Below are 1133123 nucleotides of genomic sequence, written 5' to 3'. Positions count from 1 at the left end.
CTCTGCGGGTGGCATTTAGGGGAGTGGGAGTGTTTGGGTGAATGTGATTGAATTATCAGTCTCATAGAACTAAGAATAACAGGTCAAGCACTGTGCGTTTGATTGAATGTCACAACATATGATACGTTTACATTTCAATTGATCCTCAAAATAGCTTACTGGAGCATAAAGCACCCAAAATAAAAAAATTCTGTGGAACACAAAGAGAGATATTAGGCAGAATAACAGCCTCAGTCACTAATTACTTTCATTGTATGGAAACAAAGATGCATTAAAAGTGAATGGTGACTGAGAATGTCATTCTGCCTAAAATCTCCTTTTTAGTTCTATGGCAGAATGAAAGTCAGATGGGTTTGGTACTTTCCATACTCCCATGGTAACATTGACACCACCCATGTTAACGACTTGCCATCAATTGTTTAAAGATGTATTTAATTTAATTGGATGTATGGTAAAGCTATTTGCAAATTGAATCACAGAAATCTGATATATTAGTATGTCTCTATTTCAGTATAAACTACAAAAAACAGACACTCAGAAGTTTTCATCTTAAACTTCTATGCACTTTTTGTATTTGTGTCTGCATTCCATTAAAATAAGTTGTATTTTTTATATACAGCGGGTGAAATAATTATTGAACACGTCAACATTTTTTGCAGTAAATATATTTCCAAATGTGCAATTGACATGACATTTTCACCAGATGTTGGTAACAACCCAAGTAATCCATACATACAAAGAAACAAAAACAAATGAGCTCAGCAAATTAAGTTATGTGTAATAATGTGAAATGACACAGGGAAAAAGTATTGAACACATGAAGAAAGGGAGGTGCAAAAAGGCATGGAAAGCCAAGACAACAGATGAAAACTATCAGTAATTAAAAAGCAATCCAGCCCCTTGTCAGTGCAAATTAATATCAGCTTGTTCAGTCCCAACTGATGGCCCACAAAAAGGTCTCATTGCCAAGGTGTCACACAAGACACATCTCATGATGGGTAAAAGCAAAGAGCTGTCTCAAGACCTTCGCAACCTAATTGTTGCAAAACATAACGATGGCGTTGGTTATAGGTGCATTTCTAAGCTTCTGGATGTTCCAATGAGCACTGTTGGGGCCATAATACGGAAGTGGAAAGTCAATCATTTCACCATAAATTTGTCTCGACCAGGTGCTCCTCGTAAGATTTCTGACAGAGGAGTGAAAAGAATAATCAGAAGAGTTGTCCAAGAGCCAAGGACCACTTGTGGAGAGCTTCAAAAAGACCTGCAATTAGCAGGTACTGTTGTCTCAAAGAAAACAGTAAGTAATGCACACCACCACCATGGCCTGTATGCATGCTCAACACGCAAGACTCCATTGCTGGAAAAAAGCATGTTGAAGCTTGTTTAAAGTTTGCTGCACAACATTTGGAAAAGCCAGTGTAATACCGGGAGAATATAGTGTGGTCAGATGAGAGCAAAATTGAACTGTTTGGATGCCATAATACAAACCCATGTTTGGAGGAGAAATGGCACTGGAAATCACCCTAAAAACACCATACCAACAGTGAAGTTTGGAGGTGGGAACATCATGGTGTGGGGCTGCTTTTCAGCAAATGGTACTGGAAGGAAGGATGAATGGGCAAATTTACCAAGACGTTCTTGACAAAAATCTGCTGCCATCTACCAGGATGATGAAGATGAAACGAGGGTGGACATTTGAGCAAGATAATGATCCCAAACACACAGCCAAGGAAACTCAATTGGTTTCAAAGAAAGAAAATAAAGCTGCTAGAATGGCCCAGCCAATCACCTGACTTAAATCCCATTGAAAATCTATGGAAAGAACTGAAGATCAAGATTCGTAGAAGAGGCCCATGGAACCTTCAAGATTTGAAGACTGTTTGTGTGGAAGAATGGGCCAAAATCAAACCAGAGCAATGCATGCGACAAGTTTATCCATACAGGAGGCATCTTGCAGCTGTCATTACCAACAAAGGCTTTTGTACAAAGTATTAAATAATATCAGTAAGCGTGTTCAATACTTTTTCCCTGTGTTATTTCACATTATTACACATAACTTAATTTGCTGAGCTCATTTGTTTTGGTTTCTTTGTATGTATGGATTACTTGGGTTGTTACCAACATCTGGTGAAAATTTCATGTCAATAGCACCTTTGAAAATATATTTACTGCAAAAAAACGTTGACTTGTTCAATACTTATTTCACCCGCTGTATATCCACTGATATATAGATCAGTGTATATATCACAGTATGGGAATTGCAATTTAAAATAAATAAATGTATTGATTATTTTTATTATGCTGTAAACGTGCTGTTTTTTTTTTTTTTCAGATCACACCACAAGATATTCATGATGGACAAATACAGTATGTAATAATGTTCAGTTTATGTTTTAATGTACTGTCTGCTGACGTGGCTTGGGGAGACAGTCTTCCTCTGCCATCTGGCTGCCTTAGGCTGGATGCAGTCTCCATAGCAACCAAGACTACAGTCTTACCTCCCCCACCCCACTGTAAACAAAGCCCAATCCTTATACTATGCAGGCTTCACCCCACCCCGAATAGTACTTTCACTCCACCATGTCACCCAAGGCCATGAATTGACTGAGTCACAGCATGCATGAGCTCTTTTGCCAAGTAATAAAATAACAAATCGAGCAGAAGTGCTTTTTTTCCCCCTCTTTTGAAGAGCCTTTGCTTGTCTTTCTTTAAAAGGGTGTATACGAAGATTTTTACTCCCCTTTTAGGATTTTTTTTTTTTAAAGATATAGTTCACACAAAATAAAAGTTGTAATTGTTTACTTTCCTAATCTTTCCAAACCTGTGAGACTGTCTTTCCTCTGTGGAACACAAAAGGATATGTTAAGCAGAATGACAGCCTGTCACTATTCACTTTCATTGTAATGAGAGAAGAAAAAAAAGAATAAACCAGGTTAACATTCCACCTAACATCTCTTTCTGTGTTCCATGGAGGAAAGAAATTCATACGGGTTTGGAACACATAATGGTGAGAGAGAAAAAAAAATCACAGAATTTTCATTTTTGGGTGAACTGTCGCTTTAATGCTGCAATATGTCTGCCTTCCCTTGCGGTTCCTCTTCATCTTATATGCTAAATTTGACATTGAACGTGTTTACACACATTTTAAGATGAAGAAATGTATTAAACCTGTCAGAAAAGGCAATTAATCAGGGATGCTTGTTCCTTAATAGCTGTTGCAATGCGCATCTCCCTCTCTCTGCAAATTCGGGTAGCGTCTTTATATATGTACATATTCCAAAATAACAACTCTCATTAGCTATCGTAGCTCCTCCCACTGCAGTGTCAACCAATGAGCGAGCATATTTGGAATTCGTAAACGCCCACAATCCCTGTTCACGGTCTACCCCTTAACTGTCTTTGCCATTCGAAAAAAGATAGCTGTTTAAACGAAAAAAAACAAAAAACAAAAACGTAACCACCAGATTATTTATCGGATGTTGACAATGATAAACGCGTTTTCCCGTCATTCATGCTGACTCATCTTTAAATCCGGCCCAAATTTCACGTAAGTGCACTGGTTTCTTATTGTCGCCTCTCCCAAATTAGATTTATGGATGGGACGTTCACACCGAATTCATTTTTGTGTCTGTCTGCGCTATTAATCATTTGTTTTTATTCGTATAAACATGCTCTAGACGGACGTCTTCGACAGTTGCGCCGCGTCCAGCTGTTTTCAGTATCTCGCGCAGGAGCGCCGCGTTTTTAGACGCCGTGTCGAACATAATGTTAACTTTTAAAACACCTGCGTTCTGTTACGTGCGTCGCGCTGCGTCTAGCTTTTGTTTAGCACATGAACGCATTTGGTCTGAACGGCCCCTCCTTTATTTCACTGAATTTGTCTCTGTTGACACATTGTCTTGAATAATTCTTTGTATAGCATCTGACATTTGCACTGCTGACATGCATCACTGTGACTTTGCTGAAATCAGCCACTCTTTGTTTTTTGTAAATTAATTATACAGTGTATTAATGTCCAGCGTCCACCATCTCCGATGATGTGCGGAAGTCTTCAAATAGGCTATCTGTAGGACGTAGATTCCCCTTTATGCCATCATGGGTCTGTGGTTTAGTTTCACGAGTTTGACACATTTGTTTTGTTTAACTGTTTAATTGTGGATGCAGAATAAATGTCACCTCATCATATATAATTAGCCTACACTTTTGCAAGGGTGTCGTTAGGCTATCACTCTTTGTCTCTTAACATTAGCTATATATTTGTGAAGTTTATAGAGGTTTGCTGATGAATCATCTGAATTAGGCGCAGTTATTTACACGATTTGTGTGATGCATACACAGTTATACATGTCACTGAGAAAATTAGGTGGAGTCCGAATGTTCATCTAAAAGGCCCTTCACTCTTCTGTATTTCCTCAAAAGTCTTCAGTCAATTTCCTAATCATGCACCATTGCACTTATGACTCAAATTTCACTGTAGAAGTGGGCGAATTTGAGGGTTCTTGATGTTCCATGCATGAGTTATTTTACTATTTTTGTAGGTTGTCAATCAATGTGAGTACAGTCTTGTAAATATTTTATTTGGTGAGTCCTGTGTCTCATTAACAGCAGTGGAAGACATGTTTTAAAAAATCAGAGACAGGTTGGATAGTGACAGGTTGTGGTCTAATTGTGCTGAACAGGTTGTCATGTTGCGTTAATGCATGATTTATGCAAATGATGTCCTGTTTAATGCAAGCATAACTTAAATATATCTGACAAACTGGCAATTTGTCTCTCAAACCACATGTTGATATGCAGCCCAAATTATGAATGAAAGACACTGCTGTTCACTGTGGTGTTGTTGCAAAACCACATTTAAAGGGAGAGTTCAGCCAAACAACTTCAACTTCCTGTCATTCCAAACATGTATGACATTCATTCTTATTTGGAACTTAAAAGGAGACATTTTGAAGAATGTTCATACTACTCTATTCCCAACAGTGAAAGTGGATGGGAACCAAGGGCTGTTAAGCCCCAAAAAGGACAAAACAGCACTGTAAAAGCATCATGTAATTAGTCCATATGCCTTGTGTACTATAGTTACATATTCCAAGCCTCCTGAAGCCATATGATAGAGTAGCATTGTCTGAGGACTATGGACATTATAATTTTTATTAATTGAGTTGCTTGCCTTTAAAATCTTGCTTGACAGCAGTGATCACCACTCACTTTCATTTTATGGGAAAAAGCAGCATGGATGTTCTGCTATAAATAACACATTTTGCGTTCCAAGAAAGAAAGACATTCAGGTTTTAAATGACATGAAGGCGAGTAAGCTAAATGATTACAGAATTCTCACTTTTGTATGGCCCTATGATTTCCACGATGCATAAAACACGGACGGAATCGTGAAATCCAGTTATTAAAACAGAATTAACTATTAAGCGTGTAATGTCATGGAATTTGAAATATTTGTGATAAAATGGATGTAAGAAATCACGATATGTCCTGGTGTGATGATTAAACCACAAAAGGCTATGATTTAATGAAATAAATACACGGTCTGCAAAATTAATGTCTGAATCCGGCTGCTGATAACACTGCATTGGACCTTTTAAAGCTATATAGTCTCTTACATTACCATAATTTGCACTCTGTGTTGCAGATATCATAAAGTAGAGCACTCATTAATCTTGAAGTGCACAGAACATGCAGACTATATATTTATATAATTAAATTGCAGCCTTTCACGGTTTAATTAGCAAATTTAACTATACAGCACTGCTTACCTGGAAGTGGGAAGCTATCATCAAACAGAAACTGAAAGGGCTTCACTCCAAAATAAAAGCTTCTTACAAAATAAAAGCTCAATTTAACTGGACATGTTAAATTGAAGAAATTGCAACAGAAATATTTCACTACTATTTAGTAAAATTATAATAATTGATTATAATAATAATACAAATAATAATTGGTACATTATATTTAAGCAGTATTCTACAATCAAGAGTATTTTATACTGCATAAAAGCTTCTATCAATGATTTCATAAATACTGTGATGCTCTGACAAAAAATAACTCCAATTTAGTGTTTTGGATTGTGTTGTGAGGGTCTGTACAGAAGCACTTCATCTGATAAAAAATTATGTAATGTGCATATTAATTGTTCTGTTTTCATTTGATTGAAGTTATACAAATGAATTTGATTATAAAAAAAATTTGAAACATAATTAAAATAAACTTTAAAACAAAGGAAAACTTAAAATGGATAAAAATTGATTTCATAGGGCCCTAATTTTGGGTGAACTATTCCTTTAATTTTGGACCACATAAACCCTATGGCATGATGATTGTTTTACACTCTCTTTGCTAACCAACATTGGAGAGCAAACACCAACTAGAAACATCGAATGTAATGTAGGCCTCATATTTTGAGAGAGAGAGTCGCTAGTCTTGAGAATGTTTCTCCAGATTGTCTGCTCATTATAACAGCTGTTGGCCGCTTACACAGTAAATACTCAGCTGTTCCTTTCACAGTGTCATCTTCTGTTTGAGAAAAGGATGGAAGTCTAGTCGATATGTCATATAATTTCCAAAGTATATTGCCCAATTTTTTTCCAAGCAACAATTTTGCAGTATACTTCCAGAGAAATGCTCTGGATGTATACGTGTTCTAAATGCTGCAGCTAGGCTTTTAACAGGGTCAAGAAAGAGGGATCAAATTTCTCTGGTCTTAGCATCTCTACACTGGCTTCCAGTGAAATTCAGGGTCGATTTTAAAATTTAGATTTTTGTCTACAAGGCACTATATGGTCTCAGGCCCCAATATATCAGTGATCTTCTATACCCTTACTCCCCCACCAGAGAGCTCATGTCTTCTGATCATCCTCTATTGAAGGTTCCTCATTGCCACTATAGTTCTAAGGGTGACCGTGCCTTTTCTGTGATAGGTCCTAATCTCTGGAACAGTCTCCCTTTCCATATGAGGTCAGCTTTATCACTAGCCATTTTTAAATCTTCTTTAAAAACTTAATTTTATTCAGTGACTTTTGAATAGATCATTGAATAGGTTGAAGTGGATTAATACATGATGTTGTATTTTAATGCTTTTGTTTATTTTATTATGTTTTATATTTAATTTTAAATCAGATTTTATATATTTTGTCTGTTTGCTCTGTAAAGCACTTTGGGTCAACTTCTGTTGTTTTTAAATCAAATCAAATCAAATCAAATCACTTTATTGTCCCACTACCATGTACACAAGTGCAACAGTATGTGAAATTCTTGTGTGCAGTTCCGAGCAACATAGCAGTCATGACAGTGACGAGACATATACCAATTACAGTAAACAACATACTTACACAACACAATTTACATATCAAATGTACACATACTTACACAACACGATAATTATATACAATACACACAATATACAATACAATAAGTAAGGAGTATATGAAATATATATATATATATATATATATATATGTATATGAAGTAGTATATTGAGGAGAATATGTTGACAGTCCAGTGTGAGATTATAGATTAATAAAGTGCAGTGCTAATTATTGATCCTGAATTCCTGATAGATCAAGTGTTCAACAGTCTGACTGCTTGGGGAAAAAGCTATCATGTAGTCGGCTGGTGCGGGTCCTGATGCTGCGATACCGCCTGCCTGATGGTAGCAGTGAGAACAGACCATGACTCGGGTGGCTGGAGTCTCTGATGATCCTCCGAGCTTTTTTCACACACCGCATAGTGTATATGTCCTGGAGGGAGGGAAGCTCACCTCCGATGATGTTTCTGGCAGTTCGCACCACCCTTTGCAGGGCTTTGCAGTTGTGCGCGGTGCTATTGCTGTACCAGGCGGTGATGCAGCCAGTCAGGATGCTCTCTACAGTGCTGGTGTAGAACCGTGTGAGAATGTGGTGGTTCATTCCAAACTTCCTCAGCCGTCTCAGGAAGAAGAGGTGCTGGTGAGCCTTCTTCACAACGGCCTCAGTGTGGACGGACCATGTGAGTTCCTCAGTGATGTGGACACCGAGGAACTTGAAGCTGCTGACTCGCTCCACCGGTGCTCCATTGATGGTGATGGGGCTGTGTTCTCCGTCTTTCTTCCTGAAGTCCACAACAAGCTCCTTGGTTTTACTGACGTTGAGGGAGAGGTTGTGCTCTTGACACCAGCGTGTCAAGAGCACTAAATGTGCTCTATAAATAAAGGTTGACTTGACTTGACTCCAGCTAAGTTATTATGGAAATATTCTGTTGCAGTGTTGCAGTGCCATGTGAATCTTCTGCTGTTCTGAGTGGGATGTTAGGCCTAATGCATATTCAGTGGTTATTCAGTGACCTGTTCATGTTTGCTTTATCCGTGCTCCAAATCCTGAGTCTAAGTTGTTTGCATAAAAACTATATATAAAACCCATATAGGTAATGTTTACCATGCTATTGATAATTATGATGATGATTACTGTAACAAGAAACAGGATGAGTAAGCTGCTGTTGATGGTGATATAACAGTTAGTATTCGACATACTGTATGTATTTTCTAGTGGTTGAGACTGATATATATAGAGCAAGGTGACCGATTAACCAAATATTGCTTAAAAATACAACATAGTATCAGAGAATCACATTACTATACCTACATCTCTTCAAAAGATTTTGACATGGATTTTTTTTACGTTTTGTGACAGATTCCTGATGAAATAAACCCTAGATGTGCTGCAACAACATTCACTTTCATACAAATCACAAGAAAAATGGCAGATTATCAGTTTATAAACACAAAATTTTTGGGCCATTCCTCACACAATGCTATGACTTCAAAACACTTTTACTATAGTGCATGACTTGTTTGGCAATACATTTATACGTTTGAAAGAAAATGTTCAATATCCATTGACTAGGATGTTGGTAGATTTTAGGACTTGGAATATTTAGGTATGTTGGTAAAAGGAAGGACCACATGTATATCAGACACAGTTATCATTTAATGGCAATAACATGAAAATCGTGAAATATTGGCCAATTAATCGGCCGGGCCAATACATCAGTCTATATGAAAACTTTAGGTAACTTGAACAATTGCTGCAGGGTTGGTCATTATTTTCCTTCTGAGATCATATTTTGTGGCTGGACGGTTTTTGATTTAGGCTTGTTTCGTTCATTTCAGTGGTTATGGACAGGTGCTGTCAGGTTCATGTTAAGCAGAGCAGACAGACAGAGCAGCTTGTTCCAGGTGAATTAATGTGCGTGCATCACGCCTTTGTTTAAGTGACAGTTTACTCTGCAGCCCTGTCATTGTGTTGACAGGGGGCTGGGCGGTGCCCGGTGGTCTGAGATATTTTGACCTTGCAGTTGCAGAAATGTGGAGTTTGTGTATTTGCGTGCGTGTGTCTGTGTGTGCAGTTGTGTGAATTTAACTTTGTAACCGATATTGATTCATCAGTCTCCCAAAAACAGAGAAATGCTTCAAAAATCTCCATCTAGCACGTTTACATTGACAAAAATAAAATAAAAAATAGCGCTGTGGAATGCAAGAATGTTATCTTATGTGAACAGCCCCCTTGGAAGCATTGTATTATACCTTCTGCATTGGTCTTTACACAGTATACAAGAATGCACAGAAACAAAATACCCAAGAAAAGTGACATTCGCAAAATTATTATCATATAAATTAGGAATGAGCTAATCGGTTTTAAGCAGCTTGAATCCAAAACGCTGATATGAAAAACCGATGGTTAATTTATAATGAATTATCATCACACTTTGTAAAAACACTCTGAATTCAAATGCACAATCCAGAAATAATGATAATGATAGCTGTAGAATGTAGAATGGTTGGCACTCCAAAGAAAATGTAATATTTAATTTTTAATCATTCTCATTGTCACATTAATTAGGAAAAAACATTGTTATGGACATGAGTCAAGGGCATTTTGTTCCTTTGGTAACTTTTTATTTTTCCATGATGTGGTTGACATTTCCATGGAATTGTCCAACATATGCATAATATGAATTTGTAATGATACAGTACAAACATTTAAAATGTAAATTTTGTGGTTTTAAATTGCAACAACAGAAGTGCACATCTGTCATCATGCTATGATATTTTGTTATTTTTCAATATATATATTTTGTTTTACTTTTTATCTTCTATTTATCTTTCATTGTGCCTCTCTTTAAAAATGTGGCCTGTCATGTGTTCAACAGATCCAATCCATGTTCAATGGAAATTATTTATTGTTAGAACAATAGCTTTTCTACCTCTTTGTGCGTTTTGGTGTGGCAAGTGGTAAAATATTGGCAAAAGTTATTTGTTTAAATTGGTATTGGTCAAAATTGTAATATTTGGGCATAAATATTACATATAATGTACATATAAATAGTTCTTGTACATGTAGACCTGCACATGAGAGAAATCTGTCTCCCTGTCTCTTTCCTGCGCTTACCTGCTGTTTTGCCATGTTAGTTTACTGCAGAAGCATTGGGAGTGTCCAGATGACCACAGCACTCTGCTGTTGGATAGTAACACAAAGTTACATAGTGTGACTAATGACTGCATTGCACAGTTAGCACAACTTGTACTCTAGGAATTTGCCTTTACTTCAGCATTTTATGTTATTTACTGAGACAAATGGCTTAATGTACAGCCTTCTGCCTCTTACAGTGTACTAATTAATCAATATGCCCTTAAATAACAGTGTAACACTTTTTTTTTTGGTTCCTGGGTAGTACAGTAAGTGTTATTTCCTAATTGCTTATGCCTCAAAAACATAGAAAATGGCTATTATTATTCCCCACAAAACTTTGCTTTTCTGACCAGGACATTGATATTTTGAAATGAAATGTACCTATTTTCCAGAACATTCCTGATAGATTCAGTGCTGAGTAAACTTGGAGTAACTTCTTGAACTTTCTAGAACTTTCCAATAATATAAATAGTAGTATAAATACAGGAGCCTTAAGCCCACCAGTTCAGTTTAGTTCCAGCTGCCTAAGTGGATACATATCAAGACCTTGCTGGATGCCTTTAAGTATGATAAGTATGGCTGGGAGTTCATAGGATACTTCAAATGGTGGCATTCCTGATGGGTCTCCAAGGCGGATTTTCCAAGTTTCCCTGCTATCTTTGCCTTTGGAAGAACAGGGACACTAAGGCACACTACCACAGGCAGGACAGTGGACTGAGTTCTCTGTGTGGAGGAACAACGACAAGTGGGAGCCACATTTGGACCCCCGGAAGGTGCCGATGCCACCACTGTACATCAAATTGGGCCTTATGAAACAATTTGTCGGAGCTCTAGATAAGGAGTTGGCAGCCTTCAAGTACCTTCAAGACTTCTTCCCTAAGCTGTCTGAGGCAAAGGTCAAAGCTGGTGTCTTCGTTGGACCACAGATAAAGAAGATTCTGGAGTGCAATGAATTTCCCAAGAAGCTCACTATTAAGGAGAAAGCGGCTTGGAACAGCTTTTTTGCAGTGGCTTCCTGGGCAATCACAAGGCCATGGAGCTGGTTGAGACTCTGGTGAAGAACTACAGCACAATGGGCTGTAGGATGTCCCTCAAAGTCCATATTTTTGATGCTCATCTCGATAAATTCAAGGAGAACACTCGGAGCAGCAAGGCGAGCGCTTCCACCAGGATATACTGGACTTTGAACGCTGCTACCATGGACAGTAAAATGAGAGCATGATGGGAGACTATATCTAGGGGCTGATTTGTGAAAGTGATTTACAGTATAATTGTAAATCATGAAAAACTGCTCACTTCTAAATCTTTTGTAGTCCATCCATCCATCCATCGTCAACCGCTTATCCTGTGTACAGGGTCGCGGGATCTTTTGTAGTCATTTTTGTTAATTTATTAATTTATTAATGTTAATTTGGATTCATATGTTTTTTTTTCTGACTTTATGTGAAAATTTGCCGCTTTTTCTCATTGGAAATAGGTACATTTCAAAATATGTGTCTTGGTCACAAAAGCAAAGTTTGTGGAATAATAGCCAGTTTGTATACTTTTTAGGCATTAGCAATTAGGAACATAAATTTCTACATAATTTGTGTTAAATAGTGAATCAATCAGTAAACATTATTTAATAGGAACTGATGGGAATTATTGGACAAATTTATCCATCTGGTTTTAAGGAGAGCTATGTGGCATAGCAGATATAAGGTAGAATGGAAGCCAAGAATCTCCCAATGGACTTGGCATCTGCACCACCACAGCAGGACAGACGTGTCTTTTTCATGCCTCATTATAGCACCAATGAGGAGACAGATTTGCAGTCGTTAGCTGTGATTTGCAAAAATGAACTGTAATGAAAAAAGCTGTAATGTAAATTGCTCCAGGTTTGGAATGACAGGAGGATGAGCAAATAATGACAGGAGGATGAGCAAATAATGACAGAATTTTCATTTTTGGGTGAACTATCTATAACAGATCCAGACCCACCCAATGACTGTTGTTTTCATGCAGCCAGGAAGGGAGATCAGACAAAATATAGAGAGTTCTCTCCTTAACCGTCACAGTGACACAGCATACTGCAGCTCTGTCAGTTTACACTGTTTGGATTTCTGGATCAGATATAGTAAGACATTCATAAAATGTGTAATTTGTGATGAGATCCACGCTTTGTTTTGAATGGATGAAGACCAGGATGGATTTTATTATCTCTCTCTGTTCCAACAGTGATCCACGACTATTAGTTCATCTGATAGTAGAACCCCTTTGATGTACGGACATCACTGTTAGAAAAAGCCACTCAGTGCTTTGATGTAACTGTCTATTGTTTCACTGATTAGTCAAGCATAAACTCTCACACCTCACATAATGCCTTTGCATTTGTATTCATTTTCCTTCACACCAACTTTCTCTACTTGCCTTTTGTAAATAATGTAAAACATAAATATTTATTTGCAGCTGGTTGCATCAAATTGCCATTTTTACAGTCATTTTAGGGTTTTAGGGTTTGTTGACTACAGCGTCATGCTATAATGGCTATAAATTGGCTATAATTATACACAAAAAAAGGGTAGTAAGCAATTTTATCACACTAAAATCATGTTAACACAAATATTGTTTAAGTCTTTTTGGCTATACTTTTAAAATAATAATGTATATTTAAACATTTACAGATTGACCCCATTCACTTCCATTGTACTGGAATCCAGATTTTTGCTTTAAAAAAGTAAAAATAAAAAAGGAGGGGCAAGACAAAACACATTTTTGTTGTAATCAGTATTATGCCACAAATGCTGTCGATTGGGCGTAACCTGTATGGAACCCGAAATATTCCTTTAAGCAGTAGAATTAACAACTTAAAAGTTACTTGGGTAAACAAACACTGGACTTTGATCTCACCGTAAGAACACTGTACGATCACTACTCGAAGCACAAAGTCCAACTGTTAAATGAATCATACAACAATACAAGTACAAAATCAGTGGCTTTAAGCCAAATTAAAAACCATCTCTTTTATTTTTGCATTATTCTTAGACAGGATGTGGATGCAGAGTCAGGAAATATCTCTGCTGTACTGCCTGTCCAGCCCACGTCTGCAGTTAAAACTGGACATATAAGAATAAAGAGTCACAGATGCCTCAGTTCTGTTAGTGCTCTGTGACTCATTGCATCTCCCCTAGATACAACGGCACTAAATATTAATTATACAACTCTTAGTATGAAAAATCAAACTAGTTATATGGAATGAATCCATAACTGATACCACAGAGTCCTACATACTATAAGTAGTTGACATACATACGTATTTGGCAGGTGGTTTAAAGCTACGTACAGTGCATTTATGGTATACATTTTATCAGTTTATTTGTTCCCTTAGACTTGAACCTATGACCTTATGGCATTGCCATCATCATACAACACCATTTGAGATACAGAAACCCAAAGGGCATGCTATACTTCATCTATAACAATTTTTAACATAATTTTGCTAATTATTTTATCATTATGCATGCAGCTTTAATGACCTCATATTAATTGAGAGACTACAGCACTTTAAATATGAACTTTCCCTTATACATTCACATACATCCAGGACATATTATGCATCAACTACTCACATACAGACAACATTCTAGGGTCTTGAACATGCCTTATCCGCATTGCAACCACATGCAATATGTTTTTCTTGGCTTTTGTGAGTATCAGACGCTGTGTTTTTTTGTGATTGTTTTCTTCATCTCTTTGAGCAGCTCTCGCTGTAAATTGCTTATTGCCTGCTGTGTGCAACATCCTGTAATTAGTCACAGGTAATGGAAAGAGTCACTTGCTGTCTTGCCCTTTCACTAATGTTGACTAATTGTGAGAAATTGAATTTATGAAAATGATGCAATCTTGGACAATCTGCTCAATTCAATTGTCCCATTAATTTCATCAGGCTGTCGACGAGCTGTAGGTGGCAGGGGTAGGGAGGCAGACTCTGTCCCAGGCAGATTAGACCCAGACTGATTATTTTTTTTTTATGTAAGCCTGCGTTACAATCCGATTAAACACCATCCCTGCTGAGAAAGGTCTTAGAATGGGCATTAAGTGGGGAATATTGTTAAAGGCCCTTAGAACCTCAAGCTTAAGAAAATAATTTATCTTCAAGACCAGATTTGTAAGGGTGTGAATATACATAGTGTGATTCCAGCACTACTGTTTGTCTGGTCCAGACTGTTCACTGTTGCTCTGACTGCAGGGGATCATTAAGCTCATTAACACAATGTGAGAAGCAGGACTGTATCGCACAATAGGGCATTTGGCTACATGTTTACACTCTGCATACTAAGCAAGCAACATTAAACCTTAATATTGCATGTTATCAGTGGTTGACTAGTTTGGAGTTGCAGCTGTAGTGATAATATATTTTGCTTTTAAAATTGTCCAAATTAGCCAAAAATGACCAAAATTGCAATACAATTTACACACTATATTTTATATCTTTTAAAGTCATACTATAGGATTCAAACCTGGCATTTCCACATTTATTGTGTAGGAATGGTCAGCTCGATCTGCTTGTTAAGAAAAATAGTATCATATGTGTTTTGAGTAGTATCTTGATATCTATGTAAATGTTTTGATGTCACTCACCACTTATTATGTAGTATAGTGGTGAAGTATTCAGCAGCAAGATCATTTCGCTGGGTGTTGAGAGTAAACGTCTGGTTTGACTCACTCTGTGTAATCTGTGTCCAAAGACGAGATCCATGCGACCCATTTGTCATTGAATAATGTCTCTTTTAATACCCTTTCTGTTTTTTATAGGCCATTGTTGATTAAAAAAAAAACTAATTTACAGACAATCTTTACAGAAATGCTGGTTTCTTAAAGACATAGTACCGTTTCAAATTATACAATTAAACAATAAACTTTTAACAAAAAATTATATATGCAATACAATAATATATTTATTGAATACATGGATTTGTTCATTTTTAAAAGCTAAAATGTGACCAAAATAATGAAAAACAAATAAAATACAATTAAAGTATTTTAGTAATGCTTAATATGTAACCAAACTGGACATTATAACTAAAATATACGGAATATTGAATTGAAATCAGAATCAAGAGCTTGTGAATTGGAATCAATAATGATAACTGAACTTTCATTTCACAACTCTGCCTGAATGTAGTCAGGGTAGACTTTTAGTTTAAATTAGTTTAGTTTAACAAGTTTAATTTAACGCAAATGAAAGCAAGGTTGTGAGGGATAGAAGGAAAATGTGTACAAAAGATTGCGCAGATGGGTGGTGTTTATTCAGCTGAAAAAACATTGAAGAGACATGTTTCCAAAATATTTCCTGTGCACCAAAAATCCTGAAAAATTGGTACAAATTTGACATGACATAAATATGAACAGTTTGAAGCATTCAAATAACTGTTCTTATTTCCTGATTGATAGATAGATGAAAGTAACAGACCGAACGGTCCTATTTTTGCACTTTTTCGTTCTTGTGTTTATCATAAAAATCAAATCTGCTCACAGGACATGGAATGACAGACTCAATGCTACATAGCTTTTGGCATTTTCGGCTGTTCGGTTCAATGAGGTTCAGTTGTTGGCCAAAGAATCCAGGGAACATGTAAGGAAAGAGAAGAGATTAAAAGCAAAAAAAGAAAGAGGGCAGGAAGGCAGAGGAAAAACACTGAGAGCAGAAGAATGAGAGTAGGAAGGGCTGCTCTGATGTCAGCGTTCAGCTGCTCTCATTCAGGGCTGCTGTGAGGGGGAGTGTGTCTGATTCTGAAGGGAGTGAGGAGGGAGGTAGAGAAAGTAAGGGAGGCTGCAGTGGTGTTTCTTGGTTACTGGGCTTGGCTAGAGCGAACAGGAAACCTAACAAAGAGGTCTGCTTGAGAAAATCCACAAACCTGCCTGGTGTGGCGATCAAGACCATGGGTAATCTTTCAAGTGTTTTTGTGTGTGGTAGGGCATGTATATGAGCATTTAGGCCAATGTGTAATGGCAGGTTTCCTCTCTGCCACAAGAACAGCTGCCATGTTGGGCTGAGAGAGACTAATCTTCCACGTTCTATGCATCCCGATGGCTAGCAGAAAGGCAGGTGCATTATTAACGTGTCTCTCTCTCTCTCTCTCTCTCTCTCTCTCTCTTTCTAAATGCAGAGGAAGGAACTGGGTGGAAATTTATAATGTGCCATATATAGGCTTCCTCTTTTTCCCCTTCCTCCTGCAGCAATGAAGAGCCAGTGAGCACAGGACATACCTACTCATTCTTTAAGAATACTATTTGTAACTATTTAGAATAATAGTGAGGTCATCAAAGCTGTTAAATAACACAAATGGAAGTATGGGAATCATGTAGTGACTAAAAATGTTCAAAACTTCAATTTTAGCATCTTGAAAGTAGCCACTCTAGGCATTTTCTCATCCAACTTCATGAGGTGCCACATGGGATGCTTTTTAAACAGTATTCAAGTAGTACCCATGTATGCTGGACACTTGTTGGCTGCTTTTCCTTCAATATCTGGTCCAACACATCCATTAATAATAATAATAATAATAATAATTAATTCAAATTTAATACATTACTAATTAATGCTATTTAAATAATTATAATTTATTAGAATAATAAACACATTCAGTCAAATGTGTCTAAACATTGGCGTGTAGCATAGATCATATTTCAAATGTTTTTTTCATGAAAGTCTTAGAAATTGAACTAAGCAAGCTAGAAGCGAAAGATCACGCAGCAAATCTGAAATGACAGTTTAGCCATTAGGAACCAGGAATTCATGGGAGGTTGCTAATTCAGGGACATGATGGATGAGTCAACAGTTTTCCTGTCTTCACACGGCAGCTGGTGTGTTCATTCATCACACTGCACTCATCTGTGATGTGATGACCTCCACTAGCACGATGCTGTTGTCACTGATGCAGCTGAACTCAGTGTTGTTTTTGGCATATTTTCACTTGACATTATAAGGTCCCGCCCTCAGCCTGTAGTCTGCACTTCCCAACTAAAAGGGAACATTCCAAGAATTTTTGCTAACTACAGTATCAGAATCAGAATGAGCTTTATTGCCAAGTATGCTTACACATACAAGGAATTTGTCTTGGTGACAGAAGCTTCCAGTGCACAAACAACAAGACAGAGATAATAATAATAAAAAAAATAGAATAAAAATAAAAAGTGAATAGAAAATATAAGTATATATAGAAATACATGATAAGACAAATTAACAACATAAAAAGGGTTCAAGCCCCAGCACTGCCAAGATACCACTGTTGGGCCCTTGAGCAAGGCCCTTCACCCTATCTGCTCCAGGGGTGCTGTTTCATGGCTGACCCTGCGCTCTGACCCCAGCTTAGTTGGGATATGTGAAAAGAACTGCATTTCATTGGCTCTGCACAATGACAATAAAGTTCTTAATCTTAATTATATATATATATATATATACACACACATACACACACACACAGTACTGTGCAAATGTTTTAGGCACATGAGTAAAAAGTTGCTTTGTGAGGATGTCTTCAGAAATAATGCCATAAATCCCATAAAGCAGTTCATTAATCAATTAACGTCATACGAAGCCTTTGCCTTCAAAACAGCAAAACTGTTCTTCTATCTATTTACGCTGTCTCAGTAGCTTCTGTCTCTTTACATAATCCCAGACTGACTCAATGATGTGGAGATTCAGGCTCTGTGGGGGCCATACCATCTGTTGTAGGGCTACATGTTCTTCTATTGAATTCTATTTGCAAAGGTAATGTTGAAAAATAGAATTGATATTTCCGACTATATAAAGGGCCTAAGACTTTTGCACAGTACTGCATATACAGTATATTTATATGTATATTAGGGCTGTCAATCGATTAAAATGTTTAATCGAATTAATGACATGGTGTCCCGATTAATTAATCACGATTAAACACATATACAAATATTTAAAATAAAGCCCATCATTTAACAATAATTCAATATATAATTATACATAGTTATCTTTAAATATTACAATATATATATATATATATACAAAATAAAAAAATATTCTGATAATTACAATGCATTACATTCCTGTAGCAGAAGAGTTAATCATTGATAAGATCATTTGTGACGTCACTTTGTACAGAATCTGCGAACAGCTTGTTCTGAGACAGTGCTTATGATTAATGGGGATTAAAAAAAAGGACTGGGTGGATTTTTATCATTATAGGGTGGTTGTGTACACACACTGCCAACACACATTTATGTTCAAACCATGTAAAAGTGAATTTTGCATAATAGGTCCCCTTTAAGGCAGCATGCTGAGGTAAGTTGTGGCTCTAATGTTAATGTGGGCTTTTCTGTGTAATGTGATGGTCATTTTCAGGGTGATTCTGTAACTGAGCTCTAATGACATCAGTTTTTAAGTGTATATCTATAAATCTGTGCAAAAATATATTAGTGCGCTTTGTCCCACAAGTCATGAGCAGTATTTACGCATTTACCCCATGCCCTACCTCATCATTACTTTACTCACCTTTTGTCCTCTTAACAGATCCTAAGTGCAGATTGAGTTGCAGGAGGTGGGTTGCAGGAGGTGTTGATGTTTGTGTGAAGTGAAGGTCAGAGTGGGTGTGGAGTATGAGACTGGGCCTTTCCAATCTATAGTAAAAACACATTCATGTCGTCAGCCAGTTGTTGGTTCCCTACAGTGTTGGGGATGGCGTCTTGTAGCTAGTAATGTCTTTCAGGCCTCTCCACACTGATGCAGGGTTGTTAGCTGAAAACTTCAGCTAACAAGCTTGTCGTAGCCACTCTGATTTCCTTTTTCAGTGTGTTCCTGGCCTGACTGGTGTACATTATTGGATACAGGTGTTCCCAATAAAGTGCTCAGTGAGTGTATATGTGATATTCATATCGTGTTTGAAAACAGTTATAGTACTACATTGTTCGAACATCCTGGCATTTTTTTTCTAAGAGTGAACACTGATTTTAAGAAGTTGGCTAATTAAGTTAATGTTATGCTAACTTTAAATAATATTCTGTTTGTGTTAAGAAGATTGGACATTTTCACTTTCCCACAACCACAATGTAATATTTAAAAAAAGTTTTTAAAAACACAAATCTTTTAACTGGATTGCAGCTGTTTACACTAAGGCTATGATCAGACTGCAGGCAAATCAGAATTTTTCTCAAATAAGATCTTTTCAGGTAGACTGTCCAAACTATTAATTGCAAGTGATCAAATCAGATTTGCGTGTTCAGACATAACCAACCTATCTTCATGGGTTGCTTTGGTAACGACGTAGGCGTTCATTGTTTTATTTTGTAATGATTTCTCTTTTATAGGCAAATCACTATTTCCCCCATCTGGCGTTCAATGAACAAAATTGTTTTGTAATTATTTGTATTGGCTTTTTGCCTTTAATTCAAGGAAGCCAGTTTAAATGTAACAGGAAACAGCTCAACAGATCAATTTGTAGCATGTGCTCTAACCACTAGCCTATAGATTCAAAACCAAATGGCTAGAAAGCAGCATCCTGCACTATATTTTGCAGGCTGTTGTTACTGCTGCGTTGCGAATTTGATCTACATTGCTGATTTAATTTGATGTTTTGAATGCTGACTGTAATGTGTTGCTTCACGTTGACCGTATGTCACATGTTCTGTGTTTTGTGTGGTAAGCTGATAAATAGTGTTTCTCAAGCCATTGTTTCTCCAGCTTGTTGTTTACAAGGAAGGTCCCTCACAGCTGCTGACATGTGGCTTGTATCACTGTTATGTGCCCCAGGCAGTGCAGTGTAGTGTCTATCCTTAAAGGGACAGTTCACCCACAAATTTAATTCTCTTATCATATACATGCCATCGAAGATGTGTATGAATTTATCTCTTCTGTTAAACACAAATTAAGATTTTTAGAAGAATATCATAGCTCTGTAGGTCCTTACAATGTAAGTGAATTGTGACCAGAAATCTGAAGCACATAAAGGCAGTGTAAGTAATTCACATGACTCCAGTGGTTTAATCCATATCTTCAGAAGCGATACGAGAAGTATGGATGAGAAAAAGATAAATATTTAAGTCCTTTTACTCTAAATCTCCACGCAGTCCACTGTTTCGTGCATATCACCACCTACAGGGTAGGGAGGAGACTTTATAGTAAAAAAGGACTTAAATATTGATCTGTTTCTCACCCACACCTTTCATATCAATTCTGAAGATTTGGATTTAACTACTCAAGTCTTATGAAAGAAGAAAGAAAGTCATACTTATATGGGATGGCATGAGGGTGAGTAAATTATGAGAGATTTAAAATTTTTGGTTGAACTGTCCTTTTAATATTGCCTTGAGGAATGTCTTGCTTTCAGAAGACAAAATCCCAACACCCCCAAACACACATAATGCTCTTTTATTGAATGTTTCCCTCAGTATCAGCAAAACATATTAATTTTGTTTGGTAGACCATTTTACTTTTTTTTTTATAAAAGAATTTAAACCTATGCTTATCCTGTATGATCCATTCCTTGATACTGAGCAACAACATGTCAGTGTTGTTGTTAGTTGGTTGAGGGGAGCAGGGTTAAAGTATTTTGTGTCTGAACAGACAGATTTTCATATGGATATGTGTCATGGATATAACTGACAGCTAAAGCGCCTACTTTCAGAGATTTAAATCTATTCATCCCTCCCCTTACAATCCTTCCCCAATCAAAAACCCTGTTTTGCTTCATTTACAACAATAAAACAGTCCAGGAATTATAAATTGACATATGGATTCTGTATTTTTATAGGTTTTCATTCACAGTTTGGCACTGTAAACTGTAATGATTGTCATTTCTGAACATTTTCCTGAATGAACAAATGTCACTTCCACAACATTTCAGATGATTCATTCTGTAGTGGGAATTACTTTTTAAATATTTTTTAAATAAAATTGCAGATGTCTTTTCTTTTCTAAGGCTAATTTTATAGCTAGTATTTTATGTATACTAAATAAACCAAGGCGGTGCCATGGGAGGCTTGATGAGAGCTGGCAGCGTCTGAGGAACGACCTCTGTGGTCTTGAGCATGGGCAGTGTCCCGGGAACGACCTCCGTGGAGCCAGGAGAGGCTCAACGAAGGCATGTGGAGCCTGGAGAGGCTTGACGAAGGCAGAGCTATGGAATACAGAGCCGTGGGAGGCGTGAGGGGGCAGAGCTATGGAAGGCGGAGCCGTGATAGGCTCGAGTGGCGAAACCATGGAAGGTGGAGCCGTGAGGGGTTTGAAGGGCAAAGCCATGTAAAACTGTGCCATGGGAGGCTCGAGGGGAGAAGCCATGGAAGGCGGTGCCGTAGGAGGCTCGATTAGAGCTGGCAGCGACTGGGGAACGATCTCTATGGTCTTGAGCATGGGCAGTGACCTGGGGAGAAGGTGTCTTTTTCCTTCTCCTTTTCCAGACAGCTGGTAGCATAGTTACGTGAGCAGGTGAGGCCACAGGCAGTGGCTCTGGGATGATTAAGGCTACAGACATGAGCTCTGGCTCATTGGTCGTGGCAGGCGTGGGCGCTGGCTCGTTGGTCGTGGTAGGCGTGGGTGCTGGCTCGTAGGCCTTGGCAGGCATGGGTGCTGGCTCTTTGGCCATGGCAGGCATGGATGATGTAGCCGTGGAAGGCTTGGACGAAGGTGCCATGGAAGGAAAAATTTGGAAGATATGGGGTGGACATGTTTTCTTTAGTGCTGGCTCAAGTAAGAGTATTATTCCATTATTTTTTTTTGTGTGTGTTTGTTTGCTTTTTTTGTCTGTGTATATATTCATGTGTGACCACAGGGATGTTTATTGGGGGTCAGGGTGGGGTTGGGAATTGTGAGGGGGAGGGGTGGTTGTGGGGTCTAAATGTTGTTTTACTTTTCTTTACTTATTTTAGGAATCCATAAAATTTTTTAATTACAAATAAGAAACACTCATAAATGAAATCAAAGCCTTTGAGATTTTGACATTAAAAACTGACAGTTTTCCTTGGACTTTGGATATATATACAGGCAATTGTAGAGATGAAAGAGGTCTGTATGTGAATATACAAGACCTTGTGGGAGTTCTATAGCTTTACTCAAAGAAAATGTTTTGTGTGTGTCTCTCTCTATCTCTTTAAGTCTGAGGCATCTGTGTCTTCATTTGAATGCCTCTCACGATGGCTAAGCGGGAAAGTGGCAGCACCAGTCCGGTGGTGCGTCAGATAGACAAGCAGTTCTTGGTGTGCAGCATCTGTCTGGAGCATTACCACAACCCCAAAGTCCTGCCCTGCCTGCACACTTTCTGCGAGAGGTAAACTGCCACATCTCAGCAGACATTGCCATGTGCATGAATGAACCAATGATTGCAAACACACTCTTGTTAATTCTGAATGCAACTTTCTGCATTTGCCAAGACTTTTGTCTAAGACTATTTAGACAAGACTACTTAGTCTAGAGATTCTAGACCTTTATTTATAAATCTGCAATTAACCCATGCTGTCAGCATTCTAATCTGTGATTACCTCAGCTTCCATAAAAAGCTGTTATTGTCATTTCACTTAATGTTTACTGAAAATAGTTCCAAACAGCAATTGTAGCTACAGTATATATAGCTAAACTGTTGCTCAGTTCGAATGGATTATGCAGAGACCCTTATAGAACAGGGAGGACATTTATTTTCTGAAATAGTTTTGCGTTCCCTCACAACAAGATTTTCATTCCCTCACAATTATTTTGGTTTCCCTCTCAATAAACCAACCATGGTCTTTCTATTGTAATGTTGTATTAACCAATATTGCAAGCTATTGCCAGGGAACACAAACTATTGCGAGAGAGCATAACGTATTGTGAAGGAGCGTGAGACTATTTAAGAAAATAAATTCCCTCCTGTCCTCTAAAAGGTTCCATAGGATTGCATTGATTGATACTTTGGCCTCTTTTGGAACTATTTTCAGGGTTCCCACACATCCTGGAAAACCTGGAATTTTGCATTGTAGTTTTCCAGTCATGAAAAAGTCATGGAAAATTAGAAAAATACCTCAATATCCCAGAAAATAATGATTTGTCCTGTAAAATATTTTAATATAATAGAACTTTTTGTTGCAAACAATGATTTTGTTACATGTACAAAAACATTGTAGCGATCGAGACTCGGAATAGGAGTCAAATACACAAATTCTTACTATATTGTCACTGCCGATGGCTGCTTATTGTGAAACAATGTTAACGGTTATCTGTCATAAATGAATACCTGTCACATACTTTCTCTGCTCATCTGCTGTTACTTCTGCTTTGGTCCGACAAAACAAGATTTTTTCGTTCCAACATTGCTGTTGTGTTAACCACAAAAACATTCAATGGTTTGAAAACTAATTCACACCCTGAGTTGGTAGCCTGGTGATTTGTCCTTCACACCTCGCGATATTAATTAATGTGCAATAATTCAATGATCAGAGTCTACTTATTCTGCAGTTACCAGTATGCGGAAAACACGGACTTGGCATTAGCTTTAAAACGCAGAATGTCATGGAATGTGACATATTTGGACAAAAATTAATGTTTGAATTCCCAGTTAATCAAATAAAAATTGCGCTATGTCCTAGTGTGATAATTAAATGGCAAAACTCTGTTATTTAATTAAATAAATATAGAATATGCAAGTGATGTGCACTTTAAAATGAATGTTTAAAGCCATCCACTTATACACTGAAAACACCTCATCATGATCATCACGCTTGCTCTTGTGTGAGATGGTAGAGAGCAGTCTGAAGTGTGCAGCACATGCAAACTATGTATTTATTTGATCTAAATCACATCTTTATGGGGATTGATGATCACATTGGGCCATGTAGCGGACTGCTTATCTGGCGGTGAGAAACTACTATAAAAAACCACGACAAATTAAAAACACTATTTAAATGTGTGTGTGTGTGTTTTTTTTTTAATATTACACTTGTTGGGCACAGAAAATGTCCTGGAAAATTATGGCTTGAAAAGAGTGGAATCCCCCAAAATTTTGGTTGGCTTTGCAAAAATATGCTAAATAAATGGCCATATTGTGTCTAAAATGTAAGTTACTAAATATGAACTTATTGTTTATTGAATGTTGTATTAAAGCAGTATCACACTTTACAATTGAGGTTTAATGGGTCTGAAATATTTGACCCAACATCTAGATCAATTAATCATGTTTTGCATCATGCCCTATGGATTTCTAATCCATTGACCTTGAGGAAAATCTTTACAGCTTGCTTTCAAGTCTTACACCATTTTTACAACCATTAATTTCTTTTATCGCAGATGCCTTCAGAATTACATCCCCCCTCAGTCCCTGACCCTCTCCTGCCCGGTGTGCAGACAGACCTCCATCCTACCTGAAAAGGGTGTAGCAGCTCTGCAGAACAATTTCTTCATCACTAATCTGATGGAGGTGTTGCAGAGGGAGCATGATTGCACCCGTCCAGAGGCCTCCAGTGGGCTGGAATCGGCTAGTGCTGCGACATATGCCCCGCCCCTCTCCTGTCCCAACCATGAGGGCAAGGTAAACATGCACCATTTACTGATAAGTACAATGGAGAAGAGTGCCATCAATGGTTTCGAGAGGAATTGGGCCCAAGTCCCAGTTCACATATTGATACAACACACTAGAAGTACACACACAGATTACTTTATGAGGAACACCTGTACACCTACTTATTCATGCAATTATCTAATTAGCCAATCATGTGGCAGCAGTGCAATGCATAAACTCATGCAGATATGGGTCAGGAGCTTCAGTTAATGTTCACATCAACTATCAGAATGGAGAAAAAATGTCTCTAGAGTTGATTCAGAATTGTGCCAAAAACAAAAATCATCCAGTGAGTGTCATTTCTGCAGATGGAAACACCTTTTTGATGAGAGAGGTCAATGGAGAATGGCCTGACTGGTTCGAGCTGACAGAAAGGCTACAGTAACTCAGATAACCACTCTGTACAATTGTAGTGAGCAGAATAGCATCTCAGAATGCACAACATATTTAACCTTAAGGCGTATGGGCTACAACAGCATTTATTTATTAGGACCATAGTGTTCTTAATGAAGTGCTCAGTGAGTGTATATACTAGGCTTGTAATTGGAAAGTACTGTACTTATGTACTTTTGAATGAGTAATAAGACTGCACAAGTATTGATACATTGAGATATTACAGTGACAAAATTATGTCATTACTACATTTTTCACATACTGTTTGTGCTTGCATGTTAACATTAGATAAATCATCACCTTAACCTTCATTATTTCTTTTATTATACACTTTTAGAGTCGTAGATTTAAAACAGATGTGGCAGCTTTTTAGCTTGAGTGGATGCACCATAAATAGTATAGCATCTGGGAACCTTTTACCTTGTAATCTTAGAGGATGGGTACTATGCAAATGAGTACTCAACAAATATCTTTACTCATCATGCTATATTTTTTAGTGCTGAACCAAATGTATTTAATTTGTTAAGAAGTATTGACAGCATTGCTGATCATTAGATTGAATGGAGAGGTTGAAATCGTAAAATATTAAATTATTATTATTTATTTTTTTTACTGCTCAAATTCAGCTGTGTCTCCCTGCATAACTTTAATGAGTTGTTTGCGCCCTCTGCAGGTCATGGAGTTTTACTGCGAGTCTTGTGAAACGGCCATGTGTTTGGAGTGCACGGAGGGAGAGCACAGAGAACATGTGACTGTTCCACTAAGGGATGTTCTGGAGCAACACAAAGCGGCACTGAAGAACCAGCTGGATGCGATTTGCAACAGGTTCAGGCAGACAAAATTAACAATATGTTCACTGAAGTGATTGAAAGTTATATTAACCCATTGTTCATACACTGAATAATTCTTTAGGTTTAAAAGAATAGTTGTCAAAATTACAATTCTGTCAAAATTGGCTCCTTATTTTTTAAATCATAAAAGTCTATGTGACTTCTGTGTGATATTCCAAGTCTTCTGAAGACATATTAGGAGTGTTTATGAGCACACGTGAGCCGCTCATTCAAAGTTGAATGTTCATATGAGAACTTGCATTGTTTTTAATGCTAAACTACTTTAGGGTGAGAAAATCATGACAGAATTTACTAAAACTTTTTGCATAACTAAACTTCCTCAATCCATGACCTCTTTATGGAAATTTTGATTAACCATTGGCCTGATTCATGCTCTTGCAGAGTTCCCCAGCTGACTGCAGCTATAGAGCTGGTAAATGAGATCTCCAGGCAGCTAACTGACAGGAAGAATGAGTCAGTGACGGAGATCAGCAATACATTTGAGGAGCTGGAGAAAGCACTGCACCAGCGCAAGACTGCTCTCATCACCGATCTGGAGAATATCTGCAGCGGCAAGCAAAAGGTGGGAAGTTTAGCCTGCTCCGTAAACACCATGTTGTTTGATAATGCCATAGTTGTTTTGACATGCACCATTGTAATTTCATTGTATTTCTTGGAGGTGACTTGGAACACCATGTAAATAACATGGTTTATGAATATGGTAATCATTCAGCACCATAGTATAAACTTGCCGACCACTTTATTATGTTCACCTGTACACCTACTTATTCACACGATTATCTAATCAGCCAGTCGTGTGGCTGCAGTGCATAAATTCACTCAGATACGAGTCAGGACCTTCAGTTAATGTTCACATCAACCATCAGAATGGGGAAAAAATTTGATCTCAGTTAATTCGACCATGGCATGATTTTTGGTGCCAAATGGGCTGGTTTGAGTATTTCTTTCAAAGCGTTTGCTTTCTGTTCTTGGCTGACAGAAGTGGAACCCAATGTGGTTTTCTGCTGTTGTTGCCCATCCGGCTCAATGTTCATTGTGTTATGCATTCTGAGATGCTATTCTGCTCACTCCAGTTGTACAAAGTGCTTATCTGAGTTACTGTAGCCTTTCTACCAGCTCGAACCAGTCTGGCCATTCTACGTTGACCTCTCTCATCAACAAGGGGTTTCCGTCTGCAGAACTGCCGCTCACTGGATGTTTTTTGGTTTTTGGCACCATTCTGAGTAAACTATAGAGACTGTTTTGCGTGAAAATCCCAGGAGATCAGCAGTTACAGAAATACTCAAACCAGCCCATCTGGCACCAACAATCATGCCATGGTTGAAATCACTGAGATCACCTTTTCCCCCCCATATTGATGGTTGATGTGAATATTAACTGAAGGTCCTGACCTGTATCTGCTTGATTTTATGCATTGAACTGCTGCCACACGATTGGCTGATTAAATAATTGCATGAATAAGTAGGTATATAGGTGTACCTAATAAAATGGTCGGTGAGTATATATCAAAGTCCCACAGTAATATAATCTGATACCCTCACTGTAGCATTGCACAACAACCACATGGCTTTTTTGCAAAGGACATCTGCTGTATTTATCCTGACCAGCACACTTCTGTTCTAACTTTGCAGGTTCTACAGGCCCAATTGGCAGCATTACTGCAAGGGAAGGAGAATATTCAGAGCAACTGTAGCTTCACAGAGCAGGCCCTGAACCATGGCAGCCCCACTGAAGTGCTCCTGGTACAGAAGCAGATGGGAGAGCGGATGGGGGTTCTAGCCCGCCACGCCTTCCCTGAACAGCCTCACGAGAATGGCCACCTGGACTGCCAGGTGGAGACGGAGGGTCTGCGGCGCTCTATCCAGAACCTTGGGGTCCTGCTCACCACCAGCGCCGTGGGTCACACTAGTGTGGCTACTGGAGAGGGACTCAGACATGCTGTTGTTGGGCAACATGCCACTGTTACTGTGACCACAAAGGTTAGTGATGTCTTATTTTTTTGGTATTTATGCTTGATTATATGTTTAGCTGCAGTTTATTATTTGTATGTGAACAACCCTTTCAGAACAGACTGGTTCTTTAGATACATAGTAATTAGACAAAGTCAGTCCAAACATAAGCATTTATTTTTTCCCCAGGACAAAGACAGTGAGCTAGTTAAAACTGGAAATGCTGCACTGAGGGCTCAGATCACCGGTCCAGACGGAACTGTCACCGTAACTGAGATAACAGACAATAAGAATGGCACGTATGAGATCGGCTACACGCTCCGCTCTGAGGGCGAGTTTTCTTTCTCTGTCCTGCTCTATGGGCAACCTGTGAGGGGCAGCCCTTTCCGCCTGCGAGCCGTTAAACCCTGCGACGCCCCGCAGTCGCCCGATGATGTAAAGAGGCGTGTTAAGTCTCCCGGAGGAGGTGGAGGGGGTGGAGGACATGTGCGGCAAAAGGCGGTACGCAGACCCTCAAGTATGTACAGCACCACTAAGAAGAAGGAGAACACAATAGAGGATGAGCTCATCTGCAGAGTGGGTGGGTGAAGAGTTGTTTTGTACCTTGTGGTTAAAAGTAAAAATGATAACTATACAGGTGAAACTCGAAAAATTAGAATATTGTGCAAAAGTTCATTAATTTCAGTAATTCAACTTAAAAGGTGAAACTAATATATTATATAGACTCATTACAAGCAAAGTAAGATATTTCAAGCCTTTATTTGATATAATTTTGATGATTATGGCTTACAGCTTATGAAAACCCCAAATTCAGAATCTCAGAAAATTAGAATATTACATGAAATCAATAAAAAAAAGGATTTTAAATACAGAAATGTCGGTCCTCTGAAAAGTATAATCATGCATATGTACTCAGTACTTGGTTTGGGCCCCTTTTGCATTAATTACTGCCTCAATGCGGCGTGGCATGGATGCTATCAGCCTGTGGCACTGCTGAGGTGTTATGGAAGACCAAGATGCTTCAATAGCGGCCTTCAGCTCTTCTGCATTGTTTGGTCTCATGTCTCTCATCTTTCTCTTGGCAATGCCCCATAGATTCTCTATGGGGTTCAGGTCAGGCGAGTTTGCTGGCCAATCAAGCACAGTAATACCATGGTCACTGAACCAGGTTTTGGTACTTTTGGCAGTGTGGGCAGGTGCCAAGTCCTGCTGGAAAATGAAGTCAGCATCTCCATAAAGCTTGTCTGCTGAAGGAAGCATGAAGTGCTCTAAAATGTCCCGGTAGACGGCTGCGTTGACTCTGGACTTAATAAAGCACAGTGGACCAACACCAGCCGATGACATGGCTCCCCAAACCAACACAGACTGTGGAAACTTCACACTGGACTTCAAGCATCTTGGATTGTGTGCCTCTCCATTCTTCCTCCAGACTCTGGGACCTTGGTTTCCAAATGAGATGCAAAATTTGCTCTCATCAGAAAAGAGGACTTTGGACCACTGAGCAACAGACCAGTTCTTTTTTTCTTTAGCCCAGGTAAGACGTTTGACATTTGAAGCCCATGTCCAGGACCCGTCTGTGTGTGGTGGCTCTTGATGCAGTAACTCCAGCCTCAGTCCACTCCTTGTGAAGCTCCCCACACATTTGAATGGCCTTTTCCTGACAATCCTCTCCAGGCTACGGTCATCCCTGCTGCTTGTGCACCTTTTTCTTCCACACTTTTCCCTTCCACTTAACTTTCTATTAATGTGCTTTGATACAGCTCTTTGAGAACATCCAACTTCTTTTGCAATTACCTTTTGAGGCTTTCCCTCCTTGTGGAGGGTGTCAATGATGGTTTTCTGCACAACTGTCAGGTCAGCAGTCTTCCCCATGATTGTGAATTCAACTGAACCAGACTGAGAGACCATTTAAAGGCTCAGGAACCCTTTGCAGGTGTTTAGCTGATTAGAGTGTGACACTTTGAGCCTACAATACTGAACCTTTTCACAATATTCTAATTTTCTGAGATCCTGAATTTGGGGTTTTCATAAGCTGTAAGCCATAATCATCAAAATTATATCAAATAAAGGCTTGAAATATCTTACTTTGCTTGTAATGAGTCTATATAATATATTAGTTTCACCTTTTAAGTTGAATTACTGAAATTAATGAACTTTTGCACGATATTCTAATTTTTCGAGTTTCACCTGTACATTACATTATTAGTTTGTGTGTCACTCTAAGTTGATATCGCTGCCACTAAGGGAGAGGCTGTTTAATTTAATGTCTTTAATTGTTTAAAGCAACATTATTAGTTTGTGTGTCACTCTAAGTTGATATCGCTCCCACTATGGGAGAGGCTGTTTAATTTAATTTCTTTAATTGTTTAAAGCAACATTTTTTGTTAATAAGCTTTCACACCAAAACTGTGAAAGGCTTAAATATATAAAAGTGTTTTTATTTGTTTAACATTGTTTTAGTAACTGCATAATTTTGCTTATAGAGCAAGTGTTGCACCTCCTTTGAAAGTATGGCATTTTGTTGCACCTCCTCTTTAGTTGTTTGAGCACGTTTTTACAACTTTTTTGAGGAGTAACTGCATAATTCTTATAATTCCATTTTTGTTATGCCATATTGTAGCTTTCATTACTTATTTTCTAAATGTGTAAAATATAGGAAGAGGATACAAACCTTTACTGTTATTATAAACAAAAAGAAATGGATCAATGTTTTTCATGGCATTATTACATTTAAATATTTGTTGTACCTTAAGTTTTATACACATTTATACATGTACCTTTACATTAATAGTACACCCAAAAATGTAAATTCTCTCATAATTTACTCACCCTCATGCCATACCAGATGTGTCTGACTTTCTTTCTTCTGCAGAATGGAAACAAAGATTTTTAGAGGGATATCTCAGCTCTGTAGGTCCATACAATGCAAGTGAATGGTGACCAAAATTTTGAAGCTCCAAAAACTACATAAATGCAGCATAAAAGTAATCCATAAGACTCCAGTGGTTTAAACTATGTCTTAAGGAATCTATTCGATTTGGGTGAGAACAGATTCAAATATAATTCCTTTTTTCTATGTACATTTTGCCATTGCAGTCTTAAGCACAATCATGATTTCAAGCTCAGTTTAACTTCCTAATGCTTGATGCATGCGCAGTACGCTAGTAGGTGCTAGGAAATGTAAGCTAGGGAGCTTGAAATGATGATCACCAAGGATACTGCTGATGTCAAGATTGTTAGTGAAAAAGGAGTAATATTTTGGTCTGTTCTCACCCAAAACCGATTGGATCGCTTCAGAAGACATGGATTAAACCACTGGAGTCTTATGGATTACATTTATGCTGCCTTTATGTACTTTTTTGGAGCTTTAAAGTTATGATTAACATTGTAAATGATGAGAGAATTTTCATTTTTGGGTGAACAAAAAATTAAATCTGTTACTACTGCTTACTTCTTAATTGATTTGACAGGAACGAGAGGGCGTGAGCGGGGGGAATTCTCCAATCTGCAGGGCATCTCTACCACCACCAATGGACGAATCGTGGTAGCTGACAGCAACAACCAGTGCATACAGGTAACATAAGCTGGGTTTCCATCCACACATTTTTATTTACATTTTGGGGTATCACATAAAATATGCTGAATGGAAACACCTATATGTGAAAAAAATCTAAAACAATCTTAAATTATACGTTTTCTTAAGGTGGAATATTTTTTATTAGATGAAAAGCCAAGTGTATAAACTACAATAGAAACACATTTACCGAATATATTTCTATATAATTTTGATTAGAATGTACAGTAGATGGGGATCAAAAAAGTCATGTGACTTTGCCTCAACAAGTCATGTGAATTTGGCTTGGGATTGATGCCATGTTCAGCGCCACGGAGCATAACTTGCATAGTTTTCCATTAAAATCGACCAAAATCATTATCAAAGGACAAAGACTATTTACTCTAGCCATCAGTTGATGATATATTGTGCATATGCGTCTTTCATATAGCCAACACAATGTATTTTCAGATACAAAAGATTATTTTTGTGGTTTGACAGCTTGAATGAAACCTCTTCAAAAATACATACAGAGAAATTGCGTAATACTTTCAAAATGTTCAGTTTGCACAGTTAAACCAGTTTCATACACTAACCTGCAAACTCATCAACATCACTTTCATTCTTGAAGTAGTGGTCTGCACTTATAACCTTAACGGTATTCAAAGCGATTTACACTGTGACTCATTCACCCATTCTCGCACACATTCACACACCAATGACGGCAGAGCTGCCATGCAAGGCGCTAACCTGCCATTGGGAGCAACTTGGGGATCAGTGTCTTGCCCAAGGACACTTCAGTATGTGGGGTCATGTGGGCCGGGAATCGAACCACCAACCCTGCGATTGGTGGCCAACCAGCTCTACCACCTGAGCCACAGCCGCTGGCTGTTTTGTAAATTTAGAGTGTATGCATCCTGAGCAAGGAGCTCTAAAATACCCCTCTTATTTTGCGGAACATGTGCGACTCGTCTCATTAAATCTTATATCACCCTCTTGTGGTTTCCCAATGCTTTTATACCAGACATTCAACAGAAGCCCAACTAATGAGTTGGAAGGCACACAAATTAGGCTTCTAATTTAAATGGCAGCTAATGTAAATATATAGATGCATTTTGTAAATATATAATAATTCAACCATGTTGCATTTTGGCCTTCATTTCCATTTTCATTCCTAGTTTGCACCAGTTTTCTCAGAAGTGACTACTTTGTTCTCTTAAACACATGGGGTGGAAATACTGCTTTATTTGCAATGATTTTTATGGTTGGTGCATTCTGTGATTTGGTAGGTTTTCTCCAACGATGGTCAATTCAAGCTGAAGTTTGGGGTCAGGGGTCGTTCCCCTGGTCAGCTGCAGCGACCCACTGGTGTTGCAGTGGACATGAATGGTGACATTATTGTGGCTGACTATGACAACAGATGGCTCAGCATTTTCTCCCCTGATGGGAAGTTTAAGGTAAGTTACATTTTTTTACGATATAAGTTTTTAAATTAAATATACTGTATGTATGTATGTATGTATGTATGTGTGTATATATATATATATATTAAATTAATAATAATTTATTATAATAAAATAATGACAGTTTTTCACATTATTTATTTTTAAATAAAAACAGAGCTACAGAAATCATAACCACTTAAATCAAATTTTGCACATACAATGAAATGCCAATTTCAGTCATGCTCTCCAGATTGACATGTAAGTGATAAGGGGAAAAGTTTTGAAATAATTCATGTTTTCCAATCAGATAACCTTTCACTGAGTTATCTAGTTTGGGGGATTCCGTGAATATCTGCCACATTGATTTAATTGATTTGTGTTGCTCAATTGCATTTCTCGGTTGGTTGGTTTCCCGGCAGAATAAAATCGGGGCAGGCCGGCTGATGGGTCCTAAAGGAGTAGCCGTGGACAAAAATGGTCATATAATTACAGCGGATAACAAGGCCTGCTGCGTCTTCATCTTCCAATCCAACGGCAAATTGGTGACTAAATTTGGTGCGAAAGGAACCTCAGAGTTTGCAGGTAATGTCTTATTTTGTTATTATTATCAGGTTCTTTCTCCACACTGGTGTTCAGCATTTAGTTCATATCACAAGTTTCACAATTAATTTAAGTTTTAATCAGCTCCCACTTTTTGTTTCTCTGCAGAAAAAGGTACTCCAAATACACCAACAGAGCCGAAGCAAAGTAAATCTGCCCCTGCCTTCAGTAAGTATTTAACAGCTCAAAAGATAGACCATAGTACTAGCCACACCAAGGTCAGTGGTTTGATTCCCAGGGGACACAACTACTGGTTAAATGTACACCTTAAGTATTGTAATTCACTTTGGATAAAAGCATCGTTTAAATTCATAGATGTGAATGTAAACACATTCCTACAGTAAATATTGTCAATATGGGTCTGAAGAACTGTTTTCCATTGAGAGTTTATTATTGATTTGTTAATTGGGGCATCAGATAAGGCGAGAAAAGGAAACTGCTCATGAAATAATTAAAAGATAATGGATTATCCACATAAAGTGAGCCATGTTGAGATAATTGTTTGTTCTTCATGTAGGTAGAAGCTACATGAAACAATTGCCTTCTATGTCACTGTATAATTCCTTTGTAACAAAACAACTGTTAACATTTTCTGAATGTAATGGTTTCTCTTTCTCTCTCTCTCTCCTTTTATGGCCATAAGGTCCCCATTTTGTGGCTATAAACAACAAGAATGAAATTGTTGTGACAGACTTCCACAATCATTCCGTTAAGGTACGGTGAGCTCTTTTCCTTCCTGTGTTAATCCAGGTTCCACATGCCATAACATGTTATGGTCAAACACTGGCCAGGTCTGCAGTCCTGTTTTATGATGTTCTGCCTCTAATTAATTTGTCACATCAATTTAACTTTAAATGTGTTGCCATCCATGGATTGTCATTTTCATTGTCTTGATTCACGCCTCTCTCGTTCTTGCAGGTTTACAATGCTGATGGGGAGTTCATGTTTAAATTTGGTTCGCATGGAGAAGGGAATGGGCAGTTCAATGCCCCCACGGGAGTGGCTGTTGATGGCAATGGGAATATTATTGTTGCAGACTGGGGTAACAGTAGGATACAGGTGGGCTATAGAACATTCTGTCTGAAATTCATATCAAATGTGGTTAAACATTTTTATAGAATGTTTGGGAAAAATTTATTAATATTTTTAATATTTTATGTGGACATTCAAGTAATTTTTTATCTATAAATGTTTTTACCCAAAAGTGAAAATCTTCTCATGATTTACTTACCTTTAAGCCATCCCAGATGTGTATGAATTTCCTTCTTCAGCAGAACCGAAGTGAAGATTTTTATAAGCACATTTCAGCTCTTTTTGAACATACAATACAAGATAATGGGTGCCATTAGACTTCTTGATATTTGATGGTCCAAAAGTCATATTTAGGCAGCATAAAATTAATCCACATGACTCCAGTTGATCAATTAATGTCTTCTGAAGCAAATTGATAATTAAAACTTTGTTAACTTGTAATGCCAGCTGTCGATGCATCAGGGACATTAGCGGAATGGCACGTTCAAGCGAGAATTCAGAAGTGCAAGCTTTGTAAACAACAGAGGAACAATCGTCATGTGAGAGTGAGGTCATTTCAAACAGCAATAAAAGAGTGGAGTGGATTACTTTTATGCTGCCAAAATATGACTTTTGGACCGTCATTGTCTTGCATTGTATGGACATAAAGAGCAGAAATGTGATTCAGTACTTCAGTTCTGCTGAAGAAGGAAAGTCATACAAATCTGGGATGGCTTAAAGGTGAGTCAATCATGAGAGAATTTTTTTTTTGGGTGAACTATTCCTTTAACACTTTATACAATGGCCCCAAAAAGTATTTGAACAGTTCTACCATGCATTTTACACATCATTTGAACAGTATACTATCATTTGTTTGCTGATAACACTTGGTTTGATAAATTGTTATCTAATGCGGAGACATTTATACACCAACTTTATTAGGAACACTATGGTCCTAATAAAGTGCCTGACGTGGTATTCTGCTGTTGTAACCCATCCGGCTCAAGTCTTTCTGTCAGCTCGAACCAGTCTGGCCATTCTCCATTGACCTCTCTCATCAACCAGGTGTTTCCGTCCGCAGAACTGCCGCTCACTGGATGTTTTTTGTTTTTGGCTACATTCTGAGTAAACTCTAGGGATTGTTGTCCATGAAAATTCCAGGAGATCAGCAGTTACATAAATACTCAAACCAGCCTGTCTAGCACTAACAGAGATCACATTTTTCCCCATTCTGATGATTGATGTGAACATTAACTGATGCTTCTGACCCACATCTGCATGATTGTAGGCATTGCACTGCTGCCGAACGAGTGGCTGGTAAGATAATTGCACGAATAAGTAGGTGTGCAGGTGTTCCTAATAAGTACTCAGTGAGTATATATTTGTCCAAATATTATTTTGGGAGCCACTGTATATGAAACTTTATTAGAAAAACATTAACAATAAATTAGTAAAGTGACATACACCTCCGAAGATATTTTAAACCAATGTTTTATTTTTTTCTTTTAGGTGTTTGACAGTTCTGGCTCCTTTCTGTCATACATAAACACAACGGCAGATCCTCTGTACGGTCCACAGGGTCTCGCTCTCACTTCTGATGGCCATGTGGCTGTGGCAGACTCTGGAAACCACTGTTTCAAAATGTATCGATACCTGCAGTAAGGACTCATCTGTACTGACCATGGAAGGTTTAGCAAATAAGGTCCAAATGTCTTCTTTTGCATTTCATGTTTTTCGTTTGCACAAATCTTTGCACATGAATCTCCAGGAAATAATTACAGCCATTTGACTGCTTTAACCTGATGTGAACGAACCCAGGGCTTAATTAATTTTGCATCCGTATTTGATCAATTTGAATTAATTTGTGATAATAGTTCATTTATAAACTGAATGTGTATTGAACAAGTAATAACCTGGTCACGGTGCATACAAAAGTTACTAAGGGCGCCTGCACACTATAGTTTATTCTCTGTCAGATCACTGCAAATCCATTGCTTTTAACGGGGATGGTGTGTTGGAAGGACACTGGGAAAATGCAAAAATGAAAATGAAATGAAAAAACTAATGGAACATTTGTTTAAATGCATTCCTATAAAATGTGTCCCATTGAATTGAATAGGATTAACTTAAGAATCGTTTTACTAACAATTTACACAAAAAATATTTTGTGTTTCAGGAATTAGGCCCAATATGTTCATTGTGTTTATTTGGATATCCCCCTAACTCAACCCTTACCCCAAACCTAACCTTATCATTCTTAACCCTAACCTCCATAAAAATAATCCTAAACCTAACCTTAATGTTCTTAACCCTAACATTACCTGTAAACCTAACCTTATTGTTCTTAACCCTAACATTACCTGTAAACCTAACCTTATCGTTCTTAACCCTAACATTGCCTGTAAACCTAACCTTATCGTTCTTAACCCTAACATTGCCTGTAAACCTAACCTTATCGTTCTTAACCCTAACATTGCCTGTAAACCTAACCTTATCGTTCTTAACCCTAACATTACCTGTAAACCTAACCTTATCGTTCTTAACCCTAACATTACCTGTAAACCTAACCCTAACATTACCTGTAAACCTAACCTTATCGTTCTTAACCCTAACATTACCTGTAAACCTAACCCTAACATTACCTGTAAACCTAACCTTATCGTTCTTAACCCTAACATTACCTGTAAACCTAACCTTATCGTTCTTAACCCTAACATTACCTGTAAACCTAACCTTATCGTTCTTAACCCTAACATTACCTGTAAACCTAACCTTATCGTTCTTAACCCTAACATTACCTGTAAACCTAACCTTATCGTTCTTAACCCTAACATTACCTGTAAACCTAACCTTATCGTTCTTAACCCTAACATTACCTGTAAACCTAACCTTATCATTCTTAACCCTAACATTGCCTGTAAACCTAACCTTATCGTTCTTAACCCTAACATTACCTGTAAACCTAACCTTATCGTTCTTAACCCTAACATTACCTGTAAACCTAACCTTATCGTTCTTAACCCTAGTTGCGACTGTCACAAGATTTCCACAGATGGAGGTCTTCTACCTTCTAGACACTACTGTCAAATGCACTGTCTGAGCTTTCTCTAGTGTGTAGGCGTCCTAAGAGGGCAGCTATACATACATTTTTAAAGTACAAATTATTTTGTACTGTTTTTCCAAAATGTCAAGCTGCTTGGTTATCCCGCCTATTACATTAAACAAGTATTTCAATTGCAGGGAACAAAATTGCTGTCTATAAATGTTTTTTGGTCAACTTGTTAATGCATTAGCTTTTGAATGAACTGCAGAACTATATGTGCATTGACTAGTTGCACATGTGTATGCATTTGTATCATGTGGTGTAAATTTGATTGCCATTGGTTTGCTGTAATATGGTTTCAGAAATCCACTCTCTCTTAGGCTGGGCGTACACGGTGCAAGTTCTGACACTCGGGAGGTTGTGAGCCCTTGCACAATTTATGAGTCAGTTTATCTGAACACCGTACAGGTCCAATCGTACACGACACGACTTCACGACCTGGGGAATTCCGGAGTAATCCCATCAATTTTCACGCTATTTATCATTATAAGACATAAAGCCAGAGGAGGACATTGCAATTCCTCGTAGCTTGCGATTTAGAAATAAAATGAAATACTGGCATGGGGGCTGCATTAGCTGAAAACTCATCTGCAGATAAAAAAAAAAGGATACTGTCTAACATTTGACAGATTCAGAATTCGAAGGGAGGCTGTGTGTTTTTATAACTGCATGCATCAATCATAACATCAGTGTGTTGCTGCCAGTTACTGCATGAAAATTAAGAGCACACAATGTACAAAATTACAAAGAAAGTGCAGAAAATTCATGCATGTTTCTGTCGCTTATACTTGGATTTAATTTAAGTGCAAGCATGACGTTTAGTCCAGAATTCAGAGTTATTTTAGTGGAGTTGGCTACCTGTATTATTCAGCTTTAGATGTAGGTTACAGCCTTCTTATCTCTGCCACTGCTTGCATGTTGATAGGAGATATTCTGAAGAAGATCCATGAGGTCTTGTCCATGGGAATGCACTTTAAAGCCGCACACTGCAAAGTTTAAAAATCTTGTTTTAGCACAGTAGTTGATTAACAGGTTGAACTTTCAACTTGGAAGACCTTTGTTTCACTAGACATGCACTTGAAGAGTTAAAAAAAAATCTTCTAACACATATCCACTATCGTGTATATACAATTGTAACAGATGATATACCCCCTAAGTTTCACCCTAGAACTGAAACGAATGCAAGTATGATAAATAAAAATAGACCATGACAGAAATGGTAAAACTGTCCGTCAGAGTGATTTGATTTGTTTGAAGACCAGAGAACAGCATGGCATTTCTGTAGAAGCCTTCCCAGTGATGTGGTCGTGAATAATTTGGGAAAATACAGTTTTAACAAGACCATTTCTCTCAGATTTCATTGATTCTCCTGATTAGCCAAATTCAGGTAGGGAGCCAAATCATCCAGAATGTTTTCAAACAGTTAAAAAAAATTATCGTGAGGTCATGGGTGCTCGGAAGCCCCTCGGCTCCACTCGTAATTCCTCTGACACGATGTGAGCCGCGACCACAGAAGATCCCATCAAGTGAATTGATTTCCACGCGATCTCTCCCGACTGGAAAGATTCGGTCGGGAGCTTGCACGACAGCCGAAAATCACATCGTGTACGCCCGCCTTTAGTGCGCTAAAGCTCAATATTAAAGTGACCCAGCTGTCAATGTGCTTTACTGCCTTTATTAGAGCTGCTTGTAAGTTAATTGTGCCTCTGCTTTCTATAGCTCCTACATATCAATTTCCACAACAGCACAATTTGTATAATGCATGCTCTTTCATATAAAAAGGTTAAAAAGCAAGTTAATTTATTTTGTACACAATACTTTAATGTACAAGTTATTTTTCTAAGTTAAAGTGTTTTGTTTATTGGCAAAATCAAGGAATGATGACATGTTCAAAGCTGTGTAATGAAGTACGAGATATTTCATGCACACGACATCCACCAACATGGGTCTGTCATATCAAGATGCTGAAAATTATGAGGGAATGTGAAGTATAAGGGGCCGTTCACACCGAACACTTTTTTGTGCTGTTTTTTTTTATATTTTTTTTACTGTTTTTTTGGATGTCTTTAATGGTCGTGCCGCATCCCGCACATTTTTAAGATGCTGTTTACATTTAAAAAAAATAAAACTTTAAAAAATGTGTTTAAAGACACCTGCATTGTCTAGTTTTTTAACATCAAAAATGCATTCTGTAAGAAATAGTCACTGCTGTGTTTGAAGTTGCCAAATTCAAGACAGGTCATGACAATTGCAGGGTACTAGTTTTTTTTTGTTTGTTTTTTTGCTTGTTTTAAAAAAAAAGAAAAAAGAAAGAAAGAAAATAAAGTATTGAGATATCACAGTTTGATCCTTGTGGGCCCAAATGTTACACTACTAGGTTACACAATAGAAAAATCACGAGAACATTTGTTTATATTTAGTTGACAATGTGCACAAGTGATATTAAAGCCACTGTTTTAAGCCACTAAATACAGTATTCTGTAATACATCTGTTCAGTGTATAACCACAAGAGGAAATGTGAAGCATTTTAAATCTAGTATTTAAATTGCAACAATTCTCTCTCAAATATTCCTCATACATGTAATTTATCATTTCTAAAATTTCCCCTAAAAGAAAATTCAATTGTGGGCAACCAGGGATATTGAAAATGTGATGGTTAAGGCCAGTCAAATAGATTTAATATCTGGGATTATTGTAATAAAGTTCTTCCCATTTGAATTTCCTCTATATAATAGAATGAAGGATAGAGTGAATCAACTGTATTGCCAATATTCAGAACCTTCCATATTAAAATCCAAATTAAAATGCTTCAGACTCTTGTTTCCAATGTATCCAAATGTAACAGTCTCTTTATATGTCAGAATGCACTAGAAATAAAAGCACATGATTTACCAAGCCAAATACTGATGTTATACCTGGTTATTTTTTCTTATGTTGTGTTGTTCCATAAATCCATGAAGAAGACTGCAGGCAGAGTGACTTTTGGTTGCCCTGCATTTCCTCTCATCTGGTATCTTCTCAATCCACATGTCATTGTTCAACATATACCTGAACCTTTAGAAAGATGAGAAAGAACGTGTTAAAAATAATCAAACTTATCAAAGCAATTTCAGTGCTTTTGAATTTGTTTTCTATAATACGTCTGATTTCAAGTCTTACTGTTGTCCGGTGTTATTCAAAATTGAGATGGCATCGTCCTGACACATGAACAGATACCTCGACTCATTTTGCAGCTCAAATTCATCACAAGACAAGTGCATTATCATCTGGCATGTGGCGTCTTCCTGGATGCCGAAGTCCTCCCCTTTAAAGGAACAGCAGTGTTGATATATTCATCCATACAAGTTTTAGTGTACAGCTATAATATTTTATTTAAAAAGTTTAAAAATACTGAAAAGTTCAAATTTACCAGCGTGAAGAACATCAGAGATAAATGTTGTGTAGTACTTAAAAGACACCATCTGTGCTCAAGTTAACAATTCTATCTCATAAATGATAGGAAACAGAAGCGTAGAGTTAAAGGAATTGTTTTCTGAGGGGCTATATAGAATATACCACATCTTCTCTCTGTGTAACATGTCATAGCATGATGATGGTAAATTATATTAAGTGTTAAAAATCAATAAAAGCATAGTGTTTAATGACATGGACTATTAGTCATAGATGACAGCAGCAGCTGGTTGGACGAGGTCCATGGGAACAACCTGGTCAGCACCAAACTGAAGACACTCCTCTTTTTCTGTGAACTGTTGACATGGACTTTTAACATCTTTCTGCCCAATATTTAGCATAACAAAGTGGTACATTTAAAGTGGTAATCATAACAGAGCCAGACTTTCATTACCTTTGCAAAATAAAGAAGGACATTATTATGGTGGACATCATAATGATCAATGTAATCTGTGCCCTTTGCATTCTGTAGATAAATAAATAAATAAAATAATAGTATATATGTATGTATATGTATAAACACAGCTGAAAGTTTGTGTTTGGTTTGTTAAATTAAGTTTAACATTGTCTTTGTGTTTGTTTTTGAGTCGTCACAGTATGCAATAGACTGGCATGTATTAAGGTCAATATTAGGGGAAAAATGACAAAAAAGAAACAGCTTTTGCTAGAAACTCATCAGTCAATCATTGTTTTGAGGAATAAAGGCTATACAATGCTTGAAATTGCCAAAAGACTGAAGATTTCATACAAAGGTGTACACTACAGTCTTCAAAGAAAAAGACAACTGGCTCTAACAAGGACAGAAAGAGATGTGGAAGGCCAGCTAAACAAGAGGATAAGTACATCAGAGTCTCTAGTTTGAGAAATAGATGCCTCACATTTCCTCAGATGACGGCTTCATTGAACTCTACCCGCATTAACCTAGCTAAGACTCACCGGTCCAGTTTGGATTGGCTTGTCATAGTCTAATCATTCTTGAACTCTTGCCTGCTTTGTTACATTTTACTCTTTTAGATTATGGTTTTTGATTTGTCTACTAAATTGAATTCATTTTTGGATTTGACTTTGCCTGTCCTCTGATGCTGCTATTTGATTTATAAAATGCAATCCACTGCAGCTATCTCATGATATTTTACAAACTGTAATAGTTCTCCTTTCACAGTAACACTAAGATGAAAAAGTTTGCAATGTGATACGTCCTTCTCCATAGATCTGTACGACTGCACAATCTGAAACAAGCAGGTGGTCACTCTAAAGACGAAACCAATCAAAACATTACAGATGTTATTTCAATAATCAAACTTGAAATCATGATCGTCAAGGAGACTGCAGATGTCAAGTTATAAGAAAAAAAGAAGTTACATTTTGGTCTGTTCTCACCTAAAAGCAACTGGATTGCTTCAGAAGACATTGATTAAATCACTTGTCAGATGGAATATGTTTACAATGACTTTATCTCCTTTTTGGAGCTTCAAAGGCCTGATCACCATTCACTTGCATTGTATGGACTTACAGAGCTGAGATATTCTCCTATAAATCTTCATTTGTGTTCAGCAGAAGAAAGTCATATCTTAGATGGCATGAGGGTGAGTAAATTATGGGATTTTTCATTTTTGGGTGAACTATCCCTTTAATAAAGCATACATTAAACTCTGAGCAGGCCAAAATCTAAACAAATAATTAAATAATTAATTATCTATATATTCTTTTTTATATGCTACACTGGCTTCAATGCTCACTGGATTGCTTGCTTGAATTCACATTAGTATGTTGTACAATCAATCCAGCTAAAGGCCAAGAAAACCCTTCCAAGAAGTTATGAGAACTGGAGTCCTCTTCAACTTCTACAGAGCAGGCTTGGTCATAGGAGTTCATGTACTCGAACATCTGTGGGTGAGACCAAATGATATCCATTATCTGCAGTCATACTTTCACTGAACAGGTAACGTGCACTTTTAAGACCCCATGAAATGCATTGACATCATAGTTTTCTCTCCTTTGTTGACATATTTCCTAACGAAACTTGAAGTTGGGGTGAGACATATCAAAGGGCTCATCTCTTTTTTTAAACAGCCAATAGCAGGGTCAGAAATTAACTATTTCATTATGAGCAATATTTGCTCCCTGAATAAGATTTTACAGGGGCATTTTATGCCTTTTAGGGGCATTTTTATTTCTAACCAAATAATAAATTACGGTGTCATCCTTTAATGTTAAATACTCGAACGAAAAGCTGGTGTCCCCACCTGGCTTTTAAACTAGCTTAACCAGCTGCAAGAGCTAGGTTTTGCTGGTGTAAATCATGGCTATGCTGGTCTACTTAGACCAACACCAAACCAGCATTAGCCATCATAAACCAGCCTAGAACAGCATGGGAATTGCATGCTGGTTAAGCTGGTCTTTTTGGACTAAAATCCACAAACCTTCCAATTTTCATTTCATAGGGTCTTTAATAAATGAGCTGGTTTTTGCGTGATGTGTAACCTTTTGAGGGCTCAATTTGTTTTTGTTCAGAATGTAAACGGCTGAGTCCACTGCTGCAAAAGCCACCTTGCTGTTTGGATCTATTTTGACCATTTCCTCAAATAGGTAATGCTGCAGGTTTTAGATCAGGAAATGGAACAATTTCTATATTCACAAAAAGGACATAAACATGCATTTTGCCTTAAAGGAAAAACACTAAACTTAACATTCTGATGATCTAATTTAACATGTGCTCAACATGGAACTTAAAAAAAAAAAGCTGTATTGTGATTCTAAGTTATAATTCATCCCAAATGTACCTTTCCTTTGCAGACATCTTCCATATCAACTCACACATAGTCAGACACTATTTTTTGAAGATTGTCTATAAAATAGTAAGCAACAAGGCGAAAAGAAGGAACCATATCCACTGTGAAAGGCACAGTGACAGTTTGTGACAGATTTTAGTTCTTTGCACCATTCTCACTTCCAGGAATCTTCCCTTACGCAAAACCTGTAGAAGATTTAAGGCAATAAAAGCAACCTGAAAACAAAGTTCAATAGTAACAATAGTAAGTTCAGTGTTGGATGTGTCCAACTACAAAATAATCATACTATATGCAGAATTAAGCTGTTCCTACCATGTAATAAATTAAAGTGGGTCTTGCTGCATTTGGTGTAATGTCATGTAATTTGGCTTTCAGGTTTTGACCTGGCTGTAAAATCTGATGCTCCACTTCCAAACTAAGATATCTGCCTTCTACAGCATTAACTGTCATCTGCCATCATTAATCACTACAATCACTATGAATTATCTCCTGGTTACTCCCTTCAGCAAATAACTTCCAAAGTTATAATTAGTTGATTTAGAGTAACATGGACACATGGAGAGACCTGATTCAAAAATAGGTGTCAAAATATTTTCAAAATAAATGTTGGTACCCATTTACTTGTACTGTATGGACATACAGAGCTGAAACTTTCATGGCATGAAGGGTGAGTAAATTATGAGATCGTTAGAATTTTTGGGTGAACTATTCCTTTAAGAGCTCAATTGTATTGAATTGATCAATATATATAAGAATAGAGGTTTGGAAAACTTTCTAGTAATTATTACTGTGAAAACTTGAACAATGTCCCACAGGGACATTATATATTATGCTGAAATATAAAATAAAAGCAAGATCATTCTTTATTAATGCCTACCTTCGCAATTTCATAGCTTTTAGTTCTTAGTTCAGTGTAGTTACAGTTTGCAGTGTCAAAAGAATTTAGATCGTTAGTTCTGTACAGCAGTACTGCCGCTCCCTAAACGCAGAGTACGCAGCCTTTGTATGGCACCAACCCCGGTCGCAGTACACTTTTTTGCCATATGATCGCCTCCCACCCACACATCTATCACAGCAGAAATGCGTACACCCTCCAGTTATCAATAACGCGATCGGCAGAGCAAAAAGCATTTACACTTAACTTGGATGTTTACATGGTTTATTCAGTTAATCAGCTCAAAGTAGCTGAGATAGTTTCCTGTACCCCTGCAAGGGCATGGGGTAAATGTGTAAACACTGCTTATGACATGCGGGATGAGGGACAAAGCGCACTGATATATTGCTGCAGATTTAAAAATGTACACATAAAAACTGATGTCACAAGAGCCCATATTTACAGAATCTAAAATGACCATCACCATGACATAGAAAAGCCTACATTATCCTTAGAGCCACAACTTACCTCAATGTGCTGCCATAAGTTGGAGCAATTCAATTTTAATCATGAAATATCCACTTGTCTTGTTAAATTAAGGCATTGCATGATGAAACTGAGTGAAGAAAGTGTTTCACTTAGAAGAGCTAGATGCTGCAGCAGTGATGGATTCGGAATGAGTGACAGTATGTGACAGTGTGAACTTCCGCTGTCGTAAAAGTCCCATTCAATAATCGCTCAATAAATTACGCATTAATTAAAATTAAACCCAGTAATATAAAAACAGGAATGCCGCTTTTTGTAACAAAGTAATTTTTTTCATTAGTAACCACTTTTAAACCTACTCTAAATGTATTTTTTCCCCAAAAAAAGTTACTCAAGTAAACGTAATGGAGTAAATGTAGTGCGTTACTACCCACCTCTGCCAAGCATGAAATACTGCTTGGTCTTTGACAGATCAGTGACATAAGGTGAAGTCACAATCTTCACAGAAGAACTCTCTGCTTCCTTCAGATTCTACCTGCATTAGACAAAGTCAAACAGTCATGTTGACATTTTAATGACCATATGGTTATATTACTTTATGAACTTTTAAAAATGAAACTTGAAATAGTATGTATTTGTATGTATTAGTATGTACAAGTGCTATGTATAAAAAGACTTGTAATGCTATTTTTTGTTCTACTTTTGATCACTCACTTGCTTTTTCCAATACTGTGACAGCAATGTAAAGATAATATCCCTCTAGGTGGCCTGTGCTTTCTGTAACTCCTCAGTCCTTACTGCCATTTTTGGAGTGCACTCCTCAACCTATTTACAGAATACAACATTGCAGAATCCATGCATACTGACAACAAGGCCTATATTCTTCTCTTTTTTCTATATTTTGTTCTTCTTCTTTCTCAACAGTCATAGGGTTTAAGTTTATTTTTGGTATCCTGACATTTTTTTTTTCTTTTACTATTTATTTATTACTTCAAATTATTAACTTAATGCTCTCTGCTTTTCAGTTCCTGTAACAGATGACCTTTCACCCTCTCCATCAATACGCCCAAATCGAATATGTGCTATGCTATTGACACCCTTAAGTATATCTGAGGACACAAAGAGCTAATCAGTTACACGTAAAAGCTGTTATAAGTCAACAGTGGCACATATTAGCTTGTGACAGAATAAAGTAATCATACCTGGCAGAGATACTGAATGGAAAGGACTTGCTCTTTAAAGTATGGTAAGGCTGTGGTGCCTCTATCCTAACCTCAAATGAGGGCAAAACTATAAATAATGAAAAGACATTTCTGGAGTCTAAAGTTACAAATTCAACAACTCATATTTCAGTTGCTGTGGATAAAGTATACCTTGTAATTCTAATATGCCTAAAAACTGAAAGCACATTATCTCTTTAAGTAGCTGGTGATAACAGACACCTGTGTTTTCTTAGCACATACCATATTCCTTGACCTCAAATTCCAATGTTGTGTTAGTCTCAGGGTGACTTGAGAATGACCCACTGATATGCCAGTGGCCTGCCCTAAAAGTATTGATAAATGAAACGAAAAGATTCTTGAGCGTAGCTGTCCTCCATATTGTAATCACGGTAATGTTGTTTTAAATTGTCCAGTGTACAGAACTGTACACATGTAAATATGGTATATGTATGCATATGTTTATGCAAAACTGTTTATTAAACTTACAGCTCTACATCTGGAATAATTATACTTTTTCCATGATTTGTTCAGAAATCATAACATGATCAAACATTTGCAGTTCTGTAAAAGACAATCCCCTTTTCATTCCTGGTAATTATTCATATTATTATTATTTGCATTTCTTCATATACAATATCCATAAATGTAGTTATTTGAATGTGGATTTTATTAGTTATGGGCAGCATGAAATTGTCTAGGGTGAAGATTCTATATTTGACTTAAAACAAACAAATTGAAGATCAACTAAACTACAGTGCATGATGGAATTAAGTGGAATATATTTTTTAAATTAATGTAAGAAAGTAACAGTGGCAAGAAAAAGTATGTGAACCCATTTTAATTACCTGAATTATTCATAAAATTTGTCTTAAACTCTGGTATGATCTTCATCTATGTTATTAGATGAACATATTGATTACACCATTCAAAGGTTCACAGTGTATTTTGGAAAACATATATGAACCTTGGTTAATGACATCAACAAAAGTTAATTGGAGTCAGGAATTTTAAGTTTGCTATTCACAAGAAGCATCTGCTGATGTGGACAATACCTCGCAAAAAAGAGATCTCAGAAGACCTATGATCAAGAATTTTTACTTTGCATAAAGATCGAAAGAGTTATAAAGTTATATTAAAGAGCTTAGATATTCATCTGTCCACAGTTAAACAAACTGTCTGAGATTGGAGACGATTTTGTACTGTGGCTACTTTCCCTAGAAGTGGCCTTCCAGCCAAAATGAGTCAAAGGACACTGCAGAATGCTTAATGAGGTAAAAAAAAGAACCATAAAGTGAAAGTTAAAGACTTGAAGGAATCATTGAAATTGGTTAATATCTCTGTTCATGAGTCTACTATACGGAACACATTAAACAGGCATGTTATCCATGGCAGGACACCACAAAGGAAGCTGCTTCTTTCCAACAAAAACATTGCAGCATGCGGTGAAGTACGGTGAAGGGAGCATTATGATTTGGGGCTGCTTTGAGGCCTGGAACACTTGCCATCATTGAGGGAAAAATTAATTCCCAAGTTTATCAAGATATCCTAAAGGACAATGTTTGGGCTGCTGTGCTCCAACTGAAGCTCAGTAGAATATGAGTGATGCAGCACGACAATTACCTTTAACATAAAAGTCAATCCACTACAGAATTGCTTCAAGAATTTTTTTTTTAAAAATCCATCTTTTGAAGTGGCTCAGTCAGAGTCCAGAATTTAACCCAATGAGTTGCTATGGAATGACCTCAGGAGCTGTTCACACCAGACTAAGAATATGGCTGAGCTGAAGCAGTTCTATAAGGAAGAATGGTCCAGAATTCCTTCTAAATGTTGTGCAGGTCTAATCCGCAGCTACCGGAAACGCTTGGTTGAGGTTATTGCTGCCAATGGAGGATCGACCAGTTCAAGGGTTCACTTACTTTATCTGGAATCACTTTATCACTGTGACTGTTTAATGGGATGCATACAATAAAGACAAGAAAGATTATAATTGTTTGTGTGCTTAAGCACATTGTGTTTGTCTATACTTGTGTGATTTTGATGAAGATGAGATCACAATTGATCACCATTAATGTAGAAAACCAGCTAATTCCAAAGGGTTCGCATACTTTTTCTTGACACTGTATAATGTGTGTGTTTATACAGAGAGACAAAATAGCCCTACCTTTTTCTCCTGGATTATAAATCGGCATGTCCAAAAACGCACCCTCTTCTTATTGAAAAAATATGTTTACTTTTTTGGTAGTCTGCCCAAAGACATTCTTGCTTTTAGCTGGAAATTGAACATAATATGGTCGTTTTTCACTCCTATACAGGCTAGGACCAACCTACGTGGTTAGAAAACATGATGTGAGAGTTTTACTGAGGGGGAATATAGAAAAAAACTTTTTGCTTTGACAGTATGATGTGTACAGACTTACAACATCCTGATAGTGATTGTCTATGGAGTTTCCTTTGTGTCTTTATTATTCAATCAAACATACTGTGTTTGAGAGTAAAATTTATTATTTTGTAATTAAAAAAAATAAAAGAGTGCAAAAAAGTCTTCTAAATGCTCAAAAATAAAGAAGTTGATAACAAAATTATTTGCAGTGCGTGTAATCTTTTGAAAACTTTTTTTTTTTTTGTGCACTTCAAAAACTTTTCATCACAAACCCACACATTTTGCTCTCTTTTCTGCTGTCTTTTTTACCGCTGTAAATATTTTGCTTGCGAGTTGAAAAGTTTTGCTTGCGCGTAAAGCTGTACCTCAGTGGGCGGTCTCTAACAACCAGATGAAAGGCCTTTTTCTATTGGTCACCCTCGATTGAAGTGACCGGTTGGCCACGCCCATTACAGTTTCCCGCCGCTGCTGCTGCTGCCATCAGTGTCGCACTGCGGTCAAGCCAGCCGTGGTTTGAAAATACAAATTTGGAGAAAGAATAAGGCATCTGGGGGACAAATTCACAAAAAAGCATACACACACAAAACACAGATAGCCTCCTGGATTAAACAATGGGCTATGCAAGAAATTAATTCATAATGCTGTTGAGTCAATAATTGAAGTATCTATGTCGGTCTCTGTGAAGAATAAAAACCAGAGGTCAGAGCTTCGATAGAGTAAAGCCGCGCGAGGAAAAAGGAAGAACTCGCGCTTTAAACCCTCGCGCGCATTATTGACACTTGCGCACAGTAGTTCATTGCCGCACAAGGAAACTGGAAGATCCCGCGCGCGCATGACATCTCCTGCGCGCACAATACAAGATGTCGCACGCGCAAGACAATTCCCCAGTCTCCCGCTCTATCTAATCTCATCTGCTGCTTTTGCTCGCTCAAACACTTTTAATTTTGGCAGTCGTGGGGTGGGCTTTGCTCTTTTGATTGTAAACTAAAATGTCATTGGTTACTTACCCTTTTCGGTTTTTTTATTATATATATTTTTTTTAATTCTTGTATGAACATCAACAGAAAGGCAGTCATACCTGAAAGATTTACAAACAAAGACTGAAATTACAATTCAATTTACACATCATATTCTCCACAACCGACCAAACAATAAATTACAAACAAATAAGTAGAATAAAGTAGGGGAGTAGGAGGATTTTACATGACAAAACCAGTCCTTCAACAAAGAATACACATATTTTGCTTTGGGACTTTTCATCACACACAACGTCTCTAAATACATTGACAATTCCCCAAAGTTTCCCGCTCTATCTAATCTCATCTGCTGCTTTTGCTCACTCAAACAATGACTCCAATGCAGTGGGTCAGTTGGTGAAGCCATGTCTAAAGGTGAAGTTGAACTTGTCATGAATCCTCTTATAACAGACATTCAATCACAACAGACTTCCGGAAATGGGCAACATATCTGGCATTAATTTAGAAGGGAATACATTTATTGTCAGTCAGTTTGCTGATGACACTACTCTTTATACAGCAAATACCCCTAGCACTAAGATTTTCTCAAAAGCTTAATTTCTCAAAATGTGAGTTATTGGCCATCCATGATCATCCTAATAGAACATTGTATAATATCCCGGTTAAAAACGATGTTACATATTTAGGTATCTGGATATCTAAATCTGTGGATAATTCAGAAAAAAAATATTCTTATAAAAAATGTAGAGAAATGTAAATTAATTGCAGAGAGACATAACGATATTCGGAAGAATGATATTGACGAAAGTAGTGAGTCTATCTAGATTCATTTATCCGTGTTTCTCACTAGCAGCTTCTGCTAAAAAGATAAAAAATAAATAAATAAATTGTTTTTTGATTTTATATGGACAATTAAAAGTCATTATATACTTAAAAGTGATATGATTAAAGATTATGAAGAAGTGGTTTTAAGATGATTGACTTTGACATTATGAATGGGGCTATCAAGCTTAAATGGTTACAATAGTTTTTTTAATAATGAGTCCTTATTCTGGTTTGAGACTTTGAAATGTCTAAACTCCCTGTAAAACTTTCTCCTTTTCACTTCTCAAGCACCTTACAGTCTAGCTGATCCCACAAAAGTTCAATGGGGTTAAGATCCGTAACACTCTTTTCCAATTATCTGTTGTCCAATGTCTGTGTTACTTTGCCCACTCTAACATTTTCTTTTTGTTTTTCTGATTCTAAAGTGTCTATTTATTTGCAATTCTTCGCATAAGGCCTGCACCCCTGAGTCTTCTCTTTACTGTTGTACATGAAACTGGTGTTAAGCTGGTAGAATTCAATGAAACTGTCAGCTGAGGACATATGATGCGTCTATTACTCTTGAGTGAAGTTTAAGATGCCATTTATTTGATAAATGTAAAACAGAAAGTAATGTTTCTCTCTTTGCCGTAGGCCCCGTCCGGCGGTCCGAGGGAGTTGTACCCGGAACCGTCATTTCCTGCCGGAGATAGGAGGCAGGGGCGAGGTGTTGGGTGAAGGCAAAGGGGTGGCCGTGCTCAGTTCAAAGAACTTAAGCGTTGGCGCTGTTGTTTTAGTGTCCGGCCGACCCGTTGCATGATGGCTTTCTTTAGATTGACATACACAGGAGGTTCTCTGCTGGTAACTGCTGCGCTGCGAGCTGGGCCTTCCCGGACAATGGGTGCTCGGCCAACTGCATGCCCCTGCCGTCTGCTCGAAGAGCTCCAGGAAAGCCTTTGGATCGTTCTGGGGGCCCATCTTGACCAGTGGAACATGGGCCGGGTGGTCGCAGTGTGCGGGGTTGCAGCGGCAGACCCCTCCTGGGGTAGCAAGCTCCGGATCACCTACCAGTCCTCTGCTTGGGCATGGAGGAGCATGATGAACAAATTGTTTATTGGTGAAATTAATAGTTGTTTTGCTGAACATTTTTAAATGTACAACTCGAAACTTTGGTTTTAGAAGGTATAAAGAATTTCCGAGTCCAAGTCAAGTGTCAAGTCATTGTTGTCAAAGTCTAAGTTGAGTGGCAAGTCTTCTTTTGTTTGGTCGAGTTAAGTTGCAAGTTATCAATGACTCGAGTCCACAACCCTGCCATTCTTAATAAACTCTAGAGACTGTTGTGCATAAAAATCACAGGAGATCAGCAGTTACAGAAATACTCAAACCAGCCCATCTGGCACCAACAATCATTCCATGGTCAAAATCACTGAGATCACATTTTTTTCCTCATTCTGATGGTTGATATGAACATAAACTGAAGCTCCTGACACAAATCTGCCTGATTTTATGCACTGCACTGCTGCTGCACGATTGGCTGATTAGATATTCACATAAATAAGTAGGTATACTGTTCTTCCTACTTAAAAGCTCAGTGATTGTACATTCTTTCCCATGTAATTACTCTGCCAGTCAAGCTCACTTTAGCAGTGCTATTTTGTGTTTGTTGTAGTTCTTTGTTATTGAAGGATACACTTTATTATTTTCTGATCATTAAGTGATTCAGGACAAAGTCATCTCATAACACTGATGACTGCCACTGATAAGATCCAATTACAACACGAGCCAGTCATTAAATGTAGAGAACATGAATGATTTGGTATGAATATTGCTGAAGAGAGTCATAATTTGAGTTGCATAGCAAATAAAGCATTAAAAGATTTAGTCTCTTAAAATGCTAAAAAGTAATATTAGAGAGCAACTGAAGCTTCAGATCGTAATACTGATATCAAATATATTTTGTCCGTTAAAAACTAATTTAACAATTTTGTCACTAATGGTGGTGTTTGTTGTAATTTTCTATAATGATATGTGAGATGAAATCCAATTTTTTTTTTATTTGCATAAATTGTAGAAATTTCATCTGTGTTTTTAAGAATTGTTTAGATTTATCTGCAGATTATACAGTATCTTAATTAGATTCAACATAGTTATTTATTCAAACATTTCATGAATATGAGATTATATGTATTAATATCTTTTGCTTTAACTTTTTGGACATCATTGCCTTTTAAAGAAATCACATACTCAAGTGACTTCAAATGCACTAATACCTTTTTTTACTTATTCTCCAGAAAGATATTTTACATTTTATGTAAGCAATTTAGCACTTTTCTCCAATAGTCACATATTGTGTCCAACAGAACTGTAGTTTTAATATCATAAATTTCACTTATAATCTCATAAACTGTGATTTTATACCATGCAGCATCACATTCAGGTACAAAAGTAACTGCAGTGATCTCCATACAAAAAAGTAACAACTAAAGTGGTCTGTAATTTGCTTACTCCGTCCCGTCAAAGAAATGTGACATGGCCAAATTCATTTGATCAACATTTGATCTGAATTTACATTATAATACATTTTTGTTTTTACATAAGTGTAGATAAAAGGAAACCATGCAAAAACTTGATAGTGACCATAAATACTTAAAAAAACAGAAACAGAATAGTAAAATGTGCATTTGTTTTGCCACAAATAAAATAATTTCACTCTTATGGAAACGTATGATAATAGCAAAAACACTACAGTAGTTTGACGTTAGTATTGTATTACAGTACATTTCTTTTGCAAAGTAGAAACTGAAAATCACACAAAAAAAATAATACGTGATTGATGGATTATCCATCCAGTAATATACAGTAGTACAATCTGATTCTTTCAGCCTTATAGTATTAGTAAGCCATTAACAATCTTCAGTGACTGAAAACAATCTGTATTTATACAATATCATTTTTCCCACAATACCATTCTTTCAACTATCACCTTTGGATAAAAAGTAAATGTCTCATTTGGATGAATACCAGTATCATCAAAACAGTAGTACACAACAAACTCTCTCTCTCTTGGACAAAACTTTGACTTCAAACTATTATTAAAGCAGTGGCAACAGAAGTGCTTATTCATTTCAAGTACACTTTTGAACTAACAGAATCTCCAGGAGAGGTAGAGCGTAACCACTCCAAGTCACCATGTGTCTTTTACATGCCCAAGCAAATGAACAAGAGGCACTTGCAAACAAAAAATGATTTGAATAAGAAGGTCCACAGTTCAAACCTCAGAACTGTCATTGCTATCGAGCGTCATCATGGGCTCTGTGCTACTGTTGCCTTTGGGGGGCTCAGTAACATTCTTCTCCTTCCTAGATCGCACTATCAAAATGACAAGAACAATAAGTAGTACGGTAAAGAGAAGTCCGACCAGTATTCCTATGATTATGACAAGGCGATCGTCACTTGATTCTCTGTGGTTCAGTTCTCTGGGAATAATCCCCTCATCTTGGGGTTCCTTGTTAAGGTTGGGATGTGTCTGAGTGCTGCGTTCAAGTGCAATATGCAAGATGTTTGTGCCACGGTTATTATCAGCACCAATTTCCTGAGCCAAATCTGGAACACTACTGGCTGAGCGTCTGTTGCGTGATAGGCTGGTGGAAATTGAGTGATTGCTGTTTGTCAAAGAATGGTACTCTAAACTCCTTTTCCCAATGCCTCGGTTAGCATTGTCTCTGGAACGAACAGTGTAAATGGTGTGAATGTACCACTCCCTGCCCGCTGATACCTGGACAGAATGGTAAAAGGTTAATATTCAAGTGTGATCATAACATTCCTGATTGCATGCTATTAATGTGGCTACTGTTGTCCCAGACATTACATGCCCTTCTTATAAGTGTTAGAGAGTAACTAAATTAGTGATGCTATTAAATTAACCACATTTTACAGTAATTTTGCTTTATTGCATCTTATACAGGTAAATATAAAAAAAAGAGCTATATGAAGATAACTGTATGACATGACAAGTGTAAAAAACACATTTATTTCCATCTTATGAAATAAAACAAAACAATATGTAACAGCATAATGCTTTATTAACATTTTCTAAACAAAATCTTCCCAAAATCTAACCAAAGTCTTAGTGGGAGGTTGACTAATTGAAAGAACTAGTCCCCACATAGGTTGCTGTGGAGGTGGGGGTGTTATTGAGCGCCGATCTGAGGAGAGTGAGGTCTGGGAAAGCTGAGTGGTTAAGGATTTACACCTGTGCTAACACCTATTTGTTTATTCCCAGTGAGCTGTGACACAGATATAAAAGGGGAGAAGATGGCGGCAGATGAGGAAGAGAGCTGAGCTTCAAGCTGTGTGTGTGTGTGTGTGTGTGTGTGTGATTTGGGAAGTGTTCAACTGAAAAGCAAGGATTTTTTGTTAAATAAAGACTGTCTTGGGGTCGGGATGGTCTGTCTGTTGCCGCTGTTGTCGGGGGAGGCTCAGCTTACGGCACAACGGCTATCTGTCGTGAGTCTACTGGAGTGCTCGGACCTGAAAGGAGCCATCCTGCAATGGGTTGGCCATAACCCCGAATGAATGTTGATGACATTCGGTAAGTTCAGCTGCCCATTTGCCTTCACCCAAAAACTCTGTGTCGCCTGTCAGAGGTGGCTGCTGCCTGAGGACCGTGGTGCAGATGGAATTGTCAACCTGGTGGTGCTGGAGCAGTTCGTCGACCGTTTGCTGAAGGGTATGGTGGAGTGGGACCAGTGCCCCCGTCTGGCATCGCTGGAAGAGGCCGTCCAGCTGACAGAGGACCACTTGATGGTATATCTTGGAGATGGTGAATCCTTTTCTCTCTCTCCCTCTCTCTCTTCCCCTTCCCCATCCCATACTGTTCCTGCAGATATTTTGCAGATTAACTGCTCATATTTTCACTCTATGTGAGTTTTTTGCGTCTTTATATCTGCAGTGTTTTAATTCCTTCCCCAGATTATTCTTGAGAAAAAGTGAAAAGCCCTATGCTGTTGACAAGCGCTGTTTCTGCTATCATTTAAACAAAGTAAGCCTCAAATAGCCACAAAGTAATATTTTTAACTTATATTCTGCATTTTTTATCAGGCATGAGCATTATTCAGCAAGCCACACTTCAGCTCCCTGTGGTAAGAATAAATTATGCAAATGACTATGTACTGCTCATAGCTTTAATGTTAGCAGATTTTAAATATGCTGCTGTTATTGTATTTGTTGTAACTTGGAGTTATTTGTCATTTTGTAATTATTCAGAGCTCATCGTATCCTTAATATGTTGTCATCATTACAGTGATTGTATGTCAAATAATGTGCTCCACGCGAGGTACACAGTGAATGTGCACATATGGAAATGCACTACGATGTGTAAGTAATTTTAAAATTCAAGTAATTTAATTTTTTCAAAATAAAAGCCATTGCGTTGGCTTTACCTTACAGAGTTTTTTAAATGTTCACTCTGTAATGGGGTCCACACAGGCATGTTGGAGCCCAGGGTGGCTGCCTATATCATCTGTAGGATGGGCCAGTACTTGCGCAGCAACAGGCCGGCCTAAATTACCCAGCGGCCCACTGAGAAAATCTGCCCCTGGCTTGTACCAAAGTACCAAAACTGCTTCTTACTTACCTGAAACAAAGCAGTTGAATCTAGCCTAAATCCATCTGAGCCTGGCTGTCTCACCAGGGCCAGTGCCTGTGGATCGTCTACAGCCAGGAAAGAATTGAAACTAATGCTTCCAAATGTTTTTGCCTGAGTCTCTGGCTGAGCTTTATCCTGTAACCAAAAAAGATTGAGTTCAAAATGACAGTTGACTGATTCCAGACTCATTGGCTTCATAGGAGCAAAGCATTTAACAATGGCCATACTTACAATGATCTTGAATCTGTGCAAAAGAGATGGTGAGTCAGCTAGGCATCCATACTCAAAGTTGTCAGGGCTGTACTTTGGAATGTACCCATCCATCCCTGTACAGAGGAAGACCTTCTCGATGTTACAGATAAATGAGTCTCCAAGATTCTGAACAGGATCTACCATTACACGGCCATAGATGATATCTCCTAAACAATAGTAATGGATAACCTCAAATTATTGAGAGGTGCAATACTTCAATTCTTTCAATATTAAAGCATATGAACCAATACAGAAATTACAGCCATAGTCATTTGCAATTTACCCTCTGAGAAAGCAGTATCACTTTCTTGGCCAAAACCCATAGAGCCATCAGACAACCAGAGAGTCCTCTTTGAAAGCAGGAGCAACTGTGTATTAAGACTGAACTCTGCTGCCACTGGGTCACTCACCTAAACAGAAAAACACATACAATCTTTTTCACTAGGGAAGGAGTGGTATAGGTTCTTCCTAACTAATTGTGAGTTAATACTTAATACAATTAAATTAAACACACAAAAATCTAATTTTCCTTGATCTTTTGAAATAAAAGAGATTGATGAACCATGTTACCATACTGTAAAGGCACTTTTCCACCATCGGGCTGAACTGTTCTGAGCACAGTGAGTGACGGCTCTAGTAGCATTTCCACTTGAGCATGGGTCGGTACGGTATTACTCAGGAAAGAGAACCATTCTGGTGGAACGCCTGATTTCGCAGCACCACAGTGGACACATTAACAGTGTCAATGAGCCCGGTTCTGTACAGGACGGCACGGCATGCTTCAGCAACAGTAACCATTCGGCCTGGCCAGGTGGAAAAGCACCTAAAGTTTTAAGAACTAAACTTACTTAAAAAACGTCCTAGTCCAAAAAGAGCATAAACTGAAACTAAGCTGCAAAAATTGCTCATTCTGAAACAGCTGGATATCTGATATCAAACACCCAGATACGTCAACATATGATTGCCTACATTCATATGTCTCAACTTGACCTGCCCTGTCACAGTGAGGTAATGCTAAAAGTATGATATGCTCAAAGTCCACCAAATGCATTTCAGTTCCTGACTGAGGTCTAAAACATTAGTTTTGCATAACATTAGAAATAGGTAGCTAAAATTAATTGTTAAAAAGATACATAAGTTTCATGTAATTGAGTCCCGACTGTTTGTGTTCACAGTAGTAAACATGTTCATGTGAGAACTTGCACTATTTTAAGCGCTAAAACAACAAAGTTCTCACGTAAACATGTGAACAAGCTTCTCCCATATACCTTCAGAAGACTTGGAATATGATACACAATGACTATTATGTTCTGCATAAGAAAGACTGTCATACGGTTTAGTTAGTTACTTTTCATTTTTGGGTGATCTATTCCTTTAAAGTACACTCATGGTATACTAAACAAACTAACAAATAAACCTTTTGGCTTGTTTATACAGGCAATTTTGTGATGAGTGCTTGTGTTAGAGTAATGACCTGCTGGAAACGTATGTCCAGATCAAAGGTGATTTGCTCTCTGGGGTGGCACACTGGACGGAAAGTGTACTCTAAACCGGAAGGTACCGTGCAGGGAACCAGTTTCACTGTGTAGGTGCCTGAGTAATCTCTAACCTGTAGACATGTATTTCAACAAACAGTTATCAAGAGAAACAGTGAAGGAATTAAAAAATTATGAGAGCAAACATGAACATTTGGTCTTGATAGCACATTTTGGTCTGAATGAAGAAAAAACATCTGCAGGCAGATTGACTTTTCGCTAAACACTCCTTAAAAATGTTATTGACATGCTGTTTGTCATATTATAAGACAAGGTCAGTGTTGGGTAAGATACTTAAAAATAGCAATCCACTACAAATAACTATTTATTTCTCTAAAATTGTAATCAGATTATTTTACTAATTACTTCATTGAAAAAGTAATCAAATTACTAATTATTTTACTTTTAAGTTACTTTCTAAAACACTTTTCTGCTCAACAAATTCAAAATAATGCTTATATTTCCTTCTTGTTCATTGATACACACAAGTCATACACTCAGCACCTCACACTTTTCCTTCACAATGACTCATTGTGACACTATAATTAATGTATTCTACATAAATAATATATTAGAAATAAGCATAACCCTATAATGTACATAATATTTAAATATTTAAATTAATTGAACATTGTTATCTGATTGCAAGAATTTAAAATGTAATGCATTACACTACCTTTTTATTACACAAAAGTAATCAGGATACAGTAACTAATTACTTTGTAATTTGATCACACCCAAAACTGGACAAGCTTTTATTCTTTTCTAATTTAAGTCCATGGAAGTCCTGTGTTTTTGGATTGCTTTAAGTGGAATATTACAGAAATTATCCCAAAATACAGTCCAATCATTTTTGTTTTCCCTTTTCCAGCTGTTGAACTTCCAGCTTCCAACTTTCCAGCTGTTGATGAAGGCTTACACATAGCCTTCATCAACAAATCAGTAAGGACACCTACATTTACTCCAAAAGGAATTAATGTTGATAAACATTGTTAATTCATGTTAATATTGGTCATTCTGTGTTTTTTGTTTTTGTTTTTTTTGACTGGTGAAAGAAATACATTCATGATGGCGAAAGCCAAAATATAAAATGCTATGGATTGGTATTTAAAGGGTAATCCATTATTTTGTAAAGTGGGGTAAAAATGAAAAATACAATATGGTACCAGCACCGTGGACCTCTCATGATGCCTTCCAGAGCTTTGCAAATGCACATTTCTGAAATCCTAAAACTTGCACTGAAGAGCCACATATGCTTCTTATTCTTAATAATAGTGTATTTTTGGACATTGTTTTTATGTGAATAAATAAAGGTACATATCTAGTGTCAACATTATTTGTCCTTCAGACCTTTGTTTTATTGGACATGAAAAACTGGCTTCATAACATTTGACCCACATGTGATTTTCAAACATTGAAAATGTTTTTGAAAGCAAAACAAATCAACAGAAAAATATGTTTTCAACTATTGATAAACACTTACAGCAAAGTCAGAGATGAAGGTCCACTGTTGTAATGGCTGGTTGTAAGTGGGCTCACTTCTCACCAAACTTAGGTTAAACGTCAGCCCAGGGTGGTCCACACACATGACCATGGATGTCAGTAGGGAGGCTGTGTTGACACAAATGTTATTAATGTTAATATTATTTTATTATAACATTATAGAATTTCTTAAACTCTGTGACATAAGATGGCATAACACTGTCTCATGTTCATATTAATAGGGTTTTAAGAAAACAGTCTCAACACTAGATAAATGATTCGCACATAGAGATGAAAAAATTATAATAATGAATTATATTTTTCATAAAGAAAATTAAGCATTTCTGTCGGACCATAAATATTTTTTTTTGCATTGTGTTGCATTTTTTGCAACGGGTTGGCGCTGTTTTGGTGGCACGACGGGGACCTACACAATATTTGGTGGTGGTTTTATTGTTGTGGCTGATTGGTGTATTTTGATGACAATTAACCATATTTTCCTCTAAATAGTTATTACTATAATGCGAAAAATCACTTTCTAATTACTGCATTATGAAAAAAAAATGCTCATTATTCTCTGGACAAATGCAATGTTTTATTTAAATCTGCATTAATTAAAATTACCACAACAGATACTACCTACAATTATATTATCTCTACGCACTTGCTTCAGTGTACAATTGTTTCAATGTGTCATTTAAATAATACAATATATGTGGTGAAGAATGACTTTGACATTTCTTTGTGAGATTCACCAAAATGAATGATTGTTTTCATGAAGCTGTAAACCATACAGCAAAGGGAAAAACAACCAATTTAACCAGGTTAATTAAATTAAAGGTAGCGGTGACAAAGAGTTCCCAAAACGTGCTTTTCCTTTAAACTATAACTACCTATTATTGTAACCTACAGTATTACTGTAATTCACATTACTGCAATGTGCGAGTTTTGTTACTGTAATATCATAATGAAAATCACCCTCTCTGGACACAATAACTGCTATTTAACTAAAATCTGCATTATATAAATTCAGTAGAACAAATAATGCATACCATGATGTATGCTTACAATTACAATTTTTGTACAGTGTACTTTGTGCAGTTTAAATAATATTTACCAGAAATTCATCTTTTTGCATAACAATAATGAGAATGAGAAGAAAATGATGACATAATGCAATAATTTGTTTAATGGCCGTAACAATAGGCTTCATTTTGTTTATCCTAAATTAAATGTCTTATTTTTCTTTTTGATTGTTAAGGTGACATATGACCTTAACATTTATTAGTCGATTGAACACACCTGAGTGAGCTGTGACAAAAAGTCCCCGGAAACGTGCTTCTGTACGGAAATTGACGACCAAACGGCCATGTTCATTGATCCGCATGCTTGTAGGATAGAGGGCTCCTAAAAATTATATAAAATACACATAAGTATTAAACAAATAATGATGTTTCGTTAGACTGTGTTTTTTATTCAGATAAAGGACTAAAGCAACTAGCTGTCTTGCCTTGTAATTCTGCCTCGGGTGGACTACCAATGCCATCTCTCCACAAGATGGCAGTGTCATACACGAAAGTGAGACGCAGCTCGGACTGTAGGTCGAAGTGCTGCCACCCACCAGCCCCAACGGGTGAATGGAACACGTACGACACATGTAGCGGCACACGCAGGGTCACATAAGACTGTACCAGGTTCAGCACCTATATGGGACAGAAAAGTCAATACTCATACTGGTTTATTTCACAAGCAAGGTTGTTAGCAGGGTTGTGAAACACACAAATAGTTTGAATGAATACATTTAAACATGAATTTTGTTATAAAATACAGACATTTTTAGTTTGAAAATACAGACATCTGTTGAGCAGAAAAACAAACCTCTGTGAAAACTGTTTTAGAAAGTAAATTAAAAGTAAAGTAATTAGTAATGTGATTACTTTCTCCATGAAGTAATCAATAATGTAATCTGATATCTTTTTTAGAAATGTAATTTGTGGTTTGTAGTGGATTAGTACTTTTGATATACCCAATACTACTAATCTGTTTCTGTATGTTATGCATCACCAGATTCAAAGTATTTAATTCAATTTAAATGTATTTATACAATAAATATTGTTTCAAAGCAGTTTTACAGAAAATATAAGTAACCGTATTCCACTATAGTTACAATTTAAATAATTGGTAATTAGAATGTAGTTACATTCAAAAGTATTTTGATTACTGATTACTTTACATTTTATTGTAATTTGTTTTATTTAATATTTAGTCCTTTCAGACGGAAAAATGTATACACATAAATGATGCGATCCAAAGTGCATTTGAACAGCTGTGAAACAATTTCTTATGATGTGTTACATTCATACGAGCAGACAGAGAAGTAAGTTTGAATTAAGTTTGGAGCAGAAAAACTGAAATAAACGTTGTGTAAATTGTTAGCTTTACGCAAAGCTAAAATTCTAATTCTAGCCATTTTACATGCACGTTACCAGACACGATCATATTTTTTTATCAAGAAAATTCACGTTGGTTCATAATTCCTTTTTTCTAGTAAGACCTTTGATATTAGGGCAAAAATGTTATTATTGATTATAATTCTTTTATTTTTTTGTTGTAAAAATATACACAAAGCCTTAAAACAAGACCCAGTAGATTTATCTTGTTTTAGAAACAACACTGCATGAGATATTTAGGTTTTTCAGAGAATGTATTTTTAACATGTGTATTTTGTCTTATGTATTGGCAGAGATTTTATTGTCAAAACAAGTGAAAAAAATCTACCAGTGCTGAAGAAGTAATCCAAAGTATTTAGAATACGTTACTGACCTTGAGTAATCTAAAGGAATATGTTACAAATGACATTTTCAGCATGTATTCTGTAATCTGTAATCCATCTATGTTGGGCTCTTATTGGCTGCTCTTCTTTATTGTTTGGTCCAAGTCATCAATTTCAAAAACTTTTTTTTAAATACATTTTTGTTTTATAATAAAATAAATGAATATGGTGGAACAATTATATTTTTGTCTACAAAACTAATTTCAAACATTTAAGCACACGCCTTCAGATCAAAAGGTTTTTAAGATCATGTGAAACATTTCAGTCAAGTGTTTTGAAACTTTTGACCGGTAGTGTATACATATTCAAAGGCTTGGAATAATGTACAGAGTTTGCTGTTTCGGAAGGAAATTGGTACTTTAATTCACCAAAGTGGCATTCAACTGATCATAAAGTATAGTCAGGACATTACTGATGTAAAAACAGCACCATCACTATTTGAAAAAAATCATTTTTTATCAAATCTAGACAGGCCACATATCCAGCAGCCATCACCTTGAGTAATCATGCTAAATTGCTAATTTGGTACTAGAAAATCACTTGCCATTATACAGTATCAAACACAACTGAAAGAAAATCCACTTTTGAAACAGTAAAACAAAAAGAAAAAGAAAATTTTAGAGTGGGGAAAGAAACACAGACATTGGACAACAGATAATTGGAAAAGAGTGTTATGGATCTTAACCCTGTTGAGCTTTTGTGGGACCAGACAGTAAGGCGCGTGAGAAGTGTCCAACAAGACAGCCACGTCTATGGCAAATGCAAGTATGTATAAATATAAATATATAGTTGAAGTCAGAAGTTTACATACACTTAGGTTGAAGTCATTAAAGGACCTTGTGAAGATACTGGAGGAAACAGGTAGACAGTAAAACGATTTCTATATCGACATAACCTGAAAGGCTGTTCAGCCTTTTGACTGCTTCAAAACCGCAATATAAAAAGCTAGACTACAGTTTGCAAGTGCACATGGGGACAAAGATCTGACTTTTTGAAGAAATGTCCTCTGGTCTGATGAAACAAAAATGTTGTTTGGCCATAATGACCATCGTTATGTTTGCAGGAAAAAGGGTGAGTCTTGCAAGCCGAAGAACACCATCCCAACTGTGAAGCATGGGGGTGACAGCATCATGTTGGGTGCTTTTCTGCAGGAGGGACTGGTACAAAACATTTGACCCAAGTTAAACAATTTAAAGGCAATGCTACCTAATATTAACAAAGTGTATGTAAACTTCTAACCCACTGGGAATGTGATGAAAGAAATAAAAGCTGAAAGAAATAATTCTCTCTATTATTATTCTGACATTTCACATTCTTAAAATTAAGTAGTGATCCTAACTGACCTAAGACAGGGAATGTTTTCTACAATTTAATAACAATAAGAAAAACTGAGTAAAATGTATTTGGCTAAGGTGTATGTACACTTTTGACTACAACTGTGTACATTTATATACAGTATATTACAGTATATATATATATATATATATATATATATATATATATATATATATATATATATATAAAAAAATATCAGAACAAAAACCAAGTCATGAGGTCAAAAGAACTGCTCCACCGGTCTGCAACACTCTACCGATCTGAGCTTTATGGCAGAGTGGCCAGACGGAAGCCTCTCCTCAGTACACATGAAAGCCCACTTGGAATATGCAAAAAAGCCCCAAAAGGACTGAGAAACAGGATTCTCTGGTCTGATGAAACGAAGACTGAACTGTTTGGCCTCAATTCCAAGCATCATGTCTGGAAGAAACCAGGCACCGCTCATCACCTTTGATACAATCCCAATGGTGAATTCAGCAGCAGGGACTGGGGGACTGGTCAGGGTTGAAGGAAAGCAAATTACAGAGAGATCCTTAATGAAAACCTGGTCCAGAGTGCTCAGGACCTCAGACTGGGCCGAATGTTCACCATCCAACAGGACAATGACCCTAAGCACACAGCCAAGACAACACAAGAGTGGCTTAGAGATAACTCTGTGAATGTCCTTGAGTGCCCAGCCAAAGCCCGGACTTGAACCCAAACAAACATCCCTGGAGAGACCAGAAAATGGCTGTCCATTGATGATCCCATTCAACCTGACAGAGCTTGAGAGGATCTGCAGAGAAGAATGGCAGAAAATCCCCAAATCCAGGTGTGCAAAGCTTGTCGCATCATACCCAAAAAGGCTTGAGGCTATAATCCCTGCCAAAGATGCTTAAACTAAGTACTGAGTTAAGGGTCTGAATACTTATGTCAATGTGATGTTTCTATTTAATACATTTGCAAAGTTATCAAAAATCTGGTTTTTGTTTCCTCATTATGGGGTATATAATTTCTGTATTGCATATACTGTATGTATAGCATACAGTACACCAGTAGATGGCACTGTCTATCCGAAAATGGTCTGAATTACTTCAGCGAAGCAAGCCTTGCTTAGTTTACCTACTTAGTTTAGTTTACAGAAATGACTGAAAAATATAAATAAATACAAAATTTAGAACTCCTGATTAATGCACTTTAATTACTGCACCCAGACACAAAAGATCACACATTTCTAGACAAAAGCTGAATTTATCCTAGAAAAAAAAAGGAAAACCACCTTTTGATTTGGTATTTTTAGAATATGTTTTTGAATTGATATTTGACATTTTCCTCATGTAACACAAATATAGTTTGATAGTAACCTTAACCTAATTGCACTGCACTTTATTGTGATGGTTGTCAATTAATTATGACGGTTGTCTATTCCACTAACTTTGAGTCTCTATTTGAGTGAAAGCGATTAAGTATACTATTTTGACATATAACAACTGCCCTGATCGACTTATTTTGGATCACTGGACTTATTTTATAAGTATGCAGACAGAATATGGGCTATAGAGCCAACCATCCCCATTTCTAATACTAGTCCACTTTAATTAACTGCAAAGTAAACAAACGCAGCATGTTCCCATGGTAAATACAAATGACGGTCTGATGCAGGCGTGTAAACAGTAGGCTAAAGCTAGTTTAAAGGGGTACCCCTTTCAAGTGAATGGCAGCCATTTACAGGTGGAAGACAAATGAGAACAGAAAGACCAAGACACAAAAAGGAATAATTTTATAATCTTCAAGTAAATTTTGACTCACTGGTTGAAAGACAAACAGTGGGCCCCTTAGGGCAAACTAAAGGCCCATAAAGCCAGTGCCTTTGCCTCTAAGCTATAAAGTTTAACCACAGCATAATGGATTGACGTAAATTCTCACAACAGTGAAAACGCATCTTTCCTTTAATTGGGAGGGGGTGTATCCATAAATCAAGTGCAAGTGTCTAGACCTTAGAATGCATTAAATAAATTCCTAATCTAATGCAAGATTATAAAGAAACAGACATGGACACATTAACAATAGAACAGGGGTCAAAGTTTCCATCACAAATTTACAGCTGGCTCCTCCTCTATTAGACATCTTAAAGGTTATATTTGAGGATGGACTTAAGTTTATATTGCAGCAAGTACAATCGTGGAACATTTAAGCCTAACATGGGTTAAATTGATTATATTTCACAAATTTTCCTTTACACAGCAAAATTCATGAGCTAAAACACATTTTAACCCTGCTATTGTTTTAGGGTCATTTTTGACCCAGGACAGGTAAAGAATACGTTATAAAAGCTGCATAGTTTTTGGTACTGGAACCAAACATTGTGACTTTGTGAAGAGCATCAAAACAAATAAAATATATATATATATATATATATATATATATATATATATATATATATATATATATATATATATATATATATATATATATATATATATATATTTTTTTTGTATATGATATATGTATGTATATTTAAATATGATATTTAAAACAAATTGTTCATTACATTGTCTTAATGAGTCAATTTTGACAACTTTAATAAGGTGTAAGGCAGGGTAAACTAAAGTGTGTTGCACACTAGATGTAAACTAAAGTGTGTTGCACACCAGATGTGGACAACATGTCACATTCTAAAATTCTATATAATTATGTTCTATGAAGGTATCGGTGGCTCAAAAAATCTGCATAACTTGCATAGTTTTACATCCAATTCGACCCAAATCAATTTAAAAGAATAGAGATTATTTACTCTAGCCATCAGTGGATGAAATATTGTGTATATGCATCTTTCATATTGCCTTCACAATGTATTTTCAGTTGTGATTTCACAGCTTGAATGAAACCTCTTCAAAGCTACATATAGAGAAATTGCATAAGAACTTTTAATCGTTCAGTTTGCGCAGTTAAACCAGTTTCATATATTAACCTGCAATCTCATGAACGTCACTTTCATTCTTGCAGAAGTAGAAAAACCTTCGTAACTTTTGTGTTTATATCACCCTCTTGTGGTCTCCCAACACTATTACGCCAGACATTAAACGGAAGCCCAACTGAGTGAATTGGAATGCATGCAAATTAGGCTTCTAATTTAAATGTTGGCTAATGTTAATATGTCGATGCCTCAAAAATAAATCGATAAATAACGTACCGATCAATAATTGATATATCGATATTTTATGACAAACATCAATGAATCAATATTTCACATTTTCTGAAATTTTGCCCCAAGGCCCATGCTGTTATGGTGCTAGAATTATTGTGGCACCTTCCTAAAACCCTGTAACACTGCAAAAAAACAAACAAAAAAAAAAAAAAAATTATGCATACATTTATTTTTATTATTTTTTTTAATTAAAAATTATGTTATACTGTATTTAATACCGTATATATATATATATATATATATATATATATATATATATATATATATATATATATATATATATATATTCTTCCAATCATTACACACTTTAGGATCACAACAAAACAGATGGCTGTTTTGTGCCATTGTACACTAATATAGAATTTATGCATTTTGAGTGTTTTCAATACGGGTCAAAAATTACCCGAAGGACAAAAAGAGAGTGCAGTTTCTTAAGATAATAGGAGGTTGAAGGTTCTCCCTCTATTCTTAAACAACTTCAATAACAAAAAAAGTACTATACCACTATAATACCATGGGTTCTTTTTTTTTTTTTTTTGGTACGTTGTAGTATCATGTAAGTACCCCGGAACATGAATAATATACTACTATAGTATTACACTTAAAAAAAGTACCATCACAGTACCAAAAACCATGGTCCTACCATGGAGACTAGACATGAAACCAAACAAATGCCATGTTTATTTATATATTTACCATTGTCATTTTATGCTTGTTATCCTGTAACATGGTAATACCATGAGATTCTTTGAAGTACCTTGAAGGACCATGTAAATACCATGAACATGGTACTCATTCAGTAACATGGTATTACCATATCATACCATCACTATACAATGGTAACACCATGGTACATTTTGTGACTCTTATTTAGCCAATGCTAAGATGCTAAATAAAATTGGAATAGAAAAGAATAGAATAGAATAGTTTTAGGTTTTGTTGGATTTGTTCTCTTTCCTCACCTGTCCATCCGTCCCGATGGTTCCTCCACAATCATTGAGCAGTTCGGACATGTCATAGTAACTCACAAACTCCCATAAGCACGCCTCTAGATGCAGGTTTCGGTAGAATCGTAGGGTGTTCTGGCCCCTAAGGGTGTTGCTGTACTGGTATGGTGCAGTCCCACCGATGGCATCTGGGTTGCGGGTGGCATTGTTGATGAAACCGTAGCGTGTTCGGACCTCCGTGTAGTCTAACAGGTTAGAACAGCGATGGTTCCCAACACGCGTTCCGTCTGGACTCAAGGTCAGCTCAAAGTTGGAGAGAGGTCGAGTGGAGACTACAGGTAGCATACCTATCAAGGCAAAGTGGCAGATAATGTGACATGGATGAAGCGTAAACATAAACTATTTTTAGAACAATGTATCTGATGTGACACAGCAAGTGTCTTACTATCGGATATGATTTGATCTAAAATCTTGATGCTGAAAAAAGTTAATGTTCATGTTTGCCATACCCTGCCAAATCTACCCATTTCCTTGGCAATCTACATTTACTAATTTACTTCACATCGTTTTTATCCAGCTTCAAGGTACAGTATACATTTTTACAGTATGCATTTTATCTGGGAATTGAACCCATGACCTCAGTGTTGTTTGTACCATGTTCTACAGTACTAGTTAAGGTAAAGGCAGTAATCCCGAATAATCCAGTAATCCAAAGTAAAATAGCCTAAACTAAAATTTGTTACTTAACAATTTACTGTAAGAAGGTGTCCAAGTGTGCTTACCATCTATATGGGGCATGGTGACAGTTACTTTAATAAGGTTGGGATGCTCTGGATCTTCAGCCCCTGTGTAGCGCAGCCTGGCAGAGAAAGGTTCAGCTCCAACAGTACCAACAACCCGAGGCTGGCACATACCTGATTACAAAATGAAAAACTTTAAACAGCAGCATTTTAAAGGGGTCGCATCTGAAAAGTCTAAATTTCTGTTACCTTTTGAAATAAAAGTATTAGACTACAATGTAAACATACTTTAACATTCAGAACATAAAACTTCCTTTCCAGTCCGAAAAAGACCCTTTATTGCAACTTCCAGTAGATGCGATTTCAAAAACATAAGCACATTAATGACAGTCACTGACCCTCTTCCAGGCTGATGGAGGCTATTGGGCTGGTGAGCTCCAGGCCTTCATCCCCATTGGTGTTGACAGCCCGGGCTGCACACTGCACTCGTGAGCCGGCCTGGAAATACACTGAGTCTAGAGTGATCGTTTTGGAGGAGGTGACGAAGGTATCAAAGTCCACCTCTTTCATGGGGCTGGTCACACCGTCAGGTCCCGTGGGGGCACTAACCAGCCAGCGGTAGCGGGTCAGTGTGTTGTTGATGTTCTCAGAAACACAAATGGAGCCAGTCCGGGCAAAATCAGGAAACTTAGAGTTGCATGACTTTGGAAGAAAGAAATTAACAGAGAAAGATATTGAGAATAAGGCAATGGTAATTTTGATGCAATGATGTCATCTTGTTCCACATCAGGCTGTTATTTCAAACAATAAAAGACCCCAAAAAGTTGTGAGTGATTTCAAAAAGAGTTAATTATGTATACGTTTAGATTTATGTCTTAATAGAAAAAAACCCCACATGAAAACTGTCTCTTTCGACATTTGTATGTGGTTTGAAATATGATTCGTTTAAACTATCAGATCCTTTTTCCAAGTAGTTTTTTTCCTTTTTTATAGATGTTACATATGTGTCATGTCATAAACACTCACTGAGCACTTTATTAGGAACACCAATACACCTACTTATTCATGCAATTATCTAATCAGCCAATTGTGTGGTAGCAGTGCAATGCATACAATCATGCAGATATGGGTCAGGATCTTCAGTTAATGTTGACATCATCCATCAGAAAATGGGGGAAAATGTGATCTCAGTTATTTCAACATTGACATGATTGTTGGTGCCAGACGGGCTGGTATGAGTATTTCTGTAACTGCCGATCTCCTGTGATTTTCACATACAACAGTCTCTAGAGTTTACTCAGAATGGTGACAGAAACAAAAAATATCCAGTGAGCAGCAGTTTTCTGGACAGAAACACCTTGTTGATGAGAGAGGCCAGACTGGTTCGAGCTGACAGAAAGGCTACAGTAACTCAGATAGCCACTGTAGTGGCTTTTTCCTATAAGCCAGGGCCAGGTGGTAAGATGTTCTTTACGCATAGTTTGGAATACACAATGTCCACACATCGATATCCATTTCAACTACTTTGTTGTCCATTTAATGAAAAATACATATCTTAAAGAGTGTAACACGTTGCTCTATGGTAAGAACCATATGTTCCCGTCACCTGTGTCCTCCTGATACAACCCACGGGAAGTTTAAAAACCAAGCTAAATTAACAGGTGACCACACCCACACCACTGGTACACACTGCCATCTAGTGGTTTGAACAATCATTTCATTTGGCTCCTACAACCACTCTGTACAATTGTAGTGAGCAGAATAGCATCCATAGCATTTTTCTAATGCTTTGTTTAAACTTTTGGCTGGCACCAAAGCACGAATGTAATAGAGTCAGGTGTACTCTCAGCTGTACTTACGCAAACAAAGATGTCTCACATGCCAGTTTCAAATGGGGGAGGCGACGAATTAACACTGATATTTCAGTCATTCCCTCACACAACACTATCGAATGGCTTCAGAACAATTGATATATAAGGCACAAGAGTTAAGGACTACTTGTATGGTGCTTTAGGAACTTGGGCAGCCTATCACCATCCTCTCATCCCTCAGTCTTGTCACTGACACGTAGTACCTGTTACTTTTCTCAGCGCTGGCCAGGATGGGCCAATCACAGTCGTTTATTCTTACTGGAAGTTTACTGGAGTTTAAAAATGCTTTTATAGATACTACTGAGGAGGATTAACATTCACAGGTATGAATCCTTGCAATTATTTAAAAAACAATCCAATGTAAATGTTGAGAGAAGAACTTTCTGCTATTTAAATGCAGATGAATGAAGGATTCGGTTTGCAATGTGTCCATGCCTAGGTGTTGCTCCTGCAGCAGTATCATTTTTTATTTTAATGGTTTGAAAGTGTATAGGCATTATGACAAATGTTCATTCAATCAGATTCTTTTTTAGTGAAGTGTAACTTTTCATTCAGTTTTAATAGTATTTTGAAATAAAACCTTTTTACGTGATATGAAGATGAAAGAAAATGCTGTTAATCTTGCACATTTTGATCACTTACGATTAGTTGTAGAATTTTTTTTTGAAGGGGGCGCGAAAGATTTTGTTGTTTCAAAGGGGGGCGTGACACTGTATTCATTGACTGATGAAATAGATCCAAAGAGTTCAGACAATCATTTCTAAATTGTGTGCAGTGTGAACAAAGCCTAAGAAAATTCTCTGAACTTAACCCTTACCTTTAGAAGTTGGTCAAGAACCAGTGAGACTAACACATACCGTGACACAGACTACAGGATATCCTGCGATTGGCTGAGTGTCTCTAGTCCTGCCTGTATCATCGTACTGCAACAGAGACACTACCACTGGCACTGAGGGGAAGGTCACATCGGCCATACTGTTGGTCTCCTCAATGTAGATGATGGCTTTGGTGACCTAAAGGTACAAAAGAGATGTTATAATGCACAAAGTGTAGATTTCTATTTGCAACTGTGGACAACATGTGAATTGTATTGATTGACCAGCAAGTAAAGTTTTTTGGCATATGCTTTGTTTCAGTTGCCCCAGGGCAAGCATATTTTGAAATAGTACCTGAATCTCTGCTACCATGTTCTCATCAGGTTTCAGATGGACAGTGAAGGCCTCTCTCATCTCTCGCATCCCATCATATAGAATTTCCACCTCCACAATGTGCTCTGTCTCTCCCTCTTTAAACTCAACATCTGCAGAGGGGAAATTTGTCATTTTCATGTTTCTTTTTGATCACCTTTAATATATATAAATGGTACCGCCTATTTGTATTTAATTTTTAAGTATGACATTTTTTTTTGTTGATATCCTATATGGAACAACACACATGTGAGGGTGAACCAATGATGCATTCCATTAGATCTTACCTTCTGAGATAGGGTGATAATCTTCTCCAGATAAAGCCGAGCCATCCTTAGTGTGGACCCGAACTACCGATACTTTAGATGTGTCTCCAACCCTCTGCACTGGGATCCTCACCACTGACAGTTGTCCAGACTCACTGGGTTCACTGACACTGAATTTGGTTGCCCCAAACCGGATAATGGCCTCTGGGGATGGAAGATCATGGGAAAGAAGAGGCTTACAGCTTAAGCATGATGGATTCTAAAGTTTTTTCACATTATACAGCTTACACCTTAAGGCCTGAATAAAAAAAAAAATCTCACATAAGACTACATTCTTATAATGAGGATTGTTGATCAACATACTCTATTCATTGTGCACATCTATGATATAGCCATACAACTTCATCCATCAGCTGTTAAAGGTGAAGTATGTCGAAATGGCTTACATTGGCTTACACTGACACCTAGTGGCCTGGATGCTGCATCATTCAAACACAGTAGATTTCAGCTACCAATGTCATTGTAGAAATGTGCTTTACACAGTATACAGGATTAATTTAATCCATGAATGATAGTGTCCAATAACAGAGATTAAGCGAGTAGTATTCAGCTGGTCATGTGATGCTAACATGGCTTCCCCCATGAGGCCCCTCAGCACCATGTTGACTAAAAGAGCTTTAATAAGGATACTGATTGGACTGAACTCTTGATCTCATATGAGTGGTCATGTTTTTATACATATTTTCTAAAATTAGTATTGATTTCTTTAGAAGTGAAACATTTGAAATGGGGAAAAATGTAAATTAAGAAAGTACTTTCTGGGACACTGAGAGAAAACAACAAAATTATCACAATTGGTTACAGGAATCTGGGAGTGTCTTACTGTCAGCATCATCCTTTATCTTGATGAGTGTCTCATTCTGAGCCCCAATAGACGCCCCGAACGGAGACTCACTCTTGGGGCTTCCAAGCACCAGTCTGAGCTCCTCATCTTCCTCGTGTTCAGTATCATCCACAAGAATGAGAACACATGGCTTCTCCACCTCTCCTACACACACATTCACATGCTCTACCAGTTGAGCTACAGGAACTTAAAGCAGTTACTCTTTCCTTCTGTATTTCTTTCAGAATAACCATTCAGAAAAAACAAACATTCTTAATAATACCTACAAATCTCACCTGGTAAAAAGACAATGGTGGAGACATCTGTGTTTGGCCTCTCATTGAAGTCCATCATGACTTGGGCCGAGCCCTGGCGACTGTAACACCGTACACTGGACTTGTAGCTCAGATCTCCACTACGGTACACAATAGCAGATATCTGGCCATCATTCTCATTACCTGTGTATGTTGGATCTCGGAATTGTACCTTGGGCACTGAGCATAAAAACAAAAGAGCCTTAAAGTCAAAAGCCTTAAATTATATAATATGTTTGATCTTATTTTGAGGGGATTGTCTGTTTTATTCCTTAAAGGAATATTACGGGTTCAATAAAAGTTAAGCTCAATCGACAGCATTCGTGTAAGAAATAATTGATGACAAACTGTTGAATTATTGAAAAATAATGCACACCTGAATGTGTGTATGCATGTGTGTGAGCAAGAGAGAGGGGGAGGGGTAGCGCAGTGCTTTCCATTATAGCTATGTGAGGCTGATGAGGGTGAAATACATTGAAACATTAAAAGTTTCACATATTAAAAGTTATTATGGATAATAGAAACTGTTGTATTGATAAAGTCATGGGGGGTGTGGCTCTATTTGTTGGTCATGACATGAGTCTCAACGTGCATGTGTGCGAAATAGTGAAATAGTTTGGTGAAGTGATATGGAACCGTTATGCGGTCAAGACCTGGAACTACTTCATAGCCGTGCGTCTTGTGACTATACTTTTGAAAGTGAGTAATTTAATGTTTACGGTCCCATTCACTTCTATGTTAGTGCCTCACTGTAACCAAGATTTGTGCTTTTTTTTAAAGAAAAGGAGGGATGAGTCAAAAATTATTTTTTTGTGGTTATCAACATTATGCCACAATTGCTATCAATTGAGCTCAACTTGTACTGAACCCAGAATATTCTTTTAATACTTGAAGATTTTTGCAAGGCAATCGATTTTATACATACAGCTGTGTTAGTTTCTTGTCTCTTATATTACTCTGCAGTCTCTTCTGACATAATAACATTTTTGTATATTAATTTTTTTGGCAAGTAGCAGTGGAATAAGTGGGATAATGTACAGTCAGCTGGTCATTATGGCAAAATAAACCACTTGAGGGCCACACAAGTGGTTCATTTTCCTTCCTGAGATAATGTAATAAAAAACTGAGGTTTATTGTAAGACCACTTACAATCTGAGATGGAGTCATTGATGTAGATAGTGGCTTTTCCTAAATCTCCCAGTATACCATTCATGGGCATACGGAGAACCAGCTCAAACTTTTCTGGTCCCTCCAGAACAGGCTGTCCCAGGTCATCCAGGATTGTGACCCTGAACGTCTGCATGTTGACGCCCGGGGAAAAGTCCAGGTTCTTACTAATCCCAACGTAGTCCAGACCAGCTGTGTCAAATGTTTTACAGAATGTTAATAGATCAATGCAGAAATCAGTCCTAATCAATATCATTATCTTTAAAAAATAAATAAATAAATAATACAAACATCCTGAAAACAAGTCAAATTTACATAAAAATCTGAATTGCCATGTATTAAGGTCTTATTCAGTGTATCTTGAATAAAAGTGTATTGTCTATTGTTTCAGTTTAAACTTGTGCAGATTTTTTCACTTGCTTTAATCATAAACCTTACTATATTTACTATTTAATTTAATATATTATACTAGGTATTTTGGAGAGCGTGGAGATTGTTTTTCCATTACTTTTAATTGAATGATCTGTTACTTAGTTGCATGCTATTTTGGTTTCATCGATTTCATATTTACCTACTAAAAAATGAACTAAGATTGATCGTGGTTTGGTGGTTCTCAGTCAGAATTAACTACAACGTGATCCAGATCAGACAGCCAGTAATCAAAATCTGGCTCTGCAAGACTGGCACAGAAAAACCTTCACACTTGTATGGGAGTACTTTGTGTGAGGCCAACCCATAAATAGCCTACAATGATCATGGGCGGTCCTGGTTGAGACAAAATTAAAACATTTCTAGATCATTTTAGATGGTGGCATTGAAGGCCTGGTTATTTTTTTACCTTTTGTCAGTCACACCACATCTAAGAGGGGAATAGCTCTTTTCCTCTGTTGCTGTCTATTGTCTATTGTTATGTGTGTGTTGAAAAGCCAGCGAGGCCTGTAGCACGATATTATTGTCTCATGGTGTGGATTTCACGAAATACAAGCTCGACAATGTGTAATGGCACAACCAAGCATGTTTATAGTAATTATATATAAAAGTGTCTGCGCATGTAATGCTAAGAGCTGGCATATCAACTATCCTTGTTTGACACATACCTTCGGCTGAAACAGGGTCAGTTTTCCGAGACCGCACTGTGACTGTTCCAGTTTTGGAGAGGTCACTTCCTGTTCTCCAGACCCGCACTTCGACGTATCCATCGCTCTCATCCACATGGTATTCCACGTCACCAAAATAGAAAACTGGAACTGTTAGAAAACAATGACTTTGATGTAAATAGATGTCGTATTAATCGGTGCATTGGGAGTACTACTTAATAATGTCATGCACTGTAAACTATTTGTGAATTAGATAAAAAAAAAAGAAATCGGTAACACTTAAGTACAACAAGGTTCCTTTTTGTTAACATTAGTTAACAACATTAGTTACATAATTAACAACGAACAATATTTTACAGCATTTAGTAATCTTAGTTGACGTTAATTTCAACATATACTAACACATTTTTTTTAAATCAAAAGCTGTATTTGTTAGCATTAATGCACTAAGAACTAACAATGAACAATGGTATTTTATTAACTAACTTTAACAAAGATTAATAAATCATGTAAACAATATATTGTTAATTGCTTGATAATGATACCTAATGAATAAACTAATGCTAACGAATGGAACCTTACTGTAAAGTGTTAGCAAGAAATCGACCATCTGTAGAGGAAAAACAAATACATTCATCTGCATACTGCATATTACACATTTAAGACCCAAAACATACTAAGTACATGAACACAGATGTTTCTATCTGTGCAAGCTCGATTTCACCCATTTCACCAGCCCGACACAGCCATATTGGCCTAAACTATAGCATGAGTTTTGGGAGAGACTCTATTTATTTAAAGCAAAAAGTGTTTTTGAAAACTTCTGCTTTGAAAAGGTAGTGATGCAGAAATCACACTCTTCAGTTTTAATGTCTAACTACTCCCTTTTCTTTTTGCAATTACAATGTTTATACAGTACATATACTAAAAGGGACATTTTTTATTTAATGCTGGAGGCATATGGTTTAAATTTAGATGTCATTATCACAAAATATTGGTACAAAAACCATCATTTTCATTTTGCTGTCGAACCTTACAGGATATTGACTTTGAGAACAATGAGCCGCCTGAGGTAGCTTTGAAAAAAGGAGGGGATGCAGACATAGACGGGCTGGTCTGGACCTGTTTGTCTGCAATTAAAACTTTACCTGTCTTGGAATTCCTCTATAGTCAAATTCACCAGCCACTGTCAAGTCCTTTTTTGTAGCTCACTAACACCATTACTGCTGGTGAAAGACCGATGTCACACTTGGCTTCCAAATGTGTTTTCTTGGAAGGCACCGTGTCATCTACTGAAACTGATTGGGGGTAGCACATTGAAGGTGTTGATGGAGGTTAAGCTCCTATATGTCCACGGTAAGAAGCATAACTAAGCACAGGGAAAATAAATACAGACAAGTCTTTTTGTTCTTGTGTGGTATGGGAGTCTCACAGGCAAGTGCACAAGGTGGTAATAAAGAATAGCAGGTTCATTTTTCCACTTAAAATAACACCAAACTGTTGTCACATCAGAATGGAATGTACTGTTGAGGGCATGCAAAGTCCTTAGTGATGCTTTAATTGTCATCACACTTTTTTTTCATAAAAAAACAGAAATTAGAACCATTTCCGCATTTTAGCTTTTTCATGTGAGGCACATCTTGGAATGGTTTAACTTGGCACCAAAGGGTTCTCCAAGCTCTTTCTAGCAACCATGAAACCATCATGATGTTCCAAACCCTGTCTTAAGATAAGTCGTGCCAGGTTTGTCATCAATGATGTTAAACAACATGACTTTAGCATATCTTGTGACCAAATGCCACACAACATATTTAAATGTTTTGAGCTGAATGCAAATGTGAATTAGATTTGAGAGCTACAAATATTTTCATTGAATAAAGACTTACATTTTGGTCTATTACACAAACAAAATTATCATATGTCTTCAGAACATTTTAAATATAGCACAAAACTCTACTTTTCCAGTGCTTTTACATTTTTTCAACCTTGACAGTGTAAATCACCATTCACTTTCACTGAATGTAGAAGAGCAGATTGGATATTCTGCTAAATATCTTCCTAAGAAAGTCAGATGGGTTTGGAACAACATGAGTAAAATATTAAAACATGTTTAATCAACTAACCATATAGTAAATTAACCTTTAGTTTTAGAGCAACCAGTCCGTATTGAGTGGGAACCACATTAGGCAATTTCAATAACAATCACAGAAAACAGCTAAACATGACACGACCAAACTAATTTCATGCTTAAGGTGCTCAAACAACCTGCACTTGTGATCAAAGGCTAAACTTAATCAACTTACAAAAATGCCAAAAGTCAGAATGCTTCACTTGCAATAAAAAGTACAGTATGTTGCATTAGTGCAAGTTGTGTAAAAACGCTAACAAGCTAATATATCTTCAGGCTCTGCCTAGAAGCTTCTGTCCAAGGGCAAAAATAAGACTCAATTGTTCGTGTGGTGAAAATTACATTATAAAGTGCTCACTTCAGTAAAAGAGAGAGGTAGTTATCTCCTGCTTTATCTAGGTGTTGGAGACACATTAAATATAATTGCATGATGTGCCTTGGCAGTGCCAGTTCCTGTCCCTGCAGAGATATAAAGTACTGTGGGCGAAGCAGAGCTTAGACTGGAAGGTGATCAGAAATGATTGCTTTGGTTTTGCTTAGGGGGACTTGATTGTGGGTGCGTTTTAGAGTGTGTCTCGAAGCTCTGAAAATCAGATAAGGTTCATTTGTAAAAGGGACAAACTGTAAGCTTCAAAGCACCACAGCCCATTAACTGAAAGGCAAACTCCTAAACAAGCCAAACTACTGACGCTTCACTGGGTGTATTAGGTTACCCACGTGGCATCCTGCCATGGCGCTGGTGGGCTACATTTGAACTACGTAATTGGGCTTTCTTTTCTTTAAAAGCACTGCAGTTAGGTACACTAATGCGCATTATCTTTACAAACCTTGAATGATCTGAGCTGTAAACATTTCTCGAACATCAACTCTTCATAGGCACTTTACTCTGCTGCGCGTTTGAACACTGGCCAAAAAAAAATTTTTTACAAGGAAAGACCGAAGAGCACATGGAATTGTTTGAAAAGCACCATTTTCTTTCTTGTGTCAACATATTTTCTATTACATCAGGAAGTTGGGGTGGGACATTTCAAAGGGCTATTTTTTTCAAATAGACAGCCTTTAGTTGATGTCACAGCTGCGAACTATGATTTGCTACAGCACTTGCTTTTACTTAATGGTTACACCACATGACATTGTGGCAGCGGGGGCGTGGTCAAGCGCCCGTCCGGGAGAGAAAAGCGGTAAGGGCGCTCACACCTGAGCTAAATTATGTCTAACACCTGTCTCTAATTGCAGTAGCGTGAGGAGAGCAGATAAAAGCCAGCAGCCACAGAGCATCCGGAGGCTGACAACACGGCAGAGATTACGTGTGTGTGTGTGTGTGTGTGAAAATTAAATTAATTAAACTGAAAAAATAAAGCTTACCCCTTAAGCTGACGTCTGTTCCCGTCCCTTCCTTGGTCCGCTTTACACTGGTGCTGAAACCCGGGAATTGAAGGAACACCTTTTTTTTTTTTGTTGTGTTCCAAGTTATGGAACAGTCGCCCCATAGAGTCCTCCCAGCTGGCGGAAGTCCTCCAGTCCCTCGCTACTCTCCATCAAGGCCACCAACAATCCCTGCTTGAGCTCCGGCAGGATCAAGATCGACGTTTCTTCGAGATCATGCGGGCTCAGGCAGAGGACCGACTCGCTATCCGGAGCCTCCTCAGCCAGGAGACTGCGGCGGCCCCAGCCGCAACCCCGGACACCCACGCTACGCTACCCCCGCCCACGTTACAGAAGATGGGGGCAGCAGATGATCCTGAAGCCTTCCTCGACTTGTTCGAGCGGACGGCAGAAATCTGGGGCTGGCCGCCCGAACAGTGGGCAGCCCGCCTAATCCCTCTCCTGTCCGGGGAAGCCCAACTCGCGGCGCAACAACTGCCGGCGACAAACCTCCTGGCTTATGCTGACCTGAAGAGGGCCATACTGCAACGGGTCGGTCGGAGCCCGGAAGAGAATCGCCAACTCTTCCGGAGCATGAAGCTAGAGAAGTCCGATCGCCCGTTCGCGTTTGTGCAACGGCTCCAGGACGCCTGTCGGCGGTGGCTGCTCGCGGGGGACCGCGACGTCGAGGAAGTCATCGATCAGGTGGTGCTGGAGCAGTTCGCGCAATGGCTGCCCAGGAGAACGGCGGAGTGGGTCCAGTGCCACCACCCGGCGTCGCTGGAGGAAGCCGTATGACTCGCGGAGGACCACATGGCGGCGATTCCAAGGGCGGATGGGCCATCTCTCTCTTTCTCCCCTTCCCCTGTGTCTTCCCCTGTTTTTTTCCCCTCCCCTCTTCCCTCTCGCTCTGCTCTCTCCCCAGGGTCCGTGCCTGCCCCCCGCAGGCGTGGAGGATTTGTGAGACCAACTTCCCGGCCATGGGAGAAACCGCCTACCACTTCCCCGTCCCTCAGCCGCTCTCCTCCTCAGGTGGGGGCGCCCGCCAGCACGGGTGCGGCCGTGGCGCCTGGGCCGGTCTGCTGGAGGTGCGGAGACCCGGACCACTTCCGGGATCAGTGTCCGCTGATGGAAATAGGGACCGTGGTGCGGGTTTCCGACTTCCCGCAGGCTGCCCCCGATCGGGCTGGAGCGTACCGTATTCTGGTAAGGATCCAAGGGGGTACATACCAAGCATTGTTGGATACCGGCTGTAACCAGACCACCATCCACCAACGCTTGGTTCAACCCTGGGCTTTGGGTTTAGCTAAACTGGTGAGGGTGAGGTGTGTGCATGGGGATGTTCACAAGTATCCCATGGTGACTTTGACGATTAAATTCAGGGAAAAAAACCATAGTGTGGAGGCAGCGGTTAGTTCCCGCCTCACCCATCCGCTAATCTTGGGTACTGATTGGCCGAATTTCAAAGATATTTTAGAGGGTATTTGTGCGGATGGGTCCTGCATAAAGAGGTGTGCGGTGTGCGATGCTTTGGCAGGGAGGCGGAGCCGGGCCGCCCTCGGCTGCTCGGAATGACGAGGGAAGGGCGAGGTGGTCGCCCCTGCTCTCAGGGAATTCCCTGAGGGGACTTCCCTCTAGAGCAGTCGCGGGACGAAACCCTTAAACATGCTCTTGACCAAGTGAAAGTAATTGATGGTCAACAGCTCCGGCCGGGCATCGCCATTGCATACCCATATTTTTCGCTTATTAAAGATCGGTTGTACAGAGTGACGCAGGACGCTCAAACAAAGGAGGAAGTGACACAATTGTTGATTCCACGAAGCCGCCAGGAAATGGTTCTCCAGGCGGCTCACTTTAATCCTATGGCCGGTCACCTAGGGGGAAGAAAGACACTTCTCCGTCTAATAGCCCGTTTCTATTGGCCGGGCATTGGCGGTGACGTCCGCAGGTGGTGTGTGGCGTGCCGCGAATGTCAACTCGTAAACCCACCGGCCACCCCAAAAGCGCCATTGCGCCCCCTTCCATTGATCGAGGTTCCCTTTGAAAGATTTGGAATGGACCTCGTCGGGCCATTAGCACGAATGGCACGCGGACATCGCTTTGTGTTAGTCCTGATGGATTACGCAACGCGATATCCGGAAGCAGTGCCTTTGAGCAACATCTCAGCACGTAGTGTTGCAGGGGCACTCTTCAAGATAATCTCCCGGGTGGGGGTTCCGAAAGAAATCCTCACCGACCAAGGCACTACTTTTATGTCACGAACACTTCGCGAACTTTACGAACTTTTGGGCATTAAGTCGATTCGCATGTACGTGAGCGTGTACCATCCTCAGACAGATGGACTGGTGGAACAATATAATAAGACGCTCAAAAATATGATTCGTAAATTTGTGCACGAAGACACTAGGAATTGGGATAAGTGGCTGGACCCTCTGTTATTCGCAGTACGAGAGGTCCCGCAAGCCTCCACGGGGTTCTCCCCATTTGAACTGTTGTACGGGCGACGCCCACGCGGGGTCCTCGACGTCATCCGCGAAGCTTGGGAGGAGGGACCTTCCAATAGTAAAAATGAAATTCAATACGTTCTTGATCTTAGAGCAAAACTCCACACACTGGGGAAATTAACACAGGAGAATTTGCTCCAGGCTCAAGAACGCCAAAGCCGGCTGTATGACAGGGGTGCTCAGCTACGGGAATTTGCACCGGGAGATAAAGTGCTTATATTACTCCCAACATCGAGCTCTAAATTACTCGCCAAGTGGCAAGGACCTTTTGAGGTCACACGACGAGTAGGGGATCTCGATTATGAGGTTAAACGTACCGATAGAGGGGGCGCGCGGCAAATATATCACCTCAACCTCCTGAAATTGTGGAGAGAAGAGGCGGCCTCTGTGACGTTGGCCACGGTAGTTCCGGAGAGGGCAGAACTCGGACCGGAGGTAAACAAAGCCCGCAATCTCAACATCCCGGTTCCTTGTGGAGACCACCTCTCACCGCGCCAACTCGCAGAGGTTTCCGAATTACAAAAGGAGTTTGCGGACGTGTTTTCTCCTCTACCGGGCCGCACAAACATCATACATCACCATATCGAGACCGAGCATGGCGTGGTGGTACGTTGCCACCCCTATCGCTTGCCCGAACATAAAAAGAAAGTAGAAAAAGGAAATCCAAGGCACTCTTCTTAGGAAAATAAAGAAGCCTTTATTGGACTGGCTATATCATGATAGAAAAAATAATTAAAACATGTGGGGAAAAGATACAACCCACGCAGTAGCGCACAAACAGCCTTCTTCAGGGTATATTTTCCAAACAAACAATTTCCTCTTTTATAGATGCTAATTGGAAACACCTGGATGACAAATAGCCTGCACATACAGAGAAGGTCCACTGGGAGGTGGTTACAACAAAAAAAATAAAAATAAATAAAAAAATAGAAAATCACAGAAAAGGGCTGAAATCTATTTCTTCCTTTAAACCAGGATATACTGTGGCCTGTAATTCATATATATAAAAAGTTTCTCTCTGTAGAAGTAATTTTAATCGGTCACCACCCCGAATACTCTTTTTAATCGTTTCTAAACCCTCAACCATTAGACCTTCTGGGTTACTATTGTGCACGTTTTGGAAGTGTTTTGCCATAGGGTAATCTAAATTGGCTTTTCTAATGGCATTATTATGCTCAGATACTCTGTCTTTAAGACGTCTCTTGGTCCGGCCTACATAAAAGCATCCACATATGCATGATAACCTATATACCACAAAAGTGGTATTGCAATTAATGAATGTCTTACCGAATGGACACTTAAGAACAATGTTTTCCTTTTCCAGGACCAAATGTATATCCAAGTTCGGGGCACTGCGATGGGTGCATGTTTTGCCCCCAACTATGCTAACCTTTTTTTAGGTTTGTGGGAGAGCGATCTTGTCTATCCACACAGGTATATTGACAAGATAAAATGGTGGGGGAGGTATATTGATGATATTCTTTTGATTTGGGGAGGTTCTTTTGATGAATTGTTACAATTTTATGAGTACTTGAATAATAATGATAGGAATATAAAATTGTGTATGGAACATTCCAAAACGACTATTAACGTCTTAGATCTAACTATTTCTATTGGTAAAGATGGGAAACTCCACACTACTGTATATCGCAAAACAACAGATAGGAACACCATGTTAAAAGCAGATAGTTTCCATCCAAATTGGCTAAAGAATAATATACCTTTTGGCCAGTTTCAACGTCTTAGACGGATTTGTGACACAGATAATGAATATGAAGTGCAAGCTAAAATTCTGTCCAACCGATTTTTAGAAAGGGGCTATCATACAGAGATTATACAAAATGCTTATAAGAAAGCCCAGGCTATCTCTAGACTAGAGTTATTCCAGAAGAAGAAAAAACCATCCGCTTTACAAAATCAGGCCTATTTTGTGACAGAATATAGCTCCTTGGCCAATTCCATAAAAAGAATTATACATTCAAATTGGAATCTTATTAAGAGTGATCCTGTTCTTAGAGAAGTATTTTCTGCATCTCCAAAAATAAGTTTTAAGAGGGCTCCAACTCTACGAGATAGGCTAGTATCTAGTCATCTTCCTGCCGAAAAACGGACCACCTGGCTTAACATACATTTAAAAGGAGTTTACAAATGTGGGTCTTGTAATCATTGTTCTAGTATGAAAGAGTGTAAAGAATTTTTTAATTTCAAGACAGATAAAAAGTATGCCATAAAGACATTCATTAATTGCAATACCACTTTTGTGGTATATAGGTTATCATGCATATGTGGATGCTTTTATGTAGGCCGGACCAAGAGACGTCTTAAAGACAGAGTATCTGAGCATAATAATGCCATTAGAAAAGCCAATTTAGATTACCCTATGGCAAAACACTTCCAAAACGTGCACAATAGTAACCCAGAAGGTCTAATGGTTGAGGGTTTAGAAACGATTAAAAAGAGTATTCGGGGTGGTGACCGATTAAAATTACTTCTACAGAGAGAAACTTTTTATATATATGAATTACAGGCCACAGTATATCCTGGTTTAAAGGAAGAAATAGATTTCAGCCCTTTTCTGTGATTTTCTATTTTTTTTATTTTTTTTGTTGTAACCACCTCCCAGTGGACCTTCTCTGTATGTGCAGGCTATTTGTCATCCAGGTGTTTCCAATTAGCATCTATAAAAGAGGAAATTGTTTGTTTGGAAAATATACCCTGAAGAAGGCTGTTTGTGCCGCTACGCGTGGGTTGTATCTTTTCCCCCACATGTTTTAATTATTTTTTCTATCATGATATAGCCAGTCCAATAAAGGCTTCTTTATTTTCCTAAGAAGAGTGCCTTGGATTTCCTTTTTCTACATGACATTGAACTCTCGACCCCAAAGAGCACCTTCGTATACTTTTTTGAACTCCTTGAGCACTCTGGACATTTTTTTTTTTCTCTTTCCATAAAAAGAAAGTAGTTCGAGAAGAACTGGACGCGATGCTTGAGATGGGAGTAATAGAAGAATCCCACAGCGATTGGTCCAGCCCGGTCGTCCTTGTTCCCAAGAGCGACGGGTCTGTAAGATTCTGTGTGGATTATAGAAAAGTCAACGCGGTGTCTAAATTTGATGCGTACCCAATGCCCCGTGTTGATGAACTGCTCGATCGGTTAGGTACGGCTCGATTTTACTCGACCTTGGATCTAACGAAGGGTTATTGGCAGATCCCCTTGACACCAATATCCCGTGAAAAAACGGCCTTCACCACGCCGTTCGGATTACACCAATTCATGACGCTTCCTTTCGGTTTGTTCGGGGCACCGGCCACGTTTCAGCGTCTCATGGATAGGATCCTCAGACCGCATACTGCTTACGCCGCTGCCTATCTAGACGACATCATTATTTATAGTAATGATTGGCAACGGCACATGCAACATCTGAGGGCCGTCCTGAGATCGCTGCGGCGGGCGGGCTCACGGCAAACCCAAAAAAGTGCGTGGTTGGGCGTGTGGAGGTACGGTATCTGGGGTTCCACTTGGGTCATGGCCAGGTGCGTCCCCAAATTGACAAGACCACGGCGATTGCGACTTGCCCTAGACCCAAGACCAAAAAGGGGTGAGGCAGTTCCTGGGGCTGGCTGGCTATTACAGAAGATTTGTGCCTAACTATTCGGATATCACCAGCCCGCTGACTGACCTCAATAAAAGGGGGCTCCAGATCCGGTCCAATGGTCAGAGCAGTGCCAACAGGCATTTACACAGATTAAAGCTGCACTTTGTGGGGGCCGCTTTTGCATGCACCTGACTTCTCTCTCCTTTTGTATTGCAGACGGACGCTTCAGACAGAGGGCTGGGGGCCGTACTCTCGCAGGTGGTGGAGGGAGAGGAGCGCCCGGTGCTGTACATTAGCCGGAAGCTCTCCTTGAGGGAGACTAGGTACAGCACCGTAGAGAAGGAGTGTCTGGCCATCAAGTGGGCGGTCCTCACCCTCCGATACTACCTGCTGGGGCGGGCCTTCACCCTCTGCTCGGATCATGCCCCACTGCAGTGGCTCCACCGCATGAAAGATACTAACGCCCAGATCACCCGTTGGTATCTGGCCCTCCAGCCTTTTAAATTCAAGGTGGTCCACAGACCGGGGGTGCAGATGGCTGCCGCTGACTTCCTCTCCAGAAATGGGGGGGGAGTGGTAGGCAGGCCGGATGACGCCCTGGCCTGAGTCGGGCGGTGGGGGTATGTGGCAGCGGGGGCGTGGTCAAGCGCCCGTCCGGGAGAGAAAAGCGGTAAGGGCGCTCACACCTCAGCTAAATTATGTCTAACACCTGTCTCTAATTGCAGTAGCGTGAGGAGAGCGGATAAAAGCCAGCAGCCACAGAGCATCCGGAGGCTGACAACACGGCAGAGATTACGTGTGTGTGTGTGTGTGTGTGTGTGAAAATTAAATTAATTAAACTGAAAAAATAAAGCTTACCCCTTAAGCTGACGTCTGTTCCCGTCCCTTCCTTGGTCCGCTTTACAGACATTTTTAAAGACATTAAATAAAAAATGTAAAAATTCTAGAAAATGTAAAAAAATTAAAAATAAGCAAAAATGGACTCAAAGATTACATTTCTACAAACTTGACACGTGTGCCAAATTTTTGAACATTTCTAATATTTCTTCATCTCGGTCAACATTATGTGTCAATAACCCATAGTGCTTCCTACATAGCTCTATTTGTGTTCTGTCGCTCATATTACTCTGCCTACAAGCGCCCTGTCTCTACAAAAATGTCAACTTAAATCAGTATTTCACGTCTATTTTTATTATTTATGTGGTAAAATATCAGGACATTCACACGAAAAGGAAAAAAATCGAAAAGTTAATTTTGGCAACTATTAGGACTATACTTCCATATAGTTTGTCTCAATGATAGCATACAGTTCATGGACTAAAAGCCATAAAACTCCACTTTTGATTTCATGGGGTCTTTAACAAAAAGCTCTATCTCACTCCAATTGAATTCTGCGTATAATAATTAAACCTCCTCATACAAATTTAAAAATGCATGCAAAAGTAATAATTTCAAAGACTAACACGTGGCATGAGCCCAGGGTAAGTGGCAGAATGTCTACTGGGAGTCTGGAGAGCGGTTCTTACATATACGCATTCGCGTAACTGTGGTTGAACTTTCCTTGGCATTCCCATTGAGCGACAGGTTATATAAAAAATCAAATAAGTATCAAAATATTTATTTAAAACAACTTTAGTTTTGTCAATTTAAAATTTACACTTGTTTTTTAACTCATATATTTTACAATAAAATATATATAATATACATATATTATTATGTTATGCAATAGTAAAATATTTCTTTCCTAATTTCTTCACTTTCACGCATTATTTTAAGGCTCTGATTAAACCTATAAGCCCTTATTTGTCATAAAGTAAAACATTTGAGATTTTGTTTCATCATTTTATCACTCCACAGAATAGTGTGCGTCTCCTCTGTGCGTCACTAACACAGCGTGTATGAACCAGGAACATCTGCCATTACATGATTTTTTAAAGTGAAACCGGCGCACTTTGTGTTCACTATCAAAGTTTATACTTTGAGGCACAAGCCTCTGCTGACAGCACTCTTCAGGATAGGAGCTGTTTGACCTACGCGGTGCAGCTCAGTGATGCTCGGATGCGGAGTTAAACTGAACGACACACAAATGTGCCGTTCATGTAATTTATACAGTATATTACTGGTAGCTTAAAATTCCCTTTCCGTTATTTGAGCATTAAAATGTGATTGGAATTTGAATGCCCAATAATCGCGGTTGCCTCACATAACACATTTTCACAGGAGCTCTCCAATGAGATGCAAATGATTTGTGTTTAAAAAAAAAAAAATAGGACATATTTACTGCAATCACATAAAACAATCATGGGTACACATGAAGGTGTCCATGGTTACAGACAGGTGAAACAGAGGCTAACACAAGAGAAACCAATAAGGTGCATATTGTGATTCACAGCCTAAATTTGTGATTGCAGGTTTACGCCATAATATGTTGCAATTGCTTTTACAGAACATTTTCACAGTTAACAAAATGAGCTACACATACTGTGGAGACAGACTGAAAGATTGCACAATTAAGATTTAAATGTTCAAAGACGGAGCAAATTCACTTACAAGTTGATCCACTTTTGTGTCTCTTATTCACAAACCGCCCGCAACCCAACATACAAGGTGCTAAATACGCTGAAAATAGCACTCCACCAAGAGAGTTTAAATTACGTTATTACTATTACTTTCAGTAGAAACATGCCTACTTTCTATGTAAATTATGCTTATTAAAGTTTAGGGTTCGGGTAAGTTCTAGAACACTAGTATAGCCATGTATTTTTATAAAAAGAGATGTTTGTGTACAATTTCTAGTGATCAAGATATAAGTAATGTTGTAGGATAAGAAAGGTTAGGATATGATGGCATGCATGCCATATTACCAGCTTGTGTTTCTGGCCTCCCACTTTTGGATTCAATTGAATGTAAGCAAATGGAGCACAAAATCTAGTATGACCAACCTTTTATTCATTAACTGATAATAAAATGAGTCAAGCCAGAATTATTTGTATAGCACTTTTTAATGTAGCGCTGTAATGTCTTAAAGGTCTTAAAGAAACGCTATAACATGCATATACTGTATCCAGACACGCGGTGTAGTCGAGAGCACTTTCAACATTTTAAAGAGCCAACTCTTATACCAAAATTGCAGTTGAGAATTGTTGCTGTTCAGTTCAAGTGAAGTGTGGCAGATTGCAATAGTCAGCTGCATCCTCCGCAACTTACCACTCAGAACGATTCGTAAGTTCGGAAATAATTTGTTTGGATAATTCCTTTATTGAATCAGGTTCTAAAACTTTGTAGACAGCATCTACAAATAAACAACGCACCAGTAAGTGCATTTCTATGATAACTGTCAAAAATGATAAAAAATCTGTCCAACAAATCAACACAAGAAAACCACGTTTACATGAGACTTGAAACCATCAGGTTTCAGCCATTTATGTTGGTTGTGTTTTTGTTTTCTTTGTGGCTGAGCTCTGACATCCCTGTTTAGTATTTTGTCTAGTCTATGTGAGAATGCAAGGCTCACCCTTTTGGCGTTGTCATGCATTCTCTTGCCTTGTTGGTGTTCGGCAGGAGTGCATTGCTCATATATCATCCTTACAGCATGCACTGGTGTCAATTGTTTTGTGTTTGTCTCTCGCGAACTTGGGCAGCTTCGTGTTGCGCTCGCTTTGCGCTGCGCAACCGGGTCGCGATCCGGGGATTTGGCCGCTTCGGTCTTGGTGCCTGTTTATTTGTGGCTGAACCCTTGCACAAATGTCCCCGTCTTATCTGTCGTTTGGCATGAGTGTGTGTTGCCTTTGTCTTTGCCTTTGTCTCTGGCGATATGCGCTCATGTCATTCGGGTGTTTGTGTCTGTGAGAGCACATGGCTTTGTTTCATTTCTGTATTGCCACATGTCTCTCAGTCTTGCATGTCACCCCGCCTCCTTGTCTCCTCATAATTAGTTCATTGGTCTCATCTGTTTCTTGTTAACCTGTTTAATGTCTCTCCCTTTATTAGCTCCTGCTGTATGCTGTCCTGTGCTGGATTGTTTCACTTAATTCATTACTCCTGTCGTCATGTGCTCGTGTTTGCTGTCTGCATTCTCTGTCAATTCTGTAATTCTTGTGTTTATTCTAGTTTGGTTTTGTTTTTTTGTTTTAGTTTTTTTTCTCCATCGAGAGTGTTTTGTTTGGTATGTTTTCTGTTTTTATTTAATAAATGCTCATTGTTGCCTATCTGCGCTTGGATCCTTCCTTCAAACATCCCATTCCATGACAATCTGAATATTCTCTGCATTTGACGTAAACAATCATGCACACAACACTTAGGATATGCTGGTATGAATGCTGGTAAATGTGTTTACATGCAACATGAAATTGGAATTCAGACAAAAATCGACCATGTTTAAACCATTTATGACCTTACCCCCATAAAAATGTTGTTTACGGTGTTAAGATGCTAACATATTTTGTCAGCATATTAAACATATTCAGTGTAAGAACATGCATGAAAACGCACTAAGTGTGCAGAATCCATTCAGCGAAATACTCTTCTACGTTTGTAAAAATGTATTAGCAACCTATTATATCTAATAAGATTTTTACAATTTAGATTGTTTAGATTTAGGTTTTTGTGTATGTGTGCAATAGTAATGTGACTTTTACAAGTACTGTCCTTTTCTCCATGGGGTAGGTTAACAGGAACTCCTCCTTAAACTGTTCTTTAAACGATGATCATATTAATCATGTTCACTTTTTATCCTACATACTTCAGAGAAAACATGGTTTGTCTCTGTAAATTATATCTGTAGTTTTGAAAGCTTCCTGATATTAAATCAACCCAAAAGAAATGCAGTTGTATTCTGTTGAGTCATTCACCGCATCCCTCCCTACCAACTAAAATCATTATGCATCTTTAAGAAGCCTTAATCTCGGCATCAAGCTCTGGCACAAACTACAAATGCAGCTCTACACTATAATCTTGAAGAAGGCATTTTGCCTATGGTTATCATAACCGCTCAAGATCTTATTTCTTTTGCGTCTAGACTTTGGAGGTAAAATTCTGCAATGAAAGTGAATATGACTAATGGAAGAAAGAAAGTCAGATGAGTTTGGTACAATATGAGGGTGATTAAATGAAGACAAAGTTTTCATTTTTGGGTGAAATATCCCTTTAAGTATGTAGTACAGGACTATGTGCTTTAAATATGTTGGCTGAGCATTCGCGTCTGCATTTCTACGGTAAATTACAGATACAGTAAATCCTGGCAATCTCTAACATGGATGATGATATAAATCTAACTGGACCCCCTAAACCATTAACTTCTCTAGAGAACATCTGCTTCCTCATGTCCAGGCTGACCTAGATTCTCAGAAGACAGGATCTTAATAACAGGCTCTAGACAGACAGTCTCCGACACTCATTTTGCTCCCTCCGGATATTCCCTCCCCATCTCTTTCTTCAACTAGTCCATAATCATAGCTTTATTGCCCAAGCACACCTTGACGGCCTGAAATCAGGCAGTATATTAGTGAGTCTGATGCTGAGGTAAAAGAGTTCTCCTGTTTTACTGTTTCAATAACTCACAAGCAGGTCCTCCTGTATGCATGCAAGGCTGATTTATGCTGAATCCAGCAGCAATTACCGCAGCATGAGAAAACACGTCCACAGCAGACTCATCAACGTAAAGATTTCCTAAATATGATGTTGCCAGCTGATTCTGTTTACCAGGCTCTCATTTCTTAACTCATACTGCTTTCAACCTGTCCACCAGACAACATTTGTATTATTTCAGCCTACTGCCAAACCACATACACAAGATTGTCGGACATCATAGGCAGTAAAGGATACATATATATACAGCCTTCAAACCAGATGAAGGCATCTCAGTAAACATCAGGCTGTCTTAAAAGGTCAGATTTCTTAGGTTTTGGACACAGCCTGTATGTAAATGTGTGCGCATTTCTTTGTGCTTGTATTGATCTGATATCTTTCTGTCTCTTTGAACAAGCACTTACGAAATTACAAAATTACATTATAAACACTGATTGAAGTAAGATTTTTTTTACAATGACAGCAAGGCTTTACAATGACAACACCCTTCAGGTTCAAGATGTCTAATCATCCATCCGTCCGTCCATCCGTCCGTCCGTCCGTCTGTCTGTCTGTCTATCCATCCATCCGTACGTACGTACCTCCATACGTACCTCCATACGTACAAACATAATGTATGATCTCTGCTGGGGAAAAATTTCTTAGCAGTGGGTGAAACCTAGAAATGCGAGACAAAAAAGCTATTGCTACGACCAACTTCAATTTTGCACTTCTAATTCGTTAAAAACTATAAAGCACCACTGCACAGTCCAGTCTAACTAGTCTATTTTTACACGTCTGTGCGTGCTCTGAGTACTCTATCTAGGTGGCAGCTCAATAATCTGACAAAGTGATGTCTTTTCTAAAAACAATCGATCAGGTTTCAAATGTATGCGTCATTTGTGAAGGTGAACGAGCATTGCTGTCAGACAGTAGCTTCAGGCGATGTTTTCACTCTATCCCTCCCTTTTTTTCTTTTCTCCCCCTTGCTGAAATTCTTGACATCAGCCAAGAATCTAGATTGGAAAACAAGATAACAATGAAAATGCAAACAAAGCCGGTTTCCACAAAGCAGTGCTGTCCACTATCGTGTGTGTTTATGCTTGACAATTCACCCATATGAAACTGGATCAACCTGCAAACCGATACGTGCTAGAGGCTTCCAATTGTTGCCTTGAATATCAAGAGCTGAGGTAAGCCTGAGATAAGTGCAAAACAAAACATCTTGCAGAATATTTTTGTATGTCTGGCAGCTAGAGACTAGTGAAACTGAGAATCAATCAATCAATCAATCATCCATCCATCCATCCATCCATCCATCCATCCATCCATCCATCCATCATCGTCTGTCTGTCTATCTATCAATCTATCTATCAAACAGTCTAGCACATTCTCTAACCACACTCCACTATAAAAGGAACTAATAAAAAGTCAAGGCATTCTTTTCCTTACTTTTATGTTCTGGGGCCACATGTTAATGGGTGACAGGAGAGAGGGTTTTACGGGGGGGCAATCTGCGTGGCAGATTTTTTCTGTTAAAATACTTTCTCCTATCACAGCAACAACTGTAATGCATTTATTCGTTGATTTTACCGAAAAGTGCAAACATAATGGCACTATCAAAATGTTGCTCTGTTTGTTTGAGCTTCCCAGCCTTCCCTGACACAACAACACTGGCTAAACCAATGGCTTAAGTTTGGGTCTGGGCTCTCTGATTTACTGAACAATGAAAGATGAGGAATGGCACAGAGGAATCCAGCAACACTTGCAGTGAAAACCTTTATTAAACTTAAAATGAATAACATTAACCAACACGTTTCGGCATGTAGGCCTTCCTCTGTGCCATTCCTGTTGTTTCTATCCATGCACCTTGTGATAACTCAGCTGCAATAGATCCACTACAATTTGAGCCACTTGATATCACTGCCCCAATGCTTTCTTTCAATGTTTCACTTCATTTACATTTGGAATGGCTTGGTGACTTTCCAGACAGAATTATGAATTGGAAATATTACATGAAGTCTACCATCATAAAAATTCTGACACAGAGATTACCATCACACCACAGTTGTGCTGATGCCTCAAGAGCTGACCCAGGAGTCTCAAACATGGCGTTTCACAAACAGTGGTTTCGATTACACTGGAAGGACCAACTGTCGGGAATGTCAGACATGTAACCTTTGTCCTCTAAATAGACCCTTTTAAAGGAATTGTTCAAACAAAAATGAAAATTCTGTCATCGTTTATATTTACCTTAATTTTGTTACAAACCAAAATGACTGTCTTTCTTCCATGGAACTGAAAAGGTGAAATTTTTAGGATTATCAATATTTTTTTTATAACGAAGGTGAATTGTGACTGGAGCTGTTGAGCTCTAAAATTATAAAAATGCATGCACAATAAAAGTACCATAAAGTTAGTATGCAATATTCCATGTCTTCTGAAGCTATACGATAGCTTTGTGTGACTAACACACTGAAATATAAGTCTTAAAGTTATTCACTGAAACTCTTTCTTTTATAGACATCTTTCTTAGCCATAAAAGGCTTGCTATGAGTAATAAAAACTTTTTTCAGATTCAATGAGCCATGATTCAATTGAGCAAAGATAAAGGAGCTTCAATCCTTGGGCTGATTTGCCAAATGTTTTGTTTTCTACTAGATTTGTAAAGAAAGATTTGTTTGTGTAAAACCAAATTACTTTCTTATGATGATATACATCAAACGTATCAAACTGAATAAACCGAATTTGACAAAGAGTTATGTGTGTGTGTCTAGTATGTAAATGCTAATAAATCTTAAACCTCCCACATACTCGAGGGCCCATTCTTCCCTATGGATTCAGGCTGAGTCTCATGTAGGAACAAATTAAAATCTGCATTTTTTGTTAGATCTTTTACCTCCATTCTACACTGTTTGTGCAGGATAAGCATCGCTTACAGGACATAGCAGGCAGCCAGAGGTGTTGCTGAACAAAGAGGCACCATGGGAAGATATGATAGAGGACAGCACCTGTAACTATGCCTGGAGATGAGTGATAAGAATTCTTTCTGGGGCACAGATGCACATGTGCACACACAGACAGGCACACATGAATGAACACTATATATCCATATTGGATAGCCCTGTTTTGATCCATATTTAATGCCATATTGGACAAAATACATTACAATTGAATTTATCGGTCTCTATATAGGTTATTTAATATAAAACATTTCTGGAAAATAAATATGATTTGAATATGAATCAAATTAATATAAATATATTAATACATGCTGTATGATTTTTTTTTTTTCATCTGTGGAACACAGAAGAGCTTTTGCAGATTTTTAAAGCTGCACTTTTTATATAACAGAAACGGAGGTTGATTCACACCACCAAACTCCAAAAAGGACAAGGCCCTATGAATGTACTATAGAAGTATAATCAATGTGACTTAAAAGCTACATTCTAAGTCTTCTCAAACCATACGATCACTGTTAAAAATTAAATCTTGACAAGCACACTTCTCCATAAAAATCTGAGTTTGTTCAGGCATAGCATACATCTATTCAGAAAGGTTTAGACAGGTTGCTCTTTCAAGGATAAAAAAAAAAAAAATCTAAAACACCACGTTGGAATAATAATGATCTCTCTACAGAAAAAACATATCAAGTCTCTCCACCCTAAGGTAAGCCTCCATTCTTTGCTCTCATGCTTCATGAATTATGACTGGAAAATAATGTCAAGGCTTGCTGTGGTGTTCAATAAATCCCATGAATCGAGATTAAACATTCAGTGTGATCTTCCCTTCATATTTCTGAGCCAGGTCGCAACGGGACTGTGTTAAAACAAAGCCTCATACATGTTCCCAGACATCAACGTCAAATGGAAGCACCTGACAAAAAATTTCAACTACCAGCAGCAAATTTCCCCCAAAGTTTTAAAAGAATCGTTTGTTTTATAAGACAGTTTGCCAAATCTATAGAGAACTTAATACATATTTTAAAACCCTTAAACAGTAACTTAGTTTTTTGTGTGGATTGCTTAAAAAATTCTAAAACATTGCTGCTCAAGTTCAATTCATGTGATTTAAATTATGAAATTATTGTAAACTGTTACAATAATTTTTTCACTATGTGCATGATGAATGAACAGGATTAAATCCTGTTACCATGGAATTTAAAAGTAAAATTTGTAATCTCTGCACTACTAGCACTCCAAACTGACTTCTATTGTACGTTACAATGTTTTGATAGCACCACAGAACCACAGTGTATATACATTTTGGGGAAATCAACCTAGGAATGCCTTACTTATAGTTGTCTCTGCAAATCAAAATAAAGAGGAGATTCTCAACTTCAAGCTGCACAATAATTCATTTAATTTACAAGTTGAAACAACATAAACAAATCCAACACACTGAGGCATCTCACCATCATCAGCATCAGGCAGAATTGTGACTCTGGCAGTGGGAAACTCCTGACCAAGTCGGCCACCCATGGGCATGCTGAGGGTGACATTAAAGCTTTCCTCCGGCTCGTAGAGTGAGTCATCGATGACGGCCACACGGCACAGCTTCTCTGTCTCACCCTTATCGAAACGCAGCATGCTGTGGTGTTCCTCTGGTCGGGAAATGTAGTCAGAATAGGAAAGCACCATGGTGGGGACCGTGCCCTTGGCTGTACCTGCATGGATAAGGTATGAATGATAAGGATAAATAGAAGATTAGAGGAAGTTTTGAGTGAAATTGAACTGTGATTAGTTCCAAATTCAATCTCACAGCATTAATCAGGGATAAAAGCCAAGCTATAATGCAAACATTTATTTATAGGTGCTGTAAGTGATGCTAGCTCTTCTGGAAATTCCAGCAGACTAAAGGCATTAGCCATTGAATTAGACACACCCCCACTTTCCAAAAATATGCATACACACAGAGATGCTTGGAGATTGTTCTCATCAATGGAAATATCAGTAAGCAGGGTCCAAAATTGACAATTTCTCAAGCACCATATGAGTAAAAATTGGCTTTGGTGAGTAAATGAAATGCTAGTGTCCCGTAACTTCATTAGAAACTGAAAAAAAGAACATAGTTTAAGTCAAACTGTATGATCGATAGTCTAGCCTTTAAACCAAAGACAACATCTGCCATAACTCCTGCGTCTTCTAGGATGATTAAAACAAATATTTGCCTGCAGAACTATACTCCTTGCATTAAGCTATCTAAATGCTAAATTCAGTTGCCAAAAGTTAATTCTGGAATCTGAATGGAAGTTAAGATGATAATTTACCTTGTTGTGTGAAGCACACAACCATGAATTCTTGACTGACATCTCCAGACCTTTTAACAGGAATCAGAAGTTCTCCAATATCTTCCTCAATAGAGTACATGGCAGAAGGGATGAACACGGTCGATTCTAGAATAAAAAAATGATCTCACAATTAAAATGCATTCCATAATTACAATGCAAACAATAATACAACTTCTTTATAGTGATATTCAAGAGGAAAAGTTTTAAACATAACCTAAATCAGCATTGGATGAGGAACTTCAAGGGTCCAGGTGGATTCAGGGCCCTGACGCTCTGTCAAACTTTACATTTATTCTCAAGTAATGTCCTCACATACCCTAAACTTTAAAAATGCTTGTCTAACTTAAGCTTCAGTGTGCAGTTTATTGAAATGTGTGATTGATCTTTTACAGTTTCTGTCAAACACCTCAGAGTTGTGTGGTAAATTGACAGACTTCGAACACTCCCCAAGTTTCATTATAAATAATCCTCAACTGCTGTCTCATTGTAGTAGGAGAGATAAAAATGAATACCCTTATCAGCAGAGTCTGAGAATATTTTACACAGCCAGTGGCAAAAACAATGACATGAATTCTAGTAGCAGCGAAAAAATTAGAGGGAGCATGAAAGTTAATACTATGGTGCATCAAACTCATATATTTGTGGGCTCATAACTTTTGCCAACTTCGCGGTCACCATTTCAAATAAATGAATCCCCTTTATCCATATGAGGCTTGATCTTCATGGAATATTGACACAACATATAGTTGAGCAACTCTCTGAGGAAATACAATTAAGTGCGATTTTCTGTCTGAAAAATGCACTAAAACCTGATTTTATGCTTTTTTCAAATATGCATGAAGCCTTTTCACACTTAGACTTGGAATATAATTAAATCAGACTTAACCTATAAGACTATGGTATGATATTGATTTATTTCCTTGTGCAAAGGCATAACACAAGCATATCTCTGCAACCAATAATGTGTTAAATGAGGACAGTGTATTTCAAGCTTAATTAAACTTTGTAATGTAATCCTCTTAAGGAAACATTGCTCTTTGACAACTGTGGCTAAATATTTGTTAGAACCAATACGGTTCATAAGAAATTATACACAGCCTAGTTCAAATACTTCATAATTTAATTTAATATATGAAGTATTTATATACACTCACTGAGGACTTAATTAGTAACACTGTGGTCCTAATAAAGTGCCCAACATGGACTTCTGCAGTTGAAGCTCATCCAAGGTTTGATGTGTTGTGCATTCTGAGATGCTATTCTGCTCGATTGTACAGAGTGGTTATCTGAGTTACTTTCTGTCAGCTCAAACCAGTCTGGCCATTCTCGATTGACCTCTCTCATCAACAAGGAGTTTCTGTCTGCTGAACTGAAGTTCACAGGATGTTTTTTGTTTTTGGCACATTCAACTCTAGAGACTGTTGTGTATGAAACTCCCAGGAGATCAGCAGTTACAGAAATACTTAAACCAGCCCATCTGGCATCAACAATCATGCCACAGTCGAAATCACTGAGATCAAATTGTTCCCCATTCTGATGACTGATGTGAACATTAATTGAAACTCCTAACCCATATCAGCGTTATACATGCCACACAATTGGCTGATTAGATAATTGCAAGAATAAGTAGGTGTACAGGTGTTCCTCACAAAGTGCTCCTTGAGTGTACAGCGTACTTACATTATGTATTTGGGAGAACACTAATTGTATATGCAACTTACAAAACTATAAAACTGTATCGGAACCATGGTACACTGATGATATCAGGTAATACCATTGTAATTTGCTGTATACTATGGTAATAAACTATTATCATATTCATATACCATGATATTTAATTGGATACCATAGTATTACCATGTTACATGACCAAAAATATAGTAATACCATAGTACCATGTTTAAAAACATGGTAATTCTGTAACTTTTTGCATTGTAAGTCTAATAGTAATCATGGGCATGTGGGAATCAATAATCTTTCCTGTGAATGACATTGTGACGTGAATGGGATTGATTCCCAGGAAGCACACATACTGAATACACAAAACGGATTAATGTATCAATTGATGTATAGTTGAATTGTCCAAAATAAAAAATTAAAATCAAATTCATCATTGTGGAATGAACATTTGGGCTATTACACACTATAATGTTTAAAGGGAAATCAGGTCTGAGATTGCTTTGTATAGGTGGCATTAGTCTTATTTCGGGTTATTCACTGTGATCAGCTTTCAGACAACAAAGAACTGCTCTTGCTAGGTCAGCCGTAAATCCTGCCAAAACTTCAGAGGCATGCGTTGACTGTTTTGATCCTCAGGTACCAGGATGTTATTCAGATGTTCTGGAGATATTATGCTATGATTACAATGTACAGAAGGGTGACAGCTGTGAAGTTCACCCCCACCGGCACTCCCTCTCAACCTTTTCAGTCTTATCTTTGTCTAGTTGGTTCACTTTGTCTTATACTCAAGTTATTACTATGATGTATGTATCCTGCCTCCAAGGAACGCAACCAGCCATGAACCAAACCAGACTCTAACTTACAGAATATAAAATATGTAATATTTCTCAATTGATTACATGACTCTAACATTGCAGTCGACATAACATTAAAAGAAACCCTGTTTAAATTCTTAATACACATTATTGGTCTTAATGTGGTCAAATACATCAATGCAGGTATTCTAAAGAAAAAAAAATATTCATAACCTTTAATCAAAACATGCTCTGTTCTCTTATTTTTCAACCCCTTCCCTCCACCCACCAGGCTCCATTCTGGTATGTACTGCCCACTTTTCATTAGCCAACCAATTACTGATGGATTAAATCAAGTCCAGCCATTTGCTTTTTCTATTTGAATATTTTTTTGCGGGTTTAGTGGGTTGCGAATGCATTTACATTTAAATGAATGCATTTGGCCGACACTTTTATCCAAAGCGATTTACAGTGCATTCAAGTTACTGTAATAACAGTATTTTATCAGTTTGTGTGTTCTCTCTCGTGCCCATGAGCTTGACATTGATAGCACCATGCTCTTCCAGTTGAGCTACAGTAACCCTGGAATGCAGTTACATGTTAACTTTAATATTAATCATTATAGTTTTGATGCATGATATCAGAAACATCTCTATTACATATTAACAATGTCCTTAGTAAGGATACCCCAGAATGATTGGTAGACTAAACATAACTCCTACTTCAGACTAAACACATTTCATGTTGTAGCAACATTTCTTACAATTGGTTGAATTTTGAGTTTGTTTGAAGTTGAAGCTTGTTTGGATAAGTTAGGCTTTTGAACCCTAATGGTGATTTCTGTTGCTACCTTCAATGCACCACAATTCTCAGCACCTGGCACCATTGTTTTTCTTTTTTTGTGAGCTCACCATCTTCAGGGTCAAAAATTTCCACTGTTGCTGTCTCTGGGAATTCCAGTGCTCCCATGACAGGCTCTGAGAGAACAATCTGGAAGGTCTCCGTCTGCTCGTACAGGCTGTCCGACAAGATGCGCACCTTCCAAGTAGCACTGGTCTGTCCTGGGTTAAACTGCACTTGTTTCTGAGCCTTCCCTCGGAAATCTTTGTCCTTCTCAGCTGTGCCATCAGTAGTGCTGATACCTTTGGAATGAAGAAATAAAATGGTTATGGATAAATTTCTTAACTCCAAAAATTTGGTGAGTGCACTTTAAAATGAGTACATCAATTTAAACTGTAGTGTCAACTTCTTTTTTTAGTGTCATCTTGACAAAATGCTTTAAGTGTACTGGACTTCTTTCAAGAGATTGGCAAAAAAACAAAAAAAACTGTTTATATGACCTCTTCCATACTGCTATAAATCACAGTTGAGTGCTTTGTTAGAGATGTTGCAGTTCACGTGACACAACTGTTCTCTAATAAAAGCAGTGCGCCTTCAAAGAGAGTGATGTGTCAATCTATGGAAGCAGGAATAAAATCAAGACATATCTGAGGGCTAGTGCTTCAACATCTTTTGGAAGATGAGCTTGACATGGTCCCACTGGAGGTTATATCTGACCACTTGGCCCTTTAACATGACAAGGGTTCCAGGTGGGCTATGTCAGCTAGCGAGCAACTGCACAGCAAGGGGTCTCAGTTCAATAAAAAACATCCTGCCCACCAGAGATCTTAAAGGTCACGAACAAAAATATGAGAAATTAACATAACCCACAAATAAATAAATAATTCTGAGAAGAAGAAAACATTAAAAATAAATTGAAATGGGCAAGGAAAAGGGTGGTGGGGGAGGGTAACTATGGATACATGCAATCTGTGAGTGCTAGTGATGTGCTTGGGCAAAGAAGGAGAAATTGGGTTGCCAAAGGGAAAAAAAAGGGAAACTGGGGAGAAAGTGAAAAATCAAAATAATAATTGAATAAAAATCATCATTTCAAAGACTTGCTCATCTCCCCACTTCAATGCAGGAAGGTTTCTGAACAAGGCCCAGCGAGTGTTGGTGGAGCAGCAGGCCAGCAGCTCGTTTTACAGAGAGGTGCTGGACCAGAACTGAGGTGAGCTTGAGAATGGTGGTCAACCTCAGCATGTGGTTGGGATCTTCATCTCTTTGACGAGAACTTCTGGGGGTCTTGCAGTGTGATGCTGTGAGTTTCGAGCAGATGGTTAATGCTTGTTTTCTCCTTCTTCTTAGCTGACTGCGAATGGTCATACCAGGTTGTTGCTCCATACAACCAAGCAAATGGAAAATGCATCAAATTTCCACTTTCCTGAGGATGGTCGATTCCATTCTGCCCCACAGTTCAGATGTCAAGATTATGCTCATATAAATTTTGAAGTAAATATTCTTCTAGCAAGCTTCACTATTCTAAAATAGTGAAGGAATCTTGTTTTTCTTTGAGATAAACACTGCAAAAAGATGAGTCTTTTCATCTTGTTTTCCAGTAAAAAATATATATAAACATTCTTAAATCAACATTAATTTCCTTGAGAAGCTAAATGAAAAAAAAAATATTTTTATATTTTAAAGAGGCCCTCTTATGCTTTTTGGGATTTTACCTTTCCTTTAGTGTGTAATATAGCTGTTTGTACATGTAAAAGGTCTGTAATTTTACAAAGCAAAAAGTCCACACCAAAGGGAGTAGCAATCTCCCACAGAAAACACTGCTCCTGAACTGCCTGTGAAATGGGTGTGGGAAGCAGGAGAAGGCAGACGGGTGGTTTGGATCCAAAAGCGGTTTATTTTATAAATAACAAATAAGTAAACACAAAGAAAAGTCCACAATGGGAAAAACTAACTTTAACACAAAAGAACACACAGCTGGAAGAACAAACACGAACAGCAGGAAACAAGGGCAAAGGCACGACAAGAAACCATACAACGAACAACAAGGGAAAAGGAAAACAACAGGGTTTAAATACACAGTCACAATAAAGACTAAACGAGACACAGGTGAGAACAATAATGCAATGATGGCAGTGATGAGATCAGGGAATTGTGGGAAGTGTAGTTTTTAGACAGACAAGTGAAACACGGGGCGGACAACAAGGAAAACATGACATGGAATTTGATCAGTGACGAGTGAAACAGAAAACACGGGGCAGACAACACGGGAACGTAACAGCCTGAAACACCTGAAAAACAAAAACTAAATATTCCAAGGCACTCGATTTGTGTAGAAAAAAAGTTAAAAAGCCTTTATTAAATCATGGCTTTTATCAGTAAAATTGGCCAATTTTACTGATAAAAGCCATGATTTAATAAAGGCTTTTTAACTTTTTTTCTACACAAATCGAGTGCCTTGGAATATTTAGTTTTTGTTTTTGAGCTTAATTATCCCAAGCAACCAAAGAGCACCGAGATATTACACCCTGTGCAGCACTTCTTTTGCATTATTTGCAGCCTGAAACACCTGGTTTGCAGTCCAACCATTCCTTCCCTATGTCACTATGTAACACATTTGCATAATGCCCGCCAAAGGGCTACCTCGGTTATGGTAAGGTGCGTTACATTTCTGACATGCACTCTAAGTGGTTGACCAGTCACAACAGACTGGCCCAGATGACCAAGCAGAGCAGACTGGGCTTTTCGGAAAGGGTGGCTTTAAAGAGACAGGAGCTAAAAAAGTGTTTCAGACAGAGGGTGAAAAGAGGTGCTGCATCAATGTATATAATATGAGAAAAATCACATGTTTTTTTTTTTACATTAAATCATGTAAACATATTCTAGTAGACCCCCAAATTAAAGTTATGAACATGCAAATGAGCATAATATGGGATATTTAACTACATTTAGTAACATTTATGCTTATAACAAGAAAAAACGGTTTGCAAATGGGGTAAGAACAAACACGATTCAAAGGGAACACAACTTTATTTTTCTCGCCCTTTGGCAAATTAGTTTTATTCTTGTTCTAAGCATAAACCCCACTACATTTTGCTAGATTGTTTTTAAAATAAGACTTTATATCTTACGTCATTATTATTCTGAAGTAGTATTCCTGTTTTAAGGATGCTTTACCAGAAAATAAGACAAAATACATTTTTAACATGACTGTATAGCACTGATATTGATACTTCATTTCCTTCCAGTACTTTTCATTTATGCTGGTTTATTTCCTTTGCAGCATCATTTTGTCTTGTTTTCCAGATAAAATAAACATCCATCCTTAAAACAGCATAAATTTACTCGAGAAGCAGAATTGCATGAGATATTAAGACTTGTTTCAAGTGAATAAATCTTTGTCAAATAAAGATTCATATTTTTCTCTCCCCAATGGCAGATAGTTTTTTTCTTGTTTTAAGCATACCTCTAATGAAATTTACCAAGGTTTAAAGAAATATTCCAGTTTCATTACAAGTTAAGCTAAATCAACAGTATTTGTGGAGTAATGCTGATTACTATTTAATTACTACTTGATTAATCGGCCCTCATTTTCTTAAAAAAACTCTGGGTTATAAATCACTATTAATGGAAGTGAATATAGCCAATCTGTAAACATTAAAATACTTACTATTTTAAAAGTATAGCAACTGAATGTAAACAGTATGAGAGTTAACATGATTTTAGTGTGATAAAATCGCTTGCTAACCTTTTTGTGTAAAGTTATTTTCAATTTACAACTTCATTACCATGACGGTGTTATGCAGTAAACACTTTATTCCTAAAAATGAACATAAAAATTATGATTTAAAAACATAACACATGAGTTTTAACAGAAGAATCAATGTAAGTGCTTTTATAAAATGATAAGCTTAACAATTCTGTTTAAACCTTACAAAAAGCCTTCAATTGTAGGTGCCTCACTTTAACCTTGATTTTTTCTTCTTTTAAAGAAAAGGTGAAACGAGTCTAAATTAATTTCTGTGGTAATCAACATTATGTCACAAATGCTGTTTATTGAGCATAACATGTATTCCAGCCCGGAATATTCCTTTAAGAAAAATAAGTCTTATTATCTTACGCAATTTTTTTTCTCAAGTAAATTTACCTTGTTTTCAGGATGTTCAGATATATTTACTGGGAACAAGACAAAAATACTGAGCTTTAGATGTTTTTTTTTTTTTTTTTTCAGTGTTAGCAAAAACATACAACATTCTAGAAAAGTTTTTAGTGTAATTTAAACAAAATGAAGGTACTTCCCCAATTCTTAAAAACGATTTAAATAGATTAAAAGCATAAACAGATGAAACTGGTTGTCGAATCTAGGATTAACTACAACCATAATGGGGAACTAAAAGGAGGGTCAATCTTAATGGCTGGTCAAACAGAGATTATAAACTGACAATCCCAGGTGATCTTTGTTCTTTGAACCAGGCTGACTCCTCTGATAATAAGCTTGCCTGAAGGGTTGGCTCTGGTTCTTTCGCCTCCACAGTCATAAATAAGATAACATGTATTATATTTTAATCCATAATACAGACAATGATTTAAAACTCCACGAAAGTGGAAAGGTTAATAATGAATGAGTATTTCCTCAACAGTGCAACAACGATTCATAATTATATAGACTGTTTTCCTTTTAAAACTTTGCTCTTTCCATTAATTAAGTGCTTTCTGTAGAGATTAGTGAAATACGGCAATGCAATAGCTAAACTTTGATCTATGGCCTTTCCCATGAGAGGGTCCTGTCTCCTGGATTCCTGAGAATGGAAAACCAACGTTTCCTTTTGGGACCGTCAACATAGACAGATAAGTGGGTGGCTGATCTTAATACCATGTTGCACTGTTATGAGTCAGAAAAACTCTCATAATCATTGTGGATGTGTGTGGAAGCACAGCAATACCATGATGCAAATAAAGTAATCAAATCTGATGACATGAGGGGCAATATCTGTAGAGGTTAAAAAAAAGCCCAAAATTACAGTTGCCGTGAAGTGCAAAACAAAACAACATATCTAAAAACACAACAGCAAATCCAAAGACAAAATAACAATTCAGAAACACATTAACAAATCATAAAGCACAATGGAAAATCCAAAAACAAAAGAGCAAATCAGAAAACAAAACACCAAATCCAGAAACAAAACAAAAAGTTAGAAAACACAACAGCAATTCAGAAAACATAACAGCAAGACAGAAAAAACAACAGTAATTGAAAAACGAAATGGAAAGTGTAGGTACCATAGCTTCTCACCTGACTGGATGTGTGGATGAGATCTAGTCCTTTCCTCAGGACTGGTTCTCTGCCCACTTACGCAATTATTTCAAAATTCTTTCACAGAGAGCAAAAACGGCAAGCGGAAAAAGTTTTTGATGATCGGTGTGTAAGTGACGGCGCTGAAATGCCGGTGTACAAGCGTTCATTCAATTTGCTTGCATATTCTAACAGAACAAATACTTTCTACATTTGAAGACAGCAAGTCCAATTATGAGTACAATGTTCAATTATATTAGAAAAAAATTGCTGAAATATTACTAAGATATTATATTCATATTGTAAAGGTTATTGAAGGCTGCTATTAGATATGCTGATTTACTCTGGGTGAGATTTTCCCAGGATGTGGAATTATAAATATACAGTATTCAATACATTTTTTAAATAATAATAAAAACAATAAAAAACAATGTTACTCATTCACACCACTGGCAGCCTACTACAACCTTTGATACATTTTAGTGGTGTTTTTTTTCTAAAATAATTAGATATACTTGGAAAATGTATACATTGGCAGCAACCAGAAACTTTATAAAACAATTTTTAAACAACCCTGTTTTTTTTTAGCAAGTTAGAACATGCTAATTGAATGAACGCTTGGATGCCACCAACGTTTGAGCGCAGTTTGTGGACTTTAAGACAGTCCTTTACACACTAGATGAACCATGAGACCATAGATGAACATTGTATCAAAAACGAACTTTTGCCGCTCGCTATTTTTACTCTGTTATAAAGTTTCCTGTTACTGTTTTCCAGAGAGAGAATTTAGTTAAATTATTTTGAGATCCAAGAAGCATCCAACTGCACCAAGTCTGGCTAGACAGACAGAAGCGCGTGAACTATGCTCGGTAAGGACCCACCCCCTTACTTGAGAGCATATAACGACCTGCATGCGCTGCTGCTCCTCAGTTGACATTCGCTTCTCGTGACCTCTGTTTTTCTCTCAGCTCGGATGGAATTTGACTTTCACTAATTTGTCTACAGGAGGACACATTGCTCAGATCAGCCTCCACCAGACGTGACTGTCTTGCTTCAGCCAGGTTAGCTGTTTTCTGTTTATTGCAAGCCGTCCACGCTCGCTTAAACTACCATCAGGCTGCCCACCTTTCTCTCTCACCACTTTCCCTGCTCCCCTGAGTGCCACAGATTTGACAGAGTTTTGCGCTAATATGGCATTTTTCCAAACCTACGGCTTCCTCTGGGGTAAACCTATCGCGTGCCTGCCCGGCCGCATGCAGTGCCCTCATCGCAGCCAGAGACCCTCATCCTTTTTGTGTCCTCCATCGCCACTACCCAGTGCACCGACCTCGAACTCTCCGACTCTGATGGAGGAAACGGTGATGACGACATGCTCCAGGGTGCCTCCCGGGGCACAGCCTCTCTTAGCTGGGCCGATCAAAATAACCCGGCGTTCCCTGAGGTCATTCTCTCAGGGGACCCCTCATTCGCCAATGAGCCGGCTGGGTCTGGTGACGAAGACGATGCGGGCCTTCCCGAGGGTTCGGAAGATGAGGAGGCCATCCCGTCTTCCATGAATCCCCAGGCTAACGCCACCACGGCCTTCCCCCAGTCCATCCTCATCGAGGTTTGTGAGCGAGTGGCCACTCGCCTCAATATCGAATGACCAGCCCCACAAAGTGCCACTGACCAAGAAAGGGACGTGTACGACGGGAAACTCCTGGGACCCCCTCCCGTCCCGAGAAAACAACTTCTCCCTGTCCTCCCTGCATGTGCTAAGCATATGAGGTATTTTTGGGGGGACCCGCTCGACCTTAAACACGGTCTTGCGGGCCTACTTGCCCCCCCAAGCCAGTTCTCCCCAACAAAATGGACTCCTTTTCTACCTCCATACACACAGAGAAGAGCACTGTTTACATTCTGAAAGAAGAAATCTCGCGTAGTACTCACGTAGATTCACGTAGTACCCCTAGATCAATCCAATCAGGGGTTATACTCCCGTTATTTCCTAGTTCCAAAGAAAGACGGCTCTCTCCGTCCTATTATGGATCTCAGAGTGTTAAACAAACATTTGAGGAAATATAATTTCAGAATGTTAACACATGGCACACTCGCGCACTCAATTCATCAGAACGACTGGTTCACATCAGTCGATCTGAAAGATGCTTTTTTCCACATCAGCATCTACCCCCGCACAGGAAATTTATCTGTTTTGCCAATCAGGGCATATGCTACAAATTCACAGTCCTCCCTTTCGGCCTCTCACAGAGTCCTAGGGTGTTCTGTCTATGTGTGGAGGTGGGCTCAGCGCTGCTGAGAATAACGGGTCTAAGGATCCTAACATACATAGACAATTGGTTAATCATAGCCAATTCCAAGGAGAAAGTGGTGCAAGACACTCACCGTGTGCTCACGCACATCACATCACTCAGGTTCAGAGATAATGTGAACAAGAGCAATTTTACACCTGCCCAGAGTGTTATATTCCTGGGTCTGGAGCTGAATTCAATCTCCATGCATGCGCACCTTTCACAAGAACGCGTTCGCTCTCTGATGAATTGTCTATCACAATTCAAGGAGGGGACGAAAGTGCCATATTGCACATGTCTCAGATTACAGGGTCTCATGGCATCAGCTATTCAGGTTTTGCCTTTGGGCCTTCTGAGATTGAGGGCATTCATGAAGTGGTTTTTATCCCTCCACTTCAGCCCGTTACGTGACCTCTGTCACTCTGTTACAGTGATGCGCTCGAGCACAGCAGCCTTGCGCCACTGGAGGAGCACAGACTTGTATGCACATGAAATCCCTCTCGCGGCTGTTATGTTGCGAAAACTCATAACGACAGATGTGTCCTTAACAGGGTGGGGAGCCACGCAGGAGGGCAGGACGGTGAACGGTTCGTGGCCAAGCGAAATTTGTTCAGCCCACATAAATTATTTGGAGCTCATGACTGTATGGAAAGCTCTGAATCATTTTCTGCCCCACTTGCAGGGGCATCATGTGCTCATTCGCTGCGACAATACCACAGCAGTGGCACATACCAATCGCCAAGGAGGCATGCACTCGCCCAGCTTCATGCCCTAGCTCACAGGCTTTTAGTGCGGCACTTCCTGTCATTACGCGCGACCCATGTTCCAGGCATTTTGAACAGGGGCACGGACCTTCATCGGATAGTGGGCATGTTGTGGGAAAGATTCGGACAGGCGACCGTAGATCTCTTTGCCTTGCGCGAAAACACCCATTGTCCTATGTTCTTCTCGCTAAAGGACGAGGACGTCCCCCTCGACGTGGACGCACTAGCCCATCCATGGCCCAAAGTGCTGCTCTACGCATTTCCTCTCCTGTGCCTGTTAATGCCTACCCTGGCCAGGGTGAGAGAGCCTGTCCCTAATTTGATAGCACCCAGGTGGCCCAAAGCACCATGACTGTCAGAGATAATTCCTCTTCTGCATGCCCAAATGTGGCCCCTCCCTCTACGCACAGACCTGTTGTCTCAGGCAAACGGGGCGATATACCACCCCCCCCCCTGGACAGGGTGGCTCTCTGGGCTTGGCCCGTGAGAGAACAAACTTAAGCTCAATGGGGCTCCCCCCACGGGTAGTTGCCACTATACAGAATGCTAGGGCCTCCTTCACAAGGTACCTATATGACTGTAAGTGGCAAGTGTTTGAAGGGTGGTGTGATGGGTGTGGTTCCACATCATATCAGTGTTCAGTCTCTCATATTTTGTGTTTTTTACAAGACCTTATGGATAAAGGCAGGTCTTTTTCCACTATTAAGGTCTACCTTGCAGCTATTTCTGCTTGTCATTTTGGGTTTGATGGCTCAACACAAGGGCAGCACCCCCTCGTTTGTAGATTTATGAAGGGTGCCCACCGTTCTCTCCCAGTTATTAGGAGAGGTTCCTGAGTGGGAGCTTTCCGCTTTTCACCCTCCTCCTTCATCAGAGGCTGAATGCTCTGGGTCCGGACCGTGCCCTGCGGGCTTACTTGGATAGGACCAGTGCATTTCGGAAAAGTAATCAGCTCTTTATCTATTGGGCCCCCCCTCACTCGGGGAATCCCATTTCTAAGCAACGCCTCTGACATTGGCTTGTGGAAGCTATAATTTTGGCTTATGAATGAAGTAAGAAAAAGAGTTTATGGGCCGGTTGGCCGTGCACATTCATGTCACCAAGCATGCATTAACATTCCTGCCAGGGAGTTATCTTTACCGTATGCTGCTGGGCTGATTTTTTTGTTTGTGCCACTAACATGTTATTTATGCTCTACCTGTACACAGTTCTTACTTATGTGCTTCAGGGTTGCCAGGTGTGTGATTATGAGATGTGTCAAGCACCGCCTCTTTGAGGCGATAGTTCCCTTAACTGGCTTACAGGACCTCACTGTGAGTGAATCAGGGAGCTGTCAATGTCTCCCATAGGTGGATCTCGAACACGAGATGATGAAAGAGAACAATAGGTTACTCACGTAACCCCGGTTCCCTGAAACATCGAGTGGAGAGATCCACCAAGCTTGCCCCACTTGCTGCACGAGAAGCGTACTTACTGAGGAGCAGCAGCGCGTGCAGTAATATACTTACTGAGGAGCAGCAGCGCGTGCAGGTTGTTATATACTCTCAGGTAAGGGGGTGGGTACTTACCGAGCATAGGTCAGGCGCTTCTGTCTGTCTAGCCAGACTTGGTGCAATTGGATGCTTCTGCAGAGGTCAGGAACGGATGCCCTTCCCATAGGTGGATCTCTCCACTCGATGTTTCAGAGAACCGGGGTTACGTGAGTAACCTACTGTTTTTCAGTCAGTGACATTTTGGCATGGATTTTGATAGCTATGGTACTTACCCTTTCCGTTTCGACTGAATTGCTGGTGTGTTTTCTGATTTGCTCTTTTGTTTTTGGATTTGCCATTGTGTTTTATGATTTTTTTTTACGTGTTTGTGAATTGTTATTTTGTCTTTGGAAATGCTGTTGTGTTTTTAGATTTACTGTTTTGTTTTGCACTTCACGGCCAAAGTACAAAATAGTTATTCTTCACTACAAAGTTGCTTTGTCCTTCATTAAAGCTCATCAACATAGTCACCATAGGCATAGTCGCCACAAATATTTTTTTCTTTTTGTCATTTTTTGAGCTCGACCGCTCAGAGTCACTATTCACTTTCCTTATATGGTAAAAAGCCATGAGAAGACAAATGAAATAAATGGAAGAAATAGAGTCATACAGGCTTTAATCAACATTAGGGTGAGTAAATAATGTCATAATTGTAATGTTTGGGTAAACTATCCCTTTAACATGGACTTTTCAAACAACCCTGATGGAAAAGTAATCTTAACAACACTTACTAACAAATGAAGTCTCGCCAAGGTAGCCTCTCCGTCTCAAAACCACCTCCAGAAACTTGGCCTCTTCATCAACCTGGTAGAACTCTTTCTCCAGAGAAATCCAAGCCCAGTTTAGTCTGAACTGTTGATTTTTCAGCTTGTTGCCCCCTACAGATCATATGGAACAAGCATATTGAGCATATACCCTTGTTATGTAGATACAAATTTTTAGTACCAAAAGTGCAGTAAAGATTTGGATAAGATCAAACTTACATTAGAGTATAAAATGTTTGCTGTGTACTGATTCCAACTATATCAATCCAAGTAAAAACATACAAAAGTTAGACTTGACTCCATTTTTGGTAGAACTATGAAAAGGCTTACTCTTTGAAGTAATAGCTTTAATATGGCCCACTGAGGTTTAATGGAGCTGACTCCTCCGATTCATAAGGGTACCTGATTCATCTCAAGATGAACAGTGTGATATCAGTCAAAATCTCTGATGCAGCAGTGAGGGGAAGAGCAGGTCTAATTGCTTATTTTCTAATTAGAATAAAAAAGGGTTGTCTGCTTCTTATCTGAGTTAGTCTGTTTTATCATCAGCATTTAAAGTTTGATTCAAAGTGAGGGCTCACACCTGGAGGACATCCCTAGCAGTTATAATCTGCACACAAAGACAGCCACAGACATCAATCACACACACACACACACACACACACACACACACACACACACACACACACACACACACACACACACACACACACACACACACACACACGTTGGTCTACCTAACATTATGAGGACTTTCCATAGACATAATGACTTTTATACTGTACAAACTATAGATTCTATCCTCTAAACCTAACCCTACCCCTAAACCTAACCCTCACAGAAAACATTCTGCATTTTTAAATTTTCAATAAAACATTGTTTAGTATGATTTTTAAGCGATTTGAATTATGGGGACACTAGAAATGTCCTCATAAATCACATTTATAGCATAATACCCTTGTAATTACTAATTTGTAACTTACAAAATTGTCCTCGTAAATCACAAAAACATGCACACACACACACACACACACACACACACACACACACACACACACACACACACACACACACACACACACACACACACACACGCCCCTCAAGATTATAGGTAGTGTAGTTTTCCCCAGGAATTTCACTGTTAAACACAATTTTTAGAAAATTATTTTAAAATGACATTGACTGATGGCTTCAGCTGAAGCATATACAGTTGATTAACAATCTCACAGTAGTTCTGTCATTTAAGGTTTATAATTATTGTTATTAATCAATTCCCCTATGGAAAAAAACAAATAGAATGATTACTTCCCGTACTGCACATTTGGACACTATAAGCTAGTTTTTGCCATTCTGTAATTAAAAAAAGAAAAAGACAGACTGATCTCATGAAAATTACATGACTGTGGCAACATTTTTGCAAAATGAAATTACGTGATTCATTGTACATATTGCTACAGTTTCAAAGAGAAATGTCCACTGAGGGCGCCAAAAGCAAGATAACTGTTCTCCCAAAAAGATGAGGTTTTTAACGTTAATGCTCTATGGAGTTTTAAAAAAACAAAACCGACGTCCCTACCCTAAATCCAACACTTAAACCTAACCGATTGTGTCATAAAAGCAAATGAGAGGTGAACAAAACAGACATCCATACCCTACACCAAAACCTAACCGATATTGCTATAAATTCAAATGAGAGGTGAAAAACGCAATAGCTGATGCAACTATGTCAATTCCTGACATTTTGATGATACTTTCGGCTCATGTGTCGACTCACGGGCTTTGCTTGACTCTTGCCCCGGCCTTCCATATTCAAAGTCTAACGTTCTACTTAGTCACATTGGAATAAGTTTGTAAATGTTGTTAAAATGCATCATCATTCAAATCATGCATTAAAGCAAAAGCGATAAATACGTGTTTATGAGTTGCTAATCTGTAGTTTTACGCATGATTTGTGTGATAATGAAATTTTTTTTTTTTTTATTATAATCAGTTGTTGTTGTACCTCAACTCTTTATTTCACCAGAAAACTGCTACGATACATAGAATGGGACATGTAAAACTCATTTAGCTAAAATGCATATGTAGTAACATGATTCTATGACACCAGGTTTTAAAAAAATTATCTATTTGAGGGAGCTGTCCAGTCAGCATTTGGCATGTATCCTTTGTCCAATGCAATCCAATTGGAATGCGAGAGAAAGTAAGAGACAAAACGGAAGTGAGAAAGAAAAGCTTCTATAGCTTCATGGCTCCTTTGAACCAGACTATCAGTGGACTGCGGTTTATTTGCTATTGGCAACACTACACAGAGCGTACCCTCCCCACACACTCCTTCTCCCTGTCCTCCTCTGCCCAGTTGTCATGCTCAGTAAACACGTCACGTCCAACTATCCCCATTTCCCTTTCATGCAAAGGGCAAGACACGCTCGTCTGGGTGTTTTAAAGTTTGCGTTAATGTGTGTGCTTGTGAACATTCGGGGAATGTGTATGTGTGCAAAGGCCAGATGGTAGCACCTGTTCAAAGCATTGTCTTATGGTCTGACTGATTCGATATTCAGTATCAACCAATGTGTTCCTTACCTTTCACAAACATGTCAATCCAAACATCTAGCGAGAAAGCCGCACAAAATCTGGAACCAGAGATTAAATGCTAACGCTTTACAGCACCAACAAATACCCTTTAAAAGCGAATCACCTCTGATGTATCACATTCTAACATGGACAAATTTAGATCAACAACTAGGAGAGACACTTTTGATGATAACATATTATTTGAAGGATGATACGGTTTTATTTGAAGGATTTGTGAGAGGTGCTTTTATGAAACTTAACAAGCCTCAGCAGTCTTTCATTTTGGATATGTGAGAGAAAACATCATAAAACTGCAGGAAAATGACATCCATGATGCCCTGTCGGAAAGAAGAAATTAACTGAGAATGACAGAAGACTCAAATCTGAGGTGAGGTACTGGCACGTCTTCAAAGTCAGACATTTTGCGGAATAATTGGCTTTGTCAAAAGCTTTTGATGAAAGAGAATTCAAGATTCGCAGAATACAAAGATTTTCGAACAACACAATATTCTATTCAACAACACAAAACACAGTTTTGGACTAAATTTTTTGAGCCAATCACCTGAGCCATAAATGCCAGAATGTGACTAATCACTCTGAAGTCGCAGGTCAATTAAGTCCTGACAACACTGAATGTCTAATGGCACCACCGGAACATGCACTATCCCAAGCTCTTCTCTAGCGATTATGCTGAGCTAAGATGCTAAAGGTATTGCCCTCTAAAAAATCAGGCACGGTAAAACATCTAATATAAGAGATATTGGTCATTTATCTGTTGCTAAATATTTTTGTCAGAATACATTGAAATATTGCAATTCAGCAACAGTTAGTCGAAAGTTCTGCAGCTGAAGTCGGACTGTGCTAACCGAAATTCGAATCACTGCTTTCCAGTGGCTGAAGGTGGAAGTGTTGTTGAACATATGGTGAAGTGTGAGCTTCAGCTTTCAGGTGAAATGTCCACAGAGTGGCGCCAAAAATGAGTTGTATTTTTAGTTGTAAATTATGTTATACAGACAAGAAGAATGCATATTTTATTAACTCTACCCCTAACCTGAACCGGAATCCCAACCCTATACCTAACCATCAGTAGAGTCAAAATGTAATTTCAGTGCAGAAATGTAACCTCTGAATCACGTTCATCATTTGTTTGTGAACACTATTGCTTCCTGGTTCCCACTGGACTAGAACCTGTATTTTGAGGTTGCTTGCAGCATGTGCTGTCAGTAGCGCTAGAGAGAAATGTGTTTATGCTTAAATTGATGCAAAAATGTCTGATGGGGCATGGCTGGTTTGTAAATCAGCTGAATGTGAATTGATTTCAGGGTTCATTTCCCATGTGATCATGTTGTTTTGGCTACAGAATTGTGTTGTTATGGCATTTACCAATAGGGGCTTAAGACCCATACTATCCAGCCAAACCATAATCTCCTGGTGTGATCAGGCTGCAAGTTTAAACAGTATAGGAAGACAGAGTCTTCTACAGTGTGTACATTTGTGTCTGTCAGCTTGGTAAAACATAAAGGGCAATTCACAATGAGCATTCACCTTAAATGGAACTGACCCTACCCGCGAGGAACATTCCAAGATCATTTTAAGATCCGTATCTCCTACTGTGCCAGTCATTTTAAACACACAACAAAAGCTACAATTAAACATGTATAAAAATGTGTTTACTTCTGATCATCTGAATGGGAAATAATCGCAACAATTTACCAATTTTCACAAGCAATTTAGCATATTTTCCTTTGTGCATGTGTTTCTCACAGTAAGACCACCTTCAAGCTTTGTTAATGCCTGCACACATTTTAAACCATAAAGTTTAAAGTCATATTCAACCAATATGCCCTTGGCCCAACACTGGCGTTTCATTGTTCTAGATTTGGCCTGCAGTTCAGGTATTAGAGGTGAGATTGTGTTTCAGCTGAAGGAAAACCTCCCAGTTAATTTATAACTGATGGTTAAATTGCTGAGCAGGGGTTTCGTTAGCACTAATGACATCCAATATTTTCTCAAGCCCCAACTTTCTTTAACCATAATATGTTACGGTCTAGTGCATGTAGTAGAACCAACTTTCTTAAGTGGAAGTACAACCCACTGCTTTGATAAACAACATTATTAAAAGGCAGAATATTTTTTTTTCTAATCATTTTATCATTTTCTTTGATAGAATGTTGGTTGCTGAAATCAATGTTATAATTTTTTTTAACTATTAATTTCATTACATTGTTAAATATTATTTTCAAAGCAAGTTCACTCCAAATAACTGCATAAAAATAACTCTTGAATATTTTTTTACTTATTCAGCATATTTTGGGGGTTTAAGATTAAACTATTATTAGGGATGTGCACTTTGAATAATTTTGTAGTCGAGTACTCTAACACATAAGAAAACGAGAATTCAATTTGAAATTTTGAATTTTAAATTTACCTTCAAACTTTGAACCTGTTTTTCTTAATTAAAAAAAGCACTAAGCATAAACAACAACATCTAGTTTAAAAAATGACCAATACAACATTTGCACTCACATAGAAACATCCATGGCAAGTTTCTAAAGTGATACAATTACTTTAAATAATGACAGAAATTTATTTTTTGGGTGAACTATTCCTTTAACAACATCATGCACAATCCACAGTGCTAACCAATGCATTGAGTTGTAATGGTAAATTACCTAAAACCTTGATGCTGATTAAAAAAGGACCTGGATATGTATCAGCAACCCATTTTTGCTGAATTTATATCATTTTCTTTATTGTATTATAGGAACTAGAAGGCAAGGTATTTGCTGTCCTTCAAAAACTACATCAATGTTTTAATGCATATTTCTCACATGCTATTTCTTAATTGAATATAAGTTCCTCTGGGCACAACTAACAGAGATTCTGTAGTCACTACAGTCCTTACACAGTGTGCCCCATCCCATTGCCAAAAGATAATAAGCATGACATCAGTTTTTGATGGACAGATTTGTTATAAATGAGACCGGAGGCTCCACTCACAATGGAGCTGTGCCAACTTGGTGCCCCCGTCTCCTCCATAAGCACTCAGTCTGCAAACTGACCTTATTTGGTCACTGTGGAGAACGAGTTGCCCTTGATGTCCACAATTGGTCTCTCTCCATCACATAGACAAGAAAGCCCTATGCAGAACCTGCCTGTAAGGCATCAATGCAGAACGCTGACTTGTTTGAGCTTAAATAAAGAGCCAACAAGGATCACAATGGAAAGTCTGACTATTTTTATTGGATAGGAAAATAGGCCCCAAATGTTGCCCACAAAGTCAGGTGTTTGGGTCTTGTTAGTCAAATGTTTGTTTAATGCTTACTGTGCTTATCCTTCTGATTTCACCCTCTGATTTAAATGTTTTACTCCTTTAATATGATTACAAACTGAGAAATATCTCTTTCATAGCTCAGGAGAATTATCAGTTATATTATGTTTAAGTATCAACTTCGATGTGTCTCCTAAAATTAGAAAAATAAAAATAGAAGCAAATGGGGTATATTGACATGCAGTATTAAGAGTAAAAAACTATTAGTTAATATGCACCGCTCAGGCAATTTGGTGATGGAAGAATATGATAAGAAATGCATATAGAAAATGCCACTCTCTCTCTCTCTCTCTCTCTCTCTCTCTCTCTCTCTCTCTCTCTCTTTCCTTTGCAATTCAAAATTGCTCTGGAAGTTGTTGTAGAAACCATTTTGATGCTCACTTCCTGGGTTACAAAAGAAGGATTCCCATGCACTTGTGAGGAGGAGCCATCCGAAAATCACTGCTTTCAGTGCAGTTCACTTAACGTGTGGCTCACTCAACAGAGAGTAAGAAATAAAGTGTGTTTGCGGCTAAAGGTCAGACTGAGTCTTGGGAGTTGCGCCATGCTCGAATGATCGCACATACAATCTCCGGTGAGGTAATTTCCCCTACACACTGGCTTAAGTCCCCTACCCTCCCAGCCTCCTTTTACACACACTGATAGAACTGGTTTTGCTTCACAACCCAGATTTAAGATTGGATATCAATTGATGACCCAATACTTTGTACTTATTATACAAAATAGCAAACATAGAAATGTATTCATATTATAAATATTACCATGAACTGCAGAGATGCAACAATACACCTAAAAATACCCAAATAACTTACTAATAGAAAATGCACAACTTCAGAGCAGACTTTAGAAGCTTCAAAGAGCATTAAATCCTGAAAGTCAAGGATGAGGAGGGCTTAACTTTCATGTTGTCGATAAAAAAAGATGGCCTTCCACCAAACCTCAGCTAAAGCTTCTCACCCATAAAGCCTCTCTGCAGCTTCACTACACCTCTCAGCTCCCCTGAGATGTTGGTTTACAAGGTGTTTTAACAGTCTTAGAACATTTTCAAGGACAAACTCAGTGAAAGCCACTTCTGCCGTTAAGTGTATAATATTGTTATTGCAGGCACCACCGTGCATGCACTCTGCTATCACTCCAGACAGAGGTTTTATGAAGGTCAGCATTCTCTTTATGCCTGGAGAACACTGGCACTGGCAAACTAAATCCTGTATTTTAGGATCTAATCCTATTAGCACTACTTCATTTATGTGAGTTTATGCTAGACTTAAAACAGAAAACATCAACCAGACTCTCTCTTTTCAGATATAAATATGAATGATTCTATGGTAAAAACAGAAAAACATACTGCTTAATGCTACAGTGTTATATGTGGTTGACAGGATATTGTGTTGTGGTTGCTAAGGTGTTCTGTGTACATTTTAGATCATTTCTTTATAGTTGCTAGGGTGTTTTGGGAGTTTGCTAGGATGTCCTGGGTGGCCCACTACCAAGAGTCTATGATTTTTTGGTCTTTAGATATGGCTTGAGTCTCTCATTTAGTGTAAGTCTATGACCACATTTACATGCACTTCAGAAAATTGTTTATTCCAGGGATTTTTCAGAAAGCACTGATGGGAAATGTCATGTAAACTAGAATACTGTTTTCCTTATGCCGTTTAAGGGATTAAGAGAAAGCGGTTTAACACAACTAGGTTTTTCTTCCGAAGAACACAGCGTATGTGTGCATGTAAAAGGATTAGCGGCATTCTTATAGGGGTTTGAAGAGTGCGCATGTGCGTGGAACAGACCAAATAACTAACATTATAGGACAGAGTCATAAATTATATCAACAATTCACCACAGCAGAAAGAATGAAACATTTCTGGGAGTACAGTGTGAAAAGGGAAAAACACATACACTATAAAATATACTCATTTATACACACCAATTTTAAACATCGACTATCCCTCACGTCCGCATATCTGTGCTCAAATACACTGGGGAAATAATGGGGTGTCACTTAACTTCTCCAGTTAGTTTAATAGAAAGGCTTTGCAATGGCAAAATAAGGGCAAGAACGTCCTGTTCAATACAAAACCAGGGAAGGGATCAAATGAGCCAAATGTTTGAGGCTGAACGCATAATAATAAAACAAAATCTTGGGTAGGCCTAGCCCACCTTTGTCAATCGGCCTATGTAACATATTGAAATGTAATCTGGAATGCTTACCATCACTGATGTAGGTTATATAAAAACACTCTTCCCTGCACAATGATCATTTTAAAAAGCTGAAGTATAGCTTCGATAAATTCGAAGGATATCTTAGTTTTACTGGAAGTCTCATCTGTGATCAGATTTTCTAAAGCTATGGCCAGTTGTACAGTCCACCAAAATGTTAAAGCGACAACAGTAGAAATGCCCAATAGCGACTGCACAGAACAGAGACTAGCGACACCCACCGACAATGTTGCTGGTGGTGTTAACGGGGCTTTAAGCAGCTTTCTTGCAATAAACAGCTTCCTTGTGTCCATGTAAACAAGGTATATTGCTTTATCGTCCGACAGGCAAAAATCTTAAGTTTGATCGCTTAGAAAAGAAGCACATCTGTTATCAACAAGCCTTACAATTTAAAGTATGTCTGCTGAACAAACAGTTGCACTGTTAGCTGTACGCTAACGTTAGAGGTAGAGGATTTCTCAAATTATGAGAAAACCAAGTCACTGTATAAAAAGCTCAAATTTATTTAATTATGATAACAAATGATTTGTATATGAGACCCACATTTTCTCTTATTCATAAAACTTTAAAAGCCATTTAAGTACATTAGATTTGACTATTATTTACCATTTGTAAATGTCACAAATTGAAAAGATGTTTAAAAGTTTTTCACACACTAAAAGTATAAAATGAGTGCAAGAAAACTCATCTCTTCCTTCCCTGCGATCTCCCTCAAAGGCAGAGAAAGACAGTGTCATTCCAAAATACCAAGGTCAAGCCTTATCCCTGACCACTGCTCATTAAAAAAGCAGATTAGAGTGCAGACTTGGATGGACAAAAGATTTTTTAACAGTGCTTTCTTTCACTGCTTCTTGATTGAATGGCCAGCTCTGAAACGGTTTCTTGAGGATCAAGCAAGTGTTTGAATACAAGTAAGCGATAGTAGGTGTAATCCACATTCTAATGTAAACTCTCATCCCCCTTGAAAAAAGGAAAATAGTGAACCACAGAACAAGGTAATGTCTTACACCAGAGTCTTTACTATCTTCAGTTTCACAACAGGATACGTAACATATGACCTCTCTTGGATAATCCTTGCACTAGGGTACAAATCCTGCAATCACAATATTAGATTTTGCAGAGGCTTCTGTAACAAGGAAAGAAATATTTTAGGAAGGTCTGGGGCAACTTGACATAATTGTTGGGCCAGTACTGCTCTGTTACTATGGCTTATGTCCAACCTCTGTTTGTAAATAGTGCAGATTTATATATGTCACCAACCTAATGTTGTCTAGCTGGCTAATTAAGATGAGGTTTTGGTAAAATTACAAGAGAGTATTGTGAGAGTCTTGGAAAATCATTTAGAATGGGTTGAAAAATATAAACTATTCAGTGCATTATGTTGCACAATATGCCACCGTTTTGCAGCAAAAGTATGATTTTGATTTATACCATACAATACATAACTGTCAGAGTTTTACTCAGGCTGATCCAATGAAAATAACATGATTGGGGCAATTTTTGCAAAGTAATATTACCTGGTTCCTTATATGTATCACAGCAAATCCAAAGTGAAATGTCCACTATGTGATGCTAAAAACAAGTTAAATATTCTCCCAATCAGATTACGTTTAAAGGTTAATGCTATTGTTATAAATCAACACTGACCTCCCTACATGATAATGTCAGTAAAGCAAATGTGAGATTTAAAACTTAACTGCTGGAGTGACTATGTCATTTTGTGGCACTATGAAACTTTCAGCTCATGTTTTAACTCTCAAGTTCTTTAGGACTGGTTCCCCCAGGATTGCAAATGTAACCCTCTATCATTTACATTTACATTTATGCATTTGGCAGATGCTTTTATACAAAGCGACTTGGATAAAGGGACAATCCCCCCGGAGCAACTTGGATTAAGTGTCTTGCTCAAGGACACAATGGTGGTGGCTGTGGGGATCGAACCAGCGACCTTCTGATTACCAGTTATGTGCTTTAGTCCACTACACCACCACCATCAGTTAAGCTACCATGTAGCTTGGTTCTGTAATGCAATACACAACAGTAAAAGTGTTTATGAACTGATAATCTGAAAAAAGTTTTTTTTTCACCAGGAAACTACCATGATATGTACAACGAACCAAGTAAAAATCATTTTGCAAAATAATGTACATGGTTCTATTAGACCAGGTTGGTTATACTAGCTTTAAAAAAAAAAAAAAGTATATAAGTATGTTGCAAAATATACACATAATAAAACTATGTCACTAAAAAGAACAATTTAAACACCAATCAACTATTTAATAATCCAAAACGTATTTGTGGCGTGACCAGTGAAAATGTTGGCTGGGCAAAGTAAAAATAACTACAGGCCCGAACAGGCTAGCAGAAAATATTTTTATTGTTGAGCCCTTAAATATCATGAGTAGATCCCCATGCCTTTGAAAAGTTATTTATCATAGTTAGACAGAGTAGTCGTCAATTGTTGTAATGCCATTGTGGATACACTGTCTGGCCAATGGAAATATGCAGCAGAAATAGAACACAGGATTTGTATCAGACAGTCAGTAGGGCAATCATCTCATAATGAGAGACTTCAAAAATGGTAAGCAACGTCCTTGTGCAGCTATTATATCTGTAGGAAAGTCCTCTCCACCCACTGAGCACTTTAATTACCACCTTGGTGGAAGCTTTGTTGTGATGTAGAGAGCAGGAATTCATGTTGGCAATGGAAACAACAACAAAGTTGTGCTGGGCCAAACTCTGCAGTGTGCACACATAAAGGTCACTGACGATTAAATATTGAAGGTCTATGTAGATTACCAGCCAATTGTGCATGGCCTCTGGACATTTATAGAGGACACATCTATTGAGGTAACTTCAAACACTTTATGAATGCCGTGAGCTGATTCTGGCATGTCAAAAGCACTTTATAAAATACTCTTCCATTTTCGTCCAATGTATGGCACAAAAAGCTGGAAATCTTAGCTGGAGTCTGTTATTTATTAAGCCTGAAACACATTCTACATTCATAACTCAATGCAAGTACGCTTAGCATTCTCAACGTTGCCATAAAGGATGCTATAGTGAACATTAGTGTGAAATAAGAGAGTGGCCCATTTTCTCGTTGATTTAATAAAGTTGTGTCAATTTTGTTTCCAAATAGAAGAAAGAAAGACAAACAGGCTTGGAACAACATGTTGGTGTGTAAATTATGACAGATTTTATTTTGGGGGAACAATCCCTTTAACTTTGGCTATTCATTCATATAGACCAGTATAGTAGTCATATAGTAACACAGTAGCAGTGGAGTCTGATACCAAGCTCCATTCCTGTCTCTTAAATGCAGCCGGTGGCCACTTCAGTCTATTATGATGGACCTCAGAAGATGAACTTATTCCAACTCCAACCATAATACATGGAATGCTTCATATGCTATTTAGGATAGACCTCACCGAAATGGTCGGCCGGTTGAACTACGAAGCCTCACTGATCTCGGCCAGCATCACCTTGGTCTAATGATGGACTACACTTAACAACAAAAGCCTTCATTAGCCAACTACCAAAGGACAATGCATCCATATGAACTTCTGCAGTTAATTCAGGCTGACCTTCAAAAGACATTAGTCATTAATCTTACAGTTCATACAAAATCTCTGTTTAAACACTGGCCCTTAACCCTTACTTAGATGAATCATTTTAAACCATGACTTGCACCGCACATAAATAAGTAATATTGGCATTATATTCATGCTGTTAGACAGAGGGTAACTGGCCCCGACAGTGAGCCTGGTTTCTCCCAAGGTTGTTTTTCTCCATTAACCAACATCTTATGGAATTTTGTGTTCCTTGTCACCTTCAACTTGCTCACTGGGTTTCTAAAGACAATTATTATTTAATTACCTATTTTTATATACACTTCATAATCATATTTATTCAAACTACACAATGATGACTCTTAAGACTTTATAGATATTACGGTTTCATTTTCTGTTAATGCATGATTTTCTGTAAAGCTGCTTTGAAACTATGTGTGTTGTGAAAGGCGCAATACAAATACAAATTACTTGACTTAACAGACCGTGTTTGATTCGCACAATTTCGAGGGTCACACCTGCAAGTAAATACAGTTATCATTCCTAAACACTGACAGTATGAACGCAAATTTAGAGACTTCCTACAATGCTAAGGAATTAATAGTCCAATAACATTCCACTAATGTAAAATATCCATCCAAGTCTTATTCACATGGACAAGTTTGTCCAAGTCGTTAGTTTTGGGATTACAGAATAACTAAAAGCTGTGGTTGAAAGGAGCATTATTTACTAAACTTAGAGCCATAGTGCATTTCCACTTAATGTCAGAAAAGTGAAAACTCAAAGTGACTTCAAGAGGAGGCTGGGTAGGGGCCAGAATGGAAGCAGAAAAGAAAAAACAACACGACCATATAACAATCCTGTTTGAGAGAGAGACGTGACAAAGAGAGAGGGACTGTGGTTTTTCTTGACCCAATGCACAGTGTTTGCTGGCTCGTCGGGCGGAATAATGACAGCTTGTTTGCTGAATGGCATCAGTGCAAGGACATGGCGAGTTAAAGCTGGGCCCCCTGACTCTCGAGCCTCATGCTAATAGCTCTCAGGATGTTTGTGGTGAACCTATTCTCTCCTCTGGTACAGTTCCAACTGAGCTGCCTCTTTTGGAAGGGCCTGTTTGAACAGCATTAGTCACTTGTTACTTTTTTGTGTGGCTTTCCATAAATCTTTTCTCAGAAAGAAGGATCTCTCCTCCAAACTCACAGAGAGAGAGAATGCCAATTTATACAGCCTGAAACAACTGCTTTCGACTTGTCAAACAGGTAAAATCGAGAGTGATTGGAAAAAGACGTGATGTTTCTCAACTTTTACTAACGACTGGAAAGCAGCTTGGGTTTTGAAGTTTTATCTGTTCATGAGGAGTTTGGAATGAAAATGCAACCTGTGTTCTTGGAGTGATTTTAAAGCAGAAACCTGAACAAACTTTGGTGGAGAATAAATTTTTTGGAAGACAAAACAGAACATTTAAAAAAACACATTAAGGATTGATTTTAAGTTATAGGTGTTTGGACTGGAGTCATTTAAAGGAGAAACATTGGAGTATTTTAAAGAAGATTCAAATCATAAAGATATGGTGGGTACAAATACAAAAATATAACTAACAAACAGGGCTACCGATATTGTCTGCAATTATTTGAGCCATGTTGAAACTCATTTGCATCAACGTACACTGTTTATGTGGTCAAGAATTCTTTGAGTGAAAGCTAACTGTCACATGCAATACAACTCTTGCATTAGAGTTATCGGCAAACACTAATCTGTTATTGCAAAATGCATATTTATGCTGTTCTTTCAAATGAGTTAATTAACTGAATTATTTTTTATTAGCCATTTTTGGTGAACACACTGCATACGCTTTCACTGTCGCATGAAAATGTATATTGAAAATGGAAAACATCCTAAAACCCATTTTGTTTTTGGAAATGTTGTCAATAACTTGTCATGCAACGCAAACAAAACAAAACATATATAGTTTCCATCATTATAAAATATCTTCAGTCCATCACTTCCCATTTCAGTCACACTACAAAGGCTAAAAAACTTTTAATGGTACTGACAAATCCTGAGTTCATTCAGCATAAGCCCTGTTTATTCCCTGTCTGCCCTGAACCATTCATCTTCCTCCTCAGCAGACCTTGCTTGAGACCAAAACTAAGGTCTCAAACTTTAGTGGCAGCCCGTAGGCTTAAGAAATATGGTTAATGATTAGCTCCCAGACAATTAAATATTTTCCTTGCTCTCCAACACATTGAAATTAAGGGGAATAAAGCAAAATGACAGAAAGGAATCAGCAATTCAGCTTTCATTCATCATTACTATTATTATAAGGAAGATCATAGGTTTGATGAAAAATAATATTACTTAATGCATTTAAACTTATACTTAAAGGGACCAACAAAATGACATTTCTCTCATCATTTACTCATCTTTATGCCGTCTCAAACTCGTATGACTTTCTTCTGCAGATCACAAACAAAGATATTTTGATGGAGATTTGAGGTGTTTTTGTCCACACAATGCAAGTCAATGGAGTCTAATGGAGAAATTCCCTTTTTTAATATAAATCTTCACAGAGTTAATATTATATTATTATATTTTATTAATAACTATAGTTTTAGCAAGTCATTTAGTACATTTTCCAACAATTGTTTACAGACCGATTGTTTCACTTTTAATTGACTATATCTTTGAATCCAGGTTGTGCTGAGTGACTTCAGTCACGCTTCCTAAGCAGTCAATTGGCCCAGTTGCTGGGGTGGGTAGTGTCACATGGGGTACCCTTATCATGGTCGCTATAATGTGGTTCTCGCTCTCTGCGGGGTGCGTGGTGAGTTGTGTGTGGATACCGTGAAGAAAATAGGAAAAGCCGTGCGCTTTTTTGTTGTTTTCTTCTTGAGTTTGATTTTGTCACTGTAAAACAGTTAAAGGATGGGAAAGGAGGAGGCGAGAACCGGCTTGACGATATAATCATAGTTTAATGGAAAACTTAAAAGACAACATAAACACACACGACGGACATGTCCGCTAACGATCTCTCTCTCCCGCACAGCCCTCTGCAGTCGACCTTCAAACCTCACGGAGGCATAATTAGCCTAATACGGGACCGGGTGTGTAGGATCACGACCCGGCCCCGCCCTGCCACATTCCTCCCTCGTTCTCTCAGGCTGGGGAGCCCCCGGCCTGACGTACATCCCCTTTCCCTGGGGAGGGCGCCTTCAGCTGACTGCCGGCAGGTCATCCCCATCTACCTGGACGAGGGAGGGACAAGGAGGGAAACAGAAATGATTAAAATGGGAGGGTACTCCTGTAACAGTGTAGTACCCCCAAAAAACTATAGAATTTAAAAGAGGATAAAGGCCAACGCAGAGCAACAGTGAGAGAGAGAGAGAGAGAGAGATGCAAAAAAAAACTTACTCGCCAGTTCTCAGATACGCCGCAGCTTGTTCCTCGGCCACTCCTCCACCCTTTGTCGGACGACAGCCGCGCCTCTCGGCGGATCCGAGGCAGTCCTCCAGCCCCTGGCGGACGGAACACCCGCCCGCTTCGGGGACTAGAAGGGTCTCCCCGCCCCTGGCAGCGGTTCCTCGCTCCAGGCGGTCGGCAGTGAGCCCCTCCCGCCATGGTCGGCGGTCTTAAACCCGCCGCGTTTCAGCGGCTGGTAGGCAACTCCTCCGCCCCTGGCAGCGGTTCTCTCGCCCAGGCGGTCGGCTAGGAGCCCCTCCTCCCCTCGCGGTCGGCGGCCATCGCCCTCGCTCAGGTGGCTGGGCTCCTCGTCCCCGGCAGATGGCCGCGGCTGCTCCGTTGGGGTGGATGGAAGTGGCGAGAACGCTACTACGGCGTATCCCTCCTCCTTCCCAGGTTTCAGCACCAATGTAAAACAGTTAAAGGATGGGAAAGGAGGAGGCGAGAACCGGCTTGACGATATAATCATAGTTTAATGGAAAACTTAAAAGACAACATAAACACACACATGACGGACATGTCCGCTAACGATCTCTCTCTCCCGCACAGCCCTCTGCAGTCGACCTTTAAACCTCACGGAGGCATAATTAGCCTAATACGGGACCGGGTGTGTAGGATCACGACCCGGCCCCGCCCTGCCACAGTCACCTTAGTTACATTTTTGTCCTTGTCTGGGTTTTTTTTCTTGTCCTTGAATGCGATTTTGGGCTCTCCGTCGAGGGCCCCTAGTTGTGCAGAATCTTTGCCAAAGACGAACAGGCTGGCATTGCTGTGCAGTATCTTTGTTGAAAGATAAACAACATTTGATTATGAAAACCCTCCGATGAGGGAAGAGTTGTTTGAGGTATCTTTGCCAAAAGGTGAACAACTTAGCGTAAAGCCATACGATAATGGCGACATTGCGTGCCATAACTATTAGAGCGAATGCGCTGTTGACATGAAATACTGGCTTTTGATATTGATGCAGATGCGTTATGATGAACAGACAGCATGGCAACAGAAGGCCTAGACCCATGACTAAATCTGAATGCATTTGATGGATATGATAGGGCAGTGGTGGCTCAGCGGTTAAGGGTTACTGACCAGAAGGTCAGGGTCAATTTATTTATTATAAGAACTTATTACTGATGGAAAACAGCTGCTTCCTGAGCCGATGATTTTGATGACTTGGCAAGGAGCGCACTCTTTCCGCACCGGGTCGTGCATTCCGATTGAGGATGCGGTGGCTCGATTGAGGGAGATCTCCTAAGTGAATGAGATATGGATGAAGATCCAGGTTTGCTGGTTGTTTACTCCCAATAGGTTTGATTTGGGCAGAAGTTGAGATGAAGTAATGGAGTCATTGGAAAGGGAAGGCGGGCTTCCAGAGATGTTCTGTGCACTGGTTCTCCTGTGGCCTGTAGAGGTTGGAACGTCTTTTATGATTCCAAGAGGGCGCGATCCCACTGAGAATCCGGAAATTTGCAGACGTGTGTTGTGGCGAGGATTGCTGATTCTAGATAAGGGTAAGGAGCAGTGAATAAGTGTCCATGCTGGATGTTAGATAGTCTCTAACATCATTGGACTCAAAGCCAGACAGTGCTATAGAATAATTTTGCCATGTTAGCACACTGAAACAGCAATGTGATATATTGTGAGCAAACTTATAAAGCAATGGCTTACATGTGATTAGCTAGGAATTACCCAGCTAATGGTGCGATGAAGTACTGCTGCTAGAACAACGCTACGTTTACATTTCTTCTAATAATTTAAACACTAAATAAGTAATAACAATAACTTCTGGCAAGAGATAACAAGTCAAATGCATTATCTTTACAGAGAATAACCAAAGCACACTATTAAGCTTTGGTCATACTTGAGTTGTTTCATAGAGGATGTATTATAGGGTCTATACAGACCAGAAGAGTACCTAAAAATTGCATTTTCCATTACCCTTAACTATCACCATGCACAGGCATGAAAGGCCACATGCAATCGAAGAGAAACAATACTTCTCTGTTCTGGGGTGTCATACTAATGCATTCTGGGCAATCTGTGACCTTTTCACTGAAAAGTGGTATTCTGAGTGCCATTTCTAGAAAGAGCACTTTACTGTCGAGGCTGTGCAAAGCAACACAGCAGGATGGAACAAGTGACAATCAAATGGGCTGTGAAAAAGAGGTTGGTAGATTAGAATCTGACAACTATAATGTGCCAAATGAATAAATGTAGGTATCAAATAATTTTAATATTAAATTTTTTTCTCTGAGGTCTACTTATAATGTCAATGAAGTTTAGATGCACCAAAATGTCGTTTTTTTATGACCATTTTCCACCCTGTCTCTGGCCCTGTCTCAACACAAATCACTGTACTGCACTTATCGCAAGCTGTGAGATTCTGTCGAATCCACTGACCCATTCTTTAATAACTCACTCTTCACAAAGCCTGAATTACATCGTGACAGATATACAAAACAATTTGTGCTGAAATGTGCCACAAAAACTGTTAGGATCAAACAAGAGATCTTCAGATGCCCATTATAGTTTAACGATAAAATTAGAGTACCAAATTGGTGCTGTTGACATGTAAATGTGCATGGTATTGTGTGCATGTGTTCAAATGTATTCATCTGTTTGATGTCAGAAAGATGTGGAAATAAAGAACAAGCTATTTTAATGGCTTAGTCTCTATAAATAGTCTTTTTATTCAATTGGAAGTTTTGAGTTCTGAAAGTTAGAGTATGTTTTCATAGAACAATAAAATCCTTTATTTGAGAAAATCAAGGATAATTTGATTCCTTATGATATGACTCATTTAATCCTTTAAAATAGTTTCTTTTCTTAAAAGAAAAAATATACAAAATAATAATTAGCAGCAGCAGGGTAATTGTTTGATAATATTTAAAAGTTTAGAGTTTTCACTTGTGTACAAAATGCAAAAACCTCTATGAAATAAATGACCATGGAATCTCCATATTAATGAATCTCATGGCTGTGTAAACACACATTGTTAAACACTGGCTATTTTCAGGTCTCCCGGAAAAGATCACAAACACACTAAGCTCAGACAGCATGTAAAAACACTAATCAAGTGATTTACGAAAATGACGACTAGGGGCAAAAAACCAAAGGGATGCCAAAGTTTGTAAAAGTACTGTACATTGCTATGATAAAGTGCAGTTAACAGACAATGCATTGAAGCTCATACAGACTACGGTGCTCACTCTGCTGTCTTGGGGCTTGAGAAGGCTGTCGGTGTGCGTGTAGTTGATTTACAGGACCAAAGTCACACTCATAGCCCGGACAGATTGACTTTCATCCCCTGGGAAAGGCCTGCACACGGGGATGGCTATTTCACAGTCTGCAACATGCGCTAAATCCCCTTTGGTTCCTTGTAAAACTCAAGGTTATGAGGACGGAGTCTAAAAGTGTAGCAGCTTGGTCAAAGGCGTTGACTGACGAATAGACTAGTGTTAAAGACATGCAATGTTGAAGACATCTATTGACTAATTATGAATAAATTATTGAATAAATTGATTGAAGAAAGGAAAGAACTTCACTTCTAATGCAAAGCCTTTCCTTTCATTAGTTTTATCACCAAAAGTCATTAAAGCTATATAGTCACAGTGGCAATCATTACTCATGTTAATGAGAATTATTGTCCTTCAGAATATTAGAAAGTTATGTACTAAAACAACATTTTTATGCAGTATTTTTACACTACAGCTTTGGATGCAATCCTAAGTCTGGTTGACAATAATTGTGATTAATTGTATTATTTACTTGCCATGTCATTGTAACAGGGAGGGCTAAAATGGGAAAGGAGGAGGCGGGAACCAGATGAACCATCAAAGTAATATTTAGTTAAAACTTAAACAAAAAGACACATACATAAACACACACATGGCAGCAGCGTGTTGCTCTCTCTCTCTCTCTCCCTCGAACTGCCACATCTGGCTCGTCTTTATTCCTCTCCTCGGCCTGGGCCTGGGCACTCATGGCACGGCCCCAACATCCTCCTCGTTACAGTCATGTAAATAATTGTATTAAAAAATGTAATTGATTGACAAACTATAGTTAAAAATTTGAACTGCTATTGATGACATATAATTTATTATTATTTGTTGTATATTTGTATTTTTCTGATTTCCTGTATATTTAGGTATTTCCTATTTTCTATATTTTTATGATTTTTTTTTTTTACATTTATGTCATATCTACTCTCTTTTCTAAATGTATGCAACAGCAAGTGGAATACAATTTTTGTACTTGTACGATGACAATAAAGAGCTTGATTAACTGATTTGAATTATTTTATCATAATGCATTGCCGCTTGACTCGGCCGAACTTGCCTTTGGCATCCAGCTTGAATTTTACTAATCTCTTGTAAGCAATATATTAGGGCGAAATCGTCATACTTTAGTTGTTTCGTAGAGGATGTATTATAGGGTCTCTACAGACCAGAAGAGTACCTAAAAATTGCATTGTTGATTTAACACGTTAATTCAGTGTGATTAATTTTATTAAACATAACGCATTAAAAAATTTAAACAATTAATCGCAATGCCCCAGGACCGTAATAAGGAATATTCCCGAGAAATGCAAGCTTGTAGTACCACCTGTTTACTCCAGAGGGCAGTAAGTGAAACTTCAGCAGTATGGGCAACACGCAGTTTATACAATGAACAAAACCACCCTTCAGCAGACACACAACACAAACATACATTACGTTCTTGCATTCAAAACACTTGAAATTCGAACTAAGCGATCTCAAGATGTGTTCTAAGTATTAAACTATATTTAACTTGACACAGTGACCTAAAAATTGTATGTTTATGACAACGCACCCAAGATGCTATACAAGCATGCATGACGCTGGTGTAAATTGATGGGTCCTTAAACAAGCCCTCATAATAAATCTTGAACTGATTAACAAATTCACTTTGGCTTACGTTCAACAATATGGTAGTAAACAATACATTGTATTCGAAAGCCACTTTTTGCATCGTATTATCAATGATTAACTCTTCTGTCACAAGAATGTAATACATTATAATTATCTGAATATTTTTTTATTATTTATATATATATATACATATATAATTTTAAAATATTTAAAGATAACTATGTATAATTATTTCATCATTATATATTGAATTATTGTTATATGAAGGGCTTTATCAGCAAATATTTGTATATGCGATTAAATGCAATTAAATCACGATTAATTAATCGGGACACCATGTAATTAATTCGATAAAAATGTTTAATCGATTGACAGCCCTACAATATATATATATATATATATATATATATTAAAATTTTATATATATATATATGCACGTAACTTTTATGACCTCATAAAAGAGGTCAAAAGATCAATTAAGATACTACATGGAATATTGTTATTTAAAACAACTTATGAAGGCAAAAAGGTGATAAAAATGGTGAAAACTCTGAAATATTATACAATATAAATTTTTATCAAAACATTTTATGTTGATAAAAAGAAAGTCCATGAAGAAATGTTGTGTTGTCTACTCATATGATTCCTTCTAAAGCATTTTCAAACCAAAACTATACTGTACTTTCTGAGTCACGTATACAGTAAATAGCTAGAAGTTAAAAATTAGAATTTATTTGAGGCATCAGTATGAAAGTGTGGCGTGACATGGCTCGCGGCTTTATGAAGTTGCTCATTACCACTCCAAGGGATTGAGCCACTTCTCTATCTTTCATCGCTCCCTGCACTCCTTCATGAGTTTCTCCTATTCATTACACAGCTCTAAAAATTCCTTTATCCCGAGGGGGGTTAGAGGTAGGGGCAGGTGGGTAGTGCTTCACTGGTTTACTCCCTGGAGATGATGCTCAACAGCACCGGCTGCTCACACCTCCTTCCCCTGAGATCCATGCATCTGTTTTGACAGATGCCAGAACATACAGGCCAGTCTGAGTGCATAAGAGAGTGCACAGGTTTAAAAGTCTGAGACCACTGGTACAGAAAAAGCCTTTATTATGCATTATTTTCTAATATTATGCTGAATTGTGGACTGTAAATCTCTTCATAAACTATTGCAAAAAAAACATACATGTAAATTTAGAATCTTAAATGTATCCTCTACATTTTACTTTTTAACATTTTAAAAATCGTATTGTTTTCTTTTCTTTTCCTGGTTTAAATAAATAAAATCCCAGATATTCAATGTGTTATCAGATTTTTCGACCTCACTGTAAAATATGTGTACATGAGAAATGCATGTGTTTGTGCAAGAACTGTTTTTTTGTGAGCTATGCCACTGTCAAAAATTCTGCCGTCCAATACCAAAACTGACATTTCACATACTTTATTCCATTCTAGGCAGCACAACACAATAAGACTTACATCTATATATCACAACTATGGACAGGATCTAATTTCTTTCAAAATCCTTACAGCACACCATTCTGATGGAGCTTTATACCGAGCCAGAGGTGGGCTATCACTTTCAGCCTGAGTCACTGAGTAGGAGGGTGAGACACAGAGAAAATGGAAAGATAGAGAGAGAGGTGGAGGGGGGAAGGCTTGCCAGACTCAAGTCACGACACCCAGACCCTGCGGTAAGGAACTTTGAGGCTGCAGCTTGGCCCTTGCTGTCAATAGCTCCTCAAAGACAGGAGGAGAAAGGAGGTAGTGAGAAGCGAAGGCCAGGTAAACATTATGCAGCCTGATGTATTGAGTGATAGTACTAAGCTTACAGGTGCAGAGTGTCCGTGTGTCTGCTGCACTGTGGCTTCAGACTTCACAGCAAACAAGGCCTTTTTGTTAGCAGGATATTACCTTTGAAACCCATGTCTGAGGCCTACACAAATATATGGAAAATTGTCCTGGTTACTTCTGTAACCTCCGTTCCCTGATGGAGGGAACGAGACGTTGTGACGCTGAAGTGACACAAGGGGTCACTCTTGGGAGCCCGAGATGACTCTGATCTTTGATAAAAGGACTATGGGAATTGGCGAGTGGTATTTTTATGCCACTCCCCCAGACATACGAGTATAAAGGAGCTGGCATGCGAATCGCTCATTCAGGTTTTGTACTGAGGAGCCGAGAGAGAAGGTCCCGGCCATTTCAGCAGGCAGTCCAGCATTGTGGCAGGAGGGACACAACGTCTTGTTCCTTCCATCAGGGAACAGAGTTAACGGAAGTAACCAGGACGTTCCCTATCTGTCACTCACTCGACACGGAGATAACACATGGTCTTGTGTCATGTGGAGAAGCCCCATGGTAGATCCTACCCAATGAAGAGGAGTTTCTACAAACATTGTGACTGGGGCAGAGGCCCCTCTGCCCAAGGAAGATGCAGTTTACCAACAGGGAAATTATTTAGTGGAAGATATACGTTGCATGGGGTTACCTATGGGGAACCAGCACATGCGGAGCACCTACCCCAGTACAGGGCTTAGTTAGCACGTATACTGAGCCGGCAGCGATTTTCTCTGCAAACTCATGTGCCACAGGGCTAGGAGGAAGTCATCCAGGGAACACATCTTGTGAACACTACTAGGAGTCAACAGCACATGTCTTCAGCTCAGTGGAGGTGAAAGGCACTATGCGCAAGCGATACACCTGGCCAACTGTTCGGGACTTACCTGTTCGTTCCTGTTAAGACTCAGGACGAAACAGGCTCAATCCAGAGATTGTAGAACCTTGCAAAGGTGTTGGGTGTTGCCCAGCCTGCTGCTCTACAAATGTCTGTTAGAGAGGCACCACTGGTCAGGGCCAAGGAGGATGCCACACTCCTGGTAGAATGGGCTCGTAGCCCTGCGGGAGGCAGCACGTGCTGGGCGTGGTATGCCATAGCTATGGCATCAATGATCCAGTGGTCAATCCTCTGCTTGGAGACAGCGCTTCCTTTCCGCTGTCCACCAAAGCAGATAAAGAGCTGCTCAGAGATTCTGAAGCTCTGCGTTCGATCCAATAGATGCGTTAAGCGCGCACCGGACACAGCAACGTCAAGGATGGGTCTGCCTACTCGTGGGGCAGCGCTTGCAGGTTCACCACCTGATCCCTGAATGGGGTCGTGGGAACCTTGGCACATAGCCCGGTCGGGGTCTCAGAATCACATGAGAGCAGCCCGGACCGAACTGAACCTACCCTCTTGATGGAAGTGAGGGCAGTCTTTAAAGAGAGTGCCTTAAGCTCAAAGCTCACAGGGGGCTCCACGTAGGCCTTGAAGGACGAACCTGCCAAAATGGAATTGTGGACGGTGGTCGTAATTATGGCTGTACACACCGGGTATGTGACGCAGGGAATGAGAAAACAGCTCTTTTGTAGAAATTTTGGGTATCACAGCTACTTGAGCGTGCTGCGAAATTAAATGAGAGTGAAACAAAAGATTCTCCTCCCGGCCCTCCACCGGGGGACGGAGTGGTCTGTCTACCAGCTCTGGAATAGCAGGTTTACTTGTCCCTGGGTCACCCGTCTCAACAAGAGGTCAAACTCGCCCTGAGACGAGCCAGCACACTCATCCAGAAGCCTAATCTGGGCAAACGAGCATGCTGGGGAATGGGAGGTCGGTGGGGATTTACCCGCCGGAGGTGGTCCCATTGAGGTCCCCATATTGCTCCCAGTGCTAGCCCCACTGGCCTCATACTCATAGGTAGAAGAACTGAGGTGAGGAACCGCTGGGGTGGCATGCTTTCTTACGAAAGCGAGCCACAACCGCAACATTGCAGTGAGGACATGACGTATCCATGAAAGATGTATCTGCGTAAACAGCGCCCAGACAAGAAAGACAGCGATCATGGCCGTCGGAAGGCGAGAGATAACGACTGCTGCCAGGAATAAGATACAAGCAGCATGGCATCTTTAAAAAGACGCATCTTTAAAAAGACGTTTCGGTGTGCCGCTCTTTTAGAATATACTCTTTTAAGGAAAATACTCTTTTAGAATATACTCTTTCAGATTCGACCGCTCCGAAGAGAATATCTGAATGAGTGGTTTGCACGCCAACTCCTTTATACCCTTATGTCCGGGGAAGTGGCATGTACATACCACTCGCCAATTCCCATTGGCCTTTTTTCAAAGATCAGAAGTGTCTCAGGTTCCAAAGAGTGACCCCTAGTGTCACATCATCGACACAACTTTCCTTACAAACAAAGAACATGTGTCCTTTTACAGTGCCAACATCAAACACTTGATTGATAGTGTTGAGGAATGATAAGTCTTATTAACCTGTCATTATTATAGACCCAATGAAATCGGTTGATGAGCACTGAATTTCCAATTGAAACAGGAAGTTGTGGTATAGGGCATGACATCCAAGGGCTTGTCACTTTTTTTTTTAAATAGCCATTTAAAAGGTCTATGGGAATTGGCGAGTGATATTTGCTAGGAATGTGCTATGAATCATTATTTGCTACATGCTACAGTTAATTCTGTAAACCTTTAGGAGAAAACTAGCATTTGGATGGTCTCAAAGCTAACAGGCATGGACTAAAAGTCACAAAACTTCAATTTTTATTTCATGGGGTCTTTAAAAGGGTTTATTCTATTCCTTGCTTGGAAACATAACTACTTACATTAGACATTTAGGCATTCCATACTGAGCCCGACAGAAGTTTCAAATGAGCAGAACAGGTCTTGAGGTGTAGAAAGCATTAGCATGGAAAAACTGGCCTAATATAATAGCTGGTCTTCTGTAAATTTTGATAGAATGGAATGTGCAGCCTGGTAAAAACTCGTCTTCAAATCTTCAACTGCAAGAGCAACATCCTGAGGGAGGGAATAATGACACAGAATGATCTGACGAGGCAAGCCTGGACAGAATGGGGAGAATGTTTCTCGGGCATGTTAACCTGGGCAGAGACCCCAAAACACAATTCCAGCACAAATGTAATACTGAAACATACTGAGGGTAAGTCCACTTTGTTGACTTCACAGTTACAATTTTAGCAGGCAGGGAGGAATTCCCAGAAAGACCATCTAAATTAAAATACATTTTAAACTGGATAAAAAAAAAGAATTAGAATGTAGTTATTTTTAGAAATTATTTCAAGGAAGTTTTAAGGAAGATTCAGCCCTAGAGCAAAGGTTAAGTGCCTTGCTGAAGGGCAGAATGCTGATAAAGCAGGGCTGTGATTGTTACAGTATTTTGCCACCAAACCTACAAATGTGCTAGTAGCCAAGAATGAATCATCGAATCCATTATTCTTTTGTTACTCAAAATGAGAATCTAAAGCACTTGAAGGATTGGGCATTAGTAAGCAAATTTGACAAAACAAAACTACAATCGTTAAGTTAAATATTAGGCTGAGAGAGTCCAGACACATGTTATTTCTATGCCAGATACTGTATATTGGTATAACTTGAAGAGAAGTGAGCAAGTTCATTTTCAATGAGTGTTGTCGATTTGACATTACAATAATGTCAAAAAACAAAAACAGGAAAGTTTGTCAAGCCAACACTGAATGTTTGTCTTGAAACGTTAAAGGAATAGTTTATCCAAAAAATAAAATTCTCTCATCATTTACCCCATGTTATCCAAGATTTTTAGAAGAATATCTCAGATTTGTTGGTCCATACAATGCAAGTTAGTAGTGACCAAATCTTTAACACCCAAAAATCACATAAAGTAATCCATAAGACTCCAGTGGTTCAACCCATGTGTTCTGAAACGATCCAATCGGTTTTGGTTGAAAACAGTAACTTTTTTTCCCACTATAAATCTATAAAACAATAAGTGTCTTTGGTGAGCAAGATTTCAAGCTCCATTGCATTCCTATTGCCATCTACTGCTCTGTGCATTTGTCAAGCATTGTATGTGTAATCAAGCTTGAAATCATGATCATGTACAGAGAACATTTTTTATTTATTTTATGTTGCTTTTATGTGCTTTTGGAGCTTCAAAGTTTTGGTCACCATTCACTTGCATTGCATGGACCTACAGCTGAGGTATTCTTCCAAAAATCTTAGTTTGTGGAAGCTAAACACATCTGGGATGGAAGGTGGGTGAGTAAATAATAAATACATTTTTGGGTGAACTATTCCTTTGAACGTCTTAAAAAGATTTTAAATACCTTGAAGTTTGAAAGTTAGATCACTATTTTTTACAACTTTAAAGGTATAGTTCACCCAAAAATGAACATTTTGTCATCATTTACTCACACTCATGTCTTTCCAAGGCCTTTTTGTCTTTCTCCTGCAGATCACAAATTAAGAAAGTTTAAAGGATTTTCTATTCTCGGTTTTTCTATACAATGGTATTTGATAGTGACTTACTTTAAGCGTTAAAGCAAGTCAGTGTGACTTGAGCTTTATATCCCAATTCTTGTGAAGGCATAGGTTTTAGTGAGAAACAACTTGAAAGTAAAGTTATTTTATGGGGAAATCTTCCACCATGGCTCTCCTTAGCAGATAAAAGTCATTTAGGTTTGGAACAAAATGGGGGTGAATAAATGATGAACTATGAAACTATGATGAACGGTACACTATTCCCTTAAAGTCCTTAACATTATGTGATATAACTTTGGTTGCTAGGGCATTGCAAGGAAGTTACCAGGGTGCTATGCTATACTGTTGCTAAGGCTTTCAGAGAAGCTGTTTGACAACGTCTACAAGTCACCAACAGTATAGCGAGTGACCTACAGCGATTTAGTCACAAACATGCACACACAGCTTAAAATGTAATGTCTCTTAGACTATTTTTCAAACCTTCTATTTTAAATGTGCTTACTGTATATCCTGCATATCTACATGCCCAGTATTTGCTTCATTGAAAGGCAAAGGAACAGATCCATGTGTTAATGGGCACTGGAGTTCAAGCAATGCTTTTATGACCTGCTAAACTCATGCATTTTTAAATAAGATATGCTTGTGAGAAACTCCCACTCCCACTCAGCATAGTGAAGGTTCTAAATTGTGAGGGGAGGATGAGGGAGCCCAATGCTTGTTACACCAGCAAGTGCAAGGCTCGCTATTTTCGAATAATTGTTCAATAACTCTTTTACCATCTAGAAATGAGCCAATATTTCTAGAGAGAGGATACTTCCCAAATTATAGAGCAATAATGTTGGTGAAAACAGAAAGCATGGGATGGAAAATGAAAGGATGAAAATCAAACTCTATACTTCACAAATTATTGTGCACAGAAACACAGATGTGCAGACCCAGGATAATAATAATGACACCCCTATGGGCAGCAGCTGTTACCTGTGCATGGCCTGTAATCCGGGGCCAGATGGTTTATGTGAATCTGTGTCCATAATGTCAAAATCACTACCTACCTACCACTCCCAAATGTTTTAATGCCATCAACACATACAGTAAAATGATGAAAATCATGTTGACTTTTGTCTCAAAATAGGTGCACAAAACCTACGCCATAACATTTATGATCACACCCAACCTGTTATTATGACTGCCTAAATCGCTAGAGGAACTGGATGTTCCTCTGCTAAAGTGCCCATTCTACAAAACCAAATGTGGTATTTTCATTAATAACAGAATGTGAACAGATGAGAGAGTGGGAAAAAATGCTGATCTGCGCACATCCGTTGTGAAGATGAATGATAGAGGCCGCAAGAGACTCTTTGACCTTACTGGTGCATGTATGAGCTTGTTGCCTTCGTACCACGTCATGGCATGTGGCGAAACATAATCCCCTGCTTTCCTGAGATGAGAGTAGGGTGGTGCATTAGAAACAAGTTAGAAAAAGACCCTCTGCTGTCACTGTATGTTATAACTCAACACTAGCAAAAGTTTGCCAGGTTTCCTCCAATGCTGTATCCTGATTGTCTTTCGTTTTATTGCACAAAAATAACATTGTTTGTTGTGGTGGTTGTTGGGATAAATGTAGGCTTATTTCTATAATGGAACATGTGCTTTTAAATCTTTCCCATTTAGTTTGAGCAGCACCCATGACAACTTGTTGCATTAATGGATTCCAACTAGTGAAGAAGCTAAATCCAGCAACACTTGTTGACTGTAAAATTGTATTTACACCAAACTATTGCATTTCCGCATACAGTTTGAGATCATCAAAACAAATGACTAGAAACGTTTACCATACAAACAATGCAAAATTCAACAGATGAAATAGACCAGAAAATATACCATTCCCCAATAGGGTTAGGAACAGTTTTTACTCAGAATTTGTTTCCCTTTTATAAAATAGCAAAACTAAAAATCATTCTGACCAATTCTGAGTATAAACTGTTTAACGGTTCACAAACATCTATTCCTCAGGCTATATGAAAGCGATATCGTTCTAAAACACTCTGACAGTGTTTCATGTACTACCATTCAACAGTAACATACTGCATGACCAGTGTAGTCCGATTCCCGATCTAATGTTTCTTATTAGCTAGTTATTTTGAATCTACAGTGTAGTCTGATCCTCAGATGAATGACTCCTATGAGCCAGTTCTTTTGAATCTACAGCACAAAACGTATAGCACCACCAGTGTGGTCCGATTCTCAAAGTAATTACTATTATGAGTTGGTACTCCTCAGGGTTGGACTGATAATCTGGCATAACGGGCATTGTCCCGGTGGGCTGACGCACTTTGGGGCCGATCAGCGGCGGAATGACCATCAGGAGAACCGAGCAGTCCGGTGGGTCGGCCGCGAAACGTGCTGAATGGGCCGCGATAAGCTTAAATGAGCCGCCACGTTATGTAGAACGAACCACAATACGGCGCCGCGATATGCAGAAAAGAACAGCGATCAGCGATTGCTGTTAAGCAAGTCCTGCTATTGGTATGCGAGGAAAATGGCATCCACAATCCAATTGGCAAGCCTCTGCTTTGAGACAGCCTTCCTCTTCTTCAGCCCTCCAAAACAGGCAAAGAGCTGCTCCGAGCATCTAAAGCTCTGCGTGCGGTCCAGATAGATGCACAACTGGACACAGCAACGATAAGGCCGGGTCTTCCTCTTCTGAAGGGAGCACTTGCAGGTTCACCACCTGGTCCCAAAAGGGAGTGGTGGGAACTTTGGGCACATAACCGGGCTGGGGGCTCAAGATCATGTGAGAGTGTGCCGGCCAAAACTCCAGGAATTCGCTGGTGACAGAGAGCGCCTGCAGGTTCCCCACCTTCTTGATGGAAATGAGCACCACCAGGAGGGCTGTCTTCAGAGACAAAGTGCTGAGCTCTGCCTGCTCCAGGGGCTCAAAGGAGGCTCTCTGTAGGGCAGGTAGGACCACAGAGAGATCCAAAGAGGGAATCAGGTGCAGTTTAGGAGGATTCAACCTCCTCACACCCTTGAGGAACCTGTTGATCAGGTCACGCTGTCATGACGGTCTCCTGTCCAGTGTACCTTGGTATGTTGCTATGGCTGCCACGTACACTTTCAGGGTTGAGGGAGACAGCCATCTCTCCAGCCCATCCTGAAGGAAAGACAGCACAGACGCAGCGGCACATCCCTGTGTGTCTTCCCCATGGGAACACCAGTTCAAGAAGAGACGCCACTTCAAAGCATACAGCTGCCTTGTAGAGGGGGTTCTGGCCTGAGTGATCGTAGGTCTTCTGCGTCCCATCCTGTAGCCAGACGTTGAGGTTCCAGAGGTCTGGCCGTGGGTGCTGGAGCGTGCCCTACCCCTGAGTGAGAAGGTCCCACCTCAGGGGAATGTGCCAGGGAGTTGCTACTACCAGGAGCATCAAATCCGAGAACCAAGTCCGGTTGGGCCAGTATGGTGCAATGAACAGGACTTGCTGCTCGTCCTCCCTGACTTTGCACAGAATCTGTGCAATGAGGCTCACAGGAGGAAATGCATACTTGTGCTTGGTGCCACTGCCTGCTCATTGCACACAGAGCCCCAGCCCATTTTTGAGGCGTCTGTTGTGACCACGATGCACCTTGAGACCTGCTCTGGGGGATCACCTGCCCATAGAAATGCCAGGTTCGAATAAGGGCTTTAAGTCTGACGGCACTGTGGAGATGGTCACATGCCGGGTGCCGTGGCGCCATGCCCACCTCGGGACTCGAGTCTGTAGCCAGTATGAAGCGGTCTCATTCCCCAGGAGCCTCTGAAATTTTTTCACTGGCACCACTATTTTCTGCCCGAAGGTCTTCAGGCAGGTCAGCATTGACTGAGCACGTTCGATCGTAAGACGTGCTGATAAGGCGAGGTCGGTCACAGTACGCAGTTCCTGCATCAGGCCTTGGTCAGTTCTATACTCGAGCAGATCTTTCAGCTCCTTGGCTTGGTGGACCTGCAGGATGTCCATGGCGTGCAGGGAGGAAGCGGCTTGACCCCCGACCTTGTAAGCCTTCGTCATTAATGAGGAAGAGAACTTATAGGCCTTGAAAGGGAGCCTTGGTCGGTCACGCCAGGTGGTTGTGCCCTGCGGGCATAAATGCACCTTAATGGCGCACTCTACCTGTGGGAGCTTGACATTTCCCTTAGCTGCTCTGCCGTTGAGCGTAGTAAGAGTGGAAGACCCCGTGAAGCGCATACAGGCAGAAAATACCGCCTGTATCGCTCGACAGCTCTTCCAGATAGAACGAGCGTGCTGGGGTATGGGAGGTCTGCTAGGGCTGAGCTGGCGGAAACGCTCCCATGTCCACATCCAGATCGCCAGCGGTGCTTGCTGACCCGGCTGGCTGAGTGGTAGCCCAGGACGGATGAGGTTGGGGAGCCACCACAGTGGCTCCTTGCTTCATGAAGAAGGAAGTGAGCCACGACCGCAACGTTCTCACAGGCATGTTTTCGCAATGGGAACATGACCCTTCCACGAAAGCCGCCTCGGCAGGCTAGCGCCCCAAGCACTCAAGTTTCCAGAAGGGAGAGATAATGGCCACATCCAGTAGTGCAAACGCGGAAGGACATCTTTAAAAAGACAGTAAGCATTTGCGCGAACTCTTTTAGAAGAAAATATACTCTTTTGAATATACTTTTTAGCACCCGCAGACCCAGGGGAAGCACAACACTCAACCGTGCGATGGTGACCACTGATATGCACCGTAAGAATCCAGCAGCATAGCAGAAGTTGAGAGGACGAACACAACATGTATTCGGCACAGAAGAAAAAAATCTGAATGAGTGATGCACCCCATCTACTTTTATACCCGTATGTCCGGGGCGGAAAGTGGCATGCAAATTCCACTCGCCAATTCTCATTGGCCTTTTCTATTTTAAGCAAATGTGATTGGGGCTCTCAAGATCGAACACCTACTATCACTACATCGACACAACATCGAGTAAGTGACAGACAGGGAACAAACATTTAAAAACAACTTTAACATTTTAAAAAAATATAGATATATTTTTGTTTCTCATTAGGTCAAACTTAACTAATTCATGGGTGTTACTTTTATATTGATTTGTCTTTTATTGTTTAATTGACTTTCCACAAAACAAAAACTAAGCATTTTAACATGTACCTAAATAAATAAATTATGACTAACCAAAATCTTGCAAGTTCTTTGAGACAAAGTATAAAGTAAATAAATATATGATTTTATTTTAATGTTTGCTTTGATGTATCATGTACTATACCATAATTAATCGTGATGATTCACAGAAAACGGTGGGCTTAATTTGTTTAAAAATGTAATCTATTCACTGCCCTATAAATAATAAATGTTTCTGACTGCTCAAATTTTAAATAGCTCTTTGTGAAATAACACACCAATAATCAAGACATACGGCAGAAAAATACAATTTCTTCAAGATTGCCTTGCAAAAATGTATATATTATTTAAATAAATATGAAATAGTACAACCTTAATACATACTTTACTTGTGCTTTTCTCTTACACAAGGAGAGAAAATAAAAAAGAGACAAAACCACAGAGACAAAAAAAAAAGGGAAAGCGAGATCGAGACAGAGAGAGAGAGAAATAGAGAGAAAGGGAAGGAATTGAAAAAAGGAGCAAGGTTCAGGCGGGAATCTGTCATTGGGGACGTCTCCTCCGCTGATTGACTGGGTGGATTAGAGATTGGAGGCAGACAGCTTCACTAAAGCTCCACAAACAACCCACAGGCAGTGCTAACTTGTGTGTGCTCAGGTAAGCTCGATTTACTGGGGAGGAGGAGTGAATCAGAGAGAAAAATGAAAGGGAGGGGTTCAGGGTGCAGAAAAGAACAATTAACTGAACAAACACGCCAAAAAGTGGCCTCAGGCCTCCATGTCCCTTTACTAAACAAAACCAAAATGTCTCTATCTGCATGGTTTCCATGGCTTGACCATTGGTTAGGCCTGGGTTTTCAACCAGTGACAACCAACACTTTTTCTAACTTTTGATGACATTTCCAATTTTTAACAAATGGTTAAGTAGAATAATGGAAATTGGTGTTCAAAACCCATATGAGCACAAAATTAGATGTCAGGCATAATGTTAGTCTTAGTCACCATTCACTGTCATAACATCTTTTGTCCATCTTTCATAAAGAAAGAAAGTCATATTGGTTCGGAACAACATGAGGGTGGGTAAATAATGAAAAACTTAATTTGTGGGTGAACTATCCCTTTAATGTTCTTAAAAGTGCACTCGGTAACTTGTGTCTTTTTGCCATCTTGGACTTACACTGACACCTAGCGGCTTGGATGCAGCATCATTGAAAAATCGTTAGTTTTCAGTTTCAGATGCCACTGTGGAAATGTTGTATTCACAGTCAGCCATGATTATTTAATCAATGAGTGAAAGTGTCAAATAACAGGGTGGTTACTGAGATTAAGTGAGAAGTATTCTGCTATGGCAGCCCCAAGTGTGCGGACACTCCCCATGTAGAATAAAACATCTTTTATAAGGTTACTGATATGACTGGTGTCTTCATTTAAATGTGAGTGGTCATGATTTCCTACATATTGCAAAATTACAATTCATGTCTTTAGGAGTTAAACATTTTTAATGAGAAAAGAAATGACTGCGTGCACCTTTAATACAAAGTGTTTCTGAGAAAATATTGCTGTTTTATACTGAATTGGCTGAGAGCTTGACTGGGTTGTTTCAACCACTGGGTCAGTGGAAACTTTGATGAGAAAGGTGAGAGAGTTTGCTGGCTTTAACAAAAGCAAACCACAAGCATCCAGTCTTAGTTGATTTCCATTCAGCAACCTGACAGGTCTCACAAATATTTCAGCAAAGCAATTCGCCTCAACGATTATGGCCGCTGTCATCTCCTATTCCTGAGTTGATCCTTCCTTAATACCATTTTTTGTAAGGCCGGCAGCTTTCTTTATTCAGATGAATGTAAAAAAAAAAGCAGTGAAAATACCCTATCTAGATAGAACATTATTTCTTAAAACACAAAAGGACAAAACAAAGGCAGAACTCTGCGGTTTGCCTCTGCGCAAGGAGGTTAAATGAGCCAACAGATTGTCTTTGTGAGGGTGGGGAAAACATTTATTGCAAAGCCACAAATAGGGTAGTTTCATAAGCTGGCTTTAGGTAACTGTCCATATTTCAGTCTGTATTTTGCAGCATGGCAGTAATATCTGTTGTACTGTTGAGCGGCATTGCAAATTAAAGGGTTAGTTCACTCAAAAAAGAAAATTCTGTCATTGTTTACTCACTCTTATGCTGTTCAAAACCTGTATGACTGATTTTCTTTTGTGTAACATAAAAAAAGAGATTTTAGATAGAATGACAGCCTCAGTCACCATCCACTTTCACTGTTTAAAAAAAAGTTGAAAATGAATGGTGACTGAGGCTAATATTCTGCCAAACATCTATTGCTTTCTATGGAAGAATGAAGTTTAATTTCCCATTTATTAGTCTTGTTTCTTTAACATCAAATACTTCTAATTTGTAAAACCTCACCATTTCTTCAAATACAAAAAAAACTGGTACACCGTAAATAAAAATTTGTTGTTTTTACAAAACAAAAAACAATTATAATAAAAAAATAAAACTCGGCAGCTGTGGTTGCCAGAATAATTATATAAAAAATACAGTAAAAATGTAAACAAGTTTACAGGACAACCTGTAAAATATACAGTTTAAAACTGTTGTTTTTACTGTATATTTTATATTGCAGTACCGTTGTTTATATTATTAAATGCTAAACTTAATATGTTAACCTTCTGAAACTTCTTCTTTTCAATTTATAATGTATTGTTAATCACCATAGTAATTACAGAAGGGCACATGATGACATGAAGTTCATCAATAGATGCCTTTCCAAGAGCAATGGCCAATAAACATGTAGAGACTCACACAAACACTAAACAACATCAGGGTAACACATGTGAAATTAGAATTATGCAATAAACGTTAACTAAACTACATCAAATATAACACAAAACACACCAAAGTACATAACTGATATTAAAAATAAGAAGAAACAACTATTCCAATAAAATATAATGAAATGTAATGGGTCATGTAGGTACTTCTGGGAATGCTCGATTATTGTTTTTTCCACTAATTTTAACAATAATTTACCGTAAGAAGTACATGTACTCTCTTGTTAAACATAATATTAATTTTAACCGTTAATTATATGTAAAAATCATAATTTTTACATCCCTAAATAATTGTATTTTTACAACATTTTACCGTAAAACTACATGTATTGTTTTTTTTATATATATTTTAAAAAATGTACGTATATTTTACAGTAACTACTCGTTAACCAATTTGCATTTTTTACTGTAGCATTTTTACAGTCTTTAACCGTTAAAATTACAGACTTTTTTACATTATTAAAAACCAGTTCAACAACTTTGGATCCTTACGTAACCACTCGCTGATATTTCTGTCAAATTTTGCGAACTTCATAATCCTCTGGGAGACCAGTTTTATTACCCATTGGGAATCTGAGCCAAAGCCCTTTTCTATTGCTTTTAGGGCAGCCCTTTGAAGGTTCTGCTGCCAGCTAACAACATTAATTTGGAGGGCAATTTTGGCTCCTTTCATAAAATGATGTTGATTAATTACTTCCACTAGATAGAATTTGGCCTCCATTAAATCAGCAGAAGTGCAAAAGTTATTGACCGATAGAGATTAATTCTGACCTTCTCAAACACTTTGAAACTTGAGTGATGATTTCACTCAATTAAAATCAAATCACACTTTATGAAACAGCTATAACTTATAAAACTGTAAATATAAACAGTACTGTGCAGAAGATGTTTCACAAAAACATTTATCTTAAGATGCTTATTTATTTCTTCAGCTCTAGTGTGTCAATAGGAAATATAAATTTGACACTCCCAAACATTACTCTTGTAAATAGAATAGATTAGGATGGAAGAACAGGGAGCCCTGTAACAGATAGCATGGCCCCCACAGATCCCCTATGAACATCGAGTCAGTCTGGGATTACATGACGAGACAGAAGCAATTGAGACAGCCTAAACAGATAGAAGAACTGTGGCAAATTCTCAAAGAAGCTTGGAACATCATATCTGCCAACAACCAAGAAAAACTGTGTCCAGTTGTACCTAGGAGAATTTGTGCTGTTTTGAAGGCAAAGGTTGTGACATCAAATATTGATTCAGCTTTTTTTATGTTTACTAGATTTTGCATGACATTAATTGATAAATGAAAACTATTTATGGCATTATTTTTGAAGACATCCTTACTATGCAACATTTTTCACCAGTGCCTAAAATATTTGCAGAGTACTGTATATTTAAACCCAATACTTGTCTAACAAAAATGTCAAATTTTACAAAAATATCACTGCAATTTTGCCTAAATCATATGATATCTTACAAAATGCAGGCATTTTATTGACATTTTTAATCTTTGCGTTTATAAACCCTCTATAAATGCAATATGCTATCTCTACTGGCAATATAAATATCCTATTTTACTACCTGTTTAAATAGGCTAAATATCTTAGAACGCCCATAGAGATATCTATTATAAATGTAAAACCTATAATATAAATGTTCATGTATAGTTTACACTGATTTAAAGAAGTCATATACTTCTACATATATGCATCATATATTTCCAAATATTTCAAACGTTGCTATTTTCATATATGTAGGCTAACATATACAGTAATTTTCTAAATCATAGTGAAATTTTAATATGAACAGTATATGACCAAATATATTAATTATAATTTAATATATATGTTCATACTGTATATGACATTATATCAGATTTCTCTATAGGACATCTCAGCATTTTATTGACTTTATTTACTTTAGTCAATATAAACTCCTATATAAACCCAATACTTAATCTGTACAGGCAAGAAAAAAAAATCCTGTTTTACTACCTGTTACAAATAATATCACTGTACTTCACCTGTAATCATATAATATCTTATTATATCCCAGCATGAAATTGTACAGTAAATAGCCCTTTGGCCGAGTTGTCATTTTTATTTAATTTAATTTTTTCTTGGACTGTACGAGCACTGCCTGCAGAGTGCGGAGTGATTTTGACTGCTAGAACATGACAGGATACAGCTGTGCTTGAGCACTCGCAATCCAGCGCACTTGCATGATACACAGACTGTGAAACAGCCGCAGGGTCTACCTGGGGAATTACTGTGGCTGCCACAGCAGCTCTCATGCCTACAAATAACAGCAGCCTGGCAGTCTCTCTATCAATGCTCCTGCATTAGATTTTCCAAGTCGGTTTCATAAGCACACCAACTGAAATTTTCTGACTCCAGGTCAGCAATTATAAACTTTATTAAAAAAAGCACAGTACTGACTAACAGCAAACTAAATTGTTCACTCAATGGCCACCTTGCAGCTATTTATATGTAGAAAGACGCAGCTAATCTTTGTGAATGGCAAAAGATGAAATCTCCTAAATTATTTGTAAAGATTAAATTGCAACAACACACTAAAAAATTAATAATTTTAGGATTTATGCATTTCAATTTAATAACAAAATTGCATCAAACTCAATTGAGTAATCTTAACCATATAAAATAAATAAATAAACTAAATATTTTATGTTTGAGTCATTTAATTTTGTTAAAAATTACACAATTCAAATACTGTAGATGGAATTTTATTATGAAATTGAATTGGGTAAATCATACAAATAGGGTAAAATACTTTTTGAGCGCAAATTTAATATTAGCAATAATCTCAAATTTAGCTTCTTGTTCAATTTCTTCTTGCTTTTTGCTGCCATATCACCCTGCAGCTATTGCCTGGTTGCCCACTAAAGCTAAGCAGGTTTGAGCCTGGCCAGTACCTGGATGGGAGACCACCTGAGGAAAACCAAGGTTGCTGCTGGAAGTGGTATTAGGGAGGCCAGCAGGGGGTGCTCACCCTACGGTCTGTGTGGGTCCTAATGCCCCAGTATAGTGATGGGGACACTATACTGTAAAAAAAGCACTGTCTTTTGGATGGGACGTTAAACCGAGGTCCTGACTCTCTGTGGTCATTAAAAATCCCTAGGGCACTTTCTCATAAAGAATAGGGGTTTAACCCCGGTGTCCTGGCCAAATTCCCCCATTGGCCCCTATCTATCATGGCCTCCTAATAATCTCCATCCCTGAATTGGCTACATCACTCTACCATCTCCTCTCCACCAATAGCTGGTGTGTGGTGGGCGTTCTGGTGCACTATGGCTGCCATCGCATCATCCAGGTGGATGCTGCACACTGGTGGTGGTTGAGGAGATTCCCCCCTATACTATGTAAAGCGCTTTGAGTTTGAGAAAAGCGCTATATAAATGTAAGTTGTTGTTGTTGTTCTTGTGCTCAAATTACAGTCTGGTCCAGTTAACGCACATGCACATTTCAGGCAATAAGGCAAGTTCTTTTAACTGAAAGGTGGGAAGTTCTGTCTCTAATGCCGCCATATTGAATATTACAATGTCTCCTATTTATATTTCTTGGAGTGGTTCATCATTTCGCACTCATACTGTCTCTGGTAACAGATTCCTCATGTATACATGAAAAGGCGACCACACAGAAATAATGCTGGATTTGTATGCATTTTGTAATCCCTCAACATGTCTTTTTGCTCAATAAACTGGTTCACCTGGAGGGCAAAATTTTATACATGCAAGACATTTTCTCAGTGAGAGGAACATGCACTCATCAGTAAGCAAATGGTGAAGTATATACTTGACTGTCTCTCCCCTAAGCATCATTTGCATTGAGTGAGAATCCAGGGGGCCTCTAGGTCTTATCCCATCCATTTCATGGGTGTATCATGAGGGTGAAGACAAATCAAGGTCTATTCAAGGAGGTGTTGATCATTCAAGGGAACTGCACACTTATTTAACACATCTAATGCATGGAGAAAACACACTCCAAATTTGTTCTTGTATTTTAAAATGGTAGAGCATTGTGTTAGAAACAGATTCCCACGAAACACAACAAGTAAAAACAAAATTATGCAATAAAGGCACTGTACTCTAAATCACATTGAAAAAAGCATCTGTCAAATGCGAAAAGGTAAATGTACATTTTTTATTTTACCACATGGTTATAATTTTGTTGCATGTGAAGTCTCAAACATAACCGGTTCTTAACATACTCACCATATTTTAACAAAAAGAAAAGTGAAATAAGAAAGGAGAGAACTTAATTTCAAAAACAAACAACTGCCACAAAACACAATGAGGGCATCTTCATCCCTTCTGAGCAAACTGAGTGAATGACAACATTCTGCTGAATCCCACTGTATACAAGCCAAACTTCGGAAGGCACACACTCACCTCGTGCCAACTTCTTTATTACACAGGCTCTTTCTGCTGGTCAATTGACTAAGCGAATGAAAAATCTAATTAGCATGCACAGTAGTGAATGCAAAATCTATAAAAACAGCTCAGTCTTATTCATCTACTGTTTTTTTTAAATAATGAAAAAGATTGACAAATGAACCTACTTGGGGAAGAGTCCAAACTTCAAAGAAGCTCTGAATGGGTTTGATAGTGTCTATTTAGCTTTCTATCAAGAATAAAAAATAAATTACTATCCATTCATCTTCAAAAAAAAAACATCTATGTAAGTGTCTCACCCAGAGCTGTGCTAGAGGACTTTTGCTTTCATCTAATATTTCGACTTTGGCTACAGAAGACAAAGTGTGGGAGGTGAGAGCATGATTATTTTTTCATTTTCATGGGAAAAACAGAAACGGCGCTATCAACATACTGCATGTTTCTTTATAGCCATGCCGTAGGAGAACAATGAACATGCTGTTAGGAGTGTCTGTAAAACTCTGAAACCCAAATATGAAAATATTGTCATCATTTACCACTCCCATGTTGTTCCAACCCCACATTATTTCCTCTCTTATGTGAAACACAAAAAGAGATTTTTGGCAGATTTTGTGTGCTTCACTTTTCCATACAAGAACATTGTATTGTTATTTATACTGTCAAGCTAAAAAAAAAAGGACAAAATTATATTTAAAGTTCCATCTCTTTTGAATTCAGAAGATTTTTACGAAATTTAACTCACTGTTCTAGGCCTATACCTTCTACTATACTAGGCCATGCAGGCCAGTGGTGTCTCAGCAGTTAAGGCTCTGGGTTACTGACCGAAAGGTTGGGGGTTCAAGCCCCAGTACTGCCAAGATACCACTGTTGGGCCCTTGAGCAAGGCCCTTGACCCCATCTACTCCAGGGGCGCTGTTTCATGGCTGACCCCAGCTTAGTTGGGATATGTGAAAACAACTGCATTTCATTGGCTCTGCACAATGACAATAAAGTTGAATCTATACTATCAAATATCGACATAATGCAATTCTTTTCCTCACAATATTGTATCGATACTTTTGATCCCTGTATAAATTTTTTTATACAACTATTTGTGTATTCATATCATGTCCAACAGTTCAATAAAGACGAAGCAGATCGTCTTAATTAGTTCAAACTCAGAACACCGTTTCTCAGTGCAGTCAGAGACACTTACATATATGAGGTGTGAGAAAGACTGAAACTGAGCCCATTTCTCTCACAGACATGGTGGTTGTCTCTCATGCCTCTTACTAGGTCTGTGCAAAATATCGATTTTCTGACTAACTAAAATCTTCATTTGATTATATCGAGATCGATTCTTAAAATCCCACTTGAGGACCAATAACGTGTGGCATTGATGATGTCAAACCTGCCGTGACATCTAACAGTACCAATTTGTTTATTAAACAAAAGAGCAAATTAGATTTCTGGCAGAGAGGAAGATTATCAGTGAACAATGACAAAGCCATCATACGTTTGCAAAAAACTTGGATGGGATACTTTTATGATAATTTTATCATGATGTTATGTTCTTAAGCTTGGCAGTATAAATCACCATACATTTTCATTGTATGGAAAAGATCAGGTCAGATATTCTAACATGTAATTTTTTTTCCACAGAAGAAACCAAACAATACAGGTTCAATATGACATTAGTGTAAGTAAATAAAAAACCATTTCTTTAAAGTATCCTCAAAAACACATTAAAACAAGCAATCCCATTTTGCATATCACTTGAGGCCATACAAGTAGCACCACAGTAGCACCACAGCTATAAAAGAGAATAAAAGATGGAAGAAATGGAGCTGATTTGTGTAAAAAGTAAACTTATCTATCAATCTGAAGTTCAAACAAAACCCATACATCATATAACGTATCTGCATTTCCTAGTTAGCCTAAAAAAAAACATTTATTAAGACAGACAGTCACCCTTTTCACAAGACATATTATAGTTGCTAAATATAGAAGAATGTTTTCATCTCACAAGTGATCTTCAAAGTGGAGCGCTTGTTTCTACCATATCAGCTCTAAATTTATTTGGCACCAAAGCTATAAATCCTTAATAATGGATTCTGGGACTTCTACAGCACTGGCTAAGTACATATGGCAGGTTTATAATTAGATAGTTTCGTTGAACCCATCAATAACAGTTTGAGATAGAAACCAGTTTTGCAATAAAATGATTAAAACACAGCCAGAGCGGTATTCAAGTTTTCCTCCACAATATGACAACTTGTCAATCAAAAGACATCCCAGTAGGAGCAAACCCATCCTCTATGGATTGTAGTTATTACTCTTGCACAGTCATACCCTTACTTACATTTATATAATTGGTGTGCACACAAAGAAAGATGAATCATGATGCAGATAAGGTGCACACATTTATGATGCAAACACAATATATATAAATAATAAATAGAGTTTGAAATATCCTACCGCTGTCTTCAATGGAAAAGTAGAAAATGTCACTTGTGGCATTATCTTCGTCTCGGATCACATAGCAAATATGCATGTCATCAATGTCAGCTGAGGGAGGAAAAATTCAAACAGATGAGTGTGACTTTTTCAAAACTATATTAGACCTTTAACTAAGTTGGGGTGATATAGATTGGCTTTATATAGATTATTACAATATAGATAAATTATAAGTTGTCTGTAACTGAGTGAATATATATGATAAGTAAGGGATAATGTACAACCAGCCAGTCAGCGATAATAATTGGATGACTGTACATTCTCCATTATCAAAATATCAAATATCACATAAATTAGCCAAACAGTAACAGTCAACTAAGCTAATTAGCTCATGAAATGTAAAATAATGACCAACTGATTGGAATTCTTCCGCTTTTTACATGACTACTTCCAAATCAATAAACATAAAATATTGATTTAAATTAAAATTAATTTTGTGAGAGAAGGCTGAGTGATATGAGAGACATGAAACTTGCATAACTATGAAGAAAATTGGTTGACAATGGTCAATTATACAGTTTAGCGTTCATTATACAACAACTGCAGAATGCTGCGATCGACCAATCAGAATCAAAATTTCCAGAGGGCAGAGTAATAAGCTTTTAGAATGTGCACATGAATGTTTCATTTTGAATGACATACTCAGATGCAAACATTTCTATATGATGCAGATTTCAACCCACTTTCAAATAAAGGCATTTTGCCACCTACTGTACTTTCTCCATACTTTACAGAGGGCCACCAGCAGCACCAGACTGCATTATGTCTGAGCTTTATCAATTGGAGAGTGTTTAATTTACAGTTATAGAAATATGAGGCACTGAAGCCGTGGCACATCAATTCCCTTCTGAGCGAAAGGATGTAAATAGAGCTACAGGGTTCCAGCTGGTACTCATCCATTCATTTCTTCATCACGCTCTCCTTTGCCTAAACTTTGGAATGTATTTCAGGTTTCTGAGAGGGTCTTGCATCTACAGCCTAGCCTATCGTCAATATTTGATGTCAAAACATTTCTCTTCAAAGGGGCCAGCTCATAAAAATGTAAACCCATCATTTTCAAATGCCCACAAGGGAGCAGCAACTTTATTTACTGTAGTAGCCCACACCAGCACCCCCCAACTGTTAATTCCCTTGAAATATTCAAAGAGAATCTCGAAAAAGGAGGCTATTTAAAAAGGGAAACAGTGGCAAGCTGAGCATGTCTCCTGCTAGCTTTGACATTTACAAGTTTTTACAACTCTACTCAGAAAGGTCTTTTAACTCCCCAGACCACAAGCATAACTGTTGCCTTTCCCTAACTCTGGGGGGAAATTACTTTTGCACCATGAATTATATTATATTGATCTTATTCAATGCTAAAACATCTTGTTACAAATGTTGTTGACACCATCCTTTTGAGGCAATGTTTGGCTCTTACGATTTCAGGACAAATATCCACACAATAGCACAAAATCTTCAAATATCCTAAAGCTCTTAGCATTTTTAAAGGAATATTTTCAAAATATGAAGATTTTCTCACCAGTTACTCACCCTTACTGCAAAAAAATAATAATTTTGTGGTAAAGTAAATATAGCACAAAAGTTTAAGCATGAACTTGAAAATATTAATTCAATTCTACATTCATGTACATGTAAATATGAATGCTCTAGCTCATAAGTAAATATTGTTTATGATTGATTGTTATTTTCACAATGTGTCATCTAAAGTAGAAAACTGTGTCATTTTTATTTGCTAATTTTAGCAAATTTCACTGGGAAATAAAATAAATACATTTTACTTAACTTTTTGAAGCTGGTGTTCCCAGCATACACTGGGCTCGAATAATTAATGAGCTTGCATGGTTTCACTGTTTGTCGATGTTTTCATTGTTAATTTATTTTAATTTTTTTACATTTGGTAACTTCTTGTTTTGTCTAGCCTTAAGTATATCTTCTAATCAAAATGACCTGTTTATGATTACAAATATTCTGATGATTGTCACCAACATGGTGTTTTATGCAACAAGTGTTGAGGCCTGTGTGCGCAACTTTAAATCTTGTTTTTATCGACAGTAATGCAGAATTATGTTGCCTCTTAGACTACATAGCAAGCATTAAGTTTCCCTGTGGGAGGCTTCCATATGTTATTTAGTACATGATTATACATATGTTTACAAGGAAAATTAAAAATGTGCAATGTTCTAATAAAAAGTGTATTTCAATTTTACTGTCTATATAAGCACCATGTATTTCATAATTGTAATTAAAAGTTACTGACTTTACAAAAAAGTTTAAGTTAAATTTACTCACTCACTTTAATCAATACTCTGTTATAAAGTTAAGTAGATTTTACTTTTTTACCATTAAGATATACTTAATTTTATTTTGCAAGTTTTTGCACACAGTTAAGTAAATCTTACTAGTTATTTTTTTCAGTGCTCATGCTGTATGACTTTCTTTCTTCCACAGAACACAAAAAGAGATGTTAGGCAGAATGTTACACTGCAAAAGTAGTGTAACATTCTTGGGGGGGGGGGGGGGTTCTCTGAAAACAAGACTCAATTTCTTATGTAATTCTGCTTCTCAATTAATATTTTCTTGTTTTAAGAATTATTTTTAGATTTTTACTGACTACAACAAATACACAGTAAGAAAATATTTTTTTTGCAGTCAGTAACCATTCCTTGTCATTGCATCTTTTTACCATACAATGAATGTCAGTCCCTAACATTCTTTCTAACATCTACTTTTTTGTGGTCCAATGAAAATAGAAAGTCATAAGGGTTCAAAACAACATGAAGGTGAATACATCATGACAGAATTTCTTTGGATGAACTATCCATTTAAGTACATTATATAGGCCTCCAGTACATTTTTACTGTCATATGCAATGTTAAAAGATCATGTTTATGTTAACACAGTAGTATCCTCACAGTATTTACGTTAATACAGCATTATCATGCATACACTGATACATCTCTGCATCTGACACATTTTTCATTTGCAATGTTAGAGGATCATGTTTATGTTTATACATTATTCTCACATTCTTCATGTTAATACAGTTTTCTCACACATATCACATTGTCTTATCAGTGCATCAATTTACTTTTAAATCAATTAACGCTGTATGAAATTAAAGTCTTACCTTGAGTGAATGTGGTGATTGTGGCATTGCCTTTTCCCAAGTCAATGAGGTATCCATGCTCTGCACCCACAGTAATTTTAAAAGTCACTGCTCTTTCAAGGCTATCTCTGTCCACTGCCTTTAAAGTTTTACTGGTGATCAGGAACCCTAAGTGTCCAGTGGGGAGAATTCTCAAAGCTGTACCACCCTTGTTAGTTACAACTTGAGGAACTCCATTGTCCACTGAAAGAATTGTGATTTTCATCATCTGAGGCTTGCGTGTTGCATAAATTGTATCAGGGAACACGTAAAAATCGGTGTGAGTTCCATCAGTAATGGTGAACGAGAAGCTGTCCAAGGCAGACTCAGTCCCATCGTGCTTGTAGCTGATCAGGTTCTCATTCATGTCCTGCATGGTAAAGGAAGAGACAGGCCGGGTATTGTTGAAGAGCAACTTGCCATGTATGGGCACCTGAGTGATTGTGAACTTCAAAAGCTGGTCGACTGTATCACGGTCCTCTACCATCAACTCAAAAGGAGTGATTAACTTATTTTCACCTTCATTAACGACCAGCCTATGAATGGTGACCACAGGCTTTTTGTTATCTACATCAGTTATTGATACACGAAAGGTGCGGAAAACTGGGTTGTAACCATCTGTCACCTCAAACTCAAAGCTGTCCATTTTGATCTCGTCATCAGAAGTATGGATGTAGTAGATCTTATTACCAGCAAGCTGAAGCTGAGTGAAGGAAATAATGGGCATACCTGGTGTATCAGTGCACTCCAGGTGGCCTCTCATAGGGGCACGGGTAATGGTGAAGACCAGGTGCTCATCAGGGCTGTTGTGATCACTGGTGCTGAGAAGGTCTGTTGTTAGAGTCACCTGCCCCCCTTCTTTAAGAGAAACACCTTTACTGATCACATCAGGGAAAACCATGTCTATGCCACCTACAGTAACATAGAAGTACCTGTCAATCAGGGGATTGATGCCATCAGTGACATCAAATTTAATGAGGTCACGAACTCCCTCTTGTCCATTATGAATGAACATGATCATATCTTGGTCCACCTCACTTTGTGTGAAGTTCATTCCAATGGTTATGTTTTGTAGCGTTCCAAATGGTGTTATCTTTTGTAAAAATCCTTGATTGGGACCATAACGAATGACATAAGTTAGAGTGCTGTCTTCTGTATCAAGATCAGTGGCTTTCAAAACCTTGTTGTTGATAATTTTCACTTCTCCGATATCTATTTCGAGACCATCATTGATTGCCATCCTTGGTGTTTCATCGTCAACTAAAATTACCATAATCAGGACAGTTTTCTCCACTGTAAACTTCCCATCAGTAAGAAGAATTTCAAAACTGTCCTCTGTGGTTTCAGAATCATCATGCTCGTAAAAAATACTCGAAGTTTCTCGAATCTGATAAAGAGTGAAGTTAGTCACAGGAATGGTGCCAGAGGTTAACTGATTGAAAATATATCCGTGTTGTGGAGGTTTTGAAATAATAAACGTGAGCTCACCCACTGGAATATCAGCATCGGCACCGTTTAATATTGGGGTGTCAATCACAATGTTCATGCCTTCCATAACAACAAACTCTCTCATATGTATCTCTGGCTTTTCATCATTGGATGGGATGATCAAGATTGGGAAAAAGTGCCTCTCGGAAAAGTTTATCCCATCTGAACACCTGAAAGTAAACCTGTCCTCAACCGGCTCCACACCTTTATGGATACTTTGCACATAATAAATGTGATTCTCCCTAATGTCTTTGATTGTGAAAGCACTAATGGCAATCCCTGATCTGGATTTCTCAGAGCCTGGTGCTGGGGAGATATTCTCAACATAGCCAGAGGTGGGCTGCACGATAATTGTGCAAAGAAGGTCATCATTAGGGGTGTCAATGTCATTAGCACTAATGTGCAAAATTTCAATTACGTTCTTCTCACCCTCTATGACACTAAATGGGGGGCCAACAAAGACTTCAGGGGCCTGACTGTCCAATGGTAGAATGGTGACCTGTACTCGAACTCCTTTGATTTTATTGCCCCCCACAGTCCATTCATCTGACATATCAGTGAGCGTCAGATTAAAGAAGTCGTGTTTCGTTGTCGAGCCTATTTCACCACTAGTGTGTGCATATACCACCAAGCCACTAATGATGTCTGATTGAGTGAAACTATTGGATGGCACACCATTTACTAATATTTCACCAAACACTGGGGGATCCTCTACTATAAATGTCAGTCTGAGGTCATCAGTGTCCTCGTCTCTTCCCTGAATGACATTGGTTGTGATCTCAGTGGCTCCGTTCTCCAAAACATCAATGTAAGAACCGATAGTGCCTTCAGGAAGATTGATAGTTGGAGCTTCATCATCAATAGGCTTAACATTGATCTTAACTGTGATTGTGACAACGTGGACACCATCACTGATGTCCAGTTGGAAGAAATCGCTGGTTGACTCAGCTCCATTGTGAACATAATATATTCTGCCATTAGATATATCATCCAGGTTGAATGTATTCCCTTTAGTCATATCGATTAATGTGTACTTGATCTGACCATGCTTTGGAGGCTGGGTTATTGTAAACAGTATCTGTGCACTGTCAGTGTCAGCATCTGCGGTGTCCAACTCAGCACGCGTAATGACGTGCACTCCTCGCTCTTGCACGGTGAAACCAGTGTTGGTGATCTGGGGGGGCTTGTTGTCAACAGGCTGCAAAAATATGGTGAACACTCCATCAATACTGTTTCCAGCCGTGTCTTCAACTTTGTAATGGAACTGCACCACATGCGGTGTTATCCCAAGCTCAAGATCAGGAGGCTTGTATGCTATCTTGTGATGATTAATCTGTGCCTGAGTGAACTCTGTGATCTCTAAGTCGGGGCTTTCAGTCAAAACAATGGTTCCCAGAATGCCAGGGCTATTCTCATCTGTGTCTGTGGGTGGCTGGGTAATGGTGTACTTCAAATCCCTATCCTCTGAGTCTAAGTCAGTGTAGCGCAATAATTTCTTTCGAAAGAAAGTGAGCTGGTACTCGTGAACAGTAACTTGCAGAGTGGTGCCAGGATAAAGCTCTGGAGGAATATCATCAATGGGAAGAACTTTGATGATGAATGAATTTTCACCTGATTGGTTTGGTGGGTCATTGTCATCTTGCACATAGAAAACAAACTGATCCATGATGGTTTTTGTATTATGTGGTCCAATATGCCTGTAAAATAGCTTCCCTTCTGTGATGTCTTGTTGGAACCATTCTGTCACAACTTTCTCATACATTTCATCATCTGCATTGAACCTCCATGTAGAGGGATCCTCAGGTGCATCCGATTGACGTAACATTACTTCTCCAACAGTAGAGTAGGGAGGCACCATTATGAATTTAATAGTTGAATCTTCAGAGTCAATGTCTGCCGCACTAAGCATTAAAGATGAAATGGGCATCATTTGGTTTTTGAACAAGACTAAACCTGTGTTGGCATTAATTATAGGCGGCTCATCATCGGTTGGCACCACAGTAATGGGAAAAAGGAACTCGACTTCATGTTTGCCATCTGTCATCCTAAAAATTATGTTGTCGCTATATGTATCACTGCCATCGTGCTGGTAGATGACGCTGCCTATATCAAGATCGGCTGGGGTGAAGTATTTTTGCCTTGACCCCAGTACTGTAAGCTCGCCATGGCGCAGCCCATTAATAACCGTGATTTGGACATTGTCTAAATTGTCTTCATCACTAATTTGTAGGTTTTGTAAACTGGACAGCGACCTCGACTGACCCTCATAGAGCAGCTGCCCAGTGTTACGGGTCACAACCGGTGCAAGAGTGTTCATTGGTTTGACCACTATCATAAAAGCAAAGGGGTCTGATACAGCCCCCTCAGTGTCTACAACTTCAAACTCGATTTGAAAAATTCTCTCAGCATCCGAATCCACAGAGGGAGGTTTGTAGGCTATTTTCAGGTCTTTCAGGTCTCCATGATAAAAAGATGTGATGGGCAAATTCCTGTCGTCTGTGCTTACAATGTAACCTTCCTCAAAAGACAGTGGAGAAGTGATGTTAAATATTAAATCATCAGGATTTGACTCAATATCCTCGGCCGCAAGCATGTCATGGGTTATAGCAGTCATCACAAACTGGTCAACCTCCATCATCATCATCGCAACAAAACTCGGTTTAGGAGCAGTGTTTTCCTCGCCCTCTTTTATAAGCACCACAATTTGGAAAAACTCTTGCTTTAGAACATTCGCCTCTTTGTCTTGTAATTCTAAATACATGGGAATATAGTCTCGATTTGGAGAGCGATGTGCAAAAGTATGCTGATAGCGTATGTTCATCCTGACAAATTCATCACAGTCTACAGCTTTTGCTAATTTACCGTCATCAACCAGCTTTCCATACCTGGGCAAGGAGCTCCCACTCGCCAGAGATGTAATTTTACACATATGAGCATTTCTATCATAGGTGAATTCCAATATTTTCTGATCAATAGGATTACTCATCCCAAGCAGCTTCTCCACAAGCAGAGGCATGTGTTTGGTGAGAATCTCAAGCTGTGTGAAGATCACCTCCACTTCCATCATAAAAGGGATGATGACCGTATCAGTCTGTGTATCATATCTCAGCTGAAGTCTCACTCTGTCTTTTGAGGGGCTCCTAGATCCAAAATGTGAGTATTTAACATCGTTTGGACCAAATTCACAAGGAAACTTTTTAGGGGACAGCTGTCCCGGTCTCTGTGACAGTGGATCATTATCCAGAACGGTCATGATGCACTTGTCTCCGGGTTGAACTTGTATCACCAGATCGTTTATCGGATCAATATAGACAGATCTGCCAAAGGGAACGCGTATTCCATTATTGGCAACGAGAATAGCATCCTCTGAAAGTTCAGATCTTAATCCGTAGGTTAATCTCAAACGTTCAATTCCCTGTGCGGATGCATTGTAAATCAATATAATGAGAAACAAGGGATAACGAGACGCAAAAGCACTGCGTTGCCGCTGCTCTGATATTCTCCAAGCCATTTGTGATGTGAACCAGAACGATTAGTTTCAAAATCCGTGGTAAGAAAGAGAAAGTGTGAAAAAGTTAAAAGAAAGTTAACGCGCAATCCCAAAATATCCCATTCGCATCCGCGCAAAGGCGCAGCACTCTCCCTAAGAAGCTCGCGCTAAGGAATAAACTTTATGCCTCGCGGAGCCGTTCGAGGAGACCACGCCCCCTATTAATCGATTGGCTCATATTCACTGTGGAATGCGTTCGGTGAGCTCTAATTGGTCGTACGCTGTGTCACTCAGAGACAAGTGGAGACAGTTCAGCATGGCTTCAGAAGGAATGAATTGTGGGGTAAAGTGTTCTGTCTTTTGTTCAAAGAAACAGATTTTACATTTGGATTAACGTTAGATATGAAAAACTCTTTATTTCATCGTAGGTTTACTTATGTAGTCCTGGTGCTATTTACTATATATCAAAGCTATATGCTTTGATGGTTAAAAAAAAAATACAAAAAAGAAAAAAATCTTAAGATTAACAATAATAAAAATGAAGAAAACAAATAATGCTAAAAGAGTGTAGAGGGAATGTTAAATAGACAAGATGAAGTTGTGTGTGAGTGGTCTGAGATCCTTTACAGCCACTGTGCATTGTTCCAGCTCTCTCTGGTGGTGAAAGTGGAAATCATGGATTCACTTAATGAACGTAAATATTTTGCACATCATTTTTTTGTGCCAAATATTTATTTTTTTTAAGCAACATTGCCCTACTATTTTTCCACACATAGTAAATGGGTCTTAATACATGGAAGTATAGAACTGCATTTATGTTTAAGAAAAGGGTACTTCTGTAAGTGTATCATATTTAGGGATCCATGGCAGAAAACCCTTGGAAATCCTTGTATTAAATTATTCCATGTCATGTAAATATTCTTGCATTGCAATGCTCCAACCAGGATCCTCAGAATCCCAAATTAATGCCTCAGAATGAAACTCAAAAACCAGGAATGTCAGTTATTTAGGTCAAATGTTCCTTGGGACTATAGCTGTATACCAAATCCGCACATGTGACGGCCTTTATTGACTGATAAGATATGCACATCTTTCTGAGCAGCTGCTAAAGGATGTGAGAGAACTGAGCATGTGCCAGAGAGTGCGGCGAACACAATAAACTCAGCAGCAGTCTGGGCAACTACTGTATATATTTATATTTGAGCAAGTCAACATATTTTGCAATTATAATGCAATCAAATGCTTGTATGGCAAATTGTGATTGTAAAGCAGCCATTTGAAGTGCTAAACATTCTGTAAATACTACTGTGAATCTACATTTAAAATTGTTTATTATTGCTGATATACAGTATGTAGACAAAGAGTAATTGTCTTCTGAGTAAAAAAAAAATCACCATTCTTTTATTAAATAATAATGGTGTCAAATCAGCTGTATATGAAAATTATCATGTTAGACCAAATGCAGTCAATAATATTTCTAACTATCCCTGAGAGTTTAAACGTTTTGTAAACTTTAGGCAGCATAAATAATGAAATCACCATCGCCCCACACACACAAAATATTTTCTGACCCTTATCCCTACCCCTTAATGCTCTCACACACACACACACACACACACACACACACACACACACACACACACACACACACACACACACACACACACACACACACACACACACATGTTGTGTTTCCATGTTTTATGGGGACTTTCCATAGACATAATGGTTTTTATACTGTACAAACTTTATATTCTATCCCCTAAACCTAACCCTACCCCTAAACCTAACCCTCACAGAAAACATTCTGCATTTTTACATTTTCAAAAAACATAATTTAGTATGATTTACAAGCTGTTTTCCTCATGGGGACCAACAAAATGTCCCCACAAGGTCAAAAATTTCGGGTTTTACTATCCTTATGGGGACATTTGGTCCCCACAAAGTGATAAATACACGCTCACACATACACACACACACACACACACACACACACACACACACACACACACACACACACACACACACCTCTTTGCATTTTTCACTTTAATTAAAACATTATTTAGTATATTAACTAAGTATCCTCATAAGGACCATTTGCTGGTCCCCACAAAGTAAGTGATTTGATTTTTTAATATATGTGTGGGGGACATTTGGTCCCCACAATTTAGACAAAACCTGACCCGTAGGCACAGACACACAAAACACACACAGCCAACTATTTTGGTTCCCTGCTGTTTGGCTGATGTTTCCAGTAAAGCTTAAAATTATGCACATCACAGAGGAATTCAGCCCTGTCAACACCCCCTGTGTGAATCAGGCACATCAGATTAGTCGTGCCTAGTGCTGATTTATGGGCCGTTTGTTCATTCTTTTGACTTACTGAGATATCTGCAAATTTATTTGTAATACACAATCAGGAGAGCTTAAAGGACTTTGTAAAGTTGTATGACAGTCTATCAATTGCTTCCCCTAAATTTAGGACAATGTCCATTTACTCCTTTGTGATAATACAGTAGCAAGGAAGCGGTGTTCTTAAATCAAGCCTTGTCCTCACTTTGAGTCAACGGAAGACAACATAAAATCCTGAGTGGAAAGTCCCCCGGAGGAAGTATTTTAGAGACTTGGTAATACTTGGTTTATATGTATAGAGCTGTTGGGAGCTCTGATCTCTAATGTATTTGATGAGTAGGATCAGCCTAAGCAGACTGAGGTAATAACAGTAATCTAGGTTGATACTAGGGTATATAGTAGGTGTATGGAAATGAAGTCATGTAACTGCAAAAGAAAAGTATAACATTATGATCAATAAGAGTGAATTCCAAATTATAAACTTGGCAATACAGTATCCGTTGCCACCAAATACACAGACTAATAATCAAACTGTTTCACTGCTTACCAACCATCTTTTGAAAACATCTGCAGTTTTTCTACAAAATACCCAATGACAGCAAAATAACCATTATGTTAACTACAGGGCAGCAGTGGGTGATGATAAACAGCTATAGAGCTTTCACTTTGCCCATTTTCCACAATCAGTCAGTGTTGAAATCCCCTGTTTCCTCTTTAGACAGAGAAAAACCTGTTATTATTTACTCACCCTTATGTTGTTCCAAACTCATTTTACTTTCTTCAAGGGATGGTTCACCCAAAAATGAAAAAGTTCTCATTATTTACTCACCCTCATGCCATCCCATATGACTTTATTTCTTCTGCAGAACACAAATGAAGATTTTTAGAAGAATAACTCAGCTCTGTTGGTCCTTACAATGCAAATGAATGGTGACCATGCCTTTGAAGCAGCGTGAAGCTTGTACATGTTTCCATAGATGATGGTATAAATATTGGGATTGGGGGGAGACATTCTTGTTTTGATTATAGGGGGGTTACCTCCCCCATCCCCTCTGGAATCTACGCCTCTGTGTGTGGGTGAGAAATAGATAAATATTTAATTCTTTTTTTACCATAAATTTCCACTTTCACTTTCACATTTTGAAGGCATGAAAATGAGTTAATGATGAGATAATTTTTTGGGGGGGTTGAACGATCCCTTTCACACACAAAAAAAAAAAAAGACGTTAGGTAGAATGTTAGGCTCAGTCACTATTCACTTTCATTGCATGGTAAAAAGATGCAATGAAAGTGAATGGTGACTGAGGCTAACATTTCCATTTGTATTGCATGGAAGAATGTCATACATGTTTGAAACATCAAATCTAGGGTGGCTCTTTCTACAAAGGAAAACTGAGTACATGTGGCATGGTATGCATAATGATAATAAATTAAACTCATGCTGTGCTCTCTCCTGGTGGCGACTGTCCTTTTGCAATGCAACTTCCATAGTTGCCAAGTGTTGCAGTTGTTATTCAGGCTTTCCATTGCAACAATCGCTGAGCTTATCAAGTCTATTTTTTGCTTGAAATGCACTCGATTGTGACAATGGGCTCCACAGATCTCATTAGTGCTATTTTAGTTCATTACTTCACTAAGGCCTGCCTTTGATTGGGTATGCTCTCTGTCCAGACTAGGGGGAGGGAAATATGCTGTTAAAACCTGTCAAAACTATTTTTGTGACAGATGAGTGCAGGTCGTAGAGGTCAAAACACAATTTGTCAGCAGTGCAGGTGTCTGGGCTTGCCTCTGAGTATAAGAAAGGATTGCAAAAACAGGGATCGGGAGGAAATTTGCATCTATTTGTTAATCATTTATACTTCTGAAGATCAGTATGTACTGCTGAAGATCTTTAGCAACAAACTTTATTAAGATATGCATTTATTTGTTCTATATGTCTCTTTATTGTGCTGTTCTGGGAATTGCCATACATATACTGCATTCTTCTAAGATTAGCTGGATATGTGCCCTCAGGACTGTTCGTCCTTCATCCTGTTCTCTCCAAAATTTGTTTCAAAGCCCTGTAAGGCCAAAATACTACTTCATTCACTATAAACAACCATTACATTAATTAACAGGAATTGCGGGATTTAAAGGAATAGTTCAACAATCATTACAGTACTTGCCAACCTGTCTTTTGAAATCTGTATTTCTTTCATGAAACACCAAAGGAGCTTTGTATGGAAGTATGTCCAAGATGCTCTTTTTCATAGAATAAAACTGAATGGTGACCACAGTTGTCAAAAATTGTCAAGGCAAGATTTTGAATGACTTGATAGCTTCAGACAACTTGGAATTTAGTGTCATATGGACTACTTTTTTGATGCCTTTATGGTGCTTTTTTGTCCTTTTTGAAGCTAGACATCCACTTTAATTTTATGGAAGAATGCAGCTCTGACATTCTGTTAAAAGAAAGTCATAGGGGGATGGAACGACATGAGGGTGAGCCATTCCTTTAACAGCTAACTCAAACATTTCCTCCAAAACATCTTTAAGTTAAAAATGATTTCAATAAACATTATATTAATCATTGTCAATATTTCATTTTCTATATTATTTATCTCGGCCTAAAGCCATCAGATTTGCATGGAACTGACACTGAAATATTAATGAGCAGTAAGATAAATTCAAATTATAGTTGTGCTGGAGGAGACACTTAGAAATAAATTAGTCAATGATAATTAACATCGAAAGTTACTCAGCTATAAAACAAGCTCACTCAAGAGAGACCCCTGAGACCTTCAACTTTTAAACATTTGTTAATAAGTCTGTGGGACTCCAGCTGTTTGGTGGTCAGTAAGGAGCATTAGGGGTCACCAGTTCTAATCCTGTCTTGGGTCAAATCCCTGTCCACACCCAGCACGATACAATTTCTGCCTTTTAGTCCTGCTGCCATTTTACTGTAAGTCCACTTTATGCCACACTACTGAGAAAAAACTGCTTTAAGCAGAATTGTGTGTTTTATTACTTTATTAAATTTGATATGCCTACAACTTTAAAGTTATATAAACATTTTATTTTAAATGGTTTCAAATTGTGTAAATGATGTGTAGAATTTGTTTCAGATACTTTAGCTTAATTTGCTCCACTGTAAAAAGTTTGTTATTGAAAGAATAATTGAAAATGGACAAAGAAAGTACAAATGCAATAACTATTTATTTACCAGCCTGGAGTCACCTAAAAAAAAAGACTGTTTAAAATGAACTATTGCAAGCAAGGTCTGTAGGTGTTGTTACATGTGGAGGGTACAAAGTGTTACAATTAATAATAAATATTAATAAAATATTCATTTAAAAGTGTTGCAAGTCAGTTGCATTCAGTGTCTGATTTGTGGTCTTTAAGTGTTCAAAGAATGTACAAATTAATTGCAACATTAGTTGTGTAATATATATATATATATATATATATATATATATATATATATATATATATATATATATATATATTATAAGTTGAAGTGAGAAGTTTACATACACTTTGGTTGCTGTCATTTAAACTACATTTTTTAACCACTCCACAGATTAGCAAACTATAGTCATTTAGGACATCTACTTTGTGCACGACAGTAGTATTATTTCCAACAATTGATTACGGACAGATTATTTCACTTTAATTGACTATCACAATTCCAGTGGGTCAGAAGTTTACATGCACTAAATTAAATGTGCCTTTAAGCAGCTTGGAAAATTCAAGAAAATGATGTCAAGCCTTTAGACAATTAGATTCTGATAGGCAATTGGATGTGTACCTGTGCATACATTTACCTTCAAACTCCATGCCTCTTTGTTTGACATCATGGGGAAATCAAAAATAAATCAGCAAAGCCTCTGAAAAAAATTGTGGACCTCCTTAAGTCTGGTTCATCCTTGGGAGCAATTTCCAAATGCCTGAAGGTACCACGTTCATCTGTACAAACAAGAGTACATAAGTATAAACACCATGGGACCATGCAGTTATCATACCGCTCAGGAAGAAGACACATTCAGTCTTCTAGAGATGAATATAGCTTTGTGCAAAAAGTACCTAAAACAGCAAAGGACCTTGTGAAGATGCTGGAAAAAGCTGGTAGACAATTATCTATATCTCCAGTAAAACGAGTACTATATTGACATAACCTGAAAGGCTGTTCTGCAAGGAAGTAGCCACTGCTCCAAAACCACCATAAAAAAGCCAGACTACAGTTTGCCAGTGCACATGGGGAAAACGATCTTACTTTTCTTACTAAACTTTGCCATCACAAAGCCCTGACCTTAATCCGATACTAAATTTGTGGGCAGAACTGAAGCATGTATGAGCAAGGAGGCCTACAAACCTGACTCTGTCTGGAAGAATGGGCCAAAATTCCAGCAACTTATTATGAGAAGCTTGTGAAAGGCTACCCAAAACGTTTGACCCAAGTTAAACAATTTAAAGGCAATGCTACCTAATATTAACAAAGTGTATGTAAACTTCTAACCCACTGGGAATGTGATGAAAAACATAAAAGCTGAAATAAATAATTCTCTCTATTATTATTCTGACATTTCACATTCTTAAAATAAAGTAGTGATCTAACTGACCTAAGACAGGGAATGTTTTCTACAATTTAATGTCATGAATTGTGAAACACGTTAGCCAAATACATTTAAACTCAGTTTATGTAAACTTCTGACTTCAACTATATATATATATATATATATATATATATATATATATATATATATATATATATATATATATATTATACACACACACAGAGGCAATTCTAGGAACTCTGGGGACCCTAGGCAAAATATAAAAGTGGGCCCTTCTGCTACAACATACTTGGACTACAACTTCTAATGGACATTGTTTGCTAAAGACTCACAATGACAAAAAGAGGAGAGCTCACTTTAATGGGCATGTGTGTCTTAATTACATGTTTGTGTCCATAACTCTCATTTTGATTTTGCTTGTAAGATGTATTTTCCTGATGTAAATTAAGGAATTACTCCCACTGTGACATTTCCATCATAATAGTGGTGAAATATCAACGTTTTGTTGATATACAGCTTTTGTTGCGATTAAAGGGCCTTGCCTGTCCCTTAGGCCTGACTCTGTAGATATATACTGTATATAAACACACTGATGAGCAAAAACATTATGGCCACTTGCCTAATATGCAGTTGGTCCTCCGTGTGCCACCAAAACAGCGCTGACCTGCTGAGGCATGGACTCTACAAGATTGTTGAAGGTGTCCTTTGGTATCTGGCAACAAGACATTAGCAGCAGATCCTTCAAGTCCTGTATGTAGCGAGGTGGAACTGTCGTGGATCAGACTTGTTGGTCCAGCACATCCCACAGATGCTCAATCGTACTGAGATCCAGGGAATTTGGAGACCAGGACAACACTTGAACTCTTCATTATGTTCCTCAAACCATTTGCAAACAATGTGTGCAGTGTTGCAGGGTGCATTATCCTGCTGAAAGAGGCCACTGTCATCAGGGAATACCATTGCCATGAAGGGGTGTACCTGGGCTGCAATGGTGTTTAGGTAGGTGACACGTGTCAAATTGACATCCACATAAATGACCAGACCCAGGGTTTCCCAGCAGAACATTGCCCAGAGCATCACACTCCCTCCACCGGCTTGTCGTCTTCCCACAGTGCATCCTGGTGCCATCACTTCCCCAGGTAAACGGTGCACACGCACACAGCCATCCATTTGATGTAAAAGAAAACGGGACCCATCAGAAAAGGCAACCTTCTTGCCCTGCTCCAAGTTCCAGTTCCGATGTTCTTGTGACCATTGTTAGCACTTTCGATGGTGGACAGTGCACTATGGACACTCTGACCAGTCTGCGGCTACATAGCCCCATACACAGCAGGGTGCGATGCACTGTGTGTTGTGACACATTCCTCCTGTAACCATAATTACCATGTCGCTGGTTTGTGGTTTGTCCATCCTCGGACCACTGTCGATAGGTACACCATACTGCTGACCGGGAGCACCACACAAGCCTTGCCGTTTCAGAAATGCTCCGAACCAGTCGTCTGGCCATAACAATTTGGCCCTTGTCAAAGTTTCTCAGGTCTCGCTCATTTCCCCTGCATTCAACATGTTGACAACAAAAACTGATTGTTTGCGTACCATCTAATCTACCCAGACCTTGACATGTGGCCTTGTTAGAAGATGATCAACATTATTCAGTCACAATGTGTTGGCCCATCGGTGTGTGTGTGTGTGTGTGTGCATATATATCTTCTTTTTCTTTTACAAAATATGCATAATACCATTTTGAAAACAACTTTTTCAAATTCAAACATTGTAATTCTCTGGGTTTGTACATTATTTAACAGACCATGATGAAATAATGAAAATGTCTTCAAAAGGTTAACATCAATGGTGGCTAATGCCCTTTTAGGATTGACAAAAATATTTTTGCTGTTCCCCGCTTAGCATTAATTAAGAACAACATTAATCTTTCAGTGTGCTGCACAAAGTTTTTTCCACTAGACTGAACAGTAGGTATGACATCACATATTCCAAAACATATGCTCTGAAGAACTCTGAAGAATGTTTTTTTTCTCTTTTCTTTTTTTAATTGAACAGTGTTAACTTATTAACACCCTCTCTTCACCCACACCCACTGCAAAATCAACAGAAACTGCAACTGAAACACTTTAGTAACCAATGTTTAACCAGGTCCAATCATGTCAGCTTAATGGTTAAGTCTCTGGTTGGGTAACACTGGTTGTGGGTTAAATACCAAGTAGGTTGATTTAGATTTACTAAATCTAAAAAGTTAAGATTTTGAGCAACATGATTAACCCAGGTAAATTTTCTCTTCTACTAGTTTGTAGAAAAAGGCCTCAGACCATGCGGAAAAAAAACTCCTACAAGTCAACTGAGTAAAACATTTTCTCACCCCTTTCTTCTGAAAATCCAGTAAGGATGTGCAATTGGATTTGGAGTAGCTTTCCAATGCTCTCTCGTGGCCACTTTTTAAACTTTCTAAACATGCAACCAGTAGCCTACAGCTCATTACTTTCTTGACTACTTAGGATTGGAATCGAATGCCTAATTAAATACACTGGTGTGGCAGATCAAGTTCTTCATGTGGAAAGTGGTAAGCAGGGACCGGGTGAACAATCTACGTAAGACTTTAATTACACACAACGGTACTACACTTTTTAGTGTCACATGTAACACACCGATTTTCAGCTATATAAAACCATATTCACAGAAGGTTTTCTTTTCATTAACATGCATGCGCACGCACTCGCACACACACACACACACACACACACACACACACACACACACACACACACACACACACACACACACACACATGTTGTGTTTCCATGTTTTATGGGGACTTTCCATAGACATAATGGTTTTTATACTGTACAAACTTTATATTTTATCTCCTAAACCTAACCCTACCCCTAAACCTAACCCTCACAGAAAACTTTCTGCATTTTTACATTTTCAAAAAACATAATTTAGTATGATTTATAAGCTGTTTTCCTCATGGGGACCGACAAAATGTCCCCACAAGGTCAAAAATTTCAGGTTTTACTATCCTTATGGGGACATTTGGTCCCCACAAAGTGATAAATACACGCTCACACATACACACACACACACACACACACACACACACACACCTCTATGAGGTGTGAAAGCTAGCATAGAACTGGATTACTTAGCTAACTGAAAGGATAACTGATGTATCTACATTTGCCAGTGCCTGGTAAAAAAAATCCTTAAATTTTGTTTGTGTTGAGGGAGTATACAGGCAATGTCACAGTGACGTTTCGGAGGTGAGCTCAATGTGCGCTGTGGTGTGGTGGCGAAGGAGTTGAGAAATTTATATTTTTTACTTTGCGTCTGGATAACGTATGTGTGCTAATTACATACTGTTCGGTAGTTTAATCTACAGAAATGTATCATATTCTTTGAGATCATCATGTTTATGAAAAATGTTAACCCAAAAAGCTATTATTATCTAAAGCTGTCAGACAAATTTAGTGGAGTACAATAACAAAAGTACAATATTTGCCTTTGTGATATAGTAGAGTAGATAGTATAAAGTTGCATGAAATGGAAATACTAAGGTTATTTGTGGTCAAATTGCTTGTAGATGCTGTTGTGGTTCATATTTTCTGCTAATACTGAAACCTAGTTTAGGTTATGCAGTGTTAACATTATTACATTTATGGTATTTTATAGTTGGCCTCGAGTGTGCTGGAATAGGGCATTAGGGCAAAAAGCAAAGGCCATCCCCTCAGAATGTGCTCACCCCCTTAACGCAGACTTTTAAGTTGTTACTATCTGGTCTACGTTTTTGTGCCCCTGTACCCATGAACACAAGTTGCCATCAGGGCCCTAAATGCTACTGATTGAGGAGATAAATGCTGCCTGCAGTTAGTAGAAAAAAATCCATATGAAATAATTTCATTTGAATGGAATATTAAAATCCCAAGACCGATCTTCTAATCAATCCCGTTTTTCAGTGAATGTGTGAAGAATTGAAGTTAACATAATTTCTATCATGCCTACAGTCCCGCAGATGTCTCTAGTTTGCTTTGTGCTGATTTTCAGCTGACCTACTATGGGAACTCAGTTCAGCAAATTTAACCTTTTGACATTGTTAGGAATATGGGAAGCAGGAGAAGGCAGACGGGTGGTTTGGATCCACATGCGGTTTATTTACAAAAATAACAAGTAAGCAAACACAAAGAAAAGTCCACAATGGGAAAAATTAACTCTAACACAAAAGAACACACAGCTGGTAGAAAATCCACGAAGGGCTGGAAACATGGGCAAAGGCATGACATGAAACGATACAACAAACGACAAAGGAAAAGGAAAACAACAGGGTTTAAATACACAGACACAATGAAGACTAAACGAGACACAGGTGAGAACAATGATGAGTGCAGGCAGTGAGGGAGGCCGGGAATTGTGGGAATTGTAGTTCTTTAGACAAAGACAAGTGAAACACGGAGCGGACAACAAGGAAAACGTGACATGGAACGGGATAAGTGACATGTGAAACAGAAAACACGGGGCAGACAACACGGGAACGTAAAAGACATGATAATGATGATGATGCAGTGACAATCATGTTTTGGTGTTTAGGTGGTGACTATATATCCGATTGCACGATTCACAGCCTACACTCTAATGTTGCATCTTCTTGTCCCTTGCTCATTATCTCTTCTGCTGTGGTGTGGCTGGGATATGTTGTCATTTTTGGTGTTGTGTTTTTGATTTAAGTATGGAAAAGTTTGAAGATGGGGCTAAAAATCAGACCCAGAGCATCAGCTTTGTTTTGTTACTATTCACCACACAGTCCTCCAAACAATCTGCACGATGGACTGACTTCAGTGATACATATTTTATTCCATACATCTTTATTCTATATTGAGTCACACAATAAAGAACAATACATTTTGCAAAACTCTTCATCAGGTTAATTGTGTGTGTGTGTGTGTGTGTGTGTGTGTGTGTGGTCCTTTCCTATGGATGTGAATCCTGAGAAGGTTCAATTCATAATGTTTTCACTTTTTCTTGACATGACCAGCACCTCCCACTCATGCACAAGTGCTCTCTAACTGAATTAATGTAATCTACAGTTGTATTTGTATGTACGTGCAGATGACTAACATCTGGTAGATGGGACGGAGGGAGAAGGTGAGGACGAGGCTGATTGAATGTGTGGAATGTGGACTGATTGAATGTGTGGAATGATTTGGACACTCACACCAGTTTGATCGCACATACTGAAAATCCATAGGCAAAATTGTGTTGATTACTGTGTGACTGACACTATCTATGGGGCACGCTATATGGGAGATCCACGAATAGGCAAGCATCAAATTTGTAAACTCCCCGCAACCTTGATTTCCCCATGTTTTACCCCTTCTGCCATAGCTGTTGCATTTTCATAGTCAAGCGTTAAAATAATTCTGTGCAATATGCCACAGTTTGCAATCGTGACTAGTCTTTGTCTGAGTTCATTGAGTTGGCTGTCTAAAAGCTATTTGTGTTAACAATACTGTATCATAATCACATCAACTGTATTATTTACTTCTACTTGTGTATTCATGGGAAGTGGAGAATGGATATAATGAACAAGAATTTAAACTAAATTGTCATTTCAAGATGTATTTTAAACATGTTTTGTAAAATAGATGCAAATTCTGCCAATAAAAAATATATATATATATAAAAAAACCTCCACGCCTAGTGCATCTTTAATAAATAATGCAAGAACACATTATTGAGGCATTAGCCTTCCCATAACCTCTTTACCCCAACACTTTCCCCAACATGCACCTGGGAGCAAACTGCAGCAGGTCCTTATATATACTGTATATTGTCCTCCATCTACAAGTCAAAGTCAGCAACATTCTATGTGCATACAGCCAAAATTCATAACATTGTGCCAATAGACCTATATTGGGGGGTTTATTCTTATCATTTTACTATTATGGATTAGTCATGGGATTTGACTTGCATAATGTCTAGGATCCACTTTGTATGTTCTGCCTTTTTGTTACTTTTCATTTTTATGTTTGGACTGAGTTTTGTGACATCAATTGAAAGAAGATATTGGTTGAAATTGTGTTATACTATTGCACTTACTGTCAATTGAATTTTAGATCGATTACTGACTTCTTGAAGATGTTTAATGACTGTGTAGGAGCTATTTTGTAGTTTGTTGTCTAATAGAATTTGAGTTTGATTACTTTAGATCCTTGTTTTTTTTTTAATGAGTATTTTCATTTCTTTGTTATTTAGTATATTTTATATTTGTATTATTATTATTTTCATTAGTATATCGTTTGTTTTATTTTTGTAAGAGCAGAGTAACACTATGGGTATATCATGTTGTATAAATGGGTAGGCAGGAATAGGACCAGCATGCACCAGAGTAAGGCCCATGTTTTTTTTTACCAGAGCAAGAGAGCCAGCAGGAGCCAGTATTCTTTGTTCATTTGTTTGCTTGCTTTAATTGGTTAAACCAGCAAATGCACAGATTGTGTTTGGACAATGGACTTCTTTTGCCTGTGTCCATTACAAGCCTGTGGTGCACCAGTGGCTCTTTGACAATGAGTTTGAATTTGATTTTTGACAAATAGCCATTACAGACTCATTGGCTATGTTATGATACCTTATGATGTAGGCCCAGGCCATAGTAATGCCGCCATTTTCTGATCATTTAAACCAGATTTGGAGATGGACAAATATTTTGTGATTGGGAGATGCTGAAAACATGTTACCACGATACTGTGTCTTTTCTTTTTGCCATTTAAGTTTTTATAAAGTTTTCTTTTCAGTCAGTCATTCTACATACATATGACTCGTGAATGTCTTATGTTCTCAGTAGCCTATTACATGTGAACTTTTCCATACATACACTCCCCAAAAGGGAGGAAAAACAAAAAACAAACACAAACAAACACACACACACACACACACACACACACACACACACACACACACACACACACACACACACACACACACACCTTAAACAAAACAGTAAGATGGTCATTTACAGCACTTACATTTTACAAAAGTACATGTATTATATCGATCATTGCTCCTCTCACAAACCTTTAATGCACTGAACCCTAAATGTACAGGAAGAAATTATCCCAGACATGCTAAACATTTCACTTTTGTATTTTTCTAGATATCCAGTATTCAAAGGAAGCTGTACAGTCATAAATTTAACCCATTCAGTGAGTTCTGATGTTTTTGTGTTCTTCCCATATTTTTGCAAAAAACAGTCTTACTGAAATAATGAAGCCTGTCAGAAATCCGAAATGTCTTTGCTGACACCCTGTGGTAGAAGTGTTTTATCACCAAGAAGACATAACTGAGGGAAGTCTGGTAAGTGTTTTTATATTTGTTAAATCCATTCTCCATATTTCACCAGCACTTCCTTCTAAAAGGGAAGAGCCATGGAACATTCCCATATTGCATGTAAAAAGTGATACGGTGTCTTTTCTAGAAATGTTTTTACTTGATGGCCTAATGCTTTCAAAGGTGTAATTTAAGACCAATTTCAGCCTTTGACAGCTTGTTACTAAATCCAACCAATAGCTGGTAGTCCCTATGCTATAATATCTTAATTTGTTTTACTTGATTACAGTGAGCACTCAAATATATAGCTGTGTCAAATAATGTGTAAGAATCCCTTCAATGTGCCTAGACGAACTATACACTCAAAATGTCCCAAGTTAGTTTCTGGGTGTAAAGTTTTGTTAGGCTTTTGTGCCATGACTACTCACATTACACATAAACACAATCATGGTCATTGGATTCACAAGTTTATCAACTTTACAGCCATAACCTGAATTTTCTTGCGATTCTTACTGTTTGGGACAACGTTATTGTGAAATATTAGGGGAAAACTAAATTATGGAAATCACATCTCTATACAAAACTGCATAGTTTTTGCCTTAAAATAAATGGTATCAACAAACTGGCCACAGTTGTAAAATCTGAGGCTCTTGTGGTTCCAATACACCCAATTTCATTTGGTCATAATAATTTTTTGGTAAAAGATTGCCAATTCGGTTCTATAGCCTTAACCTATTTATCCCCTTCTCCATGTAAGCTAGCATGGCATTGACCTCTGCTATCAATATAACTCTATCTTCACTCTCTACTATTAAAACTAAGTACACTAATGAAAGGATCACTGTTGGCAAGCAACTATACCGTCATGGAGGCTAGCTTGCTATAACCAAATCAACCAGGTAGCTAAAACATTGCTGGGTTATTTGGTGATAACTGGCAAAATAAAAGTTACTGCAGATGACACGTCGCAGACGTCACATAGCTTCTCCCGTAGCTTGTCACGCCCATTCTCTGACGAGAGGGGTGACGACCACTGGTCTATATATATAACTGGATTGCTCATGACGTCACAACAGTGAAGACACTGCGCCACCATCTTGGTATTCCTTAACATTCTGTATTCCTATGGGTCTGGATGAGAAATTGTCTGTTTTGGTGAGTAAATTTTACCTATCCATTCATATTAAAAAATTTTTTAAGTCTGCATATATTGCATCACAATGCAATCTTCCGAAATATATAATTAATTCATTATTTGGACTCTAATTTTTTCCCCCTGCTTATTGTAAGTGTGGGCGTGTTATGTTACTCTTTATTGCAGCAGCATTACGTTCAGTGGCGCACGTGTTACTTCAGAAGTAAGATATCAGTAAACATTTTCAAAAAATTTTTTTTGCAGGCTTTCAACTTTTTATTCTGAATACATAATTATGCTTTGTAGCTTTTGTTTACGTTGAACGTGCATTGTGGTTATTTTCTTAGGCCCAACGCACTTTGGGGGTTATGAGGTAAAATTAACCAATAGAGGTGATGCATGTCAAATATACCATCTAAACCTCCTGACATTATGGAGGGAGGCAGTCCCTGTGACACTGGCAATGGTTGTTCTGGAGAGGCCGGACCTCAGGCCGGAGGTAAACGGAAAAGCCAATCATGTCACCCCGGTCACTTGTTGAGACCACCTCTCACCGTCTCAAGTCACAGAGGTTGCAGAAAGAATTTGCAGACGTGTTCTCCCCTCTGCCTGGTCGTACAAACCTCATTCAGCACCACTGAGGCTGTGCCCAGGGTTGTGGTACATAGCCGTCCCTACCGACTACCCGAGCACAAGAAAAAATAGTTCGGGAAGAATTAGATGCAATGCTCGATATGGGAGTTATAGATCCCACAGCGATTGGTCCAGCCCGGTTGTTCTAGTTCCTAAGATGCAGTAGCACTTGGGAGAGCTATATAAGGAGGAACCATGCCAGACAAAGACATAGAGAGAAGAGAGAGTTATTCAACCAAAAAAGTTACCTTACATGCTATTGCTGAAAAGCTCTTGAGTTTTGTCAAATAAAAGTTCTACATTTTGAGTTGAAGTCCCACGATTTCCGTTTCTTCCTCCCCCATACAACGAAACCCTTCACATATACAAAAGTCCATAGTAAGAAAAAAGTGCACAGTGCAGTAAAGTTAAAACAGCAAACGTTTTAGCACATGATTTCTGTGAGCACTGCACTGTGCACTTTTTTTTTCTAACAATGGAATTTTGTATACAATAAAGATGGATCATTTTTGAAAGACTTGACTAATCTGGATAATTTTTCAGTGTGCAGATAATAATCTCTAAAATTTGGCAAGATTCTCTGGCTCCATGCACCTGCAGGAATTTTCTGATTTTGTTAGCACAACAACTCTCTACACAGCATAAAAATGTAAAAAACCAACATACTGGCCCATATACATATTTTATTAAAAGGTAAATGAGGGAGGAGTTTGCCATAACTTTTTATTAGCACTTCAATATTCTGCAATGCAAGTGAACTTTATCATTTTATTTGGCTTGCAATGTAGTGGACATCTGTTAATATGCCTCTTGCTGCGGCTGGAGAGAGAAAAACAAAATAACAACAACAACAACAACAAAAAACGTATCCGTCTCTCTCCTTCTACCCCTGTGAGTGAGTTTTATCAATTTATTATAGCTGCCAATGTATATAATCTATATTAATTATCTTTACAACGACCACTTTCTCTCACATCGCGCAACGTCAACGTAATTATGTTCAGACTCCTACTATATCATTCCACAGTTTTAAGTTTGAACTGCCCCTTGAGTCAGAGCTATTCGGTATCTGTGTCGAGACAAATCAATATGCAGAATGCCACAAGATGGCCACATTTCCTGTCTGGAGTATTCCTTACTAATTAATTGTCAATATTGTATTAGGAGACCTATTTTATATTTAGCTGTTCTTTTATAACACGTGTTTAGAACAAGACATGGACTTCTATCGTTTATAAAGTGGAAAATAAAATAAAGTGACACGTTTTTACCGGATTGCAAAATTATACTTAAAGGAATAGTTCACCCAAAATTAGAATTCTCCATCATTTACTCACCCTCCATGCCATCCCAGATGTGTCTGACTTTCTTTTGTTCTGCAGAACATAAATGAAGAATTTTAGAAGAATATCTCAGCTTTACAGGTCCATACAATGCAAGTGAAGGGTGACCAACATTTTGAAGCTCTAAAAATCACATAAAGGCAGCATAAAAACAATCCATAAGACTCCAGTTGTTTAATCCATGTCTTCTGAAGCGATCCAGACAGTTTTGGGTAAGAACAGACTGCCTAAAAATATAACTCCTTTTTCACTATAAATCTTGACATCAACAGTCTCCTTGAATATCATGATTTCAAGCTCGATTATACTTCCTATAGTACCATCTAGCACTCTATGCATGCGTCAAGCACTAAGAAGTGTAATCAAACTTCAATCTTGTTTATGCCCAGAGACTGCAATGGAAATATGTAAAGTGAAAAAAAGGAGTTACATATTGATCTGTTTCTCACCCAAAAATCTATTAGATCGCTTCAGAAGACATACGTTAAACAGAAATCATATGGATTACTTTTATGCTGCCCTTTATGTGCTTTTTCGAGCTTCAAAATGTTGGTTGCCATTCACTTACATTGTATGGACCTATAGAGCTGAGATATTGTTCCAAAAATCTTTGTTTGTGTTCTGCAGAACAAAAGAAAGTCAGACGCATCTGGCATAGCATGAGGATGAGTAAATGATGAGAACATTTTCATTTTTGAAAAAAAAAAAGGAATTTTAATTATTCCTTTAATATTAGAAAGCTTTCAGAATCTGTCATGTTATTTATTTGTTGATGACAGGATATTTAAGTAATACCAAGTTACCATGTTATTAATAACTATATAATATAATAACTGTATAATAACTGTAGTAACTATGGTATTTTTAGAGAAACTGTGATTACCATGGTAAATTCTTTGTAAGGGTAATCATATGACAGTGTAAATGTAATTATGTCTACATTTCCATTGTGAGAATGTTGTGACATATACAGTAAAGTATTGTTTTATATTATTTATAGGTCTCAGTTATATAAATGGCAGTTATACACTTTGTTTCGCACCTACAAATCATCAGAAACATCATACATGCATTGATCTAATCAATCACTTTTTGTTTTTGCTGATAAAAACAGTGTAATTACATAGAATTGAATGGGTCTTGGTGATTTATGTGGGAACAGCAGCTGTAATAGCATACAGAGTAGATCAGTCCTCACTGGAGCTGATTTGGTTAACCGTCTGTATAATGCTTTTATTGGCTCTTGTTTGACTGCAGTCATTTGAGTGCCATGCTGGACATTACAACTCCTGATTATGAGAAATTGGAAATGCTTTGCTATTTCAAACAAAGAAGTGTCTTACAGACATATCTTCTGTACAGAAGTACTTTCTGATGTGACCAGGGCACCGTGGGGTTTTTCTATATACATTTTTAAAGGATCCAGTGGTTTGTTTTTACTGTGTTCCTGAATTGTAAGCAAACTTACCAGGCAGTATAAGCAGGAAGGAACTATGTCAAAGCAGTATCTTGTTAATGTTTCCTTTTAAAGAGAGTGTCCTTAGTCCCACAGTATCAATGCATATAAAAGGATGACACTATTGTGCCAAAAGGACATCTTTGGCAAAGCATGCCGTAGGGTAGATCTCCTGCGAAATGGACAAGACAATTTTTTCTCCTTAGCTTAACAATATATTGAACAAAGGTATTGCGATATAGCAATAGGGGAAAGCTAAATAATAATCTGAATAAACTGAAATGAAATATCAGCGCTCTTGGAATGCAGTCAGTCCTATCAAATTATAAGAACTTCTGTAAGTGCATAATTATTCATCTGGAACTATAGTGATAATTATAGTGCTTAAAGCCTTGTCATTCGACCAGTTTTGACAAAAGCATACTGCGATTAGGGTACCCTATTCAACAAATGTGGGGGTTTCATTGTTCACCAAACTAGTGGGGTTCACCAAACTAGATCACGCAGCCTTAAAGCCCAGGGCACCCCCAAGGGCCCCTGGGCACTGGCCCCATTGGCCAGATCGGTAATCCGTCCCTGAAAACTAAAAGATAATTTAAAAACAGCTAGTGCTGTGTTTTGCTTTCCCACATTCATTCTTAACTTAAAGGGATAGTTCAACCATAACATGAAAATTCTCTCACCATTTACTCACCCTCATGTCATCCCAGATGTATGAGAATTTCTTTCTTCTGCAGAGCAAAAACAAAGATTTTTCGAAGAATATCTCAGCTCTGTTTGTCTTTACAATGCAAGTGAATGGCGATCAGACCTTTGAAGCTCCACAAATCACATAAAGGCCACGTAAAAGTAATCCATATGATTCCAGTGGTTTAATCCATATCTTCAGAAGCGATATGATAGTTGTGGGTGAGAAAAGATCAATATTTAAGTCCTTTTTACCATAAATTTTCACTTTTTCACATCGAAGGCTGTGACTGAGCGACATCTGTGGAGAGCGAGGCAAGGAGAGGAAGAACGGTAAGGGTTGACACATGTGGGAAGCAATCTCTAACAGCTGTTCTGTGTTACAGTGAGAGCCGGAAAGGATCATTTCCCACAGGTGTCAATCCTTACCATTCTACCTCCCCCAGACTCGCTCTTCACAGATGTCGCTCGGCCACACCCACATCACCACACTATGATTTTCAGTGTGGTCTCAGACTTGGAACCCCATTCTGTTCATTCTGCTGTTTTCTAGCAGGCAATTCATGGCACTATTTCACATTGGATACACATTTGTTAAGTTTTTCTGAAAAGGATTTAGCTATATCTTTAATTTTTTTCCCCCCTCAGTAACAAACCAGACATATGAATTCAGCAGACTGACAACACCCTTTCACAGATCTAACAGGAAGTTAATTTCCTATATGGGCTGAAGTGTAAAGAGATCACACATTGGGGGGATCAGAGACTAAGGAGTTGACATGTCTCACTGAGTGGTTTGAGGGATCTGCTCCCTGAGGAACCATCATCACTGCATGATGAAACCGTGGAACAAGCAAACTCCAAAACTGACTGTCTGAGGAACAGAATATCGAATGTTATTTTGTGAGGAAAATTTTCAAAATCTTATTGAAAAATATGCAAGCTGCCGCTGTACCCAACATGCTCTTTAGAAAGGTTTAGAAAATATCCTGTGCTTTCTATAGCTTTGCTAAAGCAAACAGTAGATGCCGACATCAGAAGACCAAAGACTTGAGCAAATTTGCACAACAAACCACAAAACATTTATTGTAATTGTAGCTAACATTCTTTCCTTAAAAGGCTCATACATATTTTTAATTGTTTGCCTTACTAACGTGTGATATTTTGTGTTGTACTTTGGCTCTCAAAATCAAATCAAGAATACAACCGAGTGAGGAAAACAAAACAAAACAAACCGAAACCAAAACATACAATAAAATCTAAACAAAAATTAAATAAATAAATTCTGAAGTTCCAATGTATGTTACATAATATGTAACTGAGCAATTTATTAAGAACACCTGTACACTTACTTATTCATGCGATTCTCTAATCAGCCAATCATTTGGTAGCAGTGCAATGCATAAAACCATGTGAATACAGGTCAGGAGCTTCAGTTAATGTTCACATCAACCATCAGTTTGGGGAAAAATTTGATCTCAGTGATTTCAACCGTGGCATTTTTGGTGCCAGTCGACTAACTGCTGATCTCCTGGGATTTTCATGCACAACAGTCTCTAGATTGTTTCTTTACTCAGAATGGAGCCAAAAACAAAAAACATCCAGTGAGTGGCAGTTCTGCAGTTGGAAATGTGTTGTTTATGAGAGAGGTCAACGGTAAATGGCAAGACTGGTTCAAGCTGGCAGAAAGGCTATGGGAACTCAGATAACCACTCTGTACAATTGCAGGGAGCAGAATAGCATCTCAGAATGCACAACATGCCTAACCTTGAGGCGGATTGGATACAACAGAGGACGATCATGTCGGGCACTTTATTTGGACCATAAGTGTATGAGTGTATATTAACTGGTGTAGGATTACACTAACAACACTGGTCATGGGTTGGATTTCTAGGAGACACACATACTGACAAAATGAATATCTTGAATTTACTGTAAGTCACGTTGTATAAACGCATCTGCCAAATGAATAAATCTAGGACTGCATCATAGACACATCCCCCAACCAGGGCTGCACAACTAATCGAATAAATAATCAAGATTACAATTACAGCAGCCACAATTAACTAATCATGAAAAGTGTCAGTTATAGCAGTCTATGCAGGTCTACTAATGTTGCGTCAAAAAATTTTTTTTTTCAATTGAACTTTGTTAGCGCATTGTTTTGAAGTACTCATGCGCATGCCTGTAGACTGAACACGTCATACGTGTGCATATGATGTCATCGTTTTCACAATTTTGCGGTTTTGTATGTTTACACGGAGATGATAATGGCATCGTTTTCAAAAACGTGCACTTTGAAACCCGTTTTCAAAAGTTTGTGTTTTCAGGCCCCAAAACACAGTTGTCGTGTTAAAGAACAGCCATAACGCATAAAAAGTTTTCTGTTTTTAGGACCAATGTAAAGTTGACCAATTAGGTAACTAGTCATGATTTACAGATGTATAAAACAGCAATAAATCATTCAGTTCTCAGCATGTTTTGGATGTGTTGCCAACATAAATAATACTGCATGCAGTTGATCCACTCCAAATAAGTATTTTAATGTAAATTCTATGACTCAAAATTAATCGCAATTACAATATCAAGGGAAATAATTGATAATTATGATTTTTGTCATACTAGTGCAGCCCTACCCCCAAATATTCAGAAAAGTGGTTGATCAAAATGGGTTTAGTATTCACACAATAGTCTTAGAATCTGTTTGGAAACATAAGCCACACTCAATTAATTTTATTGCATAGATAGATAGCAAAATTTTAAACTTTGTGATATTTGCAAACTAATGATGCAAGAACTTTTCTTAGAACTATTTCTTATTTATTTAGCAATTATCTTTAATCAACTGATCCAAAGATCATTTTAGGTTATATGATGTCAGTTTTATAATCATTTTGAACACTATATCTATTTTTTTATCATTTTAAACCTAACACGTCTTTTTGTTAAATGTTTTGCTTGAAAAGTGTGCTTATGCCAACTTTAAAATACAGACATTGCACTTTTGTTTTCATTTGCATTCATCGCAATCAAAAAGCAATCAAAAGTTATAGCATTACAAAAATATTGTATCATAGTGTCCCAAAGCCTCTCCAAACAAATAAAGCATAATCATTGTACAATTACACATGCAACCACAACAATGACTAAAGGTTTGCATAGCATGATGTCACGGTTCTGTCAGTCTGGGTTTTTGTCTGTCAGGACCGTGGCATCATCGTCCCATGTCTGTCTTGTGTTTTGGTGTCTGTCTTGTGTGAGCGCACAGTTTTGGTTTAATTCTCTTCTGTGCGCTCTTCTGTCTGTCTTATTTCATGTTCGGAGCATCGTGTCTGGATGCTGACTTCCTGTCTGGTTTGGGACACTTTCGGTCTGTGTTTGGATCCGGACACTCATGCTTCATGTTTCTGTCTTTTATTGAGTTTATTGCGCTTATTTCACATTGGTGGAATGCACTTGCATCAGTAGTTTGTCTCTTGTGAACATGGGTGCACCTTGCATGGCACGCATTGCGCTGCGCTCCTGGATCGTGAGCTATCTTGTGTTTGATATGCAGAGCATGGTGTCTGGATCCTGACTTCCCTACCTGGTTCAGTTTCGGACAGTGTCGGGATTCGGACACTCATGCTCCATGTTCTGTGTCTGTCTCTCATAACCGCAGATGCGTGTTGCACTCACTTTGTGCTGCGAGCCCGGTTTGCGAACTGTCTTTACGTTGTGCTGTGGTTCGGTCACTTCAGTCTGAGATTTCGGGTTTGTGTGTGGCCAAACTCTCGCACTGGTGTCCTGTCTTGTTTTTGTTGTCTGCATTGCGTGGCATTTGCCTCATGAAGTACGATCAGGTTTCGTTTAGTGTGAGAATACGTGTCATCGCTTTGTTTGGCATCTTGTTTGTCGGTTGGCATGAGCATATATTGCCTTATTGTCTGAGTGATGTGAGTTCATGCCATTCGGGTGTTTTGTTGTCTTGTGAGAGCATGTGACTTTGTTTCGTTTCTGTATTGCCGCATGTCTCCTTGTTTGGCCATTATTACTTTATTAGTCACACCTGACCTGTCTTTTTAGCCTGTTGACTCCCTATTTTAGTCTCCTCGTGTGTGCTGTCCAGTGGCAGTTTGTCTTGTGTGCTCGTTTATTACAGTTGGTCTTGCCTGCCGGTTTCCTGTCTCATTTTTTCCCCGTTATTCCCAACCTGGTCAGGTCAGTCTTGTTCCCTCCTGCCTTCTGTACCAGCCCTGGTTTATTCATAATATCAGTTGTTTATGTTTGTTCCCCCTGTGGGAGTTTTAATTCGTTTTTTTTATTTATTTTTTGTAGATAAATAAATTACTTGTTTTTGAAACACTGCCTCTCTTATTCCCTGCATCACTGCTGATTTGTGACACACGCAAACATGATTTTAGTAAAGTGATTTCACAGAATCAGTTTCATTCTGTGCCATTTGAGTCATGTAATTTACTAGACACCATTTCCTGGTGGCCATATTAGAGTGATTGATCACATGAATCTCTGCCCAAATATGGAGGACTATCACCACTGGTTGGAGCAATCTGAACCCAATCCGATTGGTTTAGCATTCCATAACAATACAGCATTTCACATGACATCATCTAATTCAGGAAAGCTAACGTGTTTGTAGTCAGATAGCAAGATGCCAGATAGCCAAATGCTGTGTGCACATTGTGCTTCGTGTGGTTATCTAATGATCTATGCATCCGATTACTTTGTGCGTGGGCTCGTTTGAAAGATAATTGCTTCCTCGTAATATTCTATGTTGCGTTTATTTTCCGTGAATTTATAAGCAAAATGTGGCATATGGCAACACCGGTTCATATGAAATATGTATGTCAAAGACATATGCTTAGCTATTACTCGCTATAATTTTGTCTGTGAGTAAAACAAATAGCATGGTTGTATTCTATTGTTTAAGAGCTTTCCAACAACTTACTGTATGACACATGGATATTTAATGAGTTTGATGGGTCTTTTTTACCGTTTACAATAATGTGTACAGTGCAAAATTCAAAAAACAATTGTAAATTACAGTTTCTAAGCTTTAAAATGAAATCTATTTTGTGTTGGTCAAGACTGTAGTTATTAATATTTTGATAATTATATATTATTTTTCTCCCATCTGAGCTTGAAGGGTTTAAACATCATCATAGTCATTTTACTTTTTTACATTTCAGTAGTCCAGGGAACTGCTTTATCTGTCCCAATCTAACATCAAAAGAAGCTCATAAGCAATCCATCTTTTCAGGATCTAAATTAATTTTTAATTGTAATGGTCAATTGTTCATCATATAATTTATCACACATGATACGAGAACCGATTTCATCAATTAATATCAACCAAACCAGATATTTAGTGACAGATGTATATTTTCCAATCTGTCTTAGGAAGTAATCATCCACTATGCCTGTCATGCTCAATTAGCTCAGACAGAACTAAAATATCTTTCATTTAATCATGTCTGAAAAAGAGCTTCTTATACTAACACCATAAACGCGAAAATCAGCTTGTCAGTGTTGTTGAAGTGAACCACCCACTCCGTCTATGTGCAAGACAAAGGGACAAGAGACGTGCTTCTGAAGTACAGTACCTGTCTCCTGCATGAGGAGAACAGGTTAGCCCACGCCTCACACAGAGACAAATTTATCTCTGTCTAGAAAAAGAGCTGCCCACTCTGGCTGGGGCCAGACAGGTGTGTTATTCTCTCTCTAAATGTCAGTACTTTAGATTTTTTTTAATTTTGATTCCACTTCAGCTACAAATGGAGAAGAAGAATAGCCTGTGACAGATTAATTTGTTATGAAACAAGAGTTAAGTGTAATGGGAGCTGGCTTCTGAAGTTATGAAATAAAAAGTAAATAAGGACTCCTACATCATTTAATAAAGTTTGACATTTTTCAAAAAACCCTAATTTGCTTTACATTAAAATAGAAAACTTCTAAATAAAGCAATAAAATCCACAAAGGAACTTTTGGAGAACAAATCGGAGTCACCACTCTGCTACAGATCTGTCACCACCATAATCACAGATTCTGTTTTATTCAGTTCAAACTGTGCTCACTGTCATTCTGTTGTTCTGCTCCAACTCACTATGTGTGTTTGCATTTGCTGGTATGAAAGAAAGAGATAGTGAGTGATCACCCAACCTTTTCTTTTGTCTGGGCTTCATCCAATTCCATCACCGATGAGAAAGCTGCTCACTCCCCTTTTAGAGGAATATGCAAATCAGGGGATGAAAAGCTGCAATTAATCCACATTTTACACACTGGCATGGCAACAGCTGCAATCAATGTGCAGAGACAATGTGGTTTTCATAAGGGTGGATTTTACGTTTCCTGGATCAATGACGTGATTATATAAAGCAAAAGTGATTTGGGTTGTTTTTTTTGTTTGTTTTTTGCTGCCTATAATCCACAATAAAAGGATGTAATAAAGTGCAAGTTGATTCTTTAAAATAAGTAGTGCTTTCTAAAGCAAACATTACTATTTTTAATGCTCTTACTTGGGGTTTGTTCAAATCTCTATCTCAAAGTAAACTTTTGTGCTACAGGCACATGTGCACATCATGTCCCCTAAAATGAAAACCATTATGTTTTTTAATTGATGCCACATTTTATTATCAATTCAAGAGTTAAAACATTTCCTTCTAGCCCTACTGATACATTGTGCAAGTAATGTTAAAGTCATGAGTTCTGGTACCATGGAAACCAGGAAGTGATCGTGTTCACATTAACAATGGTGAGCACAATTGGTAGTTTGCATTTTCGCTTTAAAATGACATTTTTACCCAATGATGATGATTGGGGTTTGGGGGTAGAGCTAATAAAATACGCATTTCTGTTTACTGTATTATATGATTTAGAACAAAAAAATGCAACTTGCTTTTGGTGCCACTCTGTGGACATTTCACCCAGAAACTGAAGCTCACATGGCCCACAAGTTCAACAACACTTCCTGCTTCAGCCACTGGGGGCAGTGCTTCAAATTTGGGTGGTCACAGATCGATTTCAGCTGAAGAACTTTCAACCTACTGTTGCCAAATTCTCAGCATGATCAGTCTGGTTGAGGACAGGTAAATATTACTTACATATTTACTTAAACAATGTTCTCCTTGTGGATAAAATGTGTTAAAAATATTATTATTTTTAATTAAAGAAAAAAATCTTACAAGTGAACTTGTAATGACATATTAAATTGAGTTGTATCTAGGGACCAGAATATCATAGAGACTTGGGGGTGGGCTCTTTTGATTTTATCCAGTAGACAACCAGCTAAAGTAGCAACCACCGATCACACATGAGCAATCACACAGAACACCCTAGCAACTGCATAACAACGAGCTAAAAAACACTCCTAAAGCCTTGGCAATCATATAGCATTGTGTTTGTAACCACCCAAAACACTCTAGCTTCATGGCATCAAGTTTTGCAAGAGAAGCACTGCTCACAGTTATAAAACCCCATTCATATCATTATTATTAAAAGTGCTGTTAAACCGGTAAATGCTATTTTGTAATGGAAACTACAGAGCTCCATGGTTTGGTCAGACAGCCAAACCTGTACTGAACTGATTATAGTAGTAAAGTAAACATTATCCAGGCCTTGGCTTACAAATGCTATTTTGCTTACAGAATGCAAGCCAAGAGGTCCCTTCGAACAGCTGTCCTATATAAAGGATCTGATGCTTGACACAATTAACAGGAAATGTGGTGCTGAACTAATCTCAAGTGGAATTCCATCAGCACAGCAGAGTTTAAACGTAATATTCTGTACAAATACACTAGATTTCTGAACATTCGCCAAGTATTCATGTGACACAATTTGGTCATCAACTCAACTAAAATGGATGATTATTACAATAAAGAATATTTTATTTTGGTCTAATGTTTGATGCCTCAGTCCATCTTTGTGGTGACACATAGCAAATTTATCTTGGGTATCGGTAGAACTTGTCTCTTCTGTTTTATCCTATATTTTATGTTTTAGATCAGAAAGTGTTCCTCATAACTATTAAATGGCAACACAGTTTGTAAAGGTTAAATGCTATTAAATCCTATTAGTGTGAGGACCTTAAAATGCAACAATCTAACCTGACAAAATGTCAGCTGCTCATGAAATTTTAAGCCAGTTTATCTGAGCTTATTAGGTTTATTAACTAGAGGTTGGTCGATAGTGTGTTTTGCCAATGCCGATAACTAAGGTGTTGGAAAAGGCTGATAACTGATTAATCAGCCGATAGTTTTAAAATCGATTTATAGAATGTTAAACATAGTTCTTAGTCTTTCCTCACTATGATGGGCTACTAGATTTCAAAATGAATAAAATACTAGATGTAGTTATACCAAAATCCCAATAACCAGAAAGTGTTTTGAATTATGTACTTGTGGGACTTTTAATTGTAAACAAGCACAAATGCACAAGGGGCTCTTATTTTGACATGTTGATTACTTGGCTCTGTTACAATGCTCTATATTTAAGTATTTACCAATTAAAGCTTTTTATATTCACCAGATGAAGCGTTTTGTATATATATATATATATATATATATATATATATATATATATATATATATATATATACACTAATGAGCCAAAACATTACGACCACCTGCCTAATTTGCTGTTTGTCCCCCGTGTGCCGCCAAAAGAGCAGCAACACTCCGAGGCATGGACTCTTCAAGACCCCTGAGGGTGTCCTGTTGTATCTGGTACCAAGAAATTAGATGCAGATCTTTCAAGTCCTATAAGTTGTGAGGTGGAGCCACCATGGATCAGGCTTGTTGGTCCAGCACATCCCACAGAAGCTCAATCGGATTGAGATCTGGGGAATTTGGAGCCTTGGGCATCACCTTGAACTCTTCATCAAGTTCATCAAACCATTCCCGAACAATGTGTGCAGTGTGGCAGGGCACATGTTCCTGCTGAAAGAGGCCACTGAAGGGGTGTACCTGGTCTGCAATGATGTTTAGGTAGGTGGCACCTGTCAAATTGACGTCTAAATGAATGGCTGGACCCAGGGTTTCCCAACAGAACATTGACCAGAGCATCACACAACCTCCACTGGCTTGTCATTTTCCCACAGTGCATCCTGATCCCATCACTTTCCCAGGTAAACGGCACACACGTACACAGCCATCCACGTAATGTGAAGAATTGTAGGCACTTTGACGGTGGATGGGGTCATCATGGGCACTCTGACCTCTCTGATGCTATTCATCCCCCTACGCAGCAGGGTGCGATGCACGTTGTGTTGTGACACATTCCTCCCGTTACCATCATTAACATTTTCTGTGACTTGTGCCACAGAAGACCTTTTGTCAGTTTGGACCAGGCGGGATATCCTTCATTGCCCTCTTGCATTGATGAGCCTTGGGCGCCCAACAACCTGTCTCTAGTTTTTAGTTTGTCCCTCCTCTTATCAGATTTTTGCTGATAACCAATAGTTTCAAAAAGCAACTATCTGCACAGATTAATCAATAAAATCGATAAATCTGTCTACCTCTATTATTAACAGCTGATGAGTAATTGTCTGGGTTTCAGATAGATGAATCATTTTAACTTCAATTATTCTTTCCTCCAAGAATTGCATAAACTTGCATAATAGACCATGGATAAAATAAGCACACAGAATCACTATTCCCCCCAAGGGTTAAAAGATGAAACAATCCATGAGATGTTTGAAGAACTTGCAAATGCAAAGTCTACTGCTACAACATTCAGATAACATTACTTGCCCTGTCTAATTGTGCAGATCAGAGCTTTATGCTAACTACTTTGAGGTTTTTATATACTTACACCGATCAGCCACAACATTAAAAGCACCTGCCTAATATTGTGTAGGTCCCCACCAAAACACTGCAACCTGTATATCAGAATAGCATTCTGAGATGATATTCTTCTCACCACAATTGTACAGAGTGGTTACCTAAGTTAATGTAGACTTTGTCAGTTTGAACCGGTCTGGCCATTCTCTGTTGTATATTCTAGAGACGGTTGTGCGTGAAAGTCCCAGGAGATCAGCAGTTACAGAAATACTCAAACTATCCAGTCTGGCACCAACAATCATCAATGCAATTATCTAATCAGCAATTGTGTGGCAGCAGTGCATAATATCATGCAGATACGGGTCAGGAGCATCAGTTAATGTTCACATCAACCATCAGAATGGAGGAAAATTTTGATCTCAGTGATTTGGACCATGGCATGATTGTTGATGCCAGATGGGCTGGTTTGAGTATTTCTGTAACTGCTGATCTTCTGGGATTTTCACACACAACAGTCTCTACAATTTACTCCGAATGGTGCCAAACTAAAAAAAAATCCAGTGAGTGGCAGTTCTGTGGATGGAAACGCCTTGATGATGAGAATGTCAACAGAGAATGGCCAGACTGGATCGAACTGACAAAAGTCTTCGGTAACTCAAAAAACCCCATTGTACAACTGCAGTGAGGAGAATAGCATCTCAGTATGCTATTCTAAGATGAGGGTTGGCGCGGTTTAAGTAGCACGAGGGGGACCTACACAGTATTAGGCAGGTCCGTTTAATTTTGTGGCTGATCGATGTAATTTCACTGGAAACACTTTACAAGATAATGCATTAGGTATCATGAACTAACAATAAACAATATATTTTTTAACAGCATTTAATCTTTGTTAATGTTAATTAAACATGCAACTGTTCATATTCCATTAGCTAATGTTAGCATATACAACTTGAGTTTAGAAATGTATTACTATATGTTGAAATTAACATTTACCAAGATTAATAAATTATGTAAAAGTATTGTAACACTTTACATGAACAATTTCACATAATCCTCAAAACTGCACATCAAAAATTAACATATGTTGCAGTTACATTGCAATTATTGGCTAAATCACACAGACTCTCATATGCCAGAGTATGAAACATCATCTTGCTATCAAAGTCGTCAAATGTAATTACTGGTAAGTGCATACTGAGTTATATGGACTGAGGGGTGGAGAACATTAGTGACATTTGACACTCAAAGATTAAATTACAAATCAAGAACATGTCCTCTTGTTCACTCTCAGAATAAATGACCATATCCACAACAAAAAGTCTTATAGTTGTAACATACAGTAAGCACTCTTGTTGTGCCAAAACATGTGAATTTAGGTAAATGGGACTTAATGTAAAATGTTTGTTAAAAAGTTCTCCATTTTACATAATCCACCCTACTTCATCTTTGCTTAACTACCCTGTCTTGAAATCTCAGTTTTAATCTACATACCAGTTTAAAGGCATGGATGACATTTTAGTGCAAATATTCAGTATGCGTATTGCATATCTCAAAATTGTCTGATTTAGGTTCACCCCAGTTGGTTGATAACACTGCACCTGAAGAACTTTGAAGAATATTTGTTGAATATCCCTGTGTTTGACTGTCTGATAATAATACTGCACATTTTTCTTAAAATTAATTATAAAACTTAAATGTGAAGTGTGTAATTTTCTTTATGTTAAAATATTTTGTCCCATCCAGGTTTATTATATGCAGCCTGCTCCATATTTTTGAGTCACTTTGTCCTAGAGTCACATTGAGTTTTTTGCACAAAAGTAAAAATGAAAGCATTTAAATGATTATATCAGCCATAACATTGTAAAAGAATATATATCTTGACAATGTTTTGGAACAGAAATTTTATAATTATATATTTAGAAAGCTCAGACTTTCCTTTTTCCTATTGTGAAGAAACCACACACTTTTAACAATACATTTGCAAATAATACATTGTGAAATAAGAAACTTGAGACTACATAGAGAATCTAAGAATATTATTCTGATTGTTCGCACAGATTTTCTGCCTTTTAAAGCAAACTGTTCAGCATGATGGAAGTGTCAGAACAGAGACATGCTGACATGCTGTACAAAGTGAGACTGAATTCACTAGTTTCAACCGAAGTGACATTTATGCCTTTTGGTTTCCAGATGGGTCCCGTTGGTCTGTGAAATCAGCTTCAAAATGCAAGTACTTTAATATAATGTTGTATTTTTAAGATACTCTTTATATAGCTCTAGGCCTGAGCAATAGAAATATTTAAAGACATTGCAAACAACAATAATTGAATGCCCTGGCACTGCAAATCTCATTACTGACTGAAGATATCTGAGGGTAATTCTTCACAGAATCGTTTTCTTTTAACTGGATTAAAGGAAAGCAGTTAAAACAAATATATATTACCTTCTTGCAATATTGATCCTCCTGACAGAATACAGGTTAAAGCATCTCTCGTGGGCGTAGATGTGTAGTCAACACAGGGCAACATTTCTGGACCCTCTCCCCCACCACAAATTATTCTAATTCAGTCTTTGAATTACACAACAAATTGTTTGAAATAACTGTGCAGTGTTACTATTTTGAAGTGCCTTATGAATAGGATGAGCATTTAGCCTTCATACTGTGCACTCACTTTGTATAAAATTTACTCCAAGAACAGCACCAGAATGTTTTTTTCTTTTCTGGAAAAAAAAAGAAAAAAGAAAAAAGGACTGTTAATATTCATTGAAGTGACTAATGGTAAAAACAAGAAAGTAGCCTCACTACTTTCTAAACCATAAAAGGAACATATCACTGCTGAAAACCCCCATCTTAAACCAGCCAAGGCTGTTTAGTTGGTTTTAGTTCATTATAGCTGGTCTCCCAGCATAAGCAGCTTAAAAGCGCCAACACTGTAAAACCTGATTAATTCATCTTATTTTTAAGGCAATTGGTTTGCTTGACTTTTTTAAAGTATATGGAAGCACAGCGTAGTTCTACCGGGAAGACTAGCAGCTGTACATCATCACATCATTAGCTGGGTAATTCCTAGCCAATCGCATGTAAGCCATTGCTTTATAAGTCTGCTCACAATCTATCACACTGCTGTTTCAGTGAGCTAACACGGCAACATCCACCACCCCACCACCACCAGTTGCGCCCTGTCCCGCACGGGGGTAGGCTCCTCGCCCCTGCCTCCTATCTCCGGCAGGACATGACGGTTCCGGGTACAACTCCCTCAGACCACCGGGCGGGGCCTACGCCAAAGAGAGAGACATCACCTCCCGTTTTACATCTATCAAATAAATGGCATCTCAAACTTCACTCAAGCCTGCGTGTCTTCACGATAGAAATGTACTTATTTGGCTCAAGTCAACTAAAAAATTTGTTTTAAATAACATGAACTAGTTACAAGTAAAAGTAACTCATCTGTCATTAAAGTATCATTGTTTTTAATTATTTAAATTGAGATACAACACATCTTTAACATTATAAGGGAAATTATGGCAGGACATTCGGTTAGCAATATGGCACATTGTATTCTCCTCAGTACTTCTTAAAACACATAAATCTGCACTTTTGTAAAGTACAGTTGAGTAAAGAAGAATGGCTTAAATTTAACAGGCTCCAAATTTACCAGAGGTAACACTAATCATCCTAACGGTCACAAAAAACAAATCACAACAATCAACCAGTTACAACATAACAAATATAGTCCTAAGAGTAAAAACTACTTATTTTGACCAAACATACATAATTTATTCAAGCGCAAGGTTTTATGGGTTTTCCACAAAGCCGCAATTTTGTACTTGATCATTTTTATTTAGTAGTACTCAAAGCCCAAGCTTAAAGGATGTGTATTTGTGAGTTATGATTCCAAAATGTGACAAGTACTGTTTAATTAAGACCACTTAAATGTCTTATTAATGACAATTTTAGGGTTTATAAAGTAACTGTAACTTAATTAAAACTAGTACTACTAATAATAAATTGAGCATATATTGGGAAATGATTTATTTATTTTACAATTTGAGATAAATATTAGTATTTACAGTGCAAACCCTCTCTAAAACCTTGTGGTTAAACCAGTCTGGGAGAACACCCAAGACCAGCAAACCAGCTAGGGAGGTTTTTGTTGTTTTTTTGGAATCTCAAACCAGCCCATCTGGCAATTCCTGTAGGAATTGCTTTCTTCTGTGGAACACAAAATGAGATGTTAGGGGTATGTTAGTCTCAGTCACCATTCACATTCATTGCATCTTTTCCCCATACAATGAAAGTGAATGGTGACTTAGGCGGCCATAAATGGAACAACATAAGGGTGAGTAAAGTACCATTTTAATTTCTGGGTGTTCTACTCCTTTAAGAAATTAATACCCATAACACTTGACAATAAGGTTCCATGTGTTCCAACATTACTTACAGGTAACATGAACAAGTCTTTTATAGCATTTAGTAATCTTGCATTAATGTTCATTTCAATACGTACTAATACATATTTAAAATCAAAAGTTGTATTTGTTAGGATTAGTTAATGCACTATGAACTAACAAAAAACAATTGTATTTTTGTTAACTAACATTAACTACGATTACTAAATGCTTTAAACGTATATATTGTGCATTGTTTGTTCATGATAACTAATGCATTAACTAATGTTAACGAATGGAACCTTATTGTAAAGTGTTACCAGAATTACTATTATTACTAAAGGTTTTTGTAAGGTGTTTGTTGCAAATGGGCATTGACTCTTTACCAATTAAACCACATGCATGAAATATTACATTTAGCCAGTAGCAGTGAGGCTAGACATCCTATTGTCATATTCATCCTGAATGTAGCCTACTGCACACTAACACAAACCAATGAAATTTCATTTAAGACCAATTAAAGTTCTTAGACTTTATTCAGTTTTTCAGAACATTAGACAAATGAGGTTAAGCAATCTAAAAGCTTTTATTTTATTAGATATTAGTAGGCTATAAAGCACCCACTATAAGTAGCCTAAAGCTCACTAGGAAACACGAGCTGCATATAGTAGCTACTCCAAAAAATATGAGATGCGCCTGTGTCTGCCTTAAATCTAATTGTATGAAATTAGAAACCACATGTTGCTTCTCGAAACAACCTTACAGTAGATCAACCTTGAGAAAACACATGGCGCAGCTTTTAACAGGTCTTGGAATTTGTAAAGTTTGGTTTATGTGTATTAACTGTATAAACCTTTCTCCTTTGCAGTTATAGAGTTAATGGCACAGGCAGTCTGTTTTACTCAGAAGAACGCACAAAAAGCCGCGTCACTTTATTATGTGCGCTACTAAAAACGACTAACTATATATTTTTTTTAAATCTTTTTGGATTTTTAGTTATGATTCTACTGCCATAACGCGCTCCTGTGCTCAACCACATGTATTACGTAACTTATACAACTACTAATTTTGAAACCATTTTCAGCAACACCTACGTCAGTACCGGGGCTCAGCTGAGCTGAAATAACAAGCGAGAGGAAATATTATTGCATTGTGGACACTGACGACCGTCTATCGGGGCGTAATGGTCCATCGCAGTTCCAAAAAGAATTATAGCGGTGCATCTGTAACAGCACAATACAAAGTTGCCATGCGCAAAAAGCATCTCGTGTTCGCACACACTCTTCCAAAAGTGTCTTCTGTGATGAATCGGTGAAGTTTCATCTGCTGCTCAAATGTGACACTTAAAGTTCATCAATCAGCAAGGTGAGTTTTGGGGGTTTAGACTGCGCTCAGTTGAAAGATGGACTTGTTTTTAAGGCTTTGCATTTTTATTTTTTTATTTAGCCTCACATGTTCAATGCGAATGCTTAAGATGTTAATGGATCACATATAGTGTACTCGAATTTTACTTGTGCGTCTTTAATGAAGAAATGTAGCCTACGCTGCTTTTCTGCTTAAGTTTACAGTATCACGCGGTGATTTAATAGCGTAATTTGGAGTCTAGCCATTTTTATTGTATTTATTTGTTCTTTCTTTCTTTTTATTATGATTTATTATATATATATATTTTTTGCTTTCTTAATTTAAAACCACCAGGCGTTCAGATTGTTTATTTTTTTTAGATTGCCTAAAAATGCGCGTGGGGTGTTTTTACAATAATTATAGCCTATATACTTAAACTTAGCGTTGGAACAGTGTTAACACTTTAGAAACAGTGATTTCAGTTCAGTGTGTTTACATTTAGACTTGCCATGCATCAGCGCCAAGCCCTTTTGCATGACTTCACGAAATGTCATTAGGCTAAATAGCCATCAAATGACGTAGGTATCACTTCCCATGTAGATACAGATGTGCTTATCTTTTAGGTTACATCTGCTCTCCTTCTCCAACCGTTTTGAGATGGACTAAGTCACAATGTCGCAGCTGTACTACCGCAGAACGGACAACTCCTCTTACCGGGACCGCATACCGCTGCGGATAGTGCGCGCCGAGTCAGAACTCTCAGCCCAGGAGAAGTCCTACCTCAGCGCTGTAGAGAAGGGCGATTACGCCAGCGTGAAACAATCGCTGGATGAGTCGGAGATCTACTTCAAGATCAACATCAACTGCATTGATCCACTGGGGCGCACAGCGCTGCTCATCGCCATTGAGAATGAGAACTTGGAAATCATTGAGCTGCTCCTCAGCTTCAACGTGTATGTCGGCGACGCTCTACTTCACGCCATCCGGAAAGAGGTGTTGGGAGCAGTGGAGCTCCTATTGAACCACAAGAAGCCAAGCAGGGAGAAACAGGTTTGGAAGTGATGTGTGAGAAGCTGTACTTTTTGACCATAGTTCTAATCTCCAACTGGCAAACAGACCAGTTATTTTACACATTATGAGATCTCCATATATGAGATATTCATACCCTGAGCATAACTTGCAGCATAAATGTGGTTTGGTGGTTTAGCTTGTTTAGCTGTTCTCCAGACATGGCTAAGCTAGTTTTGCTAGTCTGCCAGCTGGTCTCCCAACATGACAGTTTGACAAGTGTCAAAACACACTCTAAAACCATCAAACCAGACCAGCCTAATTGCTAGAAACCTGCTTGGTAACCAGCAAACCACTTTAGGTTGTTTATTTGGCAGGTCAGAAAACAAAACCCCCAAAGCTGCAGAGCATAACTCAATTTAGATGTTCAGTGATTGTTCGCCACTAGCAAGAACTTTATCTGCATTTCAAACAAACCACATTCACCATTACTGGAGTCTTGTCCAGTCATGATAATGTTTAAATAAATGCTCTTAAGACCTCATATGGTCTCCCTGGACACAAAAAATATCAAAGCATCTCTTATCAACCTCACATAAACAATCTTGTATGTTAGATTATTATTGCAGAGCCAGACATCTGACTACCATCATAAACTCATATTTGGTTTTTAGTTTATTCTGGACAAGAACTGCCCACTTAAAAGGAATCTGACATTTTTCCATGCCATTTAATGTACAGGCAAATCTGAAATCAGTTATACCAAAATAATAGACTGCCATTGAAGACAAAGAGATAAATAATTGCACATCAGTCTCATGAACGTCACAATATAGAAAACACAATATTGTTAATGGATAAACTTTGTAGACATTGTGATCAGAATTCTCTTCATCCAAAAGAAAAAACTGCCTGTTATGACCTTACGTTTAAGCTCTCAGATATCATATTAATGACATTTTTTTGGTTCTCAATGCATTCAGAATTTAATCTTTCTGTCAATTGACAAGTTAAGGTCAATTGACAGAATTTGTGGCATAATACAGATTTTGACTCATCCCTCCTATTTAAAAAAAAAAAAAAAGGTACAAATCTGGGTTACATTGAGGCACTTACAATGGAAAGCCAATCTGTAAATGTTAAAATACTCACCGTTTCAAAGGTATGGCCACAAGACATAAACAATATGCATGTTAACACAATTTTAGTGTGATTAAATACTAACTAATCTTTTCTGTGTAAAGTTGTCCAATTTTACATCTTTGTTGCCATGATGCCAATTTTAGCATAAATATACACAAGTTTATCAAAATAATTTATACTTTTATAAAATTATAAGATTCACATTTCTGCCTTTAAACCTTCCAAAAATTAGCTCCATTCACTACCGTTGTAAGTGCTTCATTGTAACCTTTATATTAAAGAAAAGAAAAAAGGACAAATTTGAATATTTTTATGTGGAAATCAACATTATACCACAAATGCGGTTGACTGAGTTTAACTTGTATTTAATCGATATAAAATAACATTTAGTATGTCAAACTGAGTAATCAGCTTTGATTGAACACAGGCCATACATGTCTGTCCACTCCTCTTAGCTTTCATTTGATTTGCCTTTTATTGAATGAGAACAGACTGCAAGATGCAGCATAGATTCAGAGAATTTATGGGATGTAAGAACCATTGACAAATCAGAGCAGTGGCAGATCTGATCATTCGTTCTTCAATCCCAGAGCTCGATCTCTTATTTCTCTGTTCTCTTTCAGTCTCTCTTCCTGTCTGCATCTATTAATGTCTCATTCATAACAGTTTTTGATATGCAAATGACTAAATCAACATGTCTATAAGACCACAAGAGCTTGAGTGAGTACACAGGAACAGGTTGTTTGTTTTTGATTTTGTAAACAGAAATTCTGACAAACTTAATGTCCTGTCAGCACCATGTCTTGTGTGATTTTGCCAATTTGATGAGTTCTGTCTGCTCGGGTCATTTCTGAAAATTAGTGAATAGCTAATAAAAACAAAATAGCTTTTTTGTTCTTTTTAGTTGTTAATATATTGAAAGTAAATTGGTCATTTGAGATCCATTTACTGTATAATTTACACTCACGGAGCACTTTATTAGGAACACTATGGTCCTAATAAATTTCCCGACATGGTCTTCTGCTGTTGTAGCATTCTGAGATGCTGTTCTGCTCTCTACAATTGTAAAGTTTGGTTATCTGAGTTATCATAGCCTTCCTGTCAGCTCGAACTAGTCTGGGCATTCTCCGTCGATCTCTCTCATCAACAAGGCCTGGTCACACTTTATATAAGGTGGCCTTAACTACTATGTACTATCATTAAATACATACAAGACTATGTATTTACTGTGTAACTACATGTTGTTCTGCAAAATTCCCACATTTGCTGCTACTGAGGTTGAGGTGCGGGTAGGTTTAGGAATAAGGGTAGGGTTAGGGTTAGGATTAGAATTAGGGGTTAGAGTTTTGGGGTAAGGGTGTTAAGGTTAAGAGTAAAGTTAACAGTGTAACTACAAATGTAATTAAATGCAAGAACTTTACATTGAATGACAATGCAACAACTTGTATGTACATAATAATTACATTGAATCAAATGGTTAAGTACATAGTAGTTAAGGCCACCTAATATAAAGTGGGTCCCAAGGCGTTTCTGTCTCAAGAACTGCCTCTCACCGGATGTTTTTCTTTTCTTTGGTAGCATTCTAAGTAAACTCTAGAGACTGTTGTACATGAAAATACCAGGAGATCAGCAGTTACAGAAATACTCAAACCTGTTCATCTGGCAGCAACAATCATGCAACTGTCTAAATCACTGAGATCACATTTTTTCCCCATTCTGATAGTTGATGTAAAAATCAACTGAAGCTCCTGACCCGTATCTGCGTGATTTTATGCATTGCACTGCAGCCACACAATTGGATGGTTAGATGAAAACATTAATAAGTAGGTGTACAGGTGTTCCTAATTCATTGTATGGAGAAAAAAAATGATGCAACGAAAGTGAATAATGACTGAAATTTTACATTCTGCCAAACATCTCCTTTTGTGTTCCATTGATGAAAATTAAGTCATAGGCCTGTGAGTATGGAACAACATGATGGTGGTGAGTAAAATAATGATGGTGATTATGAGTAAATACATTTTTGGGTGAACCAATCATTTAATATAATAATTATTTTGTTAATGTTCATTAGTTTTGCTGCTAACGGTGCAGAAATTACACACTTTACCATTTAAGACGAGCAATGAAAAAACAAATTATACTACAGCCTAATTGGAAACAAAACATAATGATCATGGTGTACCCCTCAAATGAACTGTCATCTTACTGACATTTTGAGCCAAACCCTGCCATTTCTTTCCCCCCTCATCTCTTCAATGTATTGTGGTTGAAAATGAACTTCAAAGCATTAAGCAAAGGCAATGGATAATCAGTATGGTTGCCTGTCTGGACCTGTCTCTCCAACCAGAGCCTTCATTATCTTCATCAAATAGTCAAGTTTTTGCTCTCGTCTCTGTGGGCACTGGGCTTTCGTGAAAAAGAGATATCAGATGAGATGTGCTAATCACCCCCTACCTTGTAATCACACCCACTCACTCACTCTCTCACTCTCTCTCTCTCTCTCTCTCTCTCTCTTTCTCTCACGATGCTACTTCATTTGATAACTTTCATTTTCTCTCACTTCACTCCCTTCTCACTCGTTATTCTTTCCCACTTTTAATCACTTTTTTGCATTTGTGGTTCGCTTTCTCTTTCACGCTCTTATTATCTTGCTGTCTCTCACTCTTTTCTATTCCCCCAAATGTTGTGTGATCACATAAAGTAACTCTTTCTTCATGTAGTGTACAGTGTGTCTTATGGCTCTTTAATTTAAAGGAATAGATCACCCTCCCAAAAATGTAAATTCTATCATCATTTACTCATCCTCCCGTTGTTCTAAAACCCATATGACTCTACATCTCCTCATGTGATGATAAGTGACTGATAGAATTATTTTTGGGTGAACCATCCCTTTAAATGGATATTTCACTCAAAAATGAAAATTCTCTCATAATTTACTCATCCTCATGCCACCCAATATGCATGACATTCTTCCTCCTTCTGATCTCAGTAGTTACTTTTTTTATTTTTTATTTTTTTATTGCAAATTAACAAAAGAGTAACACATACAAGGTAGTGAGACACATATACAATACAGAAGAGAGAAAAAGCACAAAAACAAAAACAACGAAATACAAAACAGCCCAACGCAGTCATCGATAAAGTGGTGTATGTAGTTACTGTAGTTACTTTCAATGCAAGTTAATATTTGCCAGAAATTTGAAGCTCCACAAATCACATAAAGGCAGCATAAAAGTAATCTATATGACTATACGAATGTACACTCGTGGCCAAAAATTTTTTTTTAAATGTTGCTGTTTCGGAAGGAAATTTTCAGTTTAATTCACCAAAGTGGCATTCAACTGATCACAAAGTATAGTCAGGACAATACTGATGTAAAAAACAGCACCATCACTGTTTGAAAAAAGTAATTTTTGATCAAATCTAGACAGGCCAAAACCTTATCCTTGAGTAATCATGCTAAATTGCTAATTTGGTTCTAGAAAATCACTTGTCATTATATCAAACACAGTTGAAAGCTATTTGGTTCGTTAAATGAAGCGTAACATTGTCTTTGTGTTTGTTTTTGAGTTGCCACAGTATGCAATAGACTGGCATGTCTTAAAGTCAATATTAAGTCTAAAATGGCAAAAAAAGAAACAGCTTTCTCTAGAAACTCATCAGTCAATCATTGTTTTGAGGAATGAAGGCTATACAATGCTTGAAATTACTAAAGATTTCATACAAAGGTGTGCACTACAATCTTCAAAGACAAAGGACAACTGGCTCTAACAAAGACAGAAGGAGATGTGGAAGGCCCAGAAACAACTAAACAAGAGTAGATCAGAGTCTCTAGTTTGAGAAATAGATGCCTCAAATGTCCTCAGCTGACAGCTTTATTGAATTCTACCCGCTCAACACCAGATTCATGTACAACAGTAAAGACTCAGGGGTGCAGGCCTTATGGGATGAATTCCAAAGAAAAAGCCACTTTTGAAACCGAAAAACTAAAAGAAAAGGTTAGAGTGGGCAAAGAAACACAGACATTAGACAACAGATAATTGGAAAAGAGTGTTATGGACAGAGCATTTGTGGGATCAGCTAGACTGTCAGGTGTGTGAGAAGTGCACATCAGTCACATCTCTGGCAAGTGCTACAGGAAGTGTGGGGTGAAATGTCACCTGAGTATCTGGACAAAATGAGAGCTAGAATGCAAGGATCTGCAAAGCTGTCATTGCTGCACTCTTTGAAGTAGATTAAGAAGTTCTGAAATATCTTATTGTGTATTTCAATATATACCTATATTTTTTATTTGCGTTGTATTTTTATTACATTTTTTTTTTTTTTTTATCTCTGTTGTATTGTTTGTGCACTGGAAGCTTCTGTTACCAAGACCATTTCCTTGTATGTGTATGCATACTTGGCAATAAAGCTCATTCTGATTCTGACGTAAAATAATTTGTAAGTGAAACTGGAGATTTATAGTAAATAGGACTTAAATATTGATCTGTTTCTCACCCATACCTATCATATTTCTTCTAAAGACATGGATTTAACCACTGGAGTCATTTGGATTACTTTTATTCTACCTTTGTGATTTTTGGAGCTTAAAAGTTCTGGTCACTATTCACAAGTGATGTATTGACCTACAGAGCTGAAATATTCTTCTAAAAATCTTTGTGTTCAGTAGAAGGGCTCCAAGTAGACCCCATATGCTCAAAAACAGCACTGAGAGTGAGTAAATGATGAGAGAATTTTCATTTTTGGGTGAACTATACCTATAAGCCAATTTAAAACTTTCTATGAATGCATATATATTATCTGTTTAAGGCAGGGAGCTGGGCCTAGTCAGACATTTCTTAAAATCCCTGTGAAGTGCCTTGATGAGCGCAGTTCGATTTGGTTTTTCAAAGCATATCCTACTGAAACATGAGGTGGGGGGCAGGACATGTCGAACAACAATTTAAAAAAATTGTTTACTGGGAAACTTGAGAAGCATTCTCAATACTGGCCAGCTTTTCCAAAGACTAAAAAACAAAACAAATGATGATCTAACTAACAACATTAATCCATAACCAGCCCACAAACGCACAGCACATCGTGATCTTTGCTTACGCCGAGGATGGAGCCGTTGTGCACGTCCAATGCAAATCAATGAGTAAAAAGTGAGTAAAAGCAAATATATCCATGTTTTAAATTACAATACACAAAGCATAAAGAGTAAAAACTTTTACTCAAGCTGAACATCCCAAGAAACCAAAAATATAAATATAATCCAGCAACTTTCCTTGTGTCACTCTTCCACACTGGCAAGTTCCATTCAGAGTGATCATTCCAATGTGCTATTCCCTTCCAAGACAATAACCCTCCTCTGTGAGAGCTTCAGATGGCTGAATGGTGATAATAGTCAGTCAGAATTCACTTGTAAGCAATTCATAATGGAAATATTGTTTGGAATGATCCTACAGCATGGATTGTGCTACCTTCGAAGTGCCCTTTGTATTTTTTTTTTTTTATGAATTTGGCAGACGCTTTTATCCAAAGTGACTTACAGAGCTTTCATTACAGGGACAATCCCCCCGGAGCAACCTGGAGTTAAGTTAAGTGCCTTGCTCAAGGACACAATGGTGGTGGCTGTGGGGATCGAATCGACAACCTTCTGCTTAACAACAGTTTAGTGCTTTAGCCCATTACGCCACCACCACTACTTTGTAGGCATGATCAGCCCCAGTTAGAACACAACCAACAAGCTAAACAGTTGTAGGGGGCGGGAGCGTTCTCGTTCTAGAAAGCATTTGATTGGACAAGGTTTCTCAAACTCTATGTGACATCATGGATGTTCTGGAGTCTTTTTGGCCAAAAGATAGACACTGCAGATTTTAAATAATCTTTTCAAACCAAATTTGTCAATGATTAGATGTACACTAGCATATAGATGACCTTAAATGTGCTGTAAGCATTTTTATTTTCATGGAAATGTTTGTAAAAAAAAATTCTACTCCTGAAAGAATGAAATAAGTGTCCTGAGATAGCTCATCTGTCTCTGTTACAGCTCTATAAACAGCAAAGAAAATGTGTCCGCGGGCCATGGTCTTTGACCTGTCAATCATTTTGCACGTTCTCATTGTATTGTAGTTTCAGCTAATTATAGAGGCTTACTGCCATTTTTATGCCATAGCTAGTTGAGGATGCAATTTTGGTGCTGTTGTTTTTAACAACCATTTCTGACGTCATGATGTCGTTCTCAATAAAGTTAATTTAGTTTCTTTGGGCTTTGGAAAGAGGGATGTGGCTAATTCATTGGCTTAGTCTTGTGGAAGTAGAACTTCTAAAATAGCTTATAGAACATTTAACAGCAATAGAAATGAACTAAAAGCAGCCAAAATTTATATTTATTTTACAGGGTCTTTAAGAGTGTCAAGCTGTGTCAACAATATACGCAATATGGGGTTTTACAGTGTCACTCTAAAAGCTGTATCACCCACCATTTTCCCTTCAAGTGCTTGTTTTAGACTGGTGGGCTTGAAGTCTTTGCTAACGATGAGGCTTGAGCCGCTGTGCAAGTCCCATTCAAATTTTTTCCTGAGTCTCTGTAGCTGGAAGAGAGAGTCTGCAGCTTTTAAATGCTGAGCTTCAGAAAAAGATTGTGTCAATGATTAGAAGTACACTAGCATATAAATTGACCTTAAAGCTAATATATATGGACTAAAAATGATCTTTAATTTTGATCTTTAAGAATGTCAAGTTATGTCAACACTGTGCACAATATGGGGTTTGACAGTGTAACTCTTAAAGCTGCCCCACCATTATCACTTCAAGTACTTGTTTTAGACTGGTGGGCTTGAAGTCTTCAGTTATGTCCCCAAGTATGGCGTATGCATGTTGGTTCAGAAGGGTGTGTCTGTCCCCCAGCCTCACGAGGTGCGCTGTAACTGCGTGGAATGTGTCTCCAGTTCAGATGTGGACAGTTTACGACACTCACGCTCACGGCTGAACATTTACAGGGCCCTCGCCAGCCCCTCTCTCATTGCACTATCCAGCGAGGATCCCTTTCTCACTGCCTTCCAGCTTAGCTGGGAGCTCCAGGAACTCAGCAAAGTGGAAAACGAGTTCAAAACAGAGTACGAGGAGCTCTCCCATCAATGCTCTTAGAATGCTGCACACATATCTGAATCTATACTCTGTCTATGTTTGATTACAAGGGCTGATTCATCATTTTCACTGCATTGTTCATGCTGTGAATATATTTTGTCAAAAGTAATGATGCATGAGGGCTCTAAAAGCTAATTAAAGTACAATTAAAGTCAACATGAAACTAAAATGGACTCATCATACTTTCTTAAAACGTGTTATTGGGCTTTTTGTGCATGATTGATCAGTGCACGTTAATACACATAGAGGAAAAAAAGTTTGTCCTTATAATCTCACCTCAAAATTTAGGCAATTGTGGCACATCTGAAATGACTTTCCCTTTTGGCTGACATCACAAACCCTTCTTATTTTTCAAACTTACTCCTTCAATCTGATACCATTCTGTTAATGAGCGCCCACTTTTCACTATCCAATTAATTCCTGATGGATAAAATCAAGTATTCTAATAAGTATTTCTGATTAAATATCCTGTTTCATTCAGATATACATCACATTACAGAAGTAAAATTGTCTGAAATTGGTAGTTTATTTTGAATAAAGAAAGACCCACCTGATAACAAGGAAGGAAGGTACAAACCTCACAAACTAGGCCACTGAACTTCAAAATAAAAGACCTGACATAAAACCAACACTGAAATTGGCTGTTTGTTGTTTGATCCGAAGATGTTTTTTTGTATTCCCACCTTTGCAACAATGACATCTCTTGGTCTTAAGTATATAAGTTTCACATGTGATTTTGACTGAGCTACTTGCAGATTTGCTCAAGTTTCTTAAGGATAATGGATGATGCTTGTGCGCCACAATTTTTTAAAGTGACAGATCTTATATTGGACTGGGATTAGGACTTTAATTTTGGCATTGTAGGATATATAGGTTTTGTTCTGAAGATGCTAATGATGTTTAGATAGCATTGGCCTAACCACTGTTCAGCAGAAAGTTTACATTACATTTTTATTTTATTTTAACAGACTGAAGCAAGTGGCTGTATTTTTGTGGATTTTGCACCATCCATTCCTGCTGATGAAAAGCAGCCCCACTACATTGCTCTTTCACCACCATAATTTATTGTATGCATTGTGTTTGTTGTTATGTGTGATTTGCCACATATTGCTTTTGAAAAAAAAAAAAGGTCTATATTGTTCTCATCTGACCACAAAATATTTCCCCATTGCAACTGGGTCACTATTATTGCTTTTTCCAAATATAAACCTTGGCATGGCTAGATAAGATTTCATATGTTTTTTCTCAGTTGTGGCTTCTCTCTCAAGTGTTATTCTAATTTGCTCAGAGGATTGTCATAAAAAAGAACTTTTCCAGGTAGTGTCTGGGTTATTTGATGGAGCTTTTTTTTCATGATAAGTCAACCAGCAGTGGACACTTGCATATTGTTTTGTACCAATTTCTTAATTTGGCATTTGTTTACCTTTATCTCTAACTTATTTTCAAAGGAAGATGCAGATTGGCTGGGCTATTTCTAGGCACAGACGAACTAGACAGTTGCCTAGGGTGCCACCTGCTGGGGGGCAACAAAGGGGGCAGCGATAGGGATCTCACCTAGGGCGCCAGAATGGTCTGAAACGACCCTGGGTGACAGCATCCTCATTATGGCAATTGATTATATGCTGTGTAAATGTTGGCAACACAGGCCTTGACTACTCATCCGATTGTTAATGGTCTTTTGCAAAGCATTGTAAATACATCTAATTGTATGTTCACTTGCATTCACTCTAAGTTTCATTGGACAAATTTTAGCCTGTTAGATTTTGATAACTTATACAAATTCCTTAAATTTTTTTTTTACACCAGGTACCTCCCATACTGCTTGACAGACAGTTTTCTGACTTCACCCCTGACATCACCCCCATCATCCTGGCGGCCCACACCAACAACTACGAGATCATCAAGATGTTGGTTCAGAAGGGTGTGTCTGTCCCCCAGCCTCACGAGGTGCGCTGTAACTGCGTGGAATGTGTCTCCAGTTCAGATGTGGACAGTTTACGACACTCACGCTCACGGCTGAACATTTACAGGGCCCTCGCCAGCCCCTCTCTCATTGCACTATCCAGCGAGGATCCCTTTCTCACTGCCTTCCAGCTTAGCTGGGAGCTCCAGGAACTCAGCAAAGTGGAAAACGAGTTCAAAACAGAGTACGAGGAGCTCTCCCATCAATGCAAACACTTTGCAAAGGATCTTCTGGACCAGACCAGGTCCTCACGTGAGCTGGAGTTTATCCTTAACTTCCGTGACGATGTCAACCTACTTAAGGATGAGGGCACTAATGAGCTTGCTCGCCTCAAATTGGCCATCAAATACCGCCAGAAAGAGGTAGAGTGCACATGGTATGTGATAACTATGGTGAACTACAGTTGGGTCCAAAAGTCTGAGGCCACATTGAGAATCTGGGATTCAAAATCTAATTTAAACCTGGAAATGTACAGAAAGTTTTAGGATTTTTAACATTTTTTATGTAAAATTAATGAGAAATATTTAAGATTATTCCCTTATAGGTCAATATTTAAATAAGCAAATATGACATTGACCATGTTGATTTCTTTGTACAAAAATCTGATTTGCTTTCTTCTATTAAAACACAAGTTGCTCTTTGGCACATTCTCTGATAATGCTGGAATAACAAGATTCTTCAGGTTCTGCAGAGACTTTAAGACCCCACTGTATATTCATATATTGTTTAATTTTTTTTAATCTTATTACCTCATGTAGGACTGTGGTATATTTCTTCCCTTAGATTGACTAATCAAAGAATAAACTCCTCCTACATGTGTGTTTAAGATAGTCCTTTTAGCAGTAGTTGAGGAGACCCAGATGAAAATCAGTGGTCTAGTAAAAAACATTTTTAAAAACCAGTGCATGCATCTAGAAGCACTGAAGTGTAACAAGCTCAGAGTAAGATTGGGGTCCTTTATTTCACAGTTGACAAGGCCATCTTATGCCTCAGTAGGCCATATATATCTCATAAAAGGCAGCCTAAATAAACTACATCTTCAGCTTTTCCCTGTTAACCTATAATGATGACTTACTATAGTGTTAGAATGAGGAATCATACACAGGACCTTTTCATAGTGGTTCGTAGCTGCTAATTACTTTGATTCTTGAAAGTAGACACATGTTCTCATTTCATCGCTCAGTTAGAAAGCGTTTTACACTCATTTAATTTATAATAAGCATACTGTAGATTAAGCTTTAGAGGTTCTTTTGCAGCCATTCATATACTGTATGTACATACACTCACCTAAAGGATTATTAGGAACACCTGTTCAATTTCTCATTAATGCAATTATCTAATCAACCAATCACATGGCAGTTGCTTCAATGCATTTAGGGGTGTGGTCCTGGTCAAGACAATCTTCTGAACTCCAAACTGAATGTCAGAATGGGAAAGAAAGGTGATTTAAGCAATTTTGAGCGTGGCATGGTTGTTGGTGCCAGACGGGCCGGACTGAGTATTTCACAATCTGCTCAATTACTGGGATTTTCACGCACAACCATTTCTAGGGTTTACAAAGAATGTGTGAAAAGGGAAAAACATCCAGTATGCGGCAGTCCTGTGGGCGAAAATGCCTTGTTGATGCTAGAGGTCAGAGGAGAATGGGCCGACTGATTCAAGCTGATAGAAGAGCAACTTTGCCTGAAATAACCACTCGTTACAACCGAGGTATGCAGCAAAGCATTTGTGAAGCCACAACACGCACAACCTTGAGGCGGATGGGCTACAACAGCAGAAGACCCCACCGGGTACCACTCATCTCCACTACAAATAGGAAAAAGAGGCTACAATTTGCAAGAGCTCACCAAAATGGAAAAATGTTGCCTGGTCTGATGAGTCTCGATTTCTGTTGAGACATTCAGATGGTAGAGTCAGAATTTGGCGTAAACAGAATGAGAACATGGATCCATCATGCCTTGTTACCACTGTGCAGGCTGGTGGTGGTGGTGTAATGGTGTGGGGGATGTTTTCTTGGCACACTTTAGGCCCCTTAGTGCCAATTGGGCATCGTTTAAATGCCACGGCCTACCTGAGCATTGTTTCTGACCATGTCCATCCCTTTATGGCCACCATGTACCCATCCTCTGATGGCTACTTCCAGCAGGATAATGCACCATGTCACAAAGCTCGAATCATTTCAAATTGGTTTCTTGAACATGACAATGAGTTCACTGTACTAAAATGGCCCCCACAGTCACCAGATCTCAACCCAATAGAGCATTTTTGGGATGTGGTGGAACAGGAGCTTCGTGCCCTGGATGTGCATCCCACAAATCTCCATCAACTGCAAGATGCTATCCTATCAATATGGGCCAACATTTCTAAAGAATGCTTTCAGCACCTTGTTGAATCAATGCCACGTAGAATTAAGGCAGTTCTGAAGGCAAAAGGGGGTCAAACACAGTATTAGTATGGTGTTCCTAATAAACCTTTAGGTGAGTGTATATATATATATATATATATATATACACACACACACACTCACCAGCCACTTTAGTAGGCACACCTGTACATTTATTTATTCATGCGATTATGTAATCAGCCAATTGTGTGCCAGCAGTGTAATGTATAAAATCATTCAAATATGGGTCAGGAGCTTCAGTTAATGTTCATGTCAACCATCAGAATGGGGAAAAATTGTGATCTCAGTGATTTGGACCGTGGCATGAATGTTGGTGCCAGATGGGCTGGTTTGAGTATTTCTGTAACTACTGATGTCCTGTGATTTTCATATGCAGCAGACTCTAGGGTGTATAGAGAATTGTGCGAAAATAAAAAAACAACCTGTGAGAGGCAGTTCGGTGGACAAATACACCTTATTGATGAGAGAGGTCAACGGAGAATGGCCAGACTGGTTCGAGCTGACAGAAGCAATACGTTAACTCAGATAACACCTCTGTACAATTGTAGTGAGCAGAATAGAATCTTAGACAAATCACATCAAACCTTGAGGCGAATGTGCTACAGCAGCAGACGACCATGTTGGGTTCCACTTCTTTCAAGTGGAACAGAAAACTGAGGCTACAGTGGACCTACCATTTGTGTGCCTCAAAAGAAATCCAGATTTGTCAGATCAGGGGATGTTTTTCCAATTGTCTACTGTCCAGTTTTGGTGAGCCTTTGCCCACTGCCTCGGTTTCCTGTTTTAGTCTCACAGTAGTGGTACCCGGAGGGGTCTTCTGCTGCTGTAGTCCATTCCCCTCAATGTTCGATGTGTTGTATGTTCAGAAATGCTTTTCTGCATTGAACTGTTGTAATGTGTGGTTATTTGGGTTACTGTCACCTTCCTGTCAGCTTGGACCAGTCTGGCCATTCTCCTCTGACTTCTGTCATTAACATTTTTGCCCACAGAACTACCACTAGATTTTCACACCATTATCTTTACACTCTAGATACTGTTGCGCGTGAAAATCTCAGGAGATCAGCAGTTACAGAAATACTCAAACCAGCCTCCATCTGGAAACAATACTCATGCCACAGCCTAAATCACTGAGAGCACAGTTTTCCCCATTCTGATGGTTGATGTGAATATTAACTGAAGCTCCTAACACATGAATGATTTTATACATTACACTGCTGCCACACGATTGGCTGATAAAATAATCGCATGAATGAGAAGATTTACAGGTGTACCTAATAAAGTGGCCTGTGAGAGTGTGTGTGTGTGTGTGTGTGTGTGTGTGTGTATATATTCTCATTTGGGTACATTGATGAATGAAGTCAGTCTAAAAACAACAAAGCATAAACAGTGTATAAAATGCACAAAGATTAATTTTAAAGACATAAGAAGCAAACAATTACAAGAAATTATAGTGCACTGCATTCAGTTTGAGTAAATAGAAAGTACTTAAATTGAATGTGTAATATATCCTGAAGATGTGTTGCTGTAATTGTGTTGCCCCCTTGTGGTCAAATAAAGAAAATATTGGCAGAGAAAGTCACCCCAACACTAATCTTCTTGTTGTAACTAGAACGTCCCCAAAGAAACCATGTATGCGATTGTCCATTTATATCATTCATAGCCAGAGATATCAGATCACATGCACCCTTGCTGTAGCATGCTTTTGTATTAGCTCACCAGTCCTGTTATTTGATCATTACATTCTAAGATTAGAGAAGATGATGCTTTTTGTTTACAATGGATGGATTCAAATGTCAGATTATGGTTGAAAGTCTTAGCTTAGATCTAAGAAAAATACACCTGGCCATTCATAATTTTTTGGCCTCTTTCCACACTTACCTTTAAACAGATTGACATGAATTGAGCTCCAGTATATCCAATCTGCTTGAATATCCTTTTGGGTGCAATTAAACTTTCCATGCTCTCAATCGAACATGGGCTTTCATCGAACAGCTGTTCAAATTGTGTACTACATGTGATGGCATGCTTCTCTTACATCTGCAGCATCTGTCAAGGGCTTATACATCATAGATAAGCCTTTTTGTACAGGCAATAAACTGTCTGAGGTGAAAGGAATGGAATTTAGTGACAAGGGTTAGGAGATTAACCTTTGTGGAGAAAAAGCATCCTATATTATTTAGTTCTTAAGAGAGGCCAGTTTTGTGTATTTTATGTTAAGCTTTGGTATATCTAGCTCAGGGAGTTTCACAAAGGGGTGCTAGGGAGTCTGCAAAAAAACTGGTATGAAAAATTGTTACTTTACCGAATTTGACATAAGTAGTTTTACTCCTGCAAGACTACAAAGAAATTTAATTTCTTCAAGTTATACATGTAACTGCTACTCTAATTGTGGGGAAAATAGATATGCTGTCAACTAAATGCATAAAAAGTAAATATTTTCCTGGTCATATTTTAATAATTTCTTTTGACTTCAGTACACTTACAATATAAAAGGCAACTATTTACTTTTCCCAGCATGCTGTCTTTATAATTTGAAACCCATTGATCTTCACATCTAGTTGATTTAGTAATGATAAACCAAAATGTTGTTTTTTTAATTATCTAGAGAGCATGGTGACCACTGTCCATTATAAATGGCAATATGGACACTTAACAGACACTTAAAAACCACAGGTCTAGTTCATCACATCTTCATTTTGAATAATATATCTATTATTATTTCTATAATAATAGAATTTCTATAATAACTAATTTTTCTATAATAACTAATATATCTATTAGTTTTATAATTTGAAATGTAAAAACATTTTTTTTTTAAATGTTTTGCTTGAAAGATGTGTTTTTACTAAATGTCTTTAAATTAGTTTGTATATTTTGATCAAATGTAAAGACAGTCATGCATTAAAGGAACATTCCAGGATCAAAACCAGTTAAGCTAGAAAAGCATTTACATAATTTATTTGAGCTGTAAAGTTGTTTAAATTGTCAGTTTTACAGTCATTTTAGGGTTTGTTGACATTACATTGTCATGGCAGTTGTAAAACTGAAGGTAACTTTACACAGAAAAAGTTAATTAGTGCTTTTATCACACTAAAATCAGGTTAACACACACATATTGTTTATGTCTTGTTGCTATACTTTTAAAACACAGAGTATTTTAATGTTTACATTTTGGCCCCATTCACTTCCATTGTAAGTGCCTCACTGGATCCAGACTGAACCCAAGTGTTTGCTTATTGTGGCTTCTTTGTTTTTATTGTCAGCCTTATTTGTCTGATTGCTCACACAACAGCCCAGTGTCCTTTTAGCTGGGCTGAAGAATAGATCGCATTTGCTAATCAGCCCAGATGGAGAACACTTTAACTCATCACAGACTTGACCTCATCGCACCCAGAACGCCTTGCTCTGCTATAATGAGGTTGCATTCGTTTGTAATTTGGTTGGGCGCCTTACCATTTCCGCTTGACATTTCAGATGCTTCGTTAATGACTCAGAAGGTCTCAGGAGACAAGATGAAGCGGATGAACAAACAAACATCAAGAACAAGAGTACAAATATATCTGCAAACAAATCAGTGACAAAATGTAAATTTGATTAAGCATGATCCAAAAAATTATAGGAGCATGATTTTTATGCCTATTATTGCGAACATTAGGAGCAAATTTAACATATGTACAACTTAAATAAGTGGCACTGCCACTAAACAAAGGACTATTAGGGCATGGTTCTAGACCACAAACAAATTTTCATTTTCATGGGTCAAACAGTTGGCAAGATACAGACTCCATTCCGATTGATTCCGTTGTCGATGCGTTTCACAAGAACGGTTGTTATATTCACGGTTGTAATTTTAGATTTTGTCTAGCATGGTCTCAAGATGATCTGACACATATTTGAGGAAGATGTGTCTAAAGCACTAGGACAAGTTCAAAAATGTAAATTTTCAGAATGACAATATGACCGACCTTGAAAAGATGGGTATCATTAAGCACTTTTACACCATCAGGTTGAATGGTTTTGAGCAAGGTGAGGGCACGGTGAGTAACAGCATAACACTTGAGCACATTTTGGTATGGTATGATTACAAACCATTCCTGGCCCAGATTTCTCAGCACAGCTAGCTAACCATACTCAGGACAGAGAGAACCGATCTGGTGGAATGCCTGTAGTGAAGTGGCAACTCAAAATTGGTCACTTGCCTAGTCACTCCATTCAAAAACTGCACCAATGAGCAGATCAGTACAGAATGGCATGGTTCCACAGCAAAAACGGTTTGGTCTAATGTTGCAAGAAATCTAAAGAGAACCTAGTCATGACTTTATGTCAAGAATTTCCAAAAAGTTATGTGGAGATTTTTACTTGTTTTTGACCACTAGGTGGTTACCACAAGGTGTAGCTGTGGCTTCGATGCTTGGCCATTAAACAGGCTATTTCATGGCTACTACAATGGCCGATATGGTTATTAAATTACGTTATAACCCTTTGCGCTTATTATAACTAATGATGCTGACCTTGACTGTCATGCAGTATGAAGCAACATGTTAGTTTTTGCTTTGGAGGCCCAGCAGTAGTTTGATGGGGAATAAATTCTCAGTTGAACTATCTCATCAATAAGGCGATTCCATCCGCAGAACTGCTGCTCACTGGATGTTTTTTGTTTTTGGCACCATGATGAGCAAACTCTAGAGACATTTGTGCATTAAAAAAAATCCCAGGAGATCAGCAGTAACAGAAATACTCAAACCAGCCCATCTGGCACCAACAATCATGCCACAGTCTAAATAACTGAGATCACATTTTTACACGATTCTAATGGTTGATGTGAACATTAACTGAAGCTCCTGACCTGTATCTGCATGCTTTTATGCATTGCACTGCTGCCACACGATTGGCTAATTAGGTAATTGCTTGAATAAGTAGGTGTGTTCCTAATAATGTGCTCAGTGAGTATATAGTTGGCTTTTACTATAAATGACAGTTTATTGCCCGTGGACACCAAAAAGTGTCTGGTAAGTTGGCAGGTTTTAGAAGGGTTTTGGGCAGTTTTCCGGTGGCCAGTCTCAGAGGCAGGGCTGGATTGGTAATCTGGCATACCTGGCTTTTTCCCAGTGGGCTGATGCACTTTGGGGCCAATCAGGGGCTGCGATAAGATGAAATGAGCTGCAGAATGGGCCCACACTCAACACATTTTGAGCCGATTTCTCTTCCCAGTCCACCCATGCTTAGAGGCCAGCTTGCCTAAAACAGCTGAACACCAGTTTGGCCAGGCAGTAGACCATCTTAATACAGCTAAAACCATCTTAAACTAACTAAAACCACCAAACCATCTTAGGCTGGTTTAAGCATTATTTTTTTATTTAAGCAGGTTGAGTAGCACTACCAACTAGGTCTTTAAGATCTGAAGACAAAATGTTATTGCATATTCCTCGGTCACGTTGTATACGCAAGGGTGATAGAGCATTTGCAGTTGCTGCCCCTAGGCTATGGAATCAGCTACCACTTGACATTAGACAAGCTTCATCACTGTCTACTTTTAAACGCAGGCTTAAAACGCATTTTTATTCTCGAGCGTTTTGCAGTATTAAATGTGATTGTCTTTTTTTTATTTTTTATGACGCGTTTGTTTTATGAATGTATTGTATATTCATATGTACTTGGTGTGTTTGTTTTATTTTAATGTATTGTATATTCATCTGTACAGCACTTCGGTCAGCTTTGCTGTGTTTGAGTGTGCTTTAGAAATAAATTTTACTTACTTTTACTTTACAAGCAAGAGGGTCTTTTACTTCTCTGCTTATACATTATAATGTATGGGATATTGCCATAATGTCATTGTTTGTGTACTATGGCAAAGCAAAGAACATTACTTATTTGGCAACTTACTTCCAGGCCACCTGTTCAAACTTGTGAACTTATTGTTTCCATGCATTCCTCTATTCTTATCTCTCGCAGTTTGTAGCACAGCCAAATTGCCAGCAGCTGTTGGCCTCACGTTGGTATGATGAATTTCCAGGCTGGAGGAGACGCCATTGGGCTGGCAAGTTCATCACCTGCATCTTCATTGGCCTACTGTTCCCCCTACTGTCCCTCTGTTATCTGGTGGCACCCAAGAGCCGCTATGGCCTCTTCATTCGCAAACCCTTCATCAAGTTCATCTGTCACACTGCTTCTTACCTGACCTTCCTCTTTCTCCTGCTGCTGGCCTCCCAGCACATAGTCTCCAACAATCCTGATCGACAAGGTCCCAAACCTACCACTGTAGAATGGATGATCCTGCCCTGGGTTCTAGGTAACACTTTGCCTATAGAACTGGTTCTACAAAATAAAGTTCCAAGTTAAGGCAAAGTCATTAAATCAAACTTAGGCATGTCATGGAAGAATTTGAACTCTCTAAGGAGTAGCTAGAAGGAATAGACATAATTGGCATTCATAATTGTTTTGATTCTCAACCCATAAATTAGCATTTTATTTTCTTAATAAAAAGGAATTATAATAACTTTGTAAATTGCACAAACACTTCTTATTGAAATTGTTTCATTATAGCCTGACCCTGCAACCTTTTCCTGGTTCATTTTGGACCAGAGAACTATGAAAGTCTTTGAACAAAAACCAACAAATTCTCTTGGCTGCCCTCATAGGTTTCATATGGACGGAGATCAAGCAGATGTGGGATGGTGGATTTCAGGATTACATCCATGACTGGTGGAATCTTATGGACTTTGTGATGAATTCCTTGTATCTTGCAACCATCTCACTAAAGATTGTTGCATATGTCAAGGTACCTTATATCACTGTAATCACTGTTTGGTGTCTTGATACTTGGTAGGGATGTCCCCAAAGCTGAATACTTTATTTGGAAATGCGTGAATAATGACTTCAAAACGAAAAACTGAATTTGACAGAATAATAGAAAAATATTAGTTAGAATGATTATCCAACAAGTACAACGATAATGCAATATTTTAAATAAACTTACATAAAATTACAATGCAATGGCGAGTCTGTAAAACCAATATGACTAAAGAAAACAAAATGTTATTAATTATACAGTGCCTATTTGCTAAATGGAAACTATAAATGAAATAGTTACAATTAAAATAGGCTTTTTGTTTAGTTGTGACGCACATCCTGTTTAAGCCCCACACACAGTTATATCCAAATACAGATATAGATACAGATATAGAGATATATATATATATATCTGTACTGATAATGGCTTTGCTGCACAGCCTTTAATCTTGGGAATGGATTCTAAGTGGATTAAACATTGGGGTTTGTTAGAGTGAAAAGTTATGACAAGAGAATGAATCGAGAGTTAATTCACAAACTGTTTTTTCCCCCTTTCCTAACAGTACAGTGGATGCAAACCCAGAGATACTTGGGAAATGTGGCACCCCACACTGGTGGCTGAGGCAGTGTTTGCCATTGCCAACATCTTCAGCTCACTGCGCCTCATCTCGCTCTTTACGGCCAACTCGCACCTGGGTCCTTTGCAGATATCATTGGGTCGAATGCTCTTGGACATCCTTAAGTTCTTGTTCATCTACTGTCTGGTGCTGCTGGCCTTCGCCAATGGACTCAATCAACTCTACTTCTACTATGAAACCAGTAGTGAGGGCATGAACTGCAAAGGCATCCGATGTGAACGTCAGAACAATGCTTTCTCAACGTAAGTCTGGGACAAAAGGCACTTTTACCTAAGACTTCACATATTTCATTTTTAAACTATATTAAATCGCGGTATCACCTACTCTTTATTATATTAGCTAAATAATCTTTCTACAAAATATTGAGTAAATTCTGCACCAGCTGAACATATGCATGCTACAGATGTCCCTATCTTGGTATTGCTTATCCTAATTCTACTTTTCTTTTGTTTTTAGGCTGTTTGAGACCTTGCAGTCTTTGTTCTGGTCCATTTTTGGGTTGATCAGTTTGTATGTGACCAATGTTCAAGCTGACCACAAGTTCACCGAATTTGTGGGTGCTACCATGTTTGGTACCTATAATGTCATCTCCTTGGTGGTCCTTCTCAATATGCTAATTGCCATGATGAACAATTCATATCAGCATATTGCAGTAAGTTCTGCACAAAATATGAATTATTTTGATACTATGCATGAACAATTAATACAATTTGGATAGTTTAAATCTAGTTATGTTCTAAAGAATGTACATTTCTAACACTTTTCTTCTACTAATGTGTACTGCAATTAAATTGGAATGTGCTTATTATCAGCACTACTTAGTTTAAACTAGACTCATCATCAAGCATTGTTCTGGGTGTGATTTGCATTTACTGTAATAGTATTGGAACAGTTGCAGTTGTTATAGTGTTCTTCCACATCCTTGAGGTCTAACCTTAGCACTTTTAAAGTACTTTTACTATCCTAGAAACCTTTCAGACCATGCTAGATGCAGTGTCATGAATATAGCAGAACACAGGTTAGACCATCCTGATCTCACATAAAAATTGGCAAGTGTGTGCCGATTTTTCTTTAGCCGAAATCGGTATACATTGACCAAATCTGAAAAAAGCCACCAGAGGCTAAAGCAGTAAGTGTTTCAGAGCATATAACAAGTGTGACATCCATAAATATCCAGGAGAGGTCACCAGAAGCCATTGAACAGGGTGTAAAACAGTGAATAGAAATGCTTATTTTATTTAATCTACCCCCCAACTAAAAACCAAATCTAACCCTAACAATTAGTAGAGACAAAATGCAATGTGAGAGACAAAAATGCAACCTCCTTACAATGCTTGTGATTGTTTATAAAAACATGATAACTTCCTTGTTTGATTGGGGTTTGAACTGTTGTCTCCTATGCAACTAACACAACGCGCTACCAGTCAAGCCACGGAGGAAAGTAATTGTTGTAGAGCCATTCCATATATGTCCGATGGGAGATAGGGCATGCCAGTGAGTTGGATAACCAAGGATAACAGAAATTTCAGAAAAAGCATGCCAACTTCCCGTCTGATCATGTTGGGTTAGACACCTGGATAAGATGTATCCCGATTACCAGATTGCCTGACATCAGAGCAAATTTGGCTAAAGCTGTGCTGGCTTATGCTAAATGTAGATTTTCTAAGATTGTTATTAAATGCTAAATGTCGATTTTTTAAGATTGTTATTCACTCTTGTGAGACTCCTGCTAGACGTTCGTCTAGCATATGTTTACATAGAAGAACAATTGAAAACATTGTGAACGACCCCCTACCCATACTAATAGCTGTTTCTTGTAAGTAACTTTAGGAACAAAGAATTTGCTAAGAACTTTACTGTAAATGCAATTTTTCAGTAATGACCTGCTTCTCACATCAAGTCTTGTCTGGCTTTACTAAAGGACCATGCTGATACTGAGTGGAAATTTGCCAGAACTAAATTATGGATGAGTTATTTTGATGAAGGAGGAACCTTACCACCTCCCTTCAACATTATCCCCAGTCCCAAAACAATGTGTTACCTAATTACATGGATTAAGGTGCATATTTTCAAGAGGAGGTCAAAAAGGACTGAGACATTTGGGACATTAGGGGTGAGACTCCTTTATATAAGTTAATATGTGTCATAATATGTCTAAAGTTCACCATATTAACGTGCATTAAGTAATAAGCAACTCTTGTAAAAAAGATACTTTAATATTGTAGGGGACAGAAATATGATAACTCAATAAGAAATGTAAATGTTTGCCCTTTCAGAGAAGAGCAGCTGAAAACGTGAGACTCAACCACCAATACCAGGTATATATACCACCAAACAAACTTTTAACTATATCTCAACAGGTAATTTGTTTTTTAATTGTTTTAACTGTTTCACTGCAATTTTCAAAATTGCAGGAGGTCTTGAGAAACTTAGTAAAACGATATGTGGCAGCCATGATTCGAGATGCCAAGACTGAGGAGGGACTCACAGAGGAGAACTTCAAGGTAAGTTTTGAAAATGTACTTTTTTCACAGTAACAAGGATGGTCTGTTTTTCAATTAAGACAAGTGACAGTTGTATTGTAATTTATACTGACACCTACTGATGTGGAAATAGCATCACATTAAAAAAAAGTCTTTGATTGCTGATGCCATTGTACAAATACCTATTTGCATGTGTCAAATGTTGTTGTAAATCTCTCAAAGAGCAGAATACAACCAGCATTTGTTTTACTCATAGTACATCTGTTTGATATACATGTTACATTTAAACAAGTGTTGCTTACAAGCCAAATTTCCACTTCACAAACTTTAACAGAGCATAAAATGTTACATACCATTTTACTTAGAGGTGGCAATTCCTGTACAAATGAGCTCACACACAATATAATCGGATGCATAGATCATTAGATAATACACACAAAGCACAATGTGCACACAGCACATAATGTGCTATCTGGCTAAAAACATGTAAGCTTTCCTGGATGAGATGACTTCATCAAAAATGTTGTAGTACATTGTCCAGCATCATGGACAATGTACTACAACATTCTAATATTCTAATACCAATCATATTAGAATTTGAATTGTTGCAACCAGAGGTGGAAGTTATCCAAATATGAGCAGAGAAGATTGTTTACTCTAATTACATATGGCCACCAGGAAATGGTGCCAAGTACATGACACAGACTAAATGATGGCTCAAATGACACAGAATGGAACTGAATGAGATCTTGTCACACATGCCTGCATGCTTTGGAGAGAGCGTACCATTATTCATTGTTGTATTTGCATGTGTAATTAGTTATCATGTACAATTTTGAGACATGTTTGGACACTAGGATAATTGATTTTTGTAATGCTATAAATTTTGATTGCTTTGTTGTATCAACACAACATTTTTACAGGTGACATGATTGAGAACAAAACAAAATATGTTTTTCGGCACTACCTTATTTACACCCTGAGATATTTAATGTCAAATCAGAAAAATAAAAAACAAAGTACATTTTTGGGTCAAGATTTTTGTGTGTGATTTTTCAGCCATTTCTTAGGCTGAGAGTCTCATCATTTATCATAATATAAATTAAGATTCATATCATATCATAATCATTAAAAAAATGTGAAAAATTGTCTTTAAAATTATACTAATCAATTGACCCTCTTTGTTTTTTGGGTGTTAAAAGCCTTTAATTTTGGGCATGCCACTGAAACAAGAAATCTTTAAAAACACCTTTTATCTGCATGAACAGCACTTTGATAAAAAAAACAATGCAGTGCAAATAATTATCCACTCTTAACTTCAACAGGAGCTGAAGCAAGACATATCCAGCTTCCGCTATGAGGTCATAGGAATGATGAAAGGCAACCGGAAAAGTACTTGTGTGAATAAGTCAAGCACAATGGCTTCTGATGTATCCCATGCAGACTTTTCACTTCAGTGTTCCTCAACTCTTCAACAGAACAACAAATTAAGTTTGTATGATGTCACCACAATTTTGCAGCAGCAAAAATCTGAAGAGACAAGGGACTCTCTCTGTATAGTCAACGGCTCAGCGTTGGCTTTGTCTGACCAAATATCTAAAGACAAAGCCAGAAAGGACTTTCCAAAAGATTTTACAGACTTTGGATTATTCCCGAGGACCCACAAGCAAACTGGTCTTTGTCTCAACCCAAATAAGATCTACTCTCTTACAGAGGAGGCAAGGGAATCAGATACTGACATATTAACATGGGTGAAAGAGGAAAAAGTTGAAGAGAAACCACTGGCAGAAGAGGTTGAGACGGAAGAGAATAAATCAAAGAGTCTGATGGAGCAAGAGGAAATTATAATGGATCATGTTAAAAAGCACAGTGAATCTCCTAAAGAATAGTAGGTATAAACTGTGATGCAACCAAGGATTATCTGAATCACAAATTTACAGGACTTACAGTGTCAGAGATGGAGCAGTATGCTTTATATACACAGAGGTGAGACAAAGATGGACCAAGTCTCTTAAAATTGTTTTCCTGAGAAAGTTGTCTCAGGAAAAATTACGGTATTTACATGAACTCCAGAATCTCCTTCTTAGGACTACAGATGCCAAGAACATGCATAAATCTCCCCAGAAAAAAAAATGGTGGAAGTTTGAGAAAGGAAAGCATTTAACACTTTGTGTCCATTACAGATTGTCCATGTTACTATTATTAATTACTATAGTAATAACAACAATATAAAAGTACAAGCAGCTTTACAAAATAATTGCAGAGTAAATACACGTAGTTCATTTGTATTACTCAGTAATGTAAATACACAGTAACATGAACACTGTAAAATAAAGTGTGACCAGAATGAACAACTGGATTAAGTTTCTATCTAATGGACTTTAAACATATTTATAAAATTGAATATTCTGTCAAAATTGTTAAATGCTGTATAGAACTGAATATGACTAATACACAGCCAACAATCTATGCAATCTATATATAGCACTCATTCATAGTACACATTTTGTCCAGATACATCTCCTGATACATCCACACATCTATACATCTATTAAACCAAATTTTCAAAGCACCATCCTCAATATTGTGAGTTTCATCTGATTTTAGTGGGCTATGTGACATCTACATGACTATAATATTTCAACTGTGATTATTTGAAAAAATAAATACCTCCTGGTAACATGTTTCAAGATCAGACTTTTTTCTTTTTCTTTTTGTGCTTCGCTTACAGTTGCCCATATTTACTTTCATTGTATGAAGAAAAAAAGATGCAATGAAAGTGAATGGTGACTGAGGCTCATATTCTACTTAACATCTCCTTTTGTGCTCCATGGCGGAAAGATGAAACAACTAAAGGGTGAGTAAATGACAAAACCTTCTTTATCTTTTTTTTTAACTATCCCTTTAAAGCTTAGAATATTTTTACAGTTAAGCATAAATTAGAAACAACCACTAATTAAAGTATATTTGTTATATTTGTTTATCATGTTCAGGGAAATTAAGACGTAAACATTTGGTACACAGGGAGAGTTTTTCCTCCATGCACACGTCGCCTGTCAACTTGAGCTTCATTCAATAACACTGGCTGATTAATATTACAGAATTCATAGAATATTTTACTCACATCTCTTGTTATTGGTCCTCTGTTGCCATAGCAACACACAGTGGATATTCTTTTTCTTTAATTAATTGACTTCACAGCCATTCTTTTATCTGGGGACACACCATGCTATTTTCAATTAACAGGGAATAAATTGCCAACAGATAGTTTCCCAGACTTTAGCACTGTTGAAATGTGTTACACCATGCATATTTTAAGTGAAGTGGGAATTGTCTGGAATTCTCTAGACAGACCGGCAGAAAGACGAGATAGATAGATGGATGGAGGGATTGATTAATTATACATTTAATTAAGAAAAGATGTAGCACTCGAAGTAAGAACAGGCTGAAGGTCTGTGCCAAGTTCGGTGGGTGCAGTTTGAAAGGTATCGGAGGAGTTATAGTCCAAAATTTTGAATTTGATTTAGGGATTTAAAAAAAAAAAAAAAACCCTAACCTTAAAAAAAAAGTTTGTAGAGTAAAAGTATGTTGACTTTGTCAGGCCAATATAATCACTGTTTTCAAACAGATTATTTAAACACAATTCCATTGGTTGGCCAAACAATTCCTGCTCAAACTCATGCCATAGTTTGAGTCAATGTTGCTATTTGCTAAGCGCAAATAAAAAAAGTTTGATAGTACCTCAGCCATAGTGTTAAGACTTTTCGTTGAAATCAAACAAGCAATAGTATGCTTATCATTGTACCTGCATATTCATTTGAGATACAAGAATTTTAAGTGATTGTAGCCTTTCTACTACCACGAGACTGAGCTGTTGAATTAGCCATGCCCTTCTTTCCAAAACCCTGTACTCCAAAGATACCAAATTAGCTTTATTGTGGCCGACATCATGCAGAAACGGTTGTTAAAAACAACAGCAGCAAAATAGCGCCCTCAACTGGCAACTGTTATGAGCAACATGGCATAAAAATGGCAGTAAGCCTCAATAATGAGCTGAAACTACAGTTCAATGAAAATGCACACAATTATTGACAGGTTGAAAGTGTCAGAGACCACGGACACATTTTTGTTTGCTGTTACAGAGTCTAGAGCCATCACAGATGGTGATATATCTCATGGCACTTATGTCATTAATATATCTTTCAGGGAGTAGGACATTTTTTTGCATACCTTTCTATGAAATAATTGCTTACAGCACCTTTGACATTGAGAAAATGACACACTTTGGCTTTAATGTATCATTCTGGGTGACTGAAATGTCAATGCATCACCTATTTCAACTTAAAACTAAAAACCTCAGCTTAAACATATGTTTACTGTGATAACCAGTCAATCCTTTTTATTTTTTGTGAATGTAAACAACTGAAATGTGCAACTGGTAGCCCTTTATTGTCAAAAGAAGTTTATACATTTTAATGTATTATTATTATTATTATTTTTTTGCAGTAGATCAGTTTCCAGAGCAAGAAAGCTGTCAGTTTTAATAATTTTTCAATATTTTTTTTTTTTTTTACCCCTCCTTCTCTTTTCCTCGTTTTAATTTCACATTGAGTCCTGCTCATACTATTTGTTTGCAACAGACTCCCTCCGCAGCTTGGGGGAATTATGTTCATGTTCAGATCAGTGTCTCTCAGCTTGCCAGCATAACATGTATCTCTGCAGCACAACTTGTGTTGCTGTCCAAAATCCATAAAATCACAAGACAATTGGGAGAGAGAGGGAAAGAGTGGGAAAAGAGTGTGGGGCTGTTTCCAGATGCGCCTTCCTGCCTGTCTCATGTGCATTTTTACTTTCTGGGAGATTTATTCAGAATAACAGTTTTAAACGTCACATTTGTCAAAGAATAACCCCAACTTGGTTTGACAGAGTCTGTCTTTATGCAATCTTTATTGGGATGTGGGAGGCCAAGTACAGCATTCAGTGCAATTTGATAGTTAACAGGCCAACAGTGACCTTTTAATGGTGAAGTGTGTAATATTTTATTTCACAGAAAAGTGAATACACTGTGATTCTATAGTTCTGTCCCAACATTTCTCTGTTTGTTTGAGCATACAGACCAGTCTGAACCGGCAACATTGGCTAAACTAATGGCGTGAATTTAGAGCGGGACCAATCTATTTGTCCAATTCATAAGGAACATGGAGAGCATTCAAAAAATGTGGATGACAACTATTATTATGACCATTATTGCCATTATAATGTGCCATTATTTTTGCAATTCTCTGCAAATAATGGGGCAGATATGAAACACTTCTCCTTTAAATCTTATATTGTACATATGCTCAATGTAATGTTTTTGAAACATACCATTCCAGGGTGGCATCTGGCAGAATAACTTATGAGAATGTGTATAATAATGTCAAAACTATTGCACATAAAATTCTGCCCATGTTTTGAAGTGCTCTTTGTTTTTAATAGCTTTCCAGTATAATGTCAAAACTTTTTTGTTCATGTTTTTAAGTTCTTTTGATTCCAATAGTTTTCCACAAGATGGAGCCAGTGGTCTCAGAGGTTCCAAGTTGTCATAGAGACCACCATCTATTGAAAGTTATGTTTGCATCTGGCCACAAGAGTGAGCCAAGCACAGAGACATGAATCTGGATATAATTTCTTTATCAGATGCTTTGCTTTGTATTTGTATATATTTGTGGAGTGAAGCCATGATCTTTCATAACACTGATTTCTCCTGAAACTTTTGGGTCACTAAATTTGACTCTTTATTTATTAATCTTTTTTCTTCTTCTTTTTTTAAGTTACCAACCGATTTCCTATATAAAACAAAATTAATGTTTTTCTGTATGAAATATTGCTATGATGTTTATCATACAACCACAACCCTTCATAATTTCTGAAATATTTCTGTAACATTTATTGCATATATCAAGATTATGCACGTTTTATTATATACTACATCTCAACAGTATAGATTAGTTAATGCATTAGATGTCATGAACTAACTATAAATATTTTTTTAAGCATTTAATAATCTTGATGTTAATTAATAAATATACTATTGTTTATTGTTAGTCCACTTTCATAATGCATTAACTAAACATATGCAACATTTAATGTTAATAATTAACAATTAAAAAAATGCAAAAACTCCCCTAATTTAAACTAAATTCATCTGTTAGGTGTTCTACCACATTGCCTCTTCAGCTCATTGTTTGATTAACTGTGTACCCTTGCTGTGCTTCTTCAGTATTAGGAGATTAGATCATAGAGACACACTGGTGAACAGGAGAGACTGGTGCAGGCGTCTCACTGCCAGTCTCTCCTTCTGCTGCTGTGAACTGAGCTATAAAAGCCCTCTCCTCCTCAGCTGGAGCCCATTTCTTTCTCTGAAGTCTCACAGTGTGGAAAGCAGGGATGAAACTACTTTTTGCAGCTACTTTTGCACTCTTTGTGCTTTCTGTCTTTGACCAGGCAGACTCCTCAGCTTATGACAAGATAGTTGCCCATAGTCGTATTCGAGCAAAGAAAGAAGGGTAAGAGATGATTATAAAAAAAAGTATATTTATTTTTAATATTTATATTTGTATTATAAATAAAAGTAATACTTAGTCATAAATTTAAGTCTAATAATAACAATATTAAAAATTATATTTTTATAATATTTTCATGTGCAATATGCAAGTAAACTTAATTGGTATTCATATTTTTTTCTGAGAAAGAGGGGTAAGACAAAATATGAGATAATTATTACAGTTAATATTTATAATACATTTTTATAATTAATAAAAGTAATATTTAACCAAATTAATAGTAAATCAAAGTACATAATAATTATTATAATTATTATTATTATACTTATATTTATTTTCCTTGAGCAATGTGTAAGTAAGCTTAATTGGTATTAAAAAATAAATAAAAAATTAAGAAAGGCACCAAATATTTTATAATTAAATGTTTTCTTTTGTCTTTAGAAATAATGATTGTGCCGGTGTGTGAAGTATTTTTTAAGTACATTGTACATTTCAGTAATTTTCTAAGCAAAGGTTAATTGATAATTAGTACAAATTCTTTAGAATGTATATTTGATTTTATTAAATCATAGATTTTCTATTATTACATAATGACATACCTACAATGCACTGTGCGCATCTGTTGCAAGTTCCAACTTCTCAACAGCTTCTCTCACAACCTCCAATTTCATGCCATCTCACCTTTTAACTTTTCTGTAGACCAAATGTCTGCGCTCTGCAGCAAGTCGTGGGGACAAAGAAGAAATACTTCAGCACTTGCCGTAATTGGTACAAAGGGGCCATCTGTGGAAAGAAAGCGTAAGTGTGATGTTTTATTATTACAAATCCTGTCTCCTTGATGGAAATCTGTTGAACTTCACCATACTCCAGTGGTCAAAGGTTAAAGGTTACCGTTCCAACTGATGAGAGTGTTTGAAGGTTTCCAGCAGTACATGCACACATGATTTCCTACTTAGTATTAAGCTGAGCTCCAAGTGTAGCTTAATGCATTTACAATGCTTTCTTCCCAAATGGCAATCCAAAACAGAATTTAATGGTGGAAGTAAATTTATTTCAGTGCATGATTTCAACAATTTGCCAAAACAAGGCATCAGGGATACATAGAAAAGGCTTTCCTACATTGCACTGCAAACCAACTTCCAAGCATGATCTTATTCATGATTCAGTTTTAACGGCACTCTCTGTTACAAACCACCAGAAAACTACAGAGCCTTATAATTGGTATAAAATGGTGAGTCCCACTGTCAGGACATGCCAGGACATGCCATTAATGATTAGAGAAAGGTATAGAGCTTGCCTAGAGTGCTTGGCTCTTGTTGAAACACATTTCCTTCCATTTCAGTCCTAGGGATAAAATACAGAGCTGTGCATAAGATGTGAATTGTGGGACGTTAGGTAGACTCGCTTACACAAGTAATTTAGGAAGGTCTTTGGCACAAAATGAATGATGTATGAAATATAAAATAACAACAAAAAAGAATGAAAGATCTAGATCAACAGTGTAAGAGGAACAGTAAAGTCTCACTGTGTAGGTCTGGCTCAAGTTATGAGTTTGTGGTTTTTGGAAGCCAACATGGTCAGCCACAACTTTTGATTCATGTAGTGTTTGTTATGCCTCCGGTTTCTATTTTTATTTTTTTTCCTGGTTGGAAAAGAGGGAAAACGTTAACTTAAAAAGGTTGCCTGGGAATGTCACATGTAGTGCCATGCTTATGACCCAACAGCACCCAGGTTAGATAGGTCTCCAACTTACCTCCTTGCCTTACTACTCAATGGAGCAAAGCCATACTTTTCAACGTTCACTGCAATTCTTTGTGTTTGAGTTATTCTGTAGATATTCTGCTTCTCTTGCAGTTTTGAATATACTGTAGGATAAGAAAAACTATATAACTGTTGAATTTAGCATGCAGATAAGGGAAGATTGAAGATTGCACACTTACAAATTATAGTTTTAATTTACTGTAATTCACCCAAAAATTATTTACTCCCCCACATATGTTCCAAATCTGTATGATTTTACTTCTTTGGAACACCAAACAGAAATGTTAGACAGAATATTAGGGACTGACAACCATTTACTTTTCCACTGAAGAAAAAAGCATACTGGTTCAGAATGACATGAGGGTAAGTAAATGATGAATGAATTTCCATTTTTGGGTGAAGTCATGGTTCTGAGTTATCTTTATATATTTTTGGACATGCAAAACAATGCAATAATCCAAGGATATCTCCACCATCTGACAGCTTTAAATCAGTACTAACTCTTCTGCCATTACATTCCCTTGCCGCTGTATATAACAGATTTGTATATTGTACATGCGTATGTATATATATATATATATATATATATATGATTATTCTTCTATTTTTTTATTATCTCTGTCTTGTTGCTGTATTGTTTGTGCACTGGAAGCTTCTGTCACCAAGACAAATTTCTTGTATTTGTAAGTATACCAGGCAATAAAGCTCATTCTGATTCTGTTTAATCATTTGAACTTGTGCATAATGTTGTAGAGCACCTAACCTGCTGATACACCAGGGAGTGAATTAATTTGGAACATCTGACTTCCCTCCAAGTAATTAATGTGCCTGAAACCCTTCAGCTTACTTGGTCAACAGGAGTCATGTTTTTCTCCCATTTGTGGGAGAGATGTTTCAGAAGCTTATTTCTCCTCTGGTTGAATGTCTGGAACTGGAACAGAACTCCCAATGATCTCATCGACATCCCTCAACTCTTTCTGCTTGCTCCATTCAGTCCCACAGAAGATAGTCAAGGCGAGGCATGATCCAAGGCTCCTCCTTCTGGATCTTCTACATCATGGTCATAAAGAGAATAGCATTGAACACCCCATTTGTTACTTGCAGTCTCACGAATGCTGGATCTCATGCATCTAGCAGTTTCCACTTTAAACATAACTCACCACTGGATTTCAGTTCTCATTTGGTGATTTAAATGCCTTTTATCTATCTGAAAGATTCAGAAACATGCATCACATGGAACCCTTTTCTTGGTTGTATAGATTTCACAGTGTGGAAGTTTACTAACCATAGTGTCTGTCTGTGAAACTCCACTAGCTAAGAGCCTGTGGTGTCGTCCTGTGGTGTATTCTGACCAGACTTACAAAAAAAAAAACCTGTTTCCCATTAAGAGCTTTACAATAAACTCTACAATATAGGTGCTGTATAGTTGCTATAATTAGCTTTATTGAGATTTATTGAGCCCATTATTTATATTAAGAGCCTGTTATGATGCATACAATCTCTTAAATTGCTGAGCACACTGAAGGGCATGGAAAATAAATGAACAGCAGTAATAATGATAAACAAAAAAGACTTTGCAGACAGAGGACATTTGTATTGGCTTAAAGCAGATACAATTAAAGTTTGCACCTTGCAATAAGGTTGTATATTTGTTAACATTAGTTAACCACATTAGTCAACATGATCTAAGAATGAACAATGCTTTTACAGCATTTATTACCAAGTACGGTATATTACAGTATATAATAATGTTACGGACATTTTTAACATTAAAAGTAGTACATATTTGCATTAGTTGTAAAAAAAAAACGAACGCAAACTAACATTGAACAATAGTAGGCCTATTTTGAAATGAACATTAACCAAGATTAATCAATGCTAAATAATACCTAAAGCATTAAATATTGTTAACATATGAAATCTTACTATAAAGTGTACACCAATTAACATTCAAGTTCAAACAAATTGCGTCTCAATCAGCTCCCTTGTTCAGTAGTCAGGGCACTGATCAGGGAGTCGGCCATTTCTCAATTGCAAATTCGTTCCAGTGCACTGAATCATTCACTCTCAGAAAATTCTTAGAATGCACCATAAAAACCAGGGAGCATCGTTGCTCACCATGTTCTCTTACTAGAAACGGCATCATGTCTTCTGAAGTCTTTCAATTCGATAGAATACGAGCACAAGTGTAAAACGATGAAGTATTATTTTCTTCTTCTTCTTCTTATTATTATTATTAATATTATAAGCAGTATTAAAGATACAAAGAGTTGATATAGGAAACAGGATGAGAAAAAGTGGGACAAAAGATGGAATCGAACCCGGGTCGTCCGCATGAAAAAAGCCCAATCACAACGTTCCTGCATCCCACACCACTGCAAAGACACTAGGGGCACATCTTGTCTACAATTTCTGTATTTCATTGTATTCCGAATTCAATACTGATTCACGACGTAGGGAGCTAGGAAGCTGATTGAGACACATGACGTGTGTACAAGTCAAGCTAATGCTAAGTGGAGTGGTGGTGGTGTAGTGGGCTAAATCACTGAACTGTTAAGCAGAAGGTTGTCGGTTTGATCCCCACAGCCACCACCATTGTGTCCTTGAGCAAGGCACTTAACTCAAGTTTGCTCCGGGGCGATTGTCCCTGTACTAAGTGCTCTGTAAGTCCCTTTGGATAAAAGCGTCTGCCAAATGCATAAATGTAATCACAGTGAACAGATTTTGATTAATTTTTTTTTATAGAATAATTGTGATACAATTAAAAGTATTAAGTGTTAAGATTTATATTGGAAGTGTTTTAATATCTTAATGGTAATATTTAGTATTTTGTGTGTTTTAATGGCACCAAAGAAGACCAGATGAATTCTCATCTATACACAGTTTACCTGAGCAACCACTGGGCGGCTCCATGATGATTCTAATGGCCTGCTTTCTGTTTCTGGTCTTGAGACGAGTAAACTAAAGAGAGTAAAACTAACCAAAAAGAATGATCCCAATGGAGAACAACAATCATTTAAGTGTTATTTTCAGTAAAACATTATTTCATGGTAAATTGTGCAGTTGTCATTAATGATATCATCGGTTCTGACCTCGAATCATTGCTCTGTCATCTACATACTCAGATGAGGCACTGTAAAAAAAAAAAAAAAAAAGAGGCATTACTATAGAGCCACATGTTTTTTGACAATTTCTAAAAATGTAATTTACTTTACCCACAAAAATATATGGGGATCATATGGTGCAAGCTGGAACACTTCCGCACTCAGGATAAAATTCAATTTGTGTGGTCATGGAAATCTATGTTTGTAAGGTTTGCTTTATACTTTATAGAGCCATTAAAAAAAAAAAAAATTAGCACAGAAAAACCATAGAAGGCAACCTCAATTACTTAAAATTGCTGATTCAACATTTCCTGCTATTGTACGTTAGCCTACAAACCAAGGTTTTTCACTGGGTTATAAATTAGTTTTAAAGGCCCTCTGCTCAATCAAAGAAATAACCCTTAGGCTTACTAAACCACCAGCATTGGTCTCAACTCTTAGCTTCTATGCGCTTTAGTATTAATGTCATGCCGTGGCAACATAATGATAGCGGAATAAGGCACAAACCTCAAGACCACATAGCATGCAGAAATGATTTCCATATGGAAAGACTGTCTGTACAGGACCATGAATGAGACTGTGTTATCATAAAACATAGGATAGCTTGTATTGACTAATAAATGGCATCCAGGGAAAAAATTATTATCCGAGTTTGAGCAGGTACACTAGTTTCTTTTTTTTCATGTGGTGCCATAGGTCTCAGCTTCAATAATAACGTACACATTCTTTTATTATTTGTCATGTCTCTCTCTCTTGTGCAGGACTGTGTTGTATGAGTGTTGCCCAGGTTACATGAAGATTGACGGTATGCGTGGCTGTCCTGCAGGTCAGTAGCGTAAAAAATGTTATCTCAATATTTGCGTTCTGACCAGTCAGACTTTGGAAAGGGGCAATGCCTGATTATATTGTCAATAGAACTCATATTTATAAAGTTGCTTTGATAAAGGGGAAGTGTGAAATTTATATTAAACTAGCATCACCAAAGGAAAATGCAAAAATTTAAAGTTTTATAAAGGTACATTTAAAAGAAATTAAGTTTTTAGGTGATAGATGTATATAGATAGATAAGAAAGAAAGAGAATGAGAGATTGATAGTTAAAGCAGATTAAAGGCCTTGTCTGTGTTTGATTACATTTGGATGTTTTGACAGTTGAAATTTTAATTGTGTCATGGCTTGTTTGAAAATTCCATCAAAATACAGCCATGGAAATTATAAAAAAAAAAAATTGGGTCTGCTGCAAGAAAGTGTAGATCCAATTAGTTTGTTCATAACTGAGTCGGAACAGGCTAAAGGTCTGTGCCGAGTTCTGTGGAGCTTGAAAGCTATAGGACAAGTAACAGTTAGAAAAAAAAACCTAACCCAAGTTTGTAGAATAACAGTATGTGAGCTTTATAAAGTCAATATAATGAATGTTTCAAAAACACTCACCTGTCTTCCATTTGTCGATCAAACAGTCCCTCCCCAAACTCACGCTTGGCTGGTTGGGATGATTAAAAGATTAGGTCTCTCCTAAATAAAAATGCAGCCATTGTTTATTCTCCCCTTTGTTGTTATAACCCCATATGACTTTCTTTCTTTATCTTTTATTCTTCATTTCTATCCTCTTTTCTCCCAATTTGGAATACCGAATTCTCACTACTTACAGTAGTAGGTCCTCACGGTGACACATTTACTCATCTCAATCCGGGTGGCGGATGACAAGTCTCAGTTGCCTCCATTTCTGAGACCGTCAATCCATGAATCTGATCACGTGGCTCATTGTGCATGACACCATGGAGACTCCCAGCATGTGGAGGCTCATGCTACTTTCCGCAATCCACACACAACTTTTGAAAGCGAGAACCACTAATCGCAACCATGAGGAGGTTACCCCATGTGACTCTAACCCTTCCTAGCAACCGGGCCAATTTGGTTGCTTAGGAGACCTGGATGGAGTCACTCAGCACACACTGGATTCGAACTCACGACTCCAGGGGTGGTAGTCAACGTCAATACTCACTGAGCTACCCAGGCCTCCTCTTTCTTTTTCTTAAAACAAAATGAGAAATTGTGAAAAAAGTTGTTCTCAATGATGCCATGCAATGGCAATTTATAGTGACTACCTCTTCAAGCTTCAAAAGGACACACAAGTATATTTAAGAAGTCTATTCCATGAGACTCATTATTGTTATCTAAGCAAAAGATAAGTTTTGGTGAGAAACAAACCGAAATCGAATGTATTATTTGTTAAAAATGTTTCCTGACCTTTTTTCTTCTTTGCACATGAGCTTTTGAGTTCTTTACACAAAAGCAACAGTTACTCAGTACGCGCGAGACGGGGCGTTCAAGCGAAAACTCATATTATTTTGCTTCAACAGGACCACCAGTGATAATAACAACAGAAAACACAACATAGCTGCACATAAACTAGAGAACAGAACTAACAAACATGTCTGAAGAGTTTGTAGTGGAAGATATGCATTTAAATGGACTCCTCCATCAAACATAGAGATGGGGGCGAAGGTAGAGTTACACCATGCCCTACTCAGACACCAAACAACACACAATAAAAGCTATATGTTCAATGTTAATCAGAGTTAACTGACCTAAGCAGCTGCGACGACCAACGGGACAATCTGTCGATCACTTGGTCTATTGGCGTCGCGCCCGGTAACCCCATGCCTGCTACCGGCAACGGTAGGCCTACTATATAATGCATAGTGCGAGTACGATGTGATCGTATGTGTTCCGCGACTACTTTCGGGTATTACGTGCTACAGGCTGCAGCGAGGACCTCTTGGGAGTTTCTGGTAATGCTGGCTCTTCAGCATGAACGGTGCAGTTATCGGTGTGCGTCCTACGTCAACATATCTGAAAATATATAGGCTAAGATATTAAAATTTATAAATGTCTATTTTTCCAGCCTGTTGCATAGCATTTATTTATCACCCCTTATTTATTTTAGAAACAGTTATTGTTATTTACACAGGGAAAATATACTATTTAATAAATCTACTTTTATTAGGCTACTTATCGTATTTAAATGGGGACATAATTTATTACAGCTGACGGTTTCTTGAATAAACAAGGTTTGAACATCAACCGTAGCGAGATAAAATTAAATTCACGGCTTTTTAACACTTCTGTGTACAAATTTGAAGTCTGTTATTGGACCAATACAGGTAAACGTCATATTATGCGACTACGCATTACTTTACGGAGACCTACTGGTTAAGTCTTGCCTTAAGAACAGGTGGTGCAACCAAATTAAGCACCGACTTAGTTACAAATTAACTAGTAGTTACTACGCCCTTAGTGTGAACTTTATGTCCTTACTTAGGCTACGTGAGAACTTACGCACAGCTGGTGCAACCCTATCCTGGTGCCCTACGCAGACTGTGTAATATGCGAATAGGGTTGAAGCGAACAAAAAACAATTTCGTTTGAATGCCCCATCTACCGCGTGCTGCGTAACTACTGTTGCTCTCGTGCAAAGAGCTTCAAAGCTCACATGCAGACTCATGAATGCGCACAGGAGAATACCCTCCATGAACATTTCTACTAAACAATACATTAGATTTTGCACCAAACCTTAATATATGCTTTCATAACAATCATGATCTCATGGAATAATTTATTAGACATCTGAATTATACTTTTGAAGCTTGAAGATGTAGTCACCATAAACTGACATTGTATGACATCACTGAGAACAACATATTTTCACAATTTACCCCCTTGTGTTAACAAAAAGAAAGAAAGTCAAACAGGGTTATAACAACATTTTTGGGTGAAATATCCCTTCAAATAAACAAAGCAATATTTTGATAGCTCTAGAGAACCACAGTATTTACACTTTTCAATCTGTAAGTAGCTTACTGTATAGTCATCTCTGCATAATAAGATGGGATGGGAGAAAGTAATTTAACATCTGAAAAATTACACATATCACCTTTAATACTGATGGTTACATAATTAGAATGTTATAAGGATGCATTTGAGTGGTTGGATATATAATTTAGTTTATAGCTTCTTAGTTTTATAACTTCTGATGTTTTAATACACATGGATCTGTGTCACGTTCTTTACAGTTGCTCCTATTGACAACGTTTATGGTACACTTGGCCTGGTGAAGGCCACAAGAACCCAGGAGTACTCTGCTCTATCCAAGCTACAAGAAGAGATTGAAGGTGCTGGTTCATACACCTTCTTCGCACCCAGTAATGATGCCTGGGATCTTCTTGACCAAGTAACATCTCTCTTCACTCTCTCTCCAGGACAAACATGGAAATAGAGCAATTCTTTGACTGTTTTGTGCTGGCTTTTTCCTTTTTCCAACAGGAGGTGACGAGTGCTCTGGTGAGCAATGTTAATATTGAACTGTACAATGCTCTGCACTACCACATGATCAACGAACGTTTCCTCACCAAAGATCTAAAAAATGGAATGACCGCAACCTCTATGTACAATGACTTGAGCGTGCTAATCAATCATTACTCAAATGGGGTAAGTCCATATCCTCAGTGATGCCTTAAACCCAAGGTTTGCATGTTCTTTGTTACCTGCTTCTCCAGGTGGAGCATATTGTAGTTTATCAAATGAGATGGAAATTTGCAATGTGATGAGAAGGAAATCATTTTGCACCTTGTTCTTGTTCAGATTGTCACTGTAAACTGTGCCAGGATCATTCACGGCAACCAGGTTGCCACCAATGGAGTTGTGCACGTCATTGACCGTGTCATCACAGCAGTTGGCAACACCATTCAGGATATGATTGAAGTGGATGATGATCTGAGCACTTTGAGGGTAAGTCCAGGAAAGTTGTTTTCATGATGGTTTCGAACCATGCAGTCAGCTGTCTTCAATATAGTCCATGATCCACACCGACTGATGAAAAGCTGTTTGTGATCTGTTTCTCATCCAGACTGTGGCTACTGCCTCAGGTCTCAATAAGAAGTTGGGTGAGCCCGGACACTTTACCCTGTTTGCCCCCACCAATGATGCCTTTGAAAAGTTGGGCAGAGAGGTCCTGGACAGACTTATGGAAGACAAGGAATCCCTGCAAGGTAAACCAAAGACGAGAAGCTACACGACTTCCCTTAAATGGATAGTTAACCAAAAATGTATATTCTGTTTTCATTTACCAACCCCCAAGTTGTTCAAAACATATACTGTATGACTTTCGTTCCTCAATTGAATGCCAAAGAAGATATGGTGACTGAGGTTAACATCTTCTGCCTAATATCTCCTTTGGTGTTTCATGAAGGAAATTAAGTCATTACAGGTTTAGAATTCATGAGGGTGAGTACAGTAAATTATTCGGGTGTACTATCCCAATAAATCCACTTGCCATACACAGCTGTATTCTCAAAGAGGGCACTTTATGTTGCAGAAGGAAAACCTTAAAGGGGTCATGACATGGTTTTTTTATTGTATTATTATGTTCCCTTAGGTGCAATTATAGTATTAATATATATATTTTTTTTTAAGAAAAACTTTTAAAATCTAGTGATTTATGACCTTTTCCCACCCTGTTTCTCATCCTCTGATTCAAACAGTCTGTTTTGGGGGCGTTTTCCATTTAAGACTTCAGTGTTAACGCCCACTGTTATGATTGGCTAACGTCAGTGCCTATGTATCAATTATTGACGCCCCCAGCCAGAACAATATGCAAGTAAACTAAGTAAAAACACTGTGATTATTCATAATGAATGAAATTGCGCTTTAAAAAGTAGTTTAAAGTTTAAAATAGATTACTTACAGTTTGCGTCGTCGTTGTTCCCAGAATAGTAGGCACGGACTTATCTTTGAGCAACAGTTTTCTGGCAAAGCCAGCATCATATTGAGATTTGTTCTCAAAACAGTCATCCTTAAAATGTACAGAACAAACGCTTAAGTTAACACTGCCGTGACTGGGACGTCCGCAAAAAATAAACTGCATCCATTTTTCCCTGACGTCTGGATCTTTCGGCAGCTTATTCAGAGGTTTTGTTTGACCACAGCCAGGAACAGCACATCTGTGTGGCATCGTAATTTTCCTGTGCACAAGTAGTCTCTGTCAGAGCTCGCTGTCCATCGACTGAACACTTGTGAGGCGACGGCGATACAAAATGAGCGTAGCTGTCTTGCGCTTAAAGCGTAGTTATCTTGTGCTGGAGGCGGTCATATGCAAACGCTGTTACGTCACTTCTAACCGACACGTCACTTCTAACCATGAATCCAGAACGAGCTGTATTTTGAGCTTGATTAAATAAATGATTCGTTTAGAATGGGGAGGACGTCTTAAAATATTAAACTTGCAGGACGTTTTAATGATACAAAGACCTCTTATATACCAAAAGATCAAGGCAAATTTGGTTTCTCATGTCATGACCCCTTTAAGTCCTCATATTGATTGCAGACTTGGCTCAAAGTAATACTTTATTCCCATTTAATGAGTCAAAGGTGCAGGAAATCAAGGGATTGGCGGTTCCCTCATGCCATGTTTGTTGATATGAGTCAACTGAGTGAGACTGTTTCACACTGCTGACTGAGTGTTATTTTGCCCCCGTTCAAACCGGATAGGCCCACAGCACCCCAAACTGTGGACCTGAAATTCTCAGACAGTTGTCAAACAGAGCAGTAACTACTCTTATGAGACTAGTCTGAGATATAGACACTAGTTAAGTCACTTTGAGATGAGATCAAGTTTTAGCCATTCTCTGCTTCCGAGAAGTTTATGGCGATGTCTTTTAAAAAAAAAAAAAACGTTTTGATGTACAGTTGTTAATGCTTGTTTGTTTTGGAGTTGAGATACATTAGCTTTCCCACTGTTCATGTAAAAGAATGAGATAATACACCACTCTCATGAATATCAGGTTTGTCTTAAATACACTAAAGGTTTTATTAATGCTTGAGTGAAAACCGAAGGAAAACTCGCATTATGGCCAAATTTGTTGCACTAAGCAGAAAGATATTTGACCCGCATAAACTTTCATTGAGGAAACTATGAGAGATGTAAAATCATAAAAAATACTCCACGGTTTTACTCTCTTGTCAGCGCAAACACTAGCAACGTCTGAATGGCTGGTGGGGAAAAAAAACGTGTCTGTGGCGACATTATGTAAAATAATGTTACAGGCTTCTTACAACGTCTACTAGTGTTGTCATGATTCCATAATCATATTTTACGATACTATACCAGCTAAAATATCACAATAACAAGTAGTATCACAATACCACACAATGTTAATTTTTAACACAGTTTGTCATAGCTAAGGCTGTTTTTAGAAACTATCCATTCCATTTGTTGGAGCCAAACCGCATCAGAACAGCCAGTTCAAACAGCATCAGTTTGAAACTTTTGTTCTATTATTTCTGTGACATGCATTTGTAATTGGAAAAAAAAATAAACAAGTGCAACTTCTGATTTTTTCTGAAAAAGGTAAATCTGTAAATGTTAAGATAAAGCTTTTTATGTGAAGTTGCACTAACCCGTGTGTATTATGCAGAAGCAGTGGGATGTGCCCAAAGGTGCTTAATAAGGTTTCTGGTGTTCACCCTTTGATTTAAAATCTCTCTAGACATTCATGGCAGATTAGTTTTCCCGGTCTCATCAGGCAAAACCCAAAAGCTTCTCACTCTCCAAAGGTTTATTTCAATCCATAACCGCCAAATTAACACACTGGGATTCAGACATGTGTGTTTGAAGCATGGGAAAACTACACATTAAAAAATAAACAAAACCATATAAGGGGCAAATTCTAAACAGCATTTTGCGTTCTTAAATGTCACTGCGTGGAGGGGACGCCACTCGAAAAGGCAACATTTTTAATGTTCTTTGCAGACATAGGTTTGATTCTAATGAAGGCTTTACTGAAAATAATAGTTAGTACCACACATACAACATAACTGACAGTACAACTGTATTGACTACCATTTAAAAACAAATCTGTGGCACCGCCAGTATTTTGAAGCATTATTATCTTGATGCTACCATAGCAATGGAGACTTTTGGAAACGCATTCTAGTACCGCATACTTATAAAAAAATCTGACGTTAGGAAACAGAAAACGTATGTGTAGACAGTGGTAACTACACTGACAGGATGCAATACCACACAAGACAATTCTAGAGAAAGAAACAGTGGAGTGATGTAGATAGTGTGAACATATGTGCACATTTAACAAAACCAGCCCTATTTTAGCTCCAAAGTGTGCATTTTCCAGATGCAGCAAACACTGAAGCATTGAAACATTGAAGCAACATGTCCTCATAAGGATGATAGGAAAGATATAAGGTCTTATGAACAGAGAATAGTTCCTTGTCTTGCCAAATATAGACAGGAAACAGCTGTTTACTTTATGATCCAGAGAAAAATGCTGTCAATGGGATATTTGCCTTCTTATTAGTCCCTAGCGAGACTTTTGACTAGTGATCAGAGCACTCCACTTGCTGTCCAATGGTGTGGAGCTGCTGAGAGATTCACTCAAAAGGGCTCAAAGGCTCCCAAGGATCCTCAGGTTCCTTTTTCAACAACCCATGGGAGCTGCAATGACATTATGAATTGTATGCGGGCATTCTTATAATTTCTACATAATCCATAAATTATCACAAAGGCTAATCGTGAGACAAATTGTAGCGTGATAATTCACCCAAAAAGGAAAATTTACTAATCATTTACTAATTCTATATTGTTTAAAAAATGTATGACTTTCTTCTGTGTAACACAAAAGAAGAAGTTTAGAAGAATGCTAGCCTCAGTCAACATTCACTTTCATTGCGTTTTGTTTCCATACAATTAATTTGAATGGTGACTTTACATTCCACGGAAGAAATTATTTTCATATATGGGTGCACTATCCCTTTAGGACCGTGTTGAATAATTTAGCAAAATTAGTCCATTATATATTTTCAATCCTGTTTGTGATTTTTTTTTTTTTTACCTGAAATTGTATGTTCTATACATCAAAACAAACATAGCTAATATCACTTTTCATAATATCCTGAGGAGCCTAAGAGGATTAACAGATGTTCTTAGATGACTAATGTTTCTTCTCTTCCACAGCTCTCCTCAACTACCATCTGTTGAACTCTGTTCAGTGCTCTGAGGCCATCATGTCCGGCACCTCTCATGAGACTTTGGAGGGCAGCAACATTGAGATCGGCTGCGATGGAGACAGTCTCACCGTCAACGGTGTCAAGATGGTCCTCAAAAAGGACATTGTCACCAGCAATGGTGTCATCCACCTCATCGATCAAGTCCTCATGCCAGATTCTGGTAAGCTTTGTCTCATTTACATTGGGCTTCCAAAATTCTATTTGTAAAAATGCTTATAATTTTGTATTTATAGTTGCTTTTTTATTACAAATTATATTATCATCATAAGAATTTAAGTGAAACTTAGATTTTAAGATTTAAATGAATTTCCTAGTATTTGGTTTTGCTTAATGACAGCATGAATTCGAACTGGCATGGACTCCAAAAGTTTGAGTAATGATACATGTTATCCAGCTTGATTTAAAAATGTCTCAAAGAATATTCTTCCTCAAAGAGGAAATCTGGCCTTTTGTATACAGTTAAAGCTGAAGTATTTTAAAATCCTTTCTTCTATCCCAACTTAATATGCAGAGACAACTATAAGTAAGCCATTATTTGGTTAATTATTTAGTAATTAGGTTCATTAATTGGTTCATTTGTAAACACATTGTTTCTCATTGGCGCTATGAAAGTGTGTTTGTTTTGAGCGGTCCACTCAGGCACGACTTGGGGGACTGTCTAAATGTTTGAACAACTGCAGATGAGGGGCATATTCAGAAAGCTGTTTTGAAAACATTGTTTTATTTTTGTAATCCCATTCGGTGGCGTTATTGTCACAGAAATTACATACTATAGATTAGTAGTTGGAATTTTACCAACTTCTTATTCATTTTAAATCAAACTTCAATTATTATTTTTTTTAAATATTGTTTGTAAAATTGTACATCTATTTCCACATTTAATTACAATTTTAAATCCCACATTTTCAGTGTGGACTCTTTGAACTCTGCTGTATATCTTCACATGAAGATGATTATGTTATTACATCTCTACTTTCTCATGTAAAGCTCTCTCTTCTAAATTAGATTCTAAACAATTTTGCCTTTGTCCTATAAGCTAAACAGGTTATGGAGTTGGTTGGACAATCTCAGGCTACCTTCAGTGACATGTTGATGGAACTAGGCTTGTCTGCAGCCATGAGACCCCAGGCAGAGTACACACTCCTGGCCCCACTCAACACAGCCTTCAATGGTGAGTAAATTGGAATTTATTAAAGGGGTCATGAAATGCTCTTTTTGTTATAGTTTCATTATCTTCCCTGAGGTCCACTGATAGGTGGTAAAGTGAAAAAAAATGTTTCACCAAAACAGTTATAATTTTGTAATATATGATAATTTTCCACCCTGTCTCTGACCATCTTTCTAAAAAGAGAATTCTTTGCCTCGGCTCCTCCTTTAAACATCAATGTAAGTTACGATTGGCTAACAGCATGCAGTCCCTCAAATTATGCCAATCGGAAGAGAATAAACAAGCACCAAAAGAGAAATGTACATTTCACGGTTTACACATAATGTACATCCAACACATTGCATCCGAATATATTACACTATTCATCTCAATCACAACTGTTAACACTCACACCCAGTCTACACCAGAGCCTATAATCAATGATGTTGTCTACCATGGAAGCGTCCATTGCAGCACGTTACTCCAACAGTAAACGAACAGGTGTTCTGTTCCATTTTGCACTGGCGCTATGCCAACAACACATAGAAATGTTGCAGAAAGTTTGTGTTGACGTGCCTGGTGTAGACAGCATGCCAACATCATAAACAATTACGACATTTTAAATATTAATGACTTTAACTGTTTACTTATGTTTTTGATCAGGACCAATAGTGTTTTTAACTGCCCCATATCCTGTCAATTCCTTAATTTTATAACTGCTTCACAAGACGCACACATCCAGTTTATCACCCTGCTCTGAGGTGCAAATAAATTAAAAAAAATCAAAATGGTCAAAGACATCAATCTAGCGCGTGTTTTCATACATCAACAATTAAAAAGAGTGCTGATGGGCGACCGAACAGTTTGTTGAGCAGTTTAAGCAACAAAACAACAGGAGTCACAGCAGCTGATGAAACACATCTTCTCTTCAGAGTTTAAACTTGATACTGCGTCTTTTAAAAGTGTGCCAGACAGTTGACAACAGCCAAAGACGTCTGTGTAGTGCATGTTTGAATACAAAATAATAAAAAAAAAGTCCAAATGGGTCCCCTTTCGTGTTCAGGAGATGTTAGGCCACAGACAGTAGGCCTTTTGTCCTTCTCTCTGTCTCGCGAGCCAAGCGAGCCAAGCGAGCCAAGCGAGCCAAGCGAGCACCAGTAGGCAGGGTCGTGGGTGCGATGGTTTAAAAATAGGAGTTGATGTTGTTGTTGTAGAGGTCGTCTTGAATTAATGAGTACCCCAAGTGACGTAGGGAAGTCGCGGAAGTAGAGAATGGGGCGTTTTGGCAGCTTGGTTTCAATAAATGCTTTTATTATATTGGAATTAGGTTTTGAGTTCTGTAATTTACAGTATGTTTTTATAATAGAATATAGAAAATTTTATTCCCTTGACATGACCCCTTTAACTAACAGTGTCTGAATACATAACAGTCTCTGTTTCCCATGGTCCCACTCACCTATTATACTCCTGAGACCCCCGCGGGACTGTTGTGTGCATTTTCCATTTTGATTTGTAAACATTCTAGAGCAAATAGCCTAATTTTCTTAAAATTAATGTCCACATATTTGGACAGTGGAACTAAGTTGTGAAATTTTAAATAATAGTGTTGGTTATTCATGTTTTTAAGACGTTACAGACATTAAACCTGATTTTCTGTAAAGCTGAATAAATAAGTCCAACCATGAGCATCATCCAATCACTGCCAACCATTTTTAAATAAAATGTAGCATCATCAATTTCTGAATCTATGTGCTGATTACCATTGGCCCATGTCTGCCATACATGTTGAGTGTTCTAAACATCATCTGCTGCCTGAAACTGAATTTTGGTTGGTTTTAGGATTGAAAGCATTTAGCTGCATAGAAAGTGATAGTATGCTCCCTAATTAATGAATGTCTTAACCTCCAGTGTGCTGTCTATCTTCACTGGTCTCAGAACAGTTTGAAATGCACCTTATTTTGATCCTAACTCCATATAAATCCTCTGAAAAAAATCAATAGAATCATATTGCACAGTGATAACAAAATTAAACTTAACAAAATGTATGTTAAACTGATTTTTTAAAGCTGCATATCAAATGAAACTCTTTACAACAAAATAGGTTTCAATTAAAAACATTAAGAGATTTCTTATTGCTGCATCCGTAGGAGTGCTTCAAGGAAATCGACGACATGCTGCTGTGTCACGTGACTCTTTGTGGCAGAAGTTAACCCTTTAAATTACAGTCTAGAGTCTTTTGAGCAGTATTCAGTCAGCTTTTGTTCATTTAAATCATGCATTGCGCATAGCAAAGCCAAAATACAACGTCCATGCATGTGGACGTGGGGGTCACATGTGGTTATCTCCACTGCTCCAACATGAGCAGGGAAAGCGAAATACTGTTTCCGAAAGATCATGTGCCCTGAAAGAGACCCCATTCTGCTCAATTACTGATAAGCGGCATCCCTATCAGACATTTATGCATCAGTTCTAATGTGTTTACCTTTCATGTGGCTCTACTGATATTGTGTTGCATGAGTGATCTACAAGACATGAGCTCTGGTCCCGTGGAAATCGGGAATTAATCACATTCACAGAAACATTGGCAAATATGATTCAGAGGTTGCATTTTCACTTTAAAATGACATTTTTACTCCACTGATGGTTAGGTTTAAGTTTGGGGTTTGGACTAGGGTGCAGAGATAATAAAATATGTTAAATACCACTCACTCTATGCCACTCTATGGACATTTCACCCGGAAACTGGAGCTCACACTTGCCCATACATTCTACAACACTTCCAGCTTCTGCCTCTGTGGGGCTGAGATTCAAATTTTGATTAGTTTACACTAATTTCAGCAAAATATTCGACCTCCTGACTCAAAATTCACAATGTAATCAGTTTGACTACTCATTGCTTCTCTTTCATATCTGTGTTTATTCTAACTTAGCAAGACCCCTGCTATTTCAATTTATGACATATCTTGCTGGGTCTTTTCTCTGTTAACATCCCCTCTCCCATAACTATAACTCAGATTGCTCCCTAAACAGCAAGTTAGAAAACAGATGATTTATACACTGCACGGGTATGGGTTTGATTCCCAGGTAACACACAATCTGATTAAATGTACAGTATACCTCAAATGCACTGTATCTGACTTTAAATGAAAACCTCTACCAAATGCATAAATGTACAGTAAACGTATTAACTTTCCATCTTACTAACAGGAGTTGCTGTAAGTTCAACACTGAATATATGGTGATAGAAGGTTTAAAAGTATCAGTTATCCCACCTCACAGAGGGAAAGTTCCAGACCTCACATGAGGCAAAGCTGGATCTTTCACCTCATCATAATGTTTGTAGTTAATTTGTGACTAATAGCAGGTGAACACATTCATCACATTGTGTTTACAGGGTAAATCGTTCATTTTACTGTGCTGCATGAGGGGAAAAGGACAGTGCCCGGGGTTTAAATAACTAAAGGTCCTGTCTGGGAATGCACATTCCACAAACTGCTCTTCATGAATGGCCGGCCAAGTCTATACATGCTGTAGTTTGAAAGACTGGTGTGGGCTTCTTTGATGAAGGCATTTCTAAAAATGTCTATAAATCAGTTTATATCATGTTGTTGTTATACTAATCTTATCACAACTACACTGTAGAAATGTTAAAATTTCAAGTCTAAAAATGTATTTCACATAATGATATCAACTTGAATACAATAGGTTACACCAACAATTATTAAAAAGTTATTTTAAGTGTCAGATTGAGTAGAAATACCAACTTTAGGGCCATTCAGACCAAACATATTTTTGCGCATAAAAAGCTAGATACGGCGAAGTGAATATAACAGAACACAGGTATCTCAAGACACGTTCTTTTAAAGTCAAAGTTCTTTTTAACTTGGCTTGGCATCTAAAAATTCGGCACTTCTGCTCAAGATGCTGAAAAAACATATAGACACAGCACAAGGGTCAAATACATCCATCTAGCACATCCTTGTGTTACCCCCGCATTCACATGCATGGATGTTGTGAACTTCCCTATACGCAACGCATAATTTCATTTAATTTAAACCAGCTGTTCTCAGTTCAGGAGACTCTGGGCTGTCAGTCAAGGGTTAAACTTTCTATGTACAGAGTAATGTGACAAAACAACATGGCGCTGATCACAGCGGAGTTTGTCTTTGGGAGAAACGCCAACAAAACTATATCTAAGAAACCTAATTACATTTTTACTAATCGAAACCGTGTTTGAGTCAAAAGATTAGAGTCTCTAGTTTCATCCAAAATGAAATTTTTTAAATGTGAGCAATTTATCACGAAATGCCACACTGCTAAACACAATGTACACTCATGTGTACAATAGCACACGTTTTTATTAGAAATCCTATATTTACTGTGCATTTTCAAGTTGCTTTCAGGGGTTTTATACAGAGTTATGATGAAAATACGGTGCATTTCTAACTGTTCTGAGACCAGTGCAGACAGACAGCACTTCGGAGGTTAAGTGATTGATTCACTAAATAGGGAGGAAGGGAGCATCCTATAGGTTTCCAATGAAGCCATGTGCATTCAATCCAAACTTCCTATCAAAAGTTCAGTTTCAGGCTGCAGATTATGATTGAACTACTCAACATGGTTGGCAGACATGGGACAATTGCAATCAGTACTTAGAATCAGAATTTATAATGTATACATTTATTTTAACATTTGTGGCAGTGATTGGATGATTCTGGGCATTTTTTTCTAGGATTTTTGCATGTTAATGTGTGCTACTAGTTAAAATCCAAAAGGGAAATGAAAAATGCTCACAGCAGTCACACTCTGGTCTCAGGAGGATAGCCCCTTAAGATAACAACTTCATTTTACCAGTTAGCTTTTTCTGATGTAGATGAGGTAATGTCCATGGACCAGAACTTCCTTAGGATCATCCTGGAAAACCACGTCCTGAAGAACAAGATTGTGCTAAGTCAGCTGTACAATGGTCAGCGCCTGGAAACCCTTGGAGGGAAATTTCTCAGAGTTTTCGTGTACCGCACAGTCAGTTTTATTTTATATCTCCTATTTTTTAAAGGGTTGGTTTACTTATAAATGAAAATTCTGACATAATTTACTTACTCTCATGTTGTTCCAAACCAGTATGACTTTATTTTGGGGAACACAAGAGATATTAAGCAGAATGTTAGGGACTGACAGCCGCAGGCACCATTTACTTTCATTGTCTGGGAAAAAGATGCATTAAAGGTGAATTGTGACTGATGCTCTCAGTCCTAACATTCTGACTAACATTTCCTTTTGTGTTCCATGAAAGAAATAAAATCATACAGGTTTGGAACATCATAATGGCGAGTAAATTATGACAGAATTTGTATTTTTAGGTGCCTCATCTTTATTTTTATCATAAGCAGAATATTAAAGAATCCCTTTAAGTTTCTGCTTATGATTTGAAAAGCATCACAAAAATCCTATATGAATTCCTATTCTTTGGCCATTACTGACAGTGATATTTATTGACATTGTATAAACTATGTAATAACTTGAACAGTGCCATTAGTATATTCAGAAGAAGTAAACTGCCTCATAATATTTTTTAACTATGAAGGCTCTCTGCATTGAGAATGCCTGCTTGATCCGTGGAAGCAAAGAGGGAAGGAATGGTGCTCTCCATCTCATGAAGACCCTGATCTCTCCAGCAGAGTCCAACATGTACCAAATTCTGTTTAAGAATGGAGCCTTCAAGTAAGGAAAATTTAAAGGTTAAAAAATTCAAAAATTATGGATAAACATCAGTTTTTTATTTTCATGTCTCATTGTACAAAACTGCAGTACAGCACACAAAACAAATATTAAATGAGTGGTTCTCAATATAGTTTGTCTAAACAAAATGTCTAAATAAAAATCTGGGTCCTGACACAAAACCAGTTGAGAACCACTACTATATATAAATGCTAATGTTTAGAAAGGTTTGCCACTTGGCCTTTGTGTGACACTTTCGTAATATTAATGATGCCGGCAATGAAATTATCATGGTCAATGTGAGGATTGCATTCTTACTTTGTAGTGATTGTGTTACTTCATTGCTGCAGGATCTTTTTGTCTCTGATTGAGGCAGCTGGTTTGACAGATCTGCTGAAACAGGGTGGAGATTTCACACTCTTTGCTCCCACAGATGAGGCTTTTGCCGGGCTCAGTGAGAGAGACTTGTCTCTTTTAAAGAGTGAGTACTATGCACAACACATCAAAAAATACTGTTCAGTTATGTTTTATTCAGGATAAATTAGATTAAAGATGAATGATAGAGGCTACATGAAGCGACAAATTCTCTTCTCTGTGATCAGGTGACATGAATGCCCTCAGAGCCATCCTGCTGTATCACTTTAGTCGGGGTGTCTTTATTGGTGGAGGTTTGGAGACTGGTGTGACTAACCTCCTAAAATCCATGCAGGGCAGCAATCTCAAGGTTTTATATGTAAGTACCCAGCACATCAACTGATTTATATAGAGAGATGTGCTCAACTATTTAGATGCGTTCTTGGAGTAACGTCATGATTGGCTTGGCTCCATAATATTTCTTTGGTTAAAATACAAATAATCTATATGTATATGCTGTATACGTATATACACTGATCAGCCACAACATTTAAATCTCCCCCTCGTGCCGCCAAACAGCACACCTCAGAATAGCATTCTGAGATGTTATTCTGCTCACTACAATTGTACAGAATGGTTATCTGAGTTACTGTAGACTTTGTCAGTTCAAACCAGTCTGGCCATTCTCTGTTGACCTCAATGGTGTTTTTTGTTTTTGCCACCATTCAGAGTAAATTCTAGAGATTGTTGTGTGTGTGATCCCAGGAGATCAGCAGTTACAGAAATACTCAAACCAGCCCACCTATATATATATTTATTTATTTATTTATTTATTAATTTTTTGCTGTAAAATTATGCTTTGTTAAATAACCTAAAAATGTTGCATGTGTCAGCATCTACAACAAACTGGTTTTATTCATGTCAAATATTTTTCAAAATGACCGTATCAACCTGTAAACATTGCCATTACACTAATGTCAGTCATTTTTAAGATTCAGGATTAGTAGATGTAGTGCTATAAGGTTAAAAAAGTATTCACTTTTTACAGTTTATGTTTTATTATAATATTTCTTTGTAACAATATATATATATATATATATATATATATACAAATCTTTAGGCAAACGCGAGCATGCAAGTGAACACCGTGAAAGTTCCAGATTCTGATCTAATGGCCACAAATGGAGTTGTTCACATCATCAGGACTCTTCTGTACCCTGAGGGTAAGCATTATACAAATACATAAGCTTAATAAATTCCATTGTTCAAAATGTTCTCTTTTGCAGAGGCTTTATTGTAGAAATCAAATGCATGTTTCAATAACTACCAAACTTATGTCTTATTTTATGTAAAGATATTCCTATCGGGAGCCAGGAACTCCTCTCACTCATCAGAAGGATTATCCGATACATCCAAATTAAGGTATTGAATTATGACATGATTCTTCAAAACCTAGTCATATGCATGAACCAGTCCACAGAAAGACTGAGGCTCACATCCCTGAGGACCCGTTCGGGAGGCCTATTTGCCTTAAAGGGATAGTTCACCCAAAAATTAAAATTCTCTCATAATTTACTCACCCTCATGCCATACCAGATGTGTATGACTTTCTTTTTCTGCAGAACACAAACAAAGATTTTTAGAAGAATATCTCAGCTCTGTTGGTCCTTACAATTCAAGTGAATGGTGACAAGACCTTTGGAACTCCAAAAAGCAAATAAAGTCAGTATAAAAGTAATCCATACGACTCCAGTGGTTTAAACCATATCTTCAGAAGTGACATGGTAGGTGTGGGTGAGAAACAGATCAACAATGTCCTTTTTTACCATAAATCTCCACTTTCACTTTCAAAGTGTGAACGAATGTGAATGTGAAAATGGAGATTTATAGTAAAAAAGGCCATTTTTATCTGTGTCTCACCCACACTGATCATATCGCTTCTGAAGATATGGATTTAAACACTAGAGTCATATGGGCCATGTTCACACAGCAGCAGAATACGTTTTTCAAACCTGTTTTGGGTGCTTAATACGGTTGTGTTCATACACTCGACGGTTATTTACGAGTGTGATAACTACATTCTATAACCAAACTGACACCTGCACATTTTCAGGTCTCACAACGTCATTTTCTGCAAATCTGTGCTGTGTGAACAGAACCACACTGGACAACTAGTTGTTTGTCATGTCATATAATGTGAAAGCCATACTGCACTGTACACAAGCATGTCTCAAGTTAATCATGAGGTGTTTAGTTAATTGGGAAACGGAGATATGAGCTTCATGACATCCGAAGTTCCAACCGCTGTGACTGCGAGCAGCACGATAAATGCTGCGCTCTGCACATGGTTAAAAGGTATTCAAAGCCACTGTTGGCTAATTATGATCTGATGAATGAACACACGCATCATTTTGTTTATTTAATAATGCCATTGTTATGGATGTCGCCATCTTTAATATTTACTTTAGTCACTGTCACTATGGTCACAGGTGTTCGAATATGGTTGTGACTTCAGTTATTTGTTCATACAGACAGTATTCAAGCTGCTACTATAAGATTTTGTATGAATAGGACATTTCAAGACTCACTCTGGTAAGTAAATGCTGTTGTCAGTCTGTGTGACTGACTGTGTGAATGTAGCCATAGATTACTTTATATGGCCTTTATGTGATTTTTGTTGCTTCAAAGGTCTGGTCAACATTCACTTGCATTGTAAGGACCAACAAAGCTAAGATATTCTTCTAAACCTTTGTTTATGTTCTGCAGAAGAAAGAATGCCATACACATCTGAGATGGCATGAGGGTGAGTAAGTCAAGGCCGTAACCGTGTCTTGAACATTGGGGGGGACTAAACCATTTTGGAGGGGGGTCATGGGTGTTGAGGTTACAAATATGGTCCTCTTTGGTACTTTAAAATAGTAAAGGCTCTGAATGCAATAATTTTCTTCTCTGAATGCTTTAAATACAATAAAGGCCCAAAATTGTATAATTTTTTTTTCACACAGAAGTTCATAGAGCACAAGATTTCCACTGTGTCTATATTGCTATCAGTTTGCCCAATTTAGTCATCTTTTCTTTCTTTTTTGTGCTGTATCAAAGAAAACACAAATACAATTTGAATTTCTTTTCATCATTGATGTATCTGTAAAATGACTGTTATCTGTACTGACTGTGTCAGTTGGCTAGCAAAGAGAATATACAAGTTGTCCCTCATTGTGTTTTATCCCCCAGTAGAATCTTAACACAATCTTTTCTTTGAGAAGCCGAACGCTGCTCTTTTCCATACAAACACAGTACATATTGAGCACTACTCTCAAGGTCCAAAGAAAAAATAAATCATTATTAATATACCATAAAGTAGTCCATACAACACATAGCAGTTGTGTGGCCCCAGAAAGCTTAGAATATAATGCACAAGCCATATGGACTACTGTTATGATGTCTTTATACTGAACCTTTTTTAATGCTTTATAGTATTTGTCCTCTTTGAATCTTGACAGCTTTTGCACACTATAAACTGTTATTCTATGGAATAGAGCTGCTTAACATATATAATTTATGTTCCAAGAAAAAGTAACAGCATGTGGGGTTTGAACAACATAAGGGTGAGTAAATGATTGAGTAAAAGTACATTTTCAATTTTTAGGTGAACTACTCCTTTAACTGGTGGCTCATCCTCAAAATAAAAGGGTCTCTATTAAAAGAAGACTCGTGAATTAAAGACAAAGAATTGATTTAGAACATCTTAAATTGATTTACACAACCTTAAAATATTTGTCACAACCTAAAAACTCAACTGAATCCTCAAGTCACAGGTTTTACAGTGTTCTAGTTTTAATCTGAGAGTGAAAATGCTTTACTTTGTGTTATATATTATCTTCTAAGACAATGTCAAGTGAATTATCAATACTTATAATTATATAATTATCGATAATCAAATTCATTCAATTCCTTTACAATATACACATTCGCTCTTTGTCTTGAGCTTGATATGATGAAAACGGCTCTGTTTTTACATTCAAAATAATGAACGACAAATGAATCACGTTCAAAATGGCAAATTTGCCAAATGGTGAATAGTTTCCACCTTTGAAAATGACTGTTGGTCTGTACAACATTTCAATCATAGAATAGTGGGCAAATATTGCATGTTTATTTATATATTGACATCTTACATGACACTAAACATTCTTATCCTGAACTACTGCATGCGTGCTGCGTGGCACTGGAATAATGCATCAATTCATCTTCAATTTGATTGGCTATCTCAAACAATATTGACTAGTGTTGTTAAACTACTATGCATGCAAAAAATTAGCTTTTTTTTTAAACCATTATGATATTCCTGCAACAACTTAATGACAACTTAAACAGTGGTGCATAATGAACTGCAGCAGAACCGCAACAAGGATATCAATTATTGGGGGGGACATGTCCCCCTCAATGTATAATGTGGTTACGGCCTTGGAGTAAATGATGAGAGAATGTCTCGGTTACTGCTGTAACCTCCATTCCCTGATGAACAAGTGTCGATGTAGTGACACTAGGGGTCACCCTTGGGAGCCCTAAACACCTGTGATCTTTGAGAAAAGGCCAATGGGAATTACATCATCACTGGCGGCTACGGTGCTGCTGGACAGGCCACCTCCACCCTGCATGCCATGGCTCTCCTGCAAGTGCACCAAGCCAAGGCACTGAAAGAAGTGTCTCGACACAAGTCTCGTTTCCTCCATCAGGGAACAGAGGTTACGACAGTAACCGAGATGTTCCCCTTATGTCACTCACTCGTCGTTGTAGTGACACTAGGGGTCCCTATACAATACGCCATGACTAACTGAACTGTGTTACATGGACTGGCGGTGTGAGATGGGCAGACCTCTGCCTGCCTCATAGCAGCGCACCGGGCCATCACGTAACCTCCCCAATGCTCTTACAGGCATCAAATGGTACACTGCACCTCGGGAACAAGTCAACTGGCCAAAATTAGGGACCAGCTGACCCAGCTGCAGCCTCTTCTCTTTTTATTCTCCCCAAAAGTAATGAAAACGTTCATCTGGGGGCCATATAGTGTCCATGTCAGGGGGTGTCCCTCCCAAGGGGAGGACACCACGGAGACCACACCCCACCCTAAATGGGGTCGTGGAAACCCTAGTCACATAATACGGTCAGGGTCTCAGTATCACATGAGAGTAACCCGGACCAAACTCCAGGCACATTTTGCTAACAGAGAACGCCTGCAGGACCCCTACCGGTCTACCGCCGCAAGCCAATCATGCGTTTTTGCATCAGCAAAGCCCAGTTTAGAACTTGCAGGTCCAAGATTGGCCGCAACCCACCGCCTTTCTTGGGTACGATGAAGTAGGGGCTGTAAAACACTTTCTTCATCTCGGCTGAAGGGACAGTCTCCATCGTGTCTTTCCGTAGAAGGGACATGATCTCCGCGGCGGCCTTCTCGCCCCTCACCAAGTTAAAGTGGATGCTGCTGAACCTGGGTGGGTGCCTGGTGAACTGAATCACGTAGCTCAGTCGGACAGTCCTGGTCAGCCACGTGACTGGTTGGGGAGCATGAGCCACGGCCCCAAGCTCCAGGTGAGGGGGACCAAGGGGAGAATCATGTTGGACGTATCGGCGGGTGGCGCCTCGTGATGGGGCAGAGCCTGAGGTGCCACTCTTGGCCGTGCTTGGGAGTGGGAGGTCCATGGGTGGTACCCGGCAGAAAAAGCTCTCACTGAAGTCCCCAAATCACCCCCAGTGCTGACCGACTCTGCCTCGTACCATAAATAGAAGGACTGAGGCGGGGAGCCACTGGGGTGGCTTTCCCTCTGACGAAAATAAGCCAGGACCGCAATGTTTCCATGATCATGTTCTCGCAATTAGGACATGAACATTCCACGAAAGTTGTCTCCATGCGGGTAGCGCCTAACACGTGAGACCGCGATCATGGCCATCAGAAGCGGAGAGATAGCGACCGCAACCAGGAATAATACACAAATGAAAAGGCATCTTGAAAAAGTGCCACTCTTTTAGTAGGAAAATACACTTTGTGAGGAAGGGATATACACTTTTTAGCTTCTGAAGGGCACCGGGGCATTCTCTGCACAACATCGGTGCAAGAGGGGGAGAAACCGCTGCAATGCGCCATAAATCCAACAGCTTACTGGATACAGAGATGAATGGATCGGCAGAGTAATTCAGCTCACTGAACACAACCGCTCGGCACCGAAGAAAAAATCTGAATGAGATGGTTTGGGGCTCCCAAGGGCAACCCCTAGTGTCACCAGTGTGAATAACAGAAGGAGAATCTAAATATTTGGTCAAACTATCCCTTTAAATCTGTTCTTTTGGTAACCCTGGAGGTCTGAATTCAATTTGGTTATGTGCCAACCAGATTCAGGCTTCATGACTCGATATGATCTCAGAAAACAGATGTGTGGTGATAAACAAATGTAATCTCAAATATGCCTAAAGCAGTGTAATAGATATTTGCATGGGTGCAAATTTCCAACTTCTGAAAACTTCTTTACTTTGCAGTTTGTTTCAGGATACAGATTTCAAGAGATCCCTCTGACATTTATGACAAGTATGTATCAAAAATGATGATCTTCATATTAATGCGGTGCAGTTTTCCAATGAATTTCTAAAGACAACTATTGTATTGTATGCTGAATTAATGGTAACGCTTTACAAGAAGGTTCCCTTTGTTAACATTAGCAAACTACATTAGTTAACATAAACTAACAATATATAATACTTTATTTGCATTTATTAATAATCTTGGTTAATGTTAATTTCAACAAGACATTTTAAAATCAAAAGTTGTATATGTTAACTTTAGTTAATGCACTATATACTAACATGAACTAACCATGAACAATTCTATTTTTGTAAACTAAGATCAACAAAAATGTATAAATGCTTTAAACAATACATTATTCATTCATGTTCATGATATCTAATGCATAACTAATGTTAACGAATGGAACCTTTTTCTAAAGTGTTACTGAAATAAGTATATTTTCCCTTCATCACAGGTAATAGACCCCAGTGAATTAGATTATTGCTCTCTGCTGCATGAAGATGTTTTGTATAACAATTAGCCTGTTTCTTATATTTGCCTCTGCAGTACCCGGTGATACAAAAGTCACAAAAGTCACCAGAGTCATTCAGGGAGAGCCCACTCTCACCAAGGTGACAAGGGTCATTGAGAGTGAGCCAAAATTTAAGAAGGTTACCCGTGTAATCTCAGGTGAACCCTCTATCACTAAGGTTACCAGGGTAATCGAAAGTGAACCCTCTATCACCAAAGTCACCAGGGTCGTTGAAGGTAAATATTATGTTCCACATCCATGATACCAATTTGTATGAATATTTTAAAATTTATAAGAAAAACACTATTTTTGTATTGCTTGGTTAATGGATTATAAGCGCATTTGGGTCCATAATTTTTTTTTAAATCAACAGACTTTTAGGTTAAAATTAGTATGAATGTACAAGGGAATATATGATATTTAATGTACTTTGATTGTTCTTCATTTCCCTTTTGTTTGTTACTATTTTAATCACCATTTTGCCTTCACTAGTTCATTGGAAATGGTTCTGCAGTATGACAATTTTTGAAAGAAAAAATATTGTATGTTGTCCCTGATATTGTCATGGAACTGCATTCAAAATGATAAAAGAATTAGAAAAATTCTGTTTTAGATCAAGTTTAGCATTGTCACACCACAGTACAGGTCATGTTCCCAAAAGTAATGTCAACTACCCATTTATAGCTACAAATAACAACGTAATTGCAGGGTTAGACAAATTAGTTACACATAATTTGACTTGGAATATGACTATTCCAAACAGATGTGCTGTTTCTCAATAGTTCCTTTGTAGCCAGAACCGACCTATCGTTTCCTGGATTTGGATTGCATAAATGTTGACACCTGCTGAATATTTTGTATCAACAGGTCCTGAATACTCAGTCACCAGCTCCTCTGATTTGGAGCTATATGGTAGTGTGCTGCTTTGAACCCTCTATAAGCATGCTAGTACCCAAGCTAACCGTTCACCCCCCCCCCCCAATAAAGTTCCTGTCATATTCCAGGTTACAGTGTCTGTTTATTGTGATAAGGGTAATAGTAAAGGAAACTAAACCTTGGATGTTTTCTCTTTATACAATCTTGGAATTAGCTATGCTACAGGCTATGGAGTATAGCCGAGTTAATCAACCACAAAACTTTCTTCCTTTTTCTTTCTTATTCTCATGTATAACCACAAAAATGCCAAAATTGTTCTGTTCTCCATGTTTTTCCCTCTAGATTTTGACGAAAACCTTGAGGGCTTGAATACATACATTCAAGGTGAGATTTTGACATTTGCGTGGGTATCTCTCACTAAATAGTTTGGGAAACATGTGTGACCTGTCTCTCTATTCCATTTACAGGGGGAACAAGAAGAGTGCCTGGAAGAAGAGTCCAAGGTAAATAATTTACTAAAGAATTGTTTACTAAAGCAATACCATGCTGAAAAAAAGATGGTTTACTAGTTTTAGCTGGTTTAATCTGGTTTAAAGGGATAGTTCACCCAAATATTCTCTTATCATTTACTTACTTTAATGCCATCTTTTAGATATGCATGACTTTCTGTATTCTGCAGAACACAAATAAATATTTTTAGAAGATCAGCTCTATTGGTCTTTACAATGCAAGTGAATGGTGACTAGACCTTAGAAGCTCCTAAAATTGCATAAAGGCCTTATAAAAGTAATCCATAAGACTCCAGTGATTAAATCCATTTATCAGAAGTGATATGATAAACGTGAGTGAGAAACAGATCAAAATAAATTTAGATTTTTTACATAAATCTCCACTTTCACATTCTTTCAAATTTTGAAAATTTTGAAAGAGATTTATAGTAAAAAAAAGGACAAAAATATTGATCTGTTTCTCTACCATACTTATATTGCTTCTGAATATATGTTTTTAATCACTGGAGTCTTATGGATTATTTTTATGTGCCCTTTTGTGATTTTTGTAGCTACAAAGGTCTGATCACCATTCACTTCCATTATAAGGACCAACAGAGCTAAAATATTCTTCTAAAAATCTTTGTTTGTGTTCAGCACAAGAAAGAAAGTCACACACATCTGGGATGGCATTAGGGTCAGTAAATGGTGTGAGAATGTTCATTTTTGGGTGAACTCTCCCTTCAAGCAGTTTAATATTTGCACACAGAAGAGGTCATAGCATAACCAACAGCTGGATGAAAGTGCTTGTACATGCATGACACTTTTGGGAGCATTCATTTTATTTTACATTGCATGCCTAAAGTGAACAAGCAATGTTCTAAAAGTTTTCCGTGACCTATTTTCTATACTCAAATTTCCAGGAGCACCTCGCAGGAGAACCAGAATGGCCAACGCAAATTAGGCAAAGTAGAACACAAGAACTAAAGTGTTAACAAGGAATTCAAGGAATAAGCCACATACTTCCTATATTTACTTGTGCAACGTTTCAGAACCTATCAGGTTGGAGCTGGGTTTAAGGCAAAATAAAAATCAAGATTGATAATTACAGTTTGATTTGTTCTCCAGAGATGAAATAATTATATTTGTTCAAGTATATTTAGTCAGAACAGGGATATCAATTGGTTCCCCATATGTTTATGTAAATATATATATTTCTTTTTTTTGTAAAGTGCAGTTTAAAACTTTTGTTGAAGAAAGTCTGTTTCATCTTATGAATCAGCCATCACTTGTGTTAACACAAACCATTTCATGTGATTTTTGATTATTTTTTATAATACATGATTCTTATTGGTTTGTAGAACTATGTTGGGTATACATAAGGCATCCTAGCTCAAAAAATGTAGGTGTGCATATGAAATGCACGTGGAGTTGTGGTGTGGGGAAAGTTTAGCATTTAGCATTATACACAGATCGGCCACAACATTAAAAAGCACCTGCCTAATATTGTGTCGGTCCCCCTCGTGCCGCCAAAACAGCGCCAACCCGCATCTCAGAATAGCATTCTTTGAGATGATATTCTTCTCACCTCAATTTTACAGAGCAGTTATCCGAGTTACCGAAGACTTTGTCAGTTTGAACCATTCTGGCCATTCTCTGTTGACCTCACTCATCAACAAGTCGTTTCCATTCACAGAAATGCCACTCACTGGGTGTTTTTGTTTTTGGCACCATTCTGAGTAAATTCTAGAGACTGTTGTGTGTGAAAATCCCAGGAGATCAGCAGTTACAGAAATACTTAAACCAGCCCGTCTGGCACGAGGGAGTCCTACACAATATTAGGCAGGTGCTTTTAATGTTGTGGCTGATCAGTGTAAAAATACCTTAAACCAGCAATATTAATTGCTGTTAATTATTGTTTTGGGATACAGTTTATCATTGCACGGACAATGATTTTATGGTGCTCATGTTTAGATAGGGCAAAGCCTTAAATAAAGATTGAATTATGCTTGCAAATTGTTTTGTTAAAAACAATTTTAAGCTTGTTTTTATTTTCTGATAGGGTGAAGGTTTGATATTTCTTCCTCAGTGTTTTTGTGTCAATTTACAGATTTGAACAGCTTTCATCACATGAAGCACAATGCATGTTTTGAAAATGTCAAAGCTATCTCTCAAACTGCATCTTCATTTTACCTGTCCAATTTTTAATGCACTTTCCATTCTATTTTACAATTTCCTTAATAAACGCAACTTTTAGACATGCAATTGTGTTTAAGTCCGTTTTTAGAGATACTCAAGCATTCCCTATAACACATTACTTCACTTAAAAAAAATAGTGCTTATATAAGATGTCCTTGTCTTGAAGCTCTTTATGTATTTAAATATATACCAAATACTTTTACATATAAACTAACTATTTTACTTGCATAGAAAATAATTAAACTGTAGAAGGCACATCAATGTATATCAGAATTTTTTTAGTGGCAAGTAATCAACAGTGCTTAACCTGTTCAATCAGTACTCAGGAATTGCTTGCTTTAGGGTATATTGAGATTCATGCATCTAAAAAAAACAGTTCTATCATGCATAATCTTCCAGGATGTACAAAGCTTTAGTGCAAAGACACTGACATTTTGTGTCAATATGGAATGTAGTGAATGTATCTAAAGGTTCACTACATAACAATATAAGATGTAAAGTTATGTAAAGAAAATTATATAAAAAAAAGCATTGCATGAACTTTGTATATCTTCTCTAAGCACTAAACAAACATTTAAACTTTTAAAACAATAAGCACTTCAAACAGTTTGGAATGACGATTAACATCATATACATAATTGTTAAGCAATTTCAACATCAACAAAATATTTTCACTCTTACTCCATCAAAAAGAAAAAAGCCCATTATTTATCTATAGTAGTAGTTTGGACTTGGAAAATTACTATACGTATGCACATTTAAAGCCAACTCAAGTAATAATGTTAGGTTTGAGAAACAAAATTCAGAATGCATGACTAAACTTGCTGCTGTTGATTTACATATAGAGATGGAGTTCATTGTGGGGCGCTAGTAGGGACTTGCATCACACTGCACTCTGCACGTACAATTCAGCTGGGTTAGAGATTGTTCCAAGAACTCCAACTATTGAATTGAATGCAGATATTAATATAATTTTTCTGACAACCTGCTTGAGTCACTTCAGATCAAAGTGGATCATACTTTTCATTTTATTTATCAGAGCGGCAAACCAACATATTCTGAGCTTTTTTTCATATAATTGTTAGATACTATGCCAGAATCTTCCTTACTTGCCTAACAGAATCATGTTTCAGCTTGACCCTCGGTAGCTTGTTCAGGCAAGAGGGCCAAAGCAAGGCACGGTGAGATGGAAAAGGGATTTTCCTTTTTTAACACATGCCAGTGGGACGGTAAATTACATGCCCCCAAACCCTTTTAAACAATCAATCCAGAGATTTGAAATAACATGAATGTGTATACTAGGGAAGGGGTTTTAAAACTTTTTGATTATATATTTCTGTATTAATTTAGCAGGCAGCAATTCTATATAGTCAAAAAAAAAAAAAGTGTGTGTTGTTTCTGTTGACAATATCTTTGACATGCTCTGATGCTCCTTCCAAACATCCCCCAAAACCCTGGTGCCCTGGAATCACTTTGGATTTTTTATACTTGAAATTATGCAAATGTGCAATTGAAATAAAACTGAACTGAACTCAGAGCAGAGCTGTTCTGAACTTCTGTGTATAATACTAGAGCATGAGATGGAATTTTTTACACAATTATTAATTATTATATATTTTTTTGCATAAACAAATAACAAAATGTATATCTCCAGAGCACCATAACATTGTCTATTAAACACATCAACAAATTCTAAATGTTCATAAGCTTCATATATAGAACCGGCAATCTGGACTAAACGTCACGACCTTATGCAGGCCAAATTGTTTTATATTGTTAAGTGTACCCACGGACATAGGCGGAAATCGCGGAGGGGTCGGGGGGGGGGTCAGGACCCCCTATCTGAGGGTTGTCCCCTAAAATATCATTAAAATATGTGTATTGTAAATAATATAATGATATATTCTTAAAATAATTGTTTAAGAAATAAAATAATACAAATGCAAATGGGGCAACAACAAAAAAACCTTGGTGTCCCCTTCAAAAATTGCTCTTGAGAGTTGTTATGTTTATTGTCCCCCCCCCCCAACATTTTGTTGAAATGTTCGCCCCTGCCCACGGATGGAGAGTGCATGCATATCCCATGTTATTCTGCTAATAACGTCCTGTAATACTATCACCTTTGTAACAGCCAAAATAAGCCATTTGAAAGCGAAGATTAACACAGTGCTGCAAAACTCATGAATATTATTTATGTTAAGCAGAGTAAACGGTTATTTTAAATAACCTGTTTTGATCAATAATCATTCTTAATGATCGATTCAAGCACTCAAATAAATATTTCACATAATATGGTAATTTCATCTGCCGCTATCAATCTTGGGACTTTGTGAGTCAGTAGATGAACATATAGATCAGTTCTCTGATTAAGAACATGACTGAATGACCTAGTGGTAAAGTTTTCCCTTTAGTATTTAGAGGTTTTGGTTTCAAATTTGCCCAAATATAACTTTTTATTTTAATTAAACAAGATTGCATCCATCACACAACCCAGCCATGATTTTTCACACTCGGTGCACTCCAGTGTGATAAAAAGAGATAAAAGATAAAACACTCTACATACACGCAAACAATACAGCCAAGAAGGCCATCACAATGGGGGACATGGAAAAGAGTGTGAGCTGAGATAAAACCGCAGACACTAAACAACACCAAACATAACAGCCGCAACTAAAACTTATAACATAAAAAAAAAACACATCTGAACGCCTGATTGCCAGTCAGAACACACACAGATAAAACTGAAACTCCTAGTCAAGACCTGGAGATATTTTATCTGGATTATACACATACCTGACAACAGATATTTCAAAAAGTTTTGAGGACCAGTGTTGGGGGTAACGTGATAAAAGTAGCAAGCGTCATGTAATCAGGTTACTTTTTTCGAGTAACGAGTAAAGCAAGGCAATATTTTTTATTTTAGACCACAATATCTGAGTTACTTTATAAATAAATTAATGAGTTGTTTTTGTACACCTCTGCTGTCCCTGTATTGTGAGAAATCAGGAGTAAAATTGTGCAACCTTCGGAGATGAGACATTGCATGATTGGCATTGTTGTCCTATAGAGTGTGAGGCCAGAGATTATTTAGCAGAGACGAGTCACTTCTATTTAAATGAATGGGAGAAATTAGAACACCTAACCAAGAAGCCCTAGCACCCAACAGTCAGTGGATGTAGAAAGGAAGTCCTGCCTTGCAGGTAAAAAAAACCCATCCACCTTTTAGATACAGACATCGCCTGTCTATCAACTCGCTAACGTGCACGCACATTTCATATTTAAGAGTAATATGAGGTCAACATTCGGTTCAGTGAAACATGATTGATTCATGTGTAAATAAAAACTGCATTAAAAAATCAGTAAATGCATTTAGGAAGAGGGATTAAAAGGCTAGTCTTCCACTGTCCACAACATGATACACAGGGTTAAATACTTGCTCAATTCACTGACTTATGCAGCCGAACTGCTCCGTGTTATAGCTCCCCTGTATCTGGGAGAATGGGATGAGAAAAGCTGACTCTGGATCAGTGGCATCAAGCAAAGCTGTACATCGATTTTGTATGCAGAGAAAAAGATTTTGTCTCTAAAAAGATTCTTCATTTTTGTTTTAAGATAAACAAGTAGTTTGATTCATGAAACAAACCGTTTTATGACATTTTGGTAGCATTAAAAATGATTCCATTCAAGTTGTATCAACATGCGCCTTTGAAGTTGTGGCATCTGTACTCACCACAAACGTGCACTGAGAACACTTAAGTGAAAAATATTCATTTATTCATCAGACTTATTTCTTGAACATGTTAGGTTGGATTTCCCCATTCAATTTTATCCTGAATAAACATCTTAAGTTGACTCTGGCATTGTCGCTGCACACAGCACATGATGACTGATATGATGCAGGTTCAAGTGTTGGACTGCTTCTTTATGTAAAACAGGGTTTATTCTTCATTATTCATTTTGGCTGCCATGTTGGTGGAAAAACAAATAATACATTTTCATTTTATTGATCCTTTATTATAAATATGGCGTGAAGACCTGCTTTCTAAATATCTGGCTTACTTTTACGGAATGCATAGCATAGCAGAAGAGAAAGTGTCTGTGAGAAAAAGTGATGCAAAAGTAAAGTGATACTTGCACCTGATTTTCAAACTACTTCCGTATATAGTCTCCGAAGGCAGCATTTTCCAGCTTTCTGATGCAAGCCTCGTGTTATCAATCAAAGCAGTGCACATACAGACAAATAGATCCTCAAACTTCTGCAGGTCATTATTTCAGCGCATGCTCAAAAGTGAACCGGTGACTGGTCAGTGGCAAACTTCTGAAGAGAGTGTGTCTGTTGAGGTAAAAATAGACTTCAAAAGAGTTTGTGATTCGGTCTGTCATCCGTACATATTTACATGTATGCATTTGGCAGATGAATACTTTTATCCAACGCGACTTACAAAAGAGAAATAATACATCATAAGTGATTCATCGTAAGGAGACAGAAGTACAAATATTGCTGCATTACAATGTTTAACTCGCATCAGAATAGACACAGCCTATAATGAAAATGATTAACAATTTGCAACTTTGACTTGCTGATCATTTCTGTTTGATAACTTACTAATATCGCAAATGGTTATGCTTAAGTAACGTGAGAGGCAGAAACCGTGATTGTGGTTAAAATATGATTAATTGTGCAGCCGTATTTAACTTGCTAGAGCAAATGATCTAATCAGCCAATTGTGTGGCAGCAGTGCGATGCATAAAATCATTCAAATGCGGGTCAGGAGCTTCAGAGAACGTTCACATCAAACATCAGTATGTGGAACAAATTTGATCTCAGTGGTTTCGACCATGGCATGATAGTTGGTGCCAGATGTGCTGGTTTGAGTATTTCTGTAACTGCTGATCTCCTGGGATTTTCATGCACAACAGACTCAAAAATATAAGGCAAAGTGGCCTTCAAATAGAAATAGAAATAAAATAGAAATAAACAGTAGAAACCAAAAGCAAACAAACAAAAACGCATGCATATACTGTTTTTGTATGTACAGGTATTAGTATTTTAATTTAGGTTTAATGCTTAGAGACCCAGGCATTAATGGTGTTTGAATAATGCAAAAATCAAAATGTTTATGCTTATTTGCTTTGGTATGAATTTTGTATGTTGCAAAACTGTACTCAAGTACCAACAGATATGCTTTGACATTCGTAAGGGGCCTTTCCAGTAAGCTAGGATGTTGAAATTTTACATCACACTTTCTTGGAAGATTGTACAAATTGATCTGGAAAAATGTTTTCTAAGACTTTCTTAATTTGATCTAATCCAGCTGCACTGACAATGCTGTGTGACTTTGCATGCTTCAAATGATACTACTGTAAATATGTATCAGACAAACATGTAGCTATAATACATTTCACAGTGTAAGCTGCTGTTGTGTGTGGTTTCGAAACATATTTAGCGAAAAACGTGCATTATATAATGAGTTTCAACAAGTGTTACTGCTTTGCTGCAGTGACTCTCTTAGGGTTAATAGCTATTCCACTTGTGACACAGTCACAGACACAAACATGGTCAGCCATGTCCAAGGGGCAAAGGTCACAGCCCCAACACAAGACCTTTATAACCCAACACAATAGGCACAAAACACTTGACCTGGGATGAAAAGTTAACCACTTTACAGATGTACATTACAACATTTGCAATATAAAAAAAGACTCCAGTCATGCCTGACAAATTTTCACCCCAACACAGGCAATCAAATGACATATTTTAAACAAGAAGTTCCTCAGAAAAGGAGGAACCATTCCTGGATTTGTTAAAACACACTTTTTTTTAAGGAAACCGCAGATTTGGGTCACAATGGAATGGATCATAGACATGACAAAATATGGGAGACATAGCGTGTGTGGAGGCTTCACGCTATTCCCTGTGGCATCCACGCTCAACTCAACAGACTCAGGGATTACACAATCAGGTTTTGTCTGCCTGCTAATAGATATATAAATAGAGCCAAGTAAATAACTCATGCATCTTTGCAGATGTTCCTTATCTCCTTCAATTTTTTTTCCCCCTACTGAACAAAAGCCAAAGGCTTTAAGAAGGCTAAAATATAAATATACATTATACTGTCTTTTACCAGATCTTTGGAGAGCAATCACACAGGAATTCTGCACGTTGTTTCCACGACTTCCAGTACACTAGAATCTGCCACATTTACATTGACTAACTGAAAAGCGCTATGTCCTATCAGACATTAGATCAGACAAGCGTTTTGCATCATGTACCATCCCTTGATGCATGACTGGCATCGTGTTACATCAGCAGCGTGGAAGACCTAGGTTCGGATCTTGTGTTGAAACCAGAAAATAATGTTTTTCGCATAATTAGTGACAAGCATGATTCAGAGGTTATATTTTCCCTTTTGTACTCCATTGATGGTTAGGTTTGGGTTGGGGGTACAGTTAATAAAATATGAATTCCTCTTCACTCTATTGCAGCCTGTACAGCTGAAAACAACTCGCTCCACAACTCGCTTTTGGTGCCTCTCAGTGGACATTACACCTGGAAATAGAGCTCTCATGTGCCCATACGCCACAAAACACTTACCGCTTTGGCCACTGGGGGCAGTGTTTTGAATTTTGGTAACGTACGATTTTATATGATTATACAAAAAATACGATTTTACCTAAAGAAAATTCAACCTGAACCAGTTTCCGATTTTACTGTAAGATCAGTCTGGAACAAAAGTGCTATTGTTAACTTAATGCACTAATCAACTGTGTCATACTTTTGACTTCTATTCCTTGGTTCAGCTTGCACATTCTCTCCAAACAATAGTCTAATATGCCTGTCTTTAAAGAATTTTAAAACTCAATTCAAGATTTATCAATGTCGACATCATGAGTGAATGTCATAAAAACAAAATTTCATAGCTGAACAGTTACACAGAGCCATCTGGCAAGTCACTGTCCCAAGAAAGACTGAAAGGTTTTTGAGAGAAACAGCTGTCATGCAATAATCTGGAATATTCTTTTGCAGCAAAAACATATTTTGTGAGGACACTAAACTCATATAATCTCCAAAAGTCTATTCATCGCCACTTACATAAATTCATTTATGGACAGCAGTCGATGGTATGTTTTCCCTACACTGGTTTCCTTCAATCTTTGTCATGGACAAGTGCAAACTTTCAGCTATTGCCAAGAACTTCTCTAAAAACATTGATGTGCCCATTGGAAACCACTCTATGAGTAACAGGTAATCAGACAATTTGTCAGTATTTTTAATGTTGACAATCACTTAAATGTGCTAATTCAATCCATTCTTGTAGATTAACATGTTGAAGCATATTATTATTTATACAACTGTTAGTTCCGGTCCTCATATCTGATTGAGCAAGCAGCTTTTGAAGAGAACTGATATTTAGTATAACAGCACTGGGTGCCTTGTGCTTTTAGTTTGTCAGTTTATTGCACAGATTGAAAATGAACATCTGCCATGAAGTCTGAATAACACTTTGCTTATTTCCTGTTCTCTCCATCCTGGTCCTGAAGGATCCAAAGGTCACAGAATTTCTCAAAACATAATAAGGCCACAACTATTTTGTTAGCTCCATGTGAATCAGAATTACAGTATGTTGAAGTTGTGCATGCATTTCTGATTACATGAATGATTAAATGGAAATCTGAAGCACCTTCAAAGAAACATAATCTCAATTTACTTTACCTTTGTAATTGATCCAGAATGCATAGGTTTTGCTTTTGCAAACGTTATCATCTGATGTTGTTGTCGAAATGTGCTTTTAATATAACTTTGTTTTATACTAAAGCCACAAAACTGGAATCATTTACGTATATTACATTTACATTTATGCATTTGGCAGACGCATTTATCCAAAGCGACTTACAGTGCACTTATTACAGGGACAATTCCCCCAGAGCAACCTGGAGTTAAGTGCCTTGCTCAAGGACACAATGGTGGTAGCCATGGGGATTGAACCAGCAACCTTCTGATTAACAGTTATGTGCTTTAGCCCACTACGCCACCACCACTCCATATTAGTCTTCAGCATCTCATGCTGTAAGTTTCCGGTGTAGTTATGGATCATGCGCAAACCACAAATCAAAGAAAGGTTTTGCTTCATTTAGTGAAGAATTGTGTAATTAAGTTATTAATTAACTGAATTACCCCCATTTTTTAATAATACAAATAATAATAATAATTTTATTTTTTAAAAAAATTAAGAGGTCATTCCTCCACTGTAAACTTGCATGGAAACCGTTCAAGATAAACTGCAGACAGTTACAAGCAACTGTGAGGCATGGAAGGATATTTAAATGGACTTGTCTGTTTTTTGTTTTTTATTAAAGGGATAGTTCATCCAAAAGTTTTATTTAGATTTTTTTCATTTTTCATTTACTTACCCCCATGCTGTCCTAGATGTGTATTACTTTTTTCTTCTGCTGAACACAAATGAAAATTTTTAGACAAATATCTCAGCTCTGTAGGTCCATACAATGCAATGATGGCCAGAACTTTGAATGTCCAAAAAGCACATAAAGGCAGCATAAAGTAATTCATACAACTCCAGTAGTTAAATCCATATCTTCAGAATCGATGGGTGAGTGTCTTGCTGTGACACTGGAGAAAGGAGTTTTTTAAAAGAAAAAGCCACACACATGTCATAGGCGGAAATCGCGGGGGGGTCGGGGGGTCAGGACCCCATCTGAGGGTTGTCCCCCCTTAAAATATCATTAAAATATGTGTATTGTAAATAATATAATGATATATTCTTAAAATAATTGTTTAAGAAATAAAATAATACAAATGCAAACGGGGCAAACACACGGGACCCCTTGGTGTCCCCTTCAAAAATTGCTCTTGAGAATTGTTATGTTTATTGTCCCCCCCAACATTAATATCCTCCACATATGGACATATGGTCGTGTAAAAGGACACAATCGCAAAAATGTATTATTTTCCAACTATTTTTCAAAGTTGTCCTGCATGGAAGTGGAGCCCATAGTAAAATTATATAACATAATCTCTCCAAATATTGTTTGATATTTCACATTTAGTAGCACACATTTTGTACACTTTCTAAGCAAAGCAATTTATTACAGTTACAATATTACAATTACAATATTACACTAAATTAAATAAAGAATAAGAGATAAACATTAAACTATATTTATCTTTCATATTACGATTGCTCATATTGGAGTCATATCTTTTGCTATTTTAAGGACCCAGTATGGGTGTGTTTACAATGCACTTGTTACATAATTCTGCAACATGGAGGGTATTCACCTGCCAGAACACATTTAGAAATCACTTTTAAATTATTGCCAATATTTACAAACTGATCTCAAACAGAAAGGAAAGCCACAATAAAATAGAATATAAATAGGCTCCACTATATCCCATGCTGCTGATAGATCGGACTCAGCCTCCACATGGTATTTTTGAAACTATCAAAACAATATGAAGTATTATTGCTTCAAATTCTCAGAAGAAATTGGTATACTGATGGATGTGTGCCAGTACATTACATAAGTAGCAGTATGATTAATATCAGTTAGTAATCAGTTACTGGTTTCACTCCATCAAAATCAGGTATTAATTATTTGTCCTTGTCAATTTTGCTTTATGTATTAAATCATGTATTTGCTTGTTGTAAATAATGCCATTGTTTACTTATTTGCTTGTTGTAAATTATTATATAAAGTAATGCAAAAGCAGTACTGACTGGCAGAATCACAAGTTGATTCAGCTTTGAAGTGAAATTTGTTGTTTATTATTTATTTATTTGCCATTCGTTTAAGTGTTATATATCAGAAAGACTGTTGATGGAGTCCATATACTGTACAGTATTTTCCACCAAATTAAAGCCAGACAAAGATAACTTTTTCTATATCTGCCTGTGCCATGGATTGTTTTATACTTGGGAGCATTCAGTGTTTTTTTTTTTTTTGCTGATTTTAACTAAGCTTCTAAAGAAAGAGGTTCTCAAAATGCAGCCCCTACAGCAGAAGATTTACTCACAAATCTTGTCAAATATTCAGATAAAATATCAGACTAAACCATTTTTATTATTTTAATAGTTTACTATAAACATAGCTCATCTACTGTAGTTGCAGAAGGAACAGAGACACACTAAACAGCATACTCATACTCATGCTGCATCACGTTCAGTCACTATTACAACATTTCACTAATAAGAATTACAACCTCCTCCATTGTCTGGCACCTTTGTTCTGTATCAAGGGGTCAAGGCAACATGGCTTAATTGCCCCTGCTGGTAGATGCCATAACATCACCATTATGCTGCAAAAAAAAAAAAGAATCTCAATTGACTTCAGTTTAAAAGTAGCCGTGTATTCTCAAAATATGTCAAAAACATATTGCTCAAAGTAGATGTTTTCCAAGGGAAAAAGTGTTACATTTATTTCACAGATCGTAGTATTTTGGACTGTATGTGTTCTTGTGGTGCCAATAAGCCAACCAGTGTTGTCATGACATTATTTTCCTGCAGCTCAAAAGTAATTAGTCATGTGACATTTACAGCTCAGGTGACTGGCTAAAAATCTAAACAAACAAACAAACAAAACAAAAACAAAACAAACAACAACAAAAAATACAGAAAAAACAAAACAAAACAAACTGCAAGCAGGTCACATACTATAGAGGATCATGCACCAGCTTAGCAACTGCCACTGAGATGAATGGGAATGCTAACTGATACACTTTCTCTAAGTATTATAAATCTCCTTACCTCTTATGTTCAATCAAACGATAAAGTGTGCCGACCCTTCCAGCTGTGCTGGATTCTTAAGAAATTAATTGTTAAGCCTGTCCAGAGAGAAAGAGCAGATGTCCTAGACACACCATCTGCCAAATGGTCGTCCTCCTCATTTATCAGGATTGTGTGCATTTGTTAGTAGTGAAAAGTGGAAGGATCCCCTGAAGGTCAGCTACTGGGAAAGGGTTTGCTTTCTTAGTCCCAAATGGCTTTCTCACATGTCAGGGTGATTATTTATTTCTTAGTGTTCAGCTGTTGAATATTTACTCAGGACATTAGCCAGATGTTTACGAATATTACCACACACATGGATTAAGGGGCAGCCACACTACACATCACGTTCCATTCACTCCCATTCAAACGCATCCGATTGCGGGAGACCGAAAATGTAAGCTCATATGAAGAAATTTCACACGACACAGCATACCAAAGTTTGCGCTTGGTGAACTCTGAGCTATGAATCTGTATAAAGAGAGGACAAGCGACCTTTTGGCTCAATTCAAGATTACATATTTCAGGTCATCCTGAGTGACTCCAGCCAGGTCTCCTAAGCAACCAAATTGACCCGGTTGCTAGGGAGGGTAGAGTTGTGCGTGGATCACTGAGAATAGCATGAGCCTCCACATGCTGCGACTGCAGTCCTGCAGTGACCTTTACACTGATCTCACATGATACTGAATTTTTTGCGCATTGCATACATTTTACAAGAGTAATGCAAAAAACCTTAGTCAGGGCAGATGCTATATAAAAACATTTTGTGATTGAAAACATGTTTGAATGTTCTAGAGATTACATCTGATTATCACAACCCATGAATTCCAGAGAGTTTTGTCCACTGAAATGTTTTTGGCATGTGTATTTGTAACCTTTTGTCATTTGAGCTGATCGACACTTAAAGGTACACTGTACATCACATCCCTCACAGCCTTGTTTTCATTCAATGGAAATATGCTGTTTACCCTGATTAAGGTCTATGGAGCAAACAAATACAACCTGCATGCCTACAATGTTTTGGCGTTCATAGAGAATGTGGTTCATAGAGAATCTAATGATGTAAAAGAAATTTCAGATTCTGACACCCAAACACATAATACACAACCCAGAGCTACTCCATAATATTTTTACTGGCACTCTAAATCCAAGCAACAATCATTGTTTTCAAAGCAATGTAAATTTCAGTGTATTTTTCAATGCAAATTCGGGCACAGCAGCCAATGGGTAAGTGGTTTTCCCTGCATTAGAAACATAATACAGTCAGACCCTTTAAACTTTAAAGGGATACCTATATCTCTATGTACAGCAGTGTTTTAAATTGACAGTCTGCTGAGACACAAAATGTATCCAAATAATATGAAGTGGTAAATGTTAGTACTTGGAAATGCTAGTCATGGGTAAAAGTGAATATTGAGATAACATTATATTACTTCCAGGCTGGCTAAAGACAAAGACAAAGCACAAAGCAATCACTAATGCTAGCTTTTAACAAGGTGTGACGAGGAGGAGGGCGGGGCCAGGCCGTGAAGACACACGGATAAAGATGAGCTGGAGGTGCAAATTCGAGAGAGAATCCCAGTTCTCCACTGTGATGGTGATGAAGCTGTAAATAATAAAGAAAAAGCAAAACATTTTGTCAAGCAATTTCAAAAAATTCATAGTTCCAACAATGCAGGCGAAGAAAACAGTAGAAGGAGATGCCAAATAACAAGAAATAATAAGACTAAATTACAAATAAATTGTGACAATTATGATGATACTAATGTGTTTTTTCTCCATGGAAGAGTTAAAAAAAGCTATTAATCAGGGGAAACCTCGCCAGGTAGGGATGGACTGGGATATCAATTATTTAAAAATTCTGGAGAAATGATAGAAGTTCTTGCCCTAATTAATAATATATGAGAGAGTGGATGTCTATTGGAAACATGCTGTAATCATTCCAATTGTGAAACCTGGAAAACAACCAGATAATAGTTCTTATATACCAATTGCATTAACCTATGTTTTATGCAAAATTATGGAACGCATGATAACAGATAGACTTGTGGATAAACTGGAGAAAAGAGGGTTTTTTGTGGAATATCAGAGTGGATTTAGATAAGGACGACCAACAATGGATGCTGTTTTAGACTTGGATATTGACATTAAATAAGCCATTGCAAATAAATAAGCAGTTGTAGCAGTGTTTCTGGATATTGAAAAAGCCATGCTTTTTGGAAGGAGGGGTTGCTAATTGCACTCTATGATGCTGGAATCAGAGGAAGAATGTTCAACTGGATTAAGAATTTTTTATGTAACAGGACAATTCAGGTGAGGGTAGGAAGTGAATTATCAGAGGAGCTTGAGGTAGAGAATGGATCTACTCAAGGTAGTGTAGTAAGTCCAGTTCTTTTTAAAATACTAGTCAATGGTATGTTTAGTAGAGTAGGGAAAGAATATAGGTTTGCATTGTTTGCAGATGATGGGGCCATCTGGAAGCGAGGGAGGAACCTCTCTTATAGTTTTGGCCGAATACAAGCTGTATTGGAGAAAGTAACTGAATGGGCTATTGATTGGGGCTTTAAAATATCTACAGAAAAAAACGAAATACACGATATTTGGACATAAGAAGAAAATGCCAACACAGATGTTACAAATATATAATAGGACTATTAAAAACTTTAAATTTTTAGGAATGTGATTAGATGAAAGAATGACATGGAAAAAGCATATTAAGATGGTTTCTTTGAAGTGTGGGAAAATAATTAATGTCCTAAGGTGTGTGGCTGGGTCTGATTGGGGGGCTGATAGTGAATCGATGATATACAAAGCAATGATAAGATCAATTATTGATTATGGCTGTGTGGTATATGGGTCAGCAGCCCCCTTCAGTGATTAGTAAACTTGATAGAGTCCAAGCAAAGGCCCTTAGAGTATGTAGTGGGGCGTTTTGTACAACTCCAACACTGGCACTATTAATAGAAACAGGGAAGATGCCATTAGAAATAAGAAGACGTAAAATTGGTTTGAAGTATTTCATGAAACTAAAAGGGCAGAATGGAAAACTACCAACAAAAAGCCTGTTGAGTCAGCATTGAGAGTTTATGGGAACAGCAAGAAGGGTCAAAACAAACTTTACAGAAAAACTAAAATCTATGGCAGAGGAAATTGGTATTATGAATTTGAATGTATGTCCACCAATATGTCGTTCAGTACCGTCATGGTTGATTCCAGATCCCATTGTTGACCTATATTTTATGAAATCAAGCAAAAGAAATATGTCAGAGGCTGTAGTGAAGGAGATAAAAGTCTGGATGTATCAATTATGGGGAGTCTACTTACAAATCTATACTGAGGGGTCAATGGATCCTGAGAGCGGCAAAGTGGCTTTTGGTGTTAGCATACCAGAAATAGGTTCTAAAAAAGGGTGTAGGATTTCAGACCACATGTCAGTCTTCACAGCAGAGATGGTGGCAGTTCTCTGGGCATTAAGGTGGGTTGAAGATAATAAACAGAAGCATTCAGTCATATGTAGTGACTCAACAGCAACTTTAGTTACAATTAAAGATACTAAAACGAAATCCAGACCTGATTTACTTGTGGAAATTATACAGGTGTTATATAGAATTCACAAAGCAGGGTATGGGGTGGGGTTTCTATGGGTTCCGGCACACATGGGTGTGGAGGGTAATGAGGAGGCAGATGAGGTGGCAAAGAAGGCGGTGCAGGAGGAAAGAATTCAAATCATTTTACAGTATGGGTCACCAGATTATACAGAAATAATAAATAGGTCAGTGAAAGAAATGTGGCAAAAATCATGGGAAAATGAAAGGAAGGGGAGGTCATACTATTCAGTACAAAGAATTGTAGAGAAAGGAAAATGTGCATTTAGAAGTAAAAGAAGAGATGCAGTAGTCTTATCCAGGTTGAGGTTTGGGCATTTTGGGCTGAGGAGTGGGCTGGCTCTGATTGGTAAACATCCTGATGAAAAATGTGAATGTGGAGACAAGGAAACGGTGAAGCATGTATTATTTCATTGTAGAAAGTTCTCTCGTCAAAGGAGGAAATTGTTCAGAGACCTGGGAGCAATTGGAGAAACTATATTTAGCCTATGCACTCTACTTAATTGGAACAAAATAAAGAAACTGATCGAGTACCTACATGAAACTGGATTATACAAAAGGATATAGGCAATCACCATTAATTTGTGAATAACAAATAACGAACAGTGGAGGGCAGCAATACGCCATAGATCCGTCTAGTCTGCCGGAAACAAGAAGAAGAAGAAGTTCGAGAGAGTGACGCGCAGGCCACACAGTGGGTTAAGTTCATTTTTATCATTAAAGTTTATGTTGACTGTTCAGCCATTGACTGTTCAGCCATTGACTATTCCTGCCTTCTCCTTGCTTGCTCACCTTTACCTGCCACACAGGGTTTGCAGCGTCTTTAAAATCCATTTTCATGTTAAAAGAAAACAGAGGCTGCAGTCTTCAGTATGGAATCTTGTCTCAATTTAGTCTGAATCCTCCAAATACATAATTTAAAAAAACTTTAAAATTTGTTAGATCAAGTAACAAATACGTCAGGTGCCATCTCATCCATGACCTACTGTTTGTTCCAAAAACAGACCCTAAGACAGAATCAACTTTTGATCACCGATACACGTTGCCACGTGACAAACTCAAAATGTTCAATAATTGTATTTATTTATTTAATTGGGCTGTTTTCCCTTTGAATTAAACAAATAAATAGTACAATTAAATAAAACCTTTAAACAATGAGAACAGGCTTTAAAATTAAGAGTTATCTCATGATCAAAACAAGATATTGTTCTAAAAATAATGTGTTTTAAAACTATACCAGGACAAGTTTTGTAAGGAATATGCACCTTAATAGGCCTATCATTTGCTGTTTTAATGTTCTGGTCTCTTTGTATTTCAAAGCAATGAGTTGAGAAATTTGTACAGCTCATCTTCTACCCTCTTTCAGTAATTCAACATTAGTTGTAGATTGTCCTGGGAATGTGCAAAGTCACATGTCATGTGCTCTTTCAACAGGAAAACACTGAAGGTCTTTTAAGTATGGGTCAGAGACAGATTGATTTTCACAAAAGTTTAAGGAAGAGAGAATATTCTCCTCTTCCACCTCATTGAACTCATGGAGATGTTGCATGAGCTTGTGTACAGCATACTTCAGCTAATTAGGCAACAAACTAACAAGGGTTTTCTCTGCTGTTACATTGAAAAATAAATAGATAGCATTTTTCACATGGACAAACATATTCAAAATCAATTAAGGTGCACTAAGGAAACAGCTTTTCTCCTTTTCTGTAGTCTAGATATTGATTTGATTTTGCTCAACTTTGGCCTAATGATATGGGCAGACAGAGACCGAAATACTGAGTTCACAAAACCACACACAGCCAGGTGGTAAATGACCTTCAATAAATTAATTATCACATGGATTTCATCAAGTTTCTCAAATAATAAATCAAGCGACAGCTCAATGTAATTTGATATTTTAACTTTACAACCCATAAAGAGGGACTGGTTGCAGAGAGTTTAAACAACAAATTAGGCTTATTGCGAGGTTACGTGTACTCCAAAATTGGTTTTAAACAAATTCTGAGCACCAACTCTCCATTATTAATATCATAAACATCTCTTACTTTACTCCTCCTCCACTATACTGGTTATGGCTGAGTATTGTGACAACATTAGCCACGTAGATGGGGATCCCTGTATTGCTTGAGGCCAGGTTTCCATTACAACATGTGTGTCAAGCAAAGGAGCTCCAGATTTCTGCAATAACAGAGCACTGCTCCAATGTCCAAATTTGTCCATGTGCTCTTCCAAGTCAATAGGAATGGTTTCAATAATAGTTTGTATAAAAATTATATAAACCAAATATATATAATATTCACTTTGACTGATAATAGAGAACTATTAAAGAAAGCTTTTTAGTTAAAATGATAGATCAAACAAAAATGCAAATGTGCTCACTCTCATAATGTTTTTGTTTTTTTGTGAAATTTATTTTGTCCATGGAGCACAAAAAGAGACATTAGAAGGATAGCCTCAGTCACCATTCACTTGCATCTCTTTATATTTTCCACAAAAGAACGTGATACAGGTTGAGTTTTTTTTAATTTTTTTTAAGAAGAATCAGGACTGGATGATAACTCTGTTTTTATAATTTTTTTTTTGCATCTGTTTTTCCATCCAGAAAAGGGAACAGAAAATTGATTAACAGATGTCCTCTCGGTAGTAGCCTATACTTTTCACCACTGCCCCGTTTACACCTGATATTAAGATTAGGGATGTCCCAATACCATTTTTTTGAGAATGAGTACGAGTACTGACAATTCCGATACTGATTATATTCCGATACAGATTTTTTTGTTTGTTTGTTTGATTGATTGATTGATATTTCTCTGAATTAAATATCAACAGTTTATATAAATGTATCATCAAAATTGTGTTTAAATACATTTTTTAATTAACTTTAATCAAATGGAAATATAGCAATTCATTTTCAACATAATATTGTATTATTTTTACAGGGTTGCCAACTTTGGCTACCTGGTTGGAGTGAGATTTTGATGACATGCCCGTATGTACAAGTATCTTAAATTTGCAATGCAAAACGAATCGGTTACTAACGTAACCTCGGTTCTCTCTAGATGAGGGAACGAGTATTGCGTAAGCTAGCTTACACTACAGGAAAGATTCATCTTTTCTGAGATATTGAAGCCAAAAAATTATCCTTAATTTTGTATCCATTGTCAACGCAGTGCGGCAGCTGCAGACCTTGAGCGGGCTAGCTAGCGAGCTCATTGGTTGTTCTGCGGCCTATAGACGAGCTTGGGCGAACTCGCATCCAATGAGAGGCGTCCGTGCGCTCACTGCATCAAAGCCCGCCAAAAAGGGCGTGACTAGAGTGCATATAAGCGTAGTTCGTAGGCTGGAACCCTGGTTTTCATTGAATGAAGCGAAAAATCGCTCGTGGCGCGAGCACAGCTGGTTACGCAATACTCGTTCCCTCATCTAGAGAGAACCGAGGTTACGTTAGTAACCGATTCGTTCTCTTACGAGAAGTTCTCTCGTATTGCGTAAGCTAGCTTACGCTACGGGAACCCTTTGTCAACGCCGTGCGCGCCAAGCATCCACTGCATGAGCCCCAGGGAATTAAGGGGACCCGGGGAGCCCTTGTGAGTGGGGAATTAATATTTGGCCGGCAAGAGTGCGGGCCAGTGTGTGTGTAGTACATAAGCACATAGACAGAGCGGCAGTGCCGGTCTGTGTGGACTGTGTCCCATTAATGCAGCTCACCAGGGGAGCTGTAGCGTATTAAACCGCTAGCAGTTTAGCCTGCAGAGCGGGTACTTCCAGATTGTAAAATCTGACAAAGGTGGAGGGGGAAGCCCAGCCCGCTGCCACACATATGTCGTGAATGGATATCCCGCTGGACCATGCCCACGAGGAGGCCATGCCTCTAGTGGAGTGAGCCTTAATGCCTAGCGGGCATGGTAGGTCTTTTGATGCGTACGCAGCAGCAATAGCGTCCACTATCCATCTGGACAGTGTCTGTTTCGAGGCGGCGAGACCTTTGGTTTGCCCTCCGAACGAAACGAAAAGCTGCTCGGAGCTTCTGAAAGATGCGGAGCGTGCAGTATACAATCTCAGTGCTCTGACTGGGCAAAGGAGATTGCCGTCGCGTTCGCTATCAGATGCTGGTAGCGCCGACAAGGAAATGATCTGTGCTCTGAAAGGAGTACCGACCACCTTGGGGACGTAGCCGTGTCTAGGCTTTAAAATGACCTTGGAGTCACTTGGTCCAAACTCAAGACACGCAGCGCTGACAGATAGCGCGTGAAGGTCTCCCACCCATTTAACTGATGACAGGGCAGTTAGAAAAACGGTTTTAAGTGAGAGGTGTTTCACATCCACGGATTGAAGCGGTTCGAAAGGGGGGGCTTTCATAGCTTCGAGAACTATAGAAAGGTCCCAGATAGGAACCGATGGGGGGGCGCGGAGGGTTCATCCTTCTAGCTCCCCTGAGGAAGCGGATGACCAGCTCGTTTTTACCCTGTGACTGGCCGTGCAGGGGTTCAGCGAACGCTGCGACGGCCGCCACGTACACTTTGAGCGTGGATGGGGATCTGCCCTTATCCAGCAGCTCTTGTAAAAACACGAGCAGCGGCGACACCCCATATGTCCGTGGGTCAGGTCTCTGTCGGTGCACCATTTTGAAAACACAGACCATTTTAACGCATAGAGTCTTCTCGTGGAGGGAGCTCTAGCGTGTATGATGGTGTTTATTACTCCTGGCAAAGCGACGGGTAGTCGTTGATCACCCACGCGTGTAGCGCCCAGCGCTCTGGGTGGGGATGCCAGATCGTTCCGCGAGCTTGCGAGAGGAGATCTGCTCTCACTGGGATGGGCCACGGTGCTGTCAGTGACAGCTGCGTAAGCTCCGGGAACCATGTTTGATTCTCCCAGCACGGGGCTATGAGGAGCACCGAGTGGCGCGTTTCCCTGATCCTCTGCATTACCTGTGGCAATAGCGAGACGGGAGGGAAGGCGTAAAGCGGGCGGTTGGGCCAGTCCTGGGCCAGCGCGTCCTCGCTTTTCGAGAAAAATATTGGGCAGTGAGAGTTCTCATCTGACGCAAAGAGGTTTATCTCTGCTCTGCCGAATATGCGCCATAACGTCTGGAATGTTTGAGCGTGCAGGGACCATTCCCCTGGGGGAATATTGTCTCTGGACAGTCTGTCTGGGCCGTCGTTCAGGTGGCCTGGCACGTGCGTCGCCCTCAGCGAGCGCAGGTGGCGCTGGGACCAACTCAGTATGCGTTTCGTCAGATGGAAGAGGTTCCTGGATCTGACACCGCTCTGACGGTTTAGATAGGATACCACAGACCTGTTGTCCGAGCGGACCAGGACGTGGTGACCCTGAATGATCTGAATGGGAGGAAGCGCACGAGTGCGTACTCGACCGCTATCTTTTCCAGACAATTTATGTGAAGGAGCTTTTCCTGAACTGACCATAGGCCAAAAACCGGAGAGCCCTCGCAGACCGCGCCCCAACCCGTGTTGGACGCGTCTGTCGAGATGACTTTTCGGCGAGATACAGCTCCCATCATCACTCCCCGCTGATACCACTCGGCCACTGTCCAGGGCTGCAGAGCTGAAATACAGGTCTGAGTCACTCTGATTGGCTGGCGGCCTGTGGCCCAAGCCCGGCGAGACGCGCTGAAGCGGGCGCATGCGTAGTAAACCCAGTTGAAGTACTGCTGCGGCTGAGGCCATGTAGCCTAGCACTCTCTGAAACTTCTTCAGAGGTGTGAGGCTGTTCATCTGAAATGACGCGTCTAGTCACTGCACACGGCGCGCGCGCTGTGTAGATAAGCGAGCCGTCATTGCCACTGAGTCTAGTTCTATTCCAAGGAAGGAAATTGTCTGACTGGGCTGTAGTGAGCTCTTGGTCCAATTGACTGCAAGGCCCAAACTGTTCAGATGACTGAGGAGAACTGTCCTGTGAGACAGAAGCTCCATATGTGATTGTGCCAAAATCAGCCAATCATCCAAATAGTTCAGAATTCACAAACCCTGACTCCGCAGGGGTGCAAGCGCCGCGTCCATGCACTTCGTGAAAGTACGGGGTGCTAAGGACAGGCCGAATGGAAGGACGGTGTATTGATAAACCTGGCCGTCGAAGGCGAATCTCAAGAATGGCCTGTGACGGGGATTTATCTGAATCTGAAAGTATGCATCTTTCAGATCGAGAGAAATAAACCAGTCCGCCTGGCGCACATGCGCGAGGAGTTTGCTGGTTGTAAGCATTTTGAATGGTCTTTTTGCAAGCGCTTTGTTCAAAACCCTGAGATCTAATATTGGTCTGAGGCCGCCGTCTTTCTTGGGGACAAGAAAATAACGGCTGCAAAACCCCGACTCGCTCAGGGGAGGCGGCACTCTCTCTATGGCCCTTTTGCACAGAAGGTTTGCTATTTCTGAAGGAAGCATGCACGCTGCTTCCGTGTTCACAGTAGTTTCGAGCCGCGCTCTGAAGCGGGGAGGGCGGCGATCGAACTGTAGCAAATAGCCCTGTTTTATTGTGCTTAACACCCATTCGGATATCCCTGGAATATCTTCCCACGCTTTGAAGCGTAATGTTAGAGTGTGAGTGGCCAAATCGCTCTGATTGCCGCACACAGCGCGCTGAACAGAATGTGTGAGTGCGCTTACTGTGCTTATGCTGGACTGCTCGCAGACAGCATGGACAGGCTGTTCTGTGAGTGACTTCCCGATTGAGGTGAATGGGGAAAGAGTCACGTCTGTTAAGTGATATGCAAGCATAGTCACGGGCACGGGACTTACATACAGAGAAGTGTTTGCTGGCCGTGTGACAGAGCGGGCAGAGAATGGGTGCGCGCACGTATTCGTGAGCGCATTTATTGACTCTAACACTCGAGTGGTTCGTAACCGTTTTTGAGTGTGCTCTGATGGGGACACGGAATGTGTAATGCTTGTGTGTAGAGGTGAACACTGGATTGTGGGCACATTTTCTACACATAAGGCTGGTCGTGTGACAGAGCGGCCAGAGAATGGGTGCGCGCACGGATTCGTGGGTGCGTTTATTAACCCTAACACTCGAGCAGTTCGTAACCGCTTTATGTGAGTGTGCCGTGATAGGGCCACGGGATGTGTAATGCTTGTGTGTAGGGGATTGTGGGCACATTTTGTACACATAAGACATGTTTGCTCTCTGGTATGGACACGGGATGTGTAATGCTTGCGGAGGGCGAGGTCCGTAGCACTCCGTATGTCTGCAACCGCCTCTGGATGCCTGCTTTCCTCATCCAACTCCCACAGAAGGTCCGCTTGGAGGATCTGTAGGACGGCCATAGAGTGCAGAGCAGATGCAGCTTGGCCGGCGGCGGAATAGGCGCGGTCAACACAGGCGGAAGTTGTTCTGCAGGCCTTAGACGGGAGCACTGGTTTAGACCGCCATCTCGCGGAGGACGGGCAAAGGTGTGCTGCTACCGCATCCTCGACCGGAGGGATGGAAGCGTAGCCCTTCTCAGTGGCGCCGTCCACCGAAGCAAGAGAGGTGGAGACGTGGGATCGGACCCTGGCCGAGAAAGGCGCGTTCCATGATTTGGAAAGCTCGGCGTGGAGTTCCGGCAGGAAGGGAGCGGCCCGGGTAGCGGGTGCTGCGCGGCGGCGGCTCTGTAGAAAGCAGCCGTCAAGTCTGTTGGGTGCCTGCTCAAGGGGCGGTGACCACTCGAGCCCGAGGCGGTCGACGGCCTGTGTGAGGAGGCGTGTTAGTTCTCCTTCGACTCCGGCGCGGGTCCTGCTGGATTCCTGGGCCGAGGAGGAGGCGTGTGAGCCTGACCACTCCTCGCTGTCCGAAGTCATGATGGAACAGCCCTTATCCTCCGCTTCTTCATCCGAGATGGCAGCAGAGCAGCCGCTCGGCGGCAACTGCTCGTCCCTGGTGGGCGGGGAGGGTGAAGGCGATGCTCGAGGGATGGGCTCCGGCGAGGCAATCGCTTCTACCACTGTTTCCGGCAGCCTTTGAGAGCAGCGCTTTTTTCTGCACGGCTGAACGGAAGGCGGCGCGGCGGCTACGGTCCTGAGCGCTTCGAGTCGAGCCCGCAGGGTCGACATCGGCAGCTCCTCGCAGAGATCGCATCCGCCGCGGCGAGGGCGAGCTCTGCATGCCCCAGTCCCAGGCAGAGAGCGCAGATGATGTGGCGGTCTCCGGTACTGAGAGGAGCGCGGCATGAGGCGCAAGTGGAGCGAGGCATCTTAAAAAGACGCTCGTACTCTTTTGTGAAGTTCTTTAAGAACTAGCTTGCTTTTTAAAAAGGATACGTCGCCGGATGGCGTAGCTCGCAGGACGGCTGAAGGTGGCGAAGATGGCCGGCTTCTTCGAGCGCTGTCCACGCTTGCTTGATGCCCCTCGAACGGCGACGCGGCTTCCGGTTCAGTGATGCGAAGAGCTTCGCTGAAGAGATGAAAATCAGGGTTCCAGCCTACGAACTACGCTTATATGCACTCTAGTCACGCCCTTTTTGGCGGGCTTTGATGCAGTGAGCGCGCGGACGCCTCTCATTGGATGCGAGCTTGCCCAAGCTCGTCTATAGGCTGCAGCAGTTGCCGCAGAGCAACCAATGAGCTCGCTAGCTAGCCCGCTCAAGGTCTGCAGCTGCCGCACTGCGTTGACAATGGATACAAAATTAAGGATAATTTTTTGGCTTCAATATCTCAGAAAAGATGAATCTTTCCCGTAGCGTAAGCTAGCTTACGCAATACGAGAGAACCTTTCGTAAGAGAACATGACCTTTTCAAACCCTAAAATGAAAATAACGATCAGTTTTTGTGCACACTTGTACCAAAATATTATTTGTCCATCATTCACAATGATCCAGATTTTAAAGCTCTTCTTTCATTGTACTTACCCTGGTCAAGGTTTACCATAGTTCTTGTTTAACAGTGGAATTTAATAAGGCCATCCTCATTAACAAGGCTAGGTCTGCTAGTCAATCTAAAAAACAAACTATTATTTGTTTGGAAAAAATTGTCTAGTTAAAACACATTTAACAACAAATTTCACAGTTGTAATAAAAATAAGTCAGTTTGCCCTTCCACGATTTCGTATGAAACTATAACATTTCTGTTTAGGAAACACCCATTATTGTTCTGCTGAGGACTTTGCTTCACTACAGTGAGTTTGGGATACATATTTAGCGCTTACAAAGGGCCAAACGCTAGATGAATGAAACTACATTTGCTTCATCAGCGTGAAATTCCAAGCTCCATACCCTGATGGAAAAATCCTTTGCAGATTTGTAGCTATGTTTTACACACTTTACATTGACTTGTTGTTTGGCGTGAGATTTACTTGGGGAGCGTGAGACAGAGCCTGAAAGCGTGTGTCTCAGGCCAAATGCATGAGAGTTGGCAACCCTGATTTTATATAATGAAGTGCTTCGATTCAGAACCTCACATCACAATCCAAAATACAACATTGGAGTAATTTGTCAAATAAAGTGCTGCAACACAGATGTGAGATATTGCTTAAATATAATGCAATAACTATTGATTTATTTGTATTAGTATTACAGTGAGTATTACAATTTTCTAGTATTGCAATTATACAGTAGAGATCCATGTCTGTCGCACTTTCTTGCCATTTAAATTGAGAATTTATGTTGGCTGAGATTTTATTTTGAAGCGTTTCTGTATTGTTGATTTTAGCTTCTCAATCCAGAAAGGCCAGTCTCTATGTGACTCAAAGTGATTATTAAACTGCAAAAGGCTGCCATTTAATAATAAATATGTAGTCTGTATGTGCCTCGTGCTACAAAATGAATTACCGCTCAACTTGCTTTCATCTGCTACAAACAGTGCGATACTCATGATGGTGTTTTCTGTGAAGCATGCAGCACATGTAAACTATATATTTGTCTCATTAAATCGCAGCATTTGCTGCAACGTAAAGTGATTTTAATTTGTATGGAATTATATATTTGTCTATCGTGTGGTATCAGGACATCCCCAATTAAGATGCCTTTTGGGTGATCCGATCACTAGTGGTCAGTGTTAAAAACAGGTGTAAACAGGGTGCAAAACGTTTTGTGATTGGAAAACAAAAAACCACATACAGAGGTACTTAAAAATGCACATGACCACATCTGTACACCTACTCATTCATGCAACTATCTATTCAGCCAATCGTGTGGCAGCAGTGCAATGCATAAAATTATGTAGATACGGGTCAGGAGCTTCAGTTAATGTTTACATCAACCATCAGAATGGGGAAAAATTTGATCTCAGTTGATTTTGACAATGGTGTGATTGTTGGTGACAGACTGGCTGATTTGAGTATTTCTGTAACTGCCGATCAAATGGGATTTTTATGCACAAGAGTCTAGAGTTTACTCAGAATGGTGCCAAAAAAAAACCTTGTGCTCTCGTCAAGTAATGAGCTTCTTTTTTTACTGAAGAACTTCACTATGCTACTCAATGAATTACATCCTAAATCTATAAGAATTGTTTATGTTCGTGGTACTCCTGCTGTTATTTCGGCATGATTAATGTGACAGAGAGAGAGAGAGAGAGAGAGAGAGAGTCGTTATGTCTGTCACCCCTCCACCATTTTGTATCGACAAGTGTGTCATACATCCGAGTGTCCAAATGAAGAGAGCGCGATCTCAGCAAAACAGTTGGAAACAGATGTGGGTCAAAGAGATGATTTCCTGTGAAAGTATGAAATCAGTTTGAATGAAAATACAATCCATTTTATTTACAGTATAGAAAATGAGGGACTGTGCATAGCATTAAAGGGGCTGTAAAGGGATCAATGGAAAAGAGGAGGCGATAACCGGCTTGATAATATGAATAATAGTTTAATGATAAACTTAAAAGAAGACACAAACACACATGACGGACATGTCCGTTAACGATCTCTCTCTCTCCCGCACGATCCTCTGCAGTCGACCTTTAACCCTCACGGAGGCATAATTAGCCTAATACGGGACCGGGAGTGTAGGATCACGACCCGGCCCCGCCCTCCGCCCTGCCACATTCCTCCCTCCTTCTCTCAGGCTGGGGAGCCCCCGGCCTGAAGTACACCCCCTCTTTCCCTGGGGGAGGGCGTGCTTTACGTCTAGTCTGCCGGCAGGTCATCCCCATCTACCTGGATGAGGGAGGGGACAAGGGGAGGGAAACAGAAATACCTGTAACAGTGTAGTACCCCCCCAAAAAACACTGTAAAATTTAAAAGCGGGTAAAGGCCAACACAGAGCGACAGTGAGAGAGAGAGAGAGAGAGGAGAGAGAGATACAAAAAAAAAAAAACCTCGCCATTTCTCCGAACAAGTGGCTTGTTCCTCAGCCACTCCTCCACCCTCTATTGGACGACAGCCTCGCCTCTCCGGGCGGATCAGAGGCAGTCCTCCAGCCCCTGGCGGACGGAACGCCCTGCTGCGTTCTCGGGGAACAGAAGGGGTCTCCCTCGCCCCTGGCAGCGGTTCTTCAGCTCCAGGCGGTCGCCAGTGAGCCCCTCCCTGCTCGCGGATGGCGGTCTTAAACCCCGCCGCATTTCAGCGGCCGGTAGGCGACTCCAGCGCCCCTGGCAGCGGCCCTGACCGCTCCAGGCGGTCGGTTAGGAGCCCCTTCTCCCCTCGCGGTCGGCGGCCATCGTCCTCTTTCAGGCGGCTGGACTCCTCGTACCCCGGCAGATGGCCGCGGCTGCTCCGTTGGGGTGGACGGTATTGCCGAAAACTCTACTACGGCGTATCCCTCCTCCTTCCCGGGCTTCGGCACCAATGTCAAGGGATCAATGGAAAGGAGGAGGCGAGAACCGGCTTGATAATATAAATAATAGTTTAATGATAAACTTAAAAGAAGACACAAACACACATGACGGACATGTCCGTTAATAATCTCTCTCTCTCCCGCACTTCCTCCTCACTGCAAAAAAGAACATTTCTTGAAACCAATCTGCCAAAACGAGTCATTCTCTACTTCCACAACATTGTGGTATACATTTGCATCTGATCGCCTCCACTATCACTTCCTTAGCCCCTTTTTTCCTGAACAAAACAAAACAAATATTATAAGTGAACTTCAAGGAACATATTAATACAGTATAATAAAAAAGGCATGTCATGACCACTTAAAAAAAAAAAAGCAATATCTGTGCGACATACTGTACGTGACATAACGCAACAATTAAATGCTGACTATTTTCCACCTTGAGGTGTTCTTACATTTATGCGTGCATGATTAATTTCAATATAAAGCTGTGAAATTCTATATCTATGCCAAGCAGCACACTTATTTCAGGGGCTACATGCCTGGGCCCAAGCTGATGTGTTGAAGAAAATGTTGGCACATGCTTAGAACAAGCTTACATTGGCTCAGTTCAAACTGCCTCAGTGGTAAAATATTTCCTGTTCATTCTTCCCAACCATTCTCAATTCCCAGTAACTAATATAGAGATTAAGAATTTTGAAATCTAAAAATCATTAGTAAGGGAGAGTGGGACCTGCTGTTACATTGTGAACAGTATCTCAGTAACTAAAAGGGTTTGAGTCAATGTCTAATTATACTAATGCTTGTTTGCTCTAGCAGTTGTTTTGTATGTTGGATTCAAACACCTAGTCCAAAATGAATTGTTTTCATTTTTGGGTGAACTTTCTCATAATTTACTCACCCTCGTGCCATCCCATATGTGGATAACTTTCTTTTTTCTGCAGAACACAAACAAAGATTTTTAGAAGAATATTTCAGCCCTGTAGGTCCATTCAATCCAAGTCAACAGGGTCTAAATCTTTAAAGCTCCAAAAAAGTACATAAAGGCCAAAAAATGCTTTTTTGGTGGATGCTAAAGTGTTATATTTGCTTTGTTGCACATTTATGCTACAGTATGTACTTATAGGGTTTTCTGGATGGTTGCTAGGACATGCTATGCAGTTGTCAAGGTGATCTCTGCTGTGAGTTTGGCACATTGCAACAATATGTGGTTGCCAGGTTGTTACTATGCTGTTGCTAAGTTGTTTTCTGTGTTTTTTGCACATTCTCTGCAGTTTACAGGGTGTTCTAGGTGGTTGTCATGTTGTTGCTCTGCTGTTGTAAAGTTGTTTTTACTGTGCTTCAGCACATTGCTATGCAGTTCGGGGGTATTCAGGGTGGTTGCTTATTGGCCCAAATGAAAAGAGCACACCCTCTTAAGTCTCTGTTCTGGTCACTAATATGACTCTGCTCCCTCCTTCAATGTTTATTTACACTCATCCCATGAATATGATCATTTGGATTTGACTTGAATGAGTCATTAAAAGGTATAGATCATTTAATTTCTTACCCTCATTTGATCCAAGATGTCTATGACTTTCATTTTGTACTACAGAACACAAACAAAAAATATTTTCAGAAGAATATCGCTGTTATGTAGGTCAATTCAAGGTAAGTGAATGGTGGCCAGAACTTGGAAGCTCAAAAAAAGCACACACATGTAGAATAAGTGTAATCCATAAGACTCCAGTGGTTTCAACCAATGTCTTCTGAACAGATCCAATTGTTTTTGGATGAGAATATTAATATAGGATCAAAATATAACTCCTGTTTCGACTATAAATCTTGACATTAGCAGTCTCCTTGGCGATCAGAATTTCAAGCTCGATTATGTAACGAGTGAAGCTCGGAAGCAAGTGCAAGTAAAACTCAGTTTATTAACTGTAAAGTTGAAATAATAAAGTCCAAGGTGACGGTTTAGTGGCGCAGGAACTCCAATGGTCAGATGAATCCGGTGAGAAGCGTGGTGAGGAGTGCTGAACAAACACGACGAATCCACAAACATCCACATGAACACGAACAGGAACAGGAACAGGAACAACGAAGGCACAGGACTGGAGCTTAGAGGGATCAACACAACCGGACATCACAAAACAACGATCTGACAAAGAGATGAGAAAGTGGCGAGTATTTAAGGGTAACGAAATGGGTAGCAGCTGGTGAAGGGAAGTGATTACAGCTGATGCTGAACACGTATGAGCAGTCACGCCACACACACATCCACACACACACACACGTAAACAACAGAGCACGAGATGAGGAAGAGACAGGATTTATGAACCGTGACAGATTACACTTATAGCGCCATCTAAAGCTCTGCACATGCGCCAATACTAGAAAGATAAATCAAGCTTGAAATCATGATCGTGCCTAGAGATAGCAGTGGCAAGATATTCAGTGAAAATTAGTTACAATTTGGTTTGTTCTAACACAAAACCAACTGAATTGCTTCAGAGGACATGGATTTAACCACTGTAGTAGTATGGATAACTTAATGCTCCCTTAATCATGTTTATGAATTCAATTCTAAACCTAGATGGCTTAGGACCACCCATAAATAGTTCCATTCCAACCGATAAAAAGCTTTCATCCAGTGTTGAATAAAGTATCCATTTGTCATACTTAAGTTACCTTCATGGAAATTGACTCAAGTAAAAGTTAAAGTAGCTCACGAGAAAACAACTTAAGTAAAAGTATTAAAGTAACTGATATTAAATTTACTTAAGTATTAAAAGTTCATGTAAACTGCATAAATTACAGAACAGTTCATTAAACCCAAGGCAACTTATTTGATTGTTGGTGCTCATCATTTACTCACCACCATGCCATCCCAAATGTATCTGACTTTCATCTGCAGAACGCAAACAAAGATTTTTAGAACAATATTTCAGCTCTATAGGTCAATTCAATACAAGTGATGGTGGCCAGACATTTCAAGCTACAAAAAGCACATTAAAGTGCTGTAGGCCAATCCGGCAGCTGCTGTTCTTCTGGGCCTTGTCTGTTCTTATCAGGTTTGACCTCTTTCTCCTTTGTTTTTTACTCTATCCTTGGAACCTTTAGCTCAAGCAGTCCGGCAATCAGAAACTATTTTCCCTCTAGTTATAAGAAACACATATACAATCACATCTCTTTATTTGCTGATGATATCTTGTTGTATTTGACTAATCCGTCTCACTCTATCCCACAGGTGTTGCATTTATTGGACCATTTTGGATAACTCTCTGGATATAAAATGAATTGGCGCAAATCATGTTTACTCCCTCTCAATGTTGAAACTGATTCCACACCCCTGCCCACAGCTATCCTGTTGGTTCGCTCCTTTAAAGTGTTAGTTCACCTAATAATTAAAATTATCCCATCATTTACTCCCCCTCAAGCCATCCTAGTTGTATATGACTTTCTTCTTTCTGCCAAACACAACTGGAGTTATATTGAAAAATATCCTGGCTCTTCTAGGCTTCATAATTGGAATGAATTGTACCTTAGATTTTGAAGCCAACAAAGCACATCCATCATCCATCAAAAAAGTAACCATAAGGCTCCAGGGGGTTAATAAAGGCCTTCTGAAGTGATTAACTTTATAAACTATAATCACTGGCTTCCAGTAACGGCCATCCGCTCGTTCATGAGAGAGTCGAGTTCCGGCATATAATCCGGTGTAGTGTAAGCTCCGGTGAGAAGTGACGAACGTGGAAGCATAGAGGATAGAGGGAGCCAGTGAACACGTGGACGGACTTTACCGGAAGCCAGTGAGATATACATATATATATATATATATATATATATATATATAAACGTATTTATTTTTGACAAAAAAAAAAACCCATAGTAAAGTTTTAAATGTGTTCATTGCATCTGGTAGCGCTTACACTCCTCTCCTGAAAGTATTGTGGTAAGTTTTCAATAAATTGATCGTGCAATTAACCGGTAATGGACAGATTATCAGCTGTCACCTCAACTCTTGTTTAAAGTAAGCTCAAGATGGAGCAGATGTCAGATAACTGCTTCTAAATGTTCACCATACCAGGGCAAATGAACAGTTGAACTCATGAATGAATAGGTCAAAAAGGAGTCAACTGAGCCAGTGAGTCACAGGCCCTCCATTTAAACCTCCATATTTGTACAATATATGTAACCAAATCAAATCATTCAGCACAAGATTTGACTTTCTGTCTTTTTGTTATCAACATATCATTCATCAAAAGAAAAAAAAAAAATTATTCCACACTGTGTTTGGTTAGTTGGCATAGCAATGGATCAGCTACCATTCAATAACCAAAGATATGTGTATGGATCTGTGCGCGTAAGACGTTGAGGTATGATGTCTAGACAGAATTAGTAAGGGATTGGTAATGGTTTGCATAACATCTGGTAGCCTGATGTGCAGAGTGATGGTAAAAATCTTTGTGGCTGATGGAGAAGTCATAATTAATCAAAATAAGTCATGTAGAACATTACCCAGTGGTTCTCAAAGTGTGGGGTGGGGCGTTTAGCATCAGGCGTGCTCACAGCTGCACTTGTGCAAACAAAGATGTCTTACATGCACCAGTTTCAGTTGGGAGTTCTGTTCCTCACACAACACTATCGAATGGCTTCAGAAGAATTTAAATATAAGGCACGAGTGATATGAATGCCTTTTTTGAGATGGGTGTGAGTGCGCATGAAGCAATTTTCTGATGGAGAGATGTGCAGTAGCGGGCGATCGTCTGGCGGAGAGAGTGTTCCGTGACCGCTATCAACACTTCAATGACATAATGTGTGGAGAAGGGTAGCTGGTGGACCTTTTGGTATGGGCTAAAGCACGTACCCAAGGACACCATGTGATGGCTTTGGTCTCAGGTTCGTTTTTATTTCAGTGGTTAGAGTTTTTCAATATCATTAATCAGTGGTTGATTTAGGCATGGCCAAGGGCGGCATCTTGCTGTGGGGCTAGAAATGCTGTCAATAATCAGGGTTAAATTATTGTCCAGAGGTCCACTTCCAAAACCGCGCTAAGATGGTACTGCCACGTGGTGGAACCAGGGAGCATCATTGCTCACTATGGCCCTGTCCCAATACCCACACATGTGGTCTTGGCCACTTGAGTGTTCAAGACTATCCCATGTATAAAACATGCCAAAGCTCAGCGCACTTAACCCACACTAGTGCGAATACCGTTTCAGAGCAGTCTTTCAGGCTGTATCCCAGAGTTAATCATTTTTCACATTTTCGCCATGACGACAAGGGATGCTTTTCAGAATAAGTTATATTATCAGATAGTAAAACGTAAGTGAAGCATATATTTATTTTAGTATAAATTAATATATTCAACATTAAATCACTTGTTAGCAGCATCACAATTACAAAATATTATTTGTGCATTTTTATACATCTTTGTTATCCTTCTCACCCAGTAATCACCTTATTTGTTTGTTCTTGACTAATGTTGCTGGTCATTTTGGTCACTTATCAGTATGGCATACAATATGCAGTCTATTAAATATTGTTTTAAAATAAAAATACAATTATCAAAAACTACCACAGATTCTTCGCATCATTATGTATTTAAAATAGGACTATGTGTTTTAATGTTTTTTATTTGTTGTATGAAACCACATAATGGATCACACCAGTTTATAGAATAAAGTTTTTATTATTTATTAAGTAGAAAGAAAATGCTTATTTCTTATTTAACAGCAGTTATGGATGATGCAATATTACAGTTAAACATTTTTTTAGTGTGCAAATATTGAAAATCAAAATTAGTAAAAATTATTAACTTTTAAAAAAATGTCACATAATAAAACCATTATAACAAATTTTACTTACACATTCTCTACAGCATAATACACTTCCAACAACCAGTAGTGTATTAATAAATGAGAAGATGTGTAAAATTTTCAGATATTTATTATTTTAAGTAGGCTATAACGGTCACTGCTACCATAAACAATCAGTCTTCAGCTGAGTGAAAAGACTAAAACAGCTGTTGCAAACAGCATCAACAGCTTTAACCTACTAGTGTCCCAACATGCAATAAAAAGTCATCCACACACTTGAAGTCTTCACGTCTACTTGCATACTAGTGGCCAAACACCGGAAATGCATAAGACAAGTGGGTAAGTATAGGCAAGACCAAAAGCGCAAGTGGGGGTATTGGGACATTTTACTATCAACAGAAAAATGCCTTTCAAATTGTGTCTGTGAAATTCAGAATTAAATGAATGTGCCACAGTTTTTACAAAAATAGACATAGTTGTGAATTAAAATGCCTCTTCTGTAATGTAGTATAATTTATGCATGCAAACATATAAAGATGTTCCAAATCAAACACAAAATGAACATGTGAAGTGTGCTAGCGTGCTATCCTAACATATAACACCTAACCGAACACGTCTCAACTACAAATGTATAATTTTTTTTTTTTTTTTTGCATACGTGCAGTTAAAAAGAGGTAGTTTGATTATTCGTTTCCACTCGTAAATGCAATTTTCCCATATTATTATAATATAAGGTTCTTGATGGAACTTGCGGTTAGGTGAAGGATCCATTTTAATGATTAAGTTGATCTTTTCTTCAAAACATATTAATGAAACAAGTATCCCTAAAGTATACCTTTTTTGTGTTTACACAGCGGTGTCGTCACAGTTGTGATTTATGATTGTCAGAGGGAGATGGATTACATCGTTTGTTTGCACTTCCTTGCATTCCCGGATGTCATCCTCGAACTTTGCCACCTGAATTTCTCAACCCGTATTCAACAACCTGAATACGGAGACCTGAATTTCACAACCTGAAATCCACACCTTGAAGAATAAAAACTTGAATTTCACAACCTCATTTTTTTAGGTGAATTCACACAAAATATTTTAAAATATTTAAAATTAACAGCAGAAATTTTCGATAACATCAAATTACATCCTTATTTGAAGATCATGAAATCGGAGTCTTTTTCAAATTCAAGTTCTGGTGATATAAATATGACACCATAATATGAAGTCTCAAAATTCAAAAGAATGAATGAGATTAGACACAAAAAGGCATTAATGAATGCACGCATGTCAGTTGAGCCACAAATGCACATTCAACACATTTATTTTTTATAACTCAAAAGTATTTAATATAATGTTTGATTCTGTTGAATTAATTCACAATGTTTTGAAATATATTTTGAGTGAAACTGACACCAAAACATAGAGGCAAAACTGTCATCCACTCACAGACACTGATCAACCATATAACACAATACTTATAGTGTTATAAGAGTGTCAAACACAACTAATAGATGCCAGTATAGTGACACTTAATGATACAAAAACATTTACTGGTTGGATTAATTTCGCTTAGGCCCCGCACAATCCCCGACCTTTCCCGAAAACAGCGAGTGCTGGCAGACGGATCCACGCTTTTCTAGAGACCGGTTGACGTGGAATGTCACCATAACAGATGAAACACACGTCATTCAGTTTACAATAAACATTTGAACTATGAGAGTAATTAAAGAAATACAACTTTAAAAATGCACCTTTTTCTTGGCTGCAGCGAGTTTAAGTTGCCTGTTCTGAATTCAACACTTTACAAAGATCATTTTGTGTTCGATTTAGAACATCTTCCTATGGTTGCATGCACAACTTGTAATACATTTATACAAAAGAGAATTCTCAAATATGTCTATTTTTGTACAAACTATGGTATGTCCATTTAATTCTTAATTTCACAGACACAAGCTGAAAGGCATTTGTGTGTTGATAGCTAGATACATGTGTGACATTTATCAAATTGATTGATACGTGTTTACGCATGTGTTAATAATTTTTATACTATATTCTTTCCATACTTGTGTCACAAAGACAAATTCCTTGTGTGTGTGCAAGCATACTTGGCAATAAAGCTCATTCTGATTCTGAAAATACACTCCAATATATTTATTTATGCCATTTATCTCTTATAATAACACTATACGTTTGAATATCTTCAATGAAAATGAACAATAGTGTCATTTATACAGCGATGGTGCTAACTAATACAATTCAAGTGGAAACTTTGAAGCTCCAAAAAGCACAAAGATTACTTTTATGCTGCCTTTAAGACTCCAGTGGTTAAATCAATATCTTCAAAATCAATATGATAGGTATGGGTGAGAAAAGGATAAATAGTTAAGTCCTTTTTTAACTATAAAGCTCCGATTTCACTTACACATTCTTTTGTTTTTGGCAATTGGCATTCTTTGTGCATATCGCCACCTACTGGGCCGGGAAGAGAATTTATAATAAAAAGAAAGGACTTAAATATTGATCTGTTTCTCACCCACACCTATCTTTTCGCTTTTTAATATATGCATTTAACCACTGGAGACATGTGGATTCATTTTATGCTGCCTTTGTGCTTTTTTGACCTTCAAAGTTTTGGTTACCATTCACTTACAGTGCACCACAGACCTGCAGAGCTGAATTATTCTTCTAAAAATCTTAATTTGTGTTAAGCAGAGGAAAAAGTCATACACATCTGGGACGGCATGAGGGTGAGTAAATGCTGAGAGAATTTTGCTTTCCCTTAAATTCAGTACATGCGGAACAGATAAGTGTCGCATCTGGAGAGATATGAAGTTAATTGAAAGAAACAGGACTTGAGGAAAGACCCCATGAATTGAACCCATAATCTTCAGGAATATATTAGAACAATATAGGGTATAATAATAATGGAGCCATGGCTTGGTGGTTAACACATATGCTCTTATAAACTCACTGAGCACTTTGTTAGGAACACTGTGGTCCTAATAATAAGTGCCCGACTAGTCTTCTGCTGTTGTAGACCATCCGCATCAAGTTTTTATGTGTTGTGCATTCTGAGATCTTATTCTGCTCACTACAATGTACAGAGTGGTTATCTGAGTTACCGTAGCCTTTCTGTCAGCTCAACCCAGTCTGGCCATTCTCTGTTGACCTCTCTCATAAACAAGGAATTTCCATCTGCAGAACTGCCACTTACTGGATGTTTTTTCCAAGTACACTCTTGAGTCTATCATGAGTGAAAATCCCAGGGGCCGGTTGTACTAGCCATGCGTAAATTACAACTTTACAAGCCTAGTTGTGGTGTAAATGGACAGTAAGTCACAATTTACACACTACTCAATATTTGAGCATTGCCCCATTAATCTTAGGTAGAACGCAACACTACATATAAACTCATTTAAGTTTATTTGTTTATAAATCATTACACAACCAAGTTCCCAGTTTCTTGTCAGACTTACTTCATCCTTACAATCCACCTAGAAGTCTGAAATCCAGTGATCAATATCTCATCGATGTCCCATGTTCAAGGCTAAAGCATAGAGGAGAAAGGCTTTTTGTTTGTGGGTCAGTATCAGATTGTCACCTTCATTATCTGTTTTTAAATCTCTTAAAACTCTTTTCACTGGCTTTTAATAGAATGTAATATCCTGGTCTTAAATTGTTGTACGTTTTTATAATTTTGTATTGTACAGCATTTTGGTCAGCCTTGATGCTGTTTTTAAATGTGCTAGATAAAAAGAACTTGAACTTACGACCTACTAGTTAAGTCTTGCCTTAAGAACAGTCGGTGCAACCAAATTAAGCACTGATTTACAAACAAACTAATAGTTATATCTTCATCTAAAGAAGTCTTTAGTGAACTTTACATCCCAACTTACGTGACTTACGTGAGACCACACAGCTGATACAACCCTACCTAGAAGATCAGCAGTTTCAGAAATACTCAAACTAGCCCATCTGGCACCAGCAATCATGCCATTAAGCCCTTTCCACTCTTAATTAATCTACAAACAAATATAGAAAAACTAAAAGTTTATCCAGTAAGAATGTATTGCTTGATGCTTACAAGCAAAGTGTGGCAACTGTTTCACAAATCAGGCCTTCATAATTTCTTCAGAATCCCTCACCATGCAAATTAATGGTCAACTAAAGTCAGATTGTCAGATTCATCAGCCAATCAGATTGATTTATTTGTTCTTGGTGGTTGTGATCTTGAGGATATGTCCCAGTGCAGGCCTTCTAGCTGCCTTGAGTGACGAAATCACGCTTTAAGTGATATCATTTGAAAGTGAAATCGACTGCCATCACTGCTACTATTGCCACTGAGAAAGAGATCCTTATGGATTTAAAAACACAAGATGTTCTGCATGAACATCTTACCGTGTGATTGATTAATTTATTAAACAGGAAAGGAGGACTGATTTTCACTTCAAGTAAATTGGAATGTACCTTTTACATTGTTATAGCAACATCAGGAGTTTTCTAAATGTAAATGAGGCTGCTTGAGCATTCAGTGTCGGATCAAGTTTTGAAAAGTAGTGCTGCATTCCATTCAACTCGCAAAGTTGAATTTGACAACTTCCTACTAGGAAAAGTGCAATGGAATGCATCTTGAAGTCAGAATTACAACTTGCAGGCTCATTCAGAAATTCTCAACTCTGATTTCACCGAGATGCAGGGGCATGATGTCACACAAACATGTCGACACTCAGGGAGATATACAAGTAATTGATAAACATTCACTTTATTAAGTAATATCGATAAATGAGTTTGTTACCACATTACATGACATTAAAGCTTGTTTAACAAATGCCTGCAGAAACAGATGTATAAAACAGGGATAATTATAATCTCTTTTGATAATCGTACACCTGAAGCACAAATGCTAGTGCTGCAGCATTGTTTATCAGTTGGATTGCTAAGAGACATCTCTAATGAGAGTCAAACACCTGCTAAGCTAACGGGAGCATTGCAGTTCCGAATATCGGGGAATGGAATGCATTTATGGTTGGAGATTTTCCAGGTATTATAGACCTCCGTGGTAGATTCATATGAAAAATTATGATTTTTGAATGTCTGTTCGGGAGTTAAAATTAGGTTTGCTTGAGCATTAAGTGTGGTTTCAGGTTCTGGCTTTCGTGCGTTGACTTGTTTTTAAAATGTCAATTGGTATTACCAGTTAGCAGCGATATAATGATGCCCAAAGGCATAGTGTGTCTTCTCCATTGTGAAACTGTGGCATGAATCACACTGAAGGCCTAGACTTTAAATGCACGGCCTGCTGCTGCTTAATAGTATGTTTCACATAATTAGCATATTAGAGTTATCATCATTACACATACAGTGACAGACAATTACTGAGGGCTGTATTTTACATCTCACCATCCAAGTAAACATAATTATCACAACATATTACTTCTGCTCATCATGTAAGGCAGAAAACCATGCCACTGCATGCTCTCCTGATGCAATCAGACAGTCCTGTTTTGCTTTCTTCTCTTCTTGAAGCTCCTTAACACAGCCTAACAAGTGTTCAGTGTAAATGTAAACATCACAAAACGTGAATTACTCCCCTTTTTTTTTTTTTTTTTTGCTGTCCTGAGGTTTATTAAGAGAAATTCTTGATTAATAAGGCTAAGAAGAAGAACATCCAGTTCTTACCTCTTCTCAAGAAACTCATCGCTATGATGACCATGAAAAGAGATACAACAAGGTACATCAGCAGCACATATGTTTCTAGCCACATCACACCAGTATTAAATGCCTGATCATAACACATGATGTGCTATTTGTGTATGATATTAACAAATTAAAAACACCTTTAGTCTTATAAAGAATGAAATGCCATGATGTTCTTAAGAACTACATGTGTGAAACAGCGCCCCCTAATGACAAAGTAGAAATCACTACACTTTACTACACGTCGTACATTAGGTTTATTCATCAAAGTTAGAGAAACAAACTTTAACACCAACTTTAAGAAGATTAAATCCCAACAATAACAAATCTTTAAAAAAAATATTTATCTTAAAGTAAAATATGGCTGTGTAATTTAAATCTAAGCATTTGCCAGTCTTTCATGTTGCACATTAACTGATACCCTTTCACAGGTTTACCATAAATTTCAATCTGACATGGTTTAAATAATGCTAACATATATTTTAATAACGACATAGTGGCCTTGGTTTACCTCTCTACTGATCTTTCAATGTCGTGTCAGTTTCCTGGATGAAGAAAAGTGGTAACTTTCCAACACATCCATTAATCACTCCCTCTGAGATATCTTTACAAGACATTAGACTGTTCTCTCTCAAAGAGCATTCCTAACCCAGCTTTAGGTCCAGCAAACACCCATATATTATATATTTTACAGCTGCCTGTGGGTGAGAAACTGAAAATTAAGTCTCGAAAGTTAATGCAGTCATAGTCTTTAAAATATATTTAAATAACAATATGTTTTTGATTGACAATTCAATATATTTGATTGAAAATTTTAATTTCTAAGAGCATAGTAATACATTTCTAAACATTTAACACTTGGAATAATTATACTGTGTTTCTTTAGTAATTTTTGTATCTGTCTATTTAGGCATAAAATCGAATTGTCAACTCTCATTTGTTGTTAATGCAATGTTGTTGAGCCCTGAGCCCAGATAGTCAATGTGGTCCATATAGTCTGAATTTGGTCCAGATCTCAAACACTGCACTCCATAATCTATAAACACTCACTCAACACTTTATTAGAAATACCTGTACACCTACTTATTCATGTGGTTATCTAATCAGCCATACGTGTGGCAGCAGTGCAGTGCATAAAAAAATTCAGATACGGGTCAGGAGCTTCAGTTTATTTACCATCAGAATGGGAAAAATATGAGATCTCAGTGATTTCGACTGTGGCATGATTGTTGGTGCCAGACAGGCTGGTTTGAGTATTTCTGTAACTGCTGATCTCCTGGTATTTTCACACAAAACTGTCTCTAGTATTTACTCAGAATGGTGCCCAAAACAGAAAACGCCTTGTTAATGAGAGAGGTCAATGAAGAATGGCCAGACTGGTTCGAGCTGTCAGAAATGCTACGGTAACTCTATGGTTCAGGATATGTTTCCAGACTTTGTCCCCGTTGTATACACATGTTTGAGAGGGCAATTGTGATTGTTTACAGTCCCTGAACTTTAAGTTGCTATGAACTTTGAGGACACTGATGTGATGGTATACAAAGATTTATTGTGCAATAACTTTCTTTCCTCAGGGGGGTTTATGGGAATTCCTCTTTTATTTAGTGTACATGTCCTGAGATATAGTGCAGCCATATATTTAGGTTTAGTTTTGCAGTGCTATGATGTCATGCTTGGAGTGATGTCATGCCCTTATGGTTGCTTTGGATACATTTTAATAATACATGTTTACAAATCTCCCCCTTCGAGTAATGAATTGCCATGTGTGTGTGCCACATATGCACAAACTTTTGTCCAGCTCTTTCTTATGTATGTTGTTGTGTCAGTGGGAAGGATATTTTCCTGATCAGCTTGTTGGTGGATGCTGTTACTAATGTTAATTTAAGGCCTTTCAAATGTGATAAGTAATGTGTGCAAACGGATGTAACAGGATCCATCCATCCATCTATTCCTCCCAACTTACAACACCTGCATGGCTTTCCTCACATTTAACATACCCCTTACTCCAGGTGTTTCCTTGTGTACTGTAAATTCAAGTGCAGAACTTGGGTAGTCTCCTAAACATCCTAAAAAATACTCTTGCAACAGCTGTAGTTACTGTAAAATTGAGAGATATATAGTGCCCTCTGCTGATCTCTTGGTAATTTTTTTTGGTTTGAACCCATCAAAATGGTAGCCTTGATCTATTTTAATGACTTTATGTAAGGTTAAACGAGCACAAATTTTTTCCTCATTAAAAAGTTTAACTCCTGAAGACATGCATTGTAATTTTCAATATGTGTAGAAATCATGACCACTGAGATTAAAATGAACACTCATATCAGTAACCTTATAAAATACACTCACCTAAAAGATTATTAGGAACACCATACTAATACTGTGTTTGACCCCCTTTCGCCTTCAGAACTGCCTTAATTCTACATGGCATTGATTCAACAAGGTGCTGAAAGCATTCTTTAGAAATGTTGGCCCATATTGATAGGATAGCATCTTGCAGTTGATGGAGATTTGTGGGATGCACATCCAGGGCACGAAGCTCCCATTCCACCACATCCCAAAGATGCTCTATTGGGTTGAGATCTGGTGACTGTGGGGGCCATTTTAGTACAGTGAACTCATTGTCATGTTCAAGAAACCAATTTGAAATGATTCGAGCTTTGTGACATGGTGCATTATCCTGCTGGAAGTAGCCATCAGAGGATGGGTACATGGTGGCCATAAAGGGATGGACATGGTCAGAAACAATGCTCAGGTAGGCCGTGGCATTTAAACAATGCCCAATTGGCACTAAGGGGCCTAAAGTGTGCCAAGAAAACATCCCCCACACCATTACCCCACCACCACCAGCCTGCACAGTGGTAACAAGGCATGATGGATCCATGTTCTCATTCTGTTTACGCCAAATTCTGACTCTACCATCTGAATGTCTCAACAGAAATCGAGACTCATCAGACCAGGCAACATTTTTCCAGTCTTCAACTGTCCAATTTTGGTGAGCTCTTGCAAATTGTAGCCTCTTTTTCCTATTTGTAGTGGAGATGAGTGGTACCCGGTGGGGTCTTCTGCTGTTGTAGCCCATCCGCCTCAAGGTTGTGCATGTTGTGGCTTCACAAATGCTTTGCTGCATACCTCGGTTGTAACGAGTGGTTATTTCAGGCAAAGTTGCTCTTCTATCAGCTTGAATCAGTCGGCCCATTCTCCTCTGACCTCTAGCATCAACAAGGCATTTTCAGCCCACAGGACTGCCGCATACTGGATGTTTTTCCTTTTCACACCATACTTTGTAAACCCTAGAAATGGTTGTGCGTGAAAATCCCAGTAACTGAGCAGATTGTGAAATACTCAGACCGGCCCGTCTGGCACCAACAACCATGCCACGCTCAAAATTGCTTAAATCACCTTTCTTTCCCATTCTGACATTCAGTTTGGAGTTCAGGAGATTGTCTTGACCAGGACCACACCCCTAAATGCATTGAAGCAACTGCCATGTGATTGGTTGATTAGATAATTGCATTAATGAAAAATTGAACAGGTGTTCCTAATAATCCTTTAGGTGAGTGTATGTTTTATTCTACATGAGGAGGGTCCGCACATGCCATAGCCGAATACTTCTCACTTAATCTCAGTAACCACCCTGTTATTTGACACTTTCACAAATGAAAGTAATCATGGCTGACTGTTAATAATACATTTCTGGAATCTAAAACTAAAAACTATTGATTTTAAATGATGCAGCATCCAAGCCGCTAGGTGACAAAAGTTACTGAGTGCACCTTTAATTTCGAAATTTACAGTAAATTCTTAATTGTTGATTTTTATCACAATGTGTTAATATGATGCAAATGATAATTGATGCTCGTATACCTGTCTGCTGTTTGATAAATACAGTTCCCTCATTATCTTGTGTATTACTGTTAATTAAACAAATTCATTATTAAATGAACGTTAAATGGACAAAATCATCTATAGTCTTATGACATTCTATAATTAATAAGTCTTATAAAAACAGTCTGCATTAGATAATTTTGACCTGAAGACTAGATGTTTAAATCATGAACATACATGTCAGGTGTAAAGAATTATCTTCATATCTGAAGCTGTCTGCTATTAATCAGTTCAACTAAACCAAAATATTTTAGGGCCAAATCACATGGTGCATTTTGTGACTGCTCTTAATTAGATGTGATGAAAATAGGAATGCATTTTGAAAACAAATATTTTGCTCTTTGCTCAATTACCTTCAGAAGAGACAAGCATGCTATGTAAATTTATAGCCATTTCAAAGAGCTGCAGAAATTCCTTGCAGTAAAACATTAGAACCTCTTTAAAATAATGGCCTGTGCCAACTACAACAAAACAATTATGAACTATAACTATGAGAATTAAACAGTTGTGATGTGATTTAGTGCCGCATTAGACATGGAGGGGCTTTTAAGTTGTATATAACCCCACTGTCAGCATAACTGCAGCCCTACCAAAAATCGAGAGTTCATGGCAAATTTGCTGCAGATGAGCTTTGCAAACTTGCAGGAAATTGTCCATTGTTGCCAAAGGTTTTTTGCAGGTTCACCACTACCGGTGAAAGGCTGTAAACTTAAACTAAGCTCATTTTAATGTTAAAATAATGAGTGGCAAGTCTGCTGCAAGTTTGCAGATAGCTTGTCAGAACTTTAGATTTTTAGTAAGATTGACGATTACATATGTATGTTTCACATGATGCAGTATGTTCATACTATATTTACTGGCTAGCGTGAACCTCAATTTTTTTCTCTGATAACATCTCTCATTTGCGATATCCCTTTGGATGTCTGTTAAATGGAATACAAAAACTCAGTTTGGAAAGCAGACAGACATTGTGTTGTCTGATTTATCCCAGTATGTTCAGTATTTTGAAAGGGATTCACATGCATCATGCTAAATAACAAAACGCTTTTACACTTTGCCATGTCTTGGAAGGCTAAAAACCCCAGAAATAGATTGTTCATCCTGACTATGTGTACGTCCCTACCTGTATAGACATAGTAAATGGAAAACTATGGAAAACAGCCTTGTTTTTCAGTAAGACCATATGTTTACCAGTTTTGGGCAAGCTATTCAAAATATGTAGCTAGCCAAGTTACGTTGGTCCATACAATGCATGTGAATGGTGACGAGAACTTTGAAGGTCCAAAAAGCATATAAAGGCAGCATAAAATTAATCCATATGACTCCAGTGGTTAAATCAAAATCTTCAGAATCTAAATGATAGGTGTGGGTGAGAAACAGATCAATATTTAAGTCATTTTTTACCATAAATCTTCACTTTCACTTGTTTTTCACTTATTTTTGCCGGTTTCATTCTTTGTGCATATTGAACCTGCTAGGCAGGGAGGATAATTTATTGTAAAAAAGGAATTACAACTAATGTAACTTTTTCTGGGTTAAAATACTTTCTCCTATCTCAGCTTAATACGCAGAGACTGCTAGTAAGCCATATAGGTTAATTTTCTCAAACTGTTGCTCTATGAATATTGCTCTTTTTGTTTTGAGCAACCTGCTTAGACCTGCCCCAACAAAATTACTTAACCAATGGTGTGCCTAAGGGGTGGCATTATCTCTTTGGATATTTGGAGAGCTGTTTTGGAAACAAAGTTTATTTTTGCATTTCCATTTGGTGGAGCTAGTGGCACAGAAATTACATACTTCAGCTTTAAATATTGATCTGTTTCTCAACCACAAATATCATATATCACTTCTGAAGGTATGGATTTAACCACTGGAGTCGTGTGGATTATTTTTGTGCTGCCTTTTATGTGCTTTTTGGACCTTCAAAGTTCTGGCTTACATTCACATGCATTGTAGGGGCCTACAGAGCTGAGATATTCCTTATTTGTTTTCAGTGGGGGAAAGAAGGTCACCCACATCTGTGATTGCATGAGAGTGAGCAAATAATGAGAACATTTTCATTTTTAGGTGAACTCGACCTTTAACCACCTATTTGTAGCTAAGCTACTGTGCATCTACAAGTCCACATGCGGAAGGAATGACCTTAAATGTCAGTACCACTGTTTGTTATTTTCCAGAACATCTATGCAAACCCCTCATATTCGGTCTCAAATGTAGAAATACTCATTTTCTTAGACCAACAATGTTTCAAGTAATAAGTAGGCTACTCTACGCATTTTAAGGTATTTTTTGAGTATATCGTGTTTGTTTTAAACTGACAAAATATTTTATATAAACATAAATGATAAATTGCAAAAATGCTGTTTTAATGCGATATTCTTGCCTACGACAGAAGACGTGTTATTTACAAGTATTTTTTAAAACTGAACATATAGTATGCTCCTGTAACCAATCGAAGACTTCAATGAGTAACACGTGACTGAACACGGAAGCGCAGAGGAGTTGACGATCTACGTTCCTTTGAAAAACTTCTTTAGTCACGTAATAGAAGCAGCAGGATCAGCTGTCAGGGAGCTGTTCAATCAACAAAATCGTAACAAGGGGGAATACATACTTTTAACTCCGTATTTTACTTCATTAAAATCATATCTCCTGGTGAGTTATCAAAGGTGAATGTTTTGTTCAATTCTCTGAATGTAGTGGTTTATATTCGAGATTTATCATGTCATGACATCTTGTCAGCTAACACGTACTGTATGCCTGATTTATGTGGCTAAAGGGCATAACACGATATTTGTGTTTCCAAATTCAGTCTTTAAACTTCCTGCAAGACTTTTTTTCCTATTAGCTACGTAATGTTAAACCGTGTCTTGTTTGTAACTCCTCACGTGACATGGTTATGGTCAACTACATCAGTGTAAACTGTTTAATCCTGATAGGCCTGGAAAGATGTATATGACATCTGGATATGTAGGCTAAGTTAATTTGACTTAATAAGCATAATTTAAACTAAAGCATTTCGCTTACCAAAATGTGCTCTTGTGGTGCAGTTGTAGAGTAATGCATCTGATAGTTATACTTTCTTATCATACTTTTGAATGCTTTGCCGTATTGATATCAGGGTATTTACATGTCACTCCAAGGTACTTTATGTCCAATTCGTACTAGGTATTTTTTATTTTTTTTTAAGGAAACATAAAATAGAATTACCCCGTTTACTTTGTTAATAAACAGTTTTGGTATTATGAGGCACAAGTTAGGCTATCCATACACATAATTCCAAAGGATTTTAATTTGTAAACTTTAAACAAAATGTAACTACTTGCTCAGCCTCTGAAAAGACATTCCTTTTTTGCCTGAAGTTACCAGTTCCTCTAAATTTACAATCTCTCCCCTCTAACCACCTGGCTCCATTCTGAAATGCAATGTCCATTTTGTTTTTTACACAAACCAATCCATTCCTTATGGATAAAATCACACCCTACATTTATTTTTTCACATAGAATAACCTGTTTTAATTGGAAATACATCCGATTACATGGGCAAAATGGTTTGTGAACACATTTTCATGTTGACTTTAAAGGTGCTATATGTAATATTTTTACTGTACTAAATAATATAATGACCATAACATGTCATTAGAGAATTAGGAATCATGCTAAGTTGAAATACTTGCTCTTTCGATAACAATGCCACATATACAGACAGTATATTCTACTTTGAAGTTTCCATTCCGGGGGGAATTTCTGTTTATGTTTTGGCCTGCGTGATCCCGCCGACTGCCCACTCACCAATAGTACTTAGACACCGCCGGATTGCAGAATTTGAACAAGTTTACTGGCAAACAACACTGCGTTCTGCAGCCATGGAAGTCTGCAAACTGGATAAGAGATAACAGATTCCACCTGACCTAAAAAGCCTTGCCATCCATCTAAAGGCCATCCATGACCAGAGGTGTAGTAAAACAAGGATACATTTTGGAGATGTCTTTGGAAGATGGAGACAACTTAAAGCCCAGAAATCCTTTAAAACGGATGCCGAGTTGGCTAATTTGTGTGTCCACACACCCACATGAGCTTTGATTCTGGGGCGGGGCAGACAACTCCCCAAAATTTAGAATTTGGACTGCTGTACCCATTTCAAACACTTGTTTTCAATCTTACATATAGCACCTTTAATGCCACATGCATTTGTGGCACCTAAGGAAGTAATTTGTGACGTAAACCTGTTTAAGCTTATAATAACCTTATGGAATTGTTAGCATTCCCAACTTGTTGTTCTCCTTTCAGGCATGGAACAAGCAAAGCAGGAGGCCTTCGATCAAGCCAGACTGCAGGTGATCAAGGATGGGTATGATAAGGCATTTGATTGCATCAATAAAGCTCTCACCGAGGACGAGGCAGGGCACAGGGCAGAGGCACTCACTCTGTATCGGCAAGGACGACAGCATCTCCTCCGGGCCATTAGTGTGCCCTCGCAAGGAGAGGAGTGTGTCGGGCCTTCCTGGGAAGCGGCTAGGCAGAAGCAGCGCAAGATGCAGGAGACCCTGATCAACATCACCACCCGTCTATCCATGCTGGAGACCACCTCGGACATCTCTGAGGGAAGCAGCACGGCCCCTCAGAAGCTTTACCCTGATGTCCCAAAAGCCAAACCAGAGAGACCAATTCCGCCACAGGTGCTTGTCTCTAACGGCAAGGTTTCAGGGGCTGCTGGTGGGCCTCTGGCTGGGATGCAGGGGCCTCCCCAAATATCCCCCACAATTCAACACAATATCTTAAGCGATCAGCCCCCTATTTACACGCCACAAGCTGCTGATGGGCACCTGAGCATTTCTTATGGCACAGACTCAGGCGAGCTCTCCCTTGTTGGCGACGAGTTTTACAGCCATACATCTAATTCTACACCTTCTTCTCAGAGCCTGGGGGAGGATGGAGAGGAGCTGTATTTCCTCCCTCAAGGTGTACAGATCTTCTTTGTAACCCCAGAGGGCCAAGTAAGTGCTCCTTCTTATCCAGGGTGCCTACGCATCGTAAAGTTCACCAATGAATGCTCGGAAAGGATTCCAAACAGACCACCTGCCTTCCTTCAGGTACGAAATCAAGAGCTGTGCAGTTTACTGTAATTATGCTTGCATGTGATTGAGCGATTCTAAATGTTTCTACATCCAATCATAGCCTCTAACATAGTTTCTTTACAAAGGATTTCAAAAGTACTGGTACCTCAGGACCAAGTTGATACATAAATGAAAAGATGTAATGATACCAGTGTTTCTGCAGTACAGGTAGTACCGAGCATCAACTCAATTCTGTCCCCGCACGCTGTCTGACTAACGCACAACTGCTTTGAAATGCACAAAATGTTATTTGAGCATGTGCTCTGTAACTGATTTTACACTGAAATGGACTATTAATTTGTGATAGGTCCTAGTGTGATTATAAAAACCTCAAAATGATTCCATTCAATTAAATAACTATACAGTCTGCATGTGCTGCACGCTTCAAAGTGAATTTGTGAAGCTACCATTCACTTGAAACGCCACATTTTATGAGCATCGCACACTGTGCTTGTAGTAAATGAAAAAAGAGAGCACACATTCACAGGGAAGAATGCAGCGCCTGCAGACTATATATTTATAATTACATTGCAGCGTTTAACATGGAACTGAGAACATAACATTTGGGGGGGAAATGGAATAAAAAAAAAAACGTTTTTAGTGTGCTACTTAAAAAAAAAACTTGAAGCAATGTTTACTTAATTGAGAAACAATTCAAGGAAACATGCAATTGTTTTAATTTCATATTGACATTGATACATTTGCATTTTGTTAAATAAGCTGAAGGAGTGTGTTCAATGGTATATACAACATTTTACTCACCCACATGCCATTCCAGATGTGTATGACTTTGTTTCTTTTGCAGAACAGAAACAAATATTTCAGCTCTGTAGATCCATACGATGCAAATAAATAGTGACCAGACCTTTTCAAGCACCAAAATGCTACTTAAAGGTAGCAAAAAAGTAAACCATGACTCCAGTGGTTAAATCCATATCTTCAAAACAATATAAGTGTGGGTGAGAAACAAATCAATATTATAGTTCTTTTTTACTATAAATCTCTCATTCTCAAAGTGAAAGTAATGATTTAAGAATTTAAATATTGATCTGTTTCTCACCCAAAGTGATTGCATCGCTTCAGAAGACATCGATATGGTATTGAAATATGTATTGAGAATCGTGAAAGTTTACTGTTAATGGTACTGACTAGGCTACTGAAATGAAATTGTTCTAAAATTCTTTACTATTGAAATAACAATTTTCCGAGTTATCCATAACTGAAAATGATGCATTCCAAAAAATTTTACATTATTGTGAACTACAGTGTAAGAAATGGCAATCTTGGTTTGGAAACACCTTCTGATTATTACATTGAGATTCCCAAATTTAATAGGATAGTTTAGAAATGCCCATCTCGGTTTGAAAATGCCCACAGATTGGGAAACACCCATTACTGTTCCGCAGAGACCTATAGTCATTGAATTGTGAAAATATGCCTTGAAATGCCTCTGCTTGAAATATAAATTAATTTAGACCAAAGCCAATATTTAAACAAATAAAATGCCATTATTGACAGATACTGATAGTCACCAATTTATTGTGCTTCCCTAGTCTGCGCACATGAAAACCTTTTGGCTACATATTTATACAAAGATGTTTGTTAGGCCTTATAGTATATAAGGATGTCAACACGGTCCCATATGTTCAAGCACTTTTGTATCTCACTTACAGATTTCAAGATCTCTTACACGCAGACTGATCTTGTTGTTAAATTCTAGGCATTTGGACTGTCCAGGGAGGCTTTTTGTTCAAGTCATGGTGTCCTGTAACCTACTTTCACAACCTTTGTCTGACTTAAAAGCTCCTGGCACCCTTAGGATGGTGTTGTCTTCAATGGCTGCGCTTCCATTATGGTGTCAAAGTAGGGCATCCTAGTTCACTCAACCTTTTTTCTGCCACGGCTCACTTTTTACGACTAAAAAAAATTCTACGGTACACCATCCCACATAGGCTAACCATCCTCAATATTTTTCCTTTTCAAGAACTTGTCCATGTTTTCTCTCCAACTTAGTAGCGTGTTTAATTGTAAAGTTTGAAATTTGGCTATGCAAAAAAAACAAGTACCATACAGTGCTTGTGTTAGACTTACTCGTAGTCCGTCATTTTGACGGACAGGGTCGTAAAAATTCCATCACAATCTATTATTACCTGTCATTTAAATTTTCATGTTTTAATGATAATAAGACATTTAATACCTTTTATTTTCATTCACGTTTTAATTTTTAATCATGAATTTACAGGACGAGCATATAGCAGATTATGCATTTATTTATTTATTTATTTATGAAGAGAACAGATGAATAACAGACACCACACAAAGCAAATGAAGGTTTTTTTTTCCCACAGTGACATCAGAGGCCACTAAAACACAACATATGAACAACGCAATATTTTAAAAAACAAATATGATTAAAATATGAACAAAACATAAATCTTTTGGTGTAAAGTGACGTCACTTCATATACTTCAATGTATTCTGCAGACGGGAGTCATGTGAAAGACTCTAAACACGTATAAATATCACTCACTTTTGCACATTAATCACTGCTCTTCACAATCACAAAAGTGACCGATTATGGTTTAAAAACGGCAAATTTCCATGAAAGGTGTGGAGTTTGCATCCCTGAAATTGTGTATAAATATATATATATATATATATATATATATATATATATATATATATATATATTTTTTTTTTTTCATGCATTTATTTATATTGTGGAATTTGATAATTTTCCACAGCACACTTGACAATCTTTCACGGCACACTAGTTGGGAAACACTGTCCTAGTGCATACCAGGGCCAGTTGGCTTTTGGCCTGCCAATTACCCTTGGGCCAAAGAAGGCCAACTGGGGATTGAAGTGGGGTCAATGTCAAAGGCAGAGTGTTTCTGAGTCGGGTCAGAGGCTTCAGCACCAAGATACTCATTTCCCAATTTTTAATACCTAGCTACCTGCTTCAACAGAGAATGGAGAGTCATCATTACAGGTTAGAAGACGAAGTCAGGGCTCTTTTGAATATTTGAGCTATACACATTCAGGTCGGCGGAATCTGCCGAAACGAAGATGTGATTACATATATTGCCGCCGAACTTGCCAAGTTGTGTATCTAGCTCACAACGGTACATGTTCAGGGAAAAAATAAAAAATATTGTGGACACAGTACAAATTAATGTTCATTTTGAAGGCTTGCTAGTCTCCTGAGTCTGATACCTCAGCTTGACTTTCCCTCTTGCTTGTGAAATGGGTGGGGTGTATGATGACCCGTTGGTGGGAATGCAGATTAATTTTGATCTCACAGCTCGAGGTTTGAGACTATTGGCTTTGACTGACCAATTGCTAGCCCTGGCTCGCACTGGCCTGAAACTGAAAAAGTGGCTAGTGAGGCCACTCATGCCTTGCTTCTTAGCAGAGTCATGTAGGTGTCTGCTTTGCTGCTTAAATCCAATTGGCTTTCACTGAATGATGTCATCCCGGCAAAGCCCCGGTTGCCTGGTGTTATGGAATGAAATGTGTATTAGCTTTATGACCTGATGGAATTTTCTTGAATTGTTGACTTTCATGATGATGTACCCTCATTAAATATATATGGTTTTGCACAACACAGTTTACACTTTGAACACCTGTCTGTTGTTGTTTTGCAATAATGAGTGATAGTATTCTGATAGCATGGTAAAAGCAAACAGACAGTTATAAAATACTCACCGTATGAGATATTGTTAAGAAGTAAAAAAAACTTCTTGAGCCTTGAATGATTTTTGGACCATATCAGGGCCCAGTCTTTCCTAAATCCTAAAGTAGACAGTATCATCTCTCCACACTGACATTGATGTTGTAGATTAGCCATGTCATCATGGTGAATAAAGAACCTCCAGTTGCTGTGCTTTAGACTTTGATTGTAATCCAATTTAATGCTAGCAGTCATGAGGGGCTCAATAAATCTAAATCCTTTTAGAGTCTCCTTGTCACATATCCTAACTGTGGGAGAATGGGAGGTCCAGAATGGGATCTAAAATTCTGATCCTTTTTAGAGATTGAGGGACAATTACCATTTTACCATTTCGACACAAAGCATACAGCATTAATCCATAATTTGTCACAAATATTTTTTAATATTTACTTGGATGAAAATACTTTAAAGATCTGAATCATGTAACATTTGAATATCAGATTAAATCTTCATGTCTCACACAATTATTTGGTTTGTTTTCAAACCAGACAGGCTTTTAGAATCACAATATTAAAGGAATATCCCACACTATCAACAGCATCTGAGGTATGCTGTCAATTGCCACAGAAAATTATTTCGGTTTGTCGACACAACACATATACACACACACACACACACAAAAGCATGTTTACATTAATACACATACTATGGAAATCTATGGGACATTATATTCTGGAGGGGTTAAAAGCAGTTAATTCAGTTATTAATGCCTTTACATAGATTAAATAAAATTATTTAATTGTATAATCAAAGTTGTCAGAATCATACTTTTGAGGTGATACTACTTTTTATGTGGATGAACTTGTGGTTATGCTTTACGAACATAACACCAAAGTAAGACATCTATACATGCACACCAATATGCTGATAACTGCCAAATATCATCTTAACCAAAAAATCTTTTACATGGCATTTGAAATCATCAGATTATTCCCTGCTTTTGACATAAAAACATAAACAATGCGTTTACATGACCTTACACATTGTCTGCAAATTTAGCATAATAAGATTGTCCATGTTAATGCATTCATTGTCCTCCGATTTTAGGGGTAGGATTAGGCTTTGAGCTAGTTCCTGAGTTATAGATTTGAGCAACAACCAGTCCTCTGATTTTAGATTGGGTTAGAGGTAGGGTTAGGGCTTTTCACGGTTGATATAAATGTTGTTCCAAGTATAACTTGCTATTTAGTAATCACATTTATTATGATTTCAGGTTTGTGACTGGGTTTACCCCTTGATGGCCACTGACTCCCCAGTCCTGCTTTGCAACACGGGGGTCTACATGTTCCCGGACATGATGACTCCCACCCCGGGATCCTACGTTGGGGTGGTCCTTTCTTCTGAGCTTCCTCAAAGTGAACGAGAGACCTTCCAGGACCTCCTCTCTCAGATGACTGACTTGCGTGTTCAGGTGAGCTGCCCCAGTCCCACCTCAAAAACACATGGGCCAGCTGCAGCTTCAGAACAGGTGTGGCAACTCAACCTTGTTTCACACTTTTTGTGTTACTGACTCACTCTCTGCTGCCTGAATATTAATATTAATCTCACTTGCTGCTGCCCCTATATGGTATTCTTTGAGTTTTTCTTCTTTATTGCAACAGACTAGCATCAAGACTTTTACGCTGTGGTAAATTGTTTTACATAATTTAGATGCATGATCTTCACATACATTAAATGCATGGTCTTTCTGCTTGTGTTTGGTATGGCCTTTAATCAAATTGTTGCATGTTGCTGGTATGCTTTGGGCAATATCAATGCATCTGCCTGCCTCATTAACCCTTTACTATATTTACAGATTTCAGGTGTTTTTGAGAGGTTAAGAGATTTATTTAACAAGGTACTAAAGCATTGTAACAATACCACTGATTGACAAGTGCCTTGTAAGGGTTGTGTAATTTGAAGATTTTAAAGGAATAGTTTACAGAAAATAAATAATTCTCTCAGCATTTACTCACCCACATGCCATTCCAGATGTGTATGACTTTGTTTCTTTTGCAGAACAGAAACAAATATTTCAGCTCTGTAGATCCATACGATGCAAATAAATAGTGACCAGACCTTTTCAAGCACCAAAATGCTACTTAAAGGTAGCAAAAAAGTAAACCAAGACTCCAGTGGTTAAATCCATATCTTCAAAACAATATAAGTGTGGGTGAGAAACAAATCAATATTATAGTTCTTTTTACTATAAATCTCTCATTCTCAAAGTGAAAGTAATGATTTAAGAATTGAAATATTGATCTGTTTCTCACCCAAAGTGATTGCATCGCTTCAGAAGACATCGATTTAACCGCAGGAGTCGTATGGATTGGTTTTATTTTGCCTTTATGTAATTGTGTTTTATTTTTTTGGAGATTCAGAGGTCTGGTACCCATTCGCTTGCATTATATGTTGATATCTTTCTAAAAATCTTTTTTTGTGTTTTGCAAAAGTCATTGACATCTTGGATGGCATGGAAAAAAAAAAAAAAAAAAGAAATTTCATTTTCGGGTAAACTATCCCTTTAAGTTAAACTGCAAGACAGTAGTGGTCATTTATAAAAAAAACTTCAGATATTTTTGTATTCAAATAAATCTTATGTTCTTAAGTAATGGAAACTTGAGGCATTAAACTTAAAAATAATGAATAAAAAGTAAATAATAAAAGAAATGAATAGTACTTTTGACAACTTTTTTAAATGATGTACCCTCACATGTGATGAAGATATTAGTCTTATCATTGACCCAAAGTCCATGTTGAGATCACATGATCTTGGTAACCCCTCTATTTTCAGACACTTTCAGTTGTAGAATAAGATTACATGTACAATGATATCATTAACCCAAACCTTTGGTTAATCCATGACCACTATTGTACTGCCAGCGAAACATACACAAAAAAATTCCTTTTCTCAATGGAACTTCTGTATGTCTCTTCATATTTACCCTAATGCACTTGACAGTTCGTGTGGTCATTACAATGCCTCTTATGCTTTCTGCTGATTGCATTGCCTTTAACACAGAGGTCCAGTAGATTTTCACTCATTTGGCTTTGGTACGATGTTCATTACTCATGAAATAGTAAGCTGGCTTGGCCTGCGCTTTTGAGCTGGAACACTCCCCTGCTGTTAACGCTCACCGCAGCAAAAAAAGGGATTTAAAGTAGACTGGAGAATTAATTAGCTGTAATGCTATTAGCAGTCCAAGAACACTGTTTCCCTTCTCACCTGGTGAATGAAGAGCAGAGCCAAATATAACTATAGCACACTGATACTGTATTACCGGCAATTGATTCCCATCAGAGCTTCACATAACATGTTTTTTACATAGAAACATGGAGTCTCATTCTCTAATAATTACAAGTACTTAAAACACTTAATGTTGTTTTTTGTTTTTTTTGTCAATCTTTATTTGGTTATTCATTGGACCTGTATTACATTGTTTTAATTGCCCATGCACAGCACTTTTAGTATAGACTTGTTGTTTTGAAATGTGCTCTATAATAAACTGACCTTGTCTTTTCTAACATACTGTATAGGGCTGCACAATTCATCAAAATAAAATCGAAATTGTTATATGGCCTTGTACGATTACTAAAATTCAAAGGAATGCGATTTAATAAATAGTTTATTTAAAAGTTTATTTTAAGTTCAGTTCGAAGTTTAAGCACACTGCTCTGTCCTGTCTGTATTCTGATAGTGCATTATTGTTTTCAGAGCAGCTATTTAGAGTGAGTTATTTAAAGTGCTCCAGATTTACAAATTTCACTTTTGATTAATTCCAAATATGTTTGACTGCTACAAGTTAATATACAAATAATACACCCCATGTCACCGGGTATTTATGGACAAAGGAGGAGATGATGTTAAAATGAGGAGCACATTATACAGATGTTGTGAAATCTGCTACACAGGAACTCCTCATGCAGTCGTCCGCCAAAATAAAAGCTTGAAATTTTAGAACTTGACAGTTTAGATGTGAATATGTTTAAAAAAAAAAATAAAGTAAAAGAACATGGGCAAAAATGTAACAACATTTTGGTTAAAATTAATCACTTTAAAGTTTTTTTGTGGATCATATTGGAGTTCAAATTGCAAGTGCAAGATTTCTCGAACTAATCGCAATATTACTTTGTTCAATTTGTGCAGCCTTAATACTGTACTGTATGTGCTGCATAGCGTGTTTTAATGTTGATTATTCCACTTTTTTCTAAATGAAGGAATGCATGTCTGCAGTAAGAAATAATATAATACATGCCCAAAACATTTTCATATAAAGGCTTCATTTTCTCAAGCAATAAACAATTTTTTTTATATAGGCCTAGACTACACATGATTAATTTTTTTGGGACTCTCATTAGCAATTGTGGTATACACCTATACAGGCTGTATGTTAACCCAGATCGAGCTATAACACACAATTTGTTCTTTGAAATAAGAGACTTATTGCAAGGTCAGATATTTTTAATTTCTAACAATATATAAACTCTTAAGCTTAACGCGTTCTTTGAGTCTAAGACCACCAGATGTCTGTCTTTTTTTTCTTCGTATGGTACTGTAAACCATACTGTATGTATGGTTTACAGTAAGTTTATTCTAAATTTGACATTTGAATTTGAAATTGCATAATTATTTATGAATCATGATTTCTACATGAAAGAGTTTACGCACGGGTTTTACACACAAAAATGTATGTACTGTTTGCAAGGTTGGTGAATGAGTCGGAACACATTTTCATAAACTTACTCCCGTCATATTCTTTCTGCATTGATTTTAAGTTGGAAAAACATTGTCTATGCTTTTAGAAATTATTTCACAGAACAGCTGCTGCTGAGTTTGGGACCAAGTGCCGCTGTTCCTTGTAAAGGAGGGGGCGACAACAAACACCACCATTGTTGAATGGAAATAACAGGTTGTTGTACCAGACCCTGCTGACTCACTGGCTCAAAATCAGTGTTTAGAGGCAACAAAGGATTTATTTATTTTTTGGCAAAAGAGGAATAAAATGGAAATGAAGCCTTGCCGCATTACTTAACACGTTCTCCTTCGCAATACACAATACTGGCTCATAAACTTATCCTTATACATTACCATATGCTTGTAGTGATTGCTTGAGCTTGGAACTGCACTCTTTATGATGCTGTACTTTGACTGTTGTCTGCTATCATGTGTCCCCAAGGTATCAGATGGTGAAACGGATACCATTAACCTGGGACAGAAGGTGCTGATGGGGCCTCTTGCAGATGAAGCAGCGCCCTCTGCTGTAGAGGAGGAAAAGGTACTTCCTGAATGGAGCGAGAAGGTGGCCCAGGGGATCCTGACAGGTAAGGAATAAGGCAAGAGTATAAAACATGGTACACTTTGCAATTTGCTTAACTACCCTTTAACTATGGTAAAATTGCTGTACTGTAGAGCACAACCTCTAATGGCTTATTTAAAGTCAACGTAAAACAGCATTTGCAACTCATTTTACCTAATGTGATTTGGCATGAATTGATAGATTGAGACAGGATATTGTAGGATGGACTTGATTTTCTTTCAGTAAGGAATTGTTAAAAGTTCACATTTGACATTTTGATAAAATATTATGAAAACTATAATTTGTAATAAATCTTTTCAATTTCAAGAAATTGTTTCAAAACAATTTCTTTGGAATAAATCATCTGAGCATGTTCTAAATAAAGCCTCATTTATACAGTGGAAGAAGTGCAACTAAAGCACAAGGGGCAAGAGGAGCCTGCACTTATAGCATGCACTGCATCGTTTTAAAATTAGTTAGTAGAGGGAAATAAATAAACAACATGACCAAACCACACCCATGATTAAGCCAAGTTCTCCTATGCCAATAATTTCAGGGATGTGCAAAAACAGTCTTTTCACCCAGTAGCATACAAGGGAAAGTTCACCCAAAAATAAAAGTTCTCTCTTCATTTACTCACCCATATGCCATCCCAGATTTGTTGTAAAAAGGATTGAAATATTGATCAGTTTCTCACCCAAAGTGATTGCATTACTTCTGAAGACATTTATTAAACCAATGGAGTCATATGAATTGCTTTTATTCTATTTGTATGTGATTTTGTTTTTTTGGAGCTTGAAAGGTCTGGTCACCATTCACTTGCATTGAAAGTGTCTACAGAGCTGAGATATTTTTCTAAAAATAATGTAAAGAGTAAATTATGAGGTCATTGGGTCTAATAGAATCATTTTTGGGTGAACTATCCCTTTAAGGCCAGGAACAAAAACACACTGCAGTTAAAATAATTTCTTCACTGAAAGCTATATGCAGTTTTACTCCTAATTTTTACATTTTCAATTACTGACAGGGGCTTCATGGTTGAGCTGGGGGTTGGTGAAGGGGGCGGAGTATACAGGGAAAGCCATCCATAAAGGTGCATCCAAATTACGAGAGCACATCACCCCAGAGGACAATCCAACCAATGTCAGCCCAACTGTAGCCAAAAGCCTCCATGTAGCCAAACAGGCCACAGGTGGAGCTGTGAAAGTCAGCCAGTTCCTTGGTAAGGAAATCCATTTTTTTGATCAACTCCTTGTTACAGAGAGTGACTGAGATTGAAACATCACATTTCAGATATTATTGTTCAGTCTTTGACATATGAAGAACTGTCAGTAAATTCCTTGTTATATTGATTATATTAAAAAGATGAGATGCATATAATTTATTGTTGATGATTTGAGCTCGGAACCAGAAAACATGTCCATACTGTTTCAGTGGATGGATTGTGCACTGTCGCTGGCCATGTTGGCCGAGAGTTGGCGCCACATGTAAAGAAACATGGAGGAAAACTCATTCCAGAGTCTATGAAGAAAGACAAGGATGGATGCTCCAATATTGATGGTGCCATGGTGGTTGCAGCCAGTGGAGTTCAAGGTAAAATTGTTCACTAAAACCAAAAATGTTGTCTAACCTTTTTTTAATTTAATAGACAGATTTGTATCTCCTCTGCTTTTTTTGGTCATATTTACTTGCATTTGCATTTACATTTACACTCACAGAGCACTTTATTAGGAACACTATGGCCCTAATAATATGTTTGGATGGCTGTTTTAGACCATCCGCCTCAAGGTTCAATGTGCTGTGCATTCTAAAAAGTTATTCTGCTCTCTACAATTTTACAGAGGGGTTATCTGAGTTTTGGTCGCATACTCAAAAAATACTCAAACCAGCCTGTCTGGCACCAACAATCATGCCACAGTCTAAATCACTGATCACATTTTGTTCCCCATTCAGTTGTTTGATGTGAACATTAACTGAAGCTCCTGACCCGTATCTGTGGGATTTTATGCATTGTACTGCTGCCACACGACTGACTGATTATATAATTACATGAATGAGGTGTACAGGTGTTCTGAATAAAGTGCTCATTGAGTGTATGTTCTTGCCGAGAGTACTTAAAAGAAAGGAGTTACTTAAGTCTCTCAGGGATATTTTACTTTGAGTGCTTAAAGGGATATTTTGCCCAAAATGGACATTTCTGTCTTCATTCACTCACCCCAATGTTGTTCTAAATCCATGAAACACAAAAGGAGATGTTAGGGTAGAATGTTAGCCTCAGTCACCATACTGTTTCACTGTGTCTTTTCCCCCCACCCATATATTAAACGTGAATGGTGACTGAGGCTAACATTCTACCCTAACATCTCATTTTGTATTCAACCAAAGAAAAAAAGTAATGCAAGTTTGGAACAACATGAAGGTGAGTAAATTACTTTAACCAAATAGAGTACATTTAATTTAAAGTTAGACAATATGCCTTATATTAATAAGATAATTTGGAGCAAAAAAAGTCCAAGTGATACCGGATGCGTTTTATGTTCAATCACTGATAAGGCTCAATTTTCATACACAATTGTCCCCATTGTCAAAAATAGTTTTTATTACACACATAAATGGTGTCAAGCACCAATACAACTTGCTCATAATCATGATGGTATTGTCCATAATATCTTGATGATTTAAACATATACAGGATTTGCAACAATGTGGATGGGATTGGAAGTTGCAGCAAAGAACATTGCAAAGAGTGTTGCGACAGAGACTGTTACCACTGTGAAACATAAGTAAGTGACACTACAAATCTTTCCATCTGGTTTGAACTTGATCATGCTAATATTTTATGTTTTGTGTTTCTGCATTAGCAATTGTTAATATCTGTGCTTTTGCACAAAAATAACTGATCAGAAAATGAAACTGCATTCACCCTACTTTCTTCCATTTTATTTGGTTGCAGATTTATGGTCTAGAGAACATTTCAGACCACCAATGAGAAAATGTAGACCCATTTTCCCTTCATCTCATAAAATAACCTTAATTAATGGTCCCAGGCATGGCTAAAGCTTAAGTTTGCGGCTGATTGAAGTGGCTGATTAGGTCAGCCTTTATGTGCAATGCTTATGATTTATTGGAAATAATGATTGCAATGCGTCGATTAGCATCCTCTCTTGCTGTGTACACTGATCCTTTATTTAATGGTGGAAAAAATAATTAATTTCACCGTCTTTATTGTTATTTTTTTATTAACTTTTTAACCTTTAAGTATGCCTTAATTTTGCTGTTGCGTCAACAGAAGATTTAACCTGGTTGTTTAATCTGATGAAAAATGTAATTTTGCTAAATTTAGTATTTGTTTCTGAACTATATTTAAATTCTGTCATGCCATTCATTAAAATGAATGGTTGAAATTTAAAGCTTAAACCATTTCAATAATTATTCTTCACTATATCAGATTTCATACCTGTCCTTCCCTTTCTAATTGTGCTCAAATGTATTGAGCATTTTGGATTTTATTCATGCATGTCCCGGGACAGTAAACATTTATTTGCCATCTGTAGGATTAATTTTACATTCCAAATCAAGTTCTGATTTTCTCCAGAGCCTGCATGTTTTTAAGTGCTTTGCTCTTCTTTGAGAAATTGTAATCTCCTAAAGCTTATTCCGTTTTTTTTCTGTATCTTTCATCAATCCTTCCCCTCTTTAACTCAATCTGGGTGATCTGTAATCAAGGTATGGGGCTGAAGCGGGCCAGGCCACGGACCATGCTGTCAACTCGGCCATCAATGTGGGTGTCACTGCCTTCAATATCGATAACCTTGGAATCAAGGCAATGGTGAAGAAGACGGGCAAAGAGACCGCCCATGCCATTCTGGCAGACTATAAAGTACACGAACCAAACAGTCAAGTTGAAAAACATAAAGACCAAAAATAGAGTTCAGATTTTTCTGACCGCTTTTGTTTCAGGTGTCCATTTTTAAGAACAAACCAAAGGTCATACTTTCAAAAGACATTGATTTTTTGCAGTTGTTCTTTTGATGTTGGTGACACCAAACTCCAAAGACCTTAATGAGACTACTACAGTTAACTGTGCTGTTTATGTTTGTGCTACTGCTGTCTCTGTACTATTGAATATATCACAGGGTAAATAATAAATGTACTTTAAAACAAGTTGACTGACTGCCTTACCTGGCGGACGGTATTTCTGATTTTGCCTTACACTTCATCAGCAAAGTGAACTGAATATATCACCTTGGATTAAGCCAATGATTTATTGGGATCTACAATTTATTTGGGTCATATTTAAACCTCAAAATGTTTGCATGGTTTGTTTCTTATAAATGAAAACCTAAAACACATTGCAAGCCAAAGGCATACTTGTCCTGTTTTCCCATAGAGCCTTAACAAATATAATATTCTTGTATTTAATATTAATATAAATACAAATATATTTAAGATGTTTATAATATCTATATTAGAATGCTTTATGGTATATTTTTTTGTAACTGCAGACCAGTTTGCTCCAGGTACTTGGTGGAAGTATTGTTTTTTTTTGTTAAATTTGTTTTTAAAAGCACTTTAATCCCTGATTGGACCAGACATGAACATTTTAGTAGGGTGATGGGTGCAAGGTTTACCTGTGCATTAAAAGTGCAAAGGAAAATATCAGTGCATCAGTTTAACCTTTTGAGGTTAGATATTGTGAAGGATTTTTATTGGAAGCCAAGAAAAAAGAAAAGAAAATTGGGAAATATTTAAAATAGTATTATAAAGTTAAATTATATATTTTAATAATATTTTTAATGAAAGAGGCATACAATATATTTCAAACTAGCGACATGAAACTGTAACACACCAGATATACAGTATGATGTTCTCCCATTGTAGAGATTCATCTTTTAGAGATCATGAAAAATGTTGACTGCACTATTTTTCCCTTAAAAAAAAAAAAACTTGACTACTGACTACATTTCCATGTAATTATGGACATATAGACAATTCAAATAACTTTAAATGGTGTAGTAACATTTTACATTTCACTGTAAGCATTAACAGGCCCTAAATGTGTTTTCATGGTTTCATTAATGTTTTCATGGATATTTAAATGTCTTATTGCAATATATGTCTCAATTAAATGTGCTGACACTGTAAATGATATTAAAGTATAAAATGTTTAACCAGAAGTCAGTTGGTTTGCTTAATGATAAAGATTCTAACCTATGTTATCTAACACAGTGTTTCCCAACCACACTAGTGTGCCGTGGGAAATTATAAAATTCCACAAAATATATAAATGCATGAAAAAGAAAATAATTTCAAGGATCCAAACACGGGGATTACTCCTCACCTTTTGGAGAAATTCGACATTTTGAAACAATAATCGGTCACTTTTGTGATTGTGGAGAGCAATGTTTATTGTGCAAAAGTGACTGATATTTATACGTGTTAAGGGTCTTTCTCGTGACTCGCGTCAGTGCTGCAGAATACATTGAAGTCTATGAAGTGACGTCACACCAAAGTGTATTTCACACACGTTTTTGCTTCACCAATAATGTCTTTGAGAGTACTAAGCAACAATAAATATTTAATAACTGTCCAAATTTGTGAAGAGACATTGAATGTCTCATAATTTCTTTTAATTAAATATTACCTTATCGTTTACGAATATCAGAGACCCCAGTTATTGAACTAATTTAAATTCACCAAGAAAACGCTTAGACCTAAACATAAACATGTCCTTTTATTACTTTCTGCTATCAAAGCAACTGTAAGCTTTTTTCTCTCTTTGTTTATTGTGCACACCTCTCGATTTTTACGTGTCAAACTCCTAAAATTGCCCCTCTGTGACGTTTTCTGCAACTCCTGCCATCAGTGTTGACACCTCGACTCAACTCATGTGAAATGCGCTTTACAATGATGAAAGAACATTATGAAACTCAAAATTATTATTAGTGGTGCTTGCAAAGCATCACTATTGTAATCTCACATACTTATTATACTTTTTATTTTTATTTTTATTATATCTCTTAACAAAACTTCGGCACCTAACTCGTCCCGCACCGTTTGGCGTAGACCCACGAATGAGGTGTCAAATCGAACGGCCTATTGAGGACACGTGTGCTATGACTTTTATAAGCGATCGGGGTACGGTATTTGCCCCAGGGGCAAAAAAGCGGCCGAAAAATCCCATAGACTTAACATTGAGACAAACTTTGACGCGTCACAGCTCCAAGCGAGGATTTCGTAGAAACGTGTGATTTGCCACATTTGAAGAGGCTGGCAGGCTCTGTAAAAGCATACCTCAATATGGGGTAAAAGTTGCACCCCTGGGGGCAGGAGCTGCCCAAAAATGCCCCAATTGACTTATAATGGTGTAGGACGGCCCATGAAATGAAAAGGCATAGGGATTTGTATTGAACATAGCTCTGGATCACAGTGTCATAGAGACGAGGGGGTGGGCTCATTTTACTCAGACGACCAATCGGTCTCTCAGGATCATTGTGAAGCTATCAAGCCACGCCCTAGCAACCATTAAGAGCACCTTAGCAACAAGTCCCATAGACTTCTATTGAAACAGATCAAAGGGATATCTCCGGATAGAAGTGTCATAGAAACACAAGGGTGGTCTCGTTTGACTCGGGACAGCAAACAGCCAATCATGCATCACCTCAACACTTCCTAGCCCCTCCCTAGCAACCATTGTTGAGAACCTTAACAACAAAAATCCATAGAGGGATATCTTCTATTCTGAATGTCACAGAGGCATGGGAGTTGGTTTATATCATTCATACTGACAAGCAGCCTTTGGAGATTCATGATTGGCAGCTGCCAAGCAACTCCCTAGCAACTAAACAGAGTACCCTAGCAACCGTTTAGCAGTAACTATATCTCTGCACCAGAAAATCAGAGAGACTTCTGGGTTGATTTATTTCAATCAGGATGGCAAGGAGACTTGATAAGTATCACTATTTTAACTGCCTAGCAACCAGATGGGGTTACCCTAGCAACCGAGTAACAAATCACATATCTCTGCATCAGAAAAACGTAGAGACTTCCGGGTTGACTTATTTCAATCAGGATGGCAAGGACACTTGATTAGTATCACTATGGTATCTGCCTAGCAACCAGATGGGCTTACCCTAGCAACCGAGTAACAAATCACATATCTCTGCATCACAAAAACATAGAGACTTCCGGGTTGACTTATTTCAATCAGGATGGCAAGGAGACTTGATAAGTATCACTATGTTAACTGCCTAGCAACCAGATGGGGTTACCCTAGCAACCGAGTAACAAATCACATATCTCTGCATCAGAAAAACGTAGAGACTTCCGGGTTGACTTATTTCAATCAGGATGGCAAGGACACTTCATTAGTATCACTATGGTAACTGCCTAGCAACCACATGAGCTTACCCTAGCAACCGAGTAACAAATCACATATCTCTGCATCAGAAAAACGTAGAGACTTCCGGGTTGACTTATTTCAATCAGGATGGCAAGGACACTTGATTAGTATCACTATGATTACTGCCTAGCAACCAGATGGGGTTACCCTAGCAACCGAGTAACAAATCACATATCTCTGCACCAGAAAATAGTACTGACTTCCGGGTTGATTTATTTCACTCAGGATGGCAAGGACACTTCATTACTATCACTATGGTAACTGCCTAGCAACCAGATGGGGTTACCCTAGCAACCGAGAAACAAATCACATATCTCGGCACCAGAAAAGAGTACAGACTTCCAGGTTGATTTATTTCAACCAGGATGGCAAGGACACTTCATTAGTATCAATATGGTAACTGCCTAGCAACCACATGGGGTTACCCTAGCAACCGAGTAACAAATCACATATCTCTGCATCAGAAAAACGTAGATACTTCTGGGTTGACTTATTTCAATCAGGATGGCAAGGACACTTGATTACTATCACTATGGTAACTGCCTAGCAACCAGATGGGGTTACCCTAGCAACCGAGTAACAAATCACATATCTCTGCACCAGAAAATAGTACTGACTTCCGGGTTGATTTATTTCACTCAGGATCGCAAGGACACTTGATTACTATCACTATGGTAACTGCCTAGCAACCAGATGGGGTTACCCTAGCAACCGAGAAACAAATCACATATCTCGGCACCAGAAAAGAGTACAGACTTCCGGGTTGATTTATTTCACTCAGGATCGCAAGGACACTTGATTACTATCACTATGGTAACTGCCTAGCAACCAGATGGGGTTACCCTAGCAACCGAGAAACAAATCACATATCTCGGCACCAGAAAAGAGTACAGACTTCCGGGTTGATTTATTTCAACCAGGATGGCAAGGACACTTCATTAGTATCAATATGGTAACTGCCTAGCAACCAGATGGGGTTACCCTAGCAACCGAGTAACAAATCACATATCTCTGCACCAGAAAACACTACAGACTTCCGGGTTGACTTATTTCACTCAGGATGGAAAGGAGCCATGTATTGTATTACCTTGGTAACTGCATAGCAACCACATGGGCTTACCCTAGTAACCGAGTAAAAAATCACATATTTCTGCACCAGAAAATCGTACAGACTTCTGGGCTGATTTATTTATGACCATAATTTTTTTTCTTTTCAAGTTACAACATGCTGTTTGACGAGTTTTGCCACGGCAAGCACCACTCACATTTTCTTCAGGAAATGTACCTATCTAGTTATTTGTCTATTATTGTGGTCTTCTCTGAAAAGCCATGCTCGGCAGTTCAAATACTGTAGGAAAATCATACCGTAGATCTGCTTTGTGTTTATAATTCTAATACTGAAGACAGTAGATTTGTAGCCATGCAAGTTTTATTAAAGGAGAAGGACGTTATTGAATCTCATTATTATCAGACTATTATTGTTGTCTTTTTGGATGAAAAATAATGTTCAGACTGAAGGAAGACTATAGATCTGCTTTGTTATTTTTATGCTTAAACACTATAAAATCTCTTGGTAGATTTTGGTCATGAAGCACTCAAAATGATTCACTGACTCACTCATAGCACATAAATTAGCAAAATTTGCGAAACACAAGCAAGCCTCACCAAAATGCTGCTAATTCTGCACAATTGTAAACTTGAATAAACTTGAATCACTAAAATAACTGGAATTGGTGCTTTTAGCTTATTCGTTTAAAAGAAATGTCTCCAGAAAAAAGATTGGTGGACCAGTGATTGTTCACACATTAGGTCAATATTTCATACACTTGTTTTCTGTGTATGTTGATTTAAATATTGACCAATTTGGCCTGTGTGTGCAAATTAAAACTGAATGCAAAGAGATAATTCACCCAAAAATGAAAATTCTCTCATCATTTTCTCACCCTCAGCCTTTCCAGATGTGTAAGACATTGTGTCTTCTGCTGAACTCAAACAACGTTTTTAGAAGTATATATCAGCTGTGTAGGTCCATACAATGCAAGTGAATGGTGACCTATGGTGATATATATATAATGGTGATATATATATATATATATATATATATATATATTTAATGTTCAATTTTAATGTCATTTTTGTGCCACCAAATGGAATTGCAAGAATACATTTGTTTTCAAAACAGCTTTCAGAATACGTCTCCCATCTGCCTGGACAAGGAGCTAGTATCATCACCAACTCACGCCATTGTTGAGTAACATTGTTTGGGCAGGTCAAAATAGGTCGCTCAAATCAAACTGAAATTTTCATCAAGCAACAGAAACACAGTGTTTACAGTTCAAGAAAATTTACATTGCTTACTAATAGTTGTCTCAGCCTATTAAGCTGGGCTAGGATAAAGTATTTTAACAAAGAAAAAGTTATCATCTTTAAGACCTTTTTTACTATAAATTTACAGTAGTTGTCGATAGGCACAAATAATGCAAATTGCAAAAAAACAACAAAAAATAAAATGTGAAAGTGGAGATTTATATATATAAAACAAATTACTTTAATATTGATTTGTTTCTCACCCACACCTATCATTTCACTTTTGAAGATATGGATTTAACCTTGGGAGTCTTTTATGCTGCTTTTATGTGCTTTTTGGACATTCAAAGTTCTGTCCACCATTCACTTAAATTGTGTGGACCTACAGAGCTGAAATATTCGTCTAAAATCTTTGTTTGTGTTCTGCAGAAGAAAAAAGTAATCCACATGGGATGCTGAGGGTGGGTAAATGATGAGTTAGTTAAAATGATCTTTTAAATCATTGATCGCTGCTCTCCACAGGTGAATTTTTATTTAAGTGTAGTACCGCCATCTAGTGACCTCATACTTGTTTGATAATACAGGCTCACTATTTAGCAAATGTAAAAAATAAATAATATTTAAAAAAGATTTGATGTGTAGGGTAAGCAAAGGAATTAAAAGCATATTTCTGTGTCTCTGTCTTAGTGATGCCTGTGCCTCTATTGTATTATAAAGTAGATCTGCATGTAAATTAACTTTTCTCTGCCATTTTTAAATAGAACTGATGTATCCGGTAAAAAACAAAAAGTAATGTTAAATTCAAGCGCTTAAAGTAATGAAATGGGAACAACCAGTCCTGATTTAAGCAACCTCTTTTAAAGAAGGTAATGCAAAACTAACACCATTAAATGTATCTTTTAATATAAATAGAAAAACATTTAAGTTAACATATAGGCTTTTTCATATAGGCGTAGTGGGCTAAAGCACATAACTGTTAATCAGAAGGTCGCTGGTCGATCCTCACAGCCATCACCATTGTGTCCTTGAGCAAGGCACTTAACTCCAGGTTGCTCTGGGGGGATTGTCTCTGCACTGTAAGTCGCTTTGGATAAAAGCGTCTGCCAAATGCGTAAATGTATTATTTGTTGCAGTAAACACATTTGTAATATCGGGCATGTTCATAGATCACATTCACTGTCCTCACTGGTGCAATAAAAACAATATCATGAAGGCTATCCCACAATCGTGGGTGTGACATCGGATTACGTGAAGAGATCTGGGCAGCACTTGCTATCATAATTAATTTAATTGGTTTACAAATGAGTTTATTGCGACCGCGAGATAATCGACAATACAACATATGTTAAATAGATATTTTACTTCTATTGGAGTGTCTCTACTAAACTGAAAACAGCGTTTAACAGTCCCCTCCCTACCCAGGGTGGAACCGCAACGCAGCATCATTCGTTACTGTACCTGTCTAGGTAGGCAGCTTACCAGGATTTGAGACACAGTCCTGGTGGCCAGTCTTCATTCATTGAGGCTCCAGGAATACGACAAAGGCAGAGCTTACTGGGGGTTTGCGTGAAAATTAGGGCTGGTCCAATGTATATAAGTGTGAAGGGGCAGACAGACACCGGCTGCAGCCCATCCTCCCCATCCAGCAGAGCTGACAGAGCACTGGGACCAAAGCGCACAAAGAAGTGCACATGATTCTCTCCTCCTGCTCTTAAAAGCCATCACCAGGCAGCATCCTCTGAAACTAATGTCAAGCCATTAAATGGTGTGGTTTCATATCGACTGTGGTCATCGGATATATAAACGCGCTCAAGTAAGATGTATATGTTTCTTTTTCAGCAATGCACGCCATGTGCGCCAGAGCACTGAATACATTATAGGCTGTGGTTATCGCTTTGTAATTGTAATTTGGGTGTGTTTTCTTCATACTATTCGTGACACTCATATGGACGTTTTGAGGATATTAGCCATATCATAATTTTTGTCAATCTTTTTTATGTTTTGGGACATATACCATACATTGGACATTTTGCTATAGGCCTATGAATAGTGATCAAAAATGTTATATTTAAAACGGAAATCAATCCACTAAATGAGCACACGTATTTTATTTTAACAATCTAAGAGTCGGCTATTTGTATTGGTTGGTTCGTTTGTCCTTTAATTTGCTTTACCTGTTTTCATTTGTTTGGTTTATTTGGTTATTTCATATTGTTCTTGCCAGGTAAATAGCATTTGAAACTGATATCTTATTAAAGCATAAAATGCAAATTATTTTTAATAACCTGAAATGTAGCTATATGGTTGTACAGGTCATGCTTTATTTTGAATATAGTCATGGCATTGTTAGGTCAGCCGTGACTATATTGATAATATGACACAGCCTGAGGTGCCTTATTGATTTTATAAAACGTTTACCACATAATAATAAAAAAACATGCTTGTTTAAATAAAATAAAAAAATAATTAATTAAATCATTTTTTTAGTAAAATAATTAAATGCCCACCTTCCGTTAAAAGATTTAGTCTCTATGCAACAAAAATATGGATCAGCTGATGCTGCACTATCACAAGCCCTTTTGGCATTTAATCATGTGCTGTATGAATTATAGACATCTACATTTAACAAGTTAAAAAGCATAATTCTTGATATCAGCAATGGAATTATAACAGTCCTTGTGAACATCCATCCATCCATCCATCCATCATGACCTTTACTGATATCAACAATTGGAGACTAACTAGTAAAAAAAAAATATATATATTTTTTATATATATTAAAATATAATATATATATATATATATATATATATATATATATATATATATATATATATATATATATATATATATATATATATATATATATATATATATATATATATATATATATATATATATATATATATATATATATTTTTAATCAGTAACTTTAATTACTCTTTTCATATATCTAAAATAACAAACTTAACATGTTGAAATTAATTTAGATCAAACATGTATTTGTCTAATTACAGATCTCAAAAGTGAAATTTACTAATTTACTAGTAAGTACATAGCTGATAGATGAAATTAGAATTTCACTATTAAGAAATTAATTAGTTATCTCAAATTGCATTTTGAACAGGAGTGAATGACAGATGTGAAATTCTACTAGTGAAAATGCAGTTACAGATATCAGTAATTATGTTTTAATTTAAATTAAACAAATGTATATCAAGAATTGGTTGTCATTGTTTATATAAATAATGTAAGTATTTAATAGCACAAGAGTATTAACTGATATCAAGAGTAAGCATTTTCTCTAGAAGTAATTCCATTGCTGATATAAAAAAAATAGCATTTCATCTAGTGAATACTGAATTGTAAATATAATTCAAATCCTGATGCATAGTTACACTTTAGGACCTCTTCACTGAGCTACTATTTGTATCTTTGGTTTATCTTGAATAAAGCACTGTTATTGACCAATTAGCATCCAGTACTGGAACTCTCAGTTTTATCATTTCTATGAATAGATACTGACAATACAAATATCACAACATAGCTCATATATTCATATTTTTTTCCACTCAAATGCCCACAGATATACTAGCCATTGGTCTTGAGATGGAGTTTGAGCATTTCGACAAACGGGATAAAGCACAAAGAGACAGCCGTGTGGGTTCACGGGCAAATTGCCTTCCCAGCCCGACACACAGCGCTCATTGTAGTCTGTACCGAACCCGGACCCTACAGACATTGAGCTCCGAGAAGAAAGCCAAGAAGGTTTGGTTCTACCGCAATGGAGACCGCTACTTCAAAGGGATTGTTTACGCTATCTCCAACGACAGATTCAGATCTTTTGATGCTCTGCTTGCAGACCTCACACGCGCTCTATCAGATAATGTCAATCTACCCCAGGGGGTGCGGACCATCTATGCCATTGATGGATCCAAGATTACCAGCATGGAGCAGCTGGTGGAAGGTGAGGCTGGGATGTCTACAGGCCCTTGTCTGGTTTATTAAGAACACCAGTATGTTCTGTTTTATGATGCTACATGGCCCTGTGCAGAGGACAGATTAGAACATAATGTGTTGATTTGGTAGTGTTCTCCATATGAGGACACCATCTTTTAGAGACCTTGATAATACCTAAACCAAAAAAATAAACTGAAAATAACTAATAAAAGCATTCAGAACTGATATGTCAATTACATTATATATGATAACATTTAGGATGTAGCTTTAATAAATGTATTAATAATGTTTTGTTGCAAATGACAATACATTTTTATATATGTGGTCCCAAAGACCTCAATGCAGTAAGAAATAAAATAATAATCGTAGTTTTAAAATTAACCTTTATTTTCCTCAAAATCTTTCAATATGTCCTGTTGACCCAATCAAAACCCATAAGGCAGACATTACTGAAGCTTTATCCGGTCTGTTGTATCACAAAGTCACAGACTTTTCAAAATTTGACTGATATCCAGTCTAGCAGAAAATACACATTTTGGAAAGAAACTGATCAAAATAAGCAACTGTACTAAACGCACTGCTATACAGTCCATCCTATACATTAATCAGAGAATCTTAGTGTTCAAACATTCATAGCATTTATTCATGTGTAATAGCTGAGACTCCAAACAAAACATGAGGGTTATAGTACTAAGCAAGGATTAATGGGCAATTCATATAGATACACCCAGCTTTAATTGTCTGGGAGTAGATACCTAAAAGGTTCTGTTATTTTAAAAGAAATGGAAGGCAGAATCATTTTAAAATACTTATTAATATTTTACAGCTTCTGTGTCTGCTGTATACCACTCCCTTTCACTCAGTGTAGAACAATAAATCAGCCTAAAGTTTGTCCTTCAATTGAATTGTATGGTCCCACTTTATATTAGGTGTCTTGAACTACTATATAATAACAATAAAATACATACAAAACAATGTATTTATTGTGTAACTACATCTTGTTCTGCAAAATTCTCACAAAATTCATATTTGCTGCAACTGAGGTTGAGGTATGGGTAGGTTTAGGGATAAAGGTAAGGTTTATAGTGTAACTACAGATTTAAGTAAATGCAGGTACTATAAATTTAAGTACAATCCAACAACACGTATATACATAACATGTACAATGTATCAAATGCTTAGGTACATAGTAGTTAAAGACACCTAATATAAAGTGTATTTTAAAGGAGTCATGAAATGCTATTTTTTTAATAATTGTATTATCTTCTCTGAGGTCCATGGATAATGTTATACAAGTTTGTATGTTTTTTGTATTAAAACAGTCCTAATTTAGTTGTGGATGATAATTTTGCACCCTGTCTTTGGCCCTCTGTCTGAATCGCTTGATTTTGGCCTAAGCGTCTCCTTAAATCTTCAATGTAAGCGGCCACTGTTATGATTGGCTGACATCATGCAGCCCCTCCAATAGAGATATTTTTTAAACTCAATTGGACGAGAATGAACCAGCTTAACAACATTATAAAACTAAATGTCAGGGTATACACATAAAGCACATCCAACACATTGCATTCGAAATATTTAACTGTTCAACTGTTAAGCCCAACTGTTAACACTCACACCCTGTCTAAACCAGATCGCGAGAGTTGCGTCGCGTCAAAAGCAATATAACCCATTGTAATCAATGGTGCTTGCTGAATGACAGAGAGCTTCTCTTCAGAGTTGTAACTTGACACCGCGTCTTTTAAAAGTGTCCCGAGTTATGTATGAATCGGTCAAAGATGTTTGTCTGTGCATGTTTATGTAGAAAAACATTTAAATCCAGATAGGTACATGAAGGTGTCCTGTGTAAGTCTACTTAGGATCAATTTCCCATGACAGGCCCCATCTCTCTCCTCTTCATCTGTGTGACTGATTGAGCACTAGTAGGCAGGGCTAAGGGTGCAATGACGGAATATAGACGTTGCATTTGGTCTTTGTGATGTCACAAGATCCACAAATTCCAAACGAGCCTTTTTTGCAGCTTGGTTTAAATAAAAGCTCTTTTTCTATTAAGGAGGACGTTTTCAGTTCTGAAACTTACAGTATATTTTTTTATAGTATAATGACCTCTTATATATCAGAAGATCAAGAAAAATTTCATTTCTTATGTCATGGCCCCTTTAAATGGCTTCAGTTTGAATTTGAATGTGCTGCTCTGTGCATCTCAGTTGAGCGTTTTTATGTAGCACACCCACCCATTCATTCATGCTCATGTCTGCCATGCTTTCAGGGGTAAAATTAATGTAAATGAGTGATTTCAGTCTCAGCCGTGCGCTTAACATTGACTGTGTGGCGTCTCCATCATTACAGTCTATTAATAGGGGCTCATATGCTTATTGACTGTCTTAACTCACGTGTGGACAAATTGATAGATTTCCCTCTGCTTTAGTTTTCCTCAGCAATGATACAAAAAAAAAAAAAGAAAGCCAATTATGGAGTGCAAGATGTTCTCTGTTGTAAAATGATTACTTCTGCATACTTTGGCCATGTATTGTTTTTTGAAAACTGCATTGCATTTTCATCTTCTGGTTATTTCTATAATGTTATTCCATTTTGCATCACAGGGGAGAGCTATGTGTGTGGCTCAATTGAGCCTTACAAGAAACTGGAATACACCAAGAATGTAAACCCCAACTGGTCAGTCAACCCCAGGACCAGTGCCTCAGCACGAGCGCCCACCTCTCTTGCCAGCATCAAGACCGGCTCCTTAGAAACCAAGGATAACAAGGATTTCATTCGGCCCAAGCTGGTTACCATAATCCGCAGTGGGGTGAAGCCTCGGAAAGCGGTGCGCATCCTTCTCAACAAGAAAACAGCCCACTCCTTTGAGCAGGTTCTCACGGACATCACTGATGCTATCAAACTTGACTCGGGGGTCGTCAAGAGGCTGTATACAGTGGATGGTAAACTAGTAAGTACAGTGGGCATGTTGTTTAAGTCTGTCCATTTGGTGTTGATAATTCAGTTCCTCTGAAGCCGTGAGCCTGTTTTGTGTATTGTTGGATCCGGCAATAATGATGCCATTGTTTGGTTGAAAGTTGTATTTGGATAGAAAGGTCTATTTGCTCAGTGTGGATATTTAGTCTATATTTGATAAGAGACAGAGTCTAAACAAATCAAATTTACTGACTTCATAAATGAATGTAAGACCAGTAATTAATGTCCTGGTTTGGTTAAAAGGGATAGTTCACCCCAGAAAAAATAAATAAATTATCTCATCATTTACTCACCCTCATGCCATCCCAGATGTGTATGACTTTCTTTCTTCTGCCAAACACAAACAAAGATTTATAGAAGAATATCTCAGCTCTGTTGGTCCTTACAATGCAAGTGAATGGTGACCAGACCTTTGAATCTCCAAAAATCACATAAAGGGTATGATGGGTATGGGTGAGAAACAGATCAATATTTAAGTCATTTTCTTAGCTTTCACTTTCAAATTTTAAATAAATGTGAAAGTCAAAAGTGAAAGTGGAGATTTATTATAAAAAAGGACTTAAATATTGAACTGTTTATCATCCATCCCTATTGGATCGCTTCTGAATATATGGATTTAACCACTGGAGTCATATGGATTACTTTTATTCTGCTTTTATGTGAGTTTTGGAGCTTCAAAAGTCTGGTCACCATTCACTAGCATTGTAAGGACCTACAGTACAGAGCTGAGCTGAGATATTCCTCTAAAAATATTTGTTTGTGTTATGCAGAAGAAAGAAAGTCATACACATCTGTTATGGCATGAGGGTCAGTAAATAATGATAATATTTTTTTTTTTGTGAACTATCCCTTTAAGGTTAAAGGCAAGCATTAGAACAATATCACTTTCAGTTGTTAGACTAAGAGTCTTAATTAGCTTTCCTGGGATGGTTTATCTCAAAGTCATACAAAGTAGGGCTGCTTAAACAGTAAGTAGAATCAAAGGCATTCTCTTGCCTTTATCTTACATTAGTTAGTCAAACAAGATGTTTCTTGAGTGCCCTGGTTTCCCTAAAGGTGAGGTTCTTCATGCACCACCATCTCAAACAGGTCAGGCTGATCTCTCCTGCCATGCAGGACAAATGGAAAGCTGTCCTCTCTTTATCCTTGTCCACTTAATGATGTCATTTTGTCAAAACATGTATTTAGAATTGAGTACCGTCTTTGTTTGTGATAGTAAAGGTTTGTGGCTTTGGGAGAAAAACGAGCTTAAAGCTAATTTGAATTCGGGGCCTACAGGAGACTTTCAAATGAGTCAAACAAACACATATTTTGCAAGTCAGATGAGGTGCTTTTACTCAACAGTCCCTTAGAATAAAATCAATATTTATTTAAATCTATGTTCCAATTTTATTTTTTTTATTTTTTTTACAGGTTTTTACATCTGACCGTCGAAATAGAAACAGAGTATAAGATTACGTGTGGGGAATATGACTTTACTTTGTGGTGGCTATTCTTCATTTAACTGACGCTTTGATCCAAAGCAGCTAACAGTATGTTTTTTCTATGGAACAATCCCCTTAAAAGGAATATTTCAGGTTCAATACAAGTTAAGCTCAGTTGACAGCATTTGTGGCATACTGTTTATTACCACAAGTAAACACTTTACCTCGTCCCTTCTTTTCTTAAAAAAAATTCACAAATCGAGGTTACAATGAGGCACTTCAATGGAAGTAAATGGGGCTTAAAAAAATGTGAAGCTTACAATTTTTTTTTAAAGCCCTTGCATTTATTTTCCTTTAAAACTCATGTATTATTTAAGTAGTAAAGTTGTTTAAACCGATGTTGTTGTTTTTTTAAGTCATTTTAGGATTTTAAGGTTTGTTGACATCACATCGTCATGGCAATGATGTTGCAAAATTGGCTATAACTTTTACACAGAAAAGATTAGTAAGCAATTGTAGCACACTAAAATCATGTTAATGCACATCTTATTTACATTTTGTGACTACTTTTGAAACAGGGAGTATTTTAACATTTACAGATTGGCCCCTTCACTTTCATTGTAAAAAAGATTTTATTTTATTTTTTTAAGAAAAGGAAGGTTGAGTCAAAATACATTTTTGTGGTTGCTAATGTTATGCCACAATTGCTGTCGATTGAGCTTAACTTTTTATTGAATCCGGAATATTCCTTTAAGCAACCTGAGGTTGAGTGCTTTGTTCAGAGGCACATTGGTCTCTCTTCTGCGGTTTGAACCTGTGACCTTTGGGTTACAAACTTTAACCACTATAGCTACACCATCCCATTGTTGTACTTTCAGTATTTCCCTGTTTATTGTTGCTACTTATCTTGCTGTAGCATGATTTTATATAAATATTTTGTGTATAGAAAAGAGATAAATGTGGATCTCACGATGAAGGAAAAGGAGATCAGGCAGAGGGAGGCAGCCGTATGGTTCGAAGCTGGTTGGGTATGGTGACCTTTTTGTATCTCTACAGGAGCAGATTGATGAAGTGACAAGCTGTCACCAGAGGGCCTTAAACTCATTGGCCTTCAGTGGCATTTCCTCTGTTTACACCCATTACAGACAAGTGCTTGACTAAGCTCATCTCCAATACATAACCACTATCTTTCATCTCAGTAGTGAAGATGAGTATGCAAGAGTGTCTTAGAGACCAAAGTAATACATTCAAATTCTTTAGAATTATCTGAGAAAGATAATTTCATTGAAAAACCCCACTGTGGTGATACTGTAAACTTTAAATGTAGTATTTTTTAGAGATACAAAAAAGAGGTTATAACACTTCATTTTTTTCTTCCATATTAGATGGGTGGTATGATGAAAATGTAGCAGTATATGATATATTACAACATATAGTAGTTATATTAGTAGGAAATTCAACTGAAAAATTGGCCTTTATATTAAATAACAATAAGGGATGCCCTATATTGAATGCTTTTATTAGTTACTTTTCAGTTTATTTATTGGTTTAGGCATCTACAATTTCCAACTTGAAATTTCACACTTAAACATCCCAGGTATGTTTTAGCCATTCCCCCACTTCTTGATTCCTTTTTCCTTTTTTTTTCATAAAACCTCTGTCTGTTTCTATGGCAATCTGGTGGGAGGAGTTACTTAGCAACAGCATTTGCGGCAGGAGGGGTGCAGTAATAGATGTTACAGGCCTGGGTTGGGATGACGGATGCAAAGGACTGCAGTGAAACAGGCCACTCACATGAAACATTATACATGGCTGTTTATTTTATGTTATAGAAACATTTACTGCATGCCTCAGAATATTGTTATAGTGAGTGATGGTGTTCCACAAGATTTGATTTCTGGATCGATTCATTGTGTTCCCTCTACATTTTCAGAATAATGCTTTCTGCATATTTTATCTCCATGAAAACACTCAATGCTCAGCATTTCCACACTCAAACATAAAAGATTAGGAAAAGCCTGCATCAAATCCCAGATAGCAAGATGATGTTGATACAATGTTGATTTTTCATCATTTTGGTTGAGATCGAAATATCAATGTTGTTTCCACAAATGTGATATAGAATCAAGATCAGAATCAAACATTGATTCAATGATGTTAACATAATATTTTGTTGTTGTTGAAATTTTAAAGACGTTTCAAAATGAACTCTAATGCGTGATGTTGAACCAGCATCAAATTGTAACATTAATTCAATGCTATTAATGTTGACGCATCAACGTTGACTTAACATTGTTTTAATGCTTGTTTGCTCTCTGGGCTACTTTTATCCAAAGCAACTTGCCACATCACAAGACCCTATGGCGAAATTAATATTCAGATATCTTCGGTTTGTTCTGAAGATCATTCCACCATTAAGTAACAGTGAGTGTGAAAGCACCTAGTATGAGATACATTGCATTGTTCTCCCATTAACAATTGCTGTAACTTGGCTTTAGCCATCACTTCTGATACTTATCTATTTTTCTGAGAGGAAGTTTATTCATAGGCTGAAGCGATGCAAGCTTTGAAATGTATTAGAAGGTTGTAAATATTGGATATCTGTTGACAAGCATTTAGTAGCAGTCCCTGTTATGATGAGATAGGCCACTCTTGAGCTTTTGGTTTAAGTGCTCCAGGTGAGACCTGACATGCTTATAATTCTCCAGCCTGATGCAATCATTACTTTCTACATTATCAAATCAAATCCCTTTATTGTCACTCAACCATATACACATGTGCAGCAGTTGGTGAAAGTCTTGGGTGAAGTTCCAAGCAATATAGTAGTATGACAATTACAATAAACATCTAATTTACACATAACACAATTTACACATCTGTTTCACAACACTGTATACACCTAATAATACATGTAATCAGTGAAAATAAATAGGAAGTGTTGTGTTGACATTCAGTTGTCGGTTGACATTCAGTTGCCAGTGTGTTATTAAGAGAAGTATAAAATGTGAGTCCAGTCTGAGGCTAATAAAGTGCGGTGCTGATATATGTATCGTGATCGATCAAGAGTTCAAAAGTCTGATGTCTTAGGGGAAGAAACTGTCATGAAGTCGGCTGGTGTGGGTCCTGATGCTGTGATACCACCTGTCTGATGGTAGCAGTGTGAGCAGCCCATGGCTCGGGTGGCTGGAGTCTCTGATGATCCTCTGAGCTTTTTTCACACACCGCCTGGTATAGATATCCTGGAGGGAGGGAAGCTCACCTCCGATGATGTGTCTGGCAGTTTGCACCACCCTTTGCAGGGCCTTGCGGTTGAGGGCGGTGCTGTTGCTGTACCAGACAGTGATGCAGCCAGTCAGGATGCTCTCTACAGTGCTGGTGTAGAACCGTGTGAGGATGTGGTGGTTCATTCCAAACTTCCTCAGCCATTTCAGGAAAAAGAAGCACTGGTGAGCCTTCTTCACAATGGCCTCAGATCATGAGATCAGGTCATTGTCATAGGGGCCATTCAGATCAAACATTTTCTTTCGCAAAAAAAGTTAATCAAATATATCAGAACGCAAATGTCTTGAGAGGCATTTTTAGAGTTGAAGTTCTATTTACTACACACAGCACCTAAAAAATACAGTGCTCCTGTATAAGACACTGATAAACGCAAGGCCAAAGATGTCCATCTGGACTTTTTAAGTGTTTGTTTACATAAAAATGCATCATGTGAATGGTCCAGGGACATGTCGTCCATACAAGGAAGGTAAGCAGTGCTTACCTTACAGAATGGTGAAAAGAAAAACGACTCTTTGAAATATTTAAATATAATTTTTAATATAAATTACTGTTTTTGTTGAAATTCATCATCTTTCATCTCAATTGAGCAGCACAGACAGTTATTCATTTATTCACTTTGGTGCAACCCTCAAGTATAAGTTATGCTTTCTCTGATTCAAAACGTTGTTTATTGCCCTTTCATTCAACTCTGAACATTCATTCAAATCACGCCTGCTACATATGCCAAGGTAAGCATGCTTACCAAAATGAGTAAGCTAATCAGAAGCACCTTCCTTCAGTCACGCTATCTGATTGGCTAGATTTTAGTTTTGTGTCAACACGTTCAAGTTTACGTAACTAATGCGTTATTAAGTGCTTAAATTGATATCTGCAGTGTAAGCATCGAAGACCTGCACAGATTTGGCAAAATTAAATGAAATAAAAAATTGCTAAAGAGAGGCTATCGAAATTTCTTCAAACCGGTAACAAAGTGACAGATTTTCATTCAGAAGAAGAAATGCAAAGATTTTGTTAAACAGTATTAAAGTTTTGTGTTATATTGGCGCTATCTGCTAAATCGGGTTTTGCCCAGGGTGCCATACAAGATTGAACCGCTACTGGTTTCACATGAATTGAAAGTGCACGTTCAGTCCTCGACATGCAGCCTCCGTCCGTAATCATAGCAATAGCAAATACCCAGCCAGACACAAGTGCAAGAAATCTTAACTTTAAGGCTTACAACGAAAAACTCCTTATTAATTTATATATTATGTGCAGTATATAGTATTTTTGCAACATGGAAATAAAACATTTATTGTCTTAAATTAACTGTGCCATTTTTAATCGTGGTTAATGTCGAAACCTTATAATGACGACATCCCTAAACAGTAGCTACAGTTATGTAAAGTGAATGTGTGCCCCCCTAGAAATTTCAAATTTAAGTAATTCATCGTTAGGGTGCAGTGTCTGTTTAAAAAATATATTGAGGTATGAAGACTGTTTCTATGTTGTATTTGCCTTGTGCATTCAGGTTAAAATTATTGTCTTTGGTGGTCAGATTTGTTAATTGCTGCTGTCCATTCCAGATGTATAGCCTGAACTGGCAGTATTTTCTTTTTCCTTTTGTTGTATGCCAAAACAAGCTCTTTTGGCACTATGTTTCATTGTATATGAGCAATATTACTGTCCTGAATTTAAAACAATTTGGTCATGAAATTCACCACTGTGACATAATTGTTTCCATTGGCTGGTGAGTACTAAGGGAACAAAGTATGTCTATAACATTTCCGTAACATAACTCTCACCCGTATAATGTGTTTTGGGCACATCCTTTAATAATGTGTATTAAAAATCTTTGATGCTTGCCCAGTCTCAAAGTCCATGGCACATGCCTGGAATGGTCCCTTAATCTTTATTGGCATAGTTAAAATAATTTCTTTAAACAGTTTGGGGTCATGTAATGGTCCTTGGTTCAAAAAGGTTTGAAAAACACTCAAAAAAAAATTCTCAGTAATGTGTTTCATCTTCTGTTTCCATACAGCAGATTTAAGTTTAGACTAATCTGCCAGCAATAAAGTGATGTTTCTTTTTACTAACTTTGCACAATAAAGTGATCCCTAGTTATAATCCACCATTCTTTGCAGTCTTATTTTGGTTGCGAAACTAGCTCCTTCATGTAGGATTATTCTTATCATGTGAGACAGCTTGAGGATAGACAGACAGACATTTCCCCTCTAATTCACCCCGGGTGGTACTTGTCTCCTGTAGTGTGTCCCATAAATATTATATTAAAGGCGGAGAGAGCTCTTTCGTTCAATATTAGCTTCCAAAGTGATGTGATTTTCACAGGCTTATAAGGGCCCAGCGTAGGATGGGAATAATTTTCTTGTCTGGGTTTCAGTTTAAGCATCTCTGACTGAGAGGGGTTGAATGAAGGTTTTGCCCACAGTTCCCTCTAAGAGTGCCAGAGCTGCGTAATAGTGTTGGCTGGGTTGCACAAAGTCAACAGCCCTTGAATCAGAACATGTATGCGAGTTCAAGCCATTGGCACTAGGTTTTTTTCTACACTGTTATTTGTTTGCACTTTTAAATGTTTTCATGATTTCTTTGCGTATTGCTTTTCGACTAGAGGCAGATGTTTCATTTGGCTGCTTCCTGAATTATCTCATTATGTTATAATTTTCTGAACCTGAAGGGCACTAGAATTGTCTGCCTTTCATATTAGATTCCCACTGGGTTTCTGAAATCTAATTATTGAAAGTGATAGACTTTCAGTTGACACTGAACAGATGTTCGGCAGTTGAGCCATATGAAAAGGCGGTTTGTGGATCTACACCGATCAGCCACAACATTAAACCATCAGCCTAATATTGTGTGCAGTGTAGGTCCCCCTCGTGCCACCAAAACAGTGCCAACCCGCATCTCAGAATAGCTTCCTAAGATGCTATTCTTCTCAACACAATTGTACATAGTGGTTATCTGAGTTACTGTAGACTTTGTCAGTTCTAACCAGTCTGGCCATTCTCTGTTGACCTCTCTCATGTTTCCGTCTGCAGAACTGATGCTCACTGGATGTTTTTTGTTTTTGTAAATGGTAAATGGTCTGCACTTATATAGCTCTTTTCTTTTTTTTTTTTTTTTTAACCTTAGAGGTTACCAAAGCGCTTTACACTGTGTCCCAATCACCCATTCACACACACACACACACACTCATACACCAATGACGGCACAGCTGCCATGCAAGGCACTATTCTGCCATTGGGAGCAACTTGGGGTCCAGTGTCTTGCCCAAGGACACTTTGGCATGTGGAGTTGTGTGGGCTGTGAATCGTACCACGAAGCCTGCGATTAGCAGCCGACCCACTCTACCACCTGAGCCACAGCTGCCCCCAAGTTTTTTGTCACCATTCTGAGTAAATTCTTGAGACTGTTGTGTGTGAAAATCCCAGGAGATCAAGAATTGCAGAAATACTCAAACCAGCCCTTTAGCACCAACAATCATCCATGCGATTTATCTAATCAGGCAATTGTGTGGCTGCAGTGCATAAAATCATTCAGAAATGGGTCAGGAGCTACAGTTAATGTTCACATCAAAAATGTGATCTCAGTGATTTGGATTGTGGCATGATTGTTGGTGCCAGATCTCCTAAGAATGTTGGTTGGCACTGTTTTGGCGGCACGAGGGGAACCTGCACAATATTAGGCAGGTGGATTTAAAGTTGTGGCTGATCGATGTAATTCATTGTATCCCTCCAGCTTTACTAAAGAAGTAAATTATCACATTTAAGTTTAAAGAGCAAACCCATCTGGTTGTCTCATTCATTTTCTAATTGTGTTGTATATGCATAAAGATAGGGTTAACTTAATTACGTTTAAAATAGCCTGTCATGCTTTAGCACTTGAAAGGGAGACATTTTATAATAGTGAGCCTTATATCTTGTGCCTCCTCAAACATTTAAAACAGGCCACTCATTTTGTCTTGTTTAAAGGTGCCACGTGTAATTTCTGCATTTACAAATCAGTTTGCTAAAATAAGGTTGGTTTTCATACAAGTTACCCCAAACATCCCCCTCACCTCTCATTGGTCATACAAAACAGATAGTCCTGCCCAAATGTCATGCCATTGGCTGAGTCAATATTGCTGTGGAGGGATGCTCAAACATAGTGAGCAATCTTTATAACCAGAGTTATAGTGTTATACATTTCATGGAAATTAATCTACATATGGCTTATTTTATGTTGTCTGTCCATATTAAACTGGGATAGAATAGATTTTATTATGGGAAAATTATATTCTTCATCTTTTGAATATTTTAGATAGATTTTGTAAACATTTGAAGACTGAATCAGATTAGTTTTCTGTCTTAAGTGCCTTTAACATATTTAATGAGATATAGAAACCAGATAATTTAGTGCCCATTGAATCCCAGTCTTTAATGCTTTGATACTGAAGCATAGTTCACAAATATGGCTTTGATTTACAGTATAACAACTAGACTTTGTTTTAGTATTATTGATTTTAAAGTCTTTGGATTCATTGATGCATCTAAATCAAGCAGACTTTTACTGTTTGTGTAATATAAAGGTATTATTTTTGTGCCAAATTCCTACAACGCAAACCTTATCAATGTACAAATGAGTCACTGCATTAATTTAATAAATAAACAAGCACCTCCTGTGTATTAAGTGTTTAATACAGCAATGGCTTCTTGTTTAAATGTTGTCAGAACTTGGACCAAAGAAAGCCTTTGTAAAAATGGTTTTGTGGCACAACTGGTGGAATGATTTGCTGGCAATGCCATGCATCAAACAAACTGATAAAAAGGTATACTTTGATTGCACAAGTCACTTTTGATTAAGCGATCAGCAGAATGCATAAATGTAATTTTGCAGACTGTCCTGAAATCCATGTTGTGTGTGTTTGTGTGTGTAATGGGGCCGCTTGTCACTGCAATACGCTGACTTGCATTTATGGAGCTAGTCATTACTCATTTTCTTCCACTGCTAGACTTATGCAATGCTCCTCTGTAGACAGTTCGATTTTTTATAAAAGGTCACCGCATGCCATCAGTGTGAAACAAGTCCATCCATGTTAAACCACTCTTTCATTTCAAACAGACATTTGTCATTAATAAACAGAGAAATATGGCTGAAAAAAAGGAACAGGCAGAATCAACATAGAGTTGTTTTATTTTTCAAATGTCTTTATATTCCAAGGGATTTTGTTGAGGATTTTTTTTTGGGCGAAACTACTGTATGCCAATCCAGAGGTTTAATCGCCACTGGCATGGATTTCAAGACGCTTTAGGTGGCATATCTGCTTGTGATCAAATAGTATAATGGCTGTTGGAAAGTGCTTATTGATTTTCTAGTGGCATTCTTACGCATTCTGATAATTTACTCTAAACAAAATACTTTAGGTCTAACAGAAAAGCAAATGCCTCAACTTTCTGAAAGGTAGTGCCACAAGCACCACCTGCAGGATTTTAAACTTCCTTTTGTAATGACTTTCCACTTTTTCTGAGTTGCTGAGATAATGCTATCCATCTGAAACAGTCCATATCAGCTATAATGGAGTGTCCCTGCTTAAAAAACGTCATATAAATACAAATCCACCAGAATTCTTTTACCCAACACAGGAATGAGGGAATAGTTGAATTGTGAAGATCGTGAAGAGCATATATTACTTATTGATATTTAGCAGTAGATTCAGATTTAAGATCTTTAAGTCAAGTCATTTTTATTTGCATAGCGCTTTTCACAACACGCATCGTTTCAAAGCAGCTTTACAGAAGATCAGGCATTAACAGAAAATACAACTGTCATATCTATAAAATCTTAGTCATCATTGTGTAGTTTGATTAAATACGATTGTGAATTGTGTTTAAAAATAAGTTATTAAATAATAATTGCATTTATAGCCCCAGTGAGCAAGCCGAAGGTGACTGTGACACAAAACTCCATAAGATGTTTGTAAGGGGGTATAAGGGAAAGGAGGAGGAGAGAACCGGTTTGGCAATATAAATAATAGTTTAATGATAAACTGAACCAAAAACACACAAACATAAACACATAAGAGCAGCTGCCTGTAATTCTCTCTCTCCCCCGAACAGTCGTCACCAGCTTTCATCCCTCGCGCGCCCCCATCAGGCTGATTGGGGACCGAGCGTGCGGTGTTCCAGCCTGGCCCCGCCCTCGTCCGCTCTACAATGTTGTTTAATGGAGAAAAATAACCTTGGGAGGAACCAGACTCACTGTGGGGGCCAGTTCCCCTCTGGCTAACAGCATGAATATAATGCCAATATTACTTATGTATAGTGCAAGTCGTGGTTTAAAATGATTAAACTAAGTGTTAAGGGGCAGTGTTTAAAACAAAGATTTTGTATGAACTGTAATTTTAATTATTAATGTCCATCCATGGATTTACTGCAGAAGTTCACATAGATGCAATTGTCCTTGTTAGTTGGCTGATGAAGGGTTTTGTTGGCAATTAATTGATAGTCTATATATTCCATTTCAAGATTGTAGTCCATCATTAGACTGAGGTGATGCAGGCAGAGGTCAGTTAGATTCAACCTGGCTGCTAATTTCTTTGAGGTCTAAGTCCAAGGTTCAGGCAATGGCATATGAAGTATCCCATGTCTTTAAAATTCTTTGTGGGGAATAAAGTTTTATTGATACTCTTTCATTGCTCAGGATACTTTAATTTAGGTATCAACTTTTTTTCCTCAGGAAAAATAACAATAGAGTGAAATTAAAGGCATAAATTTAGAGTATAGGGCTATAAAATAGACGTAGGTAGCAATATAACAGTGCAGATAATTTGGAGCAAGATAGTGAGACATTTTTAGTTCATATATCAGAATCAGAATGAACTTTATTGCCAAGTGTTCTCAAGTACACAAGTGCACACAGAACATTACAGTATGGGATTTCTCCTAAAGTCCACTATCATCTCCACTGTTTTGAGCGTGTTCAGCTCAAGGTTGCTGTGACCGCACCAGACAGCCAGCTGTTCAACCTCCTGTCCACTGTATCTTACTTTTCATCTGAAAACTTCTGAAATTCTATGTGAGACTACTAATAAGATTGCTAAAGACATTTTTCTTTCTTTCAGGAGAATAGTCTCAGAAGCAGAAGTCTCAATTTGCTCTATTTAATCTGCTTGCTGTCTAGGAGAAACAATAGAAACATATAAGAGATCCCATTTGTATTGTTCTTTCCTATGAAAAACCATTAGACATTTCTTTAAATGCATGTTTTGTATTTGATTACTATTGAATAATCCCACTGATTTAATCTCCCCTCACTAATGTTTCATAGGTTCAACAATCCATACCATACAGATTTAGCACCAAAGTCAACTTCATGTGTTTGCAACCTGTTTTTAACTGGCCTTGGATGGCATCATTGAGCACAGACTGCCTGTGTTGGGCTCTGAGTGTTAACAGTGGGAGTCTGTCCAGATCAATACTTGATCAATGGGATTTAACTGGACACGTGGCAACCCATGCTGCTGCTGCTGTGTCACTGACTGTGCTGAGAGAAAATCAATACTCCCCCTGCCCCACTATCTTTCTATGTTTGTTTTTTATTTCCACACTGATTGAAACGTTATATAATATGCAGGTCTGGTTTTTTTATGGAGGGATATTGTGAAATATTCCATATTTCAGTGGATCACATTTGGAAATTCAAAAATGAATCTGTGCTATGCTTTGTGGCACATGATAATTTGTTTGTTTGTGTGGGTGTTGGCACATACAGTGAAGCAGATGTAGGGGAGACCTCAACTGATGTTGTGTTATTTGTGTTACTGTTATGGAGTGTCTTTTCACTCAGGGCAGACTGGACAATAACATGGTGATGGGTGAAATACAGAGCTGTAACCACCAATATCAGTATAGTGGTTGAATGATATGTGGTTTTGAATAGTTGATTCTTAAAGCTAAACTGTGTAATTTCAGTGTTCTTGTAGCTCAGCTTAAAATGCATTCAACTATGAATAAGCCATATTTAAGTTAAACTAAATGTGTAACATTATCAAAACATTCCTCCATTTGTTTAAACTGTCCATCCACACCGACACAGCAACATTGGCTTGACTAATGGTGTGGGATTGGTGTGGTACTTTCTGTTTCAGCAATGGGGAAAAAAAAAATATATATATATATATATATTTTTTGTATATTTTAACAATTCCAGTGCTGGTGACACTAGTGGCACAGAAGTGACTTACTTCAGCTTTAAAGAAATGTTCCAGGTGCAATGCATGTGAAGCTCCGTTGACCGTTTTGTGCCATAAAATCGATTACCACAGAAAATAATTTAGATCCCTCCATTATTTTGAAAAAGCAAAAATATTGGTTACAATAAGGCACTTACAGTGTAGTTGAGTGTGTCCAATCCATAAACATTAAAATACACACATTTTAAAAGTATAGCCACAAGATGTAAACATTATACATGATAAAACTGCTTTCAAGGATTTCAGGGTTTAACGGTGTTACATCGGACTAGTGTTAATTTTGTCACCTATTTTTAATTTAGTCTTAGTCTTGTGCCAAATGTCCTTGTTAGTTTTAGTCATATTTAGTCATTCACATATCTTTTTTTGTTAGTCAAGTTTTAGTCGACTAAAAGTCTCGTCATTTTAGTCTAGTTTTAGTCAAAAGAGAATTTAAGGTATCTTAGTCAAGATTTAGTCGACTAAAAGTCTCGTCATTTTAGTCAAAAGAAAACTCAATATATCTTAGTCAAGTGTAAGTCAAAACATTTGTCTTTTTTAAAATAAATTATTTCTGAGATTAATTCTGAGATAACCATTTCAGTCAAATAGTGTTTAACACATCTCAAATATTGGTTAAATGTCATAATTACCTGACAAAATACACTTGCTGAATGATTTTTGTTGGATTCACTTTGTTAAAAGTGTCTGGTTTTCTGATTTAAGAGACACATTCACAAATGATGAACATGTTCTTTAGATTATTTTATTTTGAACCAACACAATTCAAAAGCTGGGGCCCAACAGACTCAGACTGACAAATTACAAAGGTTTTTAAAGCTGTTTTTGGTTGCCTTTTGTCTCATTTTTCTATTCAGAGTGTACCCTTTAGATGTCGCTTAAGGTTGGTGGTGTTTTTCCCCGATATTTTTTGTCCGCAGTGCTTCCCGTCAGTTATAATGACACACTCTGACTTTTTGTCAATGTCATTGTTGTTGTGTTCTTGCTCCATGTAGTTTCGTGTTGCATCCACAGGCTGGCAGCAACAGGAGTATGAGACCTGTAACCGTCACTTGAGCAACAGCGCGAACTCATTCGGAATATTTTGAAGGCTCGTAACAGCTGAATATTCTATCTCATGATGAAAAAGTCGAGACGATTGTTGACGAAAATGAAGATAGATTTTATCTTCGTTTTTATTTTATGCAAAACATTTTAGTCTCGTCTTTTTTCGTCAACAATAATGCATGTTAATTTAGTCTTAGTCAGCGTTTTTGGACATTGGTGCAGTCTCGTCATCGTCTCGTCTTAGTCATGGAAAAAAAGGTCGTTGACGAACATATTTAGTCTCGTCTCGTCTGACGAAATTAACACTACATCGGACATGACAACAAAGTTGTAATATTGGATATAACTTTACACAGATGAGGTTAGTAGTGAATTTATCACACTAAAATCATGTTAACATGGATAATGTTTAGTCTTGTGGCTGTACTTTTGAAAAGTGTTTATTTTAACATATAAGGACTGGCCCTATTCATGTATATTGTAAGTACCTTAATGTAACCACAATTTTACCTTTTGTTGAAATTAATTTTGTGGTAATCAGCATTATGCCACAAATGCTGTTAATTGAGTTTAACTTGTATTGAACCATCTGTTTCCAGTCATGCAAGCACAGCTCTTATTTACTTGAAAAGGGAAAGACAGAAATCTCTTTATCTGTTGGTTCACATTACGTTCCTATAACTTATATCAAATCAGCATTCAAATCTGACTACAGTTAAGCACAATTGTTTACCATGATCAATGGAAATATGTTAATGCTTTACATTGCAACCCCCCACCTTCCAATGTTCAAGCCAAATCCCTTGGATGTAAGACTTCAATGAACTGTCAACTGGACTATTATGTGGTGTTATGTAAAATATGATATTTTCAGACCTGATCACACCCCTTTAAAGGGATAGTTCACCCAAAAATATAAATTCTCTCATCATTCACTAACACTTGTGCGAACCATGATGTGGAGGACTTTCTTTCTGCGGAACACAAAGGTTTATAGAATAATATTTCAGCTCTGTTGGCCCTTTCAATGTAAGTGAATGGTGACCAGAAATCTGAAGGTTCAAAAGTAATCCATAAGACTCAATTGGTTTAATCCATATCTTCAGAAACGATATGAGAGGTTTGGGTGAGAAACAGATCAATATTAAAGTCCTTTTTTACTAGAAATCTCAATTTGTCTCAATCTCAATGACATCTGAAAGTCACATGTTGTACCTGTTTAGTTTCACTTTCACATCTGAAAGTGGAAATTTATAGAAAAAAAGGACTTAATCTGTTTCTCACCCACACCTACTGTAAAATGTCACTTCAGAAGATATGGATTTAACCACTGGAGTCATATGGATTGCTTTTTGCTGCTTTTATCTGCTTTTTGGACCTTCAGATTTCTGGCCACCATTCACTTGCATTGAAAGGACCAACAGAGCTGAGATGTTCTAAAATAATTAATTAGTGTTCAGCAGAATGGAGTAAGTCATACACATATCGTATGGCATGAGGGTGTGTAAATTATGAGAGAATTTTCATTTTTTTGTGATCTATCACTTTAAGTGCAATTCATGGATTTGCTTACTTATGTTTCTAGCATTCTTTCTAAAAAGAGAGATATAATATTATTAAAAATCACTAAATTCATTTACACATGCTTTGTCTCAACCAAAGCAAAAATAAATGTTATTTTCTCACACAATACTATTACACAATACTGCTATCTTAAATTTGATTTCATCTCATTTTCCTTTCAGTAGCTAGTTTATGCATCTGCCTGGATTTCGCTAAACATTTAGACTCTAAAACACATTCAAAATAAATTTAGGCCTAGTTTATCTGTATGTTTGTAACATACTTAGGAATTAGTTGCAATCATTAGACCCATTATCTACATCTGTATGAATTATTATCAGTATCATAGATTATTATGGATCTTACACACTACGTATGTGGTTTCAAGCAACCATTAATTTTGTTCTGATAAAAGCTTGCTGAAGTGCATGTTGCACGCCTTTAACATAATCCTTGAATCTAGTGAAATATTCATGTGCATCAGTTCGCAACACCCAGATTTATTCAGGAGACAAATAGCCTCAGGAAATATGAAGAATAAGAAAGTAGCATGGTATGGATGATGTGACCCAAAATGCTGTATATTTTACATTTAACTTAGGTAGATGATAGTGGTGCATTTTAAATTAATTTACACCTATGAAATATTCAGGACCAAACCAGAAGTACACACGTCAATCAAGTATGCATGATGCATCCATGCTTGAGAATCAGGAATGTCATTTTTTTTTAATGACATTGATTTGATATTTATTGATTTTTTATAGATATTTTTACTTCCCTGCATAATAAACATTGCCCTGTGAAAGAATATTTCATAAAGGAAAAACATAAAAAAAAGCCCCTGGATTACGAAAGGAATAATTAATGCCTGTAAAAAGAAAAACAATCTCTATAAATTGTTTATTAAAGTAAAAACAATAGAAGTGGAACAAAGATATAAGAAGTACAAAAATAAATTAACTGATATTATAAGAACAAGCAAACGGTTATACTATCAAAAAAAACTATATGAATATAAATATAACATAAAAGGAACTTGGGATGTTTTGAATAGCCTAATCAAACAAGGATCCTCAAAGTTGATATATCCTGATTACTTTATTGATGAAAATGGTAAAGATTATAATATGAGTAATGTAGTAAATAAGTTCAATAATTTTTTTGTAAATGTTGGCCCTAAGTTGGCCGCTGATATTCCAGAAAATGGAGCTGCAAAATCAACTATTGAACGGAATTCTTCGTCATTCTTCCTCTCAGCTACAAATGAGCAGGAAGTAACAAACATTGTGTGGAAATGTAAAAATAAGTTCTCCACTGACTGTCATGATATCAGCATGATATTGATTAAAAAAGTTATATTGAATATTGTAAAACCTTTAACTTATATTTGTAACTTGTCATTCCAGACTGGCTGCTTTCCAAGTAAAATGAAAATCGCTAAAGTAATTCCACTCTTCAAAAAGGATAACAAATATGCTTTTACTAATTATAGACCAATCTCTCTTTTGCCTCAGTTTTCAAAAATATTAGAGAAACTCTTCAATTCTCGACTTGAAAAGTTTCTCGAGAAACATCATGTAATTAATGATGGTCAGTATGGTTTTAGGTCCAAAAGAACTACTTCAATGGCAATAATTGAAGCTATTGAAGAAATTACTAATGCACTGGAGCAAAAAAAGTATGCAGTTGGTATCTTTATTGATCTAAAAAAAGCCTTTGATACTATTAATCACTCAGTCCTATTAAATAAGATGGAAAGATATGGAATTAGGGGGCTGGCTGGAGATTGGTTAAAAAGTTATTTAACAGGGAGTTTACAGTTTGTAAAAATTGGTCAGTATTTATCAGATACTCTTGGCATTGTTTGTGGTGTCCCCCAGGGGTCAGTATTGGGTCCAAAACTGTTTAATGTGTATATAAATGATATTTTTAATATATCCAAAGTACTGAAACTTATACCATTTGCAGACGACACGAATATATTCTACAGCAGTGATGATTATAATGAGCTCGTAAATACGGTAAACAGGGAACTAAATATAATAAAAAAGTGGATGGATGCTGTAAAAAGTGCTCCCCTTTGGCACATGGACTCTCCCAGCTACCCCTGTTATTCAGCGAGAAATGGACTATTCCAAAACTGTCCACTGGAGTTTTGCGAAGTGACAGGGAGAGAGTAAGACGGGTGATAAATGGAAAAGGAATGATTAAATAATAGTTTAATGATAAACTGATCCAAAAACACACAAACATAAACACATAAGAGCAGCTGCCAGTAATTCTCTCTCTCCCCCGAACAGTCATCACCAGCTTTCATCCCTCGCGCACCCCCATCAGGCTGATTGGGGATACTGAATATTGTATATAGTTTGTAGAGTGAAATATAGTGTATTAGCCCAAATCGGAGGAGTTGATCGATTGTGCGTGTGCGTGCATCACACTGTAAGTAATCACATAATTGTTGAACATTCTCAGCGAAGCTAATCCGCCTGTATCCCTGTTTACATTTAAGGTCGTTTACTTAATTTTATTCTACTGCTGTGACACTGCTACAATTCCATGTATATTTATGTCATTTGTTGTTAGTAATAGTTATATTTATTCCTTATAATCACCAATGCACGGTTGTACCTCAGATCGTGCGCATGCGCTCATAGTTGTTTACATCTTGGTTCGACCGCACATGCATCAGTAGCCATGCTCGCGTGCACAGCTCGTGCACAGTGTTAGCGCACACACATCCATCCCCATCTTTTCAAGTATATCATCATCATAGAGATTGTATTGTGTTATATTTCACTGCTATTCGTCAGTATTTTACCAAACAAGCTTTATTGATATTGTTTGTGGTTTATATATGTTTATATCTGTATTTTGTATTAACAGAACCACACATCTATGCATCTTCAATAAACCAACGATTTGGAACATAACCTGAGTGAGACATCATTGTTCTAGCCGGACAAACTGCAGCCTTCGGCCAACCTGAACTAGCAATTAGAGTGAATAGTTGAAAGATTTTTCAGATACAAATAAATTATCCTTGAATATAAATAAAACTAAGACAATGATGTTCGGTAATCGCAACAAAATGTCTAAACAGAGTACAAGTATTGATGGTACCCAAATTGAAATTGTGAGTGAGAATACATTTTTGGGAGTAAAAATTGACAGTAAATTGTCATGGAAACCCCATGTCAGACACATAAAATCAAAAATCTCCAAAAGCCTCTCAATTATAAATAAAGCAATACTATACCTTGATGAGAATGCACTCCATACTTTATACTGCACCCTGGTACTACCATACCTTATGTTTTGTGTTGAAGTGTGGGGAAATAATTACCAGAACACAATAAATCCTCTGATCATATTACAGAAAAGAGCTGTGAGGATCATTCATAAGGTTGGTTTTCTAGAACATACTCATAATCTGTTTACGCAGTCAAAGTTGTTAAAATTTGATGATCTTGTAAAATATATACATCAATGGTCCTATATAAAGCATTTAACAACTTATTACCGCCTAACTTACAACGTTTTTTTCAAATTCCAGTGCGAGCTCATAACTTGAGAGGTTTTGGATATTTTTCATTACAAAGAGCCCAAACCACTCGTAAACATTATTGTGTGTCTGTATGCGGAGTGAAACTCTGGAACAAACTGGACTTACAACAAAAGCAATGTAAAACTATTCATCAATTTAAACTGTTATATAAACATCGGGTCTGGTTAAAATACAGAGATGATGATTTTTAATTTACATTGCTGTTGTACTCTGTCTTATAATGTTGACATGTGCTCAATGTTTCCTAACCATCGTTGGTATATTGTCCATTAACATCGTCGGTATATTGTCCATTACCATTGTTGGCATTGGTAATTCTTCTTAATTGTTGGTACTGTTGTTATAATAAATACTTGTTACTTGTGGTAACGCCACCATGATACAACATTTGTAAACAATCCGTGAGCAAAGTAAAATGAAGCTCAATGTATTAATTATTAAATGGGGAACTGGGGTGGGATTAAATAAGTTGTCTTCTTCCCACTCCCTTTCAGGCAGATTTCGATCGTCATAGTTTAATACTTTATGTTTGTTTTACACTGTATGACTTAACAATATTTGTTGCCTTGTACTTCTGTGCCATTGCCTGAAATAAATGAAAAATGAATGAATGAAATGAATTTGATACTTGTTGGTTTTGGTATGATATCTATATAATTATTCACTCTGCTTCTTGATTTTTTGAAACCGGTGTTCTGACAATTTGTGCTGCCTTGTCGAAAAATGCTACCGTAGCGCGACTCGATAGCAGAGTCTGACGATTTGTGCTGCCTTGTCGAAAAATGCTACCCAAGCGCGAATCGGTCACAGAGAATGTCGATTCATTCTCTAGCTACTGTTTCCATAATGATGTAAATCTCACAATATTAAGACATCGTTATTTCATTTAAAACAGGGTAAGTGTATGGGGAGCATATTTTTATATTTTAAATGAACCAGCAATTATCACATTTGATATAACAAGTAAAAATGACATTATTGTATATTATATGAAATACAATTATAATAAAATTATAAGTTATGAGTACTGTATACTGTACTGTTTTTATTTTTAAAACTGTGTGAAAAGTAAAAATTATCATAAAATATTCATCTTTGACCTGTCAAAGCACACCTTTCCTAACTGAAACTTTCAGTTATTGTTGTTCAGCTGGCTGACCGTACAAATATTCATATGGTAGTTAGCATTTTTTGACACATGAATATTTACTTTATGTTCACTGTCATTAGAAAAAACAATACTACATAATAATGTCTTCAAGATGTAAGGAGTTGCATATTTTGATAGACCAACGTGCCCTATCAAATAATGCTTCCAGTGCAAATTCACTTTATTTTACATCACTACTCACTCCATATGCACCTTATGAATATGGAGAGTATGTTGAGATATTTTGTAATTATGCCTTCAAGATGTCAGGAGCAGCATATTCTGTAATATCATCTTTAAGATGTCAGGAGTTGCATATTTTGATAGACCAACGTGCCCTATCAAATAATGCTCCCAGTTTTTTGAAACTAAATAAATGATGAAAGTACTCTGAATCTGGCAAAACAGTACATTTATTTATTTTAATAAATATCATGTGCTCGCGTGAAATTGTAATGTGTAAATGATCCACGATTTGATCTTTAAATGTTATTTGTCGTTTTTTTTAATCGAGACGTTCTATGAAACAAATATCACGCATTTTAAATAATGATATTCAAAATGTAAGCACATTTCAATCCTTGAAAACATTCAGGTTAAAATTCAAGAATTTTCCAAACTTTCAAAACTCTGAAAGAAGTAGAACACACGATGAACGTAGGTCACTAATAGCTAATTGCTATATTATGCTGAAAATAAGGTGTGCATGCTAACATTTACACGTTCACATGTCAAATTATGTAATAAAAAAAGGATTAAAGATATTGCAATGCTCACCGTCAAGTCTCCACAGCAAGGATGCATAGATTTATGGGCGTGGTAACGCAGAACAAAAGTGTGAGTCTGCACATGCGCATAACCAGTAAGTAGCACATATCGATGGGTAGCACAAATCGTCAGAACACCGGTTTGTTTATTCAGAGTAACACGCTGTGGCAGGGTGGAGGGCGGGGCCGGGTCGTGATTCCACACACCCGGCCCCTAATCAGGTTGATTAGCCCGAGAGGGATAAGGGTTGATTGGAGACAGCAGTGCGACAGAGAGAGAGAGATTTACGGGCAGCTGCCCGACACCTGTGTGTGTTTGTCTTTTGGTTCAGTTCTTCATTAAACTATTATTTATATTGTCAAGCCGGTTCTTGCCTCCTCCTTTCCATTAATCTCTTTACACACACCCTAAACTCCAGGAGGCTTTAAGTCATAATGTCTAATATCTTTCACATTACTGATCTGTACATAAGTGTCAGTAATGGCTTTGTGGATGAGCTGCATTCTAGCTCTGGTAAGTAGTTTGAGAGGAAGCTCCAGTAAAGAGCTTCCTGTCAAACAGGATAGAAACCTGCAGGAGGTGCTCATTAACTCTCCTAGCATACTGCTGTTCATCACTGCAATTAGGGAACTTCAGAGAAGGTTATATCTCTGTATCACCCTAATTTATTTATGTCCTATTAGATGATGCATAATTAATGGAACTAAATATTCCTGGCTTGACTTACCTTTTTGAAGACTATCAAGATTAATGGACTACTTGCAGGATCAAAAATGTTTTGGTTTGTTCCATGTTGGTTCCAGCTTGAAAATAACAGGTACCAAGGTGCAGGTAAATGTCGTATGTACAGCAGCTGTCTGACCGATAATACACCTGATTAAAGACACTGAGAAATTTGAATAAGCATTAAATGTCAAATTAGCAGTGATAAGTTTAAATAGGAGAATTATTATTGGATTGCCATTCTACTCACTTATCCTATCTAAGGCAAGATGCTTTAGTCCTGGTAGCAGCTGCAAAATGAAATTCTACTGACACCTTGTGGTGATCAGGAGAAATTATCAATGGCACCTTTCTGTGCTGTTCAGTTTTCAGCTGGTGGTCTCATTAGACACCTTGTTATTTGTAGTTAAACTATTCTTTATATGGTTAAATAACTAATTAACTAACACTACTGTACAGTTTTTGGCACACTATAGATCATGATAAATACTGTGTTCTAATATTTTCATCAAGCCTACAATTTTTGGACTCCGTGTATTTTGCCTGAGGGTCAAATAAGGTTGTCTGAGGTGAAAAAATATATAAATCTTTTCAAAATCTAGTTAAAAACACATGAAACATGGCATTAACTACTACAACTACAAGAGAGAGAGAGAGAGAGAGAGGAAAGCTTTAAAATTTCACCATTATTTTCAAATAGTTTTAAAACATATTTTTCAAGGTATTGATATGACCTCCCTATCACACATTCTTGAGGGTCTATAGGGGCCCTTTTTTTATTATTTAATCAAACGTTTATGAAACATATTTGAAAAAAATATATTATTTTGCTGTACCCATGCCAACATTTCTTTTTTCAAGAATTTCAGCTTTTAATGAGACTATTTTTCCCCAAAAGGGGGTGCTATATCGCAAAAATAAAAAATACATTTACGCTTAAAATGTTTAAGTCTCCGAATGCATAGGGGGTATAATTGTAAAAGCTTAGAATCTGAACTTTTCATATAGATAAATATAATTTCTGCATTAGTGTTACATAAAATAACAAAATATGGCCTGAAAATATTCACGCCACAATTCAGTGCCACCTAGAGGTCATGTGATAGAAATATTAATATGAATATAAAAGTCTTTCAAATAGCATTTAAATAGAGAAATCTTATATCAGGATTGTGACTTTAAAGTAAAATATGATTTCTGTAAGACATCAAATACAAACGTCTCTTATGCGCCGATCACTGACGCTGTAAACCCCAAATAGCTAAAAACTTTATATCTGCTTTTACCGTAGGCAGTTTTCTAAAGATTTTTGCCATTTTTTACTTGTCTGTGAACTTGCTTGTGTGAAAAATCTTAGATGCCCAGAACAAATATGCGGTCCAGCAGGAACAGCGGACAGTATTTCCAAATAATTGGAAATACTGTATATGTTATTGACTATTGATGATAAAATGTTATACATCATTAAAGGGGAGGATCTCAGCCTTCTAATGATCTAGATTGAGCTTCTAGTCCACTCGGCCAAAATATTTGATGTAACAATTGGATTTGTGCATGAAATGAAAATTTGACTAAATGTCAATGGATGAGCACATCTCAGTATACTGTAGCTGTCCCTACTACATATTAGCTGGAATTGTAGACTCCATCTCTTCCAGAATATTGCTGTTGTACTCCTGTAATTCTCTAAGGTTGAACTTACCCTCTGTTGTGTCACACACAAAAGATCACACGTATTAGGCTCATAACCCGGGTTACGCTGTTATCATCAGTGATGTCTTTGTATTGCTTTATTATCATTGAATATACGATCATTCCCTCAGTGTGAGCATTAGGTCACTTTTTGCCACTTGATTGAATCATCTTACTATGATCTAAGTGATGAAGTCACTGTTGCTATAGTAACACATTCTCACATAAAAGTGAGATGCATAACTGCCTTGTCCCACTGCTCTCTTTCATGCATTTGGAGGACTCACAGATCATTGTAATTCTTGAGTAGTGACCTTTAGAATGAGGGTGTCAAACACAGTTTGAGATGCTGATTAAATTGACACTCACATCTGTGCCTTGAAATCTTGACTTTAGATAAATGTAATATTTTGTTAACATCAGATTTTATAATGCAGTACAATCAGTACAGCTTTGACAGAGCATTCTACATTTCTCTTTTTGACCTTAAAAAGAAAGAAAAATGTAACTTTTAAATGCAATGTTGTTTGTGTGGACATTAAGTTTACTTCTACTGTGTTTGCAGGTGATGTGCCTTCAGGACTTCTTTGGTGAGGATGATATATTCATTGCCTGTGGCCCAGAGAAGTTCCGATACCAGGATGACTTCTTATTGGATGACAGTGGTAAAATAATTAATTTTGTGTACTGTACATCTTATTTCAAATCACTTTTGTTTTCTGTAGACAACCAACTTACAGAAGGCCAAACCTCAGTTCCATGACTGGACCTCTGTGGTTGTCAATCTACTGTAGATAAATATGTTTGAGTTGTGGGCAGTAATTGTGGACAATGAATAGAACAGATTGCAGGTTTCTCAAGACTTGCCTTTAAATGTTGAAGCTCTTTAACATGACACATCTTCTAAAAATGTGGCGCTCCTGCACAAGATGTTTAAATACAGGAAGATGTGGCACAGCGGTCAAAGATGGCTGTCTAGTCAAGTCAGTCAAATTAACATCCTGTCATATTTTTCAGTTATTAGAGAGTTGAATTTTAGCTTTAGCTAAGGTTTGTCTCCTTTTAACCGTATTACCTTATTAACTGTGGAATAGGGCTGGGCAATATGATGATATTTATCGTTGCGAGTTGCAACAATATATGTAATGCATCAATCGATAGAGATTTTGCTATATTGCGTATATTGTGATTCTGTATGTAAGTATCCATGTGCGTGGCATGAGTGTGTCTATTAGTGGGGAATACTTCATTTGAAACTAAGAGAATTAAAGAGATATGGACAGGGTTTTCTGTTTTTTTTGCAATTTAAGTTTTTATAGTTTTGTAATTTGTATCTTTTTTTGCTGTGGAAAAGATTGACAACATCTGGTTACAACGTTTGCCACAGTTACAGCTTTACCAACTTATTTTAAGTCTTCATTGCTAACATTTACAATCAATAAATACACAAATTTTCATAAATATATGAGTAACAAATGTATCAAATGACTGTATCCAGTTAGTTTTAGCAACGTGCACTGTAAAAAAAAAAATATTCTGTTAAATTTACAGCAAAAAAACTGGCAGCTGTGGTTGCCAGAAATTCACTGTAAAAAATATGGTAACCATGTGTCAGGTTTTACAGGAAGTATTTTTGATGCCTGTATAGTTTACAGTGTATCACCATCATTTATATTATTAAATAATACACTTGATATATTAACCTTCTGAAACTGTAAAAATCTGCTTTTCACTTTATAATGTATTGTTAATCATGTAGTAATTGCAAAAGGGCACATGATGACATGAATTTTTCATCAATAGTGGCCCTTCCAAGAGCAATGACCAATAATCATGTAGAGACTCAGTGTCACTCACACAAACACTAAACACTATCAGGTTGTGATAATGCTGCTCAAGTATTTTAATCATGCATAGAAATCCCACATGAACACCCCAAATGCTTTAGTTAATTTTTCATGTCTGTCCGAATTAGCACTGGAAGGGAGTGTGTGCCATTTCGGCTCACCTGCGGCTCTTTCCCTGGGTGATGTCGGTGTACAAGATTAATCATGTATCACTATAAATCATCAAAGAGCATTTTGACTTTCGGGATAGATTACAGCCATGCGAGGAAACAGGAAGAACTTGCATGCGCATTTAAATAAACCCTCATGCGCATTATTGACAAATATATCCAGTATACACCACTCATGTCGAGCGATTTCTGCAAGCAGTGCCTGTTTTGTAAACTTACTTTGACCATCGCTGTTATAATTGACTGCAAAAAGAAAATGTTCCCAGAAAGGAGAAATGCAGGGGACTTCTGTATCAGTGTCTCGTTTTCTCCACTTGCCATTTTCAATTACACACAACGCGTGCAAAACAGTGATGCCATTAAGTTGACCCACGTGAAACACAGGCAGAGCATATCCATCTTCAGATCCATTCAGTTGCATTAGTGAAGGTTGTAACTGTGCGTGTCTATTTGATGCTTTGTTTTCTTGACCAAAACTTGTGCTCCAGATGCATCTTTAAACTTAAGGTTAACCGACCACGGTGCCAATTCTTCAGTTCTTCATAATATATATATATATATATATATATATATATATATATATATATATATATATATATATATATATATACATATACAAACATACTGGCAGCCAAAAGTTTGGAATAATGTGCAGATTTTGCTCTTATGGAAAGAAATTGGTACTTTTATTCAACAAAGTGGCATTCAACTGATCACAATGTATAGTCAGGACATTAATAACATGAAAAAATTACTATTACAATTTGAACTACTTCAAAGAGTTCTCATAAAATCCTCTACGTGCAGCAATCCTTGGCATTCTAGCTGTCAGTTTGTCCAGATACTCAGGTGACATTTGACCCCACACTTCCTGTAGAACTTGCCATAGATGTGACCATCTTGTCGGGCACTTCTCACACACCTTACAGTCTAGCTGATCCCACAAAAGTTCAATGGGTTTAAGATCCATAATACTCTTTTCCAATGATCTGTTGTCCAATGTCTGTGTTTCTTTGCCCACTCTAACCTTTTCTTTTTGTTTTTCTGTTTCAAAAGTGGCTTTTTCTTTGCAATTTTTCCCATAAGGCCTGTTGTACATGAAACTCGTGTTGAGCGGGTAGAATTCAATGAAGCTGTCAGCTGAGGACATGTGAGGTGTCTATTTCTCAAACTAGAGACTCTGATGTACTTATCCTCTTGTTTAGTTGTAATCTGGCCCTCCATACCTCTTTCTGACCTTGTTAGAGCCAGTTGTCCTTTGTCTTTGAAGACTGTAGTGTACACCTTTGTATGAAATCTTGAGTTTTTTGGCAGTTGTATGCATTGTATAGCCTTTATTCCTCAAAACAATGATTGACTGATGAGTTTCTATAGAAAGCGGTTTTCTTTTTGCCATTTTGACACTAATATTGACCTTAAGACATGCCAGTCTATTGCATACTGTGGCAACTCAAAAACAAACACAAAGACAATGTTAAGCTTCATTTAACAAACAAAATAGCTTTCAGCAGTGTTTGATATAATGGCAAGTGATTTTCTTGTACCAAATTAGCAATTTAGAATGATTATTCAAGGATAAGGTGTTGGAGTGATGGCTGCTGGAAATGGGGACTGTCTAGATTTGATCAAAATTACTTTTTTCAAATAGTGATGGTGCTGTTTTTTACATTAATTATTTTAATGACTTTTTTTACATTAGTAATGTCCTAACAATACTTTGTGATATATATATATATATATATATATATATATATATATATATATATATATATATATATACACACACATACATTAAATCCTACTTATTGCAAACAATTAGTAGCATCAGGTAGCATCAGGTACATTTAATGAGATTTATGACTATTGTTATAACATTACTTGATTATTATCTAATTTATTTAATTTATATATTCTTTTTTTACATTTAAAATGTTGAAGCTAAATTGATCATTTAATTCATAATTAAAGCATCTTGTGTGTTTTCTTCTTCAGTCATTGTTTTGTCCCAATAGATAGACCCAGGTTAACTGAATTCAGGCAATCTTCAACAGATTTGTCTTTCTCTTTCTCTCAGCTTGCAGGGTGGTGAAATCACAGTCATACGGCCGCATCTCTTCCATGCAAGGCCGCTGCTCTCCTCGCAGTGGTGGACCTTCAAGAAGGAGCAAGTCTCCTGGTTCCAGCAGCTCAGGTAGGACCCTTTAGACCAATTATGTCCAATTATGCTTATCACGAAACAAACTCATCTGAAATAAAATAGCTGAAGAGCTTGATACCATTTTGATGTTTGCAGAATTTGAGGATGGTTGTTTCTTGATTGAAACTGAAATTTGTTCTGAAAAGTATCATAAGATGATGAGTTGGTTGGGTGTGAAAAAGTGACTCATAAAATCTAAACTGGGTACTTGTAAATTAATTCTTTGTAATCACAAAATTCAAACATGAATGAGCAGAGTGTGCCTGTAGTGAAATCAGATTTGTGGCTTTAATTATTTCCAAATCATTCTGATGACTGATGCTCCGAAAATATGTTTGAAGAGTTAAATAACAAATTAGGCAACATATCCAGCCGAAAAATGTCATGTTCTGACAGTCACTCTCTTCCTCTGTAATGAACTCTTGCATTAATTAGATCAGTGCAATGTTCCAGTGTACAAGTTATCATGATGGCATTGTAATTTTTTGTTTTGAAAGTCTGATCTATTATTCCATGCTGGTGCTTTTTCATACTGGTTTGATAATTGCAAACCACATCTCTGAATTTGCTAAACTAACTTTGGCTCATAAGTTTGTACTTATATTCTGCAGGATATTGGGGACATTTTTGTCCGAGCTGCCATGCTTTTACTCTACTGCTTTCTGTTTCCTAGCCACCTCTTTGTGTTTCTGTCTGATCGGCACACTTCTGCAGTCTCGCGTGTTACACATGCAATGTTAGGGCAATGTCTTTCTTGGCATTTTTAATGTGTTTTCAGGCACCCTTTTTTAATGCTCTGGTTACTAATTTGCCCTCAGATGTATATTTTCTGTTTTAATATTGTCTTGTCAACCTTGATTTCTTGTATCTTTTCCTAACCTAACAAAGAAGTGCCCGGAAACTTGTCCTGAACATCTATTTTATCTAGGCTCCATTATATCTATATTTAAGCCCGAGAAATGGATCATGAATCATCACTTCATAATGTTGATGTTCCTGGAATACACCAGGCATTTATTCAGCCAGGCTTCCATCTCTTATGAAGCTGGATAGGGACATGTCGAAAACAAAAACAAATTAATTATTATGCTTCAGCTTGAACATGCTCTTCAAATGTTATTTTCAGGCCTGGAGCTTCCATCCGGCTCAAAATGACAGCTCCACAGGTGCGCCGTTCGTGCCATTTTGTAGTGAGCTGGAACTGAGTATGCAAACTCATTCTCTGAAATGGTCAGCACTGTGCATGGAAATTATGAGGGTGGCCATCAAATGCTTATGAGGTAGAGCGATTTAGAAATTCTGGAACAGAATTGTTTATATCGATCTGAAATTGTGTGTCATGATAAATCTTCATAAAGCTTCATAAGCAATGTTTAGTGTTGTTAGTGTTATGACATGTATGTTGTTTTTCAGTTTTTTAAAATTTTACAAAAACTAAAAAGCTGACAGCTTTGGTATATTAATTAGGAAATGCTTCGGTTAGTAATGAGGTGTTTAACAGTTGTTGTTGTTTTTTTTTTTATAAAAGAGCGAGCATAAAAATAGTGTAAACAAAGTGAAATAAATATGGTATATTTTTACTCAAATTACTGCACTGTGGCTCCCACTTAAAATATTAGTGGGAGGAACTTTGATGTAAGCTGATAGATCCAAATCAGCCAAACATCCTGCATAATGGATGGGAATGAAATATGCTATTCTTTTTATATATTTGTGCAGGCAATAGCAGTTGAGGAGCTCAGTCATCAACTTCTGTTAGTTATTACATACCTCCCATTTTAAACGTACAAGCTATACACTCACCTAAAGGATTATTAGGAACACCATACTAATACTGTGTTTGATCCCCTTTCGCCTTCAGAACTGCCTTAATTCTACGTGGCATTGATTCAACAAGGTGCTGAAAGCATTCTTTAGAAATGTTGGCCCATATTGATAGGATAGCATCTTGCAGTTGATGGAGATTTGTGGGATGCACATCCAGGACACGAAGCTCCCGTTCCACCACATCCCAAAGATGCTCTATTGGGTTGAGATCTGGTGACTGTGGGGGCCATTTTAGTACAGTGAACTCATTGTCATGGTCAAGAAACCAATTTGAAATGATTCAAGCTTTGTGACATGGTGCATTATCCTGCTGGAAGTAGCCATCAGAGGATGGGTACATGGTGGCCATAAAGGGATGGACATGGTCAGAAACAATGCTCAGGTAGGCCGTGGCATTTAAACGATGCCCAATTGGCACTAAGGGGCCTAAAGTGTGCCAAGAAAACATCCCCCACACCATTACCCCACCACCACCAGCCTGCACAGTGGTAACAAGGCATGATGGATCCATGTTCTCATTCTGTTTACGCCAAATTCTGACTCTACCATCTGAATGTCTCAACAGAAATCGAGACTCATCAGACCAGGCAACATTTTTCCAGTCTTCAACTGTGCAATTTTGGTGAGCTCTTGCAAATTGTAGCCTCTTTTTCCTATTTGTAGTGGAGATGAGTGGTACCCGGTGGGGTCTTCTGCTGTTGTAGCCCATCCGCCTCAAGGTTGTGCGTGTTGTGGCTTCACAAATGCTTTGCTGCATACCTCGGTTGTAACGAGTGGTTATTTCAGGCAAAGTTGCTCTTCTATCAGCTTGAATCAGTCGGCCCATTCTCTTCTGACCTCTAGCATCAACAAGGCATTTTTGGCCACAGGACTGCCACATACTGGATGTTTTTCCCTTTTCACACCATTCTTTGTAAACCCTAGAAATGGTTGAGCGTGAAAATCCCAGTAACTGAGCAGATTGTGAAATACTCAGACCGGCCCGTCTGGCACCAACAACCATGCCACGCTCAAAATTGCTTAAATCACCTTTCTTTCCCATTCTGACATTCAGTTTGGAGTTCAGGAGATTGTCTTGACCAGGACCACACCCCTAAATGCATTGAAGCAACTGCCATGTGATTGGTTGATTAGATAATTGCATTAATGAGAAATTGAACAGGTGTTCCTAATAATCCTTTAGGTGAGTGTATGATATTAATCAATTTAATGTTGCTTGGAATGCAATTTAAGACTTGTACCTTCTTTTTAAACAAACTTGTATATTTAAGTCCTAAATCTTTTGTTTTAATCTCCAGAACTGTGTATTTAACAACAAGAACATTGGAAGCTATACATTGGGTGATCTGTTGTCTGGGAGACCTCATTCAAGATCTGTGCCTTTTAGTATTAGTTTAGATCAAGCACACTTGCAAAATTTGTTTAACACCCGAAATGTTTATTTGTATAGAGCTTTTCAAAAATCCACATCATTTCAAAGCAGCTTGACAGAAAATTATGCTTTAATAGAAAAATCTGTAATATAGTAATGTCTTCAAGTCATAATAGTGCGGTTTAATAAAAAAACAAGCTTGTAAATTGCTCCTTAAAATAAATAATACATAATAAGTCAATTATATTTATATTTAGACCTCCAGTGAGCAAGCTTAACGCGACTGTGACAAGAAACACAAAACTCCATAAGATGTTGGTTAATGGAGAAAAATAACCTTGGGGGAAATCAGGCTCACTGTGAGGGCCAGTTCCCCTATGGCTAATGGATAACAAATATCATAGGATGGCAACCATCAACAAGTCGACACAGCGGAAATCATTTTACATTTCTGGGAGTAATGTTGGGAAAGCAAATACACTACAAACTATACCCATTTATACACACTAGTGTAAAATATTGACTGTCCCTCACATCTGCGTATATGCGCTCGTACATTGGGAGAATCTCACTAATATTTTCAAAGTGGGAGCCACAGTGCAGTAATTTGAGTCACAATTCCACTGCAAGTCATGATGGAAATTTAAGGAATCTCGCACAACTGTTACAGTGCATGTAAATGGGAATGCCACTTTCTCGCAATGAGCCTCTTTCTCACAATAAGTCGCTTTCTGGTGTCCATGTAAAAGTAGACATTATGTGATACTATTAAAGGCTTAAACCTATGGAACATTGTTAGAAGTCTGTAGAGGTTTGTAGTTTCAATAAAACATTGTTTCCAACCAGTTTTACTTCTGCAATATGATGCATTTCGGAGTAAAACAGGTTTTTAAAAATGAAAAAATTTAGGTAAAGATATAGGAATAATATACACAGTTAAAAGTGTATTAAGAGAGTATGTTGGGTCAGTTTTTAATTCAAGTTGATTTTAAAGCTAGGATGCCAAGGTATATACATCATATATCGCACTCACCACAGACATCCTGAGAACCATCTGAAATGCAGTCAACAATTCTGTAAATAATGACAATTTTGTGATTATTTACTCACCCTGACAGTATGCTACTCTGCCCTTCAAATGTCATGTGTCAAACCTGTATAGCTGCTACTTGGAATATAGTGCACATATTCAAATTTATGTGCTTCATTACACGTTTAGCTGCTGTATCCTAGTTAAATGTCCAGCAGGAGGTGCCAAAAGCAAGTGATATTATGTTGTAATCAGACGAGGTTTAAAAGGTGACTTTTATATTAATGTTTTAATGAATAAAATGTATCTCCCTAACCAGGGCTGGACTGGAAAGAGAAATCGGCCCCGGATTTTACATGGCAACTGGCCCAAAAGTTGTTGAGCAGGGGGTGTTGTTCGCTGTCCTTTTCTGCATATCGCGGCACCGTTTTGTGGTCAGTTCTGCATAACGCGGTGGCTAATTTTAGCTTATCGTGGCCCATTCGGTCCGTTTTGTGGCTCGGTTCTTCCGATAGCGAGTCCGCCCCTGATCGGCCCCAAAGTGCGTTGGCCCACCGGGAAAATGGCCGGGATGCCAGATTACCAGTCCAGCCCTGTTCCAAACCTAAAACTTTAACCTGAACCTAAAAAAGTGTCCTAAATGATAAATGTGAGGTGAAAAAAACAATACATGCTACCCTAAACCTATGCCTAAACCTAACCGATGTGTTTTAAAAGAAAATTGAACATGAAAAGCACGCTTACTGAATCAACCACGTCATTTTGTGTCACTTCTATGGCACTTTCGCTTCACTTTCACTCTCTTTTAGAGTGTCCTTGGACTTTTTTACTATTTTGTTACATTAAAGAGTGAAAGTCATACAGGTTTAGAACTACATTAGGGTTAGTAAGTAACAGCAGTTAAATTTTTGGCAAACTATTAATTTTAAAATGAAGACTTAGCCAGTTTGTGAGTGAATACCTCAGTGTTGTTCCCTGTCACTATCATCCTCTCACTGAGACTAAATGACTAATGTGTTTTCCCCACACTGGTTGCATTAACTTATTTACCCAAGTTTGTTGTTCAGCACATACAAAATTGACAGCTGATCTGAAAGTCCTTCAAATCTGGTTTCCATCCCAAAAATAACACGATGATGCATTCTCACTCTCTCCACATGCTGAATTATGCCAGGCTATGATAATGTACCACAGATGGTGAGAAAGCATACAGTGACACATAAACAGAACACAGAATGACATACTGTAGGTATCTTAGCCTGAAATTGATTTATTTGTTCCCATCCCTGTCATGTTATAGCTTCATAGCATAATTAGGGTTTCAAACAGCTTTATTTGTATTCAGAGAGTGCTTGATATACTTTAGAAATCTACTTCAAAAACCCCGTCATCAGCTCGGCTAAGAGACATCTCCACTCTGTTTAGCCATGAGATCATTTTGGAGATCTTTTTTGAAGTCACCCACACAAACAGAGCTGCAACTACGACATGGCATGTTTATGAGATAAACTCCTCCCTCTGTGGCTGTTTTTGACATAAGGTTTGTGCAGAAAGCTCATTTTGCCTATGAGCAGCCAGCAGACACACACTACATACCTCTCCTCTCCCACATTCATTCATGCTCTAGGTGTCTGACAATCACTATGAGCGCAGGAGGAATCGCTGTTTGCTCGAGCAACCTGCTGCACACTATAGAAGGTAGGGCAAGATTGGGCTAAACATTCATAAAGACGATTTGATTGTCTTGAATTTGAGGCGATAAATTATTTTTCCTATTTTATATCTCATTGACATTTCTAATTGCTCAAGGTGGTGTTGGGTTAGTAAAAAAAATTTTTGTTTGTTTTGTTTTTGACATTGTATCTGAATATATTTTGAAGCTTTGCACATTTTTATGGCTGTAGTACTTGATACCTAATACAAATTTTCATCACATTTCTAAGCATCATGTGTATGCTTGTAATATTAAGGAATATGTTTGTAGTGAAGTGTGTGTGTGGGTCAACGTTTGCCTACATTGCGGGGTCCAAATGTCTTTATACAAACCAATATTTTTATATTACCAATACTTCTATTTTTAATATCTATGCATTTTAAATGTATCACCAATTTCCATCAAAACAGTATTATTGAATAATTGTACATATTATGAATTAAGCATAATGTAAAGTATTTAATAAAACATTAATGCTTTATTTATTATAATGTACTTTACTTAAGTTTACTCAATTCAGTTTGATGATTTTTTTTAATTATTAAAATGTGTAAATCTTAAAAATAGACTGAAATATTTAGAAACCTTATTGCAGTTTTAGATTTTAATAAAGATATTACTGAAAATAGTGTGTGAGTGTTTAGGGGAAGAGTTTGGGGATAGAAAATATCACAAGTTCATTATAAAACAATAGAAGTCAATGGCAAGTACTGACTACGATAGAAAAACAAACATGTGCTTTGTGCTTTTGCTTCTTATTACACAGAAAATGCTGTGACTGCTTATTTTTCATAATAATTTTGAGATGCCTAGAATGAAATATTTGAGCAATTCTTCAAATACCTCCTGAAGTAGATCTAGCTACAGCTCTTCTCCTGTATATTTAATGATTTTCATAAGAGTCACATCATCACTGAAACATTCATTCTGTTTAAAGTATCATCAGACGAGAACCATCTAATACAACCGTGTCTGAGAATCAAATAATGTTCTTCATTTCAGCTAACGGAACAGCAGGGAGTCAGCTTTCTACTCCACGATCAGGCAAATCTCCTAGTCCATCTCCCACCAGTCCAGCCAGTTTAAGGAGACGAAGGGTAAGACCCTTTTTATCCAAAGACCTTCCACGTCATTTAATTTGCTCTATTGACCTTGATCTCTTAAATCGCTTAAATATATTTATATTGTGTAAGTCAACATGCTTTCTTTTTATTTGTTGTATTTTTACTAGGTTGCAACCATCAGGCATTTTCAGACCTTTTTTGATTAACCCTAATTTTATTGAAGATGTTTCACAAATTTCTATTCGTAAATACGGTGCTGAATCAATCTGAATTAACTTTGCACACATCCATGCTGAATAATTCCATGTTCACCCAAAATGTTTCCTAGCAACAGCAGATGAGCCTCTTGACCTGGCTGTATGCCTGCTCTAGTTGTAGCTCAAGACTGTCTCTGATGATGATGATAGACCTAAATCATATGGTTTAGCAACACTACCTTCTGTTTGTCCATATACTGCTCGTTGAGTACTAATTGATGGGATAAAAATTAGATTGTGTTCTTCTATACCTCAGAGTCGTTGTATTGCATATATATCAAGAGATTAATGTCAATATTAAAATGCTGTCAACACTGAACTGAGCACCATATATGCTAGTTCATGTTCTGTATATCACAATGGCTAGTTCATATTGGCTCACTTACTGCTCAGATTGTTTATTTGGCAATTTTTTGCATATTTCCCCATACCATAAACTTAAAAAAATATTTAATTTCCTACAATTACAATGCTATTTTTTATTCTATACATATGGCAAAAGATTGTTTGTAGTAGTTTAATTTACTGTAGAAAATGTAAATAATTGTTGTTCTCTGGAATACAAATGCATTGCTTGAAGACAAACAAGCTGCATTTATTTTATTATTTGTGTTTTGCTTCAATGAACTGCCATTGGCCATTTTTAAATTAAAATGTCAGTGATTTGAAATGAAAATCGATATTTCCCTTCCCCTTTTCACAGTATTAATTATTCTCTGCAGATGGTGTGTTTAACACAACCAAAAAAAACTTCTTTGAGTTGAATAACAGCAGGCAGGATATATGTGTCATGGTGTCAGTGCAGGAAACATCAATGAATTTCACCTCACATGCTTTGCTAGTACTGATGTATTCTTAGCACACTTAAGCTGTTTCCATAGAAACTGACTGTTTTCTATAACAAGTCTGGTCTTCGGTTTAGTATGCATTTAAAACAGTAAAACGTATAGTGTTGTTATTAAGCGATAATACATTCAACAATAGTTGATTTAAGTAACACTTGTAACTGAATGTAAAGATAAAAAAGTGTATTTTAACTGGCCTTTACCCACCTTGATTCTTTGACAGAGCTCCCAGCACAGTGGCTCCTCTCTTTCACTGGCCTCCACCAAGGTGTGCAGCTCCATGGACGAAGGTGATGGACTAGGCAGTGAAGGTGAGGAACCTTGAGAACATCACAGCATCATACATAACTAAAAAATGTTTGAAACCTCAAAATCAGTTCTAAATTTGTTGGGATTTGCTGCAATTGTGATTGATTGGACCAGCAAATGTGATCGATTGGACAAATTGAGACATCATAAGGCCCATACATTATCATCGACAGACCTTATTCAACTGATTGCTCAAAGGCCTAACTACTCTACCTATGGTCTACAGTTATTGTTATCGTCATCATAATGTTACATCTTATGTGATCTCTGTTCTTCTAGCTGAGTTGATACAGGATTTTCCTCAGGTTCCTGCCTCCATTGCAGAGAGGTACAAGGTGGGGAGGATGATTGGGGACGGGAACTTTGCGGTGGTCCGAGAGTGTGTGGAGAGATCCACAGGCCGAGAATATGCCCTGAAGATCATCAACAAGAGCAAATGCAGGGGGAAGGTGAGATTATATTAACCATGGATTATGATTCTCTGAAGCATCCTTTTCAATTAACAAATTGCATACAGGTAACATTTTACACTTGAAACTAATTATTCTTTACTTGCTGCCACTACTTACAATGTTTTTTGACATGACCTGTAAAAGTAATTCAGCAGCATCTGTATCACATTGAATGGCTTGTCAATGGCTCATAGGAACACATGATCCAGAATGAGGTATCCATTCTTCGGAAAGTGAAGCATCCAAACATCGTTCTACTGATTGAGGAAATGGACACTTATAACGAGCTCTACCTGGTCATGGAGCTGGTCAAGGTGAAACAACTTATGTCTTTTCACAAACTTTAACTTAACTTAGATATTTCCAGTATATGCTTTTCTTTTACATGACTTCATAAATATTATAAAGACGGTTGTGGACCACTACCTTCCATGTTTAGAAATGTTAAATATAATTGACCAATTGGCTAAGTAAAGTTTTTTTAGTGAGTCATGAATTTGGAATTAAGTCGTGGTGCTCATGCAGGTGACTTATGTTCAAGTTTGGCATGCAGTGTGTGCCAAGACCATTTCCTAGAGACTTTCTCTACTCTGTCTGTCTAATAAATAGAATAAAGCCAGATATACATAGTGTTTTAACCTTTAACCTAGCACATTGGCTCTTTGAGAGAGATTCTCTTAATGGCAGCACAGAGAATGTCCCTAAATAATTAATGAACTTGTATGTACTATATGCTTGTTTGTGTAAACAGGGCGGTGACCTCTTTGATGCTATCACCTCCTCCAACAAGTACACAGAGCGGGACGCCAGCGGCATGCTGTATAACCTGGCCAGTGCTATCAAATATCTGCACAGCCTTAACATTGTCCACCGTGACATCAAACCCGAAAATCTCCTGGTGAGTATAAATGGTGTGAGAGAGAATCTTGTCATTATATAAGCAGAACTGATGTATCAAAGATTCACAAACACAGCCTATATTTACAAATGCAATATGCGTTTCCCTGGATCCAACAGCACAAACCTTAAAAACCTTCTTGAGTAAAGAAAGCTCCACTTAAAGTAATACTGGATCTAGTCCAATAGGACCCATCTAATAAGTTACTGTCTAATAACACTGTGTTAATAGTGGTGTGATTTCTGTAGCCTTGAGCCTTGCACTTGCACAAATATGGGGCGGCTGTGACTCAGGTGGTAGAGCGGGTCAGCCACTAATCATAGGGTTGGTGGTTCGATTCCCGGGCCACAGGACTCCACATGCCGAAGTGTCCTTGGACAAGACAAGTTGCTGCCAATTGCAGGCTAGTGCCTTGCATGGCAGCTCTTCCGCCATTGGTGTGTGAATGTGAGTGTGAATGGGACACAGTGTAAAGCGCTTTGGTAACCTCTAAGGTTAAAAAGGCGCTATATAAATGCAGACCATTTATTTTATATTAATATCCCGTGAAACGTGTAAAGTTGTGGCAGATAATATTAATTCATGCTGTAAAGTATTCTGTGATGCACTAGGCATATTCTGCAGAGATTGTGCATTTTTATTTCCCTCCAGTTTTCCAGCCATATTTATATAAAACTGGAAAACAGACATACCTTGTCTAGAATCCCATGAGCCCCTTTTATCTTCCCCTGTGGCACCTGCTTGTCAGACTAAACACAAAAGCATATAACTTAAATATTTACTTTTTTGTGATTAAACAATTGAATAAGTTGTTTCATGGATCTGAATAGCAGGTCATAGTACTTTGACAAGTCTTTAGATGTTTTAAGGCTGAAACAAACTCTATGCAAGTATGTGAATGCTGATGCGATTGACAGTCCACTGCATTGCTAACGCACATGTTTGAACATGCTTAATACGCATGGTGTGTTTTTTGTGTTACCATGGTGGGAACAAACCTCAGTCCTCAAGGGGGCAATAGAGTTACATTCAAATGTCTGTGCCATTAAACTGGATGTTTTATTATTCAGGTAAGTTGCTATGAATATATTGGCTTTAACTTACTTGCTCATATTCCCTTTAAACTTTTGCTCCACCATAACAGAATGAGTTGAATGAGAAAACTCCTTGCGGCAACATTGATAATGCAACGCTTAAATGGGTTGTCTTATGAATTGTGGTCTGACACATTTCAGAATACAACAATGCATGAAATCAAGCTTGCGTTGCAAAATGTGTCTGTGTTCATGAACTTGCGTAGAGTACATTTCAGCCCTTATGCTGGTGTGTTTACTTTTTAATGTATGTGTTTTAGGTTTATGAGCACCAGGATGGAAGCAAGTCTCTGAAGCTAGGGGACTTTGGCTTGGCAACATTTGCAGATGGACTGCTCTACACTATATGTGGCACCCCAACATATGTAGCTCCAGAAATAATCGCTGAGACGGGGTGAGTCACATATTCATGAGCAAAGGAATACATTATTTAAGTATTGTCTCATCCACAGAGTAGACCAATTTGTTGTCAGTTACAACAAACAGCTTTCTAATAATACCCCTATAAATATTACTTTTTTTTTTTTACTTAAAGGAATATTTCGGGTTCAATACAAGTTAAGCTCAATCGACAGCATTTGTGGCATAATATTGATTACCGCAAAATTTATTTTGACTGAAAAAAAATCAAAAATCTGTGGGGCAAAATCTGGGGCTAATACGTAAACTTTAAAATACATAATGTTTCCAAAGTATAGACACAAGTCGTAAACAATATGTGTGTTAACTTGATTTTAGTGTGATAAAATCACTTACTAACATTTTCTGTGTAAAGTAACAGCCAATTTTACAACTTTGTTGCCATGACAATGTAATGTCAACAAACCCTAATACGACTGTAGAAATTACGATTTAAACAACTTTACAGCTCAAATATATTTATATGCTCATATTGACAACATTCACTTCTGTTATAAGTGTCCAACTGTAACCTCGGTTGAAATAAAGTTTTGTGGTAATCAATAATATGCCACAAATGCTGTCAACTGTCTGCATGAACATGTATTAAACACGGAATATTCATTTAAGGGGTTTGATTTAACTGGGCCCAAGGCCTTTTAAAGATCACTTTTGTTTGAAATATATAACTGACCGAGTGATGTTATGTTGTGTTTCCTCTCTCTGTGACAGGTATGGGTTGAAGGTTGATGTCTGGGCCGTTGGGGTCATAACATACATACTCCTTTGTGGGTTCCCTCCATTCTGTGGGTATGTAGAGTGCTGTTGTAAGCTTGATGATTTGAAATGAGTCTGGCAAAAAAACTATATCACAGCTTACATGTTGTTTTCTGGAATATTTTCAATAGACTACTTTTCAGAATTGCATAGATTGACAGGTTTTTGGAGAAATGTATTAATTTTAATCTCACCAGTTGCTTTATAATACTGTGCCACCTTGAGGATTGTGATATCTTATGCCCTCTTGTGGACAGGTTCTGTATTTTTGTTTCAGTGCAAGCTATACCATTAGTTCGTTCTGCAATTTCACAATAATTAATCATTAGTCTCTTTATGTATTTGTAGAAGCACAGGTGATCAGGAAGCTCTTTTTGATCAGATTCTGATGGGACAGCTGTATTTCCCTTCTCCATACTGGGACAATGTTTCAGATTCTGCAAAGGTCAGTTTACCAGACCAGAGTTTGAAAGTGTGTATGTACAGTATATATGTGTGAGTATTGGAGAGAATAAATCTGATATTATTTTCTCTCTACAGGGGCTTATTACCTGCATGCTACAGGTGGAGGTCCACCAGAGGTACACAGCTCTACAGGTTCTAGATCATCCCTGGGTCAATGTAAGACTTCATCTGTACATTTTTCATGAAACAAAGAGAAAGATTCCAGTGTTTCTGAAGTTTAAATAGTACATTATAAATCATACTATAAAATGCACTGATATGAAATGTTAGAGCTCTGATTATTACCAGGAAACTGATGCTGGTAGACTAGAGAGTTGAATAGTGTTTATATCCTTTCTCAGGATGACAGAATGTTGGAGAATGAGTGCCAGTTGTCTGTGGCTGGAAAGATTAAAAAACATTTCAACACAAGTCCCAAACCCAACAGCAGCACAGCAGGAGTCTCTGTCATAACAGTAAGAATCTTTTCCTTTATTAATTAATGTCTTTCTTTGTCAATGAGTATGTTTACATGGTCAGTTATAATTTAGCTGCTGCAGGTTTTTGCATAGTCGAACTACAGTCTCTCCAAGTATACATGACACCATGCCTAATCTAATAGCTGAAAGAAGGGCGTCAGCTGAGAAAATGACGTAGACGTTTTTTGGTTGACCTTTTGCATCTTTTAGCATGTCGAATAAGTCAGCTAACTAGCTTCTCAACAGAGAGATACAAACAATGGACACAACAACAAGGTAAACTTTACAGCCATGTGCATTCTTTATGCATTGATTTTAGTTCAGATCATATGTACATTATCCGTTGTGCTTCTTTTTTGCTTCTGGTCAGCTGTGGTATGCACGATCACAAGGTTGAGGCATTTGAAAAAACATACAGTATGGCTATCATAATTGTTGACCCTTAAGTGCCCTTCGAAAGCTGTTTTATCCTGTTTGGAATGCAGGGACATTTGTGTTGTTGCTCTTCTTCTCTGCCTTGTGTTGCATTCGACTTCCAGGTTAAATACATGTCGCGCTGCATCTCTTTTTGTAGGAGCATGCACATATCGCCAAGGCCACTTGTGATCAGATTAACATGTATACATGCTGGAGGGAGCCGGGATACAATCGCGTTATCTAGCTCTGTCAGTTCAATTTTGCAGTCGGACTAAAGTGTTTACATGACACTTCAAAAAGATTAATTAGTGCTTTAGTTTGACTGAAATCGAACTTTTAAAGTGCATGTAAACGCACTTAATATTGCCGCTCATGTTTGAAGATTTATTTTCTGCTTCATGTAATCCAGACCAATCAAATCCAATATAATCAAATATGGGTGCACAATTGATCACAATTGAGTGTGTCTTCATAAGTAATGAGAATTCAATGAATGTTTCAGATTTTCAGATGAACACCATTGGCCTATTTACACCAGGTGCAAATTTCGGTCACAAAAAAAACTATGCATTCCAAAGGACCATTTTTTATTTTTTTTTCACAGTTGATTATTTTTTGTTTATGCTGTGAAGAAAAAAAAAAGTGTAATTGTGTCACATCATTCTTAGTGTGAATTGGCCTTAAGTCTATTATTATCATTATTTTACATTGCAATTGAATGTGCACAGAAAAAAATACTTGAGTATAGTTATTTCTGGAAATCAAATTGTTCAAGAGTTTTGCAGGTTGTGCTCTTCTTATCTCAAGCTTTTCACTGCATCATCCTTCAGCTTTCTTCACTCATTCCTCTCCTCTCCTGGCAGACTCCATCCTATGTTCCATTGTTTTCTCCTGCTGTAGCATCTCTTACTGCTTCTGCACTCTTATGTAATGACTGTCAGCACTGTTGTCAGGGACTAAGTCCATTTTTAAGTCCAATTTTACCTTTTTGTATTTCACACATGCTTTGTATTTTTAGACAATTGCATAACATTATCAAGGCACACACAAACAAAGAAGAATGCATTATAAACAAAATACCTCCTTTGAAAATATTTTCACATGCTACTTTTTAAAACAAAATTATTTGTTTTTCACTTTGATTCTTGTTGTTTGTTATTCCATTTTTCTTTAAATATTTTTTTTATCCCTTTTTGTTTGGTTTGCTCATTGCTTTTTATGTTTATTGTTTTATTAGCTTCATTATCTTTAAACAGTTGTGTTTTTTTGTACTGAGTATTTGTAAATGAAACATTTTTCACTCTTTGCTCTTATGTTGTAAAACTGCCTATCAACATTAAACCTATATGAATAATGAACAGCACTTCATAGCTTAGAGCTTGTGCTGTTTTTATAGTGAAGACTAAAACTTGATCTATTGAGTTGCACCCATTTCTCTTTGCTCAGCCAGACAAGGGGTTTACCATCAAGTGTTCAGGGTCTTTGGACTACTACCTGCACCCAGGGATGTATTGGATAAGGTATGCCCATAGAGTGACACAAACTGGCAGTTTTTCCATGGCAACATGCTGGCAGTCTCCATAACCACACCACACTTGGCCTCTTACTATAAAGTACAGTAATGCATTGCTTTTTTATGCCTTTTATGTTTTGCTCAGTCCACATTCTGTGTGGTGTTGGCTATTTAGTTGTGCTTTGCTTGTCAGTCCTTCACTTTTCCAGCTTTGATCCATTCATTTCCATTTCATTGGCATTCATCTTTGCTATCTGAAATGCTCAGATACTGGAAATAGTGTGGCACTACTGGTTATGGGTTACACACTGGCTTGAATATGTGGTTCTATGCTGTCGCGCTTGCACATGTATGTGTCTTGTGAATAGTTCACCATAACACACTTGTTTTGTTTACCTTCTGAAAAGTTTCTGGTGTTTATTAATCGTTTTGGTCGTAAAAATGCTTAAAAATAATGTCCATCTAGCGCGTCTCACACAAGAGTGCTGCACTTTTTAAAATGCATCTAGAAAATCCTGTATTCTGTTTTGTTCATTGCACTGTCTATTGTAAGGAATGCGTTTTGTCTGAACTGTGTCTAATCCAGGTTTTCAAACACTCCACGTCAACTAATGTCAATAGTTCTCTGTTAAAACTTGGGCGCTTTTCAATTGGAAGGTGTCCTTCCTAGACCAGTCCTCCTTAGGCTGGACTCCTCGGCATTCAGTGCTAGAATGAGACGGTCTTGTAAGTGTGCATGGGAAACCATATGCTTAGAACCATGTGATATTTAACATTATATCATTCAGAAAATGAGGGGGAAATGTTATTTTAGCAAAAACAAAATTTCACAAAGCTATAGTCTTTCAAAAAAAGCCTTTATATACTACATTTTGCAACACCTTTCAAATATGAAAATACAGAACCCTAGATTTGTAAAAGCTATTGAACCGTTCAAATTCATGTAATTGACATTTTATTTGTTTATTGTTTGTGCTTTGTATCTTTTAATTTGCTATATTGTCTAAACTGTCCGTTTTATGTCCGTTATTATTCATACAGTATTGTCATTGCTGCAAATGCAAATAAAAACTTGAAGAGAAAAAAAGGTACGTATGCATGGCTGCATCATAAAGGTTTCCGCCTCCACTGTCACGAGATTCGTTCCCCCAATTTGATTATTTATTTAACTTTTTTACAATTTGGGACATGTGCATCCTCCAAAATATGGCAAACAAAGGCTGTGAAACGAGGCTGCCTTCCAAGCGTCCTCACAATTGAGACGGCCTTTGGTGGTGCTTGATGACGCCGCAGCCGAAATATCCAGCCTAACAAAGCTGCAGCCTTTCGATTGAGAAGCTATAATACCCTATATTTGCTTGTTTTTCACACTTTAACAACATGTGCAACATTGAAAGACGAAGAACTAAAATGGTTTGGTATCTGGTCTAAAAGAAAATAAGCGGTATCGCCCATCCCTAAGACATGTTTGTGTTATAACTTTTCATGGAAAACCCCTTCTGTGTCATTGTCTTTAACACACAAATTAAATCCCATTTGACATGCTCAAACTCTTTCCAAGCTTATAAAGTGCAACTGTTCACTGTCACATGCTCTCCTGTTCCCCAGACCACCCCTCTTGATAAGGAGAGGCAGGTTTTCAGACGAAGACGCCACCAGGATGTGAAAGCCCCAGCCCCTCGCACCACCCAGAGCACCTTTCCCTCCAGCCCTGCCACCTGGGACTCTGGCCCTACCCTGTCTCCGGCTGATTTCACCTCAGAGTCTGAGGACATTTCTCCCAGCTCAGCTGAAACGGTCCGCTCACCCACCTCACCATTTTAACACCATACACACAAGAAAGTGAAGGAAACCTAGATGTAAATGGAACGAGATGACAAAATGACAGTTTGTTAATAACTCTTCTGTTGAGGATAGAGTTCAGCAGAAAGCACAACAGAATTGTTTGATATGAGGCACATGCATTTTCTTTTTTGTCTTTATTTTATTTATAACATCAAGTAGATAGCTGTAGTTAGGTGGGACTGGAATAGTGGTTTTCACAGTTTAAAATATGTGTGGGTGAATCTGAATTAGTGTGAAAATAATCTCGCACATTTACAAATTCTTTGGGGGTTTTAATTTTGCCCAAAGAAGAAAACCTTTTGTCTGAAAGAAGTGGTTTGCTCTCTGCACATGTGGTGCTTTATATGTCCTTTATATTTCGATCATCTGCCTTCACATTTTCATCCTAGTAAAAAGCCTCCTCTATTTTTCTTCACTCTATTATTGAATAGAAGGTAATGTATCTAAACATACCTCCCTGTTCAATTCAATGCAAACTTTAAAAAGCATGTCGGCCATCTATACATTACTTTTTATCCCGATAAATAACCTAGGATGTCTTAAAATCATCTTTTCTTTCAGTGAAAAAAAATGTATGTGGGTTTCTACCTTTTTGTATGAACTTTATATATTTTAAATATTTTAGGTTTTTACATTTATTTCAACCTGATAACCTATATTTGCATATTTCAACATTTCCTCGCAGAAACATGTTTTAAGTCTGTTAGGCTGCAGAATGTTCTTTATAAAATGTGTGATATGCCAGAATTGTTTAGACTCTTTTGGATGTATATTTGGCTATAAGAAATGCTAAATCTCAACTGTAACCTAATGCAATGAAGTGAAGGGTGCTGATTTTAAAACACAATGATGAAAATGACTAGAAACTTGTCAGTCCAACGTTGCTGCTATAATCTCTTCACCGGTGAGTTACGTTCTGTCAGTTCCACATACTGTAAGTCATTAATTCTCACACTACTAATTGTACAATATGAGAAAAATGAATGTAAGAAAACTAGCTGAGCTGGCATGTAGCTTGTTTGTTATTCAAAAGTGTAACAAACTGGAATATACTAAAGGCACATTAACATGTCTGCTAATGATTGTGATAATGATATTTGGGGTAAGCATGTAGACATTTGTCTTTTTTAATGTTGAATGTAAGGATCTAAGGAATGTATGGGTTTAGCAGTGACATGATTTGGGAAAATGTACATTTTAATGCATTTTTGTATGTTTTGTCACACAATGGCCAAACAAGACCGATCGGAAATGTTTTAGAAGTTTAAGACAAGAAAAATGCATAAATGTTTTAATAATTATTCACTTTTTGCATTAAGACTCCTAAAACAATTTAAGATCTGTTTATGATAAGATGACTGACTAAGCATCATTAGTCAGAGAGTGTTCATTATCATAAGTGATGTTTTAATGAGAACAATGCATTTATACATTTTAACCATTAAAATCCACAGAAATTTGCATTATTAAAAAAGAAAATGCTTTGCTAAAGTGTTCTATTTGTTTACAATATTTAATGCATTACATATCATGAACTAACAATGAACAATATTTGATTAGCATTTATTAATATTAGTTCATATTAATTTATGCATACACAATTGTTCATTGTTAGTTCATAATGCTTTAATGATAACATTTTCAACTTAGTTTTAAAAGTGTATTAAGGTTCTATTTGTTAACATTATTTAATGCATTACATATCATGAACTAACAATGATTTTAAAGCATTTATTAATTTTGGTTAATGTAATTGATAAATTTCAATTGTGCATTGTTAATGCATTAACTAATGTGAATGTATACAACTTTCAGTTTTAAAAATATGTTAGTATACAGTACTTTGAAATGAACATTAAACAAGTTTAATAAGTGTTTTATAAGTATTGTTCATTGTTAGTTCATGTTAACTAATTCAGTTAACTTATGTTAATAAATACACCCTTATTGTAAAGTGTTTACAAAAACAAAAAGTTAACAATTTAAATGATTCATCTCACTGCGTTATGTCTGGCTTCTAAATGGTCTCATCTGTTTTGAGCACATTATTCCTTTGTTTCATTCCTTGTGCTGTATGTAGTGTTTTAGAGGTTTTTGCTTGTGTATTTAACTTTTTTCAGTTGTTGTCAAAGAAAGGACAACATGTATCTTGCATGTGATCTAAATGAGTGCTAATCTTTTAACTGGGTAACATTAACTATCATTATATGTCGACCCAATCCACAAGCAACTACTTTCAATGAAGACCTGTCTTGGTTTTGCGCAAGTTTGTTGCTTTTCTATATTTAATCTTACAACTGAATTAAAAAGTTAGACTGTTTACTGGAGCCTCCAGCATGTAAAGGCTTTGGGTAACAAAGTTAAGGGGTGAATGAAAAGCACAATAAGGCTAAAAATGTAGTTAATTAATAGCATGTATTTATTTTATTTAAAAACAAACAAACAATATATCTGGTGTGTTTGCTTGTCAAAAATATTCAAGAACAATTACTAAGTGAGAAATGTTCTGTGATCAACTTTTTTTTGGAAAGATTGATCATATGTTACAAGTCATTAATTATAGTACTGGAGAAAATATTCTAGATCATATGCAAAATTCAGTGCACAAGCATTGATAAAAAAGTTGATTACACATTGTATATTTGTATACACGTATATCCATCACCTGTCCAATTAAATGTCACATAGGCTTGACTTCCATCCTGTCAGTGTGGAGGATATGTCTTTGCTTCTGAGTAGCATTTAACAGTGGTGAATTCAGCAACAAGCCAAACCTGTTAATAAATGTTTTCTTGAAGCAGAAACCTGTCTCAATTCTTTCAGGTCTTTTTGCTATTTTGCTATCATTTTTGTGTGGTCATGTCAAGAGGGGAACTCGTGATTTGCGTAAAGTTATCAGAGAGACGCATCCCACTGCATATTGTATTTGATTGTAGTTCCAGTGTTCGAATCTGGGGGCAGACAAACTGTTTTAGAATATATTTATTAGTTAATATGTATAATGTAAAAAAAAAAAAAAAAAAGTAATTGTGAATATAATTTGGTACTTTTCGGAGTCAAGACGCCAAGAACAAAATATAGGCCTAGGTTCTGTTATGGCAAAAAAAAAAAAAAAACGTGGTAACTTTTAAATCTTTGATATTTAAAAAATCTCTAAGGAGAGATCATATTTGCCTGTTTCAAAGAAAGAATTTTACATCCTCTTTGAAAAACATTGGTTCCTTCATGCAACCCTAACCTAATACTTCCTCTACCCCAAAACTTTAACCATACCACAACCCTAAATCTAATCCCTAACCCCAGAATATCTTTTCTCTTAAATTTTATCCTACTTAACTAAAACCCTACCCTTACCCCAACCATAACCTTAAAAAAAAAAAAAAAAGAAAAACTTGTTGCACTTTAAAAGTTTTGAATGCTATTCTGATGCTAGAGAAGCTTTGTAATATGGCACTTTTCATACCAATGTCTCCTTAAGATGATTCGCTTATGTTTTTCCTCTTTTGTAAGTCGCTTTGGTTAAAAGTGTCTGCCAAATGAATGAATGTAAATGTATGTAGGGCTTATCGAGATTTCCATTTAAAAATCTAAAATAGTCTGAAATGTACATTTATGGGGTCCCGAGTCTCCAAAAATATTCCAAGGTACTATTAGTGTATGGGGAAAGAATAGACCAGGGACATGGGAGATTGGGGTCCAAAGCAAGAGATATGAAAACCACTTTAAACAGTTTAAAACAGGTGGCTCGTATTAATTTAATAATTTAATTACATTTTAAATAACATTTAATGTATTCCTATAATCATCTAAAATAGTGTGGATTTAGGTCCTGAATCTTCAAAAAACTACAAGGCATAAGGGAGAAAGAATATACTCCTAACATGGGAGACCAGGATTCTTGTAAAAACATGATGCCGTGTCGATTAAAGGAATACAATCCATTTAAAAAACAAAACAGCTATGCCTTCACAGAACCAATCCTAATCCTTAGCAGCAGCAATGGTAAAACACAATAAACACCAGGATGGATACTGCTTTGTCTCTATTGCAGATTTCATACATCCAGTCATTGTTGGCATGATTTCTTTTTTCTGTTGTATGCAAGAAGACTATTACTAATGTTTAATGCAATGCAAAGAAAATACTTTTCAAATACTCAATACATTTGATACATATTTTATTATAAACAAAAAGCAAAGACATTTCTCCCATTTCACAATGACTCACCTGGACATTAACGTGAAGATATTAGTTATAACCAAAAAGTAACCAAAGTAATTTGTAACAAATCTGCTAAATTAGCAGGCACCATCACTGATTAAACAATAGTTCTGATGGAAAATAATATCATTAAATAACAGATCATTTGTAATCTGAGGCATTTTAACAGAAGACATTTAGCAAAACAAATTGTTACTGTATTTAAAAATAACTTGTCATAACTTGTCTGTTTATACAGTATATAAAATCTAAATTGCTATTCTTGTAACTAAAATGTTAATTATGGCATCATATTTCTTGTTTGTAACAAGTGTACAGACAGAAAAAAAAAATATGTCTTAGCTTCTTATGAGAGAATATTTAATGTATTTGCACGAAAACAATTAAAAATAGTTGAGATTTTTTTTATTTCGATCCATAAACTCTGAGTTGAAGATTTATTTTACATTATGTATTAGAACTAAAGATGTATACATATATATATATATATATATATATATATATATATATATATATATATATATATATATATATATATATATAATGTATTGCTTACAACAGTGATTTTCAGATTGTTATATTTTTGTTTCCAAGTGCAGATTTAAAAAATCTTGGTGCCAGGAGGCAATAAAACAAATGTATAATGACCAAACATGTAAGAAAAAAAAATGTTAAGAGTGCAAATTCATGTCTAAAACCATCACTGTTATCTTGGTTTGGTAGATTTGTTCTTGAAACAACCATATATAATTTTAAATGCCAAACTGCACAAGCAAAAAATGTTTGGTATTGCAATGACATCTCCAAATGGAATATTCCAGCGCCATCAGCGTTTTACCTCATTTAGTGCTTGAAATATTCCTAGACAGCACATGAGGCCAAAATGTTCCAAGGATTTCTTTAAAGGTTTGCAATACTGCATACATCATGAAGTCCAGTTTCACAACAGACCAAATCACCCATCTTCAAATGGCTAGACTGACAACATACATTCAAATACAGGACATCACAGTAAACGAAAGTGCTTTTCATTTTTTCTTTTCACACTTTTAATCATATCAAAAAGCATTTCATGTCAAATGTATGAAAACTGGACAGACAATTAAAAAGCTGAATACTTTAGAAAGCAACCTCACAGACACATTTTTTTTAAATAAATATTTTATAGCATTTACATAATGAGCTAAGCATCAGATGGAGGAAATGCATTTATTTATTGTTTGGTTACTTTATTTTCTCCCCCAAGGGCCTTTTAAAAAAAACTAGACAGTTTTATGTTGCAAGCAAGTATAAAATAAACCCCATAAAAATACTGTTATTGGTTTCTCTATGCAAAGTATTATTTTCACAGTTGAAATGACGGGACTACAAGGAAAGAGGCTGTTTTAACAAGCCTATATTTGGCTCAGACGATATTAAGATTAAATTTGTGATGAAAAACAAAGATATGCTGGCCTCCATCTGTGCTCTCTCAATTACATTTGAAATAGTCATCTTTCAAGCATCCCTTTGCATTTCTGAATGCATTTTTGAGGGTTCCAGTATATGCCACTACACTTACAAACATTTAAAACAACTGTTTTGACCTCTCCAACTTGATCATGTTATTTCTTTTTTTCTGCATCTTCTGTGTTGTTCTGCCCCGTTAGCGAAGTTGCCTCCCATAATGGCACATTGTTTTCTGAGGCTGCAGCTGCCTGTGATTGGCTGATTTCTTTCAATACCTGTTCTTATGCTCAAAGTGCCAGCGATTAAAATCAATGTTGAAAGCAACGATGCTACCAGACGCCATGCCCGTGATCAGAGTCCTGAAAGAGAAAAGATGGTGTTTAAACCAGTGCTTTTGCACTTCTTATTCGCTTTAAATTTAGTAAGTGTGTAAAACAAGTGCAAAGGGAAGTTAAACCTCTGATCATGTGACAGGTCCATGGCTCGGATGCCGGCGTCACATCCTGGGTAGACGTAGAGCTGCTTAAAGTCACAGGCTTGCCAAACCTCCACCACCCCGCTGTCTCCTCCAGTCACTAGATTCTGCCCATCACTGCTCAGGAGAATGGCCTGAGGATTGTATTCATTTAATAAATGACTAGTAATTAAAGCTCATTCAAATTATTTGACCATACAGGAAATATTATCTTTTTATAATTTGTCTGTTTGCCATGTGCTATGGTATTTCCTGTTGTGTTTTAGATTCATTTTAGATGTTAAAATTTCAATAATTTCGAAAAATAACTTCCAAATATACAAATAATAATACTAAAATTTATATTATTATCATATTATGTAATACTTTTTCTTTTCTTTTTTTTATAATTTATATACCCTATAATTCACCATATAATTCACCAAATTTTTACTTTTTATTTATTTTTTTTTATTATTAATGCATTTCAAGTAATAGGTTTTTTCCTATATAATATAAGCACTGCTATTTAACTATTAATGGCTTTTTTAAATAGCTTTATTAGTATTAAAGTAACCTTAAAATAAAAAAAAAAACAAATAAAAGAAAAGTGTTCTAAACATACACGAGTGGAGTCATTGATTTCCATCTGGGCCAGCAGCTTGCCGTTGATGCTGAAGTTGCAGAACTGACCCCTGTCATAGTAGATGATGCAGTGGCCTTCACTGGACACTGAGATCAGGCGAGGGAGCACACAGCTGTCAGGGCCCTCCAGAGCTCTCAAAAGATCCCCAGTGATAGTGTGGACAAGACATGGCCCCTCTGACCCAAAAACAATTCACAATATTTTATTAAACAGTGTATAATGCAAATACATAGATGTACAGTTCTAAGCAGACTGTAGGTTGTAAAGGTCCTGTGCTTTAGGAAAAATCTGTCTGTAGCTCAAGTGGTAGAGCATGGCGCTAACAACACCAAGGTCATGGGTTTGTTTCTCAGAGAATACACTTTCCATTTACACATTTGGCAGATGCTTTTATCCAAAGTGACTTACAGTGTATATATATATATATATATATATATATATATATATATATATATATATATATATTTATTTATCAGTTAGTGACTTGATGTCAAGATAATACATTTTCCACAACATCAAAGATGGATGAAACAATGTTCTTATGGAATGGACCCTTTTCACTGACTGTGATGCATTTCTGTCTTAATTAAGCAGCATATACCTTGCACGCTTTGTTATATTTTCAGATTTTATTATGTTAATTTGTATGTATATATATTTATATTTATATTAGGGCTGGGAAATGTAATACCTTAATTTCTGCAATTAAAATTTGACTGTTTAATGCGTTATATAATAGTTTTGAGATTTGAAACTTCAGCAAATCAATCTTCAGCATTCATTTTGCTTCATATCTGTATACAGTGTCTAATTATGCATTGGCAATGTACACTAAAGTTTATCTTGTCAATAAAGCGTAGTATGACTTGATTCTGCCCATTTTATCCACTGTCCACAATAAAATTGCAGAAGATTTTGCCCAACTTAAAAAAAATACAAAAATATAAAATTCTCCCAATTTGGAATGCCCAATTCCCACTACTCAGTAGGTTCTTGTGGTGGTGCGAATACTCAACTCAGTCCGGGTGGTAGAAGACAGTCAATCCACGCATCTTATCGCATCGCTCAATGTGCATGACACCGCGGAGACTCCGCATGTGGAGGCTCATGCTACTCTCCGCGTTCCACACATAACTTACTACGCGCCCCAGTGAGAGCGAGAAGGTTACCCCATGTGATTCTACCCTCTCTAGCAACCAGGACAATTTGGTTGCTTAAGAGACCTGCCTGGAGTCACTCAGCCCACCCTGGATTCGAACTCGTGACTCAAGGGGTGGTAGTCAGCATCAATACTCGCTGAGATTTTAAATACCCCCCAACATTTAATTACAGCATGCCCACTGATTTTATGGCATGTATACATATACTTGTATCAAAGATTTATACCTGTAAAAATATGTCTAATTTAACTCTATCTGCAAAAACCTGAACATTATATCATGTACATATTTAAAGGTGCACTCACTAACTTTTTTTTGTGTGATCTTGAACTTGGACACCTAGCGGCTTGGATGCAGCATCATTTAAAATCAGTAGTTTCAGATGCCATTATAAACAATTAGAATTCAATCAGACATGAACGGTTTAAATAACAGGAAGGTTACTGAGATTTTGCGAGTAGTGTTCGGAAGGTCATGTGATTCTAACATGGCAGCCCCCAAGTGCGGACCCTCTCCATGTAGAATAAAACAGTTTTTATAAGGTTACTGATATGACTGGAGTCTTCATTTTAATGTGAGTGATCATGATTTCCTATATATATTGCAAAATTACAATTCAATACCATTCTTTAGGAGTTAAACTTTTTTATGAGGAAACAATTACTGTGTGCACCTTGCAATTATTAAAATAAATAATGACTTACCAATTCTTTGCAATTCCAAGTTCTTTGAGACAAAGTATTAAGCAAATACTATATACTTGTATGATTGGAACAACAATTTTTATTCTTCATGTTATATCACCTTGGCATGAATTAAAAATATATTTAACACAGCTATGATGGGGTTTCAAATACAGCTGTGGTCTTTCATTCACCGCAATAGAAGTTTAACACGCTATAGTTTACTTCCTCGTTCCAAACCTGCAAATGCGAAAAGGGTCCATTATCCATTACATGCTCACTTTCTGTCTCAATCACCTTTTGCTCCACTGATAACAATTCCCAGCTCAGCACACACTGACACACACACCACCTCATAGTCATGACCGGTCAGAACCGCACGGGGAGCTGGGTAATCACCTGCAAGAGAGAGCAAAATAGGCATATTACACAGCAGTACACCAACATCAGCGAGCAAAGCCACCGCAACATTGTGCTACATCAATGCATAATTTGATTTAAATAAATCTACTGTGTTGGTACAACAGCAAATAAAACAATTGTGCTAAATACTTACATAACACAAGACCAAAAACCCTATCAGGTTCAAACTTCAGTTGCAATATGCAATTTTCCTGTTCTGACAACAAATGTAACATAACCAATGTGAGGATATCAGAATAAACAGGTCAAGCAGAACATCTGCTGAAAGAGGCGTTCCCTCCAAATGATCACCGACAGTGGCCAAGCAGCCTTAAAACACTATGCATTCACATGATGGATGAGAGGGCGGGAAGAGGTGAGTTGAGGTCATTTAAAGACACCTGTGGTATCTTGGGACCAGCTGGGTGGGTCGGTGAACTGTCATGAGAGCATCCATATGAGAAAAAGTGGAACAAATTGGCTACTTAAAGCAAAATTTGATGTTTCCTCATTCAACATGAAAACAAAATGTACCCAATTCACTCTCTTAATGCATGTTCCTGGTCTAATTGTGAATGATTCATCAGTGCAACATTTCCAAGGAAATAAAGAAGTTTCTGTGCAATTTTATATCAAAAATGAACTTTAATCAAAGTGCAGAAATGTTCCTCGATTCATAATGGAATCCAGGCTCCAGGCTTATCACTTGCATCAGCAAATTTATTGGGTGGATGATGTGATGTTTACTTTGATTTAATTTACTACTTTGAGTTGACAGTCAATGACTACACAAGTTCAGCCTGAATTCATTTTCCCTCTAATTAGCACATTAAAATGGTTATTCTTCTCTATCTGGATCACAGGTTTTGGTAATTTTTTTTTTCAATAAATCAGAACCATATTAGCACAGCCCAGTGGTAGGTCAGGAACATTCTGTGTTGGATAATGATAGCCAAAAGCCAAATAGCTACTCAAGCATTGTTTTAGCAAACTCACAGTTCGGGCTGGCTCCGTTCGGACATTTAGACATATTTTGGTATGCCTATTTTTCGCAATCCAATCAGTTACTGAAGGATAACAATTTTAAATGATTTTCTTGTTGAATATCCTGTTTCACTCTGAAATACATTGCATTACGGACGTAAAATGGGTTGCAAATGGCACTTCATAAAGTAATTCATATCCCCATAACGTCTTATAATGAAGTCCACTGCTGCAATATCAAAAGCACTCCATTTGAGATGTAACAGGCACCATCATCAAATTGCTTGGGCCTCCTGTGGCTACAGCTCTCATGCTTGAGAAAACGCTTATATTTGTAGATACTGCAGTAAGTCAGAGAAGCAATTCAGCCACAAAAAAGGCACTTGTGGTGTAATTAGCTTGATTGGTGCACTGAAGAAGCAAAACAGTAATTATTAGCTGGAGGGATCAACATTATGTTTTATGGATGGGTTAAACATTGCTTTCTGACAAGGACTGTGTAAGTGTTTCAATGGTTTGTGCCTTCTAATTAGTAAACTGCATGAAATATAATGTGCTTTAGTTTTACGGTCTAAGAGGGATTCATAAAACAAAGATACATGGGGAGAGACCTGTCAATAAAGACTGTAGGTTCATCCCATTAATAGCCTGATATGAGGATCTTTTACATTTTTAATTAAAACTAAGTTCATTAACATCCACATAATTAAGACACAGGTCATTACTTTGCACACAGACTGTTGTTAAATGTATTCAAAAATCAATACAATGACCAGTCTAAATCCAAATGCTCTTGAAATGATGCAAGAAATCAAAGGTTACTCAGGGTTTGATCAATACAGTTCCATGCTCACAGTGATGTCCACAGGGGACCGTCTGACAGCACTAAGACCAGCTGAGAGCGATCAGGGTGGGACGTGTGTCAGTACTGGATCCCCCGGGAGATCCCAGATCACCTTCCCCACAAAAGATTTAATCATTCTGCAACCGGGCCCTTCCAATTCTTCAAACCCTCTTGGGTTCCCGGCGGTACAGCAACACAATCAAGAGGTGTAAATTGAAGAATGGCTGCTGAGGTTGTGAAGCACCGGGGTCTTGATTGAGCTGGATGGGATTTTAATCATTGCACATTAAAGACATGCTCTGGCTTTCTCAGGCAACTGTGAAATCAATTTCTACACCATGTCTGAGTGCCGCAGGGGCCCGTACTCAGATGTCTGCTGAATATTCATGGCGGCTCCGGTTCCGACAGTCTCGATGTGGTTTGGAGGAGTTTGACGAAACGCGGTCTCTGCTGACACAAACACACACTATACTGACAAGGTTTTATTTCTCTTCATTTCCATGCTGATACCATTTTAACAACCTCAAAGTATTTTGGGTACAAGCTTGGAATACATAATGAAGAAAAAAATTTGCGCGCCTGTGGTCTCAGTTTCATATATCAATACTGTTTTCTCTTTAGTTTCCCATAAAAGACAGGACCTGGAAAGAGTTGTACGTTTGTGTTACTGTAAAAATTATGTAATTTTGGAATAGCTGAATATTTTAAAACCCACAAAGCCATCTTAGGTCAAAGTAACCTTGCAATAAAAGTATTTCTTATTCATAAAGACCCTTGAAAGCATAGAAATTGCAAAAACAAAAAACAAAACTTTAGTTCTGAGATATACCACTAGAGTGCAATGTTCATTTCCTGCAGTACAGGCCAAACATTTTCCATATTCTTCCATTTAATGCAATTTAAAAGATCACTGCTGTGGAAACTGGAGTATTTTGAAACAAGACAATTATTTACATATGTAATTATTGTAAGTATTAGCTATTCCACAAAACAATTTCATAACACCTGTTATTCATTAGTATTACTCAGTAATTACTTAGTAATCATAAAGTAACATGGATTCTAATGCAAGATATGATCCAATAGCAAAGGTGATAGCCATATTATTATTATTTTTATCATCAGTATTATTATTATTTTAACACTATAAAACTAGATTGGTATATATATATATATATATATATATATATATATATATATATATATATATATACTGTGTATATATATACCTATACCAATGCTATTCTGAGATGCTGGGTTGGCCATATTTTGGCGGCATGAGGGGACATACACAATATTAGGCAGGTGGTTTTAAGGTTGTGGCTGATTGGTGTGTATTTATATATATATATATATATATATATATATATATATATAAATATGGCCAACCCAGCATCTCAGAATAGCATACGGAGATGCTATGCTTCTCACCACAATTGTACAGAGTGGTTTTCTGAGTTACCATAGACTTTGTTAGTTGAAACCAGCCTGACCATTCTCTGTAGACCTCTCTCTTCAACAAGGCATTTCCGTCCACAGAAAAAAACAAACTGGATTTTTTTTTTTTTTTTTGGCAACATTCTGAATAAATTCCTGGAGATCAACAGTTACAGAAATACTCAAACCAGCCCATCTGGAACCAACAATCATGCCAGAGTCCAAATCACTGAGATCAAATTTTTCCCCATTCTGATGGTTGATGTATATTCTGATGATATGATGAATATTACCTGAAGCTCGAGACGCATATCTGCATAATTTTAAACACTGCACTGCTGCCACACGATTGGCTGATTAGATATTCACATGGATGATTGTTGGTGCCAGATGGGTTGGTTTGAGTATTTCTGTAACTGCTGACCTCCTGTGATTTTCACACATGACAGTCTCTAGAATTTACTCAGAATGGTGCCGAAAACAAAAAACATCCAGTGACTGGCAGATCTGTGGACAGAAATGTCTTGTTGATGAGAGAGGTCAATGGAGATTGGCCAGACTGGTTCAAACCTAGAAAGTCTATGGTAACTCAGAAAACCGCTCTGTACAATTGTGGTGAGAATAGCATCTCAGAAGATATTCTGAGATGCGGGTTAGTGCTGTTTTGGTGGCACGAGGGGGACCTACACAATATTAGGCAGGTGATTTTAATTTTGTGGTTGATCGGTGTATATACTTCTTTAAACACTTCTATACACACTTTTCTCTAGTTTCCCTCTAGTATACCATTAGTCTCTTTGAGAGGGCACACAGTGAGCAGTTGTGTGAGAATGTCATGAGAGTTTTATTTCTGCTGAAAACAGGCACAAGTCTGTATACTTCCCTAATTGGAGGCAGCCGAGCTGAAATCCTTAATTAACACTCTGGGCATCACTGAAGTTAATTAGAACACACACTCACCTAAAACACAGATCCTGACACTTAGAAACAACACATAGTGACACACACACACACACACACACACACACACCAACCATGCAAGGGCACAGATATTTTCGCAACACACAAAATAAAGTACAGACATGCAAACTTGTTTTCTTCTTAACATGTCTGCAGCTGCTGTTACAAACACCACAAAAAATATTTTTCATTTCAGTAGTAAAGGATCTTGAAGCAATTATGAACAATACTGCATTCATATGTTATGCAATAATGACATGTTAGAGTATAAATAAACACAGTGAAGTTTAATTTACCTAACAATAAATACTAATTTTATATTACCTTGGAAATAAGCTTCCATAAATGCTCCTTTAATTCTCTATTATTAAAGAGACAGTTCCCCCAAAATGAAAATTGTCATCATTTACTCACACTCCAAACCCATATGACATTTTAATGTCACACTAGGGATGTGCCCGAAGCCGAATTACCTTATTCGGAAAGGCACGAATAATGACTTTAAAACAAATAACAGATTCATCTGAATAATGTAAAAAATACTTGTATGACTGATTATCCAAGAGGCATAAGGACAAAGCCACATTTTAAATAAACATATACAAAATTACAAAGAATTTAATTTGAAAATGTGCACATTGTGATTTCAAATCAGATGGGCGTGGTATCGACGCGCTCACATCTGGAGCTGATCAAGTGTAACATTAAGATACAACATCATTTAAACTTTCCACTTCTTGAAATGTCTATGTTAATGAATCACAGGATTCACACGTGATTCCATGTATTAATTTATAGCCTAAACCTAACCTGAACTAAAGTGACGATTTAATGTCGGAGCCTGTCTATTCATCTATTAAAATTGACCAGATTTATATTCACATCAGCGATTAAGGAAATTAAGACTTTATTCCGGAAATAAAATAAAATAAATGCTCCATAGATTAATCATCTATTATGAATATTCCTCCTTACATAAAACGAAGAAACTGAAACATGCTTAGTCTTTTTTTCTTCTTCTTTAAACTGTGCTACATCTGTTAAGGCACTATATAAATGTATTATTATTATTATTATTATTATTATTATTATTTAAACAATAAAAAATGGTGTCTTATCATATACATTCCTGATAGATCAATATTGATTTTATTTTAATTTCATTTAATGTTTGAATTTGTATTTATTATTCACTGCAAAATGTGTGCTTGACATTTCACATTTTGCTTGACACCTTCTGCCTCCAGAATAATGTTGTTATACATGCACAGACAACCATGCAGATATTAATATCAGAAATACCAGGAGAAACCACAGTTAACAACATATTCCACAGTTAATGTAGCCTACAAATTCAGCTTCATCTGTTAAAAAAAATAAAATATATATATAAAATAATATTTTGTTTAATAATAATAATAATAATAACAATTATGATGATTATTATTATTAAGCTATTATTATGAAAAGACATCTAAAAGGAATATTTTATTAATAGAAACTATAAATGTAAGAGCAACATTTAAAAATGTATTATTAATTATGTTGACACACTTATGGTTTAAGCCCCGCCCACACCCAGTTCTGTCTGAGACAGATACAGATAATTTTTCAAATGAACAGATACAGATACAAATACAGATAATAGCTTTGCTGCACACCCCTATGACAAACCTATCTGAATTTTCAATTTTGAATTTTCAATCTCATTGTTGCTGGCATGATTGTATAATCTGTACAGGTCATGCTGATGGGGCTGCCTTGAATTTACATTACTGAGGGTGTTGTTCTGTCAGATGTACTCACTGTTATTAGGGTTGTCTCCTATTATGTGGTGTCGTCCACTCCAGTACCACAGCAGCAGAGTGGCATCTCTAGATCCCGACACAATGTAGCAGTCACCGCCGATGTACGACTCTGAGCGTGCCAGACATGTGACCACGTCCCAGTGCCCGAATACTATTTGTGTGAGCTTGCCTGCAAACAAACACACAACTGTTCTGTAATTCATAATCCAATGCGAATGTGTTGATCAGGCCTGCAATTCATCTTGCTATGGTTAGTGACACCAATGAAACATAATATTGTCAGTCGTAGTGAACATTGTTTTTACCTGTGTCTGAGGAGTACACGCGGAAACTCTTGTCCCAAAAACCACACACCAGGATGTAGCGGTTATCTGCTGTCACCACGAAACACTGAGTGTTGATCTGAATGCTCTGGTCAACCAGGTCAGTGATCTGTCGCTTGTTTGTAACTGAATTGTTTGCTGAAAGAGACATGTTTATACAGACTTAGTTTGGAATTATTCAGAATTGAATTGAGGCAACAGGTGATCCAACACACACTCTCTGTGGGGCGTGTGCGGCGTGTGGGGTATGTGGGTCGGCTGTGGCTCAGTTGGTAGAGCGGGTCGGCCACTAATCGCAGGGTTGGTGGTTCGATTCCCAGCCCACATGACTCCACATGCCGAAGTGTCTTTGGACAAGACACTGAACCCCAAGTTGTTCCCAATGGTAGGCTAGCGCCTTGTATGGCAGCTCTGCCGCCATTGGTGTATGAATGTGTGTATGAATGGGTGAATGAGTCACAGTGTAAAGCGCTTTGAATACTGTTAAGGTTAAAAAGGTGCTATATAAGTGCACACCATTTACCATCTCTACTTGTTTCTCCAATAACATGTTAGAGACGTACCAAGCCATGATACTAGTTCTACAGTGATTTTTTTTTTAATTACTAATTGAGGCTTGGACGCATCATTTGGTTTGAACTAGCAATAACAGATTCTGAACCATTGCGTAAGCAGTAGTTCACAAATGCAATTTTTTAGAACCGTACTTAGTTTTTCCTTATTTTTTTTTTTAATTGACTTGTGCATTGAACTGTTATCAAACTCACAAGCATGCTATATGGCCCTAAATCAGCACTGCTGTGATTACCTGTGGCCTTGTGCCTGCAGCCCACTCACAGCAGTGCTGATGTAGGGCCATATTGAACTCTTGCGATATTGCTTAAATATATATTTAAGCAATGGAAAGTGCAGAAATTGCGATAATTAATCAGCACACCATGTCATTAATTTGATTAAAATTTTCAATTGATTGACAGTCCTAATAATAAGTTACATTTATTAATATGTAATAATGTAATACAAACTCTAAACACTCTAAAATATGCATTAAATATCTTAAATATAACTTGTATATAAGTTGTCATAAAGGGGAAGTATACTATAATTAACCATAGAACGCATATGTGGGTCAAATATGATCTAGCAACTAGTTTTTAAGACACAATTTATACACAAACTGGACTTTTGATCTGTAACTTCAGGTATTCCTCAATTAAGGTGGTAGAGTTGTTGAGACATTTCATTTTACCACCAAACTTGGAAATAGGACATCATTCTGTTATAAAGGCTTACTTACTGTACAGTCACCCAAAACTCTTAATCCATCTTCAATATGTCTGAAAGTCTTCAGAAATGCATACAATATCAAAAGGTATATTGCTAATACAATTATCATTAGATATATACTGGCAGCCAAATGTTTGGAATAATGTACATATTTGTACGTTTTGGAAGGAAATTTGTACTTTAATTCACCAAAGTGGCATTCAACTGATCACAAAGTATAGTCAGGACATTACTGATGTAAAAAACAGCACCATCAAGGCCCAATTTCCAGCAGAACATTATCCTTTAGTAATCATGCTAAATTGATAATTTGGTACCAAAAATGTATTTGTCATTATATCAAACACTGCTGAACACTATTTGGTTCGTTAAATGAAGCTTAACATTGTCTTTGTGTTTGTTTTTGAGTTGCCACAGTATGCAATAGACTGGCATGCCCTAAGGTCAATAACAGTGTCAAAAATGGCAAAAAGCAAACAGCTGTCTCTTGAAACTTGTAAAGGGTTTTCAAATACAAAGGCCAACTGGCTCTAACAAGGATAGAAATAAATGTGGAAGGCCAGATGTACAACTAAACAAGAGCATAAGTACATCAGAGACTCTAGCTTGAGAAATAGACACCTCACATGTCCTCAGCTGACGGCTTCTTTGAATTCTACCCACTCAACACCAGTTTCATATACAACAGTAAAGAGACTCGGGGGTGCAGGCCAAGCAACTTGAAACAGAAAAACAAAAGAAAAGGTTAGAGTGGGTAAAGTAACACAGACATTGGACAACAGATAATTGGAAAAGAGTGTTATGGATCTTAACTCCATTGAACTTTTGTGGGATCAGCTAGACTGTAAAGTGCGTGAGAAGTTCCCGACAAGACAGCCACATCTATGGCAAGTGCTACAGGAAGTGTGGGGTGAAATGTCACCTGAGTATCTGAACTGACAGCTAGAATGCCAAGGATCTGCAAAGCTGTCATTGCTGCATGCAGAGGATTTTGATGAGAACTCTTTGAAGTAGTTTAAGAAGTTCTGAAATTTTTCAAATTGTAATAGTATATTTTCACATTATTAATGTCCTGACTATACATTGTGATCAGTTAAATGCCACCTAAATAAAAATAAAAATAAAATAAAAGTACCAATTTCCTTCCGAAACAGCAAAATCTGTACATTATTCCAAACTTTTGTCTGCCAGTGTAATAAAAAAATAAAAAGAAGAAAAAAGAAGAAAAAAAAAAATCGTTTTTATAAAGAATAAGCATCTAGATTTCACCTGGGCCTTTTTTGACCCACAAATGTATTTAAGAGGGTTGAAGTAACATATGCATTCTAGGGTTAAATATGTCACAAATATACGGCAACAGTGGCCGTCCACTTTTTCAATGGTCTTGGTTCCAGATGGATTCTTCCCATTCTTGATTATGTAATTCGCAATGCTTCGTGGGAGTGGGCGTTCACTACTCTTTTGCCAAAATTTTCATTTCCATGGCAACTGTGACTTATCTGATTTTTGATGCTGTCTTGTAGCATTAATGTAGTATTTATTTTGGTTTCTACAGAAACATACATGATTTCTTTAATCTTAGAGTAACCGTAGGTCTGTTGAAAGGTTTATAAATTACCACTAAAAATCTATTTCTCCATGGAGAAAATAAATGGGATTTTTAATTTCCAGAAAGTTACTCCTGCACTCTATAGCTATTCTACTATAAAATGAAAGCCAATACAAATGTTATGCTTCTCATACACACCAATCAGAGAGTCCATCTCAATGGGTAGGTGGTGGGCCTGCTCAAGTGAGTATCCTGGAGCTCCTCGAAGACCTGTCACACAAAAAAATAAAATAAAACAGCAGACACACCCTTGCAAAACTTTATCCTACAGACATCTGCCCTGCTGTCAGATTCAAGTCAGCTTCTATCAGAAAGACTCAAAGACTTAAATAAAGCTTATGATGACATTTATTTGATGCAAAACATAAATGTAATGTCTCTCTTTAGCGTAAGTCTGGCGGTCTGAAGAGATTTTACTCGGAACCATCAGATCCTGCCGGAGATAGGAGGCAGGGGCGAGGAGCCTACCCCCATGCATGATGGTACTCAAATGGTGGCAGGGGGGTGGTGGAGGTTGCCATGTTGGCACACTCAAACAGCAATGTGATAGATTGTAAGCAGACTTATAAAGCGATGGCTGACAAATGACTGGCTAGGAGTTACCTAGCTAATGGTGCGATGGTGTACAGCTGCGAGTCTTCCTGCTAGAACTACGCTGCACTTACATTTCCTGACCCCATTTGGAGACCCACCAGCCAGATTTCCATGACACTTATTGATTTCTCTCCAGCGTCAAGCAAACCAGAGCTACAGGACCCTTGGGGCAGGCCTACAGGGCAGAGACTGAAAGCCACATTGGGAAAATGTGGTGGCCTTATTATGCTCATTATTTTGGGTGACTGAGACACATAGGGCCAGAGAGGGCTGGTCCTGCAGCTGCAGCCATTAGTAGTGTGAGAGAGCAAGGTCAGCTACATTTGGTCCTGACATCACTGGGTGTTGCCGTGACAGCGGGGGAGGTGTGAGGCGAAAATAGAGGCTGTGATAGGCTAATTTAGCCAGTCGCCACGGCACCCGGCCTCTGACCCGCAGGTGAGGGGGGCTCCTGGGGAGCGGCTAGTTGAATAATGTTGTTCACACATGGCCAAGTGGAAACATGTGGACTGTAATCAGAATGCGAAGTGTGTGTTGAGCATGTGTGTCTGGTTGACAGTATATAGTAGAAGCCAAAGGGTAGCATTTGCATTAAATGTGTGTGAAATGTTGTCAGGTGTTATGTATTTGCCTGTTTATATTTATGTATACTTGCACATAAATTATGATCATTCTACATTCTACAGCCCTACACACTCTGAGCATTTTAGGAACACTATGGTCCTAATAAAGTAACCAAAGGGGTCTTCTGATGTTGTAGCTCATCCGCCTTAAGGTTCGATGTGTTATGAATTCTGAGATGCTATTCTGTTAACTATAATTGTACAGAGTGGTTACCGTAGCCTTTCTGTCAGCTCGAACCATTCTCCGTTGACCTCTCTCATCAACAAGGCGTTTCCGTCCGCAGAACGGCTGCTCACTGAATGTTTTTTGTTTTTGGCACAAGTCTGAGTAACGGTTTTGCTTGAAAATCCCAGGAGATCAGCAGTTACAGAAATACTCAAACCAGCCCATCTGGCACCAACAATCATGCCACAGTCCAAATCACTTTTTTTCCACATTCTGATGGTTGATATGAACATTAGCTTAAGCTCCTAACCTGTATCTGCATGATTATATGCATTGTACTGCTGCCACATGATTGGCTGATTAAATAATCAAATAAATTACACATTACCTGGCCATTTAAAATGAACCAAAAAAGGCAAAAATATGTGAATGCAGTGTAAACTTAAAAGAAATGGTGACCAGTGACAGGATTTAAGATATACACTATCTCTCAAACATGCTTACATATTTGAAGAAAAAATATTGTAAAAAAAAAAAAAAGTCTATGGACGTGTTATGTGTCAACTACCAAATAATCATTCAAATTAATTTACTTACAAACCTGACTTTTTTTTTTTTATTAATTCAAAATGTTTATTAAAATCTACATAGTAGATTACAATATATTTATTAAAATTAAAAGGTGACTGACTACCGCTTTAAATGTTTTCGTAATAGGCTACATGCACAGTAATCTGGATTACATAATCAGATTGCAAAAATCAAGTACTTGCTATTAGATTACATTAGATTTTTAAATGTGTAATCAAATTACGGTTAAATATTTATGGATTACATGATTACATACATGCATAAGCACAAGAAATTGAGAAATACCCCTATAAACCAAGCTCAAACCCAAATACATTCCAAAACCCCCCAAAATATTTTGCCATCTCCACTCACCAACTGTGTTATGCCAGCGGTTGACGGCAAAGAGTCGACTACAAGTGATAGTGACGACGGCGGGGAGCGTCAGGTGTGGTAGTGTGTTGGTGGCTACGTGGGTGACGGGAGAGTTGGAGGGAAACTTCAGCACCATGATGACGTCCTGCTGCATCTGATCCTTAAACATGAGCGGACTCTGCGGAAGGAAACACTGTTGAACAGAGAAAGCAAAGAAAAGAGAATGGAAAAGAGGAAGGGAAGGAAGAGATAGACGAGGAGAGTTATTAAAGACAGAGGTAAGAAGAGTTGAAACAGAGGAAAGAATTTGATAGTTTTTGAGGAGAGTCAGGAAGATGACCCTAAAGCCTAACTGATACAATGGAAGAAGTCAAACTTTTTTCTTCTGAATGAACTAGAGCACTCAGGGCAAATAAACCTGAGTCAATTATATACACAGCATTGTTTTAAAATGAGTTTTTTGGAGGAAAATAAATAGTTACGTCCAAACCACACCCACGATAAATTATAACTAGTGTTGTAATTCGATTAAAATATTTAATCGCAATTAATTGAATGATTTGCAGATTTTGAAAGTGTTTAAATTTGACTCTATATACTTATTTTCCTGTCAAACAGCACCAAAAGAACACTTTAGCAGAACAAAAAGTTCAGAGCATTTCGTCATAATTTTTAGCTGAACTAAGAGAAGCATTTTCGGCCAGAAGTTGACGAAGTCTGTATCACAATATTTAACTGAATCTGTGAATATTTTTTGTGACTATAGACCTGGTAGACAAGTAGACAAGGCTTTTTGACAACTTGCTGGATAATGGTTCATGTTACGTTTTTCATTCATGATGCCATTTCTGGGTGCTTACCCAGAAATGCACCAGGTAACTTAAGTGTCTGGTGGGCTAAACTTTTTTTTTTTTAATCTAAATATTTGCATGGGCAAACAGTGTGTATTTAAGTGTTTATGGATTGTCTCCATTTACTTCAATTGTAACTGCAACTTCTGCTTATAAACGAGGGACGAGCCAAAATAATTAGTGGTGATCAACATTATTTCACATATGATGTCATTTGAGCTTAACTTGTATTGAACCCGGCTGATGATTAACTTAACTTCACACAATTTCTTTCCAAAATAAACAAACAACGAATGATATAACTTAGCTTCAAAACTTGTATGGGCAATTCACGTTGTAAACTGCTTCTGATTGATATGACTTGAATGATGTATAAGGATCAGTATTCAGGTGTGAGGATTTATATGGCCAGTAGGGAGCACTGTTGACACTACTTTTCCTGACACAGCGACACTACTTTAAGATCCACTGTGATGGAGTTGTGTGCTCTAGGAAGTAATGCCAAGTCTGTATGTCATGTATTTGTGTTAGGGCTCGAGTATATGTGTCTCTGTGAAGATGTTGTTTTACAAGGATAAAGCACTAACTACACAATATCTGTGTCTAGACAGTGCGTTTATGCACAGCTGGGCATGTTTATATCCTCATCCTGCATCATTCTAAAATAAGGCCACAGAAATTATGGACATATGGACGTGAAACTGTTCTTCTGGTTGTCTGGGAGTGGTTCGAAGGTCAGGCGTGACTGCCCTTATTTTGAAATAATAACTCCCCTACTGCCAGGCACAACAAACACTTGCACACACAGATTTTAATACACACAAACACACGCTGTTCTCACCAGGTGCATGGCGGAGCTACGGGGAGGATGTGGCTCGATAAGCAACTGAGATGGCGTCTGTCCAACACTCTGGATCTGAGCCTCCGTGGCCTGCAGCAAAAGCGAGAGAGAGAGATACAGAGAAAACAGAGAGAGAAAGAGAGAGAGAGAGAGAGAGCAGTCTGTCACTATCGATAGGCATCAAAGTGATGGGTCAATGCATTACTTGACAATGCAAGCAAATCCCCTCCCACCCCCAGCTTGGCCTTGCCTTGCCTTGCCTTGGGGGGGGGGGGTTGGTTGGTGAGTGTAACTTCCAAACCCACCACAAACTACCCCACCCCTGCCCCCCATCAAAGCCTGCAGAGTCATCCAAGTGTTAGTATGGAAGAGACAAGCCTTCCCTTATTAACATGCCTCAGTTAACCGTTCCCATTTCTAGGAGCAGGGCCTACGCCCCCCATTGTCAAGCAGACGTTAACCTGGACTGACGTGCAGCCAGTACTGTAGCAGAACCCTCCCTCTCAGATGTTATTGTGCCAGAGACAAAGGGCAGAAAGAGCACATACTGTACACTCTGTCTCAAAGACACACACACACACAGCAGTACTAGCACTAGTAGTACTATTAGTACTGATACTAATGACACTTTGAGTATAAAGCAAGGTATACATATTTTGTATGATGTCACCCACATAAAGTATAGGTATACATGGGTAGTTGATGCAGAACATGTCCAAGAACTGTTTCTTTAATCAACATGAAGACTTTAGATTAACATTTAAGGGAAAGTACTGGTCACCATTTTCACCATTTCATAAGTTTTCACTGTTTTAAATCACAGTACAAATATTGTCATAATAACAGCATGCATAATAATTATATAAGAACTAGCAAAATGCTGTTTAAAAAGTAATGAAGTTTAGCATGTCACATGGCAGGACGTCAATTATCCACATTCACTTATTCTTGTCAAATAATTCTGAGTCAGTGAAAAGTCTATGGTTGTCAATCCACCCCCACTGCCCCCATAAGAAAAACTTTGGGAGTATCGAAAGGCTAGAGACAAGAAATAGAATACTACAATCTACAAACCTGGAAATTTGAATTTCGAATTTTGAATTTCGAACTTTAAAAAGTCTGGAAATTCTACAATTTCAAATTCAAACTCAAAAAATGTTGCAAATACAAATATGTATGGTGTGGTGACATGGATAAACCAGGCACTTGATCTGACAAAAGAGACCAGGCTTCAGAGAGCTAAGGGAAAGCTGTTCTGTCTGACTGTGGGAGGTGCTCCACACGGAAAGGAGAGATTGATGGGATCAGAGCTTTGGAACAGCCAAGGGGAGCTTGTAGGTGTCTGTCAATGTTATTGTGCACAGTGGCACACGCAAAACTCTCCACATCTCCCAGGCTCTACACACACACATACACAAACAAAACACAAACATACACCCTATCAATAACACTAACACGTGGTGACATGCGTCTGTCAGAATTACATAACATGATGAAACTGTGAGGGATGTATGTGAGAGAAAAATGAATGGAGATTTCCTTTTTTTCAGGATGTTGGACAATTGTTTTTGCAATGAAAATCTATAATTCAGTTAATGGCTCAAATCACATAACAGGCAAAAAAGAAACAATAAAACTGCTCTGTTGGTACTTTATAATTTACCCCTAAAAATGTTTTATTTATTCAGTTCTTCAAACCCCGTATGACTTTCTTTCATTCATGGAACACAAAAATAAGATACTAGGCAGAATGTTATCCTCAATAACCATTGACTTTCATTGCATCTTTTATTTTAAACAATGAAAGTGAATGGTGACTGAGGCTGCCAGGCCTTAATATTTCACCTAATCATAAATAAAATCATTCATGATTGGAACAAGTTTTTTTTTTCTTGACTATCTCTTTAAGAATGTCAAAAACAGCGACTAGGCAACACTAAAATAAATTAAATAATAAAGCCAACAATTTAATATCTACAACCAGTTTAACCTCAAGTACATGGTGATATTCATTGGTGCACAGTAAATGGCTTTCCATTACATCTGATGTCACCAATCCTCCCAACCACCTGACTCCATTCTGGTATGCAACTCCCACTTTTCCAATCTCCCATTTAACGCATGTTGACTATTAAGTACATTGCCAATGGGAAGCTAAAAAGGGAGGAACATAAAATGCTAACTGAACTACTTAAAATAAGAAAATGTTTCTCTCACTCAAAACCACATCTAGGCCTGACCCTGATTCTAAGCTGAACTCTCACTACTCACATTTGGCAACAATTAAATGTCAGTCTGTGCTGCTTTAAGTTGCTGTCTGTCAAATAATAATGTGCTCGCATTATAGCTATTTTTGTTGAGGCTCAGGAACAGGGGTCACCATGTCTGTTCAAATAATGAAATCTGATCTGGAGATCTGAGAGAAACAGGCAGCCATGTGGAAAGTATCACTATATTTCTGCCATCCAACGCAGTCATGAGAGTGAAGAAAAACGAAGGAAAGAGTACCTTTAGGAAGTCAAAAGCTGTTGAATATAAATGGGGAAAATACTCCAATATTAAAACAATGATACGCAAATAGATATCATTTTGAGAAATTTAAATAATTATTTGGGGAGGGGGGGATCTCTGATTTACCACTTTTATGAATAAATAAAAATAAAAACAAAGAGAGGGGCATCGGCTGAAGATTTATGCAGATTTGCTGCTATTTTCTGCAAAACCCAAGAATTCCTGAATGTTCAGTCCACCATGCTGAATTTCCTTGTTGGTCCAGGCTGTTTAATGGTGGAAGTGGTGCTGGTTTGGTGCAGGTCTAGTTGGTGGACCAGTACAGAACTGCTAAAATTTGCTGGTAAGGCGAGTCGATCAGCAAGATCATTCTGGTGAGATGACCAAGAAAGTCTTGCTGGTTAAGAAAGATAAGAAAAATGGTAAAGACACCAGCATACAATGATGTGAACCACTGACCAAAACACTAGTGACCAGAAAGACATATACATTAACTCTGCACTGTTATAATGTGCATCCACCTTTGACAGAATATATCTAGAGTCAAAGGTTTAGCGAAGGTTACATGTGAGTCATGTCACGTCCTTTAAACCATCACAATATGTCAATAGAGCCACAACATCAACTGGTTGTTCATCCCAGCTTTGGGAAACGACAAAATGCTATCACACACAGAAATCTTTAACCCTTAACTGGCAGTTCATTAATATAATCCACTTTAAGCCCCTGGTCTTTTCTACTGATAAGAAACACGTCTTGCATAAGGTCAATGCTGATTTTCACTCCCTGAGCTACAAGCCGCCATACTTAGAGGGACACAAACATCCATCTTAACTTGTGAGGTGTCAATCAAATAAATCATAGCAACAGGTAATGGATTTAAGGTAATTTTATAATAATGTGTTGTAGATATCTATTTTTCCTAGTATATGAGCATGAACAGTTAGTGAATTGGTTACGTGTAGAATGTACAGTGCAAATTCACATACAGTATTTGTGTTTAAATATCGCTTTGAATGTCTTCAGGCAACAGGCAAAGAACTCTGCAATTTCAAGGATGTAATGTAGAATTAGCAATACAGATCTTTGCTTTTGCCCAAAGGAAGGACTTTAAAATGATTATGATTAAAGTGCCTTAAGACCTGTTTTCCCCAAGACCAATGCAGTTACTGTAAATAACACAAAAGTATAATTATTTGCACAAAAAATGTTCACAAGTTTGATGACAAATTTTCATCATTCACTCAAAAAGAGCATTTGTTCGCATCTGAACAGTTAAAAAACAAATTCAACCAAAATACAAAAAAATCTTAGATTTTGGTTTTAAAATCAATCATGCCAAAATTTTAAATATTTTATAATAAATATATGCTTTACTTGTGATTTTTATAAGAACCAAATGCACATTATTTTCAATGCATTACATAGACATAACATCTAAATCTCATTCCATTGACATTTTGCACTTATTCTTGGATATATAATTTAATTTGTGACATAAAACATGCACAAATTGTTATTAGTGACTGATAATTACTGATTGTGGAGTGTTTTACTCAGTTTGAGTATGATGTCTGCATGCTAAGGGGATACTAGGGATACTGCTGGTATGTTTTTTCTCTGTAAACACCAATTTCAGTGCAACACAATCTTCCCAACAAGAGTCTAGCGACTCCATCATCAACTGGTGCCATTTTGATTCGACCCTGGAATGAGTTATGACCCTTAACTCCACAGTTTGACATTTTAAGTCTGTAATTGCGGTGCTTAATGTCAGAGCTGTGGATGCACCTGTCAGAGTGGAATGAATCAATAGCCTGAAGGTGACGATCACATTTATAAGCGAAATACCGGACAAGCCTTCCTTCCTTTCTGCCTCACGTCTTAAGACTGAGACAGAGGGACCTCAGAAACAGTATCAAATGGCAGTAGGCGAAAAGCCGAACTTGAGGTCAATATACTTTGTTAATGATGTTAATCCTTCAATGTTCTTAGTTTAAGGGGAATTGTTCAACTTGTTGGACAAATAATGCAAAACAAATTCGCATTTGAAAGTTAGGGTCAGCATTTAACGGAATATTTCAGTCAAAAATATTCATTCATTCATCATCATTTACTTACTCTAGTGTTGTTTCATAAATATTCTTCAGTGGAACACAAAATGAGAAATGTTGAAGAATGTTCTGGGTGCTCTTTACAGTATAATAAAAAGGGAAGTCATATGATAGGTTTGTGTGATGAATAGACTGAAATCTTCTCTCCCGAAGCTCTACAGAAGGAGTACAAAAGTTGCATTGAGAACAAAACTGTCACGTCAAAGTCACACAAAACTATTGTATGGCTTCAGAAGACTTGGAATACAGTGCAAAAATAATTCAGATGACTATTATGATATTTTTATGATACTTTAATGGGTTTTTTTTTTTAAGAAAAAACGCCACTTTTACATTCATTGTATGCAAAAGAGTGGCCAAAATATTATTTAAATGTTCTCTTTCTGAGTTTCACAAAAGAAAGAACTATCCCTGAATGCCACTTACCTGATACTTGGATCTCATAAAAATTATTATACACTTTATTAAGATATCCAATGGACAAGAATACACAACAAAAAACTTCTCAAAACTCACAAGTCCACATCTGAAATAAAAGCTGAAATCCTCTGGTTCCTCTGAGGCTAACCTTGCTGTCAGCTACCATTGCACTCACAGTGCTGCTTTTGTAGAAAGCGGCCACTTGAAAGAAAGATAATTGCCATTGTCTGGAATGTAGCATTGAATGATGAAAAGCAACGCTTTCTCCATATTGTTTGATAATTAGCCCCCCTGTTCAGTGAGAGATTTGCATAGTGGTCACTTGACAAATAAAGGCAGTCCTAGAAGTGACAGTATATAAATGAATTGTTTTGCAGAGAGCAGATGGTGGGTATCACAGGGAGCGGGAGAGATGCAAGCGAGAAAAAGAGAGAGAGAGAAGGAGAAAGAGAGGGAGGGAGGAAAGGGGTATACACCACAAGAAACACACTGCCTACCAGCTGCTACCGTGGAATTGGAATCATACCCACTAATGCAATTAAGTTATTTTCAAAACTTCCACCAGTCAATAAAGAGCATTGTTTGGAAAATCAATAACATTGATTTACATCTTAATTGCTTGATTAATTACATTTTGGTCAGTAAGCATAAAATAAATCCTATTAATACTTTTGTTATTTCACATTAGGGATATTGAAAAAGCCCAAAAATACGTTTTTAGAATAACAGTATGTTTTTCCCGATTAACACTTTTTATTGATTCACACAAGTGACACAGAAAAGCAAAACATATATTCACTGAATCAACATTTAACCCCCATTATTCCCTTTCCCCCTCCCAATCCTCAACCCCACCCTGACCCTCAACAAATATCCCTGTGGTCACACTTGAATATACACACACACACAAAAAAGAAACAAAGCAGTAAATAAGTGCCCAACATAGATGGGAACTCCTTCAATACTGTTTAAAAATCATCCCTCAAGAAGTTGGTTGAGAAAATATCAAGTCAGCTAATTCTACGCAAAGGGTGACTACTTTCAAGATGCTAAAATACAACACAGTTTTGAGTAATTTTGGATTTTGTTTAGTCACAACACAAACACACACACACACACACACACACACACACACACACACACACACACACACACACACACACACACACACACACACACACACACACACATTTAAATCTACACTTCTCTCTCCACTGCCCCTCCCCGAGAGCCCTCCAAAAAGGCCAAATAACTGCCCCATTTTTTATTAAATAAATCTAAGTTGCCTAGCCTTCTACATGACATTTCCTTGAATGCCACTACCCTCCCCATCTCTGTGCACCACTCTTGAAATGAAGGCGCCCCAGCCGACTTCCATCCCTTAAGAATAGTCTGCTGATCATAACACTGGCTAGGACACAATTATTAGATCAGGCTGTTAGATTAGGAATAAAATACCCAAATACCCTGTTATAATGCCCCTGTAAAATATACAAATGCCCTGTTTGGGCCACTGGAAGACACCCAATTGAAATGCCATTACTGGGCAGTATGCTGTCAGATTTAATTAACTCTATATCCTGAGAATTTAGAAGAGGAATGAATAATTCTGTGGAGACAAGGCATTGATCTAGTAGGGTCGGAGACGAATAATAAAATAACATCTGCTTAAAGCAAAAGCTTATGCGCCACACTTCCCGCCATCACACCTGGAAAAATCATCCTCCTTTTTTATCACAGCTGCTAATGGTTCCAGGGCAAGACAGAACCTGCCGGGTGACCCTATCCAGAGTGAAATAATCTGAAATTAATCAATTTGTTTGAACCGCCACAATCAGGTGTCTATAAAGTAACAAAATCCATCCAATATTCCCGAACCCATACATCTCCAAAATATTAAAAAGATAATCCTATTCTACCATATAAAAAGCCTTTTTGAAATCAAGTGAGATGGCAGCGACCAGAGTCAGATCATTTGCCACTGACCACATGATATTGATGAAACGCCTAATGTTATCAGTAGTTTTACAGCCCGAATAAATCCCACCTGATCTATATGTATTAGAGATGTCATAACTTTTCTTAATCGGATAGTCAATATTTTTGACAATATTTTAACATCTAGCTGGATCAGGGAAATTGGATGGTATCTCTTACACTCGCTTGAATATTTATCCTTTTTAAGAATGAGACTGATCCGGGCTTGTGTCATGGTTGTGGAACCTTTCCATTCTTTAATGATTCTGAATAAACTTCTAGCAAATTGGAGCCAGTTCTGTAGCATAAGATCTAAAAATTCAGCGGCAAAGCCGTCTGGCCCCGGAGCCTTGCCTGTAGGCATTACCTTGCCAAGCTCCTCCAAGGTTATCTCAGAATCTAGAGATTTTTTTTGCTCAGCTGACAGTTTAGAAAGTTCAAATGGTTTCACAAAATATCCTCTTCAGTAGACAAAGATGTGGAACTATAAAGATCAAGATATAATTCTTTAAAAGCATTATTAATATCAGTGGCCGAGGTAAATATTTCACCACCAGCAGATTTCACTGAGGCAATGGTAGAAAAAGACTCTTTCTGTTTTATATTATCTAGCCAGATTCTTCCCTGCTTTGTCCCCCGACTAAAAGTATGACTGTCTTGCCCTGAATAGAAAACTCCACCTTCCGCGACAAAATAGCCATTCAGCTAAAAAAAAATTATGACTCTTCCTAATTTATCTTTATACTGTTTGAGACATTTGAATTGTAGATTACTTATCAGCATAAAGACTCCCCTGCTCTTACTCGAGCCAGCACTGTAAAAAAATGCCCACCTCATATCTTTCAAAAATGTTCAGCTTTCTGCAGAGAAAGATGCATTTCTTGAAGAAAAACGATATCATATTTCTTACGCTTAAGAAAAGAACATTCCACATGGAGAGAGACAATCCCCTCATATTAACATTTAAAATTTTGACATATAAGAAAAAAAAGAGATTGTGTGTCCAAAACAAGATTAAAAAGACCACATTCCAACATTAGTGTGACAATCAAAACCAAAAAGTGGCTATGAGCGGTGCCCTGACCCGAGGAACCAATCGACTAGCCGTGAGGGGGTAGAAGTTTCCAGTCCAGACTCGCACTCACGGTGGCCCGGGAAAGCATAGTGGACATCCGCTCGTCAGCAGCGGCGCAATCATCATCCAGTTCTCGGGGTCCGAATGAGACAATGGACTGGCCATGAGGTAAGCCAGTCTTGCATCGGACCCAGGCGGAAGCAAACGAGCATACTGGGGGGTGGGTGGTTCGTGGGGATTTACCTGGCGAAACCGAGCCCGTTGCTCTCCCCAAATCGCCTTCAGCGGCTGAAGTGGTTTTCCCTAGGAAGGGAGGAAGCCACGATCGCAACGTTGCCATGGCTATGTTCTCGCAATGAGAACATAAACCATTCATAAATGCTGCCTCCGTGTGATCGCAGCCCAGACATGCAAGGCAGCGCTTATGACCATCAGAAGCGGAGAGAAAACAGGACGAGTCTTTTTAAAGACTCGTCCTGTTCAGAGGCGGAAAGAAATCTTTAAAAAGACTCGTCCTGAAAAGGATATTCAACGCCTGCTGTGTATTGCTCTATTGTGAATGAAAATACTCTCTTTTAGAGGGGAAAGATACTTCGCTTTTAGAGGTATACACTCTTTTACAGAAGCGCTGTCGAAGTGCCCAGGGGCATGGACTGGATAGAGTGCAGAGAGGGAGAAAGCCGCTGGTAACGCACCGTAGATCCAACAGCAATACTCTGAGTGGAAGAGTAGTGAGACTCAGCTTGCTGCTGCACAACCGTTCAACTCCGAATAAAAAATCTGACTGAAAGATGCACGCCCCTTCCCTTTATACCCGAATGTCCGGGGCAGGACATGCAAATTCTCTCTGCCAATTTCTCATTCGCCTTTTCTCAAGTTCAGAGGTACGTGAGGCTCTCAAGTAAGACCCCTTGTGTCACTACATTCGATACAACGTCGAGTGAGTGAAGGGGAGAAGTGATAACAGAAGGGGAACAGTGATTTTATAATAATAAGTAGTAAATAGAAGTAAATAATAAGTTGGAATAAAAATTAATCTGCCAAGTAAAATAATTCTCTAATCTAACTGTAGGCTGTTTGCAACTTGGTGCAAATAATAAAGAATGTGCCGACACAGGTGTGCATTTAAGTAATGGTTTTGAATGCAGCTCATCCAATCAGAATTCAGAGTTGGAATGGGATGTAAAAATAGCAGTGTACCACTCTTCAAATACTGTCAAATTATAAAAAGCAAAAGGTGGTGCTAGCCATGAATTCCGAATGATGCAACTGCTGTTATGGTGATACTGTTGTCATGACAATGTTGCCACGGCTACCTACCTCACGCAGTGGGGGATCACTGGTCAGACTGTCGAGGCTGATGGAGCCCTCATAGGTCAGGTGGTGAAAGACGTTGAGGGCACGCGCCGCCTCAGGTCCACGTTGCTTGTAGCCAAAAATAAGGTCAATCCACTGATGCAGCTGACACGACACAAACTCGCTTTCCAGGGCCTGTCAAAGAGAGCAGGGCAATTAGAGGTGAAAGGTACACATACACAACATGAACACAAACACATGTGTGCAAAAACAGACACACACACAAAGCTGCAGACACAAACACACATATACAGACAAATATACACTCTGGGCAATGCTTCCTGTTTTAGAAGGCTTGCAATAGTCCGAGACCAATAGAAATATGTCCAAAACATAAATATATCAATAAAGACCTCTCACACACTGAATGGAAAATCTAAGAAGATTTTAAGTGTTTGATTTAAAAATGCTTTATAATGATGCATGAAAAACATCTTTTAATATTGTTTTTTTAATAACAATATGGACACAGATTATTTTGAGGTATCAGAATACAAATATGCAGAACTAATTTCTGAAAATATTGATCATATTAAAAATAACAATGGTAATCGTTATTATTATTTACTATAAGCCAATACATTTATGCAAAGTTGTTTTGCAATCTAAATATTAACCACATTTTTTCATCTTTGTTTGGGCTAAGCTAAAATGCTATGTGTTTCTGACTCCTATATTGCAAACACGTTAGATATCTATATAAAAAGTTTTCTACATTAAATTTACTTTACCTATGAACACCATTGTTTCCTGTTAAATGCACAGTGGTGTAATGTCTTTGGGTGCTATTCTTTAGACACTCACCAAATGCTGTAATTTATTGTTAGATTAGATATTAAAGAACCGAAAACCAATTTATTAGAGAAGTGTGAATATAAGTAGAACACAGTAAAACAACTTTTGTCCCTATGTTAAGCTAAACTAATAAAAAGTTGGACTTTGTTACTTGCAGAAAGCATTCCTCCCATTTAAAAAAAAAAGATAATGGCCAGATATGAGTTCCGATTATCCAATATTATGATGGGGATGAAGTTACCACCTACTATGGGTTTATTGCTTATAATGCTCAACAATGTACAAAATTATTATAGGTATCCAAAACCTTAGAACGATTGTCATATTGAGAAAACAAAGGAAACAAAAGGAAAGAATGAACAAAGAGCACAGCAAACAAATACATATCCCCTTTCTCTCACAAGCTCTCATACTCACAAACACACTCAGGGCCCTGCTGTTGGAATTTACACACTCGCTCTCACATCAGAAATAACAGCTATTACCAACAGAGTAAGCCGTGGTGCGCAGGGGTTGAGTTACCCCCAGGGCATGTCATTACAATCGAAAGTGACACATGCAAAGATGGGAACACTAAGTGAAAGAAAGAGAGGAAGAAATGGCAGGAGGGAAAGGGAGAGAGAGAGAGAGAGAGAGAGAGAGAGAGAGAGAGAGAGAGAGAGAGAGAGAGAGAGGAGCACAAAGACAAGAAGGGAAAGAGGGAATTAAATGAGACAGAGGGAAAAAGAGTGGAGAGAGAGAGAGAGAGAGAGAGAGAGAGAGAAACAGAAAGAAAGGACAAGACCTAAGGACAAAACAGAGCTGTAGACTGTTTAAAAATATATGTGCTACTCAACTAACACGAATACTAAATTGTTGAGCTACGTCATTCCAACAAACCAGTAAATTAAATTAAAAGCATGCCCAAAAATGTAGTTAGTATTTTTGAAAATGGATGTAAACATACCCACAGTTTTAATTAAAGGGATAGTTCACCCAAAAAGAAAATTCTATCATCTTTTACTAACCCTGATGTCGTTCCAAACCTGGAATATTTTCTTTCTTCTGTTGATATATATTTTGCAGAATGTTTCGCATAATTGTTTCTAATGTGTCTTGTGACCAATAGTGTCCATATTTGTAAGTGTAAATGAGATTTGAATGCTTTAAAATTTCAATTTGTTTCTCACACAAACCTATTGTGTGGCTTCAGAAGACTTGTAATGCAGTGGACAAATTATACTGACAGCATAAATGGTGCTTGATTGTTTTTTGGAGATTAACTTTTACACATTTCTCTGTATATGGAAAAGAGTATTCTGGATTTTCTGCAAAATATATTCTTTTATGTGCCAAAGAAAAAGAAAATCACACAGGTTTGGAAAAGTATGGTAAATGATGACTTGAAATTAAAATGTTTGGGGGTACTGTCCCTTTAAAAAACAGAATGGAGAGGTTTTATACACTGTTCATTTTGCCAGCTTATGTTAATTATGAAAATACCATTAAATCCAAACTGGTCCCATAGAATCGTGTTACTATACCTACATTTTGCAGTAAATTCCTGGTCAAATTAACACTAGAGGTGCTCCAACGACCATGATTTATATTCTCTTTCACACAAATCATGAGTAAATCATCAGATTATCAGTTCACAAACACTAACTTCTCAATGCCTGTTCCTCACACAATGCTATCTTATAACATCTAAGCACTTTTACTATACTGCAAGACTTGTGTGGCGAAACAGTTTAACATTTGCATTACATAACCAATTACATTTACAAGCTTGTTTGGCCATGATCAAATTGCACAGTAGCTCAACTGATTGCAGCCCGTGGCTCAGATGGCTGGCGTCTCTGATGTTTCTCTGAGCTTTCCTCATACACCGCCTGGTGTAGATCTCCTGGTGGGAGGGAAGCTCACTGTGCCTGGCTGTTCGCATCACCCATTGCAGGGCTTTGCGCATGCGGGTGGTGCTGTTGCTGTACCAGGCAGTGATGCAGCCAGTCAGGATGCTCTCTACAGTGCTGGTGTAGAACAGTGTGAGGATGTGGTGGTTAATTCCAAACTTCCTCAGCCGTCTCTGAAAAATAGGCGCTGGTGAGCTTTCTTCACAATGGCCTCTGAGTGGACGGACCATGTGAGTTCCTCAGTGATGTGGAGACAGACGAACTTGAAGCTGCTGACCATCTCCACCGGTACTCCATTGATGGTGATGGGGCTGTGTTCTCTGTCTTTTCTCCTGAAGTCCACCACAAGCTCCTTGGTCTTGCTGATGTTGAGGGAGAAGTTGTGCTCCTGGCACCAGTATGTCAATGTGTGCACCTCCTATTTATAAGCTGTTTCATCATTGTCAGTGATCTGTCCTACCACCGTAGTATCATCAGTTAACTTGATGATTGTATTGGAGCTATGTGTTGCCACACGGTCATGTGTAGAGGGAGTACAGGAGTGGGCTGAGAACACAGCCCTGCGGGACTCCAGTGTTGAGGATTAGTGATGCGGAGATGTTGCTACCCATTCTGACTACCTGGCGTCTACCTGACAGGAAGTCCAGGATCCAAAGTTTCACATCAAGCTTGGAGGGCACTATTGTAGCTGTAGTCTACAAACAGCATTCTCACATATGTGTTCCTTTTTTCCAGGTGGGAGAGAGCAGTGTGTAGTGTACGAGTCCCAAAGAGCATGAGAGTTGACATGTAAGCTGAAAGTCTCAAAGGAACTCCACAAAATGACGTGGTTGGTTCAGCAATTCCGTTTTTTATGACACTATCTATTAGGTTTAGGGTAGGAGGATTTGTTGATTTAAAACTCAATATAGAGCATTACCCTCAAAACCTCATCTGTTGGTCATTTGGACAAAGGACATTTCAATTATATGTGTAAGGAGCCACATGTTGCCACAGTAATTTTCATAAGATCGGACTGATCAAATCAGTGCATATTTTGGAAGAGTCTGAGAGTTGTACTTGACAGAGGAACCTTAAACAATGAGACCTGGACAGGTTTGGAAAATATTCCTTTAACAGCAAGCCACTTATATGGATATTTGCATGTGTGTATGAGTGAGTGTGCATGTCTGAATAGCCAAATGTGCTAAACCATGAAAAAACGAGTGGGGCCTGAGGAAAGGTCATTTGCATGACACACATGCACACACAAACACACCAGCACTGTCACTGCAGCTGAAAAGGTCAAGTGTGTTTCCTGCAGTGCATGCATACAGTACATAAACTCACTCCTCAGGCAGAATAGGCCTTAACGCAACACACCTCTAATACATTGTTTTAGCAACATTATGCACTTGTGCCTATACTATACAAAACCAACAGCATTGAACCAGCACACACTCGAACAGTACACTCTCGATTTACACACCATGAAGCATACACAATGCTAATATCTCCATTTTTGTTAGTTTTTATGGGTATATGTGCTACACAGAGCAATTATAATAGGCAGTGAACAATTTCTACCCCACACTAGTCTTCAGGGATTGGTGGAAAAACACACATATCCATGAGGTCCTGTCTGATGAGAGTCAAATCGTGATTGATGAATCCAGCATTAGGGTAACATTATTAAGGACAGTGGCTGGGCCTATCCTTCAATGACAGAGGTAGATTACATTAGTATCGAGCAGTGCACTAAATTACAACCTTCACAATGGAACACTAGCAAACAGAGGCCTGCAGAAGACCAGGATGCAGTAACATATGATCGAATTAATGTGATGTCAGGGTATAGATACAGTAGATTTAAAATATGAGAATTAAGGATTCAGTCCTGGACTAATGGCCGAAACATTCTCACGTGAGTGCAGGCGCTCCTAAGCTTGATTTTGTGTGAATTTGCTAAATTTGTCAGATGCATAACTCCCCACAAGTATGCCACAAGGGGGACTATAGCAGACATTAGTGTGAACTGTCCACTTCTATGGTGAATTTTGCCAACTACTGTCATAGCGTAGCAACAGTTTGAGAGAGAATAAGAGAATATTGCTGAGCAAGAAAGGTAAAGTCAATATATGTATAAAGTTGATATACACTCACTGAGCACTATTTTAGGAACACTATAGTCCCAATAAAGTGCCCAATGTGGTCTTCTGCTGTTGTAGCCCATCTGCCTCAAAGTTCGACATGTTGTGCATTCCGAGATGTTATTCTGCTCACTACAATTGTACAAAGTGGTTATCTAAGTTACTGAACCCTTTCTGTAAGCTCGAACCAGCCTGGCCACCCTTGACCTCTCTCATTAACAAGGCCGCTCACTGTTTTTTTTGGCACCATTCTGAATAAATTCTAGAGACAGTTGTACATAAAAATCCCAGGAGATCAGCAGTTACAGAAATACTCAAACCAGCACATCTGGCACCAACCCACGGTCGAAATCACTAACATCAGAATTTTTCCATGATTTTATGCATTGCACTGCATATATATATATATATGAATTAAATTTATTATTTAATTCAATAAATCTGATTAAATAATTCTAAATATAATATATTATAAATATAATAAATCAGAAAATGTAAATGCCTTACATTATTGTGGCAGGCAAATAAAGCATTGGCAAGACGGTACAAAAATAATTTTTATTCTCTATTCTATATATTGTTTATTTCCATTTCATTACCATATCCATAACATAAGCCTATTATTAGCCTTCATCCACAGAAATCCATTTTGTGATTTAATTCCTCAATCTGTCAGAGATAGATTTATTATAAGGGCTTTTCTAAGGACGTGTCAACGTATATGCATCAGACGGACACTTCTGGAGCGTCGCATCTTGATTGTGTTGTGTCAAATAGTGTTTTTAGAACACTGTCAAGTTAAACGTAGTTTAAAACTTAGAAAAACACGTCTTGAGACCCCTGCATCCTGAATTGCGCTCCATCCAGCAGTGTTTGAATGTGTTTTCATCTTGTGCTATTGCTCGTGTCAAGCCAGCCTGAGTGTGGTTTGTTGTCTTTACAGCTGCACGTTGCCTATACAGCTTGTTTCGCTTACTGCTCCCTGCTGAAATCAGGTGGTACTTAAAGCTTGAATTGATCTGGTGGTAGAAACATTCCTTGGGGACATGATTAATTGTGTTAATTTTTTAAAACATAATTTTTCTAATAATTATTTGCAGTGATTTGACATGTTAAATCGTCAACGCTAATAACAACACATCCAGTTTAATGGAACAGACCCCTTGAATACTAAGGTTTGTTACTGTCACAGTTTTTTTTTCACAGTTTTTCACAGTAACTGTTACATATGTATAAAATTAGAAACATCACCTTTAAGATTAATTGGAGTCTCAAAGTTAAAGGTATCGAGTGCAACTTTTACCATTCTGTTTATCCTGACAAAGTTTTCTGGTTTCTTCGCCCATGCGGGTAGTTCCACGTCACACACAGGCACACCGTCATCCCTGTCTCCCAGACAATAGCCATTACTGTTCACAAACATCTCTGGTAAGTAGTAGAATTCAGGGATCAACTCCTAAGGTCATCAAAAATGGAGAGGAAGAGGAAATGAGAGAGAGAGAGAGAAAAAAACTAAATAAGTTTAATTCAACCCTTAAAATCACATAAATCCAGACTAATATTGTTGCAGGGAACAGGGGAGTTAAAATGCAGATGCAAAAAATACAAGTACTTTAAACATTGCATGTTTTGTAGTCCGTTTCAAGCGAACATAGAAAAAGACCCCTGGAGAGCGGTGCAGGACCATCAGAGAACAACCATCAGAGAACATTTAAAAACACACGGAGAGTGTGGGAATGTGGTGAACGCACAAAGATGGGGGAGGGAAAGAATACAAAATAAACACAAGCGATGACAGTAAATGTAGTTATTTCTATTTGAAGTGAGCCGCTTGATCTGTTGTGGGTAAATGAGGCAGGATTGGTTCAGTTGTGCCTCCATACATTCCCTCGAATCTGTATATAACAGATTTGTATTTGTACATACGTATATACACATATATTTATAAATAGATATTGTGGCAGGGCGGAGGGCGGGGCCGACCGAGGACGGCAGTGCGAGAGAGAGAGAGATTTACGGACAGCTGTCCGACACCTATGTGTGTTTGTCTTTTTGGTAGAGTTTTATATTAAACTATTATTTATATTTTTTCTTCTCTCTCCCGCTGCCGCTACGCGTTGGCCTTTCCCTCTCTTTTAAATATTACTTTGGTTTTTAGGGGGTACTGCACTGTTACAGGGAGTACCCCCTGTGTTTTTAATTATTGTTGTTTCCCTCCCCCTGTCCCCTCCCAGATTTAGGAAGGCGGGGATGACCTGCCGGCAGACGTGGTGGAAGAGCTTTATAGTTAGGCACTATCCACTGCCATTGTATTAAAATGATGGACCAAAAAATTGACTTTTTTGTACCGCATAAGAAAGAAATTCTTACACGTTAGTAATGACATAAGGGTGAGTAAATTCTGACATAATTTAGATTTTTAGGTGAACTCTTAAAATCTTCAACCTATTAGTGGAGGAAAATACAGCCATGTTTTTCCTGTTCTGCTGCTCTGAAGGCACCATAAGCGTCACTCATTTTTGCTTTACATGCCTGTTTTTGCTTTTCTGACCCTGACAGTCTCTTATCCACTGATGCTGCCAGATTCCTAATCCTTCTCCGTTCTCTCTGCCATATCACTGCAAATTACCCATAATTCCCTGTGAGAGATGCCTCTGTACATTGGGGCATGTGCACATGAGGAATGTGACCCACCTCTCAATTTAATCTTACTCAAAAGCTCTTGCCTTTGAAGAAATTTAAAAACTAGTTAAAATAATTTAAGACATCATTCTACCCTCACACATTGACAGGTTGACTGTTTTCCCCCAACACTATTAAAGAGGAAGTCGTTTTGAATTTAAGTTGTCGTTTTACCTTCTTTTGAAATGACGAACTGTTTAACAATGCCCCCTACAACTGAGGGGACACAAGACAGCATACATATGCAATAAAACACATCTCCTTTTTGGTAGTGTTCAGATGGTGTAGTAAGATAAATGTTTAATAATACATTGTAAGTCTCACTTTTATGGCAGTTAAACATCAACATTTAAATCTTTCAGAATATCTCAAATATATCTCACATTAGAGAGCTCTAAAGAGTAGAGATTAAAGGGATTGTTCACTCAAAATAAATGTTATATAATAATTTACTCACCTTTTTGTCATTCCAAACTTGTATGACTTTTAGTCCATGGAACACAAAAGTAGATGTTAACCAGAATAATCAAGCTGCTATGATGAAAGTGGATGGTGACCAGGGGCTGTCAAGCTCTGAAAAAGCACTTTAAAAGCATCTTAGCATCCTTAGACCTGAGCGTGACTGCTGTGTGCATTTTCCATTCCCCTTTTTTATTTGTAACTAGCAGCCCCTAAGAATAGTAAAAAATTTAATAAAATAGTTTTTAGACCAAATCGTTTTCCTAAAAAATGATGTCCACCTATGTGGATAGTGGGACTAAGATGGATTTATTTTTTTAATTGTTTATTACGTTTCCAGGAGTGTTGGTTATTCATGTTTGAGACGTTACAGAGATTACATCAGAAATTTGGGATGGGCAATTTGGTTATTTTGTCTACTCGAGTACTCAGACTAATTAATCGAGTACTTGTCAAGTACTCAAAGGGCAATTACATGTTCATAACTGTATATATAATAAAATGTCTGACAAATGTCTTTGGCTGCTGCATTGCATCTTGTTGTTCCAGTGTATCGTCTATTCATTATTATTAAGAATGTGCACAACGTGCGTCTGTCTGTTATTCCTTCAGGTTACCGTAGTAATCTTAGTAAGTGCGCACCAGTGTTTTTAGTGACTGTCTGAACCGCAGACAGTCACGTCATGCATGATCACTATCGATCATTGTTTTTATGATCGATCATTGCTGCCACGTCCGAGTACCCGAGTCCTTGAGTACTCGTGCCCATAGCTAGTAATGGCCAGCGTCATCCAATCACTGCTAACCATGTTAAAATAAGGTTTTACATGAAAAATGCTGAATCTATGTACTGATTACCATTGTCTCATGTCTGCCAAACATGTTGAATGGTCAAAACATCATCTGCAGTCTGAAACTGAACTTTTGATTATAGGGTATTTTAAGGCAAATGAGCCAATGGTCCACATGCATGATCATTGTTTTTAACAGCGTGTCCTTCGCTATAAATCAATGAAATTGTAAAAATGGCATATCGGATGAAACTTGAGACTCTACTCCTTTGACTCAAACAGGTTTTAATGTAAAAACTTAATGAGTTATCTTACCAAATGAAGTTTTGTTGCCATTTCTCCTAAAGACAAACTCAGCTGAGATCAGCAATGTTTCTTGTTTTTTCTCTCCCAAATTTGGTATGTCCAATTCCCAATGCACTCTAGGTCCTCATGGTGGTGTAGTGACTTGCCTCAATCCAGGTGACGGAGGACGAATCTCAGTTGCCTCCGCATCTGAGACAGTCAATCCGCACAACTTATCATGTGGCTTGTTGAGTGCATTACCGCGGAGACATAGCAAGTGCGGAGGCTTCACGATATTCTCTGCGGCATCCATGTACAACTTGCTTATTTACGATAAGGAAGAGAGCTTTTGCCACAATTTCCTTCCCAGCAAAGGTACGGACAATAACTTACATTGTGTTAGTAGTCAATATAGTAAAAAGTAGGCCTAATTGTAAAATTCCAAGTTGGCAGTAATAGTACTTTGTAAAATGAAGTGGCAATACAGGGGTCGGCATGCCGAGGGATAATCATTAGCACAATACAGTACCTAATACAAAAAAGTTATCTTTTCTTTTCAGCAGTCCACACACGCAATGGCATTTATTTCTGCTATGGTACCGCGATGGCTCTAAAATCCAAGCCTTCCCGTCAGAAAGGATAGTTTAAAATTAGCCTTGGGGGCGACAGTCAAAGCTGGACAGGGCTCCATCCATACTAGTGGATTGGTTTCTAAACTTTGCAGACAGTAACTCTGTCACAAGGAGTTTGCACTCCGAGCGTCATGATCTACGTCCCCAGCCCGCTTTGCTCGTGAGCCAATAATTCCTCTACAGCCTCATAATGGGCTGACAAGTCAATCACACTCAAGACTCAAGGCAGCTTTACACCGTTCAGCCTAATGACACCCTCCTGGAGAGCTGTCACCAGGCGAGACTGCCTCATCCCACTCGTTTAGACAGAGGCCCAGCAACAGATTATTGGGAAAATGTTGATGATTTGAAGGAAAGCTACTCTCCTGCTTTTAGCAGGTGGCTGGTGACTAGCATTTGTGAAGGACTGTTTTGATAAGCTTGAAGCCACATTTTGATACCACAACTCATTTGAGATCACAACTCATTTTTATACTGAAATGGAACATATAACTACACTGTAAAAAAATCTGCCAGCTATGGTTGCCAGAATAATTATGTAAAAAACACAGTAAAAATGTAAACAACTTTACAGAACAACCTGTACATTTTACAGTTTAAAATTGTTGTAATTTACATGACCACACAAACAAAATACAAAGTCTTTTAAATATACAGTAAACATTTTTTAATAAACTTGATAAATCCTTCTGAAACTGTAAAATCAGCTTTTTACATTATAAGGTATTTGTTAATCACCGCAGTAACTACAGAAGGGCACGTGATTACATGAAGTTCATCAATAGTGGCTCTTCCAGGAGAAATGACCAATAAACAGAGACAGTGCTCAGTGTCACTCACACAAACACTAAACAACATCAGGATAAAACATGTGAAATTCAAATATTGCAGTAAACATTAACTGAACTACATCAAATATAACACAGAACACCCCAGTGTACGCAACTGATATTAAAAAATAATATGAAACATAACTATTCCCACATAACTATTCCCATAAAATATAATGAAATGTAATGGTCCCACAGGGAATTCTGGGAAAGCCCAATTAGGTTTTTTACTGTAATTTTAACAATAATTTACTGTAAAAAGTACATATACTGTCTTCTTAAACATAATGTAAATTTTTACCATTAATTATACAGGAAAATCTTACTTTTCACAACTACAACATTTTATTGTAAAAACTGTCTTTTAAAATATATTAAAACATTTTACTGTATATTTTACAGTTAATATTCATTAATCAATTAACATTTTATGTCTGCAGAATTTTTTTTTACAGTATTTTACAGTTAAAATTACAGAAATGTTTTACAGTGTAAAATATCTACAGATCCACCTATAATAGATAAAGATGGAACACATTTATATAAAAATTTAAAAGACAAAGCCTATGCTGAGGCTGTGGTCTGGAGAGAGCAAAAGGCCAGTTACACTCTTAAAAAAAAAAGGTTTTTTTTGCTGCTTGTACAGTTCATTTAATGAACATGAACTAAAGCAAAATAATTCTAGAAAATTTTGTAACAACTTGAGTTCATTGTGTTGTATCCATTTAAATTTGTAAAACGGATGTTTACTTAATCCATTGGAGTTGGAACTACATTAATTATTTTTGTGGTGTAAATGTACAGTATTATTGATGAAACTGGGCAAGGGATTTCCATTTCCCAGCATCCTTTGCATAGTACTCTATAAACTAAATGTTAAAATAAAAATAAAAATAATTATTTTATTTGTTTTTGTGCAACATGTTAATGAAAGGGGATAGTTGTTAATGTTTAATGTTTAGAAGAGTTTCTGTTATATTGGAGTTTTGAGGGTTACAATTATGGTGAAGAGTGGAGCTTGAGCTAACGATTAGGACAGGTCGATTTTGCATATTAAATTGACTGCTCAATTCATTGAGCAATTGCTATGCTAACCATAGCATAGTTACTAAACTACACAGTGTAGTGCTTCCAACCAGCATGTATTTAGCACTGTATGCATTTCACCTTCACTAGTTTGTACATAAAGAAATTAAAAATATATATATATTTGAGTTACATTGACACATCTAATTTTGTTGGGATTACTCAATTCAACTAGGTTCTTTCTACACAAAGTGTTTGTGTTGAGATGACATGAATTGAATGAAGTTCAGCTAGAGAGCTATTTCTTTTTTTTAGTGTATGCTTGATCTGCTCTTCAGGAAATGCAGTTATTTAGCCCTCTACTGCTGCAGGGGAAAATTACAGTGGATACAATGCGGTTTGGAGTGAGATGATGCAGCATAAACCTCTGGAAACAAGCAGCACATTTAAGACCCATTAACACAAAATATAACTAAACTGCACAAAATTATACCATATTTGCCATATTGTTTACTACAGCCAAAAATATAAATAAAGACATTTCAGAATAACAAAATGACAGATCATCAACATTTGATATTTCAGATTATTAGATTATAGATTTAATTTAAAGAAATAGTTCACCCAAAAATGAAAAATTATTATTTGAACTTGATGCAATTATGGACCGTTGTTCCACACTAGGGATGGGCGGATCGATACTAAAGTAGCGATACGTCCGATCGTGATGTGGTATCAAGAATATCAATCCTCACATAAAAATAGTGATTCTGCAGTTGTCGTTTGTTTAAACTAGTGATATTATTATTTAGACAACATGAATATTAATGCATCTCATAAGCTTCGAAGTGGAAAAGAAAATAATGATATTAGCGAATTGTTGCATGGCACCGGGACTATTTTTTCTTCCGCTCTTCTTGACGTGCAGAAATGCTGAAATACACTAGCAGTCAGACAGTGCACACCCTTTCAGTCATAGCGCTCGTTCAAAGAGGGAACAGTGCTTTCCTAAAAGTAACTTGGTTTTAGTAATAGTAGCCATATAATAATATCTATGGTTAATTTTGGTGTTTTATTTGTTGGTAAACAAAGCAGCCTAACAATTTTCTTCTTAGGCCTATGAATAAATAAAAAATGTATAATTTAAGTTACTAATTTTATCCAAAGAATTCGTAAAAATTACATTTATTAGAGGTATCAGTATTGGTAACGATATCGGCGATATTGGCCTAAAAGTACTTGGTATCGGATCGAAAAGAAAATATGTGGTATCGCCCATTTTAAGTTCCCTTGAGTACATGCATTTTTTTAATAATATAAACATGGATGTAATGAGTACCACCTGAGTCTTCTCCTCCCATCTACCAGTGATGCTTGATTCAACTTCCTGTGTCCACTACCTGTGCAGATATCAACAGCGCTACTGGGTTGTAGGTTGCCAGGTTGAGGTCACAAATGGGTTGAAATTTGTATGATGTGTCGATTGTGTGAGTAGGATGCGTTTCATACAAGATATGGCAACTGGACAACCTTGGAATAATATATTGATATGATTATTCATATAACGAGGTTTGGGCAATACAAATTACGTGAGCTTCCCGGGAGAATTAACAAAATAGGAGGGGGGCGGGAGTGTTGACAGGTATGATGGTAACTGATGCTAACATTCAGCCTAACATCTCCTTTTGTGCTCCACAGAGGAAATATGCTTTTAGAACAACATGAGAGTGAGAAAATGATGACAGAATAATCTTTTTTTGTTTTTACTGAATTATCACTTTAACAGCTTTTCTTGCATTCTCTTTCGTACAAAAATTTGGATTTAGCGTAAATAGGCTTTAATAAGACTAAATCACCACGTGTCCTTACCAATGACTCATTCTCCAGCAATTTTGTATGAGAGAACCTGTGTATTCTAAGTGCCTATGTGCTTTTGTGTGTATGCATATGTTATAATATGCATACTGTAAGTAATTTCATACTAAGTATCTCATACAAAAGAAAACATCTTACATGTGTTGATGCTCAGAATTGTGTCAACTCTATTCCATTAGCTGACAATTCATTCAAATAGAAAGTGGTGTAAAATGCCTGTAATGCCTTATAAAGTTAATGCAAAACTAAATATTTTATCATTTAAATCTGCTGCTCATACGTAATAAAAATCAACTCTTGCTCCACAAGCAAACACTGCAAAATCCCTATTTTCTGTCCTAACAGATTAGTGACCATTTAAGGTGTTTAACATGGATCCATGTAGACAGAGGAGTTGTTCAGATAGGCCTGTATTTGTTAACATATCTAGCGTTTTTCTGTATTTGTGCATATCGCCTGCACCTCGTGTTATTGGATGATGTTCCCCGGCCTGAGGTAGTAAAAAGCCCTGCCTTTACATAAAAGACTACATTTTAAATAGCTTTTGTCATTAATGCTTTATTAATTGCCCGGGGCGAAGCTAACCCGTCATGAAGTGTGCTGGAAAAGTATGACACTTTTAGGTCAGCTCGAGCATGCTTGCTGAGTTGCAGAGCAGGGCTTAAATGGAACGAAGGCAATGGGGAACAACCATTATAGTGATGAAGAGATGCTGCTTTGAAATATGTGCATGTTGAACAATATATCACTTAACTGTATACAAAGAAAAATGTTCATTTCAGAACTGCTGCTCATGTGAAGCTACAGGAACTGATGGTGCAAACTAGAATAATGGGTGTTTCAATTACTGGCAATTGTATGTTCCAGAGGTTGATTTTTTATTAAAAATAACAGATTTCATATTAAACTGTCTTGGAAAATGTTTACAATACCATCATCATTTATTTTTGCTATGAAAATGTTATTTTATGTATAGATTTGATTGTTTAACCATATTTCTTTTTTACATGCAAACTGTAAGCAATTACATACTAAGTATTTTATACAAAAGAAAACATCTTAAACACTTTTGATGCTCAGTTTGGTGCCTTCAGCTCTATTAATTTTGTTTACATTATATTCAAATACTGTAGGGAGAAAGGATGTGCTAAATGCCTGTTATGTCTTTAAAAGTAATACAAAACAATGCATTTTGTGATAAAAAAAAATAATGCTGTTCATACAGTACATAATACATAATTAAAAACTCTTTACTGGAAAAACCCTTTTAGATGTTATTGTTTTTCCTCTCTCAATGTAAAAAAAATAACATCCATTATAAAAATATTATTCTATTTTAAGAATAATGATAATGCAAACAAAGAGTGAAATAAACATAAACCATGTAAATGTTTTTTTTTTTTGCATGAAAATTATTTGTATATATATATATATATATATATATATATATATATATATATATATATATATATATATATATATATATATATATATATATTTTTTTTTTTTTTTTTTACACAAATTATGACAACCCTTAGTTGTGGTGTTTTTTCTACCACAACTCAAAAATGTGCCACTAATAAGGTTAGTGTATTCTTGGTTACCAAGGAGACACAAGACTCAATGAAGAGCACTGAAGGAAAGAAAGGAAAATCAAAGTAAATACCACTTGTGAATGCAATATGTTCTATTGTGAATCATTTCCAATCAAGCTGTAATTTTTCAAAAAGTGTGAAAATGTTATTTAATTGTATTTAGGTTACATAAAATGCTATACTGTATATTATATAACAGTGTTGGGTAAGTTACTTAAAAACAGTAATAACACAACAAATTATTTATCTAAAATTGTAATCAGATTATTTTACTAATTACTTCATTGGAAAATTAATCTTAAATTGCTTTCTAAATCACTTTTCCACTCAATAAATTCTAAATTATGTCTATATTTCTTTCTTGTTCATTGTTACACACAAGTCATACTTTCATCACCTCATCACATTAATTTCTCATTCACAATGACTCATTTCAGGGCCATAATTCATTTACATTTACATTTATGCATTTGGCAGACGCTTTTATCCAAAGCGACTTACAGAGACCTTATTACAGGGAGTTAAGTGCCTTGCTCAAGGACACAATGGTGGTGGCTGTGGGAATCGAACCAGCAACCTTCTGATTACCAGTTATGTGGTTTAGACCACTACACCACCACCACTCCATTTATGTATTCTACATAAATAATATATTAGAAATAAGCATAACCCTATAATGCACTTAAAACTAATTAAATCAATTAAAAGTCAGTAACTGTAATTTTATTACAAGAATTTAAAATGTAATGCATTACAATACTTTTTTTACTTAAAAGTAATTTGTTTACATTAACGAATTACTTTGTAATTGGATTACAACCAACATGGTCTATAAGTCATACCAAGACAAAAGAGTCAACCATTAATTCCCAAAATGTTTAAAATGACATTTCCATGACTGCCATCAAACACAAAACTTAATGTGAGATGTTTTGAAAATTACATTATGCTGGAAATATTCATGACATTTTAGAAAAATTACAGAAATCTTCTTTAACCTTGTGCGACACAGCTCCAACAAAAGTGCTTCTGGTAAGAAACCGCTTCACATTTTTTCACTGACACCTGTTTGGTTGTAAAAAGCAGTGTCTCCAGTATCGTTTGATATGCTGCTTTAAATATTTAGTACATTTTTCATGATGAGTGCTTTGGAGTGGCTTTCTGACAGACATTCCAAAACATGTTTGCTATTTTGAATAACTTTTTACAGTCACAAATCTGTGGGTCATTTTGTTTATTTTACTCAAAAAAAATAATATTTATTTTTGTTAACACTGTACAATACAGTGCTAAAAAAAATTATATTTATTTTTGTTAACACTGTACAATACAGTGCTATTCATTAACATTAGTAAATGCAATCCTATATATTTACTGTGCATTTTCACATTGAGAATAAATGTATTCATCCAAAAGCTGAAACATGTTGCTTTCAGAGGCTTTATATGGAGTTAGGATGAAAATAATGTGCATTTCAAACTGTTCTGAGACCAGTGCAGACAGATAACACACTGGAGGTTAAGTCATTCACTAAATAGGGAACAAGGGAGCAAGGGTGCATCCTATAGCTTTCCTATGCAGCTAAGTGCATTAACTCTTCAAATCCAACCAAAAGTCCAGTTTCAGGCTGCAGATGATGTTTGGACCACTCAACATGTTTGTCAGACATGGGACAGTGGTGATAGGTACATCAATTCAGAATTTTATAATTCTAGTTACAAATAAAATTTTTTATGTAAAATGCACACAGAAGTCACGCAGGAGGTTAATTCATGTATAGTATATATGCTGTATATAACGTTAATAGTAGTATATATAACGTAATAATAGTATAAAACGTTAGTGGACAAATTAATCTAGTAAGCAGGAGAAAAGTGTGTTTTATGAATGTTTACTTAATACAAGTGGCCATAGTTGCAGAACACTTCAATCTGAATATAAAGTTAATGCAAATCTTCTATCTCTTGAAACTAGATGATCGTCATTTGTGTTGACAGACTAAACGAACAGAGAAAAAGACTCTTTGCATAATTGTTCATTAAATGCCTTGCAGCTGCAGCCAGTAATATTGTATGGGTATCTTCACAGTATCTTCAAAATAGTCAGGCACTAATAACCAGTTTTCAATAGCAAAAAACCTGTTTAGACATTGCAATGTAATGAAAATGCAAAAACTGATCTAGATTACTGATGTTACCTTCACATCTGCAGTGTCACGTTGGCAGTGCCTCCATGAGCGGGCAACACCGGAGAAAGTGCGGTTCGGGTGATCAAACTTGTTGCCGTTGGCATTGAGGAAGAATGTGGTGAAGGGCTCCTGTAATTGAGTAGACACAAAACAACATTGTCACACTTCTCAGACACTTTTATTGACCAAAATAAGCTCTAAAACATCTTTCCTAATGTGTGACTCTCTCAGGTTGTTTACTCTGACTGCTAATGAGGCACTTGTTTTGACAAATCCACATCGCTTTCACAGCACTAATACTGTTCAGCACCCCAAACATCCGCAGAATAAAAATACATTCATCTAGATTCATATCTATGGTAATTGGATTCAATTTCTTGATGTGCTGGTCTCATTTGCTCACAGAAATGTACCGTTTGCACAAACATCTCAATGTAGGAATTTGTCTGTCAAATTGTGAAGGATTTAAAAAAAAATATGTGGTCCTCTCATTTTCTATAACATTGCCCGAGTTAATTATATGGCCTGTTGGCTGAGAAGCTGAGCTCTGGCTCTAATTGACAGATTCAGGGTCATCAGTCTGGGCTGGCAGCACGAGGAGTTGACATGGAGATCCTGGATCAGCCAGAGGAAAAGATGATGGTGTCTACAATCTCAAGTCAAACCGGGTGTAAGAGCGGTTAGGGGACCCTTCCAAATCATCATCATCAATGTAATGGGCCACTTGGGATAAGCCAATTACTTCATTTTTCATAGATATTTTAATTTTTTTCCTTCTAATGATGGATAATACTGACGATAAGCTGTAATGTGCTCATTATATGAGTTCTATACTACAGTATAGAAATATTTTATAAAATTAATACATTAGTTTTATTTCCCTTGCAATCATTTAAAGCAGATTTGTGTAATTTAATGTATTTATGAGAAAGCACGTTCAATATCCCAGCTTAAAGCCATTTGTAGGTTGATGCCCCTGAATCAGTGTAAACTCTGACGCTATATGTTGTTAAAACAGTAAAACATTGCTCTACTTGTTTGAGCATCCTGACCAGCCCCAACATAGCAACATTGGATCAAATAATGGTGTGAATTTGGGCTAGAAACAATTCGATTTTCTGTGCTGATCTGTTTGTTTTTCAACCTTCCCTGTTCCTATTTCATTCTGCTAGTGATCATGCACCACTGGTCTCAGATCAGCACCTACAACACACTAAGGGCAATTGAGGATGTTAGCGAGAGACAATGATGGACATGTTTCCCAGAGCTCTGCGTGCTGTCTGAGAAGAATTAAGCTGTCACGTGCCATCCTGTAAATCATTACAAAGAGCTTTCTGAGTCCTCTCTCACATATGCCTGTTTACTAGCCTGTGAAATCCACTCACCGGCGCTCTGTAGCAGAACATAACGCTCGCAAATTGAGACGTTGAGCTTGATTCGGGTTCTGTGGTGAAGGGACGTGCTAACGTGCACTTTGATTGACACTGATTTGATCCACTAAAAGGGATTGGGGTTACTGTTGTGTTTTGGAATGTTTTATGACACTGGAATGTTTTATGATATTGGAATGTTTTATGACACTGCAAATCAAAAATACACACAGACATACAGCACCATTTCTAAAGTAAAGACTGACACATTTTCAAAAATATTAAATTTGAAGAAAAAAATAAATAATAATAATGCTTTTATTGCGTGATAGACTATAAATATGACCATGACTTGATATTTGGCATAGTACAAGTCTTCTATGCAAGTCTATTGGTCTATTTGATTTATTGCCCTTGCAATAAAATAAAAACAGATTGGTGAAATATTTTTGCAATGTTAAGGTATGTTTTTTATCCCAGCTTTAAGCCATTTTGTCATAGTACAAGTCTTCTATGCAAGTTTTTAAAAAGGGTATTCGCATGATCATAATAATATTATATCCATACAGTTTATTTTTAACACGCATGCACATATATATATATATATATATATATATATATATATATATATATATATATATATACTGTATATAATTAAAAAATATATTTGAAATGTAATAATTATTTTATATTTTATATATTATTCATATTAATATGACTAGCATGATACAATATAACATTTCACAGAAGACACAACACAAGCAGGAAGCTGCTTTCTGTTAACACAGCTGAAGATTTAAAGGAATATTCCGGGTTAAGTTCAATTAAGTTAAGTTACAGCATTTGACAGAATTTGTGGTATAATGTTGATTACCACAAAAAATTATTTTGATTTGTCCCTATTTTTCTTTAAAAAAAAAAAAAAAAAAAAAGACAAAAATCTGGGTTACAGTGAGGCACTTACAAAGGGAGAGAATGGGGCCAGTCCATAAACATTAAAATACTCACTGTTTTAAAAAAAAGTATAACCACAATAAACAATATGTGTTAACATGATTTTAATTGATAAAATAATTTATTAACCTTTTCCATGTAAAGTTATAGCCAATTTTACAACTTTGGTGATGTAATGACAAACCCTGAAATGACTGTAAACATTACGATTTAAACAACTTTACAGTTCAAATATTATATGAGAAAAAGTGTTTTAAAATTATAAGCTACACATTTCTGCCTTTTAAACCCTCCAAAAATTGGCTCCATTCACTTCCATTGTAAGTGTCTCACTGTAACCACAATTTTTGTGGTAATCAACATTATGCCACAAATGCATTCGATTGAGCTTAACTTGTATTGAACCCGGAATCTTCCTTTGCAGTATATACTGCTTACTAGATTCATTAGTACCAATTTTTACTATGCAGTAAAAATTGGTACTTCCCATATGTTAAAGCCATTAAATTCCATCCAATCAAAGAGACTTACAATTCTGACAAGCCAATAGAGGGTGGAGGCAGCAGTGGAATAGTGAGTTGTGTAGTGGCAGGGTGGAGTTTCCTCATCCCATGACTCATAGCGATCCGCGTAGAACACAGCACGCTTTGGATTCAGTGCTCCAATTGGCTAAGGACACACAGAGGAAAAGAAATCTGGAATTTTTTATATTTGTGTACGATATACCATTTTGACATTCATTAAATATATCAACATCTAATTATTTTTGTTCTGCAGATGTGAAGTATGAATCATACAGGCAATATTAAGGACATTTTCATTTTCCAAAATGCTTTGATTGAGTAGAAATACATAATAAGTACACAGTATATGAAAGTAAAACATGCTCCATTGAAAGAAGCCATGTTGTTTTTCTTCCGTGCCCTTTCTGTACACGTACGATAACCAACCATCACATAAAAAAGACTAACAGCACATATTACAGCTGTGCTAAGAGCTTTAGCTCTGTGAGTGTGTGAGTGTGTGTGTGCACACAGTGTTATATTTATTAATGTTTGATTGAGATGGCTGAGCAGAACTACTTGAACACTGAAGAGAAACAAGTGGATTTATCTTGAGGTTTGTCTGTCACAAATTATTACTATCCCCCGATATTGATCAGTTGGGACTTTGCAGAAACAGTGCCGTTTGGGCTCGCTGGTGCTCTGAATTTAGAAATACAGAACCTATATAAACAAGTACACATAACAAACAATATAAACTTGCAGAATGTTTCAGTGTGCTGTGCCAATATGATATTGTCTGGTTCCTCTCTACTCTTAAAGTCAACATGAAATCCAAACTAACCCTATTTACTTTATTAAAGGGATAGTTCACCCAAAAAGGAACATCTGCTCATCATTTACTCACCCTCATGCCATCCCAGATATGTATGACTTTCTTTCTTCTGCTGAGCACAAACAAAGATTTTTAGAACAATATCTCAACTCTGTTGGTCCATATAATGCAAATTAATGGTGAATAGTCATAATAAAGGAGATAAAGATAGCATAAAAGTAATCCATCATACTCCAGTTGTTTAATCCATGTCTTCTGAAGCGATGCAGTTGGTTTTGGGTAAGAACAGGCCAAAATTGCCACTGCAATCTCTAGGCATGATCATGATTTCAAGCTTAATTACACTTCCTAGTGCTTAATGTATGCAATGTGTGCTAGATGGCACTATAGGAAGTGTAATCAAGCTTGAAATCATGATCGCCAAGGAGACTGCTGTCAAGATTTACAGTGAAAAGGGAGTTCAATTGTTGTCTGTTCTCACCCAAAACCAACTGGATCACTTCAGAAGACATTCGTTAAACCATGAGAGTCTAATGGATTATGTTTATGCTGACTTTATCTCCTTTTTGGAGCTTCAAAGATCTGATCACCATTCACTTGCATTGTATGGACCTACAGAGCTGAGATATTCTTCAAAAAACCTTTGTTTGTGTTCAACAGCAGAAAGAAAGTCAAACACATCTGGGATGGCATGATGCTGAGTAAATGTTCGAAGAATGTTCATTTTTGGCTGAACTAACCCTTTGATAAACTGGTTCTTGGTCTTATTGAAATGATACATTATATTGCGAACTGTGCACTTTTTTATATATTAAAGTTTGTCTTTGTAATCCTTTATAAAAATGGAATAACTTGCTCCACATCTGAAACAACTTTCCTTTTTGGCTGACGACATAAATTCCTCTTATTTTTCAACCCCTTCTCCTATCATATAGACAACAGTTTTCATAATATGATACCTAGAGATGGATAAAATCAAGTTCCACCTTACATTTTGTTCACATTTAATATCCTTTTTCACTAAGAAATATGTCTTATTACGGGGATTGTGAACACCATTTCATGTTGATGTGTTAATGTGTTACAAGTGTATTTTAATGTGTGTGTATATTAGTTTGTTCATATGTAAATTTGTTTTTAATAGGATAATATGTGAATTTGTATGTGTGTATAAAACGATATTGCTATAGTGAGATGCATGGATGTGTAGTGTTTCTGTGTGTGTATGTGTGTGTAAGGAAATCTAAAAGGCCTCAGCAAAACACAGCAAGTAATCTGGCCTGGCTTAACCCTGTCTGACCTGATTTACACTCTGTATGTCCACACTGCACTGGCTTGACCATCCTCTGCAGTTTAAGCACTCTACAAAACCCTGCAAAATGTCTAGAATAAACACTAGAATAAACACTCACACTGGCATTCATTCAGCCTTGGAATTCCATCCCTCTTTCCATCCCTCACCCTCTTTCACTCTCTCTCACACACATACGGATGTTGATAAACCTGTCTTCATAAAACATAAACGATTTTTAACAGTCTCTCTCTTCTCTGAAGCAGTACTTACTTTCTTACTTACTTAAATTCTGTACTAACTGAAAGTCAAATGTAGACAGTGGATGTACTATTGGGGCAGGATTTGCTTTCTAACCCATGTTTGAGTAACAATTATTAACATCTAATAATGTATGCAAAATAATGACTTTCTCTAAGACTAATATGTTAAATTATTGATTAAATGAACCATGCTTGGATAACCTTCTGGAAATTATCTTGAAAAAAAAAAAAAAAAAACTTTTTTAAATTTTTTCTCATTTGACATTATATATCTTTGGGTGAAAATAAGGTGGCTCAGAAAAACTGCTTTTGTTTTGTTCCCAGTCATGTCATCTGTAACTGAGAAAATTTGTTGTTGATACAACAAAGCAATCAAATAAAATTACAAAAATAATTTATCCTAGTGTTCAAAAGCCTCTCCAAACAAATAAAACATAATAACTGTACATAAGAACTAATTACACATGCAAAAACAACAATGACTAAAGGGTCTGCATAGCATGGATGCATGATATTAATAATGAGATTTCACAGAATAAGTGCCATTTGACTCAAAGTGTCTGCATCGAGTCTGTGTCAATTATTTGGCGCCATCTCCTGGTGGCCACATGTAACATTGTGCTTCATGTAGATTATCTAATGATCTATGCATGATGCAGCTGATTACCTGGTGTGTGGTCTTGTTTGAAAGCTAATAGCCTGCTCTATTTACTGATATGTTATATTTTATGTTCCGTTTATTTTCCATGAAGTTATAACTGAAAACACGGCATATAAGCAACACCAACATAAATGTCAAAGACATATACTTAGCTATTACTCGCTATATTTCTGGTTGCATTCTACTCTTTGAGAGCTTTCCAACAACATATGACACATGGATATTTGATGAGTTTGATGTTTTTCCTGATTACAATAACATGTACAGTGAAAACATTTTCATAAATTACTACCAATTTACTCATACATTTTGAATTGTAGATGCATTATATAAATAAAGAAAATAAAACATTATAAAATTTACCACATGATTTAATTTCACTGCTGTCAATTCAGAATTCAAGCCAGTTTGTTTTTGTGTCAGAACTTGTTATATGTGGCGCTCACAACCAAGTTAAAAAATTCTTTAAAATAGCTAATGAAGTCCAGTCACATTATAGCTGTTATGGCTCCCGATTTTTTTTGATAAATAATCATTGTCACCACTGTATTAATAAAACATCCAGAAGACTGAAACAAATGGCTTTTCAATCAACCGTTCTAGCAGGTGACACAAGAACTTGGGTAGTCAATATTAATATACTATGTGTTATTGATGAAGAGTACAGGGCCTGGAGGAAGATCAATATTCCCCAACATCTCAAAGAGTTAAGTGCGAGCGTGGGAGAGCATCTGGTTGTTTAGAGCAGTGTGGGAAAATTCGTCTAAACTCAAAGCATGGCATAAATAACTAAACAATGTCATAACAAATATGAAGAGAAACTATGTTCCCCTTCTGTCACTCACTCGACGTTGTGTCACACGCAGGCAGTGTTTTATGAATGGTTCATGTTCTCAGTGCGAGAACATAGCCATGGCAACATTGCAGTCGTGGCTTTCTTTTCTCACGAGAGAAAGCCACTTCAGCCTCCCCCTGCGTCATTCCTTTTTTCCCACAGAATTGAGGACGACCAGGCTGGCGATGAAGGCGATTTGGGGATGACGACGGGCTCAGTTTCGCCGGGTAAATCCCCACAAACCACCCACCCTCCGGCACGCTCGCTTGCTTCCGTTTGAGCTCGGGATGAGTGCACGCATTCTCCCTTGAGCCCCGGAATTGGATGACAATATCGATGCTGCATCGGAGAGTGTCACAGTGTCGTCTGATGCTGATGACTAGTCTGGGCAGCCACCTTCGGGTCTGCTCGCACAGTCTGAGGCTGACGCTATGCTTTCCCGGTCCGCCGTGAGTACGAGGCTGGACTGGAAACCTCTGCCCCCCCCCTCACGGCTACTCGATCGGTTCCTTGTGTCAGAGTGCCACTCATATCCACCCCCCCCCCCCGGTTATGTTGTTCCCGGAAGTGTATGACTAGCTGACGCGGTCATGGAGGGCACCTTTTACTGCCCAGAACCGACTCTCTCACTACCCTGAATGGCGGGGCGGCCCATGGGTACAAGGAGGTCCCCCAGGTGGACAGAGCGGTTGCGATCCACTTGTGTCCGGAGAATGGCGCCACCTGGCGGGACCGCTGGTACTCCCCTCCAGAGCCAGTAAAATGACATCATCACTGACCTCGAAAGTCTACAGCGCCACCGGACTGGCCGCCTCCGCCCTGCATGCCATGGCTCTCCTGCATGTTCACCAAGCCAAGGCACTCAAAGATCTGCACCTACGTAGTTCCGACCCCGACGCGCTGCAGGAACTGCGCTCTGCCACCGACCTCGTTCTCAGAGCCACGAAGGTCACAGCGCAGGCACTCGGGCGGGCGATGGCCACCCTCGTGGTCCAGGAGAATCACCTCTGGCTGAACATGGTGGAGATGTGCGACGGTGACAAGGCACACTTTCTCAACATCCCCGTCTCCCAGCTTTGCCTCTTTGGTGACACCGTCGATGACTTCGCCCAGCAGTTTTCGGCGGTGAAGAAGCAGATGGCACATCTTGCCGCGGCGCCGCCAAACCAGTGCGCCCCGCCTGCTCGCCGAGGCCACCCCCCTGTGGCTAAACAACAGGTAGCTCCGCCTCAACCCGGGCCCATCTCTCAGCCCCAGCATCGATTACCTCGCAGGCGGCGTATACCCCCCGTCTCCAGGACCCCTTCCAGGACCAGGAAAGCTCCAAAGCGCTCCTGAGACGGGCAACCCAGGCATTCAGATGTTTGCTCCGGAGCTGGTACCAAGACCACTCCGTCCCCCAGTGGAGGGCTGGGAGGAGAATCCTTGTTTCATTTGCTGCACTGCCTTCGGGCTGTGGCACCAACATTCTCAATAAAGAGTGATTTCCGCATTCCCTGGGTCATCCAGCCGGTGCGTGCCGTTCTCACGGCACCCCGGCCCAAAACACTAGAGTCCTGGCTCCCCGGACGCAGTTCCCTCGCCTCAGGCCCCACGACTGCTCAGCCCTGGCAGGCCAGCGCTGATGAGTTCTGAAGACGCCTCTCTAGGACCTCTTCCTCAGTCTCTAATCTGCTCCCTGCCGGGTGCATGGAGCAAGGTAAGTGCTTTGAGTCTTTTCTCAGCAAACAAGCCTCGGGACACTCTTCTGCCTCCCGACGCACTATTACCTGCCCCCTCCGTTAAGCCACACCCGGTATGTCAAAAGCGATCGTCCCGTTAGTGCCCCTCGCGCGGAGTTTGGATGCATGGCTTTCACTTCCCAATCCGTCGCGCTGGATGGTCAGGATCATCTGACTTAGCTACGCGATTCCTTTCGCCAGCTCCCGCCTCGTTTCAGCGGTGTTCGCTCCACTTCCGTGTGCGGCGAGAAAGCCAGCGCCATACAAGCAGAGATCACGACCATGCCGAGATAGAGAAGGGTTTCTACAGCCCTTACTTCATCGTACCCAAAAAAACGCCGGGTTGCGATCAATCTTGTACTTGCGAGCTCACGCAGAAACAGATTCTTCCCTGCGTTCGACAACTAGATTGGTTCGCGGCAGTAGACCTGAAGGAGGCATAATTCCACGTCTCCATTCTGCCTCGACACCGACCCTTCTTATGGTTCACATTCGACGGCCAGGCGTATCAGTACAAGGTCCTCCCCTTCGGCCTGTCCCTGTCCCCTCGCGTCTTCACGAAGATTGCAGAGGCAGCTCTTGCCCCGCAAAGGGAAGTGGGCATCCGCATACTCAACTACCTCGATGACTGGCTCATCCTGGCTCACTCTCGAGAGTTACTATGCGCTCACAGGGACAAGGTGCTCAGGCACCTCAGTCGTCTAGGGCTTCAGGTCAACTGGGAAAAGAGCAAGCTCGTCCCGGTTCAGAGCATCTCTTTTCTCGGCATGGAGTTAGACTCAGTCTCAATGACAGCGCGTCAGAGTGTGCTCAGTCAGTGCTCAGGTGCCTCACTCTCTTCGAGGGGGAAATAATCATGCAATTAAAAATTTATGGACATGAGGCTTTGGTGTCCATTACCTATAGATTTTGTATTTTATTTTTTTAGCTATAATAACTACATTTTATTATGATTTTGTGTCCAAATAAAAAAAAATCATAATTTTTTTGTTTTGTTTAAAAAAATTTGCTGAAACTACTCAAATCGAATGAAATGTCTTATTTTCTTAAAGTAATTTTGACTTTCTTTTTGCATATTTCTAAACCATTCCCCCATCCCTTCCTTTGTTCCCTTCCTTTTTAATGACCATCCTCGCCAATGTTAGCAAGGTTGTGGCAAATGAATGAGAAGTTTATGGAGATCTGCTGAGATTTATAGGCTGATAATGACCTGCCATGTGACGTCTAGGGATGACTGTGATTGGGTGAGCTGCCACAAGAAGTCTAACACACTGTAAAAACCTTCTTAGGGACCAGTGTAAGTGCTGGCTGCAAGATGAGTTAGTCCATCTCATGGTAGCAAACAGACCCACTTAACCAGGGAAATATTGTGTTTGGCATGAAGGGGAGTTTTTGCCCAGATCAGCACAGCAGCTGTGAAGCAGAGAAACAACACAACTGTTTTCTAGTGCCATGTCAATTAGCTGCAATGCTACCCATGTTAAGCTTTAGTTAGTTAAAGGTGTTTTGTGTAAATATAGTAATTTAAAAATACAGCATTAATTTTGGAGGAAGTTATGCAATGGAAGAAAGTCAGAAGGAGATTAAAAACAAAACAAAACAAACTAAAACATAATCTGTTTCATATAAATTGCTTGTTGTGATACTTCTTTAATAATTATTTGAATGTCTTTAAGATTTCACAATAAGTCTAAAGCACAAGTATCTACAGCATAAACTACTGTCCTATATATATTTTTATACATACTCCAAAATCCCGAGGTTTTTCCACTATTGACTCTGTTTTAAAGCCTACTGTAAATGTTTTCCCTCAAACATCTGTCTCACGCTGGTTTTTTTGCTGATAAGTTTATTAATATAAGATCTCAGATGATTCCTTCTGTGTATGCCTCATCCGATGTTACATCCTGTTTTTCTACATGGTCTGTTTTTGAGCCCATTTCTTTGCAAACACGTAAAGACATTTTTGACCACCTAAAGCCCATCATGTGTCCCCAGGATGTCATTCCTCCATGCCTCTTTAAATTAATCATTGATACTGTTGGACCTGGGCTACAACAAATGCCTATACACTGGTTCTGTCCCTGATTGCCTTAAAATTGCCACTGTAAAGCCTTATCTTAAGAAACCTAATCTGGACCCCACTTCCCTGACTAATTTTCGCCCTATCTCCAATCTGCCTTTTGTCTCCAAAATCTTGGAGAAAATGGTGCTAGTGCAACTCCAGTCTTTCCTTACTGCTAACTCTACCTACGAAAAATTTAAATCAGGTTTTACAGCATGTCATGGCAACGAATCTGCTCTCCTAAGAATTTCTAATTATATTTTACTTGATTCGGATTCTGGGAAAGCTATGGCTTTGGTCCTATTAGACCTTAGCTCAGCCTTTGATTTGATTGATCGTAACATCCATCTGTCCTGCCTGGAGTCATTTTTGGGCATTCGAGCTACAGTCCTGAAATGGTTTTGTTCATACTTAACTAATAGGAAATTCACTGTCCTTCTTGGACCTCACTAATCTTCTGTAGCGCATCTCTGTTGTGGCGTACCACAGGGCTCAATTCTCGGTCCTTTATTGTTTTTTATATATATCCTCCCCTTAGGCTCTATTTTCAACAAATACAGAGTGTCCTTCCATTGTTATGCGGATGACACGCAAATCTATTTCCCTCTCAAGTGTAATGACTAGCACGCCATACAGCCACTTATAGCTTGCTAAGATGATCTTAAATGGCTTGCACACAATTTTTTAAACCTTAACAAGAGAAAAACTGAAATTATGTTCTTTGAACCGAATTAAAACAGCGATCTTGACTTTGACCAAGGCTCTCTTGCCCCATACAGTACTTTGTGTGCTAGGAACTTAGGTTTACTGTTTAACATCAGCCTAAAATTTTATAAATAAGCACTGTAGTTAAATCTTGTTTTTGTCATCTTCGTCTACTGATTATGTGATTTTTGGAGCTTGAAAGGGCTGATCACCATTCACTTGCATTGTATAGACCTACAGAGCTGAAATATTCTTCTAAATAACTTTGTGTTCTGCAGAAGAAAGAAAGTCATACACATCTGGGATGGCATGAGCGTGATTAAATGATGAGATATTTTTCATTTTTGGGTGAACTATTCCTTTAAATAAGAACAGGGGTATATGTTAATGTAAGACTTTCCAGATGATTCTTTAATAAGCAATTCAGACAAAATCCCCCACAACAAATACAAATATAGCAGGACAGCCGATGAAGAACCCAACCCCCAAGCCCAAGTACATGGCAGTAAACAGTAAAGAGAATGTTGCTAGGCAACAAGAATAAGTACCGGGTGCTGAGGAGTGATACAAATAGAAGTTCTGTGAAGAGGTCAGAGCTGTGCTTTATCATGAATACAGCATGGCTTTTGACCAATCAGCATCCAATTGCGTAACAATCCATTTTATAATGTGGAATGCATTCTTTTCATTCATCTGCACTGTTTTTAAACACTTTTTCTATGTAAAATTTTTGGTTTATAATATAAGAAAGGGCAACATATTAGCTGAGTGGTAATCGCAAATTTGCTTAATAGTTGATTTTGGTTCATGAATTATAATTAGGACAAGTAAATCTGTAGGCACAATACTAAAGGTCACATGCATGCATATAATATCACACCTCTTATTCAAGTGTTTGACGAAGAGTCTGAGCAGATCCCTAGTGACCTAATTAAAGCAAGCCTATTCAAAACACCCCCAATGATACCTGTGCAGGGACAATCCGTTGAATAATCTAATTAGCAAATTAAATAAGCTTTTTTGGGGAATAAGATATGATAAAATTTAAGAGGCCATAAAAACGTTCAAAGTGTCCATTTGTTCAATCAAATTCTACAACTTGGAGAGATGCATTTGATTTTAGGTTCGCCTAAATGATAATTGTGTTTCTCTTCTTAAAAATATTAACTTATAACTCTCATAAAAAAAGATAATTTGTTATAAATGCTGTCATATCTGATATACTGTAAGTTTCAGATAACCACAGTGAATGTGTATGTCATATTGTCTTTATAAATGTAACCATTCGCCTTTGCTTCCGGAAACTAAAATAAGTACCATGGGACAACTTATAAACACACTGTCTTTATGGTTTTCCCACATTACATAACTATGCTGGTATGGACAACAACTAAAATTAACTTTGGTCATTAAAACAGCAAAAACTGCTTCTGACAGGTCTGTATGGTGAAGCTCATGAAATGTTCTTACAATTACCCACCAAACAATATTCAAAGCAAATCTTCCTCTTACACTGTTTACCTCACTTTGCTGCAAACAAACCACAACCTCAAGAACAATTATCATTCCACAGGCAACTCTCTTATGTTCAAAGGAAATGCCATGGGTTTTGGAGTCATTTATCAATGGCAAAATGAGAGAGTGCCGTCATTTGGTGATATCTGCAATACGTCTCCTGGAGAGTCACATTCTGTATTTCATATCTCAGAGAAAATTTAATTACGGAGCAGTGTGCCGGCAGTGTGCTGTCAGCAAGAGTTGAACTTGTTTTCGCTGGCCTCGTCAGCCGCCGAGCACAGTATGTGGAGCTTCAGTCTAATGCAATCAAGCTCCCGCAAGTCAAAACAAAGCAGATGCGTCTCTCAAACGAGCTTGCAGAGCACAAAGATGTGAGTGAGGAAGTGAGGAAGAAGGGAGAACGGAGAAAACAGATACGGCATCTCTGGGAGTAACTGAAGAGGGGTCTTTAGCAGCCAAGCCCGGTATTACCCACAATGCATCTCTCAGTGGTAAAGTAGGGCAAAGAGCTGGTAATTTCTAAGACAAGGAGGTAGAAAGAAAACTGATCCTGTTCAGGCTGTGCTCAAAGCGGTTAAAATAGCAGTATGGCTTTCAGAGTATGTTACGCTCTGAAAGAAAGTAATAGCTAATTAAAAAAAATTGAAGGAGTTTAAAAATAAAATAAATAGGCTATATTCAGCATATACATACTTTGGTACATTTTCCCCATATTTTATTCGCATTATTAGTTATTCCAGCCTGATCTCATTAAATTTATGTGACAGTGGCAAAAGTTTTGCCAACCAAAATTAAGTGCTTCATTACACGTTTGGCTGCAGTTTTCCAGTGAAATGTCCAAAGGGGGGCGACAAAAGCAAGTGAAATTATGTTGTATTCAGACAAGGTTTTAAAGGTGAATATTAGATGGATGTTTTATTGAGTAAAATGTACCTCCCTAACTTACAAATTTAACCTAAACCTAACCAATAGTTTTCAAAAAGATAAATGAGAGGAGAACAAAACAGACATCCTTACCATAAGCCAACAACTTAACCTAACCGACGATAGTGTTTTAAAAGCAAATTAAATTTTACTGATGCAGCCACAATATTTCGAGCTGCTTTCACTTTCCTTTTCGAGTGTCCTTTGCTGGGCTCGAGGCTTGGTCACCGAGTTCAAAATCCAGCACTATCAGGTGAGCTACCGCGGAAGTTAATCATACTGAAATATGTGTGTAAATGTAGATGGGTCTGTGATACAAGCGTTAAAATGTAGATCGTTTTTCAAATGATGCTTTAGAGTAAAAGTGGGTGAGCAATATAGAGAAATATATATATATTTTTATATAGTGTTTATAAAGTCATAAACAGCCATAATACCTGTGATTTTTAAGAAAGTTAATAAAACGCACTATTGTTAATTTCACCAGGAAACTCCAGAAAAACATAAAAAATTACACGTTAACCTCGGTTTGCAAAAATTTTGTTATAGTAACGCTTAATAAATGAGACTAGATCCACGTTGTCCACATGTTTTGGGACATCTTCTACTTCTATTTTACCTCACTGTGACTGGATGGATCATGTTTCAGAATACCAAATTGGCACTTTTGAAGTGACTGCTTGAGACTGAAAGTTACAATATGTTTTCAAAGTATAATGAACTCTTTTATATCTCTAAGGTTCAAGGGAAATTTGATTTCTCATGATGCAACCCCTTTGAGTTTAAACAAAAAGGGACCAAAAATCTATTTTGAAACAACATTTCAAAGAAAAATAAATAAATAACTATTGCTAAAACATTGACTGATACATGGGGATTCATATTTGGTGAGATAATTTTTCGAACACAAGTCCAGTCAACTAGAATTATGTGTGCACAAACTTATCAGACACTCATAACAAGAGATTTGCACAACTCAGGTAATTATGTTTGCTGTCAGTTCTCAGCTCCACCTCACTAGCCCACACAAAAAACATCCGTCGGAGACACTTCATCTAATTTCCTGTCAAAGCTGTGCAAAAGAAGTGGAATAACGTGAAATCACAGCAGAGACTTGCTGCTGATATGTTCTGTATGGGCCTAGCGATGGCTTCGCATTAGCACACGCCAATTAATAGCCTTGAGTGAGACGGCTTCCCATTTCTATCAGCCACCTGTCAATCATGATAGAAATAATCATTAGATTCTAATAAATCTGTCTACCATGTCAATGTAGCTCTGTGCAAAAATGTGCTAGTCTTAGCCCGGGGGCACCAAGAGACCTGTTTTCAGTAACTTTGCATTCAGTTGAATGCACACGCTATTGGTGGAATGACTTCAGGTGTATTGCAGGTGGGGTTGAGATGGGAATTATGGTACGTATCAAGCAGGATATTTCTGCAGTGCTGCACAATGCTGCCCATCACTATGGCGCTGGAGGGCATTCACCAATTTGACTGGCAACTGTTTCCTGCTTGGCAGGTCACGTAACCATGGCTCACAGGACAGAGATGAGCAGCTTGCGTGTCTGGGACTTTGGGTGTGTAAGAATGGCAGGTTTGAATTTGATGAAGGGTGCATTCAGAAGAACCACCAGCCCAACTTGTATGTTTTCCTAGATGCGTGTTTGCAATGCAAGATGGCAATATTTGCTTTAGGTTGTATTGAGGACATACACACATAGGTGTCTACCGAAAGTGTATGGACATGTATCTGTATTAATCTGTATAACGGATAAGTAGAATAAACCATGAAGACGAAAACAGTGAAAAAGTATATTCATTAACTAAAATTAAAATAAAAACAAAAACAGGAGATTGCTAAATACTTAAAAATAAACTGATACTATAAATGTACACTAATGCAAAAATAAATATCAATAAAATTAGGAAAACGTCTTTTGTCACAACAGTTATTTCCGTCCAGATTTGTATTCATTTTTGGTCGAGATCTTGTATTGATGATGGGAGAGTCAAACCACTCCATAAAGTCTTCTCCAGCACATCCCAAAAACTTTCTATTGGGTTAAGGTCAGGACTCTTGGTCTTGGCCAATTCTTATGTGGAAATGATTCCTATGACTCCCTGAACCACTATTTCACAATCTGAGCCCACTAAATCTTGGCACTGTCGTCCTGGAATATGCCCGTGCCATCAAGAAGAAAATCCATTGATGGGATAAGCTGGTCATTCAGTACATTCAGGTAGTCAGCTGACTTCATTTTATTTCTGCATAATGTTGCTGAGCCTAGACCTGACCAACTGAAGCAACCCCAGATCATAAATCTGCCTCCAGAGGCTTGTACAGTAGGCATATGACGGGTGTATCGCTTTATGCGCTTCCCTTCTTACCCTGACGTGCCCATCATTTTGGAATAGGGTAAATCTGGGCTCATTAGACCACATGACCTTTTTCTATTGCTCCACAGTCCAAGGTTTATGCTCCCTAACAAATTGAAGTAATTTTTTCCAATTAGCCTCACTAACAAGTGGCTTTCTTGTGGCCACACAGCTGTTTAGTCCCAATCCTGTAAGTTCTTGTCACATTGTGCTTGTGGAAATGCTCTTACTTTCACTATTAAACAGCCACGAGGCATTTCAGCAATCTCCATATTTGTTTTCTTTGCTTGATGCAGGTCAATAATTTGCCCCTTCTGAAACACAGTAAAATGTTTTCCACAACCACGGGATACATCTTCCGACATGGTTGTTTAAGAAATGAGAACTACACACTGCATCAGTTAGAGTTAAAAGAATTGTTGCCAGCTCAAACATATTAATCAATTAAATAATGATCCAATCATAGGCTCTTAAGTATCTGCTTTTCAAAATCCAAACGGCAAGTTTTTTTTGGCCAGGCAGTGTATTAATCAATGATTGCGATTACATGCATGTTCTTACATTGATTATGCTTAAAAAGCAAACAATGTGTAAGGTCATGTAATAAACACCCCAAACAGTTTAAGGTTTAAGGTTTACTGGGCTGAAGGGATAGTTCACCCAAAAATTACAATTCACTCATTATTTACCCACTTTCATGACATTCCAGATGTGTATTACTATCTTTCTTCTGCTGAACACAAACAAAGATTTTAGAAGTATATTGCATCTCTGTTGGCCCTTTCAGTGCAAGTGAATGGAGACAAGAACGTTAAAGCACCAAAAATCACAAAGGCAGCAAAAAAGTAATCCACATGAATCCAGTGGTCTTCTGAAGCAATGTAATCACTTTTGGTGATATACAGATACATTTTCAGTCCCTTTTGATTATAAATCTTCACTTACATTTTTTTTCCCACATTCTGAAAGTGAAAGTGGAGATTTATAGTAAAAAAAAAAATAAAAAAAGACTTAAATATTTATGTTTCTCACCCACATGTATTAAATCGCCTTTAAAGATAAAAAATGTAACCACTGGAGTCATATGGATTACTTTTATGCTTTTTATGATTTTTGGAGTTTCAAATTTCTGGTCACAATTCACTTGCATTATATTGACCTACAGAGCTGAAATATTCTTAATTTGTGTTCAGAAGAAGAAATAAAATCATACACATCTGGGATGACATGAGGGTGAGTAAATGATTAAATTAAAATTTTTTGTGAACTATCCCATTAAGGTAATAAACAGTTTAAGCATAAATCGAACGGCACACAGATTTTTGCCATTACTCACTTGCACATAAACACATTAACCAACGTTCTAACCAGCTTATCCTTGTGCAAGTGGTGTGCCAATGCCTGTTTAAGGTTTAATCTCAAAAGCAGAGAATAATGATTACAAATCTCACAATAACACAGTTTTCTTGCGTTGTCAGATTTAGTTGAATAAGCTGAGTTTTGGTAGTTATCAGTGAATTGGTCCACATGTAAATGCGCTCAATGATTGATGTCCAGGCTTTTGAGTTTCAGTGTTTCTATCCACCAAAAATAACCAAACAGACAAGAGAAGAGACCGTCTTATTGACATGTTACACAACCATGTGCATTGTCATAAGCAGGTGGAACAATTTAAGGTGCGGTGTTACATGGAATCAAAACTAAAACTGAAAAATTAAATGAGTCATTTTCTAAATATAAAAATCTAAACTATTTATGAAGAATAAACAATAAGTAAAACTAAAATGACATTAAAATTTAAATAAAAACGAATCTAAAATACTCATGCACACACATTTTGGGATAAAAACAACAGGAATTTAACAGCATATTCACTGCAAAGACAATGCAGCCGTCCACCTCATTATCTGCAATAACACACTCCATCCGCTACCCACATTTGCCCCCAGGGCTGCACACCCCTCCATACATTATAGAACAAAAGCAAGGGTCTTCACAGCAAGCAAATGGGGAGGGAGGTTAAAGCCCCTGTTTTTGATTCAGCAGCAGTAAACCTTCAGAGGTTAGAGCCCCAAGTTGGCCAAGGACATGCGTCAGGATGGCCGCAGGCCTGTGAACTCCCACTAATGAAGGCAGCTCAAGCTGGTAAACAGCACAGGGAGGATGTCACAAGCATACATTATAATACATCACTGTCTTCCTCAGGCCAGGGGGCTTCTTTTGCCCACCTGGTCCCATACTGACATGTTCAGGAACTAGAGTGCTGTAAGAACTGGTATTGTAGCATAGATTTACTGATGGTAAAACAGAAAAGGTGAGGGCTAAGAATTATGGTTAAGATTAATTATGGTAAATAAGCTACCAAGTGATACAAAACTGGTAGGCCAAGTGCCTCAAACTAAACCTATCTTTGTTTTCAGGACCTTTCAAATGTTTAATGCAACTAACCTGGCAAATCCAGTAATAAATTTTGTACTGAAAAGCATAGGATCAATCTTGTAAACATCACTTTTCTCCTGGTAGACAGATAAACAATGTTGTTTTTTGTATAGAAATCTTTAAGTCTGCATTTTTCCAAATAATAATAATTTTAAAAATGAGGATGAGGGTGTGTGAGAACGAGAGGTAGAAATCTATAGAGAGATATGCTCAGACAGGAATGTGGTTGTTTTCAGGTCAGTGAGCTTGTGAGATGTAAATGCAAAAAAATGAGAGCAAGAGAAAGAGAGAATGAGACAATCTGATGAAGTTATAGAGTAGCTTGAGAGAAAAAATAAGGACATATATGCAAATAAGCAGTTTTCAATGTATTAATAAATATTGTGGAAAATATGTGTTGATTGAAGAAACTTTGTTTCTCATTTGCTAAAATCAGAAAAGAGCCACTTGTAGAATTACTGCTCTAATAAGTAACCATGTGGTTAACGTTTCGACCCACATAAGAGTCCTCATCGGAACATACTTCAAACTATGTAATATGTAAACTGCTGCTAATAACTCCACCTAATCTGATGTCCTGGGTGGATACATAGACAACACATAAGCGATAGTATACGCATGGATACATACAAATTAACATAATTCAAACACAAATACACAACAACCAACACCCATAGAATACAAATATACAGTATATATATATATATATATATATATATAAATATACAGTATTTATATTTTTAATGTATTTTAGGGCATGGCAGAAAATGTTTTGCATGATGAGGATATATATATATATATCCTCATCATGCAAAACATTTTCTGCCATGCCCTAAAATACATTAAAAATATAAATACTGTATATTGAAGATACAAATGAAGGCAACAAAAACCAGATCTTATCAAGACTGAACATCAACACTGAAACAGTTGCTTGAATACATGAATCTGTTTACAATGTTAATTGTTAAGTATAATTTGCCTTTGTGATGCATTGTTGATGCTGTGTTATTAGCTTTTTAGCATTAGTATTCAAAATTTGTAAATGTTTGATCATGCACCTGCCTTAAAGTTTGGATGTGCGCATACTACTTTTACTCTTTTGTCCATGTATCCACCCATTTCATTTATGGTCATTAAAGCCTGTAATGTATATATATTACATTAACATTTATGCATTTGGCAGACGCTTTTATCCAAAGCGACTTACAGTGCACTTATTACAGGGACAATCCCCCCGGAGCAACCTGGAATTAAGTGCCTTGCTCAAGGACCCAACAGTGGCATCTTGGTGGTGCTGGGGCTTGAACCCCCAACCTTCTGGTCAGTAACCCTGAGCCTCAACCACTCAGCCACCCCATAATATATATCAGCATTATTTCAGCCATTGGCCGCCCTGCTTTCTAGATATCAAACCAATATCAGCGGACTGCTAATACTGTATATACCATACATTTGTGTGTGTACCTTTGAAAGATCCCTGAAGTTGCCGGGAATTGTGAGGTCCAGCTCTTCAGATTCATAGTTTGTGAGGACCCAAGGGAAGACAGGATACTGATTGAGATCATTGTACGTCCGTCCTGAAAAAAGAAAGAAATGAGAGACTTGAAAATAGTGGATAGCAGGTGGACAGTAAGTTCCAAAAAGTTACAGCTGTCCAACGCTTGGTCTTTAATGACAAAGTTGTCCAGGTCTTTTTTGCAGTGCTCCATCAGCATTTACCATCATAAATGCAGAATGTATAACTATGTATCGCAAATTCAAAACACAGTATGATAATCAGTGTTGGGTGCAGTCTATTTACAAATTAATTAATTACTGTAATCTAATTACTTGCATACAAAAGTAATGTAGTTCATTAATTTTAAAATCTTGTAATCCGATTACAGTTACTGACTTAATTAATTTAATTACTTTCAAATAACTGTGTTACACGTATTTCTAAAAAGATATTATAAATAAAGAATACATTTTAAACATAAATTTCCTTAATATGTATATTTGTTTGCGCTTTGTGACAGCTGAAGGGTGTGTATCCCTGACGAATCAAATATTAAATATAGACATTATTTAAGGTTTGATGAGCGTAAAAATAAAAGCTTTTCTGTAAAAAGTGTTTCGTAACTTAAAAGTAATTAGTAATGTAATTACCTGTAATTTTCAAAAGAAGTAATCATTCTGTAATCTGATTACAATTTTAGAGTACTAATTTGTAGTGTATTCCTTTTTTCAAGTAATTTCCCAACACTTTCGATAATCAATATCAATACTATCAATAAAACTGTCTTTTTACTTTTCCTAAAGAAAATGTGGAGGGTCTTGCCTGTGCAAAATTCTATGTGTAATAACAGACATTGCATACAGTACCACTGTGAGCTGAAACAATAATAACAGCTCAAGTTTTTATAATAACATGTACCGTAATAGAGTTCTCAACAAAATGAACAGGCAAATGTTGGCGCGGTCACTTGTCACCCAGCCTAATGACTATATTACAGCAGTGGAGGATTATAAAAGGCTCAGTGGTATTATTTCTTGGTGAAAGTTTCCTGAAAGTCAAATCGGTTACTGAATGTGTGGCAAAGTTGTGGCGTGGGTGTAATTAAAGACATGTTAATTCTTTCTGAGGATGACACTGTACCCTTGACACTCCTCCCTGTGGCACGGTCAGGCCTCTCCACTGATTGGCTAGAGAGTGGTGGTAACCATGGTGACCTATATGAGGTATCCATGACGGAGCACATATGCGGCAGTACAAGAGATGCCAGATGTGGCTTAGTCTTTCTCTCCTTCCATTTCTTTTCCCTCTCTCTCTGTCTTCTTCGGGTTGTAGCAATATGGATTTCAGATTGCAAAAACTGTCACAGGAGAACCAGTCATGAGAAAAGGGCTATAAACTAGCTAACCTTTTTTCTGAATGCCATGTCCCTACATGTCCTCTATAATTTCTCCCATATGACAGAATGTTTATTGTGTGTGATATGTATCACTTATCAAAGGCTACAAATGCTAAATAATTTTGGAATGCATTTTCACAAACAACTCTCCCATCTTATCTATGGTGATGAGTAGGCAAGTAGCTATGAAATTAACTACATTTTTCAGAAGCCTTTTGAAAATTAAACAAAGTTTTACTATAGTAATACTGTAGTAACCTTGTTTTTTTTGGCAGAAACTATAGTTTTACTACAGTAACACTGTAGTTACAATGACTGTAGTAAACACGAGTGTAGTAACCTAACCATGTTTGTTTGTTTTAGTTTTTTTTGCAGAAACTATAGTTTTACTACAGTAACACTGTAGTTACCATGACTGTAGTAAACATGAGTGTAGTAACCTAACCATGTTTGTTTGTTTTAGTTTTTTTTGGCAGAAACTATAGTTTTACTACAGTAACACTGTAGTTACCATGACTTTAGTAAACACGAGTGTAGTAACCATGTTTGTTTGTTTTAGTTTTTTTTGGCAGAAACTATAGTTCTCTTACGAGAGGTTCTCTCGTATTGCGTAAGCTAGCTTACGCTACGGGAAAGATTCATCTTTTCTGAGATATTGAAGCCAAAAAATTATCCTTAATTTTGTATCCATTGTCAACGCAGTGCAGCAGCTGCATACCTTGAGCGCGCTAGCTAGCGAGCTCATTGGTTGCTCTGCGGCAACTGCTGCAGCCTATAGACGAACTTGAGAATCCGCCGCGGCGCCTTTCGTTACGCCGCGCAGAAAGAAGCGCCGCTCCCAAAGGCTGCCGGAACCGGTGTTAGAAGCGACTACCTCGCCGGAGCCTCTCCCTCGAGCCTCGCTTTCACCCTCCCCGCCCCCACGGGACGCGCAGTTGCCACCGAGCGGCCGCACTGCTGCCATCTCGGATGACGAGGCGGAGGATAAGGGCTGCTGTTCCATCATGGCTTCGGACAGCGAGGAGTGGTCAGGCTTCCAAGCCTCCTCTTCGGCCCAGGAATCCAGCAGGACCCGCGCCGGAGTCGAAGAAGAACTAACGCGCCTCCTCACACAGGCCGTCGACCGCCTCGGGCTCGAGTGGTCACCGCCCTCTGAGCAGGCTCCCAACAGACTCGACGGCTGCTTTCTTCAGAGCCCGCGGCCCGGGCCGCTCCCTTCCTGCCGGAACTCCACGCCGAGCTCTCTAAATCGTGGAACGCGCCTCTCTCGGCCAGGAACCGATCCCATGTCTCCACCTCTCTTGCTTCGGTGGATGGCGCCACCGAGAGGGGCTACTTCCATCCCCCCGGTCGAGGATTCGGTAGCAGCAGACCTTTGCCCGCCCTCCGCGAGATGGCGGTCTAAGCCAGTGCTCCCGTCTAAGGCCTGCAGAACTACTTCTGCCTGTGCTGGCCACGCCTATGCCGCCGCCGGCCAAGCCGCATCTGCTCTGCATTCCATGGCCGTCTTACAGATCCTCCAAGCGGACCTTCTTCGAGAGTGGGATGAGAAAGGCAGGCACCCAGATGCTGTTTCAGATCTAAGGAGCGCGACGGATCTCGCCCTTCGCGCCACCAAAGCTGCAGCTCAAGCCCTAGGGAAGTGCATGGCCGCGCTGACTGTGACCAAGAGACACCTATGGCTAACGCTAGCTGACATGGGAGAAGCTGAACGCTCCACGTTCCTCAACGCGCCGCTCTCTCCATCCAGTCTCTTCGGTTCCGTGGTGAGTGCCATTGTTGACCGTTTCTCGGAAGTCCAGAAAGCCACCCAAGCCATGAATCTCTTCCTGCCTCGTCGCGCTAGCTCCTCTGCAGGCCACCCACGTGACCAGCCTCCTGCACGAGCCTCTTCACAGCGCCCAGCTCAGCAAAGCCAGACTTCTCAGCGTCGACAGGGCGGCCGCCCTAGATCGCGCTCAGACAGCCGCCGCAGACCGCCGCCCCCCCGCGGGCCTCGGCCTAAGATTGCGCTGAAACCTGAGCAACCGAAGTCCTCCTAGCTTTGTTGAGGAAACGACGGCTCAGTCCCGCCGTGGCCGGACCACCGTCAAAGCTTCACCCCCTGTCAGTCCCCTTCTCTCAGGCTACTGCAGTGGTGGATTCAGCAGCCAACAAGCCGGTGATACTGCCCGCTTGCCTGCACTCAAATGCCGTTTTCACGGCGACCCAAAGAAATCTTGTAAAAAGCAAACATGCCTTATGTGTAGAAAATGTGCCCACAATCCAGTGTTCACCCCTACACACAAGCATTACACTTCCCGTGTCCCTATCAGAGCCCACTCACATAAAGCAGGCACAGCCAGCTCGAGTGTTAGAGTCAATAAACACGCCCACGAGTCCGTGCGCGCCCATTCTCTGCCCGCTCTGTCACACGGCCAGCAAACACCTCTCTGTATGTAAGTCCCATGCCCGTGACTATGCTCGCGCATCACTTAACAGATGTGACTCTTTCCCCATTCACTTCAATCGGGAAGTCACTCACAGAACAGCCTGTCCTTGCTGTCTGCGAGCAGTCATGCATAAGCACAGTAAGCGCGCTCACACATTCTGTTCAGCTCGCTGTGTGCGGCAATCAGGGCAAATTGGCCATTCACCCTCTAGCGTTACGCTTCAAAGCAAGGAAAGCTATCCCAGGGATATCCAAATGGGTGTTAAGCACAATAAAACAGGGCTATTTGCTACAGTTCGATCACCGCCCTCCCTGCTTCAGAGCGCGGCTCGAAACTACTGTGAACACGGAAGCAGCCTGCATGCTTCGTTCAGAAATAGCAAACCTTCTGTGCAAAAGGGCCATAGAGAGAGTGCCACCTTCTCTGAGCGAGTCAGGGTTTTACAGCCGTTATTTTCTTGTCCCCAAGAAAGACGGCGGCCTCAGACCAATATTAGATCTCAGGGTTTTGAACAAGGTGCTCGCAAAAAGACCGTTCAAAATGCTTACAATCAGGAAACTCCTCGCGCATGTGCGCCAGGGGACTGGTTTATTTCTCTCGATCTGAAAGATGCCTACTTTCAGATTCAGATAAATCCCGTCACAGGCCATTCTTGAGATTCGCCTTCGACGGCCAGGTTTATCAATACACCGTCCTTCCGTTCGGCCTGTCTTTAGCACCCCGTACTTTCACGAAGTGCATGGATGCGGCGCTCGCACCCCTGCGGAGTCAGGGCTTGCGAATTCTGAACTATTTGGACGATTGGCTGATTTTGGCACAGTCATATACGGAGCTTCTGTCTCACAGGACAGTTCTGAGATGGCTCGCTTATCTACACAGCGCGCGCGCCGTGTTCAGCGACTAGCCGCGTCCTTTCAGATGAACAGCCTCACGCCTCTGAAAAAATTTCAGAGAATGCTAGGTTACATGGCCTCAGCCGCAGCAGTACTTCAGCTGGGTTTACTGTGCATGCGCCCGCTTCAGCATTGGCTAAACACCCGCGCATCTCGCCGGGCTTGGGCCACGGGCCGCCAGCCGATCAGAGTGACTCAGACCTGCATCTCAGCTCTGCAGCCCTGGGCAGTGGCCGAATGGTATCAGCGGGGAGTGACGATGGGAGCTGTATCTCGCCGAAAAGTCATCTCGACAGACGCGTCCAACACGGGTTGGGGCGCGGTCTGCGAGGGCTCTCCGGTTTTTGGCCTATGGTCAGTTCAGGAAAAGCTCCTTCACATAAATTGTCTGGAAATGATAGCGGTCGAGTTCGCGCTCGTGCGCTTCCTCCCGGTCATTCAGGGTCACCACGTCCCGGTCAGTTCGGACAACAGATCTGTGGTATCCTATCTAAACCGTCAGGGCAGTGTCAGATCCAGGAACCTCTTCCATCTGACAAAACGCATACTGAGTTGGTCCCAGTGCCACCTGCGCTCGCTGAGGGCGACGCACGTGCCAGGCCACCTGAACGACGGCCCAGACAGACTGTCCAGAGACAATATTTCCCCAGGGGAATGGTCCCTGCACGCTCAAACAGTCCAGAAGTTATGGAGCATATTCGGCAGAGCAGAGATAGACCTCTTTGCGTCAGAAGAGAACTCTCACTGCCCAGTATTTTTCTCGAAAAGCGAGGACGCGCTGGCCCAGGACTGGCCCAACCGCCCGCTTTACGCCTTCCCTCCCATCTCGCTATTGCCACAGGTAATGCAGAGGATCAGGAAAACGCGTCACTCGGTGCTCCTCATAGCCCCGCGCTGGGAGAATCAGACATGGTTCCCGCGGCACGATCTGGCATCCCCACCCAGAGCGCTGGGCGCTGCACGCGTGGGTGATCAACGACTACCCGTCGCTTTGCCAGAAAACACTATCATACACGCTAGAGCCCCTTCCACGAGAAGACTCTATGCGTCCAAATGGTCTGTGTTTTCAAAATGGTGCACCGACAGAGACCTGGACCCACGGACATGTGGGGTGTCGTTGCTGCTCGTGTTTTTACAAGAGCTGCTGGATAAGGGCAGATCCCCATCCACGCTCAAAGTGTATGTGGCGGCCGTCGCGGCGTTCGCTGAACCCCTGCAGGGCCAGTCACTGGGAAAAAACGAGCTGGTCATCCGCTTCCTCAGGGGAGCTAGAAGGATGAACCCCCCGCATCCCCCATCGGTTCCTATCTGGAATCTTTCTGTAGTTCTCGAAGCTATGAAAGCCCCCCCTTTCGAACCGCTTCAATCCGTGGATTTGAAATACCTTTCACTCTAAACCGTTTTTCTAACTGCCCTGTCATCAGTTAAACGTGTGGGAGACCTTCACGCGCTGTCTGTCAGCGCTGCGTGTCTTGAGTTTGGACCAAGTGACTCCAAGGTCATTTTAAAGCCTAGACACGGCTATGTCCCCAAGGTGATCGGTACTCCTTTCAGAGCACAAATCATTTCCCTATCGGCGCTGCCAGCATCCGGTAGCTGAACGCGACGCCAATCTCCTTTGCCCAGTCAGAGCACTGAGATTGTATACTGCGCGCTCCGCCTCTTTCAGATGCTCTGAGCAGCTTTTCGTTTCGTTCGAGGGCGCACCAAAGGTTTCGCGCCTCGAAACAGACACTGTCTAGATGGATAGTGGACGCTATTACTGCCGCGTACGCGTCAAAAGACCTACCATGCCCATTAGGGCTCACTCCACTAGAGGCATGGCCTCCTCGTGGGCATGGTCCAGCGGGATTTCCATTCACGACATATGTGTGGCAGCGGGCTGGGCTTCCCCCTCCACCTTTGTCAGATTTTACAATCTGGAAGTGCCCGCCCTGCAAGCAAAACTACTAGCGGTTTAATACGCTACAGCTCCCCTGGTGAGCTGCACTGACGGGACACATTCCACACAGACCGGCACTTCCGCTCTGTCTTTCCCTTCCCACTATGTGCTTATGTATTACACACTCACTGGCCCACACTCTTGCCGGCCAAATATTATTCCCCCACTCACAAGGGCTCCCCCGGGTCCCCCCACCCTGGAAGTGCCCGCCCTGCAGGCAAAACTACTAGCGGTTTAATACGCTACAGCTCCCCTGGTGAGCTGCACTGACGGGACACATTCCACACAGACCGGCACCGCCGCTCTGTCTTTCCCTTCCCACTATGTGCTTATGTATTACACACTCACTGGCCCGCACTCTTGCCGGCCAAATATTATTCCCCACTCACAAGGGCTCCCCGGGTCCCCCACCCGGGGCTCATGCAGTGGATGCTTGGCGCGACGGCGTTGACAATGGGTTCCCGTAGCGTAAGCTAGCTTACGCAATACGAGTGAACCTCTCGTAAAAGAACGAATCGGTTGCCTAACGTAACCTCGGTTCTCTCTAGATGAGGAACGAGTATTGCGTAGCCGGCCGTGCTTCGCGCCCACGGCGACTTCCGCTTCATTCAATGAAAACCAGGGTTCCAGCCTCACGAACTTACGCTTATATGCACTCTAGCCACGCCCATTCTGGCGGGCTTTGATACAGTGACGGCGCGGGCGCTCTCATTGGACGCGAGTTCACTCAAGTTCGTCTATAGGCTGCAGCAGTTGCCGCAGAGCAACCAATGAGCTCGCTAGCTAGCCCGCTCAAGGTATGCAGCTGCTGCACTGCGTTGACAATGGATACAAAATTAAGGATAATTTTTTGGCTTCAATATCTCAGAAAAGATTAATCTTTCCCGTAGCGTAAGCTAGCTTACGCAATACTCGTTCCCTCATCTAGAGAGAACCGAGGTTACGTTAGGTAACCGATTCGTTTTACTACAGTAACACTGTAGTTACCATGACTGTAGTAAACACGAGTGTAGTAACCATGTTTGTTTGTTTTAGTTTTTTTTGGCAGAAACTATAGTTTTACTACAGTAACACTGTAGTTACCATGACTGTAATAAACACGAGTGTAGTAACCATGTTTGTTTGTTTTAGTTTTTTTTGGCAGAAACTATAGTTTTACTACAGTAAAACTGTAGTTACATGACTGTAGTAAACACGAGTGTAGTAACCATGTTTTTTTTTGTTTTAGTTTTTTTGGCAGAAACTATAGTTTTGAGTTAATTAATACTGTAGGATTCATATAGTAACCATGTTTTAACTATAGTAATATTGTAGTAGCAATGATTATATATATATATATATATATATATATATATATATATATATATATATATATATTACAATAAATCTCCACCTTTGAACAGTCCCAACCAGTTGGTGGCTTAATGTGAAAATGAAAGTCACTTTCACAACAGAATTTTAGTAGGAAAGGATTAAATATTGATCTGTTTCTCACCCACACTTATATTACTTTTGAAAATATTAATTTATCCACTCAGTCTTATGGATTACTTTTATGCTGCCATTATTTCCTTTTTGCTCCTTCTGGTCACCATTCACTGGCATTGTATTGACCTACAGAGCTGAAATATTCTTCTAAACATTTTCCCTTCCCTTGGGGTTAACCTTTGTTTATGTAGTAAACTTTGTTAAAAAAAATATTGCAAACATGCTGGCATGATTTGTGATTGCTGGGTAGACAGAAAGGTTTCCACACTTGTCTAGCTACTGCTGTTATGTGGAGCTCTAAGGGTGCCACTCAAGCAATATAGTAGGGCTATTTCATCTATACAGTGCAATTACTCAGACAAAGACTGGCAGCCAGAGCAGATCTGGTATTTCCTGTGGAACTCTAGGAGACGGGCAGCAAGGGGAGGGTTCTTGGGCACAGAATAAACCTGATCCTGACCTTAGTCAACGGTAATGGCTATATACCGTTTAGTCAAAATCATGTGCGTGATACTAACCCACATAGGCGTTTCAGTCTATGACATGACCTCAGGCATATGACTCAGAATAAAAGAAGAGTATGTGCAAAGAGAGTGTTGAGAGTTTGATGATGTGGGCTTTGGTTCTGGGTTTTCTGGGCCTGTCATGAAGTTTGGAGATAACAGCGTGTGTGGTCTAATTACCAGACACATCACAAATGATCATCATTAATCTTCATCTTAAACAACCCATTTCAAGCCGCTTCCAAAGTATTGACAAAAACACTTTCATGATTTAGAAAAACCGTCATGTGTTTTATTTAACACAATGTGTGCAGTTCAGTTTTATGGTATTAATTAAACAAATATGTCATTTATTACATAGATCTGTAACTTTTATAACTCCTAATTTTAATTAATACTAATTTACATTAAACTTTTAATCAACATTAAATGCTAGTTGGTGGTAAAAATTAATGCAGATATTTTAAAATATTATAGCATAATAGCATTCATTATATAGATTTGTTACTTAAATAACTTGACATTTTAATTAATACCAATTATCCTACAGTATGTAACATTACATTTTTTAGATTAAATAATTATGGCATACATTTTATAGATCTGTTACTATAACTTTTTTTTTTATTCAAACTTATTATTTTAAGTAACTACAATTACAATAAAGTAGCCTTGGCATAGCATATGCATATGACACTGTGCTTAATGTGCTGTGAATCATTAAGCCAGGGTTCTCAGTTGGTCGACGTGAGCTCGAATCTGGCTTGCAACATTTTGCAATCCTGCAACCCTCTGTTCTCCCAATAATTTTCTGTTCTTTTTCCCCAAACTATTTATAAAAAAAATTATTATCATAATTTTTTTTTAAGGGCATCAAAAACACATAAAATAATAACAATAAAAAAATCTGTAATTTCTTCACAAATTGTATCATTCAAAAATGTCAAAAGGCATAAAATAAATAGTAAAATAAAAATGTCCTTTCAAAAAATAAAATTACATAAAATTGTATTTAATTAAATTTTATTTCATAAAAGGGCATTTTTATTTGACTATTTATTTTAATTAAAAGAAAAAAAAAACCCTGGCAGCCTAGTCTATTGGTATTCAGTTATAGAGACTACTACAGACACTGACCAAATCCTGACAATCCTGAGATAGGCCGGGTCTAGGATGAAGGTAGACTTGATTAACCAGGTTAATGCCACATGGTGAAGTGGGGCCGAGAAGAGGAGAAAGGTTGAGATGAGGGGCGGCTGAGCTGACAGGACTGAGGCCTGGGTGGAAGATGTTAATATCAGCGCAATAGTGTTTAATTAGGAGACGACTGGCTCCACATTAACGCCCCGCTCTCTCTGCTGTCTGTTGGCCCGAGCTTCACTGACACCTCTGTCAGCCCAGGTCATTACCACTCCTGACTTTAATTAATTTTACCCCGTTCCAACTCTGCCTTACATCTAATTAGCTGACAATAATGTTTCGAACTCACACGGAGCTAAATATAAATATGCATGAATATGCAGTGCGAGCAGGGATGACACATTTCAGTGTCAAGAGGAGGGGTGTGTGTGTGTGTGTGTGTAACTGTGAGTGCATGAGTTCTCAGTTCAGATCAGAGACTTTGCAACAGAATATTTCAACTCTGCACACACTCTCCCTGCGCCACACTAATTATCCCAAAGGCTCTTGCTTTTGTGTAACAACAGGGTTTCTAAAGAAAAAGAGTAAATAAATAATGGTTGGGAAGACAGTAAATTTGTGTCTGGAACTTTTGTTTCCAACAAAAGAAAAAAGGAACTGCCAATACTGCATATATTTTTGGTTCACAGTCGGTGTGCAGATTTAGGCATTCTGCATTCAAATATGTTTGTACTCACACTGAGCACTTTATTAGTAACACCTGTACACCTGTACTTATTCATGCTATTAATAATCAGCCAATCCTGTGGCAGCAATGCAGTGCAAAAAATCATGCAAGTACAGGTCAGGAGCTTCTGTTGATGTTCACATAAACCATCAGAATATGGAAAAAATGTCGACATTGGCATGATTGTACCTCGAATTTACTCAGAATGGTGCAAACATTCAGTGAGCAGCAGTTCTGTGAATGGAAATGCCTTGTTGATGAGAGCGCTCAAGGGAGAATGGCCAGACTGGTTTGAGCTGACAGAAATGCTTTGGTAACTCAGATAACCAATCTGTACAACTGTAGTGAGCAGAAGAGCATCTCAGAATGCACAAAACATCGAACCTTGAGGCTGATGGGCTTCAACAGCAGAAGACCACATTGGGCACTTTATTAAGACCATTGTGTATACAGACCTCAGTGAGTGTATAATGAACACAAAACTGTATTTGACCGTTGTCCTTGGCAACCAATCTCCTACACTGTGGTAGTCTCATGTCTCTCACATAATAAAGTAAGTTTAACTCAAATTCATATTTTAAGTCTATTTATTAACTTGTATGATCAGTAGTCATGCAACAAGCCAATTAATGTTAGTCAGTAGGTCATTATTGTAATATAAACCTCATCAGGATGATACAAGACCCCTCCACTATGTGTTCAGGTCATGAGATAATGATCAGCTGACTGCCCTTTATCCCTTACAAAGCCAATGCCAAGTGAATTATAACCTTTAATTCAACGAGAACTCATATGAAGTACGTAGTACAAAATAGGTTAAAGGTCAAAACTTTCAATAATCACAAAACATAATGGCATAAACCACAACAAAAAAAAATCAGAATTGCTTTAAATTAAAATGCTAAATAACTGGTGGCCACTGAGAAAGAGTTAACTCTGACCTGCGATTGTATTGAGAAACATCAGGTACTCAAAGTTTGAGATCTCTCGTCTTTGCCAGCGCTGAGTCATGTTAGAAGACTTGAAGAGCTGCCGAGGGGTAGCCAAAGAGATTCGCCTGCAAAAAAAAAAACCACACACAACTACACCACTAAGTAGGGCCCAGGCCCAACTCCACATTTGCTTTCATTTACTTTGATTATTGCGGGCGTGGCCTGTTCAGCAGATGGCTTATAGCTCCAAATATGAAAATGTTACATTTTGCTTCCAAAAAAAGACAAAAGAGTACAAACAGATATGGCTGTACACCAGCTCAGACATGCAAAGCCGTCACACTCTTTACTGTGGTGTGTAATGAATGCATCAGTTCCAGCAAGATAGATTCTTTGCAGATGACCATAATGTGAGTCTATGCTCTGGAAGTGTGCACAAAACACATGCTAGAATTCTGGTGCAGCGCCTAAATCAGACCTTTCTCAGAGATTCAAAAGTCAGTCAAAGTCAAGGTCAAAGTCAAAGTCGATTTAGTGTACATAGAAAATAATTACAAAAACAGTGCGGATGGAAAAAAGAAAGTGTCCTGTGTGAAAAGACCCTACATGTACAATAAGTTGCTTTGGATTGCAACTGCTAAAATGTGTCTGCTAAAATCACTGTTTACTAAAGCATTGGATTAATAGTATATTCTGTCTTAGTGTTTTTAGTTGATAGTCAAAACATGTCTACATTTAATAAAAGGGACAAAAGATTAGTGGACCATTTGAAGAGTTCAATCTGAGTTAACGTCCCTACTGCAAGTCTACATCTACTTTTATGTATTCCAAACAATAACAAAATAAAAGTAATACATTAAGGATGAAGCAATTCTGATGTTTGATGTGAACATTGTACTTCAATTTTAATACAAAATAGAGAAACAAGAAAAATTCTTTTGAATTGTATTTTGAAAGATAACCACGAGCAGGTGTTTATAACGAACAAGAAACAGACTTGCCTTGCCTGTGGAAGGCCATAACTTGTGCCGACACCCACACGAGGAAGACTGTAGACGACCTTCTTCACCGTTTGCTGATCAGGGAAGTTAAACATAACTGACACTGAGGAAGGGAATGACATCACGTATTACACATTGGATGAAAACAAAAGGAGACAGAACCATAAGTAGAGCACATCCAAACATGAGTACAAATTTCCAAAAACAGTATAAAGACTTCAGAGCAGGAAAACAAATGCTCTAACAAACAAATGCATTATTTCAGTTACCAACTATTCTCAAACTTTGGGATATAAAAGAAAACCTTAATTCGATCTGCCAACCAATAGAAAAAGGTTTGGACACCCCTGGCTTAGACCAATGTAAATTGCATTGCTGGTCCAAGATGGTTTATGCTGGTTAGTGCTGGTCTTGGACCAGGATGTTGAAAAGACTACCTTAGACCAGTAGATCAGCATAAATGTTCATGCTGGTCCAGCCTGGTTTATGCTTGTTTGTGCTAGTTGTGTTGGTGGAAATGCATAGCCATGCTCTTTACCAGCAAAACTTGGTCGACAAGCATGTTGAAAATACTAGCTTAGACCAGCATGAATGTCCATGTCCATGGACCAAGATGATGTTGATTAGGTCTAGTCTAGCTGCTTGACATACTTTCCCCAGCATGCTTTTCACTAGCAAAAGCTTGGTTGAACAGCATGTTGAAAAACTAGCTTAGACACCCCTGGCTTAGACCAACATGAATCCAAGATGGTACATGCTGGTTTGTGCTGGTATTTGTGCATGAATGTCCATTATGGTCCAGGCTAGTTTATGGTGGTCAGTGCTGGTTTGGTACTGGTCTTGCTGGTGGACCAGCATAACCATGCTGTTCACTAGCAAAACTTCAACCAACATTGTCTTTCTGTTGAAGCTGATTGACCGAGCAAGTTTGCAGGTTAAACAAGCTTAGAAGCCTGGTAGGGACACCAGCATACTATGCTTGTAACTAGAATCCAAAACACAACAGCTGCTGATCTTTTGAACAAGGAACATTTGTCATCTTTCTGTGATGACCCTAACCAGATCCTGTACATTACTGTTGCATTCACAAAGTTAAAAACAAAGAGGATTGTTTTACTTCTGTTTGCCATAAAGATCTCCAGTGCAGTGTTCTGAAGCAGGAACCTGCGGGTGAAAACAGCTCGAATCTCACTGAACATCCACTTGCCGTGAAGCCCCTCTGAGTATACCAGCACCTACACACAGGGTAGGAAAAAAGGGAAAAGGGATACATTAAACCAAACTGTCTCCAAAATATTTTCATGACATTTTCTCAATCTAGTGTCATAAGTGCTATGGGAAAATGTGTTACTTGGGAAAACACATTCCGTAGTTGCATGTCATGAAGCCACTCTGACGAAACACTGCAAGACATTCCAGTCACGTCAAAAATGTTGGCCACCATCCACTGCAGCTACAGCAGTAGAGTGATGGCAGGGCAGACAACAATTTTCACATATAGGGTAAAAAATAGGGCCTGAAACTCTTGTTTTGTCTTTTTCAGGAAATGGTCGGAGGTGCTTAACCTTCAAAAATTTCAACGTCATGAGGTCAAACAAAATGTTGCATGAACCATTCATATTTTCTATTTATGTTTATGCAATTTTTGTTAACCTTAATATTGCTTATTTTGCCTGGAAGGTTAGGCATTAAACTAGCCCACAGTTAGTTTCCCAAGAATAAAAATAAATCTAAATTTAGTTATTACTGTGTTTTTTTTTGCATAATAAAAATTGTCATTGTATGTTAATTATTAATCTTTCTTTTCATGCTACATTGATTAATGCTTTAAAAACTAAATGGACACAAAATTGTATGCTATTTGTGTAAATTGCCAGACCCTGATTATTTCCTGCTGATTCAAAGGCTCATCTCTCCCACTTTCTTAAAATGTTTTTGACATGTCTTTCTCTTGTGGGCCGCCATGCTCATTGTGGTGTTGGAACACAATCCCTAGGGGGGTCAGGCTGGCGTAAATAATCAATACCAACACAAGGCTGGGGCAAGAGGGGGATCATTAGTGAAATTCTCCTTTGAGACCCCCAGGGCCCTCTGAGGCTGGATCAAGAGCTTCATCTTGACAAGTGAGAATAAGCCAAGCTCCCTTCCCCACCTACCACTTTAACAGACCAAGCATAAACCCAAGAAGTACACAAAAACACATGCGTATACACAGACATACTTGCATCAGACACAAAAACCTGAATGCCTTGTGGCACACAGATAAAAGCCCATACTAGGTGGGTGCAAAGGTGTAAGATGGTTTTGTCATAAGGGACATTTTATTGAATTAAAGCACATTGTGTACAGCAACTATAGTGAAAGTCTGAACAGGGTTAGCACCTAAAGCTAATTCTCGTTTAGTGGAAACGGAAGCCTCTGCCAACCAGCCCGTCCTTGCTTAATTTCTCCCTGGAATACAGCTCACTGCAGACACAGAAGAGCCTTCTGTCTATGGTCTCTGGGGCTCAATTAAAACTGGATTATATCAAAATGCTCACCATCTACCATCATAGGTAGTCTCAGCACCAGCCAAACTGCCAGCAACAAACGACCCTTCTTTCTCAGATAGATAAACTCTAGGTTCACCCCCTGGCTGACACCACCATAAACCTCCACTCAAATGGCTGTCACAGAGATGGGTTGTGGGAAAAACAAGGCTTTTAAGAGTTTAGTAGATGGGCAGTTAGAGGAACCTGGGAGCTGGTGGGTTTGGCATTAGAGGATCCATGGCAGCCCACGTGCTGTGAGAACAATGGAGACACATGCAGAGAGCAATTGCTACTCAAAGAACAATCACAAAATAAGACAGAAACATTTGAAGACACTCATGTTTTTTTTTTTTTGCTACACATAATCTTTATCTATCAATGTATTATAGGTATTAAAATAAGCAAACAATTTTAGGGCTGAGCAGCATGGCATCAAACAACCAGACAAGAAAATAATAATGACATGAAAATAAATTTTTATTTTATTTTATTTTCTGATTAGGGTGGTTGCCAGGGCATTGCAATGCTGTTGCTAAGGTGCTCTAAGTGGTTACTAGCATTTTACTACTGTATGTGGGTGTTTGGGGTGGTTGCTAGGGGCTAGGCTTACCTGAATGGTTGATAGGTGGTTAATTACTGGCCCAAGAGTCCACCCCAAATCTCTATGATATTCTGATCCCTATATATGGCTTTGGTACCACCTTCAATGTAAATTTATAGAAATGTTCCACCCATTTTGTACACTATTTCCTAAGCAAGCCACATGATTCAGAGTGATCTAACTGTGAATTCAGCAACAGTATGTCAAAAGTTCTGCTGCTGAAATCGGTCTCTGCTTCCCGAAATGAGAACCACTGCCCCCAGTGGCCAGAAATGGAAGTTTTATTGAATGTATGGGCACATGTGAGCTCCAGTTTCTGGGTGAAATTTCTACAGAGTGGCACCAAAAGCTAGTTGTAAAGTGAGTTGTTTGTAGTTGTAAATTATGTAATACAGTCAACAGGAATGCATATTTTATTAACCATACACCCTAACCCAAACATAAACCTATCTGTCAGTGGAGTGAAAACGCAACCTCTTAATATTACGTCAATCAGGAAGTAATCATGTTCACATAAACAATGATGAGCATGATTACTTTCTGGCTTCCACGGGACCAAAACCTGAATTTCTAATGCTGCTCCCGCAATGCACCACTCGTGCCTCAAATGTAAACATATTTGAACTGATGTCTGATGGGAGACGGCACTTGTCAGTAAGTCGGCATAATGGAGTTGATGTCAGGATACCGGAACATTTGGTAGCAACATGTCGAGTTCCAGTGTGATCACGTTGCATAATTGGAGGTATCATTCATGTGCAAAGCAAATGATCCAGGACAAATTACATGCCAAAGTTTAAAACTTATAGTTATTACTGAGCAAATGTAATTGTAATGCTTGCCTCAGCAAGCACCACAAATAAAATTATAAAACAAAGAAGTACAAATAAAAATAAAAAACAGAACCCTCTTTGTGTTTCAAAGAATGTTTTCAAATATATATGCATCAACACACGCCCTTGCCTGTTTCTCCCTGTGACAAAGCGCAGGCCAAAGGGTTAGCTGACAACAAAAGATACTGCTGGAGGAAAAAATGCCTCAAAATAGGTCACATCTGAAAAAAAAATATTGTAATAACAACAGAGCTGGCACATCAAACATCAACAAGTCAGTACCCCTGAAGACACAGGGGTCTCTGACAAAGTGGAGTTTTTATTCTCCCTTTTTTGTGTTCTCTTCATGGAAAAACAGAGAGAGAGAGAGAGTGAGTGAGAGAGAGAGAGAGAGAGAGAGAGAGAGTGAGTAGGGGACAGAGAGTGAGTGAGAGAGAGAGAGAGAGAGAGAGAGAGAGAGAGAGAGAGAGAGAGAGAGAGAGAGGAGGCCCAGCTGTAAAAAATGGGGCTTAATGAACCTGTCTGGCTGGGCTGTCCGCTGCCTGTCAGAGGTGTCACAATGGTGACGAGTGTCAGGGACGAGCGGCCCCGGGCCCCAGACAGGCCTGCCAGCTGGAGGATTCTGTCCCAATCTAATCACACCAGCAGCAGTAGAGCAGGCACAGGCTACAGGTTTTTACCTCACTGCTCATGGCCTGTCAATGCACACGCAGGGGCACATGGCTACCCAGTCCTCGTTCGTGTCTTTACATTTGCTGTATATGCAGTTGGTAAAGGTTGTGAAAAGTTTCCTGTTGTTTGGGACAACCACACAAATTCCACACAACTACGAAAGGGATTATGTACAGAAAGTCATTTATATTTGCAAAAATACACTGACATGAAACCCAAAGGCCTTGCATCACTCTGAATTAGGAATGTCACGAAATAACGAGTATCGATTAGCATGCTTATTTATTAATACATTTTTAATGCATCGATATATTAAAATTAGACAACATTTAAATTAGAAGACTAATTTGTGTGCTTTCCAATTCACTCAGTAGGCCTTCTGTTAAACAGAGGGTGATATAACATTTACTGAAGTAGGTCGAGGTATCACACACACAGGATGAGCTGTGTGTGTGAGATGGGGGGATTTGCTCATACAACTCATAGAAGTCTGGTTGTTTGACGACATGCGGCTCAGCCCTAAAATTGTGTGCTCCTCTTAATTTTAGATAAAGTTAAATACCCAAAAACAACAACAACAAAACTGCTTAAAGAAGTAATTATGTATTAAACAATGAATATTCCTCTTTGACTTTTCTGACTAATTGGTTAAATAGAAATGTAATTAGCAATTATACTGCCCTTCAAAGGCAAGATGCAAAATTTAGGTATGACTGAAATCAGGTCTTTTAGACTATGATCTATCCTGTGAGAGACAGGTTTTTTCTCATATGCTAAGATTCAGAGAAAATGATGTGAATATTACAACTACAAAATCCATATAAACAACAAATTATCACAGCACTGTAAAAAATATGTAAATTAAATAGATGTAAGACACGAGGTGAAGACAGCATCTCTCAGCGACACAAACGTACAACAGGGAAACAGAAGCACAAGTCCTGCAAAACAATGTATCAGCCATTACGCAAATGCTACCATCAGCTAATACAGGTGAGTATGGTGCTTTACAATTCAGGTACCGTATTTTGCAAACACCCACAGCATGATTTTGGGGTGCTGAGGTAGAGGGAGAGGAATATATTTGAGGAGCGGCGAGGGTGCCTGTGGTACATTTACAGCAGCCACACAGTCACTGCTAGAGACACCACCAGACTTCTTTACAGGCACTAAAAACCTATGCATTGCACAAAATTATCTCTTATTACCATTCTCGTTCTCATGACATCTCTGACTCTGGTTTGCAGCAGCTGTTTCTTGAGTGTGTTGTTGCTTTTGGTTAATGGCAAATATAGAAAAATACAAAACAATTCTGGCGCTATTGTGTGATTGGTTGAGCCCATCTTCAATGTTTGCAGCACATAGCCCGCCCCCAAATAGTTTTTAAAGCTCTGTTAATGTTCACATAAACCATCCGAATGGGGAATATATGTGATCTCAGTGATTTCGACCATGGCATGATTGTTGGTGCAAGACGGGCTGGTTTGAGTATTTCTGTAACTGCTGATGTTCTAAAAAACATCCAGTGAGCGGCAGTTCTGTGGACAAAAATGCTTTGTTGATGAGAGAGGTCAAAGCAGAATGGCTAGAATGGTTCAAGCTGATATAAATGCTATGTTAACTCAGATAACCCCTCTGTACAATTCACTCAGAGGTTAAATAGCATCTCAGAATGCACGACTCGTCGAACCTTGAGGCGGATGGGCTACAACAGCAGAAGACCACGTCTGGCTCTTCATAAGGTCCATAGTGTTCCTAATAAATTGCTCAGTGAGTGTATATCATCCAGGGATGGCTAGAGTAATTAATCCTTGTCCTTTGTTAATGATTTGGGTCAAATTTAATGGAAAACTATGCGAGTTGGCACTGCAGAATATTGATGCTGAGCATTGGCGGTGAGCGTTTACCTTCGTAGAAAATAATTGTTAGGAATTTTAGAAAGCACCATGTTGTCCGACAGACGTGTCCGGTGTGCAACCACCTTTTAGTTATGCTGCCACGTACACTTTACCAAAGTAGAGTTGAGAAATATGTTTGAAAAGACAAAGGATATTATGCAACAAGCAGCTCTATTTATAGCTGAGGAAAAAATATATAATTATTGATAATCATCGGGATAATTTTCAGACTATCGATGCATGAAAAAGACTCCAATCTCAAGCTTATGAATGTGTTTATTTTACATTTGATCAATATATTAATGGCCATGAAAAATGTATTTGAGTTGAAATAATTTTATTATGAGAAGAAAAAGACTGCAGAGTAATACGATTGACATGAAAGTAGCACAGCCATGAAGGAAATTGGTTGCCTGGAACAACAGTCAATTATACAGTTCAGCGGTCATTACGCAAAAATATTTGACCAGATAATTATGCAATTAACTAATCAGAATCAAGTATTCCAGAGAACCGTGTAACTGAGAACAGAGAAAAAAAACAGTGCCCGCCCACTTTTTCAGCAGTCTTTGTACTGGATCTATTTTTCCCATTACATTTTCCATAGGGATTTCATAAAATCCTTCATAGAAGAGTTCTAAGCCATTAGCTAAACCAACCAGTTCTGAAGTGAATCACAGCATTACAAACTTTGATTTGGAGCAAAACACATTTAAAAATCAGACAAAAAGACAAAGGTACAAGACTGTGTACTTAATGTCTTTCAAGAGGGAATGAACTACAACCCCATAAAGAAAACTGCGAGGGACTTAACTGAATAAAAAAATATGGAAAAATATAAAACTATTAATTTAAAGTGGTTGATTATAAGTTTTTAAACCATACATTTTAAATTTATCCCAAAATATTCATATGCAAATATATAAGTAGCTTGAAAGTTTAGGGAGACCGACTCGATTATGCCATTCACAGCGCAACAGTTACAGCAGAGCTCTGTTGGCATGCTTTATTCGCAATCTTCTAATTAGATGGTCTTTCTCAGCAGGACCATGGGTAATGTAATAATTCACCACAAATTCTGCAATTAAATTAGATTTTTTTAAAGAAGTTGAAACAACGTGAACTGATGGCTTCAATGGGAGCATATACAATCGATTAACAACCTCAGAGCTCATGGTGAGAATGACTTTAACTGTTTATAATTATTGTTAAAAATCAACTTTCGTATGAAAAATGTTTATGCAATTTAACTTCCGGAACCAGACTGTTGCGCTCTATAAAAAACATTATATTGGAATAATGCAACTGTGACACATCTTACTGCAATGCAATGCAAATATGGTTTCCATAAACAAGCAATAGAAAACTATGTCTAAAAAAAAGGATGCCCCACAATTCTTGACATTATATTGCCGTTAACAGCTATTATCGAGGATGACATCCAAGCCAAATCTTTTTCTCCATCCTTATTCTTCAAAGGCGCCCCACACCCCAAAATGTCCACCGAATGGAGCATTATGACAGGGGCGAATACATCAAAAAGATCCTTCATTTTTAAACCGGACACAATTTTTCACACACCCCCTCCAGAGATGAGTGCAATCCCTCTCCATGTCAAATGTTAGCCGAGTCTGGTTGGAAATATAACAGCCAGCATGACTAATATGTTTATAAAGGCGGTCGTCTGTCGCACTGACAACCTGCCATCATAGCACCTCTGCTGGGCTCTCCGCAGATTTGTCTAATAGGCTTTCACTGCTGGGATTGAATATGTGTATGTGTGTGTGTGTGGAATGAGAGAGGTATATGTCCAGAATATGAGCACTTGTCTCATTCAAGACTGGTGACTGCTCCCAAAGGCAAGTGAGAGAAAATGTATATGTGAGTTAAACAGGCTCAACTTTACCCATACCAGAGCCTAACAGCCATTTTATATGTACATAAATACATTTAAAGGAATAATACAACCCAAAATGAACTCATTTACTCTCCCTCATGTTATTCCAAAACAGTGTGACTTCTATTTGAAGCACAAAAGGAGGAAATTTGATGAATTTTATAAAGATTTTTTACAAAGTGAAAGCATGTGGTGTCCAGGGTTTGTAAGCCTCAAAAAGGACAAAAAATTAGTTCATACGACTTTGCCTGATCTCATGAAAATTTGTGACTCTGGTGACATTTTTGTGGCAGTTCCGAGGTGAAATGTCAACTCTGAGGTTTTTTAGATTAATACTACCTACCTACCCTAAACCTAACCTTGCGTGCTCTTCAGATCTCGTACCCCGGTCTATTATCAGTAGAGCTACCATGCAATTTCACTGCACTCAACCACATTAAAATGTATCCCCTTACAAGTCGTGCACTAAAGTAAGTGTTTTGATGTCTTTTGATAACATTATGTGAAGAAAATTGAGAAAAATGTGTTGGAGTTTATGAACTGATAATCTGCAGTTTTACTCATAATTTGTATGAAAATGATTAAAAGCCATTGTTTTAAAACCTCCAGTGTTCATTTCAACAGAAAACTGCTGCGATATGTACAATGAGCCATGTAGAAATAATTTTGCACAAATGTAGGTAGTAATGCGATTCTATGATGAGACGCGTGAAAACCAATTGTGTTTGGTGTCAGTGACATAAGGGTGAGCTAATGATGACATAATTTTCATTTTGGGGGAACTACTCCATTAAAGATGTTCTGAAATTAAATATGCCTTTAAAACATTCACTACCACTCAACGGGAGTAATGGATACATTCAAAAAAGACTGACTTCCATTTTTTAGCTTGTAAAAAGCCTTTATTGCATGCAGACCTTGGTGTGTCTGGTGTAAGAGGCAGTAGAGTTTGAAAGCAGACATGCTGTGGCCATGTAGTTGTAGTGAGGACAGACCAGCACAGTATGTGACAGTCTTTAACAAAGGATCTGTTTTTGAACAGGTGGGGGTCTGGACTGTTTACTGCCGGCTGTTGTTGGTTCCTGGCTTCAAGAGAAATAGCACAGGTTGACAAGGTGTGACTACTTCAGTCTGGCCACCATGTGTATAAATGTGTGTCTGTATGTGTGTGTGTGCCCTAGCACATAGCCTTGTCACAGCCAAATTCATTCTTACATACTCATCATCAGAGTTGCTGCTGCCCTTTCAACCCCAATTTACATCACAAGAAAATATTTGTAACTTTTTATAACATGACCTTTTATGCCAACATGTATCCAGATGGCTTTAAAATAATAATAATAATAATAATAATAATAATAATAATAATAATAATATATTTTTTAGTTATTTATTCTATTCATTTACACTCCTAAACATTCTAAAAACAAGATAAATTACAATGGAGAAAATATCTAGAATTAAGATTTTACATTCCACTGGCACAATTGTCAGTACATTTTGAATAATGTATGCTTAAAAAAAATGTCAATAGGGTGAGAAAATCTAACTTTAATCTTTGAAATATACTGTACATATTCCCTTAAAACAAGACTAACTAGATCAAGCAATTTTGCTGATCAAGAAAATGTATCTTGTTTGAAGATAACAAGACAATTATGATAATTACCTAAACAATTATTAAGATAATGATTAGCAAAATCAACTGATGAGAAAAAAATAACTTTTCTGTATCATGTTAATAAACACTGCAAAATTGTTTTATAAAAAAACATGATTTATTTGTGGATTTCACTGATTCAAATCTCAAACTGTTTACCAGAAATGTCTGCAGATCCTTTTTAAAGATGAGAAAAAAGTGAGGAACATCAAAGGTTTTATTTCCCATCTGATCTCTCCTGTTTGTGACATCTGCACTAAGGGGTGAAAATAAGTCAAATTTAAAATTCCGTCAGATTATCAGAAGCCTCTCATTGGACGCTCCTTGCGGAATCCATTTCTCGGCTCCAGTAATTGGGAATAGCTCCCAGAGCAGGTATCTCGGAAAAGAGGATGTGGTTTTTGCATAATCACTGTCACCATACATTTAGGGTGTGCAAGAGCCCGTGTCGGGGTGACATGGTTTCAGTCGCAAAGCAAGACTACGGTGATAAACGGATGAATATGAGCTCTGCTCGCTGCTCAGATCACTGCCTAATATGTCCAACTCAGTTTGTCAATAATGGTTTTGCAGCAAGGATCGTATTTCAGGCATGCTCTTGAGGCTGTGCGTGCCATGAAAAAAGATACTGATTATGTTCTTGTAAAAACTTTTTGCATCTAAACTACATTTATTTGTATTTTTTTTTAAATAATGGTTTGCAGGGAAATTACAAGCTTATCAAAAAAACAGAATGTCTATAAAAAGAAATAACAAAAAGGAATACAGAGTACCCAAAAACTAGCTGGACTTCACACTTACCATTTTTTTGCAATAAATAAGTAAAAAGCCACATTTAAAACCAAGTGGCATCTGCAATGCTATAGTGTTTCTCAGAACGAACTTTACTTTGCTTAACTATGTTTGTAAGAACTTTTATTCAACTGGTCCCAAAGTCATTTTTATATTAGTGTATTTAGTTAGTTCCCCTCAAGTTCACACACAAGTTCACACAGGTGTTCTAGCAGAGTAACCACGGGTGTAATTCATCACATTAACTTTGGACATGTTCCACTTACGACAACTAAAAAATATAATTTTGTCTTCATTTTGAAAGTTTTAACTTTTTATCATTTAATTTTCTTGCTTGAAAGGTATTCTTGTGCAAGTTAAGCTCAATCAGCAGCATTTGTGTCACAATGTTGATTACCATATAAATGTATTTTGACTTTCTTTTTAAAAATGAAATAAAATCTGGGATACAGTGTGGCACTTAAATGGAAGTGAATTTGTCTGATCCGTTAATGTTAAAATACTTTAAAAAGTATTGACATAAAATGTAAACAACATGATATTATTATAATAAAACCACTTGACAGCCTTTTCTGTGTAAAGTTATATCAGATTTTACAACTGCGTTGCCATGACGACATAAACACTAAAACCCTAAAATGACTGTAAAAATGATAATTTAAACAACTTTACAGCTCACATAACAAATTTTAACAATAGTTTTAACAGAAGAATTAATGTAAGTGCTTTAATAAAATTATGAGCTTCAAATTTCATTTTTTTTTTTTGCCCCATTCACTTCCATTGTAAGTGCCTCATTCTAGCCTCGATTTAATTTAATTTTTTTTTAAAGAAAAGGAAAAACAAGTTGAAGTTAATTTTTGTGGTAGTAAACATTATGCCACAAAAGCTGTTGACTGAGCTTGACTTGTATTGAACCCGGAATATTCCTTTAAGTGATATTCAAGTGTCCAAATACTTTTTAGGACCACTATAGAAAAGTCCCCGTAGGCCCTTTTACAAACATGCTGCTAACACTAATCTTGATGAACAGCTTGAGAGGGCCTGTGTTAAGGGTTTTTAAAAAAGACACAGTGCAATTTTATATGGGGGCCATTTGCTGAGCCCACACTAATGACCCTTCTTAAGAGACTCATCACACTTAAGATGACTGAAATCGCACTGGTCTGATGAATAGCTTCCTAAGCCAGACAATGAGAAATGGCTAGTGAAGCATTCCACTCTACACATTAGGTTTAGATTCCAGGAAAAACAGAAATGTGGAACTGAAAGAGGTTTATAGATAGCTAGATGGATATTGCAATGGGAAACCTATAATATGAAAAACACATCTGAAACTGGTATATTACCTTGTAGCAAGACTTTTGACTTGCAGCGTATCCTGCAAGAATCACCCACTTTGACAGGAAGGCACCATCTTACCAACACGTAACGTGACCAACCACGGTTTGTTGTTGTTTTTTGTTCCGTTTACGGGCTGGACAATAATAACAATACACTCAATGAGCACTTAATTAGGAAGACCAGAACACCTACTTATTCATGTGGTTATCTAATCAGCCAATCATGTGGCAGCAGTGCAATGCATAAAATCATGCAGATCAGGAGCTTCAGTTAATGTTCACATCAACCATTAGAATGGAGAAAAAAAATTTGATCTTAGTGATTTCGACCGTGGCATAATTGTTGGTGCCAGATGGGCTGGTTTGAGTATTTCTGTAACTGCTGATCTCCTGGGATTTTCACACACAACAGTCTCTAGTCTCTAGTGTGCGGCAGTTCTGCAGATGGAAATGCCTTGTTGATGAGAGAGATCAACGGAGAATGGTAATCGTAACTCAGATAACCACTCTGTACAATTGTAGTGAGTAGAATAGCATCTCAGAATGCACATGTCGAAACTTTAGGCGGATGAGCTACAACAGCAGAAGACCAAGTAGGGCATTTTATTAGGACCATTATCTTAATAAAGTGCTCAGTGAGTGCAGATAGAAAACGTCGCAGAATATACTATACAGTTCTGCTCATCAATATCTTGTTTGTTTGCTACTAAGTGTCTCACAAACCTGGCAAACTTTGGTAAATCCAGTGATTATTTATAGTAACTTTTAAACATGATTTTGTTTCTCTGTACTGATCAAATCTGTGCACCCTCACTGATGAAATAATGTTTTTGAATAAATATTTGAGTGAATGAATCGTTCTCGTTCACTTTCATACACTGAGTAATATTTCTGATTTACTGAAGACACTCACTTTTGAAGCTTATGAGTGCTAGTTTAAAGTGTGCTAGTTGTAAAGACAGACTACAGCAACAGCCAGCTGTAAATATTTCTCTCTCATTTGCAGAATAAAACAAAATAAAAAATAACCACATTGGCCTCCTTCCCTCTCACAACGAACGCAATCTCAAGATTATAAACCATGACACTGTCTGTGGAGCCCTCCCTCCAAAAAACTATTATTCTGATAAAGACAAAAACTACCCTGGTTTATCTATAACTGTCCTAAATTCAACAAGGTCTGGGAGATAAGATAGAGATGGTTCTTAGCAAGACATTAGCCGCTAGCGCTAGAATATGCTAATACAAACTCTCTGCGTTGAGTGGGAGGGGTGTTGCTCTCATCCTCAGGGGTAAGTGAGAAGAAAACAGAGGAGGGTAATCTGGCTGTTGAGCATGGTAGATAATTTGCACTTGATCCCCTTGTAATAACATAGTTTAAATCTTTTTACCCTAGCTAATCCTGCGCCGCATGTAGACGTTTTCCAGGCGGCGTTGATGGGGATGTTGGACAACCCTCGTCAACTTATGTCTAACGCTTCCTAGAGGATTTTGGGAGTAGGAGGAGTACTTTTGTGTTGATATAATTATTTTGACTGTGTTTACTTTATGCGCAAATGTATTTTGCATATCGCTCCGCACCATGAGAAAAGGATGGAGGTAGAGGAAATAAATTCAGCGGGAGAACTAAATTCAGTTGGAATTAAATTCTGCTGTCAATAATACAAAAAAGATTTCTAGTATATTTTCCAACATAGTCTCATAACTCTTAATAATTTAAAATAATTGGATAAATCATCATTTGAATTGGCTTGTATGAAAATTTACGTCTTTCATTCCGATAGAGACCAACCAATCAACAAATAGAATTTCAAATCGATACACACAGGCATCACATTTTAGCTACCTTCCTATTTAAAGGTGCACTCAGTAACTTGTTTTTGTGTCATTTTGGACTTACACTGACACCTAGTATCTTGGATGCAGCATCATTTAAAATTAAAAGTTTTCAGATGCCATAGTAAAAAAAAATTATTCACAGTCAGCCATGACAGAGATTATTTTGCAGAGATGGGCCACTCCTATTCAAATTAATGAGAGAAATTGGAACGCCCAATGGCAGCCAACTGTCAACGGATGTAGAAAGGAAGTCCTGCTTTAAAGGTAAAAGATGGCCCCCAGTGTGCGGAGCCTCTCCATGTAGAATAAAACCGCTTTTATAAGGTTAATGATATGACTGGTGTCTTCATTTTAATGTGTGTTTATGATTTCCTATATATATTGTAAAATTACAATTCATGTCTTTAGGAGATACACTTTTTTAATGAGGAAAAAATGACTGAGTGCAACTTTAACACTTTATTTTAAGAAAAAAAAAATACCATATTTATGACAAATGAATAACTTATGTGAATAACATGTATTATGCTTTCCTCATCTTGTTTCAATACCTGATGTTTTCATTCTTATGTGATACACAAAAGTTATTTTCCAATATATAGGTTTAGGGTTTGGGTAAGGGGGTTACACTTTATAGTTAGGTTTAGAGTTTAGGAAATTAGGAAAAATCATAATAATCAGAATTGTTCATTGGTTTGTTTGTTTTTCTCTATGAGAGTTTTTGCATGAGTCAACTCGTACAATTTATTACAACTTGTCATGAGTCCAGGTTTGTATTTTCACTGAATACTACTAAAGGCCTGTTCACACCAAGTCTAATGTTACTAAGCGACATGAAAGTATTACATGAAAAACTTTTTGAATACTTGTTTTATTTTATTATATTACAACAAAGTAAAATAATGATGATTCTAACCTCTGTATACAAAAACAACAGATCATTACAGTAAGATATTTTGGATTTGCATTGTTTTAAAATTTTGCCATGCATGTTGTTTATGCATTTTTCACCTATTAAAGAGATAGTTCACTTAAAAATAAAACGTCTGTCATCATGTACTCACCTACATGTGGTTCCAAACCCATATGACTTTCTTTCTTCCTTGGAACACATAAGAAACTCATAAGAATATGAGTTCTGAACAACATGATGGTGAGTAAATGAATACATTTATGAGGTGAACTATTCATTTAAGCTAGATACAATGAAATGTGACTGGTTGCTAAACTAAAGCAGGGCACGTGAATATCTTACATATGGGTGTGTGTACGTGCGGGGCGGTATCCCTTCTGGCCAGCAACACAGCGGACAATCTTGCAACCCTGCCAAAGCTGACAGTCTGTGACAATCTGCTTGGCATGTGGCTATTTGACTAATTACACTGGATTACAGCATATTAATGCAAGCTGTTTTCTCCAGGGTTAGTAACCTAGACATGCTAACCCCAACATAAACTAAGCACACAGGAAGAAATATTGAAAAGTAGATTTTTCTTTTGCAGAAAATGAAAATAGAAGTGGCTCCAAACCTTTGTGCTGGTTTATCAGTGAAAATCAGCCGGTGTTATGTTGTCTCTTACAAACCCCCCAAATGACCATTCCCACTCAATACAGAAGGGAATTCTCTGTCAACATTTCTTTCTCTCTTTCTTTGAATCTTTGTTTCTTCTACAGATCTCTCTCACACATGTGAAAAGGGAAATGGTTGTAATAAGAGCACAGCAAAGACATTGAGTTCATAACGTGATTTATGACTCATACGAGTAAATGTTCCCCAAAGCTAGATCATAGGCATTTTCTCATTGATTGAGCTTTTGTGCTGCAATCAGATCTTGATTAATGGAGGGAGTGTCAGGTGGGAGAGGTTTGGTTTGTAGGATAAAATCTTTATTTTTACCGGTTATTTCCGCTAGGTTGAGGAATTCTGCTATTGTTCCAAAACTATCCCTTGCTGGCATGCAAGACATTTTCCTAAAATGAATAGTACTTAAATGACTACTTCACCTAAAAATGTAAATCTTTTACTCATCCTCAAGTGTCATTGTTCCATGAAACAAACATTTTCAAATTTTGAATAATGTACTGGTATTTTTTCCCTCAATGCAACTGAAAAAAGGGGGAATGGAGCTTTTAAGCTTAAAAAATATGTAAAAGCACCATAAAACCATACAATTCAATTTTTAAAACTAAAATAAAACTCACATTCTTCAAAATTTCTCCTTTTGTGCTCAAAGAAAGTCATCAGGATTTGGACATGAGAGGGCAAGTAGATAATAACAGATTTTTTATTTATTTTAGGTAATCAAAACTAAATGTGTCCATGTTAAATTCTTCCCAGCAATCAAAGTTTCCAATCAAATGTAGTGTGTTCTCATAGCATTCACTAGGCCTGCTATCTATTCATATGGGGGGGCTTTCACAAAGAAAAAGGGGAGAAATGAGGCATACAATGAGTGTGTTTAAAACACAATGACTTTCCCAATTGTGCTAAATCAATCCCAGACTTTTAACAAATAGCGGCTCAAGCTTTGCTATTTGTATCCTCTCCTCTGGCTCTAGTGCAGAGTAATAATAGTCTTAAAGTTGGCATTGCAGGATGAGAATACTTGAGTGGCTTACACAGGCTATCTTATGAAACATTTAGGCAGCAGTTTCCAAGAGTCCACAGAAGATGGAAGAAAAGGTAACGCAGCAGAATGGGCTTCTAGCGTTCCGCTGCCCTTATTGTACAGAAGTCACATCAAATTAACTCTGAGGGCCATTTGCAGCGGCTTTTTCTCTCTGCCCGGGCTTTTCAGAACAGATTAAGCTATGAAAACTTCAGAATTACTAAAGCACCTATTAAGCATTATGCTCTGTCCTTTCTTCTGCGCTTTCTTTGAAAGTGATTGAATGGAATAAGGCATTCAATAGAATCTGAGAGGAGAAAGACTGGAGTTATTGGGAAGGAAACAAGATGACAAAAATATTAACAAATATAAAAAAATTACTACTTATGACTTATGATTTAACTATTGACAAAATATGTTAACAAAAAACCCTTGTGGAGCTTAAAAGTTTACATGAAAATTCTGGTTTGCAATCCAAAGTATCAAAATACAACACACAGTACAAACCGTATCTTCCTTTCTGAAGTTTATTTAAGTTTACCAGCTGAACAGTTGAAGTCAGAAGTTTACGTACACTTAGGCTGTAATTAAGTCATTAAATCAAATTTTTTAATTACTCCACAGATTTCACATTAGCAAACTGTAGTTTTGGCAAGTCATTTAGGACATCTACTTACACACTAATATAAACACCATGGGGCCACACAGCCATCATACTGCTCAGGAAGGAGACACATTCTGCCTCCTAGAGATGAACGTAGTTTGTTGCGAAAAGTGCAAATCAATCCCAGAACAACAGCAAAGGATCTTGTGAAGATGCTGAAGGAAACAGGTAGACAAGTATCTATATCCACAGTAAAATGTGTCCTATATCGACATAATCTGAAAGGCTGCTCTGCAAGGAAGTAGCCACTGCTCCAAAATCAGCATAAAAAAGCCAGACAGTTTGCAAGTGCACACGGGGACAAAGATCTTACTTTTTGGATAAAAGTCCTCTGGTCAAACAAAAATTGAACTGTTTGGCCATGATGACCATCATTATGTTTGGAGGAAAAAGGGTGAGGCTTGCAAGCCGAAGATCACCATCCCAACCGTGAAGCATAGGGGTGGCCGCATCATGTTGTGGGGGTGCTTTGCTGCAGGAGGGACTGGTGCACTTCACAAAATAGATGGCATCATGAGGAAGGAACATGATGTGGATATATTAAAGCAACATTTTAAGACATCAGCTAGGAAGTTAATGCTCGGACGCAAATGGGTCTTCAATGACCCCAAGTATACCTCCAAATTCATGGCAAAATGGCTTAAGGACAACAAAGTCAAGGTATTAGAGTGACCATCAAAATGCCTTGACTTCAATCCGACAATTTGTGGGCAGAAATGAAAAAGTGTGTGCGAGCAAGGAGGCCTACAAACATGTCTCAGTAACACCAGTTCTGTCTGGAGGAATGGGCTAAACTCCAGCAACTTATTGTGAGAAGCTTGTGGAAGGCTACTCAAAAATGTAAAGACAATGCAACCAAATACTAACAACATGTATGTAAACTTCTGACCCACTCGGAATGTGATGAAAGTAATAAAAGCTGAAATAAATAATTCCCTCTACTATTATTCTGACATTTCACATTCTTAAAATAAATTAGTGATTCTATCTGACCTAAGACCTATTTTTTCTATGATTAAATGTCAGGAATTGTGAAAAACTTATAAGAACATTTAAAAATATTTGTTAAGGTGTATGTAAACTTCTGACTTAAACTGTACTTGCTTAAATTAACCACCATAGCTGGAACTCAAAATATATCAAAGCTGTCATTAACCTCTAAATTGTTTGGAAGAGGATTCAAGATAAAGTGTGATTTAATTTTCAACTCTTAAATGTTTTGGTAAAATGTGACTGTTTCTCTTGTCCATAGCCAGGCACTGCAGGGGAGATGGGGCCAGGGTAGTTCAAAGCTGCATGGAAAGAGCATAAATGGTAATTTTATTTAACAGGATTGGAGAGGGCCCTGACGGTGTCTCTTAAGATTCAGGTTGTGTGGTGTTAAATGGCTGTCATGCACTCAAAGATCCTCGGCTTGGGAAGAGGGCAAACAAAAGGGACTGCTTTTCGTGAGCTATGGAGAACTCCAGCTCAAGAACAGGGTTCCTTTCCTTATTGTCCTGAAATATGTTATTCATTAAAGTGTAAGGTCTCATATCAAAACTTAAGTACTTGTGGAACTCAGATTTGGTTTCCATAGCAAGTCCTCCATTAATGTTACACAATTTCAGATTGTGATGCAAAGATAATAGTGGTCGATGGATATGGGTTTTCCAATGGCCAATACCAACACCTAAAGAGTGTCTGATGGCCAGAATAACAGCAATATACAGTAAATAATGTCATTTAATTATAGCAAATGAGACACATTATTTTACACAATATTTACTTAATGGTGAAGTGAGTAATTTTTTTGCTTTGTCAGGCTTAACCACCGTAGTGTGATGCATCGCTGGAGTAATTAACAATCTAGTCAGTTGTTAATAACGTTACGCGGGGGCTGGAGAAATACATTTTGCGGCATTTTCAGAAGTGAGAAGCTACTGTCAAAAACACATGGAAACGGAAAGGGCTTCACTTCAAAATAAAAGCTTCCACCAAAATAAAAGCTCAATTTAAATGGAAAAAGTATAACAGAACTATATCACTACTGTATAGTTATGCAATATTCACTGTACTATTACTACTACTACTACTACTAGTCATTATATAATTATTATATAATAATAATAATAAATAAATAGTAACTGTATTATATTTAAGCAATATCTCATATCTGTGATGCTCTGTTATGCAGCAATTTATTTGACACAAATAACTCCAATGTTGCATTTTGGATTGTGCTGTGAGGTTCTGTATAAAAGCACTTCATTTGATAAAAATAAACTTCTACAATATTATGTTGAAAATTAATTGTTATATTTATTCATTTCACTAAAGTTTCAATGAATTAATGAATGAAAAAAGAAAAAATGGTATCATGACATCCCTAATAAAGACACCTGATTTAATATGATGTGTAAAACGCAATTTTCAAAGAATGAACTTTGAGTGCTTTTGAAGAAGGTAGGAAAATCATAAACAACAGCTATTCTCAAAGTTAAAAAATACTGTCAAGAATGCTGACAAGAAAAAACTTTTTGGCAGATATCACTCAAAATATAAAATCAGCTCACCTCAAATGAACAGAAACTATGCTTCTAATCACAGATGATGAGCTGTAGTTCCAACCACGCTACTTTGCACTGTTTGTGAATGTTTGTTGAGTTTAAGGAGAAACAGAACCGTTGAACAATGTTGGTAATGATGGAACTTACGACCATAGTTAGCTGACAATGCTTTTGGGAAACATGCTTTTGGGAAACATACCCCTGGTCTGAATTTTCAAACAAACAGAGTCAGTGTTCACACTTTTTGGGAAATCAACTTACAAATGGCTTATAATTTATCTCTGAATAAATGACACAATTCAGCTTGAAAATGAGTTCCAGTTACAAGAAAACAAACACAAGAGGGTTATTGGTGTAGTCTCAAAATGGCCAGATATAAGCCAATTAATCGCCCTTACCGATTTATCAGTTTATCACCAAAACATAAAATATGAAACAAGCATATATCTAAAATATGGAAACATAAGTGAAGGACAGGCTGTTCATATTTACCCAAGACTATGGAATATAAAGTGACCTCTGGGGGCATCTATAAAAATGTTTTGAAAGGAATCTTTAACCAAACTCCTTTTAAAACACTCTATACAGAAACACAAATCCACAATATTAATATTGTGAACAATAGTATGTAGCATCATCTTTCTTTTTTTGCACTAAAACTACTATCCAACAAATCAACCTTCATCGCCAGAATGGGCTAATGCACACAGAACAAAAAAACTCCAGCATGAAGCCCCCTTAATATGACCCCTATTAAAGCTCTAATTGGATTGCCAGTGCTTGGAAGAAAAGATTCTATGTCTATCTGCCTATTCTCCTTTTGTCCTCCCATCAGCCACCAAACACCAAAACAATTGGATTGGGATCAAATAGACTGAGAACTTTTTATTCCCCCCAAACACAACAGGTTGACTAAAACCAGACCAGGCAAAAGCCTTAGCCCTCTGTGTCGAAGCTACGGATTCAAACAAAGCTCCATACTAGCAATCGTTTGGCTTTTTACCAGTCTAGTCTTAAAACAGCAACATGCAGTTGAGTGTGCCATTCAAACCAGAAATTGCAGTTAAGTTCATTCTAAGTGATAATTCTTTGAGACTAATACAAACAATTTGGTACAATACTCTTGAGTCAATGAAAACTGCTCAAACTGGAGGTCACAAGACTGGTCGACTAGTTCTGCAACTAGTTGTGGGTCACATGACTTCAGTTGCATATGCTCTATACATAGCAATCCCATTCAAGCCAAAATGCTTGCAAACCTCATTTTTACCCCTTTTACAGCGACCTGCCGACTAGTTGACTACTAAAAATGTGTAGTCATGCTCACGACGTCACAGCCTTATTCTCAAATCAATGGATGTTTAGAGTGAAGGCTATATTTCTGAAACAACTGGCCTAAACATAACCTTTCGATTTTATTGGATCATTGTGTACAACTAAAGGAATGAACTGGCGCGCAACGGTCATGTCCTGTGTGCTATCAAGTAGTATCCCCTCATCTATTCAAATGTCAAAATAAACCCTCCCCTAGCACCAGCATCAATCACGTTAATTATGCCAAACACCATAATAACAATAATTACAATAATATCTCATTAAGAAGGAGAGAGTGAATGACGGGGGAGAATTAATAGCAGGCAGGTGTACAACACACTGCAATTATGGAGCCTGAAATTAGTTCATCGCCCAAAGGCAAACCGAGAAGAAAGCAACTCATAGTCAGACAGAGCATGAGGGAGGAGGGCAGATAAAGAGAGTGGGAGTGAAGTTTTTCTGGCGAAAAAATAAGAGAATTGCATGTAAGCAAATAAAAATGTCTTAAATGTGCAAATTATGGGGACTAAAAAAATTTGAAAAGAGAGGGGGAGGGCAAAGCAGCTTTGCCTGGCAGAGCTGTGGGCGCGGATGAAAGGGGAACGGCCCATCATGATCAAGGGATCCACAAAGCTCTGCGGCAGCCATCAAGCCTGCACCTCTGCCGGAGACTGGCAGTTTCCCCTTCTCCTGTCAATCATTTATGACGAAGAGACGGAGTCACAGAGGAAGCACCTCCTCGCCTTGACCTATCATATTACAGTTTCTGTAAACGGCTAATCCTCGTTTGTCAGGCGGTGTCAACACCTCCGCCTGTTTTTGCACGCGCCCAGCCCTGCCAACAGCCAAACTGACTCAATAATAAAATCATTTGAATTTCAAGTGTAGAGCAAATTCTGAGCATATACAGTATATAGCCTATGTACATTTGTCTTGTATTGCAGTTTGTACACACAAGGCTACACGTTAGGTATTTTTTAATGTGAAGTGGATTGTCCAAAATAAACGATTACCCCGTGGTAAAATCCCTGTAACACGCAGCCTCAAGTAGCTTATTGCTTTTATAAAACCCTGAAAACAGTAATATGGTAATAGACACCAATGTTCAGTAGATTTTGTTCAGTATTTTGCATTAGTCTATATGTAAGACAGAAAGACAGACAGACACTTGCTATTTAGAAGAAGTCAAGAACAAGAAGCCTGGGCTGCTGAATGTTTTATTACGGATGGAGCACGTGGTCATCAGGATGGCTCTTTTAGCCTAAGGGCTGTTCCAGAGTGCAGAGAGCCCTCAAGGCAGGAAACGGCATGCCAGCGCTTCCTTTTGCCCTCTCTAGGAGGTTTAGTAGGAGCTGCACACCTTCTGAATTTTAATTATGGAAGCCAGCTAGCTCAACCACTACGTTAATAAGGCCGGTCGAGAGCTGTTACAAGTTTGGAAAATAGATGATGGGACCTAAAACAAAAGTTCAACAAAACACAAGAACAGGGCTTCTGTATTAAACCTCAGAGCATATTGGTAGTAAGCTAAATGCGTATGTAGAGTATAAACTTGCAAATGTACTTTATTTTAGCAATCAACATAGGAATCAAACTTAAATGGATAGTATACCCATAAATTAAAATTCTCATATAATTTACACACCCTTATGCCATCCCAGATGTGTATGACTTTCTTACTTCTGCTGATCATTAACAAATATGGTTAGAAGAATATCTCAGCTCTGTAGGTCCATACAATGCAAATGAATGATTGTCAAAGTCCTAAAAGCACATAAAAACAGCATAAAAGTAATCCATACAACTCTAGTTGTTAAATCCATATATTCAGAAGTGATATGATAGGTGTGGGTGAGAAACAGATCAAAATTTAAGTCCTTTTTTTTTACTATAAATCTCCACTTTCACTTTCACATTCTTCTTCTTTTGTTTTTAGCGATTCACATTTTTCATGCATATTGCAACCTACTGGGCAGGGAGGAGAATTTATATTTAAAAAGTACTTAAATATCTATCTGTTTCTCGCCAACACCAATCAGATCACTTCTGAAGATATGGATTAAACCAAGGGAGTTGTGTGGATTACTTTTATGCTGCCTTTATGTGCTTATTGGACCTTCAAAGTTCTGGCCATTCACTTGCATTGTATGGACCTACATAGCTTAAATATTCTATAGAAAATCTTTGTTTGTGTTCAGTAGAAGAAAGAAAGTCTTAAACATCTGGAATGGCATGAGGGTTAATGATGAGAGAATTTTCAATTCTGGGTGAACTATCCCTTTAACATGAAATGAAATAATTATCTAAGCATTGAAAATAGATAGCTAGATAGATAAACCCCTTCTTTCTTTCTTTCTTTCTTTCTTTCTTTCTATCTATCTAGCTTTAATTATGCTACCAAAACTCTAAAAAACAAATCAGACAGTATTTACTTTTAAAGGAGGCAAAAAGCACCACTGACTGTAAAATGAGCTGCCTAATTCCTTGTCTCCTAAAATCAGACCTACACAATCAGGCTCACATAAAGTAGAGGTGAGGATATCAATCATTATAACCTTCGCTGAGGCTATGTGTCAGCATCACAAAACAGCTCATGTGGTGTTAATGAGCGTGTAATATAAAACACTGGCCACTAACTCCATATGTTGCAGCATTATGGAAAACAGAGTCTTGCTTCAGCTACAAGCGAGCCCTATTGTAGAGCAATAGTCTGAAACATCATATTGCATTTATGTTAAAGGTGATAACTAATCAACAAAGACAGAGGTAGAGAGATTACACAAATATTTAAATTATGTTTCCTCTTCACCATCATGTTGTTTCAAAACCACTTATTTAGGTGGAACGCAATATGATGTAGAAGAAAGTCACTGGTTTTAATGATATGTTGGTGAATAAATAGTGACAGAAATACAGTTTTAGGTGATCTATCCCTTAAGTCAATAATGTTTAGTAAAATGTAAAGATTTATATTAACAGTGCAAGATTTAAACCACTTTGTTTTTATTAAATCAATAAAAGTTTCTCTGTGATTTATACCACCTACTACGCCAAATTTACATTCAAGTCTTGTACCCCATCTCAATAAAAGAACAACAACATAAAAATCTCCCTGAAAAAAGACCCCTTTCGATTTCATATTGTCAATTAATTGGAGGGATTCTCTGTATAAGTCAGCAGGCGGAAACGAGGCAGGGGCTCGCCCGTGTTATTAATGGAAATGATATACGTGATATACAATATGGCCATGTCGCCTCCCACGTGTCAGCCTGTCGTTTTACACAAAGGAGCTGGCAACTTATGAACTGCCTGCACCACTACGCCGAGTCCATAAAACAACTGGCCCCGGTCACCAGGGAGCCCCCCTCAGTATCGCCCCCTCCCTCAAACAGAAACCGCCCCTCACACACAGCACCAACGGATGACACAGATGGGGAGAGGGCAAACAAAAAAGGGGGCTCTCTTTGTAGCAAGTGGGAACCTTTTCAAAAAGCCATTCATGCAACAAATTGGGGAAAGCTGGACCTCACTGCATCACTATAGGCTGCTTGCTTTTTCAATGACTAACCTCTTCAGTTGCAATAAGTGCAGACAAATTTATGACGTTCTTTGTAATAATGGTTAAGGGGTAATACAATTTCCAACTGAGAGTTTGTACATCAGCAAAAAAGAATAACATCTGATTTGGGTATATATGGTATTTGTCTTGTCATTAAGTTCCTCTACATTAAAACATGTTTATGTAACACAACGAAAATACCCTACATGTCCAAAATACCCAACTGAGAGTTTTGTAAATAAGCAGGTTACAGGATTACAAATGATTTGGTTAATTTTGGTATTTTTGTTTTGGCATTAAATGAATATTTCAGGTTAATGCAAGTTAAGCATAATGTTTATAAACAAAAAAGGTAATTTCGAAATCTGGGTTACAGTGAAGTACTTACAATGGAAATGAAAAAGTAAACATTAAAATACTCCAAAAGTATAGCCACAAAATGTAAACAATAAATGTGTTAACATGATTGCGGTGTGATAAAATCGCTTACTAAGCTTTTTTGTATAAATTTTACAACTTCATTCAACTTTGATGTAACGCCATAAACCCTGTACTCCCAGTAACAAACAATTTAAACAACTTTACAGCTCATATAATATATGAGTTTTAAAAGTAGATTGAATGTATGCACTTTATTATACTATATAATTATAAGCTTCACCTTTCTGCCTTTAAACCCTTCTAGAATTTGCCCCATTTGCTTCTATTGAAAGTGCCTCACTGTAACCTAACTTTTTGCTTCTTTTTTTTTTTTTTTAAGAAAAAAATTATTTTTGTGGTAATCAACATTATGCCACAAATGCTGTCGATTGAGCTTAACTTGGATTGAACCAGGAATATTCCAGTAATTTCCTCTACATTAATACAAGTTTAGGTCACATATGTATTGAAACACAACAAAGGTACCCTAAATACCACACTAAATGTTTTTTTTTTAAAAGAAGGTTCCAGGTTCCAGGTTCACAAATGATTTGGTTACTTTTGATGAACTTTATGTATGTTTCAATACAAATTTAGGTCACATACGCAATTGTACACTGATAAAATATTTTGTTTTGTTCTGACATTTAGCTTTAACATTTAGTTACTCTACATTATTACACAAAAATAGGTTTAGGGTTAGAGATAGGGTTATCATCGCAGGATGATTGAATGTAATTTAAACTTGCAAAGTTTTTCTGGTGTGATTTATCTCATAGATTTGACTTTTCTTATACTTTAAAGCATCAAGAATGCAGCCTCCGTGACTCTTGAAGACGGTATATATTGCTGTATCTAGTCTGTACCGCTTCATGAGATGTTTTGCTATAAGCACCTGTCTTACTTTACACTTATTTCTACATTGTAGTTTGTTTTCTTTCTTTTGGTTAATTCTCACTCTCCTGCTGCATCTTCTCCCCCACCTTATCTGTCTCTCTCTCTCTCTTCCCTTTTGTAATCTGCATAGAGAGACATTTGTCATCATTAGCCCAGCTCTGACAGTTGGCACCCTGCACCTCAGATCTCAAGGACTGGCAATTATGAAGCCTTCATCCCTTATTTGGGTTACATGGCCTAATTTCATCATGGGCTTCAACCACCAGCATTTCATTACCCGAGCCCCCAACCTGGGAAAAAATGCAGTCTTTTTCTCTTTTTCTTTTTCTTTGTTTTTACACTCCAGAACCTGCTGTTCAGCACACGTGCGTCTCAGAATAAGGCAGTATAATTAATTTGAAATGCATTTAGGCATTGTCCTCACTGGGGCTGTTGAGAGGATGTTCTGGTTGAGTATCACTGGGTCAGTGAGCGAATGATTACGGAATCAACCTCTAAACATGAGATGTCTCTAAGACATTAAGATTAATCACAGCGAGTTGAAGAGGTTGGCGTCTTGTGACGGCCGTTTGTTAAAGGTGTTTTACCGAGTTTGGGGTTTGTGTTCGCCATTGGAAAACAAATGGAATGGATTGTTTGCCAACAATAAATTTTGCAGAATGCTTCAAACAAAACATTCAAACGTTTTATTTGTATTTTTTTATGAACAGTCAATACAATAAACATAACATTCACCCACATATTTGCAATATGTGATATTGTCCACACAAAAAACATCTCAAGTTAAGTGAACATGCCGCAAGCTCCCTCAAAATAACTTCCAGTGCATACAATTTGTGAATAAATGACCTTTAAATGAAAAGGACCTTTTTTGAATAACCTAAAGATATCAATGTTAAATCTATGCAAATAAATGCATGTCATTAATCAGAGAAGCTGACATGCATCACATATTGCTGTGGGTGATGGCAAAGCTAAAAAAAAGTGATTAATTTTTCAACGTTTCTCTCTTTCTCTGTCCCTTTCTAAGGTTTTTGCCATTTAAAGACTTGGGGTTACAGATTTGGTTGAGCCTAGCTTGTCTGCTCCATGTGGTTTTGTCCTCCTCTCCTATTCTCCCCAGGGAGGAGGCTTCTAATACAGCATGGAAAATAAAACAAATGGAGGGAGAAAATTCAAAGCATCAGAGGTAGGGGGCTGACAGCCGATAGGCAAGAGAAAATTAACTGGGAGCCCTGCAGTGCGGCCATATTGCCTGGAATAACTGAATTTGCTTCGGAAGAAAACTCAATGACAATTTTGATATCCATTTGCAGGAAGCTGAAAGGGATATGTCATAATAAGTGTCCATCTTGTATAATACGATCTACACCAGTGTCGAGCTCCATGCTAATATTGCTTGTCTTAAATGGCAGGGCCTTTAATATGATTTATATTTGACTTCTCCTCTCCAATAAGTGCACTCGATAATCTGTGCTTTGACCTAGCGATGCCTTTTGGCTCTGATCCATACTTGCAGTTCTTTTTTTTTCCCACAAAGCGCTGTCGCGAAATGATGATGGGATCAGTGTAAAGAACCGTCCATGAATGATGATGAAATAAAGCTGAGCTGACCTCCTTTTGTCACTGAATAATAGGATTATTAATATCAGTGTGGAGAAATGATTATTAGCTTCAATTACAAAAACTGCTTTGACTGTAAAGCTCTTGATATATTCAAATCTGCGAATAACTCTCCTGACACTATTATTATATGCATACAATGTTGTTTTAGCTACAAAAGAGTGAATGCTACTTTGTAGTCATATTAAATCTTTCTTTTAAATTATTATGATGATTACTAATAGAAATTCTAATTAAACACACTGCATGATGCAAAGGCTGCACCATTGTCTGCAATGTGTTTAACAAAATTAGGGTTACATTTTATATTTAATGTTTAAAAATGTGAATGTGATATTCTGCTTCTTTTTATGGCCTGTATAGAATGTGGTGTACATGTTTTGAAGAGTGACCAGAGGAAAATACACTAACCAATAATATATATATATATATATATATACACAGGTGAAACTCTAGAATATCTAGAAAAATTAGAATATCGTGCAAAAGTTCATTAATTTCAGTAATTCAACTTAAAAGGTGAAACTAATATATTATGTAGACTCATTACAAGCAAAGTAAGATATTTCAAGCCTTTATTTGATATAATTTTGATGATTATGGCTCACAGCTTATGAAAACCCCAAATTCAGAATCTCAGAAAATTACAATATTGTGAAAAGGTTCAGTATTGTAGGCTCAAAGTGTCACACTCTAATCAGCTAAACACCTGCAAAGGGTTCCTGAGCCTTTAAATGGTCTCTCAGTCTGGTTCAGTTGAATTCACAATCATGGGGAAGACTGCTGACCTGACAGTTGTGCAGAAAACCATCATTGACACCCTCCACAAGGAGGAAAAGCCTCAAAAGGTAATTGCAAAAGAAGTTGGATGTTCTCAAAGTGCTGTATCAAAGCACATTAATAGAAAGATAAGTGGAAGGGAAAAGTGTGGAAGAAAAAGGTGCACAAGCAGCAGGGATGACCGTAGCCTGGAGAGGATTGTCAGGAAAAGGCCATTCAAATGTGTGGGGAGCTTCACAAGGAGTGGACTGAGGCTGGAGTTACTGCATCAAGAGCCACCACACACAGACGGGTCCTGGACATGGGCTTCAAATGTTAAACATCTTACCTGGGCTAAAGAAAAAAAGAACTGGTCTGTTGCTCAGTGGTCCAAAGTCCTCTTTTCTGATGAGAGCAAATTTTGCATCTCATTTGGAAACCAAGGTCCCAGAGTCTGGAGGAAGAATGGAGAGGCACACAATCCAAGATGCTTGAAGCCCAGTGTGAAGTTTCCACAGTCTGTGTTGGTTTGGGGAGCCATGTCATCGGCCGGTGTTGGTCCACTGTGCTTTATCAAGTCCAGAGTCAACGCAGCCGTCTACCGGGACATTTTAGAGCACTTCATGCTTCCTTCAGCAGACAAGCTTTATGGAGATGCTGACTTCATTTTCCAGCAGGACTTGGCACCTGCCCACACTGCCAAAAGTACCAAAACCTGGTTCAATGACCATGGTATTACTGTGCTTGATTGGCCAGCAAACTCGCCTGACCTGAACCCCATAGAGAATCTATGGGGCATTGCTAAGAGAAAGATGAGAGACATGAGACCAAACAATGCAGAAGAGCTGAAGGCCGCTATTGAAGCATCTTGGTCTTCCATAACACCTCAGCAGTGCCACAGGCTGATAGCATCCATGCCACGCCGCATTGAGGCAGTAATTAATGCAAAAGGGGCCCAAACCAAGTACTGAGTACATATGCATGATTATACTTTTCAGAGGGCCGACATTTCTGTATTTAAAATCTTTTTTTTATTGATTTCATGTAATATTCTAATTTTCTGAGATTCTGAATTTGGGGTTTTCATAAGCTGTAAGCCATAATCATCAAAATTATATCAAATAAAGGCTTGAAATATCTTACTTTGCTTGTAATGAGTCTATATAATATATTAGTTTCACCTTTTAAGTTGAATTACTGAAATTAATGAACTTTTGCACGATATTCAAATTTTTCGAAGTTTCACCTGTATATATATATATATATATATATATATATATATATATATATATATATATATATTAATAACACAAAAACCCATTAAAAATCACTATATCATGGAAATTATAAAGAAATTAATTATAATATTAATGTATTACAAAATACTTAAAATGTTATGATAACATGGTACAAATATATAAAAATATCAATATATCAAGGGTTAAAAAAATTACTTGAGGTCAATATCATATTGTCAATATACAAACTAATAAAAATAAAATAAAAAAACAGCACGTTAATTCATTCATATTCATATTTTTTATGTGGCACATCCTTTAGATTCTGTGACATCAAATAAAAAATGAATGTAGATTATATTTATTCTGTTAACAGATTAGATATGGTGCGTATAAATCAACAGCTGGTGTAAAACTGTAACGGTTACCCTGTCTTGTTTCACTGTTGCCCTCTTGTTTTCCATCTTGTCACTTTTGCACTTCTTAGTTTTCACTTTAGTCCCTTATGTAACTCCATAGTCCTCTGTTAGCGTTCGTGTTCCCTGCCACTGTTTTCACCTGCCCTCATTAGTTTGCCGTTTGCTTCTGTTAATCACCTTATTATCTTGTTTGAGTTCTGTTCGTTCATTGGCCCCTTTTTCCCTTGTTTGTGTATTTATACCCCGTGTCTTTGTTCAGTCTTTGTCGATCGTCGTTTGATGTCAACCTGGTGTGTGTTTCCTCCTCGAGTCCCCTGTTTGCTTACGTCGTGTTTAATTTACTATTTTATGTGTCATTTCCCCATCGTGGGTTGTTCCTTTGTGTTTTCCTGTTTTGTTCATGTAATAAAGTTCAAACTGCGTTTGGATCCGCATCTCCTCGTCTGCCTCGTTACTCAAGCGTTACAAAAACTTTAATCCGAAATGTCCATTTGTTTCAAGGATTAAAACATATGTTCCCAGACACTTAACCATGGCATCATGTATTTTACAAGGGCCTTTATCAGCAGGCCTGAAAATTCTGACAGGAGAATCGCTCTTCAGAATGAGATGGGAGGGAGTGAGAAAAATGAAGAGGTCATTGGAAAGGAAACTCTAGAACAAAGAGGCCTTCAACGAGCTAAACGTTTCCTGGGTCATATGCTTGTCCAAATAAGGGGCAGAAGCCGTAGTCATTGTATTGATTTACACAATCCAGCATCTAATTCACTGGGTCAGAAATAGCACTCATACTGTTGTCAAGTCCTCATATATCACAGCAAAGCCTGCGGATAGTGTGTTATGGTCATGAAGACACAGAGATTGCAATGTTGCAGTGATATTGCGTGAGGGTAGAAGGAGGTTGAGTTCAAGGGTGATTTTAAGTGCCCTCAGGTCACAATTTATAGGGCACTTGAGTCACGTATACAATATTGAATAGTTTTGTATTCAAATGATTTAAGATGTAACATAAACGTTTTCTAATAAACAGAAGAATTCTCGTTATTTTAAAGTACGTTTATAAATCTAGACCTTCCCCAACCTGAATATAACTCTCTGAATCATATAAGCAGTAAATCAGCCATAGAGTATATTTCATTGTTTAATATGCATAAAAAATTCTAAATCGGACACAGGAAGGACATTAATGTATTTCTGTATCGTGAAATGGAGAGGGTAACAGCAAATACAGATAAAAAACTACATACATGAACTGAATTGTATGTATTCAAGTTTTAAATGTTTCTAATATTGGGAATGAGAACAAAGGAATAAATTCACAGACTCCAGGTTAACAGGAATTAATCCCAAATAACATTACGCCTGACTTTGTAATACTGTATTGTGATTTACTCTAACACACTTGCAGTATGAAGCAGTGAAGGGAGGGAAACCATCTGAACTGACATGGTTGGGTACCTGCCATGTAATGTGTGTGTTTATGAAAGAGAGAGAGAAAGAGAGCGAGAGAGATGGTTGGATGGGGTGCATGGCCGGAACTAGCCAATGTTGACAGTCTGAGGGGCGGAGCACCCCTTGATCGTTTCACATATCAAACAGGGCTGGGGCAACTTTCCTAGGGTACCTGCCCTCCCCCTTCACCCAGGAGACCTGGCCATGGTTTAAACGGTGTAAGTTTAACACCGTTTTTTTTAGAGAAACAAAGTGTGTGATGAATAAAGAAATAATTAAACAAATAAATCAATTTAAAATAAAAGGGATATTTCCTCCTTCCCTGTATCAAACAGCCTTTGACTTTCCCATCTGTACATTCCTACATAAATACCACTATTTGTTTCTCACCTGAGGTATAGTTATACAGAGAGAAACTAATAATAACACAATACTTCTAAATAGAATGAACTTGTTGCTGCCATATGATCACTTCCATTATTGCAGTGTCAAATAATCTTCATTGTAAAGGGTCATAACAGCTTTCACCTTGCTCAAGGGCAAAAGAGAATTCTAATAAGTGTGATCTCAGACTGCAAACAGCAGAACATTACTAATTATGGTTGGAAAGACCATCCAGGTGGCACAAGCCAAGAAGACTACATTGAAGACTAGAGCCAACCTACCATGACACCAAATCTCTTGAACAGTGACAAAAAATAATCCATTCTATGTTTTAAAACAAATATGTATTTACAAACACTGTTATTTACACACTGTCTTCTAAAATCGTATTAAATATTTATAATATATAATACAACATATGTTCAAATATGTAAAAAAAAAAAAAAATAGTAGTAGCATGACAAAGCTGTATCATGAGTTTGAGGATTTATAAAGGGCAGGAGGAATCTTGTCATGTCGCCAGAGGCACAATCATAAACCCAACACAAAAACTCACACACAGACAATTTAAAATGCAGATCAGACATCTCCGGAACATCTATGTTTATCTCACACCGATTAAATCAGCCCCTGCAGTATGTCCAATCAAACTGTTAGACGCTAAAGCAGCCGAAACTTAAAATGAATTAAAAATTACATAAAAACATTTAATAAATAAAACTTGAGATTTTCAGTAGCGCTGCAAAAAGTAACGTGTCTTTAATTATAGACTGTTTAACCATGACATTTGAATTGAATCTAATGACTCATTATTGATTAACAACAACAACGCAAATATTTATTAAAATGTATATTTTTTAAATTAACATGACATTATGCCATCGATCACATTTTAGACTTTCATTAAAACGCTGAAAACGAATTAGATGTCGTCAAAGACGCACCAATGTGTAGGCTACCTTAAAACAAGAGATAAAAAAGACATGGTCCTTTTACATATATACTAAAACGAAAAATATGTTTTTTAAGATTGTTAAATTCTATTTAAATTGAAACGACTAATTGGAGACGGAATGCGACCGAAATGAAAATCAATATGCTGCAAGCATCCCAGGCCTTTATGTTTACGCATCTAAAAAACAAATAGCCTATTACAGACTATGTCAAACGACGAATATGAAGATTCGCAGTGCTAACAATAACAACAATAATAATAATATTTTTAAATAATTATTTTATCATATTTCAGATTCAATAATTTGCAAGATTGAGGGATTCGCTATTGAGAAGTGTAATTCATGTTTTACCGTCATTGGAACAAAACTGAACGCAATCCAATAAATTGTTTAAACGAATTTTAAATTGCATCCATTTTAAAAACGAGATATAGCTATAATTTTGTGTAGCTATATTATGTCATAAGACATTAAATAAGTTAATTTAAACGCTGGAAATACTATCAAAACTCATAACACTGAAATGCGTAAATATACATATATATATAAAAAATCAGATCAACGAAAAACATCATACATGTCAAACTAGACAACACTCTACTCTGAATAAATAAATAAATTAATTAATAAAATGCCATCGATGTGTTGGTCAAATTGTAGTCTAATACAAAAAAACGATACTGAAATAAGACAATTTAAAACTCATAAATGATCAAATCATATAATAGCTATTCGTTTTGGCTATTTAAATATGGCATTCCTCTGTAATATTACATTAGTTATTAAATACAAGCAGACGTATTTAATAAGAAGAGCAGGATTCCGATAAAGACCGCAAATAGACCTGTATCTTCACCCTCCAAAGTGTAGGTGTGTTTCCACCAGACGAGTCTTCCTTAGATTTAGTTGTGTATAAAAGCTGAGGATTAATTTGTCGTCAATAAACTGAAGGCAGTGACGAGCCTGGCCGTGATTGGGCGAGTTTCAAACCCTCCCTTTATCATTTTACTGGAGTGAGTTCGGAGGTCTTAAATACACCAACACCGGCAGCCGCCACCGCTAGGACACGCACAAGAGCACCGTGCACTTTCCAAACCCTATTGCAAACTTAGAGAAAAATAAATAAATATAAACATATAATTTTTTTGGTCGCAATTTAAAACAGATGCTCATGATTTAACCGCCTGACTTTGCGCATGTGCTCCACGCACAAATAAAAGGTTGATTTTTCCGTAACCAACTTTCCCTTTTTCCTCTAAATAGTTGACTTTCTTCTCTAAAATTGGCTCCTGTACAAACAGCCGCGTTGGATCCCTCGGGCTACTGCGAGACTCCGGTGTACAACCCGGATCTCTGTCCAAATATGATTGCCGCCCAGGCCAAGCTGGTGTATCATCTCAATAAATACTACAATGAGAAATGCCAGTCTCGGAAGGCGGCCATCTCCAAGACCATCCGGGAGGTGTGCAAGGTGGTCTCCGACGTCCTGAAAGAGGTGGAGGTCCAGGAGCCCCGTTTCATCAGCTCCTTAAACGAAATGGACAACCGCTTCGAGGGGCTCGAGGTAATCTCGCCGACTGAATTCGAGGTGGTCCTCTATCTCAACCAGATGGGGGTCTTCAACTTCGTGGACGACGGCTCTCTGCCGGGCTGCGCCGTGCTCAAGCTCAGCGATGGGCGGAAGAGAAGCATGTCTCTCTGGGTTGAGTTCATCACGGCTTCGGGATACCTGTCGGCGCGCAAAATCCGCTCCAGGTTCCAGACGCTCGTGGCGCAGGCGGTGGATAAGTGTAGCTATAGGGACGTCGTTAAAATGGTCGCGGACACAAGCGAGGTGAAATTACGCATCAGAGACAGATATGTCGTTCAGATTACCCCAGCTTTCAAATGTACTGGCATATGGCCGCGCAGCGCTGCCCATTGGCCACTGCCTCACATCCCTTGGCCTGGTCCAAACCGGGTGGCAGAAGTCAAAGCAGAAGGTTTTAATCTGTTGTCGAAGGAGTGTTACTCATTGAACGGTAAACAGAGCTCGGCGGAGAGCGACGCCTGGGTGTTGCAGTTCGCCGAAGCTGAGAACCGACTGCTGCTGGGAGGGTGCAGGAAGAAATGCCTTTCCCTGCTAAAGACTTTACGCGACCGTCACCTTGAACTACCGGGACAGCCTCTCAATAACTACCACATGAAATCTCTGGTGTCTTACGAGTGCGAAAAACACCCGCGAGAGTCGGACTGGGACGAAAACTGCCTCGGGGATCGACTGAACGGGATTTTATTGCAGCTCATTTCGTGCTTGCAGTGCAGGAGATGTCCCCATTACTTTCTACCAAATCTAGACCTTTTCCAAGGGAAGCCTCATTCGGCCCTTGAAAACGCAGCCAAACAGACTTGGCGACTGGCGAGAGAAATTCTAACAAACCCTAAAAGCCTGGAGAAACTCTGAGGTAAAATAAATAAATAAAAACCATAACGTCATGTTAGAATGAGTTCTGACTGTTCGGAGTTCTGAGGCCTATAGACGACGCTAATCAGGAACTGTCCCACACAAATGCTCACTGATGATGAAACAAATCCACGGTTGTGTTGTCAAATGTGCGAGCATTATGCTGTGCATAATAAAAACAAAATATTTTAGATAGCTCCTTTTAAAATAGTTCGCATGACATGAATTTGTCATGAACTTGTCATATTGTGTCGTCATAAGGAGAGAGCAAATTGTATCAACAATCAAAATGAATGGATTGAATGGAAAAATTCTTCTTTTTTTTTTTTTTTTTTATACGAGCCCTGCCCAACAACACATTTTACCTAAATGCTTTCAAAACAAAGCTACACGAGGAGCCTATATGACAGAATCTAACCTGTACATTTTATACTGTAAATAGACACATTTGTAGATTGTGAATCCGGTGGTCTGCAGTTGTGAATGTTGTTATGTGACACGTACATAGAAGTATAATTTCACCTGTTTTAACATACGCCTGGATTATTTCCGATAGAAATGTAAGACGAAGAAGAAGAAAAAACATTTAGACCTGCATTAATGATAGTTTATCTATTGTCAATGGCAAGTTTCACATTTCTATGGTTTACATTTTGATGGTAGGCCTACTATTTGTTACGTTCCTAAACATTCCATACGCATACTTGAATTCTTCTTATTTAAAGTATATTCGACCGTTTTTGTTTGTACCTTGCTTACATGATAAAAGGCTGAAATTGAGACTATATATATATGAAAAAAATATATCTGAAAATAATGCACTTGAAATACACTGGAATATAAGATTTTGTGATTTGATTTTTTTTATATATGTCTCTGGGTTTATTTAAAGAGTTAATAAAAACAAATTAAAAAATGTGTCTAAATAATGATTCATGATACAGAACAACTAGTGTAAGAACAGGCATCAAAACTTGGGATTTTTAAGCATCTGGAACTTCAGCGTGATTTTATCAATTAAAAAAACAACAAAAACAAACGGGAAAACACAAAGAAAATGAAAAAGAATAAATATTTCTTCATGTGGACAGTGACTGGTAAGAGAAGAACTGAGATTCATTGAATTCTGTAAGAGACAATCCCCATAAATGCAGTTTAGATAGTCGAAAATAGGAGGCCTGTTATAGGATAAAATAATTGCACCCCTTAAATAATTTTTCTAGATTTAATTTTGTAATGTATATTCAATGTTATTCCATATCATTCTAGACAGAGGCGTATGATTTCATTTTTTCGTTTCAGAATAAGTTGATTATCCATAGTAGCCTATATTTACCTAAATGTTTATTTCTAACAGTTTGAAGTGATATTCTGTGCATTTTGAATGCATGGTTAAAAACTAGTTATTCTCAGCCTTTTTATGAAACTCAAGGAATGGTCTGTACACACACACACACACACCCGTGCGGGTTTAATAAAGTGCTAATTTAATATTATTAATGGTATTTACGTGTATTAACAAATGGTGTATTAACAAATAGACACAAATACAAATAAACAACCTACTTTGGCATCAATGCGTCTGAAGGCTGGGTCATCTTCGTCCACTTCGAAGTAGATTTCCGTAGTAGTGATAGAGAGAGTCCCACGAGCTACAGTGACCGGGGCAATAAGCTGGGCCGGGGTGCTCAAAACCACAGGGCCTACAAGGAAAGACAATCTTATATATTTTATTTTCACCGGGTCCTTCTCACGTATGGCATCAATAAGTAAATAACAAACATTATATAACGTTAAATTGGCCAGCAGTAGGCTACAAATGTAAAAAAAAAAAAAAAAAAAGAAAGAAAATGAAAAGGTTTAATCACGTTTAGGCCTATATTATATTGGAATGTCTAGCCTATTAATATTAATGTTTATTGTTTGTTAATTTATATTATTATATCGTTTAACTTGTGATAAGCAAAACACTAACAACCGCGTGCTCGTCACATTTCATTAGGATGCGTTGACAACAATATTTTCCCAACTTTTTAAATATGCAGAGTTTTGTAAGCATGGATTAAACTTGGACTTGGTCAGTGCGACCGGACCATGTCGAATGGAAAATGTTGTATGCATTAAAAATGATCTTGATCTACACCAATATGTATATTATACATAATAGACGTGTGGTTCTATTGATATTGTGTTAGTAAAACAAGGAGTCTTTACGTATAGGCTAATGAAAGGTGAATATGGTGCACAAACACACAACGTGTGACGGTGAGAATAGATAAATATAGGGAGATAAGAACACTCGGAAAATGTTGAACAACAATTAATTAATCCAATATAAACCAACAAATCTTATCAAAAAATAAAGGCGTGTGTTTCTATGAGGCCTATCAACAATAATTTCACAGCCATTTTCCTTTGTTATTTTGAGACAAAACAATGAATATGTGGGCGATACGCTTATATTGTGTTACCAAGCAGCTTCCTAATCAAATCAGTCGAATTCCTTTATGACGAAACCCTTAAAATTGACTTTATATTCTTGAACATTATTAAAAAAAATTCAGACTTCTTAACCTCTGATCAGATGACTGTGATCCCAAGTGCGCGCGCGAGCTCTCTCTCTCTCTCTCTCTCTCTCTCTCTCTCTCTCTCTCTCTCTCTCTCTCTCTCTCTCTCTCTCTCTCTCTCTCTCTCTCTCTCTCATTAGTTCGCCCTTGTGTAGTAGCTAGCACGGGTTTGTCCTGGATGTGTGGAGAGGCTCTTGAAATTGGGATATTTATCGATGTCCTGAACTCCAAAGAGCCACTTTAACGTCTCATCAATCTTAATCTGCTCTTTTTGGCCAATTATGCCCGATACTGCTGCAAGATTACAAGTGGATTTGGGTTTCAATTCCCAGAGCACTCCTTTAGCTACTGCTCTCCCTGACCGCTCATAGAAACAGTCGATTCGCCAGTCTAAAAGCGCTCTGCTTTTACAGTACATCACCCGGCATTTCCTTTTCAAGCAGGTATTCACAAAGATAATAATTTGAATGTCAATTAATGAACACAAGTTAATTAAAAACAAGAAAACAAGTATATTAAGATTTATTTGTGTGGCTGCAGTAGGCTACAGTAACTTATCGAAATCAATTTAAGGTATGAATTATTTTATGCAAACACACACACACACACACACACACACACACACACACACACACACACACACACACACACACACACACAATCCGAATGAATAAAAAATAAATAAAGGTTCTTGAGTGAGTAGAATTTCCTGAATGAACCCACACATTTTCTCAATGCTGTCGGCAAAGCGACGCCTATATTAATATGCCTACTCCGACAAATATCATCTATTATCTATAACAAAAAAAGAAGAAGAAGGGAAAGAAATAGGCCTAATTGAATAAATATTTCACTGGTTGAAATTTCTGCTTAAAGAAGATAAATCAAACGAATATTTGATTATAATGGTTATAATATCGTAAGGATTTTATTCGTTAGCCAGGATTATTGTCAGTTCGAAAATAAAGAGGACGTCACTTCACCTGTGAAAAGCTACAAACCCTTTAATCAAAATCAACACTAACACGTTTAACAGAGCAAGGGACAATTGTATCGTGGCCTAGAGGGACACTTGTGAATCCAGAGACAATACAACATTAATCCAGTAAAGAGGATTAGTGCTTAAATCTCCAGGACCTATACACATGTATTTGGATGCACAAAAAAAAAATCATATAGGAAAATTGGGGAGATCAGGTTTTACGTATGACATATAATCTTATCTGTAACTGAACCGTATGCAACTTCAAAAGATAAGCAATATGGCCTACGATACTATACTACTACACTAAAAATAATAATAATCATATAGGGCACTTTTAAACAATTTTCTAATTTCCCCGTGAAGTGCAGTGCTGGTTTCAGAAAACTATGAGGATTAGCAGATTATTTTAGAGTGAAACAGGTGCATTTGTACTCAGCAAATCTGAGCAGAATGCAGTTGGCAGCGCGCTGTTTCCTGACGTCAGCTACTAAACAGCCTACTGTCTGCCTCCACTGTGATGTCACTGGACAGTGGCAAGACAAAGGCATGCTGGGAAAAATGATTATTCTCTCTCTCTCTCTGGCAATACAATGGCCTAATAACGAGCCAATTATTTAATTTGATCAATGTAGAACGTTACTAAACCCAAGAACTATTTTATAATAGCCGATTTTATAATAACTAATATATATATATATATATATACACATCAATAATTACACAAGAATACACACATCAATAATGTATACCTTAAAATATTACTCCTAACTGCAGAGACTGATAAAAGAGTAAGTTTGCTTCATATTTGTAAAAAAATAGTAGGCTATATTATAATTATGGGGTAATATTTAGGAATTATATTTAAATACAATCACTTTTGGTGGGAAAGGGTTCAGTTTGAATACAAATAATTGTTTTGGAGTGGGAGAACAAATAGATAGGTAGATAGATAGATAGATAGATAGATAGATAGATAGATAGATAGATAGATAGATAGATAGATAGATAGATAGACAGACAGACAGACAGATAGATAGATAGATAGATAGATAGATAGATAGATAGATAGATAGATAGAGTGTGTGAGTGAGTGAGTGAGTGAGTGAGTGAGTGAGTGAGTGAGTAAAATAAAAGAATCAGTATTATTTTCCTCTCATATCATGATAGTGAAGGCACTTTTTTTTTTTTGAGTGTGTGTGGGTGCAACAGTAATGTCAGTAGCCAGCTCCTGTGCTCTGATTGGCTGCAATAAATAAATAAATAAATAATCAAAGCTCCTCCCACACGCAGGATGTGAGAAGGCTGTTGTTGATTGTGCTGTTGTGTAGCTGCTCTTATTAGCACTAGCATTCAAAATGGATAAAAATAAATACAGCACGCCCACAGCACACGTTGGCACTGGCAGAGATAGCACAGCTCCCCTTGTGGTGATGAAGATACACAATTCAAATAAATTAAATAACCTAGCAGATACACTTTTTCTAAAGTGTTTCAAAACTGAATGTTAAGCAGATTTTTTTTCTTTTATTGCCATAAAAGAGTCAGGATAAAACAAAAAGAAAAAATGGGACATTTCCATACCTATGAATATATCCAATTTCAGTCAAAATACCACACAATGTGGTACAAAATTACAGCTTTATACTGATCCAACTTGAAATTTACTCCTCAGGCTTTTCCAAGATGCTGACACTTGGAATTAAGATCTCTGCTTGTTTCAGAGTAAAGACTTGAAACAAATTTATTTTCACTATATGTTGAACTTGAAATAAACTGTTCATTGTACTGTAAAATACTAATGCAAATAGAAACATCGTTGTGATTGGTGCACTTTAAACATTCCAGGAATTTACAAGCTGTTCTAGGATCTATGAATAGTGATTATGTCTCAGTAAAATTTGGTTTTGCATAGAAGAAAAAGAACAGGAGGAACTCACCAATCCGCATTCCTTTAAAGTGAACTGGCAAACATCAGTGTGAACGTATTAGTGGTAAAGAATGTGCTTGATTGAATTCTGATGAATAAGTTGACTTAACAGAGTTAAATAAGTGTATTAAGTACCTGCTCTCTGTTGATATATATATATATATATATATATATATATATATATATATATATATATATAGGCTGCAGTATAGCCCACCGAGCGTCCTCCTTAAAACAAATCTCGTTTGAACGAGATGGCCTTAGTAGGACAAACGGCAACGGAACGTAACATGGTTGCTATGACAGCACGCCACTTTCACGCTTACGCTTCGAGTGAGACAAAGTCCCTTTAGAAGGGAATATATGAAGTTAATTTGATGAGATTTATCAAGATGTAAATGAAAATATATTTTACAGGTGTACTTTTAGTTTAATACTTTATTATACTTATATATTAATATAAAAACACATATCATATACTCTGCATCTATCTACTGAGGTACTTCAACTTGGGAATTAACATTACGTGCGTTTGAATATCATATTTGCGGGCAAATTGGCGTTTTTTTTAGACATTTCCGTTGAAGCAAAAAACTGTGGGTTGTGAGTGCTCACGAAGGATAGGACACCTCATGCATCCTCCGAATTCCCGTGAAAGAAGGTCGCATTCGAAGTGTAGCTACTCGCTTTTCTGAAACGAGACAGCCTTGATGAATTATGCGGCCGACAAATGAGACCTCCGGAGGACGCAACCTTCCAAACGAGACACATCTATAGACTGGCATTCAGGCTCAAAATAACTGTTAATAAAAAGTGAGGATTTGCACAACTTGTGTTCTGGCGTTTTTTATATGCAGTACAAGAAACCCATCTAGGGTTTAAAGACAATTCGTAGATAGTAAAGAAAGTAAATACATAAATTATCTTTAAAAAAAATATATATATATATATTTTTTTTATACATTTTATGTAGGCCTATAACATTTATCTCACCACTCATTTTTAACATTAATTGACTAATGTTGGTTTACAGAATGAGTGTTGGGGAATAGATTATTTGTTGGGTTGTCAATAACATGTCTGTTGCACTTTCAGAATTCATATATCATTTGTTACATTTGCAGACATGGGGCTAATAAAAAAAAGTAGCACATTAGCATAATGTTGCATTTTTAACACAGAGATGAAGCCAGCCAAAAATAATTTTATTAGTGCGGTTGCATGGTCTACTGATTGAACTAGAAAAACAGATTTTTTTCTTTTGAAAAATTACATATTTATGTGATTAGACACTTATAGATGTGTGAAATGTGTATTTTAATGATACATTAGATGAAAGCAAAATACCGTAAAAGAATAAGGTAAAAATTAAAAAAGGCAGTCATTGTGTAACTCTAAATAATAGGTTAATCTTGATTGTTGGTTAGATTTAGATTTGATTAAATTCAAAGAGTTAAAATCTATAAAAAAAAATGGTTGCTTTGAAAGGGATAATCTCTCTTAAAATAGCCAAACTTGCCTCTGAAAATATAAACCTGGGAACACAATCTTGTTGTGGGAGGAAATAAAAATGAAATGAAAGACACACACACACACACACACACACACACACACACACACACACACACACACACACACACACACACACACACACACACACACACACACACACACACACACACACACACACACACACACACACACACACACACACACACACACACACACACATATAATGAATTATATTCTTTAAATATTCTTAAAAACTTTCAGTGGAACAAAAAGGAACACCATAGAGACATTGTCCAGAGCAAAACTTACTGGCAAGTAAGATAAATTAATATATCTGTTCTATGTCATATTCTGTCATTCTGCCAAAATGCCACACTTAAGCTATAAATAAATAAACAAATACTACCAAACGTGAAATAATGCAGACATTTCATAAAATTAAGTTCTCATGGCAGAACATCTCTCCAGATAAGCTAAAGAACCACAGGTAACTTTGAATATAGTTTCATTCATTTAAATGGTTAGTAATACTATTTTGTGTTCCAGGGAAGAAAGTCACATGGGTTTGGGTAAACTAACCTTTTAATAGAAATTTTTGCCTCAAATGCTTTGTGTGCTACTAGTTTTGCAATAAACATTAAAAATGAAATATAGTAGAATAGCTTCATGGATACTGAATCTCTACCATAAACATCCACGTCTGTATTGTGTATAGATTCACTGACGGTTCTCTCACCTGCCAAGTTGTCCACCTCTTTCTCCTGCAGTAGACTGACAGTATCATCGTCCCCCTCGAGCATCAGCTCTGCCTCGGGGTTCTGGCTGACCATTGCCTGGCCACGGAAGCCCTTCCTCCCTCTCAGTGCCTCCTCTTCCTCAGGGCCTGCAGAGAGACAAGAGTGATCGGATGAGATCTGACAGCACATTCTATACTCATGAGTATCTTGGATCACCAAAAGCTAAAAGAAAACATAGAAACTGTTGAGATGAGGAACTGGTACTGTTCATAGTATATGAATGTGATAGGTGTGTTTAAAATCAAAATAAATAAAAAAAAATCCAAAGAATGTAATCAAATCCTCCAAACAGGATGACCACTAATCACTTACATTTTTTGTAATCAAGTTTCATGCTTTCTTGGCAAGGTTCTTGGGTATCTTTAAATGAATGGTGAGAGAACTAAGTGCCCAGGAAATCTCAATAATGAAGAAAAAAAAAACTTCCCATAGACATGAAACTCTATGGCAAATTATGCATTTGGGATGCTCAGAATATTCTGTACAAAATGAAAATACTACAGACCTCACTGTGGGAACAAATTATATCTGGCACGGGCATCTTTGATGATGTCAAATTGTATTATGGCTTTCATTTTTAACTGTTTATGTCCAAAATCATGACAGTAAAACACATAAATGTTTTGTTTGGCGGGAAAACCCGTCTCACTCATTTGTTTATAAGACACACTTTATGACAAAACACATTTATATTCACTTAAAGAGACTCATGATAAATATCCATCCACATCTCAAAGTTTGTTAGGCATAATGGAATCTGCTCTCTATATCTGGATGTAATGACATTTAATCGACAGGCCAATTAAGGGACTGAAGATACCACCCAAAGCTCGTCACGCAGACTCATCAGCGTGAAAGAGAGAAATGACGTGAAAGGGTGTAGTCATTTTTTGCACGAACAAAGATGACACAAAAAGAGTCATTCATCAGCTTTAATTACTGAAGAAAAGATAGAGAGAAAACGCCATCAGGCCTGCCACACTTCACCGCACCGAGACGTCTATGTGGATTTGTCTTCTTTAAGGTCAGATTTACCCAAGACACTAGAACAAAGAGATATGCTAACAAAAAAAGCAAGAAAAGCTTATCAGAAATAAGAGTCTGACATACGTTTGACATGTTTCTTTCAGTGCAGTGTTGAAAACGTTCCCCAAACTCCCGTGGGGTTCATGTACCTTTTCTCAAAGGGGTCACATTCGAATGTTGTCAACACGGCTACGAGGAGGAGGAGGAGGAGGAAAGAGGGGGAAAAAATAAAATAACATGACGGGCTTCCTGCTCTGTCTCATATCTCAGGAGCTTTCATCAGAGGCAAGGAAGAAGTGGAACCGCTTTTCGGAAATGGGGAGCGTGTAACATTTAGAGGCACAGAGCCAGTCAGCGGTCATGGATCAAAGCAGACTGAGGGAAACTTAAGACCGTAATTCTGTAAAACGTCATTACGCCTGCATTAAAGCAGGCAGAGCTGATGGGGCTGAGCTCCAGTCTTGATTGGCAAGATGAAGCTTAGGACCCCAGTGCAACGCAGACAAAATAAACCAGGCAGATTTTGACAAGAAAATGATCCTAAGCAAATAGAGAGAGTAAGGGAAAACAAAGTCTTCAGCTAAAGGATGTTTTACACAAGCAGGCCACAAGAAGGAAAGGTAAGAGAGAAATATACTGTACAGTAGGCACAGTTCCAAAACCTACTGAGCTGCCTAGCTTCATAGCCAACAAAGGCAGCTGTCTTCTAAAGGCCAATGTATAGATGAAGTTACTGTTTAAAAACAAACACTCCATTCCGGCACTTCCGGGTTGTAATGGCAGCGGAGAAACAATCTGCTGTCTTTGGGCGCTTTGCTCAAATTGAGCTGAAAATGCCCAAAAAGTTATTTGTGGGGTTGAAACAGCACGTTTTAGAAAGATTGTTGGCAATTTGGGCTTCTTTAAATTTCCATCAGGAATAACCTCAGGATTTTACATATTTTATGATATTTCATGGATCGTCATCATATCACGTCTGCTCTAATGAGACCCTCTTAGCTTGCAGCTGCTGTTGGTAGATTTGAACTTTTCTCAAAGAAATCGCGCAAACAGCTGTTTTAAATAAGATCTGATGATGATCTAATATGTACAAAAATGCATGAATGATCTAACGGGAACCCATCTCCACCATCACAGCAATAGGCTTCTGTTTTTGCGAATAATGTCATACTGCTAAAATGATGTCTTTGTATTTATTTTGAATGCAGTACGTAACATTTATTACAAAATAATAAATCTTCTAAAGTAATTGTGCATCAAACAAATAGCACTAACAAATAACATCAAACAGAGTTTGCTGTCAGTTTTCAATCAGAACTTCTGATTGCTGAATTAATTATAATCTGATTGTTAGATATCTCAAAATATTTTCTTCTTTAAATAGCTTAAATGTACAGTAGGTAACTAGTTTTTGTAAGTAGCTTGTAGTGTAGCTACTTTTTGAAAAGAGTACAGTAGCTTGACTTTAGTTTAACTAAGTTATGAAAAGCTTGAATTTAGGGAAGATACAGTTTCAAAGTAGCTTCCTCAACACTGCGTTAGCATGTTACTATGCTCACAACATGATACTCTAATAAGCCTAAACATTTTATATTCACATATTTTGGGTAAAATGTGTGGGAATTATTTTTTTCTGAAATAGTTTTGCGTGCCCTCGTAACAAGTACAGCACGTTACACCACTCTTTGTCTCTCTCCGCTGGCTGCCGGTTGATGCACATATTAAATTCAAGGCTCTGATGCTGGCATACAAAACAGTGACTGGGTCTGCTCCAGCATACCTAAAATCATTTATGCAGAACTACACTCCCGCCAGAAGCTTGTGGTCAGCTAAGGCATGTCGCCATGTTGTACCAACACAAAGAGGCGCCAAAATACTTTCCCGGACTTTCAGTTTCATCATACCACATTGGTGGAATGACCTTCCCAACTCCATCGGTGAAGCTGACTCACTCTCTGTCTTCAAAAAACAGCTAAAACACATATTTTCCAAGAACACTTTACCAGTCAAAAAAATAAATAATATTCTTGTTGCACTTAAATCTGTTTTGAATACTATTCTGATGCTAGTGAAACTTTGTAGTATGGGACTTTTCGTACCAATGTCTAATTAAGATTATTCACTCATGTTCTCCACTTTTGTAAGTCGATTTGGATAAAAGCGTCTGGCAAATGAATAAATGTAATGTAAATGTAAGTTGTCCATTCTCTCGCAATAGTTTGGATTCCCTCGTAATAAGTTTGAGATCCCTCGCAATAAATTTACAATGGTTTTACTAGAGTAACCATATTTTAACCATGATATTCATTGTGAAACCATAGTGATAACACTGGAAAATGAAAACTATGGTAATAAAAATCATAATTTTGTAGTTATTTTGGTCTTACTATAGTTATATTGTAGACTGTAGTAACCATAGTTTTGGCGAAAATGGTTTTACTAGTAGCCTAATATTGTAGTAACCATGACTGTTGTAGGCTTACAATGTTTATGTTTGTTTTTTGGTGGAAATTATGGTTTTACTATAGTAATATTGTAGTAACTATGAAAAGTTAGTTAAGTAACCATGTTTGTTTGGCAGAACCGTGGTTGTAATTCAATATACTGTATCCATATAGTAACCGTGGTTTTACAATAGATTAACCATGGTTAGTCTTGTGGTTACTATGGATTAACTACAAATACATTAGTAGTAAAACCATGATAGCAACAAAGTTAAGATTTTATTAACAGTTTTCATTTTCCTGTATTATTACTATGGTTTCACTATGTTTATCAAGGTTAAATTATGGTTACTGTAGTAATATTATGGTAAATGTATTGCGAGGGAAAGCAAAACTTATTGTGAAGGCACGCAAAACTATTTCAGAAAAGCAAATCCTTTAAAATTGTCAGTTTTAAAGTATATTAAAATATTTTTAGTGATACAATTCAGTAATGAATTCAATATTTTTTAGAACTGACATTTCTTTCTCTGGATTGTTTTTGGATTGTGGGATTGCCTTCTCTGCAAATGATACATGTAATGCTGCCTGTATAGATTTTGGCCAAATAATGTATCTTTGGAGGCAGCCTAATTGTCCTGCCAATCTTTTGGAAGAACCTTTGTGTTAAAATGCTGCCAAAAAAGGCAGCTCACTAGGCTTTGGAATAGAGCAGTATATATGTGTGCCAAATTAGAGCAACATCACTGGTACAGAAGCTTTCTGCCTTCCTATTTTTCTTTTGAATGTCAAATCTTTCATGAGACAGCCTACATATTCACATACAACATGGCTCTCGTAACACAGATGTTCATTTGTCTGTGTTAGAAATTAGGCATGATGGGAACCTGAGATTGCCTTTTCTACAATGATACACCTCAGACCTCCATACAGAAAACCCTAGTGAATCAAAAAGTCCCTTCGCTTGCAGTGTATCTGTGCTCCCAGAACATGGAGGACTCCTGTGAGCCATCACCGACTCAACAGTGAGGCTATTCAAGCCAAGCATGGCTCACTTGCTCTACCATCAGAGGGCTTTATGTTACCCAAGGCACAAATTTAGCATGACACACTGGGGTTAAGATAGACCAGGTCATGGCTGGTCTGTCAGTTGCAGTGCTGTGTACTGTTGGACTTGAATTATGTTCTTAACCAAAAGCTTGGATTTGATCCATGCAGCTGAGGGAATTGAGTTGAGGAATTGTCATTGACTGACCAATGTACATGTATGAATAACAAACAAATCAAAATGTGTTGAATTAGCTAAAATGTATATGCAGAAACCAGAGCAATATGATGAAAACCAAACTCTTGAAACAGCTTCTTCAGGAGTGAAAAACTGTTACTGGATAATGCAAAAAGGACAGTGTGCTTGGGATATAAAGGCATCAAAAAAAGAAAGAAAATGCATCAGTCAAAGATTCTGGTTTGCAATTCAATTTTGTCATTTCATCAATATGTTGACTTCTTCAACGCACTGATCTTTTTATTTAATTTTTCACCCTTTTTTCTTTCAGAAGTCACATCAAATGAAACACTTTCACATGAGCGTAGCTTGTGGCAAAAGGAATTTTACAGTTTGTGCGAGCTGCTCCCAAGGTGGAAATATTTAAGTGCTCGGTAGTTTTACAGTTCAATATGTTTCAGATGAGCTGAAAGGCTTCAAATAGGCCTTCATTTGGTCTGTTATAGTTGCCAAGAGTCCATGTTTTATTTATGGCTGGAGCTCTGGGGGATTCTGTGGCAGAGGATTTGGACTTTTATTGCAGCACTTGAGTCATGCACACTTGCAGTCGCTGTGCTACAGAAACAAGCCTTAAATAAAGAAAAACTAAAGAATATTCTGCTCAATCCTGAAGTGTGTCACTTTCATTGTGCAACACTGGCTCTGTTGCGCTTTTAAAACATTGCTCTGTTTGTTTGAGCATCCCTACCAGCCCGACACAGCAACATAGGCTCATTAGTGGAGGCACTCGTGGTGCAGCTACCACAAACTTCAGTTATAAGCAATTATCGCATCTACTGTATTTATCCGTGCTGTAAATTATATTTGAGATGCCTTTGGCAAAAATACACAATGTACTAAATCTGAAAAATCGACTATGGGACATGTAGAGGTTACAGCATGTCTATGCAGTTGACTGATATATAATAACTCAAATAAAATGTTGCATATGTGCCATAAGTGCATTCACACACAAACAATGTGAAGCTGTGGGTTTGCAGCACTCGTCGTTCAAACGGCAGGCAGTAATGGAAAAAGAAACCCTACTCCGTTCAGTGCAACCGGAGCCCCATGCAAACATTTTGTTACAATTTTGCTCATGTGAGAAGCATTTTGTATCACGCATATAGACCCAATATGGTTGATTAACAGAGAGAAACTGCAGACATTTTTCTATTTTTTTTTTTTGCATTGATTTGGGAGGTAAATCTTTGGGAAATATGGTCAAATGTGTTAAATGTAGTTAAATAGAGCTAAAAGCATAATAAGATTAGCCATACTAATTCATTAAAGCACATTCAAGGGGCAGTGAATGTGTAAATGAATGAAACTTTGTGAATGACAGGTTTTCCAATTGTGAAGAAATTTGTAGAGCTTTCTGTAGAGCTCTGTTGGTGCAGATTCTGTGTGGGCCTGACAAGTACTAAAGCCAAATTCACACTAATACATTGTCGGTTTTCACCATCCACACAAGATTTTCCAAATCCTTTTCATCCACACACAAACACATGAAACAGTAACTCACATTTGTAGCTTTATGTAGTCATTGATACAATGAACACCATTGAGCTTGTTAAAATATTATCTAAAAGACCTTTTACTGCTTAAAGTGATAGCTCACCCAACAATCTCATAATTTATCCCAGATATGTATGACTTTCTGTTTTCTGCTAAAGATAGATTTCTATCTCAGATATGAAGGTCCATACAATGCAAGTGAATGGAGACCACACCTATAAAGCTCCAAAAATCAGTCTTCCGAAGCTATATAATAGGTGTGCATGAGAAACAGGTCAATATTTAAGTCCTTCTTTACTATAAATCTACACTTTCACTTTCACATTCTGAAATTGAACGTAAAAGTGGAGATTTATAGTAAAAAAGGATTGAAATGTTGATCTGTTTCTCACCCAAAGTGATTGCATAGCTTCAGAAGACATCTATTAAACGTATGGATTACTTTTATGTACTTTTATTTCCTTTTGGAGCTTCAAAGGTCTGGACACCATTCACTTGCATTGTACCTATATAGTGGAGATATTCTTCTAAAAATCTTCTGTTCTGTTTTGTTCTGCAGAAGACAGAAAGAAAGTCATGCACATCTGGGATGGCATGAGGGTGAGTAAATGTTGAGAATTTTCATTTTTGGGTGAACTATTCCTTTAAGGATGACAAAAGCTGATGATTTATTTGCTTTAGGATGACAAAAGCTGATGAAAGACAGATTCATCATTCACTCTCTCTTACTTACCCAACATTTCTCTCGTTTTTACTCATAACAAGCTATAAAGATCTCTGTCCAGAGGGGTTCAATGGGTCAGGGCAGAACTGTTCACCTGATAATTAGACTGGAAGGACACCCGGACATAGAACAGGCTGTTAAAGAGCAGGATCAATATTAACCTGATTTCCATTTCATGCTTGCCCAGTTCCGATCAGCTAACAATATTCTCTGCCGCTCATGAGTAAGGGGGAATGTATCGTAGCCAGAAACACACTCGTTATTTGGTCAGTATAGCAAATAGAGTAAGCCAAGCTTTTTTTTTTTTTAAAAAAGTATCCCTACAAACATGTGGAGAAGGTCGAATCCTGGTGCAAAAGTACCTGGGAATGAGGCATGGAGAATAAGCTTTATCAAATGCTTTTACAAGGTCAGCCTGTTTGAGGTCCCATTAAATTCAGACTGTTCTTCTATTTCAATGATTGAAGATCCTAATACAGCCACATAAAATACATAAAATTACCATGAATCAAATATAATGATGTTGTTTCTAGGGGAGTTAGAAATTTTTCAAATAAACCTAAAACATATTTCATGTCCAGTCACACCATTGTACTCGAGAAGAAATCTGAAATATTGCTATAACGCAGCGCATATTATTAAACAGACAAACTCTTTGAAAATATGTCACTTTGAATAAAAACAAGCCCCATATGCAGTTACTGCTGTCAGCCGCATGCGTTTTGACATTTGAGAGCAGTGATTTTGAAATATTTTTGGTTTCTGGCAACAATGTTGGAAACTTATATCCACCCTTAACAGTTAATTCATCCAAATCAACTACATTCACACGCCATTCATTGACTGCTCCAGTCACAAAGGCAGCCATAAGCCTCCGCTACTGCCAATTCAGCAAAGCACCGGGGAACTTTCTCCAAATGGCTCGACACGGTCTCTCCAGACGTGTGTAGCTACTGCTTTTTATAGTTTCTGAAAAGGATGATTTAGATATATTATACTATGCTCTTGTGTACTGTGCACATTACGTACAACTTTCATTATAGTTGTGGTAGCTTTTCTTAAATAAAAAAAGGTCTAATTACTGTTGTACTGTACAAGGACTATATGAAAGCCTCAAGCAAGGTGAGAACACATTCTTGCGTTCAAACACAGTAGGACAGAGTGCAAGTTTTTTGCAAAAATAAAAACATTTATCAATTGATAGCCCTAATAAATATATTAGGGCTATCAATGCAACTGCAACTCACCTATAGAGTTTAACAGCATGCCCCACCAAAAAAGGTGTTCAATGAACTGTATCTTTTTTGCAATCACAATGGAAATTTGCCATAGCTTCTTTTTATTTGCCAAGACTTTATAAAGGGAGAAATTTACTTTTAAAAATAAACCTACCCTGATAAATATTCACTGAAGCTAAATGTGACAACTAGCCCCAGTCTCTCCTATAATCCAGCTTGCAGTTGGATGCAATGGACCACAACTAGAATAAAGGCATAACAGTGCTGGTTTAAGAAGATAGTCCTACCCTTTAACCAAATCCATCTAGAGAAGCCTCTCTCTTGCTCTTCCTCTGTCTCTCTCACTATGGCATTGTGGGGGCAACATCTGACTACAGGCAATCCCTTTCACATGACAATCTTATGAATTATTCCACTCATTAAAAACTGGGAGAAGCCTGGGGACCTCAACAAGTCCTCAATCACAGCGGCCCCAGTCACAAGGCTGTAGGTCCACAGAGACGCACTGACAACTTACCAAGGACAGGCAAAAGAGGACTCAAGCCTAAAGAATACTGCAGTGGAGCAGGCTTACGAAGCAATGCATTAGATGATCCGGGTAATATGTTTGAAAGACTGAAAATGTATATATGGAGGCAACATGAATTGGGGGTAAAAAACATGCTCGTGACATGAGAAGGGGGCACCTGCAGGTCATGGAACAGCTGGCATGTGTATGTACGAGTGTGTAAGTGTGCGTTTTGGCTTTGACATAAGAACATCTGACGTGGCCCCAAAACAGTTGACACAAAAGGCCAAACATGTATAGACACAATCTTATTACATAATAAGTAAAAAATAAATAAAATAAAAAAACTTTGAAATTATACATCTAAACCGAAATTCATCGATACAGCACTAAATGTGCGTTGCGATCTCAGGTGTGTTTGATATACCAAGCTATCTATATATTTTCCTATATTTAGTTTTTAGTTTTATATATATATATATATATATATATATATATATATATATATATATATATACACACACACACACACATTTTCTGTATTGCTCATACTGTATGTAACAAAAAAAATTCTTCAAAATATTTTATATATAATTACATAAGTGCAATGTTAAACATTTTTGTGGTTAGATTTATATTTAGTGAGGAAGCAAATGGCAAGCTGTTATTTAGTGTAAAATATTTTAAAATAATATATTTGTTTTAATCCACAGCTATTTGTATTATACTTATTGCAGTGACAGTCTGCCCGTAATAACCTGTGGTTACACACTTAAATGTACACGAATAAAACACATACTGTACACTCACAATCTAAATTACCATTACATTGTATTTCTTGAAAATAGATGGGACCTGTTTCATCTGTTCTCAAAGTAGTGTTCCCCATGTATAAATTGAAAAAAGTTACAGTAACTATTCTGAGCACAGGCAAGAAATCAACCCATTTTACATGAGAATCAATAGATTGGCCCTTGTTCGGTTAATACACTCCCCTCGTATCTTCTATTCAATTTTATGCATGGTGGAGAAGTGCCCGCAGTGGTTAATAGTATTGAACCGTTTCTCTTTTAAAGCCTCTGTTGCGTGACACAGAGTCAAATCGACAGCCGTGCGGTGGGCAATGCTGCAAGATCAGATGGGTCAATAAGGGAAAAATGTTTGAGAGCAAAAGGCAGGAATGGTAAAAACACGGCATGCACTTTTACTCTCAACAATGTGTGCCGTTAGGAAATAAAACTTGCCATAAACCTCCTTTGCCATTTTCAAATGTCAAGACTCATAAATGTGTAACCAATAAAACCGACAACAAACGGTTTTCTCAGCTTCGTGAATATTAGTCGTGTCCAAAAGTTGATTGGTGCTTTTCTAATTCGCATATGTGCATCCCATTTGCCCAACAATGATGTCATTGTATGAAATGAAAGTCATTTTGGGGATAATGAGCTGGACTGACAGAGTCCAGCAACGCTTTGATTGGCTGTTGGCAGAATTACTGACCGTAGTCCTCCAGCGATTTGCACGTGATGTCTAAGTGGGTGGAGCCAAAAGGATTTCGAACGAATCTCCTCCTCCTCCGGAGGTCGTCCTCCCAGTAATCCAGACGCCAGAAGTCGTGCAGCTGACTGGAAAGGGGGAGAAGACAGGAACTCCTGTTAGGAATGAGAAAATAACGTTGGAAAGCTAAATCATTTTATCTTTAAGATGCAAATGTAAGAAATATAATTGTATATTAATGGCAAGCTCTGTTTACTACAGCCATATACTGTACAGGGCACCACAGAGTTTCACATGAAAATGTTTTATTTCATCCTAATTTCACCATTCACTTTCATTGCATCTTTTTTCTCCATAAAAAGAAAGTGAAAGGTAACTGAGGCTGTAATTCTGCTTAAAGGGATAGTTCATCCAAAAATCATCATTTACTCACCCTCATGCCATCCCAGATATGCATGACTTTCTTTCTTCTGCTGAACACAAGCAAATATTTTAGAAGAATTTTCAGCTCTGTTGGTCTTTACAATACCAGTGAATGGTAACTAGACCTCTGAAGCTCCAAAAAATCACATAAAGGCATCATAAAATTAATCCATAAGACTCAATGTGGTTAAATCTATATCTACATTAGCGATACAATAATTGTGGTTGAGAAAAAGGTCAATATTTAAGTCCTTTTTTACTATAAATCTACACTTCCACTGTCACTTTCATTTTCTTTCACATATCTAAAGTGAAAGTGGACATTTATAGTAATAAAATACTTAAATATTGATCTATTTCTCACCGATACCGTATCTCATCTAAAGATATGGATTAAACCAGTGTAGTTTTATGGATTACTTTTATGCTGCCTTTGAGATTTTTGGAGCTTCAAAGGTCTGGTCACCAGTCACTTACATTTTATGGACCAACAGAGCTGAGATATTCTTCTAAAGATCTTTGTTCTGCTGAAGATAGAAAGTCATACATATCTGGGATGGCATGTGGGAAAATGATGAGAGAATTTTCATTTTGGGTGAACTCTCCCTTTAACACCTCCTTTTGTTTTCCATGGAAGAAAGAGAAGTCATCAGGGATAGTTTTTGGCAATACTATTTTTTTTTAATGCCTCAAAATGTGAAGCACTACAACAGAAACAAATCTGATACACACAAACAAAGCACTCTAAACATTTTATTGTAGTGTAATACACTATATACAATCCCACAGAGAATTGCAGTTGGAGGGCACCCAAACCAAAGGTTACACATTATAGGGAATCAAACAATAGCTGCTAAAATATAGCTAATTTCATGAAGTTCATTAAAGCTACTCGCTACAGAAACCCAGACACGTGTTTGCATGAGGCCACCTCGGGGAAAAACAGCAGCCATTAGTTTCTAGCATGCAAATAAATAACAGCAAGTACCATTAACAAATACAGTATCACATTACAAGTATAAATGGTGCAGCTTGCCTCCTTTTTTTATTGTGTTTCTTAACAAGTCTTGTAAATCAGAGGTAGGGTCCTCTATGTAGCCAGAGAGGGGTTTTAATGACGGTAAGGTCTCACCATAGTCACACTCCAGGCCAATAAAATCGGGACCCCCTCCCAGAGCATATGTGCAGCTGTGATTAAAATAACGTGCTGAAATATTCATTGAAATGATTCCCAGGGCCCTGAAGCAAGCTGCAGAAAATTGTGATTTTATTCATTATTAATAACAGCGAATTAGAGGCCGTATAAAAGACAAAATGAGAGGCAGGGAGAGAGGAAAAGAGAGGAAAACAGCTACAGCATGTGGTAACCATCTTTGTAAATGATTATTCCAACATTAGCAGGGACCTGGCTAATTTTATTGCTTGCAGCTAATGCAAACCATTAAGGGCAGGGACCAGCATCAGGTTTCTGTGCAGCTCATTTCGAGTGTGCTGCTCAGGCTGGAGATGTTTCAAAGGCTTTAAAAGAGCAAGAAGAAAAAGACAAGAAAAGCAAAGAAAGGAAAAGAAAAGAAGGCCAGTGCAGAATAATGCTGGAGCTAATTTTCTCCATAGAGGATTTAGAGAGTGATGATTGGTCTAATTGGGGAACAGATGACAGCATGGTATGGAACAATAAACAAATTCCATATATGGTTTATCTTCATTACCAGCTACTCATGGGAAAAATGCACCATTCTGTATGAGCCATACACTAATTTCCATCAAAAACTATTACGAGAGTTATTAGGCTCTGTTCACATCCTACAAACAGAGGTTAAGGAACAATCTGGAGGAATTTTGTAAAAAAAAAACTAATAAACAAAGACATAGTTCACTTAAAAATGAAAGCTCTGTCATAATTTACAACAATTATTTTTATTCCCTTTCACACACATCAGGAGTAAAACAGATTTTTATTGCCCAGTTCCTCACACATCGCTATCATATGACATCCAAACACTTTTACTATAGTGCTGACTTGTAAGGCAACACTATATATATTACATTAAATATGTTTGTATTACATAATCAACTACATTTACAAGCTTGCTAGATTGTGATAAAATTGCACGGTAACTCAACCGAAAGATTATTCTCATGTGGGGGTACACTTTTGGCAGAGCACGAGTCGGCACGTGAGGTGAAACATCATAGAAGCAGCACAAAATGGTGTGACTGGTTGAGAAATTGAATTTATATTGGCTTTTTATGACACTATCAGATAGGGAGCTGGGTTTTGTTGATTTAAATCTTTATAGAGCATTAACCTTAAAAAGAGAACATTTTACTTGCTTTTAGCGCCACTCAGTGGACATTTTACCTTTAAAGTGATTTGATAGGTGTAAGGAACTAGGTAGTATCATTTTGAAAAAAAACTTTGCCACAGTCAAGTAATTTCCACAAGATCAGGCTGCAAAATACACCATAAAACACTACTAAAGTTTCACAAAATTAGACAATAAAATGTTTGCGCTATGACACTTTCTTCCATACAATAGCTTAATGTGAGGAACAGATGCAAACTGAAACTGTTATTTCCTTGAAAGTCTACCTTTCTACTGAAGCTCTTTACTTTTATTTGTGTCTGAGTTAAAATTTTGTAACATGGCGAATTCCTGTGCCGTGCAAATTTTGGCAACATTGACGGAAATTGTCCGATGATGCGTAATCCACCCTTTGTTTTCCATTGAAAAAAACTGCATACATATAGGTTTGGAACAACATGACGGTTTTAAATAAGGCAGAGTGATTAAATTCATAGTATAAAACATTTTTTTGAAAAAAGAATAAGACAAATCAAAGAAAAACATAACAAAATAAACCAGCATTCTCACTTTAACACATGAGGCAGTCATTACATAACCCCCCCTCTCTCAAATCGTACTGAGGTGTTTGCCTCAAGCTATATATTGTATTGAATGGGTCTCTCTCCACTCTGCCATAATATTGAGGCAGTCTAAACAGATTAAAGTATTACAGCAGGATCACATCACAAAAGCTGCTCCTTGTTGCGTGAATATTATATCTACAAATGTCAAGAAATCAGGAGGCTCAAGGGACTTAGCTGAGCTTTGACAGCAACATGAGTGCTCAGTCTCAGTTTAACATAAATCAGAAATGTGAGTGTGTGTGTAAGAGTGTGTGTACAGGAAACAAAGCCAGTTTGCATACATGAGCTGCATGGCAAAGGTTCACCACTCGCTGGGGTATGAAACGCGAGACACCATGTCTGGGGCTTGTCTGTTGTCAGTCTTATACCGTTAGAGCTTCAGCTAGACAGAGATGTCAAAAGGCGGAGAGGCTAAAATCACGCAAATGACATTGTAAATGCAAGATTACAGCGTGAAAAAAATGTAAATCCCACAAAGGCCGCAAAGAGATTACCATTTAAGATTATAACCTCCAAAGCTGCCAGCGAGTAGGCGATGTAGGATGTTAGGGGGAAGAAATCCACGTAGACTTTGAAGATGTCTGGGTTTCCCTCCCACGGCACATAAGATCATTTTGATTAAGTTTGACAGTGGTATGTTGTCTGTGTACAGCAATTGAGAGGAAAGCCCAAACATTTTCGTTTTCTTCTTACTGTAATAAGGGGATTAGACAGAAAGCAGAGAGCAGTGGTATTACAATAAATGATAAACCGAAGGGTATTTGATGACACCGTTTACATTTCTTCACCCTCTCTTTCCCCTAAAGCATATGCTTTCATTTTGGAGGTGGTTTCCGCAAGTTTGGATGAGGGTCCAGTGACACGTTAAACCCTGCGTTCAACATCAAGCCGGATTTGGCCCGTACCAAAAGTGCGATGACGTGAGTTTCCTCACCCGGGGTGGTCCAGCTCTAAGGGTCCCCAGACGGAGGTCTTCATCCCACAGGAGCATACACCGAGATCCAACACAGTCTTCCAAATATACTGAACAATTTTAATTGGTCAATTGAAGAAGAATGAAGTGGTCCACATAGCCTTCATTATTTCAATTAGATTTTCAAAGAGGGCTTAGAGAATGATGATTAGTCTAATTGAGGGATAGATTATATTTTCACATGGGTTGTCTTCATTAACAGCTACTCTTGGGGAAATACACCATTTCTGTTTGAGCCATATACTAATTTCCTTCATACCCAAAAAGAGGCATTAGTCTCTGTTCATGTCATATAAACTTTAAAAGGATAGTTAACCTGAAAATGGAAATTATGTAATCAGGTTCCAAGTCATTCTGTGTTTCTATCTTCCTTAGAACACAAAAGGAGGTATTAAGCAGAATATTAGTCTCAGTCAACATTCACTTTCATTTCATCTTTCCCCCCCCCACAATGACTGTGAATGGTGACAGAGGCTGCCATTCTGCCCAAAATTCCATTTTGTGTTCTATGGAAAAAAAGAAAGTCATATAGGTTTGAAACAATGTGAGGGTGAGTAAATGATGACAGAATAACAAATTTTGTGTGTGAACTATCCGTTTAAGAAACTAGCTAGTGCAAATTTCTTAGCTTGCATCCTTAAATTAGACATTCTAAGAGGCAAAAATGCAAAATATGTTGGTGTATTTACAATGCAGTGTGATTTTAAACATAATAACGCAACGCCACTGCACATACTGTGACACATAACAATAGCCCAGTCTTGGAGTAAAGACACTAATAGGCTACCTAATTGTGTTCAATCTCAACAAAGGAATAAAAGAAAGACTATTTTCTCACTGGCCTTCACATTAAGTAGTGGATACTGATAGCTGTTTCATCTGAATGGTAATCACTCACTAGAATTAGCTTCCGACACGCTCGACATTACCAATCGCGCAGCTCATGATGACAGGCATAAAGGATGGTGGAGGGCCGGCCCTCTTCAAAAGCGGCTCAAATTTATTAGTCACATCGCCTATCAATCACTTAAATGGATTTCCAACTGCATTTTAAAAGCTAATTTCCCTGCACTGATAACCAAAACTATCAGCCGGCCAGCATGCCAGTCATTATTTACTACTGCTTGGGGTCTTGTTTTTTTCTAAATGCATCAAAAAAGACTGGTATATAAACGTGTGTATACCCCCTCCCTTCTACACATTAAAAAACCACTCTTCGAAAGCCATGGAGTGAGAGAACAAGATTTAAACCTCTTGTGTCCATAGGGCATGTGTTGTTTGTGGAAGGCTGTAAAAATTTGACAGCCATGATTCAGCCTAAAATGGCAGAGCGGCAAAGGATAACAATTTCATCTAAAAAAAAAAAATCTAGCAATGTTTAGAGGAGGCGAGAGGAGGTTGTTTGAAAAGCCTGGCTGCAGATATGATCTATTGGGCTTGTACACTGGTGCTGTGGGGGATTATAGGAGCCTGGTTTATGAGATGGATAACTCTGTTTCCCTGCTGTACCACAGGGCTTGAGTGGTCAAAACAAGTAGAGAGAGAGACCTTCATTGTACATCTCCACAAAGAATATTCATTTACGTGGGAGGATACAGGGATGCTAGAGGCACTTGTGCGAGAGTCATGTCTGGACATCTGGCTTGGCCACCTCTTAGTCTTCTATATGGTCTGACAGAACTTGCAGGAGTAGTGTATATTTTGTATGTATTAGAGTTACTTAAAAAAGAACAATTCTACTGTTTGTTCTTGAATGCTAGTCCTGTCAACAGTCGGAATAGTCCTGTCAAATAACTGTTTAAAATATCCACCTGAACATGAAAACCTTTACTATGACTTTTCTGAAGTCATCTAAAGGTTAACATAGAGGTGAAGTATGTCATTTTTTCAATATTAAAATAATTTATCTTATTTCAGCTTAATATGCAGACACAACTATAAGTAAGGCATCCATTGGCTGATTTCCCACAAAAAATGTAAGACCCTGGAGCAAATAAAGGTAGATACTATTTACACCCCAGTGCAAATAGTGGCAAATAATATTTGCACCCCAACCCTGGTATAAATAATGGTAGATGCTGTCTGCACCCCTATGGTTGGTGTAGAGTCTCATTGACACACTACACCAACCCCTACCCTTAAACCTAACCCTAATCTTCCTTTATAAAAATGAACCATGGTTTTACTACAGTAAGCATACTGTATTTTTAAGTAAAATTATAGTATTGAAATGAAACATGATTACTATATAAACAACACCATATTACTGTAGTAACACCATAGTTAATTGCATCAAATCTATGGTTTCTGCCAAAAAACATGGTAACTACAATATTACTATAGTAAAACTACCATTATATTCATTTGTATGTATTATTTTAGGTAGTATTAAATAAAATATTAAGAGAGGAGACAGGAAACAGAATGGGAAAAAGAGTGCAGCAAACCCTGAATCAAACCTGGGTTCAAAAGCGCACAGTCTAACCGGTATTACGGGCTAAACCATGAAGCAACACTTACAATATATCTTGTGGTAAGCTGTGATGTTTCCAATAAACTATTAGGGTATAAATACCCACTGTTATTTACACATGGGTGCAAACAGTCACTCTGAAAATGTAAACATTGTGGGTCTGTGGTGCTATTAAATCTTTGCTATTTGTTTGAGCATCCAGACCAGCCAGAAAACCAATGTAGTAAATTTGAGGCAAGGAAATCTATCGACAAATGGCAGACAGGAAAGTGAAATGACACACTTTACCTTTAACCTTAAACTTGTAATGGACGTCTTCATTGATAAAAACAATGTAATTACTCTAGAAACTAGCATAATATAACAAATATAATGAAAATAAAACCAAAAATAAAGCAAAACTAGAAATTTATTTCTTAATGGATTAAAAAAATTTAATATCCAAACTAACAATTTGTTTTTACGGAACAGGATAGTAAAACTAGCATGATATATATATATATATATATATATATATATATATATATATATATATATATATATATATAGCGCTGTCGATTTAACACGTTAATTCAGTGTGATTCATTTTATAAAAAATAACACGTTAAAAACATTTACGCAATTAATCGCGATGCCCTCGGACCATAATAAGGAAGATTCCTGAGAAATGCAAGCTTGTAGTACCACCTGTTTACTCCAGAGGGCAGTAAGTGAAACTTCAGCTGTGTGGTAACACGCAGTTTATACAGTGAAGAAAACAACAATCCAGCAGCAGCACAAAACAAACATGCGTTACATTCTTGCGTTCAAAACACTTGATGGAGCGCAAATCCGAACTAAGAGATCTCAAGTTGTGATCTAAGTATTAAACTATATTTAACTTGACACAGTGACCTAAAACATTTATGTTTATGATGCAACGCACCCAAGATGCTACAAAAGAATGTCTGGCGTAGGTGTAAATTGACGGGTCCTTAAAAAAGCCCTCATAATAAATCTCAAACTGATTGACAAATTCACTTGTGAAATGGACTGCTGTGAACTGAGTGATTGACTTATGATCAATAATATGGTAGTAAACAATACACTGTATTCTAAAGCCGATTTTTGTATTGTCTTATCAATGATTAACTCTTCTGAATGTAATGCATTTTAATTATCTGAATATGTTTTATTTATATATATATATATATTTTATTTATTTGTATATATTGCATTCGTTTTTATATATATATATATATATATATATATATATATATATATATATATATATATATATATATATATATATATATAACGAATACAAGATATACATAGAAATAAAATATTAAATGAATACAACTAACCTATATAGTATGACTGACAATCATAAGTCACTGAAGATGATAACTTTCCAGATATCATCTCACTACAGAAAGCCTCCTGTTGTGCAACATAAGAGAAAGGGAATGAAGGGGAAATTCAATAAGGCGCCATTATGTTCCATTAAATGCATCCATCGGGGGCATAAATTAAGTATAATTAGTAAAATGCCGGTAATCAGCGGCTGGTCTATTTTCGGGGGTTGGCTGGATTTATTCAGTGTCACACAGACTCTGTTATGTTATGGCTGCCATTCCCCATGTTTATGACACTAAACACACGCTCAACACTTTCAATGAAGCTAAGCCAACACATATGCTTTCTGTACTTTTCTTGCACGTGCCTGTTTGAAATTGGAGGGTACCAGTAATACTAATTTAGCTTGATCTTTGATGCTGGACAGCCAAAATACTTTCAAATATAATTTTATATGTTTTCGCAATGTTTCTTTGCGAATGTGTTCCTTACAGAATGAAATCGGCATGTACTTTCAAAAAGTCACAAAATAGGATACCTCGTGCAGGCATAGAAAGAAGGAAAGTCTAAGCTTTATAACAATATAATTATTATGTTTCTACTCCAAACCATTGTCAATATATATTTATTCAAATGCTTTTTTTTTTTTTTTACTTCAGTGCATAAAATTCAAAATGTGTATCTTGGACAATGTGACTCAAAATGAGAGAGTAGGTCATATTCTCTATTCTAAAGTTTCTGTCTTTGTCCAGGCTGTCAAATCTAATTCAGAGCAAAATCATATACAAAAAAGCCCTCACATTAAATAATTAAAGAGTATAGCCAACTGGCAGGCTTATGCCCATTTCTCATGTCTCATTTTTCAAGGTAAACAATGCATTACTTCATTGTTTACCTTCAAGCCTTAATTTTTTTTTTCTAAAATAGGTTCAGAATACATTTCTAATGAGCAATAGGTTTTGAGAAATTAAATAAACCAGAATGTGATAGCCCACAGCCCAATCAAATTATAGGATGTGGCTGGATATAGTAAACACTGCTTCATTTCCATCTCTCACATTCCAACTATCTGATTTCATTTCAACTGGATGACTTTATAGGAATTAATCAGGTCAGGTTGTTGATGCGTTTGTAAATAAAGATTTTATTTAATTAATACTATGATACAGGACTATTTGCTGTGAAACTGGTTTGGACTGTCCATAAAATGGGCATTTGTCATAGCAAAATAAAGAAACTTATTTTTGTTGACTCCAAAGGCTGTGCATCAAATCAAATGATATGGTATTTTGGCATAAATTAATCTGTCACCAATTAAGCAGACGCTAAAATTGACAGGTTCTGTGACAATGCTCTCATCCACAAAAGCCATGAACACAACTACAGAAGGTAAAAGAAATTACAACCCAGTCTACATTCAATATGAGTTATGAGTTTTGTATAGTGTTAGATTGCCACTTAAAGTCCAATGTAATCTCTGGGTCCTGAAGTAAAACCTGACTTCTGCCGTGAAGTATTTGTCATTTTGTTGGTTGTGAGGGACAGTCTTCATTATGTAGACGAATTCAGCCTCTCAAGCTAGAATACATAAGCAAACACATAAAAAGCACTTTGGCTTAAGACTGGCAAGGTCTGCACTGCGGGTCATTGCACACAGCTGCCTGGATGAGAGATAGAGTTCTACAACAGGTCAGACGTCCCTTCTCTCCAGTTTCGGTAAACTGTCCATCTCTCATCAAAGATGAAGCCAACGGAGTGGGAACACTCCAGCAGCCCAGCTCTTTCCCATTGAAACTGATGATCGTTCCAACAGTCCTCTTTCCAGAGATAATTAGCACAGGCTTTGAGGTTAAGCATGCCCAAGGGGATGTGACTTTTTGTAGGTCAAGAACAATTGGAGGGGTTTTTGAGTAAGAAAGTAGCCACGAAAGTTTCTAGCTTGTAGATTACCATAATAAATGGCCTACCAACAGTGGGCTATTATGGAAGTCTTATTATGAAAGTTATTATGAATTGCGGGGCTTTAAGGTGACCGAGGGATCATGAATTTGGGGGAATCAAATAAGAGGGTCTATGTACAATTTATCAATGCACACTACCAGTCAAATATATGGACACACTGAATTTGTTTCCAATTATCTAAAAGCTTAAATGCTTGAAATAAGTTTTAAAGATATATATCAACATTTGACTGCAGTTGCAGTTGAAAGTAACTAAAACATACATAATTACCTCTAGCTAACTAGCCATTAAACCAAACTTTTTAGGTTCATGTTGGACTATTAAGACCAGAGTGATATGGACTCCTTGGTTGCCAGAACACCTCAAGAATGGTGGTCTCTACATATTAAGGCTCGAAACAAATTGGGAACATGACATTCACAGGGCACTCAGGAAAGAGTGTGTTTAAGAGTCGTTTTAATAATAGCTCCATCAGTCTTCAAATGTCAAGGATCATTTGAATCACATCCGTTGTTTCTCTCTCCTGCTCTCCCCAACCATCTTGAAAAGCTCCATCTTTCTTGTAATCCAAACCTACACATTCTATAACTTGCAAAACTATGGAAATGAATGCAGCAGCAGATCAGTCACAGATTAATGCATCTTTTACTAGACCTCAGACCAAAATCCCATTTCACAGAGAGGTTTTGGCCCCCCCTGAAGGTATTGCTTTTCACCTTCTCCATTCCCTTGGTGCAATTAGAATTTATAACTCTTTCAGCCACTCCCAATGAGACTGCTTAACCAAGCCGTACGTAACTGAAGGCTCCATTCTATCACAAAGTTATTATTCAGTATCGGACTGTTGTCATTCATCACAGAAGAGACCAAGCACACCGTTATTCAAGGGAAATGGTGCCTCCCTCCTTCGCCACCTTCAAACAAATCAATACATGCCACTACTCTGCCTCTTTTTGCGCTGTCTTTTTTCTTCATCTACCCCCTTTCTGTCAACACACACACACACACAAAAAAGTAATTATACAAGAGAAAGTGTTGACAATCAATACTCGAGTCAGGTTAAGTCAAGTCTACGGATGCCGATTCTCCGTCAGTTGTCAGCCAAAGTGCTGATGTTGTCAAAGGGTATGAATGTAACAAAGGGACGCCCATCCACTGTGACCACATATTTGACTATTTCTGTTCCGGGCAGCCATGCTGGATCAATTAGCATCTGAATGACTGTTTGGAGCAGCTATGTTAAAGTTCAGGTAATGGACGCTATGAAGAAGCATTTTTGGACACTTGGCGAAGTCAGCTACGCGTCATTGCGTGGTGGTCAAAAATGCTGATTGAAAATCAGTGGACATCAGGTTTATTCAGTGTGACATGATGCTTGGGAAGAGTGCTGAGACAGTTTGTTTGGTTTGCAAAGGCAGCATGGGCAATAAAAGACAGACAATGACCATGTCAGAATAGAATACTACCATACTATTTGTGCAGACTTTAGTATGTATATTGTGTGTATTAAACACATTTTCTGTATGCATGGAATACCCCTGTGACCTACGACATTTGCAAAAACAATTGCAGCACGCAATAAAGAACACAGTGTGGAATTCTGTATCTCAAAATGTAATGCGCTCTGTTTTCCATTCCCAGTGTTACAAATGAACGGGTAATATCTGCAGCAATTTTTAACAACTCTTTCTTGTTTCATTATTTGATCAGGCTGCCAAGAGACATTTTTCAAATTGGGTTAAACATGAGAAATAACTATTTCTAAGATCAAAATTGGTAACCACATGGTGAATTAAACATAATGATGCCATGTGTCAATGTAGCATACTACTGAAGTCTGCATAAAGCTTACTGTTTCACATTCTATTTTAAGCAGAATTGGTAACAATGTATAATAAGGTTGTATTGGTAACATAAGTTAATTACATTAGCTAACAAGAACTAACAAAGAACAGTTGATTTACAGCACTTATTAATCTTAGTTAATGTTATTTTTAACATTTACTAAAACATTTTAACATTAATGCATTATGCATTAATGCATCATGAACTAACGATGAACAATTGTATATTCATAAATTAACATTAACCAAAATGAATACTCTAAATGCAGTAAAACATATTGTTGAGCAAATTTAAGATATCTAATGCATTAACTAATATTCAAGAACAGAAACTTATTTTAAAGTGTTACCATAATAATAGTTGGTAGGTATACAGCAAATACTGTACAGTAAGCAGTGCCATTCTGAATATAGCCAATGGTACTGTCTTTGTCATAATATTAATGGCAGTACTATATTTAGCACAATGTGTGAAACATGCTAGTCACTTCAAATTGTGTTCAACATATATTCTGAAGAGATCTGAACATTCATAATTTTTATTTGAGTACATTGAAATAAAATACTGTTGTATAAAAAATCTGGTTACACTTTACATAAGGTTCCATTAGTTAACATTAGTTATAATGAACAAAGAATGAACAATATATTACAATAACTAAAGTTAACTAATATAACTTTTGATTTTAAAAATATATTAAGTGTCTTGTAACTAACATTAAACAAGATTAGTAAATGTTGTAAAAGTGTTGTGATGTTAGTTCATGTTAACTAATGTTAACAAATGGAACCATATTGTAAAGTGTTAACAGAAATTCAGAGGACTAGCACTCTGGAACACACACAAAAATACTAGGAGAAAAGTGCAACGACTTCCGGAAAGTTAATTTATCATGATGACAATCTGCCTTACATCTGCCACCGAATATGACATGAGTTTTTAAGGGCTAGATAATGGGTCGATGGATGACATGTAAATAAATGGCTCCATGATTTTTTAATTTCATAGATTTCTAATCCGTTATTTATTCCAACGCTGATGTCTTCTCACATCTGACACGACAGAACTTAATAATTCACTGGCAGAGGTCAGAGGTCAACAGGAGAGGGAAAGCAAGATAACTCCCTCCGAGGAAAGTGAGAAGAAAAAAAATCTGACATCCAATTTTCGACTTGATTTATCAGTGTAAAGCCAAAATTGATAGTGTGTCATTTCTGGGCTCAGAGCTGTCTGGCAACGTTCTATCAAAGCCTCCTTCAGCCCAAATCAATACATCCCTATACTGTTTCAATTTGAGAACTATTGATTTTCTGATGTCGACTCAATACAGAGGACATTCATCATCAGGCAAGCATAAAGTATGATCGAACTGAAGACTCGGCAGGCTCGATTTGGGTTTTTGGCTTTCAGTGCATGTGTCCATTGGAATTGCTATAAAGCATTGCATCTTCACATTTCTCAGTGCATCATCCCTGACAGATTATTTAATTTGATTTTACACAACAGAGAACAATTATTTATTTATCTTATAACCAGCAGAACTTCTTGTCTGGTAATAACTAAGAGTAATAGACATAATAATAATAATATTAATAATAATAAATATGCGTTTTTGGTTATTCCGCAGAAAATGAAACAGAAAACCAATGCAATGTACCAAAGCTTCAAGGGAACATTTGTGTTTTAAGAAAAGTAAATGTGTAAAACATGATGTGCCACATTTTTCATGCAAGGTTTCGATAATTTTTCATGTGTCTGTGTGCTTTAGCACCAAGTAAAAAGAGAAAACCAATTTGAGTGCATTCATGCTCAAAGACATACAAACAACACACTAATACAAATACATTTCCAAGCGGATGTGCTTACACACATGCACACAGACAACTATAACTATACACACACACACACACACACACATTTCAAAATGGAGCACGCTTCCTATTTTACAGAAGCCGCATAAATGGGAAAGTTAATGTAGCATTGAATAAGACTAAGCTGCTCAGCTGTAACACCGCCTTGAGCTCATAAACATATTGCATCATTTTTCTTCTCCAGCAGGTTACCATTAAATTTGAATTTGTTGAAAGTTTTGCGGTACCATTTACAGTGTGCCCCAGCTCACTAACCTTTTGTCTCAATGCAAATGTTGTGCCTTCCAGGTGGTTTTCATAAATATTTGAATAAGTCAGGATAGTGGCAGCGATTTCCAGTCAAACCATCCTCTCAAGCTTTTTATGATCTTGGCGCAATAGAGAGAGCATTAGATACACTTTATTGTTCTTGTATGAAGAACTTGATGAATTTGGTACAAGGCAATTTCACAGTGTTACTTTCATGATGCTTATGGTTTTAATCATTTACAATTAGAAATACATAGAAAATTGAGATATAAAAATATTCAAATGAACTATTAAGATTACATTTGTAATCATCTGCAGAACCCATAATAAGTCAATATTAAACAACAAACGATAGAACAAACAATAAATAGATAGAACGAATGATAGAATGAACAATAGATGGATAGATAGATAAATAGATTTAATGATAGAACACACAATAGAATGAACGATAAAACAATAGATAGATAGAAGAATGTATAGAACAATCGATAGATCGATAGATAGAAAGATAGAACTATAAAATAAATGATAGACAGACAGACAGACAGACAGACAGACAGACAGATAGACAGATAGATAGATAGATAGATAGACAGACAGACAGACAGACAGACAGACAGACAGACAGACCGATAGATAGATAGATAGATAGATAGATAGATAGACAGACAGACAGACATACATACAGATAGATAGATAGAACTTTAAAATAAATGATAGATAGACAGAATGATAGAACAAACAATAGAACAATAGATGGAAAGAGCAATAGAACTATAGATCCGATGATAGATAGATAGATAGATCATTCCTGTTATGAATGTTGTAAAGTGTTGTACAGTTATAGCATAGTTAATGCAAAGAAATTAGGTCATGCAAATACAAATTATGGTAAAGCTTTTGGCTTCATCAGATCAGATAAAAGAAGAACAATCAGTGGAATCAGCAGCTGAGCTATGTTCTCTATTTGCAATCACGCAATGCACACTGGTGTAGGTTTCTTATTGGCTCCAGTAAACATTATGCCATAATGGACCTTTAACCATCTGCAGTGTATTTTACAAATTTAATAAGAAAACCACAGCCACTGTTTTTTGCAAATCAAGCCAATTTGGAAGGCAAATCAGGATTTGTACCTACAACGTGTGTTTGTGCACATGTATGTAAGTGTTTTTTTGGCTGTCAGCCAATGATGGCTAATTAATCCAGTCATCCTATAGTCCACCAATGGAACAGAAGGTTCGGCTTTAATTCATCAAATTTATTGGAAGTAAACCTACAGGTGTATTTATTGCATTGAGCAATTATGCCATTTTTGTAAATAATATTTAGCCTGTCTTTATTGTTTTGTATTGAAAGAATGTTACTAGACAGACACAAGGATCTAGGATTCTATTTGTGTGTGTGTGTTTTGGTGGGAAACAGAACTCAAGTCAGTATTTTTTTTAACAGGGCCCTTGAGACCACTGTAACAACTGCCAGGTGTTTCACTGTGTGACTGAACCGATGTGTATGTCTGGACCAGACACACACACAGACACACACACAGACACACACACAGACACACAAACACACACACAAACACACACACACACACACACACACACACACAGCCTGACCAGCAGTGATCTGTCTCAGAGGATTTAGTGGCTTGGTGTGGTAATTGAGTTTGCTGACCTGCAGCCTGACCCTGGTGGAGAGCAAGAAAATGACATTAAATAGGAGTCACATTCGAGCCCTTGGTGTGTGTGTGTGTTTGTGTCACAAAGGTAATAGTGTAATACTTGGCCTGAGCAGAATGTACACAGACCATAACAGAGACACAGTGGGGTTCAAAAGTCAGAATGAGAAGTAAATATGGTTTCTATTACAAATTATAATATCAACATAACAATGAGCAAAAGTTTGAATAAAAATAAATACATAAATAAAACATTATTTTATTATTTAAACAAATTTTAGTATTTGGTATGTTTTCCTTTTGCTTTAATGACAGCATTCTCTCAAGCTGGCCTGATCATACATATTGTGTGCTTCAAGAAAAGCAAGAAAATTTGAGCTATAGCATAAAGGTATTAACATGGTCAGTCACAAATTTCCTTATTTGATAAGTGACCTAAAATAATGCAGAATCTTTCTTATTAATTTATATCATAATATTTCTTTAAAGTTGGAGTATGTTATTTCTGCGGCACAAGCGTGATCAAAACGGAATTACAGAAATTAATGTTGTGTTCCAACAGATTTCCGAACACAAACTCCGCCTGCCATTGGTCGAAAAAAATAATAGTCCTGCCCCAAACTCACGCCATTGGTTGAGCCAATGCTGATTTGTCAAGCTGAACGAGTTACTCAAACAAACAGGGCAATTCTGGAAATTGCTACAAAGCCACAAAGTTTACACTTTTCATTTGTGGAAAGTAAACTATGAATGGTTTACTAATAGTTCTCTTTACATATTAATATGGGATAGGAGGAAATATTTCAACAATGAAAAAAATGACACAAGCTTTGATTGTCTCTTTATTTCCAGGCTTAAATGACATTTTGAAACCCAGATTTTCAACGTCTACTTAGACTTTTGAGCCCCAATGTACATGGTATAACAAACACAAAGCTGTACCTCTGTGCTACTGTGCCCCAGGCTCCATGTTTATTGGTGAGGATGTTGAGGATCTTCTGTTTCAGCTGATTGGCTGTCACATGATCACGGTGCTTGGCAGCACTAATCAGGTGATCACACATCGTCTCCTCCTCTTTCCTGTCTGCTGCGTACTGTGCACAGTTGGACTGACAGAAATATGGATGAAAGAAAGAGATGGAGAGGGAGTCAACGATGTGAAAAAATATATTGCAAATGTCAAATGAATCTGTACCGTATATTGGAAGCCAGAATGATGCTACAGCATGAAGCAACACTGATGATTCAAAGCCCCATTACCAACAATTGAAGCTGAACAATCGATTTGAATCTTACGTTATTGCCAAACAAAGGTCAGTGGAACTTACATGCAATGTCTCCATAAAATAGAACCATGTAATTTACATTTGTCTGTCCAAGTATACATGACACAATGCGCAAACAAATATTTGAAGGAAGGACATCACAGCTGAGAGAGTGACAGATGTTTTCCAGTTAACCTTTTTGCATCATATTAGCAAAGAAATAAAAAGTCAGACTGGTACCTTTTTTTTGACTTAAGCATTTAAATGACGTTTTAAAAAGACTAATTCTAGTTTTTAACCTACTGAAATTGAACTTATAAACGTACTGACTTTGTTCACAGAAAGAAACTAAAGACCAACAGTGTGAAAAGCCCAGACTCCTCATGAGACTGTGAGGCCTCTCAGACTAAAGGTGATGCGAAGCAACCCGTCTGACTTTATCTTCCATGCTACAATAAGATTGTCTTCCCACTTGGACCCCAGGGGGGATCTCTTGCTAATATTCAAAATCTAATTTGCGAACACAAGCTGGTGGGGTGCAGTGGAATAGGCGGTGTGTGTGTGTGTGTGTGTGTGTGTGGGTGGGGTGGGGGGGTGTAATTGAATCTCCTTCTTTATATTTGAATTCTGTCTGATATTATACCTCGACATATTCTTCAAAGGGCTGATAACTCAATCTCCCAGTGTCATCTCGCCTTACCACGCGCAATGCTGACAAATATCAAACGTTATTTATCACTTCAAGGGGCGATATGAGGGTTGGAAGTGACACCAGCTTAATTGTAAAAATATCTTATCTGCTTACGGAATCTTTAATCTGCAGAAAGAGGTAATAAAGTAGAGGAGGAACGTGAAGCATGTGAGCCATCCTTCTCTGATGGATGGGATGGATGGAGTGGCACCAAGATGGCTTGCGTTTGCTGGTGATATCCCTATCTAGTGCCTGCTGGTTTTTATCTAGTAGGTCAAGGATCTCCAAGAGCAGTATATAAAACAGACCCAGACAGGCTGCGCATTCCAGATAAGAAACTCGTCACTCCATCGCTACATGTACTGGTGTGTGTTTGTGTGAAAAAGTGTGTATACCACACACTGATGTCATATATGTGGCCCGCATTGTTCTACTCATTCAAACACGATGATAGATTTCACAGTAAGTCCTGCTACACCTTGATTTACATTTAAATCGCCCACTGAATCATTGTCAAAATAATACTGATAGGTTGTTTCTGAAATACTATGCAGTTAGCATAGCATTTATCTTTACATTTGTTATCTTTACATTTTGTTGTGTATAATTAATTTATATTCTATTATAAAGTGGCCCTAAAAGTATGTAGACACTTAAGTCACACATAATATACAGCACAATATACAAATATATAAAATATCAAACCGTGTAATTTAAGTGCACTTTTCAAGCAAAATGTTTAGCATAAATAGATTTGTTAGGTAGTAAAATGAAACAATAGCTGCATTGTTCAGAATTACTGGAAGTATTTGGGCACTTTTGGGCTGTCAAATTTAGTGTAACATATCCTTAGTTAAAGGATTTCTTCTGCTAAACACAAACAAAGATTTTTCTGTCCATACAATGCAAGAAAATGGTGACCAGCACTATAAAGGTCCTAAAATCACATAAAGACATAAAAGTAATCAATACAGCTCCAGTGGTTAAATCCATATCTTCAGAAGCGAAATGTTAAGAAAAATATCAATACTCTTTTTTACTCAAAATTTCCACTTTTACTTTCACATTTTCTTCTTTTGTTTTTGGCAATTCACATTCTTTCTGTATATCGCCACCTACTGTGCAGGGAGGAGAATTTATGTTAAAAAGGACTTAAATAAGGGGGCGTGAGTTGCTCAGTGGTAAAAGACGCTGACTACCACCCCTGGAGTACGCTAGCTGGCTAGTTCGAATCCCAGGGCATGCTGAGTGACTCCAGCCAGGTCTCCTAAGCAACCAAACTGGCCAGGTTGCTACGGAGGGTAGAGTCACATGGGGTAACCTCCTCGTGGTCACTATAATGTGGTTCTCGGTGAGGCACGTGGTGAGTTGAGTGTGGATGCCGCGGTGGATGGCGTGAAGCCTCCACACACATTTTGTCTCCGTGGCAATGCACACGCTCAACAAGCCACGTGATAAGATGCACGGGTTGACATCAGCTGGGACTCATCCTCCGCCACCCAGATTGAGGTGAATCACTACGCGACCACAAGGACTTAAAAGCACATTGGGAATCAGGCATGCCAAATTGGGAGAAAAAGGGGCAAATCCCCCCCACCCTCCTCTCATATCCCTTCTGAAGATATGGATTTAATAAATGCAGTCATGTGGATTACTTTTATTCTGACTTCATGTGCTTTTTAGACCTTCAAAGTTCTGGCCACCATTCACTTGCATTGTATGTACCTATAGAGCTGAAATAGCTGAAATAAAATCATACACATCTGGGATGGCATTAGAGTAAGTAATGATGAGGGTGACAAACTACACATGGACCAGTTGGTTAATAGTGATGGCAAAAAAGGCTAAGACAAGTGTATTTCTGATAAAAGATCTGTTTAGAGATGCCAATAAAATGTTTGATATTCTGCAATAAAACTCATTCATGTTTAAGCATGGCTTAAGTGTCCAAATACATTTTGGGGTGTCCAAATACTATTTGGGGCCACTGTATGAATTGGTAATCTTTCTGTAACCTTCTTTATAAATAGTAATAAATAAATAAAATTATAATAATAATAATAAATCAAAATAAATAATAAACAAAAATTACATTAAAATGTAAGAAAGTAAATTTTTTATTTTAATAAAAATTGAATGAAAGTTTAATTTGATAAATTAATTGTTCAATACAAACAACATAACATGGTGTATAGAACTGTTCCCCAAATCCATAAGCTACTTGCACTCACAAGTCGTATTTTGTCCAAACTTTGTCATTCATTTATTCATTCATTCTTTTTTCTTTTTGCAAAGGAGCTTAAAAAACATAAGCATTTGAGCTACATTGTAAAAAAATGTTGCAGGACAGTAGCTGAAACGTTGTAATCTTTTCCTAATAACACAAATCCATTAATGCGTATGTAAATACCCATTTTTAGCTTTTGACAGAAAAAAGCTAATAGTTTAAAGGTTGGACATAAACACCATCTCTAAAGACTTAAGACTCTAAGTTCCTTAATTTGCAGAGCATTATTTCGTTTAGAATTTTTACATTTCTCTAGTTAATATTTGTGGATTAATCCCCATTTGGAGAAATGAGCAGAGGATTATGGGCCACCCCCTCTGTTTGATTCACTAGAGATTTTCTCACAGTTTCCTCTGTGCTATATCAGATTAAATCAAACAAAAAACAGATTCTGTTTAGATTTTTTGGGATTCATTTAGGTTCAGAATGGGACTAGAGTTGTGATCTGGGATTCATAATTATCTGTTTTGTGTTTCAGTATATCTTGCTACTTGATCCAGTTTGGAAGTTAATTTATTTGGTAGTTATATTGCACAGTAAAATATCAGAATCCCAAATTTTCCCTTGGGGATCTATAAAGTGAAAACGTGTGGGAATAAAAAAGATCACTAATTTTTGAAAACCGTCTACCTCAAACTCTGCATGCTTGTGGGCATCTTCGGCTCGTTGTCTGTTGAGGATAAACTCTGCTTCATTGGCCACCCGAACAATGTGATCCTTCATGGCATGACAAAGAAGTCTAAAATAATAATAAAAAAAGATTAGAACTACTTTTATCTCTTTCAACTGGGAGATATTGAATTGCATTCTGGTTCGCATCAGTCTCCAGACACACAATGACCAACAGACATTTCACAATTCTCTCTTTGAAAGCCCTATTGAAAATGAAATCATTTATCTTTTATGGCATCTACGCTATTTTGTGTTAATTGCCATTTTACACAAGATTAATTCAGCTTTGTTTTAATTAACCAGAGCCTTTGAGTTCCTGTAGACTGTGATATTGAGCATAATGTCCCCTCGCCATCCTAGAGAAGGGCATCAATTCAGAATGGCATTCAAATGTGCTTGTGCTGATGAGCAATAAATAACATTCGGAGCACAGAGAAAAAAAACAGTAAACAGCCTCTTTTCAGGCCTAACATTCAGAAATGAATCTAGGGCACGTCTTTACTCTTTTAAATTTAGAATAGATGTTGAAGCACAGTACTACATTTGCAATTTAGAAAATGCCAAAAACATTAAAAAGCCACCCCAAAACATTTATAGCTTAATGAATATTTGTAGTTTTCCTATAAAATGGTTGTGGGTTTGATGACTTATATAGGTGTGTGAGAAAACCAAAACAGAGCATCCCAAACTATAAGACAGCGCCCACATACCTCCTAAATGGTGACATTCATCAATATTCATAAATCACAGATGCCTATTTAAAACCTACCACTCTACGGTAACAACCGAGTGAAAATGGACTTTTGAATAAACCCTCAAGGCTAAAAGTTCTTGCCTTCACATGCAAAATATCACCCAACCACCAGTCATAGGAAAGTTTTACACAGTATTTTAATACCTGCTATTTAGGCTTGTTATAAGAGGATAACAGACGTTGGGATCATTGAGCCAAACAAAACATTAGTCTCATTAAACTGTTTAAATAAACTATTCAGTGATTTAGTAGCCACTCATGAGGGACTGGGAACAAAGGCCACTCACACAAACAGCTAGAGAGACACACTTTCAAGTAGAGAAACAGAAAGACAAACAGAGATACAGACAGACAGGTAGATACACAAGCAGACAGACAGACAGGTAGATGGAGCAACAAACAGACAGGTAGTGAGCAAGACAGATGGGTATGGAGACAGACAGAGAGAGAGAGATAAATACATAGACAGACAGACAGACAGGTAGACAGACATGTAAAAAGACAGAAAAACAGACAGGTAAATAGACAGCCAGACAGATAGAGATATATACAAACAGACAGACAGACAGACAGGTAGCAATAAATACAAGGAGACAGGTAGAGACAAAGACAGACAGACAGGTAGAGAGATGGACGGACGGACAGACGGACAGTCAGACAGACAGACAGACAGACGAAGAGATATAGAGACAGGCTTGCAGGACAGGTGCCCTGCCATAAATGTGCAAGTGGGTGAATGACTGATATGCCAGCACCCTGGACAGCAACCATCTCTGCTGACTCGGACTCTGAATATATGTGTGTGTGTGTGTGTGTGTGTGTGTGTACAGATGGGTCAGCAGATCCTAAAAGAAAAGCTTTTGCATTGTTAGAATTAAAATATACAGATTTGACAGATTTACCTCACTTTTGAGGATACTTATGTGCCTAAAAAACTAGTTATGTACACATGCTTACTTGGCTAAATAGAGTTTGGTTTTTATAAAAGTTTGTTATGACTAGAGACTGCCCCAAAACAAAAAAGGTTTCGCATATTTAGAAAATATATATTTTTTTGCTGTGTTTATGAATTGTTTTACCACTTAAGCATGTCACCGAACGGGGCCTGGGTAGCTCAGTGAGTATTGACGCTGACTACAACCCCTGGAGTCGTGAGTTCGAATCCAGGGTGTGCTGAGTGACTTCAGCCAGGTCTCCTAAGCAACCATATTGGGAGGGTAGAGTCACATGGGGTAACCTCCTCATGGTCACGTTTAGAAGTTCTCTCGTGATAAGATGCTTGGACTCAGCGGAGAGCAGAGGCAACTGAGACTTGTCCTCTGCCACCCAGATTGAAGTGAGTAACCGCACCACCATGATGACTACCAAGTAGTGGGAATTGGGCATAGCAAATTAGGAGAAAAAAATTATTATAATAATGTCCCCGAACAGATTTATCTTCCTTTAGGAGACAATTATTTCCCTAAACTATATAACTAGGATTGGAAGGATAAAAATAACTATAGGAACCAAAGTAAATGAACATATATATAATGAGTTAGGAAGAGTGAAGAAAAGACTGAAAGACTGAGATTATTAAAAAAGGATACACACGCTGGGCAGGAAGTGTGTCAGGGTTTATATACCAACTCGCTCTTAGCATGCCTGTCTCAGCGTATTTTATACTCTGTTCACCACCAATACACACACATACCCACATGTAAACTCTGCCTACATTACAGGACAAGAGGCTTAGGAGCTAATCTAGTCTCCTCCCTGTTCTCTAGTCTGCCAGCTCAGAGGTGCCATGGTAACTAGACCACCGAGCAGACCAGCAGCAGATAACAGGCTTGAAGTGACACAAGTATACAGTGATCTGTAAGCTTTTGATGCCATTTCAGGAGTAGATGTGATATACTACCTTCCCTCGTTGATAAGCTCAATGAAAGCCAGGCCAGCGTTCTTCTGTATGGAGTTCTGCCACTCCTGAAAGAAACAGAAACATTTGCATTTCATTAATGGATTGTGGTGATTGCACTGCACTGCAAGTCCCTTTGGATATATGTGCCTGCCCAAGGCATTAATGTACTGAAAATGAAAAATAATTAACTGCTATAAATCTAATTCTGAATTTACTGAGAACCTCTTAATACATATTTTTTAATACATATTCATTATTCATTTACTGTGTTTCTTGTCTTTGTAAAGAAACAAATGGTGTCAATTATTTTCTATTGGTCTTCTCATTGATATTAATACTATCGACAGAATGTTTTGCTTTTAAAGGTCATTAAAAGTAACATATGGATTTTATTTATAAATAAATTAGCCATAAATGTTTTTAGCAGGTTTTTTACCAATTACTGCTTAGTGTTAACTTTGACAGCCCTAGAATAAATCAATGAAAAATCAAAATAATTCTTCAGGGAAAAATGGATTGAAGAATAATACACACAGTACATCTGAATGATAATATTTATTCAAATAAAAATGCTGGTCTAAATGTGGCATATATAATGATCTGTCATATAGTCTGATGTAAAGCCTAAATAAAACATCAGCAACAGTGATTGCAGCTAATTGGATTGCTACGTATTTGAGCAAGCAAAGATGCCTTTGAGGTCACATATCTGCAATTGAGAGCCAAAGTCATAAAAGCCTGAAACTTGGCCTGAAATGCTTGTGCAAGCATCTTTTCTTCCTCTGTGAACAGATGCGTAAACACAGAAGATGTAATTGCAGAATGAAACTGTATCCTCTTGCCCCTTAAACACAGACATTTCCTCCCTATGAGCAACCAGTGACAGATCACCAAAGACCTCTGTCTTGAGACCAGCCCGCTCACCTCGCCTGAAACATTGCTGAGCCTTAGGGAATGATTCAGGCCCTCCCTCATCCTACTTCTCCCTCTTTCTCTGTCTCTCTCACACACAACATGGGTCTGGAGATGATTAAAATGTAGTTTGGGAGTCTTGCTGCTCACTATGGGAAATTCTCCCTGGTTCTACTGTTTGGGTAGAGCATGAGAAGGGTTAGAGTTCAAAAGGAAAGAGGGCAAAAGAAAAGCGTGGGCCTGATGGTGGAGGCATCAGGGTGAGAGGAGAGCTGCTGGGATGCCAAGGCATTGGTATGAACGATGCCCTCAGTGATGATTGGGAAATCTTAGAAATGCGCTGTCTCTTGCTGTGTGCCACATAGATTGATTAGACAATGCATTTGGGAGGTTTTGTCTAGTAATATATAGGCTATTTTCAGGTACAGTATTAAGCTGCAGAGCACAGCTAAAAATCTCATTTGTACTATTTAAAATAAATAAATAACTTGTGCCAAAAAACAAAAATCTAATAAAAAACATCTTTAAGGAGAAGTGTTTATATAGATATACTCTCACCGACCACTTTATTAGGAAAACCTGTACACCTACTTATTCATTCAATTATCTAATCAGCCAATCGTGTGGCAGCAATGCAAAAAATCATTCAGATATTGGTCAGGAGCTTCAGTTAATGTTCACATCAACCATCAGAATGGGGAAAATGTGATCCCAGTGATTTCGACGGTGGCATAATTGTTGGTGCCAGGCAGGCTGGTTTGAGTATTTCTGCAAATGCTGATTTCCTGGAAATTTTACACACAACAGTCTCTATATTTACTCAATTTATATTTAGTAAAATGAGCATTTTGTTTTATTCTCTAAAGTACTGACAACATTTCTCCCAAATTCCAAATAAAAATATTGTCATTTAGAGCATATATTTGTAAATATTATAAAAAGCATTTATAAAATTACAACCGGTCAAAATAACAAAACATTGTGGTGTTTTCAGACCTCGAATAATGCAAAGAAAACAAGTTCATATTCATTTTTAAACAACACAATACTAATGTTTTAGCTCAGGGAGAGTTCATAAGTCAATAATTGGTGGAATAACACTGATTTTCAGTCATAGTTTTAATTCGTCTTGGCATGCTCTCCACCAGTCTTTGACAGTGCTGTTGGGTGACTTTATGCCACTCCTGGTGCAAAAATTCAAGCAGCTCGGCTTTCTTTGATGGCTTGTGGCCATCCATATTCCTCTTGATCACATTCTAGAAGGTTTTCAATAGGGTTCAAGTTTGGAGGTTGGGCTGGCCATGACAGGGTCTTGATCCGTTGGTCCTCCTTCCACAACTTGATTGACCTTGCTATGTGGCATGGAGCATTGTCCTGCTGGAAAAACAATCCTCAGAGTTGGGGAGCATTGTCAGAGCAGAAGAAAGCAAGTTTTCTTCCAGGATAACCTTGTACGTGGCTTGATTCATGCATCCTTCACAAAGACAAATCGGTCCGATTCCAGCATTGCTGAAGCACCCCCAGAACATCACCGATGCTCTCGCTCCCACTGTGAATTTTGGTGGAGGATTGGTTATGATCTTGGGGTGCTTCAGCAAGGCTGGAATCGGGCAGATTCTTCTTTGTGAAGGACTCATGAATCAAGCCACATAAGTCCTGTAAGTTGCGAGGTGGGGCCTCCATGGATCAGACTTGTTGGTCCAGCATATCCCATAGATGCTAATTTGGATTGAGATCTGGGGAATTTGAAGGCTTTTTCTCAAACCATTCCTGAACAATTTTTGCAATGTGGCAGGGTAAATTATCTTGCTGAAAGAGGCCACTGCCATCAGGGAATACCGTTGCATGAAGGTGTGTACGTGGTCTACAACCATCATTAGGTAGGTGGTACGTGTCAAAGTAACATCCGCATGAATGCCAGGACCCAAGGATTTTCAGCAGAACATTACCCAGAGCATAACACTGCCTCCGCCTGCCTGCCTTCTTCCCATGGTGCATCCTACTGCCATCTCTGCCCCAGATAAACGACACACACGCACCTGGCCATCCACATGATCTAAAAGAAAATGTGATTCATCAGACCAGGCCATCTTCTTCCAATGCTCCATGGTCCATTTCTGACACTCATGTGCCCATTGTAGGTTCTTTCGGCAGTGGACAGAGGTCAGCATGAGCACTCTGACTGGTCTGTGGCTAAGCAGCCCCATACGCAGCAAGCTGTGATGCACTGTGTTTTCTGACACCTTTCTATAATGGCCAGCATTAAGTTTTTCAGCAGTTTGAGCTACAGTAGCTCTTCAGTGGGATCGGACCAGATCGGCTAGCCTTCACTCCCCACGCGTATCAATGAGTCTTGGGCACCCATGACTCTGTCACCGGTTCACAGGTTTTCCTTCCTTGGACCACTTTTGGTAGGTAATAACCACTGCATACCGGCCTGCCATTTTGGAGATGCTCTGACTCAGTCATCTAGCCATCACAATTTGGCCTTTGTCAAAGTTGCTCAGATCCTTACGCTTGCCCATTTTTCCTGCTTCCAACATTTCACTTGCTGCTTAATATATGCCACTGCTTGACAATGCCACTGCAGGTGCCATTGTAACGATATAATAAATGTTATTCACTTCAATTGTCGGTGGTTTTAATGTTGTGGCTGATCACTGTATAATATATATATATATATATATATATATATATATATATATATGCGCCGTTCCTCCCCTTCCAGGCAGCCCGACAGATGACCACGGCTGGTCCGTTGGAGTGGATGGTAGCGGTGAGAACTCCACTACAGTGTATTCCTCCTCCTTCCCAGGTTTTCGGCACCAGTGTAAAGGGAACAATGGAAAGGAGGATGCGAGAACCGGCTTGACAATATAAATTATATTTTTAGTGTAAAACTGAAACCAAAAGACACAAACACACACATTGGACGGACAGCTGCCCATAAACGTTCTCTTTCTGTCACACCGCCATCAGCAGTCTGCCTTTATCCCTCTCGGAGGCTTGATTAGCCTGACAAGGGGTCAGGTGTGTAAAATCGCGACCTGGCCCCGCCCTCCGCCCTGTCACAGCAACCTATGGGGAAACTAGTTCTTTCAATTAGTCAACCTCCCATTTAGACTTTGGGAAATGTTTAATGTTACTCATATTGGTGCAATTTTAGTGCATTTCTTGTAGAAGGCTTTGATTGGAAAATGTTAATAAAACATTATATTGTTACATATTGTTTTGTTTTGTCACTCGTAATTATGAATTCAGAAGTGGAAAGTCAGATAATTCCGATAGCACATGAAGGCAGTATTCCCATTTAAGGTAACCCATCTGAACTTTGATTACTGCTAAAAATGTAAACACTGTGGTGCCATCAAAACCTGTTAAAAACAATTCCATTTGGTGACACCAGTAGTGCAAAAACTCCACACTTCAATTTCAAATGTTGAAAAATTCAACAACAACAAAAATTTTAAAATACTAACTCAAATAATAAGAGGAATTTTGAGACAAACAAGCACAATCAAATGCACAAATGAGCATCCTCACTACTACCCCTTATTGAGCCAGAGAAAGACAACACTGAGGCACATCTGGTCTCCAAATGTTGTAACTGACCCAATATGCCTCTATCTCTCTGTCTTTCTCCTCCACTCTCTTTTCACTCCAATATTCATATACTGTACTCTGCAGTCAGGCAGTTCCTCACTTGGGATCGGACTTCCTCAGCTCAGTGCTTCTTCACTAGTCTCTGTTCAAGTAGAGCAGCACTCACGTGACAAAAATAAATAAGGAAATATATGTGGGGGCAATACTGGCCTGTGCCAAGAAAATTACATCAGCCTCCTCTAAGACACCCGAGCCAAGAACTGGTCCACAGTCTTTTCTCAAGTAGTCTTCACACTTGAAACAAGGAACTGTATAACACTTATTTGTACCATTTTTTTCTCGTTCTCTGTATTCCCCCCCAAGGCTGGGAAAAAAAGATCCCCGCGGCAATATGGGTGTGATTGTGGGGGATTCTGGGGCTCAGACGAGTATGCTGCCCATGTGATGTGCATTAGCTAAGACATGTTCCTCCAGAAGATGGTAATACGATCTATCATGTAAAAGAGGAGAGCACATCCGGACTGTCATTACATGCAAGGGGAGCTTATACTGAGAAAATCTGACACCGTGGGTTTGGAGAATTTTTCTGAAGTGGTTTAGCACTGGATTTCCACATTTGAGTGTCTGGTCCAGGATCTGTGGTGGACATGAATGCTGAATGTTTCTCATGGGAACTTCACCTTTTAGAGGATTTCAAGTAAATTAGGACCCGTTTTGCCATCAGTGGCCCCAAATAGTTTTTGTACACTTACACCACATTTAAAACAAATGTTTTAAGCTAAATAAAAGCTTAAAAGATATTTTAAGTGATTCAAAGCTCAATTACACTTCCTAGCATCATCTAGCGTGCTGTGCATGCACCAAGCTCTAGGAACTGTAATCAAGCTTGAAATCACGATCGAGCCAAGAGAATGCAATGGAAAAACGCAAAGAAAAAATGAGTTACATTTTAGTCTGTTCTCACCCAAAAGCAAGTGGATAACTTCAGAAGACATGGATTAAACCACTGGAGTTTTATTATTCCCTATGGTTACTTTTATGCTGCCTTTATGTGCTTTTTAGAGCTTTAAATTATTAGATTTAATTCACTTGCATTGCATGAACCTACAGAGCAGAGATAGTCTTCTATAAAAGAAAGTCAGTTACACACATCTGAGATTGCATGAGGGTGAGTAAATGATGAGAGATTTTTTGTTGTTGTTGAACTATTGAACTAGTGTTCAAAAGTGTCCAGATGCTTTTTGGGCTAATGTACTTCCTTTATTCACATAATGGGATGAGAATATTTAAAATGTATATACAAGGAAAAATCTACAGTCAGCTGCTCATTATCGCAAAATAAATGTAGACAGGGTGGTCAGGACGCAGAGGGCAGGGGTCTTATATCACCCTGAATGGGTTTATTTCGTAATAATGGCAAGCTGACAGTAGATTATCCTGTTTAATACATGGCTACTTACCAAATAAATAATGGAATTGACATGAAATATCAATGAGAGTTTAAATTATGTTATTATATGAAATCAGACCATGGAGTTTTATCAACCTCTGAGTTTATACTGTAATTTACTGTGACCGTCTGACTACTCATTATGCATATTATTACTTCTTGCCAAATAGATAAATAAATGGAAATGTTGATTTGAGCTATTATGTAAGATGAAAGAGACAATAGAGTCTCCAGAAAAAGCAGAATTCCACCTTAGGTTTTCATTGTAGTTGTGTAGAATTCAGATTTCTGTTCTGTTTATATAGTGATATTGTCTCACTGCTTGTAATACGAGAAGTAGGAAAGATGACTCAAAATACCCAGATGACTGGTGAAATGTAATTTTGTCCCTGGATGTGCTGCATCCAGGGAAAAAGCAATAGGTTCTCTAATTTCTCACATGAATAGAATGGACTGTTTGACAAATCACCTGCTTGCTTCAGTGAAAACTCAAACGCACACTTTTTTGAAGACAAGAACTTAATTTCACTCAAACTCCAATAATTTTTCAGCCCACTCCTCCGAGTTCCAGTCACATCTGACAAGCACTCCTGTCAAAGCTGCCTTCCAAAACGTACCCAGCTGAGAACACAGTCATTAGCCAAATGTCCCAGAAGAGCTACAATGTAGCTCTTATGCTTAAGTTGTGCACCCCGGCCAGCCAGTTTTTTCCTTCCCCCATCTTTGTAACTCACAAAGCTTAATGGCTCATGAGAATTTGCAGCATCTCAATTCGACCTGTCAAGAGACGGAGGGAGCACTTTTGCTTTTATCTGTTCAGCGCTGCTCCCGACATCTGGAGGCCTTCCATCGGTAAATCTCTCCAGCTCCAAGCTATATTTTTTTATGTATGTTTAAGCTGTTACATGAAACAGACCCGCCTGACCTCTGCTGCACCCGCTGCCACTTGACTGAATAGAGACACCGGCTGTCTGCGGCCTTAGATGAATAGTGCTGATTAGGAGGCATAAATAGAAAAAGTGTGAGATGATTATCGCTAATTTATGTATAACATTTTTGGAAAAACAGAGCAGGGCAAAGGGTCACGAGGCGTGAATGTCCCGCTGTCTAGGTGCATTTGTGCAGAGATGAGAAGAGAAAAGGAAAAGCTCGAGGTTGTTGGAATCACAACAAGGACGTCTTTGCAGCAACATGGTTTGTTTTTAGAGGTATGAAGATGTAAACTGTGTTCAAATGTGCACAAGCATACATTAATTCAAAAAGGCTGCATAGTGGTGACTATAGAATAGAAGATTAGGATTGAACTTGGCCCAAGCATCTCACACGAATCTTCAATATCAGTGAGGTTAAAGCAATTTTTCCCAACCTTATTTGTCTTAGGTACCCCAACAGCCCCATCAGTAAGCCCCCTCATTGACTCATATGAAAAAATGCACACACAGTGAAAATTCTGTCATTATTTACTCACCCTCCTGAGATTATGAACCCATTTCTTCCTTTCTTCTAGAGAACACAAAAGGATATATTTGAAAGAATGTCACAATCTGTGATTTCAGTACAATAGTTGTTGATACTGACTCACTTTAAAGCTTAAAAAGCATCCGAAAATGTCATAAAAGTAGTCCATGGGACACGTGCATCATATTCCAAGTCTTCTGAAGTGATATGATCACTTTGTATGATGAACAGACTGAAACTGAAGTTGTTATTCTCATGTACTCATGTAAACAGCGCTCAAATTCCAATATAGCGACACGTCGATACTATTAAACCTCATTTGTTCTTGTTCCATGATGTCAAATCACGAGACACTCAAGAAACCGTTTGGTTACCTATGTAACCTCCGTTCCCTGAGGAAGGGAACGCCACGTTGTGTCGGAGAAGCGACACTAGGGGTCTCTCTTGAGCACCGATATTCACCTCTGATCTTATTGAAAAGGGCCAGTGGGAGTTGGCAGTCAGTATTTGCATACCCCGCCCCCGGACATACGGGTATTTAAGCGGGGCAAATACGGGAGTTCATTCAGGATTTTTCTGAGGAGCCGGAAATGGTCCGGCCACAACAGTGGCTCAGTTCAGCGACATGGCGGAGGAAAGACACAACGTGTCGTTCCCTCCCTCGGGGAACGGAGGTTACATACGTAACCAAGCGTTCCCCTTCTGTCGCTCTCTCCACGTTGTGTCGGAGAAGCGACACTAGGGGACCCATTCCAATCTTGCCATGCGCTGAACCTTGTACGTGGACCGCCGATACAGAGGCGGGCAGGGATTTCATCCAGTGCCACGCATCATCTGTACCTGGCTGCACGTACCCTTCCCCAATGCCCCATAAGAACATCGGAGTCCTTCTAGTTACCCTGGGAGGGGAACAAGGCGATGTTTGCCAACATGGGAACGGGCCAGCCTGGCTGGGCCTCTTTTCTCTCTATGTTTCTCGCATAGAGCAATCATGGCCGGGGCCCTTACACGCATATAGGGAAGGGGGTCTTACCCAGACCCTGCGGAGACCACACCTGACCTTTTTCTTGGGGAGGAAAAGTGGTAGACACGTCACACGGCCATCTTAGGGCTCGTGTGGAAAGTATGGTGCGGTGGTAGATCCAGCCTCGAAAGGGGGGAGTTGCTATAGCATCGGCGACCGAGGCAGCTGTAACTGCCTAAGGGAGACACGGGGTCCGCTCGTAAGGGGACAGAACCGTGGAATTACACACAGGGGAGTCCGAGCAGGAGGCCTTACCTGTGGAGCACCTATACCAGTACAGGGTAGCCATCAGGGTACCCGCGAGTGGCTTGGGTCGGCGAGTTCCTCCGCTGAACCGCGAGACCGGAGGGCTGGGGAGGAATCGACCAGGGGCCCGACTTCGGAGTGGAGGCCCTGGGAAGAAGGTGCACTACTTTACCTTGACATCAGGAAAAGGGCGCTGAGCACAGCGATCCACCGGACGGTCGGTCTACATGTTACCGAAGTTCTCACGGGCTTGGACCTGAGAAAACACGAGCGCTAACCGACTCAAAGCGGAGGTTGTAAAACCTCGCGAAGGTGTTGGGTGTTGCCCAACCCGCGGCTCTACAGATGTCTGCTAGGAAGGTGCCCTTGGCCAGTGCCCACGAGGACGCTAACACCCCTTGTTGAGTGAGCTCGGACCCGCAAGGGTAGGGGCACGGCCTGGGTGTGATAAGCCAGTGTGATGGCGTCGACAACCCAGTGGGCGAGCCTCTGCTTGGAGACGGCATTCCATTTCTGCCATCCCCAAAGCAGACAAAGAGCTGCTCAGAGCGCCTGGTGCTCTGTGTGCGGTCCAGGTAAATGCGCAGGGCGCACACTGGACACAGCAACGAAAGGGTTGGGTCTGCCTCCTCCGGGGCAGCTTGCAGGTTCACTACCTGATCTCGAAATGGTGTGGTAGGAACCTTGGGCACATAGCCCGGTCAGCGGTCTTAGGATCACAGACGTATCTGCCGGACCGAACTCCAGGCAAGTGTCGCTGACAGAGAACGCTTGCAGGTCCCCCGACCCTCTTAATGGAGGCGAAGCGATCAGCAGGGCCGTCTTAAGAGAGAGGGCCCTGAGTCCAACCGATTCGAGCAGCTCGAAGGGAGGTCTCTGGAGTCCTGCCAAGACTACCGAGAGATCCCAGGAGGGAACTAGGCCTGGCCGGGAGGGATTCAACCTCCGAGCCTCTCAGGAACCTGAGGATCAGGTCGTGCTTACCCAAAGACTTGCCATCTACAGGATCGTGGTGGGCGGCGATAGCGGCAACATACACCTTGAGGGTGGACGGGGACAGCCTCCTGTCCAGCCTCTCCTGTAGGAACAGAAGCAATGACCCTAATCACGCATCTCTGCGTGGTCTTCAGCTCGGGAAGAACACCAATCTATGAACAAGCACCACTTTAGGGCGTAAAGGTGCCTGGTAGAGGGGGCTCTGGCATGGTTGATGGTATTCACAACGGTCGCTGGTAAGCCGGCTAGCTCTTCCGCGTCCCATCCAGGGACCAGACGTGGAGGTTCCAGAGGTCTGGGCGCGGGTGCCAGAGAATGCCCCGTTCCTGAGAGAGGAGGTCCTTTCTCAGGGGAATTCGCCAGGGAGGAGCTGTCGCGAGGAGCCTGAGTTCCGAGAACCAAGTCAGAGTGGGCCAGTAGGGGGCCACCAACGTGACTTGCTCCTCGTCCTACCTGACCTTGCACAGCACCGGTGCAAGAAGGCTCACTGGGGGAAATGCGTACTTGCGCAGCCCCGAGGGCCAGCTGTGTGCCAGTGCGTCTGTCCTGAGGGGAGCCTCTCATTCCCAAATCAGCTGGACCGACTGGGGGTGAAGCCTCCACTCCCCGCCGGGCAGGCGTTGTCATGATAGCGCGTCCACTACGACGTTGAGCTTGCCGGGGATGTGAGTGGCACGCAGCGACTTGAATAGGAGGAGACGGCGGGCGAGTTGTGACATGTGGAGGGAGCGTACGCCGCCTTGGCGATTTATGTACGCCACCACCGTGGTGCTGTCCGATCTCACAAGGACATGTTTGTCCCGAACTAACGGGAGGAACTTCCTGAGAGCAAGAAGGACGGTCAGCAACTCCAGGCAATTTATGTGCCAACGCAGTTGGGCCCCTTTCCAACGGCCCGCTGCTGTGTGCCCGCTGCACACGGCACCCCACCCGGACCGGGAGGCGTCGGTTGTGACCAGGACGCGTCGGGACACCTGCTGCAGGGGCACTCCTGCCCGTAAAAAGCAGAGGTCTGTCCAGGGTCGGAGTGTTTTGAGGCAGGCGGGGTGATCCTTACCCGATGCGTGCCGCGGTGCCATGCTTGTCTCGGGACTCGAGTCTGGAGCCAGTGCTGGAGTGGTCTCATATGCATCAACCCCAGCGTGCCGCCGTGAGGATGACATATGCCCCAGGAGCCTCTGGAAAAGTTTTAGAGGGACCACTGTGCCTGGCTTGAAGGAAGCGAGGCAGTCCAGCACCGACTGAGCACGCTCGCTCGTGAGACGTGCTGTCATTGAGACTGAGTCTAACTCCAACCCGAGAAAAGAGATGCTCTGAACCGGAGTGAGCTTGCTCTTTTCCCAGTTGACCTGAAGCCCCAAGCGGCTGAGGTGCCGGAGCACCTGGTCTCTGTGTGTGCATAGTAACTCTCGAGAGTGTGCTAGGATGAGCAAGTCGTCAAGGTAGTTGAGAATGCGGATGCCGGCTACTCGTAGCGGGGCAAGGGCCGCCTCTGCGACTTTCGTGCAGACACGAGGGGACAGAGACAGGCCGAAGGGGAGGACTTTGTACTGAAACACCTGGCCGTCGAACGCGAACCGTAAGAAGGGTCGGTGTTGTGGCAGAATTGAGACGTGGACGTATGCGTCCTTCAGGTCCACCGCTGCGAACCAATCTAGATGCTGAACGCCAGCCAGAATATTTCTCTGTGTAAGTATTTTGAACGGGAGTTTTAACAAGGCCCGATTGAAAACTCGCAAGTCCAGGATTGGTCGTAAGCCGCCGCCTTTCTTGGGTACAATGAAGGGCTGTAGAAACCCTTCCTCATTTTGGTTGGAGGGACGGGCTCTACCGCGCCCTTGGCTAAGAGGGTCGCAATTTCCGTGCGCAGGGAACTGCCGTGCTCACCGTGTACTGCGGAAAAGCGGACACCGCTGAAGGGGGGCGGGAGCCGGGCAAACTGAATTGCGTAACCGAGTCGAATGGTCCGGTGCAGCCAGCGTGATGCGTTGGGAAGCGAAAGCCATGCTTCCCAGCTCTGCGCTAGGGGCACCAAAGGGACGAGTATTTTGGACGTACCGGCGGGCCTCGCAGCGGGCGGAACAGGTAATGCAGCGTCAGGCGGCTTCGTTGCGGCCTGAGGTTGAGGTGCTGAGAATAGACTCAAAGCACTTACCTTGCTCAGCGCCCGGCAGGGGCGGGTTCTTGACTGAGGAGGAGGTCTGATGTTGGCGTCCTCTGGACTCGTCTGAACCGGCCGGCCGGGGACAGTCGTGGGCAGGTGGAAGGCGGGATTGCCGCGTCCGTGTACCGGGACTGTTGTGATCTGAAAGCACATTGCCGTGAAAACGGCATTTGTGGGCCAGGTGACCCAGAGGCAAAGGAAATAGCTCTTTTATTGAGAATGTGGGTACCACAGCCCCGTCAGGGGTGTGGCAAATGAAAAAACAAAGGATTCTCCTCCCGGCCCTCCACCGGGGACGGAGCGGTCTTACCACCTCCGGAGCTAACGTCTTCGGCTCTGGGTCGGCTGTCTCAGGAACGGCTTGGGAGCCTTCCGGGTCCTGGAGGGGGTTCGTGAGACAGGGGCGTGCGCCGCCTGCGGAGTGCTCGACGCTGGGGCTGAGAGCTGGGCCCGGGTTCAGGCAGAGCAGGAGCTGGTTTCCTCGCAGGGGGATGCCCTCGGCGGGCAGACGGGGCAGGGCCCGTGGCGGCAGGTCTGCGGCGGGGCATGATGTGCGAAATGGCCTCTGTCTGCTTCTTCACCGCGGAGAACTGTTGGGCGAAGTCCTCGACGGTGTCACCGAAAAGGCCAATCTGGGAGACAGGTGCGTCCAGGAAGCGGTTTTTGTCAGCCTCACGCATCTCGACCAGGTTGAGCCAAGGATGGCGTTCCTGGACCACTAGGGTGGCCATCGTCTGTCCGAGTGCTTGCGCTGTGGCCTTCGTCGCTCTCAGGGTGAGGTCGGTCGCTGAGCGCAGTTCCTGCAGCACATCAGGATCAGGTCCACCCCCATGCATGTTTCTGAGAGCTTTGGCCTGGTGGACTTGCAGGAGGGCCATCGCATGCAGGGCGGAGGCAGCGGCCCAGCCGTGAGTGTAGGCCTCGCGTTAGCGAGGATGTTGTCCTACAGGGCTTGGATGGGAGTACGGGCGACCCCGCCAGGAGGTAGGGCTACCGGGCATAGATGGTGCGCAACTGCCCTATCAACCTGGGGAATCGTGGTCGTACCCGTGGCGCCTCCGCCGCCGAGAGTGGAGAGAGTGGAGCGGGTGGCACCTAGACGAGCGGAGAGCGGGCTCTCCACGTAGACATCAGCTCATCATGCACCTCCGGGAAGAAAGGGACCAGGGGGATGCGAGGCCGCGAACGGCGCTGCCCCCAGGAACCAATCATCCAACCGAGAAGGCTGTGGGGAGGATGGAGGGTTCCAGTCCAACCCCACGCTCAAGGCGGCCCAGGCAAGCATGTCGGACATCTGAGCGTCGGCCTCAGCCTGGGCCTGCTGGCCCGAGGCGGCAGTCCAGGGAGTCCTCAGCATCAGACACCGCGACTCTCCGATGCAGCGGCAAACTCATCTGCTTCGGACTCGGAGGATAGACAGCCGGGCCGTGAGGCGAGCCGCTATCGCCGCAAGCGTGGACGGAGACCAGCGAGCGTGTCGGGAACGGGAGGTTCGAGGGGTTACCCGGCGAAACTGCACCCGCTGCCGCCTCAAATCGCCTCTAGCGCCAACCGCGACCGCCCTTAATCCCGTGGGAAGAAGGAGCAATGCAGGGTGCAGCTGGGATGGCTTGCTTTCTGTTGAAAGCAAGCCGCGATCGCTAACGTGGTCATGGTCATGTTCTCGCAGTGAGAACATGAACCATCCACAAACGCCGCCTCGGTGTGATCGCGGCCCAAACACACGAGACAGCGCCTGTGGCCGCCTGAAGCGGAGAGCACTCTACCGCATCCAGGAACGACACAGGGGCGGAAAGGCATCTTGAAAAGACACGCCCTTAAAAGGACATTCAACGCCGCTGTGTTTGCTCTTTTAGAGAAAATTACTCTTTAGTAAAAACTCTTTTAATACACAGTGTGTGTGTGTATGTGTCTGCGCTGTCGAGCTCAGGGGCAACAATGCACGCCATGCACTGAGAAGGAGAAAGCCGCTGTTGTGCGCCGTCAAGATCCAACAGCATGCAGATCGTCAGAGGAAAACAGGAACGTTTAAGTGGCGTGTAACTCGCAGCAAACTGCAGACAGACCATCGGCTCCGAAGACATTTTCTGAATGAACTCCCGTATTTGCCCCGCTTAAATACCCGTATGTCCGGGGGCAGGGTATGCAAATACTGACTGCCAACTCCCATTGGCCCTTTTCAATAAGATCAGAGGTGAATATCGGCGCTCAAGAGAGACCCCTAGTGTCGCTTCTCCGACACAACGTGGAGAGAGCGACAGAAGGGGAAAGTGAGGTTTGATATTACTGACATTTTGCGAAATTTGATTTGGGCTCTGTATGCTGTACATGAGATGATCATTGATTTAATTGGGTTTAAGTGTGAATAACGACTTCAGTTTTGGTCTGATCATCATACTAAGTAATCAGATGCCTTCAGAAGACTTGGAATATGACGTACAAGTCGAATGGACTACTTTGTTTTCTTTTTAAGCTTTAAAGTGAGTCACTGTCAGCTGCTTTTGTATGTAATCCAGTGATTGCATCATTCTATAAAATATCTCAGGGCAGAGACTTTAAGAGTGAATTATTTCAATGTCTTTTCCTCTCTTGCTCACCCTCTCATCTAAAGAATCAAGCCTTTTGTTGAACAAGGCCTCTGTGATAGAAAAGTGTTCTAAATCAGATCCTACAGCGAGCGGGGAATGAAGGCTTTGGCTCAAATCAGACTTTCCTGCGTCTGAAAGCTGCTTTGGATCCAGGCTCTGGTTTCACTCCCTCTTTGGTCAAGCGATATATCAAGCTCTTTCTACCCTGGGAGTTTCTAATGGCAAGAACTGTGGTAACACTATATCTCTAACAGGGGCGGAGGAAGTGAAAACCAGGAGCTTGAGTCTCAATGTGATGCTTCATTCAGCAATAAATCCAACCAGCAACAAAGCAGGCAGGCAGCATTTAAGAGATGCCAACAGAAAAACTTAAAAATTCCATACGTTCAATGCAATATGGGGAAGGTTGACTGAAATCTTCAAAAAGAACAGCAGGACACATCCTGTGCGCCACACTGTCTGGAAGAACCCACCTTTGTTGGAGCAAACTAAGAGCAAATGTACAGATCGACTACCCTCTCGAGTCGAGAGGTTAGTGGTATGGACTTCATAGAGTCAGAGGTGCCATTCAACAACTAAAAGCTCCCATCCCGCAGAGCTCTCCAACCGGCTGGATTCTGAGGGAGAGATGCTGAGGTAATGGCTTCCTTATGGGCTCCCGGCGCAAGAGTGATGGGCTGACAGAAGGTATGTTAAATATCTCCTGCTCTGACTACAACATCGGGACCCTGGCCCCTTTGAAAGGAAAGGCTTAACAAGGGACTCGGAAGGTCAGCGAGATGTAATATGTCACTGGTATTTAGAAGAAAGATGATTGCGGTGTGTTTACATGAGGTGGGGTTACAGGAAATCTATTTTATGTCCAGGGGAGCGAATAATGTGGGAAGAGATTTTTATTTAAATAATCATTTAGAATTTGTGAACTATTTGACTTAATCCTTGCTGAATAAACAACCTAAACCAGCTAAAGCTGTTTGCCAATTTAAGAAGTTTTTGGGCACCGTTAAACTGGAGACCAGGTGGCCGACCAACTAAACCAGCTGAACGCCATCTTGGCCAGGCTGAGGTAACAGCTAGACTAGCTTAACCCTCGTTCGGGTCATTTTCGACCCAGGAGAGGTAGATTATAATTTTTAAATACTACATTGTTTTTAGTAAAGGAACCAAACTTTGAGACATTGCCAAGACTATCAAAATACACATTATACTTTTTTATTCAACTGTTTAATAGATATAACCATTAAAAAAACATTTGACACTTTTTGTGTTCGCGGCTCAATTTTCACCCGGGCATCAGTTGTGGCTTTACAAATGATATTATGTAGATTTTTTGGTACATCTATGAATACGATTTTTTCTTATAAACATTTCACTTACATTTAGCCTCTTTCCCATACTCTCACACACTTTTTTGTCCCTCACTGGGACTGCATCTTGTTTACAAACAGGCACACACACATGCACATACAGTCACTTACACATTCCTGTACAAAACAGACATGACAGATTTAACAAACATAGCAAATAAACAAAATCAAAGGTACTACGGCCTAGAGGGGGTGTGGCAAGATTTTGTTCATGCACACATGGAGTTGAAAGAGGAAAATATTCCACATTTTACTCTCCAGCCATCTGATGCCGAACCAGCTTGCAGCATACTCAGGCATCAACATTCTGCAGTTTATGCAAGTATAGAATAGATTTAGATCAAAAACACAGTAAACAAGTATTAATGTTGTATAATTGAGTTGTACAATTGTTTTGATTATATTTAGCTGAAAAATAATATGTTGGTTTCATCACTTTTGTCCACCAAGTTGTATTGAGCAGTTATAAGTAATAGAAAATGCATTCAAATTACTAGTAATTCTCACATTTGATGTTAATATAAATAGTATATTATGTTATATTTAGATACCATTTCACAGAAATGTTGATAAAAAATATGTCTTCAGATGTATCGCACTGGTTTTGCTGTAGTTAATGTATATTTTGAAATGTGAAAGTATTTCCAAATTGTATAACAAAAAAGGCATATTAATAACTTTTATATTTGTCAGTTTACATGCCAAAAATATCAATATTTTTACATGAATGAACAGTTAAGACATTATTTATGACTTACATTGTTTTAGATGAATACCACTGGGTTATGAGTGAATTATAAGCTTGAATTTAAACCGGGTCAAAATTGACCCACGAATGCAAGAGGTATATGCAGATTCTGAATGCAATAGGAGGGTTAAACCAGCAAACCAGACTAAGCCTGCATTTTAGTAGGGCTTTTGGGAATAATTTAAAACCGGTAAACTATTTGACTTATTTCCTGCTGAATAAATAATCAACACATTTTTTGCATGTCTAAGCTGGTCTCCCCTCCTGTTTAGGCTGGTCTACTGCATTTACTGGTTTTAGAAGTTTTTTAGGCACTTTTCACCTGGAGACAAGCTTGTCTATAAGTTAAACCAGCGGAACACCATCTTGGCCCAGCTGGGAGACCAGCTAAAGCTAGCGAACACCAACGGACCAGCCAAGATTGATTTAATGTGGTTTCATTTTTTTTGCAGGAATATTAAGGAAAATTTTGAATTTGCAAACTATTAGAATTGACTTCACATTCTGAGCATAGCTTGAAAAACGTTCCTTGTTTTCTCTTGTTTATATTTTGGTTACCCATCGTGGATGTTTTATTTGTTCCCTGTGTTTTTGTTATACACCGAGTTACCTGGTTTATCTTATGATTTCATTAAAAGCTGCATTTAGATCCCACTCCTCATCTGCTTCGTTACAGAAGAGTCAACAACTGACAACGAATGATAAAACAATAGGGTTTAAATACACAAAGGATAATGATTAAATGACACACAGGTGAGAACAATGAAGTACTGCTGGCAGTGATGAGGGCAGGGAAATATGGGAAGCGTAGTCCGGGACAGATGACAAGGGAGAAACACAGGGCAGACAACAGCGAATCGTGACAAGTATATTGTTTTTGCAATCAAAACAAATATATAAGAAGCTCTTTGGGAGTATTTGCAATGAATTTATTAGAAATAGAAAGTTGTGGTGCTTGACAAAACAATGCAGTGTAGCCAAAAGATACAACGTGAAGGAGACAGAAAACAGCTTACCTGTGAGCATAACAACATAACTAGCTCCACCACTGAAGTGCTTGACTTCATGCACACCAGACCTGTGGGAGAACAGAAAGAAAAACAATGAAATCAAACTCTGCTTCACCATAATCACAAACACACGATACCAAAATAAACCATTGAGTTCGTTTGAAAAATCCCTTTTTGCTTGTTTCTATATTTGTTTTCCTGTGATGTGTCTCACATAATTATGGAAGTTCTGCATCTCCGAGAGGAAGTAAAGTACATGCTGTTCACATAGTATCTCTGAAATGTGTACAGGGATGATGAACAACATGCACTAAACAGTCCCAAAGCTAATTCTTTAGTCACAGAAATACCCAGACTAGTTTTTATGAGTTATGTTTGAAGTTAAAATTGCTCATCTGATGAAACAGCTTTTGGGGTCACTGACAGGGTCTATAGAGAGGTCAAAGATCATCTTCTGCATGCCAGTGTCAGATCCAAAGCCAAGGCCATGGTCTAACACACATATTTTAACTTCTTGTTAGCATAAGATGGCACCGATCAAAGATGTACTGTAACCACATATTCATCATGATTGGAGGGTCCAAATGTAAAATCTTTATTGAAAGATAATCTTAATATTGGGTGGGCCAATACATGGTGTAACCACCAGTGCTGGAAATCTGACTTATCAGTTCTATTCTTTCCAAATAGCAATATCTACACACCATTTTCTTAGACGCAGATGTCATATTAGTTTAATATGACAATATAACAAAGTGTCATTTTTTTAAACAAAAAACTGTTATTCATTAAATATAATGGAAGTACAGTTGGTAAACCTCAATTGGCTATTATTGGCAAATATCTTTCTCTCTCAAACACACACACACACATTAAAATACAAACATATCAGCACATAGCTGATACGCATAGGTGGCCAGAGTGAGACAAGATGTCTTGAGATATAGAGAGATAGTGGCCAACATGAATGTGGTTTGATGAGATTAGTGTAAGAATAATACATAAAATTGTGCATATAATGGAGAAGCTTATTGTGCTATAACTTTTCAATCAGACTTACAATTTTCAGCAGGCGAACGATAAAACAGGAAAAAAATCCAACTGAGTTGCATTGAAGGTGGAACCTGAGCAATATACAGTATAGGCACCAGAATATCTTAGAGACTTGATTGTGAACTCTAGGGCCAAATAACCACTTAAAAAAACCCACTCAGAACAACCTAGCAACCACAAAGCAATTCAATTCAATTCAATTCAATTTTATTTGTATAGCGCCTTTCACAACAGACATCGTTTCAAAGCAGCTTCACAGAACATCAGCATTAACAGACGACAAAAACTGCAACGTCCATAAAGTCGATTAATCATCATTGTGTAATTTAGACAAAATTTGATTTTAATGGTTTAAAAATAATTAAATGATAATTATATTAACTCTTTCCCTTCCAAACACAGAATTTTCCGGTTTTATGAAAAAGCTTCCGCCAAACACGGAATTTTCCTGGTATCCGTGTTTTAGGTGGAATACGGTAAGAAAGACCCGCACGCATGTTTTGAAAGAGTACGCAACTCTTTGATCAAAGAAACAGACTGCGATCGTCTTAAACGTAAGTGGAGTTTTGAGAATGTAGCTCAAAATGTAGATAGAAATGCCTTTTTCTCAGCTTTTTGTCCGAAATGTTGTTTTTGACAAAGCCTACCTTACAAATGAAAAATAACAAATGAAGATAAAATAAAATCGTTTTTTATTTGCCTAAAAGCAGAGGCTCAGATCTTTATTTTGATATATAGCATCTTCATATATTCATGGAATTAAATATTCTGCGGGCCATTAAAGTTTTGCGAAAATCGTCAAAAACCCTGGCGGTGGCTGGCAACTTTTTTTTTTTTTTTTTTTAAAACGCTGGCGGGGAAAGAGTTAATAACCCCAGTGAGCAAGCCGTAGGCGACTGTGGCAAGGAACACAAAACTCCATAAGATGTAGATTAATGGAGAAAAATAACCTTGGGAGAAACCAGACTCACTGTGGGGGCCAGTTCCCCTCTGGCTAACATTATGAATGTAATGTAAATATTAATTATGTATAGGTAAAATCATGTTTACCTATACATAATGAGGTTATGTATATAAAGCAACACACTCATAAAACCTTCACTGCAAAAAAATGCATTAAGCATTTTTGTCTTGCCTTACAGTAAAACTATCAAAAAATGTTTTGATTAAAATATCTAAAACAAGATAAATTTACCTGAAAATAAAAATAACATTTGTATATAATATATCTACATATATACCATTAACATACAGTATTTTAAAATATATATTTCTTCTATTTTTAAGCATAAACCTCACAAATTTTACGTTAGAAAAATAAAATTAGTTTAAGACGTATTCTCTGAAAAAGTCTTCATATCTTATGCAAGTTTGCTTCTCAAGTAAATTTGACAAATATACTGATTAAGAAAATACTTTTTGCAGAGTTAGCAACCTCATAGTAACACCCTGGAAACCATCCTAAAGTGATTTTCACGCTCTAAACCTATCAATAAAATGTCCTGATCATATTTAATCCCAATTTTAAGTATTGTGACTAGTATTGTGAATTGAATCGCTGCCAGTCAGTTCATTTGTTTTAATCAAATTTTATTTTTTTTTATAGTTAATTGCGGTTAATCACAAAAAACAAAACAATATGTAACAATAATTCTTTATTAACATTTTACAAACAAAGCCTTCAACAGTAAAAAGATAGAAATGCCCTAAATATCACCAATTCAAGTAATATTAAACATTTCCCTAAGTCTAAGTAGGAGTTTGACTAACTGAAAGAACTAGTCTCCCCGTGTTAATCAGCCAGCAGACTGTGGCTATCCGCTTTGCTACAGCAATTGTGCAGCCGCATTCACGATTCACGTCAGGGCATCAATGCCCGTGGAAAGTGTCACTTTGAACTCCATGTGAAAAGCGCTTGCAAACAACGTCTGGTTCTGCATTTTCAGGAAAGTTAAGACTTGAGATGCTTCTGTGGTAATCAAATTGTACATCACAGAGGCTGCAAAGTACAATATTTTTATCGCAAGACCCATCTGGGCTTGTTTTGTACAACAAATAGCGTGAAGAGGTTATTTTCCCATCATTTGATCACTGACACAGGTGTTGTGTGTGTGAGTGGTGTGTGCGTCAGAGTAATGAGTCCAGGAAGACATATCGCAGAGGTTCCGTCCTACTCCGACCAGTGTAGGACCAATGCTGGTTTATGCTTTATTAATGGTAATGCAATAATCATGATTAACATTTAACTGTATTACAGTAAAAAAGATGCAGTTGAACAATGATTTTCTAAATTTAAAAAAGCGAAAATGAGGTAGTGCCAAGGAAGTACTACTATGATGTATAAAAACATTACAATTTAAATAATATATAATTTTTTCATATTGTGGTTGTGAGGATATCATCATAAAATGACCATCTTTTTTTTCGCATTGCAGTAATGAAAATTGGTGGGTAAAATGTGCGTAATTGTCATGAAAATAATGGCACAATGTAAAAAATCTTAATGGCCCTAAAATAGGATTCATTGTCTATTTGGAAAATATATTTTCTTATTTGTGTCTTTTGATTTCGGAGTTAAATAGAGCCAGGACTTTTACTTCACAGGTTTCATAAGAATCTGGTGTAGCACTGTGGTGGCACAGGCAACTATCACTCACATATTCATCGAAACATTTTGAAGTCTTTGTCAAATAGTTAAATAGGTATATACACACAATATTTGTTAAAACTGTCCTGTAAGATGAGCTTTAAATTCAACCCACTTCTCCCTAAGAGCTCATATTGTCTAGTAATTCATTTAAGCATCCTCTTCCATGAATGATTGCTCCTAAACCATTCAGTCCATTAAGTTATGACCGTAATATTTTAGAAGTCAAGAGTTCAAGTCCCAACACTCTCTTGGCCCCATTTATGAGGCTCAGATGGGGCCGTACATACAGCGATTCCCCCTTACACTGACCCTGATCTTGTGGCACCCCATGGGGTTCCTCTTAAGTCAGGTGGCAATCTGACCTCTGGCTCACGCTACTGGACAAACTAAATTCATTCTATTTAAACAGTAAGTCGCCTGGCTTTCCAGTTAAGCCCCACTGGTGTGAATGTGGCATTGTCCGAGGGCTGTAGAATCACGGACTTGGGCAGTCAGCTCTCACAAGCAGCGCACTGTTCCGTCCAGGGGCCCTGCAAGTGTTGGGAGGCCGTCTTAGAGTGAACGGGGCATAATTGCCCCCTGTGAACAAGTGTCTGGAGGGGGGCCGGCCAGGGGCTTGACCTCTGGTGCTGGGCCGAGTGATGGATGAAGGGTAATTATGGGTAAATAGGGCGCCTTTGCACCGGCGAACACTATTTCAGCTGTTCAGAGTGGTCGATGAAGAGAAGAAGGTGGGAAAACAGACATCTCTTTTTCTGTTCATTGCCACGGGATGGGGTGATAGTGTTAACATACTGGACAAATTAATAAGAGTTGAAGAGTCATCTAGGAGGAAGTGGCTGTTATGTTTTTGGCCTTCATGCTTCTGGATTTGTTTGTGGAGGGTTACCGTGGTTACGCACATGCATAGCCAATGAAATGGCCGAATGAGTTAAGGGCAGAGGATGCATGGAATTTGTGGTGTTTGCTAAGGCAAGCATGATTATTTATAGGGATTTGAATAAACACCTAAGCCTAAGCATTGAACTGCAGCATATAACTCGTCCTAAACAATTTAAGCAAAGGACGTGAACGTATCCTCAAACAGTGAGGGTTGTTGAGTATCAGAGAACCGGCGAGTAAGTGTTTTTTCATCTCTCTCTTCTCTCTCTCTCTCTCACGCTGGCCACTACGTGTTGGCCTTTCCCTCTCTTTTAAATTTTACTTTGGTTTTAGGGGGTACTGCACTGTTACAGGGAGTAACCCCCGTGTTTTTAATTATTGTTGTTTCCCTCCCCCTGTCCCCTCCCAGATTCAGGAAGACGGGGATGACCTGGCGGCAGATGGGGCGCGGATGTACATCATGTCTGGGGCTCCGTGGCCTGAGAGAACGAGGGAGGAATGTGGCAGGGTGGAGGGCGGGGCCGGGTTGTGATGCTGCACACCCAGCCCCTAATCAGGCTAATCAAGATAAATAAATCTAATTATTTATATTGTCAAGCCGGTTCTTGCCTCTTCCTTTCCATGAATCCCTTTACACTGGTGCCGAAATCCGGGAAGGAGGAGGGATGTGCCGTAGTAGAGTCCTCGCCACTACCATTCACCCCAACGGAGCAGCCGTGGCCATCTGCCGGGGGACGGAGGAGCCCAGCCGCCTGAGAGTGGATGAATGGCCGCTGACTGCAAAGGGAGAAGGGGCTCCTAGCCGACCACCTGAGCGGTCAGGGCCGCTGCCAGGGACGGGGAGAGACCCCTCACCAGCTGCTAAACGCGGCGGGGTCATGACAACCGGCGACCGCAAGCAGGGAGGGGCTCCCGGCCGACTGCATGTTGCGGGAGAACTGCTGCCAGGGGTGGAGGAGACCGCTTCTGTTTCCTGAGAACGTGGCGGGGCGTACCGTCCGCCAGGGGCCAGAAGACTGCCTCCGATCTGCCCGGGGAGGTGTGGCTGCCGTCCATTAGAGGTTGGAGGAGTGGCCGAGGACCAAGCTACGGCGTATCGGAGAACCGGCGAGTAAGTGTTTTTTTTCTCTCTCTCCTCTCTCTCTAATAATAACTAATAAGGCCTTGAAATCAACATTTTGCTGCTATTTTCAGCCATCAACATTCACCATATGAAGCTTCCTAATGTGGAAAGGATTAAGTCTGACTGCAAAGTTAAAGACATAAAATTGGCTGTTGTAATTGTTCAAAAATGGCGAGTGCAGGGCAGAAAGTGTGTATGAGTATTTATTTCATGAAATGGCTGGCTCAGCCATACACACACATATTTCCAACGTGCTGTAATGTGGGGCTACATTAGTCTGAACAAACTGGCTTTGAGAAGTGAGAGGGTTGTACACAATGATTTGGCACTGATGATTCAAGGTAAAAAAAAGCCACAAAACAGAGCCAGGTGTGTGAGTTCCTGTTCAAAGAAAGGTTGCCTTGCCATGTGCGAGAGATTCCAAAAGAGATTCCAAAAGTTGTTTTATGTACTTCAGAGCTTGCACGCACAAACACACACACACATACACATATACACACACACACACACACACACACACACACACACACACACACACACACACACACAACAAACACACACGCAAGGGTAGGAGGATATGAACACAGAGAATGCACTAGATTAACTTTATACATTAGTTAGCATCTACAGTCTTCGTATACAGTAGCTAGATGCTAATTTATGGAACAAATGGGAATATTGTTTCATGTGAAATTATTCTTGCACAAGCGCTGAAATACACTTAAGAAGGAATGAGACAGACTAATTGCAAAATATAACCTGCATGATGATAGAGGCACAGCAAACTGATCACATTGTGAATTTTGCAATAGTTTGCAATCTGTCTGTGCTCACCAAAATTCAAATCACTGCCCCCAGTGGTGAAGCTGGAAGTGTTGTTGAATGCATGGACATGTATGAGCTTCAGTTTTAAGGTTAAATGTCCACAAATGCAAGATGTATTTTTAGCTGTAAATGCTGTAATATAATCAACAGAAAATCATATTTTAAATCTACACCCTAACCTGAACCTAAACTTAACCATCAGTGGAGTACAAATACAATTTTAGAGTGAAAAATGCAACCTCCAAATCAAGCTCACCATTGTTTATGCGAATTAATTTACTTCCTGGTTCGGTGTCTCTGAAGCAGTGTTGGGTGTAATCCAATTGCAAAGTAATTAGTTACAGTAATCTAATGGCGTTTTAGTCAAAAGTAATGTAGTGCATTACATTTTAAATTTGTGTAATCTGATTAGTTACAGACTTTAAATTAAGTATTTAGTTTTAAGTACATTACTTGAACTAAAGTAATATGTATAAGACATTTAAAATATGAATTCATATGTATGTATGTTAGCATTACTGTGACAGCTGAATGGTGTGCGACAATGAATGAGGAGGAAATAAAGACATTTTGAATTTGAGTGGAAAATCGAACAATTTTCTAGGAAAATGTATTTAGAATATAACTTAAAATTACATTAGTTAATTTTACTAAAAAAATTTAAGTAACCAGTAAAGTAAACTGGTTAAAGTTTAGAGAAGTAATTAGTAATTTGTCGAGGATTACTTATTTTGAGTAAATTACAAAACACTGTTTGGAAGTAGCGCGTGTAGTGTGTTCTAAAGGGCTAAAGGGAAATGTGTTCACACTTGCATACAAATATTTGATGGGGGATGCCACTTGTCAGTTATGCAATGTGAGAGAGAGAGAGAGAGCGAGCAAGAGAGATAGAAACACTACTTCATCTGTACCTTCTATGAGGAGCTCTTGGCCGTGACTGCCCAGCAGAGTACGCGAGAGGAATGGAGCAAAGTCCACAAAGATCTCCCTCAGTAAGGGAGCCACTTTTTCCAGAGCTCGCTCCAGTTTGGTGGTGATACTGCACAGAGACAAAGCAAGTGAGAGCAATGTTAGAGATGGATTAAAGAAACCAAAACTTAAAAAGAAAGTGTGAAGTGTGTTGATAGTGCTGCTAAGCACAATAATATCTAACCAGTAATAATAGTTGACATGTTTGTGGTACATCATTAAAGCACACAAGTGGACCTGGCCCATTTCTAGGCAAAGGCGAATTAGGCGGTCGCCTAGGGCTCCACCTGCTGGGAGGGTGCAAAAGAGGAGACCTCTGCCATACCACCCCCCACTCTATGAAAATGTTTTCAAGTTTCCGAATGTCAATCTTTGTTCAAAGTATGCTGTAATAATAGATCGCGTTTTTGCCGTTGTAGTGTGGATAAGATGCGCACACATATCAAAATCTGTGTTTTCAAACGAAAACATGTTTTTGTGGACAAGGCCTTAGAGGAATATTCCAGGTTCAATACAGGTGAAGCTCAATCGACAGCATTTGTGGCATAATGTTGATTACCACAACAATTTATTTCAACATATTCCCTCCTTTTCTTATAAAAAAAAGTGAATGGGGCCAATGTGCAAACGTTAAAATACTAATTCTCTCAAAAGTGTAGCTATAAGATGTAAACAATTAGCGTGTTCACGTGTATTGAATGTGATAAAATCGCTTACTAACCTTTCCTGTGTAAAGTTATATCCAATTTTACAACTTCGTTGCCATGACGACGTAATGCCGTAAACCCTGTAATCCAGCAAAAAACGATGATTTAAACAACTTTACAGCTCATATAATACACAAGTTTTAACAGAAGAATTAATGTACATGCTTTTATAATTAAATAGGCTTCACATTTCTGTGACATAGATTTTTGCTCTTTTATAAGAAAAAGTCAAATTTATTTTGTGGTAATCAACATTATGCCAGAAATGCTGTCAGTTGAGCTTGTATTAAACCCAGACATTTTTAAAAAGTCAAAACGTAGAATGAAGCCATTTCAGTAGTTTGAAATGAGGGAAAACCCCACATGAAGATACAGTTCCTATATGTTTTGTTTACTTCTTTATGTTGTTACACGGCTCTCTTGAATACTTAATTCTGATCAGTCAGAAATCAGCTTGGTGAAGAAAACAATAGTTGTCAGCTACAGTGCATACAGTTACAATACTATTTACAATTCTACATTTTGAATAATAGGGACGCAAAGCCAATATGTTTGAGACTTGGTTACCACAATACTACCTTGGCACATAAATATCACATACAAATTTGCTTGCTTTGCTTGTCTTTCTATGTGAATTTGATGATAATTAGATTCTAAGGTTTAGAAAATACTGCCTTTCCTCTTCTGTAACTCATGACTTAACACTGTCATAAAACTGTGTGAAAATTAATTAAAAAAAAGTATCATGAAACCTAATGAGACACATTTAGCGACAGTGAAATAGCTCTCTTCTCCACTAGTGCGGGTTAGGCATCACAGTCTCTGCATCCAGACATTTTCATCATTGACTTCACACTCCCAGTAAGTGCTGTCGGTTACTGCTGCCATGGCAACTGATTTGCGATTCCTGGCGCAGCAGAAGAGCCACAAAGAGTGTGTATGTGTGTGTGCCTGAAGTGTAGAGGCCCCAGGAGAGCAAAAGAGAGAGCCGTATGCACACACCCACTTTCTCCTGTGTAGTCAGACAGTGGAGTGTCTGGGAGATGTCTGTCACAAAGCATTAGACAAGGTGAAGGGATGGAGCCCAGGTCAGCATGGTTTCCACACACTCCCCAAAACACCTACAAGCACTGATTTCTCTACATTAGCACCCGTGTAGCCCTCTTGGACAGCTTACAGACATATAACACACACACATACTTGGTGGGCAGTGAGACAGGACAGGCGATATGTAAAGTGCGGAGAGACTTGTTTATCGCAGCCCCAACAAAAGCAAAATGTTCATCTCCCATTGCTCTAAACAAAAGAAAGGGAGATTGTCTGTAAACATGAAATAACAAAGCTGAGTGCTGACCCCCTCTTGTGGTAATGATAATAAAATCTTGGGTCTACCATGGCTGGATGAACAAACATAAACATGACTGTCTGAGATGGCAGTACAAATATTTCCCATGTTGGAGAGTTTCCAGTACGGTCAAAGTAATAAAGTTACAGTGATTTTACCATGGTTAAAGGGTTAGCTCACCCAAAAGTGAAAATTCTGTCATCATTTACTCACCCTCGTGTCATTACAAACCATAAGGAGGAATTTTGAAGTATGTTCAGATGCTGTTCTTTCCAATACAATGAAAGTGAATGGTGACTGAGGCTACATTATGCCTTACGTTTTACGTAAGACATGAGGGTGAGAAATATATAGGGAAAACACGTGGGTGAGAAGTGGTGGTAAAATCAGCATTAAGCAGTGCATTGTTTACATAAAATGTATAATTATAATTAATAATGCATACAAACGAATTATAGTTTATCAATTATATATTTTAATAATGCATTGTTTACACTGTTTACAGTGCTCAAGCAAAACAGCAGCTTGGTAAAATACAATACACTACAACAAGTTTGGACACAAGTAAATTAATTTGTGCTTCTCGTTATCTTAAAAATACATTAATATAAAGGTTTAAGCTTCAAAACTTACAATTTCTAGATAAACAAATTATGCCTCCATATACATTAAAATTTTTGTACAAAAAAACGCAGGTTGTCCGATTAACTAAATCAGAGTATTTGTTATCTACACAAATAAATGCTTTCTCTTCTAAATTTGTTTTCTTTGCTTTCGATTCATGCAATTCTCTAAAATGTGCAATCTACTAGATGCTATTATGCAGGGTGAATATCAACCAATCAAGTATGTTCAACAACAGTGCAAAACTTATTTTTGCTGCTTATAAAATATACTTTAAATGAGCATTATTTGAAACATAATTCTTGAACATTTTGTCACAACTTAATTTAATTGCATTCAATCTAATACATTTTTGTAAATGGAAGTTTACCAAAAATGAATATTCAGACATCGTTTACTTACTTTGTAGTTGAAGAATTGATTCATTTCTATGCCCAACCTTATTGTTTTTTGAACGGAGTACTTGGAAATCAAACAGAAACATAGAAGAGGCTACAGGCAGCCACAGTCACACCAAGTCCTGATTGCAAATGACACGCGATAAAAGGTATATTTCTATGGAAATCTGAGTTTTTGTCCTAACTAGCTGTGATGAGCGATGGTACATTCTATTGATCGCTTGTTTTCTATTTTCGACATTACACAGGTAACTCCGTCCACTGTGAACTGGCACTGGTCCAAAAACTTTCAAAAAAATAAGGCTGGACATAGAATTGCATAAATTCTTCGACTAAAAACTCTTCAGATATGTTTAGTAAGTTTTGTTCTCTGTTTTATGTGCAGCTGTGTTGTGTTCTGTTGTTGTTATCGCTGTGGTGGACCTGTTTTTAGATAAACAAACAAGTTTTCACTTGAATGCCCCAATGTCGTGAGGGGGCTGTGTGAACTGCTGCACTCATGCCCTATCATGAACGTGCAGAGGAGAATACCGTAACAGTCAGTGAATATTTTCACTAAATAATACATTCGATTTCGGTTTGTTTCACAGCAAACCTTATCGAATGCTTTGATAACAATCATGAGTCTCATAGAATAATTTATCAGACTTCTGAATTATATCTTTGCATTTTTTAGAAGCTTGAAGTTGTTTACCACCATAAAGTGCCATTGTATGACATCACTTAGCACAGCATTTTTTCACAATTTCTCCCTTTGTATTAACAAAAACAAAGAAAGTAATATAAGGTTATATCAAGACAGGGGTGCATAAACAATGACTGAATTTTCATTTTTGGGTGAATACTTTCTGTTGAAATAACTGAAACTGGGCATGGGATGTAGTTCCAAGCATGCTTTGCATAAGATATGATGTGAAGTTATTTTATGTATTTTAGAGCACGATTAGAAAATGGGGAACCTTGATTGTATTTAATATTTAGATATTTTGGGTTTTAAAATAAATTCTAAAACACTGGGTTAACATTGTGGTGAAGAGTGGAGCTTTTGCATGGGTTGAGGATGGGTACAACAAAACATGCTGTATATTGCTTTACTCAAGGAACAATTTCAACTTAGCATTTAGCATGCTAATGTATGCTATTGCTAGCTAAAAGTTAGTTAACTACCATAACCTATTAACATAAATTAGTAATGTGGCAAAAGTTTTATGTAAAACAGAAGAAATGAATAATGTTAGGGACACACATAAAATCACTTTGAGGCTTCTAAATTGGATAAATTAAAAATAACTTTATTCCATTATGTTGAAATTAAGTGAACAAATTATGTTTTCTGGCAATTAATTAATTAACAAAACAAATAGGAATAAATATGTTCACGTAACTTAACTGATTCATGTGGAACTGGTGTACATTATTAAATTATGAACTGTAAATTCAATGCATTTTTTCCCAGTGCAGAAAGACAGACAGACAGCCAGACAGACATATAGACAGATAGATGGTTCACCTCATGCTCTCCATTGTGTCCTCAGGCATGGGAGCAACAGTCTGCACTGCGGGCAAATTCTTACTGGTGGCTCCTCCATTCACAAAGCTGGAGGAGGAAGAGGTTGACGTGTCTGTGGCTCCTGTGAGACAACAAGACAGCAATCTCAGGTTAGAAACACAGATAATTACATACCGCATTGCACTGTGCACCATTATCCAACCTCTAGTTGTAACAATATACATAAAACCTGTAACCGCATGTGTGTTTGTAAAGCTGTTGATGATAAAGATATTAATCCTGACAACTGATGTCTCACCTGATCAGATCTAGCAGGCTGGCAAGAAGATGTCAATATAGGGAATAAATCAGAGAATAAACTTTTTGCATGCGAAATAATTTGAAACTAAATTCAGACTACATTTTTGGTGCAAGAAAAACTATTTGTTGGGAAAAAACAATAAGAGTGTAAAACTAATGTGTCCACCAATCATTGTTTGATCTCAAAGTAATTGTTGTGGGGGAAAAAGATAAAACATACATTAAACAAACATGCAGTATTAAGTTCAATCAACTTGGTTCAATCAAAACACAAGTTAAGAAGTTAGGTAGAAAGTTAAGCTAGTAAAATGTAAATGTAATGTAAAATGACACTGTACATCAATAAAGATTATTTTAACATCTTTTTAAATGTAATGTAGCTTTAATGCAGGTTAAGCTTCATAACATATTATGGAAATACACATTAATATGGTTAATATGAATGCTACAATAGGCAGGCATACAATTCAACACACAGTTATTATATTATAGAATATGTAACAGGGCGTTTCCGCATTGACTATCTATCTACTAAGGGGTCCTTGACCTGTAAAATGTTCTTAGACATTGTAAACAACACTCAGAGAACAATCTTGCTGTTCACATCCCAACTTATTGGCAAACATAACACCAGATGCACAAAAAATGCGCACAAATTTGAATCTCCAATCTTTCCCGTTTTTGGGTAGATACCACAAAACTACAGAGCCATAAGCTTTAAGTCAAATCATCACTATATCTCTCTTCCCCCCTGTGAAAGCAAAGCACCATCTTACATTCTTCTTATTTCTCTCTCTGTCAAACACACACTGTCCACAGAGTCCTGTGCAGCAGGGAGCCAGTGATAGATACATCACAGGAATGGACTGTCATCCTGTGAAACCACAAGCTGTCACAGGACATCTGAGGACGGGAAATCTATTACGCAGCCATCAATCGACTTGTCAGAGATGAGTGTCCTTCCATAAGCAAATACAACAAGCTGAGGGGAAATGCTGAGGGGCATGTTCTGATGATTTTTTTGCTGTAAGGGCAGCTTGGCTCAATTCTACCAGATCACTTTCCCTAGTGCTTAAGCACATCTGAATAAGGTATATATTTTTATTAACATAAAGAGTATTTTTTGTTGGTTCCTTTAATGTTGAGGCATTTAAACTTGGTCTTCAATCTCAAATAAATGAATTAATAATGAAAATGAACAGTAGAATTATTAATGGAAAATCATTTTGAGTAAAAATATGTTTCCAGGTCTTAGTGTGGGCATCAGTTGCCTAATACTGTATGTACACAATTCAAAAGTTTAGACAACTCCTCCTAGAGCTTTCAAGCTACATGCACCAAACTTTGCACATATCTTCAGACTGTTCTGACTTAAAGTGCTATATCTTTTGTAACTCTAATCTATTCTAATTTTATTACTATTTTCCTCATTTAATAATAATAGTAAGATCAACAAAACTATCAAATAACCCAAATGGAAGTATGGACAAAAATATTAAACAAAAAAACTTATATTAAATCTTATATGTTTGCTTCCTCAAAGTAGACAGGCTTTGCCTAACCAACTTTGAGGCATCCACCTGGGATGCTTTTTAAACAGTAATGATCCCTTTAAACGCATCCAGTATATATATATATATATATATATATATATATATATATATATATATATATATATATATATATATACACATACACACACATACACGTATATATTTTCCTGAAATCTGGATCCATAATTTCACTCTAGGAGCTACTAAAGTGCCACATCACAATCTACAGTATAGTGTGGGGGGCCCTCTAGTGGATAAACTGCTCGTTTGTAACTAAATCTAATTTCCTGATTCCAAAATGGTTTCAGTTATTTTAGGAATGTCATATTTAATTATTCTAGGAATAGCTAAGTAGAGCATGCATTTCAGTTGTAATCCACTTAAGCACTGCAACATTCAAATTTAAGTCTCATTAATGACACAGAGAGCGGTTGTTACCAATACTTCAGCAATTTAGGAGAAAGTCAGCATAGTAAACAGGATTCCAGCAGAGGTTACTCAGAATAACATATCAGAACTGTTGAACAGAGAGATGAGAGGTCAGTTTGTCAATATAAAGGTGAGATTATTCTTACCTGTAGTGTTGATCATGCTCTTGGGTGTAGTCGATGCCGCAGCAAAGATGTTTGGGGTACTACCAGAGCCCAAGGCACTGCTGGAGCCAGAACTCCCCACTGTGTTCACCATCAGAGGCTTCTTGGCCTGTACCACCACACTCCTGTTCGAGAGAGGAACAAGAGGTTTTAGACATACTCTTTGAGTTTACTTTGGATTGAAGTGATTTGATGGAGTGGCAAAATTTCCTCACAACCTGGTCAAAATAAGAGGTATGATCCATTCCATATCCTTCTGCAGTATAATATGCCACTTTGTAGTAGTGCCAAAAGTGATAAATGCAAAGAGACATCGTGTACTACGAGTACCTCAATGGTCAAAGCTTACCTTATGTACCAGAAGGGAAGGGAATATCAGGCCATGGTGCTAGCCAGACACAAAATTGTGAAGATGGTGAATGTAGCAACTACCACACTTTTGTTGAGAAGACAACACCTTACAAACATGAGTTGAATACTTTACCATCACCCAAATTGTTTGTGATTCCTTGAAATACTGTAGGCAAAAAGCCATTTTTGGGCACACATATAGAACATGGACTCATGTTAGCTAATGTGCTAAAGCTAGTGACAACAACAAAAGAGAGGCTGTGCATTTGAACTGTCATTTCCCTAAAATGAAAAACTGTGAATGCCTTTTATGTTGTAAAAAATTATATTAGCCTTTGAATATGTATACACTTGATGGCCAAATACACATGGTGTTTAAGTACACAGTGGCGAGAAAAAGTATGGGAACCCTTTGGAATTAGTTGTTTTTTCAAGAATTGATCAAAATGTGATCTCATCTTCATCAAAATCACATGTATATATAAACACAATGTTCTTAAGCCAACATCACACAATTATAATCATGCATGCCTTTATTGAACACATCTCATTAAACATGTGGAAAAAGTTATCCCTTGGATTTAACAACTGGTCGATCCTCCACTGGCAGCAATAACCTCAACCTGCATTTCTGGTAGCTGCGGATTAGATCTGCCCAGCATTCAGAAGGAAATTTGGACCATTCTTCCTTACAGAACTGCTTGATAATGGCAAGTTGTCCAGGTCCAGAAGCAGCACAAGATCATGATGCTCCCTCCACCATACTTCACCGTTGGGATGATGTTTTCATGATGGTATGCAGTGCCATTTTTACGCCATGCATAGTTCTGCGTTTTCTTCCCAAACATTTCAACCTTAGTTTCATCAGTCTACAAAACATTTTCCCAGTAGCATTGTGGAGTCTCAAGGTTGTCTTTGGCAAACTTCAGGCATGCAGCAATGTTTTTGTTGGAAAGCAGCAGCTTCCTTTGTGGTGTCCTTCCATGGACACCATGCCTGTTTAATGTGTTCTGTATAGTATACTCATAAACAGAGATGTTAACCAGTCCCAATGATTCCTTTAGAAGTCTTTAGCAGTCACTCTAGGGTTCTTTTTTTTTACCACATTGAGCATTCTGCAGTATGTCCTTTGAGTCATCTTGGCTAGACGTCCACTTCAAGGGAGAGTAGCCACATCATTAAATAGTCTCCATTTATAGACAGTTTGTCTAAATGCAGACAGATGAATATCTAAGCTCATTGAGATAACTTTTGAACCCTTTCCATCTTTATAAAAAAAGCATTCTGAGATCTCTTTTTAGCGAGGCATGGTCTATGTCAGCAGATGCTTCTTGTAAATAGCAATGTAAAAATGCATGAGTGTTTTTTATAAGTAAAAGTAGCTCTAACCCACACCTTCAATCTTGTTTCATTAATTGCATGGCAGGTTTGCCAATTTCTAACTTGTATTTACTTTTGTTGACGTCATTAGCCTACTAGGGGTTCACATACTGTTTTCAACCTACACTGTGAATGTTTAATGATGTATTCAATATGTCCAAGAACAATACAATAATGTGTGTGTTATTAGTTAAAATAGATTGTGTTTGTTCATTATTGTTACATAGATGAAGATCAAACCATATTTTAAGACAAATCTATAAATAAATGCAGGTAATTCCAAAGGGTTCACATACTTCACGTGAGCTTTCTAATTCCACAAGAGTGGAAAGAAGCAAACGTAACAAAGCAAAATAAAACAGTCAAGAAATGTTGACCTGCAAAAATAAATATGCATGATTGCTTGTGAAATCAGTTGATTAAACCGAAGGGAGATTGACAGGAGTTTTCTGGGTGTGAGTATCCAGAATGAATGGTAGCAGTGGCAAGTGAAAACCAGCAGGCAAAGTAAACATCCTGTTCTACAGCTGGTGTGTTCTCAATTCCTGTTCTCACATTGGGCCAAATGTAGAAAATGGGCAGACAGGACAAACAAACAATAAAATCAAAAGCTGGGTTATGGGTATGTTTCTCTTTTCTGCTGTTTGTCCAGTGCTGTGCTAACACAATGTCAAACTTGGAACTCAGTTCATCAAGAGATATTTTCCAGGTGCGTTGCAAAAATTGGCTACTTGCAGAGTTGTTTTAAGGGTTTCACCTTAACCCTCATTTTCTGCTTATGTTGACTTTAATGTCTTTATGTTTGGTGTTTCAGAGACCCCAATTTTATAAGTGTAAAAGTAATAATAGTAATTCAAAACTAACCTCTTATATTTTAATATATTTCTTTAACCTAATCAAAACCCAACCAACAGATATTATTGAGGCTTTAACCCTCTGTTGCATCACAAACAGGCATCCTGGTCTCATATAATCATGTGACTATACCAACATTTTGGCAAAATTATTTTTACGTGGCTCGTTGTACGCATCGCAGCAATTTCCTGGTAAAATGAACACTAGAGGTACTACAACAACAATGACTTTTATGAACTTTTACTCAAATCATGAGTAAAAAGGATGATTATCCGTTGATAAAAATGTTTTCACTCTGTTCCTCAAACAATGCTATCTATACTCTAGTGCTTGTAAGGCAGTACAGCTTAACATTTAATTACATTATCAAACTACAATTTCAAGCTTATTTATGTGTCATCATGTTGTGTGGTAGCTCGGCTTATAGAGCGTTACACTTGGGATGTGAAGGACCGGGGTACGAGTCAAGAACACAAGTTGACATAAATGCCAAAAGTGTAAAAAAAAAAAAAAAGCACCACAAAATGTGGTTGCTTCAGCAATTTCATTTTTCATATCACATTTGATTTTATGACACTATCAGTTTTAGGTTTAAGGTTTAGGGTATGTTGATTTACACATCTATAGAGCCTTAACCTTAAAACGTCTGTTTGAGCAGCGGCTTCCTTTGTGGTGTCCTGCCAATATTCAAAAATACTAATTCAAATAGACAATTTGCAGGAGTGTATTGCAACTGTGTACACCAATCAGAAATCATCTTTTATACCTGGGGCCTTTGACACCCCAGACATACTTCACATCAGCCACAACATTAAAACCACCTGCCTAATATTGTGTAGGTCCCCTTCCTGCCACCAAAAGACAGCCAACCTGAATAAACAAACCAGCCCATCTGGTACCAACAATCATGCCTCAATCCAAATCATTGAGATCACATTTTTCCCCATTCTGAATGTTGTACAATAACTGAAGCTCCTGACCCGTATCTGCATGATTTTATGCACTGCTGCCACACGATTGGCTGATTAGATAATCGCATGGATAATTGTTGGTGCCAGACAGGCTGGTTTGTTTATTCTTTAACTGCTGATCTCCTGGAATTTTAAAGAACAAGTGTCTAGAATTTGAATGTTACCAAAAACAAAAAACATCCAGTGAGTGGCAGTTCTGCAGACAGAAATGCCTTGCTGATGAGACAGGTAAACGAAGAATGGCCAGATTGGTTCGAACTGACAAAGTCTACGGTAACTCAGATAACCACTCTGTACAATTGTGATGAGAATAGATCATGTCAGAATGCTATTCTGAGATACGGGTTGAGGAGGGCATACACAATATAAGGCAGGTGGTTTAATGTTGTGGCTGATTGGTGTATATTTTTCAGTGTGGAGGTTTGATGCATTTGATCAAGTTAAAATTTTATTTATAATCAGTTCTCAGAAGATTATGAAAAGTCATTAAGTATCAATGTGATACTTAAATGTTAAGTATGATTTTTGAGATATTAAAATGGCTTTGAGGACTCTCAAACCCCAAACAGAACATTAAAACATATTAAAAAAAAAAAACATCCTGTTGCAGGAACAATGACTAAATTACAATATCAGAAACATTCTTGTCATGTAGCCTTGCTTGAGACTCCCAACATACATGGCCAGATGTAGTCTGCTGAAAGCTAATTGAAGAAATAGTCTCTAAATATAGCTTCTAAACATATTAAATCATTAAGAAAAGAGCCTTAATATACTAATCAACTTAAGTATGGCAGCAAGAATTATGTTTATGGTTTTCCTGGTTATTTATAGACACAGCAGAAAATCACATGATTTCCAGAGGTGATGGAATGAGATGAAAATAGGACTCAAGATTAGCAGGATCACAAGTTGCATTAAACTCTTGACCTTACCAATAATCATCTGTATATCTTCACAGATATTTTGGGGGCTACACAAATTCATGGAAACCTGTCTGATAGCAGGAGAGGATTAGTTTGATATTATACACATGGCAAAGTCACTCTGCTTTTCTTATCATGACTTAACGTGACTCTAGGGATTGTGATGTTGGCTGATACAGAGATTTGCTTGGATGATGTAGCGCAGATCTGGTCCTAATGTCACCTGCTAAGCCTCTTGCTCAGACCCCTCGAACATCATTAGAGCACTTATCTGGGATACTGCGTCTCGTCCCAAAGGCACTCTCTATTTAACATGGTGCTGTGACACAGAGCATCGCTCTCAGATCGCATGTGATGAAGCAAAAACATTCGGTGACACATGCTTCCCCTTAAGCATTAAAACGGAGCATAACAGAGCCTTAAAATCATACATGTGCTCCATTGTCTGTATGACTTATGAGGAGTTATTTTTGTAGATGTAAATAAATAAGTTACTGTCTTAGAATATTTATCGAAATCTTTTTAGCCTCATATATTTACCATGAAAACATGTCATTGAATGTATAAAGAGGAACACGGACATATTTCGCAATCAAAATAGAGCAGTGTAGTTGTATGTGCAATTACTGAGTAATATAATTGAACAACGTGTACTTAAAAGTAATCCTTCACCCAAATATGAAAAATGAATTCCAAACTTTCTTTATTCATCTACACTTTATTCATCTACGCCCATGTCTCAGGATTCATATCCCGAGGTTACCAGAGTGTCCAGATCCAGCTCTGTTCCTGCTTGGTGTCGGACTGCACTGCTACGTGTCGCTGAGTGATGACGACAAACTACAGCCGGTGCTAGCCAGACATCACATTGTTCTTTTTGACTTTTGACTCTGCCTGCATAACCTTTGTCTATTGAAGGACTACACTCTTGAAATGGAATACCTAGACTATCAATTAATTGCCAACAAAACCCTGCATCAGCCAACTAACAAAGGACAATGTGAACTTCTGCAGTTAATACAGGATGGACTTTTGTGTTCCTTGCCACAGTCACCTTCAGCTTGCACACAGGGGTCACTCCTTCAGGGGTCACTCCTAAATGCAATTATTATTTATACATTTTTTATACATAATTTAAATAATATTTAATCAAACTACACAATAATCACTCTGAGACTTTATAGATATTACGGTTTCATTTTTTAATGCACGATTTCCTGTAATGCTGCTTTGAAACAATGTGTGTTGTAAAAGGCGCGCTACAAATAAAAACTTGACCTTGAAAATAAAAAAATTCAGAAGAAGGTTCTTGCTGCTCTTTTTTTATAAAACAAAATTATCCAAAAGTTGCAAAAATGGCAACAAAAATAACATAAAAATAAATAAATAAATTATATATATATATATATGTGCTACATATTCCAAGTCTTCTGAAGCCATATGATAGCTTTGTGTAAAGAACAGTCTTATAATTATTTATATAAGTTATTATTTTTATTTTTTTATTAAATAAATAAGCATAAACATTTATTTTATTTGCAACATTTCTCCTTTGTTTTCCACAAAAAAATTATTAAAAATATTATACAGGTTTGAAACGACAAATACAAGTATAGTAATTATTTTTATTTATATGTAACATGTCTAATTTATCAATGTAATGCATTAATACTGTATATTACCATACATACTATTTACAATGACAAAAATATAAAATATTCAATATTCAGCCTTAGCTAGGATCTGATCAGTCAGCACTTAGCAGGACAGTTTTGAGCAAGATTGTCAAAGCAATTTTATCGCCCTTGTACACTATTTAGTGCTCATAACATCTCAGCTTCTTTCATGTACAGTGCTATGAAAAGTATTTGCCCCATCCTGATTTCTTCTGTTTTTGTTTATATCTCATACCAAATTGTTTAAAAAAATTCAAGCAAAATCTAGCAATCTAAGTAAACACAAAATACAGTTTTTAAATAATAATGTTTTTATTGAAGCAAAAAAAGTTATGCAATTCCAACTGGGGCTGTGTGAAAGTTTTTGCAATAATTGAGGGAAACGTAAATTCAGCTTGCTACCAGAAACTCCTAAAGGAGAAAATCCGGTCATCAGTCTGTGAGTTGAAGCTGGATCCTGTCTCTTACTGTCTCTATTGTCCTGTTCCTTTTAGTAATGTATTGTACTGTCCCGTACTTTTTTGCACATGTTTGCAAGTGCACTTTATGTAGAAATATTATGCAGAAATATTATTTAGTCTGTGTAGTCTCATGTGGTTCTGTGTTTGTCCTATGTTGTTTTATGTAGCACCATGGTCCTGGAGGAATGTTGTCTCGTTTCGCTGTGTACCGTACTAACTGTATATGGTTGAACGACACTAAAAACCACTTGACTTGACTTGAAGCGCAACTGGATTATGCAGCAAACAGATGATCCAAAGCATAGTAGTAATTTTTATTTTTATTATTATTTTTTTTTTTTTTTGGAAAACTGTATTTTGTGTTTACTCAGGTTGTCTTTGTTTTATGTTATATCTCATTTGAAGATCTAAAAATATTTAGTATGAAAAATACACAAAAATAGGAGAAATCAGGAAGGGGCAAATACTTTTTCACAGCGCTATACTTGACAGGTAGAGCTGATATTATTAGACCTATGAACAAGGTTCTAATAAAATATGAACATTATTTATGAATTATTCATTGGCTTGGAGATTGTGAATGATGTATAAATTACACAGCAAATATTTTATTAATATGATTTTTTAATTGACTTAGTTTGAATAAAATATGGATTAATCTTGGGTAGAATATGAATAATACAAATAGTTTATATTCTTTATAAGGCTATTAAGATTATAAATGGTCTCCACGTCTAAAAATAATATTTTTAATGACAATAATTATACACGCTGGTCTCTAGATATAGTGGCAAACTATAGTTGCATTGCAATGTTTATTACCATACCTAGCGTTTACAAAGACTCAAGCTAATGCTGTTATTTTCAACTAAGCTTGAGATTAACTCTTTTGAATTGACTTTTTTAAAACCAAACAGCTTTGCTTCCAGTTCTTCATGGTGGTGGCCCCATCTGCAAATGCAAATGCAAGATGGAGATGGGGGAGTCGGTTTTTAGATCTCCTCAAGTTTACGTTTTTTTTTTTATGTTGTCACTCCCAGTCTTTTGAGGTTCTGACAGACAATCGAAGAGGCCTGTCCACGGCTGGCAGCTCATTTGGTGGCAGGTGGCAAACAATTAGACACAGTAATTTCAGGGCCGGTAGATGATATTAACGCATGCAGGAGTGAGTGGTATGACCTTGCGTCTGCGGACGGCCTGTGTGAAAGCATTTCAAAAATAATACACTCTTCAATGGCAACTCATTTCTGCATGCCAGCCTCCATTAGGGTGCTGAGGAGTGAGAAAGACAGGAGGGGAACAGGGGCCGCAGTGGGGCGCTTCTGTTTAATCTGTCATCAATGCCCTGGAGACCCACCATAACACACACACACACACACACACACACACACACACACACACACACACACACACCACTTTTACAAGTTAGTAGACACCTCATATATGGTGCTGTGGTGGTTGCATGCATTACAGCGAGGTCAACAGTTCCATTGTTCCTATGAATCACCGTGTGAGATTGGAATGCACATTAAAAGCATATACTGTAGGCCTATTCATACAAGTCATTCAGAATACTGGTATTATATCTGGTGGATATTGTAGCTTATTATAATAAGAACTGCCCAGTTAGGGGCTGTTCACACAAAACATGTTCACAAAACAATTTAGATGCAGTGCAGTTTAATGGAACAGAAAGCAAATACCTCAAGATGTTTTTATTATTATTATTATTATTATTATTATTATTATTATTGTTTTCAACTTGACAATACATCTTAAAGCAGGTTGTGGCAAGATCCTCAAAAAACATTGCAAGATCAGACGCAACAGCCAAATGTGTTTGTTTGAATGTGTATGTGTATGGTTGTGCTTTCAAAAGGGAAGGATTTAAAGATGTAAAGATCTAAATTATGTTAAAAAAAATAATAAAACCCTAAAAAAGAACCAAGAGACATTGCAGTGGTCAAATACGTCTGTCTACTGCATGTTTAAATATATATTTTTTTTACAAAATGCACAATTGTGTCCTGTTTGAACAGTCCCTTAAAAAATTAGACATATAGAATGACCAACCTGAATATTATGTATTCAGTACAAGGTAAGCTCAGTCTACAGCATTTGTGGCATGTTTATTTCCACAAAAAACTCATTAGAATCCCTTCCTTTTCTTAAAAAGAAAACAAACAAAGCAAGCAAGCAAAAATCAATGTTAGAGTGATGCACTTACAATGGAAGTGAATGAGGCCAATCCATAAACATCAAAATACACACCATTTTAAAAAGTATAGCCACAAGATGTAAACAATATATTTGTTAGAATTACTTTAGCATTATAAAACCACTTACTACACTTTTCTGTGTAAAGTTATAGCCAATTTTACAACCTTGTGCTATGACGTAATGCTGTAAACCCTGTAATCTCAATAAATGACAATCTTCTGCGTGGAATAATCTGATGGTTCGAGGAGTACCAGTGAAACCATAGCTACAGGTGATCATCTCATCAGAGCGAAAGTCACTAAGGACAAAAAAACTCACCCCCTCCCCTCAAAAAATTAATAAATAACAAAAGGAAGAAAAAGTATTAACTGGTTTAGAGATTGGCATTGTTACCAGCATAAAATATTTTCCATTGTCCTTCCTTCCTCAAAAATGAAAGCACTGCAGTACCACAATCCATAATAAAATGCCCCATTAGAGTGGCTAACTTAATCTAATGAACTACCGCGCTAAGAGAGCTACCTGCAATTTCCCGCCAAATCTGTCCCGACAGCACTAAAATTTAAGGCAAAAACTTGGTTTGGAAGACGGATTGTTAGTGCAATTAATCATTAATGAAATCGAGCATAGTGTAACTTTAAACAACTTAACAGTTTAAATATTACACAAGATTTAACTGAACAAATAATGCAAGTTCTTTTAAAAAAAATATAAGCTTCACGTTTATGCCTTTAAACCCTCCCAAAAAATTCCCATTTACATCCATAGTAAGTGTCTCACTGTGTTTTTTTTTTAAATAAAAAGAGGGACGAGTAAATATAATGTTCTGTGGCAATCAACATTAATCCACAAATGCTGTTGATTGAGCTTAACTTGAATTATACCTGATTGTGGTGGTGGGGGCACGGTCGAGAGCGGGTTTGTGAATGGAGAGCGAGATCGGGAGATGAGAACGGCTAGAATTATCACCTGTCAATGATTATATATAACACCTGTTTTTCATGCTGTGAATGTCAGATGGTGAATCCGGTGAATTGCATCCGCTTTTGTTAATCAAGGTCCCCTTCAAAGAATTGGCATGGACCACGTTGGGCCATGTTCCATAAAAAATTTCCACACCGTTTGGCTTACACCAATTTGTCACCCTTCCTTTCGGTTTGTTCAGGGCCCCAGCCACGTTTCAGCGACTCATGGACCGGATCCTCAGACCACGCCGCTCATGCTGGATGACATCGTTATTTACAGTAATGATGACCAGCAGCATCTGAGGACTGTCCTGAAGTCGTTGAAATGGGCAGGACTAACAGCAAATCCTAAGAAGTGTGCTATTGGATGGGTGGAAGTACAGTATCTGGGTTTCCACTTTGGTCATGAACGGGTGCAGCTGCAAATTGATAAGACTGCAGCAATTGCGGCCTGTCCGAGACCCAAGACCAAAAAGGAGGTGAGACAGTTACTGGGGCTGGCTGGCTACTATAGAAGGTTTGTGTCTAATTATTCGGACGTCACCAGCCTAGTCCAGTGGACAGTGCCGTGCCAACTGGCTTTTACGCAGGTGAAAGCTGCACTTTGTGGCGGGCTGTTGTTACATTCTGCTGATTTTTCTCTCCCTTTTGTTTAACAGACCGACGTGAGCAGTGTTGTCCCAGGTGGTCGAAGGGGAGGAGCGTCCGGTGCTATACATCAGCCAGAAGTTCTCTGTGAGAGAGGCAAGGTACAGCATCATTGAGAAGGAGTGTCTGGCCATCAAGTGGGCAATCCTCACTCTTCGCTACTACCTGGGATGGGCTTTCACCCTCTGTTTGGACCACGGCCCACTCCAGTGGCTCCATTGCATGAAAGATGCCAACGTGTGGATCACCCGTTAGTCTCTAGCCCTTCAGCCGTTCGAGGTGGTCCACAGGCCGGGGGAGGCGGGTGTATATTGGGCAGGCCGTATGGGCTCCAGCATGTGTCGAGCGATGTGAGTATGTGGTGGTTGGGATGTGGTCGAGCGCCGGTTTGTGAATGGAGAGCGAGATCGGGGGATGAGAACGGCGAGAATTATCACCAGTCAATGATTATCTCCAACACCTGTATGAGAGGGATTTAAGAGAGAGCCCAATGCCATAGAAAAGAGACAGTTTACATGCATCGAACACTGTGCATTTTGTCTGAGGCTGAAAAGGAGTGTTTTTGGTACCTGTTTATGCTGGAAAGTGATTTCTGTGTGATTTAAATAAATCTCACGTGGATTGTTGATCCGGTTCCAGCTTACTCCTTACACTCAATGAACCTGTTACACTGATATATTCCTTTAAATCTGAAACTAAAGCTAACACAGTAAAAGACCGGTTTGCTCTGCATAAATTATTTTAGGTATGCTGGAGCAGACCCAGTGACTGTTTTGTATGCCAGCATCAGAGCCTTGAATTTAATATGTGCATCAACCGGCAGCCAGTGGAGAGAGACAAAGAGTGGTGTAACGTGCTCTCTTTGGTTATTAAAGAGACCAGATGTTCTGCTGCATTCTGGATCATTTGCAGAGGTCTAACTGCACATGCAGGAAGGCCTGCAATGAGAGAGTTACAGTCTAGTTCTACATTCCAGTCTAGTTATGACAAGTGACTGAACATGCTGTTGTGTGGCATGTTCAGAGAGGAAAGGTCTTATTTTCCTGACTTCTGAAAGGTGCATAGCGGACAGTGAATTAGATTAGAACTGACAATTTTAGCTTGTACATAAAAAAAAAAATAATATAATATATATATATATATATATATATATATATATATATATATATATATATATATATATATATACAAATATTCATTCGATTTCTGTTTACATATGTTGATTTTGTGCAGCACTGAACAGCAACAGCTTCTAAATATGTCTTAAGAGCAGAGACAAATCAGATGGAGATTTTATCTAGCCTTGGAATGTAAACACGCCTCAAAACGCTCAAACACATCTCAGAGACATGTTCAAATACAGCAATTCTAAGTGATATGAAGTACAGGGAATTTAAAGTGAGTTATGGCTTGCCTATGACCAAAAAAAGTATTATGACCATTCCTCAGGGAAAAGACTAATCCATGTACTCGTCATAGTTTGTCTGTGATGTATTGTGTAGTGTTTAAAGGCAAGAAATCCAGAGGGATCACATACACACAGAAAAAGTCACTGTACTTTTAAGGGCCTTGCATGTATACATCTGCAGTAAATGGGCTACAGTAGTGCTATTGGTGACACGAAACGTTTATTCAACATAAAGCCAATGATTTCTCTTTCATTCTGATGCATACTGATGCCACTCTGTGGAGGTTATTATTATTACACTTTACCACATTCACAGTCACAAGCATTCTAGCATATAATTGCTTCAAAGAATAACGGATGTGCAAACTAAATATCTTCAAACTTAACTATTCAGTGGGTTGCCTGAACGACTACTCGACTAATCATTTTTAAGGAAGCCCTGTGATATGTAGCTGGTTTGTGGTTCACCTGACCCCAATCGAACGTGTTTCTTAGGGGGTATTAACATAAGACGCTCTAATATTCCAAAACAGATGAAGCAAAATGGAATGGAACAGAATGCAGGGGCTGAGAGTCACGGTTTAATAAGTTAGCCTAAAAATTGTGTATATAGAATACTTATAATAAGTTTGTGGCGGAATACTTAAAAAAACAACCAAAGATGAAATAGCAGAATAGTATTTTTGAAATCGTTTTTTTTTTTTAATGATGAACATGAGATGATGATACTCAGTCTTATATATTTATATGATACTCTGCTTTATTTTACATATGGTGCTGGGTTCACATTCATGAGCGCCATCATGTTGTATGCAAGTGAACATATGTCGGTTTTAGTGTCATTGGGATCTAGGGTGATATTGTAGAAGGCACAAATCTAATAACTGGTCCTAAATGTAAAAAGGCCATGATGAAATAACTGTTGGTCATAAATGTAAAAAAAATTAAAATAAATGCCATAAATGTAATATTTTTGTCCATAATATATAATTAACTTTGGTCCAAAATGTATTATAGGCCCTAAATGAATAATTTTTGGTCCTAAATGTAATAAAGGCCCTAAATTTCATAACATTTGGTTCTAAATGTTCTAAAGACCCTAAATGAAATAACTTTTGGTTCTAAATGCATCCTGATCACCTGAAGTGAATAGCTGCACCACCCCACCCTGCATCCAACCAACCAACCAACCAACCTTGCAGGGCACACACTTGAGTCTAAAGTGATTCCCCTACATACATAGAGGAATGGATTAAAAAAACTGGGGCCAGACAGGTCATGGGAGGGGCGCTTATAAACTAGTTAAAGTACGAGTTAATATCAGAACGGCTGAAATTAACACAGAGCCGTAGCGCAAAAGCGAGGTGAAGTGGTGAATTACCACGATTTAAAGTCCTGATTCCCTGCCAACCTAAATGCTGCCACACATATTTTTGCCTTTCACATATTTATGGTGGTTTAAAATGTCAAGCATTCTCAGGACTTCAAATAAAACAATTTTAAACAGCATATTGCCAAAAACGTATGAAAAAAATAAGAAAAATAATTCATGGAATGTTATTTGACACACACACACACACACACACACACACACACACACACACACACACACACACCACACACACACACATTGGGCTTCCATGTTTTATGGGGACTGTCCATAGACATAATGGTTTTTATACTGTACAAACTTTATATTCTATCCCCTAACCCCTAAACCTAACCCTCACAAACAACTTTCTGCATTTTTACATTTTCCAAAAACGATTGAATTGGAAAAAAAAACACTTGTCATGTCCGCAGTGTCATGTTTTTTCATAGCATGTTTATTAAAAGTTATTTTAATAAACATGACCTCAGCGTGGGTGTTTGTGCATGTATGCATATGTCTCTGTGTCAGACAGTGTTTTTTACTCTGTGTGTGTTTGTTTGTTTGTGCTCTTTAATGCTTTTCATTTATTAAAAACATTTTCTAAAATCGGAGGTGCTCTCAGAATTTAGAGAGGACAGAGTGCCACAGTAAAGGTTAATGCATTGTGACAATGTTGTGAAATCACGTTACCTATCAAAGGAATGGAACTGCATGGGTAGCATAGCTTGGGCTTCTCTCTTCATGGCTTGGTGATCAGGGTAGGGCAGGGGTTCTGGTCCACTCTCTGTGGTCTCCATAGGGGCTGCAACAAGGCTTTTCAGAATTTCTTTGATATTGATCCCTTTGTTGGCCTGACTAATACTGGAGATCGAGGAGGAGGGTTTGAGGTGCTCCATGCTTGATGGCTCAGTCAAGTTCTCCTGTGACTTGTCCTCTGAGGACAGGGTGCAAAGCAGCCCACTCATGCCATTTGGACCCCCAGCACAGAGTTCAAGATCAGCCCCATTCATCATGCTGCACATCTGCTCGTCACCCAGGCCAGAGTCAGAATGAGGGAGGGATGTCTGCCGGTGTGGCTCCTCCATTGTATTAAGGGCATACTTCTGGCCATCAAACAGGGCTGATGGGTTCTCTGAGGATCACAAATCATACCGCATAGAATTAGAATCTGTCACACAACCAGGGCCAGTAGAAATTAACCAACTTGCAGTTCATTTATAAAAAGGACACACAAACGACAGTTCTAAACATGACTGGTCCCTTATGTGGCTTGAAACTACAACCTTCTGGTTACCAGCCTAGATCTTTACCCAATAAGCTACAACATACCTGTGGAAGCTATACCACCCTCATATGAATTGATTACAATTTTAAACATTTTTAAATGTTATTAACAGATTTAGAACAAGAGCAACCACCGAGAACACCCTAACAACTGCCTAGCTACCACCTAGCAACGCCCTAGCGACCACTCAGAACACCCTAGCAACCACCAAAAATACCCTAGCAACCAGTTAGAAATGCAACCATCTGTCTGTCTATCTATTTATGTCTGTCTGTCTATCTCAGACAAGGCTTTGCCAAGCCAACCTCAAATTCTGTTTTCAAACTTTTTAATCTAGTTAGTTACAATGTTAAACATTCAATTTAGAACAAAAAAAGATAGTTTCGGGTTCAATACAAGTTAAGTTCAATCAACAGCATTTGTGGCATAATGTTTATTACCACAAAATACTTCCAACTCGTCCCTAAATAATAATAATTAATAAAATCACATTTACAGTAAGGCACTTATAATTCCATTTCTTCTATAACACTTTATTTTAGGGATCAGAAATTAGAGAGTCATTATTGATTAATAATTGGACTTGTAAGGGACTAGTTACAGACTTGTTTAGAATTAAGAAAGGTTTTTACTAAGCATTTGTTTGCTGATTTCTTACCCTTGCCTAAACGCCTTTACATTTCTTTTTCCCTAACAATTAACTTGTTAAGTAAAACAAAATATGCCAAAAAGTAGTAAGGTGCAAAATACATCCTTTATAGGTTCTCATTACATATGAGAATACATAAATTCATTGTTATGACAAAAGCAAATGTAAATGGGTTAAAAAGCAAGAATAGGAAATCAGCCATTAAAGGTTTAATAAATACTTTATAATGCCAAACAAGTCAATAACTAGTCACTTACAAGTGTAATTATTAGTCATGGATTACTCTAATTTCTGATCCCTAAAATAAAGTGTTACCATTTCTTCCATTGTAAGTGCCTTACTGCAACACTGATTTTTGATTCATTTTTTTTGTTTGTTTATGTTTAGATTGTAATAAATGAGGGACAATTCAAAATATATATATATTTTTGTGGTATTAAACATTTCACAAATGCTGTTGATTTGGTTTAAATTGCTTTGAATGTAGAGAATTAAAGAAATAAGTACTCTTTTAAAAATTATGCAATTTAAAATATTGCCAGCATGTCCTTGAATACAATTGTTGCTTTCTTCTTGTTTCTTTTTTAAAGGATATCAAAATCTCCACTATGGTGCTCTAAACACAAAGTGCTACATTGCAAGGCTACAAATGCAATTTATGAATCAAAACATGGATGATAATTTTAGACTTTGCTCACACTTGTTGATTTCATGACATTTTTTCTTCAGTTCTTTCTGTATTGGAATGCATTAAAAAATATAAAGTTTATAATGAATGTTAATTTTTCATTAATCTCTAATATTGTACGTAAGAAAATCTAAGGAGAGGCATAACACTATGCTAACACTAACACTAAGGATCTAATTCAAATATCTTATTCAGCTATTGTCAAGAAAACCGTTCTCATGTAGCACAATGGCATGTGCTACATGAGTTATTGTCCTTCGAAAGTTTTGAGGTCAAACTCTTCAATACTCATCATCCTCAGATAGAAAAGCTCCTATTCTTCACAATAAACTCAAATCCTTACAGACATGACAACTCTGTATTCAATCTCCAGCTTGTCCAGACCCTGCAGATGTTGGGTCTTTCTCATTAATATTCATTGCATTCCCTTAGCAAGGTCAGTGAGGCCTGATTTAGCCATGGAGGACATCTGGATGCTGGTTTGGGTGCAGACAATTATCTGCGACATGATGTTTGGAAAAATCTGTCCCTTTTTTCCCTGAAATTTACTAGACTGACGCAGAGTCCTGCCTCAGCCTCTATGATCCCATTCTCATTCTCCTCTGGTGGATTGCCTTCCTAATGGGCACTGACAGATAGGGCAGGGAATATCCACGCTGCCCCTGAATCCCAGTGTTCTTTCTCCTTTTTTTCTTTTTACGCTTCTCTCTCTCTCTCTCTCTCTCTCTCTCTCTCTCTCTCTCTCTCTCTCTCTCTCTCTCTCTCTCTCTCTTTCTTTTCTCTCTCATTTGCTATTATGTTTTTATGTATTTTTAAACAAAAAGACTTACTAATCTCTCATTGTTTCTTCAGGCATGGGACAAAAAAAGGGTATACTGTAGAGGAAAAAAAAGAAACCTGCACACACACACACACTATATATATATATATATATATATATATATATATATATATATATATATATATACCAAAAATGCATATGGGATTAATCTGTTAAACATGCTCAGAGGCATCTATTAAATTTTTTTACTTTTAATTTTCCTTGCCTTTGCTCAATATTTATTAATACCATCAGACGCAACATGTATTTTCATGTGAAATATATATTATAAATGCAGTAGCCTATTCACATCACACAAAGAATATGTTGAGACAACAGTGTAGTTTAAAAATTATTTTCAGCTCCATCTATTGAAATGAGCTAATTAAAATGAGCAAAAATTTTTAAAAATCACAAAATATTTCCTTACAATTTGGAAGACTAACTTCATTTACCTTAAATGAAACTATAACAACACTTTAAATCTCTGTCTAAGAGAGTCTGTGTGGCCTTGTTGAACTCATAGCAAATAAAACATGGAAAGATGTCCATCAGTATGAAGGCTGACTTTAATATTAATATATAAATGTTTTGTCCAAGGTCCTCATGGTGACGCGGTAACTCACCTCAATCCGGGTGGCGGAGGACAAGTCTCAGTTGCCTCCGCTTCTGAGACGGTCAATCCGCGCATCTTATCACGTGGCTCATTGTGCATGACACTGTGGAGACTCACAGCATGTGTAGACTCATGCTACTCTCCACGATTGACGCACAACTTACCACGTGCCCCATTGAGCAAGAACCACTAATTGCGACCAAGAGGAGGTTACCCCATGTGACTCTACCCTCCTTAGCAACCGGGACAATTTGATTGTTTAGGAGACCTGGCTGGAGTCACTCAGCACAACCTGAATTTGAATTTGTGACTCCAGGGTTGGTAGTCAGCGTCAATACTTGCTGAGCTACCCAGGTACCCCTTGTGTCAATGTTTTAAGAATAAATATTCTTACATTTTCAAAAGTCCTTTGATAAACCCACACTCCCTAAAACTTTTGGATGTTCCTTCAATTTTGAGGCCTAGTGTGAGATACAGACTCAGCAAGCAGTGGTTTTCTTCAAGAACTTTGGGGATTGCACACCCAAATGCTCATGTTTAATTTTATGGAGGATAATTAGCAGAGCTCATTAATTATTGATGTTGGAGGTGTTGAAGAGGAATGCGTTTGACATCAGCTTGAGACGGGGCCCTGTGGAGAGCCACAGTTTCTCAATGTAATGCAATAATGCACCAGTAAGACATACAAAATGACCTGTCTAATGGTACTACAAGACATTTTTAATGCAAAATAAGCAATGTAAAATAAGCAATGCAAATTAAGTTAAATAAGTGCAAATGCGTATATAATAGTATAAATAAATGAGTAGTTGACATGAAATTTCAACCAATTTCAGCAGTGTCCTGTGCGGTCTGACAAGCAATACTTAAACTAAAACAGCTTTAACCGTTTATTTATTTATTTTTAATTTGTCTACAGTTCACATGGTCCTTGTCACATATTTGCAAACTTTTCATTAGTGACCAAAACCTTTTTTTTTTTATTATTTCCAGGTTTAAATGAAAAACTGCTATCGCTGTATATATAAATATTAATCAAAAATCTTGATAGTGAATAAAAAGTTTGTAGACATGTTTCATATCTCAATAAGTGTATTAAGGTGTGTCAACAAATAAAATATTAGCCTTTCCACTACAGTACCTGTGCTGCTAGGGGAATAAATGTCCAGCCGAATCCCTCTCCCTGATTGGCTGATGGACCTGACAATCTCCCGCTGGGGCTCCAGGATGTCCCGGTACTTGGATACCATGAGGACAGAGATAAAATACACAACAGCAAGAGCCAGGAACTGGGCCTGCTTACTGTCATCCTGTAAAAACAAAACACAAAATCAGCAAAAGTTATAGAGAGCATGTGACCAGAACATGTCACGCAAAGTAGAAATGCTACATTGTAAAATAACTCTTCATCACATTAACTATGGACACATTCCACTAAGTTTGACAACCAGAGTGAACAGTGTATCTACTGTTTTATCAATTAAAACCTAATAAACTTCTTTTTGTGCAATGTTTTGCTTGAAAAGTGTATTTGTTCTATACCATTATTTAAAATAAATGTCTAATGTTCTGATATTTTGTTATCAAATGCAATAACATTCATACATTTTTAAGTGTGTCTTAAGTGTCCAAATACTGTGTGTTAAATTGTTCATAATTCTTGAAATGTTATTCTGAACTTGGTTGACCTATGTGACTGTAATATACAGTATTAATGGAGAGTTTTATACAGTGCAAATAACTACATTTCTTGATGAAAGGAATATTCCAGGTTCAATACAAGTTGTTTAATTGACAGAATTAGTGTCATAATATTGACCAAATAATAAATAAATAAATTTGACTTTTCTTAAAATTCAAAAAAAGCATTAATTTGTGAGACACTTACAATAGAAGTGAATGGGGGCAATTGTTGGAGGGTTTAAAAGCAAAAATTTGAAGCTTATAATTTTATAAAAACACTAACATTAACTCATCTGTTACATTTTGTGTATTATTTGAGCTGTAAATTTGTTTAAATTGTCATTTTTGCGGACGTTTTAGGGTTTACGGTGTTATGTCGTCATGGCAACGAAGTTGTAAAGGATATAACTTTACACATAAAAGGTTAGTAAGTGATTTTATCATGCTAAAATAATTTGAACATGCACACTGTGCACATATATCTTCTTGATATATATTTGAAACGGTGAATATTTTAACGTTTACGTATTGGCTGCATTCACCTCCATTGTAAGTGCTTCACAGTAACCTAGATTTAGTTTGTTTTTTTTTTCAAGAAAAAGGATGATTATTTTTGTGGAAATCAACAATGCCACAAATGCTGTCAATCTAGCTTAAACTGAATTAACCCTGAAATATTCCTTTACCTTTTAAGATTTTCAGTCAACATAAAATAAGAATCAAGGGCCCTTTTGGGAACTGTCAAACTGTCAATAATGCAATAAATATCAAAGAACATTCTATGGTCCTCGGCCCACCCTAAGTTGTACAATTATGACTCACAACGTCACGGAAGACAGCAGCTCGCAGACGGTTGATATCCACATCTTGCAAAAGTCGGTCTGGGTCCTTGATAGGAGAAATATTGCTTTGGAAACTTTCTAGTGTGGTCTAAGGCACAGAAAGATATTTCAGCTGCTATAACTAACACTTCATTACATAGCAGTGCTCATTTACACATTTGCACAATATTCACAGTTCCAAATCACACATTGCCTGACAAAATTACATTGTGTGGAACAAACTAAGTGACAAGAACCCACACATTTTACTCCTTAACAAAGAGGCTTGAACAAGCTGTAATTCATATGTTATGCCTTACTATGACACCAAACATTTCTAAACCCTTGTTTAAAGGTACAGTTACTATAGTATGTAATGTAGTTGTACTATAAGACTATTAATTACAATAAGTGATTAAATCACTTGGTACATCTGTATTCACCCCTTAAAATGTGTATACACCACATGAAAATGTTATTCTATGTGCATAGAGGAAATTATAAAAATTGCTTAAATGCCCCACCTCCCAAAAAAAAAGAAGTGTGTAGTAAACTTGGTACCTGGCAGGTAGTGGACACATTCTGCACACCCTCCTGAGACTTACTGCTGGACGGAGTGGACCTCAGACCCCTATTTATCTGACGTTGTCGACACTCTAAACAGTTCCTGACTGCCACACAACATACTGGGAGACAGGGTGAAAAAGAGCACATCATGTGGAAGAGAGCATGAAGAGAGAGAGAGAAGCATAAATAAACTTATTCAAAATTAACTATTAAAATAATTAAATTCCAAAAAAATATGTTTTGAATAAATAATTAAAAAACTGATAATTCTGATGAATCAATATAGCATTAGCCCTGCAAAAATACTCTACACCACCTGACGTGAAACATCTGCTAACCCAGCTAATGTGTATATCACTGAACATTACTTTTAACCTTGCAAATATTATATTTTCTAGTGCAAGTATGGCACTTAATAAATTTGCTTATAAAATAATATTTTAATGAAAATGTGTGTCCTTGATACAGTATTTATTTTATTATAAAGTAACCATTTAAGAGAAGTACCTAGGCACTCTTTCACAACAAGCCTGATGCTCATTTGTGTTGCATAGTGCAAGCTATTATTCTATAGCTGTTATGGTCCTTAAAAATATGCTTTGACACAGCTATAACAAGTCTCTCTGTCTCACACACTCACCTAGTCTGAGGCACTGTCTCATCAGTCCTCCCGATGACATGTTCTTCTCAGCTTCGATTTCGCTGAAGTTAAGTGAACTTGCAAAAACCAGCACATCCACCATGGCCATCAGTCGGGTCAGAAAGATCACAGCAGTCTCGGATGACATGCCCTGTGTTGTCTCAATGCCCTCCAATTTAGACTGACATGGATAGACATATAAACACAAAATAACTGCACAAAGATCATTATTAGATATTAAAGCTTAATATCACAGCATTTGAACATGCAATATAACACTGATCGGTCAGTGAAGAAAAACAAAAGTAGAAACATTCAGACTGAGAATGGAGTGCAGATACGATGAGACATTCAACACCAGTAAAGACCACAGCATTGACTTTATGGAACACATGTTCTTTGTTGACATTTCCCCATATAATATTGTACCAGTCCATCATTTGCATTTCAAGCTATTTCAATGGACAAGTATGTTTAAGTATATTGTTTATGGGCTATGATGTCTATGAGTGACACAAAATAACAATGAACATTATAAATATTTATTTGCACTAACCTGAGTATTATTTGCATTAATAAATAGATTAACACCAAATGAGGAAAAAACAAACAAATAAAACACACACTCGATTGTAAAATGAACACACGAAATAAGGTAACATAAGGCAGTAGCCTAACTACTGAGGCAGTTTCGTATATGAATGTTACATTTTTGAATAGCTTGGCTTGCAGAAATCTATGATGGCCACTAGATGTCAGTACTGTCAAACCTCTGGCACACTTACAGAAGGTGAGGTGGCAGCGGAGAGGAGGGGAAGTATTCCTCCACAGGCGATGATTATGTTATCCACCATCTGTGAGATCAGGTGAATGGTGTTGTGCACAAAGATTATATTCTCATTGCTGTTCACAAAGTCCATTACTGACTTTGTTGAATGACTGTGAGGGGCAATAAAGAGGAAATGGAGAGTGAGAAAAAGAAAGGAAAAGAGATGGGGAAATATAAAGAGAGAACTCATAATTCAACAGGTTAACTTTTGAAAACATCAAAGTTGCAAGTTTAGACTGCAAATATAGTATTTTACTATATGCTCATTGTTATACAATGACTGCTGATACGAATTATGTTATTGCATGTAATTACAATATTATTACATATATATATTACATAATAACAGGTCTCAAAAGTCATAATCCAGAGCAGACAGTCTATATAGTTTGGCATGAAAAACACACTGTTGCACACATGGGTGTTGAAACCTTGAAAATACTCTGTTCCACAAATTTCCACAAAGTTGTGAAAATTAGACATGCTCTAGGGCCTCAAGAGGGTTTGACATATTAAACTGACTGTATTTCCATCCCTCATGGCCTTATTTTCATTCACTTCAAATTAAAAATGGTGTTCACTACGACTAAGATCTACAGCCTAAATAGCAGTAACTGACCTTCTCCAAATGTGCACATCTGCCTCCAGGGCAAAGAGCAGGTCTGTAAGTAAGCGCTGGTGCATGGGGGACCACTTAAACTCAGGGATACGGAACATGGTGGTGCGTGGACCAGGGCTGAACTGACGACGCTGTTCCTCTGTCATAGGCATGCCTCTGAAGCCAAGGTCAACCCGAAGATCTCTGTCGAACTGACTCCCAGAACAACTGTGCATACTCTGAAAGTAAAGGAGCGTATTTCCAAATCTAAAATACTTCAAACAAATCTTTGAACATTAAGTCACTCATTGGATTTCACCAAGCTGTGACTTTATTATTTAGATTACTTTTGACTTGAGTAACTAAAAAAAATATTTTCTTAAATGATAAATGGAAAATTTGAAGTCAGCAAAAAGTAGGTCAAGACCAAAAGATCTAACAAAAACAGTTCATTGCTTTTGATAAATAAATATATATGATATTTTATAGGTAGTTTTTCTTATTACATATTTTTTTTTACATATTTGTTTTAATTAGTGTTTTATTATTTTTATTTTTAATATAGTATTGATATATTATTGAAATGTATTATTAATTAAATTAAACTATTATTGTTAATGTAGCATATTATTAATTATATTCAATATATAATGTATAAATACTGAAAAATATTAATACAAATACACAGTCATATACAGTACATAGTCTAAAAACAAAGCTATCGACAAAGTATAATCAAAACTACATGCAGTCTATTTAAAAGTACATTAACAGAAGTCTTTCTTAAACAAATGTTAATATTTCCAAAACCTGTGTGGTAGTAGTGGTCTGAATCTTCTTAATCTCTTTGTCTTTGCCATTGTCTGATTTCTCTGTGTCTGATGTGGGGCTGGTAACATCTGTGCTGCTCTTTCCCCCAGGAACCTCTACATACAGCTCTGCTGCCACCGGCTCCAACTGCCCCGGGCACTTAGACAGGCTTTCCCCTTCAGAAACATTGAAACCACTCAAAGCAGGCTGCAGCTTAAAGCTGTCATCCTCCAAAGCTGCTGAGTTGGTGTCTAAGTCTTTTGAGCTCTTAGCCATGAGGGTCAGAAGCCCAAGATCTGGACTAGAGCTGGTGTGGACCTGAGGTTGCACTCCAGACAGCAGAAGCGGTTCAGACAGTCCCATTTCTGGCAGGAGGTTCTCCCCAGTGCTGGTTGCCAACGCACCAAAGATGAATGTGTTGCTGCTAGAAATGGCATCTTTTTCGTCTGCCAGAGTGATTAGAGGACCTGAGTTTTTTTCTTCTAAACTGGCTTTAGGCACCAGCACACTGTTTACACCACTGTTTAACTTCTCAACAGCAGCTGAATAGACGTTGTCCAGGAGAGAGTTCATCTCCACCAAGCTTCCATTTTCTGTGATGCTTAATGTTTCAGGTAAGAGGTCCATGTCATCCATTTTCACCTCCGTAGCTTCAACCTTCTCAGGTTTGATGTCCACCAGCAGGTCGTGAACTTTAACAGGGACACCTGATGCTGGGTTCTCCTCATCCAAACACTTGGTTTCAGACAAGAGGTTCTGCCCAGTATCTGTTGTCTCTGGTTCTGCTTCGCTCTCAGGGGTTTGGGTCTGGGAGTCTGGGTCAAGCTCCAGAGTGCCTTTGATTGCAGAAGCCTGGGTGGAAAGCCCAGAGATAGTGCTAACAAGCCCTTTCTTCCCTTTCTTAATGTTCTCCTCTTCCTGACGCTGGTATTCCTCATACATTTTGGCCAAATACTCCTTGTGAGCTTCATATGTCACCTGTCGAACAGAAAGTGGTAACAGAAATGAAGGATTTTCAAATGCATGCTTGTTCATAACTAACATGCAGCAAAATGTTATACAGTTCCTGTCGCAATGTCATAGCAGTAATTCATTTTATACTGTATTTTAATTAAATAAATACTCATACTACTATTTGAAGAAACAATAGCCCCGGAAAGTATTTGGACACTCAGGCCAAACTAAAGAAAATTATGAATTTAATTGCATAGATAACAAAATGTCAAACCAAGTCTCATCTGTTAAAAACATACAAATATGCTAGACATCACAAACTTCACTTTTGGGGCCATATATGCAATTACTATTTGCAAAATGTACACAATTATTTAATTAACCAACCAATTGGTGGATGTTTGAAGCCAGATCCACTAAATTTCGAACAAGTGCTCTTGCTAGCAGAGTAAACTTGGGCCCAGTTAGTTTTGACAACAAGAAAGTGTCCAAATACACAAGTAATCATTTTTAACAGGGTATCTATTGTTCTGTTTTTTTTTTTTTTTTTGGTTATCTAATGCGATAAAATTCACTATCCATTTTAACCATATTTAACTATCCAAAAATATTTATTATATACTTCATCAGAAACCCTGTCTCTGGATTTCAGTATCAGCCACCGAAACACCCATAAGAATCGACCACCATACTATTCTCCAGCTGAAAATTGGCTATTTACTTTGGAGTGGGCAATGGAGAGTGTGTCCACCCAAACACGCCAGCCGCCCCACTCGTGCTTGATGGCATGATAGAGAAGTATCCGGAAGATGTTGTAAACCATTTCTGTGATCTTCTGCTCATCTGAGTTCTTCGGGTTAATGTATCCTAGAGAGAACATCCAGTCCTGCCACACGGAACACTGCAGCAGACACCTGTCACACAGAAATTAGATGGATTACACCTGCGGCGGTGTTAAAATCCCCCCTCTCCTCCGTAAACATATTTTTTAACATTCTCAAACAATACTCAAAGGTGGCACCTAATTCACATACTGACAAGTAACATGAAGCAATTTCAGCCCCAGCCTCCACTAAACTTCGGATCTATGAGATAACACAAAGAATGACTGGCAGGCCATTTTAATAAACCCAAAGCACTTTGTGTTGCTCAAAATTGTTTTGCTCTCAGTGTATTGTAGTGTTAAAAATTGATCTTTGGCTGAGGCAAAATGGTTTTAGATTGTTTCTTTTCTGGATTGCAGTAAGGATGATTTACTTCCAAGCTACATAATGCCAATCATTCTTAAAAGAATAGTTCACCCAAAAAGGAAAATGTCGCATGGACTACAAAATGGTTAATCAACACTCTTGTCAGCAAATGCCACTGGTTCGTGACCAAAAGTCATTGCCATCAATGGCAACATATTTTATTTGAGAGCCACAACAGAAGGGAAGATTATCAGTCAATATTTACTTCAATTTCAGTCTGTTCCTCATGTTAAGCTACAATATGGCTTCAGAAAACTTGTAATATAGCCCAAAAGCCAATCTGACTATTTGTATGATACTTTTAAAGTACTTTTGCACTTTGTGATGCTTGGAAGCTCATACAAGTTAATCATATGGAAAAGAGAGGCCAGAATATTATAAAAAAATAAAAAATAATAAAAAAAAAACATCTTTTGTGTCCTACAGAGGAAAGCAATTCATACATGTTTGGAATGATTTGAGGGTGAGTAACTTATCACATAATCTTCATTTTTGGGGGAACTGTTCCTGTAACAGCCATGACAAATATCTGGTCTAGCAGCAAGTGACTGTTTACAGATGTTTTGGGAAAGCACTTTAGAGACGTAATGACTTGAAATCTCAGCGCATGCTGGGTGGCTGACTGATTGCCAGACTTTTGACAGCACAGAGGACAGCTAGCTACATACAGCTGTCGAAAGGCAAAAAAACTAAAAATCAACAGCCACAGCACAGCAGTGAAAACTGGTGAGAGCTCATGCAGAGAATTGGAGTATTATTTATATGTGAGTGTGCCCATTAAACACAAAACAACAAGAAGAATGTCACTGTCATTTCTGATCCATTCACCAAGTGGTTAGTTGCTGTCATGGGGGATTGAGGAAGAGAGGAAGAGGAGGAGACAGAAGACCCTCACCGTCTGTTCTCACGGCTGTTGCTGAAGAGTTTGATCATGTCAGAGAGGAAAAGCCGCCGCACCTCCATCAGGTCTGCGCTGGGTGTGGAGTTCTTCAGCAGTGTGGCCACCACCTTAAGAATCACTGAGGACAACAAAAGAAGCAAATGTGTTAATCACACAGTCAATCAAAGAGGAGTTTTGTCTAATTAACATAAATGTGGACAGTTGAGCATGTTGTTCAAATGTTCAATGAGAACAGCAAAATAAGGCAACAGTCATTTGCCAGGGAGGGCACTCTATTTAATTTGACATTACAAAAAAAAAAGAAAAGACTGAGGGATAGATGTCTGATCAATAATTTATGATATCTTAAGGTCATACGGTCACACCCATTTTTCACAACCCATGAGTTTTTTAATTCTCTCAAAAAACTTGCTTGCTAAGCGAAACGAAACAATCAAGTCAAGACATTTGTATTTGTTTTCACAAAACACAATTTCAAAGCTTCTTAACAGAAAATTATGCTGTAACAGAAATTGAATCTGTAATGTAAAGCTGTGAAATTTAACACCCAAGTAAATAAAGATATAAAATATTGCACAGTTGCTGTACCTCAACTCGTGGAATATGGGGCTAGCAACACCAGGACCATGGATTAAATTCTCAGGGAACATATATACTCTCTTGCACAGATAAAATTTATTTTGTACCTTTAAAGTACTGTAAATTGCTTTAGATTAACGTTTGCCAAATAAAAAATTTAAATGCAAATCTCAATTAGTTTAATAAGCAACAAGCAATAAAAACTTTTTTCAACTACAAGTGATAAGCGACAAAACTCTGTCACACTGGTTAGCCATAGTGAAAACACGTTGGTCCAAAATGCCTGTCCAAATAGCTGGTTATTTAACATAAAATATTTTCTTATTGCCTTTGATCAATATGGACCATGCAGTATTTTTGTGAACAGTGTGAACAGATAAATTGCTTGTTGCTGCAAATCTTATTGCATTGCATCTGGTTAGGACATGGTATCTAAATAATATGCCGTCTACTCTAACTTTATGTGGAAGCAAACATTTTTCATCATTCTCTAGCAAATTTGAACATTGATTTCCATAAATGAAAGTAAGTCTGTGTTCACAGATAAGCAACAAAAAAAAATAGATGGGCTGATAATATGAATTACTTGGGTTCTGGATCTTCACAGTGGAGTCGGGATCGGAATGAGGTTTATGGACGACCTGAGTGCACACCTGCTCTGTGAGGATCTAGACAGGAAACAGATTAAAGGAGTCTCATGAATACATGTACAATATCAGTCAAAAGTTTTGACAGACGGGAATGAATTTATGCTTTTCAGGATTGTAAAAATCTACTGATCTAAAGGTTAATGCTTAGATGTATAAAATTAGCTTTGCAGACAAATATAAATTGCGCCTAAAATTAATTTATTTAAATGATTTGTTGGTTGTCTGGTTAGTTAATGGCACCTCATGAAGTTGGTTGAAAGAATGGCTAGAGTATGTAGAGCTGTAATCTAGGCAAAGGGTGGCTATTGTACTTTGCCTTTGCAAAACATAGTTATATTGATAGAAACTATTGATAGTTTTGGATGGATGGATGATGGATGGATGGATCATTAAAGAGACAGCGACAGAGAGAGTTGGATGGATGGATGGATGATGGATGATGGATGGATCATTAAAGAGACAGAGACAGACAGATGGATGGATCATTAAAGAGACAGAGACACACAGAGAGAGAGAGAGAGAGAGAGAGAGAGAGAGAGAGAGAGAGAGAGAGAGAGAGAGATGGATGGATGGATGGATGGATGGATGGATGGGTTATTGGCACCTCATGAAGTTGGTTGAAAGAATGCCCAGAGACCACAGAGCTGTAATCTAGGCAAAGGATGGTTACTAGTCTTTGCCAACGTAAAAATATAAGATAGTTTTTATTTGTTTATAAACAATTTGCATACTTTAACATGCATTATTTCATAGTTTACATAATTTTACTTTTATTTTAAAATGTGGAAAATGGTAATAATAATAAAAAAATAGGTAACTTTCGACTGGTAGTGTATACAATAATGTCCTGCATAAGTCGTCCTGCATAAGTCATCATAAAGGTAATTTATTTGAACAATTACAGTATGTGAAGAAAGCTTCCATTTACAAAGTGACTGTATCACTGTATGGTCAATGTGGTCACTGTACTTAAAGTACATTTTTAAATGATTTGAGTGAAAAATGAGAAATCACTCTCCTACATTACCTCATAGAGTGTGTTGTATGTAGTTATTGACAGTGTGTTGGATTGTAGCATGAGTCGCTCTCCAAGAAGTGTGAACAGGCTGTTTGTGTGCATTATTTCCACCTTCCTCCTGTGAAAAGAAACATAAAATGTTGTTAGACTGCCAACTTTCATACACCTCACAGATAATTTCTAGCTAGCAGGAACAGGCCTTGATGGCGACTGGGCTTGACACCTTTTGTATGGTGTTGGGTACCTTCAGCTATTCACACAGAATAAAGAAGCAGCCACATCTACAGACTCTGCTGCAAACAGGTATGAGCTGAAGCTTTCACAATCACAAATCATCTAGCAGCACATCATGCTAAGGTAGTGACTGAATGCTAAGCCTCCTAAATGCATACCAGCGAAGAGTAAATTTTAAAGTGCCTCTAAGCACACAAAATTGTAGTCACTCATGATGGATTCACTAATGGTGACAAAAAGCAAATATGGGTTTTTATGCATGCTCTAGGCTAACTGCAGAGCAAGTCTGCAAATGTCAATGGGATTTTAAAAAAAAGTACCCTAACTGTATGTCCTTTAAGATGTAGAATGCAGACAGGGCTTTATGTTGTTATAACTGTACATTTAAGGGAAATTGCCTCACACATACACTGACTTAACCTTATACCAAGGCTCTTGCTGTCTACTCTATACTTAGGAAGCTGCCTACAAAGGCAGCACCCTACCGAAATGGAACCTCATAAGTGAATTATTTGGAACATTCTACATAGGCTGCACCTCTGTGTGACACAAATACTGTATAATGTCCGATACAAAGCGAATGGGAGACTTGACTCACAATTTAATTTAATAGTTTGACATTAGCATATTGCTAAGCTAACAATGTGATATACACTTACAATATAAAAGTTATAATTTATTATATAAAAGTGTGGAATAATGTGCAGATTTTGCCCTTATGGAAAGAAATTGGTTCTTTTATTCACCAAAGTGGCATTCAGCTGATCAAAATGTATAGTCAGGTCATTAATAACATGAGAAATTACTATTACAATTAGACAAAAATATTCACAACGTTTTAAACCACTTCAAAGAGTTCTCATCAAAAAATCTTCCACTTGCAGCAATGACAGCTTTGCTGATCATTTGCATTCTAGCTGTCAGTTTGTCTAGATACTCAGGTGACATTTAACCCCACACTTCCTGTAGAACTTGCCATAGATGTGACCGTCTTGTCGGGCACTTCTCACGCACTTTACAGTCTAGCTGATCCCACAAAAGTTCAATGGAGTTAAGATCCAAAACACTCTTTTCCAATGATCTCTTGTCCAATGTCTGTGTTTCTTTTCCCACTCTAACGTTTCTTTTTGTTTTTTGTTTCAAAAGTGGCTTTTTCTTTGCAATTCTTCCCATAAGGCAGCACCCCTGTCTTCACTTTACTGTTGTACATGAAACTAGTGTTGAGCGGGTAGAATTCAATGAAGCTGTCAGCTGAGGACATGTGAGGTGTCTATTTCTCAAACTAGAGACTCTGATGTACTTATCCTCTTGTTTAGTTGTACATCTGGTCCTTCCACATCTCTTTCTGTCCTTGTTAGAGCAAGTTGTCCTTTGTCTCTTGAAGACTGTAGTATACACCTTTGTATAAATGTCTCTTACTGTGCCTACCTGTCTCTTACTGTGCCTAATGTCCTGTTCCTTTTAGTAATTTATAGTACTGTCCCATACTTTTTGCACATGATTGCATGTGCACTTCATGTAGAAATGTTATTTAGTCTGTGTAGTCTCATGTGGTTCTGTGTTTGTCCTAAGATGATTTATGTAGCACCATGGTCCTGGAGGAACGTTGTCTTGTTTCGCTGTGTACTGTACTAACTGTATGTGGTTGAACGACAAAAAAAAAAAAAACAGCTGACTTGACTAAAAGCCTTAATTCCTCAAAACAATGATTGACTGATTAGTTACTATAGAAACCGGTTTCTTTATTTGCCATTTTTGACCTAATATTGACCTTAAGACATGCCAGTCTATTGCATACTGTGGCAACTCAAAACAAACACAAAGACAATGTTAAGATTAATTGAATGAACCAAATAGCTTTCAGTTGTGTTTGAAAAGTGATTTTCTAGCACCAAATTAGCAATTTAGCATGATTACTCAAGGATGAGGTGTTGGAGTGATGGCTGCTAGAAATGGGGCCTGTCTAGATTTGATCAAAAATGATTTTTTTCAAATAGTGATGGTGCTGTTTTTTAAGTCAGTAATGTTCTGACTATACTTTGTGATCAGTTGAATGTCACTTTGGTGAATTAAAGTACCAATTTCCTTCCGAAACAGCATAATCTGTACATTATTCCAAAAGTATGGCTGCCAGTGCAAGTATAAAAAAATATATATATAAACAAAGCACACAAATATTCTGTAAAATTGCCCATTTGTATATCAATACATTTTAGAATGTAACGAAATATAAGTGTAGGCCTAGTTATAATCAACATTTCCCCTGCTTTGTACACCACTTTTTATAATTTTTCCACTGAAAAAGTAAATAAAAATAAAATAAATACTTTAAAATTTGTCCAACATTTTGTATCTAATGCAGCCTACTTTTGGAACAGCCTTGGCTTCAGGTGCGTGCTCATGATGTCTTTAAATGCTGCCGATGGATGAAGCTTACAAGTTTTTGGAGTGTGTTTTGCACACACATATTCAGATATACATAGATAGATATATAGACACTCATAAACCCCAACACACATTTATACACCACTAAAATGTATAGTTTATGGGTAGATTATAAGAGTCAAAAGCCCTAAAGCCATTTTGGAACTACTTCAAACAGGTAGAACAACTTTAACATTTCCTAAACACATTATAAATAAAGTTTATGCTTTTGTAAGCATAAACGTCACCTTGTCGAATACACATGAGAATAAGTTACCTGCTCTTGAAAGACTTGGTACTACTGTAAAAATGTCTCTTTGAAATAGAAGAGCTGATGTACTCACTTGTGGCCTAAGTGTTTGAGGAAATATGCCAGAACTTTCAGTGCCTGTACTCTGATACTTTCACTCTTGGAGGCCAGTAGTTTGTATACTACCCTGTAAAGAAATGGCATGAAATAAGAATAAAAAATAATAATAATAATAAACAAACAAAAAAACAAGGATGAATTAAATTGCTACACACTGTGAGTACATGTCAGTGCCAAAAAAAAATTAAAGGGGTAATGACATGACCATTCAGATCTCAAAACGTCCAAAATGTAAAAAAACGTTTTTTTTTAAACCAAGCTGCCAACAAATCTCTTTGTCTACTTCCTCCACATTGTGATGTCACACACACTGTTGTAGACATTTGCTTCTGACATCTGCCTTTCCAACAACACATAAATGCCTACTTTTTCCTCATCACTTCCAAAGCCTGCCCAGAAGCGTTGAGAAGTGAGATACAAGGATAGAGCAGGTCAGTCAAGAGAAGGGAACCAATCATAACAGTGGGTGTATATTCTTAAGTCTTAAAAGAGGAGCAGCACCAAAACAGAGCATTTCTGACATGTTTTACAAATATAAACTAATATAATTAGTGAACATCAAGGAACATATTAAAATAATTTTGAAAAAGTCATGTCATGACCCTTTTAAATGGCATTGTGTAAATCACCATGAAGCTGCTCAAAGTCATATCAGTGATTTGGCGCCAAACCTGAAACTTCAAAAAGAAAATGACTATATCAAATCCATCTATATTTTATTAGCATGACACGCAGGGTGAGAGCTTGATCCTCCTTGTCCAAAAAATAAATACATATGGAAATATAATTTAAATTCCTATGTGGAGTCTTGTGAATAATTTATGACTCTATCATGTCTGCAAAATTCATCATAGGAGACAAGATGAAATATAATGAAATGTGACTGAGGACAGTGTGTGTGTGTGTGTGTGTGTGTGTGTGTGTGTGTGTGTGTGTGTGTGTGTGTGTGTGTGTGTGTCTGTGTGGTTTACAAGGACATTGTTTTAGGTTACAAACTGGTATTTACAAGGGTGTTACGCTATATATGTGGTTTATGAGGACATTTCTAGTGTCCCCATAATTCAAATCGCTTAAAAAACATACCAAGCAAGTTTTTTTGAAAATGTAAAAATGCTGAAAGTTTTTGGTGCAGGTTAGGTTTAGGGTATAGAATATATAGCTTGTACAGTATAACAATAATTATGTCTATGGGGAGACCTCATAAGGATAGCCGCACCAACGTGTGAGTGTGTGTGTGTGCGTGCGTGTGTGTGTGTGTGTGTGTGTGATATGAACTCAGATCTTACCGAATGCCATTCCTCTGGTCGAAGGCAGGGATCAAGGAGGCAGGGTGCTCAGACATGAGGGCCACCAGCAGTTGAAGAACATCATGGAGGTTTTCATCCTGAATTGAGAAAAACACCTCAATACACATCCTGAACATTTAATGCAACTCTAGGCATCTCATTCCAATTATGAAGTATTTAGTTCTAGTAAAAAGTGATATTTAAAGTGTGGATATGTCATTTTTACCTTTTGCTCAAAACTTAAGGAAAATGTGTAATCTATTTCTATAATCTATATCAGAGATGCTGAAAGTAGAATGCGATATGAAGTCAATGAGTTATGATATTTTCCTTTAAAAAGTAAAGGGTTGGAGCCATTTAAGAAACTGAATGAATCAGATATCCTTACTCTTCTAAAATAGATAATTCTTTCTGTTTCAAATATTTTGCTAAGGGAATACTGTAATATAAAGTAGACCCACCTCATGCATAGTTAGTAGGTAGTTGAGAATACTTTGAAGTTCATCTTCCTTAACCCCTTGATCCTGACGAATGCAAAAATGATGTTTAAGTACGTTAGAATGTGGAGAAGTACTATTTGACCAAACATTGTAAGCTTTTGTTATATACAGCGCACCCAACGACACTCCAAAGCTACACTAATACTACTGCCACCACCAGCATACTGACAAACTATGAAATATAAAAAGAAAGAAAGAAAATTCAGGAAGGATGTTTGTTTTTGCCCAAATTACTGTTCACAGTGAATTTAGGTCCTGACATTTACAAGCTGTCCCTTATTATTAGGAAAGCACAGTGAACTGTTTGGTGTGCGCACATCTGATGAAAGCACACGATTTCCATTACTGCTAGAACACAGGCAGCTTGTGAGCTAATTGTTGTTTGCTCATTCCTTGGCCAGCTGACAAATTTCTTGATATGCTAGCACTGGCCTGAAATGGTGTACACGTTTTTATATAGTCTGGAGATGATAAATGAAAGAGTACACCTGCCAAAGAAACAGCCCCTTGCTCTGTTGCTCTCTATGCTTTGTCTTTGTGGCAGGCCCAAGTTAGCATGCATTTGGGTATCATACTGATGATATGTGAATAACAGGGCCTTATCCCTGGGGTGACTGTGGCTCAGGTGGAAGAGTGGATCGGCTACCAATCACAGGGGTTCGATTCCCGGCCCACACGACTACACATGCCGAAGTGTCCTTGGGCAAGACACTGAACCCCAAGTTGCTCCCAATGGCAGGCTAGCGCCTTGCATGGCAGCTCTGTCATGTAATATCTGGGCATTCAATATCTGGTCTCAGTAATATCTGGGCATTTTTGTATTTATGGACATGACATAACATTGTATGAATTTTCCAAAGTCCTGCAGACAGGGTCCTGACATTAGAAAAATGATGTGGTGGCTCCACAGTGGTTGAGGCTCAGGGTTACTGACCAGAAGGTCGGGGGTTCAAGTCCCAGCACCACCAAGATGCCACTGTTGGGCCCTTGAGCAAGGCCCTTAACCCTATCTGCTCCAGGGGCGCCGTATCATGGCTGACCCTGCACTCTGACCCCAGCTTAGCTGGGATATGTGAAAACTAATAAATTTCACTGTATATATGCAGTGTGTATAATGTGTTACCAAAAATAAAGGATTCTATTCTATATAGTTTTTTTTTTAACTTATTTATTTATTTAGATTAGATAATGTTTTTAAGTTGATAAAATTGCTATTAAAAATAGGCATTACTTTTTGGGAGGCAACTCATTTTACGATTGAAACTCATTTTAAGATGAAAATAAAAATATGTAAAAAATAAAATAAATGCATTAATAATATGGAGAATGTTCGCTCTCCATAGAACATATATTAATCATAATATAACGTATATAACTGTTAAACTGATTCGAAAATTTAACTGAATTGAACAAAATCTGTAGGACAACATGTACATGGTTATACTCTAGGTACAAATAGAAAAGTTAGATTATTAAAACATTTTCACTTTAAATACAGTTTTATAAATGCAATTTTGCAGATCAAGTCACAAGCAGCAGAAGTCAGAGATTTATCTAAAAAATTATAATAAATAAATATGCAGCAGAGTTTCTCCCATCCATATTCATGTGTTAAATATTTAGTATTGTGTATAAAGCATAAGGTATTATGGCATAACTGTTGCAGATTCAACCAAATAATCTAATCTAAATGAAAAAATAAAATAAAAAAAACATAACATTGATCAAATCATGGTATCGGGGAGCCAACCATGCTTGTACTTGTGGTTACTATTGTCTTACTAATAAAACATAGTTAAACTATGATTTCTATGCAAGAACTATGGTGAATTTGGGAATAGTATGCTACTGGACAGACAGACACTTACCTTAAGTATGAGCTGTTTAAGAAATAACAGGATGAAGGCTCTGAGTGAGGTGATCTCATTCTGTGAGGGCCGAGGACCATCTACAAACACATGAACCACAGAGGAACTGTTACTACAAGCCTACAATAAAACTGTCATGTTTAATAAGTGCTGGTATTAAATTCAGAGCTAAGAGAGACTGTCTAGCTTTCACACAGTATGGAGTCATGGCACGGACAGCAGCCTTCAACAGCCAAGAGGAGGGTCACAGAGGTCAGAGTCCCTCAGAAAAAAAGGCCAAGCCCTTATTAACTCCAGACTGCTGCTCCAAATTACAAGACAGCTATAGAGTTCTACAGGCTACAGTTCGGTAAAATCCATGCCGGCTTCTTTTTAAAAGCTCTCTTTCAGTGTCAATGTGTGTGTGTGAATGTGTCTTACAGCTTTTCATTTGTAGTTTTACTAGGGATGGCCCGAGGACTGATATGAAATGAAGCACAAATTGATAACCGGTCATATGCACAGATTCAACTCAAGAGGAGGTCTGATCATCAGGACTCATTTGCTATAACACTGTGTGAAATGATTAACTCTACATGATTCAAGATTACTTTCTTTCTCTATTTATATGACAGCAGCAACTTACAATTTAAAAAAAATTGGCATGTCTACAAAGGCATCATTGATCAAGATTATCATCAAACCCTGCAGAGTTTCATCGTAAAAATTGACTTTATTTTCCATTTATTTCAAAATAAATTAAACAACATGTCCAGTTTCTATTTCTCCATTACTATAAAAACACAACGAGCAAAAAATGAGCAGCTAAATGTTCACTGAAAATGGGTTACAATGACGGGTTACACATATTGCACATTCAATAAAAGTGAATGGGGCCAAATATTTGAGGATTTAAAGGCAGAAATGTGGAACTAATAATTGTGTATATATATATATATTAAAAAAAACTTTAATACATTTGTGTTTAATTTTGTGTTTAATAAACTAGATTTTAGTTTTTTTTCAAAGTCAAATTATTATAATTTGTATTTATTTTGTTGTGATAATCAATATTATGCCACAAATGCTGTTAATTGAGATTAAAAAACAAAACTTGAAGTCCATTATAAGATTTATGGATCTAGTGGAGTAGTGGTGGTGGTGGTGGTAGTGGGCTAATGCACACAACTGTTAATCAGAAGGTTGTTGGTTCGATCCCCACAGCCACCACCATTGTGTCCTTGAGCAAGGCACTTAACTCCAGGTTGCTCCGGGGGGATTGTCCCTGTAATGAGCGCACTGTAAGTCGCTTTGGATAAAAGCGTCTGCCAAATGCATAAATGTAAATGTAAATCTTGACACAGCTAGGCAGCCTTACTTCTCAAACATTATAAACAGCAATACAAACAATACCTGCACTCTTTTTGCTACTGTAGAGAGACTAACTAACCCCCAACCCAATTTCTGTTAAATGCTCTCTGACAGCAAATGCTTTTTTCATGAAGAAGATCAATGATATTAGAATGGCGACAAGCTCGTCCTCATTGAGGTCAAACAGAACCCACCACAAAAACTTCAGAGATCAGTCACTATGTCCGATTTTGAGGCATTCGATGGCAAAACCCTGGAAGAAATAGTACAGTATCTTAAAATGTCAACATGCTGTCTTGACACACTTCCTAATTCATTTTTCAAAAATGTGTTTAACTGTTTATAAAAAGATCTGTTAGAAATAGCCAATGTCTCACTCATTCAAGGCACAATTCCGAAGTCCCTGAAAACTGCATTTGTCAAGCCCCATCTAAAAAAAGCAAAGCAGATAACTCTGTATTAAACAACTACAGACCAATCTCAAATCTTCCTTTCAAGGTTGTTTTCAATCATCTGAACAAATTCTTAAACTCAAATGGCTCCTTGGACAATATCCAGTCTGGTTTCCGACCACATCACAAAACAGAGACAGTACTCATTAAGATACTATAATGGTATTCCTAAATACTGATTCAGGCAAAATATCAGTCTTCATATTACTAGATCTCAGTGCTGCCATTGACACTGTTGACCATAACATTCTCCTAGACAGACTGGAAAACTGGGTTGGGCTCTCTGGGACGGTCATCAGCTGGTTCAGGTAATATCTAGAAGGGAGCAGCATTTATATGAACATAGGAAACTATAAATCGGAGTGGACTTCCATGACGTGTGGAGTCCCACAAGGCTAAATTCTTGCACCACTCCTGTTCAACCTGTATATGCTCCCACTGGGCCAAATTTTGAAAAATAACCAAATTGCGTACCATAGCTATACAGATGACACACAGATTTACCCAGCCCTATCGCCAAATTACTACAGCCCCATAGAATCTCTATGCCTGTGCATTGATGAAATTAAAAGATGGATGTGCTGAAACTTCCTCCAGTTAAACAACAACAAGACAGAGGTCATTGTATTTGGCAATCAAGGCGAAATTCCAAAGGTGAACATATACCTTGACTCCAAGGGTCTAAAGCCAAAAACATCAAGGAATCTTGGTGTAATTTTGGAGCCAGACCTTAGTATCAGTAGTCACATCAAACCAATAACTAAATCAGCCTATTATCACCTCAAAAATATAGCAAGAAATGGATGTTTTGTATCCAGTCAAGCCTTGGAGAAACTTGTTCATGCATTCATCACCAGTAGGCAGGACTACTGCAATGGACATCACCTGACCTTCTCAAAAAGACCATTAGACAGCTGGAGCTCATTCAAAATACTGCTGCCAGGATTCTTAACTGAAGCAAAAAATATGAGCATATAAAACAAGGTGAGACTACGTTTAGCTATTATGCCACCGATAACTGGCCAGCATCCAGAAGAGGTCAGGTGTGCTCCAACAGTAGCCACATTCAAATCCAGACTGTAAACACGTGTTTACGTTTAAAAATTCATCTTGTTACTTTTCATTCTTAATACTTGTTCTTACTTGATTTTTTTTTATGTATCTTACATATAGTTTTAATCAGCTTTATGTAAAGCACTTTGAATTGCCATTGTGTATGAAATGTGCTATATAAATAAACTTGCTTTGCTCGAAAATTCCTTTAAGCAAAAGCCTTTAGATTAAAAAGTTAAGAGTGTCAAAAAATGTGACTGTTGTTGTACATCATTTAAAGCTGACTTTTTATTAAACAGATGACTAAGTTTAGTTTAAGAATTTGAAAGTGTAATTTTCGTTACACATAATTCTTTCTCTCGTCGGATAGAGGGTGATAGGTTTTACAGAAAACACTTTAAATTCTGAGATCATAGACCATTACTTAGATGGTCAACATGTTGGCCACTTTCAACTTGGTCATTTTTCTTTCTCAAAGAGAAACAAAATCTAAACAAAATGGATTATTCCATTGCCCACATTTAATCTGAACCGCCTATTACAGAATTGAAACTAATAATAAATATCCCATTTCATTAGCAAACACCCAAACTGAACAGTACAGAACAGATCAATACCAAATTTATCAAAAAAAAGAAAAGAAAAAAAGAACAAAACGGCAATTTGTTTATTCTTAATGAATTGCTTGTCTACCTGATCTCATTAGAAGAGCACAGTCATGATTAAAGAAAAACTAAACAGATCAATAGGATGAATGATATCTTGTTTACCTAATAACAGTTCTTCCTGCATCATTTAATTGAATCTGAATATAAACGCTCACTGCAAACGCCATCTCTAATTTGCAAAGATTAATGAATCTGGCATTGCGTCAAACAGTTAATCAATACATATGTATACTCATAGCTCCCCAACACAGAGCACTGTCCTTAAGATCAGGGCAAACAGCAGTATCTTCTTATCAAAACGGAGCAGTGGGACATGTACAGAATTGAAATAAAAAACAATCTCTTCCGAATGTGTAAATATTAATGCAGGCCACAGTAAATATGCTGTAATTGGCTTTGGAGTCATACAACGGCTTATCTGAGAATTTACTGAGAATTTATTCACCCACCGGAGTTTTACACAAAGACTTTCGAAGAGCAGGACTGGAGTTGGGGTTTGTTAGATAAACATTAGAACAAGGTGATTAGCTTTTTGTGTGTGCTAGATCATACTTAAAGGGATAGTTCACCCAAAAATACAATTTTTGTCTTCATTTACTTAGCCTCATGATGTTCAAAACCTATATGACTTTCCATCTTCCATGGAACCAAAAGTAGAGTGTTTGAAGAATGTCCAAAGAGATCATTTCCATACAACAAAAGCACCAGGGGCTGTCCTGGTCCAAAATTGACAAAAAAGCATCAATAAAGTAGTACATATGACTCATGCACTATATGCCATGTCTTCTAAAACTATATGTTTACTTTGTGTGCAGAGCAGACTGAAATTTAAGTCTTCATTCACAGAAAAATCTTCCCTTCCTCCATAGCTCTCAAATGTCATTCCCGCTTTGGTATATTCAATCTTGGTGTGTCACAATTGCTTACGAAACATGTGCATCTCTTAAAATATCCAAGAAGCGTCTCTGTAGGTGCCAAGTTTGAATATTACGGTGTTTTCAGAAAAACTTTCTGAACAGAAAAAGTTTTCTGTTTCCTTTTTTGGAGCTTTGCAGCCTTAATTACAATTCACTTTAATTTCATGGATAAGATTAGCTCAAATATTCATAATTTTATATATATATATATATATATATATATATATATATATATATATATATTGTGGCAGGGCGGAGGGCGGGGCCGGGTCGTGATCATACACACCCGGTTCCTTATCAGGCAAATTAAGCCTCCGAGAGGGATAAAGGCCGAAGACAGACGGTGGTGCGACGAGAGAGAGAATTACGGGCATGTCCGTCATGTGTGTGTTTGAGTTTGTGCTTTTGTTTTGAGTTTAATTAAATGATTATTTATATTGACAAGCCGGTTCTCGCCTCCTCCTTTCCATTGATGCCTTTACACTGGTGCCGAAGCCTGGGAAGTAGGAGGGATGCCCGTCGCGGAGTCCTCGACACTGCCGTCCACCGGGGGAGGGGGTAGACCGACTGCCCGGACGTGGTGAATGGCCGCCGTCCGTGAGGCGAGTGGGGACTAGACTCCCCACTGTCAGGGGCGGAGGAGTGTCCCCACGAGTCGCCGAGAATGCGGAGGGGCGTTCTGACAGAGGCGGAGGAGTGTCCCCACGAGTCGCCGAGAATGCGGAGGGGCGTTCTGACCGCTGGAGGTCGTGAGTCTGACTCCGGTCCCCGGGGGCTCCCTGGCCTGAGAGAACGAGGGAGGAATGTGGCAGGGCGGAGGGCGGGGCCGGGTCATGATCATACACACCCAGTCCCTTATCAGGCAAATTAAGCCTCCGAGAGGGATAAAGGCCGATGACAGACGGTGGTGCGACGAGAGAGAGATAGTTTACGGACATGTCCGTCATGTTTGTCTTTGTCTTCTGTTTAAGTTTTATAATAAACCATTATTTATATTGAAAAGCCGATTCTCGCCTCCTCCTTTCCATTGAGTGCTTTAAATATATATATATATATATATATATATATATATATATATATATATATATATATATATATAATTATATGGTTCTATGGGGGAAAAAAAGAGGGTAATTATTGGGTAAACTATTCCTTTAAGGGACTATTTTGATGTTTCTTAAGGCACTGGTAAGAAATGACTGTGCTGTCATGCTGGACTGATGCAGGAAGACTGGCTAGCTGAGGTTGTTACAATTTAAAAGAACTCTTTGTTGCACTAATCGAACACTTCATTATGTCCCACTGCTGTTTTCTCTATAACCCATTCCTTTGTGGGGAAGAAAAAAAAACTGCAGCATTTAACAAATGAAGAATAAATCAATTTGGACTGCCACACAGAGAGAATTACCTACTTGTCAGGCAAAAGATGAATTCTTTTACATACTTCATCTCTTTAAGACCTCCTTCCCTGATGTGAATGCAATGTGTTTGAGGGTTTCTTTGTGATTTGCAAAGGTTGTAAGGTTCATGATGGTGTATTTATCTCTGCGCCAGCTGTTTTTTTTAAGATAAGATAGATTTCCATCTTCTTTACTTTGACTAATCTTTTAATAAACTGTGCGTGTTTGTGTGAGCGTACTAGGTTACATTCTTTAGATATCCATTTTGTCTATCTCTATATGAATCAATTCTGTGGTGTTTTATGTGAACCTGAGGAAAGATGATTAGCTAGTCAGGTTTTGCCAAAGAACATTGTGAGTAAATGTTATTTATTTACTGAATCTTATTTATTCAGCTATCTTTCTTTTTTTATTATTGGAATGGGCTTTTCACATTTTATTGATAACAAGAGAGAGGAGAGCTGACAATAAAAGTTGGAAAAAAGGTTCAGGATTCGATCCTGCAGCTCCCATATGAGCATCATGGCTCAACATGGCCAGAAAACACGGGCCAACCAGGGTGTCATGGTTTGGCTTGTTAGAATCATTATTAAGCCCCTGCAGGTAGTTTCCCTAGTTACACCATTATGCAGGCAAAAACATATTTTTCCATTGGTGGCCATTCAAAAGTAGGATGGTATTCAGACCAAAAAAAAAAAAAAGTAGAGCAACATATACATTCTGGAGGCCTCTTAACAGCATACAAAAAAGGCTATGTTTGGAATAGCATCCTACCATAGTACTTTTACTATTCCTGCCACATCTACATCTCTTTTGAAGTAAGAGTATTCTGGTAGCATACAATTTTAAACATTTCAACACTTTTGTTTTGCCCTGTCAGCTACAAGGAGCTCATGTGACCAGTCACATGACTTTAAAAGCTACGATGATTAACTGAAAAAAAAAAAAAAAAAAAACATACATGCCCTATTTGGTGTCATGTCATGAGGAATTATATTTTCATTAATCTTTTAACATTTAAGAGGTCATTGTACTATAAAAACCTATAGTAAGTTTCAGAACTCAAAACTTCCTCCCTAATCCAAAAAGAGGATTTATTAACAAAAAAGCTGCAAAAAAAGGCTTGATCCCTTCATTAATGCATGACTGCTTCCACTCCAAGAGTCCAACGCTTCCTTTTACATTATCAAACCGTTGGACCTGACTTGTACTGCACAGTTTGTAAACAGAGAGAGCGGTACATATATATGCCTACTACTCCTATACACCTTACTCCTGGACTTACATGGCACACCTTTCTTTGCCCATCTGGACTATTTTTAATTATTTTTCTATATGAGCATGCATTAGACATACATCTTTGACCATTGTCATGTGGCTTGCGGTGCTTTTAAAAAATGCTGTCAAGTTCTAACTCTTAAAAAGAGATCCCCATTCTGTTTCATTCTGCGCTCTTGCTGTTTTGAATATAAACATGTTATGAATGCGTTCTTGCTCCCATCTTTGCCATTTTAAATTGTTTGTCTATGTAAACATTCACTGGATGTACTGTATGTCTTTGAAAATGTTGATGCATTTCTGGCGATGTGCTGAGTTTAAATAATGGAACAAGATAAACTTCTAAAAAAATGTGTCTCATTCAGCTCCATTCCACTTCTTCCGCTGGCTCTGAGAAAGTATACCGTCCTGTGCGTAAACAGACATGGAAGACGTGTGATGTTGCGAATGCGAGAACCACGTACCATCCTGTGTGTAAACAGACATGAAAGATGGGAGATGTAGCGGCCGTGAAGACTGAAATGTAACAGTTTCTGATCTTGTTAGTGTAGGTTTATGTGTGTGCAGTATTTCACCATGTATTATTTTATGTGTGTTCAGCTCATTTCAGCAAGTATTATGTGTGTTTTCGGCTCATATCACCGTGGATTGCATATGAACCAGTCACAATATGATTTAAGGTGTACATTTACATTTACATTTATGCATTTGGCAGACGCTTTTATCCAAAGCGACTTACAGTGCACTTATTACAGGGACAATCCCCCCCGGGGAATCCTGGAGTTAAGTGCCTTGCTCAAGGACACAATGGTGGTGGCTGTGGGGATCGAACCAACGACCTTCTGATTACCAGTCATGTGCTTTAGCCCACTACGCCACCACCACTTCCAAAAACTTTAATTAACCAATTCCATTCATTAATGTTTCATCTGTCAGTGTCAGATTTATCGTTTATGGTGCTGCTGGGCTTGAGTAAACAGTTTGATATAATTGGATTCAAAATGTTGGATATGTGATATGGGTAAATATATATATGGCTGTATTCAAGGGGCTGCACAATGTTAGACAATTATAACGGCCTTTTCAAGCTAAATGTGAATTTTTGCAGCTATTTCTAACATAGATTAACACGTTTAATAGATCCTCTGAATCCATTCACAACGTAAGTAAACATCGAGTCCCGACAAAGCAAGATTTATTTATTTTTTGTATTAATTAAAATTTAAGCTTTACAATACTTTATACCATTTCGTTTTAAGAAAGTGTTACTGATTTACAAATGTAATCGAAACTAGTAGATGTGCATGTCAATAATGCATCAGTATTTTTCCAATTGAAAACATTTGATTTAAACATTAATCTTACGTTTACACTTGATTTTCTAATCACCAGTCAACTTGTCCAGCAGGTGAACTGAAATAGTTAATGGAGTATCTTGAATGTTTTCTTTCTCGTTGAGCACATTAACAACAAACTCGTCGTCGCTGGAGCAGCTTGTTGAGAAATTAGTTTTCTTTTTTTGATTGTAATCGCGTCGCCTCTGGTTTGAAAATGTCCTGAACAGCAGGTGTTTACAAGTGTTTCTTAAAAGAGAAATAGAGCTGAAACCGAGCATTTAATTCAGAGAACAAGAGACAGGGTGGAAAATGATATATTACATATTACTTATTACTAAATTATGAAAGTTTTGGTGCTTTTCTAACATTATACGTGGATCTTAGAGAATATAATAATATTATTTAAGAAAAAGTATGCATCATGACCCATTTAAAATGCAGATTTAGATATGTTGTGCCTAGCATTTTCTGTGCAAAAACCAAAAGATCACATGATGATTCAGTTCAAGTAGAATTAAATAAGAGCACAATCTGATTTCTGAGTCCCACAGTGAGTTTTCTACCCCACAGTGACTCTGAAATCCCACAAGTCCTTTTTATCTCCCCGTCTACTTCTCATTAAAGTTACTGACAGCCTTCACACTCTCTTACATGACATCTTTCTGTATACAGTCACTTTGTTCAAAATGCTCTCATGTGGCAATATTTGCCTCCGAGTCCTTTAACAAATAGCAAAATTGTTCAAAAATAGTCAAGAGCATATAACAAACTCTTGACCCTAAAAACGAGTGATTTATTTAGTGAGTATCTGTGAATTATTTAGTGGACATAAAAGTCTAAAAGAACTCTAGCTGTGAGTGCTTTCAACTTTGTAGGAAATCTTTGTAGGGAGGACGGTGAAATGTATGGCATGAGATAAGGAGGAGAACAAAGAGAATAGAGGAGAGAGAGAGAGAGAGGGAGGTACAGTTAAAAGCCATGTTTTACTGTATTAACAAAAAGTGAAAGAAGGGGCACTAAATAAAGTAAGTGATGAAAATAAAGGTATATTTTCAGCCATAAAAGACTAGTTATCCTCAATGGCACAGGCTGAGCTATGTTAAATGCAGCCCACACTCCTAATTCTATTGGCTCTGACAATGTGGAACTTTCAATAGTTATTCCTCCACTGAGCACTTATCTACCTCTATTCATAAGGTTTAAAAAAATGTCAAAGGGTGGGGAAGACAAACAGCGCCAAAGGAAAAGGACTGGCAAACACACAGCTCGGTGGAGTGGTGGTGACGTAGTGGCTAAAGCACAGGGCTGTTAATCAGATGGTCACTGGTTCTAACCCCATGGCCACCACCATTGTGTCCTTGAGCAAGACACTTAACTCCAGGTTGCTCCGGGGGGATTGTCCCTGTAATAAGTGCACTGTAAGTCGCTTTGGATAAAAGCGTCTGCCAAATGCATAAATGTAAATGTAAATGTAAATGTTTGATTCAATAGTGCTGCTCCCCATCAGGAGGTGACAGTGATGAGGTGAGAATCTCAGTTGCGGTCTTCACTCATAATAACTGTGGATGTGACAGTCAAAAAAAGGGCCCACAAGAGGTCCGTGTGACTATGAGTGTACACAGAGTTCATACAGACATCTTTAAAAAAAAGCACGAGTTTGATTGAGGAGAAACACAAGAGACGTAGTAAAAGAAAGTTTTATGTAAATCAACAGTGCCGAGGTAGAGTATATCATTCTTAGAAGCTGCAGGCAGTTTCTTAAACCATCCTGCTGAAAAGACTACTAGACTGTAATTTTTGCAACCCTGTTACTAAAATGTGGGGCATGACAGATTAAAAATGTAAAATTCCCATTTGTGCAACTTTGTTATTTTCCAGCAATAAGCATTAAATAGGGATAAAAATAAACAAAACAAAAAACTGATTGCAAGAAACAGGATTTAGCTCAAATTAAGGTATCAGTCAGTAGGGCCAGCTTGTTCAGGACCAAATGTCTGTCTGTCTTTCTGATAAACAAGATACATTTCAGAAGAGAATATTTTTCATAAAGCCTTCATGTTCATATAAGAATCTGAAAAATATTCTTGTTTTTGTGTGAGGTCAAGCACTCCTTTATCTATTTATAAAAATATTTGCATTAAACCCGAGATTTGAGAGTGAGTGAGTGAGTGAGTGAGTATGTGTGTGTGTGTGTGTGTATACAAACCCAGGCCTTTGGGTGTGATGCCGCTGGTGTGGGAAGGGTTGACAGCCCAGTAATAGTACTTCAGTATGTGCATGATCTGCAGAACTGTCCCAACCCGACGGATGGTGTTGTAGATGGTTGCCGTTCCAATGAACTCTGCAGAAAGGTACGTGTACAGCGAGAGTTGGACCTGCAGAACACACACACACACATTGGTATGGCTATCCTTATGAGGCATAACACATTTTTATACTCTACGAACTATAGTTTTAATCCACTAACCCTACCCCTGCCCACACAGACAGAAACAAAAGGTTACCATTGCTTTAGGAAAGAGTACAAAACAAGGATACTGGCCCAATATTCCTCATTAAAATTGTATTCTAGCTGGATTTCTAGGGGAGCTACACCTCTAGCATAGCTAACACTGCTACAAAACAACAGCTTAAGTGAAACGTGTGCTGCAATGTATACTTTTAGGTAAAGTGGGGTTACTTTGAGTGTAGTAAGTCAGTGGGGATCAATTACAATCCTGCAAGAAAATGTTGATGAAGGTGAATAACTCTTCATCAATCCAGTTTAAGTCCACTTCTGCATATAGACTCAGTTTTCCAGTCAGGCCAAGGATGATGATGATGGTGAGGGTAGAAAACATGCTGCAAGCCAATGAACTCTGCTGGCCTGGGGGAATGGCTGTGTGAAAACAACGCTTCTTAGGAGAGAACGAGTTTGGTTTGTCTATTGAAGCAGTCAAGCTCATTTCATTATCCTGAACTAGTCTCACATTTCCATATTCTTCTCACTTTTCATTCTTGTTATTTCTCTTTGTGGTCTACTGTTTTTCTCCTCATCTCTTCCTTTCTTTCTTTCTCTTTCTTTCTTTCATCATCCATTCCTTTTTCTTGACTTCCTTCCATCCCTTCTTGCTTTCCTCCATTCCTTTCCTTTCCTCATTCCCTTCCTATTCTCCTTTATTTCTTCTCTTCCTAACCTCCTTCCTTCCTTTCTTGCATTCCTTCTTGCTTTACTTTCTTCCTTTCTTCCTATCTTGCTTTCCTCCATTCCTTCCTATCTTTCTTCCTTCGTGTATTCCTTATTTCCTTCCTTCCATTTCTCCAATCCTTTCTTTCTTTCCTTCCTTCTTGCTTTCCTTTGTTCCTACCAATCCTCCTTTCTTCCTTCCCATCCTCTCCACCTTCCTTCTTTTCTTCCTTTCTTCCTTCCTTGCTTCCTTCTCATATTCCTTCATGCTTTCCTTCCTTGCTTCTCCCTCTCCTTTTGCGCCCGTGGTAAGCTTCCAACGAGGTTTTTGTTTCAATCTTGTATCTGTTTTCTTGTCTCCATTATTTATTCATTGTGGTCGCCAGCAGTGCAGAAACTAAAGTGAATATATAAGCAAAACAGAGCCTTGCCTCTCTTAGAAACGCCTCATCCTCCTCTTCATGGGTCATTATGGAGCAGAGCAGGGACAAATTTCCCTCTTTGTTTAGTTTTCCAAAAAAAAAAACTTCACTCTGAATTTACCAAGCAACTATATCAGGGTGATGCAAATACTCAGGAGACACTGTGATGTCAATCGGTTTAAGAAAAACACTTTGTTAAAAGCTGTGATGTCATGTTGCGAGAAACTGTGATCTATTTTAATAGTAACTATTTAAAATGTTCTGACAGATTCTAAACTGAAATCAGGTGACAGACTGTTAAGTTGTAAAATCTAGCAAAAAATAAAGAGCGCTGTTTGGGAGCAGACAACAATTCTAATTAGAAGATTTTGAAGACCAGAAAAGTGCAATTTCTGCTTTTTAGAGGACTTTAAATTAATAATCCATTAACCAAGAGAGGCAGATGTTAACAAAACTGAATTTGCAACCTATTTTATTTCAAGATAAATCAAGATATTCAACATGGTAAAAAAAACTTAGGGCAGGAAGACAAACAACAAGAACAGGAACGTGTAATAAGACAGTAAACAGGTTAAATTTGTGTATTCAGAAAGTAAACAGGGTAACTTGCTTTTATGCTGACTTGAAGTTCAATTACCATTTAAAACAATTTCAACTCCTCCCACAGTTTGTAAAAAAATTCACGTTAACAGTTACGCACTAGCAATAGAAGTCTACATGACAATCATTGATGCTTAGTGTTTTCAGCTGAAATGGAAAAGCTTTTAAGAGTCAAAGCAAGTTATTACCTATTATATATTTTTTTCCTTTCTAATAACGTACATTAATGAATCATGCACAATAAGACCAGAGACATGTATTAAAGGGGACCTATTATGTAAAATTAACTTTTACATGGTGTTTGAAACATAAATGTGTGTTGGCAGTGTGTGTACACAACCACCTTATAATGATACAAATCCACCAAGTCCTTTTTTTTAAATCCCCATTAATCATAAGCACTGTCTCAGAACAAGCTGTTCGCAGATTCTGTACAAAGTGACGTCACTTTGTACAGGCCCTGCCCACGACTGTTGACGGACACGTAGTGCATAGCGAACATTGTAACAGTATTTGTGTGTGTGTGTTGCTCATCCATCGTTGCAAAACTGCTGAAAAAACTACAACAAATAAATACATTTATCAAATAACCATTCAGAAACTTCCTGGTTCATTCTCAAAGTTGTTCCTTCTGACAGAGTCTCTCCCTCATCAGTGTCTGTCTCCGGTTAAAACATATAGGGCTGAACACCACTATTTTCACTGTCAGTCACATTGCATATGATGTCTAGTTATTTGAAGCAGAGATGTCAAAACTCCGCCCTATTCTGGATACGGGGCGGGGAGCACCAGCTCATTTGCATTTAAAGACACACATACAAAAATAGCTCGTTTTTATTCCCTCCTAAAAATTGGCATTTTCAACATGGTATAATAAATTATCTGAAGGATATTTTGAGCTAAAACTTAACAGACATATTCTGGGGACACCAGAAATGACATCTTGTGAAAAGGGGCATAATATGTGCCCTTTAAGAATGTACATCTTCTTAATTAATGGAGGATTTTGGTTTCCTGTTCACTTATATTTGCTGTTCTCATGTATTCACTTTAGGACTTTCTCTTTGTCTTGTGTTTACTCCAGCAAATATCATCCAGTGCTCCTCTGTCTAGCTCATTCCAGTCTCCATGAAACCAGTGCTCACCATAGGGTAGTAAACTGCTCCTAAATGCTGTCATGTCTCAGTGTATACCTGATCATCTGGAAATGTGTTTCAGAAAACTTGACCTGGCTCACCTTAGCAGGTGTGTGGATCCAAATAGCAGCATTGAACAGAATATGGTCACAAAGCTGTTTTAGGAGAGGTGCTCCATGGGTAAGGCCATCCAGGTATTTGGCAAACGAGAGGAACAGCTCCAGGACGGCCCTGGTGATGTGCACCCGCGATGACTGAGAAAGAAATGTGACCTTCTTTAAATTTGTTCAGCAACATTTGACAAAACATTAGTAATACAAATATTATATGTAACAGAAAGAAAACATCCAAAAACATATAAACCTACTACAAAGTGCAGTCTTAAAACTTGCTGTTTCAGTTCACCATATCATAAACACAACAAGCCAAAAGTAGTCATTCTTTATTAATAATATTTTCCATATTTTAGAATAATTTTTAAGTCAATAATTGTAATCAAATATACAAATGGAAGTATAGGGATCACATAGTGATCAAAAAAATTATTACATTAGATGCTTTCTACACAAGGAGTTCCCATAAATGCTGAGCACCAGTTGGCAGCTTTTACTTATTTATCCAGTCCAATTCATCCAGTGAAATAAATACAAACAATTTTAGTTTTTGTAAAAATGTATTTAACAATTAACAATTTAAGACATCATCTTGTCCGATTCATATGTCCAAATAATTCATTTTAAGCATAGAAACATAAGCCTACAGATCAAAATGTTTTGAGATAATGAGAAACAAACACTGATATGCCAAAACATTATGACCACCTGACTAATATGCTGTTGGTCCTCCTCGTGCCACCAGTCCCGCCGAGGCTTGAACTCTACAAGACTCCTGAAGTTATCACCAAGACATTAGCAGCAGATCCTTCAAGTCCTGTAAGTTGTGAGGTGGAGCAACCGTGGATCGGACTTGTTGGTCCAGCACATCCCACAGATGCTCAATCAGATTGAAATCCGGGGAATTTGAAGACCAGGGTAACACCTTTAACTCTTCATCATATTCCTCAAACCATTTCTGAACAATGTGTGCAGTGTGACAGAACGAGGCCACTGCTATCAGGGAATTCCATTGCCATGAGGGGGTGTACCTGGGCTGCAATGATGTTTAGGTAGGTGGCACATGCCAAATTGACATCCACATGAATGGCTGAACCCAGGGTTCCCCAGCAGAACATTGGCCAGGGCATAACACTCCCTCTACCAGCTTGTCGTATTCCCACAGTGCATCCTGGTGCACTGTGGTCACTTTTCCTGGTAAATGGTGCATAAGTACACAGCCGTCCATGTGATGTAAGGTCCTTTCTTTTACTATGTCTCTTGTGTTCCTCCTCAATCAAACTCTTACTTTTTTTAAAGATGTCTGTATGAACTCTGTGTACACTCATAGTCACATGGACCTCTTGTGGGCCCTTTTTGTTGACTGTCACATCCACAGTTAGTGAAGACCGCAACTGAGATTCTCACCTCATCACTGTCACCTCCTGAAGGTCCAGTTTCAACACTCGCATGCCCACTGTAGGTGCTTTTGACAGTGGACAGGGGTCATCATGGGCACTCTGACCGATCTGCAGCCCCATCCACAGCAGAATGCAATACACTGTGTGTTGTGACACATTCCTCCCATAACCATAATTTCTATGACTTGTGCCACAGTAGACTTTGTCAGTTTGGTCTAGACAGGATAGCCTTCATTGCCTTGCATTGATGAGCTTTGGGTACCCAACACCCTGTCCGCGGTTTGTGATTTGTCCCTCCTCGGACCATTGTTGGTAGGTACTCACCACTGCTGACCGAAAGCAACCCACAAGCCTTGCTGTTTTAAAGAAGCTCAGACCCAGTCATCTGGCCATAACAATTTGGCCCTCATCAAAGTCACTCAAGTCTTTACTCCTGCCCATTTCTCCTGCATTCAATATATTGACTACGATAACTGATTGTTCGGTTACCATCTAATCTACTTGACATGTGGCCTTGTTCGATGATGATCATCATTATTCGCTTCACCTGTGTGTGGTCATAATGTTTTGGCTCATCTGTGTAAATTCAGTCAAATATGTCCAAGCTTTTGACTGGTAGTGTACATTTTAAGAACTACTTTACTTTTTCTGATGAAAACATAAAAAAGCCCATAGTTTGACTTTGTAGCTAAACAAGGACTTTCACTTTGCCCAGACTTCACTTGTTATTAATCTCAGTTGGCACCTGAGGTCCAGACAGGTGTGTGGTGCGAGAGAGGTGCAGAAATAAACTAGACGGCAACAGATGGCTGGCTACATATGAATAGGACAGCAGACAACAGGATCACTCAGGTGCTGTCTAAGCCAGATTTACAGCTGCCTTCGCCAAATGATAAAGTGAGACTCATCCTCACTAGCAACAGTTTCAGATGGAACCAAGGGTACATAAAGAAATAGCGGTGACAGCAGCGAATGAGAGAAGACAGAGAGAAAGGAAAAAGACAGATGACACTAGGCTAATTTGTATGCCATGGCAATAAATGAATGGATTGAGGGAATATAATGAAACTGTTAAACCGACATTTGCCATGGAAATGCTGTAGTAGGAGTCTGTCGTTCATCAAACATAATGCACCATTTCTCCTTTATTTCAGCAAATGAGGTGTGAGCATTCTTTATTTAACTCACACTTTTAAAACTTTTAAAACCGAGACAATGGAGGTCATAATTACTGCCTTTGAAAGAACAATCTTAAAATTCGTATAACTATTAAAAAAAAGTAATTGTAAGCTTCAATCTATGGGTAAAAGAACAATTTGGCAATAACATATGTAGAAAGAAGCATAACAATGCCGTAGAAGATGTAAAAATGCCTTAACGGTCTGCTGTTTAAAGGTAATGGGTGTAAATTGTTTGACGTTAAAAGAGATACTTATCCCAGCTGAATGTGCAGAGGCAACTATAAGTAAAATATTCGTAGGTTGATTCCCCCCGAAAATGAACATGTGCCTCTCTGCAGAGCTAGCAAACGTTGTTCTGTTTATTTGAGTGGCTCCACATGTAGTAATATTGGCTCAACCAATCGCATGAGTGTTTGTCAGACTAAAAGGGAGACAGGGCAGATGGCTTGGGAAGTATGAAAACAGTCACTGTTTTTGCAATTGATGACTCACTAATATTACTGAAATGACACACTGAATCTTTAAAAAGTCCTTATTGTATGTTGATGAGACAGACAAGGAAATAGTGACACTGACCTTTTCTATGAGGTACCCAATCACCAGGAAGCCCTTTCCACCAAGCATCTGCTCTTGCATTGCCACAGAGCTCTTCAGCAGCTCCATCAGGAAGGCCAGAAGAGTGGAACTGCAACCCAATAAAAGCATCCATAATGAAACTGTATTGGACTTACTGACCTAAGATTAATAGCATGAACATCTAAATGTAATAAGCTTAATAATGTAAGAAACTATTTAAGAAAAAAACACTAACGATCAAATATTTAAATGAATATAGGGGGGACAATTTCAAAGATTGTTTTAAAATAAATATATGTTACTGTCCTAGATAGGTACACAGTTCATTGGACAAATAAACCATTGGGTCAAAGCAGATAAGCCAGATCTGTTATGTGACTGTTGCACCATTTTTGCAAAACATACCACTTGGTTCCTTACAGACATCGCAGCAGTTCAGAGGTGAAATGTCCATTGTATGGCCCTAAAAACTAGATACATTTTCTTCTAAATAGATGAGGTTTTTGAGGTTAGTAGCTGAGTTTAAAATCAACACAACCTCCTACCCTAAACCTCAATCTAACCGATAGTGTCATAAAAAGCAAATGTGAGTACAGGTGTGGTTTTGCAAAAACTAGTATACCAGGGCCTTAAGGATGAATTGTGTCTATTGTACTCCTCATTTGTAAGTCGCTTTGGATAAAAGTGTCAGCTAAATTAATAAATGAAATTGAAGAGAAGCTAGAAAATGCTAAGCTAATAGCGAGAAATGTTCATTAGAAGATTGGTGGACATGGGTATGAGTGTGTCTGTTTGTGGGTGTCTGTAAACTAAAGCCTATCGACTTTTTAAAAAAACGGTGCAAGTAGTTTGAGATGTCCCACCCTCACTTCCTGTTTCAGTAGGATATAAATCAAAACACCAAATCGAATCACACTCATCAAAGCACTTCACAAGGACTTTAATGTCACCATTTGCATCTTCGGTTTAATAATATGATGTGACATATAATTTAAAAGTTATTCTTTGTTAAATTTACACAGTTGAATCAAACAGCGATTGCATAGGATTTTAAAAGTTATTTTAGCCAATAGAATTGCTTTATGATCCACGTGGGTGTTACTTGGACTGGGCATGTAATGTAGTGGGTGTTCCTTGTCTTGCGGGATGCTGACAGATACACTGCTCAGTGACGTTGACAACGCTCGAGAGCTGCCGGTTTTGGCGATGTTTGGCCATATGTAAAGCCAGTGTGTATTGTCTATCATTCCTTTTAGTATATGGGCAATTATATCATCTTATATATGAGAGCTTAATTTCCGAATGACTAAAGCACACAAAGAATGTTGATTTATTACACTTTTACTTACCCAGTCACAGTTTTGCCATAATAAATGCGTGAAATCGCAATTTGAAATCTGTTCAAGTCTAAATTAAACAATTATGTGATTAAAGCACTGAATCTAGCAGACACTTCAGCATTATCATCAAATTTTGAATCTCTTATGAGAGACGTCACTACTTTCAGCTCATATTGATTGGCTACCGCCTGGCAATTTACACATAAATAAATGTGGAGCACTTCTCAACTTTTTGATGATCCAGGCCATTGTAAACCCCACATTCCACCTCCCGAGCATGCCGCTTGACTCAAATTGAAAACGTCTGCTCAGCTCCGCTCAAAATGCGCAAGTGGACACGTACAGTAACACTATCTGTTGAGCTAAATCTCAATTCGATTGCAATCAAACAAGTTTGTAAATGTAGTTTGTTTTGTAATGCAAATGTTAAAATGTAATCCATGCCGTTTAGTAAAAGTGTTAAGATGTCATAAGATAGTATTGTGTGAAGGGCAAAAAGTAAGTGTTGATTAACTGATAATCTGGCATTTTTAGTCGTGATTTGTGTGAAATGGAATAAAGGTCATTATTATTGCAGCGCCTCTAGTGTTTATTTCACCAGGAAACTGCAGCGATACACACAACGAGCCATGTAAAAATAATTTTGCAAAAATGTTGGAAAAGTAATGTAATTAAAAAAGACCAGGTTGAGTCCATCTTTTAGCACATGTTTAGAGTTGATTTTGGATATAATGGATCTTCAGGCCAAGAGACAAGATGCAAGATGGGAGGAAGTTACTCACCAAACAGTGGTTTCCACTTGAACCTCATTGTGCTGAAAGAAGTCCAGCTGTGCATAGAGAGGAAACAGCACCTGGATACCACCAATGGAGTGAATGGCACTGTGGATTGAGTGAGTCACGATGGCCTTCACATCCTATATAGACATCGAAGGGACAAACCAAAAGGATTAAACATTGCAGTTGATGCAATTAATAATTACCTTCATGTTAAATTGTTTTGTTATTTATTCTTGAAAGTACTGACTCGCATTAACCAATGACTAATCTCTTAGGAAATTAATTTCTTCAAACAATTAACATTAAATGGCAATCACTGACATTATCTTATGGTGCAGGCTAAACACAACATCTGATTAACATTTAAATCACATTACCAGCCAAACCAGGATTTAGGATTAAGAGAGTAGGATTTTTTAGGATTAAGAGAGTAGAACATGGTCTCGGAGGTGTTAAACATACCTGCAGCATTAGAGCGTGGGGTGAGTGCACGAATATAGACGGGTTTTCTCTGGGTGACGATTCCAGGCAGAGTTGAGCATCTGTGGCCTTAGCGTTATATGTGAAAGAGATGCTGTTTGCCAATTTCCCATCATACAACACTTGCTTATGATGGTCAGCCAGGTGGATGTCACTCTCCGATTTGAACTTAAAGGTGCTCTAGGGAGAGAAAAGGAGAGAGCTTTCAACACATTAATAATGTGGGCGGCTGTGGCTCAGGTGGTAGAGCGCATTGGGCACTAATCGCTGGGATGTGGTTTGATTCCCGGCCCACACGACTCCATATGCTGAAGTGTCCTTGGTCCCCACTGAGCCTCAAGTTGCTCCCAATGGCAGGCTAGTGCCTTGCATGTCAGCTGGTCCATCACTGGTGTGTGAATGGGTAAATGAGACACAGTGTAAAGCACTTTGAATACCACTAAGGTTAAAAAGGTGCTAAATAATTGCAGACCACTTACCATTATTACACTTTTACCATGACACTATTGTTTTGTTGTGGGTTGGGTTACTAAGGTGTTCTGGGGGCATTTGGTGTGTTAATGTTATGTTGGAATTACTGTAATTACGAGATTGTGTGTTGTAAAAAGTGTTCACTACAAGTTGTTAACTTAAGCCCTGAATTGACAACCATGACATCATGAACAATGCATGGCAGCGGCCTCAATAGTTAAAGGTAGTTTACCTGATGTGCTTTTTTTCCTCTAAAACATTTTGAAGAACATATACAAGTGAATTAAAGGAATAGTTTGAAATGAAAATTATCTCATCATTTACTCACTCTCATGCTGTCCCAGATGTGTGTGACTTTCTTCTGATGAACACAAAAGGTTTAAGAAGAATATTTCAGCTCTGACTAGCTAAAGTCTGGCCATGCTAGGAATTAGCTAAGACCAGCAAACCAGCTTGCTTGTTTGTTATAATCAGGGGAGAACCCACCTCCAAGTCTACAACATATTCTTGTTCTAAGATATAGGCTGGGTCCTTTAAGTCTATGCCTTTTTTTTTTTTTACCTGATTTATCATGTGGCAAGAAAAAAAATCTTAATTTGCATTTCTTAGAAACATAATAGGCCTCTCCTCAATAAGTTGCATGATTTTAGATACTGTATCATTCACGTCCTTAGCAAAATTGAGATGAGTTACAAACCAAATGTTAATATAGTACTTAAGGTAACGGATTTCAACAAACCTCTAACCCAAAGTATGATCTATAGTAATTGTGAATCAATTGTACCACTAATAATAATAAAGGGAAAAAATCTGGTGAAAAGTGCATGGTATTTGCTTGTAGAAGGTACATGGACAAAAAGAGACATGCAAGTAAAGGTGAATTAACACATTAAAATATGACAATTTATATTTTACACATCTTAATGTAAATTGCCTTATTCCATGCAATTATTAAAGGATTTACTATTCCTAGCATAAAATGGAGGTTCTTTTTATGTGGTGATTAAATCCTATCCAAAGTCGTGGGAGCACAATAAATAATAAATGAGCTCAGTGGCATGAAATAATCATGAAGATGAAGTAGGGGTGGATGTGGGATTCCCCTGGCTGAATTATCATTCATGAGGTAGTTTCTTGCGCTGTCAAATTAAAGGCCCATAGCCCAACACCTGAAGCACATCCCTGGTGATGTCATCCAGATGTGACCTACTCCAGGCATGTGGTAACTGTAATATTTTGCAGAGATCACAATGTTAACAATGTTAGCCTCTATTATTAAGGATCCTTTCCTGCTGGAGGGAAAAATAGTGTAGAAAAGTGTAAAGTGTTTTATTGGTCTTCAGCTGGTCTCCCAGCCTGTCCACTTGACAAGTGCTCCAAATCCCTCTAAAGCCATAAGACTCATAGAACTGCTACTGGTTTAAGGTTTATTTATTTTTCAAGATTAGAAATATGAATATGCTCTGCTTGACAACACATCATATAGTAATAGTGTTTAAAGTCTGTCATGTAACCATGTTTTATATCTTTACACTATTACACTGAAAACAAGGGAAAATGTATTGAAAATACTAAACCAGTACACTTGAGATCAACTTAATACATTTATGTTTGAGATAAGAACAATTCAATTGTGTAAAGTCTAAGTGATATTCAACACGGTCATCAAAAAGTGATATCACATTACTATGAAATGTTAAAATGGATTCAGAATTTAACGGATGGTGTTCACTCAACTGATTTTTACTTATCAATTAACTTATTGAAAATGAGCTAATGCAACAAAAATGTTCAGTATTTGGTCTCAACTTAAATTATTTGTGTACAATTCATCTTTGTTCACTTAATCCAATTGTGTTGGGACTATGTGAATAATATTTGTTGCATCAAAGTATTGCTAAAATTGGGCAGGGGATTTCCAGTTCCCAGCATGTTTTGCATGGGACTGGATTGAGAGAGTACATTTTAAAATTAAGTGTTATTTTAATGCATTTCTACACTGGATACAAAAAGAAAGAATATACATAAAAAACATATTAAAATAATTTGCTTCAGTTCTGAAACATACATATTTATAACCTTCTTGGTTTTAGTTAATTTGCATTAATCCGAAAACCCAAAATATCAATTATACTGTAAGGTGAACTGAGAGTGATAATCTATAAAATTAAGATTTTAAGTACTACTAACTAAAACAATCAAGTACAAAACTGAGGTTCTGGGGAATACCCATAAACCCTTGCGCTTGAATAATTTAAGAATGTTTGTTTGGTCAAAGGGACCTTATTGTGGCATTTCATTTGTTGATATCAAGCAATCATAATGACTTTAGCTCTTTTTATTATTAGTGATGTTGTTTAACTGTAATTAGTTTTGTGTAAAGTCACCATTAGTGTTCCCTTTGGTAAAGTTGGATTCTGTTCAATCTCTGTAATTTTTCCATGTGCATGTGAAGTGCATATTTATGTGCACTTCTTTGGAAAATCAAGTTTATTGACTGACCACAGTAATTATTTTCTTTTGAGCAAATTAGATTAAGTAGAAACAATAATATAAATGTTAATATGAAATAACATGCAATTGATTGATCAATCTTATTTGTGTGACATACCTTTTTATGTAAATAAAGTTGAGTGAACTGATACATTTGAGTACATCTAACAAAGGTTTTCTAGTTATGCTGATATAAAATACTCATAAGTCTGACGAGGCAGGCAAGGAATGAGGATCTACATGCAGCTTTATTAAACTGAAAAATAAACACGCCAACTCAGAGAAAGGAAAGGAAATGGTGACCAAGCCTTTAAAGCTCCAAAAATGAATCTCCACTTAACTTTCAAAATGTAAAAGATTGTGAAAGTGAAAGTGAGATTTTTTATCAAAAAGGACTTAAATATTGATTGATTCTCACCCATACCTATCAAATTGCTTCTAAAGATATAGTATATATATGTATATGGATTGCTTGTATGTGGCCTTAATGTAATCTTTGTTTGTGTTCAGCAGAAGAAAGTCAAGCAGCTCTGGGATGGCATGAGGGTGATTAAACAGGAGTATTTTCATTTTTGGGTGAACTTTCCATTTAAAGACAGTTAACTTAAAAACTAGTGAAATTCAGTAAGGTTAAAGTAAAGTTTTACTCAATTATTTTGACCTGCTGTTAGACAGACATCTAGTAGCAAAGGTGTGGCAAGAGGAAATAGGATTGATTTATTAGGTTCAAAGGGGGCGGTCCTAACTGACTTATATCCTGAGGATCCTAAGGGAGCAGATATGGACATAGAGTGTTCTTAATAACGTGTTCTTTGTAGAAAAATAAGTATAAAATCTATAAATATATAAAATATAAAATTGAGTATAACGTTTTTAATCATGTTTTTGATATAAAGTAATTTACATAATTTTTTCCAGGACGTGTATGCTTAATGTTTTGTGTTACTTAGTGATTTTGTTGTGCCCCCTTTTTTATTAAATGATTCTGCCCACTTACCGTAAGTCTTGTTTTGTACTTTTTTTATTTGTTTTGAATGTACAGAATTGAACAAAAAAAGTTTTTTCTGTCTCTGTTTTGGTAATGCCTATGGTGGGATCCATCACAATTAAAGTCACATTTTATTGTGCTTTGTATCAAATCAATTCCAGGCCCGGTCGACTAGCTCTGCTACATACACTATAAAGGCCTCTGACCCTATTACTAGACAAGGTAGATTAGTAGAGCTGACAGGCAGTCTGATAGCTGGCACTTCATAGAAACATATAGGCCCTTTTCAGATTTCGAGAGACTCCATTCACAGGTTCATTGGGGGTGGGTAATTGCTTTCTCCCTAAAGCAGACTGCTCATTATTTCTGCCAACCTGCCTGTCATAACGGGGTGCAGTGCAGCAGGAATCTGGGGTTTAGAACCGCAATTAATAAGGGAAATGATCAGCCCAAACTGATTAGAGGAAAGGTAGTTCAAAACCCTCAAGGTTTAGGAGTTCTTAGCTTGTTTGTCCTTGTAGATTAGATAGACCATCATTAAAGGGATAGTTCAGCCAAAAATGTAAATTGTGTCATCATTTACTCACTCCAAACCCATATGACCAGAGCTGAACACAAAATGAGATGTTAGGCAGAATGTTAGCCTCGGTCACCATTCTCTTTTATGAAATGAATGGTGACCAGTGTTTGGTGTAATCCAAATCCAAAGTAATTAGCTACTGTAATGTAATTACTTTTAGGTAAAACAATTAGTGTAATAATTTACATTTTAAATTCTTGTAATCAGATTACAGTTACTGACTTTCAATTACTTTAAACTACATTATTGGGTTATGCTAAATTCTAATATATTATTTATGTAGAATACATAAATTATTGCCCCATAACAAGTCCTAGTAAAGGAGAAATGTGTGGTGCTGAGAGTATGACTTGCATGTAACAATGAATAAGAAATATAGACATTATTTTGAATTTGTTGTGTGGAAAAGTGAAGCAACTTCAATGTAAAGTAATTAGTAATGTGATTAGTTTTGAATGAAGTAATTGGTAAAGTAATCTGATTACAATTTTAGATAAATAATTAGTCATTTGTAGTGGATTACTATTGTTATGTAACTTACCCAGCACTGATGGTGACTGAGGTTAACATTCTGCTTAAAATTGTACTTTTGTTCCACGGAAGAATAAAAAAAAGTCACACAGATTTGGAACCACATGAGCATGTGTACGATATTACAGAATTAATTTTGGGTTAATTATCCCTTTAATTTGCTGTCTGCTGTAAGGAAGCCAAGACAACTGAAATGGTGATACACATAAATATACATTTAAATCACATAATACAATGGCAATAACTGTATAGACATTTTCGGGATATATATGTTATTTCCTCAATGCATGTGGTTTATTGTTTTAGATAATGAGCAGTTAATCAAAGCCTGGTGTGTCTCCCAACAAGAGTTAGAGAAAATTAGACTTTGCACAATGAGACTCAGAAAACGCTGCGAGTCGCAATTACTAATATGACAGAACATCATATTTAATACGGACACAGCCTTGAAACTTACAGCAACCTGCTCTGTTTACCCCAAGGACACAATTAAATGTTAAATCACTTCAAAGGCACCTTGGGAATTAGTGGCAAAAGGTCAGGGACTTGAAAGGAAAGAACGGACATTAACTATCAAGAGACTTCATCAATGAAAGACTTCATTAAGAAGTGAAATTGAGCATATTTGCTGTTGACAGCAAAGAATAAATAATGCATGACAACAGGATGCGTAAAGGTTGAAAACAGTGCAAGATCATTACACACAGGTTTGGTAATTGGTAAATATTTAAATGAGGCACTTTTCTCCTTGTATTTAGCTCTTATAAATGTGATAATAGCCTCATCCCATACAATCTAACCAATACATTTCCATTACTTTTCTATTAACTTTCCAGTCATTTATGATTACTAAAAAATATATATATCATTTTTTGATTAACATTATTTAGCTAATTAATTTTGACTGATTCATTGAAAAGAACTGTCCAAAAGGAACAATTTGCTCACAAATTGAACATCGTATTTGACAAGCCTTACGAAGAGAAATATCTAACTGATGAAACACTAAAGAGCTGACTAACTACAAAAATGTCCATGATTTCTCTGTGTGATTATTAATTTCCATGACTTTTCTTAACACAGTTTAAAAAAAAAAATGTTCACCGTAGTAACACTGAAACCATGGTGCAATGCATTTTAATCAATAACCAAATGTCACAGACAACCCATTAACTTATTTTGGAGATCAATGGTGGCTGCAAAGCGATGGTGTGTGACATGCTTTGGTGAACCTGATACATACCTTGTATCCGGCCCCTAGTTGATGGATGGCAAATATCTGAGCTGGGTTTAACGCTTCACTGAACACATAGATGGCTCCGAGCTGCCCACAGAACACTCGGTTTGCGTCTGCCGTCTCCGATGAACCCAGGAAACATTTGTCATAGCTCTGCGATAAACAAATGAAGAGAACAGCTAGGAGTTCTTCATAGCATTGTCTCCAATGTGAATTTAAAAGAGAGGAGGAAAGGAGCAATTGTGTGAAAATATAGTGGATGTCAGTAAGAAAACAAGGAATGAAAAAGAGTCTAAGAGCTGGTAACTTCATACTATGAGAGCAGCACAGGTTCATATTGTAATTGAGATGTTCCATTACAGCGATGTTATTCTGTGCTCAAACCTAGTTATTAGTCTAATCAAAATCAGCACCCAGGAGATTTGAGGATAAGCACTGCTGGTCCAACCTTTTAATTATCTGACATTGCTTTTGGTGAGGTACAGCTCATTTTAATCTAACTGTTTAATCACCAAGATAATAGTTCTGTTTCAAAATGCAGTGGGCTGCTTGCTGTCGCCTGCCGACCTGCAGGTGCCTTCTAAGAGTCTATTCACAGAACAGGATCAAGAAAATAGTGCTTTATTCAAGTTTCAGACAAATGCACAGGCTCCATTTCAATATTTCTATGGAAAACATTCATCTTTTTCCACATTAAAGTGTCTCATCTCCACCACATTCTGCCATGTACATCATAGTGACACATTTTTTTTTGCAAAAGACATGATGTACAGCAAGATGTGGCAGAAATATATGTGGTAAATCATTGCATCTTTCATAGTTTAATTTCACACTGTGGTGATGATATTTCTCAGAGATTCCATCTGGCAGCAACAGACAGAGAGAGCATCAGCAAAGCAGTCTTACGTCATTGGTGTTGACGTGCCAAGCCATGTCACCATATGATACGAGCTGTCCATTGACGTAACAGCGGATCTCACTGTTCCTCCAGCGGTTATAGATGTGAACGATGCTGATCATGTACCACTAGAGAAGAAAAAGAAAATTCCTTTCTGATGTACTGGCATGTCACAATATGTTTATTCAAAGAATATTTAAATATTAAACCCAGATAGCACACATACATTACCCAGACGTCTATTTAATGTGTGTGTTTACATCTGGAAGACGTATTTTTGGGTTGTTTGCTCATCTGCAATACGTCTATAAGACATTTCCTCTTGGACTTTAAGATGTTTAGCAGATGTTAATTCGATTTTGATGCTTTCCAGATGAAAAGATCTCAAACAGACATCTCGGAGGTGTACGTGTGCTATCTGGGGATAACAAATTGGTGGTTCTTAACTGGTAGGTCATAAACAAAAAATGGGTCACAACTCTGTTTTGTACGAGGAGAAAACTGTTGAAGTCAAAGGCTGTGTATTCAACAGAATATGTTTGTGCAAATTCATGTGTTACTTGGTAGAAGCTACCTGAATGAAGCAGATGCTAACAGGGACAGGTTAAAAAGGGTAAAAGAAAATACAACCTAGACTACACTAAATCACACTTTAGCAGTTTATGCATTTATGAAAATGTAATGCATTTTGATTTTCTTATTTAGCCAGTGTCATATTAATAATTTTGCATATTGTTGGGCCTATGCAATACATATCAATACATTTCTTTAAGGATATGTTTTGTTTATTTTATCACAATAAACAATTTGTTTATTGTAAACAACAAATACTTTGTTGGGCCGCCACTTGATGTCTAATGCAAAATCTGTGTCCTGAAGCAAAACCAGTTAAGAACCACTGATATACATAATGTTATATAACTGAATTACATAAATGTCTTTGATAAATCAGGTTTATAAACAATAGAAAAAAATGGTCTACAATTCAGCACACTGATTCTCCAGCATTCATCAAAATATTTGAAATGAAAAGTCTATTGATGATTATTTAAGAAATCACGAGTTAATCAGGAAAAATAAGAACTTTCAAACAGACATGGATGCTTTCCAGATTTCTTTTAATTGGTTTTCAGCTCAGTTTTTCTCTTTAGGTACTGGAAGAACAAATTTCACCCCAAAACCTTTTTCATGTGCAGCAGGCTGAAGGTCTAATGCAGTAAAAATTTGCATTTAGATATAAATAATACATTGGATCTTGGGTGAGAGGAGAAGAGGAGGAAAGATAGGGAGCAGAGACAGTGAGAGGGAGGCAATGAAAACAGTGAGGGAGTAAAGGCAGGTTTAGTTAGCAGGAGACAAGGGTCATTACAGATTTCATTTCTGTGATATGTGCCTCAACATGAATGTGTCATGATATTGTGCAGTGTTACAAACGTGCTCTGGAGTGAAGCTCATCCAATTTAGGACAGGAAGTAGGCTAGGTGTGTTGTGTGTTCTCTTTGTTTTGTATTCTCAAAGCAACTTAACATCCTATTGAGATTTTTTACAATCATCTTTTTTTTCATGCCACCTAATTTTTTGACCAACACACATGGCATTCCCTGGTGCTACACCTATGCATGTCCTATGATTCCACTCCATTGCCTTTCTGTCAATAAAGATGAATGTGCTATTGGGAGATTCTTTTATTTATTTTATTCTTAAAACCACATCAAAATCTTTTTAAAGACGTGTTTCAAGATGCCTTTCCATCCTTGTGTTATTCCTGGATGCGGTCGTTACCTCTCCCCTTCAGACGGCCACGGGGACTGCCTTACGTGTCTGGGCAGAGAACACACTGAGGTGGCAGTTGTGGATGGTTCATGTTCTCATTGTTAGAACATGACCATGGCAACGTTGCGGTCACGGCTTTCCTTCTTTCGGGGGAAAACCACTACAGCAACCCCCTGCGTCGAGTCTTCTGCCCATGGGTATAAGGCCAGCGTGGCTTGCGCTGGGGGCGATTTCAGGAGTTCAACGGGCGAGGTTTCGCCGAGTAAAACCCTGCAGACCACCCATTGCCCAGCACGCTTGTCTGCCTCCATCCGGGTACGAGATGAGACCCCCCAGTTCCTTTCTTCCCGGAGGTGCATGATGAGCTGACGAAGTCGTGGAGGGCACCTTTTACTGCCTGAAACTGACTTCCTCGCTCGTCCGCTCTCTACTCTTGATGGCAGGTCGGTCCACGGATACACGGAACTCCCTCAGGTGGATAAGGCTGTTGCAGAGCACCTGTGCCCGCAAAACGCCACCACCTGGCGGGATCGACCATCACTACCCTCCACAGGTAGATTCTGCCCATTCTGGTACTCTCTGACGGAAGCCCCCTCGGCACAGACACGCTGGCACACAGCTGGCCCTGGGGGCTGCGCAAGTACGCATTTCCCCCAGTGAGCCTACTTGCACAAATCCTGTGCAAGGTCAGGGAGGACGAGGAACAAGTCATTCTCGTGGCCCCCTACTGGCCCACTTGGACTTCATTCTCGGATCTCACACTCCTTGCGACAGCACCTCTCTAGCAAATTCCCCTAAGGAAGGACCTTCTTTCTCAGGGAAGGGGCGCCCTCTGGCATCCATGCTCAGACCTCTGGAACCTCCATGTCTGGCCCTTGGACGGGAAACGGTCTAAAACGGTCTACCACCAGCCGTCGTAGACACGATCACTCAAGCCAGAGCTCCTTCTACCAGGCTTTATGCCCCAAAGTGGTACTTATTCACAAATGGGTGTTCTTCCCGATCTGAAGACCCGCAGAGGTGCGCAGTCGGTCATTGCTCCTTTTCCTGCAGGAGAGGCTGTCCCCCTCCACCTTGAAGGTCTATGTAGCCGCCATAGCAGCTCACTACTATGCAGTGGACGGTAAGTCGTTTGGGTAGCACGACCTGATCATCAGGTATCTTAGAGGCGCCTGGAGGCTGAACCCTCCTAGGCTATGCCTGTTCCGCTCATGGGATCTCCCCATTGTCCTCTCGGACATTTGGAGAGCCCCTTTCAGCCGCAAGAATCAGTCTCCTTGAAGACGGCCCTCCTGATTGCGCTCACTTCCATCAGGAGGGTTGGGGACCTTCAGCGACCCTTGCCTGGAGCCCTATGTGCCCAAGGCTCCTAAGACCCCTTTCTTTAGGGTTCAGGTAGTGAACCCACAAGTGCTGCCCCGGGAGGATGCAGACTCAGCCTTAGCGTTGCTGTGTCCGGTGCATACTTTGTGCAACCACTTGGATTGCACGCAGAGCTTTAGACACTCTGAGAGACAGCGGAAAGGGGCTTGCCCACAGGATCGTGGACACCATGACTCGGCCAGTGCCCGCCTCCTTCCGGGTTTGAGCACACTCTACAAGGTGTGTGGCATCCTCGTGGGCAATGGCCATGGCACCTCTCCAACAGACATCTGCAGAGCGGTGGGCTGGGCAACACCCAATACCTTCACGAGGTCTTACAATCTCTGGGTTGAGCCGGTTTCATCCCTAGCCCTCTGGCTCTGAACTCAGCGGAGGAGGTTCGCAGCCAGACTCACCGCAGGCACCGACTTGCCTGCGCTGGAATAGGTGCTCCACAGGTTCTGATTATTCCAATATCTCCTCTGATGTATTTTCCGCAGTGCGGTCCCCCTGTCGGCGGACCCACGTCTCCCTTGGGCAGAGCTCCTTCTGACCCCCGGTCGCTGTGTTTGCAGAGCTCCTCCCCGTCGAGGCAGGACCTACCACCGTGCCACTTCCATGTGTGTCTGGTAAACCCATGTGATGTATTTGCCACATGTTAACCTCCCCTGTTGGGCAGTATGTGGTCTCCGCGGGGTCTTTTCTCCCTGAAAGAATAGGATTGGAAAAGAACGCCTTCCCCAATGCGTGTTATAGCATTAGATGGCCCCAGCCTATTATCTAACAATCTATGGAGAGAAAACAGAGAGAGAAAAGGCTGCGGCTGGCGTGGCCTGCTCCCAGGCTAGTTATGTCGCTTCCCACCCTCAGGGATGAGGGGAACTATATGACGTCTCTTGGGCGTTAGGGAAGTTTACGTTCAATTTGATGCACCTGCTATTTTCGCACACAACAGTTTGCTTGCACCTGCATTATCAGTCCACGTAGCATGTTCAGTGTTGTGCCGTTTTTAAATAGGAAACCATAGTGTCACTACATCGACGCAAAGTCAAGTGAGTGACAGAACGGGAACATCTCGGTTACTGTCGTAACCTCCGTTCCCTGATGGAGGGAACGAGAATTGGTGTCCCTCTTGCCACAACACTGTACTATGATGCTGAAATGGACGGGACCTTACTCTCGGCTCCTCAGCTCAAAACCTGTCTGAACAGATGCACGCTTCTCTCCTTTTATACCTGTATGTCCAGGGGAGGGGCATGCAATTATGTTCGCCAATTCTCAATGGCCTTTTCTCAAAGAAAAGAGGTAACCGAGGCTCTAAAAAGAGACCCCTAGTGTCACTAAATCGACACAATGTCTCGTTCCCTCCATCAGGGAACGGAGGTTACGACAGTAACCAAGACGTTATTTATAGCAGAATTTCCAAGCTGCTCTTTTCCATACAATAAATTCAAATGGCTGTCAAAAAACATTTTCAAGGCAAGATATTCATAGAATATTGTCTTTTTTTCGCTTAACAGTATCTAGTGTAAAATTCATCTTCATTGGATGGAAGAGAGCTGCTCAGGCATTCTTCTAAATTTCTCAGTCTGTGTTCCAAAGATTAATGAAAGTCATATAGGCTTGGAACGACATGGGGGTGAGTAAATAGATGACAGATGTTTATTTTTCATGGGATAACTATTCCTTTAAAGCAAAGTAAAGAAAATTACAATGAAAAATTTTTCGTTTTTATATTTATACAATAGAAGTTTACTACATGCTCAGTTGCACAAAAATTTGCTCCCATTGACCTTATCGAAGGACAGATATTAAGTGTTTTGTATAGCATGCATAAAATCTAAACTGGAACTTGAACTGTAATATTTGATTTTGGATCGAATGTGTATTGCAGTAAAGACCTTAAATAAATATTTTGTGTTTAAAACAAGTTAAGGTCAATCGACAGCATCTGTGGCATAATATTGATTGCCACAAAAAAAAAAAAATGTGACTTGCCCCTCTTTTTCTATAAAAAAAGCTAAAATCTGGATTCCAGTTAAACATTTACAATGTAATTACAAATTGTCTGTTTCAGAATTATAGCAACAAGATGTAAACAACATGTGCATGAACATGATAAAATCACTTTTTTGACAATTTTTTTGTCAAATTTACAACTTTGTTTGCATGACAATGTAATGTCAACAAACCCTAAAAACCTAAAATGACTGTGAACTTTACAGCTCAAATAATACATGAGTTTTAACAGAAGAATTAATGTAAGTTCTTTTATAAAATGATAAGCTTTATATTTCTGCCACTGAACCATGAAAAAAATAGTCCCATTCACTTCCATTGTAAGTGCTTCACTGTAACCTAGATAGAAGGAGAGACGACTCAAAATTCTTTTTTTTTTTTTTTTATAATTAACATTGTAGCACAAATATTTTGATTGAGCTGAACTTTTATTGAATATGGAATATACCTTTAAATTCCTTAGCAAGCCCATTCCCATTAGGCTCAGTAGAGAAGTTAAAGTTATTAGCATTTATAATGATTACCCCAGCTAAGAGTATAACATATTTAGCAGAAACATGGATATCACATATTAGACAGATGTTTCATGATCATGGCAGCTTTGCTGGGATTTCCAAGAAATTTCTACAAGACTTCAACAAAACAAAAACAAATACGCAAAATGGCCTCAGTTATCTCATGTCCTAGGGTTGAGCAACAATTTGTAAACAAGATATGCAGCCCAGTTAATTGGAACACACATCTCCAGGCACAGCCTCATGATCCACTGAGAACCAGAGCAAGAAAATTCACAAGTGCATCCACTCAAGTCTTACTCCTTCAAAGCGTAATCAGTAGATTACGAAAGTGGCTAGTATGAGAAATTCATAGAGAGGCAGAGAAAGAGAGACATAGAAAGAAAGTGTGAGAGAGAATCAAAGCAGCAAAACGTGAAAATCAAAGCGTACCTTGCGGGGCTGAAAGTCATATTTCACACAGTGCTGGAAGCCCTTTCCTTTTGATTTCAGTGATGTCACAATCAAGCAGTTACCGACGAAATGTGCAGAGTAGCCTATGCCTTTGCTCGTTCGGAAACTGAAAATGAGGAATCAATAAATACTAACCATATACCATATTACAGAACACTTTAGTATGATGTATTTGCAATATACATTTTCTTAACATTCCCTGCTGTGAAAAAACAAAACAAAAACAGCTTTAACCAGGTGGCTTGATGGGCTTAGATGTTTAGTAAACTTTTTTCCACTTGTCAGGCTGGTCTGGTTTGGGCAACCAGATAAACCAGCTGAACACCAGTTTGGCCAGGCTAGGACACCAGCTAAACCAGCTTAAACCAGCAAACCACCTAAGGCTGGTTTAAGCTGGAGGTCTTTTTCAGCCGACAAAATTGCCCGCCCACTTTTTCAGCTGTCTCGTTGTTTTCTCCAATCAGGTTTTCCATTAGGACTTCCTAAAATGCTCTATAAAAGAAATAAAACCATTAAAGGTATAGTTCACCCAAAAATTCTAATTCAATCATTGTTTACTCACCCCTGTGTTGTTGTAACCCTATATGACTTTCTTTCTTTTTCTTAATCAAAAGGGAGAATTTGTTAAAAAAATAAAATAAAAATTGCTCAGTGATTTCATACAATGGCAGTTCGTGGTGACTACCTCTTCAAGCTTCAAAAGAATGCAAAAGTATAATTCAGATGTCTAATAAATTATTCCATGAGACTCATGATTGTTATGAAAGCATACAAAATCTTATAAATTATTTCGTGAAACTGTTCACCAACAGTTGATCTCCAGTGTATGTACATTATAGGGCACGAGAGAGCAGCAGTTCACAAGCACCCTCAAAACTTTGGGGAATTCAAGAAAAAACTTGTTTTGTTTATCTAATAACAGTTCCTCCACGGCGATATCAACAACAGAACACAACACAGCTGCACACAAAACAGAGAACAGAACTTACCAAACATGTCTGAAGAGTGTGTAGTTGAAGAATTGACGCATTTCTATGCCCAGCCTTGTCTTTTTGAACGGAGTACTTAGAAATCAAACAGAACCATAGAGAAGGCTACAGGCAGCCAGAGTCACACTGTGTCCTAACCTGACAGTAAATGACATGCGATAAAAGGTATATTTCTATGGTAATCAGAGTTTTTGCCCTAACCAGCAGTGACGAGTGACAGTACATTCTATTTATCGCTTGTTTTCTTTTTTCGGCTGCTGTGAACTGGCACCGATCCAAAACATAAAAAAAAATAAGGCTGGGCATAGAAATGCATAAATTCTTTGAATACAAACTCTTCAGACATATTTAGTAAGTTATGTTCTTTGTTTTGTGTGCAGCTGTGTTGTCTGTTGTCTGTTGTCACTATCGCCAGGGGCAGATCTACCGGGGTGGCAAGTGGTGGCAAATGCCACCCTAAGAAAAGGCATTGCCACCCCAAGAAAAGGCATTGCCACCCCATCTACCACCCCAGTATAAGTATAAAAATGTATCAAATATAAAATGTAAGATGTTGACATTGTGTAGGGTTTTATTCATGTCAAACTGCCTAAACTCTCACCAGACACACAAATGACTACACAGACTGATTGTGTGATTGATTACAGTGGCAGCCAATCACGTGAAAGCATATCAGTGGTCAATGGCGTGATGGGTTACAGCAGCAGCCAATCACATACGTGCTGCTGCAGAGCCTGTGCAGTGTTTGGGTAAACGTGGGCTTAGTTTTTTAGCTCAATTATTCTTCAACAACAATATGACAATATGTTTAAATACATAGAGAAAATGTATTTCTTACCTCTTTTTTAAAGTTTTTTTTTTCAATCATAACTAAATTATTATTCATTATTTTGCCTTCAGTTGAAACATGTCCTCAGCACTTTCTGAAATAGCTTTCATCAGGTATGTGTATAATCCAGATGAAACATCACCAGTTCTTGAGTTGGAGTTTCTATTTCATCTGATCTGTGTATGTTTTGATTGGCGATCCGGTACTGGAATGTGTTATTTTGAATTTTCTAATAAATGTTCATTGTGGCTGTTATTAGTGTTGTTTAGTGTCAGCAGTTTTTTTCTGCAGCTCACGCTCTTTTTGTTTTTCAGGAAATAGAAAAGTAAAATATGTCCCCCATTGTGATGGCCTTCTCGGCTGTATTGTTTGTGTGTATGTAGAGCATGTGATTTGTCTTTATCTCTCTCTCTTAATCGCTCTCAGGTGTGGGGTAACCAGTTGAGCTGATTGTTAATGGGGAGCACCAGCATGCAATGTGTTTGCTTACTATATAAACTGAGTGTTCCATGGCTGAGCTGTGACATCTTGGGCACTGATGCTCTGGTGTGGAGAGTTTGGCACTGTCTGAACGTCAGAGTTAGCTGGGTTTTTTTCTCCAAATACAGAACTGTCAATAAATGTGAGTTTCCGCTATTTTCGTCTCCCCGCATCTTTTATTGTATTTTTTTGTTACAAGTGTAACACCCATCCACTGACATACAGATGCAATCTTGGTTATTATTACAATAAAAAGTTATATGTGGGTGAATTAGAAACAAGAACCTCTAAAAACCAGATGCAATATGTTACCACTAGGCCAATCATTCATGTTCTTGATTAAATTGCAGATCTATATGTTCGTCTACTGACTCACAAAATCCCAAGACTGATAGTGGCAGATGTAGAGATGAAATTACCATATTATGTGAAATATTTATTTGGGTGCATAAAACGGTCATTAAGAATGACTATTTATCAAAATAAGTGATTTAAAATGATCCTTTATTGTGCATAAAACAATTCATATTCATAAGTTTCACAGCACTGCCACCCCAAGTACTGTTTTCCTAGTTTATTTTTATTTAGAACTAACTTTGTGTTAATGTTCCCTTTCAAATGGCTTTTTACAGCTGTTACAATGTTGATAGGCCTACAGGACGTTATTAGCAGAATAACATGGGATTTGCATGCACTCTCCATCCATGGGTACACTTAACAAAATAAAACAATTTTGCCTTCATAATGTGGTGAAGTTTAATCCAGATTGCCAGTTGTATGTCAAGCTAAGGAACATTTAGAATTTGTTGATGTGTTTAATAGACAATATCTTGGTACTCTGTTTTTAGATAAACAAAATGAGTTTTCACTTGAACGCCCCAATGTCGCGAGGGTGCTGTGTGAAATGTTGCTCTTGTGCCCTCATGAACGTGCACAGGAGAATAATGTTCAGTGATCATTTTCACTAAATAATACATAAGAATTTGTTTTTTTTACCAAACCTTATTGTATGCTTTCATAACAATCATGAGTCTCATGGAATAATGTATTAGACCTCTGAATTATACTTTTGTATTCTTTTGAAGCATGAAGAAGTAGTCACCATATACTACCAATGAGCAACATTTTTTTCACAATTTCTCCATTTGTGTTAAGAAAAAGAGAGAAAGTCACATGGGTTTATAACAAAATAGGAGTGAGTAATCCATGTTTTGGGTGAACTAATCCTTTAACCAAACCAAACAGCTCCTACTGTAAGTGAATCACAACATTGCAAATTTAGATTATTATCAGTGTCGGCACAAATTCAGTTGAGTTAAACATGAAGTTAAAATAAAGCAGACAGATGGCTTCAACAGAAGCATATACCAAGCATAAACATACCAAGCATATCTGATTAACAACCTTACTGCTTAAAAGATAAGTCTGTCTTTAAATGTTTATTAGTTATTGTTAACAATCAATTCACCTACAGAGAAAATGAATGAGATTTTTACTTCCAGAACCAGACTGGAAAGTGAAAGCTTATTTTAAACTTTCTATTCAACCCTGTTAAAGTAGTCTGATGAGTATTAGCTATAGTTCAAACTTGCAGTTTCCTGTTGGAATGCATTAATGAGAGATCACAGTAAAGACACAGCTTATTTTTAAACACCAAAAACAGCTTTGTGTTCTCTTTTCCCCACAACAGATTATAAACTGTCACACCCAAAGAAACTGAAGCTACAGTACAACAGACAGCTCCTGTGTGTCTTCCAGAGGACAGAATCTGAGCAAATAATGATGCTCAGTGTGAATCGATAGTCAGTTTTTCTTTGCAAACATCTCATTTTACTCTAAATCTGTGTCACGCACAGGCTGAACTTACAAAACAGTTCTGTGCCTGGCAGCTCTATGCTACAGATCTGGCAGCAAAACAGCATGTGGGACACAGCGCTCACTCTCAAAACCAGAGCTGGTAGCAGCGTGTAGAGATGGTAGCCAATTATTAGCGTGGCGGCCTTCAACGACATTGTTTGGTAACTCCTCACAGAGCCTAGGGGAGTTTCACAATGTGAGGATCATTCTAATGCATGACAGGAGAATTTGAACAGCTTGAATTCAGAGGAACTCTTTCCATATAAATGCATCAACCAGCTAACAAATCATTTTAAGCTAATATCAGTGGCACATGCCTTAAAAAGACTTTAAAGGAATAGTTCACCCAAAAATTTAAATTCTCTCATAATGTACTCACCCTCATGTCAAGATCTTAGTTTGTGTTCTGCAGAAGATACATCTGGGATGGCATGAGAGTGAGTAAACGATGAGAGAATTTTAATTTTTGGGTGAACTATTCCTCAAAACATTAAAAATTCGTACATCATTTACTTATTCTCATGTTGTTCAAAATGTGTGATTTTCTTTCTTCTGAAGACCATAAAATATGTTAGGTAGGATGCTCATGCATCTCTTTTCCATTTAATGAAAGTAGATGGTGACCAAGGGCTTTCAAGCTCCAAAAAAGTCATTATTAGGTGAAACTCTTCCTCTCCTTCAAGACACAAGAACCAATGACATTTGGAATTATTGATGACAAACATTGCGTGATACATTTTGACGTACCATATCGGAATCTATGTAAACATGAATGAGATTTGAGAGCTACGGCTGCGGGGAAAATACTTAGTGAATAATCATTTATATTCGGGTCTTTTTCTCACTCAAAGCCATAGTATGGCTTCAGAAGTTTTGTAGTTCAACTTTAAAGGAATAATTCAAAATGACAATTGGCTCAACAAGACTTGTTGGGTAACATTGACTTCCATAGTATTTTTTTTTTCATACTATGGAAGTCAATGGTGCCCCACAACTGTTTGGTTACAAAATTTCTTCAAAATATCTCCCTTTGTGTTCAGCAGAACAAAGAAATTTGTACACGTTTGGAACAACTTGAGGGTGAGTAAATGATGACAGAATTTTCATTTTTGGGTGAAATATCCCTTTAATGGTGATTTTTGTCATTATGATCTTATGTGTAATATATGTATAGTCTGTATGTTCTGGAAAACACTTTGGTCAACTGAATTTGTTTTTAAATGTGCTATAGAAATAAAGTTGTATTGTATTGTATTTTTAGAGCTTGCCAGCCCTAGGTCGCCAGTGTATGGAAAAGAGCAGTGTCAACATTCTTCTTTTGTAGTTCCACAGAAGAAACAAAATCACACAGGATTGGGACAACATGAGAGTGAGTAAATGATGATAGAAATTTCATTTATGGGTGAAATGTTCTATTAAACATGATCAAGTCTATTTAAAAATATATGTTGTTTCTCTTTTAAACTCTTCATCTCTCAAAACATACTTATAACACTTCTCTCCCTTATGGGCCATCTTCCCTTACTTCTGGAACCACAGCCAATAAACAAACTTCTGCGCTATTGATCTGAGCTCTAATTACCCACAAGGGTAATATATACGATGTTCTCATTGCTGGCCTGACATTAAAAGCCCACATTTATGCCCGTTTCCACCCCAGTGTCCCTCTACAGAGATTTGTGTGCTATTCTGGAACATTCTAACCTGGGTTCAGATACCTATTGGTTTAATCAGCAGAATCTGACCTGATTCCCTTTTATGCTAGCATAATCCACCACATCATCAGAAAACAAAATCCTCAAACAAAGCTCATTATATAAGTGGAAAAGCAGCCAGAACGTCAATGCAAAACAAAAACAAAAATTCTCTCTCTATGTAGAAAGGTAAAACAAATCCACTCAGCTTAATTTACTTACAGAGGCAGCCTCTAAAGGTCATAATATATTCTGCTAAGCAAGTTTTATCTAAAAAGTGACAAAGTTAAATATAATGCATTTAATAATAGGCAGTGAAAGTAGTCACCAATAAAGGTATGGTTTGTCTTTGTCCACATTAATGTTGTTGAGAGGATCCATACGGAACCAGGTGTTGAGGGTGAAGCCATTCTGGTAAGGCCATTTGGCAATGGGAGGTAACGCAATCGCCTAGGAGAAAACAAAGATCAAATCATTCTTAGACACTTTATATCTTACATATGCAAGTATAAAGTTATTGCAGTTTATTACTTTTACAATAAATGGAGATTAAATATTTTGATTTGATTTGAGCTGAAATGACTTTATTATGTGAAAAGAAAGACACTGCAGTGTGAAACCAGAGACATGGAACTAGCACAGAGTAGTCATTTTTACAATTTACCAGACATTATCCTCAAAATTCTGAGCCCCTCTAAGGTGAGCACTAATGTTTCCAAAATTCCCATTAAGTTCTCATTGTTCCATACAGTATATCCTTAAATGATGGATGCTAATATGTGTTTTACACAAATGTTAAGGCACTGCTCAAACATTCAATTAAACAGAGGAGAATATGGAAAATATTCCTGTCACTTACAGCAGCACTTCGCCCAGGAAAGTTGAAGAAAGTGTCTGGTCCATGTCTCTGTGCCATTTGAGTGAGAACAGAGAGAAGTTTGACAGCATGTCTTGGCTGTGGATGACACACACACATGATCAATGAGACAATTGACTTGTTAAAATTAATGTTCTGGGTCAAATTTAAGTTAAGCTCGATCGACATCATCTGTGGCACACTGTTAATTACAAAAATTATTTTGACTCGCCTTTCTTTATGAAAAATATTATAATAATTGCTGATACATTTTTCATACTTAAAACTTTTTTTTAAGAAATATGAATAAGAAATTAAAGATATATTTAAATATTTCTTGTGTTCAATAATTTCATATTTTAATGCTTTTTTTTTTAACTGTCTCTAGATTGTTAGACCACATTAAAAAAAATTTACTTAACGCCTCAAAAAAATAAATACAAAAATAAATAAATCTAAATTACTTTGAACTCAGGAATTGAAAACATGCTAGAAGAATTATACACCATATAAGTGGTATATAATTGTATTTTTTATGTATATTTAAACTATTTAACAGATCTAGACAAAACAAAACAAAACAAAAAAGTGTCATGTCATTGACTCTAGTGGCACAAATATTACACACTTTGGGCTCTATTTTAGTGAGTGAGCAAAGTGCAGCGCTACACACTACGTGCTACGACCGTCCACCAGGTCTTATCCAATCCATGAGAGCACTAATTCAAAGCACAATTTTCAGTCCAGTGCAATTTTCATGCCAGTGCAAAGCACAAGTGGGCGTGGGTGAAAGTTTCTACGTATCTATTGGTGTATGTGCGCAAACTGGTGGTGTATTTTATGTTAATGAAGTAAAGCAAAGCGCAATTCGCTATTTTCCTGAGAAATATCAAATCAAATCAATCACTTTATTGTCACACTACCATGTACACAAGTGCAACAGTAGGTGAAATTCTTGTGTGCAGTTCCGAGCAACATAGCAGTCATGACAGTGACGAGACATATACCAGTTACAGTAAACAACATACTTACACAACACAATTTACATATCAAATGTACACATACTTACACAACACAATAATTATATACAATGCACAGTAAACAATACACACAATATAGAATACACAATATACAATAAGTGGGAGTATATGAAATATATATAAGTAGTTGAATTGAGGAGAATATGTTGACAGTCCAGTGTGAGATTATAGATTAATAAAGTGCAGTGCTAATTACTGATCCTGATAGATCAAGTGTTCAACAGTCTGACTGCTTGGGGGAAGAAACTGTCATGTAGTCGGCTGGTGCGGGTCCTGATGCTGCGATACCGCCTGCCTGATGGTAGCAGTGAGAACAGACCATGACTCGGGTGGCTGGAGTCTCTGATGATCCTCCGAGCTTTTTTCACACACCGCCTTGTGTATATGTCCTGGAGGGCGGGAAGCTCACCTCCGATGATGTTTCTGGCAGTTCGCACCACCCTTTGCAGGGCTTTGCAGTTGTGCGCGGTGCTATTGCCGTACCAGGCGGTGATGCAGCCAGTCAGGATGCTCTCTACAGTGCTGGTGTAGAACCGTGTGAGGATGTGGTGGTTCATTCCAAACTTCCTCAGCCGTCTCAGGAAGAAGAGGCGCTGGTGAGCCTTCTTCACAACGGCCTCAGTGTGGACGGACCATGTGAGTTCCTCAGTAATGTGAACACCGAGGAACTTGAAACTGCTGACTCTCTCTACCGGTGCTCTATTAATGGTGATGGGGCTGTGTTCTCCGTCTTTTCTCCTGAAGTCCACAACAAGCTCCTTGGTTTTACTGACGTTGAGGGAGAGGTTGTGCTCTTGACACCAGCGTGTCAGAGTGTGCACCTCCTCTCTGTAGGCTCTTTCATCATTGTCAGTGAAATAGTTCATTGCGCATAGTTCGTGTCCAAACTTTTAATATATAGTTTCAAATTTGTGTTAAACTATATTTAGGTCATGGTTTATTTTTCAATTATTATTATTATATTTACATTTACAATTTTACTTATGATCTAATTTGTATTTATATTTTTCCACCTGTTGTCATATAGTGATTTTTTTAATCTGCAAATCTTGGTATGATTTTGTTTTGACCGATTTGTTATTTTGATTATATTTTCATTTAGTTTGAAGTGTAATTTGACTTGAGAATTATTATTATTATTGTTATTGTGTGTGTTTCAATAATTACATTTTTCAAAATCAAAATCGTCTGGTAGAAGTGAAGTGCGTTCCAATACACTGTTAATACTAGCCATGATTTGTGTGTAAGTAGATGAAAATGATTAATATTACTAAATACATTTGCTGTAATTTAACTGACTAGAACCACATTTTCCATGTGTATAAAAGAAGCGTATCATTGTCGTAGAAATATGCCTGACATTCAACGGGAACGCAGTTAATGCACAAAAGAACTTAAGTCCATATTTCCACTCTTCTAATTAACTGCATACAGTCCATTTACACAACCAACTTCTTATGAATGTGCTGTCTTTGTTCATATTACTGGTGCTTGAGGGAATGGACTATATAATAAGATGCAGACACTGCCGGAGAAGAACCTCAGAATTAAATTGCATTTGACCTAGCCCATTAGTGTTTTGCATATGCAATTTAGTTAAACACATTTGCGTCTAGACTTAGAGTATACTTGCCCTAAAATACCAAAACTTCCTGCCTATGCCCATTGAGTTTGTGTGTATGACTTATGGCTTACCGCTGGAGCTCTTAAAACAGGGCCCTTTACCTTAAAATCTTCTAGGCAAGAACTTCTGAAATCTAATATTTTGACTCCCTGTTGGAAAGTCAGTTCTCATTTCAGAGGTTAGATCAGAATTGTTACATTATCACTTGTTTTTGGCAAGATAATGAAAACTCACTCTGATCAAATCTTGTAATTTTCTGTTTAGTAATAAATTGCCTTCTTGAAGCCCAGCTCACCAGTATTTCTTTTTTCTTCAGCGGGCCCAGTCCACTCTGTCCAAAAAGTTCAAGCTTACGTGACAATATCCTCACTGTGGCATCTGACGGCAGTCGATATTCTGTCAATAACTTTCGCTCTAGAGAACAGTGAATCGATACCTGGGCAGGCTCGGTCTTCTCACCGGTTGATTGCTCCAGAGGTCTAAATAGACTCAACGTTCTCCAAATCGATGGAGCTAACAACCCCTCTGAGCCCCAGAGTCCTACATGAGTTCACCCATTTTCACTGGCTTACCCACAGTCCGCCTTCTCCTCGCAGCATGCTGAAAAGCAATTTGAGTTCTTTGACTGCAATACTGTAGCTGGCCAGAACTCCAAGCATATCCACCAACAGGTCTGTTCAACAGGGAGACAGACAGACAGAGAGACAGACAGACAAACAGACATTAGCTCTGGACTTCTTAAGTGGGCACAATGTGCATATAAACAGCAAGATTCCCTAAAGTGCAGGTGAGCAACATAAAGAGGACATTGTATCATAACATGGTGCAAAATAGCAATTTCAAAGTGAGACATGTAGGAGGATCAAACTGTGGCCTCACAGAATACTCAGCAAAGAGGCATAATTCAGCAAGGCCTTGGAAAACTTCAATTAGAATGAATTAAATAGTCTAAATGTCTAGAGTCTAAAATAAAATCTGATTTTCAAAGGCCAGAACCAATTTGGGTTCCATAAAAATCTCAGAGCTTATAAAGCTCTTCACTGACTGATCACTTTATTAGGAACACCTGCATACCTACATATTCATGCAATTATCAAATCAGACAATCGTGTGGCAGCAGTACAATGAATAAAATCAAGCAGATATGGGCCAGGAGCTTCAGTTAATGTTCACATCAACCATCAGAATGGGAAAAAAATTTGATCTCAGTGATTTCGACATTGGCATGATTGTTTGGTACCAGACGGGCTGGTTTGAGCATTTCTGTAACTGCTGATCTCCTGAGATTTTCTCATACAACAGAATCAAACTTTATTCAGAATGTTGGCAAAAACAAATAACATCCAGTTAACAGCAGTTCTGTGCACGGAAATGTCTTGTTGATGAGAGAGGTCAACGGCTAGACTGGTTCGAGCTGACAGAAAGGCTACGGTAACTCAGATAACCACTCTGTACAATTGTAGAGAGCAGAATAGCATCTTAGAATGTAAAACCCATGAAACCATGAGGCAGATGGACTACATTAGTCTTTCTGTCAGCTCGAACCAGTCTGGTCATTCTCCGTTGACCTCTCTCATCAACAAGGTGTTTCCGTCTGCAGAACTGCCGCTTACTGGATTTTTTTATTTTTTTGGCACCATTCTTAGTAAAGTCTAAAAAAATTTTATTACACTAACCTCAATGATATACAAGCTTGTGATCAAATCATCAGCTTTGGCAATTTGGTATTTAAATGCAAATAGGATCTAAATTTGGCTAATCTGAATCCAAGGAGCTGCAACACTCACTGTAGTAGGACACCATGAGATTTTAAAACAAGTTCATAATAATTAAACCCATTTTATATTTGATGTTTGTGCTTCATATGGCTGTTCTCTGCCTTTGCCTCTCAGAGAAGATTGTATTGTATATTGATTGTGAAAAATTGCATTTAATGTTTACAAACAGAGAAAGGGGGGGTGCACAAGAATTGCAGATGACCTGAATCAAAAACAGGGCCGCCATTCTTCTTCATTCTAAAATGGCAACTAAAATATAATATTGCTCTAAACTGCCACTCAATCTCATTATAGAATGGTGCACCTAATGAAATTTGTGCCTCTGTGTCTTTTCCTCTTAAGCCTGACGAGTCTCACCGCTGAGAAAATAGCAGTTTAATTCATCTTCCCTTAACTCCTAGGGCTCTGTGCCACTGTCGGACTTTGGAGAAGAAAACAAAAAACAAATGGAAATCTGCAAGATGCTGCCCATAATTTATCACTCCTACTGTTCAGAATAGATTTATGAGGGTTTTGTTTAAACTTATTTGACCTTATATGCACAATTTAGCAACGTTCTCTATTTAGTCTGCCATGTGAGCTTGAGTTTAGTTACTTTCCTATGTGAGGATGCTTGTATAGGCTTGTCTAGTAAGTCAAAAGAACATTTTGGAGTGGCAAATGGAATTTATTTCATTTTCCATTTAGATTTTGGGGATTTATTCTTTGGGTAGCTGATGTCCATGAGCATATTCTCCACAGGGATAGCACGTTACATTGCATTTCAACTTACCAAAAGCATGTACTAACCATCTATGTAAATCAAAACTATTTTTTACATTAAATTACATACATTTTATTTTCATTAAGATGACATACATCTGTTATTTGGGAGTTATTCAGCACACACTTTTGAAGCATTTAAAAAGTTTTGGAAACATTTTAAGAAAATGGCTTTTACAAGAGGTTAATCCATCTTTTCAGAATGGGGTTCAGATTAAGACCACTCATACCTGCAATCATGTCATCCAACGAGCTCATCTTGAGCAACAGTCTTTGAATAAGGTCGACCTCAGTGCTGGTCTGCAGGTTGCGGACACTCTTGCGCAGTATAGCCGTGAACATGCTCCAGATTTCCGCCTGACATGTGACCTCACAGTGCTCCAACAGCTCCAGCATGCAGATGATGCCCTCTGCATCTTGGATGATAAATTTCGTCTCCAGGTCAAACTCACCACCAACAAGCTGGTGCATTTGGGATGGAAAAATAGAGAAGAGACAGAAGCAGAAAGCAGATTAGTAAATAGTTTTGGTCTACAATGTAACAAAAATAAAATACATATAATTCAATGTATTCATTTTGTATTTTCATGTTGTTCTGCAAAATTCTCACAAGTTTCACATTTGCTGCGACTGAGTTTGAGGTACGGGTAGGGTTTAGGATTAGGATTAGGGTTTAGGTAAACAGTGTAAATAAATATGTAATTAAATGCATGTACTTTATATGTAATACAATGCATCAACATGTACAGTATGTACATAATGTGACAAATTAAAGACACCTTATATTAAGTGGGTCCTTATTTTTTTGTACTCCACAAGTTAGTTGCATTAAAGTGATATAAGCAAGCATAATAAATAAAGTTGTGAATTAGGCTCAAAAAAGCTGTGAATAAGATGGAATCGGCTGATTTTTATGCATTTTCTGCTAATTTTGTAGAAAATATTTTTGAATTCTGCGGAAAGGATTTAAACATAGTAAAATGTAAATAGAGCTGAGAGTACTGTATTCATATAGGTAGCTGAAATCATCATTAAATTAGCCAAAATATTATAAACAAACATGCAAGTGTTGGGAATGTGCAGAACGACGGATGTTTCAATTCTGTGGAAATCAGCAAAGTTTTCTGCAGAGTTCTGCATGAGCAGATTCTATCTGGGCCTATGTAAAGAAACAAATAAAAGTAATAACAATGAAGCACAGCAAATAATATTGGGTAAGGCAATTTTAAAGATCCCTAATCCGAGGCTGGACTCGACATGGTGTGCTATATCTTTTTTAACCGATCAAACTTTCATTTATTTCATAGCAGATGACAAAAACTCCCAAAATCCCATCAAATGAAAATTTCTGACTGTATCTCATATAGCTTTCAAGCTACATCCACTAAACTCGGCACAGACGGTCCTGCCTGTTTTGACTTGGTATGCTACATCTTTTTGAACTAATTGGACTTCCAATTTCCCCAAAGTTGATAATTCAATTTTAGCATTTAAGCAACCAAACTTGGCACATTATTTATAGGCAGTCTTATCCAGCTTTTAATGCTGTATAGATCTTAAAGTACATTATTTAAGCTACATGAGGCTAAATAAACTTAAAACATAAAGCTTTTAAAACTCATTTTCAAATCAAGTCAACATCAGAATTTGTCTGTTACAACGGGGAAAAAATCCCTACATGGCTGTGGATGAAAGTAAACAATAACATTCATTATTAGGATAGTTATAGCAGCAATCAATAATTATGTTCCATGGACTACGCAAGCATGAAATTGAAGACTTCAAGACTCGTCTTGGGCACACTGAAAGAATTCAGGGTCCTTCTTCAGAAAGCAGTGATGCACACATGTGGAAAACCAGTCGTGTAGCTTACATTATCGTGACTCACAACGCTGCCTAACTTGTTGGGAATTATTGTTGGCAGATGGAATGTGAATCAACTCTTTTCATAGCTCAGATCACTTGGAGATGAGGCTGCTTCTTAACTTAATTGTTATTCTGCTTTGATTTCACTGTCAGTCTCTCCTGTCTACTCTACTCATCTCTTACCGAAACAACTGATGGGTGTCATGACAACCACACTTTCTTTTCAGTCTTCATTTGAGGAGTGATTTGTGTGGATGTGTTAGAGCTGTGCTACCAAACAGAGTGAAACGGCAAGAGGCAGTGGAGGAAGAGATAAACAGAGCCTCTTCCCAGAAAAATGACAACGCTTCATTGATGAAAACATCTGTCCATCGGTTTTCTCAGCCTTTCATAAATATACTAATGTGTGCCATGACTGACATCAAGAAGACAGCAGCTACAATTATAGAGTACAACAATGAACAACATGTTAAACCAATTAAAAATAGCTAAAACAGAATAAAAAAATCAAATGGTAGTTATTCACTTTAAACACCCATTTAATAAAAGGAATCTGAAAGATAAATCAGTTTAGCTCAGTCAGTTTTGATTAAATGTTTTTTGTCATCTAATTTGCAATTAATATTATCCCGCAGGCATTAAACTAAAAGGCAGTCTTGTTGCTCTATTAGGACTTGCATAGATTTATTTCTGTTTTAAAGAAAACTCCTGAAGTGTTACAGCAAGTGTTACAGCATATCAATAAGACTTTGGAAGGGGCTTTTAATGAGTAAAATTGATCTTCTAAATAAGAACAAATATCCACTTGTCACGAAAAGTAGATTTTTCTTTATAAGACATTTATTTTTGGTGCCAATGAACATCTATCAATTATGCAACATTTCAACTGTAGTTTGAGTTTAACACTTTTGTTAATTCTATGGGACAAGGAGTTGTATTTGTTTGAGTCTAATTACACTGATTAAGAGACTAATTACAGTGTTTACTAGAAATAAAATAATAATTAACATAAATGAACAGTACAGTTCTTGTTTTCTGATATCACAAAATAGTGATACATATCATCATTCAACATAGCTTTTTTTATGTGGTATATATCAGTACACGAAAGACCGGACACCGAATAAGACATGACTGTTCTGCACAGCCTCTCCTTTAATCAAACCATTCAGGGACGGTGCTCATCACACAGAGTTGTTTAATTGCATGCTCAGATTCCAGGGGTAATTTGCATCCATTGTGCAACAAGAGGTAAATGAAGGCACAAAATCAGACATTAGGCACTTATGGTAAAAGAAAGTATCCAAATAGGAATCACTCACAGAGTCATAATCTCTTTTAATTTGCATTGAGTTTCAATGGCTAGATTAACGGTTGAGAGCCACAATGGCTCGAAACACACACCTAAGATGTTGTGACACTAATCGAGATATTTTTAAAGAAAACAACCATTGATTTGTTAAAAGTGCATCAATTTCAGGGCCATCAGTGTGCAAACTGATTTTTTGTTTTATGGCAAAATGTATGCCCTCAGACCATTGTATGTGTAATCTCATGTTGTTGCAAGCCTTCAATCTCCCAAAGGAGAACTTTTTTTGTCATCTTAGAAATGGCATCTTAGAAATGGCATGTAACAATGACACTCAAAAGTAAATTTTTCATTATAAAATGTGACTGCTACGAATAACACACATTTGCATGCTAATAACACAAAAAATATAAAAGTGTAAGTTGCTCCAGAAAATAATTCATAATATACAATATTTTTTTTTAAATTAATTTGGATGGATGGATGGATTATTACAGAGACAGAGAGAGAGAGAGAGATGGATGGATCATTAAAGAGACAGAGACAGATGATAGATGGATGGATGGATGGATCATTAGAGATACAGAGATGGATGGATGGATGGATGGATGGATGGATGGATGGATGGATGGATGGATGGATGGATGGATGGATCATTAAAGAGACAGAGAGATGGATGGATGGATGGATGGATATTAAAGAGACAGAGAGATGGATGGATGGATGGATGGATGGATCATTAAAGAGACAGAGAGAGATGGATGGATGGATGGATGGATGGATGGATGGATGGATGGATGGATGGATGGATGGATGATGGCTGGATCATTAAAGAGACAGAGACAGATGGATGGATGAATGGATGGACAGATCATTAAAGAGACAGAGACAGACAGATGGATGGATCATTAGAGAGAAAAAGAGAGAGATGGATGGATAGATGGATGTATGGATGATGCATGAATCATTAAAGAGACAGAGAGAGATGGATGGATGGATAATTAAAGAGACAGAGAGAGATGGATGGATGGATGGATAGATGGATGGATGGATGGATGGATGGATGGATGGATGGATGGATGAAGAATTAACTGGAGGTTGTGGATTGTTGGTTCCATTTTCTCTTCGAATACAACATGGAAATGCTAATGCAGGACATGAGGTACAGATCAGCAGATACGCTCAATCTAAAAAAACGCTGATTTGGCACTCAAGGCAAAAGTGAAGTGGGAGTGAATTAGATAATTAAACTTTATAGTCAGGCCATTTATGAGTCAACATTTGAGCTTGATGAGCATTCATTAAATTATCACACTTTTTAGGAAGCCCATTTAAAGGCCACATTGGTATTGGAAAGAGGACTTGAGACGCTGTATAATTTTAGAGTGCATGTGGTAAATACCGAATTAATAACCAGCATAAACTGGTTGTCACAGAGGGAGGTAAGCCTAAAAGACAAATGAGTGACCCTAAGTGTCAAAAGTCTATTCAGAAATGTCTATTTGATTTGTTTAAATAAGACATTTTGAATGACAAACATCAGATTCAAAAAAGCCTTACATTCTTACTCAGGAAATGTAGCTCAAAAGCACTTTTCTTTTCTGATAACAAAGAGGCACGAAGGCATAAAACATGTTGCCAATCAAATTTTTAAACAAGCAAAACATTTTCATGATACATTTTTCTTTTATACAACTGATGAATGACTAAAACTGCAGAAACTGCAAGTACATTCAATTTCAGCCATTCGAAATTCAAGCCCTTAGAACATTTACAATGTAGCAATCAAACTCAGTTCCACAGGAACACTAGGAGCACTGGATAAAAATGTCATAAACAGACCAGTACTACTGCATGTAATGGCCCGTAGCTGGTTTGTCAGTGTACAAAAGCTGTTGCCGTGACAACACATATCCAGACACTTCAAAGAAGCTTTTGGCACAATGGAAACATTCAATTGGCATGCAAAAGGCATGCAGATTAGATGACAGGCATACTTTATTGGCTCTAAAAACATGTTACAAGTATAAAGTCTGCACATTTTCTGCACATTTTGTTCTCTCTATGCCTTCTAAACTCAATGGAAGTTTTAGAGTCTTTATTGATGGCAAACATGCATCTCTCCAATCGGATGCATTAAGACAACATCTGTGATTTTTGAACACCATTGACTATTGATTAACTAAATAAAGAAACATTGTAGCACTCAAATGTTTTGCATCAAATGCCGTATTTCTGCTGACAGTGAGGAAATTAATCAACATTGAACTGAGTAATTAACTAATTAATGATTTTAGTATGTCACTTCTAGGCTTGCAGCTAAACGTGTACCATCCGTGAATAATTATGAGCATTTCACAAGCTATTATACACTAATTCATTTTATTTCAAAAACTTATTTCACACAAATTATAAAATGTTCAGATTGTCTTCTCTGGGGAGTGGAGATAATCCCACCCCCCACCACCCTCCCAAGCTGGACAGTTGTCCGTACTTTTTATTTGAGAGAAAAATAACCAATCTTCAGACATGTGTTTAGGCTCATGAGACTTGATGTCACTTCAAAAAGAAAATGACAGACAAAAACAAATTAGGAATAGGATTGCAGTTGAAAACAGTGAGGACACACATCCTAAAAGACAGAATTGTCTTTGATTTATCTTTCTAGATTGGAATCTGTTCAAATGTGCTTAAAGGGATAGTTCACGGAAAAAGAAAGTTTCTATCATCATTAACCCACCCTTATGTTGTTCCAAACCATTTTGACTTTTATTTTTCTTACGTTAACCTTTTCATGAGCAAGGTCTACATTCCCCTGCAGTGCCCGCTGGAGTGAGTTATTTTTGCATGTGACACTGCATAGCCGTAGAGGTGGGCAGAGTGTAGAGGAGTATTTTTTATTTATTTATTCTATTTAAATTATTGATTTCTTGTCATTAAAAAATATATAGTAAACATGTGAACAAATGTGTTATGTTTGCTGTACTATATTTGTTTTATTTCACTTTTATAGCTGTAAAAAACAAATTGACAAATAATATAAGCAGTCCGGTTTGCCTATTTGCACTGTTTGACTTCTCAGACATTTTGTGTGTGTGTGTGTGTGTGTGTGTGTGTGTGTGTGTGTGTGTGTGTGTGTGTGTGGGTGTGTGTGTGTGCGCGCGTTTTAATCGGATTCTCTAAGACAGTCGGCCAGTTCCATATGTACTCTCAGCTCCCTGACTAGCTAGTTCAGAGATGCTTGGTTGTCATGGTTATGGGTACCACAAATCAGACTTTAGCCTTTTTTTCACCACAAGCTTTCATTGACTATGAACAGTGTGGAAATAAACAGAGCTGATGTCCTATTTATGGTGAGTGATGGTGAGTGGTGGAAGCAGGCAGGCAATGTAGATCTCTCCAGGGTAGAGTAGGTGCTCTATCTTTTTTATCATCTATATATTTGTCAGGCTGGATACAAAGAGGTTGTGTCTCTGCCTGGTTTGAGGTGATAAAAGCAAAAGCAAAAGCACACACAGTGCAGCCTGGCTGAATTTTTGCATGCCTGAAGCCAGCTGTTTGATCAAATCCAGTGAAGAATAACTCTCTAGGAACAGGCATGCCATGCTGGTATGCTATCTGAAAGGCTGAAATTAAATAGATGTTTACAAGGGATGTATTCAGTCATTTTCGTCCGTGATGGATGAAATGTGGTGATTTCTGGAGTTTTTGAAAATAGTAAGGGGCCGCTCGGACCAAATGGGTTATTGTGTTAAAGCTATGCATTGCAACAAATATAACACAATGCAGGCATAGAGACTTTTTTTTTAAAGTTTTAAACGGCATCTTAAAAATGCTGTGCTCCTGCATGAGACATGGAAAAAAACAGCAAGACCGTCTAGTGCATGTTTACATACAAAAACAGTGCAGACGGATGCAAAAAGTGTTCAGTGTAAACTGCCCCCAATCCCTGTAAATCAAGAAAGAGGTTTGCTGAAATCAGTCTGTGGGATGTTAATGGTGTTGTGTGCTATTTGTTCAATGTTAAAATATCTTCTAAGTAAGCCATTCATGGGTTGACTTACAGAAGAGTGTAAACTCTTTGGCACTATGTTTGTTTGAGTGGTCCAACATGTCAACTTCTGGTTCAACCAATCTGAGTGGGGCGGCACTAGGACTCGGTATTGATACAGATTTTCCGATTCGTTCCGATTCACAAGGTCTCGATTCGATTAAGATTTTGATTTGATTCGATATCAATTCATATGAGTATATTTCAGTTGATGTCAGTGCATATGAAAGAAATTCTCTCCTAGCTAATGCTGTTAATTATGCAGAGGACCTTCTAACTAGGTACATTACAAAAAAATACATTTTACAAATTACATTTTATTAGTTTTTATCATTTGTCAGATTTTGGCTTTTTAAAAATGAAAATAAATAAATAAATAATCTATGTATTCAATCAAATAAATAAGATATTATATTTCATATATAATTTTTTGTTACATGTTTATAGTTTCATTGCATATTTTGTACTATTTACAAGTATGTACATTGATTTGTTGAACATAAGCTAAAACCGGTACAGTTTCTTTAACAAAACCAGCATTTCTGTAAAGAGCATCTGTAGATAAGCACATGTTGACAAGAAAGGCTTTATCTAATCTGTGCCATGCATGATTAAAATTAAATGTTTATTTTCTTCTTGTTTTTGATCAACAACTGACTGTAGAGAACAGAAAGGGTATTAAAAGAGCCATTATTCAATGACAAATGGGTTGCGCGGATTTCGTCTTTAGACACACATTACAAAGAACAAATTTTACTCTCAACACACAGTGAAAGGATCTCGCTGCTGAATACTCCACCACTATACTCCACAATGTAATCATTTAACAGCCAGTTGCCAAATATTTACAGTACACTGGTGGCCAAAAGTTTGGAATAATGTGCAGGTTTTGCTCTTAAGGAAAGAAATTGGTACTTTTATTCACCAAAGTGGCATTCAGCTGATCACAATGTATAGTCAGGACATTAATAACATGAAAAATTACTATTACAATTTTTTTTTTAAATACAAAATTCAGAACTTCTTAAACTACTTCAAAGAGTTCTCATCAAAATATCCTCTATGTGCAGCAATGACAGCTTTGCAGATCCTTGGCATTCTAACTGTCAGTTTGTCCAGATACTCAGGTAACATTTCACCCCACACTTCCTGTAGAACTTGCCATAGATGTGTCTTGTCGGGCAATTCTAACTCACATTACAGTCTAGCTGATCCCACAAAAATTCAGTGGGGTTAAGATCTATACCATCTGTTGTCCAATGTCTGTGTTTCTTTGCCCACTCTAACCTTTTGTTTTTTGTTTTTCTGTTTCAAAAGTGGCTTTTTCTTTGCAATTCTTCCCATAAGACCTGCACCCCTGAGTCTTCTCTTTACTGTTGTACATGAAACTGGTGTTGAGTGGGTAGAAATCAATGAAGCTGTCAGCTGAGGACATGTGAGGTGTCTATTTCTCAAACTTGAGACTCTGATGTACTTATCCTCTTGTTTAATCTGGGCCTTCCACATCTCTTTCTGTCCTTGTTAGAGCAAGTTGTCCTTTGTCTTTGAAGACTGTAGTGCACACCTTTGTATGAAATCTTCAGTTTTTTTTTATGGGGCAATTTCAAGCATTGTATAGCCTTTATTCCTCAAAACAATGATTGACTGATGAGTTTCTATAGAAATGTTTCTTTTTGCCATTTTTGACACTAATATTGACCTTAAGACATGCCAAAATATTGTATACTGTGGCAACTCAAAACAAACAAAGACAATGTTAAGCTTAATTTAATGAACCAAATAGCTTTCAACTGTGTTTATAATGGCAAGTGATTTTCTAGCACCAAATTAGCAATTTAGCATGATTACTCAAGGATGAGGTGTTTGAGTGATGGCTGCTGGAAATGGGGCATGTCTAGATTTGATAAAATTGATTTTTTTTCAAATAGTGATGGTGCTCTTTTTAACATCAGTGATGTCCTGACTATACTTTGTGATCAGTTGAATGCCACTTTGGTGAATAAAAGTACCAATTTCCTTCTGAAACAGCTAAATCTGTACATTATTCCAAACTTTTGGCCGGCAGTGTATATTTTAGACGCATAGCGTGAAATCTGGTTGAAAATGCAATTGATTTCCTCTCATTGTGTAGAGGGTTGTGCATAGATTAAATGATTGATCTTGGGATTTAAACATGTATATCAAGATCGTTCAAATGAAGATCACAATGCATTGGAAAAACTATATTTTTACCCGCCTTTAGATGCCACTACCTGTTTGACGGGTGGCCAAAGGGACGGTAGAAGTGGTCAGTCAAAGAGTTAGTGCTGCCCAAAACTCACTCTATTTGTTGAGTTCTTACTTATGTCGGCCTGGTCTGATGCTCAAACAAACAGGGCAATGTTTGTTAGTGCCACAGAGCTACATTCAAGCTACCTGTCTATGCATTTTAAGCTGGAATAAGAGAAAGTATTTTAACATTAAAACAATTACACACTTCACCTTCAATATTGTTCTTCAGTCTTAGTCATAGAAGCCCTGAACATAAGCAAGTTTTCTTGTAGCATTCTGTTGCAAAAGCTCTCTGGAGAAATGGCTCAGATGAGAGAATTCCGCCTGCAGCATTCCTCTCTCCTCTACCTTTGAACTGTCAAAATGTCACTACTACAAAGGTCAAGGAAAAAGATCACAAACAAATCAGCTTATTGTTCCCTCTGCCCCATTCATTGTGCTTAATGCTGTGTGTCACACATCAGGTCCTCTGAGGTCAGTGTTATCTCTCATTGAGATGTCTGAGCAGCTCTATATGAAGGCTCTCTATGGAGTTCTTATTTGGTGAATGTAATCCAGCATGAGAAAACACTGAGGAATCTTTATCAAATTTAAACTGAAGCATATTATTTATTTGGTGGAAAGTGAGTGGCTGTGATGTCTTGTTTCCTTGCTATACAAACAATGATTAAAATCCAGCTTTTGTAAACATCTAGTGAAAAATCTGAAGAGGCCTCTATGACATCACAGCCAATAGCATTGTAAAAAATGACCAGCAATGTTTATACATTAACTAGAGGCCAACCAATATGTTTTTCTTTTTTCAATGGCAAATAGCAAAATCTAAAAATCAGGTTGGCAAACTACTGACAAATTGCCAATACATACATAACACAATTCAAGATATGCACAAGATTGCTGAAATTAACACTTATTGTGCATATTATTTACTTGAAATTCAATTCAATAGATTTTAGAAGGACATTAGGGGGAGAGAACACTTTTATTAATTTCCCAAGCAAAAACAGTTAATGACGGATGCTTGCAAAATGATCTGGTGATTAAAAATGAAATATGATTAAATATTGCACATTTAATAGGTCTATCAATTATTGTTTCTAATATATTAGTAATTCACTAATATTAAACACATTTAATATTCAAATACCTGTCTAGTTCAAAAGAAGAAAAAAAAACAGTGTGTAACGCACCAATATGTGTTCAATCATTTTCATTTGCATATACTGTAGTTATTTGCACATAGCATTTGTATACACAGTTATTGGCATATACTGTGTACAATATGCATATCAAGGTAGAGTAGCAAAACCATGACTAACATTATAAGTAATGATTAAATAATTAAAAAAAAAGTGAAATACTATAGCACAGTGAAATATTAAAATGCCTCCAAAATCTTCAGTAATGCCCTTGTAACACTACAAGCACCTAAACAAAATAAAAATAAAGACCATTGTGATAATTCACAAGTCAAGTTTGCACTAGCCATCCCCAAAGCCCTTGATGTCATCAGTCAGTAATACCTGCTCAATAAAAACTGCATTCATGAAACCAGACATTTCTTTGTGCCAAGCGTAACAAGTGCATTCCTTTGAATGTGTTACTTTAAAATCCTACATGAATTATGCTGCTAACAGCACATTGATTGTTTAAATGAATTGTTCATCTCTCATCGTTTGTGGTCAGTCATCAGGTCCCTCACATTTCTGTGCCTGCTTATAGCTGAACACATTTGCCTGAGCATTATTACAGCTTGACTGCTTTTCATAAAGAAACGCAGCATGAGAGGAATGTGTAAGACTACACACTTTTATTGAGTTGTTTGTTCAGAGAGATTAAAGCAAATAGATGGGGTAACTCAGTGTGGTGCTGTAATCACAGATACACACACTAACACAAATTCAGTCTCAAACAGTGGGACAAATAAAGAGAAAGACAAAATCTGAGAAGGCAACTAAAGCCAAATGACCACGAGTTTCATATATTCCACCACCATTAGTGTCAGTTCGTGACAGTGTAATTATTTTGATCAAATTGAAAATTATCTCATATGTGCCGTTATCTCTGTGACAACATGGGTAAAGGAATGAAGGAAGGAAGAAGGAAAAAAGAAAGAAAGAAAGAAAGAAAAAGAAAGAAACAAATATAGATAGAAAGAAAGAAAGAAAGAAAGAAAGAAAGAAAGAAAGAAAGAAAGAAAGAAAGGATGGATGGATGGATGGAAATGGGGAAAGAAACATCCTGACCAATGCAGGAAGAAAGAAAGAAAGAAAGAAAGAAAGAAAGAAAGAAAGAAAGAAAGAAAGAAAGAAAGATGCCAATGCAGGAAGAAGGAAGGAAGGAGAATGTCCAGAAGGATGATAAATGAAGGAAGGTAGAAGGGAAGAAAGGAAGTAATGAAGGAAAATAAGGAAGGAAGGAAGGAAGGAAGGAAGGAAGGAAGGAAGGAAGGAAGGAAGGAGAGAGAGAGCGTCCTGAAGTAGGTTAGTCTGAGAGAGATAAAAAATGAGGTCAAATGTCAAGGTGAATTTGTGGGCATGTGGTCTCACTTTTAGAGATGTGGTAATTACCTGTCGAGTGGAATGAAAAGGAACTAAAAGACACCTTCACAAAAGGTCAAAGACATTTTATACTGAGAGACAAGTGTATGACTGAGGCCAGAATGGGCTAGAGTAAAACCTTGAATTGTCATGGACATAAAACTGTAAACTCAAAACCAAAGCTTTTTAAAGAGCAAAGTAATGTAATATTCTGATTATGAATGATTTATTATAGCATAGTGACTCTCATTTCCATCTACAGTATTTATCATTATGTGCTTTGCAAGAGTATGTATGTACAAATCCACATAAACAAATCAATGCTAAATAAATAATCAGCTTGTATTTGAAAAAGGCTCATAATGCTGATATTTAGGTAAATAGGGAATATACCTTCAACAGCATACAGAGAGAGAATATAGCAGTGCTTTTCCAGAGAACTGGGAACTCCATTTGATATCAGTGATAAAAGAGAAGGCAGACACCTGGAGCTGAGCTCTATGGCTGACATATTTCAGCACCACGGTCAGCTCCTGAAACCTGCTCAAGTCAAGCTGCAGGCTTCATCATTGCACTACATGTCCTGTATTTGCCCCACCTGCTGTTTGCTTCTTGAATTTACCTCTTAAATATTTTAGGGCACTCACGGGCTACACAGGGGTCTTGCTGTAGAATCTGTGTAGTCTGGAATCACACGCAAAAAGACAACTAAAATATGATTTAGTGAAGAAGAATTACCATTTCACTTGGGAAACTGGTGCTGCTTTTTGTATCCAATTTCTGGGCTTGGAATAAACAAGGAAAGTTAATCTGAAAATGAAAGTTCTGATATTTACTCACCCTCATATCCTTCCAAACCAATACAATGGCTGTATCTTTCTTGTGTGGGACACAAAATTTGATTTTTGAAGAATATTTAGGATAATTCTTTCCATATAATGAAAGTAAGGACTGGAGATGACAAGCCCCAAAATGACAAAAGAAATATGTATTCCAAGACATACGATAGCTTTGTTTGAAGAACACACCAAAATGTAAGTCTTCAAAATGTCACCCTTTGTATTCTACAGAAGAAGAAGAAAAAAGACCATACTGGTTTGGACCATGATGAGAGAAAATCTATAAAAAGTTTTATGAGACAGCAAAATATCTAATGTTTCTCTAATCCAAATAGAGCAAAAATTGTACACAAACTGAAATATTCTGTTGATTTTATGAAAATGTAAAAAACAGATCTAGAAGATAAAATAAAGAGAACTGAATTATGAAAACAAATTTTGTTTCTTTTAAATATTTAAAAAAGCTGCTGACCACAAACCCTCTTGCCTGTGGCACATCACCAATTCTAAAAATGAAAAGGAGAACAGAAGAGAGGTGCATGTGTGCAGTTCACCAGACTGTACATAAGCAACTAATCTACTCCATTAATGCTATTTAGATATTCAAAATATATTTTTATACAGTAGGGTGGAGTGGCATAATGGTAAAAGATTTGGGTTAGTACTGAAATGTTGTGGGGTTTGAACCTCACAAGGGGGATCCATGAACCACAACCAACAGTAATTCCAGGTGTGTGCATTTAAAATGCTAAATGACAAGTTGTTACATTAGGAGAGCATTAAACTCAGATTCATTTGCTTAAGCCACCTTCTCAATAACCAGCGCCAAGCTGGCATCAGAGAGCTCCTGTGGCATGCGGGCATGCAGGCATCTGAGAGATAATTAAACGGCAATAGAGCAAGAAAATAAATCTGTTTGGACAAAACCGAGAAAGTCTGCATTCTATTACAGGATGTGGAGAAAGAGAGAGGGATCCGAGAGAAAGAAAATGAGAGGGGGAGAGGTGTACTCAATCTGGGAGTACATGAAATCTTACTTGACAAACAAGCTTGTCGCTATGGTAGCAGGTCATTTCTTTACGATCCCCTTCATTCTTATTCCGTTCATTTTCCACCATATTTCTGTCCAGATATAATTGCCTTAGGTCATATGGACATGCTTCTTGATGTCATCAGCATGTCCTTACTGCTAACGGAGTGCACTTCCAGGAAAAAGTAACAGTTCACAAATTTGTGTAACATTACACGAATAACAAATCCGCAACTCCAAGGTTCTTAAAATAGAACTGAGTGTAATCGGCTGGATTTGTATGAAAAACTAACTTTAGTTGTATCATGAAACAATATATATTAATTCAGCCAATCAGAAAGTCCCACCCAAAACGCACGGCCTTAGAAGAGACAAGGTTGCCATGTTGGGCTGGTCGGAATGCTCAAACAAACAAAGCAATGTTTTGATAGTGTCACATAGCCATAGTAGTTGCACTTTTCAGGGAAATCAACCTACACATGGTTTACGTATAGTCGTTGTATAATAAGCAAATTCTCGAGATAAGAGAATGTATTTTCAGATTTTAACATCCAAAAAATGACACACTTCACATTTATGCCCCCCTGTAAGTGATGTCTGTTGAAGTGGTGTCCAAAAAACAGTTTTCTGAATTCACTCACATCCCAAAGGAATTTGTTGTGGCTGTAATGGAAAGGTTAAAGTGCTCTGAAGCCATCTGTGGAGATCAGAAGTGAACAGCTCTTGCGTGGAGGAGAGGGATATGTAAGTGAAATGTGAGAGAGGAACTGGCTGTGCTCCGATATGACACAGCTCCAGACATTAGCATATGTTCAGCGAGAGGCAGTCAGGTTGAGTTTGACAAGAGATAGTGTGAGTGTGCGAGAGAGAGATTTCTTGAGGCTATGCTAGTCACATCCACTTTATCAGTATAGATATTGACAAGAAGGTAGTAGACATACAGCAAAACCAACTAGAAACAGAAAATAATTTTGGTTACATTCGCTGAATATCCAGAGCCAAAATATGGGATACTTTATAGACATTACAAATAAATTGACAATAAAAAGTGCTTGAAAGCTGAGACAGGCAGAATGAAATGAGGCATGACATGATTTCAATCAAACAGGTATTTGTGGTTAAAGGTGAAGTGCCTAATTTCTGTGCAACTAGCAAGTGTTGTAGTCAAGACCACCTAAACCGAGTCCAAGTCAAGACCAAGACCAGAGTGTATCGAGACTGAGACAAGACCAAGACTTCGAGAGGTTGAGACAAGGTCAAGACCAAGTTAGGGTGAGACCGAGTCAAGACCAAGACCAGACCAGTGCAAGTCCAACACTGCACAGACACACTTACAATAAAATGTGGAACATGCAAACCATAGGCACTCCTCAAATTGATCTGAAAGATCCACATTCCCATAAAAACGTCCACAGAAAACAAATGATGTGTGTGTGTGTGTGTGTGTGTGTGTGTGTGTGTGTGTGTGTGTGTGTGTGTGTGTGTGTGTGTGTGTGTGTGTGTGTGTGTGTGTGTGTGGCGTGTATTTATCACTTTGTGGGGATGTCCCCATAAGGATAGTAAAACCCGAAATTTTTGACCTTGTGGGGACATTTTGTCGGTCCCCATGAGGAAAACAGCTTATAAATCATACTAAATTATGTTTTTTGAAAATGTAAAAATGCAGAAAGTTTTCTGTGAGGGTTAGGTTTAGGGGTTGTGTTAGGTTTAGGGGATAGAATATAAAGTTTGTACAGCATAAAAACCATTATATCTATGGAAAGTCCCCATAAAACATGGAAACACAACAAGAGTGTGTGTGTGTGTGTGTGTGTGTGTGTGTGTGTGTGTGTGTGTGTGTGTGTGTGTGTGTGTGTGTGTGTGTGTGTGTGTGTCAGTGTACAATGAGAAATGTCTTGATAAAATAATCAAAAGGCATTGCAGAGGGGAATTTTAAACACTAAGGAGCTGAAATCAACTTAAACATCTTCATTCAACACTCTTTTTCAAAGTTTTACCATCAACCTAAAACAATACAATTTTAGGGAAAACATTGCATCAGGTTTTCTGGATGACTCTTCTCCTAGAAACCATCATTAAATACAGAATATCAAACAATTATTCAATACTTAAGTCTTCACTTTTCTCAGTCTTTTCTTAAACAATATAGTAAGTTTTTTGTTGTTTTTGAACCAAAAACAAGCCTTGCATAAATGTGTACAATTTGCTAACCACCTATCTAAATCTAGAAAATAGAACAAAGAATGCCAAACATAAGCAAAGCAGCCTATTTAAAATGTATATTTTTCATATATGTGGAGGCACATTACTCGGTCTCCACTCTCTGCTGTCACATCTCTTGCTCTCTCTCGCCAAGTGAGGGAGCGTTACCACAGCGTGTTGCATTTATGTTGGAATTGACATTAGTTAACGTTGATGAAACGTTACGTGGCCTGTCTCGTCATTGTTTATCACAAGCAAAAACGTAACTTGGGAAAACCTTGTCATTACATGCCCTGTCCCCTCAATCTCTCACAAACTTAACACTGCATTAGCTACATTCCTCAATATATGATATATGTTAACTAAATTAGGTAGCTTGCACACCTAGCTAGGTGGCAAACAGCTGGCAAGCAACTGAAACTAGCGGCCTAAAAACAGTAAATACATAGGTAGCTAATATTTATAGCTAATACTCGCAAAATCTTTGGGTGAGGGGTGAAGATGAGTATAGGTACAGATGATGCGTTCCATTCAAATCAGATGTGGGACATTCCACTTGATATCTCCGATCTACGACTAAAGGCATTCCAATGCAAGATGTTCGGAAGATGACGTTAAAGGAAACAAAACTGCACCGCTTCTGTTAGCTGAGCAGATGTTTGAGTGTCACCAGAGATGTCTCCTAGAAACCCATTTCAAAAACAATCTGCAACGCTAGCATATGTGCTACAGGTATACGATTATCAAAATAGAGTATAATGTTCTGAACACCTGCTACTCTGCTAACATTTGTTAAACAAGCTATAATATCATGTAATGAAGGAACTTTGACTAATTTATCAATATTATTCAATAAAAGTGGATGTTTATCACTTTTTTTGTACATCTTCCTGGGTGCCAACAAGACTGTGTGACGTCACGCACCTGTATCTTGTTTAAACTTTACAATTTCCACACGACTTTTCAAGATGTAATTACGACTTCAAGTGGCATTCTATTGCACTTTTCCCATTAGGAAGTTGGAAAATCCGACTTTCCGAGTTGATTATAATGCAGCAAGAAGCAGATTGCTAACGTTAGCTAGTTAGCTTTGCTAGCATCACTTACACTTACCTTTCTTTATGCTACCATTCTAAGTGCCAATAAATGTTTGGCACGGTCCCAGCTGTCTCGGTAAGCATTGCATTTACGTACTGCTGTGTGTTTTCTTTTGGACGCTTTTTTGCAGATGAACACTTTGTGGTTTATGTCAGTGTTTCCCAACCTTTTTTTTGCTATGCACACTTTTGATGATTAAAAAATCCCATGGCACACTACTATCCCACATAACCATTGTCGATAGTTTTCCTTCTCAAAAACTTTTCTGTCTGTCTTAGTAGCATGAACTCGTAATGTTTGAAATTTGGCTATGCAAAAAACGCAGTAACATAGGTATGCTCTATATAGCGTATAATGAGGTCACAGATGACAAGAGTGCCAATTGGATAATGAAAATCCATGTCTTGTCAAATTTGTAGATTTGTTCTTTCAAATTAATTATTGCAAGGGCACAGCAAATAATTGTAATTTAAAAAAAAAATTTATATTATATATTTACCGTATTTTCCAGAAATAAAGTCACACCTGACTATAAGTTGCACTGGGTCAACGTTGTGTTGTAGACAGAGAAAAAAAAAAAAACATAAGTTGCACAAACAGAGGTTGGATCCGGCAGGCACTAGGACCTGAGGGCAGCCACCCGGCCTCCATTCACCGGTTCAGAAGTCAAACACGCTCTGTGAAGATTACAGTACCTCAGAATCTACACATCGAATCACAGTGTTTTTGGACTTGTTTAAAACAGGAGAATTTGTTTTTAATAACTGTATGTAACAGTTTCTCACATTGTTTTTATGTTTCATGAGAGAAACGTGGCAAGTAAGCGACATCTGTTCATAACATCTGTAAATCTATGCTGTGCACAAATAAACGGTTTTTAGTCTTTGAGTAAAACAATACAGATGTTGTATTCTATTAATTCATTTAGTTCACTGACTGAATGTTTTACTAAAAGTGTGATGATGAAGCATTATTTTGTGGGCTTTTGAAGAGTTGCATTTGACAGTGGACTAGAGTTTTTTAAAACAATAATGTTATGATGGACAAAATATTTAAAATGGTTGCATAAAATACTTTGTAATGGAAAATATACTGAAAATATAATGGCAACTTTAAAACTCTTCTACCGTCTCTATGCCTTCTCTAAAATACTAGAGAGAAAAAAAAAGAATTTTCCCCATTCTGATGGTTGATATGAACATTAACTGAAGCTCCTATCCCGTATCTACATGATTTTATGCACTGCACTGCTGCCACTCAATTGGTTGATTAGATAACCGCATGGATGATTTTTGATGTCAGATGGGCTGGTTTGAGTATTTCTGTAACTGCTGATATCCTGTGATTTTCACACACGTCTCTAGAATTTACTCTGAATGTGCCAAAAACAAAAAACATCCATTGAGCGGCAGTTCTGTGGATGGAAATGCCTTGTTGATGAGAGAGGTCAACAGAGAATGGCCAGACTGGTTCAACTCAAATAACCTCTCAAAAAAGCGGCTATGCTTGAAGGCGATGTTTTGGTGGCACGAGGGGAGCTACACAATATTAGGCAGGTGGTTTTAATGTTGTGGCTGATCAGGGTATACTTTAGTTGTCTCTGTTAATTATGCTGGGATAGGATAAAGTATTTTAACACTGAAGAACACCTTCTACTGCTTCTATCATTATGGTACGATCTGTCGTGTTTAACGAATAGTAGTTGCGTAAAAGATGCATATACTGCCACTTTACAATGCTGCTGCATGAAGCTGTTTTCCCTGCACATAGAGTTAAACCTACGAGATGATCCAGAATCAAGATTCCCTGATTCATCTTCTCTCTTTATATGATGGATGTCAAATGTCTTTCACTTTCTAATGGTTAATTAAGTCCTTTCACAGTTGTCACAAAACATTAACCCTATTAACCTTGAGATGTGATGCCAATGAAATTAGTCACAGGAATGTGGAACACAGGGAAGACTGGCTTGTGGCCAAACTGGATAGTTCTGAGGACAGATGGGGCCAGAGGACGGTGGATACTGGGTTAGCAGCAGCATTAGTTAAACGAATGCACGTGAATATGCTCTTCTATGATAGCAAAAGCTTGGAAGGGATAGTTTAACCCAAAATTGAACATTCTGTCATCACCAAACCCAAATGACTTTCTTTCATTCATGGAACACTAGAGACGTTAGACAGTATATGTTGACCTCAGTCACCGTTCACTTTCATTGAATCTTTTATCCACACAATGAAAGTGAATGGTGACTGAGGCTGCCGGTCAGCATTTTGTGTGCAAGGAAGAAAGTAAATCATAAGGTTTTTGGAACAATATTAGGGTGAGTAAATGATGACAGGTGGGTGACAGAATTTTCATAATTTGGTGAACTATCCCTTTAATGTAGACAGAGACCAGGGGCTTTCAAACTCCATAATAGAGAAAAATGTTACTTCTTTTTTGTGACATTAACATTTTTAATGATTCATAAAGTAAAGAAAGAAAAGCAAATAGTTGTTAGAGCAAATTGTTGTCCTAAAATGTATGTCCTCATATGGGGACAACGGGACAAAGATATGACATTTTAAATAATACCAAGCTATGGAAAGATTTGATTATCTGAATTTTTATCATATTATATATAATGTGTCCAGAAGTGTTAATTATTCATGTTTTTGAGACGTTACAGACATTGAAGATGATTTTCAGTAAAGCTGCTTTGGAACAATGTGTATTGGGAAAAGCACAAATAAACAAAAAAATTATTTGACTTGATTTGAGTTTATGTTACAATGTTTTGTTTTTTTTCCTACTTGGGCAATAAAATCTCAATGTTCACTCTTTGCACTGTCAATATAAAAAAGTGATAGCCAGTGCTGAAGCATTTTATCAATCAGAAATTAGCATATTTATTTCTGATTCAAAGTAATGGTCATCATTGTACAATAACTGATAACCATGATTAAATAAAATAAAGCATTAAAAATTCATGAATCTGTTTACTGATAACCATTGCTGCATGTCTGCCAACCATGTTGAGTCCAAACCTCATCTGCAGCCTGAAACTGAACTTTTGATCATATGTTAGGAGTGAATGCACTTAGAATTCCCTTGCTTTGAAATGCACATTATTTTCATCCTTATTCCATATAAAAGCAACATTTTCAACTTTTGGATGAACCCATTGATTCTCAAAGTGATTTTCACAGTAAATATTTCTTATGGAAAAATAGCACTATAGTGCACTACAGTGTTCGCTATGTTTAACAGCTTGCCGTTGTGCAATAAATTGCTCAAATGTTTAAAATGGCATATTGGATGAAACTACAGACTCAATCTGTTGATTCAAACAGGTTTCAGTGTAAATACTTAAAGAAGTTTCTAACCAGATGCAGTTTTGTTGGCAAAGACAAACTCCCCTGAGATCGGTGCCGTGTTGTTTTGTCACATGACACCGCCCGTCAAAAGCCCAGAGTGTCCTGAACTGAGCTAAATCGGTTTAAATTAAATTAAATTATGCATAGTGTCTAGCAAAGACAAAACTTAATGTCTGCACAGGAGGACCCGGGGTCACACGAGGTTAAAGTCAGTAATGCCAAATGCCATTAGTTCTAACATGTCTTGTGAATATAATAGTTGAAGTACATGATAAATCTAATGAGATTTGAGAGCTAGATTCTCGACTCAAATTGAAATCTGTTCCTCACTCAAAGCTTTCATATGTCTACAGAATACTTGGAATATAAAGCATGATTCATATGTACTATTGTTTTGGTCATTTTTATGGTGTCATTTTTTCAACTCAGCAGCTCTCATCGCCATTAATTTTCAATGTATGGAGAAGAGCAGCCAGTGCATTCCTCAAAATAACTTGGTTTGTGCTACACAGAAGAAAATAGTCATACGGGTTTGAAATAACATATAGTCGAGTAAATGAAGAATGTTTTATTTCACCATGTTTTGAGTCTCCTATTGTCTTCCGCAAAAGAAAGAAAGTCATACGGGTTGACATGAGGCTGACTACAGTAAATAATGCTAGAATTATTACTGTTGGGTGAATGATTCCTTTAATGGTAATAATTATTGATTGCTAAACCACAATCACCCCCATAAGCAAGAATATTGAATGAGGACTGCAATAGGTTGCTAAAAACCAAAGTATCCTCCTGAGAGTTTAACAGTAGCCCACTGCAATGCAGACAAACAGTGTGTGTGTGTTTGTGTGCAAAGCAGGAAGTAATGAAAAGAGTAAAGGAAAGAGGGAACAAGCAGAGCAACAGTGACTGAGTGAGTGTGTAAATCAGTTCTCAGCAGACGACTTCACGGATTCAGAGTCCCTCAGTGCCACTGCGACACACTATATAGCAGTTATGAGACTGTGTTAGTATGCAGGTCACACACGGTGGTGAAGTACAGAGTGGCCCTGCAGTACACACACACACACACACACACACATCGTAGTTATCTTTCAGCCCAGTTAGTATGGCCTTTACACACCTGTGTTTATGAACTGCAAAGCTATAGTCTTACAATTGTCACAGTTATTACAGTTTTTTACTTGAACATTAAAAGAATGCACTAAAAGGTGAATGCCGCCGATTTTCAATGTGTATCATTATGATACGATTGTATGATTTAGAAGACATTAATCAGAAGGGTTTTCTCCATTCACCAGGTGACAAAGCTACCTTTTATTCATATTTGGTGATTTGGTAATTCTGCACGTTTGACGCTCCTCTTCGGGAAAAAAAACAAAAACACGCCAAAACCAATGCAGAATGTGAGCAAAGTGATTTGAGAATGAAATTATCTATTGAATATTTGTTTTCCTATTCAAGACAAATACATCTAACTTGGCATCATAAAAGCTGGATTAATTTTGTCTACATGAAAGTAACAAAAGCTGAATGGAGGATGTAATGTATGCCAAAAAAAACACACAAAAAAAAAACCAACAACAAAACAACTATAACAGGTAATAATAATACAGAATAGCACATTTACAATCCCATGTTGGACATTCTCATTGTCCAGAAACTGTAATTGGGCCTTTATAATTTTTTATATAAACAAAATTCAAAATTAACTGTAGTTCTGTGCCAGAGGTCAAAAACATTACTAGAACTGTCTTGCACAGACCTTGTAACACACCAAGAGCCATGAGGTGCTTATCTCTAAGAAAAACTAAATTTTCCCAGTTTCTCAATGTACAAACCTGAAAAGCATCAGAGCAGAGACTGTATAGAATGAGATGCCGGGTTACCGGTATACTTATGAATTGGAGAAATCGTAATGCTGAGCAGTCACCTTTATGATACAAACATCTCCTGACAGTTTACTCAAGAATGCATTAATTGGACCAGCCTGAAAAATAGCATTTTTAGTGTGATCTGAGCTAAAAAACAATCATTTATGACAAGTTATGATATGATTGTTGCCAAATGTTATTGCTGGTTTGAAATATGTGATTTGCTCATAATCTTGACCAATCGTTTAGAAAGATTTCTGTCTTCCCCCATTCCAGTAGATAGGAGCTGTAAATGTACCCATAGAAAAAAGCTGCCTGGAGGCATTATGAGCACGGTCACCAAGTGACCACCCTTGTCTTAAGGGAATATAACAGATGCCTTTTAAATGTGTTCTATGACAATTAATGTGTTCCTACTACAAATCTGTGTAGAATACCAGCTATTACTGTGAGACACAAATTTACTGTGTCTGCTACATGCCTCACCATCAGTGGCCTCCATACATATGAAATTGAAGGGTCAGTATCAGGGGCCAGAGTCATAGAGCAGTCACATCAGTATCTCAGAGGATATATGTGATGTAAGTACTGACAGTGGTATTAAATCCTACTCTGATTTAACAGCAAGGTTATCAGCAAACTCAATATAAACAAACAGCCTGGGCAAACATGGAGGGCCAAAGTTCATATCACAGAAGCAATGCCAGATTCCTTCAATATCAAGAAATATTCAACATGATAACACAGGAAATCATGTTGCTTCTAAAAGTCTAGAACTCTAAACCCCATTCACCTGAATCACACAGACATCGCCATCCCCCCTCAGACATTTTTGCATCAATATAAGTGTAAAGGCATTACCCTTTAGCGCTACTGATTGCATTGCATGAGCAGTCTCCAAGACATGGTTCTGGTCCCATTGGGAACCAAGACGTAATCGTGGTCAAATAAACAATGGTGAGCGATTCGGAGGTTGTATTTTTGCTATAAAAAAGTTTTTCCTACATTGATGGTTAGGTTTAGGGTTAGGGTTTGGATAGGGTTGCCAATGGCCTATTGTCCTGTAGCGAGATGCTAAAGATGGAAACCCCCCTCCTCTTGTTCAACAACACTTCCAGCTTCAGCCACTGGGTGCAGTGATTTGATTTTCGGTAAGCACAGACCGATTTTAACAGCAGAATTCACAGTGTGGAAGTGAAATTGGTTAAACACAACTCATGCCTTAGTTTATAAGAACAAACATAAAAACATGTTTATAGTAATGTACTTTTAATGCACCAGATGGTTTAAAAGCAGAAAGCACTAGCATGAATTATTCAGTATATTATTGGAAATATAAAATATTTCTAAAGCCATCTTTTTGAGGTGGGATAATTTCTGGTTATGTTACAAATGTAATTCCTGTTGGTGGAGTTTGCAGAACTCCGCTCCATGTAAACAGATAGCTACATAATGTTTCTTTTTGGCATCCTTACACTTATAATGCAAAAGGTATTGGGACTACAGAGTTTACATGGTCCTGAAATAAGTTCAAAGATTAAATCACAAGTCTAGTCATACGATTGTCCCATAGACCTTTGTCAGTTCTGTAGCGAATTACTGTAATACATTGTTTGTTTGTTTTCTCAAACTGAGTAAAATTATTTTCTGAGATAATATAATGAATGTTAACAGAGATAACATTTTCCTTAGTTTATTTGTCCTCAAGTACATTTATTAAATCAATCTAGTCTATTTCAGATTCAAATGTCTTTTATTTCTGATATTTTAGAAGGCTCATTACAAAGCACACTGCAATGCCTTGATCCTTGCAGAATTACACAGTTCCATGTTTTCTGCAGCTGCCAGTTAGCTGATGCTCTTATCCAAGTGTCATCCAACCTCCATGCAGTTGGAGCAGGTATCAAAGACACTCAGCATGCTCAAGGGCATTGACTCATTGGGATTCAAACCAGGAACCCTCCTCTCACTGTCAAGCATCCAAAATCCGCAGGGAGATCCTTCACAGATCCGAGCCAGTGGCGCACAGTGCCGTAAAGCCAATATAATCCCACTTATCTTTGATGTAATCTCTATTTACAGGCCTCATTACGAGCATTCCACTCCATGCTTCACCAAGAGAAGATGAACAACACGACACATACAAGAAGTCTTAACACAAGAAAATCCAAAGATTGAGAGTTTATTCTTATCATACTCAAGAAATATTCACAAAGTTCCAAAATAAGTTCAGATTCTGTTCCACTTGAAGCTACATTATGTAAAATAACGTTTGGCCATCTAGCAGCTGAAACATAAAACTGCAAGTTACTTGATAAGGCACTACTCTTCTGGTGAGTGAATCGCTTGGGACTCTTGGATCTCATGTATTGGACTCCTGTAGAGACTCTTATTTTGAAAGTTCCATTGTTTCCCTCCATTGTCTCTGTCTTCAGTTCCTGCCCTAATTGTATCACAGGTGTTCCTTGTCACCTTGTTAGCCCTTGTGTGTATCTATGCCCTCTTGTTCTTTGTTGGTTCTTGTTTGTATGTAGAGTATTGTATGCCGGCATACTGCTATTGTGTTTATGTTTACCTTTTTTCATTGATTTACCTCCTTCTTTTGGTTGTTATCCGTTAAAAGAGCTGAATTTGGATTCTCTCTCGCCTCATCCCCACACAAACACTGACAGCGGAGTCATGACGAGATATTCATGATGATATAATCTTTTTTTTTTTGCTTAAAAAATTATAACCCATAAATAACTTACTTTGAAGATGATAAACAACACTCTTAATTAGATTTTAATATGATTATTAAAGCATTTTATTCACTACACAATACACACTAATGTTTGTGTTGTATTACACATAGGCTATCATATTAAGAGGTAAAATTTGTGAAATGGCTTATCTGAGTGCAATTGAGAACACTTTATTTTTATATTACAATCTACAGCCTCCGCGGAAAAGGGTGAAGATTTGGCTTGAACTTTGGGGGGGGGGTTAACAATACAATACATTCTTAATCATTATCGGTTCATAAAAACAGAGAGGTGGTTACATGCTAAATAAATTAATATACATTACTGTGCTATAAAATCAGTACATTATAGACAACTTAAGATAAGCATAAATTCAGGGGGAACCACCTTGTACCTATAGTGCTGGTTAGATCTGTTTAAACACCTGCTCAGAAGACATGAATTGTAAGATTGTAGCAGTAACTTAAAAAAAAAAAAAAGAAACTGATAAACACATTGCAATCGGTACGCATGAGTAATGTTGGATTCATTAAAGCATGACAAACAATATAAGCTTCAACAACCCATCAGAAAATATATCCAAGCAGTATAGCAGGTAAACAAGTTTGGCAAACAGTAAGGAGAGAGATTTCACTGCTGCTGTCCTGACTCCTGAAACCGCGATTGGACTGATTGAACAGATGTCATACTCACTTCCCACTACTCACGACACAGCGGACATTCTTTCTCTGTTTTTGGATATGAGGCAAACAGGCATGGATAAATTACATATGCCTGCAATTTCACACCATATCCAACCTGAACCCAAATTCCCTCAAAATAAAAATTATTATTGTAGGCATACTGCAATTAATTGGTCAGACAAGGACATGGTTTTGAACATTATTTTTGATGTACTCACTCAGTTATGAACTTAATCGTAACCAAATGGGGAATCACCAACTCTTAAAGGAGCAGTTCACCAAAAATGTTATGGTATGTCATTATTTAACCTTTAAGCCCCGAGGGTGTTTTTATACATTTCCTGTTTCAGTGGCATACCCAAAATTAAAGACTGATAATGAGAGAAAACAACAAATAAAACAAACAACAAGCAGGGTCTAGTGTTTGGTATCATATTATTGAAAAGTTTTCACCTTTTAAAAAAAAAAAAAACTTTAAATTTATCAATTGTCACACATTATACATACATTTCTGCATATACATGGTGAAATTATTTATTTTTCACATATCCCAGCTAAGCTGGGGTCAGAGTGCAGGGTCAGCCATGATACAGCACCCCTGGAGCAGATAGGTTCAAGGGCCTTGCTCAAGGGCCCAACAGCGGTGTCTTGGTGGTGTTGGGGCTTGAACCCCTGACCTTCTGGTCAGTAAGCCAGATAATTTATATATATATAAATTATTTACAAACATTAAATAATGTTTAAAGGATCATTAGTTAATGTGATTTCAGATAGTTAGAAATATGAACTGAATACTTATTAAGGCTTACTAACTAATTTAACTAACATTAACTAATAATATGTTAAGCATTATGTAATGTAAATTACAATTTTTACAAATATTATTAAACTTTCATTCCCCTTCGGTCACTCACTCAAAGTTGTGTCGATGTAGTGACACAAGGGGTCTCTCTTGAGAGCTTCAGTTACCTCTTATCTTTGAGAAAAGGCCATTGAGAATTGGCGAACAGAATATGCATGCCCCTACCCCGGACATACGGGTATAAAAGGAGGGAAGCTTGCATCTGTTCAGACAGATTTTTTTATTCGGAGCCGAGTGGTTGTGTTTCAGCGAGCTGAGTAAACCCACTGCTGTTCCCTGGGCGCTTCGACAGCCCTTCTAAAAGAGTATATACATCGGAAAGAGTATATTTGTGGAGTGGTGGTGGTGTAGTGGTCTAAGCACATAACTGGTAATCTGGTAATCAGAAGGACGTTGGTTCAAGCCCCACAGCTACCACCATTGTGTCCTTGAGCAAGGCACTTAACTCCAGGTTGCTCTGGGGGGATTGTCCCTGTAATAAGTGCACTGTAAGTCGCTTTGGATAAAAGCATCTGCCAAATGCATAAATGTAAAATGTAAATATTTCTACACAAATTGACGTGATGCCCTTCTGTCTTTTTGTCATTCCTAGATGCGGTCGTTACCTCTCCGCTTCTGATGGCCATGGGCGCTGCCTCACATGTCTGGGCAGCGATCACACTGAGGCAGCGTTTGTGGATGGTTCATGTTCTCACTGCAAGAACATGAGACCGGCTCGCCTTATGGCCAGTCTGAAGTCTCTTTCGGGGACACCGAGCAGGATGAGAGTTTTGCCGCTGCATCGGAGAGCGCCATGGTCACTGCATCGGAGATCGTCACTCCCTTCCAAGGCCTGTAGGTTGATGTTGTCTCTGGCGACCAAGGCCTACAGCGCTGCTGGACAGGCCGCCTCCGCCCTGCACGCCATGGCCCTCCTGCAAGTCCACCAGGCCAAGGCATTAAAAGATCTGCACCTGGGTAGTCCTGATCCTAATGTGCTGTAGGAACTGCGCTCGGCCAGGAGCAGGAAGGCTCCCAAGCACTCCTGAAATGGGCAACCCAGGGAGAAAGACGTCTGTCACGGAGCTGGTGTCCAGACCAATCCATCACCTGGTGGAGGGCCGGGTGGAGAATCTTTTGTTTCCTTTTCTTTGTTTGCCGCTCCACCAGTGGGCTGCGTTACCCACATTGTCGCATCTCGTTTGATGTGATCAGCTAATGTCACTCAATCTACAATCAACTATTCTTTCGACCACTAAAGATAGCTTCACTAATAATCTTCCAGAATTGCCTCATATTCTAAATAAGCCAAAAAGTCAAGAAGAACATAATGTAATAACAGAAAGTATAAATATAATCTTCTCTAGCACTCTTGATAGTGTCGGCCCTCTTCGGTTAAAAAAAAAATAAAAGCAAAAAGCCTTGCACCATGGTTCAATATCACAATCATGCTCTCATGAGACAGCTCGGAAAATGGAGCGCAAGTGGAAGAATACAAAATTAGAGCTATTTTGTGGTGCATGGAATGATAGTGTCTGTAGCTACAGACAGGTAATAAAAACTGTCCAGTTCAGCATATTTTAACAAAGTCATAGAAAATAACCACAACAATCCTATGGGTTTATTCAGTACTGTGGCTAAATTGGTTAGGAATAAAGCATCAACTGAACCAGCTACTCAGTTACAGCGAAATAGTAATGACTATTTCTTTACTGATAAAATAGAAATAATCAGAAATAAAATTGGAACTATGCAATCAACTGTCAGAGCACCTCAGAAAACAGTGTCTCAACATTGCTTACGAGCAACTCCAGTCCTTTGCTTTCATAGGTCATGAAAAGTTAAAAAAAAATTAAAAGCCACAACATGTATGTTAGATCCAATATCAAATAAGCTCTTAAAAGAGGTCTTCCCAGTAATCTCAGAACCTCTTCTTTATATTATTATCTCCTAACTATCCTTAGGACATTTCCCAAGAAACTTTAAAATAGCAGTTATCAAACTGCTTATTAAGAAGCCACAGTTTGATCTTAGAGAATTGGCTAATTACAGACCAATTTCAAATCTAACATTTATGTCGAAAATACTTGAAAGGTAGTGTCCTCCCAACTATGTTCATTCCTACAGAGAAATGGAATATATGAAGAATTTCAGTCAGGATTTAGGCCCCATCACAGTACAGAGACTACACTTATCAGAGTTAGAAATGAATTGCTATTATCATTTGATCGTGGCTGCATTTCTCTTCTAGTGCTTTTAGATCTTAATGCTCCCTTTGACACGATAGATCACAACATTCTCTTGAATAGGCTGGAGAATTACGTTGACATTAGTGGGCTTGCATTAGCATGGTTTGATCCTATTTAACAGAACGCTACCACTTTGTATGTGTAAACAAGGAATTTGTATCATGCTGCAATCAAACAAAAGTCAAGTATGGAGTGCCACAGAGATCAGTTTTAGGACCTCTTCTTTTCTCCTTATACATATTTCCCCTGGAAGATATTATCAGGAATCATGGAATAAATTTCCACTGTTATGCTGACAATACCCAACATTATATCTTTCTTTATAGCCAGACATCAATACAGTCTTTTTACTTCAGAGGATGAACTGATTCCAACTCCAACTGTAAGACATTTTATACTTCATATGCCACTGCCTGAATCTTGGACTTAGGATGGAACGTACAGAAACTCACCGAAATGACCTGGTTGAACTGTGATGCACCTCATTAATCTCAGCCTGCATTACTTTTGTCTGTTGATGGACTACACTCTTGAAAGAGAATAAATAGACTGTCATTTAATTGCCAACAAAAGCCTTCATCAGCCAACTACACAATGATCACTCTAAGACTTTATAGATATTACAGTTAAATTGTTTGTTAAAGCATGATTTCCTGTAAAGCTGCTTTGAAATGATGTGTGTTGTGAAAAGTGCTATACTAATACTAGAGCTTGACAGCCCCTGGTCACTATGCACTGTCATTGTATGGCAAGGGCTGTGAAAAAATGCTTCAAAAAGTTCTACAGTACTTTCTGTGTTCCACACAAAAATAACAGGTTACTTGATTGGAACGGCATGAGGCTAAGTAAATGACAGATTTTTCATTTTTGTGTGAGCTACCCCTTTCAGCGCATAGCAAAATTAAGTTGCCTACAAATTTTTCAGGGTTACAATTTTTGGAAAATTCCAAGATAAACATTCATTGAAGAATTGTTAGAGCACAACTGGCAATAAATTGGAATCAATTTCTATTAAAATGTGACACAATGAAAGTTAAAAATGATTCCGCAGACAACTGATTCTGTAAAAGTAATAACGCAGTTCAAAGCAATGAAATTGTTTTAAATGAAAATATGTTTATCCTTTATTACCAACATGAATGGTCCAATCAATACTGCAAAAATAGAGATGCAGTCAACACTGAAAACCAAACTACTTGCATTTGGATGGAATGAAAGCAGATTATTTTGTTGCTTCCCAACAAATGAAACACAAATGGAGATATCTTGCGGAAAGTAGCTGCTTAAAGTACGCAATTTATAATCTGAAGTCAATCAATAGCTTGGAGAAAGGAACAAACTAAAAATTAAGTAATTATTACCTAAATTTCTTGATTTTATTAATCAGTATTTTTGTCTCATTTTCCATTGAAAATAATGGAACAATAGCTTTATAATTTTCTGAAAAACTATCCTTTTATTTATTTTATTTTATTTTATTTTATTTATCTATTTATTTTTCAGAATGGCCACATTGAAGTGAACACCATCTCCTCATTTAGAAATAGAGAATCTGTTTTAATCTGTGGGTGGATAGGACTATAAAGTCCAGTGAGCACAACAACTTATCCCTGATGTCTCAAGTGGAAAAGAGAGACGGACTGCAGCTCTGTGAAAGTGACTGACTCTGCAGGTTAAATGTCCTATTTAAGCGCAGCTCTTTACTTCTAAGCTTACTTCATAGTATAGCTTAATCACAAGGGGGACATTAACAATCTCTTTCTTTCTATTCCTAATCAAGACCACCCTACGGGTACTACAGAATCTCAGCGGGTGAGCACAGATGACACTTTCTGACAATCATCTCCATTTTCCTCTCTATATGCTACTCGGATGCATCTCATTTAAATGTATGTCAGGCTGCCTGTCAGTTGACTGAAAGAAATAATTATCTCCATAAGCTCATTATAGCAGTAAAAGCTTTCGCACTCATAGCCCAATGAGCCGCTCTGAGCTAACCCAATGTGAGGTAAATTTAAAGCACAAGTCCATTCTATTATTTTCTTTGAGGACTGAATTTGACCGTTCATAGTGTCAAATTGAAAAGGATTAATATACATTCATATTTTGTATTCAGTAAAAGAGGTACATTTTGAAAGATGCCCTCTATGTGTGTGATGGTAGGTTTATTTTCCCAAAATGGTAAATTAATCCACAAAAACATGCTAGAATCTCTTTTTTCATTGTTGATTGATCACCAGTATTAATCAACATCTACAATGTATTATAAATTACAGTGAACATTACAGTACGGTAAGCTATTTTTTTATTGTATTTTTTTATATGGATCGCAAAAATGCAAAGTGCTTTGCATAAAAACTAATTAAAATGATATTTACTGAACTTATACAATAAAACATGCCTGGTCCCTTAGTCAAATTGTGCCTTAAAGTTAGTTAGTGGTTTTACACCATGTCAGCTTCCATGGTTATTTTCATTGTGAAAAACACGTAAGAATATTTTAAAAGGTAGAGTAATTAAAAACCTATACAAGTTATTTTACATTTATTTTCAATAAGAACTCTAAATCTGATTCAGTATTGACTGTTAAAAATCTCTTCAAAAGTGTTTGCTGAGTAAAATAATAAAAAAAATATATATATAAAATAAAACCAGCACAATGCAATAAAATATGCTTCAAAGATAGTTGATTCTGACATGTGGTGCATAATGGTGGATTTTCATCTGATATTGAAAATTTATGTGTGAATCTGGAATGTCCTATTCAGCAATGGGTGTAAATGATCTGATCCCAGGGATTACTGAAATTAAAGATGTCTTTTTATGCCTTAAAGTATCAAAATGGAGGTTTATTAGCCATAAATAGTTTATAACTGCTACTCTGTTGGATTCTGATATATGGAATGTAGTCTATATCTACAGTATAGTCTTCTTCTGTGGCATTAAGTGTGCCAATTAATGTAAAGCCAATTTCAAAAAATGTATATTAAATATATATATATATATATATATATATATATATATATACACACACACACACACACACACACACACACACACACACACACACACACACACAGTGTCTTGCAAAAGTATTCAGATCCGTGACCAATTCTCTCATATTACCGAATTACAAAATGGTACAATGAAATTTCATTCTGATTGATATTTTATTTTAAAACACTGAAATTCAAATTAAATTATTGTAAGGTGACGTTTTTTTCTTGTTGGGATATATTTTTATGAAAAACAAAAAAAATGTAAATATCTTGCTTGTATAAGTATTCAACCCCCACACATTAATATTTGTTCGAGCCACCTTTTGCTGCAATAACTGCTTTAAGTCTTTTGGGGTACATATGTACCAGCTTTGCACACAGTGATGAAGTGATTTTGGCCCATTCTTCTTGGTAGATTTGCTCCAGGTTGTTCAGGTTGGTTGGGTGATGCTTGTGGACTAACAATTTTCAAATAGTGCCACAGATTGAGATCAGGACTTTGACTGGGCCACTGTAGGACATTTATTTTGTTGTTCTTGAGCCACTCCAATGTTGCTTGGGCCTTTTGCTTGGGATCATTGTCCTGCTGATAGGTGAATTTCCTCCCAAGCTTCAGTTTCTAGCGGGCCGAAGCAGGTTTTCTTGCAGTATTTGCCTATATTTTGCTCCATCCATTTATCCTTCAATGGATTCAATGGACAAATTTTTGTTTGAGCGCTGAGTTTTGAGGGACAGCCATTTCTTGGCAGTGCCTGGGTGGTGTCGTGCAGCTTCCAGTTCCTGATGATTGATCCAACTGTGCTCACTGGGATATTCAAACATTTGAATTATGCTGTACCCTTTCCCTTATCTATGCATTATTATTACTTTATCTCTAATCTCTGTGGAATGCTCTTTGGTCTTCATTTTCCTTCAGATTCACAGCCTTACCAATGATCCTTCAACAATGTTTTTTTTTTTTTGCATCTTTAATTATTCACAGGTGGATGCCAATGGTAAAATAATTGTGTCCTCGTTAGGGCAATATCTTTCATCGGTGTAACCTGGCAGCTTCCACAGCACAGGGGTTGAATACTTGTGCAAGCAATATATTTCAGTTTTTTTTTATTTCCCAAAATAAAACCAGTATTACCAAACAATAATTGATTTTGAGTTCCAGTGTTTTAAAATAAAAAATCAAACAGAATGAAATTTCAGTGTACCATTTGTAATTCAGTAATATGAGATAATTGTCAGGGGTCTCTCTCTCTCTCTCATATATATATATAATGTTTTTGGTTAGGTCAGCATCAAGAAAAACAAGTTAATTGGCCTTCAAGAATCATCAAAAAAATTAATATCATGCTTCTGCAATAACAAAAAGTCAAGTCAATACTTACTTTAATTAAATATGTTATTTCAATTTTCTTATTTTATAAAGGTTTTTTTTTTATGTATCTGCACCTTTCTGTTAACCACCTATGGATTCCTAAGCTAATGCTACCACCCACATTTCAAGTGTTCTGTCCATCATCTCAGCGGTCAGTCTGCTCTGACCTTGACTGAGTGAATACCTCTAACCGTATACCTGTTTAACTTGTCAGGCATGCACACACATCTCATAACACAGGTACAAAAACATCTGCCCTTATGCATTTTAATGTACCACACCCACTCACACACACATACAGCCTGCACTGTTCCAGAGAAATGTGGTTATTATAAGGTTATGTTTCAGTCAATATTGAAATGTATCGGAAAAACATAGTTCACTAAAATATAATTTTTTTCATTTTACACAATATTTCGGTGTGTTGCATGCTTATATGAGTATCACGTTGTTAGCTTAGCAACAAACTAATGTCAAACTTTATTGAAATCAATTGTCAAGTGCTATGTGCTATTTGTGTGGCACACAGAATCGCTGCCTATGTAGTTCATGCCTATGTAGGCAGGAAGTCAGCTAACTATGAAGTGGATAAGATCTATACAGTGAAATGTTCCCGACTTTGCTAATAATTAGCAATTTCAGGTTTGGCTGTGTGAATTCTTGCTATAGTTGTACTTTTGAATTACAATTACAATTTCTCTCTGACTTTATGACACCAGTTGCAAAATTAGTTTTGCATTTTAAAGTATTTTTTTTATTTTTTTAAATTAGGATGTGATGCTATAGCACATATCAGAATAATAATAATAATAAAAAAAAGAATTCTAATAAGATTTAGAAATCCTTTGCAAAGCCATCCTCCATCAATCAAGGACAAAGCTCTAGACTAATAAAAAAGTAATTTCATTTAGAAACAGAGAGTAATGGAAGCTCTCCACATATGCCCTCATCTCATTCACAGCGGGTTGTCATGTCCTCACCTGAGAACAACTGAAAGACTTTTCACATTGAGCCAAGGTGTTCACAGGTGCACAGACTTGTACACACACATGCACGCACGCATTATCAACAAAGACACTCTTACACACTAGTGGAAAGCCTTTCTAAAGATACAGAATTTGCTTATTGCAGTATTATATTTATATATATATATACACATTTATTTATTTTATTTTTATTGTTTATTACAAATTGACATTATTACGTGAAAATAAAAAGTTGCATTAAAAGTCAATAATGCTTGTTCTTCAATAGTATACATATAATAATATAAATTATCAATAAATGCATTCACATTTATTCAACGTACCACATATATGGAATGCCACTGATAACCACAGACAATAATGTTTTTGAGCAACTGAATTCAAATCTTAATCCCACAATCCTTACAGTTTGCTATTTTTTTTATTTGAACCACTGAATATTAAATAAATTGTAAAAATTATAAATTGTGTGAAGTGATCAACAGCATGCCACACATGTGGCACATAGACATTATGTTGAAAATAACTCGATATATTCCTTCAAAGAATCCCTTGGTTGTGTTATCTATTTTAAAAGTATATTTCAATGAAAGATCAGAAATAAAATATAATTCAAAAATAAAATCAATCACAGCATAGTTACACCACAGCAAACCAGCCAGAGTCAAATCAGAAAAACACATCTGTGATATTAGAGTCATAAACACAATTCATCAAAAGCAAGCTCTTCCATTAAAGAAATGGTGGGAAAGCAGCTGAACTGTGGAAAAGTGACATACTGCCTGACAGCACATGAAGAATGGCTCTATTACTTGCTTATTTGATCAACAGTGTAATTATTTGCATCAACAAATCTTGTCAGACCTAATGTGGTAAATGTATCCAGGCTCCTCAGGGACATCAAACCCTTTTCTTGCTGGTTACCTGAACATACACCATAAAATGAAGCTCCTAAAGAAATGTATATACAATATACAAGGGTCCTTTGTTCAAATTACTCATAAAAAAAAGTATTGGTTCCACCTTAAACCCATTTCAATTGCAAGAAATGTAAAATGCTCTTTTGAAACTTTCCTATTTCCTATTTAAATTCTCCTTGAACCTAGAATGAAAATGAATTAGGACCTATGGGTCTATTTCCCAGAAGAAATAGTCCCTGCTCTGTATTAATGTAATGTTAGAATTTCCATTTGTGCTTTACAAAAGGTGGATGTTACAGAACTGAAAGGTAAAATGGAGAAAAAAGCATGTAATACTGCATAAAAGTTTTTCGGCTCATAAAAGAGGAAAACTTCAGTCATTGTAAGGGAAAAGTTCACCCAAAAATTACAATTACTCACCCTCAGTTTGTTCTCAACTGCGTACATTCAAGCCAAGTTTGAAAAAGTGGCCTCTTTCAGCAGGATAATGCGCCCTGTCACACTGCACACATTGTTCTGGAATGGTTTGAGGAACTTGATGAAGAGCTCAAGATGTTGCCCTGGCCTCAAATTCCCCAGATCTCAATCTGATTGAGCACCAGTGGGATGTGTGAGCCCAACCAGTCCGATCCACAATGGCTCCACCTTGCAACTTACAGGACTTGAAGGATCTGCTGCTAATGTCTTGGTGTTAAATACCACAGGACACCTTCAGGGGTCTTGTAGAGTCCATGCCTCGGCAGGTTGGTGCTGTTTCGTTGGCATGCGGAGGACCAACAGCATAGTAGACATACAAGTGGTCATAATGTTTTGGTTCATCGTGGAGTACATTATATACACTCACTTAGCATTTCTTTGAGGAACACTGTGGTCCTAATAATGTGCCCAACGTGGTCTTCTCTTGTTGTTGCCAATCCGCCTCAAGGTTTGACATGTTGAGTTCAAGCTTTGAATTGTTGCCCTCTGGCCAGCGCTACAGAGCACCAGAACCGTCAGGCACAAGAACAGTTTTTTCCTTCAGGCCATCCATCTCATGAACACTTAAAACTACCCCACTGAGCAAAAATGATGTGCAATACACAGCTTAGTCTTTTATATTCATCCAGTATATCCTACCTCTTCTGCCATTAAATTCCCTTGCACTATCTGTATATAACAGATTTGTATTTGTACATACAGCATATACATGTTTTGTCTTATTGTGTATTTCTATATATACTTGTATTTTCTATGTGCTTTTTATTTTATTCTATATTTTTATTATCTCTGTCTTGTTGTATTGTTTGCACACTGGAAGATTCTGTCACCAAGACAAATTCCGTGTATCAGGCATACTTGGCAATAAAGCTCTTTCTGACTCTGATTCTGATGTTGTGCATTCTGAGATGCTATTCAACTCACTAAAATTGTACAGAGGGGTTTATCTGAGTTACCATTTCCTTTCTGTCAGCTCGAGCCAGTCTGGCCATTCTCTGTTGACCTCTCTTATCAACAAAGTGTTTCCATCTGCAGAACTGGCGCTCATTGGATGTTTTTGGTTTTTGAGACCATTCTAAAGACTCTTGTGCAAGAAAATCCCAGGAGATCAGCAGTTACAGAAATACTCAAACTGTCAACTGTTGTTCGTGTTTTAAGTTCATGTCCTTTATTTTGGAAGTCAAGTTCCCGTTCTATAGACATGTGTTTCATGTCATGTCATTTCCTGGTCATGTGATAGCCTGTTTCCCTCCATGTTCATGTGTCTTGTTTTCATTGGTTTATTGTCTTGTTAACTCATTATCAGTTCTAATTTGTCATTAGTTTAAGTTTATTAGTCTTGTTATCTTGTTTAATGTTCTGTCTGTTCATTGGTTGTCTTGTTACCCTGGTCTGTGTATTTAAACCCTCATGTTTACCATAGTCCTTTGTTCAGGTATTGTTTGCTTTAATGTTGTTTAAGCTAAGGGAAGTCATGTCAAGTCTTAAATGTCACACTTTTGGATTGCACTCTTCATATAAATAAACACTGCACTTGGGTTCTTCACATCATCATCGTCTGCCTGTCATTGCCAGCACACATTACACAATCCAGCCCATCTAGAACCAACAATCATGCCACGGTCAAAATCACTGAGATCAACATTTTTCCTCATTATGATGTTTGATGTGAACATTAATTAAAACTCCTGACCTGAATCTGCATGCACTGCACTGCTGTCACACAATATATATAAATGTGAGCAGTATATTATGCTGTGAAACAGGCAGAAAGCTACTGTGATTACTGTCTAAATCAATCATTGAGTTTCCTTTTTTTCTCATTTCTAACACTGTCAATTAAATAAATAATTGGTTTCTGTGTGGCCTGCTTACACTTAATTATACCAGAGTAATAATTAGGCTAAGATTCTAAAACCCAAATAACTAATATATTTTTCATGTTATTATGGTTATGATAGAAAAGGGGTCTAATGGTAGCTTGCTGGTAATATTAATGGTTATGGAGTGAGCTCTCTGCACCCACACTTTTCCAAATTTCCTCTTCCTCTGTGACAAAGTTGTGGTAACCCTTTCCAAGCAGGTCATGTTAAATCTAATACACCAACACACCTGACCAACAATTGCCAGCAGCTAAAACATCTCACCTACCTCACAGAGAGAGGTTATACGTATATGACAAGAGCTCCAGCACTGAGGGAAGAGATGGGAGGGAATTATCAATGAGAGAAGGTGACTGCAAAAAAGGCAGAAAGCAGGAAATGGATTTAGTTGGCTTTAATAGAGCCGCCAAAGTCTGGTCCCAGAAGACATGAGTATCTGCAGACGTGGGATTGACTGTTTCACCAAATTATCTGTATGAACTAATTAGCGCAGAATCCTTGTAGTGCAATTCTTGTGGTGCTGAGGATATTTCAAAAATGCCAAAACAGTAAAACTCTTGGCATTCCCTGAAGCCACTGAGAAATGAACATTTACACAGCCAATTAAAAGTTTTGTCACCCTACTCATTATTTATTGCAACTATTGCCACATTTACGATAACAGTAAATTCAACAAAACTATAAAGCAACACTATCTAATTACTAAAATATATATAAAAAAAAAGATGTAGCATCTTCAACGTTGCCACCCTTTGCCTAGATTACATCTCTGCACACTCTGAGCGTTCTCTCAACCAAATTCATGAGATGCAACCTGAGATGATTTTTAAACAGTAGCCTTTTGACAGGCATCCTATGAATGCTGAACACTTGTTGCTTGACTTTCCATTCACTTTCAGGTCAAACTAATCCACTTTCCTTTTAGTTTTTTAAAGAAATCCATACATAGGAACAAAAGAGTGCAACAGTGCCCACCCACGTTTTCAGCCGTATTTGTTTCGGAAGAATTTTTCCCTTTAATTATTTTCCTTAGAAATTTTATAAAAGTACTTCATAAAAGAGTTCTAAGCCATGAACCAAACAACAACCAGCTCTGAGGTGAATCACAACATTACAAACTTTGACCTGAAGCAAAAAAAAAAAAAGTCTTTGAAAATCAGACATAAAGACGTGTACCTGTATTTTAAGTTATTATTATAAAGAATCAAAATATTTAAAGAATCTGCTTAAAAATTAAAAAACCTGGATCAGTATTGGCTCCGATACTGACGTTTTAAATGGATCGGATATCGGTCCAACGAGCCCGATCCAAATCTGATACTGTGTGCAATATTTGAGCGCTACTCAAGACCAACATCTCAGATGCAGATGCTCAAAAGTTCGGTTCACTTATAATATGCATTTAGAACAGCATTGGAGGTGCATTTTTACCAGAATTTGAATAAGAAGTTAATTAAAAACTGTGAACTTGCCTACAAACAGATACATGCAGGACTTTCTGGAGAGCTTAGAATGTCCAAATAAAAGCGTGAGGGTTTAAAATTTAAAGGTGCACGATTGAGATATATTACTATTATAATATATTATTAATATCATTTGTTTTCAAATTATAAAAATATATAAGTTGAATGGGTAACAAAAAATAACTGTGAATGAAAAGTGAACTGATGTCTTACAACTAAACTGAACAAAAATGAGATCTGAATCCTTTAAAGTCCAGATTTAAAAAAAAAATAAATAAAAACGGTTTCTTTTCTTCTGATGACTTTTACTGGAATTACTGTTAATTTTGCTGCTACATTATTTAGTATACTAGTTAATAATAGTGTTTCTTAATAAGCTATACATTTATATTGAAATAATGTGTAGTTAGAGATTTGTGTTTCTTTACATATTAAAAAGTTCTCCCAATTAGTTCCACACAAAAATGTAAAGATATTTTCTAAACTGATTATGCAAAACAAAACAACACTGGTATCGGATAGGGATTGGTACTAGTCATTTCCGATATCGGAATCGGATGCGAAAAAGTTGTAGCGGTGCATCCCTATTAAAAATAATGCAGTATGTTGGCTTCAACAGGAGCATATACCATTGATTAAAGGAATATTCCGGGTTCAGTACAAGTTAAGTTCAATCGACAGCATTTGTGGCATAATATTGATTATTACTACAAAAAAATTATTTCGACTTGTCCCTCCTTTTCTTAAAAAAAAAGCAAAAATCTGGGTTCCAGTGAGGCACTTACAATGGAAGTGAATTGGGTCAATTTCTAAATGTTAAAATACACCTATTTTAAATGTATAGCCACAATATGCATGTGAATGTGATTTTAGTGTGATACAATCACTTATTAACCTTTTCTATTTAAAGTTCTACCCAATTTTTAAACTTTTTTTGTCATGACGATGTGATGTCAACAAACCCTAAAACCATAAAATAACTGTCAAAATGTATGATTTAAAGAACTTTAAAGCTCAAATAATGCACAGGAATTCTTAGAACAACATGGAGATTCATACTGGTCTACGCTGGTTTTTGCATCAATGAACAAACTACAAATATGCCTGACCGCAAACCTCAGTATATGGGCACCAGAATCAAGTCAATGTAAATTAAAATCTCTCCATTTTAATACATGTTAAAGAATTACTGAAAGCCCTAAAAGCTGCTCTTGCTCTGTCATAAAGCTCTCTCAAACGTCTACGGTCTCCATTGAGAGGATTGAGTGAACAAAAACCATTGAGAAATGTTCATGATGTCTGCTAGGCTCAGATAACTCTCCACACATCTCCTCACAGCAACCGTCACTGACTTTCTCTGGCTCTTCACTGCAGTCCTCACAGAGAGAGGACCATCCGCTATAGCAGCACGCACACATAGACAAAGAGAGCCAAACAAAGAGAGACTGTAAGCATCTGCCTATCCCTGACAACTGGTTACTGTGATAGCCCAGCAGGCAAGCAGCACACAATAAGAGGTACAGAGAGCCCATGGACTGCAAAGGGCATTTAGAGACCAAAGCAGTAAAAGCATTAAGATTGCAAAGTACTTGATGTAAAGTACAGAGGACAGTGACATGAATAAATCTGGTTTAACTAAAAATTTGACAATTGTGTGACTACTATGGTAATGACTTTAGTGCTAGTCACTGCATTGCACAGTGTGATTGGAGGATAATTTTTTTTATGTTGATATGGGTCTTTCCTATTATGCAAAAATGGAATACTTGTGCTATAACTGAAGGAGGTTTTTCTAGTATATCAGACTTTCAGAAAGATGATCTTGTCAAGCTCAGACACCGAAACTGCATTAATTATTACTTGATTATTTACACAATGGCAGGAAAATTAAGAGCATGTCAAACATGGAATAAAACCGAATGAAAATAAAGATATAATGTTAGTCATAGTTTAGGATATGACCACACAAATAAGTTTGAAATCTCCATTTCAGTTTCCTATGTGGCATAAAAGTAGCCAAATTACTGCATTTTCAAACAAAAATGTATTAATGTGTGAGTGATTAAGAAATGTCTTACACGAGGATGTTACTTTTTGTATTTTTAAACCTTTTTTTATGAATAATACTGTTACAGTACAGTTATAACACAATTTCCATAATTTGATCAAACAGGATGGCATTTTTTCAGTGTGAGACAAACAGCTAATACCACAAAGCAGAAAATAATTAATAACAATTATTAAAATTACTAAAATGTCCCTATGTTTGTGCTGTTGTTTTCCCACCAAAAATTATGCCACTTCCTGGAGAGTGATGTCAGAGATAGTTCACTCAAAAATGTAAATTCTTTCATCATTAACTTACCCTCATGCCATCCCAGAGACAAGTGAAACAAAGACAAGTGAATGGTGACCAGAACTTTTAAAATACTTTTAAGATAAAACCACCATAAATGTCATTCATATGACTCCAGTGGTTTAATCCATGTATTTAGAAACAATATGATAGGTGTGGGTGAGAAACAGATCAATATTTAAGTCCTTTTTTACTATCATCTCTACCTTCAATTTCACCACCTTCTTTTGTTTTTGGCGATTCACGTTCTTTGTGCAAATCGCCACCTACTTGGCAGGGAGGAAAATTTATAGTAAAAATTGAATTCGATTTTTTATCTGTTTTTACCAAGACCAATCATATGGATTCTGAAGGTATGGATTTAACCACTGGAGTCATATGGATTATTTTTTAAAGCCTTTATGTGCTTTTTGGACCTTCAACGTTCTGGCCACCATTCACTTGCATTGTATGGACCTAGAGAGCTGATAAATTCTTCTAAAAACCTTCGTTTGTGTTCTGCAGAAGAAAGAAAGTCTTACACATCTGGGATGGCAGAAGGGTGAGTAAATGATGTGAGAGTTTCCATTTTTGGGTGAACTATCCCTTTAACTGTCTTTTGTTAGTTAAAGGGATATTACAAAAGACTATAACAGGATGAAAATGAAATGCAATTTATGACATAGGAAAAATAAATCTATAAATTAATTATTAATTAATATAATATTCCTAAGAAAAATGTATAAGAAGGACCTAGAATATTCCTTGCATGTTTTTCATTTTGGAAGATATAACAAAATGGCAACATCTGTTCAAAGCCAAGCAGTGATTTCATATTCACCCCTCTGTTAATTGTCATATTGTGAAAAAAGAAAACTAAGCAAGTCTAATATCTAATCCAAATTATAAAGCTATCCTCAAAACAACTTCACTCACATCACATTATCATAATGCTATAAACAAAGTCCTCGAGAATATGCATATCTCTTCCTAACAGCTTGGTCTTCCTCCCATTGTTCAGAGAAACATTAAGGAGACCACTATGCCAGTATCTGTTGGAACAACCGTACTCCAAGTGCATTACACATGAAGCTTGGCTCTCAAATGAACATGCTGCTCACTTACTCCATATCACAGCCAAACTCGTCTGTAAGGGCAGATATATAACCATCAGTCCCTCGGCAGAGACACACAACATCTATCTCTTTAGGATCCTGCACTGCAATTAAACGTCCTCCATGTACTCAGATATTTTGGAGAGACAGTGGATCCGGAAACTGAGGAACGGTCGCTTTACTTTAAAATAAATTAACTTGGCATCTTACCAGGATGGTGCTGATAACAGTTTAGATTTTCTAAATGCTGTCTGTAGAGGCACGTAATTAGGACATCTTAAGGAAAAAAAGTAATTATTTTTTATTTTAAAGAGCAAATATATATTATTACCTATTCAGTAATCAGCAACCTGATGAAGAACAGTGAGAACCAACCAAGTGCATGAAGTTTTGCCAATCAGAGGTCTATTACATGTCTTCAAGGTACAGTAGCAGAACCAGCATGCTTGAACATAAGGGTCAGACAGAGAAAGTGAAAATAATTAAACACTACAAAAGTGTCAAATATGACCCCTTTTAAAGCATTTCCTTAACCTGTGTTTTTTTTTTTTTTTTTGACAGATCAGAAACTGAGATATAAGGTTTTTAAAATAAAAACATAAAAAAGTGAAGTGCAATACAAAAAAAAAAAAAAGCATGTAGATTCAAGAATCAAAGGAACAGATTGTTCAAGCCACACGTTTATTTAAAATTGGCTTGTAACTGGTGCCAAGAAAGCATGTGCATATTGCTTTCTGTCATCTGACAAGATTCTCTCAACTCAGCATTTAAAACAGAAGGACTGAGGATTTGGGAATATGTTGGAATAAAGAAACATATTTCACAAATAAACTAAACAAAAGAACACAAGTAAAAAGTAGTTTTGCGTATCCAGTGGAGCGGGGAAAACATGTTTTCTTGGGCTCAGCCTCAGTACAGTCATTCAGACTACATTAATAATACTGATCTGAATACTAGTCTTGGACTAAATCTTATAGCCTCTGTCTTGCTTTATCCTCATAAGGTCAACAGGTGCCATGTATCAGCCCTGGTTGTCTGGACACAACTGTGCTTTTTACAGATGGGGGACGAAATGAATGTAGAGTGCCTAGAAGCTTCCATAATTCACATCCTGCTGCTGATGGTGTCTGTAACTACTACACCAGAGCACAGCTTTTCCCATTCATCAAAACCACAGTAGAGCTACTTCCCCACTGAGCAAATGTGCCTTACGGGGTGTTTCAATGGACACTCCAATAAACACAACTATTTGTGTTTCACTCCTGGTTCTCCACAAAAATGTGGCAAAATACAGATATGTCAGCAGCATTTGGGAAGAAGATCCACAGTGAAAAGTAGCCAGAATTTTAATTCCACAAAAATCTTTCCGTCCTATAATAAAGTATGTTACTCCCCAGCTCTCTTACTCTCATTTAGCATATTCCCATTTTGTAAAGCAGATGTTCACCTCAACCATTCCAACACATCAAATATCCATTTCAATTCACAGGAATATTCCGGGTTCCATACAAGGTAAGCTCAATCGACAGCATTTGTGGCATTATTTCGACTTGTCCATTCTTCTCTTGAAAAAAAAGCAAAAATCTGGATTACAGTGAGGCACTTTCAATGGAAGTGAGTAGGGTCCATAAACGTTAAAATACTCACCGTTTCAAAAGTAGAGCCACAAGATGTAAATAATATGTGTATTCACATGAACATTTAGTCTGATAAAATCGCTTTTTCTGTGTAACGTTAAATCCAATTATACAACTTTGTTGTATTAGCATGCTTTAACTTTTTCCAAACAAAGCCTTCAACAGTATAAAGATATAAATGTTCTAAAATAGCACCAATTCAAGTCACATTAAATGTTTCCCAAAGTCTAAGTGGGAGTTTGACATATTAAAAGAACTAGTCCCCCCATAGCTTGCATATTCATTGAATCTCTTAAACTCGCATCCTCCAGTTTGTTACAACAATCGTGAAGCCGCTTTCATGATTGGGGTCAGGGTGTCAAGCAACGCTTTGAACTCCAAATGAAAAGCGCTGGCTAACAAAAATGTCTCATTCTGGATTTTGGTGATAGTTCAAACTTCCCGTGCTTATGTGGTAATTAAAATGTACTTTACTTAGGCTGAAACATACTTGATTTCTGTCACAAGTTCCATCTAGGTCCTTCACCATCACTTTATCACTGGTGCTGAATCACTGCTGTGTGTGTTTGTGGTGTCCTTGTCAGTGTAATGACTCCGGGCAGACACATGGCAAAGGTTCCGCTCTTCCAACAATTGTTTATGCTGGTTTATGATGTATTAACGGTACATGCATTAATCGTGATTAAGAAAAATGTACATGTTAGTGGCCTGAGTAGCTCAGCAAGTAAAGAAGCTGACTAACACACCGGGAGTCGCAAGTTTGAATCCAGGGCATGCTGAGAGACTCCAGTCAGGCTTCATAAGCAACCAATTGGCCCAGTTACTAGGTTGGGTAGAGTCACGTTGGGTTAACCTCCTCGTGGTCGCTCTAGGTGGGGCGCTTGGCAAGTTATGCGTGGATGAGCGGAGAATAGCGTGAAGCCTCCACATGTGCAACATCTCCACAGTAACATGCTCAACAAGCCACGTGATAAGATTTGCGGATTGACAGTCTCTGACACGGAGGCAACTGATATTTATCCTCAGCCACCCGGATTGAAGTGAGTCTGGACCTACAGCTCTTTGGGGTTTGTGCATAACAAATTGGGGAGAAATAAATAAATAAATAAAAATACAATGTTAAACTCTTTTAATTAATTGCATACAGTATGTTAACACTTTAATTTTGACAGTTCTAGTTAAAATACTTTAACCTATCCCAGTTTAAAGGAATAGTTCACCCAAAAATTAGAATTCTCTCATTATTTACTCATTATTGCCATCTCAAATTCGTAAGATTTTTGAAGGGTATATGTGTGTGTTTTCATACAATGCAAGTAAATGGGAACCCACACTTTTAAGCTCCAAAAATGGCAAATGCATTATAAAGGTAATCCATACAAATTGAATGATTTAATCCATGTCTTCTGAAGAAATGTGATCGTTTTGGGTGAAAAATAGACCAAAATGTAACTCCTTTGTCATTATAAATCTTGACATCTGTGGTCTCTTTGCACTATCAAAACTCGATTAAACTTGCTAGTGCTTGACACACGCACAAAGCGTGTATTATTATATTTGCAATTCCATTTGGTAACGCTTGTGGTGCACAAATGACACACTTTAATACAATTCCAAATTAGGTCATCCAAGAGTCATGCATTACGGCAGTAAAAATTAAATCTGTTGTAGCTTTCCATGAAAAGTGTATAGGCCCTATACCAGAGACTCAAAATAAAAACAAGAATCTCATTTTAGCATTATTTCTGAAGAGAATAATAAAAAAAAACAGACGTTCCAATCAAAAGGACATTTTTTAGCTGAATAGAATACGCATCATTGGGCCTGAGTATTACTGGGCAATTTCAAGCAGCCCACAAACTCTGAATTAAAGAGCAGACAGCAGAAAAACAGAATAAAACAGGAGCCTAAAAATCCATCCCAGAGTAATAGAACGTAATCTAATATTAGGTTGATAAAAGAAGAAATAGGTTTTCTAGATTCTTATATAAATCGGAATAGATTAAACTGCATTTTACCTTACAATTGGACCAAGGGGAGAGCAAAGATCTTCAATAAAGCAGAATTGGGAATTAATTGAATTGAGGTTTAGCATTGAGCAGTCAGGGCATTACAAATTAAATTAGTCATCCAGCATTTGATGCGCCGCTCCTTCTTTGTTGGAATAATGAGCCATAAACATTAATGGCATTTTTAGTCACCTTTCTGAACTGGGAATAGTTGCTGAAATAAATCCCCAGCAGACTCAGTGTATTTGCTTGCCTTTAGCCATATTAAGTCTGAGTCACTGTTGTTTGTTTTCATGCACTTGTATCTATGCGAAATTGATATGTTCTGGCTGTATTGGGGCAATATCCATCATAAAAATTCACAAAACGAAATACATTAACCTTTACCAAAAGCTAACTTTAACAAAATCAGGCAGCAAAGATGTCATAGCCTCAGCTGTATTTGTCTGCTATGAGCATTGAACCTGGGGCGCATTAGCTATGCATACTGCATACGGAATTTAAAAGAGAATATATGGTAGGTAAACAGAGACTAGTGAAGTCAAAACAGCAGCTACCTGCTGACATGCTAATCACTTTCAACATTTGAATATACATTTGCATTGAGTAAAAAAAAATTTAAAAATAAAAAAATGGGTGTAATATGTAATATGAAACAAATGTAATGTTCCCCTCAAAACAGGGCCTGTGATATTGAGATCTAATGCAAAGCCTCAAGCAAAATCCAATGATGAATCACATTAATAGCTATATTTTGTATTCATGAAAACATTTCATCTTGTGGCACTGTTAACAAAATGCAGGTTACAGGGATGGCTGGGTGAGATATACGTAGTACGTAGGTGATTTTAATATTTTTCAGCCTGTTGATGACATTCAATATCTCAATATTTATGTATTTCCACAGAAATGGCTCAAAATGTATTTTCTAATCAGATGAAACATCATTTCAACCAACCAGCCATTGTATCCAAGTACCACCAAAGTGTTTAATGCAAGTAGTAAAATATAGTCAATTTGTATATAATCAAGGAATCAAGGTTTCCATGTTGTTTTTCACGAAAGAATACAGATAATGTCAATATTAAAATATTAACACTTGTGACATTTTTTTTTTTATTATTGTAAACACCAGATTTTGAATTTCTTGGCCCGAAAATAAGAACCGGTGTTTTTATAATCTGAATATTTACATATAATTCCAGTACCAGAAAATTCATTACAAAAATCCCTTTTTTACTTAAGTCATTGCTCTAGCTCCATAGAAAAATATATGGCCAAATACAGTGGCTTAAAAGAATTGAAATATTAACAATGTTGCTTAATTATCACAAATAAACCTGAATACTCAATATAGTATAATAAAGTTTTTTACCTCCAAAACTTTTTAAAAATAAAAAACGAATACACTGATGTCTTTTATATGTACTGTACATATAAAAGACATCTATGTATCAAACACATTTCAATAAGAATGCTTTGTCAGACGATTTTGACTATTTGGACTTCACAAGCATCTCCTTCCCCAGACAATTTTTGTATCAGCAGCAGTGTACGTCAACTCTTACTGAACTACTGTAAATAGCTATTAATCAGATGGTCACTGGTTCGATGCCCACAGCCACCACCATTGTGTCCTTGAGCAAGGCACTTAACTCCAGGTTGCTCCTGGGGGATTGTCTTTGTAATAAGTGCACTGTAAGATGCTTTGGTTAAAAGTGTCAGCCAAATGCATAAATGTAAATGTAAATTGTATCAGAAATTGATTTCCACAAGAGTGATAATTTAAATCTGCTTATTTATTAAATTTCTCCCATAAAGAAATGAGACAATAACCTTATTCATCAGTGGGAATTGACAGTGGTATTGAAACTTAACAGAATACTTCGGCCCCAATTTCTCAAAAATGACAGTGAATTTAAAACAGAACAACTCATGCTAATTAAGCAGATGGCAGATTGGAATGATCAGAGTCCCTGTGGCAGATACATGATTGTGACTGCATATTTCTTTTGTTAAGAAACTGTACTCTACAAGGAATATGCGACTGATTGCCATTTTGTTTGGTTAAATGTGTTGCAAATAGATTCTCATGTGATATAGATACATGAGACAAAGAAGTTTGTAAATTTGTTGTAGAGTTTCTGTGCCACTGACTTAACCAAATGGAATTGCAAAAATGACTAGATAGGTAAAATTTGTAAACACAAACTTTGATGTTGGCTTGACAGTGTTGGATGGATGGATAATTGGATCATTAGAGATACATAGAGATGGACAGACAGTGAGAGAGAGAGAGAGAGAGAGAGAGAGAGAGAGAGAGAGAGAGAGAGAGAGAGAGAGAGAGAGCAATTAAAACAAGATAAAAGTCTGTAGGGTTTAGTTACATTTGAGTTTTTTGACAGGTGGAGTTTAAACCAGCAAGCATTCCGTTGGCCTGTTTAATCTTCATGTATAGTTTATTGGATTTTTCCCATTATTGGCCTACTGTGCAAAAACCATAAGTCTGATCAGTTTGAAAAGGTTTACCACACTATTTCAGACTGGTCTGAAGGAAGTTAGTGTTAGAAATTTCGGTCTTGGTTTTAAAAAAAAAACATAAACCAAGTAGAATAACAGTATGTCAAGCCAACATAATGACTGTTCAACATGTATTCCTGAACTTCCTGAAGTGTGTCATTAAAATACACTGTCCCAGCTTATTATGCAGAGACAAAAATAAGTAAACCATTCATAGGTTCAAGTTGTGAGACAATTGTACAGTAAAGTGAAGAGATAGCAGTGCAAAAATCAAATAGCTGTGCCTTTGATGTGCCTGCAATGTGCAGCATGGTGACTGGGGAGAACTTAAAATGCAGAGCTATACATCACAAAAAGACCACAACCCCCTGCTGCTGGTGGAAACCAAAGGAAGATGTGATCACTCCATACATATCAGCAAGAGAGCTCCACTGCAGACAGGTTGTTATGAGAGACATGAATGCAGAGTGTTGGACAACCCCCAGGCCAGGCTGTCTCCATGTCAAACATGGACTGAAATTACAGCTGAAGATGATGCAAAGGCAGATGGATTTGCTGTAGTCATAGCTGTTATGCACTCTGAACAGATGCAAACACTCCTCTGAAAACTTCTTTCAACACCCATGTGTTGCAGCACAAGTGCAGGCACTTTTATGGAATCCACAACATATTAAAAGCATCTTATTTATAAGATGTTAATTGTAACCAGGGCCACTTGTCACAAAACCCATCATTACATGCACTTTGCCACTGTCATCATGTGCCTGGCCACAATTATTTTGGGTTCCCTTGCAATAGATTTATCCATCCCTCATGAAAATGAATCATTGTTTTACTACGGTAACCATAGTTGAACTATGGTACAGTATTACCATGGTTTTACTAGAGTAACCCAATTTTAACTTCGATATGTGTGATAAAACCATAGTAATAACAGGAAAAACAAAAGTACGGTAATAAAAAAAGAATAATTCTGCCAAAGAAACATGGTTAATGTGTATAAAACCATGGTTCTTACTAAAAAAAAAATATATATATATATATATATATATATATATATATATATATATATATATATATATATATATACAGTCATACCATGGCTTTAAAAGCACATGCACAACAAACCATGTTTTTTGGCACAATGATTATAATTTGTGTTACCACATTTTTCCTGTGGAAATCAGACACAACCAACACTGCAAATACAGTAACTAGGGATGTCATAAAATCTCGATATTGATTATTGATTGGCAAGTTATTTTATCTATATATTTTGGAGTCATCGATATTACTAGCCGACTTTTAAACTAGAAGCCTAATTTGCGTGCTTTCTAATTCACTCTGTTTAACAGTCTGGCAGGTTAGCGTATGAAACTGTTGTAATTGCACAAAATGAACGATTAGAAATGGCAACGTTTATTATGCAATTTCTCTGTATGTAGCCTTGAATAGGTCTTTCATATAAGCTGTCAAACCACAAAACAACATTCTTGTAACAGAAAATACATTGTGTAGGATATTTGAAAGATACATATACACAATATAACATCCAGCGATGGCTAAAGTAAATAATCTTTGTCCTTTTTTAATGATTTAGGTTGAATTTATTGGAAAATTATTTGAGTTTAGATTCTGAGTGTTGGTGGTACCTTGTAGTTTTTCTTTTTTCTTCAAATATTAGAACATGCATGTCATCCGCCAGATACGTCCGGTACGTGACCCACTTTGATTAATCCTGTCGCCTATACTTTACCAAATTTTTGTTGATAAATATGTCTAAAAAGACATAGACAATTGTGCAACAAGCAGCCCAATTTATATCTGAAAAATCTAATCCAAATGAATCACTGGGAAAATATTACGATTACCAATGTGTGAAAAAAGCATCGATCCTAAGCCTACAAATAACATAGTGGAACTAGAGTGGCATAGTGGCAATCTATTATTGTTAATCTATTTCAGATAAACCCACCCCTAAATGTCATAAATAACAAAACAAGTTCTGATTAGTCGCTTTACATGTTAGTTTGACTTTCTCTTCTTGTATACTGTAAGTGGGTGGTTCTTGACCAGAATAAGCAGCAATGAGAACCAAACTTTATGCTGTAAGTCAAAAGTCTGTCTATGTGAGATCATCAGACACTGTACGTTGGCATATCTACAAATAATCATGATCGTGTGGATTTCTAGTGAAAGTGCATCTGGGTCTCCATGGCAATGGCCATCTGCAGAGCTTCCAGGGGGCTGGTGGGTTGGTGGATTCACGCCCAGATGAAGTGTAGTTTCATTCATTCCCTGCTGTAGTAACGTGTGATGTCCTGCGAATGAGCCTCCACTGACACCTATTGCTATGTTGCCCGTAAACAAACACAATGTGTGAGGGATCCAAAGATAACTTCAAGGTGCCAATGATGACATGGACTGACCTTTAGAGAGTTGTGAAGTTGTGAACATTATGAGGTGTACTGTTAAAAATGCGATGCTAAATGTCATTGCTGCCAGTTGAAACCCTAATACAAAGAAGGTCTAAAATATCACGGTGTAGACCGTACAGTTTTTAAGTTGTGAATTTTTAAACGACTTGCCTTTGAAATAAGCAGTAGGACAAACATGAAGCAACAAGGTGCATATAGGGTTTTTCTGCATTGCATTCTTCAGAAAATGTTATTTATTTATATATATATATATATATATATATATATATATATATATATATATATATATATATATATATATATAAATAAATAAATATAAAACACAACAGAAAGATGTACAGGACTAAATAGACATTGTGCCGTAAGGACTCCTTTTGCAATGCAGCGAGACAAGATTAAGCTATACTGACATACAAAACCTTAAAAAACATATTCCAGAAACAATGCAATGAAGCCAAGATAGTGTCTGTCTGGACCGTAATGTATAGACCATTAATTATGTGGGCCTACATACAGTAGTTAAATGAGGGTGATGACTCACAGTATAAAAAATCTTCAAAGGCATATAAATATAGCCAAGTACACATCACATATAGCATTGGAGATGTGGGCATGTGCATGTCTTCTGAGTATTCTAACAGAGCAGTCATGCAGGTAGCATACAAATGGTGCGCCTGGTGCTTTTTGCTTTACCTCTTGTCCACTGCAACTCTGAAAAGGAGTTATTCAGACAGTCCTTTTGCTAAGGCAGAGAGGAAGACAATGTACCATCATTTACTCCCACAGAGTCACAGAACATGATAGCGCAAAGAGAGAGGGGGATGTCACAGTTATATATTTATTAAGGAGTACACCTGGTCTCAAAGAAACATGTTACCATGTCTTAATTTTTGTTTTCCCATGAATTTTGCGTGGCTCCTTGTATGAACTGCAGTGGTTTCTTGGTGAAAAAAACACTAGAGGTGCTACAACAACAAATACTTTTATTTCCTTTAATAAATCACGAGTAAAATGGCAGATTACCAATTCATAAACATTTTATTTTGCACCTATTCTTAAGTGCTCTCTTATGACTTCAAAACACATACTACAGTGCAAGATTTGTTAAGCGATACATTTTATGTTTGAATTGCATAACTAACTGCATTTATAAACTTGTTCAACCACAAAACATAGTGATAGAGCACTTGTGATAAACACGCAAGTCGAGTGTCATAGAAGCACCACAAAATAACGTGGTTGCTACAGTAATTGCTTTTTTCATCTCACATTTGCTTTTCAAGACACAGTTGGTTAGGTTTAAGGTCGCGAGGTTGGTTTAGTTGATTTTAAACTTGATAGAGCGTTGACCTTTAAAAACCTCATCTGCTTGGGAGACATTTTTACTCACTTTTGCCTCCTTGGAACTGTTGTTCTCCTTGGAACTGTTGCAATATGCGCAATAACGCACATATTATTTTATTTTTTTCTATAAAAGCAAATGAGAGATGAAAAACAATTGCAGTAGAAACTATGTGATTGTGTGGTGCTTCTATGACACTTTAAACTGACGTGTCACTTTGCATGCTCTTCAGGATTTATACCCCGGTCCTTTGCATCACAAGTGCCATCCATTTTTATTAATTTTGTTTTTTATTAAATCAACATTTTAGAAACTGCAAAGACAAATTTCTCGTAAGTGAAAACTTGGCCAATAAAACTATTCTGATTACGTTACGTTATGTTTTTTTTTTATAAGATCAAGCTCTTCAGACTACTTTTTAGGTTTTTAGTTTTTTGTCCATGTGTTGACATATTTCCTCATAAAACAGAAAGTTTGGGTGGGACATATTAAAGGGCCCTTTAGGTCCATTTTACCCACCTGAAAATTAAGATGGGATAGGAAAGTACTTTAACACTGTTGAAATATTAGACACATTAAACATTAAAAAATGCCATGCACCACTTATCCAAAGTATCTAATTTCAAAGACTGTCAGAACACTATTATTATGTTAATCCTGTGACTCATAGTTTGCAAACTTCTTGAATATATGGAAGTAAAGTCTGTATCTTGCAATACTTATACATACAGTCCTGCATTTGAAAATTCCTTTTCCTGTCAAAGCAAATACAGGAGACCCCTTGGGAAGAAACCCCTCACATATGTTATGTATATTATCTTGTGAACTGCACCATAAATAAAATAACCAGCTGTATTTCAACGATCTGAGACATTGTGTCTCATTTCTGATGTGCCGTTAACAAGCAAGAGGCGAAACTGGGGCAACATGAATTTTAAATACATCCTGTGAAGTACAAAAGCGAAAAGTGAAATCTTCCCCTCTAGCCATCTTCAGCAGAAAATAAGAAGCGTTTTGATAATAAATGGATTTCAGTGCCTGTAACTGATATGAAACAATTTGGCCCTTCCAGAACAGCCCTTTCCGTCAACTCGTCTGAGAACAAACAGAGGGCTGATGCAATGCAACGATCCCTGATTGTTCCAAATATGTCAGCTTTTCATCATCACTAAATCCGCTGTCTTGCGGAGGGCACGGGCGAGGCATGCAGCACAGATAGGAACACACATGCCTGGGGTCCTCCCTGAGGTCTGAGGCTTTATGCGATCTGTGTTCTGCTTTGGCTGCTCGCGCTGTGCTTCTCTGTGCCTGCTGTTCTATGAGATCAGAGATGGAGTCGGTGGAGAGGAAAGTGAAAGACACAGAGCATTAACTTCACTTTAAGCTCCAGTCCCACACCATAAGCATCTTCTCAGTACTGGGCATTCATTTACAAACACCTCCTGAGCTTTATGGACATTTCACCACATATATGATGTCTATGACTTTCTTTCTTCTGCTGAACACATACAAAGATTTTTAGAAGAATATATCAGCTCTGTTGGTCCATACAATGCAAGTGAATGGTGGTCAGAATTCTGAAGGTCCGAAAAGCACAAAAGCAGCACAAAAAAATTCAGATGACCCCAGTGGTGAAATCCATGTCTTCAGAAGCAAAATGATAGGTGTGGTAAATAAACATACATTTATAAGTTTGTTTTTGACGATTCCCATTTTTCATGCATATCGCCACCTACTGGGCAAGGAGGAAAATGTATAGTAAAAGTACGTAAATATTGATCTGTTTATTAACCACACTTATCATTTAGCTTTTGAAGATGTGGATTTAACCACTGGAGTCATATATATTACTTTCATGCTGCTTTTATGTGATTTTTTTAGCTTTAAAGTGTTGACTTGCATTGTATTGACCTACAGAGTGGAGATATTATTCAAAAAATCTTTGTTTGTGTTCTGCTGAAGAAAGAAATTCATACTCATTTGAGATAGCATGAAGGTGAGTAAATGATAAGCAATTTTTTTTTTTTTTGGTTGAACTATCCCTTTAAAATGCAGACAACAATAAGTAAGCCATTCGTAGGTTAATTTCTCCTAAAAAATGTAAACATCAAAATATTCAAAATATTAATCAGTTTATTTTAGCATCCCGACCAGCCCAACATTGCAACACTGGCTTAACCAACAGGTCGAGTTTGGAGGGGGAATGTTGATTTTGACCAATGACAGAAGGGAGTGTTTGAGAAACATGTTTGAAAACCGCCATTATTTTTGCAATTTCTTTGTTGATGCTAGTGCAACAAAAATTACATATTTCTGCTTAGTAATTAAATCACTTTCAATTTTTTGGAGAATTGTTTTAATTTGATAAAAATCAAAACAACAAGGTTTCATGTAAATATTTACTGACATCAGCTTTTCGACATCACAAAGTGACATGTAGGCCTACAGAACAATATTCATACATCTGTATGTGTGCATTTAAGCATTTAAGCAGATATTCTTCTATTGCATTATTCATAACTATATATATAAATATATAAGTTTTTTTTTTTAGCTCATTTGAGGTTCTCGCTGAATCTGAAAATCTATAATTTGCTGTACAGCAAATTTACCTACAGCAAATGATAGATTATCTATTGAGACTACATAAATAATGTAATTGCGCATATTGTACATTGGAGAATGAAATCTTTGAATATGGGGAACAATTGTAAATGTCACCAGTAATTACTGATGACCTAGTAATTTCTGTGACGTAATGAAGCTAGGAAGCAAGTTGCAAGTTGACAATTAGTTTATTGACAGTCAAATTGAGAAGATAGGGGAAAAGTCCGGGGTGATGGTCTAGTGGCGCAGAGTCTCCAATGGTCAGATGATGCGTGGTGAGAAGAGTGAAGAGAAGTGTTGAACAGACACGGCGAATCCGGGTAACAACAAACAGGACCTGAAACAGGGACAACGAGAGAACTGGACTGGAACTCTGAAGAGCGAACAACACCGGACATCACAAACAACGATCTGACAAGGAGATGAGAGAGTGGTGAGAATTTAAAGGGAATGGGAATGAGTAACAGCTGGTGAGAGGAGTGATTGCGGCAGAGCGCTAATCATGGTACAAACAACACGCCCACACATTCACGCACCCACACAACACACACTAAGAACAAGGCACGAGACAAGGAAGAGACATAGGATTAAATACAGTGACAGTACCCCTCCCCTAGGAGCGCCTCCTGGCGTTCCCAGGCTCCCTACCTGCCGATTGTAGTCATCGATAAGGGAGTGATCCAGAATGTCTCTGGCGGTACCCAACCTCTCTCCTCCGGACCGTAACCTTCCCAGTCCACCAGGTACTGAAATCCGCGTCCCCTCCGTCTTGAGTCCAGAATACGGTTGACCCGAATAAGTAGGTTCCCGTCTACAGTCGTGGCGGGGAACAGAACCGGCGGGTTATCTTGAGGAATAAAAGGCGGGTTTTATTTTGGATACATGAAATCACGGGTGAATTCTCCTATGCAGCTGGAGGAAGGTTGAGGCGGACTGCCACCGGACTAACGATCTTGGTGACAGCGAGCGGGCCAATAAATTTAGGTGCAAGTTTATTAGATCACGGAGCGTAGAGGAATGTTCTTAGTGAAAGCCACACTTTTTGACCAACGGCGTATCACGGGAGGCCTAGACCGGTGGCGATCAGCTTTGGCCTTGGTGCGTGACCCCACTTGGAGTAGAGTCTCGGGCCCTAGTCCAAGTCTTGGTGACACCTCTGGACGAGCGTGGCCGGAGGGACAGTGACTCAGATTCCAGACTAGGAAAAATAGGTGGCTGGTAACCTACACTACACTCAAGCGGAGATAGGCCCGTGGATGATACTGGTAGCGTGTTGTGAGCGTACTCAACAAAAGACAGTTGCTGACTCCATGAGGAAGGATTCTTGGATACCAAACATACGTAGCGTTCTCTCCAGATCCTGGTTGGCTCGCTCAGATTGACCATTGCTCTGGGGATGAAACCCTGAGGACAGACTAACAGTGGCTCCCAGTAATTTACAAAATTCTAGCCAAAATTTGGACACAAATTGGGGTCCTCTGTCAGAGACCACATCTGTCGGGAGGCCATGTAGCGAAGAGCGTGGTCAATGACAATCACCGCTATCTCCTTGGCAGAGGGTAATTTGGGCAAGGAATGAAGTGGGCAGCCTGAGAACAGGTCCACCGCAGTTAAAACTACCGTGTGTCCCTGTGAGGGTGGGAGGCGGTGATAAAATCTAGGCGATATGGGACCAGGGTCTCGATGGCACCGGCAGCGGTTGAAGTAACCCGTCTGGGAGTCGATTGGAACTCTTACCAGTGGCGCAGACTGAGCAAGCCAAAAACAAAACTGTGAGCGTCACGAACCATCAAAGGCCACCAGAATGCGTTGCTTGACTAAAAACTTAGTTAGATTAACTCCTGGATGACAAGCCACATTAGAACAATGTCCCCACTGAATAGCAGCTGGACCGTAACCCCTCCGGCACAAACAAGCGGTTCGGTGGGCACCGAGCGAGCGTTACCCCTTCTAAGGCCGTCTTGACCTTGATTCGATCTCCCATGTGAGTGTAGAGATGAATAGAGTCTCTGGTAAAATGCACTTTCGAGGAGTAGGCGAGCGTTGAAGTGATCAAAAATGCGTGATAAAGAATGGGGTTTGAATTTCAATCCATTGCTTTTTTTTGAGTCTAAAACACCCATCCAATTATCTATTTCTGAAAGACCCATTTTTGTAATTTATGCCTTTATGTTTAATGCATTCCAGTTACATCAAAATGAGTAATTTCCTTTTTTTTTATAGTCACACAAAAATACTTTTTTGACACATGTTAATATTTGGGCACTGCATATGTTGAACATAATGCTAAAAACAGACCAGAATATCTCTACATCTCTTTACATACTTTAATAAACAAGTGCAACCAATCAGGACAGAATTGTAAAGCATGGTGTTTGCAATGACAAGGTCATGGTTTTGACTCCCAAGGAAAGATACAGACTAATAAAAATGCATAGCGTACAACAGGGCTAAAGGACCCCTTGAGTAAAAGGGGTCCTTTAGCCCCTTTTACTCAAGGTATTGTATTTTCTCCCAAAAATACTGTATAGCAACAAAACATACCACAACACTGTCCTAAACACCTGTTTATCAGTATATACGTACTGCAAAAATGTTCTGATACATGAGGTCATAGCGTGCAGACTAAAGATTGATTAGGAGGTAATTTCATCTAGCATTTTATAACTTGAAAATGTTTCCAAATTTATATAGCTACTGAGAATCCCTAAAAATGTACACAATGATTCTGAGACAAACTACTTATTCATCATTTTCAAATTTGTTCAAGGTGATTAAATCAAAAGTGTAGCACCAACAATCATCCATGCGATTATATAATCAGCCAATCGTGTGGCAGCAGTGCGGTGCATAAAATCATTCAGATACGGGTCAGGAGCTTCAGTTAATGTTCATATCAACCATCAGAATGGGGAATAAATGTGATCTCAGTGATTTGGACTGTGGCATGATTGTTGGTGGCAGATGGGCTGGTTTGAGTATTTCTGTAACTGCTGATCTCCTGGGCTATTCACGCACAACAGTCTCTAGAATTTACTCAGAATGGTGCCAAGAATAAAAAATATCCCGTGAGCAGCAGTTATGTGGACAGAAATGCCTTGTTGAAGAGAGAGGTCAACAGAGATTGGCCAGACTGGTTCGAACTGACAAAGTCTACGATAACTCAGATAACCACTCTGTACAATTGAGGTGAGAAGAATATCATCTCAGAATGCTGATTGCGGGTTTGCGATTGTGGCACGAGGGGACCTACACAAATGCTTAATGCAGGTGGTTTAATTGTTGTGGCTGATCGGTGAATACTGTACATAAAGGGTTGTGGGACTTTTCATTATAAAAAAACCCCAAAATACACATAGGACTTCTATATTTGAAATGTATGTGCTCCTAGTTGTGAACACCCTGACAGATGATTTACTGAGAAAGTGACTCTGATTCAAACTGCTAACCTGAGCTCCTGAAATCACACCCTTCTTTTCATGAAAAAGACCCAGTTCAACAGAGTCATTTAGTCACGACTCTCTCGAACTGGGTTTGTTGTTGTGTGCAGTGAGCTAATCAAAACAGAACAGGTGCATGCTCTAAAGATGTTAATTTTAAAGATAATATCTGACGACACCACATATGAATGCACACAACCCAACTGTTGCCAATGGGGCTACATTTTAAATTACTGTATTGTGGCAATCAATTATTTTTGGTCGCATTTGCGACCATTTTAGTCACAGTCTGGAGCCCTGAATTATGTTGCTCCATCAACATTCAATAAATAGAAATTTATTTTACTATATTTATATTATATTTGTGACCAGAAAGAAAGCTAATTTTCCTCAAGGAGTGCCTTTGGCCCTATTGTACCTTATCCTAAATGCAATGTATTTTGCTTTAGATAAAAGCTTCAGCCAAATGCATTAATGTAAATGAGATATGAAGCCAGCTAATACGTGATAAGCTTCATGTATGTGCAGCGATCACGCCGTGGAATTAAAGAGAATTTCAGAGTCGTTTCCTTTTTTCTAAAGACAAATATGCATTTGTTGAAGTAACAGTCCAGTGAGTACCATTTCAAAAACTTCAGAATTGTACACAATGCCAGGGGACTGCGACTAATGCTTTGGACACAATTACACTTTGTGCTTGATGCTAACAGGACTCACCAGATATGCATGAAAACCACAACTCTCACATTAAACATAACATTTTAGCATGAAATCAGCAGATTTAATTTGGTTCAACAGCTGTTTCATTTTCAAACCACTCCCAAACCCCTGAATAGCCATTCTGTCCTTGACTACTTTTTTCTGTTTGTATACACTTCCTGTAAGGTCACATTTGCATGGTTGACTATCTGTATTCTTTCATTACAAGCATTATTTGGAGAAGAGTTTAAAAAGGTCTTACCAAAAGTTTGACCAACCTATTAATAATCTTCATCTTCAGGTAAATGTTAACTCTAACTCTTGGGCAATAGCTAATAGTTAATTGTGTAATCTAAACATCACAAATGATCTTTGTCAGGGAAGATCAGTGATTAATAATTAGTCTGTGCTCTTTGACCTGTAAGTATAGAAGGATTTCTTAAAAACCATGTCCAAATGTAAGAAGCCACATGAAAATCTGTATTCGATATCTAATTTAAACCTGGAAGAAAACAGAAAGTTTTAGGGTTTTGACCATGTAAACTGTACAATGTCAGATTTCCTCACTTCCATTGAACACACAAGACGCTCATTGGCTCATTCTCAAACCATGCTGGGATAACATGGATCATCAGGTTTTGCACTAATTTGTGGAGTCCATGCCAGCTCGTATGCATGCTCGTATACCAAATGCAAGAAGAAGAAAAAAATCATGTTCATTTTGTAATTACATTTTATCTCAAATTGTTATGATTACACAAATTGCTAAATAGAAGCATTTTCACCAGTGGCCTCAAATTTTTTGGACCCCATTGTACATGAAATAGCCTTTCTATGAATCAAACAAGAGGGAAAAGCTTCACAAAGGTCATAAATAATCTCATATTATGTCAATGTAATTAACAGTCAACGAGAAAAATTTTATAAATTATACATTTTCATATGCAGCTGCTACTGTTAAAGCCAAAAAATAAAAAAAAAAAACCTTTTAGGTCATTCCTATTCTACAGTCTTTTCAGTCACATAAACAGCTATTTCATTCTAATGAAAGCCAGGTGACTGTGTTTTGATGAAGGTTTTCATGCTTACCCCAGGTATTTATTTACTCTTTATCTGCAGCCAGGGGAGCTGCTAATCCATTCAAGCACCCGGCTCAGTGGGGCAGCAGGAACAAACCTAGAACTCATTACCAGCTTTCTGGCAGTAAGCATGTCTAACCTCCAAAAATTAGCTGCTCTAGCCAATTCCATGAACCCCAGTTATTTCATCTGGGACAACGAGGGAAGTCAGAGCAAATGCAGGTCAACACTTCATCAGAATCGTTTGGCTCTCAGCAATGCAAGTAGCAACATCAAGGACTAACTAGATAGTAATATTATATTTTAAAAGAGAAAATGATTATGTCAAGAGTGAGACCCAGATTCACTATGGAAGAAATTAATTCAGCAATGAGGCCAGACCACTTATACACTAACTGTATAGTAAAATCTATCCATGTAATGAAAGGCAACATCGTTTTCCCTATAGGGTTTAGAGTGGCTGCTAGGTCATTCTTAGTAGATTTTTAGCAGGTTGCTATGCTGTTGCTAGGGTGTTCTTGGTGGTTGCTAGGTGGTTACTATGATGTTATTGGTGGTAGCTAGGGCAATTCTAAGTAGTTGCTAGAGTGTTCTGAGTGGTTTCTATGGTGCTGCTAGGCAGGGGTGGATCTAGAATTTTTTTTATGTGGTGGCAAGGGGGTGGCATATAGGCTATGAGGGGTGGCAACACCAAAGCAAGCACCCATGCATAGTTCTTATGGATTAAGGTACAAAGCTTCATTGCAACAAGTAATAGTTTATTAATTGGAGTTACTATCAAATTATAAATATCCATGAATTTGCAATACAACTGCATTTCCACAGGAACCACTTAGTAATCTTTTTATTATTTTAGAAATTTGCTACGAAATTGCCAACATACATTTTTTTAATACAAAATAAGTGACAAAATCTTCAGAGCACCAAGACATTACCTATTAAACACATCAACAAATTGAAAATGTTCCTTATCTTGACATATAGAACTGGAAATCTAAACGTCACCACTTTATGCTGGCAAAATTGTTTTATTGTGTTAAGTGTACCCATGGATGGAGAGTGCATGCATATACCATGTTATTCTGTTAATAAAGTCCTGTAAGACTATCACCTTTGTAACAGCTGGACTAAGCCATTTGAAAGAGAACATTAACACAAAGTTAAGCCTAAATAAAAATAAACTGTATGAAAATGTTGCTGTGGGGGGCAGTGCTCCGCATAACATAATTAATATTCATGAGATTTGAAGTAAAAGATTTGGTCACACTTTATATTAGGTGTCTAACTATTATGCACTAACATTAAAATACATACAATAAAATGTATTAATTGTGTAACTACATGTTGTTCTGAATATTTCTCACCAGATTAACATTTGCTGCTACTGAGTTTGAGGCACGGGTAGGTTTAGGTGTAGCAGTAGGGTTAGGGTTAGGATCAGGGGTTAGAGTTAGGTTTTACAGTAAGGATAGGTTTAGGGTTAAAGGTAAGGTTAACGAAATTACTACAGATGTAATTAAATGCAGCTACTTGATTTGCAAGTACAATATAAAAACACATATACGTACACAATAAGTACATTGTGTCAAATGCTTACGTACATTAGGGTTAGTAGTTAAAGACCTAATATAAAGTGGGACCAAATTTTATTTTTAAGTACCTGTTTTGATAAAGCAATCAAATAAATATTTCACATAATATGGTTATTATATCTCTACATCTGCATCTATCAGTCTTGGGATAGTCAGTAGTGAATCCTTACATCAGCACTTTGATTAAGAATATAACTGATTGATCTAGTGTTAACTTTTTGCCTCTAGTTTTTAGAGGTTTCAGGTTCTAAATCGCCCAAATACAACTTTATATTTAAGCTTGCATTTAAAAATAAAATGCAATAAAATATGCAGGGAAACGAGAGAAGCGGAACCATTTATTGACAGTTCTGTGTATGAAATAAAAACAGCGTACTGCGAAGTTAAACAGCAAAAACTACAAACTCTCCGCTCCAGCAGTGGGAACCTGAAAAAAAGTAAATATGCGCCTGAACACCCATGAACGAGATGGCACAGCACACGAACATCCATCTCCCATCATACAACCTAGCCATGAAACACATAAAGCGCCATCAACAATCAGCACCTGGTTACCCCCACACGCGATTAAGAAAGAGGGAGAGAAGGAGAAGAAAACACATACACACAAACAATACGGCCGAGAAAAGGAAAAGAGCACGAGCTGTGGAAAAATTGCTTACACTAAATGACACTGATAACAGCCGCAACGAACACTAATCATAACATTCAAAATAACACATTCCAGCACTGGATTACCAGTCAAAACACACAGAGATGAAACAGAAACTCCTGCTCAAGAATTGGAGCGGTTTCATCTGGATTATACACATACCTTACAGAATTTCAAAAAGTGGGGAGGACACGTATCACCCGTCTCAACCCATAACTGACAGTGATGTATCTAATAATCATTCAGTGAATACTTGGAAACAGAGAAATTCATATTTTACCTATTTTTTCATGTTTTTATCCATGTGGTTATTGTTATTGTTAGTTTGGTTCAACCTTTGAGAGCCCAAACACTGTACAAACGCTGCAGTAGCAAGTGCACGATTGGTCGCTGCTGTAATCAATCACGCGATTGGTCGCTGATGTAGTCATTTGTACATTCGGTGAGAGATGAGGCAGTTTGACATGATTAACACGTACACAATGTCAACATCAACTATATTATACTTACATTTATATTTAATACATTTGGATACTTATGATGGGGTGGCAAATGGGGTGGCAATGATTTTACTTGGGGTGGCATTTGCCACCTGATGCCAACCTGGTAGATCTGCCCCTGTTTCTAGGACAGTGCTAGGTATTTACTATGGTGTTCTTGGAGGTAGATAGTGCATTGCTAGGTGGTTGCAACAAAGGGCATTGCTACTTGGATGCTAAGATGTTCTGATTGGTTTCTAGGGTGTTGTTAGGTGGTAGATTGGGCATTGCAAGGTGGTTGCAAGGGTGTCCTGGGTGGTTTCTAGGGTGTTGCTAGATGGCTAGCATGGTGTGCTGGGAGGTAGCTAGGGCATTGCTAGATGGTTACTATGGTGTTCTGGTTGGTTACTAGGTGCTTACATACTGGTCTAAGTCAAAAGAGCTCACCCCCAAGTCTCTACGTTATTATTCTACCAATATATTTTCAAAGTAACTTTCAAGGCAAGTCAGTCCACTAGGCAGCCATCTTCAGAATGCTCCCATGCAGCTATTTTCTATAGATGCAGGTGGTATAAAAGTAAAGCCCCTATCTTCATGAATGGAGAAATCTCCAAAACCGTTAGTCAAGGTTGCAATCAAAAAACATATTTAAAATGATCATAATCTTTAGATCAGGACACTCTAAATAATGTTATTTTTCAGGCTGATCCAGCTAATGCATATTGCATTCTCAAGCTGACTGACAGCTCGAGAATGCCCATATTCAATGAAAGCCTATAAGCTTTGTTCAAATCTCCAAACCCTAAGTATGAGCAATCGTGATAGCGATGCTTAACTTTGCAAGCACAACTGAAAAGAGTTTGACCCAGTGCTATGAAGAAGTGCTCACATATGCAATATTTCATAGGACACCTGAAAGATCGACTAAACAATGGCAAGGCCACAGCAGAAGACATCTCTTTCGGCCCCTTGATTATGATGGTAGACAAACATCAAACAACAAGAACTGCAGCTCTTATCACAATGTACAGGTAAAATACATTTATCAACGTTAAACCTGTCAAGACTGGAAACAGAGTGTGAAATATGACAAAAATCATTTAAATCTGAAATGTGTAGATTTAAAAAAAAAAAAGTCAAAAAAAAGTCAAAAAGTAAACAAGTGTTATTTTTGCTATTCCGTTTGGTGATGATAGTGGCATAAAAAATAGATACTTTTGCTTTCATTTTTTTACATGTAATTTTATTCTGCTAATATATGATACTTGGGTAGAGAAAATCCACATAGATATGAGGCAGAGGCAATTGATAAAACCAGCACGATTACAACACAAAAAGGATTCTATTCACATTAGCCTTATTGAACAATTTCCAAGCAATGTAAACTACCTAGCGGGTGAAATGTTCTTGCTTTTTTGGGACTTATCTTACTAACAGCTTTCATTTCAGTCTTCGTGGCATTGGAAGATTAATGACAGAGCTATTCTTAATTAGCCTAGATAAGGCACATTGGCAAGAATCAGACTTGTATCACAGAATTGAGAATATGAGCGCTTTCTCTCTAAGTTTCTTGCGTTTGTTTGTGCTGATACGACAGACATTTGTCATTGATTGGGACTCTGAATGGCTCTATATTGGAATCACACTGTTGAAGTGAATTAGAAGCATCAACATTTACTGCCAAGCTCATTATTACTCAGTATTGAGAAGAATACGAGAAAAATATCACTGAGATTCCAAGGGATTGGTATGAGACAAGCATGAGTAAATAGTGACAACATTTATTTTTTGAGGGGGGTGAGCTATCCTTTTTTTTTAATAGATACAATCCTATTTGATTCCACTTTGAAAACTTGTGAAAATGGAGCGGTTCCCCTGGCCAACCCCAACTTTCATTTTACGATTTCATGAGCTTTCATGCAAGTGTTTCTGAGAATGTTCTTCTCCACTTTTCTCACAATAACTTTGTGTCCTCTGGTATTGGCAAACGTCCTCCCATGGAAGCAGAGAGTATTAACCCAGGACAGGCTTGAACAGGCACTGACCATAGTCCAATTGTGCAGCGACTGTCACTTTTGCCCAACAAAACCTCAGGATGTAATACAAGCCTGGAAAATGGTGTCTATAGTTGCAACTCAACATGCTTTCACTGAGCTTGCACTAAGCACTAATGCGGCTCTGTGCATGACCAGTCCGTCAAACTCACTACTAAGTTAAAATGCCCATTTTAGTGAGTAACTGCAATTGGCAAAAAGTGCATTTTTAAAAAGAATACAGTAGTTCAGGCTCTAAATTCTGATTGGATATGCCACGTTTGAAGACGTTGTAAAATTACCATAATTGCACAACTGTTATCGCATATTCTATGTTAATGTGCGAAATTTCTACATTGCTTTGCAACCACAAACAGCCTACATTTATGCTTATGCATTATGCTTATAAACTCATTATTGATAATAAATTTCAAATAGAAATTTTCTTCAATATAAGGTTGGGAATTGTTTCTAAGACTGTAGCCAAACACACAGAAAAAGTGGGTTTCAAAATACAGCACAAATATAATCTACAGTACACCTCAAAGTAATTTAATACAGACTCTCCATCTTCGAGAGGAAAACAAGACCTTCTGTAAGTGGACAATTCTCTGTGCACACATTTGTCTTTTCATTCCATTTATTGTTCGACTCATTCCTAAGGGATGATATTTTCTTACCACAAAACAAAAGCAAGACTAGACACATATTCCAAAACCAATGTTCTTATTATGCACTGACAATTTGTCATTTAAACACTGTTCCATTTCTGGACATTTTGTACAGTATCATTTATGCATAAGCACTGCGCAATTATAAATGTAAAATGTTCCACGTTAATTACCACAAAAGCTTGTCATGTTCCTGTTAATTTATTTAACCTTTTAGAATTACAACTAGATCTTCACAAGTAACTATGCATATTTCTTTACAATATCATTGTTCATACATGCTGCATTGACAATCATTTAAAATCAAGTTGTGCTGTGACTCATATGCTGATATTTTTCTTCCCTGATATACTCTCACTGAGCACTTTATTTGGAACACCTGTACATCTACTTATTCATGCAATTATCTATTTGGCCAATCGTGTGGCAGCAGTGCAATGCATAAAATCAGATATGGGTCAGGAGCTCATGTTAATGTTTACATCAACCAACAGAGTGGGGAAACAATTTGATCTCTGTAATTTAGACTGTGGCATGATTATAGGTGCCAGATAGGCTGGTTTGAGTATATCTGAAACTGCTGAACTTCTGAGATTTTTACACAATAAGGTCTCTAGACTTTACTCAGAAAGGTGCCAAAAACAAAAAACATCCAGTGAGCGGCAGTTCTGTGGATGGAAATAACTTGATGAGAGAGGATATCGGAGAAAGGCCAGACTGGTTCGAACTGACAGAAAGGCTACGGTAACTAGGATAACCACTATGTACAATTGTAGGAAACATAATAAAAGCATCTCAGAATGCACAACACGTCAAACCTTGAGGTGGATCGGCTACAACAGCAGAAGACCACGTCAGGCATTTTATTAGGACAGTGTTCCTAATAAAGTTCTCAGTGAGTGTATATGTGGAAATGTCAAATGTAAATGTATAATTAAATAACCATCAATTCTTTGAACACTAAAGGGAAGCAATCAAATGAAACATTTTCCAGATTTAGGTCCAGCTTTGAAAAGAGCTTTTTTTTTAATTTAAAACCGTGAGCTTTTTAATGCTCTCCTTTTTTTTCTACTAGTCACATTTCGACTCAATACTTTCAATGATTATGGTGTATTGAGAGAATTGGTGCTATTTATACTTAGTTGCTTCATGCATTTTTTACTGATTGGATTTCTCTGGTTGTTGTACAGGCACAATATGATCACACAGGAAATCAAATGGTTGCTTCCGAAAGTTCAATGTACCCTGCAAACAACCCAATTTAGCCAAATTACTGACTTGTGCTTTCCCCCATCAGACATTTTTTAATCTATTCATGCATGATCACACATCTAGCTCTACTGATAGCATGTTGCTCAGAGACATGGGCTCTGGTCCAGTGGGAACCAGGATGTAATCACATTCAGATAAGCAATGGTAAGCATGATTCGAGTTGCATTTTCGCTCTAAAGGTTTCGCTGGGTTAGGGAGTGAAGTGATGTGAAGTGAAGTGAATAAAAATTGCTTTTGACAAGACTGTGGACATTTCACCCAGAAACTGGAGTTCACATTTGCCCATATGCTGAACAACACTTCAAGCTTTGACCACTCGGGGCATTGTTTCACCTTTTGGTAAACACAGTTGATTTCAGCAGCAATATTTTTGGCCCACTGCTTTTGAAAAAAAAAAAGTCTGATAATTTTCATTTAAGGTCTATTAATTGTCAAATTTGATGGCTTTCAAATGGCTATAATTGGCCATTTTATCCTAAATAAAAAAAAAATTAATTAATCTAGGGAATTGTTATTGATATCAATATCAGTATTGGCCTTGACAAATAAGCGGCATCGACCACCCCCTGACTGGAACAGTGCAAAAGTAACAAACAGGAAAATTCTGAGTGAGAGTGCCAAGATCCATTCTGTTAGATGGATTCTAGCTTGCCAGCCCTGCCCTGCAGGTTTCTTACCTGGCTGACTGATGGCCCTGGTGCCTGCTCCAAAACATCATCCTGTCCAAAATAAAAGATGCCTTCTGAAATGGCAGAGTTGCTTTTTCAAAGTCTCTCTGCAAATCTAGTGCACAAGATTTAAGTTTTGTTGAAAGTACATTGAGCATTAGTCTTAACAAACTGAGTGTAACTTTCCACCTTTCATTCCTTTAAATCAGCTTTAATGGTACGATAAATGGAGTGAGTCTGTTGCCTGTCAAAACAGTGAAAGTAAATCTAGTGGGATCAATTCCATTACACAACTCTGAGGCATTGCCCACTAGAGACTGCAGCGATCAATTCTTGATCGAGACATCAAAGGAACCACAACTGTTCTTCTCATAAATGTTTTTTTTTGTTGAGACACTGTCAAAAAATGGTGTAAACGAGACTTCTGGTTGAGCAATGTGAGAGGTAGGCACTCGATTGGATTGCTCCTGCAATTTCCACTGATTTTGAGCACTATATTATAAATATTTATCGGCAACCAGACAAAAGACGATGCAAGCAGATCCTAATGTCGACTTTGTTGGAAAACGTCAATATCCAGGCAAACACAACACGTAAAGGGTGAATGTTAACACCTCATCGGCCAAGGTGCTTACAATAGGCACTCTTTGTCAAGGAACTTGAAAAAACCACGACAGATTAGCTATGGAGCTATAGACGACCCTGGACACCTCACTGGAGGACTCACTTGTGTCTATTCGATCATCTCTGGAGTTGATTAATACAGTTTTAGAGTCACACAAATGCATGACTATAGAAACCACACTCTCCAACTACAGTGATGAACTGATCAAGCTAACATCAAAACTAACCACACTTCAAAAGGCTAGACTTTGAAAACCTGTCTAGACGTCAAAATCAAAGAATTCTCGGCTTACCAGAGGGTATCTGTGGAGCTGAGAGCATGGTCAAGCACCTGTCTGGGGAGAAAGAAAGCAGTAGGGACATCTACCTGAAATTAATAGTGACTAATTACCTTTTCCAGGGGAGGAGCCGCGGCCGTCCGCTAGGGGACGGAGGAGTCGCTGCCAGCTGCTGGGAGTCGATGGAACTGCTGACATCCACAAGGAAGGGAAGGAGCCGTTCCATGTGCCAGGGATCAGAGGACACGCTGCCATCTGCCAGAGGGCAGAGGAGAGGCTGAGTACCAGGCGATGGCATGTCCGGGGACCGGCGAGCAAGGTTTTTCTCTCTCTCACTCTCTGTCTCACCCCCTCGCTCTTTCCCTCTCCCCTCATCTATCCCAGGGCTCCAGAGAGGCGGGGAAGACCTGCCAACAGAAGGACATGAGGATGCACGGCCAGCGCTGAGTCACCCAATCAATTGGGAGGGGGAGAGACAAAGAGAGGAGAGACAGTAAAACTTGCTTGACAGTCCCCAGACACGCCATACACAGCCGCACCTCCCCTGGTGGACAGTAGCGAGTCCTCCAATCCATGTTGGACAGAATAGCTCCTCCCCTTCATGGCGGCTGGCAGCGGTTCCTCCATCCCCTGGTGGACGACAGCGGCGAGGACTCCACAACAGTGCATCCCTCCTCCTTCCTGGGTTTTGGCACCAGTGAAATGGGTAAAAGAATGGCAAGGAGGAGGTGGAAACCGGCGGAACACTCAACATAACTTTAATTACATAACTGAACTTAAACATAACATAAACCACATAGATGCACACACACAGCAGCTGCGTGTCTGTGTCTCTCTCTCTCTCTCTCTCTCTCTCGCACTGGCACTCCCGCTCATCTTTATCCCCCTCCCGGCTGATTAGGTGACTCAGCACCGGCTGTGCACCCTCACACCCTCCGGCGTGACCACACCTTCCTCCTCATCGCAATCATATTATTAAAATACAGAATTCACAATGATGGGGTTCTACTGTTTACAATTTTTTACTCATAGGTCGACCGATCTACATGCTATTTGCTAATTTATTTAATCAGATGTGCCTCTGATTATTGCAATCAGAGGCAAAGGCTGTGTATTTGTAATTTTCATAAGCAGTCTAGCTGCAAAAGGGTTCATAGTTCATGTTGCTGTAACATACAATTTAAATTATGTTGCACTTACTTAAATAATAGTTTTGCCTTAATGGGGACTTTCCTCCCATGAATGTATGTGTAGTTTTAGACGTTGCTTTAGTTGTTGGAAGTCTTAACTATTAGTTCTGAAGACCTACCGCTCGCTTCCAAGGAAGGTTGGGCCTCACATTTCATGACGATTGTTTGTTATTCGAAAAAAAAAATTCATATGGTGTAGATTTTGGGGAGCAATGTTTAAAACTTTAGACACTTTTTTTTTTTTTACATTTATATTTATGTTGTGAAATATGCACATGTTATTTTGATTAATTTTAATACTCTGTGGACGTATACTCTTATTTTATTAGTCTTCAAGAGGACCTATGGCTGAGGGGTATAATTTAAATGGACTTCCTCTTAACTATATCACTTGGAAAGTAAGAGGCTTAAATGGTCCAGTTAAAAGGTCAAGGGTCTTTTGGCATCTTAAACTTCTAAAAGCTGATGTTGTTTTCCTTCAGGAAATGCATCTAAAGAGGAGTGATCATATAAGAGTGAAGCGGCCATGGGTTGGGAAAGTCTTTGAAACATCTTTAAATTCAAAATCAAGAGTAACTGCCATTTTGATTTCCTAAAAAATGTAATATACACCTACTTTGATTAGGTCTTATCACAATGGACGACACATCACTGTGACAGGTAGACTCTTTCAAAAGCCAATACAATTATTTAATGACTATGCTCCAAACTGTGATGACTTTTATGATAATTTTATGACAACTCTATCTTCTGTTCCAAACCTAATTATACATTATCTCATTTCTTGTGGGGACTTGAATTGTGTCAAGAAGACACAAGAAGAGTTGACCAAAGAAATTTCAGAAATGTATCAATAATATACTACAGCTCCTTCGTCTGACCACTATCAGCAAATAATTTAGCTTCAAACTCAGTTTGATCTTATCTCCACAGGTAAAGCAAAATAATTCATATTAAGATCTAAAGGAAAGTTTTACGAATATGGTGAGAAAGCAAGTCATCAAAAAACCTCACAAAATGCCCATCTGAAATTAATGCAGCCTTTAAATTGCATTCCTCTACATTTCATACATCTAACTATCCAAAAAACTCCTCCATGGATGTTTTTGAAAACAAATTACATTTGTGAAAGTGAAATTAAATTTCCAACAATAGATGAAAGCACAACCATAAATCTAGAAGCACCAATAACTCGAGGAAATTAGTGAATGTATCAGCTCAATGAAAAATACAACACCTGGACCAGACGGCTTTAGTTCAGAATTTTATAAGAAATTTTCAAAGCAGCTAACTCCCTTATTATTAGATATGTATAACCATTCATTATCTGTTGGCAATCTCTGTCAAACTCAGGCCTTTATTATTGTAATATTACAGAAGGATAAAAATCCAGCTGAATGCATATAGGCCCATTTTACTTCTGAACACATATGTTAAAATATTAGCTAAAGTGCTAGCAAGATGACTCGAATCATGTTTACCTTCAGCTTCAATAATCTCAGAAGATCAGACAGGCTTTATTAAGGACAGGCATCTATTTTCAAATATACGTCTTTTACTAAATATAATTTTCACTGAATCGACATCCACAATTCCTATAGTTGTGCTTTCCCTCAATGCCGAAAAAGCATTTGATACTTTAGGGTTGAGTGGGAATATCTATTTAAAGTATAAGAGAAATTTGGATTTGGCAAAAACTTTATCTCATGGATTAATCTTCTTTATGCATCTCCATGCCAGAATTTGCACAAATATCCAACACTCAACATACTTTCCACTCTCCCATGGAACACGTCAAGGCTGTCCACTCTCTCCACTGCTATTTGCTTTGGTGATTGAACCTTTATCAATAGCCCTGAAAAACTCAACACATTTACAATGTATACACAGAGGAGGTATTGAGAATTGTGCCTCTTTAAATGCGAATGATCTCCTACTTTACAGTATATGATCCTTTAAGTTGTATTAATAAGATAATTGGCATATTAGGTGACTTTGGCTCATTTTCAGGCTATAAAATTAATTTTCATAAATTGAATGCTTCCCACTTATCTCTTCAACTAGACAAATCACACAAGGACTACTCTTCTACCATTCCGTCTGTCCCCCTCAGGTTTCTGTTACTTAGGAATTAATATTGGCCACTCATTACACGGCATTCATAAAAATAACGCTGAAACCCTAGTTGGTCAGATCAAGTCAGACCTACAGAGGTGGTCTTAGCTGCCACTGTCAATAGTGGGTAGAGTGCAATAAATAAAGAAGAATATACTGCCAAGATTTTTATTCTTTTTTTTTTTAAATCCAACCGTTTGATAAGATTTTTTTAATTTTTTATTGATATGGTCAGGTAAACCGGCAAGAATATAAAAAAGCAGCTTTATATGTGTTTAAATTAGATGGTGGACTGGGTTTACCTCACCTTATTAGTTATTATTGGGTGGCCAACCTACAGAAAATACTTCTGTGGATAAATATGACATAGAAATAGATTGGTGTAAGCTAAGCTACAAGTTCTCTTGTAACACATGGTCTCTTCCTAGAATTGCTTTCTCACCTTTGTCCCTATCTGCATCAAATTATACATCAAATACATTTGTGCTATCTACTGTGAAAATATGGACACTGTGGAGTTGGGGGCATGGTCAAGTGCTGATTTTGAATGGAGAGCAAGAATGGGAGATAAGAGCGGTAAGGAGTTACGCCTGTAGGCATTTTGACTACAGTGTTGCAGTGAGAGGCGACCGAGAGAATAAAGGGGAACTGAGAGCCAAAGAGGAGGAGAGGATTGACGAACGCTTGCTATGTATGTGTGTACTGTGTGTGTGTGTATTACATTTGTGGTGACTTTGAAAAGTAACTTGTACAATAAAGACGAGAGAAGGTGGAAATTCGTCTGTCTTCCGCATCCTCATTTCAAAGAGATTCAAAGAACCTGTTACAGTGGTGCTGGACATTTGAGGAAGAAGCTGCGTCATGGAGTCCTTGCCATTCACTGAAGTCTCTTGCCGGCATCTACCAGACCCAACATCAAGCCCTCCTGGACTTACCTGTAGAGCATAGGCAGAGGACCGGCAGGTATAGCGGAGGTATTGCTGTTCCAAGGGAGTACTCCAACCATGACCCCGGCCGCAGCCATAGCCCCGCCCCATGTCACGCTCGCAAAGATGGGACCACAAGACGATCCAGAGGCCTTCATCGAGCTTTCGAGCAGGCAGCTGAAGTCTGGGGCTGGCCTAACACCCAGTGGGCAGCCCGATTGCTGCCCTTGCTGTCCGGGGAATTAAAGCTCACAGCTCAATAACTTCCGGTCACAGGCTGCCCCCGATCGAGCAGGGATGTACAGGATACCAGTGAGTATTCAAGGGGTACATACCAAGCTTTGATGGATTCAGGATGTAATTAAACCTTGATACACCAATACTTGGTTCAAGACAAGGTTTTGGATGCAGCATGGAGGATGTGGTGTTTGCACAGGGATGTTCAAATTACCATGTAGTGATGGTCATTATTCAGTTTTGGGGACAAAAACATAGTGTTGAGATCCATCCACTATATTCAGGTCCATCCACATATTAAGTATGAATTGGTCAGCATTTACAACTATATTGAGGGGAATATGTGTGTATGGGTCCAGCAACAAAGTGTATCAGTGTGTGTAGTGTGATTCGCTGGCTGGGGAGGTGGTGCCAGGGCCATCTACATCAGCAACACGTCAGGAGGACGTAAGTGAGGGGGAAGTCTCGGCCTTCCCAGCCCTTAGAGGATTCCCTGTAGGGAATTTCCCTCTGGAGCAGATGCGAGATGAGACCCTTAGGCACGCATTTGACCAAGTGAGAGTGATTAATGTTCAACACCTCCAGCCAAACATTGCACTCTCATACACATATTTTTTGATTATCAAGGATCGGTTGTATCAAGTGACACAGAACACTCAGACAAAGGAGGATACAACCCAATTCAAGAGCACACTTGAAAGCTACCTTAGCTCACTCGGCTGTAATGTTCGACGTGCATCGAACTTCCGGAAATATGGCGGCAGGTGTATCTGGCATTGTATTCTCGGTTTTAACGTTTATTATTCTTTGTAATTTGTGCCCATCGTGCAAGGATTCTACTGATAAGAAGCAATGTTTTATTTACTTACCTGAAGAATGTTGTGACGTGGTTCCTATGGGTTACGGAAAAAGCATTATTTATTCCTTATTACATCTACATTCGTCCAGGCCCTCAATCTCTAAACACCACTCCAACGCCGGAAAATTTATTATCATCTTATGCCTGTTATTGTCAGGGGATATTCACCCATGTCCAGGTCCTAATGGGCAAATTTGTTCTGATTGGAATGAGGGTAGAGTGCTGGATTCCGGATCTTACTTGTCTGATCGTAACGGACAAGGTACGAGCGTCAAGCAGTGATATGGAGCTAAATATTAGCATGTCTAATAACATACCTTATCTTTGCATGGATGATGGCTTGGTTGGGATGGATGCTGAGTCGGCTACAGGAATCTGCTTGGAGATGGACTCTCAGACTCTCGGAATCTGCTTGGAGATGCAAGGGAATCTGCTTGGAGATGGACTCTCGGACTCTCGGAAGGGCGAGCTATTTGGTGAGGAGTGCGGAGATGATACCGGGTTTCGGAGTGGCGTTGAGGACGCAAAGGACTTGGTTGAGGTTGAAGAGATTCCAGCATCAAATGGCTCGATAGGTTCTTTTGAAGACTATTTTAATATAAAAGGGTTACATTTTGTGCATTTAAATGTACGGAGTTTATTACCGAAGATTGAGGAATTAAGGTGGTTACTTAGGAATTGTAATGTGGGGATTTTTTGTGTTACAGAAACATGGCTAGATTTGTCAGTAAGCGATAACGAAATAAGTGTAGAAAATTATAGTTTAATTAGGAAAGATTGAAACAGACAAGGAGGGGGTATTTGTATTTTTATTAGATCAGATATACTTTTTAAGGTTCTAGCTAATAATGTAGACTATGAGATATTGTTTTTGGACTTGCTAATGCCTGTGACTAAGCCAATATTATTTGGCGTTTGTTATCGTCCACCTAGTCAAAATGATTTTTATGAAGGTCTTGAGCTTGTTTTAAATCAACATAATGCTTTGGCAAAAGAATGTATTATTATCGGGGACTTCAATACTGATGTACACAAAAGATAGGGGTTAATTATAATTCTCTGCAGTCATTATGTAAATTATTTAATTTTACTCAAATTATAAACAATTCTACGAGAGTATGGAATGGTGGAGAAAGTACAATAGATCTCATTCTGGTGTCTGATGAGAAGTATATTTCTCAAAAAGGAGTAATAGAATATGGCATCAGTGATCATTATATCATCTTCTGCACAAGGAAACGTAGTAGATTACAATTTAGTAATCACAAAATAATACGGAGTAGATCATTAAAAAATTATAGCATTGAAGTACTTAAAGAAAAACTTAAAAGAGTTAAATGGAATGACGTTTATAATACCTTAACAGTTGAAGATGCTTGGACACAGTTTAAAGTCTTATTTTGTAAAGTGATGGATAGTATTGCCCCCCTTAGACAAGTAAGAGTTAAGCAAAGATCCAGTCCATGGATGAATCATGAAATAATGGAAGTATTAAGAAGTAGGAATAAAGCGCTTTCTATTTTTAGAAGAACAAAGAAACAAGAGGACTGCAAAAATTTTAAAGCACTTAGAAATTTGGGTCAGAAGACTATAAAGGCGGCAAACAGTAATTTTTTAAAAGAACAAATTCAGATTAATAAGGAAGATCCTAAATCTCTGTGGAAAGCGCTGAATAGGTTCCAATCAGTTGGTAAATCGAAGGTCATAGAATCAAAATTAGGATTAGATATAGATGGTAAGATTGAATTTGATAAAAGTAAAGTTACTAATAAATGTAATCTTTTTTTTTCCTCAATTGCAAAGAGTTTAGTGGATAAGCTTCCTTTGTCTAAGGGATTATATGGAATAGATTTTGTTAAGAGTTTTTATTTAAAAAAGGGAATAGTACCTAACTCTTTTGTTTTTATTAAAGTTACGGTAGATGAAATTACTAAGATGTTAGAAGAACTTCAGGTGTCCAAGTCAACTGGGCTCGATGGTATTCCAGCGAGATTCCTAAGAGATGCTGGTGCTACTATAGCTCCAGTTATTACATTTATTGTGAATCTTTCTTTAGAAAAGGGTATAGTTCCATCGGACATGAAAATAGCCAAAAGCATTCCACTGTATAAGAAAGGTAATAGATATGATCCTGGAAATTATCGGCCGATTTCCATTCTTAGTGTGGCATCAAAAATTTTAGAAAAGATAGTGCATAAACAGATGTATCATTATGTATGTAAGAATGGATTAATTTATGAATTTCAATCAGGTTTTAGAAGATCTTATTCGACTGATACTTCTTTACTTTATTTAACAGATTTTATAAGAAAACAGATTGATGAAGGTAAAATGTGTGGAATGGTACTAATGGATCTTCAAAAAGCTTTCGACACAGTGAACCATACAATATTGCTGGATAAATTAAGTGTCATGGGTTTTTCTAGTATAGCCTGGTTAAACTCATATTTAACTGGGAGAACTCAAAGGGTAGTAATTGATGGGGTACTCTCTGAGGAGACAAATATTGATAATGGAGTTCCTCAGGGAAGTGTCCTAGGTCCCCTTTTATTTCTCTTATACATAAATGACATGCAAGCTGTTTGTGATTGTAATATGTTTTTATATGCGGATGACTCTGCTCTACTGGTTTCTGATAAGGATGTTTCTAAAATTCAAGCAAGATTAGGTGAGGAGCTTTGCAGGGTACGAGATTGGCTCTCTGATAACAAACTTTTATTGCACCTAGGAAAAACTGAATCCATATTATTTGGGACAAGAAGTAAACTGAACAAAGCTCCTAACTTGATTATCTTGGATGTCCGATTTGTCTCGTTTTTGGCTGGTTAAGTTACAGAAATCTCAAAATAAATTGATACGGTTGGTTTTAGGTTTTAATAGTTTTACACACGTTGATGCCTCCCATTTTAGACATCTTAAGTGGTTACCTATAGAAAGTAGAGTTGTGCACTTTAAATTAAAGATGGTACACAAGCTAATTAATAAAAGAGCTCCTTCGTATCTTAATATGTGTATCTCTAGGGTAAGTGAGACACACTGTTATAATACTAGACAGAGTTTAATGGACATTACATTATGTCGCTTTAGAACAATGTATGGTCGAAGGTCTTTTGAATACTCAGGGGCTCAGGAATGGAATAAGCTGCCTCTAGATATAAAGAGTATGTCAAATACGGTTGGTTTTAGCACGAAAGTCAGAAGTTGGTTATTGGATAAGTTGTATTAGTGACTTATTTGTATTAATGTTTGGTGGATGTCTAATTATGATGTATGATGTCTAAGTATGATATATAGTTTGGTAATGTGTATTTTTATTGTAGTGTTGTAAATATACCAGTATGCAGTGCCATGATAATCTGTCTCTAGGAGTGAAGTTGTGCTTTACATCAAGGACCACAATGGAAATAAGTTTTTTTTTTTTTACTTTATTGTGTTATCCTTGACAAATGAGTGTATTTTTCACTACTAATTTGTCTAATAAATCAAATCAAATCAAATCAAATCAAATTCTCAATACCGCAGGAGCCGTCGGGAAATGTTATTATATTATAATCCGATGGTGGGTCACTTAAGGAAGGAAAAAACACTGAACCGTCTAATTCGCAGGGATGTACGCAGGTGGTGTGCAGCATGCAGTGAATGTCAGCTGGTGAATCTTCCAGCCAATCCAAGAGCACCATTGCACCCCTTCCATTGATCGAGGTTCCCTTCGAAAGAATTGGTATGGATCTCATCTGGTGCAGATATTGCACTACACTATCTGCAACATTTCAGCGCAAACTGTTGCGGAGGCACTCTTCAATTATCTCCCGAGTGGGGATTCCAAAAGAAATCCTCACTGATCACTGCGCTCATGTCATGATTAATTCGATTTGGACCAGCATTTACCACCCCCAAATGGATGGCTTGGTCAAATGATTTATGATTTGTAAGTTCATGCATGAAGATGCTCAAAACTGCGGCAAGTGGCTCGAGCCCCTATTATTTGTAGTGCGAGAGGTCCCACAAGCCACTACGAGGTTCTCCCCATTTGAATTATTGTATGGGCATGGACCGTACGGAGTGGTCTATGTCCTATTGGGAGGAGGGACAAACAGCAAAAACAAAATGCAATACATTCTTGATCTGAGAGCAAAACTCCACACACTGGGGCAATTAACACAGGAGAATTTGATTTTTAATTTTAGTTTGGTTAGGCATGGCTTGCTTTTATTCAACACTAGATTTGACAAAGGGATATAGACAGATCCCCTTAACTCCCATGTCCCATGAAAAAACTAAATTTTCGTTCAGCTGACATCAATTTGTGACTGTGGCAGGGCAGAGGGTGGAGCCGGGTCGTACACACCCGGTCCATTATCAGGTTCATCAAGCCTCCGAGAGTGATAAAGGCCGACTGCGGAGGGTTGTGCAGGAGAGAGAGATAGTTTACGGATATGTCCGTCATGTGTGTTTGTGTCTGTTTAAGTTTTATATTAAAACTATTATTTATATTGAAAAGCCGGTTCTCGCCTCCTCCTTTCCATTGACCGCTTTACAGTGACCCTTCAGTTCGGTTTGTCTGGGGTCCCAGCTATGTTTCAGCAACTCATGAACAGAATCCTCTACTCATACGCATGCAGCACCTGAAGGATGTCCTGAGATCTCTGCAGTCAGCGGGGCTCACAGCAAATCCAAGGAAGTGTGCAATTGGGTGGGTGGATTTACGGTATCTGAGCTTCCACTTGGAAAATTGGCAGAAGTGTCCCCAAATTTATAAGACCGCAGTGACTGCGACTTGCCCAAGACCAAAGACCAAAAAGAAGGTGAGACAATTCCTGGGGCTGGCTGGCTATAACCGTTGGTTTGTGTCTAACTATTTGACTGTCACCAGCCCACTGACTAATCTTACTAAAAGGGGAGCGCCAGATCCGGTCCAGTGGGCGTAGTTGTGCCAACAGGCTTTTACTCAGTTGAAAGCTGTACTTTGTGGCGGACCACTTCTACACTCTCCTGATTTCTCTCTCCCTATTGTTTTACAGACTGACGCGTCAGACAGGGGGTTGGGAGCCATGTTGTAGCGGGTAGGCCGGATGAAAAGTGAGAGAAGGTGAAATCCATCTGGCTTACGCTTCATCATTTCAAAGAGAGTCAAAGAATCCGTTACAGACACAATTTTGCCAAATCTTTTACTTTCTGGACCAATATGTAACAACCACTTTTTTTTTGCCATCTAGATTTGACTGCTATTAGTTATTTGTAAAATAATGGTGGCAGAGAATTATAGTCTACCTCGCAATCACTTCTTTGTTATATGCAAGTTTCTTCATTTTGTTAGGAAGAAATGTCCAACATTGTAATCGATGTGCTTCCACCCCAGCCAATCTTACTCATACATTTGGTCATGTTCAATATTGAAAGGATTTTGGACTTTTTAAAATGATGTCAGTCACACTATACATGAATATAGAGCACATCCCACTAATAGCCATACTTTTGGTGTCACAGAATTACCTTGAATTATCTAACAAAAAATAAATGTCCTGTCCTTTGCCTCTTTGATTGCCCATAGACACATACTTTTAGAATGGAAATCTCCAAATCCTCCAGTCCTGGATAATTTACCTAATATTGTTCCTTAAACTGGAAAAAGAGGGAAATTAAACAAAAAAATTATGCAACATGGCAACTCATCCTCTCATATTTTGACCAGTTACCAACATAATCAGAATGCATTCAGACCCCTGACCTTGGTTCGAATGTTTTTAATTTCTCTAATATACCAGCATGTGCAACTCAGAGATATTTCTTGTATATATGTGTGTGCTTCTGTTTTGTTTTCCTTATTCTAGTAATATGTAAAACTGGGCTTGTTTCACAACTGAAAACAGTATTTTTTATTTCCATGCATTGCCCTAATAAAAAAAAAAAACTTTGGGGAAAAATTGTGTAAACAGTATGACAGGATGATTGTAATGATAAATGAATTGCGCAACAAAGTGTGAAGCACTGTAGTTTAATGGGGTATTTACTCTCTTATAAACACTTTTCAAACTCACTTGCTTATTTACTTTTGCCTATTACTGTAACAATGCCCATCAGTGGATCTGCATTCATCACAAGAGAATTCTGTTATTTTTCTCTCTTTTTTCTGTAATGTCATGGACATTTCTACCACATCTGAAGTTATCATTATTTCTGTGGTGGAAATTACATTATATTTTTATTTACTTTGTTTATAAAATTGCAGACACCTTTGGTTTTGCTAAAATTTGTTTTATAACTAGCATTTTATGTATCATAAATTGACAATTAATTAAATAATATTGTTTACATTTTTGCATAATTTGACAAAATTTAACCTTGATTGACAGACAATGAAAATATTCTGTTCACAATTGATCCTTGATTTATCTCTGTTTTCTTCACAAATCACATGTCACATATTTCATCTCAAGAATGCTTTTCACTAACACTGTTGTCTCCTTGGTAAACAAATACACTAAATTTAAAAAAAAACATTTTGAAATTCTTCTGTTTCTGATGGAATTACACCACAATTAAGGGGCAGTCATAATTTGTGGAAAAATTGATATACAGTAAATCATTTTTACACAATAAATATTGAGATGTCTCAAGAAAAAATAATTATGATGGTGGAATGAACTTTCCAGCACCATCCGTGAAGCAGATTCCCTCTTTCTCTTCAAAACGGCTAAAGACACAACTTATTCATGAGCACTTAACCCTCTTAAAAAGAATTGTTTGCACTCTAATCTCTGTCTTTGCTCGTACTCTTCCTATACAGTTGAAAATTTGTAATGCAGAACTTTTCATTTTACTGTATCCTTAAGATGGATCGCTTATGTTGTATCCTTCCTCATTTTGTAAGTCTCTTTGGATATAAGCTTCCGCTAAATTAATAAAATGTAAATATAATGACGCATTCTCAATTTTTTTAGATTGAAATTCTGGGTCTGGAACAGGGATAAATCAAATAAAATGTCTATTTGACCCTCCTATTCTGTTCAAGAAGGGTCACTTACTTTGCTGTTTGCGGACATCTTTGACCAGACACAGTACAGGTGTAAATTATTTTTAAAGAAATCATAAAATTTCTTCTTCCGTGAAATAAAAAAACAATAAAAGTATGCACTTCTTTTGGAATTTTAAGTTTGATCTTATTTAAATATGCATTTCTCCATTCATTTGCATATGCAAATTATAAAATTTATATAAAATCACTTCAGTAAAAACCTAATTTGTGTGTGTACAGTATTTATATATGCTGTGTGTGTGTGTGTGTGTGTGTGTGTGTGTGTGTGTGTGTGTGTGTGTGTGTGTGTGTGTGAGCGTGTATTTATCACTTTGTGGGGACCAAATGTCCCCATAAGGACAGTAAAACCCGAAATGTTTTACCTTGTGGGGACATTTTTTCGGTCCCCATGAGGACAACAGCTTATAAATCATACTAAATTATGTTTTTTGAAAATGTAAAAATGCAGAATGTTTTCTGTGAGGGTTAGGTTTAGGGGTAGGGTTAGGGGATAGAATATAAAGTTTGTACAGTAGAAAAACCATTATGTCTATGGAAAGTCCCCATAAAACATGGAAACACAGCATGTGTGTGTGTGTGTGTGTGTGTGTGTGTGTGTGTGTGTGTGTGTGTGTGTGTGTGTGTGTGTGTGTGTGTGTGTGTGTGTGTGTGCGCTGCTCAGATAAACAAAAATATTTTTATTATATCAGGAAAAATTTTAGATCAGATGTGTCTGAACGGAATAGGAAGGTTAAAAGTCATTTCAAAATAAATGATGGTAACGTTTCCAAAAAAAGTTTCAATCTGATATATATATATATTTTTTTATATATTTTTTTTTTTTTTTTTTTGTATATCTTAAATTAAAATAAAATACATTAAAGAAATCTGTTCAGAAAAATCAACCCCTGGAACACAAATGTCCCTATAGTTGTAGAAACACCCAGTTACTTGTGAGAAACTTTGGTATTCCTCTCTGTACTAAGACGATATTTATTTATATATTTATTAATTGATCTCAAGAGAACTTATCTCAAATGTCCCCACTTTTTGACAGTCACATCATGACTTATGAAATGTGCTCAGCCACTCAGATCAAGGAAGGTACAATCTGCCCCAGCGCATCTGCATAAATATGCTGTTCTCCACACTACACAATTCCTCAAGAGACAAATGGGTTGTGTCGAGTGTATCACAAGTCTCTCAGAGTCACAGAACACTACCGCAATGCATTTGCAACACGTCTGCCCAGCCTAATGTTGCTGCTTCCCGCTGTGACAGAATGGGTGGTAATTAATCTCTGGAGCAAGAACAATGAGACTGCAAATATTGCTCTTGCAGTCAGGGTCAGATCTTTTCTGGTGAAGTTCTAGGGCAGTTTAGGTTAGCTGGGCAAACACCCTGGAGAGCAAGGACTGTGCTCTTTAGAAGACACATTAAAAATTATTAATTTGGGGCCTGGGTAGCCAGCGAGTAAAGACGCAGGCCACCCCTGGAGTCACGAGTTCGAATCCAGGGTGTGCTGAGTGACTCCAGCCTGGTCTCCTAAGCAACCAAATTGGCCCGGTAGCTAGGGAGGGTAGAGTCACATGGGGTAACCTCATCATGGTCGCTCTAATGTGGTTCTCACTCTCGGTGTGCTGCGTGGTGTGTTGTGCATGAAACTCCACGGAGAATAGCGTGAAGCCTCCATACGCGCTATGTCTCCGCGGTATCGTGCTCAACAAGCCACGTGATAAGATGCGCGGATTGACGGTTTCAGACGCGGAGGCAACTGAGATTTGTCCTCCACCACCCGGATTGAGGCGAGTCACTACGGCACCACAAGGACTTAGATCGCATTGGGAATTGGGCATTCCAAACTGGGGAGAAAAGGGGATAAGGAGAATGATTTCATTAATAAAATAGGGGATGAATTAATAAAATAGGGGTTTGGGTTGAATTAATCAAAGGCTATGATGAAACATGACAAAGATGACCAAAGGATTTAGTTAGGACAGGAGAAAGTTTTTTAACATCCAAAAAATTACATCAATCTAACAACACAAAATGATACAAAATACTCTATATCAAACATATAACTGAGGCAGTTATTTGTGAAAATGTACTGTACATCATGGCTAAAGAGCCCTTGGCAAAAGTGACTATACAGGAGGGGCAGTAATTACTTTTTCCACTGTCAAATTAAAAATGCACCCTGCATGGTGTGCGGTAAATGGCAGCACCTGTGAGCTCATGAACAGAACCTGTTGTTTACAAGTTGCCAGCATTGTCTCCTTGACTCACAACGAGCTGCTGTTGTGTGAGAGACATGATCAACAATGACAAAATAAACACATGATCCCATGTTTAAAAAGCACTATGTCTTTTTTTCAATGCTGAAAGCACTTAAAATTTCTTAAAGCTGAAGTGTGTCATTTCTGTGCCACTAACGTCACCAACCGGAATTGCAAACGTAATTAATAATTTCCAATGAGTGTACCATAACCACTGGCAATAAAGCCATTGTTGAGCCAATGATGCTGGTTTGGGCAGGTCAGGATGCTCATACAAACATAGTGCCACAAAGCCACATTGCTTACACTTTTTGGGAAGTCAAAATGGCTTTCTTAGCATTGTATCTGCCTAATAAACTAGGACAGAAGAAAGAAAATAAAAAATGACACACTTCAGCTTTCATTCGTATTCTTTAGTGCAAGTAGTCAATGTATGGACCCATATTATTTCAAGTGTCTTTAACTTCTATGTACTAAAGCATTTGAAACAATGTACTTATTATGTACAAACATGTTGTTGCACTGTACTTACATTTAAAGTATGCATTTAATTACATCTAGTTACAGTTAATGTTACCCCTAAGCCTAAGCCTAACCCTGCCACAACCCCTAAACCTACACCTACCTCAACCTCAGTAGCAGCAAATGTGAATCGTGTGAGAATTTTGCAGAAAAACATGTAGTTACACAATAAGTACAATTTATTGCATGTATTAAATGTTAGTACATAGTAGTTAAAGACACCTAATGTAAAGTGGGACAAATGCAAGATTGTCTGTCAGGTAATTACTCTGGCTATTATTACCGAAGAATCACATTGAGTAAAAATATTTAGCAACACCAAAGTTACACAATAAGTAATGTTTTACCAGTTCAAATGCCCTAATCTTCAAAGAAAACATGTATAAAGCCACACTCAGCAAATACATCATTAACTTAGGGATACTTCCCTCAAAAATGTAAACTTTAATCCATCAGGTTGTAGTAAACCTATATAACTTTTTCCTCGTTTGAACACAATATGAGATGTTAAGGTAGAATTTTAGCCTCAGTCCCAATTCACTTTCATTATATCTTTCCATACAATGAAGGAGAATGGCAACTAAGGTCGTCAATCTGTAAAATTCTGCCTATCGTCCTCTTTTGTGTTCCACAGAAGAAAGTCACACAGGTTTGGAACAACAAGAGGGTGAGCAAATGATGAAAGAATTTTCTTTTCTTTTTTTGTGAACTATCCCTTGGCATCAACAAAAGAGCAAGCCACACTTTACACCTGGCCTGTTGATTTACTATCTTTTACACGGTCAGAGAAAAATGCACAATCTATTCACAAGTTTCTCGATGTTGGACACACTTACAGATGCTGTAGTTTGTTAATTGATGTCACAATACACAAAACACAATAAAACCTGCATGACAAGGACAAACTTGCATAAGCCTTAGAAAACATTTGAATTTCACACTACTGCTTACAAAGAATAACTTTGTCTGTCATTGTCTGCCAAAGAAACAATTCCAGTAATTTGCTGAGTGACCTTAATTTCAAATTCCACCAGCTTACTTAAAAGTGCTGAACCTCCATAGGCCTACATAGCATATATCCATTCTATAATAATGCTGGACTTTGGAAGAAGACAAAACGTTTTCTACGGTATTAAGACCTTTCTAAATTAAGAATTTCTGCTATTCAATTTTATTTTTTAAATCTTTTAATATTTTTTTACATGTAGAAATGTTAATTATATATATATATATATATATATATATATATATATATATATATATATATATATATATATATAATATCGTATATACTTTTTAATTATATTTTATTTGTAATATATTGTAGCTGTCATGTCTATATTTTTATGATACCCATTTTTCAATTATTACTGTATTTCTCTACTACAGTGCTCACTGTTTCTTGTTTAAAGCTATATAATGTGCAAATAATAACTAAATAAATAAATATACATAATATTGTAACACAAATGCTGCTTGTAACCAAAACAGGTGGCCTGCTGTAGTTTACTGTCAGAATGGAACTTCACTGAGTGTACTGTAGCCTAAATGATGCTTCCAGAATTACTGTAACATAAAGTCATAACATCATTCATTCATTCATTAAAAGCCTCGTGCAATAATCTGTGATCCAACCATTATAAACAATATTGACTGCATTCAAACTCGCCTGTGGTGCCCCAAAAAGGCAGTCTAAGTAGGCAGCACACTAGGTTTAGAGACACAACCAAAGTCACACTTACCAGATTCAACACCGTTTCCACGATATCTCTATTGCTGACCTCTCCGACTTGAATGAGACCAGTGAGGACTGCGAATTTCATCTTGATATTCCGAATCGGAACCGACGGGTTTATCACCACCGAGCCGGAGCAAGACATCATCATCATGTCACCTGTTCCGGAGCCCGCGTGCGCGTCGGCGGAGGCTCCATGCTGCCTGTGACCGGGGGGATGTGCTCTGTCGTCCGGCGTGGCCACCGGCTGAATGCTCGCCATATTCAGCGGGTACAGGAGTTTGTCAGCCGCGGTGTCCCTGATTTAAATACAGCGCTGTGTCATCCTGGACAGCAGGTGTTTCAATCAAATCAAGTTAAAGGAAATATCAGAGCCACTTGAATGGGAAAAAACCTCCAATACTGTGTTAAAATCCACCAGCTTTGCTGTATGATGAGTCCGAATGCATGTGGCAAGTTCACAGTATACTATGGTCTGAAGATACTCCGTACACTGTACCGGGCTCTTGCCTGCTTCTCTGATTTGTGTTTAGTGATGTAGTATGTGGGTTTGCATTACCCAGCTGAGTGTACCGATCAAGTGTTTTGCATGACGGGAAAACGCCCTCTATGTTCAGTAGAGTATTAGAGGCTGCAGGCTGCACACTGCACACCCACTCTCTGCACCTACATGGATAGCAGAGAAGGTAAGGATGGATGGATGGACCAAGTGTAACCTAGGAGGAATCATTGTATCTCTTTCTAGATTATAGCAAAACAGTCCATAACTTCTCGCCATTCTCTCCATTTAGATGAATTGTTGTTCTTCTGTGGGACACTAAAGGTATTTTTTATTTTTAAACACCTTGGCAACTCTTTTCCATATAACGAAAGTGAATTAGGACAGAGACTGTCAAGCTCCATAATGACCAAAATGTTGTCAATATTGCAAGTCATCAGCCACCAGACTTAAAAGTGTGGTTCACTTAAAAATAAATTCTTGCATAATTTACTCACCCTCATGCCATCCCAGATATGTATGACTCTCTTTATTTTTTAGAACAATATTTCATCTCTGTAGGTCCTTTCAATGCATGTGAATGGTAGGCAGACATTTAAAGCTCCATAAATCACATAAAGGCAGCGTAAAAGTAATCCAAACGACTCCACTGGTTTGATATACTATATCTTCTGAAGCCATGCAATCACTTTGGGTGAGAAGATCAATATTTCAACCCAGAATCCAGAATGTTAAAGTGAAAGCAGAGATTTATGGTATAAAAAAGGACTTAAATATTGATCAGTTTATTACTCAACCCAACTATCATATACTGTAGCTTCTGAAGATATAGGTTTAGAGTCATAAGGAATACTTTTATGCTGTCTTTGTAAATTTTGGAGCTTCAAAAGTCAGTCATTTCTATTGTAAGGACCTACAGAGCTGAAATATTCTTCTAAAAATCTTCGCTGTGTTCTGCAGAAGAAAGAAAGCATGGTATGGCATGAGGGTGAGTTAGTGATGAGCGAGATTTCATTTTTGGGTTGAGTATCCCTTTACATTTAATTCTGTTCCTCTCATTATCTTGGAGTCTTGAAATATAGAGCACAAGATTACTTTTATGATCTTTTCCTAGTGATGTTTTTGATATTTTACAACATGACAGTCCCAGTCCTCCCACTTTTTGTGTTCCAAAGAAGAAATAATTTAAAATGGGTTTGAAACAACGTGACTAAAATAATGACATCACTTTCATTTTTTTTTTGTGAACTATTCCTTTAATTAATTTTATTTGCTGTCCTTATTACATTATTTTTATAATTTCGCATACTCTAATTTACTGTTTTGACTCACTGTGGCTAGAAGACATTATTCTTTCAGTCTGAAACAATGTAAACTAGTGTTCAATTGAAGAAAGGATCTATTGGGTGGATGTCGTTTGGCTGCCTGCTAAAGACCTGGATAGGATAACTGGGCGTCTACTGTCTGTTTGTATGTGATAGTGTATTTGTGTACATCACTAATGTTCTCAGATGTTTATAAGCCAATGTACATTTTCAAACTTCATTTGGTGTGATCAGTGCATTCCATTATTATACTATACTATTTATTTAAAAGTCAAATGTAATCATCTTTGTATAAACTAGCAAATACTGATTATAACATGCTAATATTTATTGAAACTGAGAATAGAACACATGAAGTTCCAATTTCAATTATTTACCATTTATAAATACTGGCATCTAGTGGCTAAGAGAGGCCTCTCACCTTTTAGCAGTAAACCCCTGGGATGATTTGGCTAAGTAAATGCTTTTGCAAACACAATTGAAGCTACACACGACTATTGACTGATGAAATCCCATTGTGCAAAAAAAAAATGGAACGTTTTCAATTCAGTGTCATTGAAGTATTTGTTATGATTACGATTACAGTATTATTACATTATGACTGATTCTTTACTACTGTATATAATTAAGTAGACAACTAATAATAGGACACTGACAATTAATGAGCAAAAAACAGTAATCAAAAGAATATTAATTCAATTATACATTGTTTAATTAAAAATCATTGTCTCTTAATGTAATCCGGTACTACAAAAGCAGGTCTGAGAAAATCAAACCCAAGTCATATTGTCCATCCTTACAAGCAAGTACAAATTCCATAATATTACACTCATTCTTGGACAAACATTAAAATAGCAACACAAAGAAAGCAAAGTAAACCCAGCTTACTATTGAGTAACATTTTGTACCATTTCAATCACATTGATATCGGTGCAAAATGAGATATCAATACATATAAGCAAAATGTTTGTACTATATGAGCATTTAAATAGATAGATAGATAGATAGATAGATAGATAGATAGATAGATAGATAGATAGATAGATAGATAGATAGATAGATAGATAGATAGATAGATAGATAGATAGATAGATAGATAGATAGAATCTGTACACAAATTGTATGCACTGTAGGTATGTACACACATACAGTACACAAAAATACAAACAAACACATACATGGACATGTGGTGCATGCATGTGCAAATGTAGCTTTATTTATTTTAATTTAATAAAATGCATGCTTCCCAGAAGCACATAAGAGCTTAGGCGTCCTATACATTGTATAAGATCGTATACACTTTAAAAAAGAATACAATAATTAATTATAATACAAATAACAATAGTTAAAATAAGACAATATTAAAAATGGACAAGCTAAAGGTACATTGGTAAGTTGATGACATTCCTGTTTGGGTGTATAATACCCAGGCATGACTCATTGTGCAAAAGTCAAAGGGCTGCAAGTGTTCCTCATAAGGTTTTTAGAGTCACCGAACGTCCTCAAGCACTGCAAAACAGCGAGGCTCAGATTTTTGTTTCGGGACCATCTGTATGGATTGGCTGGAAAGAATTGCGTATACGGGCAGCTTCGGTGGCGCAAAGGTGTCCGTATGCTTTGTTATACCATTCCGGAGTTCTCCCTCTAAAAAAAAACAAAAGTGGAAAAGATGACCACACTGATATAACAGATCAATAGCGGTATGTCTGGTAAAACCACTTACAAAACAGCACTATGTTAGTGACACAATAGATTATGTTACGTACATGCATTAACCTCAAGGAACAAAGCAGCAACAGTCGAAGAATTCAGTACTTTTTGTTTGGACTTGCAAGTCCAAACAAAAATATACTCACTTCAGATCCACTCTGCAGATGTGGGTAAGTCTGGACTTTCCAGATCCACAAGGCTCCAGTAAGTAATTTGACTCCATCACTATTGCTCTGATGCCCCCTACAGGCGGACAGTCCTCATGCTCGATGGACACAGACACCAGAGAACATGTCCCCCGTGGCAGATCCGTCCTCCACGACCTGTAAAATATACGATTGTTCCTTTATACACAAGCACTGTAGAAAACAAAGTAATCTATAAATCTGTCCATTCTTTCTTCAATCTATCCATATTGCTAATTAATCTGTTATCTCAGGGTTTCCACATTTTTTGACCGATGATTTTCCATGACCTTTCCTTTCACTCATGATTACTGTATAGGGATTCTTTTTTAAATAATTTTAAAGAGATTTCTGGCAAAAGTAACTTGCCCTACACAGTACGCCATAAATATTTGGTCAAAATTGAGTTATGATAAACATTGGCTCTCTTAGACCAATGTATATTTCTTTGATGCGATTAAAGTCTGATGTCGCGAGCCATGATAGAAACCACACGCTTTAATGATCTGCTCTGCTGCAGCTTGCTGTATCTGGAGCGTGCGAGGGTCAACCGGGCTTCCCTCAATAACGCGGCACAGACCACAAAACTGATGAGATCCATTTAAATTCTAGTTTGAATTTTCTAGTTTAAAGCAATTTGGAGAAACCAAACCTCTCAAACAGATAGACAGCCCTGATGTATTAAACAACACTGAGGAGAAAAATCAACAGTGTGTTATGCACCAAAATAATGTTTAGTTTTTTTTTTTTCAAATTACACATCATCACTCTTATTAAAATGTCTAATTATTTTTCAATAGTAACAGTAATTTATTACAAGTTATTTTGTTAAAAATGTTATTTTTATATTAAATAAAGACTTCTAGACAAATAATGGACAAAGGTTTCCTCCTGTGTAATATGCTCTGTTTGAATAATGTTTATTAGGAAACAAACAGGATAATAAATATAATGGGCTCATATAAATTAAAAGGCTCACCAACTTTTAAAAGGGGGAAGAGAAAACATCCTGTATCTTGTTGTTGACATCAACAACAAAAATAATGTAACTTAAAACATTTTATTTTCACGCTGGCTTGTGAGCATGATTTACTCTACACGGGCACTAATCTACACTACGGAAGTGATATCTAGCCAATGATATGTGCATTTTAATATTTACTTTGAAAGATTTGACTCATTCTAATGACTTTTTCAGGCCTAAATATCACAACATTAAAATTCCTTGATTTGATCAGGTTTGTCATTATTCTGGGAACCCTGTTATCTACTCCTTTATCCAACCAGTTATCTAAAATGTGTTTGCTGATAAGTAGTTGCTCATCCAATGAACTTTAACTGCTCATTTTTTATCATTTATAAAACAAATATAGAGAGAATCATTTCAGTACCCATGTGAACAGACTCACCTAAGCACCACAAAGTCTCGGCTGGGGTGGGGGGGCATCCAGTTGAGGGCATACTGGAACACTTCCGTCTGTCTGTCCAGGACCTCACACACTTTCCAGTTCATAAGATCCACATCCCACAGGTGGCGCTCCCGCAACACACGATTCAGAACCACCGATGGAGGGGCCTCCACCTCCACCGAGACCCGCCAACGCCGCAGCGGGTTTCCATCACCCACCTGAGGGAAAAGACAGTCAAGACTGTGATGTTCATTCATGTGTTTTAATGCATCATTGACGCATCTGTTGAGTTGCTTTCAAAATTCACTAGGTGGTTTGAATGGGCATGATGCTTCAGACTGCTTATTTCATGGGTTCTCCATTCTTACCTTCTTATATGACAGCTCAGTATTGCCCATGCTCTGGCAGGACACCCAGCCTTTGGCCTTTTCCCGGGCGTCTTTGAGGAGACCCTGTAGTCTGGCCTTCATGAATGTGGGCCAGGAGCCTTTATCTTCCCCCTCTTCCTCTTGATGCTGTTGCTTGCAGAGTTCCTCAATTGTGGGAGCCTGAAGCTCCGCCTCCACATAGGAGTTCCGTGACTGGGTCACCATTTCGTGTGGAATCTGAGGGAAAATAAAACAATTTGTAAGTTGTGTACTGTGCAGTGTTAAATATTAGTTGATGATGAAAACTATGATAGCTCTATGATAAGATAATTTAGATAAAGTAGGTAAAGTGTGTGTATCTCACTTCAAACAGGCGGTTGCATTCTGTGATCATGTGTGCCAGACCCTGAGTGGCAGCCAGGTTTTCATTCAGGTCCTTTTGGTCTGGCCTTCCTGTGGCATACTTTTTCTGCATCTGCATAACTCTGGACACAGATTAGATAATTATTTGATTTGACAGGAGATGTTATCAGGAAATTATACCATTTATTTGTAAAGATGTGTGTTGGTTTTAATATGAACCAACATTGCATCACCAAATAAATAGACAGACAGACAGAAGGACAGATGGACAGACAGAAAGACATATTTTCTATTTTATACCTTGGTGCAAGATTGTCCTTCTTCAGGATGTTGAGATGAAACAGTGAGGGTGCCAGACACACTGCAATGTTCATGGGTGTCATCTGATTTTCCTGTACAGAGGAAGTGACATCACTGAGGAAACAAAGTAGGGTTTGGAGGACCTCCCTGTTCTCATCTGACATCAGCATGATTGCCACCTGCACGGCCTGCAAGCGCTGCTCTTTGGGCACATCTAAAGAGAAAATAATGAGTAAGTGAATAGAGGAAGTCTGTTTTTCTCTTCCTGAATGCATGAGCTGGATGTAGGGGAAGAATATAATACGAGGAGGGAAGGGTTTCTTACATTTTTTTAATGCTTTATTATAAACGAATAATACATACTATTAACTAATAATACATACATAACTGTATCACAAAAAAATATAATAATAATAAAAAAAGAAAATGGACAAGGCAGAAAAAAGTTAAAGTGTACATAACTATCAAGATATTAGAGATCATTATAAGTGCAATGTAAAAAAAAAAAAAATATATATATATATATATATACATGTGAGGGTATATAACCACAACTAAACGTCCACATATCGCAAATGTTTTGGTTTCTTTTCTGTTTGTAGATTTCAAAGACAGATACAAAGACCAAAATAAATGGGAGATCATTTTAGGGTAACTTTTACAAAAAGAGCACTTTAAATCAATAAGACTCCTTATTTTACATGAAATTTCTTTGAACTTTGAATTTTTGTGGCAATGACCAAACTTGAGTCCAATTTATATTATTAAAGAGGTTTCTTACATTGATAAATATGGAGGAAGGTTTCTCCCAGTTTGCTGGTCAGAAGTGGCTCAGGTAGATCCCTGAAGAACTGTTTGACCATGTCGGCCACATCATAAGCAGACTGGTCCTCATAGTTGACATCATCTGGAGAACTTTCATTCATCTGTCGGAGAGCCTGGATACGAGACTTCACCCCAGACTTGCGAAAAAGACCCACCTAGGTATCAGGAGACAATTGAAATTGAAATAACTTAAAGTGGAAGAGAAAAGGCTAATATAATTTATAACATTCCCAGAATGAATTGTTTTAATTTTTTACCATTTCCATAGATTTTTATATGGATCTATAAAGGTTGCATTGCCAAAGAACATTTTCTTGCAGATTCAATATTTTAAAAACTATATATATATATATATATATATATATATATATATATATATATATATATATATATATTTTTTTTTTAGATTGAATAATAACTTTAAAAAATCCCTGATATTTACATATCTGAATGTAATGTTTGTACAGAGATGTAGATCTGAGTAACTAAATATTTAAGAAAGAGAATTGTGTAATGTTTAGGAATATATTTATATTCAAAAAGACTGTAACATTAATCAGAAATCATGATTAAAAATCAGTCTATACAATAACATTTGTCTTTTAACATAACTGATTATGGTACTCTTTTTAGATTTCCTTTTAATTTAATTTATTTTAATTTATGTATTTATTTATTGACACAAAAAGCTATAGTGGATTGTATAAGGTACCTGGTCGAGGCATTGGCTCCTGAGGTATCGCAGAGCCTGCTGTACACCGAGAGGTAGTGGCTGACCAAAGCGCTGTACATTCACAATCAGTGGAACACCAAACACATTCTTATCCATATAGTCTGGAACCTTCATCCTCTTCATAAACTTCGGCACAGACCTGAGACATACAAAACACCAAAGTTCAAAACCAAACTTAACATCATACATCAAAATACAAATAAAATTGCAGTGAAACTTTCAAACTTCTTATTTCAACTGTTTTCACAGTTCTCTTACTGTGAGGCTGCATTAACAATAGTAACCAGTAGAGGGAGAATCCTGTAGCAAACTCATGGGCTAATTAGCAACACAACCACTTGGTGAAAAATCCCATAACCTATTTTAAAACAATCTCATAGGTTGAAGATGATTCTTGACAAGGTTTTTCCATTGGCTCCTTACCAGGTCCACCCGTGTTTGTTGGACATGGAGTACTTCTCCATAATGGCAGTGAGACGGAGCAAGGAAAATTTCTGTAGCAAGCTAAGCTGGGCTGCAGATTGGCTGGTGATCTGGAGAGAGGCAACCGAATGGCTGAGGCGGTTGGAAATCTGGAAGCTGGGCCATCGTAAGCTGAACACAGAGCAGGTAACCATATTAGGAATACAAACCTGAGAAAGAATGAATGGCTGAATCTGACCACAACAACCTAAACAAATTCTGACAGTGAAAAAATATTACATAATGGTTAACTGTGTCATTTTTTTGAAGGTAAGGTACTCAAAAGGTTTTGGTGTACATATACAGTGGGGTTTATAAGTCTATCCACATTTAAAATCTGGTATTCAAAATCTAATTTAAGCATTTTTTAAACTATTAAACAAATATGTAATGATGTAAAAACAATAAGAATTTAAGATTCTGCACTATTTGTATTTCCTTAATCAAATAAGCAAATTTGTGACCTGGCCATGTTAACTCCTTTGCACAAAGGGTCTAATTACCTTGCTTCTATTTAAAATCACACAAGATGCTCTCAGAAACGTACTAAAATCATGCTGGACAACATGTAAAATCAGGTTTTGCACAAACATGTGGAGTTAATGCCAGCTTGTGTGCATGCTGTCATTAAAGCAAAAGGGAGACCAAATAAAAAAATTAATGATGAAATTCATATACATTTTTCATTTCAACATTTCACTCAAATTTTTATGCTGATAATATAATTTGTAATGGAGAGAAACCTGTATTAAGACTTTTTCACCCCAATTTACCTACAGTGTACCTGCTAATTTCAACCAGAGTACCAATGTTGTTTGTACAGTAAGTACAGTGCTGTATGACAGAATGTGTCAATGCAATATCAAACAGCTTTACAACTCAGAATCTTACCGGTTTGGTCTAGTGAGTGAAGCCCCTACGCCAGAATCTCTCCTCTCCCTCATGCCTGTAGATTCCGTTTCATTAAGCGAGACCCCATCCCTGTCTCCGTCACTGGGCGTAGCCTGACCATCCAGCACAGAGTGTCTTTCAAAGTCCAGCATTATCTGACTGGAAGACTGCAAGCCCCCTTTGCTGTCTCTATTCAGATACACTTGGTCTTGCCCTGAACTTTCACTAATGGGCAGTACATTCTTGGACCAATGGTCCACGATCTGCTGAAGCCCATTTACATGCTGTAAAATATCATCCAAATGTGGGAATAGATCTTCCTTTTCCAAGTCTATAAGGTCACCAGTGCTGGCATAGAGGTGCGATCCAGGTACGTTGTCGTAAATGCTGATCCGACTGCCTCGAGAGCAGCACTGGGTGATGGGATGAGGTTCTTTGATGCTGGGTGGACATTGGAAGTCTGAGTCTGTGCTTGCCGATTGCCAGTTGATGGAGATTGCTGTTGAGGGAGAAAGACTCTCTATAGAAAGAGCTTTAGGAAAGGTTCCAGGCTTGTGGTCTTTAGGAATATGTACCAATAGGTCTTCATAGGAGCGAAACTCATTGCGACGGTTCTGCTCAGCTACTCGCTTACCCTGGATGATGCTGGAGAACACGTCCAGGTCTTCCAGGTACATCCCACTGCGCTTGTGATCGGCCCGGTGAACATTGCGTTCCTTGAGGTTTGGAGTACTGACCGCACTCCCACTTGACTGGCTGCTACTTCCTTCACTACTTGACTGAGATGGAAACCCCATCCCAGAGGGCGGCTCTACCAGACTCCCGTCCCCATTGATGATCTCCACACAGTGGAGAGTTTTCTCTGCCTCTGGTTCCTGTTGCAGAACAGGGGCACTTATAATGTGATCCCGGTGTCCTCCACCCCCCATGGCTCCCCGTAACTGCAAAGCCTCCATACGGCCTAAGAACTCCTTAGCTCGCGTCCGGCCTCGCTTGCTGTGCTTTCTGGGCAGCGAGCCATAGCTCGATAGATCTGGAGAGAGATGGGCCACTCCCAGTGATGTGTGGTCGGGCATGGCTACTGAGTCCAAGCAGGTACGGTGGGAGCTGTCTGAGTCTTCCGCGCTGTGTGCACATATGCCGCCACTGCCTCTACTGCACTCACTGTGAATTGAGGAGACTTCTTGTTCGCTCAGATCGGTCAGAACGCTCTCACTGCTGGTTGTTGTCCGCAACGCAGACTGCTCATCTAGGTTTTTATTCTCCACACCCCTCAGGAGGCAGTCGATGTCTTCAAGCCTGGACCAACGGCGACTGCTCCATTCAAACGTCCATTTGTCACTGATGGCAAAGAGATCATCTTCATCTGAGTCTTCACTCTGCAAGTTAAGAAGGGAATACATAAAAAATATGTTTTATTTTATTGTCATACCTCTACCATTTTAAAGTAATGTTCTGGGTTCAATACAAGTTAAGGTTAATCAACAACATATGTGGCAGAATTTTGATATTTTTATTGTCTCACACCTTCTTATATATATATATATATATATATATATATATATATATATATATATATATATGCATTTACAGTAAGGCACTTACAATAGAAGTGCATGAGGCCTGTCCTTAAATGCTAAAATAAATTGAATTTCAAAATGATACACACAAGAAGCAATATGATTTCAGTGTGACAAAATAGCTTACTAACCTTATGAATGTAAAGTTTTATCCACTTACATTGACCAGAGCTATGTTGCCAACAAAGTATTTATATTGGATTTAACTTTACACAAATACAGTTAGTAATCGATTTCTTCACAATAAAGTCATGTTCACACATATAATGTTTATGTCTTGTGGTTATACTTTTGAAACATTGTATAACCGTTTATGAACTGGCCCCATTCACTTCCATTGTATATGTCTTACTGTAACCATGATTTCTAATTTTTTTTAATAAATTAAAGAACGAGTTCAAAAATATATATATATATTTTTTTTTGGTAATCAACATTGTGCCACAAATGCTGTTGATTGAGCTCAGCTTGTATTGAACAAGCAAAACTCCTTTAATATAAAAATAAAAAAAGATCCAAAGTTGTATAATATCCTTTTTTAAAAATCCAGAACCCCCAGGGGTAACAGTTTAGGTCCACTCAGATCCACTTTTCATGTATTCAAAGAGCACATTCCTTCCTCTGTTAAATGATTACATAACCAGTGTAATATAACACACAATACCAGTTTCTACCAAGTATCCTTAGGTGGTACAATAAGAGATACTTTAGGAAAAAAACTGTTATATAAACTTACACAAAAAAACTATGGGAATTCAAATATATCAAGATTATTGGGATAAAAATAGGTAGAATATGTGGCATTTGGCCCACGTTGATATACTGTATAGCTTCTTTAGAGGCATTACAACCTAATTCTAAGTCTAAACCTGTAAGGTTATTTAGAAGCAGCAAAACCTCTATAACATAAACTATACTTAGAACAATGAACATATACAAACATCCCAAAAAATGTAGAAATTATCTACTTACTTTTTTCTTGGGGAGGTTAACGTCAAGTTTCATAGAAGCACACTTGTTTAACGTATTCAATCGCCTGAATGGGAAAGAACAAGATGACACAAATTTAGAAAGTCATTCCACCCTGCCGACTGGCTTCATTTGGCAAGGCATGGATTCTGGTAATGTGGACATGATATCAGCCCAGCCTTCTGGGGCAGTTTCTAATATAATCATGTTATAAGATCTATGTCCCTGCTATCAGAGCTCTGGTTAGCAGCAAACCTAATTAGGCACAATAATTGGCCAATGTCCTGCTCTCTCTCATGGTCGCTTGCTTTTAATTAGTAAAATCTTGCAGGCTGCAGTTGTCATGGTTCTCAATGGCTCTCAAGACCAACTAATATGGTGTTGATTCCAAGCCACTTTTCCAGGTCTAAAAGGACTTTTTCTAAAGAGAGTTTCTTCTTGTTTTTTGTTTTTTTACTCCTATCCACACAAAAAAAAGAGGTTGCTTTTCTTTGATGCCATTTCCAAAACCTCCTGAATAGAAATACTTTATTTTCCACTCTTTTACGTGGTCTGTCAGATATAAAAAATGAAGTTGGGATACAAGTAAAGCAGTTATGAACTTTCTGAGCTTTGGAAAAAAAATGGGTTCAAGTCTTTTTGAATCACAGCCCTGAACAAAAAACAGCTTAAACAAGCCTAAGATGCTTTGCTGGTCTATGCTGGTTTAAGCAGGTTTAGCTGGTCTCCCAGCCTGGCCAAGCTGGTCTTCAGCTGGTTTAGTTGGTCTGCCAGCTGGTCTCCACACTTGAACAGGTGACCAAGTGTCCAAAACCCCTTTAAAAACAGCAAACCTGCCAGCCTTACCATCTGGGAGACCAGCTTGGACCAACTTCTTTTTCCAGAAGGGAAGCTATGTAAGAGTTAGTTTTGATTACAACTTTTCACAACAACTTTGATGCAACAATAGGATAAATAACAGTAAAAGAAACTAGATTTGTATGGTGTTGAATTTTTTTGTGTGAGTGTATGAGTGATGTTTGCCATTGCATAATTTGACAATGCTAGTGTGTTATGGATGGTTGTCAGTGTATTGCTATTTGGTTGTTAAGGTGCTCTGAGTGGTTGCTAGGTGGTTGCTTACTGGCCAAAGTCAAAGCACCAATCCCCAAGTCTCTGTGATACTTCAGAAAAGGCTTGGTTCCCACATTAAGTCTTTGGGATTCCTTTCCTCAACAAGCTGCATGATTTAAAGGTCATTCGTGTGCAGAACAAGCTACTTATCAAAGTTTAAAACTTTGGTTTAGGGGTCTGTTCAAATCATTAACCCTAAGTATGAGCATTAGTAATAGTAGTAATAGTACCTCTCTTCCTGATTCTGGAAGCTGGTGGGAAAGATTTATTGAATGCCACTAAAAACCGTAAAGCGTATGGAACAAATAATGTGGTAAAGATGACAAAACATTGTGTGCCTCAAGCATGCCTGGAAACCAAGAAGCTTTGTGATGTAATAATCATGAGTTTTTATGACTTGTTATATTTTTCGATGGTCTGTCGTTGTGCTGTGAAAGCGAAGCCTTCAGATATAAAACAAGATTCACAGAGCATAACCAAGATGTAATATAGCGAACAGTAAGACGTTGACTGCAGTGAAATCCGAAAATCACGACTAAGCAATTCGCTCACGAAAACAAGGTAATAAAACAGGATGACTATAAATAGTTTTAGTAAGATAAGGCATTATTTAATTATATTTATAATAGAATTATTGTGTTAATTAAAGTGTCATTTGCTACGTTTGGCATAAAAATATCTGCCTGAAATTAGTTAGGCTTCAGTAATTACTTCCATAGATTTTATCATATCAAATGCTAGACTTGTGAACTGATAATTTGGCCCAATGTATGATCATGTGTTAGCAAATTCAAGTGACAAGTCAGATAAAATTTACAGACATAAGCTTTGTCATTAGTGCTTGCATCTTATAAACTCCCCTATGCACTTAGTGGACATGTCATGCTAGAATTGTTTATGGAGTTGTTCATCTCCCAGGGCTGTAGAAAAGTGAGAAGTCAGGGGGTGAGGTTGGAATGTAGGACATTGTTTCCTATACAACAGCAAACAGGTCTGGCATTTCGATGAGTTGCCTAAGGGTTGTTTAGAGTCACAGTAGTGCGAGTTAAGTAAGCCTCCTTTTGCCCCAATGCTCTCCTACCAGGGTAATCTCTAAGGCAACCAAAGTCACTGGAGGGCTCTTTTTATCTTAATTTGGGAACTCAGATTCAGTGTGTGAACAAGAGGAAAAGCTAAACTCATTGTACATTTTGTACTTGATTGTAAGTACTTGAAAACCCAATGGCAATGTAATTTACAACTTTTAATACGACAGTTGTTATTTAATCATGGCATAATTTACTTCTTCATTTTATAAAGATTGACAAATAGGAAACAAGCAGGCATGATGACGTGATACACAATGACAACAATTAAAAAGAGGAACAAATGGTGACTTAGCTGCAGTATGGTAATTTGAACCAATTAAATCCCAAAAATGGCAGGACATTTACAAGTGTCTGCTAGAAATTTTGTGATGAAATATCTCATGTATACCAGTGTACTGACTGTCTAGCAAATAATTAATGTAATGTTCCTTTTGGGTAACAACCAGGCTCTGATTTTTCAGCCTAAATCTAATTTAATCATTTGTTTCCATGCTAATGTACAGCATGAGTTGTGTCTTTATCCATTTTGAATGTTATTTTCATCCTGAGTGGATGTTTTCAATAATTCACTGGGGACAATATTTCTCCAAAGATGGCATCTTATGATCTGCACTTTAAAGACTTTTAAGATGAAAAACGTTTTGAGCAGGGTGACGTCTTATAATTGTTTAGAAATCTGAATTTGAGTATCAGCCTCACTGCCCCAAAATAGTTTAAATAGCAGCTTTAATAGGAGTTTGAATAGTGTGAGCCTCTACACTCGCTAAGTCTCCGTGGTAAAGCGCTCAGCAAGCTATGTGATAAGATGCGCGGGCTGACTATCTTGGAAGCGGAGGCAATTGAAATTCGTCCTCTGCCACCTGGATTGTGGCGAGTAACTGCGCCACCATGAGGAATTGGAGAGTATTGGAAATTGGGCATGCCAAACTGGGAAGAAAAAAGAGGGAAATAAAAAGTCAATAGATTTTAGTTTTCATCACAGCCATGATCCATGATTTGCTACTTGCTTTTATTAGCTGTATTAGTGGAGGGTTTTTTTCATTGAAGAGAGCATTTGATTGGACAAACATATGGAGACCCACATAAATGCAAGATGAGTCATCAATAGTAGAGACTGTACATTTCCAATGCAAATATCTTCTAAACACTAGCCATTTGGATTTCACTAGCATATACGTAGACGGCCTCAAACGTAACAAACTCCGATTTTTGAATTTTTCATGGGATCTTTTAAGCAGCAAGTGTTCCTCTTATTCTGGCTATGGTTATGAACTGATTTGTTTTGGCAGTACAAAAGACACCAAAGACAAAAACGCTACAGTCTCTTACCTGCAAAGTGGTTCCACTAGGTCTTTGTCCAAGAAGTCATGGTCTTTCTTCACTGGAGATATGTCAATAGGAAATTGAGAATCTGTACAGAAACAAGGCATATCCCATTTCAACAATCAAGTTCAATTATGCCAAAGGCTGGACAAAAACAGATGTCTGAATGTCTTTTTAGGGACAGTAATGACTTCACTCTGATTCGTTAATAGGTTAATCTTTGCATGTTCACATTGAAAACAGAGGAATCCAGGCGCCCACACTCTTTTAATAATCCCTAACAACACATTCTTTCCAGAGCAATAGCCAAGGCAAAAAGAGTAGCTATCTTGTTGTAGACTTCCAGATGCTAATAAAGTAAGACAGTGTTTGCCCCCCAAAACTAAGCTTGGCCTTGAGAAGCTATTACGTCTTGCACTAAGAATGGTGTCCAACTTATGTAACGGGGTGACTGGATCCAGACCCTGCTGAAGCTGACATTCCATTGGTACAATTAAATGTTTCATCATATTTTTTCCTTTGTGGAACGATGCTGCCCACATTAAAAAGCACAGATTCAGTGAGATTCACTGTGTTCTGGTAGCAAAGCAGTGGAAATACCAAAACAACACTTATGAAAAGATGCATTATGAATAGATTCCATTCAGCTCTTTGATTATATGTCTGTCCTATATGAGCTTGAACAATGAATTGCATTGACAGTGTGTCATCTATCTTATATAATGTAGCCTATTTCAAATTAATAAAATATATGATGATGAGAATAAAACAATTTTCAGCAGTTACATTTATTAATGCTAAGAATCTGAATAAACAATTCCACCAAATAATATAGTTCATTAACTGTCGGCTGTTTACGGTTGCCAAGCAACATAGACACTTATGCAGGCAAAAGTGTTCTTCTATAGTCATTTCATGGTTTCAAAAGCAGCTCATCCAATCACAATTTAGTTGAAATTATACATTTTTATAAATATTAATTTAACCATGCAAAGACTATTTAAAAAAATATCCATCTATTGCGAGTGAAAGAAAGCGAGTGTTTTTGTGGCTGAATGAAAAAGGGCTATTCTGATTCTCTTTGAGGATGTTCAACTCTAGTATGTTAAAGTGGTACCTCTTTACTGGAAACTGTCAGACCATTGACCTTTCTGTTCCTCTTACCACTTAAACGTAAAACTCTCATACTTGTCTGTTTCATGGGCTCATGACTGCTGTACAAATGGTGGTATACCATTTTTTGAGGTGGTACAAGGCACACAGAAGAAAGTCATAGGAGTTTGGAAATATGAGGGTGAGCAAATGATGACAGAGTGCTCACTTTTGGCTACACTATCCGTTTAACATTGTCAAATCAGGTAGATATCAATGTGCCCATTAGAACCATGTTTTCTGAAATTACACTGGAAACAAAATCACACATTAAAAACATTGGGTTTGTCTTAAAGGAATATTCCAGGTTCAATATGAGTTTTGCTCAATCAACAGCATTTGAGCTGTATTTTTGATTATGGGAATGGAATTGAATTGGAGTATTATTGATTATGGGAATGGAAGTGAATTGGAGTATTATTGATTATGGGAATGGAAGTGAATTGGAGTATTATTGATTATGGGAATGGAAGTGAATTGGAGTATTATTGATTATGGGAATGGAAGTGAATTGGAGTATTATTGATTATGGGAATGGAAGTGAATTGGTAATCATTAAAATACTCACTATTTCAAAGGTATAGCCACAAGACATTATTTTAGTGTGATAGCTCAAACAATACTTAATGTTTTGCATATTAATTCATGTAAGTGCTTTTATAAAATTATAAGCTTCACATTTCTGCCTTTAAACCTTCCAAAAATTGGCCCCATTCACTTCCCTTGTAAGAGTCTCACTGTAACCCTGATTTTTGATAATGTTTTTTATAGTAAAGGAGGGACTAGTCAAAATTATGCCACAAATGCTGTCAAGTGAGCTTAACTTGTATTGAACCCGGAATATTATTTTAAGTCACGGTTACTTTATGAGCAAGGTGACGTCATACAATTGTATCGAAATCTAAATGCGAGTCCCAGCCTCTCTGCACCAAAATAGTTTTAACGGCAGCTTTACACTTGGTTTTGATAACATTTGTGATAAGTTTATGTTCTTGTGTGGTGCAGCGTTACCTTTAAAGAGCTGGGCGTACTGGGGGAATCCTGCAGCCCGCAGCCAGTCACAAGCTTCTTTCGCCTCAATTTCTGCAACACACAGAATGTTTGTTCTTGTCAGACTCATAAAACATGTCTATCTTTTTATATAATTAGATACAAAGACGAATCCAGATTAGAGGGCCAGATTTTATGGGTTAATTCAAACTTTAAGATCATAATGACCACATAATGACAAACTAAACAAAGTAATAGCATTCACATTCACGTGGTAAAGATATCATTTGTATCAACAAAACTTACGATTCACACCCTTTTTTACTTCTAAATAGACATGACTCATTTTCAGTATTATTAATTTTCTAAAGATATTGAAAATTCACTGCTTATTACACAACAACTCTCTGAAATACGTCATTCTGATTGGCCGATTGCAGCATTCTGTTGTCAGATATTTTTGTATAATGAGCACAAATGTACATAATTGACCATTGTTTCATGTCTCGTGTCACTCTGGGCTATTTCTTTGCACATAATAAATTTAGAGCTGTCAGTTTAGCATGTTAATTCAGTGCGATTAATTATACAAATTAACGTGTGAAATCCTCGGACCGTAATAAGGAATATTCCTTATATCTGAGCAATTCAAGCTTGGAGTACCACATGTTTTCTTCATGGGGCAGTAAGCGGAACTCGCTGTATAGGCAACGGGCAGATTATACAGACAGAAAACAAACCACACTTACCGATGGCAGACAACACAAGAACACAAGTTTGCGTTCAAACACAGCTTGATGAAGTGCAAATCTGAACACAGGAATCTCAAGAAGTGTTTTTCTAAGATTGAAACTTTATTTAACTTGACTCAGCCTCCTAAGTACTGTATGTTTATGATGCAATGCAACAAGACGGTCCAAAAGCGTCCGTCTGAGGCAGATGTACATTGACACGTCCTTAAACAAGCCCTTATAATAAATCTCAGACTGATCAACGAATTCACTTGCAAAATGGATTGCTATGGACTGTAGACCAATGATAGGCTTATGTTCAAAAATATGGAAATAACAATATATTGCATTCTAAAGCCAATTTTTTAAGTCTTTTTTAATCCTTTACTTATGTGCTTAAATAATAATACAATGGATTTTAATGATCTGTATTATTATTTTATAATATACATATATATATATATATATATATATAAAATGTTATACTTTAAATAGAACTGTTTATAATCATTCAATCATTCAATCATTATATATTGAATTATTGTTATTTGAGGGGCTTTCTTAGCAAATATGTGATTAATTGTGATTCATTGTAACCATGTAATTAATTTCATTAAAAAAAAATTATCGATTGATATCCCTAAATAAAATAATTTAAAATTAATTTTCAAAAATTTTAAATTATCAAATTAATATCCATGTCCATTTATTTATATTTATTTGGTAAGAAGCTGGGTAATAAGCATCAAAACTATTTTTAGAACAAGTAAGCATCTGGAGAGGAAGAAGGAGAGAATGCGAGAGAGAGAGAGAGAGCGAGAGAGAGAGAGAGAGAGACAGAGAGCGAGAGAGAGAGAGGTATTACATAACAAAATCAGTTAAGTGTTATTTAATTCTGTTTCTCATCCTGTCACTGCATGAACAAGTTTATTCTTGCAGGTCAGATACAAGGCAGGTTACAATATAATCACTCAGCCCTCAGAGCTTGTAAAATGTAGCTCTTAATACCTCACGACAACAAAACAAAGACAGCTCATGATCTTCAGGACTAAGAGATCAGTTACATATTGGCATCATGATCCTGTTTATATAACTAAAGTCTCTTGTGATGTGACCCAGCAGACATTAGATGACACAGAGTTTATGACAGAGACTATGGAGAGTTAACACAATATAGCCTACAAAAATGTCTGACAATTTATGAAGCTTTTTGTGGTCAGCCTTTGGAATAACTTTAGAAACATTGTGATCAATATCATTGTGCATGGAATGCATGAAACATTCATAAAGGAATTATTGATTTGTGGGGCTGTTGAGCAAAACAACTGGTTTAGAGTTAACCAAAAAGGTCAAAGTCAACAGGGATCGCTTTGATATCTCATTTGTTTCTCCTAGACAGCAATGAAATGAAATGGAGAACAAATGCAGAATCTTGCTTCAGTCTCAAGTGTGACAAAATTGAATGCAATTGCAACATAAAACCTAAATTGAATACTGTAAGCCGGAGAGGGTAATTCATGTCTATGTTTTGACTTGAGACAGCGTAATCTGATATTTGCAAAACAATAACTAGCACATACTTTCTGTTGCTTAAGAATGCATCACATTTCAACCAGCTATACAGTTACACAAGTTCATTGTCAACAAATCTGGTAAAGACGTCTACAAATGTAACAGTTACACAAATCGATACCATGTAGCTCACTTCCCAAAAAGTTCTTAAAGTAACATTAAATTAGATTCAAATGGATATGTACAGCATTTTTCTCAATACAGGTAATTCCAATGCAACTTTACAAGGAATCAAGCCTTACAATCCTCAACAGGCATGCCAAAGTCAACAGTGGGCAGGAAATATCCCAAAGATTTTAAAGTAAGATGCGGACCATGGAAGATTACAAATAAGTCTGGAATAATTGAAAATGTCACCTAAGCATCTGATTCCTAAACAAAATAATCCTTAACAACCATATGAATCATTCTCACCTGACTCAATACAGGAGTGAACTCTATGAAGTACAATGATGCAGCAACACAAACTCACCTTCAAATACCACTAAAGTACCAATAGGAGCCCAAATCCCATGCCAGCTCACTTGACAATTCAAGTCACACCCCAAAGGGTGTGCTGTCCATCCTATCTATGCCAGACCTCTGAGCGTGCGTACAGGAGTAACTGCGTCAGAGAGTTAATCGCATCTGGGTTTCCATTCATAGTAACGACAGTAACACTGATAAACTTGATGAGAATTCTTGTGCAGTCTCCACCTTACTAAGATTACCTGGCTTTTGTGTCACCTCCTTTACTGAACAATAAGCTTTGTTCCCTCCATACAGCCACTGTGAGTGGGACTAAATACTTAATACGTCAACAGATATGCAAAATATGACTGTGTCACGAAACCCTCAAATTTAGCCTATAGTAACTCGGTACAACTAAAACAGTTATGTTCACAGATATCTTAGGGCCTTTTCAGACAGATGTAAACAAATGTAACCAGTAAACTTATCGACTTATTCAAGACATGTGTATCTCTGCAAATATTGGCAGACCAAATGCCTTTGAACTTCAAAGCCCATGATATTACATGAAACTGCAAACAGCTTGATTCTACAGACCAATATTTACAAGGTTCCTAACACAGCATGTTACAACACACTGTATAGTGGTCGACCGATATGGGTTTATCAATGGGTTTTGTATTGATAGCCGACACAATGCAGATAAATAAAAACAAGCAAACAGATGGACTTATATTACACATATTATTAACTTGAATAAACTTTATCTATTGTTTTTTAGATTAGTAAAAATTCTAAATCATATAAATGAAAAGGTCCAACATGCTTAGTAAATTAAAATAGTTGCAATTAAACATCTTAAGTAAAGATTAGAAACCATTTAAAATATAGCTGGCAATACAACACTCAAAGAACAAATATATATATAAAAAAAATTATAATAAAATAAAAAACAAAACAAACACGTATTAGCACTTTAATCTATTTAAACTGTAAATCAGCCAAACAGACACTGTTATCAGCCAATTCCAATAATCTCAAAATGTTCAAATATCGGCCATTTAATCGGCCAATACATCGGCTTTGTACTAACGCTGTCATAACACATTGTTACAACACACTGTGGGGTCAACATGTGATGCTTCGTACACCTGCTGGGCTTTCGCAATGAGAAGGGATACTGAGGTCCTATTCACCTGGTTCAACGGAAAATGAGGGAACCTCCGTTGAGAGCAAGTCTTCATTCCCAGGAGTGCTGCGGCCACTTTGTTGTAGCACTTGGGCTTTGGCCAGAAACAGCGAAAGTGTAGAAATTTCTTATCAATGTCCACTATGTTGGCAGCCTGAAACCCAAGCTGGGAATTCCACGTTGCGCTGCATTCCGTAACATTATCCTGAGACTTCTCGTATTGTGTCTTTTCTGTTTTTTTCTCATGAATTTGAAGGATAAAGAGCTCAGCTTCTGGCTCTGGGCCAGCGGGGAACTCTCACTAAATGTGACTAAATGCCACCATCCATGCGACTGCCAAACTGCATGCAGTGTACAATGACTGTTACAACAATGCCTTTGTAGTACTGTGCCGATACAGTGGCTTTGAATACCAATAACAGAGTGCCACTAAATGTGAGTGGCAGTTTGCCCACAGAAAAAGACACCTTTTCTCCGTACTGAATAACCTTATGTAAAATGAGGCGGGAAGCTGTTTTCCCTCAAGGACTGCCACAGCACACGTAGGCACTTATAGTAGATGAGTCGTCCTGGTAGGAACTTGACAAGCTTAAAAATATCTGTCACAGTGTTTAGATTCCACAGATGTGTGTATTTTGGGACTGATTCAAGAGTCATACATTCAGTCACTTTTTTTTACGTTTTTTTTTTCTTTTGCAATAGTATTTTACTGTTCGAAAATACAATGGAAAACATTCATCCATATTACTGTACTTTAAATATGACAACAGAGGGGAAATCAGACAGTTTAATCCTCCTGTTCTGTTCAAGGGAATTTTAAGAACTCGAAAAACATACTTAAAGGGATAGGTCACCCAAAAATGAAATTATTTTCATTATTTTCTCATCCTCATGTTATTCTAACCCTGCATGACTTTCAATCTTCTGTGGAACACAGTAGGAGATGCTAGTCAGATAGTTAGTTTTAGTCACCATTCATTTTTAATGTATGGAAAAAGGAGTTATGTATGTGAATGTGAAAAGAAAAAAGGTCATAGAGGTTGGAACAACATAATGGCATGTAAATTATGACAGAATTTTCATTTTTGGATGAACTATCCCTTTAACCTTGAATTATCTGGTTGATAATTCAGTACTTTTCCTAACTTAACCTACTTTATATTAGATGTCTTTACTATGTACTTAGGCACTTGATACAAAGTACTTATTATGTACATATGTGCTATCGCATTGTACTTATATTTAAAGTACCTGCATTTAATTACATCTGTAGTTACACTGTTAACCTTACACCTAAGCCTACCCTTACCTACACCCTAATCCTACCGCTACTCCTAAACCTGCCTGTACCTCAACCTCAGTAGCGGCAAATGTGAATCTTGTGAGAATTTTGCAGAACAACATGTAGTTACACAACAAATCATATTTTTTCAAAAACAAAATTGGGGTCATAAACCCTAAAGTTAATCTCAACAGAACATGAGGGTTAAATGCATTTAAGTATTAAATGTGTTTTAAAAGTTTGAGATTTACTTACGAGACACTTTCATCGTGAAGAAAAACACCTTGGGAATGTTTAAACCAGAATGTAAACTTCCCCAAACATTTTTAATCGAAAAGCTGCCCTCTCCGTGAAAGAGCTCCTAACTCACTGAAGTCTCTCCCATCTTCTGCTTGTCTCTCCTCCTTAGCTTTTGACTTTCTCTCTAATTCTGTCACTTCCTACCTGGCCTCCCCTTAATTTTTCACTCTCTCTTTTTTTATTTATTCCTATACCCCAGTTCCTCTCCTCTCATTGGTTCTCATGTCCAAGCCCCCTTTCAGCATCTACCCTCCTCCATTCCTTTTGCTTTCTTCTCTCTTCTATTTAAATCATTATAACTTACTCCCTCTAACGCACAATTCTTGGCACTGCCCTTTCAGTCACCCTCCAAGTGGCAGAACACTGCAATGTGGGATTTTCTTTTCTTGCCATCTAATGATGTAATCAACCCCAACACAACCCCCACCACAGACTCCAAAATTCACAATCTACAGGAAGTCTACCCTCCTCTTTGAGTTTTATAGCGAGGGTAACAACTTTGTTGTTGGTAAGATCTTCACCTGCCCCATCCCATATACTGTAAATGTTACAGACATAGGGCAAAACATTTGTCTCTTACTGGTAAAAGGGGAGGGAGGATGGGCTGGGAAAACCAAGATGATCTAAATTCTTGCAATGCCCCACGGAACAACGGAAAGATGCAGGCTTATGGAAAATGTGACATCACAAGCATCACGGCCATTAGCGGTGATTCACTGGGAAAGATATGGGTTTCAATGTGGCATACACAATTCAACACATTAACTGGTGTTGGCTCAAACTTTTCTGCCCACTTACTAGTACAAACTGAACATCAGTAATGTGTCACAAAGCCTGATGTGAAGACCCATGTGGGCTGTGATCTCTGCACTGGGATCAAACAATAAATAAAAAGACAAAAGACAGTCTCCAAAAAAAATGCCACCAAACATTCCACAAAACTCCAAACAGCATCTTTGTTGTCTGCTCGTGCCAGATTCACTTTAACATTATTTTGGATCATTTCATCTTATATTAGTTGCTATACATGATATATTACTGCTAAAAGTATTTTAAAGGCAATTATGTCATATTTTACTCTCCCTCGTGTCGTTCCAAACCCATATGACTTTTTTTTACATGAAAAACAAAAGGAGATGCTTTAATTCACATCTTTTTTAAAACACAATGGCAGTGGATAGTGCCTCAAAAGTAGAAAAAAAAGTGGTCAGTGCGACTACATATTCCAAGTCTTCTGAAGACATACGATGGTTTTGGTAAGAAACAACCCACATTTTATGTAATTTTCAGTGAAAATCTTGAAGTCCATTGTGCTTTCATAAGCACTTTGATAGAACTTGTGTAGTTTAGCACTACAAGATGTTCTCTCGTAAACTTGTGCCACTTACAGAACAGTAAGCGTTCCACATAAGAAAGAAATAAAAGTCATGCAGGTTTGGAATGAAATGAAGGTGAACTATTCTTTTAATGTGTTTGTTATATTTAAAAGTGCAGTATGTAAGATTCAGAAACCCTTGTTATTAATGACACCTGTGGCTGTTAAGTGAACTGCAGCCAGCTACCTGTTGCTCTTGCACTCCAGAGGGATGCGAGCGAGCGAGCGATCATCGACCAAAACAATGACGTAACGTACAAAGAGGCTGAACGTGATTCACCGACATAATGCTGACAGATGAGGTCGCATAATTAAAATTACACAGTTCTGATTGTTTTACTTCAAACTTTGAGACTGTATATTATATTTGACTCTCCAGTGCTGGAACAGGGCTAAAACAAAGTGTGGATTTAGGTGTGGCTATGCGAGACTGTAGTTTGAAATAATCACTTTTCTTTGCATGATACATTGACTGCATTTAGACAATAGCATTTAGCTATCGATATTTCGATATTGATAGCGTTAGCTAGCTAGCTTTATCAATAGCTGTTAGCTAAATTTGGTGGATGATGACAGTAGCTGTTTATAAAATAGACTGTACATTATAATATGTTGTCACAATTCAGTATTGATGGGATTCATCACAACTGTCATTTTTATATATCATTGAGCTATTGATTTATAATAATTTAATGTATATATTTTCTGTATAACCAAGTTACGTTACACTAATGAATGGGTCTTTTTGCATTATCTTGAACAATGTCTAGCATTAATTTCATGTGTTATTGTAGTTACCTTGCTGAATAATTACAGTTTAACATTGTTTGTCACTTAATGTGAATCAGCATACCTGACTTTTAATATAAAGAGAAGATTGTTGAAATTATTTGTAAGTTACAAATTAAGGTAGCTTGCAATTCGTCAGTGTTAGCAGGCAAGATCAAGTTAGCTAAATTACACAGATCAATACTTATGGCATTATATTTCACATGCTTTGCAGTTATGTAATCTTACCTGTCCAATAAGAAGAACGCAAATTCAGGGCCGGTTTTGGTCCCCAAAATGGAACTAAGGGCCCTCCAGGAATCAAATGCCGTGCCGATGTTTACGCTAGTTTTTGCTCGACCACGATCACATTCACGCTTAGCCAGACGGGATTCAGTAGATACAGTACATTTTTGTTTTTATTCGTTTTTTTTGTCTTACTCTGAGTTTGTGTAGGAGTCGGTGTTGTGCTGGGAGCCAGACATTTGCTGGATTCCATCTCTAAGATAACGTTAACTAGTGTTGCAGACAGTTGTCGCTGATGAATAGAGGAAAAGAAGCACTGAGGCAAGGCTCTTGAGAGCGCGCATAAATGCCACATCCTTTGGATTTTCCCGGCAAAACCGACTCGCTCCCTTCACATGAAAATCAGTCTACAGGCTTTAATAGGCAACCTTGGTAGTCCAGGAAGGGCTTACTTTTTGCATTACAAGCTGTTCAAATATTGGCAAAAAAAGGCGAATATTACATGAAAATTGTTACATACTGCACCTTTAAGTTGAATTCACTGAATTCGTTTCTGTAAAATCTGAAACGTATGGCCCAAAACTTTCCCTAAATAAGTACATAAATGAAGACGCTTCTATCTACGCAAGCTTGATTTCACACATAGTTGCATTCTTAAATATGTTCAATTCAAAACACATCGCAAGTACACGCTGACAAAGCAACCATTTTTTAAGAGAATCTTGCTTAGCAAGGTCTTCTAAATATGCTTATAGTTAGCTACCTGAATAAAAACGCATCCAGTTTGATAGCACAGACATTTGAATGTAACTCTATCGCCTTCTTGAGTATAGAACAGAGATGCCCAAACCAGGGCCCGCAGGCCAAAGTTGGTCCGTAATGACCTTTGATTTGACCCAGCCCTGCCATATATGACAAGAAGGGAAAAATATAAAAGAAGAAAAAAATATGCTATTGACACAGCTTTTCATTGCACTAATTTAGCAGATTGTAGAGTAATGTTTTTTATATATATCATTAAATTATAAAGGAAGGGAACCAGGGTAGTTTGCAGGGCCTCGCTGCGGGATAGCGGGTTCCTGAAATTGCGTTTATTCCTGAAAGTTCCATGTTATTGATGCTGAACATTCCAGCACACTTTTATTCCCTTTACAGTGCAGCTGTGAATTAGTAAACCAATAGATACAGATGAACAAATCAAATCAATAAACTTGTTTTTGTATCAAACTGTAAGTCAAGGAGCTGCACGTAAATCGCTAGGTCTCTCCCTTTCTCTCTTGTGCAGCTGTCAGCAGCGCGTTTGAGCACTTGTTGAATTTAGTGTAAGCGTATGCAGTGAGGAAAAGCTTTGTCGCATAGTTATTGAACTACAGATGTTACAGATGTATAAATCTTTGTAAACCTGATAATTCGACATACAAATTGTGTTATACAGTGTCTCCACTGCGAGCAACGCAACGCAATAAAACTGTATTGTTCCAGTTATGGTTCCAAATATATCCATCGTGATCTTCATTTGAATTTTTGCTAAACATTATTTCTTCGTGCCGTCCGTTGTTCAGATGTTGCCGCGTCAGTGGCGGATGTTTGCACCATAAACATGCACAGACGGGCAATCAGCTTCTCACGAGCCACATCAGTTCGGTGCTGTGCTCATGCGCTAAAAATACCAAATACTACAATGTAGTTAATAATAATATTAAAACATATTATATTAAAATGTATTTTACAGACCATTAACCACTTTGTGTGTAAGAATCATATCCCTGTTCAATGTTCAATGTTAAATGTTTATTTTTGCAATTAATTATTAAATTGGCATGTTGCTAAGTTTTTAATATAAGCTCCTCATTCCAAATCTGGAGAAATGCTGTCATCATCTCCTTTGTGTCGGTGTATTAGTTTTGTAATGTTATTTTTAATAGCCAAAATATTTTGAAATATGTGAATGAGAAAAAAACAAATTCAGTAACAATGCACATTATGCAATGTAGAGATCACCTCTGGGCACCTCTGGTATTGAGGTTTGTTAGTAGAACAGTAACACACATTACGCATGTACAATGGTATCGCACACATGCATTAGCCAAGCATTTGCATTTAAGTACTTGTAGAGTATGTTTCTGGCCAAAATGGTTTCAGAATTCATAATCATAAGGAGAGAATACAAGTTAAAAAACTGATATGTTTAAACAATATCCCAGATGCTTTCACTCTGGTAAATGTGGCTTTTACTTACAGATATAACAAAACAGTCTTATTTGGATATCGGGAAATGAGTTCTCCATGACGCAGGTCTTAATAATTATTTTTCTCTGCGATTAAATGACTTTTCTACAGGGTAAAGACCAGGAAATGGCTGTGAGACTCTTTTACCAACCTGTCACCCCCTCACCCACTCAACAAAAACATTGCATATGGTATGAATCAGCCAGACGGTGCTGTAAGATGACTCTAAAAACAGCAGCGATACAAGCTCACAATCTATTACTGTAAACACATGATTCGAATGGAAAACACCTGGAGTAGTTCATGGCACAGAAACAAAATTTGGATGAGTCACCCACGTCAGAGGAGATGCGTGTTTGATTGACACCTCTTGTATCAGGTTCTTTTTTCCAACTGCTGATTCCACTGTGTCAGAACAGACAAGCTTGCTAAAGAGGAAACAGGATATTATAATGCATAAATAATAGACATGAAGGTGAGTCTGTTGTCTGGGGAAACCATTGCACAGTATGTGTCATGCTAAAAGCAGTTTGGAGTCTGATTAGACAATGGAAAAACAATATATCGGAGCCATGGCCTATTGGTTAGCACACGTGCTCTGATACATTGGGCCCATTTAAACCTGGTACTAAAGGTAAAAAAAACATTGGCGCAATCAATTAATTACATTTAGGGTGGGATTATTAGTTGGACCGACCAATGGAAGATAAGGACTTTTCAGGAAACCTGTTTAAACACAGGCATTATTTCAACAATTCTGTTCGGTGATGCTAAATTCCACATTTCACCTTTAATATCCATCTCTGGTGATCTGAAAGCAAGCTGACAGCATTAAAAACAGGTGTACATGTTTTGTTTTTTGCTCAAACTTGAATAGTTTTTAAACCTGTATAACACTACCTCACATCCTGATCTAATAGTACGTCCTTGAGCAAGAGCTAAATATTTACCTCTGGTAGTGTGGCTCATGTGCATAAAAAGGGCAGAAGCGCATTGTGTGGGGAAGACACTGCCAGACGTGCCCAAAATGTGTATATTCTCTGTCTGCCTCAGACAGTAATGTGGTGCGTAATGCCAAAACAGACATAAATCCAGCTCAGAGTACCATCTGCATATTGTTTGTATGGGAGTTGAATTACGACCACACAATGCGTCGTTTAAAGGGCAGCAAATCTGCGGTTGAGCAAACTTGATTGATGTCCATGTATGGTCATACATTTGGGGACACTGGCTTTTAGTAAATCACTATTCTCTGTCTAGACATCCGAGAGACGTTTATGCATCACAAAAAACACAATTTAATGAACACATTGTAAAATATGAGATCCCAATGAGTGATTTCACCCAATCTAAATACATCTGACCCCTTTGTAATTGTTGGTATTAGAGTATGGTTGTGTATAACACACACACACACACACACACACACACATTAATTAGTCCATATTATTTAGAATTAGCTTTATACTGTAAAAACAATAAAAAGTTTTCTTTAAAGGATATAGGGTTAGTCTATTGTAATTATAATCAGCTATACATTATATTAAAAACAATAGAATTATACAATACAGTATGTTCCTATTTAGACAGCTAAAGTAAAGTAAATGTTTAAAGTATATGTGTCACTCCACTTGTTTATGCCCAATTTGATAGCTAAAGACTATTTTTAGCCTGATCATCAAAAATCAGAGGTCTGAATTGCTGGCGTAGCAGAACGTGGTTTACAGGTTAGAGCCGTAGGCCATGGTGACAACATTGTGGGAATTCTCCTCTGTTATTTCAAGGACTACGTTTTAATTAACAAGAGCACCAGTGCTTCTCTAACCCATAATGGGCAACATCCTATATTCAATAGTCAGGAGTTAAATTAAAGAGAGATACCATTCAGTAATCCTACATCATCACATGTCCACTCTTTCAGTGGCGGTAGATTTTTAGGTAGAGGATCACAGCTGGGATGTGGGCCAAAGGAAATTAGACTCGCTGGGAAGTATGCAGAGAAAACAGCCCTCCAGATAAGGGCTAATAAAGTTTTCTTTCTGACAAAAGATTTGGAAGGACTGCTGCCTTCACCGTTGGCAAAAACAACACAGACTAGGTCTTTTTGGGAGGCCATAACATTGGCAATACTCATTTCCCCCTCATTGTGTCATAGGCTCATAACGAAAACCAATGCGCTTATAATAGAAACCTGCAAGTATGTGGCAGGGTTCAATCTGGGTTGATAACCATGCTGGAAAATCCATCCAGCTGAAAGGTAGTAGCTCAAAGGTTTCTTCGTTTTAGAATATAGATGTTGGTTACTTCCAGCAGGAAAAACAGCTTCATTTAATATGAAAATTCTATTACAGTTCACTGTGATACATTTTAGTAAGGGTGATGATGTATAGTTTCAAAATGGCTGTCTAGATGATTAAGATGTTTTATTTCCTCCATGCTTTAGAATTTAAATGGGTCACTTAAATGTTGCGGTCAGCAACGCAATATCGATAGAAGCAGTAGTGTGAGTGATCCAGCTCTGCGCTCTTCCGTCTCTGGATCTTGTCTAATGTTACCCATTACTAAGGAACCAAAATAAAGAGCTATGAAGATAGCATATCCAAGCATTTCTGGCGCTGATTTCCTCAAGTATTTGTTTGGCTGACCGCTTCCTGTTAAAAAAGCCAAAGTGTGGGTACACCTTCAAAGGCCCTTGCGAGAGAGGAAAAAACAAATCAGTTGTTGAGTGCTGATAAATCTTATTAGGTCATAAGTCACTCTGTATGATTTTGTCCCCAAAGCCCTGAAATGAATTCAAACCAGACCGGCGCAGCTGTGGTAACATATTCACCCTTCTGTTGAAGAACACACACAGAGTGTCTGCTTTCATATGCAAAGCTTGATAACCTTATAAGCTCTTTTTGAGATGCCTCTCACTAGCTTGATGGAATATTGGTATATAGAGATCCAGTTCTGGGCGATTCAGGGTGAATCTCACAAAACCTGTTAAGAACATGTCCAGGTCATATTTCAATTCAAAATAAAAAGTAAGATTTTAAAGTTTGCATAAAGAAAAGTCTTTTTTTTGGGCAATATTCATGGAAAAATCAGTATAACAATAATAATAATTATATATATTATATAAATAACCCATATATATATTGTTTGAATCCTCCTAACAAAGAAGGACGGCGTAAAACAATATGTTCAATTTGAGAGCTCTGCACGTGGTGAAAGAGCCTCATCTAGTAAATATTTACAGAGCTTTGACCATGGAAAATCACTTTAGGTTGTTTGTCACAGTAGACATGACTTGTGTAAAATATGATACACAACAGACTGTTTCTCCAAAAGAAGGAAATAAATTGGAGGATTATGGTTGAGCTGTACACCAAATAAGCCCATGATGTCTTTGCAACATGGTCTATAATTCACCAGCCCCATAGATGTAAATTAATAGTACATTTCTGACATTTTTGTGTCCGTTGCAAACCAAGTTTAAAGCTACTGCAATAGAGCATGCCAGGGCTTTACGGCACAAACCATCACTCCTCCAGTTTCAAGTAAACCATAGAGACTTTCCTAACCACAGAGCGGTGGCTCTTAACTCCCCAAAGCCTGAAAAATGGGATAAATAAGTATTAGGGGGTCTAGCTAATACTATTTGATTCTCAGAATGTTCCTGAAATCTGGGAAATGCTAAATGTGACACTTCGTAAACAGACTGTGGTAGAGTTGCGTGGTTTACCGGTACTAACGAAGAATTCAAAGGTCTGTCACAATTAAAGTCCTGATTAAATGAAAGCTCTATTCTACTGGATGCATGAAATTAGAGACAGAAAAACGAATGTATAAAATGTAATATTCAAAAAGTAGCACTTTTATAATATTAAATGGGTGGAGGTATGTACATGCGCGATGACGCATGTATTGGGATGTGTAAATACAAATGAGCAATGTGTCATGACGTCACGAACACATTTCTAAATGAGACTTTTCAGCAGGATGGCGAATATAAATGCTCTTTTTAGACTGGGTACCTCTTATATGTCTAAATATCAAGGAAAATTGGATTCTCCATTTCATGACCACTTTAATGTTTCTTGACAGTCTAAATATATGGAAGTGTTACAGGAAATGGACAAAACATTCTCCACGCTCTGGCATGAAATATGTGTTAAGAAGCTATAATGTGGCGCCCTGGAGCAGGTGTTCCTTTCCTGACCTTAGAGGTCACCAGTTTTGCCACCACACATGTCTTCTATTAAAGCCTAAAAAGTGAGCTGCTATACAAGGAAAGGAAGCTGAACCTGCATATCCACTGAGCCTTAAAGGATTAGTTCACCCAAAAATGTTACTTCTGTCTTTATTTACTCACCCTCATGTTGCTTCAAACCCATATGACTTTCTTCTGTATGAATTTCATTATAGGGAATATATTCTTCAAAAACTCACTTTTTGTGTTCAACAGAATTATATGAGGATGAGTAAATTATATTAGGAATTTTCATTTTTGGGACAACTATAGCTTTAAGAACACCTCAGAACCTGCCTGCAGAAACCAGAGGGGGCTAAACAGGGCAAATAAAATTATAAAATGAGGTCTCTGAAAATACATTTAGCAGGCGCTCTCTGTACACCAGATAAACTGTTCCAGATGCTGGAATCTGTATTCCCACACATGCTAAAGTGTTCTGACAACCAACTCAGAAGTATGAGCAATATTCGCTTGGATTTAGCAGATTTTGTGACTTAGTTCAACAAAGAATTTCACTGTCAACCCCTTTGGGAATTCTGTGAGCGAATACTCAGACTTAGCCTACATGAAGGTTTGCTAAGAAAATGTGTTAGTCCTCTCAAAAATTTTTCAGAGACTAACAAATTGTCATGCTTATACATCATAAAATGAATGAGAGTGGAGAAAGTTATGATATGTTTAGGAATAGCGACATGATAAAATCAAAACAGTTTTTCCAGAAAATAGTTTTTTTCTTTGAACAATTCAGCAAATCGTATCGTATCGTAACCTCTTCAACTCTGGGACATTTTTGAGCTGCCGCCTGCAATTTTTCATGCTCAAATTTAAATACTCACCATTTACACATACAAATAAAAAAACAATTTCAATATATATATATTGTTGTTGTTGTTCTCCTACATTTGTAAGCATGTAATTCCGGATCAATTTACTTCCAAAAAGTCTTATTTTATTCCACCAGTTGCCAGCAAGTATGATACATTTTTCACACCTTTTGTCACAAAACGCCAAACTGAAATGTAGGTGGTGCTCTAACACATTTAAGCCCTCGTAGATGTGCTCGTCCATAGACATTCAGTCTAATTTTCAGTTCATGAACAACCCCCATTGTTTCATAGAATATCTCGGCCTCTGAGTGGACTAGAAGCTCCATCTAGGTGTCATTGGAAAGCTGAGATCCTCAATATCCTTAATAGTCAATAACATATATTTCCGATTATTTTTTTTAGCATGCATTTCCTGCTGGACCGCATATTTTGGGGATTATTATTCACACAAGCAAGCTCACAGACAAGTAAAAATGGCTCATTTTTTAGAAAGTTAAAAGCAGATATAACGTTTTTTATCTATTTGGGGCTTACTGCAGCAGTGATCGGTGCATAAATGAGACGTTTGTATTTTTTGTCTTAATGAATATCATATTTCAATTTGTGATTCTTTTGACAATCTTTCAAACTGTGGTATTATGGCAACAAAATAAACTGTACAGTAGGGTGATATGTAAAAAATATATTTTTGCGATAATTGCCTTAAAAAAAATTCCCAATATCCGATTACATCGTCAACCCTCCTGCCGATGGTTGGTGAATATTTTTGCTTTATTAATTTTGCTTTAAAAATTGTATTCATTTTTTTAAACATGAAAAGCAGAAACAATACATTTCTAAATTCAAACAATACCCCATATGCCTGACTAATATATTCTGACTTCCTCTGTTCAAAGATTGTCACTGCCACAGAGCATGTGTAATGTTTTCAGGATGCTAACAAATGTACAGTTCGCATTTGTGTGTTTAGTGTAAGAAACTCCCTGACCCTGTAATAGTGACATGTCAAATCTTTGCACCTAAAATAAATGCACATGATACAGCGACTACAACACAGTTTTCCATGTCACGAACACTCTGTATCCTGTAATTCACGCTTCTTTGTGATATAAACACTTACAAATACGCAATTTAGTTGTCTGTATCACAGCTGTATGAGGTTTGGTGTAGCAATTACCAGCACAATGAGAAACTCAGTCTAGTGAAGGTGCTAATTTCATTTTAGGAAAGTAAACCTAACATCTACGTAAATTTCTCAGTAGATAAGAAAGGTGTGTATAGGCATAAATCTCAAATATAAAACATAATACCACTTACAAAAGAGTGGTCGTACCATGGTACAGTGACGATATCAGATGGTAATAATATCGCACTGAATGATTTCCGTATTCATTCACTCCCAGCATCATCAGAATACATACGGGTGGTATTAACATGGCAAAACAAACATGGTATTCTATGGTGCTTTTTGGTAATTATTTGTTAGTGGTGTAATGCTTATATTAAAGGGATAGTTCACCTAAAAATGAAATTTTGTCATCATTTACTCACCCTCATATTGTTCCAAACCCGTATGAATTTATTTTTTGGAATAAAGTGCACTTTCAGTCACCTTTTGAATATGCAATTAAAATAAATGATGACTGAGAGTTTAATGTTTCCTTGTTTGTTCCACTTCATTTGAATTTTTAGGTGCACTATATCTTTAAAGCCAAAAGGCCTAAACTTTCATTTTGTCATTTTGTCCATGGCCAATTTTGTTTCAAAATGTTTTTTGTTGAAGTCAATTAGTTTGTCCAGTGAGGAAAGAACTGCACAAATTCCCAACAGCAGAGGGCTCTCTTCAGTTAAAAACTATAATTAATGCATTGCAACCCAGTGCAAATGTAAACGAAGCCTTTGAAAATTAAAAGCACATTATATATTAAAAAAAGGTGTAAAAGACAACCAAACTGTGTGTCTTATAATTGTATTGCCTCTAACATTCAAGTATAATTACATAAGCTAGCTGTAGGTGCTTTACAAAATAAAAAGAAGATATTAAAGTATAAAATATGCACAACATAAACACAACATACCACAGTATAAAAAAATATATTAAAAAATACAACAAAATTATACAAAATACAAAAATAAAGTAAAAGCTCTTCTGAAAAAAAAAAGTATAAGTTCTTTTCTACTTTAAAGAAAAGAAGAATGTGAAAGTGGAGATTTTTGGTTAGACAATTTATAAATATTGATCTGTTTCTAACCCACACCTATCATATCGCTACTAAAGACATGGATTACCACTGGAGTAGTATGGATTACTTGTATGTTGCCTTTATGTGTTTTTTGGACATTCAAATTTCTAGTCACCATTCACTTGTATTGTATGGACCTACAGAACTGAGATGATTTTTCATAAATCTTTGTTTGTTTTCACAAAAAAATGCCATACATATGGGATGGCATGAGGGTGAGTAAATGATGAGAATTTTCATTTTTGGGAGATCTATCCCTTTAAGAGTGGATGATTCTCTTTTATCACTAGGTAGCAAATTCCAAAATTTTGGGGCATAAGAAGTGTAAACCGTTTCCCCCATAGTATGTAAACAAGCTTATAGGACAGCTTAGAGACAGGATTTAGAAGAGAGGAGGTTATGGCATTATACATGAATAATTATGAGATACATTAATTGTATTCTTCATTCATTCATTCATACTTACATTAATATATTGTGTTCAGTGTGACTCTCCTTGACATTGTCAGCACTGTGATTAAATTTAGAAAGGCAGAGAAAGTCATGGCCCAAAGGTATGTTAATATGTCACATTATCCACGGCCACTGCATTCAAACTCTGTCAATGATTCACCACTGTGACACAGATAACCCTAAACACCCGTGCAGGTACATATACAGGACTCAGGTAAATAAAAGCAATACGAAACATATACATACATATTGACAATACATATTGTCGATTTAACGTGTTAATTCATTGTTTTTTTTACAAAAAATTACACGTTAAAAAATTTATGCAATTACGTCCTGAGAAATGCAAGCTTGTAGTACCACCTGTTTACTCCAGAGGGCAGTAAGTGAAATTTCAGCTGTATGAGCAATGTGCAGTTTATACAGAGAAGAAAACAACACACATTAGGCAGAACAACACAAACATGCGTTACGTTCTTGCATTTAAAACACTCGAAGGAGCACAAATGCGATATTAAAAACTGTATTTACCAATATTTACTATATTATACTTAAACTATATTTAACTTGACACAGTGACCTAAACATTTTATGTTTATGACGCAACACACCCAAGACATCTGACGTAGGTGTAAATTGATGGGCCCTTAAATTAGCCCTCATAAAAATCTCCAACTGATTGACAAATTCACTTGTGAAATGGATTGCTGTGAACTGTATGCCAATGATTGACTTATGATCAATAATATGGTAGTAAACAATACATTGTATTCTAAAGCCGATTTTTGTGTTGTCTTATTAATGATTAACTCTTCTGTTACTGGAATGTAAAGCATTTTAATTATCTGAATATATATATATATATATATATATATATATATATATATATATATATATAATTTTATATATTTAAAGATAACTATGTATAATTATATATTGATATAAATATGTATAATCATTATATATTGAGTTATTGTTATATGAGTGGCTTTCTCAGCAAATATTTGTATATGCGATTAAAAGCGATTCATTAATCTGGACACTATGTAATTAATTTGATTAAAATTTGTAATCAATTGACAGCCCTAATTATAATATTAATAAGTATGAGACAAATGTTTGCATTGGTTATGTGATAAATTTAATATAATAGTATAAATAAAACATTTGTTATTAACATGTATTAATAAGTAATTAAGTTAATACCAGGCAAAATCAAATTATTTATGACAGAATGTTCAAGTTTGATCTATAAATGATTATGGATGAGACTGTCCTCACTCACTTTCAGGATGAATGTATTTACATCACAGACATTGATGGGAACAATTATCCATCTGTTGTGCACACATATGTGCCTCGCCTCCTCTACCATACGGGAAAGTTTCTAAATCTCAACACATCTAAGGAACTCTTGGGGAGAACAATTTGTTAGGGGAAAACCAGCCAGATTATATCCACTCTGGACTGAAGCCACTTCTAAGAATAAAACATGGGGAGCCTGTTTACTTTATGAGCGTTTTATAAAGTTCTGTGGGAATCATTTGTCCTCTTGACTAATGAGCCTGAATTTACTTACTGCTTCTTCAGAACCAAATGCCCCTTTTGGTTTTAAACTCACACAGGATATTACAAACTGATGATGTTTTAGTTCAAATATCCTCATCAATTAGTTACTAAATCCTCTTGTTTAACGAACGAGCCACTGTTATTGCTGAAATACACTGGATTTCACCTCCCTACAACTAATAATTCATCAGTAAGCATGAGGGCTTTATGGGACATTGTTGCCCTTGCTCCCGATCTCAAGAGCTTGTTCAGAGAAGACCATTTCAAAGAAATGCATATCTGCCACTCATGCATGCCAGCGTTTGCCCATCCTGAGTGGCACTATGCTCCTAGTAAATGGGATATCCATCCTGTGAAGAAGCTAGAGAAGAAGTGAAGTGCTCTTCAAGCTTTCCACTCGAGTGGCTCGGGCCTCTCCTCCACTCGAACTTTCAAAAACACACAACAAAAATGTAGAGGTCCATGCTTGTTTTTCTCAAAACCTTCACATAAGGTTGCTGTGGAAGGGAAGTCCTCAGGGAAACAACCTCCTCACCCTCACGTCTATGAGCGTAAACCAAGTTTTCCATAACTTCAATTACCAGGGCCGTCCCTAGCAGTTTGTGCCCCCTTCAAGTACACCTATCCAAACACACCCAACATCAATAACTAAGCAAGTTTGAATTGTGCAAATAAGCATGTCTATTTATTCAAAGGCATAAAGCTTAAAAATGCAGAACTATCAACTCTAGTTTATCAGCACAGTTACATCTACTTCAGAAGTACAAAAAATAAAAACATTTTAAACAAAATGTTTATGTGCAAATTAATAAGAAAGAATTAAATTACCAAATTACGGTATGGAAGGCTAAAGTAGATGATTTTTGCCTTTGTTGTAAATAGTGGTACATGCTATTCACACCCTGATGTATAATAAAACAGTATGTAATCTAACAACATCAGTGTATGTAGTATAAGTGTTGTAACTGAACTTAATTACATCGCTGGCAGTGGGAAGAAACACACGTAATGCTACCTCGCCACTGCTGTCTTTTAATGCCAATCACAGATTTAAAGCGACCTCTTCAGGTCATGACCCTCACTTTCCGCCAGCCTGTGAGATGCAGAGCCGCTGGGAAAAGCTGCCAACCAAGCATTTGGCTCAGTGGATGGGGCAGTGGTGGCTCAGTGGTTGAGGCTAAGGGTTACTGACCAGAAGGTTGGGGGTTCAAGCCCCAGCACCACCAAGATGCCACTATTGGGCCCTTGAGCAAGGCACTTAACTCCAGGTTGCTCCGGGGGGATTGTCCCTGTAATGAATGCACTGTAAGTCGCTTTGGATAAAAGCGTCTTCCAAATGCATAAATGTAAATGTATTGAGCCCTCCGATCATGAGGAAAACACTGTGTTTACTTTCAGTGATATCACACATTTTTATTTCAAATAAATGACTTTCCGATGGCGAACGTCATTTACAGCCACTTTGGCGTCTTTGCTTACATGGAACGATAAAGGGATAATAGTGAAATTGGCAAAAGGTGGACTTGAACCCTGTTCGCTCATGCAACTAACCAGCTGTCTTACTAATGTTGCCTCAGATCTTAAGCCAAGGAAGATAAAATTCACATTCAGTATTTATATTTGCATGTCTTTTCTTCAAAGCATATGTAATATTTAAAATAGCTTTGATAGGTTCCATCAGACTTTTGGCATGCTTAGAGCCGGGCTGTGTACCCAGTGCTATTTACGCTTAGTAATTGCAAGTAATTATTTGGCTATACTGAACAAGCTGTATTCTGCCACATACAGTATTTTTCTTAATACGCAGGGCCGGCAATGTCAATGACAATAAAACAAATACCTGTGTCCAAATATGCATACTTCCCTACTATATATAGTATGTCAATTGAGTAGTATGTCCAATTCCTCAGTATTCATAAAACAGTAGGCGAGAAATATTTGACAGTATGTGACTTCATAACTGTTGGATGTTTAAACTCAAATCACTGATTGCAACTGTTGTTTAAATACAGAAAGTTTGATATCACTTGACATTGGTTCTCATGAATATTTGTTTCACTTATGAGGTAAATTAACATGTCATCCAGCATCCCTGCGGGAAAAAAAGAAAACTGTTTAAACCAGCCTTAGATGGTTACCTGGTTGGTTACCTAAAACAAATGGAGCCAATGCTTATTAAAAAACCTAAACCATTAAAATAGATTTAAGTATGAAAACAGCATAGCCAGTTATCACACTCAAACATTAACGATGAATAGTCATAGGGGATATAGTCAGTATAAAAACCTGTGATCGCTTGGGATGGGGTCAGTCGATATATAAAACACAACATAGAAAAAATTGTATCTGCTCCAGAGCCTTGTGACTCCTAATGCAAAGATCAAATCACTGAGCCTTACACACTGTTGTCAGACCATTACTCTCAGGGAGGTTGGGAGGTGACAGCCATACAACAGTGAGAGCATTTACATGCAAGCTCTTACATCGATTATGTTTAATAAGACGACAATGCGTGCGGTCATGTAAACGCAATGAACTGCATTCCTTTATCGGCGTAACGACCATAAACGGCTTATGCATAACCCGGTCGACACGGGTAGATTTTTGCCCATTCCAATGTGTTGAGCGCATGCCTCTTCACGGTTTGACATCAAAAGTACAGATTAACGCATTTATTTCAAATGTCATGTAAACGCAGATTTCTTGCCTTGTCAGATTTTTTTAATAATCTGATTTTAGAAAGTAATCAGCTCAATAAACAGTAAACAGATTCATTTTTGAGTCTGTTTGTGGTAATGATCTGTACAGGCAGAGTGGCATTATCATGGCGTAGGAGTGGTTGAGAGCTATGTGGGAGAGGTCGGGTATGACACTGTCCTAAGTCCTGACACTTGCACTAGATATTATAATCATGGGAGATGACAAGTTATTAGGTATGTATTTAGGTTATAGTGCAACATTGTTGAGTTTACTGTTATCTTGGATGACAAATTGTTGCTAAATTTTTATGTCTGTAAGATGGTTTGGGACCAGATATTTCTGAGCACCAGGTGGTTAATTTTAATACTGCCAACATGGTCATGAAATGTCTCAGCTGTCTATCTTAATGTAAATAGATGGACTTTTATGACCAAAAGCTGTTCTTGACATTTATATTAGCTATTGGTTATTAGGGTTTCCTACAACAAGTTTTATTGTCTGGCTTTCTGTCAGATGAGTCTTTGTATGTAAAATGAAACTTTTTGGGGGAAATATTTGCAAGTTCATTCTGGATTGAACAATGATCAATATTGAAACTCAACCCTGAGTACCTGATCATTCTGAGCTTTGAACAGGTGTCATCTGATTACAAAGTAATTAGTTACTGTAACCTGATTACTTTTTTGACAAAAAGTAGTGCTCTGCATTACATTTTTTATTTGTTTAATCAGATTACAGCTACTGACTTTCAATCAAGTTAATTCCAAGCACATTAATTGAGTTACACATTTTTCTAAAATAATATCATCTAGCATAAAGACTACATTTAAAACGTGAATTATGTTCACATGTAAGGCTGTTTGTGTATCTGTGACAGCTGAAGAGTCACTAAGTAGTTACTGTAAGGGAGAAACGTGTAGTTCTGAACATTTGACTACTGTTTTAGAAAGTAAAGTTTAGAAAGTTTAAAAGTCAAGTCATTTGTTATTTGATTACTTTTCCAACAAAATAGCGAGTAGTGTAATCTGATTAAAATTTTAGAGGAATAATTCTTAGTTTTTAGAAGATAACTGTTTTCGAGTAACTTAACTTCAATTATGAATAACTTATTGATATTATGCTTTGACGAAATGTTTTCTGGGCTAGTTCACCCAAATAAATGAAAATTCTGATGCATATTCTGAACCTCATGTGGTCCTAAACCCAAAAGAAAGGGAAGAAAATGAAGCATGAAAACCCAGCTTTCTTTCTTTCATTGAACACAAATGGAGATATTAGGCAGAATTGCATTGAAAAAAGATGCAATGAAAGATAATGGTGACTGAGGCTAACATTCTGCAAACATTTCCTGTTGTGTTCAACAGAAAAATGTATATAGGTTTAGAACAACATGAAAGTGAGTAAATTATTAGAGAATTGTTATTTTTGTGTGAACTATCCCTTTAAATGTGTGTTTCAGTGTCTGTTATATATGAAAGTCTGTTAATGGGAGTTAACCAATTGGAATATCATGTTGTGTGTATGTGTGTAAATGTGTGGACAACCATAGCAGATGTGCAGAGTGTCTGGTGTACAGATCGGCATTAACTGAACATCTCTGACTTAAAAATGCATCAAAAGGAAAAAACAACACTTAATGGAGACCAAGGTGCCTATCACCAAGTCTGATAGGCTCTCAATGATAAGAAACAGGGTGAATGTTACTAATGGTAACAACCCTGTTGTTATCTAAGTGGAATGAATCAGCTTTCAACTTCCTCTTTAGAGCTGCCAACATAAAGTAAACATATCCAGTGTGGTTTCTCAAATGTTTGTTAAAATACTTTCTCCTATCTAATATGCAGAGACAACTATTAGTAAGCCATTCGTAATTTGATTTCCCTAAAAGTGTAAACACAAAACATTGCTCTGTTTGTTTGAGCATCCCGAACATGTCTCAGTGGGTCCAAACCCTCTTGGTCTCTATGTCAACAAGGCTGAGTGGGTGGAATTTAACAACGTGTGCTGAGAATTTTGCTGGGGCCACCCTATTAGAGCTTAGGTCAAACCCACCCTCTCCTGTACAAAGGAATGCATCATATAGAATAAGTATTTACAAGCTATGAAAAATCTTTACTGTCAACATAAAATGTAGATCTGGCTGTATCATTGGCTGTCGGTGAATGACATTGACGTAAACTAGAAGTTACAGTAGAGATTTATGGTTAAGAATGTAGGGAATGGTCTTATAGTTTGGAATGATTTTTCAATCATTTTTTTTCACAAACAAGCAACCCTAACAAAGAAGCACCAGGCCTGTCTGGCTTTGAAACCACCATAATGGGATAGTTTATTCTAAAATAAAACAAATTCTGTCATCATCTCATCGCCCTCATATCATTCCAAACCAGTAGGACTTCCGTGGAACACAAAAGGAGAAGTTTTAAAAAATGTTCTCGCTGCTCTCTAAAATATAATGATAGCGGATGGTGACCAGGGACTGTCAAGTTCAAAAAAGGACAAAAAAAACATAAATTATAACAGTTGTCTAAGCAACTATATTCTTAAGATATATGATAGCTTTGTGTGAGAAACAGGACACAATTTAAGCTGTTATTCACAGAAATCTTGCTCAACAGCAGCGGTCACCATTCACTTTCATTGTATGGGAAAGAGAGGCTTGGACATTCTGCTATAAATAACTCCATTTGTGTTCCACAGAAGAAAGAAAGTCAAAAATAAAGATCCCTCTATTTGAAAACACAAGAGGACAAGACCTAACAAGCCTTCCTTTTCCCACTCCCCAACACCTTATCACAGCCAATCAAGACCTTAAAATGAGACATACACCTGCACTGAGCACTGAGATTCCTGATAACATCCCCCTTCAAAAAGTTACCAGAACATTCTGTCAGATAACGCTGGGGCAAAATTCCAAGAAAATCATTCAGTTAGATAATGTCCACATGAGTGATTTTCAAGTGTTGTGTGACCTCATACATGAACGATAACAAAGACGAGACCAAAAAGGCACATCATGAAGATTATTAAATAATTTTATTAAAGCATACTGTTGTGAAAGCATACAAAATATGACGATAAAAATTATACTGTAAGATATTAACAGTGCAAGATATAAACAGAAGAAGTAACATCTTGAGAATCTGTAAATAGAAGAAGATATTAGATATGGATTAATTTAATCCATTAATCCAGTGTGTTGGTCATTTCTCCACTTGAGTTGCATGAGTTGAACTTGCTATCACCAGCAAAATGAACTAGGGATGCACCAATATCACTTTTTCTCTTCCGATCCGATTTCAGAAATCTCAGTATCGGCCGATACCAATCCCTTTACATTATTGTGTGGAAATAATTGGGTGTGCTCTTTAATATGTAAAGAAACACAAACCTCTAACTACACATTATTTCAATATAATAAATAAATGTATACCTTATTAAGAAACACTATTATTAACTAGTATACTAAATAATGTAGCAGCAAAATTAACAGTAATTCCAGTCAAAGTCATCAGTAGAATAGAAGCTTTTTTGTTTAGTATTTTGCCCAAATTTTCAGCTTGTATCTGGACTTTAAAGGATTCAGAGCTCTTTTTTGTTAAATATAGTTGTAAGATATCAGTTCAATTTTCATTCACACAGTTATTGATTGGAACCCATTCAACTTAAATATTATAATAATAAGAATAATAAAATTAATATATTATAATAGTAATGTATAGTAACACATCACAATTGTGCACTTTTAACCCCTCACCCTTTTATTGTCCTGTAAGTGTGTCTGTTTGTAGCAAGTTCACAGTAGTTTAATTAGCTACTAATTCAAATTCTGGTAAAAAAAAAAAAAAAAAACCTGCAGCACCGTTCTATATGCATATTATAAGTGAACCAAACTTTTGAGCATCTACATCTGAGATGTTGTTTGTGAGTAGCGCTCAAATATTGCACAATGTGTGAAGGCTAAAAATAGCCGCGGGTGTGTGTATGTGTGTGTAAACAGAGCCATTCAATAACGTGCTGGAGCTGGGCGTGTATTTTATATATTTACTTATTAAACACAGCCTTTTGTGATTCACAGAGCTATTACACGTCTTCAAGTAGCTTTGAATTAAATGCCCGAGTCATATGAACTACTTTAATTGTGTTTTAATGGTTCTTTTATGTAACTTTTTGTGCTTGACGGTAGCGAACATGACCAACACACAGTATGCATTTGGATCGGGCTCGTCGGACTGATAACCTATCCGTCTAAAAACGTCAGCATCAGAGCCGATACCGATCCAGGTATCGGATCGGTGCATCACTAAAATTAACTGCTTTAAAACAGGGTAAATACCTCATTCAAACAGATCCTATTTATACATGAGATTCATCAATATATCCACAACATTTATGGTACAACTTACATCTGCACAACGAAACGAATGAACGTGAACTTGAAATAAATGATGCACTAGTTAGAATAATCATAATTTGCATTGCGTTACTTGCGTTGTGAGTATGCTGTTTCCATAGGAAACCCACTACAAGCAATGTATCCTTTCACAGAAAATGAATAAGTCTCTAAACCATGAAGAATTCAGAATACAGGCTAACTTGTAAAAAGCAGCTAATACTTCTGTCTATACATTATTATTTCAGGGGCTTTTCACAACAAGGACAGTAGGCCTATGTACATTTATACTGTATTTTTGATACATGTTTACAATAGAAAATGTGTATACAGTTGTTTTCTAATTATACGAATATTTGCTAAAAGTTTGGTCTGTTCCAGTTTGACACTTTTTAATCCATTTGCACGTCATCAAGTAAAATATATTATTTTTGTTGACAAAAATTTTGTCATTTTTGTCAGAGTAAAACTGAATAAAATTAATTAATATCACAATGAAATATTGGCTATTTTTAAAGGATATTTTCATTAAAAGACTTACACTGTGTCTAAAACAATAAACTGAAAAAATGAACACAGCAGTTGATAAAGCAAGTGAAACTGTAGGCCTAATAACACTGTAAACATAAAATGAGCAATAATGGGGATATAATATTGTGTTTTAAACTAAATTAAAACTTTAATAAAATCAGAGAATAACAATTAATTTTCAACATGATATTTTATTATTCTTTTATCAAATGAAGTGATTTTATACAGAACCTCACAGCACAATCCTAAATACAACATAGGAGTTATTTTTGTCAAATAAAGTTCTGCATAATAGAACATCACAGATGTGAGATATTGCTTAAATATAACACAGTTACTATTGATTTATTATTATTATTAGTATTAGCAGTAGTAGTATAACAGTGAATATTGCATAACTATACAGTAATGATCTATTTCTGTCATACTTTTTTATTTAAATTGAGCTGTGTTGTCAGACCAAGAAGCTCTGACCTTATCCCGGCAGATTCTCAATCTGGAAAAGCCGGTCGCTACGTGAATCACAGTAATTATTAAACCGCAAAAGGCTATATAAATCAATAAATATGTATTCTATATATGATCATGCTTAAAAGTGAATTAGCGCTTTGCCTGCTGTCATCTGCTACAAACAGAACACGCGGTGCTCATTAGAGTGTTTTCCGTGTATGAATCAAGGATATTCTAAAGGTATGAGCAGTTTGTGTCTATGTCAGCACAACACCGGCTGAACACATTCACAAACACTCACATTTACCGATACCTGTTTTGGAGCATTTTTACGAGTACAAGTACCCGATTCCAATACCAGTATCAATGCCTCCTTAGTTCGATTCATAAAAGCATCACCCCTACCAGACAACATACTGTATCAATTCCAAGCATTATAGCAGGCAAACAACTTTGCCAAATGGATAACAGATAAACATCCATCCAGACTGAACTGTGTCACAGTTCAGGACATGACATCATGACGCAAAAAGGAACAACATAAGCCAGTGATTTCACAGCAAATCCAACTTGACAGCTAAAAATACAAATTATTTGTATAGGCTTACCACAATTAATCGGGGTAAGGTTAGGACATTGTTTTGAACACACATTTTTAACCAAACATAGTGCAGCTTTAACAATTACTTTTGTGTTTCCTGTGAGAAACTGAAATAGATTTAGTTAAGTGTAGTCTAAAAAATATGCAATAAGTAAAATTAAAATAGGTATCCAAAATACTGTTTTTTCAGGTTAATTTTACCCAATATTTAAAAGTAAACGTTTCCTATATTAAAAAGGTAAATTGCATTTACAATCTAAGTTATATTAGGTAGACTTTGCATGATATTCTTAACGTATACTGCATGCTAAAATTGAGAAAAAGAAAGTGGGTGCAAACTGCTGCATAATCTTTGGGGGGTTAATTCTATAGGTTGTTTTTATATTCTGTGTGTGTGTGTGTGTGTGTGTGCGTGCGTGCGTGTGTGTGGCTGCAAGGTTCTTAATCTTCTTATAATGTGTGCACCCCCCAACACACACCCCCTCAATTAAGCTCTCATACTGATGTGGACAAAGCAAAGGGGAAGGGCTAAAATGTCAAATGTCGATTGCCAAAGTGGCCCACCATTGTCTTTAACTGAAGTTAACAACAGTCTTGAGGTGTGACCTTGACAAATAGAAATTCCTCATCAAACTGACTTTATTTATTTATTACCTCATAATACTGCAGCACATTACTTATTTAAAGCATAGAGAGTTATACATCAAATGAAAGTTCAAAGGTCAAATTAGTGGTTGTTGTTTGCAAATTAGCTTTGACCGACTAACTAGAGATTAATCAGTCACACAAATTAATTTGTGTGTAAAATGTGATGTTTTTACAACCCATAGTTTGAGGAGACTGTTCCAAATGGGTAAATTAAACAAATAATATTAATTAAAGTAAAGTCATATATATAGCAAAACAGTCCAAAAGACAGAGTATGTAATGTGGGTCAAATTACAACAGAAATTGTGGAGGTCAATACACCTTCAACATCAGAATTCAAACGTTTTGATTAAATTTAACAGACACAGTGTGAACAACTCAAACTCACACCCATAAGCACATTGACTTTGACTCATAAAAACGAATTATATAACTCCATTGATAAAGCTATGCTGTTCCACCTAGTCATACCTGCCGCTATCCTCTTAAGCAACTGCTGTCGGGCAATAATCCTGCCCAGTCTGTACCCTGAGCGTCTTCTGTGATGGTCCATCCTCAGGTAGATATCTTGGGTTTCTGGGGTCATATTGCCCAGGCATTCGCTGCTCTCGGTACGCAGTAGCTCTCTGTACATGGTCGTACAACACAAACGCACCCCCCACCCCTCCCCAAAAACAAATACCAAAAACAGTAACACAACTGTCTGTCCACCAACTACCCAGCCCATGTGAGATGTGAAGATCTCAGAGCTCCAGAACTCAGGCGGAGAGCCAGCATCTAGCCCCATACCGTTTTTGAGTCACATGACTAGAGGTGAGCCAATGAGAAGTGAAAACTGAGAGGACAGTCCTCGAGGCTAAGCTGAATTCAAGGTCTGTGCGAGAGCGGCTCGGTTCAGGAGGGAAATATAAATACCAAAGGAATGCTTATGAACTGACAGAGTGGAGTAAGGGAGGAGAGCATGGGGCCGTGGGAGGGTAAAAGAATAACAGAGTGGATATAAGAACCACCCAGACCAAAAAAAAAACAAGCCTGCCGCTGTGAGGCCCCACTCAGGTGCCAAGTTTGCTCAGGAAAAGTTTGTTAGCTAGGGAAAAGAGAGAGGGAGAGGGGTAGAAAGAGAAGAGAAAGTGTAGGTCTATATTTTTGTCAGGTATTAGTGTTATGTTATATAGACAATTAAGGATCAATGACGTGATAAAACATTTTTTGGTGAAGATCTATTAAGTAATTAAAAACTAATTCAAAATACAATTCACACACACAATTACTTGAATACACCTCTACACCTCACATTTTCAATTTCTGAGTTCAAAGTAATTTTTATATTTTTTTTCCTGAGGTTTAAAAGTACAAAATGTTGAGGTGGTGTAACTATCTAATTGAAGGCTGATAAAAAATGGTTGGATTAAGTAGTTTAGAATAATCTTTTGTTATTATTTCTTAAAAACGATAAACAGGGAAACAATTTTGTTATAAAAAAAATTTGATTAATATTTTAAACATGTTTTTTCACCTTATAAAAGTGAGTTTGTGTAAAAAAAAAAAAAAAAAAGACCCCTTTAGACTGTGCAAAGTTTTTTTTTTTTTAGTAACTAGATATTTGGATTTTGTTTTTATATTTTATTATAAAGCACATTTTAAGGTCAAATGGAGTAACCATAAGAAAACTTCTGGATATCACTGAAAAAAAAATCCTTATACTTGTAAAAATATTTTTTACCTTGAAAAATCTGTAAATATATATTTTTTAAATGAAAGATTAATTTGTATACAAATATAGTCATTACTTTTTTCTTTTCTTTTTTTTTTTTTTGCTTTGCTTTTTTGTAGAATATGCTATAAATGTTTTTCAAAAATGCATGAAACCAACATGGATACAAAGGTGACATTTCTAAGATCTTGAGACGTGTTTTAAACTAGATTTTTAAAAAGATTTCTAATTCGTATTATCTCGGACAACCTTATTTGTCAATGACACTCAAACTCAAAAGAAAACAGACAATGAAGTGAAATTGAATTGACTTAAGGTGTAGAAAAGAGGTGTCTTGTTGCCAAATTCAATCCACCAACCCCTATCTACTCAGAGCACAGTGGGGCTTCACATTCGTGCTTAAAATAAGGCCATTTCACAAGTTAAAATGGGCTGTACAGGAAATGCTCTTTACTGCAGGTCAAACACAAGGACCTTAATTTGTGCTGCAGTAATGTACCAGAAATGCACTTATCACCTGACCCTCATTTCCTTACTTTCTTCTAAAAAAATATATATATAAAAATGATATTAGGAGCTGTTGCATGCATGACCTTGATGAATATTTATAGACTCCTTAGGGATGGGTGGATCCATACTAAAGTATCGATACTTCCGATTATGATGTGGTATAAAGAATATCATACCTCACATAAAAATATAGATTCTGAAGTTGTTGTTTTTTTTTTACAAGTGATCTTTTTATTAAGATTACATGAATATTAATGCATCTCATAAGCTTCGAAGTAGAAAAAAATAATTATATGAGCGAATAGTTGCATGGCATCAGAACTCTTTTTACTTCTACTCATCTTGATGTGCAGAAATGCTAAAATACACTTTCAGTCATAGCGCTTTTTCAAAGTGGGAGCAGTGCTTTCCTGAGGTAATGACAGAAAAAGAGCATCAGGAGTTATTCACACATGGCTTGTGTGACCATTTTTACAGGTTTATTTAAATTCAGAGTGTTAAAACATTGATAATGATCTGTAATCCTTGTTAACAAATGACACCCTTATGAAAATTTACCATGAATTTATTGTAGTAATATTGTATTAACCATGACTAGTAACCACGACTGTTTTAACTAGGGATGTGCACGAGTAGTAGAATAGTCGAATATTCGTTCTGCAATAATTATTCGAATAGTAAAAATGCTATTTACAAAGTTTTGCTTTGCTGGCTATATAACAGTGAGATGCATGTTAAATCCTTAACACACAAACTAAAACTGGCAGTTATAACAGAAAGCACTGGGTGGCGCTGTTGAGTGTGGACACAAGTTGATCACATTTTATGATCATAGTACATTCAGTTGGACACCAGAAATGCAGGTTATTGTGAGAATGTGTCTTACTGTGAGAAAGCTGGGTTCCTGTTTAAATATACTGGATAAGCGGTGTACACTTTACTCATATATGTGCAGCTCCACAGAAAGCAGCATCCCCGTAGCAACGTAATCCCCGCAATGCTTCTGTAAACTACAAACATGGCATCCGAGAAATACTTTGCTAGCTGAGGTAAGGGACATTCCATTATTTAAACTGGTGGGTATAAATGAGTATAGTTTATTGAGCACGTGGATATGCTTGTTTTTCTCACCACAAACATGACAAGAGATACAATATAAACATATATATAAAATAGATAACTATTTTATGCCGAGTGTTTATGTTGTTAACTGTATGTTAACTGTGTCTGTCTACTTCATTAGCGTTTTCTTTTTCTTTGCTTTGCGTGAGCTTAAATGCTTTCATTCTATTCTTTTTTTTATTTCACGCATAGCTTGTATATATATATATATATATATATATATATATATATATAACATAAATAAATGCACAGGACATGATATAAGCTTGTTTTGATTATAATTAGAAGCTTGTTTTTTTTTTTTATGGTGATGCAATTTTGCAACGTCTCTTTCTCATTAATTACCTTAATTTAATAACAGAATGTTTGAATATTTGTTTTTTATGAGCTTAAATATTAGAATACTAAAGTATGGATGAATGCCCATCCCTAGTAGTAACCATGTTTTGTTTTTTTTGTTTTTTTCAAAAATGCAAATATGAAGGAAAAGGTTCAAACTAAACCAAAAACTATAATGAATGGAAGGTTTGCAACTGTGGCTATTCCATTGCTGCATGGAACAACCAGTTCTTTCAACTTCAACTTAAAAATAGACTCTACATCTTTGCAAACAATTCCACCCTCTATGGGCAAAGTCAGTTACTCTTAAGGTCCCAGTGAATAGCATATATTTACTGTTAGCATGTGTTATGTCTCTCTCTCTGTGTCTATGTGTGAGCAAGCAAGCACATAAACAAATGCATTTGGTATGAATGGGCACATCACCAAGTTAAACACAAACTGTGCCCCCTCCCCGACTGGCACACACTAACCATGTACAAACTAAGACCACAATTTAACCAGCACCTGCAATCCTTTTGCTATTTTTACATAAATTACCCCAATCCCTCAACCTGATGCCCCTCACCACAGGAGAGGTATGTGTTTTCTACTCCATAGCATTTTTTTTAGATGTTTGAGCGGTCTGTGTAGGTTGAGTGGCTTTTGGCTACATTGAAAATGATCTCATATGTTGACTCAAGAGTTTGAGCATATAAACAAGGTACAGTACGTGTACTGTTAAGTACAGGTGTAACTTCCTGAGCAGGTTTGTGAGTGACGGACCAAACCTAATAGTGTGATTTGTTTTAAAGGTCCACACAGGGCTTTTAAAGACTGGGTAAACTGCACTTTATGTTGTAATTTTCAAATAGATATCTTTATATGATATATAAGGTAGATGATAATAATGATTCATACTATACATACTGCTTCACTGTGTGTTAACATTTACAACAGTATGGATAATTTCATTCGTATTCATATGTATTCGTACAGTGTACACAATGTACATACATTTTACATTCACCAAATATTTTATGTTATAGTATTTGTAAGTATGTTAAAGATATAGTACATGCAAAAATGCAAATTCTCTCATCATTTACTCACCCTCATGCCATCCCAGATGTGTATGACTTTCTTTCTTCTGATGAACACAAACAATGATTTATAGAACAATATTTCAGCTCTCCAGGTCCATACAATGCAAGTGAGTGGTGACCAGACCTCCGAAAATCATATGAAATCATAAAAGTAATCCATTAGTCTGGTGGTCAAATCTATGTCTTCAGAAGCAATATAATAAGTGTGGGTGAGAAACATATCAATATTTAAGTCCTTTTTCACTATAAATCATATTCACATCCTGAAAGTGAAAGGGGAGACTTGTAGTACAAAAGGACTGAAATATTAATCTGTTTCTCACCCAAAGTTATTGCATCGCTTCAGAAGATATATATTAAACCACTGGAGTCTTATTGATTACTTTTCTGCTGCCTTTATGGTATTTTTGGAGCTTCAGAGTTCTGGCCACCATTCACTTGCATTGTATGGACCTACAAGCTGAGATATTCCTCTAAAAATCTTTGTTTGTGTTCTGCAGAAGAAAGTAAGTCACACATCTGGGATGGCATGAAAGTGAGTAAATAATGAGAGAATTTCATTTTTGTGTAAAATATTCCTTCAATCTTGTGCATTTTAGTCTCTATCCAAATATACAAATACTTATGTGTGCTAAAACCATGCTTTGCATACAGTATGAATACTAATGAAATTACATTGGTCTACAAAATTGAGTGTGTTTACATGACACCAATATGCTGGTCACTACAAAAATCAACGTATTCAAAATAATCGAGATTATTCTCTGCTTTTGATGTCAATTAATGGCACTTGTGCACACTGGATAAGCCAGTAAGAACAGCAGTAAATGTGTTTACATGCAACGTTTTTGCATAATAAGCAAAAACCTACATGTGCATCATTTTTTGACCTTACCTGATAAATGAAAGCCATTTTAGACATGACATTACAAGTCGTCGGCTTATACAGCATTATTGGTGTAAGATGGTGCATGTGAATGCGCATTTAATAGCAGGTAAAAAATAAAGCTACCAGCTTATAGAGCAGCACTTACATTACGTTTTACTGTACATTGAATCACTCCAGAAAAAATTTAAAAACATAATGTAATATAATGTGGATTAATGTTGGTCTCTGTTTTTGGCCACAGTATAAATGTAGTGTAACGATTAATTGCTTTAATTATTGCATTGCGCTTAATGTTTCGTAATCTTTTAAGCCGTGACAGCTTTACTCTATTTCTTTACCACATTTTACAGCATAACGTGCCTATGGTACTGAAAAACAAACATAACCCATTACATCATTATATACATTATTTCATAAACTTGGAAGGATACTCTATATAGATCTTTACTGGTGGAGCTTTTAAATAAAAATTGATTAAGTGCTCTGAAATACCCGCTTAATTTAAAAAATGACAAACCATTCCACAAAGCCATTAAAGTCACAGCTAGTTAGAAAGCAGCATAGACTGATCATATCAATCTAAGATCAGGTGCTTACTGTAATATAGCAAGGACAATCATCATAAACATTATGCCTGCCCCTGGCTACAATGTGCCGTATTCCTTCCTAATATTGAGTGATACATATTCTTACCGACTTTCCTCATCAACTCACACACAGATTTGTCTGTATATTAACGCTTCTCCAAAACATTTCTAGATTTATGTACGAAATGTGTTGTTGAAAACATATCAAACGTCATCTTTGTAATGAAGAACGGAGTGCTTTGCCAGCTTCAGTTCAATTTTCAGGGCCAAACCAGCCTCTGCCAAGTCTCTCATCATCTCTGTACTGAAGCCAAATACAAATGTCTGACAGCTCTCAGAATAAATGTATGCAAACGTGGAGGAGAGAACAGACCATGCTTGTTGCTTGCCAAAGAATGCACATTCCACATGCTCACGCTCTCTCTCTCTCTCTCTCTCTCTCTCTCTCTCTAATAAATTGTTGCATTAAAGGGATAGTTCATCCAAGAATGAAAATTCTCTCATCATTTATTCACCCTCATGCCATCCCAGATGTGTATGACTTTTTTTATTCTGCAGAACACAAACAAAGATTTTTAGAAGAATATTTCAGCACTATAGGTCCTCACAATGCAAATGAATGGGTACCAAAAATGTGAAGGACCAAAAAGCATATAAAGTCAGTATAAAAGTAATCCATACAACCTCAGAAGTGATATGATAGGTATGGGTGAGAAGGAGATCAATATTTATGTCCTTTTTTTACTATCAATCTCCACTTTCACATTCTTCATCTTTTGTGCAATTCACATTTTTTTCTTGCATATCGCCACCTACTGGGCAGGGAGGAGAATTTATGGTAAAAAAAGACTTAAACATTGATCTGTTTGTCACTCACACCTATCGTATCGCTTCTGAAGATATTGATTTAACCACTGGAGTTGTATGGATTATTTATATGCTGCCTCCATGTGCTTTTTAGAGCTTCCAAATTTAGGTAGCCATTCACTTGCATTGGGAGGACCTCAAATTCAAATTCATCATCAGCTCAAAGCTTCAAGATGGCTTCAATCCTTGTACTTATGTGAAACAGTATTCCATGGTGTATGTCCTTGAAGTGAATGGAGGCATTACTCCATATCAAACCTGCCTCAACATGTTTGAACTCAATGGCAACAGCATAAAGGAAATCTAACTGTCAGATCTTTGAACTGCAATTCATTAGTAAACACAACAGGGATATAGTAGAGCAGTAGTACACAAATGGTGGGTCGGGACCCATACATTTGTCTCAGGCCTGTTCTGATAGACTAAATGCAAATAATAAAATGCAACAAGCCATTTAATTGTGGATAGTTAGGACAGCAAAATAATAGGTTAAACAATGTTTAAAATGGAGGAGAAAATGCTTCCTATTTTTTGTTGTTGAGGTCAACGTTACGTCCAATCAAACTCTAATGTATTGTAGCTGTAGCTTCCCAAAATATTTCCCAAAATGTTTAATCCGTTGACACTCGAGTAAACACCATAAGAGCTACAGAAACACACAAAAGCATACAAACGACCTGTTATCAAACAATAAAATAACGCTGTAACCAACATGACGATAAAGCAGTTCACATCATCCATCTAGTGAGTGACAAATAACATTTACCTTATAACCCTTTCAGTGAGATGCACAATACGCAGTGAAAGAGAAAAAACCATCACAGGATTGAAGCCTGCGTTCTTCACAAAGCGTGCACACATACACACAGCGAGAATGGGAAGCACTTTATACAAACACGTCAGTGCGCGGCTGCGCACTACACTCAATGTCAAAATAAGAGTCTGCTAAAACAATCAACATACAAACAAAACAAATACATAATCAATACAAACTTTACGGCCTTCAACAAATCAGGGAGTCATTTATAGGTATTTTGGGGCACATTAGGGAACCATGAACTTTGCAAGGTACAATCAAATACATTCCAGACTACATTAATAAGGCATGCGTTTGGTACCATGTTGGGGTACCTCCTGAGATTCAATTGAAAATTTGGGTCTTGAAGCAAAACCTGTTGAGAATCACTGATATAGAAGATGTGTTTAGGACACAATTTAAGATACAGTATTGTACAGACTGCACTTCTTTCATATTAGCAACTCTTGCCATTGTCTTGGTACTCCATTTGTGTATTTTTACACCAGGTAGCATCTGCCAAGAAAATGTAAATGTATTGCTGCACCATCAAGATTAATACCTATAATACAATGGAAACATAAACAGATTTATGGCTTTCAAAATCAGGTCAAATGAGACTCGAGCCAAAGAGAAGCCCCTTAAATATGACTGCTGATTTCCAATGAAGCTCCAACAAAACGTCCTGGCTGAGAAGAAACTCGAGTCTGGGATGCTGACTCAACGAAGACTTAGATATCAACAAAGCCAGTGGAAAGAAAAGTTATCAGCATAATATTTACTCTGTGGGTTTCTGGGAAGAGTCGTTGAATGTGGGCACAAGCCAGATAAAACCAGCAGGTGCTTACTCTTCGCTCCAGCGATGAGAGAAAAGGCAGAAAACTGTTTTTGCTGTTTCCTCTGAATTCTAGTTTGATTGAAGCTACCATTGAAAATGTCAAAGCTGCTTCACATTTATGAGTTTTCTGCCACTGTGTTTTGAGGGATCTGTTCCTATTTTTAAGGGTAACTTTATATGGTAAAAGTGACTGACCTATGAGCAAACAGCTAAATGTTGTTGTGATCTGTCTTTCAGCAGCACATTTATCATTTCCTTGATTGTTGCAGTATTCAATTTAAAGCTACACTATGTAAGATTTATTAATTTTTTGTTAGAAATAAAATATAATAATTATATGCGAGTACACCAAAAATCTGTCTTCCAGACCATTTTAACCCGATTCACTATGGTAAGCCTATAACACTGATTTATATTTTAGAACCATCGGGGCGATTTCCCAGGAAATTGCATATTTCCATCATTCGTCCTTGTGTGTTTACCTCATTTCTGTAAATAAAGAATAGAAGGTCCGGCTACTATAGCACATGATGGTGCGGTGGAAGGTGTGATAGCAGCTTGAAGCTGAAAGCTTGTAGCCACAAAAAATGAGCAACATTGCTCATGGATCATTCAAAAATGCAACACTCTGGGTAATCACCCATTTTCAAAATAAAGAAACCTTGAACTGAGAAGAGTCTGTAAGCAAAATGGAAAGCAACAGAGCCTGTAATAAAACACAAAATCAACTTCGGCTTGGCTTGGCTTTTCAAAGGTGATGACAACGAGATAGTTAAGGATTTAAAACAGACCCAGGGATTGCTTTTTTTCGAATGTAAGATATTTTATTGGACCGCTATTTAGCTAGGTCGCTCTCAAACATTAGCGCTGCAGTTCGTTATATAGCGTTAGCCACTCTAATGGGGCTTTTTATTTAGGGTCGTGGCACTGCAGTGCTTCATTTTATTTTCATGGACAGTGGAACATTTTTAATTTGAAGGGTCTGCAAACTAGCTACGTCTTCATCTATCTAATTAGCAAAATTGAGACCATTACCAGCTAAACAGGTTATCTCTTGAGCTAGGTATTTTATTTAACTTTGTAGCAAACCTTTTATGATCCGCTGGATAATCTGCGTTTGTGTTTTTTTGTAGGGATGCACCGATCCGATACCTGGATCGGTAACAGCTCTGATACTGATGTTTTTAAATGGATCGGGTATCGGTCCTACAAGCCCGATCCAAATCTGATACTGTGCATTATTCATGTTCGTAGAACCACGAAAACACAATTAAAGTAGTTCATTTGACTCGTGCATTTTATTCAAAGCCACTTGAAGACGTGCAATAGCTCTGTGAATCACAAAAGGCTGTTTTATAAGTAAATATATAAAATGCGTGCGCAGCTCCAGCGCGTTATTGAATGGCACTGCTCTCAATATTTGAGCGCTACTCACAAACAACATCTCAGATGTACGTAGATGCTCAAAAGTTCGGTTCATTATAATATGCATTTAGAATGGCACTGGAGTTGCATTTTACCAGAATTTGAATAAGAAGCCAATTAAACAACTGTGAACTTACCTACAAACAGACACATACAGGAATTCCTGGGGAGTTCAGAATTTCAAAATAAAAGCGTGAGGGTTTATAATAATAATAATAATAATAAGTTTTATTTCTATAGCGCCTTTCCAGAGCTCAAGGACGCTTTACAATAGACAAGCAACAATAAAGGCAGAGGACAAAGACAGCAGACAAAACAACAGAAGGTAGATAACAGTGAAGGTACAGAAAATGAGAAGGTTAGGTAGGATCGCACCGGTGTGAAAATTATGATATCTTGGCAAGTCTACTAGGAAGTGTAATCGAGCTTGAAATCCTGATTGTGCCTAGAGACTGCAATGGCAAGATGTACAGTTTAAAAAGGAGTTACATTTTGATCTGTTCTCACCCAAAACCAACTGGATCGCTTCAGAAGACGTGGATTAAACCACTTGGGTCATATGGATTACTTTTATGCTGACTTTATCTCCTACAAGCAGAACTGTATTTTCCAATTTGTTTTCTAAGATAGTAGTGAAAATAATCAGTACTAGATGTGTTACCTTAATTGGCACATAAACCAAAAAGAAAGGTGATTTGTAGCTTTTTTAATGTTGGTCATACACATAACTCCCATTTTTCCACCCCTCCTCCTGCTGTACACCCGATTTACAATTTATTACGATAAACTCTGCATCCACACTTTGCTCGTGAGAATGTATTAGACCTGCAGGTAGGGTTGCCACCCATCCCGTAAAATATAGAATCATCCTGTAATTAAATATGAAATGATGCATCCCATATCAAAGCAATACAGGATGCTATTTGCCCCGTAAGCTGGTCAGATGGCACCACGGTGAAATCGTTCCAGATGGTTAATTTAATACTGATATAAGTTAGAAATTTCTCATATGGTGGGTAAGGGGTTGTCTGAAAAGTCCACACATTGTGCTGAATTGTGCTAACAATCTGGAGGGTGTTAAGGGACCGTCTGAAACGCCCTCACAAATAACTACAAATATGGATTTCTTTTATTAAAAAAACAGAAGAATCAATAAAAATGTTCAATAAGATTTACAAAATGACACAGATCCAACAATGCACAAATACTATCACTGAGTCATAAAGTCAAGTACAGGTGAAAGAAAACAATAATTTAAATAAATTAATTTAAAAAATAAAAAACGTCAAAATACATATAAACCAACACAGATGCATGCATAAATAATATAAATAATGTGTCAGGAAGTTCTCAGCATATAAGAAAGAATACACTTTTTATTATTAATAATAATTAAAAAGCATTTATTGCTAAAACTTTGAAGGATGTGGTAAGGAACCATCTGAATACATTTAGTATTACTGACTGGTACAGCCGAGAGGTCTGCATGGGCCTTAAAATGAAACCTGAACCCAACCCTTACCCGAGACTGTGTGGCACGACCCTACCCGGCCCGAACGAAACCATCAGATTTTAAGCCTGAACCTGATCCAAGCCCGAAATCGCTTACTATCTAATTTGTTCTCCTATACTGTTGCAGTAGGCTGTATTTTATGTAAGCATAAATGTAACATTCGTAACAGTACTGAAACCGTAAACATACACACTTTTAACAAGGCACAGCATCCCCTCAGTACACTAGAGCAGAAGGGATAAAAGCATGGCCTTACCGCTTATTTGCTGAAACTTCACTTGGTTCAGAACAATCTGGAATAAAATTAAACAATGCAACATTCCCCTCTATGCAGCCTGAATTTGTTTAGAATGTTGAATCTTTATGACAACTGCGCTAAAAACAATCTAAACACAGCACAATGAATGAAACAGAATGCAGGAGTCTCAACACTTGTTTTTGAAAAATGTAAGTTCATTTTAACTTCACGTGTGCCGGTCCTGTGCGAGACGCTGAAGAAAAAGTGTGACGTGGTGCAAATGTCAAAGACATATGTCCAGCATGTATTTACATAAGAAAACAATGGGAAAATATAACAGACGCAAAAACACCTTCGGCGTGAACAGCCCCTAACTCGTCCATTCACGCATGTCTGTGAGTGATAGCATGTGCACGAAACAAGTTTATTACCTGTTTATTTTTTCATTCATTACAAACTCGAACCCGAAGTCCTAATTGAAAAAGTGACCCGAACCAGGCCTGAAACCTAACGGGTTCTCAGGCCGGGTTGCAGACCACTAGTACTGCTTGCTGCTCACCATATGCACATTATGCAGCCTGCGTAGCGCACCTACTCCCTACGGGGGCAGCCTAAACTCCACCGGCTGCCATTCCTCGTACATACGAACCACGTACACTTCCCTACAATCGCCCTATTTTTCACAATACGATATTGGCAGGTATGGTGATACATTCACTTTTTGTCCAAGTAGGCAGGTCTTGGCTGAAATAAGCTGCTATGTTGACAAGACTTTATGCTGAAAGTCAAAAATCTTGCCATGTAAAATTTGGCTACACTTTCAATCAAACAAATCATCAGTAACCTTTGGTTTTGGCTATACATTTTATTATTCCATCTCAATTTAAGCCTTTTTGCAATAAACCTTGATTTGAAGGACAGAGCTGGAATGGGGGGATCTACTTGCCAGAATATCCTTCATGGTTGTACTTTTTATGGAGGCCCAAGTCGAATTGAAATGCTCCCCTCTTAGAAGCCACACTGAGCTATCCACCATCATGCCATAAAAGGCACCATATTGTTTGGCTTGTGTATAAACAGCCAGACTGCGCACAAGACTGCCACCTGCATGGCACATCATATTGCTAAAATACATATATGGAAATTAAATTAAGAGGCATACCAACAATGCCTCTAAATTTCATCCCCATCCCCATGGCAACCCACGCATATGGCCAAATAAACAAAGAATCACGAGCAAGACAAATATTCAAGCTCTGAAATGTTTAGACCGAATAACAGCAGACCCTAATTATTGTCCATTATTGTAACAGATGGATCACCATAAAACACTCCAATAGAAAATGACATGGGATTAGCAGGGTTTTCCATTGAACACCGAATTGCATTGACTGACATCTAGTGGTCATATAAAGTACTGTTGGGTCTCCAGACAGAAGACATCATCAGAAATTGTGAGTTTATAATTCCAGTTATGTATATAATAGTTTCTGAAAGCGTTTTTACAGCAAACATAATCTTTAAAAAAAATTTGATTAAAGCTGATAGTACTGCTACCCAGTAATGACGCAAAACTCGCCTTCAATGGCCTACAGAATGAAGACCACGATTAAATGTAATAATACCGCTATAAACCAAATAAAATTAATCTCTATAAATCAGTCAAAAATAGTTTAATAACATACAACATTAGTTATCTACCTGCCTTGCCAGTGTTGTTTTCAGACACTAGCTACATTAAATGGATGGATGGATAGATAAACTTCCAAATCAACCCTCTATAATCACAAAAGGAGTCATGCAATATACTATTTTTGATTATGTTGTGCACAGCGGCCAACATATAATTGATCATCTAAATCAAAGCCAATAACTTTCAGTATGATCAACCATTTATAATCGCCTACAGACCGAGCGCGAGTATTTGAACTGTGAATCCATTGAAAACTACACTGCAAGCGAACTTTCATGTCACTGACCTGCGAGTCGTCTCTCTCTGACACTTTTCCATAATAAATCCCAAGCTTTGGACGTTGATTCTCGGAGTTGCACGCTAAATGACCGTCTGAGTTTCAGTCTGAGCGACTTTCGTTTCGCTGTCATCGTGAATCCGCGCGCATAATAATCATCAATCAGTGTCTCGTGCGGTGAACTGCCGTTATTTCTCCTATAGAGCGCGAGACCCCTTGTCCTCCTCTTCACCTTGCTCAAGAGCTACCCCACAGCCACAAGCCACAACTGGAAAGTTTCCCGAAAAATAAATACATATCGAATAATGTAGTTATAACAAACAAACAGCGGTCGTGTCAAGGAAAACGTGCCGCCTCTATCTGGAGCTACCAAGTGTGTGGACAGATTTGCTTTTGTTTTAAGTTTCTCCTTCAGCTCGTAACATATGCTCTCTCTCTCTCTCTCTCTCTCTCTCTCTCTCTCTCTCTCTCTCTCTCTCTCTCTCTCTCTCTCCCTCTCTCTCACCTTCATCACTCTCACTGCTGGATTTCACAGCTCACTGTCAAGCTTTACCAAAGGTCTCATCGTGTTTTAACTTCACTATTTTCCATTAGTATTTAGATTTGTATAAAAAGGCTATTTTTGAAGGGAAATAATTTCTCCTCAACTGCCCCATGCAGAGAAAACGGGAAAACGCAGGTTGTCCGATTTAATAAATTATATTATTTGTGATGTAGCCTACTCTCTTTAAAACTTGTTTTCTTTGGTTTTGATCAAAAATACGTTTTGCACACCAAAAAAAAAAAAAAAACATTTAAAAAATATATGTGGGTAAATATATATATTTTATTATTGGAGATCGTAAACTGACAGTAAAGTATATCAGGGTCTTTTACCTTGGATCCTGCATTTGTTATTGAAATAAATGTTTTAAATTTATTTAGTGTGAAACAGCAGAGCACTTGTCCTCTAGTTTGAGATCATTCAGAGCAGTGCTAACCTCTCCAGTCCTACTGCATATATGTGTCTATTTACAAGGGAACAGGTAGGCGTGTTGCCCTAATGTGTTAATGTGTCTGAGCTTTATTCACTAATTGAGTCATTGGATAGGAAAAAAAACCTCTCAAGAGAACATGGAGGTCTTCTGCTGTGCCTCAGCTTACGTGTCAAAGGTCAGGGCCAAACATTTTCCCTCTTGTGAGATCTGCAATGGAATGCCTGGCTTGGCGATACGACTGTCTGACCACTTAAGCGGAGAGAAGGCATTGGTGAGCATGGCAATCTGACTTGTTTCAAAATACACAAAGAGAGAAGAGAGCTTTCGTCTGTAAACCACAAGAAGGAAGGTTATATTTTTTAAATGTTATTGGGACAGTGATCAAAATTCTGAAATGTTTAGTGAAAATAAATGATGCATGAATGTGATGTATGAATATGGAATATCTATTTAATGAAAAACTCCAGAGTGGAGTTAGAACGGAGTCAATGAAAAATGCTTTTGCTCACATACACTGATGGAGTCCACCGAACTGATGACCTACAGCTTGCTATTCTCAGAGTCATTTGTCTAACACATAGACTGCTGGACGTTTAATACTGCAAAGTCAGGTCCTGTCTGTGCACTTCGGCAACTGTCTCATTCCATTAGTGCTCCAGCTGGCTGTTCTGAGCCCTTGATCTCCTGTCTGTCAGCAGCTGATCTCTAAAACTCATCACTTTAAACTTCAGCAAAGTCTTTCCATTATATGACCAGGCCATGGAGCAAAATAAGTAGCAGTGGTCAGTAGGACTGGGTAAAAATATCTCTTTTCTAATGCATTCGCAATCTTTATTTTGAAGGAGGACGATCTTCTACTAATATGTGCAACTCTCTATCTGTGATTAGCCACTGGTTGGTAAATGTTCAGATTACCATTAATCAGTGTTGATTTGACTTGTTACGTGTAATATGTGTCCATAGACGAGATCCACACAATTAATTTGTTATTGAATAACGTCTCTTGTCAATTGTTGATCAAAAACAACAAAAATGTTAAATTTAATTCTAATCAAGAATATCACTGGCGAGGTTAAAAGGCCAATTGAGTCCTCTCTTATTAACATGCACTCATTTACAGATGCTCTAAACAAAACTGTCGGTTTTCTTAAAGGGGCAGTAACGATTTTATCACATATTGTACAAATCAATGTAAATACTTGTAAATAGTAAAAATGATGCTTTAAACAATAAACATATAACAAAATATGACACATAAAATATAATATCAAGTTTATTGTTGGAATACATGGATTTGTAAATTTTTAAAAAGTTCAAATGTGACAAATGATGAAAAACAAATAAAATATCATTTGTAAAATGTATATTTTTCATAATTTACCAAGTTAAAAGGTCCCTTGTATAATAAAAATCATTAGCTGGGAGATAATGTCTTTCATATGTAAGCAAAATTCAAATATACCCATATGAAATTATATCCAATCGAAATCCGAATCAAAATGAAAGCTTGTGAATCGGAAGCAAATAGGTAAATCTGTATCAATACCCATCCATAGTGATCAGCACAACCTTGATGTCTTTGAAGTGGATTTTGAAAACAACTTCCAAAACAATTATTTGTGTTTTTGATAAGTAAGCAGTGTGATTACTGCAAAGAAAAAAGTGTTTAATGCTAATGCTGATGTTGTTGATTAAAGTTAACTATTGTAGTTAAATAGCATTACTGAATACAACATTATGGTAAAGTGTTACCTAAAAAGCTATTATCAAAATGCCAAAGCTGAACTTTTCCATAGAACAAAAATGCATTAACTGTCAAATTTCGTTGCAATTTTGCTTGGTTTATTAAAAAACTAATTATTTGAATTTTCGAGATTTGAATCAAGGTCCCCTTGCAAGCTAGATGAAAACTATTCAAACTAAGTTGTCAAAAGGTAATTTTTTATTCTTATTTGCATTTAGTGAGGCAGGATTATCATTGGTGCCGCCTCAAAAACAAAAAGTACAAATTGGTGCATGGCGACCCTGACTCTGCCTCGCTGTCTTAAAATATTGAATGTTAAAATACTGAAAATACTTAATGTGTCTTCTTTCCTTGCTGTCACACAGCATTTTAAGCAATGTACAATGCAATAACCAGATTGCATCAAGTCACTGATTCATGCAGAACAATACAACTTGATGTTCATACAGTAACTATTCCAAATGTCTAACTGAATAAACTCATCGAAGAGATTAAAATTTAGATGGATATTGTGAACGCAATGCTTCAACCCAGATGTTCTTACAGATGTGGATACATGATTGCTCATATGAAGTAACTGAATAATTTGTTTGACAAAATTACAGAGCAAGCCAGTGACTTTTGCCAGGGAGAATATATATGTCATACAGATGGTTGAGCGCTAGCATCAACAAAACTCAGAGTCAGTGGACTTCTGCCAAGCAGCACATTTGCACAGTAGCCAAGCTGGTGTCTCTTCATTCTCACCAACATCAAGGTATGGAATTGAAACCACATGGACTTTCAAATGCGGAAATTCCTCGTTTAAAAATATTTGAGCTTTTTAACACAAGCCTTTACTCGCTGTCTGGTCCTGTGCTCAGTAATGGGGTCATGTGGGTCATGTTTATGATCAAAGACTTTCACAGGAAGCCACAAGACTGACAGTGCTCTGAAGATATCATGGCTAGAAGTCCCTAATCATGCATAGCCAGACTTTTGACTACGGTATAAAATCTGGCCCTCATTCCAGCTTATTCTGGCTAAAAACCGTCCACTCAGACAAGAAGAAATGGTCTGATTGACATGTAAAGTGGTCAATCTCAATTTATTTTGATTTTCGATGCCATTAGGAGCAGGTTTACCTCAATTAATAAAAAAATAGACCCTCAAGGAAATAAATGTCATGGTAATATTTGTGAACATTTGTCACCGGAACTGTTGTCCTGAGGCCCAACTCGGTAGTATCATTTCTACTTTGGCCAAGAAGTTGTCTACTGCACACTCAGGATTCAGATTGTTAATATCAAGGAGAACATTATTATGGCTACTCTATAATGCTCACTTAGATGGATACACACAGGAAGCAATGATGTAATGGCAGGAAGTGGCCATCAGAATGTGAATGACTCTCCACACAAACCCAATGGGGTTGCTTTTTTTGGCAAGACCCTATCAAGCTCTTGTCTGTTCTAAAAACAGTGAAAGATCCTTGGCTGCAAAAGTAAATATGGTGCACGTTGTTGCTCTTTAAGGTGCAAACAAGCTTTGGTAGATCCTTGTTTGAGTGGTCTATTTGTGAGGTTATAGGTTAAAGTGACAGTTGATATGAAAAAAAAAAAAACTTCTGAAAATAATTTTCTTGAGCTAAATTAGCCATCACTAATCACGAAAGAAAATCAAAAATCAGGTCTATTAAATGTCTTAGTTGTTTCTCCAAGAAAGAAATTTGATCAAATGAAAAGACAAATATGGTAGCTAAAGTACATATAAAATGTATACCTCCCTGATTTTATATACTCTTGGTTCCCACATTACTATAAATATGTATGAATTGCAAGCTGAATACATTTATTACATGTGATCTTCAATTGCTTGTTTTATTTGTTTGGCCATGAGCCTTATGGGCCTTATGGTTGTGCTCCAAACTGACCAACTGGAAGTAAAAAAGGGCCAGATGTTGAGAAGCTGATTTCTGGACTCTAACTGGCCCCCACACTTGGCCGTGAGGTCCCAGGCCAGGCTCTAGGAATCCTCTAGGGGGATCACGCTTCCCAGTCTAATGCATTCAAGGCATGGAATTCCCCCAAACTGCCCTTTCTCTCCCTTTTTCTCCCTTTTCTCCCACTCACACATATACATATCATATACATATCATATACATGCACTATAAATTTCCTGTGCAAATATTCCCATGTTGGGCCTGCATTTTTCCAGAGGAATCACACATGTGATGTATGTCTGCAGCTTTTAGATTAGGGGATTGAGGGGGAGGAAAGGCCTTTAAGCAATAGTTCACTGTGTGAATGTGATTCATTGTGTAAAGCCTCATCAGGGTTGGCAGTCAGTTTACAATCTTGAGGTTTATTGCAAAATCACTGTTACACTAATGTCGACATGAGTGACTGAGGCTATGTTTGGAATAGCATATTACCATACCAGGGCTGGGCGATATACCGAATATTTACTATACATTCACTGAGCACTTTATTAGGAACAGTATGGTCCTAATAAAGTGCCTGATGTGGTTTTCTGCTATTGTAGCCCATCCACCTCAAGGTTCAATGCATTGTGCATTCTGAGATGCTCTTCTGCGCACTACAATTGTACAGAGTGGTAATCTGAGTTACCGCAGCATTTCTGTCAGCTTGAACCAGTCTGGGAATTCTCCATTGACCTTTCTCATCAACAAGGCTTTCCATCTGCAGAACTGTTACTCACTGGATGTTTTTCTGTTTTGGGAACCATTCGGAGTAAACTGTGGAGACTGTTGTGCGTGAAAATCCCAGGAGAAGTTACAGAAATACACGAACCGGCCCGTCTGGCACCAACAATCATGCCACGGCCGAAATAAAAATTTTCTGATGGTTGATGTGAACATTAAAGCTCCTGACCCATATCCGAATGATTTTATGCATTGCACTGCTGCGAAATAATTGGCTGATTAGGTAAGTGTATGAATGAGTATGTGTACAGAGAGTGTATAAGCGCAATGATTTTGCTGACAATATCAAATTAAGCAATACTGTGAATATCGTGATGATTATTATGTGCTTTTTATTTAGCCATCAGGTGTCATTAAGAGTATATCAGTAGACAAATTTCACAATCCTTCATGGCTGCACAATTGATCAAAATAACATCAAAATGGCGATTTGGTAATATGTGATTAGTGTTCATTTAAGACAGATAAACATGTCTCTGTGCGCTTAAGAATAATCAGGTGACGTGCTGTTCTGTGCACACGCAGGGCTTGTGTTTTAGTGCTTTGTGGCAGGGCCGGGCCGTGATCATACACACCCGGTCCCGTATTAGGCTAATCAAGCCTCTGAGGTATAAAGGTCGACTGCAGAGGGTCGCGCGGGAGAGAAAGACCGTTTACGGACATGTCCATCATGTGTTTATGTTGTCTTTTAAGTTTACCATTAAACTATTGTTTATATCGTCAAGCCGGTTCTCGCCTCCTCCTTGCCCATCTTTAACCGTGTTACATGCTTTTAGAGCAGTCCACATACATTGTGAAAGGTAAGTACTGCAAATTCATGCACACAAGTTATTGTACAGATTGTACAGATCAAACGTGGCACAACAAGTGAGATGACAGCGTTTCACCAGATGCAGAACATTGTAAACCCACACTGATGCGGCACTTTCAGTGTCAAAATAAAAGCCTTAGGGAAAGATTAATTAAAAAGGATAGAAATATACACATTTTATATAAAACAAATATAATCTTCAAAATAATTATGATAATTCAGTACTACATTATAATATTAAAAGTAAAAAATTATAATAATCTACAGTATAGAATAATAATAATTATGTCTATATAATGTGCAGAATGGACTCAACAGTATGTTTGTATTCATTCTGAGCATAGCCTGAGATGTTAATCTAGTCTAATGAATAAATAAAAAACTAACGAATGAACGAACGACCAAACAACTAAATGAACGAATGAACAAACAAATCAACAAAAAACTAAAACGGACAACAAAACAAATACAGAATGAAAAACTAACATAAAAAAAAAAAAATTTTGAATGAACACACAAACAAACAAACAGACAAATAACAAATGAGCAAATGAATGAACAAACAAAGAAACGAATGAACAAACGAAAGCAATAATGCAGTACTAACAGACACTGTAATATTTTCAAGTCACTTCTAATTGTGCCGTGCAAAAAGCATGATCTACATAACTACTCCGTGAACTTGTGTTAACTAGAACACAAAGGGGTTTGAGGTCTGGAAACACAGCAATTATAAAGGGGCCAGAGGGGGTCTGTGAATTCCATTGTTTCACTGTTGCAAACAAGCAGTATGACAAAACATGTAATGCTGTCAAGTCAGAATCTGTAAAGGACTCAAGTAACCACAGAAATCCATGGGAAAACATTTACAGTCCCACCACCTGGCATATATTAGCAGAGAGGATTATAACACACATGCTCATACACACACTCACACAATGTACCCTCTTACCCAATTTGCATGTACAGTACGTAGGCTGTGATTCGTTTTCTAGAAACAACACTGTATGTGCTCTGTATGTGCACACTCCCATTTTAATGGAAATTACCCAAGCTGCATGTCTGCTAACTGGATGTAATGTATAATAAAGTGGCTACCACCTGATTTCAGTCAACAAAAGATTTTATTTGGTTAGCATAATTTTTATGTTGTCAGTTTCCCTGACAAGCCAAACAAAACAGGCAGCTGATTCTCCAACAATATTCTCTCCTAAATATCAGCAGGCAGGTTACTAACAATGTGCTGAATTAATCGGAGTGTATTATCAAGAAAGAAAACAGAAGGTAATGCAGGCGAGATGTTCAGCACAAAAACAGAGGAGCTCAACTGAGTGAAGGTACTCTATTTATTCCCATTCATTTCCTCTTTGATTACCAAGCCAAATTGTTTAATCAGCAGTTAACCACAAGAAAGCAGCAGCAGGCTGTAGGATTTATTTTTTTTCTCTCATCATTAAATGAACACAAGCTTGAGGAGAGGCAGGTTTAGATAATGATATGAAGAATCCTACAGATTCTTGAGATACAGATACATGATCCTACGTCCAATGTATGGTTTAGAATATGAGAAAGAAAGACAATGTTTTCAGTTTTAAGAACAATTGCCAAATCAATGATTGTCACCATACAATATTTTAGTGTCAAGGTAACAGGACAAAGACGAAAAACAGTGTTGAAAGCTGTATGACAATGAAGGTCCAAAACTGATATTCTGTAAGAAGACAACATTCTTACAAAATAGTTAATATAATATACTTAATATATATATTAATATATACTTAACCTAACTTCATTATGTAAACCAAAGTAAGCAATTTGTAGTCAATTTCAAACCTTTAGTAAAATAGCTCCTTAAAGCTGAACTACATTATTTCAGGGACACTAGCATAACCGAATGGAATTGCAAAAACGAAACAATGTTTTTAAAACAGCATTCCGAATATGCCCCTAATCTGCAGTTTATCAAACAAAGATATAATCCTGCCCCCAACTCACGTCATATGTTGAGTAACAATGTTGGGCGTTTAAGCGGGTCACTTGAAACAAACAGGAATTTTCATAGAGCCACAGAGACACAGTGTTTCCAATGTTCGAGACAATTAACCTGGTTTCATTATAGTTGTTTCTGCATATTTAACTGAAAAAGTTCTTCAGCTTTAAGGTGACCACTGGAGATTTTCACAGTGGGCATATTCATTTTCCCTGTTAGGCTCTTATACAAACATGTATATGCACATTGGCACAAATTTCATTTCCACTGAAATCTTGTATCAGTTCCTTCCTAATTCCATTACACATCCTGCTTCAGCAATTCCTAACAATATGAGAGGCTAGGTTTCTCAGTTATGATAGGAATTGAATGCACAAACACACACATACTTGATGCCAGCAGCATTGTGATTGGTTTGCACACTGACAGCCGCTTACACCTTGTTCACTTGAGTTTCAAAACACAAAGCTAAGAAAAGCTCAGAAATTAATAGAATATGTTCCAGCAGCTTTGATTGTTCTTGGGCACTTACAAATCCTGGGATTTGCAGAACATTTCATGTAATTTGTGAGGATTGCACAGGTGACAACACTTGTACAAAGGGGGCTGATCCAAATTAGTGGCTGTTCAATCCTTTTAAGGCATCTCCTTTTGAGAGGAAATCACCCTCTGGCAAGCATGAGTTAATCAAATTATGGGGAATTCTTGAGAAATCCACTGTAAAATTTACCGCAAGGACATGTAATGGCGCACTCAGAAATGAAAATGTTAAAGAGTGGAAATTACTTTCTACACATAATGCATTGCTGTCAGTGTTAAACCCAAAACCAAGTCCAGCAATCCTTACACACAAAACAATTACTGGGTACTACTGGATTTATAAAACTATAAATGCAATTAAGACCAAGAAGCAATTCCAGCATATAGAATTCCAAAGTGATAGTGCCAACAATGGAAGTCCACAGGAAGCCACAAGCCATTTTTCACATGTGGAATGTTTCATGCTCTCCCCATGGCAGCGGCTCTTTTTGCAGCATGGTCTGCCAGGCCACATGATGACCTGCCTGTAACTTTAACTCATGATGTCATTGATATGGGCCAGGGACCAGAGAGAGGTTAAAACAGATCAAGTAATAACATAAATCTCATGAACATTTCCTCATCTGTGAAGTGAAAGACAGCATAGACACTGTGCTTAGAGAGGAATGTGAAAACTTTCAAGGAAAAACTAATCATTAGTGGGGTTTGCTATAAGGGGCTATTCAGACTGAACTCGTTCTTGCGCTATAAAAGCCACATTGAAAGAAGGACCCAAGCCATATAGGAACCAGTACTAGCAATACGTTACCAACCACCCAGAACACCATAGAATAGCAAATGACAAATAGCAAAGCCCTGGCAACCACCCCTTCGAGCATCGTGATGGCGAGTTTTGGATGGTAGAGGACCGTTCTTTTTTTCTTCAGAAAATGTTACATTTACATTTAGTTATATGAGGAACATAGCAAACAATTTGTCATACAAAAGTTAACAAAATCTATTTTGCACTGCCAAGTGCATTCTAGAGTATCTGGAGTAGTATAGAAAATTTAGTTTAAAAATGTAGTTTAATTTTCCCTAATATAGTCATTATGGATATATGAAGGTGCCATATAACATTTCGGGTCAAAAATCTTAAAATTATAGCAGCTAAAATGATACTAACCTAAACCATCTGGTTTGATGCCTGTTTTTTGTTTTTTTACCACTATCCCTGAGGTCAGTTTCCATTAGGAAATGAGAACTGTTAGGAAATGAAAAATGGTGTACTACAGATCTCTGAATAACCATTTATGAATGATTGTTATCATCCAGTACAACCAACCCGAGGCTATGAGCAGACAAGAGAAGCGAAAACCACAACTGCCTGTCTGTCACTAAAACAATTACACAAACCTTTAGGCCACCAAAAATTACTTGGATTAGTCAAGTCAAACAAGCAATCCATAATTGTCCTGTCAAATTATTAATAAAACACTATACTAAAGGTATGTCAGAAACCATGTACAGTGAAAGCAATGATCTAAGTGTATTTATTTGTTTTGCTTTAAATGGCAGCCAGCGAATCATTCCTTTTGACACTATTTTGAACATTGTGGTGGAAACCAAGATGAAAATAATAAAGTCTAGCAATGGGCAGCTTTTACTGTTCTACTCTAATTTGCAGCATAATAGTTCTAACTGTGAAAAAATACACCTTTAAATGGATAGTGCAAACAAAAATGAAAATTCTGACATATACATCCTTCAAGGACATAATTCTTTAATCTCACAGTAAATAAAAAGATCTCATGTTTTCTGTCTTGAAAGGTTACAGAGAGCTCCTTAGAGACTGAATGAGACAAGACAAGACCGCATGGTGAGTGGCTGTAGCTGTTTGGGGTCATCCTCACTAGCCAAACTGGATGAAATAAAGAGATCCAGAGCCTGAGAAAGCAGCTGGCTAGTGCTAAGAGTGTGCAGGGAACAAATCCATGAGGCCGACACTGACCACAGTGGAGTGTATGGGCAGACATAAAGGTTTATGTAACTGAACAGTTACAAAGGAAAGGCAAAATGCAATATGCATTAGGCAGTAAGGAAAGGAAAGAGAAATTGAAAGGAAAAAGTATGAAAAACAGAAGTGAAATGAAAGGAAGGGAAGAGATGTGAAAGGAAAGGAAAATGGAAAGGGGAAGGAAAAAAGAAAAGATGAAGGGAAAGGGGTAGAAAAAGGGGAAGAAAAAGAGAAAGGAAATGGGAAATAAAAAAAGAAAGGGAAGGGATGGAATTGGAAGGGCAAATGAAAAAAAGCATGGAATGCAACATATAAACATTACATATATCATATCCATTTTTTTATTTTATTTTATTGATGGCCACATTGATCATTTTGACACAGGGACTTTCTTTTTATTCTACTGCATTTTTTCCCCCCAATAGAAATAGATTTGCACTCAATATAATAATATTAAGCACTAAAATGGAAACTCAAAAACACCTCATCTACACATCTTCAGTGTTTTTAGGCCACTTATGAGTGAGAACAGTGTGTCCCAAATAGAAAATAGATGCTTTCAAACCACCCAAAGTCTTTGTTTTCATTCAGTGGCTCAGTGGCTTTGGATTTGCCTTGTCAGAGCAGAATAACACCCTTAGCAGTGAAGGGTACCTTGTGTCCAGATCTGTCTGTCCAAGTTCTGGCTTCAGTACCAGTGGCCTCTGTCTGACAGTTCTGGGGCACTCTTTACTCTGCCTCTCGGTCATGTCTCTCTTTGTGAGATGGGCGGTCTGACAAGGTGATATTTACCATAACAAAAAGGCCATGCATTTCCTTAAACCAGTGCTTAACAGGGGACGAATGAGGGATGTGCAGTCCCAAAGTGTTAAAGCCACATTTCAACAGCACAAAGTGCACACACAAACATTGAAAATGTTTACGTCTCTAACAACTCAAGCATCTTTTTGTTTAATGACACACTCCCTCCAGTTAGAACTGATGCAGTAATATGAACAGATAGAGATGCATATCAGAATTAAGGATGAATTAATGAACACAAAAAGAATAGAGTGAATTAAGCATTTAATGATTTTAATTTTTGTTGGGTTTTGAATTGCTTTTTGTTTTGCATTTTGCTTTGCTTTGGACATGTTGATACATATGGGACATATACAAAATATGACATTAAAAATTAATGAAATGGAATGGCTTAGTGTATCCTTTTTTGTAAAAAATTATTTATTCAGTGTTGGGCCATGTAGTGTTATTGGAGGAGAGGTCAAACGTTCTGTTCATATTTGAGGAAAGACAAACAGCTAGGGTAAAATAGAAAGCGGGTCAGATGAGTTGAGTATTTTTCAGCCTGGTCTCATGAAATGTACATGAACATGACCAAATGTACGTAGTGTAGTGGACGTGGAAAATGTAGTGGAAAATGTACGTAGTGTAGTGGACGTTTGACTGCAGTGTTCTAGTGAAATGTCCAGCCGGGGGCGCCAAAAGCAAGTCAAATTGTGTCGTGTTCAGGCGTGGATTTAAGGTAAATTTTAGATAAAACTTTTTATTTTATTTTTCAAACATACCTACCTAACCTAAAACTTTTGCCTGAACCTAACCAATAATGTTTTAAAATATAAATATAAATGAGAAAAATGTATATTTATATTTTAAATAAAAAAAATTTAAAAACATACCTACCAAATCAACGCCTAAACTTAAACATTAGCATTTTTTTATATATTTGAGAACTTAAAAAGCACCATTCTAAGAGTAAATTCTAGAGACTGTTGTGCGTGAAAATCCCAGGAGATCAGCAGTTACAGAAATACTCAAAACATCCCGTCTGGTACCAACAATCATGCCACGGTCCAAATCACTGAGATCACATTTTTCCCCTTTCTGATGGTTGATGTGAACATTAACTGAAGCTACTGACCTGTATCTGCGTGATATTATGCACTGCACTGCTGCCACACGATTGGCTGATTAGATAATCGCATTGATGATTGTTGGTGCCAGACGGCCTGGCTTGAGTATTTCTGTAACTGCTGATCTCCTGGGATTTTTTCCAGGGAAGGCCTTGTTGAGAGAGGTCAACAGAGAATGGCCAGACAGGTTCGAACTGACAAAGTCTACGGTAACTCAAAATAACCGCTCTGTACAATTGTGGTGAGAAGAATAGCATCTCAGAAAGCTATTCTGGAGATGCGGATTGGTGCTGTTTTGGGGGCAAGAGGGGACCTACACAATATTAGGCAGGTGATTTTAATGTTGTGGTAGATCGGTGTATACAGCTGTAATAGAACCATAAAATTAGTTTTTTTTTTCTTCAAAAGATATGTTTGAGTAAAAGTGTGTGATATCATAAAATAGCAGGGTCTGGGTATTAGAGAGAAAAATAAGTATTTATAATGTCATATTCAGCTATTAAAGTCATGATTTGAGTGAAAGTGAATAAAACACACAGTTGTTGTAGTGCCTCTAATGTTCATTTCACCTCAAAACTGCAGGGAATTGAACCTGGAGACACGTATAACAAGTTTTGTAAAAATGTATATAGTCACATTTTCACTATCAGACCAGGTTGGTATTTTTCCATATGTCTGGCTGTTGCCGTTTCTTAAACATGAGAACTGAGGAATCTGCTTTGTAAGTCAAGTCAACCTTGCCTGTCCTGCTCAAGAGTCATATAGCACAAGACATGGATTATAAATTTACATCTGCTCATAAGAGGGGCCTCTCAATTGATAACTGTCATGTCTAGACAAGGATAAATACAGTTTCTTTGAATATAGAGACCAAAACAAATTGTGGTGATAGGCTGAGTATGGGAAAGGACATGCGATTAATATATTGTCAAGGAATCCAAAAAGAGAACAGGGATTTGTTTGTTCTTGTGTTCTTCATAGGGGTCTGGCGCTGGTCTGCATCAGAACTAATGGTCTTTTACAAGACGCAGTGATACCTCTGTTTATAGGACCCTGTTGTGCCGGTGGGTGGGTCAAAGTGGCAATTATAAACAGGAACTTGTTCTATGGCCTCAGAGCTGTCTGAAACTGTTTAATGGTTCTTAAAGGCACGTTAAAGAGATAGTTTACCCAAAATGTCAATTCTGTCATATTTCTTGACCCTCATGTTGTTCCAAATCCCTATGACTTTCTTCCATGGAATACCAAAGGAGATGTTTAGTATAATGTCCGAGCATCATACAAAGCATCATAAAAGTAGTCTATATGGCTTGTGTGCTATATTCCAAGACTTCGGAAGATGTTTAATAACTTTGTGTAAGGCCGACTGAATTTTAGAGTTGAAAATCTCAGCAGTGGTCACCATTCACTTTTATTGTATGCAAATGAACAGCTTGGACATTCTGCTATAGATAGCTAAATAACTTATTTTGTGTTCAGAGAAAGACATGATTTTGAAAGACATGAGGGTGAATTTTCATATTTGGGTAAACTATTCTTTAATATAATTAGAGCTGAGGATTGTTACTTTACAAATCTGAGGTCTGTGTAACAGGTGGTCCACATTAGCAGAACACCCAAATAGCAGCAAACCTTTTTTTCTATCTTCCAAGGTCTCTCAATATTTCTGGACACTATCAAGGGCATGGAAAAACATCTTCTTGGATTTGGTCTTGGTTTTGTGTGGTATCAACAGAGCCAAACTGGAAAAGACAGGTTAGTTTTACCTCTTATAAATGGGTCACAAATATTTGCTTAAAGGAACTTTATGACCAAGAAGAATGCATTCACGTTGGTTGCTCTATGGATTAAACGTTAAGCCTTATCAATTACATAACACAGCTTTAAATAACATTTATGGTGATTTGACTGAAATTGCATGTTTTCATTTTAGAACTGATCATTAAATGCTCCACTGCCTTCAAGTGAGGTCTTTCTGGAGACTATCATTCTAACAAGATGTGTAGGACATTACGGATCATCCCAGGCCATCTGGCCCTGCAGTAGGCTGACATCATGCAGTCTCTACCACCCTGCAGTAAAACACAAGATGCGAAATACTACACCACATGTGCCCTTAACTCTATGGTCTTTTTTTATAGCGTCATCATTGTTATTGCTATGAAGACACATGGTTAGTTGTTAGACTGAATATAAGAGAATGTGAAATACAGGGAGGACAGTCCTCTATTTAAACTTCATCTTAAACTGAACGATTTCAAATATGGTTATTAAACTTTTATAATGTTGGGCAGACCAACAATTCTTGGAGGAAATTGTAAAATGTGTAAAGACAAACAAAATTGTATTTACCCAACACTCAAAATAAGATTTTAATTTATATTTAAATTATTTTATTATTCATTTTAATAAAAAAATCCATCAAATTGAATTGCATAATCTTATATATATATTATGGGATGATGTTTTCATTTTGGTATGTGGTGCCCTTTTCTATTCCATACGAAGTGCTGTGTGTTCTTCTCAAACAATTCAACTTTAGTTTCATCAGTCCCCAAATAAAGTTTCCAGTAGCTTTGTGGAGTGTCAAGGTGGTCTGTGGCGAACTTCAGGCACGCAGCAATGTCTTTGCTGGAAAACAGCAGCTTCATTCGTGGTGTCCTGCCATGGACACCATGCCTGTTTAATATTTTCCATTTAGTAATCATTAACAGAGATATTAACCAATTCCAATGATTCCTTCAAGTCTTTAGCAGTCACTCTGGCGTTCTTTTTTTTACCTCATTGAGCATTCTGCGGCATTCCCTTTGAGTTATCTTGGCTGAACGGCTACTTCTAGGGAGAGTAGCCACAGTACTAAATCGTCTCTGTTTTACAGTTTGTCTAACTGTGGACCAATGAATTTCTAAGCTCTTCGAGATAACTTTGTAACCCTTTCAAGCTTTATGCAAATCAACAATTCTTGATCATAGGTCTTCTGAGATCTCTTTTTAGCAAGGCACGGTCCACGTCAGCAGATGCTTCTTAGAAAAAGCACTCAAATATTTTGAGTTTGCTATTTACAAGTCAAAGTAACCAATACCTCAAATCTCATTTCAATAACTGGATGCCAGTTTTGCCAACTGCTGACTATAATTAGCTTTTGTTGACGTCTTTGGCCTAGTGGGTTCACTTGCTTTTTACACAGCACTGTGAATGTTTAATGGGATGTGTTCAATAAAGACATAAAATATTATAATTGGCTGTTTGTTGTTAGCTTAAGCACATTGTGATTTGTCTATATGTGTGACTTTGATGAAGATGAGATCACATTTGATCACCAGTTAATGCAGAAAACCAGCTAATTCCAATGGGTTCACTTATGGGTTACTTTTTCTTGCCATTGTATATCTGTTTTTGTTTTGTTTTTTGTTACAAATTGCACAACCCAATTTGATCTAATTGAAATCTTAAAAATAGGCAAACATTTTTTTTAATGAATGTATCCAAATAAAAGTGTGCACCACAAAGTAAAGCTACCATTGCTTTAATACGTATTAATATTAATGAATAGTTTAGTTTTTGCCTTTATATGGTAGAGTACTAGTTATTTTTCGCTATCAGGAATAACGTGATTATAGTAAAATTCTAGGTGGGACCAACATTATAATTATTTGAAAAAAAGATAAATCCTTTTTATGAAAATATACTATATATTAACAATTTGATATACTGATAAAATAAGAATACTTCTCAAGTAGATACTTAAAAATAAATCATAACATTGTTCTTACATCTTTTAAAGATTCAAAAGTCATAACATTTTTATTTTATATCTAGTGTTACAATTGCCAGCAACAGTGTAACAATTTGCCATTAATGTTTATATATATATATATATATATATATATATATTTAAAACATTTAAGGAGGAAAAATACTAGAAATCCCCCAAAAAATCCACTTTTGCACTTCAAAATCATTTGTTTTTTCTTATCCCCCCATAGCTATTCTGGAAACCTAATTTTGACTGTGTAATTCAGATCATTAGAATTACATTAAACAGCAATTCTATTAATGTTGTACACCTAAAAATAAGTTAGATTATATTTGCATGATGTGAATCAAAACTTTGCAAACATATGTAAAGTGAATGTAAAGGAAAGAAAAGACAAGTAAAGAAAAAGTACAATTTCTAATAGCAGATCATCATAATGGAATTCACAGCATTATAGTATAAAGTGCTACATCATGATGAGGTTGTTCTGTGAACAAGTGTCTGATTTTGTACCAGGACAGGAAACTGAGAAACCAATATGACTTCTGCCACTAGTAACCATAAATGAGAATGTGCATAATTATCCAACCATCTCCACTAAAGCCATGCCCTCACTAAACAATATTTTGTCTGATTTAACTGTTGCATACTTATTTTCAAGGTCTGCGATAAAACCCCCAGATCACAGTGAAATCAGTGCTTGCTACGGTCAGCAATGCTCATAAAGTATGAGCAGTTCAGCGACCAGAGCCAGTCTTGAGCTGTCAAAAACACTGCAATATTTTTAAGCATGTTTGATATTATCGCCACAAAATCTTGTAATGTGTGCAATGCAGCGACAACAGCTGTGCTCCAGACACTGTGTAATGTGAGCAGTACAGTGACTAGATTCCAAACCATACATTCAAGTAGGCTAATTCGGCTAGTTAGAGATCACAGAAGGCTGTGCCCAATATCAAATTTGAACCATGTAGATTCACTTCACGCTGCTCCATGCTTTACAACTCAAACCAAGTGTCCCAGTCACACCACAAAGGCATTGACTGGATGGAGTGTGAGCTGAAAAGAGTAGACCATCTATAAGGTGTGATGTTCATTTGTGTTGCCTGTATGGTACACACACTTGTCATTTTACTTGTTCAATTTACTTAAAATCAATTAAAGCAACACTATTCTAAAAAACATTGTTACAACTTGATTTTTGCACAAAGTGTTTGAAAATTGATTAACTTGTCATTTTATGTTAAGAAAACTCATTTCAAACACGTGGAACCAATACTAACGATTGAATCAAGTTCAGCCAAAGAGCTATTTTTTTGAGTGCACCCGAGGGTCATGTGAGAGTGCAAACTGAGCCCTAACTGGAATCCCACAACACCGCCCCAATATATTCCAGCTGCCCCCACTTGGCCACATCAAGCCAAACCAAATATTTTCCCTCAGCATAACAGTAACAATGCTCCAGTATGCCCTCCTAATTTTAACTGGGTCCCACACCAAGTGAGGACACAGAAATATGCCTATAAGTTAGGGGCTACATGCCCCCACACTCTCCAGACACTCAGAGGAACACAAGACCACCTGTCTTTTTCTGTCATGATCATGCTGGCCCAGTCCTTAACAATAAAAGCCCAGAGAAAAAAGGAGTAAGCATTGTGAAAAGTAAGAGTAATTTAGCCTTGATGCTTTATTATGTAGAGGAACCAAATGATAAGACTATTAGTAAAACGGCTAATTTGGAGGGCCACTGAAATCTATCAAATCAAACGTTGACTTGAAAACGTGTTTTTCTCTCTCTTTCTCATTTTATTTTCTTTCATTCGTCCATTCACTTTCTTTCGTTTTCTCTTTCTTTCTCTTTCTCATCCTTTGTTCGTTTCCTTTAGTTACCTTTCTTACTCTTTTTTTTCTGTTTGTCTCTTTCTTCCTTTCTGTATCAGTTTCCTTTCTTTCCTTTTTCTCTTTCTTCCTTTCTGTTTTGGTGTCCTTTCTTTCTTTCTTTCTTTCTTTCTGACTCTTCCTTTCTGTATCTGTTTCCTTTCTTTCTTTTCTGTCTTTCTGACTCTTTCTTTCTGTATCATTTTCTTTCTTTCTTTCTTTCTTTCTATCTTTCCTGTCTGTTTCTTCCTTTCTTTCTCTTTAGTTCCTTTTTCTTTTTCTTTCTCTATCTTCCATTCTTTCTTTGTTTCTTTCTTCTGTTTGTTTTTCTTTCTTTTTATCTTTCTTTTTATCTTTCTTTCTGTATCATATCTTTTATTTTTTTTTCTCTTTTTTTCTTTAAATTATTTATTTTTTTTCCTTTATGTATCGGTTTCCTATCTTTCTTTCCTTCTGTATTGTTTCCTTCTGTTTCTTTCCTTTTTCCTTTTATCTTACTTCAGTTTCTTAATTTTCATTCTTCCTTTCTGTACCGTTTCCTTTTTTACCTTCTTGTGTTTCTTTCTTTTTCTCTTTCTTTCTGTCTATTTTTCTTTTAAATTTGTCAGATCTAGAGCACATGTTTACAGAGACATGGGTTTGAGTCTGCATCATGCCTGCTTCATAAAAAGCTTTTATTTTAGTTCATTTTAATGTTTTAAAGCTCATTTAACTTTTAAAAGTAGTTACTGTAGCAAAGTCACACAGATTAACCTTTTCTGAGAATACATAGAAATGTGAAAATCTAAGATTTCAAACTGCAACATCAGTCAAGATCAAATGAAAGCCATTTCAGACCAGGATAAGACCAGAATATTGTTTCATCCATAAATTTGACATGCTGTGTGCAAATCTCAGGACTAGCTTGGGACATTGGTCTACAACTACCCTGTGTAATTACTGAACAACTCTTAACTGATTAGAACAGAGGTGTAGGACAAAATAAGCTCATCTAAATAGTGGATTTGTGGTAAAAGCAAATGTCATATCCAAAACAATGTGCAGGCCTTTGGGAAATAAGTTATGCTACTTTATATAGGCCTATTACTGATAGAAGTTACACCACCTAGATCAAACAGCAGAAAATGCATTTACCTAGTCTGAAAAATAAAAAAGGAGATGTTAAGCAGAATGACAGCCTCAGTCATTGCATCTTTTTATTTTCTTCATATAGTCATTCTGCCTAACATCTTTTTTTTCCACTAAAGAAAAAGGTCATATGGGTTTGGAAAAACATTAGTAAATGATGACAGAATTGTCAATTTGTCTTTGTTTTTTTGTGAACTATCCCTTTTAAAATAAAAACAAAAAGTGTGCTTACCTGCAGCTCCGTGCCTCTTCTTGATGGACATCTACAAACAAAACATAAAATCTGTTATAACAAGCAAGGTTGAGTTAATATTTTCATAAATTTTTTACAGTAAGTGTATCACATAAAACCATCTCATGGTCAGGACCCGGATCATCAAAACAAAGGCCAGAAATACAGCTCCTCAACCATAGTGGATAAAATCAAGCATTGCAGAGCATTGAATTTCCTCCCACAGATCTGCTGAATGGTACATTGACCCAGGTCAACATGATTTACAGTGCTGTAGCCCGACAAAGAGAGAAATTGCTACTTGCTTAGAATGAGGGTCATGTCTAACCTTCCATTTGAAATCCACAGAAGAACTGTTTTACAGTTTCTAACAGTGACTATATATATATATATATCATGTCCTAAGATCATGCGATTACTTTTTTCTAAAAGTCTAAGACCACATTGAAAATCGAGGATGAGCACACAAGATGATAACATGGTTCATCAGGTCTTACACAAACTTGTTGAGTCCATCATGTCACCTTGAGTGCAAGCTGTCATTTAAGCATGAAAGCAAATTAATTTGTATTATGAAATTAAATTTCATAAAAAAAAAACTTTCCTTGTCTGTCTCTTTCTTCTGTGCTAGCTTCTATACTTCTCTAGCTACTCTTAGTGCAATACAGCAGATATGGTTGACTGTTGTATGACAAATTGCTTATGTTCCTGATATGTTCCGAAGTCACTTTGGATAAAGCATCAGCTTAATTACTAAATTAAAATATAAATGTAAAAGGAGGCATACCAAATACAAAAGTAAATAAATAAATACATTTAAAAAATCTAAAATTCATGTACATTTTTGTATAATTCCAATTTAATTAATTCCCATTTTTAAGCTGATATAATATTTGATATAATTTAGATAGTGTCAAATCTCTGAGAACATACATACCAGTGTTATAAGTCCTGGTGTTTTAAAACACTTTTCTTTGATATTATTATATTATATAAAATGGTATAATGGTATGATAATATAAACACTTTTATTATTATTATTATCATTATTATATTAAAATACTATGTTATAATACTTTCAATACTATATATTATTTACTTTTAATATATTTAATATATATGTCTAAAGTAATTTATTATTTATTTTATATATATATATATATATATATATATATATATATGGATTTATTTGAATACTATATATTAATAATATAATAATAATAATGCAATAATAGTAAAATAATAAAATGTTGTTATAAAATTATATAATGTTCCTCATACACTAAAACTAGAGGTTTGCAAAAAGTTGCATTAAGTTGAAGCTTAAACCCGGCCCATAAGTTTGACCCTGTGAACCAAACCAACCCAAGTCCTATTCATTCTATTATATACTATTTATTTATTATTTTCTGAGTGAGGACACCAGATGCATGGATAATTTCAATAGCTGAGGTAGCAGACATACACTACACACAATGATGTAAATAAATAAAAAAAGATTCTAAACATTATATGTGTTAAACTAGTCATTTTAATGTAATTCAATGCATTATCAGTGTTAATGTCGTTTGAAGTGTCTGTTTATTATTGTCTGAGTTTTCCATCAGCTGTAAATGTACACTGGGGCCCTCTGCCTGTGTTTAACGACATCTGGGACTTAGCCTGAAAACACAGCGGAAAGAGGAAAAATGATAGATGATGTCATGGTTACTTACAGTCTGTGAGATTTTGCAACGAGGGGTTGAATTTTTACCACATATCTCAGAGTTACGGTGTTTAAAATAAGTACAAGCATGACTGTTACCCTCATAAAACTGCATGAAATACTGTAAGGTGAGATGGTTTAAAAGGTATGTATATTACATGTTATTTTTTACATGACTGTTGGGCTCCATACTGGAATTTTGCCCTTCAAAAAACACCTTTGAAGAGGATAAGTGTGCATTCTAGACAGAAAGCATGTGTGTGTGCACTTGTAAAGATCTGGTGTGTTTCAAAGTGGTAATTGTCACTGACACGAGTGACGGTTACATGACATGTAATTATGCACCACTGAATAATGATTAGCTTCAGGAAGAATCTGCCATACAATAACAAATATGGATTTAAATGTACGTGGTTGAAATGTCCACACATCAGTCAATCAATCTGAAAGCATAAAGAAAATGTAAGGCAAAGACCTTTACATAAATAACAGGAAAATAAACACAACAACATTATAATCTCTTTTTATGTTGTTAATAGTTGTATTTTAGTTTCTAGTGATTATTCTTAGGGACTAGTATAGTAATGACAACATTTTCAATTTTACTAGTTCTTATTCTTTAGATACTAGTACTTTTTACTTTGCTATTATTCAATAGTAAATTAATTAATTATTAAAGTAATCTGATAACCATTTTAGAGGAAATAATTAGTAATTGGTAGTGGATTACTATTTTTAAGTAACTTTAAAAAGTATCTGCCAGTTTTACTAATACTTATTTATTAGATACTAGTGTCTATTCCAATTGTTACTTGTAACATTTTTCATTAACCTATACAGTAGCCATTCTGGCATTACATTTGACAAGTAAAACAAAAATCTTTGTAAATTTGTACAAATAATTTTTTGAGGTTTTGTAATCAATAAAAAAACTATTTTGCATAGAAAATGTTTCAGTGTGTGTTTGCACTGAAATGAATGACAATGACAATTTATAGTAAATACACCAGTGCTCTTTCAATGCATTTAGAACCTGGTTAAACTGTATTGCAGATGATTTGAGAATAAGACAAAGGGGTTTGAATGGAAATGCTGCATGCAAAATATTCAGAATTACATTTAAAATAATTTCTGAGATAGAAGGATTGATAGTCAGATTTAAAATAATTACGCTTAAGGGGATACTCAAGAAAACCGAGCAAGCTACATGGCACTGGCTCGAAATTGCATTAAATAATAACAACAAAAGGAAAACAGATGGTGTAATTTCCAGGGGCAGTGCGACCGAACGTTTCTGTTCAAACCAACATTATTTGAGCTGGATCACACTGAATTACAGGCTATTGGAGATTTTGGATTGTGTTAAATAACACAGCCCCTGAAGTTAATTTGTCTGGGATGTTCATATATCTTTGGCTGGCATGAATAACTTCTGTCATATTATTTATTTGACTAGAGATACACAAATACATGTCTGCTATTACATTCATGTTTCATATAGAACAGATGCAGACTTTTTAAAAAGGTGCAAAAGAACACTTAAAGTCAGCATGATACAACGCTTGCACACATTTTACTCTTGAAATATTATATATTTACATGTGAAACGTTCTCAGTATTCCAGCTTGATATACAATTACACTGCATATAAGTCATTTGTAGGTTGATTTCTCAGAAAAAACAATTTGGCTCTGTAGCTCTATAAAAATATTGCTCTGTTTGTTTAAACATCTTGTCCAGCCCAACATAGAATCAATATCTTAAAAATGGCACGAGTTTGTGGCGGGACTATCTGACCAATGACAAATGGGGGCAAAATATATGTTCTTTAAAAAAAAAAAGCAAAAATCGGGGTTCCAGTGAGGCTCTTACAATGGAAGTAAATGGGGACCAATCCGTAAACGTTAAAATACTCACTGTATAAGAAGTATAACCACAAGTACATGATTTCAGTGTCACCTTTTCTGTGTAAAGTTATACCCAATTTCACAACTTATAAGCTTAAAATTTCTGCCTTTTAAACCCTCCAAATATTGGCCCCATTTACTTCCATTGTATGTGCCTCACGGTAACTTAAAGAAAAGGAGTGACGAGTCAAAACAATTTTTGTGGTATACTACAAATGCTGTTGATGGAGGTTATCTTGTGTTGAACCCAGAATATTCCTTTAAGAAATAAATCAGTTAAATTGTAGTTTTTACACTAAGATGTTTTTGAAAAGCGCACATGACAAATAGAAAAAAGGAGTGTCTAAGTTAGAATTTGGGCATGTAAATAATTGGAGAAATTAAGACAAAAAAAAGATAAGAGAGAGAGAGAGAGAGAGAGAGAGAGAGAGAGAGATTGTGAATTTAAATGCACAAAAAAAGCCCCACGGCATCCACTTCAAAGTGACCCCAGAAGGCTCTGGCAGGCCAGATGTAGTCTCGAAAGCAAAGCCTCATACATCTTGCATTCCATGAAAGAACCCCCCAAAGAAGGACAATTTTTCTATATTTAGCTCCCCATTTAGCCTTTCGAAACCTGCTGGAATTTGTTCCATCTCGTCCCTGCATTATCCATCACATTTAAGCTTTTTTTTGGTGGGGTCTGTTGTTCTTGTGTTTGTTGGTGTTTTGACAGAAGGTCTGTTAGGGCTATCAGGCCACGAACCATCCATCTTACAAGCTGCTGGATTGGTGGTATTTTTTGGAAATTGGCATTTAGAAGATGTCAAAGAAATGCAGTTACAATAGCATGATGTAGGGTTTCGTAGGGATCGAGTTATGGCAGAAATTGCCATGTTAAAATGTGCATTTAAAGGGATAGTTCACTCACCATCATGTCATTCAAGAACAGTTCATAGTAACCACGTCTTTCAAAGGTGCAGTATTTAAGATTCAGAAACCCTTGTTATTAATGAAACCTGTGGCCGTTAAGTGAACTGCAGCCAGCTAGCTGTTGCCCGTGCTCATGCACACACTCCAGAGGGACACAAGCGAGCGAGCGAGCGTTAACCAAAACAATGCCATAGCGTACAAAGAGACTGAATGTGATTCACTGACATCGTGCTGACAGATGAGGTAGCATAATTAAAATTACACAGTTATGATTGTTTTAATACAAACTTTGAGAATATATATTATATTTGACACTTCAGTGCTAAAACAAAGTGTGGATATAGGTCTGACTATGCGAGACTGTAGTTTGAAGTAATCACTTTTATTTGCATGATACATTGACCTGCATTTATACGATAGCCTATGTCGGCGTTAGCTAGCTAGCTTTATCAACAGCTGTTAGCTAAATTTGGTGGATGATGACAGTAGCTGTTTATAAAATAGACTGTACAGTTATGTAATCTTATCTGTCCAATAAGAAGAATGGCAATTCAGGATCGAACGAAGGTCCCTCTAGAAATCAAATGCCCTGCCGATGTTCACTCTAGTTTTCGCTCGACCGGATCATGTTCCCGCTTAGCCAGATGGGATTCAGTAGATACATTTTTATTTTATTTTTTTCTTACTCTGAGTTTGTGTAGGAGTCAGTGTTTTGCTGGGAGCTGGACATTTTCTGGATTCCATCTCTAAGATAGCGTTACCTAGTGTTGCAGTTTGTTTTCGCTGTTGAATAGCAGAAGAGAAGCACTGAGGCAAGGCTCTCGAGAGCACGCATAAACGTCACATCCTTTGAATTTTCTCTGCTAAAGCGATCCGCTCCCTTCTCATGAAAATCAGTCTACAGGATTTAATAGGCAGCCTAGAAAGTCTGGGAAGGGCAAATGTTTTAAGTTGTGTTACAAGCCGTTCACACATTGGCAAAAAAGGGTGAATATTACATGAAAACTGTTACATATTGCAGGTAAAGGTAAAGGTAAAAATGACAAAAAAAGCACCATAAATGTAAAGCCTACATGACTTGCACACTGCATTCCGAACCTTTTGAAGCGGAGCAATAGCTTTGTGTGTTGAACAGACTGAAACATATTCATTATTCACTTATGATGATCCCCTTCAGTGACCTGTTAACTCGAGAACTGCTGTTAAAGGATCATTGAGTCAGTAAGTTAAACCTGAGAACTGGATCAGTCCAATTCATGAAGAATTGGAATATACCATAAAAGTAATATGGGCTACTTTTATGGTGCTTTTCTGATGTTTTTTTTATGACTGTACATGACTGTTTTGCAAAAAGGAGGATTTGGAAAAGGAAACAAAACATCCAGGTCTGATCACTTCTCTCAAGAGAAATGAAAGATGACTTTAAAGGAAGGATAACGTAGAATCAAACTGATGCCTGAATTAGTCCTGTGTTTAAAGTAAACAGAGGGAAGTTATATAAACACCTTGTGTTGCTACTTCTGAACTTTATATGTTAAAACCGGCATTAAGGTCTGTGAAGCTTCCAGGCTCAAAGCCAGAACGCCTCTCAAGTCTAGTAGTGCTGAAAGGCCCATGCATCACATTATACGATGTGTAAGTGTGTGTGTGTGTGTGTGTGTGTGTGTGTTTGTGTGTCCAACAGGAAGTGCAAGATATGGGTATCATGCCCATCAAGGACAGGAACAGATTTACCATTAATGCCCTCCTTTACTGTCACATCTGAAAGTGAAGATTTATAGTAAAAAAGGAATTAAATATTGATCTGTTTCTTACCCAACCTATCATATCACCTCTGAAGATATGAATTTAACCACTGGAGTCATGTGGATTACTTTTATGTTTCCTTTATGTGATTTTTGGAGCTTCAAAAGGTCTTGTCACCATTCACTTGCATTGTAAGGACCTACAGAGATATTCTTCTAAATGTCTTCATTTTTGTTCAGAAGAAGAAAGAAAGTCATACACATTTGGGATGGCATGAGGGTGAGTAAATGATGAGTGAATTTAAATTTTGGTGTAAACTATATCATTAAACCAACGAGCAGGCAGCTCAGCCTTCCACAGACGCGCTTTAGTGTTCAGACAACTGTACCGAGCTGGGATCTCAAGATGCATTTTTCAAAGTTACAAACTACATTCATCTTGGCACATCAGCCTAAAAACACAGCGCTTAAGACAAGAGGGTTCTGAACACTAGTGAGATGCAACACAGCCAAAGTGAGAGGCTCCAGAAGTGACCATCTGGCGCATGCATAGGCCAACAATTAAAAATACAGCAGTAAATATATATATATATATATATATATATATATATATATATATACACACACACATACACACACACACACACACACACATACACAGTATGTAGATATTTTTACCGGTTTTTCAAACCAGTCTCATGAAAATATTTACATATTTTCCGAGTTGGCTATTTCATATGATTTCATACGAGTTCGTAAAAAAAATTACGATTTCATCACATGCAAATGCCTGGATGTATAATACAGAAGTGCGAGTTTCACACACGAGTCATCAAGAACATGCTTATTAATATTATGCCCTTACCCAAACCCCTTATTTAAACCTTAACTGATCAGTAGTGTGTGTAAACATGATAGGAAGCTGTAGTGTTTGACAGAAGCAAGTAATTGTCACATATTAAATTGAAGTGATGTCCAGCCACATCATTGTCTGTAGTGCGTGCAGCTGTACAATATCATACGAATTAGCCAAATTTAGAAAAGTCGTATAAATCCTTAAAATTTCGACATGAGTGTATGAAGGGTATTTGCATGACAGAGCTTCACTTTCAAAAGACATGTGATAACCAGTTATGTTTGTCAATGTGCTCAAGCTTGAATAGAAAATGAGAGCTACAGCAGAGGGCAAGATTTTGTACTACTATTTAAATTCCAGTATTTCTAGCACACAAAACTATAATATGGCTTCATAAGACTTGGAATAACAAAAGTTCACAGCGTTGACCTCTCAATCCAGCTGTATTTTGCATTGAGCGCTCCTTGCCTAACGTCCCAAACTGAGGCTTAACCTCTGCTGGAGCATAACAAATCCTGGCCTCCTGAGTTGGGTTTGGCCCCGTAATCTATCTTCATCCCACTGAGCCGCTTAGCTCCACTCTCGTGCCCCAACCGAGAGTTCCACAGGGAGCTGAAGGGCCGGCAAGGACCCTCCACACAGATGGAGGAAAAATACCCAGTGTCCCATTGCTCAACAGCACAAAGCCTGATTCATGCATTGATTCATGCAATGTTAAATCAAATTAAAACAAGCCACCAACACTTAATTCAACAAATTAAAGGAATACTTTGATCTACATATGAATTTACTTCTTCAATGGTATACAAATGAGACATTTTTACTCTGGAGCTCTTGAATGGACAAAAAGCACAATGAAAGTAGTTAATACAACTTGTGTGCTATATTTCAAGTCTTCTGAAGCCATACAATAGCTTTGATAGCTTTCTTTCTTACATGGAACTCCCAAGGACTAATTTGATATGACTCAAGTGTTATATAACAAGACTTCTAAGGCTATATGATAGCTTTTGGTGTAAAACAGACTGAAATTTAAGACCTTATTCACTAATAATCTTACCCACCACCATAGCCCTCAACCCTTATGTGCAATTGTGCAAATTCAAACTCATTGAAACATGACGGGTTACGTGAAACTCAATAACCAATGGCATTTGGCATCATCAACATCAAACCTGGCTTGTGTTTTCAAACGGCATATTTGAATATGAAAATAACATTTGAAAACTATGGAGAGAAAATAAGAAATGTTCTTGAAATATTACACACGAGTCATAAGAATTACTTTTTTTGTGCTTTTAAGGTGCCTATTTGGTGCTTGCCAGCCCCTGGTCACTGTGTGGTTTCCTTGTATTGAAAAGAAATGTGAGAAAATTCAAGAAAATTCCTTCTTTTATGTCACACAATGAAAGAAAGTCAAACAGGTTTGGAATGACACAGTTAATAAAAATGACAGAAGAATTATTAAATTATCATTTTTGGGCAAAATATTCCTCTATACTGAGCAGTACAATATAGAAGCTACATTAAACCATATTTTTACAACATCTTAAATAAAAGCTTGTTAAAATTCAGCAAGAATGTTATGCTAGCTTTGAGTAGTATACTTTCTTTAGAATATATCATCTGTACTGTGTGGTGAAGTAGTGACGTAATTGACTGAAACAACCTCTTTCTCTTTAAGTGGCTGATGTTATAGCAGTAATAAATATACTGGCTACATTGGTCCGTATCCTTGCGTACCCTGAGTCATATTTATGACGTACAACTTCCCTGTAACATTGACTGTATCAACATAAACATTCCCTCAGTGTGCAAATCATTATTGATTCATGAACAGTTTCAAAGTGGTGCTCCACCAGTCCAGCTAGTTGTTCTATTTCCAATAACCACAAGGATAAATTTAAAGCAAAAGCCAACAACCAAAAACTAGCCAGGAACAATACATGTTCATGTGTATATACGTCACAATGGGTGTGGGAGAGTAGAGAGTAGATAGTGTTGGTGCCAGAATAGGCTCTGGTAAGCAAATATCATTGTTAATGCAATTAACATTTTGAGTTTCTTCACACAAAATCCAGAACACTAGCAATGGCGCAAAGTACAACAAACTTTTCTCCATTACTCATTTGTTGTCCACAAATTAACATAAGCAACCAGACTTCTCTAACATATATGTAACTGAAAATGAGCAGGATGTTAGTCATATTCACAAAGTCAGGTCACATTGCAAAACATCTTGTTGCCAGTTTGTGAAAATTTAGATCAAGCGTGTTTTGACTTCCAAGTTCTAACTTCAAGGAATATTCCAGGTTCAATACAGGTGAAGCTCAATCGACAGCATTTGTGGCATAATGTTGATTACCACAAAACAAAATTCAAATTCCAAAAAGATTTGAGGTTACAGTGAGGCACTTACAATGAAAGTGAATGGGGCCAATTTTTGGAGGGTTTAACCTTGTGCGACCCCCCACGAGTTTATAAACAATGATAAAAACAATGCATCATTTCAAATAATTTAAACCGACTGAATACTGTTCACAACACTTTTGACAGTCATTTAATGGTTAAACATGTGACGCACTGATTCATGTGACAACAGCATTTCCGTGAAGTGCTTCTATAGGCTCAGAGCCAACTGTGTGACTCAGTTCCTCTGGTAAGAAGCCTGTTTGGCTGTAAAGAGTAGCATCTCTTGATATGCCACTTTAAAAAATTCATAAATGATAAACATGATGTCCACATAAGTGTATTGTCAGAAATTATTCCCACAAAAGTTGAAAAAAACATGTTAGCTATTTTGAATAACTTTCCATATTGACAAATCTGTGGGTTATTTCGCTTTGTTTTCATTTAAATATTGTTATTTTTATTTCACTAAATATGGAACAAAGGGAGCAAGGGGACATCCTATAGCTTTCTATGTAGCCAAGTCCATTCACTCCTAAAATCTGACCAAATTTTCAGTTTCAAGCTGCAGATGATGTTTGGACCACTCAACATGTTGGGCAGACATGGAACAGTGGTAATCAGAATTTGTAATGCTAAACTTTATTTTAACATGGTTGGCACTGATTGGATGATGCTGGCCATTACTTTGCCTCAGAATTATTTATTCAGCTTTACAGAAAATCAGCTGTAATATCTGTGATGTCTTAAAAGCATGAATAACCAACACTCCTGGAAATATAATAAACAATTTGGTGAAAAACATTTGTCTTTCTAAAGCTTGGTATTATTTAAAATTTCACAACTTATTCCCGCCATCCACATTTGTTGACATCTTTTTGTTGCCACTAGTTACAGAACAAATTTGAAATAAATGTTGAAATGAATTTTTGATAATCAACATTATGCCACAAATGCTGTCATTTGAGCTTGACTTGTATTAACTCAGGAATATTCCTTTATAATATACCTTTAATAAATTTGGAACAAAAATGTTCCAACTTCTTTTTGTTGTTCAAGGTTTTGCTAAAACCTATGACACTGACGTTAGAAGACATTCTGTAAAATGCCTATGGAGCTTTCAAAGTTTGGATTTGTTATCTACATTCATTCAAGCGATCTGAAGGCCTCCACATGCCTCTGGAGCTTTTGACCTGCTAATCTTCTCCAAGAACCTCAAGACTTCATTTTGTCAGAGTGCACAAAGCCAAATCATTCTATTACCCCCTCCAATCCCATTACCCTCTTCAACTTACCCTCCTTCACTCTCATACAGAAACACAATCTAATACGCATACTAACACATACTCACGCCTGTCTCACCTCCCCGATCCCTGCCAGAGGGCTTTAACGGGGTTCCCATGCATGGACCACAAAACGTTCCAAGTGCTGCAGTGTCGATGCTATGCAGAGATTAAACAAACACATCTGGCCCAGTTCTCCAACCGGACGGAAAAGGACTGAAGTCCCACAGATATTGTGCTCATTTAAACCCACTGTTGCTCATCGGATATTGTTTTGGGAAATGCAAGGAAGTACGTTCCTTTTAAATGAAAAACATTCAAATGAGGTGAAGGAAGGATGGGCTATTGTTTGTTTTTTCGTTCCTTGCTCTAAGCCCTAACCCTTAACCCTTCATGTTAAAAAAAATACAGCAATTTAAAATTATGAAGACATTCCACGTAAGATAAGAGAGTTGTTTTTAAAGGGGATGCAAGGCAGTGATGCAGCAATTTCATTTACATGTTAAGAGAAAAAATATTCAACTGAACTACACATCTTCACTGCTGGTTCAGGATTCCTTCCTCGAGTTACTTCATCATTTAATATCGGTGGTCAAAACAACTTTCTGTGCTTTAGTGCCAGCAGTTGCACTAGTTTCTGGTAACTGCAGCAGCTCCTGCCACGTTATCCAAAGTTCATATTTTATTGGTTAAGGGCATTTCATTGGCTGGCGAAGAAAAATATGAAATCGACACACTCATCATAAAAAACAAATCTTCCTTTGTCGGCACAAGAATGTTCGCTCCCTTTGTAAATGGCTCAATAGGAATACATTGTTGACACAAAATGCATGATTTGAAGTCTTGTTTAGCTTTATTGCATATGAATGGCTTGCGTCTCTTCCCAAAACAAATTTATGTTACGCTATTCAAACAACACTAGTTAAACTAAGCTACACCAGTTTGAAATCTAAACAAGAGCCTTAAACTGCCCTGTAAAAAGACTTTGGTGTCACTTTGAAATCATTCATTCAATTCCCCAGACAAAGGGGGAATCCTGTTAAATTAGTGAGGGATAATCTATTTAATTCGGTCCCTCTAATGCAGAAAACCCATTAGAAACAAAATCCCAGGCCATCAACCTCATCTTAAACCAGAAACTTCTTTGAATGAACGTGTGTCTTGTTGACTGACACACAGAGCATTCATTTGGAAACACTTCACAGAGCAAAGTTTAGCAAATTATCACATGGCCTGAATGTCTTAATGAACTCTTCTACTGAAAAGGGTTCTGACATGAGGAATTAAATTTTACTTGATCTTTTGACATATAAGAGGTCATTGTACTATAAAAGCATACTGTAAGTTTCAGATCTGCAAACTTCCTTCTTAATAGAAAAAGAGCATTTATTTAAATCGAGCTCCAGAAAGGGCTTGTTTGGAATTTGTGGAACTTGTGACGTCACAAGGGCCAAATACATATGCATATAACTGCCTCTTTAGCAAGACATCAACGCCTTTTTTATATCATACATATTGCACTGCTTTTAAAAGATGCAATGTCAAGTTACAACTCTAAAATGGAGACACTATTATGTTTACTTTAGCTGCGCTGTCAGGCAGTTATGCTGTTGTGCTGTTTTGGAGAAAATATCCCTTTTATTGCATGTCGTATGGCATCTGAGTTGGACACGTTGTGACTGTAGCTACCTTCAGCCCTATCTCTATGTTTGATGGAGGACAATGGTTCAAACAAATAAGGCTGGAAATGCATCTATTCTTCCACTTCAAACTCTTCAGACATATTTGTAAGTTCTGGTTTGTGAGAAGCTGTGTTGTGTTTTCTGTTGTTAAAATCACTGGTGGTCCCGTTGAACAAATCAAAACGAATTTTATCTTGAACGCCTCATCTCGCGTAACGCGTGCTGCGTAACTACTGTTGCTCTAATGTAAAGAGCTCTAAAGTTTGTGTGCAGACTCATGAAAGTGAGGTCAGTAAAAATTTTCACTAATTAATACAAAAGATTTCGGTTTGTTTCTCACCAAACCTTATTGTATGCTTTCATAACAATCATGAATCTCATGGAATATTTGATTAGACTTCTTAATTACAGTATATTTTGTGTCCTTTTAAAGCTTGAAGAGGTGGTCACCATACATTGCCATTGTATGTCATCACTGTGATATTTTCACAATTTCTCCCTTTGTGTTAAGAAAAAGTTAAGTAAACAATGACTGAATGAGTGAACTACCCCTTTAAGGACATACTATTTAAAGACACCTAATATAAAGTGGGTCTGAATTCTTTAAGAATGAGTATGTTTCCATACATACAGTGGTCCAAAATGTTTTATGCCACACTTAAAAATGTACGAATGTCATTGCATTGGATAACAAAATAGATAAGTGGCATTTTTGTTAAAGAAAGACAGCACAAGCAAACTTTCCAAGCAAAACATTTCACAAACCAATGTTAGTTGGGCTTAAAAACAAAAGATCTGTTCAGCAAACATATTTGGACGTTTATTAAACATGTCCATAGCTAATGTTAATTACACCTGTGTAAATTGAGGAAAACTGTCTTCATCAATCCAGTAAAAATTACTTTGAGACATGTAGGTTAAAAGTAATTGCAAAAAAAAAAAAAAGGCTAAGAAATGTGAAGTTAGTTGTGAGAAAAGCTCTAGCACAACTACAAAATGGGGGGTTATTTCAAAATAAGACAAATTAAAATCATCTTGGGTAAGTCTAAACGCTTACCTCTGTCTTTTTACCATGTGATCTCCCCAGAGAGGAAGTGGCTCCCACTTTTGTGAGCCTCTCTTGGCTGTGGTGTTCCCTTGTGTCTGTTCTTCTGGCCATGTTGTTGTAGTTGAGGGTCTGGCTTACCCCCCCAACTCCGCTCTGCAATGTCAATACAACAACTTTTAGCATGAGATGAGACAACCTCTGGAGATGACTAAGAAAGGATAAGAGAAGGGGTCAATGGCTGGCGACTCAAGAGGCAGACACAAACTAGTGATATAATTAAAGATCTAGACAGTACATTTGGAAGACCACAAAGACGATAGACCTCTAGATGATGGGAGAAGCTCTAGAAAAAGATGATCTAGTCCAAAGCATCATTTAAAAGGAGATCTTGCCTCTCGTTCTAAAGTATTTATGGGAAATGCCAGGAATGGTTGTCGTGAGGGCTCTGAAAGCCATTATGTCGTCATCCCTATTTGGACACAGTGATACAAACAGAGCAACACACTCCAAGCACAAGACATCGTTGTCTTGAGGAGCCAAAAGCACTTTGTTTCTGGCTGTGAACCCTTGCTACAGGGTGGTTATGTTGTGAGCATTCATGAGGGGTTTTTTTTTTTCAATGATTTTAAAAGTTCCCTATGGCAAACTCCCAACACAATGGACCCATGTGTATTAGTGTCACCAGTCTGGTCCAGTCTTTGCCAGATCACAGCACATTCTATCTAACCCTTGTCAAAAACAGACGCCATGCCAAGGCACATCCAGCAACATGTTTATATATCCAGTGGATGGGCTCTAACATTAATTGTTCCGTACATCATACCGTTCTGATTGTATGCTTATCAGATATTTATGCATGGCTCAAGAATGAACATCGAAGGACCATCGAAATTCCTCCAAAATGTTTTCTAAAATGAATGCCATATGAAACATTTAACCTGGGGCATATTCATGTTATTGTGGGATTTCATGTATTAGAGGACTGTATAAGATTATATACAGGTTTTTTTTATCAAGATTATACAAGTTATTGTATACTTTAAGTATAAATCTATATAAATAAGCAGATAAAAACCTCAGACATTCTGTGACCTTGCAAGCAGAAGATTTCATGCTTACTGATAGTGGCATCTGTTGGCCAAAGTTGGTACCACATATAAATAAATGTGTGTGTATATATATATATATATAACATGGGTGTTTTTTTAACTTAGGAATCTTTTTGCACTGTGGAATTCTCTTTAAACATATACACACTCTTAATTTGTCTACTAACAATGTCCAACAGTGTATGTATATGAATCATATGGGATTAAAGTAATTTTTTAAGGGAGACAAAAGGGATTTGGACTGTTTGTTGAATTATGTGAAACATGTTTATAGTTACCATGATGAACTACACCTGTGGTTACACTTGAGGGGAACTGACTTTATACATGCTATTGAAATCATCTTCACACCAGCTGCTTAACAGCAACGGCTAAATTGACTAGGAAAAGTAAAGGTAGTTCTGAGAAAAGCTCTTGCATCATTTGTTTGCAGATTATACATGGTTTGATATTTGGTTCAATCCTGCATGTCTAATGGAATGATAAGCGTTAACTCTTTCCCAGAATTGATTCCAAAAACAATTTATATAATATTGTTATGTAGTGAACAAGATAGCAAATCAAGATGACCTGCAGGGATTCTCTGACATTTGCGGTGCTGGGTGTGTCAGAGGAGGAGGAGCCAGCACTGAGAGCTTCCACTATATCCAAGTTCAGTTCATCTAATCTCTGTATTAGCTGGGTCATGGATTCAGACCATGGAGACAGGACCTGGGTAGACTCCTGTGTAAGGAGAGAAGAAATAGAACATCTCAGACAAACATTAAATTGATTAGATAGAGTCATTACATTAGACTTGCTTATGTAGTTGGGTCTGTGTTTTTCAAATATCCAACCGTCCACTTGGTGGGACAGCACTGATTACACACTCTGATATTCTTGTTACTCTAAGCTTTCAAAGTCTATACTAAACTATACTCAACACAAAATAATCCACTACCTTTACAGTACAGAATCATGATTTGTGTGCTTTCCCATATTGTTGCTCAAACGTTACATTTACCACCAACAAGACCAGCAAAAAACCACATAAACCAGCCTGGTATTTTCAGCAGGAGAGAAATACAAATAAAAACAAACAACTGTTGACATACAGCAAGAGTACAGAGCTATAAAATGAATGTGAAAAGCATAATTCATAATTTGTTCCGTTTGAGTTCATACTGCGATCTATTAAAGACTTGATTGAGAGTTTTGATTGCAGACTTTGGTATCTTGTCAAATCAAAACACAGGTTGTGACATTGTTCACTAACATTTCTGTTTAAACTCTTGAGGAGACACAGGCAGTTTTGGGGAGTAACTAACTAAAAGTTGTGATGCTACTAAAGTACATTTTTCAGTAGCATGTGTATGTTTTGCATTTTGGATGTGTTATGGTCTCACCCATTCATTTGTGTGTGTGTGTGTGTGTGTGTGTGTGTCCAGCATTGTGGCTGAATTATTGACTTTATTTAATCAAAACTGCTCTATATTATAGTCTAAAATAGTTTTTTGTGAGGGTTAGGTTTAGGGGTAGGGTTATGGAATAAAATCTATTGTTTGTACAGTATAAAAACCATTATGTCTATGGAGAGTCCTCATAAGGATAGCCGCACCAACGTGTGTGTGTGTGTGTGTGTGTGTGTGTGTGTGTGTGTGTGTGTGTGTGTGTGTACAGCACTGTGGATTTAGTCTCACCCCTTCATTTCTGTCTATGTGTGTTCTGCATTGTGGCTGAATTATTGATTTTATTTGGCAAATTCCCCCAAAAATTGCACTGTATTATAGTGTCTCCCATTCATTCTCTCTGTGTGTGTGTGTGTGTGTGTGTGTGTGTGTGCGTGCGTGCGTGCATGTGCGTGCATGCATGCAAATGTATTTTGCATTGTGTTTGTGTTATAGTCTTACCCCTTAATTTCTGTCTGTGTGCTTTCTGGCTTGTGGCTGAATTATTGATTTTATTTGATAAATTCCCCCCAAAATTGCCAATGGTTGGTCAAATCTGACCACGAACACCACAAGTGTCACATTTGTTGTCACGCAGCCTAAACTTTTTTGTGTTAAGATTGCAAATGTAGGAAACGTAACCAAGCCTCAATCCACTCAGATGAAAGAGCATACCATTTTTATTAAATAAACAAAATGAATTTCAGTCAAAAATGACCGAAAAGTGCACAAGGTTAAGTGATTGTGTTCATCCAAGACAGCTATAAGCTGCTTAGCAACCACATTTTCTATGACCTTAGCTATAAAATGTAACTTAGAAATATGCTTGTAGTTCTGGGGCAAGGATGGGTCAAGATTTGTTAGTTTTTTTGAGAAGTGGTTTAACAGAAGCTTTTTAAAAATAGGATGAGACATGACCAGATGTCAACAAGTTATTGATTATAGAGTGCACACAGGGACCAATGGAATCAATAACATTTTTAAACAAGTCAGATCATTCGGTCCTGTCACAGTCTGTCTACCTCATGTTTTCCAATGACTCTTATTTTGAAGTTTTCCCCCTGACTTCATCTCCCAGAATTCACTGCCCTCATCACTTCCATCTGATCCCTGTCATCCTCACCTGTCCTCCATTCCATCATCTGTCCTTGTATGCATAAATACCCTCCTGTTTTTTTCATCCTTTGTGATTCACTGAGCCCCTGAGCAGCCGTAAAGGCACCTTGCCTTCTTTTTTGAAGCAAAATAATTAGTTTGCTGCTGTTTGTCACTGTATTTCGACATTTAAAGTCAAACAAAAAAAATATTTTCCAGTTTTAGTATAAATGTATATATGTTATATATGTAGTCTACACTAGTTCTCCATTTAACCTATGAGCTTGGACAATTTTCTCCATTTGGCTGTCCTGACGACTCTTTTCCTGTTTTTTTTTGTCAAAATGTGTTGCGTGCCTGACGTTAGCCTACCATGAGCAGTAAATAGCACTGAGGGCAAATGAGAAAGCACAACACACAATTCTGTGCAATACTAGCAAACAACCCTACTGAAATTGTGGGCCAAACATAGTCTTGGTATTCCTCTCCTTTCTCCCCTGTGCTACTTTCACTACTCCCCCGACACCACTGTCAAAAAGTATAAATAGACTATCTTGTCCAGGACAGACACATTACTTGTGCTTGGGAAGCCAAGGGTTCCAGGGCTATAAATTACCTACATCACTCACCAGGCTGTAAATCAACAGGTTTGCCCCTTAACCAACAGGAAATGGAGGGGCCAGAGGAGGAGGAGGAGGGGGATCATGAGGATGAACCGTGAGGAAGATTTAACAGTAACATCCTGGTGAGGAAGACACAGCCAGCGGAAATGTTTGAATCTTTGCAGGGATTTGTTTTAAAAGGAAATACATTATTTTGTGGAAAACTCTTTTAGCAGCCAATCATTTTGATGACAAGCTTTTTGGCCGGCATTTAAGAATACCCAGAGCAACATTTCAGATGCATTTTTTCTCAGATATCCAAATATTTTCATAAAAATACATGGATAGAACCCCAGATAGATTTAGCTGAACATGTGACCGAAACAGTCTGATTTATGAATCATTCAGATTGGTTTTGTAAACTGGATGAACTGATTTTTTCATTCAAAAATATGTGACTCAAAAGAACGGTTCACTCATGAATCAAACATCACTTCTCTCATGAATGCGTCAAGGAGAGAGACGACATATGTCAAGATTTTTAATGAATTAAATTACAAATAAAATGTTGGTATATTAATCATACAAAAAAATCATACAAATTCCACAGTCTCTATTGTATCCTTTTGTAGGCTTGAAAATCTCAGTCTGGATTCATTGTAATGGTGCAACCAATACAGTTCCTTAACATTTCTACTTTTGTGTTTCATCAAATAAAGCAAGTCATACAGGCTTGGAAAAACATGAAGGTGAATAAATAATGCCATCATTTTCATTTTTGTTAACCAGCCCTTTACAGGCAAGTTTGAAGTTCTGAGAATTTCTTTGCATGAGCCACACTGGAAAAAGAGAACATACTGTGTGCAGTTGTTGCTTGAAGGAGCTATTTCTACCTGATTTAACTCATTTTGTTGGTGTAACCTAATGTAGTAAGGTTTATGTAACCTAAAAGAAGGAATTGCTGCATTAACTTTATTGAGTTATTGAGTTAACATACAATTTTCAATCAGCTTAATAGAGCGTGGGTTGGATGCGTTCGACACATGCGCACTACGAATGTATGGTCATACTCCAACAAACCTGTAGAGGAGTAGATCTGCTCTGAAGTAAATGCGAAGAAAAAATGTTGTGATGGAAGGTGTAGTGGGATAGCAGTTTCAGGTTTTAACCATAGAGAGAGTTTAACGGTCAACTAGTGTGTCATAACAGTAGTGATGTCAGAAACGAAGCTTCCTGAAACATCGAGTCAACTGAAACAATTGCTTCGGAATATAATTTGTTGTTTCGAAGCGCTCGATAGTTTAAGTCTATTTATATTATCTGACATATCCACTTCTGCCATTACATACATGACACTGTACATACTATACTGTATTTTTGTTCTTTATATAATAGATTTTTATTAGATTTGCACTACGTGTGGGTATGTATGTAGGTGTGAGTCTGAGTGTTTGTACGTATATGTATAATTATTTATTTTTTCTTTGTTTTGTTTTTAATTATCTATGACTTGCTGCTGTTTTTGTATTGTTGTGCACTGGAAGCTCCTGTCACCAAGGCAAATTCCTTGTATGTGCAAGCATACTTGGCAATAAAGCTGATTCTGGTCTAGTTATACTCATGGGACTAGAACTCGCACATCAAGTACGTTAAATTAACCGAGGAGCATTTTAACCACTACATTAAATTTGACAATTACTATGTTTGGGAAAGATTAAAATTACTAAAATTAAATTCAACAGCTAGCCTGATTTTACAGATCGAATTTAATTCTGCACCAGTTACAGCCTGCATTAAACACTAATGGACCTTTTTCACACGTTTTTGAACGTGGAAGTAAACGTTTGCAGGGTAAACTTTGACAGCGGTGAATTGGAGATCACAGCAAATATTATTTTCACTTACCCATTTGCTCCAAGACCAAAATAAAAATATGGCAGGTGCTTTTATCATATAATATTCAGATTTGACTATCCATAATTATGTTTTGTCTAGTCAAAGATTTCTACAATGCATTTCTGACTACTCATAATTTACATTGAAGATTTCTGCAATGCATTTTTGACTAGTCATAATTAACATTTAAGATATCTGCTATTCAACTTTGACCAGTCATTTGTTTCCATAGGATTGCATTAAAAACGATTTTCAGATATTTAGGCCTATAATAGAGTTATTCCCTAGTAGAAATTGTAATTACAGATATCTACAATTGATTTATTACTAGTACAAATTATAATTCAATATATATCTAAGTTGTTAGTAGTAATAAAATCAACTGTAGATATCTGTAATTGAATTATGACTGGTCAGAACTTAAAGATATCTTAAATATGGTTTTGACTAGTCATAATTCAATTAGATATCTACAATTCTGCATCTTTAAAGATATCCTAATAGAAAAAAAATCTGAAACTAAGATATGACTAGGTAAAATATAGTTGTAAATATATTTTATTGGATTTATGACTAGTCAATATTTAATAGGAGATATCTTTAATTAGAATTAGTCCATTTTCATAAAAGATTTCTATAATGCATTTATGGATATCTCAAATTGATTACAGACCAGGAATATCTTTATTTGGAGATACATTTGAAGTCAGAAGTTTACATACACTTAGGTTGAAGTCATTAAAACAAATTTTTGAACCACTCCACAGATTTCATATTAGCAAACTATAGTTTACGTTTAGGTCGTTTAGGACATCTACTTTGTGCATGACACGAGTAATTTTTCAAAAAATTTGTTTACAGACAGATTGTTTCACGTTTAATTGACTATCACAATTCTAGTGGGTCAGAACTTTATATAAACTAAGTTAACTGTGCCTTTAAACAGCTTGAAAAATTCTAGAAAATGAAACTCAAGCCTTTAGTCAATTAGCCAATTAGCTTCTGATAGGCTAATTGGAGTAAATTGGAGATGTACCTGTGGATGTATTTTAAGGCCTATCTTCAAACTCAGTACCTCTTTGCTTGACATCATGGGAAAATCAAAAGAAATCAGCCAAAACCTCCACAAGTCTTAATCCTTGGGAGCAATTTCCAAATGCCTGAAGGTACCATGTTCATCTGTACAAACAATAGTGCACATGTATAAACACAATGGGACTACACAGCCATCATATCGCTCAGGAAGGAGACGCATTCTGTCTCCAAGAGATGAGTGTAGTGTGGTGCGAAAAGTGCAAATCAATCCCAGATCAACAGCAAAAGACCTTGTGAAGATGCTGGAGGAAACGGGTAGGCAAGTATCTATATCCACAGTAAAATTATTCCTATATCGACATAACCTGAAAGGCTGCACAGCAAGGAAGAAGCCAATGCTCCAAAACTGCCATAACAAAACCAGACTACAGTTTGAAAGTGCACATGGGGACAAAGATCTTGCTTTTTGGAGAAATGTCCTCTGGTCTGATGAAACAAAAATTTTACTGTTTGGCCATAATGAACAGTGTTATGTTTGGAGGATAAAGAGTGAGGCTTGCAAGCCGAAGAACACTGTATCAACCGTGAATCGTGGGGGTGGCAGCATCATGTTGTGGGGGTGCTTTACTGCAGGAGGGACTGGTACACTTCACAAAATAGATAGCATCATGAGGAAATAAAATAATGTGGATATATTAAAGCACAATCTCAAGACATCAACCAGGAAGTTAAAACTCTGTTGCAAATGGGTCTTCCAAATGGACAATGACCCCAAGCATACCTCCAAAGTTGTGGCAAAATGGCTTAAGGACAACAAAGTCAAGGTATTGGGGTGACCATCACAAAGCCTTGACCTCAATCCAATAGAAAATGTGTGGGCAGAACTGAAAAAGCATGTACGAGCAACCTTAGTTACACCAGTTCTGTCGGGAGGAATGGGCCAAAATTCCAGCAACTTATTGTGAGAAGCTTGAGAAAGTCTACCCAAAACATTTGACCCAACTTTAAAGGCAATGCTACAAAATACTAACAAAGTGTATGTAATCTTCTGACCCATTGGGAATGTGATGAAATAAATAAAATCTGAAATATATAATTCTCTCTACTATTATTCTGACATTTCACATTCTTAATATAAATTAGTGATCCTAACTGACCTAAGACATGCCATGTTTTCTACGATTAAATGTCAGGAATTATGAAAAACTAAATTATGAGTTTAAATGTATCTGGCTAAGTTGTATGTAAACTTCTGACCAACTGTATCTGCAATTATTAATCTGACTGGGAAGAGATATCTTAAATCAACATTCTTACTAGTGAAAATTCCTTTACAGATATCTAAAATGCTTATGCAAATTGCCTCTCTACTATGCCCCGCCTTAAACCTCAGAAATGTTGTGTCTTGATTTGATTCCCAAATAATTTCAAATAAAATCAGAAGGGACCCCTACATTAGCTCAAAGGTCAATTGCACATCTACAGTGGGCATGTAATTATTAGAAACAAACTTTAGTGATCCATGTAAAATCACTACAACACAGCAGTACTTCTCAGTGTTACACGTTGCTATCAAGTGGCTTTAATTGCTTTATAAGCATAACAGCTTGTGATATTGCGTTATGCGATAAGAAAAAAATCCACTATTATGTTTGAATGAGGAACGTAATGAAACACATCATCACAGTCTGTGAATATGGCCTATTCAAGGTTTCTCTATGGAATCAACGCCCCCTAGCGTAACAGCGAAACATTTCAAAACTGTTTAGAAACAGTATCACATAACAAAGCCTCGTTTGTGGAAATCATGTGACTTGGCCAGTTTGATACACACTCAAAGCAATGGTTTAAAACAAATTATTTGTAAAGGTTTCTAAGATTCATGAAGCAAGTTTCAAAAGCGGCCATCACTCCATGACAGTAAAGGCCCTTACACGGTAGGGAAAGCTCTGTCGGAGCATTGGGTGCATGAGTCTGCGAAAGGTTAGTTTGGAAGGCGTTCACAACAGAGGGTAGAGGTGGTCACGGATAGAGATGGCTATTTACTGTAAAATATATATTTTTGTACCAGTAAACATTGAAACTCTCCACAATCTTTTTAGTCTGACAGAGAAAGATAATAGAAGACAGGGAATGAATGCACCGTATATTTGAGCTTGTCCGCCATGTTTTTCGATTTCACATAGCTTGTCCCGCTTCACCGAGATTCTCATTGGTCAAAGGATGCCTACACCAGAGTGTGTTGAAGCAGAAGTTGAAATGTTCTGAACTTTTGGTCGCATGACGGAGCTTCACTATCGGATTACCTTGCATTTTCCCTGTCCTGTCATGATCCTTCCACTTCTGTTGACTTTGTTTATAGTTTTGGTGCTTGGATCCTGACACACATATGTGTCTCCCTTGTTTAATGAGTGCACTTGACTTTATTGGTTTTGGTTGTTGATGCACACTTTTGCCAGCTACAATGGAAAGTAGCTAAAGCCTGCTTGAAATGTTGTTACATGTCGCTACATGACGTCATGCACTAATTAACATATTCATTACATAATTGCATCGTATTTGCATTCTGCCTAGTGTCAGCCCTTAACATATGTTTGCTTCTTTCCTACTCTCTGTGTGCACATACTGTATTTTAATGCAGCCAAATTCCCAATAAAGCTCTTCTCATTTACATATTTGTCTGTTTCTATTGTCAGACAATGGAACGAGTATGAAATAGTGACTGAAATGCGGCCCATTAAGAGTTCATGTTAACCAGCAGTCACTTCCAAACTGCTACTCTGCACTGCTAAAATCATAACATTTTATTTTATTTGCAAAATTTCATCAAATAAATGGTAATGCAATGCTTTTTTCCCCATTCCGCTCTAGTGTACTGAGGGGCTGCCGTGCCTTGTTAAAACTGTATGTCTACTGTTTCAATAATGTTATGAATGTTGCCTATATGCTTACATAAAAAATAGCCTATTTCAACAGTATTTGCAAGAAGAAATTATAAAGATTGTGAGCGATTTTGGTTTGGTTTATAATCTGACAATATCATTCAGGCCGGGTAGGGTCAGGCCACACAGGTTAGGTTTCATTTTAAGGCCTGTGCAGACGCAAGATCTAGTGACAAAGTCTCTAAGTTGACAACACTGTGTGCACTCATGTCAATTTAGTCTTGAGTGAAACCCTGCCCCCTCATTTGTCTTGTTATCAGTTTAACAGTTACACCTGCCTTCCCTTGTTACCCTACTTATTTGCTTCCCTTTTTATTTCCCCTGATGTGCTCTGTCCTGTGCTGGTTCATTACTCTTGTCTTGTGTTTCCTGGTCAGCCTGATTTGTGTCAGTTGGTACTAATTTGTTTCCTTTTCTCAGTTTTTCCCTCTTAAGGGTAATTTCATTTCTCTGCTGTGTTTGGATAAGACTGGGCCTTTTGTGTTAGATGCCCAATTTTTTGTGTTTTATTTTCTCCCTAATAAAAGATTTTTGGTTTAAATGACTATCTGCTTTGGGTTCATTCACATATTGTAACATGTCCGTCCTTCTGATGCACCATCCCCTTTGAAATCAGTGCATTCACAGCTTTCTCGAATTCAGCGTTAACTCCAGTGTAGGCACCTTTAGACCTGTTTGCAGATACCATACAAATTAATGGGGAGAGCTTGTTTTCAACCTTCCTGTTGCAGCCTAAAGAATAAAAGTGTGCATAAACTTACATTAAAGTGAAAATGTGATTTGAACTGAATATAGTGATGAACTTGCATTAACATAAAAATGTGATTCGAGCTTAGAAGACATATACATCAAAGTTAAAATGTGATTTGACCTTACAGGGCAAATCAAGTTTTATCTACTGAAAGTTATGCCTTAGTAAAACCTTGGTTTTTCAGGTTGGTTAAATGCAGTTATAGTCAGTTTCATAATTTTTTCCCCTTTTTCTCCCAATTTGGCATGCCCAGTTTCCAATGTGTAGACTATAGTCAGTATTTAAATACTTTTATACCAACAATAGCAGTTAATTTAGATGTTACCACATGACGTACATTTTCTAAGTTGAACTGACAAAAAAAATTTTTCCATGCAGAGGCAAAGAGCTTTCTGCCTATTATGACACCCTCTCATCTAAACAATGATGCTATTGATGACCGTCACGCCAGAATGCAACACATTTGAAGCAGCAGAGAAAGGCCTACATGATTTGGCTGGAGGGGAGGGGCGTTGGGCTACATTCAAGGCATGTACAATCATATGGAATGAGTACATGGTAAGTCCCTTAACCAATTAGGCTCATGATGCTGACATTCCTTTGGAGAGCGAAAAAGAGGTACAAAGGTCAAGCTTTTCACCTAAGACAGTTTCAAATAATACTGTATATCAAAGTTAATAGATCAAAAGCTGTTATTAATGTTATGAATGCTGATTGTAATCAATTCTGGGATAATTGTTCAACAAAATGGATAACAGCAGTGTGAACCATAGTCAGGGTGCCATACTATATTTCATTTGACACTGAAAAGAAAATTCAAAATGAGCCCTATCCAGCCCTGTTTTCAGTTTGTCCATGCAAACTTACTGTAACCTCAGGTTAATTCAAGAGATTTGTCTGAGAAGTACTTAAATCACTCTGGATTGACACTGTATTCTGGGAGATTATTGTGGCATTCATTAATAAAGTTCAGTTGTTTGACAGCTTCTATGTTTTTGAGTTGTTTAAGAGTTTGACCATGCTGCCTATTCTTAAGTGAGTAAGTGGATCTCTAGACCTGAAACTAGGTGGCATGACCTTAAGCTATCCAGTCCTCCTGACCTTCAGGTCATTGGCTGGTCTAGAGTCAAAGCCAGTCAGGTTTTCTTGTTATCCCTCTTAAGACGTTAGCGCCGTTCTGTCTTGCCCTTCTGCGACAGACCATTAAGCCACTTGACTTTGACAAAAGAGGATATATTGTTTTATAACAATCAAATATTCCAGCCTCCCATGTAGAGTCTTGAGGGAAAGCAATTAGTGTCTTTTTCAGAGATAAAGGAGTTAGTGTTGCATTGCTCATCCTTGTCACTGGAGAAACTCTGCAACTGGACATAAAAAGCTTACTTCACAAAGTTTTTTTAAAGTCAACATGAGTTTGAATGGATCCTCTTTATTTTTTTAAACATATAGACAGGGTTGGGAGGGTTACTTCTGAAATGTATTCCACTACACATTACAGAATACATGCTGTAAAATGTCATTTGTAACCTATTTTGTTATATTTCGCAAGGTCAGTAACGCATTCTAAATACTTTGGATTACTTCTTCAGCGCTGGTGGATTTTTTCACTTGTTTTGACTATAAACACTCTGCCAGTACAGTAAGACAAAATACACATGTTCAAAATACATTCTCTGAAAAAGCTAAATATGTCATGCAGTGATGTTTCTAAAACAAGATAAATCTACTGGATCTTGTTTTAAGGATTTTTAGATCTTTTTACTGAAAGACAATACAAAAATTATTATAATTATTTTCTTGATAAAAAAATATGATCGCGTCTGGTAACGGACATGTAAAATGACTAGAAATAGCATTTTAGCTTACCGTAAAGCTAAGGTGTTGGAGTGATGGCTGCTGGAAATGGGGCCTGTCTAGATTTGATCAAAACTGACTTTTTTACTTCAGTAATGACTATACTTTGCAATCAGTTGAATGCCACTTTGGTGAATTCAAGTACCAATCTCCTTCCAAAACTGCAAAATCTGTACATTATTCATTACGTCAGAGTAATTTTTTACAGTGTAAAAAAGAGCACCATCACTATTTGAAAAAAGTATTTTTTGATCAAATCTAGACAGGCCCAATTTCCAGCAGCCATCACTCAAACACCTCATCCTTGAGTAATCATGCTAAATTGCTAATTTGGTGAATGGTGGCCAGAACGTTGAAGCTCCAAAAAGCACATAAAGACAGCATAAAAGCAATCCATATGACTCCAGTGGTTAAATCCATGTCTTCTGAAGAGATATGATAGTTGTTGGTGTCAAACACGTCAATATTTAAGTCCTTTTTTACTATAAATGTCTACATTCTTCTTTTGTTTTGCCGATTTATATTTTTTTGTGTATATCGCCACCTACTGGGTAGGGAGGAGAATTTATAGTAAAAAAAAGACTTAACATTTTTAATTTCTCCCCCACACATAAGTCTTTATTTGCTATAAATTCTCCTCTCTGCCCAGTAGGTGGCGATATGCACAAAAAATGCAAATCACCAAAAACAAAATAAGAAGAATGTAAAAATGACTTAAATATACTTTATATATATATATATATATATATATATATATATAGTTATTTGTGTCCTTTTATAGTATCTATCTATCTATCTATCTATCTATCTATCTATCTATATATATACATATATATATATATATATATATATATATATATATATATATATATATATATATATATATAGATACTATAAAAGGACACAAATAACTATCATATCTCATCATATGCATTACTTTTATGCTCCGATGATGTGCTTTTTGGACCTTTACATTTCTGGCCACCATGAAGCCTACTGGACCTATGGAGCTGAGATATTTTTTGTAAAAATCTCAGTTTGTGTTCAGCAGAAAAAAGTCAGTCATACACATCTAGGATGGCATGATGGTGAGTAAGTGAAAAAAAAAAAAATTTTTGGATGAACTCATCCTTAAAATCTACACCTGCATCAAATTGCCTATTAAAAGCTTTTTATGAGATCTAACAATTAAAACAATCATGAACCACAAAATGATTAATGAAACAACAAAAATGGAAAAGTAAACAAATAAAAATATCAAAACATTGTTTTGGCTACACATTTGTGACATTTAAAACACAACCTACCGCAAAAACAGAGTGACAACATGCCCCAACCTGATTTTCATAAAAATAGTTTTGCCTATCGGTAAAAATCCACCTCCATAATTTAGTTAACCCTTGCCTGAATGTACTGTATGCCACTGTGGTTTGATTATGTTCACTTGGTTTACATGAGCCACAAACAAAATTATAGTGAAAATGTACTAAATCACAAACATTATTCTATTATAAGAGTGTTTTGAACTAGGTGTTTGAAGACAAAATATACAAAACATTTGCTAGAGAACACACATTTGCACAATTGGAAATTTGACAACAAATCTTATAGCTTCGGTCTCCCCTATTTATAATCTTTATCGATAATGATGATGCTGGCATTAATGGCAAATTACCCAACATATGTGGGCATTTTCCCCACATGTTAAACCTCAAAAACATACAGTGTCTTGGTCCGGCAGCAGCCAATCCATTTAGCCGATTATTGGCACCTAATTGCATGGAATGAGTGTTATTCAATATCACCCTGTCCTCTGTGAACTGAAACAGTAAACCTGCATCAGTTAAAACACCCCTTTCCACCCTGTCAGTCGTGAGAAAATACACTTGTCATGGCAACTGGGCCGGTATGAGTCAGTCCCACCAGATCAGCTCATCATTGTTATCTTCCACAGAGGACAGAATGGCAGAGGACCATAACTGCACCGCAGCAAATTGGCCACATTGTAAATCTCAGCGCTGGCTCATTGACATGGAAATGAGGAGTCAAGTGCCTGGCTTTGGCATTGCTCTGGGCTTCCTGCCATGGCCATGCCACCCACTGAGTGTGCCAGCCACCTCCATGGGGAAAAGAAGAGTGTAGCAATATGTCATCCTTAAAAGCCACCAGCCATAATCCATTTGCTAAACTGCTTCAAATCCAGGTCAAATAAGACTCTCCTTTTTGTTACAAGAGGCACGAATGTCTTTCCACATGGGGATATCCAGTGCAGGCAACTAGAGATTCTACAGTTTTATTCAACTCTATGAATACTAGTCAATTTATAAGACATACGCACACATAAATCCACCTACAAAGAACAAACAACTCTACCAATGCATCAAGGCCACGTAGTGGGGAAATGTTTGTATATAGCGCCCTCATATGGTCAACATGAAAACTTCACTTAAAAAAATTAAATAAAACTTTGAATGGCATCTTGTACTTGTATGGCATGGTTTATTAAGGGAAAGTGCACACAAAAATAGATTAATAGAAAATAGAAAACAAAGTTTCAGAAGATATTTCAAATGGTTTCCTTCAAATAAATTATATTTCAAATATTTCAAATTGGTTTTCATATCTACTGATATGAATGATAACGCTGGAATATCTTGAGGATATATAAATGAGGCAAGGTCAGCATTCACATAAGGCATACTGCATTCTTTCACACATTCATCTTAAATCATGCATGAACAGAGAACGAGTAACTTGAGGGCAGAGTTTAGCACGTGTAGCACAGAGGGGTGCTGGGGCCTCACTCCTGCCAAAACAAGCCAGACAAACGCCTTAATGAACTACAGGTCACTTCTCAGCTCACCTGTTATAGGAAAATAATTTTAACCTCTGTTCATTTTGCTACTTATTGTAACTACATCACGGTCACTGGGCGGTTTTTACTCTGGAAAAATATTTAAAAAAACAGCCACAGATTTGACACACATTTGTCATGGTTTGCCACTGTCTTTCTCTGTACTAATTCTTTTATTTATTAAATTAATATAATTTTTTATTTATGATCAAACCGTTTTAATTTTATTAGTGATATGATATATATTTTATGAATTATAATGCATACTGAATGTATTTGAAGTATAATGTACACTGGATCTTATTGTCTGTGCACTTGTACTCTGTACAGTGAGTCAGTAAGTGTGCAGAGCCAATCAAATTATAATTTATTAGATTAAAATGATGCTAAAGGGCGGCACGGTGGTGCAGCGGTTAGCACTGTCGCCTCACAGCAAGAAGGTTGTGGGTTCAAACCTTGGTTGCCCCGGCCTTTCTGTGTGGCGTTTGCATGTTCTCTCCGGGTACTCCGGCTTCCTCCCACCATCCAAAAGACACGCAGGCTAGGTTAATTGGTGTCTCCAAAAAAAAATTGCCGTGGATGTGGAGGTGGATGTGGAGGTGGAGGTGAGTGTGAGTGTATGTCTGTCTATGTGTGGCCCTGTGATGGACTGGCGACCTGTCCAGGGTGTCCCCTGCCTTTTGCCCGATGTTAGCTGGGATAGGCTCCAGCCCCTTGTGACCCTGTACACAGGATAAGCGGTTGATGATGGATGGATGGATGGAAAATGATGCTAGATTCCACTTTATAGTCATCGTCAATGACTATAAATTGGAATCTAATAAAATAGAATATAATATAGGCTAATATAATATAGTGAGAGATTTTGTTTGCTCTTTCAATGTAAACAACAGTTATTTTAAGAATTAAATTAAATAAACAAAATTGTAAACAAAACCTTTTGCAGGAAAAGAAAAACAATGTGTTTGAAAATGAATGGTGACGGAAATCTGTCCAAAATCAACAACAAAATATCCTGTCCAAAATACCTCCCTTTAAAGTGCTTTAAACTTCCTATTATAAATCTTGTAAAAAAAAAAAAAATTACTCGAAATGAAAAATAAAAACAGCTAAGAAAGCATAATTTTTTGTAGTGAACCAGCTTTAATAACAAGGATATTAAAATACTGGATATAATGTAAATGTAAAACCTAGAGAAATATACAATTATTATTATTGTTTATATCACAAATTATACAATATATCCAAATTTGTAACACTTTACAATAAGGTTCAATTTGTTAAGATTGGTTAACAACATTATTTAACATTAACTAACATTGAAAAATACTTTTACAGCATTTACGAATCTTAAATGTTATTTTCAACATATCGTAATGCCTTTTTAAAATCACAAAGATTAATAAACGATGCAAAAAATATTTTCTTCATTGTTAGTTCATGATTTCTAACGCATTAACTATTGTTAACAAATGGAACCCTATTCCAAAATGTTATGCCATACAGATAAAATACAGGTAAATCATCATGTTATGTACTACATTAGTCAAATCTGCAGTTCATAATGGTAAAGGCAGTTCATTCTAAAAATAAACAATATCAACAGATGTCAAACTGAACCTTCACTGAACAGAACTGACACTGATGCTTATGTGACGATAAGAATATGAGGGTGTGTTTGGCTCAACTTCACTGTTATCTATGGTATGAATTGTATGAGACAGTTTTACAGGAGCCACTGTTAACCAAGCATGATATGGAACAAGCTATTGTGTTTATATGCAAGTCCACATGGTACCTCTTTAAAGGCCAATAAACTTGTGATGGAGAGGCTATAGGTTACCAAACAATCAGGACAGGGATAGGGTTAGGAGAAAGACGCAAATCATCCATGACTTCAACACTAAAATGGATCCTTCAGTAATGGAAGGCTAAGTTCACCGCTGAACAGACATTGGCTTTGACATAAGACAGGAAGGACACCAGATGCTACATTCCTTGAAAACTGAAGCTATTATAGCTGCACAAGAAGGCTTTTCTTTATATTGGCTTAACAGGCATTTAGAAAACCCAACAAGATCTAAAAAAAAAAAAAAAAAGCTATGCTTTAACACATCTCAAAAGGCCTATTAAACATCTTATAGAGAAAAACAACATATGCCCTCACCTCTGTACTGCTGCTCTCCTCCTCTGACTCATTACTGCTGACGCTGGTTGGTGGGAGGCTGGTGGTGGAACTTCCTTCTTCACTGGTTGCTTTCCTCCTTTGCTTATCCCAACCACCACTCCTCTGTCGACTGGAGTCTGGAAGAAGATCCTTGGATTTGGAAACCTTAGGGAATACCTCATTACCATCGTCATAGAAGACCACATCACGACCTTCATCATCAGAAGATGTTTCAGAAACATCTGAACTCTCATTGGCCTGGGCACTCTGGATCAGACCTGAAAGGCAGTCGTTATCTGCAAAGGTGATGGAGCTGGGCTTGTGTTTGATGATTCGGGGAAGATCTGGCCTTCTAGAAATGGGCAAAGGAGCTGATTGAGGGTGCACAAGGTGGGAGGGGCTTCCGAGAGTGGATGCAAATGTGTAGGTTGAGTCAGAATTGGATCTGATTGTTAAAACTGAGGAAGTATAGGAAGTTTTGGGGGTGTCCATGTCATGGCTGTTAGCAATTGGACTAGTACTCAACATATGTTTAGCCAATGTCTCATTGTCCTGTGCATGACAACTGCCATTCAGCTCAGGTTTTGTGCTTGATATCCAAGAAGTGCTTTGATCTTCAATGTATTCATTTGTCACCGTTGTTTCAAGGACATATTCTTTAGTAAGTGTGTTCAAAATAAAACAAGGTCCATCCTTGTTAACTTGTAGAACATAGCTTTGTCTATTTTGCCTATTATCTGGTGCAGTTTGATTTAACTTCTTGGCTAATCTTTTGCCTACTTTCTGGTCATTGATATTTCCATTCTTCAGCTCAATCTGTGTTTGTGCCACCACATTTCCATCTATAATAGATTCAAGACTTACTGAATAGCGATCTCTCTTTAAGGAACTATCTAGTAATGTTGGACTTCCATCCACCATTGAGCCTGCCACTGAAAGCTCTACTGAGGAAGTCATTCTTGGGGACTCCTGCGACACTGATGACAGCTGTTCTTCTAAAGTCATCATGGGTCGATTGTCCATATTTCAATCTACAGTTTAAAACTAGCCATAAGGAATATCCAGAGAAGTCTTCATCTGAAGCCAGAAACTGCCATGATTGACATGTTTCAACATTTGGACTGGATTAGTTCCTCAGTGCAAATAAGCACTTTGATCCAATCATCCTGGAAAGAAACAACATAAATTGTAATATGTGTTTGTGCCATAGTTAAATTTACATTCATTCATTTAACATAGTTAGACTTGGACAGCATCTTGGAAACACTACTGGGCAGCTATTTTCTAGAGAAACAAGTGGCATAAAAGTATATGAGGACCAAAATTGCCAGATCGGTGGGTCAAGATTACGATCAAAGAATATTATTCAAATAAGTGGTAAAATCGGACTATAATGGTCTCATAAATTATGCTCAGACTACGCTAATAACACTATTTTTAAAGCTGGTCCAGAAAATGTGCATACGCGTTCCCGAGTTGACTGACGAGTGATGTCTGTATCAAAAAGGTGATTGGCTCTTTTACCTGTAAGTTGGGACTTCCTATTCTACATCGGCCCTATTGGGCGTTCCAATTTCTCCCATTGATTTTAATACAAGTGCTCTGTCTCTGAAATAAATAGTCTAAATAGTCTCTGTCTTAAAGATACTTTTTCTAATGCATCTTATTCCAAAATCTTTTCTGATTACTTTCCAAAGTTTCGTCACTTATGCTTAAACCTAATATGTCTTTATGTTGGCTTGACAAAGCCAACATATTGTTATTCTACCGACTTGGGTTAGGGTTTTTTTAATACTTAAACCAAGACCAAAATTTCGGACTGAAACTCGTGCTAGGGCTTTCAAGTAGCATCCAGCAAACTTAGCACAGACCTTCAGATTGTTCCGACTCAATGTGCCATGTCTTTCCTAACTGCATAACAACAGTTTTCCAGTAGTGGGAAATCAAAAATCCCATAGACATACATTGACAGAATGTTCAACAGACCAAGACTATTCAAGCATCAACTGTCAACATTTTTTAATGTAAACAAACACACAAAACCTATAATCAATCGATCCATCTATTCATCCACCCTACCATCAGACAAGGCTTTTGTCTTGACAAACTTTACCGATCAAGTTGAAAATGTGCTATCAGTAACTCTCAGCTTCTTTGGTGATGTAACGAACTCTGATCCTCAAGTTCACCCCGCCCCCTCTAGCTCTCACACTCGCTCCCAATCACCAGAGTATTAGTTTCACCCGCACTCGCTCCCATCACTAGATTATTAGTTTCACCTGCACTGTTCGTTTTCCCCTATATATACGCTGCCCTTTCTCCCCACACTTGTTGATTATTGTTTAGTTTACCCCTTCGCTTTGCCAGCTCTAGTGTTCCCCTAGCTTCCCCTGTCTTTTCAACTCGCTTGTTACATCTATTTATATATTCTGATTCCCCGGCTTCGACCTTACGCTCCCCTTGACTACTCTTCTGTGGATTTGCCCCTTTGACATACTCTGATTCCCCGGCTTCGACCTTACGCTCCCCTTGACTACTCTTCTCTGGATTTGCCCTTTTGTACTTTTTCCATCTCTGCAAATAAAAGCAGTTTTATTCAACATTGTGACTGTCTCTTCTTGTGCGGGTTACAGGTGAATACACATCTGAGCATTGCTTCATATGGAATGGAATGGAAAAGCCCACATATCATACTGAAAAGATGCAACAGACACTTTAATGAGTTTGCTTTAAATGTCTAAATTAAATGTCATGTTCTCTGCTGTGGTAATTGACTGCATGCCACATATGTTGTAGATACACACATCTATGCATTACTTCGTATTAAATTTGATGGAAAAGCACAAGTATTTTATGGAAAATTCAAGCCATTAGAGCAGAAGGTTACTTAAGCATTCTTTTGTTGTTTTGTATGGTTTTACCTCATTGGAGGCAGCAAGTGTTTGCAGTACAATGCAGGGAAAACAGGAATAAAATTGGTTGAGGGAATAACTGGAAATCTCACAGAGGAACAGTGAGAATATCAAGGAATCTCACAGAGACAAAATGTGGAGAAAGAATATCTTAAAGAGAAACAATGGGAATCAAGAGGGAATCTCACAGAAGCAGTCAAGGGAAAAGGGAAATTCATATAGGCATGACTGAAATAACAAGGAATCTCACAGAGTCAGAGAGGGTTATAAGAGGCAATCAGGGTCGGGAATCTTGCACAGGCAGAGGAGGGAATAACAGGGGATCTGAGGGGGTTGAACATCTGGCTCAGGCTGAGAGCGTTCAAGTCTGGATCTGTTGAAGGCATGATGGTAGTGACATCAGTGCTATGAGGAGTCCGGCTCTTCTCTCGCCACTGGCTGATTTACAATGTACCCATCCATTCATTAGAGTACCTAAATGACCCAGGCCAGGCTGTGGTTAGCAACCCTTTTAACCCCCTCATTACCCCCTCTAGTTCACAAAAAAACACATTATACTACAGGAGCTTTCTGGTTGGTGGAGAAGGAAATAGCATTCCTTTCTGACACATTTGTTGGAGAACATCATCTAGATAGCTAAACTGAAAAGACAAAAGTTGTTCTTGGCAGGATGTTTCTATAAAGAGACTTATAGCATGAAATCATGCCACTTAATAATGTAATGTTGTTGTATTAGCTTGAGATGGGATTGGTTTGTTTTGTTATATTTATCAAAATAGTATAAAGTCAAACCCCTTACCCAAACCCTAAACCGAAACATGATTTTAAAAGGAAAATCAATGTTGTGTACCACTGAAAAGGAAACATTGGGGTATTGAAAGAGCACTCTTACGAAGTTCAACCCCTAACCCTAATTTAAACCTAACCATCATTTTAATAGGAAAATAATACTTTTGAGGAGCACGGAAGAAAGATAACATCAGGGTTTGGAACAAGATGAGGAAAGTGTATTAAAGGGAAGCGTTATTGACATGCATCAGTCATTTGTATTGCATAAATAAATATGGAATGAGTAACCAAATTTTTTCACTGACACTTCCTTTTTTATATAAATAAAGTGGTGGCAGGGTTGGGGAGTAACAGAATACATGCAACAGGATTAAGTATTTAAAATACAAATTATTAGTAAATGTATTCCACTACAGTTACAATTTAAATAATCTGTAATCTGATGATTACTAAAGAGATTACTTTGCATTTTACCACTATTTGTTTCATTTAATATTTAGTCTATTCAGTGGGAAAACCTTTATCCAATTAAATGTGATCTGTAGAGCCTTTGATCTGCGGGTAAACTTTTTTTTGTGACATGTTACATTCATACACGCTGACAGAGTGTGCACGGCAGCGCCAGCGGCCCCTCCGGCTCCCCGGTGGGGAATCAACAAATCATCAATCAACAAATCTTTAATGAGACACCAACATAAACTGAAAACACAGCAACAAACACACACACACACACACACACACACACACACACACACACACACACACACATGTGTGTGTCTCTCTCTGTCCCTAGCATCCCCGGCTCTTCCCTTATCTCCCTCCCACTGATTAGGCAACTCAGCGCCGGGCGTGCATCCTCACGGACTAGCTATGCCCTCGTCCTCATCACATGGTCATCAACAGATGGAAAAGTTAGTTATCCAGTGCACTCCCAAGCATGCATAGAAAATCAGAGGTCTCTCTCCTGGGTTGGACAGGGAAGAGAAATCAGCCGGGGATTTTACAACTGGCCCAAAAGTTGTTGTGCGGGGGTGGACCACCGGCCCGCTCGGTTCTCGGTTCTCCCGATGGCCAGTCTGCCCCTGATCAGCCCCAAAGTGCGTCGGCCCACCGGGAAAAAGCCGAATATGCCAGATTACCAGTCCAGCCCTGTCTCTCTCTGTGCTGTATCTGTGGTGCTGAATGTGAGGAGGGATCCAGCTGGCAGCCTTGACTGTGGCCTTCTCTGATTAAAACATGTTGCCTTCTCACTCTCTCTCTCTCTCTCTCTCTCTCTCTCTCTCTCTCTCTCTCTCTCTCTCTCTCACACACACACACAAGCAAACATGTTCCAGGTTCATCAAGATACAAGAAAACACACACCTGCTTTAGAAGCTAAGAACAGTGACTAAACACCACACAAGGCCAGTGACTCAAACACATACAGCTCTGACTTTCCATGTGCCCATGCTTTCGGACTATGACCACACAAACAAACAAGCTAAATTTAACATCTATAACAGATTTGAAATATGATACACATTACCTGTGTGTATCCAAAATTACAGTGCAAACGCAATCTGTAAAGCCAAAACAAAGCTATTACAGACTATAATCTGACTTTAGTATAATTTTAAATACTTCAGTCAACCAACAGGACAACACTACCTTTTCTATAAATGTTGCCATACTAACTACACTAACTTATACACCTAGTTCACCCAAAACATGAAAATTCTATCATCATTTACTCACCCTCATGTCATTCAAAACCTATTCAATTTTGTTGTCTTCCACATAGTACTAAAGGAGATATTTAGCAGATTGTAAGTATTTTTCCCCTCACCAATGAAGGGTTAGGGTTAGGTTAGGGTAAGGTTTATGGTTAGGACTGATTTATATAGTCAAGCTCTAAAAAGGAAAGAAAAGATACAACAAATGAAAAACAAACAACAGCATGTTTTTCAACAAACAACAACTAAAATGTAGGCCTGTTCTATGGTATTATATCATATGGGTTTAGTAAACTTAAAATATAGCGAATGAGTCAAATGGACTACTTTTATTATTATTGTTTCTGCATTTTTGGAGGTTAGCAGTAAATGACTTTTTTTTTTATTTTGGGGTGAACAATCCATTATTAGTTTGCCACAAGTACATTTGAAAAGCATAAAGAATTTTTTTTTTTTAATTCCAAATAGGAAACCGTTTGTACTTAAGTAGAAATAGTTTGCAAGTGTACCCTGATTAGATTTAGTAAGCTGACCTCTTTTCCTTCAGCCCATTTTTCTATAAAAACCTCAGAGAATGGAGGCCTCCTCATTCCCAGCTGTATAAAAGAGTTGATCCACACAGCCAAAGAGGATTCTGCAGTGTGAATGTCACTCAAGCGTTCTACAAGACTCTCATTGAGCGCAAAGTGTTGCAATACATGAAAAGGGATGAGCAGTGTTTTCTTTACACTTTACAGACTGTGAGTGACTGTTAACGTTGCCATTTTCATTCATTTTATAGAGATCTTTATTATTTAATTACAGTGTATACTTTCAACAGATTTGTAATGGTCTAATAAAAACCATACACCAACTTACATGAGTCTATTGACTCTTGTACTCACTCCTGCCATATGTTCCTGATGTAATTTAAGTTTCAAATGCATCATTCAGTGTCACATTTAAATTTTAGAGTATTTTCAAATGAAAATCCAATGTAGATAAATGTTTCTAATCTAAATCTAAATGCTGTATATATAACCATAAACAGTTATGTATTTCTTGCTAAAATAGTAAGTAAACGCAAATGTCCATGTCGTTAATGTGATGATTTTAGGCTACAATATATACAGATTTTTATTTTTTAGGTGCTATGACTTGTCACCATTTCTTTTGTTTTCAAACCATTTTAAACACCTTTTTGTCCTCACTAGTTCATTTCTGGTCCAGCGATGTCCACATTTTAATAATTCCTAATTCAATTTGCATTACAGAAGCAAGCATATTAATATAAAATAATTATCTAAATACTGTTTCAAATTGTTTTAGATGGAATAAAGCATGTCACACTGCTAGACATGTCAACATCCCCAAATAAAGATGTTGAAAGCATATGGAATGATGCTTAATTTTGTGGCGAGTTCTGATAGTTCATATACCATTCAGTAGAAAATTAAACAAGAACATTTACATTTAATTTGGTAGGTGCTTTTATCCAAAGTGACTTGCTTATACATTTTAGAGGAAAAATTGTTCCCTAGGAATCGAACACAGAAAATTATAACCAGAATAATTTAATCATCTCTCTGATTCACTTTTTACCATCAACCACCTGCAGTATAGAGTCTCCAACAGGTCACCATTGAAATATTTGCCCTACAGACTGACATCTGATTATCAAAACACAATGAAGACCATCTCACCTTGGAGAAGTTTAAAATCTGCTGAAAAGTTAAATGGCTGTCATGGTAAACATTAGGTATGCCAAAGTATCCAAGGTCCCATTAAAACCAAGAAATGCGTTTAGATACACTTTTGACTCTATAAAAGCGTCTCTTTTTCTCTCCTTTTCGCAAGAGATTCAGGCAACTCCTTCACAGAGGGAAAGGTGCTGTCATTACAAATTCCCAGAAATCCCCACAGGCAACGGGAAGCCTCAGCATGCAGTGACTAAGTCATTGAGAGTTAGAGTTGAAGGGGTGGAAGAATGTATAGCTGTTAGAGTGATGGTTTGGGGGAGGAGTTAAGGCAAAAGGGAGAGGGTGAGAGAGCAAGAGGAGGAGGGAATGAGGGAAGAGAAACTGTTGTGTAAACAAGGCACTGCACACAGCATATGTGGATGTAAATAGCCTGCACTGGCTTTAATTGTTGAGAAGAGATCCATGTCTCATTGTGTGCTGTTCTTATGGACTCTGACCCCCAGTCCAATGGGTTGGACACATTCCAAGTGTCCACATGCCAAGGCACACGATTAAACTCAAGGAAAACCATGCAGACACTTAAAAAAAATAATAATGGAAAGAAAAGAACTGGAAAAGACTAAATTTGAGAAGCTATGTCTTTAAATTTTTAAGTCAGGTACGTTGGGGGCCTGGGTATCTCATTGGTAAAGATGCTGGCTACCACCCTTGGAGTTCGCTATTTTGAATCCCAGGGTATGCTGAGTGACTCCAGCCGGGTCTCCTAAGCAACCAAATTGGCCCGGTTGCTAGGGAGGGTAGAGTCACATGGGGTAACCTCCTTGTGGTCACTATAATGTGGTTTGTTCTCGGTGGGGCGCGTGGTGTGTGTGGATGCCGCGGTGGATGGCTTGAAACCTCCACATGTGCTATATCTCTGCGGTGATGCGCTCAACAAGTCACGTGATAAGATGCATGGATTGACGGTCTCAGATGTGGAGGCAACTGAGATTCGTCCTCCACCACCCAGATTGAGACAAGTCACTATGCCACCACAAGGACTTAGAGTGCATTGGAAATTGGGCATTCCAAATTGGGAGAAAAAAAATTAAAATAAAGAAAATATAGTCAGGTATGTTATGGTTAACATGAACTAACAATGAACAATATTTTTACAGAATTTAATAATCTTTGTTAATACAGCATCATTCAATACAGCTCACCAAGACGCAGTGGATGGTATGTCCCTAGGGAATAGGGATCTGATTATCAGATTCCTTAGAGGCACCCGGAGGCGCCTCATGGGATCTCTCCCTGGTCCTTTCAGTCCTTCAGAGACTAGAATTAGTCGAGCTCAAAGCCCTCTCCTTGAAGACGGCCCTTCTTATCGCGCTCACTTCCATCAAGAGGGTTGGGGATCAGCAATTGTTCTCTGTCAGCAACACTTGCCTGGACTTTGGTCCAGCAGACACCCATGTCGTCCTAAGACCGCGACCGGGCTACGTTCCCAAGGTTCCTACAACTCCCTTCAGGAACCAGGTAGTGAACCTGCAAGCACTGCCCCGGGAGGAGGCAGACCCAGCCTTGTTGTTGCTGTGTCCGGTGCATGATTTGCGTACCTATGTGGACCGCACGCAGAGCTTTATGTTCCGGGGCGTTGGAGAAGGATACGTGCAGTCTGATGCAGCCTTTCGCTTTGGCATGCAACTGCCTGCCCACACCTGCATCAGCAGTGCACGTACATGGTTCAGTGTGTGACACAACGTGACACAACGTCGAAGTGAGTGACAGACAGGGAACGTCTAGATTGAACCATGCCACTGCTATGGCCAAACCTTATTCTCGGCTCCTCAGTACAAAACGTGAATGGACAGATGCATGATTCCCTCCCTGTAGACCCGTATGTCCGGGGGAGGTACATGCAAATTCTGTCTGCCAATTTCTCATTGGCCTTTTCTCAAGTTCATAGGTAACCGAGGCCTTCAAAGAAGTCCCCTAGTGTCGCTTCACTCAACACAATGTCTCGTTCCCTCCATCAGGGAGTACAGTAACCTAGAAGTCTTGTTTCATGGAAATCAAACAATATTTAGTCATGTTAATCCTATAACAAGAAAAAACTATTTGCCATTGGGGTAAGAAAAAAAACTTGATTAAAAGGGAAAACAAGTTTATTTTTCTTACCCCACTGGTAAATAGTTTTCTCTTGTTATAAGCATAAACCCCACAAAATTGTATTCGATTTCTTTGCAAACGAGACTTATTCTGGGTTCAATACAAGTTAAGCTCTATCGACAGCATTTGTGGTGTAATGTTGGCTACAACAAAAAATGTCAAAACAAAAACAATCTGGCTTACAAGCATCTACAATGGATGTGAATGGGGCAAATTTTGAGGGTTTAAAGGCAGAAATGTGAAGCTTATAATTTTATAAACAGATTTTAATTATTTTGTTAAAACTTTACAAAAAACTAATTTGAGTTGTAACGTTGTTTAAATCATAATTTTTACCGTCATTTTAGGGTAACAAAGTAGTAAAATTGGCTATAACTGTACACAGAAAAGGTCAGTAAGCAAGTTTAACAAACTAAAATCAAGTAAACACACATATTGTTTATGTCTTGATCTCCATTGTAAGGGCCTCACTGTAGACCAGAATTAACCTTTTTTTAAAGAAAAGGAGGGGCAAGTAAAACAAATTTTTTGTGATAAATCAATACTATGCCACAAATGCTCTCCATTGAGATTGACTTGTAATGAACCCAGAATATTTGAGAATCCATGAAATGCCATTTTTGTTTTCCACTAATACCTGAACAGCGCACACAGGATTATGGAAAAGCATAGGCAGTGAAGCATACATTTATGCTGCCTTCAAAACGTCTGATTTTCACTAGGCTTAAATTACCTCTGCATTTTACTCTGAGGTTGGGAAACATCCATCGAGAGAGAGAGGAAGGAGGTAGAGAGAAAGAGAAGTACCCCTTCATTCACAAAATACTTTATTCTGCATGCAGCCACTGTAGACTATTACCGAACTATTCATAACCATTTCAAAACAAGTAAATGTTAGCAATTCACATGTAATTTTAGTAACTGTATAGAAAGGCGCCATTCATTAACATTAGTTAGCATCATGAACAAACAATTAACAATACATTTTTACAGCCTTTATTATAATGTTAGTTAATAAAATTACAATTGTTCATTGTTAGTTCGTGTTAGTTCATAGTGCATTAACTAATGTTAACTAATACAACTTTTGATTTTAAAAATGTAATAGTATATGTTGTAACTAACATTAGGTTAATTACATCATGTTAAACACAGTAATGTTGTTAAATAATGTTAACAAATGGAACCTTTTTGTAAAGTGTTGGCATAATTGTACTGTGTGGGGCATAAACATACAACTGCACAATATAACTTGCAAAAGCGTGGCAAAATGCACTTTTTTAAAAAAAAATTAGCGGTATTGATATCAGCCTCAAATTTCCTGATTGGTGCACCATTACATACAATGCCTATTGTTAGTGTAAGGAAGTTTTCTTACACCAAGTACTGCATTACTGATGAGCTATGTGCTATGGCAGGCAGCTGTGTTAAAGTGAAGACGGCTATGGTCACAATTTTAGGGCCGGTCCAGGGGGGGAAAACTCTGTAGATCTCATAGCAGACTGACTCGAATGGACAGCATGGTACAGAAAAGGCCCGAAGCCACTGAACATTGTGTGTAATGCAGAACCCAGCTCACAGAAAAGTCATTTATCACTGTTGTTTCAATGCAATGTGATCTATGGCACAAAACGTTCTTTGGACACCACTGACAATTTGGGATTTTTGAGATGGATGAATATGGGTCTACTGCTATTGAGAAACCTTATGAATGTTTATCATGTATATTAAAGTGTATGTGTCGTAACAGGGTTCTGCCACCCGGTGAGTTTTGAATGCCAGTTTTATTAAAAACTTCCCTTTTTATTAATTATTATAAGTGATCATAACATTAATATGAAAATGTTATTTTATATATGGACATGTAAAAGTTAATTGTACTATAAAAACATACTGTGAGTTTAGAATTCAAAACATTAAACTCAGTACAAGAGCATTTATTTAAACCAAGCTGCAAAAACTGCACGTTTGGATTTTCCTTACTTTGTGATGTAACACAGATGAATACATCAGCACATGACTGCTTCTACAGCAAGACATCAATGCTTTTACATCATCGCACCCTTGGCCCGCCCACTGGCACTCAAGACAGATGGGCCTACTATTCATCTACACCAAATTGGAATTACACAGGACACCTTCTTCTGGCCATCTGTACTATTTTTAAATGTTTTTCTACATAAACACGCAATAGGCAAAGTGTTTTGATCGTTATCATGCATCTCATGCCACTTTTAAAAGATGCAATGTCAAGTTAAAGCTCTTAAAAGATGACCCCTATATTGTGACTTTATGGATGCGTTTTTGCACCCATCCACGCTATTTTTAATTGTTGGTCTATGTAAACATGCACTAGATGGACTTCTTTGACCATTTTAATTTTGGCAATGTGCGCCACATTTTAAGAGCAGTACAAGCTCAACATTTAAAAACGCATCTGTTCTGCTCTATTCCATTGCTGCCATAGGCTGGGAGAATCTCGTCTCATTTAGAGCAAACAGAAAATTAACGATGCCAGATGTCACGCCTGTGTAAAACAGTGTCTCTGCTTTCGTGTCTGTTGAAGCACCCAACATCAAGAAAATAGTGAATGAAGTTTAAAAAAGTTTCTGATCACATCAGAGCAGGATGATGTGTGTGCATCAGGTTTCACCATACATTATGTCCATTTCAGCATGGACTGTGTGTGTGTTTAACTAATTTCAGCATATTTAAATTCATATATGTGTTAAAAAAAGATGTGTAACTTGTATGCCGCTATACTGTATTTAAAATTATGCTCTTTATGAAAACCTCTGAATGTAATGAGAAGGTTCTTATTTTTACAAAGCATTGTTATTCATATTTAAAGGCATAATTACTGTAAGTGTGTCAGTGTGTATAATTTTCAGACCACAAGCCAGTGCAGAGCACTTTTGAAACTTAAGAAAAAGTCAAAACATCTACTGGAAATGGCACAATTGTAGCGTTGTTCGCTCTTTTCCAAGTACAGATTATGAAGCTTTAACCAGCTAGAGTTAATAGACAGACTGTAATGAAAAGACTGGGAACATGGGAAGGTCCATCTCAGTGTCATGGGTGAAGAAAGGGACAACCTGGCCATACATAACAGGGGGCTTTAACAATACTTTAACATCAATCTTGGTATAAAAAAAATAATAGGTGAGGAATAGGGCAATAATAGAGACCTTTGTACAGTATCTTTCTGTCTTTTCATGCTCAAAAGGCATTCAATCACCACTTGCTTTCAAACATCCTCAGCCAACGCTGAATGTCGAACCTGCAGCCCCTGGTTGAGATTCAGATACTTAAGTAATATTTAACTGCCTCTTAAATAACACAAAAGATAACACATAGAGATGTATAAAAAGCACCACAGCAATGCAACTTGTAAGAACATTCCAGTGATGCCTTCATCTTTGACTCAATGTTCCATTCCGTTTCAATTCTCTGACAGATTCCTGACATTCCAGAAAGCCTAGGCAGGTGTTCCGCATTATCTCCTCACCTCTCACTCTGGTTCCGTCTGCGCCCCAAGACACATGACCCATCCTTATAAATCTAAGTTAATGCCAGCAGTGGCAACTAACTCATCAGCTACTCCTGGTTTTGCTTTAGCTCATGCGTTCATGCTAGAGGAGAAGCCATGCATCAAAGTTATCACTTTGTACCTACAACAGTTGCTTCCAAGCCCCGCAAAGCATGTGGTTATGGTGTCATACATGACTAACCAGGTATACATGGTATAGATCCTATATTCAGTACCACACTATAGCAATCTATAATCAAGAACACAAGAAGGTATCAATATGGAATCCATTTTTAAGCTGATTATGAATCCAAAGCTGAAGCTTAAGATATCTTTACAAAGGCCAAATGGCATAACACTAATTAAAAAAAATTCTATTTAGTACTAAATTTATATTTAGTACTACATTTCTAATTTAAATAACTAATTAAACTAGCTATATGTGGATTTATTAAATGTTTTTATTTAAAGCTTACAACAAGTCGATTGGCTTAACATGTCACATGTGAGTGAGCCGATTGGCTAACAGATAACAAGTCAAAGAACCTATCAGCTTGCGCCACATAGAGTTGAATGGCTGAACTTTGGTCATGTAACCATTAAAGATAAACAGAACAGATAATTTAGAGGGGCTCGGAGCTAAAAAATGGAGGAGCAGAACACAAAGCACCATTGGAAGCTTTTAGTCCTGATAAGCCTGGGGAAGTATATAGTAGGAAATTCTCTGATCCATGACACACAGTAGATAATGCACTATCTAAGAATGCGAACCGCCAATACATTTACACTTTACATTTATGCATTTGGCAGACGCTTTTATCCAAAGTGACTTACAGTACACTTATTACAGGGACAATCCCCCCGGAGCAACCTGGAGTTAAGTGCCTTGCTCAAGGACACAATGGTGGTGGCCGTGTAGATCGAACCAGCAACCCTCTGATTAACAGTTATGTGCTTTAGCCCACTACGCCACCACCACTCTAGATGGTAGAACACATATGCTCACTGAGTACTTTATTAGGAAAACTATGATCCTAATAAAGCACCCAATATGGTTTTCTGCTGTTTTCTGCTTCCTAGCCAACTCAAGGTTCAACATGTTGTGTATTCTGAGCTGCTATTCCACTAACTACAATTGTACAGAGTGGTTATCTGACTTACCACAGCCTTTCTGTCAGCTTGAACCAGTCTCCAGGCCATTATCCATTGATCTCTCTGATCAATGGATAATGGCATTTCCATCTGCAGAACAGGATGTTTTTTGTTTTTGGCACTATTCTGAGTAAACTCTAGAGACTGTTGTGCATGTAAATCTCAGGAGATCAGTAGTTACAGAAATACTCAAACCAGCCCATCGGGCACCAAATATCCTGCCACAATCAAAATCACTGAGATCACATTTTTCCCCATTCTTTTTGTTGATGTGAACATTAACTGAAGCTCCTGACCTGTATCTGCTAGGCATGTACAAAAAAATGTAACTTTTACTCCTGTAAAGAACTGTTTATTATGATTTTGAATAAGTTTAACCCCTAACCAAAACTTAACCATAAAGCCAAACCCCTTCAGGCCCGCATCTAGAACGGTTACATTAGGAGGGCAATAACATATTACGGAGGGGAATCGACGGGATGCGCATTTGTATTCTGTCGACGAGGCAGGGGGCTCACGTGTCTTCAGTTCCAGCACATTTCGTTAAGGTTAGTACCATTGACATTACAATTCAACCTTTTGCTTCACTTGGGCTTGAGGGCAAAAGGTAACCCCACCCACCCCAGCACTCCCTAGATCCGGCCCTGAAACCCTTACTCAAACCCTCATGTGTATCATAGAAAAAAGGAGAAACAATGGGAGTATGAATGAGCATTATTGCAATATTTCCTATATTTAACCCCAAACCAAAAGCTAAAACTAACTATTAAGTCTAACCGCTACCCAAACCTAACCATTATATTCACAGAAGAGGAACACACATTACAAGTAATAGTTATTTGTAAAGCATAAATAAATATGGAGTAAATATTGGGTAACCAAATTTCCATTCTTAAAATTAAGTGTTTGAGAGGAGCCTACAAGAAAATCTTTAATAAAAACGGACCTTTCCGCCACCATTAACTCACCCTCATTGTTCAAAATCAGTATTACATTTTAATCCATGAAACAAAAGACTGATGGAAGAGAGGCTCATGTTTGTGGCTGTCTAAGTGCCGAAAGCACACATAAAAGCACCATTAAAGTAATCCATAACAGTTGTGCCTTAGATTCCAATTCTTCTGAAGCCATATGTCAGTGTTGTGTGAGGAACAGACCGAAATTTAGGTGTTAATTCACCTTGTAACTCATTTGAAACTGGTGCACACGCAAGAATAACCTTGTTTATATGAGCGCACCTGACATCAACATTATGGGCTGTCAAGAGCTGCGCACGCAGGATGCGCTACAGTGCCAGACAAAAGTTTAAACAAGTCAGAAGAATCTGCGCAGATCGGTTCTTATGTGTATTTTCACTATTTTTGTTGAATGTGTGAAAGTGAAAGTGAATGAGATTTGAGGATGGGTCAGTCTTCCGCGCTCCATACAGGTCGCCCCCCACACTTTGAGAACCACTCTGTAGTCCAAAAAGATTTGTTTTCTTCAAAAAGCTAGCAATACAATATACTGCAATACTAATTTATGCTGATCTACAAGCATGCTAGTTTGCTTTTGTTACAAAACTCAACTGTGTCTATAAGTAGATTTTCCAATTAGCAGTGTACTTATGAATGGCATATTTACTGTATGTAGAAACATTTTTGAAATATCTCTGGTTTTAAATACTGGATTGGGTTTACATCTACATTCCATCAAATCTCCAGCGTTCAATATTTTCAGCATTTCAGCCATATTTTAGGCCATGTGGCAATAGATGACAACATTCCACAGATTTATGAATAACCAGAGTGTCATTGCTCTGGTTGTGAGGCTAACTCACTCCTATTTTTGTGACAACATGATGGGTTGGTGACTTCCCAAGGAGATTCTAAAAACCTCAGTATTGATATTTTCCCTCATTTCTGCTTAAGGGGTTTGTAGGTTTCGAGATTCATTGCAACACTTATAGCAGGGGCCTTTAGATGCACCTCTGACACCAGCTGAAAACACCCACTGTTAAAATGATCAACAGGACTTTCAAAAGGATATTTCTTCTAGTAATGAAAATTCCGGTATCATTTACCCTCCCTGAAGTCATTCCAAACCTGTATGACTTACAAACACAAAACACAAAAGAAGACATTTTGGAGAATGCAGATCGCTCTTTAACATGCAGTTAAACTAAATGGGGACTGGAGATTTCAAGTTTAAAAAAGGATGCAAAAGCAGCATAGGACTATAATAAAGGTTGTCCATACATTGTGTGCGCTATATTTCAAGTTCTTCTGAAGTAATTCGAGAAGCTTTGTAAGAAACAGACTGAACTTTTAATAGTATAATAGAGGTTTGGAAGGCCATGAGAGTTTTTAAAAACCTCAGTTTAAGACTTGTGCTTTCATATGTGTGTTGTACACACCACACATCATTCGTGTGCGGATGATGACAGTGGATGATGTGGGACGCTCATAGTGATTCATCGGCTTGTGCTTGTGATAACAGAAATCTGTCAAGACCCTGTTATTTCTGCAGTGTAAATCAGTGTCTCCCTGTGGTTATCAGTGTGATATTGTCATTGCCAGATTGCAGAATGTTTACGTGTGTGTATATGACCTCAGTGGTATTCGGAGAAGAAAAACGTGGCACATCAGGAATATTTGATAGGAAGAATGCAAGTGCAAATTAATTCACCTTACAAACACACTCCAGCCTCACCTGCCTTGACTTGCTCAGTCGATGGGCAAAATCAGAGAGCAAATTCCTTCTACTATAAGGCAGCAATAGACATGGGCTGTGATGGCCAAGAGCATCAAGTAGGTAGTTTCCATAAATGTGGTGCTTTTATGTCACATTTCTTTAAAACACAGACCCCATATTATCTCTTTATATGATATGAAAGGTTCATTATACAGTAGTTATAAATCAGTAATAAATCTAGATCCAAAGGCAATATTCTCTAATTATTCATCCACATTATGGGAGATTTAAACATGATAGCTTCCCATAGAAAAGAAAAACAAAATCACAAATCAGATCTCATGAATGTCTCAAAGTTTTCTCCTAAACAGCAATGACAATTAATGGAAAGTGAATGGAGATTTTTGCTTACAGTAAGTCTCTTGCTTTTCAAAATTGTCTCTTGGGAAAAGGACCCCATAGCATAATCTCACATGAGATCTCCTCCATCAGTACACTAACAAGCACTTTAAAAAGATTCATTTCAATCAGACAAAAACAATAATTTGACATTTTAAAGTGTCATGTGAACATTTAAATTTTTGAAAGTTGGACAAAGAGACCTAGGTCAGGTGAATGTAGTTTGTATTTGTTCAACACTACACAGTTAAGGCACAACTGGCCTGTTTCTCATTATTTGAAGCTGAAACTCTCAAAATCTCAGCTTGATGGCAAAATCTTTGCAAAATTATATTACATGGTTTCTTACACCTACTGTGGTATTTATGAGGAGAAATGTCCTCTGAGTAGCACTATAAGCAAATTTTACTCCCAAACAGATGAGCTTTTTAAAGGTTCAAGCACAACGCTCTATCAGTCGAGCTACCGCGAAATTCGAACACACTCAAACAAGCTTGTAAATGTAGTTGGTTATATAATGCAAACGTTCGTCTTACAAGCCATGCACTATCATGAGCACTTGTATGGCATTGTGTGATGAAGAGTGAGAAAAATAATTGTTTATGTATTTTACTTGTGGTTTGTATGAAACTGAATAAAAGCAATTGTTGTTGTAGTACCTATAGTGTTCATTTCACAAGGAAACTGCCGAAATGCGTACAGTGATCCATGCAAAAATAATTTAGCAAAAATGTGGGTACAGTAATTGGATTCTGAAACCAGGTTGCAAAATCTGCAATTAAAAGTCAGACAAACTGAATAGAAACAATTGGCTTACTGTCACTTTATGACATTCAAAAGCACAAGCACAAAATTTCAACAACAAAAAAAATATATACTACTTCTAAAGGAATAATTCTACATCTTTCAAAGTTCCAAACAAAGACATGCCCACAAATTGCCCTTAATTAGATGTCAAACTGGTTTGAACCAAATGGCAACCTCTAAAAGTCTCATTTGCAGCGCTGTAAGGGCTGCATGGAATGCAAGGTTATCTTTATATTACCAACGAACCGAAGAGTTCCATCCTTACCATACTGTAAACACAGACAGGACTTTTGAGTCATGTTACCATTACAAAAACAGCAAGATTAAGACATAAGCCAAAATAATTCCCATGTTTGGCAACACATGCACATCCAAATGGCTGAATCTCACATTCCTTTTGAATCAATAACTGTAGCACGAGAGGTCAGAGGAGGTCTCTGATTATCTAAGCAGCTGATAACTTCAGCTTCGGCTTCTGTTGAGTTCACAAAGGCCGTGCTTGTTTGAACATGTAAACAAGCACTCACAGCTTGTAACACGCTTGAATTCACCCCACAATGTCTCTTCATCAAAGTATGAAGTGGTTGGCCACAGGAAATTCAATTTCAGTGATCAGCTTTACATTAAGCTGCCCCATGTGGCCAAGGTAAAGATAGAACCACATGGTTTATGAATGAGGGGTCTGCCTTGGTCATAATTGAATTTGCTTTGAAAATCATATTTAGGTTGTTGATTTAATTTGCACAGAAGACGTTTCCCTAGATGAGTAAAAAGATATTCAGAGTTAAATGTGAGTAATGCTTGTGCAAAATGCACTGCCACAATGTTAGGATGTTGTGGGTGGTTGATTGGGCAATGCTTTGCACTAGGGTGTTCTAGATGGTTGCTAGGTGTTTGTGTACTCGCCCGAGTCAAAAGTGCCCACTTACAAGTCTCTTTATATTCAGGACTCTAGATATGGCTCGGGCTCCACCATTGCAAGTTCAGGATATTTTTCTCTTCACAATTCCTGCTTTAAGAAAATATTATATATACAAATGTATATATTTCTGTGCAAGACACCCTCACTTACACATAACGTGTTGAATAACCATTATATGGCAATGACTGCAGTATATATGCTCTATCTGTGCCTCTAAGAAGACTGATGGAAACATATCCTCTGTGTGTTCCATCAATGAACTGGAAACATTCCTTTCAGGTGTTTCAGTCATGGGCGAGTAGCTCTGTGTTTTGTTTGACACTGATAAAACCCTGATAAGAGTAATGTCATATCAACATTAAACCAAAGGTCACTGTTTCTACCACCATATGGACATTGTGAAAAAATTCTGTCACAGTAGAAAACAGAACAAGGTGACTTTCAGGCGTATAAAGGCAAAGTTATGCGGACTGAAGATAATCGACTGTTTTGAAAATGAGGGCACTAGATTAAGGAGGTATACTGTATCAAATATTTATACTATAAAAATGTACTAATTAAATGTATCCAATTTATTCATTGGGCCCATTCACACTTTGCATTAACATGCATTTTTCCACATGAATGAAACAGGTTACCCAAAAATGAAACGCTTTCATCATTTACTCACCCTCATGCCATCCCAGATGTATATGACTTTCTTTTTTTTTTTGCTGAACAAACAAAGATTTTTGGAAGAACTCCTCAGCTCTGTAGGCCCATAGAATGCAAGCAGATGGTGATCAAAACTTTGAAGCTCCAAAAAGCACACAAAGGCAGCATAAAAGTAATCCATAAGACTCAAGTGGTTTAATGAATGACTTCTGAAGAAATCTAATCGATTTTGGGTGAGAACAGACCAAAATGTAATTCATTTTTCACTGTACATCTTGCCACTGCATATAGGCACGATCAAGATTTCAAGCCCTATTACACTTCCAAGTGCTTGACAAATGCGCAGAACGTTAGAAGGTGATAGGAAGTGTAATCGAGCTTGAAATTATGATCGCCAAGGAGACTGCTTAGTGTGAAAAAGCAGTTACATTACGGTTCTCATCCAAAACTGATTTGATTGCTTCAGAAGATATTAATTAAACCACTGGAGTCATATGAATTACTTTTATGCTGCCTTTATGTGCTTTTTGGTCACCATTCACTTGCATTGTATGGACCTACAGAGCTAAGATATTCTTAAACAAGGCTTAACTTGTGCATTTCAGATGAGAAGCATAATTAGCACTTGCAAAGTGCAGAAAGTGATTCGAATATCATTAAATTTGCTTCGCTGACCCATAATTTGCTTTGGTTTCTGCCAAACAATGTTCAGTGAAGGAAAAACCCTAACTGTCAAAGTGATGAAAAGCATTGGCGTGTTTTTAAAATTTGCTAAAAGACAGAGAATTCTCAGTTACCACCACCACTGATGTAATACTGTATGTAATGTTTTCCATTTTGCACTGGTAACTTACTTTGATTGGATCTCTATCTGATTACAGTGGAGACACATTTGACTGCAAGGTGTAAATGCAATCAAGCTAAATAATTTCCAGATTCTATCTGGATATGAAACACGTTAATGCAAGAATGTAACGTAAATGGCGCCAAAGTCAACTAGTGTAACCTGTGCTTAATGAAATTCTGCCCCCAGTGGCTGAAGCTGGAAGTGTTGTACAACTTATCCAGTATCCAGGTGAAAAGTTTTTTTTGGCATCAAAAAAACAAAAAACAATTGTATTTGTATTTGTTGTAAAGTATGTATTACTGTCAATGATACAATAGGAATGCACATTTTATTAACTCTACCCCTAGCCCAAACACCAACCCTAAACCTTAATGTCAGTGGAGTAAAAATTTAATTTTGGAGCGAAAAAGCAGCCTCAGTGTCGTGCTCACCATTGTTTCACAAAAATGTATGATGGGGGAAGGCGCTGTCATCAGCAGAATGGGGTTCATTTCAGGGCATATTAACTTTTGCAAGCAATATGCCGATTTAAGCAGCTCTGAGCTTTTTTTCAAAACATCTTTTGTGTTCTATGGAAGAAAGAAAGTCATAGGGGATTGGAACAACATGAGGGTGAGTAAATGAAGACAGAATTTTCATCTTTGGGTGAACTATCCCTTTAACTATCTTCCACAACATGTCACTGTGAGTGCTTCCAAATAGAAACATCTAGAACAGCAGAACATGGTGCATAAACACACAGCCTGACATACTTGTTCTGCACAGTCGTTTGAGAGGCTGTAGAAAGGCCTGGTGGGGGAGGCATTGAGATGCAGCATGTGCGAGACTGAGGCGGCTATGCCAGGGGATGAGTGCCAAGAGCGCAGTTGTACCAGCACCTGTCTGTTCTATTGTTCCTTCTACCCAACCAATCACACTCATCTGCACCAACTGAACGAGACAGCTGCCCCTCTGTCATGTGTATCTAAGCAACAGCGTGACTCACCATTCCTAATGAGTGAACAGTTTGATCCCAAACCTATATAAAACAAGATGTTAGCTGAGAAGAAGAAGAAATAAAGAGTTATTTTCTGCATTGAATTCCATGATCTGTAATATTGTGGTAAATTGATTGCTTTTCACAGGGTTTCTTTACGAGTTGGGTAGAAATAGTTTAGGTGACTAGAGTGAACCTGGTCAGTGAAAGAAACAACTGCACCTGAGACCACATTTGAGTTCCGCATTTGAGATCGTTCAACTAGCATAAACAGTTTTATTGTATAAAACACATACGCAGTGATACATTTCAACACTTCCTCTCAAACATAGTAACTGTCTGACACCCTGTCTCTCTGAATTCAGTTTATTTTTTTTCTTCTATTCTTGCAAACACACAAACATAACATTTCCATTATTAAAAACCCCATGAAATGGCTTGACAAGTAAAGTTTTATCTCCTGTGTTGGCATAAATCCTATTGAAACAAGAAGTTGTGATGCAACATTTTTCAAAATAGCTTATAGCCTTTAGTTTACATCACAGGCATGAACCATGTTTTGCTACTTGCTAATGCTAGTCAGAGGAAGGTGGAATTAAAGGGATAGTTCACCCTAAAATAAAAATTATATTATCATTATTTTACCCTCATGTTGTTCCAAACCCGTATTACTTTTTTAAATGTTTTTTATGGAACACAAAATGAGATGTTAGGCAGAATAAGCCTCTGTCACCATTCACCATGCATCTTTTTTCCATTCAATAATATAAATGGTGACTCAGAATGTCAGTCGCTAAGATTCTGCAAAAAACGAATTGCCAAGTAGGGCTGGGCGATATTGAATAGTTACGATAAAATCTAGATAATATTGCTGACGAAGTAAAATTGACCAATATAGCCTACTGAATATCACGATGATTTTAATGTGCTTTCATTTGGCCATTAAGTTTCATAAAGAGCTCATCAGTAGACTAATTTCACGATCCGTCAGGGCTGCACAATTATCAACATGGCGAGTAAAGACAGATATACCAACCCGTGTGTGATTCAGAACAAACCAGCGATGCGCTGATCTGTGTGCACGTGCATGGTGGCGCTCTCAGATCAGTTCACGTGCACTGTGAAATCAAAGTAATGCAGGTTCAAGCATTTGCGCAATTCCAAACATTAGTAACAGTTACAAGTTATTATACAAATAAACAAAAGCGGCACAGAATAACAGAAAAGGAGGAGATTAAAGCGTTTCAGTAAATGCAGAACATTGTAAACTTTCAAATACACATTGCCTTTGCTGTGTCCAAATAAAAGCTCCCAGGTGAATATGAAGTAAACAGGACAGAAATATATTACTTTTGTAAACGCAAATCTAATAATCTGAATAATAATGATAATTCAATATTATATTATAATAATCAACCTGACGTGTCCCACAGTAACAATTTAGTATTATGCAATGTTCAACTGGGGTTTCAAAAATAAGTGAGTGAAGTAGTTTTAAACAGTAAAAACATTTGATCGTAAATAATGCCTTTTATTAAGCTTCTATATATCATTGTGCATAAAATATAAATACAAAGTACAGATCAATAAATTATTGAATTTCTTTCTTCCTTGTGTTTAATGAAAAACTAATGATTAGATTTGTATTTAAGGTCTTTAAAATATTTAATCTAATTGGCTTCAATGGCTGTTTGGATTAAATGATGATAACTCTGATGTAAAAAACTAAAATTTAATAATATCATCATAAGGCTGAAAAATATTGAGATATAATTTATTGAGACATACCGCCCAGTCCTGTTTCCAAGCAGCCTTTTTTAAATGATGCAGTTTTTACTTTATTTTGAATATTCAATGAAGCTGTGTGTGAAGAACCACCAACACAAAGGTCACTACTAAACCAAGCAAATTCCTATTGGCCAACCAAATTTGAACTCTTGAAGTCCGTTGCACGAATTCCCAGTAAGATGACTATTTTACTCGCAAAGGTAATTGTGACCATGCATCAACATCTTTGTTCCTCTGAAGACAGAAATTCGTATTGGTTTGGAGAAGTATGAGGTTGAGTAAATAATGACAGAATTTCCATTTTTAAGTGAGCTATCTCTTTAAGAGGAAGGAAATACTCATTCTAAAGAGCATTATTTTGGAAAACTTTTAGATGCTCCCTGAGAGCAAGATGAGTCATCTGTATCTTGGTCTGTTCAGTCAGAAGACAAAAACAGTAAATTTTAAGAGTAGACTTGCATGCAGATGGCCTCAGTGCTAATAGACATGGACTAAAAACCACAATTTTGATTTCATAGAGTCTGAAAAAAACTGCATCATTTCACAAGAGTTGCATGCATGGTGACCAGCTCTAAATCTAAGAACAAAAATTGATAGTTACACAGAGATATTGATTTCGACTTCAACCAGCCGCACACATACCAATGATACAATATTTAACATGCTCAGATTTGACACACCCATGACCCACCACTTCTGTTTAGTTTCACCAGTCTGACAAAGAAAACCTACTGTGTCTAATTGTAAGGCCCTGTTTAAACATCAACACAAAAAGAAACACTGCTTCCCTAAAAGACAGATCACATTCACTATAATGATACTGTGTGCAGCTTACCGTACTTCTTTGAAATTACAGTTTGATTTTGTCGCAAATCTCTTCTCTTGACAGAAATCTCTCCCCTGTTTAGTAACAATGAAGTGTTTAAACTTGACATTGTGTCAAAAGCAGGGGACCACCTCCTTCAATCAAATACATCCCGATTACTGTGTGCAAATGTGAGTGTGTGTGTGTGTGTGTGTTTACACAAAGAGGAGGGGAGAAGCATATGGGAGATAAGAAGTCAATGAATATAAAAAGGGAATACACTGGGGACCTCTGTCACATGGACAAGGCGCTCTGAGCAAGTGCAGAGAGGAGGCAGAGATTAATCCAGTTTTTGAATTAAGGCAAGGCTAGGAGGTCCCGGACCCCCATCAGAACAAAGAAATAAATACATTTGAGGTTACATTTAATCAAAAAATAACATTTTTAATACAAGTAAAAATCTGTTGAATTATTGCCCTGACATAATAGGATTTTTTCCTATATCCATCTTTTCAACGGTAATTCAAAACATCATCAAAATACATTGGTAAAAAGTAACCACTTATTATGTTTTTATTATTACTTATTTATATTTATTATTATGCAACCTGGTTGGACAGCTCTGACCCAATACGAACACTGGATTATCAATCTTACTATCCCTTTGCAATTAGAACAACCTAAACAAATATGTGTTGTTATGTTGGTATCTTATAGAACCATACAGAAAACTAACAGAGGGAGGTCACACACCTCATTAAAGCACCCTCAGCCAGTCACCCCATCACAGATTAAACAATACTTGCATGTGTGCGCAGAAAGTAGATGGCTGCAGCAAGAGCCCTCTGGTGCATAGCAATAGATATATTATGCAGTAACCAAGCTCATTTAATTACACATTAAAAAACCTCAAGATCAAAACATTACTATATAAAGATTGACACATCATAACTGTGGCATAACACAAAATAAATTCGGAGTAATAGCAGTATTATGTAAAAAATGTTTAATTCAAAATTGATTTTTTGACCCGTTGTGACCTTTCACCTTTGGACTTTCTGGATATAATGCAGCTTTAAATAGATTTTTGAACATATATATGTGAATATTATATATATATATATACAGGGTTGGAAGGGTTACTTTTGAAATGTATTCCACTACAAATTACAGAATACATGCTGTTTGAATGTGTGTTTGAATGGGTGAATGTGACACAGGTCAAAAAGCACTATACAAGTGCAGACCATTTACAAATTTTTGATCCAACGTGAATTTTCTTGATAATAAAATATGATCGTGTCTGGTAACATGCATGTAAATTGACTTGAAATAGCATTTTAGCTTAGCGTAAAGCTGACAATTTACTCAAGGTTTATTTCTATTTCTTCTGCTCCAAACTTACTTCAAACTTAATTCTCTGTCTGCTCGTATGAATGTAACACATCATAAGAAAGTGTTTCACCACTGTTCAAATGCACTTTGGATCGCATCATTTACGTGTATAAATGTTTTCCATCTGAAAGGACTAAATATTAAATGAAACAAATGACAATAAAATGCAAAGTAATCTCTTCAGTAATTAAAATACTTTTTGAATGTAACTGTATTCTAATTTCCAATTATTTCAATTGTAACTGTAGTGGAATACAGTTACTTATATTTAGCATTTTAAATATGTAATCCCATTAAATGTATTCCGTTACTCCCCAACACTATATATATTGAAATTAGTGGGAAGGAAAGGATTTATTGCAATGTACATGCAAAGTTTACAAAGTAGAGATTTATTTGTGAAATAGGCAAGTACTCAAATTGTAACTCGAAAATATACTGTTGAATTTCTACAAGCAGAATAAATCAGAAAGTGTTGTAATATAGTTGAGATCAAATAAATTGCCCAAAGGTATTGAAATAAACTGAGTCATCATTTACCAAAGTTTACCAAGGTTTTTAACTTACTTTTTTCTTTAAAAATGATGTTAATTCATTCATATTCAGAATGTAGCCCTTTCTCCAAATCATTGCACTTTAGGACCACAACAAAACAAAACAAAACAAAAGATTTTCATTATAGGGGGTCTTTTGTGGTGTTGTACAGTAATGAAGAATTTATGCATTTTTAATGTTGTTTAATACAGGTAAAAAAATGACCCAATGGACAAAAGGAAGGAGACGTTTCTTAAGACACTAGGAGGTTTAATGTGGGTCACATTGTATGGAGCTAATTTATCTAAAAATACAAAGGTCCTAACCCTTTCCCTAATCCTAACCCTAACCCAAAAAGCCCCATATCTCTGGGAATAACCATGTAGGTAACCTTAATTACAGAGATACCAAAAGGAAAGCTTGTTCTTAACCAAAATCTAAAAGGATATTAAGTTATCTTTCTGGAGTTATAGGTACTCCAACTTTGGAAAAACAACACAAAAAAAGGTGTTTTATTTGTTTGGTGTTGTGTGCAATTTTTGGACGCACACCAAATAGCTTTTAATGCAAAAAGGGGTGCTGAAGTCAACTGATTTAAGTAGGAGTCCTAACTATCTCTGTGAAAAAAATTAATAAGGCAGCCGCCTTTCTAAGGTTATTTTTGACCTGTAGTTTTGCTCCAAAATCATAGATACAAATTGTTTTTTTAACCCCTCTACAAAATAATCAATTACTCTGTAAATGTAGTCTTTCATCATAAGGACCTCAGGTTGAGTCGACATGAAATGACCCAAGAAATGTCAATAATTATGAAAACAGAAATAAATATCTAAGATGAAATAAGAACGATTGGATAGGAAACTGCTGTTTAACCCTTTAAACTCGGATTTGCCCTCTCAGGTGAATTTTCTTTTTCTAAATATTAGTCTACAGGTTTTACAGTCTTGACCAACACAAAATAGATATCTTTTGAAAGATTAGAAGCTTCACTTTACAATGCATGTAGGCATTATTACCAAAACTAAACAAGTGCTTTGAAATCAGCAGACAAATCAGAAGTGTTCCGTTTTGATAATTTTTTTTAATTGCACTGTATATATTATACACATTGTTGGAAAGCTCTCAAAGAGTTGAATAAAACCAGTCTTTTTGTTTTACTTACAATTATGTTGGTGTTGCTCATATGCCGCATATTTGCTTATAACTTCATGGGAAAAAAAACAGAACATAAAATATCTTTTACATATCATTACTTAGAGGAGGTGATTATCTTTCAAACGAGCCCACACACAAGGTAATCGAATGTATAGATCATTAGATAATCCACATGAAGCACAATGTTACATGTGGCCACCAGGAGATGGCGCCAAGTAAATGACACAGGCTCAATGATGCAGACTCATTGAGTCAATGGCACTCATTCTGTGAAATCTCATTATTAAAATAATGTCTGCTTGCTATGCAAACCTATATTAATTGTTTTGTTTGTATATGTAATTAGTTCTTATGTACAATTATTATGTTTTATTTGTTTGGAGAAGCTTTTGGACACTTGGAGACGTTTTTGGACACTATGATAAATAATTTTTGTAATGTTATAACTTTTGATTGCTTTATCCTATTAACACAAACATTTTCTCAGATACAGTATTCATGATTGGAAACAAAACAAATACAGTTTTTCAGAGCCACTTTATTTATACCCAGAGATATATAATGTCAGATCAGAAAAAGTACATTTGAATAAAATAATTCTTTGTTTAAATTTTTGGCAGTTTCTTTGGCTGAGAGTCTCAGAATGTATCATAACCTATATCATTAAAAAATGCAAAGGCTTCTTTACAATGATACCAAACCCTTGTATAACATACAGCAAAGGTACAATGGAAATCTTTGGGATAAATGTAAAATGTTTTTCCCATAGACTTCCATATTTTCTCATGTCTTACAATTATTACAATTATTAGGGTGATCTTTATAGAATTGAATTGGTAAATAAAACAATTGTGGAGCAGTGTATTTTCTCATAGATTCTCAAAATGGCACTGTTTTATGCCAAAATCATGTGAAATTCATGGAATCAAATTCCACTGGCTCTGCTCATGTGATGATATATAAGACGTTCCAAGAAGAGATTTTAAGAATGTGTCATAGTAAAAATGAAAATCTGAGCAGTGGACAGTCATTCCAGAGAATGCTTTGAGCAAGCAGGGCAACGTTTCAACATGTAGCTGATACATACCAAGTTAGATGTGCTGGAGGGACTGAAATATGACAGCTTATCCACAACGCATCTAAGGAGATTTCTCCTCACCTTGACTTAGGGAGCTAATGTACTTAAAATGCAATTTGTCATTTAGCAGACACCTTCATATCTAAAGGAACTACTAGCACACTTAAAACAGGAACAAGCCCCCCAGAACAACCTTGAGGTTAAGCATTTTTCTCAAGGACACAGTGGCAAAAGGTCATCGGAATAACTCTCAGGTTCATGCATCAGACCTTCCAGGCTTTAAACCCACAACCTTTGGGTTAACAGTTCATAAATTTTGCCATTAAAGTGAAAGTTCACCCCAAAAGGAAAGTTCTGTCATCAATTACTCACCGCATGTCATTCCAAACCCATATGACTTTCTTTCTTCCGTGGAACACAAAAGGAAATGTTAGGCAGAATAATAGCCTCAGTCACTATTCACTTTCACTGTATGACAAAAGAAAAAGATACAATTAATTTTGTAGAGGCACAAAATGCATAAAAGTATAAAATAAATATTTGTTAAAAGGATGGTTCAATGCAAAAACTTTCATTGAATAACTAAATATGCAATGAAATTGAATAGTGACTTCGGCTGTCATTCTGGAAGAAAGGAAGTCATATATGTTTGGAACAACATGAGGGTCAGTAAATAATAACAGCCTTTTCATTTTTGAACTTCCCTATGCTTTCACCATCCCTAAGCAATTCTGCTAAATTGCCACTTTACACGGCTGCAAACCCATTACTCAAATTAGTGGTCGACCTATATGGGATTTTCAGCGCTTAATTTTTAGATTATCATCAGCTCACACATTTCTAGCTAATCATTTCCAACTTATATCAACATATTGAATGAGTGCTGCTGCATATTTACAGTAAGTTAATAAGCTTGGTCTTTTTCAGTCACATAGCTGCGCTCATGTGTCGTTGTTGACGGGTTGTGCATTTAAAGGATCCTTTATGTAAGCTTAGTGTGGTGGCATACACCATTCCACCAGCCTGCTTCAACAGATGCACAACACAGACTGGCTGTATGATATAATGCAAGAAATATCAGAAGAATGGTACTCAGATTTAAATCAACAGCCTTAGGCAAGGCACAGGAACATCTTGGGCCTCCTTTGTAAACGGGCCCCCACTCCATAAGAAAAGCAGAGATAATGCTAAAAGTTAATGAAAGTATGTCCCAGCTGTAAAAAGAGGAGGCTCATTCATTCCATTTGTGGCTAGACTGTAAATCTGAGTATTTTAGGTATGTGTGAGGGCATTATTTTATTCAAACGCACAATTTAAGAGGAAATCACAGAGCACAAGAATTCAAGACATGTACTGTACCTCCTTATATTTGAGATATTTGAAAAGTCTTTACAAATGTGACATATCAATACAACAGTAAAACAACAAAGGAGCAAAATACAAGATCTGAACAAGTGATCTGACATCTGAACCAACAATAAACAAACTATGCAAAAAAAATTAGTAATTCAAAGTTTAGCAGTCTGTTAGGGTTAGGGTACATCTCAAAAAGTAGGCTAGCTATATAGTGTCAAATCAAACTAATAATTCACTTTTAATAATTCAAGTTTTTTTTAGAGGAGAAAATCAATTACGGTTTTGGCCAGCTGTCAAATTTGGCCTCAGAAAATGATGGCAGGGGTGGCCCGGTTTATAAAGATATAGTTTTACTCTAAATATGCATAGGAACTCACCTTTTGAGTCATTTCTATTGGAAATTCTGTTTGAGGCAATCTTACAGCATGGCTATCATGGCTGTTCTCCCTTCAAAATTCCCTTTGGAAGCTGATTTATCATTTGCCGTGTTAAAGGGTTAGTTCACCCAAAAATGAAAATTCTCTAATAATTTACAATGACAAGATTCAAAGAGAAAAAGGGGTTTTCTATAAATACCTTTTATCCTATTTATTTTGTCATTTTTTATTATTAGCTCTGTCTTATTATTATTAGCTGTCACCAAGAAAAATTCCTTGTATGTGTAAGCATACTTGGCAATAAAGCTCATTCTTACTCTGAGTTCATTTAATTGGTCTGTTCTCCCCAAAACCAAATAGATTGCTTCAAAAGACCACTGGAGTCTTATAGATTACTTTTATGGTGACTTTATCCTCTTTTTGGGGTTCTGGTTACTATCCACTTGCATTATACCTATGGAGCTGAGATCTTCTTAAAATCTACATTTATGTTCATCAGAATGAGTAAATAATGAGAGAATTGAAATGTTTTGTGAACTATCCCTTTTACGGCACTTTAGTAAATTGGATTAATGGCAAAAGATGAGCTGACTTGAAAAAAATTATTGCGTGTGCTTGCTGGGTTATAAGCTCATTTATTAATAGGCTAATTAATCTTTAATTTCAACCTTTATACTAATAAATCCTTCAGTTCAACCTTTGTCATTTTTTTAAATTAACATTAACATGGCTAAACAAGTTACCACACTTTTGCGGCATTTTACTGCAATGGCGGTTGATCTTGTTAAAGTACAATAGGCTAATCAGGTTACTTCATCATATTTTCCTGGCTGACAGAAGTTACTACACATTGGTTTCACACATTTATTTTGGTGTTAGAACATTCTGTTCTTTCTGCTGGCATGTTGTGCTACCCATAATATTAGGTAACTTGTACTTTAAATCACCTTTATGTTCCACTATAGCACAATCAGCTCACAATCCTCAACAGATGGTGGCAGTAGCACACTTCCAGTTAAAACATGAACCATACATATCATGGACTTGTCCAGACATTTTTCCATATGAAAGAAGTTCTGTAAATTGTTATCACTTATTTGCAGTCTATTTTTTTAAACTTGCCTTGAATCAAGGGCACTTCCTGTAGTTCATCATGTCAAGTACATATGCAGGGGCAAAAATTTCATCAAAATGTTGGGGGGGCAATAAACATAACAATTCTCAAGAGCAATTTTTGAAGGTTTTTTTGTTGTTGCCCCGTTTGCATTTGTATTATTTTATTTCTTAAACAATTATTTTAAGAATATATCATTGTATTATTTACAATACACATATTTTAATGATATTTTGGGGGGGGGACAACCCTCAGATGGGGGGGTCCTGACCTCCCCCGCTATTACCGCCTATGTACATATGTTACCTCCCTGAAAACCACAGATTCCACATGGGAAAGTTCCCCAATGTCCTGGAATAACTCCTTGGAGATCAAGTTGTAACAGATAAACAGTACTGACATATTCAGTGGCACTTAGAGTAACGCATATATGTATATAATGTACACTTATGTTACTCTTTTATAGATGTGGGCCCCCAAGATTGCCTCAAAAAGCTTCTGGGATATGTACATACTTAGGAGTACCTCACCAACATTATTAGTGGTGAAATAAATGAGAAAGATCAGAGATGTACTGGATTTCCATGGAGTGCTGATTATGTACAATGCTGCAGATATGAAGCAGGTATATCATTCAGTATGTGATGAAACTTAAAAATGGACTCATGAATCATCATTGCTTTCTTCAACACTCTTATTTCTTAATTGTTTGATCTATTCTGAGACTGCAGAGAAACAGCTAATAGTGCTGCTTATAAGATTGCTCATTGGAATACTTTATTCTGATTGGTCAATCATGGTATTCTACTGTTAAATTTTGTGTGTACTTATTGCTAAACTAATTAATGGTTCTCCAAGGCAACCGATGTCCTAGGTGTTTTCTGGCTTAATTAAATAATTTTTAATTATAATAATTCTTAATTAAACAAAAAGGTTGATCGTACATCCATTGGCACCAATGGTTTCTACAATCTACTTAAGCTTACGATGCTTTTGGGAAACGCAGCCTGGGCTGATTAATTGTCCGGTTGTGTGTAATTTTGAGATCGTTGGAGACCACTTCCACAGTAATAGGTTATCATTTGAATTTTTTTTTTATTTTGATACGTTTACACCTCTCATCCAAACTGGAACTTTCTTTTTGCTCTAGGGATGGGCATTTAGTAATCAAGCAATGGGCAATTTTGTAGTTAAGTACTCTAACACAGAAGAAGACGGGTAATTGATTACTTGAAATTTGGAATTTAACTTCAACATTTGAACCAATTTTTCTTATTTTAAAATGATCACTATGCATTAAAAAACATCTAGATATAAAATTGACAAAGAAACATTTGCACACACACGTAGAAACATACACAGATGAGCCAAAACATTAAGCCTGATATCCTAATATGCTGTTGGCCCTCCATGTGCTGCCAAAAGAGTGCTGACCCACCAAGGCGTGGACTCTACTATAAAACCTCTGAGGGTGTCCTGTGGTATCTGGCACAAAGACATTAGAAGCAGAAGCAGATCCTTCAAGTCCTGTAAGTTGCAAGGTGGAGCTGCCATGCATCAAACTTGTTGGTCCAACACATCCCACAGATGCTCAATCGGATTGAGATCTGTGGAATTTGGAGGCCAGGGAAACACCTGAAACTCTTCATCATGTTGCTCAAACCATTCCCTAACAATGTGTGCAGTGTGGCAGGGGCCTTCAATGGTGGTCAGAGGTCATCATGGGCACTCTGACCGGTCTTTGGCTATGCAGCCCAATACTCAGCAGGGTGCGATGCACTGTGTGTTGTGACACATTCCTCCTGTAACCATCATTACAATTTTCTGTGACTTGTGCCACAGTATACCATCTGTCAGTTCGGACCAGATGGGATATTCTTTGTTGTCCTCGTGCATCAATGCCTTGGGCACCCCACACCCCGTCGCCAGTATGTGGATTGTCTTGCTTCGGACCACTGTCAGTAGGTACTCACCAATACTGACCGGGAGTACCCCACAAATCTGGCTGTTTCAGAGATGTTCTGACCCAGTCGTCTGGCCATAACAATTTGGCCCAAGTCGCTTAGGTCTTTACTCCTGCCCATTTCTCCTGGATTCAAGACATTGACTACAAGAACTGATTGTTCACTTACCATCTAATCTGCCAAGACCTTGACATGTGGCGTGAAGATCAGTGTTATTCGCTTCACCTGTAAGTGGTCATAATTTTGGCTCATCGGTGTAAAAAATGCTAAACCATCTTGGATTCTACCTGGATTTGGATTCTTTATCTGGACTCCGATTCGATACAAACATAAGTAGTATATTACTGTACTTGTGTAACAATTCCAACATTTACCATAAGCTTTGTCAGTGGACAATACACATTCTGTTTGTGAGTCAAATGAGTGTTGATTTAAGTTTAAAGCAATTTTGTTTCAATCTCATTTGCTTTCTTAAATGTTTTAATCTATATCTTTGCATTATATCCACCAACCTACTCTTTACGAATTCTGTGTTGGCATCAGCTATTGAAAAACCTGTATCGGTCAACCTCTGCATTAGTGGTGTAATTTAACTGTGAATTAATGTTTTACACTGATATCCAAAAAAAATACAGATTAAAATTAACAAATATATCCCCTAACCTTACCCCTAAACCATAGCCCTCACTCAAAAGTCAAATGCACTTAAAAATGTAGTATGTTTATGTTACTTTAGTATATTTATGTTATTATGCCATTTTACTTGTGGGGGGCTGTTCACTCAAGATTCATTTGCTATGTAATTACTGTGCATAACAGGAACATCTTCCTTGGTTACTGGAGACGTTACACTCTGATCTGGTGCTGTACAATTCTGGAGTGGATCCATACTGGGAGGATGAACTTGGAAGACTTCACCTCACAGACAAAGGTGAACCATATGATTTGTCTTCATTTGTCACTTATAAGATTCAGAGCATTGTTTTATAAAATTGACCCTCCTATTTTTGTGTGTTTTACCCACCATAGGACTTCACCAGAGGTTTCTGTACTTAAGACAGTCATTAAAAGAGCATTCCTGTGGCCAGTTATTGGAGGGGGTTATTCCAGAAAAATTGATCGCTTTGCTCACAGACACTCAATAATTCACCGGGCTGTGGTAGCAGAGTTAAATGATAATGAAGCTACAAGGAAAATGGTCAAAACAGCACATGCTATTCAGTTTTGTGTGTTATGTTATAATGAAGTTTCTTGTGAAAAATACTCTTATGGGTTTGTATTTTCACCCTTTTATTTCCTACATGTAAGTGAAAAGTGTTTGTGCTCATAATGATTCAGATTTGTACTCTTATGTTTGGAGAGAATATGGACTGTAACACCATGATGGAAATGGACAGCGGGTGCTGAGATGGACCATTTATTGTATGAACTTTCTACAAATACGATAATTAATTTTGCTATGATGTGCAATAAGGTATGAATAAAATGTGATATTTATGTCATAATTATATTAGTTATGTCTTTTTAAAATAATGGCCATTTTAATTTATAAATTACTGGGTTTCATAAAGTATAAATATTACAATATTGTAGTATTATATATTTTTTTCAAATTAAAACTTTAATACAAGTTTATATTTTATCATGTCATAAATAATATTAGTTGCATTATGTCCTCTTTTTAATAATTATGGTTATTTAGAAAATGTTATTAGAAATATGATCTAGTCCAATTCAAATATTAACTTTTGTTTTTATCTCAATAACAGTAATACATTTTGTTTCCATTTAAAACTAAACTTACAATACTGCAATAGATTTTATGAATAAAATGAAATATTTATGGTACTGCATGAAATGGATTTTATGAAAAGTATATTTATTCATATAATAAATTAGTTATGTAGACATTTTATTTTTATATAGAAATTGTTTGGGTTTGCAAAGTATAAATAATGAATTACTAGTCCATATCAATATTACCTTTTTTTAATAATACATTTGGCTTTAATTTAAAACCAAATGGCAATAATTTAAAACTAACTGGAAATTATTACATCTTTCATTACAAAGACATGAATTTTAGACAGCGGGTCGGATAAAAACAAAATGTTTTATTTAACAATCAAAACGTGCACACAGAAAAAATATTTGGTTCAAGTTTAAAGGAAAATTAAAAGACCCTTGTGACATATTGACACGATCAAGTAACACCAATATACAAACATACACAATCTGAAACAATACCAGCACTAGAATGTTTAAATATTACACGTTTTCAAGGTGGGTATTCATGTGCAAATGACTACAAGCAGTTAAAAGTTGGTTAAAAAGCTTCTGCAATACACAACGGTTTATAGCTTATAGGTTAGGATAACACTAACCACACAACACAACAACTAAACACCTGAACAGAGCATTCAATAGGAAAACTAGTTATGTGCTCACAATGTTTGGTTCAGAATAATGTGCTATGCTTCGGTTTCAGGCAGGCATTGCTTAAGACATTTAACAGTGACACCATTAAACTCAGTGCAAGTTAAGATTATTTGTAATTCCAAACAAAATTTAAGACATCACAGAGAATGTTTAGCATAAAGGGACACATTTTAAAACTAAATTTAGCATAGAAATATAGTACGACTAATAGCTTTAGTATGGATATATAAGACTAATACTGGCGATCAAGTCAGAGCTTCAATACCTCGCTTGTTATTGCCATTGATACTAAATACATTCAATCTTATCCAAATACTTAAAATCTCAAACTAAAATGTTTAAAGACTTCCAAACCAATATAATGAATTAAAATGGACATAAAATGAGACTTAAAACGTCCAGACATGGATCTTCTCGGCTACTACACACCAGTTGGCGTGATCCAAGTAGGTGTGCAGAACGTGGAGCTCTTCTACGTGGTTTTCAATCAACTGCGTCAATTCTCCTTCCCTGAATACATGGTAGTACCTCAGACAAGAGTCCTTCAGCTGCTCGCTGCTCCATTCTTTCATCCCTCCACTTTCTTGAAGAGATCCTATACTTTCCTGTCTCTGCAAGAGCTCTTGTCTGCTTGATATACTCTCTACCTCCCCATGTCCTTCATTATTGGAATGCTCCCGTTGGTAGGACACCAAATCAGGCAGTGGTATTGAGGAACAATCATGGACAAGCTCCACAACCTTATCCCCATTACTAGCACTGCTGTTGTCAATTTTATGGACTTGTTCATGGGGATCGGAGATGAAGACGTCCTCTTCTAGACTTGTTCTGGCGGAAGATGAAAAGAGGTTAGAAACCTGTCTGATGAGACCCCTGGTACAGGTTCGCCGGCTTTTTCTCTCCGCCGCCTCATCGACAGAGGTTTGTAAAGTGCTGGAAGACGAACAGGACACGGTCAGGCTGCCAAAGTCCAGCACGGAATCCAGAGATCTGGAGAAGAACCAAAGCCTCTGTTGCTTCTGCTGGCAGGGGCTGGTCAGGTCGCCCTCGTCCACCATGGAGGATGTGCTTTTCACCTTCCTGTGTTTGTCGCTGGAATCAGGGTCTTCATTGACGCTTTTGTATCTGTTACCTCGCAGTCTGTTTCGACCCGACCCTCTCATGGCAGGAGAAGGAGGGGGACTGGGGTTCCAGGGAACGAAGACGTCTTGCTTCTCAAACTTGCGCCTCTTCTGCTCCATGGCCCAAACATAAATCATGATTCGCCCGCCTACGCGCAGTGTGCGTGCCATCTCCTTTATTGCTCGGATACGCCGTTCTTTGGTGGACATATGGTGGATTACTAAGCAATTGCAAGATTAAAAGGTGATCAGGTCATTGATTTACACTCTAGGCATTTAAAAGGACAGTTCACCCATTTACTCACCTTCATGTCTTTCCAAACCCATATAATTTTTTCCACTTAACAGCATATTTTTGAAGAATCTCTGAGCTACTGTTTTTCAAATTGGCTGGACAATATATTGAACATATTTTCAATATAATAAAAAAAAATTTTAACAAAAAATGTTATTCATCCTTTAAAAATTGTATATCTACTTGACTACAATGGCTGTTCAGTTGAAATTATGGTTTCTGCCATTGAAAAACTAAACAAAATTTTAGGCCTTTTCAGAGCGAATACATAATTATCAAGATATATAGTTGAATATCGTCAAACGGCTGAAAAATATTGAGGTATAATTTTTGTTGCCATATTGCCCAGCCCTATTGTCCATACAATGAAAGCATATTGTTGTCATGGGGCTGTCAGTCTTGAGAACAAAGTAAAGGGCAAGATTTCTAGTAAAAATGTTGGTCTATTCCTTTCACAAAATCAATCAAGTCACTCAACCATATACACAAGTGCAACAGTGGGTGAAAGGTTTGGGTGCAGTTCCGAGCATCATAGCAGTCATGACAGTGATGAGACATATACCAATGACACAGAGGTATCATACATCGCTACGTCGCACTGAAATACTTTTATGGGTCATTTATTTCTATATTTATTTGGAGTGTGACAGCCCCTAGTCCCAATATGATTTTTATTGTAGGAAAAAAGTAAATGTAAATATTCTTCACAATTTGACCTTTATGTGTTTCATGGTTTAAAAAGACAAGAGGCTGAGTAAATGACAGAAATTTCATTTTGGCTGAATTAGACCTTGCAATGCAAAACAAAATATTTGAACCTCATTAAACCAAAATCAAAGCAGATGTTGCTTAGAGGGTTTCACAAAGTGTTTAAACAATTATGGAACTCTGATATCATCAATGGCCACATTAATCTTTTCACTGGGAATTCATGAGGGGTTGCCAGGTGACGCAGCTGTCCAGCCTGACAACAAATACTCCAGTTACTCTTCCAAGAACTGCTAATATCCAGTAACCTAGTAACACCTCTTGTTTCCTCCACCTCATAAAGCTTAAATAAACCTATATAACCTCTCCATTTCAGATTAATGACAGCACTACCAGCAGCTTTAAATTAAATGGCTTGATCATGGAATTACTAGGATGTTAATATGGATGTTTGGATAAAATGTGCTTTTACGAATAAAAAATACCCATTATCCATTATGCTAATGACTTCATGTCACAGCCTGTTAAAGGAATATTCCAGGTGCAATACAAGCTCTATCGACAGCATTTGTGGCATAATGTTGGTAATCACAAAAATAAATGTCACTCATCACTCTTTCTTTATAAACAGCAAAAGCCTGGGTTACAGTGAGGCACTTACAATGGAAGTGAATGGGGCCAATTTTGGAGGGTTTAAAAAAGGTAGAAATGTGAAGCTTATAATTTTATAAAAGTACTTACATTAATCCTTTTGTTATAACTAATTTATTACTTGAGCTTTAAAGTTGTTAACATTGTCATTTTTACAGTCATTTTAGTGTTTGTTGACATTACATCGTTGTTACGTCCCGAGGGACATATATTATATCATTGTGATACTGATATTTAAATGTGGTTTATTGTGTCTCCCTGTACTTTCCTTGTTGTCACTTTCCATTAAGCAGGATAATGAGACCCACCTGTTGTTCTTCACACTTGATTGGCTCAGCCCAGGAATGGAGAGAAAAAGAGGCCTACAAATCACTTCACCAGAGAGAGAGAGATGCACAGAGAATATTTTCCTTCTGCATTAGTTATTCTATCTTTTGGTCCCAGCTTTACAATTGTTGTTGTGCTAAAGTGAGTAGGACAACAGTCTTGTCAGTTGTCTTTAAGAGTGAGTAGATTAACAAAATTTTAATTTGCAGTTGTTTACTGTTTATACTCCTGTGGTAATACCTTACAGTTGAATGTGCAACTTCTACAAGTTTATTACCCCAATTTTACTTTGTGAATCTATTTAAATTGTTTGTGTTGTGGGATCCTTTAGTAGGGAGGTGGACGCCATTTACTTTGAAATATTCAGTTTTCTCTTGGTTATTTATAGAGCGGGAGTTAAGGAAGTGATGCGTTTTCTTTTCTTTTCGAAAGATAAGTCACTCTCTAAACCCCTTTAGGAAGAATGTCTTTTGTTTGTTATTTTAGCCACTCCTGAAGTTTATCCCACTAAATTCTTTAATAATTGTGTTATATTTTTGCTGAACAATGTGTTGTTGTAATTTATGTGTTGATTTGGGACCTGAAGACAGGATCACTCTTGCGCTCTCTCCAAAACATTTGTTACCCACCTTCCCATACCTCTAGACCAAGGAAGGTGTGCCGTAACATCGTCATGGCAACAAAGTTGAAAAATTGTCTATAACTTTAAACAGAAAAAAGTTTAGTAAGTGATTTTACTAACCTAAAATCATGTAAACATGCAGATTGTTTATGTCTTGTGGCTATACTTTTGAAAAGTGAGCATTTCAGTGTTTACAGATTGGCCCCATTCATTTCCATTGTAAATGCCTCACTGTAATCTTTTTTTTTTTTTTACAGAAAAGGAGGGGCAAGTTAAAATTACTTTTTGTGGTTATCAGCATTATGCCACAAATGCTGTTGATTGAGGTTAACTTGTGTTGAACATGGAATATTCCTTTAAGCTAAAAATGTAGAAGCACACTCAATATATGCCCTTTAAAACAGTTTGGCCTTTTACTGTTCCAGTGCATTCTGGATATAAATAAATACAAGACATGCACAAAAGTAAAAAATAAAAATACTTTAAGCTGACTTGTGTGAAATTGCAGTCTGAATTGAATGTGATGAGACTGGTCGTTGTTCTCACTGGTTGCATGCAACAACAAACAACGTGACCTGTATAGTCCGATTCATGAACAGATGACTCGATTCAGTTCTTGAAATTAATTGGTCAAAAAGACTCACAAATAGGTATTGAGCTGATTAATTATCAGTTTGAATCAGTCTGAAGTCTCACTGAATCAATCGGCGCAAATACAGCAAGAACAATCACTGTGTTATGTGAACTTAAAGGGATAGTTCACCCAAAATTGAAAATTCTTTCATAATTTACTCATCATTACCCACATGCCATCCCAGATGTGTCTGTCTTTCTTCTGCAGAACAAAAATATTTTTAGAAGAATATCTCAGCTCTGTTGGTCCTCACAATGCAAGTGAATGGTGATCAGACCTTTTAAAGGTCCACAAATCACATAAATGGGCAGATTAAAAGTAATACATTCTCCAGTGGTTAAATCCATGTCTTCAGAAGTGATACGCAAATGTGGGTGAGAAACAGATAAATATTTAAGTCCTTTTATACTATAAATCTTCATATTCTTATGAAAGTGAAGTGAAAGTGGAAATTTACAGTATAAAAGGACTTAAATATTGACCTGTTTCACACCCACACTTATCATATCGCTTCTGAAGACATGGATTTAACCACTGGAGTTACATGGGTTTTTTATGTTGTTGTTGCTGCCTTTGTCATATTTGGACCTTCCAAGTTTTAATGACATTCACTTGCATTGTATGAACCAACAGAGCTGAGATATTCTTCTAATAATCTTTGTTTGTGTTCTGCAGAAGAATGAAAGTCATACACATCAGGGATGACATGAGGGTGAGTAAATGATGAGAGAATTTTTATTTTTGGTTTAAACTATTCCTTTGAGGCTCATAAGACTGTTTCTTCAAAAGGTACTTCATGAATTTGTTAATGAAATCATTAAGGAACTGAAATCCTTCAGTGGAACCAGAATCAGAACCTCAATTGATACATTTAGTGTAATTCCCATCCCCACTAGTGAATGTATTAAGATTTTTATGACGATGAATTACCTGCAATGGAGAGTACTGCGTCAAAACAGCCGTCTCTGTAGGGTAAACGCAGGCCATCACAAAGTTGCACCTCGTGACCCTGACTCCACGCAGAGTCCACCAATGGGCGACACACGTCACAGCCCAGTTTGAAGATACTCTCATTGATGTGCAGATATTTGCCATTGCCACATCCTGCAAAATTTAACATGATTTCATCACACCAGGCAACTATTCCTTGGACTATTTTTCTGCGTTGTACTTTAATATCTTGGTGCACTTTCATCCTTATTAAACTTTAATATAAAAAATTGTGTTCCTTTTAGGCAGTGATGCCTGAAACCACATGCTGTCATCTAAAAGACAGCATGTGATTATGGGCCATTAATCATAATCAGATTCTCCAAGGCAACAGATAAAAGATCGGATTGAATGGATTTCTTTTCAGCAGGCGAAGAGCAATTCTTGATGAAACCCTGCTGATGTTCATTTATAAACAAAACGTGACTTCAATATATAATTTCTTCGAACTAAAAGTAGGACATTTTATACCCTAGTTATAGAGTATGACAAATCAAAGAGCTTGTTTAAAGCTGCTGTGTGTATTTTCTGCACCACTAGTGTCACCAAACGGAAATGCAAAAATAAAATCACAGTTATTTTCAATGTCTTCAATAGAGCGCAACATTGGCCGCCCACTTTTTCAGCCATCTTGGGTCTAGAAAGTATTTTTCCTATTAATTTTTTCCATAAGGATTTCAAAAAATCCTTCATAAACCAACCAACCAGTTCTGAGGTGAATCGCAACATTACAAGCTTTGATTTAAAGTAAAAAAGTTTTTGAGAATCAGACAAAAAGACAAAGCTACAAGACTGTGTATTTAAAGTGACTGTGTACTCTTTCAAGATGGAATGAACCGTAGAATCCAATGAAGCTTTGCAAATGGGTAATCAAATTAAAAACAATATGGATTTAAAGTTGTAGTTTACAAGTATATAATCAATATATTAAACAGTATATTGCAAAATAGTCAGATAAATAGAAATATACAAGTAGTTTGAAAGTGTAGGAAGAGCAACTTGATTACGTTAATAACAATGCATCATGGAAGTGGGCGATAGCACTGTTTGTTTGCTGCAATTCTATGATTGGTGGATCTTTCTCTTCAGGATTCAAGGGTAGTTTATTTAATAGTGGAATTCCTAGTGAAGAACTAAAGATTATTTAGTAGAGATAGGCCACTTCTATTAAAATTAATAGGAGTAACTGACACGCGCACCCAACGGTCAACGGATGTAGTAAGGAAATTCTGCCTTACAGTTAAAAGAGCCAATCACCTTTTAGATACAGGCGTGTGAATCAACTCTAGAACGTGCATGCGCATTAGCTATACGATCGGGGAAAACTGCTTTTTTTAGCATAATATGTGGTAAAGAATCACAAGTTATGATTCCAGTATTGTCAGATTTTATTGCTGATTTGAAATATGTTCTTTGATCATAATCTTGACCAACCATTTTTGATATTTTGGTCTTTCACCATTCAAGTAGATAGGAGCTGGACATGCATGACTGGAAATAGCCTCCCAAGAGCATTCCAAAGATGGCCGACAGTGGACTGACTTGCTAGAAAGAAAAGATTAAACCATCTTTTAAAAATGAAGGCAAAATAATGTGGACTGGTGGCTTCAGCAGAAGCATTACCATCGACTAAAGGAATATTCCAGGTTCAATACAAGTTAGGCTCAATCAACAGCATTTGTGGCATAATATTGATTACCACAAAAACTTTGACTTGCCCCTACTTTTCTTTTAAAATAAAACAAATGGTAAATCTGGGTTCCGGTGAGGCACTTACAATGGAAGGGAAGGGCTTTACTTGAAGTTGTCTCTTCATTTTAAGGTGGGACAAAATAACATATCAGCTTTGAAAAAAACGACAGAAAAGCTTGAAGATTGAGCCTTACCTACATCAGCCACAATGCTGCCAGGCTCCTTCTCCAACAAGAACTGCTTGACCTTGGGCCAAGCCTTGTAACGGCTGTCGTTGAAGTACGGTGCGATCCTCTCGTAGACGTTGTGAACATGGTCTCTCTCCAGCTGGCTGGCAGCCTCGTCCATGCTGCACTCAATTAAACTTCACAGAGCATCTTTACCACTTAGCCAGACTGAAAGAGAGAGGGAGAGGAGGTGAGACACAGAATGAGACCTAAAGATTAATGCTTTGTTTCCACATCCAATTCTGAAAAACTTAATCCAATGCACCACTTTGATTGGCTGCTTCTAGACAGAGATGCATGACAAAGAAGTTTTTGTTACAGTATTCTATTTGAGACATAATACAACCTACTCTATGGAAAACAGTGTCGGAAATTGATGGCATTCCAATTAAGTTTGAATGATAATCTTGTTCATGATATAATGAACTATGCACTGCTGCAATATATACATACAAAAGCTTTCCACCCTCCAAAATGTTAATATTTTGGGCAAGAAAATTCATAGTTGCCAAAATAAAATCAGATTAAAAAGGCCAGCTGTGCAGCCCACCAAAGAAAAAGTTAGGGAAACTAATTGTAGAAATGCCTTATGACCAACAATACAGCCTATATCTGGAGCGATAAATTCACTGTCAGTGTGAACACCCCTTCAGATGCTCCATTTAAATGAGATGGAAATAGTATATAGGCCTACTGATAATGCTTATAGCTAAATGACAAAATAGGGGTTCTGATTAAGCCATTTAATAAAAGGTTAGGGCATTCTGTTGAAAACACTGTTCCTGATTGAAGTGGATTTGTTTTTACCGATCCAGGTAAAATTGTTTTGCAAAGTGTTGCTCTTCTGCCACTAGCACAAACAAACAGAGCAGTACGCCTCCTCACAGCAACACACATCAGATAGTCAGACATCTAGCACAACAGGAACATGCTTCACAATCAACTCAGGGCTGTATTTAATCTCCCCTCCTCCATACACACAGATATATATATATATATATATATATATTTGTTTTTTCGGCATCTTCCTCTTATCTCATCCCACCAGCTGCTCCACATTTGAACTAAATAATATTGTATTTTATATACTGTACACACACACACACACACACACACACACACACACACAGTTCAGCAACAACATTACAACCATCTGCCTAATATAGAGCATGCTATTCTTCTCACTACAATTGTACAGAGCAGTTATCCGAGTTACCGTAGTGTCAGTTTGACCCAGTCTGGCCATTCTCTATTGACCTCTCTCATCAACTAGGCATTTCCATCAACAGAACTGCTGCTCACTGAATGTTTTTTGTTTTTGGTACAATTCTGAGTAAATTCTAGAGACTATTGTGTGTGAAAACCCCTGGAGATCATGTCACAATCCAAATCACTGAATAATTTCAAATGACAATGTTCAGTCAATAATCTCACGGCCTGGCCAGCAGATCAATGCAGCCTTCATGTTGGCCGCTCGCAGGGCCAAGACAGGTCTGCAGAGAATGAATGCAATACAATGGAGGTTTCAGCCCATTTAATTAATGAAAAACAAGAGGCCTGGGTAGCTCAGAGAGTATTGATGCTGACTACCACCCCTGGAGTCATGAGTTCGAATCCAGGGTGGGCTGAGTGACTCCAGCCAGGTCTCCTAAGCAACCAAATTGTCCCGGTAGCTAGAGAGGGTAGAGTCACATGGGGTAATCTCCTTGTGGTCATGATTAGTGGTTCTTGCTCTCAATGGGCGTGTGGCAAGTGGTGTGTGGATCGCAGAGCATAGCATGAGCCTCCACATGCAGAGTTTCCATGGTGTCATGCACAACAAACCACTTGAGGAGATGTGCAGATTGACGGTCGCAGAGGCAACTGAGACTTGTCCTCTGCCACGTGGATTGAGGAGAGTACCCACGCCACCACGAGGACCTACCAAGTAATGGGAATAGGGCATTCGAAATTGGGAGAAAAGCAATTGTGAATAAGCAATTGATCTATTGGGTCAATATTTTCTTGAGAAAAAGATTCTTATTTCATAATGCATCAGTGATTTGGTAATTTAGTTTGGTGAATGTGTTATGTAAAAATGAAAAGGCTCATGCTGCCCTAAAGGGAAATTCCACAGCTATAAAATCACAGACGAGCCATAACAACACAGCAGCATGTGGGCTGATTGTACGTGTGCGACTTTTAACTGTGACAAAGGGTGAGTGTGAAACGCAGGCCGAAATTAGGAAATGAATATAGAGATGTAATTCAGGAAAAAGTCTCAAGCATGAGGATTAAAACCAAGGGAGGTTATTTTTGCAATAATTTTGCAGTTTTTCAAATATAAAAGCACTAGGGGATAGCTCACCCAAAAACTTAGATTCGGTCATCATTTACTCGGCCTCATGTTGTTTTAAAACTGTATATTTTACTTTTTTGTGTGAGACACAAAAGGAGATGGTAAGCAGAACGTTAGGGACTCTGTCACATTCACTTTTAATGTATGGAAATAAGAGAAGGTCAGCATTTTATTTTTTAGGGTGAAGGAAACTTTTAATCTTTAAATGAATATTCTGGGTTCAACATAAGTTAAGCTCAATCGACAGCATTTGTAGCATAAACACCCCTTTTCTTTGAAAAAAAAAAGCAATCGAGGTTATATCGAGACACTTACAATGGAAGTGAATGTGTTTCAAACCCATGTGACTTTTTCCATACAACACAATATGGAGATATTAGACCAAATTTTTTTTTTTCTCTCCATATTTTGAAAGTGAATGGTGACAAAGACTGACATTCCCTAACATTGTGTCTAACATACTTTGTGTTCTACATAATACAAAGGGTCACATGGGTTTGGAACAACATGAGGGTAGGGAAATGACAATATTAAATTATGGCTGAGCTATCACTTTAAAGGGATAGTTCACCAAACAATTTAAATTCTCATTTAATCACCCTCATGCTATCCCAGATATGGATGACTCCTTCCTTCTGCAGAACAGAATATTTTTTAGAAGAATGTTTTAGCTAAAACTTTTTTAGGCCAAAATGCTGATGCTTCAAAAAGCACATTAAGGCAGCATAAAAGTAATCCATAGGACTCCAGTAGTTAAATCCAGATCTTCAGAAGTGATATGATTGGAGTGTGTGAGAACCAGATCAATATTTGTCATATTTTGCTAGACATTCTTTTCCCTGCCCAGCAGGGGGCGATATGCAGAGAAGAATTTGAATCTCCAAAAACACAAGTATAATGTGAAAGTGATCCATTTCTCTGTTTCTCATCCACACATTCTCATATTACATCACTTCTGAAGATACTGATTTAACCACTGGAGTCTTAGGGATTACTTTTATGCTGATTTATGAGAGTTTGTTTTGCTTTAAAATGTTGCCACCCACTCATGGACCTACAGAGCTGAGAAATTCTTCAAAAAAATCTTCACGAGTTCAGCAGATGAAAGAAAGTCATACATAATTGGGATGGCATGAGGGTGAGTAAATAATGAGAATTAAAAATGTTTGGGTGAACTATCCCTTTAAGGCCTCTTATCAGACCTGGATGAATTTGGTTTGTAAACATTTCTAGTAATGATTACAGTGAAAACGTGAAAATGTCCCACAAAGACATATATATAAAGCTGAAATATAAACCAAAGCAAGATCATGCTTTATTAATGCTTACTTTTGCTATTTCATAGCTTTTAAAGTCATGTGTGGATTCTTATTTCAGTGTAGTTACAGTTTTCAGTGTTGAAAGAATTTAGATCTTTAGTTCTGTACAGCAGTACCGCCGCTCTCTAAATGCAGTGCATGCCTAGTGCCTAGTGCACCAACCCAGTCACTGAACACTATCCAAGTCGCCCCCTATCCACTATATATTGCACTATTTCAGGTGTTTGCCATTTTGTACGAGTGTCTGATTTCTGAGTGAGCCACTCGTTCCCTGCTTTGGTATACTGATTCTTACCCACAATGCACCAATTTCGAGTGTACATTCGAAGACAGTTAATTGCCCACAATCAACCGATGGGAAGATGTATAAACTGGGAGTTTACTGCTTCCTTCACTCCTGCAGTGTTTTATTTCGTGTTGAATGTATTATAATTACTATTTGACAAATCATTATTTGATCTAAATAACATGACATATAGAGGCCAAACATAGATACATTTTAAAATGTACTCTTTATTTGATAAAATGCATTTACTCTTTACATTAACACACAATACATATTAAAAATGACAAACAGAATGAAGATTTATTGTATTAATATAATTTTATTTAGAATAACATGTAAGGCCTAAGTATTTTAAAAGTGCATATGTGACGTCGTTTCTGTGACAGCCCCAGAGCTCCGACACTCTGTGTACACGTCAGCGTCCGAATTCACTCACTCATTTCAGTCGCTCACTGCTGAGATATAGTGCACTAACTGTCATCCACTATATAGGAATGTGAATGATTTCGGACACAGCCACGCTCTTCGCCATACGATCGCATCGCGCCAGCACATCTCTCGTGCACACACACCTTGCTGTGCACGTGCAGAAATGCTCTCGGTTCGCGCTCCAGTTCTCATTCACGTGAATGGCAGAGCTAAATGCATTTACACTTAACTTGGATGTTTACATGGATTTATACAGTTAATCTCCCCGAAGTAGCTGCAATAGTTAACAGTAAATTAGTAAATACTGCTCGTGACATTCGGGACAAAGCGCACGGATATATTGCTGCACTGATTTAAAAACGTACACTTAAAACGGATGTCATAATAGCCCAGTTACATTATCACCCTGAAAATTACCATCACATTACACAGAAAAAGCCCAGGTTAGCATTAGAGCCAAAACTTACCTCGACGTGCTGCCTTAAATTTAAGCGGAGATTTTAATCTTGAATTATCCGCTTGTCTTGGTGTTAAATGAAGGCACTGCATGACGAAACTAGTGTTTTTGACTGTGCGGAGCGAAGAAATCTTTCATTTTGAAGAGTTTGATGCTGCAGCATTGATGACTTGAGTGACAGCGTGTGCAGCGGAGTGAACTTCCATTCTCCTAAAAGTCCAATTCAATAATCTCAATAAATTACACATTAATTAAAATTAAACCCAGTAATGTACGCCGGCCATTGTAGAAAAGAAAAAAAAAATATCATTGGATACACACTTTTAAACCTACTCTAAAAAGTATTTTTTTAAGTAAATGTAGTGTTACTACCCACCTCTCACCCCAACACCATAGCAACCACGTAGCAACGTCCTGGAAACCACTCACAGCACTGTGACATTTTCGCAAAAAGTTCTGCACAGGAAAATACCACTGTTGTCTTCCGAAAAATTTAAAATCATAGTTTAAATATTGATTTTTAGTCATTATGTATCTTGTGGCACCTTTTTGATTATTTTTGTAATACAATTTTTTGTAATCAAAATAATAATAAACAAGGCCTGCGTTCACATAGCAAAACATTTGTTTTGAATCCATTATCCCACAAAACAACTGACCTGTAGTTTTAGACTAGCAACAGCTGTCTGGCCTTGTGAGTCTTGTCAACAAGGGAAGCAATATTATAGGTCCAGGTTTTCCAGAATGTGCAGTATCAAAAACACTTGATGGCAGTCTTAAATGTCAACTGGTGTCACTGCATCAAAAAGACATCATTTTTGACATCATCTGTCAAAAATGGCAAATAATTTACGTGTTTTTTTTCTGACCCTTGTTTTTTTAAAGGGCACCGTGCCACAAACACTTAAAAATGTCATCTCCCTACGGACCTGAGGTTAGTTTGCAGTGCTGTTGAGAACTCTGATGGTCCCTCATTACTGAGACTATTTTAAGATCACACCCACTGAAAGAAGGATGGGAGATGAAGGTTATGGCATCATTACCTCGCAACAAACAGCCCTGATGAGACTAAATTGCATCCAATTGTCCCTTCAATTAATTAAAATGCAAGCACAATGTAACTTGGGAGAATACTTAACAGCATCATCTAAAATTAGACACAAGTTAGACCTACCAGACAACTATTCTCTACACAGAAACAGCGGGTCTGGCCAAATACTGATGGAAACACAGAATAAATTATATGAGGTGCTATTATTTAGTTTTATACTCAGAGGATGTATTTGTTGCTCTTTACTATGCTGGATCCCCTTAACTGATGTCAGTCCCCATTTTCTTTCATTGAATGAGTACCTTGGAGTGGCAACAATTTTCTCTCCGTGCTGAAAGCATTTAGCAAATCATCCATTCCAGCTCCACACTGGGTCATCCATTTCCCGCTTTCTGCTCACTGTAAAGTGAATACTCGGTGTTTGCTCGAAGGCAAAATTTGTGCCAAACTACCTTCCCACTGTAAAGTTAGTTCAGTATGCTTTTAAATATCCCAAACCTCCATGTAGAAGATGCATTAAATTAAAAATAAATCAACAATACTAGAATAAAAGCTTTAATTGCTTAATTGCAACACAGTTCTGTGGAATTATTGTTTAGCTTACTCGTGAAATATGTCGGCAAAATTCTCTGGATTAAATTAAATTACCCAAAAAAATTTAATTAAAACTTTTTTTTTTTTTATTAAATTAGTTTAAAAAATACATATATATATATATATATATATATATATATATATATATTACAAACAAAAGGCCAAATATTACCAAAAAACATACTAAAATCAAATAAATTACCAAACAAAATATTGGTAATTCGATATTCAAATATTGGCAACAAAATATTATAAGGCCAATGCATTACTGCCCTTTCTTTATTTTATTTATAAATTAACTTTGCCCTATAATTCTGTGAATAAAAAAAGGTTAGTTGAATGTCATTATCAAAATGTTCAACACTTTATCAAGAATAGATAAGACTATCAAAACTACACTGATCATCCAAAACATTAAAACCACCTGTCTAATATCGTGTAGGTCCACCTTGTGCCAACAAAACAGCTCTGACCCGTCAAGGCATGGACTCCACAAGACCCCTGAAGGTGTCCTGTGGTATCTGGCACCAAGACGTTAGCAGCAGATCCTTTAAGTCCTGAAAAATGTGAGGTGGGGCCTCCATGGATCGGACTTGTTGGTCCAGCACATCCCATAAGTGCTCAATTGGATTGAGATCTGGGGAATTTGGAGGTCAAATCAACACCTTTAACTCTTTGTCATGTTCCTCAAACCATTCCTGAACAATTTTTGCAGTGTGGCACGGCGCATTATCCTGCTTAAAGAGGCCACTGCCATCAGGGAATACCGTTGCCATGAAGGGGTGTACTCTACCTCTGCTCACATATGCGGAGCTTCAACATCTGCAAATGTAAATGACAAAAATACAGCACTAAAATACATTTTGGATCAAACTACGCAATATTTACAAACCGATAAGATCAGTTGATGTATTAGAACGTTAAAGTTGAATTCTATTAAACCTTGTGCACACCCCACGTACACATGCTTGGATGTAGACTTTTGGCTTCGCTATACACAACGCATAATTTAAATTCATTTGAACCAACTCATCTCAGTTCAGGACACTCTGTACGGTCAATAAAGGATTACACTTTCGACGTACGTCATGTGACCAAACAACATGGCGCCGATCACAGTGGAGTTTGCCTTTGGGAGAAACGGCAACAAAACTACATCTGGTAAGAAACCCAATTACATTTTTTATATTAAACCTGTTTGAGTCAAAAACATTTAGTCTCTTAGTGTGTATATTAGGTGCTACTAGTTACAAAACAAAAAGGGAAATGAAAAAAGCACACAGCAGTTCTGCTCAGGTCTTAGGAGGTTATTATATTAGAATGATGATATGGTTATTAAAAATATTTAATAGGGAAGAGAGAGATATGTATTACTTACCTTTAAATTTTCTTTCCACATGTGAACAAACATGGTCATGTTTTCTGGACACACGTCTTTTTAGATTCCACAACAAACCTTTGCTCATGGCAATTACCTGCCCAATCGCATTCTTTTTTGCCATCATTATATTTAATAAACATTTGTATTTCTTTATCACAGTCTTTCAGATAATATCAGAAATTCCAACTTTCTTCTATGCCTATATGTTTAACACATTTTTGCTGCATTATACAAATACTGTAATAGACCGCGCTCCTTCAACGGTAATTGGTACGAAAAGTTAAAATGGATTGAATATAGTAAAGCAAGAGATAGAATAGAATATAGTAAAGCAGGTAGACATTCCCTGAGCACGGAGTTTACCTTCATAAAAGAGGATTACAAAAATTGTAAACGCATTCATTTGTAGATCGAAACTTCCAACACGTTAAAGTTGTGTTGGACATTGTTATGTTGTGTGCTAAGCTGGACATTCCACTAAGAGGGGACAGGAAACCATAAGACGAACTCAAAGAGAATTTCTTGGAGCTATTCAAGTTTATATCAAAAGTATGATCCAGCTATTGAAAATCGACTAAAAGATCTTCCACTAAATATCACACTTATGAGCCACCACATTCAAGACGAGCTGCTTAAAGATGCAGCCTCACTGCTGCTTCAGAAAATAAGACTGAACTAAACAAACAACCCTCACATTATGCAATACTTGCAGATGAGTAGAAAGATCAATCCAAACGTGATCTCGTTGCTGCATGTATCTGGTTCATTCAGTGGCATATTTAAAGAACGAGCAATATAGGTTTTGTTGAAACAGCAGATATTTCTACCCAAGGAATTTCGAAGAGGATCCTCGAAGTTATTAAACCACTTGGGTTGGATCTTTCTCTCTGTCAAGTTCTGTTTGGATGGTGCATCGGTTATGTCAGGGCACAGAGGTGGTGTTCAATTTCTCCAGAAAGAAACATTTCCGCAAGCTATGCATGTGCGCTGCAATTCCCACCGGCTCAATTTGGTGCTTTACACTGCTGCCAAAGTGTCTGGGCATGCAAGCAATTTTTTGATAAAGTGAATCATATACATCATTTCTTCACCGGGACTCAAAGACACGCTAGGTTCATGACACTACAGAAGGAGATGCATCCAACCCATCAATGCATGGAATTGGAAAATTGTGTGAGACAAGATGGAGCTCAAAATCAGGGTCTGTGCATTAACTCTTAGATTCGCTAGATGTAATACCAGAGGCACTGGCTGAATACGCCGAATCAAGTGGTCAAACCTAAATAGATGCAGAACAGCGGTTACAACAGATACAAACGAAGAAATTCCTGTTCCTTGTTACATTTCACAAACTGTTCGAAAGCAGCGATTTTGCAATGAAGGGGTTGCAGAGTTCAACACTGTGTGTAACTGACTGTATCTTTTTGATTGAAACACTGAAAGCTATTTATGAGACTTTCCGGGATGATTCATATGGTGACTTTGACAAAGTGCTCAGATTAACTCAGAGGAGTTAATGGACAAGCATGACATAGTTTACTGGGACATCACTTCTCGTGCACGCAAGCTGCCTGCTAAATTTCATGAGTCCGTCATCACCTAAACATTGGGTAAAACATCTGCTGTCAAAAGCAATGATGATTTAAGGGTAATGTGGAACTGCATACTCGACAGTCAGAAAGCAGAGTTGAACTGCCAATTTATAAATGATACATATGGGATTATGCGATTTTCATCTTCCTTTTCAGCTAGATCCTCCACATTTGGCATGAAAGAACTTTTGAAAGCCCAATGTTATTTGCGTGGCATTGAAGTCTGTGATGCTGAATACAGTTTTCACCTGACACATTAGATGCAAAATTGATACATAGAATGGAAAATTCTCCTCACTGACTGAAGTACTTGATAGCTGCCCTGCTGACATTTTCCCCAATATTAACAGCATGTTAAGGGCAATTATAACACATCCCATGATGTCCTGCAGTGTTGAGAGACTTTTCTCTGTAACAAACCGGATAAAGACTCGCTTGAGATCATCAATGTTAATAGGACGCTTTAACAACTTGACACTCCTTTCGTTTGAAAGAGAGCTAACTGACATTTTAAATTACGGCTACATATCAACCTCTTCAAATGAATACTTTTGACAACTCAGACTTGTTTAGAACAGATATCAGCCAAAGTAAGCAATATGGTTTATTTATTTTGTTAGTCTGGCCCACCTTGGCATGATTTTAATAAATTGCAATGTCTGAGTCGGGGATCTCTGGACTGTGACAATCTGTATACCGTAGTTGGTTGTCAAACTATCAATTAAATACATTAATATAGGGTTATATGTCATCGTGGTAAAATATTTTTTTCATTTATTAATATGATTATTATTAGTATTATAGAAAATACAAGAAAAATGAAATTAGATTTATTCAGGCCCACCCAATCAATCACTTTCTGCATCCACTACTGACCATGGCACAGTAAAAAAAAAAAAAAAGCATGGTAATACCATGGTACTTTTAAAAGACCATTAAATTCTAAAAATACAATCAAACATAATGAAATAATAATACAGAGTATAGATTATTTCTCTCTATATGTTCAAGGTACTAAGAAATTTCTAAATCCATTCGAAAATATATAATCCCAGACTACTGTGCTTGATTTGAGGTCAACCTACTCTGATTATTACATGGTCAGGGAAAAACTTGTTCATTACTCAGCACATGGTGGCATTCATTCATGCTTTTTAAGCAAGAATTATATTACACTATGATATAGGAAACAAGAGCAGATCCCTACTGAACAAGCACGACGTATTTAAACTTTAAAAATACACGAGAGAAGCATATTCAGAGAGGTAATCGTCATTCAAATGAACGCACATGTCAAACACTCGCGGTACTTATCATCTTCGCGTAAACTTTAAAAGAAATTCATACAATTCCATTCATTTGGTTCAGCGGCAAGTTTTACCTGCTGTTTATGTGCAGCCCAAGCTCCACGCACGTATCAAACCTACCTTCTCCTCTCAAGATTGTAGTCACTGAAGCATTCAATCCGGAGAGAGACAAGAGACCATTTCTTTAAATCTCGACATCCGAGCAAAAGACAGCGATGAATCCACGCCACCGCCTCACTGACTGTGTGCAACCGACCGGCTCAGGATTTACAGCGAGCATTTGATTCTAAATGCCAACCACATTCGATCCCAACACTGGAGGGATTTCCGATTGAACCGGTTCTTTTTAAACGATTCGGTCGAGCTTAGCGTTTGTGAATCACTTGAATGTAAACGCTGTGGGAGTAAAACATTTGTGAGTTTTGAGTCCTATATAGGTTCGATTTACAAATCAGGAAATTGCCGAAATACTGTTGTGAATCCTGAAAATGTAAGTGTGTCCGTTCGGTTTTAGAAGTAGGCTAAGCTTTTATTCTCGTAAATAACCGAACTCCGTGTGAATGTAACCGTATTTAGCACTCAAAACAGGACTGATAACCGTATTCTGCTGCTGTTTGAACATCGCCATTGAAACCATAAAAAACGCTTTATACACGTATGTCAAGCTGTCAGAGCAAACTGAATCAAACTGGGGCACACAATTTTATACTAACTAAAACAGCTGTCATTTACTAAAACGTTTATTTAACTACAAAAAATAACTTGTGAAATTGCTCGCGAGACTTCTGTAAACTCTTTGGAGCTATGATTCAAAAGAATCGGTTCGTTAAAATGAATATTCGCTGATATGAATCGAATTTACCATGTTTCAATACGGATGAGTGGACTAATGCGAGTGCAGGGAACAGGGCTAACATTCGACGTTGCCATTGGTAGTCAAAGTCACGTGACCTCGACACAATAAACACACATGGCAAACAAATGAGATATGGGTGATTCAGACTTACTAGAGCGTATTATCTAAAGTTGAGATAAGAGTGGTAGTTTAACCGCGAAATTTTACAGCAATTATGCTTTAAAAATTTTGTAGCGTTTATGGTGCATTAATATCTTCTTTCCACTTAATAATTGCAGTTGTCTTAATGGCACTTAACATTACATACACCTTCAATTTAACCATTTATGCAACAAACTCAAGTGTGCAGTCCCAGTTTAGAATAAATATTCTTTAGTTCCTCCTCCTTATAAATCAATCCAAGACCACTGACGGTGTGTATGTGGCCCTTGTCTTTGCTTAAACCAACACTGAATTGTTTGTTTAGTTCCTTAGATGTCAATTTAAGTTGTTGGAAAATGGAGTTCTTTCTTGCATTGTGTGGGTGTGCATAAAATGTATGCAAATTGCTGCTCTGCACAAAAAAAAGGCTTTTTTAAATAGTACTAAAAATCTGTTTCAGTGTTGCTCTGTTAAATGTAGCCTAATGGATTTCCAGTTTTGAACTAAATGTAACAATATAAAGAACAGCTGCTCAGCAGATGGCTAATCCAAAGAGGGTTCATAAAAACTAATTTTCCCTACCTCTTAAAAAGTGTTTCGTTAACATTTCATTTTAAACCAATTTGTGACTTTCGCTGAAAATCTGCTTATTTCCAGAGGCAGTGAATCAATTAGGACATTGAAAGCACTAGACCTGCAAAATGCATTCAAGATGCATAGTTAATATCCAGCCCTTATCTAATTTTTTCCAAGTACATTTTCCTTATAAATAGCGTATTGTATTAGCCAGAACTGGCTAAATGTAGGGTACAAAGGGGCTAAAGGCACACCTTATGAAAAATGTGTGCTTTTTTTTCTGGTAACAAAGTGTATCAAGATTGAATATTTTATTTTAATATTGCTGGAGCAACATAATGTGTGAAAATAAATAATTACGGATAGTTGTTTTAATTAAATCTCTTTAAAAAAAAATAATTCTAAAAAAGTGACGAGGGAGCAAGGCCCCCACATTTAGGGTAAATGGCCCCCAGAGTGGTTATAGTGATAATGTGTTAATATAGGGACATTAGCTATAGGTAGGTATAGGTACAGCAAGATGCTTTTTGAGTAAAAAAATAAAAATAATCATATCTTGAGTATTGAAAAAAAGTTTTATGCAATACTTATTAAGAATTACCACTTAAAACAAAAAAAAAAAAAGTGCATGCGCACCATTTTCTGTTCATTTTAATCAAATGTTGTATTTCATAACATCTCAAGTATTCTATAAATAAATGAATCTCTAGTCTGATTTGATCAGTAAATGTGAGCCCACTTTGAAAACTCTTTATAACAAATATAATTCCCCCACTGAAAGTAATATTCCAGGTTCAATACAAGCACAATCAACTACAAGTTAAGCACAATTGACAGCATTTGTGGCACATTGACTACCAAAAATAAAGTCCCTCATTTTCTTTAAAAAAGCAAAAATGTAGGTTACAGTGAGGAAGCAAAAATCAGTGAGGCATTTACAATGGAAGTGAATGGGACAATATTTTGTAGGGTTTAAAAGGCAGAAATGTGAAGCTTTTAATTTTATAAAAGCAATTGCATTCATTCTTCTGTTACAACTTGTGTATTATCTGAGCTGTAAAGTTGTTTAAATTATCATTTTAGGGTTTATTGACATTACATCGTCGTGGCAACAAAGTTGTAAAATTAACTATAACTTTAAACAGAAAAGGTTAGGAAGCAAATTTATCACACTATCATGTTAACACACGTTTACGTCTTGTGGATATTCTTTTGAAACCGTATTTTAATGTTTACGGATTGACCCCATTCACTTCCATTCCTTACTGTAACCCAGATTTTTGCTTTTTTTGAAAGAAGCAAAAAAAAAAAAATTTTTTGGTTATGCAGTTTGGCTGCACATATAATTGTTATTATGCCACAAATGCGGTCGATTGAGCTATTGAACCCAGAGTATTCATTTGTGAAGAAAAATTTGTTTATGGGGGCCTTTAGTCCCAGCAACAAGCAGGGCTTTTTACCTCAAATACTATCCTTTCACTTACTGGTCAGTTTAAAAGAAAGAAAAATAAAAAACCTTTTATTTGATCACATTGAGCAAAAGTCAAAATTACATATGTCTCATTCAAAATTATTAAATCAAATTACCTCAAATTCAGACATTGCACACAATAATCTCATGGGTCAGGAATATTTTGCAGTATGTAGTGGGAAACAGGTGTTCAGGAAAGTTCTATGGAGGTTTTTGTTACTATTAAAGAGCCTTTTACCCCAGTATAGCCCTGTTGTACCCTTTTAGTAGAGGTCAACCGTTAGTGGATTTTGCAGATACCGATAACTAAGGTGGTGGATATAGCCGATGTTTTAAACATGAATTTATATAATGTAAGAAAAATAATTGTCTTCCCTTAATATGACAGGCACAGACAAGTGTCCAAAATGAATAAAATCAGAGAGGCATATTATTGTGCAACTAAAATCCCAATACTAACCAGTAAATGTTTCTGTATACTCAAATTTTCCTTTGCATGCCCTTGCTTCAATTTAGAACACTTAATTTATCTAATCAAAATAACAAAATATGCATTGAAGGATAAAAATATTGTCGAATAGTCAATGTTGACAGATTTAGACACAGTAAATCCCCACAAGTATGTGATTGTTTTTATTTCACCTCTAGAGGCCACTTTTATACAGTAGAACCAAGATGTTCTGACTGTAGAATCTTCCAGCTCCAGCCACAGAGCAACACAGAGGCTTAATAATAGGAAAAATCTAAAAATATCAACAACTATTAGCATAAATTGTTTCCGATAAACAATAGTTCCAAAGATAAACTATTGGCAGTGAATAATCGTTAAAACCTATATACACCTATCTAGCTCTACCCTATAGTATTTGATGGCTCTTTGTACACTTCCATTTTGTGAATATTTTTTTAAACATTTCTATACCTCAAAATGTTGTTGAACCCATCTTTATCTTCTCTAATTTTTATCTCCCTTCAATTCCTGGACAGATAAAAGTTCTAAATCTAAGATTTTGATAATGAGTGAGAATGTAGTACAATTTACATATTTACCTGTATCTTTAACATCTAGAATATTTTTTAATGCAAATGTAGTACCTCACATGACGATGTCAATTTTACACTTCTCCAGACTTCAGTGAAGTTACAAATGGCTCTTACATTTATCTCTGCACATTTAACTGGAACAGGAGAACATATTTCAACATTAAAAAACAATGCACCTTTAAAAAACTAAATTATGCATACCAATAAACAAGTGAGATCACCAAAAACATTAAACAAGAAAATATGCAAGTTATTTATACGGAATATTTTATTGGTTCAGCTGACTGAAAAACTGATTTGGGTGGTGGGGGAGGAGAATATCTTCCATTGTATCCCAACACGCAGCCAAAATTAAAACAAATTCTCTGTACCATCCTCTCCCTGTTTCGAACACTGATAAAATCAATACTGGGCTGTAAAATGTAACAAATACGTGCATTCATCACCAGACCAGTGTTTCTTTTATCTGCAGAGGCACATTTGCACATGCACAACCATATGCACACAAGAATTACTCAAATGAGAAGGGTTAAAAAAAGGAAAGGATAAAATGACGAACAAATAAAAATAAAAAAGGGAACTAGAAAATAGTTATTCATGTAGCACAGTACTGAATGATATACAGAAGACACACGGGACAGATACAGTACTGCTAAAAGTTGTTCAGATTTTTTTCCTTTACTTGGACAGATCAGCTGGTGCAATACATATAAAGCTGGAGGTAAAAGCTATACAAGTTGCCTCCCTAAACTTGGGTGGGTAGGGGGATAGTAAGAGCCCAAAAAACTATTTACACTTTCTTTCTCATAAGGTTAAGATCACATGGACGGCACACATAATGCAAAAATGGGGCAGATAGATGGGGCAGAAGCGCATGGCAGAAAAGACGGCAAAATACAGCTGAAGCAGATGCATGGCTCCTTAAAGTCCAAACTTTCCACAAGTTCACTCTTCCCTTCCGGACTTTTTATTCTTCTTAAGAATGGCTAATCTTAAATCGCTCTTTCGTTTCGTACGTCTTGATGCACTCATCTTCGGTCCCTTCTCCCGACCTTCCGTCGCACCTAGAAAGCATACACCATTATTATTATCACATATTCACAAATACAACATCATTTCATAATTGGCAGGGTTCCCATTCTTTTTGATCAATGAAATTCCATGACTTTTCCATGACCTTTTCAGTCATTTGTGATAACTAGATACAGAGTTTTACAATTCATTTTGATTTATCAGGTTCAGTAATGAATCATTCAGATTTTTGAACTTTTTTCCCGACCAATTACCTGAAAGGTAATTGAGTGACTCAAAAGGAATGATTTGCTCATAAATCAGGCATCACTATTGCTTACAATCAAATTTTACCCTATACAAGAGCAATACCAAGCTGCTGAAATATTTAAGAGCAAAGGAAAACTAGATCATCGATATACAGTATTTTGTATATGTATATTCACTATAGAAATTTACATGACGTTTTCATGACATTAAAGCCTTGAAAACATAATTTCATAATTCCCTGATGTCTCCAGGTTTTCCAGGACCGTGGGAATGAACCCTATAATGATGACATTCAGTGACAGTCATAATTGTTTTCATTTAAAAGAGAAACAGACAGGGTTCCCACTCCTTTTGTCCAATTAATGTTTTATGAATTTTCCAGTCATTCATGATTACTACATAAGGATTTAAAAACATATTTTTATAAAGATTGCTGGAGCCAATTTCCTTTGGTATGTCAGGAACCAATTCTTGGTGTTATTATAATAAAAAATGATTTTTATACGTTTACAAATGTATTCAAAAAACAAACAAGAAAAAAAAAAACATAATAATTCACTGATATTGTCAGGACTTCCATGTCAGTGGAGACCCTGAAGAGAAATATCTTACTTTAGGTGAAGTGTCAAATGTTGTCTCCTCTTCCTCCTCACTCTGTTGAGCTGTGTCCATTTCCTCTTCAGACTCCTCTTCCTGATTGGCAGCAGCTCTGGTTCTCCCAGCACTGAAGCAGATTGAAAGTCAAAATCCATGAACACAAGCATGACAAGCAGATCTGTGTTCGTCAGTATTTTTTTCTTCTTCTCTCGCCTCCCTCCTTTCTCCCCAATTTGGAATACCCAATTCCCAATGCGCTCCAAGTCCTCGTGGTGCCATAATGACTCGCCACAATCCGGATGGCGGAGGACGAATCTCAGTTGCCTCTGCATCTGAGACAGTCAATCCACGCATCTTATCATGTGGCTTGTTGAGCGTGTTACCGTGGAGACGTAGCGCAAGTGGAGGCTTCATGCTATTCTCTGCGGCATCCACACACAATTCACCACACGCCCCACCGAGAACGAGAATCACATTATAGCGACCACAAGGAGGTTACCCCATGTGACTACCCTCCCTAGCAACCAGGCCAATTTGGTTGCTTAGGAGACCTGGCTGGAGTCACTCAGCACGCCTTGAATTTGAACTTGTGACTCCAAGGGTGGTAGTCAGCATCAATACTCGCTGATCTACCCAGACCCCCCTGTGTTTGTCAGTATTGAGGTAAAATGTCTGAGAGACTTATTTAAAATGTACCTGGCTTTCTTAGCCACCGTTTGTGATTTTGGAGGTCGTCCTCTTCTTTTCTGAGGTGTGGATTCAATAGAATCGCTGGCTGCCTCTGATGTCTCCACTCTGTGAATAATAATTTACCATTTAGTTAGACATTTTTTTTTTTTGGACTGTTTTCTTGTCCTAATCCACAAGTGCTATATATTTAAGGGATAACCCACAGCTAGGTCTGCTTTAAATGATTTAAATGCACGACATCGAGGCAAAGTACATTTAAAATAGTTCAACACACCTAGCCATGGATTATCCCGCTTATACCATGGTCATTTGCTAGCATTGATTAATTAAAGCTGTCATTAACTTTATCTACAGGTTGTTATTGCCGGAGTTCTGTCTGTTCTAAATCAGACACAGAGATAAAGTAGTGTTATAATAGTTTTTAGGAGACTAAACACTCTTTAAAAACTGTGAATTTAAATACTCAATCCAGATATAATAATAGCCACATAATTTAGGTTGGCATGTATGTCAGTGTTGTTGTGGGTGCGAACATAAAAGAGATAGAGAGAGGGAACACAAGGGCGCTTTTCAACAGAATCGAGTAGATCTCTATAGAAGAAATGGATATAACCACTGGAGTCGTATGATTACTTTTATGCTGTCTGTGTTTTTTGGAGCTTCAAAATGTTGGTCACCATTTACTTGCATTGTAAGGACCTAGAGAGCTGAATTGTTCTGCAGAAAAAAGTCATACACATCTGGGATGACATGAGGGTGAATGAGAAAATTATTATTTTTGTGTGAACTATCCCATTTTGGGTCAGAATAGACCAAAATATTAAAAAAATTTCACTACAAAACTTACCATTGCAGTCTCTAGACACAATCTTGGTTTCAAGCACTTCCTAGTGCTTAACGCATGCGTAGTGCAATCGAGCTTGAAATCATGATCGCCAAGGAGACTGCTGATGTCAAGATTTATAGAGAAAATTGAGATACATTTCGGTCTGTTCTCACTCAAAACTGTCTGGATCGCTTCAGAAGACATGGATTAATCCACGGGAGTTTATGGATTACTTTTATGCAGACTTTGTGCATTTGGGGCTTCAAAGTTTTGGTCACCATTAACTTGCAATGTATCGACCTACAGAGCAGAGGTATTCTTCAAAAAAATCTTTGTGTTCAGCAGAAGACAAAGTCAAACACATCTGGGATAGCTCGAGGACAAGTAAATGATGATAAGATTATCATTTTGGGGTATACTATTCCTTTAAAATGTTTGAGCCAATCCTTTTCTATAATTGGTAAATATGCAACTGGGTTCTGTATGACTTAGGAACATGGATCCATGTATAGGAAGCACTTTAAATTGAAGCCTAGATGATATTGTTTTTATATTTAATTAATATATGCAATGTTTAAACTAAATGGGTATGTTACAGGGAATCTGCAGGGAGAGAATTTTAGGAAAAAATTATTCACGTCAAACAAATTTAAGGCTTCCACCAATGACATTTAAGACCCTTTCTATGTTAAGATATTTAACTTAAATAAATATATATATATTTTTAATTAAGACATTTGAATACTGCAGACAGTCTGTGTTCTGGCACACTGTGTTACGTTTTGGTATTGTAAATAAATACACTTTATTACAACTGTTTTTATTGTGATGTTGTAATAACCACACCTGGCACCAATTAAAAATTAACTGGGCCTTACATGGAGCACCAATTAATGTTATGATAATTACAGTATTGAGATAATACTGCAACATACTACAGAACAATATTATAACATATATAGTCCTAAAACTATCCTCACAAATTCCTAAAAGGATTAACATACATATGGTCACTCACCGAGGTTTGCGCCCTCTCCTGCCCTTGGGCTTCACCTCCATATTCTCACTGCCTCCATCATCCTCTTCCTCTTCCTCCTCTTCCTGCTGCTGCTCTTCTTCATTCTCCTCCTCTGCAGGCGGAGCAGCCTTCCTGCGGCCCCTCCTGCCCTTGTTGGGCGTCTCGTCTTTGGCGGCAGCCGACTTGGGGGGCCGTCCTCTGCGACCCCTCTTGGGCGGACTGTTCTGTTCATCTTCGGTCTCCATGGTCGTCTCTGCCATACTGCTGTCCTCACCCCACGGTTCCTCTGTATCATCAGTGCTCGTATTGGCTGCTTTCTTGCGGCCCCGCTTGGGCTTGGACTCCTGGCTCTTGTCGTCCTGGTTAGAGGCGGCACCCCGTTTGCGCCCCCTGGTGGGCTTTTCAGTCTCGGATGGGCTCTTCATAGAAATGTCTTCATTCTCACTGTGGTCCACATCACCGGAGTCCAATCTGGAGTGATAAAAAAAAAAACAACATTAAATCTAGATTCAGGATCCTCACAGCACATCGTTATTCATGACATTTGAATTTAATGATATATTTTAGAGTGGAGTATAACAAAAAAATGCATATTCCCTAGAATATTGCTAGGGTGCTGTGGCTGGTTGCAGAGGCATTGCTATGTGGTTACTAGAGTGTTCTGGATGGTTGCTAGGGCATTGCTTGGATGTTCAGGGAAGTTGCTTACTGGGTTATTCCATGTCAAATCAACAACATTTCAGAAACTTGTGTTAATACTTTTCTAAAGAAAGATAAACAGCCAAAATGAAGATGAAAGCCAAAATGTAAAATGCCATGGATTAGTATTAACTGTGTAATCCTTTATTTTGTAGAGTAGTCAAAATTATTGATTTGGAGTAAAGCTGCAGGTATAAAATAACCTTAGAAAGGTGGCAGCATCATTATAATTAATTTTTCCAGAGAAAGGTCTATTGCTTAAATAATTTGACTTCAACACCCCTTCTTGCAATACATGTGCCAATGGTCAAGGAATGGTTCTCACGATTCGTTTTGATATACGATATGAGGTTCACGATTCAATATTATCTCAATTCAATATAATAACACTTGCATGACAAAGTATGACAGAAAACGTAATTTTTAATTTGTTTAAATGTTTGCAAAAAATTTTTTATTCACATTAAAAAATAAGAGTTTCTCATATATGACATTTGACGGGTCATTTTTATTTATGATCACATGGACAGAAAACAAAATGGCAAATTTTGAAATATTTAGTTTTGCCTCAATATGGTTCATAATTTTTTTGGTTCACAATATATAAAAACCGGATACATTTCGATATCGTCCCATCCCTACAAAAAAAAAAAAAAAACACTCCAGTGTTTAATCCATGTCTTTTGAAGCAATTCAATCAGTTTTGGGTGAGAAACTGATTCAAACTTAACCATTCCACAATAAATTTTAACATTGAAATCTCCTTGGAGTGATCATTATTTGAAGCTCCATTACATTTCCTCACACTTGACGCATCCACAGAGCGTAGGAAGTTTTGGACCCCATGAACTGCATTTTATGGATATAAAAACGTCATATCTCCTTCAAAAAGAATCATCGTGTTTTGCAGAAGTCATATGAGTGAGACCGCATAAGATTAAATTTGAAGACCCAGTATAGTTAAATCCCAGAGATATTGGGCTTTTGAGTCTTTTGAAACTAGAAATGCATCATATCCCTAGCACAGATATGAGTAAGGCACCTAATTTATTTAACTCATGGTTAAAGGTTTGTTCAAGTCCCTTACCTCAAGTAAAGAAATAGTAATGTTTGTCTTCATCTAGTTTAATCTTTTAAAGGAGAACAGGGAGCACTTCCAATTGTTTAGAGGAAGTGTTAAATCATAACCGTAACTACGTTTCCATCCAAGGATTTTTTTGAGAAAGAAGTTTTAGCGCATCAAAATAAAGCTGATGGAAACACAAATTATCGCTAAAATTTACAAATGTGGACATAATATTTTTCCATTTAACTCTAGCGCATATACAATGTAGATACTTCAAATGTCGCGATTGTACGTGATTATGGATAGATTTTAATGGCGTATAGATCCGATACTGCATATATGACACTTCCAGGAATGCCAACACAAACATCTCGTATCATGCACATCAACAAGTGCACGGAGAACAAATGAATGGCCACTGTTTGTGATTAATCACGGTAGACATTTGTTTATTTATTAAAGTTGCTTTTACACACTATTCAAAATAATAGATGGCAGTCATGGAATTCAACACATTTATAAGATCACTAAACAGCTGGACAATTATTAAATAGTTCAGTCCTACCTTTACTGGATGCTTTTAAGTGGTCAGATACTTTAAATTTTTTGTGAGTTATGTTTCCAGCTGCACTGAATACACGTTCAGAACATGGTGTTAATCTCGTGAACAAAATTATTAATGTTTGAGGTTTTATTTGATTCCGCTAATCAAAATGGGAATATGAGGATAATTCTAACAATTTTAATTCAAACAGGTTGCCAGCTGTCATAACCTGTGGCAACCTGCGATAGGCACAACATCAGGAGAACCAATATTACGGTCCTATCAGAAGGGCAACTGTTCCCTATTGATTTCAATTCCTCCTCTTCTGAATACATTTATTGGTGAAATTAAAATGACAGTCAGCAGGCTAATTTCAATGAATAGTCTCAATACTCTCCATTTTAAGGAATTAGGGACATCTGGTAGCCGAATAAGTGATAAGCACACATTTCTGTATGGAAATGGCTTAAGGGAAGATGTCTTTTAAGATAAACCAAATCTTATGCAACAAAGTGTTTTTTTAGGCATGACACACACATCTTGCACACCATTTTATCGATAAAACGCCATTTGAATAGAAACATGCATGTTTTACGCATTTTCACTTTGTCGATAACAAAATGGTGTGAAAAGTGGATGGAAACTAGGCTAGTATGTGTCAAGCAGGTTGTGAAAAGCCATGAACTTCTGACTGAGGAAATGTATGCGTCACAAACCAGTGATTACAGATAAACTCAGACTAATGAAGCACATCAAAAGATAAACAACAAAATAATTTTTTCATCTGTTCATCTTGATCTCATTATAAAAGTCACCTACGAGTTTGACCATTATAAATCTCATAGGGACGGCATGAGTCATCAAAAGTGCATCAAGCACAAAGTCTCCCCACAGTAGAAATGGCTGGATTCAATGAGAGTGCATGTTGGATGTTGCACAGGTGAGGTAAAGGGAAACAGTAATTATTGTGCCTTCCTGACCCACAGGATGAAACACTCCATTCAAAAGAATCTCAATGACATCTATTCAGCAATGTTTCTTCACCATAATAGCCATTGTAAACCTTCCCTTCCTGCTTTCCCTTGTGTCATTATGATTACTGAAAACTGTGACCTCAAAAGAGATTGTTTTTAGTCCGCAGTAGGAAGAGTGACAGCCAGATTTTGCAGAATACAAATTTTATTCTAATATCTAAAATAGATTCAGACCACGCATTAGGCTGCAGACTGCTGCCTATTATCAGAGTTGTATACAATACTTTTAAGTGACAGAGTAGGTTTCATGTTCTTTATAATACATGCATATCTATGTTCATCACCATTAGTTATAAGACAACGGGCAACACTGTGACAACCTCCCCACCCCAGTGGTAGGGTGCAACCGGCTGTTATGCACTTGACATAAACATATTAACTTACATAAAAGACCTTGTGAAAACTTGAAATCCTTTCCTAAAATAATGTCATTTAATGAGTATAATGAAGTATTAGATCTTTAGTATCTTTGTTGTGGATTCTGTATTACAGGGGCGTATTCATTTTCAGTTTTTAGAGACTTCTTTGATTTTGCGCTACGGAGGACGCTATGGTAACAGCATTTTCCTAAGATATTCATTTAGCGAGCAGCTCAAGCCAAACACACAACACAACTATGTGTAACTACACATTCCTTCGTCCTCGACTAAGTTACAATATTGAAATCCTTTCACAAACTCACTCCCAGAAGAGTTTATTCATGATATCATGTCAACAAACAACATGAAAGAAAGGGCTTGGGTCAGTTTATGCGCTCATTCTACCTGTTGTGCATTCGCTAACTTCACCGATTTAAGTTATAATATTATATTAATGTTGATGATATTGCTTATTAGACTCATATATTTAAGACGCGTTTGAAAATAGGTGACTAAAAAGCACTTCATATTACCGGGGCTCATGCAAGGGGCAATCCTCACAATACTTTCAGCCTTTCATGCTCCATTGTGTGTTCGCTTCATTGCAGATGTAAGTTGTAATTTTATATTTATGCTGTTGATGGCTTGTTTATCTCAAATACACACACACACACACACACACACACACACACACACACACAATTAGTTCCAGTCCTCGAATCTGACTGGACGAGAGACGTTCCATGAGCACTGATGGTGTGACAGCTTCACTGTGTGTATCACTCCGCTTGTGTTCGTGCTGTTCTAAACTAAAATGTAAGCGTAGTGCATATGTGTTAGGAGTTACTGTCTTTATTTTTGAAATTACATATGTTAGCCAGCAGGTGGTGGCAAACATTTTTGCATGTAAAATGAGCCAGTTGGTGACGTAAAGTGAATCCCATTAGTCATTGTTTACATAGAACAGCTCTGTGAGTTTCCACATCGGATTTGTTAAAAATGGCGGAGGACGTCACCGTTTCTATAGTGAATGACATTTGCGCACATGCTACCCCGAAATAGAGAGGAATACCCCACTTGGACGTCTATATTCCACTGAGAAACCTGACCTTCAGAAAGCTGCAAGCATCTCTGATTGGGTGTGGCAACAGGTGATCGCACACGCTCCATCTCTCTCTCTCTCTCTCTCTCTCACTCACACCCATTCATCTATCCTGGTTTATCCAATGACTTGTTAGAAACAGCACAAGCCGTGATACTATTTCTGAAGTGAACATTTTGAATTACTGAGCATCAGGTTCACCACTCTTACCAAGGCCCTTCTCCCCTGATTGCTCAGTTTGGCCAGGTCTAGGAAGAGTCCTTGTTGTTCCAAACTTCTTCCATTTAAGAACTTGAGGCCACTGTGCTCTTGGGATCCTTCAATGCAGCCAAAATGTTTGTGTAGCATTCCCAAGATCTGTGCCTCAACACAATCCTGTCTCTGAGCTCTGCAGGCAGTTCCTTTGACCTCATTGCTTGGTTTTTGCTCTGATATACATTTTCAGCTGCGAGACATTTTATAGACAGGTGTGTGCCTTTCCAAATAATGTCCAATCAAATGAATTAGACACAAGTGGACTCCAATCAAAGTGTAGAAACATCTCAAAGAATGAAAAGAATTGGGATGCATCTGAGCTAAATTTCAAGTGTCATAGCAAAGGGTCTGAATACTTTTGTCAATGTGAAATTTCATTTTTTTTTTTTAATAAATTTGCAAAGTTATTAAAAAAAAAATCTGTTTTTTGCCTTGTTATTATGGGGCATGGATTGTAGATTGATGTGGAACATTTTTTCTATTTAAAAGCATCTTAGTTTAAAGCTGCAACATAGCAAAATGTGAAAAAATACTTTCTGCATACACTGTAGTAAAAAGGAGTTACAAGTTGGTCCGCTTTGCACCCAACACCAATCGTATCCCTACAAGACATGAAACCACTACAGTTGTATGGATTAACTTTAGGTTGCCTTTATGCATTTTATGGAGCCTGAAAGTGTTTGATCCCATTGGCTTGTATGAAAAAGAAAAAACTCATCTTCATCAAAATATCTTTGTGTTCTGCAAAACAAATAGAAAGTCTTACAAGTTTGAAACAGCATAAAGGTGAGTAAATGAGGAGAGAATGACCATTTTTGAGTGAACGGTCCCTTTAACCGGTTAACGTGTTTAAAGCTAGATATCTGAATAACAAATTTAAAGGTGACTATCACCCCCTGGAGTACTGAGGCTTGTTAGCGCAATAGTAACGCCCCTACCACCGTGGTGCTCGAGTCAGAGCCGGTTATCGGTGAAATTGAGCAGTGATCAAACACATTTATTATCAAACTGACAACATAAACACACAAGCACCTCACAGTCTTTGCTTATGAAGAGGCTGTAGCCATTGAAAAACGAGTGAGTAAAATATTTTAACATTTTGAATCACAATACACTAAATATAAAGGCCAAAACACTTACTCATGCTGTGCATCCCAAGATAACTGCATTCAAAAATGTAAACTCCAGAAGCATCTGAAGCATTGTATTAATTAGTGATCACCACAGCAATTCAGGCTTGAAATGTCTCAAACAAAACCACAAATTTGCCATTATTCCTCCTCATTCGAAGTGTATATTCAAGCCAGCTGACCCATAACCAAGGAAGTTTGGGTTAAGGAATGATAGTTTTGAAGGAAAACAGATGAAAAGACACCTTACCATCTTCACCAACATGCGAGTGACGCTTTGTTAAACTCTACGCAAGTTTGTGGTATTTATAAGAAAAGGGCAGGTTTTAAGCAGACTAAATGATGGAGAAGTCCTCCATACATCACTAGAGAGACGTCTGTCGTTTCACCGGAAGATGAATCGTTCACAATAAGATCAATAACAGTGTGTATTTTCATTTCATGCCGACTTTAAATGATAATGTAATTGGTGAAAGTTTCTTTTAAACATTTCATCCAAACAAAAACATCTGAATGAATCCAATCATTAAAATCAATTAGACCTTCCTACTCTTCTAGGGAGGACAATATTTTATAGTCCAGAGATCTCTCATACCTTCTTGCACAATACTACATATAGTGCAATCAATCTATATATCAATCTGCTTTGTGAAACCTCTCTCCACATTCCACCATCCTTAATCCACAACATTGAACACAGCAATCCATCCACATCATCTCTCCTGATGTGTACACGTGCATTTGTGAGGACTGACCTTCCTTTACTGCGGCCAGGGGAGCTGGGGTTGGAATTGCTGCTGGCATTGCTGATGGTCTCCATGCGGGAGAGTTTGGTCTGCAGTTTTCCAGTGGCAGACAGGGGCTTGTTCACAGCACCCAGCACGTTTGCTGCCTTAGGCTGAAGATAGAAGGAAAAAGAGAATCAGGCAGTCAATCTTTCACAGTCATGTCAAAATGAAGAAGGTTAAAAGCACTGAATAGGGGTCAAATATGTACCTTTCCAGGGGTAAAAAAGGATTTCATCTCGGGAGGCAGGTAGTTTTTCGTGTTACTGAAATTCTAAAAGGCAGCATTAACATTGATAGACTTTAGTGATTTGTGATTTATTTGAAATTCTGATTTGAACTGTAATATGCCATTTACAGTATGAGCCAGCAGGCTGCATGATTATCACCTTGTCTGGTTGCGTGAAGTAACGTGCAGGCAGTACAGGATCTTTAGGCGACTCTAAACTGTATGTGGTGCTCTTGGAGATGACTATGTTCATGGCTACATCACACACCGTGTACAGTTTCTGCAAGGAAATAAGTAAAATGTATGAAAAGAAAAAAGAAAAATAAAGAAGTGGCATTTATTTTTAAATGGATAGTTCACCCAAAAAGGAAAATTAATCATTTAAAATCACCCTCATTCCATCCCAGATGTTTATGACTTACTTTCTTTTGCTGAATACAAACAAAGATTTTTAGAGGAATATCTCCCTCAGTATGTCAATACAATGCAAGTGGAATGGTGACCAAAACTTTTCCGATTTAAAAAGCATTTAAAAGACAGCATGAAAGTAGTCCATACGACTAAGTGATTTGATAGGTGTCAATCTCCACTTCCACTATCTTTTCTTTATAGCGTTTCACGTTCTTTGTGCAAATCACAATCTACTGGTCAGGGAGGAGAATTTAAGGACTTAAATATTGATCTGTTTCTCACCCAGAACGATCATATATCATACTTGTGAAGACACAGATTTAACAACTGGAGTCATCTGAATTACTTTTATGTTGCCTTTATGTGCTTTTTGGACATTGAAAGTTCTGGCCACATTTACTTACATTGTATGGACCTACAGAGCTGAGATATTCTACTAATAGTCTTTGTTGTACATTGTATGGACCTACAGAGCTGAGATATTCTACTAATAGTCTTTGTTGTACATTGTATGGACCTACAGAGCTGAGATATTCTACTAATAGTCTTTGTTGTACATTGTATGGACCTACAGAGCTGATATATTCTACTAATAGTCTTTGTTGTGTTCTGAAGAAGAAAGAAAGTCATACACATCTGGGATGTAATTTTTGGGTGAATTATCCTTTCAAGATAGATCGTACACACACACACAAAGCAAAACATTTCACAAGATTTTTGTTAGGTTTGAAATGATAAAACATACATACTATAGAAATAAATGATAAAATGTATTTGGACAATTTTTAGTAGTTTAACAGTGCCGTGCACACTTAATGTGACAAACTACATGTGTTGTTAATCTGTGTGAGCTGTGTGATAGGAACTGAATTCATACATTCACTAAACAGACCTTGGGATCAGTTGCTTAAAAGCAAAAGGCAAGTGAAAATGGAAGTTAGTTTTGAGAAAAGGTCAATTTTTTTGCAGAAAATAAAAGGCATCATTTGTTTGCAGATGCTCTTTTGTATGCGATGAATGAATATATTTTAAGCATGGCTTAAGTGCTCAAATATTGAGGACACTACAGGTATAATCATTCACAGAACTCAAAAACATTAAACATTGTGTAAAAATGTAAAAAAATATTAACTACAGGCAAATAACAACAGCCAAGGGCGTAGGTTTGGCTAGAACATTAGGGGTTTGCAGCGTGAAGCCTTTACCCATGTTTCCATTGATCATGATTATAAATAATGGGGGGTGTGTGGGGGGGGTGGTACTTGCTTGTTTTGATTATCTCCCCCAGAATCTATGCCCCTGACCACAGCAATTTTGCAATGTATTGAATATAAGAAAAAGCAAGTAATTCCTCCAAAATAAGACAGACCTCGTTTATCTTGGGATCATCGGGACATTGTCCATCTTTTGTCTGTTTTATGTTTTCGACCATTTTCCTGATGAACGCATGGCTGTTGTTTTCATTTTTGGCCATTAGGATCTCTAAAACAAACCACAAAGCCCTAAAGAAAAAAAGAGAAGATATGAGAGCAAGACAGAGAGAGAGAGACAGCGAGTCATTTTCAAGATTAAAGGCAGATGGTAACTCTGGAACACCATTTATCTATGTTTTCGGCAGTCAGCCAAACATCTAACAAGCTGCACATTTCCTTCAGTTTACAAAAATGTGTACCATTTGAAGGGCAACATATTGGTAATGAATATCTTGTACAATTACGCATCTGACATTTCCAGAGTGTGAAATGACAAACTAATGAATAGATAAACATTTTCCAATTAAGAGGTGGAAGAGACTAGGGTGGACTCACTCTTTGATGTCTTTGAGCTGCTCAATGTCCTGGACTTTCACATAGTCTGGGTCATGGACCAGAAGGTGAATTGCATATGGCACCACATATTCCGGTAAGAGAGATATCAGCTTTTCTGTAATAAACACACAAAATTAGGGATGGGAGTCGTAAGGAATATTATCGATTCTGGTTCAAATACCAGTTCCTCAGAAATAGTTCAGCCAAAAATTTTAATTCTCATATTTCAGCTCTGTAGGTCCTTACAATGCAAGTGAATGGTGTCCAAATTTTTGAAGCTTCAAAAATCACATAAAAGGCAGCATAAATATAATCCATAGGACTCTTTGGAGCTTAAACCATGTCTTCAGAAGCGATATGATAGGTGCCGGTGAGAAACATATCAATATTTAAGACATTTTAAACATAAATCTCCACTTTCGCTTACAAAATGTGAAAGAATATGACAGTGAAAGTTTATATTTATAGTAGAAAAGGATTTAAATATTGATCTGTTTCTCACCCACACCTATCATATCACTTCTGAAGATATGGATTAAACTAATGGAGTCTTCCTGATTACTTTTATGCTGCCTTTATGTGATTTTGGAGCTTCAAAAAGGTCTGGTTACAATTCACTTGCATTGTAAGAACTAACAGAGCTGAAATATACTTCTAAAAATCTGTGAGTTCTGAAGAAGAAAGCCATTTACATTGGTGATAGAATGAGGGTGAGTGAATGATGAGACAATTTTCATTTTTGGATGAACTTTTTCTTTTATGATTTTTTTATTTTAATGATGGTTCTCATTTCCCAACCCTTGTTATATATAATCTGAGCCTTATAAAAACCTGGGCATTATCCAGGCCACAACATACTTTACAAAAGCCCTGATTTATAGTTTGGTTCATAAATATAAATTACCATTAAAAAAAGGATCACATCCTCCTAGGGTCTCAGACTAACAAATCAAAACTGAAAAGGTTGACGTGCAATGAATTCATTCCAAGAGAAACTACAGAAAGAAAGCTACACAATGGACAAATGAATCCTTTTGACAAGATAAATATAACATCAGCATCCTCTGCATAATAACTCACAGACAGTTCAATTGAGCATCTAAGTATATCATTGTGCTGGAAGATGCATGAAGATGAACAAATAAAGATCATTAGCAAACAAACACACAACAAGTCCTTCAGTAGGGATTGGAATTGTATTAACGTAATTTTGGCTCTGATTCAAAAATCTGATTCTGGTTCCTAAATGATTCCATTTAAAAAATACTTGTTTCATTACTTGAAGGAACCTCACCATCCACAATAATGTATGTCCTAACTATATACTGGGAAAGAAAAAAATTATCATTTATTGCCATTTTTTAAATATAATGAATTTTGCCATATCACTGTAGATTCAGTCGCACAACCCTAATATTCAGAGAATGTGAATACAGTGTTTCGTTCATGTAATGAAAAATATTTGGTTTCAGTATTATTTTTTTCTTATTCCCAACCCTAGCCTTTAGAGAAGGATTGAGGCGAGGTGACCTTACCGCTTACTGCTGCGTGCTGTTTCAGGTATTCTCTGCGCAGGTTGATATTTTTGACAAGGCACTGGCGAGCATGCGCCCTGCGCTCCTTCACCGGGTCTTTGGCACACAGTGTGAACACGGCGAGGTACTCCAGCGGCAGACGCAATCTGCACAGACCTTTGTGCAGCTTCTGGGCAAAGGCCTGTCGCACCTGGTAGCACTCATCCTGATAAGGACAAGAAAAATAATTAACAACTAATAGTCATTCAGCTTATGCTTTCATACAAAGCAACTTACAAAACACTTAATGGCATTCTCAATTTATTTGTGAATGGTACAAAACCCTGGTTAGTTCTTAGATGAACCTTTGTGGGATTTGAACTTACAACCACTTAGTTTAACTACTAGGCTACAAAACTTCAAAAAAAAAGGCTGGCTACTGACTTTATCAGGCAAGAAACTGTAATAATGCCACAGTGAAAGTCGGTTTGCGGCCAACAGTCAAGTGACTCACTCTAAGAAATGCTGGTAATAATAAAAGGCCATCAGTTTAAATTCTGTTCACCTGGAACACATTCACAATATTACCAAACAGCCTTTTAGTCACTGCAGTGTATCCCATTAAAAACATGTTACAGGATCTTTGACATTATGATAAAAGATAATGACAAATCCAATAGAGCCCTGATATTAAATATAACATCAGTCCATCAATGACCCAAAGAGGCTGAGTGAGTGTGCAGTGAGATAAAGTCTTACGTTGATAACAAGAGCACAGAGCTGGTACTGCTCCAGGGTGATGATCTCATGGTAACACGGCTCCTGAGCAAGACGAAGAATCGCGCAGCCAGCTGCCAGCCGCAGACGAGACATATCTGGCTTCCTGGACACAAACACACATGCAGGACATCAGAACAAGTGATCACACCCATGTTATAATATAAAACAAAAGGGCTAGGTATTACAGGTATACAGATTTCCAGATTCGATTCCAGTTTACTAGCACTTGATTGATTTTTTTCCCCCTATTTGGTGTAAAATTCAAAGATACAAATACACATTTAAACACATGTGTATTTAATAATTGAGAATAAAGTGTAATATAATATTAAGCTCCAATAATGCTGCATTATGTCAGTGATGTCATCTCCTTAGGACTTTATGACTATGTAAAATCCTTGTTATTTATTTTAAATAAACATTCTTTAAAGAAGTTACTGGACTACTGGATGTTACTTGCATTCAACTCATGCTCACAATTCATGGTGGTATAAAGAAATAGAAGAATTAGACAGAGTGCTATAAAATTACAAAACTATTCTGACTTCCATCCACATGTTTTCTAATGGACTTGGCCACTCAAGGACTTTGACCTTCCTATCCTGTATTTAGGGTCACTGTCATGCTGAAAGGTGAACCGATTGTCCATCTTCAGTTGTTGAGCAGAGGGCCACAGATTTTCCTAAAGAATTTGTGCGTGTATGGCAACCCCTATTTTCCCTTCAATCCTGACAAATTGCAGTTACTGCTGAAGAGAACCACTCTCACAACATAATGTTACCACCACCATACTTTACAGTAGTATGGTAAGTTCTGGGTGGTGAGCTGTATTTGGCTCTCCAAATACAGCGCTTGGAGTTCAGTACAAAAAGTAAATTTTTGTCTCATCTGATCATAAAACCTTTTTTCAAATGGCATCAGAATCCTCCAAGTGTATTTTTCGCAAAGTGCAAACGAAACTTAGAGTGGCACTTTTTCAGAAGAGGCTTTTTTTTTGCCAGCCTGCCATTCAGGCCAGCTTTGTGTAAAGCAGAGGAGATTGTTTTCACAAACACAGACAGATCAGTCCAAGCTAGAAGGGCTTGTAAATACTTCAAAGTTGCCTTTGGCCTCTTGATAGCTTCCTTGACCAATATCCTCCAATATAATTATCTGAATGGTACTCAGAGAGATAGATAAAGCCTTTGAAATCTTTTTGTACCCTTCTCCGAACCTGTGCCTTCAACCATCTATATGTTTTCATCTGTTTGTGTGCAAGCGTATGTTTTTTGGTGTGCAGCGTGTTTGATCAGCAAATATCCACTCTGTCTAAATTATGTAAATACATTGCTTCGAATTATAAGTTGTAGGACCTTTCAGATGATGAAGAAAAAAATGCAACATACATTCTGCAAAGTACCGTACTATACCACACTACTACATTACACATTATGTTTGCCTTTATTACACTATTATATACATGCACTACTAATAAAGTAACTATCCTTTAAATGCCTCCCCACGACTATTAGTGCCACTTACCCCATCTTGCCCTGTTCTGTCAGATCACCGTCACTGCTCAGGATGGCGGTCAGCATTCTCAAAGTAGAGTTACCAGATTTACTCTGGTTGTTCTTCACACCGAGAAGCCACCTCACCATCAGTTTAATACCCTGAATCTGAAACACAGATAGACAGAGGAACATTAAACTCATATTACACTGCATCCCTAATATTCTGCAAGTACCATTTATTTCCAGTGATAGGAGAAAAACAGACAAAACAAAAAAAGAAGGAATAGAATACATGGATCAGGGTTATAATAAAGGCATTTTATTTTCTGCTTAAGGGAAGAAGAAAGAAAATAAATAAATAAATAAATAAGTAGAAATAATTTTTCTGTCTGGCTATTGCTGTAGTAGTTTCAATGCAATACCATCTGACACTTTCTTCAATACAAGAATAATGGCACAAACAATCTTAAAAAAAGTTAAATTATGTCCGTCATAGATTTGCTCCAAACCCATTTTAATTTATTTCTTACATGTTGCACAAAAAGAGATTTTAGGCAGAATGACAACCCTCAGTCAACATTCACACATTACATGAAAAAAAAAAGCAATGAAAGTGGATGTTGACGGAGAATAAGATACTCCCCAACAACTTTTTTTGTGTTCCATGGACAAAAGAACGTAATACAGGTTTGGAACGACATGGGGGTAAGTAAATGATGACATTTTTTGCTTTTGTGAAACCGCTTTTAAGAGCAAAGAGCGGTTGCTAATATTGTGATCTCTTTACTGAGCATGTGCAGTCCGTATCTCACCTTAGCCAATGTTTCAGGGGAGACTTCATCATCTGGAACCCACAGCTTGGTAGTTTTCTTGCCAGGAATCTTTGAGGCAAAAACACAAAATCTAGATCTGTATCTGAGACTGCTTGGAAAGTGTAATCGCCTTGTCTGAAAGTTTTCTAACAAGGTTAAACTCAAAATAAACTGACTTCTTGTCATAGACGTAACGAGAAATATGACTTGTCATATGTCTGCAGCAATATAACTTGCTTTAAAATCACTACAAATTGAATTAAAACTGTGCCCACATGCTCATAAACTTCTCCATAAACTTCAACAAATCAAATGAGACCTATGAACTTCAGGAGAATCTCTCCAGTTGATTAGATTTAAACAATATTAAATCTAAATAATTTTCTCTCATAATAATGGCTTATTTAAGCATTAAAGAGATAATTCCCCCCAATATGAAATTTCTGTCAACATTTACTCACTTTCAAGTTGTTGCAAACCTTTCCTTCTTCAGTGGAACACAATAGGAGATGTTAGACAGGATGACAGCCTCAGTCACAATTCACTTTCATTGTATTGAAAAAAGATGCAATGGAAGTTAATGGTGACTGAGACAAACATTTTAACATCTATTGTATTCCAAGAAAGAAGGCAAGTATTGCAGATTTGGAATGACATGAGGGTGAGTAAATAACAGAGTCTTTATTTTATGAACATTCCCTTTAAACAATAATTCAATAAGCCTAAATTAGTAATTATTTCAGAACAGTAATTAGGCTATGATTAAACTTACCCGGTCATTCATTAACAAGTCTTTGACGATGAAATTGGCCACTAAAGATTTGAGTGGAGCTGCAAACTGTTCTGGGGCCAGCATAGCCAGGTGTCCCAGTGTTGTTAAAGGTGTTATGAGCTGCTCCATGTTGTCTGTGTCAAGACTCTTATGCAGAGGCTAAAGAAAGGCAGAAAGAAACAAAGGCTTGTAAAACAGAATAATTTTGATTAAAAGTAATTCAGGAACACAATTTACAAAGACAGACGCAGAGAAATGTTACCTCAAATATCTGTGCAAACTGTGTGTCTCGGTTGGAGAACATGGCATGGATGCAGTGGATAGCGTATTTGGCCTGGCGAGGAGGACCCTTCTTGGCTTTGTTCTGCAGTACTGGTAGCAGAACTCTAGGGGGCAGAAGAAAGTAAAACAGGCAGAATGGCATTCATCAACCGATAGATGACTGTACAGCACAATAGATAAAACAGCCATTATTTCTGAAATTACTTTAGTCATGTAATGGTACACATTTCACCTTTAAGGGTGTACTCAGTATTTTTTTCTCATTAAAACAGTTTTTACTACTAAAGAAATGCTTAGTAGGTTTACAACATATTTATAAAATCATGACCACTCACATGAGATGAAGACTTAAGTCATATTATTAACCTTATAAAAGCTGTTTAAATCTGGAGAATGTCCTCTCATGGGGGCTGTCATACGAAGATCACATGACCATGCAAATATTATTTGCTTAATTTTAGTAACCGCCCCGTTTACTCATGGGACAAATTATTAATGGCTGATTGTGAACAGTGAATTTCTTCAATGGCATCATGAACTGAAAACTAGAGTGTTTGAATGATGCTGCATCCAGGCTCCTAGGTGTCAGTGTAAGTCCAAGAAGACATATTCAAAGAAAATTAATGAGTGCACCTTTAAATAAACAAAAACGCTTTTGAATTATTAGAATTAATAATAGGTGAAGAATTTCACCTACTGTTGCACTTGTGTACATGGTAGTGTGACAATAAAGTGATTTGATTTGAAAAGGAAATTAAAAACCAACATATCAAGCAAAGTCAATACTTAGTCAAACTTACGATTTAATGTGTGGGAAGCTCTCCTCCAGTCTGTTGCCAGTATTTTTGAAGATCTGCAGGGCTGCCTCAGCCACCTTCTCATCGTCCATCTTAAGACACCCAAGCAATGACTCAAACGTCTCAGCAGAGTGGAAGGACACGGGATGGGTGAAGGACAAGACCTGAGTGGTGTGAAGATACTTCAGTACAGGTACAAACACATTCCAACAAAACAAGTAAAAGCAAGAGGATAAGCCACCAAAGAGAGACATGAGACTGATATCTTCATGTTACTTTAGCATGTATATATGAGCCATACATAGCACATGTGGTGGCTTCACGCCATTCTCCGCTGCATCCACGCACAACCCACCATTGCCCAACCGAGAGCAAGAACCACATTATAGCGACCACGAAGAGGTTACCACATGTGACTCTACCCTCCCTAGCAACCGGGCCAATTTGGTTGCTTAGGAGACCTGGCTGGAGTCACTCAGCATGCCCTAGATTTGAGCTCGCGACTACAGATCTGAGTCTTTACTCGCCGAGCAACCCAGGCCCCCAAAAATTTTTAAATATTAAATTATTCCAACAACAATGACAATCCAAATATTTGCTAATGGTATAAATCACAGACAGTCTTGATACAGATTTCCAGATTCAATTCCAATTCACAAGCTCTCGATTTGATTCTGATTTTGATCCATTCATATGGGTATATTTCAGTTATAATGCTTACATATGAAATAAATTCTCTCACAGTTAATGCTGTAACACAACCTAACCCTAACTTGGTACATTACAAAAATATACATTTTTCTAATTATATTTGATCAGTTTTCATCATGTTACATTTTAGCTTTTTAAAAACAAACAAATCCATGTATTCAATCAATAAATATGGCAATATATTGCATATATTATTTTTTGTTACATGTTTATTGCTTAATTTGTACTATTTACATGTATTTACACTAATAGGTTGAACGTGTTAAAAAAAACGGTACTGTCTCCTTAAGAAAATCAGCATTTCTGTAAAGAGCGTTTGTAAATGTGCACATGCTAACGAGAGACTCCAATGGCTATATCTCATCCGTCCAATGCATGAATAGAATTACATTTTTGGTTTTTGATCAACTATTGACTGTAAACAGAAGGGTATTAAAAAAAAGAATCATTATTCAATGACAAATGAGATGCGTGGATCTCAACAACTTTTACTCTCAACATGCAGTGAAAGGACCTTGCTGCTGAATACTCCACCACTATAGTACACAGTAAGTGAAATCTAAACATATACCAGCCGGTTGCCAATATACATTTTAGTCTCATAGCACAAAATTTGGTTCCTAGTGAGAGTTATTTCCTCACATTTTATTAGATGCCTGCATGTAGAGTAAAAGATCAACTTGGGATTTAATAATCGATATTAATATCATTCATACGATGATCGCGATGCATCTGAAAATCAATATTTTTACCCACCCCTAGTCCAGAGTACTTACCTTCAACAGTTCCAGGCCAGCTCGAATGGCTTGCTCGGTCGGGACTCCCTCATCTTCATCATCAGCAGTCCCTTCTATAGATTTATTGACCTGTTTGATAAGGGCACTGCAGAGAGACAGAGTGGAATGAGTCAGGCTGCAGGCCAGTCATGTTATTAAATAATTAATATTTGCATTTAATCAATTTCTAGATGCTTTTATTTAAAGCCATTTATTTATAAGTGAGAATAATACAAGCAGAAGCAATTTCTCCAACAGAGTAAACAATAAGTGCTACCATAATAACGAAACTCTTATAACTGACCTGATGGATTCTGTGTCGATATGGACCGGTGCTATTCTCTCAAGTAAAAACTTGACCATCTCTAGGAAAGGGTTGCTGGGTTGTTTGGGGCTACCCAGTTTTTTGGTAATATCTTTCTGTGGGGTTCAAAAATGGACACAAACTGAAACAACTTGAAGTAAAGAGCAGAACTCAACAAGCAAAAATGCAGGTCTACAGGAGGAGAGGTTGGCTAAATCAGAACAGATGCCATTTACATATTAGACAAACAACCTGTTTAATTCCAAGGGAGAAAGAGAGGGTGGAACATAAAGTACATCAAAAGATACTAAACCTCATTTGATGCCAGATGAAATGACAAGGAGTTCTTACCACGCAGACCTCTGCTTGTTTACATGAGCAGCTCGGGCTCACCAGGGTCTCCAGCTGCTTCCTGATCTTCTCATCCTCCTCAAGAACCTGAGCGAGTTTCTTCACAAAATCCTGCGTCTTTCCCGGGTCTGGTAGGTTTCCTTAAAACAGAGAAATTAAGAGATGTTTCCTCCTCAGTGAACATCAGCTCGTCCTAGTATAATACAAAAGACTGATTGTATGTGCCAGGAGAATCTTCTCACAGCTTGACTTTCAAGATTGCTTAGGAGACAACATAACTTACTTGTGATGACCATGACCTTTGAGAACACAGTCTTGTTGTAGGAGTCAGACTGCAAAAATTAAACAAAGCCCACAGGTGAAAATCCCATTCAAGTATGTTCCACCACAAAATTAACAGAACTAATGACAGAAAAACCAACTTTTGGCTGTTTAACAAGATCCAGGAGATCTTTGACGTGATGTCTCAACATGTTCTGACACTTCCACATTTCATTCAGAGCTCTGTCGGAGAGATGGACAAAAAAAGAAACACAAATCAGTACACTTGGTCTGAATATAATGTACACCTTCATAGGTCATACCACTCATATGATGGTTGGACAATGTAAGCGCATATCGTAATATTTATTTTGTTATCAATCGACTAAGATTTACGGCACCTACTTGACAGCATTTCCATCCAATGTTGCGTACAGGTAATACAGACATTTCATCCGCTCTGTAGTCTCGAGGTTGTGAGGCACTAGATATTGAGCAAAGATCCTTTCCACGAGCAACCTAGTGAGAAAAAAGTATATATATATATATATATATAAAAACACAATCTAAACTTCAACAAATGTATCATGATGTTTTAATTTGATATTTCACATTTCATTAAGTTTGCTTTTCAGTTTTCTAAGAAATGTCATTACCCAATTTGAAATGAGATTAGATGAGATTTGAATGAAAATGGAAAAGAGATGACATCTCACATTGATGAGCCAGTAGTAACACAAGATTGCATTTTCCACACAGTTGCCATTAAAACATGCATTAATGATGCCATAAAATGAAAACCTGCATATCAGTTAGGAGTTCGAAATGGGGATGAACAGGCTGAAATCAAAACACTGGGAGGGTTCAAAAAAGAAGAATGACTTCTGTCCCGAGCATGAATGTATTCCGACAAAATATACAGTGTTGCTTTTAAAATAAAAACCACAACATAACTATGCATTGCTCCAACTGAAAGGAGTTATAGACCGCAATCGGCAACTCTGCAATCTCTGAATTTCTCATTATGTTGTATCTTGTTCTTATGCACTATACTTTCTAAAGGTGTAACAATGAACTGCAAAAGTATTATAATGCATTTTAACTGTGGTTACAACCATTTATGAAATATAAAACATTATGACTACTTTATTATGCATTACATAACTTTGGCTTTAAACTATTGAAAGTGTTAACAAATCAGCATTAACATGTGGGTTGTCTGGTGACATCATTGTTCTGTCTCTGTGACCGGCCTGTCTTCAGGGAGCTGCATTTATTCAGCTCTACAGAACCACTCGACACCAGTTCTGACTGAGGATTTTCACAGTTCTCTTGGTCTTAGCTCCAGCAAACAGACTCTCTGAGGTAAAATTGAAATTTATTTTCAATGTAGAGGAGGTGACTGACAGGTGTTGTGGCATCAGTGCTAATCACACCATTGCAGACAGACCTTTATGGTAAATGGAATTTTATAAAAACTCAAATTCACCATCCACCACTGGTTTTTCAATTTCAACAGCTTGTAAAAGCAATAACAAAATCGAATTACTCAACAGATCTTCGTTCTACATGAGATTCTGCTTTGCCACACCGCAGACAATTTTTGACCAAGAAAAGACCTCGTATCCTTCACTTCACAATACCTACACCACATTAATTTAAAAAGGACAGGGACATTTTGGGATGCCTCAGGCTTATCAGCTTCACTCACCGATCGTCTATACTATTCTGGTAGTAAATGTGGAGCAGTTTGTCTTTGATCCAGGATATCTGCTTGGCTGCCTCTTTGCCGGCCTCTGCCTGTAGGGCGTATTTCTTGTAGATCTGAGCCAGACCCATCATTGCCTCTTTACGAACCCGCCACTGCAAAATAACACAAAATAATATTTCATTGGACCACCTTTAGCTTTGATTACGACGCGGATTCGTCGTGGCATTATTTCAGCAACTTTATGCCACGTCATAACATTTATTTCCATCCAGAGCTGTATTCATTTTTGGTCGAGATGATGGGAGAGTCGAACCACTCCATAGAGTCTTCTCCAGCACATCCCAAAAACATTCGATGGGGTTAAGGTAAAGGACTCTGTGGTGGTCAATTCATGTGTGAAAATGATTCATCATGCTCCCTGAACCACCATTTCACAATTTGAGCCCTATGAATCTTGGCATTGCCATCCTGGAATATACCTGTGCCGTCAGGAAGAAAAAAATCCATTGATGGGATAAAACTGGTCATTCAGTACATTCAGGTTGTCAGCTGACATAATTTGATTGCTGCATAACATTGCTGAGCCTCGACCTGACCAATTGAAGCAACCCCAGATCATAACACTGCCTCCAGAGGCTTGTACAGTAGGCAAATGACGGGTGTATTGCTTCATGCGCTTCCCTTCTAACCCTGACGTGCCCATCATTTTGGAATAGGGTACATTTGGACCACATGACCTTTTTCCATGCCTCCACAGTCCATTCATTATGCTCTCTTGCAAACTGAAGTTGTTTTGTTCTGATTAGCCTCACTAACAAATAGGGCTGGGCAATATCTCGAATATTAATTATATAATCTAGATAATTTTGCTGACTATGTAAATTGCCCAATATCATCAAGCTTTTAATGTGCCTTCATTTAGGTATTAAGTTTCATAAAGAGCGCATCAGTAGACTAATTTCACGATCATTCAGGGCTGCACAATTAAAATAACATCAAAATGGCAAGCTGGTCATGTGTGATTATTAGTCCACAAAAGGCTGTGATTTAAAGACAGAAAAACATTGTCTGTGTGTGATTCAGAGTGCGAAAAATGTCTTTTGCCTTTTCTGTATCGAAATAAAAGCTCCCAGGTGAAGATGAAGTAAACAGCACAAAAATATATTACTTTTGTAAATGCAAATCTAATAATCAGAATAATAATAATTCAGCATTATATTATAATAATCAACCTGACATGTCCCACAGTAATAACTTATTATGCAATGTTCATCTGGGATTTCAAAAATAAGTCAGTGAAGTAGCTTTGCACAGTAAAAACATTTGAAGGTATATAATGCTTTTTATTAAGCTTCTATATATCATTGTGCATAAAATATAAATATAAAGTACATACCAATGAAAAGGATTGAATTTCATTTTCTTATTTGAAGAAAAATGAATTATTAGATATTTAAATCCCTACTGATTCTGATACACTAAAATGTATTCACTACAGAAATTTACAAGACTTAAGATTTTGTTCATTTCCATAACGTTTTATTAGAGTTGTCATAATTAATGTTAACACATGCGATTAATTAAAGTTTAACACATTAATTTTTCTTTATAGTGATTAACACATTTACCATTAAGACAACATAAACCAGCATAAATACTTGTTGGAAAGGTGGAACCTTTGTAACATGTCTGCCTTGAGTCATTACACTGACACACACTGACACACACACTTCTACCAAGGCGAGCCAACAAGCATAGCACCAAATAGCATAATTTGGCCGACCCATAGACATTCTATTCTGTCGTAAATCATTAGTTGACCATTCGCCCTCTCCTATGATAGATCCACAGAGGTTATCTCTGTAAATAAAGGAATCTACGCAAGCACGCAGGCATGCACTGATTAATATTGTGGAGGATGAGAGTTTAAGAGATTTAAATGACCATAGCAACGAAAATGCAACTTATGGGGAGACTATTTCTTTGTCAACCTCTCAGTTAGACTTTGGGAAATGTTTAATGTTATAGGAGTTATTAAGTGCATTTCTCTTTTTATAATGTGGAAGGCTTTGTTTAGAAAATGTTAGTCACTGTGAATTCAAACTCATCAGTTCTTATTGGATGTTGTTATTGCTGTTTTTATTATAAATGATTCGTGGTTTGCCATCTTAATCTTTAATCAAAAACAATAACTTGTCCCCACTCGCAATTAATTCTCTTCTCAGATGACGTATTAACTGGCCGAGGGCTGTGCTGTAAGTTTGACCAATAGCCAAACGAGTTTCTCTCCTCACATCCAGCACCCAGTAACATGAAATGGTCACAGCAATTAGCAAACAACATGGTGATAAAGTATTTTTTATGTTGCTACCTTCCTCAAACCCTCTTCCTTATCCCCAATCTACTCTGGTTGCGGGCCCGCTGGCTTGAATTTTTACACTTGAAAAGGAGGAATATCAGAGAATTCACGTTTGTGATGTAAGTGTCTGGAGTTTATATATTTTTTTTGTGAAGCTGGAGATTTCATGGATGTACAGTACGTAAGTGTTCTTTATTCATTATGTTTGATGTATTGTGATAAAAAAAAAAAAAAATGCATATATTGTTTTTTACTCAATTGTTTCTCATTCATCTGTATTGGCACAATACTCCAGCCTCATCGTAATCAAAGACTGCAATGTGCTGTTTGAGAGCTGGTTTTGTAGTTGATCATTCACTTCTCAACACTTTAGAAAAGCTGGCCGGTATCGAGATCGCTTCTCAAGTTTCCCCAGTTAGTGACTCTGACGTGAGCAGCACGGTGGAAAGGGGTGTGTGCGTGCGCGAGTGTGTGGCTGAAAACTAAAGCCTAGGTTTTCACATGACCGTGGGAACCCTGAATTTTGCAAGAATGTTTGTTAAATGTGAAATTTGTGCTCATTTGCATGCCACAGAAATGACACTCCTTACCTGAAGCGCACAAGATTTCACTAATGCTAGTCAAGTCTTAGGTTAGCATGTTCGCTAAACGAATAAGCACAAAATATTTTTTTGTTAAAGTACAATTTTCAAGGGATACTTCTCAATGCTGAATAAAATATATTTATAAGTTGGTATTTCCCTCCATTTGCCAACTTGGATACATTTTTTTGCTCATCGGAATGATGTCACAAAAAGATAGCTAGGAAGCTTACCAAGTTTTGGAACAGAGTTATGATCAAATATATAGTGAAAACGTAGACAATACCAAAGAGAAATCTTATTTAAAGTAGCTTTTCAGCAGTCATATTTTGCCTCAAATTGAACACATCACAGAATTGACCTGGTGAATATTTTAAGACTGTTTTACCAAGATGTTAAATAACAAAACCTCCAGTGAAACAGCTAAAGATGAAAAGCCACATATGACTATTAATGTGTAAAACCACAACTTTTGTATGCCCACCTACAGAAGCAAACGAAGTGTAATAGGATGAGATGGAGATTCACCGTGACTGCTGCAGTGTCGTTTAACCACGTAACCACAGAAGGGGCCTTCAATTAGATTTCTCCCTGAAAGCATTTTTGAAAAAGCTGAGGAATTGCTACATGTGAGTTGTAGTTCAATTTATATCCTTCTGGCCCCTCCAGCTCAGGTGGCTAAAGGACACCTGATTAAATTATAGGGAAAATAAATGGAGTGTGTCTACTTAGAAACAAGAGGCTAATGTATTCCAGCTCAGCTTCGCCTGACTCTGATTGTGATGTCAAAGTCTATGGTTCATTTGGGGTACTAATGTGAAAAGAAGGCCTTGGATATTATGCATGAAATAAAATGACTACAGCTCTCATAATAGTGTTTAAGAGACAATAAACAAACAAATAGAACTTGGTTCTTACCCGCTTATCAAGAGTCCTCTCCCTTACGAAGTTAAGCAGTTGATCATTGACAAGTGAGAGATCCTTTTTGGAGGCCGTCACAATAGACACGATGACATCATGCCGAATTGCCTCCTCTGGGTCATGTGACCTCACTTTCAAATACTCTGCAGTTTAAAGTCAACATAAATTTGTACTCACAACCCAGTTCACTTCTATAATGTGAAACAAAATAAAATTTCTCTGGCTCATGGATAGAGAGTTGCATATCAAAATGTAGCCAGACCTTCACCCTCAAGAGCATCTTGATGTATCACACTGGTAAAGCTAATTTCAAATCTATCTTTATTTGCATTATTGTTTTAACATTTATTACATCAATCTACTCATTTACTAATACACATTGCATCATTTCAGCAACGTGTGGAAACCGTTTGTACCTGTGAGGTCTTTTGCCAAGTCTGGATGGTTCATTAAGCAATGGCTAGCGAACTTCACACATTCCAGTCGAATGGGTACGTGGATGTCATTGAACCTAAGGGATTTCAGAAAGTCAAAATCATTTACCTTTGCCTTGCTGCTGAAACATGTTTCAAATATGTTGGAACAGCTTTACCTCCCAAGGTAGCACTGCCAGAGAGGTTTGTTCTGTGAGGCCAGCTCAGAATCCTTCGCCCCAAACATCTTGGCCAGGAGCTTTACCACTTGCAGACGTTCGTCATTATCGTTGCTCTACAAAGAAAACACTCAGATATATAACACGCTCTCTGAGAGCTTCCAGGCGATATAACTGCAAAGAGCAAAGCCAGTGACCATTAATCAAACCACAAAGAATGAATTAATCCATTTTGTCGATTTAGCCTCCCTGTAAACTGTGCTTTGCATAAAACAAAAGAATAAACTGCAGCCATGATATCAAATACTGTACATGGAGCAAAAACTAATAAAAAACAGATAACATTCATTCATAGGCTAATCTCAAACGAAACATGCTTTTGTCTGACTGTATAGAAGTTCAAAAATGTCTACAACAATGCAAAATAATAGCTTTAGAAACATCTTAACTGTGCTGTCAGGCCACACTGGTTTAAATCTCATGTAAACAAATTGAAAGAAAATCCCCAAGGATTGCTGACATGGCAAAAGTTTTTCACACTAAACAAAAGTTTTAAACAAAAATAAAAAGTGAAAAGTTTTAAAATGTTACTTTGTTGCATAAATAGAATGGCTTAAACAAAACCAAAAGGTTTTCAGAGTACAGGGTATACATATAAGGCCTTAAAACAATGGTAATACAGGAGTCTTTTCCTTCAAGAATGTTGCATCCATTTTTAAAAAGCTTTAAAATCCCTATTAACTGCAGAAAAAACTAGTGCAATGACTTTTCCATTTGTTAGACTACAAATTTACAATGCTTGAAAATCAGGTAAGTCACTGAAGGCAAAGAATGTAATTAGGCATTAAGAAACCACTTCACAGTATGTGTAATCAAGTACTTACCACAGTTAATACACTCAAGGTTTTGTTAAGGTTCTTTTTAACCCCACAGGCCACAAGAAAAGCATGACTAAGTCAAAAACAAAGCAGAGCTTCCTTGGTGTTATTAGATGTTAATCATGAGCAATTTAAAGATGTCCTAAGGGCTGCAATTTGGGTCTCGTAACAGGGTAGTAGCAGACGCACAATGCATTCCAGGAAGTATCAAATATCTTACTAAAAACTAAACTATAAACCAGGGATCATCAATTACTTTTTGTGGGGGCCAGATTATCCAATTGAACACTTGAAAGGGGCCAAACTTTCTTAGCAAGCACTTTCATTAGAAGTGACATGTTAACATGAAAACCAAACTAAATTCTATTAATACAGTTTTGTTTTGGTTTACATTAAAGTAGTCAGGGGTATTCAATTAACATTTAAAGAGCACCTATTATGGTTTTTAAACTTGCCTAATTTAGTTTTAAAGGAGACCTATTATTCACCTTTTTACAAGATGTAATATAAGTCTAAGGTGTCCCCAGAATGTGTCTGAAGTTTTAGCTCAAAATACCCAAATGATCATTTATTATACCATGTTGTAAATGCCTCTTTTTGGGTGGAATAAAAAAACACGCTGTTTTCGTGTGTGTCTCTTTAAATGCAAATGAGCTGCTGCTCCCCGCCTCCTTCCCAGAAGAGGGCTTTACAGCTAGTGCTTCGGATACTACAGCAACCACATATCAGAATCTATATGACTGACACTGTAAAAACCGGAGTTAAAACTGAAACTTTTGGTACTGATCCATGCTTGAGAATAAAAAAATTTAAATCCTGCTTAATATTGACCCTCACTCACAAAGCAGTCTGGTGTAAAATGATTTGCACAAACGCAGACAAATTTTGGTATGTTTTTGCTTCAAAAACAAAACTTGTTGTCCACTGCGTCTTCAGTGGCTCTGATGCCGGGAGTACATGAAGACTCTTATGTTTGCTTTTACAGCCAACAACAGAACACTTATGACACTTACGAAGCAGAGACATTTTTCTTCTCACTGTAGCTGCTCCAGCGTGGAAAAAAAATGGCAGACTATGTGTAGATCACTCAGGGGAGGATCTATGATAATAGGGTGGAGTCCATCACCAGTTGTGGGCGAGGCCTGCTCTAACGTGACATCATGTTAGAGCGGAAATGAAAACCAATCACTTTGAGAAAACTGTAAAAAGAGAAAATGTCTATTCTTCCTCTTTGTATATTTTCCTCCCAATCAATGAGAGAAAAATTTGCCTTTCCTTGTCTTGCAAATATTTGGCATTTGCACACAGGATGCAGTGCAGTAGCCAGATATTGGTGCAGATGGTAAACAGAGAACAAACTGAATTTATTATTTTCAGGATTGAGATAGCGGACATCCATCTATCTATCTATCTATATATATATACAGAAGAACCAAACAAAGTCAGGTTCATTGACGCTTCAAGTTATCACTTTTAACAAAAACTACAGACCCTGAAAAGATGAGAGACACATTTTACATGTGCAAACTGACGACCGCTGAATTCTGTCAAACATGTTGCAGAGAATTGCTAAACTCAACACTGAATGCTGCCGGTGCATGCGCTATACTAGCCACAATGTCATAATTTTCATATGGGTGCAAATCAGTGTTCAAAGCCGGTTATACCTGTAATACTGTTAGTTGGACACTCAGTGGTTCTATGGTGTAATTTTTGATGCTCAATGGCCTACACAAGAATATAAGGCAGCTTGTATTGTTTGTTTATTTATTTAAACTAAATGAAAATAAAACTGAAAAAATAAAGTGCAAACAGATTAAATTGTGTGTTGATCAAAAAACACATCACACAGTGAACATAGGCCATGTACAAAATTAACATGCCAAACAATAAATAAGTACCTCAGTCATGTAAAAGCTTTATGTCAAGAAAGAGCATGTCCACCTTTTAGGGCTTGAGTAGTGATCTCTTGGGGAGGGGGAGTGTCACAAATTCACCAATATTTTTTGCCACGTTTGCCAGCAGAGGGTAATGTGGAATTATGAGAATCATACATTTGTTCATTCTGATAATGGTCATGGCCCGAACGTGCCCTTGAGCTAAAACAATGCAAGACATAAGCAGAATGCAGGCGTATCGAGAAGCGTTTTGACTAACTTACAATTTTTTAACTAACAATCTGTCAGCTGTCAAAGAGGTCCAACTAAAACATAATTACATTGAAAAACAGCACTGACGGATGCAAATACTCACTTCTGACTTTTGCTCAGAGCGCGCTCTGCTAATCAGACTGCGTGCTAATTTGATCAAAATCAGATGGTGGCCAGATCAAAATGATCGGATTTGGCCCACGGGCGATACAAATATTTGGCCATTCTTACATTATATGCCTACTTAGCCAAATCAACAGATGTCAGTTCCAAATTTCACAACAGCATACAAAGATTTTTCAATTTTAAGAAATTTTAATTTAAAATTTTAATGACTTTCACTACACACACTTCAACAACCCTTTTCCAACGGAAAACAAAAAACCTTACAAGACACAGATAATGTAAGCAAACCAAAAAGCTTTATCCGAGATCCCCAAAGCTAAGTTAAACCATTTAATGTTAACAGCAAAACTGAGCCATCTTACCTTGAGCTTGAACTCCAACTGAGGCAGGACAGAGAGCAGTAGATGGCTGTCGATGTTATAGAGCTCAAGGATCAGGTCAAAGACATGTTCTGACAGATCACTGACTGAAGTCTTCCCCAACATCAACACCTGGTTAAAGAACTGAGAGACCAAACAGCACATCACACACACACTCGCATCCATCAATGTCTACTGCACACCACAATGAAAAAAGCTCCCTTTAGACCCATCACTGGTGCCGAAACAACTAATCAATAAAATCGATAATCAATAATTGATCTTTATTAAATTATTAATTGTATTCAAGCCACGTTAAAACGTCTGTGAAAATGCAATTTTTGCAAGAATTTTATTAAATTAACTCAGGGATGCAAACTCATGACTGGTGAAAAGGTGAGAAAGTTACAGCAGGTGTTTCAGTTGTAATTTCAGGTGATTTGTTTGTTATATTTAAAACTTTTTGTTGTATTTAAAGCTCAAGTGTTTAAGCTTCAAGTAACCCTTTCAAGTGATTTTAATGAGGAAAATGTACAAAATTTCACCAAAATATTTGGTAAATTAGCTTCAGAAAATGTGACTTTAGCTGAAAGGTGAGTAATTTGCTTCTGATTTTATATATCATCTGTTGAAATCTGAAATTATCTCATCATTTGGTGACAACCTGCACTGGTAACAATTCCAATAAGAATTGCATTTCTTATTTCCAACTATAAAGAACCAGAATAGTTCAAAGGAATCTGAATTTTTACTTCACCATTTACAGAGTATGCAAAAGATCCTTGAAGTGCTTTAATTTATGAAATTGAGCACATGCCCTCAGACTATCCTTGTGTGTATATATATATATATATATGTTTTAAGATTTATCATGTTTGGACTTTGTGCACACAAATAAAGGCATAGTAGTTACTTTTCAAACCCAAATAATTAATTGGCTTGTATCTTCTAAACGATTTGACACCAAAAATCTGAAAACATTTTTGTCAGGACAGTCCCTAGATGATACGTAGAAGTTTTAGCAAAACAGCATAGGAGTTCGAAAAAGTATCTTTTTCGGAAAATTCAAACTGGCGGAAATTTTTTCAATATGGAAATCAAGTCATAAATACAAGTTTTGTTAGTCTTGACTCACGGAATCGGAGGAATAAAGAATTTGGATTTTAGCCCTTTCGACATTAGCAAAAATGCAAATTAGCTCATTAAAGTGCCACCTTGTATCTGATTCTCATGAAAATTTTGGTGACCTGCAAGTGCACTGTATTTCGTAACAATCACAATAAAAGTTATTTGCTGCTAAAATGTGATTAGATGCTGGCAGGGAATTTTTGTTGATTTGTCACATAGTTTTTGTTAGGATATGTTAGCATGTGACCCAAAGTTGATGCATGGCAATTTTCAAACATTTCAATGAAGCGGTTGCGGAGTTAAGGAATGTTTAGCTGCAGTGCCCCTTATTGGCAAAATTAGACAAAACTTGTATAATTTTTGTATAAAATGTTCTGATATCAAAGTATTCCAAGTTTCGTGAAGTTTCGACAGCGTTCAGAAGATACAGGTCACAGAGTAAATCTGGGCAATGGGCAAAAAATAAATTAGCTTATAGTTTGGACCCCCAATAAGAAAATCAGAACGAATAAAATAAGGGTTCCGGCACCTTCAGTGCTTGGACCCCTAAAAAAAATTTGCCACCACATGGCACCATGCCTATTTACAAACTACTCAGTTTATGCAGCAACGCATTTTGCCTACTGCTAAGCACGGGCTCTGAGTTGCGCCAAACTTAAAGAATTCTTAGCACACTTGTATTGCTGAAAAGTTTATTCTTAGAAAATGACCTTTTCCCCACATGACTTTTCCAAAACATAAAGTGTTAACTTGTTTTTCCATGACATTTCCAGGCCTGGAAAACACAATTACTAAATTCCATGACTTTTCCAGGATTTCCATGACCATACAAACCCTAACATAGCACAAATGCGATAAACAAAGAGAGACTTCTATCTCGTTAATAACCAGAACACTGTGGGACGCTCGCTGAACTCTTAAAGTGACAGTTCCATTTAAGTGCTCGTCATACAAATGAATGTAAAATTTTTATTAAATTGTAAATTAATAACACTATTATAGATACACATTTTAATATTCATTGTTAAAATGTAGAATATTTATTATTTTAAAAAAGTTGAAATGTGATTTTAATAATGTTGACAAACAAATTATTAAAAAATAAACACTTTCAGATCGTTTTTCTGAACAGTTTCAGTTCCATTCTATCTTGTTCTGCACCTGATCAGCCTAAATGTAGCCCACTATTTATTAAGGTGTTGTTTGTTTATGATCTTTTCTTACAGAGAAAGGTATCACAGAAACACTAACTATTTTAAACTTTGAGCATTTAGATTGTGTATTAAAGAATACACAAATTATTTTGAGAAATTTAGCATTTTGTCCCAAAATATATTTTAAACAATTAAAAATATTTCTGTCATGCCTCAACAAAGTTTTGAAAAGTGTGCACAGTTGGAGTCGACACATAGTGGTTCATTAAGGGTTATGCAAGATTTAAACAAATGAGAAGACGATTCACATTTTCTTTTTAAGTCAGCGTGATTCTGACACAGCAAGCAAGCAGCAGGGTGTATGTTCTATGAAAAGTGAACAATAATAAATAATTTACTCACGTTGGTAATGTACGGCTCTATGGCCTGAGCAGTTCTCTTCAGCAAAGCTTTGGCCAGATCGTACGCTTGCTTGTTCAGATTCTGCAGGCCAAGATAGAGAACAAAAGTTACAATCACAAAAGGAAAAATAACATTTGTAATGGGTGCCAGGTATTTGTGGATGAATCCTAGTCATATCCCCCCCCTCCAAAAAATAAAATAAATACACACAAAGTTTTTTGCTTTACCCCAAACACCCTGTCATCAGTTTTCAAAATGTTCCCACCAAATTGGCATACATAAAATATGGCTTTCAACTTTTACAAAATTAAGGGAGTAAATTTAAAATGGAAAGATTGTTTTCCAAATTTATTGGAATGAAAAAAATGTTAAGAGGAAAATTTATTTATTTGACATAATATCTTTCAGAAATTAAATATTGCAGGTCCAAATAACCTTGAACCTTATACATTGAATGCACTGCAAGTCCCTTCGGATAAAAGTGTATGCCAAATGAATAAATATAAATGTAAAATAAATACAATCTGCTGGGGAAATGCGTGTAATAGTGTGGTCACAGTAACAAAATTTCAGTAGTTGGTACAGATACCAATGAAATTTCACAGAACTCAATACCAATTTCAGTACCAGAGCATAAATATGCCAATATGACTATGTGCTATTGAACACACCTGATTAGCCCATTTAAAAAGTTACTTTTCAATGTAAATCGTAAATTAAAGAAATCCGTGTTTCCTTCAAGTGCTTCTCAATCAAGCATTTCTTAAGTGTTTTTATGTAGCACCCTACAGGAATCCGTTTTATTCTTCATCAAATCCTGTTTTCCTTTTTGTTATTATTATTTTCCAGAACTCCATGTTTTAGTTTAATTTCATTTCATCATCAAAATGGTGTCTAATCAATTCATTCTTAAATCTTTCAACAAGTGAAAATATAACTTGATATTTTCAACATGTCATCATTGCATTTTTTTGCCAAACTTTTATTCAACAGCAGTCTTGCTAGTGATATATTGCTTAATTATTATTATTATCATTACAGTGAAAATTACATTTTACCATACATTTGTAATATATTTTTGCATTTGTGTAAGTGGTAATTTTGAAATATTATGTTTTAAATTGTATTACTGTGAAACAGTGGTCAACTCTGTTGCTTTGAATGCTTTATAAATAAAGTTGAGATTAAAGAGCTTATATTAATTATATAAATATATAGTTTACATGTGCTACGTGGTTCACAGTAGATTAGTGCTCTGCTCTGTCATCTGATACAACATGTCGTGAATGATTCTTAATATGTATGAACGGTCGGATTTATACAAAATACACATCTCTTCCACACCAAGATTGCAGCCTTTAGCGGTTTAATAAAATCACACAAGGACATCACAATTTGAATTTGATTAATTGCCCATTTTAGAGGAAGTAGTAGCAGAGTACGCACACAAAATTAGCATTTTAAAGCAGTCGCGTGTCAGTCATATTGTGCCCGGTTACCGGACTGAGTTTGTGCTCGGTACTACCAGTACTGCAGAAACACTGGTATAGTTACATCTTTTTTATTTTAGTATCGACTTGATACTGAATACCAGTAATTTTGGCAACACTAGTTTGTAATTTCAAAAAATGTCAAAAGGCCAAAAATATTATTGGTGTTGTGCAAGACAATTGGTTTTTATTTTAGGATGCAATGTGACCTGGACAACTTTTTTTTTAAGGTTCTCTCATATAGGGGGCCTGGGTAGCTCAACGAGTATTGACACTGACTACCACCCCTGGAGTTGAGAGTTTGAATCCAGGGTGTGCCGAGTAGCAACCAAATTGGCCCGGTTGCTAGGGAGGGTAGAGTCACATGAAGTAACATCATTCATCACACTAATGTGTGGTTCTCGATCTCGGTGGGACACGTGGCGAGTTGTGCATGGATGCTACGTCTTCGTGGTAACGCGCTCAAAAAGCCACGTGATAAGATGCGCGGATTGACGGTCACAGACGTGGAGGCAACTGAGATTCGTCCCCGCCGCCACTACGTCACAACGAGGACTTAGAGCGCATTAGGAATTGGGCATTCCAAATTGGGGAGAAAAATCATAAAGAAAATTTAAAAAAGTTCTCTCAGGTATGCATATATTTGTTGTCTGTACCTTGTGTGCTGGGACCAGGTTAACCAGAACAGTGTCCAAAAGTTCCTGCGAGACAGTGTCGCCCTCACATACGATTGAACTCATGAGATCCACCATATGCATGTGAACCTTCTGATTGTGGCCATTGCTAAAGAAGAGAAACATTACGGTAAATACAAGGAATTACCTAAAATCAGATGCACCAGACAAAAAAAACATCAGAAAAAGACAGTAGAGGTCTGCAATATGGGGACAAAAATAAAAAAACTATGGCGCAGAGAAAACACTTCTAGGTTTTTCCATTTACACATGAGATCCGAGCTCTGCTGTGTTCTGCTCAGAGGACATTTCCAACTAAGTGAACATCAGTGCCTGAAATGAATCGCCCCATATGCAGCCTTTATAGAGCGCATGCAATGAATGGTTCCCACCTAGGACTCGCTCGCATCATTGTCAAAGGAAAATATTGCATGGAAATATTGTTGCCGTGCAGGAGGCTGACAGCTCATTAGAGATAACAAATAGGCTGCAGCTTTCCATTTACATCTCAAACAGAACATGGTAACCAAGGAGGTGCTTCACATAATTATGACAGCAGCTATGTCAAGATTCACAGCTGTGGTACACACTAAACAAGAAGCTGCAACTATCACAGGATTACAAAGAGATGCTTCTATAGACAGGTGTCATATGCATGGCCAATATTCATAATATATTTGCACCAATTATGCTGGCGATATAAAATAAAACAAAATACTGCGAATTTCCATGTTCCAGCTTACAAATAGTATGCATAACACAAATTTCATCATCTACACAGCCGTTCTGTGTATGGTTCAGTATCTCTGTTGGCACAGGCACCTCTCATTGACCTGAATAAATAGTATCACAAAGCAGTTGAAGTGCACATGCATTGAATGCATCGGTTTGTGCTCGTCGTTGTCAAAAGAGTGTACTTTGAAAGGCTGAGCATTAGACCGTGTACGAGATGGAATTGCACACAGAAAGACCTGAGCCTTAAAGAGCGTGACTAGTTTTGCATTTGTTCTTTGTCTCACAACTTGAGAAAATAAGAGCAATGTTTTCCATAAAATGTTTTGATAGTGTCTCAAAAAATTGTGTTGGAGTTGGTAGAGTGGGGGAAATAAGTATTGAACGAGTAAATTTTTTTCAGTAAATATATTTTTAATGAGGATATTCACATGAAATTTTCACCAGACATCAGTATAATTCAGGAAATCTGCAAATGTAAAGAATTCACAACAATAAAGTCCATAAATAAATTTGTGTAATAAAGTGGAATGACAGACACATTTCAAAACTTCTGAATCTTCCAGTAAGCACCAGTAAGCACCATTGGGGCCATTATCTGCAAGTGGAACAACATCACTCAGTCATCAACCGGCCATGCACAGGAGCTCCTCGCAAGATTTCCGACCAGGGAGTCAGAAGAATAGCCAAAGAGCCAAGGACCACTCGGAAAGAGCTCCAGAAACACTTGGAGGCAGCAGGTACCATCGTCACAGAGAAAATAATAGGCAATGCACTCCACCGCCATGGCCTCTAAGCATGCTCACCCCGCAAGACTCCATTACTAAAGAAAAGGCATGTCGAAGCTTATTTAAAGTTTGCTACAACGCATTTGGACAAGCCTATGAAATACTGGGAGAGTGTAGTCTGGTCAGACAAGAGCAAAATTTGGCATACTACACACGTTGTTTGGAGAAGAAATGGCACTGCACATTACCCTAAAAACACTATACAAACAGTGAAGTTTGGAGGTGGAAGCATCATGGTGTGGGGCTGTTTTTCATTGCATGGTACTGGCAGATTTCATATAATTGAAGGAACGATGAATGGAGCCCTTTACCGGGAGATTCTTGAGAAGAATCTGCTGCCATCCACCAGGATGATGAAGATGAGATGTGGGTGGACTTTTCAGATGGACAACGATCTAAAGCATACAGCAAAGGAAACTCAATGGGTTTCAGAGAAAAAAAAATCAAGGTGTTAGAATGACCAAGTCGATCACCTGATTTAAATGCAATTGAACATTTGTGGAAAGAGCTTAAGATCAATGTTCACAAGAGGACCCCCAGGAATCTTCAAGATTTAAAGACAATATGTTTAGAAGAATGGGCCAAAAATCACACCTGAATACTGGTCGATTAATTTCTTAATACAGGAAGCATGTTTAAGCTGTCATTACAAACGAAGGCTTCTCCACTAAGTATTAAATACATTTTAGTTAGCGTGTTCAATACTTTTCATGTGTCATTCCTCTTTATTACACACAACTTAATTTATGGACTTTAAATGTTTTGATTTCTTTGTGTGTTTGATTTCTTGAGTTAATACCAAGTCTGGTGAAAATGTTGACATGTTCAATACTTATTTCCCCCACTGTATGTTCAACTAATTTCCTTAAATGATTTGTGAAATTGTCAGTTTAAACTAACTGCTCCGAAGATTCACTTCCAGCATCACTCAAACAATTTCTCAGAAGTATCCATGGTGCATTTTTCATTCATCAAAATTGTCAAATATGTGACCTGCTCCATCATTGATTCGCATTGACCCAGAATCAGTTATTGAGATTAACTAAAGTAAAAAGAATGGTCTCAGTTTTCTAACTGTGTAATGTTTCTATCTCAAACCGTTCCAGAAATTTGTCATTTAAAGGATGTCTGTCATAAAACCTTGTTTTTGAGAAAACTGCCTCAAAAGGTTCCAAACAATTTTGGACAATATTTCACAAATATAAAATGTATTCAAGATTACATGAAATAAGACATACTGTAAATAACAGTTCAAGTAAAAAATATAATGCAGGGACATCACTCTTGCAAGTTTAGTGCACACGTGTGCATTTTAATATAATATATCTACAATCACTTTGTACTTTATTAGGAACACTATGGTCCTAATAAAGTTCCTTGTGTGGTTTTCTGCTGTTGTAGCCCATTCGTCTCAAGTTTTGATGTGTTGAGCATTCTGAGATGCTATTCTTGTTCACTACAATTGTACAGAGAGGTTATCCAAGTTACCGTAGCCTTTCTGTCAGCTAGAACCTGTCTGGCCATTCTCTGTTGACCTCTCAAATCAACAAGGCTTATCTGCCAGCAGAACTGACGCTTACTGGATGCATAAATTCTAGAGATGGTTGTACATGAAAATCCCAGGAGATCAACAGTACAGAAATACTCAAACCAGCCTTTTTGGCACCAACAATTATGCCACGGTCGAAATCCCTGCGATGAAAAACACGTTTTATCATCATTTAAACTCGTTAATAATTTTATTCAAAAGTAAATGTTTGTCACTGACTAAACCTCCCTGCCCTGGGTGACATAACACCTACATCTCGACGAAATGGGAGTTGAAGATTTCTGCACGAAGTTTCCAAGTTAGAAGTCTGACAAAAAGTGTCATTCCGTTGGACTTTCCCCAGTTGAAAGGTGGAAATTCCAACTCTGAGAACGCTTCATGAATCATCACAGCAACAAAAATACGGAGCATTGCAGCTTTCACCACAGGAGTGAGCGAACACACCTGACTCAACGCATATACAGCTGGCGAGTGTTTCAAACACCTAGACAGAGCACAGCTAAATGAAACCGAATGCAACGTCTTCAAAACCAAACTTCAACTTAACACACATATTAAAAAAATGATAACAGGCATATTAAAATCCCAATGGTTATGGCATCATATGTTTAAGCCAACTGCGATTTGAAAATAGACGGTCACAAAAAAAAACTAGAATGCACTTACTAAGATTACTACAGTAACCTGAAGGAAAAACAGACTGACGCGTGTTGTGCACATACTTTCGTTTGCAGTTGTGCAGCGAATCTTCAAATAATTACAAAATATGATGCATTATATTTTGATTATGCAATCTTCTGTAGATTTTGAAACAGATTATTTTATAACAGCCTATAATAATGAATAGATGATACACTGGAACAACAAGAGGCAATGCAGCAGCCAAAGACGTTTGTCAGACATGTTATTATACACACACACACAGTTATGTACATGTCATTGCCCCTCGAGTAGTCGAGTAGACAAAATTACCAAAATGCCCATCCCTAGTAGGTGTACAGGTGTTCCTAATAAAGTGCTAAGTGTGTGAATATAACATCAAAGTGGGCGCACAAAGCATACTTAAAAATATCCATGCATTTACACATAGGCAGGCACCTGCAAACACACTGCACAAACTCACACACACCTCAGAGATATGGAATTCTCTACAAGGAGATAGCACATCCACCAGCTAAAATACCCTGAAATTAGTTGTATATATATATATATTCCACATATATTGTCGCATTTCTGACAGTGATGAAATTTTTTTAGCAATATGCTCTTCTCTAGAGTTCATTTATGGACACTGGATGGCTTTCCTGTGGTAAATGAGAAGTAAGCAATTTAAGGAGTGACGCTTTGTGAAGATCACACCACATAAAAAAACGAATAAATAAATAACAACATTTATAGTTTGAATTTCATAATACCATTTACATAATTTGAAAACAGAGACTTGGTTGTATCAAAACCAATAGAAAACCCAAAACAGATTTCATGTTTTTCCAAAAACGGCCAACTGTGATTTCTAACTCATTTTGATGGAGTGTGTCAAATATGAAATTTGATGTTTTTAACAATACATTTGTTATATAGGTGCATAAAACTGAAAATTATTAAAATGATTCAAGTTCAGCTACTGCAAAACAGAATACTTTGTGTGTTTTTAACTAGATTTTTACTGTATTTTACTTTGTTAATTGGCTTCAATTGCTGTTTGGTCCAAATTTGGCCAAACAACATTTTACATCAAACACTTTTAACAAATATAATTATCATCAAAAGGTTAAAAATATTGTCCAGTCCTAATTCCAAAGCAATGCTTAAATGGATAGATTTAAACAATGAATCTTACTTGATCACTTGGAACAAAGTTCTGTAGAGCTGAGTAAAGATCTCATTGCTGTCCTCCAATTCAAAGCAGATGTTGTATGATTTCACCCAAGCGATGTTCTAGAGCGCCAGAAGGGAAGAGAAAAAAAAAATCAGACACTGGTTCAAAAACCATGGCAAAAACTTACTTGAGTGTGTTTCTTGGGTGTCATACCTCCAGTAGGTAAAAATATCGATTAAACTGGGCACTCTTCGTGTCCTCCAACCCTTTCAGCTGTCGAGTTATAAACATGAAAATATCCTGAGTGTAAAAGAAGAGAAGAGAGTTTAATATTTTTGGTTATATTTAGGCTACTAAATGCAAGAGAAATTTGTTATTTTCTGCAGAACTAATCCAATGGTTTTTTTTTTTTTTCAAGGTTAAGAAAAACGGACATTCCCACAAACATCAACTTTAGAATATTCAGCCCATGATTTTTAAGAACACACTGGCAAATATGCTGATTGGTGCAGTTCATACGGATACATTACAATGCTTCTTTCCCAAAACAAACTACAGTTTTGGAAAAAGGGGAAAACAGGATATTACTTACCACTTAAGTGATCAATATACAGTATTATGTACACAGCTCTCCCAGCCATTAAGGAAAACTAAGCTGCAAAATGGGCCTTTTAGAATGATTGTGAAGTCAGAATTATGAGTAGGGCTGCAACGATTAGTCGACATTATTGACAATGTCAAATATGACAAAATGTTCATTGCTGAATACATAACTTGAGATCATATGGAACTTTAATAATGCCACATGAAAGCCGCATTGCAGCTCACGCCTGACTGAGGAAGAATTACACAGCTCACAGTCCAGACGCACTCTAAACTTTCCAAACCGCTTCACGTTATGTAGATCGCAAAGTAGGAGGGAATTATACAAAAATACCGACGCACTCTCGCTGTGGAATAAGTGGAGCTGCCTCTCCGCTTAAGCAAAACTTGCGTGTTGAGCTACTTTAAAGGAAACATCCCGCGTTACATCTTAAATGCATTTATATTTAATGTGTTATAGCTTTATTAAAGTTCAAATCATAAGTAAGCAGGTAAATAACTACAAACTCTGAAACTGTATTTCTCTGTGCAGTCAGTGCCTCTTCTATGAGCTGTGCGAATGTCCCGATCTAACGGGGAGAGATTGAAACTGCAACTGGCTGATGCACACTCTGTCATGGGGACTTGTCACCTTTTATTCCATTAAATTTTTTTATCAATTACGATTTTATTCTAGAAATCCATTTTGAAAACTTTCAGCAGATTACTCGGTTATCAGCCTTTTCCACCACCTTAGTTATCGGTACTGGCAAAATCCAGTATGAATCGACCTAAATGTAGAATAAAACATCTTAACCAACTGGTATGACTCTACTCTTCATCTCACATATTTATCATTCATTTCTACAGGTGTAAAACAGGTTGAAAGTGCAAGGTGCACATTTAACTAACATATGTGGGCCTCAGATTAAAAATAAATGCAACAAAAGAAAAAATTGAATACAGCACCTTTAAGAAATTACAGATATTACATACCTGTAGGCTGTAACTAACAATTATTCTACTATTCGTCGATTAATCATTAGCTCTTAACCGATTAGTCAGCTTGTGGCCCAACATAAAAGGTTGTATTAAACATGCTTACAACAACAAAGAGGACAAAATCATTTTTAAAAATACCTCTAAATGACATTCACTGAATTAAAGGTAAGAAAATACTTTTTATTAAAGGGTTAGTTCGTGACTTCTCACCAGAGCTTACACAACACCTACGTCATATGCCGGAACTCGACTCTCTCATGAAAGTGATGATTGCCGTTACCGGAAGCCAGTGATTATAGTTTATAAAGTTATAAATATGGATAATTTTCTTACAAAAACTCATCGCTTTGCTTCAGAAGACCTTTATTAACTCCCTGGAGCCATATGGAACATCCAGTAATTTTTTGATGGATGGAAGTGGGCTTCAAAATCCAAGGTACCATTCATTCCGATTATAAAGCTTGGAAGAGCCAGGATATTTTTTAATATAACTCTGATTCTGTTTGGCTGAAAGAAGAAAGTCACACACCTAGGATGGCTTGTGGGTGAGTCAATCATGGGATAATTTTCATTTTTGGGTGAACTAACCCTTTAAGTTGAATTCAGTAAAGAAATTCAATGCAAAAAAACTATTGGTATCAAGTCTTTTTGTGTTTTTTTCCATTTAAAAATGTCTAAAAATCCTTAAAACAAGATAAATTTTCTTGAGACGCAACATATAAGATATTTAGATTTGCTTTAAGAGGATGTATCTTAAATATAAGTGTATTTTGTATGTATGTGTATTTTTTTTTCACTTGTTTATACTTCTGCGAGTGCAGTAAAGACAAAATATACTTATATTCTCAAGATCTATTTTCTAAAAGCAAGTCTAAATATCTTATATGCTGCTTCTCAGGTGAATGCATCTTTTTTATATATATATTATATTCAACATTCTCAGATAAAAATGTTCTCTTCTGCAGTATAGATCCTAAAGTAAATGTACATTGTTTTAAATGAGTTTTAGATATTTTTATTGGAAAACAAGCCAAAACAAATCATAAATGTATCTTGTAGCAGTGTATAATGGGGTGAAAACTACCCTCCCTCACCTTATCTCTCTCTTATTAATAAAGCTTCATGATAAGAAATGCAGTGACATATATTATGATTCAATAAATCGCGAGCCATCGCATTATAATCTAGCTGCATTAAGTGTGTGCGCTCGAGGGATGAGCATCCCTGCGATAGAGTTCATCAGCTGGGTGCCGTTTCAATCTGTCCCCCTTAGACTGAGACATTCGTACAACTCATAGAAGAGGTGCTGACCGCACAGAAAATGCAGAAAAAAGTTTCGGAGTTTGTTGTTAATTACATGACCTTTTTCCGTATTATTTGAACTTTAATAAAGCTATAATGCATTAAAACTGCATTTAAGATGTAACACCGGGGTGTATCCTTTAAAGAGCTCCGACTCCACTTATTCTACAACAAGAGTGCTTCTGAATTTACTTATTTGGTATTTTTGTATAATTCCCTTGTACTTTGTGATGTACATCGCCTGAAGCTGTTTGGAAAGTTTAGAGTGCATCTGGACAGCAAGCGGTTTTCTTCCACAGTCAGGCGCAAGATGCAGTGCAGCTAGAGTTTCATATGATCTCGTGTTACGTTAAATGAGATCAAACGACTATTCGACAATTAAAATTTGTCGACAATTTTTTAATGTCGACTTTGTCGATAACGTTGACTAATTGTTTCAGCCCTAAATTCATAACAAATGGAATTTAAAAGGTAATTACCATATATCATTAGATAGGAACATTTACTGTTCTTCATCAGCATAAGCAAGAACTACCATGACATTCAAATAAACCGATTGAGTATTCCAACCTTTAGTTTATCAGGTGATGTGTATGGAGCCTCGGGCGCATAGATACGAAAGATATCAGCTAGACAGCAGGCCACAAGCAGTCTGACATCTTTATCTGGATGTTTGAGGAAAAAATCTGAGGCAAGGTGCAAAGCCAAGTTCAGATACAGCTCTTTCTCCTCCTCCGAATCCTGGTCCATATCCATGAAGGTTTTCACCACCATCTGGGTTTCAACAGCACCACAGACCAGTAAGTCAACAAAGCATAGAAATAAAAGTGTGATGCAAGATCATCGAAATGGAAACACACTTTCACTTGGCCCTCTCATGTATAAATAGACATAAATGACAAAGCCACAGAGGCAGGGTACACGGTCTACAAGCTATAAAAAAACACTCTGAAATATGAACAGAAAAATGATTCACTTCAATCAGTCTTACAAAACTCAAAGGAATAGCTTTAATTTTTGGATTCACACAAAAATGAAAATTCTGTCATCATGCATTCCCATCATGTTCTTTCGAACCACATTACCTTTTTCTACTGTGGAACACAAAAGGACACATTAGGCAAAAATAATTAAAAATTTCTCCTTGTGTTACCCAGAAGAAACTCATATGGGTTCGAAACAATACATGGGTGACAGTTTTCATTTTTGGGTGGACTAACCCTTTAAGTTGACGTTTCAAGATGAAAAGCCTAGCCTAATTTTCAACATGAAAAGATTTGCACAAAACTTTTATATAATATACATATAGATATTACATATATATAATAAGCTAATTCCACTTGGCTTTATGACAGATCTGTCTTTACCTTTAGTCTCCGCACCATCTCCTCTTTTGAGATTTTATCAGAGATCTCCTTCACCCCCGGTGGATAGGTGATCTTGCCATCCGTGGCTCGATTCTTGGAGTGAGCCATGCTCTCCAATCAGTGCTCACTGCAAATATGGCAAGACGACGGGAATACAAAACAACAGTACTCATTTAAAGACGAATAGGGAATTTCCATTAATGACTCTTTTCAGAACAGAATGTGCCATTAATAAAATGACCCAATAGATCCTGAATATGGATTGGGCTTGGACTACACCCAAGAACATTGAAGACAAAAAGTAGAGTTGTTATTGGAAATTACAGAATGCTGGCCAAATCCTCCTCACCTCCTGTGGATGGTTAAATATTGACAGCACTAAAAAACCCATTTTGGAAAGAGCAGTCTCATGCACTGAACTGCATTACTAAACAACATATCACAACAGTTTAAGTTCAAAGAAATGCAATGCTTCCAGATGTTTTGCACATTAACAATAAACTTAAACAGCACACTCCTATAAATTACATATTCCAAGCAGACTAATTTAAACAGACAAGTAAAAAAGGCAAATAACTGTATTACAAACATGTTGTGCATGTTCTCTAAGAGTAATCTATGAAGTTACATTAGCACAATTACACCTACAGTATAAGCATGGTGAAGAGAAAAAAAGTTAATAATGCATACTGAATTTAAAATAGCAGGGCTAAACAATAAGGATAGCCTAGTGACAGCATTAAAGTGTTTTGGGGAAAAATAATGAAACTGTCACTTTGTTTACATGCATGCGTTTTCACTAAAATATTGTATTTGTTGGTCCAGTAAATTTGTTTCTATGCCTTGCAAACTTAAACATTTGGATTTCTGATCATTGTTCAAATGAAAATTCCCTCATTATTTACTCACCCTCATGCCATCCCAGATGTGAATGACTTTCTTCTGCTGAACACAAACAAAGATGTTTAGAATATCTCAGCTATGTAGGTCCATACATGCAAGTTAACATGCAAGTTAATGGTGACCAGAACTTCGAAAGCTGCAAAAAATGTATCAATACAACTCCAGTGGTTTAATCCGTCTTCTAAAGCAATCCAGTTGGTTTTAGATGAGAACAGACCAAAAAATAACTAATTTAGCATTTTACACTTTGTCATTAAAGTCTCTAAGCACAAACAAGATTTCAAGCTCAATTAATGTGGTGGTGGTGGTAGTGGTCTAAAAGACATAACTGGTAAACTGGTAATCAGAAGATCACTGGTTCAATCCCCACAGCCACCACCATTGTGTCCTTGAGCAAGGCACTTAACTCCAGGTTGCTCCGGGGGGATTATATGTATTCACATCTTGAGTTATATTTTGGTCTGTTATCACCAAAAACCAACTGGATTGCTTCAGAAGACATTGAATAAACAACTGGAGTTTTATGGATTACTTTTATGCTGACTTGACTTCCTTTTTGGAGCTTTTAAAGGTCTGATCACCATTCACTTGCATTGTATGGCCCTACTGAGTATGGCTGAGATACTTGTCTAAAAATCTTCAGCATTTTGTCATACACATCTGGAATGGAATGAGGGTGAGTAAATGATGAAAGAATTTTAAACTTATCACCAATCTTAACTAGTAAAAATCAGGTTAAAATGAATATAACTGTCATTAAATTATTTTATAGCTGTATATTTTCCAGCTATTATGGCAAATTAAAATCATAATAAATTATTAATAAAGGAAGGCCTAACGTCAAAAACAATTCTGACAAAAATAATAAGAAAACGTATCATTATTTGTGCTGGGGCCAGTGAAAATATTGGTAGGGCAGGTAAAATCCGAAATACTTTCCAACTGAGCAAAGCGGAATAGTCCCTTTTGTTGAGCCCTGAATGGGTGTCACTTCTAGGTAGAATCGGTTCAGTGCAAGTGTACAACACTCCTTGCAAGCACTCAAAACACAAAGCAGTTCACAACACATCTCGGCATGCAATAAGTACACAATCCGTCCATGCATCATATTATCCAGCTACTTCCAGAAATAACTTAAGTATAAAAATGATTATGCATGGTAAAAGATTCTTACACACAGCCAGCAGGTTGACTTGCTTATCCGAACTAGATGCCTTTGTGCTTTTTCTGCATCCACAACAAGGACAAAATAAAAACAGTCTTGATCACAAATCAGCTGTCATTTCATGCCTTTTGCATTGCTTTATCCCATAGAAATCCAAGTAAATCTGTTATGTCACCCCTAAGAGAGCGGATTACATGCTAATATTCATTTCATATAGCTCTTCACTTAGACACAACAGCACCTCCGATAACAACATGCAACGAACCAAATTAAACCATCGCGTAAATAAATGCACATTGCAGCAATCTGATATAGCAGGATCTGTGAATTAAACGTGGCTTTAAAACAAGCGACTTGGCGGTTTCTATGCAGCTAAGCTAAGCTAACAGAGCTAAACCACAAACACACTCATCATAAGCATGCACATACCCACGATGCTTCAGGAACGTGCACGACCCTCTTTTGCAATGAAAACGGTAACGAACTAACGCGTTACTCACAAACCAACACCACTGGCAATGGAATATGTTTTTAAGTGCAGAATGAGTAGATTTGGGGGGAAAGACATGCCGAGAGACAGATGTCCTCACATGGGTTGAGAGAAGAATAGATAACCCCGATAAAGGCTAAATATCTAACCAAAGCGGCTGAATAATGATAACGAACAAGGACAAACGCTCTTCGCGCAGACCGAAAACCGCTCGCGCTCCGATTCCTGTTTATTTACAAATTGTAATTTACCTTGTTGGGGGAAAAGTGCGCGCTCCAATCGCTTCTCCCACTACTGAGATCCTCCTGTCGGCTTCAAAATGGCGCCAATTTGTCCCTATCTGCCCCAGTTAGTGCAGCTCCTCTCAATACAGACCCTTCACTTCCCTCCTCCACTAGGGTTTATTTATTTATGGACATGCCTGTGTTTTGCGGCTATATTGGAAAACGTTGTTTGGGTTTAGACAAAGAAAGGAATTGCAATAACAGGAACGTAAATGGGTGGTGTATAAACGAGCGTTTATGAGCACTCTGTCACACTAGCAGTTTTGAGTTCATGGTGCAATAGCGACATCCATCGACCGCCATGAATATGACAGAGGGTTTCTGCCTTCTTTTTGATCCGACACTAAGGTAAGTATCGCTGATATAACAGTATCGATACCTTTATTAAATGGAATTATTTGGAATTCTTTGGATAAAATTGGTCATTTAAAATCTTATATTTAAAAGCCATATATTTATATATAGATTGATATATAAATAGACAGTGTGCAGACAGACAGACAGAGAAGCAACAACATTTAAACCCTTTGTGTAGGTCCCCCTTGTGCCGCCAAAACAGCACCAACCCGTATCTCAGAATAGCATTCTGAGATGCTAATATTCTCACAACAATTGTACAGAGCAGTTATCTGAGTTATCGTAGACTTTGTCAGTTTGAACCAGTCTGGCCATTCTCTGTTGAACTCTCTCATCAACAAGGCATTTCCATCCGCAGAACTGCCACTCACTGGGTGTTTTTTGTTTTTGGCACCATTCTGAGTAAATTCTAGAGACTGTAGTTTGTGAAAATCCCAGGAGATCAGCAGTTACAGAAATACTCATACCAGCCCATCTGGCACTAACAATCGTCCATGCGATTATATAATCAGCCAATCATGTGGCAGCAGTGCAGTGCAATCATGCAGATATGAAGTCAGGAGCATCAGTTAATGTTCACATCAACCATCAGAATGGGGGAAAATGTGATCTTAGCGATTTGGACTGTGGCATGATTGCTTGTGCCAGACGAGCTGGTTTGAGAATTTCTGTAACTGCTGATCTCCTGGGATTTTCCTGCATAACAGTCTCTAGAATTTACTCTTAGAATGGTGCCAAAAACAAAAACATCCAGTGAGCGGCTTTCTGTGGCTGGAAATACCTTGTTGATGAGAGGACTGGCCAACGGGAGAACAGAGAACAGTTGCTATGTAAAATCCCAGGCCGATTTCTCTTCCTAGTCCAGCCTTCTTTCAAGAAAATCCACATTAGATGGTAATAAAATTCTCCAGTAAGATATTTCAAATTAGGACAAAGATTTAAATGCAAAAAATGTTTTTTATTGTTTTCCTGTATATTTTACAGCATGTATTTTGTAATCTTCAGTGGAATACATTTTAAATGTAACTCTCCCAAGCCTGGATGCGCCCATCTCTAATAGACTAAAAGACAGTTACAAACGATTACATGCAATGGGCATTTTTTCAAAATGGCTTTATTTGCATTGTAACAATACAAGACAGCAATTACTTCTATAAAAAAAAAATCAACAGTTTAAGAAAATTGTGGTCTTATTTTTCAGTAAATAAGCTGTCAATAATGTACAGCACCGGCAGATAAATTACATTTGTAAAATGTAAACCCTGAGATTAGATCAGTGTCTAGTACATTGAGCTGGTATATTGAAAATGTAGGTAATGCTTAGAAATACACAGAATGTTCCAAGTGTATAGTCGGCCACAACGGTTTTTATGTGTAATGTAGTTTTTCCACACAGAATGTGTCTCTTATTTTACCAATGGCCCATAAAGCTCAAAATATATCCCTCTAAATACAACATTTGTACATACTGCATAATAAATGCAAAGCACACTAAATTTTCATATGTATATTCAGGGCTGTAACCTCTATAGACATTGAGGTGGACATGCCCCCCCCTATATTCAGATTAGTGGTCAATCAATATGGGTTTTTCAATGGCAAATTCACAAACTTTTACATTTGGTCACTCCCCCAAAAAGAGTTATTTTGTTAAATACTCACATGTTTTTGACAAATATTAACAATGTTAAGTATTTAACATACTCTTGAGTATCATACATAAATTACATTTCAAAACAATGTATTAATTCTAAAAGCTTGATTAAAAAAACTCCAAAAGTTTGGCAATATTTCAGAAACAAAACAGCTAAATGTCATCAGAGCTCAGTTAATTGCCTTTGCTTTTATGGGAAGGCTCAATAGATTTCATCACGATGTCAACATTCATGGGCCGCTCAAAACGATCCAGCATATTTGCTATTGTTTCTCCAGGGACTCCATGCTTGTTCCTCCTGTTGATAAAATTAAAAGACATTAAAAGACATTAAAGGCAATTACCAGGATATCCAAGCTATATTAGACTGATATGTAAATTAAAAATAGTAAATACAATACATTTTTCTAAACCTCTGTACTGTAAGCCAGAACCTGATCCAAAGTCAAAACTCCATTCAGTGAATAATAAAAGTCATAAAGTTCCTTGCGTAAAATGAGAACCAAAACTATTAACAGACTTACTTTTCTAACTGAGCAGGATCATATTTCCACTGTGTATCTGGCTCAAGGAAGTCCACTTTGTATCTGTGATCTAAAGCCTGTGAAAAATTAATATATTTTTTTTTTCCTTTAATTTAACCCTTAAATGAAAACCTGGAACCTCATTCAACTCCCTGTACCTCATCCATTTTTTGGACTTGTGCCCACACCGCTTTATTATTCCTCAATCTCTCTCTTATAAATAGTGAAAAATTGAAAAATAATAATTATAATTTCATATTTTAAGAACCAAATGTGTATATTGTCATCAGAGACCCTAGGTATAAAAGTGTTGTTTTTGTTTTTTGCACCTCCATAAGTTATATTTTTATGATTATTTCATATCTATACAAGTTTACTATCACATAATATATATTTCTTTGTTTATTAAAAGATAAATGAGTACTATATTCATTCAAAAAATACTATATCATCTTGGTTTTCTGTGCAACAATGAATTAACAACAATGGTGGTTTATCAGTACGTGTACACATACATATTATTACATGTTATTTCTTACTCAAGTTGGCACTGATGTTTCAATTATTGACTTGATTTACATGTGACATTGCAATATATTGAAAAAACAACAACATGGAAGTAAACTATAGCAAGCACGACACATGAACAGTATGATGATCATTTGGGTCTACTACTGAAATTATGTAAGTTAAACATCTATTTAGACTCAATAAGTGCCTGAGAAAATACTCAAGTGTAGCTTTTGTGTATCTTATATGTTATGTTTAGCTCCAGTTGTGTCTGAGGAAATTTCAGTTTGAAAGTAATGAATCCTGTTCTAGCTTTGTCCTGACTTGTTGCATTTTCTCTTTGATATATGAAAAATAAAATGTAAAAATATATCAAAATATATTTTCAATCTATTATTTTCCAATTATATTGAAAATATTTTGAAAGTTTGACATTATCTGGGCATTTTGTAGATCCATTTGTGATAGATATAAGTGCTGGGTCTCTAAAAACTCAAATATGTAAGAGTGTTTGGTGAACTTCCCATGCATTTAAGGGTTAAAGTTACTTACGGGACACTAATAGCAGTTAAAGTACTTGTACTATAAAATCAGAATATGGAACACATTACATCACATATTCCTGATAAAAGTTGCAGCCAGTTTCCTAAAGCTAGATTATGCTGAACTCACATGGAACATTATTTAAAAATGCTTTTCACTCCAAACCCAAGCAATGCTTAAAGACACCAACTCACTATTTCAACGTAAGGCTTCATTTCCCAAGCTTTAACATTTGTGTTGTCGATGATGATAGGTGAGCGGCACTCCAACATCGCTCGTTCAGCTTAGAAATTACAAAGTGACATGAATTAGCTTTTTCACCAAATACACTTCCCCAAATTAAAGTTGTCCAAACAAACTGTATTCAAACTGAATATCTGTAAATTACATCATTAAAAACATTTTAACTGACGTATGAAAATTTGAAACACTTAAATTCTTAGTGTTCCATGTAAAAAGAGGTGTAACATGCAGTCTTCTTACCTCTCTTCTGATTCCAGTCGTGAGCGTCCCCAAGCAAAGTGTGATCGAATACATATCTGTTGTCTTGGAAAAAGTAGTCATCTGTACTCAGTATCATTCCATTAGGACCAGTGGACAAGAGTTCTCTGAAAAAATACAGTGGATTAATAAAAAAATATTTGAGCTTAAACTCTGCATAATTAAAATATCAAAACACGGAAAACAATCTGCTGCTGTTGACTAATAGAACTGTAAAAATGAATACCAAAAGCAGCTAAAACATTTAACAGTGTACAACTGTTGCTTGTTTGATTAGGTACTGTAGACATAAGACATACTTACAGGTGCAGAAACTGAAATATACGGAGCCCCTTAAAGGACAGTTAGAGAATTTATTTTTAAATAGTTTTGCATTTCCTCACAATAGTGTACCTTTCCTCATAACAGTTTTGCATTCCCTTGTAAATATTTTGTTCCCTCACAATAGCTTTATCCATCCCTTATGAAAATGAACCGTGGTTTTACTACAGTAAGCATAGTAGAACTATGGTATTTGTAGTAAAACTATAGTAACTTCAAAAAATACCATACAACAGTAACTGTAGTTCAACTATAGTATTTGTAATTAAACTATAGCCACAACATTTATAATGTTTTACTACAGTAACCATATTTTATTTTTAACCATGATATTTGTGGTAAAGCCATAGTAATAATACAGGAAAACCAAAACTAAGGTAATAAAATTCATAATCATTCTGCCAGAAAACATGGTTTTACTATTTTAACACCATGGTTAATTTGGGGCAAATGTACCATGGTTCTTGAAATGGTTACTACAGTTTAAAGCCAGTGAAACCATGGTCAATTTTACAAGAGCATGTTTTGTTTTTTGTATAAACATTACTGTCATTTTGAAAATCATGATGCATGTACCACAAATTAACCATTGTGGTATTATAGTAAAACTGTCGTAACAATGTTTTTGTTTTTTGCAGAATGATTCAGAATTGTATACAATAGTTTGGGGTTTTCTTGCATAACATTGGTTTTACTACGAATGTCATGGATAAAATATGGTTTCTGGCGTAAAACCATGGTAAATTCTGTGGTTAATATAGTTCTACTGCAAATCCCATAGTTCAGCAATGGTTATTGGAGTAAAAACTTTTTTAATTTTCAAAAGGGATGGATTAAGCCAGAGAACCCAAATAATTGCAGGGGAACACAAACTATTGTAATGGAAATCAAAATTTTGCGACAGATAGCAAAACAATTTCAGAAAATAAATTCCCTCCCCGCCCTTTAAGGGGCTCCGTACCAATGAGGTCTTTTCCATTACATGTTTAATTTTCTTTACGGTTTTCGTAACAACTTAACTAGCCAGAGTGGATTTTCCAGACCCTGGGACCCCCCTCAACAATATGAGAACCAAACTATTGTTATAATGCTCATATTGACCTTCTTCATGAACATAATGTTGCTCAGGGTTGTACTGTTGCCAGTTTGAAGAAGGTGTTTCATATTCTCCAGAGAATCCAGGATAACCACTTGACGATAAACCCCTTCCATAACCGTGCCATTCATTTGACGGCAACTGTGGCTCTTCCCATGGGGCCCAGATACTGTTGTTAGTATGACTGTGGAAGTTCTGCTGATGTCTATTCTCTGGAGGATACATGGGACCTCCAGAGGGTGGGGGAGGGAAGTTCAGGGACGTTGAGTCACGAGGGCCCTGGGCAAACCATTGTGGAGGTGGACACCAATTTTGAACGGGTCCCCCTCGACTAAAACCATCGATACCATATTGTGTGCGAGATCTCCATCTCTTTGGATCTTCGTATTTCCACTGATGTCCACTGCGTTCGTGTTGATCTGGGTAGGGTCTGTAGGCTCTTCTGTGATCAGTTACACCATCTGGAATGTCCTTCCTGTTTGGTTGGTCTCTCTCTGGATTGTAGGACAGATGGTGACCCTGCTCACTGCCGGTATCCCCATCAACCTTGTCACTGCTGTCTACTTCCTCAAGCTCTTTGTAAAATTCACAAAGTTCCTGCTCAATGGATGGCTCCTGGCGACACGAAGGCCCAATAAATGAAGTACTAGTGGTACCCAACTCTTTAATGACACGTTCTCTGTCTCTTTGGCTTGTACCTTTTCTGGAACATGTATTAGTAACTTCTTTACTCACATTAGGTATTGAAGGATCCAGTTGTCTGCCATTCATTTCTTTGTCTAACTCATCCCATTCGGTCTTGAACGGTCTTCCATCTAGTAAAATTCTTGTGTGGCTTATTTTATCATCTGAATAATTTTTAAAGAGTGTCTGATTGGATGATGTATTTACCACTGATGTCTTCTTGACACCATGATAGGAAGTCAGAGGTATGTTTCCATAGGGTCCCTCTACATTTCCACCATCAGGCAGAGATGTAGACTCATTGCCATTTACATTGGGCATCTATAAATAATTACAAAACAAACAATGAGTTAAATTAAAATAAATGACACATATTACTCACTCAAACACTTAACAAAACTTATAGATCGATAAACTGTTATACACAATAAATTATACACATAACATAGTTTATAACACATAATAGATGTATTTTTAGATAAAAGGGACACAGATTTCTCCATCATGGACAATTCATACCACCTGATTACAGTAACTGATTACAGGTTAGCCTACTACGTACAACTACACAGTCACACATGTGAACAATTATGAGGTTTATGATCCATTGACTTTATATAAAACGACTTTTCCAAATTGTATAAACTGTGCGCAAAAACTTTACCTAAAGTTTGAAGAACACGTATGCAAAATGTTCTGGTTGTTTAAATGTTTTCACCATCGACATATCTAAAAATGGTTGTATGGATACATCAAACCTTCAATGTGAACACAACAGACCTGACGCATAACGACACCAGGAAGTGAAATATTTCAAAATAAAAGTCCGAATCCAATTTTCTGTCACATAAATAAAAATGTATAAAATAAAAGACCTTTATAAAATTATTTATGATATCCATAACTGCGAGTGTCTCGGTGTGTAATAAAAAAAAATTAAGCAATTTTTTTTTAACTACAATTGAAAACTGGTTTAACCACAAAGTGTGTCAGTAACCACTGAGTCCTCTCCTGTAAAGACATTTTTTAGTCCCCACAGCCATAGGCGGAAATTGCGGGTGGTCGGTGGGGTTGTCCCCCCCCTAAAATATCATTAACATATGTGTATTGTAAATAATATAATGATATATTCTTAAAATATTTGTTTAAGAAATACAATAATACAAATGCAAATGGGGCAACAACAAAAAAACCTTGGTGTCCCCTTCAAAAATTGCTCTTGAGAATTGTTATGTTTATTGTCCCCCCCAACATTTTGATGAAATTTTCGCCCCTGCCCACAGCTGACTTTTTTAGAAGAAATGGTGTGACTGAAATTATATGCCAACCCATATTTTGTTTTGAAGGATGACCAATACAAAATACATTGGTATAAAGAATTGGGAACCGGATTCTTCAGATTGTCCTCTAATAAATTATGTGGAGTCTGCCGGTAAATCCCTGGAGCTAAACCCAAACTTCCTAAAAAAAAACATTTATTTAATAAACCTGGGGTCCTTTTACAGCTTTTTGGGTCTAAATCCTTTATAGACTGTATTATTACAAGCACATAATAAAAAAGATGACATTGTATTTCTTTTACACTTTTACTTTGTTTAAAACATAAATAACAAAGTCAATGTTGAATTGCACCATACGAAGTTGCTAGCAAAAATAACCAGCCATTTGCAAAACACTAAATACAGAAAAATGGAAGTCACACAGATTTCTAGATAATTCAGTTTAAAAAATCATTTTTGATAACCACTAAAGTGACCATCAAAGGAACAAGTTGTCCCATAAAATCCCCAACCTTGCTATATCACACAGCAGGATACGTCTGCTGCAGTACACCAGGCATATGTAAACACTGTGGTCACATATGGGTTTTTACTGAAATCCCCTAAGATTGGGTGCAGCCAAAAGCCATGAGTGGTGAGATTAATTCAGCCCAGCTTTTGAGAATGTTTGCAGTGTCACCCATCTAACTGCCAAAAGCTTTTAGTCTTGTCTGTGCTGTACCAACAACATGGTTGGAAGCTGGGAAAAGAGAGGGAAAAAAAAACATGCAACCATAGTACATTGTACAGAATGAGTAGGCTACAACCCAGAACCACAAAGGGACAAACAGACTCTGTTTATGTGTTTATTAGTCATGGCAGAGACCAACAACACTCTTCTGATGGTGTTGTGCAATAAATATGCAATTACATGCATATTATGTTTTTTTTTTCTATTACTTTTTGACTATAAGTTATTTGTATTTCGAACTTTTTTTATATGCTTTGTATTTCTCTATGCATTTAAAGGTTCCTTTAAAGGTGCTTTATAAGAATAAAAAATATTATCATGTGATCAATAGTATAACCATAAAATATGATTCTGTGTAAAATGCCAAAATATAAAATAAAGGAAGATAAATATTTATTTAGAATTCTGAGAATTGCAGCACTTAAGCAAATTACCCCCAAAAAAAACAGCAATAGAATGGAATTTATAACATAAGAAACCAAGAATATCTGTTGGAAGAAATATGGCAGAAAAAACGTAAACTGACTAATCCATGGTTTTGAGTTATTTGGAACTATATACATTATGTTTAAAAATTTGAAATTATAAGTAAAAAATATATGTATGTGTGTGTGTATATGTATATACCTGTATGTACCTGTACTGTATATTCAAGTAGGTATGTATATGTACATTATATACTGAATTACATATATTATAGCAGATTTTTTTGGTAAAATTGTTGTATATTTATTAATGCAGTGATGTGTATAGACATACCATGCTTTAAATGGTTGTTTGTACAAACCTATATGCACATTAGAATGGTACAATTTCTTATTATAATTTTTAGTATTAATTTAGTTATTTATTAACTTTGTTTCAGTTATTGTAAATAAAATCTATCAAATAACAATAAAAATAGAAGTATGAAAAACAAGCATGAAATATTATAGATGCGTACGATTAGATTATGTCCTCTATTTATTTACTTACATATCTTCTTTTCATTCACAATGTCCATTCACTTATATATCCTCTATTTATTCACTGCATTATTTCATTTATATGTCCTCTGTATACACAGCCCCGAAGAAATTAACAAAAAGCCAATAACCTTTATTTTCTTGTGACAGTTCAGAATACCAAATAACTCACTCTGGAAATCTTCATGAGGACTTTTTTGTGTTTATTATGTTCAAACAGTTGTACTGGAGAGATAATTACACATTTATAGTTTTCAGTTCAATCAGTGTATATTTCACCTTTTTGCCACCCATGGGATATACACACTCCCATATACAGAATCATAAAGAAGTTAATTTTACCAAAATATCACAAACATGATTCCAGAATCATGGTCTATAAATAAAGGAGTAAATATATAACAGATTCTTTCTACTGATATACCAGCTCAGTAACTGTAATGTTTTAAAAATGAATGCTACTTTTTACAGCACTTGATAGTGATTGACAGCTTATGGCACATCCACAGTATAAGAGCTCAGCAGTTGAGTATAGAATTGGCCCTCATGATACGCATGACTTTCCGTGAACTGTAACTGTATTCAAACTGCAGATGGTCACGATAGAAGTACAAATATCCTGTTTAAAAAGAGTAACAACAATTAGTCTCATTCAATAATCCATGCCTTGGAAGGTTAGTTCTAATATACAGTAATTCACACAATTGCATACAATAATACAGGTATACAATATGGGAATATTCACCCAAAAATGAAAAAGTTGTCATCATTTGCTCTCCTTGTTGTTTGGAACAACATGAGGATTAGTAAATGATGACAAAAAGGGTGAACTATCCCTAAAAGTGAATAATAATCCAATAGCACATACAACTTTCTTGAGAAAGTTATGCACCCAAAATGTATACAAACCATAATGGTAGGCAGCAGCATCCACTTCGTCTCCTATTCCAGGAAAGTCTTTTTCAATGGATTGTGGATAGCCACTGTCTATGGTGCCTGTCTGCTCATCATAACTGGAGGAGAAGTGGCTCACATTAACTTGGAGTGTGGAATTTGCTTATTAGATCAGAATACTCAAACTTCCGAAGGGCCAGCTATGAAATATTTAGGGGTTTAATGTTTCACAAGATTAAAACATACCTCCAGTAATCTTCATCTGTGAATAGTAGAGTTTTGCCCGTGTCTCGGATGTAAACGGCTGCATCTATTTTGCGGATAGTCTTAGGTAGGCCCAGTTTGTGGATGTATTTTGGATAGCCCTCTACCAGAGTGTAGCCATTAAGAGCCCACATTTTGATACCTGTAGGAATTTTCAATCATAAAATATCCTTTTTAAAGGGATAGTTCACCAAAACATTTAAATCCTCTCATCATTTACTCACCCTCATACCATCCCAGATGTGTATTACTTTTTTTCTTCTACTGAACACAAACTAAGATTTTTAGAAGAATATTTCAGCTCTGTTGGTCCTTACAATGCAAGTGAATAGTGGCCATTGCTTTGAAGGTCCAAAAAGCATATAAAGGCAGCATAAAAGTAATCCAAATAACTCCAGTAGTTTAATCAATATCTTCAGAACTGATATGATACTAGGTGTGGGTGAGAAACAAATCAAGTCAATTTTTTCTATAAATCTACACTTTCTTAATCTTTTGTTTCTGGCGATTCAAATTCATAATTTATATCGCCACCTACTGGTCAGGGAGGATAATTTATTGTATAGAAGGACTTAAATATTGATCCGTTTCTCACCCACACCTATCATATCACATCTGAAGATATGGATTTAACCACTGGAGTCATATGGATTTGTTTATGCTGCCTTTATATGCTTTGTGGGCCTTCAAAGTTCAGCCCAACATTCAATTGCATTGTATGGACCTACAGAGTGGAAATATTCTTCTAAAAATCTTTTGTTCAACAGAAGAAAATTATACACATCTGTGATGGCATTACGGTGAGTAAATGACAAGGGAATTTTCATTTTTGGGTGAACTATCCCTTTAATAAACAAAAGAAAATCAGATAGATTTCGGGTGAATCAACCTACAAATGGCTTACTTTATAGTTGACTCTGCATTTTAAGCTGGGAAATTAGAAAGTATTTTAACATCAAAAAAGTACTCACTTCAGCTTTTAATGTTAAAAAAGCAACTAACCACTGAATATGATGATGATATCTTTCTCTGGGTTTTCATAGGCAGCATCTACTTTGTTTGGAAGTTCTGGCCAAGTAGATTTAATAAGGGTTTGTTCAGGTTCAGGAATTTGTGGGTGTAGCCGCCAGTAAAACCTGCAAGAAGAAAGAATGTAATGATGCAGCAGTCATTTGCCAGATAGATCTGTAACTATTTCTGTAAGTTTTATGACAAATGAGTTTTCATAGATATCCAGCACCTGTCTTTGAAAATTATCGTCTCTCCACGTAGTTCAGTGACAGCATCAAAACTAAGTTCAGGGTCACATTTGTTTGGAGCCTCTGGTTTGGGATTGACTTTTGTGTGGTTGGGGTTTGAACCTTGAACCAAAAGCAAAAATAAAATCAGTAGAATGTAGATATTTTGAATGATCTAAGATATATAGTAAAACAGGCAGTATTATAAGTCGCTTACCATAGAGAGATTGGATTCCTTTAATGTCATCTTCAGACAGAGGGTAACCCTGGGAGTAAGAATACACTGGGTACATCAAAGACCCGGGGTCAGAAGAATGGGCCATACCGAGAGCATGACCAAATTCATGGGCGGCGACCAAGAAGAGATTGAATGCTGCAAAGAAAATAATTGATATTATACGTTTAAAAAAGCTGATTAATGTTGCTCTCTTGAGCATCGCTTAAATATATCTGTAGGATTTATTGTACCATGATAGTCTTTGGTCCATGTTTCATCCTCATCAAAGTGTGTGTCACCACCAATACCGTTTCCAGGTGGGTATGCATGGGCAAGAAGCCCCTCAGGTCCATCAAATGGGTTGAAGTCACCATGTTCTGTCATTCAAATAAAGACAAAATGCTTTTGAAAGATTAAAAGAATAGGTGAAAAATGTTTGGTATCTTCTCTTATCTTCCCACAACACACTGTTTAATCAACTATGAAAATGGTGGCACCTTTTGCTCCAAAGCTGATCATGATATCTGCATTTCCCTCATAAAGTTTCTTAAACTTCAGTGGAGTCACATCACTCCAGACTCTAAAAGCATGTTGAACAGCCCTGTCCACATCTGCTTTCTTCAGGTCAGGAGTGTAGTTCAGTATCCTGAAATAAATATTAAATAACAGTTGTTATACAAACAACAAATATTCATTTTAATATTTAATTTAATTACGTGTTAAAAACACATATTTATGACATATTTTTGTACATTAAAAGATTTCTTGAGACACTGCTTTTTGGTATTAATATTGTATTGAATGTATTTTAAATATTGCATTTTATTTAATATTTGTAATGTGAAAACATGAATATTTTTGCATTGATGGTCAAATTATTTTATTTAACTTAAATATACAAATAAAGATTAAACTTGATGCCAACACTCTTTTACTGATTGGTAATTATTCAAATATTTATTATTTTATTTTTATTTTAAATATCAGATTTTATAAAAATAATATTAATGTAATAATATTAATAATTTGTGCATTATATTTTATAAACATTATTTTATTCGTTTCTTATTGTATAAAATTTTTATGCCAACTCCCTTTCACTGCTTTAGGGAAGTACTGATATTTTATTTAATGTATTTTTATTTTAAATATTACTTTTTAATATATTTTAATATATTTTTTATCGTTATTTATTTTAATAATTTTTAATTAATTAATCATTTTATTTAAAAAATAAAACTTTGACATGCCTCCTTTCACTTTTCACTCTTTTCACTTGGTATATTTATTACCAAGGTTTCAAAAACAAACACTAACCTGAAAGTCACATTTGTTGTTTGCCATTTGAGGTCTCTGGGAAAGTGATTATATTCAGCCACATCTGGAACCCCACAGCGTGCCATTTCCATGAGCTCCAAAGTGTTGTCGTCCAGCTTTCCTGTCACTTCCAACCTGAAAAACTCTTGCATCTCTTTTATCTTCTCATGCATGAGATCCAATGATTTTCCTTTTCTCTGGAGTCCAGCTGGCATGCCATAGTACCTTCTGAGATATTTCTAGAAACATTTAAAAAACAGGAGAAATAAAAGGCAAAACTAACATATCAAAGAACAAAAGCTCTTTAAAAGCGCAAAACTTCCCCTACCTGAGCTAATGAAACCTTTTCTTTCTCCTCCATTAAAAAAGGTTTTGCCAAAGAGTATGTCGCAATTACCAACAATATCACAGCTGTGAGCTCCATGCTGACCAGATAACATTCTGAATGGGCTCATTGGGATATTTATAGTGCTCTCTCCTATCCATAGATGTGTGTGATTCATGTAAAAGTACCTTGGTTGATCCATCACTTCCTCTATGCACACAGCCAGCAACATGTGGTTTTTTTTTACCTGAGTAAGCAATGATATCATGCAAAGGTTTCTTAAGGTGCTGCTTTTTGGCTTCAAGTATGATGAGTAATTTAGGAAAAGAGTAAAAAATCTAAAAGGCTAAATAGTAAATAGTGAAAAGGCTACAAAGTTGTATTTGTACTTCTTGTTTTGTTTCTACAGTGACAGTGATTTTAGATATTTTTTTGAAAATTATGAAATTTATGAAATTACAAAACAAATGTGACAACTTACCCCAACCTGACATTTATATAAAAACACCTTTTTATGAAAACACAGTGAAACCTTTTGGATGAAACTGTACTTCCCAAACTTGTTCGTGTGTGAAAAAAATATTATTAAAATAACTAGATGATGGTGAAACTTGATGCCAACTCCCTTACATGGCTTTATGTACATAAATATGAATAGCATTTCCAGACTGCTCTTGCAGTCATGATATTCTGAATCATTGCCATTCAGCTTTGAGTAAGACCTGGCATATGACTTCTAAACCTGGCCAGACAGTAAGGCACTATATAAGAGTAAGTACAATTGTCCACAATTTGCACAATAACTAAATGCAAATGGCTTGCTGATCAAAACTGTTGAGTTGATTCTCAGTGAAATTGTCATACTCGTCACAACTTCAGTTTTTACAAAAAAGATTTGGCGGCTGTGGTTGCCAGAATAATTCTGTAAAAAATACAGTTAAAATGTAAATCACTTTACAGAACAACCTGTACATTTTACAGTTTAAAATGGTTGTAATTTACACGCTGGCACTGTAAAAAAAAAAAAAAAAATCTGTTAAATTAACAGTAAAAAAAATGTATTAATATGTCTTCTGAAACTGTAAAAATCTGTTGTTTAGTTTATGAGGTATTTGTTAATCACCATAGTAACTACAGAAGAGCGCATGATGACATGAAGTTCATCAGTAGTGCCTCTTCCAGGAACAATGACCAATAAACATATTTAGACAGTGCTCAGTATCACTCACACAAACTCTAAACAACATCAGGGTAACATATGTGGGATTTAAATATAACACAGAACACCCCAGTGTACGCAACTGACATTAAAAATATGATGAAACATAACTATTTCCATAAAATATTATGAAATGTAATGGGTAATGCAGGGAATTGTGGGAACGCCCGATTACTGATTTTTACTGTAATAATAATAATAATAATAATAATAATTTACTGTAAAAAAAAGTACATGTACTGTACAGGAAAATCTTAATTTTTACATTTAAATAATTTTATTGTAAAAACTACTGTATTGCCTTTTAAAATATATTACAACTTTTTACTGTATATTTTACAGTTAATATTTGTTAATCAATTAACATTTTATTTCTGTAGCATTTTTACACAATTTTTCTGTTAAAATTACGGACATTTTTTACAGTGTAGGTTTTTCATTGTTGCAGGTTATTTTTATTTATTTTATTTATTTTTATTTTTATTTATTTGTATAATTTTGTTTTGCATGGATGTCATTTTTTGGCAATTTTCTGTTCACTATATGTGACTTTATATGTAAGAAATGTGTCAAAATGGACATGCAAATGTAAATTTTCTGCTTACATGTAATGCACTGATACAAAAATACATTTACTGTATACATACAAATGTGCATATCCCAGTAAACTTTACCTAATGTTGAAATCAGTATCTAGATAGTTAATTGTGATACCCAATAGCATTCAACTGATGTTCTTGTATAATACAGTAAGCGGTCAGAGTCAACAAAAAAGTAGAACAAAAATGTAATTTGTATATAACAAACATTTTCAGGGTTGACTGCCACGGTGAAAAAAAAACAACAATTGTGTACGGCTCATACGATGGCAAAAAAACCTTTCATTTTGGTGGCATTTTTCTGACACAATAACTAGGTTTTGAAGCATGAATTAAATGTTTTAGGTGAGTTACTACAAAATTCTTGAAATGTGACTGTGCTACTTCATGCCTCTGTAAAGTACACACATTACGGAGGTATGTAACTATAATACCACTGCTCAACTGCACTTATTACATTTTACAAGACACACTGATTGTAGAAAACAATTTGACAACACAATATGATGTCTTTCCAAAGTAGTTTTCAAAATTATAGATGTGAAATAATAAACACTGTTGGAATTTTAAGTTGTTAAACTTGTATCATCAGGTCATGCTTTTGACAACATTTGATGTTACATCTGCCAACTATGAAAAACAGTAGCTAATTTTAACTGTATGCCTGTAAAAAACAAAACAACCCCCATTTGTTTACCTGCAATGTAGTATTGCAGATCCTGTGATCTGACACAGTTACTCTGTCTGGATATGAAGTCAAACAACATCATTTTTTTTTGTTTTTTGTTTTTTTATGTGAGGGGGCAGTGGTGGCTCAGTGGTTGAGGCTCAGGGTTACTGGCCAGAAGGTCAGGGGTTCAAGCCCCAGCACCACCAAGATGCCACTGTTGGGCCCTTGAGCAAGGCACTTAACTCCAGGTTGCTCCGGGGGGATTGTCCCAGTAATAACTGCACTGTAAGTCGCTTTGGATAAAAGCGTCTGCCAAATGCATAAATGTAAATGTAAATCTTAAATGAGTGGCACAATAAAAAGCCTAACATGCTTACTCAGGAAAAAGCTTTGTTTTGCCAGAGGACGATTAGCCATGGTGATAATTCAAGTAGAGAAAGAGAACGAGAGAGAGATGCTGGAGTCAGCCAAAGCAACTGTGTAAATAAATGCAAATATGCTGAATGGATGTGAGTCACAGTAAAATGGGAAATTTTCCGGTATGTAATGTGGACTATGTCACATGTATGTCGGGATGTATGAGGAAGGGGATTTTGAGAAATGAATTGCTTCCAGTATTGAGTGGTAAAATGCTAGGATTGCTAACTTTTCATCAAAGGAATATGGGAAGCTTGACATTTACATTTACTTTTGACATTTATTCATTTTGCAGACGCTTTTATCCAATTTACAAAAGAGGAATAATACATCATAAGCGATTCTTCTTAAGACTCAAGAAAGTGGTACGAAAAGTGCTGCATTACAACGTTTCCCTAGTATCAGAAAAGAAGGATTCAAGACAGATTTGAGTGCAACAAGAATATATATATATATATATATATATATATATATATATATATATATATATATATATATACAGTGTTCAGAGGGTTACTCTTGAAATGTATTCCACTACAGATTACAGAATACATGCTGTAAAATGTAATTTGTAACGTATTCCGTTAGATTACTCAAGTCAGTAAAGTATTCTAATACTTTGGATTACTTCTTCAGTACTGGTAGATTTTTTTGTGCCTATTTTGACAAAAACTCCAGTACAGTAAGACAAAATACACATGTTAAAAATACATTCTCTGATAAACCTAAATATCTTATGCAGAGTTGTTTCTAAAACAAGATAAATCTAATTTATATAGTTTTAAGGATTTTAGATATTTTTAGGTCTTACTAGAAAAAAAGAAATTATGATCTAATGTGAATTTTTTGGATAAAGAAATATGATCGTGCCTTGTAACATGTGCATGTAAAATGGCTAGAAATAGCATTTTAGCTTAGTGTAAATCTGACAAGCTACACAAGGTTTATTTCTATTTCTACTGCTCCAAACTTACTTCAAACATACTTTTCCGTCTGCTCGTATGAATGTAACACATCATAGGAAAGTGTTTCAACGCTGTTCAAATGCACTTTATATATACAATACAATATACAATATATATATATATAAATATAAATATTATGAGTGAACAGTTAAGTTCTCATGGAAAAGATGTGTTTTTAGTCGTTTTTTTTAAAACAGAGTGTGAGTCTGCTTCACGGATGGAGGTGGGAAGGTCATTCCACCATTGTGGTACAGAGAGACCGAATGTCCGGGAAAGTGTTTTGGTGCCTCTTTGTGTTGGTACAACAAGGTGCCATTCATTAGCCAACCGCAGGCTTCTGGTAGGAACGTAGCTCTGTAGAACTGATTTTAGGCATGCTGGAGCAGACCCAGTGACTGTTCTGTATGCCAGCATCAGAGCCTTGAAACAGCCAGTGATGAGAGGCAAGGAGTGGTGTAACTTGCGCTTCCTTTGGTTCATTAAAGACCAGACGTGCTGCTGCATTCAGGATCATTTGCAGGGGCCTAATTGCGCATGCAGGGAGGCCTGCAATATGAGCAATGCAGTAGTCCAGTATAGTTATGACAAGTGACTGAACAAGAAGTTGTGTGACATGTTCAGAGAGTACTGTAATGGTCTTATTTTTCTGATATTGTAGAGTGTAAATCTACATGATTGTGCTTTCTTTGAGATGTGGTCTGTGAAATTGAGTTTGTTATTGATGGTTACTCCTAGATTTCTGACTGTTTTGGAAGGCTTTATTGTAGTTGAACCAAGCTAAAAGGTGATGTTGTGTTCAACAGCAGGGTTGGCTGGAAAGACGAGGAGCTCAGTCTTCGCTGGGTTAAGTTGCAGGTGGTGTTCCTTTATCCAGGCCGAGATGTCTGCCAAACAAGTCGAGATTCAAGCAGTCACTGTGGTGTTGTTGGGCTGGAAAGACAAGTAGAGATGTGTGTCATTGGCGTAGCAGTGGTAACAGAACCCATGTGCCTGAATGATGGGTCCAAGTGATGTATTGTATATAGAGAAGAGAAGTGGCCTAAGCACTGAGCCCTGAGGTACCCCAGTAAGTAGCTGATGTGACTTGGACACCTCACCTCTCCAAGCTACCTTGAAGGACCCAACTTAAAGATAGGAATTAAACCAGACAAGCACAGTTTGTGTGATGCCCAGAGAGGGTAGAAAGTAGGATCTGATGGTTGACTATGTCAAAGGCTGCAGAAAGGTCCAGTAGAATCAGGATGGATGATTTGGATCCAGCTCTCGCCTGCCTCAGCGACTCAGTGATAGACAGCAGGGCACTCTTGGTGGCATGTCCACTTTTGAAGCCTGACTTATTGTCATCCAGCAGCTCCAGAGAGATACAGAGATCTGATTGAAAACTGACCTTTCAAGTGTTTTTGCAATGAATGGGATAAGAGAGACTGGTCTGTAGTGTTCTACATGTGTGGAATTAAGCGCAGGTTTTTTAAGCAGCAGGGTTACTCGAGCCTGCTTAAATATAGTGGGAAAATGCCTGTAAGTAGAGATGTGTTAATTATATGTGTGTGTGCAGGGATGGACGAGAGAGATGGCTTGGTGAAGGTAGGAAGAAATGGGGTCAAGGAGACAGGTGGTGGGATTGTTGGAGAGGAGGAATTTAGAGACCTTAGTGTCAGTCAGAAGAGAGAACATAGAGACAGAAGAGCTGCATACAGGAGGCGGATGTTTGAAAGGGTGTGGTGTTGAGAATGTACTGCTGATGGCTGTAACCTTATTAGTAAAAAATGTGGCAGAGACATCTGCTGTCAGTGAGGTCAGGTGAGGTGTTAGGCGGTGGAGGGGAAGGACAGAGAAGTGTGTTGAGCATTTTAAAGTACCTCAATAGGCCTACATGATGGGTCCTCCTTTTTTACATTTTAACATTGTCTTCAATATGAGATGTTTCACTGTCCAACAAGGGGATGGAGGGGATGGCCCCCCTCAAGTGTATCACTGCTAAAATCAGGAACAACAGGCGTCCTGTGTGTCCCAGATCAGGCATTACAAACGGTTTCCCCCTGGTGACTAAATTTTATGGGTAGAGTCATTTCATTATCACACAGGCTAATACTTGACAGTTGGCAGGCCTAGGCACACCCTCTTATGATCACCAGATGTCCAGACTGCCAAGTTACCATTTTTGTTAATCATTTTGCACTTATAGGAAGGCTCAGTTGTTAGCAATGAGTCCCGGCTCAACTGGGCCTTTCTGTGTGGAGTTTGCATGTTCTCCCCGTGTTCACATGGGTTTCCTCTGGATGCTCAGGCTTCCCCACAAGTCCAAAAACATGCAGGTTAAGTGAACTGAAGACTCTAAATTGCCCTTTAGGTGTGAGTCAGAGTCTCCCCGCCACTGGGGGGTTGCGTCAGGAAGGACATCTGGCGTAAAACCTGTGCAAAGACAAATATGTGGATATGTGGATGCGGATGGTCCGCTGTGGTGACCCCTAACAGGAGCTGCCTAAAGAAGAAGAATATTTTGCTCTTATATTAAAAATATGTACAGACCCCTAATTTTACTAGACTTAACTTCTTAAAGCGGAAGTATGCAATTTCTTTGCCGCCAAACAGAATTGCAAAAATAAACATTGTTTTCAGAACAGCTTTCTGAATATGCTGTTGATTGAACAAACAGATAATGTGCATCCCAAACCGCACACTTCTGCCCTATACTTAAAAATATTAAGTATACCATTTGGGGCGATACTACACTTTGAAAATCCATACACTACATGGCTGAGTGCATAGTATATTTTATAAGTGCATATTGTATAGTGTTTTGAGACACTGGCATAGTCCTGCCCCCAACTCATGCCATTGGTTGAGTCAATGTTTTTGTCTCTCTTGAGAGGGGTCACTCAAAACAAACAGAGGAATTTTCATAGCTCTACAGAGACACAGAGTTTACAGTTTCTGAGAAAATTAATTTATGAATTGGTATCTTATAGTTTTCCTTAAATGTTAAACTAGGATAAGAGAAAGTATTTTAACACCAAAAAGGTGACATACTAAAGCTTTAAATTAATTACTGGTAATTGTTGAATGATTTAAAAATATATATTTTTCTTTGGAATTTTATAAGGGCATTTTATCTTAAAATATAGAAAGAAGCGTGTTTTATTATTAATGTTCATTAAGTTATTGAGCTGTTGATCACATTAAAACAAAAACAAATGTTGTGACGTTTTTTGTGTCTTTATACATTTTGTTGCATATATAAGTATAGTATGCTTTTTCTATTTAAAAAAATTAAAATGTCGAAATAACAATTTAACAAAAGTGTGTTATTTATTTATTTATTTGCTGTATTTGTGCCTCAGCGCCATGCTCCATAAGGACTTTTATTTTAACTTTTTAGCAGCCATGTTTGTTTGAGTGATATTTGCCACGCCCTCTTAGATGTAAATGCAGTGCACTACTCTAGATGTGACGAAGTTATATTTGTATCTTCTACTAGTTTAACAACACAGAGACTTGGGAGTGCGGAAGCAAATCCAAACGCGATTTATCAGGTAGATTACATATTGTTTTTAAAATGGTCATTCTAGATTTTGTCACCAATTTAATACATGATAAGAAGTTTCAGCCTGTGCATGATGGGAAGTGTTGCCTTAATCTTTACTAAGTTTTATGTATTCAGCACGTATTGTTAATGAGTCTGATAACATTTCATTCTTTATTTAATGCTGACTTCATATATTCAAAGTGATATAACCGAAGCCAAATGCAAAAGTCAATTATAGCAAACAATCGTATTATAACTTGAATTATACATACATTGCATATAGTTTGAGCTCTGGTTCTGTGCCCTGAAAGATTATATTAATGTTTTCAACAAAGGTGACTATTTGTATTGTAAAAATATTATGCATTTTATGTGATTCATCTACATCTACATGTACATGTATTAATACATGTTCTCTCATGATTGACAGGTGAGAGGATGGAGGAGGATTTGTTAAGTGCCCTCAGTTCTGTCAGTCTGGAGCAAAAAGACAGCAAGATGGACACTTTTGGGTATATTTTTCATCTTTTTCTTCGCTTGGCAAATGCTTTCTTATAAAAAGTGATTTTATAGAATATTTTACTATAAGAAAAGTCACCTTAGAGTAACCTTGGTTGGATGCCTTGCTCAAGGCCACAGTGGTTTGCCCCATATGGGGTTTGAACCTTAAAAATTTTCATTCCTGGGCATTGCCAGGCAATTTCTTTAACAATCAAGCCACTAAAACTTCCATCTTAACATATTCTCCCATTCTGTCAGGGAGAAGTTGATGGAGGTGTCATACACTAATAATCCATTCCAATTTTGTCATAGGAGAAACAGGAGCATTTATTTAAATTTTGTAACTTTGTCACAAGGTTGTTGGTATTGTCATCAATTAAAGCTCTTTTTAATCTCTTTGTGTTGGAACATTCAGAATTCTTGGACATAAGGTGAACAGTGTAGCCTCTCATTGTTTGATAAAATGTTCAAGAATAAAGTAGGGATTAGACCAATTGGGATTAGCTTTCTCAACACACTTTGGCGTTACGACAGGTTTCTGTTCATGTGCAAAATCCAAAAGTAGCTTCAGTTGTTCATTAGAACCCCAAACTTCTATACGGTTCCACCTTCTGGGCAGCAGTTTCGTAACATGATATATATCCTTTATATTATCGATAAATAATGTTTAAGATATTAGACTAAAACTTGGCATCAACATAGAAACCTATAGCAGTTATCACAGATCATAAATTATTAGTAAGTTTGGAGGACATTGCATTTCCCTGAGAACTCGAGAGACATATAGAAACAAATTAATATCTGATATGAGTAGATTTTTCATTACTATTGTACAATAAACAATGAGCCCAATGTGCAATCTGGGTCCTGAAGCAAAAGTGTTGACCACTGATCTAGGCTGAATGTATTGGGTGGGTCATGTAGGCCATTATTTATCCAGATTAGCATTGTAATCTCTGAGATGAAAGTCGAAAGGTCTGCTTAACCTCCACCACCGGAAGAACTTTGCAATCTTTTCTTCACTGGAACTCTGGACTAAATATCTCTCATATACTAATACCCAGGGTGTCATCCTAACTTGAGAAACTTTTCAGTCTGTTTTCACATAACCAACAAGTTGTTTAAGAATTAAACACGTCAGAAAGTTCGGTTCAGGTTTAGTCTTCTTTTCTTTTTTTCTTTTCTTTCACTTGTTATTTGTAGTTGTTAGATCTAACTGCTGGTTTCTTGCTTGGTTTGTAGCAAAAAGTAAAAAAAACAGGCCTGCTTTGTCTGGATTTTTTTGTCTGGACCAGATCTAAAAACACTGGATTTACCATGTGGTCTTCAGAGCCAAGAGATTTTGAGCTTTTGCCTTTAGGTAAACTGGGTTAAACTGATTGAGCTGTCTTGGATGTTAAGCTGTTGTGTGCTATGCTTATTTCATGGACCAATTAGTTGAAATAGTGTTATTGTTAATCTGAACAGTTATGTGAAGTCATGAGGGAGTCAGCAGTTCTTTAGTTAGAGTGACACAGTATAATAATAAATAAAATGGAAGGGAAGATCTGGTATTGAACACCATTTAACTACTGACTCCAAAAAATATTTTTTTTCCTTCCATTTTGTCTTTTTCATTCCTTATTTTCTTCATTCATTCTTTCTTTCCTTCCTTGTTTTTCTTTCATTCTTTCTTCCTACCTCATTTCCTTCCTTCCTTCCATCCTATATTTTTTCTTTCTAATTTCCTTTTTTATTAATTTCTTTCTTTCCTTCCCTTTTATTTCTTCCTAGTTTCCTTATTTAATTACATTCTTCCTTATTTCCTTATTCCTCTTCCTTACTTTCTTCTTATTTCCCTCCTTCCTTCATTCCATTCTGTCTTATTTTCTTCCTTCCTTACCTACTTTCTTGCTTAATTCCTTATCTAATTCCTTTCTTCCTTATTTCTTTCTTTTCTCACTCACTCACTCACTCACTCACTCACTCACTCACTCACTCACTCACTCACTCAGTTCCTTCCTTAATTAATTTCTTCCTTCCCTTTCACAGGCTTTATGTTGTCACATGGAATGTGGGCACCGCGGAGCCACCTGATGATGTGAATTCTCTGCTCCAGCTCAACTCTCCAAAGAAACCAGACCTTTATGTTATTGGGTACGTTAAAACATTATCAAATTAAGAACTGATATTTCCAAAAGGCAAGTTATTCAGTCTGATAAGCATGGTGTCTGGGTTTCTTAACCTCTGTGACTTCGACTCTTGTTCAGTCTACAGGAGGTGAAAGCAGCACCTCTAAAGTTTGTCGCAGACTTGGCCTTCGAGGACTCCTGGAGTCATCTGTTCATGAACGCATTGGCTCCTTTTGGTTTTATCAAGGTGCTGATTGTTTCTGCTTCATCTTATCATGCTTTGATTGGTATACTAATGACATGATTCACTCTAAGTTAGTTTCAGATATAGAGCAGCTTTGGCTCACTGGTTCTGTGTGATTTAAAATGTGTATGTTCACAAACAGGAAAGACAAAAATAAATGCAAACATAATGATTGTGTCCAAACCCATTTAGTTTCCCCCTCTTTTCTTTAAGACTGCTCTATTAAAGAGAGCAATGTTTTTAATGTACACCGTGTTTACATTCTTTGGCAAGTCAACCTAGTAATAGTGTACTGACAGCTGTTTCTGCACATTTTATTGAGATAGGAGGTATCTGTATTTTGATTCTATTCATGGACTGTTTTGCTGTTTGGAACAAAGCATATTTATGCTTTCTTACCCATTCTGTTTAATTTTTACCTGTTCAGGTGTCCTCTATACGTATGCAGGGTCTACTCTTGCTTTTCTTTTCCAAACTGGAGCATGTCCCCTTTATCAGAGACATTCAGGTCACTTACACCCGAACAGGACTCTATGGATACTGGGTAAGACCACGTCAATACAAAGAGCTTGGGATCAACAAAGTTATAAATATATACAATTATAGCAACAGCTATGCAGGATCGGTTGTTGCCATAGTGGTTTACAGTACATAATGAATAGTGCTCCAGTTTGTTCGTTGATTTGCTTGAATTAATCTATTATTTTCTTGCTTCTTAAGGGTAACAAAGGGGGCGTGTCTATTCGCCTTTCCTTCTATGGTCACATGCTCTGCTTCCTTAACTGTCACCTGACAGCCCACATGAACTTCGCCTCCCAGAGAGTGGATGAATTTGAGTACATTCTAGATGCTCAGACATTTGATGCCAAAAACACGCCACACATTCTTGACCATAAGTCAGTTCATGATGACATTTAAGGAATATTTACTTCATAAAAAAATTATGTGTATTGTGCTGATTTTTATTTATTTTAGAATGAATTAGTGGTACATATAATCAGGCTTATTTTGTATTATTTGTCATCATTTAAATTTGTTCCTTTTTGGATATGAATTCTCTCCCACCTAATCATTTTTATTATCTAGGGTTGTGTTCTCGTTTGGGGATTTAAATTTTCGTATTGAGGACCATGGTATGCACTTCATCCGAAACTGCATCAACAGCCAGCGTTTCAAACTTCTGTGGTCTAAAGATCAGGTACTGATTATTCTTCAACTATAACATTTATTAGAAGAGACATTGCAACCTCTGAAAACATTGTATAGATGTATAAAAACAATATACTGTATGTCCATGTAAATAAATATATACACTCACTGAGGACTTTATTAGGAACACTATGGTCCCAATAAAGTGCCCCATGAGGTCCTATGCTGTTGTAGCTCGTCCACCTGAAGTTTTGACATGTTGTGCATTCTGAGATGCTATTCTGATTACTAAAATTGTACAGAGTTGTTATTGGAGTTACCGTAGCCTTTCTGTCAACTCGAACCAGTTTGACAATTCTCCATTGACCTCTCTCATCAATAAGGCATTTCTGTCTTCAGAACTGCTGCTCACTGGATACTTTTTGTTTTTGGTACCATTCTGAGTAAACTCTAGAGTCTGTTGTGCATGAAAATCTCAGGAGATCAGCAGTTACAGAAATACTCATACCAGCCCGTCTGGCACCAACAATCATGCTATGGTCGAAATCACTGAGATCAAATTTTTCCCCCATACTGATGGTTGATATGAACATTTACTGAAGCTCCTGACTCGTATCTGCATGATTGTATGCATTGCACTGCTGCCACACGATTGGCTTATTATATAATCGCATGAATAAGTAGGTGTACAGGTGTTCCTAATAAAGTGCTTGGTTAGTGTATAATAATTGACATAATTTATTTGCTGTATTAGTAACTAACTTGTAACTTACTTCTAGACTCATGTTCATGCCAATATCTCTGCAGCTCACCATGATGAAAAAGAAGGAAGCTATTTTGCAGGAGTTTGAAGAGGGACCTCTTAACTTTCAACCCACCTATAAATTTGACTTGAACTCCGATAACTACGATTCAAGGTCATTGAAACACACACACACACACACACACACACACACACACACACACACACACACATACACACACGTAACTTCTTACAGCATATAATGCTGTATATTGCACTTGGACTTGCATTATTTTAGGGAGACATGGGTTTTTAAAGTCAACATGAAATCAAAATTGACCCTATTTACTTTCTTATACATTGCTTTTAATTTCAAAGAAAAAATTATTGTAATTTTTTCATCAAAATGCAATAACTTGCTCTGCCTGTAAAACAACTGTCTATTTTGGCTGACAGCATCAAGCCCTCTAATTTGTCAACTCCTCCCCTCCAACCATCTAGCTCAGTTCTGGTGTATATCATCCACTTTTCACAATTCAGTCAATTAATGATAGATCAAATCAAGTCCTGCACAGCCCTTAAATTCATCAGATTACAGATATAAAATGGGTTTGTCATGTTGACTTTAATAACATTTTCTATCACTCCCTAAAGGCAGTAAGGGAAGTTCATCATAATATCTTGGGTCTTCTCCAGTTCCTCTTCCATGGCCTTTTAAACTGTCAAAAGTTCACACATGTTCTCTTTTACCTCTGCAGGATACAGAAGACATGGTTTGGTTTTAAGTAAGCTTGAAACTTTCTTAAATTGTTCCCTAACTGAAGCATTTCATTCAGACTAATATGTTGCATGACGTGTGCACCACTCCCCTCCTCTAACATTGCTTAGTTATTGAAATTAATTAAGAAGTTAATAAAATTAAGTACCATAGATAAACCATTAAAAACATGCAAATAGATAAGTTTAATTCTGTGTTTGTAGTTACCGGTTGTTTAATAGTATTGTGTGTTGCAAAAAGCTTAATTAGTATTCACTTCAGTTGTTTTTCAGTACTGTTGCTTGTTCATTCCATTGGTTGTTCAAATCTTTCCAACGTACAGTTGAAATTGGAAGTTTACATACACGTTAGCCAAATATATTTTAACTGTTTTTCACAATTCCTGGCATTTAATCATTGAAAACATTGCCTGTCTTTGGTCAGTTAGGATCACTACTTTATTTTTTAAGAATGTGAAATGTCAGAATAATAGTAGTAGAGAATTATTTATTTCAGATTTTATTTATTTCATCACATTCCCAGTGGGTTAGAAGTTTACATACACTTTGTTAGAATTTGGTGGCATTGCTGTGAATAGTGTGTTGTTTAACTTGGGTCAAATGTTTTGGGTAGCCTTCCACAAGCTTCTCACAATAAGTTGCTGGAATTTTGGCCCATTCCTCCAGACAGAACTGGTGTAACTGAGTCTGTTTTTTTGGCCTTCTTGCTTGCACATGCTTTTTCAGTTCTGCCTACAGATTTTCTATCGGATTGAGATCAGGGCTTTGTGATGGCCACTCCAATACCTTGACTTTGTTGTCCTTAAGCCATTTTGACACAAATTTGGAGGTATGCTTGGTGTCATTGTCCATTTGGAAGACCCACTTGCAACTGAGCTTTAACTTCCTGGCTGATATCTTGAGATGTTGCTTCAATATAGCCATATAATTTACCTTCCTCATGATGCCATCTGTTTTGTGAAGTGCACCAGTCCCTCCTGCGGCAAAGCACAACATGATGCTGCCACCCCCATGATTCACTGTTGGGACGGTGTTCTCTGGCTTGCAACCCTCACCCTTTTTCCTCCAAACATAAAGATGGTAATTATGGCCAAACAGTTAAATTTTTGTTTCATCAGACCAGAGGACATTTCTCTAAAAAGTAAGATCTTTTTTCTCATGTGTACTTGCGAACTGTAGTTTGGTTTTTTTATGGTGGTTTTGGAACATTGGCTTCTTCCTGGCTGAGCAGCCTTTCAGGTTATGTCGATATATGACTAATTTTACTGTGGATATAGATACTTGTCTTGGAAATTGCTCCCAAGGATGAACCAGACTCGTGGAGGTCCAAACATTTTTGAGGTCTTGGCTGATTTCTTTTGATTTTTCTGTGATATCAAGCAAAGATGCACTGAATTGAAGGTATGCCTTAAAATACATTCACATGTACTCCTCCAATTGACGCCAAGTAGCATATCAGAAGCTAATTGCCTAAAGGCTTGACATAATTTACCAAGCTGCTTAAAGGCACATGTTAGTGTATGTAAACTTCTGACCCACTGGAATTGTGATGTAGTCAGTTAAAAGTGAAACAATCTGTCTGTGAACAATTGTTGGAAGAAGTACTTGTCATGCACGAAGTAGATGTCCTAAACGACTTGCCAAAACTATAGTTTGCTAAAATAACATCTGTGGATTGTTTAAAAAAAAATGAGTATTAATGAACTAAATGTATGTAAACTTCTGACTTCAACTGTACATGGTCATAAAGCATGTGAATTGGTTGCCTCATGGGGGTTGACATGTTAAAATCACATGATGAGCTGAAGACTACTCCGTTATGTCAGAAACATAGGAGCTCTCTGTTATTGGACACTTTTGCTTGCAAAATAAATAAATTATGGCTAAATGTGAGTAGGATATTCTACAATGGCTTCTGGAACCAAAAACTGTTGCTTTTTCATAATGCTGCATTTATACATATGTTTCTGCTCTTCAACTCTGGGCCAGTGTTCCTTCCTGCAATTGGCAAAAATTGTTCTATTTAAAAAAATATTTTTCTTAAAACAGTTATCTATCTATCGATCGATCGGGTGGCTGTGGCTCAGGTGGTAGAGCAGGTTGGCCCTGTTTCCGGCCACACGTGACTCCACATGCCAAAGTGTCCTTGGTCAAGACACTGAATCCCAAGTTGCTCCCAATGGCGGGCTAGCGCCTTGCATGGCATCTCTGCCGTCATTGGTGTGTGTGAGTGTGTAAATGGGTGAATGAGTCACGGTGTAAAGCGCAGACCATTTACTATATATATATATATATATATATATATATGGTAAATGTATAATTTCATTATTTTCTTCTTGTCCTAAATTTGTAAACATGAAATTATGGTTCTGTTTAAGCTTTCTCCCTCAAAGTCTTATTTTATTCCACTAGATGGCAGCAAGTTTCACCTTCCATCACAAAATACAGATCTGAAATGTAGATGGCACTCTAACGCATTTTAGCATTCACAGATGTGTTTGTCCATAGACATTCAGTCTAATATTCAGTTCATGCACCACCCCCATTGATTCATCAAATATCTCAGTCTCTGAGTGTAATAGAAGCTGGTGTCATTAGAAAGCTGAGATCCTCCCCATTGTGTTGATGTATAACATTTTATCATCAATAGTCGATAACATATACATTATTTCCAATAATTTGTTTCGAAAACTGCCTAAAGTATTAAAGTTTTTTGCAGCAGTAGTTATCAGTGAATAAATGAGACGTTAGTATTTGATGTCTTACAGATATCATTCAGTATTTCACTTTGTGATTTATTTAAAGATTTTTCAAACTGTACTATTAGGGCAACAAACTAGTACAATTGCATTCCTGAGAATGAGAGCTTTCATTTGTTATATGATTTGTCTATTTAAGTGCTATTTGAAAGACTAATGTTCAAATAAATATTTGGACTCCCTTTTGGACACTGTGGCAGGTCTGTTGAGTTGAAGATGTTAATAAGACAACTGTCACATCGGCCAGTGCAACATAAAAAATGACTGAGTGCACCTTTAAAAGTGCTTCAGAAATTAATTCAATAATAATAATAAAAAAGCAATTATTTACTACTATGTAACTCATTCAGACCTCTTTTCTTCCCTTTATGTTCGACTAGTGGAAAGAAACGAAAGCCTGCATGGTGCGACAGGATTCTCTGGAGAGTGAAGTCAAACTCCTCACTGACAGAGGATGCCAACAAAGAAGGTGACAATAAAGAAGAGCAGAAGAAGAAACTGGTGGAGGACCAGGAGGAAGAGTTTCCTCTCAAAGTGACCCAGGAATATTACACCAATAAAATGGAGTATGGCGTTAGTGACCATAAGCCCGTTGTTGGCCTCTTCCGCTTGGAGGTGGGAGATCGTTGAGTTTGGCTAAAACAGAATTCATTTAGCCACTGTGTTCTGCTCTTATTCTATAAAATACTGTACCTTCAGTAAGAATGAAAAGTAAAATTAAGAGTTTTATCACCTTTTCTGTTTCTCTGTTATCAGCTGAAAAAGATGCACGAGGCGCCCTTGGTTCAAGTGTGTGCTGAGGGAGAGTGGAGTGCAGACTTCGATGCCCTGATAACCTACAGCCCTCTTCAGCCCTTTCCTTCCAGTGCCTGGGACTGGATTGGCATATATAAGGTTGGGATCGAATGTCGGAAGGGTTCTTTAGACTTTATTTCAGCTATTTTCTATTTCGTGCTATTTCAAAAATATGTATATATGTTACTGACGTATAAAAATAAAAGCACCTTTGGTCCTGACAGCTTTCCTAATAAGGCTCTTAAGTTCTTCTTAAAAACTACTTTTGATTTATGTGCTGGTTTAGGAAACAGGCGCTTTTCTATCATAATGTACAACGTTATTTAAAAGGGATAGTTCACTCAAAAATGTTAATTGTCTCATAATTTCCTCACCCTCATGCCATCCCAGATGTGTATGACTTTCATTCTTCTGCTTAACACAAACAAAGATTTTTAGAAGAATATTTCAGCTCTGTGGGTCCATACTATGCAGATTAAAGATTGAGTATTAAGCTATATTTAACTTGACACAGTGACCTAAACATTTAAACGTCCGACGTAGGTGTAAATTGACGGGCTCTTAAACAAGGCCTCATAATAAATCTCCACAAATTCACTTGTGAAATGGATTGCTGTGAACTGTGTGCCAATGATTGACTTATGATCAATAATATGGTAGTAAACAATACATTGTATTCTAAAGCCGATTTTTGTATTGTCTTATTAATGATTAACTCTTCTGCTACAGGAATGTAAAGCATTTTAATTATCTGAATATTTATATATATATATGTCATTTTTAAATATTTAAAGATAACCATGTATAATTATATATTGATATAAATATGTATAATCATCATTATATATTGAGTTATTGTTATATGAGGGGCTTTCTCAGCAAATATTTGTATATGCAATTAATTAATCGGGACACCATTTAATTAATTTGATTTAAAAATTTGAATCGATTGACAGCCCTAGAAATAATATTTTATTTTTTCCAGGGGTTCTGTAATACAGAATTTGTTTGTTCACAGGTTGGTTTTAAAAGTGTTTCTGACTACATTACTTACTCTTGGGTGAAGGATGACCAGGTGGCTTTAAATGATGAAATCTTTCAGGTATAAAAGACTTTATTATAGCTGGTAAATTTGGAACTAATATATATATATATATATATATATATATATATATATATATATATATATATATATATATATATATATATTTGTACAATCCACATTTTTTTTCACAGGTTTATGTAAGCAAAGATGAAATTCCAGTTCTTGGGGGAGAATGTGTGCTTTGCTATTACAGCAGCAACCTGCAGTGCATTGTCGGTATTAGTGAACCTTTTAAGGTGAGTAAACGTTTACAGCTTTATTTTGTGTTCTATATAAGGAAAATGTATACATTTATCCTGTGGCACCATGAATGAGATGCATGGTTGTTATCAGAATATACCTGATATTGTACTGTAAAATATATTGCTATATTATAAAATATTCATTTTAATAGCTATTTCTGCTTTATAAATGTTTAAAATCATCTTCATTAGCTGCAGGAATCCAGGGTGGCGATTGAAGAGGGTTTAGTGCCTGAAAATATCAGTGGACTAGATCAAGCAGTTGCCAGTTAAGTCCAGATACTTCTCAGCCGTAATGCAGTTCTGCCCACTGCATTTCAACTGCACATCAGATATAAAACCAAACTGACCTATGAATTCAAGCAAGTGCAATTTTAATGCAAAATTGTAATTGGGCATTTATTAGTATGTAAATGCTAAAAAAAAATGTCTGTTGTATTCTGTTCTTGTTTTATATATATATATATATATATATATATATATATATATATATGTATCTCAAGCAAGTTGGTAAAACATGTCCCAACTTAAGTAGATGTAATTTTTATATGCCTTTACATATATATATATATATTTCCCATTTATTTTGTCTTGTAACATTTTTCAAACAAAATGTTTATTTATCTCTATCAAATTTAAATATTTAATGTTACTGCTAATGTTGTCCTTATTTTATCATTCCGTTTCATCTTAACGTGGACTGTTACACTGTAAAACATTTGCACAATTTACCAGAGTAATTTAAAAATTTTACATGTTTAATTTATGTGGCTATATTTATGACTTTGACTCTTACAGAAGTGGTATTATAATATTATATGTGTCTCACTGAAAAAGTTGTGTGAATAATTGAAGGATGTAATTAAATATTACACTGTATAATTTGAGTATATTTTTCCCGATGTAAAATTTGATAATGCGTTCATGTTAAATATAAGCAGGCTATTTGCAAAGAATTTATGTTTGTTGTTTTAATGTTAGACAAACGCTTGTGTATAAATACAGATATTATATCAAATGATACTGTACAAAAGGTAAAGACTATAAGAGCAACATTTTCTGTGCAGACTAAGCTTTTTATTTTCTGAACAACTTCAAATGCTCACTGATGGAATGAAAATAAATGTTATATTTAATGAAACATTCTAACAATTGTTTCCATTTTTAAACCTGTTACATGGTACATTGCCGTAAGGACATGAAAGTGGCTGTTAGTAATCGTCCTCATAGCAGTCAGTCAACTGTTGCTGTTAATACATTTTTACATTTAAATGTATTTAAGATCGAGGGCAACGCTGCCTCCTAGCGGTGAAACAGTGAGGTTGCCGTAGTAACCGTGTGTTTACCCACCGGGTTCAGTTGCAGCGGTCGATTAAAGAGGTAAGACGGTTTGTTTTAAGTTCTAGTTTTTAATGCTGGTCTTTGTTCCACCATGTGGAAAACAAAAGAGATGGTTGGATAAAAATATTGTTTTGCAACAGTTAATCATTTGCCTTTCTGTTAAGAAATGTTTTTTGGTATACTTATTTTTTATGTTTCGGTTTAGGCAACAGTAAGACTTTTATTTTAAGTTTTAACAATGTAAGTTGAGTAGTCAGTGTTTTGCCTTTTCTCTTATACTTTCATGTCAATTGTTTTTAGGTAACAGTGAGGCTTTAAAGTGATAATGTACCAACAAAAATAATAACCATATGTTAGATATTAGTTGTTTAATATTAATAATAAAACAACAAATAATTACCTAAATTATTTCGAAAGTCAAAAGACTTCTTATCTGAATAATGTTTTGGCCGATGGGCCCCTTAATAATTGTCTTTAATATTTCAAATCTGAATTGCCAGTATTTTGTATTTTCTATTATGCTTTCATGTTACATTTTGAAATAAACTGTAAGGTTTTAATAAAAGTGTTAACTTCAATGTAACTACTAAGTTGTAACCACCATATGCTTGATATGGGTTATCATAAGATAAAGGGGTAGTTTACTCAAAAAGGAAAATTCAGTCATTGTTAATTCACCCATTTGTTGTTATAACTCTATATTACTTTCTTTCTTTTTCTTAACACAAAGGGAGAAATTGTGGAGAAAAAAAAAAGAAGTGTGCTCAGTGATGTCATACAATGGCAGTTTATGGCGACCACCTCTTCAAGCTTCTAAAGTATAATTCAGAAGTCTAATAAAATATTCCATGAGACTCATGATTGTTATGAAAGCATATGATAAGGTTTGGTGAGAAATAAACCAAAATATAATGTATTTGACTTATATTTTTACTGACCGTTGACCTCCTGTACCAGTAATGAGAAAATAAGCGATCGAAAGAATGTACCATCGCTTGTCACTGCTTATTAGGATAAAATCTCAGATTACCATAGAAATATACCTCTTATCGCATGTCATTTGCCGTCAGATTACGACATTGTGCGACTGTGGCTGCCTGTAGCCTCTTCTATTTTTCTGCTTGATTTCCGAGTACTATTTATTACTAAGTAATAAGGCCGGGCATAGAAACGCATCAATTCTTTGACTACAAACTCTTTAGACGTGTTTAGTAAGTTCTGTTCTCTGTTTTGGATGCATCTGTGTTGTGTTCTGTTGTTGATATCGCTGTGGTGGACCTGTTTTTAGATAAACAAAAACGTTTTCGCTTGAACGGCCCAATGTTGCGAGTGTGGGCTGTGTGTACTGTTGCTCTCGTACCTTATCATGAACACGCACAGGATATCAACGGTGCGTGAATATTTTCACAAAATAATACACTGGAGTTTGGTTTGTTTCTCACCAAACCTTATCACATGCTTTCATAACAATAATGAGTCTCAAGGAATAATTTATTAGACTTCTTAATTATACTTTTGCATTTTTTAGAAGCTTGAAGAGGTGGTCACCATAAACTGCCATTGTATGAAATCACTGAGCACAAAATGTTTTCACAATTTCTCCCTTTGTGTTAAGAAAATTAAAAGTCATATAGGGTTATAACAACACATGGGTGAGTAAACAATGATTTAATTTTCATTCTTGTGTGAACTAATCCTTTAACCATTAAACAAAATAATGACTGAATTTCAAATTATGTTGAAAGACTAGAATCTTAGACATTTTTAATTTTTTTACTTTTTATTATAAGGCAAGAATGTCTCGTCTGATGGGACCCCCTAATACATTTCTGCCACCTGAGTGGAAGCATGCAAACCAGTTGCATTTCAGGAACTCAGAGGCAGAGCGGGCTCGCTCAGAAAGATGGACGGCAGAGTGCAAGAGACTGATAGAGGAGAGCAACAAATCTACCAATCTCATGCAACAGGATGCACAAAACAGGCTGGGTATGCAACACATCAAATGCATGTGACAAGATTCAGAAGAGGTTCATACTCTTGTATTAAAGGAGTTTGGTGCTGCAGTAAGCCAGGAAATGTCATAATGTGAATCAGGGTCCTCTTCAGCACATGCAATGAACAGAGGAAGTAACTTCAGATATATCAGTCTTACACTTACAGGGTTATTGATTCCTTGATAACAGCATGCAGTTGAAAATACTATTTTAGGCAGTGTTTTTGTCTCATTTTCCAGTAAAAAATACATAAAATCCTTTTTATTTTTAAATTCTTACCTCATTCCTCCAATTTCTTTAATGGATCTAAAAAAATGCCCAGATAGTGTAACATTTTTAAGACAATTAGAAATTAATACAATAAAATATATTTAGGTGTTTTATTTTTCATATATAAAAGAGATAATGCAACAAATAAGGACAAATCTGTCAATCGATTAAAATTTGTAATCAAATTAATTACAAGGTGTCCGGATTAATCGCATATATATAAATATTTGCTGAGAAAGCCCCTCATATAACAATAATTAAATGTATAATGATGAAATAATTATACATGGTTATCTTTAAATATTTTTAAATGATATATATAGATAAATAAAATAAAAAATATTCAGATAATTAAGATGCTTTACATTCCTGTAGCAGAAGAGTTAATCATTGATAAGACAATACAAAAAGCGGCTTTAGAATACAATGTATTGTTTACTACCATATTATTGATCATAAGTCAATCATTGGCATACAGTTCACAGCAATCCATTTCACAAGTGAATTTGTCAATCAGTTTGAGATTTATTATGAGGCCTTGTTTAAGGACCCGTCAATTTACACCTACGTCAGACATGCTTGTGTAGCGTCTTGGGTGCGTTGCATCATAAACATAAATGTTTTAGGTCTCTGTGTCAAGTTTTAGAAGACATCTTGAGATCTCTTAGTTCTAATTTGCGCTCCAAGTGTTTTGAACGCAAGAATGTAACATGTTTGTGTTGCGCTGCTGCTGGATGGTTGTTTTCTTCACTGCACGTTGCTCATACAGCTGAAGTTTCACTTTCTGCCCTCTAGGGTAAACAGGTGGTACTACAAGCTTGCATTTCTCAGGAATCTTCCTTATTACGGTCCGGAGGCATTGCGATTATTTGCGTACATTTTTTTAATGCGTTATTTTTAATAAAATTTAGCGCACTTAATTAATGCGTTAAATCAACAGCCCTAGATTATTTATTATGTATGTGTACACACATTAAGGATACAGAAAATTCACCATTGTTGCGCAGAAAATCAATGTGATGTAGTATTTATTTGTATGAATATAGTACTAATTTCCTTATAATAAAGAAACAGATATCCTGTGATAGGAAACTTAAATAGATATGAAATTAACATAAAAATATAATTTCTGGAAGTAGAAAACAACAACAACACTTCTAAACACATAGGGTCTCTAATGAGTTGACCCTAACACTTTTGGTACTTAAACGTAAAAAATATATATATTTTTTTTTGCCTTTGTGTGTGTGTGTGTGTGTGTGTGTGTTACAATATTTATTAGAGATAGATTGAGTAATCCTAAAGAAGAGTGGGCATAACTACAAAAAATGGATGAGGTACAGGGGATGAAATGATGTCCCGGGTCTATAAAGACCTGAGTTATGCGTTTAAGGGTTGAGAATAAATCTAAAACCTTTAACATTTATGCTTAAAATAAGAAGAAAAACAATTTGGCTCATTTTCTTGCATAACTTTGCTTCTCAGGCACAGTTTTAAGGATCTTTTCGTTTCTTTTCTTTTTTTTTTTAAGCATTTTTAGATATTTTTACTGGAAAAGACAAAATACTGATTAAAACTAATTTTGCTGTGTAAACTGTCCTCTTTTAGATCACACATGTTTTGTGTCCTGTTATTTGGCCATTCTGAAACAGTTATCACCCAATGCCGAGCTGATACTCTCAAAATATCTGCCAATAAATGGGCCTGGCCGATATATCAGTCAATCACTAGCATAAATCCCCTTCATATTTTCCATTGAGACCTTGCACATCTTTCTCAGAGCAAAGAATCAAGGATATCAAATTCTGGAAGCAGGAACTTGAGCAGAAGTTTGAGGAGATAGTGAAAGAGATTGAAAGCCTCATCATCTTTAAGAGCCGTGTGGAGAGAGCCTTGGAGAACTGCTCTGAGCCTCTCAGAGTTAATCTACAGTGTCTGGCTGAGAGGTACTTCTGTTTGTATATTTCTGAAAGTACTCATAGAAGTGTTTTCCTTGTACTAAGTTAGAGGGAAAATCAACCAACCCAATTCTTGAATCACCTCCATTCTACCTTCTTTTCCCATTGATCATGTGATGTTTGTGGGATATGCTCAGACAGAAGCGGGTGGCGATTGACCTAGTTTATGATGAGGTAGAAGAGAAGTTGTTGAAGGAGAGAGAGGTGATCGAAGGTGTGAAGGTCCTGCTTCAGCGCACCCTAGAGCAAATCATTGAGCAGATCAGGTTGGTGGAACTACAATCTCTGAGATTTTAATTCACTATATTGAAATTTTATTGCAAATTGCATTTACTTGCAAGGAAATTCTATGAAGGAATTAAGAAGAAACTGATTATTTATTTATTTTTTATAAAAATGATTAAACTCTGACAATAAATTCCTACATGACTTACTGTTTGTTGTTATTCAGTATAACTTTTCAGTAACATGTCTAGTTACACAACAAGTCATTCTTTAAACAGAAATTCACAAGCTCAATTTATATCTGTCTAAAAAAGCATTTAAACATAAGCCTATAGATTTAAAGTTTTTTAAGATCACAAGAAATGTAGTTTCAGTGAAGTGTGTCCAAACTTCTTACTGGTTGTGTATACAAACATTACTTTGTTCCACATTATTGTTAGTCTCTATGTCATTTTATCTCTCTCTCTCTCTCTCTGTGTGTGTGTGTGTGTGTGTGTGTGTGTGTGTGTGCGTGTGCGTGTGCGCATGTGTGTGCGTGTGTTCTTTCAGGCTCATTCGTTCAGTGAAATACTATCTGGAGAAAGACCTGAAAGACAAGTTTCAGGCAGAGCGTATTGATGATTTCTGCTTTCTTCTTACTAATACATCGCCCAATACAAATGGAGAGAATTCAAACTTTACAAGTGTAGGGTAAGATAAGGAACATTCACCAGTGGAACAAATGACAGTAGAAGTTAAAGGGATAGTTCAACCAAAAATGACTATTCTTCCATCATTTATTCCATCATGCCATCCCAGATGTGTATGACTTTCTTTCTTCTGCAGAGCACAAAACAAGATTTGTAAAAGAATATATCAACTATGTAAGCCATACAATGCAAGTAAATTGTGACCAGAAATTTGAAGCTCCAAAAATCACACAAAGGCAGCATAAAAGTAACTCATACGACTCCAGTTGTTAAATCTATATCTTCAGAAGTGATATAATTGGTGTTGATGAGGAACAGATCATTAATTAAATGATATATATACATTCTGAAATTGAATGTCAATTATATATTTACATTTTGAAAGTGGAGATTTATAATGAAAGATTATTTAAATATTGATCTATTCCTCCCCAACACCTATTATGTAGCTTCTGAAGACATGGATTTAACAACTGTAGTTGTATGGATTACTTTTATGCTGCCTTTATGTGATTTTTGAAGCTTTAAAGGTCTGGTCACCATTCACTTTTATTGTGTGGACCTACATAGCTGAGATATTCTTCTTCAAATCTTGTTTTGTGTTCTGCAGAAGAAAGAAAGTCATACACATCTGGGATGGCATGAAGGAGTAATGATGGAAGAATAATTATTTTTGGGTGAACTATCATTTTAAATTGAGTATTGATCTGAATTGATAACCTATTTGGTGTCTGTTAACTTTATTCAATGGCTGTCAGATTATTAAATTGATTATTGAATTGTCTCTAACTTTTCCTCACTTGTTACATTCAACACTTCAGCACTTGAAACCTACTAAAGATAGACATGTTTATTTCAGTCTATTAGTACAGTAAAGACATTAAAGAATGTATTGTCTATGCTGCAGAACCACAGTGACTCCAGAGGAGTGGGAGAGCCTGTGCAACATTAACATTAGCAAAGCTGACAAAGAGAAAAACAACTCTCTTGCTCTGCGAGCTTTGGTGGAAAGCCTACTTACGCAGACAGCTGCAGACATGCGCAGACAGTATGAGGCCACAGGCAGAGCGTTGGAGCTGCGCATACAGGAGACCAAAACTGCTAAAGCACAGCTTGAGAATCAGCTAAGTGAGGTGAGAAGGAATGTGGATAGGTAAATTATCTTCAACAATGGAGTATTTAAATGTTTTTTGTTCTTAAGTATGCAAAAGGATTTTTTTAGTTTTTTTTACAATTTTCACACTGATTTAAACAGTGTATGCAAAGCCTACTTACGCAGACATACATAGCAAAGTATGAAAAGTAACAAAGTAGCAAAGTAACAAAAATACCAAATAAGTAAATGGAGAAGCACTCTCGTTGTGGAATAAGTGGAGCTGGAGCAGCCGCTCATCTGAAGAAAAACTTACGTGTTGAGAGTCTTTAAAGGAAACATCCCAGTGTAACATCTTACAGTTATACTGCAGTTATATTTAATGCGTTATAGCTTTATTAAAGTTCAAATAATATGGAAGCAGGTCATGTAATTAACTTCAAACTCCGAAACTTGCATTTCTCTGTGCGGCCAGCACCTGTATTATGAGTTGCGTGAAGTGAGTTGAGCAAAGTGTCTCGATCTAAGGGGAGAGATTGAAACGGCATCCGGCTGATGCACACACTGTCATGGGCACACTTGTCCCTCGACTTATTGTATCATAATACAGCGCATGTGTCACTGTGGATTTCTTATCGTGAAGAAAGTTGGCAATACAAGAGAGAGTTTGTTTTTTGTGAGTTAAAACTGCTTACATTTTCTTTAGCAGCTATATTGCAGAAGAAAAAAAATTATTAGAGAAGGTTGAATATAATATTAAAATTAAAACAATTATTTTATTATATAAGATTAGACTTGCTTTTAGAGAATAGATCTTGAATATAAGTTTTTACTGCACTCGCAGAAGTATAAAAAGTGAAAAAAATACACTTATATACAAAATACACTTATATTTGTCTCTTAAAGCAAGCATTAAAGCATTGCTAAAACAAAATTTCTTGTGATTTAAAAAAAATTTTTTTTAAATAAAGGGGCAAAAAAATGCCCTTCTAAAGAATTCTTCTGTTTAAGCCTAATTATATTACTGTATAAAGTATGAGTAAGTGTGGATTGAATTTTATAGGTAACAAGAAATAAATGATCAATCTAGTTTATCATATTTGCATGTTTGCCATTTCTTCTGTATTTTTTAAAGAGGAAAAAACCTGTTCCTTTGATTTTTGTATGTTTATTACCAAGGTTTAACACTTATATGTAAAAAAGTGAAGTCAAAGAAATGTTTTCTCTGTCATCTCAAAGCTGCTAATGGAGATAGCAAATCAAGAGAGGAATTTGGAAGCTGTACGAGTGGCTATCGCTGAGAAAGAAGCTCCATTCAAAGTAGCTCAAACTCGACTGTCCAACCGCAGTCAGAGGCCCAACATTGAGCTCTGCCATGACTCTGCTCAAATCCAACTGATGGAAGAGGTGAAGGAGCTCACTAACCATATCGAAAGGTAGGAGAATGATTCAGATGTTTGTAGATGAATAGGATTGAAAGGGATAGTTTACCAGAAAATAAAAATTCTTTCATCATTTAATCCCCCTTATGTTGCTTCAAACCTGTATCAAATTCTTTCTTTTGTTTTGTTAGCCTCAGTACTTTTTTTACTTTCTGTGTATGAAAATAAATGGTGATTTTGAATGACATTTCACAATGGAAACCCTGGGAAACATTTGTCTAATCTTTTTCTACCTCATTTGTGACATTTAATTTACCCTGCTATCATAAGTACCCAGTGCAAGTGTTTTCTCACTCTATTTTCACTTTTAGACTGACTGAGGCTCTTGAACTCTCAGAGATGGAACTGAAAGCTCTAGCAAGCAGCCAGTTGACTCTGGAAGAGGAGATCCAGGTGAAAACCAACACCCTCTACATAGACGAGGTGATCTGCCGTCAGCTACGTCAGCCTGTCATTATAAACAACTTCTAAACAGTTCTCATGAAATGTGAAAATACTTTGTTTTTGGGAAAGAATTGTAATCCAGATGTGAAGATTTTCATTTAAATTAAAATATGTGATTACACACTGACTTTAAATGTCTTGCGTTTTCTTTTGATGGTGCCCTTAAAATAGGTCTGAAGATTAAAATGTCATGCAAAGCTGAAACAGCAAAAATAGGTATCTTTCTTGTCACTCTTAGATCTGCAGAAACATTTCCTCTTTGAATCTGTTTGTCAGGTCACATTGCTTACTGTTACACATCAGACAGATCGTTTAGAAGCACTCCCATGATCTTCATCATATGGTGTTGTTCAAGCTGTCAGAAACTGTAAATGTACAAACCAATTTTGATTTTTCGACCGCCCCTTTGGCAAAATGAAACTCAAGTGTCACGCGCAAAACTCTGAACATTCAACCAAAATTCTTGAATCAAAACACACCACCAAAAAACATGGGCCATATTGCCATCCTCCGATTGGCATTTCCAGCAGGTGGGTATGTCTTTAAGACCAAGCTTATACAATCCATAGGGGATCCAATAAAATCTATGTAAAATCTTCAATTCAATAAGGTGCACCCTTGCATCTCCAGATGCTGACTTGATGTTATTTAGAATCCTAGCCCACACTCCCTCCTCCAACACCAAGTTTAAAACTTTCTTTAAAGCTCTTGATAGAGCTTAATGCTTCTTCCCCCAGACACTGAATTAGCAGGGAGTAATACACTGATGCCCCATGACCTTTACCAAAAGCAGTAATCACCAATCCCAGAGTATCTGCCATTTTAGGGGGGGTTTATGCTACTCCTAAAAATAGTACAGAGCAGGTGGCACAGCTGTAAATACATATAAAACTGAGATCTGGGATCAAAAGTTCTCAAAACTCCACTCTCATATAGGTCACTGAGTGTATTAACCTCCCTCACAATCCACCCTGACCATCAGAAAGGGGAAATATTAATACATAATTTTGGGTTCACCCATATGCTCGAGGCAACATTTAAATGACATTTTTGTCCATACCGAGTGCAAATGCTAGATAACAGAGTTTAACTTGACTTCTCTGGTTAGTTTAATAGAAAGGCTTTGCAATGGTGAAAAATAGGGGCAAGAAATTCCTGTTCAATTCAAAACCAGGGAGGGGCTCTCTCAGGTAGAAGCAGCCAATGAGCCAAATGTCTGAGACCGAATGCATAATAATAAAACAAAATCTTGGGTAGGCCTTGCCCCCCTTTGTCAATTGGCATCGGATTTAGACCAATTGACTCTGTATTCTAAGAACTTAGAAAAGGAATTAATGATTCTGTGGAGGCAGGGCATAGATCTAGTAGGGTCAGAGACAAATAATAAAATTTAATCTGCATAAAGCAAAACTTATGCACCATACCTCCTGCCACCAGCCCTGAAAATTCTTATCGCGGCTGCTAGTGGGTCCAGGGCAAGCCAGAACAACAATGGGGAAAGAGGTTAACCCTGCTAGGTGCCCCTATCCAGAGTAAAATCATCTGAAATTAATCCATTTGTTTGTTCCACCACTACCGGGTGTCTATAAAGTAACTTAATCCATCCAATAAAAGTATTCCTGAACACATATATTTCCAAAATTTAAAAAAGATAATCCCATTCTACCATATCAAATGCCTATTCGCCACCAAGTGATGGCAGCGACCAGAGTCTGATCATTTGCCACTGACCACATGATATTGATGAAACGCCTAATGTTATCAGAAGAACTGCGGCCCCATATAAACACCACCTGATCTATATGTATAAGAGATTTCATAACTTTACTTAATCGGTTAGCCAGAATTTTTGACAATATTTTTATGTCTAGCTGGATCAGGGAAATTGGATGGTAATGCTTACACTTGCTTGGATCTTTGTTCTTTTTAAGAATCAGACTGATCCGGGATTGTGTCATGGTTGGCGGAAGCTTTCCGTTCTTTAATGATTCTGTAAAAACTTCAAACAAAAGTGGAATAATAATAGCAAAAATAGCAGCAAAACCATATGGCACCAGAGCCTTGCCAGTTGGCAAGGCCTTAATTAACTTGCCAAGCTCCTCCAAGGTTATCTCAGAATCAAGAGAATTTGTTTGCTCAGTTGTCAGATTAGGGAGTTCTCATGTTTCCACAAAGTTTCTAATATCTTCATCAGTAGACAAAGATGTGGAACTATAAAGATCAAGATATATTTCTTTAAAATCATTATTAATATCAATGGCTGAGGTAAACATTTCGCTCTGGCTGCCCTGCCAACAATTAGATAGAAGATTTGTGGACGCTCTGATGTAGTTAAAATAGAATTTGCTTGGTTTTGTGAACTATATTCAAAGGGGCCACAAAACATTCAGACATGTTGACCGGTATCTTTTTGCCAACCTATCACAAGTAGCATATATCCTCATGAAATCTTTTAAATGTGAAAGTAAGAAATCGATCGATGGCAGAAAGTAATTGCAATTATGGTTGTTTGTTTCCAAAATAACCAAAATAAAATACATATATCCCTATAAGCAAACAGGGACAGATCGTATATTATGGGAAAAACAATAATGACTCTTCCTAATTTATCTTGAATCAGTTTGATACATTTGAATTATATATGTATACTTATCAGTGTAATGACTCCCCTGCTCTTACTTGAGCCAGCACTAAAGAAAATATGTCCTCCCCATATCTCCCCAAATTTTTCAGCTTCCTGTTGGACAAGATGCAGTTCTTTAAGAAACACCATATCATATTTCTTATGTTTAAGAAAATAAAAAACCTTCCTTCTTTGTATGGGGTGCCCCAACCCATTCACATTCCACGCGGTGAGAGACAATAACACACATATTAACATTTGACATTTTGACATATTAGAAAAAATAGATTGTGTGTAAAAAAATAATAAGATAAAAGACACATTCCAGCATTAGTGCAACAATCAAACCCTGAAAACCCCCCAGAACCTAACAAACAGAAGAAAAAAAAAATTGCACATTAGCCTATTTTTAAAACGCATTTCAATTTCACAACAAAATGCCATCAAATTAAATTGTGTAAAACATTTTTTTTTTTTTTTTAATGAATAAAACTTTTTTGTTGTTAAAGATTAAACAATTAAATTTGTTGGAATTTTGTTATGAAATTGAAATGCATAAACAAAAGTTTTTTTTGCCACTGATTATACTGAGGAAATCAGTCAGATGAAGAAAAAAGTGCCAATCTGATCTGAAAATATAACTGCTCTCTTTTATCTCAGTTCTTTAAATATTGGGTGAGAGACACATTTTCATAAAAAAATCCATCCATCCATCCATCCATCGTCAACCGCTTATCCTGTGTACAGGGTCGCGGGGGGCTGGAGCCTATCCCAGCTAACATTGGGCGAAAGGCGGGGGACACCCTGGACAGGTCGCCAGTCATAAAAAAAAATAAAAAAATAAATTCGAACAATTGTGAACTTTAAACAACTACAGATTAGGTAAGTAGTCTTTATTTGAGGCCAGAGACATTAAAACAAAAAGAAACAAACAAAGAACATGCAGAGTATTTATACATTGGAATGCAATGCTAACCTGAATGCTTTATTATCGTAAGATGTGCTCAATTTAATTCAATTAACAAACTTCTTGGTTTTAAAAACAACATTTAATGCATTTACAAATGAAAGTGTGTCATAACAAAGTTGAAACTAAAAATAAAATAAATGTTTTCTCAGATATACTGTCTCTCATTCGACAGGGGCATTTCCTCTTTGAATCTGTCAGCCAGATCACATTGCGCAATGTTGCACACAGCTCAATCATTTAAAGCCACAAAATAAAATAAAATTAAAATCGAAAATCAAAATGTCATGTGATCTGTCAGCTCAATGCAAATGTTCAGAAAAAACCCATGTTTCATCCCATACAATCTTTTTTATTGTAAAAGCTTTATTATTAAGTAAGCTCTGGAGCTTTGAAATCTTTGTAAATAATAGGAGAGAAGTTCCTTTGATTGAAGCGTCTGATAAATAAAGGAAAATGGACTGTATGGTATTTAAATTAAATTCACTTCAATTCAGTTTTATTAACAAAGCACTTTTCACAATATACAAAAGCAAGTTTTTCTAATGAATAATACCCTAATGATGTCCAGATCTCAATTTCCAGCTATGTGTATTTGATCAAAAAGTGCAGAAAAGACAAAAATAAGGCTCTTAAAACAATGTCAGAGCAATAATGCCAAAATAGTTTGGTTTTAGCTTTACAACCAAGGGTGTAGCCAGGAAATTACTTTTGGGTGGGCCTCAATAAAAATGGATGGGCCACGTTTTCACTCAACATTTATTTATTTTTACCAAATTATCCTTACAACAGAGAAGAGATGCATTCAAGAATTTCTCTGATTTCTCTGACTGAAGTGAACACAAACAATTAAGTATAAGGATAGTATACATTTTTAAACAGGCATTTTTTAATGCTGGTTTCTTTGTTAATGTAGTTTGTTAGTGTAAATGGGAGGAGTAAAGGAAGTGTTGTGCAACAGCAGAAATCAACATGATAACCTAATAAGCAATAATTCCTTAAACTAGAGACAATCGGTTAGATCAAGTTAGACAAGTTGTGTTCTTCAAATATTTGCTAAGAGATCTTCATACAGTAATGCTTACAAAAACAATCAGTTTGTTTCAAATAACTGTATTTCTGTCGCTGCAAACGCTACTCATCATTTTAACTATGGTTAAAATGGGACACTGTGAGATTTTAGGTGAGTAACAATTGTTTTGTACATACTGAGGCTTTGTGAAATTAAAATACAGTGCAATTACTAAAATATCATAAATCTGAATACACCATTTTAAAGAGAACAATACAAATACATTTGTTCACAAATATTACAGATCAAATATTTAAAACCTGTTTTAAACCTTACAGTCCATGTTCAAAAAAAGGTGTCTCAGTTTACATTTCTAAACTCTCCCAGTAAATTGAATTCTCTTAAAACCTTAATTTTTTTTTATTTTCCATGGATTGTGATTGATTGGTTTGATTTCAGTCCTTTTATTTTGCCGTTTCAGATCTTGATGGATCGACTGGCTTCTCAATCAGCGTAGACAACAATTTCACTGGAGAGGCTGGCTTGTGCATCAGAGTATTCTGCTCTTTCACTGTTCCTCAAAACCTTTCAGAACCCCTCAAAGGTATGTGGTTCAAAGGAGATCCACAAAACCCAACTATCGAATTTCCTTGTTTTAACTTTGGCAGTTATTCCGATGAAGAAGATTGCAGCTTTCTGCTAGGCGACTTGATTCCGGGGAAATCAGATGGTGAATACAGATTCAAAGTGGAGTATGGACAAGGGAAGATATATATTTTTCCTCAGACAGTAACAGTTACTGTGAAAGGTGGGTTGTGAAAAAAAGACAAATAAGATTTAATTTGAGCATAATCGAGTTTGCGCTTGAACTGACTTATTAAATGTAGAAATTCATGTTTTCTGTTGTAGCCTATATTTACTTCACCATACACATTTTTTTTAAACAAATTAAAAATGAAGTATATTAATAAATACATTTAAATAAATCATTTCTTTTGTAGAGCTCACCCAGAAACCAGCAATAAACGTTCCAGTACTTACAGCAGGAGAGATGGCAGAGATATCCTGTCAAATTAGTGGGAATTGTCCATTGACCAAAACAGAAATTGTATGGAAAGGGATTGATGATGAATTTGAAGTCAAGTTATACAGTTATGGGGTACCTGGGAAGGAAAACAAATTTTCAGTGATAACTTTCAATACTAAGCAGGAGCATCACAATACTAATCTCACCTGCACAGTAATATTTGAAGGAAACATCCAGGCTGAAAGGAGCGTGACCCTGGAATTAAGTTGTATGTTGTATTATTTTACTTATAACATATACACTCACCTAAAGGATTATTAGGAACACCTGTTCAATTTCTCATTAATGCAATTATCTAATCAACCAATCACATGGCAGTTGCTTCAATGCATTTAGGGGTGTGGTCCTGGTCAAGACAATCTCCTGAACTCCAAACTGAATGTCAGAATGGGAAAGAAAGGTGATTTAAGCAATTTTGAGCTTGGCATGGTTGTTGGTGCCAGACGGGCCGGTCTGAGTATTTCACAATCTGCTCGGTTACTGGGATTTTCACGCACAACCATTTCTAGGGTTTACAAAGAATGATGTGAAAAGTGAAAAACATCCAGTATGCAGCAGTCCTGTGGGCAAAAATGCCTTGTTGATGCTCGAGGTCAGAGGAGAATGGGCCGACTGATTCAATCTGATAGAAGAGCAACTTTGCCTGAAATAACCACTCGTTACAACCGAGGTATGCAGCAAAGCATTTGTGAAGCCACAACACGCACAACCTTGAGGCGGATGGGCTACAACAGCAGAAGACCCCACCGGGTACCACTCATCTCCACTACAAATAGGAAAAAGAGGCTACAATTTGCAAGAGCTCAACAAAATTGGACAGTTGAAGACTGGAAAAATGTTGCCTGGTCTGACGAGTCTCGATTTCTGTTGAGACATTCAGATGGTACAGTCAGAATTTGGCATAAACAGAATGAGAACATGGATCCATCATGCCTTGTTACCACTGTGCAGGCTGGTGGTGGTGGTGTAATGGTGTGGGGGATGTTTTCTTGGCACACTTTAGGCCCCTTAGTGCCAATTGGGCATCGTTTAAATGCCATGGCCTACCTGAGCATTGTTTCTGACCATGTCCATCCCTTTATGGCCACCATGTACCCATCCTTTGATGGCTACTTCCAGCAGGATAATGCACCATGTCACAAAGCTCGAATCATTTCAAATTGGTTTCTTGAACATGACAATGAGTTCACTGTACTAAAATGGCCCCCACAGTCACCAGATCTCAACCCAATAGAGCATCTTTGGGATGTGGTGGAATGGGAGCTTCGTGCCCTGGATGTGCATCCCACAAATCTCCATCAACTGCAAGATGCTATCCTATCAATATGTGCCAACATTTCTAAAGAATGCTTTCAGCACCTTGTTGAATCAATGCCACGTAGAATTAAGGCAGTTCTGAAGGCGAAAGGGGGTCAAACACAGTATTAGTATGGTGTTCCTAATAATCCTTTAGGTGAGTGTACATTCAACCAGTAAAGTATTTGGACACATTTAAATACCTAAGTCACACTTTAAAATGTGTGAATTTCATTGCTTTGGTTACAAAATTGAAGACTAAGTAGCATCTGCAAACTTTCTAAGTTTACTTAAGTGTCCAAATACTCATATTCTCTCAATCTAATTTGACCCAATAGGCAATGATTCCTTTCAAGGTTGTAGATTCATTTAAATGAACCAACCTGTTGACAAGGAAGATTCACCAGAATTACTGTACACTAGATACTGGTTAGCATGTCTCTAGCATCAATAATGAGTTGATGTGTTTACATGTCCAATTTGAGGTAAGGAGTTAAATGCATCGCATTTAATGATTTCTCACAAATTTCTCTTCAGATGCCCCTATAATCCTGAATAGCTCCTGTTGTACCCTGTGGGGTGATGAATTAACCTGCGTTTGTGTCAGTGATGGTGTGCCATTACCCCAGATACACTGGCCACTGTTGAGTATTGCACCTAAATATTATAGCATTGTTACATCAGAGGAGAACTATAGCGTCAGCACCATCTCCATTTCTGGATTCAGACCCACCAACACCTCAACTATTGGATGTGTCAGTAGCAATGCTATTGGTGAGACACAAATGGAAATCCAAGTGCAAAGTCAGGCTGTAAAAGGTGAGTAGAATGCAATCATCTTGTGTTGATGCAAATATTTCATATGTGAAGTGTAGAAATGCATCACACAAAATGGACCAATTTAAAATGTTCTAAGATGGAAATGTATTTAGATTTGTAACATTTTGCAGTGAAGCTAAGATTGATATATTTGCAAGACCAATTAGTAAGTAGGGTAGAAATTTAATTTCATTCACTTAAAAGGATAGTTCAATCCAAATTGAAAACTCTGTCATCATTTACTCACCCTCATGCTGTTCCAAACTCAAAAAGACTTTGTGTCTTCTGTGAACACAAAAGGAGATGTTTGGCAGAGGGACTCTTTTTGAGTTCCACGGAAGAAAGAAAGTCATACAAAGGTAATAAATGATGACAGAATTTTAATTTTTGGGGCGAACTATAACTTTAATCCTATTTCTTTCATCTTTTAGTAAGTGGGAGTTTGTCTACCCTTTGGATGTTCTTTACTCTTTCCATTGTTCTACATGTCATCATCGCTGTCTGTATGACATTTGTTATTGACCGGAGGTAAGAGCTTCAGAAGATTCGAAAGGTAAGCCTCACTATTAATATTGACTCAATATAATACAATGTGTTCCTTCTTTTGACAGAAGAAGAGAAAAATGTAAGAAACCAAAGGATGACAACCATATCTACATGACTACATTGAAGACAGAAGAATCTCTGTATGAGTCTATTAACTTGTCTGCAGAGCGTTCTTAATGGTCTGATCAACACATTACTATTAAAATACCAAAAATATCACAGCTGTTTATTAAGTTTATTCTCAGCTATATGTAGTCAGAGGCGAATGGCTTTTTTTCTCTCTCTCTCTCGCATGGTAGCATATTTTGGAACAATTAGCATGTATGTAAAGACATGCTAGTGTTAGCAATACCAGCAAAATGCTTTGGAAAAGGAGTTTCTCATTGAATCAGAAGGATGGCATGAAAATACAAAAACAACTAATTAAAGGGATAGTTCACTCAAAAATGAAAATTCTCTTATCATGTATTCACCCACATGGCATCCCAGATGTGTATGACGTTCTGTCTTCTGCTAAAACAAAGATTTTTGGAAAAATATGCAATCCATGACCATGCAAATTAATGGGTACTAACATTTTAAAGTTCCAAAAAGCACATAAAAGGAGCATTAAATTAATCCATAAGACTCCAGTGGTCCAATCTATGTCTTCAGAGGCGATATGATAAGTGTAGGTGAGAAACAGATCAATATTTATCTCTTTTCCCAGTAGGTGGCGATATGCATGAAGAATGATAATCGCCAAAAACAAAAAGAAGAATAATGTGGGGATTGATCATAAAAAAGGACTTAAACGTTGATGTTTCTCACCCACGTTTCTCACATCGCTTCTGAAAATATGGATTTAACCGCTTGAGTCTTATGGATTACTTTTATGCTGCTTTTTGGACCTTCAAAGTTTTGTAACCCATTCACTTGCATTGTATGGACCTACAGATCTGAGATATTCTTCTAAAAATCTTTGTTTGTTTTCAACATAGAAAGAAAGTCATACACATCTGAGATGGCATGAGGGTGAGTAAATGATGAGAACATTTTTGTTTTTGGGTGAACTATTCCTTTAACCTGTTTTTAATTTGTGTACTTTATTTTTACTTTAAAAAAAGAATGACATCATTTGAGTCTGGAGAATTTTATTAAACAAAATGAAAGAGAGCAAATAACCATTTAAATTATTATGAATGGACTGTGCTAATATAAAAAAAGATCAGAGATTCTTTTCTGCATTATTATGTCAATGAGGAAACAAAATTACTTTGTTCATTATTATTGGCATCACACAGTCACATACATACAAATATTCTTTACAACACTCAAAGTGTAAAATTAGACTTACAAATGTGCCCGCAAATGTTTTTGCTTACAAATAAAGACTTGTAAAGTATACACTTGCACTTGTGTATTTATATTCAAACATAGACAGTTTGTGTTACTTATTGTATAAGCACATATAATGTCATTTTGTGTTTGATTTTCTGCTAAATATACACCATTGCTGCACAATGTATGTTCCTTGTTGTGTAGTCAAAAGGTTCACAACACAGAGAACTATATATCATGCAGAGTATTTACATACATCGGTATCCTACCAAGGTGCCTTATGTCTTATGAATGCAAGATGTGATTAATTCAATATAATTATGACTCATTAATTTGTTAGTCAAATTGTATTTCAAGGGCTGAGCAAATGAGCTCAACCTTGCCAGAGGATTACATGATTACATAAAATATGACATTTATTTCAAGCACCTTAGATAGAGAGATACCTTCTTATATGTTCCAAACGGTGTGTTTATTTCTTGTTTGTTTTCATAAGATGAGATTATAAATTTCAATTGCTACATTGCTCAATCAGTCTTAGCTTATTTCATTACTCAATATGACTTTCTATTGATATGAAATCTCAGCTTTACCCTATTAGATTGCAGTGTGCACTGAGGCTGGGATGGCTATCAAATTTTATGCTTTATCCTTTTACTTCCTATCAGATTATTAGGCCGATTTTGGTCCTTTTTGTACATACTGTATTTAAGAATTTGAGTAGTTAAAAAAAAAAGAACACAAATGTATGTCTGAATACATTTGTGGCTGTTATATGTGTATAATCTGATCAAAAAATAAAAATACATATATTTGTTCAGAAGTTAAAAAAAAAATACAGTTCTGGTCTGTTTTCAATTACTAATGCGATAAATAAAGATCAAAATATAAAGTAAAAATACAATGTATCAACTTAAACCTACACTGAAATCTCAAAAACACTTTAGTAAACACTTCAGTTGGGAGGGAAGGGGCGGAATATGAAAATGTTTGTGGTCTCGCTGTATATCAGAAAGGCCCCTCAAACAATGCCAGTGTTGGGGATATTGCTTATACATCGAGGCACAAATGGTGCCTCGTTCCCTGATGCTTCGACTTAGAGGACACAGTGAAAAGGACCACTAGTAACTAAGACTCACCTGTAACCAATACCATTTTCCCTCCAGCTTTCTTCAAACTGTAGGAGGCCATTCAGACTGAATGCATTCATCGCAACAGTCAAAGATGTCTGTTTAGTGCATGTTTACATCAAAAAACAATACAAAAAAAAAAGTGTGCTGATGAATGCTAAAAGGTGTGAATGGCCCTTTAGAAGGGCTCTAACTCTTGGAAAATAAACCCTTCCTTATAAATGCTCTTGAACTAGGTAAATACGATTACCTTTCATTTTTGAAGGTTTTCCTTCAAAAGAGCAAGAAAAATGTATAAAAATATATGGCATGGTTGCAGTCAAGAATGGTTTTACAGCTTTGAAAAAAATTGAGAGATCACTGCAAAATTATCAGTTTCTCTGGATTTACTATTTGTAGGTATGTGTTTGAGAAAAATTTACATTTTTGTTTCATTCTATAGAGTACTGACAACGTTTCTCCCAAATAAAAATATTGTCATTTAGAGCATTTATTTACAGAAAATGACAACTGGTCAAAATAACAAAAAAGATGCAGTGTTTTCAGACCTCTATTAATGCAAAGAAAACAAGATTATATTAATTTTTAAACACAATACTAATTGTTTAACTTAGGAAGAGTTCAGAAATCAATATTTGGTGGAATAACCCTGATTTTCAATCACAGCTTTCATGCACCTTGGCATGCTTTCCAAGCAAACTTCAAGCAGCTTGGCTTTCTTTAATGGCTTGTGCCCATCCATCTTCCTCTTGATCACATTCTAGAGGTTTTCAGTGGGGTTCAGGTCTGGAGATTGGGCTGGACATGACAGGGTCTTGATCTGGTGATCCACTATCCACACCTTGATTGACCTGGCTGTGTGGCATGGAGCATTGTCCAGCTGGAAAAACCAATCCTCAGAGTTGGGGAACATTGTCTGAGCAGAAGAAAGCAAGTTTTCTTCCAGGATAAACTTGTACGTGACTTGGTTCATGCGTCCTTCACAAAGAGGAATCTGCCCGATTCCAGCCTCACTGAAGCACCCCCAGATCATCACCGATCCTCCACCTGGTCATCTAAATTAGACGGAGACCTGGAGACGCCTTCAGGCCACAGTGTCTCACATCCACTGTGAAATTTGGTAGAGGATCGGTGATGATCTGGGGGTGCTTCAGCAAGGCTGGAATCAGGCAGATTTATGTTTGTGAAGGATGCATTAATCAAGCAACGTACAAGGTTATCCTGGAAGAAAACTTGCTTCCTTCTGCTCTGACAATGCTCCCCAACTCTGAGGATTGGTTTTACCAGCAGGACAATGCTCCATATGAACTTGTTTTCTTTGTTATTCGAGGTCTGAAAACACTGCATCTTTTTTGTTATTTTGACCAGTTGTCTTTTTCTGCAAGTAAATGCACTAAATGACAATATCTTTATTTTATTTGGAACTTGGGAGAAATGTTGTCAGTACTTAATTGAATAAAACTAAAAAAAATTGTTTTACTCAAACACATACCTATAAATAGTAAATCCAGAAAAACGAATAATTTTGCAGTGATCTCTTAATTTTTTTCCAGAGCTGTATATTCTATGCATACACCTACATACAGTATACTGTATATACACAGAACCTTGGAGAACATAGGTGTTGTAGAGCACAATTTAAAAGACTCCAACATCAATGATTATACATCATCTGTGGTTGTCCTGTTAAATACCAGTATTATGTTGTTTGGGATGCTGCTATTCTGGTGTCCCTACCAGGCCTCTTAACTACCATAACCATCAAGCCTCCCTTGGTCAAACAGCTATGGCAGAAAGACGATGCTGGTTGACCTACATTTTTTGCTGCTGAACAGCATAGCTAGACCAGTATCAAATCAGCATAAACCAGCATAAATGTAATGCTGGTCTGAGCTAGTCTTTTCAGCAGGGTGTTCCAATGAAACAATGCAACAAGGCCACATTAATGTGGGTGAAATATTACATTATTGGGGCAGGAGGAATGATTGGACCCTAGTGGCCACTGTGTCCCATTTGGCCGAGGCATCAGGGAAGGATCGCGGTTCATTTGGCCTTAATTTCAGTGTAGTCACTGCTGTCACCATCACCCCTCCTGAAGCCCCCCTCCCGATGTCGTCCATGGAGAAATTCTAAGGCAGCATAATTCAGCTCTTGCCTCTCCATGTCTCCAACTGAGCCAACAGATTTGTAATCACTTTCGTCTCCCTATGAAGCAAAATAAATATAAATATTTAGAGGCAGAACAGGAAACCTCAGTGTGTCAAAATAGGCACAGCATATGCAAAATTACATCGACCAGTTGACTAATCTGTCATAAGGAAGCCCTTTATAATTGTGCTATCTTTGAATCACCTCACCCCAATCAGGCACGTTTCTTAGGCCACGTCCACACTAATCCACACTAAAGAGGTTTGAAACCTCTTTTTTTGTTTCCTAACATCATCGTTTTTCAAAGCGGTTATGGAGAGCATTTTCGGTGGAGGAAAACACAATTACATTTGTAAACGTAACAAAATCAATGCATTTTCAAATGAACTAGTGTGGAACTGGCCTTAGTTTACATAAAATGCATTCTTAAAAACAGCTAGACAGAGCCCAGCGAAATAAAAAAGAATGTAGAAGGAGGTCTAATACCCGACCCGAGACCAATGGGACCAGAAAAATTGCCAGGTTTTATGCCAGACTCAGTTTTTTTAAGTATAATTTTGGGCTTGGGTATGGATTAGGTTTGTAATGAATGAAAAACAAAGCATGCAAACAGTAAGGTTCTGTTTACACTGAACGAGGTTTTGCACGCATCTGGGTTGTTTTTCCAAGTAAACACGCATTGGATACACGCCGTTGACCGTTTTGCAACGTCTCTCTGTTTTTTCAGCGTCTCGCACAAAACAAGAAATATAAAGCTGCTGGCATTGCTTTAAAAAGGGGCGGGAGCTCCAAACCGCCATTAAAGATATAGGGAGCCCCTTACCTCACCCTTTCCCTAACCTTAAGGGGAAGTGACGTCCCCTTTTGGAGTTGGCGTAACCCCCTTTTAGAGATTCTGCCCCCATTTGTAGGTCTTTAGCCTGCAGCTATACCCACTTGCACAGGACCGGTGCATTATTTTCAGGTATCACAAAGATTCAACATTCTAAAAAAGTTCAGACAAGGTCTGTCTAGGAAGTCACTTCACTGGTGGCCATCTTTGGAACACTCTCGGGCAGCTATTTTTCTATGTAAACCAACGGCATCCTATCTACTAGAAAGGGGAAAGACAGAAATCTCCAAAAAGGTTGGTCAAGATTAAAGAACTGTCTTCAAATCAGCAGTAAAATCTGACAACAATGGTATCATAAATTCTGCTTCTTTACCTAAGATTACATTAAAAACACACATTTCAGGGCTTGTATAGCTAATGCATTGATGTCTGCATCAAAAAGATGATTGACTCTTTTATCTATAAGGCGGGACTTCCATTCTACATCAGATGACCATTGGGTGTTCCAATTTCTCCCATTAATTTTTAATTGAAGTGGCCTGTCTCTGCTAAGTTGTCTCTGGTTCAGGTTGCGATTTGGGGTTCAGGCTTAAAATTTGACAGTACCTGTCAGGTTGTTTCAGGTCACACGGTCTAGGGTACAGGCTGGGTTTAGGCTTTAACTCAATACCCGTGCAGACCTCTAGGATGTGGGGGTCTTGAGATGTGTTTTTAAAAGTTGTACTATTTTTAACTTGACACGGCATCTTAAAAGGGCAATGCTCTTGGTGACACAATGGCCAAAAACCTCTGTCTGAATGTTTCTGGCTGTAGCGGCGGTGCTTTAAAGAGGATACATTTAAAGACTTCTTACCGAAAAAGTACAGCATGCAAACTAATTAAAGCACTGCCGCTAAAAAAATTATATTAATGAAATATCAAACTCGCCAACTTCACTACTCAGTTTTGGATAATTAGTCGACTAGTTGGCCATCGTGACCCATTCCTATGTCAAAATAAGTCTTGAACAAGACCATCTCAAAAGTAAACAGAAAGCAATTAGCCACTAAACAGAATGAGGTAGCTAGCGCTTGATGAACTGTTAGCTTTTAGGCAGCAGTAGAACAGCAGTGTTACAAAAAGAACATAATGTTTGTAGGAATTTTAGTCTCGTTTTTTCTTTATTGTTGTTTAATGGAAGTTCAATTCACCTCCACTCATTTGTTTGCATGCTAGCCTTAAATTTCAGCCTTACCGTGCCTTCCTCTAGGATGGAGTTAAACTTTGAGCCCAGGAGCTCAGTCTTAAGCTACGTTAAGGGAAGAAAAACAGACAGAGAATGCACAGAAGCAATGAAAGAGGAGAGAATAGATGCAAGGATATGCTAAAGCACAGGCTACACTGGGTCTCAGGAGTAACAACCTATCCACACTTGGAATCATAACAATGGTTATGTTTAGAATAGCACACACTTCTCTTACTATTTCTGAAGGTTATACTGTGTATAGACTCAAAGTCAAGACATTTTTACACAAAATTAGATTGAAAATGGAAAATAATATTTTTTTTCTCCAAGATGGACACCAATCACATGAAATTAGATGAAGCCATTTGGTGACAATGTATTATTGTACTGTTTTAAACGTTTATCACGGAATAATGCCAACTATTACTATTATTACTACTAAAAAATAGTAGCAGTAAACAGTACACTGCATCATTTACTAAAAAGTAAGCTAGTATTTTATTCCAAACATAGACAATATTTCTGACTTCATCAGGTGTGTGTAACTCTTCAGGTCATTTTGAAAATGAGTATGCAAGAATTATGTGTAATTATTTTAGATATGTCGTAAAAAGTGTGGAAAGCTAATTACAACAAGAGAAGAGTCAGTATATAATATCATTTGCCACACATATGCATGGAAAAGACCACAGAATGTTGAATGTTGGTCAAATTGTATTGTACGGTTTATTCGTTTTTAATTTGCATTATCACTTTGTAAGTGTACATTGTGTAGGTGATTTATTCATCACTGTTATATCTCACCACTTTTTTCCTGAGACTCTGTTTGTCCTTCTTGACTGCGCTGTAGAACATTGAGGGATTCTCCACTTTAGATTCCACATCCTGCCCCGGGTTACCATTCTCTCTGAGGAGGGGGGGGTGGGGGGTGGGGTGGGGGGGGCGCAGTCAGAGAATCAGACTCTGTCTCACACGCAACGATACTATAAACGAGCTGGTTCGCGTGAACACTTTAAAGGATTAGTTGACTCGTAAACATTCTGTCATCAGTTACTCGACCTCTTGTTGTTCCAAACCTGACTGTATTTCTTTCTTCCATAGAACACAAACAAAGATATTTTGTCTAAGCTGCCCTTTTCTCTACTATGAAAATGAATGGGGACTGGGGCTGTCAAGATCTAGAAATTACATATCAGGTTTGACATCAATGATGATTGGTCATGTTGATTGGACGCACCATGTTTGAATTGAACGCTAGCATAAAATTTGAGAGCTACAGAGGAGGGGAAGATATATTTTTTATTATTATTATTTTTAGCAAATAACAACTTCAATACATTCCTCATACAAAGTTATCATAAAGATTTATTTAAAGGGATAGTTCACCCAAAAATATAAATTTTCTCATTGTCCCACATGCCATCCCAGATGTGTATGACTTTCTTCTGCAGAACACAAACAAAGATTTTTAGAAGAATATTTCAGCTCTGTTGGTCCTTTCAATCCAAGTGAATGGTGGCCAGACCTTTGAAGGTCCAAAAAGTGGATAAAAGCAGAATTAAAGTAATCCATAAGACTGCAGTGGTTAAATTCATCTCTTTAAAAGCGATATGATAAGTGTGGGTGAGAAATAGATAAATATTTAAGTCCTTTTTTAGATTTATAGTAAGAAAGGACTTAAATATTGACCCGTTTCTCACCTACACTTATGTGGCATCTAAAGATTTGAATTGAACCACTGGAGTCATATGGATTACTTTTATGATGCCTTGATGTGATTTTTGAAGCTTTAAATGTCTGGCCACTGATCACTTGCATTGTAAAGACCTACAGAGCTGAGATATTCTTCTAAAAATCTTAATTTGTGTTCTGCAGAAGAAAGAAAGTCATACACATCTGGGATGGCATGAGGGTGAGTAAATTATAAGAGAATTTTCATTTCTGGATGAGCTATCCCTTTAATGTAAAGAATGAGTCACATGGGCCACTTTTATGGAGCATCTATTTGAAACTTAGCAGCCCCAGTAGTGATTAATTTTCAATGTATAGTAAAAAAGTGGTTAGACTTTCTGCAAATATCTTCCTTTGTAATCCACGGATTAAAGAAAAATATAGTTTTGTGCAACTTGATCTTATGAAATCATGTTACTATAAGTACATTTTAGCAAAATGATTTGTACGTTTTGCAGCAATTTCCTAGTGAAATGAGGCACTATAGCAACAATGACAAATCACGAATAAAACAGCAGATTATCAGTTTATAAACACTTTCACTCTGTTCCTCACACAATGCTTTATATGACATCTACACCTTTTACTGTGCAGGACTTGTAAAGCAATACATTTTAGCATTTGCATTGAAAGTGTCATAGATGCACCACAAAATGATGTGGTTGCTTCAGCGACTGCAATTTCATGTCACATTTGCTTATATGGCACTTTTAAGGTTTAGGTAGTGAGGTCAGTTTTGTTGATGTAAAACTTGAGCATTAACCTTAAAGGGACCCAAAATGTAAAACTCTCTTATCCCAGATGTCTATGACTTTCTTCTGCAGAACACAAATATTTTTAGTAGAATCTCTCGGCTCTGTATGTCCATACAATGCAAGTGAATGGGGTCCAAAAAGCACATAGTGGCAGCATAAAAGTAATTCATAAGATTACATAAGATTAATTCCAGTAATTTTAATCCATCTCTTCAGAAGCAATCGAATCAGTTTAGGATGAGAACAGACCAAAATGTAACTCCTTTTTCACTGTACATCTTGCCATAGCAGTGTGAGCTTGAAATCAAGTTTGCTAACGAGACTGCTGATGAAAATAAGAGTACAATTTTGTTCTGTTCTCACTCAAAACTAATTAGATCACTTCAGAATACATGTAATAAACCACTGGAGTTTAATGGATTACTTTTATGCTGCTTTTATGTGCCTTTTGGAGCCTCAAAGTTTTGAACCCCATTCACGTAAATTGTATGGACCTACAGAGCTGAGATATTCTTCTAAAAATCTTTGTTTTTGAGCATTACACATCTGGAATGGCTTGAGGGTGAGTAAATTATGAGAGAATGAAAAGTTTTGGGTGAACTATTCCTTTAAAACCCTCATCTGTTTGGGAGAAACTTTACTCTTTATTAGCGCAACTCAGTGGACATTTCATAGCGGAACTGCTACGATACATGTAAGGATCCACGCAATATCATTTTGCACAAATGTCGGCAGTCACATCATTTTTACGACATCAGGCTAGTTTTGGAACTACATGATGGTGAATACATAATGAAAGAGCTTTCATTTAAGCCTGGGCATCCATTTTAACAAAAGGGGATCATTTCCACCCCTTGTAAAATGCCATTGTGTCACAGAGTCAAGTTTGGGATGTTTTTTTGTTGTTGTTGTTTCCTTTTTGTTTGTTTTTTTCTAATGGGACGTTTTATATTTTGTTGCACAATTAGAGAGTAGCAGGCTGTTGGCTGCAGAGCTCAGCTGTTTTATGGCTAAAAAGCAATGGAGGGGCAATTGAACCTGCAATAGGTTTGTTAGTCTGCAGTTTCATGTACAATATGGCTTCATGTTTACTATATTACCAAGCAATCAGATTGGATCATCTGTGAGTGAGTTATGGCTTGAAAACCAAATGCCAAAAAACCAAAACAAAACTGAAAATGGATGACCTGGCTTGGGTGTTGTTTTGATAACTCCAAATCGCAACCCCACAACCCCCAAAAGCCCATTTTCACCAAGAACTTGTTTTCCCAGTCTTTCTCTAGTGAATACTCACTTTTTATTGTTCTGACCGACGAATCTCACAGCTGCGATGATAAAGGCGATAACTGCCACACCTCCAATAGTCCCCACTATCACGGCCATCATGTACTTTTCTGAAAAAATGTATATATATATATATATATATATATATATATATATATATATATATATATATATATATATATATATATATATATATATATATATATATATGTATTATATATATATATATATATATATATATATATATATATATATATATATATATATATATATATATATATATACATAAATATAGTGATTCTATTTATAATACATGAGGTTTGAAGCCCGATCAATAACATTGAAAACCCTTATTTTTATTGTATTTTTAGGTGAAATATACCTTTAACTCTTTTCAAAGATAATCTACTTACTCTCCTGCTGCAGTTCCAAGCGGAATGTCTCGGAGCCGTACATATTGCTGATGCTACAGTGCACATGGACAGCCGTATCCCCGTTGTTTCCCCTTTCACCCTTGTCACGGAGCTTGATCATGCCAGTGGACGTGTACCCATCTGTGTGCATGTAGTAGCTGAAGCGGTTATTGGTTCCGTTGATGGTGATATTGAGGTCAGACAGGTAGAATTCAATCACAGGCTCAGGGTTTCCAGAGGCAATGCATACACACTGAACGCCCTCCCGAACTATAGTGCACTTAGAGTCATCCAGGAGGACTGGAGCAACTGCGGAAATCAAGCAGAAATAGTCCAAAATCTGTTCCTCTAGCGTCGAACACTAAACAGAGATGTTAAGCAGAATGACAGTCTCTGTCACTATTCACTTTCATTATATGGAAAAAATATGCAATGAAAGTAAATGAGTGACTGAGACTACCAAAAAACTCACTTATGTTCCATGAACAAAGAAAGTCAGACAGGTTTGAAACAACATGAGGGTGGGTAAATTATGAGAGAATTTTCATTTTTGGGTGAACTATCCCTTTAAGGCTGACCATTTAACTGTTCCCATTAACGTTAACATTCATGCATTTGGCAGACACTTTTATCCAAAGCAACTTACAGAGCCCTTATTACAGGGACAATCTCCCCAGAGCAACCTGGCGTTAAGTGCCTTGCTCAAGGACACAATGGTGGTGGCTGTGGGGATCAAACCGACAACCTTCTGCTTAACAGTTATGTGCTTTAGCCCACTATGCCACTAGCACTCCATTAATGTCAAACTCAAACCTGGTTACTCCACTTCAGTGACTTACATTCTACGGTAACGTTGAGTGAGCTGCTGGCTCGGCCATATTCATTCTCAGCTAGGCAGCGGTAAACGCCGTCGGCCTGCGGCGTGACCTCGTGCAGCTCAAGCACAGACCCCTCCTCTGCTGTAATAGTGCCCACTAGCTCCCCATTCTTCAGCCAGGTCAATGTGGGGATCGGGTTACCCTTACTGATGCATTGGAGAGCAACTGAATATCCCTCCAATACTGTCAGAGATTCATTGATCCACGGTTCTCGCGGAGGGTCTTCCAGTTTGAGAGAAAATAAAGAAACACAAAAAAAAAACTGGTGTAAAATTTTCCACAGCAAGTGCAGGTTAATCTAAAGTTGAGAAGGTAAATGAAACCACTAGATGTTCATAGATGTTCAAGTTAACTTATCACACTAAAATCATTTTAGGATGTACTGTATATAATGTTTACATCACTGTTTTATCCAATTTTGTCTCGGTGGTCTGATCAAACAGTCGTGATACATAACATTCTACTCTCACTATTTCTGCAGAATAGTGTAATTACATTATACTGTGCACACTATGCACACTTTTCTATATGCCAAAATGTGCAGTAAGTAGTAAACTACTATTCCGTTAGAAACAGCCCAGATGTGTACAAAGTCATGGTGGTACTGTAGGTTCCATGCATAAAGAAAATTTGTATACATACTGTATACTGTAAAAATAGCAATAAATGTCATGGTAGTATGCTAGTCCCAATTCAAACATAGACATTGGACAAATCTAGACAAATCTCAGAGCAATAATACACAATAGAACACTAAGATTTACTCACAATTTACTGCCAAATACATGGACGTGTTCATGCTTCCATAGCCATTGTCACCCACGCAGGTATAGACGCCTTCCTGTTCCGGCGTGAGGTTCTCCAGGGGCAGTGAAGCATTTGAGGCAGTTTCCGACATCAGCTCTTTATCACCAAACAACCAGGTTATCGTAGGAACTGGATTACTGTCCACATCACAATGCAAGACCACAGAGCTCCCCTCCATCACGTCTTGAGACGCATTCACCCACACAGTTCGAGGGCCATCTACACATTAGAGAATGAGTCAGTGGACAATTAATGCAGTTAAAATTATGCATTTAAAGGACAGTGCATCCAAAAATGAAAATGATATCATAATTTTCTCACCCTCATGTTGTTCCAAAACCCATATGGCTTACTCTCTTCCATGAAACATAAAAGGAGATGCTAAGCAGAATGACAGACTCAGTCACCATTCACTTTCATTACTTTTTTCCATTCAGTGAAAGTGAATGGTGACTGAACCTGTCATTTTACCTAACATACAGACTAAAGGCCTATTCACACCAAATTTGTGATGAATTTACGAGACGAGCTGAAGACGAAAGTTCTTACACACTGAGACCAAAGTGAATATAATGAACAGTAGGGGGCACTGTTCGTCAAACATTTATTCTAGCGCAGGGGTCAGGAATCTATGGCTCGCAAGCCACAAGTGGCTCTTTGTTAAAAATCAAGTGGCTCGCCGGGTGTCTCGCCATTCACCAACACATGATCGTTTCAAACATTCTAGAGATAATTTTCCAGCAGAAAGTGTGGGTGCATTTGCAAAGTCAATGACAGTTTTGATTTCCTTTCTTCCGAATTTGTCGTACACCCTACTCCTGGAGAATAAAGTTTGAAATGAACACCGGCTAAATGAAGACTTTTCATGCGAAGTATTTTGCTGATGTACCAGCCACTGTGGAATGCGAACTGTAAGACTTCTTGGATTGATATATTACAAGAAATTAGACACAAAGATGCGTGTTTGACGAAACGTGATTATATTTTGAAGAACAGATGAAAGAAAAGCCGCTGATGCACGTCTGATTTGATATGCGTGCACAGTGAGCTCTGCTGTTCACGAGTGCAGTGAAAGTGCTTCTCCAAGACACGCACATGCATAGAATTCTGGGCCTGTTTTCCCAATAACTATTGATCTTAGCTGTTAAGAGCATTTTCTACCTGCGATTTTATGAGCGTTCATTATTTTTGTGTTGTCAAATATATTTCATGCTGCGAGTAATTTTGCTCATCTACCCATAACAGGTGGGTGACCGTAAGATGTCTCGGAGTGACACGTGATAAGAAATTCTGTTATTCAAAAAGACGCGCTAGAAGAAAAACACTTTATTATATTTTTAAGCATGTGCGTGTCTTGAACAAAAGAAAAGCCGTCAATGCTTGTTTCTGATTTGCCGTTTGTTCAGAGGCATGCAATGGAACCCTGTCTCATGGAGCAAGCCGACGTAAAGACTTTTCACTCCTTTTTCTCTATTTCATTCAACTGAAAATAGTTTGGAAAAATAATATAATATATGAGAATGCTGCAAATGATCTCCGATCATCTCAGGAGGTGCTTTTGAGTTTCGCTTTATTTCCACGGAGCAGCTCCCTCATACACATTGTGAACGCAAATCTGCAGGTTCAGTAATATATGTATTAAAGAAACAAAGACAAAAGTGATGAAATCATAAAGTAATACAAGACACGTTCACCTTGAACCTAAAATGTAGTTCTATTTTCTTTTCTTTAGGGAACATTAACTGTATTAACAAACGCAATACAAACATATTCGATAAGAACATACATTTGGCTGCATTATTTTAGGAACACAAGGGATTTATTAGGCTTATTTATTATGATGATTATAATAATTGTCTTTAGTTCATAATTTGTATGCTATTAGTAATTTTTCACCTGGTGTCGTTGACGGATACTGATGGCAAATGTGTCCGTTGGAGATAGTAAATGTTTGTATTTGGGGAGGAGGTTATACTGTATATAAGATTATTTAATCACTTTATTATTTTAATTGCTTTTTCATTTAGTTTAAAGTACAATTAAAATTTAGACTTTTGTTTAAGTTTTTCATGTTTCAATAAATTAATGTAATTTTCAAAGCAAAATCAACAAAGCAAAAATATTCACCGACCTTGGGGGTTGACCATATAATCGGATATTGTAATATTTTTGCGATATGCAAATATTTTTCGATTATCATTCAAATATTTTTTACATATCATGTAAAGTTACATTTTTCATGAACAATTGTAAAAGGAAGTAATTTTATGGAGATCGGCACAAACACGTGTACTCAATTCCATATTGCAACATGTTACCTATTAATATATACATATTTGTTTGTTTTTGAGTTCTATGGGCAATATAAACTTTTTATTTTATTGAAAAACTTTGTTTTTGAAAATAGTAAATTATTTGTTCGTGGTATAGCTCTTTTGAAAAAATGCATCAACCAAAAATAAACAAATTGGCTCCTAAGTGAAAAATATTCTAGTGCAATGTTCCTTTAAGCATGCAGCTGTCAATAAAGGCAATTGTTTACCTAATTTGCTATATATGTGTTTTTTTGTGTCTTCTGTCTTCATATTTCTGCATGTAGTTTCCAACTAGTACATTCCAATCGAACTTTGGAACATGTGGAATAATATGCATAAAAACAACAACAGGTATAGCCTAAAATATGATGCATAACGTTAAAAATAATATAAAATAAGACATAGCCTTGTGGTCTTTTCTTTATTTAAATATTACATATTTGTATTGAATTCAAGGTTTCTTGTGTGTGATGAGAAAATTGTGTCCTTGCAATAAAAATAGATTGTGCAGTGACTCTGCAAAAATGAAAAAAGCTCTTATCTCATTGGCCAGTTAGTTTCAAAATCAGACTGCTCTTCGGTAAAAACGACGATTTTTCAGACCCATTCGGAGTCCATTGTTCCTATTCAAAAGCTCGTTCGGGACGAAAATTCACATAGAAAATTTTGTCTTGGTGTGAATAGGACTTAAATAACAAACATTTAACATTTGGGTGAACTATCCCTTTCAGGATAAGCAGCTTTGGTGAAACTCACACTTGATGTCCAGAGAAATGATGCGTTCATAGACAAAGGTTTTGTTTGGATAGTGGACCCGGCAGCCCAGCAGCTGACCGTTGTGCATGGGTTTGGGTGTGAAGGTGAGAGTGCTGGAAAGAACAGCAGTGTTGCTTTCTTCAACATTGTCAGGGGTGAAAACAGGGTCGGGCAGGTAGTCTGTGTATATCCAGTGGATCTCTGGACTCATGTCTGGACAGTTATCTGGGGCATAGCATGTCAAGTCCAGGCTCTCGTCACTGATTATTACCTCTGGAACATCAATGTTGGGCTGATCTATGGGGGAAAACATATTTAGTTCTATTTATTTTTAACCTCACAGCAAATGCCACTGGTTTTCACATGTCATGTGACCAAACGTCACTGACATCAAACCTGACACCTGATTAATGCATCTAAATCTGATTGAAGAGCAATGGCAGAGGGAAAGATTATCATTGCCCACTTACCCAACACCTGCAGTTTTGTGAAGTCAGGAAACGTGAAGATGTTTGCTCCGCCCAGGTCTGCACGAAAGTAGTACCTCCCAGAATGTTCAACTCCAATGTTATTAATCAGTAGTGTGCAGTTTTTTTGCGTCAGGTCGCCCAATAGCTTGGTCCGTCCCTTGTAACTTTCGTGAACAATATCTGTCCGGGATTTATACACCACAGGAGGGAAAAGTTGGGGGTAGGGGTGGCCAAAGTACCAGATCCCATGAACTCCCCTGTACGGCCTGACGCCAGAGGGGTACGTAAATGAACAAGGTATAACCACACAGGTGTTTGTCATGGCTGAAATGTCTCTGGGCATCCACACATTCCACTGAGCACTTACATCTGTTTAGAGAGACATTTTGCAGGTAATTTTGTTACACAAAAAATCCTGACCATACTTAACAAAAAAGTACTGAAAAAGTACCATAGTATTGCCATGGTTATTTGACATAATACTGGTACTGTTGTAATACTAAACGGTAATACCCTTTTTGAGCAAATATCATGGCAATAACATGATATTTGTTAAAGTGCCTTGGAGTACTATGTAAATATAAGTTTTCATTCACTCCATCCTTTATAAAAACCTGAATATTTAAAAATGCAAAATATATATTCTATTGTTTCAATGTCCTTTATAAAGAAAGAGCAGTTGTTTTGCTCAAATTTAAAACGTAACTGTTGAAAATCAGCAGAAGTGTAAATGTAATTTATGATCTTAAAATATACCTTTTTTGCTTTTGGTGTAATTGGATATTTTAAATACTTCATTTTTAACTCTTTGACCTTAAATTTCTATTCATAACTATATTAGATGTAGACCTGTATATCGATTTTAGCGATATATCAGTGCTGATAGTGGCTTTTTGGAACTATCGTTATTGGCAAAAATCTATGCAGATGGTTTCCAATAGCTTTTTTACTTAAAAAATAATAATCTGGTGAAATATACTCTCTAAGCGGGTCTCTCAAAACAAACACAGGAATTGTTTTTACAGTTTTCAAAAAAAATTAAAAATAAACCTATGACTGGCTTACTTATGGCTGTCTCTGCATATTAAGCTGAGATAGAAGTTTTTTTTAACACTGAAATGGTTACATATTTCAGCTTTAAAGGGGTCATAAATTGCTTTTTTAAATAATTGTATTATCTTCCCTGAGGTTCAATGATAAAGTTATAAATTATTTATTAAAAAATTAAAAATAGTACAGATGGGTCCCCTTTGGTGTTACGCAAGGCCTGCCATTTGAACTTGAACTGTGTGACAGTGGGCAGGGCCAAGGGTGCGATGACGCATGTTGTGGGATGTGTAAATCTAAATGATCAATGTATTGTGAAGGCATTAACAGAGATTTCAAAACGAGGCGTTTCAGCAGGTTGGCAATTTTAAATGCTCTTTTCAGACTGGGGAGGAAGTTCTGAGTTCTGAAATGTACAGTAAGTTTTTATGGTACAGTTATCTCTTATTTGTCTAAATATCAAGGAAAATGTTACTCTCCATTTCATGACCCCATTAAGTTAGTGTCGCTACTTAGAATAACACTTGCTGACATGGGACAGACATTGAATAAGAAATACATGACAGCCGTCCTCAAATAACCTACTTCAATAACAATAAAAATAACATATTTACAGATAGTGTGAATGAGATAAGCAGAATGCACTATAGGTGACATCTGTAAACTGTACAAACTATCAACAAGATGTTCCCAGTTGCAAAAAACCCCTTAAGTTAATAAAACCTTTTTAATTATTTGCAATTGTATTATCACTACGGGCTTAATGGTTTTGTTGCAAACAATTGCAAAATTTCGTACCTTTGAGAAAAAGCAGCAGTGGCAACAGCAGCAGGTCCAAGCCCTTCATGGTCTCACACTGCACCATAAACCTCTGTTCCAAAAACACCACATGTATCAGCAACACAAAATACACTGCAAAACATAAAATAGACATCCCCTTTTCTCCCAAATTCCCACTACTTAGCAGGTCCTCATTGCCACCTCAATCCGGGAGTTGCCTCCGCTTCTGAGACGTCAATCCACCTATCTTATCACGTGGTTGTGCATGACACCTGGAGACTCCCAGCACTGAAGGCTCATGCAACTCTCTGCGATCCACGCACAACTTACCACGTGCCCCATTGAGAGTGAGAACCACTAATTGTGACCACGAGGAGGTTACCCCATGTGACTTTACCCTCCCTAGCAACGGTCAATTTGGTTGCTTAGAGACCTGGCTGGAGTCACTGAGCATACCCTGGATTCAAACTCGTGACTCCAGGGGTGGTAGTCAGCGTCAATACTCGCTGAGCTAACTAGGCCCCCCTTATTGCTGAATCATTAAGATGGTTTTAATTGTGACATTATTTTCATGGCAATTCCCCCCAATTCTCACTACTGTAATACAAAAACAAAGCCATTCTCATTTTTGTAATGTGAAGAAAATAGTGATATATTATTACAATTGTAATAAAATGAATGGGAGCATTTGTTGTATTTCCTTTACGCTAATTTAAATAAAAATAAACTTTTACATTATTCTTGGAAACAATTCACAATAAAAGTTAACATAAACTAACAATGAACAACACTTTTACAGCACTTAATCTTGGTTTATGTAAATTTAAACATATACTAATACATTTTTAACTTTAAAAGTTGTATACATTAAAATTAGCTATGCATTATGTACTAACATGAACTAATAAGAAATAAATTATATTTGAATATTTAGAAATTCATATTAACCAAGATTAATAAATACTGTAAAAATGATTGTTCATTGATGGTATATGATAACAAATGCATTTCTTAATGTTAACTAATACAACCTTATTGTAAAGTGTTACTGTTTTTCTTTCAATTTAGTGGTGTCCTATTGTATGCTACAAATATTAAAAAACAAAAAGCCTTATACTTAATTCATTAATGCTATAATTTTGATCTCTTCAAGTGATGTATGTTTATGATTTTGGGTTTTCTCTCATCATTTTCTCACCTTCATGCCATCCCAGATGTGTGTGACTTTCTTTATTCTGTTGAACACAAATTAAGAAATTTAGAAAAATATCTCAGTTCTGTAGGTCCATACAATGCAAATGATTGATGGCCAGAACTTTGAAGGTCCAAAAAGCATATAAAGGCAGCATGAAAGTAATCCATACGACTCCACTGTTTAAATCCATGTCTTCAGAAGGGATATGATAGGTGTGGGTGAGAAACAGATAAATATTTGGGGCAGTTTTTACTATAAATCTCTACTTTCACATTCGTCTTCTTTTGTTTTTGGCCATTTGCATTTTTGTGCATGTCGCCACCTACTGGGCAGTGAGGAGGATTTATAGTAAAAAAGGACTTAAGTATCGATTTGTTTCTCACCCACACCTATCATATCACTTCTGAAGACATGGATTTAACCATTGGAGTCGTATGGATTACTTTCATGCTGCCTTTATATGCTTTTTGGACCTTCAAAGTTCCAGCCAACTTTCACTTGCATTGTATGGACCTACAGAGCTGAGATATTCTTCTAAAAATCTTTGTTTGTGTTCTGCAGAAGAAAGAAAATCATACACATCTCTGATGGCATGAGGGAGAGAATTGTAATTTTTGGATTAACTATCCCTTTAAATTATTTGTATGTATTTGGTTTCAAGCAACCTAATAAGCCCCACCTTGAACTTCTGGCAGAGAGTGCTGGACGGCAACCAACTGTATTTCCCCTCTCCCTCACCAACGGTTTACTAGCCTCTGCTGTTCTTCCCTCACAAACAAGGCGGCACTCTCTTGCAACACATCAACTCGGCTTCCCTTCTGATTTGTCTAAAAACAAAACAAAAAAATGACATCAGCATCAAAAGGTAACATAAGCTCTCCTAACCCACACAGTCTCATACACAGAGTACAGGGCTGCAGTGTGTGGGAGAGGAGAATTGGTCATTATGAGTGTACGACGTCAGCCCTTGCGTCTATGGCACTCATGCATGCAGCACTGTTCACTGATATGACACATCATCCATGGACAGACAGCATCACCCAGTTGCCTCTGTTGACTTTATTCATGGGCTATATTCAGCAGTGTGTGTGTGTGTGCTTCATTTGATGTGTTGAAGTTTCCACACATGCACAGATCTTTTCAAGACTTTGGAGCAGAAGGAGGGTGCAGATGGTGGGAGATACACGGATTGTTCTTGAAATATCAAGAACTATTATATTAAAATATTCCCCCGATAGTATAGGAGTTTGATGCATTTATTGAACTAAAAACTTTGCCAAAAGTGACCAAACAGATCTGTTAATCCAACTTTAGATCTATATATGTAGCCTAAAAATATATATTTTTAAAGGAATGTTTAACCCAGAAATGAACATTCTGTCATCTTTCACACTTCTGTGGAAGTGGAGCACAAATAGAGCTGCTCCTTTCCATACAACAAAAGTGAATGGTGACGGTTGTCAAGAACGTTTTTCAATACCTACATTTAAATCTGTTTCTCACACAAAGATATCATATGTTTTCAGAAGACTTGTAATATGTGTATATGACTCAAATCGACTTTTATGATGCTTTTATGGTGCTTTTTTGTCTTTAACAGCTCATGGTCCCCATCCACTTTCATTGTATGAAATAGAACAGTGTGGACATTCTTCAAAGCATCATTTGTATACAACAGACGAAAGTTCTGTTGGGTCAAAGTCAAAAAGGTTTGGAACATCATGAGGTTGAGTAAATGGTGAGAGAATTTTCATTTTTGGTTGAAAGATCCCTCAAGAGCAGTCAAAGACATTGATAAATGCTACACACACAACATTTTAAAGATGATTGAAAAATCTTCAGTAGCAACACTGAACATTCATTATCTGTACTTTATACTGTTATTGTGACTAATCTAAAGACATGGGAAATAGTTAATCAAACAAACATCCCAAGCAGTCTTTTTCTTAATAATAATCAAGTAATTTTATAGAAAGAAAAACAGAAGTAATTGATATGTCCATCACATAACAACTAAGAGGCAGAAGACTGCTGTTATTTAGAGATGAAACAATATTAAGAATGAAGCAATTCCCAAGTCAAAACAAACAGACCATTCATAGTCCAAAAAACAAGTTGCGCACCACCAATAACACTTGCCTCATACCAGATCCAGATTCCACTCTTGGGTTCTCCTGAAGGAAAATAACTGGTCTCCCTGGTTCTGGTTCTTCAAAGTCGTCCTGGTCTTCGTCCTTCCACAGAGGTGCAGGGAAGGGAAAAATATAATGAGAAGAGGGAGCGAGACAGAGATAGACAGGGAGAGGAGATGATAGAGACTATTAGCAATAAGCTGGACGAATGCATGCCGTGGGCAGCTTTGAATATGCAGACATTTCACTCTGTGCATTCTTCTCTCTGGCCCACACCGTACATTCCTTTCCATGACATCTCTCCTTTCCCGCCTGGTCAACCCCTCTCCAACCAACCTGTCTGGATTTGGGCAACAGGGTTCTTTATGGTTTTAATATAAATTATTACTAGAGATTGGATGATACAATTGTGTATGTCAGGAATGGTGTCACTTCAGTGTGGTCGTTGGTTTTGTATTTTGATGTCGCAATTGTATTGGATTCAGGACAAACTTTGTATACAAAAACGGTTATGCTTAAAATGTTCAAGTCTCTGTATACATAGTCAGGGTTTCCTTTGACAGCTTAGAATCTGAACTTCTTATAGATAACCTTATCTTCTGTCAGATGGTGATAGAGGGGAAAAATCAAATTTTGCTACTTGCAGCAATCTAGTGAAATAAAATACGACTATTTGGAGGGTGATGGATTGAACAGAACCAGAATTTATTTTTATTCTATTCATCATATGACTGTAATTGGAAACTTAGCAAAACGATGATGATAGGAAGTAGTTTTAAAAATATATATATATTTTTTAATTAATACTTCTGGCAAACATTTGTGGCAAATCACAAGCTTATTTGCATGGGAAAATATTGAATGGAAAATTTGTGGCGATCTAGATTTTTTGTAAGGGAACGTAGAAATCAGACCATATCATACTCTATTGTTGATGATGACAGTTGTCATAGGGACTATCTTGTTTGAATGAGGGGGTTGGGTAGAAGTCATTAACAACAATGTACAACAGGGAGCCTGTGTGATCTCAAGACACGACATGCCAAAGCACCCCACACACATCCTACAACACATGCACTACAAAGTGAACCCCCCCCATCAACACACACACATGAATAGTGGCACATGCGAACACACACAGCACACACTGCAAAGTGTGTACTTTAGAAAAGATGAAATTTCGCTCCTTCTGTATCCTTCACTTAATGGAATGTGTGTGTCTGTGTGTTTGTGTGAGAGAGAGATCTATCAGATTTCAAACAACAGTTTGTTTATCCAAAACCATGTGGTGCTGGAACCATGAAGTACTGTCTTGTAATTTTTCTCAGATGGGTTACTGAATGATTTCTTCACCTGAAGGAATTTAAGTGGGTGTCGGAAACTAGTACTGGCCAATGCACAAAGAAAATCAGCGATGAAATGAGAAAAAAATGTGTGCTACCAAATGGAATAAACATTGCTTTCAAACAGCTTTTTCGTACTCTCCCTCCGTCTGCTATTGATAGTTATTGAACAAATAGTCATGCACCAAACTCACACCACTGGTTGTGTGTTGATGATGGGCCGCTCAGATCACTGAGCGATTTTTACACAGTGCCACAGAGACTTATTGTTTACAGTTTTTGGAGGAAATCAATCCACAAATGGATCACTTATTGTTGTCTTTGCATATTAAACTGGGATTCAAGAAAGTATTTTTACACTGAAAAAGTTACACTTTGGCTTTAATGCTGCAGTGTGTAATTTTGCGTCAATAATGGCACAAAATGTAATTGTTATTTCAAAATAGCTTTGCCAGATATTCCCTGTTTGACATTCTCATTAGTAATGTTTCCATCAAGTTACAAATTTAATTCATACGAAAATTCTGATGAACATAGTTCACATATCGTCCCAACTGCTCAACAGACAACGCCATCGCCACCACCCTCCATCTGGCCCTCACCCACCTGGACAAAAAGAAACACACATTTGAATGCTGTTCATAGACCTCAGTTCAGCATTCAACACAATAATTCCTCAGCACCTGATTGGAAAGCTGAACCTGCAGAGCCTGAACGCCTCCCTCTGGAACTGGAACCTGGACTTCCTGACTGAAGACCTCAGTCAGTCCGGATCAGGAGCAGCATCTCCACCACCACAACACTGAGGCCCCCCAGGGCTGTGTATTCAGTCCACTGCTGTTCAATCTGCTGACTCACAACTGTGCAGTAATGCACAGCTCAAATCGCATCATCAAGTTTGCAGATGACACGACCGTGGTGGGTCACATCAGCAAGAATGACGAGTCAGCATACAAAGAGGAGGTGCAGCAGCTAATGAACTGGTGCATAGCCAACAACCTGTCTCTGAATGTGGACAAAACAAAAGAGATCGTTGCTGACTTCAGGAGAACACGGAGCAACCACTCTCCACTGAACATTGACGGCTCCTCTGTGGAGATCGTCAAGAGCACCAAATTCCTTGGTGTTTACCTGGCTGAGAACCTCACCTGGTCCTTCAACACCAGCTCCATAACCAGGAAAGCCCAGCAGTGTCTCTACTTTCTCTCACATTCTACTGCATTTCTTGCATCACTGCCAGGTTTGGAAATTGCAGCGTTTCAGATCACAAGACATTTTTTGCTGCTAATATTCATTTACATTTATGCATTTGGCAGACGCTTTTATCCAAAGCGACTTACAGTGCACTTATTACAGGGACAATCCCCCCAGAGCAACCTGGAGTTAAGTGCCTTGCTCAAGGGCCCAACAGTGGCATCTTGGTGATGCTGGGGCTTGAACCCCCGACCTTCTGGTCAGTAACCCTGAGCCTCTACCACTGAGCCACCACTGCCCCATATTCATAAAAATACTGTATTTGATTTCTTGTCACTTTATCTACCACAATAAATGCTATGTCCATACATGGTATAAGCATATCTGCTAAAGTCATAGTATGGTAAGTTTACATTCACAGCATTTTATATTGCTATATCTTTTCCACCTGTTTTATCTGACACTTTCACACTAGAACTGTGAGACTAGCACTGTCTCTTACTGTGCCTATTGTCCTGTTTTTAGCAATTATTGTACCATCTTGTACTGTTTGCACAAATGCACTTTATGTAGTAATGCGTAGGTCTTATTTAGTTCTGTGTAGTCTCAAGTAGTTCTGTGTTTGTTTTATGTTGTTTTTATGTTGTTTTATGTAGCACCATGATCCTGGAGGCACTTTGTTTCATTTCACTGTGTACTGTACTAGTTGCAAATGGTGACTATAAAAGCCATTTGACTTGACTTAACTTGACAGTTTGTAAATAAAGCAGCCTTTCCATCCCATGTGTTCAAGATGTATGGAAACCTAGCTATTATTCAGACAAATAGGTGATCTTGCCTCAAAATCACACCATTGGTTGAGCCAAAGTTGTCGGACCGCTCAAAGAAACAGAGCACAAAGAGCCATGGTGTTTACAATTTTTCAGGGAAATTTCCTGAAAAATGTACATTTCCTATTGAAACACGAAGTTTGGGTGGGACATATTGAAGGGCTTTTCCCTTTTTTTAAAAGCAAATACTAGTATTTAGTTACGTCACCGTCATGAATCATGATTTGCTACTTGCTGGTCAGATGTAGGGGGAGAAATATTCTAGAGAGCATTTGACTGGACACTAATCTGTTTAGTGCAACGTGAGTCAAGTCATTTTTATTTGTATAGCGCTTTTCACAACACACATCGTTTCAAAGGAATTTTACAGAAAATTATACATTAACAGAAAATGAGTCTTAGAGTCATCATTGTGTAGTTTGATTAAACTACATGAGTCATCAATAATTTAAATACATTGTCCTTGAGGAGAAATACAGTACGTTTTAAATGTATAATCTGCTTAAAGTAAATTCTGTCAACGTTAGGTGCAGACAAGTATATAGATGGCCCCCAAGCTAACATGTATGGACCAAAAGCAAAATGTGGCACACAAGCCTCTTGTTCATTGGAAAGGGGGAAGCAAGAACCGGGTTATCAACCAAAAAGACTTTTAATAAACAAAACACAACATAAAACTGCTTTTCAGCATAACCAAACACACTTCAACACGCACACATAGCTCAGTGTGTCTCTCTCTCTCTGGCGTCTCCGGCTCCTCCTTATCTCTCTCTCCCGCTGATTGGGGCAACACAATGCCAGGCGTGTATCCTCACGGCCCGGCCATGCCCTACTACTTGTCACATACCCCCAATGCCGAGTCAGGCCGGGGGACCACAGGGGAGCAGTTTCCGCTTTGGCCCTGCTCCCTACCTCCTGGGAACCTGAGTAGGACAAGGGGAGGGAGAGGGGATAGAGAAAGAGAGCAGGAGAGACCGTGAGAGAGAGAGAGGAGAGAGAGAGAGAGAGAGGAGAAAAAGAAAAACACTCCGGTTCCCGGCCACGCCACCATTCAGTGCTCAGCCAGCTGTGCAGCGATCCTCCACGATGCTTGGCGATGGCACTGGGCTTCACCTCCTGGCAGACAGCAGCAGGTTCCTCTGCCTCATGGTGGATAGCAATGGGCTCCTCCGCCACCTGGTGGATGGCAGCGTGTTCCTCCACCTCCTGGCGGACGGCAGCGTGCTCCTCCGCCTCCTGGCGGATGGCAGTGTGTTCCTCCGCCTCCTGGCGGATGGCAGCGGTCTCCTCCGCCTCCTGGCGAACCACCGGATTGTGTATCCTCGACGTAGCGATCCTCCATCAGTGGTGAGGGCTCTCTGGAAGGGACATCTTCCTCCAATCCCGGGTTTCATCACCAGTGTGGCAGACAAGGTTCTTCTTCATCAGAAAGAAGGAAGCGGGAACCGGGTTATTAACCAAAAAGACTTTTAATAAAAAAACACAACATAAAACAGCTCTTCAGCATAACCAATCACACGTCGACATGCACACACAACTCTGTGTGTCTCTCTCTCTTTCTCTCTGGCTCCTTCTTATCTCTCTTTCCCGCTGATTGGGGCAACTCAGTGCCAGGCATGCAACCTCACGGCCAGGATACGCCATCCTCCTCGTCACACAACAAAACTCTTATTTTGATTTCATAGCGTTCCTTGAAGTAACCTAAGTAAATACCTCTGTATAAACCAAAAACACTTTGCACTATGGAGTCAGGTTGATTTCTTTAAAACAGGACCAGTGACGCACTTTGTGTCCGCAAGCATGGGCACCCTCTAAATTTACCAGAGGAGCAGATGGTAGTAAAACATGACTGTTGGCCCTCCCACGCTGATGTTTGCCATTTCAGCATGGAGTAACAACTTCTGAGTATTGAATAATGCCCAAATGTAGACAAATCTCAGAACAGAGCTCAAGGCAGCTCATTGGCAACAAGATAGTGAACATCTGATCATGGATCAACTGCATATCTAGCTAACTGGAGCTGCAATCATGTGATGAGTCAGAGTGTAAACATCTCTATTCAAATTAATCAGATCAAGGTGTGTGTTAAATTCAACAAAGCAGTCCACCCACAGCAGAGACCTTCGAAAACACTTCCAAAATGCCCAACACTATGTTGAAACTAAATCCTGTTGCTTTATTAAAGGGATAATTCACCCACTAAGGAACATTTTGTCATCATTTTCTCACCCTGATATTGTTCCAAACCTTTATGACTTTTCTTTCATCCTTGGAACACAAAAGAAGCACAGACATGCAAATAAAGTCCCTAACATTCTGCAAAAAATCTGCTTTTGTGTTCCTGGCAAGAAAGAAAGTCATCCAAAGTAACATCATCTTAATTTTTAGGTGAACTGTCCCTTTAAATTTAACTGAATCATTCAGGACTGTTGTCATCTATAGAATCTTTTGAAGTTTTATGCCAACTTCTTAAACTGGGATCAATCTTATACACAGGATTTTTAATTTAATGCATATAATATCTGGTCTAATTTCATTAGGTAAATTTTATTTGATCGTAAATTATTCACAATGAATTTGTGTCCTTCCTAGGTTGGAATATTCCACGGCCGCAGATTGCTATAGGCCTACAGCCCATAGCGGCAGATGGTATTCTCAGTAGTCTGCCTTCACTTCACAGCAGCTTCCTGCCCATATTTCAGACTGAGAAGACCCAGGCCCAGGTCCAATTGAGTGTGGCTAGGCCTGTTCTACCCTACTCAATCTATAATTGTCATATATAATCCTAACTGCCTGGCTATTTCACATCACAGAAAAGATCAGATATTTGCATTTGTTCTTTGGCAAATAATGAAGTTTATGAGTAATCAGGAACAAATTCAACATCATGCCACTCATCGGCTAACCTAAAGTGGGATGTGATAAAGCCCTTCTATGTTGTTTAGGTAAGAGATTACAGTCTTTGGCAAGTACATTTTCACCGCATGAAGTTAAGTCTTGCATGACTGAATATTGCTTAAGCATTCCACAATTCCCTCCCTTTCTTCACCTGGGGATCTCTCTCTCTCTTTCTTTCTCTTTCTATCTTTCTGGCCTTGTGCTCACGACAGGGGCACAAAATCCTACTACACCTCAACGGACATAAAATTATGCACACTTCTTGTGCACGCATTAATAGCAGTATAGCATGGGAATTGACTAAAAAGGAGTGGCTACTAGCTGCTTTGTTATGGCTTTCCTATTCTTGATAGAAAAAATAATGATCAAACTAATGTCTCCCTGTAGCAATAAAAAGGTCATGCTTCAGCAAACTTTAACATGTGATGAGCGCTTAAAAACTCTATTTATAAATCTTTGAAACCTTAACTGTTAATTTATACAAATCCAATAGTTCTAAGCATACTTCTTACTGGTCAAATCATGTGATTTCACCAGCAAGTGTCTGATACAAGTGCCTGAAAACACAAAATCATTAACCAATTCGATTAATTTATTTCATTCACAGCTCCAGAAAACGCTCTATTAAACTACATTAATTTAAACAGTATCACAGCTAACTCAAAGGAACACTAATCTCACCCACGTTAACTAATAAAAAACATGCAATAACATAAAATGACATAATTAACATTAAACAGAACTTAAAACATAACTACAACCCACAATCACTTTTAAATGTTAATTAATAACACCCCCAAACAGTCCCCAAACCTGCACAGATGTTCTTCATTAATTATGCAATGACAACAGCAAATAGCAAGTCCTCAAGCATAAACAACAACAGACATTATAGTATATTCCTGGTAAGGACTATAATTTGATGTAGTTTTAGCATCTGATATTCATTTTTAATAGGCAAACGTGCCATTTTGCCCTTTGCACCAAGTAAAGTTAAAAAATGCAGACATCTGATCGATCCATCTAACCACTGATCTATAAATACCCAGGAACCTGAATAAAACAAGCCAGAAATTAAGTAAAGTAAATGAGGGCGTGCTGGCTGTCACTGACATTGTATGTTGTTTGTAGACGCATGTTGAAACATAAAGAGATGTTCCATTACACACAAGTCCAGATGTTTATGTAAGTAGTTATAACTTGCATTATATGACTTATATGATTGTCGTAGAATGACCATATACTGTTTGCACACTGTTTTCAAGCATATCAAGTAAAATAACAGTGTTTAAATACCTATGTGTGTTTTGTTTTATTCTTATTTTAAGAGGGAAATTTGACTTAATTCACAGTAAGACAAGATTGATATCGAAGATCAGTCATATAGTCAGCAGAATTAGACAAAATAGGATAATGAACAAATGTTGATTTGTATCCAATTATTGGGAATGCGGAAATAACTTTAACTCTTACCTCTTAAAGTCACACAATGTCGAATGCAGAATGCTGCTTTACACCAAAAATGTGACTGTCTAACTATTTAATAGACACATAAAAAGAAGGACCCATCCACAAGAACACACAGTTGAACCAAAAGAGTATCCGAAACAGCTGCCGTATCAAAGGTATGTGTGAATTGTACAATGACATGTTTATAGCCAGTCTCTCTCTGTTTCAGTGATGAAGCAGATTTGAATCTCTTTAGTTAGATTACTTCAGCATTCTAACCATTTATATTGATAAATAACTAGTCAGTCACTGTGATTTTGACAATCATGGAAGCTAGTCTTGTAAAAATTGGCCATATTTTTATTAATATTATTTTTATATTCATATTGACTGTGGAATGTTATTGTGATGACGTCACAACCAGTCCCGTTTTCTGCCTCCAACGTCAAAACTCATTCCGGCACTGGTTGCTCATGATGATATCTTTTAATTCTCACCAGTATGCACACAGTACAATTCATTTACTGACAACAACAGCATGAAAAAACCTATTCAATAACAAAAAACTACTAATAACACCAATCTTTTACTTTTTAACCCGTTCCACCACAGCAAACAGATCTATAAAAGACATTTTTTTATGACAGTTATGTTATATCAAAACCACCAAGCATGCTTACATTTGAGCCATCAAATCTTACCCATGACTGTCCTCTTAATGTAATTTAGTTTTTTATTTATGACAACATTATTTTAAAATGGCTTATGAAAGTGATGATGATGCAACAAGTACTTACTATCTTCTATTTCAGTTTACAGATAAATACTGTACATCAGTTTGCAGGGAAAAAAGACACACATTATTATAATTTTGTAAATTTAAAAGAACCATTATGGAACAAAGATCAAATTGAAATACCCAATAGAGTGTACTAAAATGTAATCTTATCTATATGGCAAGACACATTTGAAATGTACCAATAAACAAAAATGTTAACAATTTCTAGGTATGTATCAAGAGTGCAATGAGACTCACCAGGCTAAGGTTCCAGGCCTCCTCACCTCACCAAATCAAAGCATTAATCAGCAGAGAAAAGTGTTAGATGACATACTGGACAGTTACAATTGTCACACACACATGCGGCTGGGATGGAGGCCTCACTTGCCACCTTCTGTACTATGTTCCAGGCGGGGCGGGCTTGGGGGGAGAAGGAGGTGGGGTGGTCACTCTCCGCCGTTCTATATAAAAATGTCCGCGGCTCAGAGGAGGAGGGTTCTATTGTTCAATCCAATCAGGCCATTCATAAAGCAACAGTCGTTCTGCTCAATCTACAATGCACTGCACTGTTCCAACTGGCCTAGTGGTGTTCAGAACTTAGGTCAATCCAACCAAGAACGAAGTTACCCCCACGCCCAAAAAAAATAGAACATGAATAGTTTACACTATTGCCCCCCTAGCTTTTCCTCATGCTCCTCCAGAAACTTCCAACTACCCCCTTGGGCCCGATGTCAAAACAAGATCAAGGACAATGCCCACCCATAAAATCTAAATCTTTAATCAACCTAATCAGCCAATCATATGGCAGCAGTGCAATGTTTAAAATCATGCAGGTATGGGTCAGCAGCTTCTGTTAATATTCACATCAACCATCAGAATGGGAAAAAATGTGATCCCAATGATTTTGACCGTGGCATGATTGTTGGTGCCAGACGGGCTGGTTTGAGTATTTCTATAACTGCTGATCTCCTGGGATTTTCACACACAACAATCTCTAGAGTTTACTCAGAATGGCGCCAAAAGCAAAAACCATACATTGAGTGGCAGTTCACAGGATGGAAATGCCTTGTTGATGAGCGAGGTCAACCGAGAATGGCCAGACTGGTTTGAGCTGACAGACAGACTACGGATGGGCTACAACAGCAGAAGAACATGTCGGGAACTGAATATACTGCTTATCAGATATTAGTTCATGTTCATTCAAATAGTGTTTAAATTGATTTGACAAAAGCAAGACATCACAACTTGTTTGTCAAGTATATTACAATAAAATTATAGACTTATTTCCATTGTGGCATAAAAAGCATAATAACTTGATCTAAAAAAAATGTAACTCTTAAGATAAAATTATCCTTATTTAATGTGCACCTAATATCCACAGGCAACCTATTCCCTTCCTGCGTTCCTGAGTATTCAAATGAGTATTCAAATCACCATACTTGGTGTTAAATTGAAATAAATTCAGATTGATTATACTCTAACTAATGCTATACTTGTTCCTTTCTCTTACATATGAGAAATTATTTTTAAAATAAACTGGAGCTCTGTTGTTAATTATTCTGTGAACCATTTTAAGATTGGAATTAGTTGCCTAAAATTCCACTGATTTTTTTTTTTTAATCTACATGGGTCTGTGGTTGAAACCCTTGGACCAGTCTTAGTTTATTTTGAGATGTTTGTAATTTATTTAACCATATTTTATTAAAATCACACTTCCAAGAGTAACTAGCATATTCAAAGTGACACTGTACTAAACTTAATGCTAATAATTTCAAACAAACTCCATCCACCTTTCTGTCTAGCAAGGAATTTAGTCCTGGCATTAACCTTACCTAAAACTTTCATGGCCATATTAACACCACTTCTAACTGTTTAACCATATTCTAATCATCAAGAACACAACCAAGAAAATTATCCGAAGTTCTTGCAAGAATTACAAAATCACCAGCCTTGACAACCAACTCAGGAGTTTTGTGTAGTTTATGTTTAGAACCAAAAAGCATTGCCTCAGTTTTACCTAAGTGCAACAATATTTTCAAATAGCCATACTGAACCTTACAAATATCCTTATCTGAATCTAGTAATGCAGAATTGTCAGCATACAATTACAAATTACAATCACACACAGATTTAATGTTGTTTACAACAACAACAAAAAAATCAATAATGGCCCCAAAACTCTCCCCTGAGGAACACCACAAGCCACAGCTTCTACTTCAGAAAGGGTCCCACAAACCTCCACCCTCTGAGCCCTTCCCGATAAATAAGATACCAACCATGCAATAGCTGAACTCGAAAAACCCATAGCTCTTCATTTGGATATGAGTATTGTATGGTTGACTGTATCAAAGGCTTTTTGAAGGACCAACACAACCATGCCACACAATTTCCCATCTTTTTCCTTATAAAATCTGTTAAATAAAGCAGACAAGAATCTGTAGAGTAAGACCTCCTAAATCATAAATAAGTTTGTGATTGCTTACGCATAAATCTGCTTATAAACCAACATTTCTAAAATTTGTGATGCCAAAGTGAAGATGGAAACTGGTCTATAATTCCCTGGGTCATTTCAATTACCTTTCTTGTACAAAGGAATTAATTTAGCTATTTTCAAAATAATCTAATAAAGATGATCTGAACATGTTTCATGTATAATTTATTTATTTAAATATTGTACTTCGCCAAAAATCTCAAAAACAAATGCTGTTAAAGCAACCTCTAACATAACAGAGACCCAAATGCAGTTAAGATGCGTAAAGGCTAAAAGCCATTTAAGCCTGCTGAGATGTCAATTCCAAATTTAAAGTGATATCAATAACAAGATATTGCTGGATGATTACGTCATGGTAAACAGCATCGTGTCCAACTGTCTTCAAGAAAACACACTGTTCCTGTTACAGTGCTACCAGAGAAACAAGAGTCAATCAGGATCGTATATACCCCACAGCCTCGAGCACACTTCTGCCTAACAAACCTCACACACACACACTCACTCACACCCTTGCCCGTTGTGCCACTGTACATAGTGGCTATTGTTAACGCCGTCCCGGGGAGAGAATAGAACAGGCAAGCTCGAGCCTGACACCACACAACACAGAGAAGTTGATGCTCACAGCTAATTGTTTTATAAAACACAACAATCCCCCATTCACTCTTACTCATTCGTATTCATTTTCTTACTCTCTTTCTCTCGCTCGCTCTCATTGGATGTTACAGTGTCATAATTAGGCAATAAGGTATGAGGCTGTGCTATGCTTTACATTTATTAAAAGAAATATTAAATATTGTTTTATTATTTTATTAAAAGTATTTTTAGTTTAAATACATTAAGATAGGTGAACATGTTTTTTTGCATCATAGCTGTAACTATATTGTGTATTTATGCACAGCTGGAATGATGTATCAACCAAATCACTATCTATTTAAGTTTTATATAGCCTCTGGAATACAGGCAAACTCTCCATTTCTATCTAAACATGTTGGTTTTACACCAGATGAGTCAGGCTTGTCCCCATTACTACCAAATCTATGATTCAGTTAGACACACACACCAGGCCTCTGGTTTGAGCCATTATGTCAGTGTGCCTGGAGGCTAGAGCACTTGCCCTGCTGTAGAAGTGAGATGAGGGTGTTCAGCGCTGAGAAGAAGGGTCCATTGTCCTCCTATTGTCTTTGGGAAGACACACAGTATAGATGGTTTGTACCACAATGGAAAGGTAGAGGAGAATGGGGCCAGAGGACTCATGGAACAGGGTGACTCTGACTGTAATTAATGACTCCTGTCTGAAATAGGGTGAGTATATGAGTCTTAATACAACCGTCCAACAATGATAATGATGGCAAATACATTTATATTTACATTTAGATTCATTAATTTGAAAGACACTATTTTTCCATGCATTCCCCAGGAATCGAACCCATAACCTTGGCATGGCTAGCACCATGGCTACTAACTGAGCTACAAAAAAAGATGCATGTTTTAGCAGACGCCTGTTTTGGTGAAACATTGACAATCAATACAGGGTTGTCAGCTTCAGAGTTTTGAGGACCTACGGAGATGAAATATTCTTTTAAAAATATTAATTTGTGTTTAAAGCAGAAGAAAGAAAGTCATACACATCTGGGATGGCATGAGGGTGAGTAAATGATGAGAGAATTAAAAAAAGTTTGGGTGAACTATTCCTTTAAGCTTAAGCATCCCACTTTACCAGCTGTCCTACATTACCTGAATTCATTTTCAGACACGTGACGCAAATCTCGTCATCATCAGAGTGCTTGGGCACTGAACACGTGCAGTCGGATATTTCTAACCGCGCGTTTGAACGCGCATACTGCGCATGCGCCTGGAATTATTTGCTCGAATTAGTGGATCCACAAGGTGGCAATACTCACATTTGTGCCGTTGCTGTCACGAAGAAACACAAGAAGAAGACCTCATCGCAGGTAAAAACAACAACATTAGATATGCGCGTCAAGAGCGCGAGTGTGAGGAGGTCAGGAGATACCTGCATTTTTATAACTCGAGTCTGAAGGAATATGAAGACATCTTTTTGGGTCTAAACTTCTGAGGAGAAATTGTCCCGGCATCTCAAAGCAGTCGTAGCGCGCATGCGGCTAACACCCGTGTATGCACGCACAGTCGAATGGAGTATAATTTGACGTGCTCGACTGTGTGACATGCTCGACCCTGTGTGTTTGCGTCAAAATCGAAGTATATTTTTAGGCTTTTGATGCAGCCCATCTACAGAGTAAAACTTGAACAGGACCTTAAAGTGGATGTGAATGGACCAAGCAAGCTGTACAGTTAAATACATATTCCGGGTTCAGTAACTGTTCAGCTCTATCAACATCATTTGTGGCATAATGTTGATTACCACAAATAACAACAATAATAATGATAATTCATTTATGACCCCCTAAGAATTCTCGTAATTTCAGTAAGGACAGAAAGTTTCAAAAGTATTGCCACAAGACGTAAATATTATGTTAAAAAAAAAGTGTAATAAAATCACTTACTAACCGTTGGATATGTGTAAGTTATATCCAATATTACACTTTCATTTTCATGACAATGTAACGACAGTAAACGGTAAACAATCCCGGCAAATCCGTGATTTTATCATATTAAAACATGGTGGAAGTCAGTGTTTATTTTAGTATTTTTGTGCTGGCCCTATTCACTTATTTTGTAGGTGCCTTACCGTAACCACACATTTTCCTTATGATTTTTTAAAAAACATTTTGTCTTAATATTATGCCACAAATGCTGTCGATTGATCTTAACTTGTATTGAACCCAAAACATTTCTTTAATCAAAATTTGGACAAGCACAAAATACTGATTGTGTGAAATACAAATTTTTGTGACAAGCCTCACATCTCCTAGGACATCTATCCACAGTTGGATCTGGTACTGGCACTTTGCCCTCTCTGTTGTGAGAGTGGAAGCGCCAACATTATAATCCTTCTCTTGAGATAAATTATTTCTGTTAGGCATGCACTTAAGGTTTATGGCCAAAGCATTAAATTGTGATGCATTTAACTTAACATGCATATGCTTATATTGAGAATGTAATTTCTACCTTTGTAATAAAACATTAGAGTTTTCTCTCAGGAACAGTCCTCAACATGTAGTCTGATCACATTTGATGCTCTGATATAATGCACTAATAGCAACAACAATTAGCTTCCAAAGCACTAACGGAGATTTAACAAAGTTTAGCATTGTGCATATTTACACATCAATTATTCATCTTTTTCCTAAAACTACTGATGTAATGTAATTGAATTATTCATATCTAATTTCACATATTATAATGGAAGAAATATGACTGGATAACAGAGCAGTAATAAAGAATGATTTTACATTCATCAACTGATCAGCAGAACAACCTGATTTTTCTGATTTTGCAGATCTATCTAGTCAACTTTTAAGAAAGTAATACAATCTCATAACTCATAAGCCTCATTTTCAATCAAAACAAAATGTGATGTGCCAAATAAACATTTCATGACTTTTGACCCCACAGATGTCTCTTGGTAGCATATCATGTTTGGACACAGGCTTAAAAAGATCAGACCTACCTTGCCAGATGGTCTTCACCATAAGCATGCAGACAGAATGCCTGTAATTCAACTGTGATGCCAGTCTCTTTTCCTATTGCATCTCAGTCCCTCCCTAGCTCCCACCCAGCCTCTCTCTCTCTCTCTCTCTCTGTCTCTCTCTCTCTCTCTCATTGCTACCACTCACTTTCTATGTGGTGGGATGTGCCACTGACACATGATTGTTATTGCGGTTTTTACAGTACATCAGCACCCTGATTTGATTAATAGCTTGATTTTATCTAATGATTTTTGCAAAGTAGGCCTATATCACAAAAAAAATCTACTTTATTTCAAATAGAAAGAAAAAACATTAAGTACTGCATATACTAATATACAAATTATTTCAGTTATTTCAAAGAGCCGTACAAGCTACCACAGCAAGATAACCTACTAAAACAAAGACATTGACAAAAGTACAGGTAAATCAGATAAGAACAACTAACAGTGTCTATAATATCCAAAATGTATTTCAATTTCATTTAAAAGGCATCCTTGCGTCTCCCTCTCTCTCTCTCTCTCTCTCTTGCTCTTGTTTCACCCAAACTCACAAGTTGACACACACACACATACGCATAAATCACACAGAGCCTTGATGTCAATGCATTTTGATCAATACAACAGTTTCTATATAATCTGAAATTATTTTTGATATCTGTGGAAAGCACCCTCGCGCTCAGCCTCCCCCTCTCTTTCGCACTCACACACGCTCACAAACGGACATACGCACATGCATACTTAACAGACCCCTGTGACTTAATAAAGAATTTGTGTAGCAATGGGAAAACTATATACAAGCATGGTGACGTGACCACGCTGTTGCTGAGAAGTATACTGAAACATACATCTTGGCAATTTTAAGTGATTTATCTGCTGACGCAAGCCACAGCAAACACTGGTAATACAACACATCATCTCGCATCTTTTTTTTTCTCTCTCTCTCTCGCTCTCTCTCTCTCTAAAGCAAGACGCTGAATCCATGAAGAAATAAGTTCAACTCACAAGAGCATTATAGGGACAAAAAACAGAAAATCAGAAAATGTCTGAATCCCGAAACCCTGAATGCACATCGGGGTGTGCATTATATATCAATAATTCAATGGTTCATCGTCAATTATTCTATATATAAACATTACCAGTTTTGTGAACTGAATTTATCTATTCATATTATTATTAATTACGATCAAATTGAAAGATTTGACCTAAAAGAGTGATTCTTTTGTCGAATCAAACATCACTAAGTGCAACAAAAAAAAAAAAAAAAAAGAGGAGGGCGTGAATGACACCATTTTAATTGAATATCTACTTAAATTTGGTCTGTTCCACACACAATTGCTCTTGTGTAACTTCAGAAGACTTGGAATATTGTACCGTAGTCATATAGACAACTTTTATGATTTTAGGTGCTGTTTTTGTCATTTTGTCACTTTCATCTTAATTATTTGGTAGAGAAGCTTTGGTAGAGAAGCTAGCCAAAATAAAGAAAGTCTTAATTCTTAGGTGAACTATAACTTCAAAACAGCCACCTGAACTGTGGAGGTCACCTGCCCTTTTGGTGGTGGTGTTGTGCTGATGGTGACTATAAGTAGATCTCCCCAATGTTCTTTCACCTTCCTGAGAAATACGTGCAAGTGTATCTGAAGGAATGGCAGCTTTAAGACACCAGATGGTTAAAAACGTTGATAGCTTCCTCTATGCTGTGATCTTGGCAGGCCACCAATGGTGGATTTCAGAAACTACATTTCACTCCGAGACAGAGACAGTTGATGGTCCTTTTCCTCTAATTGGGTAAGAAAAGATGCCTTTTTCATTTAAGGAATAGTGCACCCAAAAATGGAAATTGATTTTCGTAATTTACCTGTAGTTCCAAACACTATTTTCCTTATGTGGAATATGAGAAGATGCTTTAATTTGAAACTTTTTTTAAATAAACTTTACAGTGAAAATCTTATCCCCGTTGCATGTTCATAAGGTAAATTACGAAAATTAATTTCCATTTTTGGGTGCACTATTCCTTAAATGAAAAAAGGCATCCTTTCTTACCCAATTAGAGGAAAATGACCATCAACTGTCTCTGTCTCGTTTGCAGTGGCTCACATGTACAAAGAGTTCTATTATAATGGTTCGCGTAGTACAAAAACAAGCCAAGTTCTGGCGTGCTACTGCTAACAAGTGTCTCTCAAAGTGCACTTGGATGTGCAACAGATGTTAAGATTTTCACTGTAAACTAACCTAAATTATTGGTTATTTTTCACCAAAACATATATGCCATCATAAGACCTCTATGTGTCGCTGTTTTCGAAAATCCATACTCCCCTTCAATATTGTATGCCAAAAACAGTATGTCAATGGAGTAGCATATCTGCATCCTCAGTATTCATATAACAATAAGTGAGAAATACCCGGATTATTTAATATTTCCAGCAAGATTAAGTGCGGATCCACTGGACACTTTACTAATGTCTTTGTAGTTGAGGAGACGTCACGTTCAAAATGTTTGATTTTTAAAAAACGTCAGAGAAACGCAAGTTGAATTGCTCTTATCAATTTAAGTGCTATATATATATATATATGAAGAAAATTGTTCCTTGCTCTTAAATGGTGCATGTTAAATAAAAAAAAACATTATTTCACGGACAATGCCCATATACCCGGATTAAGTATGTCTCCTATATTTTCATACTGCTTGTATGCATACCTAAAGAAAGCATCTAATGTACGTTCTTCATCAAATGCAGCGCATAATCTGACAGTGAAAGCAGGTTATTGCGAGAACGGTGTATTGCGAGAAAGCAGCGTTCCAGTTTTCATGCACTGTTTCCCCCCAATTTTTCAGCAAAACTAGGGTGCCGCCATTATCAACCTTGAATGTGGACCATTTCTGGTATAAGGCACTTCCGGATATTTTAGCTACACAAAATACTACATTATGCTGCTTTGTATTACAGGCTGGCAATAAGTGTCGACATATTATTATCATTAATTACGATTTTCATAAACACATTAGTTTTGAGCGCATACAGTTTTACCATTTATGGTATTTTGCCATTGTTTAATCACACACTGTTGCAATGGCAGAGTGAATGAAATCAGCCCCTGACACGGACTGACCTGAGCGCTGTCTTGACACACCTCAACAAACTACACAACCAGCAGAAACAAATATGCCAGGAAAATGCTGCTTCAACTTTCTTTGCACCAAATCTGCATCTTGTTTCATCTTGGCAAAATAATAAACACATTTTACTCTCTGTTCTTGTCAGAGAGCATTCTCTCTTTCTTAGCAGTGTATAGTAAACAGACATGCAGATCAAGCATTCAGCACCTCTTATGAAACATCGCCTTTGGAAATAAATAAATAAATAAAGGCATCATAGGAGGTTATACAGGAACAAATGAACGGAGGTTTACATGGAGACAAGAAAGACTAGATTGTCACAATCTTGGCAAAGGAAGAAGCAGATTTTACTACCGTCTCTTCAATACAACAATACATAGCAACGAGTGAATGATTTACTTACGCTTTACTATAAATGCTTACGTTAGAAAATGATCCGACATTGGCACATAATTCTGCTGTACATCCTGTGGTTGTGCGATAGTTTATAAGTCCAGAACACTAACTCTGGTATTAAAACCTTCTAGTTATTCATATTGCGGTCAATGCCAGCAGAACTTTCTCACATTCGGCAGAAATGCAGCTGCTGCTTACTGCGTTGCAAAATAAGGTGGATAAGAATCATACTTTTTATCCCTGTATACATTGTCAATAAGCAGCTTTCTCCAGAACAACGTAATTTTCCCATACCACTTGTATAAATAACAAACATGGCATGAAAGGAAGACTTCACTATTTTATTCTCTGCTGCTTCACTTTACTTGCAGATATTCCAGAGTTGTTGCTGTGTTTGTTTCCTTCACTTCCTATCGCAACCTGCAGCAGAATTGTGCTTCAATAGACCTTTTTCACAATAATATTTTGGTTTTTGAATGTGGAAGTAAACATTAGCAGGTGTAAACTTCGACAGTGGTGAATGGGAGATCACAGCAAATATTATTTTCACTTACACATTTGCTCCCAAGACCAAAAGAAAAATCCACTATTGTTTTAAAAAGACAATAAACATGATGAAAGAGACACTCAATGTACCTGTTATTTAATTTTGCCAATAAGACGTGTCTTCCCATCCATTTAAAACACATATTTTAGATTATTCAGAAATATAATAAAACATTTTTTTTTTATCACATATCCCATTCAAAGATCACACTGTCAGAGTGTTGGGAATATCTACAGACAATTTGTACACAAAAACATAATTATGGGTTTCAATACAAACAGCATTACGTTAAATTATACAAATTAAAGATCTTCACAAATCTTTTGGCTTTACTATTTTTTTTACAATGTTTATTCATGTTGTAAGTCTATCAAAATTAGGTTTTATATTGGGTTTCTTTTCTGACCATTTCAACTTATGTAAAAATAATCTACCATAAATAAATATACAATTTATAATAAAATAAAAGTTAACATCTTTGGTATTGTGATAAAAATAAAGTAAACCTTTGTTTTCTTCAATGGAAAAAGTATAATTTGTTTTTCTACCTTCCAGAATCTTTTGACAAGATGACAATTCCAAAATAGGTGGGATAATGTTTCTGGTTCAACTTTACAGAATGCACATTCATTATTCATTTCAATTTGACATCTTTTGGTAATATAATCTTCGACAGGATGTATTCTATGAACATTTTTAAAATCTCTTTAATTTTATTTGTTATAAGGTATTTATTAAATTGATTCCATGTATTTTTCCATAGGATATATTCTAAATTAATATTCCAATATATGGCACTAGGGAGTATTATGCTTCTGCTCATAGATCTGAATTTTATTGCCAGAACAAAGTATACAACAATATACAAAACTATACAAGTTTATAAACAAAAAACGAAAGAAAACAAAAAACAGCCCGACTGTACATTCAAATCTCTAATATTCTATATTCATGAAAAACATTACAAGTCTTCTTTGCTTTTTTATTACCAACGTTATCTAAACAGGTGCTATATTCTTTAGTTTCCTGGAGGAAGTGAATAAAATTTGGCTTGGAACTTGACCAATTCTTTTTGTGTATCAGAAATATTCCCAAAATGATAAAGTTGTGCAAGAAAACGTATCGGTTACCTAACGTAACCTCGGTTCTCTCTAGATGAGGGAACGAGTATTGCGTAAGCTAGCTTACGCTACGGGAAAGATTCATCTTTTCTGAGATATTGAAGCCAAAAAATTATCCTTAATTTTTGTATCCATTGTCAACGCAGTGCGGCAGCTGCAGACCTTGAGCAGGCTAGCTAGCGAGCTCATAGGTTGCTCTCGCGGCAACTGCTGCAGCCTATAGACGAGCTTGGGCGAACTTCGCATCCAATGAGGAAGCGTCCGGCGCTCACTGCATCAAAGCCCGCCAAAAGGGCGTGACTAGAGTGCATATAAGCGTAGTTCGTGAGGCTGGAACCCTGGTTTTCATTGACTGAAGCGAAAAGTCAGCTGGTGGCGCGAGCACGGCCGGCTACGCAATACTCGTTCCCTCATCTAGAGAGAACCGAGGTTACGTTAGGTAACCGATACGTTCTCTTCACGAGAGGTTCTCTCGTATTGCGTAAGCTAGCTTACGCTCACGGGAACCCATTGTCAGCGCCGTCGCGCCAAGCATCCACTGTATAAGCCCCAGGGAATTAAGGGGGACCGGGGAGCCCTTATGAGTGGGGAAATAATATTTGGCCGGCAAGAATGCGGGTCATTGATTGTGTAATACATAAGCACATAGTAGGGCCGGGAGCGACAGAGCGGCGGTGCCGGTCTGTGTGGAATGTGTCCCATCAGTGCAGCTCACCAGGGGAGCTGTAGCGTGATTAAACCGCTAGTAGTTTTGCCTGCAGAGCGGGCACTTCCATATTGTAAAATCTGACAAAGGTGGAGGGAAGTCCATCCGCTGCCACACATATGTCGTGAATGGAAATTCAGCTGGACCATGCCCACGAGGATGCCATGCCTCTAGTGGAGTGAGCCCTAATGCCCAACGGGCATGGCAGGTCTTTTGACGCGTATGCAGCAGCAATAGCGTCCACTATCCATCTAGATAGTGTCTGTTTCGAGGCGGAGACCTTTGGTGCGCCCTCGAGCGAAACGAAAAGCTGCTCGGGCGTCTGAAAGCAGCGGGCGTGCAGTATACAATCTCAGTGCTCTGACCGGGCAAAGGAGATTGGCGTCGCGTTCGCTATCCGGTGCTGGCAGCGCCGATAGGGAAATGACCTGTGCTCTGAAAGGAGTACCGATCACCTTGGGAACATAGCCGTGTCTAGGCTTTAAAATGACCTTGGAGTCACTTGGTCCAAACTCAAGACACGCATGGCTGACAGACAGCGCGTGAAGGTCTCCCACACGTTTGACTGATGACAGGGCAGTCAGAAAAGCGGTTTTGAGTGAAAGGTATTTCAAATCCACGGATTGAAGTGGTTCGAAAGGGGGCTTTCATAGTTTCGAGAACTATAGAAAGATCCCAGATAGGAACCGATGGAGGCGCGGGGGTTCATCCTTCTAGCTCCCCTGAGGAAGCGGATGACCAGCTCGTTTTACCCCATGACTGGCCGTGCAGGGGTTCAGCGAACGCCGCAGCGGCCGCCACTCCACTTTGGCGTGGATGGGGATCTGCCCTCATCCAGCAGCTCTTGTAGAAATACTGAGCAGCGACGACACCCCACATGTCCGTGGGTCCAGGTCTCTGTCGGTGCACCATTTTGAGAACACAGACCATTTTGACGCATAGAGTCTTCTCGTGGAAGGGGCTCTAGCGTGTATGATGGTGTTTATTACTCCTTCTGGCAGAGCGACGGGTAGTCGTTGATCACCCACGCATGCAGCCCAGCTCTGGGTGGGGATGCCAGATTGTGCCGCTGAGCTTGAGAGAGGAGATCTGCTCTCACTGGGATGGGCCACGCGCTGTCAGTGACAGCTGCGTAAGCTCCGGGAACCATGTCTGATTCTCCCAGCGGGGCTATGAGGAGCACCGAGTGACGCGTTTCCTGATCCTCTGCATTACCTGTGGCAATAGCGAGGCGGGAGGGAAGGCGTAAGCGGGCGTCTGGGCCAGTCCTGGGCCAGCGCGTCCTCGCTTCGAGAAAAATACTGGGCAGTGAGAGTTCTCTTTGGACGCAAAGAGGTCTATCTCTGCTCTGCCGAATAGGTGCCATAGCGTCTGGACTGTTTGAGCGTGCAGGGACCATTCCCCTGGGGAATATTGTCTCTGGACAGTCTGTCCGGGCCGTCGTTCAGGTGGCCTGGCACGTGCGTCGCCCTCAGCGGCGCAGGTGGCACTGGGACCAACTCAGTATGCGTTTTGTCAGATGGAAGAGGTTCCTGGATCTGACACCGCCCTGACGGTTTAGGTAGGATACCACAGATCTGTTGTCCGAGCGGACCAGGGCGTGGTGACCCTGAATGACCGGGAGAAAGCGCCGCGGCGTGCTCGACCGCTATCATTTCCAGACAATTTATGTGAAGGAGCTTTTCCTGAACTGACCATAGGCCGAAAACCGGAGAGCCCTCGCGAGACGGCGCTCCAACCCGTGTTGGGCGGCGTCTGTCGAGATGACTTTTCGGCGAGATACAGCTCCCATTGTCACTCCCGCTGATACCATTCGGCCACTGTCCAGGGCTGCAGAGCTGATATGCAGGTCTGAGTCACCTTGATGGGCTGGCGGCCTGTGGCTCAAGCCCGGCGAGACGCGGGTGTTTAGCCAATGCTGAAGCGGGCGATGTGCAGTAAACCCAGCTGAAGTACTGCTGCGGCTGAGGCCATGTAACCTAGCACTCTCTGGAATTTCTTCAGAGGCGTGAGGCTGTTCATCTGAAAAGATGCGGCTAGTCGCTGAACACGGCGCTGGCGCTGTGTAGATAAGCGAGCCGTCATTGCCACGGAGTCTAGTTCTATTCCCAGGAAGGAAATGGTCTGACTGGGCTGTAGTGAGCTCTTGGTCCAATTGACTGCAAGACCCAAACTGTTCAGATGGCTGAGGAGAACTGCTCTGTGAGACAGAAGCTCCATATGTGACTGAGCCATAATCAGCCAGTCGTCCAAATAGTTCAGAATTCGCAAACCCTGACTCCGCAGGGGTGCGAGCGCCGCATCCATGCACTTCGTGAAAGTACGGGGTGCTAAGGACAGGCCGAGCGGAAGGACGGTGTATTGATAAACCTGGCCGTCGAGCGAATCTCAAGAATGGCCTGTGACGGGGATTTATCTGAATCTGAAAGTATGCATCTTTCAGATCGAGAGAAATAAACCAGTCCCCTGGCGCACATGCGCGAGGAGTTTCCTGATTGTAAGCATTTTGAACGGTCTTTTGCAAGCACCTTGTTCAAAACCCTGAGATCTAATATGGGTCTGAGGCCGCCGTCTTTCTTGGGAACAAGAAAATAAGGGCTGTAAAGCCCGACTTCGCTCAGAGAGGGTGGCACTTTTTCTATGGCCCTTTTGCACAGAAGGCTTGCTATTTCTGAACGAAGCATGCACGCTGCTTCCGTGTTCACAGTGGTTTCGAGCCGCGCTCTGAAGCGAGGGGCGGCGATCGAACTGTAGCAAATAGCCCTGTTGTATTGTGCTTAACACCCACTTGGATATCCCTGGAATAGCTTCCCACGCTTTGAAGCGTAACGCTAGAGGGTGAATGGCCAATTCGCTCTGATTGCCGCACACAGAGCTGAACAAAATGTGTGAGCGCGTTTAGTGTGTTCATGCATGATTGCTCGCAGACAGCATGAACAGGCTGTTTTGTGAGTGACTTCCGATTGGAATGAATGGGGAAAGAGTCACATCTGTTACGTGATGCGTAAGCATAGTCATGGGCACGGGACTTACACACAGAGGAATGGTTGCTGGCCGTGTAACAGAGCGGGCAGAGAATGGGCGCGCGCACGCATTTGTGGGCGCATTTATTGACTCTAGCGCTCGAGCGGTTCATGAATCGCTTTATGTGAGCGTGCTCTGGTGGGGACACGAGACATGCAGTGCTTGTGTGCAGAAGTGAACACTGGATTGTGGGCACATTTTCTACACATAGGGCTGGTCGTGTGACAGAGCGGGCAGAGAATGGGCGCTACGACGCATTTGTGGGCGCCTTCATTGACTCTGACGCTCGAGCGGTTCAGTAACCGCTTTATGAGAGCGTGCTCTGATAGGGAGCACGGGATGTGTTATGCTTGTGTGTAGGGGCGAACACTGGGTTGTGGGCACTTTTTCTACACATAAGACATGTTTGCTCTTTACAAGATTTATTTGGGTCGCCGTGAAAACGGCGTTTGAGTGCAGAGCAAGCGGGCAGTGTCACCGGCTTGTTGGCTGCTAAATTCACCACTGTAGTAGCCTGAGAGAAGGGGACTGACAGGGGGTAAAGCTTTGACAGTGGTCCGGCCGCGGCGGACTGAGCCGTCGCTTGTTCAACACAGTTAGGAAGACTTCGACTGCTCGGGTTTCAGCGTTACCTTAGATCGAGGCCCGCGGGAGGCGGTCTCGCGGCGGCTGTCTGAGCGCTGATCGAGGGCGGCCGCCCTGTCGACGCTGAGAAGTCTGAGATTGTTGAACTGGGCGCTGTGAAGAGGCTCGTGCAGGAGGCTGATCACGTGAGCGGCCTGCAGAGGAGCTAGCGCGACGCGGCAGGAAGAGGTTCATGGCTTGGGTGGCTTTCTGGACTTCTGAGAAGCGGTCAACAATGCCACTCACCGCGGAGCCGAAGAGACCGGTTGGAGAGAGCGGTGCGTTGAGGAACGTGGAGCGCTCTGCTTCTCCCATGTCGGCTAGTGTTAGCCATAAGTGTCTCTCGGTCACAGTCAGCGAGGCCATGCACTTCCCTAGAGCTTGGGCTGCAGCTTTGGTAGCCGAAGGGCGAGGTCTGTCGCGCCAGTAGATCAGTAACAGCCTCTGGGTGCCTGCCTTTCTCATCCCACTCCGAAGAAGGTCTGCTTGTAGGATCTGTAAAACGGCCATTGAGTGCAGAGCAGATGCGGCTTGGCCGGCGGCGGAATAGGCGCGGCCAACATAGGCGGAAGTCGCTCTGCAGGCCTTAGACGGGAGCACAGGCTTGGAACGCCATCTCGCGGAGGGCAGACAAAGGTGTGCTGCTACCGAGTCCTCGACCGGGGGGATGGAGGAGTAGCCTCTCTCAGTGGCGCCGTCCACCGACGCGAGAGAGGTGGAGACGTGTGAACGGGTCCTGGCTGAAAACGGAGCGTTCCACGACTTTGCAAGCTCCGTATGTAATTCCGGCAGGAAGGGAGCGCCCGGGCCGCGGGTGTAGAGCGGCGATGGCTTTGAAGAAAGCAGCCGTCGAGTCTGTTGGGTGCCTGCTCAGGGGCAGTGACCACTCGAGCCCGAGGCGGTCGACGGCCTGTGTGAGGAGGCGTGTTAACTCCCTTCGACTCGGCGCGGGTCCTGCTGGATTCCTGGGCTGAGGAGGAGGCTTGGGAGCCTGTCCACTCCTCGCTGTCCGAAGCCATGATGGAACAGCAGCCCTTATCCTCCGCCGTCATCCGAGATGGCAGCAGTGCGGCCGCTCGGCGGCAACTGCGCGTCCCGGGGGGGCGGGGAGGGTGAAAGCGATGCTCGAGGGAGAGGCTCCGGCGAGGCAGTCGCTTCAACCACAGTTTCCGGCAGCCTTTGTAAGGCGGCGCGGCGGTTTCTGCTTTGACCGCTTCGAGTCGAGCCCGCAGGGTCGACATCGGTAGCTCCTCGCAGAAATCGCATCCGCCCTCAGTGAGGGCGAGCTCTGCGTGCCCCAGTCCCAGGCAGAGAGCGCAGATGATGTGGCGGTCTCCTGTGCTGAGAAGGGCGCGACATGAGGCGCAAGTGGAGCGAGGCATCTTGAAAAAGACGCTCGTACTCTTTTGTGAATAGTTCGTGAGAACTAGCTTGCTTAATAAAAGGATACGTCGTCGGATGGCGTAGCTCGCAGGATGGCTGAAGGTGGCTGAGACGGCCGGCTTCTTCTAGCGCTGTCCACGCTTGCTAGATGCCCCTCAAACGGCGACGCGGCTTCCAGGTCAGCGATGCGGAGAGCTTCGCTGAAGAGATGAAAATCAGGGTTCCAGCCTACTGAACTACGCTTATATGCACTCTAGTCACGCCCTTTTGGCGGGCTTTGATGCAGTGAGCGCTGGACGCCTCTCATTGGATGCGAGTTCGCCCAAGCTCATCTATAGGCTGCAGCAGTTGCCGCAGAGCAACCTATGAGCTCGCTAGCTAGCCCGCTCAAGGTCTGCAGCTGCCGCACTGCGTTGACAATGGATACAAAAATTAAGGATAATTTTTTGGCTTCAATATCTCAGAAAAGATGAATCTTTCCCGTAGCGTAAGCTAGCTTACGCAATACGAGAGAACCTCTCGTAAGAGAAATACAATTATTATTGTTATCTACATTGATTTTGACATTTGTATGTATTATTCATTCGACTAACATATTAGTTTATTTCTAATAAAGTTTTCCATATCTACCCAAAACATATTTGTTTATACAGAATTATAAAAAGATAGACAATAGACTCTTTTTCTAATGAACAAAAATGACAGGAAAAATCAATATCTAATTGAAACATCTCTAGTACACTTTTAGCTGGATATATGTGTAAAATTTTAAATGTGACCTCTTTCGCTTTATTGGATACACACAATTTTTTCACAAATGTTCCATGCTATGCTGCAGTCTATATTTTTAAATGCAGATGTCCATAATAAACTTGTGTGAGTAGCTGTTTCATCTGTTATGATATTCCTAATATGTTGATTAGTAAAAATATATTTGAGAATGATTATATCACCTATAAACATGTTGTCTTTTACAATTAAAATCTAAGTCTTTTTACAAATTAAAAACAAGCTTTAACAAACTGCACATCATGTTGTGGAATGGCATAAAAAAAGCATCCTCTTTGGGGTTAACAGGCAATCCAAATATCTCTAAAAATATACTATAAGACAATAAATTGCCATCTGCATTTAAAAGTCGTCTAACTAAAACTGTATCATTTTAATACCATCTTTTATAGAAGAGAGATTTATTTTTATATCGAATACTATTATTCCAGTTGTTTGGGGAATAATGTATTATACACCAACATCCAGGAAAACAACGCTTGTTCATGAAATTTAGATAATTTCACATGTGTCAATGTTATAATCAAATCTCAACAAAAAGTCTATACCACCCATTTGATCAAAAATAAATTTTGGAAATGTGTGCCACATGTTGTTCTGTTCTTTCATAAATTGTATTAACCAATTAACCTTAAAAGCATTATTCAGTGTTTCATAACAGTGAAGCTAAATCGCCTTTACTCTTTTTATTACATAAAATTTCCTTTTCAAATAGTGCTGTCTGGTCCTCCATATAAAATTAAATAATATTTTGTCTAATTCCTTGCATACTTTAAATTACATATCTAATGCTAAAGCTACATTAAAGCTACTGATCTTGAAATCCCTTTTGCTTTAGATAATAAAACCCTACCATTCAACAATAAATCACTTTGAAGCCACATATTAAATCTTATTTTCGTTTTGTTAATTATACGTTTAATGCACTACATTCATCACTATTTTTATGTAAAATTATTCCTAATTATGTATGAAGTACTGTATGTTTAACAGGGATACCATTTAATTCTGTTAAATTGGCTACATTAAGTGGAAACATCACAGATTTGTTTATATTAATATTAAGACCTGATAGACCTGGAACATTTTTGATTCATCAGCTAATTTATATCATTTAAATACTCTTCATAATAGTTTAATACCTTCAAATTCAGATTGTTTAATGTGTAAAGCCATAACTTGGGTATCTAACAAGAATAAAAGGGTGATACGGGGCTGAATACCCTGATTAATCTCAAATCTACTAGACGAACCGTTGGATAGTTTAACTGAGCTATTACAACCATTTTATATAGTTTTAATGGCTTTTTGGAAGTATTAACCGAAACTAAAATGTTCAATACACCTAAACATAAATCTATGACTCACTGAGTAAAACGATTTGTAAGCCTATAAATAATATAAATTAGTCATCTGGTATGTAATGATTGTAATCAATCACATCTAAAATGTGTCTAATATTATTGATATGTCACCCCTTCATGAAACCTGATTGTTCCTCATCAATAATTCCTTCTAGACATTTTTCTAGCCTTCTTGCAAAAATTTGGGCAAACAATTTTGCATCATTATTCAACAACTTGATTGGTCTCCAGTTTTCAATATAAAGCTTGTCCTTATTAGGCTTAGAAACAAACGTGATAAGACCTTGTTTTAGCGTGGCTGGTAATTCTCCGCATTTTATAGATTCTTGAAACATGGCTACTAAAAAGTGAGATAACCGGCTACTGAAGATCTTATAAATTTCACTAATTATCCAATCATTTCCTGGAGACTTGTTATCCTTCAGGCTTATGTAAAAATCTCATAGGTTTATTTTTTTCACAATAGAATGAATTGTTAAAAAATTATTAATCAAGATTTACACAAAAAAAACATAACAATGAACAAAGGCTTTAACTGTTTAAAGTTTTATGCTGTTAAATCTCAATGTAACTTTTCTAAACCGCTTAATTGACTTCTTAAAAAACTTCACTTCCATCATACATTAGAGTTGTGTGGAGGTGGGGTTGATGAAGTGCAATCTGCTGTCATGTCACAATCGAGTTGCATTGTGGGATATGGAACTGCCTGAAGCATACATTAGAGTAGGCTCACTCTCTCAGTCAAAATCGAGGGGTTGAGAGTCTGTCAACAGAAGCTTATCTCTCTCACTGAAGGAAGTGGAACAGACTTCCAAAATTCCCCCAAGGGGAAGTGATTAGGGGAGTTAACCTGCTGATGTTAGTGGAAGTGCATCCAATATACCAGCGCACGTGAGGGACTGTCGATATTTCACTGTGGTGTTAATAAATGGGTACCATTTATAGTGTATGTGCTTTTTCCACTGTACTCCCAGAGATGTTTTGTTGAATTGTTGTTGGGCTCCATCATATGACATTTGTTATCCATTCTGTTCACACATGCGCACTGTTCAAAACCTGTTAGAACGCCACTTATGTGACTTGACCACATAGGGTGAATTCTCCGGGAGAAACCTGTGCGCTAAACCACTTTCTCTTAATCCCTTAAACGGCGGAAGGAAATTGCCATTCACGTTTACAAGATGATTCAGAGCTTTCTGCAAAAACATTGGAATTAATAGTTTTCTTAAATGCATGTAAACGTGGTAAGGAACGCAATTTCGGATGCAGTTTTCTGAAAAAGGGGTGTGGCTAATCAACTGCCAAAATCGCCATCAACATCATGGCCATTATTCAGAAGATGGACAGCGACATTCTTTTAAAAAGTCTCCCTAGGAATAGAAAGTCATACAGGATTGGAATGACATGGTGGTGTGTAAAATACTTTTTTCTTTTTACTATTTTGTGTGAACTGTTTCTTTAAAACCACCAGATAGCGCAAGGTAATGGCCTATAAACACAGTGGTCAACCTTACAATTTTTTAATAAAACAAAGCAAGCATACACTCTGTCACATGCCTACCTGTTAAGGATATTTTGGCTTCCATCCTCTAGTCTAGAGATAGCAATTTACTGTGCCATCTACACCCAACCATGCTGCTAAAGACAGATTAATTTACACATCATATTAGAGCCATTCAACATTAATAATTTTAAATGTTGAGGATATTTATGATGTAAACAAATAAAATAACAAATGAGTTAACAAAATCACAAATTTATCAAGTGTCATTCCCTGCCACTATTTCAATTGTGGCACACGGATAGTTGACTGCCATCAAGTGGCCACAAATCAGAAGCACCAAAGATGAAATCATGTCTTAGCAACTTAACAGTAATGTATTCTTCACACTGATCCATAAAAAGACCACATACTTGTGTATAATAGAAAAACTTTATTGTAAATTGCAGTTTTTACATAATTAAACTATGAGGTTATGACATGACTACAAATATTAAAAATGGCAAACAACTACATAACCGAATCTGATATTGGAGTTAATATTATAAGTATTTTGAAGGAATATATATATATATATATATATATATATATATATATATATATATATATATATATATATATTCAAACAATTTACACTGCATAAAACACTAACAGGTTATTACAAACAAGATGTTGCCTTTGTAAATTTGTTGCATTTAAAAAAAGATATAAAAATACAAAATTAGTGCACAATCACCCATTTGTAGGCACTACATATCTCAGATTACAGCCACGAAAAAGCATAATTCTAGTTTATATCAAGAGCAAATTGTTCCTTTAGAATACATTAAAATAACATTTTAAATAATAAAAATACCTGAAACAGAGAAGGCGCTATTGTTCATCTTTTTCATGACATAATCAAACATTTATTAAAAATCTAAATCTTTTAAAATATAGAACTAGACATATTTGCACAGTAAAACATCAAAAATGTTCATGATGGGCAATAAACCAGGTAAAATGTTCATCGGTTATTTAGAATCAGTTATTTCAAGTTACAAGGGCTGTTAAAGACATGATGGTCTAAACTATTTGTGGTGATACAATTCATATATATATATAAAATATCCCATACAAATTCAAGGCATTTGAATATTAACATGCAAATTCATCTCAGCATTCAGCAGCCACCAAACACACTCGCACAACATGAAACTTATATGGGACATGCATGACAAAAAACACACAAAGCTGCATCGCTGAAGCACACAAGGATCATTTCCACCTGTGTACTCACTGTAGTGTCACACCACCAAACTCTCTCTGCTCACAGCTCCATTCTGTCCGAAAAAACAAACAACAGCAGCAGCAGCAGTATTATTACGAAAAGTTATGACTGAAATGTAATAAATCATTGTGTTCTTGACTTCTGAGTTTCAAGCAACATTAGTAGTATTTTCTGATTTCCTTGACAATCATCACAAAAAAATATAAATATATACATTTTTATCAAATGATTTTGATAAAAATCTAACAAATTAGAAACCTTATTCTCAATACAACAGCCTGCAACATTAGAAACATACAAGTAATGAAAGAATCAACTATTGAATGTAGACATTACACACCTTTCTACATTTTTAAGTCTGCTTCATACCTTTTTTAAGTTGGTTTTTTTGGATGATGCCAAACTTTCATTATCCTCTGTGTAGGATGGAGGAGGTGGGAGGTGGTTACCACGGCGATCAGGGTTTCCAGAGGGTGGGGCGAGGGGTAAACGTGGCTGTCCTCTCTGCGCCCCTCTATAGCGGTCAGAACGGTCGCTCTCGCTGTCCAATCGCTCTCTACTGCGGGACCTCTGCTGCTCACCCAGCTTCTTCTTTTCCATGGCCTCCCGCAGGAAGCTGTCATCGTATGCGTCCCGGCCCCCGTGGCCACGTTCAATTTCCAGATGCATTAGGTCATCGCGACTGAGGGCACGGCGACCCTGGAAGCCAACCCCACGGAAAGAATCCCCACGACGGGGACTAGGGGTGTAGTCACGGTGGTGCCGGTCATCGAAGTCACGACCATATCCTCGTGCACTGCTGCTCCATTCGTCATCCGAACTAGAGGGAAACAAAAAATGTTTAATCTATTTACAAGCCAGGTGTCATCCTATGATGGGCATAATTGAACTCATTCAAGCTAAATTCTACTCTTAAAAGCAGTTCTACACCTAAAGAATTTTGAAACCTGGACAAAAATTCAACCTGCGTCCAAGAAACCACTTGCAAACAGCAAAAAAAAAATAGTCTGTTCTGTTTGTTTTGTTATTTCTCTCCCTCAAGTGTCTATGGCGCTGTCGGCATGCATGGTCAGTGTTTCCATGGGAATGCTTATCACACCACTAATTAGCGTGCTAGCAGCACCTGTCTCTCCACTAATTCATCCATTTAAGCCCTTCGTTGTGTCTTGTTCTTTGCTAGATTGATGTTCTCCTCGTTCTCTCTGCCTAGTTTGTCCGGTCTCATTTTGGTTGCCCATCTCTGCCCGTGTCTCGAGTGTGGTTTCCTTCCAGTTTGCTGTACGCCTGTTCTGTTAATCAAAATCTCTTCAACAGAAGATTCCTCACGTATCTGCTCCTGACTACCACAACGCATACACTCACCTACGAACACACTCTTCACAAAGGATTCCTTACGGATCTGCTTACAGAGACTCCCATCGGCAAACACACCCATCAAATTCTACTGCAGTCGGTGCCGGGATCTCCACACTTCACTGACGTTATAATTTATTGTTAATAAATCCTTTGAACTGATCCTCTGCTCTTGGGTCTCTTTGTCTCACCTTTGTGACATCCTCAAATGAAACACGAAATACAATATTATGAAAGCCAAAAGATGCGGTCCGCATTAATTCGGTCATTTATTTTTGCAAGTGTTTATTTAATGCAATATAACAAAGAAAATAATGCTTAAGTAAAATAATTCCTATGATAATAAACACTTCTTTTTTTTTTTTTTTTGCTTGTGCATTATTTTCTTTCTGTTGCATTGCTTTGGGAAGATCTTGAGTTTCTTAAAGAAAGTTTATAAAAATAATAATAATGGTCAACAACATGGATTAAAATGTGGCATAATGTGCATTATGGTGAGAATGATTTAAAACCATATTTATTTATTTTTTCTTACTTTGACAAATGCCAAATAAAGAGAAAATTATATAAGAGGAAGTGCTTGCAAATATTTAATTATTTAAATATGGATTATTCAAAAATAGGCAGTACACTATGGTTTAGTATATAAACCTATTTTTATTGATATTCCATATATATATATATATATATATATATAATCTCGTTATCGGGATAAACAATTTTGGTCATATCGCCCACCCATGAATGCAACCAACACAAGTTTTTGTTTGCCATTTAGGGCCAGATTTATCTGAAATAATGTAGATACCACAGTAGATAACCGGCGTGGATAAACTAAAACAAATGACTACATAGCAGGATCAGTCCGCAATTAGTTTAGCAGAAAACACAGAAGAAATTAGCAGAAATAAGTAGACATCAGAAATGTAATAAGTATAAATAAAACTATTAAGAACCGATTATTTCAGAGACAAAACCTTGAACTCCTTTTAAATTAACATAGCATCTAAAAAATGCATTCCTACTGCACAAGATGCTATAAACCAGCAAGACACATTTCTATGGTTAAAGACGTCCATCTGGTGAATGCTAACATAGAAAAAGACAGACACGTTCAGAGTGAACAGCCCCTTAGGAGGTCTTTGCTGGTTGTGTCTCGCTGCAGGAGCATTAAGTACTACAACTTTATTTGGTGAAAAACACTGTGGTACCACTGGTATTATCCAGCTTGAGCCTGTGGTAGTACAATGGCATGGGTACAGGCTACTGTCCAACATTAATTTAACATAAAACCGTCTATCGAAGCATCTCTTTTCTCAATTTACTTTTTTATTAAGATTTGAGAATATGAACTGGCAAAATCATTTGACCATTTTACGCACATTTGTAAACAGTCATATATTTTGTTTTCAATAAACAAGCGCTATAACATGGTGCTAAATGGTTGATATTGATTTGTATCTGCCTCTTGTAGACGTGGGAGACAACGTCAATTTAGTAATTAGGTCTTGTATATTTTTTTCCCTGAAAAAAATTCTTTAAAATTTAAATATACAGAAATTAGAATCTTAAATAATGATATTCAAATTTTGCTAATATTTTATTTAAAAATTCGAATTTAATTTCTCAGCCCTGTTGACAGCCCTAAACTGCATCCCAATTGCGTAAACATCAGCCAATCAGATTAGAGCTTTCCAGATCATATCAAGACAGGGACTTAAGTGTGCATTACAGAGTTTTCCACCCTTTGTGACCATTGCATTTCCAATTTTTACAAATAAATTTGATTCAGACTGATTCGTTAATGAATTATTCAGACAGATCTGTGAACAATTTTGGCTAAATAACTTTTTAAGATTATATTAATTTCCATTCATTTTCCAGGCCTGAAAAACACAATTTAAAAATTCCATGAAATGTTCTGGTTTTCCACGACCATGGGAAACCTAGTTAAATGCATCATACAGTCAGTGAATGGACTGCGGGTGGTCCAAAGGCATGCTGTCTGATAACGAGACTATTGCTAGCTCTTGTTCTCCAAAAACCATCTTCGAATCACCATGGGTACGATTAATTCACTCACTCACCCTCTCCCGCCACCCCTATGCCCACCATCTCGGCGGGCAGGTGGATAGTCATCCCTGTCTCTGTAATTGCGGCCAATATCATCCAAGTTCTCCATAGATCGGGCACGCCCTCGATAGTCAGGGCCACGCCTGGGCTCGTCCCGTCGCATGTGCTGAGAAACGCTGCTGATGGTGCTCATGTTCTCGTCCACATCATCGTACACCGTGGTGAGCTGAGGGGGTCTAGAGCGACCTCGATTTCGAGAGTCTGGACCATCGTGCAGTGAGCTTACCTCACTCATTCCATCCACTAGAGTATAGGAGAGAGAATGAGAGAGAGAGAAATGAGAAAGACAGCCAAGAAAAACAGGAGTTGAAGTGTAATTTAGATTGAGTGAGTGAGTGAGTGAGCAAATGAGTACAAAGAAGAAAAACCAGAAAGACCAAAGGAGAAGAATGGTTTTAATAAAGAGTTACATAACAAAAGATAATTTTCCCCCAGCCTAGAAAAAAAGAGAATCTATAGGAAACATGGTTGAAACGAGGTTTTGTTTACTTTAGATTGCCTGTGGGTTTCATGCGTAACGTGATTTACCCAAGTAGGACAAGCAGAGTTCCCAGACCTGTCAACCAATGAATTTCAATGACTTAAAGACGTTTATGATTTCTGGATTAATATTTTAAATAATAAAATATATATATATACACACACTCACCTAAAGGATTATTAGGAACACCATACTAATACTGTGTTTGACCCCCTTTCGCCTTCAGAACTGCCTTAATTCTACGTGGCATTGATTCAACAAGGTGCTGAAAGCATTCTTTAGAAATGTTGGCCCATATTGATAGGATAGCATCTTGCAGTTGATGGAGATTTGTGGGATGCACATCCAGGGCACGAAGCTCCTGCTCCACCACATCCCAAAGATGCTCTATTGGGTTGAGATCTGGTGACTGTGGGGGCCATTTTAGTACAGTGAACTCATTGTCATGTTCAAGAAACCAATTTGAAATGATTCGAGCTTTGTGACATGGTGCATTATCCTGCTGGAAGTAGCCATCAGAGAATGGGTACATGGTGGCCATAAAGGGATGGACATGGTCAGAAACAATGCTCAGGTAGGCCGTGGCATTTAAACGATGCCCAATTGTGCCAAGAAAACATCTCCCACACCATTACACCACCACCACCAGCCTGCACAGTGGTAACAAGGCATGATGGATCCATGTTCTCATTCTGTTTACACCAAATTCTGACTCTACCATCTGAATGTCTCAACAGAAATCGAGAAATCATCAGACCAGGCAACATTTTTCCAGTCTTCAACTGTCCAATTTTGGTGAGCTCTTGCAAACTGTAGCCTCTTTTTCTTTTTTGTAGTGGAGATGAGTGGTACCCGGTGGGGTCTTCTGCTGTTGTAGCCCATCCGCCTCAAGGTTGTGCGTGTTGTGGCTTCACAAATGCTTTGCTGCATACCTCGGTTGTAACAAGTGGTTATTTCAGGCAAAGTTGCTCTTCTATCCGCTTGAATCAGTCGGCCCATTCTCCTCTGACCTCTAGCATCAACAAGGCATTTTCGCCCACAGGACTGCCGCATACTGGATGTTTTTCCTTTTCACACCATTCTTTGTAAACCCTAGAAATGGTTGTGCGTGAAAATCCCAGTAACTGAGCAGATTGTGAAATACTCAGACCGGCCCGTCTGGCACCAACAAACATGCCACGCTCAAAATTGCTTAAATCACCTTTCTTTCCCATTCTGACATTCAGTTTGGAGTTCAGGAGATTGTCTTGACCAGCACCACACCCCTAAATGCATTGAAGCAACTGCCATGTGATTGGTTGATTAGATAATTGCATTAATGAGAAATTGAACAGGTGTTCCTAATAATCCTTTAGGTGAGTGTATATATAGTACTGTTCTATATGTAAAAAAAAAAAAAAGATTCTGTAGTGCTCACAAAAAGCAAGAATTACAATGAAATTTATATTCAATATACCATATCTAGACTTTAATGTATTTCCATGATTTTCCCTGGCCTGGAAATTAAATTTTTTAATTCCTTGATATTTCCAGGTTCTCCATGACAGCAAAGAATGTTGACAGAGGAATATGCGCTACTGTGTTATATCACGTTAAGCGGGTTTACACCATTCTGCTATAACCCCAACCTCTCAGAGTACAGGACAGAACCCCGTCCACAGAACTCACAATGGCTGTATTTGCCGCCAGCATTTACTGGGCGACTGGGGTCGAGATTGGCCAGTTCTCTCTCCATGTAGTTAAGCACCCGATTTGGGTGTCCATCTTGGTCGGCCTGGACACGGTACCCACTACGGTCTGAAAACAAATTCAAATTTTAGACATTTATCACACACCTATTTTTCCCACACATCTAAGTTTGAATGCACACTGTCAAGTATAGTGCAAAGTCAAACCATGTATAGATAGTGAAAAAATTAGACCCAGATATAAACATAGGTCCAACATTCTGATTTAGTAAAAACAAAATTCACTCACTTCCTGCATTGTCATGGTCTTGCAGCAATGGTACCTGAGATCCCTGACCAACTGTTGCAAAAGAATGAAACAACTACATTTATTAATGCTTAAAAAAAGAAAGTTAAATAAGGAATGTTTTATGTCTATGAAAGCCTACCAGAGCTGGCCCCATCATAGTCTCTACCGTAGCCATTGGAAGGAGTGCCAGCGAAGCCTGCTGGCATAGGCAGCATGGGTATGCCTGGCGCAGCTCCACCCACTCCATAGGCTGGTTGGCCATACATGCTTGGTGCGTAGAGAGTGGGTGCATACTGACTTTGCACGCCCGACTTTACCATTTTACCAGCCTCATATACTGTAAAGAAGAAGAGACACTTTTTTTTTTCTCTCCCCAAATTGGAATGCCCAATTCCCAATGCCCAATCCCAAAGTCCTAAAATTATTCATATCGAGATAAAAGATTTTGGACATATTGCCCACCCATAAATGCAACCAACACAAGTTTTTGTTTGCCATTTAGGGCCAGATTTCTCTGAAATAATGTAGATACCACAGTAGATAACCGGCATGGATAAACTAAAACAAATGTCTACATAGCAGGATCAGTCCGCAATTAGTTTTGCAGAAAACACAGAAGAAATTAGCAGAAATGAATAGACATCAGAAATGTATGTCCATACAAAACGAATAAGAACCGATTATTTCAGAGATAAAATTAAAAAAAAAAAAAATTTAAATTAACATAGCATCTAAAAAATGCATTCCTACTGCACAAGATGCTATAAAACAGCAAGACACGGTTCTATAGTTAAAGATGTCCATCTGGCGAATTCTAACATAGAAAAAGACAGACACGTTCAGGTGTGATTTGGAAATCAGTGTGCATGGCCCACCCAGTCATGGGGAAGTAATAAGGAGAAAGTATGAAAGAAACTATTTCTCTTAACACCAGCAGTAACAAACTAAATATATATATATATATATATATATATAAAAAACACCTTTACTAATAAGTGTACCTTGGGGAACAAAACACCAAATAATTAATGCATAATATGACCAATTTAATAAAAAACATGAAATAATAATCATAGTGAAAATTTTTTTTTTTTAACACTGTCCCCATTGGTTCGACCACTTCTTTATTCCGTAGCATCTCATTCAGTTTGTTTTAATCTCATCCTCCCTAAATGAGGAACACAGTATATCTAGCTAAAGGCGAACAGGAAGTGAAGGTATTGAGGGACTCACAGGCACGGGGACAGCAGCAGCGCTCCGGGCAGCAGGGGCACCTGACGTAACAGCAGCAGGTGTGAGGACAACACTGACACCAGCAGATCCCAAACAGGAGCAACAGCAACAGAAAACCCAGGACCACCAACACCACTAGCAACCAGTCTGGAGAAGAATTGGGAGGAAAATATCATCCACTTGCACAAAAGGCATAAAACAACTGAAATCTAGAGACAGAATACTGTGTAACCACAATAAATATCACTTTCATTTCAATATCTTGAACTGGTTATTTACTTATTTAAGGGTAATGCAATGTCATTTCTGTGCCTCTTGCAGCACCAAACAGCATTACCAAAAAAAGACATAGTCCTGCCCCAAATCTAACGTCATTTCCCACGTTTACATGCACTTAAGAAAACGGTTTATTCTAGGGTTTTTGCAGAAAGCAGCATTCTAAAATGTCATGTAAACTAGAATGCCAGATTCCTTACACCGTTTAAGGGATTAAGAGAAAGCAGGTTAACACACACAGGTTTCTCACAGAGAATCTGGTTTATGTGGTCAAGTAAACACATAAGCGGCATTCTAACAGGTTTTTGAACAGTGCGCATATGTGAACAGAACGGATAACAAATGTCATAGGATGCAGCCCAACAACAATACAACAAAACATATCTGGGAGTACAGTGGGAAAAGCACATACACTATAAACTATACCCATTTATACACACTAATGCAAAATATTGACTGTCCCTCACGTTTGCGTAAAAGAGTTTAAGTACACTGGGGGAATTTTGGAGTTTTACAAAATAGGGAATTCCCAATATCAAAGCACAATTCCGCTACAGGTTGCGATAGGAAGTGAAGGAAACAAACACAGAAACAACTCTGGAATATCTGGAAATAAAGCAAAGAAAGCAAAATTGTGCTGCAGTTGAAAAAGCTGCATACTGTCTGAGCTGAATGAATAAGGGAGTAAATAAAAAAGCTGCTAACACAACTCATGTAAACGCATACCCCGATTTTGAGCCTTAAGCAGTGTTCTCGCAATAAACAGCTTTCTGGGGTCCATGTAAACGTACTCATTGGTTGAGACAATGTTGCTGTTTCGGCTGGTTGGGATGCTCAAAGAAACAGAGCAATGTTTAGATAACACCAAAGAGGCAGTGTTTACACTTTTGGGGGAAATGAACCCATCAATTGATTACTTTTAATTGTTTCTGCATTTTAAGCAGGGAAGGGAGAAACCTGAAAACCTGAATTCTTACTCCGATTCTATTGTTTAGAGAAGCATGCACTAAATTTTAGAATGTAATCTTCTCCCTTCACAATGCTTATTTAAATGTTATATTCATGTCCGAGATGTCTGTGAACGTGAGTGCATTTAGCTTCATGTCAGCACATGTCTGTCAGTTTTTAAGAAATACCTCTTCAGCAAAGTGCTCTAGGCTAGCACATAACATTTATTTTTTTTTTTTTTTTTGCACATAAAGAAAAACCAGCTTGGCAGGTTTTGCCTCATAATACTCTGCCAGTGCTCAATTCCAACATGAAACCATAACAACATCCTACATGCATATTGCACAGGCACAATATGACACATGCAGAGGCATAACCCTTAAAAGCTATTCCACAATTTGATGAAAACAACAAAGGAAATGTTTACCATCAAATCCAAATACCATTATTTGGATTTGATTATTCTCTTGATAATGTTACCATTTGTTGAGTCAAAATAATCTATATCACCTAGGGAAGCACCAAAATGAAAATTCTGGATGCATTTGGCAGAAACCGAAAATTTTAAAATAGTTTTTTTTTCTTCTATAATTGTATTAATATTATACTTTTTAATTGAATTGAAAAACTACAAACCAATAAAATGATCACACTTTTGTTGAAAGTAACGCACCAAAATTGGACAGAAAATATATTAAAACATTATTAAATATATTATTCTTTATTCAGTTCTTTAACATTCAAATTTAACAGATTTTTTTTTACCAATTATCCAAAAACTATAATGATATGCAAAACAGCAGTCAAGTAAGGAACTTAGCAGCTCTAGGCTAGCATCTTGCAAATTCAAAAAGTTTAAATATGCTACACATTCATTTTAATGAAAAGAACAGGCAAAAAACAAAATGGCAGAGGGCCTCTATTCTGTTTATGTAAACGTATTTCCACTTTAATATAAAATTATTGTGCAAAACAACAGTGCAAAACAGCAGTAATAGACCTAAAACCAACCTCAACTGTAAACGATAGATGTAGCCTCAAGTGAAGAACAAAGTTTTGCAGGGCTAAACCTATTTTAACGTAACTGCTGTACACATAGCAAATTGGCCTGCTTTCTATTTAAGTAAAAGTGGCAGGTTTCTCTTCAAGAACAAAAGTTGCTTTGCTTTCTGGCAGGAGAGACGGTTCTTTATCTCATCAAGAACATGAGATGCTGCATTGAATAGTCTCTCTCTCTCTCTCTCTATATGCTGGTGCTTGGGGCAGATAAAATAGCTGCGTGCAGTCCGCGATCTTTGTTCATGTACCAGTAGTCAAGAGGATTGTCGCGTTCGCATGATATGAGCGTGAAGCGATCGTCTGTGTTCCGCAACGGGTCCTTGGAGTCATTTTCGGGCGGAAATTTTCAGTGGCCGAAATTTCGGTGCATCCCTAATATCACCTCAATAAAATAATAGAAGACTATTGGAGTCTTATGAGCAACAAAATTTTGATTGAAGCTTAGGTTAACAAATTAAGTACTAAAGGTCTGTACACCTGCCCTCAGAACCTCATTTTCATTCATGTCTAATTAAATAAGGCATCTAATTTGACTATGATCTACATTTGTTGTTATTTTTATTGTGCAAGTACAACAACTACATTAGTAAGACCTGACTGTGTCTGGTGAAGGAGTTCAGCCCCAAAATTACCACACTTGTACAGAGATGCACTTATTCTATCTTACATGATCAGTAAATCAATGCCAGGCAGCAGATCTGTAGAATTTGACTTTCTCTCTGTGAAAGAAAGATACAGCCATAATTGCATAAAGAGGCCCTACTGCATCGGCCCAGGACTAAAAGGACTACCCTAAATATTATAGGTATTAAATAGGTATTACCACCAATCTTGAATCCTTCACAAGCAAACAGAACTCAACAAACATCAGACAATTTACCAGACAAAATCACGCAAATAAATAAATAGAAATAAACTAGTCCCAATCCTTTATTTGTGCATAAAAACTGAATGACTGATCATGTGTGCTTGTATTAGTGACAAATTCCCATATAATGAAATATTTAGTGATTTTGTGAAAAGGTCAACACTTACCAAGCACAATAAACTCTGTGAAACACTCTCCGTTTCCTGACAGATCCTGGGCTGAGGCAACGGTACAGACGTATACGCCACTGTCACCCCATGCAGTCTGAGCAAAATTAAGGTCTGCATCTAGAATAAAAGAATAGGCAAAGTTTGTGTCATCGTTCAGCTATTCACCCTCGTGTACTTCCAAACCCCAATGTTTACACCATTGTGTTTTTTTCTTTCCCAGGAACACCAAGAGGTTGCCGAAATTTCCTTTGCGGTTGGCGCCATGAAGAGCCAGGTTTGAAATAAATTACGTTAAACTAACTCAATAAATTACGTTAAATTAGCTCAATGCGTGTGCAAAATGTGCCAGATTTGAACGTCACACTGAATATTAAATGCATGGGTTAAGAACAACATGAGGGTAAGTAAATGATGACAGAATTTTTTTAAAGGCATAGTTCACACAAAAGTGGAGATTCTGTCATCATTTACTCAACCGCATGTTGTTCCTAACCATAATGAATTACTTTTTTTTTGCGAAGAACAATGTTAGCTTTTCACTTCTTTTGTGTTCCACATAAAAAAAGAATACAACACAGGGTTTGGAACAACATGATTGTGAATAAATGATTACATAAATTAAAGTTGAGTGAACTATGTCTTTAAGACAAAATGTTTTAGTCCATTTAGCTCTGGAAACATTTAGTGACACCACAGATTTCAACTTACTATTAGTGATGCTGATCTGGCGGCCCTGGTATTCCTTGCCAAGAGTGACTGCCGTCTGTTTTGAAGCCACTATGCGTACGGTCCTGAGGCTGTCCGCACACTCTATGTTGGGGTTGTAGTTTGGGTTGGATTGAGCAATTGCATTGTCAGCACTGCTGGGGTTCAACGCAGCTTGGATCGGGTCTCTACAGTAAGACTTGTATTTCCAGATGATCAGTGGTGGGGTTGTAGACGTGGTGGTGAAATCACAGCGGAGTGTGGCCGGCTGGAATAATATGACCACATAACGTGGGTTTGGACAGATCACATTGATGGCTGTGGTGAAGCCTGTGGGATAGGAAACACATTTAAATATAATGGCATCCACAAATACGTTACATACAGTATTTGCAACTTAAGGTGATACAGGGATAGTACAATGAAAGGTCCAAAAAGCACATAAAGGCAGCATGAAAGTAATCCATAAGATTACAGTGGTTTAATCCATGTCTTCGAAGCGTTGTAGTCGATTTTAGGTGAGAACGGACCAAAATATTACTCATTTTTCACTGTACACCTTACCATTGCCATCTCAAGGCACGATCAGGATTTCAAGCTCAATTATACTTCCTAGAGCTTGATGCATGAATGGCTCTAAAGGAAGTGGAGTGGTGGTGGAGTGGGCTAAAGCACATAATTGTTAATCAGATGGTCACTGGTTCGATCCCCACAGCCACCACCATTGTGTCCTTGAGGAAGGCACTCAACTCCAGGTTGCTCAGGGGGGATTGTCCCTATAATAAGGGCTTTGGATAAAATAGTCTGCCAAATGAATAAATGTAAGTGTAATCGAGCTTGAAATCATGATCACCAAGGAAACTGCTGATGTCAAGTTTTATTGTGAAAAATTTGTTAGATTTTGGTCTGATCTCACCCAAAACTTATCGTATCGCTTGAGAAGACCTGGATTAAACAACTGGAGTCTTATGGATTACTTTTATGTTGCCTTTGTGTGCTTTTTGGAGCTTCAATGTTCCGGCCGTCATTCAATTGCTTTGAATGCACCCACAGAGCTGAAATATTCTTCTAAAAATCTTTGTCATACACATCTGGGATGGCATGAGGGTGAGTAAATGTGAGAATTTTCATTTTTGTGTGAACTATTCCTTTCCCAGCTTGTGAAGATGGCAATTAAGAATAAATGGTGATGGAAGACTATCCCGACTGGATTAAAATACGTTCTGGTAATAAAGACCCATAACATGACAAAAGGAAGCATACTGTCAAAGGTCTTTGGACATGAGTTTTTGATATATCTCAAGAATAACTGATTTCAATGGGCTAGACTGAAATAAATAACATGCTATTTGAAACTCTACATGAAACAGAACTATTGTAAACATACTGAATGTTCAGGAAGACAGTGGTTTTCTTGAAAGAGACCATTCAATCATAGCAAAGAAAAAGAAACAAATATATGTAAAAAGTCAAACAACCACTTGAGCATTTCATCTCAAGTTTAGTCATGTTGAACAACTATTTGAGCTGTTATAGTTAGAACACGTTTGATTTGTTATATTTATTAATCCACAGAGGCTCATTGTGGAACAATTCTAAATAATTGTTTAAATTAGATTACACATTTTTTTAATTAAGTAATAGCCATTTTATTTACTAAATATGGTTTAACACTGCATACAACAGCAGCTCAAACTCTGAAATAACAAATTTGACAGGAACATATTTACAATTTGAAGCATGCCAGTCACAACATGGCATTGTGACACCTTTGCCGATTTAGATAAAATTGAGTAATCTTCCAAGTATTTGACCCATCATGATTTGTTTTCTCAATAGGGTTTAGTGACAGGGAAATGTTTTTACCCTAAAAAAATTCTTATGCCTATATTTCTGAATGTTGCACAAATGTTAGCCTCCTAACTTGATGTGAAAGCATTTGTGCATGTCTATTGCAATTTTAAATAACATTTCCAAAGTTCACCAAAAACATAGATAGGCTCTCTGCAGGTTCAATACTTTATTGATTACATGAATGAAGTAGTGGCATGTAAAGAGTTTCATGCCTCATTAATATGAAGATTCCTGTTGTTAGACTTTTTCGTGACTGATCTAAGGTAAAGAAGAGAGGTCATTTAGCATACAGTCCTTCACAATCTATAATTAAACTGTGTTTTCATGCAAAACTGTTAAACGATACCTTGGATACAGTGACAATTGTCAATTGACAAATGTTGAAAAGAGGGCACACCAGTGACATCACAGTATGTCACTGCAGTGTGACATCAGACTGTAGGTTACTGTTTTAAAAGCAGATTTTATCGTGACTCATGTCTGACCGAAACTGTTTCAATTTGATTGGGACATAAACACCTACCACACACTCTACATTACCCTTGTTTACATTTAGAATAGCAAAAGCAAGAAAATAAGTCGAATCGAAACCACTACTCAACACGTGAGAATGTAAAAGTCTATTTTAAAATATTTGTGTCGTCCATTATCTAGTAATAGTTGTGGTGATATCCATTAGTGATGGTGTGATTAAAGATACAGATTAATAAGGCATAAGCAATGATTATTATAACAGTTGGCCACTACATGTATATTCTAGGAGTTACAGTTAATAATTTTGCCTTTGTTTAGGGATATTGGAAAAACTCTAATAAGCAGAAAGATGGCTTTTCCAAGCCAACACAATTTAGCATAAGCGATTATATTCATCGGTCTAAAATTCGGTAAATTGTTTGTTTCTCAATTTAAAAAAAAAAATCCATTCCTTTACAGTTAATAGGCCCTAAACATCTGGCCTACTAAAATCAGTCCCTAACCAACTTAAATGTATTGATATACTGGGTTTCTCCAACAACTCTGCACACGACACAAACTCTCCCACATGAGCTAAGGGTAAAGTAAAACAAGAAAACGTCCATACCTGTTAACCAGAAGAGGGTAAAGATTAGACCCTGCGGCATGCTGTCACAAAATCTTCACAACATAGGCGCTGTAAAAATATCTAACATTAAAATGACGAAAATATATAGGCTATTAAAGTCCAAGTAAAGTATCGATAATGTTGCTTTGTTTACTCAGACAGGTGCGTCCTCCATTTCCTACTGCATGAAGGTATGAAAGTGTAACCCGAAACTCAGGTGAGCGCGGAGGGGCCAACGCGAACACAGTAGGTTTAAAATCAAAGGGGTCCGGTGGAGAACAATAGCGTGCTTGTTTAAAAACACGTAATCATATTCATTTATTTTGCATCTTGAACAATCGAACACTCTGTTGAGGAACATTGCTCCTTAACTGAAAACCCTGTCCGACGACATTAACATAAAACATTTGATAGCACAACGCCTTACTATCCACCTCAGATAGGAGAAATGGTTTAGTCCACTGGCAAACTATGAAGGCTGGGTTAATGATCGATGAGTCGCGAGGCCTTTACATGTTTTAACCTATAACTGCTCGATACTTCACATTTATTTGACAAGTAACTTAGTTACAAGTTAAAATCTCGTTTTAACTATTTCCCTATTTACAGTTAACTTCCCTTTTAATGTCAGAATAGAAGAGATAACTCGTTAACAGTGCATGCATGTAGGCTACATTGTACTTCCTTTCTCATGTGGAAACATGTTTGTCTACAGTCTTTTTTTGACACTCTGGCAGACTTGACTGCTGTTGTTCTGTAATTTTTATGACTCCAGTGGTTTAATCCATGTCTTCTAAAGTGTTATGATAGGTGTGGGTGAGAAACAGATAAATATTTAAGTAGAGTTTTACTATAGATCTCCACTTTCTTCTTTTTTTTTTTTTTGTTGTCAATTTGCATATTTGTGCAAATCGCCACCTACCTGGAAGGGAAGTATGTAATTTCTGCACCACTAGTGCCACCAAACAGAATTGCAACAGAATTCAAATTCAAAACATTTTATGTTGGTCAATGAAACTGATAATCCCGCCCCCAACTCACACCACTGGTTAAGTCAATGTTTTTGTCTCTCTTGAGATGGGTCTCTCAAAATAAACAGAGGAATTTTCCTAGCACAACAGATACATGGTGTTTACAGTTTTCAAGAAAATTAACTTGAATGGCTCACATTTAGTTTTCCCTGCATATTAAGATGGGGTAGGAGAAAGTATTTTAACACTGAAAGAGACATACTTCAGCTTTAAATGTTGTTTTGTTTCTCACCAACACCTATCATATCACTTCAAAAGACATGGATTAAACCACTGGAGTCATCTGGATTAATTTTATGATATGCTTTTTGGACCTTCAAAGTTCAGGCCACCATTCACTTGCATTGAATGAACCAACAGAGCTGAAATATTCTACTAAAGATCTTTGTTTGTGTTCAGCAAACAAATAAAAGTCACACAGCTGGGATGGCATGAGGGGTAGTAAATTATGAGAGAATTTTTATTTTGGAGCAAATTATCACTTTCAATATTACATCATTATAATCTCTCTTTCTTTCTCTCTCTCTCTCTCTCTATTTCAATTCAACGTAGCTTAATTGGCATGGCAGTTGTAGTACACTATGCCAAAGAATTGTAAAGTTATTTCTAAATACATGTTTTTGAATGTGATACAATAAGTACATTGTATATTTAATTTAAGACAATAAGCAGTAATGTAGGAAAAAGGAAATATATAAATAATAATATAAAAAAAAAGAAATATAAAATATACAGAATGTGAAACATTTAAATGCTAATACATAAAACAAAAGAACACACACTATTTAACAGCTAAAACGTCTCTCTCTTTCTCTGAAACTCTTTTAATATTATTTGTTTGTAAAAGTTTATTTAACATGTTATTACTATCATTGTTATAAATCAAGAGAGGCGTGTCTTTCAAGGTTACGTGATAGTTTATTTAGTTTACTGTCACCAGATACCTACTCGTATTCCGTCAAGTCCCACCTTATACGACACGACTGGCTAGTGATAGTGACGTGCATAACTCCCAACCAATCATAAGACATCTAAAATGTAGCGACTGCCCCCTGGTAAAGATTGGAGGCGGGGTTTGTTAGAAAACGGGTAGGGAAGCGAACAACACGGTTGTGACACTAACGATATTATTGCGGCTGTAGTTTCATGCGATCAAGAGACGGAGCCCGTAATAGAAGGTAAAATATGTAATTGTTGTTCCACCATCTTTTCACATTAAAAATTAAACTAGTTATTTCATTATAGGCACACAACCACTTTAGGCCCTTTTGCATTGAGAGCAGCATTTAAATCTAATAAGACGCGTCGCGAGCGTGATTAAAAGTATAGATCTTATTGCATTTGGGTGAGATCAAGTTAATGCAATTGTGTGTATAACATCACTGATGCACCTGATCAAGCTGGAGAATATGGTTCCGTCGATCTTACATGGTGCTCTCATATCCGCTTTTATCTGTTTAACAACAGACAGAAAGCAGGTTTGGCTGATTAAAGGCTTTCGAAAATATGTTGTTTAGTAGGTACCGGTAATCAGAATATGTTGATATGCATGATAGTATTAACAGAACATATGTTGTTTGCTGTTTAACAATGGCAGTTCTTGCAAATGAGATATTAATTCGGTATGATGTCTGCACAGACAATGGACCCTGATTTACTCATTAAAAGAGCTGTATTAAATCTAACATATGCAAATGCATTCATAACATTTGTACGGTGTTCAGTGTTTTAAATCAACTGCTTGATTACAATACAGACTGCACCTTCATTCTTTCAGTCATGTGGTATGACTTGCATAACAGTGCTCTTCATTTCACATATGTTGTTCTCTGTCTTTGAAGGCCGGTCCAACCATGGGAATATCACAGTTGTCCCTGCCAAAACAAAACGAGGACCAGAAGAGCCTGACTGAAGATTCAGAGTCTAACACAGAGGATGATAAACATGATGTGTCACAGTTTCCATATGTTGAATTCACAGGCAGGGACAGTGTCACTTGTCCAACTTGTCAAGGGACTGGAAGAATACCAAGAGGTAAGAATCTATTGTTCTGTTGTTTTATCTGCCAATCCATCCATCCATCCATCTCTCTCTGTCTCTTTAATGATCCATCCATCCATCCATCCATCCATCCATCCATCCATCCATCCATCGTTGTCCCAGAAATATTAAAAAGTTGTTGTTTATTCTAGGAATATTTTAAAGTTGTTTGTTTGAGAGAAAAACGCATATACAAGTATTGTTATTATTATTTTAAATCAATATGCCAAATGTTCTTTTGTATTTCAAAATAAAAAATGTAATGTTTATGACATTATTAATCTAAAAATGTGTTGAAGACGTTAATGAATTGCTTTTGAAGAATTATATTCATACTTCCTCTCCTTGTTAATTTACAGACCAAGAAAACCAGCTAGTTGCTTTGATACCATACAGTGACCAAAGACTGAAGCCAAGACGAACGTAAGCTCTCAGTTTTAATCAAAATCTATTCCACATAATAGATAGATAGATAGATGTTATTATAAGGTGGCAAATTAGTTAAAGCAGAATCATGCTGACTCTGGACTGGACTACAGTTCTATAGGTACTATATAGGACTATATTATATATGCATGAGTGGTTAACAATGTTGCATAGACTCTGTCTGATTCTGTCTGTTTGTCTATTCATGCAGGACGCTGTATGTGTTTGTGTCAGTCTTTGTGTGTCTGCTGCTCTCCGGTCTGGCCGTGTTCTTCCTATTCCCCCGGACGATTGACGTCTCTTATGTTGGTGTCAAATCAGTCTACGTAACCTATGATAGAGACCAACGAATAATCTACTTAAATATCACGGTAATTTTCTATAACACCCTTTTTAAGTGTTGTTCATATATATTAACCAAGATCAAAATCTCTTACTAATTTATTCTCTTTTAATGTAACAGAAGAATTGGACTTAATAAAGATATGGTTAGTTAGGCTAAGTGGCCATTTAGACTGAATGCATTCTAGAGTCAATAAAAGCTAGACTCAGAGCAACTAATAGAACAGAACGCAAGTATCCTGAGACATGTTTTAAAAAGTTATTTTTAACATCCCACAGTGGATAAAAACACTGCACAGCGAGATGCAGTGGTCAAAGACATCCAACCAGTGCATGTTTGTATAGAAAAACTATTAAAAAAATTGCAGATGGACACAGATACACGTTGGGTGTGAACAGCCCTTAAGACTGCTGTCAGAGACAGGGATTTATTTTTGGTTTGTTGACATGCTTTGATAACATTTTTCTAAATAACAATATGTTTGCTTCCTCAGAATACTCTAAACATCACCAACAATAATTACTTCCCAATACACGTGACCAACATCACAGCACATGTGCAGTTCTACAAGACTGTTATTGGAAAGTCTCTCATCAGTAATGTCACCACAATTATCCCACTGGACATGAAACAGGTGTGTTATTTCATTCAGATCACTTGTGTAAAAGCCTATTCACACCAAGTGCAAAAATTCAGAGTGAACCTGATTTTAACCCTTATTGTGCACTTGTGCTGTTCACGGTCAAATTTGACCTAAAACATTAATCATAAAATGTTTTTATTTTTATGAAATAAATGTAATAACACTAACTTCAGTAAATTAAAAACACAGAAGTTTTGCAAATTTGGGGGGATTTTATGTTGTTTAGAACTTATCTGCCTTTAAATTGATCAAATACACCATTCATTTGCATATGCAAATAAGTTAATACATAAAATTTCCAGAGGTGTATAGTAACGAAGTACAAATACTTCGTTACTGTACTTAAGAACAGTTTTTAAATATTTGTACTTTTTGAGTATAAATATTTCTTTGAACATTTAATTTCACTTTACTACATTTTGAAGAGAATATTTATACTTTTACTTTAATTTATAAATTTCTCCAGACCCTTTCATTACTTTTGCGACTGAACGCCTACAAAAAATAAAATAAATAACAGCAGTACGTGCAAAAATGCATGCTGATCGGCGATAGTGATGTGTGATTCGTTGAAAGAATCATTTGAGTCTTTGAACTGAACAAAAAGTTTCAAAAGCTGTCTAAATTATTCATTTTGAGAATCACAAATCTGAATCAAAATTACAAGCGAAGTGCGTGCCAGATTACGTGTTCTGTCGTCTGTCTCCTCTGGGGAAGACAAGAAACTGCTCATGTGAGTAATGTTTTTTTTTTTGTTTTTTTCGAATTATAAAATGTACAAGTTTAGGTTTAAACTTTATGAAAGTTGTGAAATAATGAAGTTATGTGCGATCAGTCTCCTGCCTTTCCAGGAGACCTGTTCATATATAAAATTCAATCACATGCGTTTACATTTTACGTTTAAACAAGGTATGATGTCTATGAATAATTTGTTGGTTAATAACTGGTTGTGTGTTTTTATAATTTTATACTGTACAGCACTTTGGTCAGCCTTGATGCTGTTTTTAAATGTGCTAGATAAATAAAAGAACTTGAAAAATTAATTGAATAATTACCAGCACTCATGAAAATGTCCAACAATATCTATTTTAATATTTTATGTGATGTTAATGGTCTTTGCCGAAGCAAAACTAGTTTTCTGGTGGTTGCTAAAGTGTTATATTTGCTTTGTAGCACATTTATGCTACATTATGTGATAACTAGTGTTTTCTGGATGGATGCTAGGGCATGCTATCCGGTTATCATTGTGATCTCTGCTGTGTGTTTTGGTGCACTGCTACAGTATGTGGTTGCCAGGTTGTTACTATGCTGTTGCTAAGTTGTGTTTTTTGCACATTGCTCTGCTCTTAACAGGGTGTTCTAGGTGGTTGTCAGGTTGTTGCTATGCTGTTAAGTTGATTTAACTGTGTTTCATCACATTGCTATGCAGTTGCCAGGGTGTTTTGTGTGGTTGCTTATTGGCCCCATAATCCCATAAAAATGATCGTTCTGATTGACTTGAATGCGCCATTAAAGTGATGGTTCTTTTAAAAATGAAAATTCTCTCATTATTTTCTTACCCCCATTCGATCCAAGATGTGTATGAACGGATCAAATCGGTTTTTGGTTGAGAATAAACCAAAATATAATTTCTTTTTCGACTATAAATTTTGACATTAGCAGTCTTGACAATCAGGATTATCGATTACACTTCCTATAGCGCCACCTAGGGCTCTGCGCATGCATCAAGCATTATGCCTAGAGATTGCAGTGGCAAGATTTACAGTGAAAATGAGATACAATTTGGTTTGTTTTCACCCAAAGCCAACTGAATCCCTTCAGAGGATATGGATTTAATCACTGTAGTAGTATGGATAACTTTATGCTCCCTTAATGTGCTTTTTGTAGCTTGAAATGTCTGGCCACCATTCATTTGCATTGAATTGACCTATAGAGCTGAAATATTCTTCTAAAATCTTTGTTTGCGTTCTGCAGATGAAAGAAAGTCACACATCTGGGATGGCATGAGGGCGAGTAAATGATGAGCACCAACAATCAAATAAGTGGCCATGGGTTTAATGAGCCATTCCGTAACTTATGCAATTTTGATACTTAAGTAAATTTAATATCAGTTACTTTAATACTTTTACTTAAGTCATTTTCTCTTAAGCTAATTGAACTTTTTCTTGAGTCAATTTCCATGAAAGTAACATTACTTTAACTCAAGTATGACAAATGGATACTTTATATATTGTCACTACAGTAAAAACCTACCCTTCTATAAGTTGAAACATGAAGAAAATATGAGAATGTGTCATGTATTGAAGGTAGATATGTATTGCTGCCATCTGGTGTGAAAAAAGAACAATTACATGACTTGAAAATCATGTTATGACAAAAATAACCAGGAGATTGCTTCAGAGATCCACTTATTTATTGGTTGTAACAAGAAGAATTTGTTGTTTTGTGTGTTTTTTTGTATGTTTGTGTGTGTGTGTGTGTGTGTGTGTGTGTGTGTGTGTGTGTGTGTGTGTGTGTGTGTTTTATAAATTGTAGCTGAATTCCCCCACAAACTCCCCTCAAAAAATTGCTGTGTCTCACCCATTAATTCTTGTTTGTGTTTGTGTGAGCGCATGTGTTCTGCATTCTTGATATATTAAAGTCTCACCCCAGCATTTCTGTCTGTGTGTGTTCTGCATTGTGGTTTAATTATTGATTTTATTGGACAAATCCCCCCAAAAATTGCTCTGTGTTATAGTGTCGCCCATTCATTTCCCATGGTCGGTCAAGTATGACCACAAACAACACATGTTTTGATTTTTTCACATGGCCTAAACTCATCGAATCCAGTCCCATTTTTTTTGTTTTCAGATGACAAATATAGGAAAATTAATGAAGCCTCGAGATGAAGAATACTATTTTTATTTAAAAGAAAAAACTAAATTGATTTCAGTCAAAAATTACAGAACAGTGCACAGGGGGTTAATAGAAACAAATGCAAACTCAAAATGCGTTTTTATTTTTATAGCTTATTTTAGAAATTCTTTGATTGCTTGCTTTTTCTTCGCCCTGGCCAGATGAGGCTTAAAGGTGCATTGCTCTACCTATGACCCAGAGCAAATTTCGTTATAGAGCAGCATCACCTGTTGTACCAAAAGGAAATCATTTTATTTTTATTTTTTTCAGATTTACAATTATTTCATTAACTCTTGGTGCAATTATACCATTCATTGGCTTTATCATTAAGAACAAAAGTAGTTTTTATGTAGTTAGGAGTTCTTTAGGAAGTGTGAGGAAGAATGTTATGGACTCACAGCCTCCGTTAATATTCACTTTCATTGTATGGAAAAGAAGATATAGTGAAAGTGAATGGTGACTGAGGCTTACACTCTGCCTAACAACTCCTTTTTGTTCTGTTATCATTTGTAAAGCTGAATGACCATGAAAGAAATCACAGAAATGTTTGCTTGAATTCAAAATTCAAGCCAGAAAAAAACACTTTAATTTAATTCCTCCTTATATAATTGTTTATTCAGTCACATGTGACTTAATTTTGAGCTTATCTGCGTGAGCTTGAACTGTTATCAATTTCGCTGTCTCATCTGTAGATTGATTACACTGTTCCCACCATCATAGCCAATGAGATGAACTACATATTGTGAGTATTCACCAATCTGGCCTTATCCTTATATTGACTCTCATAAAGACACATTTCATCTTACTTGCTTTTCTGTTTTTACAGTGACTACTGTACCATGCAGTCAATTAAAGTGCATAACATAGTTGTCATGATGCAGTAAGTATGCTCAGCAATACAAATTTGATGCTCTATATCATGTTCTCCACCTGTGATCAAAATGCCTTTTCTTTCAGGATGACAGTAACCACTGTGTACTTTGGCCACGCTGAGCAGATTTCACAGGAAAAATACCTGTATGTGGACTGCGGCTCAAACACAACCTCCTCTCGTGGACCCATGAATGTTATACAGTGATGCTCTTTCTCATAACTTCTCATGTAGTGGTACAAAATCGACCTGCTATGACCTGAGCATTGCTGAAGCTAGAAGAATAAAGTCCATGCAATGCAGGGTAAGGAATGTAAGGAAATAGGATGGAGGCAAGAATATTTACTTATGACTGAAAAACAGTCAATTAACTTATGACTCCTTAATCTTTTTATGTTTGTTTATGTTTCTGTTTGTTTGTTCATGTGACTATTGTCAAAACTTTATTATTGTTAAACGGTGAGCTGTGATTATTTAAGGGAAAAATCTGGAATCATTTACTTACTTTCATGTAATTCAAAACCTGTATGACTTTCTTTCTTTCTTCCTCCTGTGGAACACAAATGTAGGTTTTAGTCAGAATCTTAGGGACTCAACTTCATTGTACTGGAAAGAGCAGTGTCAATATTTTTCAAAATGTCTTATTTTGTATTCCATGGATGAAAGTAAAACGGCATACTGGTTTGGAACGACATGGGGGTGAGTAAATAATTACAGAATTTTCAGTCGTGCACTTATCAATCTATTTTTCACCTTTTGTAAAGCAAGTATTTTTTATTTTTTTCATAAATGAATATGATAGAAGCATGTTTAAATGCAATAACATTAACTGGAAATGCCAGCATGTTTTTGGTCTGCAGGTGTCTGGCAACTTTGGCTCCAGCATTCAGAAGGTCACAGGATTATGAAAATTAAATTAAATATTGGGGGGACTAGGTTAATACTTATTCAAATCTATTTGTGTGTTTATTGCTATGGTAAGAAATGAATTATTTTTGTTCAAAGGGAATGTTTAGAAGAAGGTCTGTGTAATTAACAGAGTGTTTGAATGATGTCACCACATGTTTCTAAATTATGAAATTTGAAAACACTGCTTCCAGGTTTATGATTATGATTTTTTTAAATTGGGTCATCCTTACACCAATACCAAATCTGATCAGGTGACAATTAAATAAATTGCAATTTTTTTTAAAACTCTTAAGGGGAACTGAGGAATACCATACTAGGAAAATGAATATACTGAGGTCAGCCTCAGTCAAAGAAAAACAGTTAATGGAGAAGAGACTATAAAAAATATTTGTTTTATGGAAGTTTGACTTCTGTTGATTGATGTCAATGAATTTAGATTAATTTGGTTTGCAAGGGCAACGTGTTATTTTGCAAGGAATTCACTTTGTTGTAATATTTTTTTTATCATGCTTCATGGGTCAGTGGATGCCCACCATAAATTATTTTCCTTGACATTGATGTAGATCATTTAATACCTATATATATGTATTAAATATATTTAATAGTTTTTCCTGGCTTTTCATTTAAAATTTCTTTTTTTTTTTTTAACATGATTTTTGAATGGATTCAATTTTATTTTTAGAGCAATGGTTTATCAATAAAGTTGAATTTCTTTTATGGAATTTGTGTCTGTTTTTTTTGTTGTTGTTGTTTTCTTCAACATTTTATAAAAGAAAAACTTTTTAATTACATTAGGTAGGTTCTGAACAATACACATGAGCAACGTGTACCTATTATAATTATGTAATGTGTATTAGCCTGAAATAACACAATATAATAATAAATATATATATGTATATATACACCGATCAGCCACAACATTAAAACTACCTGCCTATTATTGTGTAGGTCCCTCTCGTGCCACCAAAACAGCACCAACCCGCATCTCAGTCTAGCATGCTGAGATGATATTCTTCTCACCACAATTATACAGAGAGGTTTTCTGAGTTATCGTAGACAAACCAGTCTGACCAATCTCTGATTACCACTCTCTTCAACAAATTGCTGCTCACTGGATGTTTTTTGTTTTTGGCACCACTCAAGAGTAAATTCTAGAGATTGTTGTGTGTGAAAATCCCAGGAGATCTACACAATATTAGGCAGGTGGTTTTAATGTTGTGGCTAATTGGTGTATACAGTACATATACTGTGTGTTTGTGTATGTATATACATTGATGGCCAAAAGTTTTGAATAATGTACAGATTTTGCTCTTATGGAAAGTAATTGGTAGTTTTATTCACCAAGGTGGCATTCATGTATAGTCAGGACATTAATAACGTGAACATTTTTTACAATTTTATTTTTATTTATACTTAAACTGCTTTAAAGAGTTCTCATCAAAATATCCTCTATGTGCAGCAATGACAGCTTTGCAGATCCTTGCATTCTAGCTGTCAATGTGTCCAGATACTCAGGTGACATTTAACCCCACACTTCCTGTAGAACTTGCCATAGATGTGACTGTCTTGTCTGGCACTTCTTACGCACCTTACAGTCTATCCCACAAAAGCTCAATGGGGTAAGATCCATAATCTTCAGTTTTTTTTGGCAATTGCAAGCATTGTATAGCCTTCATTCCTCAAAACAATGATTGACTGATGAGCTTCTAGAGAAAGCTGTTTCTTATTTGCCATTTTTTTTACCTAATATTGATCTTAAGACATGCCAGTCTATTGGGTACTGTGGCAACTCAAATTCAAACACAAAGACAATGTTAAGATTAATTTGATGAGCCAAATAGCTTTCAACTGTGTTTGATATAATGTCAAGTGATTTTCTAGTACCAAACTAGCAACTTTGCATGATTACTCAAGGATGAGGTGTTGGAGTGATGGCTGCTGGAAATGGGGCCTGCCAAGATTTGATCAAAAATTACTTTTTCAAATAGTGATGTCAAGTCAAGTACATTTTATTTGTATAGCGCCTTTCACAACACACATCGTTCCAAAGCAGCTTTACAGAAGATCAGCATTAACAGACGATAAAACTGTAATGTATATAAAGTCGATGAATCATCATTGCGCAATTTAGATAAAATACGATTCTTAATCGTGTTTAAAAATAATTAAATAATAGTTGTATTAATAACCCCAGTGAGCAAGCTGTAGGCGACTGTGGCAAGGAACACAAAACTCCATAAGATGTAGATTAATGGAGAAAAATAACCTTGGGAGAAACCAACTGTGGGGGCCAGTTCCCCGTCTGGCTAACATTATCAATGTAATGTAAATATTACTTATGTATAGTTAAAATTATTAAACTAAGTAAGGGTTAAGGGTCAGTGTTTAAACATCGATTGTGTTTGAACTGTAAGATTAATGACCAAATTATTTGAAGTCCATCTTGATTAATTGCAGAAGTTCACATAGATGCAATTGTCCTTGTTAATTGGCTGGTGAAGGCTTTTGTTGGCAATAGTTTGTCTATGCATTCCATGATGTGCTGTTTTTACATCAGTAATGTCCTGACTACTTTTTGATCAGTTTATATATATACAGGTGAAACTCGAAAAATTTGAATATCGTGCAAAAGTTCATTAATTTCAGTAATTCAACTTAAAAGGTGAAACTAATATATTATATAGACTCATTACAAGCAAAGTAAGATATTTCAAGCCTTTATTTGATATAATTTTTATGATTATGGCTTACAGCTTATGAAAACCCCAAATTCAGAATCTCAGAAAATTAGAATATTGTGAAAAGGTTCAGTATTGTAGGCTCAAAGTGTCACACTCTAATCAGCTAATTAATCCAAAACACCTGCAAAGGGTTCCTGAGCCTTTAAATGGTCTCTCAGTCTGGTTCAGTTGAATTCACAATCATGGGGAAGACTGCTGACCTGACAGTTGTGCAGAAAACCATCATTGACACCCTCCACAAGGAGGAAAAGCCTCAAAAGGTAATTGCAAAAGAAGTTGGATGTTCTCAAAGTGCTGTATCAAAGCACATTAATAGAAAGTTAAGTGGAAGGGAAAAGTGTGGAAGAAAAAGGTGCACAAGCAGCAGGGATGACCGTAGCCTGGAGAGGATTGTCAGGAAAAGGCCATTCAAATGTGTGGGGAGCTTCACAAGGAGTGGACTGAGGCTTCAAATGTCGTATTCCTCTTGTCAAGCCGCTCCTGAACAACAAACAACGTCAGAAGCGTCTTACCTGGGCTAAAGAAAAAAAAGAACTGGCCTGTTGCTCAGTGGTCCAAAGTCCTCTTTTCTGATGAGAGCAAATTTTGCATCTCATTTGGAAACCAAGGTCCCAGAGTCTGGAGGAAGAATGGAGAGGCACACAATCCAAGATGCTTGAAGTCCAGTGTGAAGTTTCCACAGTCTGTGTTGGTTTGGGGAGCCATGTCATCGGCCGGTGTTGGTCCACTGTGCTTTATTAAGTCCAGAGTCAACGCAGCCGTTTACCGGGACATTTTAGAGCACTTCATGCTTCCTTCAGCAGACAAGCTTTATGGAGATGCTGACTTCATTTTCCAGCAGGACTTGGCACCTGCCCACACTGCCAAAAGTACCAAAACCTGGTTCAATGACCATGGTATTACTGTGCTTGATTGGCCAGCAAACTCGCCTGACCTGAACCCCATAGAGAATCTATGGGGCATTGCTAAGAGAAAGATGAGAGACATGAGACCAAACAATGCAGAAGAGCTGAAGGCCGCTATTGAAGCATCTTGGTCTTCCATAACACCTCAGCAGTGCCACAGGCTGATAGCATCCATGCCACGCCGCATTGAGGCAGTAATTAATGCAAAAGGGGCCCAAACCAAGTACTGAGTACATATGCATGATTATACTTTTCAGAGGGCCGACATTTCTGTATTTAAAATCCTTTTTTTATTGATTTCATGTAATATTCTAATTTTCTGAGATTCTGAATTTGGGGTTTTCATAAGCTGTAAGCCATAATCATCAAAACTTATATCAAATAAAGGCTTGAAATATCTTACTTTGCTTGTAATGAGTCTATATAATATATTAGTTTCACCTTTTAAGCTGAATTACTGAAATTAATGAACTTTTGCACGATATTCTAATTTTTCGAGTTTCACCTGTAAATAAGAATTTTGTTGCAAAGTGTGGTGTACCTGCCATAATATTCCACAAGAGGGCGCTTATAGACAATCATCCTACAAAACATGAGTCTACATCTTGTTGACGAGATAGTGAACCTCCAGAGATTATACATTCATTTTACTTGTATAAAGGAATATCAGTGGGGCAGTGGTGGCTCAGTGGTTGAGGCTCAGGGTTACTGGCCAGAAGGTCAGGGGTTCAAGCCCCAACAACACCAAGATGCCACTGTTGGGCGCTTGAGTAAGGCCCTTAACTCCAGGTTGCTCCGGGGGGATTGTCCCTGTAATAAGTGCACTGTAAGTTGCTTTGGATAAAAGCGTCTGCCAAATGCATAAATGTAAATGTTTTTCTTCAGTCATGAGAATAAATTGTCATAAATTCAAATATAAAAATGAATAACAAATAAATGTATGTATGTATGTATATATATACATTTCCAGCAAAATTACAACATTTCTTTGTAATAAGTCAACAGTATGCATCTGTATGTCTATGTGCCCATGTTTACATTTTGTTCTGAAGGAAAGATTCTGCACATCTGTTGAAGTCATTAAAGCTTTTGCATGTTTCCTCTTGTTTCTCAAAACAGCAGCTCTCTCTGGTTCCACTTTAATGGTCCTCTGAAACAAAGAGCCCTTGATATTTCTTCCCACCCTGATTAACCATGGAAGAATTACCGATTTCAGACAGATTAAGTTACAATACAGTATTTCTCTTCTACCGAATGAAAAAAAAAAACACAAACTGAAAGTTTGACATCTGCCATATGCTAGAATCAAACTTGCACAACCAATGGATATGTTGTAGGCTAGCATTGGGACAACGTTTTAGCTGTAGTAGGACAGATTGTGTTGAAGCATAGAACCATCTATTATAACCATTACATTATTTTTTCAATCCACATTCACATACAATATTGTGAATGAGAAGGGGAAAAGGGTTAGTGGTAGTCTGAAAACTCTGAGCTGGAATTTCATTGAGGAGGAGGGAAATTCTCAAAACATCTGCAGAATCCATTTCCTCATATTTCTTGAGAATATTATAATAAGTGAATATTATAATATATGAGATGACAGTTCCTATAAAACAGCAATAACATACATAAACAAGGTTAGATGCTAGGCAGAAAGTTGTTGCTTTTCTCCATTCAGTGAAAGTGAATGGTGACTAATAAAGATATTTACACAGGTTTGAAACAACATTAGGGTTAGTAAACGATGATCAAATGTTCATTTTTGAGTGAACTATCCCTGTGAGTTTAAATAACTTTTGGTGCCATTGCATGCTTGTTCATGGATTTTCATTTCCAAACATAAAAACAAAATGCCATAGTGACAACCACACGCATGCACGTCACACACTCCTGCAAACACACATTCCTCACTTAGTATTTTCCCAGCTGTTGTATCTGGCAGTACTGTGTCTCTTCAGCAGGGGTGCATGTGAGCATGGTACAATTCTGTCCAAACACATTTTCTCCTGCAGTCTCAGTCATTCTGGTTAATGCTTGTAAGAGTGTGGATATGAAAATGGGAGTGCTTTGCTCTATGTCCATGCAGCTCTTGCTGGTAACACTGGCCACTCTGGCTGGGACCTGTCTGGGTGGGTCCGATGGGCCCCGTGGGGTGGCTCTGCCTTTTGTCTTTGACCCCAAAGCAACGTGTGACCCACCTTGTAAACATGCTGGCATCTGCATCCGAAACAACACCTGCTTCTGCACAAGAGGATATGAGGGAGAGACCTGCCAATATGGTGATGTTTTCAATTACTTTAAGATCTGCAGTGGAATTGAATGGGTGGTGTGTGTGTGTGTGTGTGTGTGTGTGTGTGTGTGTGTGTGTGTGTGTGTGTGTGTGTGTGTGTGTGTGTGTGTGTGTGTGTGTGTGTGTAGAAACCTTTAAAATAATTCTGTACTGTCTGCTTAAATACTGTATTATGAGCAACAAATGGGAAAGAAAATTTCACTAAAGCATATATTCTTTGTTAAGATATATTTTTGCTACAATCTGTGGGGTCCAAATATCTGAGACTACACTGAAAATCTGGGATTCAATTTTGTTTTATTCAGAATGTAAAGAATTGTCATGACTTAAAATATGAAATATTTAAGATCTTAGGTCAGTAATCAAATTTGTGACATTAACTAGTTTAACTCCTTTGTACAAAAGGTCAGATTTCCTTTCTTCCATTGAGGCACACAAGATGCTCTTTGGAGCATTCTCAAATCATGCTGGATAACATGGGTCATCAGGTTTTGCACAAATGTATGGAGTCCAGTTCGAGTACATGGTGTCATTAAAGCAAAAACGTTATATACCAAACACTCAGAAATTTTAAAAGTTCATTTTCAACTTTCAACTTGCATTGTTATACTGATAATACACACATATATATATATATATATATATATATGGGTCAGTGATGTGACGCTAATGTTTTTGTCCACGTCTATTCAAAAATACATTATGAATGCAATTCACCCACAATGATTACATGAACACACTTCTATGATGAACATGTTTTCAATTACTGAGTTCAAAGACATTTTTATCTTTTTTCTGGGGCTTAAAGTAAAACATGCCATGTGGTGAATCCAACCAGAGACAGTAAAAAAATTAAAAGCTGAAATTCTTAAAAAAAGAAATGTTGGAATGAGTTGTGATGAACAGACTTTTATAATTATTTCTTTAAAAAAAATCAGTGAAACAATTTTATTTTAAAATATGATTAATTTCTGAAAAAATAAATAAATACGTTTCTCCACCAAATCAAAGTCATGTGGTGCAACCAACATCTAGGAGTTGTCATGTGAAAAAAATAAATAAGTATAGAAGACTTCTTGAGACCCGCAAATCATATAATTAAATATTTTTACTTTTGAAATTTGTTAAGGCGCATTTTGTTCAGGTTTAACCATGAGAAAACATTTTGAAAATTCTTGACTTAAAAATTTGTGATATATAAAAAAAATATTTTCACCTTAAATATATGTTCAATTTTTTTTTGGAATGATTACTCATGTATTCAAGTGCAAGGAAAGTATTTAATACATTTTATGTGATGTTTACACTACACAACATAAAAAAAAAAATTCTTTTGCAGAAAATGCTGCATTTTTATCACCTCAGATAACATTATTTGTCAGTGACCCATATATACAGTATATGTACACAGTAGACACATTAGGTAAAAATGCAAAATAGAAGCATTTTCACAAGTAGTTTCAGCCTTTTGGGTCCCACTGTATTTGAGGGGCCAAAACTGACATGATATCTGCATGTTGATTTCAGCAAACTGTTATCCGAAGTGTAAAAATGGTGGCGAGTGTCTTCGACCTGAAAAGTGTAGATGCCCTACTGGATTTGGAGGGAAATATTGTCATAAAGGTACTTTAATTAACTTTCATTTAGAATTAAGAGTTGTTTGCACCTTGACCAATGGGGGAATTTAAAGGATTGAAGAATTTTAAGAAATGGCTGATCTCCATGATGTACTCTATAGGTTTTGCCTACATTGTGGAGACCAGCCAATGGTCCCTACTGAGAAAACAGCTTAATAAAAATATCGGTAACACTTTACAATAAGGTTCCATTTGTGTTAACATTAGTTAACATGAACTTACAATGAGCAATTGTATTTTTATTAACAAAGATTAATAAATGCTTTATAAAACATTGTTCATTGTTTGTTTATGATACCTTATGCATTAACTAATATTAAAGAATGGAGCCTTATTGTAAAACATTACCAAATATTCAATTAAATAATATCTGAATGAATATGTAAAATACAGAAAGGTTTTTGTGAGGGTTATGTTTAAGGCTAGATAGAAAGTATCATTAACTTAGTAAAACAAGAAAACCCCATTGAATATCCCCATCATGATGCAAAACAAACGTGTACTGTATGTATATGTGTTTGTATTTGACAGTGGTGTGTGACGGTGGCTGCTGGAATGGTGGCGAGTGCATTGCTGTAAACGGAAAGGCAAACTGCATCTGTCCCTCAAGCTGGACTGGCTCCAAATGCCAAGATGGTTTGTTGATCTCACACAGAGTTCTTTAAATTCCATTTAAAATATTATGTGTTTTCAAAGAGAATATACAAAACATGTATGACACCATACATACTGTACAAACACCAATTTGAAATCAGCTGAACCAAATCTCTGTGATTTGCGAATCTTTTGTCTTCTGTTTTTTTCCCCTCAGTATTAAATTATGAATACTCTTGGATTTATGGTCCAGAGGTTAGTGCAGTAGATATCTGGGTCACAGGTTAATGTCTTTTGGTGTTTTGTTTCCGTAGCGATATGTCCACAGGGATGTAGGAATGGTGGCAGCTGTGTGGCTCCTGGAATATGCAGCTGTCCAGAGGGATGGATAGGTGGAGCCTGCCATACAGGTGGGTTACTACATTTTCTGTACATTGAATATTTTCTGTATGTTGTGTATTTTTACTGCTCTAGGGTTGCAATTTACCCCTCATGTGCATAAATCCAAACTAGTATAACTTTCTTTTTTCCATGGAACACAAAAGGCGGGCAGAATGACAGCCTCAGTCACCATTCACTTTCATTGTATGGGAAAAAAGATGCAAATGAATGGTGACTGAAGTGAACACCTCATTCTGGTCCACATAAAAAAGCAAGTCATACAGTTTTGGAACAACATGAGGGTGAATAAACGATGACAGAAGTGAAATGTTTGGGTGAACTCTCCCTTTAAGATGAAAAAAGATGTTGAATGACTGCCCTTGTCTGCAGCTGTGTGTCAAAAACCGTGCCGGAATGGGGGGAAGTGTGTGTCACCTAACACCTGTCGCTGTCGAGCTCCGTTCTCAGGCCCGCAGTGTGAGGAGAGGAAGAAGCTCTTCTGATGTCATCTGACCTCTGACCTCACTGATGACTCTTCAAAGTGGTGCTAAAGTTTCATGTTTGTTTGCTGTACCTCACAGAGCATGTGTTTTCTACATTAACATTGTACATTAATTTACCTTTTTTTGTATTATTAAGTAGTATTTTTAGAAAAACTGTTGAATTTCAATGTTTCAACAATTAAATCAAGATAAAATCCATATTGTGTGTTTGTGATGATTTATTTCCAAATGAGCAAATGTTGAAACCTTTTTTTATTTATTGAGAAAATGACACTAACTTCAACTTCAAATTGTATAAACTTAATATGTATTGATTTTGTTAAAATTCAATGCAAATACACTGTTAGAATTCTTAAAGTCAGTTGTACCTAAAAATAACAGGAACATATTTGATATATAAAGCCCATTTATATATAATGCATTGTAAAGGCATTATAATGTATTAGTAATGCCTCATAACTTCTCAACCACAATTATAGTGTATTATAATACTTCCCTATTCATATTTATACCTTAGAGTATAATGCATTATAAAATAAGCAACATCCAAATTTATCTGCAGAAGTTATAATGTATTATATATATATATATATTAGGTTTGCTTTAAGTAAAGTGACAAAAGCATTGTCTTATTATAAACATCCATAAAATATTTTTAAGTGATTATAAGACATTACAACTCATGCTGGAAGTTATATACATTACACATGCACAAAATACAAAATAACACACATTCAATGTACATTTTGAGATAGTACAAAAAACACTTGTAAAGCTACAATATTAATATATATCAGAAACTCTCTCTGAGTTGATCACACATATAGCCAATTAAAAAAATAAATAATCAAACTGATTCTATACTGGACTCTGAACTTTAATGTTTGTGCATCTTATTTAAAGATATATTTTATAAATAACTTCCATTATAAGATATTGCTTTTGTAACTTTACTTAAAGCAGGAAAATATGATCACATCATGAAGCCTTTTGACTGTTTACACTATACAGCACTTATATGATTAACTATATTGGCATCTGCTGTATTACAATTGGATGTTGCTTGTGTTATAATGAATTATACTCTAAAGTATAACTATTAATAGGGGTTGTCTTATAATATATTATAACTGTATAATATATATGAGACATATATGTGTTTTATGAGACATTATGAATTCAGTATAATGCATTTATAATGCCTTTACAATGCATTATACACTGCCTGGACAAAAAAAAAAATAAAATTATTGCAGTGAGTCATATATTTCAGCCGGCAACAATTCTTTTAACTCTAACTGATGCAGTGTGTAGCTTCTCATTTCTTAAACAACCATGTCGGAAGATGTATCCTGTGGTCATGGAAAAGATGTTAGCGTGTTTCAGAAGGGAAAATTGATTGGCCTGCATCAAGCAAATATAGCTGAAATCACTGGAATTGGGTGAAGAACTGTCCAACTCATTATTAAAACCTGGATAGTGTTGAACCATCTGCTTCACAGAAGAAATGTGGTCAGAAAAATATCTTGAATGATCGTGATCGCAGATACGAAGTAAAACTAGACAGTAGAACTCACGGCTGTTTAATAGTGAAAGTAAGAGCATTTCCACAAGCACAATGTGACAAGAACTTACAGGATTGAGACTAAACAGCTGTGTGGCCACAAGAAAGCCACTTGTTAGTGAAGCTAATCAGAAAAACAACAATTTGCTAGGGAGCATAAAGATTGGACTGTATAGCAATGGAAAAGGTCATGTGGTCTAATGAGTCCAGATTTACCCTATTCCAAATCTATGGTAAGAAGGGAAGCGCATAAAGCGATACACCCGTCATGTGCCTACTGTACAAGCCTCTGGAGGCAGTGTTATGATCTGGGGTTGCTTCAGTTGGTCAGGTCTAGGCTCAGCAACGTTATGCGGAAATAAAATGAAGTCAGCTGACTACCTGAATGTACTGAATGACCAGCTAATCCCATCAATGGATTTTTTCTTCCCTGACTGCACGGGTATATTACAGGACGATAATGGCAAGATTCATCGGGCTTAAATTGTGAAAGAGTGGTTCAGAGAGCATGATGAATCATTTTCACACATGAATTTGCCACCACAGAGTCCTTACCTTAACCCCATTGAAAGTTTTTGGGATGTGCTGGAGAAGACTTTACAGAGTGGTTCGACTCTCCCATCATCAAAACAATATTTCAGCCAAACATTAATGCAACTCTGGATGGAAATTAATGTTGTCACATTGCATAAGGTTGGCAAAAATATGCCACAGCAAATGCTTGCCATAATGGAAGCTAAAGGCGGTCCAATGAATATTAGAGTTTGCAACTTTGTTTTTATCTAGGCAGAGAAAATATGGGCTACACAGAAAGTGTTGCCAATTTTTTTTACAAACTTTATAAAGTGTGCACACTTAAGTACATAAATCACAACAAATTAAATCAAATCAAAAATCATTGTCACATGTGAACAGCTGTTTCAGAAATAACCACATACACACACATACACACATATGACACTCAAAACACTCAAGCGTTTTAGGGCACTGATGCTTACACACATAAACACTTCATTTTTGTGTAGTGATCAGAGTTGTCTTCAATGTCACATCCTCATCACCTGGTCTGTAAGCACAAAGTTTAAAGATTTCCATCATTGAGTCAAAATAAAGAAAACACTTAAACATTTGAATGACAATTGAACACATTAATTTCTAATTACTTTTGAAATCACTGATGGCAATGCTTTGAGAAATGCTTACTTTAGTAGCACAGGAGGGTCCAGTGTAACCTTGGCGACAATGGCAGAAATTTGGGAAAACACATCTTCCTCCATTAAGGCATGTTTGTTTACAGATTGCTGTTAGAGGAGGAAAATGTATTGCTGAGATGTTAGCATCAACTTAATAATAATGAATACAATTAAAAATGCAATAATAATTAATATTCTTTAAACCAAAGATCAAAATATGCCTTACCAGTCAGAAAGATATCAATATAAACTCATTACTCAGTTTATATACAAAATTAGAAAGTTTTAAGTGTATTTGGGACTTACGAGTTTGACACTGCAGACCCTCCCATCCAGTTGGACAGTGGCAGGTGTTCGGACCAACACACTCTCCACCATTTTTACACTTCTGTAAACACACCGCTAAACAAACACACAACATTAAGAGTAAATAATGTTTGATATTTCAGAAGGCTATGGTATACACTGCTGTACAACTATATTGTAAAACAAAAAACAACATTTAATTAAATAAAATAACACTAAATTACATTTATTACTTTAGACTGTATAATAAATTAAAACTACATAAATATATGGTATAATTATAATTAGATCAGTTATTCAACATTTAATTTGTTTTAAATTATTACAAAATAGCATTTATATACTGCATATTTGGTCGATTTTTGCACTTACGGATGTTGCAACCCCCTCCTCTCCATCCAGACGGACAGGAACAGATGTTTGGACCAACACACTTTCCATTGTTCATGCACATGGGGTCACACACACCTAAAAAGCAAAATCATCTCACACACACACACACACACACACACACACACACACACACACACACACACACACACACACACACACACACACACACACACACACACACACACAAACTGCAATTTATAACATACAGCTTATAATACTATAATTTTTGCTAGACATGTTTTATTGAACATAGACTCAAATAAATATACTGTAGAAATACAAATTAAAAGGTAATATTTATCAATGAGCACTCACTTTTCTGGCATCTCTTGCCGGTGTATCCTTCAGGACAGGAGCACACATTATTTCTCATGCACTGGCCTCGGTTTTTACACGGCGGATTACATAGAGCTATAAAACACAACACACAGATTCATTCTTGCCATGCTTTGATAATCACACTATTAAGAGCATTTATTTAAACAAGCATCATTATTTACAGCAACTACAATTGTGTTATGAAAAGACAACATAAGGAACAGTTGTTATGCTGTAAATAAAGTTGTACCAGTCTGGCACTGTGAACCGTAGAAGCCGCTGGGACAAGCGCAGATGTTAGGCTTGATGCAAGTCCCTCCATTTAAACACACAGGCTTACAGTCAGCTGAGACCAAAAACAAACAGTGAATATATATGTATTATGGTAACCATTTGTATGGTTTAAAGGGGTCATGAAATGCTCTTTTTTCATAGTTTTATCATCTTCCCTGAGCTCCACAGATAATGCTAGTAAAAATATTTGCATTACAACATTCATCATTTAGTAATATATGATCATTTCCACCCTGTCTCTGGCCCTCTGTCTGAAACGATCGGTTTTGGCATAAGCGTCTCAACAAAAACTTCCACTGTTATGATTGGCTAACAGCGAGCAGCCCCTCAAATTCAGCTATTCATGAATCTCAATCTTCACAACATTATAAAATGTCAGGGTTTACACATAACGCACATCCAACACATGGCATCTGAATATATTAAACTGTGACACACCCTGTCTACACTGGAAGCGGGAGTGGCGTCAAAATCAATATAACCCCTTATAATCAATGATGCTGTCTACCATAGAAGCGTCCATTGCGGCTACTGCCAACAACACAAATAAATGTTTATGAAAGATGGTGTCGACGCACCCAGTGTAAACAGGATGTTAGCAACATAAACTATCAAATAGTCATGACATTTGAAATATTCATAACTTAAAAATACTTGGACATGATAAAAAACTTAAGTAAACCATTTAAGTGCCCCATCCTTCAATAACAGATCCTTTGCAAAGCTTGAATTGTATTATGACTGGTTAACAAGCAATCCACATTGATATGAACCAAAAAACATGCAATTCATGCTGAAATACGCTGAAGACACATCCATATCTAGTTTCCAATATCATCCTGCACTGAAATGCTCATTGCCGGAAACACATCTAAACGGTCAAAGGCGTCCATCAAGGGCATGTTTTCATACACTAACAATTAGAAAATTAAAATAGCGCAGATTGGCGAAAGAATACATCCATGATGCATTTGTGCTCAAAACAGCAAGAGGCAGCAGCTGAGTGAGAGAGAATATTTTCTACTCTTCAGAGTTGTAACTTGACAATGCATCTTTTGAAGGCAGCCCGAGATATGTATCAAGCAGTCAAAGATGTCTGTCCTTGCACGTTTAAATACAAAAATAAATAAAAATAGTCCATATGGGTACCCTTTGGTGTTCAGGAATAGTGAAGACACAGTAGGTCAAGTTTGTCCTTCACTCTCAGTTTACGAACTGAAGCACCAGTGGGCTGGGCCAAAGGTGCGATGCTTTTAAGTAGGCTTTAATATTTCTGAGCTGTAGAGGCAGTCATGAATTAATGAGCCCCCAAATTATGTAGTGTAGTCATGGAAGTAGAGAATGAGACATTTTTGCAGCTTGGTTTCAATAAATGCTTTTATTGCATTGCGGATTAAGTTTTGAGTTGTGACATTTAGTGTGTTTTCACAGTAGAAAAACCTGTCATAATATCAAGGTACATTTTATTCTTCATGACATGACCCCTTTAAATTGAAAGTACTCTGTGGAAATTAGAGATTAAACCTTAAACACCGCACCTGAGTTACATGTTGGTCCATACCAGCCTGGCTTACACTTGCATACATCAGGCGAAACACATTCTCCACCGTTTTCACAATGCCTGTTACACACCACTATGAACACAAAAAAAATACAATAGCCATACATAACACCAACAATACTTAATATTTAGAAATTAATTTGAAAATGTCTGCTCACTAGTTTCACATCTTGGGCCCACATAGCCATAAGGGCAAGTGCAGTAATTTCTGGACAAACAGCGGCCGCCATGTTGACAAGGGGGGTCACAGATGGCTGAGAGGAAAAATAACAAAGAAAGTGCTTTAATTTCCTCCTTATTGCTCTGAAAATGCTTTTTAGCTGGAGTTGTGTAGAAATTGGTTTTAGGTTTTTGATTTTGTAAAGATACTAAAAAGAGCACACCTTCTTCACAGGTGGGTCCGTTGTACCCTGCAGGACATTCACACACATTGGGCTTCACACACTTCCCTCTGTTCTTGCAGTCTGGTCGACACACAGCTGTGGGAATAATATTTATAAGTTTATAAGATATATAAGTTTTAAATAAAATAGTCAACACTACGGAGTCCATTTACATGCACAACAAAACACAGACAACTATTAAAAATCTGCTTTTTCAGTTTTTTAAAAAAATTTTTTTACATGACATTTAAAAAAACAACATTCCTGGAGTATTGACGTCAAAATTTAAAACAGACAAGCACTCATTGTATAGGCTGAAGCTATATGATAAGTGTGGGTAAGAAACAGATCAATATTTAATTCATATATTTACTATAAATCTCCAGTTTTTCACCCACACCTATCATATTGCTTCTAAAGACATGGATTAAACAAAAATATGGAGACATATGGATTACTTTTATGCTGCCTTTCTGTGCTTTATTGAGTTTCAAAATGTTGAATCCTTTTGATTTGCATTGTATGGACACAAATAACTGAGATATTCTTCTAAAAATATTGTTTTGTTCAGCAGAAGAGAGAAAGTCATACATAACTGGGATTTCATGAGGGTGAGTAAACGATGAGAGAATTTTTATTTTGGGGCGAACTATTCCTTTAAAGAGTTTACATGACCTTACATGTTGTTAGCTTATAGTCAGCATGTGGCTGTGGCTCAGGTGGTAGAGCGGGTTGGCCACTAATCGCAGGGTTGGCAGTTCAATTCCAGGCCCACATGACTCCACATGCAGAAGTGTCTTTGGTCAAGACACTGAACCCCAAGTTCCTCTCAATGGCAGGCTAGTACCTTGCATGGTGTGTGAGTGTGTGTGAATGGGTGAATGGGACTCAGTGTAAAGCACTTTGGTAACCTCTAAGGTTAAAAAAAGCTGCTATATAAGTGCTGACCATTTAAAGTGTATGGTCCATTAAATGGTCATAAATGTTTCATGCAAAAAACGATTGACACAAATAGCTTTTTGTGCATTACCCAGATTTCACTCTGCATGTAAGCACCTTTACCGGTGGTCTTAATGGATTATCTGATTTGCGCAAGTTTTGTGCGCATGACTGTTCACGTTTTGACCTCAAATCAGAGAATAATCGTATGATTTCAAATCTAACAAAACACGTTTTTGAATAAGCTAATTCTTGATAGTCATCAGCATTTTGGTGTGCATGTAAACACTCTCACTGTTCAAGGTCATGTAAACACTTTACATAATGTTCTTCTATTGGGTAAAGGTCATAATGTCAAAACCAGATAAAAAGCAGACAATATCGCTGTCTGTCAATTGCATTGTCAAGTTGTCATAATGAGCCGACTTTTGACATTTATCAGTATGTTTTTGTACATGGAAACACACTTAATGTCTTTTGAGCTAAATAAGTGCAAAGGGTGGTTGTGACTGACCGATGTAGCAGTTGTATCCGGTGTAACCCTCTTTGCAGGTGCAAGTGTTAGGCTGCGAGCACTCCATATTCTGACCACATAAGTGGCGGCACATGGCTGCACACACGTATGATACATGTATAATCATTATCATGTTTTTATTATTTGTCTTGTATACAACAATGATCAATGCATAATAATTTTATCAGCATAAGGCTGATCCTTAATAGAAAGAGTTCACCTTTGCATGTGATTCCATTTCCTTTAAAGCCGAGTGGACAGCTTCCACATCTGAACGAACCAGAGGAAGTGGGCTCACAAGACACTCCGGAGAAACAAGGAGAGTCAGCACAGGTTCTATTATTCTCAGTGAGTGCAGATTCAAACTCTTCTTCACTCAGCTGCGCTCTGTTTTGGCCGGTTTTTGTTTTGGTGTTTGTGGTGGTCTTCCTCTCAATGGACGAGGTCCACTTGTTGCTGGGAGGAGATCTCTCAACTCCAATTGGAAGTTCAACTGGTTTCCTGGTGGAAGAGGGTGTGGCCAAAGAGGAAGTGACATCTGAGTGTTTGTCACCTGCCCTCGCTGGTGTCTGCCCTGTAAGATACTACAAGGTTAGAAGGTCAAGCCTGAAGATGAACAAAACAAAAGAACAAAAACACAGTGTGGTTCATCAAAAGCAATAGCATGAAAATGTTACTCTGTCATTGGTTATTAGAGGAGAGAAAAGTAACTGACTGTTTCCCGTTCTTGGTGTGCATGTTTGTCCATTGCCGTTGAGTCCAGGTGGACAGGGACCACATATGTACCCAGCAGACGTGTATGTGCTTTCAAAACACTGGACTCCAGGGTAACAGGGCCGACTGGAACATAGTTTCTGGCCTTCACAGTGCAGTGCAAAACATGTTTCTATTACATTTTATCATAAGCAAGGTCTTAGCAAACTATTTATTAACAAATTAAAGGAAGAGGTCACCCAATAACAAAACGTCTGTCATGTTTTACACACCCTCACAATTTCGTTCTTATGCAGAATGTTATTGATTTCCATACAATAGCAGATAAAGTGCATCACTTTAAAGCTTAAAAAGCACCAAATAGTGCATGCAATGTTTCAAGTTTTCTGAAGGCATACAGATCACTTTGTATGATGAACAGACTGAAATGTAAGCAATTATTCACTAGCAAATCAAATCTCTGAACAGCTCAAATCACTATATGACAACAATCAAACCTCATTGGTTCTTGTGCAATGACATCATTATATTTGGTCTCGAGCTGCGCAAGAATTAAAGAGGTATGATGTTATTATGTTGCCATATTTGATTTGTGTTCAGTTTAAAAGACTTGATCAATGATTTGCGAGTGAATAACTTAAATTTCGATCTCTTCACCATTCAAAGACATTACATGCCTTCAGAACTTGGAATATGACACACAAGTAGCATGGACTACTTTTATGACACTTTTGGGTGCTTTTTTAAGCTTGAAAGGTGCACTATAATTTTATGTATGTTGTTTTGGACTTACACTGACACCTAGGGGACTGGATGCAGCATCATTTAAACTTGGTCTGCACAATTAAAGGGATAGTTCATCCAAAAAATGGATTTAACCACTGAATTCTTATTGCCTTTATGTGATTTGTGGAGCTTCAAATGTCTGGTCACCATTCACTTGCATTGTATGGACCTGAAATATTCTTCAAAAAATTTTTATTTTGTTCTGCAGAAGAAAGAACATCATACACAGCTGTGATGCATGAGGGTGAGTAAATCACTGTTGTTTCAGTGATTGACGTGATTTACATTTGACATTGCTATTTGATAAAGAAACTACATGGAAGTAAACTATAGTAAGTACAACACATGAACAGTATGATATGACGTTTGACAATTGTTTATCTATTTAGACTCAGTAAGTGTCTGAGAAAATACTTAGTGTAGCTCATGTGTAGCTTATGTGTTATGTGTAGCTCGATATATGCTTTACAGCCAGTTGCGTCTCATAAAATTTCAGTGTGAAAGTAATGAAACCTGTTCTAGATTTGTTGCATAATCTCTTTGATATATGAAAAATAAAACATAAAAATATATTTAAATATATTTTATGCTTCTAGTTTTTAATTGTCTTGAAAATATTTTGAAAATGTTACACTATCTGGGCATTTTGTAGATCCATTTGTTCGTGCCGGGATGATCACTATTTAAGTCCTTTTTTACTATAAATTCTCCTCCCTGCCCAGTAGATGGCGATATGCACGAAGAATGGGAAGTGTTTATGTGAAGTTTATTTGGTTTTCCCACCTGAATCAAGCTTGGGTTTGAAGGAGCTGAAGTTTATCTCACTTTGAGAAGTAATTCCAAGATTGACTTCCTCGATATTATCTGTTGTCTTTCCTTTAAAATGAAAGGGTTATGGTTAAATACCGTAAATATCATGGTCTCCTTTCCAATGTTATCCTTTCTAAATAAACACCTATAATATACATAGTAATGTTTAAATTAATCAAAATAATCTACTTAAAATTACTGTACAAAAGCAAAGATGTACAGGCCATCAATTGTCAGACAGGAAAGTTTTTAACATGATGTTAAAATGTTATAAAAAGGATTTGTGCAATATGAGTTTCCAGCAGTTACAAAGGGCAAACTGACTATTGAACATAAAGTTTCGTACGAGATGTGAACTTACGGCTACATGTCTTCCCATCTCCAGTGAGGTGACCAGGACAGGGTCCACACACAAATGAGCCCATAGTGTTTTTGCAGGTCACACCTGAGTAACATGGAGTTGATAAACACTCATCAATGTCCTCATCACAGGTCACACCTGTAAAACACAAAGCAGGTCGTGAGTCTCTTTGAAATCTGACTTCTCAACAAGTGACAGAAAATATTCACACAATTTATAATATTCAATGTAATATTCAGTTCACATAATGTGTGCATGTTCACTGCAATTACACAATGAGTCTTAAAATACTTCCAGTAATGAACTGAAATTATTTCAACAGCCAATTTCCTTCAGGTGATTAAAATGCTATAAGATTGACCTGTGAAACCCTCTGGGCAATGACAGGTAAAGGAGTTCAGTCCATCAAAACATCTGCCAGCGAGACATGGGTTTGACCTGCAGTCATCAACATTGACTTCACACCTGTCCCCCTCCAAACCAGCAGGGCAAACACACAGGTATTCACCAGAGCCCGGGGGGAAGTTAATGTTGGTCACACAGTGAGCTCCATTTTGACAGTTACATGGGTGAACTGAGACCTGCAAAATGTAATTTGAAATCATGATGTATTTTCTATTCATATGAAGGCAAAAGGATTATTACATTACATTTATAATGATAGCTATGACCTTAAAAAATATTTTGTAATTATGTACAAACTGCAATCCTTTTTTGCAATTAGACATGATTTTTTGTCTTATTTATTGATATTTATGTACAATAAAAATCTATTGTTTAATATATACATAGTGCATAAAAAGAGTTATATTGATCAAAGGATTATGAGATTTTTGGAAGCCAGTTAGCATCCCCTTGTGGTCAACATTCAAGACACAAGCCATAATGCCCAACAGCACAATAAAATGAATTGCCTATAACAGTTCTTCTTAATTCTAGTGTATCTCCAGCATGAGAAATAATTTTAGACAAAAATATCATTCTATTTTAACCAAGGGCTGCATTACAGAAACAATTTAAGTCTTAAAGGAATAATTCACCTGAAAATTCAAATCGTCTCATCATTTACTCACCCTCATGCCGTCCCGGATATGTGTGACTTTCTTTCTTCTGAAGAACACAAACAAAGATTTTTGAAAAATGTCTAAGCTCTGTAGGTCCATACAATGCAAATGAATGGGGTCCAATAAAGCTACAAAAAGTACATAAAGACAGCATAAAAGTAATCCATATGACTCCATTGGTTTAATCCATTTCTTCTGAAAAGATCCAATCAGTTTTGGGTGAGAACAGACCAAAATATAACTCCTTTTTCACTATAAATCTTGACATCAGCATTCTCCTTGGTGATCATGATTTCAAGCTCGATTACACTTCATAGCACCATCTACTGTAGCTCTCTGCGCATGCATCAAGCACATACTAGGAAGTGTAATTGTGCTTAAAATTAAAATAGAGACTGCAATAGCAAGAGGTATAATGTAAAAGGAGTTATATTTTGGTCTGTTCACACCAAAAATGTATTAGATCACTTCTGAAAATATGGATTAAACCAGTGTTTTGGATTACTTTTATGTGCTTTTTGGAGCATAACATTTTTGGTCACCATTATTTGCATTATATAGACCTACAGAGCTGAAATATTCTTCTAAATATCTTCTTTTGTGTTCAGCAAAAGAAAGAAAGTCACACTCATCTGTGATGGCATGAGGGTGAGTAAATGATGAGAGAATTTTCATTTTTGGGTGAATTATTGCTTTAATTCTAATGCATCTTCACTGTAACAAATAATTTATTGATAAAAATTTCATTCTGTTTTAAACAAGGGATGATTTACAGAAACCTCTTAAGTCTTAAATTAAGATCTGATAAGTTCAAGTTAGATTAACGTAGATCGGATTCTTGAATGTTTGTATAATATAGCCCCAGAGAGCTTTTCTAGAACTCACCGTCACAGCTGCCTGTGTCTGTTTATTACAGTCATCGGATACAGCCAGTTCAAAGATCACTGAAGTTGTGGACAGGGCTTTCCAGATGAGCAGACCCGCTGGAGAGAGAACAGCATCTCTTGGCCCTGATTGTAGTGTGAAGAGAACCGCAGAGCCCTCTGGGTCAGTGGCTGAAAACTGATAGACAAAATTCTCCCCATGGAATGTTTTCAGACCGGTCTGACCCACGTGAAACACTGGTGGCTCGTTTTCTACAATAAAAACATACAATATCAGAACAAGGACTGTGGGTTGACAGAAATCAGAGGGCATCATTAAGTGCAGTTCTGTAATTGTCTCACCCTCATTTTATTCCAAACCTGTATGACTTTTTTTGTTCTGTGGAAAACAAAAGGAGATGTTCAGCAAGACGTTAGTCTCAGTCATAATTCACTTTCATTGCACCTTTTTTCTATACAATAATAGTGAATGGTGACTGAGTGTGTTATTCTGCCTAACATCTCCTACTGTGTTCCACAGAACAAAGAAAGTCATACTGTATGTGTTTGGAACAAAATTACAGACTTTTCATTTTTGGAAGAATTACCCCTTTGCATATTTATAAAATCAAGAATAAAGTGCAATATACAGTAAATGTATTTTCATTATTTATTGTGCTTGACTATGTTGGTGTGACATATAAATACTGCAGACGATTGAATAACACATATTAAACTTTGAAAACCTGCAGAAAACAAGAGCAATTATTATGCACACCCACATCTTGATAGAAAATTTGACCAAACAAATCATAAGCCAACATGAAAGCAAGCCAATACAACTGGACAACTAGAAGGTCCTCCAGCCACATCTATGATCCCTTAAATAAATTGTTGCACTGACACTAAAATAATGACATTGTTAGTAATTGCAATATATTTATAAAGACTTGTTATGATGATATATTCTGACTGCTACAAAGAGCAGTTCTTAGATGTAGGATTGATTTGAACATACTCTCAGCAATAGACCAGCTGTACTTGGAAACATCCGATCTGCATGTTAGACACGGGCTGTTCGGACTGTGATCCCCCTCTCCATAACACAATTCATCAATATTACAAGTTCTGTTCTGAGGAGACAGTATTAGATACATTTAGATGATTTAAGAGAGCATTTGGAGAAATTATATTTAGGAACAATCATTTTCATTAAACTGCAACAAAACAAACAAAACTAATAATAAAAAAACATCATTAGGATTTTTGTGGGTGTTGAATAAAACCTGGCTTTAACCTCTTCAACTCTGGTGCAGTTTTGGGCTGCCACCTGCAATTGTTCACATTCAAATTTAAAAGCTCACCATTTACACATAATAATTGTCAAAAATTAAACTGAAAATACTCAAATTGTTCATAAATAATATTGTATATGTTCACAATCTTATGATGAATAAATTTTTTTAAAATCTTTTTATTGTCCTAACTGTAAGCAGGCAATTTTGGTTCTGTTCCTTCCAACTCCCTCCAAAAGGTCTTATTTTATTCCACTAGATGGCAGCAAGTAGTAGAAAAAACATTTTCCCTTCACCTCCCATCACAAAATGCCGATTTGTAATGCAGATGGTGCTCTAATGCATTTTAGCCCTCACAGATGTGCTCGTCCATTGACATTCAGTCTAATTTTCAATTCATACACCACCCTCATTGTTTCATCAGATATATCGGCCTCTGAGTGGACTAGAAGCTCAATCAAGGTGTCCTTAGAAAGCTTAGAAAGCCATAGAGATCAAAGCTTTGCAATGATGTATAACATGTTATCATCAATAGTCGATAACATATATTGAATAAAATTAAATTTACGATGATTTGTTTAGCATGCTTTTCCCGCTCGACCACATATTGTGTTCTGGACATCTAAGATATAACATTTGATTTTTCACTCAAGCAAGATTACAGAAAAGTAATTTTGTTTTTATTTTTTCAAAGGTAAAAGCAGATGTACATTTTTTTGCTATTTGGAACTTACAGCTGCAGTGTTCGCCGCATAAAAGGGACGTTTATATTTGATGTCTGACAGATATCATATTTCACTTTGTGATACTTTTGAAGATTTTTCAAACTATGGTATTAGGGCAACAAAATTCCTAAGAATGAGAGCTTTCATTTGATATATGATATGTCTATCTAAGTCTATTGGAAAGACTTTTATATTCATATGTATATTTTTACCACATGACCACTATGTAGCGCTGATTTGCAACATGAATGATTTCAGGCCTTAATTTGTTATTTTGTGTACAATAAAAAAAAAAATCAGATTCTAAGCTTTCAAACGATACCCAATATTTTAAGCGTAAACTTTTTTCACAACAAGGCGCCTCCTGTTGGCAGAATTTAAGAGGTTAAGGGTAGAGTATGAGGGAGCCAAGGAATTAAGATTTTCTAGTTGAACAATACTAAATACTAAAAGTAGCTTCCTTATTTTAAAAGTCCAAGGACACATAATGAAAAAGAAAGAACAGTGTACGTAAACACTTTAAAATAAAACATGCTCTCGATCTGTATCACATGATGATAAACAGCATAGAGAAATAAACTGTTTAAACATATTTGTGGCAGGGCGGAGGGCGGGGCCAGGTCGTGATCCTACGCACCCGGTCCCGCCCTCCACCCTGCCACAATATTACAAACAGATCACAGAGGAAAATTCAACTCTGTTTTCCTACTTTGTCTTGAGAAATATTTGCAGTAATGTAGCTACAGTAAAACAGCTCATACAGTCTTGTGTATGAGTCAAAGTATTGCCTACATTGTGGGCAAAACAACATAATAAACATACTAAATAATGTTTTAATTAAAATATAAAAATGCACAAAAAATAAGTAAATAATAAAAAAATGCTTTCTGTGTGGGTTAGGATTAAGGGTAGGGCCTTTAAATGTAATTACGTTGTTCTAGACATCCGGATCTCTGATCTAGAACATTTGTGATCATTGAAACCTTCCTTTAGTGGTGATGACAATATTATGGGATGCTTTGCATTAACTACACAAAGAGACTGCAGCATTAGAGCAAAAAGAATGGATGTCAATTTTAAATTGCTGTGTTCAGTATGGATTGCACAAACCTTGAGGGTGCAGATAACCGCAGTACTAACAGTACAAATCTGACATTTGCCATCAAAAAGCGTCAGTATCTTTGCATTGCTGAAGCTGTGCCCATCATTAGACACCTAGCAAACAAATAAACAAAGTGACATTTTCAACCAGTTCATAAGTTTCAAAAATGTTTCAGTTTTATGTAATAGTATAAATCAATCACGCATTAAAGAGTGACCCACGCACTTTGATTTGCCAGCGAGAGACTGGTGGGTGTGGAGCTGTGGAGGATTGCGAGTCATCCACAGGAAGTTGGCACTCTACTGAGGAAGAGCTTTGGAAGGACGCAGGAACTAACCGAGCATCATCCAAAGACCATTCGCCATCTACTATCTATGCGGACAGAACAATAATTACGTCCAAATGCAAATTTAAACACCTAATGTGAGAATTGACTGTTTATCACCTTTTCCTTCACAACTTCACATTTGAGCTTGTATGATTTTTTGAAGCCTTGACCAAGAAACCTAACAGAGGAACAGACGCCATAACGCACATCACACAGCCCTCCGTTCTCCAATTCTGTGATCTCTGGAGTCTCATCTGTGGAAGGAATACAGATTAACTGTCAAACAAGATGATTCAAATGTAAACTGGTCATGCTTTTTCCAAATGTTTGATAGCATTTTACATGCTGTGATATCCCAGCTGAAAAGACCAACCAGAATAAAGCAGCCTAGACCAGGATCTAGTTTGGTGCTGGTCTAGCAGGTTGACCAGCAAGGTCTTTTTGGTTCTACGCTGGTTGATCGGAGAAATCAGGGAAAACACTACCAGTTACCAGAATACAGTACTATGTAAAAGTCTTACATCATACGATGCTTCACAAAAAACAGTCTTAAGATGGTTATTTATATCTTCAGATTTAGTTTTAGATTTTATATCTTCAAATATACATTTTAGACTCCCAAACTTTCTTTTTGCAAATAGAACAGAACAGAAAAACAGGAAGCCCTGAAACAGATGGCATGACACCCACAGAGCTTCCCAATGAACATCGAATCAGTCTGGGATTACATATAGAGACAGAAGCAATTGAGAAGCTTGGAGCATCCTATCTACCAATAACCAAGAAAACTATGTCCAGGTGTACCTAGGAGAATTGGTGCTGTTTTGAAGGCAAAGGTGGTCACACCATATATTGATTTAGCTTTTTTTATAATGTTTACTGGACTTTGTATGACGTTGTATTGATAAATGAATACTATTTATGGAATTATTTTTGAAGAAATCTTTACTATGTAAGTGCCTAAATCTTTTGCACAATACCATATATGATTGTGACCAGCTATGCTTGTATTTTCAAAAGGAATAGAAAAGCATTTGTAAAAAAATTTTTATAGAGCTATGAATCATTTGGATTTTCTCTTCAACTTCTCCTCTTGGGAACAGGTTTTAAGGCCATTCAGCATGAATAAGTTCTTGCAGTAAAACAAGCCAGATGCAACGATTAGAATAATACAAGTTGAAGTTCTTTTAACCTGACACTGCATCTAAAAATGTGGTGCTCCTGTGCGAGACACTGATAGCACGGCGAAACGCGGCACAACTGTCAAAAATATCAGTCTTACACAGAAAACTGTTTTTAAAAAAGCACAGAAATGCATTCAGTTTGAATAGAGTTAAAGGAAAAGTTCACAAAGTCTTTTAGAAGAATATCTCAGCTCTGTTGGTCCTTAAAATGCAATTGAATGGTGATCAGACCTCTGAAGCTCCAAGAATCACATAAAGGCCACATCAAAATGTGAAAGTGGAGATTTATGGTAAAAAGGACTTAAATTTTGATCTGTTTCTCAACCACACCTATCATATCGCTTCTGAAGATTTGGATTAAACTACTGGAGTTGTATGGATTACTTTTAACTGGCCTTTATGTGCATTTTGGAGATTCAAAATTTTGGTTACCATTCACTTGCATTGTATGAACCAACAGAGCTGAGATATTCTTCTAAAAATCTTTGTTTGTGTTCTGCAGAAGAAAGAAAGTCATACAAATGGGATGGCATGAGGGAGAGTAAATGATGATAGAATTTTATTTTTAGGGTGAATTATCCCTTTAATAGATACACTCACCAGACACCTGACTGCAATCGTACGAGCCAAATCCTGGGAAACATGAGCAACCCCACTCTGTGCACTGTCCGTTTCCACTACACAAGCTTGGACATCTGAGGAAAGCCAGAACTTCCTGGTGCTCCTTCCTTCTGGAAACATCCTCTACCACCCTCCTCTCACACTCATTCTCCAGGAAGGGTATGGTGGCTCCCAACCAGGCCTGATCATCCTTCAGCTGTTGGTCCATCACACACATGTCCAGTGCCTGCTCTAGCACCTCATCCAAGAGAAGTCTACAACCCAGCCTCACAGTGGAGTTCCATAGGGTTCCTTCACAGAGCTGCCGGGCCTCAGATTCTGTCATGCCAGACTCAGTAGGCCAAGATGGTACCAGTGGTTCATGTGAATTAGATGAAGAATGATCCTCTGGGAAATCATAAGTAGACTTACGCAGGTCTGATTGGCTCACGTTGTGATCTACAGACGCTCTGGAGTTGTAATAGTGCCCCTGACGCCTGCTCCGGCTTGCAACACGTCTCTGAGTTTGCGATCTTTGGGGGTTTATAACACGCCTTTGGGTTTGAAGTCTTTGGGGACTCGTAACACGTCTCTGAGTTTGGGATCTTTGAGGGCTTGTTCTGCTTCTCTGAGCTGGACGGTGGTTGTTGGGTCTGCCAGGAGGGATTGATGTCTCACTATGAAGTTGCACAGACCTAATGTACTCAGCTGTCACGTCCAGGGTCGGGATGATGGATGGTGATCGGACATGGGCAAAGGCAGTACAGCTTGAGGGAAAGGTGGATTGGGTAAGTGCTCTAGTGGGCGACTGGTGTTTCTCTTGTTGGCAATGGCAATACTGGCTAAGACTGGAGTTGCTTTCATAGATAGGGATCTTGTCAAACAAGCTGGAACTGGGTGCCAATCTGTTGTAAAGTAAAAATAAAAACCATAAGATAATTATTAGTGGTGTTGCTTTCTAAGGAAAGCACAGGAAGACACAAACATGGACAAACAACATTCATGTTTTCTTTACTAAATACAAAACAATAATAGTAAAAATAATGTAATCTATATAGACCATTTCTCAGTCTTGCTTTACAAAAAAAACAAAACAGGCAAAGAATATAACACATTTAAATTAGACAATCATGTAAACAAAAAGAACAAAGAGACTAAACCATGCAAACAAAAGAGCAAAAGAAAAAGCATGAAAACAGAAGGGTATAAAAACGAAAGCATGTAAAAACATGTACATAAAAAGGAAAAGGAAATAAAACATGTCAACAAATATATAAACAAAAGGGAAAAGGTAATAAAGCAGATAAACAAATGTATACACAAAAGGGAAAATAAAATTAAGCATGCAAACAAACATGTAAACAAAAGGGCAAAGGAAATAAAGCATGTAAACAAACATGTACACAAAGGGGGAATTAAAATTAAGCATGCAATAAAACATGTAAACAAAAGGGCAGAGGTTATAAGGCATGTTAACAAATGTGGATAATAGGGGAAAGGATTTTTTTATGTATATGTAAAAACAAATACATAGGAAATAAAGCATGTAAGCAAACATTTTAACAAAATGGCAAAGGAAATAATGCACGTAAACCAACATGTAAACAAAAGAGCTAAATAAATAAAACAGACAAAAATAAACACATACACTGAACAAAGAAAGACACAGCAGGTAACTAGTGCAATACCAAAAAAATCTAGTTAGACATACTGTAATATGCTACCAAATTCCCTTTTAACAAAGTGGGTTTGGGTTTAATCTCAGACTAAACAATTATTTTTATAATTAAATAATTGCCTTTCCTACAGTTCTTCTACAACATTCTCCATCCTTTTCAGCATTAAACAAAACCTTGTGTCTCACCTCCATGCATTGATAAAAGAGGTGCTGTCCCCCACGGTCTCTCCGCCTTCTTTGTGGAAGTCATTGATTGGCTGTCCATCAAAAGTTCCACACAGGCCTTCAGTGTGGCCTCTTTCAGAGCCCGGGGCCCTTACAGTCAGACTCATTCCCCAGTCAGCCACATCCGCACGCACAAATGCCCCAGAGGAGAATGTAATCTGACCAATTAAAAAGCACAATTAATTAATTGTTGGTAGAACCCCTCACTATTAACTTTGAAGTTATTTGACATATTCTAGAGCAGGTAACAGCGCCTTGAATGAAATTAATTATGATACTAAGGACATATTTCCTCAAACTTGACTTTACACAAACAGAAGCACTCACAGTGACTTTGCGGCCCTGGTAGGACTCTGTGACGCGGATGCCACTCTTTACCAGGTCTCTGTTCTTCACTGAAAGACGTGGCTTTGTCTCTCCTGGCAGCCCATTACACATGTCAAAGGTGATGACATTACCCCCATCCCTGGCTGCAAAGCCACACATGCATGAGGTAGGGTGGGAAGTTATGTCAGCACATTCCCACTGCCGAATGTGCACCTCGAACGGCCGAGCCGTGCTCCTGTACAGCACGAAGGTGCCAATCTGGTAATTATCATACCTCCTGAGAACATACACATAATTTTTATATATGTTTTATTCACAATGCATTTGCATTTGAAAACAAGTAATGTCACAGCACTAAAAGAGAATATTTACCATGATGCCTATTATTAGTAGGAATTTGAATGTTAGATCCAATACCATCTAAGCTCCTAAAAGAGGTGTTTCCTGTAACTTCTTCACTACGGCTTGATTGTAAAGCTTTTACCTGCCATCAAATGTGATGATGTGAGGGTCAGTGAAAGAGTAACAGAGGGCAGATGGAACATCCTTTACAGCAATCTGGGAGAAATAAAAATGCATAAATATATAATATATATTATATACAGTGGTTAAATTGGCTTTTGTAGGGAGGGGGAGCCCTTATTTACGGTGAATGGTCATCATTTAAAATCCCGCCGTAAAATGACTTAATGTGTTTTTACACCAAAGGGGCTCTTTTTCCAGTATTAATGTGTAAGTTAGGGTTGAGTAGTTATTCAAACAAAGACAAATACTTTACAATTCACTTATTTTATTATTATTTTTTATTTGTGCAATTTAGAAACGTTTAAGTCCCTTCGCACCTGTATGTTAATGTAACTCTTGCAGTAATTATTTATCATATTCATGCTGCCTGTGTTATTCTGTTGAGTGTTGAAAAACCATCGAGGAGAAACGCATCATGACAAGTTTTAGAAAGAAAAAAAAAAGAGTAAACTCGTCCGCTTTGCGACAAACATTAGTCGTTCTATACATTTTTTTTTATTTTATTTATTTATTTTATTATTATTATTATTATTAAAACTGAATAATAAATTAACAGGGAAGTAGAGATGGCAAAATAAATGTATAATCTCCACCTTTATTGAGTTTTGTAATGCCTGATAGAAAAGTATCTATCTTTGAGAGCAATATAATACTTTAGGCAATTGCAGAATAGTCCCATTAGTCACAGATACACTTCAGAAAATTGAGTACACAACTATTTCTGGGCTTAAAAGTTACAACAAACCAAATCAATGCAGAACATTGTATATCAAAAGCATTACAATGTGGCCCCCCATGCACTACTTAAAGCCCAATGTGGCCCCTTTACCAAAATAGTTACAAATATTAATAATTACACACATCACCTTTACAAATTTGTTTCAGGATTTTACACGTAGTAAAAGTAAAATGTTTCAGTTTCATATGAAATAATCTAAAGGTAGAATTATTAGAATTATTATTAGACATCAACAGTGGCCGTTTAAAGTTTCAAGATGTGTTTCAGCTAGTATTTATTTTTCATAAATACATTAATTTATTATTATTATTTAAGACTATAGCACACTGACCTAACCATGGTAATGAGGAGCCTTTCCTTCTGTGTAATATGTGTATAAATATGTAATATTATGTAATAAATGAGATAATAATGGGCCCATATTAAGTACAGTTTCTGTAGATTTTGACATCAACAACAACAATAATGTCACATGATGCATGTCCTTGTACTGGAAAATCTATGCAACATAAAAGGAAATGCAACCCAGGATACATTAAATACAGGTTATGTTTAATCTATGGCAGGATCGACACAGAGGCGTTTCCAGCATTGAAACTCATAGGCACATAATAATAAGCAATAATAATATAAATGGGGGTCTGGGGACCTCCCCAGGAAATGTTGGCCATTAAACACTTCATTTCCTGCATTCAGGTGCATTTTTTTAGCATTTTAAATGATAGGTAAAAAGATAGAATGCTTTATTTGTAGAACTGTAACAGCTATTCACAGAAACACAAATAAATAATACATGAATATTAAATAATTAATAATGTATCCTGAATTTTACTTGTAACATTGGATAATGGGAAAAGGTAGAGGTGACTTGTTGAGTCAGTGACATGAATCTAATTATCTATTAATCTAACCAAATTAACCTCAAAAACATGAAGTTTAGTACTGTTTTCCGAGCTCACTCACTTTGGGATTGTAGCCGAGGCCGTTTGCTGGCCTCAGGAGGTGGAGGACTGCCGTCTTGACGGCGCTTAAAAAATTGCCGGATATCCATTTTTACATTAGACGTTTGGGCTAGTGAGTGACGGATGAATCTTGATGCAGTCTGCTGCTTCCTGCTGATTGGTCAACAAGACAGCACGCTGTATATAGCTGGTAGTAGTCAATATCGATGCACGCGCATGGGAAACACTGGCAGCAGCGCATAATGAAAGACATCGTCTTAGGTTTAACAACCTATGAAACTAATAATGAACAATATGAAACTAAAACGACATAAGCTTAATTTAAAATGGGTTAGGAACTATCGATTTAGAGGTGGATAAACGCAATTTAGAGGTGGATAAACCCACTTTGGAGGTGGGTAAACGCTATTTCCGAATTTTGGGAGGTGCGTAAACGGCGTTTATGTGCGTTTAGCCTCCACTACATCCCTGAATAACGTTAATTTACACATCGTGTTTCAATCGCCAAATCAGATGTATAGGCTACTTCATCTACATTCCTCACGAGAAACGGATTATGGCTCACAAAATGGATTAGCTATAGGCGAAAGAGTAAGGTCCCACGTACTTTAATACAGTACATGTTCTGCATTAATACCACAGTGAGTAACTTACAGGGCTAGTAAGTTAGACCTGGGTTTGCTTAAGAGCCTTCACCGACCTGAGCTTAATGATGAGGGAACGGCGCCAGTAGATAACTCTTCTTGCCTCCCTCGTATCGTTCATGACTCCTTATTTTACTTTTTAAAAAGTGTCTAATGTCCATAATAGCTACCACCAGAAGCCACAAACAACAATGACAGTCAAGCCCTAAAGCTGTAAGTTAACCGATGACTCTTTCAGGCTCTCTCCTCTGGTGCGCACTCTAAATACAAGCATTCTGTAACCATAGTAACTTTGATCTGCTTGAACACATTTTAATCGTCTTTAATACATGATTCCGAAGGATAGATTAAAAGACCCGGTACATTTTTTAAATAAATACAAAATTATTAAAAATAATAATAATTATCAATAAATTCAATTTTTGGCTGAAGCCCCGGATGCCCATGTCTAACGACGCGCCTGCTGCTGTTAACTCGCCACTAAGTAACGTTAGTTGATGTCAGCTCCTCCCTACCTGCTGCATATTCAACAGAGAGGAATAAACGGAGTCACCCATAGGCTACCGACAGCAAAGGAACTTATTCTATAGGCTAGATTATGCCTATGTCTATTTTTACAGGCTGTATGCAGTATGTGCAAAGCCAAAACACAATGAAATAAGGCAACTTATGATTTCGGGGGTTTACATAGGCTTTTGTCCGGTTTCATATTTGTTAGTCAACTTTTCAAAATTCATTCGGGGCTACACTCAAAACATTTAAAATCGGCTGCCGCCGCCTCTGAAGGAGACGGAGCTGAGCTCCGTCAGGGTGTGTTGTGGACCTGAGGAGGCGGAGCTGCGCTCCGGTGCGCTCCGGCCCAATTTAACCTCTGATTATATATATAGTTATATAGAGTGGTGTCGAAAAATATTTACAATGCTGCACTCGATGCATATATGAATATGCATAAACAGTGTCAGGACAATTACACCATAGCAGGTTAAAAAAACACTAAGCCATACCTGCACACTTCGTGGTGTGTATCCATTCCACAGGAAGTTGGAGCTGATTATGGGTTTGATATGTATTTCTGTGCTTCTATCTCCGTCCTTCCATATATCAGTGACTGCACTGTAATGTACAGAAGCATGGCCGCATACTCCATTATGACATGAGGTTTGAGACAGCTCTACTTCACAGGAGGACAAGACTAAATCAATGCCAAGGTCCTCCTCACCTGTCATTGGAGACAAATGGGACATCAAATCATTCAAGGGTGGCATGGTGTATCTACATTTTTAAGCTTATAAGCAATGTTCTGATGAATAACAAACTACAACATTTTCTGGACAGAGATGGACATTTCTATTGTAGATGACCTTTTAGTGGCTTCTTTTTTCAAATTAAAGAAATAGTTCACCCAAAACCAAAAGAGATTTTCCATACAATGAAAGCATATAGTGATCAAGTCTGTCAAGCTCCAAAAAGGAAAAAATATGAATATTCAAGGCAGATTTTCAGTGAATAACGACATCCATTTCAGCACAACTATCGCATGGACTACTTTTAAAGTACTTTTATGGTGCTTTTAAGAACTTGACAGCCCCATGTCAATATGCTTTAATTGATTGCAAAAAATAGCAGTTTGAAAATTCTGCGAAACATCTGCTTTTGTGTTTTACGGTAAAAGAAAGTCTTAAGGGTTTGAAGTAACATGAGGCTGAATTTTTAATGATTCATAAAAGTTTGAGTAAACTTAGGATAAGGAGGACTTCACCTTCACTGCTGGTGGTAAAATGCAAAGGGAGAGTGCATCTCTCAACGCATGGTATAGGCACAGTGCTCTTTACTTCCAGTATATACTCCAGCCCATCTTCTGCGATAGAGGCAGCCTGTGGTTTCAACTGGACAAAAATGCATAGAAATACATTTAGTCAAAAGGAAAACATTTCTTCATACTGATACATGTATTTCACTGAATGAGAAATGGGACACAGTTCTTTAATATAAGTACGGCTGTAGAAGCATACTTGAATGCCCGCATAAAACTCTTGACTCTCCACAGAAAGGCTTTGAACATCTGGTGATTCCAGGAAAAAAATAGTACAACTGCAATAGATCTGAGACACATATTTATAGATTATGGAATGGAATTATCAATATTATTTTGAATAATTGTGAATAATACTGTAAATATGTTGTGGTTACCCTGTCTCCTAATCGCAGGTTGATGCCATCCAGCTCAATAAAAGCGAACGTCTCTATTGTGGTGTCTTTCCTGAGCTCCTCTCTGTTGCCCTCAGGCGAGAGTCGCCACCAGGTCACTACATATCCCAGTGAGCGGTTCCCATAACTGTCATCAAATATACACTTTAGGTACACACTGCTGCCAGACAGCTCAGCAACAATCATTGGTACTGAAGAAGAAGGGGGCTGTTGATCTAAAAGACCAATGTCAAGAAAAAGAAAATGCTTAACATTTAGTATAAAATAAAAAAGTATAACGGTAACACTTTACAATAAGGATCCAATTGTTAACATTAGTTGATGCATTAGGTATCATGAACTAAGAATGGAAATATATTTTTACAGCATTTATTAATCTTTGTTAATATAAGTTTAATAAAAATACAATTGTTTATCATTAGTTAATTTGAGTTCATAGTGTAATAAATAATGTTAACATATTAAACTTGATTTGAAATGTTTTACTGTTGAAATGAAAATTAACCAAGAATAATAAATGCTGTAAAAGTATTGTTAATTGTTATTTCATGTTAAATAATGTTGTCAACTAATGTTAACAAATGGAACCTTATTGTAAAGTGTTACTGGTATAACTAATTTAAGAGAAAACATTTTTTGGTAATGGCCTTCAAATCTCATAAAGTGGGGTCCAAATATCACTTGTGAAAATGTTCTAATTGTCATTATTTTCTAATTTAATACAAAATGTTTAATTACAAAATGTATTATCAGCATAACAATTTAAGTAAAAGTTTTAATTGACAAACTGACATGAATTACATCATTTCTTAGTATATTTCAGCTCTGTAGGTCCATACAATGCAAGTGAATGGTGGCCAGAACTTTGAAGGTTCAAAAAGCTCATAAAGGCAGCATAAAAATAATCCATATGACTTCAGTGGTAAAATCCATATCTTCAGAAGTGTTATGATAGGTGTGGTTGAGAAAGAGATCAATATTTAAGTCATTTTTTTACTATAATTATATTATCACATACCAGCTGGCTCCCATTACAATATGCACAAAGAATGCAAGTCACCAAAACAAAAGTGAATATTAAAGTGGATATTTATAGTAAAAATGTTATTAACATATTTAAATGTTGATCTGTTTCTCACCCACACCTATCATATTGCTTTTAAAGATAAGGATTTAATCACTGGAGTCTTATGGATTACTTTTGTGCTACCTTTATATGCTTTTTGGACCTTCAAAGTTCTGGCAATTCACTTGCATTGTATGGAACTACAGAGCTGAGATAAATCTTTGTTTGCATTCTGCAGAAGAAAGAAAGTCTGGGATGGCATGAGGTTGAGTAAATGATAAGAGAATTTTCATTTTTGGGTGAACTGTCCCTTTAATGACAGCATGCACTCGAGCTGGCATGGACTCCACAAGTTCAAAATCTGATGATCCATGTTTTCCCAGCATGATTTGAGAATGTTTCAAAGAGCACCTTGTGTGCTTCATGGAAGCAATGAAATGTAGACTTCTGTATAAAGGAGATAACATGATCGATGTCACAAATTTGTGTATATTTGATTGATGATCCAGAAATAGTGGAGACTCTTCATTATGTCTTCTTCATTTTATGTCATACTCATAACTTTAATTTGTTTCTGAATCCTAAAATGTACAGTTCATTTTCAGGTTTAAAAAATAATAATATGTGGTCTCAGAATTCTGGACTTCACTGTAAATGTACTGAGAAACATTGATTTTAAATCTTGAATCCTGAAAAAAAAAAAGTTTCAAATGAAGAAGGACCCAGATCTGGGGCCAAGATCTTTAGAACTCAATCATCCAAGGCATGATGTATGATGCCTGATGAAGGGAAAACAGCTAAAGTTGATGTGTTCTTGGTAGAATTAACCATGTTGTTTGATTCCCTAGACCAGTGGTTCTCAACCTTTTTTGAACAAACGCCCCCCTGACCTCTTCATGATCCTCTTAACACCCCCCCCCCCCGAGGAGAAGAGCTGAAAAGATTTTTGAGCAGGCCGCCTGTTGAGTACCTCTGAGTAACGCCCCCATTTGTGCCTGAGCGCCCCCCTCTCTGCTGCCTCGTTCACACCGCCCCCCAACACTGTCCAAACGCCCCCTACGGGGCGGTACCGCCCCCGTTGAGAAACGCTGCCAAAAAAAAAAATCTGTAAGAGCCTCTATCTGGGTCCCGATTCATGCCACAGAAGAAACACGAAAAAATTCACGTCTGCTATTTTCATTAGCAGGAGATGATTCAGTGTTATGGAACATTCCATATGATTACCAACTCTGAATTATTTTGTTGTCTGCATGACAAAGAGCTGAGAAGGTGAAGAAAACTTTCCAGATGAAACAACTGCATTATTGTAACTACTGGGAAATAATTTTGTCAAAACAGTAATACTGCAGTTAATCATTTAAAAATTATAATGGCTTATTGTTAGTTTCAAAGATGCACAATCTTAGTGTAATGATGAAACAAGCTGTTTTGTAATACTGGTGGAGGTATGATTCAATCAGGAGTGCGTACCACTGCAGGTTCCATCACTATTTCTTTGTCTTGAATCACAGTCAGTTTGATTGGAGTCATAAATCTCTGCAAAAATAAAAAAAGCACATGATAAGTCTGGTATTTTCTCTTTTTAACTCTCTTTTTCCAACTGAACACTAACTACGCTTTAAAATGATGCTTTTCTAGTTTATATTTTACAAAGAAATGACCACGCTTGATACAACAACAAAAAAGACTATTCAATTGGATCTTTCAATTTCAAACACTCAATAATTCAATGAGCTCAATGACTTGCCCTCTGCACAATAGCCCATGCATCCTTGCGTTGGTTGGAGCAAGTAGACATAAAAGTCCCCACAATTGCGCACGGTGACGGGCAGTCGGAAAAGACAACAATCTTTGTTGCTACTTCCAAGGAACTGCCAGGTTGCGCAGGCTGTCAACTGCTTTACCTCTAGGGGGTGTGGGAGAGTCTCTCCGTCGGCCAGGGCGAGCCATACTGGAGCTTGTGTTCCACACTGATTTACCTGTGGAGGTTTCCATTGTACAAAAAATACCCATTAGAAAAACGTATAGAATCTTCATACATTTAACTCATCTGGCCCTATTTTGAGAGCGTTAGTGCTAAGCGCAGCGCTATGCGATAAATCACAAGCACAAAGTCAGTGGGCATGGCTATAAAATATTGGTATTTTCATGCAAGCATGTGCTAAGTCACAGCGCAAGTGGGTTTAGTAAAATTGCACATGCAAAATGCTAATGGACTGGTCAAGTACAATTGAATTCTGAGGTTCATCTCCAGTTATTGCAACGTCTGCGTCCTTTTAAAAAAGTCCATTCCCTGTCAAGCACCAGCGTTATAAACAAAGACAGCACATTCATAGTGTAAATGGACAGTATGCCATGAATTAGAAGAACAGAAATATGGACTTACTTTCTTATGTGCATTACCTGTGTCTTGTTGAATGTCTGGCATATTTCTAGTGACACGCTCCTTTTATATGCATAGTAAATATGGTTCTCATAAGGATTTGGATTCACGCTCCGTTAAATTATAGAGAATGTAAGTAGCCTATTATTAATCATATTAATCTATTGACACACAAATCATGGCTAGTATTAACAGTTATTGTATTGGAATGCACTTAACAAATTAACATAATTCAATAACATTCAATACACCCACAGTTTGCGTGCATACACCCACAGATAGCACAAACACTCCCACCCACACTCACTTGCACTGGCATGAAAATTGCACTTAGAATTAGTGCTCTCACAAACATTGAGCCCATCATATCCTAACCACATAAAACAAGACTATCCAGTGACATTTAGGTATGAACAATGGCAGTAAGTACTAAGAAATGAACTTCCCAACAATAGGCTAATGTTCACATCAAAGAAGGTGGAATGCTTGATCCGTTACCCAATGCAATACAAATTATTGCCAAGCAGCACTAAGCAAATTAAAAGTCCTATACTGTAACTTAACTACGGTTGGGTAAACACCGTGTACTTGCCCTTATGACCTAAAAAGAGGTGCACATTGAGGACATTGTTGATGAAATCTTGCATACTTGAAAGGATGAAATTATTGGACCTCTGGCAATTAACTGCTCTCATATTATCCCCAAACCCACTTTCTGGGAGTAACATGGCTTTTAAGTCGTGATATAAAGGGTATGTTGTTCAGTGGTCTGGACCAATTACACAGATCTACTGTACCTCCACACATTTGGTCGGCATACGGGCCGGTTTATCAAAGATCTGGAACTGATACCATCCAGCAGCGAGTGAATGATCACAAATGAGTTCCTGCAGAGCAGACTGGAACAGATGTTGTGAGCTGAAGTTGGTGCTTCGGTATGGACTCTGAAGAACAGTATAACCCCCCAAACTGCATTCAAGAGGTTCCACTATAGACACATACACAAACACACACACGTATTGTTTCTCAAAAACTCTGAAGTGAAAACATGCAACATCATAGGTGAGACAGACAAGATGAGATTAGATATTACTGTTGGGAGCAAAATCAGGTCTTTCATGTGGAATTATTTAGGTAAAACATTAATACAGTGACCCCAAAAAGTATTTTGACACTTTTGAATACAAGTTTAAATAGGTTTGAATGTCGTTAAAGGGATAGTTCACCCAAAATAAATTAAAATTATCTCGTCATTTACTCACCCTCATGCTATCCAAGATGCGTATGAATTTCTATCTTCTGCAGAACACAAACAAAGGTTTTTAGAAGAATATTTAAACTCTGTAGGTCCATACAATGCAAGTGAATGGTGACCAAAAGATTGCTTCAGAAAACATTAATTAAACAACTGGAATCTAATGGATTGCTTTTTGGAGATTCAAAGTTTTGGTTACCATTCACTTGCATTGTATGGACCTACAGAGCTGAGATACTCTTCTAAAAATCTTCATTTATGTTCTGTAGAAGAAAGAAAGTCTGGGATGGCACGGGGGTGAGTAAATGATGAGAGAATTTTCATTTTTGTGTGAACTATCCCTTTAATACAAAATGTCAAATCAAGAGCAATCTGCAATCAAATTATATTAGACCATTTCTAAGAAATTCATTTTTCTTTTCTCTTTTCTTTAAATGTTTTGCAATTACTTTTAACCAACAGGCATTAAGGTTACTTTTAGTGGATGTATGGCAGATCAACCACAGGTTCATCACATTATAACTACATTATGGACACTTTCCACAAAGTTCGACAAGAAAATCTCCAAATACCTTTTGTCTCAATTTTGAACCCAATGTATTGTTTTATAATTTAAAACCTAACAAACTTATTTTTTTAAATAATTAAAAGTGTGTATGTAAAATATTTCTTTAAAATCAATGCCACTTCCTTTGATATTGTTATTTAATGCAAATACATTAAGATGTGTCTTGGGTGTCATCATGGCTAAGAACGTTACAGTAGTTCTGAGAAAAATTTGTGGATTATTTATTTGCAGATGCCACTTTTTTTGTTTTCTGATGCAGTGACATTCATATAGTTTAAGTGTATATTCCTGTAAGGTTCCAGATGCTTTAAGGCTTTTTTGAAGCTTAACATCCCCTGGTCCCCATCCACTTTAATGATATGAAAAAAGAAGCGTGATCATAGCCTCACATCTTTTTTTGTTCCAGAGAAAAAAAAAAATAATGCATAAGCCTAATTGTTTTGGAACAACATGAGGGTGAGTACACGATGACAGATTTTCATTTTTTGGGGTGAACTATCCCTTTAAGAGCTCAAAATGGCAATGCACATGTACCCTATAACAATTAATGTCAGTATGTGTCTTCATCCGAGTGCGATGTTCAAATCGAGGTAAATAAATAAGTAAAATAAGTTAGCGAATAGATAACTTATAGCTCTCTGAGAAAAAGCTACCAAAATTAAACTGTTGCCCAAAGCGGTAACGAATGTAAACATCACAACTTTAGAGCAAGGCAGAAGGCTTATCGATTCACTTACCTTTTTGACAACTCACAATATTGTTTAGAATAAATATAAAAGCGAGGTGAAACTCCACAAAGATGCTTAGACGCATTATTTCACCAAAGGTTGAGTCTTCAGAAAACTTATAAGCGTGTGTGTCCAAACAATCCCGTTTATATCCCGAAAGACGCCGATAGCATGCTTATACGCCTACGTTATGTTACATGAATTTAAATAAAAGCCTGCCAGAAACAGTAATTGTGTATTTTGATTGCCGCCTTTGAGGCGAACGGCGAGTGTTTCTGCTGCTGTCCAGACCACACACACCTCCTCCCTCTTGAGCATCCCATTCTCCAGGCTCAATATTACGCAGAACTTTTTCAGTTGCTTATTTTCAAAGCTTTTTCTATTTTTTAGAGCTTATTCCTGTCCATAATATATAGTGGGAATAACCATGTTGAATGTCTTTAATGCCCTTTAAAAAACGTTACTTCTTGATAACCAATAATAGCAACAGTATCTATCTCCTGGTGTGCACAAGTGGTGTAGTACCTTCTATATGCAATATATTTGGAATAACACTTCATTTTATTGTCCTGTGATTTGCCAAACATATCTCCCCTTCATCTCTGTGCATGTGTTGTCCAGTGGAGAATCTTTCAGCTGCTACAGACTAAATAGAAAACCAGATGGCACTGTCTGTGGGATGTTGACCCAACATCCAAGAGGTTTTTTGTATCAACATCAACATTGTAAACACCCTTTTGCCTTAACTACTTCATTTTAAAGGACAAATGTTCCATGTTGTTTTTCAATGCTGTTTACAGGGATATAAGTTTATACACTGTGCATGCATTAAAAAAGAGAGCAAAATGCTGTTTAAAATAGCTTTAGCTGGAATAAAGCAGGACACACCCAGTGTTGGGTGTATTGCATTACTAAGTAATTAATTACTGTATTTAAATGACTTTTTCTTGAAAACATTTTTAAAGTAAGGGATTTCTCCATTTACTTTATGGAGAAATCAATATAAATTTAATTCCATTTACTTTTGATGTAATTGCGTTAAATACTGTATAGACTATAGAACACTTCTATATAAAACAAAATCGGAATTTAAAGTCAAATGTTAAAATATCCGATAATTCTAATTTAACACTGCCCCCTTAAATTCTTTGACCAGTTCATGATTTGATATTATATGAATTATTTGAAAGAATTAAAAGAAAAATTTAATGTCTATACTTGTAGTTTTCATGTGGTTGAGGTTGATAAAGTTTTAGAAAGTAATTAGTAATAAGTAATGCAATTACTTTTCAGACAGAGTAATTAGTACAGTAATCTAATAACACTGTAGAAGGGTCACACCACAGGACATGTCTTTCCAAAAATATTTAATGTCAATTATCCCTTTTTTTTTTTACAACTTTTTTGTTGTTGCAATTTTTTGCTCTTTTGTTTCTTTGAAAAACTAAAAGGTAAACTTTGACTTTCAGCTCTTTTGAATTAATGTTACAGCAAGAGAGTTTGCTGAAAGCATCTACACTCACTGAGCACTTTATTAGAAACACTATGGACCTAATAAAGTGCCAGACATGATTTTCTGCTGACTGCCATCGTAGCCCATCCACCTTACGGTTCGATGTGACGCGCATTCTTAGATGCTATTCTGCACACTACAATTGTACAGAGTGGTTATCTGAGTTACTGTAGTCTTTCTGTCAGCTCAAAGCAGTCTGGCCATTCTCTGTTAACCTCTCTCATCAACAAGGCATTTCTGTCAGCACTAATACTGCTTACTGGATGTTTTTTGGCACCATTCTGAGTAATCTCTAGAGACTGTTGTGCGTAAAATGGGTTGAAATTACTGAAATCAAAATTTTTCCCATTCTGATGGTTGATGTGAACATTAACTGAGGCTTCTGACCAGTATCTGCAGGATTTTATGCATTGTGCTGCTGACACACGATTGGCTAATGGCTTAGTTAATGTAACCTTGATAGTCAAGAAGAGGAAGGTTGTAGAAGGCTTTGTAAATGTCTTCAAAATTAGTTTTTAGATTTTGAGAAAGCCTTCCTAAAATAAATGCTGCTGTTACTTGGATTCAGATTACTGGCAAACTATTAAAATCCAGAAGATATAGCTCTGCTTATGTTGAGCAAAAGCTTTTCAGTTAAACACTGACCCAACTGTATTAACAAAAATGTTATCCATTGTTGGTCTTCTTATATCAACATGACTATCATCAGCCAAATTTCTGCTTTGAGAAACTTAAACACAATCTGTCATGTGATCCATGCGAGACTTTGAGAAGGAATCGCCTAACCAGAGGCCATCTGTTAAACTGTTTTTATCAAGGGCGCCTCTCCTTTGCAAGATTTGAATTACATTCACGGGATGCAGATTGAGCACTGGTGCAACACCATCTGTTTCTCTGTGAAGGGTGTTGACACTGTTTATGAAATCATTAAATTCTTCCTCCACACTGTGTATCTTTAGTGAATGCTCATTAGCCAGAACTGAAAGCACAACATATTCTCAATGTTTATACATTAACTTTGATGAAACAACTGTGACACCTAATGAAACAACAGATTGTTAAACAATCATCATTGGCAAGGCCTTTCCATGATGTGATTATAAAATGAAAAACACAATCTCTAAATGTTGCAAATGTGTTCAACAGAACTAGGGCATTCGGTAACAAGAAATTAAAAGCTTTAAAGGAATATTCCGGGTTCAAGACAAGTTAAGTTCAATCGACAGCGTTTGTGGCATATTGTTGATAACCACAAAAATTATTTAGACTCATCCCTCCTTTTTCTTTGTCAGGGCAACATAGTTATAACTTTTCTATAACAAAGTATAACTTTACACAGAAAAGGTTAGTAAGTGATTTTATCACACTGAAATCATGTTAACACGCATATTGTTTATGTCTTGTGGCTATAACAGTGATTATTTTAACATTTACAGATTGGTCCCGTTCTCCTCCATTGTATGCCTCACTGTAACCCAGATTTTTGCTTTTTTAAAGAAAATGAGGGACAAGTAAAGATACATTTTTGTGGTAATCAATATTATGCCACAAATGCTGTTAATTGAGCTTATCTTGTATTGAACCTGGAATATTCCTTTAAGAAGTAACATTAGAAGTAACATCTGACATGTCCAGTGGGCATGGCCTGTTTATGCTATTCTTATAAGAATGTCTCCTCTTTTATGGGGGACATTTTAATGTCCCCCATAAAACCCAGGTGTGACATTTGACCTTCTGACCCTTGTGCTGAAGTGTTGAGCTTGGTTTTGTTTTGGTTCCCATTGAAAACTATTTATAAGGTTTATATGTAGTACACATTTTTGGCTAATTTTATTATTCAGCTGTAATAGTATAGCCTAGTTTATCATTGAAGGCTTTTTAGTGTTGAGGACATCATCTTTTATAATCTTGTCTTGCCTGTTCATGAAATTTGTAATGCTCTTAATCTATTCACAACATCTCTTCATTCTGTTTCCTTCATCTATCCCACACCAATTCCTATCTTGAATCCAGGGGAAGTATGGTAGCAAGTTACAGAGAATTATTGCTAATGCAATAGAGAGAGAGAGAGAGAGAGAGAGAGAGAGAGAGAGAGAGAGAGAAGGAGCTGTTTGCTGACCTCTGCTGGTTTTGATTTGAAAGTATGATTTGACCATTATGCATCAACTTATTACGAAACACTAATTCAACTTTTATAACATATTTAAAGACAAATATAGAGCTGTTAAAAATCCATAAGAGCATGAATGAATTAACATATGAACATATGTAACTTGATAAGTTCCAATTGCAAAATGCCTGTAGAAAGAATAAAAGAAACACCTGTTTTTACACATACACATGTTAAAGGTGATTTATAAGGAATTGATGAAGTTATGATGGTTGAAGATAAACTTAGGTATCCCATGCAATTAAAAAGATTTGAAACCTTTCCCATATGTAACGTGGTTTTAATTCATAGTTTGATGGTTGCTAAGGGATCTCTTTTGTTTCCTCAACAATGTCCCCACTGTGCTCTGTCTACATGCAGAGTCTTTGAATGAGACCTTGAAACTATGGCTGCCTCGCAACCTCTTTTTGTTGTATCCCATGCTCCATGATGAGCTGGCTTAATTTTTTTGTGATCAAACCATAATTTGAACTCTTTGCTGTCTACTTTAGCCAAGGCTGATTGACAGGTCACAGTGCTGTAAAACAAATTAGGTTTACATTGCTTTTAAGTGCTCACTCCTAAGAAATTGCTTGAAATTATTTCATGGTGCATATAATTCTATAATATGCATTAAGTTTAAAAGTGCAAAATAAAGATCAGATCTTTATTTTTTCATTACTATAACTTGCAAGAAAGTCAGCATCTTGTCCTTGTTTTTGCATACATACTAGCATTACTATAGATTTTACAGCAGCAACATGAAATAGATGCTCCACTGACAATGTTATGCATTTTACAGTATATGATATCATATTGTTTGGTCTCAGATTATTTCTCAGGACACAGGATGTGGCTGAATCACAATTAATCCAATGAGTCTGTTCACTTCAGAAGAAAACTGCCCTTTTCTGCGACTCAAACCTTGATCTCAAGTCATAGTTGTGGACTCATCCCACCACAACCTATGATTCACCCTGATCCATGGAACATAAAAGCCCCTGACTTCACCCCAACTTGTAGAGATCTTTGAGTTTGTCACTAATAAAGAGAAAATATCTGCACCTTTTTAAATCAAAAGGTAGTTTGGATGAAAAATCCTTTATATTGGAAAAGGTTAATAAAGTGTCTCATTCAATGTTACCTGGACTTGAGCAGAAGCGACAAAGCAAATCATTTATCTCATGCTACAAACCAACAAGCTCACCAGTGTCAAAGCTGCAGTTTGTGAGAACAGAGAAGTACCCTATGGGGCCATACAGAAATCCAAAACCTCATAACTTCAGACCTGTAAGTTTCTAATAAGATAATTGCTCACATTATCTGTATTGCACTATTTGGACACTAGGTGACAGCCTAGTAAAAATTTAAATAGCATATATCCGATTGCAGTTTGCTGAGGCCATGGTGACCTCTTTGGATAAAAAAGGACCCAGATCGTTTGATCATAAAGTCTCAATACTTAAGAACAGGTAAACTTGCAGATTTCATCATGTAATACAGAAAATTAACAGCAGTGGATAGAAGCAATATGATAGGGCTGGGTGAGAAATCAATATTTCAGTACTTTTTTACTATCAATCTCCACTTCCATTTTTTTTTCCACTTTTATTTTTGATGATTCGCATTCTTTGTGCATATCACCACCTACTGGGCAGAGAGGAGAGTTTATAGTAAAAGGTCTTCAATATTGATCTGTTTCTCACCCACACCTATCATATAGGCGGATCTTTTGTGACGTCATTGTTTATGTTTGTCGCGTTGCATCATGGGAATCGTGTGGCAGGAAACACCACTAGATACCTGTAATTTGATTGTTTGAACGTTTTTTGTCATCCCAGATCCCATATGGGCTTTGAATAACTTCGATTTTGTCACCAATACAAATTTTGAGCTTCTCTCCAAACCTCCTCCGGTCTTCAGATGTTAAAGTGCTTATATATTGTGGATTTCGCCCGCTAACTCTCTTGAAAGTGCTCGTCGCGTCTTTACAGCCCGCCATACTGTTTGTTTTTTTGCCACACAACCACTCGCGCATGCGTACAAAGATGTCAACAAAGATCCTCCTATTGCTTCAGTAGACACAAATTAAACCACTGAAGTCTTATGGATTACTTTTATGCTGCCTTTATGTGCTTTTTGGTACTTAAAAAGTTTGGTACCCATTCACTTGCTTTTGTATGGATCAGAAGAAGATTGAAAGTCATACACATCTTGGATGGCATGAGAGTGAGGAAATGATGAGAGACTTTTCACTTTAAGAGTGGCATACACATACAATAAGAAAAAAATAATTAAATTGTGTTTGGGTTAATTTTTAAAATTGTAAGAAGAAATGTTTTCCATATTTTTATGATTTATGCTTCAATTAAGACACAAAAACATGACAACTGTATACAGCTTAGAAGTTTAAAATATATGAACTGTACTGACAATTGTCTTACTAGTATTTGTATCACATAGCATACCTTAAATTATCTTTCTCTGAGAACCTGCAGGTAGATGGTTTTACATGTCTCTGGAATAAACTTGGATATAGTTGAGGATCCAATTAAATAAGTAGTGCAGGGTATGAAAAGAGTTTCCTGTAAACATAATAATACAATAACATAATGGCATCACTTATGGTAACTGTAAAATTGCACATGTATTTCCCCATAATAACTATAGGGATGGAAAAAACAGGGATGGTTTACACACATACAAAAAAAAAATACTTTAATCATTTATTAAACCTGTATGGCTGTCTTTCTACCAAGGAGCTCAAGAAGGAGAAATGTTAAGGGCTGACAGCCTCAGTCTGACACTTAAATTGTATGGAAAATGTTACATAAAAGTGAATGGTGACTGACCCCATTCAGCCTTACACCTCCATTGGAAAATGGAAGTCATAGGGGTTTGGAACAACATTATGACTATAAATGATGACTTGTTTTATTACCACTAACAAGTTAACTATATACATTTCCATATCATTACATATCAAAAGAAAAAAGAAAAAACAGCAGCATTGCCTGTTGCCCATGACATTCAAAGACGTCAGCAAAAGTAAAATCTCGAGTGTGATAAAAAGATCACAATTTTTTACCAGCAGTTTTACCAGAGACTATTTAGACTTTGGTTTTACTCAAGTATGTTGGGCCAGTGTGAACATGAGTTATTTTAACCAACATTCTAAAACCAACTACCAACGTTTGGGGGGCAGATGGGCAGTGTGAATTGGCCTTTAGAAATAATATTTTATTCTTTACATTATTATAAATTTAGGCTAAGAGAGGTATGTATGAGGAATTTAAACAATAAAAGAAACGAGTTTTTATGTGTTAAATATGTATAATGCTAAATTAAACAGTAATTTATCAAAGTAGTAGAAACTGTTTAGACTGTTAACTATTTGTATTCATATTGAGCGCATGCCCTCATCTCCATTGACCAATCAATTTAAAGGTAAACAAATGAGCTGATGCGTTCGTACGTACGTGTAGGCGCACGCTTGGGTCAGTAGAGCAGCGTGAACTGCTTGAGTGATACTAGAAGTCTAAAGTCTAAAAGGAATGCTGAGTGAGCGGCAATGGTAAGACTTTGGTTTTTGATCTTTTAACAAAACGGCGTTATAAACACATACGTAAAACTTAGAAATGTATTTATTTTAGATAGAACCTAGTGTCGTTACCACGTTATGATCAATTCGATATATCAGCCAAAGGCGCGGGTTGCGGTTCACGCGGTAAAACATTCACGTATTTTCACGATAGATTACTTTCGTTTACCACAAATATAGACATTAAGTGAGAATACTCACTTAATGTCTATATTTGATTATAATCGTAGCTTCGCGTGGCTTATCTGTCGTGTCAAATGAAAGTCTCAATTCAACAGGTGGACACGAGAGACTTTCAGAGAAATAACAAGCCCTCGCGGCGTCAGCAGAAATAGCTTGCGGTAATATCTCTTTTATTGTCATCATTTCTCTGTTCCTAGGAAATATTGAATCATTGAGCTATGCAGAATTTCTGAAAGGTTCATTATTATTATGCAGTGTGGGTGTTGTTTCTCTGTCAAATTGTTACTTTATTATTTTTTATACTTTTTATTAGGTTACGGCTAAAAATGTTCATATGACTGATATAAAGGCATAGGCTTATTTGCTTGAAATTTGTTTTGTAGACAGATACTTGTATTATACATACATACATGCATACATACACCAATCAGCCACAACATTAAAACCACCTGCCTGTTATTGTTTAGGTCCCCTTCATGCTGCCAAATCGGCACCAACCCCGTATCTCAGAATATCATTCTGAGATGATATTCTACTCACCACAATTGTACAAATCGGTTATCTGAGTTATCGTAGACTTTGTCAGTTGGAACTAGTCTGGCCATTCTCTGTTGTCCTCACTCATCAACAAGGCATTTCCATCCGCAGAACTGCCGCTTACTGGATGTTTTTTTATTTTTGGCACCATTCGTAGTAAATTCTAGAGATTGTTGTGGGTGAAAATCCAAGGAGATCTGCAGTTATGGAAATACTCATACCAGCCTGTCTGGCACCAACAATCATGCCACGGTCCAAATCACATCTCACATTTTTTCCCGATTCTTGATGGTTAATGTGAACATTAACTTAACCTCCTGACCCCTATCTGCTATGATTTTATGCATTGCACTGCTGCCACATGATTGGCTGATTAGATAATCGCATGGATGATTGTTGGTGCCAGATGGGCTGGTTTGAATATTTCTGTAACTCTTGATCTTTCACACACAACAGTCTCTAGTATTTATTCCGAATGGTGCCAAAAACAAAAAACATCCAGTGAGTGGCAGTTCTGTGGATGGAAACGACTTGTTGATGAGAGAGGTCAACAGAGAATGGCTAGACTGGTTCAAACCGACAAAGTCTACGATAACTGCAATTACGGCTCTGTACAATTTTGGTGAGATGAATAACATGAATAACACCTTCACAATATTAGGCAGGTGGTTTTAACGTTGTGGCTGATCGGTACATGCCTATGATAGAAGTACCCAGAATACAAGGGAACTCCATTTTATACTGTTTAAGAAGCATCGCACGTGGCACCTGATAGTGTCTTTAGAGAATGCCCAGAGTGTGCAAATGGAGAATACTTTCAAGAAGCTAAAATATAAAAATAGTTTTGATTCAACAATCTTTGGTGCCCTCATAATCCACATAATTTTATTTGTGTTATTTCACATTTCTGACGATTTTACTCTTATTCTAAAATACGTTGATCTGGCAGTGTGTGTGTACATATACGATACGATATTTCGATACAATCAAATATTGATATATCGCATTACTTTTTTCTCATGATATAGTATTGATGTTTTAGATCCATGTATCAATATTTATATTCTACTATTTGTGTATTCATATAATTTAAACAAACAAAAAACTTGGTGCCCTTTTACTTCCAATTCAAATCAGACATCAGTATGTAACTGAAATATACTCAAATGTATTGGAATTGAATTTGAAATTGATTTGTAATCTATAAATAATATATGGAATCGTGACGTGAATTGCAATGCGTATCATATTGTGAGATGCCAAGCGATACAGAGCCCTTGTATAGACAGATAGATAAAATATACAGTGCATTCAGAAAGTATTCAGACCCCTTTATTATTTTTTAATAAACTTTTTTATGTTGCAGCCTTATGCTAAAATGCTTTAAATTATATATTTTTTTCACATAAATCACAAAAATCCATACCCCATAATGACAAAGCAAAAATCATATTTTTTATGCAAATATATTAAAAACTGAAACAAACATAAAATATCACATATTTTAAAACTGAAATATCACATTGACATAAGTATTCAGACCCTTAACTCAGTACTTAGTTGAAGTACATTTGGCAGCGATTAGAGCCTCAATTATTTTTGGGTATGATGCAACAAGCTTTGCACTCCTGGATTTGGGGATTTTCTGCCATTCTTCTCTGCAGATCCTCTCAAGCTCTGTCAGGTCGGATGGTGACCATCAGTGGACAGCCATTTTCAGGTCACTCGAGAGATGTTCGTTTGGGTTCAAGTCCGGGCTCTGGCTGGGCCACTCAAGGACATTCATATAGTTGTCCCTAAGCCACTTGTATGGTCTTAGCTGTGTGCTTGGGTTCATTGTCCTGTTGGAAGGTGAACCTTCGGCCCAGTCTGAGGTCTTGAGTGCTCTGGACCAGGTTTTCATTAAGGATATCTCGTATTTTGCTGTGTTCAACTTTCCTTCAACCCTGACCAGTCCCCCTGTCCCTGCTGCTGAAAACACCCCCACAGCGTGATGCTACCACCACCATGCTTCACCGTTGGGATGGTATTGTGCAGGTGATGAGTGGTGCTTGGTTTCCTCAACATGACGCTTGGAATTGCGGCCATACAGTTCAATCTTTGTTTCAGTAGACCAGAGAATCTTGTTTCTCACAGTCTAAGAGACCTTTGGGTGCTCTTTTGCAAATTCCAAGTAGGCTTTCATGTGTCTTGCATTGAGGAGAGGCTTCCGTCTGACCACTCTGCTATAAAACCCAGATTGGTGGAGTGTTGCAGTTAGGTTTGGGAACCGAGAACTGGTTCTTGTTCAGAACCGGTTCCAATCTTTAAAAAATTCCAGAATCGGATGATCTTTGTGACTTTCAGTTCTGTTAATGGTTCCCCTGCTAGAGTTTTCTGCTGATTTGGCTAGAACACTGTACTGAAATATTCTGACAGTGTTTCCAGCAGCGCATTTCTGCAGCAGTGCTGCCTTCTACTGGGTCAAAAGCCTAAAACACACACAAAAAAACGACTATTTTGAGCCTCTTACGCTGAATTTACACATACTCTGTGAGCAGGGCATGAGCAACACAATACGTTTGGGCTTTCACATTGGGCTCGGCTCTTTTCTAGGTTCCTACGGCAATGCTGGGCAGTCACATGCGCTTGTTTATCTGCGTACTTGGTCGTGATTTGTAATGCATCAAAGTACCTTTTAAGGCAAGTCAGTCCACTTGGCGGTCATCTTTGGAATGCTCTTGGGCATGTTTAAAGATACACAATTTTGTAATACAGGGAAATATATATATATATATATGAAAGCTGCCATCACATTTCTTGTTTGTTTATATACAGTCCAGATATAGTCTAGTTAGGATACATTTTTGGATTTGATATACACAAACACACCTTTTCACACATTTTTCAAACACACCTTTTTATAAAAAAATGTATTACATTTTGTTATATCTGCTCTGTAGAAATGTTACATTTAAAAGAACTGCAGATGAAAAGTAATTCCAATAAGAAATGCATTTCTCATTTTCAAATAATTCTTCCTCAAATGTACTAAAAGAACTACTGGAATCGTTACTTGAACCAGAATCGTTAAGAGGAACCGGAATTATTAAATTCCTAACGATTCCCATCCCTAGTTGCAGTGTTTGTTTGCAAGTTTCGCCCTTCTCCACATATGATCTCTGGAGCTCAACCAGAGTGACCATCGGGTTCTTGGTCACCTGTCTTACCAAGGCCTTTCTCTAGAGCTCTAGGAAGAGTCCCGGTTGTTCCAAACTTCCATGTAAGAATTATGTAGGCCACTGTGCTCTTGGGAACCTTCAATGCAGCCAGCTGAAAGGTGTTTTTTTTTTATTTATTTATTTTTTTTTTTTTTTTTTTTTAGCCTTCCCCAGATCTGTGCCTCGACACAATCCTGTCTCTAAGCTCTGCAGGCAGTTCCTTTGACCTCATGGCTTGGTTTTTGCTCTGATATGCATTTTCAGCTGTGAGACCTTATATAGACAGAGGTGTGCCGAAATGGGATGCACCTGAGCTAAATTTCAAGTGTCAAAGCAAAGGGTCTAAATACTTACGTCAATGAGATATTTCAGTTTTTCCTTTTTAATAGATTTGCAAAGTTTTCAAAAATCTGTTTTTTGCTTTGTCTTTATGGAGTCTGGAATGTGGATTTATATGAAAATCAATAAATCAATCATTTAAAGCAATTTAGCATAATGCTGCAACATGAAAAAAATTAAGGGGTCTGAATACTTTCTGTATACCGTGATATATATTTATTAACCATACCTAAAAGCACTATTTAGTTGATGACTCTGTTCTTTAACTTCCTAGGCTAGTATTGTGGAACTTGGATTTAGGACACATGAAACTACATCCTAAACTGGTATTAATCTCATACATCTGAGGGAAATGGGGAACGGAATATCAGAGCAACCTAATTTTCTCTCCAGTCTTCCATTCTTTAATTCTCTTCACATCGCTATTCTGGGCCTGGACTCTGCAGGCAAAACCACTGTGCTGTACCGTCTGCAGTTCAATGAGTTTGTTAACACTGTCCCTACCAAAGGTTTCAATGCAGAGAAAGTCAAAGTATCTTTGGGGGACTCACAAACAGTGACGTTTCACTTTTGGGATGTTGGCGGCCAGGAGAAACTGCGTCCTCTTTGGAGGTCCTACACTCGTGGCACAGATGGTATCTTGTTTGTTGTGGACTCTCTGGATGCAGAGAGAATGGAAGAGGCTAAAACAGAGCTTTATAAAATTGCCCGCTCCTCTGAAAATCAAGGAGTGCCTGTGCTAATTATTGCTAATAAGCAGGACTTGAGACAGGCACTGTCACTATCACAGATAGAGACCATGCTGGCACTCCATGAACTGGGACCCACCACGCCATGGCACCTGCAGCCCACCTGTGCCATCATTGGTGATGGACTCAAAGAGGGACTAGAAAGGCTTCACGAAATGATCCTAAAACGAAGGAAAATGCTCAAACAGCAAAGAAAGAAAAAATAGTCAGTAAATGCATTATGTAAAGGAAAAAAGATACAAACTATCATTTTTATTTTCCCAAAGTTTGTTAGAACTGAAAAGTGCTTTAGTTGTTTGTTTACTTGTTGTTTACTATGTCACAGACACTTTAAAAAAAATAAATCTATAAACCTAATATAAATCTTGACATTTTACTGTCACAGTGAAGGATGAATTATTGAAGGTTTTATTTAGAGTATGTTTACTTGCAATAAAAATGCTTTAAATGTTTATTCTAAGTTGTCAATTGTAATACTTGAAGCTATCTGATGAGTTCAGATTAAATATTTTGTTTTCAGGAATGTTTCCTATGGAATCATGTTAAAGGGGCACTCAGTAATTATTCATTTAAGTTTACTGTCCAACATGGCAGTCGTTTTGGACAAACTGACACACTCACCTTTCACTTTATTAGGAACACATGTACACCTACTTATTCATGTGATTATCTAATATAAATGCATAAAACCATTCAGATATGAGTCAGGAGCTTCAGTTAATGTTCACATCAACTGTCACAATGGGGAGAAATATGTGATCTCAGTGATTTTGACCATGGCATGATTGTTGTTGCCAGATGGGCTGTTTTAATTATTTCTGTAACTGCTGATCTCCTAGAATTTTCACCCACAATGGTCTCTATAGTTTACTCCGAATGGTGCCAAAAAACAAAAACTTAGAGAGTGTGGCAGTTCTGCAGACAGAAACACCTTGTTGATGAGAGAGGTCAATGGAGAATGGCCAGACTGTTTTGAGCTGAGAGGCTACGGTATCTGAGGCTGCAGTGGGCCTACCATCTTTGTACCTCAGCAGAAATCAAGTTTCATCAGACCAGTCTATGTTTTTCCAGTCTTTAACTGTCCAGTTTTGGTGAGCCTGTGCTCACTGTAGCCTCCGCTTTCTGTTCTTGGCTGACAGAAGTGGATCCGATGTGGTGTATAACTTTTGTAGCCCATTCGCCTCAATGTTTGAAATGTTGTGCATTCTGAGATGCTATTCTGCTCACTACAATTGTACAGAGTTGTTATCTGAGTTACCGTAGCATTTCTGTCAGCTCTAACCAGTCTCTGTTGATCTCTCATCAAGGTATTTCCATCTGTAGAACTGCCACTCACTGGTTGGTGGATCTTATGTTGCCTTCTTGAGCATCAATAATTGTTTGCACCTTCTGTAATAGTTGTGTATTAGTCCCTCAATTGTCAAAATCTGGACCTCATATATAGCCACTGTTGGGAAGAACTGTGCAGAAGATGCTGAGAGACCAAATAATTTTACTGTAGTCTGATTTTTTTTCTTAAGGTGGACATCTTCACTGCTCAGAACAAAGCAGTGATTCATGAACAATTATTATACAAACGGTCATTAATCATCGAGAAAGCAACGCACCATATTAGAAACCAAGGGTATGTAAAATTCTTAACAGGAGCATGTGTGTGAATTCAGTTACTATTTTGTCATGTGGAATATATGTGAGGATGTGTTATGTCAAATAGCTTCTTCAGGGCAGTACTAAATAAAAAACAAAATGCAATTTTTATGATCCTTCAACACACACACACACACACACACACACACACACACACACACACATTGATTTCTTAAATACTCTTTAGTTAAGGTCTTAAAGTCTTAAATTTAATTTCATAAAACCTGCTGAAAGCTTGTGTCAGCCATAATTGTTTTTGTTCCCTGAGAGAAATTGTCTGTAAAGTGAGAAATGCATGGCTGGTCGTGTGATCTCAACACGGCAGTTACCATGAGGCGACACACCCCATGTAGAATTAAAGCTTTTATTACACTTCTGATATGACAGGAGTCTTTATGTCTGGTAAGTGTACATGATAATAAACATTTTAAAGGTAACATCAAAAGGGAAAAATGAATGTGTGCACCTTTAACTCATAGAGAATCATTTTCCTTGAAGAAAGCTTGACTATTTGGAGACTTGCACCACCACCTTCTTTAGTTTGGTAATACTCGGGTGAAAATGGAAAGCAAATGCACCTCCATCATACATTACAAGACTTAAGACTACTCTGTCTTCAGGTTAAAAATGACCTCTTATATATGATGCTTACACTTTTGCAGGCATCAGAAATGTATTGAAAGGGGCCAACTGGAGGATTTGTGTGACTTTGACTTTAGTTGTGGGATTTGGCTTGTATCACATGCTCCCCTAAATTCCACTTTAATCTCATAAATCCAGAGTGACTGGGATTCTTCCCCCTGTTCTATTGATGTCAGTAATGCTGAGATGGGAGGGTGACAGACTGGAAAAATCTGTAGCGCCGTTTCCTTTCCCACACTTTCACTGGGTTGATTGTGAACTGCAAGTTAGTGTCACCTATAGTTTTTGGTAAACTTTTAGAATATAGATTTAAGTGCACAGGTTTGATTATTTCTAGCATTTGATTTATTTTAACCCATGATGTTTTAATTAGCCTGTAGACATGTTCTCTTTTTGCAACCACAGTAGGGCTGTTAGATTCCAGAATTTTTGGATTATAATTGCAGGTTTTTGGAATGGATGGAATTGATTTTAAAAGTTGATTCCAGACTAATTTTCTAAATTCGAAAATCGAAAGCAAATTGAAATCTTACAATAAAAACTAAGATAATGCAATTTATTATTTGTGATTGATTGTATGAATGACAAAAGGTCATGTTGCCCCCATGTTGACTTTCGGAATTGAAAATTGAATTCTTTATGGACTCATCTCCCAGACCGGTATGTTCAAAATTTATATTTTCGAATTCAAGTTGTTACAGGGTTGTATCAATAAAAGTAGATCTTAAGACCTGTATAACTTGGCTAGTCCACCAGAAACCAATCAGACAGTCAGATACTTTAAGATATATGGATACTAAGCACAGTCCTTTAACAAGGTAACTGGAAAAATAAATGGTCTAAATGAATGTAATCTTTCTCACAGGAGGTTATTTAAATTTAGACTTTAATGTGGTGAACTGTTCTGTGGGCTGAAGGAGTGGTGCTTTAAAGAAGATAAATTTAGAGGTGTAACTTCTTACACCTCTAGTAAGGTGCATAATTGCAAGATAACTTACAACTTTCAAAAACGTTTTTATAAAGTTGTACCTTTTATGAACAGTTATGACTTTTATTACTACAGAGACCAAGCAATATTCATGTCATAAAATATAGATGATTGATTGGCATGTTATATTATCTATATATTTGAGGCATTGATATATTTTTAGGTGTCATTTAAATTAAAAGCCTAATTTGAGTACTTTCCAATTCACTCAGATGGGCTTCTGTTCAATGTCTGCCGTAATAACGTTGGGAGACCACAAGGGGGTAATTTAACATTTACTGAAGCAGGTTGAAAGGCACATGTATCACAACATGGGCTGTGTCTCGTTTCGAATGATGTGTGATAGGTAAGATGTGTCCTTTGAAGGCAGCAGTGTACCGAGCGTCCCCCTTCAAACAAATCTCATTTAAATGAGACGACCTTCTTAGGACAAACAGAAATGGAACGTAACATGGTTTCTATGACAGCACACCACTCTTTAACAAGCGCGAGTGCTTCGAGTGAGATGGTAACATCCCTTTAGAGGGGAATATATGAGGTCAATTTTAGAATTATAAAGATGTAAAGAGAAAAGTAAATATATTTTACAGGTGTACTTGTAATTGTCTAATACTTTATTTTAATTATATATTATTTATTTTAATTATATTTAGATATCTCAGAACACCTGCAGTGCAGTCTATGAGATTGTGTGGGAAAGAGAAATGTGGAATGACCTGGCGCTCCGTGCAGTTCCCCCGTAACTCCCCCTGTCAGTATCTGATGACAGTGTGATGGCAGACTGCTTTTGTTCAGCTCTGCTCTCATCTCACTGCAGCATGAAGGATGAGGTCGGGTTGAGGGGGGTCTAGTAGCTGTTCCCCCATCCTTTTGTCTGAAAAAGCGTATTCTCTGAAGTCTGTGACCTTCAAACAGGTTGTTCAGAGGAGTTATGTGTTCATTCTGGCAAACGTCATGTTATTAAGAGACCTTCAGGGCCAAATAAGTACTGTTTTAATCTTTTCAAACAATGTAAACAATGTGTTGTTCCGTAATTGCAAATGTCTGGTTTATGTCAATGTGCTGTCACACATAATGTGATCAACACAAAGATCTACATTGTGTTTTGTATGATAATTGCTGATTGTTTTAAATCCTTAGGCTTTTGGTTGTTGTAAATACTGTATGCATGAATCTCAAGAAACAAAAAAAATGTCCCGGTCATATTTCTCTCCAAAATCACACAGATGTGTATGTATGTGTGTGTGTGTGTGTGTGTGTGTGTATATATATATATATATATATATATATATTATACACTGGCACTCTTATGGAAAGAAATTGTTAATTTTATTCACCAAAGTGGCATTCAATTGATCACAATGTATAGTCAGGATATTAATAACATGAAAAGTTACTATTACAGTTTAAAAAAAATATTTCAGAACTTCTTAATACTTCAAAGTGTTCTCAATAAAATCCTCTACATGCAGCAATGGCAGCTTTGCAGATCCTTGGCATTCTAGCTGTCAGTTTGTCCAGATACTCGGGTTACATTTCACCCCACACTTCCTGAAGCACTTGCCATAGATGTGACTGTCTTGTCGGGCACTTCTCACGCACCTTACAGTCTAGCTGATCCCACAAAAGCTCAATGGGGTTCAAATCCAAAACACACTTTTCCAATTATCTGTTGTCCAACGTCTGTTTCTTTGCCCACTCTTAACAGTTTCATTTTGTTTTTCTGCTTCAAAAGTGGATTTTTCTTTGCAAGTCTTCCCATAAGGCCTGCACCTCTGAGTCTTCTCTTTACTGTTGTACATGAAACTGGTGTTGAACGGGTAGAATTCAATGAAGCTGTCAGCTGAGGACATGTGAGGTGTCTATTTCTCAAACTAGAGACTCTGATGTACTTATCCTCTTGTTTAATCTGGGCCTTCCACATCTCTTTCTGTCCTTGTTAGAGCCAGTTGTCCTTTGTCTTTGAAGACTGTTTTGTACACCTTTTGTATGAAATCTTCAGTTTTTTTGGCAGTTTCATGCATTGTGTAGCCAATTTAGCATGATTACTCAAGGATAAGGTGTTGGAGTGATGGCTGCTGGAAATGGGGCCTGCCAAGATTTTTTCAAATAGCGATTCAACTCAATCCGATAGAAAATTTGTGGGCAGAACTGAAAAAGCATATGCAAGCAAGGAGGCCTACAAACCTGACTCAGTTACACCAGTTCTGTCTGGAGGAATGGGCCAAAATTCCAGCAAATTATTGTGAGAAGCTTGTGGAAGACTACCCAAAATATTTGACCTAAGTTAAACAATTTAAAGGTAATTCCACCAAATTCTAACAAAGTGTATGTAAACATCTGACCCACTGGGAATGTGATGAAAGAAAGAAAATCTGAAATAAATAATTGTCTCTACTATTATTCTGATATTTCACATTCTTAAAATAAAGAAGTGATCCTAACTGACCAAAGAATGAATGTTTGAAGAACAGTGAATGTTTTCTACGATTAAATGTCAGGAGTAGGACCATTATTTTATTTATTTTGTATTGTATTGTGGGACATCAGTTTCATGGCAATATATCACATTTCCCCCCCAAATATTGTATTACTGCGATGCAAAAAGTCTTATTCTCATCCATTCTTATATTCTCATTACCATAATATGAAAAAAGAGATGCAACCTTTGATGTATGCTGCTAAATCATTGTGTAATATTATTTTTTACAAAATATCACAGTAATTAGAATCATTATTGAAAATAATGGGAATAGTTCAAAAGAAATAACCAGATGCATTACAGAGAGGTTCCTGCCTTTTATTTTCTTTATCCAATATATACAAATATACTGTATATACATACAAATGCAGGCTACTTTTGAATTTTGGGTGAAATTTTGGATGACTGGGACATTTTCTTGACAGGCTTCAAGAGATTCACCCAAGGTGAACATAATGCTTGCTGGTCCAGCCAAGCTGGTTTCTTATAGTAAGTATTATTTTTAAATTGCAAAAATAAAATAAAAATTCCTTTCCAAAATAAGTCAAATTAGAGTGCTCTTAAAAGTCCTGTGATTTGCACTGCTTTCTGTTGCTACTGCTATATTGTAACACCCCAGGTTTTTAATTATCTTGGTGCACTGATTGTTTGTTAACTAGTGGTTCTGGTCTTTTCACAGAGACATTTTTTCTGGATAATATGTGGTACAGGTATATATGATTCTTGGTGTTTCATGTGTCATGATGTCACGTAATTATTGAAAAGCATTTGAATGAATAATTATAGCTGTATTATGAGGAATGTTTTAGTGCTTGTCAGTTAAAAAATGGCTGAGCAGTCAGAACCTCCTATGAGGAAAAAAAAACAACTCCATCAAGTCAGACTAGTTTTATTCCTCAATGGAATGTGTGCTTTTTAAGGTGCAACATTTCCCACCTGTTTTTTCTTCCTTGCTGGTTATTTAAAGTCTCTGCTTAAATAAGTACAGCTGATAAGTGACACATTTCATGAAAACACAGCATATTTATGGACCTTTAGTTCAGGGGAAGTTGAAAGTTTAGTTTATTGACAGTATAATCCAGAGGGCAGAGTGTTATCAGAAGAATGACTAGGACTTTAGCCATGGAAAACAACAGCTGTGCATAAATGATTTTATCAACCTGGTAATAAAAAAAAAAAAAAGAATAAGCAGATTTTTGCTGGCTCTACAGGTCTCTACAGATCTTAGCATGCCAAGTGTTAAACTCGAAATTGCAATACAATTTTGGTTTAAGGATGAGTCATGCATGCAAAAACATGCAGACACACACACACAATCAGCTTTGCATGTGTGGCATCTCATCAAAATAGTATTTCAAACTATTAAGAGTCACAGAAAAAGGATCAAAGAAGTATATTCATTAAAGGGTTAAATGCCTTTTTTAAAATCTCTTCATCTACAACAATCCAAGGAATGTCATGAATGAGATGCCGTATGGAATTATATTCCATGATATCTTTACTAGTCAGTTCAATAATAGATTACAGATTAACAAATGTTGTTCTTTAGTTAATAATAACTGGCGAGTTATTTTGTATTTCAGACCTAGTTTTGTTAGAGAAGAAAAACTAGCTTCATAATATGTGATCCACATTTGGTTTTTGACCATTGGAAAAGGGAACAATATAACAATCTATGGAAGAAGCCACATTAACCGCGCTTCCACTATTGGCCAAATGAGGGCTAGCTAGTGCATGCCAGTGGCATTCCTACCGTCACCTCCAGGCCTTCATCGTCCCTCTGGGACAACGGCCAAGCGCTTTTGGCCCTCCGATTACCCTTGAGCCAAAATAAGGCCAACTGGGGATTGAACCAGGGTTCATTTGAGTCAGGTATAGCTTTCCACCAAGCAAAGACCAAAATAAGCAAACAAACTGCAGCTTCAGTCTTCTTCACCATGTTCATTTCGAGAGCTAGCTAGTCTCCTGAGCCTGATACCTCAGCTTGAACTTCCCTCTTGCTTGTTAAATGGGCGGAGTGTGTGACGTTGTTACCAGGGCTGTTTATTTAGGGCAGGTTTTAGGACATCTCTGCAGGTCTATTGGCCTGATGGTGGGAAAGCAGATTGATTTTGGTCTCAGGCCATGAGGTCCAAGGCTATTGGCCCCGGCTGACCAGTTGGTAGCCCTGGCTCGCACTGTCCTGATAGTGGAAACGCGGCTATTGAGAGCCCCATATCTCTGTAGATTTAAGCATATATGACCTTTAAAGGAATAGTTCACCCAAAAATAAAAATGATCTCATCATTTACTCACCCTCATGCCATCCCAGATGTGTATGACTTTCTATCTTCTGCTGAACACAAACTAAGGTTTTTAGAACAATATTTCAGCTCTGTAGGTCCATACAATGCATGGTGAATGGGTGCCAAAATGTTGACGCTCCCAAAAGCACGTAAAGGCAGCATAAAAGTAATCTATAAGACTCCAGTGGTTAAATCCATACCTTCAGAAGTTATATAATAGGTGTGGATGAGAAACAGATAAATATTTAAGTCATTTTTGCTAGAAATTCTTCCCCCTGCCCAGTATGCATGAAGAATGAGAATCACCAAAAACACAAGAAGAAGAATGTGAATGTTAAAGTGGAGAATGACTGAGAAGGGAGAAGAATTTATTATAAAAATGTAATAAAATGTTGATCAGTTTCTTAACCACACCTATCAAATCTCTTCAGAAGATGGATTTAACCACTGGAATCTAAAGGATTACTTTTATGCTGACCTATGTGATTTTTGAAGCTTGCATTATATGGACCAAAAGAGCTGAGAAATTATTCTAAAAAACTTCATTTGTGGTCTACTGAAGAAAGAAAGTCATACGCATAAGGGATGAGTAAATAATTTTCATTTTTGGGTGAACTATTCTTTTAAATAAGAAGATACTGAAAGGAATTATGGTTTTGGACCAGAATCTAAAAGGATGTTAAAATATCTTAAATACTTCTGGAGTTATAGTCACTCCAACTTTTGTTTATTTTTTTATTTATGGACTTGCACCATTGGCATGGAACAAGGGGTGCTGAAGTCAACTGATTGATATGATTATGACTAAATTTCTACTATTATTTGTGACCTGTAGTTTTGTTTTTCAAAATCATCTGCAAAATTTGGGACCTCTGTTTGAGTTGACACAGAATGACCCTGGTTTAATGACACAAGTTATAGTGGTATTATACATTAAAGCTATAAAGAAGAATCTGTTCATACTGTTTTTTTTTTTTATATATATACTCAAATGGTACATCATATCTCCTGTCTAACTAGACCATTAAATTCAAGAAGAGCAATAGTTAAATTTCCTCTCACTTTCTGAACTGCAGCTGGGACCACACTGTTGTTGTCACTTTTGGAACTGTGAGCTACTTGAGTTCACAAGCCTGTGTAAACAAACGGCAAGTGTCCTCTGAAAGAACTGAATGATGTGGGCACTGTTGAGATTTTCTGTGTGTTGTAGCATACCCCTTTTTTCCACAGAGCCCAGGTGCTTCCTTAAAAGAAAAGCAGGGGTGTCCTGAACAACACTGTTATCATCAGCTTTTTAAGTGAAAAATAAGCAGTGATCACGTGGATGATAGGAATCTTGCTGTTTTGGATGCAGACTTCCCTTAAATGCTGTCCTAAGGTCAGTAAACCCCACCTGGATTTAAAGATTTAATGTTAAAATGTTGAAAAAAACAAAAAACTTCTCACATCAGGAGATTGTGGAAAGTTATCTAAAACTGCCTAGATATAGATGGGAAATCCTGTTCAATGCAGTTTTGACTCCATGTTAGCTGTAGGTATTTCATGTGTAATTTTCTTTGTTGTAAATTATTTTACTGCATTGCTTCATACCAGTTCTCATTCTCATCTGGTGTCTTATCTGATGACACTGAAGGAAGTAGATATTTTGAGCACATAGTTTCACAGCATGGTTTTGTTTATCAAGGGCCTGTTAATGTGACTAAGATTTGATTATTAAGGCAGTCATTTGCCCTATTGGCAAAGACATGTAAATAAATTGACACTATTGAATTGTTCACGTTTTGAAGCACAATAAAACTGGTCTGAGGAACAAAGCCAAAGTATGGAGAACTATAATGATTGGAATTATTGGAATTGCGGTGCATTCTTAAAAAATTCTCCTTTGTGTTCCACAGATGAAAATAAGCCATTCAGAACTTGAATGACACGAGGGTGATTAAATTATATTATTTTCATTTTTGGGTGAATTATCCATTTAAAGAACATTTCACCTGGTACAGCCCACCCAAAACTTCCTCCTACACAGGTTGATTTATATAATCTTGATAATATAAGTAATTAAAGGAGTTACTCAAAAGTAAGGTGTTGTCTTAAGCTTTAACTTTTATTAGGAGCGTGTATGTTGTTTCTAACCACAGAATTGTATTTGTTGTACGTTGCATCTGGTAAATGAATGTACATGATTGTCAGTAGAAATCTTAAAATTATTTTATTTAGCATTTGCAATTATTCATTTTAAAACCCTTTTTTGAAAGTATAGTTTTTACACTGTGTATTAAAAAAAACACAGTTTGACAGTCTTACAATAACCATATTTAAACAGAGACTACAAACGTTTGTAGTCATAACACAATTTTAAACCTATTTTACAAAAACATGGTCAGCCTTTAGACAAAAAAGAGGGAAACATCAGTTAGTTTTACATAATGGCTCTGATCCTATAACAGTTTTGCAACATCCTGCCATGTTAACAGGTCTTTATTATCAGTGACTCATTTCCTATGAGGATGTTGCACGTGGTGAACATGAGTTGATTAGCACCAAACACATGCACACACTTGCATCCTCTGATTCAATTAAGTGAAAAAGTGTTCTGACATGATGTTCATTCAGGCTCCCTACAGTGTAGGCTGCAGTATACTTTCCCGCTTACTTGAGAGGATGCAGCTGCTAAAGTCACAAATAAAAGTATCATCACAAAGGCCAGCGTTCATTCCAGTTTAACATTACATTATAGCCTCAACTTCAGTTCAGATCAACAAGATCATGTTTTGCTGTACAAAAGAAAATTATACGTTCACACAAAAAGGACACACGGTAATATTACATTGCCATTTTTAAGCTGTTTCACTTATGCAAAGAAATACATAACTCCTTTCTTCACAGTCCTGTAATCGGCTTATGCATCATATGGCATAGTTATCTAACTCCGTTTCTGAAGTGGGTTCTCTTCTGCCTAAACTTTCCCACAAAATGCAGTGGAATGTTGTTAATCATCTCAGTATGTGAAAATGGGCATATACACTAATACGCATAAGAATCAGGGGCGTAACTACAGGGAGGGCAGCCACCCTAGGGCCCGGGGTGAGAAGGAGCCCACAACAGTCGACCAAAAGGCCCGAGGGGTGACAATAAATGACAAAG

The 1133123-nt window shown here is 37.5% G+C and overlaps 22 protein-coding genes, 1 long non-coding RNA gene and 1 pseudogene across 48 annotated transcripts; 12 read left to right on the top strand and 12 right to left on the bottom strand.

Annotated features, from left to right (window-relative positions):
• Positions 1-3412: 3412 nt before the first annotated feature.
• trim3a (tripartite motif containing 3a) lies at positions 3413-36455 on the top strand. Of its 2 annotated transcripts, none has more exons than XM_052107143.1 (14): positions 3413-3550; positions 22561-22732; positions 24721-24961; positions 26058-26209; positions 26617-26797; positions 27867-28214; positions 28374-28764; positions 31655-31758; positions 33027-33194; positions 33602-33764; positions 33891-33950; positions 34426-34496; positions 34701-34841; positions 36303-36455. In XM_052107143.1, the coding sequence occupies exons 2-14, from the start codon at positions 22587-22589 to the stop codon at positions 36453-36455; spliced, it is 2319 nt and encodes a 772-aa protein (XP_051963103.1). In that variant the 5' UTR covers positions 3413-3550; positions 22561-22586. The 2 variants fall into 2 exon arrangements, with proteins under 2 accessions (XP_051963103.1, XP_051963102.1); XM_052107142.1 differs by lacking the exon at positions 3413-3550 and adding an exon at positions 16204-16382.
• A 510-nt stretch (positions 36456-36965) lies between these two features.
• Positions 36966-40789, bottom strand: LOC127629866 (uncharacterized). 6 transcript variants are annotated; one of them, XR_007968811.1, is made up of 5 exons: positions 37722-40789; positions 37444-37682; positions 37284-37356; positions 37128-37166; positions 36966-37088 (listed from the first exon to the last, which is right to left on the bottom strand). It is a non-coding gene; the product is annotated as an uncharacterized LOC127629866 (long non-coding RNA). The 6 variants fall into 6 exon arrangements; XR_007968806.1 differs by having other exon boundaries at positions 37128-37356; XR_007968808.1 differs by having other exon boundaries at positions 37067-37205.
• A 17-nt stretch (positions 40790-40806) lies between these two features.
• LOC127629481 (complement C3-like) lies at positions 40807-51861 on the bottom strand (annotated as a pseudogene).
• Positions 51862-52904: 1043 nt separating this feature from the next.
• Positions 52905-159371, bottom strand: LOC127629479 (FRAS1-related extracellular matrix protein 2-like). Its single transcript, XM_052106576.1, has 24 exons — positions 154355-159371; positions 151189-151278; positions 109994-110140; positions 99460-99690; positions 96054-96179; positions 95199-95450; positions 75627-75776; positions 74512-74721; positions 73345-73542; positions 73049-73213; positions 72187-72369; positions 71882-72012; positions 71570-71725; positions 69240-69543; positions 68884-69015; positions 68117-68448; positions 61310-61502; positions 61102-61206; positions 59801-59928; positions 58257-58391; positions 57066-57192; positions 56762-56949; positions 56519-56665; positions 52905-54658 (listed from the first exon to the last, which is right to left on the bottom strand). The coding sequence occupies exons 1-24, from the start codon at positions 159369-159371 to the stop codon at positions 54152-54154; spliced, it is 9354 nt and encodes a 3117-aa protein (XP_051962536.1). The 3' UTR covers positions 52905-54151.
• Positions 159372-194240: 34869 nt separating this feature from the next.
• Positions 194241-220529, top strand: LOC127629968 (short transient receptor potential channel 4-like). The gene is made up of 11 exons (XM_052107307.1): positions 194241-194371; positions 194974-195400; positions 205442-205960; positions 213955-214291; positions 214641-214780; positions 215355-215671; positions 215886-216081; positions 217351-217542; positions 217706-217747; positions 217844-217933; positions 219238-220529. The coding sequence occupies exons 2-11, from the start codon at positions 195023-195025 to the stop codon at positions 219799-219801; spliced, it is 2775 nt and encodes a 924-aa protein (XP_051963267.1). The 5' UTR covers positions 194241-194371; positions 194974-195022; the 3' UTR covers positions 219802-220529.
• Positions 220530-224277: 3748 nt separating this feature from the next.
• LOC127629695 (periostin-like) lies at positions 224278-256337 on the top strand. 2 transcript variants are annotated; one of them, XM_052106918.1, is made up of 21 exons: positions 224278-224460; positions 225157-225255; positions 230084-230148; positions 233394-233551; positions 233644-233808; positions 233962-234108; positions 234227-234368; positions 238349-238561; positions 239438-239572; positions 244422-244570; positions 245133-245269; positions 245617-245747; positions 245869-245999; positions 246741-246843; positions 246975-247042; positions 252152-252200; positions 252744-252944; positions 253576-253620; positions 253927-253968; positions 254052-254087; positions 254996-256337. In XM_052106918.1, exons 1-21 carry the CDS (start codon positions 224342-224344, stop codon positions 255034-255036), a joined length of 2376 nt encoding a protein of 791 aa, XP_051962878.1. In that variant the 5' UTR covers positions 224278-224341; the 3' UTR covers positions 255037-256337. The 2 variants fall into 2 exon arrangements, with proteins under 2 accessions (XP_051962878.1, XP_051962879.1); XM_052106919.1 differs by lacking the exon at positions 253576-253620 and having other exon boundaries at positions 224283-224460.
• Positions 256338-300279: 43942 nt separating this feature from the next.
• Positions 300280-317031, top strand: LOC127630133 (spartin-like). Of its 3 annotated transcripts, none has more exons than XM_052107582.1 (8): positions 300280-300390; positions 302025-302827; positions 307798-307995; positions 311741-311885; positions 312888-313082; positions 313295-313453; positions 314553-314643; positions 315587-317031. In XM_052107582.1, the coding sequence occupies exons 2-8, from the start codon at positions 302027-302029 to the stop codon at positions 315786-315788; spliced, it is 1791 nt and encodes a 596-aa protein (XP_051963542.1). In that variant the 5' UTR covers positions 300280-300390; positions 302025-302026; the 3' UTR covers positions 315789-317031. The 3 variants fall into 3 exon arrangements, with proteins under 3 accessions (XP_051963542.1, XP_051963544.1, XP_051963543.1); XM_052107584.1 differs by having other exon boundaries at positions 314814-315727; XM_052107583.1 differs by having other exon boundaries at positions 300281-300404.
• Positions 317032-323121: 6090 nt separating this feature from the next.
• On the top strand, positions 323122-374443 carry LOC127629885 (serine/threonine-protein kinase DCLK1-like). 3 transcript variants are annotated; one of them, XM_052107171.1, is made up of 17 exons: positions 323122-323382; positions 325156-325536; positions 328133-328479; positions 352518-352617; positions 356044-356160; positions 363112-363206; positions 364499-364586; positions 364864-365033; positions 365231-365350; positions 365788-365934; positions 367289-367422; positions 368160-368237; positions 368553-368649; positions 368745-368825; positions 369011-369124; positions 370991-371064; positions 372666-372861. In XM_052107171.1, exons 2-17 carry the CDS (start codon positions 325179-325181, stop codon positions 372721-372723), a joined length of 2178 nt encoding a protein of 725 aa, XP_051963131.1. In that variant the 5' UTR covers positions 323122-323382; positions 325156-325178; the 3' UTR covers positions 372724-372861. The 3 variants fall into 3 exon arrangements, with proteins under 3 accessions (XP_051963131.1, XP_051963130.1, XP_051963132.1); XM_052107170.1 differs by lacking the exon at positions 370991-371064 and having other exon boundaries at positions 372666-374443; XM_052107172.1 differs by lacking the exons at positions 323122-323382; positions 325156-325536; positions 328133-328479; positions 370991-371064 and adding an exon at positions 342390-342846 and having other exon boundaries at positions 372666-374443.
• Positions 374444-377714: 3271 nt separating this feature from the next.
• Positions 377715-729090, bottom strand: LOC127629781 (neurobeachin-like). 4 transcript variants are annotated; one of them, XM_052107020.1, is made up of 57 exons: positions 728587-729090; positions 643395-643626; positions 641197-641297; positions 637964-638059; positions 637433-637554; positions 631235-631361; positions 625142-625261; positions 624242-624388; positions 617918-618115; positions 617459-617592; positions 615337-615445; positions 612168-612320; positions 608949-609117; positions 598288-598367; positions 596381-596443; positions 595920-596017; positions 594608-594700; positions 591615-591723; positions 590524-590605; positions 589353-589476; positions 587929-588121; positions 586254-587231; positions 585465-585682; positions 584787-584955; positions 584017-584197; positions 583371-583495; positions 582811-582918; positions 581447-581615; positions 576938-577379; positions 562997-563139; positions 560569-560689; positions 556706-556771; positions 555927-556054; positions 548489-548550; positions 530917-530981; positions 528221-528329; positions 524290-524456; positions 507601-507752; positions 497318-497464; positions 491157-491293; positions 455356-455473; positions 454239-454341; positions 453247-453362; positions 441751-441863; positions 424677-424814; positions 421831-421950; positions 410762-410914; positions 404607-404777; positions 395190-395279; positions 393498-393690; positions 391308-391379; positions 388256-388411; positions 387949-388119; positions 381813-381914; positions 379652-379848; positions 379030-379181; positions 377715-378931 (listed from the first exon to the last, which is right to left on the bottom strand). In XM_052107020.1, exons 1-57 carry the CDS (start codon positions 728839-728841, stop codon positions 378841-378843), a joined length of 8748 nt encoding a protein of 2915 aa, XP_051962980.1. In that variant the 5' UTR covers positions 728842-729090; the 3' UTR covers positions 377715-378840. The 4 variants fall into 4 exon arrangements, with proteins under 4 accessions (XP_051962980.1, XP_051962983.1, XP_051962981.1 ...); XM_052107023.1 differs by lacking the exon at positions 556706-556771 and adding an exon at positions 494974-494998 and having other exon boundaries at positions 491157-491310; positions 507601-507725; positions 584796-584955; XM_052107021.1 differs by lacking the exon at positions 556706-556771.
• LOC127629782 (putative nucleotidyltransferase MAB21L1) lies at positions 484298-490472 on the top strand. The gene has a single exon (XM_052107025.1). It carries the CDS (start codon positions 488511-488513, stop codon positions 489588-489590), a length of 1080 nt encoding a protein of 359 aa, XP_051962985.1. The 5' UTR covers positions 484298-488510; the 3' UTR covers positions 489591-490472.
• A 2022-nt stretch (positions 729091-731112) lies between the features above and the next one.
• On the bottom strand, positions 731113-863452 carry LOC127629918 (stAR-related lipid transfer protein 13-like). 6 transcript variants are annotated; one of them, XM_052107227.1, is made up of 18 exons: positions 863323-863452; positions 839498-840663; positions 823445-823597; positions 821775-821918; positions 808219-808249; positions 745886-745957; positions 743729-743810; positions 740202-740265; positions 737650-739028; positions 736720-736890; positions 736276-736435; positions 735520-735718; positions 734739-734952; positions 734440-734560; positions 734076-734312; positions 733708-733925; positions 732260-732436; positions 731113-732047 (listed from the first exon to the last, which is right to left on the bottom strand). In XM_052107227.1, the coding sequence occupies exons 2-18, from the start codon at positions 840518-840520 to the stop codon at positions 731930-731932; spliced, it is 4563 nt and encodes a 1520-aa protein (XP_051963187.1). In that variant the 5' UTR covers positions 840521-840663; positions 863323-863452; the 3' UTR covers positions 731113-731929. The 6 variants fall into 6 exon arrangements, with proteins under 6 accessions (XP_051963187.1, XP_051963186.1, XP_051963191.1 ...); XM_052107226.1 differs by lacking the exon at positions 863323-863452 and adding an exon at positions 846593-846806; XM_052107231.1 differs by lacking the exons at positions 808219-808249; positions 821775-821918; positions 823445-823597; positions 839498-840663; positions 863323-863452 and adding an exon at positions 819104-819230.
• Positions 863453-874365: 10913 nt separating this feature from the next.
• LOC127630195 (probable tRNA methyltransferase 9B) lies at positions 874366-892989 on the bottom strand. Its single transcript, XM_052107666.1, has 4 exons — positions 892846-892989; positions 881939-882139; positions 879993-880166; positions 874366-876046 (listed from the first exon to the last, which is right to left on the bottom strand). The coding sequence occupies exons 2-4, from the start codon at positions 882090-882092 to the stop codon at positions 875094-875096; spliced, it is 1281 nt and encodes a 426-aa protein (XP_051963626.1). The 5' UTR covers positions 882093-882139; positions 892846-892989; the 3' UTR covers positions 874366-875093.
• Positions 892990-897063: 4074 nt separating this feature from the next.
• pds5b (PDS5 cohesin associated factor B) lies at positions 897064-946220 on the bottom strand. Of its 3 annotated transcripts, none has more exons than XM_052107402.1 (34): positions 945976-946220; positions 943167-943293; positions 942370-942573; positions 939127-939213; positions 938935-939032; positions 934008-934134; positions 931862-931942; positions 929181-929321; positions 925665-925780; positions 925489-925583; positions 925070-925215; positions 921212-921363; positions 919906-920019; positions 919662-919743; positions 919523-919571; positions 919240-919379; positions 918889-919004; positions 918585-918690; positions 917101-917261; positions 916281-916404; positions 916019-916177; positions 915247-915315; positions 914463-914599; positions 912921-913044; positions 912183-912387; positions 910648-910762; positions 910209-910341; positions 908589-908708; positions 908411-908473; positions 908170-908312; positions 901226-901696; positions 899388-899486; positions 898707-898818; positions 897064-897877 (listed from the first exon to the last, which is right to left on the bottom strand). In XM_052107402.1, the coding sequence occupies exons 2-34, from the start codon at positions 943272-943274 to the stop codon at positions 897842-897844; spliced, it is 4233 nt and encodes a 1410-aa protein (XP_051963362.1). In that variant the 5' UTR covers positions 943275-943293; positions 945976-946220; the 3' UTR covers positions 897064-897841. The 3 variants fall into 3 exon arrangements, with proteins under 3 accessions (XP_051963362.1, XP_051963363.1, XP_051963364.1); XM_052107403.1 differs by lacking the exon at positions 945976-946220 and adding an exon at positions 945664-945682; XM_052107404.1 differs by lacking the exon at positions 945976-946220 and adding an exon at positions 945244-945262.
• A 1116-nt stretch (positions 946221-947336) lies between these two features.
• Positions 947337-952991, bottom strand: n4bp2l2 (NEDD4 binding protein 2-like 2). 2 transcript variants are annotated; one of them, XM_052107190.1, is made up of 6 exons: positions 952863-952991; positions 951440-952519; positions 950080-950206; positions 949791-949879; positions 948544-948620; positions 947337-948317 (listed from the first exon to the last, which is right to left on the bottom strand). In XM_052107190.1, the coding sequence occupies exons 2-6, from the start codon at positions 952517-952519 to the stop codon at positions 948194-948196; spliced, it is 1497 nt and encodes a 498-aa protein (XP_051963150.1). In that variant the 5' UTR covers positions 952863-952991; the 3' UTR covers positions 947337-948193. The 2 variants fall into 2 exon arrangements, with proteins under 2 accessions (XP_051963150.1, XP_051963152.1); XM_052107192.1 differs by lacking the exon at positions 948544-948620.
• Positions 952992-955368: 2377 nt separating this feature from the next.
• On the bottom strand, positions 955369-959527 carry mmp13b (matrix metallopeptidase 13b). Its single transcript, XM_052107392.1, has 10 exons — positions 959432-959527; positions 959104-959342; positions 958284-958432; positions 958038-958163; positions 957787-957942; positions 957572-957692; positions 957334-957467; positions 956314-956473; positions 956083-956186; positions 955369-955792 (listed from the first exon to the last, which is right to left on the bottom strand). Exons 1-10 carry the CDS (start codon positions 959525-959527, stop codon positions 955692-955694), a joined length of 1386 nt encoding a protein of 461 aa, XP_051963352.1. The 3' UTR covers positions 955369-955691.
• A 7168-nt stretch (positions 959528-966695) lies between these two features.
• inpp5ka (inositol polyphosphate-5-phosphatase Ka) lies at positions 966696-978369 on the top strand. 2 transcript variants are annotated; one of them, XM_052107760.1, is made up of 14 exons: positions 966696-966831; positions 967255-967336; positions 969357-969461; positions 969575-969683; positions 970108-970224; positions 970401-970576; positions 970767-970878; positions 971637-971746; positions 972330-972356; positions 975488-975722; positions 975864-976001; positions 976921-977004; positions 977139-977243; positions 977442-978369. In XM_052107760.1, the coding sequence occupies exons 2-14, from the start codon at positions 967263-967265 to the stop codon at positions 977520-977522; spliced, it is 1473 nt and encodes a 490-aa protein (XP_051963720.1). In that variant the 5' UTR covers positions 966696-966831; positions 967255-967262; the 3' UTR covers positions 977523-978369. The 2 variants fall into 2 exon arrangements, with proteins under 2 accessions (XP_051963720.1, XP_051963721.1); XM_052107761.1 differs by lacking the exon at positions 972330-972356.
• Positions 978370-978583: 214 nt separating this feature from the next.
• Positions 978584-986823, top strand: tekt1 (tektin 1). Its single transcript, XM_052107748.1, has 8 exons — positions 978584-978629; positions 980381-980576; positions 982635-982800; positions 982950-983078; positions 983587-983727; positions 984634-984859; positions 986059-986255; positions 986573-986823. The coding sequence occupies exons 2-8, from the start codon at positions 980387-980389 to the stop codon at positions 986730-986732; spliced, it is 1209 nt and encodes a 402-aa protein (XP_051963708.1). The 5' UTR covers positions 978584-978629; positions 980381-980386; the 3' UTR covers positions 986733-986823.
• A 1373-nt stretch (positions 986824-988196) lies between these two features.
• LOC127629478 (sialic acid-binding Ig-like lectin 7) lies at positions 988197-995232 on the top strand. The gene is made up of 6 exons (XM_052106575.1): positions 988197-988208; positions 991767-992115; positions 992309-992602; positions 994228-994509; positions 994941-995037; positions 995124-995232. The coding sequence occupies exons 1-6, from the start codon at positions 988197-988199 to the stop codon at positions 995230-995232; spliced, it is 1143 nt and encodes a 380-aa protein (XP_051962535.1).
• A 3764-nt stretch (positions 995233-998996) lies between these two features.
• On the bottom strand, positions 998997-1014964 carry LOC127629990 (myelin-associated glycoprotein-like). Of its 3 annotated transcripts, XM_052107347.1 has the most exons (11): positions 1014821-1014964; positions 1012965-1013037; positions 1011120-1011488; positions 1010650-1010946; positions 1007540-1007797; positions 1006733-1006993; positions 1005894-1006202; positions 1005491-1005590; positions 1002515-1002617; positions 1001720-1001773; positions 998997-999710 (listed from the first exon to the last, which is right to left on the bottom strand). In XM_052107347.1, the coding sequence occupies exons 2-11, from the start codon at positions 1013029-1013031 to the stop codon at positions 999549-999551; spliced, it is 1980 nt and encodes a 659-aa protein (XP_051963307.1). In that variant the 5' UTR covers positions 1013032-1013037; positions 1014821-1014964; the 3' UTR covers positions 998997-999548. The 3 variants fall into 3 exon arrangements, with proteins under 3 accessions (XP_051963307.1, XP_051963308.1, XP_051963309.1); XM_052107348.1 differs by lacking the exon at positions 1001720-1001773; XM_052107349.1 differs by lacking the exons at positions 1001720-1001773; positions 1002515-1002617.
• Positions 1014965-1045896: 30932 nt separating this feature from the next.
• On the bottom strand, positions 1045897-1061053 carry LOC127630288 (lipolysis-stimulated lipoprotein receptor-like). Its single transcript, XM_052107793.1, has 10 exons — positions 1060848-1061053; positions 1057916-1058242; positions 1057205-1057324; positions 1053887-1054033; positions 1052793-1052990; positions 1052654-1052704; positions 1052345-1052473; positions 1050150-1050438; positions 1047079-1047529; positions 1045897-1046761 (listed from the first exon to the last, which is right to left on the bottom strand). Exons 1-10 carry the CDS (start codon positions 1060885-1060887, stop codon positions 1046726-1046728), a joined length of 1788 nt encoding a protein of 595 aa, XP_051963753.1. The 5' UTR covers positions 1060888-1061053; the 3' UTR covers positions 1045897-1046725.
• A 1898-nt stretch (positions 1061054-1062951) lies between these two features.
• tmem106ba (transmembrane protein 106Ba) lies at positions 1062952-1070715 on the top strand. Its single transcript, XM_052107797.1, has 8 exons — positions 1062952-1063056; positions 1063720-1063912; positions 1064278-1064341; positions 1064556-1064715; positions 1065181-1065321; positions 1068918-1068967; positions 1069052-1069105; positions 1069183-1070715. Exons 2-8 carry the CDS (start codon positions 1063732-1063734, stop codon positions 1069301-1069303), a joined length of 771 nt encoding a protein of 256 aa, XP_051963757.1. The 5' UTR covers positions 1062952-1063056; positions 1063720-1063731; the 3' UTR covers positions 1069304-1070715.
• A 4932-nt stretch (positions 1070716-1075647) lies between these two features.
• seraf (Schwann cell-specific EGF-like repeat autocrine factor) lies at positions 1075648-1079251 on the top strand. The gene is made up of 5 exons (XM_052107601.1): positions 1075648-1075933; positions 1077472-1077567; positions 1078113-1078217; positions 1078490-1078585; positions 1078947-1079251. The coding sequence occupies exons 1-5, from the start codon at positions 1075705-1075707 to the stop codon at positions 1079057-1079059; spliced, it is 639 nt and encodes a 212-aa protein (XP_051963561.1). The 5' UTR covers positions 1075648-1075704; the 3' UTR covers positions 1079060-1079251.
• Positions 1079252-1080519: 1268 nt separating this feature from the next.
• vwde (von Willebrand factor D and EGF domains) lies at positions 1080520-1109941 on the bottom strand. Its single transcript, XM_052107239.1, has 32 exons — positions 1109674-1109941; positions 1107911-1108101; positions 1106478-1106709; positions 1106201-1106266; positions 1103647-1103879; positions 1103469-1103558; positions 1103216-1103342; positions 1102461-1102675; positions 1099071-1099144; positions 1098587-1098863; positions 1098221-1098417; positions 1096357-1097261; positions 1094690-1094826; positions 1094470-1094616; positions 1094253-1094357; positions 1092141-1092255; positions 1091145-1091395; positions 1089557-1089776; positions 1089196-1089333; positions 1088808-1088900; positions 1087240-1087383; positions 1086745-1087098; positions 1086525-1086620; positions 1085072-1085167; positions 1084847-1084942; positions 1084666-1084761; positions 1083084-1083179; positions 1082831-1082926; positions 1082495-1082590; positions 1082123-1082218; positions 1081827-1081924; positions 1080520-1081689 (listed from the first exon to the last, which is right to left on the bottom strand). Exons 1-32 carry the CDS (start codon positions 1109747-1109749, stop codon positions 1081681-1081683), a joined length of 5262 nt encoding a protein of 1753 aa, XP_051963199.1. The 5' UTR covers positions 1109750-1109941; the 3' UTR covers positions 1080520-1081680.
• A 6877-nt stretch (positions 1109942-1116818) lies between these two features.
• Positions 1116819-1122800, top strand: LOC127630070 (ADP-ribosylation factor-like protein 4A). The gene is made up of 2 exons (XM_052107479.1): positions 1116819-1116900; positions 1121461-1122800. The coding sequence occupies exon 2, from the start codon at positions 1121539-1121541 to the stop codon at positions 1122139-1122141; it is 603 nt and encodes a 200-aa protein (XP_051963439.1). The 5' UTR covers positions 1116819-1116900; positions 1121461-1121538; the 3' UTR covers positions 1122142-1122800.
• The last annotated feature ends 10323 nt before the right edge of the window (positions 1122801-1133123 follow it).

This window comes from Xyrauchen texanus, chromosome 36, assembly GCF_025860055.1.
Source record: "Xyrauchen texanus isolate HMW12.3.18 chromosome 36, RBS_HiC_50CHRs, whole genome shotgun sequence".
In the NCBI taxonomy this organism is placed as follows: Eukaryota; Metazoa; Chordata; class Actinopteri; order Cypriniformes; family Catostomidae; genus Xyrauchen; species Xyrauchen texanus.
The sequence above is the reverse complement of the archived record's forward strand: the minus strand, read 5'-3'. Positions and strand labels throughout refer to the sequence as shown.

Excerpts from the sequence above, each read along its gene's own strand:
- tekt1 (XM_052107748.1), top strand. The coding sequence starts at position 980,387 with ATGTCTCGTCTGATGGGACCCCCTAATACATTTCTGCCACCTGAGTGG. Across the intron at positions 984,860-986,058 it reads TTGAGAATCAGCTAAGTGAG|CTGCTAATGGAGATAGCAAA; the intron begins GTGAGAAGGAAT and ends GTCATCTCAAAG. Across the intron at positions 986,256-986,572 it reads CTCACTAACCATATCGAAAG|ACTGACTGAGGCTCTTGAAC; the intron begins GTAGGAGAATGA and ends TTTCACTTTTAG.
- seraf (XM_052107601.1), top strand. The coding sequence starts at position 1,075,705 with ATGAAAATGGGAGTGCTTTGCTCTATGTCCATGCAGCTCTTGCTGGTA. Across the intron at positions 1,075,934-1,077,471 it reads GGGAGAGACCTGCCAATATG|CAAACTGTTATCCGAAGTGT; the intron begins GTGATGTTTTCA and ends TGTTGATTTCAG. Across the intron at positions 1,078,218-1,078,489 it reads TGGCTCCAAATGCCAAGATG|CGATATGTCCACAGGGATGT; the intron begins GTTTGTTGATCT and ends TTGTTTCCGTAG.
- LOC127629885 (XM_052107170.1), top strand. The coding sequence starts at position 325,179 with ATGGAGTTTGAGCATTTCGACAAACGGGATAAAGCACAAAGAGACAGC. Across the intron at positions 368,238-368,552 it reads GGGTTCCCTCCATTCTGTGG|AAGCACAGGTGATCAGGAAG; the intron begins GTATGTAGAGTG and ends ATGTATTTGTAG. Across the intron at positions 369,125-372,665 it reads CAGGAGTCTCTGTCATAACA|ACCACCCCTCTTGATAAGGA; the intron begins GTAAGAATCTTT and ends CCTGTTCCCCAG.
- LOC127629968 (XM_052107307.1), top strand. The coding sequence starts at position 195,023 with ATGTCGCAGCTGTACTACCGCAGAACGGACAACTCCTCTTACCGGGAC. Across the intron at positions 214,292-214,640 it reads GATCCTGCCCTGGGTTCTAG|GTTTCATATGGACGGAGATC; the intron begins GTAACACTTTGC and ends CTGCCCTCATAG. Across the intron at positions 214,781-215,354 it reads AGATTGTTGCATATGTCAAG|TACAGTGGATGCAAACCCAG; the intron begins GTACCTTATATC and ends CTTTCCTAACAG.
- LOC127630195 (XM_052107666.1), bottom strand. The coding sequence starts at position 882,092 with ATGGACGAGGCTGCCAGCCAGCTGGAGAGAGACCATGTTCACAACGTC. Across the intron at positions 880,167-881,938 it reads CAGCATTGTGGCTGATGTAG|GATGTGGCAATGGCAAATAT; the intron begins GTAAGGCTCAAT and ends TAAATTTTGCAG. Across the intron at positions 876,047-879,992 it reads CGCAGTACTCTCCATTGCAG|TAATCCACCATATGTCCACC; the intron begins GTAATTCATCGT and ends GCAATTGCTTAG.
- mmp13b (XM_052107392.1), bottom strand. The coding sequence starts at position 959,527 with ATGGAGCTCACAGCTGTGATATTGTTGGTAATTGCGACATACTCTTTG. Across the intron at positions 957,468-957,571 it reads ACGATAATTTTCAAAGACAG|GTTTTACTGGCGGCTACACC; the intron begins GTGCTGGATATC and ends TTCTTCTTGCAG. Across the intron at positions 956,474-957,333 it reads TATCATCATCATATTCAGTG|GTATCAAAATGTGGGCTCTT; the intron begins GTTAGTTGCTTT and ends AAATTCCTACAG.
- LOC127630070 (XM_052107479.1), top strand. The coding sequence starts at position 1,121,539 with ATGGGGAACGGAATATCAGAGCAACCTAATTTTCTCTCCAGTCTTCCA.
- pds5b (XM_052107402.1), bottom strand. The coding sequence starts at position 943,274 with ATGGCTCACTCCAAGAATCGAGCCACGGATGGCAAGATCACCTATCCA. Across the intron at positions 919,572-919,661 it reads ATCTTGTTAAACAGCCAAAA|TCTGACTCCTACAACAAGAC; the intron begins GTTGGTTTTTCT and ends TAATTTTTGCAG. Across the intron at positions 910,342-910,647 it reads CAGCTCAAAGACATCAAAGA|GGCTTTGTGGTTTGTTTTAG; the intron begins GTGAGTCCACCC and ends TTTTTTCTTTAG.
- LOC127630288 (XM_052107793.1), bottom strand. The coding sequence starts at position 1,060,887 with ATGCCGCAGGGTCTAATCTTTACCCTCTTCTGGTTAACAG. Across the intron at positions 1,052,991-1,053,886 it reads CTGCTGCTGTCCCCGTGCCT|TATATGAGGCTGGTAAAATG; the intron begins GTGAGTCCCTCA and ends TCTTCTTTACAG. Across the intron at positions 1,052,705-1,052,792 it reads CTATGATGGGGCCAGCTCTG|TTGGTCAGGGATCTCAGGTA; the intron begins GTAGGCTTTCAT and ends CTTTTGCAACAG.
- inpp5ka (XM_052107760.1), top strand. The coding sequence starts at position 967,263 with ATGGAGGAGGATTTGTTAAGTGCCCTCAGTTCTGTCAGTCTGGAGCAA. Across the intron at positions 967,337-969,356 it reads AGCAAGATGGACACTTTTGG|GCTTTATGTTGTCACATGGA; the intron begins GTATATTTTTCA and ends TCCCTTTCACAG. Across the intron at positions 970,225-970,400 it reads CAGGACTCTATGGATACTGG|GGTAACAAAGGGGGCGTGTC; the intron begins GTAAGACCACGT and ends TTGCTTCTTAAG.
- LOC127629478 (XM_052106575.1), top strand. Across the intron at positions 992,116-992,308 it reads AGTAACAGTTACTGTGAAAG|AGCTCACCCAGAAACCAGCA; the intron begins GTGGGTTGTGAA and ends TTTCTTTTGTAG. Across the intron at positions 992,603-994,227 it reads CGTGACCCTGGAATTAAGTT|ATGCCCCTATAATCCTGAAT; the intron begins GTATGTTGTATT and ends ATTTCTCTTCAG.
- LOC127629479 (XM_052106576.1), bottom strand. The coding sequence starts at position 159,371 with ATGGCTTGGAGAATATCAGAGCAGCGGCAACGCAGTGCTTTTGCGTCT. Across the intron at positions 99,691-109,993 it reads TGGCGAGACTTCATTTGTTA|GTATCAGCACTACTGATGGC; the intron begins GTAAGTGTTGTT and ends TTCATTCCAAAG. Across the intron at positions 73,543-74,511 it reads CAATGACTCCATCTCAGATT|TGCCCAAGGTACAATTCCGA; the intron begins GTAAGTGGTCTT and ends TTTTATGCTCAG.
- LOC127629781 (XM_052107020.1), bottom strand. The coding sequence starts at position 728,841 with ATGGCGAGCATTCAGCCGGTGGCCACGCCGGACGACAGAGCACATCCC. Across the intron at positions 421,951-424,676 it reads TCTATTGGCTTGTCAGAATT|GAGCCCTTCACCACATTCTT; the intron begins GTAAGTCTCTTT and ends ACTCAATTACAG. Across the intron at positions 393,691-395,189 it reads GTAGCTCCGCCATGCACCTG|TGTTTCCTTCCGCAGAGTCC; the intron begins GTGAGAACAGCG and ends TCTGTTCAACAG.
- vwde (XM_052107239.1), bottom strand. The coding sequence starts at position 1,109,749 with ATGCGTCTAAGCATCTTTGTGGAGTTTCACCTCGCTTTTATATTTATT. Across the intron at positions 1,089,334-1,089,556 it reads TTGCCCAGAGGGTTTCACAG|GTGTGACCTGTGATGAGGAC; the intron begins GTCAATCTTATA and ends TGTGTTTTACAG. Across the intron at positions 1,082,591-1,082,830 it reads CGGCAAGAGATGCCAGAAAA|GTGTGTGTGACCCCATGTGC; the intron begins GTGAGTGCTCAT and ends TTTGCTTTTTAG.
- LOC127629695 (XM_052106918.1), top strand. The coding sequence starts at position 224,342 with ATGAAACTACTTTTTGCAGCTACTTTTGCACTCTTTGTGCTTTCTGTC. Across the intron at positions 230,149-233,393 it reads TATGCGTGGCTGTCCTGCAG|TTGCTCCTATTGACAACGTT; the intron begins GTCAGTAGCGTA and ends CGTTCTTTACAG. Across the intron at positions 254,088-254,995 it reads GCCTGGAAGAAGAGTCCAAG|GAGCACCTCGCAGGAGAACC; the intron begins GTAAATAATTTA and ends TCAAATTTCCAG.
- LOC127630133 (XM_052107582.1), top strand. The coding sequence starts at position 302,027 with ATGGAACAAGCAAAGCAGGAGGCCTTCGATCAAGCCAGACTGCAGGTG. Across the intron at positions 307,996-311,740 it reads TGACTGACTTGCGTGTTCAG|GTATCAGATGGTGAAACGGA; the intron begins GTGAGCTGCCCC and ends TGTGTCCCCAAG. Across the intron at positions 313,083-313,294 it reads GAAAGTCAGCCAGTTCCTTG|TGGATGGATTGTGCACTGTC; the intron begins GTAAGGAAATCC and ends ATACTGTTTCAG.
- n4bp2l2 (XM_052107190.1), bottom strand. The coding sequence starts at position 952,519 with ATGCCCAATGTAAATGGCAATGAGTCTACATCTCTGCCTGATGGTGGA. Across the intron at positions 949,880-950,079 it reads CGACTGGAATCAGAAGAGAG|CTGAACGAGCGATGTTGGAG; the intron begins GTAAGAAGACTG and ends GTAATTTCTAAG. Across the intron at positions 948,621-949,790 it reads TGAAGCCTTACGTTGAAATA|GCTTTAGATCACAGATACAA; the intron begins GTGAGTTGGTGT and ends AATTTTTCACAG.
- trim3a (XM_052107143.1), top strand. The coding sequence starts at position 22,587 with ATGCCTCTCACGATGGCTAAGCGGGAAAGTGGCAGCACCAGTCCGGTG. Across the intron at positions 26,798-27,866 it reads TCTGCAGCGGCAAGCAAAAG|GTTCTACAGGCCCAATTGGC; the intron begins GTGGGAAGTTTA and ends CTAACTTTGCAG. Across the intron at positions 34,842-36,302 it reads GGGGTAACAGTAGGATACAG|GTGTTTGACAGTTCTGGCTC; the intron begins GTGGGCTATAGA and ends TTTTTCTTTTAG.
- LOC127629782 (XM_052107025.1), top strand. The coding sequence starts at position 488,511 with ATGATTGCCGCCCAGGCCAAGCTGGTGTATCATCTCAATAAATACTAC.
- tmem106ba (XM_052107797.1), top strand. The coding sequence starts at position 1,063,732 with ATGGGAATATCACAGTTGTCCCTGCCAAAACAAAACGAGGACCAGAAG. Across the intron at positions 1,064,342-1,064,555 it reads AGACTGAAGCCAAGACGAAC|GACGCTGTATGTGTTTGTGT; the intron begins GTAAGCTCTCAG and ends CTATTCATGCAG. Across the intron at positions 1,064,716-1,065,180 it reads TAATCTACTTAAATATCACG|AATACTCTAAACATCACCAA; the intron begins GTAATTTTCTAT and ends TTGCTTCCTCAG.
- LOC127629918 (XM_052107227.1), bottom strand. The coding sequence starts at position 840,520 with ATGGACAATCGACCCATGATGACTTTAGAAGAACAGCTGTCATCAGTG. Across the intron at positions 736,891-737,649 it reads TCACTCACTAGACCAAACCG|CTTACGATGGCCCAGCTTCC; the intron begins GTAAGATTCTGA and ends CTCTGTGTTCAG. Across the intron at positions 732,048-732,259 it reads ATCTGCAGAGTGGATCTGAA|AGGGAGAACTCCGGAATGGT; the intron begins GTGAGTATATTT and ends GTTTTTTTTTAG.
- LOC127629990 (XM_052107347.1), bottom strand. The coding sequence starts at position 1,013,031 with ATGGTGCAGTGTGAGACCATGAAGGGCTTGGACCTGCTGCTGTTGCCA. Across the intron at positions 1,006,203-1,006,732 it reads ACTCAACGTTACCGTAGAAT|TTGCTCCAGTCCTCCTGGAT; the intron begins GTAAGTCACTGA and ends TGATTTCCGCAG. Across the intron at positions 1,002,618-1,005,490 it reads GTCGGTCAGAACAATAAAAA|AGAGAATGGTAACCCGGGGC; the intron begins GTGAGTATTCAC and ends CCCCCTCCTCAG.